Source organism: Hyla sarda, chromosome 3 (genome assembly GCF_029499605.1).
Source record: "Hyla sarda isolate aHylSar1 chromosome 3, aHylSar1.hap1, whole genome shotgun sequence".
NCBI classification, from domain to species: Eukaryota; Metazoa; Chordata; class Amphibia; order Anura; family Hylidae; genus Hyla; species Hyla sarda.
In genome coordinates, this window is record NC_079191.1 from 230,040,521 (window position 1) to 231,193,953 (window position 1,153,433).

General features: G+C 41.5%; 2 protein-coding genes and 1 long non-coding RNA gene across 4 annotated transcripts; 1 reads left to right on the plus strand and 2 right to left on the minus strand.

Moving 5' to 3' along the window:
- Positions 1 to 102,245: 102,245 nt before the first annotated feature.
- GRIK2 (glutamate ionotropic receptor kainate type subunit 2) lies at positions 102,246 to 907,268 on the plus strand. 2 transcript variants are annotated; one of them, XM_056566198.1, is made up of 17 exons: positions 102,246 to 103,077; positions 376,133 to 376,300; positions 402,419 to 402,676; positions 507,510 to 507,691; positions 519,411 to 519,464; positions 530,356 to 530,529; positions 584,218 to 584,361; positions 585,059 to 585,166; positions 611,025 to 611,138; positions 618,376 to 618,582; positions 656,476 to 656,699; positions 694,350 to 694,468; positions 756,272 to 756,489; positions 790,729 to 790,954; positions 869,183 to 869,433; positions 871,094 to 871,142; positions 905,677 to 905,823. In XM_056566198.1, the coding sequence occupies exons 1-17, from the start codon at positions 102,948 to 102,950 to the stop codon at positions 905,688 to 905,690; spliced, it is 2,640 nt and encodes an 879-aa protein (XP_056422173.1). In that variant the 5' UTR covers positions 102,246 to 102,947; the 3' UTR covers positions 905,691 to 905,823. The 2 variants fall into 2 exon arrangements, with proteins under 2 accessions (XP_056422173.1, XP_056422172.1); XM_056566197.1 differs by lacking the exon at positions 871,094 to 871,142 and having other exon boundaries at positions 102,248 to 103,077; positions 905,677 to 907,268.
- Positions 233,407 to 238,323, minus strand: LOC130362153 (uncharacterized). The gene is made up of 2 exons (XM_056566199.1): positions 236,885 to 238,323; positions 233,407 to 233,834 (listed from the first exon to the last, which is right to left on the minus strand). The coding sequence occupies exons 1-2, from the start codon at positions 238,302 to 238,304 to the stop codon at positions 233,827 to 233,829; spliced, it is 1,428 nt and encodes a 475-aa protein (XP_056422174.1). The 5' UTR covers positions 238,305 to 238,323; the 3' UTR covers positions 233,407 to 233,826.
- On the minus strand, positions 580,326 to 583,605 carry LOC130362154 (uncharacterized). Its single transcript, XR_008891294.1, has 3 exons — positions 583,502 to 583,605; positions 582,702 to 582,783; positions 580,326 to 580,437 (listed from the first exon to the last, which is right to left on the minus strand). It is a non-coding gene; the product is annotated as an uncharacterized LOC130362154 (long non-coding RNA).
- Positions 907,269 to 1,153,433: the final 246,165 nt, after the last annotated feature.

Below are 1,153,433 nucleotides of genomic sequence, written 5' to 3' on the forward strand. Positions count from 1 at the left end.
CCCCTTCAGATTCTCTACTTTATCTCCAAACACTGGCTCCCATGCTGGAGAGACTGTCCCTTGAAAAGCAATGTCAGTTCCGCAAGGAGTCGTTCGATCTTCTGAGTAGACTCTGCTGCCTCCCTTCACCCCCCCCAATCACCCCCCCAAGCGGCACACTCCACATAGCGTCTTGCACGTGACAGTCTGTAGTGAGGCTTCAGCAAGTTGGCACACATTTGGAAAGCCTCGTCCCCAACAAAAAAAAGGGCATTCTCACCAGAGTAGTCCTATCTCACCAGAGTAGATCCTGTTGTAATTGTAGTTCTCCAACCCAGTGGGCGCCGGCTTCTGGATCCTGATGTGTTTCCCGTTGACTGCTCCAACACTGTTTGGAAACTTTGGGACTTCCTGGAACTTCTCTGCGATGCCAAGCCAATGTTCTGCTGAAGGATGCGGAAGAAAGTCTGCTAGAAGGCAATCCCACAAGGCCTCGCAGGTGGTCTGAACTTTGTAGAAAATTTGGATGAGACACATGTAGTAGATGGGTGGAAATAAAGGATAAAAACTAGCCCAGGTGTATAACAAAAAGGCTATTTTTATTCAGGATGCATGCATCCTGCATCCTTATTTCCATGCATCCTGAATAAAAATAGCCTTTTTTGGTATACACCTGGGCTAGTTTTTATCCTTTATTTCCACCCATCTACTACAAGAAGGCGCCGTGTCTCGTCAAAATTTTCTACAAAGTTCAGTTACGTTTTACCGGACCTGCCAGTCACGGTTGAGTACGCAGAGGCAGCCACTTACTCACCAGCACCGGTGATACCGCTCGGAGTTTGGCTTCGTGCAAGCCTGCATGCACATCGAGGTGTTGTGCGCTCAGCGCAACAGGACACGGTAAGGTGCATTAACTTGCACTTGCTCATCATAATTACCAACAGTATTACACTAGGAGCGCGCCTCTTTCTTTCCTTTTCTTCGCAGGTGGTCTGGACAATCCCAGAGATTGTGGAAATTCCTAGGCGAAACTGGAAGTGGAGCGACAAAAAACTCCCAGGAACCTGAAATTAACAGTTAAAAAAATAGAGTTTTAGTGTTTTACAAAACACATTGGATGAACATTGCAAAAAAAATGAATTTTGACTACATACCTGAGGGTTACGATGAGGCATTCTTCTGACGAAATGATCCTTCTGAGGTGGGTGTCTTGGCGACGGACCCTTTCACTGATGCATTGGAGAAGGTCATCAAACGTTTGTACAGACATCTGTAGGTAGCTTGCGAACTTCTCTAGGTGCTGCCCCAGCTCCACATACAAAGTAATGTGCACCCCATGGGTCATCCGTGCTGGGTGGATCCAATATCTTTGGCGATTTCTCTCATCATCTTCGGTTCTTCTCCTTCTTTTTTGGGCACACCACATCAGCACATGGAAACTATAGGAAAGTTGGGTGGGAAACATGGTGAAATTTGCTATGGTAAAGTCTGACAGCAAGAAATCCAAGCAACAGTACTCTCTCTCACAATGCTGAAATTCAGACCGGTGTCAGATCATTGTGGCACCCTTTTATACCCTTCCTTTGGAGTAGGAGGCGGTGCTTCAGGTGTTGCAAGGTGCGACAGGTAGGGCATTTAAAAAAAAAAGGGTTAAAAATAACGGACGCCATAACGAATGTATAACGGATTTGGAGTCAGGAAGGATTTTTTTTACCCAAAATTTTGAAAATTGTGTTCTATCTTTCCTTTGGATCAACACTGCACTAATATACTGAACTGTATTATTTTATTCTTCTATTTTTCCTGATACATTTTTCTATTTTGATTTGACATTTTATTAATTAGAAGAGCATCTTGAGCAAACTCAGTAATTACATCTGATGAAAGAATTTGCATTATTACTCTTTAAGAGCTACTTAGCATCAGCATGAACATTAATTTTCATCTAAATACAACTGTGTAATAAATATATTGAAAGTGAAGGGAATGGTGTTTTCCTAGTACCACTGTGATCATAAACCAATTTTTAAGCATAATATCTATTAGTTTGCTTGTTTTGTAACAGCTGATACATCAGATACTGTATGTTCAGATATTAACATTTTAATTGTCTGTTGAGCAATCTTAAATCTTAAATCAGTAGTGATATTGAAGTACGATGATAAAATTATTATAGGACATTGGACTTGAGTGAATCATGAAAAATTGTACTTTCAGCTGAATCTTCTAAAATATAAATCACTTTGGCTCTTTCCAAACATCAAAACTAGAAAATCATTTCTATGATATTTGTAGATAAACACCCCCATTTACATTGACACCCACATTTACTGGGCTTTGTGTAGTACTGACATGACATATTTATTTTAATGCTGCTTCTGTAAATCAGGTCCAACAAAGCAGTGTTAATACTTGTCATAAGTCATAAGGCTAATACAAGTCATAAGGCTAACAGATATCTATCCACATCCCCTATACATTTGCATGGTCAGCTCGGCCAAGAATACATGTATTCTGAATACATGGCTTTATTATCCAATCAGGAGACTACTAGAACTGTCTTTGACAAGAATAGCTGCTCCTGTATAGATTCACCTGAAGCAAATCGCCCAAAAATTTTATTTTGGACAAATCAGATTTTATGGGTAAAATTCGGAACAAATAAGTTTAGTTCAAAATTGATTCATTCACCACTACCTCTATTGCTGTATTCCATATTTTCTCTTCACAGGGCTTTGCAACAGGACCATAACCCCTTAAGGACCATGGGTTTTTCCATTTTTGCACTTTCATTTTTTCCTCATCACCTTCTAAAAATCATAACGCTTTAAATTTTTCACCTACAGACTCATATGGGGCTTTGTAATGACATCAATTATTTCACCAAAAAATTTACGGCGAACCCAGAAAAAAAATATTTTTGGGGTAACAATGAAAAAAACACTATTTTGTTACTTTTGGGGGATTTTGATTCTACGCAGTGCACATTTTGGTAAAAATGACACCATATATTTATTCTGTAGGTCCATTTGGTTACAATGATACCCAATTTATATAGGTTTTCTTTATTTACTACTTAAAAAAATTATAACTACATGCACCAAAATTAGTATGTTTAAAATTGTCCTCTTCTGACCCCTATAACTTTAAAATTTTTCCATATATTAAGTGGTAGGAGGGCTCATTTGCTGTGATCTGAAGTTTTTATCGGTATCATGACTGTTTTGATCTGATTTTTTGATCACTTTTTTTAAAAGTTTTTAGGGTATACAAAGTGAACAAAAATATGCAATTTACACTTTTAGTCCCCTTAGGGACCTTTAGGAGGAATCATTATATTCCTCATACAGCCTGCCAGGTTTTATCATTCACAGTGCAGCAGCCGACACAGGAACAGAGGTAAGCCCTCTGGCTACCTCAGAAGTGGATCACCCCTCCGCGATAGCACTACGGGGGGGGGGGGGGGGAGTTCGGAGGGATAATCCACCTCACCTCAATTGTTTTATATTCTTGAAAAACGGATCCATAATTGGGAAATAGCCTGCATGTATTCCTGTTCATTTTGAGTTCATTCTACAACAGGCAGTCTTTTAATACATACCATGAAAGAAAAATGTTAAGGTTCATATTCTACTAGTTTCTGAATATGATAGGTAGGAGAACAATAGAATAAAGTATTGTAAGTGAGATGTAGAGGAGAATTTGAATCAACAATATGCCCAGTGTGATCATTTTCTTTTTTAGAAATCTGTTGTCTAGATGGAACGGAATTTACTTTGGAATGAAACTGCGTCCTTGCAGGATGTACTTTTTGTTCAAATAAATATTTATTGAAGAGTTTACAAAAATACCATAGACATACATAAGCAGGTGTAAGCAACTTTATGGAATCTAAATCCATAGCAGAAAACTGACTTACAAGTACAATCATACAAATAAGAATGAAAATCAGAGATGTCTAACCTGTATGCAGTAACAACTAATGCCTCAATAGATATTAGTCTGCAAGGACAACAAGAACAAGAGGAGGAAAGAAAGAAGGGGATGAGAAAAGGGGGCAATAAAAAGGATAGAGGTAAGTCCCCCTTTTCTTATCACACACAACCTAAGAACAGGAGAAGAAAAAGCCAGGTATCAGTTCAGAGTTACCTTGCAGGTTACCTTGCCTACTGTGGCTGTTCTGGAGACTGCATGGAGGCAGGGAATGGTATATTATGAATGTAAAAACACAATTTTCCATGTCAATAACAACCGGGTGATGGTGCATAGTGGTATAAGTAATACACTGGATAATATCTAAGATCTGTGCCCAGAATGGCTGTAGTATAAGACAAGTCTACCTGTGTTTCGACATCATCAGCAATTGTCAGGTATTGAAGGATAGATATGAGCAAGGAGTCGGGGCCCTGTACTATTTAGTTAGAATCTTGTAATTTGTCTTTTGACTTTGCACAAGATGAAGGATTTATGGCAAAGGGTTATGGCCTTTTGCCAGGAGTCAATTTCCCAGGACCACTCAGCTCCTTCTTCCAGCTACTGAGAAAAGGAAATAGAGAATGGCGGAAAGATTCTAGGAAAAGGTTTTATAGTTCGCTGACTGATTTCAATACTGGTAAGATGGAAACACTTCAAATGTATTGAGAGCCATGTAAACTTAAACTGTCTCTGGAGGACCTATAAAAGTGTGCCATTTGAGAATATTAAAATGTCATCTGTAAGGAAGGGGTGCAATCTGGTGTGATATCAGACAGGGCTATCAAAAGAATAAAAAGTGAGCAAAATAGACACATGTTTCCTTATCAAGGCCTAGAAAAAAGGCAGAGAAAGTGGGAGGAAGGAAAATATTGCTCATTTTGGAAGTAAGAGGGCTGTTTGGGGAGAGGAGGTCTGAACTGGCCAGGTAAGAATTACGTGTTTGGAGTATTGATGTAGGGAACAGCTGCATTGCGCCCAAAAACCAGTAATGAAAGTTCTAGCTTTGGAAGCCATGGGAGTGTTCTTGGGTCAACATTAGGTATTGGGGAAATGCCTCTAGAATTAACAGAACTATTAGATATCTTAACCAGGACACAGGATCATATAAAACTTTTAACAACAGTATACAGGATTAGAAAAGCTGAGCAAAATTCTTCTATAAACAGCACCACACCTGTCCTTAGGTTGTGTGTGATAGTACAACCTCATTGACTTCAGCTGAGCGGCAATACCACACAAAACCCCAAGGTAAGTGTGGTGCTGTTTTTGAAAGAATTCAGCTCAGTTTTTGAATCCTGCATTACGTTTAATAAAAATTTGCAATGATGTAGGCACAATGAGATTCCACAAAAGTGGAATCATGAAATGTTTTATAAGAAAAAGTACTAAACCCTAACCTCTTAATAAGAGGACATTTTGTTGGCCTAGGGACTGGTAAAGTAAATTTTTTATTTATATTTTTTAAAAAGGGGACCAACAAAAGAAAACAATATTTTTTAGTTACAATATGTTTTCTTCCGATAAACATGTAAATAAAATGCATGAAATTACATCTATTATTTCAAGGGTACTTGTTTGAAACTGAAGCAAGCTCATCCAAAGATATCTTATTGGAGTGTGAATTCTAACAAATTAATTTATATTTCTACACAGTAGAATTGCAACCAGATTTTGTTAGTTAAAATGCTGAAATGCATTTACAGGTTTACAGTGATGGTTAATGCTATCCCCATCCCCTCTCACGTAAACATATGTGTAAAACTGTAGACATGTATGCACAATTAATACCTGCATGCTTGTTGAAAGAGTGAAGATGTGTCCTTTTTTGTTTTTAACATATTGCCTAGGGATGAACGAATAGAATCTGACGAATCCAAATTTGTTACGAATTTCAGGAAAAATTTGCTTTGCCACAAATCCGAATATCGCCCAATTCGATTGTACAAATCGCTTGATTAAACGCCATTTAGTGTGGTCCATGCTCCAGAGCATCTAAAATGGCAGATTAACATGTCAGGACATGGGGCAAGGAACTCTGGGAAGGCGGCAAGGTGGGTAGGCGGGATGACCGTGAATCACATGCAGCATGCAGCCTATCAGCAGCCAGCCACCCCTGTGATGCCACAGCCCTATATAATCGGCAGCCATCTTGCGGCAAGGCATTGCAACATTTTATTTCAGAGAGAGCGTATTATTGCATAGAGAGATAGAGCAGAGAGTGCGTTGCACAGAAAAACAGCTTGACATCAGCGATTCAGCACAAGCCCAAATCACTGCAGAAAAGCACTGACAGGGAAGGGAGAGAGAAAGTACACTTTTGGGTGTATACACAGCGACTCTACTGCTGCAGTGGTGTACAGCATCTCTAAAGCTTCTAAGGGCCAGTTAGGAAGAGCACTAAAAGCCATTGTCACCTGCTATTAGTCACCTGCCTAATCCTAATACTGTACTGGGCTCTACTACACAGCGATTCTGTACTGTTGCAGTTGGGTGTACAAGAACTGTAAAGCTAACAGGGGCCAGTTAGGATGAGCACAAAAATCCATAGTCACCTGATTACAGTGCCTAATACAGGTTGTGTGGCGGAGCTTACTGTCCTCTCATAAGTATAACCTGTGCGCACATAGGTGGTTGTCACGATTCGGCTGGCAGAAGGTGGATCCTCTGTGTCAGAGAGGGATTGGCGTGGACCGTGCTAGTGGACCGGTTCTAAGTTACTACTGGTATTCACCAGAGCCCGCCGCAAAGCGGGATGGTCTTGCAGCGGGTCGTATCCACTAGCAACGGCTCAACCTCTCTGACTGCTGAAGATAGGCGCGGTACAAGGGAGTAGACAAGAACAAGGTCGGACGTAGCAGAAGGTCGGGGCAGGCAGCAAGGATCGTAGTCAGGGGCAACGGCAGGAGGTCTGGAACACAGGCTAGGAACACACAAGGAAACGCTTTCACTGGCACAATGGCAACAAGATCCGGCGAGGGAGTGCAGGGGAAGTGAGGTATAAATAGGGAGTGCACAGGTGAACACACTGATTAAGCCAACTGCGCCAATCAACGGCGCAGTGGCCCTTTAAATCGCAGAGACCCGGTGCGCGCGCGCCCTAAGGAGCGGGGCCGCGCGCGCCGGGACAGGACCGACGGAGAGCGAGTCAGGTACGGGAGCCGGGGTGCGCATCGCGAGCGGGCGCCACCCGCATCGCGAATCGCATCCCGGCTGGGAGAGGTATCGCAGCGCACCCGGTCAGCAGATTTGACCTTGGCGCTGCAGTTGCGAGGATGTTGCGAGTGCTCCGGGGAGGAGCGGGGACCCGGAGCGCTCGGCGTAACAGTACCCCCCCCCTTGGGTCTCCCCCTCTTCTTGGAGCCTGAGAACCTGAGGACCAGACTTTTGTCTAGGATGTTGTCCTCAGGTTCCCAGGATCTCTCTTCTGGACCACAGCCCTCCCAATCAACCAAAAAAAATTTTTTTCCTCTGACCGTCTTGGAGGCCAGTATCTCCTTCACGGAGAAGATATCAGAAGAGCCGGAAACAGGAGTGGGAGAAACAAGTTTGGGAGAGAAACGGTTGATGATGAGAGGTTTAAGGAGAGAGACATGGAAGGCATTGGGAATACGAAGAGAAGGAGGAAGAAGAAGTTTGTAAGAGACAGGATTAATCTGGCACAAGACTTTGAAAGGACCAAGATAGCGTGGTCCCAGTTTGTAACTGGGGACACGAAAGCGGACATATTTAGCGGAGAGCCATACCTTGTCTCCGGGAGCAAAGATGGGGGGAGTTCTTCTTTTCTTATCGGCAAACCTTTTCATGCGAGATGAAGCCTGTAACAGAGAATTTTGGGTCTCTTTCCATATGGTGGAAAGATCACGAGTCACTTCATCCACAGCGGGCAAACCAGAAGACAAGGGAGTAGGGAGGGGGGGAAGAGGGTGACGGCCGTACACCACGAAAAATGGGGATTTAGCAGAAGATTCAGAGACTCTGAAGTTGTATGAGAATTCGGCCCATGGTAGAAGATCTGCCCAGTCATCCTGGCGGGAGGAAACAAAATGCCGTAAATAGTCACCCAGAACCTGGTTAATTCTTTCTACTTGCCCATTGGATTGAGGATGATAAGCAGAAGAGAAGTTTAATTTAATCTTGAGTTGTTTACAGAGAGCCCTCCAGAATTTTGACATGAATTGGACGCCTCTATCCGAGACGTTCTGCGTGGGCAAACCGTGAAGACGAAAAATGTGTACAAAAAATTGTTTTGCCAACTGAGGCGCTGAAGGAAGACCAGGAAGAGGAATAAAATGTGCCATCTTGGAAAATCGATCAACGACCACCCAAACAACAGTGTTGCCACGGGATGGGGGTAGGTCAGTAATAAAGTCCATACCAATCAGAGACCAAGGCTGTTCGGGGACAGGCAGAGGATGAAGGAGACCAGCAGGCTTCTGGCGAGGAGTCTTATCCCGGGCACAGACAGTACAGGCCCGCACAAAATCAACAACATCCGTCTCCAGAGTCGGCCACCAATAGAAACGAGAGATGAGTTGCAAGGACTTTTTGATGCCCGCATGGCCTGCGAGGTGGGAGGAGTGACCCCATTTGAGAATCCCGAGACGTTGGCGTGGAGAGACGAAGGTCTTCCCTGGAGGAGTTTGCCTGATGGAGGCTGGAGAAGTGGAGATCAGACAGTCAGGAGGAATGATGTGTTGCGGAGAGACCTCTACTTCCGAGGCATCCGAGGAACGAGAGAGAGCATCGGCCCTAATGTTCTTGTCGGCAGGGCGAAAATGAATTTCAAAGTTAAAACGGGCAAAGAACAACGACCACCTGGCCTGGCGAGGATTCAGCCGTTGGGCAGACTGGAGATAGGAGAGATTCTTGTGATCGGTGTAAATGATAACTGGAAATTTTGATCCCTCCAGCAGATGCCTCCATTCCTCAAGTGCCAATTTAATGGCCAGTAGTTCTCAATCCCCGATGGAGTAGTTCCTCTCCGCCGGAGAGAAGGTCCTAGAAAAAAAACCGCAAGTAACAGCATGCCCGGAAGAATTTTTTTGTAGAAGGACCGCTCCAGCTCCCACTGAGGAGGCATCAACCTCCAATAGGAAGGGTTTAGATGGGTCAGGTCTGGAGAGCACGGGAGCAGAAGAAAAGGCAGACTTGAGCCGTTTAAATGCGTCTTCCGCTTGGGGAGACCAGGACTTAGGATTGGCATTTTCTTGGTTAAAGCCACGATAGGAGCCACAATAGTGGAAAAATGTGGAATAAATTGTCTGTAATAATTGGCGAACCCCAAAAAACATTGGATAGCACGGAGTCCGGAGGGGCGTGGCCAATCTAAGACGGCAGAGAGTTTATCTGGGTCCATTTGTAGTCCCTGGCCAGAGACAAAGTATCCTAGGAAAGGAAGAGATTGACATTCAAACAGACATTTCTCCATTTTGGCATAAAGTTGATTGTCTCGAAGTCTCTGAAGAACCATGCGGACATGCTGGCGGTGTTCTTCTAAGTTGGCAGAAAAAATCAGAATATCGTCCAGATACACAACAACACAGGAATATAAGAGATCACGAAAAATTTCATTAACAAAGTCTTGGAAGACGGCAGGGGCGTTGCACAGGCCAAAGGGCATGACCAGATACTCAAAGTGTCCATCTCTGGTGTTAAATGCGGTTTTCCATTCGTCCCCCTCCCTGATGCGGATGAGATTATAAGCACCTCTTAAGTCCAGTTTGGTAAAGATGTGGGCACCTTGAAGGCGATCAAAGAGTTCTGAGATAAGAGGTAGGGGGTAGCGGTTCTTTACCGTGATTTTATTAAGTCCGCGGTAGTCAATGCAAGGACGTAGGGAGCCATCTTTTTTGGACACAAAGAAAAATCCAGCTCCGGCAGGAGAGGAGGATTTGCGGATAAACCCCTTTTTTAAATTTTCCTGGATGTATTCAGACATAGCAAGAGTCTCTGGGGCGGACAGAGGATAAATTCTGCCCCGGGGTGGAGTAGTGCCCGGGAGGAGGTCAATAGGACAGTCAAAAGGCCTGTGAGGAGGTAAAGTCTCAGCTTGCTTTTTGCAAAATACGTCAGCATAGTCCATATAAGCCTTAGGGAGACCGGTTACAGGGGGAACCACAGGGTCACGGCAGGGAGTACTGGGATCCGGTTTAAGACAGTCCTTGAAACAAGAAGTACCCCAGCTCTTGATCTCTCCTGTGGACCAATCAAGGGTTGGGGAATGGCGTTGAAGCCACGGTAGTCCAAGGAGAATTTCGGAAGTGCAATTGGAGAGGACCAAAAACTAAATTTTTTCGTGATGAGGTCCGATGCACATTAGGAGGGGTTCCGTGCGGTAACGCACGGTACAGTCCAATCTTTCATTGTTAACACAATTGATGTAGAGGGGTCTGGCGAGACTGGTCACCGGGATGTTGAACCTGTTGATGAGAGAGGCCAAAATAAAATTTCCTGCAGATCCGGAATCCAAGAAGGCCATAGTAGAGAAGGAGAAGGTAGAGGCAGATATCCGCACAGGCACAGTAAGGCGTGGAGAAGCAGAGTTGACATCAAGAACTGTCTCATCTTTGTGCGGAGTCTGCGTACGTCTTTCCAGGCGGGGAGGACGGATAGGACAATCCTTCAGGAAGTGTTCGGTACCGGCACAGTACAGGCACAGATTCTCCATGCGGCGTCGTGTCCTCTCTTGAGGTGTCAAGCGAGACCGGTCAACTTGCATAGCCTCCACGGCGGGAGGCACAGGAACGGATTGCAGAGGACCAGAGGAGAGAGGAGCCGGGGAGAAAAAATGCCTCGTGCGAACAAAGTCCATATCCTGGCGGAGCTCCTGACGCCTTTTGGAAAAACGCATGTCAATGCGAGTGGCAAGATGAATGTGTTCATGCAGGTTAGCAGGAATTTCTCGTGCGGCCAGAACATCTTTAATGTTGCTGGATAGGCCTTTTTTAAAGGTCGCGCAGAGGGCCTCATTATTCCAGGATAATTCGGAAGCAAGAGTACGGAATTGGACGGCGTACTCGCCAACGGAAGAATTACCCTGGACCAGGTTCAGCAGGGCAGTCTCAGCAGAAGAGGCTCGGGCAGGTTCCTCAAAGACACTTCGAATTTCCGAGAAGAAGGAGTGTACAGAGGCAGTGACGGGGTCATTGCGGTCCCAGAGCGGTGTGGCCCATGACAGAGCTTTCCCAGACAGAAGGCTGACTACGAAAGCCACCTTAGACCTTTCAGTAGGAAACTGGTCCGACATCATCTCCAAATGCAGGGAACATTGTGAAAGAAAGCCACGGCAAAACTTAGAGTCCCCATCAAATTTATCCGGCAAGGACAGTCGTAGGCCGGAAGCGGCCACTCGCTGCGGAGGAGGTGCAGGAGCTGGCGGAGGAGATGATTGCTGAAGCTGTGGTAGTAGCTGCTGTAGCATCACGGTCAGTTGAGACAGCTGGTGGCCTTGTTGCGCTATCTGTTGCGACTGCTGGGCAACCACCGTGGTGAGGTCGGCGACAGCTGGCAGTGGAACTTCAGCGGGATCCATGGCCGGATCTACTGTCACGATTCGGCTGGCAGGAGGTGGATCCTCTGTGCCAGAGAGGGATTGGCGTGGACCGTGCTAGTGGACCGGTTCTAAGTTACTACTGGTATTCACCAGAGCCCGCCGCAAAGCGGGATGGTCTTGCAGCGGCGGTAGTAACCAGGTCGTATCCACTAGCAACGGCTCAACCTCTCTGACTGCTGAAGATAGGCGCGGTACAAGGGAGTAGACAAGAGCAAGGTCGGACGTAGCAGAAGGTCGGGGCAGGCAGCAAGGATCGTAGTCAGGGGCAACGGCAGGAGGTCTGGAACACAGGCTAGGAACACACAAGGAAACGCTTTCACTGGCACAATGGCAACAAGATTGGGAGGGAGTGCAGGGGAAGTGAGGTATAAATAGGGAGTGCACAGGTGAACACACTGATTAAGCCAACTGCGCCAATCAACGGCGCAGTGGCCCTTTAAATCACAGAGACCCGGCGCGCGCGCGCCCTAAGGAGCGGGGCCGCGCGCGCCGGGACAGGACCGACGGAGAGCGAGTCAGGTACGGGAGCCGGGGTGCGCATCGCGAGCGGGCGCCACCCGCATCGCGAATCGCATCCCGGCTGGGAGAGGTATCGCAGCGCACCCGGTCAGCAGATCTGACCGGGGCGCTGCAGTTGCGAGGATGTTGCTAGCGCTCCGGGGAGGAGCGGGGACCCGGAGCGCTCGGCGTAACAGTGGTGTACGTTTTCTTTTCCTGTAAAACTAATTTTGGCATAGTTACTGTGAAAGGCCAGCCAAAGCTGCACCCTTGTTTTTGTAGCCTAATACAGTTTTAAGCAAAGCGTTTTGTCTGCTTCTCATAAGTGTAACCTGTGCATACATGGGTGGTGTGCGTCATTTTTTTCATGTAAAACTAATTTGGGCCTAGTTACTGTGAAAGGCCAGCCAAAGCTACTAATTTTTTTCTGTAGCCTTATACAGTTTGTTGTGGAGCGCATAGTCCTCCTCTCATAAGTTTAAACTGTACGTAAACGTACGTGGTGTCCTTTATATATTTTCCTGTAAAACTAATTTGGGCCTAGTTACTGTGAAAGGACAGCCTAAGCTACCCACTTGTTTCTGTACCCTTATACAGTTTTAAGCATAGCGTATTGTCCACCTCTCATAAGTGTAAACTATACGTACACCTATGTGGTATACATTTTTTTTTCTGAAAAACTAATTTTGGCCTAGTTACTGTAAAAGGCCAGTCAAAGCTACCCACTTGTTTCTGTAGCCTTATACAGTTTGTAGTGGAGCGCATAGTCCTCCCCTCAAACTGTACGTACACCGAACGTGGTGTCCTTTATATATTTTCCTGTTAAACTAATTAAGGCCTAGTTACTTTGAAAGGCCAGATAAAGCTACACACTTGTTTCTGTAGTCTAATACAGTTTTAAGCATAGTGGAGCACATTGTCCTCCTCTCATAAGTGTAACATACACGCACTCAGCTGGTGTATAAGTATGTCAGGCAGAGAAGTGCCAGGAAATACACAGAGGAGTGTCAGAGGCCTAAATTCATCAGGTGCAAGCAGAGGTCGCAGCAGAGTAGGGGTGTGTGGCAGCAAGAGTCGCAGCGAGAGGTCTGAACTCCCGGTGTCAGCTAGCAGTCGTTTCTTGACCAGCAACCCAGCAGCCGTAATTGATTGGTTCACTCCGTCATCAACTTCATCCCAAGTGACGTCCAAAACCCCCAGTCGACAGTCGGTGGGTTCCTCAGACTCAACCCTCAGTTAGCATGGCCCTAATGCTGCTGCTGCCACCTCCAGGCTATGTCATTGTGACACCATATGATCTCCTCATGCTGTTCGCACATTAAATTAAACTTTTAAATTTTTTATCTACATAAAATCTTCAATTTAAATTTTACTAAAAATCTTTAATATTTCCAATTGTGAGGCCCTGTGGTCTTGTCAGGCTGTTGCCACCTCCAGTTCCAGGCTGGGTCATTCTGACACATTATGGTCTCCTCATGCTGCTGTCACCTCCAGGCTTTGTCTTTGTGCCATTTGTGCCACCATATGGTCTCCTCATGCTATCTGCACATTAAATTAAACTTACATTTTTTCAAATCTATATAAAATCTTCAATAAAAATTTTACAAAATATCTTTCATCTTTTCAAATGTGAGGCCCTATGGTCTCGTCAGGCTACTGAAACCTCTAGGTTCTGTCATTGTGCCGCCATGTAACTCCTTGTTATATTGGGTTTTGTGGTCATACAGTTTTAGTTCAAAGTAATTGCTTCGGGCACCTGGGAAATTAAACTTGTGAATCTAAACAAAATCTTAAATTAAAATTTTAGAAAATCTCTTCAGTCTTTTCAATTGTGAGGCCCTATGGTCGTCAACGTCGTCATAACTGTGGAATTGCCACTAGAGTCCAATTAAACAGGTTGGAACGATAACAATTAACCATAAATGGTTAAATTAAAGATTTGCACTTTCACAGTCGGGGGTGGGGGGGGGGGGGGCTGAGAGGCAGGGGCTGGAACAGGTGGTAACTCGCTTTGCGGCAGCCAGCCAGCTCGAAGCTCACCAGAATGGGTCCTCAAAAAAGGATTTTAAATTTTTTTAATAAATTCAAATTAAATTAAATAAAAATTGCATTAAAAATCTCTTTAATCTCTTCAATTGTGATGCCATATGGTCTCCTGACCAGGCTGTCACATTCAGACGCTCTGCAGCAGTGATTCTAAGAGCAATGGTTGTAATCTGCTTGTCATACTGAATAACAGTATTATTTCACTAACATGGCAAACTCCCTATGAGTGTTATGACAAGGCAAAGTGTTCAACACCCCTATTGAGGCTCTCAGTAGCCCAGAAATAGCAGTTTATAGTCGGCCGAATCGAATTTACAAAAAATCATCCTTTCTATTGCCCAGAATTCTGGCATAAGAAAAAAAAAACAAGAAACAAACAAAACCAAAGACTTACCTCCAACTACTCCCGCGCTGCCTGTGGTATCACTGTCCTGTCCTCTGCTGCAATCCTATTCCTGATTGCCAGAGGTCGGCTGATTGGACTACTGCTCAGTTACTCGTCGGCCACAGTGTCCTACCTAGGCCGGTAAAAAGCTGTGAAGTTTGGGGACCTGGCTTAATTTATCACTTTACTTTTAAAGATCCAAATATGGATGTTTATTGAAGTGTATTTAGTAAAAATTCCTACACAGTTAACTTTATTGTAAAATGTACTTGTTGGCCCTCATTTAGTAAGCTAAAAACCCATAAATTTTTGTTTGGTGTTTCCAGACAGCGTGCAACAGTGTGCACCAGAAACATTTTACTAACCCTATATTGCATTGTGAAAAAGCTCTGCTCTGCTTGTAGTACAGTCTGCGCCTGGAACTAAAATCAGCAAGGGGCCAAAAAATACAGAGCCAGTCCCAAGCTCCCCACAGTAAAGTAAAATATTACATGATCCCCGGCTGATTTTGTACATTTGCCCATTGACAAAGAAAAGATCAGTCTATAATTTTTATGGTAGAATTATTTGAACAGTGAGAAAAAAAATAACAACAAAAAATCTAGAAAGACACATTTCAAATAAAGTACAAACCTTTTTTGGCTTTAAAGAGTAATGTTTTACCCCCCCCCCCCCCTTCGTATTCATGCCCCCATCCTGATAACCCCCCCACCTTAATTTTTAACCCCCTGGTGTTTTTACCCTTCTTCTTACAGATTTCTTCTGCTCACTGTTAGTTGTTCAGAGCATTTCCCGGCAGGCACAGCGACATCTGAAGCTATGCCGTGGGAACTTCCGCCCTCTCTCTTCTATGCTGCGCTCGCACTACGGAGCACAGCATAAAAGAGGCAGCCAATCATGGCAGATGCTTCTCCATCTCTTCGTCTCTGTATGTGTTACACAGAGAGAAGGGGATTGGAGCAGACCTGCTGCGATTGGCTGCACACTGCGTCTGCTCTGCCCTGCATGACTGACAGGGCAGAGAGCAAACACTGTGCAAAGCTAAGCTTCAGACTGCATTTCCAGAGTCCAAAGTCTGTGCGTGTGAGAAGAGGAAATGTGGTCTGGACAAGAAGGGAGACCTCTATTGAAAGGATTTTTAAAGCATGAAAAAACATAGAAAGCTTAATTTTTTTAACAGACAGTAAATTAGGAATGAAATATAAAAATTTTTTTTTGCATTTTCATTTTTTTGTATTATTTTGTGTGTTTCATTAAAGAAAGCTGCAAGCAGGGGTGTTGCTAGGTCTGCAAAAGACCGGGGGCGAGAGCCCATAGCCCAAGCCACACCCCATTCACGCCCCTAACCACACCCTAGTCATGCCCCTTACCACACCCTCATTCACACCCAACCGTGCACAGTATACCAGTATACAAGGAAAATTATCACCATACATTTTACTGCCATACTGTTAGTGACCATATCTCACCAAAACTAACGCCAATATTACCAATAATACCAGTACAAAAAACAAAAATTCTCAGCATCTCCAAACAAATGAAACACGTGCACAGGTGCACACTGCTAGTTTTGTGTGTTACCAGTAGGAACAAAAAATACCGCCATACAATGACCACCACCACCATTAACACTGACTAATATTTCTATATTTGTTACTGAATAAAATAAACTATACAAAAGACCATATTCCCAAATCCTGGGCACAGGATCTGTATACCATGTAAGTGATTATATACAGGACCATATAGTGGTATATACCAGCTGTACTGTACATGGGCTCTGTATACCATATAAGTGATTACATACAGGACCATTTAGAGGTGGTGGGCAGCACAATCTACAAATCTGCAGCAGAATATACGCAAGTGTGAACGTAGACATAAAAGGACATCTAGGGGCTCATAGATGGCATCTTTTCTGATCAGTGGCATCCTCTTTCCAGCCAAAAGTTCATCTCTTTGGCATCTTCAGGACAAACATGTTGGACTCCGCATTTTTCCAGTGCCCTCCTCTACACAATCTCCCCATATATAGGCCTCCACACTATAACAAATGCCCCCTTGGTTTCGTGCTCAGTAAAATGGGCACATAGGTTGACAAGTAGTCAAGCATGTAGGTAGGTAACTAACCAGGTAGTTAGGTAGCCAGTTAGGTAGTCATGTAAGTAGATAAGTTAAGTAGCCCAGTATGATAGTAGTGAGTGTTTCCCAACCAGGGGGCCTTCAGCTGTTGCAAAACTATAACTCTCAGCCTGCTCAAACAACCTTTGGCTGTCTAGGCATGCTGGGAGTTGTAGTTTTGCAACACCTGGAGGCACCCTGGTTGTGATACACTGCCTTGGAAGGCTTCTAAGGCAGCGTTCCCCAACTAATGTACCTCAAGCTTTTGCAAAATTGCAACTCTCAGTTTGCTCAAACAGCCTTTGGCTGTCTGGGCATGCTGGGAGTTGTAGTTTTGAAACATATGGAGGCACCCTGGTTGTGGAGCACTGCCTTGGAAGCTTTTCAATGCAGTATTGTTTTTACAACCAAAGTGCCTCTAGATCAGGGGTCTCAAACTGGTGGCCCTCCAGATGATGTAAAACTTAAACTCCCAGCATGCCTAGACAGCCGTTGGCTGCAGCCAACTGGCCTTAGCTACAGCCAATGGCTTTCCAGGCATGTTCAGGAATGCTGGAAGGTGAAGTTTTGCAATATCTGGAGGGCCACCAGTTCGAGACCCTTGCTCTAGATGTTGCATGCTGAGAGTTGTAGTTTTCCTGTATCTACAGAGGGACATAGGATGGCGGTGGGTTCGTGGTGTGGCCAACACCTCTACCCCACCTCTTCCCCATGTGGGTCAATGTAGGCAGCATATTTTCCCACATTAGGTAGGCAGCATAATTTCCCCACATAAGGTTTCCCCACATAAAGTAGCAGTTTCCCTACTTTAGGTAGCATTTTCCCCACATTAGGTAGCATAGTTTACCCACATTAGGTAGCATTTTCCCCCACATTAGGTAGCATAGTTTACCCACATTAGGTAGCATAGTTTACCTACACTAGGTAGCATAGTTTACCCACATTAGGTAGCATTTTACCTACATTAGGTAGCATAGTTTACCCACATTAGGTAGCACTTTCGCCACATTAGGTAGCATAGTTTACCCACATTAGATAGCATAGTTTACCCACATTAGGTAGCATAGTTTACCCACATTAGGTTGCATTTTCCCCACATTAGGTAGCATAGTTTACCCACATTAGGTAGCATAGTTTACCTACACTAGGTAGCATAGTTTACCCACATTAGGTAGCATTTTCCCTACATTAGGTAGCATAGTTTCACCACATTAGGTAGCAGTTTCGCCACATTAGGTAGCATAGTTTACCCACATTAGGTAGCATAGTTTACCCACATTAGGTAGCATAGTTTACCCACATTAGGTAGCATTTTTCCCACATTAGGTAGCATAGTTTCACCACATTAGGTAGCAGTTTTACCACATTAGGTAGCAGTTTCACCACATTAGGTAGCATAGTCCCATCCCCTTCCCCCCCTCCGACACAGACAGACAGAAAGACAGACACACACAGAGACACACAGACACACAGAGACAGACACAGACACACACACACATAGATACACACATAGACACACTCACCTGGCACTCTTTCTCTGGCGGTGGCCTGACGAGTAACGTCACTGCATCCTCCTGTGCCGGTCGGAGGAGGAACATCACTTGCGCGACGGCAGGCTCACTGTCTTAAAATGGCCATTGTGGTATTGTGCCGCAGCCACTTTAAAACAGTGAGCAACGGTAATGCCGAGACCCGGGGCTATTGGGGTTACACCCGGGGCTATAGCCCCGTTATCATCCCCCTGGCAACGCCCCTGACTTCAAGCATCATTACTTGTGAGTGCCCTATTCATCTGTCCTCGTGTGGAAACGCCTCATATGAACTGTTTGCTATTTGATAGTGAGCACCATCAGCTATGGTAGGATGCTAGACTGCCATGAATAGGAGTGAAACTGTAATTTATAATCCACCTGTGGCATGAGAATGTGTACAGTGCCGAAACAAAAGCTTTTGTTGTGGAAGTACATTTTTCCTCCTCGCCTTCTAAGACCCATAACTCTTATATTTCCATCCACAGACCTATAAGGGCTTGGTTTTTTTTTTTGTGCAAACAATTGTCATTTGTAATTACATCACTCTTTTTACCATAAAATGTACAGAAAAAGTAAAAATAATATTGTTTGTGAGGGAACATTTTTAAGAAAACACCTACCGGTACAAAGTACCCTTCTGTCTTATTAGCTACATAGCCTTTTATTTATCTCTGCAGTGCAGCGGTATATTCATTAGGTTTGCCCTTTACACTATACTTTAAAAGTGTCACTACTAATAGTGTTATCTTATTAGTGATATAATTACTATTATTTATGATCACCATGTTTATCATGTTGATTACTTACATCGCAAACTCTGACTACAAGTATTACAGTCTTTTTATACTATGTCTAATTTTTAACACTGTTTTTAGAAATATCTTCATTGTGTGTTAAGTATTCTTTACATTTGCTGTATTTCAACTACTGATGACATCATACGGGTTGTATAGTCACTACTTATGATGTCATGATGGTAGCATCTTTGAAGGGTATTTAACCACTTGCAGCATATGGACATTTATAAACATCCATAAGCGGCTCCAAAGGTATGAAATGCGCTCAGCAGGTGAGCGCGCATCATACCTGGGGGATTCCGATTGCTATAAGCAACCAGGAGCCACAGCTAATGCCGGACATCGCTACGTCTAAAGTGAAACTAAAAGCTTCCCGGCAGCTCAGTCAGGCTGATCGGGACCATCTCGGTAAAATTGCAATATCCCGATCAGCTAGAATGCTACAGGAGGGTGCCTTACCTGTCTCCTGTGTGTCCAATCAGCGAATGAATGCTCCAAGCCTGAAATCCATGCTTGAGCAATCAACCGCCGATGACACTGATCAATGCCATTGCATTGCAATGGCAGGGATCAGTGTATTGAATCAATATACTGCATGTTATAGTCTCCTATGGGGGCTATAACATTGCAAAAAAAAAGTTTAAAAAAAGTTAATAAAGATGATTTAACCCCTTCCCTAATAAAAGTTTGAATCACCCCCCTTTTCTCATAAACAAAAAAAATATGTAAATAAAAATAAATATAAACATATGTGGTATCACCATATGCGTAAATGTCCGAACTATAAAAATATGTCATTAATTAAACCGCACGGTCAATGGCGTACGTGCAAAAAAATTCCAAAGTAGTGTATTTTGGTCACTTTTCATACCATAAAAAATGAATAAAAAATTGATCAAAAAGTCAGATAAAAACAAAAATGGTACCGATAAAAACTTCAGATCACGGGACAAAAAAATTAGCCTCATACATGGAAAAATAAAATAGTTATAGGGGTCAGAAGATGACAATTTTAAACGTATGAATTTTCCTGCATGTAGTTATGATTTTCTTCAGAAATAATACAAATCAAACCTATATAAGTAGGGTATAATTTTAACCACTTAAGGACCAAGCCCATTTTGACCTTAAGGACCAGGCCAATTTTATTTTTGCGTTTTCGTTTTTTCCTCCTCGCCTTCTAAAATCCATAACTCTTTTATATTTCCATCTGCAGACCCATATAAGGGATTTTTTTTGCGTGACCAATTGTACTCTGTAATGAAACCTCTCATTTTACCATAAAATATACGGCGAACCCCCCAAAAAAAATTTTTAGGGAGGAAATTTTAATGGAAGCCACAATTTTGCACATTTTGGAGGGTTTTGTTTTCACACTGTACACTTTATAGTAAAAATGACATGTGTTCTTTATTTTGTGGGTCAATACGATTAAAATGATACCCATTTATATTTTTGTACCGATTAAAACAAATCAAAAACGTACGATTATAATGATATCCAATAAAAAAAATAATTAAATTCTTTAAATCACTCTATTCTAACCACTATAACTTTTTAGAATGTTCCATCCATGACGCTATGCAGAACTAATTTTTTTTCTTTTTCATTTATGCTGTTTCATTTATGTGCAGTTTTAATTAAAAAAATGTATTTCCACAGGAAATTTATACAATGAGCTATACAAATATGTTTGATTTTTAGTTTACAGTGGATTGTCTATGATATGATCATGGGGAGCCATTCTGACCCACTGAATCCCCAATAATACACAATGGAACTATTTAAATGCCACTGTCAGTTAAACAGGTAAATAGCCAGTAATTCGAGATTTTCCTAGTCTTATTGACAGAAAATCTTCAATTTTATCACAATACAGGAGGCTCGTATTATGCAGGTTTAACGCTGTTAAAATCCTCTAAATAACATTTATCACTATACTATACATAATATAACAATACGCTAAAGAATGACCATTGAAACATGAGGGTCAGGTCTGAAATAGAAAGTTTTGAAAATGAATTCAGAAGACTAATCTGCAGCTTTCATAAGATATGAAAGGGAACCTCCTGTGTGACAAACTTTAGTGGACATGGCTCCTCTAGTCGAGTGAGTCCTGATTATGGAAGTGCCTATGCCAGCTAATTACATTGTTTATCTAACCCATCTAGCTAGAGTGGCACTGGAAGGAAACTGGAAGAAATGGCTTACAAAAGGAAATCAATAATTGAGAAGAAGAGGATGAAAAAGAGAAAAAAAGAATAGATGGATAAAGGAGACATTTAATGAAATATGGTAGTAAAAGTAAGAATATGTAAATATGAAGATATGTAATAAAAAAGGAAATAAATAAAATAATATATATATATATATATATATATATATATATATATATATATATAAAACTCAATGGGGGACATGTATCATTCTGTGTCTATTGTAGACACAGTTCTACCCCTTTACACTGCTGTCTAATTTACACTCTTGCTCAAGATTTACTAAAGTTGTGTATGTCCTTTGATGTATTTTGTGCAAATATAGAAACACCCCCCCTTGCTCTACCGTGCACTCCTTCTCTACCTCACATGCTACACTGCTCACTGCTCATATCTAGAAGTGCTGGAGCAGCAGTGTGCGCCTAACAAAACTCTAGTACACAGAGGGGGAGATTCTCAAAGAATTTTGCGCCAAAAAATAAAATAAAAAATAAATTTTTGCACGAAAAGTGTCACCACATGTTTAAAGAGCTTTGTGCCACGGTTTACACTGTTCACGTCAGTTTTGTAAAAGTGGGCGTGTCTGCGTATATTTTCTGCTTTACATATTTATACGTGGGGTGAGAGTCCAGTTTACATCAAAAATTTCACACCAGCTTTTTGATAGTGTAGAAATCACAGAAATGGTTGTAGTTTTATTATTTTGTGGGTATTTTTCATAGTTTTTTTTTGGGGGGGAAAGGTGTTATGTAAGTAATTATAAAAAAATCTCATTATTGAAAAACGTTATATATAAAAAAAACTCATTAATGAAAAACGTTATAAAAAAAAATATATATATATATATATATATATATGTGTATGTATATATATATATATATATATATATATATATATATATATATATATAGATATGTTCACTTTTATTTTTAGTTTTTTTCTTGGTCACTGCACCTGCACTCACATTTAAGCTCAGAAATGTTTTATTTATACAGTTATCGCTTGTCTGGGCACTAGTAACCATGGAATATTTCATGAGATGTTTCCACCAGAATTTTCTTGGATGTAAAAGTTGGCGCAAAAATCGAAAATTTTGTCACAAAAAAGAAAAAAAAAGTGGTGCAAAAATGAATTTTCACATATTTTCAAAGCAGCAAAAGAGACCTTTGAAATGGGAGGAGAAAAAAAAAAGGTGTGAATCATATCGCTGGAACAGAAATGACAGCAGTTTTTGTGAATCTCCCCCAGAATGTCTGGGTTAAAAAAAATATGTAATTTTGCTGAACAATCTGTCCCCTTACCTCTATATCTGTGTTTACCAACCAGAATGCCTCCAAGTGTTGCAAAACTTGGCATCCTGGTAGTTGTAGTTTTGCAAAAGCTAGAGGCACCTTTGTAGCAGAAATTAGTGTGCGACATGGGTATGCAGCAGAGCTGAATGTGTGATTATATGTAAACATGACCACGCACACACTCAACTCTGCTACATACACCTGATCACACTCAGCTCTGCTATATACACACATTCACACCCTCAACTCTGCTACATACACACATAACATACTCAGCTCTTCTACATACACACATAACATACTCACCTCTGCTACATACACACATAACATACTCAGCTCTGCTACATACACACATAACATACTCACCTCTGCTACATACACACATAACATACTCAGCTCTGCTACATACACACATAACATACTCACCTCTGCTACATACTCACATAACATACTCACCTCTGCTACATACACACATAACATACTCACTTCTGCTACATACACACATAACATACTCAGCTCTGCTACATACACACATAACATACTCACCTCTGATACATACACACATAACATACTCACCTCTGCTACATACACACATAACATACTCACCTCTGCTACATACACACATAACATACTCACCTCTGCTACATACACACATAGCATATTCAGCTCTGCTTTACACAGTGTGAAGTCTGAACTGTGTCGGGAAGTATTTCACCCGCACTATAACCCGGTGTAATCGGGTGTATGGGGTTAGACTGCGGGTGAACGGGTGATCACAAGTGTCCATAATCATTACATTGTTATTAAAAGGTACATGGAAAGATTTTAAGTATCACAGAGATAATATGACTAGCGGCAGAAGTAGCGTAATCTCCGCAATCCGCTCTGAAAAATGACATCGATTATTTAGAGCATCTCGCTAAGTGCAGTCAAAGACGGCTTATATTTGCATTCAAAAAAAGGTACTTGCGGAAAATTTTGGGGTGTAGAGGAAAAGTACGCAGTTAATAAATCCGTGCCTACTATAGATGTCACTCCAAGGTACCCCATATCGGGACATCAGGAGGAAATGCTCTATCAGAATGTATGCAAAAAAAGACGCAAAAAACTGCTTATTTTGCGCAATAATTTACACACAAAAACGGTGTAAATTCTTTGATACATGTCCCCCAATGTGTGTATGTGTGTGTATGTATGTTCCACAAAAATGTCCAAACGGCTAAAGATATTAACATGAAACTTGGCACACATCCTTTCCTGGCTGGGCCGAAAAAATCTGCTGCACTGCTACATTTTGCCAAAAATGACATACAAATTACAAATGTTGCAGATTACTCTACCTCGCCATTTCTTCTCCAAAATACGGTCCGTTTTCTCTAGTTATATTTGGAAACACAAGAGACCTCGTATTGCTTACTCATTACTGTCACGTTCGGTAGAACACGATGGCATAGGATTGCCTGATATTGAAAAATTATATAGATCCATTCAATTCAGTAACTGGATAGACTTGGTTAGCCCAGTGCCCTACTCACCTATATCACTGACTACCGCATCAATGGCCTACTCAGGTAATCTGAGACGAGATCTCTGGTTTCCCCCGAAACGTAACAGGTTGATGTCCAACTCCAACCCTCTTTTCTATGGTATCCCAAGCACATCTAGTCTTTTACTACCAGCTCTCTCTCTCCTTTCCCTTCCCCCCTTACTCCCTCTTCTCTTCTACCTGTGGTTGTGGACAAGGATCCATCCGGATATCTAGATATGTGGTCCAAGTTAGCAGAGGTCCCTTTGGCGGAGCTGTTCCCGGACGGTCGGATCCTTTCGGACGATGAGACAAGACTCTTGTTTCCAGGTTGTAATCTTACATTTCTACACCTTACTCACTTTCGCACCTGTGGTCAAACATTCCTGAGTAAATTCTACCCTTTAAGAGATCCTACTGATTTTGAAATCTCTCTTAAATCTTCCTCCCAAAGACGAGAAAATTGTCGACCCTCTTGAAAACCTGTGCTCGGGTGTAGTTTCACTACAGAAGAGGTCAAATTTATCTTAAAACATAGTAGAGGTTTCTTGAGATGTGTGCGGTAACAGGAGTCTCAATACAAATTAACTTACCGATGGTACAAAACGCCAGATTTTCTTTACACGCACAAATTGGCTGACTCCGGCTTGTGTTGGAGATGCGGATCACACGTGGGAACGCATCTTCACATTTGGTGGTCCAGCCCTCTAATTAGGCTGTATTGGAGAGATATTGAACGTTATGTCACTAAAATTGTACGAGTACCTCTTGTGCTTTCTCCTGAATATGCATTGCTTAGTTGCCCCTCCGTATACCATACACCTAGTTCAGACTCACTTGTCACACAGATGTTGATGGGGGCAAAATCTTTAATCCCCTTAAAATGGTTGCAAACGACACCTCCCTCTGTGGAGGAATGGCTGATGAAGGTCTCGCAGATTTGTAGTTTTGAATATCTCACCAGTAAAGCTAACAGGTCAACATCTAACTATCATAAAACATGGGACCCAAGGCTGAACTTTCAATCTCCGAGTCATGAATGTTGTATTATAAGGCTCTGTTATTTAGGTACTAAGAGATGTTTCCACTAGGAATCTTTCCTACGTTCCCCCCCCCCCCCTTCCTTTCCCACCCACCACTCCCTCCCCTCTCTCCCGTCTACTAAGCACCTTTTGTCATTACTGTTTATTGATGATTATCATCCCTTATCCCTTCTTTAAGGAATGAACATGTGTAAATATCATTGTTATTACGTTGTGCTTATTGTCAGCCTTGACTTATTACTATTTCGGGGGGAGCAGCTGCGACTGGCTCACCCTCCATTTTCTCGCTCTATGATACTTGTTTGCTGGTTATATAATTTAAAAACCTAATAAACGCTTGTTTGAAAAAAAAAGAAACTTGGCACACATGTTACTTATATGCCAACAACAAACATATGATGATTTAACCCTTACTCACCCCCCATTTGCCAGGGGCGGGGTTTATGTTTAAAGTCCCATACAAGTCAATGGGAAATATATGTCACTGCATAACTTCCAAACGGCTGGAGATGTTTTGATAATACTTGGTCACATGTTACTTTATATGTCCACTTAAAATATAGGATAGTTAATTTAACCCTTAACTACCCCCATTTGAGAGTGTCAGTATTTTTGTTTAAAGTCCCATGCAAATCAATGGGAAATGTATGTTCTCACATAACTTCTGTACGGCTGGAGATATTTCAATACCTGGGACACATATTACGAGTCGGGATAGGAGGTCGGAATAGGAGGACGGGATAGGAGGACTGGGATAGGAGGATCGGGATAGGAGGACGGGATAGGAGGACAGGATAGGAGGATGGGATAGGAGGTCGGGATAGGAGGTCGGGATTGGAGGTCGGGATAGGAGGACGGGATAGGAGGTCGGGATAGGAGGTTGGAATAGGAGGTCGGGATAGGAGGTCGAGATGGGAGGTTGGGATAGATGGACATGATAGGAGGACGGGATAGGAGGTCCGGGATAGGAGGACCGGGATAGGAGGACGGGATAGGAGGACAGGATAGGAGGTCGGGAAAAGGAGGACGAGATAGGAGGATGGGATAGGAGGACGGGATAGGAGGACAGGATAGGAGGACGGGATAGGAGGTCGGGATAGGAGGTCGAGACAGGAGGAGGGAATAGGAGGACGGGATAGGAGGTCGGGATAGGAGGTCGGGATAGGAGGATGGGATAGGAGGACGGGATAGGAGGTCTGGATAGGAGGTCGGGAAAATGAGGTCGGGAAAAGGAGGTCGGGATAGGAGGTTGAGATAGGAGGACGGGATAGGAGGTCGGGATAGGAGGTCGAGATAGGAGGTCGAGATAGGAGGACAGGATAGGAGGACGGGATAGGAGGTCTGAATATGAGGACAGGATATGAGGACAGGATATGAGGTTGAGATATGATGACGGGATAGGAGATTGGGATAGGAGGTCGGGATATGAGGACAGGATATGGGGTTGGGATATGACAACAATATTTGAGGACGGAATATGAAGTTCCTCCTTTGTTTATTTTCCTCCCCAACAAGGATTAGAAAGGAAAAAACGGGCAACGCCGGGTATTAAGCTAGTATAATATAAAAATACAATATATAATAATATGAGAAGAAGTATAAACACAGAGAAGTACTTATCTCAGGTGAAACAGCAAAGAATGAGGGAGGGGTCTACATGTTCGCTCCGTATATCACCTATGCCGACCGTTGATTGGTTACCTGTTATACCTATTTTGCATATGTCATTTTTTTCTCAGAATCTCCTAATGTTAACTCTTGCTGCTATTTGTGAATACAATTGAAGCAGTAAAAGAAAGATCTGCATAATGTGAGCCTCTTGTCTTGTGATAAAATTGAGATAGTACTTTGCTGGCTGGTAACAGCCACTGTCAGCTGCTTGATACAGCTGACAGCCACCAGGTATGGAGTAGGTTTAGATCCTAAGTCTGCTCCATACCTCCTTACCATCATGATGTACAGGTATAACATAGTGCTTAGGATGGAGGCATTTTTTTGTCTTTCCACTCTTTTTTTCCCCTTCTTGCCTTCTAAGAGCCAGAACAATCCTTTTCCATTGACAAGGCTTCATGAGCATTAGGCTTAGACGTTAGTTTGTTATGGAAGATAGTTACAGAAGAAATAGTTCAAGAACAAACTAACGTCCGTTATCAATAACAGACTATAACGGATTCATACGGATATTAGAAAATCCCATAGACTATAATGGGATTTTCTAACGGACGTATAGAATTTTGTTACAGCCGTTTTCAGCTGATTTTCACACGGATTTTCCTACGGATGTTTAAAAACGGAGGATTTTGTAGTGTGAAAGCAGCCTTAGTTTTTTTTTGCTAATATCCCCCTTAATTTTACTATAACATGTCAGGTATAACAAAATCAAAAACATTTGTGTTGTGAAATTCGAATTTTATTTTTATTGCCGCTATTAAAACATGTACAACATTATAACTTAAACGGGTACTCTGCTGGGAAAAAAAAATTCCGACACTCTTTCAGATTTTTTCATTTACTGAATTATATATATAGTTAAAACTGCACAGGACACTTACATATTTTCTCCAGTTAATTGTGTACATTACTTGTATTAAAGGGGTACTCAGGTGATTTTTTAAAATCACCTGGTGCCAGAAAGTTAAACAGATTTGTAAATTACTTCTATTCAAAAATCTTAATCCTTCCAGTACTTATCAGCTTCCTGCAGAAGTGGTAGCTGCAAATACAGTGAAGGAGTTTAAGCATGCATGGGATAGGCATAAGGCTATCCTTCATATAAGATAGGGCCAGGGACTATTGATAGAATTCAGATTATTGGGCAGACTAGATGGACCAAATGGTTCTTGTCTGCTGACACATTCTATGAAAACTTCTGAATTCTTGTGGAGTCCATGCTTTGGCAGCACCAGGGGGACCTACAGAATATTAGGCAAGTGGATTTAAATGGGCACTCTCATTAAAACTAATTTTTGCTATTGCACTTCTTATGGTAAATAAAAAATATTTCTAATATACTTTTGTTTAAAAAAAATTACGTTTTCTATGTTTTATTTGTGCTTAAAAAAGCTCAAGAGTTTGAATTGGAAAAAAAAAAAAAAAAAAAAGCTCAAGAGCACATTTTCCTCCATCAGATGCACAGACTTTGGACCGAAGCCCAAACACAGGAAGTACAGCCTGGTGTGCTGAGGGGGGGTGTGTCCAACCAACAGCATATGGCAGTTAAGTGTGAGAGGAGCTATGATTGGATGAGGCTGGACACACCCCCCCTCAGCACTCCAGGCTGCACTTTCTGTGTTTGGACTTCGGTCCAAAGTCTGTGTATAAGATGGGGGGAAATGTGCTCTTGAGCTTTTTTAAGCAAAAATAAAACATAGAAAACTTTTTTTTTCAACAAAATATATTAGAAATATTTTTAGCAAAAATTTTTTTAACGGGAGTTACCCTTTAATGTTACGACTAAGCCGTATACATAGGAATACATTGCCAATGCTTCCTGATGATGTCTTCAATCAGGAACTGTACATAATCCTTTCTGACACGTTGACTGAATCTGCTCATTATTAAGTGCTACAATTCCTAAATATGATTAACTGTCTTAAAGTAAATATGGGGGACAACTAGCAAATTCCAAATAGACAGCCTTGAATACCACAACTAGTGATGTTGATATGAGGTGTTGTACAATTAAACCATTTCATCAGTCCTCCCCTGGACCCTCTTTGAACCAATGTCATCATGTGCTAGAAGGTTGGCAAGGATAACAGTCTTAGAACTTAATATTAATTTATTTACTTTCAAATTCAAAGCAGTTTTCTACATTAATATTCATATTCACATTTAGGATATGAAGTGATCAGAAGAAAGGGCAACATGGAATAATAAATTAAATGTTTAAATTAAATTATCTGTGACATTAGTATAAAAATGAGACCAACTTTTTCTGCCAATGCCGTCAATAATTTATTAATTATCTGACCTTAATATTTCATCTTCACCATGTTCTCCCATTGCTCTAAAACACCAATTAAGCCACAATTTTAGAATGAACTTTACAACCTGCAAGCAGTAAATTAATACTTACTACACATCTCTACCTGTCCATAAAATTTATCAAAATAGGTGCCTTTCTACTTTCCTTTGCACAGGTTTTGATAAATCTCCCCCCATGTGCTTAGGTATATGGTGGATGTTACGTCTTTTTACTACTTGGTCAAATAGGCCTCTAGCTTTTAGAATTGACCTTTTAGCATCCAGGCTGTTAGATGAAGGTGAGCCGACTGAGGATGATGAACTTGTCCCTGGTACAGTAGATCCTCCCTGTCCAGAAGAACCCATGGTTGTGAGACATACATTGTCCTTAGCAAGGTAAACCAGGGCCTTCGAGGTCAGAAGGGCGCTATCAATAGCACTAAGGCTCTGTCCTGTCTTATATTTTTCAAGATCCAAGGAATAAGGCAAAAAGGTGGGAAAGTGTATCCTCTTTCTCTCCCCCAGTCCTGAAAGAAGGTGTCTACTGCTGTCAGATAATCCAGAGCATTAAGAGAATAGAACCTGTGATTCTTCCTGTTGTTTCTGGAAGCAAAGAGATCTATAGAGAGTTTTCCAAACCTTTCCTCTATCATTGCAAATATCTCATTGTTTAGACACCATTCAGACTGAAGAAGATGAATTCTGCTCAGGAAATCCACCTTGTTGTCTTCCCCTTTTATGTGAAGCGCAGAGAGAGATGCCAACCTGGCTTCTGCTAGGGAAAAAATCTGGAAGGAGAGATCTAACAGGGAGTCTGATCTTGCCCCCCCCCCCCCCCCCCCGTTTGTTTAGGTAAGCTATAGTGGTGGTGTTGTCTGAATATATCAGCACATCCTTCCCTTGAATTTGAGGAATAAGCAGAGATATTGCCTGGAACACTGCATTGAGCTCTTTGTAATTTGATGTAGACTGATGCATCTGAGGAGACCATCTGCCTTGAAGGAGATGTTGGCCGCAGGAGGCACCCCAACCCCAAGGACTGGAATCTGTAGTTAAACTCACTACCGGTAAGGGATAACAAAGGTACCCCGTGAGATAGATTGTTGAGGTTCATCCACCATATCAAGGAGACCGTTGCTTTTGAGGAAAGGGACATTTTTTGGTTTAGTGATAAGGGATTGCTATCCCAATTTTGAAGGATATCTGTCTGTAACATCCTGGATCTGTTCTGAGCCCAATTCCCTGCTACAATACAAAAAGTCATCAGACCTAGTACTGACATTGCTTCCCTGAAGGTGCATAGGTGAGACCAGAAAATAACTTCTACTCTGTCCTTGATGAAGATCTGTTTGGCTAGAGGCAGGAGGGAAAGCTGAGACACTAAATCCAAAAGGATGCCTAAAAAAACACACTGCCTGGAAGGGGTTAAGTTTGACTTTTTTAGATTCAGATTCCAACCTACATCTTTCAGTATGGAGCAAATTACTTGAGTGTGCAAGTGAAGGGTTTCTGAGGAGTCTGACACAATCAGTAAATCGTCCAGATATTGTACTAACAGAATGTTTTGGGTTCTTATGAAAGCTGCCACCTCCGCCATCACTTCGGAAAATACCCTTTGGGCCTGAGAGACCCAAAAGGAAAGGGCTTGGTACTGTAAATGGACCCAAGCTCCCTCCATAAACACTGCTACTCTTCGAAACTTTTGATGAAAGTTGTGGATATGAATATGGTAGTATGGTAGTCTTCTAAATCTACAGAGGCCATCATGCAATTTGGAAATAGCAGAGGGATTGTGGATTTTAGGGACTCCATCCTGAATTTTTTGTATGACAGAAAGTTGTTTAACTTTTTAAAATTTTTATAACTCTGAAAGAGCCCTTGTTTTTTTTTTTTTTTACTAAGAAGAGAGGAGAACAGAATACCCTCCCCTCCTCCCCCTGGGGCTCTGGAACCAGGACCTTTTTGAACAAAAGAGATGTTATTTCTGTTATCATGGCCTCTTGTTTCCGGGAATCTTCCACTATCCCAGTGGGAAAAAATATGTTCCAGAGGAAAAGACCGGAACTCCAGAAGGAGACCCGATCTCAGGGTGGATAGAACCTAGGGGCTGCAAGAAATTTTCTCCCCAGCCCCCGCAAACCTGGACAGATGCCCCCCCCCCCCCACTGGGAGAAAGCCGTTATCGTTTGGGATCTTTAGAACTAGACTTTCTGTTGGGATTGAAGAGGAAACCTCTACCTTTGCTAGGGACTTAAAATTTCCTATTGTCCTGAAACTTCTGATTAGGCTTTCTGGATTATTTTTTTGCTACAAAAGGAATCAGGGGCATGACCCTGAGTGGGAAATCTTTTCTTCCTATCAGAAGCCTTCTCAAGTACTTAATCTAAGATGGGACCAAAAGGCAATCTCCAATGCAAAGGATGGAAAATAGTTTGCCTTTTGAGCCCACATCACCCTTCCACTGCCCAAGCCATGTGGCTGTCCTAGAAGAATTAGATAAAGCGGCTGCTCTGGCACCCAATCCTACGGAATCTACCAAGGAGTCTGCCAACAAAATCTACCGCCTTGGAGATTACTGGTAAGGATTCTAAGATCTCTTCTCTAGGGGTCTGGTTAACAAGATGGGATTGTAATTGTGAAACCCAGACTCTTATGGAGTGAGCAACACATGTTGAATCTACATTGGTTCTAATAGAAGCTGTGGCAGCCTCCCAGGTCTTTTTGTTAAAGAACTCTGCTTTTTTTTTATCCATTGGGTCAGACAGAGTTCCTAGATCCTCAGAAGGCAAGGCAGATTTCTTAGTCATTTTATCCACCGGAGCATCAATTAACGGGGCTCTATACCATGATTTAGTAACTGATTCTTCAAAGGGGTACTTCCTTTTAAAGGGGTACTCCACCCCTAGACATCTTATCCCCTATCCAAAGGATAGGGTATAAGATGTCAGATCGCTGTGGTGCCGCTGCTGGGGAGTCCTGGGAGTTCGCTCTGTGCGTAATGACGGGCGATACAGGGGACGGAGCCGCGTGACGTCATGGCTCCGCCCCTCATGACATCACGACCCGTCCCCTTAATGCAAGTCTATGGCAGGGGGCATGATGACCGCCGCCCCCCCCCCCCATAGACTTGTATTGAAAGGGGCGGGCTGTGACATCACAAGGGGCGGAGCCATGACGCAACGATGCTCCGGCCCCTGTATTGTGCGTCATTACGTGCAGAGCGAACTCGCTCTGTGCTGTAATGAAAGCGCAGTGCCGCAGCGGGGATCCCGGGGCTCCCCAGCAGCGGCACAGCGGTGATCTGACATCTTATCCCTTATCCTTTGGATAGGGGATAAGATGTCTAGGGGCGGAGTACCCCTTTAAGGAGTTTAGGAAAAAAAGATTTCTTCTCAGGATCTTCCCATTCTTCATGAATTATTTGCCTGATACTTTTACATAAATTAAAAGTGTGGGACTTCTTGGGGCCTAAGCCTTTATAAAGGGCGTTTTCGTCCGTGACCGTCTCTCTGCTCTCCTCAAGATTAGCCATTAGACAGAATGCTTTAAGGAGCTGATGAGTATCATTTGGAGAAAAGAGCAATTTGGATATAAATTCTTCCTGCTCTTCATCAGAGGAGGAATATAGAGTAGGATTTTCGTCTTGAACACTAAGAGAACTGGTAATAGCAGGGGTGACCACAGAGGAACCTGAAGCACCCACATTCCCGACAATTCCTAGTCCTTAAAGGGATGAATCTATCTCCTCCTGGATCATTACTTTTAGGTTGCTAGCAATTGCAGAAGATTCCTGGGCCACAATAATTTCAATACAGGCTGTACATAAGGATTTTTTTTATAGGCAGGATCTAATGGCTTCCTACATTCTGAACATTCTTTATTACAGGTTTTAGAAGAAGACTTCTTGCTACCCTAAAAAACAAAGCAATAGCCTGACTTAGCTAGCGAATATGGAAAGAAATGATCTTACACAGAAGTAGATCCACACCTCCGTAGCCAGGCTGGAACTACTCTTCTTTGAGAGTCCACCTCCCTGTTGGAGAAGTTCTTTCAGCAAACACCGCAGGGCAACCAGGAATGGTCTGCTCAGCTGCTGCGGGCTGGAACAGCTGCAACTGAATACTGCTGCTGCAGGCTCAGGTTCTGGAAAATACTGCTGTGGATATTGATGTGGGCTGTCTGCCTGTTGTCCACGGGGTTCCGGATACTGTAGAACGCCGATGGGGAATCCAAGTGGAGAAATCCTGCACCCCTTTTAAAAGGAGGCCGGAACAGTGAGTGACGATACGCTGCTGGGCTGAAGCACATCCGCTGGCGTCACTGCGCAAGCGTTGCTACAGCCTCAGAGACGGGAGAGCCGGCAGAGACCGTGCTACTCCACAGCCCCCACCTCCTTATGCCGCAATGACCAAGGGAAGGATGGAGAAGCAGGGCTATCGGGACCCCACCTGACCCCCGCAGGATTCGCAGGAAGGCTCATGGCTCCTCCCCAGAGGAGACTTCTGCTGGTAAGGGAGCCCCACTACCGGAGGACCTGCAGCCCCTTGGAGAGGTATGGAGACAGCTCCCGGGCTTCCTAGCGGAGGACAGGAAACCTGAACTGAGGTGTGGAGAGGTGTGTCCAATTTTATATTCCCGGATTTCCTGTCTTACGGTGGGAGGTCCTCTCCAAGGATGCTGTCATGAGCGATTAGGTAAATATTAAAGGGGTATTCCAGGAAAATAACTTTTTTTTATATATCAACTGGCTCCAGAAAGTTAAACAGATTTGTAAATTACTTCTATTAAAAAATCTTAATCCTTTCAGTCCTTATGAGCTTCTGAAGTTAAGGTTGTTCTTTTCTGTCTAAGTGCTCTCTGATGACACGTGTCTCGGGAAATGCCCAGTTTAGAAGAGGTTTGCTATGGGGATTTGCTTCTAAACTGGGTGTTTCCCAAGACACTTGTCATCAGAGAGAACTTAGACAGAAAAGAACAACCTTAACTTCAGAAGCTCATAAGTACTGAAAGGATTAAGATTTTTTATTAGACGTAATTTACAAATCTGTTTAACTTTCTGGAGCCAGTTGATATATATAAAAAGGTTTTTTCCTGGATAACCCCTTTAATAAAAAGTGATCAAAAAGTCTCATCTAAACAAAAATCATACTGACAACTGCAGATCATAGCATAATAAACGAGCCTGCATACAAAAAACAAATAAACAAATAAATGACGTAGGGGCAAGAACAGGACAATTTTTCACATAGTTATTTTGCCACAGACAAGCCTGTAAACACGAGTATCATTTTAGTGTCGAAAGGAGAAAATGTATTGACAATGTAAGCCAAGAGAGAAAAAAAAACATACAGTCATATCAAGTGGATACAAAGAAGTGTGTAAACCAGTAAGGGTACAATCAAGAACCCAAAAAAATGGAAGGGTAGAGCGGTAGATAGAGATGAGCGAATCAAAGCTGACAAACTCAAATCTGTCACAAATTTCATGAAATATTCGATTTGCAATGGACCGCTTCATTAAACTCTATTTACTGCGGCCCAGGCTCCAAGGCATCTAAAATGGCGGATCCACATGTCAGTACATAGAGCAAGGAATGCTGGGAAGGTGGGAAGGCAAGACGGGAAGGGAAGTAGGGATGACCCTGAATCACATGCAGGATGCAGCCTATCAGCAGCCAGTCACCCCTGTGTTGTCACAGCCCTATATATTTGGCGGCCATTTTGCGGCTCGTCATATCATTCATTACACTGCATACAGATAGGACGGACATCACTGTGTGTGTGCTATACAGAAAAGCTCATTCCAGCAGCGTTTCACATCCTAGTCACATCAGTGTTGTGGTGGACAGAGAGCAGTGTTTTTTTCACTGAAAAGGATTTTTACTGCAGCCATTAACCTCCCAGTCACTTTCTTCAGCATTGTATTACAGAGAGGGTCAGAAAGCTCTGTGTTGCCTCATACATTTCAACAAGCTGCCCCAACTTAATAAACCTTAGCAGAGGAGGCAGGAATCATTTTTCAGTGCAATTCTGTGTCTTTATTCCCCAACAAATCATCTGCTGATTATACTAGTCTGTAGATGGTATAAAAACCAGCAGTCCATTCCTAATAGTCTGTGACAGAGTACAATTTTGTGTTTAGTACACAGCTTTTTTTTTGGCTGCAGCACTGTTGTGTGCTGCTGGTGTTGTGCAAAAATACGTTTTTTTTAAGCATACTGTACCGCATTTTTCTGCCCTACATACTATGATAGTCCAGGCAAAAGTACTCACCAGCTGGTGTTCTAGACAAATCCTGTTTTAAGCGTAGTGAAGCGTATTGTACTCCCCTGATATACACAATACGTATGTCAGGCAGAGTAGACAATACGTATGTCAGGACGTGCACATTGGAGTGGCAGATACCTAAATTCATCAGGTGCAGGCAGAGGTCGTAGCAGAATAGGGGCGTGTGGCAGCAGGAGTTACAGCGAGAGGTCTGAGCTCCTGGTGTCAGCTAGCAGTCATGTCTCGACCAGCAACCTAGCAGTTGTGATTCATCGGTTCACTCGGCCATCCACTTTATCCCAAGTGACATCTGGCACCCCCAGTCAACAGTCGGTGGGTTCCTCAGACTCAACCCTCACTTGGCATGTCCCTCATGCTTCTGCTGCCGCCTCAAGGCTCTGTCATTGTGCTGCTTTATGGTCTCCTCATGCTGATGCTACCGCCTCCAAGCTCTGTCATTGTGCCACCATATGGTCTCCTCATGCTGATGCTACCACCTCCAGCCTCTCTAAATGTGCTGCTCTATGGTCTCTTCATACTGATGCTGCCACCTCCAGGGTCTCTAATTGTGCTGCTCTATGGTGTGCTCATGCTGATGCTACCACCTCCAGGCTCTCTCATTGTGCTATCATATATACTGCAAAACATAATTAAGGTGCTGGTCCCCAGTTTCAGAAATTCCTCTGCATTAGGGTCACTTTCAGGAGTCCTGATGCTGCTGCTGACACCTACAGGCTGTCTCATTCAGCCACTATATGGTATCCTCATGCTTCAGCCACCTCCTAGCTGTGCCATTCAGCCACTATATGGTCTCCTCATGCTTCAGCCACCTCCAGGCTGTGCCATTCAGCCACTATAGGGTCTCCTCATTATTCAGCCACCTCCAGGCTGTGTAATTCAGTCAATATATGGTTTGCCGATGCTGTTGAGCCTGGGCCTAGTTGCACTAGCTACCATAAATCTTCAATTTAAATTTCAAAATTCATCTTTAAATCTTAGGGATTGTGAAGCCCTAGTGTCTACTCATGCTGCTGCCAGCTCCAGACTGTGTCCTTCAGCCACTATATGGTCTCCTCATGCTGCCAACACCTCCATGCTGTATTACTCAGCCACTATATGGTCTTCTCATGCTGCCAACACCTCCACGCTGTGCTCTGTAGCCACTTTAAGATTCCCTCATGCTGCCAACACATCCACACTGTGTCATTCAGCTACTATATGGTCTCCTCATGCTTCTGCCAACTCCAAGTTGTGTCATTCAGCCACTATATGGTCTCCTCCTGCTACCAACACCTCCAAGTTGTGTCATTCAGCCACTATATGGTCTCCTCATGCTGCCAACACCTCCACGCTATGTCATTTAGCCACTTTATGGTTTCCTCATGCTGCCAACACCTCCACACTGTGTCATTCAGCTACTATATGGTCTTCTCATGCTTCTGCCAACTCCAAGTTGCGTCATTCAGCCACTATATGGTCTCCTCATGCTACCAACAACTCCAAGTTGTGTCATTCAGCCACTATATGGTCTCCTCATGCTTCAGCCACATCCTTGCTGTGTCATTCAGCCACTATATGGTCTCCTCATGCAGCCAACACCTCCACGCTGTGTCATTTAGCCACTTTATGGTTTCCTCATGCTGCCAACACCTCCACACTGTGTCATTCAGCTACTATATGGTCTCCTCATGCTACCAACACCTCCAAGTTGTGTCATTCAGCCACTATATGGTCTCCTCATGCTTCAGCCACATCCTTGCTGTGTCATTCAGCCACTATATGGTCTCCTCATGCAGCCAACACCTCTACGCTGTGTCATTTATCCACAATATCGTCTCCTTATGCTGCCAACACCTCCAGGCTGTGTCCTTTAGCCACTATATGGTCTCCTCATTCTGATGCCACCTCCAGGTTCTGTCATTGTGCCACTCTACGGCAGTGATTCTAATAGCGATGCCTGTAATCTGCATGTCATACTGAATAACAGTATTATTTCACTACCCCCAACACACTCCATATGCATGTTAGAACAAAGCATAATATAGTAAGCATAATATAATAAGCATAATAAATTGGACCCAAAACTAATTTTTTTCTGAAAATTCGGCAAATCAGCCAAATCTAATTTTTCAAAAGTTTGCTCATCTCTAGCGGTAGAGGACGGCAAGAGCAGGGGTGAGAGGAAGAGGGGAAGCAAGCACAGAAACTCTAAGCATTAGGTCTTCAGAGGCATACAAATAATGGGTACATAAAAACATACAGTAAAATACATCATTATACCATTGGATATAATAAAATGGACAGAGGTGTCAGCAGAGAGCACTGTGGTCAAACAGAAAGGAAATTCAACAAGAAAATAACTTCCTGTTGGGCATAGAGCTGCTATAAGTACTGGAAGGATTAAGATTTTTAAATAGAAGTAATTTACATGTTTTCCAGGGGAGTACCCCTTTAAGGAAGAACATCTCTGTAATATTGCATGTGAAAAACCATACAACATTAATCAATTTGCCTCTGTAGCAATAAAATGTGTAAACTGCTGATACCTATTTTATTGGCGGCCAAGATATTGTGCCATAAAATTGTTATACAGAAATGTATAAGGAATATAGATCTAAGGGTTGTCTTACACGTTGAGCTTTTAATAATTATTATAAAAAATGAAGTCAAATGTTTTAAGTGGATGTGGTTTCACATCAGCAAATCTTCTTTTCCGATGTTTTTGCCATAACATCACTGCATCAGACAGAACAAGACTTTGCACTTATACTGTTAAGTACTTCTGGGTGGTGTAAAATTAGACAAGACCTTCTGATAAAGGAGTAAAATGAAATGTGCAATACTTCTTGCTCGTATGTTTAAATTTCTATATAAGGTTAAATCCTATTTCCATGTCTCCTACTATACATGCTAATAGAAATAAAGACGAATTATATTTAATTAATCCCTTAACCCCTTAAGGACCAGGCCATTTTTCACTGTAAGACCAGCGTTTTTTGCACATCTGACCACTTTCATTTTAAGCATTAATAACTCTGGAATGCTTTTACCTTTCATTCTGATTCCAAAATTGTAGAACATATTCTACTTTATGTTAGTGGTAAAATTTTTGTGGAAACTTGCCTCATTTCTTGGTGAACAATTCTAAAATTTGATGAAAAAATTATAAATGTTGCATTTTTCTAACTTTGAAGCTCTCTGCTTGTAAGGAAATTAGACATTCCAAATGAATTATATTTTTATTCACATATACAATATGTCTACTTTATGTTGGTATCATAAAGTGGACTTGTTTTTACTTTTGGAAGACATCAGAGGGCTTCAAAGTTCAGCAGCAATTTTCCAATTTTTTCACAAAATTTTCAAAATCGTTATTTTTCATGGACCAGTTGGATTTGAAGGGCTTTCTTATTAGAAATACCCCACAAATGACCCCATTATGAAAAGCAAAAAAAAATTTTCATTAAAGTGCAGTTTTTTACCCCCAAATTTACCATTTTTATAAAGGGTAATGGGAGAACATGCTCCCCAAAATGTGTAACCCCATCTCTTCTGAGTATGGAAATACCCCATGTTAGGACGTAAAATGCTCTGCGGGCGAACTACAATGCTCAGAAGAGAAGGAGTCACATTTGGCTTTTGGAAAGCAAGTTTTGCTGAAATGGTTTTTGGGGGCATGTCACATTTAGGAAGCCCCTATGGTGCCAGAGCAGCCAAAACACCCACATGGCATACTATTTTGGAAACTACACCTCTCAAGGAATGTAACAAGGGGTACAGTGAGCCTTAACACTTCACAGGTATTTCACGACTTTTTGTTAAAGTTGGATGTGTAAATGAAAAAAAAATGTTTCACTAAAATGCTGTTCTTTCCCCAAATTTTACATTTTTACAAGGGGTAATAGGAGAAAACTACCCCCGAAATTTGTAACCCCATTTCTTCTGAGTATGGAAATACCCCACGTGTTGACGTCAAGTGCTCTGTGGGCGAACTACAATGCTCAGAAGAGGAGGAGCGCCATTGAGGTTTTGAAGAGTGAATTTGTTGGGAATGAAGGTCATGGGCCATGTGCGTTTACAAAGCCCCTCGTGGTGCCAGAACAGTGGACCCCCCCACATGTGACCCCATTTTGTAAACTACACCACTCTCAGAATTTAATAAGGGGTGCAGTGAGCATTTACACCCCACTGGCATTTGACAGATCTTTTGAACAGTGGGCTTAGCAAATGAAAAATTACATTTTTCATTTTCATGGACCACTGTTCCAAAAATCTGTCAGACACCTGTGGGGCGTAAATGCTCACTGTACCCCTTATTACATTACATGAAGGGTGTAGTTTCCAAAATGGGGTCACATGTTGGGAGGTCCATTGTTCTGGCACTTTGGGGGCTTTGTAAACACACATGGCCTTCAATTCCGGACACATTTTCTCTTCAAAATCCCTATGGCGCTCCTTCTCTTCTGAGCATTGTAGTTCGCCCGCAGAGCACTTTACATCCACATATGGGTATGTTCTTACTCAGAAGAAATGGGGTTACAAATTTTGGTGGGCTTTTTTCCTATTTTACCTTGTGAAAATGAAAAATTTAGGGTAACACCAGCATTTTAGTGAAAATTATTATTTTTTTTTCATTTTCCCATCCAACTTTAACGAAAATTTGTCAAACACCTGTGGGGTGTTAAGGCTCACTATACCCCTTGTTACATTCCATGAGGGGTGTAGTTTCCAAAATGGGGTCACATGTTTGTATTAATTTTTTTTGTGTTTATGTCATAACCGCTTTAAAATCAGCCACCCCTCTGCAAATCACCAATTTAGGCCTCAAATGTACATAGTGCGCTCTCACTCCTGAGCCTTGTTGTGTGCCCGCAGAGCATTTTACGCCCACATATGGGGTATTTCCATACTCAGGAGAAATTGCGTTACAAATTTTGGGGGTCATTTTTTCCTTTTACCTCTTGTGAAAATAAAAAGTAACAGGCTGGTGTAGACCCCAACTTTTCCTTTTCATAAGGGGTAATAGGAGAAAAAGCCCCCCAAAATTTGTAGTGTCATTTCTCCCGAGTACGGAAATACCCCATATGTGGCCCTAAACTGTTTCCTTGAAATACGACAGGGCTCTGAAGTGAGATAGTGCCATGCGCATTTGAGGACTAAATTAGGGATTGCAAAGGGGTGGACATAGGGGTATTCTACCCCAGTGATTCCCAAACAGGGTTTCTCCAGCTGTTGCCTACTCCCAGCATGCCTGGCAGTCAGTGGCTGTCCACAAATGCTGGGAGTTGTTGCTTTGCAACAGCTGGCGGCTCCGTTTTGGAAACACTGCCGTACAATACGCTTTTCATTTTTATTGGGGGGGGGGCAGTGCTAGGGGGTGTATATGTAGTGTTTTACCCTTTAATATTTGTTAGTGTAGTGTAGTGTTTTTAGGGTACATTCGCACTGGCAGAGGTTTACAGTGAGTTCCCTGCTAGGAGTTTGCGCTGCGGCTCATACTTGAAGCAGGAAACTTACTGTAAACCTGCCCGTGTAAATGTACCCTGTACATTCACATGGGTGGGGGGGGGCAAACCTCCAGCTGTTTCAAAACTACAACTCCCAGCATGTACTGACAGACCGTGCATGTTGGGAGTTGTACTTTTGCAACAGCTGGAGGCACACTGGTTGGAAAACCTTTAGCTAGGTTCTGTTATCTAACTCAGTATTTTCCAACCAGTGTGCCTCCAGCTGTTGCAAAACTACAACTCCAGGCATGTACTGATTGCCGAAGGGCATGCTGGGAGATGTAGTTATGCAACAGCTGGATGGATCACAACTACAACTCCCAGCATGCTGGGATTTGCAGTTTTGCAACATCTGGAGAGCTACAGTATAGAGACCACTGCAAACTGCGGCCCTCCAGATGTTGCAAAACTACAAATACCAGCATGCCCAGACAGCAAACAGTTGTGTGGGCATGCTAGGAGTTGTAGTTTTGCAAGATCTGGAGGGCTATAGTTTAGATACTACTGTATAGTGGTCTCAAACTGTAGCCCTCCAGCTGTTGCAAAACTACAAATCCCAGAATGCCCAAACAGCTTTCTGGGCATGCTGGGAGTTGTAGTTTTGCAACATCTGGAGGGCTATAGTATAGAGACCACTGTGTAGGCAACTTACTGGCTTCCGTCACATCCAGGGAGCCTGCTGCATGACATTGCGCCCGCCGATCTCCGACACCGATCGTCATCCGCAGCCTCGCCCGCAGGGTAAGTGGACACCGGTGCCGGTCCCCTTCGTTTCCCCAACCTGCCCCGCCTATTGTGGGTGGGCAGAACGGGGAAAATGAAAGTTAACCCCCCGCCCCCGATCTGCTATTGGTGGTTGCGTCTAGACCACCAATAGCAGGGATAGGAGAGGTGGCACCCCTGCCACCTCTTTCCTATCCCTTCAGGGAGATAGTGGGTGTCACCGGGTCACCATAGACCCGTAAAGACACGGAATTGCGCAAATCGCAAGTGTGAATTCACTTGTGATTTGCGCCGATGGCCGACATGGGGGGTCTAATGACCCCCCCTGGGCATTTGCGCGGGGTGACTGCTGATCGATATCAGCAGTCACCCTGGTCCGGTCACCGCCCGACGCGCTGCAGGGAACCAAATTCCCATGGACGTACATGTACGTCCTTGTTCCTTAACTACCAGGGCGCTTAGACGTACGCGTATGTCCATGGTCCTTAAGGGGTTAAGGACCAGGGATTTTTCTGTTTTTTTGCACTTTCATTTTTTCCTCCTAAGCTTTAAAAAATCACAACTCTTTCAATTTTGCACAAAAAAATCCAAATGATGGCTTATTTTTTGCGCCACCAATTCTACTTTGTAATGACATCAGTCATTTTACCCAAAAATCTACGACGAAACGGAAAAAAAATCATTGCGTGACAAAATTGAAGAAAAAACACAATTTTGTACCTTTTGGGGGCTTCCGTTTCTACGCAGTGCATTTTTTGGTACAAATTACACCTTCTCTTTATTCTGTAGATCCATATGATTAAAATGATACCCTACTTATATAGGTTTGATTTTGTCGTACTTCTGGAAAAAATCATAACTACATGCAGGACAATTTATACGTTTAAAATTGTCATCTTCTGACTCCTATAACTTTTTTATTTTACCGTGTATGGGTGTTTTTCCATGTATGGGGCCGTATGAGGGCTGAAGTTTTTAGCGGTACCATTTTTGTATTGATCGGACTTTTTGATCGCATTTTATTCACTTTTTCATGATATAAATACTGACCATAAATACACTATTTTGGACTTTTAAATTTTTTTGCACGTACGCCTTTGACCGTGCGGTTTAATTAATGATATATTTTTATAATATTTTTAATGGGAAAAGGGGGGTGATTCAAACTTTTATGAGGGAAGGGGTTAAAGGATCTTTATTCACTTTTTTCCCCACTTTTTTTTTGCAGTGTTATAGCTCCCATAGGGGGCTATAACACTGCACACACTGATCTTTTACATTGATGAATGGTTTCTCATAGGAAACCATTGATCAATGATTCTGCTGCTTTACTGCTCATGCCTGGATCTCAGTCATTCAGTCACAGTCATTCGGCGATCGGATACCAGGAAGCAAGGTAAGGGACCCTCCTGCTGTGTCATAGCTATTCGGGATGCCGCGATTTCCCCACGGCCATCCCGAACAGCCCCCTGAGCTAACCGGCATTGTTTTACTTTCACTTTAAACGGGCCGTTCAACTTTGAATGCCGCATCTAAAGGGTTAATAGCGCTTGGCACCGCGATCAGTGCCGTGCGCTATTAGCCACGGGTCCCGGCCATTGTTAGAGGGTGGGCCCTACCCACTATGAAGCCACGGCCCCGCGTTATGGAAAGGGAAAGAAATCAGGACATACTGGTTATGTACCATAAGGTGATTTTATTACATACCTGACAGGCAGTAATGGACATGCTTAGGAAGGATCTGCGCTTGTCTTGAGGCTAAATGGCTATGTTGTGAGATCACCATAACACTGATGCTAGCTTTTTGTTAACTAGTATTTCCTGTTTGACTTTTCTTTTTTTGACTACAAATCCCACAATTCCATTTTCCTCCCTCCCACATAGCCATTGAAACATAAATGAGCTGCATCCATTCAAAAGACCTGTGGTTTTCAATCATGGTGCCTACAGCTGTTGCATTAGTTGCAGATTGATCTCTCTCCCACCAAGCGATCGCTCCGCCCATTGAAGCAGACAGGCTCCCTGTCAGCAGCTGACTAGTGAGTCAGGTCTCGGCCGCATCGCAACCTGGGAAAAATCTGAGACAACAGTCATTTTGTATGCTGGTAAAAATAAATATTGGAGTGAAAATCACAGAAGGATTGTGAGAAATTCTTCCCTGGGGATAGCTCTTGGATCGTCCTTGACACCGCCACAGGACAAGTTTCCTCTCAATAAACCAGCAACAACAGTTCTTTTCGTAAGTCTGGCACCTCGCCAGCTTTATTAGACAGGTTGCTGGAAAAATAAATATGAAACAGGAACAAAGAAAACCCTAGACTGTCTAGTCTCTAACTAAACAAATCAACATGCTCTGACTAGCAACTGGTGAGCTCCTCTAGGCCAGTTAAACTTTTCCCTCCTGCAACCTTCTACTCACTGTTCACACCACACTTTGGGGCCACTCACAGCTCGGGCTGTAAATTCCTCAGCAGGAGCCCGGGCTCTCCCCTACAGCCAGCTTGCTATCTCCTAGAGAGTGCCACAACTAATGTGTCTCTCTACTTTTTAAAGACACTTCCCTTTTCTGCTTCCTCATTAATTAGGCCACATGTGGAGGCCTCTCCAGGGTGAGCAAAGGAAATACACCCTTTCCTAGCCACAGTATCACGATATATATAAATGTATATGTATATATATATATATATATATATATATATATATATATATATATATATATACATATAATCCCAAAATAACGCAGCACTACTTATCCAGTCCAACCAAAAAATTGGTGCCAGCGTCCCAAAGGACTTGATCAGAGTCCATCCAAGATAAGAACCAGATACAGGCGCAGCACTCCAACAAAAAAGTGATTTAATATCTCATGTCAGCATTACATCATATATATATATATATATATATATATATATATATATATATATATATATATAGTGAGATTTTACTCTGGGATTAGCTCTAGGGACTGTCCTTGACACAACCACATGACACTTTCTCCACTCCAGTAAGCGAGACCACACCACTTCTTCATGCAGGACAAAATAAACCACAATCCACACTGGAACAAACAAAATGCTAGGCCATCTAGCCACTGACTACACATTAGTCACTTCCCTCTCTATCCACTGGTAAGCTAGTCTCCACCAGCTCAAAACACAGGTTTCCTGCAACCGTTACTTACTGTTCACACACAGCCTTTGCGGCCTCTTGCCGTGTGTACTAAGACCACTTGTCTGTCCACTTCACTGTTGTGGGTCATTCACAGTGCCTGGCTGTGTGCTCCTTGCAAGGGACCCCTTGCCTCTCCCTCACAGCCACCCTGCTGTCTTCTGGGGAGAGTCCAGACTACACTTCCTTGTCTCTTAAATATCTCTTAACCCCTTAAGGACCAATACAAATAAACCTGTACGCCCCTGAAAGACCAGGCCTGTTTTTTCAAATCGGGGATGTCTGTCTTTATTAGAGAATAACTCTGGTAACGTTTTGCCAATCATGATAATTCTGACTAATTTTTTTGTCACAAGTTGTCCTTCATGTACATAGTAAAAGTAAGCCGATATCATTTGTAGTTTTTTTTTACAATGCAAAAAATCATGAAATTTTTACAAAAAATTACTATTTTTTGCTATTTTAACACTAATAGGTTGCATATATTTATACATACTGACCAAATAGTTTATGAAACTTATACTTTCAGATGTCTACTTTATTTTGACATCATTTTTTTGTTTTTAATTAACATTTTAAATTCGTTAGAAGCCTAACAATTTAACTTGAAATTTTGAAAATTTTGAAAATTTGAAAAGTACATCTTTTTTTGTGTGCTATGCAAGGTTTGCAGAAATTAAAAGGTAGTGGAACATAGGAACACCCCCCAAATGACCCCATTTTAAAAACTAGACCCCTCAAGGTATTCGCTAGGGGGTGTACAGTGAGTATTTTAACACCATAGTTTTTTGGCAGGAATTATTACAAAGTCAGTGTTAAAAATTCGAAATTTGCAATTTTTCACAAATACATCATTTGGGGGGCATATTTTTTGTACATCACTTCTGATATTGAAAGAAATGCACCCTATATTTTATTTAGCTGCTTGTCCCATGTTCGGAAATACCCCCGCTTTGGCCATATATGGTTCCTTGGCCGCGTGGTAGGACTCAGAAGGAGAGGAGCGCCATTTGGCTTTCAGGGCAGAACAGTACCCCCACCCCCACAAGTGACCCCATTTATATACCGCACCCCTACAAGTTAATGGCTGGACCAGGGACCTCTCTGATTGGTCCTTGGTCGGCTGGCAGTATAACGCGTCTGTCTGTGACAGTTAAGGCTCCTGATGGATATATCCGCCATGTTGTGGGAATAAGCACCCGCTCATGGCGAATATATCCATCACTGCTGCGGCTGGGTAGCTCAGTGTGTCCGCTCATGACTGCCGGCAGGAAATCCGCCGCTATGAGTGGACACACAAAGCTACCCAGCCACAGCAGGGAGCTCATTACCGTGACTGCTGCATAATGTGTAGGATCACATGGTGGACATCCGCAGCATATTACATGCTGGGGATGTCCGCCAATGCGATCCTACACATTATGCATTTTTTTAAATTAGATTCATTTAATAAATGTATTTTTAATATATATATATATATATATATATATATATATATATATATATATATATTTTTTTTTTTTTTACACTTTTATTACATTTTTATTTATTTTTACACTTTTATTTTATTTATTTATTTATTTTTACACTTTTTAATGCTTTGGAATACTTAGTATTCCAAAGCATTGCAGTTATATGCTGCCTGCCAGTTTTCACTAGCAGGCAGCATATTAGGACGTGCCTCGTCCTTTCATGCAATACCCAGGGCAGACCTGGGGGTCTTTGTAGGACCCCCGGCTGCCCAGGTATGAAGCAGCACCCCGCGATCGCGCTGCGGGGTGCTGCAGGAGAGACAGAGGGAGCCCCCTCCCTCTGTCAGAACCCCTTACAGCGCGCGGTCACTACTGACCGCGGCTGTAAGGGTTAAACTGCCGGGAGTGAAGTGAACTTCACTCCCGGCAGTGTCCCAGCCAGCCGCGTATTACACACAGCACCCCGCGATCACGATGCGGGGTGCTGCAGGAGTGACAGAGGGAGCTCCCTCCCTCTGTCATAACACTTACAGCCCGCAGTCAGCCCCCTCCCTCTGTCAGAACTCCTTACAGCGCGCGGTCACTTCTGACCGCGGCTGTAAGGGTTAAAACTGCCAAGTTTACTTCGGTCCTGGCAGTGCAGCAGGGTCCCGGCTGTGTGATACAGCCGAGTCCCTGCCGCGATCTTGTGGGTGCACTGGGCAGCACCCACGAGAATAATGGACGAGTATAGACGTCCAGGTGCGGGAACGCCCGCCAACCTGGACGTCTATACTCGTCCTTGGACGTTATCGGGTTAATACAAATTTCCCCAATGCAATACATGAGTTGCACGGCAGAATGTCCGTACAGAATTCCGCATGAATAATCCTAATGGACATTCAGCTTCAGAAGAATCCCATTGAGCTGCACTGTTCACCTGGTTGAAATTCCATGGTAAATTCTGATTCTGGCATATGCAGAAAGAATAGACAAGTCTATTCTTTCTGCAGAGTCCACAGGGAAATGCCTCTCATTGCTGTCTCTGAGAGGGTGCATTTCAAAGTGTTCCTAGCGCCCGCCAGCTAGTCAAATTTGCATAATGTCTGCACTTTTTTTTTCCTGTGGGAACCCGGCCTAAAGCTGTCCGGGCATGCTGGAAGTTGTAGTTTTTAAACAGCTGGAGGCACACTGATTGGGAATCACTGTCTTACAGCAAGTACAGAGTTAAGTGAGGTTCACACAGGCGAAAAATGTGCTGGAAACACTACTATAAGAAATCTACATAGCTGTCATTCTCAGCATTGCAAGAGAAGATGACTGCTCACATAAAGTAAAAAATATGCAAAAGCAACTAATATAAAAATAACTATAAATTTAAAAAATATACTATTGTATAAATATTTTGATATAGTAATGAAAACAAAGCACTCATATATTTCCTTTAAGAAAACTGTGGTACTCACTTGAATTTTCTTGCCACATTTGGACCAAGTCATGCATGTATGTTCAGGACACACATGGATTAATCTTTCCTATAAACCTAAATTATACGTTAAGCTTTTCAAGGAAATGTACTCGATTGTTGGGCTTTTGTTATGGAGCCGTTACAGCTGGGTTTGCATCATCTATTTGATTACCATCTGCAGCTCAATAGCTTACTAATGCAAAACGGCAATGGCCCGAGTTATTTCATTCTATGTGATACGCTCATCAATAAATACAATTTCTCAGGGGTTGTGCTATTGTGACAATGTTTCATTTGCTCTGTTACAAAAGGCAAGAAATTTTCAGAGTTGTCTTCCCAACAGAATTCACTAAATATGGCATTAGAAAATTGACCAGATGCTCGTATTCAGATGCTTATGATTTTCCAAGTTAGTAGATAAAGGGATTTTTTTTCCCCTTGTAATGTGCCCAGAACTGTCAAAACAAAATATTTAAGATGTTATGTTAAAAAGTTTATTGATATTCAATAAAAATGTGCTTTTCATTGACAAATGAAAAAAAAAACTAGTCCAGTATTATTCTAAATACATACTGACCTGCTGGCATTTTAAGTCAATGCATACCAAAACAGCTAGCTTATTGATGGTCTTACCAATGATGGATTGCAGAATAATTAAAGAAACCCAAACACATAACAGATCAGTGCTAGTTGAAGGCTGAATTGGACATTCTTTAGCTTGGGGTGACAGATTTACAAGTACAAATGCATGGATCTACTATCATGTTGACATTTCATATTATGCATGCTATTGGTAGGGAGTTGGGAGCAGTGAGGCTAAACCTGTATGCATGTTTTAATGTTGGGGTTGTGTCTTAGATTTTACATTGGTCTTTCCAGACTTTACAAAAATACTTTTTGTTGAAGCCTAAGAAAACAACATGTCATTTTGTCAACAGAATTTCTGTGATATGCTAACATGTTGCTTATTGATAATGTGTCATAGAGTATTGGAATTTTATTAGAGGTATAGATTAAAGGGGTTCTCTGGTGCTTACACATCTTATCCCCTATCCAAAGGATAGGGGATAAGATGCCAGATGATCATGCACGCGGCACCCCGTTTGTTATTAGTCCCCGGAGCGTGTTCGCTCCGGGTCTGATTACGGGCGACTACAGGGCCGGCGGCGTGTGACATCACGCCTCCGCCCCCATGTGACATCACGCTCCGCCCCTCAATGCAAGCCGACGGGAGGGGGCCTGATAGCTATATATATATGCATTATGGTGAGGAAGGATAATGAAAAAGATAATTATCCAAGAATATTAGATACAATGATAGTAGCTTGGTACAGAATAATAATAATGAAAATGGTGTCAGATGATAATATTAACACCTATATTCAAAACACTGCTACCAAAGCAACTTGTACCTTATTAATAAATATACTGCAATGCTGGCTAGATTGTCAGACTACTGAGTATATATCAAACAGAATGGCTCAAAATAAATGGTGACTGAACCAAACAATTTTATAAAAAGATATACTTATCAAAACAAGAGGACCGGTCTCTGAGAAGGATGTCAAGAAAAAGTCCCATGCTGGATAGATGTCAAAATGTGCCAACGCGTTTCACGCTCCCCTGTTCATCAGGAGACAATATGGGGGCTAGATGCAGAGAGAAGACAATCCTTGTATGGCCAGATGGAGAGCAGTGCAAATGGAGACAATGGTCATCAGCAGTTTGTCTCCATTTGCACTGCTCTCCATTTGGCCATCCAAGGATTTTATCATTTGGTCCGGTCAAGCAGGTACATCTTTATTTCTGGTCTTTGGCTTAGACCCTGATTGGGGCTAAGCAACATGAGCACAAGGACAATTTTCTGTTATTAAGCTTGTTCTTGTTACTTTGTTAGTCTTTTCATTGATGGTCCGGGACCTATTTTTTGGATCCCTTTTAAGATATATATATTAAAAGTTAAGTCTTTGTGTTTTTTTGGTGATATTATTTTGGTTTCACACACTATTAAGATCCTAGAACGGTGATTCCTTCTACTACAGTCTAACCTTCTATCTTTGGCCTAAAAGATAACCCAGCAATTTTGTTGTAGCAACACTTGGTCAAAACTAGGAAAGAACAAGAAAAAGTAGGGGAGGTAGAGTCTGAAGTCTTAGCCAAAGAAGACCAGAAGAGTGAAAAGAAGATTATAAATCCAGGGGGTGAAGCAAGAGGTTGAATTAAAGCACAATAACAATTGGGTCAAACACAGGCAAGTTAAACAATACAATTGTAGACTAGAGGCAGAGTCCAGGAATGGTAACTGATACTCAAGCAAGAAATTAAGGTCAGGAGACTTTTGCCTGGTAAATAGGACCAAAATTTGTTTAGCGCATTGTTCCTGCTCTCTGTCGTGCATGGCTTCTGTGCCTACTCAATTTATCGAACAACTGATGGCACTTTGGTTTCCTTTCTTCTTCCTGACTCTTTACAACATCTCTGACACTATCTGTCCTGCAATGTGCCTCCATTTAGACTTAGACTGGTCAGATCACAAAGTCTTGTCCCCGGCAGCAAAATCCGTATTTCTCTTTAGTGTGTTTACTGCAGTGAAAATCTCTATGACTCTGCTCTTTGATATAGTCAGCCAATTCAAACAAGGTGAGGAAGATCAACATTCTCAAAACAACAAATATCTACATGCAGTCACTACATAAATGGATGCACATATACACACTTGTATTTGTGGTGACCCAGTACAGGATATTATCCTGTCAGGTTAAAATTGCCTCAAGCACTTCCAGTGTCACGGTTCTGGGCCCACTACTTCAGGGTATATTGTGTTATGTTATTTTGTAATTCAAGTTTATGTAATTGCTCCTTAACCTCTTGAGGACGAGGGGCCTTTTATGACGTCTGCTCAGGAGCTGAGCGCGGGTCATAGCGGGGTGGTCCTGGGGGTTACCGCAATGTCCTGATCAGCTGGTAGAATGGCAGGGGGGTACTTACCTGCCTCCACGCTGTCCAACTGGTAATCCAAAGCTCCAGCCAGCCATGGCAGGCTGGAGCAATGGTGTACCGAAAACACTGATCAATGCTATGCTATGGCATAGCATTGAACAGTGTAAGCAATCGGAAGATTGCATGTAATAGTGTAAAAAAAAGTTTGAAAAAAGTTAACACGTGATTTAACCCCTTCCATAATAAAAGTTTCATCCCACCTTTTCCCGTAAAAAAAATCATCCCACCTTTTCCCATTTAAAAAAAAAGTAAACAAAAATTAACAAACATATGTGATATCACCACGTGCATAAATGTCCAAACTATGAAAATGTAACGTCACTTTAACCGCATGGTCAATACCGTACACGTAAAAAAAGTACCAAAGTCCAGAATTGCGTATTTTTAGTCACTTTGTATCCCCTAAAAAAATGTATAAAAAGTGATCAAAAAGTTCCATCAAAACAAAAAGGATACTGATTAAAACTACAGATCACCGTGCAAAAAAATTAGCCCTTGCACATCCCCGTATACGGAAAAATTAAAAAAGTTATAGGGGTCGGAAGAGAACCTTTTTAAACATGCAAATTTTTGTACAAAAAGTTATAATTTTTTAAAAGAAATAAAACAAAATCATTTTAATCGCATGGAACTACAGAATAAATATAAGGTGTCATGTTTACCAAAAAGTCCGCTGTGTGGAATTAAAAGCCCACAACATTACACAATTATGTTTTTTTTTCAATTTTTCCCCACAAATATTATTTTTTTTGTTGGTTTGGCCACAGATTTTGCGGTTAAATGCTTGATGTCATTACAAAGTAATATTGGTGGCGCAAAAAACAAGCCCGCATATGGGTCTGTAGGTGGAAAACATAAAGCATTATGATTTTTAGAAGGGAAGGAGGAAAAAACTAAAGTGCAAAATTGAAAAATGGCCTGGTCCTCAAGAGGTTAAAGGGTAGCTCCCACCATCCTATATATTTTTTTCTGTCCCTGCCTTATGCACATCTATCCCTAACCCCCTCCCTGCTTTAATTTTTTTTTTTTACTATATTAAAAATAACTTTTTGTTTGCCTGGTAGTGTGCTCACTACCAGGCAGACTTCCCCAGCAGGCACCACATCACTGATGCCTGCTGGGGCCGACTTCCGCCCTTAGTTCATCTATTGGCTGTCAGGGCATGCTGGAAGTTGTAGTAGTGAAACAGCTGGAGGCACCCTGTGTAGATGAACTATAAGTTAGTGCCATGCGGCGCTACCCCGTTCCCTCCGTCACCCGTTCTGAAACCCGAAACCCCGCTCACCTCCAACCCCTGTTATAACCACCAACTCCCCTAAACATACTCATAAATGAATAAATAATCATAAATAAACATACTTACTGATACTGAAGAGTCCGGCAGCGGGTGTGCAGCGGCAGCAACGACATGTGTGGGAGGAGTGGCCTCCCAGCCAGTGGCTGGGGAGCCCATGCACTCGCTCCCGCCTGTCTGATTGATAGGCAGGGAGTGAGTGCAGTGTAAATGAATTAGGACCGATTGCCTGGCCGCAATCGGTCCGAATTCAGACGTGCTGCAGCCGGCCACTAGGAGGGAGACCCCAGTGGCCGGTTTCAAAAGTAAAATTCACCCTGAAAATGAAAAAATAAATAATGAAAATATATTACAGATATGTTGTAGTACATAAGTACAACAACATATCAAAAAATAAAATTGGTGACAGTGCCCATTTAAGGGAAGTAATGCAGAGTAAACCATGTGATCTTGATGCCCCAATGGGATGCCCCCCTAGCCTAATCCTTACGTAGTTTAGGGGGGGGGAGGAGTAGTTCAGTTTCAGTCTAAAGTGAGCTGAGGTACAGTGTTGAGAGCAGTTAGGCTAAGTTTCTACTTGTTTTTCTGTCCTGCTTTTTTTGGTTTGAGAAAAAAACGCAAGAAAAAACGCGTGAAAAAACGCCAGTGCAATTTTTTCTGGCGTTTTTTCATTTGTGTAGAAATTGCATTTTTTGTCCACTTTGGCGGTTTTTTTTTTGGTACCCAAACTTTGTTGGACTCAGCAGTGATGGAAAAAAATTTTTTTAACGAAATTAATATTTTTTATAACAACATTTTTATTACATTTGAATTAAGTGTGTGTTTCACTTTGTTTTCTCTCTTTTTTGAAATTTTTTAGGTAGTACTACTACTCCCAGCATGGAGCACACTGTTCCATGATGGGAGTAGTAGTACCTGTACTTATAGACATATCGCCCAATGCGATCATCCATAATATAGCAGAGATGCGGAACGGCTCTATACAGCGCTCACGTCTCTGCACTATACTCCGGCCGGCCAGTGATGTGACTAGAATATCACTCATTCATATTTTCCGACCAGAGTGGTGATTGGCCGGATGGTTGTAGCCAATCACAGCTCTCAGAGGGAAATATGAATGAGTGATGTTCTATTCACTGGCTGGAGTATAGTGCAGAGTTGCGAGCGCTGACGTATATATACACCTATTCATATTCCCACAGAGAGCTGTGATTGGCTGGAACCATCTGACCAATCACAGCTCTCTGTGGGAAATATGAATAGGTGTATATATATACGGCAGTGCAGGGGACTATAGAAGAGTGGCCAGCCGCATCTATAAATTATTCAGGAGGATTGCAACAGAACCCGGGCGATCTGTCAATTAGTACAGGTACTACTACTCCCATCATGGATCACTAAAGTCCAAAAGAGAATAAAAACCGCCTGAAAAAACACCAAAGTTAAAACCCACATGGCATTTTTTCTTTGCATTTTTTTTTACTCCCATAGACTTCTATGGGAAAAATAAAACACCATGATTTCAGGGAAAAAACGCCAGTGGCTCAACATGCTGCGATTTTGCAAAACTGCCAAGGAGCTGAAAAACGCCAAAAAGAGTGAAAAAAATTCCAAAAGGATAACAACAAAAAAAATTGGCAAACTGAAAAACACCAAGTGGAATTTTTTTTAATCGATTTCTCATTGATCTACAGCTAACATCTGGCTTTAGCGTTTTTTTGGCCCAAAAAACGCCATGCGGCAGAATTGGCGTTTTTCTTGGGGTTTTTCCCACCAAAAAACAAGTAGAAACTTAGCCTTAGGAGAAGTCTGTGGTAATCTGAAGGAGACCAGAGGAAAACTTAAAAGTCTACAGCTGCGCCATTTACTAGCACCCTAACACACAGGTACAGTTCAAAGCCAGGTGATAAGGTAGAAGCTCTGGGGCATTATACAGTAGTCGGTCTAAAGTCAGCATGGAATAATAACAGTCACAAATCTAAAGCCTGCAATCTAAAGTATAAAGTCCATAGCAGCCATCATTCAGTCAAGTGAAAGCTACTACAAGTCCCAGCAATGCGACCAGCTCCCCAGGGTTACTTTGCACTTCCCCTGCTCTGATTTGTACTGTAAAGTATATTACCATCATTCCTACGTCATTAAAAGATAGTTTTCTGTAACCCTGCATCTGTGGTCTTTATTGTCCCCAGCGCTTGGCCCAGGAGAACTATGTTAACCTTGGAGCCTGGTGGGTAATGCTACCCTGGCATCACGAATTGCGCATCACCCCAGTAGTACACCACACAGAACCTGCATACATTCAGAGAAACCTGCTCCCGGGTGTACCCACACTCCCTGCATACATGGACACATATGTACTATTTGCTTGTAAACACAAATACAACTGCTCACAACATATAAAGGAACACATAGACTACATACCTGTAAATATACAAAGGCATGTTCAATACATATATATGTACTTATGTAGACATTTACCTATAGATCCTACATGATGACACAAAAACATATACCCTTACATTCATAAGAAAATGTCCCTAAGCTAGAATGAATGGAGCAGAACACTGTGGATAGTGGGAAAAAGCAATGCTAGCTAGCAAAATACTGCTTTTATTACATTTATACAAATTTATAAGACACTGACATTACACATCACCAAGGAAAGTAAGCCGGCAATCCTGCTGTGTCTAATTTACTAGCATAGGCATTTTACCCTATAAATCCTTTTTCACCAATATTGTTCCGAAGTAAATTTTAATGTTATGCTTAATAGTGTTATAACCCTACATTTACTACATACTAGGAGCTCATGGTTCAATTTGAGCCACTAAGCAAGTGAAGTAGAACCATGGTGTCCACCTCAAGTTATTTCCCATGAAACCTATTTCCCATTAGAATCAGTAAAATTTTCAATTTATTTAAAGTGAATCTGTCACCAGGTTTATTCAACCTCATGTGAGGCCAACCTAAACTAGACACAATGCTGATACAAGTGATGTATTACTTGTATCTCCTTATGCAGCAGATCTAATAAAACCAGTGCTTATCTATTGCACACCGAGCCAAGCACACTAGCCCTGCCAAGATGTGCACACGTTCAGTAGTCCTGGATATATATGAGCACCCTCCCTCCCACACCCACCAGTTGTGAATCAGCAGTGACTGAACAGGGGGAGTGCTAAGCTTGGTATCCTGTGGATATATAGACTGATTTTTTGAGATCTGATGCATGAAGAGGCATTAGTAATACAATCAGGCTCTACATCTCTCCAAACATACCAAAAAAAAAAAAAACTGAAAATAATAACAGTCAGTATCTCCAAGCAAAATGACAACAATGCACAGGTTCTCTTTGCCATAGTTGCAGTGCAAATGCAAACACACAATAGTTACAGCAGCACACAGCAACACTTAAGACATGTGAACATTAAATATATATTAAACATTTTAGATTGCATTACTGCTATATTTACTCACTATGCCAGCAAAACCAAGGTTTTAGGCACACATTTTGATCAAATTGTGTAACCATTGGAAATATTTTTAGTATGGGTTCCCAGCTGGATCCTACTTGCCTTGGAATTATAGTGAAGGTCTGGTCCCAGGAGCAAGAAATGAGTTTTGGGTCGTATCTGAATTAAAGTCACCTCAATGTGGTGGGATTTTATAAACAATTCGATCAAAATGTGTGTTATGGACCTCAATATAGCAGCAATGCAATACAAAATTGCAGTTCTAAATATATTCAAACATGCCACAAAAGATGTCTACCAATGGATTTCTTCCTATCGAGAACTGGTTTCCAATTGCTTGGAAGAACTAGAAAGATAGCTGTCAGACAAAAAGTCTTCAGTAAATGGTATCTAAAATGCATTGCCAGCTTAACCCCATGCTGCATAATGACGTACATGTACCTCCAGAAAGGGGCTGCCTTGCTACATCTGAACGTACATGTACGTCATTGCAATGAACTGTCACCATGCCACCAGGCGTTTCTCAGTTTTGTAGCAAAGCTGAGCAACCCTTGCATGTGTGCCCACAACCCCAGTCAGAGTAAAAGTAAAGTAAAGACAGAGCAAAAGGAATGAAATGTAAGCCCAGGAGTAGTGTCTCCTATCCACCGAATGCTTCAGCCAGTGAAGCGATTGAAGCAGGAGAGAGCCACAGCCCATGGTAAACTGTGCTCTGATCCTTTCAGATAACCTTTTAGTTGTCCTTAAGATGTCAGTGTGACATAAGCATCTAGCAGGGTTACAGAGGTCCTTATCAGCGCCCACAAAACAATGCCAGGGCCTGAGACTGGCCTCTAGTTTCTTGGCTTTGGAAGCCATTCAGGCTCTTTCCTAAACTGAGTTTGATCTGCTATGGCATTGTAAGGGTGCTGTTACATATGTCCGTTTATCCCTGTCCAGTGATCCAGCATCTTAATTGAAGCCCCAAATAAATCTGAATTGTTCCATTCAAATGAGGGATCATCAGATAAACTGAGCTGGATCACCAAACATAGGTGATCATACAACAAACATACTAAAAAATATTCCACTAGAAACAACTAATCACACAAAAAACATCCTAACACAATTATATCAGTTAAAAAAAAAAAAAAATAGTTGGGCTCCCAGAAAAAGGCAATGGCCAAATTTTACTATTATTATTATTTATTTAATTTTTTTTTACAAAAAAAATTGATTTTATCCTTAATGTAATAAACCATTAAAAATGTTAATAAATTACATATAATCCTAATAGTACTGACCTACCAAAGAAAATGAACATGTCCTTTTTACCACAGAGTGAATACAATAAAAAATAAAAAATAAATTTCAACCTGTCTCCCTTAGGCTAGGTTTCCACACAGGTTTTTTTCTTCTTGCATTTTTTGGATATCTGCCACTGTAGTTTTTAAACAAAAGACAGAAGTGTGTGGTATCCCGGTACCATATTGCATACTGTACCTTGGTAGAGGTCCAAAAAGTCAGAGTTCCTAGGAACGGTGGGGTCCCTCTTTTCTAGTTAGCCCCTCGTCACCCCTCAGTTAGCTAATATTCATATAAATATCAGTGTAAATATGTATATTTAAATGCCTACCTGGTAGCGTTGCAGGACCTTAGTTCATGTGACTCGGTGTTCAGAACTCTATGGTTTGTTGAAGGACCTTCGGTGATTCTTGTGTCAGGTGTTCACCCACAATGCCATGTAACGGTGAATGACAGCTGTTATGGACCAATCCAATACCGCTCAGCCCCTGCCAATATAAGGGAGCTGCAGCCAATAATCACTCTCTTGGGTTGCTGACACTGGTTGAGGTAGGACTTCCGCAACTTCCAAAGACAATTACTAGGCCAAAGCCTTGCGGCCTTGGCCTACGCTAAAGACTGTGAGTTCTTACAATTCCCCTCTAACTCCGCAAGATCACTGGACCTAAACCTACCCCTAAATTCAGCGGATCTATGCTACAAAATCCTCCTAAACTAAAGAGAACTTACCCGGTCCCAACCATCTGTCAATCGCTGCTCAGCTGTATATAGACTCTGTTATCTTGACTGTTACCGGTTTCTGCATGTTACAGAAAATCTTCAGTAAAGTTTCAACAAGTTTTCAGCTAATCACTGGTTGTGGACAATCGGTTATTCTGCACTCACCTATCGCTCTTGGGAAGGGTGGCGATAGGCCCAGCATTACCTCAGCATTTAACCCCCACCCTGGCGTCACGAGTGACAAAGGTTAATAAACCCCTGATACCTGCTCAGCAACACCCCAGCTACCCTACACACCCCGAGGCTTACCACAAAGCATATTCAAAAGGAATGGGAAATATAAAGTAAGGATTTATACTTCTTCTTCCGGCTGGATCCACTTCTGACTTGGGCTGAAAAACTGCAGTGACAGATGTCCCAAAAAAAAAAAAAAATTACAAGGAAAAATCTTAGCCTAATAAATAAAAAAATAAAACAGTTAATCAAAATTTCTGATGTATTCTAAAATGATAGCTCACTCATAAAAAAACAAAAAAGCTATGGAAAATAATGACATAGAAAAACACATTTTGTTTTACAAGAAAAAGTTTTATGATATAAATGTAAAGAACCATGTACAAGTATACGTATATACTCCACTATAAGCTGACCCGAATATAAGCCGAGGCCCCTAATTTTACCCCAAAAACCCAGGAAAAGTTATTGACTCGACTATAAGCCTAGGGTGGGAAATACATCATCCCCCCATGTAATCATCCAGACCCCCCGTCATCATTCCCCCTTCATCATCACCGCCTGTCAATCCCTTCATCAGTGGTCTTCAACCTGCGGACCTCGAGATGTTGCAAAACTATAACTCCCAGCATGCCCGAACAGCCATCGGCCCGGTGGATAGGGTTAGTCGTTCCGGGCTGTCCATTTTCACCGGGGGGGGGCTCTTCTCCATGCTTCGGGCCCGGCCCCGGACTAGTGACGTTGCCTTGATGACGATGCACAGGGACGTTGCACATGAACGTCCCTGTGCGTCGTCATCAAGGCAACGTCACTAGTCCAGGGCCGGGCCCGAAGGGTGGAGAAGAGGCCCCCCCGGTGAAAATGGACAGCCCACAAAGATTAGCCCTCCCCACCAGACGGTCCCTGCAGCATAGATGGCCCGGACCAGTTCACCCTAACTTCCCACAGAGGGGAGGTGAGTACAAAACAAAAGGGGGGGGGGGCTGGATGATGATGAAGGCCACAATGGTCTTCAACCTGCGGACCTCCAGAGGTTTCAAAACTACAACACCCAGCATGCCCGGACAGCCGATGGCTGTCCGGGCATGCTGGGAGTTGTAGTTTTGCAACATCTGGAGGTCCGCAAGTTGAAGACCACTGATGAAGGGATTGACAGGCGGAGAGTTCACGCGAGTATAAGCCGAGGGGGCGTTTTCAGCATGAAAAATCATGCTGAAAAACTCGGCTTATACTTGAGTATATACGGTATACATTTGGTATCATCATAATTGCGCCGACTTGCAGAGTAAATTTGGTATGTCATTTATACTGCATAGAGAACAAAATTATAAAAAAAAAGATCAGAATGAATATTTTTTAATTCCTACCCAAAGAGTCATATGTACCCAAGAATGACACCAATTAGAACATCTTATATTAAAGGGGTTCTCCTGTGCTGGCTAGGGGATAAGATGCCTGATCGTGGGAGTCCCGCCGCTGGGGACCCCCGTGATCTTGCACTCGGCACCCCGTTTGTAATCAGTCCCCGGAGCGTGTTCTATCACGCCCCCTCCTGTAGGCTTGCATTGAGGGGCGGAGCGTGGCATCACACGGGGGCGGAGGCGTGATGTCACACGCCGCCGACCCCGTGGCCGCCTGTAATCAGACCCAGAGCGAACACGCTCCGGGGACTGATTACAAACGGGGTGCCGCGTGCATCTTATCCCCTTATCCTTTGGATAGGGGATAAGATGTGTAAGCACCGGAGAACCCCTTTAAATATTTTGGCACCACAAATAAATGCAAATGGAATACCTGCATGCAAAAAAAAAAAAAAATTTTATAAATTGCACAATCACTTTGTTTTCATTTCTTACATTTCTGTGCTACACCTAAAGGGTAAATCAACTTCTTAAAGGGGTACTCCGGTGAAAACCTTTTTTCTTTTAAATCAACTGGTGGCAGAAAGATAAACATAATTGTAAATTATTTCTATTAAAACATCTTAATCCTTCCAGTACTTATTAGCTGCCGAATGCTACAGAGGAAATTCCTTCCTTTTTGGAACACTGATGACATCACGAACACAGTGCTCTCTGCTGACATCTCTGTCCATTTTAGCAACCATGCATACCTGATGCATACCTGATGTATGCTAAGGGCAGCATGGTGGCTCAGTGGTTAGCACTGCTGCCTTGCATTGCTGGGGACTTGGGTTCAAATCCCACTAAGGACAACAATAAAAAAAGCGTTATTATTATAATAACATCAGCAGAGAGAACTGTGGTCGTGATGTCATCAGAGATCATTCCAAAAAGAAAATAATTCCCTCTGTAGTATTCAGCAGCTAATAAGTACAGGAAAGATTAAGATTTTTTAATAGAAGTAATTTACAAATATATATAGAAAAATGTTGCCCGGACCTTCCAAGGTAGTGTGATTGATTAAATAAACAATGGATAACTGGGTCGTACTCCAATAATAATTCAATAATTATTTATTTAAAATGTATAGTGCCTTACTCCTCACAGGGCCCTTGTGAGAAAAAACACATATAATAAATGTAAAAATATGCAAATATTAAAAAGTGACACTGGCATATGAGATAGCTCGGTATAGACAAATTCATATGATGTCTTTACGGTATTATAAAGATGCAGTATAAATGTCCTTTTGTGTGACAATTGTATATCAAATTGGATACTTTGTTACCAGTCCTGGATGGTGGGACTCTGTCAGCTCCCGCTGAGGCAATATAGTTGTTCCTGTGCCTAGATATCACAGTCAGCGGTCTTAGATGGTGCTGTGGCTTTAACCCTCAAGGTCCAGGTGTTACGCGGTGATGTTCGTCCCAGGCTGGTGGGCTGGCAGGCGCCGATGGTAGAGTCGCCGGGAGACCGTGCGCTGGCAAGCGCCGATGGTATGTTTGTCAGGAGACCAAGCGCTGGCAGGCGCTGATGATATCGATCTCCTCACCGCTGGACTTGGAAGAAGCCGGAGACCACACGCTGGGTAGATGGAACTTGCCTCGTGTAGATGGCGTGTGACGTCAGCTGAGCCGGAGCTGGCCAGGTAAGATCAGGACCGGACACTAGTCTGGATTGACTAATGCGTAGGAGATCCACAATGTGATAAACTTGCTCCGTGAGCAATAGCTAGAGTTCATGAAGAGCATAAATGCCAGTGACCAAGATATATATATTTCGGATTATTTTTGCAGCTGTGGTATAGTTGCATGCCCTGTTGACCTCAGGTAGGGTTTACATATTAATTGTGAGCTGCACTTGCACCTTTTTTCCTTTTCTTCCAATTTACAAATATGTTTAACTTTCTGCCACCAGTTGATTTAAAAGAAAAAGGGTTTTCACCGGAGTACCCCTTTAAGGCTAGATTTCCACACACAGGTTTTAATCTGGTGTCTTTTGGAAATCTGACTCTGCAGTTGATGAGCCATGGGGGGGACGAGTACTAATACTTTGTATACTTTGCACTACTAATACTTTTCATTTTCCACAGCAGAGTGCATCTGTGTATTAAGTAGTTGTGCTGGCTATATTTGGGTGTTTTTTTTTTCCAATGCAAGTGAGGGCGAGTGGCACCCTCTTAAGCGGTTTCATAGCACAGACATTGCCATGGTCGACCATAGGAGTTTAGCGCATGTGCTCAACGTGATATCCAGGGCTTGTCTTTGGGAAAAAGAGCGCTGTCAGCATTGTTGCAAAAGTTGAAAGGGTGAGGAGTCAGTCTGTCAGTGCTCAGACCATATGTTGCATAATAGATCAACTTAGTCGTTCCAGAAGAAAGCCTCTTCTAAAAATGGTGAACAAGAAAGTCCATAAACAGTTTTCTGAAGACAAGCAGGATAAGGGCATGGATTACTATAATCATGTCCTGTGGTCCAACAAGTCCAAGATAAACCTATTTGGTTCAGATAGTGTCAATCGTGTGTGGGGGCAACCAGATGAAAATTCTCCTCTACAGTCTGTCTTGTCTACAGTTGAGCATGGTGGTGAGAGGGTCATGTTCTGGGGCTGCATAAGTGAGGTAACCATTAATTCCAACATGTATTGTGACATACTGAAGCAGAGCATGACCCCCTCACTTTAGAGACTGGGCCGTATGGCAGTATTACATATAATGATAACAACCCCAAACTCATCTCCAAGATGACCACTGCCTTGCTAAAGAAGCTGAAGGTAAAGGTGATGGACAGGCCAAGCATGTCTCCAGACATGTCTCTAAATCCTAATGTACATCTGTGGGGCATCCTCAAACAGAAGATGGGGAAGTGCAAGCTCTTTAACATCCACCAGATCAATGATTTTGTCATGGATGAGTAAACGGGGACTCCAGTGGCAGAGGCTCTGGTGAACTTGATGCCTAAAAGGCTTAAATCAGTGCTGCGAAATAATGGCGGTCACACAAAATATTGACATTTTGGGCCCAATTTGCACAGTCTACTTAGGGGTGTATTCACTTTTGTTGCCAAGTTTTAGACATTAATGGCTGCATATTAAGTTATTTTGAGGGCACATAACATTAACCCCTTAAGGACTCCCTTTTCACCTTAAGGACTCAAACAATCTTTGTTTATGCACTTTCGTTTTTTCCTCCTCATCTTCTAAAAATCATAATGCGTTCAATTTTGCACCTACAGAGCCATATAAGGGCTTGCTTTTTGCACCACCAATTGCAATTTGTAATGAAATTACTTATTTCATAACAATCTGTGGCAAAAAAATGTTTTTCTATGCAGTGCACTTTTCAGTAAAAATGACATTCTGTAGGTCCATACGGTTACAATGATACCCAATTTATGTAGGTTTTATTTATTTTACTACTTTAAAAAAATTATAACTATATGCACTAAAATTAGTATGTTTAAAATTGTCTTCTTCTGACCCCTATAACTTTTTTATTTTTCCACATATGGGGATATATGATGGCTTTTTATTGTGCTGTGGTTTGTAGTTTTTATCGGTACCATGTTTGTTTTGATTGGACTTTTTGATTTTTTTGCTTTTTATTAATATTTTTATGGTATATGAAGTGAACAAAATTTCACAATTTTGGACTTTGGTATTTTTTTACATGTACGCCATCGACCTTGCGGTTTAGCTAACCTTATATTTTAATAGTTCGGACATTTACGCACGTGGTGGTACCACATATAATTTTTTTATTACATTATTTTATAAAAAAAATAGGAAAAGCGGGGCTTATTCACATTTATTCTCTTATTTTGTTGACCACTTTTGACTTTTTTTTTTTTTTTTAGCCTTAGGGGGCTATACCATGCAAACGTTTGATTGCATACACTGTTCAATGCTATACAGTAGCATAGCATTAATCAGTGTTACCGACGCTCTGCTGCTCTAGCCTGCTGCGCAGGTATGGAGCAGTAGATTGGACAACGAGGAGGCAGGTGAGGACCCTCCCATCGTCCAGTAAGCTGATCGGGACATCGTGATTCTGTCACGATAATCCTGATCAGCTCTACTGAGCTGCCGGGTTAGTTTTTCTTTCAGTTTAGACGTGGCATCTAAAGGGTTAATGCCGGCATCGGCCCGATCAGAGGCACCCGGCATTAGCCGTGGGACCTGGCCGCCCATAGCAACCGGGACCCACAGGGTTTAACCCGTTCTTCCCTCGTGAGAACGGTTTAAACCCCATTAGCAGGATCAGGGCATACAGGTACAGTCCCTTAAAGGGGTACTCCGGCGCTTAGACATCTTATCCCCTATCCAAAGGATAGGGGATAAGATGCTTGATCGCGGGAGTACCGCCGCTGGGACCCCCGTGATCTTGCACGCAGCACCTCAGTTAAAATCACTACTGCACTCACTACTTTACATTGTAGCAGAGTGTAATATCTTCAGTCATATGAAAAGATTGAAGAGATATAATAAAATATTTACCAAAATGTAAGGGGTGCATCAAACCAATAGAATGAAAAATACCTACTCAGGTCCGTCATAGACAATTTCAGAATTCCAGACATACACAAGCTCTGTTTACATCTCCTGGAGCAGGTCTTGTGGGTAAAGAAACCCTGCAGACTTCAAACACAATCTACATCATTACATTTCTATCTTTAGGATTGCTGTCTATTAAACTTTATTTACTGTTGCTATGACAATTGTACAATGAAATTCTGTGAAAACTGTATGCAAGGCATAACTGAATCTACTATTTGCTTATATGTCAATAAATGGACTGTTTTTAAAATTAAGAGACTAATGCCTGCTTTCAGGCTTTCCATTAAAGGAAAAGATGATCGAGGAAGCTCTAAAGATATGTGCATATGGGAAAAACAGTCTCCATGTTCAGTAACGTGAGGCGCGTGTCTCCGAGCAGCATTCAGTGCAAGGGCTTTGCCCTAAAGCTCCCATTGATTTCAAATAGATGTTCTGAGCAGAACCACGTGGAAAGAAGTGATATTTTACTTATCTTTCACACAATTCCCTAAAACTCTCTTTAAAATGATGTTTTTTTTAAAGTAGAAACCAGTACAGTTTCTGCATTAAAAACACATAGTTAATGGCCATGTGAATATGCCCTAAACAACACATCTCCAAACAATACATAGTTTACTTTATTTTTTCTTTATTATAACCCACTGTAAATGCACAGTAAGGCCATTATTTTTCTTTTACCACCAGAAACAGGCAAATTCACAAAGTCAGGAGCAGCTCCTGATCCAACCACTATATACAGCTAGTGAAATATGTATTGGACAGGTCACCCTTTTTCTCACTGAATACATATCCAAAGGTGCTATTAACTTTAGTGTTGAGCGGCATAGGCTATATTCGAATTCGCGAATATTCGCGAATATATGGACGAATATTCGTCATATTCGCGAATATTCGCATATTCGTAATGTTCTCGTTTTATTTTCGCATATGCGAATATTCGCATAAGCGAATATTCGCGTGCGTGAAAATTTGTATATACAAAATTAACACATGTGAACATTCGCATATGCGAAAATTCTTATATGCACATTTTCGCATATGCGAAAATTCGCGCACCAGTCTCACACAGTAGTATTAGAGCCTTCTTGCACCACATAAGCTGGAAGCAGAGAGGGATGATCACTGTGATGTGTACTGTGAAAAAAAAAAATAAAAAAAAAAAAGAATATTCGTAATTACGAATATATAGCGCTATATTCGCGAATATTCGCGAATTCGCGAATATGCGATATTCGCGAATAAAATTCAAATTGCGAATATTCGCGAGCAACACTAATTAACATGACATTTTAACCAGCTATTAGTAACAAGCCAAGTAATCCATATATACAAAGAAACCAAAACAAATAATCTCAGAAATTAAAGGGGTACTCTGGTGGAAAACTTATTTTATTTTTATTTTTTATTTTTTTATCAACTGGTGCCAGAAAGTTAAACATGTTTGTAAATTACTTCTATTAAAAATTCTTAATCCTTCCAGTGCTTATTAGCGGCTGTATACTACAGAGTAAATTATTTTCTTTTGCGATTTCTTTTCTGTCCCGACCACAGTGCTCTCTGCTGACACCTCTGTGCATTTTAGAAACTGTCCAGAGCAGCATAGATTTGCTATGAGGATTTTCTCCTGCTCTGGACAGTTCCTGACATGGACAGAGGTGTCAGCAGAGAGCACTGTGGTCGTTACAGAAAAGAAATCCAAAAAGAAAAGAATTTCCTCTGTAGTATACAGCTGTATATAATAAATACTGGAAGGATTAAGATTTTTTAATAGAAATAATTTACAAATATGTTTAACTTTTTGGCATCAGTTGATTTAAAAAAAAAAAATTCCACCAGAGTATCCCTTTAAGTTGTATGTAACAATTTGAAATGACACAGAGAAAAAGTACTGAACACATGAAGAAAAGTAAGCTGCAGAAAGGCATGGAAAGTCAAGAAAACAGCTAAAATATATCTGTATTTAAAAAGCAATCCAGCCCCTTGTCAGTGAAAATTAATATCAGCCAGTGTATGGCCTACAGAAAGGTCTTATTGCCAAGTTGTCACATAAGATACATCTCATGATGGGTAAAAGCAAAGAGCTATTAAAAGACCTTTGCAACATCATTGTTGCAAATTATAATCATGGCACATTTCTAAGTTTCTAAATGTTCTAGTGAGCATTGTTGGGGCCATAATACTATAAATTTGCCTCGACCAGGTGTTCCTTACAAGATTTCTGACTGAGAAGTGAAATGAATCAGAAGATTAGTCAAGGACTCCTTGTGGAGAGCTACAAAAAGATCTGGAATTAGCAGGTACTGTTGTCTCAAACAAATAGCATTTAGTGAGAAAAATTGTGACATGTTCAATACTTATTTCACCACTGAAGTAGTAATTGGCATACAAAAATAACTCTATTAGTAATGCAATACCACTCACCAATACATGGTATTTTCCCACCAGGAGATTACCCATTTTCATCCAGCTACTTATGGCCATAGGTATAGGAAGTGCAACAGTAACAGTCACACCTGGGTCCTTGAGTATATATAAAAGTGTTCTCCCACCAGGGTGCCTCCAGAGCTTTGGTTTGCAACAGCTGAAGGTGCCCTGGTCAGGAAACACTAATATAGGGCCCCTCTGTCTCAAAAAGACAACTGATATGGCAGAAAAAACTTTTCGCACTGGCGCTGCTTTCATGCGATCCACTTCAGACTCCGTATCACAGGATATAGTATGTAAAATAGGTTTTATTGTTACATTAAAACAAATGAAACATATGACAGTGTGCAAAATGCGTTTCGGGAATATATTTTCCCTTTTTCAATTGCTTAAAAGTGGCCTGTCCACTTTTAAGCAATTGAAAAAGGGAAAATATATAGAGGAAGGCTATGGAAAATGGCAGTGGTTTGTATCCCTTAGAGGTCTTCACTGTTGTCACTGTACAGTATGTCAATGTGCACTGAGTGGTAAATTAAACTAGGGGTGTGGAAATGGAGATTATAACAGTATGATAAAGCAGATTTGCCATTTGGGACTATGAAAAAGCTGGATTCCAAGAGTAAACCTGTAATCTGTATGAAAATAATTATGTATAAAAAGACTACACATAGAAACAGAGACATTATTTTAGGAATAAATAAACTTTAATTGATGTATAAGGAACATCAATATGTATTCTCTAATCAATTTAGGCATATGTATTCTCTGCCAATATTGAGGCTTAAAATGTGTCCTGGAATATAGCATGCCTGGTACACTAAATCACAAATACATGCCTCCTGATTGCATTTTCAATGCCTGAGTGCACTTCTCAATTCCTCTGGGAAGGTGTGATTTTGACTAAGATGTGCATTTTATTCCCTTAGAACTTTCTCTATTTGCTCTGGATGCGTCTTGCCAGGAATCCAGTGATAGCGCGCGGCAATAATTATAATGAGATCTGTTTATCCTGTGCATGTTAAAAAGTTATGTTAGTAAAATTAAAAAGCTGTGTGATGTTCCTGAATAGTACTGAGGATTATTTATCAGCACATCCACCCTCTTCTTCAAGGCTGGAAAGAGGAAAGGTAATTTAGTATTTCCTACTTCATCTTGTAGCTTAAGGCTAGCATTCCAAATGTTTTTTTTTTCCAGATTTTTTTCACAGAAAGAAATGCTAGAAAAAACGCCATTGCAATTTCCTGCATCTGACGTTTTTTTCTGGCGTTTTTTATGGCATTTTTGGCATTTTTGCATGAGTTGATATTGCATTTTTGGCCCCTTTGACATTTTTTTAATTTCAAAATGTGTTGGGTACCAAAAAGAAAAAAAGGATGCAGTAGGGATGGGAAAAAATTTGTTTAAGGAATTTTTATTTTTTTTATGATGAACTTTTAATTAGTTTATAATAAAGTGTGTGTGTGTTTCACTTTTTTTTCTCTAATTTCTTTTTTACATTTTTTAGGTAGTACTACTACTCCCAGCATGGAACATGCTGTTCCATGAGTGGAGTAGTAGTACCTGTACTAATAGACATATCGCCCCAGGTGTCAGTCCTGACACTCGATGCTATCGTCAGTGGCGTTGCGACCCGGGTGCGGGGGGTGCGGCCCGCACCGGGTGACACCAACCTTATGGGGTGACACCAAGACGCTCCGCAGCACCCACCCCCCCCCCATCTGTGCCCGACCGGCCTCCCATCCGTCAGCACCCCCCCCCCCCCCCCGCGCTGTGTATGCGGTGCGCCCGTCCGTCAGCCACCCCCCTCTTTCTCCGTCCATCATCACACCCCCCCCTCACCTTCACCAGCACTGTGCCCGGCCTCCGCTCCCACGTCTGCGCCGGCCTGACGTCACACCGCATGGCCGCGCAGGAGGACGTCAGTTACGTCACTCGCACGGCGCCCGGTGAGAAGGAGCGCTGCGCTGGATGGGTGAGTGTGTGTGTGTCTGTCTCTATCTATGTTTGTGTATGTGACTGTGTGTGTGTATGAGACTCTGTGTGTGTGTGACTCTGTGTGTGTGTGTGACTGTGTATGTGTGTGTCTGTGAGTGTGTGTGTCTCTCTGACTGTGTGTGTTTGTGTGTGTCTCTCTCTCTGTGTTGTATGTGTTTTGTGTGTGTGTGTGTGGGGGGGGGGGGGGGGGGGGGTGGTATAACCAGCAATCTATTGTGGGGAGACTTTGACCCATTGTGGGGAACCTGCAAGGGAACCTGCGGCCTAATGTGGGGAAACTACTACCAAGTGTGGGGAGTCTATGCTACCTTATGTGGGGAGTCTATGCTACCTTATGTGGGGAATCTGTGCTACCTTATGTGGGGAGTCTATGCTACCTTATGTGGGGAATCTGTGCTACCTAATGTGGGGAAATTGCTACCTAATGTGGGCTGTGCTACCTAATGTGGGGAAATTGCTACCTAATGTGGGGTAACTGGTACCTACCTAATGTGGGGGAACTGGTACCAAATGTGGGGAATCTATGCTGCCTAATGTGGGGAATAGATGCTACCTAATGTGGGGAAACTGCGACCTACCTAATGTGGGGGAACTGCTGCCTACCTAATGCTCCCCCCTGGCAGTAGCACCCTCATCATCCACCAGAAACACCCCCCCCCCCCCCAGCAGCACCTCCATCAGCAGATCCTGATGGTGGATGATGGCGGTGCTCCTGCCAGGAGGATGATCCTGCGGATGGATGATGGGGATGATACTGCCAGGGGGGATGGCCAGAGTAGCACCCTCATCATCCTCCGGCAACACCCCCCGAGTAGTAGCACCCCCATCATCCACTAGCAACACCACCAATACCCCCCTCCCGTCGTAAGAGCATCAGCTAACGGATGTTGAGGGGTGTTACTGAGGTTGTGGTATTATATTCAGAGGGTGCACTGTATGGCAACGTTATATTCAGAGGGCGCAGTTTGTGGTAGTATTATATTCAGAGGGCACAGTGGGTGGTAGTATTATATTCAGAGGGCGCAGTTTGTGGTAGTATTATTAGAGATGAGCGAACTTACAGTAAATTCGATTCGTCACAAACTTCTCGGCTCGGCAGTTGATGACTTATTCTGCGTAAATTAGTTCAGCCTTCAGGTGCTCCGGTGGGCTGGAAAAGGTGGATACAATCCTAGAAAAGAGTCTCCTAGGACTGTATCCACCTTTTCCAGCCCACGGGAGCACCTGAAAGCTGAACTAATTTATGCAGGAAAAGTTATCAACTGCCGAGCAGAGAAGTTTGTGACGAGTTGAATTTACTGTAGTTTGCTCATCTCTAAGTATTATATTCAGAGGGCGCAGTGGGTGGTACTATTATATTCAGAGGGTACAGTATGTGGCGGTATTATATTCAGGGGTACAGTATGTGGCAGATTTATATTCAGGGGTACAGTAAGTGGCAGATTTATATTCACGGGTACAGTATGTGGCAGATTTATATTCAGAGGGTACAGTATGTGGCAGATTTATATTCAGAGGGTACAGTATGTAGCAGATTTATATTCAGAGGGCGCAGTTTGTGGTAGTATGATATTCAGAGGGTACAGTATGTGGTAGTATTATATTCAGTGGGTACAGTGTGTGGCGGTATTATATTCAGGGGTACAGTATGTGGCAGATTTATATTCAGAGGGTACAGTATGTGTTGGTATTATATTCAGAATGTACAGTGTGTGGTAGTATTATATTCAGTGGGTATGGTGTATGGAAGGTTTATAACCAAAGAGTATAGTGTATAGTAGTATTATATTTAGAGGATACAGTGTCTGGCAGGTTTATAATAATAATTGTTTTCATATAGAGGATGAGAATGCGCTGACATAGTGAGGAGACGTCTGGGCATCACATTCTGCAGAGAGAAGTTTTAGCTGGATCAAGTCCTGGCGGTATGTACCATCTGAATTAGATAAGGAAAGACTATAGAGAAGACGTCACCTGTAGTCACTGATATCATTGTGTATTCTCCTCACTATAGAGAAGACGTCACCTGTAGTCACTGATATCATTCTGTATTCTCCTCACTATAGAGAAGACGTCACCTGTAGTCACTGATATCATTGTGTATTCTCCTCACTATAGAGAAGACGTCACCTGTAGTCACTGATATCATTGTGTATTCTCCTCACTATAGAGAAGACGTCACCTGTAGTCACTGATATCATTCTGTATTCTCCTCACTATAGAGAAGACGTCACCTGTAGTCACTGATATCATTGTGTATTCTCCTCACTATAGAGAAGACGTCACCTGTAGTCACTGATATCATTGTGTATTCTCCTCACTATAGAGAAGACGTCACCTGTAGTCACTGATATCATTGTACATTCTCCTCACTATAGAGAAGACGTCACCTGTAGTCACTGATATCATTGTGTATTCTCCTCACTATAGAGAAGACGTCACCTGTAGTCACTGATACCATTGTGTATTCTCCTCACTATAAAGAAGACGTCCCCTGTAGTCACTGATGTCATTGTGTATTCTCCTCACTATAGAGAAGACGTCCCCTGTAGTCAGATATCATTGTGTATTCTCCTCACTATAGAGAAGATATCACCTGTAGTCACTGATACCATTGTACATTCTCCTCTCTACATCAGAGCTGTAGTCACTTGTCATTTCTACAGTTAGGTCAGTGAAACTACAACTCCCAGCATAACCTCACCACTGCTCAAAGGGGTACTCTACTGGAAAACATTTTTTTTAATCAGCTGGTGCTACAAAGTTAAACAGATTTGTAAATTACTTCTATTTAAAAATCTTAATCCTTCCAGTACTTATTAGCTGCTGTATAAGCGATTCACAGGAAGTTATTTTCCTTTTTAATTTATTTTCTGTCTGACCACAGTGCTCTGTGCTGACACCTCTGTCCATGTCAAGAACTGTCCATAGTAGGAGCAAATCCCCATAGCAAACCTCTCCTGCTCTGGACAGTTCCTGACATGGACAGAGGTGTCAGCAAATAGCACTGTGGTCAGACTGGAAAGAACTACACAACTTCCTGTGGAGCATACACCAGCTTATAAGTACTGTAAGTATTAAGATTTTAAATAGAAGTAATTTAAAAATCTGTTTAACTTTCTGGCACCAGTTGATATAAAAGTAAATGTTTTCCAGTGGAGTACCCCTTTAAGTAATTCTGGGAGCTGTACATTTAAATGGTGAAAACTTCTTTAACACTTTCCTATTCTGTGGAAACTGGTATATCTGATTATTATACTGGAATTTCTCACAATGCGCTATAACAGTGGTGTCTGTCACAACAGGCTAAAAACTTACTGAGGGGGGGGGGGGTAGGTATGGGGGTGACACCATTTTCTACCGCACCGGGTGACACCAACCCTAGCAACGCCACTGGCTATCGTCCATAATATAGCAGAGAAGCGGAGCGGCTCTATACAGCACTCGCATCTCTGCACTATACTCCTGCCAGTGATGTGAATAGAACATCACTCATTCATATTTTCTGTCCAGAGTGGGGATTGGCCGGATGGTTGCAGCCAATCACAGCTTTCAGAGGGAAATATGAATGAGCGATGTTCTATTCACATCACTGGCCGGAGTAAAGAGCAGAGATGCGGAGCGCAGGAGAAAGCCACTCCACATCTCTGCAATAGATAGGACGATCGCATTCGTTGTCAGTAGTGATACCTGCTGTGATATCTCCTTAACTGCAGGTACTACTACTCCGATCATGGAGCACTCTCTGTTCCATGTTGGAAGCTGTAGTACCTACATTAATAGACAGATCACAGCGAGTGTAACTTCCGACACCTGTTGCGATCTGTCTATTAATGCAAGTACTACAGCTCCCAGCATTGAGCAGAGGGTGCTCCATGCTGGGAACTGTAGTACCTGCATTTAAGGAAAAATCACAGCGGATGTCCCTCCTGACACCCGCTGTGATCCTCCTGTATAATATTTAGATGCGGACGGCTGCTCTTCTATGGTCCCCTGCACTGACGTAGTGCAGCAGCCCCCATAAGGTAGATGTAGTGCAGCAGCCCCCTTTAGGTAGATATAGTGCCAGAAACACTCTTTAGGTAGATGTAGTGCAGCAGCCCCAACGAGGTACATTTAATGCAGCAGCTCCCTTTAGGTACATGTAGTGCAGAAGCTCCCATTAGGTACATGTAGTGCAGCAGCTCCCATTAGGTACTGTATATGTAGTGCCGCAGCCTCAACTAGGTAGATGTAGTGCACCAGCCCCCATTGGGGAGATGTAGTGCAGCAGGCCCCATAAGGTAGATGTAGTGCAGCAGCCCCCTTTCGGTTGATATAGTGCCAGAACCCCTCTTTAGGTAGATGTAGTACATCAGCCCCCATAAGGTATATGTAGTGCAGCAGCCTCAACTAGGTACATGTAGTTTAGCAGCCCCCTTTAATTAGATGTATTGCAACATCCCCGTTTAATTAGATGTAGAGCAGCAACCCCCTTTAGGTACAGGTAGTGGCAGTCCCTTTTGTCCAAAAAAAAACCCAAAAAACATATACTCACCAGGTCCCTGTAGTCAGCAGGGCCTCTCTTCTTTTCTTTTGCTCTGGTCTCTGCTCCCCACTTCGGCACATGATGATGACGTAATTCATGTGCTGGAACACAGAAGAAGGGTGCTTGGGCCTCTTGTTGGCTGCCCACATATTGCAGGGGGCCACAAGAGTGATTGACAGGACAAGGAGCCAATGGCTTTTCTCTCTGCATTTAACTATAAGTGTGTCTGTATGACGCACTTGTAGTTTAATGTGTCCTGCACATACCTGGTATGCCTGATGGCCAGTCCAGCCCTGACCTTAATATTGTGACATTCCTTGCATATTATTCCTGTATATCAATAAGGGCTGTTTTACATAAAATTTTTCCATATCACATACGAAAATAAATATTTTCCCTATTTTTTTGCAGCCAGACCTTTTTCTTGTAAAATGTTATTTCATTCGAGTTGGTGAAAAATCTGTGTTTTTATAATGTGTTTTTCTGATTTTTACCAATTTTCTTCATTTCAGACAGTTTCTTAAAAAAATAAAATCGGAAATTCAACAGCCTTAGAAATAACAGAGATTTTTTCCCTTCATGCGTGTACCATCAGCATAACTGATATTTTTGGGGCCAGTTACTGCGTGTGAACATTTCCCTAAGAGAGTTAAGGTTGCGGAAAGGAAATTCATAGGGAGCAAAGGCTGGGAGTTTAACCTGTTGGGGACCAAGGGCGTACCTGTACGCCCTGACCCCGCTCCTTTGCTATGACGCGGGGTCTTGGCTGACCCCTGCTTCATAGCCGGGTGGTCCTGGTGGCTATCAGTTGCCAGGACCTGTGTCTAATGCTGGACATCACCGATCGCGGTGATGCCCGGCATTAACCCCTTAGACGCGGCGATCAAAGTTGATCGCTGCGTCTAAACTGAAAGTAAATGGTTCCCGGTAGCTCAAACGGACTGTTCGGGACTACTGCGGTGAAATTGTGGCATCCCAAACACTGATCAATGCTATGCTATGACATAACATTGAAGAGTAGGGCTGCAGCTAACGATTAAGGACCAGGCCCATTTTGGCCTTAAAGGGGTACTCCGGTGAAAAACTTTTTTTTTTTAAAATCAACTGGTGCCAGAAAGTTAAACAGATTTGTAAATTACTTCTATTAAAAAATCTTAATCCTTCCTGTACTTATTAGCTACTGAATACTACAGCGGAAATTCTTTTCTTTTTGAAACACAGAACGAGCACAGTGCTTTCTGCTGACATCTCTGTCCATTTCATGAACTGTCCAGAACAGCATATGTTTGCTATGGGGATTTCCTTTTACCCTGGACAGTTCCTAAAATGGACAGAGATGTCAGCAGAGAGCACTGTGCTCAAGATGTCAGCAGACAGCTCTGTGTTTCAAGCGGAAAATAATTTCCACTGTAGTATTCAGCAGCTAATAAGTACAGGAAGGATTAAGATTTTTTAATAAAAGTAATTTACAAATCTGTTTAACTTTCTGGACCAGTTGATTTTAAAAAAAAAACGTTTTTCACCGGAATACCCCTTTAACCCCTTAAGGACCAATACAAATAAACCTGTACGCCCCTGAAAGACTGTTTTTTTCAAAACAGGGATGTCTGTCTTTATTAGAGAATAACTCTGGTAATGTTTTGCCAATCACGATAATTCTGACATTGTTTTTTTGTCACAAGTTGTCCTTCATGTACATAGTAAAAGTAAGCCGATATCATTTGTAGTTTTTTTTAACAATGTAAAAAATCATGAAATTTTTACAAAAAATTAAGTTTTTTTTGGTATTTTAACACTAATAGGTTGCATATATTTATACTTACTGACCAAATAGTTTATGAAACTTATACTTTCAGATGTCTACTTTATTTTGACGTCATTTTTTGTTTTTAATTAACATTTTAAATTAGTTAGAAGCCTAACAATTTAACTTGAAATTTTGAAAATTTAGAAAATTTGAAAAGTACATCTTTTTTTATGTGCTATGCAAGGTTTGCAGAAATTAAAAGGTAGTAGAACATAGGAACACCCCCCCCCTCCAAATGACCCCATTTTAAAAACTAGACCCCTCAAGGTATTCGCTAGGGGGTGTACAGTGAGTATTTTAACACCATAGTTTTTTGGCAGGAAATTTTACAAAGTCAGTGTTAAAAATTCGAAATTTGCAATTTTTCACAAATGCATCATTTGGGGGGCATATTTTTTGTACATCACTTCTGATATTGAAAGAAATTTACCCTATATTTTATTTAGCTGCTTGTCCCATGTTCGGAAATACCCCCGCTTTGGCCATATATGGTTCCTTGGCCGCGTGGTAGGACTCAGAAGGAGAGGAGCGCCGTTTGGCTTTCAGGGCAGAACAGTACCCCCACCCCCACAAGTGACCCCATTTATATACCGCACCCCTACAAGTTATTGGCTGGACCAGGGACCTCTCTGATTGGTCATTGATCGGCTGGCAGTATAACGCGTCTGTCTGTGACAGTTAAGGCTCCTGATGGATATATCCGCCATGTTGTGGGAATAAGCACCCGCTCATGGCGAATATATCCATCACTGCTGCGGCTGGGTAGCTCAGTGTGTCCGTTCATGACTGCTGGCGGGAAATCCGCCGCTATGAGTGGACACACAAAGCTACCCAGCCGCAGCAGGGAGCTCATTACCGTGACTGCTGCATAATGTGTAGGATCACATGGCGGACATCCGCAGCATATTACATGCTGCGGATGTCCGCCAATGCGATCCTACACATTATGCATTTTTTTTTATTAGATTCATTTAATAAATGTATTTTTTTTTTTAAATTTTTACACTTTTATTACATTTTTTTTTTTTACACTTTTATTTTATTTATTTATTTATTTTTACACTTTTTAATGCTTTGGAATACTTAGTATTCCAAAGCATTGCAGTTATATGCTGCCTGCCAGTTTTCACTAGCAGGCAGCATATTAGGACGTGCCTCTGGCACGTCCTACAGGCAATACCCAGGGCAGACCTGGGGGTCTTTGTAGGACCCCTGGCTGCCCAGGTATGCAGCAGCACCCCTCGATGCTCCGGGGTGCTGCAGGAGAGACAGAGGGAGCCCCCTCCCTCTGTCAGAACTCCTTACAGTGCGCGGTCACTTCTGACCGCGGCTGTAAGGGTTAAACTGTCGGGAGTGAACTTCACTCCCGGCAGTGCGGCAGGTCCCGGCCACCCGCGGCCACACACAGCACCCCGCGATCGCGATGCGGGGTGCTGCAGAGGAGACAGAGGGAGCTCCCTCCCTCTGTCATAACACTTACAGCCCGCGGGCACTTCCGACCGCGGCTGTAAGGGTTAAAACTGCCGAGACCAAAGTTTACTTCGGTCCTGGCAGTGCAGCAGGGTCCTGGCTGTGTGATACAGCCGAGTCCCTGCCGCGATCTCGTGGGTGCACTGGGCAGCATCCATGAGAATAATGGACAAATATAGACGTCCAGGTGCGGGAACGGCCGCCAACCTGGACGTCTATACTCGTCCGTGGTCGTTATCGGGTTAAGGACCAGGCCAATTTTATTTTTGCCTTTTTGTTTTTTCCTCCTCACCTTCGAAATCACAACTCTCTTATATTTCCATCCACAGACCCATTTCAGGGCTTGTTTTTTGTGTCACCAATTGTACTTTGTAATTACATCACTTATTTTACCATGTACGGCGCAAGCAAACAAATATTATTTATGTGGGAAAATTGAAAAGAAAAACGCAATTTAGCCAATTTTGGAAGGTTTTGATTTCACGCTGTACACTTTCCGGTAAAAATGACATGTTTTCTTTATTCTGTGGGTCTATATGATTAAAATGATGCCCATGTTATATGCTTTTCTATAATTGTACCGCTAAAAAAAAATCTCAAACCATTTTAACAAAATTAGTATGTTTGAAATTGCCCTATTTTGACCACCTATAACTTTCTCATTTTTCCATATATGGGGCGATATGAGGGCTCATTTTTTGTGCCATGATCTGTAGTTTTTATCAGTACCACTTTTGCATAATTTTTATGGAATAAAATGTGACAAAAAAGCAGCAATTTTGGAGTTTTTTACGCCGTTCACCGTATTGGATAATTAACAATATATTTTAATAGTTCTGACTTTTACGCACGTGGCGATACCAAATATGTGTAGTTATTTTTAAATGCTTTTTTGGGGGTAAAATGGGAAAAACTGATGTTTTACTTTTTTATTGGGGATTTGTAATTTTTTTTTACTTTTTTATTTTATATAAAGTTTTTACATGAGTTTTTACTTTACACTTTTTCTTTAGCACTCCTATACACATGGGGGTATTTGCAGACTGCAGAGCAGTCTGTAGTACAGACACTAGGAGGCAATGCTCTGCACCCCTCCATGTGTATAGCAGTGTATATGTACTACATACTCACTGTTTTACCCATGGGGGTATGTGCAGAGCATTGCACCCTTGTGTCTGTACTACAGACACAAGGGTGGAATGCTCTGCACAAACCCCCACGGGTAAAGTGGTGTGCACTGCTTACCGATATACACATATTGGTATATGCAGAGCGATGCGCCCTTGTGTCTGTAGTACAGCCACAAGGGTGCAATGCTCTGCACATACTACCATGAGTATAGCAGTGTGCATGTAGTACACACTTACACTACTATACACATGGGGGTATGTGCAGAGCATTCCTAGTCTATAGATAACACTAGGGTGCAATGCTCTGCATAGTGTGTCAATAAGCAATGCGGCAGTAACGGGGGCAGGGCGCATTAAACTTCAGGAAGCTGTCCTACCTGCGGCAGTAGTATGGAGTCCTCCACGGCAGGCTGAGGCTCCATAAGTGTAGAGCGTCCACAAGCGGCGGGGGAGGGGTTCAGAGAAGCAGCCACACACGTGATTGGTGAGCAGTGGGTAGCGAAGGGTCGGACAGGGACTAGACTAACTTAACAGAGGCTGTGGCGGTGCGGACTAGCGTATGACCGCGCGCCCGCAGCAGTGTTATCACAGCCGGAACCCGGACAATAAATCGGCCATTGTCTTCAACAAATCCTGTTATCGAATTTTATTGTTAACGTTGATTAATCGTTGCAACCCTATTGAAGAGTGTATGCAATCAGAAGATTGCATGTTATAGTGCCCTCTGGGGGCTAAAAATGGTGTAAAATAAAAAGTTAATAAAAAGTTAATTAATTTAACCCCTTCCCTATTAAAAGTTTGAATCAACCCCCTTCTCCCGTTAAAAAAAAATATGTAAACAAAAATAAACATACACATATGTGGTATCACCGCGTGTATAAATGTCCGAACTATAAAAATATAACATTAATTAAACTGCACAGTCAATGGCGTATATGTAAAAAAAAAAATCAAAATTTTTGATCCTTTTGTATATTCTAAAAAAACCTAATAAATAGTGATTAAAAAGTCCCATCAAAACAAAAATTGTACCACTAAAAACTTCACATCGTGGTGCAAAAAATGAGCCCTCACACATCCCCTGTATGGAATAATAAAAAAGTTAGAGGGGTCAGACTAATTTTTGTGCATGTAGTCATCATTTTTTTAAGTAGTAAAATAAAATAAAACCTACATTAATTAGGTATATTTGTAACCATATGGATCTACAGAATAAAGATAAGATGTCATTTTTAACGAAAAGTGGACTTTTTTTTTTTTTGCCCCACAAATATTTTTTTTTTCTGCTTTCGCCGCAGATTTTGTTCTAAAATAAGTGATATCATTACAAAGTAAAATTGGTGGCACAAAAATTAAAAATAAAGCCCTCATAGGGGTCTGTAGGTGGAAAATTGAAAGCATTATGATTTTTAGAAGGTGAGGAGGAAAAAACTAAAATGAAAAATGGCCTGGTCCTTAAGGTTAATATTGTATGTGGGCTGGCAGGGTTTTTGTGCCAGGGCAGCTTTCAGGTCTCACTCTGGCTTTGGTTTGTTGCTCAGACACTGGCAGAGTAACTGATGGTACTCTGTAAATGCTTCCTTCTTTAGACAATAGTGGTGGACGGAGATACGAAACTCCACAATAGCCTTAGAAACTCTCCCTCTCTTCTACCTCACTGGGTATGTCACTTTGACTTTCCATGTTACAGGTGACACAGTGCACTGACTGTATAAGCAGCCAGAGCCTCCCTTTTCTATTAAAAGACTTCAATTTATATAAAAGGAATGTGTTAAATCTGCTTTACTCTGACAGCCAGAAACCACAGCTGTGTTCCCAGCATTCACAGTATGATGTATTGTTGGTATATTACCCAATATACTGTACTATTTTATGGACTATTTCTGTGCAGTTGTATACAATCTATTGTTCCCTGTAGACAGCCATTTCAGGCTAATGGTTCACTGAAAAGCAGTCCAGAATATTTCTGCACCATGATCTCTACTTTATCTTCAGTGTTAGCTTTGATGATGACATCAATAACAGATTTACAAATATAGGTTAACCAGCCATAAGATTAAAACCACCAATGCATAATGTTGTGCAATACTGTTCAGTTACACTTGGGCTACCAAAACAGCTCTGACTTATGGAGGCAAGGACTCCACAAGAGCTCTGATGGTATTTCTTGGAACCTGGCAGAAAGTTGTTAGCAACAACTTTAAAGGAGTACTCCATTGGAAACATCTTATCCAAAGCATAGGGGATAAGATGTTAGATCGTGGGGATCCCCCGCCGGGCTGGCACCCCATCATTTGGTGCATGGAGCAAACTCCTTTCTGTGCCCAATGACTGGTGATGCAAGCTGCCATTCACTTCTATGGGAGGATGCCGGACGGCTATGTACTAGCCGTCAAGCTGCAAGCTTCTATGTTCTGGATGACACAGCTACCAGCCCAGAGAGGGTGTCACTTCCTTTAAAAAAAAAAAAAAAGAAAAATAGCCAGCACAACTACCTAATACCTGTTTTTTTTTTAATTTTTTTATTTTTTTTTGCTATGTGGGTACAGCTCAGCCCAGCAAGGAAGGAGTTAACTAGCACCATAGATAACACCTTGGGGTGGAGTTGTATACATTATACAGCCATCTATATAGATCTGCATAATGTATACAATGAAAAGAGTTTTACTTACCTCCGTATTCCTCTTCGGGCCTTGCAGGAGGCTCACTGTTGCTAAACTACAACCCCCATCATTCCAAGACAGCCTTTGACAGTCTGGGAATGATGAGGGTTGTAGTTTAGCAAAAGCTGATGGCTTCCTGTTTGGGAACACACTGCTTAATGGGCACTCTTCCCCAGGGAAATAAATATACTTACCCATTTTTCACGTTTCTACTCATTTTAGATCAGTGTATGCAGAGGACTACGTTGCATTGGGAGGACTACTATAATTACCTGCTTTTTTTATTTATTTCAATAAAATGGCTAATGAGGGCTTGTGGGAGAATGTTTATTTATTTGAATTTGTTTCCATTTTTGTTTGCATGTTCTGTGTTTTTTAATTTACTTTTTAGGCTTAGTAGTGGAAGCAGTTTCATAGACGGAGTCCATTACCAAGCCAGAGCTTAGCGTTAGCCTCAAAAACAGCTAGCAGTAACCCTCAATTACCCTGTTACCCACCACCACTTGGGTACTAGAGCTGGTACCAACAGGCCCGGGCATTCAAATTGGTGCTCCTGGGCCTAGACATTAACAGGCTGATATTATTTAGGCTAGAGTGGGCCAATAACAATGATCCTCGCCAGCCCTAGTAGCTGGCTGAGAATGAAAATATTCCCACATGTTTTTTTTTTTACAGAATACACGGATCTGAAACAAGAAGAAAAGGAAAATATAAAAAACAGGTTAGTGCTTTTAGGGCACTCTCCCCTGGAGAAGAGTGCCCATTATGCAGTGTGTTCCCCCACAGGGAGCCTCCAGCTCTTGCTAAACTGCGACCCCTCTCATTCCCCCATTCTAAAATACATAATGTAAACAGAAACATGCTTACGGTGTCTCATTCGGGGCTGTAAGCTTCTTCTTGTGTTTATACACCCCCCCCCCCCCGCCAAGAAGTTGTGGTGTGCTAATTTAGTCCTTCCTTGATGGTCCGACGCATAGCACTCAGTCAAGCATGATGTTACAGTAAACCAGTGGATTTGCTGTTTAACTGGGAAAAAAGTGTTAAGTTGCATGGCGCAGAACTTTTTCGCCGAAACCTACACTATCCAAAAGTGTAGCCCTCAAAGTGTATGTCCCCCATATAGATGTGTGAAGCTCATATTAATTGTATTAGTGTTGTTCAAAAACTGTACGAATTCTATGAACTGTTGTTCAGATCCAGACCATATGACCAAGATACCTGGCATATGTTTTGATGTAAGGATTCTTAGACGTGTAAACATAATTGTCCTCAAATATAGCTAAAAATAAGTTTGCATAGGTACAAGAGACCGGGGTCCCCATTGGGGTCCCGGTCTCTTGTTTGTACCATTGTTCTGAAAACTTAAAGGTGCTATTTGTTAGAACAAAATGTAGACAGTCTCTTATGAATTCTCTTACTACTTTAGATACGTCTGTACTTTGCAGGAGTTCTCCTATCGTCTGTACACTCGCATCGTTTGGGATGCGGGTGTACAGGCTTACCACATCGATGGAACAAAGCTTATAGTTTTCTTCCCATTGTACCTCTCTAATAAGTTTCAACAAATGGCTAGTATCCTTTATGTAAGATGGGATTGATGACAGGAGGGGATTTAACCTGAGGGGATTTAATTTGACATGGGGTCACCAAGTGACCACGCGTTACATCCCGGGAGCCGGCTCCCGGGATATAACGCGGGGTCACTTGGTGACCCCGTGTCATATCGGGTCGGTCCCGGCATGTACCTGAAGCCGGGACCCGGGGCTAATGGCGCTTGGCAGCGATCGCGGTGCTGTGCGCACCCTTTAGAAGCAGCGTTCAAATTCAAACATGCCAGGTATGTAGATGACATCTTGGTCACATGATCTGGATCTGAACAACAGTTCATAGAATTTGTACAGTTTTTGAACAACACTAATACAGTTAATATGAGATTCTCACATCTATATGGGGGCCATACACTTGATTTTTTGGACATCAGATTACTAATCAATAACAATATACAAATTTCAGAGGGCTATAGAAAAGCAGTAGCCAGGAACACTTTGCTTCATAATAAAAGCTCACACTGGTTTTCAGTCAAAAAGGGTATACGATACGGACAGTTCATTAGACTAAGATGGAATAACACCATAGAGGAATCCTATCACAAACAAGCAAATGATCTAGAGATGAAATTTAAACAAAGAGCTTAGCCAGAGACACTGATCAAAAAGAGTAGAGAGAGCAGACAACATAAAAAGACAGAACCTTTTGAATACAAAATCTAAACATCTACAAAAAGAAAAGAGATTTACATTCGTCTTCGATAACTCACCAATGAACCAAGCCATAGGAACAGCTATTAGATGGAATTGGTTTGTAATTGAAGCAGATGAGGACATAAAGGATGTTGTAGTCAGAAAACCTATGATCACTTACAGAAAAAAATAGAACAATAGGAGATAGTTTAAAAGAAAACAGAAAAAAAACATGGCTGGGTGATTTGTTGCCAAAAGGTAACTACTGTTGCAAGAATTGCAATTTTTGTAGTTCCTATATGGCGACAAAAAGTATTAGAATAGGCGCTATTTCACACACAGTAACAGACTTCATCACTTGCCGTTTTAAAAGTGTAGTCTATGTTCTGTTCTGTCCATGCGGTTTTTACTATGTGGGTAAGGCAAAGCGTTGCCTCTTTGTGCAAATTATGGAGCATTTTTACTCCATTCTCACCGGGAAGCATGGTTGTCCTCGCCTGATGTCCCACGTAGAGAAAGAACATGGCAATAACCCTGAAGTCCTGCAGGATTGGAAGTAGTTGTACCCGTTCCAGGTGAAAACCTCAATATAACACTTCTCAAAAGGGAAACACACTGGATCATTTGTTCCAGCGCCACAGGCCCTATAGGGTTGCCCTAGCAGTGTGCTTCTGACTTCCAGTATCACCCATCTGAAACGGTAGATATCACGTGTGAAGGGAATAACGTTTGGGATTGGTTTACCTGTATCACACACCTGTATATTTGTAGAGCAGAGTCAGAAATGGTTGAATGGCTGGATGAAGCACTTGAGTGTGCGAAACGGAGCTTGTCGCCTCTGTGCCCCCCTGCTCTTCCTTTCTGTTTCCCCCTTTTACAATGTCAGTATAATGTTGCTGCAATAAAAGCCTGAAAAAGGACTAAACTGGTGAGTGGCCGGCTTCCATTATTCTCTCTTTATATGAATATTTATGCCTGCTGTACACTGCAAGTAGCCAGAGCACCACCTACACCTAGATGCAAGAACCAACTATATGCCCTATTCCACATTGCTTTGAAGTCGCAGTGCCGAATGGACTTTTCCTGTTGTTTTTTTTTTTTTTTTATAAAAGTGACTAAGCTCTTTATATTGGAAACACCTCTTCAAACCTGCTGTATTGGAGATGCTGACATTAAGAGCCCTGTATATCAGACTATGAGTTGCTGAGAGGTTAAAGCGGGTAATGTGGTATACCAGGCTGTGGCACCTGAGCATCATGACCTACTTAACACTTGTATAAGAAATACAAATTGTGATTTTATTAGTTTGGCAACTGCCATCAGTTCCAGGAAATATTTCATTTCCTTTATTTTCCTTTAAAGGAGTTATTAAGTATTACAAAAACATAGCAGCTTTCTTCCATAAAAAGGGATCATTCTTGTACACATTTTGTTGTGGGTTTCTGCCGATCTGTTCTTTTGAAATGAATGGTGTTGCATTGTAATACCACTCACAACCTGAGGATAGGTGTGCCACTGTTTGTAGAAGAAAAGAGCTATGTTCTATTTTAAATACTGGATAACCCCTTTAAAGCAGTACTCCAATGTAAGCATTTGTTTTTAAATCAAATGGTGGCAAAAATGTATCCAGATTTTCTTCTACTTAAATATTTAACCCTTCCAGTACTTATCCGCTGCTGTGTACTACACAGTAAGTTGTGTAGTTCTTTCCTTTCTGACCACAGTGCTCTCTGCTGACACCTCTGTCTATGTCAGGAACTGTCCAGAGCAGGATAAGTTTTCTATGGGGATTTGATCCTACTCCGGACAGCTTCTGACATGAACAGAGGTGTCAGCAGGGAGCACTTTGGTCAGACTGGAAATAAATACTGTACACAACTACCACTGGAGCATACAGCAGCTGATAAGTATTGGAAGGATTAAGATTTCTAAATAGAAGTAATTTACATATATGTTCAACTTTCTGGCACCAGTTGTTCTGAAAACATTTGTTTTCCACTGGGGTACCCCTTTAATGTATACTATGTGATGTATCTGGTAATAATATTTCATAATACTGCCCATTGGAGGTCTTTTAAACCATACTACTCCAAAAAGGTGCAATATTTATGTCAGACTTTCCATGTCTGAGACCTAGATTTGACTAGAATAGTAAATCCATGGAAGGGACAGATCTTTAATTAGAATTTAAGATTTCTCAGCAGCAAAACATTAATTACCATCTTAAATTGCCATTAATCATCAACATGACACAGACCAGGCTATAAATCAGAAATACAGTGAATTAAGAAGAAGCAAAGGAAATCCTAGATTTTGCATTTCTTTACAGTAAATGAGATTGAGGTCTCTTTGCTTTTGACAAACCAGACGGGATAACAGCTGATTTGATATTCTGCCATTTGACTCAAGACGAGCCATATAGCAGCTGCTAATGCCAGTGCCCTTCTGAATATCTTTGACTAACATTGACCTCATCGAAACTACAATATTCTAACAATGACAGCATAAATGCGATACAATCCAAGAATCCACATACATTGCACATCCAGCCACTGCAGTAAGATTAAAAGAATACACAAATAATACACAAGATCTAATTAAACCTATCTTCTATGTGATTGGCTTATAACAACCTTAAAAATTCTATTTACATAAGGGAAATTTTGTTACAATACACAACCTGTGGAAATTTTCAGTAACAGGGTTATCCAGGAAAAACTTTTTATATATATCAACTGGCTCCAGAAAGTTAAACAGATTTGAAAATTACTTCTATTAAAAAATCTTAATCCTTTCAGTATTTATGTGCTGCTGAAGTTGAGTTGTTCTTTTCTGTCTAAGTGCTCTCTGATGACACCTGTCTAAGGAAGTGTCCAGAGTAGAAACAAATTCCCATAGCAACCCTCTTCTACTCTGTGCAGTTCCCGAGACAAGCAGAGATGTCAGCAGAGAGCACAGAAAGAAAAGAACAACTCAACTTCACCAGCTGATAATTATGAGAAGGATTAAGATTTTTTAATAGAAGTAATTTTCAAAATCTGTATAACTTTCTGGAGCCAGTTGATACATAAAAATATTTTTTTTTCCTGGAATACCCCTTTAAGGATAAAAATGTAACAATAAAAAAAGTCCACTATCAAAAGAAAATATGGATCTTCTTTATTTAGCAAAATAAATAAAAGTAAAATAAATAAAACATGTCAGCATTGATGGTTTATTTTTTTTATCTCTACATGCATTGTATAAAAGCCTTTAACTGTTCATACATATTAAAGAGTGCTATTGATCTGAGCTAACCATGGTTTACACACTCATGACCAGGTTAGTGCTGAATTCTGCATCAATATTTGTCTCATGAAAAGTTTTCCAAATCTTGTACAAATGATCAGCATGCCCTGACATGGTTTATGTTTTCTCTACCTTTCTAGACACTAAGTCAGTTTTTACATTGCACTGTTAGTATACTAAAATTCAAGGTAAGTTTAACATTTAGTAGAATGATGTCTAAAAGCCAGTGACTAAACAAAAGTGGATTGAGGTTAAATGGTGCCTAGTGGCCTAAGGGTATGTTTAGAGATGGCAGATTTGTTGCAGAAATTTCCGAAGGAGCTTCAATTATTTGGTAAAAATCCATGCCTGCGCTGCAGAAAAAACTCCATTAAGATATATGGAACAGATATTTAGTTGCAGAAAAAACTCCATTATAGGTGAATATACCCTCAAGTCACATGCTGTACAATTGTTTTTCTCAGCATGTATTCTATACTGAAAATCCACAGCAATTTACAGTACATGTGTATGGTATTAAAACAAAATGTATCCACATGTAGCAAAAATAAATCCAGGCAGAAACTGCAGTATGACATTGCAGGTTTAACCCTTTGTAATGCATAGAGTATAATCTGCACAATAGTCACATGTAACACATGCTGATATTTTATGGATTCTCTGTAGATTGGTTGTGTTCTCCAATGGGAAAAAGGCTGCAGCTGAAGGACTTAGACTAACAGTCATTCCAAGCATCCAAACTAGATGACTGTGCAGATGATCCTATGTATAGCAACATGAGCAACACTGGTAGACAAAGCATTACTTCAAAGGGCACTGTCGGATACACAAACGTTTTGATATGTTGTAAAGCATGTATAACCAATAGGTTTTGCAATTGCTTTCATTAGAACATTTTAAGTATTTCATACTGAAAAAGCCAGTCAAACAACTGCCCCCCCCCCCCTGCCTGCTTGGACACATACTAGTCCTGCTGTGTCCATGCATCATCACCTATGTCATGGACACACTTCCTTGATTGACAGCTGTGAGTAAGGGCTCACAGCTGGAGGAAAAATCCCCCCACTGTCAGCTTGTGTCCCGCTACTGTCAGTGAGGACAAGCTGAGAGTTGTAGTTTTGCTAATGCTAGGGGAGATGTGAGCAGACAGGATACTGAGGGAGGGGGCAGAGACCTGCACAGTGAGGCCACGCCCCCTCCCTTTGAGAGGAATTCAGACTAGTGAGCTAAATTAAAAGTGTAATAAAAAAATAAATAAAGGTGCTAGACACATAAAAATTTGATGTACATGGTTAGGATTAGGCAGTAATTGATACATAAAAAATATATGTTTTTTTGTTGGATTTAAGGGTACAATTTAAGGTTCCAGTTATGTTAAAATGTAAGATCAGGAAACTTATGCAAAATTATTGAATCCTAAGGTTTAATGTTCTTTATAAAAACCTGCATGGTTTTAGATCTACCCTTCAGATTGGTAACAATGGGATTTTAATGCACTCCCTGTTATTATTGAGCCCCTAAAAACTCCTCCCCCCCATGTTGCACAGCTATTTCTCATTCTATTCATTTTAGGAGGAAGGAACAAAGCTGGGCTGTTTGCCATATATTTGTACACACATCGTTTTTTCCTCCCTTACTTCTTCAGTCAATCACAGCACAACACATCTCATACTCCTCTCTGCTATGCCACTGCACAATGAAAGATCACTGAACAGGCTTATTGTGCTATGATGATGGTTTGTACAGTATACTTTATAGATGGAATGTGGAAGGAAAAAGGTTACTGATGCACTGAGGAATCTTGAGTGGCTGTCAGCATGTCTCACCATCCTGGCAATGGCCCTACAATGGATGACACGGCCAGTTTAGCCAAAGAAGAGACATGAATGCTGAGACAATCAGCCTGCCAAATGCAGGATTTTTAGAGTGGGTGGTGTCTATCCCCTTCCCTCTTTAGCGATTTTTCATTTTTGCACTTTTGTTTTTTCCTCCTTGCCTTTAAAAATTCATAACCCTTTAAATTTTGCACATAAAAATCCATATGATGGCTTTTCTTTGCGCCACCAATTCTACTTTGTAATGACATCAGTCATGTTACCCCAAAATCTACGGCGAAAACAAAAAAAAATCATTGTGCGGCAAAATGGAAGAAAAAACTTAATTTTGTACATTTTGGGGGCTTCCGTTTCTACGCAGTACATTTTTTGGTAAAAAGGACACCTTATCTTTATTCTGTAGGTCCATACAATTAAAATTATGCCCTACTTATATAGGTTTGATTTTGTAAATCATAACTACATGCAGGAAAATTTATACATTTAAAATTGTCCTCTTCTGACACCCTCCTGTTGCGTTCTAGCTGCCAGGAAGCTTTTACTTTCACTTTAGACGCGGCGATCAACTTTGATCGCCACGTCTAAAGAGTTAATGCCGGACATCAGCCAGATGGGAGATGTCCGGCATAGCAGCCGGGACCCACCGGGTATGATGCCCGCTCACCTGCTGAGCACGCGTCATACCTCGGGAGCCACTTATTGACATTTATAAATGTCCATATGTGGCAAGGGGCTATAGTTTATGTACCTGATCATGGTTTCTGCCCTTAACCAGCATTTTGTTCCTGATTTTGACTGCTAGTGAACTGACCTTTTTCTGTTTGTTGACTATACCTTCTTCCTGCTGATTATGTACCACATCACCCTTTATATTTGACCCTTGGTTCTTCTGACTCTTTTCATGTGTTTGTACTGAGCTGCCCTTTTCATTTTGTGACTCTGTCACAAAATGATTCTTGTCTCTGATTAACCCATGGCTGCATCCCAGAAGTAGTCCAAGATGCCATAGAGATCACATAATGCGCATTTGAATGGGACCTGGTAGAACACACCACCAATAATTCACTCCGCAAGCAACCCATCTGAAAAGGTGCAGGAAGATTACAGCGCACACTTCCTGTATGACCCAAAATGAAATGCATTGCATTCCATATAGCATACTAGAATCTATAAAACTGAAAAATGAATATATGTAAGAACAGCAAGGAGAAAATTATATCATCCCATTGCATTTTGTTCCTAAATGATATACTATATACATATAGCTCATATAACTAAATATACACAATACAATTCCTATATAAATGTTATTTAAGACATTAGAGCTGTTTTTCTGGGTTAAGTAGTTATTTTTTGGTAAAGGAAATCATTTTGAAATAGTCAGGAAAAGACTCAAATAAAGGAAAGTTTAAAACAAAAGTTAAAATTTTAAGTGTTACTGTAATTTCTAAAAGCTTTTGACGTGTTGTGCAGACATGTCAAAAGTTTTGATCAGTTGGGGTCTCAGTGCTGAAACTCTTACAGATTACTATATATAGCCAGGAAAACATTGCAGAGCGCTTAACTCCTCGGCTTGGCACTCCTTTTGACTCACTGCAGAAATGGGCTCCATTATGGAACCTGTTTCCTACAGTGAGTAGAGTTGAGCGAACTCACAGTAAATTGGTTCGTAGCGAACCTCGCAGCTCGGCTGTTGATTACTTTAGTCTGCGTAAATTAGTTCAGCTTTCCAGGGGCTCTGGTTGCCTGGAAAAGTCCAGGATGACAGTCTTAGAAGTCCTAGGTATCCACCTTTTCTAGGCAACAGGAGCCCTTGGAAAGCTGAACTAATTTATGTAGACTAAAGTAATCAACAGCCGAGCTGCGAGGTTCACTACGAGTCAATATACTGTAAGTTTGCTCAATTCTAAAAGTGAGTCAGAGAAAGTGATAAGCTGGGGAGTGAAGTCCACTGTAATGAGCTTGTCCAGACTATATCTCAGGATCAGTGGGGAGTCTAATCACCAACCGATCAAAATGTTTGACATGTCTGAATTCCAATAGTTTTTTTATTAGGAATGAAAGTAATGCTTATTTTTTCTTGGATCTAATGTAGGATTAATATAATTATTTGTACATGGCCCAGCCTTTGCTTCTTGCTTGATTTCATCTGGTGAAATATGATTTAAAAAAAAATAATTAGTAATGACTATGTCTATTAGCAATGACTTAACCAAACCTGTTGAACCTAAACAAAGTTTGATTTGGCCATAACTCAACTCTTGGGAACCTGCTAAAATAGTGCAGTGTCCTAGTACCTGTACCAGTTACTAAAGTATAGAGTAATCATGTGACTGAGGCATCTCTCACCAAAATTCAAGTCAGTAACTGGGTACTGCAAGTTAAAGATGTAAAACTCTCATTTCGGTATATCATACTGCAATTGCAGCACATGCTAAGGTGTTGTAGATGTGTAAGAGTTAAAATTAGCACTTTTTACTGCCACCATTGGTGGAAGGATTGGTGGACGGATTGTAAAGGATTAGTGAAATATTGATCATATAATCATATATCATATGTTTTAAACAGACATTATTAAAATTATTATCATGAGTATTGTAAGACAAAATTCTTGCCCAATAAGACAATTATACAAGGAGAAAATGTTACCATACATATTACTATAATACTGCAACTTACCAAATTTAGTATACCAAGACCAACATCATCAATAATACAAATATACTAGGGACAAGAGCTGAGAGAATCAAAGCTGACAAACCTGAATTCATTACAAATTTCATGAAATATTCGATTTGCAATGAATGTGAATATCGCCGCAATTCTATCACACAAATTGCTTCATTAAAGTACATTTACTGCGGTCCAGGCTTTAGGGCATCTAAAATGGCAGATCCACATGTCAGTACATGGGGCAAGGAACGCTGAGAAGGCAATGCGGGAAGAGAAGTAGGCGGGATGACCCTGAACCACATGCACGATGCAGCCAATCAGCAGCCAGTCACCCCTGTGATGTCAGAGCCCTATATATTCGGCAGCCATTTTGCGGCTCGTCATATCTTTCATTACACTGCACAGAGACACACAGTGTGTGTGCTATACAGAAAAGCTTATTCCAGCAGCGTTTCATATCCTAGTCACATCCGCATTCTGGTGGACAGAGAGCAGTGTTTTTTTCATCGAAAAGGATTTTTACTGCAGCCATTAACCTCCCAGTCACTTTCTTCGGAATAGTATTACAGAGAGGGGCAGATAGCTGTGTGTTGCCTCATACATTTCAACAAGCTGCCTCAACTTCATAAACCTTAGCAGAGGAAGCAGGAATAATTTTTCAGTGCAATTCTGTGTCTTTGTTCCACAACAAATCATCTGCGGGTTATACTAGTCTGTAGACGGTATAATACCCAGAAGTCCATTCCTAAAAGTCTTTGACAGAGGGAAATTTTGTGTTTAGTACACAGCTTTTTTGTGCTGCAGCACTGTTGTGTTCTGCTGGTGTTGTGCACAAATACTTTTTTTTAACTGCACTGTACCGCATTTTACTGCCCTCATAAGTGCATACCACATACGTACATCTAAGTACTGTACTTTTTTGTACCTGTTAATCTGTTAAGGGCCTAGATACTGTTAAAGTCCAGGCAAAAGTAATCACCGGCTGGTGTTTTACTAAAATACATTTGTTACATACATATTAAGGGTACTGTACCACATTTTTCGGCCCTCATAAGTGCATACCACATACCTACATCTAAGAAGTGTACTATTCTGTACTTGTTAAAGGGGTATTCCAGGATTTTCTTTTTTGTTTGACTATGCTACAGGAGTTGTAAAGTTAGTGTAGTTCATAATATAGTGTCTGTACCTGTGTATGACGGTTTTCTCACAATTGCTCTATAATTTTCACCCTAATATTTAATTTAACAGCATACACAATGACTGTTGTCTCAGATTTTTCCCAGGTTGCAATGCGGCCGAGGCCTGACTCACAAGTCAGCTGATGACAGGGAGACTGTCTGCTTCAATGGGTGGAGTGATAGCTTGGTGGGAGAGAGATCAATCTGCAACTAATGCAACAGCTGTAGGCACCTAGTGATGAGCAGCATTGCCCATATTCGAATTTGCGATATTTTGCGAATATATAGACCAATATTCATCTATATTCGCTCATTTGTTATATTCGCATGGTCGCATATGCGAATATTCACATATTTGCGTAATCGAGGAAGAAAACTGTGAGGGGGCAGGTAACTCTACTATTGCTAGAGATGTTGTTGATAACCTCTGATAAGTGTATTTGCATCATTCTAATTGGCCCACAAGTGAAATTAAGGAATATTGGAATATTCACATATGCGAATATGCGCACATGCAAATATTCACATATGCGAATATGCGCACATGCAAATATTCACATATGCGAATATGTGCAAATGCGCATATGTAGAAAAAAGTGAATATTTGCCTTTTCGAATACATAGCAAATATATTTGCAATATTTGCGAATTTGCGCCCAACACTATGAAAACCACCCTGATTGAAAAAGACAGGTCTTCTGATGGATGCAGCTCATTTATGTTTTAATGGGTGGGGTGACTGATGTGTGGGAGGTAGGAAAATGGAATTGTGGGATTTGTAGTAAAAAAAAAAGAAAAGTCAAACAGGAAATACAACTTCACAAAAAGCTAGCCACAGTATTATGGTGATCTCACAACATAGCCATTTAGCCTCAAGACAAGTGTAGAGTCTTCCTAAGCATATCCATTCTAGAAAAATACTGTTTTAAGTGCAGTGAAGCGTATTGTACTTCCCTCATATGCGCAATAATTATGTCAGGCAGAGTAGTGCCAGCACGTGCACAGAGGAGTGGCAGAGACCTACATTCATCAGGCAAAGGCAGAGGTCGCAGCAGAGTAGGGGTGTGTGGCAGCCAGGATCACAGCGAGATGTCTCAGCTCCCAGTGTCAGCTAGAAGTCGTGTCGGGACCAGCAACCCAGCAGCCGTGATTGATTGGTTCACTCCGTCATCCACTTCATCCCAAGTGAGTTTCACTCGGTCATCCACTTCATCCCAAATGACATCCGACACCCCAGTCAACAGTCAGTTGGTTCCTCAGACTCAACCCTCAGTTGGCATGGCCCTCATGCTGCTGATGCCACCTGCAGGCTCTGTCATTGTTCTGCTCTATGGTCTCCTCATGCTAATGCTACCACCTCAAGGCTCTGTCATTGTGCTGCTCTATGGTCTCCTCTTGCTAATGCTACCACCTCCAGGCTCTGTCATTGTGCCACCATATGGTCTCCTCAGGCAGATGCTGCCACCTCCAGGCTCTTTCATTATGCTGCTCGATTGTCTCATGCTAATGCTACCACCTCCACACTCTGTCTTTGTGCAACCATATGGTCTCCTCATGCTGATGCTGCCACCTCCAGGCTCTCTAATTGTGCTGCCATGGATACTGCAAAACATAATTAAGGTGCTGGTCCCCAGTTTCAGAAATTCCTTGCATTAGGGTCACTTTCAGGACTCCTGATGCCACCACCAGGCTGTCTCATTCAGCCACTATATGGTCTCCTCATGCTTCAGCCAGCTCCAGGCTGTGCTATTCAGCCACTATATAGTATCCTCATGCTTCAGCCACCACCAGGCTGTGCCATTCAGACACTATATGGTCTCCTCATTCTTCTGCCACCTCCTGGCTGTGGCATTCAGACACTATATGGTCTCCTCATGCTTCAGCCAACTCCAGGCTGTGCCATTCAGACACTATATGGTCTCCTCATGCTTCAACCACCTCCAAGCTGTGCCATTCAGACACTACATGGTCTCCTCATGCTTCAACCAACTCCAGGATGTGCCATTCAGACACTATATGGTCTCCCTATGCTGTCATAAACTCCAGGCAGTCATTCTGCCACTACATGGTCTCCTCATACTGATGTCACCTCCAGGCTCTGTCATTGTGCTGCCATATGACATGTGACTCATAGTTAGATTTGATCCATTGTACCCACATGCCGGGGCCTGGGACACTAAAACTTGGGAATTAAAATTTAAATTTCAAAATCCTCAATTTCAATTTCAAAATCTTAAATTTCAATGGTCTCCTCATGCTTCTGCCAACTCCAGGCTGTGTAATTCAGCCAATATATGGTTTACTGATGCTGCTGGGCCTGGGTCTGGGCCTAAACATTTTTTATGGTAGCACTAGCTACCCTGAATCTTCAAATTCAATTTCAAAATTCATCTTTTAATCTTTGGGATTGTGAAGCCCTAATATCTACTCATGCTGCTGCCAGCTGCACGCTGTGTCATTCAGCCACTATATGGTCTCCTCATACTGCCAACACCTCCACACTGTGTCATTCAGCCACTATATGGTCTCCTCATGCTTCAGCCACATCCAAGCTGTGTCATCCAGCCACTATATGGTCTCCTCATGCTACCAACACCTCCAGGCTCTGTCAATGTGCCGCTCTGCGGCAGTGATTCTAAAAGCAATGCCTGTAATATGCATGTCATGCTGAAGAACAGTATTATTTCACTACCCCAGCACACTCCATAGGCGTGTTAGAACAAAGCAAAGTGTTCTATACCCCTATTGAGGCTCTCTGTAGTCCAGAAATAGCCGTTTTTAATATAGATTGAGGTGCAGCCAGAGTCACAGCGAGAGGTGTGAGCTCCCCGTCTCAGCTAGCAGTCGTGTCTCGACCAGCAACCTAGCAGCCGTGATTGATCGGTTCACTCCGTCACCCACTTCATCCCAAGTGACATCCGACACCCCCAGTCAACAGTCGGTGGGTTCATCAGACTCAACCCTCAGTTGGCATGGCCCTCATGCTGCTGCTGCCACGTCAAGGCTCTGTGATTGTGCTGCTCTATGGTCTCCTCATGCTAATGCTCATACCTCCTGGCTCTGTCATTGTGCCACCATATGGTCTCCTCATGCTGATGCTACCACCTCCAGGCTCTCTCATTGTGCTGCTCTATGGTATCTCATGCTGATGCTACCCCCTCCATGTTCTGTCATTGTGCCACCATATAGTCTCCTCATGCTGATGCTACCACCTCCAGGCACTGTTATTGGCTGCCATATGGTCTCTTCATGTTGATGCTGCCACCTCCAGGCTCTCTGATTGTGCTGCTCTATGGTCTCCTGATGCTAATTCTACCACCTCCATGCTTGTCATTGTGCCACCATATGGTCTCCTCATGCTGATGCTGCCACCTCCAAGCTCTCTAATTGTGCTGCTCTATGGTCTCCTCATGCTGATGCTGCCACCTCCAGGCTCTCTTATTGTGCTGCTCTGTGGTCTCTTCATGCTAATGCTGCAACCTTCAGGCTCTCTAATTGTGCAACTCTATGGTCTCCTCAAGCTGATGCTACCATCTCCAGGCTCTCTAAGGTGCTGGTCCCCAGTTTCAGAAATTCCTCTGCATTAGGGTCACTTTCAGGACTCCTGATGCTGCCACCTCTAGGCTGTCTCATTCAGCCATTATACTGTCTCCTCATGCTTCAGCCAACTCCATGCTGTGTCATTCAGCCAAAATATGGTTTACTGATGCTCCTGGGCCTGGGCCTAAAAGATTTTATGGTAGCACTAACTACCATGAATCTTCAATTTAAATTTCAAAATTCATCTTTTAATCTTAGGGATTGTGAAGCCCTAGTGTCTACTCATGCTGCTGCCAGCTCCAGGCTGTGTCATTCAGCAACTATATGGTCTCCTCATACTGATGCCACCTCCAACCTCTGTCATTGTACTGCCATGTGATATGTGACTCTTTGTTAGATTTGGTCCTTTGTACCCACACGCCGGAGCCTCGGACACTAAAACTTGGGAGTTAAAATTTTGATTTCAAAATCCTCAATTTCAATTTCAAAGTCTTAAATGACAGATCAGACATCTTATTCCATATCATTTGAATAGGGGATGAGATGTATTAGGGCTGAAGTACCCCTTTAAGTGTGTTTACCCTTACTTGGCAATTAGTATATTATTATAATCAGACAAAATTTCCACAACAAGGATGTCCATTACCCCCAGTAGGGAACCAATTGTGAAAAATCCCTGACCACTACTTGCCCACTATAGGGTCCATGTATGGCAGTATTATTGACTATGTTGGTGTTTACATAGTGCTTACATAACACCTGTCACTGAATAAAAAAAGCCCACATGGCTGATGTGTTATAAACAGCCGTGGGAGAATGTTTCATATGTGAAGGAGGCTGGGTGTGGTTAGGCGTGTGGCTGGGGTGTGATTTGGGGGTCTGGCTGGGCCCTTATGTTTGTGCTTTTGGGTACACACTCTAATTCAATAGGCTGTGCACACCTAAGGACTTTGCCTTAACATACAGGTGTCTTATCTCCCACTGTGTATGTGGCCAAAAAACATGCTTAGAGAAAACAAGTATTATAACTGCAATATTTTCAAAATGTACTACATACACTGAATGTTGTATTTTGTAAATATAATTAATATTATTCCACAAGGAAACAGTAATTGTCTTGTTTAACAATAAAAAATGCTATTAGGTAACATGGGTAGATTAGTGATTTATTCTTGATCCCCAGTTGCTAGTTCAATCAAACACAAATATTTAAATAAAAGAATTTCCCTTACAGACAAAGACACCACAATACTTTGAAATATAATATAATGTTGTGTTTGAGGTTTGGATCCAAAGGCAATAAAAGATGTCTTTAAAAAAAAAGTATAGCCTATCAATATTAAGATAAGAAAACTGCAGAATGCAAAAGGGAAATATGTTTTCTATTCTCAAAGAAGCTAATTTAATGTTGTGGTGTAATAAATCAACACAGTGTATGTCAGCTCAATTCAGATAAGTTCCTGGGTTGTGTTAACTCTACTTTTTCCAGTTCTGCATTGTTAGGTGTTATGTGCAAACTAGATTGCTTAAGCACAGAACAAGATGTGGTGCTAGCCGTATAGTCAATACCAGTGAAAAAGTTTAGAAGTGCTGTAGTTTCCATGTAGCAGATTGACACCTTACCGTTTACTATGCAATACAACTATAGTACTGTCCAAGGTGCTGAAACACACTCCACATACTGTAATATGACAAAAAATATGAGGAATCTACGCATGTTACTGTATTGTAAAGTATATTACTCAATTGTAAAGTAGAAGTATAATCCTTTGGGGTTGTCCTTTAAAGTGTTAATGTTGCCGGTGCTAGAATGCTTATGGGCAGTTTCATTGCAATAGTGACTGTATAGATTCCCGATACACCCAAGTAAGTTCTTGTATTTTCTGTACATGAATCCACAAATGGGCAGCACTGTCTTCATAAAAGTCAACATTTTCAATAGGGTTACATGTGAAAGAGTTGTTTGCCTAAAAAACAAAAAACTATGCACATGCTTTATCATCCTTATTGTTGTTTTTTTTTTTTCTTATTATTGTTAATATTAATAATAATTATACTCACAGTAGATATCAAAAGTTTGGGCACCCCAGGTAAAAAATCGTATTAATGTGCATAAAGAAGCCAAGGAAAGATGGAAACATCTCCAATAGGCATCAAATTACAGATTAGACATTCTTATAATATGTCAACAAAAGTTAGATTTTATTTCCATCATTTAAACTTACAAAATAACAGAAAACAAAAAAATGGCATCTGCAAAAGTTTGGGCACCTTGCAGAGTTAATATCTTGTACTGCCCCCTTTGGCAAGCATCACAGCTTGTAAACTCTTTTTGTAGCCAGCCAAGAGTCTTTCAATTCTTGTTTGAGGTATCTTTGCCCATTCTTAATGTTGGGGCAAGGTCAGATGAGTCTGGGCATTTAAAACCTTTGAGATTGACATCACCTGGTCTTCCCAGATGATGATTTAGAATAATCCATGACACTGGCAGGTCTCAGCTTTGCAAAGGGGGCAGTGCATGCTATAAATTCTGCAGGGTGCCCATACTTTTGCAGACACCATTTTTTTGTTTTCTGTTATTTTGAAAGTGTAAATGATGGAAATAAAATCTAACTTTTGTTGACATATTATAAGAATGTCTAATCTGTAATTTGATGCCTTTTGGAGATTTTTCCATCTTTCCTTGGCTTCTTTATGCACATTAATACAAATTTTTACCTGGGGTGCCCAAACTTTTGATCCCCACTGTAGTAGTAATAGTAGTGGTAGTAAACAGAATGTTGTTAGAGCCAAACCTTAGAGACCATTTATGATGCTTGCTTTCACTCTGGATTTATATCTCAACCCGTTGCAATGAGGCTCAATAATTACAGCTGGGACTATTGATATTGGCATTATTCATATCCAAGTAATATATCCTGTGTCTATTATCAATCAAGAATATATCATATTAATACCTTGAACTATTGTTACACCCAATATTTTTTCTCATAGAAAGCACATGATGGGTAAAGTCTTTGACTTACTTACTATGTGCCTGTCCGTCTGTCTATCCATTTTGCTTTTTACATGATAGTGTTATCCCAATACTATTCAGCATTTTACATTGATGTGTAAATGTCCCCAATTGCTCCACTGAATGTTACATAATATGCTGAACTGCAAAATAAAACCAACAATCGAAAAAACTGAAAGAAAGAAAGTTCTAGTGCAAAGCCTCACAAAAATTACCACTTTAGCTTATAGTTCACAAAAGTTCAAAAAGCTGAAGGCCCATTAAGGTAAACAGCAATCAATAAAAAAAACACATGAATTAAAACTAATAGGTAAAGCACTCAGCCTGTTACACCTCCGAGAGTCATATAGTTCATTGTGCACTTTAGGTAATTTATCACCAAAAAGACAGCTTTGTCATTTGTTTTCTTTACTTCCACCACCCTTTTAGCTTTTGTGATGGACGTGTCAGTTCCCAAATGCAATCATTGCTTTACCATATTAGGCTGAAATGACCAATCCAATGAATACTCTTCTCACGGGGTAACACTGTTTATTAAAAGGATATGACACTATTATTTAGGATTTAAAAAAACATGGCTGTTGTCTATGTGGTGTTACAACTTTACTTCATTCACTTATGTGGAAGTGAGCTGCAATTCCACACGCAAAAAATGAATAAATAAAACTTATCACAAGAGTGGCACTGTTTCTAGAAAAAAAAAATAATAAAAAGCTGCTATTTAATTTTAGCCCTGGATAGCCCTTTTAACACATTGCACTTTTTACAAAACAACATAGAGACAAGCATATCACATGGTTCTCTTTAACCCCTTAACGTCATCGGACGTAAATGTACGTCACTGTGTGGTGGTACTTTACGCACCATGACATACATTTACATCATGCACGGCAGGTCCCGGCTGCTATCAACACTATATTATGACCCCTTTGACATTTTTTACATTTTTAATTACAGAGCTGTATGATGGCTACATTTTTGTGCAGAAAAATAAACATTTATTGTTCCATAACCTGGTAGTTTTTTGGTATTAATGGGAATTTTTAACCACATTTTATTAAATATTTTCTAGGATGTTTTGTGGCACAAAAGGAGAGATTTATCAAAAACTGTGCAGAGGACGAGTGGTGCAGTTGCCCATGGCAACCAATCAGATTTCTTCTTTTATTGGACCTGTGAAAAATGAAATAAGCAATCTGATTGGTTGCCACTGCACCACTCTTCCTCTACACAGGTTTTGATAAATCTCCCCCAAAATGAATATTTTTTTGCATTTTGTATTAGTTTTTTTTGCTTATGCCATTTACCACATGGGATTAATATAATATTTTAATAGTTCAAACTGTTCTATCCGCATCAATGTGAAATATGTTTATTTTTTTACACTTTTTTTTAGTCCCCCCAAGGAGACATTTATAAGCAATCACGAGATTGCTTTTACAGTTTACTGCCATACTACTGTATCCATCAATAATATGATCCATCAGACCAGAAATCAATTCACACATACAGGGTTAAAGAACATATTGCATTTTGTATGTTTATCTAAAAAGACACAACACCATTTTATTTCCTGTTTTCTACAAATAGTATTGGATGATATAGAATGATTGAAATTTCACCCTACAGATTGTGAATAGTAAGGCTATGTTCCAACTATGGAACTTCTGTCTGAAATTCCTCTTAGGAAATTGTCGGAAATTCTGGTGCAGCAGAATCCCAATGCTGTCAATGGGTGCACACTATGGAATTTCCATGGCGGATGTTCCGTTGCTGAAATTCCGAGCCCAAAAGAATGAGCTCCCTTAGACTGGGTTATGTCTGGTATCTGGCATAGGTGAACCCTACATCCCGATGCAACTAATGCCACAACTGATGATAACATGACATCAGTTGTATGGCATCCGGCGTCCATTTTTCTGGATGGCTGACAGAGGAACACAGCAAGCCGGTGTCCAACTATGCGGCGTCAAAATTGAGATGCTGTATGATTGTGAATACACTTTTAGGCCTTGTGCACAAAGATCAATAGAAGTCAGATCCCAGGTGGAATTCACACTGAATTATGGGAGGAATATGCATGAAAATCAGAGTGGACCTGTCTGAAATCACTGTGTGAATATATCCTGTATGATTGTCCCCACACCTATCTCTGTACAGCTCCAGTGGAAACAGGAGAAGATGTTGGAACCTTTCTTCATGTCATCACCCCTTTTTCTAATCAGAGAGTTATTGTGCATTCAGTCACATTGGGGGTCATTTGTATCACCCCTTACGTCTAATCAGACCATAATTGTTAAAAGTTCGGACCTTTGGACAGCAGAGAATTTTTATCTAATCAGTTCTGGAGGAAATGTGTCTATCTAAATGTAAATATGTGACACACACTATATGATCCTTGCTCATCTTATATTTTTATGATGTATTGTATGTTTTATGCTCTGTTTGGGTCAATGTCTAGTCATCTGCATTCATTTTTATTCATTGTTTTACAAAATGTTATGCTTTAATGCAAGATTGTATGAAGGTGTTCCTGAGTGAAAAGTGCTGGGTGGCATTTTCACTATCTACCATGTGTTCTCTTTTACAAAAAAATCTGGGCATGGGTATAATTGTCCAGATTTACCAATCTGTTGACGAACAATGCAAACTGCAGAGAGACAGATTTTAAATTTGCCAAAGATCATCAAGGTATCTAAGACTAATTGATGAATCAGAATGGTTTATGAATTAAAAAAGCCATGCCCCTTTCATGGGAAGACACGCTCCTTTTTATACAAAGGACATGCCCCTTTGAGGAAAAGTGTCAAAAAGTGTGACAAATGCATAAAAGTCTTAGGCTATGTTTACATGGGCAATGTCCACACAGAAAATTTCCATGCGGACATTGCCACAACAGCAGAACATGCCGACACTAGGACCTCTCAGAAATGCACCAATAGATGGCAATTCATCTCCGTGCAAACTCTGTAGAAAGAATAGACATGTCTATTCTTTCTGCAAACTCCAGAATCGAGATTTCCGCAGCAGAAACATCTGTTGCGGACATTCCACCATGTGCACAGTGCAACACAATCTCATTGATGGGAATTTCTGTGCAGAATTCTGCATCGAAAATTCCCTCATGTGTACATAGCCTTAGGCTGGAATTACACTATGGAATCTCTGTCCAGAAAAATTCTAGCTGGAGATTACAGTCAGTAGCATTGACAGCAAATGTGCTAGAATGTCGGTTTACGTTGTGCCAAAAAAACTGACTAACATGACTTAAGCCACATTTATCATGAGTTTTAAACACTTTTCAGACACTTTTCCAAGATTCCTGAAAAAGGGGCATGGCTTAAGATTTGACACTCAAAAAATGTGCCAAAATTCCCATGCAAGGTTCAGATGCAGTATGGGGGAGATTTATCAAAAACTGTGCAGAGGAAGAGTGGTGCAGTTGCCCATGCCAACCAATCAGATTTCTTCTTTCATTTTTAAAGAGACCTGCCAAAAATGATATAAGCAATGTGATTGGTTGCCATGGGCAACTGCACCACTCTTCCTCTACACAGATTTTGATATATCTCCCCCTATAAACCTACTACTAACCTGTGCATACTAAACAGTCTAAAAATATGACCGATTTATGAAAACAGCATCAGCCACTGTAAAAAAAAAATCTGGCATAGACCATCTACTGTAGTTTATACTGTCTAAGTTTGGTAAATCTGGACCATATGACAACCAAATTGCCATCACATGTTTTTCCACAAATAGTCTAAAATTTACTGCTGTCTATTCACTGTGTGTCCTAAAAAATAGAATTATCTCTGTAGGTTCTAAAATATAAAACTGCAGAGCCACTAATTCTGATGTATGTCTGGCTGATACCAGATAGCACAAGACTCAAAGGTATTGTGCTTTCCATAAGTGGGGCTACTACATTTTGAAATGAATGCATTTTATGACCAGCACCTAAGGGAGTCTATCATATTATGTTGGTTATTATAAGCTTACAATCTGATAGATGGCTGATACCAGATAGCAATAGAGAGGGTATTATGAATCTTTTTATATGTAAATATTATTATATGAGTGTTAGGGATGGACACTGCCACTGGCAGCCTAGCTTAATGGTTACTTAATTGTCCTATTATATTTACATATAAAACATTCTGCAGAAAGTGCAAAGAGCCTTCTCTATTGCTAGCTGGTATCAGCCAGCTATCAGATTGCAAGCTTCTGACTTAGGTACCAACATAATATGGTAGACTCCCTCAGGTGCTGGTCATAAAGTAGATGAATTATCTCCAAATATATTAGCTGCACCTTTAGATTGTAGAAAACATCTTTTTCAGTTTTTTTTTTCCGTTGGTATCAGTCAGCTATACAACAGAATTAGTTGCTCTGGAATCTATATATTGGGGACTAAAGAGGCAACTCTCTTCCCATTTTAGAACATAGATTCAATACACGGCAGTAGATTTTTAGACTATTTATGAAGTTTTGAAATATCTGAAAATAAACATTTAGATAACATTTATACCACCAAATAAAAGCAATGTTTCAAACACACACATCCCCCCCCCGACCTTTTTCTCCTTTCTCTTTCTCTATGGTATGAGAGGAATACATTGTTACACTAAATGTGCCTTCTACTTTTATTAAATGATTTGGTGGATTAAATGTGAAATATGGTGTCAGCTACAAAGATGCAATGTGTTGGTGTAAACTACATAAGGTTCCAGATGATAGCAAGCAATAGCATTTAGCAGCAAACTTTAGCTCTCTGATGAAAAATATCACTGCATTTACCAGCGAATTAAATAAAATACTATAGGAGACGTTTACCGGGGTTAACCTATTGAGTGCTAGAGTGTCCCCAGGAGCCTATTACAATGCAAGCAGTGACACCCATCAAGGAAGGGGTTAAATGGTTGAGATAGGAAGACAGCCAACTAGGGGAAGCATTTCCCATCCTTGTGATAAACATTGCACTACATTAAACTACGATCACGAGTGAAACTTGCTAATATCCAGCAGAAGTGGCATACTGGAGCCAAGTAAGTACTATCTGTGTGATGGCACAAAGGGTTTCCAGTGTGAGGAGTCTAGCTGGGGAAGCAATGCACTCTTCCCATGAATAAAGGCACGCAGCTTTTCAGCACGGGGATATCAGATCAGTTGCTTAATACAAATTGGGAAAGGCTTTCTGGCTGGCAGCCTTAAAAAGAGAGGAGCTATCTCAATTTCTCTCACTTAATCTTGGCTGCACGTCAGGAGCTGTGCAGCAGTGCAGCAGAAAGGGAAAGCAGCAGACCCTCTTTACCAGCACACAGACTTCCCCTATGCTACCATAGCTCAGCGATTTTTCCGAGCTGGATTATCTATTGATTGCCTTCCCTCCCCCTTCATCCCTTCCAGGCTCACCGGGATGTACATATGCGTTTGGATTTCTCAAGGATTCTCCCCCCTCTAACATGGATGTCCCACCATTCCTTGCAGTTGAAGGTTGCTCCTTGGTGCAGTGAATGAAGAACATGCAGGGATTGCTAATGGGTTTTGGAAGCGGATCCTCCTCGCTCATGTTGTCTCTGTGACCATGCCGTGATCGTGTCTGAGGGCCATCAGTCTATGTCCTCTCATTCTTCTTACCCTACCGGGGAACCTGACACTCTATAGGGGGAAGGAACCGTGCGGATGTACAGTGGAACCATGAAGATTATGTGCCCTCTTCTAACTCATTCATTCTTCAGGTGCACCCTAAGATTAGCCGCTTGCTTGCTTTGGATTGGGTATACTCAAGGGACCACACATGTTCTACGGTTTGGTAAGATTGCCTTTTACTTTGCTATGTTGTGGTTGCAGTGAGCACAGAGAAAACAATACACAGATGTCTGCTAGGTGGGATCATTGCAGCCAGGTCTTTCCCGTTCACAATGAAAACACACTAATCTATCTCTGGTGTCTGCAGAAATGGATTATTGTCACTGCAGTCGAATGAATGGAACACTGACAGCTCTGTGATAATGAGGGATAGAATGTGAATGTGTCATTGTGGCTTAAGCAGGATTCATTTAGGAGGCTCTAATCGCTGCATATTGTTCTATGTTAGTAATTCACTCTTGTGGGAAGTGTGGAGTAAAGGAGAAAAGCTAGACAACAGTCTCGTAAATACATCAAAAGATTTTTTCTCTAGCCCCTTTAAGCCCCTAACTAGTCCGATTAGACATTTATTGGGAGCAGGCTCCCTCCACAAGCCAATGAATGCCTTTAAAAGCTCTGAGAGTAAGTAACTCTTTCACTGAGCGAGACATGTGGGTAGAAGCAAACAAAAAAAGTAAAATCTAGTGGGGATAGGTAACATTTCCTGGACATGATCCATCATGGGTGGTAAAGTACTATCAACAGTTGTAGCTATAGATGCATCTCTGATCTTCAGGACAATAAAACAGGAAGAGTAGATAAACTTTGTCCAACTGGATTTAGAGCAAACAGGTGATAAACTGCCAGCAGAACAGGGCAGACATCTCAAGAGAAGTCCCTCAGATAACCTGCTCCTTAATACATGTGAAGGCTGGACATCACTTATTCCTTCAGTCTGTGACTATGAAGGAGAGCTATATGTTTATTAGAATGGTGTTTACTGATAGCTACAATGAGATGGGTAGCTGACAAAAAGATTCATCAGCCTGATAAATACAATTTCATGGTGTTGAATCCAAAGTGTGACTTGTTTCTACCGCCATCTGGTTCTAAGGTGATGCTTGAGGCACGTTGCTAATAGCAACCATCTCTAGGAATGCTTGTTTCTTTGGAAGCAGAAACTCGTTCATATATCACTGCATGAATTGCTTTGCACGTTGCAGAAAGAACGGGTGTATTACAATAGGAGCCATGCTCCAGCATATAATGATGATACAAAGACATGCAGTACAATTCCTTCCATGCCAATGCCACTCATGCATTCAATCAATCAATCTCATGTTGAAGTATAGAAGTCTCCTCTCAACTCCTCAACACCCAAAGGTGCAGCTCTACCTATTAGGAAGTATAAAAGAAAAGAATACATCATTTATCCTCCATAGATTCCATAGAACATTCTCCTCTGACAGGAACAACAACAAGTAGTATTCAATTGTAAAGTCACGATGACAGTAAGACAAAAGGGTGTATTATCACCCACACCCATAACATGCAGGGATGGCCGGGGGGTGAAATGCTGAATGGATGCTGGTGGTAGTGATGTGAACCTTGCCTACCATCACACCAGGGAACATTATTTTCTGATAGAACTGCTTAGAGGAGATTTCCCTTCAACATTGCCATGCATCTTGACCATGACAGATGGTTTGCGGATGTGACTCAGTCATCCCGGTACCATGTTTTCCCACATCAGAGCCCTTTTTGGAGAACAAAAGACTATTCACTGCATTCAAGCTTTTTTTCTTTTTTTTTTTCTTTTACAGAACATTTAACAATATTAATAACAATAGTAATGCTCAGTCCTGTGTTGCCTTCTGCTTGGCTGAGGTCAAGAGTTGTCTGAAGAGAGTCTTCAAAGGACAACTAGCCACTGATTTTCTGCCTCAACCTGCAGCACTATGGCAACAGGCGAGTCCTTAAACAATTGCTTGGCTTTCAGCAGCTCATGTGAAAGACTCTGTACTGCTGTAGCCTGCACATAATGGATGGCTGCTGGCTTTAAAAGTCAGATTTGCATGCATTCCTATATATATATATATATATATATATATATATATATATATATATATATGTTTATTGCATAAACACACACTTTCTACTTGCAAAATTACACAGGTGTGTTGGAGTATGCCCTGAAGCTCCTCTGATATACTATTAAAACATTCAGCGGTTCTACACTATTTGATATACCACTTCAGAAAAATAACAAAATGCTGACTTACAATAATAGTCTCCTTGATTCTTTACACTAACTATATATTTACCATAGATGCTCTTTATTTTTCACAAGCTAAGACGCAGCCCACTGAAAAGCAGAAGTCAGTGCTAGCTAACAAGCTAATCCATTCCAGATGCTTTATTTCCCCCCCATATGCTATTAGTCATAGATTCAGTACTTTGCCGTGCTTGCCTGTTTGCAGCGTGGTGTCACCAGTGCATGGGAGCCAAGAAAATCATAAAATGTTATTCTCATAAGGCAGTAATATCACTGACACTGGTTCTAGCGCTTGGTATTTTTTCACCCATCACCAATGATAAGACTGGTGGGATATTATTGCCAATTATAAAGCATGATGGTTGTAATAATGTACAATCATCTGTCAAAAATATGCTGGTATTAAAAAAACAAAAAGCAAAAAAACAACAGCTCATTGACTTAGTGTTTTATATGCGAAGTTTGAGAGTTTATCTGTCTATCTCATATCTATTTATCTATCTATCCATCCATGTATCTAATAATCTCAAAGTGATATTACTGTTAAAATATAGAATATACAGCCGGCCTTGCTTTAAAGAAGGATGTGAAAAGAAGTCAGTGAAAGCTGAGACAAGACATAAGTTGTTTATGTCACTCTATGATCATTGTATTACTATAAAATCCACCATTACCAAGTCCTAATTTGTAGCTGTCATTTTTCCTAATGGTTAATAATACAGCTATGCAAGGACCAATACAACAATAACATATCTGCCTTGCAGTGTTACTATACAATAATGTTCTTGACAGATAGTTATTGCGGGTTACGCTGCTTGTGTACTGAATGCCGACTTTTATGCAGTGTTATGTTGCCAATTGTTCACTCCTTCAGAATTAAACCCCCCATAGTACTGACAGGATATTAAGGAATACTGCATAATTTATTTAAATGTCTTGTACATTAATCCATTTATTTATTTATTTTACCTTTTGTGTACCTATGCCTTCCAGAAAACTTTGCATTAAATGTAACATCTATCTATCTCTCTATCTATTGTTCAGTCATGCATGGAATTCAGTCATCTCAGTCTTCTCATAAAGCTAATGTCCATCAATGCATCAAGGTTATATCAGCTAGGGCATCACCGATAATGAACCAAAGGGACAATTCATGTTCATCATCATCTCAAGAACTTTCAAGCACAAGAAAAACCTTGGGAGGAACGTGAGGTTGAATACCCCTTGAAGGGAAGAGTTGAGGAGCATTTTTATTGACTGGTCCAGATTAAACACTAGAGAGAAAGATTTCAATTTGATAACGTCACATCCCTTCTTGTTTTTCTTTGCTTTTTCTATTGACAATTTTTTTAAGGTAATTAAATTGGCTGATTGAAGTCACAGTGGTCATGGGGCGATAAAGACTATTTGGATTTAATAGAATTTAAAAACAACAGTGAACAGCATACATGTCTTACAGACCAAGAATCTTAATGGCCCATTCAGGTGCTGACTAAATAGAACAAGCTGGACAAGTTTAATTGAAAGGGCAAACTGGATTAGTTGTATACAATCTTTATAGCTGCAGATAGGGGAATTAAAATTATTATCCCTTTAAAAGACTCATTATTACATTATCAAGATTTAATGTGGGTTAAGTAAGCTTCTTTCAGCTCAGAGTTTCTAGAACAGAAGGGATTTAATAACAACAACTAAGGAACAATGATACAAAAGAATCAGGTAGCATTAGTGTAACTCAATTAAGTGTTCCCTCATTCTGTAAAAGCAGTTGTTACAGCGGAGGGCCAATGAAAGAGACAGACCAAAGGCTTTATGCTAATATGCTTTATTGTCCATTAATTGTCATTATCCTAAGACCTACACTTTCTAGATTTGCTAGCCGTACAGAAGATATCTTGAATGGGGCTTTTTATTCCTTCTTCAGGATTTTGATTCTTTTACATCACATATCTATAGTAAATTGTTCCTTTCTTCTAAGAGTGGTACTATCAGCGTCTATCACACATTGAGCCTAAGACATAGTGACATTCATGTCTGCTGGATTAACACTATGTGTATTCTATGTCTTCTCCACTAAGGCTGGACCTTAAGTTCCTATTGTACAATCTCTTTGTAAAATCAGTGCCATGTTACAAATTATATATATGTATTATTTCAATGGGAAGACTGTCGGCAGATTTGATATTTATTAAAGCCTATATTATATTATGATTTTAATCTACTTTTCTTTGTTCATTTTGTGAGCTTGGTATGTTGTGAGATTAGCTGTGTATTTAATTCTTTTTAATTTACTGCAGTGTTATAGGGTCATGTCCAATGGTGACTAGATTTTACATTGCTGTGGTATCCTGGAAAATTGCTATTTATTATTATTATTTTTTTTAAATAAATAATATAAAGAAATACTGTATGACACTAGCACACTGTTATCACAACGAAGGATATTAGATATGTTCATGAACAATGCTCTGTGTTCGTGTATGTCCATATATATATATATATATATATATATATATATACAAATATATATGTATATATATATATGTGTGTGTGTGTGTGTTGTAAATGTATCTTCTCTTGCAGAAACCATTTTTAAATTGTAACGTTCATAGATGTTATTTTCTGATACAGCACTCAATGGTCAGGTTGTGCAGTCTTTGCCGCCATTAAAATTCATTGCAGCTAGTTATAATAATTTACTTTTATGGAAATGTTAGTTCAAATGGATCATGCTTCCAGTGGTGTTTCCATCTCTAAGGGTGAGGTTGCCATGTGATGTCACCTACTTGCCATTTACAAAAAGGAGTCAAAAGTTTAATGTGAAAACTGTACGATGATGAGAAGTAAAAGCCAAGCTGCATGGCGTCTGGCAGGAAAGTCACCAGAGAATCTTAAAACCCATATTACCCAGTGGGACCAATGGCTGTCCCATCCATCACTCCAGTTTTTGAACACTGGTTTCTTTCAGGTTAATGAATAAACATAGCTCATTTTGGTGAATAATACACAATCGAATGGAAATCAGCAATTAAAGTGGACTTTCTGTCTGCTGGTTAGTGGGTGATAGGTGCTGCAATCTGTTAAGCATGTTGACTACAGTATAGTAGGACTATAAATCTAATGACTGGTCTCTTATCACCCTAAAGTGTTCACTCTCAGTCGTACAACCCCTTTTCTCATTACTTAGGGGAAAACCTCTGGGAGTAGTCTGGTGTCAGAATACTATCTTGCTTCATTACTTAAACAGACCTTTTGGGGCTATTAGCTAGATTTTACTTTCAGCTCATAGTTATGACCTATAAATAACGAGCAAGTGGCAAAATGGAAATAGGAAATGACAAGTAGGAATGTATTGTCTGTTACTAAGGCTTCTATGGCTAACATGCATGCCTGTGTTGCCTGATAATATTGATACAATTGAGACCTTTAATTCCATAATAAGCAATTTGGATTGACAGTAAATACCAATGTTTGAACTTAAAAAAAAAAAAAGATCAGAAGAAATTAGCTTTATTTCCATCCAAATGAACATTTCTAAAAAGAAGTTGTCCCAACTCCTTGTAAGAAAAAAGGTGTATCTGGGATCAACACAGCACCTAAGGATCATCCTCTCTAAACTCAATGATCACATTCACTCATCATGGGGAGCTGTGTACTATCACTGGTTACACTTGGAGTGGTTGCTCAAGTGAGGTCTATATATATATATATTACTACATATAAAGTATGAATGAATGGGTAACCGCATAATTTATGTTTGCATTGGGTCTGCAATAGTAGGTGCTACTCTTTTCAGCGATTTTTAACTCTGGCTAATATGACATCTATTTGTCCTATAGAATCATATGGCTCATAGAAAGTCCAGATAGGATAACCACAATGCCTAACTACTATTTTACATATTTTTTTTATAAATTCCATAATAAATACTTGTGCATTTACTTGTTTAATATCTTGACTTAATAGATCAGTGAAATATACAGTATGATGTCATAACTTTAATGGGACAGTAAAGCTGTAACAGTCCCACACTGGACATGTAGTTTGGCACTAGCTAAACAGGGATGAGAAGTTTAAGGGATCCTTGGGTTTTCAAACTTAATCTCTGCAAGGAGTTATGAACTGTGCTGCAGGGTGATCCCCAGGTTGCAGTCTTCAGAATAATCATATATTGCTGACAAGAGTGCACAGGGAGTAGTATGATGCTCAGGAAGCTAGCCAAGGGTTATCACAAGGAGAATGGAGAAGATAGGTCTAGCTGGAAGATGAAGTGAGTCAAGGATCAAAGCCTAGAGTAAAACAACTGGTACCAGGCAAACAATCAATAAGTAAAGGTAGGAGCACTATCTTAACAAGGCCAAGTTCAGAAAAGGGTTTAGTCAGGAATCAGAATCTGAAATACAGACACAAATAATTAAAATAAATAAAAACCAGGAATGGGAATAAACCACAATTAGCAGGCAAGTCATGGAAGGACAGGACAATTTACCTTTAAATAGGCCATTAGGCACCATGCAGCAAGGACAGAATTGTCTCCATGTGATCCAGCCGGTCAGCAGAATATAGAAACAAGAGCAGAAAAAAGGGAAGTATCTTGTACTTTACAACAGGAGTGCAACTGAGCCCATTAAGCAGGAACCTACACTGTATCAGGTGAGGTCAGCGAGAAAAGCAATTTAGGAAATAGATTGTATGCCCAAATTACTGATACTTAAAAAATCATTATCATTATATCACTCCCCTGTTGATCCTATGTCCTGTCCTGCTATGTTACGTTTTTTGTAACCTTTTTTTTTCTATAAAAGATAACTAAATTTACTTGCATACTGATCTACCTATCCCAGAAAGTTGCTATGGTAGGGGACTGTGTATGTTGGGTATATGTATTCACTTCTCCCTTTGCATCCACTGTGCACTTTATACATATAACAATATACAGGCATGTCTAGTTGCCAGTTATGTGAGCCATCTCTTTTGAAAGTAATTTTGACCACAGTTTTAGCTTCTTATGTTTCATGCTGTTGTGCATTTGAAACCTTAAATTTCTTTCTTAAAAGATGAAGATTCGACTTGCCTTGCCACACAAATTTATATTCATTATGTTAACTGCTCCGGTGATTATGGTAAACAATAGCAATCGACTAAAAAATCTAACTAAATTGTTCACCATTTCCCCCTGAGATCCTTTAGGCAGAAGATTTCTAATTCTACTAATTATTGTTGTACATTATTAGCCATTTCAGGCAGCCAGAGGCTGATGGCAGTGTCAATAAATGGGTTTAATATTGGACAATGACGGCTCATTTGAGGAGGTGTAGACTGAGGAGGCATAGAAAAGAAATGAAAACATCAGGGCACCAGAGGCATACTGATATAGAAAGCTGACGTTTTTCAAACTGGTCACAGGTCCTTCTTAAAGGGATTATCCAGGAATAAAAAAACAGAGATCATTTCTTTCAAAAATAGCTCCACGTCTGTCCCCAGATAGGGTGGGGTATTGTTAAGGTTGGCTTCTGGTTACACCTTAAAATGTGAGTGACTGCCGTTGTATACTGCTGAGTGTCGACTAAAAGAAATAGACACCAGACAAAAAGTAGGTATAATCTCCTTCTCAGCATACTGGCTAAGGAGCTGTCCCAAGGAGTTCGGTTTATTATACGAAAGTAAATTGGTTTTTACTGTTGACAAAAAGGGGAGGTTAGTTATCATGTCAAAATCATCATGTTATATTTTGATTGGTTATTTGAGTATTGCATCTGTACATATTAGCATTGTAAACATTCATTTGTTTCTTCACCATAGGTCACTTATGTTGCCATCTCCCCATTCTACCAGAAAATTCCAGATGTATCTGTCCTTCTGCACAGTCTATCTTTCTTCAGATGTTTTGTCTCTTACTTCCAACTTCTTCTTTATCTTGCTTCTTTTGGCCTCTTCACAAGGTCTTCATCTTAGTTACAAGCAAATAGCAAGCTGATATATCGGTTAAGGGAAACAAATATCTTTCTGCAGCATTAGCAATGGCATATTAGTATTAATATATTGATCAACAATCAGAATCATTATAATCAATCTCAACAGTATTACAATTTGGCTCGATTCACTTGAATGGAACTGAGCTGCTGAACCACACCCAACCTGGAGATAGACGGGGAATGTTTTTTTTTATAAAGAAGCTGGCTCTGATTTATATTCCTAGATAACCCATTTAAGGTTGAGTTCATTCATGTTTTAACCTTTGTTTTCCCATGAAGCATGCTCTAGGTATGCACTTCATGCACTTTCAGCCATTTTATACATTTTTCTCCAATCCATTTTTTTTCTTTTTAGGAAAAATATATGTAAACATGTGCACAGTTTTGGTCTGTTGCACAGTTTTTCCCATTACAAATTCTACAAATTATGCATCACTTGATCTATAAAACACACATAAGGGGAATTTACCAATGATATATGCCTGCTTCCAACCATAGAAAAGTCAATCATTTTGTGCAACCTCCAATTTAAGCAAAAATGTGAGACTTCATGCCAACTGTCCATGCTGCCTTGCAAAAGGTTAGTTGGGCTTAGCAAAAAGGTGGAGGGCCCTCATGTGCCAGCCACATGTGCTATAATTTACACCACTAACCAAAGTAAATTATTGATCAAATCTACGCTAGTTTAGAGCTGGCATAGATTTCTAAGGCTTCCAATAAAATCTGGCTATGCAACAAAAACTAGCCCTACATAGAGTGTATACTGTGTTCAAAAAGTATTCCTTATTGTGTAGAAGTTAATCAGATTGCCTATTGCTTTAAAGTGACCGTCATAAAAAAAAACTTTTAAGATTTCATATAACATTTCAAAAGTTTTTAATTGGTCAGGGTCTCAGTGCCCAGACCCCCACAATCAGAACAACTAGCTGGGATTAGCGTGCTATAGTACAGTCCACTACCCAGTTTGCAGTGATCTATTGGGCTACAGGATAGAGACTGCTGTGGGCAGGAGAGTGCAGTATGCAGCCTTTTCTGTCTCACTGCAGCAAACCAGGCTCCATCCAGTCTATAGAATCCCTGACTGAGAAAAAATGTTGACATGTCTTTTCTATTATATATTTACATAGTTACATAGTTAGTACGGTTGAAAAAAGACATACGTCCATCAAGTTCAACCAAGGAATTGAAGGGTAGGGGTGTGGCGCGATATTGGGAAAGGGATGGGATTTTATATTTCTTCATAAGCATTAATGTTATTTTGTTCCAGGAATGTATCTAACCCTGTTTTAAAGCTGTTACATTTCCCTGCTGTGACCAGTTCCTGAGGTAGACTGTTCCATAAGTTCACAGTTCTGATGGTAAAGAAGGCGTGTCGCCCCTTGAGACTAAACTTTTTCTTCTCCAGACGGAGGGAGTGCCCCCTCGTCCGTTGGGGGTTTAACCTGGAACAGTTTTTCTCCATATTTTTTGTATGGGCCATTAATATACTTATATACATTTATCATATCCCCCCTTAAACGTCTCTTCTCAAGACTAAACAATTGTAACTTCTTTAATCGCTCCTCATAGCTAAGATGTTCCATGCCCCATATTAGTTTAGTCACGCGTCTCTGCACCCTTTCCAGCTCCACAGTGTCCCTTTTATGGACTGGTGCCCAAAACTGAACAGCATATTCCAGGTGAGGCCATACCAATGCTTTATAAAGGGGGAGTATTATGTCCCTGTCCCTCGAGTCCATGCCTCTTTTTATACATGACAATATCCTGCCGGCCTTGGAAGCAGCAGCCTGACATTGCATGCTATTCTGTAGTCTGTGATCTACAAGTACACCCAGATCCTTCTCTAGCAGTGACTCTGCCAGTTTAATCCCCCCCTAAGACATACGACGCATGCATGTTATTAGTACCCAGATGCATAACTTTACATTTATCCACATTGAACCTCATTTTCCAAGTGGATGCCCAGACACTTAGTCTATCCAAGTCATCTTGTAACCTATACACATCCTCTATAGACTGTACCGTGCTACAAAGCTTGGTGTCATCTGCAAAGATAGAAACAGAGCTGTTAATGCCATCCTCTATATCATTGATAAATAAATTAAACAACAGCGGGCCCAGTACTGAACCTTGGGGTACACCACTAATAACCGGGGACCAATCAGAGTAGGAATCATTGACCACCACTCTCTGGGTACGATCCATGAACCAGTGTTCAATCCAGTTGCAAACTAAAGTTTCCAAACTCAAAGACCTTAACTTACCTGTCAGATGTACAGAGGGACAGTATCAAACGCTTTAGCAAAATCCAGAAACACTATATCCACAGCCATTCCTCTGTCAAGGCTTCTACTCAGATCTTCATGAAAGCAAATTAGATTGGTTTGACAACTTCTATCCTTAGTAAACCCATGCTGGCTATCACTGATAATACAATTATCCCCTATGTATTCCTGTATGTAATCCCTTATAAGTCCTTCAAACAATTTACCCACAATGCACGTTAAACTTACCGGTCTATACTTTCCGGGGGAAGACCTCTTTAGATGCTGTAAGATCTGCTATTTTTTTCATGTCATTGACATGTCAAAAGTTTTTAAATGACAGGTACACTTTTAAGGGAATCTGTCATCAGTGGCCTCCACATTAATATGCTTACACAGGCTAGTAGTACGGATGACACTGATGATAATTGTACTTACCTATCCCCAATCCATGGCTCCGTCCACTTGGTATTCTTCATATTAGATGGCTTGGTCCGGGGCTAGCACTCCAGGAGCATGATGACATCACCGCTGCTGAATCCTCACTCTGCTTCAAGCAGGCTTGAAGAAGCAGCAGCCGTGATGTTTGTTATTTTTTGTACAAATCTGAGCAACATGTGTTGAAAGTACTTAAATAGGTGGTACTGAGACTGAATTTAATTAGGAAATGTATGTACCCCATTGGTGTCCAGCTTCTTACACCATTGTAATAAATCTAGATATAATGCTTGTGTAGCTTTAGAAATATGACATTAATGCCATGGCCCTTAACTAAGAGCACCTGTACTTAATCTACCTCACGTAGTAAAGATCACTTGAAAGTATTGCTCCACATACATTTTTTAAATCTCAATGGTTTATTTATGCAAGGAATTGTGTAATTACTTTTGCAGCTTCTGGGGGCCTAGGATGGTCACAATCTTCCCATGAAAAAATACCCTTGTCCAGAGAAGACACATTTCACACCACTTGTTTGCATTGTTTTGCACTTTTTCTATAAAATCCAATTTTTTTTTGTGAATTTCAGACCAAATTTGATTTGTAATGACTCAATGTATCCATTTAATTCTTCAAAAGGACCAAAAAAGTGTCAATATATTAATAATTGGATTGCTTTAGAGATATTGCTAAACAGCCACAGCCCTTTAATTTGACATACAGTGGTCCCTCAACATACGATGGTAATTCGTTCCAAACGACCCATCGTTTGTCGAATCCATCGTATGTTGAGGGATCCGTGCAATGTAAAGTATAGGAAGCTGTACTCACCTGTCCCCGCCGCTCCGCACCAGGTCCTCACCGCTCCCGCTGCTGTTCCAGGGGCTCCCGATGCTGTCCCGCTGCCCCGGTGTCTTCTTCGCGATCCTCCGGTGTCTTGCGCATCCTTTGCAGGGTCCGGGCCTCGCTTTCAGGTGACGTTATTACGCTGCTGCGCCGGTGCGGCGTGCGTAGTGACGTAATAACGACGCCGGAAAGCAAGGCCCGGACCCTGGAGAAGATGCGCAAGACACTGGAGGATCGCGAAGTGGACCCGGAGCAGCGGGGATAGGTAAGTGAACCTGCTGGGGCACATTACACTGCTATCCGACAGCAGCTTAAACATTTTGCGCTGTCGGATAGCAGTTAATGCGATGGCCCCGACATATAAAAGCATCGTATGTCGATGCTGACATCGACATGCGATGGCCTCTGAGAGGCCATCGTATGTCGATTTTATCATATGTCGGGGCCATCGTAGGTCGGGGGGTTACTGTATAGGTCAGTTGGCTCTAACCAGTTTATTTTAGATAACCAGTCTATCTGACAACACACAGGTATTCGACTGAAGGTCAAAATGACACAGAGCTAAAATCTTAGAGATACTCATGCATAAGAATACTGCCATAATAACAAGTTTTTGTTTTTGTTTTTTTTGTAACAATATGTTTATTCTCCTAATCACGTTCATGCTTCCCGAACCAGGAGTCATCAGGGCGGTCCCTAGTGGCTTCTCCTGCCCTGTCAGCCTTGATCGATAGATCTCTATTTCCAAACAATCAATGCTGATGGGGTGACTGCCCCTATGACTCGAGGTTCAGGCAGCAAAAAAATCATATGACAGGTACCCTTTTTAGGCATACTGTATATTTGACAATATTTCTGTCTTTTTATATAATTTAATCCACAAAAAGAAATTTGAATATAGACAGACATCCATGTCCAAACATAAATGCTTCAATTGAAGACAGTTAAAATGCAAATATTGATGTATGTAGGGTTTGGAGCCAAAACAGGGCATGACGTTGTGCTGCCAGAATCTGTATGCGGCTCCAGACTTTAGGCCTGCATCTTTAATACAAAATACATTATACTCACCTGGTTTCTACTTTGCCGAGTCCAGCTACTCTGCCCCAGTCCTACCTGCTGCCTCTGTTTACTTGTCCGGATGACACACTCTCCCAGTTCAGGTGACGCTGTGAAAACACGCTCGGACTACAGCTCAGGCCAGTGCTTTGCTCCAGCATGCTTGGAACAGGATCAATAGAGCAGGGAAAACATGTCATCCAGGCAAGTAAACAAAGGCAGCGGGGAGGACTGGAGCAGTGTTGTGGGACTCAGCAAGCAAAACAGGTGAGTATAGCGTATTAGTACTAGTAGTTTAAATACCCTAGCAGGCTGTATTTTTATTTCTCTTGGACAGCGCCTTTTCACATTTATTTCTCATCATAAAATAAAAATAAAAAATTCAAAATCGAGACAAGAGGCATTTGTATTAAATTTCAGCAATAACAGGGATTCATTGTATGTTAACCAGACTAGTATTGCCCCCCACCCATCATCACATACTGTATTCTCTTGCTGTAGTATCATTGACAATATTACTATTATTATAATGTAAAATGCATGTAGGCTTTATTGTTTGTTAAATTATATACCTCTTATTTTTCTTTATGTAAATGCTTTAAAGCAAAATCTTCTGTAGAATAAAATCATAACATTTTTGAGGAAACTTCCTGTTTGAAATTATTTGCATGTTCTTATCTGTCTATTTTCTTTGCTACTTGTGTTCCCCAGCAAATAACAATTGTAGCATCTTTTATTTGCTTTTTTTTTTTTTTTTCTTTCCATTCACTCACTTCCAGGCAGTGGAAGAGATAGGTGGTAACTATAAAAGCAAGAACACTAAGAGATTGTTTGAGCTAGTGATTGTGTGTCTGTATACAAGAGTGTGAAGCATACAAGTCAGTGTAAGTATAAAAGTGAGAGGGACTTAAAATTAAGGGACTTTAAATTCAGAGAGTTTAACCCCTTAAGTACTGAGTGTTTTTCCGTTTTTGAACTTTAATTTTTTCCTCCTTACCTTTAAAAAATCATAACCATTTAAATTTTGCACCTAAAAATCCATATGATGGCTTATTTTTGCACCACCAATTCTACTTTGTAATGACATCTGTCATTTTATCCAAAAATCTTTGGCGAAACAGAAAAAAAAAATTATTGTGCGACAAAATTGAAGGAAAAAACATCATTTTGTAAATTTCGGGGGCTTACGTTTCTACGCAGTACATTTTTTTTTAGTAAAAATGAAACCTTATCTTTATTCTGTAGGTCCGTAAGATTAAAATGATACCCTACTTTTATATAGCTTTGATTTTGCCGTACTTCTGGAAAAAATCATAACTACATGTAGGAAAATGTACATGTTTAAAATTGTCATCTTCTGACCCCTATACCTTTTTAATTTTTCCGAGTATGGGGCGGTATAAGGGTTTATTTTTTGCGTCATGATCTGAAGTTTTTATTGATATTGGTATTTATCAGACTTTTTGATAGCTTTTTATTCATTTTTTCATGATATAAAAAGTGACCAAAAATACGCTACTTTGGAATTTTTTGCATGTACGTCATTGACCGTGCAATTTAATTAACAATATATTTTTATAATCTGGACATTTCCACATGTGGCGATACCACATTTATTTTCATTTACACAGTTTGTTTTTTTAATGGGAAAAGGGGGGTGATTCAAACTTTTATTAGGGAAGGGGTTAAATGATCTTTATTCACTTTTTTTTGCAATGTTATAGCTCCCATAGGGGGCTATAACACTGCACACACTGATCTTTTACATTGATCAATGGTTTCTCATAGGAAACCATTGATCAATGATTCTGTCGCTTGACTGCTCATGCCTGGATCTCAGGCACTGAGCAGTAATTTAGCAATTGGACAGCGAGGAGGAAGGTAGGGGACCCTCCTGCTCTCCTACAGTGGTTTAGAAAAGCCGGCAACATTTTAGTTTCACTTTAGACGCGGCGATCAACTTTGAGTGCCGCGTCTAAAGGGGTAATAGCGCGCTGTGGCACCGCGTTATAGAACAGGAGCGGACTCAGGGCATACAGGTACGCCCTAAGTCCTTAACCCCTTAAGGACTCAGCCCATTTTGGCCTTAAGGACTCAGACAATTACATTTTTACGTTTTCATTTTTTCCTCCTCGCCTTCTAAAAATCATAACTCTTTTATATTTTCATCCACAGACTAGTATGAGGGCTTGTTTTTTGCACGACCAGTTGTCCTTTGTAATGACATCACTCATTATATTATAAAATGTATGGCGCAACCAAAAAACACTATTTTTGTGGGGAAATTAAAACGAAAAACGCAATTTTGCTAATTTTGGAAGGTTTCATTTTTACGCCGTACAATTTATGGTAAAAACGATGTGTGTTCTTTATTCTTAGGGTCAATACAATTAAAATGATACCCATTATTACGTACTTTTATATTATTGTTGCGCTTAAAAAAAATCACAAACTTTTCAACCAAATTAGTACGTTTATAATCCCTTTATTTTGATGACCTCTAACTTTTTTATTTTTCCGTATAAGCGGCGGTATGAGGGCTCATTTTTTTGCGCCATGATCTGTACTTTTTTTATACCACATTTGCATATAAAAAACTTTTAATTAATTTTTATAATTTTTTTTTTAATAAAATGTATTTAAAAAGTAGGAATTTTGGACTTTTTTTTTTTTTCGTTCAAGCCGTTAACCGTACGGGATCATTAACATTTTATTTTAATAGTTCGGATATTTACGCACACGGCGATACCAAATATGTGTATAAAAAAATTTTTTTACGCTTTTTGGGGGTAAAATAGGAAAAAAAACGGACGTTTTACTTTTTTATTGGGGGAGGGGATTTTCACTTTTTTTTTACTTTTACTTTTACATTTTTTTACATTTTTTTTTACACTTGAATAGTCCGGACTATTCATAGCAATACCATGATTGCTAATACTGATCTGTTCTATGTATAGGACATAGAACAGATCAGTGTTTTCGGTCATCTTCTGCTCTGGTCTGATCGATCACAGACCAGAGCAGGAGACGCCGGGAGCCGGACGGAGGAAGGAGAGGGGACCTCCGTGCGGCGTTATGAATGATCGGATCCCCGCAGCAGCGCTGCGGGCGATCCGATCATTCATTCAAATCGCGCACTGCCGCAGATGCCGGGATCTGTATTGATCCCGGCACCTGAGGGGTTAATGGCGGACGCCCGCGAGATCGCGGGCGTCGGCCATTGCCGGCGGGTCCCTGGCTGCGATCAGCAGCCGGGATCAGCCGCGCATGACACGGGCATTGCTCCGATGCCCGCGGTTATGCACAGGACGTAAATGTACGTCCTGGTGCGTTAAGTACCACCTCACCAGGACGTACATTTACGTCCTGCGTCCTTAAGGGGTTAAGGAGTTAATTGAAATATTTGATTCGTTTTTTACTGTAAATTTTTGCAATCCCCAAATCGAGTGTGGCCTCCATGTTTGAAAAGGCATCTTGCACAATGTATGCAATCCATGAACAGCAGTTTGAGGGTGCGTATTGTTGTGTGAGATGTTTGTGTGAATTGTTAATTTGGAAGCCCAGATCCTGGATCTAGAGGAGCAACTTGAAACATTGAGACGCATTGACAACTTGGAGAGAAGTCTCCTGCTCACTGAACAAGTACTCTCTGGGGTAAAGGTGGGGGAGGATAGTGGGACGGAGGTGCAGAACAGTCAGGCAGTTAGCTGGGTTACAGTTAGAAAACCGGGTAGAGGGAAATGTGTCAGGGAGGCTAGTCCTGTACTGGCACCGTTTACCCGGTCGGCAGATGAGGGGGATGCCACTTCAGAGCTAGCAGTACTGCAGCAGGACTCTGCCTCTGACCACCAGGGGGGTGTCTGCTCCAGTAAGGGGGAAGAAAGTAGTGCAGGGCAAGCCAGAGAGGTACTGGTAGTGGGGGACTCAATTATTAGGGGGACAGACAGGGTGATCTTTTACAAAGAATGGAATAGTCGAACAGCGTGTTGTCTTCCTGGCACTCGTGGATTGGGTTGACAGGTTGCTGGGTGGGCCTGGAGAGGACCCACTGGTCATGGTACCACTGGTCATTGGCACCAATGACAAAGTAAGAGGTAGGTGAAGTGTCCTTTAAAATGATTCCAGGGACTTAGGCCACAAGCTTAAGGCAAGAACCTCCAAGGTAATATATTCTGAAATATTACCTCTACCATGAGCCATACCAGAAAGGCAGCGGGAGATTAGGGTGGTAAACAAGTGGCTCAGAAGCTGGTGTAAGAAGGAGGGGTTTGGGTTCATGGAGAACTGGGCTGACTGAGCTGTCTACCGTAGGGACGTGCTGCACCTCAATGGGGAGGGTGCAACTGTGCTTGGGGAGAAGATGGCTAGAAGGGTTGAGGAGTATTTAAACTAGGGACAGGGGGAGGGAACCTACAACATAGAGGGGGAATATATAGTGTAGATAGAGAGGGGGGACTTATTAATGTATCTGGGGTGGAGTGGAGGGAGGGCTTAGAATAGTTAACAGGGATAGGCTTCATAGGAAGAAAAAACATACACCTTTGAATTGCATGTTGACTAATGCCAGAAGTCTGACCAAGAAAACAGAGTCACTGGAATGGTTGATGTCTGAGAAAAATTATGACATAGAGCGTATAACAGAGACTTAGTTGGACGATAGCTGTGACTGGGCGGTAAACATACAGGTTTATAGTCTATTCAGGAAGGATCGTACAAAACAGAAAGGGAGAGGAGTTTGTATTTATATGAAATCGAGTCTGAAGGCCGCACTTCAGGAGGATATATGGGAGGGAAACAATAATGTGGAGTCATTATGGGAAGAAATATATGGAGATGAAAATAAAAAAAATTCTAATAGGGGTTTGCTATAGGTCACCAAACATAATGGAAGAGCCAGAAGATCAATTACTGATGCAAATAAACAAGAATCAGACAATAAGGTGCAGAGAGATTTGGTCCTGTGTCTGACCACGCTAGAGCATAGTTAATCACCCAGCTTAGGAAGATCAAAACTATAAGAAAACCAATAATGTGTCTAGGGTGTGCCTAAAACATAGCTTTTATTCAAAACTGTTTAAAACATCTATAGGGGTAAGTGTACTTGTGTAGTCAATCACCACGAACAACAATATGACAAGGGATGTTGTTGATGGGAATAGTATAGCCCAGGTGAGCTCTGCTTGGCCTTGCCAGCTCAACCAGGTCTCCCAAACATCAAATACTCCACCAATTTAACCGCCAACGCATTTCTGCCAATAATTAAATTGGTGTCATCAGGGAGGTATAAGAATTGGTCAAACAGACACCACAAAGAATATATCAAATTAAAATGTCTGTTTGGAGTTACAAACCACTGATCACCACTCGGAATAGCCACAACACCTGTGCAAGGTCCCGCCCTCAGCCAGGTACGAATGTGAGAAATGGAAGGATTGTCCAGCACTCGGAGTTGCAGTTAAAAAACACTTTGCTTCATTTAGAAATCTTCAGACAATGTTCACAACAGAGTGAGTCGTCTGACGCGTTTCACACTTGCGTACGATTAAGCAAATTATAATGTCATAATCAAATTATAATGTCATAAATATAGACAATGAATAGTGGATTCCGTATATATTGTGTCCAGCTGTAAACAGGGCAAGACTTTCCCTAATAATCCTCTAAGGAAAAAAGAGCCATGGAAAATGTGGTGCCAATATTTAAAAAGGGGTCAAAAAGTGACCACGGGAATTATAGGCCTGTAAGTTTAACATCCGTTGTATGTAAATTGTTTGAGGGTTTTCTAAGGGATGCTATTTTGGAGTATCTTGATAAAAATAAATGTATGACTATATGAGGGATTGGTCCTGTCAAACTAACCTGGCCAGCTTTTATGAGGAGGTGAGCTCCAGACTGGGCCAGGGGGAATCGATGGATGTTGTATATCTGGATTTTTCCAAAGCATCTCATACGGTACCACATAAAAGATTGGTGCATAAAATGAGAAGCATTGGGCTGGGGGAGACTGTGTGTAAGTGGGTAAGTAACTGGCTCAGTAATAGGAAACAGAGGGTGGTTATTAATGGTACTTATTCTGATTGGGTGACTGTTACTTGTGGGGTGCCACAGGGGTCAGTCTTGGGTCCTGTTCTATTTAATATATTCATTAATGACCTTGTAGGGGGGTTGAATAGTAAAGTAGCAATCTTTGCAGATGATACTAAACTCTGTAAAGCGGTAAACACTATAGAGGACAGTGCACTGTTACAAATGGATCTGGATAGGTTGGAGGTTTGGGCTGGGAAGTGGCAGATGAGGTTCAACACTGATAAATGAAAGGTAATGCACATGGGGAAGAAAAATCTGGGCTGGGATTATGTATTAAATGGGAGAACACTTGGGACGACTGACATGGAAAAGTACTTGGGAGTCTTAGTTAATAGTAAATTTAGCTGTAGTGACCAGTGTGGGGCAGCTGCTGCCAAGGCAAATAAAATCATAGGGTGCATCAATAGGGGCATAAATGCCCACAACAAGGAAATAATTTTACTGCTGTACAAATCACTAGTAAGACCACACATAGAATACTGTGTACAGTACTGGGCACCAGTGTACAAGAAAAATATAGTGGAGCTGGAAAGGGTTCAAAGATGGGCAACCAGTGTAATACGGGGAATGGGAGGACTACAGTACTCAGAACGATTATCAGAATAAGGGTTATTTAGTTTAGAAAAAAGAAGGCTTCGGGAGACCTAATAGCTATGTATAAATATATCAGGGGACCGTACAGAGATCTCTCCCATGATCTACTTATACCCAGGACTGTATCTATAACAAGGGGGCATCCTCTACATCTTGAGGAAAGAAGGTTTTTACACCAGCACAGACGGGGTTCTTTACTGTAAGAGCAGTGAGACTGTGGAATTCTCTGCCTGAGGAGGTGGTCATGGTGAACTCTGTAAAAGAATTTAAAAGGGGTCTGGATATTTTTTGGAGAATAATAACATTACAGATTATGGATTCTAGATTTATAGGAACAGAACGTTGATCCAAAGATCTATTCTGATGCCATATTTGGAGTCGGGAAGGAATTTTTACCTCTTGTATGAGGGTTTTTTGCCTTCCTCTGGATCAACTCAGTAGGGACTTATTAGGGATATAGGTTGAACTTGATGGACTCTGGTCTTTTTTTGACCTTATGAACTATGTTACTATGTTACTTAGAACTATGCATTGTACCGTTCCTCTTGTACTCCTCCTGGAAATATATGATTAGCTTGACACCTGGACATTAACATTTCCCTTGTCAATGGGATGTGTCCCTTCACATTCTCACACCAGTGCTAACAATATTAGACTACGAAACCTTTTATCTTTGTATAAAGCTGACTTTGTATTGTAATAAGGATTCAATGTGTAGACCATATGTCGAGAATCTGTAATGGAAATATTTAAAATGGACACTCCTGTCACGATGCCGGCTGGCAGGTAGTGGATCCTCTGTGCCAGAGAGGGATGGCGAGGACCGCGCTAGTGGACCGGTTCTAAGCCACTACAGGTTTTCACCAGAGCCCGCCGCAAAGCGGGATGGTCTTGCTGCGGCGGTAGTGACCAGGTCGTATCCACTAGCAACGGCTCACCTCTCTGGCTGCTGAAGATGCTGAAGATAGGCGCGGTACAAGGGAGTAGGCAGAAGCAAGGTCGGACGTAGCAGAAGGTCGGGGGCAGGCGGCAAGGATCGTAGTCAGGGGCAACGGCAGGAGGTCAGGAACACGGACTAGGAACAGACAAGGGAACGCTTTCACTAGGCACAAGTGCAACAAGATCCGGCAAGGAAGTGCAAGGGAAGTGAGGATATATAGGGAAGTGCACAGGTGGGGGCCAATTAAGCTAATGGGAAGATTGGGCCAGGCACCGTCATTGGTGCACTGGCCCTTTAAATTGCAGAGACCCGGCGCGCGCGCGCCCTAGGGAGCGGGGCCGCGCGCGCCGGGACAGGACCGAGGGAGAGCGAGTCAGGTACGGGGGCCGGGGTGCGCATCGCGAGCGGGCGCTATCCGCATCGCGAATCGCATCCCGGCTGAAGGCGGGACCGCAGCGCACCCGGTCAGTGGATCTGACCGGGGCGCTGCAACAACGAAGATGAGGCGAGCGCTCCGGGGAGGAACGGGGACCCGGAGCGCTCGGCGTAACAACTCCACAAAAATTTTAAGTTCATAATCTATAGATCTTGCTACCTGTAGGAACTTTTCATACTGTGCTTGTATTGTACTTTGAAGGTATGCATCAGGAGTATTCTCCAACATTTACCTCCAACAGATAACCCTCATGTATACCACTGTAGCCAAAGGATCCATTAAAAAAATGGAGTTTACTGTTTTTTTTAACTATATCTTTCTGTAGAGAGTGGTTTATTGAGCTATGCTATTATAGAAAGAGATATACTGACATAAACCTCTCACTTTTTCATCAGGAGAATGGGATCCTATGGATAGGTTTAATGTACCTTCGACTGCAACACACTGTGAATGCACTTTTATTAAATAAAGAAAAAAAAAAACACATGTGTGCATATATTTGTATGTTTCACCTCCTGTATTTGAAATGGGAAATTTGAGATCACATGGTGGATAAGGCTGAAGTGAATCCTAGGGTAAAATGTTCATCCTAATGCAGAATCATGTCCTTCAGATGGAGATTGCACTGAGACTGATGGTGACTGACAACTAGTTGTCCCTAGTTATCACACCTGTAGGATAAATAAAGTTGGTGATACCTAAAGGGACTTACTGTTGGTTTAAAAATCTGTGGTTTTCATGGTGTAGATGATGAAGTCTATGAGGACATTTAAAGCAAATCACTTATGGACTTGCTGGGTGTATAGGCGTGTGTACAAATAATGTGGTGACCCTGTTCACACTCTTTAGCAACAGTCCAACAATCAACACACAGTACATCCATATAATGATAAAAAATTTAGAGAAGGTGTTATAGGGATCCCAAACTAGGCTATAGTCTCCTTCTCACGTACCTGTTGTCTGCTCTTGGTCTTTAAGAAACTGTGAAATATAACTTTAACATACCATCACCTGTGGATAAAATCTCTCTAAAATCCTCCAGGACTTCATTCAATGCCAGCATGGTAGGGGGCATAAAGAAGAAAAAAGGAGTGTGGCGCTCATTGAGGGGGATGTCAGTAGGAATCTGGGATATGATGATGTAATTCTCACAGAAAGTCAGCCAAACAAAGGAGACTATGATATTGCCCATGTTATATGTTTCTAGAATATTGCTGGTTAGCATTACATGTCCACAACTATTGCTGGACTATTTCTTCAAGGCAAACGTATATTATAAATAACCAAAATCACATAGAGCTAAAACATCAATGTATTAATATCCTTAAAACTCCCGTAATAACCAAAAATAAATAAATAAATATAGCAAAAAAAAATTGGTTCTCCTATAATGAACACCTTTATATCCCAACGCGTTTCCCCATGTAACATAATATACAGTGGTTTATCAGGGGATTACAAAAAACAAGTGAAAAAATGTATATATGCACATGGATTGGGGAATAGTGTTACAAGAGATGTTACAAATTGTTACAAATAACACCGGTACAACTAAATAAGTTCATTATATGCAAGCGACAGTAAGAGGTTAGTGTAGCATAGATATGCACATGCCATTGAATCTTCAATAGGTCACATGGAAGCAGACATATAGCTGGACAAATTGCTTGTAATGTCTTTAAAGTTGCCAGTCAACCAGGCAGCGATATGCCAGAATAAGGTATTGAAAGGTGATTCACTGATAGATGAGCACCTTTATATGGATCAAATAGGCAAAATCCCTCTACATGCTCAAAGGTACCAGATGCAACCGAGTTCCCTCAGTGGGACATGTAGGTAGTCTAAAGCCACACAGAGGAAATAACTCCCAGTATTCAGAAGGCTAAGTGACCCAAAATGAATGCCACCTAAATAGTACAAAACTTTAAATACAGCCAGTCCACAGCAAGCTGTTGCTACCAGGATACTAATCCCCAATCCGGCTTTCACAAAGATAACCTCTTCCATGGCTGCCAATCCACGTCGCAGACCACCACCTCATCAGGAACATGCCCAGGCGATGTAGGGAGGTCATACGGGCACGTGGAGGCCACACACACTACTGAGCCTCATTTTTTTTTAGGACATTACATCACAGTTGGATCAACCTGTAGTGTGGTTTTCCCCTTTGATTTTGAGTGTGACCCCATATCCAGACCTCCATGGGTTGATAAATTTGATTTCCATTGATAATTGTGTGATTTTGTTGTCAGCACATTCAACTATGTAAAGACAAAAGTATTTCATACCATTAGTTCATTCATTCAGGTCTAGGATGTGTTATCTTAGTGTTCCCTTTATTTTTTTGAGCAGTGTATATTACACAGTGATGCAAACACAGATACAATCTAAATGAAAAATCTGTTTTTCTGTGGTTTACAGCAAATGTCATAAAATGCTATCAAAGACACGTTGTGAGCGTCTTGTCATATTCAAGGATGAATGATGATAATCTTTCCAAAAATAATGAAAAGGCACTTAGCAGGCAAAGTGTATTATTAATAGGTGAATTATGATGATTATAATTGTTGTATATTATGTTGTTTTAAGATTTTTAGCCATGCATGTAACCATCTTTTTCTAATAGGATAACTAACACAGTTACATGAAGTCTATATATTACAAGGTATCGGAGGATGGGGGAAAAAAGACAGTATCAATATTAAAGAGGCTTAATATATACTTTCTTCAACTATACCTCTAATAATAATAATAATAATAATAATAATAATAATAATAATAATAATGTTGTTGTTGTATACTTGAAATTGACTTCAAATCTCTCATAGGTATGTTTACTGTATTGTCCTGATTTTCTGCAGTGAAAATAATTTTTCCAGTAGTACATCAAAAATCATTTATTACCATAGCCGAGAATATTTACATTTTATCAAACAAATCTCCATATAACAAATGAAGCATTTATTGTATATTTGGTTGTCTGTGTTTATACCTGATGTAAGCCATTTATACACAGTCTGTGCTGCATTGCCTTTAAAGACAACTGAAGTGTCAACAGACAATGGAATAGTCATCAACACATCACTAGAAGCATCAAACCATGAACACCCAGGGTATTTACTTCAAAGGTTAGATGCACTGGACAAAATGTGATACATTTGTAATTTAGTGTTTTGAACATTGTAATGAGCCATTCTAGGGCCTTCTTCATAGATCTTTTGATGTACGGATTGTTATTCTGAAGAAGGCTCATCATGGACTGTGAATAGCCAATGTTCAAATGACGGTTATCTCAAATTGGGAAAATAAGATACTTATTTTTCAAAAATTACCCTGAATATAAATTGATATAATATGAAAACCGTACACTGCTCTCTCACAATCTTTTTCAGTCAAGTTCTGATGTTGTTTATGGATATTGCACATATTGTCTTACTTTTATCACCTAATACAAGAATGTAGATAATAATAATAATAATAATAACAACAATAATTGGTCTTTTGTTGGTCACGGTAGCTTGAACCAAAATTACAATGCTACAATCAGTCTTTATATAGGCATGCACAATTGGCTGAATGATCCAACCAGTTTGCAAGGTAAAATGTCCAGTATTACAAGCACTGATTGGTTGATTGAATGCACTAATGGGCTGTCTAGTAACAACTCAAAATTTTAAATGGAGTGTCCTAGCATGAAAAACAATATATGACTCAGGGTGGTATAAAAATAAAAAAGAAGCTATGCTTAACTACCACAACCCTACCTTTATGTCTCAGCTTATCCCCACTACCTCTTGGTGACTCATTGTCCCTGCAGGAATTGCCTCACTGAGTCAAACATTGGCCATAGTGATGTTTCACTTTAAATAACGATTGGCTAAGTGGAGCCATCTCTGCGTGAATGACGGATCACCAGGTTCCAGGTGATCAGGAACAAATGGAGACTGGGAGCATCAGTAGAGAAACTGTGGGGCTTAGATAGGTGAGTATAGCTTCTTTTTTATTTTTGCACCACCCGCAGCAATGTATGAATTTCTTTGATGACTGGAAAACCCCTTTAATACTACTTGTACTGCACTGCTGCCAGGATGAGCTGCTCCACAAAAGCTGCAGTCATCTCCATTGTATTTTTACTGAACAGTATATGTGCTGGAAAGCTTCTGTCCTTCAATGAGTTATCCAGGTGGAAATTTTTTTTTTAATACACCTACCTTCCTCACTTCTGCCATTGCTACTATCACAAAGCTTTAGTTCCTGCTGCATGGTGCTTCTGGGTTGAGGAACGTGGCATCCTAGGACCGCTCAACCAACCAGTGACTGAGATGGAACACCACTGTGGCTGCTAATTGTCTGAGTGAGCTTATAATGTAAAGTCCCCAAAACAGGAAGTGCTGTGCAGCAGGAACTGGAGCTCTGTGATACCATACCATCTCACTGACCCTAATTATAAAAAAAATCTCCATCTGGATAACCCCTTTTATAGAGAAGCTTATCCTCCACAACATACAAATGGAAATTGAACAGTCTTGAAAGCATGCCCAAAATCTATTTATATGCACATTAAGTAAGTAGACACAGATACTTTTTAGCTATAGTGGCAGCTATCCTCCAAATTATATAATATGCCTCATATTCTCATACTAAATATGTACAGTTCACTTTCTTTCAGTATGATTCGGCCACTATATAAAACATCCCGTACAGAGATATTGGTTATATTGTTCTCTGTAGACAACTTTGCTCATTTTTGCATATTTCTCCAGTATGACATTTAGCTTGGAAATATAACTGCCAGAAAACTTTTATTTAGCAATAAAAAGGAATATGTTTTGCTTTGTGCTTTTATGTCTCACAATGCCACTGGAATACCAATGATGCTTCAGAAGTTATATGTGTAGAAATCCAGGGAGGAGATAATCAGTGTTTTTGACAAAGTGACAGCAGCATTTCCTCATGAATGGATGACCCTTTACAACAGATGTAGCAATGCCTGTGGTTAAAGACCAGTCCCTTTATTACTATATGTATGCCAAATTAATTGCACATACCAGTATGGTATGGGTATTGATTCACAGTAGAAAGCAAACTCATAGGCTTGTAATAGAAAATTAACAATTTTAAAGAAAAAAAAAAAGAAAAAAAACTCTATAGATAATCGGTCCTTGTCATGCTATGTAATGCTTCAAGGAAAACAAAAACAGATTTATATGCAGATATAGCTATCAAAAAATACCACTGTACCAGGACTGTATATTACGACTTAACTGATAAACATACTATACAAAATCCCTAAGTTCAATATTACCTTAGTAATGGCAAAGGTGGGACAACTCATGACAATGTTTTAATATTATATAGTGAATGAATAATACCGTAAAACATTAAGTGATTAAAAAAAAGCGCTATACAAAGACCAATATTGCCACTATCCAGTGACTGTATAGTAGTCCTATTTCAACAAGTGCGCTCTATAGACCACTTCATTAAATACAGCACAAGTAATGTGTTCACTCCATCCACCCAAGACCTTGATGATGACTTCTTCCAACCATGATTCATCTTTGCCGAGATTGCTTCCCAGATATATTCAGCTTCTTGCTTTTCCAACATCCTTTACCTATCCTCCTTATCCTGCCACAGATTTATAGTACCATCTTATTGCTTACCCAATAACTGTGCCAGTCACTACCCCTGATGCCCACATTAATGTACTTGCTGTGTAAAATAGTGCAATCAAATACTGTACTTCAGAAGTGATGGTGTCATATCTATACTTTTCCCAAATATGTTTGGGCCAAAAAGGCAATAGTACTTCACCCATGAATATGCCAATCTTTTCTTTCAGACTTCAATCCTAACTAAATCAGTTAAGATTGGGATACAGAAAGCAAAGAGGGGTAAAGAGAACCAAAATAAAACACCTTGGGGAAGGACAAATTGAGAATATCCTAAAGAGACGAGAATATTAGCTTGTACCGTGGCATATAAAACAAACAATGCAGAAGTGGGATGTTACAATACATGTGTCATATGAGTCTATGAAATGAAAACACGTGGACTACAGCATTGAGTGGGAGATGGATATTACATAATACTAAGTTTAAGGTCTCAAACACTATATTATACTACTACTACTATTACACTACTATACTGGTATGCATAATACAGAACCACAACCACATGTGCATAATACAGAACCACAAGGGGGAAGGGTGTTTACTCAAAAACATTGAATGCATCAAACCCTGAGTCTGGATTGTCCCTTATGGGAGTTAGTGGTCCATTTGACCTAAGAAATTTGGATTTAATTAAATATCTGGGGAAAACTTTCATAACAAAATGTGCTATAAAAGGTAAACCAAACATGCCATTTAATATGTAACAGGGTACAGATTGGTTTTATTAAATTTTTTTGTTTCAATTGTCATTAAAGAAAATTGAAGTAAGCATAAGATTTCTAGGCACTGCTTGCTGTACAATAAGTCATGGAGACAAAACTTTTTTTGCTAGTTTCTGTGTGGGGTGCAATTCTTCGGGAAAACGAACATTCATGTAGAATGAATCTTAGAGAGTAGAAAAATGCACTCACCACACTCTTGAGTAGGCTGGTCGTAGCTGGAATCTTTATTGGTGTCCAGGCATGGCAAGATTAACAGCACTCCAAACTGAGCAAGAGCATAATGCACTAAAAGTACACAAGGAGTTCACAAGAGAAACATTGTGAATGTGAATAGTTACCGTATATAATCGAGTATAAGCCGACCCGAATATAAGCCGAGGCCCCTAATTTCACCCCAAAAGCCCAGAAAAAAAAGTTATTGACTCAACTATAAGCCTAGGGTGGGAAATACATCATCCCCCCGTCATCATCCAGACCCCCATCATCCTCACCCTGTCATCATCCCCCTCGTCATCATCCAGACCCCCATCATTAACACCCCCGTCATCACCCCCCCTGGCATCATCCACCCCCCTTCATCATCACCGCCTGTCAATCCCTTCAATTAGTGGTCTTCAACCTGTGGACCTCTAGATGTTGCAAAACTACAACTCCCAGCATGCCCGGACAGCCATCGGCTTTGAAAGATCCGAAGGTCCACAGGTTGAAGACCACTGCCGGGCCTTCGTCATCATCCAGACCCTCCCTTTAGTTTTCTACTCACCTCCCCTCGGAGGGAAGGAAGGGTGAGCTGGTCCGGGCCATCTATGCTGCAGGGACCGTCCAGTGGGGAGCGTAAGTCGTTCCGGGCTGTCCATCTTCACGGGGAGGCCCTCTTCTCCGCTTCGGGCCGGCCCCGCACTTCATGCACAGGGACGTTCATGCGCAGGGAAGTCCCTGTGCGTCATTGTCAAGGCAACGTCCCTAGTCCGGGGCTGGCCCGAAGCGGAGAAGAAGTCCCCCCGGTGAAGATGGACAGCCCGGAACAACTTACCCTCCCCACCGGATGGTCCCTGCAGCATAGATGGCCCGGACCAGCTCACCCTTCCTTCCCACCGAGGGGAGGTGAGTAGAAAACTAAAGGGGGGGTCTGCATGATGATGAAGGCCCGGCAGTGGCATGTTGGGAGTTGTAGTTTTGCAACATCTGGAGGTCCACAGGTTGAAGACCACTGATGAAGGGATTGACAGGCGGAGAGTTCACTCGAGTATAAGCCGAGGGGGGTGTTTTCAGCACAAAGAATCGTGCTGAAAAACTCGACTTATACTCAAGTATATACGGTAAAATACAAGGCTCATTGAGCCCCAAGCTAATGAAACAGATATTCACATAGTCTTGGGGGGATGGGAAGGGGAGAGAGAAAAATGGGGAGGTGTTACACAAGGAATCATATACTGTATGTAACTCCTATAAACCTCACAAAGGGCAAATAATCTTAAAAGAGGTGCAAGCTATGAGAGGGTTTAAAGAAACAATACTAGGAAAGAGAATGAAGTGTATTCAGCAGGTGAACAACTGCTGAGTACCAGAAAAAGTCCAATTGTTTCAAAAGGAACTGAGCCAGAAAGACCAGTTTCAAAAAACTTTCATGACTCCTGTTTATCCAAGTGGAAAGTTTCTTGAACCTAAAAATCTGATTAACTTTGTCTATTCCTGGGATGAGGGTGAGAAGTGTTGGTAGTTATTTGACTGGAAATAGAGATGTTGCTGTGAAACTGAAACGGGTAAATACGATAGTTCTTGTTCAATATTAGGTTCAGAACCTAAATCTATTCACCTATTTCATTATTCTCTGTTTAGAGTAGATGGGACAATATCTTGGTAGATTTCAATGCACATTCATTTAGTATGTAAAAGTTTCCTGTTCCCTTGCAGCAGGGATGATGGCAGTGGTATTGATCAGACAGAGTTCACACTGCATATGATTTGCTGACGGCACTTGTTCAACCGTAATTGGAGAGGAAACAGATGCATTTTTAACAGTCTCCTTTTTTTGTTTACCAATGATGGCAAAAAAAAGTGTGTACAAAACAAAATATGTGAATTAATTTTATACTGTGTGAACATGGCCTATGGATGGAGACCACATATCACATGTCTTAGAGGGTTGAATAGTTTGGGCCTAAGGCATTTCTTTTATTTATAAATCTGGTAGCTCTGTCCTAGACTAATAGAGCAATGAAGATTTCCAATGCAGCCTTCCGTTGTCCAGTCTTCAAGGAAGCAGTTCATGTAAATGTTATGCTAATTCTCGTTCTCCAGAATCTTGGTTAGAATGAGGGCTCTTTTTATGTAGGAAGCATGATGAGTTTGGGCTGCAATGCACCAAAGCAGGGGGGTAGTCCAGAACAGTCTTTTTTAAGCTTTTACTTTATGGCCAAATTAAGTTGTCCATAGAGTGAAAAGCTCAGAAACAGAGAGATAGCACAGGGCATGGGCTTTTTGATCCACATATCATTGAAATGTATCAAAGTCCTAGTATTTGGATACAGTTGAAAGTAGCAAGGCACAGATGGCCTCTTTTAAGAGTGCCCTGATAACCAAAACAATGCCAGGGTATTGCATGGGAGTGTCATGACAGGATGACTCCCCTGTCTACCAACAAGATTATGCTGATTTTGTTACCTAATTCAATTTATTTTTGTTATATCATAATTCGCTAACTACCCATTTATAGAAACAGTGTCAATCAAATGTTAGAGCAGGTAAATGCATGACCCAAATCTACTGTACTACCTTTGTTAGCATAAGAAATGGAGGAAAGTTATTTAGTTATATATATATATATATATATATATATATATATATATATATATATATATTGGGATTTCCGGGCCCCTTTGCTAGATACATAACATGCATCAAGTCCTGGAAAAGCTTTGTAAATATAATAAATTATTCAATGTATTTACTGGTTCTTCTCCATTTTTGGCCCAACAAAAAAGGGTACTTGACTTATTCTTCACCCACTTGCTTATTTGTCCATTGCTTTTCCAAGCTAGTATTACAGCCCTGGGACTACAGTATATTGGGGTTATGCAGCTATGGTGATCTAAAGTCCAATACAAAAAATAACATCAGCTAGTCCTCTTATAAACTAAGGTGCTGTGTTTTATGTACTATATCACCTTGCACTATTGTGTAGTGGACTAAAAAAAAATATATATATAAAAAAAAAAAACAGCCATAAGTCTAGGTTTTTACTGATTTTTATATTTATTTTTTTCTGTCATTTTTTGGAAAACTGCCACTACAGTTTTTTGGCTAAAGTCAGAAGTGTATTTAAAAGGAATGGGGAGTAGAAATATAAAGCAAAGAATAAGGCAATGTTCACATGTTGGAATGTCCACACGGAAAATCTCCATGCGGACATTCCGCAATCTGCAGTCACATCACAGCAGAATCTGGTTGAATTCAATGGGACTCTGCTGCAGCAGAATTTCCATGTGGACATTACAAGAGGAATCCTGCACAGAAATTCCGATGTGTGAACATGACCTTATAATTCTCCTTCCTGCTGCATCCACTTCTGACTTTGGATCAAACACTGCAGTTGCTGTTTTCAAAAGAACGACAGAAAAAAAAAAACCTGTGTGGAAGCCTAGCCTTAAAGGTGTACTCTAGCCCTAAGACATCTTAGGGGATAATAGGGAATAAGGGGATAAGATGTCTGATCGTGGTGGTCCCGCCACTGGGGACCCCTGCTATCTCTCATACAGCACACACCTCTGGGAGCTGCACACAGCGCTGCAGCCTCGGAGTCTGCCGAGTCTATGGTCACGACTATGGGGCCAGAGTATTGTGATGTCACAACTCAGTCCCCATGTGATGTCATGCCACACCCCTGCAATGCAAGTCTATGGGATGGGGCGTTACGGCAGGACCCCCACGATCAGACATCTTATCCCCTATCCTTTGGAAGGGGAAATAAGATGTCTTAGGGCCTGAGTACCCCTTTAAGCATTTAGAATGTAATGAAAAAGGTGTAATACAGTTTCAACTTTATCACAAGACAAGACGTCTCATGCAAAGACAAATGTTATAAGTGTTTATGTAACACAAAAGACTATAGCAGAAGAGGATCAATGGTACTGGGGTTTATGACTGTCGCTATAGATTCAAACTTTTCAATACAGCAGTAAAAACTATTCAACCACAGCGTCACCAGACTCGATGCGCACACAAAATAGGATCTAATCCAATAAATGTTATACATGAATTACTAGTCCTGCAGAAGCTCTTTTGTCAGAGAGATTTACAGTGATGTTTTTACTTTTATATTTGTTTTCTTGAACTGGTTTAGCAGTCTTTCACTAAGTATTATGGGATATTATGCATTCTGCATTGTGAATAATTAATTGTGATACCAACGTAAGGCTGTTAGTATATCTACAATGATTCCATTTCATAGAAGACATGTCAATTTAGAATACTTTAATGAGATGTTCCCAATATGAATGTAGGTGGGGCTCCTTTTTGAAGGAGCTGTATGATAAATATTAATGTGTACTGTACAATCACACAAAAGTTTTTTTTTGTTTTTTTTTCAAAACGAATTATTTATATAAAATGCTTCTTTGCCTCTGTTTTGCTATTACATATTTTTACGGCTCCCTTTAGTGTTTTTTTTTTTTTTTTACTCTCAGAACATCCACCTATGTCTCCAGTGCAGGAGGCTACATATTTGCTTGTGTGATTCTTGCTTTTGTGTAGCCCAGCAAGTGAGAACTGATATGCTAGTGTGGTATGGGGTGTGAGATGTAGGGCAGGTGGAATTACCATAGGGCCAGATGGCATTAACCCCTTGTATTTGTGATGCCAGTGCGTGGTTCATCCTCAATACCACCCGAAGATATACCGCTGGATCCTGGGCTAGGCATGGGGGCAATAATGACTCCGACGCCAAGTTACAGACAATGGTAACTTTACTGAGTGACATATGGAACAGTCTAAACAGTTCAGCCAGGCCCATGGATGTGACCAGTGACTTCAGAGACCTTAAGGGCTTGGTGGGACTTGCAGTGGATTTGGAAGATTTTTGTGCAGGCCCCTCTGACTTGACAACAGATGACTGTGACTGACTTGACTTGAGACTGACTAATCTGTGACTGTAGCTTACTTGTAGACTTGTAGCTTGTGGCTGCAGGACTGACTTGAGGCCTCCTATAGACTCCAGACAGACTCCTAGGCTTGACTTGACCTCAGCAAAGACTTATCTCCGAAGAGGTAGAAGAGACTCCTCCCAGGGCTTTTATAGGGGAGACTCTGCTGGGGTCCCAAAGGTCATCCTTAGGTCACATGGTCACTGATACCTCCTGGGTTACATTCACATGACAATTCCCATGACAACTGTGGATCACATGTTAATAGTTAATAGTGGTCCTAGTGCCAGCATGTTCTGCCGACGCTCCTCTGTTGGTCGAATATCTGCACAGAAATTTTCCTAAGCCTAAGAGGCAGTCAAGAGAACAGCAGGAGCACCATAACAAGTATATAAGTGCAATATCTAGACAAAGGAACATTAGAGTACGGAATAAATAACAACTGCTTGTTGTCTACAGCTCAGCCATCTTTTTTTTCTGGGCTGCACTGTTATTAGTTGCTATGAACAACAAAGACAGTTTTTCTTTTAGACAGTTTTAATTTATTTCCCCCTTTTTTAAATTATTTGAATTGCAAAAAATTAATCAGATTTAATGCGTAATTAATCAATAGACAAGCTCTGTGCGGAAGACTAAATTAAGAATGATGCAGCCCTTTGATTGCCAAGTTTTTTCCTTTTTCCCAGTGTCAGGACAGTGTAAGTCTTGGCTTGGGGCAATTGTAATAGAATTTACTACTAGCAAAATACAACTGAACCACCACCTTTTGACAGGAAAGAAGGGGAAAACAACCTTGGTAAGACTTTAGGCCCTTTTATACAGGGCACTTATTGCTGAATGGCCCAATTATGGCTCTGTGTAAAAGAGCCAGCGATCGGCCCGTAAACTAGAAAACGCTCATCTAAATTATCCTTTTATCTAGCGCCAATTAACTTGTACATAGAGGATCAGTATTAATTTTAGGCAGTTTTCTGCCAGTTTAAAGGACCCTTAAGCAGGCTTCTATTTAGTTTCCCTTCATCTTACCATATAAAATTACACTGGAGAACTTCTACAAATAAACACTATCTACATTTGTTTACCAAACAATTATGCTCATAATATTAAGATAATAATTAAAGGGGAAACCCATATCTCATCTAATTTACTGTCCTGGAAAAAAAGGCTACTCCAACCTCAGGATAAAAAAAAAAAAAAAACATAAAAAAGCTACAGAAGCAGAAAGCATTGTTTTCGAATATCAGTCTTGTACATCCTGGTTGCACATCCTGATTTAGTAGTTGCCCTGCCTACTTCCCTTCCATAGCACTCCTTTTAGTTCCCCGCCCAGAGCTGTTGCAGAACATCTCATTTCACATCAGGCTATCTCACAGACTATCACTGAGGATCCAGCATTTTCTGTATTTATTATCTGCCTTTGGCATAATTTACCCTGAGGCAACATTGGTAAATACACATGACTTCCCTCAAAGCTGTGTTTACACATTGTTTTTAACTCCTTAAGGATGCAGGGTTTCTCCATCTTTGCATTTTCATTTTTTCCTCCTTACCTTCTAAAATACATAACACTTTCAATTTTGCACCTAAAATTCCATGTTATGGCTTATTTTTGGGCAACCAATTTGCAGTGACTTTAGTCATTTTACAAAATATCCACGGCGAGTAGAAAAAATATTCAATTTAAGTTTTGGGGGCTTCCATTTCTACGCAGTGCATTTTTCCGTACAAATGACATCTTATCTTTATTTTGTAGGTCCATACGGTTAAAATGATACCCTACTTATATAGGTTTGATTTTGTCGCACTTCTAAAAAAAATCATAACTACATGCAGGAAAATTTAAACGTTTAAAATTGTCATCTTCTGACCCCCTATAACTTTTTTGTTCTTCCACGTACGGGCCAGTATGGGGCTCATTTTCTGCGCCGTGATCTGAAGTTTTTATCGGTACCATTTTTGATCGGACTTTTTGATCGCTTTTTATTCACTTTTTCATTATATAAAAGGGACCAAAAATACGCTATTCTGGATTTTTGAATTTTTTTACGCGTACGCCATTGACCGTGTGGTTTAATTAATGATATATTTTTATAGGAAGAAAAAAAGCAGGAGCCAGCGCACGGCCTTCAGATTTATTCAAGAGGTGTAAGCAGGTAACAGGATAATACACATACCGACACTCCGGACAGGATGTGACGTGACTCTTTGTCAAACATGACCCTTTGTCTGAAGACCGCGCGCTGGCTCCTGCTTTCTTTCTTCCTATATCTGAGGTGATTGCCGGGCGCATGGAAAAGTAGTAGCTGACTATCTTCCATTTTCTTCTATATATTTTTATAGTTCGGACATTTCTGCACATCATGATACCACATATGTTTATTTTTATTTACACAGTTTTTTTTTTCCCCTTAAAGGGGGGTGATTCAAACTTTTATTAGGAAAGGTGTTAGATGTTCTTTATTAACTTTTGCTTCACACCTTTTTTTTTTGCAGTGTTACAGCCCCCCCTACTGGCTACTACACTTCACATACCAATCTCATACACAGATCATTGCTGTGCATTGAAACAGCAAAGATCAATGTTATCGGCGGTCGATTGCTCAAGCCTGGATTTCAGGCTTGGATCAATCAACCGCATATTGGACGCAACGGCGGCAGGTAAGGTGACCTCCGCTCATGTTCTAGCTGATCGGGAAGCTTTTACTTTTATTTTAGATGCAGTGATCAACTTTGAACGCCACGTCTAAAGGGTTAATAGTGCGCGGCACAACGATCGATGCTGCACGTTATTAGCTCAGGGTCCTGGCTTTCATTAGCCACTGGGACGACCCCGCATTATATTCCGGGACCGGGCGCAGGGCGAACAGGTACGCCCTGCGTCCTCAAGAGGTTAAAGCTGTTCTACAGCAATCACTCAGGGGGTGGGACTAGAACTCAGAGAGAAGATCCAGCCACATCTCTTGAGGCAACAGAGGATAATGTGTTGTCTCTGGAAAGAAGAAGGAGCCTGAGAGTTACTGAGGCAATAGCACATTAATAATCATAGGGCTGTACAACTTCCTATGAGGAGTCAGGCAAAAATGTGCTGAAGTCAGATATTTAAGTAAGTTAGACATTTTTGGGTCATAGTCTTATTTAAATATAATTTTCTGATACCGGAATACTCCTCTAAAGTTAATTTCTTTCTTTAGAAATACCAAGACCATGGCCATAGAATTGTCACTTCATGACTTCATAAAGTCTGTTAGATAACCCTTTTTGTTTAATGAATAAAGAAGCAGTACACCAAATGTCAGTTTATAGACAAAAGACTACACTGCTAATCTCAATAGTTTGGACATTTATTTAACACAAGACACGTCTTTATTGTGCTCTAACAATTTGGATTTGATGCCTTTTAAAACCAACTGCTGAAATGTTATATACTTCCTGCTATGATCAGTTCTGGTCTAATTCTACACTATATCTGTGTAGAAGCTGAGGTTGGAAGCAGGCCAGGAAATGAGCAATAAACTAACTGGGATATTAAACTGCAAAGTTCCCATTGACTGCCAAATCTCTTTCTACTTAACCACTCTTAGACACTGTCTTATGTCAGACTACAATGAGAAGATGACCATAAAGAGTTATTCATATATTTGAAAACTGTACAGGATGAGATGTAGGACCATGTTCACACACATTAAAAATAAAAAGTCAAAAATAAAATACAGCTTTTTTTGACAGTGTGTGAACATGGCCTAAGACATGTAAATAAGAACTGTCATATAACATTTACAAAAAGAGAGAAAAAAGGTTGCTGTTCTACAAAGGTTATCAGTTAAATCAGCACATCTAATAGTTTATGAAGATTATTCCAAAATCAAGCATGTTAAATTATACATATGGGTGGTGACTGGAGAAAACTGATAAACATCACTCATCAGTTGGACTTAGTACATGCAGATTCCAATAAGATTCCAAGATTTAAGCTGTGTTCTTTATTTTTTTTTTTTTTTTCTCTGCATTTTGGCAGTAAGGACAGGAACATATTCACTTTGCAGCAGTATATGTATCTTTAATGTTTACCTTGACCTGAGGACTTAACCTCTTAAGGACACCGGGTGTACCAGTACGTCCTGCGCCCAATCCTGGTCTAAATAGCACAGGGTCACGCCATGATCGGTCGCCGTGGCTAATGAAAGCCAGGACCCTGGGCTAATAACGTGCAGCACTGATTGTCGTACCGCACACTATTAACCCTTTAGACGGGGCGTTCAAAGTTGATCGCCACATCTAAAGTACCAAAAATACATTCCTGGCAGCTCAGTTGGGCAGATCGGGACCATCACGGGGAAATTGCGATGTCTCGATCAGCTTGGATGCGAGCGGAGGGTCTGTTACCTTCCTCTGGCCCGTCCGATCGGCGATTGATTGCTCCAATCCTGAAATCCAGGCTAGAGTAATCGACCACCAATAACACTGATCATTGCCATGTTAATACATGGCAGTGATCTGTGTAGAAGATCAGTGTTTGCAGTGTTAAAGCCCCTAGAGGGGACTATAACATTGCAAAAAAAAAAAAAGTTAATAAAGATAATTTGACCCCTTCCCTAATAAAAGTAAGAATCACCCCCCTTTTCCCATTTAAACAAAAAACTGTCTAAATAAAAATAAACATATGTGGTATCCCGCGTGTGGAAATGTCCGACCTAAAAAAATATATCATTAATAAAACTGCACGGTCAATGGCGTACGCGCAAAAAATTCCAAAGACCAAAATAGCGTATTTTTGGTCATTTTTCATATCATGAAATTTTTTTTAAAGTGATCATAAAGTCCAAAAAATAAATGAGCCCTCATACCAGCCCCTACGTGGAAAAATTAAAAAGTTATAGGGGTCAAAAGATGACAATTTTAAACGTATTCATTTTCGTGCATGTAGTTATGATTTTTTCCAGAAATACGACAAAATCAAACCTCTATAAGTAGGGTATCATTTTAATCATATCCTACAGGATAAACAAAAGGTGTCATTTTTACTGAAAATTGCACTGCGTAGAAACAAAATTCCCAAAAATGTACAAAATGGCATTTTTTCTTCAACTTTGTCGCACAATGATTTTTTTTCTCCGTATTGCTGTGGATTTTTTTGGGTAAAATGACTGTCACTGCAAAGTAGAATTGATGGCACAAAACATAAGCCATAATATGGAATTTTATGTGAAAAATTGAAAGGGTTATGAAAGGTAAGTAGGAAAAAACTAAAGTGCAAAAACCCAGAGTCCTTTAGGGGTTAAAAAAAAGGTTATCCAGAGGCTTGGGGGGGGGGGGGGGGCAGTTAAAGTATGCCTGTTCTGTAGTATACAAATCTTTACTCACCTCCTGTGCTTTAGCAATGCCTCTGATGTACTACTCTGGGCCCGGCAACGATCCTTTTTCTGAGCGGAAGAGAGACTGTCGTGCCTAGGAAGCACCCGAGCCCAATATGTCACCCTGTTTCTCAGCAATTCGCTGGCCGAGGATGGACATCGCTGCAGCTATAGTTTTCCTGAGCGCCAGTGTCACACATCCTGAAAATAGGCCATTAGTCACATTAGCCTAGAAAACACCTTTAAGTTCGAACCCCAACACATAGAACCAAAGTGGTGAATAGTTTCTAGTGCATAGCCATGCTTATTATAAAGGTTGAACTGGGCAGCGATAATTCTGCACTTTTCCATTGTATGTTTGTGCAGCTTTTCTGATGTTACTTCATAATCATACGGCAAGTACGGAGGAACCTTTTAGTAGATGTGCACCCCTGGCAACTGGTGTCAGTCAATTGTCTTTCAGCATGCCTGTGGTAATAAATGAACATCAATCTTTATGCTTTTTTTTATTCCTATCATGGTACAGAGCACAAATGAATGCCAGTTCCACCCTTATCATTGCACTTCAGCTAGGACAAAGATGATGCTGCAGCCAGACAGAATTATGTTGTGGATGAAATGGGGACCCCTAGTGGTCTATTATATCAATCCCAATTTCTATAAGAAGGAGATAAAAAAATGTTTTTGACGTATGAGGTATGGGGACCCCCTGCTTTCATTTTCACTCATCGAACCCCCGCAGGTGGTACGATGAGTGTTGCTAAGCCCCACTGATGCTTTAGATGCCATTACCAGTAATGATCATGGGATTAGCTTCACAGATTGTTGGAGCCACAGGGCATAAATGAACGTCCTTATGTACGACTACTGGTATAGGCGTCAAGGGTGTAACATTTACGCTCGGCATCCTCTAGGGATTGATAAACAATTTTTTAAACAGTGAATTATATTTAAAAAAAAATCCAATGACGGGATTTGAGCCTAGGTTATTGCACACAAAGGACATGTGCCCTAACTTCTAGGCCATATCTTCTCCACTGTAACTGTTGTAAAATCAAACTGTTCTTTAATGGTCCTGTGATCAGAAAAATGTTGCTTCCACTAGTGTTCTTTATACTAAATACTAGAAGAGTAACAACCTATACGTTTTTATATTATACATCTAATAGATGTTGTTTTTTGCCTGAGCTGAAGTGATAGGTTGCGCATTTTGTTCCTTTTTTTTTTGTGTTTCAATACCCTGTATTTTATTTTCTCCTTGGTCTCTGCATACATTATTCACCTTAAAGGAGTATTCCGTTCACAGACAAGATGTCTGACCACGAGATCCTCGCCGGTGAATGAAGGGGACATGGTGTCACGAGGGGGCATGGTGTGACAAGACTGGAGCAGCACTTGTCACAAAATGCCCAGTGCTGCACAGAGATTGTGGGGGATCCCATTGGCTGGAGCCCCGCGATCAGACATCTTAGGGGAAAAGATGTCTGTGGGCAGAATACCCTTTTAATCTTTGTGGAAACTATTCCATATAGCGTTATAATTCCATGAAACTTGAAATATTTATTTGTTTCTGGATGTACTCTGTTTCTGCATGAAACTATGCAATAGAATCAAATATAAATATTTTCTTCTAATATGAGGGGAACTGAGCAGTTAGTAAAATGAAAATCGCTGGGTGAGCCAGCTAAAAATGTTGCCTTACACCTTGTGTGAATAAAGACCAAACACTTTTTCACCACACGGGAGTGCTACTGCCCCTTGTTTGCTGTGTAACTAAGGATCCGTGACCGGGACCCAGACGTTGTTTGCACCCTAGCACTGTTTAGATAAATAGATGCAACAGCTAATAAAAATTCACCAAATGATAAGTATATATGTGGTAATTCATTGTATTTTACAGTGTAGTATTTCACTGCTTTGATTGACAAAAATGAGTTTTATTTTATATTTTAATAAGCTTCACAGTCTTCTAGTGTGTTTGTTCTGTAATGAATGTTGGGTCAAAGGTAACACAAGAGTTTTGCTTCAAGGATTCTCTTTTATGGTGCCTTCATCCTTTGAGTTAAATAACTGCTCTTTAAGTATTCCACTTATGTTGCATTAATATGTATATGTCATCATTTGGTAGTTATTCTCAATGCCAATGAAAGTATGAATAACACAATCTCAGCGCTACTAGAAACAAAAATGATGGTAATTAATCATGAAAGTAATGGTAATTTTGTGTTTATGATACAAAGAAAAGGGCTTTCATGTTAAGCTTTGTTTGAATACTTTAAAGATGAGATGGATGGAAATTAAAAGTCTGATGTACCGCCATTTTGTGCTTTTATAAATGCCATATAATGTGATGGTTATCTTTATATAGTATATCTGAAAGTATTTTGGTCCACCAATATCTAAATGTGAAATATCGGAACAAACACATTATACCTACAGGAGCTTTGAGGACAACCCATTCTTAATCTATGAATATTATTTGGAGTCCCCCCCCCTTGCCTTTATAATAGCTTTCACGTCTAGGATTTTGTAGTGTGTCTCTGGGAATTTCGCTCATTCTTCTACAGAAGCATTTGTGAGGTCAGACGCTGAGATTGTGAGGGTTGTGCTCACAATCTCCATTGGGTTTAAGGTCAGGGCTTTGTGTTGGCCAGTCAAGTAATAGAGAAGGAGGAGAAGAAAGGATCCTTTGTGGCGCTCTTCATACGATAGAAGTAGTGAAATTAAAGCCGTATTATCAGCAGTGGTAATACGGCTTTAATTTCACTACTCCTATCGTATGAAGAGCGCCACAAAGGATCCTTTCTTCTCCTCCTTCTCCATTGCATAAGACCGGTGGCGATTCCATCCCGATCGGGCGGATCCTGGCAGCACTACCACGCTTGACCCACATCAGTTGGGCCCCTATGTCTTAGCAGGTGTTGTGCCCTCTGCATAATGCCCCCAGGTGAGCGCAACACTAAGAGTTTTTTCATATTTCATTTTTATCCTGGGTAACGGCACAAGGTTGGTCGCATTGCCTCTCTTTTTTTCTCCTACATATATGAGCACCAGTCAAGTAATAAATATTTAGCATTTATCAAAGGTGGTTCAAAGAAGGACAAGCAGTGAACTAGTGGCATAGCACTCTAAGGCGTATGTGGTTGTTACTTAAGACATACCATATAACTAAGCATTGTAACATGCCAAGCTCCTTCAGGGCGATGGAAATAATCCAATATGGCGGAAGCCTCTTTCTACTGTTAATGCAACTTTCCAAACTTCAAATATTGTCATGGAATGGACATGAAATTTCAAGGTCTTTACTTGGCATCCAAAATCCCCAGCATCTGTTTGAGCATCTGTTGGATGTGCTGAAAAAACAAGTTTGATCCATGTAGACCCCATTGCACAATTTATAGGACTATTTACTGCTAACATCATGGTAGCAGATAATAAAGGAGTCAGGTGTATATTCTGATATTAACACATCCCCATAGAGTTTGTAAATGTATGATTTTTACTTTAAGATAGTCTTAGATATATATATATATATATATATATATATATATATATATATATATATATATGAAATTAATTGTATGATAATCTGGTAGATTTTTTTTTAAGTACTGTTCACTATAATGTTGCATATGTTATTTTGTGTTAACCATAAACTTTAATTGATTTTAGAGTTGGTCTGACTCTAAGAAGGAGAGTTAGCAGACAGTATCTCCAGTTCTGCATTGTTTCAAGTCGGAGTTTGTGATGTTTATTGTGCATGGAATATTTTTACTTTCACGATTGATGTATCTTGGAAGCTTTCACACTGTGTTTTTCAGGCATATTTCATTTGAAACAAAATGTGTCAGCAAAATGTTTAAAATGTATTTGCTCTATGTAAGTCTACAGGAAAGTCGTGCACACAATGGCCCTGATTTACTATCGTAAACCTAACCTGTTTTATCAGGTTGTGAGCCAGACGCATTGAGACACAAATAGGGTCTGCGCTGGAATTTGCACCAGAATTTGAGCCAATATTTTAAAAACCCAATCACTCTCAATTTTACTGAGAAAACCTGGAAAAGGGGTGTGGCTGCTGTGGGAAAGGGGGCATGGTCACCAAAAAGGGGTGTGTCCCGGAAATTTTCGGAAAAATACCAACATATTTACTAAGGTTTCCACTGAAAACGTGGTGGATTTGAAAAGCTCTGAAAAATCCCACAGATCAGACCAGGTGTAAAGAAAAATGCAAAACGTAGGGAAAAGTACAAAAAATACTTGTTGGGAATCAAAACTTACAAAGAAAACTACACTCCACTCTTAGTAAATCAGGGTCATTATGCAAAAATACAGGCACATATAAATTATTTATGTGGCTGTAAAAAATGTGTCTGTACTTTTGTATATTGTGTAAGCCACTTTCCCTTATACTTAGCCCATGTTCACACAGCAGAATTTCTGTGCTGGATTCTGCTTTGGAATCCAACACGGAGATTCCGGTGCAGCAGGGTCCCATTAAATTCAACGAGATTCTGCTGCTTTGTGCACACTGAGGAGTTTCCGTGCTAGTTGTTTCCTGCACAGAAATTTTGATTTCTGTTTTTGCACAAAAAATGCATAGCCATTTATAAGAAGGACCATTCCCGTGCGGTCCTGTAAACATAGCCTTAGGGTATATTTCTGCACTTCTGCATGAATTCCACATCTGAATTAATTTGGATGGTTTCTGGCTTGAGTGGAGTTTGTGTGGAATCGGTGCAAATTATGTGCAGAATCCATGCTGAAATTTTGAAGTGTAAATGGGAGTGCGGAATCCCGTTGAAGTCTTTTGGGCTAATTTGATGCGGAATCTGTACAGAATTCCACATGCGGAAATTCTGTCATGTGAATATAGCCTTACATAGAACACATTAATGTTAAAAATGTGGATGCTATTTGTCTGCAATTTTGCAAAAGCATTTTTTCCAATGAAACATGCCTGAAAAAAACCCTACGAGAATGTAGCCTTACAATATGGATAAGTATTACCCTCTCTGTTTATATTTTCTATTATTTTCAGACTTAATATTTTCTTCTCTCTTTAAATGAAGTTTTTACTGAAATGTGTCTTTTAAATATTTTGAATTATGATCAGTGCACTGTTGAAAATGTTGTTTGGAACTTTTTGTGCATATTTTCACACATTGCCAAGTGAAACGTAAATGCCTAAGCAGCGCAACTTCCAGAATTGCTAACATAATATTTTAAGACCTAAAATAACTAAAGTACAACATGCATTATTCATCCACAGATCACACTTGAAACATAGCTTCACCTCTGAACACCATTTTACAGTCCTTCTGCTCAACGGGAGGTTTCTGTCCTCCCTGAGCTCGCCTTATCACATCGACATGAAATGTTTGTGCACAGTTTTCTTTGTAATAGTTAACTAGTACCCTTTCTCATCCACCATGGGTACATATATAATTCAGTACAATGTAGGGCTAAAACCGCTAATGATGCCCGTGGGCAAATAGTGCTTGCCATTCTGTGCCAAAATACCATTATACAAACCAGTGTAAACATAATTCCAACATATGGTGCCTAAATTACACTATCATACAGTGCCGATATAATTTAGTTACTAAGCATACAGATAGTAATTCAACATCCTTGCTGAAAATAGGGCCATATTATGCCTTCATAATGGTATGATAAGTGCCAGGGTTATAGGATCTAAAAGAGCTGTGTCAGAGCTAGAAGCATAGATGAAACTAGCTGTGGAGGTGGAACTAGAACTTAAAGGGAATGTATTATTATTATTTTTATTTTTTATTGTTGGTTTCTATTTTCTGATTGTATTTATTTTGTTTGACATCCATATCTTATTGTAGATGACCTCTTTCCTTTTCTTCTCCATCCAGTCTGATCCCGGAACTACAGAACCCATTTAGAAAATATTTAAAAGATATTAAAAATAGATCATTTTTCAATAGGTCAAAAGAAAATCATGTCAAATTCAATACTTGGGTTCACACAACGTAAATTCTTCTGCACGTACTTTATTTTACGAGCTGATATCCTGCAAAATGCCACTGCAATTTTTTCATGGTTACAATTTTAATATTATTGTAGCATTTTCCTGGAGAATTGACATCTAAATTAAAGTATGGCTCCAATGTTTATGCAATGTGAACTCAGTCTTAGGATTTGAGATGTTTATTGTGCGTGGGATATTTTTACTATGAATGTATCTTGTTAGGCTAATTTCACACAGTGGGGGACATGTAGCAATAATGGCGTAGCAATGTGTGATTTTATGTATGTTTTTTTGCATCAAATGGAGCATATTTGCACCAAAATTATCAATTGTCGTACGCAAGTTTGTAATTTTGGCACAAATGTAGCCCTACAAAAGGCGCAGACCCCAGAATTCCAGGCAGTAAATCTGACTTTGGGACATTCTACTGTTGTAGCTATTTTCTCTGTCACTTTATTCATGGTGTGGATTTGCACCTAAATTAAGGTATTTGCGCCTAAACTTGCGCCAAATCGAAAAGTCGCAATTAATGAATTCCAGACCAAAGAATGATTGTAACTGAAATCACGACTAACAAAGTGAAATCAGTGATTTAGTTCTAAACCATTTGGCGCAATTGTTTGTCGCAAAAAGGGACATAAAAGGAAATTTGAGACAAATCACAGTCAAAAAAACAGGGTAAAATCCTTCATACATACCCTCCAGTATTTTTTCAGGCTTATTTCATTTGAAAAAATTAAGGACCAGGCCAATTTTATTTTTGCATATTTGTTTTTTTCCTCCTAGCCTTCTAAAATCCATAACTCTTTTATATTTCCATCTACAGACCCAAATAAGGGCTTGCTTTTGCGTGACCAATTGTACTTTGTAATGAAACCTCTCATTTTACCATAAAATGTACGGGGAACCCCAAAAAATGTTTTTTTAGGGAGGAAATTTAAATGAAAACCACAATCTTGCACATTTTGGAGGATTTTGTTTTCCCACTGTACAATTTATGGTAAAAATTAAGGCTAATTTTTTGCGCCATCATCTGTACTTTTTATCAATACCACATTTGCATATATAAAACTAAATCGTTAAAAAAAAATTTGAATAAAATGTGACAAATAAGCAACCTTTTTAGGACTTTTTAAAAATGTTTACGTGTACACCGTCCACCGTACGGGATTATTAACATTATATTTTGATAGTTCGGACGTTTACGCAGGCGCCGATAACAAATATGTTTATGAAAAAAAAAATGTTACGCTTTTTGGGGGTAAAATGGGAAAATTGACAATTTTCATTTTTATTTGGGGAGGGGATTTTTAACTTTTTTTTACTTTTCATTTTTACATTTTTCAACTTTTTTAACACTTTTTATGTCCCCATAGGGGACTATCTATAGCAATCATTTGATTGCTAATACTGTTCAGTGCTATGCATAAGACATAGCACTGATCAGTGTTATCGGCTATCTCCTGCTCTGGTCTGCTCGATCTCAGACCAGAGCAGGAGACGCCAGGAGACGGACAGAGGCAGGTGAGGGGACCTCCATCCGCAACTATTTTATCATGCGCATTGCCGCAGATGCCGTGATCTGTACTGATCACGGCATCTGAGGGGTTAATGGCGGACATCCGCATGATCGCGGATGTTGGCCATTACCGGTGGGTCCCCAGATGTTGATAGCAGCCGGAACCTGTCGTGTATAGCGCGAGCACCGCTCCAATGCTCGCGGTCATACACAGGATGTAAATGTACCTCCTGGTGCGCGAAGTACCGCCAAAAGAGGACGTACATTTAAGTCCGTGGTCATTAAGGGGTTAATGTGCTCTCTGCAAGTTTATGGGAAAGTGGTTGTCTGTGCACACAATGGGGTTTATTTACTAACATGATCCCAACTCTTTTTTTTATCTGGTTTTGCACCCAAATTGCGTTGCACATTCTGTGCGACACAATTTGTGACAAAAAAAAAACCTTCATTATACAGAAAAACTAAAGGGGGCGTAGCCATGGGAAAAAGGGGCATGGTGCAGACAAAAGGGGCATGGTCCCAGACAGTTTTGAAAAGTCCCAACATATTTACTAAGGTTTTCACAGAAACTGTGGTGGATTTGAGCTGAGGAAAACCCCGACAGATTAAAACAGTTGAAAAAAAAAAAAAAAAAGCAAAACATATGGAAAAGTGCAAAATGTAGGGAAACATTAGTAAATACCTTGGGAAAATAGCTGTCGGAATCAAAACCCACAAAGAAAACTACACTCCACGCTTAGTAAATAGACCCCAATGAGTCTTATTTACTAAGGCTTTTCTGAATAGATTTTGTAGGTTGTTTTTTTCTTGATGCATGTGTCGTGCGCCAGACTTTCAAAAAATTATCCAAAAAACCCTACTAATGTTTCACTTTACCCAGAAAACCATACAAAGGGGCATGGTTATAGGGGAAAGGGGATGTGCCTCCAAAAAGAATAAAAAAAAAATACATATTTGAAAAACTTACAAATTAGCTTCAAATGTATGTGTTTCCGGATAAAATGTGATGGATTTTAGCTCTCGAAAACCCCACAGCTCAGAGCATGTGTAAAAAAAAAAAATGCAAAACATACGGAAAATCACCAAATACAAGATACAATAGTAAATACCATGGAAAAATATCTGTTGGAAACAAAAATCCAAAAAGGAAACTAGATTACACTCTTAGTAAATGAGGGCCAATATGTACAAAATGTGGACACATTTTACCAGACATCTAAATAAGTGACATGTCACATATTTACACGGCTGAAAAAATGTGGCCATATATTTGCACATTGTGTGCACAGGCAATCACAAAGTAAATATGCTCTGTGTGAACCTAGCCTTAAAGGGGTACTCTGGCTCTGAGACATCTTATCCCCTATCCAAAGAATAGGGGATAAGATGTCTCACCGTGGGGGGTCCCGCCGCTGGGGACCCCCGCAATCTTGTATTTGCCACCTGCCTGTTGGAACTGCACATCGTGGTGCCATCTCACCAACTGGTGGCGACCACGGGGCCAGAGTATCGTGATGTCACAACTCCGCCCCGTGTGATGTCACGCCACCTCCTATAGACTTGCATAGCGGAGACGGGGGTGATGTCACACAGGGGCGGAGTCGTGACATCACGATACTTCGGCCCCTTGGTCACTACCCGGCTGTTTGTAGGCTGGCACCGCGGCATGCAGCTTAAAAAGGTGGGTGGCGAATACAAGATTGCGGGGGTCCCCAGCAGCGGGACCCCCGTGGTGAGACATCTTATCCCCTATCTTTTGAATAGGGGATGTTACGCCAAGCGCTCCGGGTCCCCGCTCCTCCCCGGAGCACTCGCAACATCCTCGCAATTGCAGCGCCCCGGTCAGACCTGCTGACCGGGTGCGCTGCGATACCTCTCCCAGCCGGGATGCGATTCGCGATGCGGGAGGCGCCCGCTCGCGATGCGCACCCCGGCTCCCGTATCTGACTCGCTCTCCGTCGGTCTTGTCCCGGCGCGCGCGGCCCCGCTCCTTAGGGCGCGCGCGCGCCGGATCTCTGCGATTTAAAGGGCCACTGCGCCACTGATTGGCGCAGTTGGCTTAATTAGTGTGTTCACCTGTGCACTCCCTATTTATACCTCACTTCCACTGCACTCCCTCGCCGGATCTTGTTGCCATTGTGCCAGTGAAAGCGTTTCCTTGTGTGTTCCTAGCCTGTGTTCCAGACCTCCTGCCGTTGCCCCTGACTACGATCCTTGCTGCCTGCCCCGACCTTCTGCTACGTCCGACCTTGCTCTTGTCTACTCCCTTGTACCGCGCCTATCTTCAGCAGTCAGAGAGGTTGAGCCGTTGCTGGTGGATACGACCTGGTTGCTACCGCCGCTGCAAGACCATCCCGCTTTGCGGCGGGCTCTGGTGAATACCAGTAGCAACTTAGAACCGGTCCACCAGCACGGTCCACACCAATCCCTCTCTGGCACAGAGGATCCACCTCCTGCCAGCCGAATCGTGACAGTAGATCCGGCCATGGATCCCGCTGAAGTTCCACTGCCAGTTGTCGCCGACCTCACCACGGTGGTCGCCCAGCAGTCGCAACAGATAGCGCAACAAGGCCACCAGCTGTCTCAACTGACCGTGATGCTACAGCAGCTACTACCACAGCTTCAGCAATCATCTCCTCCGCCAGCTCCTGCACCTCCTCCGCAGCGAGTGGCCGCTTCCGGCCTACGACTATCCTTGCCGGATAAATTTTATGGAGACTCTAAGTTTTGCCGTGGCTTTCTTTCGCAGTGTTCCCTGCACTTGGAGATGATGTCGGATCAGTTTCCTACTGAAAGATCTAAGGTGGCTTTCGTAGTCAGCCTTCTGTCTGGGAAAGCTCTGTCATGGGCCACACCGCTCTGGGACCGCAATGACCCCGTCACTGCCTCTGTACACTCCTTCTTCTCGGAGATTCGAAGTGTCTTTGAGGAACCTGCCCGAGCCTCTTCTGCTGAGACTGCCCTGCTGAACCTGGTCCAGGGTAATTCTTCTGTTGGCGAGTACGCCATCCAATTTCGTACTCTTGCCTCCGAATTATCCTGGAATAATGAGGCCCTCTGCGCGACCTTTAAAAAAGGCCTATCCAGCAACATTAAAGATGTTCTGGCCGCACGAGAAATTCCTGCTAACCTGCATGAACTTATTCATCTGGCCACCCGCATTGACATGCGTTTTTCCGAAAGGCGTCAGGAGCTCCGCCAGGATATGGACTTTGTTCGCACGAGGCGTTTTTTCTCCCCGGCTCCTCTCTCCTCTGGTCCTCTGCAATCCGTTCCTGTGCCTCCCGTCGTGGAGGCTATGCAAGTTGACCGGTCTCGCTTGACACCTCAAGAGAGGACACGACGCCGCATGGAGAATCTGTGCCTGTACTGTGCCGGTACCGAACACTTCCTGAAGGATTGTCCTATCCGTCCTCCCCGCCTGGAAAGACGTACGCTGACTCCGCACAAGGGTGAGACAGTTCTTGATGTCAACTCTGCTTCTCCACGCCTCACTGTGCCTGTGCGGATATCTTCCTCTACCTTCTCCTTCTCTTCTATGGCCTTCTTGGATTCCGGATCTGCAGGAAATTTTATTTTGGCCTCTCTCATCAACAGGTTCAACATCCCGGTGACCAGTCTCGCCAGACCCCTCTACATCAATTGTGTTAATAATGAAAGATTGGACTGTACCGTGCGCTACCACACGGAACCTCTCCTAATGTGCATCGGACCTCATCACGAAAAAATTGAGTTTTTGGTCCTCTCCAATTGTACTTTCGAAATTCTTCTTGGATTACCGTGGCTTCAACGCCATTCCCCAACCCTTGATTGGTCCACAGGAGAAATCAAGAGCTGGGGTACTTCTTGTTTCAAGGACTGTCTTAAACCGGTTCCCAGTACTCCCTGCCGTGACCCTGTGGTTCCCCCTGTAACCGGTCTTCCTAAGGCTTATATGGACTATGCTGACGTGTTTTGCAAAAAGCAAGCTGAGACTTTACCTCCTCACAGGCCTTATGACTGTCCTATTGACCTCCTCCCGGGTACTACTCCACCCCGGGGCAGAATTTATCCTGTGTCCGCTCCAGAGACTCTTGCTATGTCTGAATACATCCAGGAAAATTTAAAAAAGGGGTTTATCCGCAAATCCTCCTCTCCTGCCGGAGCTGGATTTTTTTTGTGTCCAAAAAAGATGGCTCCCTACGTCCTTGCATTGATTACCGCGGACTTAATAAAATCACGGTAAAGAACCGCTACCCCCTACCTCTTATCTCAGAACTCTTTGATCGCCTTCAAGGTGCCCACATCTTTACCAAATTGGACTTAAGAGGTGCTTATAATCTCATCCGCATCAGGGAGGGGGACGAATGGAAGACTGCATTTAACACCAGAGATGGACACTTTGAGTATCTGGTCATGCCCTTTGGCCTGTGTAACGCCCCTGCCGTCTTCCAAGACTTTGTTAATGAAATTTTTCGTGATCTCTTATATTCCTGTGTTGTTGTTTATCTGGACGATATTCTGATTTTTTCTGCCAACTTAGAAGAACACCGCCAGCATGTCCGCATGGTTCTTCAGAGACTTCGAGACAATCAACTTTATGCCAAAATGGAGAAATGTCTGTTTGAATGTCAATCTCTTCCTTTCCTAGGATACTTGGTCTCTGGCCAGGGATTACAAATGGACCCAGATAAACTCTCTGCCGTCTTAGATTGGCCACGCCCCTCCGGACTCCGTGCTATCCAACGTTTTTTGGGGTTCGCCAATTATTACAGACAATTTATTCCACACTTTTCCACTATTGTGGCTCCTATTGTGGCTTTAACCAAGAAAAATGCCAATCCCAAGTCCTGGTCTCCCCAAGCGGAAGACGCATTTAAACGGTTCAAGTCTGCCTTTTCTTCTGCTCCCGTGCTCTCCAGACCTGACCCATCTAAACCCTTAGATGCCTCCACAGTGGGAGCTGGAGCGGTCCTTCTACAAAAAAATTCTTCCGGGCATGCTGTTACTTGTGGTTTTTTTTCTAGGACCTTCTCTCCGGCGGAGAGAAACTACTCCATCGGGGATCGAGAACTACTGGCCATTAAATTGGCGCTTGAGGAATGGAGGCATCTGCTGGAGGGATCAAAATTTCCAGTTATCATTTACACCGATCACAAGAATCTCTCCTATCTCCAGTCTGCCCAACGGCTGAACCCTCGCCAGGCCAGGTGGTCGTTGTTCTTTGCCCGTTTTAACTTTGAAATTCATTTTCGCCCTGCCGACAAGAACATTAGGGCCGATGCCCTCTCTCGTTCCTCGGATTCCTCGGAAGTAGAGGTCTCTCCGCAACACATCCTTCCTCCTGACTGTCTGATCTCCACTTCTCCAGCCTCCATCAGGCAAACTCCTCCAGGGAAGACCTTCGTTTCTCCACGCCAACGTCTCGGGATTCTCAAATGGGGACACTCCTCCCACCTCGCAGGCCATACGGGCATCAAAAAGTCCTTGCAACTCATCTCTCGTTTCTATTGGTGGCCGACTCTGGAGACGGATGTTGTTGATTTTGTGCGGGCCTGTACTGTCTGTGCCTGGGATAAGACTCCTCGCCAGAAGCCTGCTGGCCTCCATCATCCTCTGCCTGTCCCCGAACAGCCTTGGTCACTGATTGGTATGGACTTTATTACAGACTTACCCCCATCCCGTGGCAACACTGTTGTTTGGGTGGTCGTTGATCGATTTTCCAAGATGGCACATTTTATTCCTCTTCCTGGTCTTCCTTCAGCGCCTCAGTTGGCAAAACAATTTTTTGTACACATTTTTCGTCTTCACGGTTTGCCCACGCAGATCGTCTCGGATAGAGGCGTCCAATTCGTGTCTAAATTCTGGAGGGCCCTCTGTAAACAGCTCAAGATTAAATTAAACTTCTCTTCTTCTTATCATCCCCAATCCAATGGGCAAGTAGAAAGAATTAACCAGGTCCTGGGTGACTATTTACGGCATTTTGTTTCCTCCCGCCAGGATGACTGGGCAGATCTTCTACCATGGGCCGAATTCTCATACAACTTCAGAGTCTCTGAATCCTCTGCTAAGTCCCCATTTTTCGTGGTGTACGGCCGTCACCCTCTTCCCCCCCTCCCTACCCCCTTGCCCTCTGGTTTGCCCGCTGTGGATGAAGTGACTCGTGATCTTTCCACCATATGGAAAGAGACCCAAAATTCTCTTTTACAGGCTTCATCCCGCATGAAAAGGTTTGCCGATAAGAAAAGAAGAACTCCCCCCATTTTTGCTCCCGGAGACAAGGTATGGCTCTCCGCTAAATATGTCCGCTTTCGTGTCCCCAGTTACAAACTGGGACCACGCTATCTTGGTCCTTTCAAAGTCTTGTGGCAGATTAATCCTGTCTCTTACAAACTCCTTCTTCCTCCTTCTCTTCGTATTCCCAATGCCTTCCATGTCTCTCTCCTTAAACCACTCATCATCAACCGTTTCTCTCCCAAACTTGTTTCTCCCACTCCTGTTTCCGGTTCTTCTGACGTCTTCTCCGTGAAGGAGATACTGGCCTCCAAGACGGTCAGAGGAAAAAAAATTTTTGGGGTGGATTGGGAGGGCTGTGGTCCAGAAGAGAGATCCTGGGAACCTGAGGACAACATCCTAGACAAAAGTCTGGTCCTCAGGTTCTCAGGCTCCAAGAAGAGGGGGAGACCCAAGGGGGGGGGGGTACTGTTACGCCGAGCCCTCTGGGTCCCCGCTCCTCCCCGGAGCGCTCGCAACATCCTCGCAATTGCAGCGCCCCGGTCAGACCTGCTGACCGGGTGCGCTGCGATACCTCTCCCAGCCGGGATGCGATTCGTGATGCGGGAGGCGCCCGCTCGCGATGCGCACCCCGGCTCCCGTACCTGACTCGCTCTCCGTCGGTCTTGTCCCGGCGCGCGCGGCCCCGCTCCTTAGGGCGCGCGCGCACCGGATCTCTGCGATTTAAAGGGCCACTGCGCCACTGATTGGCGCAGTTGGCTTAATTAGTGTGTTCACCTGTGCACTCCCTATTTATACCTCACTTCCCCTGCACTCCCTCGCCGGATCTTGTTGACATTGTGCCAGTGAAAGCGTTTCCTTGTGTGTTCCTAGCCTGTGTTCCAGACCTCCTGCCGTTGCCCCTGACTACGATCTTTGCTGCCTGCCCCGACCTTCTGCTACGTCCGACCTTGCTCTTGTCTACTCCCTTGTACCGCTCCTATCTTCAGCAGTCAGAGAGGTTGAGCCGTTGCTGGTGGATACGACCTGGTTGCTACCGCCGCTGCAAGACCATCCCGCTTTGCGGCGGGCTCTGGTGAATACCAGTAGCAACTTAGAACCGGTCCACCAGCACGGTCCACGCCAATCCCTCTCTGGCACAGAGGATCCACCTCCTGCCAGCCGAATCGTGACAGGGGATATGATGTCTCAGGGCCGGAGTACCACTTTAAATACATTTTCAGGCACTAAAATAATAGTATTTTTAAAAGTATTTTTAATGAGAGAATTGTACAATGTACTGTTATTTACAATGAGGGACATTTATCAATGTTTGCTTATGTATTCTTTTTTTTTAGTAATTTTTTCCTTACTATTTTTCTGCTTATGTGTGACTTATTTATCAACTGGTTTCAGCCTGTTGATAATTTTCTTTCACGTAAGCAATTTTTCCTTTTTTACTTTGGTAGTAGCTTTTTCTGCTCCATGTTTGAGCTGGAGTAAATTTAGTCAATTTTTAACCTTTTTGCGCAGTTGCGCCTGTCGCAGTTGATAAATACCCAACTAAAGCAAATCCATTTTTGAAAACTTTACTACGTAAGCAAGTTTTAATTTTCTTGCTTTTCTTGTTCTTCATGCAAATTGTCGCACGAAAACACACGTAGTCGCAGTTGCGACAATTTTGCGACAATTATAGTAAAGAAAACCCCACTAAACCCCTTGATAAATGTCCATCAATATGAATGCACTGTTATTTACAATATGTCCTCACGAATGTGCTTTTCTACTTAATATTGTGTTCAAATGAGTACGTGATCTAGATGATTATTTGATAATCTTTGAGAAAATATAATACAACCAGGTATTATCATTGTAAGATTTCCTATCACCTGCAAGGATAAAGTTTCATGTTGTTTTTAAAACTAGTAAAACCCAGAGGGATTAATGAGAAATCTCTGAGTGACAATGTGTGTGAATATATAAATCATTTTTAAAAAGACCTCTCAGACGCTAACCCTTTATCTTTCCATCAAATACACTTCAGAGGAAAACTATTTTGACATTTTCCTCTTTTCTATTCATACACAGAATCTTAAGGAAATAAAAAAAAATGTCAAATATACTTTTGAAAAAAAAGAAAACGAGCCAAGGTTGGTTCTAGGCTAGTGAAGAGTTGTTATAGTATTTTACATGATAACCAGTTTTTCTAGTGCACAGTTTATTGGGCTTTTTCTATTTTATTTTTCTCTTGGCAACATGTTAGTCTGTCTGGTTTAATCATCTAATAACAGCAGTCGGAGCATGATACATAGACTGATTTCTCCTCAAGGAGCGCGATGATCAATTATTTTAGCTTGAACATTTAATCAATGCTAAAACAAAGACTAGATAGAAGAAAAAAAATTACAATAGCAGTTGTCCACATCATACTCTTCAGCACACTGATCCATAACTTTGATTATTACAGAAATATGCTACAAGTATTGATATACTGTAGTTGCTTTTCTTGGAAATTTTACTGCTGGAAAATAGTCTGACAGTTTTTATTTGAGGGAATTATTTCTCAAGGATAAAGTAATGTAAGTAAGTATTTCAAAACAATACAGACACATTTTTAGGTGGAACGTATCACCTATTCTTTTCATTTGTTTTTTTTCCTATAAATTTTTATTTCATAATGGCAGCTTTTTTTTTTAAAGGGGTACTCCGGCGCTTAGACATCTTATCCCCTACCCAAAGGATAGGGGATAAGATGCCTGATCGCTGGGGTCCCGCCACTGGGAACCCCTGTGATCTTGCACGCCGCACCCCATTTATAATCAGTCCCCGGAGCATGTTCGTTCCGGGTCTGATTACCGGCGACCACGGAGCAGGCGGTGTGTGATGTCACGCCTCCATCCCCGTGTGACGTCACGCTCCGCCCTCAATGCAAGCCTATGGGAGGGGGCGTGGCAGCTGTCTCGCCCCCTCCCATAGGCTTGGATTGAGGGGGTGGAGCGTGACGTCCCACGGGGCGGAGCCTTGATGTCACAATGCTCCGGCCCCGTGATCAACAGTAATCAGACCCGGAGCGAACACGCTCCGGAGACTGATTATAAATGGGGTACGGCGTGCAAGATCACAGGGGTCCTCAGTGGCAGGACCCCCACGATCAGGCATCTTATCCCCTATCCTTTGGATAGGGGATAAGATGTCTAAGCACCGGAGTACCCCTTTAAATCTATTTATTGTACATTATGATGGGGAATACATCACCGTGAAAATATCATCATGATATAGAGCAGGAGAAGATGAGAAAAGTTATATATATATATATATATATATATATATTATACAATATGTATTTTAGCACTAGGCACTTTATATGATTATTTATTATATTGTATATGCTGAGTTACTATGCCAACCTGACATCACCAGTCTTGACAGATGACTACACAAATGAAATTATTGCAGGGGTGTGGTCTCTTTAATCACACATTTGCAACACTTGTGTCACATCCAATGATTTGTATCTGTTATATATATATATATATATATATATATATATATATATATATATATATAAATGCACATTGTTCACAACTATGTTATGCTTGATAAAGGCTATTTCTGCCGAAATGTTGCTCTGATTTTGGGATAATAAAGACAACCCAGCTTTTTAAAGATCCGTGACCTGACTGGTGCTGTGTTTCTTGGATTTTGTGTGTATATATATATATATATATATATATATATATATATATATCTTTTTTTTTTTTTTTTACTAATATTAAGGTAGGAGCTTCTGGTGCCAAGTTATGTAACTTTGAAATGATTTTGTATTACCTATCTGGGGTGAATCATCCCCTGTGTTGCCTTTTTTATTCCCCATGAAAGTTCTGAATTTGCCTGCACAAAGGATCAGCATCATCTCAATCCTTTCCAAACTTGCTGTGCAGCTCGAGGCAATGCTTCATGTGTCAGCTGATCACAGGGGCTTGGCTACTTTTTGGCTACCTCATGATGTGTGCGGATTATCTTTACCTCCTGCTATGCCAGTGTTTAATGCATCCCCTCTATCACATGACCTCAGCCCAACCTGCTGATAGCGGAAACACGTTCAACGATGGCAAAGCAGGACATACCGATACACTGCCCTATCATCTGGGGCTGGCTCGTCAGGCCAGACAAGAAGCTGCCAAGCTCCCTCTGATCAGCTGACTTATGAAGCATTGCAAGTGGCACAGCAAGCTGGAAAATTACAGTAATCCCTTGTGCCAAGGAATGCAGAATTTCCGAGGGCATGAAAAAGACAAAGAAAAGGATGGTCCACCCCTGACTTGGACTACCAGTTAATTTCCAGGTTACATAACTTGGCATTAGGGACTTATAACTTAAAAATAGTAAAAACTCAGAATATGCCTTTAAAGTGGTACTCCGCCCTAGTTATCTTATCCCCTATACAAAGGATAGGGGATAAAATGTCAGATCGCCGGGGTCTCGCTGCTGGGGATCCCCGGGATCTACCATTCAGCACCCACCTGTAGCCGCTTCCGGAACCGCTGGAGGTCCTCAGGCTGAGTTCATCTCGACCACCAGGACAGAAGATCGTGACATCACGACTCCGCCATTATGTGATGTCACACCCCGCCCCTCAATGCAAGTCTATGGGAGGGGGCGTAAACCCCAGCACCACAGCAACAATGGCTGCTGCACCCCACTAGTGGGAACAGATGATAAAACCCACAATGTGCTCCCTGCCAGAGGGCTGGAAGACTAATCGGAGCAGCTCTTGTGCTATATACTGCTAACTTAATATGCCTGGGTCGAGTGGGTGGCAAAACTAGAACATCATTTTGTAAGCGGAAAATGACAAATACCTATCATCATCTACCACACGAGTTTTCATTTTTTCATATGTGATCCTTAAATTTCTATTGACAATCAGTGATTGAATAGAAGGCACTACACACAATATTAAAGCATATTTTACTATTAGATGTAATAGTGTTATTATTTATTTATATTCGATGTACGTATATTGCAAGAAGAAATATGTTCAAACAAGCAAATTGTTGGATTATTCTCTTGGAGACAGTAATCACAGAGCAGATAAAGTATAGGTATGCTCAAGATAATAATAACAAAAATCAATTCATTGTCTATTTTATATTAGCATTACACTTCCCCTTTAAGCTCATGTTCCATGTCAAAAGAATCATTTATATTAATAGCACCGTATTGGATTTTCTAAATGCTTTTATATGATTAATCCTTGCAGTATTGTATCAGAGAATAAAATCAAATATTATTCTTTCATTTAAAACAGATCTTCACCTTCCTGTCACTTTCCGAACTCAATTTAGTATTGGCCTCTCGCTTCATTGCACACAGTTATAACTAGCAGTAATAATAATGGCTTGACATAGCAGTGAGAATACAGAGTACAGAATCTTGCCAATAGTAGCCATGAATTAATAAGGGAAGATTTTATTCTCCCTTTCAAGCTATTAAAACTTGGCACTAAGTAAAAAAAAAAAATCAAACAAATCCAATTCTACTATACACAAAGATAGAAGTTTGGCTTCTGCGTCTGTTTATTTTCAGTTACACACCGCATTTACCATTTCTTCTAAAAGCCGCTATGTTCCCTGACAATGGTTATTAATTCTGGAATGGTCTTATCAATATTAATAATACCTACAGTAATAGCAGTCAGAGTTTGTTATGACTTTTTGGAAAATCATCACCTGTCAAACATCCTGAAGGAACAAAGCACATCACCGTTTGTTAGTTTTTATGGTCGTGAGTCATTTTGCTGACAAATGTATGATGCTGAGGAATGGGGCTAAGAAAATAAACAAGGTAGGGTGTAAACACTTCAAATATAATCTGAGGCCAATTATGTGGTTTGCCAACAGCATGAAAAGTTGCCTGGAGGTCGACATAATCATATTTCCATACATCTATTATTTGTATATAGTACAGATCAGCTTTTGCTTCACTGACTTACAGAAAATGGGTTTTACTATTAGGCCTTAAAGGGGTACACCAGCAGATAGAGGATAAGATGTCCCAGCAGTGGGACCCCCGCGATCTCCGGCGCGGTACCCTGGTTATCTGTGCCTGGAGCAATCTCTGCTCCATGCCGGATGACTGGTGACTACAGCCAACTTGCCCCCTTCATTTATGTCTATGGGAGGAGGCCGTATAGTACGTAGCCGTCACGCCCCCTCCCATTTGCATGAATGGAGGAGGCGTGACATCACAAACACGGAAGCTCCAAGCTTCCGTGTTCCAGCCGCTGCCGGCCCTGAGATCGTGGGGCTCCCTAGCGGCAGGACCCCTGTGATGAGACATCTTATCCCCTATCCTTTGGAGAGTACCCATTTAAAGGGAACCTGCCAGTCCCATTATGCTACCTCGATAGGGGGAATCATAAAGCAATGACAGACATGTTGATTTCAGTGGTGTATCATTTGTGTGCAAATATCCAGTACTTTTGGACAGCTCAGAGTTTATTCCTTGTATTGTGATGCCAACACCCTGATTCAGGGGTCCAATGTATTCATGAAATACAGACCAGCCCCCCCTCGCCCAAGGCCATTTGACAGCTTTCCACTTATATACTGGTCCCTTACTTCTTTATTCTTCTCTCAGAGAGGGGGCAGCATAAGGAGATAAGCAAATCCTGTTTAAGACTCATGTACACTGTCTTATACACAAATGTTGTACAGAAGCATTTAGGATTCCTTTTGGGTTTACTATATGAACCCATGGGCACATCATATGCCTTTTTATACTGCTGTCATAGGACACCATATTTTTCAATTGAAAAAAAAACACATCCATGTGGTATGGAATGAAGCATTACCACAATAATTTTCTTGTGAATTCTCTTAACCCCCTCTCTCTTTGGCGAGTTTTCATTTTTGCACTTTTGTTTTTTCCTTCTTACCTATTAAATATCATAACCCTTTCAATTTTGCACCTAAAAATCCATATGATGGCTTATTTTTTGTGCCACCAATTCTACTTTGTAATGACATCAGTCATTTTAACCAAAAATCTACGGCGGAATGGAAAAAAAAACATTGTGCGACAAAATGGGAGAAAAAACACCATTTTGTAAATTTTGGGGGCTTCCGTTTTTACGCAGTATATTTTTCAGCAAAAATTACACCTTCTTTTTATTCTGTAGGTCCATACGATTAAAATGATGCCCTACTCATATAGGTTTGATTTTGTATTACTTCTGACTACATGCAGGAAAATTTATACGTTTAAAATTGTCTTCTTCTGACCCCTATTACTTTTTTATTTTTCATGTATTGGGCGGTATGAGGGCTCATTCTTTGCACCGTGATCTGAAGTTTTTATCTGTAACATTTTTGTTTTGATCTGAATTTTTGATTGCTTCTTTTCATTTTTTATGGTATAAAAAGTGACCAAAAATATGCTATTTTTGAATTTTTTTGCGCATACGCCATTGAGCATGTGGTTTAAATAACAATATAATTTTATAGTTCGGACATTTACGCACGTGGCAATATCACATATGTTTACATTTATTTACACAGTTTTTTTATGGAAAAAGGGGGGTGATTCGAACTTTTATTAGGAAAGTGGTTAAGTCATCTTTATTAACTTTTTTTCTCACTTTTAGGGTGCTATAACATGCAGTACATTGATTCAATACACTGATCACTGCCGTTCCAGTGCAATGCATCAATCAGTGTTATCGGCGGTTGATTGCTCAAGCCTGGATTTCAGGCTTGGAGCAATCAATCACCGATCGAACGCGCAGGAGGCAGGTAAGGCACCCTCCTGTTGCATTCTAGCTTATCGGGACATTGTGATTTTACCGCAATGGTTTTGATCAGCCCGACTGAGCTGCCGGGAAACTTTTACTTTCACTTTAGATGTGGAGATCAACTTTGATCGCCGCTTCTAAAGAGTTAATGCCGAACACCAGCCCGATCGGCGATTTCTGGCATTAGCTGTGGGTTCTGGTTGCTTATAGCAACCAGGACCCACCGGGTATGATCCGCGCTTACATGCGGCAGAGGGTTAAGGATAGACATTGAGTAGGACTGTCCATTTGACTCCTAACCTATGGCAAGCAGAGGTTTAAATAAATAAATTAATGACAAGTTATACTGAAGAGTGTGCTTTCAATGTACCAAGGATCATGGTACTCCTTTCCTTATAGAAGCCTTACATTGGCTGCCTTAACATCTCTATTGTGTATTGATCTCTTAAGGTACGATGCCCTAGTATATCTGGCTTAGCAAATACTTGTACTTCAGCATTGTTATTTCATGAGCAATGTAACTGGGCCCTTAAATTGGTATTCTTTTCTTTATGAATAAATTGACAACTGGGTGTTATTGACAAAATAAACAGTCACGTGTATTTTAACTAATGTTCATCTTTAGGCTGTATTAAAAAATGTGGTTTTTAATTGCATTTTTTTTTTACTCAAAACCAAGAATGGATAATACATGGAGGACACTAAGAAAGGAAAGACTCAGACTTCACTTCTTTTCAGATCCATTCCTGGCTTAATATTCAAAAATTCAAGTTATACACCTGAACATGTGAACACACTTTTTAAGGAGTAGTCCTGGAATTTTGAACTTTCCAGTTATGTGCCCCCGATGACAAGTTATGTATGATATAAATTTACTTGTATTACCTGGTATGGATCGTGCTGTTTTTGTATTTTCATTCCCCCGGAGCTTCTGCATTCTGGTACACTATAACTGCTGTCGTCTCAAGCCTTACCCGGCCTGTTATGCTGCTCAAGACAATGCGTCACAAGTCAGCTGATCAAAGGGGACTTGGCTGCTTCTCGTTTGCTCTGACAAGCCAGTCCCCTGATGAGGTGTGCAGCCCCTAGCTGTTCCTATATAACTGATAAGAACTAGACATATGCATGTGCATTGTTAGATTGGTATGGATATAGGAATCAATTTTGTATGTAGCTTTGGATGGATTCTAATGCCCGAATAAGTACATTTTCATACAAAATTAGCTTCATTACGAAAAGAATTACACATGTATAATATGAACCTGATTGGTTTGTCTTTACTTTATTGTCATCTATTGTTACATGTATACATGCTATGGCTTGAATTGTAAAAACAATGTGCCTCATATACTAAGAGTGGGGTGTAGTTTTCTCTGTAGGTTTTTGTTTCCGACAGGTATATTTTCATGGTATTTACTATTGTATCTTGTATGTGGTGATTTTACCTAGGTTTTTTTTTATTTTTATTTTTATTTTTATTCTTTTATTAATACCTGCTCTGAGCTGTCAGGTTTTCCAGAGCTCCAATCCAGCACATTTGATGAGGTAACATTAGTAAATTTGTATATATAATATATATGTTTTCTAAATAGGAGCTCTACTCGGAAAAGCCTTAGTAAGTGAAACCAATGTCTTTTGTCTAGAATTTGATATGGGTTTACAGATTTTTTTCTTGAACAACAATGATTTTATTTTACCATTCTGGATGAAGTAACTGGTATGGTTTTGCCAGGTTGTTTCACAGTGAAGACATTTATATTCCTGCAATGATACATAAAGAGCAAAGAAAAAAAACAAAACAATTGTAAAGATAAATGGTCTAATTCTATGAGCCAACCACCAAAAAATAGTGTTTAAGTGTAAGTCTTAACCTCATTTTATTTGTGTTTAAGTGTAAGTCTTAACCTCATTTTATTTAAAAAACGGGCTAATTATTTTATCATATATCTTTATGGGTATCTGAGCTCCATTTTTCTTTTATGCCAATCATAAAATGTCAGAGAGTTAGAAGATTATTATGTAACATATGATCAGCTTAACAGAACTCCCAATGTGCTTCCATCTACACAGTCACAATAAAATGAGGAAATCCTGGCTCCCTGCAGTCACCACATGGAGTTGTGACTGTACTAGAAGATATACAGCCCCTGTTGGAAATCAATATTAATTTGGTATCCAGTAAGCTTCCTGTGGAGTGTATTGTTATTATTATTTATATTTGTCATTTTATTTGCTTACTTCTGTTTGGTTAGGGGATGTGCTTATTGTCTATTCTTGGAATGTTTGAAAGGAAAGGGAATAGAGAAGGGTATAAAAAAAGCAAAGGAGACAGTAAGAGAATAATAAAAATACATTTAAAAAAAAATTTGCCAAAAACCACATATCTTGCTGCTATTTGAGTCACTTTATCAATTAAAAACTTTAATTCCAAGAAAGATAACAAAAAGCTGAGTGGTCAAACAGGTATGGATTAAAAATAATGGCCTATGCATCAAGAGACACAATGGATAGCTGAAAATGATGCAATGTGAATATCAATATCAAAAGTTTATTTTTATAAGTCACCAGGAGATTAGATTTTTCTTTTCACTTCATTTAGATGAAAGGTTACTTAGTAATTACTATATGAATTATTACGTAGGGGAATCTTTATTTAGGCCATGTTCACATACCATAGAAAGCAACCATATTTTATATTCAGCAGTTTTTTTCCAGCCGATTATAGGGGTAAAAACAGTTCAACCAAAATTTGCTTAGGAATTTTTTTTCTTATAAATGATATACATTTTTAGTCTGGGTTCATACAGTGTTAAATTAAAATATAAAAACAGCCGTAAAATTGATACAAAATGGCATTTTTTTTAATCTAATAATGGGCCTCATTTACTAAGGCTTTTCCGAGTAGATTTTGTAAGGTTTTTGAGTCGCACATGTGGTGCGCCAGAATTTGCGGGGGAAAAAATACCCTACTAACTCTTCACTTAACTTAGATAACCCAAAAAAGGGTCTGACTGTCTGAAAAAGGGGCATGTCTTCGAAAAAACAGCATGCCATAACATTTTGGGAAAAAGACAACAACAAATTTACTAATGTTCTCACAAAAAATGTGGTGGAATTGAACTCTCGAAAACTGATAGCTCAGTGCATGGGTAAAAACATAGGAAAAAGTGCAATGTTAGTAAATAACATGGGAAAATACATGCTAGGAAAAAGAAAACTACACTCCACTCTTAGAAAATGAGGCCCAAAGAGTTTTTATTAAAAGTGGCCATCAATGCACACATTGAATAAAAACTTGCAATAATTCCAATATCAGAGCTCATTAATATATAGAACACAATATTAGATCAAAAATACTTTTTGTTTTTATACTTATCTCACTGCCTTTTTGTGTGAACTCAGCCCAGCCCTACCTTTTTAAGTGTTTTCTGAGGACTGAGGAAATATTATTATACATGATGACAGGTAATCTTTGCTATTCTAGCTCCAGATTTATATTTATATAATGTCATCCTTGTGCAGTTATACACATGATCAAAAAGACAATAATGATGTTGGAAGTAAAATAAATGGCCAGATTCTCCATTTGTGTCTCAAAGGTTGTCATAGCTCACACTTCTTTTAAAGGTCTTGACCTATATCTTTTTCTTGAAGGAAACCATTAATGATATCTGTCATGTCCTTCAATTGCATGCAATTTTGTAACAAATTACAAAAGGCCTTAGTCTTTTTTTTCCAAAGACCTCATTCCTGTTGATTCAATAGAATGTGAACAGTCTCCATTCTCTTCAATGACAGGTAGATCATCTATTCACATCATCATGACACTACATGCTCTATTACGTTGAGCGTAAGAGAAATGACATGGCCCAAATCATGCCGCCATCTAGAAAGATGGATATTATCATGGTCCAAATCCTCTCCTGGTTCTGTGTGTTTATATTGTCAGTGATCAAATAAATTAATCACATCAAATTATGGTAAACAAAATGCATAGAAGAATAATATTTTAAGGGCAGGTGTATACGTGTCAAAATATTATCTTAAAGGGAACATGTCACATTAAAAGCAGTCCAGTCTATAAGCAGTGTGCTATCCAGCAGGAAGAGCTGAGCTGATTTATTTAAATTTTTGTTAGGAAAGAATCAATTTGTTTATTTAAAACTCTGCTTAGTCTGAGTGAGGCTATGTTCAGATGGTGAAATATCCATGCAGAATTCTACCGGAAATTTACTGTACATTTTTTTCACTGGCAGTCCCATTCAGACAGTGGCAGACATTCTGCCGCAGAAGTTTCTCTTTCCGCAAAAATATAAGACCACAATTTTGTCGGATTCTGTTTTCTGAGGACATAGAAATTCCACCACAGTTCTGTTGCAATTCCGACAGAATTTAGCAATTCCATTTAGCAGGCTTCACTGAACAGAATTTGTGTGGAATGGTGGAAATTCTGCTGTGTGAACATAACATTAGGGAGCTCAGTGCATGCAGAGATAGCCACTGAGTAGGACCGCCCATTAGACTGCTAAACCTGGGATTAGCAGATATTTTCATGAATAAATGACAAACTATTTATTAAACTATAAATCAATCTGTTTAACTTCTTCTCCCCTATAACATGAGTACTGCATATTAACCCTTTTCATATGCCCTCTAACCAAGGACACTGTAATAAATAAATAAACAAATAATTAAATAATAATAATAAATATTTTACAAATTGGCAACAGGATGTCTAAGGGAAAATTAACTGTAAGCCCCACTGAGAACAGGGGCTGTTGTAAATGATAATAATCTATATATATAGAGGTGCACAACCTATAATCTGTGGACTGTATGTGGCCCCCACTCTGCTCGACAGAAACACAGCTGATTTCCTTTAATATAGACTCTGTAGGGGAGAAACACTCATTGGTAAATGCAGACACATTTCACAGTAACTAATACATACTTCCTATACCGCAGGAGGGTGCTCTCAATGCTTAATAGGGGTCACACAGTTGCAGGCTATATCTGATTCATTGGCAGCCATATTAAGCAAAAAGCATTTTGCTGTGTAGTAAAGGAAAGTGCTCAATTTAATTTCGGCAGAGAGGACCCCACAACTTAAAATTATGCCAGGAGACATCAGAAAACAATATTATAACAATGTCAGGCCTCTCAGTACATGTGGCACTCAAGGGCTACTCCTTACTAAGGCTAGGTTCAGACTACGGAATTTCCGCCTGCAATTTTGCTTTGAAATTGCAGGCGGAAATTCCGCTTTCTAAAATGTATAGTGTAGTGAATGATTTTCCGTTCACAAATTCACACTTCGGAATTTGTGAAGCGGAAAATCCGCTTTGAAAATCCCCTTAGAAATTTCCGCCTGAAGAAAGGCGGTGCTCTTTCTTCAGGCGGAAATCCGCGTGGAACAAATTGCAGTCTATTGGAGACTTCAGTGTCCAAACTGTCCAAATTTTCTGCCTGGAGATTCCGTAGTCGGAACCTAGCCTAAGGGTCTATTAACACGGCAGAATTTCCGCTTGCGGTAATTCCACCTCAAATTAAAGCCCTTAGACATGCGGAATTCTGCTAGCAGAATTCCGAGAGCGGAAATTCAGAAGTATGAATGGGAGTGCGGAATCCCATAGAAGTCTATGGGCTTTAATTTGAGGCGGAATTCCCCAAGCGGAAATTCTGCAGTGTGAATAGACTCTAAGGCTAGGTTCACACTGCAGAATCTTCAGACAGAATAACTAGGACCGTGTGGACATTGCTTTCCCCAATAGACGTCTATGTCTTCTGTGAAAGGATCCGCCTGAAGGATGAGCACCACCATTCTTCAAGCGGAAATTTTAAAGCGAATTTTCCATTCACAAATTCTGCTTCAAAAATTATGAAGTGTGAATTGGTGGACTGAAAACCCCATTGACTAGCTTCTTCATTTTAGTATGCAGAGTTTCTGTCTGCATTTTCAAAGTGGAATTGCAGGCAGAAATTCCGTAGTGTGAACCTAGACTTAGACATTTATTGGATATTCCACCATTGGGACCCACATTTATGTGGAAAACACAAATTTAAATAAGACTATAAGAGTTATGTAGACAGCGAAGTGAATAAAGAGGTTTCTGCTTTGCTGAATAAGTTAAGCTGCTTAGGTTTTTGGGGCCACTTGAAGTAAAACCATATGGAAATACAAACCCTCAGATGGCTATATATATAACACTATAGGATATGTTGGTGCTATAGCCATGCCATGTTGCAGATCACACACACACAAAAAAAATAGCAAATCCTAAAGCTGCCATTATTATGATTTTTAACCCTTTTAGGTTGGATAATACCAAAACAAATACTATAGCAAATAAAATAGTACATATACAGTTATATAGATATTACTGTTAATAATTTTTTATGTTGATCAACTTACAAATTATAGTCATTGGATATTACTTTATAGACCCAAAAGAATAATTGTGTTAAATGGACTTACTTTGAAATTTTTATTTTTTTATTTTTTTAGCCTTTTCATTATTATTTAATAATTTACTTGCACTCGTGAAACCTATAAAAATTGAACTGTACATTGCAAAATATTTGTTATTTCTTTGTCTCTATAGCATTCCCTATGATTTAAGTTTCAGTTGCAGATTTATTTAACTTTTACCTTTTTAACATACTGTCTGAAATATAAGTATGATGTGTTTTTCGAACTATTGTCTTAGAACAGACATGACCCAGTTTTTTAAGTCTCCTTGTAAATCATTCATTGGGTATAAATGATTCATAGTGCCTTCAAATATATAATAACACCACTAAAGGTTATTTACTAGCTTCTGAATGACAAAAGCAACTGCACTGTAAATACTGGCAAAGCAAAGGGTATAGAAACTAACTAAAAAAAAAAGAACCTTCACCTATTATGAACCTTGTTTAAGAATGTTGTATACTCAGCTGTAATAAGTTACAGGATGCCATAGCATTTACCTTGACAAAATAGGTCCAGTGCCGGACTAGTCAGTTATACATCTATATTATAGTCCCGGAGCTACACTCACTACTTGGCAACTGTGGACTCACTGTGTATATACATTATAATGTAATCCCCTCCACGCAACTGCAGAATAATGAGTGCAGTCCTGGAGTATAATACAGGATGAGAGCTGCACTCACTATTCTGCTGGTGAAGTCACTGTGTACATACATAACATTACTTATCCTGTACTGATCCTGTGTTATATCCTGTATTATACTCCAAAGCTACATTCTGCTGGTGAGTTCACTGTACACTGAAAACTGCAGCAAACCCCAGTTTTTAGTCTGGGCAAATGCTGAATATCGTTTTGCTTCTTTAAATTAACGGGGTATAGTACAGATCCACCAGGGATACGGCAACAGGCGGTTTTGAAATATTCTCTCCGGATTTGCCTTCTGGATTCAAAAATCCTGGTGTGCATGTACCTTTACATCTGGTATTATAGCCCAGAGCTGCACTTACTATTCTGCTGGTGCAGTCACACTGTGTACATAGGTGGCAGAAGGATCAGGGGGCCTGGGTAGAGGATCTAAAGTAAAGAAAAGCATGTGAATTTGAAATAATAGAATCTATATTAACTACAATATGGTAATATGGAGGGGGTGACATCGTTTTGAAATGGGGTAGTCGGGCAAATGCTCAAGAGGCAATGTCTATGATAAAAAATCCACAAGTCTCTGCATAAAATGGGAGATGCACAGAGATGCAATATGGACACAAAGATTTTTATAGGTCACATTCTATAGATCTGTAACACAATATTACAACCATGCACGTGATGCACAGGATGAAGATATTGGCGATCGCGTGCAATGGGCAGGGATGTGATTCCTGAAACTGAATCAGTGATCTTAGGAATCCAGAGACTAATTCATATTTGTACTTTTTACTCCTATAAAACTTGTAGTTAACAGATGACATTGTAATATTTAAATAACATTTGGAATAAAATTCTTAATTAAAACATCGCTAAAAAATCTGCAGATAATTTAATCTATGTTCAAGAGCAGCATAAGGCAACACACATTTTTTTTACAGAAGTGATGCCTGTGCAAAAATAAACCTTGAAGCAAATATTGCAAAGCATTATAGGGTCTAAACATATGTATGTTGAAAGGAAGACATATGGGCTTCCATATGTTATAGCGCTTAGTCCGAGATGTTAAGAAAACTGCACACAAAGGCTTAAACACAGGGGTACCAGTAACAAGTGTATTTTGCTTATATTACTCATGCCTGGTATTGTTGATGTGGAAACTATTATTTATACACTTAGGCTAAGCTCACTCATCGTAAAATATAATGATATGTTTTATTTAACTGGCAAAAAAAAACTTTTTCTTATGCTTTTACGATGTGTGAACAGAGCCTTACAGTAGTATAATGATGGTAATCTCATTATAAATGGTTCATGGACTTTATTCATGAGTTTTAGTAAATAATAGTTTATTACATTCTTCTGCATAAAATGAATGTACATTTACAGTAGCTCTTTTACTGTGACGCATAGCTGTAGAAACTGGCCTTGGTCGCAAATAATAGTCAATTTTTTTATTTTTCTAGAACATAGTATGACTACATTAGAATTGTTCAAAGGAAAGCATAAAAGACAAATAATATGTTTAAGCAGTTTCTTTTTATCTACCCATAAATCTGTACACTATAGAGAAGTGTTTTTCAACCTTTCAGGCCAAGTACTCTCTAGTGACAAGAAGCTCGAACTAAACACCCCCAAGGAAGTGACCAGTTCTAAATGTAACAAAAAAAAGGCTAAGCTCAAAGAGTCATCAGAGACTCTATTTGAAACCTCAGTTGTTTTTTTTTCTGATTTATGGAAAGAATAGCACAGCAAACACTGCTATTCTTTCAGTGAAAACAATGGACAGAGCATCAAAACCCAAATAGACCCTTTTTTGTTAAAATATCTTATTTTTTTGGAAAGAGACATAAAAGGAAATGAGACTCACAGGTCCTGAATTGAGTGACAACAACAAAAACAGTAACAATATGAGTCACATAGTCACGTATACTATTATCATAAGTTACTAAGCATTGGAGATATATATGGTCGTTCTAAGCCAACATTATAGTATCACACGATTCAATACAAACATTAAAGCTTGAGAACATGTGCAGGTCATCCACAAAATACTTGTCACACCTTGTTAAATTAAAGAAGGCATCCTGTAGTACAGTAGTAAAGTAGTCCCACGCCATGAGGCGTGTAGAGGGGACTTCGATATACCCAAACTATTATGCAGCAACAGTTCCATAATGCTAATGTATTTAATGGATGCCACTATTTCAGATACCGTGAATACTTCTATTGATTACTAGAGTGTGGCTATGGCAGACCTGGACACCAAGAGAGGGTGAAAAATAACAGTAAAGCTTGTAAATGCAAAACTGGACAGGTCCACCAAATTTACATGAAGGAGCCATCCTCTATGTTACAAAGCAAGCACAGGCGAGATGAAGTAGGGTACATTTTCACTAAACATGAAGGAGTGTGTTACAGCTCGTGCTGCGGCCAGTCTTGCTGGCCAAGAGTACACTCTTGCTCTCTCCCCTGCTGCTGGCGGTGCCAGCGTTCGCATTACGGGAGGCGCCCGCATGTGAACGCCGGCCATCACTTACCTTCTCTGCTCTCTGTCCCCTCCACTGTTCCTGGTTCTCCAGTCATTGGTGCATGGGTCCTTTAAATCTGAAAGAGTCGGCACGTGCGCGCCTTAGGGTGCGGATGCACACGCGCCGACTCTTTCTGATTTAAAGGGCCAGTGCACCAATGATTGGTGTTTGTCTGCTCCTGAACCTTTTTAGCCACGGACTTCCTCTTGACCCCTGCCGGATCTTTGTGCCCTTGTGCCTTAGAGAAAATGTTACCTGAATTGTGTCTTGTCTTACCATGTACCAGTTTTTCCTGCCTCGTTCCCTGACCACACTTCCTTGCCGCCTGCCCTCTGACCTCCTTGCTACGTATTCTGATCTTGTTGCTGTGCCGCTTGCCCTGACCTTCTCCCTGTCCCAGACTACGAGTTTGTCTCATCCTCTCTGTCCCATGCATCACCTCGGCTGTCTTAGTGGATGAGTCGTACCAGGGGTAGCGACCAGGGAGCCGCCTGCCGCAGCAAGTCCACCCTGCTTTGCGGCAGGATGAAAACCAATGGTTCCTTAGACTCCTTAGACACTGGTATAGCTCAAGCAATCATCCACACAAGGTACAGCAGATCCACATCTTCAGTCGTTACAGAGTGTAGTACAGTAGCTTGCGAAAGCATTCCAGATGATTGACATTATGGGACATGTTAGGGGGGGGGATACATTATAGCCCATTGTAAAGGGGTGACACATGTGCCTAGGTCTTGTTCCAACTATTCTTGAAAGGCCAACCATTGAGGTGGTGAGGTACGCTGCAGGAAGTTATATGCTAAGGATATTCCCCCCTTATCTAAAGGATATCTAGTAAAGAACATTTAATATGGACTTGGTGAGGTGCTTTGGTCCCTTCGTAGGTAGGTAGGTGGCAAAGTTGGAGGTACTTGAAAAAGCCCTTTGGTGGCAATCTGAATTTGTTACTATTACTAAACTACAGGGCAATGTCCACACATAAGTCACCCAAAGTTATCTATTGCAAGAGATCTGTTGCTGATAATGTAATGGAATACATCAGACACCATTGGATGGTGTTTGTGGTGTAATGGATAATGGCTTCTTATGATTAGGGAGAATAAAAATGTGCATATTTTTTATGTACCGTATCCACAAATCTCTGACAGCAAATTACCCTCAATGGCAGACCCCAAAACAAATACAGACCCCTTACCAGACCTCTGGTTCTGCTTTTTACAGACCTAAGCCCAGCACTGCATAGGTGAGGGTTCTGAATGGGGGGGGGGGAGGGTGGTTGGTGGACTCTTTAGCATTATATCAGCATTCTTTTATACGGTATTTTAAAATGGGTTCTCTCAAAAAGACATTCCATTTAAAGGGGTTTCTTGGGACTACATTATTGATGGTCCAACAGAAATGTTTTATTGACAGGGATCTGACCCGTCAACACATTGAAGACACACCATGAAAAGACAGAAGTGTATTCTAAGCCTTATTGACATTTAATACACTGTAAGCATCCATGCCATAGGCATTTAGAAAATATCAACCAAAATATGGAAACCTTATTAATATTGAAGACTACACAGTAAATATACCAATTCCCTTAAATGTCATTAAATTAATTTCCATTAATTTCTCTTTTCATGAATCTTTTAGCTTTATCCTACCTATGCAATTTCCAGCTACAGAAAACAAATTAAGAAAAAAAATCAGTTAATTGACTTTATTTGCTTTAATGCTGCCAGTCCATATTATCTGCTTTTTCTTAAATTGAGTTTGGGACTGCCAACTTTGATGGTATTACACTGCGTCTTGATATGCTGCCAGCATATCCTCAGCAAATATATTTAAATGAAAGCTAAGCTTCTTAAAATATTCATGTTATGCTCTAAATATGGTTTATAGAAATGTGAAACCATCTAAGACTTATAAACCTGTTATTTAGCCAAAAATAGTTCAACTGTGAAGTATATGTAGGGTGTTCATAACAGTGTGCATGACTTACCTGGGGAACATCACATCTTTTTGTTGTACGCCCATATACTCCTTTATGGAACATGACAAGCTTTTTACTAAGTTTATTACGCTAGCAACCATAAAAGATGGGTTTTATGACACATTTGGAAATGAAGCACAGCTTGGAACACCCTGAGGCCACATTTGCTTAATTAAATGATTTAACCTTAAAGTCAGTGACAGAACCAATGTTTAACATTGGAAATTAGAAAACAATACCAGGCTGATGTTTATGCATAAGATGCTGGATACTAATGAATGAGGCAACGACACAGGCAATGTAACAGGCTGCTTCAAATAGTCAAAGCTTAAGTTCACTGACTAAAAAAAACATTTCACAGAAAAAGCATAGGTTTTAAGTCTGTGGGGTGGGGTGGGGGTGTAAATTGGCTCAGGAAATCCTATAGGTATGCAAATTAGTTCTCCTGAAGGAAGAAAAAAATATCACTATATATCTCAATATCTCAATAGCTTTGAAACATGAAACAAGTCAGCATATCTTACAGAAGAAGGAAACATATCTGTAGAGAGATGTTTTATGGTGTCTCTTCCTTTCGGCTTGGTAAAGCCTAGTCATGTTTCAGAACTCTTTAATGGTCATTGACTTTGACTATGTAATGTTGGAGCAGAAATGCATTGTTGGATTTTGACTACATACAGCATATAGTAAATATACAGTTTTTGGCCTCAAAGTTTCAATTCATATGGATAGTCCAATTATACTACAGCTTAATGGGATGGACAGACATGTAAGGAGCTAGCTCTCCCAACTTTACACCCGTTTAGTTTTTTTTTTATGTCATTATAGTTTTATTCTTGTATTCTGTTTTTGTTACATGTGTTTTAAAATGGTCAAGTCCTCTAAAAGTTGTTGATTTTGAAGACTGTAGGGAAATCTTTATATGATGGCTATTGGCACTGAGTGTCAGCTCCTTTCTTTTCATTACAACAGTAATCTACTATACTAAACTGAGATATTGCTTTAAAATCTGTGAAGCCTCACTGTCTGTTTTCCGAAAGTTTTGTGAAAATTGTAAACTAGGCTGACACAACTTGACACAGACCAGTCAATAGGGAAGTGCTGCACACCATCCCAATGAAGGCAGTTTAGTTGCTAGTCAGTGTGTATCCCTAGTAACCAACTTGTCAGCTCCAGTTGCCATTATACTTACATCAGGATAAGACAGTTCAGCAGCACACTGGGTGCACCATTCGTCATCTCAGACTGTGACATTAAAGGGGTACTCATGGGAACTAAACCCATAGCCCATCCTTTCCCTCTCACCAACCTATGTATTTGTCTAAATATCATTCATTAGCTATATACAGCAGTTTCCCTCTTTAAGCTGTCACTTACAGGCAGGAAATGAGAGGAAAATGTAATTCTCAAATCCACCTTGTCTTGGTGTAAACCCCTCACTGAGACTAGCTCCCACCCTTCAGGACAACACCACTTGATTTCTGTCTGATTTCTCTTTGGTCTAAAGCTCTGGCTGGACAGCCACACCTCCACTCCCTGTGTGAGGAGCTTGTGAGCTGTGAGACCAAAGCAGTGAAGATTCTTAGTAACAACTGAGCCCATAGCTGCTGTTTTTCTGCTGAAAATCTAATCACTGACTTGTGCTATTCAGAACATAGCAAGATTTATTGCTGGAGGAAGGATAGTCTGAAAGAAAAGACATGTAGATTGTGTGAACTGCAGTGTAAGCATGCACACAGATAGTGAAAGCAGTTGGCTGGCAGCCATTACACAGAGCTGCACTGACTTCTGGCAGTTGTAGTCTGTGCTGCAAACAAGGAAAAATTATTTAGGAGACATCAGGGGCCAAAAGAGCTGCGAAAACCACATGGATAACTACAGGAGACATAGAACATTTTTAATTTTCTTAACTTCCATGGAGTACCCTTTTAATTAAGTTTTTCTAAAGAATAGATAATTCAGTTTGTGAGGATGACTGACAGCATTTCATAATTCATTCCTGATTAATGAACCTGCTAATCATTTATCAATGTTCCTTTTGTAATTCAATTTTTCTGACTATATTCCTATATTACTTTTGCTTAAAATTATTTGACTTTCTGGGTCCCCAGTTAATGATGAACCTGTTAAAAACATGTCATCTCGACTGAAATTAATAGGTGTGATCCAGGCAGCATTTGTCTGTTTTCCAGAAATCTTGCTATATATATATATATATATATATATATATATATATATATATATATATATACTATCCTAATCCTTAAAGGGTTTATACAGGAATAGAAATTCAGAGCTAATTTCTTTCAAAATCCGCGAAACCCGGATTTTGAAATATGTTTACAAGATCTTTACTGAAGACATATTTAAAGAACACCTTCCGATTATCCCTTCCTATTATCATATTGGGAGGGTAACCTCCCTTTTTGTGTTAGTATGCAAACAATCGGAAACAAAGAAAAAGGCTTAGTATAAATAAATAAAGGAGCCACACTGAAAATGTAAAGTATGTCTTGTGTGATTGAGGTCATCATCGCTATCATTGCCTGTAAATGGTTGAATAATGTAGCGAGCAATGAAATGACATAGTTTAACAACCATTTATATCCTTTGACCCATAACTGTTCATTTTTAAGTTTTTACTTTATGATACCTCAAATGTATACTGATGCTACTTTCACATGAAAAGTGTTGCATCAACATATTTCACATAATAACTGTCACATTTCGGCAGAGACATTATATACCATGGTGGCTTCTCATTTCAGCTTCATGTCATTCACCGCATTTTGCCTGAAATGATTTCCTGTCCTTGCTGGCTCAGTCAACATTTTTTTATCATTTCATTTTACGGCTTGGAATACATTTGCAAATTGTAAGCTCAGTTTGCACATAAACATTCAATAACTAGTCTGTAAACCGTGGTCACATATAATAATAGGCAATGAGGGAATTTGGATGCAATTCATCTTGAGCTGACTGTGCAAATGCAGTGGCAGAACAAAGAACTGTTATTTGCTTAGAAGAGTATGAAAACATACCGGGGGAGATAAATAAAAAACTGCCTAATTCTTAGACCGTGTAAACCTAGACTAAACCGTTTACAACTGAACAAGATTTATAGTGACTAAGACTGTTTGAAAGTCTGGTATATCTCTGAGTGTCGAGTCTAAATTTACACCACCTTTTAGTTAGCTAATTTTTATACCAAAAATGTGTGCCAAGATTTGGGCCATTATTGGCACATCTCAGCCCCATCCCTTTACCACTGAAGACATGCCTCTCTGATATGCTATGTGTCTAAAACACATTTAAAATGTGGCACATGTTATGTAGGACGGATTGCAAATTGTACCATGGTTTGGCACAAGTAGATTAAGTTTTCTCCCTCATTATCTTCTTTAGATACTAATTTCTCACCTATAAACACAAATTGTACTTTACAACTAGAGCGTAGCTCACAGGTCAGTATTAGTTGTATTACAAAGTGTTAAGATGTTCATTCAATTTTAGATCCATAATCATTTGCTGTCTAATTCCAAAATATATTTTAAGATGTACCTGTCATATTACAGAAAACAATAATGCATCTATATATTATTTACTAGGTCATGCAGATGCATTTTTATGTTTCCACCTTTTGTATTGGTTAACAATTCCCTCTGTTCTGCTGCTAACTCATTCTGACATCCACTGCTCGGAAAGGGGCCTGTCCGAGAACTGAGCCTGCCCTCCCTCACCATGTATTCTCTCCTCCCTGAGTCTGCTGTGATGTGCTGGATCTCTTAATCCAATCACTGCAGGCTGCTTTGTAACCTACTATCTCTTTTACATGCTGCAGTCTAATAGACAGACAGAAGTGAACACAGATAAGTGCCAGTCCCACCCTCACTTACTGGACTTTGTCCCAGCCTATGCTTCAGCTAGGACAAATATAATGCTGCAGCCAGACAGGATTATGTTCTGGATGGCATGGGGACCCCTATTGGTCTTTTTTTTTTTTATAAGCCATGATTTCTATAAAAAGAACATTTATTTCAGACATACATTTGAAAGGATAAAGTTTTTTTTTTTTTATTCAACTAGTGCCAGAAAGTTAAACAGATTTGTAAATTACTTCTATTAAAAAATCTTAATCCTTCTAGTATTTTTTAAGGGCTGTATACTACAGAGAAAATGTTTATCTTTTTGGATTTCTCTTATGTCACGACCACAGTGCTCTCTGCTGACCTCTGCTGTCCATTTTAGGAACTGTCCAGAGCAGCATATGTTTGCTATGGGGATTTTCTCCTGCTCTGGACAGTTCCTAAAATGAACAGCAGAGGTCAGCAGAGAGCACTGTGTCGTGACATAAGAGAAATCCAAAAAGATAAACATTTCCTCTGTAGTATACAGCCCCTAAAAAGTACTGGAAGGATTAAGTTTTTTAATAGAAGTAATTTACAAATCTGTTTAACTTTCTGGCACCAGTTGATTAAAAAATAAAAAGTTTTTCACTGTAGTACCCCTTTAATGTTTTACTAAGATGTACGTCATATAAAAAGTTTTAGATTTTGCGCATCATGGTACATATTTTGAAACACATGCTGATTATCTCACAATCAGTGTAAATGCATTCACACACAAAAAAAAAAAAATCATTTTCCGGCATAATCAGTACATGAACTTATGCCAAAATTTTACATTGTGTGAACTCAGCGTAAGGGTCACTTACTGCATATGGATTTTTTCTCCAATCAACTTCTTAATATTTTCTTACTACCATCTCATCCAGAATACTGTCATCCATCTCTGTGGCTTTGTGAGAGGAAGCAGAAGATTTGGAGCTCTGAATCTGAAAATCAAAGCTTTAAAGGGGTACTCCGGTGGATTTTTTTTTTAAATCAACTGGTGCCAGAAAGTTAAACAGATTTGTAAATTAATTCTATAAAAAAAATCTTGTACTGCAGAGGAAATTATTTTCTTTTTGGAACACTGTGCTCTTTGCTGAATCACGAGCACAGTGCTCTCTGCTGACATCTCTGTCCATTTTAGGGACTGTCCAGAGCAGCATATGTTTGCTATGGTGATTTTCTCCTACTCTGGACAGTTCTTAAAATGGACAGAGATGTCACCAGAGAGCACTGTGCTCGTGATGTCAGCAGAGAGCTCTGTGTTCCAAAAAGAAAATCATTTCCTCTGTAGTATTCAGTATCTAATAAGTACTGGAAGGATTAGGATTTTTTTAATAGAAATAATTTATAAATCTGTTTAACTTCCTGGCTATGCTATGAAATTTATCAACATAAAATATTCAGCTTTAAAATAAATAAAAAATGAACTCATATACCACCTATGGGTTTAAAATATTTTTTTTACAGCTTTTAGTCATGATTGGAAACTATCATAGCAAGTTACCTCCACGCTTTTTTTTTTTTTTTTTTATCCCTTTAAGCCACAATTGTATGGAACCTTGCATGCCACTTAAAGTTGCCATGTTGTTCTAGCCTTAAAAGTACTTCTTAAAATGAGAAACAAAAACAAAAAGTATAAAAAAAAAGGTTGAATTTTGAATCTAATGATGTGCACTAAAAGTCTATGGAAAAGTCATCATACTGTCTTAAAAATGGGCAAAAGTCAAATAAATTTTTTTCTAAATTGTGTGTACAAACAACCATTTTTCTATCGACTTTCATAGTGCAGATTATTAAATTTAAAAAAATGCACGTACCATTTTTTTGACCCCTGTTTTGCCTTTAATTTTTCTATGTGTGAACCAAGCCTAAGAACTTTTAATAATCTGATTTTCATCAGTAAGGAAAACATAGCATTTAATTAATCTCCATGTTTGTACCTGCAGCATTCTCTTTACATTGTGGGAATTTCATGGTCATAAAGAAATGTACAGAGCAGCATGGTAAAAGCAAAGAAAGAAAAATTAAAATGAAAATGTTAACAATGTGAAAAGCCTTACTAACATCAATGGCTCTTGTATTTTATCATTTGGATAAAAGGTTGATTTCATTATATTTATGTAGTTACTTAGTTTTTATGGTTGAAAAAAGACAATAGTCCATTAATGGAGTAGTGCAGTGAAATATAACTTGCACCCTATCCAAAGGATAGGGGATAAATTATAAATCGAGGGGTTCCACCACTGGAGCCCCCGCAAACCCCTGAAGGGGGCCCTGGCAGTCTGCTGGAAGCGGCCGATTCTCACAGGAAGCCGCGGCCAACACTCCCCCTCCATGTATCTCTATGGGATACTTGGAGGGGGTGTGTCAGCCGCTGCTTCATGTGGGGGTCTGCACACCCCCATTCAGCAGATTGCTGGATTCAGGAGATCGTGGGGGGTCCAAGCAGCCGGACCCCCAGCGATCTATAACTTATCCCTTATCCCACAATATGGTTATCAGAACCAGTCCCTGGATCAACGTTATAATATTGTAATTCTAAAATCCATAATATTATGTGAAAATGTTTTAAACATAAAAAAAAAAATTATTTCTAAAAGGAATGAAAAAGGAAATAAAAAAAAAGTATCTCACCAACACATCTGATTATTACTTTTTCAGTCTAAATCCATCTAAAACTTAAAATTGGAGGTGCCAAGCTTTAATTATTTTTTATTGTGTATGTATTATCCAGTCCAATAATTCATATGTCTTCAAATGTTCAGTGTTTTAGATAAATTAAGAGGCAAAAGTGGACACAATCTTTGTAGACCTTCAATACAATCATAAAACTTATTGTATGTTGACAGTTGCTGTAGGGCAACCACATTCCATATTGACAAAGAAACATTCCCACAATTAGCATTTTAGTTGAAAATTGTGTTTTATTATTTAAGTATATTTATTAAATTGTTCCCATGGTGGTTCCAAGGTCTTAAAGTGTTGCTATCATTTGAAAAAAACATTTTGATGTGCCATACAGACATTTTGAAAGGCATACAGAAATTTTGTAATAGAGACAATTTCATTAATGAAAATATATATAATCTTTATTGTGCAACTAAAATGCATGACATGAAATAAAATCAGTAAAAAGATATAGGAGGGAGGAGATGTCCAAATGACACATCGGATAAAAGGATTACAGGAAATTATATATTATTCATTGTGCATTATATTTGCCTGTAATCCTTTTACCCGCTGTAATACATTTTTGTATTCTATATTTTTCCATGAATTTATGTACATGGTTTAGGGTAGCTGTTTATTTTTAGGTAAAATTAATACAGGTATTTCAGCATTCCCACATATAATCTGGGTTAACAGAGCATGAAACTTGCTGATTTAACTTTACCCACGCTTTTTTTTCCAAATCATTGGGGGGAGGGGGGGGGGGGTAAAATGGCCACAAAAAAGTGCATCTTTTTGCAAAATGTAGACGAAAATGCACCTGTATAATAAAATAGGTTTGGAAATGATATGCAGTGTGAACTTGTAGCCTCAGCATTTATTTGGTAATATCATGCAGACATGTAAAAAGTTTTTTAGTCAGGTTGTGGGCAGAGGTGTAGCTTGTAGTTTTTGGGCCACGATGCAAAATCTGCAACAGGGCCCTATATGCCAATTAAAATACTGGTCTCTTATGGGGCAAATGTGTTTTGGGGCCCCCTTGGGAACCAGGGCCCCAAATGTGACTGCTACCTCTGCTACCTATATAGCTACGCACCTAGTTGTGGGTGTAAATACCCCCCCATTATTAGAATGAGCCTGGACATATGCATGGCTGGGTGTTATTCTGTTCAGCTCACTGCTCTACCCATAAAATAATCTCTTTAATATTTCCTTAGGGGGTGTTTTTACTTTCCCTATAATGTGCAAGGGGTCTATATTGCCAAAAGATAAATAATTTGTCAGAGCTGTAGCAACTTTCTTTTTAGACTACTGGAATTAACAAAGGTCAACTTGGTCAACTATTACCCAGAGCTACTTTCTAATGGGCAGAATCTTGTCCACCTCCTAAAACAATGGAGGAATTCTGCAGTCAAGATCAATAAAAAAAAGTACTACCTTCAACACAAATATAAAACCATTAAAGAATTTTCTAAGAAATACTAATAAAGAAACCAAAAATATGCTTAAATTAATGTACATATACACAGATTCGTGAAATCCTATTTCTATGCATAGGTAGGTGTTGATAAAAGTTATATACGTGTATTCAAGAGGTTTGAATCAAAAAGACACTTGACATCTCATTATTAAGAAACTGTTTTGTGAACAATTGTATTTGCTGCTAGAACAGTGGCAACCTTAAGCAATGTATAAAAAATCCCTCAAAGTCACTGTCAGTCGAGCAAAAAGGGGGATAATTTAAGTAGTTAATGAAATCAATGAAATCCAATAGAAGCAGAACCTTTTCCAGTGGAGATTAATTAACAAGTCAGTGGTTATTGAACATCCACTACTAGTAGATGCTATTTGCTCTTCGCTGCTTGGACTTGCACAGTTGGATTTCCCTTACAGTTTTTCTTTTAAAGACAGAAAATACTACAGGTAAAGTGTGAAAGCCATCCTTTATCCTATCTATCCAATTTAATACATCCATTAATTTCAAAAGGTTTAGGCTATGTTCACACAGTGTATAATTAATTTGTTTATTTTTTTTTACATCTACTTTTTTATGCTGCACTTTTGCAGGTTTTTGTTGCAAATGTGCTTAAAATAAAATTATCCACTGAACAGAAAAAAAATGAAGATGCTTTTTGTGTAAATATTTCATGTCTATCCCATGGGATTTCTCTGGTATTTTAGTTCAGCCCTCTTACACCTGAATATCACCCCCATTTAAAGGTCACTGACATTTGCAACTCCCCACCAATTGATATCCTAGGTGATTCCTAGCATATTTGTAAATAACTTTATGCGCCAAAAATAAATTCTTAACCCAGAAAATAGCCCTAAAGTGCCTTACTATCCGGCAATCTGCTGTCCACTTCCTGTTGTTAAGGGAATTCCATCTCTAGCAGCAGAGAGACCAAGACAGAACCCAGAAAGTGGGATGGGGTTTAGCTAGTGCTATGCATAAGTAAGAGGGCTGTGTACCTGCAATCTATTAACCTATTTGTCTCCACCAGAGGGTCCACATGATACCTAAATGGTATATCAAGGATTCCTCTTCTTTCTTTTTACCTGTACATTTTGGGCAGCTGTGCCTGGGCACCAGTGTTACTACCACTGTATGTACACAGTGCTGCCTCCTGAATGTATCCCTTTAATCTGTATCCTTGTCATCATTATCAGCAGCAACAGCATCAGTACAGTGCTTAGTGTGACCCCTTCATTTCTGTGTTTTTCTTTACTTTAATCTTACAATAGCCAATGCATCAATAACTCCTTTCCCTCTTCACATGCCATTTATAGTAGTGCACTGTGTAAATCCTTCCCCAGCCCAGTGACAGCCTCCTCTGTCTAGTATATGTCATGGCAGAGCAGAGAGAAGTATGTGCTGTCCTGTGATTGGCCACAAAAGAAAGGAAAAGGAAGTCCAGGCAAACAGCCCAACACCAGTCACACACCTTGAAATGAGAAATATATGTGCACCATTAAGGGGACTCACAGGGGCTCACTTACAGCAGTTAAACCACTAAGATGTCACAATTTTGAAGGGCTAATCTAGCAAGACCATGGAGTTAAAAAAAATGTTTACAGACAATTTTACACTTTAAGCAGATCAATCTTGTTGATAATAATAATAATAAAAAAAATAAAAAATAAAGTCACTGGCTCCTAATACCTTAAGGACTCCGCCCATTTTCACCTTAAGGACTTTTCGCTTTTGCACTTTAGTTTTTTCCTCAAATCATAACGCATTCAATTTGGCACCTACAGACTCAAAGGGCTTGTTTTTGCATCCCCACAATCAACTTAGACCCCACAATCAACTTTGATTGCGGCATCTAAAGAGTTAATGCCAGGCATCGGCCCGATCGGCAGTGCCTGGCATTAACCCTGGGTCCTGGGGGCTGATAGCAGTCGGGGTTTAAAGCGTTCTCCGGTCATGTGTATGGTTTAAACTAGGGATGCACCGATATATCGGCGGCCGATACATATCGGCCGAAAATAGCTATTAACAACAAAAAAAGTGCCGATAATGACTACCTCCCCTGCCCGCCCACGGCACAAGTTACAAACACTGCCAGTGGCAGAGGCACTCGTGGGGGGTGCAATGGGGGCCGGCCGCAACATCTGGGGGGGGGGGGGGTTGCGCTCTCCGGGATAGGATTAGGAATACTTCTTTTTATGTGCCCGGGCCGGCTCCCGTGTGTGGCTGCAGGCGGGGGCCGACCAGAGCATATAAAACCTAATACTGTATATTAAAAACCAGGGGGCCTCCAGCTGTTGTGAAACTACAACTCCCAGCATGCCCGGACCGGCAAAGTCTGTCCGGGCATGCTGGGAGTTGTAGTTTCACAACAGCTGGAGGCCCCCTGGTTTTTAGTATACAGTATTAGGTTTTAGATGCTCTGGTCGGCTCCCGCCTGCAGCCACACACGGGAGCCGGCCCGGGCACATAAAAAGAAGTATTACTAATCCTATCCCGGACATCCCTGTGTCCCGAAAAATCTTTTCGGGACATAAGGATGTCCGGCGGTCACTCACTATTCCCCGGCGTCCTCCTGCGATCCTCCTTCGGTCCTTCGCTTCTTCGCCTCTATGGCCGTACGCACGGGACGTCACTGACGTCCCGTGCGGACAACCATAGAGACGCAGGAGGAACGCAGGATCGTTGCAGGAGAATGCACGCTGGCCGGGGCCTGATAAGTGACCGCGTCATCTTCTTCAGTGTTCCGGTCACCGCTCATTCGGTCCCGGCACCTACTGCTATGGTCCATGGGCCATAACAGTAGATGTGACCCCGGGCCGGAGGAGCGGTGACCGGAACACTGTGGGGGCAGCAGTACAGACATACAGCCTTCAGCCATACACTGTATATGGCTGGAAGCTGTATGTCTGTGGGGTGGGGGAACTGCTGACCTAACGTGGGGGGGAGCTGCCTACAAATGTGGGGGGAGCTGCCTAATATTGTTGGGGGGAGCTGCCTAATATTGTGTGTGTGGGGGGGAGCTGCCTAATATTGTGTGTGGGGGGGGGAGCTGCCTAATATTGTGTGGGGGGGGGGGCTGCCTAATATTGTGTGTGGGGGGGGGGGAGCTGCCTAATATTGTCGGGGGGGAGCTGCCTAATATTGTGGGGGGGGGGAGCTGCCTAATATTGTGGGGGGGGGGGAGTTGCCTAATATTGTGGGGGGGGGGAGCTGCCTAATATTGTGTGGGGGGGAGCTGCCTAATATTGTGGGGGGGGGAGCTGCCTAATATTGTGGGGGGGGGAGTTGCCTACTATTGTGAGGAACCTGCCTACTGTTGTGGGGGAACTGCTGACCTAATGTGGGGGGGAGCTGCCTAAAAATGTGGGGGGAGCTGCCTAATATTGTTGGGGGGAGCTGCCTAATATTGTGTGGGAACTGCCTACTATTGTTGGGGGGAGCTGCCTACTATTGTGGGGAACCTGCCTACTATTGTGGGGGAAATGCTGACCTAATTTGAGAACCTGCCTACTATTGTGGGGGAAATGCTGACCTAATTTGGGAACTTGCCTACTGTTGTGGGGGAGCTGCCTACTGTTGTGGGGGAGCTGCTTACTATTGTGGGGGGGGGGAGCTGCCTAATATTGTGGGGGGGGGGAGTTGCCTAATATTGTGGGGGGGGGGAGCTGCCTAATATTGTGTGGGGGGGAGCTGCCTAATATTGTGGGGGGGGGGAGCTGCCTAATATTGTGGGGGGGGGAGTTGCCTACTATTGTGAGGAACCTGCCTACTGTTGTGGGGGAACTGCTGACCTAATGTGGGGGGGAGCTGCCTAAAAATGTGGGGGGAGCTGCCTAATATTGTTGGGGGGAGCTGCCTAATATTGTGTGGGAACTGCCTACTATTGTTGGGGGGAGCTGCCTACTATTGTGGGGAACCTGCCTACTATTGTGGGGGAAATGCTGACCTAATTTGAGAACCTGCCTACTATTGTGGGGGAAATGCTGACCTAATTTGGGAACTTGCCTACTGTTGTGGGGGAGCTGCCTACTGTTGTGGGGGAGCTGCTTACTATTGTGGGGGAGCAGCCTACTATTGTGGGGGAGCTGCCTACTATTGTGGGGGAGCTGCCTACTAATGTGGGGGAACTCCGGACCTAATGTGGGGGAGCTGGCAATCTAATGTGGGGGAATCTAATCTAATGAGCGGAGCGCTGCATTTTACCAGAAGACGGGGAGAAGTCATTTTCGGTATCGGTATCGGCCGGACATTTTTTTTTATTTCGGTTTCGTTTCGGTTCTGAAATTTCCATTTCGGTGCACCTCTAGTTTAAACCCTGTTAATGGGACTCAGGACATACAGGTATGCCCTGAGTCCTTAAAGCGCAACTGTCATGAACTCTGGGTGCCATAACCTACACACAGCCATTTTACTGTGTGCAGAAGGTGTGTACAGCATTGTTTTTACCTTATTTCTGTCGGCTTTCATCACCCCCAAAAATGCTTTTGATCACAGCCACACACACAGTCGGATAGGCGTGGCACGAGGTACGCTATGCTCCGTCAACATGCCCACACTCTGTGTCAGCACTGGGACCGCTGTGTGATTCACACACAGGTCCCAGCACATGTGCCCCTCAGCTCATCTAACGTGCGCACCGCACCGCACTGAGGAGCCAGACGGCGGCGGGAGCAAGCACTCACTGAGCGAGCGCTTGCCTGGATAACACGCGGCGGGGCGCATGTTAGATGAGCTGAGGAGTGTATGTTCTGGGGGTGGGCATGGCGGAGGCCGGGCATAGCGTACCTTGTGCCACGTCTATCCAACTGTGTGTGGCTGTGATCAAAAGCATTTTTTGGGGTGATGAAAGCCTGCAGAAATGAGGTAAAAACAATGCTGTACACACCATCTGTACACAGTACAAAGGGTGTGTGTAGGTTATAGCACCCAGAGTTCATGACAGTTGTGCTTTAAGGACTCGGGAATGGGGGCGTACCTGTACGCCGTGCATCCTTAACTGGTTAATGCATGTCACCCATTGTCACCCTATGTATTCCTTATAACTGTCTAGCATGTTTACAAAATCTTTGAATGGTCCCACGTGACCAGTGTACCCTAGCATGTGTCTCTAATGCTGAAAGTAATTGAATTCATTGGTATGCTTACTTTCCTTATATCTCCCCTTTAAAAACTTTTAATTTTCCACAACAAACATAACAATTTATTTATTTTTTATCACCCTTTGTCTCTGGATTTTTAGGATTTTTAGGCAGGATTTTTATCACCCTTTATCTCTGAGGTTGAGCATAATAGCTGATGGATAGACCATATCATTATTCACTCATTGACATCCCTGGCCCTCCCATTCCTAATAATCTATAGCATTTTTTTTTTTTAGAATTTATAATAAACAGTGATTAGTTACTGTAGATTTCTTTCACATAGTAAATATTTATTCCTGCGTGACAAATATTATTCCATCACCAATGCACTAAAGCATTTCCTGCCTCCTGTCACCTACATTATCAGCCTTTTAGATACAGCATCCAATCAATTGCAGAAAGAATAGTTAGGGTCGGTACAAACCATTCATTTTCTGGTAGAAAAAAATCACATTTGTCCACATTAGAACTCTGAGGCCATCACCTTGGATTTCAGATGTGGATTTTCCCTCTGGCTGCCACATATTATGCTACAGTTTTGGATGCAGATTAGCCTGACAAAATGGCAACTTGATGTGGTTTCTTTATGGAACCCAAATAAAATATTCACATAATTAAAAATAATTTTATGCAGTTTGGTTGTGAACATCAAATTTGATCACAGAATATGTGTGAATTCCAAGACCAAAATCTGTGTGAAAATCTGTTACGTCAAATGGGGCCTAAAAAGTAGGATTTTTTTTTTTATTACCCTAGGTGTCTTCCAAGTTACCAGTATATCACCTATGATAATATTTCTTTGTTTCTTGGACTTAAGGTCACCTGGAAAGAGGGTAATAGTACAGGAAGAAAGTGTAACTGGATACAATTGGGTGAAGTTTGTATTAAGATGTAAAAACATTTAGTAATGATGAACATATTCCCTTCATTAAAAAAATAAATGTCCACCTTTCCAGTAATAATAAATTGATATAATCAAATGAAAATTATTTTATCCAAATAGTGTAAAGCAGATAATCACACCATGTGGTTTGGTCATTTTCAGCATGATGACATTCATTTAGCTTTAATCTTGATACATTCTTGTTTCGAACAAGTGAAATCAGACAGAAGAGGCTCTTTTTAAATGAACTGCTTTGTTATCACATAATAACCTTGAATGAATGGTGAGTACATGGAAGTACATTGTGACTCATTATTATGTCTCTATGAAATTTATAACAGGAAACGTTAAATATGTCATTGATTACCACAAGTTGTGTGAGATTGTTTTGCTTTTTTATACAATTTGCAAGAGAAAAGCAAATGACCTTGTGATTATTTATCTTTAGGCATCCTCTGTCTGCGTGGGATGCTACAAAAAAAAATGAAGCGGCTTTTTATCTGTGTATAGAAATATGTAAAAGAAAGGGGTATGGTTTAGGTTGTGCAAGGCTAGATAATGTCAATCTAGAGATCCGTATGATTTCTTTTATGTACTGAGGTGGTTGAACAGTCGATAAAACTTTGTACATTGTACAACTAACTTTTTTTTCTGTAGTATACAGGAAAAGTCTCATGAGCTGCAGAGATACATTTATGCCAGAACAATAACAGGCATTAAATGAATTGAACTTCCCTAATCCAACTAATACTGCCTTTGCTGCCATTGCTTGCAAGGCACACTACGGAATTTCCCAGAGGAATTCCGTTTTAAAATTACACTTGGAAACTTCAGTGCAGTGAAGTCCCATTGGTGGCACACTCCAGAGTTTTCAAGGTGGACTTTCTGCCCAAAAAATCCTCTAAAAAAATTCTTCCCAAAACATTGCTGTCTATGGCACTGCCCGTATTTGGAATCTCTGGCCAGATTTAGTTCGGCCTGAGATTCCATAGTGTGAACCCCGCCTTAAAGGGGTACTCCACCCCTAGACATCATGTGTGACCACGGGGAGTCGCTGTTGGGATCTCCTCCGTGGCACCCCAGTCATCTGGCGCACGGAGCCAACTCTGCTCCGTGCCAGTTGATGGGCGACCACAGCCGTCACGCTACATCCATTCATATCTATGGGAGGAGGTATGATGGCTAAGTACTAGCCATCATGCTTCTCCCATAGACATGAAGGGAGGGGGCATGGGGCATGTGGTGACATCACAAACATGGAAGCTCCTATCTCTTGTGTTCAGAACATGGCAGGGCCAGCCCTGAGATCGGCTTTTAGATAGGGGATAAGATGTCTTGGGGTGAAGTACTCCTTTTATGTTAGGGGAAAATGTGGGTCAATGTTTATGAGAGTTTAAATTTAAAGGGAAATTCCAGGATTTTTTTTTAATTTGGCTGTAAAGTTAGTGTAGTTCATAATACAGTGTCTGTACCTGTGTTTGATAGCTGGTCTCGCAAACCTTTTGTAATCTTTGCCCAGAGTTTAATTTTTAGCAGCATACGTTATGAGTATTATCTTAGTTTTTCCCAGGTTACAGTGCAGCCCGAGACATTACATCACAAGTCTGGTGTTGAAAGGGAGCCTGTTTGTTTCAATGGGTGAAGAGAACATTGGATGGGAAGGATCATTTTCCACAGGGCTACAGGGAATAGTAGATTCAAGCACAGCACAGAATGCAAGGGTGCTCAGCTGTGCTGTAATAGTTGGGGTGGCTGATGTGTGTGAAGAAGAAAAGTGACTTCACACTTATAAACAAGGGATCTTGGGACTTGTTGCTGGAGGGAACTCTACCAGGAAATATCCATTTCACAAAAAGAAATCAGAATTATGGTGGACTCACAACACAGCTATTTAGCCCCAAGACAAACACAGAATCTTCCTATGCATGCCCCTTATTGTCTGATAGGTAAGTACTAAAGTCACCTTATGGTGGATAACGCATTTAACCCCTTAAGGACTCAGCCCATTTTGGCCTTAAGGACTCAGACAATAAAATTTTTACGTTTTCATTTTTTCCTCCTCGCCTTCTAAAAATCATAACTCTTTTATATTTTCATCCACAGACTAGTATGAGGGCTTGTTTTTTGCGCGACCAGTTGTCCTTTGTAATGACATAACTCATTATATCATAAAATGTATGGCGCAACCAAAAAACACTATTTTTGTGGGGAAATTAAAACGAAAAACGCAATTTTGCTAATTTTGGAAGGTTTCATTTTCACGCCGTGCAATTTATGGTAAAAATGACGTGTGTTCTTTATTCTGAGGGTCAATACGATTAAAATGATACCCATTATTACATACTTTTATATTATTGTTGCGCTTAAAAAAAATCACAAACTTTTTAACCAAATTAGTACGTTTATAATCCCTTTATTTTGATGACCTATAACTTTTTTATTTTTCCGTATAAGCGGCGGTATGGGGGCTCATTTTTTTTATACCACATTTGCATATAAAAAACTTTTAATACATTTTTTATAATTTTTTTTTTATAAAATGTATTAAAAAAGTAGGAATTTTGGACTTTTTTTTATTTTTTTTCGTTCACGCCGTTAACCGTACGGGATCATTAACATTTTATTTTAATAGTTCTGACATTTACGCACGCGGCGATACCAAATATGTCTATAAAAAAATTTTTTACGCTTTTTGGGGGTAAAATAGGAAAAAACGGACGTTTTACTTTTTTATTGGGGGAGGGGATTTTTCCCTTTTTTTTTACTTTTACTTTTACATTTTTTTACATTTTTTTTTACACTTGAATAGTCCCTATAGGGGACTATTCATAGCAATACCATGATTGCTAATACTGATCTGTTCTATGTATAGGACATAGAACAGATCAGTATTATCGGTGATCTTCTGCTCTGGTCTGCTCGATCTCAGACCAGAGCAGGAGACGCCGGGAGCCGCACGGAGGAAGGAGAGGGGACCTCCGTGCGGCGTTATGAATGATCGGATCCCCGCAGCAGCGCTGCAGGCGATCCGATCATTCATTCAAATCGCGCACTGCCGCAGATGCCGGGATCTGTATTGATCCCGGCACCTGAGGGGTTAATGGCGGACGCCCGCGAGATCGCGGGCATCGGCCATTGCCGGCGGGTCCCTGGCTGCGATCAGCAGCCGGGATCAGCCGCGCATGACACGGGCATCGCTCCGATGCCCGCGGTTATGCGTAGGACGTAAATGTACGTCCTGGTGCGTTAAGTACCACCGCACCAGGACGTACATTTACGTCCTGCGTCCTTAAGGGGTTAAAGTGTAACTTTCATTTGAAAAAAATCTTTGGTGGGTCTGGGTGTTCAGACCACCAAGGATTGTTAGGATGACCCAGGAGAAGTGTGTTTCTCTTCACAGATTCCTGCTCTATCCATCTTGTTGTAGAAGTTCTATAGTGAGTCTAAGGAATGTTTCTGTCTGATCCTTTTTTTCCTTAATCTAAAATGTATTGTGGAGCGGATTTTCCAACCATGATGAGAAAGGTATCTCATGCATATTTGTGTAACTCTTCATTAGACAGTAAACTAATACTTATTTCTTGATTGTCAAGTTATGAATACAGTTGCATTAGTCTCATTTTTGCTATACATTTTTGAAGTTTTTCCGACATGTTAATTTTTATTTATTTCCAAGGTACAATGTTATTGACATGCTAAACTTGGCATATCCATCTGTAAAATGTCAACATTTTCCATTTTCATAAAGCAGATTTAAAAGCATCGTGAATTTTTATCTCCAGCACAAATAAATGAAATCTGCCTCATACAACTGTCACTTGTCAAGCCATGATTATATTAATTTTAGAAGGGAGTATAATTATCCCTTAAATATAGCAGCTCTGCTTTTTTGTGCTGTTTTGCTGTTGAGCTTTGTTTTGTGACTTAATTTATTGATGCCAATAGAAATTGCAAACAATAGACTGTAGGGTTGCGCTTTGAATAATGAAAAAAATGACAATTGTAGATTACTGCACAAAATATAAATAGACTGAATATAAAAGTTTAATCACTTGATAATTTGAAAGAAGAGCATTATGAGGGCACAAACTAAAGCTGTATTAATAATAAAGCAAAATATTGCACCTCAATGCTATGTATTGGAATTATGTATGCATATTTTGGATATAAAATACACACCGTTTTGACATGCCAGGTTCTTGTGTTAAAGAATAAGACAAAGATAAGTTATGTCAGACTTTTTCCACCTTTAACGTGACCTTTAATGTTAACAATTTAATTGCAAAACAAACTGAATCTTTGAGGGGGAAAAAAAAATAACACACTATAGCCTGGTTGCCTAAGTGTGCACAGTCTTTTATAAATGGGGATGTGGCTGTTTTTAGAACTAAACAATCACATTCAAACTCATGTTAAATAAGAGTCATGATACACCTACTATCATTTAAAGTGATTCTGAATAATCATAAATAAAGTTAAGCTGTTCTAGTAGGGTTTTCTTGGCATTTGCCTAGTTACATCTCAGAGCAAAAACTATGGTCCACAGAGAACTTCCAAAGCATCAGAGGAATCGCATTGTTAAAGGTTTCAGTCAGGAGAAGATTGCACAAGAATTTCCAAAGCATTGGGTATACCATGGAACACAGTGAAGACAGTGAACAAGTCAAATTATGGCACAACAGAGACTAGAGGTTAGGAAGGCTTTTAAGAAGCCTTCTGCAACATTAAAGGAACAGCAGTCATTTTTAACAAGCACTGGCTGTTTTTCATATGACAACAATGTCATAAATGGGCTGTGTGGTAAGGGGGCAAGACACAAACCAAAAGCATTTATCAATTCCCCTAAAAGCATGTGAATAAATGCGTTATGGTCTGATAAAACCATGGTTAACCTTCTTGGTCATAATTCCAAAAGGTATGTTTGAAGCAAAAAACACACTGCACATCACCAAAGAACACCATATACATAGTGAAGCATGGTGGTGGCAGCCTCATGCTTTTCTTAGGGTGGAGGGAATTATAAGACCAGGTAATTTTGACACAAAACCTTCAGGCATACATTAAAAAGCTGAAGATAAAGAGGAAGTTCACCTTTCAACCTGACAAGACCCAAAGCAGACTTTCAAATCTGCAAAAGCATGACTTCACTGGAAGAATAACATTTTGGAATAACCCAGCCGGAGTCAAGAGGTTAATCTAATTGAAGAGGGCTGTGCACAGGAGATGTCCTCACAATGCAAGGAAAAGTGGGCAAATATTGCTGCATAAAGATGTGCCATGCTAATAGACTCCTACCCAAAAATATTGATTACTGTAAAAAAATCAAAGAGGAATTGAACAAAGTATTAGTTTCAGTTTTCTCCCACTAAAAATATTTCAGTTTGCTTCACAACTGACTTGTTTTCATTATAGGTCTCATTAATGGTGGAATGGAAAAAAATGTACAAAGTGTTCCCAAAATGTAATTTCCAATAGTCTGCAACCAAAAAAAAATCAAAAGCTTCTCAGAAACCTACAGTTTTTCTGGAAAACTCCCAACAGCTCCCAAAAATAGGGAAAAGCAAAATAAAGGAAAGAAAGTTGTCCGCTACAAAAATTAAGTTTCCATACAAAATAAACAGATAACTCCTTTGAAAACAACTGTAGAACTATAGAAAGTGTTTTATTTTATTTATTGGACCTTAAAGGGGTACTCCGTTGCTAGACATCTTATCTCCTATCTAAAGAATAGGGATAAGATGTCTGATCGTGAGGGTCTAGCCACTGGGACCACCCACGATCTCCGTGCAGCATTTGGCATTCTGATGATTATGTTCAGAACGCAGGGTTTAGGAGGCAACACCGTGCCCCCTCATGACCTCACACCAGGCCCTCTCCATTAATGTTTATGGATGCCTGCACAGAGATCACAGGGAGGTTCAGTGGCCAGACCCCAACAATCAGACATCTTCTTCCCTATCGTTTGGATAAGGGATAGGATGACTAGCAACGGAGCACCCCTTTAAGGGATTGCTGATGATTGCACTTTTCCTAGAACTTGTGAACCACAGATCGCATGCTACTAGGAACCTTCTAAACATTCATCAAATCATAGTCGCATAAATTTGCATTAAAAAAATGAATATTCGTCATTACAAATATATATCACTATATTCTAAAGGTTCGTCTTTCATAAAAACCTATAAACAATAAAGTTGTTTTAAAAAAAATGCTTCTACAGAGAGTATGATGTCCTGCAGTACAGCTAAAACAGTAAAAACAGCTAAGCTGATATTTCCAGAAAAAACTCCAAAAAAAACAGCAGATAAAGGAAAAGAATAAAATTTTATCTAATATAACAAAACAAAACCTTTACTGTAGTATGCTGATAAATTTGATTGCTGCTCCAATTCAACTAAAATAAAAACTGAAGCATATTTTGGCATCTTTTTTTGTGTCCATGCCTCCTATGCAGATCTAGGTATCTTTATGATTACAGACACCAAATAAACACAGTATGGTCAGCCCCTGTTGACATACTCCCTTCCATCTGTCCCATACGTCTCGCTAACCTACCGCATGTTTGTTTTCAAGAAGCAAAAGGACAGATGGAAAGGAGTATGAATGCTGTATCTGTCTAAAATGGGATTATTGTGTGTAACCACGATTACACATAAATGTATAGAGAAACTGTAGAGAAAAAAGTAAGACATTTTTAATGAGGATGTTTTGATTCAATGGCTTTGCAGCAATAAACAAATAAACTGATTGCAAAAAGGAACGTAACAAGATCTCAATCAATAAATTGCAGCCATTTGTACATTCAATCATGTTGATCTAAATATATTTTCGATTATAAGACTTACTGGGCATATGGACTGCTATGATTGATAACAAGCAGCATACAGCACTGGGGAAAATGTTGGTACTACCGTATAGAAATTATAGGAGATGAATATTTGTAAGTAATATCAAAATATTTTTTTGACTCCGCTTCTTTTTTAGTTTAGGGTTGGCAATATTTCAGCAAGCACTATTTAGAAGAGAAGCTAATGAGCAAACACATTTGACAGTCTAGGAATGTACATTTTGTTTGTTTTCCATGCACTGATAGTTAAAGGCGTTTCAATAGAAATATTCTGGAAGATTGTAAAAAGCAGTTCACATGAGGTCTTACATGACTCAATTCAACAACACTTTCTTAAATTATTCAGTAATTAAATGAAAGTTCTTGTAAAACGGTTCAGTCAACCGTTATACAGTCAAATTCTCAAACCCTGGGAGAGCTGGAAGTTCGAGCAGTTGTGTTTTTACAGCAGTTTTTACAGCAACAATTTAGGTTTCCTATGTTACAGCGTCATATAATCAGTGTCAATCTTTCATTGCATTTATAAAACATTTATTTTGTACGTAACAGTTAAAAATATGTCTCAATAGGTGGGAAAAGCAAACAATTCCACCACAGTTGTCGGAATTCTTTCTAAATAAAATGAGAAAAACAAGAGCCTAACATTCTGACCACACCAGCCAGTGAATCCGAAAATGCATTTATTTACTATTAAATCATAAGAAAATAATTACAAGAGACAATGAGTAGTGACGCTGTAATATATAGCCACTTTAGATAATAGGATGAGAATGAAGATGGTTCAGGGATGTGGATTATCTAGAAAATTTAAAAGGCTCATATGCTAAAAATATAATTCTCGGTATGCGTCTCTTAAGAATTCTACGCGGTTTCCACAGCTGTTTGAGTACCATGTAAGGGGGTTGGCCATTCACCAGATGATACAATAATATTTCAACCAAAGGGACATCATTTCAATAATCTGTGACTAGCAGTCCCACCCATGTGACATGCTTTCCTGTGAAAGACATTTCAATATGCAGAGGATGTGACAAGGGAACTGGTACAGCGAGATCATAAATCTTATGATATTCTTGGATTTCAGAAAATACAATTCCTATCTATGAAGAATTTGTTAATACGGTAATTTAAACCTGACATACTGTATGTTTCTTATTTCCAGATTTATATAGAGATATTATTGTAGACCTGACATGTGAATATTGTGGTTCTGAAGCTTGTAAAAACAAATTTCATTATCTAATGTGTTGTGTGGAGGTTATGATTGGTATGAGTAAAGCACATAGGTTGATCATACTGTACTACATAATATATTCTGTATTGAAAGGACATAAGGAGGGAGTTGTAACTATAAGGTATGACTTGTGTTCAAACTTGTAAATTCATATTCTGCAGTACATTAAAAACCTTTATTCTACAGAGTTATACCGAGAAATGTGCTCATATTTGTTCTCGCCTATAGCGGAGGTCATAATTCAGTTTCCTATTTTAAAAGAGTTTTCTAATGATGAAACCTTTTTTCAACTGTCTGATATATAAACGTATATTGGTAAAAAAAAAAATACGTTGTGTTACTACTAGAGTTGAACGGGTCAAGCTCCCTGAACCCGGATTTGGTCTCGTCGAACTTTCAAACGCCGCCAGGTTCAGCTGGTGCAAACCTGGCAACATCGAGACTGTGTCTGCAACTGGCAGCCGCAGGTACAGCTCTGCCCAGCAAGAAAAGAGTTAACTAATGCTGCGGAGTAGTGCTATTTAACTCCTGGGAGGATATACATTATACAGCCATCTATATTGATGGCTGTATAATGTATACATTTAATAGAGTAATACAGCCTCATCGCTGGTTCGACCCTCTTCTTGAGTCTTATGTCACTAGTGACCCTTTTGTGTCACTAGAGACAGAGATACATAAGAAGAAGCTCCCAGCCTAAAACAAGGTATGGTAGATATCACTTTCTGACAGTGTGTTCCCAAACAGGAAGCCTCCTGCTGTCGCTTAAGTACAACTCCTATGATTCCTAGGCAGCCTTTGGCTGGGAATGATGGATGTTGTAGTTTAACTGGAGGCTTACTGTTGCTAAACTACAACCTTACGAACCCCATGGGAATGATGGTAGTTGTAGTTTAGTTGGAGGCTCTCTGTTGCTAAACTAAACCCTGTTATTCCCAGACAGTAAAAAGGCTGTCTGGAAATGATGGGAGCTGTAGTTTAGCAACTGCTAGAGACTCCCTGTTTGGAAACACACTGTTGTATTGGTACTCTTTCCCAGAGCACAACACAAGTAAAGACCCGCACTGGTGATGAGATGGTACTACTCTGTTCACTGCATACATTATACAGTCATATAGATGGCTGCATAATTTATAACCCCCCCTCAATGAGTTAACTAGGGCTAACTCCTTTCTTGCTGGGCCAGCATATAGCACTCAGCTCCAAAAGATGTTACAGTAAACCAGTCGATTTTCTGGTTTATTGTGACAAAACAGTTAAAGGACACTTTAACAGTTATCCCCTATACACAGGATAGGGGATAAGTGTTTGATTGCGGGGGGTAAGACCGCTAGGACCCCGCAATCTCCTAAACGGGACCTCGGCATTAGCGCTTAGTGTCATCGCTAATGCGCGTAGCATCCACCTGAGAGGTCAATGATTACGCCACCTCCCCGCCCCGTCCCCATACAGTTCTATGGGACAATATCCCATTGAGTTACATGGAGGAGGCATGTCGGCCGCAACGTCACACTGTGGCCGGCATGCCTCCTGCATGGGAGAGCCACAGCAGAGATCCCAGCGGTCGGACCCCCTGCGATCAAACACTTATGCCCTATCCTGGGGATGGGGGATAAGTGTTAAAGGGCTGCAGATGTCCTTCAAGTGCACTGTGTAGCGCTAAAGTCCCCAATTAGCCCCCAGGTTTATCTCTTTGCAGCAGAAAAGCTCCATTGTAAGTGTATGAAGCCCATCACCTGCAATAAGTCAGATTGGGCAGCAAGCCTGTAAGTGAAGCACATAGCCGTATTCTTCTCCAGACTGTATTTATAGATTGTGGGCCCAGCAAATCAAAATGATAGTAATGCTTCAATATATATTTTTGTGGTTTGAGCTTAGTTTATCAAATTGGCCAAATATATATTGACTAGACATAATATTAAAATATAAAATTCTGTCTTATACCCACCACTATGAGCTTCCTGCATGTATGCATGAAAATGTATAATAAAGCAGAATTCAATAAGTACCTGTTTCTTTTTGCAAGGGAAGCAGGTGGCTTTTTTTTTCTTTTTAAATAAGAAAACTGATCTCCAACCCTTGTATTTATACATTAAGAAATGAATCTGCACGGCATGTTGGCCCTAAAATGGCATAGAGTTAAAAGGTCTATATCCATTCTATTGATGAAAATGTTCTATTAGACGCTTAGATTATATTAAATGCTTAAGGACCCCTTGTGTATGTGTTACTTTTATTGCTATATATTTATAGCAAATTGGCTAAACTTATCACCTTTCGTATGATATGCCCAATCTATAGTAATTGATCTAAAGGTTTCTATCACCATTCTGCAAATTGCATTTTGCAGTACTGGTGTGACAGGAGCAGTCCAGCTCTTCTCTTATAGTGTCTGTTGACAGTTGAATTTGTTACTACTGATAATTGAACAGATACAGGAACTACACACCATCAGATGATGGATCGATCCGCATTTCTTTTACTGCATACTGTGTCATGGCACTTGTCATCATGCTTATACAGCAGTGTAAATACCTACAAAGCATGTTAATTTGCTCCCTGAAGTATACAAGCAAAATGTTTTCTCTTTAATTCTTCTCCTTTATGACACATATTGTTACTGTTAAGCAATTTAACATTAGGAGCTAGTGGAGCGTGCAAAAACAGACATTAAATACATAAAATTAGAAAAGCTTTCGGTAATACTAAGGTAGTAGGCAGAATGGTTTTATTTATATGCATTAATGCAATGAGATATGTAGCTAGCTTTACATTTCACATCATGCAATATGCTGAGGCTTGAAGTGATATATGGCCGAGGAACCTGCCACCGATTTATATGGAACATGCCTGCTACTTAGAATTATGTCTTGGAATAATGAGTCTGGCTGCATCTGTAACATTAAGAAGACAGAGTTGAGGACAGTGAATATTAGCAGGATGCCTTACAGAATACTGAACAAAGCAGATTTAATTTGCATTAAATTGTATTCTATGCTGAGCAACCCTGCAATGACTTGAATTAAAAGGTCCAAGATGTAATGAACCACTAAATCACTCTGCCGATCCAGCAACATGTAACTGTACACAAAAGGCAAATGTGCATGTGTTGTTAAGATCTACAATAAGTTTATAAATAAACAGATCCTTCAAATGATTATATATATATATATATATATATATATATATATATATATATATATATTTATAATCACAGCCCATAGTAGAATTGAAAACATTTAAAAATATAACAACATAAGAAAACATATTTAAAGCTATAGGGGTTAGCTAGAATAAAAACAGCTCACGCAACCTATCCTCCAGATTGTGTGCGGAATTACAACTTAGCTGTAGTCACTGTAATAAAACTGGGCTGCAATGCCATGTCCAATCTGTAGGGTTGGTATTTTTGGGGGAAAAAGAAAGAAGAATATTTTTTCTAATCCTGAATAACCCCTTTAAAGAGAACCTTTTATCACTTAAATGTAACCTAAGCCTTTAGTTATCCGGTGATCCTTGGTGGCTTTCCCCACCCTACCAGCCTTGATAAAGTGTATTAAGAAACTTTTTTCACATTATGTTATATTGCAGCCTTAATAAAAAAAAAAAAAAAGTCCTTCCCCATCATTCTAAACTCATTAGTAATATGTTATTACATTATAATGACAAAGTCAAAATAGAATATTAGAAAGCTTTGCTAACAAAAAAAAAAAATGAAAGCATTGCATTGACATAAGTATTTAGACCCTTTATTCATTGCTTACCTAAAACACCTTTGGCAGCTATTACAGCATCCAGTCTTCTTGAGTATGAGGCACATGGTTTGCTCCTCTGTATTTGGGATTGTTCTTTCCAGCAGATCCTCTTAAGCTATGTCAGGTTGAATAGGGATCATCAGTGGACAGTCATTTTCAGGTCTCTCCAGAAGTGTTTAACCCCTTAAGGACGCAGGACGTAAATGTACGTCCTGGTGAGGTGGTACTTAACGCACCAGGACGTACATTTACGTCCTAAGCATAACCGCGGGCATCGGAGCGATGCCCGTGTCATGCGCGGCTGATCCCGGCTGCTGATCGCAGCCAGGGACCCGCCGGCAATGGCCGACGCCCGCGATCTCGCGGGCGTCCGCCATTAACCCCTCAGGTGCCGGGATCAATACAGATCCCGGCATCTGCGGGAGTTCGCGATTTAAATGAACGATCGGATCGCCCGCAGCGCTGCTGCGGGGATCCGATCATTCATAACGCCGCACGGAGGTCCCCTCTCCTTCCTCCGTGCGGCTCCCGGCGTCTTCTGCTCTGGTCTGTGATCGAGCAGACCAGAGCAGGAGATGACCGATAATACTGATCTGTTCTATGTCCTATACATAGAACAGATCAGTATTAGCAATCATGGTATTGCTATGAATAGTCCCCTATGGGGACTATTCAAGTGTAAAAAAAAATGTAAAAAAATGTAAAAGTAAAAGTAAAAAAAAAGTGAAAAATCCCCTCCCCCAATAAAAAAGTTAAACGTCCGTTTTTTCCTATTTTACCCCCAAAAAGCGTAAAAAACATTTTTTATAGACATATTTGGTATCGCCGCGTGCGTAAATGTCCGAACTATTAAAATAAAATGTTAATGATCCCGTACGGTGAACGGCGTGAACGAAAAATTCCTCAAAATTCCTACTTTTTTAATACATTTTATTAAAAAAAAAATTATAAAAAGTGTATTAAAAGTTTTTTATATGCAAATGTGGTATCAAAAAAAAGTACAGATCATGGCGCAAAAAATGAGCCCCCATACCGCCACTTATACGGAAAAATAAAAAAGTTAGAGGTCATCAAAATAAAGGGATTATAAACATACTAATTTGGTTAAAAAGTTTGTGATTTTTTTTAAGCGCAACAATAATATAAAAGTATATAATAATGGGTATCATTTTAATCGTATTAACCCTAAGAATAAAGAACACATGTCATTTTTACCATAAATTGTACGGCGTGAAAACAAAACCTTCCAAAATTAGCAAAATTGCGTTTTTCTTTTTAATTTCCCCACAAAAATAGTGTTTTTTGGTTGCGCAATACATTTTATGATATAATGAGTGATGTCATTACAAAGGACAACTGGTCACGCAAAAAACAAGCCCTCATACTAGTCTGTGGATGAAAATATAAAAGAGTTATGATTTTTAGAAGGCGAGGAGGAAAAAATGAAAACGTAAAAATTAAATTGTCTGAGTCCTTAAGGCCAAAATGGGCTGAGTCCTTAAGGGGTTAAATGGGTTCAAGTCAGGCCTCTGGCTGGCCCATTCAAGGACATTTACAGAGATGTCCCCAGGTCACTCCTGGGTTCTTAGGGTCATTGTCTTGTTGTCAGATGAACCTTTGACCCAGTCTGTAGTCCAACAATTAAGAAAATCTGTACTTTGCTTTATTTAGCTTTCTCTAAACCCTGACCAGTCTCCCTGCTTCGTGATGGTATAGGGTAGGTCTTGAGCAGTGCCTGGTTTCCTCTAGACATGCTTAGAATTGAGGCGTCATACTTCAAACTTCAACATGAAAATGACAGGTTTCCTTTGAAAACATTTTTTTTTATAAACAATAAACTGAATCCATAAATATTAGAAAATTAACATATTGGCCCTTATTTACTAAGAGTGGACTATAGGTTTCTTTGTGGGTTTAAATTCCCTACAATTTATTTTCCATGGCATTTACTTAGCTTTCCCTACAGTTTCCCCTTTCCCTACATTTTGCTTTTTTTTTTTTTTTTACACATGCTCTGATCTGTAGGGTTTTCCTCAGCTCAAATCCACCACATTATCTGTGGAAACTTTAGTAAATATGTTGGGATTTTGTGAAAATGTCGGGGCACGCCCCTTTTCTGTGACCACGCCCCATTTCCCTGACGACCACACCCCTTTTTCAGGTTTTCGAAGCAAAATGGAGAGTTAGTTGGGTTTTTTTCATTTCAGGCGCAATTTCAGGCACACATTCAGGCGCAGACATAATTCCAGGTGCAAATTCTGGTGCAGACATAATTTCAGGCGCAATGCGCCCAAAACTGGCGCAAAACCCGACAAAACATGTCGGGTTTGCAATAGTAAATGAGGGCCATTGCGTCTCATTTACTAAGAGTGTTGGGTTTTTACTATTGTGAAATGTTGCTTCTGACTTACAGGATTCTCTCTATTTACTATGGAGAGCTGTATCTTTGCAAAAGACAGCAGAGCTTCTTATGCATTGAGAAAGAGACAGTGCTAGTCTCGAAATGCGTTTGTTTGTTGGCTCAATAAATGTACATTTTCACTATTCCACTTGTACTGGGAAGTCCTTGAACACGGATTGCGCTGCTGATGCCTGGATCCTTTTTGAAGTTTCTTCTACCATTGCATCTCTATTTACTATAGGGATTCATAAATTACAAAGTTGGGAACATTTTCTGACTATTTCTAGGTGGAAATTTCCAGCCATTTATTCACAGGATTTTCTGTGAATTCAATAGTAAATAGGTCAGGTTTTGAAACCACACTCCTTTTAGGCAAACTCTTTGCATCAGACCACTCCTTTTTTGGCTTTTTACAATGAAATGTTAGGTTTGTCAGATTTTCCTGGTACACACTGTCGCACACTGTCTGAGACATGTCTCAGACATGCCTCAGACACTTTGCGCCAAAATAACTTGGAAAAACCCAACAAAAACTGGTTTAAGCTTAGTAAACGAGGGCCAATATGTTTCACCACATCCCTATATATCTCAAAAAGTCATATATATTCCCAAATAGTACCTATTTAAGAAACAGTTTGTCTCCCCAAAAAGACAAACCCTCACACTGGTCTTTCAATTAAGTAATAAAAAAGGTTAAAAGTTAAGTTTAAAAAAAAAGTAATTTTTTTCACTTTTAAATATAACAAAAACAAAATAAAAGAATTTTGGTATTAATGTAAAGTTCGTAAGTAAGAATCAACAAATCATTTATCACATAAAAATAAGAGCCAAAAAAGAATGGTGGAATTGTGTTTTTATTTTTTTTTTTATTTTTTGTTATAGGGACAGAAGGTTGATCCAGGGATCTATTCTGATTGCCATATTTGGAGTCGGGAAGGAACTTTTGCCTCGAGTATGAGTTTTTTTTTTTTTTTTGCCTTCCTCTGGATCAACACAATAGAGAGTAGGGTTACAGGTTAAACTTGATGGATTCTGGTCTATTTTCAACCATATGAACTATGTTACTATGTTCATCTGACTAAAAATGTTTAAGGTTTTCCAATGCAATTTAATGACACATTCAATTGTACCATTTATAAAACATAAAAATAACATGGCTACGTCCATGTGACAGAAACAATTAAATGGGAAGTCATGCTGTGAACTAGAAATGAGTTGGTTAGTTATGGTGCGGACCAGGAATAATATGGGGAGTCATGCTGTGGACTAGGAGTAATGTGGGGAGTCATGCTGTGGACAAGGAATGAGATGGTGAGCCATGCTGTAGACTAGGAATGAGATGGTGAACCATACTGTGGACTAGTTATGATATGAGGATTTACTGGGACTATGAATTAGATAGGGAATGATGCTGGGAACAAGGAATACAGGGAGTACCATGCTTAGGACCAATAATTACACACATAAAGGACATGATTTTTGGCTCTTTCATTAATATTTGTGTTTATGTTAGTGCTGAACATGCTTGCAAATTCCAATAGACTATTTAACCTACATTCTAAATACTTTTTTCACCTCAAAGAGGTTTCAATGTCTTATGAATTAGCAGCAGCATTCTTATCCTCACCATCAGCAACATCAAAACTGATTGATTTTTTGGGTGCACTGGGATAAATATGGCAAGTTAACACTATGTTTTATGAGACATTGAAGAATAAACATCTGTGCTAACAGTACATAGTAATCCATCAATTTAACAATAGTGCCTGAAACCAGATCATTTCCACCTGCCCATACAAGTCTCTGAGCAAATCAATTATTGATATGTCTGTGAGAGTGCGGTGGTTAATATTCATTTAATTCTGTAACAATTTATGCTGTCCCAGCACTGCAGGTAAAAATACCCTAAATTTGCATATTATAGTCTATGTCCGTAAAATCCCATTATAGTCTAATATCCGTATGAATCCGTTATAGTCCGTTATTGATAACGGATGTTAGTTTGTTACGGAAGATATTTACCGAAGAAATAGTTCATGATTTTCACACGGATCTTCCTACGGATGTTTGATTTTGTAGTGTGAAAGCAGCCTTACAGTAATAGGTATAAATGTTTGCTGACAATCGAGATGGATTTGTATTTTACTTTGGTCTGGTGATGGCTCCGTTCTCTTCAGTTTTAGAGGTAAAAAACTATTTGTTGCCCAGGGTTCCTATTTCTTATGATTCCCAGGAGCAACCTTACTTTAAAGTATGGCAGTAGGACGCTGTATGGAAGTATTATAAGAACAATGCTTACAGGCTACTAATATTCTGTTGCTTCTAAAGCAATAAAACTTTACCTCTAACACCCCAGGACACAAACTCCACCAGCCCCCCTTCAATCTCTATGCACCTTATATATGGTCCCTTTATCATCTTGATACACTATACAATGGTCCCTCAAGTTACAATATTAATTGGTTACAGGACGACCATTGTATGTTGAAACCGTTGTATGTTGATATGGAAACCTGGTAATTGGTTCTGAAGCCCCAAAATGTAATATAAAAATAGGAAAGAGCGAGGATTAAAGAAAAATAAGTAGATATCTAATACAGATAAAGCAAGTCCTTACATAAAAAAGTAAGAAAGAGCTGTTGGAAGCTGTAAATCACTGTCTATGTAGAGGACATGAGCAGCTAACTGTGGCACAGGTAAAGAGTACAGAACATGTAATACCTCCCTGTACTGTAGGGGGCACTACCAGACAGGAATTGCATACGCTTCAGTAATATAGGGGTTTTACCAGTGAATTCCCATTCTAATTGGTTAGTTCTTCAAGCCATTGACACGTTTCACTGATCTGGACTGTCCAAAGCATTGTATGGTAAGTATGGTTTCAAGTTACAATGGTCCAGAAAAGACCATTATATGTTGAAACTATTGTATGTTGAGTCCATTGTAAGTTGAGGGATCACTGTAGTAGCACTACATTTTATTAACCCCTCAATAACCAGAAAATGTATTTCCCAAAAAGATAATTTTCAACAATGTTTAGCATATGGCAGACAACTAACCCTTGTTTTATACTGATTGTGATCCAAAACTTTTTGTTTTTTTGTGAAACATAGGACTCTTTTTTTTAATGAAGGGTATATGGGGGGGGGGGATTTATCATGTTTACCTGTTGTCAGTTTTTTTTTACCCATTTTTTTTTTACTTTGGTTTTTACGGACGTGCACCAAATTTATCATTTATCATCTTCTCATCAGGGTCCCCGGCGGCTGTCATTGACAGTTGGACGCATGAACTCCTATATTAAAAGGCTAGGTTCATACAGTGTATTTTCATACATACTTTATTTAAATAAAAAGAATCTGTAAAATCGCTGGAAACTTGAGTTTGTATTTGAAAAATGAATATGCGCTATGTAAGTCTATACATATATTTTCATATATTTCATCCATGAAAATAACATGACACTTATTTATGTTTCTGAAGAAAACATGAAAATATATTATTTTATATACTGTGTGCACGGACAACCACTTTCCCATGGGTGTACATACGTTAAAAAATATAAATAAAATATGCATGAAAGTACACGGTGTGAACCTAGCCTAAGAGTTACAAACTGTTGCTGCAAACTCTGGACCTGTGCTATCTTCGATCAAAAGATTGTGGATGTTTGGTAAAGTGTTAAAACTAAAAACACAAAAAGCTTTTTATAAAGAACAGGAAGACAAATAATAAAAGAATATGACCTTGAACTTATTTGCTAGTGTGTGCAATAGAATAGTTTTCAATTTTTTAATACACATATTTCCCTTATATGATTGTACTGTAATCTAAATGGTTTTCAATCATTTGCAAATCTATCTTAATACTATCCATATGCGCAAAGAATGGAGTGGGTTGCACAGTGAGCAGACAAGTCTACTTCTCTTACCGTTAGATTCACTTTTCATCTGTCTTAGGTCAGTAATGAGTGAAAATAGTTCTCATCTTAATGACATGTAAAACCTTTCAAGTCTAGGCAGCCAATCTTTGGAAGATTTGAAGCTACAGTAAGTTAGTCATTGGCATTTTTGATCTAGCTTGAAATCCTACTTCACATTCAATCTATGTGATAATTTGAGAAAAGAATACAGGGATTGAAAGTGGAGTCTGAAATCATACTTCAGTAAGTGTAATAAAATTTTAGAGAGAGAGAGAGATAATATCTAACAGTAACAGGAAATCTGAGGCTTTTTAGAACATTAACTTCTGGAAAATGTGCCTAAAAGATTTTTATCATAAATATTTTTAGATACAGAGAATTTTAGTGACATATATTAGATGAGTCTAAAATGAGTCATTAGCCCAATTTCCAGCACAATGAAGACAAGCCATGATGTTGCACAGATAAAATACCATTGAAAAGCTACTAACACACCTACTGTTCATGAGAAGTATGGCAGTTAGTATATGAATTACACACAGACTTTTGGTCAGGTCCAGTAATCACATCAGGATATCGTGTGATGAAGTAGAAAAGAAAACGGCACTCACCATTCGTGGCAAAAAAACTTCTTAAATCTTTATTTTCTTCTGTGCATCTAATGAACCCTTTAGCGAGGAGCTGCTAACAGGCAAACGGGAACAATAAACACAACACCAGCTGTCCCATACATGTCATTGTACTTTCTCAAGCGTACACGTACAAAACAGCTGTTGGGTTCATTATTCCCCTGTTCATCTGTTAGGAGCTCCCTGCTGCAGGGTTCTTAGATGCACAAAAGAAAATAAAGATTTAAGAAGTTTTTTGCCACGAATGGTGAGTGACATTTTTTTTTTACTTCATCATAAGGACTATACTCTGGAATTATTTAACTGAGCATCTCCAAAATAGTGGGCTTCAGTTGCATCATTAATTGTCTCAGCCTTTCATTTAATGTCAACAGAGTTCTATGTTCCAGTAGTGTACCAGACTAGATCTACTTGACTAGATTACATTAGGATATCAGATCGTGGTACCAAAGGGATAATGTTTCTACTTAAGGAGAGTGTCATAAAGATCCATGGAGACATAGTGTCCATTTTTGCTCCACTGGAAATTAATGACCTATAAGTCTCCAAATGTCTTTATGATTCCCTCCTCAAGAAGAAACATTACTGCTTTGTCCCACAACGACAGGCCTCACTGATTGACTTTAAGGGTAGGTTAACTCAAAAAGGTGTGCATGTAAACCCTGGTAGGCATCTCTCTCCAAAAAAGGTTATTTGATTTTAAAAGTATAAAAAATCAACTAGTGCAGGGTGTTTTATTCAACCTGTCAATTACCACTGAATACCATCCAATTACCCATAGCCTTAGTTGTTGAATTAAAGGGGTACTCTGGTGAAAAACTTTTTTCTTTTAAATCAACTGGTGGCAGAAAGTTAAACATATTTGCAAATTACTTCTATTAAAAAATCTTAATCCTTCCTGTACTTTTTAGCTGCTGAATACTACAGAGGAAATTCTTTTCTTTTTGGAATGCTCTCTGATGACATCACGAGCACAGTTCTCTCTGCTGATGTTATTATAATAATAAAACACTTTATTTATTGTTGTCCTTAGTGGGATTTGAACCCAAGTCCCCAGCACTGCAAGGCCACCATGCTGCCCTTAGCATACATCTGCTATGCATGGTTGCTAAAATGGGCAGAGATGTCAGCAGAGAGCACTGTGCTCGTGATGTCATCAGTTTTCCAAAAAGAAAGGAATTTCCTCTGTAGCATTCAGAAGCTAATAAGTACTGGAAGGATTAAGATTTTTTAATAGAAGTAATTTACAAATATGTTTAACTTTCTGCCACCATTTGATTTAAAAGAAAAAAGGTTTTCACCGGAGTACCCCTTTAAATATAAATTAGCTTTGCCTTGAAAACAGCTCAGAAGTACATGCAAACCTAACAGTGCTATTCAGGATTTTAGACAGATTATTTGTCTAATGATAAAGTAAAGGTTTGGACAGAACTAGTTTGGTCAGAACCAGAACTTTTTGCCATAGTCTGGCAAACTGGCAGAACTGTTTGCTTATCTCTACATAAAATGCATATTCTCCAATTGCAACAACTTTGGAGCTAAAGGGAGACAGAAGGCTATGCTGGTAGGTAATTGTGGAACAAGTCAAGGAGATGGCATGAAGGGAAGAGAACATTCAAAGAAAAGATGTAAAAGTTAAAAGAGATGTCCGGAAAAAAATAACTTATTGCCTATCCACAGGATAAGGGATAAGTAGCTGATCACAGGGGTCCGACAGCTGGGGCACCAGGACAGAACCCGGCGCTCAGTGAGGAGTGCATGCTGCAGCCGGGATGCGCTCCATTCATTTCTATGGAAGCACCAAAAAGACTCAAGTACAACTCTCAGGCATAATCGACACTCCAATAGAAATGAATGAAGTGTGTGCCATCTACTGATAGACAACACATGCTCCTCACAGAAAGTGCCGGGGTCCTCTCCCAGTGATCACATGGGGGTCCTGTCCCATTGATCGCATGGGGGCCCAAGCGGTTGGACCCCCTGTGATCAGCTTATTACTTTAAGCTGAGTCCGGCTGCCCATTTTTTGGAACATGTAATTGGTGGTGCAATTGTAAATTGGGAGAATGCCCCAAAAAATGACAAGCAAAAACCAGCAAATACAAGCAAAAACCAGGAGGAATTGCTGAGTAAAATTAAAGTACGTACAGTACATACATAACACCAACAGACTCTGCTGCACTTTACAGTTTTGGGGGTACAAATAAAGACAAGTGTTAGATATTGCAATATTACACACTAAATTAAAACAGGAGTGAAGGCCCTGCTCGTGAGAGCTTACTGACTACGAGGACTGGGGTTGAGATAAAAGGAAGAAAATGTGCTCCGAAAACCTATTTACATCCTACATCTCTACTAAACTTTGTTTCAAACAGATAATCTTATAAAGACAAGCCCTGTCCACTCTGGAGATTGAGACATCTATCGATTACCTGGACTTCCATTTATCTAACTGTTCTATAGTAAACCTAGGTGATGGTTATGGCAGCTTTAATATGAACATTGTTTTTTGTAATGAAACAACAACTTTGTTCTGGAGATATGTCCCACCAAAGATCAGCTTCTATCCTCTGTAAATTGTGTGCTGGAGGCAGGTCCGCCTGCTCAATTTCAATATTCATTCTCGGTGGTCATGTAAGTGCTCAGATGGCGCATTGCTCACGTGATCGGAGAAAATAAATATTCAAATTGAGACGACAGGCCCGCCTTCAGCACGCAATTCACAGGAAATAGAAGCCAATCTTTGGAGGGACATATCTCCGGAACAAAGGTAAGTATTGGGGTCAGTGACCCCTCATCAGTCTCCTGTTCACCCACACTATAACCTAGTGTATTGGGTTTGATGCGGCTGAACAGGATGATTGCTTTCCTTTAAGGCTAGGTTTGTCGGTGAGCTCTTTGAGCGATATGTTATTTATCTTGGGGTGAAAGTGTTATTTAATTACACTATTGTGATACAGGATTACCCCTTTAATCTCCTAGTCAGATTAAAGATGTACTAGACAGGATTTCAGGTCATAGGCAATGTTTTCGTTGATGTTCACAAAACAAGCAAGCTAAAACACTGGAAGAAACTGCAAAACAACCCCAATGGAAAACTCCTTTATGATTGGAACAATAATACAGTGTATAACCACCAGCTGTTCTAGTCTGTTATATATTGTCTATAGGTTTACAGCCAGAGACATGCTTATTTCTATCTAATTAAAATCCAAATATGTGTTGGTAAGTGTGTCCGGGGCCTATTCCTACCCTGCAATATATTATGATTATTCACCTAACAGTGGAAATTCAGCAGTGCAGCACAGGAATGATTTATAACCTCATAATCTTTAAGAATAGATTTTATAATTGCATCACATTCCAGTGCAAACAACTGAGGCAATATTATGGCATATTAATGTGTAAAGAGCTGCTGTAGGCAATCAAGCATATGGCCAAGATAGCAGAATTGGCCACCATGCTGTATGTATAGCTCTCACAGAGCTGTGCTACATGAATTAGTTCTATAGTCTGAGCAGAGATAATAAAAGAAAGGGCATATAGCATCTGATTCATGTGTATATGCATACAGACACACGTTTTATGGATTTGCATATTTAGCGACAGCATGCTTGCGCCAATGTGTGCTGCCTGCAGTCTGCAGACACATGATTTCACACAGTTAGGTCAATGATGATGTTCACTCTAGTTCTACTTTTTATGTTTGCATGTTTGCAAGCAAAAATACTGCTCTCCAAAACATACGTATTTCCTTTTGCCTTATTTTCATTCATTAGCAATTATCTAGGACATTTTTTACTAAACCATAAAGGGTGAAAAGATACCATGATATGGTCATACAGTATGGCCATGTTCACATGGTAGTAAAACGTGCAGAATTTCCGCCCGCAAAACAGAGGCTGACATTCCGCACATTTGTAAGTTCCATTGAACGCTACAACAGCTCGGAAATCTGCTGACTCATAGACGGCAATGTATTTCCGATCGAAATCCGCAGTCCATTCTTTCTGCAGATGATGGAATCCGGATTTCCGAGGCAGAAATTTCACTGTGTGCACAATGCAGCAGGATCCCACTAAAATCAATGGGACTCTTCTGCAGAGGAATGTCTGTGCAGGATATTCCAGCAGAATTCTTCTCAGTCATTCCACCGTGTGAACATACCCTTACTGCTACTGGGAGGATCAGGAGATGTGTGCCCAATTTTTTTGCCCTCATTGTTGGCAGTATTTTTACCAAAGCCAGGTGTTGGTCAAAAACACAGAGAAAAAGGTGCATATCTATTATAGTTTTTCTTTGTTGTCTCAGTTTCATTCCTGGTTTTAGTAAAAATGTGTGCACATTTAGCCTGACATTGTCATTTGAAGGTGTTCAAATTCCCTTTAAAAACAGCTCATGCAAGATTTCTGCCCCCATAATCATCTACAAAAAAAAGTACATAGAAAATCACAATCAGAAATGATAAAGTATTTGTCTTTCATCTCTAGAAAACAGGTGATATTTTCATTTTAAGAGTGAAGTATTATTCTTTAGGAGATGTCCATAAGAACCAAATTTTTCTGTCTTTGTATTAAGAACTGAGCAAAGGAATAAGGATAGAAAACATTTAAAAGGAATGTTTTCTCTATTTAATTTAATTTTTTTTTTAATGTTATTTAATTTCAAGAATTATAAGTAGTAACAGGAAAGAAGATCTTCACCATGTTCAAGGACAAGGTGGGGGAGGGGGGCATTTATCATTGCATTTAGAGCTGTTTTTGTGTGTAGATTTGTCTCACATTTGGCGCAGCGCTGCACCTTAAAAGTGTGTACTGACCAGTTATTAAGGTTAGTCTTATGCATGATAATGAATTTTTGTGAAAAGGTGGCAAAAAAGTGTCCAAAAAAAGTCTCCAAACTACACCAGACTTAGCTTTTTGAAGAGTGAAATTTCAAAAAATGTGTCCTCCACAAAATGTATCAAATGCCCTGCGACCTTTTAATAAATTTAGTGCATCTGCACATTACCAGCACACAAAAAAGGTGTATAAAAGTGCTTCACTTACACCTACAATGATGAATGCCCCCCATGAATCTTTTACTGTAAGAGCAATGAAGATAAGGAACTCTGCCCCACGATATTGTAATGACTGAGTCAATGGACATGTTAAAGAGGGGCCTGGATCCCTTTACAGTACAGGGTGGGCCATTTATATGGATAAACCTAATAAAATGGGAAAGGTTGGTGATATTAACTTCCTGTTTGTAGCACATTAGTATATGTAAGGGGGGAAACTTTTCAACATGGGTGGTGACCATGGTGGCCATTTTGAAGTCGCCCATTTTTAATCCAACTTTTGTTTTTTCAATAGGAAGAGGGTCATGTGACACATCAAACCTATTGGGAATTTCACGTAACTTTATTCTTTCATGAGTTATTTACAAGTTTCTGTCCACTTGTAAAATGTGTTCAATGTGCTGCCCATTGTGGTGGATTGTCAATGCAACCCTCTTCTCCCACTCTTCACACACTGATAGCAACACCGCAGGAGAAATGCTAGGACCCTCTTCCTATTGAAAAATCAAAAGTTGGATTAAAAATGGCCAACTTTAAAATGGCCGCCATGTTCACCATCCATCTTGAAAAGTTCCCCCCCCCCCCTCACATATACTAATGTGCCACAAACAGGAAATTAATATCACCAACCATTCACATTTTATTAAAGTGTATCCATGTAAATGGCCCACCCTGTAGAATTAGTTATGGATGTTAGATATCTGGAGGTGGGTTGTTGATCCAGGGAATTATTTTAATCCCCAGTATGATACACTTGGTATCCGCCCTATAACAATTTTTTTTACCTTCTTGTGGTTCAACACTGCAGAGTTCAGGTTGCACAGAATGGGTCCTTGTATTTTTTCAACTTTACCAACTAGGGGGGAGATTTATCAAGGGATTTAGTGCTCATTTTTCAGCTTACAAAAGTCACACAAAAAGTTGCATTAGCACTTAAGCAAAATTTTGTGTGAATTTTGGCTGTAAGCAAAAAGCTACAAAAGAGCCTACAAAAGTTAATTTTATTTTTCACTTTGCAGTGGTCAAGGAAGTGCGAATGTCGCACAAAAAGTTGCAAGCCCTCCAAAACAGCGGAAATGTAAGCCAGCCCGGACCTGGCTTACAAAACGGCTTTTGAGAGCAGATTTTTATATTTCCTGCTGGCGTGATCAGCTCCAGCGGGAAATATGATATTACAACTGTACAAAGGAGCCCAGTCTCCCACCTGCCCATACTGCACATCTCACATCTGTCTGCTGCCTGTTGCAAGACAGCAACTCCCAGAATGCCCTTACAGTGAGGGCTTGCTGGGAGTTGTAGTCTTGTAGCAGGTAGTGGGTGGGAGATGTGCGTCATGGGTGGGTGGGAGACAAGGGGGGTGGATGTAAAGCAGTGTCTCCGTCCCCATCATTGTGTTATTGTAGCGGGATTAGAATCAGATGGAGCCTGGCGGCTGCAGAGTAATGTCAGCCCGGGCTCCTTTTAACATACCTCGGTGCCGTGGAGTTTCTATATCCACTACTGTAATTTCATATTTCCCACTGGGTCCCGTGATTGCCCAGGACTGAGCAGCCAGTCACCAGACCCGGTGGGAAATTTGATATTACAGTAGGGACTAAAAACTCAGCGGCTTCGTTATATTTTAAAAGGAGCCCAGGCTGACATAACTCTGCAGACTCCAACAGCCGCTGAGAGATGGCAGGGATGGCTCCTGCACATCTCCCGGCCTGGCTGCAGGAGTCCCGGGCGGCTGCATTGTTATGTCAGCTTGGGCTCCTAACCATGGCGCCGCAGAGTTTAGTGTAATTTCAAATATGAAATTACAGTGATTTTCTGATCACCGCTGGCCATGGAGCCGAGCACATTATCGCTCGCTTCCCTGGCTTGCACGACTACAACTCCCAGCATGCCGTTACAGTTAGGCCATGCTGAGAGATGTAAGGGAGGGGGGGAAAGCTTGTCACCTTCCCCCTGCCCCTTGAAACACAACTACAACTCATACCGTAAGGGCATGCTGGGAGTTGTAGTTGTGCAGCGGGGTGTAGGTGACAAGCTTGTCACTCGCCTGCACATCTCCTGCACCACATGACTACAACTCTAAGCATGTCCTTACTGTAAGGGCATGCTGAGAGTTGTAGTCATGCGGCATGGGAGATGCGCCGGTGGGTGACAATACATTTGTTAACCTTTTTTTCTCATTTCAGATCCATGTGTCCTGTATACTTTGGATTCAGTGGACTGCTTCATTGACCAGATTTTTTTTTATCTGCTTAATGTTAATAAAATGGTTAACAAGGGCTTGTGGTGGAGTGTTTTTTGGAATACATTTTTTTAAATGTTTTGTGTTTTTATTTATTTATTTACTTGACAGGTTTAGTAGTGGAAGCTGTCCAATAGAATGAATCCATTACTAAGCCTGGGCTTAGCATTAGCCCCAAAAACAGCTAGCGCTTACCCTCAATTATTACCCCGGTACCCACCGCCACAGGGGTGCCGGGAAGAGTCGGTACCAACAGCGCCGGAGTGTCAAAAATGGCGCTCCTGGGCCTAGGCAGTAACAGGCTGGTGTTATTTAGGCTGAGGAGGGCCAGTAACAATGGTCCTTGCCCACACTGGTAACGTCAGACTGTTGCTGCTGGGTTGGTATTTGGCCGAAAATAAATATAGGGGGAACCCGATCCATTTTTTTTAAATAATTAATTATTTATGCAAAAAAAGAAGCATAAGGTTCCCCCTATTTTTATTCTCAGCCAAATACCAACCAAGCAGCAACAGCCTGACGTAACCAGGGTGGGCAAGGACCATAGTTACTGGCCCTCCCCAGCCTAAATAATAATGCCAGCACCATTTTTGATGCCCCAGGCCTGTTGGTACTGGCTCCTCCCGGCACCCCTGTGGCGGTGAGTACCAGGGGTTAACACTTTTTTTTTTTTTGGCTTACGCTAAGGCTAAGTTTTTGGATATCTGCCACTGCAGTTTTTGAGTCAAAGCCAGAAGTGTATTCAAAAGGAATAGCACATATAAAGGAAGAACCTATACTTCTCCTCCCTTATGGATCCACTTCTGACTTTGGTTTAAAAACTGCAGTGGCAGTTTCTCAAAAACTTAAGTGGAAACTTAGCCTAAGCCTGGCTTAGTAATGGACTCTGTCTGTAAGACAACTTCCACTACTAAGCCTGTCAAGTAAATAAAAAAACAAAACACATTTAAAAAAAAATATTCCCAAAAACACTCCCCCACATGCCCTCGTTAACCATGTTATTAACATTAAAGGGGTACTCCAGCGCTAAGACATCTTATCCCCTATCTAAAAGATAGGTGATAAGATGCCTGATCGCGGGGGTCCCACCACTGGGGACCGCCGTGATCTTGCACGCAGCCCCCCCTTTAGAATCAGTCCCTGGAGCATGTTCGCGAACACGGTCCGGGGAATGATTTTAACGGGGTGCTGTGTGCAAGATCACGGGGGTCCCCAGCGGCGGGACCCCGGTGATCAGGCATCTTATCCCCTATCCTTTGGATAGGGGATAAGATGTCTTAGCATCAGAGTACCCCTTTAAACCAAAAAAGCACTGGTCACTGTACTCCTATGAATCTAATGTAGTCCGTAGGATACACGGATCTGAAATGAGAAGAAAAAAAAATGAGATAGTACATTTAGGGAAAAAAAGTGTAAAAAAAAATCTAATACACACATATATACAGTATATCACACATTTTTTTTCAAAGCTGCAAATTGGTCATTTATTGGTTTTTGCTTATGTGTGCTAAAAAAAATGGTATTCAAAAGTGATTTATAGATTTTTGCTTATGTAAGCCACATTTATCAACCCCCTGTGATAGTATAATCAATGTGTCATGCATAAGCAAAACTAAAACAAAAATAAAATAAAAATTCCTACAGAACTCGCTTACCAAAGCAACAATGATAAATGTCCCCAAATATAACTATGTATGAAAGCATGTTGGCCGTAAAAGTCAATGCTACATAAGGGAAACTGTCATGATAATGGTGTAAAAAGAATGAAATAATTAAGATAAAGAAGCATTTTCTTATACTAAGGTATTCCCTTAAAGAGTGTTATATCAGAAACTAGAAAAAAGTCCACAGGATGAATTTTTTCTCTGTTTGACATTCAAAGAAAAAGCACGCCAAATGATTGTTACTTTGTCTCGGAGTGTCCTTAAACCACTAAGTTCAGCTCATTTATTCTTTTATTAGTCATCCAAGCACAATTTGATTGTGTGATTTCTGACATTTTAAAAAGCCAAGCAGAACAAAATGTACCAGCTGCAAATCACATTGCTTTACTTTTTTCCTCCAATCTTTTTTTACTATTCATTTTTTTATTCTGTAATAATAATAATAATAAAAAAAAAAAAACTTGAATACATTGTAGTAGAAGTATTTTCCATAATGGTGTTGAAGATTTGCTTATTTCTGGCTATAGTTGGATGGTCTTCTAGTTGTGCATGAAAGCAGAGTCTCATACTTGCATGGTTAGATAAATGCGAGTAGAAAGAAAAGCGGCACTCCGGAATAAACTGGAGATAGGGTGGAAGAAGCGTCTATTTCCCTGTCACACATCCTCCAATGTACAAAAAAAACGAATATGCAACAGCACTCCCATATAATGCAAAAAAGACTTGGTCTTTATTCACACAAAAGTTAAGGCCAAGTTTTGGCCAGCTCACCCAGCCATTGTTAAAGGGGTACTCCTGTGGAATGCACAAGGGAATGGACACAGCAGCTTCCAGTCATGTTCACAGTGCCATCCTCCCTCTAAGTCAAGCCTGATTAGCAGGTGCGGGCTTCTATCTGTAGCTGACACCAGCTGATAATGACAGAAATCAGAGATCACTCTGTTGCCGGTCATTAATCCCTTAAGGATCAAGGGCGTACAAGTATGCCTTTGCTCCCTGGTACTTAAGAACCAATGGTGTACCTGTACGCCCGTAGGAATTTCGATCCCCGACGCGTGTCGGGCGGGGACCGAACCGGGATGACTGCTGATAGCTATCAGCAGGCATCCCATTCATGTGCCCAGGGGGTCCTGAGACACCCCCCCCCCCCAATTCGGCAATCACCGCAAATCGCCGGTGAATTCACACCAGCGATTTGCAGGTATTCCGAGTCATACAGGTCTCCGGTGATCCAGAAAATAAGGGGGATAGGGTTGTCCAAGATATCCACAATCACCCTGAAGGGATAGGAGTGGGGTGGCAGGGGTGCCACACCTCCTATCCCTGCTATTGGTCGATCAGAAGGGTGGGGGGTTAATGTTCTGTTCCCCCACTCTGCCCACCCACTGTTGTCCGGGCAGAGCGGGGGAACTGATGGTGATCGACGCCGGAGGTCACATACCCTCCCTCGGCGGCGATCCTCGGCGGCGGCAATGATGTGCGGCAGGCTCCATGGATCCTACGGAAGCCAGTGAGTAGTTGCCTAGCAACATCTGGAGGGCTACAGTTTGAGACCACTATACAGTTTGCTGTTTGGGCATGCTGGGATATGAAGTTTTGCAACAGCTGGAGGGCTACAGTTTGGAGATCACTGTGCAGTGGTATCTAAACTGTGGCCCTCTAGATCTTGTAAAACTACAACTCCCAGCATGCCCACACAGCAGTTTGCTGTCTGGGCATGCTGGGAGTTGTAGTTGCGTACCTCCAGCTGTTGCATAACTACATCTACAGCTGGAGGTTTGCCCCCCCATGTGAATGTACAGGGTATATTCACACAGGCGGGTTTTTCCCACAGGTGTCTGACAGATTTTTGGAACAATGGTTCATGAAAATGAAAAATTTTATTTTTCATTTGCACAGCCCACTGTTCCAAAGATCTGTCAAACGCCAGTGGGGTGTAAATGCTCACTGCACCCCTTATTACATTCCGTGAGGGGTGTAGTTTACAAAATGGGGTCACATGTGGGGGGTCCACTGTTCTGGCACTATGGGGGCTCTGTAAACGCACATGGCCCCCGACTTCCATTCCAAACAAATTCTCTCTCCAAAAGCTCAATGGTGCTCCTTCTCTACTGAGCATTGTAGTGCACCCGCAGAGCACTTGAGATCCACATATGGGGTATTTCCATACCCAGAAGAAATGGGGTTACAAATTTTGGGGGGCATTTTCTCCTATTACCCCTTTTAAAAATGTAAAATTTGAGGTGGCACCATAGGGGCTTCCTAAATGAGACATGCCCCCCAAAAACCATTTCTGCAAAATTTGCTTTCCAAAAGCCTAATGTGACTCCTTTTCTTCTGAGCATTGTAGTTCACCTGCAGAGCATTTTACGTCCTAACATGGGGGATTTCCATACTCAGAAGAGATGGGGTTACAAATTTTGGGGGCATTGTCTCCCATTACCCTTTATAAAAATTGTAAATTTTGAAAAAAAAAAAAGCACTTTAGTGAAAAAAAAATATTTTTCATTTACACATCCGAATTTAACGAAAAGTCGTCAAACACCTGTGGGGTGTTAAAGGACAACTGCAGCACAATATACACTTATACCCTATCTATAAGATAGGGGATAAGTGTTTGATCGCGGGGGGTCCGACCGCTGGGACCCCCCTCGATCTCCCTAACGGGGCGCCGCCATTAGCACTTATGGTGACGTAGCACTTATGGTGATGCCCCGTCTCCTCCCTGTCCCCATACAGTTCTATGGGGGAGACGGGGAGGCATGAATGCTGCCTCCCCGCCTCTCCCATAGAGATGTATGGAGGAGGCGTGCCGGCTGCAACGTCATGCTGCGGCTGGCATGCCCCCTCCAGGGGACAGCCGCGGCCCTGTACAGGAGATCACAGGGGGTCCCAGCGGTCGGACCCCCAGCGATCAAACACTTATCCCCCCTGTGGATAGGGGATAAGTGTTAATCACACTGCAGATGTCCTTTAAGGCTCACTAGACCCCTTGTTACGTGCCTTGAGGGGTGTAGTTTCCAAAATAGTATACCATGTGTTTTTTAGCTGTTCTGGCACCATAGGGGGTTCCTAAATGTGACATGGCCTCCAAAAACCATTTCATCCAAATTCACTCTCCAAAATCCCATTATTGATCCTTCCCTTCTGAGCCCTCTACTGCGCCCGCCGAACACTTTACATACACATATGAGGTATTTTCTTACTTGAAAGAAATTGGGTTACACATTTTGGGGGCTTTTTCTCCTATTACCCCTAGTAAAAAAATTCTAAATTTGGGTCTACAAGAAAATGCAAGTGTAAAAAATTAAGATTTTGAATTTTCTCCTTTAATTTGCTGCTATTCCTGTGAAACACCTAAAGGGTTAACACACTTACTGAATGTCATTTTGAATACTTTTAGGGGTGCAGTTTTTATAATGGGGTCATTTTGGTGGTATTTCTAATATAAAGGCCCTTCAAATCCACTTCAAAACTGAGCTGGTCCCTGAAAAATTCAGATTTTGAAAATGTTGTGAAAAATTGGAAAATTGCTGCTGAACTTTGAAGACCTCTAATGTCTTTCAAAAGTAAAAACATGTCAACTTTATGATGCAAACATAAAGTAGACATATTGTGAATCAACATATAATTTATTTGGTATGTCTATTTTCCTTACGAGCAGAGAGCTTCAAATTTAGAAAAATGCAACAATTTTTCATCAAATTTTGGAATTTTTCACCAAGAAATGATACAAGTATCGAAGAAAATTTACCACTAACATAAAGTAGAATATGTCACAAAAAAACAACCTCATAATCAGAATGCAAAGTAATAGCATCCCAGAGTTATTAATGCTTAAAATGACAGTGGTCTGATGTTCAAAAAAAACTCTGGTCCTTAAGGTGAAAATGGGCTTGGTCCTTAAGGGGTTAAACTGTTTAAAGGCTGTCACTATTAAATTTGGCATTTAAACAGCTTGTGTCAAACAGCCCTGGTGTCCAGTGGCCCAGTTGACACCCCTACAATTTAATCACCTATTGGTGGTCAGGGCAACCTAAGGCCTGTACTGGGCCTTGGTGTCTGTCATGACTCAGTAGGCTGTACCAATAGTACATTGATCACATGATTGCTTATAAAAGGCTCCTAAAGAGGGGTCAAAAGGTGTTTTAAAAAAAGGGAAAACATTTTATGGATCTTAGAAAATGATATATATATATATATATTTTTTTTTTTAAAGGGCTGTTTTAGGGCCATTTTGCCGACACATGAAGTTGTTTAAAATCCTAAAATAAAAAAGCAGCTCTGCATTTTCTGTAACCTTAAAGGACATCTGCAGCAAAAGACAACTAATTTATCCTCTATCCACAGGATAAGGGATAAGTGTCTGATTGTGGAGGGTCCCCCATCAATCTCCCAAATGGGGCCCCGCATTGCCGCTCTATGTGAGTGGCTAATGTGTGTCGTTCCGACTTCTCTGAGGTCGATGGTATGCCCCCCATGCCCCCTCCCCATACAGTTCTATGGGAGAGGCGGGGAGGCACGAACTCTGCCTCCCTGCCTCTCCCACAGAACTACATGGAGGAGAGGCACACCTACTGCACAGAAGATCTAGATAGCTTTTACCTTACGAGTGCTGTTTGACTTTTTTACACAATATTTGAAGGTGTACAGGTAAATCAAACTACGGAAACAGGTAGCATTTTACTGTAAATACATACTCAATGGGTGGACCAGGAACAACAATCAATGTACAACTTTTAGCTTCAAGCATGCTGGTGGCTTCACTCGGGTGTGCGTTCCAATCCAGCTTGCTTGTTTTAATACGGCGGAATCATTAGAACCATAGTTTTCTCTTCGATTCCTCCAGGATTGTTGAAGCCAATTAAGATTCAACCCTGAAGCCTAATTTGTAATGTTGCTCCCTCAGCAATCAATCACTAACCCCATCATAGTACATCACCCCTAGGCATTTTTTACTTACTCTTGTCTTCATGATGACCGGTCTTTAAGATTTAATAGTAAGGAACATTTAAATTTATTTCGCTAAATTGACCTAAAATGTGTTTCACTTGAAATGTTCTCAATAAAAAAGAAGTTAATATCCAAATTTATATACTTTTGTGAAGAAGTTTCTTTTTTTCTCATCCCACTTGAGAATAAAGGGGTTTATGGGCTAAATAAATATGTTGTATGGTATCGGTATGGTGCAGTTTTTTACAGTTTCTTTTTTAATAAATACAAATAACGTGTTCTGTTAATAGTATGTAACAGAATCATTAACACGTTTTTTTTTACTATGCTACTTTTTAACTAGTGGTGTCCAAACTGTGACCCTCCAGATGTTGCAAAACTACAATTCCCAGCATGGGAATTGTAGTTTTGCAACATCTGGAGGGATGCAGTTTGGAGACCACTGTTATAGACATTACAATGGTTATGGCTAAATCCAGGTCTATAGGAAGAGGTATAGTGGGCCCCATATTTAGCATTTTAAGTGTAGAATATGTTTGCTCAGATTGTTTTGGTTCCTAGCATAAGGGTGGATATTTAGCAAGGCCAGGAAGCATTGTGTGGACTCTCCCTTGGACAGCAAGCTGGCTGTAGGGGAAGACACGGTTCCTTGCAGGAGACACATAGCAGGGGGCTGTGAATGACTCAGACAGTGTGGATGGTGACAAGTGTGACAACATCAGTGAATTACTTTTTACCCAGTGCTAGGGACAGTTGAATGGGAGTACATAACAAACAGCAAAGTGTGAACAGTTACACTGTTTCCCCGAAAATAAGACAGTGTCTAATATTAATTTTTGCTCCCAAAGATGCACATGTAAGATGCAAGATACAGTGTAAAGTGGATTATTTAGTCTCTCTCCCCCCCCCTCCCATTCAGCATCATCCATGTGCCAGTGGATTGAATCCACTGGCACAGAACAGGTGTGAGGCTGGGGGGGGGGGAGGGGAAGTCTAGAGAATCCAGTGGGATCCATTAGTCTCCCCCATCCTCACTTCACATTCCCCTGCCAGCCTTTACCAGACATTATCAACCCCTCCTCCCCCCGGCACCCCTGTGTGTCTGTGCCTCACATTTCCCGCCTCCGGCCCCACGCGACTCACTCACTGTCGCAGAGCGAGGAGCAGGCAGCGGCTACCGTAGTTCTGGTGTTAAAGCACAGTCTCTGGGATGATGAGTGATGTGCCCTGCGCAACGTTGATATGGATTTTATCAGTTACCTTGTAACTATCTTACTCTCAACCAAATCATCAGAATGTGTACACCAAAGTAAATCAAACAGAGTCATGTCAGTTTCAAGTGCTTCTGAGCTTTATAGTCAAATGTCCAAACTTGTATTACCATTGCAGTTAACATACGTTCTTACCCTAACTAGGGAGGTGTTCTTAGCCCTAGCATACCATGTGCATACCATATAAGGTATGGTTCTCTGTTAGATTTCGGCAGACTCCAAGGCTTCTTGGGTGTTTGGCAGGAAATTCCTCAAACACGATGGAGGGGGTGAGAAGCAGAGTAGCAAGGGTGATGGGGCTTTTTCAAATGGCCATTTTATGCTGCATATATATATATATATATATATATATATATATATATATATATATACACACACACATATATACATCCATTACAATCTCAGGGGGCGCCATTCATAATCCAGAGAGCCGGACGCTGCGGGTTGAAAGTGATCGTGCGCTGCCTGAGCAGCTTGGGCTGTACTGCGGCCACTCAGTGAGTCGCCGCTAAGGTACAAAGAGGTCCGAGGTTGATTTATTTTCAAGGGGAGGGGAGGGGGGAGGCCTTATATTCAGGGGGCCTTATATTAGGGGAGGGGGCCTTACATTCGGGGAGGCCTTATATTCAGGGAGGAGGCCTTATATTTAGCCAGAATGCAAACGGAACAATAGGTCTTATGGAAAGATGGTAGTAACGTTAAACAGGTTGCAGGATAAAAAAAACATAACAAAAACATATATATATATATATATATATATATATATATATAAATGTCCAAAAAAATGCAGCACTACTATACCACAGTAGACGGGTGCCAGCTCCTCAGGCTCGATCACAGCCAATTGATAACTTCAAAAATGGTGCGGCACTCCAAATATCCCAAAAATAACTATTTATTCCACATGTCAAACAGTGCAACGTTTCAGCCCTTCAATGGAGCTTTTTTCAAGCATGCTTGAAAAAAGCTCCATTGAGGGGCTGAAACGTTGCACTGTTTGACATGTGGAATAAATAGTTATTTTTTGGATATTTGGAGTGCCGCACCATTTTTGAAGTTATATATATATATATATATATATATATATATATATATAGCGTATTTATATATCTAATGTATATGATTATATTTATATATAGAGAGAGAGAGATAGAAGGAGAGAGAGAGAGAGAGAAGGAGAGAGAGAGAGAGAGAGAGAGAGAAGGAGAGAGAGAGAGAGAGAGAGAGAAGGAGAGAGATACAAAGCAAAATTAAAACAAAACAAAGCAAGAATAATAAATACATGGGGGGGGGGGGCTTATATTCAGGGGGCCTTATATTTGGGGAGGCCTTATATTTGGGGAGGAAAGTTATATTTAACCAGAATGCAAAAGGAACAATAGGACTTATTTTATGGGGAAGTCTTATTTTTGGGGGAAAGATGGTGGTAATGTTATATATATATATATATATATATATATATATATATATATATATATGTGTGTATATACATATATATATATATATATATATATATATATATATATATATATATACACATATATATATATATATATATATATATATATATATATTTATATATATATATAGTGTGGGGGTATTTATATATCTAGTGTATATAATTATATATATATATATATATAGAGAGAGAGAGAGAGAGAGAGAGAGAGAGAGAGAGAGAGAGAGAGAGAGAGCAAAAATAAAACCAAAGCAAAAATAATCAATAAACCCTTATCTAAAGGAGCCAAGAGGAAAAGGAGTTGAAAAGGTACAACTACACCAGCTGAGTCAGTAAATCGGCAGCAGAATCCATTGTTAGTAAATTTCACATGAATAAAACAGGGAAAATAAACTGACCCCCCCCCCCCCCCACCCCCAATATGTAAAGGTATGATGGTTTGGTTGTCATTGAAAATGTATACTTTCCCACTACATCTACACCTATCTTATCATCAGGTTTTATGGGAAGTTGAATTATTTTGGCAAACTTTCCTATAATTGTCATCGTCTAAACATTCTTCAGGAGACAGACACCCTTCAGTGTGAGATTTCTATGCTTCTCTCACTAATAGTCTTCCTTAGAGGCTGATCAGGTATCTGGAGTGCATCAGGATTCTCATTATCTTATTGTACTCCGGTGACAAGCTTTACACTGTTTTTCTACAGTGATGACTCTTAGGTTTGTCATAGGGCAGAGAAAAATGACAGTTTGAAGGCACTCACATATCTCTTCACTTTGAATGTAGGTTCTTTCATTTGAAACACTACTAAAGTTCTAATGTATAAAAAGTTATAAAAATAAATGTTCAGAAAGGCAATGTTAAGAATTCGTTCTTGTGTATTGTGCTTTGCAGTTTATGTGGGCAAAAAATATATAATGCACTTTATCATGTAAACCATAGCATTTTTTTCTTTCTTTTTATTTATTTACTTATTTAAAATATCTATCTATTCATCTATATATGTATCTATCAATCTTTTCATGCATTTATAGCATCTATATGTCTGTCTTCTAGAGGATGTAGAGAAGCAAAACTTTAATAAAACATTTCAAACAAATTGGTAGTAGCAGTAATGAGAGAGGAACCACAGCCTCCCAATAGAATCCAATCATCAATGGCATTATCTATCTATCTAGGAAGGAATATCCGCAGCACACAGGTATCCATAAAAAATAAAAATAAAGTAATTTATTCCATCAAAGCAATTGAGTTTCACAGAACAACGTTTCAACTAGCTCTATTGGTCTTTTTCAAGCTTGAAAAGAGCTTGAAAAAGACCAGGAGAGCTGGTTGAAACGTTGTTCAAAATCTTTTTTTTTTTTTTACGGATACGTGTGTGCTATGGATAATCCTTCCTTGACCCTTGACCATTTATCATTTGGAATTGTATGTGGATGTGCTGTTTCCCTTCATCATTTATCTATCTATCTTGTATCTATTATCTATCTATCTATCTATCTCTCATCTATCTATCTATCTATTATCTATCTATCTATCTATCTATCATCTATCAATTAGCTATTTATCTATTATTTATCTATCTATTTATCCATCCATCTACAGTATCTATCTATCTATGCATCTATTGTGAGGATTTCTCCCTGGGGATAGTTTTGGGATCATCCTTTACACCGCCACAGGACAAGTTTCAACTTAAATCAGCAGGCAAACGACAGTACTTTATGTGAGTCCGGCCCCTTGCCAGCTTTATTAGATAGGTTGCAGGATAAAAGCATAAGACAGGAACAAACAAAACCATAGACCGTCTAGTCACTAACTAAACAATCCAGCGTGCCCTGACTATCAACTGGTGGGTTTCTCCTGGCCAGTTAAACTTATGCCTCCTGCAACCTTCTACTCACTGTTCACACACAGCGTTTGCAACCTCTTTCTGTGTGTCTCATCCACATCACTCTTGGGGCAACTCACAGCTCGGGCTGTGTGTTCCTCACTAGGACCCCTGCCTCCCCCTACAGCAATCTTGTTGTCTTCTGGGAGAGCCCAGACTATTCTGTTTCCTTTCCTTACAATTAGACTTCCCACCATTCTGCTCATTAATTAGGCACCTGATGAGCATCTCTGCTAGCTCACCTAGGAGAAAGGACTGGGAAAAACACCCTTTCATTGCCCTCAAACCTGCCTCAATGCTCCACTATCTATCTATCTATCTAGCAGAGGTAGCAATCACACCGGGGCCCCAAAGCACATCTGCTCCATAAGATAGCAGTACAATAATTATCATATGGGGCCCTGATGCAGATTTTGCATCTTGGTCCTGAAGCTACAAGCTACACCTCTATCCATATCTATCTATTTATCTATCTATCCATATCTATCTATCCATATCCATCTATCTATCTATATATCTATCTACGAAGTTGTAATAAGCAGCACAGTCACGGTCACGGTCTGTCTGTTAGATGCAGGCAAAGAGGTTCCGCAGCACTCCAAAATTATTCAAACAGTGGTTTATTATCCCATACAGAATCCCATACATTGTATCACTTTCTGTATGGGATAATAAACCACTGTTTGAATAATCTGTTATCTATCTATCTTCGTATCTATCTTCTCCACATCCACTATCTATCTATATATTTATCTATCTATCCATCTATCATTTATCTATCTATCTAGGTGATCATTACCATAGACGAATGTTAAATAATGTATTTAATAAGTATCAGTGAAACTTAAAGGTTCTAGTTTTCAATGCAACAGTTGTCACTTGTCATTTGTACTGCCAACCTCTTACATTTATGTCCCTGACATTGTCACAAAGGCCAGCTTATAATATGGATGCATTTTTTTCCCTGTATAAAAGCTGAAATGTCCTGGTTCCACCACAAGTCTGATGACCTGAACTAACAATGTCATAAAGATCTATGATGCTGTTAGTTAAGGCACTCCAACCTGCAGCCAGACCTGGATTTGTGGCCATAATATAATAGCAGAAATGGACCATATCACACTGGCCTAACAATGAAAATGAATGTTTAATCAAAGTGAAATGAACAAATATTTTTTGTAGACATGCCTGATGAGATCATATAGAAAAATATATATTATGCTTCATTTTCTATATTGTTATTGTAATATTTATGTTCAATAAAGACATTGATGTGAAATGTGTATTTGCTCGTGTGAGTTGTAGAAGGACTAAAAGGAGAAGGATTCATTTAGCACTTAGTATGCTGGCAGTGTACACACGTTTCCATATGGTGAGGCAGGACACTTCCAATCACTTTATCTACTCATTCAAACCCAGCCTGCTGCAGGAAATTAGCACTGTTCACACTTGTTTAGGCTTAATAAAAATCATTTTAGCTAAAGCTCAAAGTTAAGGTCACCATCTGCTGCACAGAAATGCCAATATACCATGAACAGCAGCAGGGAGAAATACCTGTAACTGAAGGCAAACTACTGCCTTTAAAATAGGACAAAAGGAAAAAATAAAAAAATATATTAGATAGATACAGCCAAATGGAAGCAGCAGCTCCAGACTAAAGTTCAAAAGGAGGGTGGGTGCAAGCACATTAGGGCCTCAGTGCCCCGTTTCTTCTTAGATAAAGTAGATAATGCAGGACACTAACATACCGTGAAAAAACTTGTGGTTTTATTCCATGATGTAAAAGACAACATTTCGGTGATCTCTCACTGCCATTTTCAAGTGCATACAAGTTTTACAGGGGGGGTTTAAATACACACTCCCCCAATTGGTGACATCATACAATTTGTGACATCACATATTTACATAATGTTATCAACAAATATCAAAATCATATTGAAGTGCTAGTAAAATATATATACACATAAAGTGAAAGCAGATATGATTTATATAATCCAAGTTAATTCATTCATATGCACCAATCCCTAGAAAACATCAGCATATTCATGCATGTTCATAACAATATGTGACAGTGTACAGGTGAAGATAGTAAAATCATTACCAGTCACGATGCCCGCAGGAACAGACCGCCCTCGTGGCATGAGACACCAATGTCCGCAAGCCCTGGACTCCGCCGGCATCTGCTAAGAGTCATTTCTGGGTACAGAGGAGCTACATCCAATCACAAAGGAGCGTCATCCTTCACCAGGTTAAGGAAGGAGGGGATAGCTCAAGTGCAGTTCAGTATTGCCTGACTATGTCTACGGCTTCCTGTGCATGCCACATCAGTATACAGAGTTACTAGGCGCCATCTTGGTATAGGGCAGATCGCTTCTGGCAGATTAAAGTAATGGTTATACATATCACTGTGGTGTATAGTTGTTCCAATACCGCAATAGATAACCTCAATGTGCCAACCCCCATTCGCTTCATTGTAGTAATTCACGGGGCCAAGACACAGCATTTTCCACAATAGTACACCCTCTAATGGGGAGAATGCTGTGACATGGCCCCGTGAATGACTACAATAGATAGATAGATATGTAGGGATGAGGCCTAGTTGTTAGGGATGAGGGAGGGAAGAATTATCTTATAAGTGTCCCTATTGAAATTATGGTATTCTTTTATTTTTTGAGGTACTGAATAGTAGGCCCATGGTCTTAAAGTGAGGGACATTGTATATGTTTAGTTAGAGGCTTATCAACCAAGTATTTCCTATTTTTGAGCTGTGTTTAAAACTGTTTTACCATGTGTAAATGTGATAAAGTTAGTAGGGACCAATATTGAACCTAACCTACTGTTCAAAATGGAGAATTTCTTCTTGTGCCAAACATGGTGATCCTGCCAGCTTACTTGACCCCAAGATGTCAAATCATAGTGGAGGATTGATGTGAAGCGTGAAAATGGCAAATAGCTTTTTGCTGCCATGAAACTTTAAGGACCAGAAGCCAGATCTGAGAGACTGTGATTTTTTCTGAGAAAAGAGACACAATTGCTGAGTACTGTAAACCAGTCAGTGGGCAGAGTGTTTACCATATGGCCTTAGCTTAAAGAGATTGCTTGTGGTACTGTATGAATTATGTTACTATGAGTGATTGGCTGAATGTTACCAAAAAAGAAGGATTAGGTTCCAAGTATTGCTGGGGGATGATAATATGTTGTGGTATGGTAATGTTAACCCAGTATTGTCTGATGAATTGTGTAGTCTGATGAATTGTGATGAATTGTGCTCTGCACCTATAGGTGACAATTATCAAATGGGATGTTGAACTTTACAGTGTACAAACTGTGGAGTGACTCCAAGTAAAATTTCATGCCAGTGGAGGAATTCTGGCCCTTGAGGAATGGTTGATGACTAATACGGCAATGCAGCTGGTGGAATGGCATATTTGTCCCACTTGTTGTATTTATTTTAGGCACCCAGGATGCATGCAAGAGACACAATTTCTGAGATTTATGGTACAGGCTAAAACTTAGTTATTGGGAATATGTTTGTGTATGTATATACCACATATAAGAAATATTACTTGAATCTTACAGAAAACTGTCCTATAAGTGATGTAAAACATTGACAAAAGCTGAAAAATCTGATTCTTTTTACCACTAAAGCCTTAGTTTTAAACATGAAATAGATCAACTTGTATGATAAATCAAATGTCACGAAAATGATTGGTAGAACAATGCGAAGGTACTTTCAGCTCACCCCTTAGCCGCCACTTGCCGCGTCACAGATCCAGCCTGGATAATGCTGGCAGACAATTAATAAAGAGAAAAGGAGTATCCAGCGCAGCAGAAGCTCGAATGCAGAAATATTTATTTTCCGATACAGACAACACACAGTAGTGAACAGCAGTGACGCGTTTCAATCATCTAAACGATCTTAGTCATACTGGCACAATAATCACCATGTTGGAAAACCTATTTTGTAATGGACTTCACTATATGGGGAGGGGTCTCTTATCGGGTGTGATTATTTGCACCTGTGATTGCGACTACCTCCCCTATATAGGTTTTCCAACATGGTGATTATTATGCCAGTATGACTAAGATCGCTTAGACAATTGAAACGCGTCACTGCTCTTCACTCCTGTGTGTTGTCTGTATCGGAAAATAAATATTTCTGCATTTGTGCTTCTGCTGCGCTGGATATTCCTTTTCTCTTTATTAAAAATAATTGTTGTAATGTGTTGAAACAATATGCTTGTATTGTGGTGAGGTCCTAACTGTTCTATTCCCTGGTGCTCCACTTTGGCTCCTTGGCCGTCTTAGAAGCATACCTTTCTGAAATGAGAGGGGGGAGGGGACAGTCACAATCATCATGTGCAGGTAAAACCATGTCAGCATGCAATGACCAATAACTACATGATGTTGATGATGTTGTGGTAATATCCTACAGCTATTGGTCATTGCATGTGGGCATGGTGTAGCCTTCTGGCAATTATTGGGGCTAGAACATGCCCCCTCTTGTCTAGGAATGGTATAGCTCCAAGAGGGGCAGGGAGTGGAAGTGGAGCACCAGGGAAAAGAACAGGTAGGACTTTTTCTGTTCCCTGGATAAACCTTTTAATAATTTTGCCTACTAGCTGATGATGCATCTTAAAAATCTTTGTTACATTTTATTAGATTAAGTGCTTTTTAATCAGGTAAATTAGCAACTACAATAACCAGAGGCATTGGCCAAAGACACTGGGACACAATATTAACTCTGCTAAAGGGCCCCATCATTCACCATTCATAGTACTGTTGTCTTCTTATAATACAGAGGGACCGCTTGGTCCCTTTAGCATTCACCGAATAGATCTACAGTGTGGTCATGCATTTTAATTTCTCTTTAATATATTTTTTAAACAGGACATTTATAACATAAATAGCAAAGTCACAGTCAAATACGTCAAATACAATGAAATAAAAGCACCCAAATAGAAATATAACTTTCTTTGAGAAAACATGTCCTAAAGAAGAAAACAACAGAATCGACTAAAGGAGATGGGATGCTATGTGTCTGTGAAGTCCATATGATGTTTATTGAATTTCCTCAGGCAGATGTAAACCTCAATGACCCTTGGGAGGCTAAAACTTAATTAAAGGTACATTCAACTTCGGCACAGCTTGACAATTTGATTTTAGAGTCTAAACATTATGCATATTTTGCGAAGGACACTTATAATTAATGAAATGATTTGAGAGGTGCTCTGTAAGTCATTTTACATGTTTGTTTGTATCTGAAAACAATTTCCCTTTTTTTCTTCTTTACCTTCGTCCTATGTTTCTATGCCTGTGTGTAATCTCCAAGGATAATGATGTGCAGTGGTACTTGTGATGTAAGATGTGTATGACTTAGAGCGCTGCAAACAAGGTCATGAATCCTAGTATGAGCATCACATTTCATAATCTAATTTTCATATCATTGGTTAAAACTATTAACGTTGTAAACTTAATTATAATTTGCTTTTCGGCTTACCGAGACTGACATTAATTTGCCGTCCTCTTACTGTCTAACTGTTCCAAGTTATGAAACTTTATTATTCTACTTTAGGTTCTAGATTATTATTTATGTTTCACATAAAATTATATTAATATGAGTGATATACAATGACTATTTTATTGTTATGTGAGTAGGTATAATATGTGACTTAGTGAGATAATATTTAACATTTCTGAGAGAAGGAGGTCCTCTGCTGTCAATCTATGGTTAAGGACACCATTGAAAAGCATATTTTTTTTATTATTGCTTTGTGCCTATTAGGCTGGGTACACACATTGTAAAATTAAAAAAGATTATTAAAAAGGTTTAAAAAGCAAACTTAAAAATGATAATAATAATGCATTTGTAAGTGGCTGAAGGAAGTGGATCCACTGGACCTGTGTGGAAAATGACTGAATGGTATCAGGGAGTGGAGCCTAAGGTGCCACTGGTTTTCACCAGAGCCCGCCGTAAAGTGGAATGGTCTTGCTGCGGCAGGCGGCACCCAGTTCCCTACCCCTGACACGATTCGTTCACACAGGCTGTCTAGGTGAAACTTGGCGCTGAAGTACACAAGAATAGTCAGTCATACCAGAAGGTCAAGGACAGGCAGCAAAGAAGCGTAGTCAGGTCACAGGCACGAGGTCAGGAGGCAGGCGGCAAAGGTGCGAGGTCAGATCACTAGCAGAAGGTCTGGGATACTAATAGGCAATACACAGAGGAACGCTTTCACTAGGCTCAAGGTACAAAGATCCCATTCATTTAAATGGGACAGTTTACAGTCATCCAGCATCTCAGTTTTGACGCTGGATGGTTGGACAAGTCCAGCGGCATTGGACTGCTGTGTTCCCCTGTCCAGTGTCCAGAAACAATGGACACCAGGTGCCATACAACTGATGCACGTTGCCATCAGTTATGGCATTAGTTTTGTCGAGATCTAGGCCAGACATATGTGAACCCAGCCTAACTCTCCTGTACTCTTTCAAGTGACGTATGCCTGGGAATATTCTCTGTGTCAAAACACCAACATGCCTAAAAAGTGAAGCCATGCTTGTACCCCATAATAACACAAAACAATATTAAATTAGAAAAAAAAAAAGCAATTTGTGGGTAACAACCAGAAGGGAAAAACTCAGTGATACTGTACAACAGCATTTTTGTCAGAGCATTAACAATCTAGTTTTTCTATCAATTTCAACCTATTTCACAAAGTTGTTTGCGCCCGAGTAAAAAAAAAAAAAAAATACTGCATATTTTGGAACTTTTGTTAGTGGGTGTTCTTCCATGCTGACATGAATAGTGTGCTTTGCTGGCTGCACTACTATCTACATATTATTGCTGGAGGGAATGTTTCACATTCATTTATGCAGTGATATTTGCACAGTGATATTATGTGCGGTTTCAGTAAACTGAAAAAAGTGGCATTTTCTGATAAGTATAATGAGAAAGTCTTAGAGATATATCGCAAGAGCCTATACTCAAAGACTGTGGAGAGCCATAAAGTCCTCATACACATTAGAGATAGGTTGTCATAGCCTGACAACTGCGGCGGACCAGCCTATCTACTGTAATATGTTTGGTTCACTCAAGACTCTTGGATGTTGAATTTCACCTGCCAGATCCTTTTGTTTGTAGATAAGCAAACCCAAATGCTCCTTTATGGAAGGATTGGGTATGGAAACATTTGTCTAACATCTTTAGACTCTTTTAAGTCATGGGAACTTGAAAATGTTTTTATTACTCTTACAAATTCAATCAGAACATTTGATAGCTTCTCTAAACATTTTGCTCTTGTCCCTATTTAGATGTCTTCCTCTTTCTCTCACAGTATTGTGAATGTTTAACTTATATGTTTAACTTATATTTAAATAAATAAATACATATATAGTCTATTAATATGTAACTGCCCCCTTTAGCCGATGCCCTTCTCTTAGGGTTGCTTAGGAGCCCAAACCCACTGTGCCTATAGGTAAATCCAGCCCTGTTTGGCATTGTATTTTAGAAGTACTCTTATAATAGACCAAAACAAGTGAAAATATAAATCATTTACAGCTCTCTCACAAGATTACACTTTGTTTTAACAGTAGTATAATTGTGAATAATTTAGCACAATGTAGTATATGGTAGTTAGTGAGAAAGCTGTTAAGTTAATACAACATTACTGTAATTAATGGGTGCCAAATAAATATTAACAAATTTTCAGCTAAAATGTGCTAGTGAATATTAAAGTGTTTATTGTGTTTATCCCCTAGCGGCTTATAGTCATTGGATCTTTAGATACAATTGATAGAAATTGCTATGTAGTCAAAGTTAATGTAGAGAAATATGAATAGAATACATTTATGTTACATGTTATTGTCCAAATGCATTGGACAACTATATGGTAGACGTAAATGCACATTTTTCACAGATGACAACCTTCGCTCTCTTGCTAGAAATTCATCTTCCTATGATGCGTACGTATGACATATAATACACTGAATAGAATAAATCATTCAAACGTTCATAGTTTCTTGGTGCTATTTTTATCTATAAGATCTTTAATATTGGATTCTAAAACATTTGAAATGAGGGTTTACACATGTGATTGTTTTCCATAGCAGAATTGGCTACAAATTGGAGATTTTCCTATCCTAGGTGACGGAAAATATAGATTTTATGAGAGACAGGAGGCGAGCATTATAGTGCATTTCTTTCTTTACTGCGGGAAATATAGCAGCAACATTAAAACGTTTTTTCAATAGTTAACAAGAAAAACTTTGAGGTACACAAATGTACAGGTGTTAATCATAGGTAGTACAACCTAGCATGCTGTATCTAGTAGTACCCAATGAGCATACGGCCCAGGTAATATAAACCCTGCACTAACACAACTAACCCTCTTTCTTTGATGAGCCACTTAAAAAGAACGTTCATATGAAGAAAAATATATGCTAAAGTCTATGAAACTGGAACAACTTGAAGACTGAAATTTTTCTGAAAGGAAGCCTCCGTCAAACGGAAATGTTCATTCATCTGTGAATCTGAAGAAAAACTTGAACAAGGAACGAGAAGATGATCCAAAAGGAACAGAAATAACCCAGATAGGTCCACATGTCCTGGCGATTAGTAGGCTGAAATAAAATAAAAATGGTTAGTGGGTGGGAAAACGGGAGGGATAATGCTCGCCTCCTGTCTCTCATAAAATCTATATTTTCCGTCACCTAGGATAGGAAAATCTCCAATTTTATGACAAGACAGGAGGGCTTCGCATTATAGTGCATGTTCAAAGCTTAAGATATATCTATTATAATGACTCACATCTAAATAATAAATAATCAACTACATTTAAAACTCTAAAACAGAGACATAGAAACATGGTGTTCAGGTCTGAAATAGAAAGATTTAAAAGTGGATTCAGATGACCAGTTGGCTGCTTTAAGGAGATCTGATAGTGATCCCCCAGATTGAATGAGTTTAGTAGAAACAGCGCTTCTGGTGGAATGTGCTCCAAATTTTGATATATCAATATTAGCCATGGCCATGACTGATTTAATCCATCTGGCTAAGGTAGAAGAAGAAACCGGTAAGTGTGGTTTACAATAAGAAATAAGAAGTTGAGAATGAGAAGGATGGCGGATAGATTTTGTCTTGTTCTCATAAGCGAGTAGACAGCGGACAACACAGAGTTTATCATTGTGAGGGAAAGCCGGATAGAACACCTGGTGAATATTGGTTTTGGTTCTTCTATGAACCGAAAAGGACACCCCTTGAGGAGAGAACTGTCCATGAGAAATATCTAGAGCCTTGACATCCGAAATTCTTTTAATTGAGATGAGGCAAAGTAAAGTGGAAAGTTTAAAAGATAAGAGTTTTAAGGACAATGAATCATTATCCTCCCAACTCGTAAAAAGATCAAGAAGAAGATTAACATCCCAAGTGGATTGATATCTAGGAGTCGGGGGTCGTCTAAAACGAATCCCTTTAAGTAATTTGCAAACCAAAGGATGTTTACCGATGGAAATGGAATTAACGGGAGTATGATAAAAGGAAATAGCTGAACGATAGAGATTTATAGTACGGTATGCTTTATCCGCATTAAAGGCATCCGAAAGATAATTCAGAATGTGTGGGATAGGTGCAGATAAGGGATCCAATTCCCGTTGTATGCACCAATCAGCCCAAAGTTTCCAGGCTGATCTGTAAGCAACCCTGGTACCTGGGGCCCAGGCATCCGAAAGAATTTCTCTAGTTGTATGAGAAAATTCTGTCTCTGTGGGAGATGTCCTGAAATTAACCATGCCACTAAAGGAAGTTGATGGGATAATACTAGAGGATGAGAGTTCCCTAGTGGATCTAGCAGGAGATTCTGGAAGATGGGAAGAACCCTTGGGAAATCGATCAGCATACCCAAAATCTGTGGGAACCATGGTTGAGAAGGCCACCATGGAGTTATCAGAACTACAGTTGCTTTCTGCATAGCAACCTGGACCAGAAATCTGGGAATCAGATTGAATGGGGGGAAGGCATATAGTGTTTTCTGTGGCCAAATTTGAATGAAGGCGTCCGTCCCTGCTGATTCCGGATCCGGACGCCAACTGAAGAACCGTGGGATCTGACGGTTGAGTCTGGATGCAAACAGGTCCAGATACAAAGGACCCCAAATCTGTTGTATTTGTTGGAAAACGCAATGATCCAACATCCAGTCGCTGGAGTCTTTCAAATAACGTGAATTCCAGTCTGCTATGGTGTTGGAGAGACCTGGAAGATATTCGGCCTTGAGAGTAATGTCCCTGTCCAAGCAGAAGTGCCATAGGTCCTTGGCTATATTGGACAACATAGAGGATTGTGTTCCTCCTAGGCGATTGATATATTGAACCGCCGAAATATTGTCCATACGAAGTAAGACACATTGTTGAAACTTGTCCTTCGCGAAACTCTTCAGAGCAAAGAAACCCGCTAAGAGTTCTAAACAGTTGATGTGATATTGGGTCTCTGAGGATGACCATTTGCCCCCAGTGGAGAGAGGACCACAACGAGCTCCCCAACCAAGGAGACTCGCGTCTGACTCCAAAATCAAGTCTGGAAGGGAATTGAAAATCGCTTTCCCGTTCCATTCTTGTATGTGTTGAAGCCACCATAAGAGTTCCTCTCTGGCTTCTGAAGAAAGAGGAACCTCGTCCGAATACCCAAGACCTTCTCTTAGATGTTGGATTTTCAGACGCTGCAATGCCCGATAATGTAATGGGGCTGGGAATATAGCTTGAATGGATGCGGAAAGAAGTCCCACGATACGTGCTATGGAACGAAGAGAAATGAGATCCTTGTTGAGAAGTGACCGTATTTCTTTGCGGATAGTCTTCAATTTCTTCATGGGAAGACTCAATAAAGCTGATCGGGTATTGATCAAAAATCCCAAAAATTCCAGTTCTTGAGAAGGAATAAGGATTGACTTGTCGATATTGATTAGAAATCCTAATTCGGTCAGGAGTGATAGCGTCCACTCCATGTGGGAATAAGCTTGATGGACTGAATTGGCCATAATAAGGATGTCGTCCAAATATATTATAAGACGAATCCCCCTTGATCGTAAAAGAGCCACTACTGGTTTCATTAGCTTGGTGAAACACCAAGGGGCCGAAGAGAGTCCGAATGGGAGGCAAGTGAATTGCCATTTTGTGTCGTTCCAAATAAATTGGAGTAAGGGTTGACAAGATGGATGAATTGGGACTGTAAGATATGCGTCCTTCAGGTCGATTTTTATCAACCAATCGTTCTGAAGAAGGATATCCCTGAGAAGATGGATGCCTTCCATCTTGAAATGACGATAGCATATGAAATTGTTTAATATTTTTAAATTTATAACTGGACGATAACCTGAATCTTTCTTTTTTACCAAGAACAGGTTGCTGACAAAACCTGGGGAATTTAATGGGACCGGGATAATGGCTTGTTTGGAATAAAGGTCTTTTATTTCTGATTGTATCAGAATCTGATCCTCTTTTGTAAAATGAATAGGATGAGGAATCTCTGTCTGTATAGGACTGGCTATGAGTTCTATTTGGTAACCTTTCACAGTATTGAGGATCCATTGGTCGGAAGAGATCCCAGCCCAAAGGTGGGAAAAGAGAAGGAGTCTTCCGCCCACTGGAGGATGGGAAGAAAGATTGGGAGGGAGTCTTACCTTGGGGTCTGGAACGTGTGTATCCTCGTTGTCCTCTCGGTCTCCATGGACGTGCCCGGTAAGGGAAGAAGGGTTGTGGTTGTGGTTGAGGGGGAGGGATGTGGAAGGAAGCTCTGTCTGTCTGGTAAGAGGGGCCTCTATATTGTGCTCTATATTGGGGATATCGGCCGGGAAAACGGCCCCTACTTCTCCCGGCCCTTCCAAAAATTTTTGAGGGGAAAACTTTTTTGAGGGATGACTGGGCTTTGTCTAGTGATGAGAAAAGGCCCACGTATTTCGATATTTCTTTAATAAACTGTTCTCCAAAGAGAAAACCTCCTGTGGGGGAAGGAGGTTGAGTGGTAGCTAAGTGGGTCAATTGAGGATCTAGCTTTAATAATATTGATCGTCTCCTTTCAGTACAGAAAGCTTCATTAATGTTACCAAAAAGGCATATAGCCCTCTGTATCCAACCCCTAAGGGTGTTAGCATCCACCATAGTGCCAGAATTATAAGCATTCTCAGTAATTTCCATAATTTTTGTCAGGGGGCCTAATAAATCTAAAAATTTGTCCTGGCAAATTTTGAAATTTCGGTCCATACCTTTTTTGGGATTTTTACCCGATTTTTGAATATATCTTACTAGAATTGGATCTAGTTCGGGTGTTTGGGCAGCATTCAAGGGTAATGTGGGTCTTGGACACTCTGCTCTAAGTTTATTTCTATCTTTACTGTCCAAACTTTTTCTTATCCAATAAGATATGAATTCCTCTATTTCGGGATTAGGCGTCCACTCCCCAGATCTGGGATGTACTATTTGGGAGGGGTCAAAAAAGGGAAGTCCTTGACCATCTAGGATGGTGGACTCAGAAAAATTATTAGAACTATCAAAATAAATGTCTACACCCTCATTATTTTCAGGTACATATGAGGGGTCTTCAACATCCGACAATTCGGAGTAATTGTCTGCCATATCATTTTCATCCTCATATAAAACAGTATCATCACCCTCATTAATCTCGTAGTAGTCCGAGGGGTTAACAGTATCTGAGGCAAAAGTGACCCGTTTATTAGAGTTCTCCTCCCGGGTAGAGGGTATGGGATGGGATTTTTCCGCATCATGTTCATGGTTACTGGTGGAAGGCAAATCAGCATTAGTTTGTAAACCTCTGGCACTGGTAACTATTTTCCTTTGTTTATTAGCAAGGAGGTTGTCATGAGATACATGTCTCCTTTTTGCAGAGCATTTTTTAGCCTGCTGCGTCTGATGTTCTTTATGTGCAGACGTTTGAGAGATAGCCATAGCAACAGATTTGACTAAAGATTCCTGCATAGCTGCCATAGCATTATTAACAGCAGAATGTACGGACCTAGAAACAGAGTGGTCCACTAATAATTGAATTTGGTCATTAGACATTGTTTCAGGGTTAGAAGCCTCCATCCTATTTAAGAATTAATTAATTCAGTCAGTGACCAAAAGAAACAATATATATATTTGAAGTATAATAGAGTACTCTATATGTAGGTAAACTAGGCTATAACCAGTGAGAAGTGAAGTGTAGCAGCAAAGAAAGAGGGTTAGTTGTGTTAGTGCAGGGTTTATATTACCTGGGCCGTATGCTCATTGGGTACTACTAGATACAGCATGCTAGGTTGTACTACCTATGATTAACACCTGTACATTTGTGTACCTCAAAGTTTTTCTTGTTAACTATTGAAAAAACGTTTTAATGTTGCTGCTATATTTCCCGCAGTAAAGAAAGAAATGCACTATAATGCGAAGCCCTCCTGTCTTGTCATAAAATCCATGTTGAATCTTCAGCAAAATGTACTTGTTACAGGTGGATTGCGCTATGGTGTCTGCCCCCAGCTATATAGAAAAGAATATAATCTGTGGCAGAATTTGAAATCTTGCTGAGCTTAAAAATAATCAATGATGGTCAATTTCTGTTTGGAATATTTATACCCAGAGCATGTGTATAAGTGCTTGCTACTGCGGATCTGTACTATTTCTTCCATGTGTGAATCTACCCTATAACTGTGTTTCACAATGTTGTATCCACTTTATTCGAATACATTTCATGTTGATCCTGATATCCCGGTCATTGTATGCATTGTCATAATGAAAACAAATTCCATAATGCAGAATAAATGCTTCTAATGCACACCTTTTATGCTCAGAGTAATATCCTTTAAGAAGCTGAAAGCATAATATGATCAATATTCATGTAAAAACTGTGCGGAATAGAAAAAAATGTGTATATGTATATATATATATATAGATATATATATATATATAGATGTAGAAAAAGCGCAGCACTCCTCAAATACGTGAAAAAAAGTAGTGGTTTATTGGCTCACATAGCAGCTGCTATGTGAGCCAATAAACCACTACTTTTTTTCACGTATTTGAGGAGTGCTGCGCTGTTTCTACATCTATATTACATGGACTTTGATCGGGTCTGAAGCGCTGGCACCCGCTGCTGTATTGGATGAGTAGTGCTGCAGATTTTTTTCATTTATATATATATATATATATATATATATATATTTTTATATATATATATATATATATATATATATATATATCAGTATAATAATATTTCCTCAGTAGAAGCCATACAGTTTCAAGCAGAATTAGTTATAATAACATATTTTTATTATAATAACAGTTTTTTACTTCTAATGTGGTTAAAAGATGGGAAAATAGCTTTAAACTGTTTTACAAAAGAAAAATCTTCACTTTCTTTTACTAACTTTTCTTTTAATCAACTAGTGCCAGAGAGTTAAATAGATTTGTAAATTACTTCTATTAAAAAATCGTAATCCTTCCAGTACTTATTAGCTGCTGAATATTACAAAGGAAATTCTTTTCTTTTTGGAACACAGAGCTCTCTGCTGACATCATGACCACAGTGCTCTCTGCTGACACCTTTGTCCATTTTAAGAACTGTTCAGAGTAGGAGAAAATCCCCATAGAAAACATACACTGTTCTGGACAGTTACTAAAATGGACAGAGATGTCAGCAGAGAGCACTGTGGTCATGATGTCAGCAGAGAGCATTGTTTTCCAAAAAGAAAATAATGTCTTTGGTAGTATTCAGCAGCTAATAAGTACTGGAAGGATTAATATTTTTTAATAGAAGTAATTTACAAATATGTCAAAGTTGACAGCGGCGTCTGAAGGTGCCTTTATCATGTCCCTGGTGGTCCTGTGGGGGGGGGGATCGCCCCCCCACAGTGCAATCGCATGGGTGCGATCCACTGTGGAGGTAGCCTGAGGGCTCACCTCTCCTGCTGCGGTGGCTCCGGTGCTCAGAATGATAAAGCCTGGCAGGACCAGGCTTTATCAATCGAGCGCAGAGCACACAGATCAATGGGATTGTATGTAATCCCGTTGATCTGTATGAGGAATCAAATGATTTCTCCTAAAAGTCTCCTAAGGGGACTAAAAGTATAAAAAAAAAAAAAAGTTAGAAAAAGTTTAAAAACACACACATTAACCCCTTCCTATAAAAAATATATAAACATAATAAAAATTAACATATTTAGTATTGACGTGTGCGTAAATGTCTGAACTATAAAAATATATCATATAGTAAACCGCACGGTCAATGGCATACCCGCAAAAAATTTCCAAAGTCCAAAATAGTCCAAAAGATAAAGTGTCATTTTTACCAAAAAAAATGTACGATGCAGAAACAGAAGCCCCCAAAATTTACAAAATTGTGTTTTTTCTTCAATTTTGTCGCACAATAATTTTTTCCCCGTTTCGCCCTAGATTTTTGGGTAAAATGACTGATGTCATTACAAAGTAGAATTGGTGGCGCAAAAAATAAGCCCTCATATGGATTTTTAGGTGCAAAATTTAAAGGATTATGATTGTTAAAAGGTAAGGAGGAAAAAATGAAAATGCAAAAACTGAAAAACGCTTGGTCCGTAAGGGTTAAAAAGAAATAGACAGCCGACTGAACTCAATCCAATTTATACAATTTTTAAAATGTTATATAGTGCAGGTAACCCTGAGTAAAATAATGTTTTGCTTACTAAAATTGGTCCAGTCATTTTCTAGATTTAGCCCTCATTGCCACTATGTATATTAAATCCTCTGCGCAATGGAAGCCAGAGCCGGGTTGCCAGGGCTCAAGTCTTGCACTTTGCACTTTTTACACAGCAGGAACACCGTTCCCATTAGCAGGAGTCCTGCAGGGCCAGCCTTTACATGCAAATCTTGGTGAGTTCCCACACTTTTTTTCCTAGGACTTCACCCCTGAGGTTTGCCGAGTTTCCCCACCTCCATCCGCTTTGCTCGATATCTTGTGAATGTCCATAATTCTTCTCTCTCACATCAGTAGGACATGAGGAATGATGAGGAGGAAGCTGTGTCTGTGCTATACTTTGGTATATTCTACCATGTTGAACCATATTTTTCTCATGGATTTTGTTATGGTGTCACCACATATATTTGGCGATCTGGCTCAGTGACATGACAACTAATGTGACAACTGATGACAAAGTGCATCATATTTATGGGTCTGACGCCCAATAATGTCTACAAGATTTGTTTCCCCATCTGGCTTGACTGGTAATTTGCATTGAAGCTCTGGATAAATCTCGGACATATTTATTAAAGGGGTATTCTGGGCAAAAACATTTTATCCCCTATCCAATGGATAGGGGATAAGATGTCTGATCGCGGGTGGCAAGCTGCTGGGGCCCCCCGCGATCTCCCTGCAGCACCCGTTGAATCTCCAGTTGTGGAAACTTCTTTTATGCGGGTGCTGAATCTCCAGTTGCGGAAACCTCTGAGTTTCCGGGACTGGGGACGTGACGTCACGCCACGCCCCCTCCATTCATGTCTATGGGAGGGGGGCGTGACGTCCGTCACGCCCCCTCCCATAGACATGAATGGAGGGGGCGTGGCGGAGATTCAGCACCCGCATAGAATGCGGGTGCTGCAGGGAGATCGCGGGAGGTTTCAGCAGCGGGCCCCCCGCAATCAGACATCTTATCCCCTATCCTTTGGATAGGGGATAAAATGTTTTTTCCCGGAATACCCCTTTAAGGTTTCCACAGAAAATATGGTGGATTTCAGCTGAGGAAAACCCTACAGATCAGAGCATGTGTAAAAAAAAGCAAAATGTAGGGAAAGTGGGAAATGTAGGGAAACCTTAGTAAATACTGTGGGGAAAAAATTGTAGGGAATTAAAACCCACAAAGAAACCTACACTCCACTCTTAGTTAATCAAGGACAATGTTGTTAATTGGCAAATAAACAGGTAGAGATGAGCGAACTTACAGTAAATTCGATTCGTCACGAACTTCTCGGCTCGGCAGTTGATGACTTATCCTGCATAAATTAGTTCAGCTTTCAGGTGCTCCGGTGGGCTGGAAAAGGTGGATACAGTCCTAGGAAAGAGTCTCCTAGGACTGTATCCACCTTTTCCAGCCAACGGGAGCACCTAAGAGCTGAACTAATTTATGCAGGCTAAAGTAATCAAATCCAGAGCCGAGAAGTTCGTGACAAATCGAATTTACTGTAAGTTCGCTCATCTCTATAAACAGGTTATGGATCTTAGAGGACATGAGAAAAATGACACAAGAAAAATAAAATTTGTGGCAGAGTTAAATATTGGAAAGGTTGCTTACATCAAAGGCCCTATAGCAGTCAAGTGGGGATTCCTCTATGATGCATAAGATATTGGAGAAGAACTATCAGGCTATCCAGTAGTAAGATTATCTTCTTTTCCCATAATGTTCTAGTAAGATTAAGGTTGAGCTCTGGTTGCTTTGAGTAACAAAGAGAATTTTACTATAAGATAGATAGGTAAATTGCTCCCATTGTCTTTAAGGAGGTTATCGGGAATGCGGTATTGGTTCCGGTATTACAACTCTGCTCCATTCACTTTAATTGAACTGAGCTGCAATATCACACACAACCTGAAGACAAGGGGTGGTGCTGTTTTTGGAAGAAATCAGCTCTGTTTTCCTAAGCATGGAAACCCCTTTAATTGTGTTGTTAAAAGTTAGTTATGAGTAAAAATAAACAGGAAAAATGGGGATGAAAAACAACCAAAGAAAAATTACAAAAAACGAATTATGATAATGTATTAACCGTTATTTTTTTTTTTTTTTTTACCAAACACACTTTCCTGCAAACATCTGCTCATTATTAATATTCCTTATATAATTTGAAAGTAAACCAAATGTTCCCAGGGAGCAATGTAAAGAATATTGCTTTACATAATGTAACAACCCACAAGAAATAATTCATTGTACTTTGTATATTTCTATTCCAAATATAGAAGCAGTCGATTGAGTACCTCAAAATCAATAGACAAGTCATTCAATATTAATTGGTTAAATTAATTAAACATGTAATATGCAATTCCCATAGCCATGGATAAATGCCAAAGTGTGCATTGTTTTGAGTACAGTCGTGTGCAGTTGCAGGCGGTAAATCATCCAATTTTAGATATGTCAGCAAAGGCTCTCAGTGGAACAGACCACTTTCTGTGCCTGTGTAATGAATATGGCATTCATCAATTTATTAAAGATTTATTAATTTACAGATGAGACGCCACAATTACAGACTTTAACTTCTCGGATGCTTTATACTTTAATAACTCAAAAGTAAATACAATTATTAAAGAACAAAGCTAGCAAATGCTTATATTTTCTCAATAAAAATAAACATGGAAAAAATACAGAGTTGTCTATGTGTCATAGGATTGTTGCAACCATGGTACCCTAATATAACCCTGTAGAGGCCACACATACTTTTAACTTTATGTTTTCCCATAAAAAGTTAGTATTTTGTTTATTTGCTTATGTTTTTTTCCTCTACACCTTTTAAGACCCAAAACATTGTTATTCTACCACTGAGACATGCTGTACTTTTTACTGTCATCCTTTATTTTACCATATAGGCCCTCATTTACTTAGAAAATTGGGTTGTAAGTCTATCTTGCTTTCTTACCCGACTGCTTTTTTCCCTGGTATTTATTATTATGTCGCATCCTGTTTGTCGCACGTGGGTTTTGTTGGTTTTGGTTTCCAACTCCTCTGAGTTGTCGGGAAAAAATCCACAACAATTCAACAAATTCGGGTTGGAAACCTTTATAAATACGTGGGAAAGCTCAGAAATGTCGGGTTACGCCCCTTTTTCGGGTTTGGGAGAATCCACATCAGGTCCATCGGGAAAAAATGTTGCATCATGTCACAGACTGGCGCACGATGTCTGCGACATGTCGCAGACAAATATGCGCCAAAAAAACCCGTCAAAACAAGTCGGGTTTAGAATAGTAAATGAGGGCAATTGGGTCCATCGGGAAAAAATGTCGCATCATGTCACAGACTGGCGCACGATGTCTGCGACATGTCGCAGACAAAGATGCGCCAAAAAAACCCGTCAAAACAAGTCGGGTTTAGAATAGTAAATGAGGGCAATTGGGTCCGTCGGGAAAAAATGTTGCATCATGTCGCAGACTGGCGCACGATGTCTGCGACATGTCGCAGACAAAGATGCCCCAAAAAGACCCTACAAAACAAGTCGGGTTTAGAATAGTAAATGAGGGCCATAATGTATTATGAAACCAGAAAAAAACTATTTGTGGGCAATCTTTTTTTTTTTTATAGTGAAAGCAACATGTTGGGCCTCATTTACTAAGAGTGTTGGGTTTTTATTAGTGGGAAATGCTGTTTCAGACTTGCAGGATTCTTCTCTATTTACTATTGGGAAAAGTCGGGAACATTTTCTGACCATCTTTTTCTAGGTTGAAATTTCCAGCCATTTACCCACAGGATTTTCTGTGAATTCAAAAGTAAATCGGTCGGGTTGTGAAACCACGCCCCCTTTTGGACCGGCCATGCTCCCTTTACTGAAGACCACACCCCTTTTTCAGCTTTTCACAGTCGCGGACACTGTGCGCCAAAATAACTCGACAAAAACTGGTAATGAGGCCCATTATCTTTAGTTTTTTTTTATTTACTTTGCCAGATAAGAAGCAGTGTGAGTGCTTATTTTTGAACCATGATCTGTAGATTGTATGGGTTCCATTTCAGCATAGATGAGACTTTTTCTGGGATGTGCTGCCTGTGACCATAAGTCATCAATTTTTACATTAAATATTAATTTTTAGTTTACTATGCAAAATCAAAATTATTGTTTTATTTGGGCAATCATGTATGTGGCAATACCAAATATGTTTTTATTTGTTGGTTTGTCTTTAATATATGTTTGCTTAAATTTGTAATGTGGAAAACCGGGAAAGGGGGAATTTTTAAAATATTTTTACAAAAAATGTTTTACACTCTAGGGGAGTTTTGTAAACATGCATTGAACATCTTGTGTAGATCAATACAGTACATATGTATTGAATTGGTCGATGCAATCAGTGTTTTCTGGTTCCAGAAAGCTAAACAGATTTGTAAATGATTTTTCTTTAGAAATCTTAATCCTTCCAGTACTTATCAGCTGCTGCATGCTCCACAGGAAGTTCTTTTCTTTTTGAATTTCCTTTCTGTCTGACCACAGTGCTCTCTGCTGACACCTCTGTCCATTTTAGGAACTCTCCGGGGCAGAATAGGTTTGCTATGGGGATTTGCTCCTACTCAGGACAGTTCCTAAAATGGAGAGAAGTGTCAGCAGAGAGCACTGTGGTAAGACAGAAAGGGAATTCTAATAGAAAAGCACTTCCTCTGGAACAAACAGCATCTGAAGAGTACTGGTAAGATTAAGATTTTTAAATACAGTAGAAGTAATTTACAAATGTTTTTAACTTTCTGACACCAGTTGATTTAAAAAAAAAAATGTTTTCCAGTGGAGTACCCCTTTAATATAATATACTCTTTTATGTGATCTTTAATTATACAAACCATTTGTTCGCGCAAATCCTGATATTGCTGGCAGCATTTCCTGTTTCTCAAAATGTGTTAAGTACTGTCTGTGAAGCATTGGTTGAAATCTTAAAGGGGTACTCTGGTGGAATTTTTTTTTAAAATCAACTGGTGCAAGAAAGATAAACAGATTAGTAAATTACTTCTATTAAAAAATCTTAATCCTTCCAGTACTTATCAGTTGCTGTATACTACAGAGGAAGTTTTTTTCTTATTGAATTTCTTTTCTGTCTGTCCACGGTGCTCTCTGCTGACACCTTTGTTCATGTTAGGAACTGTCCAGAGCAGGAGATATTTTCTATGGAGAATTGTTCCTACTCTGGATAGTTCCTAAAATGGACAGAGGTGTCAACAGAGAGCACCGTGGACAGACAGAAAAGATATTCAAAAAGAAATGTACTTCCTCTGCAGCTGATAAGTACTGGAAGGATTAAGATTTTTAAATAGTAGTAATTTACAAATCTGTTTAACTTTCTGGCACCAGTTGACTTAAAAAATATGTTTTCCACTTGAGTACCCCTTTAAGTTTCATTCAGCAGAAATAAGGATGATCTCAACACCTTCTGCTTGGGATAATACCATTGTTTATTTTGCCTATGGAGAAGAAAAATCAATGTTTTAACACAGGAATGAATAAAGTTGCTTGAACATGAAGCATACCATTGTTTTCCTGCTGAAAATCTAAACCAGTTTAATGTATTACTCATCTGCCTTTCCTTTGAAAACACGAAAGAACAGACTTGTTTTTCCAACACATGCCATAGCACATCCCATAGAGGCTTCATAATGTTGAGATCAGTAAAATGTTGCAGACAAGTCAACACCTAGGACCCTTTATCATGTTCCTAAAACTGTTTTGGAATACATATTGCAGGGTGGTAGGACACAATGGGATTATTTACCCTTGTGTTCTATTGCTTTTTTTGGTCTACTTTTGCAGATTTTTTTTATTTTTGCGCAAATTGTGGGTTTTTTACAGGTTCTAAAATCTGTCATTTTGACATTTTGGTGTTGCTAGACCAATTAAGTGACGGATGCAGTGGTCACAAATTTATTGTCTAACTGTTTAAAATTTTTGTGCAAATTTTTCCGGCAAATGGTGCAAAAAAAAAAAAAAAAAACCTAGACCACCTCCCAACCAGGTCTAAAAAAAATTACTACTCCTGTCTGTTTGCCAAAAAATAAAAAAAAACATCAGCCAAAGTGAAAGAGAGGGAGATAGAGAGAGACAGAAAAAGAAAATAAGGTAGAAAATAAGAATGTTTAAGTAAATAAAAAGTAAAAAAAAAAACATGCAAAGGAAAAGTAAACAGTGGTCCATATGAAACAATCAGATATATATTTTAAGGTACAAAAAAAGAATGGTAAGGCTAGAATTCCACATTTTGGGGGGAAAAACGCCAAGAAAAACGATATGTGGGTTTTAACTTTGGCGTTTTTGCAGGTGGTTTTTATTCTTTTTTGGACTTTAACAATATAAAAAAGTAATGGAGATACCTTTTTTATTAAAATTTTGTAGGGTACCATTAAAAAAAATAATAAAAAACATACAGTAGTGATGGAAAAAATTGTATTTAGCAAAATGTATCTTTTTTATAACGAAATTTGTATTCATTTTTAAATAGGGATAAATTTACGTGTGCGGACAGGGCTCCAAAATGCAGCCAACAATAATAAAAATATGTGTGTTTTTTTCACTTTTTTCTTTATTTTTTTTCCATTTTTTAGACAGTACTACTACTCCCAGCATGGAACACACTGTTCCATGATGGGAATAGTAGTACCTGTACTAATTTAGAGATCGCCTCGAGTCCGTTACGATCCTTTTGCATAATGTATAGATGCGGCCGGCTGCTCTTCTATGCTCCCCTGCACTGCCGTATATATACACCTATTAATATTTTATGTCAGTGCCGGGGACCATAGAAGAGCGGCCGGCCGCATTTATACATTGTACAGGAGGATCACAGCGGGTGTCAGGAGTGACATCCGCTGTGATCTTTCTTTAACTGCAGGTACTACTGCTCTCAACATGGAGCACACTCTGCTTAATGCTGGGGGCTGTAGTACCTGCATTAATAGACAGATCGTAAGAGGTGTAGGAAGTTACACTCGCTGCGATCTGTCTATTAATGCAGGTACTACAGCTCCCAGCATGGAGCAGAATGTGCTCCACATTGAGAGCAGTAGTACCTGCAGTTAAGGACAGACCACAGCGGGTGTCACTCCTGAAACCCAATGCGATCGTCCTATCTATTGCAGAGATGGAGCGGTTTTCTCCTGTGCTCCTCTGCTCTGCTCTGTACTCCAGCCGGCCGGCCACTCATTCATATTTCCCCCTGAGAGTGGTGATTGGCTGCAACCATCTGGCCAATCCCCACTCTGTGAGGAAAATATGAAGGAGTGATGTTCTATTCACATCACTGGCCATCCGGAGTACAGAGCAGAGATGCTGTATAGAGCCACTCCGCTTCTATGCTATATTGTGGACGATCGCATCGGGTGTCAGGAGTTACACCCAGGGTGAAATGTCTATTAGTACAGGTTCTACTACTCCCATCATGGAACAGTCTGTTCCATGGTGGAAGTAGTAGTACTACCTAAAAAATTTAAAAAATAGAGGAGAAAAAAGGGAAACACACACACACACACTTTATTAAAATGAATTACATTTCGTTATAAAAAAATAACAATTTTGTTAAATCCATTTTTCCCATCCCTGCTGCATTCTTTTATTTCTTTTTTTTTCTTTTTTTTTTTTGGCACTCAACAAATTTTGAAAAAACGTCAAAGGGGCAAAACAAGCAATTTCCACTCAAATGCAAAAATGCCAGAAAAAAACGTCACATGCAGGAAATTGCACTGGAGTTTTTTCTGCCATTTTTTTCGGTGAAAAAAACACAGGGAAAAAACAAGTGGAATCCAAGCCTTAGAAGCAGGATAGACATGATCTGAAAGCGGGGTAGAAAATCCTCTGGGTGCAGATCTGTGCAAAATTTATCATGGTCACTGTGACAATATGATAAATTTGGAGCAGCACCACCAAAAAAACGCATCTATGCAAACCACACAAATGATCTAGCCAAGACCATTATTGATAAATAACCCCCAATATTCTTTTGATAGAGGCCACTACCAGTAGAGAATACTACTGTCATGACAGGGTGTTCTATGCCCATGCTTAGGTAGGTTGGATGTGTACATTTCCCATCTGGGTCAGGACTTACACATGATCAAAACTTATATTTCTCCTTCCTAGTGCTTCCACTTCTGACTTCGGCTCAAAAATTGCAGTGTCAGTTTAAAAAAAAAAAAAAAAAAAAGACAGAAAATAAACCTGTTTGGAAACCTGGCCTCACCCTTTTGCCAGTTCACTGGTTGTCATTTCTAGGACAATGGGGGAGATTTATTAAAACCTGTCCAGAGGAAAAGTTGCCCAGTTGCCCATAGCAACCAATCAGCTCGCTTCTTTCATTCTTAATTAAAGAAGCGATCTGATTGGTTGCTATGGACAACTGGGCAACTTTTCCTCTACACAGGTTTTGATAAATCTCCCTCAATGTTTTGTAGGTACTAACCACTTAAAAGGGTACTCCACCCCTAGACATCTTATCCCCTATCCAAAGGATAGGGGATGAGATGTCTGATCGCGGGTGTCCCGCCACTGGCAACCCCCGCAATATAGCATGCGGCACCCACCTGTTTCTGCTCCGGAAGCGCTGGAGTGTCTGGGTCCCAACCACTGGAACGGAAGTCTGTGACGTCACGACTCCGCCCCCGCGTGACGTCACACCCTGTGCCCTCAATGCAAGTCTATGCAAGTCTACTGTCACGCCCCCTCCCATAGACTTGCTTTGAGGGGACAGAGTCACGACATCACGACACGGGGGCGGAGTCGTGATGTCACAGACTTCCGTCCCAGCGGCGGGACCCCCGCGATCAGACATCTTATCCCCTATCCTTTGGATAGGGGATAAGATGTCTAGGGGTGGAGTACCCCTTTAATACCAGTAACAACTACTAGAACTGCTATTGTTGAGATACTTAGACTCTAACCTTTGCAATTTCCATCACACCTGCACACTTTTTCCTTTTTTGTGGCAACACTTTTTTTCATACAATAAAGAAAGTATCAATCAATCATTAATATTTAACATGCACGTTCAGTGGGGAATATTCATGAAATAATGTAACATTTTAAATGTTTTACTGAATTCCACATAAAAGCTGCATTGGAATATTTATTTTTTTATACTTACTCCAACCCAATCTTTACAATTCACAACTTTTCTTACTAAAATGTCTCTTGGTGTTGTACAAATAGATCATAGTATTTTCCTATGCATGTCCTCTAAAGGATATCCAATATTTTCATAAATAGACTTTTAGTAAATACACACAGCCATGTTTAAAAGAACCCTTGTGTTTTTAAAAAGGAAGGTAGTTATTCAAGTTACTATGGAAACTGTACTGCAGAAAGTCGGTAGGTTTAATGTTTCAAGAGAATGATAAAAAAAAGTGTTACAATCAAAAACGACATCTCATCATACAAGCATACTGTAGAATAATATTTTGTAGGACTCAGCACATGTATCGCATCCCTTTAATGAGTAAATGTATTGTACATAATGGTGGTAGTGTAAGTCATGACAAAGAACACAGTTTAAAAAAGTAAATCTTATTATTGAAAGTTTATAAATAAAAGGCAACGGGGCGGTGACTCTTCATCTTAGACATGAATGCTATCATGAAACACATCATATTACTGTTCTACGGATTACAATTTATATTCATATTAATAAAAAATAGTCCTGCTAGCTTATTTGTCACCATTCAGGTAGAAGTAAATGGGAATGGTTTGTCTAGCAGAACAAATATTAGGTAGCACATTTAAAGGTAGTTTCTTTCTCATAAATATAAAATGTCATTTATCCTAATCAATAGGTTTGCTTGGTTATGTGTTGGATTATAAGGCATAAACTCCACAATATTGCTCAAAATTAGACAATTTATTTTCTAGCCGGTGACGTAAATGCATTCAGCAAAACATGAACATATGTGCATAATTTTACATTGCTAATATATAGAGGATCTGTCATCTCACTATGTGGCAATGTAGAGACAGCACTACACTGAAAAATAAATATTGTGAATTTGACTATTAACAGTTATCAAAGAAGAGAGTTATGGGTCCTCCATACTCATGAGGGGTTTGCTCACTCCACTTACTAATATTTGCCCCACCACATGTTCTGTAGTAACATGGGGAGAAGTTTAAGCAATGTTGTTTGGAACATGTTAAAAGCGTACTCCGGTGGAAAACTATATATTTTTTTCAAATCAACTGCTGCCAGAAAGTTAAACAGATTTGTAAATTAATTTTATAAAAAAAAAAAAATCTTAATCATTCCAGTACTTATCAGCTACTGTATTCTCCAGAGGAAGTTATTTTATTTTTTCGATTTCTTTTCTGTCTGACCATAGTGATCTCTGCTGACACCTCTGTCCATGTCAGGAACTGTCTAAAGCAGGATAGGTTTGCTATGGGGATTTGCTCCTGCTCTGGACAATTCCTAACACAGACAGAGGTAGCAGCAGAGAGCACTGTGGTCAGACTGAAAATAAAAACTCCACTTCCTCTGTAGCATACAGCAGCTGATAAGTACTGGAAGGCTTAAAGGGGTTATCCAGGAAAAAGCTTTTTTTATATAACAACTGGATCCAGAAAGTTAAACAGATATGTAAATTACTTCTATTAAAAAATCTTAATCTTAATAATTCAGTACTTATGAGCTTCTGAAGTTAAGGTTGTTCTTTTCTGTCTAAGTGCTCTCTGATGACACGTGTCTTGGGAACTGCCCAGTTTAGAAGCAAATCCCCATAGCAAACCTCTTCTAAAATGGGTGGTTCCAGAGACACGAGTCATCAGAGAGCACTTGGACAGAAAAGAACAACCTTAACTTCAGAAGCTCGTAAGTACTGAAAGGATAGAGATTTTTTAATAGAAGTAATTTACAAATCTGTTTTACTTTCTGGAGCCAGTTGATATGTAAAAAAAAAGTATTTTTTCCTGGATAACCCCTTTAAGATTTTTGAATACAAGTAATTTACAATTCCGTTTAACTGTCTGGTACCAGTTGATTTAAAAAAATAAATAAATAAATAAAATCCACCAGAGTACCCCTTTAAACGTGATATTTCATGAAGCTGCATTCATAAGTAGTGTACAATTGTGTACTATATACCATAAATGATGTAGTATGTACTTAAAAAATATGAATACATTTTGTACTAATTAATTTTTTTTATGAATATATGCAATTGGTTTGTATTGTGATCTGCTCTAGAATTATCACCAATTTTTTTTTTTTTTTTTTTTTACTATTGGACAATCATTAATTTATTAGGAGCCTTAAAACAATTCCCACACCCTGAAGCAAACAAGTAATACATTAACAGCTTGTCAGTGAATACCACACAATAACTTCTGCCAGCAGTTACCACCTACAAATAATCCAGTATAATGGCCCTTGTGAAGAAAAAAGTAGTGTTTATAGATATCTAATACATTGCCGTGAGTTAATTGCTGTCAAATATCATGCATCCATGTTAATGGAAGATAATAGCATTAAGTTAGTAAGTTTAACATAACAACATAAAAAAGAAGGTACAAAATGTTGTAGGAACTTAAAAGAAAATGTTTATCTGTTGAGGCACCACCTACAGTAGCTCAATCTACATCTATGTAGATAAGATAGAAAACCTAGCCATGCACTTAGAATAACTGCAAGCATCTAATTTTAGTATGATCCACTAAGACTGGGTTCACACCTGTGTTAAAGGCTTCATCAGGTGTCTCCATTGCAGGATCTATCAACATTTCCAGATAAAATAGTGCAGATCTGTTTTGTTTGGTAAAAATCAACAGAAAAGACAACACAGATCTGAAGTCCAAGTCCGAGGCCAGCACTAAGCCGGCCCTCACTCACAATGCATTCACTTCTGCCCTTAGTCTGCTGTGCTGTGGTGGGTCTCTTCATCCAATCACTGCAGGCTGTTTTGTAACCCCTTCCTCTCTGATTTCAGACTGGAGTGAGCACAGAGGAGTGCAAGCCCTGTCCTCACTTTCTGGGCTTTGTCCAAGCCCATACTTCAGCTAAGACAATAATAATGCTGCAGCCAGGTAGGATTATGTTCTGCATAGTATGGAGACCCCTAGTGGTCTATTTTATAAGCCATTATTTCTATAAAAAAGGAGATCATTTCTTATGAAGTATAATTTTCTGCTTAGATATACAACACATAAAAAGTTTGTTTGATTCTGACATTGCCCATTTAATCTAAAGATTCTGGTCTTTAGTAAATCCCCTCCTGTGTGCTTCCCAACAACCCTGCACACCCTTATTGCTCATTGCCATAGTGTTCTGCCAAGTGTGCACTTTTTACACTATGTACACTGTTTCTTTACAATCTATGACATTTCCCTGGAAGCAATCCGCCAAGCTCCTGACAATCCAAATACGACATAAATGTTTTATTTTGTATTAAGGAAATTGCTTCCTTTTCCCGTCAGTTTAACCTGGCACCTCACTTGCCTGCCCTGTCACTGTAAGTAGTGGAACAATGCAGTAGTTCAGGTATACATTGCAAATGTTATTTCTACATTACAGATTGTTAGCTTATCTATGGCAGTGTGGTTGTGTGAGACTGTGGGTGGCAGAGTTTTAGATGAACCATTCTGGTCACATTCAATATCATTGTTTCATTGAGTTTTTACTTCTTTTTTTATATAATAATGCTGTTCATTTTTATTTTATTCAAACTGGATATTCTGAGGCTTGGAACAAAATTTACAGCTGCAGAGGGATAGCATTGAAACAGTGGTTTAGAGAGTATAAAATGTAAATTTTGGTATTAAATTCAACTATATACAGAATTGTGAAAGAATAAGCTATCTCTATTTCCCGCCCTATAAATGTCATTGAGGGTAACACCACACTGCATGTAGGATATTATATTCTTTATGATACCCTGTCCTGTTTCTATAATAGCACATTATATAGCTCATTTTTATACAGAGGAAACTATAAAACTCAAAATATCTGACAAACGGATTTTGAAATGTGTTAGTTTAGAAACATCAAATAAAACCAAATACTTTTTATGTAGCATTTTTAAAATAGTTTATATTACATTGTATTTCTTTTATTCGCAATCAAATGCTAATTCACCAAATTAGAGTTAGGAGACCAAAACCTGTATATAAAGAAACTGCATATGTAGCAATTGTTATCAAATTGAGTCTTATTTTGAGTAAGAGAACACTAAGATGGGAAATGAAAGATCCTTCTTTCTGTACCCAAAGGCTTTGTTCACACAGTGTTAAATGAATAGCAAAATACATCTGTAAAATAGGAATATAATATGTCCTTTTTTTATCTAATAATGTGCAGAATGAAGTCTATGGAAAAGTAATTGTCAGTGCACGCAAATTTCAACATTGGAATTACAGACTTTTTTTTTTACATTGTGTGCATTAACAAACACTTTTCCATAGATTTTTATTGTGCAGATTGTTAGATTAAAAGTGTGAACATAGCATTAGTGACATTTGTAAAAACATTTGACAAAGCACGTCTCAAGACTGAGACCTGGTGTGACCTAAACTTTTGAGATGTCTAGATGACCTGTCGAAAGTTTTTATATATAACAGTAAAGTGACTGCAGCATCACCGGCACACACCATTTTCTGAGCAACAGTAGCGGTCTCTAGTCTTTTAAGCTTTGATGAAAGGGGAGGTGATATCCAGCTGTAGCATTTCCCACGATACTGTAGACCGCCCTCATTGCTCAGAAATAAAATGATGAATAATACAGAATGTCTAAATTAATTTCAGCCACACTATTAACCTGTATATTCAAGTTAGTGCAGGTAATGGTGCTGTTGGATTCCCATAAAGGCTATGTTTAGTGACCTGAACCATGTTCAGAGAACATGGATTTTGTCCGAATTTTGCAAAAAAGTTTGGAATGAGCATGAACCTCAAGTTTACCTCAAGTTTATTTTGACCGAACCTGCTTACATACAGTGAACTAGAGAATTCTGTATGCGTTTACTGTAATAGATTCCCAAGGCCAAACGCACTGCATCCAACTTAGGGATACTTTCCACCTTACTATATACAGTAAACCAATGGTGATGTACACAGCATTGGCCTGCTGCCCACTGACAACTGCCAAAGTGTTTCTGGGATAAATCAGATGGTAGCAGGGCAGTATTAGTTACCTAGCTATAGGAAAAACAACCAAGTGAAAAACCAAACAGTGGCAGCTTGGCATCACCAGGGTAGCAAGGACCATAAAATTAGGCCATTGCCATCATAATGATACTGGGGGTACTGGGGTAATAATAGGGGGGTGGGGACACTTATTGCCTAGCTGATTTATTGGCCAACCCCAAGCCCCAGCTTAGTAATGGGTATTTTTGGGCAGCTTCAGCTACCCAAAAAAAAAGAATATTGAAATACTCCCCCCAGTCCTCTCATTAACCATTTTAAGAACAAAAGAAAACATCTTTCTTTGTCTCTTGATCCAAAATTGTCCAGATCTTTACCCTGCAAGAGACAAAGAACTGCTGGGACCCTCATCAATCCCCTTGATTAAAGTGCCTCTCCAGGTGTTGCAAGCCTACAACTCCCGTCATGCCTCACCCTCATCTATCCCCTCGATTAAAGTGCCTTCCAGTTGTTGCAAACCTACAACTCCCGTCACGTCATGCCTGTAATGCCTTAGGCATGATGGGAGTTGTAGTTTTGCAACAGCTGGGGAGCCTTAGATTGGGAAACAATGCTATACAGCACTGTTGCCTAGCTGCTGTAAAACTACATCCATCCACTGCTTCCATCATTCCAGGCACGCATTATCAGCCCAACACGTGATTATGTGCCAATAACACTTCAGACAATAATGGTCAGCTGTCCAAGCATGATGGGAGCTGTAGCTATATAACAACTGGGAAACAGTTCTATGTAATGTACAGAACTGTTCGCCAACATGTGGATCACCAGCTTACAAACCTAATATACAACATCCATCATGCCTAAGACTCTCCAGGCATGATCACAGTTGCTGAGGAACAGAGCTGTACATTGTACGCTGTACTGTTCCCCATCCTTTGGTTCTCCAGTTGTTGCAAAACAACAACCCCCAGCATGCCTATAGATCATGATGGAAGTTGTAGTTGTTGTTGCACCTTAAGGCTATGTTCACACATAGTATTTGGCAAAACCAGGAGCGGAACCAACACATAGAATAACTATAATGGACAGATTTGCGCAATTTTCTATGTTGCTTATGTGTGAATATAGTCTTACTGTTATGATATTTTTGTTTATTTATTCAAGCACTTCTTCATTTACTTTTGTTCTAAAGATCAATAACATATTGTTACTGTTACGCCGAGCGCTCCGGGTTCCCGCTCCTCCCCGGAGCGCTCGCTTCACCTCCTCCGCTGCAGCGCCCCGGTCACGTCCTCTGACCCGGGGCGCTGCGATCCTGCTGCTAGCCGGGATGCGATTCGCGATGCGGGTAGCGCCCGCTCGCGATGCGCACCCCGGCTCTCCTACCTGACTCGCTCCCCGTCTGTTCTGTCCCGGCGCGCGCGGCCCCGCTCCCTAGGGCGCGCGCGCGCCGGGTCTCTGCGATTTAAAGGGCCACTGCGCCGCTGATTGGCGCAGTGGTTCCAATTAGAGTTATCACCTGTGCACTCCCTATATTACCTCACTTCCCTTGCACTCCCTTGCCGGATCTTGTTGCCTTAGTGCCAGTGAAAGCGTTCCTTGTGTGTCCCTTGCCAGTGTTTCCAGACCTTCTGCCGTTGCCCCTGACTACGATCCTTGCTGCCTGCCCCGACCTTCTGCTACGTCCGACCTTGCTTCTGCCTTCTCCCTTGTACCGCGCCTATCTTCAGCAGCCAGAGAGGTGAGCCGTTGCTAGTGGATACGACCTGGTCACTACCGCCGCAGCAAGACCATCCCGCTTTGCGGCGGGCTCTGGTGAAAACCAGTAGTGGCTTAGAACCGGTCCACTAGCACGGTCCACGCCAATCCCTCTCTGGCACAGAGGGTCCACTACCTGCCAGCCGGCATCGTGACAGTAGATCCGGCCATGGATCCCGCTGAAGTTCCTCTGCCAGTTGTCGCTGACCTCACCACGGTGGTCGCCCAGCAGTCACAACAGATTGCGCAACAAGGCCAACAGCTGTCTCAACTGACCGTTATGCTACAACAGTTGCTACCACAGCTTCAGCAGTCATCTCCTCCGCCAGCTCCTGCACCTCCTCCGCAGCGAGTGGCCGCTCCTGGGATACGCTTATCCTTGCCGGATAAGTTTGATGGGGACTCTAAGTGTTGCCGTGGCTTCCTTTCCCAATGTTCCCTGCATCTGGAGATGATGTCGGACCTGTTTCCCACTGAAAGGTCTAAGGTGGCTTTCGTAGTCAGTCTTCTGTCCGGAAAAGCCCTGTCATGGGCCACACCGCTCTGGGACCGCAATGACCCCGTCACTGCCTCAGTACACTCCTTCTTCTCGGAAATCCGAAGTGTCTTTGAGGAACCTGCCCGAGCCTCTTCTGCTGAGACTGCCCTGTTGAACCTGGTCCAGGGTAATTCTTCCGTTGGCGAGTATGCCGTACAATTCCGTACACTTGCTTCAGAATTGTCCTGGAATAATGAGGCCCTCTGCGCGACCTTCAAAAAAGGCCTATCCAGCAACATTAAAGATGTTCTGGCCGCACGAGAAATTCCTGCTAATCTACATGAACTTATTCACCTAGCCACTCGCATTGACATGCGTTTTTCTGAAAGGCGTCAGGAACTCCGCCAAGATATGGACTCTGTTCGCACGAGGCGTTTCGTCTCCTCGGCTCCTCTCTCCTCTGGTCCCCTGCAATCTGTTCCTGTGCCTCCCGCCGTGGAGGCTATGCAGGTCGACCGGTCTCGCCTGACACCTCAAGAGAGGACACGACGCCGTATGGAGAACCTCTGCCTGTACTGTGCTAGTACCGAACACTTCCTGAGGGATTGTCCTATCCGTCCTCCCCGCCTGGAAAGACGTACGCTGACTCCGCACAAAGGTGAGACAGTCCTTGATGTCTACTCTGCTTCTCCACGTCTTACTGTGCCTGTGCGGATGTCTGCTTCTGCCTTCTCCTTCTCTACAGTGGCCTTCTTGGACTCTGGTTCTGCAGGAAATTTTATTTTGGCCTCTCTCGTCAACAGGTTCAACATCCCAGTGACCAGTCTCGCCAGACCCCTCTACATCAATTGTGTAAATAATGAAAGATTGGACTGTACCATACGTTTCCGCACGGAGCCCCTTCTTATGAGCATCGGATCTCATCATGAGAGGATTGAACTTTTGGTCCTCCCCAATTGCACCTCGGAGATTCTCCTTGGACTTCCCTGGCTTCAACTTCATTCCCCAACCCTGGATTGGTCCACTGGGGAGATCAAGAGTTGGGGGTCCTCTTGTTCCAAGAACTGTCTAAAACCGGTTCCCAGTAACCCTTGCCGTAACTCTGTGGTTCCTCCAGTAACCGGTCTCCCCAAGGCCTATATGGACTTCGCGGATGTTTTCTGCAAAAAACAAGCTGAGACTCTACCTCCTCACAGGCCTTATGATTGCCCTATCGACCTCCTCCCGGGTACTACTCCACCCCGGGGCAGAATTTATCCTCTCTCTGCCCCAGAGACTCTTGCCATGTCCGAATACGTCCAGGAGAATCTAAAAAGGGGCTTTATTCGTAAATCCTCCTCTCCTGCCGGAGCCGGATTTTTCTTTGTCTCCAAAAAAGATGGCTCCCTACGTCCTTGCATTGACTACCGCGGTCTTAATAAAATCACGGTTAAGAACCGCTACCCCTTACCCCTCATCTCTGAACTCTTTGATCGCCTCCAAGGTGCCCACATCTTCACTAAATTGGACTTAAGAGGCGCCTATAACCTCATCCGCATCAGAGAGGGGGACGAGTGGAAAACGGCATTTAACACCAGAGATGGACACTTTGAGTATCTGGTCATGCCCTTTGGACTGTGCAATGCCCCTGCCGTCTTCCAAGACTTTGTCAATGAAATTTTTCGTGATCTATTATACTCCTGTGTTGTGGTATATCTGGACGATATCCTAATTTTTTCTGCCAATCTAGAGGAACACCGCCGGCATGTCCGTATGGTTCTTCAGAGACTTCGTGACAACCAACTCTATGCCAAAATTGAGAAATGTCTGTTTGAATGCCAATCTCTTCCGTTTCTAGGATATTTGGTCTCTGGCCAGGGACTACAGATGGATCCAGACAAACTCTCTGCCGTCTTAAATTGGCCACGCCCCTCCGGACTCCGTGCTATCCAACGCTTTTTGGGGTTCGCCAATTATTACAGGCAATTTATTCCACATTTTTCTACCATTGTGGCTCCTATCGTGGCTTTAACCAAGAAAAATGCTGATCCCAAGTCCTGGCCTCCTCAAGCAGAAGACTCCTTTAAACAACTCAAGTCTGCCTTTTCTTCGGCTCCCGTGCTCTCCAGACCTGACCCTTCCAAACCCTTCCTATTGGAGGTTGATGCCTCCTCAGTAGGAGCTGGAGCTGTTCTTCTACAAAAAAATCCTTCCGGGCATGCTGTCACTTGTGGTTTTTTCTCTAGGACCTTCTCTCCAGCGGAGAGGAACTACTCCATCGGGGATCGAGAACTTCTAGCCATTAAATTAGCACTTGAGGAATGGAGGCATCTGCTGGAGGGATCAAGATTTCCTGTTATTATCTACACCGACCACAAGAACCTCTCCTACCTCCAGTCGGCCCAACGGCTGAATCCTCGCCAGGCCCGGTGGTCTCTGTTCTTTGCCCGATTTAATTTTGAGATTCACTTTCGTCCTGCCGATAAGAACATTAGAGCCGATGCTCTCTCTCGTTCCTCGGATGCCTCAGAAGTTGATCTCCCTCCGCAACACATCATTCCACCTGACTGCCTGATCTCCACTTCTCCTGCCTCCATCAGACAGACTCCTCCAGGAAAGACCTTTGTTTCTCCACGCCAACGCCTCGGAATCCTCAAATGGGGTCACTCCTCCCATCTCGCAGGTCATGCGGGCATCAAGAAATCTGTGCAACTCATCTCCCGCTTCTATTGGTGGCCAACTCTGGAGACGGATGTTGGGGACTTTGTGCGAGCCTGCACTATCTGTGCCCGGGATAAGACTCCTCGCCAGAAGCCCGCTGGTTTTCTTCATCCTCTGCCTGTCCCCGAACAGCCTTGGTCTCTGATTGGTATGGATTTTATTACTGATTTACCCCCTTCCCGTGGCAACACCGTTATTTGGGTGGTCGTTGATCGATTCTCCAAAATGGCACATTTCATTCCTCTTCCTGGTCTTCCTTCTGCGCCTCAGTTGGCTAAACAATTTTTTGTACACATTTTTCGTCTTCACGGGTTGCCTACGCAGATTGTCTCGGATAGAGGGGTCCAATTCGTATCTAAATTCTGGAGAGCTCTCTGTAAACAACTCAAGATTAAATTAAATTTTTCCTCTGCATATCATCCCCAGTCCAATGGACAAGTAGAAAGAATTAACCAGATCCTGGGTGATTATTTGCGACATTTTGTTTCCTCCCGCCAGGATGACTGGGCAGATCTCCTTCCATGGGCCGAATTCTCGTATAACTTCAGGGTCTCTGAATCTTCCTCCAAATCCCCATTTTTCGTGGTGTACGGCCGTCACCCTCTTCCCCCCCTCCCTACCCCCTTGCCCTCTGGTCTGCCCGCTGTGGATGAAATTTCTCGTGACCTTTCCATTATATGGAGAGAGACCCAAAATTCTCTCTTACAGGCTTCTTCACGCATGAAGAGGTTCGCGGATAAGAAAAGAAGAGCTCCTCCCGTTTTTTCCCCTGGAGACAAGGTATGGCTCTCCGCTAAATATGTCCGCTTCCGTGTCCCTAGCTACAAGTTGGGACCACGCTATCTTGGTCCTTTCAAAATTCTGTGTCAAATTAATCCTGTCTCTTATAAACTTCTTCTTCCTCCTTCTCTTCGTATCCCTAATGCCTTTCACGTCTCTCTTCTCAAACCACTCATCCTCAACCGTTTTTCTCCCAAATCTGTTCCTCCCACTCCTGTTTCCGGCTCCTCGGACGTCTTCTCGGTCAAGGAGATTTTGGCTGCCAAAAAGGTCAGAGGAAAAAATTTTTTTTTAGTAGACTGGGAGGGTTGTGGTCCTGAAGAGAGATCCTGGGAACCTGAGGACAACATCCTTGACAAGAGTCTGCTCCTCAGGTTCTCAGGCTCCAAGAAGAGGGGGAGACCCAAGGGGGGGGGTACTGTTACGCCGAGCGCTCCGGGTTCCCGCTCCTCCCCGGAGCGCTCGCTTCACCTCCTCCGCTGCAGCGCCCCGGTCACGTCCTCTGACCCGGGGCGCTGCGATCCTGCTGCTAGCCGGGATGCGATTCGCGATGCGGGTAGCGCCCGCTCGCGATGCGCACCCCGGCTCTCCTACCTGACTCGCTCCCCGTCTGTTCTGTCCCGGCGCGCGCGGCCCCGCTCCCTAGGGCGCGCGCGCGCCGGGTCTCTGCGATTTAAAGGGCCACTGCGCCGCTGATTGGCGCAGTGGTTCCAATTAGAGTTATCACCTGTGCACTCCCTATATTACCTCACTTCCCTTGCACTCCCTTGCCGGATCTTGTTGCCTTAGTGCCAGTGAAAGCGTTCCTTGTGTGTCCCTTGCCAGTGTTTCCAGACCTTCTGCCGTTGCCCCTGACTACGATCCTTGCTGCCTGCCCCGACCTTCTGCTACGTCCGACCTTGCTTCTGCCTTCTCCCTTGTACCGCGCCTATCTTCAGCAGCCAGAGAGGTGAGCCGTTGCTAGTGGATACGACCTGGTCACTACCGCCGCAGCAAGACCATCCCGCTTTGCGGCGGGCTCTGGTGAAAACCAGTAGTGGCTTAGAACCGGTCCACTAGCACGGTCCACGCCAATCCCTCTCTGGCACAGAGGGTCCACTACCTGCCAGCCGGCATCGTGACAGTTACCTTTGTTCTTGAACATCATGAAATAATGCTCTTACCTTCCGTAAGAAAGTTCTGCCACAGAGAATGCAAACTATTTTGCAATCTTTGCCCCAAAGCAACCTGCTTTTTTTTTTTTTTTGTTTTTTGTATTTAAATTGTATATGTATTCCCATGTACTACCAAATTTGAGGCATAACATCATCCCGGTATGAATCATGTAGTCTGTGAATTCTTTATTGTGCTTGTTAATATCAATCCATCTTTTTACTGTAAATAAAAACTCATTCTTTTAGATACCTTTATCATGGGGATAATGCCAACAGACAACCCAGTCTTTCTACACTAGATTGGACTATCACACATGCCTTATGGCTTCAGTTCTAAATATGACTAATAATAGAGTCTCTTTGGGTTTGATCATGGTTTCCATCATTTTGACAGCAGGAATAGGGATGCATGCTGCACTATTCATGCCATCAGGTCTGCCAGAGCTGCCAATGAAGCCTCCAACAGTAGACTGAACATAACCTGATCACAAAACAATAATACTTTAACAACACTGCAGTTTAGCATTCGGGAAATTAAATAAAGTATAGAATATACCTTTTGTATCCTGCAGCTTTATTCAAGTTGCTTTTATCTATGACACTGATAAATAAACATGCTGCTTTGTGACAATTCAGCATATTTCATTTTTCCTACCTTCTGTATTTTAGTAGATCGTAAAATTGATGATGTCTACAAATATGAACACAAAGACTATGCATGGGGCCACATCATTAAAGCAAACCAGCTGTAAGACTGTATAATGCCGACTTTTGTGGTTTATTTCCTGACTAGATTAAACATGTAGAAATAAATCTGAAAGTAATTTGTTATATGACTTACATTTTTTTACAAAATAGTTTTATCTTTTATTTGTAACATAAACCTGTCCCCATAAAATATCTTTGTTGCATTTTTTCATTTAGGTAGCTATGTTAGGTATTTTTCTTTGTTACAATTTATTTGAGAGCGTAGTCAGGTAGTGACTATATTTTGGTCATTTTCTAAATGTATAGGTGTTTTGTCTCGGACTGGAAATTGGTGTAAGCCGCATTACTGGAAATCAGTGTAACCCACGTTTCGTAGGCTGAGTCAAAACTTGAAATGACCCAAAAGTAGTCACTAGCTAACTACGCTCAGGCCATTGAAATGAATGGGGCCTGTGCCTGTCGGTGTACAGATATGTCAGTGTGTCATTTTGACATTTACCGACCTTGCAGGCACAATCGCGATATAAATCTAGCCTAAGTGTTACAAACACATTAACAGCCCTATCTATAGATCTGGAAACTTCTGCTTATGAGCTGAATAATTTTCAATTTACATATATGTAAATGAGCAGCACATGTCCACAGAGTGGGGCCAATTTCCTCAAGTGCTCCACATTTCCATTTCCTATTGCCGCATGTCTTCTACTCCTTGTGCATTTTATTGACACCCTCTGTGCAGTGTGCTGTATGGGATGGAAACGCTGGACACTTGACATGAAGGGCACCACCCTATGGACACTCATTTCTATCAATGAAAAAATTCTTATAGCCTGGCACAGAAGTCTGAAAATGTAAAAGCATACATGTGAAGAGGCTTTTAACAACTTGCTGGCACTGTAATTATTTATACTATATCAAACCATCTGACACATTCTTTTTGACTAGATTAATAATTCAACTAAATTCTAACTATTTGAATAAAATCATCATTACAGAGATTTTGACACTTATATTGGTATTTTTTCATATTTTTTTTTGTTCGATTTAGCATTCCTTGTACTACCTGAATTATTTTCTATTTTTAGCCACATGAATTGCAGTGTTCTTTGTCCAGCGGTTGTTCTTTTTCTTCTTTTCTTTCCACCTTAGATACAATCTTTTACGTGGTAAGAAAAATTAGCTCCTGCATTTATCTTAATATGCCCCCTGACTGGCCAATCTCTTTCTTTGTAAAGTGCAATCAATCACATGCACAGCACAGTTTATGGCCTCTGAACATTTTACTGTTACTGCCTATCAAACCCATGGCAGTCTGACCCAATTCACATCTTAACTATAACTGTCATTTGTCACTTATTTACCATTATGTAAATGGTTGGAGGTCATGCATGTTAGAACTGTGTCTTAAAAGGGCTATCTATTGAAATATCTATCTACAGTATTTGTCTATATTATATGGCATAAACAGCATGCAAATGACAGTGTTTCAGACACTCCTCTGGGCATTGAAAAATGCTTATTATGGAATATGCAACTTTGACCTTATGAAACAATTACATGAGTTATATTGAAACATTGACATGACTTCAAGACGCGTTGCATCTTGTAACACAAAAAGCAGTATGTAAAACTGAATCACTTTGCTTTTCTTATATTATTTTACTGCAACAGGATAGATGAAATATATAAATCATGACTGTTTCCTTTCTAACTATACCTTTTATTGCTAACTCCTAGTTATCTAACCTATGCTTTCCACAATGTTTCACAAAGCAACTATGTCCTAAATATAAAGGAAACCCCATCTATCTAACTAAATCCATTCATAAACAGATTAAATGTGAACTATTTGAACATTCAAATACAGTCTTCAAATATTACTGCCTAACAGTTCTATGTAGTATTTAATATACAGTGCATTTCTATTTCAGTCTTTTCAAGTGAATGACCATATTATTGAGTGTACCATATTTATGCCTGTGTTTTTAGAGTTGTACCTGCTACAATACTCCTATGATAGTGCTTACTACATACATAGTAACAAGGCAAAAAGCTTCTCGCCACAGTATCTGTCACGTATTTGCAGAGAACTGCGAAGCCCTAACTCACCCACAACCACTGTCCCTACCTATTGCCTATCTGCCCTAAGTGACAGATTGACAAGCACAATGACAAACCCTTCCTGCTAAGTGCTGGGGCAGCATTTTTAATATAATAAAATACAAAAACAGTAGGAGTAAGAGAATAGCTGGAGGCACACAAACTAACAGATACACAAAGACATACACACGGTCAAGTCAATGTCAATCTAGCCAAAGTCATTGGGACCAGGATAAAGAGGAGTTCAGTACACAGAGAAAGAGAAGAGTCAAGGAAAAACGCCAATGATCAATAAACAAGCAAGTATCCAGTAAGCAGGAGGTGTCAGCTAAGGTATTACCTTTCACAGATAATGAACGGAACACTGCCTCTAGCTTATAAAGGCAGGTGATCAGGGTGAGAACCACACCCAGATGACACAGGTGAGCTCCAAGCAGCTCCAGCCCAACTTAGAGACATTTAACTCTTCATGTTGGGCCAGAGCCAGATGTTACACTATCCATTTAATAGTGTCTACCAGAGGTGAGGTTATTTATTTTTGATTTTGCTGATTGGTTGGGCAATTTCCTATTTGGGTGCTAGGATTGGCTCAATATAAGCTTATAAATGGATTCCTATTTTGGCCATCATTGCCGTAAAGGGGTACTCCGCCCCTAAACATCTTATCCTCTATCCAAAGTATGGGAAATAATAGTTTTGATTGCCAGGGTCCGGACACTGGAACCCCCACCATTCTGGCACGGCACCACAGTCATCCACCAATGCATGGAGTTAAATAAGCTACATGGCGAATGATCGGTGACCACAGCCATCACGCCTCCTACATTCATGTCTATGGGAGGTGGCGTGATGGCTATGTACTACTAGACATGAACGGAGGGGGCGTGATGTGATGTCATAAACACTGAAGCTCCTTTGGATAGGGAATAAGATGTCTAGGGGCAGAGTACACCTTTTAGTTACAAATATGTAGATCCTTAATAGGAAATAAGCTACATTTCCCGATCAAGTCAACAAACTCTCAAACTGGTCATGCCTATCAACACAAGCTATGAAGACCAGTAAAATTAAAGTCTTTCTTTAAAGAGATATGACAACCTGTCAGTATCGTATTACTGTGGTCTACCAAAATCACCCAAAGCTATATAAATATCAGATTTTTGGACATGTTGATGCCTCCTGAAAAGTAGTGGTCAGAATCTTAGAAGTGCTATGAGCGTTCTATCACCTTCTCACTTCAACCAATATGTGACTTGTTAATTTGAAGAAAAAAATGACAGAACATTTACAGCATCTCACATTTTTCTAACTTAAGGATATAACAATTTAAATACCTAATCCTCAACATTTAAAGGGGTTATCCGGGAAGTATATATATATATATATATATATATATATATATATATATATACATCTTTACTGGCTCCAGAGAGTTAAACAGATTTGTAAATTACTATTATTAAAAAATCTTAATCCGTTCAGTACTTTTGAGTTGCTAAAGTTGAGTTGTTCTTTTCTATCTAAGTGCTCTCTGATGACACCTGTCTCGGGAACTGTCCAGAGTAGATAGAATCTGTCCAGACATTTATTGGAAGGATTAAGTTTTTTAAAATATAAGTAATTTACAAATATGTTTAACTTTCTGGAGCCAGTTGATATATAAAAAAGTTTTTTTTCCTGGAATACCCCATGTTTTTTTTAGCCTTCTATTGTAGATACCGTATAATCAAATTTCTTAAGGTGCGTAATTTATCTATGATACCATATATTTTGGTAAAAATATCTGCTAAGAATATTTAACATTATACTTTTTAGTTTAATTCTTACTTTTATACATAAGTAATTTTATTATATGAGAAAATCTGTGGTGAATTCTAAGTGTAAATTTCCAGCCTTTTCCCCTTGATGTTGAGTTAAGTAAATAAATTATGGAAATAAGTTGCCAGATGCACCAGGTTTACATACTGTAATAGCAGGAATGCCAGTGGAAATAAAACGTGCCTATATTGGATCTGAAAGACACTACAGGGAGTTTAATGATCTCTGTATTCATTCAACAGATCATCACCACTTCAGTCATGATTATTATAGGGGAGAAGAAAACAGTTTAACATTTACTAAATGTTTAAAAGGGGTCATGGAATAAGGAATATCTCCTGAATAAATGGAAAAAGGAAAATAGGTTATTGGGTTGTAAAAGTGATGTAAGTGCTAAATAATCTTATTTGGCCCTTGTTGTTATACAAGACATATATTTGTACAGAAATTAATACTGACCAAAGGAATCAGATTAACCTATACAGATGCATTTTCACCAGTGACCAAAAGTTTGACATGTTCATAAATAGGGCAACGTTTTTATTTGTATTTTTAGCAGTTTGTCTATATTACTAAAACTGCAATTTTACCCCCCAAAAACTGATTAGGTTGCACCTATCCACCATGGTCTTTTGTTTAGTCAAAAACATACAGCAAAAACCATTGTATAAAGGTGACCTGAGGAATAACAAATTATGTATATACAAAAATATTTAGTTTGATGTGCACAAATCTGACCTGTGTCACTTTATGCATTTAGAACACTGGGATGCTCTTACCCATTGTACTAATTCTGAGATCGTTTTTTCATGACATATTCTGCTTTATAATAGTGGTAATATCAATACTGTGAATACTCATAGCGTTTCTTTGTAAAAAAAAAAATATAAAAAATCTAAAAGCTTTTTTTCTAAATTTAAAATGGTCGAGCCGCAAGGTTTGTTACGAACCAATTTAGTGTAAGTTTGTTTAAAGTGTAGCTCCCACCAAGTACTATATAATCTAATATGTCCCTACCTAGTAGTAATCTATCCCTAACCCCCTACCTGGCTTCAACATTTTTTTAAATCGCTTTAATAGAGCAGATTTAGTGCTTCTAAATCTGCTCTATAAAGCAGACGTCACTGACTACTTGCTGGGTGCTTGCTTCCGCCCTCAGATCGTCTATGCATGAGTGTTATTTATCTAATAGGGTGCCTCCAGCTGTTTCCCAACTACAACTCCCAGCATGCCATGATTGCTATTAGCTGTCGGGCCATGCTGAGAATTGTAGTTGTGAAACAGCTGGAGGCACCCTATTAGATAAATAACACTCATGCCTAGTGCTGGGCGGTATACAGTACCGTTATGAACCTGATACCGTTTTTTTCTCCTAGCGGTGTCACAAGAATGCTTCCCACGAGCGCGAGCGCTACCATCACCGCTAGCGGGGTCCCTGTGCCCACTAGCGGTGCCACAAAAATGCCCAGCGCAAGCGCGGCTCTGTTCCCCGTCCCTGTCAGCTCTCAGGGTACTGGAACAGAGTTAAAAGCCTCGCGCGTGGCTAACGTAGTAGGCCAGTGGAGCTGGCCAATGCACGCAACCCCAGCTATCAGTGTGCTCGCTCTCGCCTGTTTGATTGACAGGCGGGAGCGAGCACCGCAGTGACTGAATTTCGACTCATTGCCAGGCTTAAATAAGTCGAAATTCTGTAATGACGTCACTGCGAATGCATTCGGCCACTAGGAGGGCGACCCCTAGTGGCCGAATTTAAAGGTGATTTTAAACTAGTTTATATTAGAGATATGTTGTAGTACTTAAGTACTACAACATATATTTTTTTTACTTCATGACAGTGCCCATTTAACTCTGACTATCAACATCACATGTATTATTATTATTATTATTATTAATAATAATAATAATAATAATAATAATAAATTAATAATAATGATTATTACCATAATGATTACTAATACTACTATTGTTATTATTATTACTATTAGTATTATTATTTTACCCTATTATCATTGTTTTAATAACATAAATCATCATCAGTCATCAGAAATTATAATGATTACTATTATTGTAATTATTTTCCTTATTTTTGTAAATATATAAATATTTCCCTAGAGAACTAATTGCATTAAGAATAGGTTAGTCGACTTCTGGTTTGAGGAAAAAGAATTTAATTATACCTTATTGATGCCAGCAGTTGGTATTTTGCTTGTCTAATTCAATGAGAGTAAACCCCATACTGAGTCCATTCATTTCAAATAGTTATTTCGAACTGAGGAGTGAATAGCAGTGGGGCGTTGAATACACAATTAATGTCACCCTTTGTGGTAAGTTTGCCATTTAAGTATTTGGAAACGCACTGTTTGTCTTACTTTGTTTAGCTTCAGCAAAAGTTTTCTCTTTCTTTTTTCCTTAATTTATTTCAACAAGAATATTTCGAATGAAATGTGAACAGATCACCTTTATTTTTGCATTGATAATCACACTTCTGCTTTTTCATCATATTATATTATGCTTATTTTGTTCTGTAACACAAATTGGGTAGTCTCTACAGGATCTCAATTATTATAAAAATGTCAGTGCAGGAACTTACAATCTGGTGTTTTTTCAATGTTGATGCTTTCTGGTGTTCATTTTTATTTTATTTTTTATGTTTGGTGTTTTGAGGAAAATGCATTTCTAGCACAACATTTGGGTATGCCACTAATGTTCGACTAGTAAGTCTATGTATTCTCTAAAGATTTCCTGTGTGGCTGTATGACTGCTCTTTACAGTCAATGTCTGACTTAAAAGACATCTGCAGCCTAAATACATCTGCAGCCTAAATACAACTGTATATAGGCGATCTCCTGCACAGGGCGGAGCATGACACAGCAGCCGACACGCCTTCTTCATGTAGTTCTACAGGAGAGGCGGGATGCCTCCCCACCTCTCCCTTAGAGCTGTATGGGGAGAGCGCATACCGTCGACACTACGTGCATTAGCCGCAGAACAGCGCGGCAATGCTGGAGCCCCGTTCAGGAGATCACGGGGGGTCCCAGCAGTTGGACCCCCAGCAATCAAACACTTATCGCTTATCCTGTGGATAGGGGATAAGTGTATTTAGGCTGCAGATGTCCTTTAATAGCCACATGATACAGCTGAGTGGAGTGGTCAGGAAACAAAATGAAATATGATTTTATTGCTGCTGCAATTTTATTCTAGCAGTTGTCTTAGGTCACAATGTCTGATTACTGGCTAATTTGACATTTAAGGTACCCTAGTAAGAGTCAATCAATGTGCTCTATAATCTTCTTCAAATTTGTACCCAACATAACTTAAAATCAGTAGTCTGAATACCTTACCTCTTTGAGAGTTCATTACCTTTCTAAACAATTGCATGATTTATTTTTCGCTACAACCTATTTCTTACCTTTAAAGGCAGTAGCCTTACTTCATCAATTCCTTTAACAGAAGAACACATTCCTTTAAAATTATATTATTTATACTTTCAATTTTAGTAGAACACATAACTGGAAAATGGCCAACAGGAGTAGTGAACCTACTGGGCTCCTAAGGGATTTGACTTTAGGCTCAACCAGAAAGAGAAGTCTTTATGTGTGGAACCTAATGCACCTAAATGTGTATTCCTAACTTGAAAGGTTATTCCCTTTCCACAGTATACAGGATACCAAGCAGCCACCGGGACACACATGAATGAAGGAATATTGTCCCCTGAATAAATGAAGTGCAGTGATATCCCACAAACTAGCACTCTATTCATTCTTTATGGTATGCCCATTGCCTTGTACTGGTTTCTCCATTTTTCAAATAGGTGGAGGTCAGCGTGTTATCCACCTTCCTGTGGTTGTTGTTTTTTTAGTCCGATGCTATATTATTAAGATATTTTGTCCTAAAAGTATTGTTTTAGGGTAAAATAGCTTTTAGGGTAAAATATGGTTCTTTACAGAGACACTTTGGGGACAGTACATATGATGCTTTGGATGGAGTCATTGTGAATATGTAGTCAAAACACAGCTTTGCATGAATCTTATGATATTTTTATGACAAGCCTGTGACTGTAGAATTTGTAATAATTAATAGCTACAAAAAAATGGATACAATAAAATAGTTTTTATGACCCATCTACAAAAGGGAGTGTTTATAACTGGCAAATACAGGAAGAAAAATAAACATATAATTAGGATGTAAGAAGAGTATTGGCCACCTGCATTAACTAAATCCACTTATTAGACCTAGATAATTTCCTCGTAGCTAGTTAATAACTTGAGTACAACTCTTCCATGTCTACTTTCTATTAACATCCATTGTCCAATCCCAACATCTATGACTCAATGTATATTTTCCATTTCTTCTCTGCTGGTTTTGTTCAATTGCCACTTGCTAACTTTGGTGATTATATATATTTAAACGATTAAACTTGTAAATGAGCAAAGCACCACACTTGAATTTCCCTTTGTTCTATTAATTACCTACGAGCTCTCGTGACATTAAAATCTAGTACCTATAATGTATATGAAAACTTGTTCAGGCTTTGTGGAGCATGTAATTTCTTATGGAGAAGGTCTGCCGACTGCTTTCAAGGACAGTGCAAAAGAAAACACTTTGCTAGGAGCCAATCAGTTGTGTAAGTAGCATAAATTGGACCAAAATCAGTAGGTAATAAGTGAGGTTTAATCAAAGTAAAGCCACTACATGTGACAGTTAGCCTATGGTATATGTGTGCTGATAGACAAGTATAGCTCCCTTATATAAAGCAATATTTTAATTCATGTATTCAAAGTATATAGTAAATCTTTTCTATTTTTCTTAAACTTTTTTTTTTTTTTACAACTTGAAGAATATTGTTCATTAAATTGATTCAAGCATGTCAAATTACAGCCTGTAGTGTAGTCCGTGCCACATTGCTACCAGCTGGTCACTCACTTTGTTATTTCTAATTTGAGAGATGCAATCATACATATTGTTTTGTATTCTATGCATTCTTATCTTACATATGCTTTGAATTATTCCATGGCATTAAAAAATAATTGGTATCAATATATATTTCTAAAATACATAACTTATAGAACTGCTTTAAATTGACCATAAAACATTCTTTATTTATATTACATAAACTGTTTCTTAAAAAATTGAAAATTATACTTTCTAATATTAAATATTTTTCTTTCTTTCTCCCAATATTCTATATGTTTTGGTGACGTGCATGTTGTTGCCGTTATTGCTAGAAATGGGATTGCCATGGGAGTTAAAAGGGTTGCACAACCCTTTTTTTTCCCATTGGAAGAGATCATTATTTGGTGTTCTTTCCTTTTCCCTAGTTGCTTCCTCTTCCCTGCCCCTGAGCATTCTCTGCCACTGCTTTTTTGATGTGTGCTTGTTTATTTACTTAAAGAACTTCCTGTTGATATCATATACAGTTCTCAGGGATCAGAAGTGCTGACATCACAATCAGCTTTGTAAACCTTCTGCTCCACATTCTCCTCTCCAAATGTTGCTTTGCCTACTTCTACCTAATTCTGCCCTTCGGTGTCACACAAAAGTGTGGGTAGGGGACATGGAGGTTTGTTAGGGTGAAAAACAGGAAAACATAGGTCCCCCAATTAGGTAATTTTTTTGCTTAAAGAGTACCTGTCACCAAACTAACTGTTAATATATTGTTCCTTATGTTATTTTAAGATACTTTACTATTTACTTGCTGTTAAAATTCTCAACCTTTATACTGTCTGTTTTTAATGTGATTGAAAAAACGGCTACTAGGTGGCTCTGTTAATTTGGTCTCCACCCGGACTTGCAGAAGTCCAAACTCAGGAAGTACGTACCGGGCATAGGGAGGCACAGCTTTCGCAGGCTTCAGTGACATCGTGCCTGCTGGGGAACATTCACTTTCTCCTGCTGGGAGCTCACACAATGTTAAAAAGGTGAAAGGAATGTTACACAGCTTTTTAAAGCTCGGAATTATTTTTAGGGAAAGAGGGGTGTTAGGAGTAGTATTTGAATATAATCATAGTTAGTTTAGAAAATATGGTTTGATGACAGGTACTTTTTAAGTAGATATGGTTAAGTTGATGCTTCCATAAATTTAGGTGGCCCCAGTATGTTGTTTCCCTTAGTAAGCTGACACCTCTAATGGGTCCTTCTTCCCAGTATGCTGCCATCTCCTCCAGGTAATTTCCCCAGTATGTAGTTTCCTCCAGGAGGTAGTTTGCCCATAAAAGTAGGAGCCCCTGAATGTAGTTTCTTCCATGTAGGTAGTACCACTGTAGGTAGTTGGCCCCTCTAAATTTAGGAAGTTTTCCCCTGTATGTAGGAGCCCCCAAAAGTTAGTTGGCCTTATGTAGGTTGTTTCCCCCTTTTAGTTAGGGCCAAGGTCCTACATAGTGCGTGGTCTTAAAGAGGTAAAAAATGTTTTCAAATCAGCTGGTTCCTGAAAGTTAAACAGATTTGTAACTTACTTCTATTACATACTTCTGTATGCTCCACAGGAAGTTATTTTCTTTCTTTTCTATCTACCTGACCACAGTGCTCTCTGCTGACACCTCTGTCCGTGTCAGGAACTGTCCAAAGCAGGATCGGTTTGCTAGGGAATTGCTCCTGCTCTGGACAGTTCCTGACATAGACAGAGGTGTCAACAGAGAGCACTGTGGTCAGACAGAAAAGAAATAAAAAAATAAAATAATTTATTGTGGAGCATAAAGCAACTGATAAGTACTGTACGGATTAAGATTTAAGATTTTTTATTACAGTAGAAGCAATTTACTGATCTGTTTAACTTTCTTCCACCAGTTTACCCCTTTAATAGTCCCTCTCTTTTGTTGATTGGAAGATAGCTCAATTATTTAACTTCAAATTATTAAATAGCATTTGACAATACATTTTAGAAATGCAAAATGATTGAATGTATTGCTAGAGTCTTATATATAAAATACTCCTTTAGCAACAATTTAGGTATTGAGTGTATGGGAAGTTCACTATCAGTTTCACAATTCAAAAGAAGTGTTTAACCCCTTAACCCCTTAACCCCTTAAGGACGCAGGACGTAAATGTACGTCCTGGTGAGGTGGTACTTAACGCACCAGGACGTACATTTACGTCCTAAGCATAACCGCGGGCATCGGAGCGATGCCCGTGTCATGCGCGGCTGATCCCGGCTGCTAATCGCAGCCAGGGACCCGCCGGCAATGGCCGACGCCCGCGATCTCGCGGGCGTCCGCCATTAACCCCTCAGGTGCCGGGATCAATACAGATCCCGGCATCTGCGGCGGTTCGCGATTTAAATGAACGATCGGATCGCCCGCAGCGCTGCTGCGGGGATCCGATCATTCATAACGCCGCACGGAGGTCCCCTCTCCTTCCTCCGTGCGGCTCCCGGCGTCTCCTGCTCTGGTCTGTGATCGAGCAGACCAGAGCAGGAGATGACCGATAATACTGATCTGTTCTATGTCCTATACATAGAACAGATCAGTATTAGCAATCATGGTATTGCTATGAATAGTCCCCTATGGGGACTATTCAAGTGTAAAAAAAATGTAAAAAAATGTAAAAGTAAAAGTAAAAAAAAAGTGAAAAATCCCCTCCGCCAATAAAAAAGTAAAACGTCCGTTTTTTCCTATTTTACCACCAAAAAGCGTAAAAAACATTTTTTATAGACATATTTGGTATCGCCGCGTGCGTAAATGTCCGAACTATTAAAATAAAATGTTAATGATCCCGTACGGTGAACGGCGTGAACGAAAAAAAATAAAAAAAGTCCAAAATTCCTACTTTTTTAATACATTTTATTTAAAAAAAAATTATAAAAAATGTATTAAAAGTTTTTTATATGCAAATGTGGTATCAAAAAAAAGTACAGATCATGGCGCAAAAAATGAGCCCCCATACCGCCGCTTATACGGAAAAATAAAAAAGTTAGAGGTCATCAAAATAAAGGGATTATAAACGTACTAATTTGGTTAAAAAGTTTGTGATTTTTTTTAAGCGCAACAATAATATAAAAGTATATAATAATGGGTATCATTTTAATCGTATTGACCCTCAGAATAAAGAACACATGTCACTTTTACCATAAATTGTACGGCGTGAAAACAAAACCTTCCAAAATTAGCAAAATTGCGTTTTTCGTTTTAATTTCCCCACAAAAATAGTGTTTTTTGGTTGCGCCATACATTTTATGATATAATGAGTTATGTCATTACAAAGGACAACTGGTCGCGCAAAAAACAAGCCCTCATACTAGTCTGTGGATGAAAATATAAAAGAGTTATGATTTTTAGAAGGCGAGGAGGAAAAAATGAAAACGTAAAAATTTAATTGTCTGAGTCCTTAAGGCCAAAATGGGCTGAGTCCTTAAGGGGTTAAGGACCAGGCCATTTTACACCTTAGGACAAGAGCGTTTTTTGCACATCTGACCACTGTCACTTTAAACATTAATAACTCTGGAATGCTTTTATCTATCATTCTGATTCTGAGATTGTTTTTTCGTGACATATTCTACTTTAACATAGTGGTAACATTTTGTGGTAACTTGCATCCTTTCTTGGTGAAAAATCCCAAAATTTTATGAAAAATTTGAAAATTTTGCATTTTTCCAACTTTGAAGCTTTCTGCTTGTAAGGAAAATGGATATTCAAAATATTTTTTTTATTCACATTTCCAATATGTCTATTTTATGTTTGCATCATAAAATTTGCGTCTTTTTACTTTTGGAAGACACCAGAGGGCTTCAAAGTTCAGCAGCACTTTTCCAATTTTTGACAAAATTTTGAACCTCGCTTTTTTTCAGGGACCAGTTCAGGTTTGAAGTGGATTTGAAGGGTCTTCACATTAGAAATACCCCACAAATGACCCCATTATAAAAACTACACCCCCCAAAGTATTCAAAATGACATTCAGTAAGTGTTTTAACCCTTTAGGTGTTTCACAGGAATAGCAGCAAACTGAAGGAGAAAATTCACAATCTTCATTTTTTACACTGGCATGTTCTTGTAAACCCAATTTTTGAATTTTTACAAGGGGTAAAAGGAGAAAATGTATGCTTATATATGTAGCCCAATTTCTCTCGAGTAAGGACATACCTCATATGTCTATGCTGTGTTTGGCGGGCGCAGTAGAGGGCTCAGAAGCGAAGGAGCGACAAGGGGATTTTGGAGAGTACGTTTTTCAGAAATGGTTTTTGGGGGGGCATGTTGCATTTAGGAAGCCCCTGAAAAATGTTTTTTTCACTAAAATGTGTGTTTCCACACAAATTTCACATTTTTGCAAGGGTTAATAGCAGAAAATACCCCCAAAAATTTGTAACCCCATATCTTCTGAGTATGGAGGTACCCCATAAGTTGGCCTGAAGTGCATTACGGGCGAACTACAATGCTCACAAGAGAAGGAGTGATATTTGACTTTTTGAGAGCAAATTTTGCTCGGGGGGCATGTCGCATTTAGGAAGCCCCTATGGTGCCAGAACAGCAAAAAAAAAACATGGCATACCATTTTGGAAACTAGACCCCTTGAGGAACATAACAAGGAATAAAGTGAGCCTTAATATCCCACACGGGTTTCACGACTTTTGCATATGTAAAAAAATAATATATTTTTTTTCACTAAAATGTGTTTCCCCCCAAATTTCACATTTTTGCAAGGGTTAATAGCAAAAAATACCCCCCAAAATTTGTAACCCCATCTCTTCTGAGTATGGAGGTACCCCATAAGTGGACCTGAAGTGCACTATGGGCGAACAACAATGCTCAGAAGAGGAGGAGCACCATTGAGCTTTTGGAAAGAGAATTCATTTAGAATGGTAGTCAGGGGCCATGTGCATTTACCAAGCCCCCCGTGGTGCCAGAACAGTGAACCCCCCCCCCCCCATGTGACCCTATTTTGGAAACTACACCCCTCAGAGAATTTAATAAGTGGTGCAGTGAGCATTTACACCCCACTGGCGTTTGACAGATCTTTGGAACAGTGGGCTGTGCAAATGGAAAATTAAATTTTTCATTTTCATGAATCACTGTTCCAAAAATCTGTCAGACACCTGTGGGGCGTAAATGCTCACTGTACCCCTTATTACATTACATGAGAGGTGTAGTTTCCAAAATGGGGTCACATATCGGGGGGGTCCATTGTTCTGGTACCATGGGGGCTTTGTAAACACAAGTGGCCTTCAATTCCGGACAAATTTTCTCTTCAAAATCCCAATGGCGCTCCTTCTCTTCTGAGCATTGTAGTGCACCCATAGAGCACTTTACATCCAAATATGGGGTATGCTCTTACTCAGAAGAAATTGGGTTACAAATTTTGGGGGGCTTTTTTTTATTTTCCCTTGTGAAAATGAAAAATTTAGAGTGGCACCAGCATTTTTGTGAAAAAATATTTTTTTTTCATTTTCCCATCCAACTTTAATGAAAATTTGTGGGTTGTTCAGGCTCACTATACCCCTTATTACGTTCCGTGAGGGGTGTCGTTTCCAAAATGGGGTCACATGTGGGTATTTATTTTTTTTGGGTTTATGTCAGTACCGCTGTAAAATCAGCCACCCCTGTGCAAATCACCAATTTAGGCCTCAAATGTACATGGTGCGCTCTCACTCCTGAGCCTTGTTGTGCGTCCACAGAGCATTTTACACCCACATATGGGGTATTTCCGTACTCAGGAGAAATTGCGTTACAAATTTTGGGAGTCTGTTTTTCCTTTTACCTCCCGTGAAAATAAAAAGTAAAGGACAACACCAGCATGTTAGTGTAAAAATTTTTTTTTTTTTTTACACTAACAGGCTGGTGTAGACCCCAACTTTTCTTTTTCATAAGGGGTAAAAGGAAAAAAAGCCCCCAAAATTAGTAGTGCAATTTCTCCTGAGTACGGAGATACCCCATATGTGGCACTAAACTGTTTCCTTGAAATACGACAGGGCTCTGAAGTGAAAGAGCGCCATGCGCATTTGAGGACTAAATTAGGGATTGCACAGGGGTGGACATAGGGGTATTCTACGCCAGTGATTCCCAAACAGGGTGCCTCCAGCTGTTGCTAAACTCCCAGCATGCCTGGACAGTTAGTGGCTGTCCGGAAATGCTGTGAGTTGTTGTTTTGCAACAGCTGGAGGCTCTTTTGGAAACACTGCCGTACAATAAGTTTTTTATTTTTATTAGGGGGACAGTGTAAGGGGGTGTAAATGTAGTGTTTTACCCTTTATTATGTGTAAGTGTAGTGTAGTCTAGTGTTTTTATGGTACGTTCACACTGGCGGAGGTTTACAGTGAATTTACTGCTAGGAGTTTGTGCTGCGGCAAAAAAATTTGCCGCAGCTCATACTTGAAGCAGAAAACTTACTGTAAACCCGCCAGTGTGAATGTACCCTGTACGTTCACATGGGGGGGCAAACCTCCAGCTGTTTCAAAACTACAACTCCCAGCATGTACTGACAGACCGTGCATGCTGGGAGTTGTACTTTTACAACAGCTGAACAGCTGGAGGCACACTGGTTGGAAAACCTTCAGTTAGGTTCTGTTACCTAACTCAGTATTTTCCAACCAGTGTGCCTCCAGCTGTTGCAAAACTTCAACTCCCAGCATGTACTGATCGCCGAAAGGCATGCTGGGAGATGTAGTTATGCAACAGCTGGAGGGATCGCAACTACAACTCCCAGCATACAGAGACAGCTGTTTGCTGTTTAGGCATGCTGGGAGTTGCAGTTTTGCAACATCTGGAGAGCTATAGTTTAGAGACTGCAGTGGTCTCCAAACTGTGGACCTCCAGATGTTGCAAAACTACAACTCCCAGCATGCCCAGACAGCAAACTGCTGTCTGGGCATGCTGGGAGTTGTAGTTTTGCAAGATCTGGAGGTGCACAATATAGAGATCACTTTGCAGTGGTCTCAAACTGTAGACCTCCAGCTGTTGCAAAACTGCAACTCCCAGCAAGCCTAAACAGCTCTCTGGGCATGCTGGGAGTTGTAGTTTTGCAACATCTGGAGGGTTACAGTTTAGAGACCACTATAGTGGTCTCAAACTGTGGCCCTCCAGATGTTGCTAAGTAACTCACCGGCTTCCGTCGGATCCAGGGAGCTGCGTCGCGGTCCTCTTCTTCCGCCGATCGTCGCCCGCTGCCGCCGCTGATCATCGCCCGCTGCTGTTGCCGATGGGTAAGTGGATCTTCGGTGACGGTCCCTGTCGGTTTCCCCGTCCTGCCCCGCCTATTGTGGGTGGGCAGAACGGGGAAACCGAAAGTGAACCCCTCCGCCCCCGATCTGCTATTGGTGGTCGCGTCTAGACCACCAATAGCAGAGATAGGAGGGGTGGCACCTCTGCCACCTCACTCCTATCGCTACAGGGGGATCGTGGGTGTCTAGAACACCCGCGATCCCCCTTCTATTCCGGGTCACCGGGTCACCATAGACCCGTAATGACCCGGAATCAGCGAATTCACTTGCGATTTGCGCCGATCGCCGACATGGGGGGGTCTAATGACCCCCCTGGGCATTTGCGCGGGGTGCCTGCTGATAGATATCAGCAGTCACCCCGGCCCGGTCACCGCCCGGCGCGCGGCGGGGACCGAAATTCCCACGGGCGTACGAAATTCCCACGGTACGCCCTTGGTCCTTAAGTACCAGGGAGCAAAGGCGTACCTGTACGCCCTTGGTCCTTAAGGGGTTAAAGGGGTACTCCGGTGGAAAACTTTTTTTTTTTTTTTTTTAGCAACTGGTGCCAGAAAGTTAAATAGATTTGTAAATTACTTCTATTAAAAAATCTTAATCCTTCCAGTACTTATTAGCTGCTGAATAATACATAGGAAATTCTTTTCTTTTTGGAACACAGAGCTGTCTGCTGACATCATGACCACAGTGCTCTCTGCTGACATCTCTGTCCATTTTAAGAACTGTCCAGAGAAGGAGAAAATCCCCATAGAAAACATATGTGATATAAAAATATATTGTTAATTAAACTGAACGGTAAATGAAAAAAAAATTCACCTCTAAAAACTTCAGACCACTGCGCAAAAAATGAGCCAAAAAATTAGCCCCATACTTGGAAAAATTAAAAAATGTATAGGGGTCAGAAAAGGACAATTTTAAACATATACATTTTCCTGCATGTAGTTATGATTTTTTTCAGAAGTACGACAAAATCAAACTGATATAAGTAGGGTATCATTTTAACCGTATGGACCTACAAAATATAGATAAGGTGTCATTTTTACCAAAAATGTACTGCATAGAAAAGGAAGCCCCCAAAAGTTACAAAATGGCATTTCTTTCTTCCATTTTGTCGCACAATGATTTTTTTTCCGTTTCAATTTAGATTTTTGGGTCAAATGACTGATGTCATTATAAAGTTGAATTGGTGGTGCAAAAAATAAGCCATCATATGGATTTTTAGGTGCAAAATTGAAAGTGTTATTATTTTTAGAAGGTGATGAGGAAAAAACAAAAATGCAAAAACTGAAAAACCCTCCATCCTAAAGGGGTTAAGGCAAAAGGGTTTTTCCGTTTTTGCACTTTAGTTTTTACCTCATTACCTTCTAAAAGTCCTAATACTTTCCATTTTGCACCTACAGACTCATATGAGGGCTTATTTTTTGCATCACCAATTGTACTTTGTAACAACATCAATCATTTCACCACAAAACCAGAAAAAAATATTTGTGGGGCAAAATTTAAAAAAAAAATGCCATTTTGTAACTTTTGGGGGCTTTTGATTCTACCCAGTGCATTTTTCAGTAAAAATGACACCTTATGTTTATTCTGTAGGTCCATACAGTTACAAGGATACCTAATTTATAAAGGTTTAATTTTGTTTTACTATTATAACTACATGCACCAAAATTAGTATGTGTAAAATTGACATCTTCAGACCCCTATAACTTTTAATTTTTCCATATACAGGTATGTATGGCTCATTTTTTGCACCGCAATCTGAAGATTTTATTGGTAACATTTTTATTTTGACGGGACTTTTTGATCGCTTTTTATACATTTTTTTAAGGCATATAAAGTGACCAAAACTACGCAATTTTGGACTTTAGATTTTTTTTTTACGTGTAAGCCATTAGACTTGCGGTTTAATTAACATTATATATTTATAGTCTGGATATTTGCTTCATTTTTATTTTTGTTAACTTATATATATATATTTTTTTAAATGGGAAAAGGGGGGTGATTCAAACTTTTATTACTGAAGGGGTTAAATCACATTTATCACCTTTTTTTCCCCTCTTTTTCCTTTTTACACTTTTTCTAGTCCCCATAGGTGACTATTACATGCAATCCTTAGATTGCATACACTGTTCAATGCTATGCCATAGTATGGCATTGATCAGTGTTATTGGTGCTCTGCTGCTCCAGCCTGGATCTTAGGCGTGGAGCAGCAGAGTGATGATCAGACAGTGGGAAGCAAGGTACGGAGCCTCTCGCTGTCCTTTCAGCTGTTAGGGATGCCGCTATTTCATTGCGGCGGTCCCGAACAGCCCACTGAGCTAACTGGCAACTGTTTTCTCCCATTTTAGATGCCGTGATCAACTTTGATCGCAGCGTCTAAAGGATTAATACTTCGGTGATGTCCGGTATTAGCTGTGGGTCCTGGTTTCTGATAGCAACCAGGACCTGCCAGGTATGACGCATGCTCAGCTCCTGATCGTGCTTCACATAACGGGAGCCGGACGAGGATGTAAATATACATCTTTCATCCTTAAAAGGGTTAAAAGTAGAAGACAGAGAAGCGCTTGATAATGGGATATACCCTCAACTTCAAGGGGATGCTCTTAACTTAAGCAGTGTGATTCACAGCAACTAAAAGGACCTTGTATTAATTATCTCTATGGGCCCTGCAGCTGAATGATCAGAAAATGAGACAATTAAAGTACAGGCTTCTTTTTTGATGCTGGTACAAGGGGAAGAAAAATACGGCCTGGGATTATGTATTAAATGGGAACACCCTTGGGACGAATAACATGGAAAAGGGAGGCTAGTTAATAGTAAATTTAGCTGTAGTTACCAGATTCCAGCAGCTGCTGCCAAGGCAAATTAAATCATGGGGTGCATCAATAGGGGCATAGATGCCCGTGACAAGGAAATACTTCTACCGCTGTACAATTCACTAGTCAGACCACACATGGAATACTGTGTACAGTACTGGGCACCAGTGTACAAGAAAGATTTAGTGGAGCTGGAGAGCGTTCAAAGACGGGAAACCAGAGTAATATACGGGGAATTGGAGGACTATAGTACCCAGAAAGATTAGCAGAATTGGGGTTATTTAGTTTAGAAAAAAGAAGGCTTAGGGGAGACCTAATAACTATGTATAAATATATCAGGGGCAGTACAGAGATCACTCCCATGACCTATTTATACCCAGGACTGTATCTATAACAAGGGGGCTTCCTCTACATTTAGAGGAAAGATGGTTTCAACATCAGCACAGATGGGGGTTCTTTACTGTAAGAGCAGTGAGACTGTGGAATTCTCTGCCTGAGGAGGTGGTCATGGTGAACTCTGTAAAAGAGTTCAAAAGGGCTCTGGATGCATTTTAGAAGAATAATAACCGCTGGTTATGGATACTAGATTTATAGGGACAGAATGTTGATCCAGGGATTTATTCTGACTGCCATATTTGGAGTCAGGAAGGAATTTTTACATTTAATATGAGTTTTTTTTTTTTTACTTCCTCTGGGTCAACTCAGTAGGGACCCATTAGGGTTATAGGTTGAACTTGATAGACTCTGGTCTTTTTTCAACCTTATGAACTTTGTTACTATGTTACACCAGGTTCATTAAACCAGTTATAGAGGACTATGCTGAGGGCTATAATATTGAACCTTGAGTACCAAGATGTCTGCTGCTGTATTAATAAAGCACTAGGCACTCTTGCCATGGACCATGGTCAGTTTATCAATACAAATATTTTCCTTTATTATTATTTAGTAAATTATTCAAGTTTCTCAAGTTGCTTTGGAACTGTATTTAAAAATGCATCTGGACTATTGTTAAGAGAACTATAGCCAGGAGCACTGTGCCGGATTCTGGGTATCTGCCCACTCCCACTGTATAGCAAGCCAACAATGCTATAGACAGCATAGGGTTGCTGCCTATTGCCAACAGTTATAGGGTTTTCCAAGCTGAGACAGAAAGTTTTTTCTGGCTGTGCACCAGAAACTTTCAACTCCTGTTGGCAAAGGATACTGGAGAAGTAAATATAGTTAAGCCCAAAATAAGTGCAATAAAACACACACATACAAAGTTTAAAAAAAAATTACTTACCTAAAAATACCCCTTTAATAATTTTTAAAAATATATAATAGTTTCTGTTCTTGTCCTGCTTTACACTTTTGCTTAAGAAACCCCAGTAGTTGTCGGCAATTGGCAGCAAGCCAAAGCTGTGTAAAGTGCTTGGGAAAGATTTATCAGGTCAGGCGAACTTGGCCTGAGGAATCAATAAAAGTATTATAAAATAACATTCATTTCTGACCAAATTCTGTAAGAACCAAATTTTTTGTTGTAGTTTAACCAAAGTGGTTGAACCAACTTTTTTAAAAGGTTGCTCATCTCTTATCTGGAATTGTTAATCTGATAATGACAGATTAGATGATGGATCCTTAATTCTTTTTTATTACTCATCCTTTTTTTATTGTTTCCTATTTACATGATTGTTAAAAATAGATCAATTAAGGTAATTTTTAGAACAAGCAAAACAGATGTTTAACCCCTTAAGGACCCAAGGTTTTTCTGTTTTTGCACTTTCGTTTTTTTCCTCTTTACCTTTAAAAAATCACAATTCTTTCACTTTTGCACCTAAAAATCCATATGATGGCTTATTTTTGCACCACCAATTCTACTTTGTACTGACATCAGTCATTTTACCCAAAAATCTACGGCAAAATGGAGAAAAAAATAAAAATGTGACAAAATTGAAGAAAAAACGCAATTTTGTAATTTTTGGCAGCTTCCATTTCTACACAGTGCATTGTTCAGTAAAAATGACACCTTCTTTTTATTCTGTAGGTCCATATGATTAAAATGATACCCTACTTATATAGGTTTAATTTTGTCATATTTCTGGAAAAAATCATAACTGCATGCAGAAAAATGTATACGTTAAAAATTGTCATCTTCTGACCCCTAAAACTTTTTTTTTTCATTTACGGGGCAGTATGAGGGCTCATATTTTGTGCCGTGATCTGAAGTTTTTAGCGGTACCATTTTTGTATTTATTGGACTTTTTGATCACTTTTTATTCATTTTTTCATGATATAAAAAGTGACCAAAAATATGCTATTTTGGACTTTGGAATTTTTTTGCGTGTACGCCATATACCATGCGGTTTAATTAACAATATATTTTTATAATTCGGACATTTCCGCATGCGGCGATACCACATATGTTTATTTTTATTTACACAGTTTTTTTTTTAAATGGGAAAAGGGGGGTGATTCAAACTTTTATTAGGGAAGAGGTCAAATGATCTTTATTAACTCTTTTTTTTTGCAGTTAGAGCCCGCATAGGGGGCTATAACACTGCGCACACTGATCTTTTACATTGATCATTGTTATCCCATAGGATAACATTGATCAATGATTCTGCGGCTTGACTGCTCATGCCTGGATCTCAGGCACTGAGCAGTCATTCGGCAATCAGACACACAGGAGGAATGTAGGCACACTTCTTGTGTCCTCCAGCTGTTCGGGATGCCGCGGCGGTCCAGAACAGGCCACTGAGCAAGCCAAGGGTAGTTAAGTTTCACTTTAGATGCAGCGATCAACTTTGAATGCTGTATCTAAGGGGTTAATAGCGCACGGCACTGCGATCAGTGCCGCGCACTATTAGCAATGGGTTCCAGACGTTGTTTGGGGCGGCCCAACTCACTATGATGTGGGACCATGCCGTGGCCCCACGTTATAGAAAGGGAGCAGACTCAGGGCGTACAGGTATGCCCTGGGTCCTTAAGAGGTTAAATGTAAACTGTATGGTAAGAAAATACCCATATAATAAAACATGCCATGAGCAATAAACAATCCAAAATATGACATCCAAATGTATTTGAATAGTGACCAAGGCTTATCAGAAAAAAAAAATGTCTTTAATTATTTTGTTTAAATTAGAAAAGTGGTGAGAAACTCTTCTGTACGTTGCTATATTGTTAAAATTGATAAATAAAGATTTGATAAAAAATGAAAAGTGGTAAGAAACAACAACTGGTCTGACCTTGTATTGTTCTTAGCCTTTGACAGATTAATCACTGGGAATATACCCTGATAATAAATGTAATGCATACAGTATAGGGGTGACATGCAGGCACACAAGTGTTTCTCAATGTCTGCCAATGTGCCTTCCCTTGGTATCTTTATACACATTCTTTATAAAGCTTAAGAAAAAACTAGCTAAACAGTAATGCTTCAGAAGAAAAAAGAAAACGTGTTATGATCATCCTCATTTGTACTGATCCCTAGTGCCATTTAATTAGGTTGACTCCTACTGTTAGCTCTAAACACTTTGTTATTGTGTTATCCTACTGCTTTGGGAATCAAGTGAAGTAAAATTTTCTTTGGTAATATGGAAGAAATGCCAGCTATTTATAGCCATTTACATAGCAAGCTATATATCAATGTCTTTAAATGGAAGTACACAACTTCAGAGTCAAAGTTTATTCCCATGAAGTCAGGGAGAGCCTACAACACATTCATCACCATTAAATAAAGGATTCATAATTAATTGTCATTCTAATTATAATTCTCGTGTGCCACATGCTACCTATCACTGCAACAACAATTCAGTAGTAGAATTGCCCAGGGCTTTGTGGTGAACTTATGATTATCCTGTGATATTAAGTTTTAAAATGCAATTCATTAATAACAAGCAAGTCTTTAAAAAAGTTAAACTGGATGAATATATTAAACTTGGCTTGAGGTTGTGGGTGGCTTAAAACACTCTTCTTCATTGTACAGTGACACAATAAAAAAAAGACACCAGTTACTTATCTTATTTTCTTTATTAATTACTGTTAACAGCCCCTATTCTGAAATATAGCATTCCTTTACATAATTGTTTTACCACAAAAGCAAGACATTGGAATCACAATAAAACTGTCATATTTTTTATTCTACACTTTTTATAATTAATTCGATAAAAGTGTACAGCAGTGTTTCTCAAGCGTGGTCCCCAAGCAGCCCCAACTGGTCATGTTTTCTGGATTTGCTTAGTCTTTCACAGGTGATATAACTGTGGTGTGGTAACTCTGCAGCTAATCCCTATATAGGCTCCATAGAGGGGACAGCAGCATACATATAGAGCTGGGAGGGGTCTTATGGCTGCTAGGAGGGATCTTATAGGTGATCATATAATCACGTAGTTTACAGGAATTTGTCTGTAACAGGACAATTCACTCTCTCTTACACAGTAGAGGATGTGATTTCCTAGGGGTAACATGACTCAGCTGCATTCATGTAATGTATGGTTACAGTTGAACTGAAAGTGGGGATAAGTAAGCATTATATGAGCAAAAAGACAAACACCTGGAGTGATTTTTTATTTTTTTTTGCTCATATAATAGTGGGCTATTTGCACCATTAGAAGTAAGGTTGAGCAAATCTAGCTAATAGAACCCGAGCTTGGTTATAACTTTACGAAATGTTCACTTTGACACCAAGAAAACATTGGCTGATTCACTTAGACCATACATACTTACATACAGAAAGCTGGTGAGGCTTTATGCATCCTTACAGCTACAGGGGGCTTCCCAAGAAGAAGAATCTGAAAGCTGAGGTCATGTGACTTGGGGTGTTTTTTTTAAAAAACACACCATACTTATTTTTTGTTTAGCAGTTGATCGCTTTGGGATAGACAGCATCCATAACTAATCCAGGGCTTATCATTAGCCCCGCAAATGCTAATCAACCATTATTACTCCAGTACCCACTGACACCAGGGATACTGGGCAGAGCTGAATGCAGTCAGGCTGAAGCATAAAAAAATGACTCTCCAGAACTAGGCATTAGCAGCCAGGTGTTATTAGGCAGACAACTGCAAATTAAATGGCCCTTGCTACCTTTGCAATGACAAATTGTTGCTGTTTTGTTTGTACCTGGCTGGGGCTCCCACTATTTTCCATAGCCAGCCTGATACAAAACCAAGCAATGGCAGCCTTACATTAGTAGGGTGGCAATGGTCATTTTTTGGCCATTGCCAGCCTAAAAATATCAGCCTGCTACTGCCCAGCCCTGGAGAGTCATTTTAATGCTCTTAGCCTGACCTTACCTGGATATTTGTGGTACCCTTGGTGCCAGCGGGTACCGGGGTAATAATGTGTGTGTTAGCCATTTGATGGAAAAATGCTACATTTTTTTTTAGTAATGGAAGCTACTAAGCTAAAAACAAGTATAAAAAAAAAGATCCATAATGTTTGAAAAAAATAATAATGAAGTCCCCTAAGTCCCCTTATTATCCTTTTTATTTAGTTAAAATAAAAACAATAAAGCAAGATAAAAACTGTGCAACAGTAGCCCCCCCCAAAAAATGAAAGCCAATCATATTCATCTCTCCAATGCCTTCTGCTGGCAGAAAGTTTCTGGCACACAGTCATGCCTTTACTTGGGAAACCCTGTAGCTGTCAACAATTGGCAGTAGGTTAAAGCTGTATATAGAAGTATTGGCTTACTGTGTAAAGCTGGAGAAAGACTCATCAGGTTACACAATCTAATAATCTAATATAAAGTAAAATTTGGGAACTGAAACTATTGTTGAGGTTTGGTCAAAGAAGCTGAATCACATTTTTGCTCATCTCTAATTGGAAGCATTCTTTTATTCCTCATATAAAAAAAAAAGTCCAGCATCATTCAATTAACAATACATGATTTATACTGTTTTATTGTATGAATAAGCATTCTCCACACACAGATTACCAAATAATAATATACATTATGTCAAAAGAATTACAATCTGCATACAATATTTTCAAGAAATGATGCAAGAACAAACTCAGTGTGATTTTATCTTTTAAGACTAAAAATGCATTAATTGCTTTGCTAATTGCTTCATGCAGATTTGTTGGCTCACATAATTTGGTTGTGTTTTGTGCACTTACTCATCCATTTCCACTGACAGTTTAAAAAATTTTTTTGATGAAAATAAGCTAAACGCAATAGTAATATTTTATTGTAACCTATACTATATCACCAAAAAGTTATGTAATTCCTAATAGATTATTTTAATTCCAAATTTATATATTATTTTAATTGCAAGCTTATATTTAATATTATAAAATATTATAAAATGGTGTTTTAAAAAAATACATAGCAACTTGGCAGATTCAGTTTTGGCATGCTTGTAAAATTTGTGAATCAACTCATTATTTCTTCTGTACATATGTCTGCAATCAGTTATTCCTGTAACAGTGCCCACACTATTTCTGGCCAAACTCCACTTTAATGTTTAACCAAGTTTAAAGGGCATCTTCCAGTCTTTGAGCCCATGATGCCAAGTTATAATACTGAGTAATATGGTTCTATTACCTTCATGTACCATTTTGTCCCATTTTCAAGCATTGGGCTTACACCTGGAACTGCTATGGGGCACGTCTTTTTATTTTACAGTTGTCTCTGATGTTTTCCAGCATTTTGTGTGGCCATAGACAACATGTCATAAGTAATATCGTCTCCAGGGGGTTTGTGGCTATGCTGCAAAGGTTGAGGGAAAACAGGATGGAAGGGATTTAGTGATGTAATGCTATGCGCCCACCCACTGCCTCATAACCAAGCTCCCCTGGAGACCATGTGGCTTGTCACATTTTGGCTCTGGCCTCAAAGAATACTGGAAAAGGTCAGAGACAACAGTAAGATAATAAGACTTGCACCATAGCAGTTTCAGGTGTGGGTCCCATGCATTAAAACAGGACAAAGTGACGCACAGAGGAAACAGAAGCATATTACACACAGTAACATAACTTGGCATCATGAGCTCAAAGGCTAAAGAAAAAAAAATCCTGGAATACCACTTTAACCCCTTAACGACACAGGACGTAAATTTATGTCCTGCGCCGGCTCCCGCGATATGAAGCGATATTATATCGCGTTGGTCCCGGCGCTCATCAACGGCCGGGACCCGCGGCTAATACCATACATCGCCGATCGCGGCGATGTGCGGTATTAACCCTTTAGAAGCGGCGGTCAAAGCTGACCGTCGCTTCTAAAGTGAAAGTGAAAGTGAACCGGCTGCTCAGTCGGGCTGTTCGGGACCACCGCGGCGTCCCGAACAGCTGACAGGACACCGGGAGGGCCCTTACCTGCCTCCTCAGTGTCCGATCGGCGAATGACTGCTCTGTGCCTGAGATCCAGGCAGGAGCAGTCAAGCGCCGATAACACTGATCACAGGCGTGTTAATACACGCCTGTGATCTGTGTAAAAGATCAGTGTGTGCAGTGTTATAGGTCTCTATGGGACCTATAACACTGCAAAAAAAATGTAAAAAAAAGTGTTAATAAAGGTCATTTAACCCCTTCCCTAATAAAAGTTTGAATCACCCCCCTTTTCCCATAAAAATATAAAACAGTGTAAAAAAATAAATAAATAAACATATGTGGTATCGCCGCGTGCGTAAATGTCCGAACTATAAAAATATATCATTAATTAAACCACACGGTCAATGGCGTACGTGCAAAAAAATTCCAAAGTCAAAAAAAGCGCATTTTTGGTCACTTTTTATACCATTAAAAAATGAATAAAAAGTGATCAAAAAGTCCGATCAAAACAAAAATCATACCGATAAAAACTTCAGATCACGGCGCAAAAAATGAGTCCTCATACCGCCCTTTATGTGGAGAAATAAAAAAGTTATAGGGGTTAGAAGATGACCTTTTTAAACGTATAAATTTTCCTGCATGTAGTTATGATTTTTTCCAGAAGTGCGACAAAATCAAACCTATATAAGTAGGGTATCATTTTAACCGTATGGATCTACAAAATAATGATAAGGTGTAATTTTTACCGAAATATGCACTGCGTAGAAATGGAAGCCCCCAAAAGTTACAAAATGGCGTTTTTTCTTCGATTTTGTCGCACAATGATTTTTTTTTCCATTTCGCCGTGCATTTTTGGGTAAAATGACTAATGTCACTGCAAAGTAGAATTGGCGATGCAAAAAATAAGCCATAATATGGATTTTTAGGTGGAAAATTGAAAGGGTTATGATTTTTAAAAGGTAAGGAGGAAAAAACGAAAGTGCAAAAACGGAAAAACCCTGAGTCCTTAAGGGGTTAAAGGGGAACTCTAGTGGAAAACAAGTGGGAAAAAATGTTTTCAAAGCAACTGGTGCCAGAAAGTTATACATATTTGTAAATTACTTCTATTTAAAAATCTTAATCCTTCCAGTACTTATCAGCTGCTGTATGCTCCAGAGAATGTTGTGTAGTTCTTTCCAGTCTGACCACAGTGCTGTGGAAAGCTCCTGACGTTGACGAGACTGTCCACAGAGAGAACTGTGGTCAGACTGAAAAGAACCACACAACTTCCTCTGTAGCATACAGCAGCTGATAAGTACTGGAAGGATTAAGATTTTTATATAGAAGTAATTTACAAATATATGTAACTTTCTGGCAACAGTTGATTTGGATTTTTTTTCCCCCACCAGAGTTCCCTTTTTAAATACCTGGTTACCTGTAGTGGTGGCAGGTTATAACAAGGCTGGACAATGTGTAGCACATTTATAAAAAAAAAATAATAATATAAAAATAATGTGTATTGTTAAGAACATAATCTTACAACTAGATATAGGAAATGTGCATTTGTAATAAATGATTTAGTTTATGTTGCCAATTAACTTAAATATGTTTTTCCAAGTTAATTGTACATTCACATTTCCTGACTGTCATACAACATATGCTACAATGCTAAAACAATCATCTAAAGTCTAAGGATGTTTTCATGCATTGGGTGCCACAGATGCACAAAGCTAATAGAAAATCAGTATAGAGTAGACTACGAAAGCAATTCTGTTTTTCTCATGAAAACAAGTGGAGATAGCAAAACATTAAAAAAATAAGTTCTTATTTGGATGGTTAGATCACTACATCAATATACCTCATTATCAGAATACAACATTTCCATATTGACACAGTTGAGATTGTGCTCTTAAGCCGATCCTTATTTAGAGGGTATTATTTATTCTTCCATGAGAGCCATATATTTAGATGTTAAATTGGTAATTATCCTTCCTCATGTGGAACTAGTTGCTATGGGCAACAAAGTTAGTTTTCTGGTTAGACAATTTTGATCAATGAGGTTAATTTTTTCAGTAAAGAGTTACTTAAAGGGGCACTCTGGTGAAAAACAGTTTTTTTTTTTTTTTTTTTTATCAACTGGAGCCAGAAAGTTAAACAGATTTGTATATTACTTCTATTTAAAAATCTTAATCCTTCCAGTACTTATCAGCTGCTGTATGCTCTAGAGGAAGTTCTTTTATTTTTGAATTTCTTTTCTTTCTGACCACAGTGCTCTCTTTTGACACCTCTGTCCATGTCAGGGAGCAAATCCCCATATCAAACCTATCCTGCTTTGGTATGTTCCTGATATGGACAGAGGAGTCAGCAGAGAGAACTGTGGTCAGATAGAAAGGAAATTCAAAAAGAAAATAACTTCCTCTAGAGCATACAGCAGCTGATATGTCCTGGAAGAATTAAGATTACAAATCTGTTTGACTTTCAGTTTTCCACTGGAGTACCCTTTTAAAGCAAAACCATATTATTCAATTTGCATATATTAAATATGACTTTGTACCTTTACCACCTCTATAATCATAACTAAATCTCAACCCTGAATATAATCTATTTTTAAAAGGAACACAATGCTTTTCTCAAAGCGTATAAGGTAGATAATATTCAAAAATGTGTACAGCCATTTGACCTCTGCTGGGTAGTTCCATTATTTCCCCCACCATGCCAAACATGAGGGGAGATATAAAAAAAAATAATAATAATAAATTTGGGTGAAGTTTGGACCAAATAAATTGGCACATTATTTTTAGAATAACGACGTTGCCCAGTTTTCCCTTCCTAATTCTTGTTGGGGAGGAAAATCAACAAAGGATATCTTGATCTCATATCCCATCCTCATATCACGACCTCCTATCTCAACCTCATATACCGTCCTCATATCCTGTCCTTACATGCTGTCCTCATATCCTGTCCTCATATCCCGTCCTTATACATAGTATACATAGTTAGTATGGTTGAAAAAAGACATACGTCCATCAAGTCCAACCAGTGGATTGAAGGGAAGGATGTAAGGGGATAAGGGAAAGGGATGTAGTTTTATAATTCTGCATAAGCATTAATGTTATTTTGTTCCAGGAATGTATCTAACCCTGCTTTAAAGCTGTTAATTGTTCCTGCTGTGACCAGTTCCTGAGGTAGACCGTTCCATAAATTCACAGTCCTCACGGTAAAGAAGGCGTGTCGCCCCTTTAGACTAAACCTTTTCTTCTCCAGACGGAGGGAGTGCCCCCTCGTCCTTTGGGGGGGTTTAACCTGGAACAGTTTTTCTCCATATTTTTTGTATGGGCCATTTATATACTTATATACGTTTATCATATCCCCCCTTTAACGTCTCTTCTCAAGACTAAACAATTGTAACTCCTTTAATCGCTCCTCATAGCTAAGATGTTCCATGCCCCATATTAGTTTAGTCGCACGTCTCTGCACCCTTTCCAACTCCGCAGTGTCCCTTTTATGAACAGGCGACCAAAACTGAACAGCATATTCCAGGTGAGGCCGTACCAATGCTTTATAAAGGGGGAGTATTATGTCCCTGCCCCTCGAGTCCATGCCTCTTTTTATACATGACAATATACTGCCGGCTTTGGAAGCAGCAGCCTGACATTGCATGCTATTCTGTAGTCTGTGATCTACAAGTACACCCAGATCCTTCTCTACCAGTGACTCTGCCAGTTTAATCCCCCCTAAGACATACGACGCATGCAGGTTATTAGTACCCAGATGCATAACTTTACTTTTATCCACATTGAACCTCATTTGCCAAGTGGATGCCCAGACACTTAGTCTATCCAAGTCATCTTGTAACTTATGCACATCCTCTATAGACTGTACCGTGCTACAAAGCTTGGTGTCATCTGCAAAGATAGAAACAGAGCTGTTAATACCATCCTCTATATCATTGATAAATAAATTAAACAGCAGCGGGCCCAGTACTGAACCTTGGGGTACACCACTAATAACCGGGGACCAATCAGAGTGCGAATCATTTACCACCACTCTCTGGGTACGATCCATGAGCCAGTGTTCAATCCAGTTACAAACTAAAGTTTCCAAGCCCAAGGACCTTAACTTACCTGTCAGATGTCTGTGAGGGACAGTATCAAACGCTTTGGCAAAATCCAGAAACACTATATCCACAGCCATTCCTCTGTCAAGGCTTCTACTCACCTCTTCATAAAAGCAAATTAGATTGGTTTGACAACTTCTATCCTTAGTAAACCCATGCTGGCTATCACTTATAATACTATTATCCCCTATGTATTCCTGTATGTAATCCCTTATAAGTCCTTCAAACAATTTACCCACAATGCACGTTAGACTTACCGGTCTATAATTGCCTGGCGAAGACCTAGAGCCCTTCTTGAAGATTGGTACCACATTAGCCTTGCGCCAGTCCCTTGGCACAATACCAGACACCAGAGAATCTCTAAATATCATGAACAAGGGTACAGATATTACTGAACTTACCTCTCTAAGAACTCTTGGGTGTAGTCCATCCGGCCCTGGAGATTTGCTTACATTTACTTTACTTAACTTACCTTGTACCATCTCTACATTAAGCCAGTTCAATACATTATATGATGTGTTACCAGCACTGACCTGACCAATGTCAGCTCCTTCTTCCATAGTATATACAGAACTAAAGAACCCATTCAGTAGCTCCGCCTTCTCTTGATCGCCCGTGACAACCTCCCCATTATCATTATTAAGGGGTCCTACATGCTCTGTCCTTGGTTTTTTTGTATTTATATATCTAAAAAAATATTTAGGATTAGTTTTGCTTTCTTCGGCCACCTGTCTCTCATTTTGAATTTTTGCTGTTTTTATTACATTTTTACAGATTTTATTAAGCTCCTTGTACTGTTTAAATGTTATAGCTGACCCATCAGATTTGTATTTTTTGAAGGCTATTTTTTTGTTGTTTATTGCTCTTTTAACCTCATTTGTCAGCCATGTAGGATTTAGTTTTAATCGTTTATATTTGTTCCCCTTTGGTATATATTTAGCTGTATAGTTATTTAGAGTTGATTTAAAGATGTCCCATTTACCTTCTGCATCAGCATTTGAGAACACCTCCCCCCAGTCTATGTCCTGTAGTGCAGCCCTCAACCCAGGGAAGTTTGCCTTTTTAAAGTTATATGTTTTTGCTTTCCCCGTCTGTCTTTGTTTTCTACATTTTAAGTCAAAAGTAACTATATTGTGGTCGCTATTACCAAGGTTTTCCCGCACAGTTACATTACCAACCAGCTCAGCGTTGTTGGAAATGATCAGATCCAACAAGGCATCACTTCTTGTTGGGTCCTCCACAAACTGGCCCATAAAATGATCCTGCAATAAATTTAGGAATTTTCTCCCCTTTGTAGTTTTAGCCAACCCCCGGCCCCAATCTATATCTGGATAGTTAAAATCTCCCATTATTACCACTGTACCTGCCCGGGCGGCCCTCTCTATTTGTTTATACAGCCGACCTTCTATCTCTTCAGTGATATTAGGGGGTCTGTAGATTACACCAAATATTTTTTCAGTATTTCCCTCCTTTTGTAATTCTACCCACAGTGATTCCACCTCCTCAGAATCATCACACACTATGGCATCGTTCACATTGACTTTCATACCACTTCTTACATACAGACAGACTCCACCACCTTTTCTGTTCATTCTATCCTTGCGAAACAATGTAAACCCCTGCAGATTAACAGCCCAGTCATGCGAGGAGTCCAGCCATGTCTCAGTGACCCCAACTATATCAATATGTTCCTCCAGTATCAAGGCCTCAAGCTCCCCCATTTTATTTGCTAGGCTTCTGGCATTTGTGAACATACACTTTACATTTCCATTAAGTTTTACACATATAGTCTCACTAATGGGATTTTCAGAGTTATTCGGGTTAATGTCATTTTTTGAGTTATAAGGGCTAATTGTACTATTTAAGTTATTGGGGCTAATGGGATTTTTTGAGTTATTGGGTCTAACGTTATTATTTAAGTTATTGGGGCTAATGGGATTTTTTGCGTTATTGCGTCTAACGTTGTTATTTAAGTTATTGGGGCTAACGGTATTTTTTGAGTTAATGGGGCTTATTGTAGTTATTGAGTTATTGGGGCTAATGGAATTTTTTGAATTATTGGGATTACAATTTTTCGGGCTACATTTATTTTTACAGCTGGTTTGTAACGCATGAATCTCCTTATCCATTGTTCTTAACCTCCCCCCACAGGACTCCTCTCCACCCGCCATTATGTCCTGACCCCTCTTTAACCTATCCATCCCACTGTCTGCTTTCTTTGCTTTATTATCCTCCCCCCACTCACCTAGTTTACATACTCAGCCACCCCTTCCAGGATTCTCTCCCCCAGCACAGCAGACCCCCTTCCATTCAGGTGCAAATTATCCGTAGAATAGAGTTTGTACCCCAATGAAAAGTCAGCCCAGTGCTCTAAAAACCCAAACCCTTCCCCCTCACACCACGACTTAAGCCATGCATTTAACTCCCTAAGCTCCCGCTGTCTTTCCTGCGATGCGCATGGCCCATCCTCATATCCTGTCCTCAGGTGGGACTGATTTGTGATGAAGATATTGTAAGCTGAAAATTGAAGGGGACGTGGCTTTGTGGGACTGGGCGTGATTTGCAAGCCAGACTGATGCACAAAAAGGGTAGAGAAAAAGGGGTGGGGTTTAAATAGTGGGCGTGTCTCTGTGAGATGGGGTGTGGCTTGTAAGCTGGGCTGATACAATCACCAGGAGATGCAGAGTGCAGCTTATGGAGTAAGGTACTGGAAGTCCCATACACTTGCATGGAACTTGAAACAAAAACCCATCTTTTATATAAGGGTGTAGGTAAGGGTTAATTTGGTTATCATATATTTTTATTTGACATGTAAGTAACATGTGACCAGGTATTATCGAAATATCTTAAGCTGTACAGAAGTTATGTGGGAACATACGTTTCCAATAGATTTGAATGGGAGTTTAAACAAAAACCCCGACCCTCACAAATGGGGGTAATTAAGGGTTAAATTAACTATTCTATATTTTAAGTGGACATATAAGTAACATGTGACCAAATATTATCAAGAATTTTGCATTATGCTTGCCAAGGGGATCAGGTTTAGTGTAAAGTGGGCATGGCTTACATGTGCCAAAATTTTTTACTTTTGGTGCACATTTTTTATGTAAAAGTATGCTAGCTTAAAAAGTGATCTAAGGCTGCACGCTATTTTAAAAAAAAGTAATTTAATTTACAGATTTTTTTTCAGGCAATTCAAGGGGAAAAAATGGACAGAAAAAAAACGTAACATTTTTCACCATAATTGGCTGGAAAAAAAAACATGACTAGATAGTTTTAAAGATGAGCCAGATTTTCAATCAGCCTCTGCCTCTAACTTCTTCTACGGTTTTAGGTCCGGTTGTAAAAGCGCATACGGCGCAAAAATGAGCCGACCGGACCGAACGTTTCACTCCAGTCGGCTCATTGAAATGAATGACATACGGGAGCGCATACGGTCACATACGGGAGCGCGAGCTTTTAGCTCCCCCCTGCCGTATGCGCTCCCGTATGGGACAAAACGTAGTGTGAACCCAGCCTAAGACTGTTTTCACACACTGCCTTTTGAGTCTCATTTTAAGCCTTAATTGCAACTATTTTTCTTTTCACACACAGTTAGATCCATTTCTTGCTTTTGGTCATTTTTTTTAAAAACAAAGCTCAAAGAAATTACATGTGAACAAAGACTAAGAACTAGATGGTTTTTGGTAATCTTCCCCACCAAATTTTCTTCAAAATTATTGTGCTCATAGAATTCTAAAAGCCCTTAGGCTGGGTTCACATATGTCTGGCATCCGGCATAGGTGACCTCAGCCTATATCTCTATGCAACTGATGCCACAACTGATGACAAGTTGTCATCAGTTGTATGGCATCTGGCGTCCATTGTTTCTGGATGGTGGACAGGGGAACGCAGATTGACTGATCACAGCTTCTAATCTGCAGTTACAAATCCTGCACATCAAATCTGTGCAGTATTCTGTATGTGTAAATGTACCCTTAATAAAGAAAAAGGCTCCTGAAAAAATGGCCCTACAACTAAAATGGCCTTCCCCATACCTACTCGGTTGTCACGATTCGGCTTCCAGGTAGTGGATCCTCTGTGTCAGCGAGGGATTGGCGTGGACCGTGCTAGTGGACCGGTTCTAAGAGGCTACTGGTTTTCACCAGAGCCCGCCGCAAAGCGGGATGGTCTTGCTGCGGCAGTAGCAACCAGGTCGTATCCACTAGCAACGGCTCTACCTCGCTGACTGCTGAGAAGGCGTGGGACAGAAGGACTAGGCAGAGGCAAGGTCAGACGTAGCAGAAGGTCGGGGGCAGGCGGCAAGGTTCGTAGTCAGGATGGGTAGCAGAAGTTCAGGTACACAGGCTTTGGACACACTAAACGCTTTCACTGGCACAAGGCAACAAGATCCGGCAAGGGAGTGCATGGGAGGAGATCAGATATAGCCAGGGAGCAGGTGGAAGCCAATTAAGCTAATTGGGCCAGGCACCAATCATTGGTGCACTGGCCCTTTAAGTCTCAGAGAGCTGGCGCGCCGCGCCCTAGAGAGCGGAGCCGCGCGCGCCAGCACATGACAGCAGGGGACCGGGACGGGTAAGTGACCTGGGATGCGATTCGCGAGCGGGCGCGTCCCGTTGTGCGAATCGCATCCCCAACGGCCATGACAGTGCAGCGCTCCCGGTCAGCGGGACTGACCGGGGCGCTGCAGGGAGAAAGACGCCGTGAGCGCTCCGGGGAGGAGCGGGGACCCGGAGCGCTAGGCGTAACAGTACCCCCCCCCCCTTAGGTCTCCCCTTCTCTTTGTCCGGTAACTGCCTCCCCTGGGATGAGGACACCGGGAAAGAATGGAGGGTTTCCTCAACGGCAGGCAGTACAGCAGGAGTGGGAATGGGGAGGGAGGGCAGAGGGCGAGGCCTGGCACGGGGCAGTGTGACACCAGGACGGGGGCCATGGGGAGGCACAGAGGCTTGCCTGACGGGACTGGGAGGGGGGGAGAGGCACTTCCTGTGGCAGGCAGAGTCCCAGTTCCTGATCTCCCCGGTGGTCCAATCAATGGTGGGGGAATGAAGCCGGAGCCAAGGCAGACCGAGGAGGACCTCAGAGGTACAGTTGGGGAGAATAAAGAACTCAATCCTCTCAAGGTGGGGTCCAATAGACATGAGGAGGGGCTCTGTGCGGTAACGCACGGTGCAGTCCAATCTGGCTCCGTTGATCGCGGAAATGTAGAGCGGCTTGACGAGACGGGTCACCGGGATGCTGAATTTATTAACAAACGACTCCAAAATAAAATTTCCAGAGGCACCAGAGTCCAAGCAGGCCACGGCTGAGAGGGAGGAGTTGGCTGTAGAAGAAATCCGCACGGGCACCGTGAGACGTGGAGAAGAAGACTTAGAACCAAAAGATGCAACACCCACGTGAGCTGGGTGCGTGCGTGCGTTTCCCAGGCGTGGAGGACGGATAGGGCAATCCACCAAGAAATGCTCAGTACTGGCACAGTACAGACAGAGATTTTCTTCTCTACGGCGATTCCTCTCTTCCTGGGTCAGGCGAGACCGATCCACTTGCATGGCCTCCTCGGCGGGAGGCCCAGGCGAAGACTGCAAAGGATGCTGTGGGAGAGGTGCCCAGAGATCTAAGTCTTTTTCCTGGCGGAGCTCTTGGTGTGGCTCAGAAAAACGCATGTCAATGCGGGTAGCCAAATGGATGAGTTCTTGGAGGTTGGCAGGAATCTCTCGTGCGGCCAGCACATCCTTGATGCGACTGGATAGGCCTTTTTTAAAGGTCGCGCAGAGAGCCTCATTATTCCAGGATAGTTCAGAAGCAAGAGTACGGAATTGTATGGCGTACTCGCCAACGGAAGAATTACCCTGGACCAGGTTCAGCAAGGCAGTCTCAGCAGAAGAAGCTCGGGCAGGTTCCTCGAAGACACTTCGGACTTCAGCGAAGAAGGACTGGACTGTGGCTGTGGCAGGATCATTGCGGTCCCAGAGCGGTGTGGCCCAAGACAAGGCCTTTCCTGAAAGAAGGCTTACTACGAACGCCACCTTAGACCGTTCTGTAGGAAACAAGTCCGACAACATCTCCATATGCAGGGAACACTGAGACAAAAATCCACGGCAGAGTTTAGAGTCCCCATCAAATTTGTCCGGCAGGGACAAGCGTAGGTTAGGAGCGGCCACTCGCTGCGGAGGAGGTGCAGGAGCTGGCGGAGGAGATGGTTGCTGCTGTAGCAGAGGCAGAAGTTGCTGTAACATGGCGGTCAACTGCGACAGCTGCTGTCCTTGTTGGGCAATCTGCTGCGATTGCTGAGCGACCACCGTGGGAAGATCAGCGAGACTTGGCAGCGGCACCTCAGCGGGATCCATGGCCGGATCTACTGTCACGATTCGGCTTCCAGGTAGTGGATCCTCTGTGTCAGCGAGGGATTGGCGTGGACCGTGCTAGTGGACCGGTTCTAAGAGGCTACTGGTTTTCACCAGAGCCCGCCGCAAAGCGGGATGGTCTTGCTGCGGCAGTAGCAACCAGGTCGTATCCACTAGCAACGGCTCTACCTCGCTGACTGCTGAGAAGGCGTGGGACAGAAGGACTAGGCAGAGGCAAGGTCAGACGTAGCAGAAGGTCGGGGGCAGGCGGCAAGGTTCGTAGTCAGGATGGGTAGCAGAAGTTCAGGTACACAGGCTTTGGACACACTAAACGCTTTCACTGGCACAAGGCAACAAGATCCGGCAAGGGAGTGCATGGGAGGAGATCAGATATAGCCAGGGAGCAGGTGGAAGCCAATTAAGCTAATTGGGCCAGGCACCAATCATTGGTGCACTGGCCCTTTAAGTCTCAGAGAGCTGGCGCGCGCGCGCCCTAGAGAGCGGAGCCGCGCGCGCCAGCACATGACAGCAGGGGACCGGGACGGGTAAGTGACCTGGGATGCGATTCGCGAGCGGGCGCGTCCCGTTGTGCGAATCGCATCCCCAACGGCCATGACAGTGCAGCGCTCCCGGTCAGCGGGACTGACCGGGGCGCTGCAGGGAGAAAGACGCCGTGAGCGCTCCGGGGAGGAGCGGGGACCCGGAGCGCTAGGCGTAACATCGGTCACTAACTAGTCCTGCAGCAACATCAGGCTTGTCCATGAGTCTTGGACAAGAGGTGACTCATGGACAGGGCTGTATGAGCAGACACACCAATCACCTCCCCCCCACCACAAGGGAGGGACACTCCCCTTCCCCTGAGAGGATTTCTAACACTGGAAGCTAATGATAGGGGAGATTTTTATAATAAATGTGCATTAGAAAGGCATACATTTACTATATTTTACTATAGACTTTAAGGATTGGGCCACATGTGCTGTATTAGGCTAGGATTTCACACAAGTCTTTTTCTGGAATTTTTTTGAAAAACTGCCACTGAAGTTTTTGAGACAAAGTCAGAAGTGGATTCGGTAGGATGGAGAGGTATAAATCATTCCTTTATATTTCTCATTACTTTTGAATACACTTTTGGCTTTAGCTCAAAAACTGCTGTGGAAGTGCAGTGGAAACCTAGCCTAATGTTGTGTATTGTTTTCAGCTGATTTGGTAACCACTGAATTCAATGGGTAGAATAATAAGCAACAGCAAGTATGCAGCAAAATACAACACGTGTGGCCTTTCCCTTAAAGGGGTACTCTGCCTCTAGACATCTTATCCCCTATCCAAAGGATAGGGGATAAGATGTCTGATCATGGGGATCCGTCCGCTGCAACCCCCCGATAATCTAGGAGGCTTGTGATGTCACTCCCGCATCCCTCATGATGTCACGGCCACACCCCCTCACATAGACATACATTGAGAGGGTGTGGCTGTGACATCACGAGGGGACATGGTCGTGACATCACACTGCATCGCTAGTCATCAGTCATGGAGCAAAGTTTGCTCCGTGCACCAGATGACCCAGCAGCGGGACCCCCGTGGGAGCAAACATCTTATCCCCTATGCTTTGGATAGGGATAAGATGTACCCCTTTAAGTTATATCTCTGTCTGTATAATTTTCTCAACCAAAACATGCAACCGAAAAAGAACTTAAAAACTCTGCATTGAAAAATATATGCAAACATTATTTTTGTGTACCTTTCTTGTACAGTTTACCTGACATGTTTTCCTTTAATTATTCAGTGCTTCGTTTATCTGTATGCATTCCCAGAGATCATAATAAAATGCTTAAGTGTATGTTTGAAATTGCACTTTTTAATAATCCCCAACTGTGTTGCTCTGTGATTATTATCAAGAAGATACATTTTATAAAATAAATGAGAGACATAGCACAGTATCTTGGGGATATTAAAGAATTATGCCATTAAAATAGATTTTTAAATGAATAATCTTACACCTCCTGTTGCAAATCTACCCACATCAGTAATGCATTGTCTTTTGTTATTAATTGCATAGGATTTTGGGTAGTGCTGTGCTGCAGCTTAACATCTGTTTCTAATAGCGGGATGAATACAACCATAATCTAGTAGTACACAGAAGAGCACTTTCTCTATAACTAAACCCTTTATAAAGCTTAATGCCCCATGTGCACGTAAAGTATTCCTGTGACTTTGATTCTTTAATATTTACTTTTATATTAAGATTGTTCTACCTGTATAACCCCTTAAGGACTCAGCACATTTTGACCTTAACCCCTTAAGGACGCAGCTCATTTTCACCTTAAGGACGCAGCCCTTTTTCGCAATTCTGACCACTGTCACTTTATGCATTAATAACTCTGAGATGCTTTTACAGATTATTCTGATTCTGAGATAGTTTTTTCGTGACATATTCTACTTTATGTTAGTGGTAAATTTTCATCGTTACTTGCATCTTTTCTTGGTGAAAAATCCCCAAATTTCATGAAAATTTTGAAAATTAGCATTTTTCTAAATTTGAAGCTCTCTGCTTGTAAGGTGAATGGATATTCAAAATACATTTTATATTGATTCACAAATACAATGGGGGACATTTATCAAAGCATTTAGTAGATTTTTTTTTGCTTAAAATTGTCGCAAAAAAGTCGCAAGTGCGGGTACTCTCTTTTTTCTGCGACTTTTTGACTGTGCAGTGTCCTAAGCAAAAAATAAAAATCTTGCTTACCAAAGCAAAAAGTGATTTATGACTTGCAGTGTTCAGAGATTTATCGCAGAAAGTCGCAAAAAAGTTGCATGGCATGAAAAAACCTACAGCTCAGACATGGAGCAGAAAAAGCCGCTACCAATGCAAAAAAAAATAAAAATACTTACAGGAAATACATTTATCAACAGGATGATACCAGTTGATAAATAAGTCGCACATAAGTAAAAAAAAATTGTAAGAAAAAAATTACTAAAAAAAGGAGTACATAAGCAAACATTGATAAATGTCCCCCAATATGTCTACTTTACGTTGGCATTATAAAATGGACATATTTGTACTTTTTGAAAAAATTTGAGGGCTTCAAAGTATAGCAGCAATTTTCAAAATTGCTAAATCTGAAGGGACAGATGTTACAGAACTACAACTCCCTGCATGCCTGGGCAGTCTGGGCATGCTGGGAGTTGCAGTTTGGCAACCACTAGAAGGGAAGTGGAATTCCCACGGGCATATCCATATGCCTTACATCCTTAAGGATTCGGGATGTAGGGCATATGCATACGCCTAAGTCCTGAACAGGTTAAGGACGGGAGCATTTTTTGCAAATTGACCAGTGTCACTTTACGCATTAATAACTCTGGGATGTTTTTACTTTTCAGTCTGATTCAGAGATTGTTTTTTCGTGACATATTGTACTTTAAGATAGTGGTACATTTTTGTAATTACTACATTTTGCATTTTTCTACTTTCAAACTTTATGTTTGCATCTAAAATGGTCATGCCAAATAAATTATAAATTGATTCCCATATACAATATGTCTAATTTATGTTGGCATCATAAATAGAGATGAGCGAACTTACAGTAAATTCGATTCATCACAAACTTATCGACTCGGCAGTTGATAACTTATCCTGCATAAATTAGTTCAGCTTTCAGGTGCTCCAGTGGGCTGGAAAAGGTGGTTACAATCCTAGGAGACTCTCTCCTAGGACTGTATCCACCGTTTCCAGCCCACCGGAGCACCTGAAGGCTGAACTAATTTATGCAGGATAAATCATCAACTGCCGAATTTACTGTAAGTTCGCTCATCTCTAATCATAAAGTTGACATGTTTTAACTTTTTGAAGACATAAGAGGGCTTCAAAGTATAAGAGAAATTTTCCAAATTTTCACAAGAAATTGCAAATCTGAATTTTTCTTCGACCAGTTAAGTTTGAAGAAGATTTGAGGGGCCTTTCTGTGAGAAATCCCCATAAATGACCCCGTTAAAGAAGCTACACCCTCAAAGTATTTAAAATGACATTCAGAAAGTTTGTTAACCCTTTAGTTGTTTCAAAGTGGAGGAGAAAACTCAAATTCTCAAGTTTTTACACTAACATGTTCTTGTAGCCCCATTTTTTTTGTTTTACAAGGTGTAAAAGGAGAAAAATCCCCCCAAAATTTGTAACCCAATTTCTCTCAAGTATGGAAATACCTCATATGTGGATGTAAAGTGCTCTGTGGGCGCACAACATGGATCAGGAGGGAAGGAGCAACTTTGGAATTTTAAAAAGAGAATTTTGATAAAATGTTTTTTGGGGGGCATGTTGCATTTAGGAAGCCCCCATGGTGCCAGAACAGAAACAAAAATGGCATGCTCACTGCACCCCTTGTTACATTTCTTGAGGGGTGTAGTTTCCAAATGGGGTCTGTGTGGGTGTTTTTTTTTTTTTTTTTGCATTTATGTACTTGGTGCGCTCTCACTCCTAGGCCATGTTATGCGCCCGCAGATCTTTTTGTGTCCACATATGTTGTATTTCTGTACTCTGGAGAAATTGTGTTACAAATTTTGGGGGCTTTTTCTTCTTTTCTCTTGTGAAAAAGAAAAGTATGGGGCAACACCAGCATGTTAGTGTAAACATTTTAATTGTTTACGCTAACATGCTTGTGTAGCCCCCAAGTTTTCCTTTTCATAAGGGGTAAATGGAGAAAAAGCACCTCCAAAATTTGTAACACAATTTCCCCCGAGTATGGAAATACCCCATATGTAGCAGTAAACTGTTGCCTTGGAATAAGACAGGGGTCCAGCGTGAGAGAGCTCCATGCACATTTGAGGCCTAAATTAGGGATTTGCATAGTGACCCGGATGCAAGCATTACACTTGCCTCCATCACCAAAAATACCCTATGGCAGTATTTCCCTAACAGGGTACCTCCTGCTGTTGCAAAACTCCCAGCATGCCTGGACAGTCAATTTTGGAGTTGTTGTTTTGCAACAGTTGGAGGCCCCATTTAGGACATAGTGACGTGCGATCAGTTTTACATTTTTTAGGGGGGCGGTAACTGTGTAAGGAGCCGTATGGGCTCCGAAAGCGTTTGTTGATTGGACAATAAACCTTCTTTCTATATACCTTGTTTCAGAAGTGACAGGATCTTTGCGTGGTTGGAGCTTTTTTCCTTTGAATATTCCTGCATTACCACGAGTCTGATCTATGGATTAGGCCAGCACTTTGCTCCCACGTTGCATACCCTGAGTCTATATGGTCTCCCCAGAGTTGGATTGATTTGTGCATTACAGTGTTTTGGCTTTCCCCCAACCTATTCAGGTGAGCACCCTGTTGCTGTGGATTCTTTCTGTCATACTGGGCTGAATGTACTACCCTATGAAGCGCTCCGTGTTCTTTATGTGTTTTTCTAGCTGTAGGAGGAGGCGGCACCGCTGCCACCTCATGCCTACACTTCAAAGTGATTGGTGCTGTCTCGGGCAGCACCGATCATTGTATTTTTCCACTAGGTCATCAGAGATCCGATTGGACCGGAAAAGCTCTGATTTGCCGGTCAGAATTGATCGGTGAATCAGAGCGATTGCTGTTATGGGGGTGGGATGTCTACTGAACGATTTCAGCAGGCATCCAGGTACAGGCCCTTAAGTACCAGACCACAAGGGCGTACCTGTATGCTCTTCATCCTGGAGGAGATAAAGATGTGCTAGCAATAATAAAATATACATCTTATTATAAAATATGGTCTGCCTACATAGCAACAGTACACGAAAAAGGGTTGATTTGTCACATCAATAAAATGTTGGTCCTAAAAAAATGTGTGTGTAACATTGCTGAAAATTTGAATCCGTAAATGCAAAATTAATCTGCAAGTCTATGGCTGGGTTCACAATGCGTAACTTTTGGTGGGTATTTTATAATACGTGTGATCTCGCCACAAAAATGCGTCTGTTATCTCTAAAAATGCCATTGTTTATGCGGATGGAAAAAATACAACCTTTTTATATACAATGTGCAAAGACAACAAATGTCCCCTAGTCTTAAACTTCACTTGTTTAAAAAGATGGCCATAATTATTGGGCTTGGTTTCTGGTTAGGCAATTTTTTTATCTGGTGTTTGTTTGGAAAACTTCACTGCAGTTTGAGCTAAAGCCAGGAGTGTATTCAAAAGGAATTGGAGATATAAAGGAAGGACTTAGGCTGGGTTCACATACGTCTCACAACCGGCATTGGTAAACTCAGCCTAGATCTCGATGCAACTGATGCCACAACTGATGACAATGTGCATCAGTTTTCATCAGTTGTATGGCAAGCTGGGTTCCCCTGTCCGGCGCCATTCGGCGTCTCCAACCATCTGATGTCAAAATTAAGACACTGGATGATTGTGAGCTGTCCCATTCAAATGAACAGGATCATTTCTATCATCAGTTTCCCTCTGGTGCACGGCGGAGGGAAACTATGCAGGATGCTGTTACGCCTAGCGCTCCGGGTCCCCGCTCCTCCCCGGAGCGCGTACGGCGTCTCTCTCTCCGCAGCGCCCCGGTCGGTCCCGCTGACCGGGAGCGCTGCCCTGTCCTGGCCGTTGGGGATGCGATTCGCACAGCGGGACGCGCCCGCTCGCGAATCGCATCCCAGGTCACTTACCCGTTCCCGTCTCCTGCTGTCATGTGCTGGCGCGCGCGGCTCCGCTCTCTAGGGCGCGCGCGCGCCAGCTCCCTGAGACTTAAAGGGCCAGTGCACCAATGATTGGTGCCTGGCCCAATTAGCTTAATTGGTTCCCACCTGTTCCCTGCCTATATCTAGTCTCCTCCCTTGCACTCCCTTGCCGGATCTTGTTGCCTTAGTGCCAGTGAAAGCGTTTTGTGTGTTTATAACCAGTGTACCAGATCTCCTGCTATCTCCCCTGACTACGAATCTTGCCGCCTGCCCCCGACCTTCTGCTACGTCCGACTTGCTTCTGCCTACTCCCTTGTACCTCGCCTATCTTCAGTATCTTCAGCAGCCAGAGAGGTGAGCCGTTGCTAGTGGATACGACCTGGTCACTACCGCCGCAGCAAGACCATCCCGCTTTGCGGCGGGCTCTGGTGAAAACCTGTAGTGGCTTAGAACCGGTCCACTAGCGCGGTCCTCGCCATCCCTCTCTGGCACAGAGGATCCACTACCTGCCAGCCGGCATCGTGACAGTAGATCCGGCCATGGATCCCGCTGAGGTTCCCCTGCCAGTTGTCTCTGATGTCGCCCGACAGGTCGCCCTTCTAACCCACCAGCTGTCGGAAATGTCCACCATTGTGCACCAACATTCGCAACTTCTTCAGCAATCATCTCCTCCGCCAGCTCCTGCACCTCCTCCGCAGCGAGTGGCCACTCCTAGCCTCCGCCTGTCCTTGCCGGACAAATTTAATGGGGACTCTAAGTTTTGCCGTGGCTTTCTTTCGCAATGTTCATTGCACTTGGAGATGATGTCGGACCTGTTTCCCACTGAAAGGTCTAAGGTGGCTTTCGTAGTCAGCCTTCTGTCTGGAAAAGCTCTGTCATGGGCCACACCGCTCTGGGACCGCAATGACCCCGTCACCGCCTCGGTACACTCCTTCTTCTCGGAAATTCGAAGTGTCTTTGAGGAACCTGCCCGAGCCTCTTCTGCTGAGACTGCCCTGCTGAACCTCGTCCAGGGTAATTCTTCCGTTGGCGAGTACGCCATACAATTCCGTACCCTTGCTTCTGAACTTTCCTGGAATAATGAGGCTCTCTGCGCGACCTTTAAAAAAGGCCTATCCAGCAACATTAAAGATGTTCTGGCCGCACGAGAGACTCCTGCTAACCTGCATGAACTCATTCATCTAGCCACTCGCATTGACATGCGTTTTTCTGAGAGGCATCAAGAGCTCCGCCAGGAAAAAGACTTAGATCTCTGGACACCTCTCCCACAGTCTCCACTGCAATCTGCGCCTAGGCCTTCCGCCGAGGAGGCCATGCAAGTGGATCGGTCTCGCCTGACCCTGGAAGAGAGGAATCGCCGTAAGGAAGAGAATCTTTGTCTGTACTGTGCCAGTACTGAACATTTTTTGGTGGAGTGCCCAATCCGTCCTCCACGTCTGGGAAACGCACGCTCGCACCCAGCTCTCGTGGGTGTGGCGTCTCTTGATGCTAAGTCGACTTCTCCACGTCTCACGGTGCCTGTCCGGATTTCTACGTCAGCCAGCTCTCCCCTCTCAGCCGTGGCCTGCCTGGACTCTGGAGCTTCTGGGAATTTTATTCGGGAGTCCTTAGTGAATAAATTCCGCATTCCGGTGACCCGTCTTGTCAAGCCACTCCACATTTCCGCGGTCAACGGAGCCAGATTGGACTGCACCGTGCGTTATCGCACAGAGCCCCTCCTAATGTGCATCGGACCTCATCACGAGGAAATTGTATTTTTTGTCCTTCCTAATTGCACTTCTGAAGTTCTCCTTGGACTACCCTGGCTTCAACACCATTCCCCAACCCTGGATTGGTCCACTGGGGAGATCAAGAGTTGGGGCCCCTCTTGTTCCAAGGACTGCCTTCAACCGGTCCCCAGTACTCCCTGCCGTGACCCTGTGGTTCCTCCTGTATCCGGTCCCCTTAAGGTCATTAAGGACTTTGCCTGCCACAAGAAATACCTCTCCCCCCCTCCCAGTCCCATCAGGCAAACCTCTGTGTCCCCTCTTGGCCCTCGTCCTGGTGTCACACTGCCCCGTGCCAAGTCTCGCCCTCTGCCCTCCCTCCCCATCCCTACTCCTGCTGTTCCGCCTGCTGTTGAGGAATCCCTCCATCCTTTCCCGGTGTCCTCATCCCAGGGGAGGCAGTTACCAGACAAAGGGAAGGGGAGACCTAAGGGGGGGGGTACTGTTACGCCTAGCGCTCCGGGTCCCCGCTCCTCCCCGGAGCGCGTACGGCGTCTCTCTCTCCGCAGCGCCCCGGTCGGTCCCGCTGACCGGGAGCGCTGCCCTGTCCTGGCCGTTGGGGATGCGATTCGCACAGCGGGACGCGCCCGCTCGCGAATCGCATCCCAGGTCACTTACCCGTTCCCGTCTCCTGCTGTCATGTGCTGGCGCGCGCGGCTCCGCTCTCTAGGGCGCGCGCGCGCCAGCTCCCTGAGACTTAAAGGGCCAGTGCACCAATGATTGGTGCCTGGCCCAATTAGCTTAATTGGTTCCCACCTGTTCCCTGCCTATATCTAGTCTCCTCCCTTGCACTCCCTTGCCGGATCTTGTTGCCTTAGTGCCAGTGAAAGCGTTTTGTGTGTTTATAACCAGTGTACCAGATCTCCTGCTATCTCCCCTGACTACGAATCTTGCCGCCTGCCCCCGACCTTCTGCTACGTCCGACTTGCTTCTGCCTACTCCCTTGTACCTCGCCTATCTTCAGTATCTTCAGCAGCCAGAGAGGTGAGCCGTTGCTAGTGGATACGACCTGGTCACTACCGCCGCAGCAAGACCATCCCGCTTTGCGGCGGGCTCTGGTGAAAACCTGTAGTGGCTTAGAACCGGTCCACTAGCGCGGTCCTCGCCATCCCTCTCTGGCACAGAGGATCCACTACCTGCCAGCCGGCATCGTGACAGATGCCAGACATATGTGAACCCATCCTTATACTTCTCCTTCCTACTGGAATCACTTCTGACTGACTATCAGGAATCCAGTTGAACAATATTTTTATGTTACCTTTTAATTGTTTAGGCTGGGTTCACATGTGTCCGGCATCCGGCATTGGTGAACTCAGCCTAGATTTTGACACAACTGATGCCACAACTGATGACAAGTGGTCATCAGTTGTATGGCATCCGGCATCCATTGTTTCTGGATGGCGGAAAGCTTGCTGTGTTCCCCTGCCAGTTGCCCTGTGGTGTGTCCAACCATCCGGCGTCAAAATTGAGATGCTGGATGATCGTGAACTGTCCTATTCAAATGAATGGAATCAGTTCTAGCATCAGTTTCCCTCTGGTGGATGCCAGAGGAAAACTATGCAGGACACCTGATATATGTGAACCCAGCCTTACTGTAGTTAGTTTGTCAGATAATTTCTAGTTAACATACCCTGGTTGATCCCAAGAGTACATAAAAAAAAAATTCACTCGTGCAACCTTATTCACACAGTGTAAAATTATTATATTTTTTTAAATAAAATGTATGCACTGATGGCTGCTTTTCCATAGACTTTAATATACATTATTAGATTTACATTTCTATTTTTTATTTTTATTTAAAGTACAGTACGCATAGTATTTTGATCAGCATTTTCAGGCAAAACCATGAATGGGTTTACAACACATATTTTACAGCTATCGGTGGGATTCACACTGTGAAAACATTTCTGCATAGTTTATTTATCCTTTTATTTTCAGCTGTTTTTTTGCCATTATTGGCATTAAAATGGCATTGGAAATAACTTTCCCATCATTTTAACATCTGTCAAGCATTACGGATGCTCTTTTATGCAATGTGTGCACTATATACCCCTTTTCCATTGAAAACGTCATTAGGCTATGTTCACACAGTGTATTTTCAGTGAACTTAACCCCTTAACGACCAAGGATGTAAATGTACCTCCTGCTGCTGCGATACTTTGTGCACCAGGACGTATATTTACCTCCTGTACATGACTGCAAACTTTGGAGCGATGCTCCGGTCATGTGTTGCAGGTCCTAGGGACCCGCCGGTAATGGGTGACATCCGCGATCATTCGGATGTCTGCCATTAATCCCTCAGATGCCGTGATCAATACAGATCACGGCATCTGTGGCAGCTCAGCTACATTTTTTGCTGATCTGATTGCCCGCAGCACGGCCGCGGGGATCAGATCAACTAACATGAAGAACGGAGGTCCCCTCACCTGCCTCCGTCGCCTTCCCGGCTTCTTCTGGTCTGGTCTGAGATCGAGCAGACCAGAGCAGAAGATAGCCGATAACACTGATCAGTGCTATGCCCAATGCATAACACTGAACAGTATTAGCAATCAACTGATTGCTATAAATAGTCCCCTATAGGGATGTCATGACCGACCAGGGGACAGGGAGAGTGATTCCTAAACTGACCCTAAAACATCTCTCCCTGCCTACTTGCCCATCCATCCAAATGATGGATCGACAACTGGGCGCCGGTCCCTTCCTGCGCTAAAGTGCAGTGGTTTAAAAACAACTAGTATACATAGTCGGTCACAGGCCAGAAATGGAAAACAACTAGACAACCAGATATACCAGACAGAATACAAATACTAACAGAGCAAAATATAAACTCACAAACAAGATACAAGGTAAATGTTCAAGCAGACATAGTCAGAATATAGCACAAACAGACATGGTAGTATTGCACTCAATAACCAGCACCAGAATGCGGGAGAACTCTGGCAAAATAACTCCACCCGAGTTCTCATTTGTTCAGAGCATTAACTATTCCCTATCCAGGTAGAATAGCAAACTTTTCTGAACAAACTAGTGTGCAAATATACAACTAAACAGAAAAATACAAAAACAAATAAACTGACATTACAGGGGACTATTAAAGTGTAAAAGAAGAAGTTAAAAAAAAAAGGTAAAAAATCCCCTTCCCCAATAAAAATGTAAAATGTCCTTTTTTCCCATTTTAACCCCAAAAAGTGTAAAAAAATGATTAATTAACATATTTGGTATTACCGCATGTGTAAATGTCAAAACTATTAAAATATAATGTTAATGATCCCGTACGGTGAAAGGCGTACACATAAAAAAAAAAAACATTTTATTTTAAAAACAATTTATAAAAGTTTTATATTCACAAATGTGGTATCAATAAAAAGTACAGATCACGGCACAAAAGATGAGTCTCATACCGCCGCTTTTACGGAAAAATGAAAAAGTTATAGGTGGTCAAAATAGAGGGATTTTAACCCCTTAAGGACGGAGCCCATTTTCACCTCTAGGAGAAGCCCTTTTTTGCAAATCTGACCACTGTCACTTTAAACATTAATAACTCTGGAATGCTTTTAGTTATCATTCTGATTCTGAGATAGTTTTTTCGTGACATATTCTACTTTAACTTAGTGGTAAAATTTTGTGGTAACTTGCATCCTTTCTTGGTGAAAAATTCCAAAATTTTCTGAAAAAATTAAAAAATTTTCATTTTTCTAACTTTGAAGCTCTCTGCTTGTAAGGAAAATGGATATTCCAAATATTTTTTTGGGGGATTCACATATACAATATGTCTACTTTATGTTTGCATCATAAAATTTACGTGTTTTTACTTTTGGAAGACACCAGAGGGCTTCAAAGTTCAGCAGCAATTTTCCAATTTTTCACAAAATTTTCAAACTCGCAATTTTTCAGGGACCAGTTCAGGTTTGAAGTGGATTTGAAGGGTCTTCATATTAGAAATACCCCATAAATGACCCCATTATAAAAACTGCACCCCCAGAAATATTCAAAATGACATTCAGTAAATGTTTTAACCCTTTAGGTGTTTCACAGGAATAGCAGCAAAGTGAAGGAGAAAATTCAAAATCTTCATTTTTTACACTCGCATGTTCTTGTAGACCCAATTTTTGAATTTTTACAATGGGTAAAAGGAGAAAATGTATACTTATATTTGTAGCCCAATTTCTCTCGAGTAAGCACATACCTCATATGTCTATGTAAAGTGTTCGGCGGACGCAGTAGAGGGCTCAGAAGCGAAGGAGCGACAAGGGGATTTTAGAGAGTACGTTTTTCTGAAATGGTTTTTGGGGGGCATGTCACCTTTAGGAAGCCCCTATGGTGCCAGAACAGCAAAAAAAAAAAACACATGGCATACCATTTTGGAAACTAGACCCCTTGAGGAACGTAACAAGGGATAAAGTGAGCCTTAATACCCCACAGGTGTTTCACGACTTTTGCATATGTAAAAAAAAATAATAATAATTTCACTAAAATGTGGGTTTCGCCCCCAAATTTCACATTTTTGCAAGGGTTAATAGCAGAAAAGACCCCCAAAAATTTGTAACCCCATCTCTTCTGAGTATGGAGGTACCCCATAAGTGGACCTGAAGTGCACTACGGGCGAACTAGAATGCTCAGAAGGGAAGGCGTCATATTTGGCTTTTTGAGAGCAAATTTTGCTCGGGGGGCATGTCGCATTTAGGAAGTCCTTATGGTGCCAGAACAGCAAAATAACCCCCACATGGCATACCATTTTGGAAACTAGACCCCTCACAGAATGTAATGAGGGGTACAGTGAGCATTTACCCCCCACTGGTGTCTGACAGATCTTTGGAACAGTGGGCTGTGCAAAATTTTTCAATTTCACGGACCACTGTTCCAAAGATCCGTCAGACACCTGTGGGGTGTAAATTCTCACTGCACCCCTCATTACATTCCGTGAGGGGTGTAGTTTCCGAAATGGGGTCACATGTGGGTGTGTTTTTTTTTTGCGTTTGTCAGAACCGCTGTAACAATCAGCCACCTCTGTGCAAATCACCTCAAATGTACATGGCGCACTCTCCCTTCTGGGCCTTGTTGTGCGCCCCCAGAGCACTTTGCGCCCACATATGGGGTATCTCCGTACTCGGGAGAAATTGTGTTACAAATTTTGGGGGGCGTTTTTCCCTTTTACCTCTTGTGAAAATGAAAAGTATAGGGCAACACCAGCATGTTAGTGTAAAAATGTTTATTTTTTTTACTATCATGCTGGTGTAGACCCCTACTGTTCCTTTTCATAAGGGGTAAAAGGAGAAAAAGCCCCCCAAAATTTCTCCCGAGTACGGCGATACCCCATATGTGACCCTATTCTGTTGCCTTGAAATACGACAGGGCTCCAAAGTGAGAGCGCCATGTGCATTTGAGGCATGAATTAGGGACTTGCATAGGGGTGGACATAGGGGTATTCTACGCCAGTGATTCCCAAACAGGGCGCCTCCAGCTGTTGCTAAACTCCCAGCATGCTTGGACAGTCAATTGCTGTCCAGAAATGCTGGGAGTTTTTGTTTTGCAACAGCTTGAGGCTCCATCTTAGAAACACTGCCGTACAATACGTTTTTAATTTTTATTGGAGAAGGGGGGTGGGGGGGCAGTGTACGTGTGTATATGTAGTGTTTTACTCTTTATTTTATGTTAGTGTAGTGTAGTGTTTTTAGGTTACATTCACACTGGCGGCGGATTACACTGAGTCTCCCGCTAGGAGTTTGAGCTGCGGCGGAAAATTTGACGCATCTCAAATTTGCAGCGGGGAACTCACTGTAATCTGCCGCCAGTGTGAATGTAGCCTGTACATTCACACGGGAGGGGGGTCAAAACTACAACTCCCAGCATGCACTGACAGACCATGCATGCTGGGAGTTGTAGTTTTGCAACAGCTGGAGGCACACTGGCTGGAAAACCTTGAGTTAGGTTCTATGACCTAACTCAGTATTTTCCAACCAGTGTGCCTCCAGCTGTTGCAAAACTGCAACTCCCAGCATGTACTGATTGCGGAAGGGCATGCTGGGAGATGTAGTTATGCAATGGCTGGAGGCAGGCAAGTACAACTCCCAGCATGCCAAGACAGCCTTATGCTGTTCCTGAATGCTGGGAGTTGTAGTTTTGCAAGATTTAGAGGGGTTCAAGTTGTAAATCACTGTCCAGTAGTCTCAAAACTGTGGCCCTCCAGATGTTGCAAAACTACAACTCTCAGCATGCCCAGCCAGCAAACTGCTGTCTGGGCATGCTGAGAGTTGTAGTTTTGCAACATCTGGAGGGCTACAGTTTGAGACCACTTAGTGATCTACAACCTGAACCCCTCTAAATATTGCAAAACTACAAGTCCCAGCTTGCCCACACAGCAAACAGCTGTCTGGGCATGCTGGGAGTGGTAGTTTTGCAACATCTGGAGGGCCACGGTTTAGAGACCACTGTAAACTGTGGCCCTCCGGATGTTGCTAGGCAACAACTCACCTAGCAGGAACCGGAAGCCGCCACCGCCGCACGTGGGGGATCCCCGCATGGAGGATCGCGATCCGGGATCCAGGTAGGGACCTTCGGCGCCGACCCTCCCTGGACGGTTCCCCCGTTTTGCCTGGACACCGATAGGTGGGCAAAGCGGGGGAACCGAACTTTAACCCCCCTCCCCCGGTCTGCTATCGGTCGGTCGCTCGGCCGACCAATAGCAGGGATAGGAGGGGTGGCAACCCTGCCACCAAACTCCTATCCCTTTAGGGGGATCTAGGGTGTCTCGGACACCTACGATCCCTCTTATTTTCCGGGTCACCGGGTCACCAGTGACCCGTATGACCCGGAATCGCGCAGATCGCAGGTCTGAATTGACTTGCGATTTGCGCGCATCGTGGTCATGGGGGGGTCTCAGGACCCCCCTCGGCGATGTGCCGGGATGCCTGCTGTTAGATAACAGCAGTCATCCCGGTCCGATCACCTCTACCGGTAACGCGGCGCTCCCGGAACTCCGCAACGTACATGTACGTCGCCGTGCGCCAAGTGACACTTCGCGGCGCCGTACATGTACGTCGCTCGTCGTGAAGGGGTTAAAATACTAATTTGGTTAAAAGGTTTGCAACTTTTTTTCAATAATAGAAAAGTAAGTAATCATGGGTATAATTTTAATCGTATTTACCCACAGAATAAAGAACCCATGTCATTTTTATCGTAAATTGTATAGCATGAAAACGAAACCTTCCAAAATTAGCAAAATTTAGGTTTTCTTTTTAATTTACACACAAATTGTATTTTTTGTTGTGCCATACGTTTATGGTAAATTGATTGATGTCATTACAAAGGACAACTGGTCGCACAAAAAAACAAGCCCTCATACTAGTTTGTAGGTGAAAAAATATAAAAGAATTACAATTTTTAGAAGGCGAGGGGGAAAAAACTAAAATGCTAAAATAAAATTGGCCTGGTCCTTAAGGTCAAAATGGGCTTGGTCCTTAAGGGGTTAAGTTATTTTTTTAATGTTTTTTTTTCTATCTTTGTTTAGTTCTTTGTGGTTGGTTTAAAATTTTAATTAAAACAAATCAAGATATTAATATGACTGGAATTTATAGCAGTAGATTTTAAGGGGTTCAACCTGTCCCTGGAAATCCCTGTAGCCTCACACACCAACCCTGGGACCTAATAGGTCAGAAAAACAGCAGTTCATTGCTGTTTTCTTAGCTTTCTGAGATGCTTCAAAAAGATGCAAACTAATTTTAATCGCCACCGACCATGACTGGTTATACTGTCATGGCAAGTGGATACAGTCACCATGCCCTCTCCTATGCAGACAGTCATGTTAAACAGCCTAAGTGCCTGATTTAATGGAGGCGACTGTATTAGGATATAATCACACAGTGGAATTTCCAAGCAAAATCCTCCCAAAAAATTCCACTTAATAATGCTCATTCTTTTGGCGGAATCTGCTCTATGGAGGCGGCACATTTCCATGTGGTCCTAGCACCGATGAAAGTCGCTATTTGTGAAATGCTTGTCCATGTTTTCCTGGGGGACATTCTGCAAATTTTCCACCATGTGAATGATGCCCTGGAGTTAGTTTCCAGTTTTCTGCTACTCCCAGAGGAGAACAGTGTTGGAACGCTATTCTGAACTATATTCTCTACAGAAACTTCATAAATGTCCTTTTAATTGCATTGCTAATTGTTCTAAAATTCTTATTGATCTTTATGTATTGAGAAAAAAAGATAATAATAAATAAAATACAGTAGTAGAATGGCCCCATGGTAAAGTGTAATAATTTAGTTGAGAATTTTTCAAGGGAATAACCTTTTAACCTCGCCCGCTCCCGCGATATAACACAGGGTCACGCAATGACCCAGCATCATATCGGGTCGGTCCGGGTGGCTAACGGTAGCCATGACCTGGGGCTAACACCGGACATGACCGGTACCGGTGATGTCCGGTATTAACCCTTTAGATGCGGCGATCAAAGTTGATTGCCGCATCTAAAATGTAAAAAAAAGCATTCCCGGCAGCTCAGGGAAACCACGGTGTCCCGATCAGCTAGGACGCAAGTGGAGGGTCCCTTTCCTGCCTCCGATGCGTCCGATCGGTGCTATGGCATAGCATTGATCAGTACTGGCAATCAATGAACTGCATATTATAGTCCCCTATGGGGGCTACAACATTGAAAAAAAGTGTAATAAATGAGTTAATAAATGTGATTTAACCTCTTCCCTAATAAAAGTCTGAATCACCCCCCTTTTCCCATAAAAAAAACATGTAAATAAAAATAAATATAAACATATGTGGTATCACCGTGTGCGTAAATGTCCTAACTATAAAAAAAAAATGTTAATTAAACCGCGCGGTCAATGGCGTACACATAAAAAAATTTAAAAAGTCCAAAAAAGCTTATTTTTGGTCACTTTTTATACCATAAAAAAGGAATAAAAAGGAATCAAAAAGACCGATCAAAACAAAAATGGTACCGATTAAAACATCAGATCACGGCGAAAAAATGAGCCCTCATACATCTGCATATGCAGAAAAATAAAAAAAAGTTATAGGGGTCAGAAAAGGACATTTTTAAACATTTTTATTTTCGTGCATGTAGTTATAATTTTTTTTCCAGAAGTAAGACAAAACCTACATAAGTAGAGGCATCATTTTAATCGTATGGACCTATAGAATAAAGATAAGGTGTCATTTATACCAAAAAATGCACTGCGTAGAAACGGAAGCCTCCAAAATTTACAAAAATTATTTTTTTTTTTACTTTGTCGCAGAATGATTTTTTTTTGTTTTGCTATAGATTTTTGGGTAAAATGACTGATATCATTACAAAATAGAAAAGAAGAATTGGTGGCACAAAAAAATGCCATCATATGGGTCTGTAGGTGGAAAATTGAAAGGGTTCTAATTTTTAAATGGTGAGGAGGAAAACACAAAAGTGCAAAAATGGAAAAACCCTGAGAGGTTAAAGGGGTACTCCGACGCTAACACACCATATCCCCTATCCAAAAGGGCGTGACAGCTTTCATGCCCCCCATAGGCTTGCATTGATGTCACAAGGGGGCAGAGCTGGGATGTCACAATACCCCAGCCCCGTGATCGGCAGTCATCAGACCCGGAGCAAACATGCTCCGGGGGCTGATGGTAACGGGGTGCTGCATGAAAGATCACGGGGTTTCCCAGTGGCGGGACGCCCACGATCAGGAATCTTATCCCCTATGCTTTGGATAGGGAATAAGATGTCTTAGCACTGGAGTACCCCTGGGTTAGACAGATGGGAGGAAAATTCTTTCTGGCCTAATACATATTGTTGATCATAAAGTTTGTTGAAGAAGGATATAACTAATAGGGCAGATATTCATAGTTATACTGTTGTAAATAGTTTTACATGCTGATCAAACCACCTTCTTCACAATACACATGATGTACACTATAAGGGCATATTCATATCAACAAATTTAGTGTGGTTTTTGAGTTGAAACCTTGTGTGCAAACCAGCTCTGACTGATTTTAATGGGAGGCTTTCAAAAACAAAACAAAAATTTTCATGCTTTTTTTTCAACCTGAAATTAAGTGACATGTCAACATAACCAGCATAGTTTTCTTCTATTAAAATCAATTTAAAAAAAAAAGCTCAAAAACCCCTCTTGCTTTACTTTGAAAAGTTTTTTTTGTCTATGTTGACATAGCTTTCGGTGCAGTCTTGTGGCAAAAAATCCTGTCTTTTTTTTGAGAACTGGCCATACCCCGGCCATGCAGTGCGACAAAAATGCAGCCTGCAAAAAATGCCCTAAAAATAATTCCAAATAAAATAAACACTTTAAAAAAGATTACAAAAAAGGTGTGATTTGAAATTTTTTTTTAAACAGGTTTTATAAACATTGGAATTACTGCAGTTTTACTTAACCACAGACTTCTATACAAAAAAAAAAAAAAAAAAAAAAAAAAGACATCTGAAAAATTCCACATGTGCATGTATATTGGTCTTTTTCCCCCTGATTCTTTCATAGATTACCTTGGAGCACATGTCATGTAATGAAGAAAATGCAGGGCATAAAACAACAAATAAAAAATGCCTATCCCAGTGTACACACACACACTATATATATATATATATATATATATATATATATATATATATATTATTATTATTATTATTATAATTTTTATTTATTTTTTATTCTTAAACAGTCAGAAAAATTGTGAAGGAGGAACAGGGAAGAGACAGTTTTTGTGGCTTTTGTTTCAGACAAAAAAAAGCCAAACAAATGTTGTTGTGTTTGTTCGTAGCCTTGGGTTAACTTTATTTTATTTTTTAAATTAGCATATTGTTTTAGCTATATGCAAAAATGTTGTTGCTAACATAACAAAATAATATGCATATATAAAAAGGCAACTACTACCACAACAGCTGTATCTTATACAGCAATGCTTTCATAGCATAATTTTTTAAGTTTGCTAATTTTATATGAAACATGATGAGAAGTTTTCTGTTACTCTTACGAAGGATGAAATGTTTACTTTATATTTGAAGTGTTCAGCACTCTCACAACTAAAAACCCCTGCAGTAAGGAGTTCTTAACTATACAGAGTAATTAATCTTAGTTCAGCAACAGCACAGGAAGAAATGCGTGTTCTGCTTGCTATATATACTTGCTATCACATACATCTTTATATCCACACTTTATTATTTCTAAGCTCTACTGTTCAAAGGTTTATATGTAGGGACTTACAAAGACTTATTGTAATATATTATATAGTGCATTATGTAAAATATTATACTGCATTTGTATTAGTATTTAAATAAATGAAAGTTTTGGCATGTGCAAAGCTTAGTTTGTAATTTGGCACAGCTATGTGGTTTTCAACACAAATCTGCTACATTACATTCAGTGTTTTTTTTTTTTATAGTGCCCAAAGGAAGTTAAATAATAAATTCAGTCCTGATACAAAAGTACTTAACCCAAAGCTCAGTATGTATTATACATTTTTATTCCAACTGTGAAGTTCAATATTTACACCAACTTCTCCTTTTCTTATATCAAAGAAATAAAAAATGGTTGTACAGAAACTGTGGTGACTTTTGTACTAAAAAGTGGTGCAAGGCATGTTCACCATGTAATTTAGACCACAAATGACCAAAAGAGAAGTGTAGGCACTACCTATAAACAGTGCTAGTTTGCATGGCAAAAACTAATAATTACAGGAAAACAACAAAACCCCTTACAAAACGGCACATTCCATAAATTGACAATCTTTATTTGGTTGATATGTGAATGGACATGGATACATTAGATGGAGCCATGTTTGCATGCCAAAAAACAAACAACTAAAGAAAAATGCTAAGTGATAACATGTCTGGGGATCCCCGCAATCTCTGTCGCGGCACCCCAGTCATCCGGTGCACAAAGCGAACTCTGTCCGAACTCCGGATGACTGGCGAATACGTCCCATTCATGTCTATGGGAGGAGGTGTGATGGCTGCGTACTAGCCATCATGGCCCCTCCCATAGACATGTAAAAAATGCCCTAAAATGCCCTAAAAATTTCCCTGCGGCCAGAACCCCCCCCCCCCCCCGATCAGACATATTATCCATTTGCTTTAGATAGGGGATAACATGTATAGGGGGAATACCCCTTTAAGAACAGCTACTTTGCAATCTGCTCAACTGATTGTGATGATTTTGTATGTTGACTTCGGAATAGGGTTTTCAAAAAACAACTTTCTGGCACATGTCTTTTTTGGTTTATCGTTTATCTATATATTGAAGTTAAATATAATAACAGTCACATTCAAAACATGATAATGAACATGTCAAATCAGTCAAAGGGATGTGCAGAAAAGGGAGGCATATTATACATGATACATTTTCCTCTTCTTCTCCTTTGGCCTTTTATTGTTACATTGTTATTATCAGTGACAATAAAGAAATGGTAAATGAACCCAAAAACCCAGAAATAGGATAGACCAGATCAGAAAGTATGAGTGGGAATGGGGGGTAAGTAGGAGGTACCGTGGTGTTCAACACTAGATATGGGCGAATTTTTCAAAAACTTTCCGAAAAAATTTGGTTTGATCCGAATATATTCATGGCAAATAGCTATTAAAAACGGCTATTTCTGGGCTACAGAGAGCCTCAATAGGGGTGTAGAACACTTTGCCTTGCCATAACACGCATAGGGAATGTGCTGTGTTAGTGAAATAATACTGTTATTCAGTATGATATGCAGATTACAGGCATCACTATGAGAATCACTGCCGCAGAGCGGCACAATGACAGAGTCTGGATGTGGCAGCAGGGTTGGGAGACCACATGGCGTTGCTATGGTTGCTTGAAGTCTTTGAATGAGAAGTGCTTCCTGTGATGATCTCAATTGGCAGACTATGAAACGATTTCTAAACTCTCCCTGCCTGCCTGCAGTGATACGAGCTTGAGGTCAATGGATTTCCCCTGTGCTGATCTGTATTGTCAGTAACACACAGTGTCTGCTCTCTTTCTAGCCAGAACAAATGTGAGCTTGAGGGGAATGGATTCGCTGCTGTAAAGATCTGTATTGTCAGTAACGATGATAAATGCACACACACAGTCTCTGCTCTCTCTCCAAAATGGGAAATGCCCATCTTTTGCAATGGCTGCCAAATATATAGGGCTGTGACATCACAGGGCTGGCTGGCTGCTGATAGGCTGCATGCTGCCATGTGATTCAGAGTGATCCCGCCTAACCCCACTTCCCGTCTTCCTAGACTTCCTTGTCCAATATCCTCACATGTGTAGCCACCATTTTAGCCCCCAGCCCGCACAAGATGTAGTGAATGAAGCGATTCGTTACCATGAAGCTCGAGGAAATTCGAATTTGTTCAGAATCAAATTTTTCATGAAATCCGGAACAAATTCAACTTTGTCAGCTTCGATTGGCCCATCTCTACTCAATACATACAGCATGCAGTCATCAATGAGTTGTATAATAAATAGAAAGGAACTAATTTTTAACAACAATATTAATGAAGATACCAGATAAGTACTAGTAAAAAAAAAGAAAAGAAACAAGGTTGTGTTCCCTGTACAACCTGAGAGAGGTCTTAGGTCTTTATAGAATCCTACCTTCTCTCGTTTAGGGACCTTACTTGGGAGAGGGCTAACAGATAACATGATAAGTATTTTGAAGAAGCCTTAGCTGGGTTCACATTTGTGCTGCGTTCCCCTGTCCATTGCCATGAAACAATGGATGCCGGATGCCATACAACTGATGACAAGTCATAAGTTATGGCATCAGTTACGTCGAGATTTCGTCTGAGTTCACCTATGCCAGATGCCGAACATATGTGAACCCAGCCTTAGAAAGCTTAAATTTGGGGCACAAAACCCTATTATTAACAGAAAGGCAACACCTTCATTTATGTGATTAGCAATGCAAAGTACATCATCCACAAATAACTGGATCCAACAAATCTGTGGGATATAATATACTGTGGCACATAAATATCTTTCATTACTACTCTTTGTTGTCATATGTTTTGCATAGATTTATTGGAAGGAAATTACGAAGACCAACATTTCATACACTAGTCAAAGTAAACCCCCACCAGTGTAGAATGTATAAAGAGACACTTCGTTTAATAAATCCAAGCACTTCTCAGGTTGCCTGTGTGGCAAACTTGGAAACACCATCTCAGAACTGGCATACACCATCTCAGAACTGGCATACATTTCAACAACAATTTACGCCTGTTAACCCCTTTCATGTGGAACCACACCCCCTCTGGACCAAGCCCCACCCACTCAGCAAGCTCAGAGGAGATTTCACAAAAAACTTGTCCCTTATCTGCATCTGGCACAGACATTATTATATTCTTCCTATATGTTGTTTTTTATTTTATTTTTTATTGGTAACAACTTATTTGTCAATTTATTGGTGACAACTTATTTGTCAGTTTCCTATATGAGGACATCAAATGGCATGCTTTTTTATTTATTTTCACACTTTTTGTCCATTTGTCAGCTTTTTGTCTATTCCAAACACCTGGTCCCTTGCTTTTTTGTTTTGTTTTGCCTATTTTCAGGCAAAAAAACTACAGAAAAAGGAAATGGTAAAACAGTTTCCTGATGTTTTCATTCATCATGATCATCATCATAATAATAATGGAAACTCACAGTCCAGTGTATCATTGAGTGTATCTAATCATTATACTGATTGCTTGCATAATGGAGGCTTCTGTAACTTTCAGTGCATAATATTGTCATGCTTCACAGGTGCACATATAATAATTCATATGGTCTGTTTAATTAGCTTCTTTGTATATTTAATGCATCGTATTGTTGTCAGATTGGCCATTGAAATCTTTACAAAGTGATTGTAGATTCAGCTGTTTAAAGTCAGCGAGCTGATTTTTCCTTTTTTTTTTTGCATTTTACATTTCTTTAACAACAGCATAAATAGAAAATAGCCTTGATTTCCAATTACATGTGGCAATATATTTGATTGGCTCCTGCTGTTTTCATAAAGGGATCATTTTTATTAAACCAAACATGGGAAATAGTACACACACACACACACACACATATATATATATATATATATATATATATATATATATATATATATTGTATTATAAATAGGATAATTAGATAGGTTATGTATATTGTTGATTGGCCTCAGATATTCTCATAATTTTACATACTTATCTTTCTGTCCTTCAGCGCTCTGGTATTTTCAGTCCCTTTCAGTCAAAGTTACTCCAGTATTTCTGGCAGTACTGATAGTAATGCTGCGTGGTAAGTGTTCTGAGTGCCCTGCTGTTAAGTCAATGTAAGGCTGGATTCACATATATCAGGCATCTAACATAGCTTCCCCCCGGCGTGCATCAGAGAGAAACTGATGCTAGAACTGACCCCATTCATTTAAACGGGACAGTTTACAATTATTCAATGTCTCAATTTTGACTCGGAATGGTTGGACACGCCGGACACCATCATACAATGGATGCTACAGGCCATATAACTGATGACAACTGCTGCACATTGTCTTCAATTAATACCATCAGTTGCATCGAGATCTAGGTTGCGTTTGCCTATGCCAGATGCCTGACAAATGTGAACCCAGCCTTAGGGCTAAGCTGTCATTCCAATCAGTGACTCCCGCTGATTAGCCAGTACAGAGACTTAGTCAGCAGACCAATCGGGGGGCTCTGTTTAGGTTTCTGTTATGTATTCATTTGTAACAGTTTTTTGTTTGGTTCTATTTGACTATGTTAAAGGGCATTTTCTGTTCTTACTTCTGTTTGACTAATCTCTAAGATTAACTCCCTACTTGCATTTAAGATGTTTTCACGTCATTATAACAAATAACCACAGCTCAGTGCTGTAGGCATATTGCTGGCCGCATAGGCAGGTTGCACTTCATTTTTTTGAGGGACAGTTTTCCTTTGTTCTCATCATTAATGAGAATCCCAACAGTTAGCCACTGAACAATTACATGGAAATACCCTATCCTATGCATAAGTAATAACTTTTTAAGTTGACAATACCCGTTTAAAGGGGAAATTTTTATCAACTGGTACCTGAAAGTTAAACAGATTTGTAAATTACTTCTATTTAAAAATCTTAATCCTTCCAGTACTTATCAGCTGCTGTATACTACAGAGGAAGTTCTTTTCTTTTTGAATTTCTTTTCTGTCTGACCAAAGTGCTCTCTGCTGACCTCTGTCGATGTCAGAAACTGTCCAGAGCAGGAACAATTTCCTATAGCAAACCTCTCCTGCTCTGGACAGTTCCTGTCATGGACAGAGGTGTCAGCAGAGAGCACTGTGGTCAGACTGGAAAGAAATTCAAAAAGAAAAGCACTTCCTCCGTAGTATACATCAGCTGATAAGTACTGGAAGGATTGCAATTTTTCAAATAGAAATAATTTACAAACCAGTTTAACTTTCTGGAACCAGTGGATTTTTAAAGAATTGTTTTCCACCGGAGTACCCCTTTAATCCTTTAATTGAATATAAAGGAAGCTTGGTTGTCAAAGCCCACATTCCTCTCAATGGCAGTCCAGTCCAAATTTGGGGACTATCTCATGATCAGGTCTTCTCATATATAACTTTTCCATCTCCCTCATTTCCTCTCTTCTTAAGTTCTTAAGGATGCAGGGCGTACCTGCATGCCCTGCGCCCAGTCCCGGTATAAAACCCGTGGGAACCGATCGCTGTTCAAAGTTGATTGTCATGTCTAAATGAAAATAAAAGCTTCCTGGCAGCTCAGTCGGGCTGATCGGGACCATCGCAGTGAAATTGCGATGTCCCGATCAGCTAGAACGTGAGCGGAGGTCCCCTCACCTGCCTCCATCGCGTCCAATTGGTGATTGATTGCTCTAAGCCTGAAATCCAGGCTTGAGCAGTCAACCGCCGATCACACTTATCTTTGCCATGTCAATACACGGCAATGATCTGTGTATGAGATCGGTATGTGCAGTGAAATAGCCACCAGGGGGGCTAAAACATAGCAAAAAAAAAGTGTAAAAATATGTTAATAAAGATTTAACACCTTTCCTAATAAAAGTAAGAATCTCCCCTCTTTTTCCATTTAAAAAAAAAACTGTGGTATTGCCGTGTGCGGAAATGTCCGAATTATAAAAATATATATATATATATACAGATCAGACATTTTCTCAGCACTCTGTTTCCCTCTGGCATTCACCCACACACAGCAACATTAGCCTTTTTAAATAGCAACTTGAAAGTCTTGAAGGTGCTATACTCCACTTTTTTACACTCCCCCTCTTTTCATTAGTCACACCCTTTTTGCTTTTGGGAAAAGTCATTAGATATATCTATAGATGAACAAGATTGGAAACATGCATTTCAAGTGGCACATAGAGCCTTCCAATGTGTTTCGCATGTGGAATCTATAGCTAAATCAACACTACAATAGTACTACACGCCAGACCGACTTGCACTCAGTTACCCTGATTCTTCTCCCATGTGTTGGAGAAAGTGGGGCCATAGAGGCACTCTTTTATATATGCTATGGAAGTGTCCCATCATCGCTCCCTTTTTGGCTTCTTGTAGAAAAATACTTGAGGAAGTGCTACTATTGCATGTCGCTTGGACCCCACAAATGGTTCTACTCCTAATTCACATGCATTCTATCTCACCTAAACGACGTGATCTTACGTGTATTATATGTGTTATTGCAAAAATTTCTCTTATCAAAGTGTGGAAATCCCCCATAGTACCTTCCATCTTGGAAGTCTTGAATAAAATAAACACTACCTATAATTATGAAAAAACCATAGCATTAGTTAAGTATTAAACCCATTGGGCCAACTGGCTCTCCTCCTCTCACTCCACCATCAATACCTGAAATAGCACTGCATCTGTTTGCAACTCTATAGTTATCTCACAGCTTGCACCTATTATCAACAAAAATCACGAGACAGTTCACTTTTTATTGTATTTTACTGCATTTCACTGCATTTGTGAGCAATGTCTCCACCGCTAATTTGTCTTGATCTAACTTTATGTTGGACGGCTAGATGTTCTTTAGCCAATGGATCTGTCTCCTAACAATGGTCGTTTTCTTTGTTTATGTTTCTATTCTGGATATGTTTCCTTGTTGGTAAAAAATGCCACCATCCTTGCTTTTGCAACCCTCAAATGTCACTATTACTTTGTATGGCATTTTTTGTATTTGTATTTGTTTGTTGTTTATTATGTATCCTATCTGATGCAACAAATATATGGGAACCCATCCTTCATGTATTAGCTGTAAGTACCCAATGACAACATTTATTTAAACTTCTGCTATAATTCTATGTACTTTCTATGCTATAATTCTATGGCCCCCATTTATCATTGTCTTTAGACTGTTTTTAGTGTCTATAAAAGGGGCAAAAAAGGAGCAAGCAGGGTTTTTTTTGCGCCTTTTTTTACCCCCTTTTTGTTTACACATGTCTGCTGATTTTGAGTTGCAATCCACTGATTTTGGCAATTGACATGATATGGAAGGGATTTATCATTGCACCATTTTGTAAAAAGGAGCAAAATAAGGCGCAATGCCACTGAAAAATCTCTAAAACTACACCAGCCCAGACATGGTATAGCTTTTGGTGTATGTGAAGACAGAAATTTCAGAAAATGTGACCTGCACAAAATTTATCAAGTGCTCTTTGATCATTTAATAAATTTGGTGCTCCTGCACATTATCAGCACATGAAAAAAAGGTGTAGAAAAATGCTTCACTTACACTACGATGATAAATGTGGGCCTATGTACTTAAAATAAACTTTGGAAGGTGTCACTGAATGACCTTTCACAAGAAATCTAACATTACATTTATAACTCGGTATAAAAGAATACAGCTAGACTTGAAAAACTTTGCAACTTGAATTTTTGAAGGTTTGGCAGTACAATGAGTAAATATGTAACAAAGAATGTGTTGTAACGTATAAAAGCACACAAGGAGCTTTCTCTTAGAAAGTACCTTGATCACAGACTAAGCAAGGCCATAGATTACTTTGGTGACCTCATCATATGGATGCACTAACATATTGAAAAAAAAATTTCAGAATTGCATTGAACAATGGATATTTACCACTAGAGTAACATTCACATTCAGTAAAAAAGGACAGAAATGCATGCCCTTTACAACAGAATTCATCATGACATTGAAAAGGATTTTGAAAATGGGGACAAAAACATTTAAAAATAAACCTATACACTTCTCTTAAAATAGTTAAAATGTATTATAGAAAAGAACCACTCATGTATGCAACACAATAGGAAAAAGATCTAAAACACCCACCAGATACACCCACCAAAACACATCTAAACAAAATAAAGACAGCTCTACAACACTTTGGCTTTGACCACGATAAAAGCAGAAAATGTGGCTGGCTTAAGATCAGTCACATCTCTTTTTATAGTCTTTTCATAGTGGCTTAGAGGAAAATTTATCAAAATAGTGGTACTGTCTTAGCTAGAAAAATCTATGTGATGATAATTAATTTTATATAAAAAAAATCTAAACATTTAGAACTGATACCTTTATTGTCTAACAGAAAAAATAAGAATAATGTGTACAGAGCCCCCTTCAGTAACTGACCATTCTTCATTTTAGGGTTGCTCCATGTTGACTCTCCCAGGTTTTCTGGCCAGCTCCTGCCAGTTTGCTTAGGTTTTGACAATCTCCTTAATATAAACCAAAGCAGTAAAACTTATGCTTTTCTTACAGCTGGGAGGACAATAGATGTGATGACCTAGGAATACAGAGATCTGGAAACAATCTTCTTAGGTACAGGGATGTGGCACCCACCTTTCTAAAGGGAAAATAATCCAAATGTTATATTGAGTCCTTATGTCAATGTTTGGAATATTGTTATCAGTTTGAATTATCTTAATTTTTTATCTCCCTGTCCTTCTTAAAATGATCTTTTAGTAATAAACACTTTTAAATCTGTCATATTGGCCCTGATTTACTCAAAGTGGACTGTAGTTTTCTTTGTGAGTTTTGTTTCTTGACAGGTATTTTTCCATGTATTTACTATTGTTTCCCTACGTTTTGCACTTTTTCCTATGTTTCGCTTTTCTTACAACTGCTCTGAGCTGTGTGGTTTCCCACAGCTCAAATCCACTAAATTTTCTGTGGAAACCTTAGTAAATATGTTGAGATTTTTGGTGACCCTGCCCCTTTTTGGTGACCCTGCCCCTTTTACCACAACCACGCCCCTTTCCCAGGTTTTCTGAATAAAATGGAGAGTTGGTCAGGTTTAAAAAAAATTTAATGCAAATTTTGGCACAGGCACAATTTGTGGAGCAATGCACCAATTCTGGTGCACAATCTGACAAAACTGGTCAGGTTTACAATAGTAAATCAGGGCCATTGTGTCCTGGCCAGGCTTAATATGATAGGTACAGCATCATTTTTCTTTAACACAACATAAAGCAGTGAACAAAAGTTATAAAATCTATTTAAACATACAGTGTCTGGCTGACTCAAGCAGTTACCACATCTGCAAAAAAGAGAACCTGTTAAATTCAGTCCAATCTGTAGATATTGGGTGGTGATGATTAGCTATTGGCAACTCTCCATATGCACAATAATGCACACACAGCTGTCAATCACAAGTTGGGACCGCCCACATGACTACTTATTCCAGAATGAGCAAAGATTTACATGAATAAATGACAAGTAACTCGGGGACTTTTCCCACAAAACTATTTATCAGTCTGCTCCTGCTCTATAACATGCTGTCTGCAGATTATATTGTATTATCAATGTGACAGGTTCCTTTCAATTACCCAATACTGTACATTTATATCAAAAGGACCTAAATAAATTAAGACTAAGAAAATTGAAAAATCCTTAAATCACATAAATGAATAATCATGATTTGCAATGAGAAAATGCAACATGCAATAGCAAAAAAAAAAAACAATGAAACATAAGTACTAAAACACTAATTTGAGATAAAGGAGTCACAAACACTGCATCATGAGGCATTAAATTGCATTTAGTGGTCTTTTTTTAAAGCTAAAAAATGCTACACGAATGTGTGATGAAGGCATTATTCTTTCTGTATAATGCAGCTGCTATTCATTATTATTAGATTTTGTATTGTCAATGCCAACACACAATGAAAGGAATTTATTAATGTGTCTACACCTGGTTTGACATAAACTATGTCATAAATTGTTTTGTATTTTTACAATCGCCATAACTGCACAAAACTTGTGCGGGATTTATTGGGAGTGGGCAAAGCCTAAAAAAAAATTTTTAAACAGATTTCTTAAAACTAAAGTCAGAAAAACATATACATGTTGGTGCCCATCCACAACTGTTCATATGATTCTTAAACACTAGGCTTACTATATCAGCCCCATAGTGTCCCCCCCCCCCCCAACCTTTGCTTCCCCAAGCTAAGCTGTTTATGTTTTTAAACATTAAAGTCTAAAACAATCGTGTTTAAAAACATATTGCAGGCATTTACTATATCTTACACAAAGGAGAATATCTAGTCTGGCAGACAATGCCTTGACTCCTTTAAACACTTAAACCTTTATGTATTGCGAGTTATGCAGCTGCTGGTATTGATGTTAATCATCATATTGAGCTTTTGTAGTCTCTCTGCCAATACACACTGTGTCTCCCCACTTTGTTCCCCCAAGCTAAGCTGTCTGATTTTGATATACTCCGGTAATGTGGAATGATGCCAGATAATTACTGTTATGTGAAGTACCAGCTCTCAGCAAGCCCTTTCATCTCTTCCCAAAATTTACAGAATTTGATGCCTCCATTGTGGTAGAGTGAAAATATGCCTTTCATTTATATTGCTTGTTGATGATTTTACATTTTTCTACATTGCTTATATCAATTTCTATTTTTTAAGCTTAGAATAATGTTTAGGCAACAATTCTTTACACAACACCAATAACATGTTGTCAAAGGGTACTGTCTGGTCTTTAGAAAATTATATGTTGCTTCAAGGCTGCCAAGATGGTGAAAGCTGCTTTTAGCTACTCAGCCACACTAGGACCTGTGCCATTATTTGTGCATTCAGAAGAAATATGTTATTTAGAATTGATTGTGTTATAATACCTTTTCCTACATATTTGTTCGCTCTACAGTAAATCAATGAAAGAGATTTAAAGTGACAGCCCTATAACATAGTATATGGTCAAGTTAATATTTAAAGGGATTGTCAATGCATAGTCCACCACCACATCTGAAATTAGGCATAGAAAGAACTATGGGCTGAGCAGTCACATTGCTAAGGCAACCATCTTTTACCAGTGAATATTGTGCATGTATCTCATTAATTGGAATATAATCCATGCATGATAGTTGCTGGGCATCAGGTAAGAGCTTTGGTAACACAAACACCCTGTGTGCAGTTGCTTCTCTCCCCTTTCTATGTTTAAAGGGGTACTCCACTGCCCCAGTACTCAGAACATTTTGCATCCGCTTGCATCAGTGGTGATACAATAAAATTGCTCATAAAAAACAGATTCTATTATAGTAGTGTGACCCTTCAATTCTAGAAAGTTATTATTAATATTCAAGGTTTTCTGTACCTTTCTTTCATGGAGTATTTTATGCAACATAATTTAATTTTTAAACTTCATTTTTTTACCTTGACAAATGTCCTTACTTCGAAAGGAGTTCTAGTGGTAAAAAAGAAAGGGGAAAACAAATAAAACTTTTTTTTTTTTTTTTAAGTGTTACGCACAGAACAAGGTTCGGCAACTTTTTTTTTTTTTAAATATCTTTTTTTTCCTCTCTACTTTCCACTAACCATACCGATTTTTGCTTGTCAAAATAACTTCATTAACACCATAAGGGTATGGTCACACTCAGGTAACTAGCAGTGGGTTTCTCGCTGTAGAAAATCCTCTGTGAGTTACACTACCATTCACATGTATAGGTCTGAAGACATTTGGCAATAGTGGCAGATTTGCAGACTGCCAGCGGACCTGTTCAAATGAATGGCAGCGTAACTCGCAGTTGATTTCCCGCAGTGAAGAAAGTAGTCTAGGGCAGTATATTTAAAAAAAGAAAAAGGAAAGGAAACAGTAAAGGCAATGATTTATGCATTAATATCAGGACATGTTACTTTACTGAGAGAGTAGTGGATGCATGGAATATCCTTTCAGTACTGGTAGCTGCAAATACAGTTAAGGATATTATTTATAATATTGGACCAACTAGATGGTTCTTATCTGCCAACATTCTATGTTTCTTTTAGGGCTTGTTTTTTTTGTGGGACATGCCTTTTTAATTGTACTGTAATGTCCGTTTATTTGTTTATGTATTTTTCTGTTTAGGATTTTCAGAGCAGTTTGCTATTCTCCCTGGATTGGGAACAGCTAATGTTCTGAACCAATGAGAACTCGGGTGAAGTTATCTTAACCAGAGTTCTCCTGCATTCTGTGCATTTTTTTTTGTGCAATACACTTCCATGTCTGCTTGAGCATGCACCTTGTATTTATCTTGTGGTATTATCTGAGTTTTAGCCATGGTTAAATTGTCTTGTTTATTGTAGATTTTAGTCTTTGTTACATCTGACAGTTTTTAGGATATGTATGTCCGTTCTGCTTAGTCTGTGCTCACACTGAGTCTTGCTTTTTTCCTGGACTCTGTGTGTTATAATTCCTGTTTGGTATCCTGGAGTCTATTCAGACTCATTCGGTTCTATGTTGTCTACTCCTTTATTGGAGTGGGTGTCCAGTTTGTTTCTGTTCTGTGTCCCAGTGGGAACAGTGTTCTATGTTCCTGCTTAGTTTAGTTTTTTTTCATTCAGTTCTTCCGTTCATCCCCTGCATCTCTTGGATTCTGCTGTATACTTGTTGCATACCTTGTCTAGTTCATTTTATCATATCTGCCATTTATCTGGTTTCCGAGTTATGAACTGTTTGTTAATACACAATATTCTTCCCTGTTTGTATATTTATGAGTCTATTCAGACTTATCCGGTTTTATCTAGAGTTTCCTGGAGTCTATTCAGACTCCTCTGGTTCTGGTCTAGTGTTCTATGTATTATATTTCTGTTTCCTACTAGGTCAGTATCCTGATCACACGGTGGAGTGTGCCCGCTGGCTAGTAGTCTATTATTCTGTCTGGTATATCTGGTTGTCTGGTAGTTTTCCCATTCTTTTTACACCACTGCACTTTAGCGCAGGGAGGGACCAACTCCAAGTTGTAGATCCACCGTTTAGAGTGGATGGACAAGTAGGCAGGGAGAGTTTTTCTAGGGTCAGTTTAGGGCTCACTCTCCTGTCCACCAAGTCGGTCATGACAGGTAACACTTACTGTATAATATTATGCTTTTGTTTTTTAAAGATTTTGTTTTTGTGATACAAATAAGTTGTTAACCTTATTCTGTGGGTCAGTATAAATATGATGACTTCAAACCTATAGAACTTATATTTTGCTTTACTTGAACTTGAAAAAAATATATCAAATTTTTTTAAATGTCCTTTATTTCAACCTATTTTGAGACCTGTTACTTGTAAAGCCATTTTTTTCTGTGGGGTATGATTCATGATCACTTTCAGGTATTCTTCAGGGGCAGAGATTATCAAAAAAATATTTAAATCCCTTGGTGATGTCGGGAGCTAAACCTACCCCAAACATGGCAGATGCCTTCTGCTATCAGCAGTCAACACTCACTGTCATTCCCTATCACTGGAGATCTTTCCCGTACCAAACATTTACCCACTAGATGCTGTTGTCAATAGTGGCCACAGCATAAGTATTCCATCACATTTCCCATCTCCCCTACTCCCATCTACATTTGTTGGGTGGCAGTCAGTTGTCATCACATTTGGAGACAGGCTGAAATAATAGGTCATATATGTGACTGCAAACATAATGGAAAAAATAAAAAGACATTGTTATTTTTCTCCATATTAAAATGCAAATCACCCCACTTTTCCCATTCTTCACACTGTAGTATAGTTATAGTAAACATAACTATTATACAATATTTCTACTACTCTCTCCATTCATTTTTTCCAGCCTCTCCTGCTTCTGTATGAATAAAAAAAGCAAAACTGCATTTATTGCTTTGAATATGTATTTTTCTAATTAATAAACATATGAATTTAACTATTTTTGGAGATTGGTGTGTCTACAATCCATATTGAACTTGAGCGCCAAATATTCTTTTATCCTTGAATATCTATCATTACCTAATATATGTATATATATATATATATATATATATATATATATATATATATATATATCATTTATTTAAAAGAAAAATCATATTTTCTGAAAAACACTTTTATGAGATATTTAATGTCCCTGTGCAATGGGTATTAAATTTACTTGTTGCTGCAAATTTTTGCACTTCACAGACACAAATGATAACATTTCAAAATTCTTTTCTTATTGTATTGGCATATTTACTATACAGACAATTCAGTAGAAAATGCTTTCAGCTTCTGTAGGCCTGTGTGACAGGATACCCATAATTACACGATGTGCAGAGTTCTGAAAATGCTTTGTATATGTGGAATGGAATATAGATTGCTTATCTTTTGCTTGTGTATTACTTTAGCTACTTGCGTAACACAAAAATAGTAGCAGAAAGGGCTGAGTTCTCTGAGTAATTTTTTTTATATTGTATTTATTATACTTTTACATTTTCATAAACAAAAAGGTGCTTACAATCTAATATTCTAACCAAATGGAATAATTGAAAATTACTTAGAGGAAATATATAAACATCTTTTGTGTTGTATTTTACTTTTTGTATATAATAAATTCTAGTTAGAGGCCATTATGCATTATACAAAGAAGATTTTATTGTACACATTTACATATTTATATTTACAACATGTTAGAAGAAATCCTATATCCCGATTCCACCCAAACCTCACAAAAAGAAAGCATGATTAAAAAAGCATTCTCAGATTATTATTGTTATTATTATTATTATTATTATTATTATTATTATTATTATTATTATGTGCAGCATTGGCTATTATTACAAAAAAATTTAGGTTTTTGTATATGCCTTATCATTACCTCTTTTTGCTAATTTTGTAGGCATGGGATAGGCTTCATTCAGCTTCAAGAGGGGAAACTGGTTTTACCTAAAATCACAATTGAGGTGTTTTATGAATATTTGATGTCTTTAGAATGTGGCACTGGAAAATTTGAGAGTGAGACTTGCGATCACATGGCCAAATTAGAGTAATAAAATATATGGACACAGCTTTGCTGGAATAAAATAATTGACACTGTAGAACTAGTGATGGTGAGTGTGTATAATATATGACAAAAAATAATGTTTTTAAGTAATTGAGCTTAACAGATGCCATAGGTTAATGTCCCCAAACTACAATTTCTTTTTATGCCTTCACAATATACACTGATGTTTTTAATTGCCATATATTAAAATGTTTTTATGTTCTTTCCTTTTTTACATAATAATAACACACTTCCAGCTAGAAAATTAGGAAACACCCACTATGAAAATATTTCAACACCGCATTGTATTGTAAATGTTATAGTTAACGGGGTTCTTCAATGATGTAATCTACTTTCAAATGTTAACTTAATTATTAAATAATTGTAAATTAAATTATTGGATTACCTGTGTTCCTTAATGTTTTATTTCTGTCTTTAAACTAACTGTCTTCATTAGCCCAACTTCCTTTCTGGTGTATATGCTGTAGACAGACTTTGTGTTCCTGTGTATACTCCCAATTTTCCTCCCATTAAACCTTCTTGACTATAACGGGAGATAGTGTTTGCTGAATTCCCAGCTAGAGAGTACACAAAAACAGAAAGTCTGTTACAGATGTACTCCAGACAGGAAGTTCAGCTAAGGAAGACAACATATTAGGTTACATCATAAGCAGAAGAAAAGCATAAAAAATAAATTATAACTTACCAATATAAATAAGTATATTAGACAGTTGGAAATAGGTTTCCTTGTCTTAAAAAAAACCTACATTTTCAAACATTGGGCATATAATTAATTATTCTTAATAAATTATTTTTGAATGAATTTATAGTTAACAGATCCTAGTAGCATGCCATTGGATATAAGTGATCTTCAAATGGGGTTGTCTTTTGCTGAACCTTTTTTGTCTGAAGGGTTAAATCCTTCTAGTTTTGGCAAAGCTTGTGGTTGTTGTGGCTACACCATGGCCTATCTTGTCTGTTTTTTGTGTGGCCAATGTTGTGTCCTCTTTGAGTCCACACCCTGCAGCTTGGCTATTTAGGAGCTCAGTTGTCTATCAGTCTTTGCTTGTGAAAAGAGTTTGTCTCTGTAGCTATCGTTAACCTGCATCTTATCCTGTTTACCTGTTTTGGTGACTTTGGCTCTGTGTTTGGTTTACCCTCTGATACTCGATTTGCTGTCCTCTTGGCCCTCCTAGTCGGCTCACTGACAATCCTTTCTGTTAGTTTGTCTCCCTGGTAGTATTGTATTTAGTGCATGTTTACCTATCGAGTTCTGACTGTTTTTCCCTGACCTGAATGTGTTGCTATAGTTTGTTATTTTGAACTGTGACGACCCTGCACTCATTCAGAGTGGGGTTTATCTTCAAGTTGTGGAGTCATCAATTAGGGGGACTGCGTAAAAGGCAGGGATAGGGGTTCTGGGTAGGACTAGAGAGCACAGTATCCCTGCCCATTCATGACATTTTGGATCCCATTTTTATTTTAAAGCTTAGACCGACCATTCGATACTTGAGTGGGCCAGTCTGTTCCTGCAACTTATCAATAGAATAATGTCATTTTTTTTTGTATTTACTTACGGAATATAAAATTTCCCCACATCAACATTCATTTTCATAGCTTAATAATATATATCTATTGTAAGCAGCTATTAGAGTTTTCTATATAGTTATACAATCAGTGTCACATATACTTGTTGACACCTTTCATTTGTAGAAAACAACGATTTTTTATGAACTGTATGTGTTTCCAAGAATCTGCTCTTTTTTTTATTTATTATTACTGAATGCAAGATGAATAGATGATTTTAGACACTAGAGGATCAACTTTTTTTTTATCTAACTAGCTGATCCTGGAGCAAATATTGTATGTGGCTGATGACTTGATCTATGTTTAGACTCACAATAACAAAGTATTCATACCCTGTCATAACAATGAGCAATGTTTTGTACCAGTTGATGAAAACAATGAATCCCTTACAATATATTCCTCAAAATGCGTCAGCTGTGGAAATAGTACATGATCAAAGACCATTCAGGCTTATGCACATAATCTGTAAGCTATAAGGAATCATAAAATGACACCCATAGAGGTCTGCATGTGCTTCTTATTTTTTATGGAGGTTTTTATTCCCAAGACAGGAAATGTTGTGTTCTCTTCCAATACCTTATAAAAGGATATTACTATATCTCCCCTTTCCCTCAACGCAGAAAGTGTATTTAATAAGACAGGAAATAATTGTGGCATTCTCATACGATGCCTTACCAAGGGGTATTACTATATCTCCCCTTTTTCTCTATCCAGAAAGTTTAGTTCATAATATTCGATACTTTATCAAGCGGTATAACTATCTTTCCTCTTTCACACAGAAAGTATAGTTCATAATAAATGTAAAAATCTAATTTACTAGCTCTGACTCTAACATTATTTTAAATTTGCTGTTATGTAGTCATGACAAAAATATATTTTTAAAAAAGTATAAAAAAAACATAGTTACTCTGTATATGTATGGTTAAACCTAATAAACAAAATAATACATTTTACTATAAAAATTATATATGTTTACTGTGATATTAAAACTTTGTAACTGAAAATACTAATTGAACTGTTCAAAATAAATGTATAATTTTTTCTCTTTTACAATGTCCTTCTTCTAACTTTCTCTGAGGTATTCCCTATGGATCTTTTAAAGTTTGGTTTAATTAAGTTTGAACTAGAAAGTATGTTTCAGCCACAGAGCTTTTATCTGAAAGTTAAAAGTATAAAGATATAAACAAATAATTGTTGAGGGAAAATAATAAGTCTAATTATTTAAATGCACTAAATAGAAGAAGTCCCAGGGGAGAGGATCTTAAGTAGCAGTAGAAAGTGGTTGCGAAGTTATTGATGTGAGCTGCCGTTGACTACAAGAAGAAGAATAAGAAAAGGATGGCGTATTGCAGTTAACTTGACAGATTTATCAATTTATCAGGTTCACAGTTTTCTTTAGACATTTTTTACAGCCGTGCTGTTCTATAATAACTACAAAGTAGGCCGAAAGAAATATTTCAGTCTCTTATATTTTTAAACCATTATAGCATCAATAGTTGTCAAGGGAAGAGCAATTAAAGAAGAATTCCTTGTGTAATGCAATACAAGAGAATAAAGGATATAAAAATCAGGAATGATGAAAACAAGTCAGATTCTATCATTCTTATCAATGTGTTTATTTCTTAAGGGTAAAATGATAACACTTTTGTTTCACACTTTTTATATTTATTAGGGAGTCCATAGACTTCCTAATGAATGATTTTATGAGCAATGATTGCAAGGGAAGAACCAAATGTCTTCTGACTGTTGCTGAGCAACAAGTAGAGATGAAGCATGATACTTAGTTTGGTTTATACTGTAACAATTCAACTGACTGGAAAGTTGTTAAATATTTTTAAATGCTTAAATTAAACACTATATTGAGAGAAACTTTGGGTGACTTTTTGGCTAGCATTGGTGCACTAATCATTGATAATTTCTGCATGTATATTTTCATGAATTATTTTCCATATGCTCCAGATTAATTTTGCACTCCAAATAACAGGTAGACTAGACTACAAACACTATTGGTGGCAGGGTCTGTAGTAGTGAGTGATAAGCCTTTGTAAAGCTTTGCAGAATATGTAAAGACCATATAAGCAGCAGGAAGTTGAATAGATACTGTCCGCCTGAGCAGAAATTATATTTAGCAAAATGGTTCAAAGGAACTCTAACAGGGATACATTTGACCCCTAATATAACAGTTGTATTAATGTACAACAGTGTATATTAATACATGAACTCCAAGTTTACGTAGGAACTATATTACAAAGCAATAATTCACTTAGGTTCGGAATTTTACTTACATAGGGAGATTTACTTTCAAGGGACTGCACCAACTTAACTAAGCTTACCTTAAAGGGGTACTCTGGTGCAAAGACAACTTATCCCCTATCCAAAGGATAGGGGATAAGATGACTGATCGTGGGGGTCCCGCTGCAATCTTTCAAGCAGCACCCCGCTATCATCAGCCTCCAGAGCGAACATCGCTCCGGCCCTGATGACTCAAGATCACGGTGCCGGAGTATCGTGATGTCACGGCTCTTCCCCCGCTTTGGATAGGGGATAAGATGTCTTGCTCTGTCTATGTCCACATGAAGCTTTCCATTACGATTTGTGAAAATAGGCTTTATGGCTATACAAAAGGGTCCACTATAAATCGTATCACAGGGGCCCATATATATTTAAAGCTGTTGCTTTAGAAAAAGAAAACACCTTGAATCAAACTTAGAATTTTCCTGTGTGTACTGAACACTGCAAAACATCAAAGTATTGCTTATATTTATTAATATCCATATTTTACTTTAGGTATCTAAATATAAAGCCTAAATGTTACCTGTTGCTTATGCTATGCTATGCATTGCATTTCATTGCATAAATCACTGAAGAACCAAATAGTAGAAAATGTAATGGATTAAGTGCTGAGGGCGCCAGCGAGAACCTCTCTCGGTTATATAGAGTTGATATTTCTTGAATTCTTAATCAGAAATCAAGCAAATTTTTCGGAAGTGCACAAATTTCAGGTTCTGAACTTTTATAAGAGAACACCTTTAATACAGCTCTGCCCTGCACATTAAATTATTTTATTACAGCATTAGAAATGTGTCACCACTACTACTATGCACTGTGTTTCATTTACTGACTCCTTTCACCATCTGTTGGGGGACTCTTACACTCCTGATGACTCTGTATAAAATGTGAATTGATCCTGTCCTCTAGCACTTATTCTAGCCAGGAAAAGTTATTTCACTATACATGCAGATGTGATGTATCCATTATTGTACCCAGAGGTGCACTGTAGCAATTCTTTTAAAATGCCAGCTCCACCCAATTTAGATGTGCCAAAATCTTTTAAATAGGGATTTGTCCTAGCAAAAAATTATGCATGCATACTGCAGTGTGCCAGCAGGAGTAATAGCATGTGCTAAATCTATATCAACACTCACAGATCAAACTGTGTCTCATTCTCCATCTGTCCTGTGCATTTTTCTAGCTACTTCAAAGACTACATATACTCTTTCACATGAGAAATTCAATGTCTAGTACATCCATTTTCTTGAATTCCCTTTTATCTATTCTAGATAGGCTCTTTTGAAAAAGAAAAAGACAGCAGTATATCATTTACTTTTCAGAACATGAAACATCTTTTACAATACTTCACAATTTCAAACCATACTTTACTTATAATATGTTAAAAAGTTTGTCAGATTTAGCTCCATTATCAATAGAAGGAAATTCCTTTTTAATAGATAAAAAAATTAAAGTACATGGTAGTTAAAATGACACTTTCACTTATAAAGTAAAAAGGAACAGCAATATTTACAACAATGTTTACTATACTTATCTAATGTAAAAAGTGAATCTTCTTAAGCAAAATACTCTAGTTTGTGTGTCCATTGGTCTTACAAAGGAACAGTCAGCTTCTTTGATCACACCAGACTGCTAACATTGCTAAATATATCCCGAGGAAATAAAGTTATACCAATGTTGCCGATAATACAGCCAGGATAACAGAGAAAAATTTGTAATCACTCATGTGTCATATGCTTATGTCTTACCGAGTGTTCACCGAGCATTCATGAACCAGCGTAGTGTCCAGGTTGAAAACCCTCTAAAATCCTTCTCCTCTGGTTTTGATCATCAACTGCAATGGACTTCTTTTGGTTATGCCATAGTATGAAAAATTTGGCTTCAGCCTAGGCTGCAGTAAGTGCTGCAGGTAGAGATGTCACAAACTTTGACATAAAATTGAATGCATTACATACCATAAGATTACAAAAAAATGTAAATATATTTTTATTAAACAATTTTCAATGAACAATAAGCAAAATAGAAAACAAAAAGATGATTGTACAAGATGTAGAATGACATAGGCAACAATCAGGGCAATACAAAGTTTGTAATGTACAAAACATCGCTATTTAGAGCAAGTAAGGCACCTACAACATTAGGCTTCCTCCCCCCTCACACAGTAACCAATAACCTCCCATGAAAACAAAAGATGTTGGGTCAGGAAAGGTGGTATCAGCTGCAAAGGGTCAAGTTAACGGGAAGAGGCAGCCGATGCTGATAGGAAGAAGGAGGTGCGACATAGTAGAGCATTGAATGTAGCTTGGCCATCACAGATTCCCAATCAGCCTCATTAACAACTCCCTTGACTCCCAGGAGGTCCAAGCCAAGAGCAGTAGAGCTCAAACTACTTGGAGACACGATTATGTGTTGGGCAATCGTAACGCCCCTAAGGAACCTCTCAAAGATTCCATGCTATACCAAGTGGTGTATCTAAAAGGTCTGACAATCTATATGATCCTCTGGGAGTCAAAGTGAGTAACAATAAAGAACTTCCATTTCCGGAAGAAACTTTAGTGCCGGAATCGGAGTGCCAATCAGCGACTAAGCAGTCCACTGCAAGAAAAGACTTCAACTGGGTGATCAGCATAGGCAAATCTGGAGTGGTAGAATCTAACTATCTAGTGAACAGACACAGCAATCCAACTAGCATGACAACATGGATAAAGCAGGGATACCTCATGTCCCCTCCCCTCCTCCCTCCAGTGGATGCCACTGGTGGAACATCAAGGACTGTGGTGTGAACGGGACCCATACCTCCCAATGATCCCATATTTATGACTGTATAAGGCGCCAGTAATCGGCTGAGTAAGAGCATTCCCAGACTCCATGATACATGTTTGTAAGTGCGGTGTGGCAGTTGGGACAGTGAGTGATCCTATCTGGGATGGATGGGGAGGTCATAATGTTAAAACCATATAAGGCTGTATGGGCCACCTTGAAATAAGTCCCCCGTTATCTCTCAATAATAACATTTTTCCTTACCGCGTCCCACCCTCGGAGGATAGCATCAGGGATGTCCGTATCTCCTGTCCACCGCTCCCATGTATGAAACACATGTTTAGGGTAGATTTTTAGAAAGCTATTACGGAATGCTACATAAAAATCGGAAATCAATTATCTCTGGGATTCAATACCTATGATGTCATCTAAAATGTGGGTCTGGGCTTCCTTGGATAGATCCTGCAGTCTAGAGGAGAAAAAGACCTGGTTGGCATATAGAGTGTGAGACCAGGGAAGGTCTAACATATCAAGCTTTCCCTCGGGGAGAGCCATCTATGGTCAGCACTATGGACCAGTCCCCCCACCATCCGAACCCCTTTAGAGAGCCAAAGTCTAAGCCACGATGAAGATCTACCCTGTGGAAATTCCAGATGGTTATGCAAGGGCATCCATTTAGATAGCAGAAGGCCAAAAGCCTTCCCTACCTCCTTCAAGGTCACTATGGTAGCATGAAGTAGCAGTGAAGTGAGCCCTTGACCCCCACTGGGAGTTTAGCATAAGAAGTGGGAAGTAGTGCCGGCAAAGACCAGGGGGCAGCAAGCGTCTATCCACCACTAGGTTGGAGAAGTAATTAGAGGAATGCAGCCAGTAAAGTGCATGGCGGAATAAACAAGCTGAATTATATCCCCTAACATTTGTGAAGTCCCCCCCCCCCTCCCCTCCGCTTTCCAGAGCAGGAGCTTCTGCAGAGCTATGTGCACGTGTTTACCCTGCCAAAGGAAGTGTTGAAAGGCGGAGTTGAGTCGTCTAACATCAGCATGCTTAAATAGGAGCCGGAGCACTTGCAAAGGATATAACAGGCGCGAGAAGCTAATCATTTTAACTAGGTGGCATCTTCTCAAAAAGATAATGGCAAATTCTGCCACGGCTTTAATTCAGCCAGAATATGCTGAAAAATTGGCAGATAATTGAGTGAATAAAGTGTATCAGGGGTCTTCCCAATGCGAATGATTAAGTATGTAATGAAAGAGGGAGCCACTGTGACTGTCACGATGCCGGCTGGCAGGAGGTGGATCCTCTGTGCCAGAGAGGGATTGGCGTGGACCGTGCTAGTGGACCGGTTCTAAGTCACTACTGGTTTTCACCAGAGCCCGCCGCAAAGCGGGATGGTCTTGCTGCGGCGGTAGTGACCAGGTCGTATCCACTAGCAACGGCTCACCTCTCTGACTGCTGATGAAAGGCGAGGTACAAGGGAGTAGACAGAAGCAAGGTCGGACGTAGCAGAAGGTCGGGGGCAGGCGGCAAGGTTCGTAGTCAGGGTGGATAGCAGAAGTTCTGGTACACAGGCTTTAGACACACAAAACGCTTTCACTAGGCACAAGGGCAACAAGATCCGGCAAGGAAGTGCATGGGAGGAGGTCAGATATAGTCAGAGACCAGGTGGAAGCCAATTAAGCTAATTGGGCCAGGCACCAATCATTGGTGCACTGGCCCTTTAAGTCTCAGGGAGCTGGCGCGCGCGCGCGCCCTAGAGAGCGGAGCCGCGCGCGCCAGCACATGACAGCAGGGGACGGGAACGGGTAAGTGACCTGGGATGCGATTCGCGAGCGGGCGCGTCCCGCTGTGCGAATCGCATCCCCAACGGCCATGACAGTGCAGCGCTCCCGGTCAGCGGGACTGACCGGGGAGCTGCAGGGAGAAAGACGCCGTGAGCGCTCCGGGGTGGAGCGGGGACCCGGAGCGCTAGGCGTAACAGTACCCCCCCCTTAGGTCTCCCCTTTTTTTTGTCCGGTGACTGCCTCCCCTGGGATGAGGACACCGGGAAGGAATGGATGGTTTCCTCAATGGCAGGCAGTACAGCAGGAGTAGGAATGGGGAGGGAGGGTAGAGGGTGAAGCTTGGCACGGGGCAGGGAGACACAAGGACGGGAGCCATGAGGGGACACAGAGGCTTGCCTGAAGGGACTGGGAGGGGGGGAGAGGCATTTTCTGTGGCAGGCAGAGTCCCTAACGACCTTAGGGGGACCGGATACAGGAGGAACCACAGGGTCACGGCAGGGAGTACTGGGAACCGGTTTAAGGCAGTCCTTGGAACAAGAGGGACCCCAACTCTTGATCTCCCCAGTGGACCAGTCCAGGGTTGGGGAATGGTGTAGAAGCCAGGGTAGTCCAAGGAGAATTTCGGAAGTGCAATTGGGAAGGACCAAAAATACAATTTTCTCGTGATGAGGTCCGATGCACATTAGGAGGGGCTCCGTGCGGTAACGTACGGTGCAATCCAACCTGGCTCCGTTGACCGCGGAAATGTGGAGTGGCTTGACAAGACGGGTCACCGGAATGCGGAATTTATTCACCAAGGACTCCCGAATAAAATTCCCAGAGGCACCAGAGTCCAGGCAGGCCACGGCTGAGAGGGAAGAGCTGGCTGAAGTAGAAATCCGTACAGGCACCGTGAGACGTGGAGAAGCCGACTTAGCATCAAGAGACGCCACACCCACGAGAGCTGGGTGCGAGCGTGCGTTTCCCAGACGTGGAGGACGGATAGGGCAATCCACCAAAAAATGTTCGGTACTGGCACAGTACAGACAAAGATTCTCTTCCTTACGGCGATTCCTCTCTTCCAGGGTAAGGCGAGACCGATCCACTTGCATGGCTTCCTCGGCGGGAGGCCTAGGCGCAGATTGCAGTGGAGACTGTGGGAGAGGTGTCCAGAGATCTAAGTCTTTTTCCTGGCGGGGCTCTTGATGTCTCTCAGAAAAACGCATGTCAATGCGAGTGGCTAGATGAATGAGTTCATGCAGGTTAGCAGGAGTTTCTCGTGCGGCCAGAACATCTTTAATGTTGCTGGATAGGCCTTTTTTAAAGGTCGCGCAGAGGGCCTCATTATTCCAGGATAGTTCAGAAGCAAGAGTACGGAATTGTATGGCGTACTCGCCAACGGAAGAATTACCCTGGACCAGGTTCAGCAGGGCAGTCTCAGCAGAAGAGGCTCGGGCAGGTTCCTCAAAGACACTTCGAATTTCCGAGAAGAAGGAGTGTACAGAGGCAATGATGGGGTCATTGCGGTCCCAGAGCGGTGTGGCCCATGACAGGGCTTTTCCAGACAGAAGGCTGACTACGAAAGCCACCTTAGACCTTTCAGTAGGAAACTGGTCCGACATCATCTCCATGTGCAGGGAACATTGCGAAAGAAAGCCACGGCAAAACTTAGAGTCCCCATTAAATTTGTCCGGCAAGGACAGGCGGAGGCTAGGAGTGGCCACTCGCTGCGGAAGGGGTGCAGGAGCTGGCGGAGGAGATGATTGCTGCTGAAGTTGCGACTGAAGTTGGTGCACAATGGTGGACATTTCCGACAGCTGGTGGGTTAGATGGGCGATCTGTCGGGATTGCTGGGCGATCACCGTGGTGATATCAGAGATATAAGGCAGAGGGACCTCAGCGAGATCCATGGCCGGATCTACTGTCACGATGCCGGCTGGCAGGAGGTGGATCCTCTGTGCCAGAGAGGGATTGGCGTGGACCGTGCTAGTGGACCGGTTCTAAGTCACTACTGGTTTTCACCAGAGCCCGCCGCAAAGCGGGATGGTCTTGCTGCGGCGGTAGTGACCAGGTCGTATCCACTAGCAACGGCTCACCTCTCTGACTGCTGATGAAAGGCGAGGTACAAGGGAGTAGACAGAAGCAAGGTCGGACGTAGCAGAAGGTCGGGGGCAGGCGGCAAGGTTCGTAGTCAGGGTGGATAGCAGAAGTTCTGGTACACAGGCTTTAGACACACAAAACGCTTTCACTAGGCACAAGGGCAACAAGATCCGGCAAGGGAGTGCATGGGAGGAGGTCAGATATAGTCAGAGACCAGGTGGAAGCCAATTAAGCTAATTGGGCCAGGCACCAATCATTGGTGCACTGGCCCTTTAAGTCTCAGGGAGCTGGCGCGCGCGCGCGCCCTAGAGAGCGGAGCCGCGCGCGCCAGCACATGACAGCAGGGGACGGGAACGGGTAAGTGACCTGGGATGCGATTCGCGAGCGGGCGCGTCCCGCTGTGCGAATCGCATCCCCAACGGCCATGACAGTGCAGCGCTCCCGGTCAGCGGGACTGACCGGGGAGCTGCAGGGAGAAAGACGCCGTGAGCGCTCCGGGGAGGAGCGGGGACCCGGAGCGCTAGGCGTAACAGTGACTACAAGAGCAGTCTCATTCTGGAGCCACCAGGAGGAGCCGCTCTTGGTGGCATTAACCCTGAAAATGTCCTGTATAAGATAAAAAAGTGAGGATTTTGGGGATAGCCTCTCTGGGGTTACTAAGGTAAAGAAGTACATCATCGGCAAGCATGAAAAATTGGATCTCGTGTGTGCTCACAGTTATACCCCTGTAGATATTAGAGGAGATCAAAAAGCGGGCCAAAGGTTCAATTGCTATATCGAACAACAGAGGTGACAAGGGGTACCCCTGATGTGTACCCTTCGCTAACATGAGTGGGGCAGACAGGATGCCTGGCATATGCACTCTAGTTGTAAGACCGTAAGACCCTCATATAGGCTGCCTATGAAGGAGCTAAAATGGCCCGCAATCCCAAACTTGGATAAAGATGGTAAGGTCAGCTTCTCCAGAAATGTTGCCCCTTCATCAGTTGGGGTAGGGGGAGAAGAATAAAGAGCAGCATAATAGCCCAAGACATTGTTAATGGAGAGCGAGTTGTTCTTTAAATGCACACGTTCTAGCGTTGCGTCTGCATATGCAGCCCTTAAAATTGCTTTTAAGGGGTTATATGGCAAGAGGGGTGGTTTAGAACACTGCTCATTCTATAGTATATTAAAAAAAAAAACTTCTACTTACCTCTAGAGCTCCCACAGTGCCTCCAGTGTCCTGCTTCGGTCACCAGCTGCGATCCTCTTCCTAAGCTGCAGTGGGACCATTGGGCATGGAGTGACGTCAAGCTCAGTGTGTCATACTGCCACTCAGCCAACCATTGACTGAGGTGGGACATCACTGACACTGCGGGAGCATTGGAGGTAAGTAGAGGTTTATTTTTTTATGTAAAGTAGAATTGGCATTGTTCTAGAAAAATATCCCTTCCCGCTGGATAACTTTTTGGGTTAGATCATGACAGGATGTGGCCTAAAGCCTTTAGTACCAAGACATTTCTAAATAGAAATAGAATTTGTAATTCACAACTGCAACCTTCCTTTTTGATCTTGGTTTACAGCTCCAAAAGTGTCCTGGTTAGAAGGATTTATGTTGCAGGAAACTGCAGGATCTTTAACTCAAAAGAACAGAAAGAAAAGGTTGGGAAGGGTTTGTACCCAAGAATCGGAGACACCTCCCTAATTCTAATATGCCCCTTGGACACTTCATAATTAAAGGAGTTCTGTAGTAAAATATAACTTATCCCATATTCAAATCCCATAGAGATACATGGAAGGGGCCATGGCTTCCTGCGGGGGTCGAAACAGCCTCTTCTTGGAGACTAGCAGTCGGACCCCCCCCGATCTATAACTTACCCCCAATCCATTGGATAGGGAATACGTTATTTTTCATTGCACTACTCCTTTAATTAGCATATAGTACATAATTAATTAAAGCTCTGTTGTTCTAGCTGTTTGATTTACAATGTTGGTATTATTTACCGTAACTTGATTCCTCAGGACCCTTTGATGTTATTAGCAATTTGAGGTTGTAAAAACTGATAACAGATTCCCTTTAAATTGTGCAACATTCTGTTGATATGACTTATTATGGTAAAGTAGACCATGCATTGGCATTTTCTTGGTGGGGATCGATATGTCTGCTAATCCTTTTTCCATTTGTAGTCCTGTGCTGATGACAGTCTGACAACAGCTAAGCACCGCCATAAAATGAACTGCAATATAAAATGTGTAAACAACTTGGAAACATACTCCAGAGGATGTAATTAGATGAGCTGGTCCGGGTGAGATCTAAAAAAAAAGATTCCATTATTATATAAGGTACGACAGACTGTCACGTAAAGTGTTATGGTAATGGCCAAAACATGTAATGGCGAAAAAATTCGAGTATGCGAAAATTAGCACAAAAAATTAGCACAAGCGAAAATTCACATATGCGAATTTTCGCACACCAGTCTCACACAGTAGTATTAGAGCCTTCTTTACACCACACAAGCTGGAAGCAGAGAGGGCTGATCACAATATTCGTAATTACGAATATATAGTGCTATATTCGCGAATATTCGCGAATAAAATTTGCATTGCGAATATTCGCGAGCAACACTAGTCATCACTGACATCAGCCCCTGTCCACTGTAAGGCCCTATATCTACTCTCCTTATTTCATACACACTAAGGCCCACTTCATAAGAAGCTGATTTACCCATCACTCTCTCTTGGGAGAGTCAGAGGAAACCCAAATATCCAAAGGTAATCTATACAAACTCCATACAGATGTTTTCTTTGTTGGATTAAAACACAGGTCCCAATGCTGAAGAGCAACAGTGCTAACCTCTGAGCCAACATATTGCATTTTGATCATTCAAATCATTAAATCATCCATTTTAAATTATAGCAAATATTGCTAAATGTAAATCTAGTTTAGGATATGCAAATACATTTTATCTATTTTTTTTACTTTTCAACAGTGTATTGTCAAACATGTAAAAACAGCGTCTTAGGTAACATATGCATGTGCATTGCTTTGTATTTGCATGTAAATTATTTTTAAAAACCCAGCTGTGAGCAAGTGACAAGAGCTACCGCTGATAACTCATTTTAGAAGGACAATTGAAAATTCGGTGAGATATATGTGCATATTTAGAATTAGAATAGATCCAACGACAATACTTCAAATGCTTTTTGGTAATATACCAGCAGCATTTACATAGACTATATGTATGTTTCTAGGAATATTACAAGAACAATTATAATGATATCATTTCTCGCTAGATTTAAAGCCAACATGAGTGAAAAATCGTAGGGAACAAATGGTCATTCTTCACAAAATGGGATCTCATGCATAGAGGAAGCCAATAATTCTGCTGTATAATGTATTATATTCTATTTCTGCTCTGTCTAGCTGTATGGAAAGGTTCCAGCATTAGAGCTGAGGTTGCGGTTCTCAGTGTAGTAACGCTGCGTATTACTGGTTTTAGGGAATAGTTTCTAAGAATAATGCCAGAATAGGATTAGTCGCTGTCACGGTGCATCAGATTCCACTTTATAAGAAATAACGACTAGTTCAATTTTAACCACTGTAACTCACTTCAGCATACATGTATTTCTATATGTATGTATTTGTGAGGAGAGCGGTAGATCAGTTCGCCAATTGCACAGCGCGGCAGGTGTGCGGCAACACCAACAGTAGGTAAAGGAGAAGGATAAGCCAGCGTGGAAATGGCAGAAGGTCCTTTTATTGCATAAAATCCAAAGCACAGGTACAGGAATGCATAATGACGCGTTTCAGGCATAAACCGCCCTTAGTCATATGACTAAGGGCGGTTTACGCCTGAAACACGTCATCATACATTCCTGTACCTGTGTTTTGGATTTTATGCAATAAAGGGACTTTCTGCCATTTCCACGCTGGCTTATCCTTCTCCTATATGTATGTATTATTATAAGGTTATATCTGAATTTTTAATATCTTGATATAGTTGAAATCTGAGGTACAGCAGAGTCATAGGACTTGCCTTTCTTCGTAAGCCTCAGATCAGGACCAGGCAACATTGATAGTTTCCAGAAGTGACATCACTGTATTCTACATCTTGTACCAGGCATCTGACTTTAAGGAGAACTTTGTCAGGAGGGGGAGGGAGTTTCCAATTATGCCAATTGCGTAGAATAAAAAAATAACTAAACATCTACTTACCTCCAGCGCTTCTGCAGTGCCTCCAGTGTCCTGCTCAGGTCTCTGCAGTGATAATCTTCCTAAAGCAAGCACCTGGGACCAGTGTGCCAAACTGCAGCTCAGCATATTGTTGGTCAAGGCGGGACATTGCTGCAGCCAATGATTTCCTGAGGTCCAGTATAACACACTGGGGCTGGGTTCCTCTTTATGGTGGACAGAGCCACCGTCAGGGGGGTACAGCCGGTACTCCAGTAAGGGGCCCGGGCCGCCAGGCGCAGCATAGAAGGGCTGGACTGATGGTGGGACCTACAGCCTGAGAGGGGGCCCCGCTGCTGCAGCACCATTTTCTTTTAAAATATTCAGCCTGCAGCCCTTTAATGTCAGTGCAGGGGCTGGGGTTGCGGCCTCACTGACTCAATGAGAGGAGAGCAGAGGGATACTCCTCCCCTTCCCCCACACTCCTCTCCGTGCAGGCTGCAGCCCTATTGGAGCAGGGCCATGCTTTGCTTCCTGCTCCACCGAGGATTCCCACACCCGCCTGCGCTGAGGCCACCCATCAATAAGGTAACTTTCTGGGGGAAAGAGGGAAGAGGACAAATTGCTTTTTAGGGGTCAGTGGGTGATTTCTCAATGTTTCCTGAACAGGGTGCCCCTAGCTGTTGCAAAACTACAACTCCCAGCATGCCTTTGGCTGTCCAGGCATGCTGGGAGCTGTAATTTTGCAACAGTTGGAGGCACCCTGGTTGAGAAACACTGATCTATCTCTCTCTCTCTATCTCCTATATATCTCCTATCTATCTATCTATCTATCTATCTATCTCATATCTATCTATCTATCTATCCATCTTATATCTATCTATCTCATATCTATATGTCTGTCTCTCTCATATCTATCTATCTAACTCATATCTATCTATCTCATATCTATCTATCTATCTATCTCATATCTATCTATCTATCTATCTCATATCTATCTATCTATCTATCTCATATCTATCTATCTATCTATCTCATCTCATATCTATCTATCTATCTATCTATCTCATATCTATCTCATATCTATCTATCTCATATCTATCTATCTATCTATCTATCTATCCTATATCTATCTATCTATCCCATATCTATCTATCTCATATCTACCATCTATCTATCTCATATCTATCTATCTATCTATGCATCTTATATCTATCTATCTCGTATCTATATGTCTATCTCTCTCATATCTATCTATCTCATATCCATCTATCTAACTCATATCTATCTATCTATCTATCTATCTCATATCTATCTCATATCTATCTATCTCATATCTATCTATCTCATATATATATATATATATATATATATATATATATATATATATATCATATCTATCTCATATCTATCTATCTCATATCTATCTATCTATCTATCTATCTATCTATCTATCCCATATCTATCTATCTCATATCTATCTATCTTTCTATCTATCTCATATCTATCTCATATCTATCTATCTATCTCATATCTATCTCATATCTATCTATCTATCTATCCTATATCTATCTATCTATCGATCTATCTCATATCTATCTCATATCTATCTATTGATCTCATATCTATCTATCTATCTCATATCTATCTATCTATCTCATATCTATCTATCTATCTCATATATATCTATCTCTCTAATGTCCATCTATCTATATCTATGTTATATCTCAGTGTTTCCCGACCAAGGGGCCTCCAACTGTTGTAAAACTACAACTCCCAGCATGCCTTTGGTTGTCCGGGCATGCTGAGAGTTATTGTTTTGTAACAGCTGGAGGCTCCTTGGTTGGGAAACACTGATCTATCTATCTATCTATCTATCTCTCTAATGTCTATCTATGTTATATCTATCTATCTCTCTAATGTATATCTATCTATATCTGTGTTATATATCAGTGTTTCCCGACAAGGGGGCCTCCAGTTGTAAAACTACAACTCCCAGCATGACTTTGGCTGCCCAGGCATGCTGGGAGTTCTAGTTTTGCAACAGCTGGAGGCACCACACTGATCTATCTGGAGGCATGATCTACCTAGGGACACTATCTACTGGGGGCATTACATACCTAGGGCACTACCTATTGAGGGATATACCTACTAAGAGCATTATCTACCTGGGGGGCAATATTTACTGGGCACATGACCTACCTGGGAGCACTACCTACCTTGGGGCACTACCTAATGGGGCATTACCTACTGTCTACCCTTTTGGGTCATTATTGACAACCTACCTGGGGGCATGACCTACAACATACCCACTGGGGTCATAACCTACTACCTACATACTGAGGGCATTACCTATGTGGTGGAAATGGTAGTGATCATGGTGTGGCAGTAGTATTCTCACTTGTATACTGGTTTTATTAGTAATTTTCGTCTCAGTATACAAGATTTGTTCAGTATCAGTATGATGGTAAAATGTATGGTGATAATATTCCTCCATGTATACTGGTATTATTGGTAATATTGGTCTAAGTAAACAGGATTTGTTTGTAACAGTATGATGGTAATATGTATGGCGGTAATATTCCTCCTTGTATACTGGTATAATTGGTAATATTGGTCTCAGTAAACAGGATTTGTTCAGTAACAGTATGATGGTAATATGTATGGCGGTAATATTCCTCCTTGTATACTTTTATTATTGGTAATATTGGTCTCAGTAAACAGGATTTGTTCAGTAACAGTATGATGGTAATATGTATGGCGGTAATATTCCTCCTTGTATACTTTTATTATTGGTAAAATTGGTCAGTATACAGGGCTTGGTCAGTAACAGTATTGTGGTAATATTCTTTCTTTCTTCCTTATTAAAGGATAACTCCGGGATGTAACAACTTATCCACTATCCTAAGCGGTGCCCCAGCTCTCTGCATGAAACAAGCATTTTTGACCACCGCACGAAGTTGCGGCCGACACGCCCCCTCCATGCAGCTCTATGGGAGAGCCAGAGCGCTGCTTTCGGCAATCTCCGGCTCTGCCATAGAACTGCATGGATAAGGAATACGTTGTTACATCCCGGAGTTATCCTTTAAACTAAAAGGCTCTTATTTTTCTCGTCCTGTGTTTTAAAATATTTTTTTCATAGACAATGGGGAAGATAGCAGGCGGGCCATGGGGGTGGGGGCCCAGGCCTTGAGCTGTGTAAGGGGCCCCAAAATTTCTGATGGCAGCCCTGATAGTGGACAACAGCTTTCAGACAAATTTTAATGTGTTCTTTATGAAGAGGTGAGGGGCAAACTGCTGCCAGACTGTTGTAGGGCAGGACAGTTAAAATCCAACACAGAAGATCACTCTTACCTTGTATGAGATTACTAATAGTGTGTGGATTATTGACACAATGGGGTGCACTGCTGCTTTCTTGCATAATATGTGCTATTATTTGTTTTGTATTAATATTTTTGAAGGCACTGTCTACCTGACGCTATAATTCTCAGAGATATTGGGGCAGTTGCCCAGTTGCCCATAGCAACCAATCAGCTAGCTTCTTTCATTTTTTAGAAGTCCTCTGCCAAATGAAAAAAGAGATCTGATTGGTTGCTATGGGCAACTTTTCCTTTGATAAATCTCCCCCATTGTGTGTGTAGCACTGGTTATTTGCTTAAATATTTATTTGATAAAAATTCCTGCTGTCGGTAATTTCTTTAACCCCTTAAGGATGCAGGACGTAAATGTTCGTCCTGGTGAGGTGGTACTTAACGCACCAGGACGTACATTTACGTCCTGTGCATAACCGCGGGCATCGGAGCGATGTCCGTGTCATGCGCGGCTGATCCCGGCTGCTGATCGCAGCCAGGGACCCGCCAGCAATGGCCGACGCCTGCGATCTCGCGGGCGTCCGCCATTAACCCTTCAGGTGCCGGGATCAATACAGATCCCGGCATCTGCGGCAGTGCGCAATTTAAATGAACGATCGGATCGCCCGCAGCGCTGCTGCGGGGATCCGATCATTCATAACGCCACACGGAGGTCCCCTCACCTCCCTCCGTCCGACTCCCGGCGTCTCCTGCTCTGGTCTGTGATCGAGCAGACCAGAGCAGAAGATGACCGATAATACTGATCTATTCTATGTCCTATACATATTAGCAATCATGGTATTAGCAATCATGGTATTGCTATGAATAGTCCCCTATGGGGACTATTCAAGTGTAAAAAAATGTAAAAAAATGTAAAAGTAAAAGTAAAAAAAAAGTGAAAAATACCCTCCCCCAATAAAAAGTAAAACGTCCGTTTTTTCCTATTTTACCCCCAAAAAGCGTAAAAAACATTTTTTATAGACATATTTGGTATCGCCGCATGCGTAAATGTCCGAACTATTAAAATAAAATGTTAATGATCCCGTACGGTGAACGGCGTGAACTAAAAAAAAAAAAAGTCAAAAATTCCTACTTTTTTAATACATTTTATTTAAAAAAAATTATAAAAAATGTATTAAAAGTTTTTTATATGCAAATGTGGTATCAAAAAAAAAGTACAGATCATGGCGCAAAAAATTAGCCCCCATACCGCCGCTTATACGGAAAAATAAAAAAGTTAGAGGTCATCAAAATAAAGGGATTATAAACGTACTAATTTGGTTAAAGGGTACCTCTCATCAAATAAACTTTTGATATATTTTAGATTAATGAATGTTGAATAACTTTCCAATAGCATGTTAATGAGAAATATGCTTCTTTCTATTGTATTTTTCCTGATCAGTCCTGTCAGCAAGCATTTCTGACTCATGCTGGAGTCCTAAACACTCAGAGCTGCCACCCTGCTTTGTTCACAGCCAAACAGGCTGTGAACAAAGCAGGCTGGCAGCTCTGAGTGTTCTCCTTTGTGAACAAAGCCGACTGGCAGCTCGTAGTGTTTAGGACTCCAGCATGAGTCTGAAATGCTTGCTGCCAGGACTGGTAGGGAGACCCCTAGTGGTCATTTCTTCAAAGTGGAAAATTAAATAGAAAGAAACATATTTTTTAATAACATGCAATTGTAAAGTTATTCTGCATACATTAATCTATAATATATCAAAAGTTTTTTTGATGAGAGGTACCCTTTAAAAAGTTTGTGATTTTTTTTAAGCGTAACAATAATATAAAAGTATATAATAATGGGTATCATTTTAATCGTATTGACCCTCAGAATAAAGAACACATGTCATTTTTACCATAAATTGTACGGCGTGAAAACGAAAACTTCCAAAATTAGCAAAATTGCGTTTTTCGTTTTAATTTCCCCACAAAAATAGTGTTTTTTGGTTGCGCCATACATTTTATGATATAATGATTGATGTCATTACAAAGGACAACTGGTCGCGCAAAAAACAAGCCCTCATACTAGTTATGATTTTTTAGAAGGCGAGGAGGAAAAAATCCTTAAGGCCAAAATGGGCTGAGTCCTTAAGGGGTTAAAGGGTTACTTATATTGAGTTTCTTAACGCTGTGTGCAGGCTTCGGTGTTCACGCCTGCCCCCTCAATGAAATTCTATGGGAAGGGGTCGTGACGGCCATCACGCCCCCTCCCATAGACTTGTATTGAGGGGGCAGGATGTGATATCACATGAAAGGGCATGATTTCACGAGGGGGTGGGTGTGAACACGGAAGCCTGCACACACCTCAATGTTCTGGAAGCTGGGGAGCGGAGTAACCCTTTAATTCCTTTTTCTTTAAATTACATTTTATTGCCTAAGTTGTCATTTAAATAAACTTCAGACTTGTCACACAAACATGTCAAAAGTTAAGAGTGATCAGGATCTCAGTTCGGAGACCCACCACCAACTAAATATAGCCAGGTGAAATAGATAGCTGTGAGCTTTACTCCCTGGCTCTCCACTCGATCCAACTGATAGCAAGAGATTGCTCCATACACTTATAATGGAGCCATCTCGGTCGGACTAAGTGGCGAGTTGAGGAGTGAAGCTCATTGCCCTATGGTTTTCCTGGCTATGTCTAGAGATTGGTGGGTTCTCAGCGGACTTTATTTGAAAGACAGTATTGCTTTAAAAATGGCTGCAACTGCTTTTTCTTAGAATTCCTTATGTACAACTTGTGTGTTCTTTTGATTTATAGTTCTGCTAATAATGTAACCTGTAAACTGTAAACTGTTGTATGGCACTTTAAAGTATTCTTAAATGTAAGGCCCCTTTCACACTATAAAGTTGCTCCGTTAAAAGACCCGTTATAAACTTCCATTAGAAAAGCCTTAAAAAAGGATGTTAAACAGCACTTACAAAATCCCATTAAAGTCTATGGGATTTTTTGATTATCAGTTATGACCCGTTAAAGCCCATAATGAATAACAGATGTTATTTTTGATGGAAGAAAAAACGGCACATGCATAAATTTTTCTTCCGTCTCAAGAAATGAGTGAATTAATGGCCGTTATTTTTTAACATTGAAGTCTATGGCAAACGGATGAGCCTTTATGTCATCCGTTTGCGCCTGGTTTATAATATCCGTCATTACTTCTGAGCATGCAAGCAAGAGGTGTCATCAGCAGACTCCTGCAGTGCTAAGGGACTACTTCTACTCCCATCATGGAACAGACTTGTTTCCATGATGGGAGTCGTAATTCCCAGCTGCGGGAGTCTACTGGTGGCTGGGGAGGCTACATTAGTGTTTGTACTTCTACCCCCATCATGGAACAAACTCTGTTCCATGATGGGGGTTGTAGTACAGGGGCTGAGGGATTGATCACACCGTGTCTCACTTCTGAGACCCAATGCAATCAGAAGTTAACAAACAGGGGAGCGGGTGGCATGCTTCACTCCTCTGCGATGTACGATGTATTTCAATTTCATTTTTTTATTCCCCGTCGGGAGCTCTGAATGGCCGATACTGAGGAGCCATTCCGGGCTTCCGGCGGGGTTTTCCAATAGAATCGCTGCGGTGGGGAAAGATATATAGAATCATTGAGGGGGGTATATGTCTGGCCCCCGCAGCGCATATATATATTTTCCCCCGCAGCGCTATCATAAGGCCCTGGCAGCGCTGTGAAAGAAAAGTATTCTATTAGCAGCGCACCAACCCGATGCACTGCTGAAAGAATACTTGTCTTTCATAGCGCTGTGGCGGCATATGTACATAGAACCACAGCGACCGTCACAGCGCTTCTATAATCTGGCCAGCCAGATGCGCTGGTAATAGAATACTTTTCATTCATAGCGCTGCCGGGTGCTTATGATAGCGCTGCATGGGGAAAATATAATAATGCGCTGCGGGGGGAAAATATATAAATGCACTGCGGGGGGCAAGATATAAAGAAGCACTGCAGGGGCCAGACAAGTACCCCCCCCAGCGATTCTATATATCTTTCCTTACCACAGCGCTTCTATTTGAAAACCCCGCCAGGAGCCCTGAATGGCTTCTCAGTACCAGCCATTCAGGGCACCCGGTGGGGAATTTAAAAATGAAAGTAAAATACATCGTACAGTGAGTGAAGCATGCCGCCCTATTCCCTGTTTAATAACTTCTAATCACATCGGGTCTCAGTAGTGAGACCCTGTGCGATCAATCCCTCAGCCCCTGTACTACAACCCCCATCATGGAACAGAGTCTGTTCCATGATGGGTTTAGTAGTACAAACACTAATGTAGCCTCCTCAGCCACCGGCAGACTCCCACCACCGGGTAACTATTGCTCCCATGATGGAAACAAGTCTGTTCCATGATGGGAGTAGTAGTAGTCCCGGCTGTGGGAGTCTGTAGGCAGAGGTGTTAAAATGGCTGTACATGAGGGATGTCTTAATGGATGAATATGCCTGTTATTTTGACAGACATTATTCAGCCGCTAAATTTATGTTTAATAACGGATGAATACCAGTACATTAGGCCTAGCCTGTCTCATTCTTGTTCTTGAAAGATCATATTGTATTTAAATGCCTTATTATGGGACCTATATACTTAACACATACACACTAGAGAGAATGTTAATAGGTGAACTAAAGTGCAGATTACATGTTACAGTGATGTATAATAGTTTTGTTACCTGATACAGCGTGCAAAAAGAGATGTCGAATGCAGTAAATGTTCAGGTCTCCCTAGGATTCCTGTGGACAATTTCAGCACATTCTCATTCCATGGATGAACACACATAGGTCTATTACTGTTTGCTCTCTATAGAATGCATATCCTCTTAATGTTAAAGCCACAGCGGGATCTCCTGCTGCGCTGAAGCTTACAATGTATACATTTGATCATTTATGAAAAAATCTTGTTTTCAATAATGACATATCTTAATTATGTTGTATAAACTACAAAATAACAGTGCAGGATAGAATTACTTAATGCCTATTTCTATTTACTTTCATGTATTTTAAACCTAGGGGTGAACAGATAACAACCACCAAATGTTTATTTTTCTTTCAGCCTGTTTCTCAATTCTCCACAGTACCTGACACTATATTGTCTTAGAGGGAGGTATTTTTTTTTCTATGGCTGAATATATTTTTGATGAATAAAGCCAAACACTACTTCATCACATCCCTGGGAGTGCTGCTGGATTTAGTGTTTTTTGTCTTCATGGTCGACCCCTGACCCGGGTTTTTGCCAGCAGGCAATATGTATATATACATATATTTAGATAATAGATTATATATGGTCCTCATTTTAGAGCTTATTTTAGTCAGTAGTCAAAAACCAGGAGTGAGTCCAAAACATAAAAAAGGAGCAATTTTTTCTATTACAGATTCTTTTCCATGTTTTGGCTAAAATACTGTCTTATGCAGAGAAGCGGTTTGTTACCCTGCAGTTTATTTTAGAGCAGACAGAATTTCTAGCTTTAAAGGGGTACTCCACTGGAAAAAGTTAAACAGAGAAAAGTTAAACAGATTTGTAAATTATAGTCTGAACTTAGAGAGAAAAAGGGGGGGGGGTAGGAGACGGCACTAGTGCTTCTATCTTCAGTAGATTGCAGATAGATTAATACATTTATAAATATCGAAGCAATTGTATGTAATACATATTCCTAGGATCTGCGAGTGGGAGGGTGCTTTGATGTCTGGAGGTCCTCTACGTATGACAAGACAAAGTAGAAACTGTAACAACCGTAAAAAGAATAATGTTGTACGGAGCACTCACACTGCGACTTTCCCGCAGGGGTAGGCGGCTAGTTGATGTTTTCAGTCCCGGTCTTCAATAGCGGGGAGGCGGTAGGTGTAACGAGGGGAGCCTGACGAAGCGCCAGTGGGCATGATACGGTCCGTGGCCGGCGTCTGAGGCTCCCCTTGTTACACCTACCGCCTCCCCACTATGGAAGACCGGGACTGAGAACATCAACCAGCCGCCTACCCCCGCAGGAAAGTCATAGTGTGAGTGCTCCGTACAATATTATTCTTTTTACGGTTGTTACAGATTTGTAAATAGATTCTATTTAAAAATCTTAATCCTTCCAGTACTTATCAGCTGCTTTATACTACAGAAGAAGTTCTTTTATTTTTGAACTTTCTTTCTGTCTGACCACAGTGCTCAATGCTGACACCTCTGTCCTTGTCAAGAACTGTCCAGAGCAGGATAGGTTTGCTATGGGGATTTGCTTCTACTCTGGATAGTTCCTAAAATGGACAGAGGTGTCAGCAGAGAGCACTGTGGTCAGACAGAAAGGAAATCCAAAAAGAAAAGAACTTACTGTGGAACATACAGCAGCTGATAAGTACTGGAAGGATTAATATTTTTAAATAGAAGTAATTTACAAATCTGTTTATCTTTCTGGCACCAACTGATTACATTTTTTTTCCAGTAGAGTACCCCTTTAAAGCAGTATCAATTGCATATGGGGTGTATTAGAATCTGGTCTGCAAATACTTTATCCAGGACAAGAATAGACCATATAAGAATAGCATAAAGTGAAATGGTACTAAGAAGATATAGTTAGGCTTCACCTCAATAAATAATATTAACTTATTTCAAACCTATTCTAAAAAACATTAATATGTCATGTTTTACAAGGGCATTATATGGCTGTATTTTTAGTCCACATTACTTCTACAAGTCCTGGCCTGACAAACAAGGCTGGGTTCACATACATCAGGCATCCGGCATAGTTTCCCTCTGGCATGCACCGGAGGGAAACTGATGCTAGAACTGATCCTATCATTTGAATGGGACAGTTGACAATCATCCGGCATCTCTATTTTGCCACCAGACGGTTGGACATGCCTGAGGGCACCGGACAGAGGAACGCAGCTTTTTCAGCCTACCCAGGTGTAGCTGTTATTATACAGCTCCTAAAATGAAGCACTATTATAGCTGGGTGTTTACTAAAACAAAAACAAAAGAAAGAAGGTTGTTGAATTTTAATAACATTTTGTGACAATGTTTATTCATGTTTTATACATGAAGTCGATTTTAATGTGTATTGCACAAATTTATTTCTTTGAAAGTAGAGGTGTAACTTTGCAAGCAATCTCATGTACAATACTCATAGGCTATGTTCACACACTGGTTTTTGAGGCTTATTTTTTTTACAAATTTTTCTGTTCACACACAGTTTATTTTTTATTTTTTTTTGTAAACCGTTTTTGCTTTTGGACAATTTTTTTGAATTGAACATAGCCTTATACTGAAAAGCATCACTCACAGAAAAAGGACTGTCATGAACAGAGATAAAAGTTCCACTTGGGAAATCAAGCAAAGAAAGTTACTTTAGGACATATGTACCTTGTTGTGATAAAATGCTTGAGCACCATTTTATTGTGGGAGAAATGAAACGCTTGAAAATTGCTTCACAATATGCTTAGCGGTCCGTAAATCAAGGAGCAATCAAGGTTTTCATTATAAAAGGTGCAAGTCATGAATTATTCTTTGCAGATTATCTAGTGGTCTAGGAAATCATTTCATCGCAGGATGTACTTGGTAGAGATAGAGAAGGTTTCTATCCCCAGTAATGAGGTTGACGTCTAGTAAACATAATTCATAATGAAGGGATTAGTCTAATTAAGTCTTAATGATCTAATACATGTCATTCACTGAGAGCTAGGCTGCTATTATAAGAAAATAAGTACATAGGTGAAAGAAATGACAGATCATGAATATTTATTTCTCTGTTATTGACTTCCAATGATACCATATGCATTCTATGTTTGCACTGAAAAAATTAACATAGAAGACCGTATTCAATATAATATACATGTATCAAAAATTGTCTTAGCATTCAAACTGCTTAGTACACAGTGGCTAAAATAATTAAATTCCTAAGAATTGCTTATACTATGTTTAAAACTAGCATTTAGGTCTTCTGGCAAGAAGGTTATGATCCATGTGTAAATATATTGTTACAATTTACAATGACCTTGATATGCAGGCCCCTCTGGTTCACTTTGTCTTGAAGATGAATATATTCTAATAATTAAAAAACATAAGTTTAATAACAAGAGGTTAGACATTATTATTATGATTATCAATATTAATGAGCAACAAAGGATGTGGAATAATTTGGTACATAATGACCGCTTTTTTTCAATTTCATTAATATAACTCAACATTATGAAAGCCCTTTAATGTATTTATTTTTTACTTTCCCCATCCATTCCAGATTCCATTTATGGATACATGCATTCCATTAATTTGCTTTTCTTGACTATTTAACCCCTTAAGGACCAGGTGTTTTTCGTTTTTTCCTCCTTACTTTTAAAAAATCATAACTCTTTTAAGTTTGCACCTAAAAATCTGTATTATAGCGTATTTTTTGTGCCACCAATTCTACTTTGTAATGATATCAGTCATTGTACCCAAAAATCTACAGCAAAACGGAAATAAAAATCATTGTGCGACAAAATTGAAAAAAATGCCATTTTGTCACTTTTGGGGGCTTCCGTTTCTAGTAGTACATTTTTCATTACAAATGACACCTTTTCTTTATTCTCTAGGTCCATACGGTTAAAATGATACCCTACTTGTATAGGTTTGATTTAGTATTACTACTGAAAAAAAATCATAAATAAATGCAGGAAAATTTATACGTTTAAAATTTTCTGAGTCCTATAACTTTTTTATTTTTCCATGTTCAGGGGGCTATGAGGGCTAATTTTTTGCGCCGTGATCTGAAGTTTTTGTCGGTACCATTTTTGCATTGATCTGACTTTTTGATCGCTTTTTATTCATCTTTTCATGATATAAAAAGTGACCAAAAATACGCCATTTTGGACTTCGGAATTTTTTTGCGCGTACGCCATTGAACGTGTGGTTTAAAAAGCGGTATATTTTTATAATTCGGACATTTACGCACGCGGCGATACCACATATGTTTAATTTTATTTTTATTTACACTGTTTTTTTTTTTATTCTTGGAAATGCCAGGTGATTCAAACTTTTATTAGGGGAATGGATCATTGAAAGGGTTAATGATTTTTTTTACACTTTTCTTATGCAATATTATAGCTCCTATAGGGGGCTATAACATTGCATTAACTGATCTTTTACACTGATTGATCCATCTCCATAGGATTGAATCTATCAGTGTTTTCGGCGATTGAATGCTCAAGCCTGGATCTCAGGCTTGAAGAATTCATTCGGCGATCGGACAGCGCAGGAGAAGGTAAGAAGACCTCCTCCTGTGCTACAGCTGTTTGGGATGCCACGATTATACCGCAGCGATCCCGAACAGTTCCCTGAGCTAGCCGGGCACTTTTACTTTCGTTTTTAGCCGTGCGGCTCAGCTTTGAGTACACGGCTAAAGGGTTAATAGCTATTAGAGGCGGGTCCCGGCTTCACTATGACGCCAGGCCTGCCGCGATATGATGCGGGGTTACCGTGTACCGTGCTCTAAATGTAAACATGGAAAATGAATTGTCACAATGTAATATCCTGATTACAAAACATGTAGATCTCATGTAATTTTAATAAGGTTATAAAAGATTCCAATATCCTTGAGCTGCATTGTGGCTTTGCTAGTTTACTGCTCATTCATATTATATATTATGCATATATAAAGTGGTCTTATGCATCTGAACACAGATCTGATTGACTTTAAATACCTTCTTTGAGTAGATTTAAAATGTAAAATACATGATTTCAAAGCATGTTATCTATTTTTCCAGACTGTGGAGAAAATGTTATTTGTGCCATTTTAGAAAAAGAAAAATTGACATTTCTGTAACCTTTCAAATACTACTGGACATACAATTTACATTGATACAATGAGTCAGTATTTGACAGGAATGTGCTAGAGCTGGATGGAGAGGCACATATTCCAAACTTGTATTGGCAACCATGTGAAGAAGGTTAAAAATCTCTGCTCATTCAAAGAGAACTTTTCATAATACTAAAACAAGTCTAAAGGTTGACACTAGGAACCTAAAAGTCAAACACTAGTACCGAGGAAACATGGCATGTGCCTGTACTAGGTAAACAAGGTTGTGATCAGATGAGTTATAAGTAGCTATGTAATCCCATTATAAATCTTAAAATGGACCCGAATTCACATTGACCACCTTCAGACAAAAGTAGGTTTAAAACATAAAAGGTTTGTGACACTTTAGGGGTCTCACCTATTCCCTTTGTCTTTTACTGTTTTTCTTGATTTCCTTGTAATGCTCTTCACTTTCCCACTGTCCCTTCTTAGAGGGGTAATCCTATAAAAAAAAAAAAAAATTAAATCAACTGGTGCCAGAACATTAAACAAATTTGTAAATTACTTCTATTTAAAAATCGTATTCCTTTACGTTCTTATCAGCTGCTGTATGCTCCACAGGACGTTATTTTCTTTTTTAATTTATTTTTTGTCTGACCACAGTGTCCTTTGAGGACTCCTCTGTCAGGAACAGTCCAAAGCAGGAGCAAATCCCCATAGTAAACCTATCCTGCTCTGGACAGTTCCTGACATGGAACAGAGGTGTCAGCAGAGATCACTGTGGTAAGACAGAATTTTTTTTTTAAAGAAAATAACATCCTCTGGAGCATATAGCAGCTGATAAGTACTGGAAGGATTAAGATTTAGAAGTAATTTACAAATCTGTTTAACATTCTGTCACCAGTTGTTTTTAAAGAAATTGTTTTTATACCCCTTTAATTTTCCTCTTACCCACTGGGCCTTAAAGCAACAACCTTACAACCTACTTTGGTAGTTATGGCCATAGATTTCTCTTTTTGAACAAGTACTGATATATGTGTTGTTGTAGTGCTACACTAGTAAATATAATTTCAGAAACAAATTCATTATTTGATGTCATACGTTCTATATCAGTATATCATATATACATATTTTGGCTTTAAAGTATGAAGAAAAATATTTATTATTTATAAGTCTTAGAAAGATACTCCAACCTCATTGTCTAAAGTGCAAGGTGAAAGTAAAAAGAGCAGTTTCAATCTAAACCAGACCGTTTGTTCATATTGTACGTATTGTTTATGAAGATAGCAATACAACATTGTGCATCACCCTTCAAAGTAGACTAGATTAATTTCATGTGAAGGATCCTATCACAATTGATTGTTGCAGAAATATATGTCTTCTTTTAAATTCTCCACGGAGGCAATGTTGCAAAATTGCCTTCCACAGGCAAACAAAGGTTTGCTTCCTATCTTACAAGGAGCTGAATTTGCCCATCACGAGCACATTAACTGCGTCTATCATTTCTGTTTAGAATTCCATTGTCACTTGAGAAACAATCTTCCACTTCACCAGCATGCCAGCTTACATGCGTTATATTTTTGTATTCATATTCCTCATGTAACAATTTTCCAGTTGCCTTAACAAAATCTATCAAATCTATTGTTATTTTCCTTTTACTTGAGCCAGAATTTTCTACTTTGCTTGTCAGTTTCTTTCTTAGCGATTGCCCAGCCTTCATTTATATTCTGGAAAGGTTTTGTTTCCCTCAGTTCTATCTACCATACCATAACTATGTCCTTTGTGTGACCTCCATTTTATCATTCTCTCGGTGCTAGACAAATTGTTCCAGTCACTAGTTTACATTTCAAACACAAATTCACACACGTGTGAGTGCACTCAACTCAAGACAATGGCTGAATAGCAACATTTTTGTAGCTCCTCACTGGTAATATTGAACTACTTTCTACAGTGTTTAGAAACATGGTACATTTTAGTATCATATTCACCAAGTATCGAATTTAGAAAATCTATCCTTTTAGATAATCTCTTTATCTGGCAACTAAGTTAAAATGACTGTCCATTAAAACAGTAACATTAGATATAGTGTTAGGGGTGAACAGTTTTATTCAGCTATGAAATCCTTCCTTTCTGAAATAGGACTCTAATCTTACAGTAAGAATAATCCACCAGACATGTTGGCGCTATTGAACCTTGGTAGGTCTGTTTGGCCAATGTAGAGCACCAGGAACATCAAGTATATATCTCCGAGCATTTTCAGCTCAATGGAACCAAACATCCAGCACAAACGTAGTGAATATACTAACAAAGAAAGATTGTCCAGCACTGCGTCTTCTTAAAGGGGTACTCCGCCCCTAGACATCTTATCACCTATCCAAAGGATAGGGGATAAGATGTCAGATCGCCGGGGTCCCGCTGCTGGGGACTCTGGGGATCGCTGCTGCAGCACCCCGCTATCATTACTGCGCAGAGCGAGATCGCTCTGCACGTAATGACGGGCAATACAATTACATCACGGCTCCGCCCCTCGTGACGTCACGGTCCGCCCCCGTCAATACAAGTCTATGGGAGGGGGTGTGGCGGTCGTCACTCCCTCTGCCATAGACTTGCATTAAGGGGACGGGCCGTGATGTCATGAGGGGCGGAGCCCCTGTATCGCCCGTCATTACGCACAGAGCGAACTCGCTCTGTGCAGTAATGATAGTGGGGTGCCGCAGCGGCGATCCCCGGTGTCCCCAGCAGCGGGACCACGGCGATCTAACATCTTATCCCCTATCCTTTGGATAGGGGATAAGATGCCAGGGGCGGAGTACCCCTTTAAGAACGATGCTGCTTTATTGATATAAACGCATAAGGTACATTAAAACAAGTGAAAGGTGACGCATTTCGGACTGTCTATCATGCCTTAGGTGAGCTGGCTTACATAGTCTAGACTTTATACTAACATTTTGTCTCATGTCTGCAGGTACTTTTCACGCTTTTTGTCTCAATAAAACAGTTGAACTGTCACGATGCCGGCTGGCAGGAGGTGGATCCTCTGTGCCAGAGAGGGATAGCGAGGACCGTGCTAGTGGACCGGTTCTAAGACGCTACTGGTTTTCACCAGAGCCCGCCGCAAAGCGGGATGTACTTGCTGCGGCGGTAGTGACCAGGTCGTATCCTCTAGCAACGGCTCACCTCTCTGGCTGCTGAAGATAGGCGAGGTACAAGGGAGTAGGCAGAAGCAAAGTCGGACGTAGCAGAAGGTCGGGGGCAGGCGGCAAGGTTCGTAGTCAGGGGAGATAGCAGAAGTTCTGGTACACAGGCTTTAAACACACAAAACGCTTTCACTAGGCACAAGGGCAACAAGATCCGGCAAGGAAGTGCATGGGAGGAGGATAGATATAGTCAGGGACCAGGTGGAAGCCAATTAAGCTAATTGGGCCAGGCACCAATCATTGGTGCACTGGCCCTTTAAGTCTCAGGGAGCTGGCGCGCGCGCGCCCTAGAGAGCGGAGCCGCGCGCGCCAGCACATGACAGCAGGGGACGGGAACGGGTAAGTGACCTGGGATGCGATTCGCGAGCGGGCGCGTCCCGCTGTGCGAATCGCATCCCCAACGGCCATGACAGAGCAGCGCTCCCGGTCAGCGGGACTGACCGGGGAGCTGCAGGGAGAAAGACGCCGTGAGCGCTCCGGGGAGGAGCGGGGACCCGGAGCGCTAGGCGTAACAGTACCCCCCCCCTTAGGTCTCCCCTTCTCTTTATCCGGTAACTGCCTCCCCTGGGATGAGGACACCGGGAAAGGATGGAGGGATTCCTCAACGGCAGGCAGAACAGCAGGAGTAGGAATGGGGAGAGAGGGCAGAGGGCGAGACCTGGCACGGGGCAGTGTGACACCAGGACGAGGGCCATGCGGGGACACAGGGGCTTGCCTGATGGGACTGGGAGGGGGGGAGAGGCATTTCCTGTGGCAGGCAGAGTCCTTAATGACCTTAGGGGGACCGGATACAGGAGGAACCACAGGGTCACGGCAGGGAGTACTGGGAACCGGTTGAAGGCAGTCCTTGGAACAAGAGGGGCCCCAACTCCTGATCTCCCCAGTGGACCAATCCAGGGTTGGGGAATGGTGTTGAAGCCAGGGTAGTCCAAGGAGAACTTCAGAAGTGCAATTAGGAAGGACCAAAAATACAATTTCCTCGTGATGAGGTCCGATGCACATTAGGAGGGGCTCCGTGCGGAAACGCACGGTGCAATCCAACTTGGCTCCGTTGACCGCGGAAACGTGGAGTGGCTTGACAAGACGGGTCACCGGAATGCGGAATTTATTCACTAAGGACTCCCGAATAAAATTCCCAGAAGCTCCAGAGTCCAGGCAGGCCACGGCTGAGAGGGAAGAGCTGGCTGAAGTAGAAATCCGAACAGGCACCGTGAGACGTGGAGAAGCCGACTTAGCATCAAGAGACGCCACACCCACGAGAGCTGGGTGCGAGCGTGCGTTTCCCAGACGTGGAGGACGGATTGGGCAATCCACCAAAAAATGTTCAGTACTGGCACAGTACAGACAAAGATTCTCTTCCTTACGGCGATTCCTCTCTTCCAGGGTCAGGCGAGACCGATCCACTTGCATGGCCTCCTCGGCGGGAGGCCTAGGCGCAGATTGCAGTGGAGACTGTGGGAGAGGTGTCCAGAGATCTAAGTCTTTTTCCTGGCGGAGCTCTTGATGCCTCTCAGAAAAACGCATGTCAATGCGAGTGGCTAGATGAATGAGTTCATGCAGGTTAGCAGGAGTCTCTCGTGCGGCCAGAACATCTTTAATGTTGCTGGATAGGCCTTTCTTAAAGGTCGCGCAGAGAGCCTCATTATTCCAGGATAGTTCAGAGGCAAGAGTACGGAATTGTATGGCGTACTCGCCAACGGAGGAATTACCCTGGACCAGGTTCAGCAGGGCAGTCTCAGCAGAAGAGGCTCGGGCAGGTTCCTCAAAGACACTTCGAATTTCCGAGAAGAAGGAGTGTACAGAGGCAGTGACGGGGTCATTGCGGTCCCAGAGCGGTGTGGCCCATGACAGAGCTTTTCCAGACAAAAGGCTGACTACGAAAGCCACCTTAGACCTTTCAGTAGGAAACTGGTCCGACATCATCTCCATGTGCAGGGAACATTGCGAAAGAAAGCCACGGCAAAACTTAGAGTCCCCATTAAATTTGTCCGGCAGGGACAGGCGGAGGCTAGGAGTGGCCACTCGCTGCGGAAGGGGTGCAGGAGCTGGCGGAGGAGATGGTTGTTGCTGCTGTAGCTGTGACTGTACTTGCTGTAGTTGTGACTGGAGTTGCTGTGTCATGGTGGTCAAGTACGACAGCTGGTGATCTTGTTGGGCGATCTGACGAGCTTGCTGGGCGACCAGCGTAGGGAGGTCAGCGACAACTGGCAGAGGAACTTCAGCGGGATCCATGGCCGGATCTACTGTCACGATGCCGGCTGGCAGGAGGTGGATCCTCTGTGCCAGAGAGGGATAGCGAGGACCGTGCTAGTGGACCGGTTCTAAGACGCTACTGGTTTTCACCAGAGCCCGCCGCAAAGCGGGATGTACTTGCTGCGGCGGTAGTGACCAGGTCGTATCCTCTAGCAACGGCTCACCTCTCTGGCTGCTGAAGATAGGCGAGGTACAAGGGAGTAGGCAGAAGCAAAGTCGGACGTAGCAGAAGGTCGGGGGCAGGCGGCAAGGTTCGTAGTCAGGGGAGATAGCAGAAGTTCTGGTACACAGGCTTTAAACACACAAAACGCTTTCACTAGGCACAAGGGCAACAAGATCCGGCAAGGAAGTGCATGGGAGGAGGATAGATATAGTCAGGGACCAGGTGGAAGCCAATTAAGCTAATTGGGCCAGGCACCAATCATTGGTGCACTGGCCCTTTAAGTCTCAGGGAGCTGGCGCGCGCGCGCCCTAGAGAGCGGAGCCGCGCGCGCCAGCACATGACAGCAGGGGACGGGAACGGGTAAGTGACCTGGGATGCGATTCGCGAGCGGGCGCGTCCCGCTGTGCGAATCGCATCCCCAACGGCCATGACAGAGCAGCGCTCCCGGTCAGCGGGACTGACCGGGGAGCTGCAGGGAGAAAGACGCCGTGAGCGCTCCGGGGAGGAGCGGGGACCCGGAGCGCTAGGCGTAACATGAACATTATTCACAAACATTTCTGAGTGTTATAGATTATTTGTCTCTAGAGCTGTAATCCTGACATTAGTCATTACAGTTGATGTCATGGAGACATTCATTGGCAACATGGTTGAAGTGACCTAAGACTGTGATAATGCCTGTAATGGCACGGTCCATGTGAATGAAGTCAAAGGACATAGGCTAGTGATGTAACCAATCAATACACCACCAACCTTTATCTGTCCAATTCATGATTACAATAAGTAATGTCTGGTTTAATTTAACCTCTTGCATATTCTAAATTAATTTCAAAAGCAATTAGCTATTATATGTTCTTTTTCTATTAGATATCTTACTTGTTTATTGTGCCATAAAGTTACCCTAACCTGGGATGTACTGACTCCATAAAGTAGGACCTTACTAAATGTTACATAATTCATTACAACAGCAAATTAGAGTTTACAAAGAGGTGCTATCTCATCCTTTTTCTTTTATACTTCTCCAATTCTCTATAGTTTTCTATTTATGATCTCTTTCTGGCTTCGGGTTCAAATCTGCATTAAAAACCTAAGTGGGTATACAGGCTTTAAGCTGTCAATTTAATTGGTTTAAATTAACATTTTCCAATTAACTTTGTAAATTAATATGGATCATTGTCAGTTTTTAATTCATAATGCTAGGACATTACATCTGGTCGACATAAAAGTCAACTTGTATGAAAACTTATATTGGTACTGACAACATATGTAAACCTTTAAAAAAGACAAATGTATCTTTTCTATGCTTAGATTATTACATTGGCAAACACTATCCATTTGCAGAACCTTAAAGTTTGTAATACCACTTCAAGGCTTGGTTTCTATTTGAGGTAGTTCTTTCCTATCAGGCTTTCTATGGTCAGAAGAGCATAATACACTGCTCATTATTGGTCCAAAGAGTGTTCATAGAAATGCTTGCCACAATAATTGTCCTGTATAAAAGGGTAAACGAGTAAATGCCGGTAAACGAGTAAATGCTTGTTCATCAGTTCATTGGATATTTTGTGTGACCAATAAAATCATCATTATTGTCTGCTCTCAGTAAAGTAATACTTCCTGATATTATTGCATAAGCCTTTGCCCCTCTAATTTAAAACTCTGTCCTCTTGGGGTAGTTTTCTTTCTTTAAAATATACTCTTCAGCTTTATCGTGTGGATTCCCTTTATGTATTTAGAAGTTTTTATCATTTCGCCTCTGTCTCGTCTTTTTTCCAAGCTATACATGTTAAGGTCCTTTAACCCTTACTGGTCGGTTTTATTCTGCAACCCATGTAGATGTGATTAAGGACAACCAGAAACCCATCTGTATAGTACTTTCTATAGGTAGCTACTCTGTAAGACAATTTCTTAACATCTGTATACTTCTTTGTTTTTTTTTTATCCTTGCCTAGCCAACCAGTACCATACTTTATAGTAGTAAGGAAGAAACATTCTGAAACTGTGCTGCCTACAGACGGGTGTCTTTGGTTTGTCTCATATTCTTTGTTATGCTTAACTCCTTAAGGACCCAGCAATTTTACACCTTAGGACCCGCCCATTTTTTGAACATCTGACGACTATCACTTTAAACATTAATAACTCTGGAATGCTTTTAGTTATCATTCTGATTCCGAGACAGTTTTTTCATGACATATTCTACTTGTTATGGTAACTTGCATCCTTTCTTGGTGAAAAATCCCCAAATTTGATTAAAATTTTTAAAATTTAGCATTTTTTTTACTTTGAAGCTCTCTGCTTGTGGAGGAAAATGGATATTCCAAATTAAAAATGTATTGATTCACATATACAATATGTCTACTTTATGTTTGCTTCATAAAATTGATGTGATTTTACTTTGGAAGACATCAGAGGGCTTCAAAGTTCAGCGGCAATTTTCCACAAAATTTTCAAACTCACTATTTTTCAGGGACCAGTTCAGGTTTGAAATGGATTTGAAGTGTCTTCATATTAGAAATAACCCACAAATGACCCCATTATAAAAACTGCACCCACCAATGTATTCAAATTGACATTCAGTCAGCATTTTAACCCTTTAGGTGTTTCACAGGAATAGCAGCAAAGTGAAGGAGAAAAATCACAATCTTCATTTTTTACACTCGACGTTCTTGTAGACCCAATTTTTTTTATTTTTACAAGGGGTAAAAGGAGAAAATGTATACTTATATTTGTAGCCCACTTTCTCTCGAGTAAACACATACCTCATGTATATGTAAATTGTTCGGCGGGCGCAGTAGAGGGCTCAGAAGTGAAGGAGCGACAAGGGGATTTTGGAGAGTACGTTTTTCTGAAATGGTTTTTGGGGGGCATGTTGCATTTAGGAAGCCCCTATGGTGCCAGAACAGCAGAAAAGCCCCACATGGCATACCATTTTGGAAACTAGACCCCTTGAGGAACGTAACAAGGAATTAAGTGAGCCTTAATACCCCACTGGGGTTTCATGACTTTTGCATATGTAAAAAAAAAAAATTTTTTCACTAAAATGTGTGTTTCCCCTCAAATTTCACATTTATGCAAGGGTTAATAGCAGAAAATACCCCCCCAAAATTTGTAACCCAATCTCTTCTGAGTATGGAGGTACCCCATAAGTGGACATCAAGTGCACTACGGGCGTACTACAATGCTCAGAAGAGAAGGAGTCATATTTGGCTTTTTGAGAGCAAATTTTGCTCGGGGGGCATGTCGCATTTAGGAAGCACCTATGGTGCCAGGAAAGCAAAATAACCCCCACATGGCATACCATTTTGGAAACTAGACCCCTTGAGGAATGTAACAAGGGGTACAGTGAGCATTTACCCCCCACTGGTGTCTGTCAGATCTTTGGAACAGTGGGCTGTACAAAATTTTTAATTTGCACAGCCCACTGTTCCAAAGATCTGTCAGACACCAGTGGGGTGTAAATTCTCACTGCACTCCTCATTACATTCCATGAGGGGTGCAGTTTCCGAAATGGGGTCACATGTGGGGTTTTTTTTTTTTTGCGTTTGTCAAAACCGCTGTAACAATCAGCCACCCCTGTGCAAATCACCTCAAATGTACATGGCGCACTTTCCCTTCTGGGCCTTGTTGTGCGCCCCAAGAGCACTTTGCACCCACATATGGGGTATCTCCGTAGTCAGGAGAAACTGCTTTACAAATTTTGGGGGGCTTTTTTCCCTTTTATCTCTTGTCAAAATGAAAAGTATAGGGCAACGCCAGCATGCTAGTGTAAAAAATTTATTATTTTTACGCTAACATGCTTGTGTAGACCCCAACTTCACCTTTTCATAAGGGGTGAAAGGAGAAAAAGCCCCCCAAAATTTGTTAGGCAATTTCTCCCGAGTACGGCGATACCCCATATGTGACCCTAAACTGTTGCCTTGAAATACGACAGGGCTCCGAAGTGAGAGCGCCATGTGCATTTGAGGCCTGAATTAGGGATTTGCATAGGGGTGGACATAGGGGTATTCTACGCCAGTGATTCCCAAACAGGGTGCCTCCAGCTGTTGCAAAACTCTCAGCATGCTTGAGTCTATCAATGCATTCTGGTAGTTATTGTTTTGCAACAGCTGGAGGCACACGGGTTGGGAAACACTGAGTTAGGAAACAGACAATGTTTCCCAACCAGTGTGCCTCCAGTTGTTGCAAAACCACTACTCCCAAACATTCTCAGGCATGCTGGAAGTAGTAGTTTGGCAACATCTTTAGAGCCAAATGTTGCCGAACTACAACTCCCAGCATGCTTGGAGTTGTAGTTTTGCAACATCTGGAGGACTACAGTTTGCAGACCACTAATACAGTGGTTCCCAATCTGTGCCCTTCCAGATGTTGCAAAACTACAACTCCCAGTATGTTAAAACTGTCCAGGCATGTTGGGAGTTGGAGTTCTACAACATCTGAAGGGCCAGATGTTACAGAACTACAACTCCCAGCATGCCTGGACAGTAAGGGCATGCTGAGGATGTGTAGTTTTGCAACATCTGGAAGGGCACAGTGGTCTCCAAACTGTGGACCTCCAGATGTTGCAAAACTGCAACTACCAGCATGCCCAGATGCCAAGGGTTGTCTGGGCATGCTGGGAGTTGTAGTGTAAGGGGACCAGATGGAGCAATTCAGATCGCTTTACGGCGGTCTGGACTGCTGCAAAGGTCACGCGACGCCGCCGAAGATCAACTCACCTGTCGCCACCGCCGCCGTCTCTGCCGCCGGGATCCGCGTCTTCAGGGACGAGGTAAGTACTGGGGCCGGGCCCCAGCACTCCCCGCCCCCCGTCGCATCCTCCGGTCTTCCTCCCGTTCTCTCCGGACTTCCAGGGGCCGGGCAGAAGTAACCGCCCCCCCCCCCCCCCTGCGATTGGTCGGTTAGCTAACCGAGGAATTGCAGGGGATAGGAGGAGGTGGCAGGCTTTTCACCTCGCTCCTATACTTCAGCATGGTCCTGGCTGTCTGTGACAACCGGGATCATGCAAAATAACCGGGCAGTCGGGTCCCAGAGACCTGATCAGCCCGGAATCACCGCAGATCGCTATTGTCATTTCAGCAGCGATTTGCTGGCCCCCCTCGGTGTTTGCCCTGGATGCCTGCTGAACGATTTCAGCAGGCATGCCGTTCCGATCTCCGCCCGGCGAGCGGTGGAGACCGGAATGACTCAGGACGTATGCATACGTCCTGAGTCCTTAAGTACCAGGGTCCCAAGACGTATGCATACGTCTTGGGTCCTGAACAGGTTAAGGGTGATGTAATGGGTAAAACATTGGCTTTCAGGGTGGCACCAGAGAGGCAATGTTATTACTGCTTATAAAGGACTATTTTATATATCTAAAATCAATGTCTGATCGGCAGGTTGCCAACACCTAGCACCTACACCGATCAGATCTATTCATTGTGTAGTGGGAAACATAGGGGTACTTCAGAGCAGCTCTTATTGAATGCTGTTAAAGGAGTAGTCCAGTAGTGAACAAGTGGTGAACAACTTATCCCCTATCCTAAGGATAGGAGATAAGTTGCAGATCGCGGGGGGTCCAACCGCTGGGGCCCCCGCAATCTCCTGTATGGGGCCCCGACAGCCCGCGCGAAGGGATCATGTCGACCCCTGCACGAAGCGGCGACCGACACGCCCCCTCAATACAACTCTATGGCAGAGCCAGAGTGCTGCCTTCGGCAATCTCGGGCTCTGCCATAGCGATGTATTGAGGGGGCGTGTTAGCCACCACTTTGTGCGGGGGTCGACACCCGCTATCTGGCCGGAGAGCCTGGCCCCCGTACAGAGAGATCGCAGGGGGCCCCAGCGGTCGGAACCCCTGTGATCTCAAACTTATCCCCTATCCTTAGGATAGGGGATAAGTTTTTCACCACTGGACTACCCCTTTAAGCCCTTTCACACATGGATCATTACTTAAAGTGTACCTGTCATCAACAAAAACGTTTTATATAATGTAGATAATGCAATTTAATGTAAATTTCTAATATACAGTGGTTAAAAAAGGTGTATATTTATGGGTGAAAAAGTGCTGTCCCTGCAGCTATTGCCTGTGAGGAGTCCAAATACAGGAAGTGATGACAGGACAAGCAGAGCTCTGTGCAGGCTCCTGCCATGTCAATCATCCTCATGTGTGAGCCTGTAGCATGTCACAGAGCCTCACTGCACAGAGCCCTGCTTGTCCTCACTGCACAGAGCGCTGATTGTCCACCCTCACTTCTTTTATTTGGGCTCATTATAGAGACACACAGGCAATAGCTGCAGGTACAAACCAATGAATATTACAAATATGCATATAATGGTATTATCTACATTATAAAAAAAAGTTTTTGTTATTGACATGTACACTTTAAAGGGGTACTCCAGCGGAAATGATTTTCTTTTTGAAACACAGAGCTGTCTGCTGACATCATGAGCACAGTGCTCTCTGCTGACATCTCTGTCCATTTTAGGAACGGTCCAGAACAGCATAAGTTTGCTTTGGGGATTTCCTTTTACTCTGGACAGTTCCTAAAATGGACAGAGATGTCAGCAGAGAGCACTGTGCTCATGATGTCAGCAGACAGCTCTGTGTTTCAAACGGAAAAGAATTTCCACTTTAGTATTCAGCAGCTCATAAGTACAGGAAGGATTAAGATTTTTTAATAGAAGTAATTTACAAATCTGTTTAACTTTCTGGCACCAGTTGATTTAAAAAAAAAAGTTTTTCACCGGAGTACCCCTTTAACTCCGACCTCTATTATAGAATGGCTAGAAGATACAGTAAGATAAAAATTATAAAAAAACAAAAAAAAACACCATGATTTTGTGTCAGGTAGGTGCATAACTGCTTAATTAAAAGTTAAATTATGTCTGCTTTGAAGCTGCTTTAAATCACAGGTTAAGTGGCTGAAATGCTTCATAAACCTCTAGAAGTAGATTTTCCCATCAAACTTTTATAAATGTAATGTATGTATGAACTGCCAAAAAGTTCAGAAAATTAATCTTCTATGTAGATATAGCCTTTAGCCTTTTATGGAATTTGATTTTAAAGAAAAAAAACATTTATGCAAGAACACTAAAACTATTTCAACAATTAATACAATTTTAGAAAGAAAGAATCATTTTACTTAATGGTTACAAAATGCCAGTCTTGGATTTATATTGATTTTATCTTTCCTCTTCTTCACTTTTCATTTCGTAAATTACCTTTAGAAGATATTAATGCATAGTCAGTATGTAAACCTTCCGTTTTGACATCAAATATTTATTTCCAGGATGAACCACACAATCTCTTGAAAATATTATGAATACATTTCACAAAGACAGCTTTTCACCCAATTTATGAGAAACTTCGTAAATCAAAAAGCACTTTCAATTTTATAGGGAATTTGATCTTTACTAAATATGTTAAACAATGCAGTTTTTTTATAATTACAATTTTAAATGTGGCTCTTTGGTAACAATAGGGACAGCGTGTGTTTCGCTACATGAAACCGCATTCTCCATTGTATTTTTTTCTTATTCTTTATCTCCTTGTGACAGAAGATATCCTTCCTTTCCAAAGAACTGAATAATATCCCACTAATTCCTTAAACATGATATGTGCTTACCTCCTACGGCTACATAATTCAATTTTAATATTGAAGATGTTGTTAGACAAATCAATAATAACCACAAATGCCTGACACTTCAAACATACTGCTTTGTCTTGTGGCCTATATGTGATTATTTTAGCAATAATACATAATGCAATGAAGATAAATATCATGATATAATATCCATTCACAGAGAAAATAGTCGATTCAAACAAAGTTATCTTTACATATAATAATTTGTTTATCTTATCCATTGTTCATATGTATTATTGTATGCATTATAGAGGGAGAGTTATCATTGGCGTTAGAGCTTTAATTTTGCTTACTTTGGACGCACAAAATTTTGCATATGCGCCCAAGCACTTTTTTTTGCAACTTCTGTGGGTACGCATAAAGTTCCAAAGCTTCAGTTTTCACTTTTCAGTGGTCACAAATTCATGAAGTGTGAATGTCGCACTTAGGCATAAGAAACTTGAAAACCGCTCCAAAAAGTTGCAAGCCAAAGCCAGGTCAGACCTGACTTAGGCCGGGTTCACATATATTAGTTGTCTGGCACAGTTTCCCTCCGGCATGCACAGGAGGGAAAATTATGCTAGAAATGATCCCATTCTTTGAATGGGACAGTTCACAATCATCCAGCTCTCAATGTTGACGCTGGATGGTTGAACACGTTTTAAGGCACCAGACAGGGGAACGCAGCTTGCTTCTTTCCCCTGTCCACCATCCAAAAACAATGGACGTCGGATGCCATGCAACTGATGACAATTTGTCACCAGTAGTGGCATCAGTTGTGTCGAGATCAAGGCTGAGTTCACCTATGCCGGATGCCGGACAGCCTTACAAAGCTGTTTAGGAGAGCACTTTGAAAAAGTTACAGAGAGGAAGAATCATATAAAATGGTGTCCTGAAGTCATTTATTGTTTTTTGCTTATGTGTGCCAAATTGATCAACGCCCCCTTGTTGTATGATAAATATGTTGCATGTAAGCCAAAGAAAAAAAAAGAAATTACTTCAAAACTAACTGTCTAAAGACAACAATGATAAATGTCCCCTACTGTCATCATAGAGGGGATCTTACTCTATTATTCAGAGCAGAGGCCACTAACAAAAAAAACAAGCTCTCACTTTTACAAGAAGTGGCCCTTCCATTTATTACACTGTTGCCAATTCATCTGGCTTGCTAGCATTTAATTCCACATTTCTCCTGCGAATGATTGCCAGGCCAGATAAAATCTAAAAGAAGTTATCAAAGTTTACCAAATTGTAGTCTTGTACTTAGAAATCTTTGTTGCTTGTTGGAAGTATGACGTGTATGTTCTCGTGAGAATGAAAGCCGTATAGTGAGGAAGTAATATAATGTTTTATTCTGCAATGTCATATACGTTCAAAAATGAAATTCTAAACCTTTATTTCATACAACTTTAATAAGGTTCTTGCCAAATTGTAGAACCATATTTATACATAGATTTCTTTCTTTTTACAGGGGGAATTTTTGAATATGTCGAGTCTGGGCCCTTTGGAGCAGAAGAACTAGCCTTCAGATTTGCTGTGAATACAATTAACAGAAACAGGACATTACTTCCAAACACTACTTTAACATATGATACTCAAAGAATAAACCTCTATGACAGCTTTGAAGCATCTAGAAAAGGTAATGTTCTCTGTTTCTACCTTTAAAGTGTACATATAGAAATACATCTGAGATAAAGTATTTTTTAGTTGTTTCATATGCGCATATATGTAATATGCTCCCTACATATCTTCAGTTGACATGGGTTACTGTAAGGACCCCATCTATATTTTTTCATGAACCTATATATTTACTCTACACTCAGGTTAAAAAATGACTATAAATTACATATTGTAGACAAGAACCTAAAGGGATACTACGCCCCTAGATATCTTATCATCTATCAAAGATAAGATGTCTGATCGCGGGGGTCCCGCCTCTGGGAACCCCAACAGTCTCTCCTGCAGCATCCTTGGGATAGGGGATAAGATGTCTAGGGGGAGTACCCCTTTAAATGCATCTGTCACCTCTGTAAAAGATGTGAGGCCGCACACACTTCTGCAGTTAGGGCATAGGGAGATGAGAAAGATGGTACCTTTGTTTAGTGGGGCCACAGTTTGTAAACTTATATTGCTCTTATTTTCTAATTCAGCCATAAAACAGTCAGAAGGGCCAGACAAGTCTCAGCGGCATGTCTCCTTTCCACCTGACTTGCTCCTAGCATGGAGTCATGTATGCCAATCGTGTGGGTCACTGTGGGGAGGGAGTGTGTTGCTTCAACTTGGCCAGCCTCTCTGACTGTTTGGCTGGAGGGCAATGTAGGTTTACAAACTGCATCCACACTAGGTACTGTCTTTCTTATTTCACTAGGTCCTAACTGCTGAGGTGTGCAGCTCAGTACCTCATTTAGAGGTGACAGATGCACATGAAAGAGGTTTTCCATGGTTAGCAAATCATAACTGCTTTCTTGCAGAAACAACACCACTTAAGTGTGGCACTGTTTTTATAAAAAAGCAGCTACATTTTCTACAAACTGGCCAACACGTAAATCAACATATGCCACCAGCTGTTTAACTGTATAGTTTGTGGCAATTCTGTATCTGTACAGCAAACATGTATTTTGTACGTAGGTAGATTTAGAACATTTCTGGATGACTTACAGTCTTAAAAATAGATTTGTCACCATAATTTACTGCATTTTATGGCTACAGGTATGTTGGTGTGGTGCCCATAAGGAGGATGTAGTAGTCCAGGAAAGCTGAGGGTTGTAGTCTACAGGGTGGGCAATTTATATGGATACACCTTAATAAAAGGGGAATGGTTGGTGATATTAAAATCCTGTTTGTGGCACATTAGTATACGTGAGGGGGGAAACTTTTCAAGATGGGTGGTGACCATGGCGGCCATTTTGAAGTTGGCCATTTTGAATCCAACTTTAGTTTTTTCTATAGGAAGAGGGTCATGTGACACATCAAACTGGTTTTAATGTAACTTTATTCTTTCATGAGTTATTTACAAGTTTCTGACCACTTATAAGATGTTTTCAATGTGCTGCCCATTGTGTTGGATTGTCAATGCAACCCTCTTCTCCCACTCTTCACACACTGATAGTGTTGCTCGCGAATATTTGCAATACGAATTTTATTCGCGAATATCGCATATTCGCGAATATTCGCGAATATAGCACTATATATTCGTAATTACGAATATTCATATTTTTTTTTTCACAGTACACATCACAGTGTTCACCCCTCTCTGCTTCCAGCTTGTGTGGTGTAAGAAGGCTCTAATAGTACTGTGTGAGACCGGCGTGCGAAACTTCGCATATACGAAAATGTGCATATGCTAATTTTCGCATTTGCGAATTTTCAATTATGTTAATTTTTGTATATGCTAATTTTCGCATATGTTAATTTTCGCATGCGCAAATTTTTCGCGTATGCAAAAATAAAATGAGAATATTATGAATATGCGAATATTCGCGAATATATGACGAATATTCGTCCATATATTCGCTAATATTCGCGAATTCGAATATGGCCTATGCCGCTCAACACTACACACTGATAGCAACACAGCAGGAGAAATGCTAGCACAGGCTTCCAGTACCCGTAGTTTCAGGTGCTGCACATCTCGTATCTTTACAGCATAGACAATTGCCTTCAGATGACCCCAAAGATAAAAGTCTAAGGGGGTCAGATCGGGAGACTTTGGGGACCATTCAACTGGCCCACGATGACCAATCCACTTTCCAGGAAACTGTTAATCTAGGAATGCTCGGACCTGACACCCATAATGTGGTGGTGCACCATCTTGCATTGAAAAAAAAAATAATGTTACTATTAGAGATATGTACACAGTCCAATTAGGTACTTCTCTATTGTAGAGGGCATACACATATTGGCTAACTGGTGTAGGTACTTAACCCCTTGGGGACCCATTTTTACCTTGAGGACCCTTTATTGCAATTCTGACCACTGTCACTTTATGCATTAATAACTCTTTAATAAAAGATTCTTTTACCTTTTATTCTGTTTCCGAGACATATTCCACTTTAACATAGGGGTAAATTTCCGTCGTTACTTGCATCCTTTCTTGGTGAAAAATACCAAAATTTCATGAAAATTTTAAAAATGTAGCATTTTCGAACTTTGAAACTATCTGCTTGTAAGGAAAATGGACATTCCAAATAAATGATATATTGATTCACAAATACAATATATCTACGTTATGTTGGCATCATAAAGTTGACATGTTTTTACTTTTTGAAGACATTAGAGGGCTTCAAAGTATAGCAGCAATTTTCAAAATGTTTCAGGGAACAGTTATGTTTGAAGTTAATTTGAGGGGCTTTTCTGTGAGAAATACCCCATAAATTACCCCATTATAAAAACTACACCCCTCAAAGTATTCAAAATGACATTCAGAATGTTTGTTAACCCTTTAGGTGTTTCACAAGAATAGCAGCAAAGTGGAGGAGAAAAATCTAAATCTGCATTTTTTACACTAACATGTTCTTGTAGCCCCATTTTTTTCTTTTTACAGGGGGTAAAAGGAGAAAAAGCCCACCAAAATTTGTAGCCCAATTTCTCTCGAGTATGGAAATACCTCATATGCTGACATACAATGCTCTGCGGGCTCACAACATGGCTCAAGAGGGAAAGAGCAACTGTGGGATTTTGAAAAAAAATTTAGCTGTCATGGTTTTTGGGGGCCATGTTGCATTTAGGAAGCCCCCATGGTGCAACAACAGAAAAAAAAACCACATGGCATACTATTTTGCAAACTACACCCCTCAAGGAACGTAACAAGGGGTCTAGTGAGCCTTTATCAAAATGGAAAATGTTTAACACTAAAATGTGAAGCCCAATTTCACCTCATTAAGAAAATGCCCCATATGTGGACGTTAAGTGCTCTGCTGGCACACTACAGGTCTCAGAACAGAAGGAGCGCAATTGTGCTTTTGGAGAATTTTGCTGGAATTGAAGTCAGGGCCATGTGCATTTACAAACCTCCCATGGAGCCAGAACAGCAGAAACCCCACACATGTGACACAATTTTAAAAATTACACCCCTCAAGGAATGTAACAAGGGTTATAGTGAGTACTTACACCTCACATGTTTTTTGAACAGTGGGCCATAAAAGTTAAATAATTGATTTTTAACACTGAACTTCTGGTATTAGCCAAAATGTTTTTAGTTTCACAAGTAGTAAGAGAAAAAAAAGCTCCACAAAATTTGTAGCCCAATTTCTTTCGAAAATTGCAATTTTCAACCTGTGCTCTGCTTCATCTTACTGGGAACAACTAACATGTGACTCCGAATTGTCACCTGGAAATACGACAGAGCTCATGAGGGAGAACTCTTCGCATTTGAGTCCGATGTTCCTTACGGCCCTAACAGTTACATACATTCATGGGAAAATACAAGAAAGGAACACACACATGTGAGCCTATTACAAACAGTACACCCCTTAGGGAAGGTGTGTAGGGGTGAAGTGGACATTTGATTAGATTTTCCAGGAATGGATGAAATGTAGTTTGGTTAAAATGAAAATTGCAATTTTATTACTGACATGCCAATTATTTTCCCAGAATGATGACTCAGAGTATAGCCAAAAGTAAAAATGATGCCCAACTCAAACCTTATGTTCTGAATCATCATTCTGGGAATGTGATGTGTGTGGCTGTCCCTATTCTGTTACCTCAAATGCGCACCCCGCTCAGGTGGGGAGAGAAGGCTGTGCATTTGAGGCAACTGCAAACCCCCAATGCTGTTGACTCTGTGTCCCATGACCCATTTTTTGGAAGAAAAAAATAAAATATTATCAGGGGTATTGGGAAATAGGTTTATGTTTTTTTTCCTTGGGATGGTGGTGTTTTGTTTTAAAATTTGGAAAACAATGTTCTCTGGACTGGTACATTGGAGTCAAATTCTGGGGAATTAAAATTAGGGAAAAGGGTTAAAAATGTAGTGCTCCATGGAAGTGTGATACTCTCTGAAGCTATTTTTAATGCAGAGGCTGGGATGATCAGGGCAAGTGTCACATTTAGAGGTGGTGTCCTTCTGAATCCCCCTCCTGTGACACAGTCTGCATTTTTTCTGGGATGGTCCCTTCTTTACAGTGTTGGGGACCTGACCTGGAAAGTTTTGGCCGGGGACGATTTGGGGAACCGAAGTTCCAGAGGTGCTCTGACCCACTCTTTGGTGGTCACCAAAGATGAGGGGCTTTAGAACTTCCTCTTGGAACTGCCGGAATGTCCCTGTGTTGCCAGGGACAGTACAAAAGAGTTGTACATGGCAACCTGTACGATGTAGACCGCAACTTTTTTGCACCATGCCTTTGTTTTCTGCATGGCATAACATGGCTTGAGCACTTCATAAGAAAGATCAACTCCCTCCATATACTGGTTGTAGCCCAGAATACAATCAGGCTTGAGGACCGATCCCACAGTATCTCGCACAGGGACAGCGGTGCTGTCATTCCCATGAATTGTGGTGAGCACAAGGATATCCCTCTTGTCCTTATACCTGACCAGCAATAGGTTTTCATGGGAAAAGGCATGGAACTCACCCCGGGCGACAGGAGTCTGCAGGAGATAGGAAGGAAAGCCTCTTTGATTCTTCCGGACTGTCCCACAAATGAGCGTGGATCTGGCGGTGAGGGATGTGAAGAGAGGGATACTAGTATACAAGTTATCCACGTAAAGGTGGTAACCTTTATCTAGCAATGGGTGCAAAAGGCCCCAAACAATTTTCCCACTAACACACAGAGCGGGGGGACATAAACTTGAAAGTGTACCCTCTCAAAGTGTATACATGGTCACGCCATACCGTGCCCGTTTGGTTGGGATGTATTGCAGGAATCTGAGTCTCCACTTAAAGCTGATGAGAGACTCATCAACTGCGACCTCCCTTCCAGGGACATAGGCCTCCCAAAATTTGGCCCCAAAGTGATTGATGACCGGCCTGATCTTATATAGGCGGTCATACCTTTAGCATAAAGGTAACATTTCTGAATGGCCTCGAACCGGGGATGGGTCATGGCCATAATGTAGAGCGGGGTCTGGTAGAGGATATCCCCAATTCAGAACTGCCTGACCTTTGGTTTTTTAACTAGGCCCATATGCAGTATGAGGCCCCAAAAGGTCCCCATTTCGGCTGCACTGACTGGGATCTAGCCACCGGGCCTAGCTAAAAAGAAGCCCAGGTTTGCAGTGACGAACTGTTGGGTGTACAGGTTCGTCTGGCCAGCCATCAGATCAGATTGACAAAGTCGTCACTGAAAAAAAAAGTAGTCCATTTCAGTGAACCCGACGATGTCAATCTTGATTCCTGTGTCGCCAACAAACTAAGGAATCACCCCAGTAAACTTGGCTGGGGAGCTTGACTAGCATGAGTGCCAGAGGGACTCATACTGCATTGGGCACAGGGTCAGGAGCAGAGGAGGTATGCGGCCTTGCATCAGAAGATGATGACAAGGACACATATGCCTCCTCCGCTGAAAACGCCCTGCTGGCCATTTCCCTACTCTAATAGGGTATGTGCGTGTGGGGGAAAACTTTATTGGTATTTACCAGTGAGGAGGCACATTACCGAGGAGGATCCTGAGGACCCCCCATATCGGCGATCAGAGCAAATCGCCGGTCAATTCAGACCTGCGATTTGCTGCAATTCCGTTCACTGCCGGTCTGAATTGACCAGTGATTTGCGGCGATCACCAATTTGGGGGGTCAGGCATACAGGTACCGCCCTGAGTCTTTAAGGATCGGGGATGCAGGGCGTGTGCATACACCCTACGTCCCCAAGAGGTTAAAAAGACTTTACTAACTGTTAAGGGTGACAAGATTCCCTATTGCATTGCATATGCTAAAGTTAATTGTGATGTGATAATGGCATCAACTCCAGCGGGAAGCCAATATAGAGTGAAGTGCTTGCAGAAGAGACCTTGCTCAGTTATTCCCTCTTCTGACTTCATATCTACCTATCACTCTATGAGCGGGAACAAGATTTTTGAAATGAATGCCCTCTCAGAGGGGACAGGAGACAGTCCACTACAATGTAAAGCATATCTGACTGGAACTGCATTTACTGGCAAAGCCAATAAGTAGTAACTTTAAATGGGCACTGTCATTAATACATTAATTAATACATTTTACTATTGCACTCCAAATGGTAAATAAAAAAATCTTTCTAATGTTCTTTGTTTAAAAAAATGAAGTTTTCTATGTTTTATTTGTGTTTACAAAAGCTGCCACTAGGTGTCTCCTTACTTGTCCAAGGCGCATTTCCCCATCTCTTGCACAGACTTTGGACTCCTGCTGGCCTTGCAGAGGTACAAAATCAGGAAGTGCAGTCTGGAGTGCTGATGGGGGGGGGGGGGGTGCAGCCTTAGCCAATCATAGCTCATGTGACACTGAACTGCTATGGGCTTTATGTAATAGAGTGAGGGAGGAAGTTCTCCCCTGTATGGCTTCAGATGATGTCAAGCCTGCTGCAGAACGCCCGTTCCCAGTGTGTGAATCTGACTGAGCAGAAAATACAGAGCAATATCAAGGTAGAAAACTAAAAATTAATGAAAAATAAGGGCAGGAGGTGGTTTATCATGATGGGGCAGTGAACTTGGAGGATTATAAAATTTAACAAGATCAGGACAGGTACTCTTTAACTATAAACTGGATTCCGTTTAGGCCTAAAATCTCCTTCTCCCCATGTGACCTAGTAAAGATTAGACAGGCACATCAGTACACTACTCTGGCCACAGGCAAACTCTGACTAAACTTGTCAGAAAGGGGCAGAGATGTTTGGACTTAGGATACTCCTTCATCAGGCTTTCTAGCAGTTTCTCCATAGAAATTAGCTAACTAGAGTCATATGACCAAGAGTCCATGCATCTTACATACACTGCTCAAAAAAATAAAGTGAACACTAAGATAACACATCCTATATCTGAATGATTGAACTAATCATATGAAATACTTTCATCTTTACATAGTTGAATGTGCTGACAACAAAATCACACAAAAATTATCAATGGAAATCAAATTTATCAACCCATGGAGGTCTGGATATGGAGTCACACTCAAAATCAAAATCAAAACCACACTACAGGCTGATCCAACTTTTATGTAATGTCCTTAAAGCAAGTCAAAATGAGGCTCACTAGTGTGTGTATTGCCTCCATGTGCCCGTATGACCTCCCTACAATGCCTGAGCATGCTCCTGATGGGGTGGCGGATGGTCTCCCGAGAGATGTCCTCCCAGACCTGGACTAAAGCACCCGCCAACTCCTGGACAATCTGTGGTGCAATGTGGAGTTGGTGGATGGAGCGAGACATCATGTCTCAGATGTGCTCAATCAGTTTATAGCATCAATGCCTTCCTCTTGAAGGAACTGCTGACACACTCCAGCCCCTTGAGGTCTAGCATTGTCTTGCATTAGGAGGAACCCAGGGCCAACCGCACCAGCATATGGTCTCACAAGGGGTCTGAGGATCTTATCTCGGTACCTAATGGCAGTCAGGCTACCTCTGGCAAACACATGAAGGGCTGTGCGACCCCCCCCCAAAGAAATACTACCCCATACCATTACTGACCCACCACCAAACCGGTCATGCTGGAGGATGTTGCAGGCAGCAGAACTTTCTCCACGGCGTCTCCAGACTCTGTCACGTCTGTCACATGTGCTCAGTGTGAACCTGTTTTCATCGGTGATGAGCACAAGGTGCCACTGGCATATTTGCCAATCTTGGTGTTCTCTGGCAAATGCCAAACATCCTGCACGGTGTTGGGCTGTAAGCACAACCCCCACCTGTGGACGTCGGGCCCTCATACCACCCTCATGGAGTCTGTTTCTGACCATTTGAGTGGACACATACACATTTGTGGCCTGCTGGAGGTAATTTTGCAGGGCTCTGGCAGTTCTCCTCCTGCTCCTCCTTGCACAAAGGCAGAAGTAGCGGTCCTGATGCTGGGTTGTTGCCCTTCTACGTCTGCTGATGTACTGGCCTGTCTCTTGGTAGAGCCTCCATGCTCTGACACTACCCTGACAGACACAGAAAACCTTCTTGCCACAGCTCACATTGATGTGCCATTCTGGATGAGCTGCACTACCTGAGCCACTTTTGTGGGTTGCAGACTCTGTCTCATGCTACCACAAGAGTGAAAGCACCGCCAGCATTCAAAAATGACCAAAACATCAGCAAGGAAGCATGGGAACTGATAAGTGGTCTGTGGTCACCACCTGCAGAACCACTCCTTTATTGGGAGTGTCTTGCTAATTGCCTATAATTTCCACCTGTTGTCTGTTCCATTTGCACACAAGCATGTGAAATTGATTGTCAATCAGTGTTGCTTCCTGAGTGGACAGTGTTATTTTACAGAAGTGTGATTGACTTGGAGTTGCAATGTGTTGTTTAAGTGTTCCCTTTATTTTTTTGAGCAGTGTATATATAGCTTTCGTGACCATAAAGAGGGAAAATGTTACTACTTGAGCATCCAGAATACCTAATTGTATGCAAAACTGGAAATGTGACACAGATAACGGCAAGTTACACATGTTCAGATACTTGAGAAGATAAATTCTCAGCCACAGTTATCTATTTTAGTAGCTTGGAGGTGATATCAAGACACTGCACTAGGCTTTAAGGGTTTACAATTCAAACATATTGTGCCATTAGGTTAATATCTGCTAAGAACAAAAAATCATATAGGGGGAGATTTATCAAAACCTGTGCAGAGGAAAAGTTGACTTGTTGCCCGAAGCAACTAATTGGATTACTTTTTTAAATTTTTCAGAGGCCTTTTAAAAAATGAGCTGATTGGTTGCTATGGGCAACTGTTCAACTTTTCCTCTGAACAGGTTTTGATAAAATCTCCCCCAAAGTAGTTGTAAGTCAACTGTACTCATGAGGAGTGGCATATTTCCATCTCTATCCATGTCCTGTCACTCTTTCTCCATTGATTGAAGGCTGCTTTGCATACATACAAAGGTTCATGCTCCTGCTGTTCCTGCTCTGCTTGTTGCATGGGGGTGTCTTGTGTATGTCCATGAATATAGAATAAAGATCACAGCAAGAAATCCATAGTGAGTGCTCCAATTCTGTCTATCTGTTGGAACTGTATATACAGGTGTACAACAGATGAGAGAGTGTAGGAGAAGGAAAAGAAAAAGCCCTATTTTCTTGAATGTTGTGGATTCATACAGGAAAACTGTGAAGCTTTAGCTCATCCCTTGGCCAGAAACTGCACCCAGAGTGGTGTGAACCGACACCTACATAGTCACAGGAAAGAAGAAGAAAGTCCAGCGCAGGTACTCGTGCAATAAGACCTTCTTTCTTTAGAGCACCAAACAGAACAACAGGATAAAGTGACGCGTTTAATACGGGTTTACCGGCCTATCTTATACCATGAGTATGAGTAAGGCTAGTATACCCGGTAGAAACGCGTCACTTTATCCTGTTGTTCCATTTGGAAAAGAAGGTCTTATTGCACAAGTACCTGCTACCTACTTCTTTCTAGTAGATTCATAACTATGAATATGCTAGATTTAGCTTTAGCTACTTCTAACCTAGCAGTGTCTGGTCCAGACTGGTCACTGTTGAAGAGTAGCATATTATGGGAACAGATCTATTTTAATTATTGAACTCAAAGCTATGTATTTTTACTGAAGCTTTACACAATATACATTGTCAGTAATGACAGAAAAGTCTGTGTTTACGCTGGTAAAACCGTCTTCTGTCTAGCAGTCTTCTGTACTATTTTACAAAATAAAACATTAAGACAGGGATAATCCAACCATATACATCTTATCTTTGGATAGGGGATACAATGTCTGATTGTGGGGGTCCCGCCTCTGGAGCAGCAGCCTGCTCAAAATGCTGGGTGCTGCACATAGATCATGTGGGGTCCCAGCGGCAGGACTACCGTGATAAGACATCTTATCCCCTATTCTTTGGATAGGAGCTAAGATGGGTGGAATACCCCCTTAAGGTCATTTTTATATACAGTTCAATTGGCAAGTTTTTGAGCACTAAAAGGCTACAAAAAGTTATATTATATAAACCTTACGTAATAATATCCAACTAAAATATATTCAAATTAAAGGGAAACTACAGTACACAACATCTTATCCCCTATCCATAGTATAGGAGATAAGTGTCTGAAGCTGTGGAAAACTCACCCCCTCCATGCATCTTTATAGGTGAGCCGGAAATTCGCAAGCTCTGGCTCTCTCATAGAGGTGCATGGAGGGGGCGTGTAGACCACAGCCACTCCGAGCAAGAGAACAGCTGAGGTTCTGAACACAAATGTTCAGAACCCTGAGGTGCCGGCCAGGAGATCGTGGGGGGGGGGGGGTTCCAGTGGTCAGACCCCTTCAATCAGACACTTATCTCTTATCCTGCAGATAGGGCATATGTTATGTACCGAAGTTTCCTTTAAATATAGCTAACATCTCTACACGTTTTTCACAAGTAATTAAAAAGGTAATATTTTGTCAGCTGCAAGTTTTTTTTTTTCACGTCAGACATAAAGAAATTCTTACAAAATGCAGATTAATGTTGCATATGCAAACTGCATTAGAGTAACTAATCAAAATTCATTGTTCATATGACACTGGTCATGAACCATCCAAGCTATTTGATGATTGACTGGCACGAGCAATGTTAGTTAATAACCTTCCTTGTTTTCCAATAGTAAAAGTAGATTATCAACATATTTTTCAGCAAGCATACCAAAACCTACCTGAATACATATCAAAGGCCTGTCTACAGAACGTGAGTGACAGCACCGGATCTCTACAAGAGTATAGAGAAAAGGCATTGTTACTTGATGAATGCCTGCACTGTTGCTAAGTGGCAGAAACAGTAGAGCTCGAAATTATTTCTAGGAACATAGCTGCCATTTGCTACTGTATATTTTCTAACAAAAACATTAAAGGAAAAGGTTGGTCCCCTGACTGCGATCACTGTGTGTGGCACACTAGGACTTGAACTTCAGTGGTGTTAAAATAAATATGTTTTCTAAAGAAATGTAACATGAACATAAAAACATCATGACAATTTATATCAAATGGTACACCTCTCACGAATGGCATATTTAAATACATTTTTAAAGAATGGATGAATATTCACTTCATAGACCATGATAGAAAACAGTATTGTGCAATCTTGCTGACCTTTAGGAAACACTACTTAGTCTTTAATAGTTTTGGTTATTTTCCAAAGCTAGCCCTAACACTTAAATATTTCCCCTGCAGACTAAATAAGTAAATAAGTGAAGAGGAAAGTGATTGTCCTCACAGTCAACCAGATGATGGATCTACCTGTATAATATTATGGGCCACAGCCAGTCCAATGGTCATTTTAGGTGGTACTTCAGTGTACAAAGCTTGACACCATTTAAAAGGATTGAATAGAAAGTAATAATCCTCAATATATAGTAAATAATCTTTTCTGTAGTTTTCACAAAATCATTCACCACTTGGCCCACAATTTGAGGTATTCTAGCTGTTATCCAGGGTTATAACCTGTAGTTTATCATTATCCATCTATCCAGGCATGCCTGGTTATTGCACTTGGAGATATAGGCAGGTAAACTGCAGTTGAGGGGAATAAGGAACTTATGTGAGATTTGCTTAGCATGAAGAAAGCACATGATGTAAAAATGAGGGTGGAGACTTTTTCCAGGGAAATACGGATGGAGGATGACAACCTGAAGGAGATATCAATAATAGGGATGAGTGAATCAAATCTGAGGAATCCGAAATCGTTATGAATTTCAGGAAAATTTGCTTTGCTCATCTGACCATTGCCATGATTCGTGGCCCAGGCTCCAGAGCATCTAACATGGCGGCTCCACATGTCAGGACAGGTGGCAAGGAACTCTGGGAAGGCAGGAAGATGGGTAGGCAGGATGACCCTGAATCACATGCAGCATGCAGCCTATCAGCAGCCAGCCACCCCTGTGATGTCACAGCACTATATAATCGACAGCCATCTTGCGACCAGTCACATCAGCATTTAATTGCAGATAGAGAGAGAAAGGGACAGAGAGCAGTGTGTGTTCCACCTTAAAGTCTTAATGGCCTAGTTACTGTGAAAGGCCAGCCAAATGTACACACCTGCTGGTGTTGTAGACAAATACTATATAAGTGTAGTGGAATGTATTGTACTCCCCTCATAAGTGCATACCACGTACGTACATCTACGCGGTGTACCGTTTTGTTCCCGTTATAGTCCTAAGGGCCTAGTTACTGTGAAAGGACTGCCAAAAGTACACACCTGCTGCTGTTCTAGACAAAAACTGCTTTAAGTGTAGTGGAGCGTATTGTACTCCACTCATAGGTGCATACCTCGTACTTACATCTACGTAGTGTACTATTTTGTTCCTGTTAATGTCTTAAGAGCCTAGTTACTTTAAAAAGCCAGCCAAAAGTACACACCTGCTGCTGTTCTAGACAAATACTGTTTTAAGCGTAGTGAGGCATATACGCACTAAGTATGTCAGGCAGAGAAGTGCCAGGACTTTCACAGAGAAGTGGCAGAGGCCTAAATTCATCAGGTGCAGGCAGAGGTCACAGCAGACTAGGGGCGAGTGGCAGCAGGAGTCGCAGCGAGAGGCCTGAGCTCCCAATATCAGCTAGCGGTCGTGTCTCAACCAGCAACCCATCTGCCGTCATTGACTGGTTAACTCGGTCATCCACTTCCTCACAAGTTACATCTGACACTCTCAGTCAACAGTTGGTGGGTTCCTCAGACACAACCCTCAGTTGGCATGGCCCGGGAGCAGTTCTTGTCCTCCAATTGCATCGGTTCCCTTCCCCATAGAAGTATCCTAAGCTGTGGGTTCAGCTCCTCTTTTTAGTCAGGACGATCTACTAGAGGACAGTCAGCAGCTACTGCCCAGGCAAGAAGTGAAGGAGACATCCCACTAGGCGTGCAAGTAGTTATGAGCCGAGTGGCATGGTAAGTGGTGTTGGGAGTGTTCAGCACACACTGTTGAGGAACCTGAGGAGGACATCAGTGACGTGCAGACACAACTCAATGATGATGAAGCTGATCGCACTTGGGAGCCGGGTGCAGAAGGGGCTTCATCATCATCATCATCAGGAAAAGAGGGTGGCAGGTTGCCCATGAGGTAGCAGTTGAGCCAGCAAGGTGGTAGCATGGTTGGGAGTCAAGTGGGAAGCCTGGAGCCAAATGTGCTCGGGGTAGATCACCTGTTTCGCAGCAGCCTACCTGCCCGGGAGGTAGTGGAACAGGGGTCCCTGGAGTTGACTGCAGTACCAGTCAGTCAGTGCAGACTGTTGGGGGGGAAAATCAGCAACTCTGCGGTGTGGCAGTTTTTCATCAAGTATCTGGAGAATATTAACATGGCCACTTGCAATTTTAAAAAATATTTTTAATCTTTTCAATTGTGAGGCCCTATGGTCTTGTCATGCTGCCGCCACCTCCAGGTCGTTTCATTCTTTCACCATATGGTCTCCTCTTGCTGCTGCCACCTCCAGGCTTGGTCATCCTGCCACATTTTGGTCTCCTCATGCTGGTGCCATCTCCAGGCTGTGTTATTGTGCCGTCATGTGGTCTCCTCGTGCTGCTAGCACATTAACATTCATTTTTTATGTTAATCTATTTAAAATCTTCAATTTAAATTTTAAAATATATCTTTAATCTTTTTAATTGCAAGGCCCTATGGTCTTGTCAGGCTGCTGCCACCTCCAGGCTTGGTCATTCTGCTGCATTTTGGTCTCCTCATGCTGATGCCACCTCCAGGCTGTGTCATTGTGCCGCCATGTGGTTTCCCCATGCTGCTGGCACAATACATACATTTTTTTATGTTAATCTATATAAAATCTTCAATTTAAAATTTTTAATATTTAATCTTTTCAATTGGGAGGCCCTATGGTCTTGTCAGGCTGCTGATACCTCCAGACTCTGTCATTGTGCCACCATGTGACTCCTTGTTAGATTTGGTTTTGTGGTCATACAGTATTATTTCATAGTAAACGTTTTGGGCACCCGGGACATTAAACTTGTGAATCTAATAAAAATCTTAAATTTTAATTTTAAAAAGTCTCTTCAATCTTTTCAATTGCGAGGCCCTATGGTCGTCGTCATATATTACCTGTGGAATTACCACAAGAATCCAATGAAACAGGTTGGAGCAATAACAATGAACCATAATTGATTAAATGAAACATTCGCAGTTCCACACAGAGAAAGACAGTCGGGGTGGGGGCACTGAGAGGCAGGGGCTGGTACAGGTGGTAGCTTAATTAATAATTGCACACAAAAAAAAATCTTTAATCTATTCAATTGTGACGCCATATGGTCTACCAACCCTGCTGCCACATCCAGAAGCACTGCAACAGTGATTCTAATAGCGATGCCTGTAATCTGCATCTTATACTGAATAACAGTATTATTTCACTAACACAGCACACTTCCTATGCGTGTTACGACAAGGCAAAATGTTCTACATCCCTATTGAGGCTCTCTGTAGGCCAGAAGTAGCCGTTTTTAATAGCGATTCGCTGCAAATAAATTTGGAACAAACCAATTTTTTTCAGAAAATTCAGCAAATCGGCCGAATAAAATTTGTCTAAAATTCGCTCATCTCTAATCAATAATCCAGTACTATTCGTATTGTCCTAAGAATGATCACATAGAGGGCAAAGATATGACAAAAAGGTATACATAAAGTATACATGTTTAGAATGTAGAATTAGTGTTATAATGCTCCTTGCTTGACTAAGAGTGCACCTGCGCTTGAAATGTGTCCCTTCCGTCTACCTGTTCCTTTGTATGTTTATATATTGGAATAAACAGTACTATTTGAACATTTGGTGAGCTGGATCCACCTCCTCTTTTCTCTCTTTGATGCGTTGGTGTTGTTCTGCAACTGGATCTGTGCTCTTGTTGTCTCGGGCGGGGTGAGCTGGATGCACTGCCTTTCTTTGGATTTATTTGCATTGTGTGTAACGTACCTGCAGCCTCCTTTCAAGTTTTTGTCCAAATTTTAGCATACTACCTTAAATGAAACATGTCAGGACCCTTGGGCCTCTCACACCCTCCCCAGAAATGGACAGATTAGGAGAACACTGTTTCTCTCTCAGCATTGCAGAGTTGAAAGCTAACTTTAACCACTGCTGAGTGTGACTGGTTAAAAAGCCACAGCAATTGGTTACAGTCAGCTGACTTCACCTCCTCCCTACACTAAGGCTGTCAATTACCAGGGTCTGGGCAGGAGGGGACACTGCAAGCGGATGCTGTGTAACTATTCATGGTTGGCTGTAATTAAAGTTTATTTTCAGAGCTCTGTGACATCTCTGTGACATCACAGAAGTGTGAATATGCCCTTCTCACAATAAAAGTAAAATTCAACCTTCTGTCCCTATACATTTAGAATCCATAACCTGTAATGTTCTTATTCTCCAAAAATGCATCCAGACCCCTTTTAAATTATTTTACCGAGTAAACCACGACCACCTCCTCAGGCAGAGAATTCCACAGTCTCACTGCTCTTACAGTAAAGAACCCCTGTCTGTGCTGGTGTAGAAACCTTCTTTCCTCTAAACGTAGACGATGCCCCCCTGTTATAGATACAGTTTTGGGTATAAATAGATCATGGGAGAGATCTCTGCAAGGTTCCCTGATATATTTATACACAGCTTTAAGTCTCCCCTAAGCCTTCTTTTTTCTAAGCTAAATAACCCTAATTCTGATAATCTTTCTGGGTACTGTAGTCCTCCCACTCCCCGTATTACTCTGCTTGCACATCTTTGAACCCTCTCCAGCTCCATTATGTCTTTCTTGTACACTGGTGCCCAGTACTGTATACATAATTCTATGTGTGGTCTGACTTGTGATTTGTACAGCGATATAATTATTTATTTGTCGTGGGCATGTATGCCCCTATTGATGCACCCCATGATTTTATTTGCCTTGGCAGCAGCTGCCCGACACTGGTAACTACAGCTAAATTTACTATTAACTAAGACTCCCAAGTCCTTTTTGACATCAATCGTCCCAAGTGTTCTCCCATTTAATACACAATCCCAGCCTGGATTTTTCCTCCCCATGTGCATAACCTTACATCTGCCACTTCCTAGCCCAAACCTCCAACCACTGTCCCCTATTGTGTTTACCACTTTACAGAGTTTAGTATCATCTGCAAAGATTGCTACTTTACTATGCAACCCCTCTACAAGGTCATTAATAAATATATGAAATAGAACAGGACCCCAGACCCCAGCGATTCCCCCTGGATCAGTCTGGAGCTCACCTCCTCATAAAAGCTGATCAGGTTAGTTTAACAGGACTGATCCCTTATAAAGCCATGCTGATATGGAGCCATACATTTATTTTTATCAAGATAGTCCAACATAGCATCCCGTAGAAAACCCTCAAACAATTTCCATACAGCAGAGGTTAAACTTACAGGCCTATTATTCCCGGGGTCCCCTTATGACCCCTTTTAAAATATTGGCACCACATTTGCCATGCGCAAGTCCTGGGGAGCAAATCCTGTTACTATAGATTCCCTGAATATTAAAAATAGGGGTCTGTCTATTACATTACTTAATTCCTTTATAACACAGGGGAGAATGCCATCTGGACCTGGTGATTTGTCTATTTAGATCTTTTGTAGGCGGCACTGTACTTCTTCCTGGGTTAGACAGGTAACCTGTACTGGGGAGTTTACCTTATCTCACTGTATTTCACCTGACATTTCATTTTCCTCGGTGAATACAGTGAAGAATTTGTTTAATATATTTGCTCTTTCCTGATTCCCATTTAAAATTTCTTCCTCATCATTTTTTATAGGGCGTAAACTTTAATTTTGTTGGTTGTGATTCAACGCGTTTCACTGTCCGTTCATCAGGAATCGCTGACAAAAGTTTCATAAACAATCATTTCGCCCATAATCGGCTGGCGTGCAGTGCACGGCCGCCATCAGAAGCCTTGCATGCCAGCTGATTATGGGCGAAATGATTGTTTATGAAACTTTTGTCAGCGATTCCTGATTAACGGACAGTGAAATGCGTTGAATCGCAAATAACATCTCCACCGTGAAAATCCTGACCGGTGAAGCAAGTATCTGGGAGACAGGTTTATTTCTCTGTACATGCACTGCACCCTAGTGATGAAATACTGTATTACCCTGTATGCACGAGCACCTTATACATAGACTGTTGAACTTGTCAGAGACTGTTTTCAGTGGAAGCATATGAGGTTTTCTACTTATATGCACAGGAGCACTTTAATCTGAAGGCTTGTGGGCAGTCCTAACCTGAAATACAGCCACTAACGCAATGTGAATCATGAATGTGAACACAGTCACTATCAGTAACCCCGGAATCATGACACAACTGCGTTAGCTATATACTCTGCATAAGGACATGGTGCAATAATCCTAGTACATCCAATTGCCTGGATACTGCAATAAGGGGAATGTGCAATACCTGAACTGTTGCTAGGGGTGAGTGCAACTTAATGTACGGATATTAACTTTGGTTTTCTGGCATCAAAGCGACTAAATGTACTACACCCAGATATAATATACTATAATAATAGGTAGTAGATGGCGGCCGTAGTTATGTAATGTATCATACACCATATATTTTTAACCTTATGAAATAAAAGTTGAGTTTTAATATCTTTAGTTATCATCAGTGCAATATACTATCAAGGAACTAAAGGGAACATACAGGTCTTGAACCAAGTGTGTTAATCACATTCAGTGCTACATAACAGAGGGGTGTCCAGTGGTTACAGAGAGGTTACAAGGGGTGACAGATAGGTGTAGAGGAGTGAAAGAAGGGTGGAGGTGCACTACCTGAAGCTGAGTAGGCCTCTGTCAGCGCTGTCCCCGTTCCTTCCCTCCATCCACATCATTCTGCTGAGGGACCAGGGAGAATGCAGAGCTGCTCCATGGGAGATAGAGGATACACGAGGATTGGAGCTGCAACACCACTTGTCCCGGCACTGCACACAGACTTCCCTCCTGCCTGACATGCACGCCTGGGACTCACAGGTGCGCAGGTCTGGGCAGAAAAATAAAAAAATGTTAGCACCATATTTCCCACCAGAGTGTCCTGGCACCCTGGTTGGGAATCAATGCCTCAGTGTAATGTGTGCTGGACCCCCCTTGCGCCCCCTTGCAACAACGCACCTGAGACGATCACCTCACTAGCCTCATCAGAGCTACAGCCCTGATTACAGAACATACAAGTGCAAAAAACACCAACTTCAAAAAACACTAAAATCTGTGATAAAAGTGCTATCAAAAAGAGATGGTATTATATGCGACAAGGTCATCAAGGGTGGATTTAAAAGGGGGATAGTTTAAGTTGTAGAAATTTCTTCAACAGCCTGTTCCATAAACCTGAGTGAGGGAAACTCTGAGGACAATGCGCTCCAGTACGCTTAAAACAGTATTTGTCTACAACACCAGCAGGTGTGTACTTTTGGCTGGCCTTTCACAGTATCTAAGCCCTTAATACTTTAACAAGAATAAAATAGTACACCACTTAGATGTACGTATGTGGTAGGCACTTATGAGGGGATGACAATGCACTCCAGTACACTTAATACAGTATTTGTGTACACCAGTCGGTGTGTACTTTTTGTTGGCCTTTCACAGTATCTAGGCCCTTAATAATTTAACAGGAACAAAGTAGCACACCACTTAGATGTACAAATGTGGTATGCACTTATGAGGGGAAGACAATGCGCTCCAGTACGCTTAAAAAAGTATTTGTGTACAACATAAGCAGTACACACCAGTGCTGCAGCACACAGTTGCTGTATACTACACCCAAAATTGCACTCTCTCTCTCTTTCAATCTCACTCCCTTCCCTATCAGTGCTTATGGGCAGGATTTGGGCTTGAGGTGAATAGCTGCTGTTCTTTGCAACACACTACTCTCTCTCCCTCTCTGTAATAGAATCCTGTAGTGACTGGGAGGTGAATCGCTGCAGTAAAAATGCTTTTCTGTGCAACACACACTGCTCTCTGTCCCTTGCCCTATGTCCTCACATGTGGATCTGCCATTGTAGATGCCGTGGAGCCTGGACCGCACTAAATTGAGTTTAATGAAGCAATTCACACGATCACATTGCGGCAATATTCGCATTCGTTGCAAATCAAATTTTTCCTGATGTTCATGACGAATTTGTATTCGTCAGATTCGATTTGCTCATCCCTATGTACTGCGTAAACTAAACCAACTAAAAGATGCAAAATTGCTATTTTCTTTAAAATTTTCCCACAAAATACTTTTTTTTTTTGGGTTGTGCCATTTTAACAATTGGTCCTACAAATAACAAGCCCTCATGTGGGTCTGTGGATGGAAAATTAAGAGTTGGGGCTATTAGTAAAAAAAACTAAAATGTAAAAATGAAATTTGCTGTGTCCTTAAGGAGTTAACAGGTGAAAATAAACAACTAAAATGGAAACAGTAGTTGTTCAATAATAAAATAATTTCTCATAAATACAATTTGCTTAATATATGTGCACACAGTGTAGTGGCAGAGAGTATGGTTTATTTTAACTTAAAAACTTTTGCTTCTCTCCTAGATGTTAAATATAGTTCCAATAATTCTCTCTTAGCTGTATCACACCCTAGAAAGCTATTTACTTGTGTTCATAGTGTCAAGAAAAAACAACATTGAGATGACTATTTAAAGGGGTACTCCGGTGGAAAAAATTTTTTTTTTAAATCAACTGGTGCCAAAAAAGTTAACCAGATTTGTACAATATTTCGATTTAAAAATCTTAATCCTTCCAGTACTTATCAGATGCTGTATACTACAAAGGAAATTGTATACAGTGTAGTTCTTTCCACTCTGAACACAGTGCTCTCTGCTGACACCTCTGTCTGTGTCAGGAACTGTCCAGGGCAGGAGCAATTCCCCATAGCAAACCTCTCCTGCTCATGACAGTTCCTGAAACAGACAAAGGTGTCAGCAGAGAGCACTGTGGTCAGACTGAAAAGAACTACACAACTTCCTCTGTAGTGTACAGCAGCTAATGAGTACTTGAAGGATTACGATTTTTAAATAGAAGTAATTCACAAATCTGTTAAAATTTTTGGCACCAGTTGATTTCAATTTTTTCCCCCCACCGGAGTACACCTTTAAACTCTACTAGAGAATTGACATTACTGTTAGGAAATATGGAATGTATGTCACCAGTTTAATAATGACAATATTGGCTATATGCATTGCTATACAAGTGTATACAAACCATAATAAGAATATTCATAAATGAAAGTGCATTACATTACATTAATATTTATCTTTTTTCTAAAATATTTGTAATAACCTCAGGGTGAAAGTCACTCATATAAACTATAAAAGTCACATTTGAACCTTACAGTTTCTTTTCTGCAAGTGGAAAAAAAATTCTTTTACAATCATCGTTATGCTATAAATTTGACAAGCTTTCCTATTCATGATCATTTCCATTAGTAAGAGAGAGCAGAGTTCAGCACAATAAAAGTACGTAAATGCCTATTAGACATACATATGCACTCCTAGGGTTCAGCACAGAGCAAACCTTAATGGATTTTTAAACACTTAAAGTGTATTGGCTAGTGGCAGCAAACAGCTTCTTGACAAAGGCAAAACTATACAAATCAAAGACTAATCTATATTCCACCGCATTGAAATATTTATGTATGTCCATTCTATGTATTCATCTGCATGAACCAATAGAAGTAAAATGTATAAAGGGACAGCACATTTTAACATCATTTATTATACTATTGATTGAAATATGTTTAGACAAAACCACTAAATGTAAAAGATGTAGCTGAAGCACATTTTTTATGAGTTTGAAACAACATATACTTGCTGTAAAATAAAAACTAAAAATATTGCGGTTTCCTATCAGAGGGAGCACTTGAATGTAAGAATGCTCTCTTTCTCCCGCTGCCCATTCCTTTCTCCTTCACCATTCTCTCCTTCCTTCCTCCTCCTCTCCTTCTTCCTAACTTGAGTGTGAAAGTCACTAATCTAAAGTATATAATGTATTTTTTGTAAGTTTTTTTTATGCACTATTTCTTATACAGAATGAGCTTTTAAATGTAAGAATGATCCCTTTCTCCCATTTTCCCTTCCTTCCTTCCTTTCTTCTTTCCTTCTTTCTTTCTGTCCTGTATCCATCTCTTCTTTCTGTTCTGCTTCCTTTCCTTCTTTCATTCTTTCTTTCTTCCTTCCGTTCCTTCTTCCTTCCATTCCTTCTTCCTTCCTTCCGTTCTTTCTTTCTTTTTTCTTATTTTCTTTCTCTTTCCTTCTTTCCTTGTTCTTTTCTGTGTCTTATCATATGACTCCTTTTCATAACTACTAATTTATGTAGGCTCTATAGATTATCATGTAGGCACTCCTTCAATATGCATTATGATGGTATAAACAATTATATCAGTGTGTGCCCATTTCGAACATCCTCTCTTATGGACACCTGGTTATAAAAAAAAGGCACTGATTCCAATAAACCCAATCTTTACATGTAGCTCATGACTAGCCACTTATTTCACTAGCCACTGCATTTATGGCATATAATAGTGGACTTCCATGGTAGGAGAAATGTATAGATGGCTTCATCCTTTCTAGTATTAACATCTCTCACACTCCTAAAATCGTGGATAAATTCCCAATAAATACCATTAAAGGGGTACTCCAGTGGAAAACTTAATTCTTCCAGTACTTATTAGCTGCTGAATACTACAGAGGAAATTATTTTCTTTTTGGAACTCTGCTGACTTTTCTTTTTGCTCTCTGCTGACATCTCTGTCCATTTTAGGAACTGTCCAGAGCAGCATATGTTTTCTATGGGGATTTTCTCCTACTCTGAAAGGATTAAGATTTTTTAATAGAAGTCATTTACAAATCTGTTTTCCACTGGAGTACCCCTTTAACATATAAAAACAAAATGAATGCAGCACTCAATAAAAGTGAAAAAAGTGAAAACATTTATGACATCATAAAAGCAGCAATGTTTCAACTCCTTAGGGACTCAGCCTATTTTCACCTTTAGGACTCAGTAAATTTTCTTTTTGCATTTTTTCTTTTTCCTGCTTCCTTTCTAAAAATCACAACACTTTCAATTTTTCACCTACAGACCCATATAAGGGCTTGTTTTTTGCGTTACCAATTGTACTTTGTAATGACATCACTTATTTTAGAATATAGCCTGTGGCGAAACCCCCAAACAATTATTTGTGGGGTTGAAAAAAAAATGCCATTTTGTAACTTTTGGGGGCTCCCGTTTCTACGCAGTGCAATATTTCGTAAACATGACACTTTATCTTTATTCTGTAGGTCCAAATGGTTACAGGGATAACCAATTTATGTAGGATTTATTTTATTTTAATACTTTTTTTGCACCGTCATCTGCAGTTTTTATAGGTGCCATTTTTTGGGGGACTTTGTGATCACTTTTTGTTAAACTTTTATGATATATGAAGTGACCAAAAATGCACAATTTTGGACTTTGGTATTTTTTTACGTCTACGCCATCGACTGTGTGGTTTAGCTAACCTAATATTTTAAAAGTTCGGACATCTACGCATGGGGCGGTACCACATATGATTATTTTTATTCTTTATTTCATTATTTTATTTAAAAATGGGAAAAGGGGGGTGATTTAAACTTTAAATAGGGAAGGGGTTAATGAACTATTATAAAAAAAAATGTTTGCACTTTTTTTAAGCCCCATAGGGGGCTAAAACATGCAATTTTCTCATTGCATACACTGATCAGTGCTCTGCCATTGCAAAGCACTGATCAGTGTAACCGGCACTCTGCTGCTCCTGCCTGCTGCACAGGCATGGAGCAGCAGATCGCCAATCAGACAACGGAGAGGCAGGTGAGGACCCTCCTGTCGTCCAGTAAGCTGATTGGGACATCGTGATTTTGTTGCGACAGTCCTGATTAGCTCCGCTGAGCTGCCGTGATTCTTTTACTTTAGTTTTAGATGCCACGATCAACTTTGATTGCAATGTCTAAAGAGTTAATGTCAGGCATCGGCCCGATAGTCTGTGCCCAGCATTAGCCATGGGTCCTGGCTGCCCGTAAACCGTTCTCTGCTGGTGAGAACGATTTAAACCCGATAAACGGGACCAGGGCGTACAGGTAGGCCCTGAGTCCTTAAGGATCGGGGATGCAGGGCGTATGCATACACCCTGCATCCCCAAGAGGTTAAGCCTTGAGTGAGGAATGAGTCAAAACGTTGCAGCTTTTTTGCACATTATGATCTAATTGTTTTTTATTTAGCTTTAATTGGAGTTCTGCATTGCATTTTTTTTTATCTATCTATCTATCTATCTATCTATCTATCTATCTATCTATCTATCTATCTATCTATCTTGCATAGTCTCTTGCATAGTTCATAAGGTTGAAAAAAAAAACAGAGTCCATCAAGTTCAATCTATAACCCTAATGAGTCCCTACTGAGTTTATATAGATCTAGAATCCATAACCTGTAATGTTATTATTCTCCAAAAATGCATCCAGACCCCTTTTAAATTCTTTTACAGAGTTCCCCATGACCACCTCCTCTGGCAGAGAATTCCACATTCTTGCTGCTCTTACAGTAAAGAACTCCCGTCTGTTCTTGTGTAGAAACCTTCTTTCCTCTAATTGTAGAGGATGCCCCCTTGTTATAGATATAGTGCTGGGTATAAATAGATCATGGGAGAGATCTCTGTAAGGTCCCCTGATATATTTATACATAGTTATTAGGTCACCCCTAAGCCTTCTTTTTTTCTAAACTAAATAACCACATTTCTGATAATCTTTCTGGGTACTGTAGTCCTCCCATTCCCCGTATTACCCTGGTGGCCCATCTTTGAACCCTCTCCAGCTTCACTATATCTTTCTTGTACACTGGTGACCAGTACTGTACACAGTATTCTATGTGTGGTCTGACTAGTGATTTGTACAGTGGTAGAATTATTTCCTTGTCGTGGGCATCTATGCCCCTATTGATGCACCCTATGATTTTATTTGCCTTGGCAGCAGCTTCCCAACACTGGTCACTACAGCTATCTTTACTATTAACTAAGACTCCCAAGTCCTTTTCCACGTCGTCCCAAGTGTGCTCCCATTTGATACATAATCCCAGCTCGGATTATTCTTCCTCATGTGCATTACCTTACATTTATCAGTGTTGAACCTCATCTGCCACTTCCCAGCCCCGACCTCCAACCTATCCAGATCCATTTGTAACAGTGCACACAGTCTTCTAAAGTGTTTACCGCTTTACAGAGTTTAGTATCATCTGCAAAGATTGTTACTTTACTATTGAACTGCTCTACAAGGTCATTGTTGAATATATTAAATAGAACAGGACACAAGACTGACCCCTGTGGTACCCCACTAGTAACAGTCACCCAATCAGAATAAGTACCATTAATAACCATCCTCTGTTTCCTATTACTGAGCCAGTTACTTACTCACTTGCACACGTTTTACCCCAGTCCAATCCTTCTCATTTTATGCACCAACCTTTTTTGTGGCACCATATCATAAACGGGTCTTTTGACCCCTTTTTAAATATTGGCACCACATTTGCCATGCGCCAGTCCTGGGGAACAGTCCCTGTTGCTTTAGAGTCCCATAATATAAAAAATAGGGGTCTGTCTATTACATTACTTAATTCTTTTAGAACACAGGGGAGAATGCCATCTGGACCTGACAATTTGTCTATTTTGATTTTTTGTAGGCGACCCTATACTTCTTCCTGGGTTAGACAGGTGATCTGTACTGGGGAGTTTACCTTATCTCAATGTATTTCACCTGGCATTTCATTTTTTCTCAGTGAATACAGTGGAGAAGAATTTGTTTAATATCCTAGCTTTTTCCTGATCCCTAAATTTCTTCCTCATAATTTTTTAAAGGGCCAACACTTTCATTTTTAAGTAGACACCACAAATAGATTAAGGGACGGCACTGCTAATATATTTTCACCATATAATACCTGAGAGCTTGTAGAGGTGCCAGGTAATAACAGAGGAGTCGCAATATCACAACCAGTCTTTTGGTGCTCAGTGGCAAAAGAGCAAAGACAGGATGTCCATGCAGTCACGTAGAAAAGATGCTCACGGCACTCGATGCGCTGGTATAAAAGGTACTTCTTTATTTCAAGCAAGGGGGTTCACAAACATCAGGAGCGGAGACGGGGGAGACAGGTCAACGACCATTTCACCGCAAATGCGGCTTCAACTGGAGGTCAAGTTGAAGCCGCAGTTGCGGTGAAACGGTCTTTGACCTGTCTCCCCCGTCTCCGCTCCCGATGTTTGTGAACCCCCTTGCTTGAAATAAAGAAGTGCCTTTTATACCAACGCATCGAGTGCCATGAGCATCTTTTCTACGGGCCTGCACTTTCATTTTTAACCTTTTTGCTATTGATATAGTTAAAAACATTTTGGGGTTAGTTTTACTCTCTTTGGCAATGAGTCTTTCTGTCTCTATTTTTGCGGCTTTTATCTGTTTTTTACATATTTTTAATTTTTCTCTATAGCTTTTTAATGATTCTTCACTGCCATCCTGTTTTAGTACTTTAAATGCTCTATTTTTGTCATGTATTGCCTCCTTAACATTTTTATTCATCCATATTGGTTTTCTTTTATTTCTGACACTTTTATTCCCATAAGGTATATCTATCTATCTATATACTGATGCATTTATATAACAAAATATTGTTGAAAGTTACATATAACCAACAGTTGTTTTCCTTTTTGTCTTCTTTTAGCTTGTGAACAGTTGTCTCTGGGAGTGGCAGCAATATTTGGCCCATCACACAGTTCCTCAGCAAATGCAGTCCAGTCTATATGTAATGCCCTTGGAGTTCCACACATCCAAACCCGCTGGAAACATCAAGTTTCGGATAACAGGGACTCATTCTATGTCAGCCTGTACCCAGATTTTTCCTCATTGAGTCGAGCAATTCTTGATTTGGTGCAGTTTTTCAAGTGGAAAACAGTTACCATTGCCTATGATGACAGTACGGGTAAGAGAAACTTCTTAAAGAGCATCTTAAAGATTTCAATGGAAGTGATAAATAGATTCAGTACAAGAGAAAGATTTAACAAGCTAGTCTTTAAACATTTTCTTTTAAACAAGTCTCATTTTAAAGATCTAAAACAGTCTGAAGAAGCTATTGATTTCGTAAGATCACTCTTTTGACCTTCTGTGTGCGTAAACAACATAGCATTTTCCTCTCTGACCTTCCTAAATGTTAATCGAACCCAGTCTGTGCCATTGGGACTCAAGACACCGTTCTTTTTAACATGCTGTCTCTTTTTATTAAAAGTCTCCTGAAGTTTTTAGATAACTGGGATATTTGATTTAATTTGATGAAGTAGATTAGGGTGACTGTCAGCTACCATAGTAATTGTACTTTTCTATGACTTTACAGTTGGGTCTGGAATATAGCATTCCTTTGTATAGGTGTCAATGCTCCCATGCTTAGCAGTGGTTTGAAGTCAATTGTTTTCATGTAATAGCTGTCTTCGTTAATCTGTTTAATTGCATTATGGTTTCATCAGAATAGTGTAGCCGTATAAGTGTCCCAGTGAGCCTTATTGTATAAATGACCACCCTTGTGCAAAATAATTGACACACAAATGATATTATTTCAGCTGGCAAAATTATATAGGAAAAATGTTCATAAGAAAATTCTGAATATGGGTTTATTATCCTGTGTAAAGAACAATGGAACTTGAAAGACATTGATGGATTTATTTTCTCCATTAAGAAAGAAGTAGTTGACTGGTACATTGTATTGCCTTTTAGGTTAGCTTAATGTGAGAACTAGTATACTGCCATACACGGATGAATTTGTACATTAACCCCTTAAGGACTCAGGGTTTTTCCGTTTTTGCACTTTCGTTTTTCCTCCTTACCTTTTAAAAATCATAATCCTTTCAATTTTCCACCTAAAAATCCATATTATGGCTTATTTTTTGCGTCACCAATTCTACTTTGCAGTGACATTAGTCATTTTACCCAAAAATGCACGGCGAAACGGAAAAACAAATCATTGTGCGACAAAATCGAAGAAAAAATGCCATTTTGTAACTTTTGGGGGCTTCCGTTTCTACGCAGTGCATATTTCAGTAAAAATTACACCTTATCATTATTCTGTAGGTCCATACGGTTAAAATGATACCCTACTTATATAGGTTTGATTTTGTCGCACTACTGGAAAAAATCATAACTACATGCAGGAAAATGTATACGTTTAAAAATGTCATCTTCTGACCCCTATAACTTTTTTATTTTTCCACGTACAGGGCGGTATGAGGACTCATTTTTTGCACCGTGATCTGAAGTTTTTATCGTTATGATTTTTGTTTTGATCGGACTTTTTGATTACTTTTTATTCATTTTTTAATGGTATAAAAAGTGACCAAAAATGCGCTTTTTTTGACTTTGGAATTTTTTTGCGCATACGCCATTGACCGTATGGTTTAATTAATGATATATTTTTATAGTTCGAACATTTACGCACGCGGTGATACCACATATGTTTATTTTTATGTTTTTTTACACTGTTTTATTTTTTTTTATGGGAAAAGGGGGGTGATTATGGGAAAAGGGGGGTGACTTTTATTAGGGAAAGGGTTAAATTATTAACACTTTTTTTATACATTTTTTTTGCAGTGTTATAGGTCCCATAGGGACCTATAACACTGCACACATTGATCTTTTACACAGATCACAGGCGTGTATTAACACGCCTGTAATCAGTGTTATCAGTGCTTGACTGCTCCTGCCTGGATCTCAGGCACGGAGCAGTCATTCGCCGATCGGACACCGAGGAGGCAGGTAAGGGCCCTCACCGCGGCGGTCCCGAACAGCCCGACTGAGCAGCCGGGTCACTTTCGCTTTAGAAGCGGCGGTCAGCTTTGACCGCCGCTTCTAAAGGGTTAATACCGCACATCGCCGCGATCGGTGATGTGTGGTATTAGCCGCGGGTCCCGGCTGTTGATAAGCACCAGGACCGACGCGATATGATGCGGGATCGCGGCGCAATCCTGCTTCATATCGCGGGAGCCGGCGCAGGACGTAAATATATGTCCTGCGTCGTTAAGGGGTTAAATAATCTTTTCTCTATAAAAGGTGTCTCCAAAGTAAGGCACTGTATTCTGTATCCTGATCACAACAGCCCTACCTCAACGTTTTCCACTAGATTTTAAAGTATTGCATCTTCAAAACTAGTCAACTTTTAAAGAGCCCAAGCCCCTTCTATGACCATGAAAACCTATAAAGTAAGAGTTTGACAAAGGGGTTAAACCAAAATGCTAATTGAGTGAAGATAGACATATTTACCTGATAGAGAGTCATTTTCATTTATCTCTTCTGGATGTACATGCAGATAACACATCTGCTACCCTGCAACAAAGCATCCTACCAGCAGTACTCGTACAGTCATCCTTATTAAGAGTTAAGTGTAATATATATATATATATATATATATATATATATATATATATGTTTATATATATATATATATATATATATATATATATATATATATATATATATCTGCTCCAGGAGAGTGGCCACTTTGCTGCACGGTTTTTCCTGCTATACAAAACTTTTTTTTTCTACCAACCAAGTAAAGGTAGCAGATGGGTGGGTAAACATCTGAACAACCGATTTGAAAATACACAACTTTAGTGGCTGCACCAATACTCTTCATAACTTTTTGCATCTCATTTTAGAGGTACTCCAGCAATTCTTTTTGAATTTCATTCAGCTTGAGAAGGGGATAAGTAAAAAAAAATAATCCTTCTTATCCTTTACATTTCTCTTTCCAGCACCACCACTAGAATCACAGAACTCTGGTCCCAACTGACTGGCGTTTCTGGGTTTGGTAAGGTGAGATCAGATAAATATAATCATCTGACATCACATCACCAAACCTGGAGTTGCCAGACAGCAGGAATCAGAGTTTCATGATCACCAAGGTACCCCTTTTAAGCATTTTTTTTTATATATATATATATACTTAATGGGGTACTTCACTGCTCAGCGTTTGGAACAAAGCTATGAAGTCACGAGCTTCCGGCACCAGCTCCAGCATTCGGAACAGTTTGTTCCAAACGCTGAGCAGCGGAGTACCCCTTTAATCTGCTGTCCTGTCCTGGGGACACCTAGCATGTTTGCAAAATGTAGAAAAATAGAAATTGTGAGAATTTAATTTGGGTGTTAATGTGACTTCAAAACATCTTCACATGAGAATGGCTTACTACACTTCAGGCAGGACCCCTAGCTTTCATGAAAACTGAACATCATGGAGGGGTGATCGAAGGCCAGAAAATATAGACACGAGGCTTTTAGGGGATTAAATGGCTGGGATAAGAGATAACTCTCATTCTAGTCACTGACCTTCAGTTTATGGAGCTCAGATCCTGTGATTAAAACCCATGCAATAGACTGACATGTTTCAGACTTGTGATTATAAACCACAAGGTATGTCATATAGATTATGTGTAAAAGATGTATACGTGGCCGCTGAAATTGGTTTATCCTGTAGTGCAATGCTGTTTTCTTGTATCCTTGTTTCCTATAATGGCTTTTATGGTAATGTCAATAAAAAGTACAACATTTTATATATTATTCCAGAAATGATATAATATACACAGTATAATAGAAGCATGAAATCCAACAATTAAAGGTCACAGTTTAAGAATGTGTTGACTAATGTAGAAATACATTGGGATTGTGAAGTGCTTATACTACCTCTAGTCATAAAAATATCAGCTTATCTCATTAGGAATATTATAAATTCATAATATTTCATTAAAAACGTTCATTAAAAAACAATATTTAAAAACAGTCATGGGATACATCTTAAAATACCCTGAGACAAGTGTTTTTATACAAACCACATCTGTTTTAGCATACTTTTGATTTTTAATGGATTAGTTTAAAAGAAGATGGTTCTTTTTTCAAAGTGACATCTATGCGCTTTATCTGCACACTCTGCTTTTCACAGGAAGCAGGAAACTACTATTTGTGCATTTACTAATACAAAGGTTCATATTTGAGGTTCCATTAAATTTTTTCATAGCTTGTAGAAACATGTTCCCTCTGTGATCAAACACTGTAGGATTCATAGCCGATTTTAGGCATATGGCATGAATAGTAAAAGGATATAAATAAAACTACATGTTAACCCTAGCAGGGCGATAGACTGAACAATAGAAATAATACAGGATAACTGGTAGTGACACACTGTCACAAACCTCCTCCTCATGCAATCTTCTAACTACTGGGGTGACACTGTAACAAACCTCCTCCTCATGTAAATACCTTACTACAGGGATCAGACACTGATAACACACTGTAACACCCCCTTCCTCATGCCATCTCCTTACTACTGGGGTGTGACACTGTAAAAAACCTCCTCCTCATGACATCTTCTTACTACTGAGGTGCACATTGTAACAACCCCCCTCCCCCTGTCATCTCCTTACTACTGGGCTGGCACATTGCAACAAAACTCCTCCGCTTCCCATCTCCTTACTACTTGGGTACTTGTTGCTGTATGAGGGTGAACATGCTGCAACACTTCTGCTCCTCTATGCTGAGGACGGAGCTGTGCACTGAATCATTCTCCTTCTCTCACTCAAGCTGCAGAGGGAATGCGAGGAGGTGTGGCCTCCTCTCAGCCAATCACAGCAGTTCACACACTGCCTGCTTTCTCCTGCTCTCTGTGTTCGGAGATCTTCACACAGGGAGTGCACACAAAGCCCCCCCCCCCCCCCCTCACTTCCTGTATTCTGACTAAGAGCTGTTGTTGCTACTGTCAGAAAGACCATAGTAACAGGTGGGGGACATTTTATGATTTTATGAGGACCCCTAGTGGCCACTTTTACAGGAGCAGTTTACAGGGAAACAGTGGAAAAAAATAATTAGATATTTTTTGAGATATACAAATTTTCTATGGCTCTATTGTTTTTAAAAATATAGTTTTTGGTGACAGTGGCCATTTAAGGGGTTAAAAGAGCTGTACAATTTTGTTAGCTTCAAATTTTGTTTAAAAACAAATGTATTCTTGCCACTGTACTAGTTTTCAATATAATTTTGCCACAGTGTTCTCATACTGCATTTACTGCTGTTTTAGACCTGAACATGTGCTGACATTTTGATGCAATGCACATTATATGAGGAAATACATTGTTCTGTACCATATGTGCATTTGGTGTCACTTTTTAATTTGCACATTTTAACTTACATTGAGACTTGGCACAACTATTTCCTTTGTTTATTTTCAATAAAACTTTTTTTTTTCCAAATGTAAAACAATGCATATTATAAAGAACTTAACAAGACCATATGGAGAATGACGTTGTTAGGGATTGAGATTGCAGAAGTTGAAACTTGTTTCAGGTTCTTGTGCTAAAATACAATCACCAGGTGGTGGAAACATAAACAGATTTTGCAGAAATATTATACCTCTATTTTTTTTTAAAGTTGTACAGATAAAATTTGTAAGTAAATGATCTCTCCCTATATAACTTTGTTATTCAAATGACATCATATTCTGTTTAATTGGTCATTGTATCTAGCGTAATGGCAATGTTGGACCAGGGTGATAAGGTCCATCAGTAGAATTGACATTGGGGCCCCACAGTTGGTGTACATGAAAATATTACCTGATCATCTTTTTCATGTACATAAAGGCATGCTTTAACCATTGTTGATCATATGGCCACAGTTCCAATCACCGTGCAATCACCATTACATAACAGTAGTATGTTAACCCTCTAATGTTGCAACCAATTTTTGTGGTGGGGGTTGTTTTTTGTAAGACCAGATGTACTTATGAATGGCAACCTTCATTTTACCATATAATGTATTATGAAACCAATGTATGCTTAGGTAAAGAACAAGAAGTTGCAGCCTGAAAGGGTAAGGAAAGCATGGCTTCTCTATGAATTAAGGGGGGAGGGCCCAGTGAGCGACAAAATAGTCCTGCTGTCATGCTGACACAGGACATAAGTGGCAGGATGACTTATCATGTTGCCACTTGCACAGCTAATCAGTCACAGGGACACAATGAGCGACTAAAAATAAAAATAGAGGGACCACACTAGTCACTCACCTACTCCCCGTGGGCCAATCCAAGCTTAGAGGAAAGAGTAAGCAGTAAGGTTCCATGCACAAAGCCAGAAGCAGTTATAAAATATAACTCCTAATTTGTTTACTGACCAGTTAGCTGGACATGGAAGTTATCAATGGAGAACATAAAAGATCATCAAAACTATAGCACTGATAATAGATATAATTTTTTCCACTGGTATTCTACATGTTTTTTACTTTCTTTGCCATTGTAACAGTGTGTACTAGGCCAAATTCACTGATTATTTTCTACTGTAAGTTCCCTGTCACAAACAAAACTTCATAGTGAACGAATAGTATCCAGTCTCTCATTCAGCCCATGCAACTACCAAAACAATATAAATTACATAGCCCAATATTGTAATTTCTCTGCATATTACTTACATTTACTTGTCTCACATTTTTTGTACAACAATACTATTAATTTATTTCCATATAAATTTCTTGATTTATTACTTACATTTATTTGTTTTGCATGTGTTTGTTTAAAGGTAATCTTTAATTGAAAGCTGGCAATATTTTTTTCTTTATGAGAATGCAGAATGTTAGAGTCTCAATAATAAATTTGAAACAATTATTCCACATTATGTATATTCCATGTAATAAACAAGCTTTAGGAGGCATCCTATTCATCGTTAAAATTTGTAATGAGCATGTGTTGTTCTCTTTTTATAATGCTTGAGCCACATAACTGTCTAGATTTGTAGAAACATAATCTGTATCATTAACAAGAAACATTGACCAATATTTCTGAGATTTTAGGCAATAAAGTGAAGTCATTTAGTCGGGTTGTTTTAAAAATGCTACTTGTCTTCCTTGTAGTACTTCAGTTAGTGATTCTAGAATTTTATTGAAACAGACCAGTACACATTTACTACTAGCTAAAGTATCACTAAATTACCATTAACAAAGCTCATTTTTTTACCTGAACACATACCAAATACTCATAAAATTGAATATTAATTTATTACCTTGCATCAGGGTTTTCATTCAGATATTATAATGAATAGTCAGTCTATAAATGCTTCTTAAATAACATCCAGCTGATTGACAATATCAATACTAGACTATGATTATGCATGGTATTCTCAAGATGAATTGTTGCAGTCAGCTCAACTGTCAGAAATGCTAAATTTTTCAATAAGAATTTACAATTTGCATATTTTATGCAGTGGCTTAGCTATAGGTCATGTGAGGGGTACAGAATATTTTGTCCCTTATGCATAAGGGTCTAAAGACCTCTCTGCCACATGAGATCAGTTTTATTCTAAAAGGGCAGTGCAAAGGTGATGGCATTTCATAATAATTACTCAATAAAGCAATAAGTGTAGAGTTATCTACTGTATTACCTTAATTTTCCTCCAAAAACAGTGCCATTCCTGTTCCAGTTCCTGTTCCTTAGGTGGCACATTGTATTAGGCTGGGTTCACATATGTGTGCTGTCTGGCATAGTTTCCCTCTGGCATGCACCGGAGGGAAACTGATGCTAAAACTGATTCAATTCATTTCAATGGGACAGTTCACAATCATCCAGCATCTCTATTTTGATGCCAGATGGTTGGATACGCTGGACAGGGGAACGGAGCAAGTTGATTTTCCCTGTCTGGTGTCCAGAAACAATGGACACGGGATGCCATACAACTAATGCACATTGTCATCAGTTATGGAATCAGTTGTGTCGAGATCTAGGCTGAGTTCACCTGTGCCGGATGCCGGACATATGTGATATGTGAACCCAGCCTTACAACTTGACTCGCTTCACTTCAATATAACTGAGCTGCAATATCACACACAGACTGAGGACAAGAGAGGTGCTGTTTATGGTGTTCCTAATTCTGGATAATCCCTTTAAGTGGAAATGGTTGAGAACTGCATAATTTGCAATAATGGCAATATAAACTACCAAGTTAAAATGATCATGCAGTTTCAATTGAAACAGTTAGTCTTTCCAAGAATTTGTTATAAAAATGTACCCTCATACAAAATGTATTTGAATAGTCAGTGAATGAAGCCTTTCCATGTAAAGAATGGCCCATTGTGCTGTCCATTGACCTCTTTCTGTGACAGGGTATATATTTTTCTCTGCTATTTTTGCTTTCATATTAGCTGAGTTGGGTTGCATACTTCTCTTGCAGTGTCTGTTAAATGTATGTGCCAGAAAATTCCATGTGCATACAGATGTATACACTATTACCTTTCCATTAGTTTAGCTAAAGATTCCAATTTCTCATGAAATTCACTTGTCATGATTCTGGCATATTAAGCGGTTGCCGTCTAAGGATGAGCCAGCTTGTCCTACAATGGCAAGTGGTGTATGGCATGGGCTCGAGCCCTGACTCGAGCCCACGCCATACCGGCCGCCCCCAGTTGATTCTTGTAGCTGTGGGCCACAATTAATAGCCGACATGTGGCGATCACCATGAGTGGCTATCAACCCTTTAGATCGCCGATGTCAAAGTTGACAGCGGCATCTAAAGGGACCTTTAACCAGTCTCTGGTGGTTCAGTGGGGTGGATCACCCCCCTGCAATGCAATCGGGGGGGCCATCCACTGTGGAGGTAGCCAAAGGGCTCACCTCTGCTACTATGGCTGTCCCAGCTCTGTGATTGATAGAGCCTGGCTGAACCAGGCTTTATCAATCAAGCGCACACATCCCCGTATACACAAAAATAAATAAAGCTATAGGGGTCAGAAGATGGCAATTTTTAACATACAAATTTTGGTGTGAGTAGTTATAATTTTTTTAGGTAGTAAAATAAAAGCTATATAAAGTAGGTATCCATGTAACTGTATGGACCTACAGAATAAAGGTAAGTTGTCATTTTTACCGAAAAGTGCAATGCGTAGAATCGGATTTTGTAGTGAAATGATTATTACCAAGTCATTACCAAGTGATATTAGTGGCACAAAAAAAAAAGCCCTCACATGGGTCTGAAGGTACAAAATTTTAAGTGTTAACATTTTTAGGAGAGGAGGAAATAACGAAAGTGTTAAAATGAAAAAGGGCCCGGTTCTTAACCCCTTAAGGACCAAGGACGTACCGGTACGTCATTGGTCCTGCTCTTCTGATATAACGCAGGGTTACACAGTAACCCCGCGTCATATCATGGCGGGCCCGGCGTCATAGTGAAGCCGGGACCCGCCTCTAATAGCGCGCAGCGCCGATCGCGGCGCCGCGCGCTATTAACCCTTTAGCCGCGCGCTCAAAGCTGAGCCGCGCGGCTAAAAGTGAAAGTGAAAGTTCCCGGCTAGCTCAGTCGGGCTGTTCGGGATAGCCGCGGCTAATCGCGGCATCCTGAACAGCTTACAGGACAGCGGGAGGGCCCCTTCCTGCCTCCTCGCTGTCCGATCGCCGAATGACTGCTCAGTGCCTGAGATTCAGGCATGAGCAGTCATCCGGCAGAATCGTTGATCACTGGTTTCTTATGAGAAACCAGTGATCAACATAGAAGATCAGTGTGTGCAGTGTTATAGGTCCCTATGGGACCTATAACACTGCAAAAAAAAAGTGAAAAAAAAAGTGAATAAAGATCATTTAACTCCTCCCCTATTAAAAGTTTGAATCACCCCCCTTTTCCAAAAAAAAAAAAAACACAGTGTAAATAAAAATAAAAATAAACATATGTGGTATCACCGCGTGCGGAAATGTCCGAATTATAAAAATATATCATTAATTAAACTGCTCGGTCAATGGCGTGCGCGCAAAAAAATTCCAAAGTCCAAAATAGTGCATTTTTGGTCACTTTTTATATCATTTAAAAATGAATAAAAAGCGATCAATAAGTCCTATCAATGCAAAAATGGTACCGTTAAAAACTTCAGATCACGGCGCAAAAAATGAGCGCTCATACCGCCCCATACACGGAAAAATAAAAAAGTTATAGGGGTCAGAAGATGACAATTTTAAACGTATTAATTTTCCTGCATGTAGTTATGATTTTTTCCAGAAGTCCGACAAAATCAAACCTATATAAGTATGGTATCATTTTAATCGTATGGACCTACAGAATACATATCAGGTGTCATTTTTACCGAAAAATGTACTACGTAGAAACGGAAGCCCCCAAAAGTTACAAAACAGCGTTTTTTTTTCAATTTTGTCGCACAATGATTTTTTTTCCCGCTTCACCATAGATTTTTGGGCAAAATGACTGACGTCATTACAAAGTAGAATTGGTGGCGCAAAAAATAAGCCATCATATGGATTTTTAGGTGTAAATTTGAAAGAGTTATGATTTTTTAAAGGCAAGGAGCAAAAAACGAAAATGCAAAAACGGAAAAACCTCCGGTCCTTAAGGGGTTAAGGGGTTAAAGGTGTTCTCCAGTGCTTACACATCTTTTCCCCTATCCAAAGGATAGGGGATAAGATGCCTGATTGCGGGAGTCCCACCGCTGGGGACCCCCGGGATCTTGCACGCGGCACCCCGTTTGTAATCAGTCCCCGGAGCATGTTCGCTCCGGGTCTGATTACAGGCGACCACCGGGCCGTCGGCGTGTGACGTCACGCCTCCACCCCCGTGTGATGTCACACTCCGCCCCTCAATGCAAGCCTACGGGAGGGGACGTGACAGCTATCACGCCCCCTCCCCTAGGCTTGCATTGAAGGGTGGAGTGTGACGTCACACGGGGGCAGAGGCATGACATCACACGTCGCCGGCCGGGTGGTCGCCTGTAATCGGACCCGGAGCGAACATGCTCCAGGGACTGATTACAAACGGGGTGCCGCGTGCAAGATCCCAGGGGTCCCCAGTGGCGGGACTCCCGCGATCAGGCAGCTTATCCCCTATCCTTTTTACAATACATCTTGGTGAAACAATAGTTTTTCAAATATTCTTTAAACAAAAATTTCACATTAACGAAAACTGCCTTTGAAAATCCCACTTCTAAGGGTCCCCATACCTCCTGGGATACTGATGAGTCCCACAGCAGCATGAGCATGTCCAAGGGTCATGGACAATGACAGCTGATTGACAAGGCTGCATGAGGAACACAACCTGCAGCAACACTGCTGTAACAAAGAGTTTTACCAAACATGTGCCTCCAGCTGTTGACAAGCTACAACTCCAAGCATGCCTGGACAGTCAAAGGATGTCTGGGCATGCTGGGAGTTGTAGTTTTCGCAAAAGCTGTAGGCACACAGCTGAAGGCAACACTGCTGCAGAAAAGAGTTATCCAAACACTGTACCTCCAACTATTCCAAAACTACAAGTCCCAGCATTACAGGACTGGCAAAGGATGATACACATGAATGGCATAGGAAACCACTGTACTTTTATCACTAAACCTTTCCACTAATTTAGGAAGATGTAAGTTATACACTCACCATATTGTCTTTGGTAGAGTACATGCAATCTTCAATAATCATTGTGTGTGTGTGTACAGCATACAACCAGAGAGGAAAGGGTTACAGAGCAGGTCTGCCAGGATTCCATGATGGAGGGGGAGGAGTCAGCACAGTGAGAGATGGGGAGGAGTCATCACAGTGCAGGCAAGAGAGGGACACACCCCCTTCCTCAGGAAAAATGAGAAAGATATTGAGCAGCTGTAATAGGCTATTTTGACAGGGACATGAAAATTACATGTACATGATCAGGATGAAGTATAACATATAACAATTTAGTTTTTTTGTGGGATCTGACAGGTGTGTTTTAAGGATCTACAAAATTTTTATATGCTTTGGGCCTAACTTGTACAATTTAAATTGTGCTTGTAGGGGGAAGAGTTCCATGTGCATTTCATTTGTCTTGTCACTAGTGTCATTTGAATCTAATCTGGCTAACCCAGATTCTGTTTGAACTTTGCTAAATGATTAGTTATGCACAAACTTCAGCTTACACATAAGCTAGGGATGTTGATTGCCAACTTCCACAGGGTTTCCCAGGCCAAATCTGAAAGTTTTTGTCTGTGCTCCTGACAGTATGCACAAATGACACAGGAGAGGTAAATATGTTTTTTTATTTTTATTTCCTTTTTACATTTTTTTATATTAATTTGTTTTATGACTACTACTTTAGACTACTTTACATGAAAAACCGAAGGACACATTTTTTTCTTAAACCTGGCATATATATATATATATATATATATATATATATATATATATATATACATAAACCAAAGACAGGCGCAGAACTCCAAAAAACAGTGTGATTTAATATCTCAGCATTGTCAGCATTATAACGTTTCAACTCCTCCTGGAGCCATTTTCAAGCATAGTGATATACAAACACCACAGGGCTTTTATGCCCCAAACAATTAATTAGTGCAGATCAATTCATAAAGTGCCAATCATATAAACATCATATAAAAGAATAAACAGTGCATTACATAATTATATAGAACATAGTTCATCAGTGTAAATAAAGTGCTATAGTGCATACAGTGCATGGAAATCATATATAGTATTAAAATACAGCTTGAAAATACATCTCAAGATCTGATTGCATATAATAGTGCAATCATAAACACTAGCGCATATAATAAACATCATAAAATAGTACATACTGCATAGTAGGAAGGAAACATCCACCTGCTCCATACAATGGTGCCGTAAGCGTGGGCTACTAACTATTGCGCCTGCGTGAACAGGCTGTGAATACTTCCGCATACACGCTCGCGGTCATGTGACTCACCCGCTCACGTGATCCGCTGCCCCAGCAACAGCCAACGCTATATGCAAGGCAGTATACGGAGACAGCCGGAGCACGATCGCAGGCGACAATTCAGGCCGTGAGCTGTGCATACATAGAAGAGAAGAAAGCAAAGACGCAGGTATCAACAGAGAAGAAGGCACAACAGGACCATAGATTCAGATGCCTCAACATGGGGGGTACAGGGCGCATAACAAAGTGGAGGAAGAGTTGAAACAAGAGATTAAAAAAAAACACAATAAAGCAAATGATAATAGAAATAAAAATAAATAGAAAATAAAAAATAAAAATAAAGAAATATAATAAATTAAAATATAACACATTGTTTCTTTTTTTGCAGTTATGTTTTCATTATTTTTGTATAATATTGATAGGGTTACACCTTGTCGAGCCAGGGATAGATAACTAAGTTAACCCCTAATAGGGCCAAGGAGTCATCCATCAAAGGGGGGACTCCTGTGTTCAGGACCGTCAAGCCCTCACCCCACTGGACTCACCCCACCTAGGCTGTAAATCAAGTGCGCCCGCTTATTCAGCAGCGCTAACCCTCGGCATACTGCCTAGTGTAATTCAAACTAAAAAAACAAAACATAATAAAAAACTAAAAATAAAAAGATAAAATATAAAAAAATATTTTCCTTTTATCAGATAAAAAAATATATAAAAAATAAATAATAAAAATAGAAATGGTCAAGAAATTTAGAAAGATACCCCAGAATGTTATAGTATGCGCATATATACCCCACATAATGGAGCACACCAACCATGGTCCAAGCAGTACCACAACAATGCTGAATCTGTGTACCGTTATTTAATTCTCCACATAAAGTTATTTTAATACAAAAATTTAAATAAATATCCGCCACAGTGTAGAAATTTATCGTAAGTCACATATGTTGGAGTAGGTGATGTCCCCTCCTATGGTTATAGAAATCTAAAAAAATAGAGAAATATGTTATTAGAATTATAGCATTGTATTTCTATGTCACATCCCATATGCATAAAAGAGGTAAGTATAACAACGGATAAATGGAATTCAGGGGCTGTTTATAGGCCACCTCTGTATACAAATTTTCTATATAGTGTTGAAATCCGCATTAAGACCATGTGGACATAGTGTATTAAGCTTGTGTATCCACCACAATTCGCATTGTTTCAAAATTGCTAACCTATCCCCCCCTCTCACAGGATGTGGTATATGATCAATCACCATGAAACGTAGGTCCTTCTCCAAGTGGCCAAGCTCAGTGAAGTGCTTGGACACCGGGAGGTCCAACCAACGTTTATGTATGCTTAACCTGTGGTTGTTAATTCTAGTTTTCAAGTTCCAAGTAGTTTGTCCCACATAGACTAAATTGCTGTTACGCCGAGCGCTCCGGGTCCCTGCTCCTCCCCGGAGCACTCACGGCGTTCCTCTCTCTGCAGCGCCCCAGTCAGACCCGCTGACCGGGAGCCCTGCACTGACACTGCCGGCGGAGATGCGATTCGCATAGCGGGACGCGCCCGCTCGCGAATCGCATCCCAAGTCACTCACCTGTCCCGGTCCCTGGCTGTCACGTCCTTAGGGTGCGCGCGCGCCAGCTCTCTAAGATTTAAAGGGCCAGTGCACCAATGATTGGTGCCTGGCCCAATCAGTCTAATTAGCCTCCACCTGCTCCCTGCTCATATAACCTCACTTCCCCTTCACTTCCTTGCCGGATCTTGTTGCCTTGTGCCAGAGAAAGTGTTTATAGTGTTTGCCTTACCAGTGTTCCTGACCTCTTGCTATCGCCATTGACTACGAACCTTGCCGCCTGCCCCGACCTTCTGCTACGTCTGACCTTGCCTCTGTCTAGTCCTTCTGTCCCACGCCTTCTCAGCAGTCAGCGAGGTTGAGCCGTTGCCGGTGGATACGACCTGGTTGCTACCGCCACAGCAAGACCATCCCGCTTTGCGGCGGGCTCTGGTGAATACCAGTAGCAACCTAGAACCGGTCCACTGACACGGTCCACGCCAATCCCTTGCTGACACAGGTTGAGTCACACGTGAGGTAAAATTTAAGAGGATATTCCATCCATATATATATATATATATATATATATATATATATATATATATATATACAATTAGTTAAAATATATATATATATATATATATATATATATATATATATATACACATACACATATGTATGTATGTATATATATATATATATATATATATAGTTTTTTTTTCCTAACTGATCTGATATTTCGACCATTGCCAAACTAGTAATACCAGCCTTCTACTGCCCCCTGCACACACCATCATTTTCATGGTCCAGGCCTGCCAGTACCGCAATCTTCCCTGTACCCCTAGTGCTAAGGTTACTGGAATTATGGGAGGTTAGTGTTATCTATTTAACTTACTAAGCCCCAGCTAAGTAAGGTTAGGTTTCCACTTGTTTTTTTTTCTGGCAGTTTTTGGAAAACTGCCACTGCAGTTTTTGAGCCAAAGTCAGAAGTGGATACATAAGGGAGGAGAAATGTAAGTCCTTCCTTTATATTTCCCATTCCTTTTGAATACGCTTTTGGCTTTGGCTCAAAAACTGCAGTGGCAGTTTTCCAAAAACTGCCAGAAAAAAAAACAAGTGGAAACTTAGCCTAAGGGTTGCTTTCTATCAGACTACTTTCACTACTTAACCAGAAAGTAAGAAAAAAAAGCGACACATACACACACCAGTTTTTTTTTTATTGTATTGTATTAAAATGGAAAAAAAACTTCATAAACCCTTTTATTAAGTAAAAAGTGTCGACAGAGAGCACCGTGGTCACACAAAAGAAATTCAAAAAGAAAATAATTTCCTGTGGAGCATACAGCAGCTGAAGGATTAAGATTTTTAAATAGAAGTAATTTACAAACCTGTTTAACATTCTGGCACCAGTTGATTTAAAAAAAAATTACCCCTTTAATACAAGGTCATTAATGTCTTATACAAGAGCCAGGTCGGTCCACAAAAAACTAGTTATGGTAAAGTAAAAAAAGGAGGAAAACAAAAAGAAATGTGCACCCAGAGCTGTAAAGTATGATGAGTAGAAATTACATTTATTCCAAATATATAAAAAAAATAATAATAATTCTTTACAAATGTGCCACACTGATAAAATATGCCACTCGACATTTCCGTAAGTGGGAAACAGGCCAGCAAACTATGAAGTGGAGCCAGAGGTAATGCATCATAACTCAAACAAAGTTATACACTTTTTTGAATACATGTAATTTACTAAGCACCACCAAAAACAAAGAGAAAACTATGCACAATTGGACAGCATATAGAAGAAAAGTTAACAAAATCTTTATTAAATGTATCATCAATTAAAAACAACAATACAAATACATAATAAAAACAAGGCACCGAAAGAGACTACAGATAGGTAGGTAAGGACTGGAACTCAGCATAGAAATGATAATAAACATAAGTATGAGGTCAAAGGGCAATGAAATATAGGTATCAAATAAGATAACACCAGAATAATGCTAAACGCAAGCAAGAGGGCATGGAGGGAATGAATGTGAGAGCCAAACCCAGAGACCAAAAAGAACAAGTATGCCAGACCTTACCTACCAACCCCAACGATCGTTTCACCACTGAATGGCTTCCTCAGGGGGTGTCATTTACTAACTTGCCTCCTTTCTTTGTTCTGGATGTACCTCTCTCACTTGTAAACAGGCGGTAGTTTTGGTTACCAACAACCACTCTCTGAATAACAGGAGAAGGGGGTGGATGGCTTGCTGGAGGTGGGTGTTTTATACCATAATAAGGATAAAGCAAACGTTTTTCCAAGGTGTCCATAGCCTTTAAGAAATTTCCAAATATTTTTGCCTCTAATGAAGTTGCTCTTAACCCTTTAAGGACACAGCTCCTGTGCTCACTTTTTAGATATTCCAGGGCGTACAGGTATGCCCTGTGTTATCTAGTGTTGTCTAGGGTTTAAAGCCATAGGCTACATAGCAATTCCTTCAGTGTAATCTAATAACTTTACAATGCTTTGAGAAATTAGATGTTCTATTCCTAGCTTATCAATTCATCAGCATAATGTAGGGACCCATTCATAGGTGAATAGTATTTGGATCCTTTGTAATGAGAGCCATTCAGCTAATAGGTACATGGTAAAGAATTGCTTAATTTTAAAATACACTACATAATATACTGCATGCTGAAGTCCCATCTTATTACACCAGGCATGGTCAGTAACCTCTTGTCTGAGCAACATGAAGAAGGTGATTAAACTGTGCATAGCGGGCTATAATATATATTCATTTTTATTTTTTTTTTTACTTCAGCTTAGGGAGCAGTTAAATCAATAAGCCGCAGGAAATAGAAGACTCAAGTCCCCAGAGTTAAAATTAGGAAATGTACCTGCTGTGTTACGTTTATATGGCCATAGCCTCTGTCAATCATGGAAACACATGGGAAGCAATACTATGATGCTCACTTGTACACTGTTCAGTATTATTTATAAACAACCAGCCTGCTTCTCTAAAACATAAATAGTAAATACAGTTACTGCAACTACCTATACTGTAGGTTATAGTATAGGAAACGTTATGCTTCACATTCCTACCGCAAGCAGTAGATGATATCGATGATTGTTTTTTTTTTAAATAAAAAGTTGGAATTACAGTAAATTCAACATAAATAAAGGGAAAGTGCCAATTAATAACTAACTTTTAAATGGTATACGTTAAAATTAGGGTATAATCGTGTCACCTATAGTGAAGGAACTGTGATATCCAAACACCGGTTAACAAATTGGTTAAAAAATACTGATGATCAAAAATTCCACTGATCTTGTCTCAAATCAGTATTATTACCACAATAAGGCTATAATAATACATTTACTGGTCAAAAAAATACACACAATGAAGGAAAGATGTTATATACTACATCTTCTTGAAGGGCTTGTCCTTTGTCTCCACGATAAAGTATGATCCCTTTGTGTGGCCAAAGGACCTGCACCTATTCACCAGAAAATGATGGTGGCACAAGTTTTTTTAACTTAGGGAAAGAAGAGAAGCACACAATCAGGGCCTGACGGTCCCAGATTTGCAAACTGTATGTAGTCTCTCGGCATTATTGAGTGATAATGAAAGATCAAGGGGACTAGGCCCTTTTACAGACTGTAAGCCTCGGAGCATGGGACTTCCGTGATGTGTTTTGTATTGAGGTCTTTGAGGACCTGGTGCCAAGGGACCTACAAACTAAAGATGAGCGAATTTTCAGAAAATTTGATTAGCTTATTTCCCAAAAAATGTGTTTCAGTACGAATTTATTTGCGTCAAATCGCTATTAAAAATGGCTATTTCTGGCCTACAGAGAGCCTCAATACGGGTGTAGAACACTTTGCCTTGCTGTAACACGCATAGGGTGTGTACTGGGTTAGTGAAATAATACTGTTATTCAGTATGACATGCAGATTCTTTTGGAAATGTCCTTCATGCCATGAGAATTTGGTGAAAAGAGTTACCTTCCATTCTGGACTTCTTACGGGGCTTTTATGTATGTCAATTATTTATTTAAATTACATTAAATATTATTTAAAAAATTACAAGTCACTTTTCATAAATTATTAAACTTCTTTAAACAAAGTCTGCAAACTACAAGGCTCTTATAACAGCGATCAGCTAAGTGCTAAACATTGTTACATGATGTGCATTACAGACAGAGCTGTAGCTAGCTCTTTTTGCTCCTGAGGCGAGAACAGTGAATAACAGCGATCAACTAAGTGCTAAACATTGTTACATGATGTGCACTACAGACAGAGCTATAGCTACCTCTTTTTGCTCATGAGACGAGAACAGTAAATAACAGTGATCAGATAAGTGCTAAACATTGTTACATGATGTGCATTACAGACAGAGCTGTAGCTAGCTCTTTTTGCTCCTGAGGCGAGAACAGTAAATAACAGCGATCAGCTAAGTGCTAAACATGGTTACATGTTGTGCACTACAGACAAAGCTGTAGCTAGCTCTTTTTGCTCCTGAGACGAGAACAGAAAACAGAGGCACCCCTTGGGGGGAAAAAAATAGCAGGACACCCTTACCGAATAATCAGAGTCATTCTCTTTTTTTTCTTCCCCATCTGGCACAGGACATCATGGAACCTTCAACACAAACATATTAGTATTAGAGATGTCGCAAATTGTTCGCCGGTGAACAGTTCCCGGCGAACTTAGGATGGTCGCATCGCCGGGTGAACATATGTGAAGTTCGATTCGCCCCCTATACTTTAACATTGCGGTAAACTTTGACCCTGTGAGTCAGAGTCAGCAGACACATTACAGCCAATCAGCAGCAGTCCCTCCCTTCCAGACCCTCCTACCTCCTGCATGGACCCCTTTTTACCTTCATTCGGCATGCTGCAGGCTTAGAAAGTGGAGAGACAGAGAAGCTGCTCCTGCTGTAATATGGAAAGCGATAGCTAGGTTGCTGCTAGGTGGTGTATTCAGGGTCCAATTTACTCCTAAAACACTAGTCTAACATCTGCTTTAAGGACAGCACCCAAAAAAGCCCTTTTTAGGGCTCAAATATCAGTCCGTGTGTCTTGCAACAGCTGGAGGCACCCTGGTTGGGAGGGAACCGCTGGTGAAAAGGGGTACTCCAGTGTAAAACTTAAGTTTCTTCAAGCAACTAACTTCAGTATTAAAAGGGCTATAAGTTCAGTCCGTGTGTCTTGCAACTGCTGGAGGCACCCTGGTTGGGGACCTCTGCTTAAAAGGGGAACTCCGCTGGCAACCTTTTTTGCTCATTGTCACACTAGTGCAAATCACATTTGGTGTAACAGTTGCTCAAATAAAAGATAAAAAATATGTTTTTTGGCTGTGAAATAAAACCAGTGCTGCCTAAAGGGGGGCTCTAACTATGTGCTGCCTAATATGGGGAAATCTATGTGCTGCCTAAAGGGGGGATCTAAATATGTGCTGCCTAAAGGGGGCTCTATGTGCTGCCTAAAGGGAACTCTAACTACGTGCTGCCTAATATGGGGGAATCTATGTGCTGCTTAAAGGGGGGCTCTATGTGCTGCCTAAAGGGGGCTCTAACTATGTGCTGCCTAACATGGGGGAATCTATGTGCTGCCTAAAGGGGGGATCTAACTATGTGATGCCTAAAGGGGGGATCTAACTATGTGCTGCCTAAAGGGGGCTCTATGTGCTGCCTAAAGGGAGGCTCTACCTATGTGCTGCCTAAAGGGGGGCTCTAACTGTGTGCTGCCTAATATGGGGGAATCTATGTGCTGCCTAAAGGGGATATCTAACTATGTGATGCCTAAAGGGGGGCTCTATGTGCTGCCTAAAGGGGGCTAAAGCCCATTATTCCAAAGAATTTAGGAATAATAGGTGATTTATGCCCTTTATGGATTAAAACCAGACTCTGCATCAACTATGTAATTTTCCATGGGAGTTTTGCCATGGATCCCCCTCCAGCACACCACAGTCCAGGTATTAGTCCCCTTGAAACAACTTTTAAATCCCTATTGTGGCCAGAAAGAGTCCCTGTGGGTTTTAAAATTTGCTCGCCCATTGAAGTCAACGGCGGTTCACCGTTCGCGAACAGAAAATTTTATGTTCGCGACATCACTAATAAGTATTAGACTCTGCACTTTTACAGCATTATCCTCCTTTTTTCCCTACACACAATGCCACCAGCCTTCACACCAGAACTTCACACAACGCACAAGGGGGAGATTTATCAAAGCATGTGCAGAGGAAAAGTTGCCCAGTTGCTCATAGCAACCAATCAGCTTGCTTCATCAGCTTGCTTCTTTCATTTTTAAGAAGGCCTTTACAAAATGATATAATAAATCTGATTGGTTGCTATGAGCAACTGGGAAACTTTTCCTTTGCACAGGCTTTGATAAATTTCCCCCAATGTTTCCAGCCTCACTCAAATTTCTCCAACCTCCACCTCCCCACAAGCACACACAATGCCTCCTGCATTACCCCACACAATGATAGAGAGGTGTACAGGGGTGACAGAGGGGTTTAGAGGTGTGACAGAAGGGTGTAGAAGGGTGACAGAGGGGTGTATGGGATAACAGAGGGGTGTCCAGGTGTTACAGAGTGGTTACGAGGGGTGACAGAGAGGTGTAGAGGAGTGAAAGAAGGGTGCAGGTACACTAACTGAAGTTGAGTAGGCCTCTGTCAGTGCTGCCCCTGCTCCTTCCCTTCATCCACACCATTCTGCTGAGGGACCAGGGAGAATCCAGAGTCCAGACCTGCTCAACAGGAGAGGGAGGATACATGAGGATTGGAGCTGCAGCATCACACGTCCCGACACTGCCACACAGACTTCCCTCCTGCCTGGCCTGCATGCCTGTGACTCACAAGTGCGCAGGCCTGGGCAGAAAAAAAAAAAATGTTAGCGCCATATTTCCATCCAGAGTGTCCTGGCACCCTGGCTGCGAATTAATGGCTCAGTGTAATGTGTGCTGGACCCCCCTTGCACCAACGCACCTGAGGCAATTGCCTCAATTGCCTCATCAGAGCAAAAAAACATTAAAATCTGTGATAAAACTGCTATAAAAAAGAGGTAGTATTATATGGGACAAGGTCATCAAGAGTGGATTTAAAAGGGGGGCAGTTTAAGTTGTAGAAATTTCTGCAACAGTCCGTTCCATAAACCTGAGTGAGGGGAACTCTGAGAACAATGCGCTCCAGTATGCTTAAAACAGTATTTCTCTACAACACCAGCAGGTGTGTACTTTTGGCTGGCCTTTCACAGTATGTAGGCCCTTAAGACTTGAACAGGAACAAAATAGTTCACCACAGAGATGTATGTATGTGGTATGCACTTATGAGGGGAGGATAATGTGCTCCAGTACCCTTAAAACAGTATTTGTGTACAACACCAGCCGTACACACCAGTGCTGCAGCACACAGTCACTGTGTACTACACCCAAAATTGCACTCTCTCTCTCAATCTCACTCCCTTCCTTATCAGTGCTTCTAGGCAGGATTTGGGCTTGAGGTGAATCACTGCTGTTCTGTGCAACACACTGTGCAACACACTGCTCTCTTTCCCTCTCTGTAATAGAATGCTATAGTGACTGGGAGGTGAATCGCTGCTGTAAAAATGCTTTTCTGTGCAACACACAGTGCTGTCTGTCCCTCTCTCTGTGCAACAGAATGCTGATGTGAGTGGGAGGTGAATCGCTGCTGGAAAAATGCTTTTCTGTGCAACACGCAGCGTTGTGTGTCCCTCTCTATCTCTCTGCAATAAAAGGCTGAAGTGACTGGCCACAAGATGGCTGACGATTATATAGGGCTGTGACATCACAGCGGTGGCTGGCTGCTGATAGGCTGCATGCTGCATGTGATTCAGGGTCATCCAGCCTACCCTTGTTGCAGCCTTCCCGGATTCCTTGCCCCATGTCCTCACATGTGCATCTGCCATTTTAGATGCCCTGGAGCCTGGACAGCACTACATGAAGTTTAAATGAAGCAATTTGCGCAATCGAATTGCGGTAATTTTCAAATTTTTTCTGAAATTTGTAACGAATTTGGATTTGTCAGATTCGATTTGGTCATCCCTAGAGGCGACCGCCGCCTTCACAGACGAAAGGGAACATTTATCTGATTATGCGGTTATGTGATCAAGGTATAATGATGATATTTTCATCCTCTGGACTGGTACTAAAGCTGAATTTGATGACTATCTCAAACTATTGAATAAAAACACTATCGGTTTATTCTTCACCTCGGAAACGAGCCTGGAAAAATTGGCATTCCTGTATGTCTGCATATCCAATGATGGCTGTGTTGAATTGAGAACCAATATTTACTGCAAAAAAACAATCTCCTGAGATGGGAGAGCTGCCACCCGGGGCCCCTCAAACGAGGGATCCCAAAGGGGCTGTTACGCCGAGCGCTCCGGGTCCCCCCTCCTCCCCGGCGCGCTCGCAGCATTTACCTGCTCGCAGCGCCCCGGTCAGACCCGCTGACCGGGAGCGCTGCGATAGTGTCCCTAGCAGGGATGCGATCCGTGATGCAGGACGCGCCCGCTCGCGGTTCCAGACCTCCTGCCATTGCCCCTGACTACGATCCTTGCTGCCTGCCCTGACCTTCTGCTACGTCCGACCTTGCTCTTGCCTAATCCCTTGTACCGCGCCTATCTCAGCAGTCAGTTGGGGTTGAGTCGCTATCGGGTGGAACGACCTGGGGGTTACCTGCCGCAGTAAGTCCATCCCGCTTTGCGGCGGGCTCTGGTGAATACCAGTAACCCCTTAGACTCTGTTCCCCTGGTACGGCCCACGTCATCACCCCACTGACACAGAGGATCCACCACCAGTATCCTCACAGTACCGGGATCCTGACAGTAGATCCGGCGATGGATCCCGCTGAGGTCCCGCTGCCAGTTGTCGCTGACCTTACCACGGTGGTCGCCCAGCAGTCGCAACAGATAGCGCAACAAGGCCATCAGCTGTCTCAACTGACTGTTATGCTACAACAGCTTTTACCACAGGTACAGCAACCATCTCCTCCGCCAGCTCCTGCACCTCCTCCACAGCGAGTGGCCGCTTCCAGCCTCCGCTTGTCCCTGCCGGACAAATTTGATGGGACTCTAAACTATGCCGTGGTTTTCTCTCGCAATGTTCCCTGCATTTGGAGATGATGTTGGACCAATTTCCCACTGAACGGTCGAAGGTGGCTTTCGTGGTTAGTCTCCTGTCTGGGAAGGCCTTGTCATGGGCCACACCGCTCTGGGACCGCAATGATCATGTCACTGCCACTATACAGTTCTTCTTCGCTGAGGTTCGTAGTGTCTTCGAGGAACCAGCCCGAGCTTCCTCTGCCGAAACTGCCTTGCTGAACCTGGTCCAAGGAAATTCTTCTGTAGGCGAACACGCCATCCAATTTCGCACCCTCGCCTCTGAAGTATCTTGGAACAACGAGGCCCTCTGCGCGACCTTTAAAAAAGGCCTATCCAGTAACATCAAGGATGTGCTGGCCGCACGAGAAATTCCTGCCAACCTGCATGAACTTATCCATTTGGCCACCCGCATTGACATGTGTTTTTCCGAAAGACGCCAGGAGCTCCGTCAGGATATGGACTTTGTTCGCACTAGGCGATTTCTCTCCCCGGCTCCTCTCTTCTCTGGTCCGCTGCAATCTGTTCCTGTGCCTTCTGCCGTGGAGGCTATGCAAGTAGACCGGTCTCGCCTGACCCTACAAGAGAGGACACGTAGCCGCAATGAGAACCTATGCCTGTACTGTGCCAGTACCGAACACTTCCTGAAGGATTGTCCTATCCGTCCTCCACGTCAGGAAAGACGCACTCCGATTCCGCACAAAGGTGAGACAGCTCTAGGTGTGAACTCTGCTTCTCCACGTCTTACTGTGCCTGTGCGGATTTCTTCTTCTACTAACTCCTTCTTCTCAACTGTGGCCTTCTTGGATTCAGGCTCTGCAGGAAATTTTATTTTGGCCTCTTTCGTTAACAGGTTCAACATCCCAGTGACCAGTCTCGCCAGACCTCTCTACATCGCTTCAGTTAATGGAGAAAGATTGGACTGTACTGTGCGTTACCGCACAGAACCCCTCTTAATGTGCATTGGACCTCATCACGAAAAATTTTATTTCTGGTCCTCTCTAACTGCACTTCTGAAATTCTTCTCGGACTGCCTTGGCTCCAACGCCATTCTCCTACCCTTGACTGGACCACCGGGGAGATCAAGAACTGGGGTGCTTCTTGCCACAAAAAATGCCTCACGTCTGCTCCCAGTCCCGCCAGTCAAACCCCAGTGGCTCCTCCTATACCAGGTCTCCCCAAAGCCTATCAGGACTATGCCAATGTTTTTTGCAAAAAACAAGGAGAGACTTTGCCTCCTCACAGGCCTTATGACTGCCCTATTGATCTCCTTCCTGGTACTACTCCACCCCGGGGCAGGATCTATCCTCTGTCAGCTCCTGAGACACAAGCCATGTCGGATTACATCCAAGAAAATTTAAAGAGGGGATTCATCCGCAAGTCTTCATCCCATGCCGGAGCGGGGTTCTTCTTTGTCTCCAAAAAAGACGGTTCCTTACGGCCGTGCATCGATTACCGCGGTCTTAATAAGATCATGTGGCACTGTGGCAAGGAAAGGGTGTATTTCCCTTGCTATCTCTGCAGAATGCTCCACCTGTGGCCTGATTAATGAGGTATCAGGAAGGGAAAGTGTGTGTTTAAAAGGAAAATAAACAGAATAGTTGGGGCTCTCCCTGGGTAACAGCACATCGCTGTAGGGGGAGACACTCGGACCCTGTTGAGGAAACACACAGCGAACTGTGAGCGGTCTAAGAAGTGAAGAAGTGGTGTGAACTGTGAGTAACAGGGGCACATGTTTTATGCTGGCTGAGGGTAGCTCACCAGATAGTAGTCAGGGCATGCTGATATGTGTAGTCAGTGACCAGACGGTCTAGGACTTTGGTTTGTTCCTGAGTTATGTTTTGTCTTACCTGCAACCTGTCTAAATAAAGCTGGCAAGGTGCCAGGCTTGCATGAATAACCGTTGTCTGCGAGTTTATTGAGTGGAAACGTGTCCAGTGGCAGTGTCCAGGACGATCCCGGAGCTAATCCCCAAGGAGGAATCCTTACAATCACTATAAAAAAAACTCTATCCCCTGCCTCTTATCTCGGAATTCTTTGACCGCCTACGTGGCGCTAACATCTTCACCAAATTGGATTTAAGAGGTGCATATAATCTCATCCGCATCAGGAAAGGGGATGAGAGGAAGACCGCATTTAATACCAGAGACGGACATTTTGAATATCTGGTTATGCCCTTTGGGCTCTGCAACACCCCTGCTGTCTTCCAGGACTTTGAGAATGACATTTTTCGAGATCTGTTATATACCTGTGTTGAGGTTTACCTGGACGACATTTTGATTTTTTCTTCTAACCTCGAAGAACACCGCCGTCATGTCCGTCTAGTGCTCCAGAGACTCTGTGACAATCAATTATTTGCCAAGATAGAAAAATGTCTCTTTGAATGCCAATCTCTTCCCTTTCTAGGTTATTTAGTCTCTGGCCAGGGACTTCAAATGGACCCAGACAAACTGTCAGCCGTTTTAGATTAGCCACGCCCCTCCGGACTCCGAGCTATACAACGCTTCTTGGGGTTTGGCAATTGCTACCGACAGTTTATTCCGCACTTTTCCACCATTGTGGCTCCAATTGTGGCCCTCACCAAGAAGAACGCAAACCCTAAGTCCTGGTCTCCCCAAGCGGATGAGGCATTCAATCGTCTCAAAACTGACTTTTCTTCTGCTCCTGTACTCTCCAGACCTGATCCATCTAAACCCTTCGTGCTGGAGGTTGACGCCTCCTCGGTGGGAGCCGGAGCTGTACTTCTACAAAAAAACTCTTCTGGACATAACATTACTTGTGGTTTCTTTTCTAAGACCTTCTCTCCGGCGGAGAAAAATTACTCCATTGGTGATCGAGAACTGCTGGCCATTAAACTTGCCCTCGAAGAATGGAGGCACCTGCTGGAGGGTTCCAAATACCCAATTGTCATCTTCACGGATCACAAGAATCTCTCGTATCTTCAGTTTGCCCAACGGTTGAACCCACGCCAGGCTAGGTGGTCGTTGTTTTTTGCCCGTTTTAACTTAAAGATTCTTTTTCGCCCTGCTGACAAAAACATCAGGGCTGACGCCCTTTCTCGCTCCTCTGATGCTTCCGAAACGGAAGTCCCACTGCAACACATTGTTCCTCCTGAGTGTCTGATCTCCTCTTCTCCAGCTTCTATCAGACAAACACCTCCTGGAAAGACTTTTGTCCCCTCACGCCAGCGCCTCAAGATCCTCAGGTGGGGACATTCCTCGCACCTCGCCGGCCATGCTGGCGTCAAGAAGTCCATCCAACTCATCTCTCGTTTATATTGGTGGCCTACCCTGGAAGCAGATGTCGCTGATTTCGTTCTGGCCTGTACAGTCTGTGCCCGGAACAAGACTCCCCGCCAGAAGCCTTCCGGCCTCCTTCATCCTCTGCCTGTCCCTGGGCTACCATGGTCTTAGATTGCCATGGATTTTATAATGGACCTGCCTTTATCCCATGGCAACACAGTCATTTGGGTGGTCGTTGATCGTTTCTCCAAGATGGCACATTTTATTCCACTTCCAGGCCTTCCTTCTGAGCCACAGTTGGCGAAACAATTTTTTGTGCACATTTTTCGCCTTCACGGGCTTCCCACGCATATCGTCTCGGATAGAGGCGTTCAATTTGTATCGAAATTTTGGAGAGCTCTCTGTAATCAACTAAAAATCAAATTACATTTCTCGTCTTCCTATCATCCCCAATCCAATGGGCAAGTAAAGAGAGTTAATCAGGTCCTTGGTGACTATTTGCGACATTTTGTTTCCTCCCGCCAGGATGATTGGGCCGATCTCCTACCCTTGGCTGAATTCTCGTACAATTTCAAAGACTCTGAATCCTCCACCAAATCCCAGTTCTTTGTGGTTTATGGCCTTCACCCTCTTCCCCCCATCCCCACTGCCACCCCTTCTGGTTTGCCTGCTGTTGACGAAGTTACCCGGGACTTCTCCACCATCTGGAAGGAGACTCAAAAATCCCTCTTACAGGCCTCATCCCGGATGAAGAAGCATGCCGACAAAAAGAGAAGAACTCCTCCTGTCTTTGCTCCTGGAGACCAAGTGTGGCTCTCCGCCAAGTATATCCGCTTCCGTGTCCACAGTTATAAACTGGGACCACGTTATCTTGGACCCTTTAAAATCAAATGCCAAATCAATCCTGTCTCCTACAAACTCCTTCTTCCCCCTTCTCTTCGCATTCCTAACGCTTTTTATGTTTCTCTCCTTAACCGCTTCTCTCCCAAGGATGTCGCTCCTGCTCCTGTCTCCGGTTCCTCCGATGTCTTCTCTGTTAAAGAAATTCTTGCGTCTAAGACGGTCAGAGGTACAAAATAAAAAATTATCGTAGATTGGGAGAATTGTGGTCCTGAGGAGAGGTCATGGGAACCCGAGGATAACATCCTCGACAAGGACCTCATTCACAAATTTTTGGGTTCCAAAAAGAGGGGGAGACCCAAGGGGGGGGGGGGGTACTGTTACGCCGAGCGCTCTGGGTCCCCTCTCCTCCCCGGAGCGCTCGCAGCGTTTACCTGCTCGCAGCGCCCCGGTCAGACCCGCTGACCGGGAGCGCTGCGATAGTGTCCCTAGCAGGGATGCGATCCACGATGCGGGACGCGCCCGCTCGCGGTTCGCATCCCAGCCTGCTTACCGGACCCGTGTCCCGTCTGTTCAGTCCCGGCGCGCTCGCCGGCTCTCTGCGGTTTAAAGGGCCAGTGCGCCGCTGATTGGCGCCTGGCCCAAATTTGTGAATTCACCTGTGCACTGTCTATATCACCTCACTTCCCCTTCCCTGTATTGCCGGATCTTGTTGCTATTGTGCCAGTGAAAGCGTTCCTTGTATGTCCCAAGCCAGTGTTCCAGACCTCCTGCCATTGCCCCTGACTACGATCCTTGCTGCCTGTCCTGACCTTCTGCTACGTCCGACCTTGCTCTTGCCTAATCCCTTGTACCGTGCCTATCTCAGCAGTCAGTCGGGGTTGAGTCGCTATCGGGTGGAATGACCTGGGGGTTACCCGCTGCAGCAAGTCCATCCCGCTTTGCGGCAGGCTCTGGTGAATACCAGTAACCCCTTAGACTCCGTTCCCCTGGTACGGCCCACGTCATCACCCCACTGACACAGAGGATCCACCACCAGTACCCTCACAGTACCCGGATCCTGACAGGGGCAGTATCTCCGTCTAAGGAAGAACTGTTCTGATATGGCGGACTTCATCCAAGAATCCAAAGATCTGCATGCCTGTTTTCTTGAGAGGGTATCCTGACCATAAACCTAGGTCTGCTTTTAAGTTTGCAAAAGGAGAACAGCGCAAACAGTTATTGATACCCCGAGATAGGAATCAGACACAGCAACCTATGCGAATCATGGAGACCTATGATTCAGCCTCCAGCTCAGTTAGGACAAAATTCACTAAGGACTGGAACATCCTGCAGCTGGACCCTGACCTGGCAGATGTGGTGGGAGAGCGTCCGGCCATAACCTTTAGGAGAGGACATAGTTTGGGAGATTCATTGGTCCAGGGCCATCTTGCCCCTCGTCGTCCACGCCTCACCTGGTTAAATAACAAACCCCCAATTGGGTCTCATCCATGTGGACACTGTAAAGCATACCCAAACATCATGAAAGATAAGACTTTCATAGACTCTTTCACTGGCAGGGATTACTGTGTCAAAGATTTCTTTAATTGCAGTACTAGTGGCATTGTTTACTTAGCTCAGTGCTCCTATGTAAATAAATACGTTGGTAAAACTCTTTGTAAATTTAGGAGATGGATACTTGAGCATTTAGGAGATATAAGAAATAAATGTGACACTCCAATCTCTCCACACCAATAGTAAGCATTAGGGGAATATATCTGAGATCAAATTCATGGTCATTGACAAAGTTCACCAGGGGAGGGGATTTTGATAAAGTGCTCCAGCAACGTGAATGTAAATGGGTCTTTGAGCTTCTCTCAATGACCCCTGATGTATTGAATAAGAAGCTCACATTTGCCCCATTCTCATAGTTTCCGTTTTAATTAGTTCTATAATCTAGACCATATTTTATGGCATGGAGGGCTCCTGGTATGAGGGGGCCATTTTTGGGGGGTTAGTTAGGTAGTCACCTGGGGTCTTAGTTGACTCCAATAGTTAGTCTACCCCCATATATTAGGGCCTTTTTTGGGCAAGGTAGGAGGTTCCTGACAAATGGAACCACCCTTTTTAGGGCATCTCTGCTGTGTAGGTGTTAGGGTATTTAGTCAGTGTATTATAGGGAGATCGTAGTCTCATAGGTCCCTATTATAATGGTGGATATCCACCCTTCCAACCCTATTGCAGGATTTCACTACTGGCCATATCTACTGGGATCTGCTCTCTGCCATACCTGTCCACTAGACTGCACATTCTTTCTTTGCTGCATTAATCCCTTGCCAGAGTTTGATGGGCCTTATTTTTCTGATTTGTTTCTTTCTAGGTCTATATCCATATTTGCACCTATATCATGATTTATATACATCTACTGTATATACATTCATATTCCTGATTTATATACTCACTTTGATATATTTTTGTGTATAATTATGTATATTTCACATTGGAATTGATGTATATTATGTATATTTTAGCTACTATAATTCCACAAAGGAGCAGCATCACTGTAAGTATTGCATAAATGCTGAGTTGCAGAATTTCTGTAAAATAACTAGGTATTAACCACTGACATGTGCACCTGCATTTACCGCTGTGGATAGCTTCATTTGAGCTGTATTTAATTTATTAGGGGGTAGGAGGTGATTAGAACTCACTTTGTAACTTTGGTGCGTTTTCCCTAAGCCTATAAACCACTGTTGTCAGTGTAATATTGTGTTATCTTAATCACGATACCCGTATCTGTATCTGATACCTGTATCTCTGTACTAAGCATCTTATGCCTCAATCGTGACCCCAACCCCCGCATTGAATCATGCGGCGGGACGGGCCGTGGAAATCCCGGAAGCAGATGGGCTATTTGTAATGGCACCGGCACGCAAAACAAACGTGCTGATCCCGGAAGCACGAACCCGGCGTCTTGCCACTGCAGGACTGTTGCTTATTGTCCTACTGACATCTTGGCGTCTTGTGAGTTTTTATTAGTTTACTGGAGGCATGTATATGATGGTATGGTCGGGTATGTAGCTTATTTTGTATCTCTGCTGTTGTAGGGATATCAATATCCACATGCACTTACTACATTGAGTCTCCACATATGTAAGTATTTCGTCCCCGCATGTATGCCCAGAATAAGGCTCCTTGAGAGAGGTACTATTATGTATTTTCTGTATCTTTTTTTCTAGGTGCAGGGACTTCCAAATATTGCTGCATGTGGAGAAGAATCTTTAAATATTTTTGCACACAAATACTGCTTTTTGCATGTTCTTATACTAACTTGAGAGGGGGCCTCTGTATAGTTCATTATATTATGCTATATGCCCTAAATTGGGGTAGCTGGCCCACCTTTATGCAATTGTTGTGATTTTAATACTCTAGACAATTGTGAATACAATATAAGTTCCCCTGATGACGTCCCCAAGTGTTAAATAAATGCAATGGGGATAGAAACATATGTTGGTGAACAGCTATATTGCAATATTTGGAGGGAATAGGATTACTACTATCCTTGCGAATAAGGTTTGCCATGCATGAAAGGCAAATGCAGTATACAAAATATTTCCTTTATTGTGTGCATTTTTTTGACCAGTAAATTTATTATCATAACCTTATTGCGGCAATAATACTGATTTGATAAGAGATCAGTGGAATTTTTGATCAGTATTTTTTAACCAATTTAACCGTGTTTGGATATCACATTTCCTTCACTATAGATGACACGATTATACATTAATTTTAATGTATACCATTAAGAGTTAGTTTTTAATTGGCACTTCCCCTTTATTTTAGTTGAATTGGTTATGCCGGGGAAAAGCTCACTTTTAGCCTACGTATAGCTCAATTCTCATATGTGTTGATTATCTTTTGAAATTACAGTAAACTATGTGATAAAATTATAAATAACAGGCTTTATTTTCAGCTATTTTACATGGTAGGTCAATATTCCATTCATTGAAAATAACCTCTTCTCTATTCTAAAGATTGTTAAGGGGTCCCAGTGTTTAGACTTCCCCTCAACACACACACATGTGTTCTTGGTCAGGTGTCCAGGAAATTTCATCTTTGATCATATAAAGATTCATACGTCAAAAATCAAAAATAGAGAAAAAGACAATGTTTAAAGGAAATCCCCTAAACTTTGTTTCCTGATAAAAAAAAAAGAGTCCGAAACATGTTCTTTTTTCTTATCTGTTTTGTAATTGCATTTTTTATAACATTTTTTGTTTATAATTATGGGGGCTGACACCTTGCCTGTTTTTAACAGCATTTGGTGATATGCCTTAAAGCAGGACCCATGGAACATAGAGAACAATAGTGGTAGTGCGTAGTGGCCAGAACAGAAACTGACAGATTTCAAGTTTATTATAAAACATAGATTTTAAAAATGGAAAATTAAAAAACATACAAAACACCAACAGTTCTTAAAAATATATGGTTAACACAAAACCTCTAGGTAACATATTTAACCAATAGGATATTTTCTTATGACACAGTGATGTGCTTCTTTGCATACTTCTCTTAAAACAGACCTACCTCGTTTCATGGCTCCTCATTGGAAGCAAACCATTATGTAGTCTTACATTGAACTCATGTACTAACTTACTATTTTAGATATGGAAGGCATGTGGAAGAAAATAACACATTATTAAAGGATGACAGTCTTTAGTCTGTGACCATGAAGACGTATGAATCTTTATATGATCAAAGATGACATTTTCTGGACACCTGACCAAGAACACATGTGTGTGTGTGTTAAGGGGAAGTCTAAACACTGGGACCCCTTAACAATCTTTAGAATAGAGAAGAGGTTATTTTCAATGAATGGAATATTGACCTACTATGTCAAAGCTCCACTCATTCTCTATGATAGCAGAGAACACCGTGGAACTATGAGTAAGTGCCATGGGAGCCTGAATTCTGTCTTTATTGCCTTTTTTCTTTTGCTATATGCCAATGGGTGTTTGCCTTGTACCTTCTATTTCATTGATTTTAAAATAGATTAATAAATATTGGTGGTTTTACAAGAATCCACTATTAGCTTTTCAGTTGTTGTACACACCAGCGCTGCAGCACACAGCGTAATACACCCAAAATTGCACTCTCTCTCTCTCAATCTCTCTCCCTTCCCTATCAGTGCTTCTAGGCTGGATTTGGAATCGCTGCTGTAAAAATGCATTTCTGTGCAACACACACCGCTCTCTGTCCCTCTCTCTCTCTCTCTCTCTCTCTCTCTCTGCAATAAAACGCTGATGTGACTGGCCGCAAGATTATATTATATTTATTATTATTATATTGGGCTATGACATCACAGGGGTGGCTGGCTGCTGATAGGCTGCATGCTGCATGTGATTAAGGGTCATCCCGCCTACCTGTCTTCCCACCTTCCCAGAGTTCCTTGCCCCATGTCCTGACATGTGAAGCAGCCATCTTAGATGCTCTGGAACATGGACGGCACTAAATGGGGTTTAATGAAGTGATTTGTGTGATTGAAGCACAGCGATATTCGGATTCGTTGCAAAGTGAATTTTTCCTGAAGTTCGTTACGAATTTGGATTTATCAGATTCAATTTGCTCATCCCTACCCTATACAACATCTCTTCCTCAAAATTTTACAGAAACCATTGTCCTCAGTTTTGTAGCATTCTTCAGACATCCGCCAAATCCTCCTCTAGATGTTATTGATGATGTTATGCTTTCAAAAACTCAACTTGGCACTCGGCATTGCATCCTAATCCATGGAAAGCCGTTTTTAGCAGCTTGTGACACACAGTTTGCAGCCACCACAAAGGAGTGCTTAAGAACATACTAAAGGCAAATTAATTGGTGAATTCTATTAGACCTATATAAATCCATCTAATGTATTGCCTTCTCCTAGTGGTAGCTGTTAACAGCCATGAAGCAGAGAATTTGTGTCAGTAAGAAACAGCTCTGACCTCTGTAATGATATATTATAAAATCAATAAGGTCCGAATTTTATATATACTTAGCTTAAAGGACATGTTCGGTGCAGACTTTTTTTATTCCAAACTTTCACTTACCTTCCCACGTTCCCCCGGAGCTCCCCAAGAGCTGATCGGTCGGCCGGGCTGTCTACTACCTACTTCTCTTGGCTTGGATGTCACACGGCGCTTCAGCCTATCACCGGCCGCAGCGATGTCCCACCTCGGCCAGTGACAGTGTCAGGATCCGGGCTGGTAGCAGGTAGCGGAGGCTGGTGGTGGATCCGCTGTGCCAGAGAGGTGATGACTTGGGCCGTACCAGGGGAACGGAGTCTAAGGAGTTACTGGTTTTCACCAGAGCCCGCCGCAAAGCGGGATGGACTTGCTGCGGCAGGTAACCCCCAGGTCGTTCCTCCCAGTAGCGACTCAACCTCTCTGGCTGCTGAGATAAGGCAAGGTACAAGAGGATGAGGCAAAGACATAGTCGGACGAAGCAAATGGTCAGGGCAGGCAGCAACGGTTCACAGGCTGTAGTCAGTAGCAACGGGTCGGCAACAGGCAGGGAACACAGGAACAAAGAAAGCTTTCTCTCAGGCACAAGGCAACAAAGATCCGGCAGGAGGCTGTGGGAGGAGATGGTATTTATAGGAAGTGCACAGGTGAGGCCTAATTAAGTCCAAGCAGCACTGCCTCTCACAAACCTTAACCCTTAATCAACCACATTTGACCAGGCACCAATCACCGGTGCACTGGCCCTTTAGATCTAAGAGTCCCGGGCCCAAGAGAGCGGGGGCGCACACGCTGAGACGCCGGATCGCTGCCTGGGGACACACGCTGTACGCGCTCCGGTCCAGGAGCGGGGACCGGAGCACTCGGCATTACAGACAGGCTGAAGCGCCGTGTGACGTACCGGGCTAAGGGAAGTAGGAAGTAGACACCCCGGCCAACTGATCAGCTGTTGCGGAGCTCGAGGGGTAGGAAGGTAAGTGAAAGTTTGTTTTCTCTTTTTTTGCAGTCCAGGCAGGATGGAATAGGAAAGTCCACACCGGACATCTGATTTAAAATAAAATAGAATCTAGGTGTACATTTCTTTAATTTCTATTTAACTTAAAACAACAAAAAAATTATTTAAGCGTTGACTAAACACACTTCTACAGTACATGTAAGTTATTTTTTTTATAACTTATAAAAGTATAAATAAATGTTGCAGATCTGTGTTGAGATCTACAAACCCACAGGCAAAGTGCAATGGTGTTTAGTACCAGCTCAACAATATCAAATACACATACGTCACAACTTTTTAAAAAAGTTGTTAAAAAAGAAAGCTTTTAAAGAAATAAAGATGTCTTCCGTAGCACTTCTGACTAATAGAAATTAAAACTCTTACCATTTATTCTATTTTTCCTTCAAGCAGTATCTCAGTATTACACATTTTCCACAAGATGACATATCACTTGAAACCCCAAGCAGGATATGGCAGCTCCTGCTACTAAGAGTTTTGTGCTCTTTATATTGATACTCCAGGGAGTCTTGCAAGCTGAAAAACATTGAATATGTGCCAGCGTGCACTGTATTTATTTATAAGAATGTGTTGGAAAAACAAATGCTCCTTACTAGTTGTTCACTAACAAAATAAATATATGGAATATAGAGGCAGAAGGGAAATTGCAGTCATCTTAAAGGAGGAATAATCAGAATAATCTTAATGAACACCTATGCATTACATACAAAGATATAAAAATACCAATAATAAATATGATTATTGAAATAAATGTAAACTTTTTAACAACTCTGAAAGCCTTAAGGCTATATTCACACATCCGCACGGAATGCATTGCCACCTATGAGATGAGTCATTCCCGGCACTCCCCATTTAGGGATAATGTCCGCACTGAGATTTTTTGTGTGGACATTGCAGTGTGAACATAGCCTAAGAGAGTAGAACTTGGTGCTTGTTACCCTCATCCCTTTTTTAGGATCATTGGTATAAATACCGGAATGCTTGTCTTCTGAAATTAGGTTCCCATACCGATTAAAATGTGGGGTGTATCTCAACCAGTGTTTTCAAAACAGTGTGCCACCAGCTGTTGAAAAACTACAACATGTTGGGAGTTGTAGTTTTGCAACAGCTGAAGGCACACTGTTTGGAAAACCCTGATCTAAACAGTGAAGACCCCTCTCTAGGAACCTAATAGCAACTTAATGATCCTCCTCTATGGTACTTATTACCTTGGACATTTTACATGGCATCTTTTCAGTTTTTGCAACAAAAGAAAGAAACAGAGCACTCCTTTTGTGCAGGATCCATTTACAGGAACAAAGTAGCACAAAATAATTGGTTATGCTAATCTGGTTCGGTTGTGCAAGAATAAGGCACAACACTTATTTAGGTGAATATAAAGACTCCGGCTGCAGCAGGCTTCCCACGCCGGGTGGCGTGTAACAACGATACGGAAGGATTTCACAGAGTAATTGGAAGGTCTCCCCGCGCTTGCCGGTATTGTAGATCAAACCATGGATCCATGGTTTGTTCTACAATACCGGCAAGCGTAGGGAGACCTTCCAATTACTCTGTGAAAGCCTTCCGTATCCTTTCAGTTTTAACATTCACAAATCCTATTTACACAATTTGATGTGTTATACATACAAAGTACTTGTGAGCTAGTGAGTGATCCGATTATAACAAAAACATCATATTCCTACTAAAATTATCTTGCAGGGTTAACAGAAACCAAAAAAGGTGAGGAAAAAGAAAATTGTAAAATGGGTGTAAAACTTATGTACTTCTAAATATCCAGTTATTCTGATGATAAATGAGTCTCAGGTATGAAAGAAGGATCTGGATCAATTGCAAAAAGTCAATCAATCAATAAATTAATCAATCATTAAGTCAATAAATTATTATTGCTATTAAATTATAAATTGGTAGTGTCAAGATACTGTATAGCCCAACAACTTTGAGTTTATTAGTAGAAAAGAAGAAAATTCTACCATACCATGCCATGTGTCCCTAATTTCATGTTGTGTTACTGTGCAACTGTGGACAATATAAAGGTGCCCAAAGGTGTATGGGGGCCTCTTGATTCTTTACCATCAGATGATATCGGTGGAGAGAACAGTCGGGGGTGGGGCAAATCTTACACACTAGGCCCTTCTCTCTACTGACAACATCTGTTAGTGGAGAGTCAGGACAGTAGAGAGCTTCTGCCCGCCCATTGAGGTAACATGAATGTTTAGGCGTGCCAAAGTCCTTTCTGAAATCTACCCTGTCAAAGGGAGTCTGTCACCAGCTTCTTGCATAATAAAACATTTGTATGAGAGAATAGGGCACATTACCGTGAACATTATGACACCTTTAAAAAATGTATTATTAAATAAGTAAATGTGTTTTTTTATATGCACTTGGGGTGTGGCTTTATGTGCTGGAGCACCACATGACTCTCATTGGCTTCTGTAGCCACTTCGCACTGTAACATCAAGCTGCCCCTGTGCTGTGATGTCACACACAAACCTAGGTGAAATCCTTAGCAGTATCGGCAATATTGCCTTGAATGTACACGTAGACTGTCTTTTATAATAAAGTACGGTTTGCTTATCAAGAGAGCCATCTATGCTTTTTATGGGCTAGCGCCATCTTTGGAGTTCTTGCAGGCCGTTTCTGGTGAAGCTCCCACGGCCTGCAATCCCTAGGATACCCCACATTCAGGGGTGATATGCATAACCTCAAGGTTACAACAGGTTGGAGTCCATAATCCAGACCCTCACCAAATTTTCTTTGTACCCACAGGATTACACGAAGCGCTGTACTCACTTTTTTTGCCTCCTTTCTTCTTACAAAGTGTTAGAGAATTCTTTACCTACAGTGTCTTGAAAAGATTTTTAAACCTGCCCATTACAGAAGAGCGAAGTTACAGTACTTTGATTCTGCATGGACCTCGAGGCTCAGTGGTTGCCGACTTTAGCCTGCATAAATTAGTTCAGTTTTTGGGTGCTCCATTGGGGTGGAAAAGGGGGATACAGTCCTAGGAAAGTACTGTAACTTCTCTCATCTCTACTGCCCATCTCAAAGAAGATACAAGAATTACTTTATAAATTAGTTGACTGTTCTGAAACATTTTTTTTAGTAATATAAGCTATAATAATATATAATAATATAAGCTAAATTAATAAGGTTACATTTAAGAGAAATGGAAAAAACCTAAGCTGTGTGGCAAGGGACCATCTAACTACTACTGTGCATATAGTATCCTCAGTCATGTAACTGAAACAATTACCATATTTTTCACCCTATAGGACGCTCCGGCGTATATAAGAGGCACCCAATTTATAGGTGCAAAATCTAAAAAATAAAGATTCTGAACCCAATAGTGGTCTTCAACTTGCGGACCTCCAGATGTTGCAAAACTACAACTCCCAGCATGCCCGGACAGCCAACGGCTGTCCGGGCATGCTGGGAGTTGTAGTTTGCAGGTTGAAGACCACTGCATAGGAGGTAATACTCACTTGTCTCCGCCGCTCCAGACCCGTCACCGCTGTCCTGGATGTCGCTCCATCGCTGTCGCCGTGTCACTGTCGCTCCGGAACGTCTCTGCTGCTCTCCGTCGCCGCCATCACATCGTTACGCACGCTGACGCTCGTGCACGACGATGTGATGACGAGGAAGGAGAGCGCCGGCCATACAGGGGATCCCGGCATGGAGCAGACACCGAGGAGGCAGGTAAGGTCCCTCCCGGTGTCCTGTAAGCACTAACCCGGCTGTTCAGTCGGGCTGTTCGGGACCGCTGCGGTGAAATCGCAGCGGTCCCGAACAGCCCAACTGAACAGCCGGGTTAGTGTTATTTTCGCTTCAGACACGGTGGTCAGCTTTGATCGCCATGTCTGAAGGGTTAATACAGGGCATCACCGCGATCGGTGATGTCCTGTATTAGCCGCGGGTCCCGGCCGTTGATGGGACCGTTGATGGGACCGCCGCGATAGGGGTATATTCGCCGTATAAGACACACCAACTTTTCCCCCCAGTTTTTGGGAAGAAAAGTGTGTCTTATACGGCGAAAAATACGGTAAATAGAATTTCTTTAGCTCAAAGTTGCAATAATAAAACTAGTTGCATAGGCCGGATAGGGATGGACCAATGGGTTGATGAAAAAACAGTATAAAGAAAACATTAGTGCCTCTAATCCATAGTAATGATTTTCTTGTTGGTAAACCAGGAAAACCAGCTATCTAACTGTAAAGACTGGGTCACAATAAAGCCATGGGAGTAAAGAAAGGTCCATCAATGTTTGATGAATTAAGGGTTGTGTTTTATAGTTTTATCCTTACCATCTGTATCTACAAACTGGGTACTGAAAATGGGGGCATGCAAATTAGTGTTGGCTGCGAATATTCGCATTTAGATTTTTTTTGCGAATATCGTAAATTCGCGAACTCGCGAATATTGCTAATATATTCACTATATATTTGAAATTTTGAATATTCACTTTTTTCTGCAAATGCGCATATTTGCATATGTACATATTCGCATATGTGAATATTTGCATATGCGCATGTTCGCATATGTGAATATTCGCATATTCCTTCTTTCCACTTGTGGGCCAATTAAAATGATGAAAATACACTTGTCAGAGGTTATCAACAACGTTCCTAGCAACCAATAGTAAAATTGCCCACCCCCTCACTGTTTTATTCCTCGAATAGGCAAATTTGCAAATATTCACATATGCAAATCTAACAATTACTTGAAATTTGCGAATATAAGACGAATATTTATCTATATATTCGCAAAATATCATGAATTTGAATATGGCCAATGCAGCTCATCACTAATACAAATTAGATACCAAAGATGTACAAAAAATAGATACTAAAAATAAGCACGAAAAATGAGTGTACAAACTAATGCTATTTTTACTACTTAAACAAACTGTAGTAGTAATCTTTTTTTTTTTTTTTTAATTCTATTTTGTTTATTTATTTTATAAGTGCTTTAAAGACCTTATAAGCAGGAAGGAGTTAAAGGAAATTATGATACGTTAGGCAACTTAAAAAAAAAAAAAAAATTATATTATATAATAATTTATTATACTGTATATTATAATAATTTTTTTTTATTTGAACGGAAAACATTAACACATTTTAAAATGCTGCTGCTTTTGCGTTTTTCATTCTATAGCAAAATTGTTTCTAAAAAACACTGATGTTGCTTTGCTTTGTGTTTTTAGTAAAATTGTTAGAGTTTGGCAGACATAATTGAAAATGAAAGTAACTGTATCATTATATTTGGATTCTGTAAGAAATTACCCATTACACATCGTCAACATAGCAATCGAGCCACGGGAGGTCTGTATATATAATAGAGATTCGCACCAACTTGTAAACGTGCTAAACTCCATGAGTTGATTTAGAAATTGTTGTAAGTCTAAAATGTGTAAAGATATTTCAGAATATCATTAAAGGGGTACTGTGGTGGAAAACTTTTTTTTTCTTCTTTTAATCAACTGGTGCCAGAAAGTTAAACAGATTTGTAAATTACTTCTATTAAAAAATCTTGATCCTTCGGGTACTTATTAGTTGCTGAATACTATAGAGGAAATTATTTTCTTTTTGGAACACAGAGCTCTCTGCTGACATCATGACCACAGTGCTCTTTGCTGACATCTCTGTCCATTTTAGCACTGTAGCAGAGAGCACTGTGGTCATGATGTCAGCAGAGAGCTCTGTGTTCCAAAAAGAAAATCATTTCCTCTGTAGTATTCAGCAGCTAATAAGTGCTGAAAGGACTAAGATTTTTTAATAGAAATTATTTACAAATCTGTTAAACTTTCTGGCACCAGTTGATTAAAAAAAAAAAAAAAGTTTCCCACCGGAGTACCCGTTTAAAGGGACCTAAGCCATTTCATTTTATCACCCTTTTGCAGATTATATAGGGTTTTAAAGGGGTATTTCAGGATTTTTTTTATTTGACTATGCTACAGGGGCTGTAAAGTTAGTGTAGTTCATAATATAGTGTCTGTACCTGTGTGTGACAGAGTTCTCACAATACTTCTGTGATTTTTTTTGCCCCAAGGTTTATTTTTAACAGCATACAAAATGTCATCTAAAGTTTGCAGTGAGACTTGAGACATTACATCACTAGTCAGGTGATCAGAGGGAGCTTGTTTTTGCTTCAATAGGCGGAGCAACCGCTGGGTGGGAGGAAGATCTTTCTGGTTTTGCAACAGCTGCAGGCACCCTGGTCAGAAAACACTGGTCTTTATCTGGGGTGACTGATGTGTGGGAGGGAGAAAAGTGATCTCACTCTTACAAACAAGAAATGATGGGATTTGTAGTTTAAGGGAAAAAAACTGTAACAGGAAATAGCCAGTTCACAAAAATCAAGCCTCAGCTTTATGGTAATCTCACAACATAGCCATTTAGCCCCAATACAAGCACAGATCCTTCCTAAGCATGTCCATTACTGTCTAGCAGGTATGTACTAAAATCACCTTATGGTAGATAACCCCTTTACACTGTCCTTGAGGATTAAATTCTGCTAACATCGACTACTCCGAAAATGTTTTCTGAAGCTATGTGCATAGGCTTTTAAATAGGCTTTTATAAAGCCTCTGACACCACCCCTTATTTTCTCCTAAATAGCTATGATAGCTGTTTTCAAGGCATTATGGGTTACTCTAATGTCTTGTGAGTCTTTCTCTTCTTCCTTTTTGCCACAAGCCTCCTAAAGTTTGAGTTTGCACCTAACTAAACCTTTAGAAAAGTTTCAACTTTATCCGTTTTTGGACCAAACAGCTAAAATGCCTTTTAATAACTACAGTGTTTTCTTCCCAATAGTTTTATTTGCCCTCTTCTGCAGCATTTCTCAGGTTTTATAGCAGCACAAATGGACTCCTATCCCAGAGCACAAACAGACTAATGGTATTTATCTCTAGTGCTCTGTGAGTATTTTAGGGTCATGGAACCCCAGTTCGGGGATCTATATTTTAGGGTGAGGATAGCTTTGTCTATGTGGTTTAAATAAAACCATTAAATCTTTCATTAGATTTCGTCATGTAACCTTACCACTGACCGGAGATGTAAGGAGCAGTAACCTCTGATTCACTCAATCATAAAAGACTTAAAGGGGTACTCCACCCCTAGACATCTTATCCCGCTGCTGGGGACCCTCGCAATATAGCATGCAGCACCCACCTGTATCTGCTTCCGGCAGCGCTGGAGGTTCTGGCTCCCGACCATGGGAATGGAAGATCATGAAGTCATGACTCCGCCCCCTTGTGATGTCATGCCCCACCCCCTCAATGCAATTCTATGGGAGTGGACGTGACGGCTGTGTCGCCCCCTCCCATAGACTTGCATTGAGGGGGCGGGGCGTAACGTCACACGGGGCGGTGTCGGGACATCGCGATCTTCCGTTCCCATTGTCGGGAGCCCGAACCTCCAGCGCTGCCGGAAGCAGATACAGGTGGATGCTGCATGCTACATTGCGGGGGTCCCCAGCGGCGGGACCCCCGCAATCAGACATCTTATCCCCTATCCTTTGGATAGGGGATAATATGTCTAGGGGTGGAGTACCCCTATAATAGAGAAGTCCTTAGGTCTACAAGACAGCTTAAATCTGTATATTGTATAATGGGCACTACTGTTTACATTTTATGTCTTGGGTAACCCTTACCCTGCTTTTCCATCCTAAACCTTTTCTCACTCAAACTCCTCTCTATGTTCCATCTCTTGTTTCCAGTGACCCTCTTCTTTTATTGAATTGTCCAACTAGGAATCTCTCTGTTTCCCTCAGACTATTCCTTGGGATCTTTTCACTCATATAGACTGTTAGCTATGCCCCCCTCTCCCAGCCTTACTTTGGACGGGACACTAACACGCTCACTCTACTTATCACTGCTGAGCATATGGCCTATGACTGGGTGACATACAGGATCCACTATTAGTTTAAAAATCTTTTTTTATGTATTTTGTTTACAGATTCCATTTGTCTTATAAAGTACAGCTTTATTGTGTAAACAGTTTTGAATAGTATTTATTTAATTGTGATGCGTATTGATGCCTTTCTTACTAGCTCAGACCCTGTGAAATCTAAACTTTAGTGCACTAACTAGCATGAGAAGGAATACTAGGGCAGTTTTCTTAAATCTTTTGGTTAAAATGATCATGCATTGCCTATGGTATGGCATTTGACAGCCCAACCTAATACATATTTTTTCAAAACCGCTTATGCTACCCATGCTTGTTAGATTGCTTGCATATGCCACACATGTTTTTTAAGATATCTATTATTTTTTTTAGATTGTACAGAATTAAGATTAAGTTTTAAAAAAAGAAGTCATAATTTACTCATATAATTGTTCTCTGAATTACTGCCAGAAATATATGATTAGAAAAATGGCTTTTCCAAGCACACAATTGCAATGTTGTTTCTATGGCAACTTTTCATTTTGTGCCTCATTGTTTCCCTGTCTATTTAAACCATTAGAGTTTTAACTTCCATTCTCCAAGTTGTGCTTCTTTAGTAGTGCCATTTCAACTTGTATGGGATGTGATAAAATATATGTTGTAATCAAGGAGACTGTCAGAGTCATGTAAGGATAGATATAAAAGTGTCTTTCTGAAAATTACCTGTAAATCTCTGCTGGACAGTAAGGTGTGAGAATAATTAATGTGGGGCCATAACATTTACTCTAAGTACTACCTGTAAATAAGATGTCGATATTTGTTGTTGAGGGAACAGACCACTTTAATAAATACTGTAGGTTACCTTTTAATAGCTGTAGTTCATACCTGCTAAGAGTGAACCAGAGACAGGAGTATGTGTCCTCAAGGCTCAGAAAAGGCATAAGGGCACTTAAGGCTAGCCTTCTGGTCCAGTTATGCAGAAGAACTACTACTATAGCCCAAATTGCTATAAAAGTTAATGCTGGTTGTAATAAACTAGTGTGCAAATTTTTTTAACCCCTTAAGGACACAGCCCATTTGGGCCTTAACCCCTTAAGGACCCATGACGTATGCATATTCTTTAACGTATGCTTTAAGGACCCATGACGTATGAGTACGTCATGGCATTTTCCGGTCCCTGCCGCGCTCCGGGCAAAGATCGGAAGCAGATGCCTGCTGAAATGCTTCAGCAGGCATCCAGGGCAAACTCCGAGGGGGGCCATGTAGGCCCCTCATGTCGGCGATCGTCGCAAATCACGAGGGAAATCGCCCCTGCGATCTGCGGCGATACCGGGCTGATCGGGACTCTGGGACCCAACCGACCGGTAATTTTGCATGATCCCGGTTGTCAGCCAGGACCATGCTGAAGTATAGGAGCGAGGTGGCTATCCCCTGCGATTCTTCGGTTAGCTAACCGACCAATCGCAGGGGGGGCGGTTACTTCCTCCCACCCTGCCCGGCCCCTGGAAGTCCGGAGAGGACGGGAAGAAGACCGGAGGACGCGGCGAGGGACGGGGGAGTGCTGGGGACCGGCCCCGGTACTTACCTCATCCCTGAAGACCCGGATCCCGGAGACGGTGGCAGCGGCGTCAGGTGAGTGGATCTTCAGCGGCGTCGCGGATCCTTTGCAGCAGTCCAGACCGCCGTAAAGCAATCTGGACTGCTCCATCTGGTCCCCTTACACTACAACTCCCAGCATGCCCAGACAGCCCTTGGCGTCCGGGCATGCTGGGAGTTGTAGTTTTGCAACATCTGGAGGTCCACAGTTTTGGGACCACTGTGCCCTTCCAGATGTTGCAAATCCACACATCCTCAGAATGCCCTTACTGTCCAGGCATGCTGAGAGTTGTAGTTCTGTAACATCTGGCCCTTCAGATGTTGCAGAACTACAACTCCCAGCATGCCTGGACAGTTTTGGCATACTGGGAGTTGTAGTTTTGCAACATCTGGAAGGGAACAGATTGGGAACCACTGTATTAGTGGTCTGCAAACTGTAGTTCTCCAGATGTTGCAAAACTGCAACTCCAAGCATGCTGGGAGTTGTAGTTCGGTAATATCTGGCTCTAAAGATGTTGCCGAACTACTACTTCCAGCATGTCTGAGAATGTTTGGGAGTAGTGGTTTTGCAACACTGGAGGCACACTGGTTTGGAAACATTGTCTGTTTCCTAACTCAGTGTTTCCCAACACGTGTGCCTCCAGCTGTTGCAAAACTATAACTACCAGCATGCACTGATAGACTGGGCATGCTGGGAGTTGTAGTTTTGCAACAGGTGGAGGTTCCCCCCCCCCCCCTGTGAATGTACATTCACATGGGCAGGGGGCTTACAGTGAGTATCAGGCTGCAAGTTTGCGATGCAGCAAATTTTGCGCAGCAGCTCAAACTCGCAGCGGGAAACTCGCTGTAATCCCCCGACCGTGTGACTGTACCCTAAAAACACTACACTAACACAAAATAAAATAAAAAGTAAAAAACACTACATATACACATACCCCTAGACAGCCCCCCTCCCCAATAAAAATGTAAAACGTCTGGTACGTCACTGTTTCCAAAATGGAGCCTCCAGCTGTTGCAAAACAACAACTCCCAGTATTGCCGGACAGCCGTTGATTGTCCAAGCATGCTAGGAGTTTTGCAACAGCTGGAGGCACCCTGTTTGGGAATCATTGGCGTAGAATACCCCTATGCAAATCCCTAATTCAGGCCTCAAATGCGCATGGCGCTCTCTCACTTTGGAGCCCTGTCGTATTTCAGGGCAACAGTTTTGGGACACATATGGGGTATCGCCGTACTCGGGAGAAATTGCCTTACAAATTTTGGGGGGCTTTTTCTTCTTTAACCCCTTATGAAAAGGTGAAGTTGGGGTCTACACCAGCATGTTAGTGTAAAAAAATAAATTTTTTACACTGACATGCTGGTGTTGCCCTATACTTTTCATTTTCACAAGAGGTAAAAGGGAAAAAAGACCCCCAAAATTTGTAACGCAATTTCTCCCGACTACGGAGATACCCCATATGTGGGCGCAAAGTGCTCTGGGGGCGCACAACAAGGCCCAGAAGGGAGAGTGCGCCATGTACATTTGAGGCGATTTGCACAAGGGTGGCTGATTGTTACAGCAGTTCTGACAAACGCAAAACAATAAATATCCATATGTGACCCCATTATGGAAACTACACCCCTCACGGAATTTAATAAGGGGTGCAGTGAGCATTTACACCCCACTGGTGTATGACAGATTTTTGGAACAGTGGTCTGTGAAAATGAAAAATAAAATTTTTGATTTGCACAGTCCACTGTTTCAAATATCTGTCAAACGCCAGTGGGGTGTAAATGCTCACTGCACCCCTTATTAAATTCCATGAGGGGTATGGTTTCCAAAATGGGGTCACATGTGGGGGGGGTCCACTGTTCTGGCACCATAGGGGCTTCCTAAATGGGACATGCCCCCCAAAAACCCTTTCAGAAAAACTCACTCTCCAAAATCCCATTGTCGCTCCTTCCCTTCTGAGCCCTCTACTGCGCCCGCCGAACACTTTACATACACATATGAGGTATTTCCTTACTCGAGAGAAATTGGGTTAAAAATTTTAGGGTGATTTCTCTCCTTTTACCCCTTGTAAAAATTCAAAAATTGGGTCTACAAGAAAATGCGAGTGTAAAAAATGAAGATTTAGAATTTTCTCCTTCACTTTGCTGCTATTCCTGTGAAACACCTAAAGGGTTAAAACACTTACTGAATGTCATTTTGAATACTTTGGGGGGTGCAGTTTTTATAATTGGGTCATTTATGGGGTATTTCTAATATGAAGACCCTTAAAATCCACTTCCAACCTGAACTGGGCCCTGAAAAATTACGATTTTGAAAATCTTGAGAAAAATTGGAAAATTGCTGCGGAACTTTGAAGTCCTCTGGTGTCTTCCAAAAGTAAAAACTTGTCAATTATTTTATGCAAACACAAAGTAGACATATTGTATATGTGAATCAATATGTAATTTATTTGGAATATCCATTTTCCTTTCAAGCAGAGACTTTCAAAGTTAGAAAAATGCTAAATTTTCAAAATTTTCATGACATTTTTAGATTTTTTACCAAGAAAGGATACAAATATCAGTGAAATTTTACCAATAACATAAAGTAGAATATGTCACGAAAAAACATTCTCGGAATCAGAATGATAAGTAAAAGCATTCCAAAGTTATTAATGTTTAAAGTGACAGTGGTCAGATTTTCAAAAAATGCCCAGGTCATGAAGGTGAAAATGTGCTGGGTCATGAAGGGGTTAAGGACGCAGACAATTTTATTTTTATGTTTTCGTTTTTTCCTCCTCGCTTTCAAAAAATCATAACTCTTTTATATTTTCATCCACAGACTAGTATGAGGGTTTGTTTTTTGCGCGACCAGTTTTCCTTTGTAATGCCATCACTGACTTTACCATAAAATGTATGGCGCAACCAAAAAAATACTATTTGTGTCGTGAAATTAAAAAGAAAACCGCAATTTTGCTAATTATGGAAGGTTTCGTTTTCACGCCGTACTATTTACGATAAAAATTACATGTGTTCTTTATTCTTTGGGTCAATATGATTAGAATGATACCCATGATAACATACTGTTCTATTTCTGTTGTGCTTAAAAAAGTCACAAACTTTTAATTTTAACCAAATTAGTATGTTTAAATTAACCCTATTTTGAAGACCTATAACTTTTTCATTTTTCCGTATAAGCGCGGTATGAGGGCTCATTTTTTTGTGCCGTGATCTGTACTTTTTATTGACACCCTATTTGCTTATATAGAACTTTTTATCCATTTTTTTTATAAAAAAACATTTTTTTGTAAAATGTTATAAAAAAAATCATCAATTTTGGACTTTGTTTTATTTTACGTTCACGCCATTCACCGTACAGTATCATTAACATTTTATTTTAATACTTCAGATATTTACGCACGCAGCGATACCAAATATGTACCGTATTTATCGGCGTATAACACGCACTTTTTAGGCTAAAATTTTTAGCCTAAAGTCTGTGTGCGTGTTATACGCCGATACACCCCCAGGAAAGGCAGGGGGAGAGAGGCCGTCGCTGCCCGCTTCTCTCCCCCTGCCTTTCCTGGGGTCTAGAGCGCTGCTGTCGGCCCTTCTCACCCCCTGGCTATCGGCGCCGCTGCCCGTTCTGTCCCCCTGACTATCGGTGCCGGCGCCGATAGCCAGGGGGAGAGAAGCGGCGCCGACAGCCCGGGGGAGAGAAGGGGCAGCGGCACCCATTGCCGGCGCCGCTGCCCCGTTGCCTCCCCCCATCCCCGGTGGCATAATTACCTGAGTCGGGTCCGCGCTGCTGCAGGCCTCTGGCGTGCGTCCCCGGCGTCGTTGCTATGCGCTGAACGGCGCGGCGCATGACGTCAGTGCGCCGCGCCATGCATAGCAACGACGCAGGGGACGCACGCCGGAGGCCTGCAGCAGCGCGGACCCGACTCAGGTAATTATGCCACCGGGGATGGGGGGAGGCAATGGGGCAGCGGCGCCGGCAATGGGTGCCGCTGCCCCTTCTCTCCCCCTGGCTGTCGGCGCCGCTTCTCTCCCCCTGGCTATCGGCGCCGGCACCGATAGTCAGGGGGACAGAACGGGCAGCGGCGCCGATAGCCAGGGGGTGAGAAGGGCCGACAGCAGCGCTCTAGACCCCAGGAAAGTCAGGGGGAGAGAAGCGGGCAGCAACGGCCTCTCTCCCCCTGCCTTTCCTGGGGGTATATCGGGGTATACACGCGCACACACGCACCCTCATTTTACCATGGATATATGGGTAAAAAACTTTTTTTACCCAAATATCCTTGGTAAAATGAGGGTGCGTGTTATAGGCCGGTGCGTGGTATACCCCGATAAATACGGTATATAAAATATTTTTGGAACACTTTTTGGGGGTGAAATAGGGAAAATGGGACCATTTATGTTTTTATTGGGGGAGGGGGGTTTTCCCATTTGTTTACTTTATTTTTTTTTACTTTTTTTACTTTTATTTTTACACTTTAATAGTCCCCATAGGGGTCTACTTATAGCAATCACTCGATTGCTAATACTGTTCAATGCTATGTATAGGAACTAGCACTGATCAGCATTATCGGTCATCTTCTGCTCTGGTGTGCGGGAAGGCAGATCAGAGCAGAAGACGCCGGGAAGGCAGCGGAGCCAGGTGAGGGGACCTCCGTCTGCCATGCTGGATGATCGGATCACCGCTATAGCGCTGCGGGCGATCCGATCATCCATTTTAGTGACTGCGATGCTGCAGATGCAGTGATCTGTATTGATCACGGCATCTGAGGGGTTAATGGCGGACATCTGCAGGATTGCGGATGTCTGCCATTACGGGCGGGTCCCTGGCTGCGATCAGCAGCCGGGACCTGCTGCGTATGATCCAGTCATCGCTCAATGCTCCCGGTTATGCTTAGGACATAAATGTACGTCCTGGTTCGTTAAGTACCACCTCACCAGGACGTACATTTACGTCCTGCTTCGTTAAGGGGTTAACTATTCTTTTTACACTAGTAATACAAAATAAAAAAAAAATGTAAGCTTTGTCTCATTGTAACAGCTGGAGGTTTGCTCCCCCATGTGAACGTACAGGGCACATTGACACGGGCAGGCTTACAGTAAGTTTCCTGCTTCAAGTTTGGGCTCCTAGCGGGAAACTCACCGTAACACGCCAGTGCGAATGTACACTAAAAACACTACACTACACTAACACATAATAAAGGGTAAAACACTACATACACACCCCCTTACACTGCCCCCCCAATAAAAATGAAAAACATATTGTACAGCAGTGTTTCCAAAACAGAGCCTCCAGCTGTTGCAAAACAACAACTCCCAGCATTTCCGGACAGCCACTGACTGTCCAGGCATGCTGGGAATTTAGCAACAGCTGGAGGCACCCTGTTTGGTAATCACTGGCGTAGAATACCCCTATGTCCACCCCCTATGCAATCCCTAATTTAGTCCTCAAATGCGCATGGAGCTCTCTCGCTTCGGAGCCCTGTCGTATTTCAAGGAAACAGTTTAGGGCCATATATAGGGTATCTCCGTACTCGGGAGAAATTGCACTACAAATTTTGGGGGGCATTTTCTCCTTATACCCCTTATGAAAAGGAAAAGTTGGGGTCTACACCAGCTTTTTAGTGTAAAAAAATTAAGAAAATTTACACTAACATGCTGGTGTTGCCCCATACTTTTTATTTTCACAAGCATTAAAAGGAAAAAAAGACCCCCAAAATTTGTAACACAATTTCTCCTGAGTACAGAAATACCCTATATGTGGGCGTAAAATGCTCTGTGGGCGCACAACAAGGCTCAGGAGTGAGAGCGCACCATGAACATTTGAGGCCTAAATTGGGGATTTGCACAGGGGTGGCCGATTTTACAGCGGTTCTGACATAAACGCAAAAAAATAAATACCCACATGTGACCCCATTTTGGGAACTACACCCCTCACGTAATGTAATAAGGGGTACAGTGAGCATTTACGCCCCACAGGGGTCTGGCAGATTTTTTGAACAGTGGTCCGTGAAAATGAAAAATTTAATTTTTCCTTTGCACAGCCCACTGTTCCAAAGATCTGTCAAACGCCAGTGGGGTGTAAATACTCACTGCACCCCTTATTAAATTCTGTGAGGGGTGTAGTTTCCAAAATAGGGTCACATGTGGGGGGGGGGGTCCACTGTTCTGGCACCACGGGGAGCTTTGTAAACGCACATGGTCCCTGACTTCCATTCCAAACAATTTTTTTCCCAAAAGCTAAATGGCACTCCTTCTCTTCTGAGCATTATATCCTACAGTGAAAATTGGCTGGGTCCTTAAGGGGTTAAAAATGTTTAGCATTTTTCACGGAAATTTCAAAATCTGAATTTTTTAGGGACCAGTTCAGCTTTGAAGTGAATTTGAGGGTCTTTATGTTAGAAATACCCCATAATGGACCCCAATTATAAAAACTGCACCCCTCAAAGTATTCAAAATGACATTCAGAAAGATTGTTAACCCTTTAGGTGTTTCACAGGAATAGCAGCAAAGTGGAGGAGAAAATTCTAAATCTTCATTTTTTTTCACTAACATGTTACAAGGGGTAAAAAGAGAAATAGCCACCAAAATTTGTAACCCCATTTCTCTCGAGTAAGGAAATACCTCATATGTGGATGTAAAGTGCTCTGCAATCGCACTACAGGGTTTAGAAGGGAAGAACGCGACAATGGGATTTTGGAGAGTGAACTTTGCTGAAATGGTTTTTGGTCGCATTTAGGAAGCCCCCATGGTGCCAGAACAGCAAAAAGAAAGAAAAAAAAAAACACATGGCACACAACGGTGCTATATTGTAATCTCTTAGGGTTTGGGTAATAGGTTGAAGTTTGCAGGAAGCTTTCAAGGTAGCCACTGACAGATCAGTCAAAAAAAAGTTACATGCTGAAATGGTTCTGGCAGAGATTTTTGTTTTCTTCTATGGAATTTCAGCTTATCTTTAACATGTAAAAATGGATGTGAGCTCTACTGGGATGAAATGGGCCTTAAATGATCAGTGGGCCCTGCCCATATGCATTTGGTATCAGTGCAACAATGAGGCCCTGGACACATGGGGGGGGGGGGGACTGTAAGAAGAATTTAGAATGAACATTTATGTCTCGGTGCTCCCTCAGAGTTAGCCTTGCTGTATGTTTGTGAGCTCGATGACTCCAGTTAAAGCTTGTCCCCCTGCAGAAAATGCTTAAATCTGTGGCTCAATATAGGTCCTGCAGGTTTTCCTCCTTCATAGTACAGTCTACTGACCTGTCTGCAGCCTCCACCAGGTGTCCAGACCTTTTGTTGTTTTGTTTTTTGTCAGGTTTAGTAAGCTCTGCGCTCAGTCACACTTTTTTTGGGTAGCATTTGCTGCTCTAGATTCCAGCTTCAGGTTGGAAAGTAGACCTTGATTTTCAATTGCCTTTCAATGCATCCAAAATTCACCTTGTTGTGTTGGGCAGGTTCCTGGAAATGCTGTATGATGCTTTATTGTAAAAGAAAAACACTGCATATGGCTTCCTACTTACAGTTCCGGGCCACATCCACTGAAAATCCTTTTTTTTTAAATACGATAAATAACCATTATTTTCTCAAACTATAATACCCCTTTAGGTCAAAGTTTAACCCCTTAACAACGCCGGACGTAAATGTACATCCTGGTGCGGTGGTACTTAACGCACCAGGACATACATTTACGTCCTGAACATGACCGCGAGCATCGGACCGATGCTCGGGTCATACGTGGCAGGTCCCGGCTGCTATCAGCAGCCAGGGACCCGCCAGTAATGGCGCACATCAGTGATCGCGCTCATGTGTGCCATTAACCTCTCAGATGCCGTGATCAATACAGATCATGGCATCTGCAGCAATGCAGTTACTAAAATGAATGATCGGATCACCCGTAGTGCTGCCGCGGGGATCCGATCATCTAGCATGGTGGCCGGAGGTCCGCTCACCTGCCTCACCTGATCAGTGCTATGCCCTATGCTTAGCACTAAACAGTATTAGCAATCAAGTCCCCTGTGAGGACTAATAAAGTGTAAAAATAAAAGTACAAAAAAGTGTAAAAGAACAAAGTTTAAAAAATCCCCTCCCCCAATAAAAATCTAAATTATCCCTTTTTCCAATTTTACCCCCAAAAAGTATTAAAAAAAAATTAGCTTGAGTCTGTAAGGCCAAAATGGGCTGAGTCCTTAAGAGGTTATAATGCAAAAAAAAAAATCATCATCTATTTTGTCAAACCAATATTTTTTTTTTCATTTTTAACTCTAGATGTGCAATTACATAATTTTAAAATAATAAGCATAACATGACAAGAACTGCAAGGCATGTATATACATAAAATATCAAACTTAAAAATACCATCTGTCTACATGCAGTTAAGGAAAGCAATGGCGTATCATGTTTAGATCAGAAGAGAAGCACCTGCTTACATTTAAATAACTTTTGTAGTTTTTTTTTGTTTTGTTTTTTGGAAGCCAACGATTTTGTCATATGTCGGAAAGTTGAGCTGACCCATGTTAAAGAAGTGCAACAACTCCAGAATAAAGATAACAAAGCCTATCTAAAGTAGTGTACTGAAAGAAAGAGAAGTGTAATAAAGATGATGTAGTAATGAGGAAGATAAACATTTGGACCTGGGCATTTGTTTTTTAGGGGAAATCCTTAAAGCAAGCAGAATCTCCTCTTAGTGAGGTTGCTCTTGAGTTAATTTATGTCTTTTGTATCCTCAGAATAGAGGTGGTAAACAGCGTGATGAAACTAAAAAAATGCTAAAAAATCATTCAAAATGGAACCTTCGGTGCAAAGATTTGATTTCACTTTATTTGCTTAAGTTAAGAAATTACACAATTGGTGGACTTGCCTCCATGTGAATAGTGTTTGGATTGCGATGACAAGAATACGTTTGCAGAGTTTATATTTAGCAGACTCTTCACTTCAGTTCTAAGAGGAGAGTAGTAGGGTGTCATTTAAAGAATCCATACTGCTGTTCTAGAATAATTTTTATCTTGTTCAACAATTCTTTAGATTTTTTTATTTTTTTAATGAATGAGTTAATCAAAACACAAAGAGATAAAAAAAAATGCATAAAAAATATCTCCTGTATTAAAGCCTTTTATGTCTCCCATAATAGTATCTGTGTGCTAAACTTCCCATGATTATTCATGAGGAAACACTCCTTTAGCTTTTTTGTTAAAGATTCTACTATTTTAGAGCTCTTGAGCAAGAGTCCATTTAAACACCAGCAAAGAAATGTAGCAGGCAGGCTATAATATTTAAAGTGCATTAAAAAAATAGTAAGTAGTCTGGAGAAAGTAGAAAAGATCCATGTGAAGCAGAGAAATATGTATAGTTTTGGGGGTGAAACATCCACCATCGAGCTGTCCTTGAGAGACTTCTAATTCCAGCCAATATTTAGTGTGATAACACTGACCTATCTAAAGGGGAATTAGGGACCATAATAAGTAATCTCTAAAAATTAGGATACCATCATAGAAGTTATAAAATAGACCTAACAAAGAAACAACCCACTTCATTTTGTCTCTTAAAAAGAAGAGCATATGTAACTTACTTATTTTCCTGAATAAAACCAAAGCCAAACAAAGGGATATAGCGCTCAGGGGGCTATTTCTATTCCTTCACAGAATTAATGAAGCGCTAGCTGATGCCTGTACGAGCTTCCTATGTTCTCATGATTGGTGGGGTTCTCAGCAGGCAGACCTGTTCTAATGACAACTTCTAACATGTCAGAAGTTGTTTAACCCCTTAAGGACGCAGCCCATTTGGGCCTTAAAGGGGTACTCCTGTGGAAAACTTTTTATTTTTTAAATATACTGGTGCCAGAAAGTAAAACAGATTTGTAAATCATAAAAATAAATGTGATTGCGTAGCTCAACAACAAAAAATGTACGAGGTTAACTGAATACCTCTCACCCAAAAAAGGAAAAGAAGAAAATGTTCAAAAAGAAAAGGTGTGTCAGTCTTCAGTGCATTAACTCCACAAAAAGTTAAATGGCCAATGTCTGGTATCGCCAAGAAAGGAAATAAACGTAATAAATGTACCAATAGGTATAGATTTATTATATATAAAAACTCATATAAAAAATGTTATTGACAAAATATAATGGTAAAAATATTGTGCCTTACGTGGGGCCCCACGTGGGCACTAATAAAATAATAAAAATCGGATGCCACAGATCTGTGTAGAGTCTGTAGTCACAACTTCACACAAGAATTGAATATCTCACAATATATGACTGAATTCAGTTATCCCCTGTAACAAAACATTAACCTGCAATAAAGAAACAACCTGTAATAAAAAATCACCTGCAAATGAAAAATATAAATAGATGCAAATAAATTGTAAATTTTCGTTGGTTGTGATTTCCTGTAGGTAAATAAATCCCAATCTTAGTGCATAGTCCTGTGTGAGAATGTGGCCACATTCATATGTCCCGTATATACTGTTGCAGTCTCTCAGTCTTTTAGTTATAATCTGCCAATTTCATCCACTTTGTAATATTATCTCATATATCAGTGTTAATTCCGTGTGCTGTGCTCTTTAAGTTTACTGTATGGACATGCAGCGTAATGGCTGTTAATAAAGTTGTCGGCACTTTTGTGCCACTCACCGCTCCTGGGGCCTGGCTGGCTATATCACGCTCGAGCTGGGGCGGCGATATACGGCCGCGTCTCCCTCAGCGAGCTCCGAGAATAGCAGTACTCAGCCGGTCAGCGTGGTTCCCAGTGGCGTCTGACGTCAGTAGTCAGCTGATTGCAGGTCAGCTGACCGTTTAGTTGTGACGTTCGTTCCAAAAAAGAGGTTTAAAGTCCTTTTCAGCCTCAATGGGGTACATAAGCTTGTAGTCAGCATACGGTCAACGTTCTCAGGTGTATGTATGGCATACAGTTCGTTCCTATAACGTTGTTAGCAATTTCTTGTAGATGAAAAAACGCACCGGGATAAGTGCTAAGTGTGAATGAAGTTTAGTGGCATCCGACTTGCAAATAGACACCACTGTTATACACCACTGAAGAAAGGGTGTTCATTTGCCATACCCCGAAACGCGTCTGGTGTCACTTTCGCTTCAGACGCGGCGGTCAGCTTTGATCGCCGCGTCTGAAGGGTTAATACAGGGCATCACTGCAACGTTCTCAGGTGGATGTATGGCATACAGTTCGTTCCTATAACGTTGTTAGCAATTTCTTGTAGATGAAAAAACGCACCAGGATAAGTGCTAAGTGTGAATGAAGTTTAGTGGCATCCGACTTGCAAATAGACACCAGACGCGATTCGGGGTATGGCAAATGAACACCCTTTTTTCAGTGGTGTATAACAGTGGTGTCTATTTGCAAGTCGGATGCCACTAAACTTCATTCACACTTAGCACTTATCCTGGTGCGTTTTTTCATCTACAAGAAATTGCTAACAACGTTATAGGAACGAACTGTATGCCATACATCCACCTGAGAACGTTGCAGTGATGCCCTGTATTAACCCTTCAGACGCGGCGATCAAAGCTGACCGCCGCGTCTGAAGCGAAAGTGACAGTATCCCGGCGGCTCAGTCGGGCTGTTCGGGACAGCCGCGGTGAAATCGCGAACAGCTTACAGGACACTGGGAGGGCCTTTACCTGCCTCCTCGGTGTCCAATCGGTGAATGACTGCTCCGTGCCTGAGATCCAGGCATGAGCAGTCAAGCGCCGATAACACTGATCACAGGCGTGTTAATACAGGCAAATGATCTGTGTAAAAGATCAGTGTGTGCAGTGTTATAGGTCCCTATGGGAGCTTTAACATTGCAAAAAAAAAAGTAAAAAAAAAGTGTTACTAAAGATCATTTAACCCCTTCCCTAATAGAAGTTTGAATCACACCCCTTTTCCCATAAAAAAATAAAACAGTGTAAATAAAAATAAACATATGTGGTATCGCCGCATGCGTAAATGTCTGAACTATAAAAATATATTGTTAATTAAACCGCACGGTCAATGGCGTACACGTAAAAAAAAATCCAAAGTCCAAAAAGCGTATTTTTGGTCACTTTTTATACCATTAAAACATTTATAAAAAGTGATCAAAAAGTCTGATCAAAACCAAAATAGTTCCAATGAAAAATAGTTCCAATGAAAACAGATCACGGCGCAAAAAATGAGCTCTCAAACAGCCCTGTATATTGAAAAATAAAAAAGTTATAGGGGTCAGAAGATGACATTTTTAAACATATAAATTTTCCTGCATGTAGTTATGATTTTCTTCAGAAGTATGACAAAATCAAACCTACATAACTAGGGTATCATTTTAACTGTATGAGCCTACAAAATAATGATAAGGTGTCATGTTTACCGAAATATGCACTGCGTCGAAACGGAAGCCCCCAAAAGTTAAAAAATTGCGTTTTTTCTTCGATTTTCTCGCACAATGATTTTCTTTCCCGTTTTGCTGTGGATTTTTGGGTAAAATTACTAATGTCACAGCAAAGTAGAATTGGTGCAAAAATTAAGCCATAATATGGATTTTTACGTGGAAAATTGAAAGGGTTCTGATTTTTAAAAGGTAAGGAGGAAAAATCGAAAATGCAAAAACTGAAAAACCCGGCATCCTTAAGAGGTTAATCATTCCAGTACTTTTTAGGGGCTGTATACTAAAGAGAAATCAAAAAGGAAATGCATTTCCTCTGATATCATGACCACAGTGCTCTCTGCTGACCTCAGCTGTCCATTTTAGGAACTGTCCAGAGCAGCATATGTTTGAAATGGGGATTATCTCCTGCTCTGGATAGTTCCTAAAATGGACAGCAGAGGTCAGCAGAGAGCACTGTGGTCATGACATCAGAGGAAATGCATTTCCTTTTTGGATTTCTCTTTAGTATACAGCCCCTAAAAAGTACTGGAAGGATTAAGATTTTTTAATAAAAGTGATTTACAAATCTGTTTAACTTTCTGACACCAGTTGATAAAAAAAAAAAAAGTTTTCCACGGGAGTACCACTTTAAGGACGCAGACAATTTTTTTTAACGTTTTCGTTTTTTTCCTCCTCGCCTTCATAAAATCATAACTCTTATATTTTCATCCACAGACTAGTATGAAAGCTTGTTTTTTGCGCGACCAGTTGTCCATTGTAATGCCATCACTCACTTTACCATTAAATGTATGGCGCAACCAAAAAAATACTATTTGTGTGGTGAAATTAAAAAGAAAACTGCAATTTTGCTAATTTTGGAAGGTTTAGTTTTTCACACCATACAATTTATGGTGAAAATGACATGTGTTCTTTATTCTTTGGGTCAATACGATTAAAATGATACCCATGATATTATACTTTACTATTACCGTTGTGAAAAAAAAAAAAAAATCGCAAACTTTTTATTTAACCCCTTAACGACCACGGACGTAAATGTACGTCCTGGTTTGGCGGGACTTCCCGCACCAGGACGTACATTTACGTCCTGTGTATGACCGCGAGCATCGGGAGGGTGCTCGCGTCATACACGGCAGGTTCCGGCTGCGATCGCGCGGATGTCCGCCATTAACCCCTCCGATGCCGTGATCAATACAGATTGCGGCATTGCGGCACTTTGATTGGGTGATCGGATCGCCCGCAGCGCTGTCGCGGGGATCCGATCATCCAGCATGACAGCCGGAGGTCCCCTTACCTAGCTCCGGCTGTCTCCCGGGTCTTCTGCTCTGGTCTGCGATCGAGCAGACCAGAGCAGAAGATCCCCGATAATACTGAGCAGTGCTGTGTCCTATGCATAGCACTGCACAGTATTAGCAATCAAAGGATTGCTATAGATAGTCCTCTATGGGGACATAAAAAGTGTAAAAAAAAAAGTTGAAAAATGTAAAAATAAAAAGTAAAAAAAAGTGAAAAATCCCCTCCCCCAATAAAAATGAAAATTGTCAGTTTTTCCCATTTTACCCCCAAAAAGCGTAAAACATTTTTTTAAATAAACATACTTGGTATCGCCGCGTGCGTAAATGTCCGAACTATCAAAATATTATGTTAATGATCCCGTATGGTGAATGGCGTAAATGTTAAACATTTTAAAAAGTCCACAAATGCTGCTTTTTTGTCACATTTTATTAAAAAAATAAAAATAAAAAATTATCTAAAAGTTTTATATATGCAAATGTGGTATTTAAAAAAAAGTACAGATAACGGCGCAAATAATGAGCCCTCATACCGCCCTATATACGGAAAAATGAAAAAGTTATAGGTGGTCAAAATAGGGCGATTTTAGATTACTGATTTTTTTTAAGCGGTACAAAAATATAAAAGTATCTAGGCATGGGTATCATTTTAATCGTATTGACCCACAGAATAAAGAACACCTATCATTTTTACTGTAAAGTGTACAGTGTGAAAACAAAACCCTCCAAAATGTGCAAAATTTTGGTTTTCATTTAAATTTCCTCCATAAATTTTTTTTGGGGGTTTGCCGTATATTTAATGGTAAAATGAGAGGTTTCATTACAAAGTACAATTGGTCACGCAAAAAACAAGCCCTTTTATGGGTCTGTGCATGGAAATATAAAGGAGTTATGGATTTTAGAAGGCAAGGAGGAAAAAACGAAAACGCAAAAATAAAATTGGCCTGGTCCTTGAGGTGAAAATGGGCTTGGTCATTAAGGGGTCAAATTAGTACGTTTAAAATCCCCCTATTTTAAAGACCTATAACTTTTTCATTTTTTGGGAATAAAATGTTATCAAAAAGCATCTATTTTGGACTTTTTATTTCTTTTTACGTTCACGTCGTTCACCGTATGGTAACATTAACATTTTATTTTAATAGTTCAGATATTTACGTACGTGGCAATATCAAATATGTATATAAAATATTTTTAAACACTTTTTGGGGGTGAAATAGGGAAAATGGGACAATTTACGTTTTTATTGGGGGAGGGGGTTTTTCACATTTTTTTTACTTTTACTTTTTTTACTTTTATTTTTACACTTTAATATAGCAATCATTCAACTGCTAATACTGTTCAGTGCTATGTATAGGACATAGCACTGATCAGCATTATCAGTCATCTTCTGCTCTGGTCTGCGGGAAGGCAGATCAGAAGACGCCGGGAAGGCAGCGGAGCCAGGTGAGGGGACCTCCGTCTGCCGTGCTGGATGATCGGATCGCCGCGGCAGCGCTGCGGGTGATTCGATCATCCATTTTAGTGACCTTGATGCTGCAGATGCCATGATCTGTATTGATCACGGCATCTGAGGGGTTAATGGCGGACATTTGTTGGATTGCGGCTGTCCACCATTACGGGCGGGTCCCTGGCTGCGATCAGCAGCCGAGACATGCCGCGCATAATCCGGGCATCGCTCCGATGCTCGCAGTTATGCTTAGGACCTAAATGTACATCCTGGTGCGTTAAGTACCACATCACCAGGACCTACATTTCTATCCTGCGTCATTAAGGGGTTAAAGCTTATGCATTTTCACCTGTCCAGGACCATGGGTGTACCTGTACACCCTGGTCCCGTTTACGGGGTTTAAATCGTCCTCACCACCGCCGATCGGGCTGATGCCCATCATTAACCCTTTCGATGCTGCAATCAAAGTTGATTGCGGTATCTAAAATGAAACAAAATATCTCCGCAGTTCAGCAGAGCTGATCGAGACTATCGCAACAAAATTGTGATGTGCATTGATGGCATAGCATTGATCAGTGTAAGAGATCAAAAGATTGCATGTTATAGCCCCCTGGGGGAGCTAAAAAAATATAAAATAAAGTGTAAAAAGGAAAGTTAATAAAAGTGAATTTACCCCTTCCCTATTAAAAGTTTAAATCACAACACACAACACCCCTGAGGAAGTCACCAATAGTGACAGAACGTGTGGGGTCCTTGGATATCCTGTCCTGCCTAGTATGCCTTGCTGCTCCTCTGTTTGTGGTTTGCTACTCTTTATTTGCTTTATGTCCTATACAGTTTGTGCACTGTGGTGATTATTTATTTATGTACTTACCTTCATGCTATACAGGATGCACTGTGTCACTTTGGAGATGGAGTAGCAGCTATTATTACATTTGATTATTGTAGGACAGGTTAGTGGAGAGATGGAGTCCATGGTCCCTCTCCCATGTTGTGCTCTGCTCCTTTGGAGCTTTTTTAATTGTTTTTAACTGCCCTTATCTTTCATATCCCTTTGTCATTTTTGTAGCATTTGTTTGCTACAAACAAAGATATTACATTTGAATACTGGTTTTTGGGTGTGCACTTTTTACAGCAATAGTTTTGCTGTTAGTAGCACCCTTGTTTACATTGATGCACAGGTCGAGCCCCCCTTTTTTTCAAATTATGTTAATGGCATAGTATTGATCAGTGTAAGCATTCAAAAGAATGCATGTTATAGCCCTCATGTGGGGGCTAAAAAAAATAAAAAATAAAGTGTAGAAATAGAAGTTAATAAAAGTGAATTAATGCCTTCTCTATAAATTTCTATAAATTTAAATCACCCCCCTTTTCCCAATTTTTAAAAATAAAATAATGTAATAAAAATAGTCATATGTGATACTGCCGCATGCATAAATCTCTGAACTATTAAAATATAAGGTTAGCTAAACTGCACGATCAATGGCATTCTCGTAAAAAAAAAACAGACCAAAGTCCAAAATTGTGCATTTTTGGTCACTTCATATACCATAAAAACTAATAAAAAGCGATCAAAAAGTTCCATCAAAACAAAAATGGTACCGATAAAAACTACAGACCATGGCACAAAAAATTTGCCTAATATAGCCCATTTAGCAGAAAAATTTTAAAGTTATAGGAGTCAGAAAATGACAATTTTAAACATACTAATTTTAGTGTAGTTATAATTTTTTTAAAGTAGTAAAATAAAACAAAACCTATACAAATTAGGTATCCTTGTGACTGTATGGACCTACAGTATAAAGATGAGGTGCCATTTTTACCGAAAAATGCACTGCTGTAGATTTTCTTATTAAATGATTACTGTCATTACAAAGTATAATTGGTGCGGCAAAAAACAAGCCCATGTATGGGTCTGTAGGTGCAAAATTGAAAGTGTTATGATTTTTAGAAGGGAAGGAGGAAAAAACAAGAATGCAAAAATGAAAATTAGCCTGGTCCTTAAGATCAAAAAATAATACCATCCCCAAAATATTGCCCATATCCGCAGTATTTGAAATACCAAGAAGATTGGTGAGGGTCCAACCATTAGAACATAGAAAATGTGTACAGATCAATTTATTCTCTGTGAAGTTTCTAAATATAGCCAAAAGGTTAGCAATATATACTGCAGGTATGTTGCTCGCTGGGAGAGATAACTAGTATTATTATTTTACTGGCTAATAATAGCAGTTTAGGATCAATACTTGTACGTTTAAAGTATATATATACACACACACACAAACGCATATATTATATATATGTGTGTATATATATATATATATATATATATATATATATATATATATATAGTCATGGGCGTAAATGTTGGCACCCCTAAAATTTTTCAAAAAAATGAAGTATTTCTCACAGAAAAGGATTGCAATAACACATGTTTTGCTATACACGTGTATTGGTACTAAACCAAAAAAGGGAGGAAAAAAACCTAATTGGACATAATGTCACACCAAACTCCAAAAATGGGCTGCACAAAATTATTGGCACCCTTTCAAAATTGTGGATTAATAAGATTGTTTCAAGCATGTGATGTTCCTTTAAACTCACCTGGAGAAAGTAGCAGGTGTGGGCAATATAAAAATCACACCTGAAAGCAGATATAAAGGAGAGAAGCTCACTTAGTCTTTGCATTGTGTGTCTGTCTGTGCCACACTAAGCATGGACAACAGAAAGAAGAGAAGAGAACTGTCTGAGGACTTGAGAACCAAAAGTGTGGAAAAATATCAACAATCTCAAGGTTACAAGTCCATCTCCACAGATCTAGATATGCCTTTGTCCACAGTGCGCAACATTATCAAGAGGTTTTCAACCCATGACACTGTAGCTAATCTCCCTGGGCAAGGACGGAAGAGAAAAATTGATGAAAGGTGTCAACTCAGGATAGTCCGGATGGTGGATAAGCAGCCCCAAACAAGTTCCAAAGACATTCAATCTGTCCTGCAGGCTCAGGGAGCAACAGTGTCAGCGCGAACTATCCGTCGACATTTAAATGAAATGAGACACTATGGAAGGAGGCCCAGGAGGACCCCACTGCTGAGACAGAGACATAAAAAGCAAGACTACATTTTACCAACATGAACTTGAGTAAGCCAAAATCCTTCTGGGAAAATGTCTTGTGTACAGATGAGACCAAGATAGAGCTTTTTGGTAAAGCATTCTACTGTTTACCGAAAACAGAATGAGGCCTACAAAGAAAAGAACACAGTACCTACAGTGAAATATGGTAGAGATTCAATGATGTTTTGGGGTTGTTTTGCTGCCTCTGGCACTGGATGCCTTAAATGTGTGCAAGGCATCGTGAAATCTGAGGTTTACCAACGGATTTTGGGTCACACTGTACAGCCCAGTGTCAGAAAGATGAGTTTGCGTCCGAGATCTTGGGTCTTCCAGCAGGACAATGACCCCAAACATACGTCAAAAAGCACCAAGAAATGGATGGCAACAAAGCGCTGGAGAGTTCTGAAGTGGCCAGCAATGAGTCCAGATCTAAATCCCATTGAACACTGTGGAGAGATCTTAAAATTATTGTTGGGAAAAGGTGCCCTTCCAATAAGAGAGACCTGGAGCAGTTTGCAAAGGAAGAGTGGCCCAACATTCCGGCTGAGAGGTGTAAGAAGCTTATTGATGGTTATAGGAAGCAACTGATTTCAGTTATTGTTTCCCAAGGGTGTGCAACCAAATATTAAGTTAGGGGTGCCAATAACTTTGTCCAATAAGAAAAGTTAACTTTGTCCAATAAGAAAAGTTTCTTTTATTCACCCATATGGTGCTACATTTCGACCCACTCAATGGGGTCTTTATCAAGCATGACCCCATTGAGTGGGTCGAAATGTAGCACCATATGGGTGAATAAAGGAAACTTTTATTCTTGAAACTGCTGGAGTGCCGTTGTTTTGCTTCCCATTAGAATTTTGCTGTTCATTGTACCTGTGGTCGAGGTTGGAGCCGGCTGAGCACCTGCATTGATGTACTATAGCTTGAAGCCTTGACATGGTGCTCCGTCATCATTTTATTATCTTATATATATATATATATATATATATATATATATATATATACAAAAAGTACTTTATTGACCTGTTAGTTAATTTGTCGGTGTTATACTGTACAACTGCCTGCTTTCTGTTTTGCTCTTCCTTTGTTTTTATTTGTCATTTTTACCATCTTTTGAATTGACTCCTATGACAGTATTGCCACATACTATGACCTGAGGATGTTAAACATTTTAAATGTGTTACTATGCAATTTTGAAATGTAACTTTATATTCTGATCCATTGGGTGTTCCTACTTAGAGCAATAGGAATAGAAAACAGTAAAATGAGGCAAAGAAAATATACTGACTGCCATAGGTATGTTCACCAAGAAGTGCTATGTATTACTTACTGTACATTCAAAACACAAATTGTATTTATATATTAAAGATCACTCATAGGTGTGCATACGGCAACTGAGGACGTGGAAGGATCTCTACAGTTTACTGGGAAATGCTGCTTTTTATATATTAAAGGCTAATATATCCCTACTGTAGATAATAATGATCCTGAAAGACACCAAAGGAGAACTGCAACCACACTGAGACACAGCGCTGCAGTTTAAAGAACACTACATTCCCAGTTGTCTTCCAACATACAAATTATGTGCTGTAGGGGGTCTTTCCTATCATCTACTATGTATATACCATAAATTGAAAGCACAAGAAAGAAATCCCAGCTTTTGACATTCACTGCTATTGTCAAAAATCCTGCAAGAAGTTTTAAAGGGGTACTCCGGTGGAAAACATTTTTTTTTTCTTTTTTTTTTTTTTAATCAATTGGTGCCAGAAAGTTAAACAGATTTGTAAATTACTTCTATTTAAAAATCATAATCCCTACAGTACTTATAAGCTGTTGTATGCTCCAGAGGAAGTTGTATAGTTCTTTTCAGTCTGACCACAGTGCTCTTTGCTGACACCTCTATCCATGTCAGGAGCTGTCCAGAGCAGGAGAGGTTGGGGATTTGCTACTGCTCTGGACAGTTCCTGACATGGACAGAGGTGTCAGCAGAGAGCACTGTGCTCAGACAGAAATGAAATTCGGAAAGAAAAGAACTTCCTCTGGAGCATACAGCAGCTGATAAGTACTGGAAGGATTAAGATTTTTAAATAGAAGTAATTTACAAATATGTTTAAATTTCTGGCACCAGTTGATTTAATTTTTTTTAATTTTTTTACCAGAGTACACTTTTATTAAATAGTTAATAATGAGGTGCAGGTGTTAGTACTGTAATTATTAGATCATCAGTACTGTAACTAATAGATTATTTTTAAATGTTAAACTCTCCCTTTAAGTACTTTACATAGTTCTTGTTGTCATGGTGGATGTTGTTCCTGCACCCTTCGCTCTTCCTTGTTGTCTGGAGGCAGGAAAGTGAGAACTGATGATAAAAAACAACACTTGGATTTTCAATTCTATTGTTTTTCTGCATTATAGTAACAGAATGACAACATTGATGATATGCCAGTTGCTTTTAGTGAAAGACATCAATGGTTGCGAGTGGACCCCATTGAGTTAATATGGGGTCTACTGATTTCCAACACAGTCTTGCATAATATGGTAAGCACCCTGGTAAGAATAGGTACACAGCAGAAAGATAGGCTAAACCAATAGTCTCTGAAGAAAATACTTCTCAAAAACATGAATTCCTTGTAATGCCTGTTTATTAACCCCTTAAGGATGAAGGGCGTACCCGTACTCCCCCGTCTCAGAGTCCTTAAGGACTGAGGGCATACAGGTACGCCCTTGGGAATTTTGGTCCCTGCTGCTGATAGCCGGTCGGGACCGGACCGGGATGCCTGCTGAAATCATTCAGCAGGCTTCCCGACACATCGCCGAGGGGGGCCTTGATACCGGAGATCTGTGGCGATTCTGTGGTGACCCGGAAAATAAGGGGGATCAGGACTATCCCTGAAGAGATAGGAGTAAGGTGGCAGGGGTGCCACCTCCCCTATCCCTGCTGTTGGTCGGTCAGAAGTGACCAACCAATAGCAGATCGGGGCAGGGGGGGGTTAAAGTTTGGTTCCCCCGCCCTGCCCACCCACTGTAGTCAGGGCAGAATGGGGGAACCGGCGGTGACCAATGCTGGAGGTCACTTACCAGCGGGGGGTGGTGATCGGCAGCGGGTGGCGATGACGTGCAGCTCCCTGGTGCGGCGAACCTATGGAAGCCGGTGAGTTGTTGCCTAGTAACATCTGGAGAGCTACAGTTTGAAGACCACTACACAGTGGTCTCTAAACTGTATCCCTCCAGATGTTGCAAAACTACAACTCCCAGCATGCCCAGATAGCTGTTTGCTGCTTGGGCATGCTGGAATTTGTAGTTTTGCAACAACTGGAGGGCTACAGTTTGGAGATCACTTTGCGGTGGTTTCTAAACTGTGGCCCTCTAAATCTTGCAAAACTACAACTCTCAGCATGCACGAACAGCAAATGGCTGTCTCGCTATGCTGGGAGTTGTAGTTGTGTACATCCAGCTGTTGAATAACTACATCTCCCAGCATGCCCTTCGGTGATCAGTACATGCTGGGAGTTGTAGTTTTGCAACAGCTGGAGGCACACTTGTTGGAAAATACTGAGTTAGGTAACAGAACCTAACTGAAGGTTTTCTAACCAGTGTGCCTCCAGTTTTGCAAAAGCACAACTCCCAGCATGCACTGTCTGTCAGTGCAAGCTGGGAGTTGTAGTTTTGCTACAGCTGGAGGTTTGCCCCCTCATGTGAATGTACAGGGTAAATTCACACAGACGGGGGTTTACAGTGAGTTTCCTGGTTCAAGTTTGAGCTGCGGCAAATTTCCCGCTGCAGCTCAAACTCCTAGCGGGAAACTCACCGTAGACCCCCGCCTGTGTGAATGTACCCTAAAAACACAACACTACACGAACACAAAAAAAAAGGGTAAAACACAACATATACACTCCCTTACACTGTCCCCCCCAATAAAAATGAAAACCTATCGTGCAACAGTGTTTCCAAAATGGAGCCTCCAGCTGTTGCAAAACAACAACTCTCTGTCCAGGCATGATGGTAGTTTAGCAACAGCTGGAGGCACCCTGTTTTGGAATCACTGGCGTAGAATACTCCTATGTCCACCCCAATGCAATACCTAATTTTGTCCTTAAATGCACATGGCATTCTCTCAATTCGGAGCCCTGTCGTATTTCAAGGAAACAGTTTAGGGCCACACATGGGGTATTTCTGTACTCGCGAGCAATTGAGTTACAAATTTTGGGGGGCTTTTTCTCCTTTTACCCCTTATGAAAAGGTAAAAGGAAAAAAAGCCCCCCAAAATTTGTAGCGCAATTTCTCCTGAGTATGGAAATACCCTATATGTGGACATAAAATGCTCTGCGGGCGCACAACATGGCTCAGGAGTGATAGCGCACTATGTACATTTGAGGCCTAAATTGGTGATTTGCACAGGGGTGGCTGATTTTACAGTGGTTCTGACATAAACGCAAAAAAATAAATACCCACATGTGACCCCATTTTGAAAACTACACCCCTCACGGAACATAATAAGGGGTATAGTGAGTAAGAACATACCCCATATGTGGATGAAAAGTGCTCTGTGGGTAAACCACAATGCTCAGAAGAGAAGGAGCGCCATTGGGCATTTGGAGTGAAAATTTGTCTGGAATTGAAGGCCCCCATAGTGCCAGAACAATTCCCCCCCCCCCCCCACATGTGACCCCATCTTGGAAACTACACCCCTCACAGAATGTAATAAGGGGTGCAGTGAGCATTTACGCCCCACAGGTGTCTGACAGATTTTTGGAACAGTGGATCGTTCATTTGCACAGCCGACTGTTCCAAAGGTCTGTCAAATGCCAGTGTTTTGTAAATGATCACTGAACCCCTTAAAAAATTCTGTGAGAGGTGTCTGATTTTCTAAAATATATATTGTACTGGGCCTACTCACGGTGGTCTTCTAAACAAGTCCTGAGCTCTGATAATTGATCTAACAGGGAATATATGACAGCAGGGGTTTGTTTATAGTTTGTGTCCAAGCGGCTAAGATATCATTAAACTAGACTACTGCTGCTTCAGCTTAGATTCATTACAGCAAAGAATGGTTGCAAAGTTTAACATGACCTTTAACAAAATGTAATATAAGAATATACCAATTGGAATAATTAACATTTGGTTAAAATAAGAAAAAAATAAGGTCATGATTATAACCTTTTCCTTGTCATGCAGAATGCAAGCTAAACATTTAAAAATGTCTAATTTATAACTATATCTGTGGAGACAGATTTGTTAGAAAATCATGTTTAAAATTCACTATGCCACACCATGAATGATGGAATTTTTGTATCAGTTTTTTTTACTGTAATGAAAAGTAGCCAATATTTCTTAGCTAAATGTAATAGCGCCAACATTTTTATTTCTGCTATACACTACACGTCTTATATATATTTTTTCAAGCAGTAGTTTATTAATAGCAGAGCAATATAACAGTTGCTAGAAACTTCTAGGCAAAAGATTTGTTGTGGACCATCAACACTGATTGTTATATAGAATATGGATAAGTTACACCCTGAGAAGAAAAATGAGATGTCACCCTACCTCCCTTCTCCATAATAGTGCAGATATCTTTTGGGGAACATTTCCATGTTGTACACTTGCTAAAGTCAAGTGGACAGTATTTGCAAAATGTGGAAGAAATGATATATATGTTGCAGATTTTTGCTGCAGATTTTGGAGTAGTGACTTCCTTGTTGAGTGGCCTTTTAGGTCATGTCAATACAGGACACATGTTGCTGTTCATACAGATATTGTTGTTCTTGCTTCCTCCATCATGTTCACAAGGTTTTTGTTTTGTTGTTGGATTGATTCGTAATTTTCCCAACCAAATTGGATTAATCTCTTAAAGGGGTACTCCGCTGCTCAGTCTATGGGAGGGGGCGTGTTGGCTGTCACACCCCCTCCCATAGACTTGAATTGAGCGGGTGGGGCATGACATCATGAGGGGGCGGGGTTATGAAGTCACAAGCTTCCGACACCGGCTCCAGCGTTCGTAACAGTTTGTTCCAAACGCTGAGCAGCGGAGTACCCCTTTAAAGCGGAATACATTGCTTTCCTGAAATGCCTGATGGCTGTGTGGTCCTATGGTGTTTATCATTTTAACAGATGAGCTTGGTGTCTTTAGGCATTTGAAAATTATTCCTAAGGATGTTTGAGACTTGTGGAGGTCCACTATTCTTTTTCTAATGTCTTGGTTTATTTACTTTGATTCTTCTATAACGTCAAGAAAAGAGGCAAGTCCTTAAAAGTAGGTCTTAAAATGTTGCCACAAGTACAAGTGTCAATTTTGCCAGAATCTTCTAAATTTCATGACATTTTTCAAGCTATTTAAAGAACTCCAGCTAAAATTAGCATATCCCTATCCCCTATTCAGTGTGTGAGAAGTTAGCATACACCAAACTGGCTTACTTAGTGGAGAACTTTGTCAAAAAATTTATTTATCCCCTATCCACAGAAGTCGAACCCCCCAAGATCAGCTTTTTATCCCCTATCTTGTGGATAGAGGATTAGTTAGTTTTTGCTGAAGTTCTCCTTTAACCCCTTAAAGGGGTACTCCGCCCCTAGACATCTTATCCCTATCCAAAGGATAGGGGATAAGATGTCAGATCGCCGCGGTCCCGCTGCTGGGGAGCCCCGGGATCCCTGCTGCGGCACTGCGCTATCATTACAGCACAGAGCGAATTAGTTCTGCACGTAATGACGGGCAATACAGGGGTCGGAGCATTGTTACGCCATGGCTCCACCCCTCATGACGTCACAGCCCGCCCCTTTCAATACAAGTCTATGGGAGGGGGCATGGTGGTCGTCACTTGCATTAAGAGGATGGGCCGTTATGTCACAAGGGGCGGAGCCATGACATCACGCTGCTCCGTCCCCTGTATCGCCCATCATTACGCACAGAGCGAACTCGCTCTGTGCTGTAATGATAGCGGGGTGCCGCAGCGGGGACCGCAGCGATCTGACATTTTATCCCCTGTCCTTTGGATAGGGGATAAGATGTCTAGGGGCGGAGTACCCCTTTAAGGACGCAGGGTTTTTCAGTTTTTGCATTTTTGTTTTTTCCTCCTTACTTTTAAAAATCATAACCCTTTCATATGATGGCTTATTTTTGGCGCCACCAATTCTACTTTGTAATGACATCAGTCATGTTACCCAAAAATCTACGGCGAAACAAAAAAAAAATTGTTGTGCGACAAAATTGAAGAAAAAACACAATTTTGTAAGTTTGGGGCTTCCATTTCTACACAGTACATTTTTCGGTAAAAATGACACTTTATCTTTATTCTGTAGGTCCATATGATTAAAATGATACTCTACTTATATAGGTTTGATTTTGTCTTACTTCTGGAAAAAATCCTAACTACATGCACGAAAATTAATGCGTTTAAAATTGTTATCTTCTGACCCCCATAACTTTTTATTTTTACGTCTAAAGGGTGGTATGAGGGTTCATTCTTTGTGCCATGATTTAAAGTTTTTAGCGGTACCATTTTTGTATTGATTGGACTTTTTGATCGCTTTTTATTCATTTTTTCATGATCTAAAAAGTGACCAAAAATACGCTACTTTGGACTTTGGAATTTTTCTGCGTGTACGCCATTGACCGTGCAATTTAATTAACAATTTGCGCACGCGGCGATACAACATATGTTTATTTTTATTATGGTTCCATATTTTTTATATGGAATTTTGGAAAAGGGGGTGATTTAAACTTTTAATAAGGAAGGGGGTTAATGTGTGTGTTTTTAACCTTTTTTTTTTTTTTTTTTTTTTTTTTACACTTTTAGTCCCCTTAGGGGACGTTTAGGAGGAACCATTAGATTCCTCATAAAGTTCAATGTGGTTTCAAACAACCACATTGATCTGTGTGCTCTGCGCTGGCCCTGCCAGGCTTTATCATTCAGAGTGCAGGAGCCGCTGCAGCAGGAGAGGTAAGCCCTCCGGCTATGTCGACATTGGTTTGCCCACCCCACGCGATCACACTGTGGTGGGGCGATCCACCCCACTGGACCACCAGGGAGTGTTTTTTTTTATATAGTGAATTATAAATAAAAGGTTTGTTTGTAAACATTTGTTGAAAAAATTGCTTGGGTGATGTTCAAAAGTTTGCATAACATGGAATCTGTCAAGGGGAGGTACAGTACATGTAGTTTAATGACTTTAACCTAAGTGCATGTAAAATGCATTACTATACTATACAATTGTATATGGAATATTTTAAATTACATTATTACTAATAATGAGGTTCTTAGTGCACATTTTGTTTAATTGTGCCCATATGCCACCAGGATGGAACCCTACACGACACTTGGACTAAAACTGTAATATAAACTCAGAGCAGATAAAATCCAGATATACTCTAAATAAAGTAAAAAAAAAAACTACTTTGGACACCTTTGGGAAGATAAAACCAAAATAGTGAATGAATGAATGGATCAGTGTGTGTCAGGGACCGACCAGGGGGCAAGGAGAGAGCCCTAAACTGACCCTAAAACCGCTCTCCCTGCCTACTTGCCCATCCACCCTAAACGATGGATAGAAAAATGGGCGCTAGTCCCTTCCTGAACTAAAGTGCATGGGCCTAATAAAAACACATACTAATAAATAGTCAGTTACAAACCAGAAACATAACAGGAACATAGAACTCTATAGAATAAACTTCAGAGGACACAGATCAGAGAGTTAGTACGGAGGACACTATATCAGCGGACATGAACAGAAGACTCAGTGGTTGTGAACAGAGGACACAATAGATAAGCAGTCATGAACAGAACTCCAAAGATCTGAATAAAGAACTAATAAAAATATGGGGAACATTTATCAAAGCATTTAGTAGGTTTTTTTTTTGCTTAAAATTGTCGCAAAAAGTCGCACTTGCGACTACCCTTTTTTTTTTTTCTGCGACTTTTTGATTGGGCAGTGTCCTAAGCAAAAAATAAAAATCTTGCTTACCAAAGCAAAAAGTGATTTTTGACTTGCAGTGGTCAGAGATTTCTCAAGTGCGAAAGTCGCAAAAAAGTCGCATTACATGAAAAAAAATACTAAATTTACTCCAGCTCAGACATGGAGCAGAAAAAGCCACTACCAAAGCAAAAAAAGAAACATTTTTACATGAAAGAAATTTACCAACAGGCTGAAAGCAGTTGATGATTTAGTCGCACATAAGTAAAAAAAATTGTAAGAAAAAAATAACTAAAAAAAGTAATACACAAGCAAACATTGATAAATGTCCCCCATAGAGTTCAAAACACCAGATAGGAAAACGGATAACTATATATATACAAAAGAATCGCAAATTACATCTACTTTCTATCATTTTTTTGCTCATTAATTAAATGTCTTATATAGGTCTTATATTACAATCCTATGGGAACTCCATAGCAACATTGTATACCAAACAAAAAAGAGTTCAAAAACCATTTACTATAAAATATAATAAAGTTTATTTCTATCAATTAAAAATAATACATGTGGACTAAAAAAGTATCCGAGATAACACTCCGGGACTGCGACGGAGACATTAATACAATGCAATGATTTTTTAACTACACATCATGGTCACATGGGCTGTCAGCTAGTTAACATATATACCTGGTCCTAGAAAACAACTCCTATATACATATGAAAATGCAGTGCAGAGTCGCAAGGTGCCGGAAGGATGTACTGAAGACACATCTAAAAATTCTAGTGCATCCACATTCTAGCTGCCATAAGGATGTTAATATAAAGTGCAGTTGTGCTTACCCATTTTCTCTCAAGCCTCCGTACCCCAATGCCGTTTCGTCTCTGCATGGCATTTTCATATGTATATAGGAATTGCTTTCTAGGACCAGGTATATATGTTAACTAGCTGACAGCCCATGTGACCATGAATTGTAGTTAAAAAATCATTTCATTGTATTAATGTCTCGGTCCCAGTCCCGGAGTGTTATCTCGGATAGTTTTTTAGTCCACATGTATTATTTTTAATTGATAGAAATAAACTTTATTATATTTTATAGTAAATGGTTTTTGAACTCTTTTTTGTTTGGTATACAAGGAAAACGGAAAAGTCTGAACAAAGTCCCCATGGAGTCCCCATGGAGCGATAACAGGGATCACTGTTCACACTGAACACACAAACTGGACACTCCACTCCACTAACGAAGTAGCCATAATAATAAATCCAAATAGACTACTGGCAAGCGGCACACTCCACAGTGTGGTCAGGAGCTGACCCAGTAGGAAAACAGAAATATAAAACACAGAACTTCATATAAATGGATACAAGAGAAAACACAGTGTGAACAGACACATAGCAAAAAGAACATACAAATCCTAAAACCAACTAAACAAGCACAGCTTAAAATCCAGGAAGGGGATTCCAAAGGGACAGCACTTGAGAGTACGTCGTAACTGTTCCTCTGATATTGAATTCCATAAAGAGGCTAGGAAACTCCAAAAGAGATTTCAAGAACGAGGTTATCCCAATGAAACTTTAAAACCTGCTTTTCAACATACGAGGGATCAACCTCGGGATGATCTCTTGACACCCCGAAAATGTCCAGCAGCTGATGGAGTAACACGCATTATCGCCACCTATGATGACCATTCCAAAGAAATGTATAACATCTTATCAAAACATTGGTCCATTTTAGAAGCCGATCCCTATCTAGATAGGGTATTATCATCACGCCCGTTGATTACTTATCGGAGGGGATGTAGCCTCCAGGACCGACTAGTTCATAGTCATTACACCAGACCAGCCACTGAATCATCATGGCTTCAACGCCGCATTTGTGGCAACTTCAAATGTGGTGGGTGTCGCGCCTGTCCCTTTGTACATGTGCTCAGTAACAGGGATCAGCTACATCATTAGGGACTTTTGTAATTGCAAATCTAAAGGAGTGGTGTATCTGTGTCAGTGCAGTTGCCCCATGGACTACATAGGAAAAACTATAAGAGAATTTTGCAGACAAATATGTGAACACATCAATGACATCAAGCACGCTAGAATAACACCTATAGCTAGACACGTCCACGAACGTCATCAGGGCAATCCCCAGAGTCTTAAATTCTCTATTATTGAAGTGGTCCGTCCATCCAAGCGAGGGGGCAATTTCGACCAACTGTTGGTTCAAAAAGAGACCCGTTGGATTCACAGATTTCAATCTGTGGCTCCACATGGTCTCAATGAGACACTGTCATTCCCTAGTTTTACACTTTGAAGAAAGGAACAGGCGGCAACTCTCCGGTGAGTGCAAACAGATTCTTTTATTCTTGTGATGTAATAAATTACTTCTTAAAATCGGGGGAGACATTCCCTAGTTTTATTTAACACTAGTTAACCCATGACGAGTTTGGCTGATCACTAACTGGGGCTATTCATCTATAATAGACCCTAGTGTACAGGTGACCAACCAGTCTAATTTTTCCAGCCTACTTGGAATCTGCACTAGAGTGCTCATTCCCCTGTTTTTATCTATCAGCCCATTTAGGACTGTAAACTATATATGGCTGACAGGAGTTTTATCAGTATCTATAACTCCCCCAGCTGGGTTGTTTCTAATTTTTATCAATAATTTCTTGTTCTTATTTCTTATCTAAGTTTTTTTCTCTTTCCCATATCAGTTTTCAGTGGCTTACTATCTTGGCAGCTTGGTTCTAACATACCGATTAATTAATAATTTTGTGGTTCACAATGATGCGTTCCAATACCCGGGTCATGTGATCGGGATCTTATTCGTATGCGGCTGCGCGAATGTACGCATCCCGTTAATCCTCTCAGATGACGAAGGATGTCACATGATCGGGTGTTACAATCCATCATGTGATCCTATACCCAGATGTACGTCCCACAAGACGCGTAGTTATGGGAACGGTCATGTGACTACTCACAAGATAAGTATCCTGGATACCAATACACGCTCCGTCTCCGTCTCCACGTAGCACCGACTGGGTCTTCCGGCTACACACACCGATGTCTGTAACAGCGCCACTGATTGACTCATCCACAGCAGGTAAACTTTTGGTGATTGGTGGAGGTATCAGAATCCACCATATAAATAGGAACACACCGTGTGATTCGGCATGGCGTCATCACTTCCTGCATACATCAGTTACCGGGACCGACCATCACAGACATCTGATTGACATCGCTCATGCCCCTTACCGTCTCCTGATGATCGGGGCAAGAAACACGTTGAGACGTTACCACCAATAATGCCATAAGATCCAGATAAGTTGTATCATTAATAATGTTACAAGATCCAGATAAATTGGACTCTTTATTATTTACTGCTGGCCACATTGTGGGTTCTAGTGCTATGGCAATTACAACTGTCTAGTTATCTCCAGATATATGTTTATCTATACATAGCTGCCTGTATATTCATTGGGAATAACCCTATACTCTTTCAGTAGTATTCATTACAGGGAATCATTACTTAGACATATATTTGTGCCATGTTATATAAATAGAACTTTATTGGTTTCCATAGTTGGCTACCCTCCCATAAGTATTGGATCTCTAGTGTATTTGTGGATCCAACATCTGTTTTCCAATTACAACAGTGAGGTACTATCATATATAGACCGGGTATTGGCAATAGGCCATTTGTCTATCCTATTCCTACCCTCACCTAGTTAGACAGGCTGATCCAGTGAGACAGTTCCCTCATTGTCTATCAACATAGGGAATCTTTAGGAATACAGGGGTAGGTTCCAGTGCGGGCACGTCCTTTTTAGGACAGACCAACCCGCCTTGGCACAGGGGTAGTGTAGGGTTTGCACCATAGGGACACTTAGGTAGTGCCATATGAACACCAGGCCTGCACCACCCTAGGTCCTCCCTCCCCATCCCCCCTCACTTACCTGTACTCCATATATCCTATAGGAATAATAGCAGTATCTCATCTGGCAAGGAAGTCTCCTCATTTGAGGAGCAAACTTATAGCATTTTGGTGACATATGTGAAATATATCAAGGATCGACATCCATAGATCCTGTGATAGAGCATAATTATTTTTAGCCTCTTTTTTGAGTAGCACTGTGGTGGTTTTTGACATATTTTATACTACATTATGCATTAAAAGTTATATTTTAGTATTTTTTTTTGGTGATTGGCAGCTTAAAATCCACTAAGAGCATGCAACCTAACCATGGCTAAAACCAAAAGATACAAGGTGCGTGCTAAAACATAGAAAGTAGATTTAAAAGCTCAAATAAGGAGTGTTTCACCCAAAGCCTCCATTAGCAGCATGTCCAGCATGGCAGTAGCAAGATGTAATGAAGTATCACCAGCATTTGTAGACACACCTTAAAGGCTATTGGCTGAAAAAGCCAGAGACATTAACTATTCCCTGACCAGGGAAAATAAAACTGTTCACACATAGCAAATCCAATAGCTGTGTGTGAACACAGATCAGGACAGACATGATGTGTGTAGATAGATTAAAGGGGTTATCCAGGAAAAAACTTTTTTTTTTATATATCAACTGGATCCAGAAAGTTAAACAGATTTGTAAATTACTTCTATTAAAAAATATTAATCCTTTCAGTACTCATGAGCTTCTTAAGTTAAGGTTGTTCTTTTCTGCTTAAGTCCTCTCTGATGACACCTGTCTCGGGAAACGCCCAGTTTAAAGGCAAATCTCCATAGCAAACCACTTCTAAACTGGGCGTTTCCCGAGACAGATGTCATCAGAGAGCACTTAGACAGAAAAGAACAACCTTAACTTCAGAAGCTCATAAGTACTGAAAGGATTAAGATTTTTTAATAGAAGTAATTTACAAATTTGTTTAACTTTCTGGAGCCAGTTGATATATATATATAAAAAAGTTTTTTTCCTGGAATTCCACTTTAACATATAGAGCCATAAGCTTTATTATATAGTAAAACTATTATGATTATTTTTTAAATACACAAACAGAATCCCAAAGCAAAATAGATGCTGATAAAATGTAACAAATAGCTACAACAAGCAATCTAGGAAGAGGCAGAGATTGTGCACATAGAAGGTGACGTGATCAGAGGATTCCACCTAGTGTCTGAGCCTTGGGGACTAATGTGATGCTACATGAGAGCGGATCTGCACCACAATGTATCTGTCACCTGATATTAATTGGCTTATACTATACGTAATTATAATTTACATGCTTCCCTGCTTTATGAACCTACACAGATCATTACATTGTGTCAGAAATGTTTAATGAGTGGGAGGTAGAGGTCACATTGCTGTTTTCTGTGCTGGAGTCCACAGATAAATGCATCAGGTAAATATAGCTTATGAACATAGAAACAAAATGGCCTGTTTAGATTGAGTAATGAAGCTGGCGGCAATTATTCTTCAAGTGGAAGAGAGTCTGAAACATTTAAAGTTAGTTGATAGCAGAGTATTGAATTTGCATGCTCATGGGTGAGTAACCATTGACTCTCTGTAATGAAATGTTTTCATTAATATCAAAAGAAGTAGATAGATTGTTGTTTCCCAATTCATTATCTACTCATCATTCTTAAATATGCTTAAATAGCACCTGATGCCTCTCCTAAAATGTCTATATTCATAAAAACCTGCAGTCTCAATAAAATGATTCTATGGCCTCGTTCACACGGTAGAAAATTTGCGTACTGTTCGTCTGGAATATATGGGCTGACATTCTGCATATAGCATGTTCTGTTGGCACCAGTACTGCTCAGAAATGTACCATCTTCATAGAAAGTAATACATTTCTAAGTGGATTATGTCAAAAGAATGAATTAGTTTATTCTTTTGGCAGAGAGCAGAATCTGAATTTCCGTTGTGTGCACGGTGCACCAGAATCCCACTGAAAACAATTGGACTCTTCTGAGATAAATTTTTCATGAGGACTCTGCTTGGAAATTCCAACATGTGACCATACACTAAAGAGGAATTTCATTGTTGTTTTTCCAGGAAATGTTAGAATTAGAGATGAGGGAACTTCCAGTAATTTGACTAGTCACAAACTTCTCGGCTCGGCATTTGCTGACTTTAGCCTACATAAATGAGTTCAGCTTTCAGGTGCTCCGGTGGGCTGGAAAAGGTGGATACAGTCCTCGGAGACTCTCTCCTAGGACTGTATCCACTGTAACGCTGAGCGATCTGGGTCCCGCATCCATCCCGGAGCGCTCACGGTGTGTGTCCTCCTGCAGCGCCCCGGTCTGTCCCTCTGACCAGGAAAGCTGCTATAGTGCTGCTGGCGAGGATGCGATCCGCAGGGCGGCACAAGTCCGCCCGCGGGTCGCATCCCGTTCCACTTGCCTTCCTCCACCTTCTGTGTCATCCCGGCGCGCGCAGCCCCGCTCTCTAGGGTGCGTGCGCCAGCTCTTTTAAATTTAAAGGGCCAGTGCACCATTAATTGGTGCCTGGTCCAATCACTGTTTAACTCTATAAAACCCCACCTTCCCTTCCTGTCCTTGCCGGATCTTGTTGCCCTTGTGCCAGTGAAAGCGTTTTTGTGAGCCTTTGCCTGTGTATCCAGACCCTTGCTGTTGCCCCTGACTATGAACCGTTGCCACCTGCCCTGACCTTCCGCTACGTCTGACCTTGCCTTTGCCTTGTCCTTGTGTCCCGTGCCAGTCTCAGCCGCCAGAGGGGTTGAGTCGCTACCGAGTGGAACGACCTGGGGGCTACCTGCCTCAGCAAGTCCATCCTGCTTTGCGGCGGGCTCTGGTGAAAACCAGTAACCCCTTTGATTCCGTTCCCTGGTACGGCCCACGCCATCGCCTCTCTGGCACAGAGGATCCACTACCCAAGTCCTTCCCGCATACCAGCCCGGATCCTGACATCCACCTTTTCCAACCCACCGGAGCACCTGAAAGCTGAACTAATTTATGCAGGCTAAAGTCAGTAAACGCTGAGCCAAGAAGTTTGTGATGAATCGAATTACTGGAAGTTCGCTCATCTCTAGTTAGAATGTATAACTGAATGTTGCCTGTCCCATTAAGGTATACAGGTGACATTCTGGCATACTTTATTGATAGGGGGAATGGAAACACCCATGAAAAGCAAACTGTACCTTTCCTGGACACTTTTTTCTCCGCCCAGTGTCAAGTAGGCAAGTGCCACAGTCTGGTAACCTCCTTACACTCCCTAACCTCCCAGCCCCTCCTTGACTGAGGTACAGGAACATTACTCAAAAAGGGCCTGCAAGGTGAAGGTAAGCAAGGTGATGTGCCTGGCAGTGACACTTAAGCAGGTCGACTCCACCTCCTTGACACTTGGCTGTGACATTATAGAGAGATTTTTTAAGTTTGGTAACCAGCATTACCTCCAGTAAAGGTAGTTTGTTTTTTACCCTAATGTCTATTCAAGGGTGTCTATCACTCTTAGCAGCAAATGCAGCTGACAGCTTCTTTTTAAAATATAGATTTTACCTCATTGGTTGGATGTTAGAATATAAATTTATATGAAATTACTAAATAAATATAGGTCCAGATTTACTAATAATGGCACCCTTAATTTTGTTGAGACCAAAACCACCTGATATGTCTTCTGTCACATTTTCTCTGCATTTTTTAATTTTGTAAAAGGGGTACTCCGCTGGGAAACATTTTTTTTTTGTAAATCAACTGGTGCCATAGGTAAACAGATTTGTAAACTACTTCTATGTCAAAATCATATTTCTTCCAGTACTTATCAGGTGCTATATGCTCCAGAGGAAGTTGTATGGTCTGACCACAGTGCTCTCTGCTGCCACCTCTGTCCATGTCAGGAACTGTCCAGAGTACAACCAAATCCCCATAGCAAACCTCTCCTGCTCTGGGCAGTTCCTGATTTTTAAATAGAAATAATTCACAAATCTGTATAACCAGGGAGCAGTGCTGAGCTTGTCTGTGTCCCGGCTGCAGCATGAGATATAGGACTCCAGCATGAGTCTGAAATCTATAAAAAAAAAAAAAGGTTTGCGGCCAGGACTGGTAGGGAGACTCCTAGTGGTCATTTTTTCAAAGTGGAAAATTAAATAGAAAGAAGCATATTTTTTTATAACATGCTATTGGAAATGTATTCTGCATACATTAATCTATAATATATCAAACTTTTTTTGATGAAAGGTACTCTTTAAAGTCCATTTAAGTTTGCACTGTCTAAGAACTAGAGAGTTTCAATAAATCTGGGCCATTGTAACTATATATAGAAATTCATAACAATATATTGCCATATGGTCATTTTAAATGTCTCGCCAGTGTAAGTAAGTACCCATTATTTTCAATAATTCCTTTTCATTTGTACTCAATTTCTGTTGCTTTAGTAAAAGTACCTTTTCATCCGATGCTTCTATCTAAAATTTCTTACATTTTCCCGAAACATAAAGTAGAATGCTTGCTTTTGAAGGTTTCCTTCTTATTCTTAACATATGAATAAGCTTTTCTGAATGAGGTATGAATTCCTTCCAGTGACTGATGAATATTGCACAGATTATAGAAGACTATCATGTTTGACTAAGCAATCTATTTGACTTCCCTGGATAAACTCTAGATCTTGCATTTACAATATCAAGTTCTGGCAACTGAGACTATTAATTGTGGTCTTGTGTGCCCAATGTTACCGAACAGGCCTATAATATGACATACAAAGTCAAACCAGTACAAAACAAAAAACTTTAATTTCAACACTACTGCTTAGGGTTACACTTTTAAGGCTCTGTTCATATTATAATATAAAAGGAAGCTAATTCAGCACTGCCCCAGCTAAACAATCTTTTAAGAATTACATCTGCAGCAATTCACCAAGAGCACTTCCAAACATAGCGTGCATGGTGGTGCTACGTGTGGCACTTACCGAACTTTTGCTATGTTTATTCATGACTAGTGTTGCTCGCGAATATTCGCAATTCGAATTTTATTCGCGAATATCGCATATTCGCGAATTCGCGAATATTCGCGAATATAGCGCTATATATTCGTAATTACGAATATTCGTTTTTTTTATTTTTTTTTTATTTTATTTTTTTTTCACAGTACACATCACAGTGATCATCCCTCTCTGCTTCCATCTTGTGGTGTAAAGAAGGCTCTAATACTACTGTGTGAGGCCGGTGTGCGAATCTTCGCATATGCGAAAATGTACATATGCAAATTTTCGCACACGCGAATATTCACATATGCGAATTTTCGCGCATGCGAATATTCACATATGCGAAAATATAACGAGAATATTACGAATATGCGAATATTCGCGAATATGACGAATATTCGTCCATATATTCGCGAATATTCGCGAATTCGAATATGGCCTATGCCGCTCAACACTATTCATGACACCAGGACATACAGGATACAAAAATAAGGCTTTGCCTTATTTTTTGCAGTTTACTGTGACAAAAGAGTTAAGCTGTGCTTCAGCACTCTTACTGCCAGTTTGGTGAGCTCGGCGGGCTAAACTTTCAGAAAGCTCGCTCAACTCTAGAAAAAAAAGTATTGAATATGTCACCATTTTTCTCACTAAATTTATTTTCAAAGATGCTATGACATGGAATTTTGAAATTAAGTTATGTGTAATAATGTGACATGATGTACATGAATTTCTCTGGTAGGATTTTAGCCCATTGTCCAATACAGTCTTCAAATCTTGAAGGTTCCATGGGGCTCTTCTATGAATCATGATCTTCAGTTATTTCCATAATTTTCAAAGGGATTCATATCTGGTGACTGGCTTGGCCTTTTCTATCTTTAAAACCATTTGAGAGTCAATGGCCCAGATTTATCAATCTGCCTGAAAACAAAACTGCCTGGTTTTGCCGATAGCAACCAATTACAATTAAGCTTTCATTTTACTAGAGCAATTTAAGATATAAAAACTGTGATTGCGATTGATTGTTATTTACAAAACCATACAGTTTTGGTTTCAGGCAGATTGAGTGTGCACTGAATAATTTTTTTACTTATGGTCATCCTATAACTATGTAAACAAATTAAATAAAAATATTAAATTTAAGTAGCTTCTTTTCGTAACTGATAGCATGTATAGGATGCATATTATCCTAATATAGAATGTTTAGGTTATAGATAAAACATAAATATAACACACATGTGCAATGTACTGGTCTCACTTACTATGGATGGGAAAGAAAAACATATTTCATTTAAAAAGCAAAGTAGGTGGAACAGCCTCTATTGAAGCTGACAAAGATGTGCTTTTGGTAAATTGTTAAAGTCTTTGATCAAAGATTGAATCCTTTTTGACATCAAAGAAAATGTGTGAAAAGAAACTTTTCTGCATTGCAAATCAATCCTAAGATAAAATCCTCTAGATATGTCAGGGAGAGGAAACTGAAAAAGAAAAAAAATCAGCATATCACCAAAATATCAAAATATGTCATCTGACAGCAAAATATGGTTGAATTTAGAGCCTAAATATTATATTATGAAGGCCGGCACATACTTAGTGTTGTTATTTACTAATGCTAATGTTATTTCTTTAATTAATTTTTTCTGTACTTTTAAGCCAGAAAAAATGGATGGTAATGTAAAAAATGGTTCATTTATTAAGTTTAACCCCTTTAACTAAAGCTAAAAGTTTACTCTTCACCATGTATCAATGATGTTTCAAATGCATTGTTATAGCATGCAGAGGAAACATTATGAAAATGTTGTTAATGTCCAAATACTTCAGAACCTGACTGTACATATCCTGAATGATGGAGTATGTTCTCACAATGTGATTTTTTTACACAGATTTTGGCACCCATTCCATGTTTTAATTCACCCACAAACTTTATCCTGTTGATTTCAATCCTTACCAAGTTAAATGTGACTAGTTCATTTAAAGGGGTACTCTGGGGTACTTTTTTTTTTTTTTTTTTTTTAATCAACTGGAGCCAAAACACTAAACAGATTTGTAAATTACTTCTATTAAAACATCGTAATCCTTCCAGTACTTTTTAGCGGCTTAATACTACAGAAGATTTTTTTTTCTTTTTGGAACACAGAGCTCTCTGCTGTCATCATGAGCACAGTGCTCTCTGCTGACATCTCTGTCCATTTTAAGAACTGTCCAGAGTAGGAGAAAATCCCCATAGCAAACATATGCTGCTCTGGACAGTCCCTAAAATGGACAGAGATGTCAGCAGAGAGCACTGTGCTCGTGATGTCAGCAGAGAGCACTGTGTTCAAAAAAGAAAAGAAATTCCACCAGGGCACCACTGGAGTACCCCTTTAAGGCTAAGTTTTGACTTGTTTTTTTTTTTCTGGCCCCAAAAAAAGCAAGGAAAAATGCCAGAAAAAAAACACCATGGCATTTTCCTGTGTTTGACTTTTCTTCTTGCATTTTTACCTTTGAGTGGAAATAGCAATTTTGGCTCCTTTGGTGTTTTTTCAAAAAAAAAGAAAAAAGAATGCAGTAGGGATGGAAAATTCATTTTTAAACAGGGATCAGTTTATTTTATATAATTAATTTTGTTAAACTTTTTGTTAGTAATGTATTTTAAAAATATGTTTAATGAAGTGTGTGTGTTTTTAACTTTTTTTTAACTTTTTTTTTCTTTATTTTATAATTATTTTAGGTAATACTACTACTCCCAACATGGAACAGACTGTTCCATGCTGGGAGTATTAGTACCTGTACTAATAGACAGATCGCCCTGGGTGTCACTCCTGTCACCTGATGCAATCGTCCTTTATATTGCAGAGATGCGGAGTGGCTTGCTCCTGCTCTGTACTCTGGGCCTGCCAGTGATGTGAATAGAATTCACATCACTGATTAATTCTGGGGGAGATTCTCAAAAACTACTGTAATTTCTGTTCCAGCAATATCATTCACGCCTTTTTTTTTCTCCTCACATTTTCAAAGATCTTTTGTGCTGCTTTGAAAATATGAAAATTTGTGAAAATTCATTTTTGCGCCACTTTTTTTTTTTTTGAGTTGCAGTCAGATTGGATTTTTTTTGCGCCAAAAGTTGGCAATTTTACATCCCAGAATATTCGGGCGGAAACATCTCACTGAATATTCCATGGTTACTAGTGCCAACACAAGCTGTATAAATAAAACATTTACAGGTGCAGTGACAAAGAAAAAAAAATATTTTTTTAATAACATTTTTCAATAATATTTTTTTTTATAATTACTTAAATAACACATTTTCCCCCCAAAAAATAAGAATAAAAAAAAACAATAAAACTACAACCATTTCTATGATTTCAAAAAGCTGGTGTGAAATTTTTTATGTAAACTGGACTCTCACCCCTTTGAAAATATCATATAAAGCAGACAATATTCGTGGACACGCCCACTTTTACAAACTGACATGAAGAGTGTGAACTGCGGCACAAAGCTCTTTGAACATGTGGTCAATACTTTTTGCACCCAAATTTTTGTGCGAAATTGATTTTTTTTTGCTGCAAAATTCTTTAAGAATTTCCCCCACTGTATTTTCCGCCAAGAGTGGTGATTGGCCAGATGGGGGCAGCCAATCCCCACTCTAAGCGGGAAATATGAATCAGTGATCTGAATCTATATTCACATCACTGGCCAGCCGGAGTATAGTGCAGAGATGCAGAGGGCAGGAGAAAGCCGCTCCGCATCTCAGAAGGATGAAGGGCAATTGCAGCGGGTGTCAGGAGTGACACTTGCTGTGATCTGTCCTTAACTGCAGGTACTACTGCTCCCAACATGGAACACACACTGATCCATACTGGGAGCTGTAGTACCTTCATTAATAGACAGATCACAACAGGTGTCAGGAGTTACACCCGCTGTGATATTAATGCAGGTACTACAGCTCCCATGTTGGGAGCAGTAGTACCTGCAGTTAAGGACAGATTACAGCGGGATTCAATCCTTATACCCTCTGTGATCTTCCTGTATAATTTATAGATGTGGACGGCATGGCCACTTTTCTTTGGTCCCCTGCACTGCCGTATATATACCTATTATTCATATTTCCCGCAGACAGTTATGATTGGCTGGAACCATCTGGCCAATCACAGCTCTCTGCGGGAAATATGAATCTGTGATGTGAAGAAGCTTCACACCGCACAATTCAGGGCAGGGGACCAGACGAGAGTGGCCGTGCCGCCCATTTCTAGGGATTATATAGGAGGATCGCAAAGGGTATCAGAAGTCACACCTGGGGCGCTCTGTCTATTAGTACAAGTACTACTACTCCCATCATGGAACAGTCTGTTCCATGCTGGGAGTAGTAGTAAAACCGAAACAATTGAAAAAATAAAGAAAAAAACCCACTCATTTTAACAAAACTAACTATAAAAAGTATATTACTTTAACAATTAAATGGCCCCTGTCTACATTTTTTATATTGCTGGCTACATTTTTAGTTCGCTGCCTGCCCACATAAACTGATCCCTGTTTAAAAATTTATAAAAATTTTGTTATAAAAAAATATTAATTTGGTTAAATACAATTTTTTATATCCCTTCTTTTTTTTTTTTTTTTAATGGTACCCTTTGAAACTTTATTAAAAAACGGTATCTCCATCCCTTTTTCGGATCGCTAAAGTCCAAAAAAGAATAAAGACCTACTGCAAAAATGCCAAAGTTCAAACCCACATGGCATTTTTCTTGGTGTTTTTTTTTTTACTCCCATATACTTCTATGGGAGAAATTTGCTTAGATTTCCTATTGGTTGCTAGGGATGTTGCTAACCTCTGACAACTGTATTTGCATCCTTCTCATTGGCCCACAAGCTAAAAGAAGGGAGGGATCAGTGTCCTCTGGAAGTGCCTTCTTTGAACCAGAAGCTGGAACCAGGGAGGCATGATCACTTTTTATTCACACAGTACACATCATTGTGATGTGTACTGTGAAAAAAAAAACTAATATTCGTCATAACAAATATAATTTGCGATATTCTAAATATTCGCAAAATTGCGAAGTGCCGATATTCACGGAAAAAATTAGCAATTCGAATATTCGAGCTCAACACTATGAAAAACTGCTTAGTATTTTACATTGTATCGAAGCACGATGTTCCAGTGATTTCATAAGACCTTGAGCGCTAAAACATACTTGATCTTACCCCTTTCTCTGATTTCTATATCATTTTTGCAGTGAATATAGTTAATCTGTCAGACTCAGGAGGCCACTCTCTCCTGTCATGTCCCACCAACTGTCTTGGCAAGTGAAATGAGATGTGTAAAAGGTAAAAAAAAGGGGGGGGGAAAGTTTGGCATAAAGCTTTTTCTTTTTCTGCCAATAAAATGGCATAACAGCAATATTAGATGGGTACTCTAGTGGAAAACATTTTTTTTTTTTAAATCTACTGGTGCCAGAAAGTTAAACAAATTTGTAATTTACTTCTATTTAAAAATCCTAATGCTTCCAGTACTTATCAACTGCTGTATGCTTCACAGGAAGTTATTTTCTTTGTGAATTTCTTTTCTCTCTGACCACAGTGCTCTCTGCTGACACTGCTGTCCATGCCAGGAACTGTACAGAGTAGGAGAGGTTTACTATGCAGATTTTCTCCTGCTCTGGACAGTTTCTGACATGGACAGAGGTGTCAGCAGAGAGCACTGTGGTCAGACAGAAAAGAAATTCAAAAAGAAAAACACTTCCTCTGTAGTATACAACAGATGATCAGTACTGGAAGGATTAAGATTTTTAAATACTAGTCATTTACAAATCTGTTTACATTTATGGCACCAGTTGATTTTAAAAAAAAATAATGTTTTCCACCGGAGTATCCCTTTAATTTCCCCTTCCAATGTAAAAAGTAGGCCTGTAGTTGGTTGAGAATTACCAACTTCCAGAGGTCCATTGTTGAAAAGCCGAACAAAAATCAAACTCTTCAAGTATCATATTCTGCTTCTACCTTACCCAGTCATTGGAAGCAGACTTCTGATAATCCTAAAATCTATTCTATTTTTTTTGCCCAGATAACCTCTATGAATAGGCATAAGAAAACACTTTTGCTTAAAATAATTGTGTGATATAATAAAAGAATATGAAACTGCTTTTATTGTGCTTCCACATTTGAAAATGACTCGTAATGTGTATTCTTCCTAATGCATGCAGCTTTCGATTGAAATTCTAGGACAACCAAAATGAATAAGTGATCTCTTAGCTTCTATATGAATTCATGATGTTCTTTAAAAAAAGGCTTGTAGAGCAACACAAAGAGAATACAATGGGGAAATTTTAACAGGATCTGTGTCAAGATTGTACATGCAGCTCATGTTCTCGAATTCATTGCAGAAATCATGATATCTGATTGGATATTAACCACAGAGACCATTGGAATGTGAAAGTAACCCCATGCAGTAAAAGTCTGAAGATCACATTTAGTCTCATTGTAAGAAAAAGATGTTTTATGTCGTAACTTGTCGCAAAGGTGTAGACAACTAGGCTGTCTCATTGCAGTGACAGTAACACATAATAAATCCTACTAATATTATCAAATATAGATCTTATCACAGATACCTTGTTTCCTCTTACTGTTACTCCTGCAAGACATTTATGCATCTCACAAGACATACGGTATACTGGCTGATGTCCGCCATTATTGGTGAGTCCCGGCTGATGATAGCAGCTGGAGCTCACTTTCTATGTAGCGAAGTCACTCGCTGCAGCGCCATACATTTTATGAAGCTAGTTCTTACAGGATTAATGTAATGGTTTGTTATTATTAACCCCTTAAGGACCAAGGATGTACAGGTATGCCCTTGCGTCCTGGTACTTAAGGATCAAGGGCGTACCTGTACGCCCGTGGGAATTCCGGTCCCCGCCGCTCGCCATGCAGGGACCGGACAGGGATACCTGCAGAAATCATTCAGCAGGACCAAGAAAAAAAAGGGTGATTGGTGGAGACGGCACCAATCACCCTTGCCCAGCAGGAGGGAGGTGGCACTGGTGCCACCTCACAATTGGTGTGATTAGTCAGCCGGACCGGCTTACCAATGACCCGTCCTGCTGGGAGGCATCAGCAGGTGATTGGCAGTAAAGAGAGGGGGGGGGATCGGCAGTGGGGGGTGTGGGGACGCTCACCCAGGGTCCGGTGTGGTGGCAGTCCCGAGTGGCTGTGGTCCCGAGCGGTGGCAGTGGTCTCCTGAGGCGGCGGTCCTGGTGGTCTGTGGCGGAGAGATCAAACAGCAGGAGGTAAGCGCTGTTTGCCTCCTGCTGTTGCTTAGCAACAACTCCCAGCATGCACAGCCAAAGGGCATGCTGGGAGTTGTAGTTTTGCACAACTGCAACTCCCAGCATGCCCTTTGGCTGTCTGTGCATTCTGGGAGTTGTAGTTATGCAACAGAAAAAGTGTCCCTCAAGCTGTTCCATAACTAGTGTGCCTCCAGCTGTTGCAAAACCACAACGCTCAGCTTGCCCAGCATGCAGAGAGTAGTAGTTTTGCAACAGCTGAAGGCACACTGGTTGGGAAACACGGAGTTTGTTACATAACTCAGTTTTTTGCACCCAGTGTGCCTCCAGCTGTTGCAAAACTACAACTCCCAGCATGCACTGACAGACCTTGGATGCTGGGAGTTGAAATAATTTTTTTTACACTAAACTGCTGGTGTTGCACCATACTTTTCATGTAATATTAAAAAAAAAAAAAAATGTGTAAGGCAATTTCTTCTAAGTACGGAAATACCCCATATGTGGACGTAAAATGCTTTGCGGGCGCACAACAATGCTCAGGAGTGAGAGTGCACTATGTACATTTGAGGTGATTTTCACAGGGATGGCTGATCATTACAGCTGTTCTGACATAAGCGCAAAAAAAAAAAAAACATCCACATGTGACCCAATTTTGGAAGCTACACCCCTCACGGAATGTAACAAGGGGTATAGTGAACCTTAACACCCCACAGGTGTTTAAAGAATTTTTGTTAAAGTTGGACATAAAAATAATTTTTTTTATGTTTTTTCACTAAAATGCTGGTGTTATCCCAAATTTGTCATTTTCACAAGGGCTAATAGGAAAAAAGCCCCCATAATTTGTAACACCATTTCTTCTGAGTATATAAATACCCCATTTGTGGACGTAAAGTGCTCTGCTGGTGCGCTACAGGGCTCAAGAAGAGAAGGAGCGCCATTGGGCTTTTGGAGAGAAAATGTGTGTGGAATTGAAGGCCATGTGCATTTACAAAGCCCCCATGGTGCCAGAACAGTGGACGGGGGGCCCCCACACACACATGTAACCCCATTTTGGAAGCTTCACCCCTCAAGGAATGTAACAAGGAGTAAAGTAAGCATTTACACCCCAAAGGTGTCTGACAGATTTTTTTGAAAAGTTTTATTTTTCATTTGCACAGCCCACTGTTCCAAAGATCTGTCAAACGCCAGTTGGGTGTAAATACTCACTGCACCCCTTATTACATACCATGGGGTGTGTAGTTTCCAAAATATCGTCACATGTGGGGGGGGGGGTCATTGTTCTGGTAGCACGGGGGCTTTTTAAACGCACATGGCCCCCGACTTCCATTCCAAACAAATTCTATTTTCAAAAGCCCTTTTCTATATTTCTATACTCAGAAGAAATGGCGTTAAAATTTTTGGGAGTCTTTTTCTCCTATTACCCCTTGTGAAAATGAAAAATTTGGGGTAACATGAACAAATTTGGGGTAAAAAAATCTAATATTTCATATTCATGTCCAACTTTAGCGGAAATATGTCAAATACCTGTGGGGTGTGAAGACTCACTGTACCCCTTGTTACATTCCTTGAGGGATGTTGCTTCCCGAATGGTGTGCCTTGTGGGGCTTTTTATTTTAATTTTTTTATACTGTTCTGGCACCATAGGGGCTTCCAAAATGTGACATGTCCCCCAAAAACAATTTCAGCAAATGTGGCTCCTTCTCTTTTGAGTATTGTAATGCCCTCACAGAGCTGGTGCTACAAATTTTGGGGGGCATTTCTCCTATTACCTCTTGTAAAAATGGTAATTTGGGGGAAAAACTGCATTTTTGTGAAAAAAAAATTCATTTACACATCTGACTTTACTGAAAAGTTGTCAAACATCTGTGGGGTGTTAAGGTTCACTGCACCCCTTGTTATGAGCCATGAGGGGTGTACTTTCCGAAATAGTTTGCCATGTGGGGGAGGGGGGGTTTGCTGTTATGGCACCATAGGGGATTCCTAAATGCAACATGCCCCCGAAAACCATTTTAGCAAAATTCACTCTTTAAAATCCCATTGTTGCTCCTTCGCTTCTGAGCCCTCTAGAGCACCCAGAGAGCACTTTACGTTCACATATGAGTTTTTTTTCTTACTTGAGAGAAATTGGGTTATACAGTTTGGGCTTTTTCTTCTTTGAACCCTTGTAAAAATTCACAAACTGGGTCTACAAGAACATGTTAGTGTAAATAAAATTTATATTTTGAATTTTCACTTCTATTCCTGTGAAACACCTAAAGGGTTAAAGGGAAAACTTTTTTTTTTTTTTTTAAATCAACTGGTGCCAGAAAGTTAAACAGATTTGTAAATTACTTCTATTAAAAAAAATCTTAATCCTTCCTGTACTTATTAGCTGCTGAATGCTACAGAGGAAATTATTTTCTTTTTGGAACACAGGCCAACATTTATCATTGTCTTTAGACAGTTTTTTTGTGTCTAGAAAAGGCACAAAAAAGGCGCAAGCAGGGTTTATTTGTGCTTTTTTGCGCCTTTTGGTTTACACATTTCTGCTGATTTTGAGTGGCAATCCACTGATTTTGTCAATACACATGATATGGAAGGTTTTTATGAACTGTGGCCCACATTTATCATTGTCTTTAGACTGTTTTTTGTGTGTAAAAAAGGGGCAAAAAAGGGGCAAGCAGGGTTTTGTTTACACATTTACCCTTTTTGTTTACACATTTCTGCTGATTTTGAGTTGCAATCCACTGATTTTGGCAATAGACATGATATAGAAGGGATTTATCATTGCCCCTTTTTAAAAAGGAGGAAAAAAAAGGCGCAAAGCCACTGAAAAGTCTCTAAAACGACACCAGCCCAGACATGGTGTAGCTTTTTGGTGTATGCGTAGACAGAAATTTCAGAAAATGTGGACCTGCACAAAATTTATCAAAGCTCTTTTACCTTTTAATAAATTTGGTGCTCTTACACATTATCAGCGCACAAAAAAAAGGTGTAAAAAAGGCTTCACTTGCACTGCAATGATAAATGTGGGCCAGTGCCTTTTTGTGAAAAGGTGCAAAAAAGGCACAAAGTCACTGAAAAGTCTCAAAAACTACACCAGCCAAGACTTAGCTTAGCTTTTTGGTGTATGTGAGAACATTTTCAGAAAATGTGACCTGCACAAAATTTATCAAATGCTCTGTGACCAGTTAATAAATGTGGTGCTCCTACACATTACCAGCACACACAAAAAAGTGTAGAAAAATGCTTCACTTACACCTACAATGATAAATGCCAGACACAGTGCTCTCTGCTGACAACACGAGCACAGTGCTCTCTGCTGACATCTCTGTCCATTTTAGGAACTGTCCAGAGCAGCATATGTTTGCTATGGGGATTTTATCCTACTATGGACAGTTCTTAAAATGAACATCGATTTCAGGAGAGAGCACTGTGCTCGTGATGTCAGCAGAGAGCTCTGTGTTCCAAAAAGAAAAAAAATTTGTGACAGCAAAAAATGCTCTGGTCCTTAAGGTAAAAATGGGCTTGGTCCTTAAAGGGGTTAATAATGCCATTATTTTGGGTTATACTAAAATTGTGTGTTACTTATGTGTTTTTTCTTGCATTCACCTACGTATTATCTTGTGTCATTTACTTATTTTGTCATCATTTGCAGTACCAAGGAGAAAAAGTTAGTAGGGCATGTTCACTTTAGCTTGTGGTTACTGTTGGTCCATTATTGTTTTATGTACTTGTCTTTACCCATAATTCCTTACTATTACTAAGGTCCTTTGAGGTCGGAAACTCGTCAAAGTGTTTTGTGAGACTGTTTTATGGATCTGCAGAATTGTTAATGTTTTATATGGATTTCTAATAAACTGTGGATTTTATGGATGTGCTGGATTCATCCTGATTCCCCTTACATTGTTGAGCTTTCATGTTGTACAGAATTTGCTAAATCATTTTGACCATTTATGATCAAATAATTTTTTTTTAGCTATTTTCAAAAATAAGAAAATAAGGGAAACCTAAGGGAAATTGCATCTATATTTTAAAAGATTTGAAACTAATGGGTTTTGATATTTCTGAGTACACTAATAAATGTTCTCTTTTTAAGGTCACCGTTGTCTTTAAGGGGTTACTTCGGATGTTTAAACCCCTTAAGGACACCGGGCATATCAATATGCCCCCATTTTAAAGTCCTTAAGGACTGAGGGAGTATGGGTACTCCCGTGGGAATTGCGGTCCCCGCCGCTCGCAGGGTGGGGACCGGACCGAGGTGACTGCTGATATCTATCAGCAGGCATCCCGCGCATTGCCACAATTTGTCGGTGATCGCCGCAATTCGTCGGTCAATTCAGACCAACGATGACCCAGAAAAAAAGGGTGAATGAGGCTATCCAAGACAGCCCCATTCACCCTTACCCAGCAGGAGTGAGGTGGCATCGGTACCGCCTCACAATCACGTGATTGATCGGTCGGAACGACTGACCAATCACTACCCTCCTGAACGGCGGCAGGATACAGCATGAGGTGAGGCCAGTTCACCTCTTGCTGTTGCTTAGCAACAACTCGCAGCATGCACCGCCAAAGGGCATGCTGGGAGTTGTAGTATTGCAACAGCTGGAGTTCCAACTACAACTCCCAGCATGCCATTTGGTAGTCTGTGCATGCTGGGGGTTGTAGTTATGCAACAGCTGGAGGCACATTTTTTCTATGAAAAAGTGTGCATCCAGCTGTTGCATAACTACAACTCCCAGCATGCACAGACTACCAAAGGGCATGCTAGGAGTTGAAGCAGTGTGCCTCCAGCTGTTGCAAAACTACAACTCCCAGCATGCCCTTCGACTGTCAATGCATGCTGATTGTTGCAGTTTTGCAACAGCTGGAGACACATTGGTTGTGAAACCAAGTTTGTTCGTAACTCAGTGTTTTGTAACTAGTGTGCCTCCAGCTGTTACAAAAATACAACTCCCAGCATTCACTTAGAGACTGTACGTGCTGGGAGTTCTAGTTCTGCAACAGCTGGAGGCACACTGGTTGCAAACTCTGTGTTTCGCAACCAATGTGCCTCCAGCTGTTACATAACTACAACTCCCAGCATGTATGGTCTGTCAGTGCATGCTGGAAGTTGTAGTTTTGAAACAGCTGGAGGTTTTCCCCCCCACAGCGAGTTCTGCTGCAAGTTTGAGATGCAGCAAATTTTCTGCCATAGCTCAAACTCCCAGCGAGAAACTCATTGTAAACCTCCGCCCGTGTGAATATACCCTAAAATCACTACACTACACTAGACTAACACATAATAAAGGGTAAAACACTACATATACACATGCCCCTACACAGTCCCCCCCCCAATAAAAAAAAACGTATTGTACGGCAGTGTTTCCTAAATGGAGCCTCCAGCTGTTGAAAAACAACAACTCACAGTATTGCCGGACAGCCACTGACTGTCAAGGCATGCTGGGAGTTTTGCAACAGCTGGAGACACCCTGTTTGGGAAACACTACCGTACGGTATTTTTGTTGCAGATTCAAATCAAGACTTCCAATTTAGTCTTCAAATGCGCATGGTGCTCTCTCACTTCGGAGCCCTGTCAAATTTCAAGGAAACAGTTTAAGGCCCCATATGGGATATCTCCGTACTCAAGAGAAATTGCGCTACAAATTTGGGGGGCTTTTTCTCCTTTAACCCCTTATGAAAAGGTAAAGTTGGGGTCTACACCAGCATGTTAGTGTAAAAAAATTAATAATTTTTACACTAAATTTTTCATTTGCACAGCCCACTCTTCCAAAGATCTGTCAAATGCCAGTGGGGTATAAATGTTCACTGCACCCCTTATTAAATTCTGTGAGGGGTGTAGTTTCCAAAATAGGGTCACATGTGAGGGGGTCCTCTGTTCTGGCACCATGGGGGGCTTTGTAAACACGCATGGCCTCCCACTTCTATTCAAACCAAATTCTCTCACCAAAAGCTCAATGGCACGCCTTCTCTTCTGAGCATGGTAGTTCGCCCGCAGAACACTTTACTTCCATATATGGGGTATTGCTCCGAAGAAATGAGGTTACAAATTTTGGGAGGCTTTTTCTCCAATTACCCCTTGTGAAAATGAAAAATTTGGGGTAAAACCAGCATTTTAGTGAAAAAAAGTCAAAGTTTTAATTTTCATGTCCAACTTTAGTGGAAATTTGTCAAGCACCTGTGGGGTGTTAAGTCTCACTGTACCCCTTGTTACATTCCTTGAGGGCTGTAGTTTCCAAAATAGTAAGTCATGTGGGTTGTTTTTTGTTGTTTTGGCAGCATAGGGGCTTCCTAAATGCGACATGCCCTCCAAAAACCATTTCAGCAAAATTTGCTTTTCAAAAGCCAAATGTGACTTCTTCTCTTCTGCAGTGCACTTGACGTCCACACATGGGGTATTTCCAAGCAGAGAGTTTCAAAGTTAGAAACCCGCAAAATTTTCATGAAATTTGGGGATTTTTCACCAAGAAAGGATGCAAGTAGCGACAAAAAAATTCCACTGTGTTAAAGTAGAAAAACAATCTCGGAATCAGAATAATCAGTAAAAGCATCCCAAAGTTATTAATGCATAAAGTGACAGTGGTCAGAATTGCAAAAAAGGGCAGAGTCTTTAAGTTGAAAAAGGGCTCAGTCCTTAAGGGATTAAGTATGATATTTGCTGTCAATGGTAAAAAGATATTAAAACAGTCTAAGAGTAGAACCTGAATAAAGAGCATTAGGAAATAGCAAAGCTTCTCCAGTCATAATAGTTTGTTCTTGATTCTTTCTAGATGGCACTGATCTCAGTGGGACGCCATCTGTATACTACGTCCCACTATTCTATCCTTCTGTTTTCATCTGTTTCAATCAAACTGTCAGTTGAGTTGGAAAGATGAGTTCACACATCATTTTCAACAACATTTATACTTTCCTAGTAATAGCTGTGTTTTATTTTATAGTAAATCATTTTGTGATAGGTGTTGGTGCACCTGTAAATATAAAAGTCCCTGACTAGACAACTTAAAGGTGAACTCATAAAAAAATACTCCCCTGCCAGCATGGTAAATAGTGGGTATTCCTGAACTTTAACCTTCTTTAATTTCCAGAATCAAGATAAGTCTGTATTTTGGTGCCCACAACTCATTGGTACTAATCAGAGATTTCTGTTGCCAGATATATCAGAAAATCCCCATTAGGGTTGCCTGTTGGTATAGATAGATATACCTCAGCTGAGCAGAACAACACTGTTGTACAAGCAACAGTGGTTCAGATTTACTATTGCCAGACACATTTATAATGAGTTTCAGACAATTCTTAGCCAGATCAAATAAAAGGTTATGGCAGTATCAAAAGGGCATGTGTTCAGTGTAATAAGGGCTGTGCCCTAAATGCGCTAAAGGTTGGCATGTGATTCTGGTTTAACTCCTTAACAACCCAGCCCATTTCACTTTAAGTATTAATAACTCTGGGATGCTTTTACTTTTCATTCTGATTCAGAGAATGTTTTTTCGGGACAAGTTCTACTTTATGTTAGTCATAAATGTTCGGCAATACTTGAATAATTTCTTGGTGAAAAATTCCCAAATTTGATGAAAAATTAAAAAATGTTGCATTTTTTTTACTTTGAAACTCTCTGCTTATAAGGAAAACCAACATCCCAAATAAATTATACATTCATTCACATATACAATATGTCTACTTTATGTTGGCATCATAAAGTTGACATGTTTTTACTTTCTGAAGACATTAGAGGGCTGCAAAATATTTCAGCAATTTTCCACAAACATTTCAAAATAGTAATTTTTCAAAATGACCCCACTATAAAAACTGCACTCCTCAAAGTATTCAAAATGACATTTAGAAAGTTTGTTAACCCTTTAGGTGTTTCACAGGAATAGCAGCAAAATGAAGGAGAAAATTTGAAATCTTCATTTTTTTTCACTTGCATGTTTTTGTAGAGCCATTTTATGAATTTTTACAAGGTGTAAAAGGAGAGAAATCCCCCAAAATCTGTAACCCAAATTCTCAATTTCTAAGAAAATACCACATATGTGGATGTAAAGTGCTCTGCATATGCACTACAAGGCTCAGAAGGGAAGAAGCAACAATGGGATCTTGGAGAGTGAATTTTGCTGAAACGGTTTTTGGGGGGCATGTTGTATTTAGGAAGCCCCTATGGTGCCAGAACAGCAAAAAATTAAAAATAATTACATGACATACTATTTTGGAAACTACACCTCTCAAGGAATGCAACAAGGGGTACAGTGAGCCTTAACACCCCACAGGTGTTTGACGACTTTTCGTTAAAGTCGGATGTGTAAATGACATTTGTGCACTAAAATGCATTTTTCCCCCCAAATTTAACATTTTACAAGGTTTAAAAGGAGAAAATACTCCCCATAATTTGTAACCCCATTTCTTCTGAATACGGAAATACCCCATGTGGGGACATCAAGTGCTCTGCTGGCGCACTACAATGATCAGAAGAGAAGGAGTTACATTTGGCTTTTGATTAGCAAATTTTGCTGAAATGTTTTTTGGGGGGCATGTCACATTTAGGAAGCCCCTATGCTGCCAGAACAGCAAAAAAATATAAAATAATGGTATACTATTTTGGAAACTACTCCCCTCAAGGAACGTAACAAGGGGTCTGCTGAGCCTTAAAGGGGTTGTGCGCTGCCCTAATTTTCGGAGCTCCGCTCACAGCGTCCGGAAGTTCATTACTCCGAACACTGTGTGCGGGTTTCCGTGTTCGTGGCTGCCGGGCGTGATGTCCCGCCCGACCCCTCACCCGCCCCCTCGTGACGTCACGCCTGCCTCCTCTACCAAAGTTTATGGGAAGGGGGAGTGACAGCGGTCGTGCCCCCTTCCCATAGACTTTCATTGAGGGGGCGTCAGCGTTCGGAGTAATGAACTTCCGGACGCAGTGAGCGGAGCTCCGAAAGTCAGGGCAGCGCACAACCCCTTTAACATCCCACAGGTGTTTGATGACTTTTCATTTAATTCACATGTGTAAATGAAATTTTTTTTTCACAAAAATTCTGTTTTTTCCCCAAATTTTACAAGGGGTAATAGGACAAAAAGCCCCCCAAAAACCCCCACAGGTGTTTGATAAATGTTCATCAAAGTGGGATGTGAAAAGGAAAAATTCTTTTTTTTTCTCTAAAATGCTGGGGTTACCCCAATTTTTTCATTTTCACCAGTGGTAATAGAAGAAAATGCCCCTCAAAATTTGTAAATACATTTCTTCGGAGTAAGGACATACCTCACTTTTTAACATAAACTGCTCTGCAGGTGCACACCAGGTCTCAGAGGAGCAGGAGTGCCGCTAGCTTTAGAAAGGGAATTTTGCCGGAATCTGTGTCAGCGACCTTGAGTGTTTACAGAACTACCATGGTGCCAGAACAGTGGGACCACCCTCAAGTGCCATAATTTTAGAAATCACAACTCTCAAGGAACATAAAAAGAGGTACAGTGAGTATTTACACCTCACAGGTGTTTGGAACATTGGGCCGTAAAATGACAAAATAGGTTGATTTTTTCACAAAAATGCCGGCGTTACCCTAAATTTTTCATGTGCACAAGGGGTAAAAGGAGAAAATGCCCTCAAAATGTTGTAACCCCATTGCTTCTGAGTATGCAAATACCCCATATGTGAACGTAACATCCTGTGCGAGTGCACTACAGGGCTCAAGAGTCATAGAGCTATGTTTGCATTTGAGGCCTATGGCATCTCAGTAGCTGACGGTTGCATACATTCACAGGAAAATAAAAGAAAGGAACACCCCCATGTGACCCCATTACAGACAGTACCCCCCCCCCCCCCCCGAGGAATGGGTATTGGGGTAAAGTGGACATTTTAAACGCACAGGTGTTCCCTAAATTTATTTTCATGGTATGGAGGAAGTGTACTATGGGGGGGGGGGGGGGGAATGAAAATTGCAATTTTATTACTGATTTGCCAATTATGTTTCCAGAATGATGACCCAGAGTATAGCCAAAAGTAAAAAATATGCCCGACCCAAACCCTATGCTCTGAATTATCATTCTGGGAATGTGATGTGTGTGGCCGTCCCTAACCTGTTACCTCAAATGCGCACCCCTCTCAGAGAGCGCTGCGCATTTGAGGCAACATAAAAAAGCCCAGATGATAGTGACTCAGTGACCCATGACCCATTTATGGAAAAAATACCCCAAGAGGTCATATCAGTTTTTTTTTTTTGTTTTTTTATGAAAGGTTTTTTTTTTTTTTTGGACAATTTAGTGGCTTATGTGGTAAAAATTTGGAATGTACTCTGACCCCAATGTACTTTGGTACATTGGGGTCAAATTATGGGAAATTAAAATGAAAAGGGAAAATGTAGTACTTCATGGTGTGATACTCCCTGAAGCAATCTTTAATGCAGAGGCCCGCATGATCGGGGCAAGTGTCGCAATGAGTGGTGGTTTCCTTCCGTATCCCCCTCTTGCAACACACTCTGCAATTTTGCCACTCTGGTTCTTCCACACAGTCCCACAAGCGACCGTGGATCTGGCAGCAAGGGATGTGAACAGAGGGATACTGGTATAAAAGTTATCCAGCAATGGGTGCAAAAGGTCTCAAACGATTTTACCACTAACACCCACAGTAGGGGGACATTCTGAGGGTTCAATACATTAATCTCGTCCCTCATGTACTCTAAACTTGTAAGTGTACCCTGAGGTACTTTCACAAAGTTTGTAGAGTTTCATGCCATACCTCGCCCCCGCTTTGTGGGAATGTATTGGAGGAAGCTGAGTCTCCCCTTAAAACTGATAAGAGACTTATCAATAGAGAGCTCACTTTTGGGGACATAAGCCTCCAAAAATTTGGCACCAAAGTGGGGGGACATGCTGCATTATCATCGTAATGCAAGCATTTCCATATGGAAGTGGTGTCTTGTAGAGGACGTCCCCACTCCAGTACTGCCTGACACTGTTTTTTTTGACTAGGCCCATATGTAGCATGAGGTCACAAAATGTCCTCCTTTCAGCTGCATTTATGACGTACAATTCATTGGGCCTAGCCAAATGCGAATCTGGGTGGTGGGCGATGAACTGTTGGGCGTACAAGTTTGTCTGCTCCACCAGTTTTTCTGATTCACAAAGTTGTCACTGAAATAAAAACTAAAAAAGTCCATTTTAGTGTATCCGACTATGTCAATCTGGATTCCTTAGTTGCCAACAAACTCACTGGCTGATATCCCTCTGGGGGTCTCCAGACGGGTTCACCTTTAGGGAGGTCCGGTACGCTTGTCTGGGGGGTCGAACTCCTATTATGAGTAGCATGGCCACTCGTATTGGTGTCGGGCACTTGGTCACTATCATGGGGGGGGTGTGGCCTCGCCTGGTGGTGTCACCTTGCAGGGAGCTCATCATCAGAACTAGATGATGAGGAGGATGAGGAAGACCACAAGAAAGTAGGTTCTTTTCCATCCTCACTGGCAGATTTTGTGTAGAAGGCAAGTAAGGCATGTGCCTCCTCCACCGAATATGCCTGGTGGGCCATCACTTTTTTTTCTACGATGGCGGGGAGGGGCAGTGGTAGGGGGAGGGGATGTGTGCTGGCGGGGAAGTGTGTGTGCTTGGTGCGAACTATAATAACGGTGTGTAATTATAAGCCACACACCCTTATATTGTTGTCCCCCCAAAAAAAACGCTGCAGCCCCAAAAAATAGGGTGCAAAATACATGAAGTATGTATCTTAAAGTGCCAATTACTATAGATGATGATGCCTAGATACAATTCACACTGATATTGTGTTTAAATAAGATGGCCAAAGAGTATATATGTCAAACATGATTTACACTGACATAGCGTTTCGAATTCTAAGGTGAAGTTATGTATTTTTATTATTTTTAACCCACTCAAGACGTAATTCACACTGCTGCTCGGTCAATGCTTTCAATGACCACAGTATATACTCTGAGATAAGTTCACAGTCTGTGCATAGCATAGCACATACTCAGGGCATAATTCACACTGATCTTGCGTTTGAATTTAAAAGTAGAAGTATTCACTATCACTGTTGGTTCATAGTTACTTATCTGATACCATAGTTTGAGATGTTACAATGTTGTGATATTCTGTTAAAGAGTACCTGTCAAAAAATAAACTTCTAAATTAACTTAGGCTATGTTCCCTAACTACTCCTAACTACTCCTAACACCCCTCCCAAAATTGAGAGCTTCAAAAAGCTGTGTATCTTTCCGTTCTTCTTGCTCACCTAGTACAATCTCCCAGCAGGAGAAAGTGGGTGCTCCCCAGCAGGCATGACATCACTGAAGCCTGCTGGGGGACCACTTCCACCCTCAGTAGCTTTCAGTGAGGCTCTGTGCATCTTTTAGTGAGGCTCTGTGTAGCTTTCAGTCTGTGCAGCTTTCAGTCTGGGCAGCTTTCGGTGAAACTATGTGTAGCTTTGTCTGTGCAGCTATCAATGAGGCTCTGTACAGTTATCAGTGAGGCTCTGTGCAGCTTTCAGTGAGGCTCTGTGCAGCTGTCAATCAAGCTCAGTGCAGCCAGAAGCACTTCCTGAGTTTGGTCTCGTGCCAGGCTGGGAGGATGACCAATCTCATTGTATTAATTGCAGCAGAGACCAGAACAGCGCCACCTAGTGGACGATTTTTTTTTATAACATTTTAAACATATTTATGTTGATAATTTTAAAAGCAAGTGAATGGGAAAGTGACACTACATTAACCCCTTAAGGACCAAGGACGTACCAGTACGTCCTTGGTCCTGCTCCCGTGATATAACGCGGGGTTACACGGTAACCCCGCATCATATCACGGCGGGCCCAGTGTCATAATGAAGCCGGGACCCGCCGCTAATAGCGCACATCGCCGATCACGGTGCCGTGCGCTATTAACCCTTTAGCCGCGCGCTCAGAGCTGAGCCGCGTGGCTAAAAGCGAAAGTGAAACCATGCCGGTTAACTCAGTGGGCTGTTCGGGATAGCCGCGGCGAAATCGCGGCATCCCGAACAGCTTACAGGACAGCGGGAGGGCCCCTACCTGCCTCCTCACTGTCCGATAGCCGAATGACGGCTCCGTGCCTGAGATCCAGGCATGAGCAGTCAAGCGGCAGAATCTTCCATCACTGGTTTCCTATGAGAAACCAGTGATCAAAGATAAAGATCAGTGTGTGCAGTGTTATAGGTCCCTATGGGAGCTATAACACTGCAAAAAAAAAGTGAAAAAACAAAGTGAATATAATTTTATCATTTAACCCCTCCCCTATTAAACGTTTGAATCACCCCCCTTTTCCCATAAAAAAAAAAAACACAGTGTAAATAAAAAAAAACATATATGGTATCAACGCGTGCGGAAATGTCCGAATTATAAAAATAGATCATTAATTAAACCGCTCGGTCAATGGCATACGCGCAAAAAAATTCCAAAGTCCAAAATAGTGCATTTTTGATCACTTTTTATATCATTTAAAAATGAATAAAAAGCGATCAATAAGTCCTATCAATGCAAAAATGGTACCGTTAAAAACTTCAGATCACGGCGCAAAAAATTAGCCCTCATACCGCCCCATACACAGAAAAATAAAAAAGTTATAGGGGTCAGAAGATGACAATTTTAAACGTATTAATTTTCCTGCATGTATTTATGATTTTTTCCAGAAGTACGACAAAATCAAAACTATATAAGTAGGATATCATTTTAATTGTATGGACCTACAGAATAAAGATAAGGTGTCATTTGTACCGAAAAATGTACTACGTAGAAACGGAAGCCCCCAAAAGTTACAAAACAGCGTTTTTTTTTTTTCAATTTTGTCGCACAATTATTATTTTTTCCGTTTCACCATAGATTTTTGGGCAAAATGACTAACGTCATTACAAAGTAGAATTGGTGGCACAAAAAATAAGCAATCATATGGATTTTTTAGGTGCAAAATTGAAAGAGTTATGATTTTTTAAAGGCAAGGAGCAAAAAACGAAAATGCAAAAACGGAAAAAAACCCGGTCCTTAAGGGGTTAAAAGTTTTTTTTTGGGTGACAGGTACTCTTTAAAAGAGATGACATTGGAATCCTTAACTAAAGAAGGGTAAAGGTGGACACATCTATATTTATTAAGAATAAATAATGATCCTGCAATAAATAAACTAAAACTAATATGAGTTTTGCTGGAAAGGGTAAACCTCTATATTTCAGTTATGTTACAAATCATATCTGTGTCATAAAATCAGATCCATATCTTATTCCCAGGAGTTGGGAAAGAATTGATGTCTCTAGTGATTCTAATGTTTCTTGCTGCTATGCTTAGGTGCTTACTATTCTATTCAACCAATTTTCAGTCTCGATTGCTTTTAGATAAATGTCATAGTTTGTGGCATGGTTGTCAACTTTATCAAGTCTCAGTCTCACACACAGCAAGACTTACAACTTGTCAGCATTACTAATGTATGTATAACACGCAATCTGTTAAACAGATATTGAATGCTTAAAACATATTCTAAATATGTCATAACAGAACCTGGCTTAAAACAATATGGAACTATTTTTGGATTTGATTGAAATGATCCATGTGTTTAAAGACATATGACTCTTTAGTAAGTTATTGGTGACTACTTTAAGTAAATAACTATTGTGGATGCCAGAGCAAACAGGTATCTAAGAAATTAGAAAAACTTTTCTACTATGGTGGCATGTTAAGGACATTTGCTATTGATTCCTCTTATGGTTTCTTTAAAGTTGTGCAGACTATAGAGGTATACATTGTCTATAGCTTAATAAAAGTGTTATACACTCTGAAAAATGCAGCTTGCATAAAAAAATATATAATTTACCCAATAAAGAATGTATTTTGAAGATTTTGTTTTCCATTGGTTGCTTCAGGCCTGTATGCACTTAAGAAAGTTTTGCAGATTTCATGAAGGAACCATTTGAGGAAACATGTGACAACTCACTGTAAGGTTTGGAATCCAGCTACAATGTGCCCTAATCTAAAAACTTCTAGCACACAGATTAAATTCTACTGTCATATAAGTGCCTGTCTCTATGTTATTCATCTGTTTTCTTACCAATTAGGTTGGGTTCACATATATCAGGCATCCAGCATAGTTTACCTCCGGAGTGCACCAGAGGGAAACTGATGCTAGAACTGATCCCATTCATTTGAATGGGACAGTTCACAATCATCCAGCATCAATAGAGCACAGGACAGGGGAATGCAGCTTGCTTCGTTCCCCTGTTCGGCATTCAGAAATAATGGACGCCGGATGCCATACAACTGATGACAAGTTGTCATCAGTTGTGGAATCAGTTGTGTCCAGATCTAGGCTGAGTTCACCTATGCTGGATGCCAGACAAACTAGAAGCCAGCCTTACTGAGAAAAATGGGTTATGCATACTGCACAGAAATGTGCATGGGTCCTATGAGTAAATTCACTTTTATACAGATTCCGTTGGACTCCTTATCTATTTATTGAGGAGAGAATATTTCCTTACATACGAACTCGATTGGGATATTTCACAATCAGTTTTTTGTTATATTCATACACGTGAAGTACAGAAGGACACCAGAGAACATGAACCTGCATAGCAGTCTTTTTGTGACTCTATACAAAGGTTACAATCTCAAAATAATTTGAGTTACATACCGTATGCTTAAGAAAATACCTTTATACAGTATTTTGAACCATAATGAATACACTGCCTCTTGTTATATTTATGTCAAGTAGTACAAATACAATCAGGAGTATCCAATGGTTTAAATCTGTCATAATTATGATGTAGCCCAGGAGTGAAGAAGAATGCACTTTAACATTACGTTCCTACTTTTGATTTACTCTGAGGATCTGAGTGACTATACATCTACTTACGTCTACCTACCTACCTATACATCTATCTAAGTCTTTCCCCGAATATTAGACATCCCCTGAAAATAAGGCCTATTGTGCCTTTTCAATCTGTGCAGAATATAATGCAATAAGGCCTCCCCCGAAAATAAGACATCCCCCCCCCCCGAAAATAAGACACCCCCTGAAAATAATGCCCCCTCACCAAAAATTAGGCCTCCCCCCGCCAAAAATACCTTTCTGTAGTGCAGCTTTGGCGGGCACCATCGCCCAGCTCTGAGAGTATCCAGTGAGCTGCGGGGGCCGGCTCTCTGGATGACGAGTGACGCCTCTCCCATTGCGTAGGGGATGTCACTCATCATCACAGAGCCTGTGCCACCACAAGAATAAGCTGCCGCCTGCTGCTCGCTCTGCTACCATACGGTGAGTTAGAGTAATTATGGTTGCGGCAGCAGGCAGGCAAAGCAAAAAACAAATGTGCACACACACACAGGGGTGCTGGGGTGGTGGTGGGGGAGGTTTTCCGTTGTGATGCAGGGGGGGATTGGGGGTGAGAGGAGGGGGGGACTAGAGAATCCACTGGAATCTCTAGACTCCTCCCCCCCAGGCTCATCCCTGTTCTGTGCCAGTGTATTCAATCCACTTGCAAAGGGATGAGGGGAGGGGGATCACTTTCCGTAAAATGGCACAGTAGGATCAGAGGGGGGGGGATTTAAATGGCACAGGGGTATCAGGGGTGGGGGGAGGGGGGTTGTGGGTCATTTAAAATGACACAGGGGGATCAGAGGGGGGAAGCAATAAAAATGACACAGGAGGATTAGAAGGGGGTACTAAAATTGTAATCTGATCCTCCTGTGCCATTTTTACAGTATTGATTCTACCCTCTGATCCCCCCCCCCCCCCCCCCCCCGTGTCATTTTAAATGATCCCCCCCCCCCTCCACCTCTTCATGGAAAAATAAAAACTGAAAATAAGACCTAGCACATCTTTGGGAGCAAAAATTATTATAAGATACTGTCTTATTTTTGGGGAAACAGGGTACCTTCCTAATAAAATATTTAGTTTATTGTTATTGTCTAGGTAGGTGACTATCTGGGTTTAATAATGCACAAGAGATATCTCTTTTTTTTCCCAGGATTTATGTCATTTTTTATCCAAGGGCTTTGGTCAACTTTAAATCTAAACTAAAAATATATAATAACTATACCTAGTGAGGCCAATGTGAATGGATAAATTCTACATAAACCTACATGGTATGTTGGAGATATAAATAAAAAAAATGACTGCACACTGTTTAAATCTTACTGGATCAGTCAGGCACAAAAAGAACAAATGATAGAATTTGTGTATGTAGATTTAATAACCTCATCTATAAACTGTTGGTTTCTGCCAGGAAACTTCAGCTTGAATTACCAGCAGGAATATTACAAGTAAATGGTACATATTCATTTATTAATATAGCTGTACTGGCAATGAAAATATTGCCAAGAAGCAATTATATAAAAGACTAATTCTAATTCCAATTCAAATATCATGAAGTAAAAATAAAATGTTTTTCAATTCACCATAAATTGACTCCACATTTCAAATTCTTTTTAAGGTGACATTTTTTCTCTGTTTATTGCGTGTTTGTGCTGAGTGATGCATCTTGCATGGGAGTGACGTGACAACTCTAAACATATTTTTCTTTTGGAAAAGGGGTTAATTATTTTTAATGCCCATTGAACCAGCTTTTGTTAATATTTGAAGTTACAATTTACCAACAATTTTACCATTTCATTGTAAAGAAAGTACATGCTTTCTAACACACCATAGTATAGATCAATGTGAGATCAATTCCTGTATCACTGAATTTTTGTTTTGTTTTTTTATTTCCTAGGTCTGATTCGCTTACAAGAGCTCATTAAGGCTCCATCTAGGTACAATCTGAGACTGAAGATCCGTCAGTTACCTCTTGATACAAAGGATGCCAAACCGCTTCTGAAAGAGATGAAAAGAGGCAAAGAATTCCATGTAATCTTTGATTGTAGCCATGACATGGCAGCTGGTATACTAAAACAGGTAACAGCCTTACAATTATTTCCCTTGAGACTATGAGGGGTGGTTATCAAAAGTGAACTTGTTTTTTGTCCACTTTAGATTTTAAAAAGTTGCAGGCAAAGTGGCGTCCGTGCGCCAAATTTATCAAATGGCACACTGACGTTGATGAATGCCTGCTGAACTAACCACCTTTAAATGTTGCAAGCAGTGGCGAGCCATGTGACAATTACATTAAAAGTCGCATTGACCTTAAAGGGGTACTCCCATGGAAAACTTTCTTTCTTTTTTTTTTTTAAAATCAACTAGTGCCAGAAAGTTAAACAGATTTGTAAATCACTTCTATTAAAAAATCTTAATCCTTCCAGTACTTTTTATGGGCTTTATACTAAAGAGAAATCCAAAAAAGAAATGCATTTCCTCTGATGTCATGACCACAGTGCTCTCTGCTGACCTCTGATGTCCATTTTAGGAACTGTCCAGAGCAGCATATGTTTGCTATGGGGATTTTCTCCTACTCCGGACAGTTCCTAAAATGGACAGCAGAGGTCAGCAAAGAGCACTGTGGTCATGACATCAGAGGAAATGCATTTCTTTTTTGGATTTCTCTTTAGTATAAAGCCCCTAAAAAGTACTGGAAGGATTAAGATTTTTTAGTAGAAGTGATTTACAAATCTGTTTAACATTCTGGCACCAGTTGATTAAAAAAAAAAAAAAAGTTTTCCACGGGAATACCCCTTTAATACAATTGTCGCATAGAGACATATAGAGCACTGTTGAATTACCCTGTGATTTCTTCTAAATATGGTCATTGCGATTTTTTTCGAACTTTTCACAGAAAAGTCACACATGATCAATTAGTTACCACTGCACAAAGTGATCTAAGTCAGATATATGGAAATATGGAGCACATAAGCAAAACCAAAAAAGTTGCAGCTGAGACTTTGTGAGACTTTTTAAATTTGCCCACGTGTGGGTCAGACCTGGAGTAGACTTGCGACTTTTTGTATGTATGTATATATGTATTTTTTTTTTGCCTAAGTACGACTTTCGCACATCATAAATACCTGACCACTGCAAAGTGAAAACTGAAATTTGCCTAGGTAAGGCTGTTTGTAACTTTTTGCTTACTCACAAATGTCAGACAAAAAAACGCTTAGGCGCGTGTGCGACTTTTGTAAGCAAAAAAAAAAAAAAAAAAAGGAGGCTCTAAATACCTTGATAAATGTCTCCTATGTGTCTTATGTCTAATATTTTGGTTTTATTCCTATTGACAAGCATGTTTTCATTATGAATGTGATTTCATTAAATCAGACTAGTCATTTTAATATATTTAAATAACATGACAAATCATTTTTTTTTCCAACTTAAGTCCTACAGACTACAGTCCAGGGATGGCCAATGATCTGTCCCACTTTGTACCTCACTCTACCATTATACAGGGGGTGTTGTGTTAACCGTGAGCACATCAGCTAGCTGCAAAAAGCAGAATGAGCAAGTGTGGTCTATGCTGAATGTGTACAATGCCTGTATGTTTGTTTAAATTAATGACAACTAGACATAAAGGTCATGTAGAGAGTGCATGAAAAATGAGTGTGCATACTAATGTTGGCACCAAAACATTATTGACATTAAGGATTAGAGTTTTTTTTTTCCTATAGCATTATAATGATTGACCCCCCCCCCCCCCCCCCGGTAATTCATACTGGCTTTTTTAACTGTAGAGAGAATTGTAAACTTAGCATTTGTTAGTACAGAACTGTCAGAAGCTACTAATAGCCTATTGACTCTGGACACAGTTCACATAGTGTAAAATGAATAACAAATGCAGCCATAAAATAGGAATAAAATGTGTTTGTATTTTTAATCTAATAATGCACACAATTAAAATCTATAAACCAGTCGGTGTCAGTGAGCAAACTGTTACCAATAATGGACATAATTCCAACAATGGAATTACACTTTTTTTTTTAACAGTCTGGGTACTGACATCTGCTTTTCAATAGACTGTTATTGTACATTATAAGTAGATATGAGCAAATTTTTTTAAAATTTGATTCGATTCGATTTGCCGAACTTTCCGAAAAAATTCGGTTCAGTCCAAATTCATTTGCGGCGAATCTGTATTAAAAATGACTATTTCTGGCCTACAGAGAGCCTCAATAGAGGTGTAGAACACTTTGCCTTGCTGTAACACGCTTAGGGTGTGCTGGGTTAGTGAAATAATGCTGTTATTCAGTATGACATGCAGATTAGAGGCGTCTCTATTACAATTACTGTCACAGAGTGGCAAAATGACGGAGCCTGGAGTGGGCATCAGTATAAGGAGACCATATAGTGGCTGAATGACACAGCATAGAGGTGGTGGCAGCATGAGGCAACCATATAAAGGCTTAATGACACAGCGTAGAGGTGGCAGCAGCATGAGGAGACCATATAGTGGCTTAATGACCCAGCCTGGAGACCATGGGGCCTCACAATAGAAAATATATTTTTAACATTTAAATTGAAGATTTCAAATAGATGAACCTAAAAAGTTTTATTTAATGTGCCAGCAGCATGAGGAGACCACATGGTGGTACAGTGACAGAGCCTGGAGGTGGCGGAAGCATGATGAGACCATATAATGGCTGAATGACATAGCCTGGAGTTGGCGGCAGCAAGAGGAGACCATATAGTGGCTGAATGACAAAGCCTGGAGTTGGCGGCAGCATGAGGAGACCATATAGTGGCTGCATGACACAGCCTGGAGTTGGCGGCAGCAAGAGCAGACCATATAGTGGCTGAATGACACAGCATAGAGGAGACCATATAGTGGCTAAATGACACAGCGTGGAGGTGGCGGCAGACTGAGGAGAACATATAGGGGGACATTTATCAATGTTTGCTTATGTATTCCGTTTTCTAGTTCTTTTTTTCTTACTATTTCTTTGCTTATGTGCGACTTATTTATCAACTGGTTTCAGCCTGTTGATACATTTCTTTCACGTAAGCAATTTTTTTTTTGCTTTGGTAGTGGCTTTTTCTGCTCCATGTCTGAGCTGGAGTAAATTTAGTAGGTTTTTTCATGTGATGCAACTTTTTTGCGACTTTCGCACTTGAGAAATCTCTGACCACTGCAAGTCGAAAATCACTTTTTTGGTTTGGTAAGCAAGTTTCTTTTTTTTTTTTTTTTGCTTAGGGCACTGCACAATCAAAAAGTTGCACAAAAAATAGAGTAGTCGCACAATTTTAAGCAAAAAAAAACTACTAAATGCTTTGATAAATGTCCCCCATAGTGGCTGAATGGCACAGCCTGGAGTTTGCAGATGTAAGAGCAGACCATATAGTGGCTGAATGACAGCCTGGAGTTGGCAGCAGCATAAGGAGACCATATAGTGGCTGATTGACACAGCCTGGAGTTGGCGGCAGGAAGAGCAGACCATATAGTGGCTGAATGACACAGTGTGGAGGTGTTGGCAGCATGAGGAGACCATATAGTGGCTGAATGACACGGCCTGGAGTTGGCGGCAGCATGAGGAGACCATATAGTGGCTGAATGACACAGTGTGGAGGTGGCAGCAGCATGAGGAGACCATATAGTGGCTGAATGACACAGCGTGGAGGTGGAAGCAGCACGAAGAGACCATAAAGTGCCTGAATGACACAGCATGGAGATGGTGGCAGCATGAGGACACCATATAGTGGCTGAATGACACAGCATGGAGGAGGCGGCAGCATGAGGCCACCATATAAAGGCTGTCTGACACAGCGTGGAGGTGGCGGCAGCATGAGGAGACCATATAGTGGCTGAATGACCCAGCCTGGAGGTGGCAACAGCCTGATTGGACCATAGGGCCTTACAATTGAAAAGATTAAAGATATTTTTTAACATTTAAATTGAAGATTTCAAATAGATGAACCTAAAAAGTTTTATTTAATGTGCCAGCAGCATGAGGAGACCACATGGCGGTACAGTGACACAGCCTTTAGTTGGTGGCAGCATGTGGAGACCATATAGTGGCTGAATGACACAGCCTGGAGATGGCGGCAGAATGAGGATACCATATAGTGGCTGAATGACATAGCGTGGATGTGGCGGCAGCATGAAGAGACCATATAGTGACTGAATGACACAGTGTGAAGGTGGCGACAGCATGAGGAAATCCTATAGTGACTGAATGACACAGCGTGGAGGTGGCAGCAGCATGAGGAGACCATATAGTGGCTGAATGACACAACCTGGAGATGGTGGAAGCATGAGGAGACTAGACATGTGCAATTTGTTTCGTAACGAACACTGAACGAAACAAATTTTCCTGTTTTCAGGTGTTCGTTACGAAAAGAATGCACAAAAAAAAATTACAAAATCACGAAAAAGCATACGAATATGAATATAGAGTTAACAAATGCATTCGTTAACTAACGCATAACAAATATGCATGTTAACGAACAACGAATGCATTTGTTATCATTATACCGAATGTCGGGGCCATGCATCAACTGCTATCCGGCAGCGCATAATGCTTAAGCTGCTGCCGGATAGCAGTTGAAGCAGCCCGGGCAGGTTCAATCACCTTTCCGCGCTGCTCCGGGCCTTCCTCCGGTGGGTCCTGGGCTGGTCCGGGGCCTTCATACGAGTCTCCCTCTGACGTCATCATGACGCCGTCGTGCACTCCGTCCCGTCATCCAATAGGAACGGCGTGCGGCAGCGACGTGATGACGTTGCTACGGAGGCCCAGTAAGGCCTTGCGTCAGACAATGGAGGACCTGAGAAGACCAGGAGAGCCCAGCAGAGCCTAGCAGAGCCCAGCGGAGCCCAGCGGAGTACCGAAGAGGACTAGGAGAGCCCAGCGGAGGCCCGGGGACACCATCGGGAGCAGCGGGAACAGGTGAGTAGGACTTTACTTTTTTACATTGCATGAATCCCTCAACATACAAATTACCATCATATGTTTAGGGATCACTAGACATGTGCAGAACCAAAAAATCGGAATTAACGAATGCATTCGTTGTTTTTAACAAATGCATCCGTTTTTTTAACGAATGCATCCGTTTTTTTAACGAATGCATCCGAAAACGAAAATAAATTTTGCGGATGCATCCGAAAACCGAATATGATGAATGCATAGCATTCCGAATATTCACAGAACCGAAAATGTTTAAAAAACTAAAACGAACAAAACGAAAAAAAGGAAATTTTTGGTTCTGCACATGTCTAGAGGAGACCATATAATTGCAGAATGAGACAGACTGTAGCTGGCATCACCATGAGGAGAACATATGTTGGCAGTATGAGACAGCCTGGAGGTGGCATTAGCTGCATCAGGAGTCCTGAAAGTGACCCAGTGACATAGTGTGGTGGTGGGTGTTAATACCAGGACACGGTGACGAAGGTGGGTGAAAAAAGGAGAACTTGGCATCAGATGTATTGCATCAGGCAGGTGGCAGGATCAGAATAGTAGCTGAGGCAGGGAGGCAGAAGAAAGTCTCTTTTTTAAAAATATTGAGGATATGCATTACTTAAAACTTAATTTTTTATAATATGCTTAGGATAAAATATATGGACCCAATTTTTTCTAAATCAAACAAAAGGAAAGGTGTGAAAAAAACACCATGTGCCACCTACATCACTAAGTATTGATATGATGCAAAGACCTCTAAAAGTGGAAGGGAATAATGTATGGTTCATTGTAAAAACCACGGGGGTTAAAAACATCCCCTGTACAGCTCTAATCTCACATTATTAATTCCCTTCTTAGCAAGTGTTACCCTAAAAAGGGCAACCCCACACAGGAACCTCTCTTTATTTCCACCTACAAACACTGAGTTTTTCACATGGTTTTTAGGTAGCAATAGGGATAGGTTCCTGCTTGGGGACGCCCTTTTTAAGACGAGTAACACTTTCCTCAAAAAGGTGGAAGGAAACAATGTATTGTCCATTGTAGCATGTGGGGGTAAAAAATTCCCCTATAAGGCCCTACTCTCAACCAATTATTTCCTTCTTGGCAAGTGTGAAATGGCAGTGTTTGTAGGTGGAAATAGGGAGAAGTTCCTGTGTAGGGCCGCCCTTTTTAAGGTGAGTAAAACTTGCCAAGAAGGGAATTAGTAATGTGAGAGTAGGGCCTTACAGGGGAAGTTTTTACCCCCACAGGTTAAAATAGACCAAACATTGTTCCCTTCCACCTTTCAGAGGTCTTTGCAATCACATCAATACTTGATGGTGTAGGTGGCACATGGTGTTTTTTGCACACCTTTCCTTCTGTTTGATTTCCAAAAAATTTTGGTTACGTATATTTTATCCTAAGAAAAGTTAAGTTTTAGCTAATGCATATCTTTAATACTTACTTGTGGTCTGATGTGGAGGAATGTCTGTAACTGTGGAGCAGCACCTTAAATATGTTTTGCACTATCCATATTTGTGAAGTGTTGGTGTGGCACCATGGTCAATCTACTCTGATGCATCAGGCATTGGTGGTTGGAAATCCTGGCTGATCCATGCCTGATTCATCTTCACAAAGGTCAGTCTCTTTACATTTTTTTGGGGACAGACGAGTTCTCCTTGGGGTTACTATGGCCCCCGCTGCACTAAACACCCGCTCTGATGGCACACTACTGGCCGGGCAGGTCAGCTTTCCAGGGCAAACTCTGCTAGTTGCGGCCCCAAATCAAGTTTGGCTGCCCAGAAGTCCAGCGGATCTTCAAGGTGTGTTGGCATGGTCATTTCAAGGTATGCCACCACCTGCTGGGTTCAGGTCCTGCTTCAGGTCTACCTGTTGCTGAGTTGCTTCACTATGCGGGTGAAGAAAGCTACACATCAGCTGCTGCTGATTGAGCTGGTACTGCTCCTGCCACCCCACCCCTCCCCAGCAGCCATGGGAGTGGAAGGTGAGCACAGAGCCCCCCCCCCCCCCCGAGTCAGACCTGTGAGAGCATGGACGATGGCGCAGATAGGCATCGGCCAGCTGACTACGTAGGATGTCTCTGTAGTAGGTCAGTTTGTCCTCCCTCTCAGTGGGTGTAAAAAAGGCCCCCGTTTTGTGCTCGTAGCGAGGGTCCAATAAGGTGGAGAGCCAGAAGTCATCCTGCTCCCGAATGGTGAAAATGCGGCGGTCACTACGCAAGCAAGCATGCATTGTGCCATTTGTGCAAGTGACACAGAGGCACTTACTGCCTCCATCTCCTTCATACTGCCACGGTGTGTCTGGGTCCTCTGTCTCGCCTTCCTGATAACCGTCTAGCTCCTGTAGCTGCTCCTGCTCCTCCCCTCCTGTCAGATGACTAGAAAAACCATCCATCTCGCAAAACCTAAACTGTGCTCCACTGTGCCCCTCCCCCTCCTCCTCCAGTTCAGCCCCCACAGGGCTCATGTAGCTGCGAGATGTAGGCGCCACATCTCTAGTGCCCTGACCAGCCATCGTTTCCAACACGTGTTGTAGTAAATGAAGCAGTGGAATGACGTTGTTCATCCCATAATCCTGGCGACTAACTAATAAGGTGGCTTCCTCAAAGGGCCTGAGCAAACGTCAGGTGTCACAAGTCCCCCTATCAGCTTGAATCATCAAGAAATCGGTGATGGCTTTTCTCTGTTAGTATAGTTGGTCCAACATATGGAGGGTATCATTCAACATGTGGAAATGTCACAAATCAGACTATGTTGGGGATACAGCTCTGACGCTGCAGCTCAAGGAGGGTGGTCTTTGCGGTGTGCGAGTGGCTGAAGTGCATGCAAAGTTCCTTCCCATTGCTAGGATGTCTTGAAGATGGGGGGGAAAACTTCAGGAACCTCTTGACAACCAGATTGAACACATGTGCCATGCAGGGTGCATGGCTCAGCCTTCCCAGTCTCAGCGCAGACAAGATGTTCTTCCCGTTGTCACTCACCATGGTTCCCATTTCTAGTTTTCATGCAGTAAGCCATGATTCGATTTCTTGATGAATGACTTTTAGCGGTTTGTGACTCCGTTCACCAACGCAACCAATGTGAAGAACAGTGTGACACTGCCGTGCCCTGCACACATGGTATGCTGGAGGGGCACTGATACTTGTCAGTGCAGTGGAGTCTGAGGATACGGTGGAGGATGAGGAGGCAAAGTCGCACACTGTCACAGGATCAACGGCCTGAGAGAGTGGAGGCGGAATCGGCGTGACCTGTCCAAGTTGCTGTTGTGGCTGTGCAGGAACCACATTCACCCAGTGGGCCATAAAGGACATGTATTGTCCCTGACCGTAGTTACAGCTCCACACGTCGGCGCTGCCATGCACTTTTGTACACACCGACAGGCTCAAGGACTGGCCCACCTTCTGTTCCACAAAATTGTGCAGGGCTGGTACTGCCTTCTCCCCTAAGAAATGACGGCTTAGGAATCTTCACCTAAGCTCAACACAAACCATCAGTTCTCTGAAAGGTGCAGAGCCCACGACTTGAAATGTGAGGGACTGCAGCACCAGCAACTTGGACAGAAGCACATTAAGCTTCTGCACCGTTGGATGATTGGGTGCATATTGTTGTATCTTGGACATTGGTTCGCCGATGGATTGCTGGCGGTATGACTGACGAAAAGTAGGAGGAGCAGGAGCATCTGGAGTGACAGAAGGAGGGTATGACACACATCTCTCTTCAGCTGAGGTGATGGAGCCTTGGCTGGCTGAAACAGAGAGCGGCAATCCACTGGGTGATGCAGCAGGCTGGACCACCACATCGGAGCCACGGTTCTCCCAGGCAGCTTTATGGTGCATATGTAGACGCAGGGCCGTGGTTCCAATATTGGGACCCTGGCCATGCTTCACCTTCTGCTGACCATCTTGCATATTGCCAGGTTATCATCTTCCGGATGCTTGATGAAAAACTGCCACACTGCCGAGTAGCTAATTTTCCCACCAACAGTCTGCACTGATTGACTGCTACTGCCGCCGACTCCAGGAACCCCTGTTCCACTACCTCCTGGGAAGTAGGTGGTCTACTCGGGCATGCCGCAAAGCAGGTGGTCTACTCGGGCATGTTTGGCTCCAGACTCTCTGCCACCATGCTGACTGCCAACCATGCTACCACCTTGCTGGCCCAGCTGCTGCCTCACAGGCAACCTGCAACCCTATTCTCCTGATGATGATGAAGCCCCTTCTGCACTCGTCTCCCAAGTGCGATCGCCGTCATCATCATAGAGTTGTGTCTGCACGTCACTGATGTCATCCTCAGGTTCCTCAACAATGTCTGCTTCAGGAGCATGAACGCTCAGAACACCACCTCCCACATCACTCTCCTCATCACTACTTGCCTGCCTAGCGGAGGAAGCGGCGGATGTCTCCTCCACTTCTTGGCTGGGCAGAAGCTGCTGACTGTCATCTAGTATATCGCCCTCATTAAATAGTGGAGCTGAACCCAAAGCATAAGATACTTCTGTTGGGGAGGGAACAGCATAGGACAGAGGCAATGGGAGGACAGAGATTGCTCCCGGGTCATGCCAACTGATGGTTTTGTCTGAGGAACCCGCCTACTGTTGACTGGGGGTGTCAGATGTCACTTGTGATGAAGTGGATGTCCGTTTTTACCAATCAATGACGGCAGATGGGTTGCTAATCAAGACACGGCCTCTCACTGTGACTCCTGCTGCCACTCACCCCTAGTCTGCTGCGACCTCTGCCTGATGAATTCAGATCTCTGCCACTCCTCTGTGCACGTCCTGGCATTTCTCTGCCGGACATACTTAGAATGTATATGAGTGGAGGACTTTGTGTAAGACTTTAACAGGAACAAAATGGTACACCACTTAGATGTACGTATGTGGTATGCACTTATGAGGGGACGACAATGCGCTCCAGTATGCCCAAAACAGAATTTGTCTACAGCACCAGCAGGTGTGCACTTTTGGCTGGCCTTTCACAGTATCTAGGCCCTTAAGACTTTAACAGGAACAAAATGGTACACCACTAAGATGTACGCACAGGTTACACTTAATAGAGGACAATATGCTTTTAGTGCTCTGCTCACCCTAACTGGCTGGCTACTATTAGCTTTTCAGTTGTTCTACACACCAGTGCTGCAGCACACAGTCGCTGTGTAACACAAAATAGCACTTTCTCTTTTAATCTCACTCCCTTCCCTATCAGTGCTTCTAGACTGGATTTGGGCGTGAGGTGAATCGCTGCTGTAAAAAAGCTTTTCTGTGTAACATACTGCTCTCTTTCCCTCTCTCTGCAATAGAACGCTGTAGGGACTGGGAGATGAATCGCTGCTGTAAAAATGCTTTTCTGTGCAACACACATTGCTGTCTGTCCCTCTCTCTCTGTAATACAACGCTGATGTGACTGGCTGCAAGATGGCTGCCGATTATATAGGGCTGTGACATCACAGGGGTGGCTGGCTGCTGATAGGCTGCATGCTGCATGTGATTCAGGGTCATCCTGCCGACCCTTGTTTCCGCCTCCCCAGGATTCCTTGCTCCTTTTCCTCAAATGTGGATCCGCCATTTTAGATGCCCGGACCCTGGAGCCTGGACCGCACTAAATAGAGTTTAATAACGGCGATATTCGCATTCATTATGAAACAAATTTTTCCTGAAATTTGTAACGAATTCGGGTTCATCAAATTCGATTCGCTCATCCCTAATTAGAAGATTCAAATGTAGATGAATTTTCATCCTTTTTTGTATGGCCATATTTGTGTCACATCTTAAGCCATGCCTTTTTGCCATAGCCACACTCCCTTTCCTAGGTCCCAACTATATTGCTGAACTAAGCAGAATAGTGAATAGTCCGGGCATATTTGCAAGAGTGAATCTGCATTTTAGAAAAATAGGACAGGTGCAGAAATATCTGAAACAGATCTACTTTGTGCAAATTCACTTTACAATAGATCATTTTAAGTCAAGAAGATCCAGGAACAAAAGCAAACTAATTTCAAGATGTTCCATATTTTCAAGTACGGACATCATAAAGGGGAGATATATCAAAATCTGTGCAGAGGAAAAGTGTTACAGTTGGCCATGTCAAACAGATCTCTTCTTTTATTATTCATAGGACTTTTTTTTTAATATAGACATGATCTGATTGGTTGCTTTGGGCAATTGGGCTCAACTTTTCCTCTGCACGTTTTTTGATAAAGCTTTCCCCAAAGTGTTTCTTCTTTAAACTAATAAATCAATTTGTACTTTGTTTACATGTTGTGCATATTGTTATTGCTTAGGAAATATAATATTTCTACTTGTTGCATTCTTGCACTTTTCAGCGTTGGTGAAATAAATACATGTCTACAAATTTCATAGACTCGAAATTCATATTTACACTTTGGCATTGCTTAAAATCCCCCAGAATGTTGTAAATATCTAAAAGTATTTACTTACAAAAATACTCAGGCTATTGTGAAAATGTATTGCTTAAATCCTTCCAGGATGCATTATTTATAAGGGTATTAATATTGCAGTAGTCTAGCAGTGAGCAACCTTTCATTTAATTTTATTGTCAGCTAAAAGGAGTTGTCAGTGAGGAAGAAAGTTTTGTTTAAAATGGCTAAATATATTGTTAAGATTCTTTGTCTTGTGCAAAATGTAAACTTAAAAAATAAGATTATTGTTATACTGTAGTACTGTTTACAAATATATTGATATTTATCACTTAAAGTTTCAATACAATAAGCAAAACGTTCTCGGGGTATTATGGCTGTGGGGATTTTGAATTGCCCCAGGGAGTATACGCTACAACATACAATTTCTGCAATCTTTCACCTTTTTTGTTCATTGTGAAAGGAATTATATTCTTTGTTTTACAGGCTTTGGCAATGGGAATGATGACAGAATATTACCATTATATTTTTACAACTCTGGTAAGTAAAAAGATTAAGGCTTTTCATATGGGTTATTTATGCAATATTATGCCAAGCCAATCTGTATGCTCAGCCTTTTGTGTAAATATTGACAAACGGTTTACAATGATCAATAATAACATACTAACTACATACAGGTAAACTAAGTAACATTATTTAGTTACAATAGCTGTTTTTAAGCAGCAGAATATATGCCCTTACTGGCCACTTTATTAGGTATACCTGTTTCATTGCTTGTTAAAAAAAGGGGAAAAAAAAGCTAATCAGTCAATTGCATGGCATCAACTTAATTCATTTAGGCATCTAGATGTGGTCAAGACAACTTTAAAGAGTTAAAACGTGGAGTCAGAATGGGGAAGAAAGAGCATTTAAGTGACTCTGAACGTGTCATGGTTGTTGGCGCCCAATGGGATGGTCTGAGTATTCCAGAAACTGTTGATCTACTCAGATTTTAATGTACAACCATCTCTAAGGTTTACAGAGAATGGTCCAAAAAAGAGAAACTATTCAGTGAGCAATAGTTTTATTGACAAAGATGCCTTGTTGAGGTCAGAGAAGAATGGGCAGACTGGTTTAAGATGACAAAAAAGGCAATAGTAACTCAAATAACTACTTGTTAAAATCAAGGTGTGCAGAATACCATCTCTGATTGTACAACAAGTTGATCCTTAAAACATACGGGCTACAGCAGCAGAAGACCCTCTTGCCAGCCAAGAACAGAAAATCTAAGGTACTATGTGCACATTTTCACAAAAATTGGACGATGGAAGACTAAAGAAGCATAGGCTCAGATATATCAAACTGTGTGAGAGAAAATAGGGAAAACAGCAACCAATCGCAGCTCAGCTAACAAGCTCTGGTAAAGTGAAAGCTGAGCTGTGATTGGTTGCTGTGGGAAAATCCCTCCACTTTTTCTCTCACACAGTTTGATAAATCTGGGCCTTTGTGAGGTTTTATAAGTCTTGTTTCCAGCTACAACATTCAGATTGCAGGGTCAGAATTTGGCATAAACAACATAAAAGCATAAATCCATCCTGCCTTGTGTCAATGGTTCAGGCTGGTGATGGCGTAATGGTGTGGGGGACATTTTCTTGGCACCCTTTGGGCCCCTTAGAACTAACTGAGTGTAGTTTAAACACAACAGCCTATGGGAGTATTGTTGCTGGCCATGTCCCGCTCTTTATGACCACAGTGTACCCATCTTTTGATGGCTATGTTCAGCAGGGTAATACATACAGTCACAAAGCTCATATCATCTCAAACTGGATAACTTAACATGATGATGAGTACTCTGTACTCCAGTAGCCTCCACAGTCACCAAATCTTAATCAAACAGAACACCTTTGGAATGTGGTGGAACTGAAAATTTGTATCATCCAAGTGCAGCCAACAAATCTACAGAAACTGTGTGATGCCATCATGTTCATATGGATCAAAATCTCTAAGGAATGTTTTGAGCACGTTGTAGGAAGTATCCCACAAACAGTGAAGGACATTATTAAGGCAAACGGGGGTTCAGCCTGGTACTAGCAAGGTATACCTAATAAAGTTGCCTGTTATCATATATTAGAGTTTGTACATGTTTGGGGGCCCAGAGCAATCCCATATAGTAATGCTTGGAACCAGAATCAGGATGCATTATACCTGATGACTCTGCAGTGTTCTGCTAACACAAATAGGGCATGGTGTCAGACCTAGGAGCATAGCACCAGGATTAATAACTTGCGGGTTTGAAAAGCACTGCAGTCAATGGTTTTTGATGTGGTGCAACCAGGCTTGAGGGAAACTATGACAAATAGGAATACACACTTAACGGGGTACTCCACCCCTAGATATTTTATCCCCTATCCACAGGATAGGGGATAAGAGGTCTGATCACGGGGGTCCCGCCGCTGGGGACCCCCGTGATCTTGGCTGCAGCATCCCAGACTGAAAAAAGATAAGATGGTACCCCAGTGATACACATACATTTTAAAAGGGAACAGAATGGCAAAAATAAATAAACTCACCTGCCTTATTAGGCAGACTTAAGATTCACCACACAACCTTCCTAGTATGCAGCTTGTAGTAAAAGCTATACTTTACAGACCCTCAGCAATTCCCACCCTCTGATCCCTTTTAGGTAACTGTCTATGCAGTTTACAGTTTACATAAAGCAGAGAGCGTTATGTTATATGATTCTAGTAGGTCCATTGCCTGGAGTCTCACATTATCTATACTTCTTATGGCTTTTTTATGTGTCCTTTTGTATGTATTCTCAATGAACAGCCAATAAATGTATTTGCAATAAGGAGAGGTAATTCAAATGACAACCATAGAAAGGTTCTTAATAAACCAAAGTGAAATATTTGAACTATATCTGACCACTTGGCCCTGTAGATGAAATAAAGCCATGCGGAAATATGGTATTAACAGTCTTCAGAAAACCATGCAACAAACCAATAAATATTTTATTTGAAAGTACATTTGACTGAAACCATATTCATGAATTCATTACGGTTAAGCTTTTCCAAATGCACACCACATCAAAGCTGTATGATAATGAAAGAACACTTGAATGGCTTGGAATTATTTTCCAGATGGTGGCATGTTATTTAAGACATTTCTTATATGATTATCCACTACCAAGGTTATGTATAGTCATTTTAAAGCCTAAGGTAACTTTTCATGCTAAAATTTACTATAAACTAAAAATGTTGACACTATAATGGATTTGCATAAAAAAAAAATACTTTATATTCTTTCTCATGGTAACCTAGTTTTTTTTTTTTTTTTTTAGAAGGGATGTATACAGAAGAGGGGCCCCATGATAATAATACAAATGAGGATTCCCTTGTAGTGATTTCATGTAGTGACCCTTTCACTCTTTTTACCTTTTCATTATTAAAATAATCTCTGGAACATTTCCCACCTGACTGTGATTGTGTATAAGATAAACACTGTACAGGTCGAGACAAATGGTTTTCAAGATAGGTCAAAGTTAAAGGGGTACTCCGGCGCTAAGACATCTTATCCCGAGGGTCCCTCCGCTGAACGATCACAGGGGTCCCCAGCAGCGGATAGGGTTTAAGATGTCTTAGTGCTGGAGTACCCCTTTAAAACAAGATAGGTCAAGTGTTAGGGGTAATGGGACAATATGGGCAATATGCTAACTGGGTGCTGGGAAGCTGTAGAAGGGAAGCCAACAAGCATTGTTAGGGTACGGTACATTGGTGCTCAGCTATGGTGATCAGCCACAAATATCTATAAATATAGACACTATTTTAACAAAAATAGACCTACACTGTATACCATGCCTATAGCAAACAATCAGTTTTCATGCTTTAAACTGCTCTAGAAAAATTAAGGTTCAGCAAATATGGTTGCTCTAAGCTACAAAGCTATTTTGTTTTGTTAGACACTTTTGATAAATTAAGCCCTTAATATTTCTTGCACTTCCCTACACATTCAGATGCTTTGGGTATTTTTTAAATGGCACTTTATTTTTATTTTTTTATTACCACCAGCACCACTAGTGTCACGATGCCGGCTGGCAGGTAGTGGACCCTCTGTGCCAGAGAGGGATTGGCGTGGACCGTGCTAGTGGACCGGTTCTAAGCCACTACTGGTTTTCACCAGAGCCCGCCGCAAAGCGGGATGGTCTTGCTGCGGCGGTAGTGACCAGGTCGTATCCACTAGCAACGGCTCACCTCTCTGGCTGCTGAAGATAGGCGCGGTACAAGGGAGTAGGCAGAAGCAAGGTCGGACGTAGCAGAAGGTCGGGGCAGGCAGCAAGGATCGTAGTCAGGGGCAACGGCAGAAGGTCTGGAAACACTGGCAAGGGACACACAAGGAACGCTTTCACTGGCACTAAGGCAACAAGATCCGGCAAGGGAGTGCAAGGGAAGTGAGGTAATATAGGGAGTGCACAGGTGATAACTCTAATTGGAACCACTGCGCCAATCAGCGGCGCAGTGGCCCTTTAAATCGCAGAGACCCGGCGCGCGCGCGCCCTAGGGAGCGGGGCCGCGCGCGCCGGGACAGAACAGACGGGGAGCGAGTCAGGTAGGAGAGCCGGGGTGCGCATCGCGAGCGGGCGCTACCCGCATCGCGAATCGCATCCCGGCTAGCAGCAGGATCGCAGCGCCCCGGGTCAGAGGACGTGACCGGGGCGCTGCAGCGGAGGAGGTGAAGCGAGCGCTCCGGGGAGGAGCGGGAACCCGGAGCGCTCGGCGTAACAGTACCCCCCCCCTTGGGTCTCCCCCTCTTCTTGGAGCCTGAGAACCTGAGGAGCAGACTTTTGTCAAGGATGTTGTCCTCAGGTTCCCAGGATCTCTCTTCAGGACCACAACCCTCCCAGTCTACTAAAAAAAAATTTTTTCCTCTGACCTTTTTGGCAGCCAAAATCTCCTTGACCGAGAAGACGTCCGAGGAGCCGGAAACAGGAGTGGGAGGAACAGATTTGGGAGAAAAACGGTTGAGGATGAGTGGTTTGAGAAGAGAGACGTGAAAGGCATTAGGGATACGAAGAGAAGGAGGAAGAAGAAGTTTATAAGAGACAGGATTAATTTGACACAGAATTTTGAAAGGACCAAGATAGCGTGGTCCCAACTTGTAGCTAGGGACACGGAAGCGGACATATTTAGCGGAGAGCCATACCTTGTCTCCAGGGGAAAAAACGGGGGGAGCTCTTCTTTTCTTATCCGCGAACCTCTTCATGCGTGAAGAAGCCTGTAAGAGAGAATTTTGGGTCTCTCTCCATATAATGGAAAGGTCACGAGAAATTTCATCCACAGCGGGCAGACCAGAGGGCAAGGGGGTAGGGAGGGGGGGAAGAGGGTGACGGCCGTACACCACGAAAAATGGGGATTTGGAGGAAGATTCAGAGACCCTGAAGTTATACGAGAATTCGGCCCATGGAAGGAGATCTGCCCAGTCATCCTGGCGGGAGGAAACAAAATGTCGCAAATAATCACCCAGGATCTGGTTAATTCTTTCTACTTGTCCATTGGACTGGGGATGATATGCAGAGGAAAAATTTAATTTAATCTTGAGTTGTTTACAGAGAGCTCTCCAGAATTTAGACACGAATTGGACCCCTCTATCCGAGACAATCTGCGTAGGCAACCCGTGAAGACGAAAAATGTGTACAAAAAATTGTTTAGCCAACTGAGGCGCAGAAGGAAGACCAGGAAGAGGAATGAAATGTGCCATTTTGGAGAATCGATCAACGACCACCCAAATAACGGTGTTGCCACGGGAAGGGGGTAAGTCAGTAATAAAATCCATACCAATCAGAGACCAAGGCTGTTCGGGGACAGGCAGAGGATGAAGAAAACCAGCGGGCTTCTGGCGAGGAGTCTTATCCCGGGCACAGATAGTGCAGGCTCGCACAAAGTCCCCAACATCCGTCTCCAGAGTTGGCCACCAATAGAAGCGGGAGATGAGTTGCACAGATTTCTTGATGCCCGCATGACCTGCGAGATGGGAGGAGTGACCCCATTTGAGGATTCCGAGGCGTTGGCGTGGAGAAACAAAGGTCTTTCCTGGAGGAGTCTGTCTGATGGAGGCAGGAGAAGTGGAGATCAGGCAGTCAGGTGGAATGATGTGTTGCGGAGGGAGATCAACTTCTGAGGCATCCGAGGAACGAGAGAGAGCATCGGCTCTAATGTTCTTATCGGCAGGACGAAAGTGAATCTCAAAATTAAATCGGGCAAAGAACAGAGACCACCGGGCCTGGCGAGGATTCAGCCGTTGGGCCGACTGGAGGTAGGAGAGGTTCTTGTGGTCGGTGTAGATAATAACAGGAAATCTTGATCCCTCCAGCAGATGCCTCCATTCCTCAAGTGCTAATTTAATGGCTAGAAGTTCTCGATCCCCGATGGAGTAGTTCCTCTCCGCTGGAGAGAAGGTCCTAGAGAAAAAACCACAAGTGACAGCATGCCCGGAAGGATTTTTTTGTAGAAGAACAGCTCCAGCTCCTACTGAGGAGGCATCAACCTCCAATAGGAAGGGTTTGGAAGGGTCAGGTCTGGAGAGCACGGGAGCCGAAGAAAAGGCAGACTTGAGTTGTTTAAAGGAGTCTTCTGCTTGAGGAGGCCAGGACTTGGGATCAGCATTTTTCTTGGTTAAAGCCACGATAGGAGCCACAATGGTAGAAAAATGTGGAATAAATTGCCTGTAATAATTGGCGAACCCCAAAAAGCGTTGGATAGCACGGAGTCCGGAGGGGCGTGGCCAATTTAAGACGGCAGAGAGTTTGTCTGGATCCATCTGTAGTCCCTGGCCAGAGACCAAATATCCTAGAAAAGGAAGAGATTGGCATTCAAACAGACATTTCTCAATTTTGGCATAGAGTTGGTTGTCACGAAGTCTCTGAAGAACCATACGGACATGCCGGCGGTGTTCCTCTAGATTGGCAGAAAAAATTAGGATATCGTCCAGATATACCACAACACAGGAGTATAATAGATCACGAAAAATTTCATTGACAAAGTCTTGGAAGACGGCAGGGGCATTGCACAGTCCAAAGGGCATGACCAGATACTCAAAGTGTCCATCTCTGGTGTTAAATGCCGTTTTCCACTCGTCCCCCTCTCTGATGCGGATGAGGTTATAGGCGCCTCTTAAGTCCAATTTAGTGAAGATGTGGGCACCTTGGAGGCGATCAAAGAGTTCAGAGATGAGGGGTAAGGGGTAGCGGTTCTTAACCGTGATTTTATTAAGACCGCGGTAGTCAATGCAAGGACGTAGGGAGCCATCTTTTTTGGAGACAAAGAAAAATCCGGCTCCGGCAGGAGAGGAGGATTTACGGATAAAGCCCCTTTTTAGATTCTCCTGGACGTATTCGGACATGGCAAGAGTCTCTGGGGCAGAGAGAGGATAAATTCTGCCCCGGGGTGGAGTAGTACCCGGGAGGAGGTCGATAGGGCAATCATAAGGCCTGTGAGGAGGTAGAGTCTCAGCTTGTTTTTTGCAGAAAACATCCGCGAAGTCCATATAGGCCTTGGGGAGACCGGTTACTGGAGGAACCACAGAGTTACGGCAAGGGTTACTGGGAACCGGTTTTAGACAGTTCTTGGAACAAGAGGACCCCCAACTCTTGATCTCCCCAGTGGACCAATCCAGGGTTGGGGAATGAAGTTGAAGCCAGGGAAGTCCAAGGAGAATCTCCGAGGTGCAATTGGGGAGGACCAAAAGTTCAATCCTCTCATGATGAGATCCGATGCTCATAAGAAGGGGCTCCGTGCGGAAACGTATGGTACAGTCCAATCTTTCATTATTTACACAATTGATGTAGAGGGGTCTGGCGAGACTGGTCACTGGGATGTTGAACCTGTTGACGAGAGAGGCCAAAATAAAATTTCCTGCAGAACCAGAGTCCAAGAAGGCCAGTGTAGAGAAGGAGAAGGCAGAAGCAGACATCCGCACAGGCACAGTAAGACGTGGAGAAGCAGAGTAGACATCAAGGACTGTCTCACCTTTGTGCGGAGTCAGCGTACGTCTTTCCAGGCGGGGAGGACGGATAGGACAATCCCTCAGGAAGTGTTCGGTACTAGCACAGTACAGGCAGAGGTTCTCCATACGGCGTCGTGTCCTCTCTTGAGGTGTCAGGCGAGACCGGTCGACCTGCATAGCCTCCACGGCGGGAGGCACAGGAACAGATTGCAGGGGACCAGAGGAGAGAGGAGCCGAGGAGACGAAACGCCTCGTGCGAACAGAGTCCATATCTTGGCGGAGTTCCTGACGCCTTTCAGAAAAACGCATGTCAATGCGAGTGGCTAGGTGAATAAGTTCATGTAGATTAGCAGGAATTTCTCGTGCGGCCAGAACATCTTTAATGTTGCTGGATAGGCCTTTTTTGAAGGTCGCGCAGAGGGCCTCATTATTCCAGGACAATTCTGAAGCAAGTGTACGGAATTGTACGGCATACTCGCCAACGGAAGAATTACCCTGGACCAGGTTCAACAGGGCAGTCTCAGCAGAAGAGGCTCGGGCAGGTTCCTCAAAGACACTTCGGATTTCCGAGAAGAAGGAGTGTACTGAGGCAGTGACGGGGTCATTGCGGTCCCAGAGCGGTGTGGCCCATGACAGGGCTTTTCCGGACAGAAGACTGACTACGAAAGCCACCTTAGACCTTTCAGTGGGAAACAGGTCCGACATCATCTCCAGATGCAGGGAACATTGGGAAAGGAAGCCACGGCAAAACTTAGAGTCCCCATCAAACTTATCCGGCAAGGATAAGCGTATCCCAGGAGCGGCCACTCGCTGCGGAGGAGGTGCAGGAGCTGGCGGAGGAGATGACTGCTGAAGCTGTGGTAGCAACTGTTGTAGCATAACGGTCAGTTGAGACAGCTGTTGGCCTTGTTGCGCAATCTGTTGTGACTGCTGGGCGACCACCGTGGTGAGGTCAGCGACAACTGGCAGAGGAACTTCAGCGGGATCCATGGCCGGATCTACTGTCACGATGCCGGCTGGCAGGTAGTGGACCCTCTGTGCCAGAGAGGGATTGGCGTGGACCGTGCTAGTGGACCGGTTCTAAGCCACTACTGGTTTTCACCAGAGCCCGCCGCAAAGCGGGATGGTCTTGCTGCGGCGGTAGTGACCAGGTCGTATCCACTAGCAACGGCTCACCTCTCTGGCTGCTGAAGATAGGCGCGGTACAAGGGAGTAGGCAGAAGCAAGGTCGGACGTAGCAGAAGGTCGGGGCAGGCAGCAAGGATCGTAGTCAGGGGCAACGGCAGAAGGTCTGGAAACACTGGCAAGGGACACACAAGGAACGCTTTCACTGGCACTAAGGCAACAAGATCCGGCAAGGGAGTGCAAGGGAAGTGAGGTAATATAGGGAGTGCACAGGTGATAACTCTAATTGGAACCACTGCGCCAATCAGCGGCGCAGTGGCCCTTTAAATCGCAGAGACCCGGCGCGCGCGCGCCCTAGGGAGCGGGGCCGCGCGCGCCGGGACAGAACAGACGGGGAGCGAGTCAGGTAGGAGAGCCGGGGTGCGCATCGCGAGCGGGCGCTACCCGCATCGCGAATCGCATCCCGGCTAGCAGCAGGATCGCAGCGCCCCGGGTCAGAGGACGTGACCGGGGCGCTGCAGCGGAGGAGGTGAAGCGAGCGCTCCGGGGAGGAGCGGGAACCCGGAGCGCTCGGCGTAACAACTAGAAGTGTTATATGAAACATATTTTCATTATTTAATCTATTGGTAGCTCAGAAGCAATGGCTTAAGTTATGTTTTGCATCACATTTTTCTATATTCTGCAAAAAAAAAATTTCTGCTAGGACTTAATTTATCCAAAGTGTCTGAGTATCTCTTGTACTCACCTACGCATTCAAAATGTTTTGGCTTTATTTTTAAATGACACTTTATTTTTGTATTACCACCAACATTACTAGAATTGTTCTGTGAAACATATTTCCATTGTTACATCTAGAAATAGATTAGAAACAATAACTGAAATGATTTTTTACATCACATTTTTCTATTTTCTTTTCCTTCTCAGTATTTTTTGCACTTTCTGAGATTTTGCCACTTTGTTCTTACCTTACAGCTACCACAGTGACAACTGGATTTGATGCAATATGAGTTGTCATGTTTGAAGTAGCTTCTCTAATGACAACTTAAGACAATCTGTCATTTTTTCAGCATGTATCGGTTATAATAAAGTTTCAGTCTGTGTTCAGTTGCTGAGAAGCTAATTCAAAAGTGACAACCCATATGGTGGTAGATCCTGTTGTCACTTTCTACAAATGGTTGCCACAACTGAAGAGAAAGAAATGAAAAAAGGCAACATCACTGTAAATTAAAAAAAGTATATAATATATGGTGATATTTGGCTATTATACTATGAGTACCAGCTCAGAAACTATATTATCTATGCATTGGCATGAAACTTTTTAAACTATTTAAGCCTATACAGTCATGGCCGTAAATGTTGGAACCCCTGAAATTTTTCCAGAAAATGAAGTATTTCTCACAGTAACACATGTTTTGCTATACACATATTTATTCCCTTTGTGTGTATTTGGCTTACCCAAGTTCATTTTGGCAAAATGTAGTCTTGCTTTTTTTATGTGTCAGCAGTGGGTTTCTCCTGGGTCTCCTGCCATAGCATTTCATTTCATTTAAATGATGACGGATAGTTTGCCCTGACACCGATGCTCCCTCAGCCTGCAGGACAGCTTGAATATCTTTGGAACTTGTTTGGGGCTGCTTATCCACCAACTGGACTGTCCTGCGTTGATACCTTTCATCAATTTTTCTCTTCTGTCCACGCCAAGGGAGATTAGCTACAGTGCCATGGGATGCAAACTTCTTGATAATGTTGTGCACAGTGGACAGAGGCAAATCGAGATCTCTGGAGATGGACTTGTAGTATTGATATTATTGATATGTTTCCACAATTTTGGTTCTCAAGTCCTCCTTCTATTGTCCATGCTTAGTGTGGCACACACAGACACACAATGCAAAGACTAAGTGAACTTCTCTCTTTTTTTATCTGATTTCAGGTGTTATTTTTATATTGCCCACACCTGTTACTCTCTCCAGAGGAGTTTAAAGTAGCATCACATGCATGAAACAATCTTATTTTTCCACAATTTTGAAAGGGTGCCAATAATTTTGTCCAGCCCATTTTTGGAGTTTGGTGTGACATTATGTCCAATTTGCTTTTTTTCCTCCCTTTTTTTTGGTATAGTTACAATACACACAAAGGGAATAAACATGTGTACAGCAAAACATGTGTTACTGCAATCCTTTTTTGTGAGAAATACTTTCTTTTCTTGAAAAATTTCAGGAATGCCAACATTGTCAGTAATTTTCAGCACCTTCAGAATGTGATGTATCAATGGTAAAACATATGATTTATGCAGTATTGTTTCTGTATTATTTATTTATTGCTCTTTTAGGACCTGTTTGCATTGGATGTTGAGCCATATCGGTATAGCGGTGTTAACATGACCGGATTTCGAATACTGAACATAGAAAACAGCCAAGTAGTCTCTATAATTGAAAAGTGGTCCATGGAAAGATTGCAGGCACCCCCTAAGCCAGACTCTGGTTTACTGGATGGGTTTATGACGGTAAGAGGTTTGCATTCATAGTAATTGAATTTGTGTGACTAATGAGCTACATTCTTAGAAATGTATTTCTAAAATATAAGTGTAAAACATTATTATCAATATCCTGACAACTTAAATGTATGTGCTCTTAAAAAGATATTCTAAGAATATAAAATTTTTATTAAATATGTCCATAGGAAAAGTTGTCTAAGGCTCACACATGTTCACACAGTATAAAATGAAAGCAAAAATATGGCCGTAAAATAGGAATAAAATGTGTCCGAATTTTTTATGCAATAATATGCACAATGTGTCTGAGCTGACATTTCTCAAGACTTTAGTTCTAATCATACCAATAACTCTTTTTGCATTTTGAACATGGTGTGACAGGTGCATAATGTATTTTTAAAGAAAATGGTACAAGATATCTATAAATTCAGATTAAAGGAATCTGTCAGCTGCAATTTACATTCCAAACTGCTGTTAGATAGCTGTAAGGGCTGTCTATAACATAAAAAAGTGTCAAAGAGGCATTCTAAAGCCCCTGAAGGGCTGAGGGCTAGAAAGCCTCTTTACCCGTTGCATACCTGTCCCTTACGTCCTGTGGCTAAAAACAGCCTTTCTGGCACTTGAGCTTTGAGCAGGATATAAGGCTTATAGACTCCCTTTGAATGCTGGTTCTTTTTTTACTGCATTGGGAGACATTAACTAAAAGTACTACCTGCCCAGAAAACCTTTTTAAGATATGTGACCTACAGTGTTTTAAATAAATTGGCTATGTAAATCAATGAATTCATGAGTATGATCTATTTGATTTATTTGCATGTTACAGTAGGAAAAAATGGAATTAAGATATACATATGTAAGCAAAATTGCAGAAACAAAAGAGTCACAAATTTGTGATCAAAGCATAAATTTAGCCAATAATAATAAAAAAGCTGCAAAACACAATCATGTTGTGTTCTATTATATTGTTATGTATATTAAGTTTATACAATATACAGCTTGCTGTTCTAGTATTTCTGTTAAATGAAGCAAGAATAATTTTGAGGAATGTGAAAATATGCATATGCTAACAATCTTTTTTCCTGCTAGAAAATATAGGAAGCTCAGCAAAGATCTTAACGATTGAGGGAAAAAAATTACCTATTATTGCTATTGGTACACACTCATTTGTCATTTTATAGCTCCATAGTGCTTACACATAATGCCTTTACTTTAGCTGAATAAATAAATAGAAAAAGGGAATTGGATTCATGGATGGGCTCACAAGGATCAGTTAACTCATTTAATTGGTCCCTAAAGCTGCAGTCAGAGTTTAAACATTTATCAAGACAACACTGAACTATTGCTCCACTTTCTAAAATGTGTATGTGCAGGTTGATGATACGAACAAGTGACCGAGATAATTGGTGTAATTTCAAACGGCACTGTCAACAGTCTTTTCCCCCCTTTGTAATTGCATGTAATGCTGGTTCTTTGCGTTGTTTAGCTATCAACATGAGAATAAAGGTTGTATTTGTGATGATACAGACTGCTTTTTTTCAAATCTACAAATTAACTTTAATAGCTTTTGTCAATAGAAAATGTAGCGACTGGATGTACAGGCCACAAATTTTATCATATTTTATAGCATTTAATACATTGCAGATTTTGATTAATACATTTAACACAGCTATTCATTAACATTACAACATTTTCTTTTCACTTGAATACATTTAATTTGTTATAAATATGTATTTTAACTTTTTATTACGGACTGCCGTACATGTATGAAAGCTGGATTCTCACAGTCGGTGAGGATCTATCATCCTTTCCTAGTTGACGGGTGCCATCGTTGACTGTCAATGACCAACATCAGTGATCAAGCTGATATTGATAATTTTGCCTCTAAAATGTTGGTATTATTAGTCATCACAGCATTAAAAAGGGAAATAGGTTAATGGGGTACCAAATATGGGTATTTGGTTCATTGAAACTGGATGTAATGTGTAAGGCTGGGTATGAATGAATGAAAGGGAGGTTATATTTATCAATACCTGAGCAGAGTAAAGGTTGCCCAGTTGCCCATAGCAACCAATCAGATTGCTTCTTTAATTTTTCAAAGGCATTGTTAAAAATGAAAGAAACAATCTGATTGGTTGCTATGGGCAACTCAGAAACGTTTCCTCTGGACAGGTTTTGATAAATCTCCCCCATAGGGGGAGATTTATCAATACCTGTGCAAAGGAAAAGTTGTCCAGTTGCTCATAGCAACCAATCAGATTGCTTCTTTCATTTTGCAGAGGCCTTGTGAAAAATGGAAGAAGCAATCTGATTGGTTGCTATGGGCAACTCAGCAGCTTTTCCAGGAGAGTAGATTTTAACCACAACACTGTAACACTCTGTCCCACCACAGGACTCAAACCACCAGCGGTCTCCCATCCACTGTACTGCCAAGACCATTCTGCTTATCTTACAGTTTTACATACCATGAGATCCTCATAGACCCCAATGGGCCTATTGGTTTCAACAGGCAAAAAAACACAGAGTTAATGCACTAGCCCATTAGTTCCATGTAAAGAAGGGAGGGCTTAATATTCGCGTATATGCGCATATACACATCCAATTTCGCATATGCACATACATTTTCGCATATGCGCATAAAAAAATGAATATAACGAATATGCGAATTTCGGTAATATATGACGAATATTTGTCCATATATTCGCGAAATATCGCATATTCGAATATGGCCTATGCTGCCCATCACTAGTCACAATTTAGGGGCCACTGAAATGCTGCAGATAAACATGCTGCCATGCAAGGGTCACCGTAGGGTGTACTAAGTACAATGTTGGACCTTATGTAAGGGAGGAGGTATACAGGTGTTTCCTTTCATAAATTAACTTAACTGTATACAATGGCCCTGATTTACTAAGAGTGGAGTGTAATTTTTTTTGTGGGTTTTCACCTCTTCATGACTCTAGTCTTGGCCTTCATGACCCAGTCTGTTTTTTCAAATCTGACATGTGTCTCTTTAAGCGGTAATAACTTTGAACTGCTTTTACCTGGCAAAGTGATTCAGAGATTTTTTTTTGAGACATATTGTGGTAAATTTTTGTTGATACATGAAGCGATTTTTGTGGAAAAACTCTAAAATATTGAGAAAAATTGGAAACATTTTTATTTCTATATGTTTGAAACTCTCTACTTGTAAGAGAAATAGGCATGCCAAATAAATGTAGTTATTAATTCACATCCACAACATGTCTACTTTGTGGTGGCATCATTTGTTAAACATTCTTTAACTTTTTTACGACATTAGAAGGCTTATATTATTATGAGCATTTTTTAAAAATTTTCTACAAAAGTAAAAAAATCTACTATTTTGGGGGGAACAATAAAATTTTGAATATATGGGGGAGATTTATCAAAACCTGTCCAGAGGAAAAATTGCTGAGTTGCCCATAGCAACCAATCAGCTTGCTTCTTTCCTTTTTGAGAAGGCCTCTGCAAAATGAAAGAAGCAATCTGATTGATTACTATGGTCAACTTAGCAATTTTTCCGTTGAACAGGTTTTGATAAATCTCCATATATATATATATACATATATATATATATATATATATATATATATATATATATATATATATAAAAGCTATTTTCTTTTTGAATTTGTTTTTGGTCTGACCACAGTGCTCTCTACTGACACCTCTGTACATTTTTGGAACTGTCCAGAGTGGGAGAAAATCCCCATAGCAAACCTCTCCTTCTCTGCACAGTTCCTGACATGGACAGAGGTGTCAGCAGAGAGCACTGTGGTCATACAGAAAGTAAATTCAAAAAGAAAAGAACTTCCTCTGTAGTATACAGTAGCTGATAAGTACTGGAAGGATTAAGATTTTTAAATAGAAGTAATTTACAAATCTGTTTAACTTTCTGGCACCAATTGATTTAAAAAGAAACATTTTCCATACATTCTTAACTATACTATACATTCTTTTATTGAACGCATTCTTTCACTTTTATTCTTATTATCAGGTAATAACCATGCTGGGCCATCATATCTCATACATTTTTGCTCTCAGAGGGCACATGGACTTTCCCCAAACACATGTATGATTGTTAGGGGCAGCTCTCCGGACATCCATCCTGGCCATGAGCACTCCCCCTCCTTTGTTCCTCGTTCGGGACGCGCCCACACGCATGTCCCGGGCATTGCTTGGGGCAATGTTCTGGCCATTCCGTCCGGCTGTGAGAATTCCCCATCTTGTGCCCCCAGCGGCTCCAAGACTCGCTATGCAGTATGTGCCTGCATCCGAGTCCCGAGCGTCCACTCACCTCCTTACAATGATATTTATTCATAAAGCATCAGCATATAACATTTTACACTGAGATTTGTTTTAAGGCAACTACATTTTATGCATGGAAGGGCTTTTAGCACCAATGACAATATTTATGTAATGGCCTCTAGAACAACTATATAATCAAAACTTTCATTGGTACAAAAAAAAAACATAAAAATTCTAATTCTCACTTTATTAATGTAATTAAAAATACTAATTTGTTACGACTAAAGATGCAGGCCAGACAATAATCTTTAATATTGTTATCAGACACTTACAAAAATACTTACTGCAGCATAAAAAGTTCGACTCTCATGTGAAGTTAAAAAATAAAGTATTTAGGCCATGAATTCTGCTGCAGAAATGTACTCTGCTTTCAAGCCTCATCCTCTTATATACCTATTAATCTTGGAAGCTGTAGTGTGCCTGAAGTCAAAGCTTTGTATGCATAATTAGTATGACCTAACAAGTGCTACAGATTCATTAGCATAAAGTTTTCCTTACTAATTGCTTTTTGCCATCATTTGATTTAGTTATCTGCTTTCATCATATGTGGATTAGGGTACAGTTGTTCTATTTTAAGCAATAATCCTATACTTTGATGTTCCCATTAGAGCAAGGTGCAATTAAACATTACTTTTCATGCCTAGATTCTCTAAAGTAGAAATTGGAACTTCAGAATCCGTTTATGATATTGCAGTCAATATAAGAAAAATATATCATTTTACAACAAAACGCATAAATAACTAGATATGGAAGGATTTATACTCTAGATTTTTCAAAAATAAAGGCACATTCACTCTTTTTAACTATTAAATATATTAAAGATTCTTGGAACTGTATAGCAGATGCTTATTTTAGCAGTGGCGCAAACCACTCATAATATTTAAATTATAATAAATAATAAAAAAAGTTAATATTAAAAAATATTAAAAAAAGTTAATATTAAAAAAACAAAAAATAACCTTCCAAAAACGTGCTTCACTTGCTTTTCTTTCAGGTCGACAAAAAAGTGTCATTCCTTTCTGCACGTAAAAAATTCTCAAAAAAATTTATTCAACTGAGAATGAACCCATATCATATTAAATCAACAAGACAGTGTGGAAGATGAAAACCAGATAACATATAAAGTTATGTATTCTCTATATCAGTATATACACACACACACACACAATTTTTTGAGTAACAGTTATGGAGAAATGTAATTGTTAAGATTAAATTTTAAAGTTAAAGACTTGGAAAAGAATAATTCACTAAGGTTGCCAACAGACTTTTTGTCTATAGGGATACTATAAGAAGTTTAACAAAACAGCTAAGGAAAATTGAGACAGTTTTCTACGGCAACCAATAGGATTTTACCTTTTTTATTGAAAAAATAAATCAGACATCTGGTTGGCTGAAACTTGCAGTTAGAATAAAAAAAAAAAAAAAGAACACACAAAAGGAATACCCACCTTAAACCCAAAGAGGAACACAAATAGACCAAGATATCATTAAAAAATTTACTACAAATCTTTCCTAAATTCAACCCGCCACTAACAGGTAAGTATAAAGCATAACTTTATTTAATATCAATAATAAATAGGTATCTAACTAAACAAAGACCACAGAAAAGATTAAAATGATCCAAGATCCACCATAACTGTAATGCTGTTGTTTGGAAACTACCAGCGTACCATGTGCCTTGGGTCTTACCTGCGCCGTGCGACATTCTGGGTGCCATGTTCATATTGTATTTCCTGGACTTCATGCTCTGATGTTTCTGCCATTGCTGCAGTTTTCCCTCTGTCCTCTAGGGGCTGGCTATGACTTATATGGCCAGTGTGCACTCCCTATTAGATTCCCAGCCAATTCGTGCCAGGCACCACCTATATAATGAGGACATACCTGATGTTCTGTGCTGCTTTTGTCTGTCGTCATTGCTAGGCCTCTGCCTGATCTGTCTGCTGTTTCTGATCCGTTGCCTGTCTATTGGTCTTTGTCTGCACCTTGTAAAGAAACACCATTATCAGCATTGCTGCATCTGGCGCTATCTTTAAGGGTCAATTTAGCCCCATTCTGCCTGCTTGGCCAGCTGCCACTTGTGGCACAGTGGGTCCACACCCGTGGGGCGTGACAATAACCATGACTTAGACATTCAATATTTACAGAAATGTATAATACTAATATCTTCTGTATAGGAATGGTAGTGGGGTATTTTCTTGTATTCTGTACCACACCTAGATGGTACAGATGGTATAGATAGAGGATATAGAAGTTGTTGGATTCTAGATTGTTGACAAATAAATGTATCTAAATGTATATGCCCCAATATATTATAATATAGATAAGATATAGAATATCACAGGTGTTATCTGATACTGTACAATGTTTGTATACACCTTCAATTAAATATACAGATAGTATGCAGTGTTTCAAAGATGTTATATATTAACCCCTTAAGGACACAGCCCATTTTTACCTTAACCCCTTAAGGACCCAGCCATTTTACACCTTAGGACCAGAGCGTTTTTTGAACATCTGACCACGGTCACTTTAAACATTAATAACTCTGGAATGCTTTTACATATCATTCTGATTCTGAGAATGTTTTTTAGTGACATATTCTACTTTAACATAGTGGTAATTTTTTGTGGTAAATTGCATCCTTTCTTGGTGAAAAATTCCAAAATTTGATGAAAAAATTGAAAATTTAGCATCTTTCTAACTTTGAAGCTCTCTGCTTGTAAGAAAAATGGATATTCCAAATAAATTTTATTTTTATTCACAAATACAATATGTCTACTTTATGTTTGCATCATAAAATTTATGAGTTTTTGCTTTTGGAAGACATCAGAGGGCTTCAAAGTTCAGCAGCAATTTTCAAATTTTTCAAACTCACTATTTTTCAGGGACCAGTTCAGTTTTGAAGTGGATTTGAAAGGTCTTCATATTAGAAATACCCCACAAATGACCCCATTATAAAAACTGCACCCTTCAAAGTATTCAAAATGACATTCAGTAAGTGTTTTAACCCTTTAGGTGTTTCACAGGAATAGCAGCAAAGTGAAGGAGAAAATTCTAAATCTTCAAAATTTTTACTGGTATTTGAAACCCAATTTCTCTCGAGTAAGCACATACCTCATATGTCTATGTAAATTGTTTGGCGGGGGCAGTAGAGGGCTCAGAAGGGAAGGAGCGACAAATGGTTTTTTGGGGGGCATGTCACCTTTAGGAAGCCCCTATGGTGCCAGAACAGCAAAAAACAAAACAAATGGCATACCATTTTGGAAACTAGACCCCTCGGAGGAACATAACAAGGGGTAAAGTGAACCTTAATACCCCACAGGTGATTCACGACTTTTGCATATGTAAAAAAAAAAAAAAATTACCTAAAATGCTTAGTTTCCCAAAAAATTTACATTTTTAAAAAGGGTAATAGCAGAAAATAACTCCCAAAATTTGAAGCCCAATTTCTCCCGGAAAAAACCCCATATGGGGGTGAAAAGTGCTCTGCTGGCGCACTACAGGTCTCAGAAGAGAAGGAGTCACATTTGGCTTTTTGAAAGCAAATTTTGCTCTGGGGGCATGCCACATTTAGGAAGCCCCTATGGTGCCAGAACAGCAAAAAAACACATGGCATTCTGTGTTGGAAACAGGACCCCTTGGGGAACGTAACAAGGGGTAAAGTGAACCTTAATACCCCACAAGTGTTTCACGACTTTTGCATATGTAAAAAAAAATTTTTTTTACCTAAAATGCTTGTTTTCCCAAAAATGTTACATTTTTAAAAAGGGTAATAGCAGAAAATACCCCCCAAAATTTTAAGCCCAATTTCTCCCGATTCAGAAAACACGCCATATGGGGGTGAAAAGTGCTCTGCTGGTGCACTACAGGTCTCAGAAGAGGAGTAGACACATTTGGCTTTTTGAAAGCAAATTTTGCTCTGGGGGCATGCCACATTTAGGAAGCCCCTATGGTGCCAGAACAGCAAAAAAAAAAAAAAAAAAAAAAAACACATGGCATACCATTTTGGAAACTAGACCCCTCGGGTAATGTAACAAGGGGTAAAGTGAACCTTAATACCCCACAGGTGTTTCACGACTTTTGCATATGTAAAAAAAAAAAAAAAATGTTTACATTTTTAAAAAGGGTAAAAGCAGAAAATACCCCCCAAAATTTGTAACACAATTTCTGTACTGCGATACCCATATGTGACCCTAAACTGTTGCCTTGAAATAAGACAGGGCTCAAAAGTGAGAGCGCCATGCACATTTGAGGCCTAAATTAGGGACTTGCATAGGGGTGGACATAGGGGTATTCTACGCCAGTGATTCCCAAACAGGGTGCCTCCAGCTGTTGTAAAACTCCCAGCATGCCTGGACAGTCAGTGGCTGTCTGGCAATACTGGGAGTAGTTGTTTTGCAACAGCTGGAGGCTCCGTTTTGGAAACAGTGGTGTACCAGACGTTTTTCATTTTTATTGGGGAGGGGAGGGGGGCTGTGTAGGGGTATGTGTATATTTAGTGTTTTTTTTACTTTTTATTTTATTTTGTGTAGTGTAGTGTAGTGTTTTTAGGGTACAGTCACACGGGAGGGGGTTCAAAGTAGTTTCTCGCTGGCAATTTGAGCAGCGGCAGAAAATTTGCCGCAGCTCAAACTTGCAGCCGGATACTTACTGTAAACCTCCGCCCATGTGAGTGTACCCTGTACATTCACATTGGGGGGGGGGGGGGGACGGGACATCCAGCTGTTGCTAAACTACAACTATCAGCATGTACAGTCTATCAGTGGCTACTACTTTGGCTGGGAATGCTAGGGATTGTAGTTATGCAACAGCTGGAGACACACTGGTTTGCTACTTAACTCAGTGTTTCACAACCAGTGTGCCTCCAGCTGTTGCAAAACTACAACTCCCAGCATGTCCGGTGCATGCTGGGAGTTGTAGTTTGCAACAGCTGGAGGCACACCGGTCATGAAACACTGAGTTAAGTAAAAAAAAAAAACTCTGTGTTTCACAACCAGTGTGCCTTCAGCTGTTGCAAAACTACAACTCTCAGCAGTCACCGACAGCCAACGGGCATGCTGGGAGTTGTAGTTATGCAACCAGCAGATGCACCACTACAACTCCCAGCATGCACTTTAGCTGATTGTGCAAGCTGGGAGTTGTAGTTATACAACAGCTGAAGGTACACTTTTCCATAGAAAGAATGTGCCTCCAGCTGTTGCAAAACTATAAGTCCCAGCTTGCCCATAAGGGAATGGTGGGAGTTGTGGTGGTCTGCCTCCTGCTGTTGCATAACTACAGCTCCCAGCATGCCCTTTTTGCATGCTGGGAGCTGTTGCTAAGCAACAGCAGGAGGCTGTCACTCACGTCCAACTGCTGATCCACGCTGCAGGTCAGTCCCTCGTCGCCGCCGCCGCTCCTGGGGCCCCGATCCCAACAGGGTTGCCGGGGATCGGGGTCCCCAGCTTACGGGGTCCACGTCCCGCACCCGTTCACGTCCTCCGGAAGAGGGCGGAGCAGGTTGCGGGAGTGACACCCGCAGCAGGTGCCCTGATTGGTCGGCCAGTAAACCGGCCGACGAATCAGGGCGATCGTGAGGTGGCACCAGTGCCCCCTCACCCCTGCTGGTTATGACTGTTCGGGGCCTTTCAGAGACGGCCCCGATCAGCCAGTTATTCCGGGTCACCGGGTCACTGGAGACCCAATTGACCCGGAATCCGCTGCAGATCGTTGGGCTGAATTGTACAGCAATCTGCGGCCATCGCCGACATGGGGGGTCATCATGACCCCCCTGGGCGATATGCCGCGATGCCTGCTGAACGATTTCAGCAGGCATCGGGCACCGGCTCCACTCCAGATGGCTGTGGGGGGCCGGGAAAGCGCATGACATTCTCATACGTCATGTGTTCTTAAGGATGGAGACGTATGAGAACGTCATGTGTCCTTAAGGGGTTAAAGGGGTACTCCGGTGGAAAACTTTTTTTTTTTTTAATCAACTGGTGCCAGAAAGTTAAACAGATTTGTAAATTACTTTCAATAAAAATATCTTAATACTTCTAGTACTTTTTAGCTGCTGAATAATACAGAGGAAATTATTTTCTTTTTTGGAACACAGTGCTCTCTGCTGACATCATGACCACAGTGCTCTCTGCTGACATCACTGTCCATTTTTGGAACTGTCCAGAGCAGCATATGTCTGATATGGGGATTTTCTTCAACTCTGGACAGTTCTTAAAATGGACAGATATGTCATCAGAGAGCACTGTGGTCATGATGTCAGAAGAGAGCTCTGTGTTCCAAAAAGAAAATAATTTCCTCTGTAGTATTCAGCAGCTAATAAGTACTGGAAGGATTAAGATTTTTAAATAGAAGTAATTTACAAATCTGTTTAACTTTCTGGCATCAGTTGGTTTAAAAAAAAGAAAAGTTTTCCACCGGAGTAACCTTTTATTTTTGAGTTTTCGTTTTTTCCTCCTTGTATTCTAAAATCCATAACTCTTTTATTTTTCCATTCACAGATCCATATGAGGGCTTGTTTTTTGCGTGACCAGTTGCACTTTGTAATACCCTAAAATGTATGGTAAACCCCCCCCCCCAAAAAAATGTTTATGTAAGGAAATTTAAACGAAAATCATAATTTTGCAAATTGGGGTGGGGGGGGGGGGGTTGTTTCCACGCTGTACACTGTATTGAAAAATTACATGTTTTCTTTATTCTCTGGGTCAATACGATTAAAATGATACCCATGGTTAGATACATTTCTATTATTGTACTGCTTTTAAAAAATCTCAAACTTTTTTGCTTTTTTTTTTTGCAAAATCAGTACGTTTAAAATTGCCCTATTTTGACTACCTCTAACTTTCCTTTTTTTCCATATTCAGGGATGTTTGAGGGCTCATTTTTTGCGCCATGATCTGTTGTTTTGTTTTAGTGCCATGTTTGCACATATGTGACTTTTTGATCGCTTTTTATAAAATGTTGGACTTTTTTTTTTACGTTTACGCCGTTCGCCGTAGGGGATCATTAACATTATATTTTTATAGTTTGGACATTTACACAACCGATTATACCAAATATGTTTATTATTTATCTTTTTTTAATGCTTTTTGTGTATTAATATGGGGAAAATGGGTGATTTAAAACTTTATTGGGGGAGGGGCTTTTAAAAAAAAAAATCACTTTTTTTTGAACATTTATTTTACACTTTTTTAGTCCCCATAGGTGACTATTTATAGCAATCATTAGATTGCTAATACTATTCAGTGCTATGCAATGAAGTAAGCAATGTACAATGATTATATGATCACGGGGGGTCCAACCACTGGGACCCTCGCATTCTCCAGCCCAGCACCCGGGCACTCTAAACATTTATGTTCAGAATGCCAGCTGTGCTAGGCTTCGGGCAGCTGTGGGCATCATGCCCCTCTCCATTAATGTCTATGGGGGGCGTGAAGGTTCTGGTCGCTCGTAAGCCGTCATGGAGCAGAGTTCGCTCTATACAGTGCATTTCTGGGGTTCCGGGCCTCAAATAGGGGATAGGGGATAACATGTCTAGGGGCTAAGTACCCCTTTAAATATTTTTTGTTGCATAATAAGTCCTGTTTTCTAAAAATAATTCAAAATTCCATAATATTTTTGCCAGGATACGCCAACTTTTGAGCACAACTGTATGCCAATTTTGTTCTACATAACCATGTTAAACCTTTCAAGACATAATAATTTTCAAGAAATAACAACACAAAAACAACCAGGTGACAATTTTACTTCTCTAAGAGGGGATTTTGACTTGCAATTAGGTTTTATAATCTGCATATTCAAATGTGATTATTTCAACTATTTCCAACATATGAGACTTTTTAACATGAATTTTTATATTCTTTTACTGAACTATCATTTTCCTTGCCGGAACAAATGTTATCCAAAGTCATCAAAATTGCCAATTATGACTTTGATAGATAGACACTTCTATATGTAAATGATCAGTGACCCATTTTTAACAATTTCCCAAGAATGTATTTTTATCCTCACATTTAAGTATATGTTAATGACATGGTCAGCAGGTTGTTGGCTTAAAACTGTAATGCATAAAATATATTAATTTTTGCATATGGTACAAGTTATTTTACATTCTAACAATGTGAGGCCCGTGCAAGCTTAATTTTAATTTAACAGAGAAAGGCTGTTTCTCATTAGACCATAACATGCTATTAGGCGGTAAGCTTTATGCATCATAATCATGAGAGACTGCTTGAGAGTACTTTATTACTAATTTATTCATGACTTACAAAATTCTTTATAATGCAGCACTGAACTCGGGAACTTTTGAATAAAGATTTTCTTTTAAGATTGGACCAATCAAGGTGCCATTAATAACAGTGCAAAGGTTAAAACATAGGATGGATTCATCAAACAAAAGTCCCATGAACACATCATCTACTAGCGGTATATACTGTTAAGGTCAATAGTGTTTATTTTATGATTGTAATGAAATACTCTTCTGATATATTTTACTTTACTGACAGTGTTAAATTACAAGGTGGGTCTATTGGTTATTTAACAAATAGTCATCAGTATGTAAAGATAAAGAATAATTATGGCTTTTGTCTATACAAGTCAGTTTACTCCCAAAACAATCACAATGACTACTGTAATTACAGTCCAAGTAGGTGCATCAATAAAATAAAGAGCTATCTTAACACCGCAAGAGCGTTTATGGATTTATAATTTACGCTTGCTAGATTACACATCATGCCTGTATACATCTGGTCAATAGGGCATGCCCGTAAAAAAATGGGCTATCACTGGCAAGTGGAAAACTATTTTTTTCATATCAACTGGTTCCAGAAATTTAAACAGGTTTGTATATTACTTCTGTTAAAAAATCTTAACCCTTCCAGTACTTATCAGCTGCTGTATTCTACAGAGGAAGCTGTATAGTTATTTTTTGGCTCTCTGCTGACAACTCTGTCCATGTCAGGAACTTTCCAGAGTAGTAGAGGTTTGCTCTGGGGATTTGCTGTTACTCTGGACAGTTCGTGACACAGACAGAGGTGTCAGAAGAGAGCACTGTGGCCAGAAAAGAACTATACAACTTCCTCTGGAGCATACAGCAGCTGATAAGTACTGGAAGGATTAAGATTTTTTTAATAGAAGTAATTTACAAATCTGTTTAACTTTTTGGAGCCAGTTGATATGAAAAAAAATAAAATATAAGTCTGGATATCATGGTATATGGCTTCGTCATCAAAGTTGTCTATCAGACACAAACAGGATATTTCTATTTTTAAAACAATATTATTAACCCCTTTAGGACTCAGCCCATTTTCACCTTAAGGACCATTTTTGCACTTTCGTTTTTTTCCTCCTCATCTTCTAAAAATCATAACGCATTCAATTTTGTACCTACAGACCCATTTAAGGGCTTGATTTTTATAACACCAATTGTACTTTGTAATGACATTACTTATTTTATAACAAAAAAAAATATTTGTGGTGTGAAAAAAACAAAACACCATTTTGCTAAATTTTAGGGCTTCCGTTTCTACGCAGTGCACTTTTTGGTAAAAATGACACCTTATCTTTATTTTTATGCCCCAAAATTAGTATTTTTAAAATTGTCATCTTCTGACACCTATAATTTTTTTTTCTGTGTATAAGGCTATATGAGGGCTTATTTTTTGTGCCATGGTCTATAGTTTTTATCTGTACCATTTTTGTTTTGATGGGACTTTTTGATCGCATTTTATTAATATTTTTATGGTATATGAAGTGACCCAAAATTCACAATTAGTTTTTTTTTTACGTGTCCGCTGAGCTGCCGGGATAGTTTTACTTTCAGTTTAGACGCGGCTATCAACTTTGATTGTGGCATCTAAAGGGTTAAGGCCAAGCATGCTCCCGATCAATGATGCCTGGCATTAGCCATGGGTCCTGGCTGCCCTTAGCAACCGGGACCAACAGGGTTTAAACCGTCCTCCAATCGTGAGAACGGTTTAAATACAGATACACCCTGAGTCCTTAAGGGGTAAGATAAATAATTTTAAATGTTTTTATAATGTTGTAATGGAAAAATGTAATAGGTAAGCTTCTAAACAAATGTGTTTCAGGACTTCTCAACTGTTCCCTAACAGCAAAACAATCCCCATCCTTAAGGGGGTACTCCGGTGGAAAACATTTTTGTTTAAATCAACTGGTGCCAGTAAGTTAAACAGATTTGTAAATTACCTCAATTAAAGTGTCAGCAGAGAGCACTGTGGACAAGACAAAAAAAAAAAAAAAATTTCTGTAGCATACAGTTGCTAAAAAGTACTGGAAAAAATAAGCCCTAATACTACTTTTTCAGTGGAAATATAGAGAAGTTAAGGAGGAAAAAAGCCTGAGGCAGAAATCTAAATACTCTGGGGCATGAAAGGGTTAAATCCAAATAAACTGAGCAAAAAACTACTTCTATGCAGGTGCTACCATAGATGGATCCTGCATAGAAGTAGTTTTTTGCTCCATTTATTTGGATTTTTGCTATAAGGGTTCCCTGCCATAAGACACCGTCCATTTTACCGCTGGCCTGAAAGCCTGGGATCCCTATGACTACCCCTGTATAGGGGAGATATGCCTGAACTCAAGTACCTCCCAAGGTGAGAGGCTACCACACAGAGGGCTCCAGAGAGCTTTCTGTAACCCCTCAGGATTACACGAGGCACTATCCTCTTCTCTCTTTTTTCTGTCTCTACATTTTATGAAAGGGCTTTAACCCGGGTACTCCGGTGGAATTTTTTTTTTTAAATCAACTGGTGCCAGAAAGTTAAACAGATTTGTAAATGTCTTCTATTAAAAAAATCTTTACCCTTCCAGTACTTTTTAGCAGCTGTATGCTACAGAGAAAATTTTCTTTTCAAATTTATTTTTTGTCTTGTCTACAGTGCTCTCTGCTGACACCTGATGCCCGTATCAGGAACTGTCCAGAGCAGGAGAAAATCCTCATAGAAAACCTATGCTGCTCTGGACAGTTCCTGATACGGGCATCAGGTGTCAGCAGAGAGTACTATGGACAAGACAAAAAAGAAAATCAAAAAGAAAAGAATTTTCTTTGTAGCATACAGCTGCTTAACCCCTTCAGGACGGAGCCCATTTTGGCCTTAAGGACCGGAGCGTTTTTTGCACATCTGACCACTGTCACTTTAAACATTAATAACTCTGGAATGCTTTTAGTTATCATTCTGATTCCGAGATTGTTTTTTCGTGACATATTCTACTTTAACATAGTGGTAAATTTTTGTCGATACTTGCATCCTTTTTTGGTGAAAAATCCGTAAATTTGATGAAAAATTTGAAAATTTAGCATTTTTCTAACTTTGAAGCTTTCTGCTTGTAAGGAAAATGGATATTACGAATACATTTTTTTTTGGTTCACATATACAATATGTCTACTTTATATTTGCATCATAAAATTGATGAGTTTTTACTTTTGGAAGACACCAGAGGGCTTCAACGGTCAGCAGCAATTTTCCGATTTTTCACAAAATTTTCAAACTCAGTATTTTTCAGGGACCAGTTCAGGTTTGAAGTGGATTTGAAGGGTCTTCATATTAGAAATACCCCATAAATGACCCCATTATAAAAACTACACCCCCCAAAGTATTCAAAATGACATTCAGTCAGCGTTTTAACCCTTTAGGTGTTTCACACGAATAGCAGCAAAGTGAAGGAGAAAATTCACAATCTTCATTTTTTACACTCACATGTTCTTGTAGACCCAATTTCTGAATTTTTACAAGGGGTAAAAGGACAAAATTTTTACTAGTATTTGTAGCCCAATTTCTCTCGAGTAAGCACATACCTCATATGTCTATGTAAAGTGTTCGGCGGGCGCAGTAGAGGGCTCAGAAGGGAAGGAGCGACAAGGGGATTTTGGAGAGTACGTTTTTCTGAAATGGTTTTTGGGGGGCATGTTACCTTTAGGAAGCCCTTATGGTGCCAGAACAGCAAAAAAAAAACACATGGCATACCATTTTGGAAACTAGACCCCTCGGGGAATGTAACATGGGATAAAGTGAACCTTAATACCCCACAGGTGTTTCACGACTTTTGCAAATGTAAAAAATAAATAAAAAATTTTACCTAAAATGCTTGTTTTCCCCAAAAAATTTTATTTTTAAAAAGGGTAATAGCAGAAAATACCCCTAAAAATTTGAAGCCCAATTTCTCCCGATTCAGAAAACACCCCATATGGGGGTGAAAAGTGCTCTGCTGGCGCACTACAAGTCTCAGAAGAGAAGGAGTCACATTTGGCTTTTTGAACGCAAATTTTGCTCTGGGGGCATGCCGCATTTAGGAAGCCCCTATGGTGCCAGGATAGCAAAAAAAAACCACATGGCATACCATTTTGGAAACTAGACCCCTCGGGGAACGTAACAAGGGGTTAAGTGAACCTTTATACCCCACAGGTGTTTCACGACTTTTGCATATGTAAAAAAAAAATTTTTTTTTTACCTAAAATGCTTGTTTTCCCAAAAAATTTACATTTTTAAAAAGGGTAAAAGCAGAAAATACCCCCCAAAATTTGTAACACAATTTCTCCCGAGTACGGCGATACCCCATATGTGACCCTAAACTGTTGCCTTGAAATACGACAGGGCTCCAAAGTGAGAGCGCCATGCGCATTTGAGGCCTAAATTAGGGACTTGCATAGGGGTGGACATAGGGGTATTCTACGCCAGTGATTCCCAAACAGGGTGCCTCCAGCTGTTACAAAACTCCCAGCATGCCTGGACAGTCAACGGCTGTCCGACAATACTGGGAGTTGTTTTGCAACAGCTGGAGGCTCCGTTCTGGAAACAGTGGTGTACCAGACGTTTTTCATTTTTATTGGGGAGGGGAGGGGGGCTGTGTAGGGGTATGTGTTTATGTAGTGTTTTTTACTTTTTATTTAATTTTTTGTGTTAGTGTAGTGTAGTGTTTTTAGGGTACAGTCGCACGGGCGGGGGTTCACAGTAGTTTCTCGCTGGCAATTTGAGCTGCAGCAGAAAGTTTGCGGCAGCTCAAATTTGCAGCCCGATACTTACTGTAAGCCTCCGCCCATGTGAGTGTACCCTGTACGTTCACATTGGGGGGGGACATCCAGCTGTTGCATAACTACAACTCCCAGCATGCCTGTTGGCTGTCGGTGACTGCTGAGAGTTGCAGTTTTGTAACAACTGTAGGCACACTGGTTATGTATCACTGAGTTTGTGACCTAACTCAGTGTTTCACAACCAGTGTGCCTCCAGCTGTTGCAAAACTACAACTCCCAGCATGTACGGTGCATGGTGTACGGTGACTGCTGAGAGTTGTAGTTTGCAACAGCTGGAGGCACACCGGTCGTGAAACACTGAGTTAGGTAAAAAAAAACTCTGAGTTTCACAACCAGTGTGCCTTCAGCTGTTGCAAAACTACAACTCTCAGCAGTCACCGACAGCCAACGGGCATGCTGGGAGTTGTAGTTATGCAACCAGCAGATGCACCACTACAACTCCCAGCATGCACTTTAGCTGTTTGTGCAAGCTGGGAGTTGTAGTTATACAACAGCTGAAGGTACACTTTTCCATAGAAAGAATGTGCCTCCAGCTGTTGCAAAACCATAAGTCCCAGCATGCCCATAAGGAGTTGTGGTGGTCTGCCTCCTGCTGTTGCATAACTACAGCTCCCAGCATGCCCTTTTTGCATGCTGGGAGCTGTTGCTAAGCAACAGCAGGAGGCTGTCACTCACCTCCAACGATCCAGACGCTGCAGGTCAGTCCCGCCGCCGCAGCTGCTCCTGGGGCCCCGATCCCAACAGGGGCGCAGGGGATCGGGGTCCCCAGCATCGGGGGTCGTCTTCCCGCACCCGCTCACGTCCTCCAGAAGAGGGGCGGAGCGGGTGCGGGAGTGACACCCGCAGCAGGCGCCCTGATTGGTCGGCCGGTAATCCGGCCGACGAATCAGGGCGATCGTGAGGTGGCACCAGTGCCACCTCACCCCTGCAGGCTCTGGCTGTTCGGGGCCGTCAGAGACGGCCCCGAACAGCCAGTAATTCCGGGTCACCGGGTCACCGGAGACCCGATTGACCCGGAATCGCCGCAGATCGCTGGACTGAATTGTCCAGCGATCTGCGGCGATCGCCGACATGGGGGGGCATAATTACCCCCCTGGGCGATATGCCGGGATGCCTGCTGAACGATTTCAGCAGGCATCCGGCTCCGGTCCCAAACCGGCTAGCGGTGGGGGCCGGAATTCCCACGGGCGTATGGATACGCCCTCGGTCCTTAAGGACTCGGGATTCAGGGCGTATCCATACGCCCTATGTCCTGAAGAGGTTAAAAGTACTGGAAGGGTAAAGAAGGATAAAAAGTTTCTATCAGCACCATTTTTGTTTTGATCTGACTTTTTTTTTACAGTTTTTTATTCATTTTTTAATGGTATAAAAAGTGACCAAAAATACACTATTTTGGAATTTGGAATTTTTTTATGTGTATGCCATTGACTTTGCGGTTAAATTAATGATACATTTTTATAGTTCGGACATTTACGCATATGGCGATACCACATATGTTTATTTTTATTTACACAGTTTTTTTTTATGGGAAAGGGGGGTGATTCTAACTTTTATAAGGGAAGGGGTTAAATCAAATATATTAACACTTTTTTCACCTTTTTTTTTTGCAGTGTTATAGCTCCCATAGGGGGCTATAACACTGCACAAACTGATCTTTTACACTGATCACTGGCATGTATTAACATGCCATTGATCATAATATCGGCGATTGATTGCTCCTGCCAGGATCTCCGGCACGGAGCAGTCATTCGCCAATGGGACACTGAGGAGGCAGGTAGGGATCCTCTTGGTGTCCTGTAAGCTGTTCGGGATGCCACGATTGAGCTGCCGGGATTCTTTCGGTTTCACTTCAGACGCGGTGGTCAACTTTTATTGCCGCGCCTGAAGGGTTAATACAGGGCATCATCGCAATCGTTGATGTCCTGTATTAGCCGTGGGGCCCGGCCATTGATGGCCACCGGGACCGACCCGATATGACGTGGGGTCACCGCGTGACCCCGCGTTCTATTGCGGGAGTCAGCACAGGGCGTAAATATACGTCCTGCGTCATTAAGGAGTTATATAGTGAATTATGGTTAACCCTGAATATACAAAATTACCATGTCACTACCTCTTTAGCTACGCCCTGGATGACTTACTGTCCCATGCAGAAGAGGGATCTATTAGTATGAGGATGACATGCTAGAAAAATTGTTGGAGTTACACAACTTTTGGACTGGGGGTGAGATACAGAAGTGTGTCTGTGTAAGACATTTGCCAGTAGTACAATTGTACAGTACTACATTTGTGTAAGATACAGTAGTACATTGTAACGCTAGTCAATGCTAAGCAGTACTATTAGCCATCGCCATGTACAGCATGTTCAAGTGGAAAATAAAACCTAGTGGAAACATACGAAAGCAAAACTTTAGTCTTTCTTGTGTTGTATAAGCCATCAAATAGGACAAAATTAAATAATAAGACCTTCAACAGGAAGTAATGGAATAGCATTAAGCCTTTTGAGTTCAGTGGGCAGTTAGAGGAGCTAATGGAGGAAGCATGCTGTGGAGGCATACATTTTAGCAGAAATTTCTTGCGAAGAGGTGATTGAACATTATGATATGAATAGCTGTGCTAAACACATGGAAATTTCCTGCCAGAAAATGAGAAGATTAAGGCTTCTCTACCAGATAACGGCTCACTGGAGGAATGTAATAGTAGTGAAGTAAAATCTGAAAACAGATGATTTCCCATTTAATAGTCCATTGACTTTGCTCTTAGAGTCATTGCCTTTACTGTGATGGAAATGCTCTTTATTTTCATTTCACAATCAAGCTCAAGCTGTTTCAATATGGCCCAGGATGGTGTTTTGTTTTTCTTTTAAGCAAAAGAAGCTTTATTCATTAAGTTTAAAATTGTTCTTATTGTCTCAGTAAGTCTCTTCCCAACGGTATGCATTTAATCATATTATTGGAGAAATGGTTACAGACAATGTCTACTAAGAATACAATTATTTCTACCACAATACAGTACAATACATCAGATACTCTCAAAGAGGTGCTGCTGGCAACTCACCTTCATATAATACCTCGGGAAGTGTTTATGCAATTTTTTTTAATCCAAATGAATAATATTCTCCTTTGAAATATCAATGTCAGACTAATGTTTCTAAACAGCTAGCTCCATCATCGATATATCACATTAAGATGAGCCAGGGCAGCAGGCAAGTTTACATAGGATTTTTCGAGAGCTTTAAATCATGTGGTAACATTAGTGCTTGGCAATAAATAAAGATCATTTGATGTAATATTTGCTGATGTAATTCATAATCAGATGAATCGTACTCTCATGTTTAGGATTTTAAAGATAGCGGAGAATTACATCATGTTATGTCAATTATTTATCGTAGAAACAAAAAGATGTGTTTGTTTAATAGTCATGCAGGGGAAATGTACAGTCTAGTCTATTGTTCCTACAATCTCTTATACGTATTATAAATTCATTCCACTAAGAGTATTACCACTCCTTTTTTCTACTTCATAGCTAGTATCCAAATCACAGATATGGCATAAAACAATGTTTGTTTATTAACTGAACATGATAATGTGAAATGAAACAATGAAAAAGATTGTACAACTCCTTTAGGCTGGCTTCTTGTGCTGCAGCTGCTGCATGTGGATGAAACTTTGTCTGCATGTGGCAGACAATAGCCAGATGCAAAATTATGTAGTCAGAATGTAGATAGGGTGCCTAAGCAATATCAATGTGATTGCTGCTGTCAGTCATTGACTTAGTGCTGGCTGTTGATTGCCAACTGCCAATGAAGCGAGTTAAGCTCATGCGCTCATTTTCATAGGCTTACCACACAATGTGACATACCTGTATGGCCACACCATACATGTACAAACCTGGAATGGCCAAGGGGTTAAAGGGGTACTCCGCCCACAGACATCTTATCCTCCTGTGATCTCCTTGCAGCACCCCTGCCACACTCGGCATTCTAAACAGGATGTTTAGAACGCAGGGTTTGGGCAGCTGAAGATGTGGCATCATGCCCTTCCCCCCCTCATGACGTCACGCCATGCCCCCTCCATTCATGTCTATGGGAGGGGGTGTGTCTAAATTCAACTACCCCTTTAACCCCTTAAGGACGAAGGGCTTACAGGTACGTCTTGTGTTCTGGTACTTAAGGACCAAGGGCGTACCTATATGCCTTGGTTCTGTTACTGTAGTTTGAAGTGTGCTCATAAGCTGAGCACGCTTCATACCCGGTGAGTCCCGGTTGATATCAGCAGCCAGGACCCATGGTTAATGCTGGACATCGCCAATCGGGCTGATGCCCAGCATTACATTTTTGAACATCAAATGGATAGGCCTCCGGAAAAATAGGACTCTGCCAGGCGCTTCTCCTCAAATGAATGAAAGTCCAGACCACACAGGATGGATGCAGGGACAATAACTTTAATGATGCAACAACAAGTTTCGAGTCCGAGCAGGACTCTTCGTCAGGCATAGAGATGTCAAGCAAATGCATTGTTTATATAACCCTGAGGTGATCATTATCGGGTCAAAAGGTCAGCACATTACATAACAGATAAAAACAGTAGGATTAGACATAATAAAAGTGATCCAATAAAACCTGTTCAGATATCAAATAACATAATGACACTTGAACACAAATGATTAAAATACAATGTAATAACAGAAGTTCATAATCCGTGCTGCATGTAAACAGGACAGTAGTTTATGAATGGTGGTCAGAATGAGCCCAATAGTGAAAACATCATGCTGTTTACTATGCGGTGCTGACAGCGATGCTGTGATTATGCCCGCATGTCGGACACACACATAGCATGGGATTAGATTTTATATAGCGCTGTACTGGGGAAGTGCCGATATAATTGAAACTGTCCTATAGGGATCACCATAGGGTATGTTACAAAATTACTTTTATATCCTTTTGCATTGATCTTATTCCTTATGTTTAAAACATTTTTACTTTTAAATTTTTTCCTGGTTTTATATGTATTGTATTTTATTAGTGGCACTAACTGACATTCTAAGAATATGTTTTTTCCATACTCATACGCTGGACAAATATTTTTGTGCAATAACCTGTCATTAACCAATCGAGTTTTATGCATTTTAATTATATGCACTTTATTATTGTGTGGTACCCTCATCTCTTTGTGGTTGTGATACACCTACCATGTGTAATTTTTATATACCGTATATACTCGAGTATAGGCCGAGTTTTTCAGCACGATTTTTCGTGCTGAAAACACCCCCCTCGGCTTATACTCGAGTGAACTCCCCCACCCGCAGTGGTCTTCAACCTGCGGACCTCCAGAGGTTTCAAAACTACAACTCCCAGCAAGCCCGGGCAGCCATCGGCTGTCCGGGCTTGCTGGGAGTTGTAGTTTTGAAACCTCCGGAGGTCCGCAGGTTGAAGACCACTGCGGCCTTCAACATCATCCAGCCCCCTCTCACCCCCTTTAGTTCTGAGTACTCACCTCCGCTCGGCGCTGGTCCGGTCCTGCAGGGCTGTCCGGTAAGGAGGTGGTCCGGTGAGGAGGTGGTCCGGGCTGCTATCTTCACCGGGGAGGCCTCTTCTAAGCGCTTCCGGCCCGGCCTCAGAATAGTCACGTTGCCTTGACAACGACGCAGATACGTCGCTGTCAAGGCAACGGCTCTATTCCGGGCCGGAAGCGCGGAGAAGAGGCGCCCCCGGTGAAGATAGCAGCCCGGACCACCTCCTCACCGGACCACCTCCTTACCGGACAGCCCTGCAGGACCGGACCAGCGCCGAGCGGAGGTGAGTACTCAGAACTAAAGGGGGTGAGAGGGGGCTGGATGATGTTGAAGGCCGCAGTGGTCTTCAACCTGCGGACCTCCGGAGGTTTCAAAACTACAACTCCCAGCAAGCCCGGACAGCCGATGGCTGCCCGGGCTTGCTGGGAGTTGTAGTTTTGAAACCTCTGGAGGTCCGCATGTTGAAGGCCGCAGTGGTCTTCAACCTGCGGACCTCCGGAGGTTTCAAAACTACAACTCCCAGCAAGCCCGGACAGCCGATGGCTGCCCGGGCTTGCTGGGAGTTGTAGTTTTGAAACCTCTGGAGGTCCGCATGTTGAAGACCACTGAGGGCGAATGATGAGAAGAGGATAATGAAGGGGGGGGGGGGTGTGGGGATGATGAAGGGGGGTGGGGATGATGAAGGGGGGGGGGTGTGGGATGATTACAAGGGGATGATGAAGGGGGGATGTGTGGGATGATAAGGGGATGTGTGGGATGATGACAAGGGGATGATGAAGGGGGGATGTGTGGGATGATGACAAGGGGATGATGAAGGGGGGATGTGTGGGATAAGGGGATGTGTGGGATGATGACAAGGGGATGATGAAGGGGGGATGTGTGGGATAAGGGGATGTGTGGGATGATGACAAGGGGATGATGAAGGGGGGATGTGTGGGATAAGGGGATGTGTGGGATGATGACAAGGGGATGATGAAGGGGGGATGTGTGGGATGATGACAAGGGGATGATGAAGGGGGGATGTGTGGGATGATAAGGGGATGTGTGGGATGATGACAAGGGGATGATGAAGGGGGGATGTGTGGGATGATGACAAGGGGATGATGAGGATGTTAATGACGGGTCTGGATGATGACAGGGGGGGATGAGGTATTTCCCACCCTAGGCTTATACTCGAGTCAATAACTTTTCCTGGGATTTTGGGTTGAAATTAGGGGTCTCGGCTTATACTCGGGTCGGCTTATACTCGAGTATATACGGTAATTATTCACTGGCTATATCAGCCTTCCATATAGGTTGCCACAACAAAACTATTTGGTATTCTACCTCTTATTATTATTGAAATATGCTTGTTCATTCTGACTTTTTATCTATTAGGTCTATATTATATATGTCACCTTTTGATCCTGGCAATATTTCCTACATGCGTCTCTTTTTGCAGACACATAGTATAGAGCCCACAGTAGCGCTGAAGACATCACATCTGCCGATCACTCTGGCTCCGGTCAGCGCTTTATCTAGGTTTACTATCCCAGTGCCGTTCAGTCTATCTGCGCATGCTTCTGCCCAGTTTCTCCTTTTACACTTTGCATTTGGCATGGTTAAGCATGCCGACAGCGCTGGACCTGAAAGCGCTGATTATTTCGGCGCTTCCCCTGTTCAGCGCTACATAAAGTCTAATCCCGTGCTATGTGTGTGTCTGACATGCGGGCACTATCACAGCACCGCTGTCAGCACCGCATAGTACACAGCACTACGTTTTTACTATTGGCCTCATTCTGACCACCATTCATAAACTACTGTTCTGTTTACATGCAGCACGGATTATGAACTTCTGTTATTACATTGTATTTTAACCATTTGTGTTCAAGTGTCATTATGTTATTTGATATCTGCACAGGTTTTATTGGATCATTTTTATTATGTCTAATCCTACTGTTTTTATCTGTTATGTAATGTGCTGACCTTTTGACCCGGTAATGATTACCTCAGGGTTATATAAACAATGCATTTTCTTGACATCTCTATGCCTGACGAAGAGTCCTGCTCGGACTTGAAACTTGTTGTTCCACCATTAAAGTGATTGTCCCTGCATCCATCCTGCATGGTCTGGACTTTCATTCCTTTGAGGAGAAGCGCCTGGCAGAGTCCTATTTTTCCGGATGCCTATCCATTTGATGTTCATTTAACCCCTTCCCGACCTATGACATACCTGTACGTCATGGGTGGCAAGGTGTTCCCGACCCATGACATACAGGTACGTCATGGACATTACTGCCGCTACTCGCGGCACCCCGCAGCGCCCGGAAAGATGGTGGCTATCACTGATAGCCAGCCATCTTACCGTGCGACCACGGGGGGTTTCGTCCCCCACCCCCCCCCAGCGATCGCTGCTATCAGCTGGTCAAATCTGACTAGCTGATAGCAGCGTTTCGCTATCAGAATACTTAGCAGCGCGGTGTGTGAGTTCCGATCACGGGGATCGGGACACACACCGCTCTGCTAAGTGTCCCTGACCTGTCCCTCGACATCACTTACCCATCCGAGCGGTGTCCCGAGCGGTCCCGGCGTCCTCCGTGCGGTCCCGACGTCCTCCAGGCGGTCCCGGCTGCGCTGCGTCCCGGAGGTGAGTTTCCGGCAGCAGTGCAGCATCTTCATTGGCAGCAGTGAGATCGCCGTAAAGCGATCTCACTGCTGCCTCTGAGAGTTTCAAAACTGCAACTCCCAGCATGCCCAGAAAGCCTTTGGCTTTCTGGGCATGCTGGGAGTTGTAGTTTTGCAACATCTGGAGGTCCACAGTTTGGAGACCACTGTATAATGGTCTCCAATCTGTGCTCTTCCAGATGTTGCAAAACTACAAATCTCAGCATGCTCAGTCTGTCCAGGCATGCTGGGAGTTGTAGTTCTCTAACATCTGGAAGAGCACAGATTGGAGACCATTATACAGTGGTCTCCAAACTGTGGACCTCCAGATGTTGCAAAACTACAACTCCCAGCATGCCCAGACTGCCCAAGCATGCTGGAAGTTGTAGTTCGGCAACATCTGATCCTTCAGATATTGCCGAACTACAACTTCCAGCATGCCTTGGCAGTCTGGGCATGCTGGGAGTTGTAGTTTTGCAACATCTGGAGGCACACTAGTTGGGAAACATTGTCCGTTTCCCACCTCAGTGCCTCCAGCTGTTGCAATTGTTGCAAAACTATAACTCCCAGCATGCACTGACAGACCATGCATGCTGGGAGTTGTAGTTTTGCAACAGCTGGAGGCACACTGGTTTGGAAACACTAAGTTTGGTTGCAAAACACTTGAAAGTTTATTACTTAACTTAGTGTTTCCAAACCAGTGTTCCTCCAGCTGTTGCAAAACTACAACTCCCAGCATGCACGGACAGCCAAAGGGCATGCTCGGAGTTTGCAACAGCTGGATGTTTGCCCCCTCCCCCCCCCCCCAATGTGAATGTACAGGGTACACTCACATGGGCGGAGGTTTACAGTGAGTGCTGCAAGTTTGAGATGGCGCAAATTTTGCGCTGCAGCTCAAACTTCCAGCGGCAAACTGGCTGTGAACCTCTGCCCATGTGACTGTACCCTAAAAACACTACACTACACTGACACTAACCTAAAATAAAAAGTAAAAAACACTACATATACACATACCCCTACACAGCCCCCCTCCCCCCAAAAAATGAAAAACGTCTGGTACGCTACTGTTTCCAAAACGGAGCCTCCAGCTGTTGCAAAATAATAACTCCCAGTATTGCCGGACAGCCATTGACTGTCCAGGCATGCTGGGAGTTTTGCAACAGCTGGAGGCACCCTGTTTGGGAATCACTGGCGTAGAATACCCCTATGTCCACCCCTATGCAAATCCCTAATTCAGGCCTCAAATGCGCATGGCGCTCTCTCACTTTGGAGCCCTGTCGTATTTCAGGGCAACAGTTTTGGGATACATATGGGGTATCGCCGTACTCGGGAGAAATTGCCTTACAAATTTTGGGGGGCTTTTTATTCTTTAACCCCTTATGAAAAGGTGAAGTTGGGGTCTACACCAGCATGTTAGTGTAAAAAAATTAATTTTTTACACTGACATGCTGGTGTTGCCCTATACTTTTCATTTTCACAAGAGGTAAAAGGGAAAAAAGACCCTCTAAATTTGTAACGCAATTTCTCCTGAGTACGGAGATACCCCATATGTGGGTGCAAAGTGCTCTGAGGGCGCACAACAAGGCCCAGAAGGGAGAGTGCACCATGTACATTTGAGGCGATTTGCACAGGGGTGGCTGATTGTTACAGCAGTTCTGACAAACGCAAAACAATAAATATCCATATGTGACCCCATTTTGGAAACTACACCCCTCACGGAATGTAATAAGGAGTGCAGTGAGCATTTACACCCCACTGGTGTATGACAGATTTTTGGAACAGTGGTCTGTGAAAATGAAAAATAAAATTTTTGATTTGCACAGTCCACCGTTTCAAATATCTGTCAAACGCCAGTGGGGTGTAAATACTCACTGCACCCCTTATTACATTCCATGAGGGGTATAGTTTCCAAAATGGGGTCACATGTGGGGGGGTCCACTGTTCTGGCACCATAGGGGCTTCCTAAATGGGACATGCCCCCCAAAAACCCTTTCAGAAAAACTCACTCTCCAAAATCCCATTGTCGCTCCTTCCCTTCTGAGCCCTCTACTGCGCCCACCGAACATTTTACATACGCATATGAGGTATTTCCTTACTCGAGAGAAATTGGGTTACAAATTTTAGGGTGATTTCTCTCCTTTTACCCCTTGTAAAAATTAAAAAATTGGGTCTACAAGAAAATGTGAGTGTAAAAAATGAAGATTTAGAATTTTCTCCTTCACTTTGCTGCTATTCCTGTGAAACACCTAAAGGGTTAAAACACTTACTGAATGTCATTTTGAATACTTTGGGGGGTGCAGTTTTTATAATGGGGTCATTTATGGGGTATTTCTAATATGAAGATCCTTAAAATCCACTTCCAACCTGAACTGGGCCCTGAAAAATTACGATTTTGAAAATCTTGAGAAAAATTGGAAAATTGCTGCGGAACTTTGAAGCCCTCTGATGTCTTCCAAAAGTAAAAACTTGTCAATTTTTTAATGCAAACACAAAGTAGACATATTGTATATGTGAATCAATATGTAATTTATTTGGAATATCCATTTTCCTTTCAAGCAGAGACTTTCAAAGTTAGAAAAATGCTAAATTTTCAAAATTTTCATGAAATTTTTAGATTTTTTACCAAGAAAGGATACAAATATCAGTGAAATTTTACCGATAAAATAAAGTAGAATATGTCACGAAAAAACAATCTCGGAATCAGAATGATAAGTAAAAGCATTCCAAAGTTATTAATGTTTAAAGTGACAGTGGTCAGATTTTCAAAAAATGCCCAGGTCATGAAGGTGAAAATGGGCTGGGTCATGAAGGGGTTAACACTGAAGTGACCCAGAGCCACTTGAGAAGGACGCCCCGGCTAGCTGACCTCAGTCTTTATTGTGATGCTACGTGCACTTCACGGTGTTGCGCCTGCAGCGCAACGTCTTATGGTAAGCAGATTTAACCCTTTTTGGGGCACCCACTTATTTTATCTTCTACACTAGGAGCGCACCTTTGTTTTCTTTCTAATTTCAGCATTAACTTTTTGGACACTGTGATCAAAGTTTAACGCAGCATTTAAATGGGGAAGTTAACGGCGCCAGTAACGCAGTGGAGCTGATGTGGACATTCTCGACGAAATTGCGGGTCCCAATCAACTGGGACAGTGGGAGGGCCCTTACCTGCCTCCACGCCATCCGATCGGCCCTCTGATGTCTCAGCCAGGCTCTGCAGTCTAGAGCAGTAGTGCACCAATAACAATTATACATTAATATATAAAGTTAGTTAAATTGCACGGTCGATGGTGCACACGTAAAAAATACCAATGTCCAAAATTTCACATTTTTTGTCACGTCAATACCAATACCATACATTTTTTTTTATAAAAAGCAATCAAAAAGACCCATCAAAACAAAAATGGAACAGATAAAAATGTCAGGTCACGGTGCAAAAATAGCCCCGTATGTGGAAAAATGAAAAAAAGTAACGTGGGCCAGAAAGGGACATTTTTAAACATACAAATTTTGAGGCATGTAGTTATAATTTTTTAAAGTACTAAAATACAAAAATAAAACCTACATAAATTGGGTTTCCTTGTAGCCATATGGACCTACAGAATAAAGATAAGGGGTAATTTTTACCGAAAAGTGCACTGCGTAGAAACGGAAGCCCCCAAAAGCTACAAAATGGCTTTTTTGTTTTTCAATTTCACCCCACAAATATATATATTTTTTGTTTGTTTTACCATAGAATTTGTTGTGAAATGATTGATGTAATTACAAAGTGCAATTGGTGAAAGCGTTATGATTTTTAGAAGGGGAGGAGGAAAAACCAAAGTGCAAAGACGAAAATTGGCCTGGTCCTTATGGCTAAAATGGGCTGAGTCCTTAAAGGGTTAAGGCCTCAACACATTACACATATGTTGGCTGAACCCACAGATTTTGTACGAGCTAAAAAGACTATGTAATGTATATATGGGCCTTCCAACTCTATTTAAATCTATGTGAAAAGGATAAAGTATGTTGAATTTTAACTAACTGTCCAACAGTCAGACCCGCTGCAACTTTCTTCCCGGTGCCCTGGCTCTCCCATGCATGGATCTGTATTGACCACCACACAAAGTGGTGTTCAACATGCCCCCTTCATGCATCTCTATGGGAGAGCCGGAGAGACAGGAGTACAGCGCTTTGGCTCTACCATAGAGATGCATGAAGAGGGCATGTTGACCACCACTTTGTGCAGTGGTCAATACAGCTTTGTGCATGGGGAGAGCTGGAGATACAGGAGTACAGTGCTTTGGCTCTACCATAGAGATGCATTGAGAATGCAAGCCTATTCCTGCTTCATGCATGAGTAGAGCTGGAGAGCCATGCAGGAGATTGGGGGGTTGGACCCCTCCATGATCAGTCACTTATCCCCTATCCCTATTCTTTGAATAAACAGGACAACCCCTTTAAGGCCTCAATGCATTAGACATGTGTTGGCTGAACCCACCAATTTCGTCAGAACCAAAAGACCAGATGGTCTGACCAAATGTGTATATGGGCCTTCTAACTCTATCCAACTCTAAGTGAAAAGGATAAAGTATGTAACTAACTGATCCTTTTCTTCTTGGAGAGATAAGTCTTGCAATGGTTCACTCCCCCCACGCCTATTATTCAGAACTTATGCCAAGACAATAGTTTACCTGTATGGAAGTATTTGGAGAGACAGTGGTTGGTCAAACATATGTTTTAATATAATAAGCCATTGCATTCCCTTTAAGGCAACAAAAGAAAATATTCAGCATACTGTCTACATCCTTTATTAGGTTTCTGAAAAGATAAAACCTTATGTAAATTTGGAGGCAAATTGTGTGTGTGTGTTTTTTTTTTCAGAATCATACAAAATAGATTATGGCATGCAAAAACAAATGCCATGTGATAAAGATATTTTCTTCTAGAAGCATTGTTTCTAAGATAGAATGTGGCCCTGTATGGCAGCACATTTAATGCCTTTGCATGAAAAGTAGGGAAGCAAAGGGTACAAGGGATTATATTAGATGAGCAAATTTCTATGTAAACTTCTTAGTTGACACTTAAAAAGTGAATAATAAAATTTCATATGAAAAAAATTGTACCGGATAAAAGCAGACTATAAATATTTGTTTGCTAAAAGGTCACATAATTTTACTTTTCCAAATTATTCCCAAAAGCATCCAAACTACTGCTTATGTTGAAACCTCCCACTAAGCCATTGATTGGAGTGAATAATTCCATAACAGTGCAATTGTAGCATACCAATAGACCACATCATGCTAATTTCCAATGTGAAAGGGGATGGAAAACATGAACTACTGCTTTAAAAGCTTCTGTGTGTGACAACTCTTTATTAGCATCAAGCAATTAAATGTATTAAGAGTCCTTGTTTTTCATGGTCTTTCAACCATGGAATACTAAAGATGCATATCTTATAATTAGAATTTCCCATTCTACCCTATTGTCCTGCTAAGGAATGCATTGTAATTCTGGCAGCTAGATGACACAGTTGGCCTCTGTTCTTTTGACTGCAGATGTTTAATTGCGAGCAAACATTCTATTTAAATGACTCATTATAAGCCAGTAGATTCATAATATGCCTTTGCAATCATGGAAATATACCAAAGTGGATTTCATTTTCCTAAAGCAAATGTGATTTACACATAAAATCAGGCATCCATGGATTAGTATGTATTTTATGTTGGATAACCGTTTTAAAATTGTAATGATTGTTTTAGTGTTTATCTATTGATATAAGCTGGAACTGAAATAACTAATAGCCTATATATATATATATATATATATATATATATATATATATATATATACACACACACTAAAAAAAAATACAAACACAATGCTTTTTCTTTCAAATACGCCATTCACTGTACAGGAGCAATAATATAATATTGTAATATGTCCGACAATTACGCACGTGCCAATGTTTATTTATTTATTTATACATTAAGTAAAAGGGGTGATTTGAATATTTATTCATGTAGGGTGCTTTTTTACATATGTTTTTAAAAATTTAGAATTTTTAAATCTCTCTAGGGGACTTTTAGAAGCAATCTTTAGATTGCTTATGCTGATTAATGTTATGCTATTGCATAGTGTTGATTAGTAAGATTGCCACTCTGCAAGTAGAGTCTGCCTGAGGCAAGTGGTAGGCACAGAGGCCTAGTGAAGGCCTCTGGCTGCCATGGAAATTGATCAGCATCTCCCAAACACATGTGAATGTTTGAATCGGGAGCCTGACAGCCATGGCCTCTGCCATTCAAACTATTCTTGAGATTATCTATTCTTGAGATTGGGTCCTGGTTCTTGGACCTCTAGTGATTACACATTTATAAAAGTAAAACCAAGAACAATGGGATAAAGACAAAAGCACTTTATTTCTCAAAATACATTTCATCTTACCAATAATATGCATATTTTGTTTCCTGCTTTTGAGTCATGCTCAAAGAATATTCTAGTGCGCAATGGAGGTTGTAGGGACATACAGGATGAAGGCAGGTAAGCTTGGCAAGCCAGATTCTGCCTCCATTATGCAATAAACAGAATGAGCATTTTAGTAACAGGGTCATATCTTAAAAATGGAGGGTTAATTAAAGTAATACCTCATTTAATCCAGTGTATTGGCCTTAGTGTGAACATCCTGTCAGTTTCCTTTAAATTGATTAGACATGTGAATAGCCAATCAGTTTACAAGAATTACTTAAAAAAATCATTATGGCTTTGGATGTATTACAGTTATACTGCTAAAGAAAGATATCTAAAAGGTTCTTGGTCAAGGCTTATAAAACACAAGACACAGGGCTACATTTGATGATGAAATATAAAGGGGAAGAGGTGAAGCAGTTGCCCATAGCTAATTATCAGATTAAAGCTTTTTTTTTTTTTTTTTAGATGCCTTTTTCATTTTGAACCCATTCCTGACCCATAACATACATGAAAGTCGGGTCAGGTCCGTGTCATAACCGGGAGATGCCTGCTGCTATCAGCAGCAGATATCCACCAGGAATGATCTTTAACTGGTTAAGTACCGTAATCTATACAGATCACATCATTTAAACATTAAATGCCACTATTCCCTGGTGTCTAAGGATCACATCGCCCCCCGCGATTACAGCGCTAGGGAAGCCCGGGGCCTTATTTCTGCTCCTTAGGCTTTCCTGGCTCTGTGACTGCTGAAGGCTACCTTTGGCAACCCTTAGCAATCGAGCGCAGATAGCATAGATCAATGTAATGCAATATCATTACAATGATCTATGTAAGCCATATAATTATGGCTTATGATAGGCTCCTGGGGGGGGGGGAGCGAAAAATATGTAAAAGAAGGTAAAATTTTGTTTTGTCACCCCCCCCCCCATTTCTCATATAAAAAAACTGTAAAAAATAAACATATTTGGTATCGCTGCATGCATAGATGTTGAACTATCAAATATGACATTCCTGATCCTGCACGGTGAAAGGGGTAAGCACAAAAAATTTCAAAATGCCGGGATAATTGGTATAATTGGATTCATACTGACCCATAAAATAAAGATAGCATGTCATATTTAGCGTATTATGAACTCTGCAAAAAATTATTGCCCCATAAAATTGAACAATTCCATATTTTTTAAATTTTGCCTTACATATAATTTTTTAATGCTCTGTATTATATTATGATAAAATAAAGTGAGCCAATGAACAACTTGTCCAGCAAAAATAAAACCCTAATAAAACCTTGTCATTGGGGGGGGGGGGGGGGAAAGCTATGGATCTTAGACTGTAAGGACGAAAAAAAATTGCTGGGATAGGAAGGGGTTAAAAAAGGCTTCTAAATATGAAAGTTTTAATCTTATTAGTTGCTATCAGCAACTGCTCCACTGACCCTTTGCACAAGGTTTAATAAGTCTCCTCTGTAACAAATGTGTGATTGGTATTCTTGTTGGCTATCTAGAAACTCAACTGTAAGAATACTTTTAGACAATACATATGTAAGACAGACCAGTTGATTTAAAAAAAAAATGTTTTCCAGTGGAGTACCCCTTTAACAGCTGTTAACTGAACAACCCTTAGCCATCTCTCCTGTTAACCCCATACAAATTAATGCTCTGAATGAGAAGAGTAAAGGTAAGTTGTTGTCTGAAATTTCTGGCGGCCCAAGGCCTGTGAGCCCAAGATATCATGTTATAATACTTTGTAATAGACTTCAATTACCTCCATGCATCACTTTGTCCTGTTTTATGCACAAGACCAACACCCAGAAGTGCTGTAGTGCAAGCCTTTGTATTTTACTGTTGTCTGTAACCTTTCCCAGCATTACATGCAATCACACATGGTCTCCAGGGGGTGTGGCTATGCTTCAGTGGGTGGTGAATAACAGGGTGGAACTAATGCTAAATAATCACCCACTACAACATAGCCATGCCCCTTTGGGAATCATGTAATTTATGACTTGCTCTAAACAGACCAAAAAGATAAGGGAGAGAAATAGGTGTTTGATAACAATAATCAATAGGGTACCACTGTAACACCCTCTCTAGAAGTATTAAACCCGTTAATGTGACTCAAAACTGAACATAAAAAGAAAGCAAGAAAGCCCCAAAAATAGTCACTTTGATGAAAAAGTAAAAACAAATTTTATTGCTATGCACTAAAATTAGATACACACATAAAGAGGAAGACAATGCATCACAAAACACGGCACCACCGGATACCCTGCAGGAAAAATGGTAGTATGGGGGTATTGCACATAAATCTGTAATCAAACAGTACATATAAATACAGGCACCATTCTGAGTAATAGTAACATATATACAAACAGTATAAAATGTGCAAAAGTGCGAGTCAATAAGGTGCTGTATTTTGAGGTGTACAGACAACCGATACACCAGATTTAAAGTATATAATAATACAGGATATACTATGCAAGATACCCACAACAAATATAGAAATCGCTGGAGAACTGCAGGGACCGGGGTGCCGCCACTCCAGGTGTATAGGTGTAAGTCTCGTGCATACAAATGGGACTAAGCTGCATATGGAGGTAATAGAATCATATTATACAGTATTATTACTTGGCATCGTGGACTTAAAGTCTGAAGGAAAAAAAAACATCTGGAATACCCCATTAATAAGGTACTGAATAGGTGAAAAGTTTGTAGAAACAAAGTCAAGCAACAGACATTTGGGACAACAAAGCTACGGACTGGCAGATAGTGAAAAGCACAATTTAATGTCACTCAAAGAGGGACCTGCAAAAAAAATGGCAAACAGGTGCCTAGGTGGAAGAGCACGGCAAGCTCCTAGGGGCAGGGCTGAAGTCGTGCAAAGTTACAAAACAGCCCTTCCTCAATGATAAAGTAAAGGCAGGCTACCACAATGTCTCACACCCACTGTGAAATTTGGTGGAAGATTGGTGAGGATTTGGGGATACTTTCTCAAGACTAAAAATAGCAGATTTGTCTTTATGATGGTTACATGAATCAAACCAAGTACAAGGTTATCCTGGAAGACAACCTGCTTTCTTCTGCACTGACAATGTAACCCAACTCTGAGAATTTTCTCTTATCAGGGCAATGGTCCTTGTTGCACACAATTAAGGTGTGGATCAGGACCACCAGATCAAGACCCTGTCATGGCAAACGCCATTGAAAACCTGTGGAATTTGATCAAGCAAAGTGTGGATGGTCACAAGCCACTAAACAAAGCCAAGCTACTTGTATTTTTGTGCTAGGTGTAGCATAAAGCCATGCAACAGCAATGCAACAGACTGGAAAGCATACCAATACTGTGATTAAAAATCTGGGTTATTCCACCAAATATTGATTTCTTAACTAGAAACAGTGCATCTGTTTTGGGTTATTTTGACCAGTTGTTATTTTCTACAAATGACAATATCTTTATTTGAAATCTGGGTATAATGTTGCCAGTAGTTTATAGAATAAATCAAAACTGTTTACTCAAGCACATACCTATGATAGTAAAACCAGAGAAATTGATCATTTTTCAGTGGTCTCTCTCCAAAGCTGCATATAGTTTTTGCACTGGGATATACCCTTGTTTTGTTCATATAGTAATTTGTAAAACCTGAAAAGCACAAAGGGGTATAATGTAATTACTGTACCAAATATTTGAAATAATATTAACAGTTTTGCAACATAAGATTCATATGAAAACCAAATGAAAAAGTCATAAAATATAAACTAAACAACAAGGTATCCGAATAGCATAATATTATGGATAAGTATTTTACTTTTTTTTTCTTTTTCAGTAAAGGAAATTGCATTATTCATTTGAACCTTTGGGTGTCAGTCTATTCACAGCATTTCAGTGATTAAAGAATAGTACATTCTGAAGTTTCTGTCATATCTCTTGCTAAGGATGCTGCTGAGAATAATAATAACAACAACAACTGTTATGTTGTTATTATTAATAATAATAATAATAATAATAATACATAACAGCACATTTTGGAACACATTTAAACTTTTTCTGTAAAAAGCTAAATAAAAAATGCACTCTTACAACACCTGAATGTTTTGCTTGAACATTTATGGGCAATTTCAGTAATGGTGTTCTAACCGGTGTGCTTTTTTTATTTTTTTTTATTTTTTTATTTTTTTTTAAAGCATTTTTTTTCCTGTGGAAAACAGCAGCCATTATATTTTATGTTGACTTCTAACTGAAGGGTTATAACTTGTCAGAAAAACCATCAACTGTTATAATGTGTGATGCTTTTTGCAATTGTTTACTGCTCAGAATGTAATTGCCATAATTTAGTTGACATGAACATTGGCTATTGACTAAAAATATGTCCTTAGTCTACACTAGATGCACAAGCTACTTTACAAAAGTGTCTTGTAGTAAGAAAAGTCAAAACTAGAATTTAACGTATTACACTAAATTATATTCATGGTTTAATGAATTTAATTACTTAATATTTGTTATACTAATAATTTTTAAGAAAAAAAGCTGTAATGTTAACATTGTAGCAGAAATCTGTCACTTCTATATCATATTCAGAAAGGCTGTATAAGCCACATTATACATGCCTCAAACATTCCTCCTCTCTCTGCCTTGAGTGATTGACATGCATGTCTCAGTTTTGGAAGACGAGCCCTGTACATAAATCCCACAGAATGGGGAGGGGGTGGAAGGAGACATGTATGCTGAGGCTCAGCACCTCCTCCTTTCAACCTAACCTTGAATGGATGCTCCAGTCATTTTGGGGTACAATTTTAATCACCCTCATGATTATTGGATCCCAGTTCTCAGAATCCCACCAATCAGCTTGTTATGCCATATACTATGGATGGGGGATTTTTTTTTAGATGATAATGCCCCTTTATTTTGAAATGCTTTGCTAGGTGACATTACGGTTGTTTGGGCACTTTCTAGGGAGTCTGCTCTATTGCCAAAATGCTTTACATCATTAGTATTTGAGAGTTCTTTAAGTACAAGAGATATGTCCTACTGGAAGTATTTATTTAAGTAAGACCTTTGAAAATTGTCTGTCCTTTTCTGTCATCTCAAAAGTTCAGTACTTTCTTCACCAGAAACCATGCCAGGTTCTAGTTCTGTTTTCTCCCCAGACACAAGCTAATGTATGCCTGTAAGGAAAGCTACAAGCTTCTTCTTTTGGGGAATGTATCTTAGTCCTATTGTTTCTTACTGCATCTCCACCATCTTGACTGTTATTGTTAAAATAAGATAAGTAGCAGCAAGAGAACACGATTTGCATGCACTTTAAAATATGTGTTGGGAAGCGCATAAACTAAAGTCCTTAGCGCAGTACTACACTGTAATGGCATGCTCAAGAGAAGGAGTAACTTTCTCTATGTATCGGTTCAGGAGAAGCAGCTCTGATTGTATGGAGAAGAAAGAGCCACCAGCTTTAGTTGTAGACAGATATCTGATCTGTGTGCCAGTGAGGGAGTTCCATTGGTCTCCTGAAGGTCAGAGCTCCTGAGTCTCTGCCAGGCCATAATGCCAACTCCAGTTGTTGACCACATAGGAATGTGAGAGGGTATGCAAACTGTGCTTAGGGGCTTTAGGAGTGCAATAAACTTGGGTGAATTCTGCCAGGAAATAAAGAAATATAAAGATAATCATCCTCCTAGAATCACAAGCTCAGGAGCAAAGAATTTCTTCTTTTTCATGCTTTTTATATGATTGTTGTTTTTTTTAACCCTTTAACAACCTATGACATACATTTTTGCCACAGCCACCTGTGCCTTGGAGCACTGTAAAAAATGCACATCCTGCAATTCAGAAACTAGAGATAGTGATTGCAGCTTTTAAAAAATGAGATAGAATGGAGCTGCACCTGATTGGCACCCCTGTAACATTAGTGGGATGCCTTTAAACGGGGATGGTGGGAGGCCTTCAGAGTATGCTCATTTTGGACTGTTCTACCCCAGTTTCTGTGCATAAATTGTGACAAACCTGGCAGCAAAATGAGTAAGAGATGGTCATGAATGGTTTATAGCTTGCCTTGTAGAAGACCCATACAGGACCCATTTTTGATACACAAAGGTTATAGCCATGTTTTAAATTATGTTTTAGACCGAGGTACATACAATACATTAATATTCTCCTTATATTTCACATGACTTTTCAGTCATTCTCTTATTTTTTGCTCTTTAACAACAAACATGAAAAAGTTAGAAAATCAATATTTTCAAAATGAATTACAATTAGGAAAGCTTAATCCTGCTGACAAGATAGAGGATGTAAATAATTAGATGAGCTATTTGGACAGATGCTCTATTGATTAATATAGAAGAAGGGAGGTTGGATGACCTATAATAGAGATGGATGACTGATGGTCAACGGCACAATCTAAAGGTAACAGATCATGTTTTTGTCTTGACGACAAGTGCATGACCTTTGTATATATCTATACCTTTTACATACACCTATTATTGCGGTTAGTAAAAAGCTCAGCAAAAATTTACTGTACATAACTATTAAAGAATAATGGCCCAGATTTATCAAACTGTGTGAGAGAAAAAATTTGGAGATATTTTCCCACAGCAACCAATCACAGCTCAGCTTTCACTTTACCAGTGCTCATTAGCTGAGCTGTGATTGGTTGCTGTGCAAAAATCATTCAATTTTTTCTCTCACACAGTTTGATAAATCTCGGCCAATATGACTTGAAGCATAACTGTTGTACATTGAATCTAATTGTATTAAAGAAAGTATTGTATTAGGAGTCATGTTGTCTGACTGTTCTCTCTGTACTTGTTCATCAATAACCAGTCTACATTGATTTGTTGATTTCTTGGTGATCACTTCCCCATATAAAGAGTAAAATGCTACAAAGAATGAACTAATCTGACAAACAATTAGATAATTATTACATTTGACTAATGATAATCATAATTTGTATTATTGTTAATTATGATGTGGCTTTTATTTTTCCACCTAGAAAATTGCTTCCATTTAGGTGAAAAGAAAACTTTTGGCAAATGTTTATACCAGGTACAATGGCTAGAATGATTTAAAGGGGTATTCTGGAAAAGAAAAATTCAAATCATCTGGTGCTAGAATGTTTAGCAAATTTGTAAAATACCTGTATAAAATAATAATGAGAAAATAATGATAACAAAAATAATAATGACTTCCAGAAAATATCAAATGCTTTTAGCCCTAGAGGAAGTCATGATGCTCCCTGTTGCCTGCTATGTCCCTGTCACGAAATGTCCAGAAAAGAAATTTGAGCTGCTCAGGACACCAAGAGGTAACAGCAGGGAACCTTTAGATCCTTGACACCACAGACAAAAATATAACTTCAGCTGTGACATATTTACATGTTCAGTGATAGTTGCTAAAATAATGTCCCCTTTTCAACCATAAGTCAATGCTCAATGGCGTACAGCAGTTGGTAAATCTACAACATATTGACTTAAAGGGGTACTCTGCTACACACATCTTATCCCCTATCCGAAGGATAGGGGATATGATGTTAGATCGTGGGGGGTCCAAAGAGGCCGTCAGAGCAGCTGAGGAGTCCAAAACACAGAAGCTTGCAGCTTCTGCATTTGTGACATCATGCCCTGTCCCCTCCATTTATGTCTATGGGAGGGGGCATGGCAGCTAATACAGAGCTGTCACGCCTCCTCCCATAGAATTGAATGGAGGGGTCGTGGCGGCTGGCATCGCCAATCAATGGGCATGGAGCGGAGTTAGCTCCATGCCCCGAATGACAGGGGTGCCGGCCTGGAAATCGAGGGGGTCACCAGCGGCACACATAAGATGTGTGCAGTGGAGAACCCCTTTAAAGATGTAATACATTTTTGTAAAATTCACTGGTATTACTTAAACAATATCATATTTTCCTGTTTCACAACTAAACTTGGACAACTAAAATAGTCTTATAATAAGTAGTATAGCATTATATTTGTTTCCTTGGAAACCACAGAGATGGGCCTTGAACTAGAGATGTTTTCCACTGTAAAATACAGTAAAAAAGTCATTAAACTGTGTGTGATGACCTTGGGCATCTGATAGAATAAATTATTATATATGTTCTGATAATTTACAGTTTAAATTTAACAAGAGGCTACTGGTCTTTGCTAATAAAAATAACATTTACCAGAAAGTTATGGAAAGATTTATTCTTTGACTCATTTTTAATTAGTTTATATATAAGTATTATGGAAAGTATAAAAACATAGATGCATGTTATTTTTAATAGGTGTTAATAATCCCTTTAAAATTTACAGATTACAGTATAATCAAGTACACATTGACTTCTCCTCTCCTATAATTACAGAGTACTTAAATAGTAGTGTCTCTCATCTGAATCAATATGTCCTTTACATCAATATACACATATTGAGTGCATTACATGATGACAATAAATTGTGTTAAGATAGTATGTTGTATAATTTACCTATGTCTTAACGATTTAGTCCTGAATTTCTCCCTTTGACTGTAGATGATACCATAGTAGGGATGAGCGAATCGAATCTGACAAATCCGAATTTGTTATGAATTTCAGGAAAAATTTGCTTTGCTACGAATCCGAATATCTCCATGATTCGATTGCAATAATAGCTTCATTAAACTCCATTTAGTGCGGTCCAGGCTCCAGGGCATCTAAAATGACAGATCCAATGACAGATGACAAATGACAGATGTGAGGACATGGGGCAAGGAACATACAGCCTATCAGCAACCAGTCACTCGTGTGAGGTCACAGCCCTATATAATCGGCAGCCATCTTGCAGCAAGGCATTCCAGCATTTTATTTCAGAGAGAGCGTTTCATTGCAGGGAGAGATAGAGCAGAGTGTGCGTTGCACAGAAAAACGGCTTGGCAGCAGCAATTCAGCACAAGCCAAAATCACTGCAGAAAAGCACTGACAGGGAAGGGAGAGAGAAAGTACACTTTTGGGTGTAATACACAGAAACTCTACTACTGCAGCAGTGTACAACAACTCTAAAGCTTATAGGGACCAGTTAGGCAGAGCAATAAAAGCCATTGTCACCTGCTATTAGTGCCTAATAATACTGTACTGGGCTCTACTACACAGCGATTCTATACCGCTGCACTGGTGTACAGCAACTCTAAAGCATATAGGGTCCAGTTAGGCTGAGCTCTTAAAGCCATTGTCACCTGCTATTAGTGTCTAATAATACTGTACTGGGCTCTACTACACAGCGATTCTGTACTGCTGCAGTTGGGTGTACAACAACTGTAAAGCTAACAGGGGCCAGTTAGGGTGAGCATGAAAAGCCATAGTCACCTGATTACAGTGCCTAATACAGGTTGCCTAGCAGAGCTTATTTCCTGTAAAACTAATGTGGGCCTAGTTACAGTGAAAGGCCAGCCAAAGCTAAACCCTTGTTTTTGTAGCCTAATACAGTTTTAAGCGGAGCGTATTGTCCACCACTCGTAAGTGTAACCTGTGCGTACAAAGGTGGTGTATGTTTTTTTCCCTGTAAAACTAATTTGGACCTAGTTACTGTGAAAGGCCAGCCAATGCTACACCTTTGTTTTTGAAGCCTAATACAGATTTAAGGGGAGCGTATTGTCCAACTCTCATAAGTTTAAACTGTACGTACACCTACGTGGTGTACGTTTTTTCCTGAAAAGCTACACACTTGTTTTTGTGGCCTTCTACAGTTTGTAGTGGAGCGTATTGTTCACATCTCATAAGTGTAAACTGTATGTACACCTACGTGGTGTCCTTTATATATTTTCCTGTTAACCCCTTAAGGACTCAGGGTTTTTCCGTTTTTGCACTTTCGTTTTTTCCTCCTTACCTTTTAAAAATCATAACCCTTTCAATTTTCCACCTAAAAATCCATATTATGGCTTATTTTTTGCGTCGCCAATTCTACTTTGCAGTGACATTAGTCATTTTACCCAAAAATTTAACAAAAAAATCATTGTGCGACAAAATTGAAAAAAAAAACGCCATTTTGTAACTTTTGGGGGCTTCCGTTTCTACGCAGTGCATATTTCGGTAAAAATTACACCTTATCATTATTCTGTAGGTCCATACGGTTAAAATGATACCCTACTTATATAGGTTTGATTTTGTCGCACTTCTGGAAAAAATCATAACTACATGCAGGAAAATTTATACGTTTAATAATGTCATATTCTGACCCCTATAACTTTTTTATTTTTCCACGTACAGGGCGGTATGAGGACTCATTTTTTGCACCGTGATCTGAAGTTTTGATCGGACTTTTTGATCACTTTTTACTCATTTTTTTAATGGTATAAAAAGTGACCAAAATACGCTTTTACACACATATGTTTATTTATTTATTTTTTACACTGTTTTATTTTTTTTATGGGAAAAGGGGGGTGATTCAAACTTTTATTAGGGAAGGGGTTAAATGACCTTCATTAACACTTTTTTTTTACTTTTTTTTTGCAGTGTTATAGGTCCCATAGGGACCTATAACACTGCACACACTGATCTCCTATGCTGATCACTGGCGTGAATTAACACGCCTGTGATCAGCATTATCGGCGCTTGACTGCTCCTGCCTGGATCTCAGGCACGGAGCAGTCATTCGTCGATCGGACACCGAGGAGGCAGATAAGGGCCCTCCCGGTGTCCGATCAGCTGTTCGGGATGCCGCGATTTCACCGCGGCGGTCCCGAACAGCACGACTGAGCAGCCGGGTCACTTTCAGTTTCACTTTAGAAGCGGCGGTCAGCTTTAAACGCTGCTTCTAAAGGGTTAATACCGCACATGGCCGCGATCGGTGATGTGTGGTAATAGCCGCGGGTCCCGGCCGTTGATGAGCGCCGGGACCGATGCAATATGATGCAGGATCGCAGCGCGATCCCGCTTCATATCGCGGGACGGTGCAGGACGTAAATATACGTCCTGCGTCGTTAAGGGGTTAAACTAATTTGGGCCTAGTTACTGTGAAAGCTAGACACTGGTTTCTGTAGTCTGATACAGTTTTATGCGTAGTGAAGCGCAATATCCTCCTCTCATAAGTGTAACATTTACGCACTCAGCTGGTGTATAATTATGTCAGGCAGAGAAGTGCCAGGACATGCACAGAGGAGTGGCAGAGGCATAAATTCATGAGGCGTAGGCAGAGGTCGCAGCAGAGTAGAGGCATGTGGCAGCAGGAGTCGCAGGGAGAGGTCTGAGCTCCCAGTGTCAGCTAGCAGTCGTGTCTTGACCAGCAACCCAGTAGCCATGACATCGGACACCCCCAGTCAACAGTCGGTGAGTTCTTCAGACTCAACCCTCAGTTGGCATGGCCCTCATACTGCTGCTGCCACCTCCAGGCTCTCTCATTGTTCCTCCATATGGTCTCCTCATGCTGATGTTGCCACCTCCAGGCTCTCTCATTGTGCTGCTATATGGTCTCCTCATGCTGATGCTGCCACCTCCAGGCTCTCTCATTGTGCTGCTATATGGTCTCCTCATGCTGATGCTGCCACCTCCAGGCTCTCTCATTGTGCCGCCATATGGTCTCCTCATGCTGATGTTATGACCTCCAGGCTCTCTCATTGTGCTGCCATGGATACTGCAAAACATAATTAGGGTGCTGGTCCCCAGTTACAGAAATTACAGACCAAAAGTAAGTATTGAGGATATGCATTAGCAAAAACGTAACTTTTCTTAGGATAAAATATGTGGACCCATTTTTTTTTTAAATCTAACAAAAGGAAGGTGTGCAAAAACCACCATGTGCCGCATAGACCATCAAGTATTATTGCCATGCAAAGACCTCTAAAAGGTGGAATGGAAGAATGTATGGTCCATTGTAACAGGTGGGGTAAACACTTCCCCTGTATGGCCCTACTCTCACACTATTAATTCCCTTCTTGGCAAGTGTTACTTGCCCTAAAAATGGCGGCCCCACACAGGAGCCTCTCCCTATATCCACCTAAAAACACTGCCATTTCCCAGGCTTTTTGAAAATAGGGAGAGGTTCCTGTGAATGATAGGGCGAGAATAGGGCCTTACAGGGGAAGTTTTTACCCCCAACTGTTACAATGGACCACACGTTGTTCCCTTCCCCCTTTTTGAGGTCTTTGCATCACTTGGTGGTGTAAGTGGCAAATGGTATTTTTTGCACACGTTTGTTAGATTTCCCAAAAATTTTGGGTCCATATATTTTATCCTAACCATAATATTAAAAGTTAAGTTTTACGTAACGCACATCCTCAATACTTACTTGTGCACACCAACACTGACAAAACAGACAGTTTTATTCTGCCTACCTGCCTCAGCTACTATTCTGATCCTGACACCCGCCTGATGCCACACATCTGATGCCAAGTTCTCCTTCTTTCACCCACCTTTGTCCCCAGATACTCGTATTATCACCCACCACCCCACTCTACCAAAGTGTACCAAAGTGTACCAGGGACAATACATGTCCTTTACAGCCCACTGGGTGAATGTGGTTCCTGTACAGCCACAACAGCAACTTGGACAGGTCACGCTGCTTCCGCCTCTACGCTCTCAGGCCGTTGGTCCTGCGACAGTGTGCAACTCCGCCTCCTCATCCTCCACCATGTCCTCAGCCTCCACGGCACGGACAAATATCATTGCCCCTGCAGCATACCATGTGTGCAGGACACGGCGGTGTCGCACTGTTCTTCACATGGTTTGCCTTGGCGAACGGAGTCACACAGATGAGGAACTGCTGAAAGTCATTCATCAAGAAATCGAATCCTGGCTTACTCCACAAAAACTGATAATGGGAACCATGGTGACTGACAACGGGAAGAACATTTTGTCTGCGCTGCGTCAAGGAAGTCTGAGACATGTGCCCTGCATGGCACACGTGTTCAATTTGGTTGTCAATCGCTAGGATTACGGGATGAACAACGTCATTCCACTGCTTCATATCCTACAACATGTGTTGGAAACGATGGCTGGTCAGGGCACTAGAGAGGTGGCACCTACATCTCATGGCCACATGAGCCCTGTGGGGGCTGAACTGGAGGAGGAGGGGGAGGGGGACAGTGGAGCACAGGCAAGGTTTTGGGAAATGGGTACTTTTTATAGTCATCTGACAAGAGAGGAGGAGCAGGCTATGCAGCTCGGGGTGATGAGGAAGATGAGACAAAGGACCCAGACACACCGTGGCTATGTGGTCTCCTCATGCTGCTGGCACATTAAATGAAACTTTATCTTAATCTATTTCTTCAATTTAAATTTTACAAAACATCTTTGATCTTTTCAATTGTGAGGCCCTATTGTCTTGTCAGGCTGTTGCCACCTCTAGACTCTATCATTGTGCCATCATGTGACACCTTGTTATATTGGGTTTTGCGGTCATACAGTATTAGTTCAATGTAAATGCTTTGGGTACCCTGGACATTAAACTTGTGAATCTAATCAAAATCTTCAATTTAAATTGAAAAAAATCAATTGTGAAGCCATATGGTTGTCGTCATATATTACCTGTGGAATTACCACAAGAATCCAACAAAACAGGTTGGAGCGATAACAATGAACCATAACTGATTAAATGAAACATTCGCAGTTCCACACAGAGTAAGACAGTCGGGGGGGGGGGCACTGAGAGACAGGTGGTAGCAGAGACAGGTGGCAGAGACAGGTGGTAGCTCGCCTCACGGTGGACCACCAGCTCGATGCTCATCCGAATGGGTCCTCAAAAAGGGATTTAAATTTTTTTTTATAAATTCAAATCAAATTAAATAAAAAATACATTAAAAATCTCTTTAATCTCTTCAATTGTGACTCCATCTGGTCTCCCGACCTTGCTGCCACATCCAGACGCAGTGATTCTAATAGCGATGCCTGTAATCTGCATGTCATCCTGAATAACAGTATTTCACTAACACAGCACACTCCCTATGGGTGTAACGACAAGACAAAGTGTTCTACACCCCTATTCAGGCTCTCTGTAGCCCAGAAATAGCCGATTTTAATAGCAATTTGCCGCAAATAAATACGGACCGAACCAAATTTTTGCGGAAAATACGGCGAATCGGCTAATTGAATTTTTTAAAAATTCACTCACCTCTATACCATAGCCTCTAGTCTAAACTTTGTTTTACTGCTAAAATGTCATATATATCCCATGCTGACAACTGACTACGTGCTTAAGCAGAGCTGGTCCTGTGAAACAGCAGAGCTGTATAGCAAGGGTGCAGTTAGATGAATAGAGCTTCTAGAAGGCAGAGGTGTGGTCAACAATCCGAGTCTTTTCCAGGAGAGGCAGACAGGTACAGAGGGATGAGGCTAGAGACGGCATCAGGAACAGGTCAGGAATCAGGTACACAAGAACAAAACAAGCTGTAACCTTTTCTGTAGTAACTTACAATATTGCTCAGGTACCACAGGAGGGACTACTGCTCTCTTATAGATGTTGCCTGACAGGGATTGGATGGGGATCCAATAAGGAGAGCACACTGGCCCTATAAGTCTTAGCTAGTGCTCGCAATGGCAGAAGCAACAGGAGAGATTCCAGAGGAGGAAGACCTGGGTGCACAGCAGAGACATGGAACATAGAATATTGCCAGTTGCAGGTAAGAGCCAGTACGCTGATGCTTGCCAGTCAGCGGGGTTACAGTTAATAGTAAAGATTTAAATATTCACATTTAATACAGAGTTATAGAAAATAGTTAAAAAGTTAACATTTATTTGCAAGAAATGGAGCTACAAGCAAGCCTTGGTTATTTAAACTAGAGACTCTAAAGAAATTTAAAATATGGCTTAGAGAATTGAATGGAGCCATGCTTATTTGAACAGAAGAAATTTGAGATGTGACTTGGAAAAAAATAGTTGGAGTCATAAACATTTAGTGCTTTTATGTCCTTGTTTTTATGAACTTCCCCTGTGTTCTCCTTTAGATTAAGTGAAGTTTCAGATTCATGGATATAATTTATATTTGCTCCTAAACCACTTATAAACTGTCATACAACTCTACAATGGGATTTGGCTCTTTTACCCAAGTGTACACCATATCATTTGTAAATAAAAAAAAAATATTTTGTATGTCATTCTGTATAATTGCTCCCTTAGCTGCAATTCTGAATGAGTCAAATCAAAGAAAAATTGGAAAAAAATAGAGGCCCAATAAGCATACAATGCAATTTACCAGTTCATAAAACAGCTAAATTAAATCTCTCTCGAAGATTTATTAAATTTTATTTAATAAAATTGTGTGTGGGATGTGTGAGCAAGTGTGAATTAAGTGAAATGGTTTCAGGGGCAATATATTTTATTACCTGCTGATGGTGTGAACTGTTCAGGGCATGTCTTCTTAGTTCTAATTAATTGTCTGTAGTAACTATGAAGACTATGAATATAAGATAGCATGTATTACATTTTTTATTAAGTTATAGCAGACTTAACATTAATGGTTTGTAACAATGACATTGTGTGTTTAGATGTAAATAAAACATCTTATTGATTAAACTATGTATGCTTTTACTGACACTAAAGGTAAAGGTTTCACCTTATATATTATGTGGGGGTTTAATATTTATTATTATCTGTGGCTGCAGTATTTGCCTCTAACAACGGCTGGGACCCTTGGCTAATAGCACGCGGTGCCGCACACTATTAACCCTTTAGACGCGGTGTTCAAAGTTGAACGCCGTGTCTAAAGTGAAAGTAAATCACTGCCGGTTAGCTCAGGGGGCTGTTCGGGATTGACAAGGAAAGAACGGAGACGACACTCACCACATCAGATGTAACGGTGATTCTTTATTCGGTGACCGGCAGACTACAGCATAGAGAGGAGGGACACCGGGAGCGTGATAACTATTTCGTGCGCTAGGGGGCTGTTCGGGATCACCGCGGCAAAATTGCGGCATCCCGAACAGCTCTGGGACATGAGGAGGGTCTCCTAACTTGCCTCCTGGTATCCGAGATCCTGGCATGAGCAGTCAAGCGGCAGAATCATTGATCACTGGTTTCCTATGAGAAACCAGTGATCAATGTAAAAGATCAGTGTGTGCAGCATTATGGGTCCCTATGGGAGCTATGCCACTGCAAAAATAAGTGAAAAAAAGTGAATAAAAGATCATTTAACACCTCCCCTAATAAAAGTTTGAATCACCCCCCTTTTCCCATTTAAAAAAAAAACTGTGTAAATAAAAATAAACATATGTGGTATCACCGCATGTGGAAATGTCCGTTTTATAAAAATATATCATTAATTAAACCGCACGGTCAATGGCGTACGCGCAAAAAAATTCCAAAGTCCAAAATAGTGTATTTTTGGTCACTTTTTATATAATGAAAAATTGAATAAAAAGCGATAAACAAGTCCAATCAATGCAAAAATGGTACAGCTAAAAACTTCAGATCACGGCGCAAAAAATTAGCCCTCATACCGTCCCATATGTGGTAAGAATAAAAAAATATAGGGGTCAGAAGATGACAATTTTAAACGTATAAATTTTCCGGCATGAAGTTTCCTGCATGAAATTTGTCATGTTTACTGAAAAATGTACTGCGTAGAAACAGACGCCCCCAAAAGTTACATTTTTTTTTCAATTTTGACTCACAATTATTTTTTTTCTCCGTTTCGCCGTAGATTTTTGTGTAAAATGACTGATGTCATTACAAAGTAGAATTGGTGGCGCAAAAAATAAGTCTTCATATGGATTTTTAGGTGCAAAATTGAAAGGGTTATGATTTTTTAAAGGTAAGGAGGAAAAAACGAAAGTGCAAAAACGGAAAAACCCCTGGTCCTTAAGGGGTTTAACTTTGGGCTGTGCTCGCCAAGTGGGTAGAGTATGGTGCAAAGTAAAAATGGTGCCACGTAAAGGGGGTGTAGCTGAAATTTATGCCAACTTAGGGCTGACAGAGATTTCATTTGGGATTTTATGGCCTTAGATGCATCGTGATTTATGTAGAGGCATGTGCCCATGTGCTGGCAGGGCATAATTTAATGAATTATTTCATGAATTACATGATTAAAGATATTGTCTATTTACAATTAGATTTTTATTTCCTGATTATATGTTTTATTCAATTACCTGCACATTATTAGGAGAACAGCAATCTTGCTTGCTACCCTGAGCCGTAAACGGCAGTTCCAAAGAGTTGCTTTGTAACAGGCACCTGAACATGTACAGAGGTCACTTTGCAGGGAGGGAGCTGGTCCCATCTCCTATTGTTAATTGTGTGATCCTGTGTTATCTGCCTACAGCTTATTGTCCTTGTTATCTTGATGCAGGGTTGTAGCTATAGGGGACACATAGATAACAGTCAGACCCATATCCTGCTGCCAAAAGTGATTTAGATTACAATAATGGCATCTGGTAGGTGAAGGGCCTTGTTACAGATTTTCAGATTTACAGTGTTTGATGATAGATAATGGTTTGCATTTATGTACGCTTATGGTAAAATAAAATGTGTTGACAAAATCCCTCAACTGTAAATTATGTGATTATGAATACACTCATAGTGGCACATATGTATTATATAAAATATATTAATTATAGTTAGCACTGTATAAAAACATACTGTAAAACTGCTAAAGCTAAATAAAATTACATGTTAAAACAAAGGCAAGTAAACTCGTGCTTTTTCTCTGTTATTTTCTGTCTAAATTAAAGTTGGATAATCAGCACACTAAACTTGCCATGTGCCAATCACTAGCAGTTCTTTGAAGAGCAAGCAGGCATTATAAATACACATTTAGTGCACTTTATTGCTGACAGTTCACTAGAATTTATTTCCTATAACTTTTAATGATAGTTCTGTATATTTTAGGAAAGCCTAAGACACATTTTAAGAAAGGGAACTGTCAACTGAAATAATGATAGGCTCCTTAAAATGACATACCTTGTGCTTTGTCTGAAAGCTTCTGAGTGACAAGACATTGCTACTGACAATCATAGAGCACGCTTTGTTGTACTGTTCAGGATTGGTTCTCCCATATTCCCTGGCTCCTTCAGTATTTGAACTCATGTTGGCTGCATTGGTTGGATGCATGGATTATTTAATACATAAAAATATTATTTAGGAGGATATAGGAGAAATATAATATAGAATAATACACATAGCTTACAGTATTTTCTTAGCACTTACATAAATATATTGACCGGTGATATAGGCAAGCAGTGTTCACTAACTTATACTGCTAAGCAACAGGGAATGTGATTGGTTATCCCCTTAAGGATGCAGGGAGTACCTGTACGCGCCGAATCCGCTCCCTTTCTATAACGCGTGGCCACGGCCATGACTCTAACAATGGCTGGGACCCATGGCTAATAGCACACGACACTGATCGCGGTGCCGCGTGCTATTAACCCTTTAGTCGCGGCGTTTAAAATTAATCGTTGCGTCTAAAGTGAAAGTAAAGTACTGTCGTTTAGCTCAGTGGGCTGTTTGGGACCGCCGCAGCGAAATCACAGAATTCTGAACAGCTGGTAGACACAAGGAGGGTCCTTACCGGCCTTTTGCATTGCCAATCACCGAATGACTGCTCAGTGCCTGAGATCCAGGCATAAGCAGTCAAGCGGCAGAATCATCGCTCAATGTTATCCTATGAGAGAACAAAGATCGATGTAAAAGATTAGTGTGCGCAGTGTTATAGACCCCAATGGGGGCTATAACACTGCAAAAAAAGTGGAAAAAAAGTTAATAAACAAAGATCATTTAACCCCTTCCCTAATAAAAGTTTGAATCACCCCCCTTTTCCCAATTAAAAAAAAACTGTGTAAATAAAAATAAACATTTGTGGCATTGCTGTGTGTGGAAATGTCTGAATTATAAAAATATATCATGAATTAAACCGCACGGTCAATGGTGTATGCGCCAAAAAATTCCAAAGTACAAAATAGCATATTTTTGGTCACTTTTTATGTAATGAAAAAATGAATAAAAAGTAATCAAAATGTCCAAGCAATACAAAAATGGTACCGCTAAAAACTCCAGATCACGCCGCAAAAAATTAGCCCACATACCAGCCTGTACGTGGAAAAATAAAAAAAGTTATAGGGGGCAGAATATGACAATGTTAAACTTATACATTTTCATGCATGTAGTTATACTATATAAGTAGGGTATCATTTTAATCGTATGGACCTACAGAATAAATAGAAGGTGTAATTTTACTGAAAAATTTACTGAGTAGAAACGGAATCCCCCAAAATTACAAAATGGTATTATTTCTTCAATTTTGTTGCACAATAATTTTTTTTCCCATTTTGCCGTTGATTTGGGGGTAAAATGACTGATGTCATTACAAAGTAGAATTGGTGGTGCAAAATATCTGCCATCATATGGGGTTTTAGGTGCAAAATTGAAAGAATTATGTTTTTTTAAAGGTAAGGAGGTTTTTTCCTCCTTACCTTTAAAAAATCATAATTCTTTCAATTCTTTCATAGTGCAAAAACTGAAAAACCCTGAGTCCTTAAGGGGTTAAACGCTTAATGAATTTTCAGATATTACACCCTCGTAAAGGGGTACACAGCTCACACACAATTTGGCCTAATTTAAACTAACATTAAAACATATACACAGCGTCAATATAATTAAATGGATGAAATTAAAAGGTTTCAGTACAGTTCTGCATTAAAGTGATGTGGCTTGTATTGTCTTGACCCCTGCTCTCTCCCCATTTGCTTTTGCTATAGCATTTATATGTAAGCCCACCCCAGATCAATATTACAGTGTCTCTGAAAGACAGAGTACACACTTCACATGCCCTCAGTACATTAGTGTCCACAGAGGGGTCAGGGAGGCAGTGTTAAATATATAATATATTCCTGTGCACTTGTTCTCTTTGTATGACTGAAAGTTAGGATAATATGTTGAGTGTCTAAGGCTGGGTTCACATATGTCCAGCATCCGGCATAGATGAACTCAGCCTAGATCACGATGCAACTGGTGATAACATGCATCAGTTGTCATCAGTTGTATGGCATCCGGTGTTCATTGTTTCTGGATGCTGGACCCATGAGACACTTGAGACACTGAATGATTATGAACTGTCCCATTCAAATGAATGGGATCAGTTCTAGCATCAGTTTCCCTCCAGTGCATGCCGGAGGGAAACTATGCCGGGTGCTTGACATATCTGAACCCAGCCTAAAATACCTACCTTTAACCTTATTTGAGTTTATGTAAGCCAGAACTTACCCATGACTGAAACCATTAAATATGAAATACAGGGAGCACTGGAGAACAGAGAGGTATACACTTAGGTAATATGGGTGCAATTGACAAGGCTCACCACACATGGATGGTGTAGCTCAGATGCTGTAGGCAAGGATGCAGCAAGCCAAAAGGTGGTGTAGACGTGTTAAAACTTGCACCTAAATGTAAAAATGCACAGTTGTTGAATATGCTAACAATGTCAAGAGCGGCAAAGCAACCATCTGGTAGATTTGATAAAGAGACAACACACTGGCAGGCTATGAAAAATCAAAAGGCCTTGAGAAACATTGAACTAATGGATGTGATTTCAGAATTCTTTCCTTGGTAAAAGTTGATACTTATATCAATGTCAAAGGGTACATTCAAAAGACATCTCGATAAAAGAAAATCTAGCAGGTCAATCTTAAAATTCTTACTACTGTTAACTCTCAAAACTAGAAAGACAAGATAAATCTTTGCCGGAAAACATCTAAAAAGATGCCGAACTCTATAACATAAATTGCACGGAGGAAACCAAGAGTTGCTTGTATCAGTAAGATAGAAAGAAAACAACATGGAGAAGTAAAGGGAGGGATCATGAACCAAAGCATACCATATAATATGTCTAACATACTGGAGGCAGAACTATGGCATGATCATGTATGGCTGCCAATGGAACTGGGTCACTGGTGTTAATTTGTAATGTCAGTATAGATAGGTGTTACCAATAGATGTACTTTATACAATGTACTTGGCTTAAATTCAGCAAAGGCTTTAAAAATATTAGCAACTGGCTTCAAAGAATAGATAGATAATACCTTAAACATCACAAAAGACCTTAAACATCACAATAGTATATGTATGTATAAAAAAGGGTGAAAAAAAAGCTATACTTACCTACCCTTGTTCATTTCCTCTCCTCCTGGACCTCTTCTGTAAATCAATGGCTGAGACTGGACACTGCTGTGACCAGTGATTGGCTGAGAGGGAAGGGGCTGCTCTTGTAGCAAAAAATGACAGAAAACTGGAACGGTGCAAGACGGGAAGCAGAAGACACAGAACCTGCAGATAACCAGAGATACTGCCCCAGCAATATATTTTAAAATGCTGGAATAACCCTTTAAGCCAATAAAACATTTTAAAATTATCTTTCAATGGCTGAGACAGTCATCTGTGTTTAACCTGATTGAGCATGATTTTCACTCAAGACAAAACTGAAAGTAGAAAGACCCTCAAACAAGCAGTAATGTAAGGGGTCTGCAACTCTGCAGTAAGTGTCTGGCAAAGCATCTCAAGAAAGGAAACTTAGCATTTAACAATACCCTTTTTCAGGCTTCAAGAAGTCATTGACTGCAAAGGATTTGGACTTTTGAACCTGAACAATGTAAACAAGGTCTGTTTTAGAATGCAATATTTTTATAGAGCTCTTTGACTAAAGCTGAACATCTACACTTTAATCCCATATTGACAATGTTTCAAATTCACTGTGATGGTGTACAATGGACAAATGATAAAAATTTGTGTCACCATCTAAATACTTCTGAATCTGACTGTCATTGTACATACTGTTTTGATCTCTTAAAATTCTACAATAACCTTTTATTTTTTTGCAGACTGATGCCGCATTGATGTATGATGCTGTGCATGTTGTCTCAGTGGCTGTACAACAATTTGCACAAATGACAGTTAGTTCATTACAATGTAATCGGCACAAACCTTGGCGATTTGGTTCTAAGTTTATCAGCCTTATAAAAGAGGTAAGTTTTCACTTTATTTTATGGAAGGTTAAAGGGGTATTCCAGGAAAAAAATAATTATACAACTGGCTCCATAAAGTAAAAAAATTAAATGAAAGTTAAAAAATCTTAATCCTTTCAATAATTATCAGCTGCTGAAGTTGAGTTGTTGTTTTCTGTCTGATATATAAAAAAAAGTTTTTTTTCCTGGATAATCCCTTTAAACACTTGCAAAATAAAATCTATTTAACCTGTGATAAACATATGGACTATGACAATAACAAACCACAAAGTAAATAATTTATATTTTTTCATATTTATTTTCTAAGATTTCTATTTTGTAAAGTATTAGGTGTGTTGTCTGACAAGATAAAAATAAAACTTGCCATGATACTTACCATATGAATCCCTTGCCATTGACATTCTGATGGTGCATGGATCTCCCTATGACCTACATTTCTTAGTCCCATCTCAACAGAGATTGCCATTCAACGGGGTGACCACTGTGACCAAAGATGAGTGAACATTTCCTATGAGCTGAGAAGCAGACCAGGAAATGTAGATCAGTGGGGGCCCAGGTACTGTGGAAATAGCAGTAATGGGGTAGATGTGAAACAAATATAGCACCCCCTCTTTTTATTTGAACCTCCAGATAATCCTTTTGACATGAATACTTTTTTTTATAACTTAGAAAAGCAAATTGTGTTTTTCTTTCTTAGGCTCACTGGGAAGGCCTCACTGGCAGAATAACATTCAACAAAACCAATGGCTTACGGACTGACTTTGATTTAGATGTAATCAGTCTCAAGGAAGAAGGCCTTGAAAAGGTAATTGAAATGTTCACTCTACAAGCCCAGAGATCTAAAAATAGTTACATTTTTTTTTTTTTATCTCAAACAATTTTGCACCAAAATGTTAGCAACAGATCTTTCATGTACTGTAAATTGTATGAAGGGGGAGGGGGGGTTTGAAATCAGACTTAGGATAGTGTCACATCATATTTTGCTGCTGAATATTTTCCTACTCATTAAAGTCACTGGGTAGCAAAAACAGCTATGTACTCAGCTACACATTGAATTTAATGAGTAGGAAAATGCGCAGCAGCAAATACGAAGCAACATATAGCACATGTGACCCTTCCCTTACCTAAAATAGACAAAGAGGGTGCTACCTGGTGCCGTTACCTAAGAGCATTTCCAGAGTAACCCTTGTCTGGAGCAGATGAAGAGAGTATAATCTCAATATGAGGAATTTTGAAGCCAAATCAACTTATTGAACATTTGTAATGTTTCTCAAACCATTTCTAAACAGAAGTATTGAGCATTATTCTGATAAAAAAAAAAGGTCACTTCCATTAGAGAGCATCATTTTCATGAGGGGTGTACTTGGTCTGCAAAAATGTTTACATATGTAGTACTTTTTTAAGTATTTCAATTAACTTAAATTCAAGGATCCAAGGCTTTTTAGTGGAATATTGCTTTACTCCTTAAGGACACATGGAATACCTGTATGCCCTCGTCCCACTTCCTTTCTATGACGCGGGGTCAGGAGTTGACCCCGTGTTATAGTGGGGTGGTCTTGATGGCTATCAGCTGTCAGGACTCGTGGCTAATACCGGACATCACCGATCCTGGTGACGGCCTGCAGCAACCTGGAGCAATCAACAGCCCAGAGCAATCGAGCACTGATAACACTGATCAGTGCTATGCTATGGCATAGCATCGATCAATGTATGCAATCCAAGGATTGCATGTAATAGTTCCCTATGGGGACTATAAAATGGCATAAAAAAGTAAAAAGGAAAAAAATTGAATTAACACCTTAAGGACGCAGGGTTTTTTAGGTTTTTGCACTTTCGTTTTTTCCTCCTCACCTTTTAAAAATCATAACCCTTTTAATTTTGCACCTAAAAATCCATATGATGGCTTATTTTTTGCGCCACCAATTCTACTTTGCAGTGACATCAGTCATTTTACTCAAAAATCTACAGCGAAACGGAAAAAAAATCATTGTGCGACGGAATTGAAGAAAAAACGCCATTTTGTTACTTTTGGGGGCTTCCGTTTCTACCGCAGTACAATTTTCAGTAATTTTGAGGTCCATACAATTAGAATGATACCCTACTTATATCGGTTTGATTTTGTCGTACTTCTGGAACAAAATCATAACTACAGGCAGCAAAATTTATATGTTTAAAATTGTCATCTTCTGACCCCTATAACTTTTTTATTTTTCTGCCTATGGGCCGGTATGACGACAAATTTTTTGGTGCCTTGATATGAAGTTTTTGCAGTACCATTTTTGTATTGATCGGACTTTTTGATCGCTTTTTATTCATTTTTTCATGATATAAAAAGCGACCAAAAATACGTTATTCTGGACTTTGGAATGTTTTTTGCGCATACACCATTGACCGTGCAGTTTAATTAATGATATATTTTTATACGCACGTAGCAATACCACATATGTTATATTTATTTTGTTATATATTTATATTGATATGAACTTTTATTAAGGAAAGGGTTAAATCACATTTATTAGCTTTTTTTTTTTACACTTTTGATTTGCAGTGTTATAGCTCCCATTGGGGGCTATAACATTGCATACACTGATTGCCAGCACTGTTCACTGCAAAGCCATAGCTTTCAATGATCAGTGTTATCGGCGGTCGATTGCTCAAGCCTGCATCTCAGGCTTGGAGCAATCAATCACCGAAAGGACACGCCGGAGGAAGGTAAGAGGACCTATGCCCGCGTCCCAGCTGATTGGGACACCACATTTTCACTGCGGTGGTCCCGATCAGCCCCACTGAGCAAACGGGAAGGTTTTACTTTCGTTTTAGACACGGCATTCAACCGCGTATAAAGGGTTAAGAGCGCACGGCACCGCGATCTCTGCTGCGCGCTATTAGCCCTGGGTCCCGGCTTCAGATACATGCTGGGACCGACCCGATATGATGCGGAAGCAATATACGTCCTTGGTCGTTAAGGGGTTAATAATAGTTTGAATCACTCCCTTTTGCCATCATTTAAAAAAAAATAAACATATGTGGTATTGCAGTGTGCGTAAATGTCCAAACTATAAAAATATAACGTTGATTAAACCTCACAGTCAATGGCATTTACATAAAAAATATCAAACTCCAAAATTGTGTATTTTTGGTAATTTTGTATACCCTAAAAAATTGCATAAAAAGTGATTGGGTTTATTGTCATCTGTCTTACAAAGGCCATTTCCCCCCGATTAATTGTTTTAGTAGGGTGGCCAGCTCTAGGAAGATTTCTGATTGTTCCAAAAATGCTTGTATCCTTCTCCAGATCTGTGCCTCCACACAATCCTGTCTCTGAACTCTACAGGCAGCTCTTTCCCACTTATGGCTTGGTTTTTGCTCTGATAAGGATTTTCAGCTGTAAGACCTTATATAGAGAGGAATGTTTATTTCCAAATCATGTCCAATCACCTGCATTTACCACAATAACGCCAATCGATGTATAGAAACATGTCAGAGATGATCAACATAAATAGGGTGCCCAGAGAGGTAAATTGCAAATATAAAATTGTAATAGCAAAGGGTCTGAATACTTGAATGTCCATGCTAAATTGTAGTTTTTTCTTTATAGTGAATGTGCAAAAATTTCTGACATTCTGTTTTTCCCATTCTCATTATAGTACAGATGAGTACAGATAGATGGGGAAAACTTTTTCTTATTTTAGCACAAGATTTCAACACAACAAATTGAAGTAGAAGTAGAAGGGTCTAAAAACATTCCAAATGCATTGTATGCTGGAAGATGCTATGTATTGTGTGTTCTTTCAGTTTTATTTCTTAGACACTATTAGTCAGTGGTAGAGTTGAGCGAACTTTTGAAAAGTTTGGTTCGCTGGACTCGACAAACTTTTTAAAAATTGTAAGTTCTTTTCGGCTCACTGCCCCCTGCCCACCCTGCTTCTTCTTTTCACCAAAAAACCATGCTTTAAGGTTTTTCGTGCTACTCACCATCTCGTGCAAGCCGAATTGGTAAAAGCTTGAGTGATCGCCGAGCTGGAAAAATCTTAAAGTTCGAGTCGCATCCGGGATTGCCAGATTTGGTTCACTCATCGCTAGTCAGCAGGTTTACTTCCTATGTGCATCAATTAGTCTTGGCACCCATAATCCTGTCACCCTTTTACCAGTTGCCTTTCATTAGAGCACATTTAGTAGGTGCTAACCACTGCACACTGGTAACAGCCCAGAAATCCTCACCCAGTTATGTAGCCTTTTTAATTTGGTCTTTGTCACAGTCACTCAGATCCTTATACAATCACATTTTTTTTCCACTTCAGGTTTACAAACTGATTTCTTATCTTGATGTCTAATGTACCCGACCACCTTTGAGATGCCATTGTATCTTGATAATGTTTCTTTTTTTATGGTGTTGACATGTTAATAGAGGTTTTTAATTTTCCAAGTACACTTCAAAAATATATAAAAAATTTTTATAACCTTTCTTTTTCTTTTTCATTAAATACATACACATATTGCACATTATCTTAAATCATATACATAGCAAAAAACAACAATAAAAAACAATAATTAAAAAAACACATGGGACGTCCATTTCCCACTAGTCCTCCTCCCAATCCTTCCAAGTTTTATCAACTTCTCTCCTTTGTTTGGTTTAACCCCTTACACATAGATATTGATATTTTTTCCATTTATTAACTAAACCCTTCCATTCTGAATAACAGGGGCTTTTATCTCACATCCAGACTCTTAAGATTAATAATTTAGCACAAAATAGTAACTTAGTAATCAATTTACGATGGTTCCCAAATTCAGATGATTCTCCCAGTATTGCTTGCTGGCACCCAAATTCCTACTGTACTCCAAGCTTTCTATTAAGAACTTCAACAATTTCACTCCAGTAATAACTTATTTCATGGCATCCCCAAATTATATGTACGAGATCTGCACTTTCCATTAAGCACCTAGGGCACTGTAAGTCTCAACCATCTGTTTAGGTGACAGTTAGACATGATATATTACTTTTAAATTAATTATTTGATAACTATTATTTACCAAAATATTTTTTGTGTTCTTTACAATGTCTTCCCATTGATTGTCCGTCAAGTCGCCTATTTCTCTTGACTAGCGTCTCCTAAATTTAGAGATAAACCTTAGAGAAAGTTCTCTGATTATAGCCCTATATATTTTAACCATATATTTCTTAACCATCGTGATTCTATAAGTGTATTCCAATAATTGGTTATTTTGTATATTCAGTGATATCTTTTTTTGCGTGCTATCAAAAGCATGCTTAAGTTGCTTGTATCTATAAAAGTGTACCTGTTTAATCCCATACAAATTTTGAAACTTCTCAAAACTCAGAAGACAATTTCCCTCAACCACTTGTGCAATATATTTAATCCCGTACCTGATCCATATTGCCAGGTCCGGCACTGTAAGAAATCCTGTGAGTATTTTATTACCCACAAGGGGGTGAAACCCCCCCCCCAAACGAATATCTACCAATTTTTTTAAAAGCTTCAACGCTTTCTGCGGTATGAACCCTTTAGCCCCGCGCTCAAAGCTGAGCCGTGCGGCTAAAAGCGAAAGTAAAAGTGCCCGGCTAGCCCCCTATAGGAGCTATAATATTGCATAAGAAAAGTGTAAAAAAATCATTAACCCTTTCAATTATCCCTTTCCTTAATAAAAGTTTGAATCACCCAGCATTTCCAAGAATAAAAAAAACACAGTGTACATAAAAATAAAAATAAACATATGTGGTATCGCCCCGTGTGGAAATGTCCGAATTATAAAAATATACCGCTTTTTAAACCGCACGTTCAATGGCGTACGGGCAAAAAAACTCCAAAGTCCAAAATAGCGCATTTTTGATCACTTTTTATACCACATATATTGAATAAAAAGTGATCAAAAAGTCTTAACAGAACAAAAATAGTACCGATAAAAACTTCAGATCACAGCGCAAAAAATTAGCCCTCAAAGTGCCCTGAACGCTGAAAAATAAAAAAGTTATAGGGGTCAGAAGATGACCATTTAAACTTATACATTTTCCTGCATGTATTCATGATTTTTTTCTGAAGTGATACAAAATCAAACCTATACAAGTAGGGTATCATTTTAACCATATGGACCTACAGAATAAAGATAAGGTATCATTTTTGCCGAAAAATTTACTGCGTAAAAACGGAAGCCCCCAAAACTTACGAAATAGTGTTTTTTCATCAATTTTGTTGCACATTGATTTTTTTTTTTCCTGTTTCACCGTAGATTTTTGGGTAAAATGACTAATTTCATTACAAAGTAGAATTAGTGATGCAAAAAATAAGCCATCATATAGAATTTTAGGTGAAAATTTTAAAGAGTTATGATTTTTTAAAGTTAAGGAGGAAAAATTGGAAATGAAAAAACGGAAAAAGCCCGGGTCCTTAAGGGGTTAATATTGAGGCCAATACATCAAAAAACTTTTTATAGACCCCAAAGGGTAGCCCATCTAGACCCAGAGCAGATTTTTCGGGGGTATCAACTCCTTAACTTCCTGTAGTGTCAGATCTAAATTCAATCGCTCAAGTCCCTCCGCCAAAACCTTAGGTAACGTATATATATCAAAAAACCTGTCTATCTCACTATGAGAGGATTGGTCCTATAATTTCGTGAAAAATTCACAAAAGACCTCTTCTATTTCTGTCCCCTTCTGGGGAACTTCCCTATTATCTTTCCGAATTGAGGTGATCGATTTCCTAGTGCCCTGAGATTTAATCAAATAAGCTAACAAACTATTGGGCTTACCCCCCTCACAAAAGTATTTATGTCCTGAAAAAAAGATCTTATTCTGCGCTTTTTCCCTCTGCCAGGTTCCCAACTCTCCCTGCGCTTGTTTCAACTTGTCTAAATATAGAGGGTTTGTATTGTGTAGAACAAAATCTCTTTCTGCCTCCTCAACTGTCTTCCTCAAATCATCTTCCTTTTTCCTAAATTGTCTTTTTTAACTATCTCACCAAAGAGGAGCCTCCTAAAAAAAAGAGCTTTAAATGAATCCAAAACAATATCCATACCTGCCGAATCTCTATTGATGTCCCAAAAAGCATTAATCTCCTGTTTTAAAAATTCATCCCTATCCAAAATGGCTAACCAATGTGAATTAATTTTGAATGGAGCGAGTTCAGTATACCCCTTGCTTCCCAGGTCAAGAGTCATGGCCAGAGGGGAATGATCTGAGAGAGCTCTAGGGTGGCACACAATATCTGGTTACCCAGGAAGAGATCTATATGGGAAGCCGATCGATATGAAGCACTATAACAAGTATAGCTTGGCCGGTCCGTGTATAGCTGTCTATGAGCTCCTTTCAAAGAGACACTGCTGCTGTAGTGAAAAGCCAAGTACACACTCTGGGGGATATGCATCAAAACGTGTGTTCATAGCAACCATCCTTTCATTTTTTAAAAGGCCTCTGAAAAATAAAAGAAGCAATCTGTTTGGTTGCTATGGGTAACTAGTCAACTTTTCCTCAGCACAGGTCTTGATCAATCTCCTCCAATATGCCTGTTTGTCCAACCCCTAAGACATTTTATAATCTTCCACCCCCAGCTCCTGTCTGTGGACAGTCCCAGACCAAAATTTCCCTCTTAAGCACCACTAGAGGGCTATAGGGGAAACCTCGACCCAGGCGTGGCCACAGACATGAGCAGGCGACAGCTGAATATTTTTTCACTCCTCTGCAAGCAGTAATGTACTACGCATTGCTGGTTTCTACTGCTGGAGAAAAATTACATGGACTGCATCGGTGGTGTGAAACAGAAATAGAATAACCCTAGAATTTATTACCATCTGGAGTGGTGAGATTACTGTATAAATGTAGCCATAGTTACTTAATTCCAGACAGATACTGCAAAAGCACAGTTGCTGCAAGCCTATGACTATCAGGCCTGTCATGCTCCTAGACCATATATAAGACCTTTTTATAAATTAATCTGATCTACAGGTTTATCTTGTAGCAGTATGTTTAGAGATAATTCTCCTGTGCTAGATTAATATTAGTAGTTTTGTACTCTCAGATTATTTAGAGTTTCCTACAGCTTGGGATATTACATTTAGGCTATTAGTAATACAATAAAGCACAAATTAACATGGCCAAAGAGTATTGTAAAAAGTTACAGCACATAAACTTCTATGGGTAAATTAAAAGCATTGTATTCCCTATGCAATATTTGCTGTTGGTTAATTTCATCTGATTCATTGTTAAATTATTTTAGGAAGCACTCTAGGGCTTTTTTTCTTGTCCATATCATGCACATATACCATCACTGGTCCATCATTTATCATTTATTTTAGCACAGCTGCATCCGTGTATTTTATTCCTCTAATTTGATCAAGTGATCATAAGTCTGACTCTCCAAATCTTACAGTGCTTAATGGTTACAACAGGATGTCCTGTGAACTACAGGATGACATCATCACCTACCAGATCCCCTCCTACTAGCTCCCAGAAGCTTCTCTAATTAAAAGACTGTGGAATCACTTATCCTAGTCTGAACACTGTGACTGGATTAGACAAGAATACTAGACTAAACAGCACTGCTGGTTTTTATCTATAAAGATCCAGGAGAATAAACTAATATCCCTTGTAATTACAGTTTCAACCATCTGTTCAAGAGAAATCAAGCACTGTATGAGCCCCAACTTTCCCACCAATTCAGCCCCATCAGCACCACACACATACCGCTTACTCCCATTCTCACTTTCATATTAGAGACAAGCTTACAATTTATTGGTAAATGTGGTGATTTTTAGAAAGGAAGGAGGAAAAAGCGAAAATGCAAAAACGAAAATCAAATTTTTCAGGGACCAGTTCAGTTCTGAAGTGGAATTGAGGATACCCCCTGTGATCCTTGTTTGCAGGTAGCACGGTCCTCTAGGGTAAACAATAGGCACAGTCCTTGTAATTGCATATACTCCAGGCACTGTATTTGTAATCCACACAGGATACAGCAGTAAATGAAAACATAAACAAACAAAAACCTAGCTCGTCTGAGCACTAACTGACATTAGGTTCCCTATCTCTCAGGGTTAAACTAAACAAAACAATATTGGTTTCACCAATCTAGAGTCTTTGTCCACTCTCAGCACTCCAGTCTTTTTCCAGCCTGCTGCTTCCAGCCTTTTCATAGAGAAACAAAACATTCCCCTCCTTATCTGCCTAGCAGGGAGGGATTTATTCCCACTGGTGCAGCTGATTACCTGCACCTGAGCAATATGTTGGAGACAGTCCAAAACCCTGGGCTGGATCTATGTCTTCCAAGAAAACCGCTAAACTGCGGGGTGGAGCACTGGCCCACCCTACTCTCCAAATGCTCCACCCCAGGGGCCCATAACTAAATATTCATTCTGGTGACATACACAGAAACATACACTCCCCCTGGGGTTAAAAATCATAAGCCTCTCTGAACAATTCTGTCGAGACATAGACTCCGTCACAGACCACCCCATTCACCTTATCACATATCCCCCTCCCCAGCTCAGACCCACCGGGGCGAGCGGCCTGGGACCATAGACAGTGAACTCGGGAGAGGCCATCCGCATTACCTTGGGCAGTTCCGGCCCTGTGAGCAACAGTAAACTGGTAAGGCTGAAGACTTAGGAACCATCTAGTCACTCTGGCATTCTTTTCTTTGTTATGCCTCATCCATGTTAAAGGAGCATGGTCCGTGATTAGTGTAAAACATCTCCCCAGTAAGTAATATCTCAGGGATTCTAAAGCCCATTTTATCGCCAGGCATTCCTTTTCCACTACGGAGTACCTCTGTTCATGGGGATTCATTTTCCGGCTCAGATACATGACAGGATGTTCCTCTTCTTCATGTACCTGGGACAGAACCGCGCCAAGACCCACATCAGACGCATCGGTCTGTACCACAAATGGTTTAGTGAAAACCGGAGCCACCAAAACAGGGTCAGCACACAAGGCTCCCTTCAAGACTTGAAAGGCATGCTCCGCTTCCGGGGTCCACTTAACCATAATCGGGCCTTTTGCCTTAGTAAGTTCAGTCAATGGGTTGGCAATGGTAGCGTACCCAGGGATGAACCTACGATAGTAGCCGGTTAAGCCTAAAAAGCCCTGACTTGCTTTTTAGTTACAGGACGTGGCCAACTGGTGATTGCTGCTACTTTGCTCTCTTGTGGTTTAAGGAGCCCCCGCCCGATAGTGTACCCTAGATATTTTGCTTCTTCTAGCCCTAAAGAACACTTAGCAGGGTTAGCTGTCAAACCGGAAGCCCTTATACTATCCACAACTGCCTGAACCTTCATCAAGTGGGTTTCCCAGTCCGCACTGTGAATCACCACATCATCCAGGTAGGCGGCTGCGTACTGTCTGTGGGGATGAAGTATCTTATCCATCATACGCTGAAACGTTGCTGGGGCACCATGCAACCCAAATGGCAGCACTTTATATTGGAACAACCCTTCAGGGGTACCTGTCAGGGGTACCTGCCAGTATCCCTTGGTGAGGTCCAAGATGCTCAGATATCTGGCCTTACCTAATCGTTCGATTAGCTCATCCACACGAGGCATCGGGTAGGCATCAAACTTAGAGATATCATTTAGTTTACGGAAATCATTACAGAAACGGATTTCCCCATTTGGTTTGGGCACTAACACAATTGGGTTGTTCCACTCACTTTGTGATACTTCAATCACCCCCAACTCAAGCATCTTTTTAACCTCTGCACTAACTGCTTCACGTCTAGCCTCAGGTATCCTGTAGGGCCTCAGATTGATCTTTTTCCCAGGTTCAGTCAGGATATCATGCTTGATGATATGTGTTTTTCCCGGTATTGGGGAAAACACATCCCTATTTTTAGACACAAACTCCCTGACTTCCTGTTTCTGATAGGGGGCAAGAGTATCAGCAACATGCACCTCCGGACCCTGCTCACAAGTGGCTTGGGTAGGTTTATTTCTGGTCATGATGAGAACCTCTTGTTCTACCCATGGCTTCAATAAATTTATATGATATGTTTGTTCTGGCTTTCGTCTGCCTGGCTGTCTTACTTTATAGTTCACATCACTGATCCGTTCAGTGATTTCATATGGCCCTTGCCAGCTGGCTAAGAATTTGCTTTCTACTGTGGGAACAAGAACTAGAACCCTATCACCTGGTTTGAATACCCATAGCCTTGCGTTTCGGTTGTATCTTGCTTGTTGGGCTCTCTGGGCCTTTTCCATGTTTTCCCTAACTATGGGAATTACCGATTCGATCCGCTCTTGCATTTGCACTACATGCTCTATAAGACTGTGATGGGGGGTATGCTCTTGTTCCCATGTTTCCTTGGCAACATCCAATATGCCTCTTGTATGCCTACCATACATTAACTCGAAAGGTGAAAATCCTGTGGAAGCTTGCGGGACTTCTCTAAAAGAAAACATCAGGTAGGGTATGAGATAATCCCAGTTTTTTCCATCCTTGTCTATCACCTTCCACAGCATAGCCTTTAGAGTTTTATTAAACCTCTCCACTAATCCATCAGTTTGCGGATGGTATACCGAGGTTTTCAGCTGCTTGATTCTGAGCAGTTTGCACAAATCACGCATGATTTTTGACATAAAAGGGGTTCCTTGATCTGTGAGAATTTCCTTAGGTATACCCATCCTGCTAAACATCATCAGTAACTCCCTTGAAACATTTTTAGAGGTGGCATTCCATAGAGGTACAGCCTCTGGATACCGTGTTGCATAATCCACAACAACTAGAATGTACTGATGTCCTCTTGCGGACTTAGGCAACAGCCCTATCAGGTCCATTGCTATTCTTTCGAATGGAACCTCTATGATGGGAAGGGGTACCAATGGACTACGAAAGCTCTTATGCGGAGCTTTCAGTTGGCATTCTGGGCAGGACTTACAAAACCTTTCTATTGCCGAAAATACCCCTGGCCAATAGAATCGGGTCAGAATTCGTTCCATCGTTTTTTCAAAACCAAGGTGCCCACCTAACGCATGGCTATGGGCTAGTTTTAAAACAGTGTTTCGGTGAGATTGGGGAACTAACAACTGTTCTGCCTCCTCTTCCCCCTTTTTCTCTACTCGATACAGCAAATAATTTTTCACCATGAAATAGGGAAAGCTTAAGGGCTTGTCAGGGTCCGCCCTTGTGCCCTCCACTATTTGCACATTCTCTCTTGCAGCTGTCAAGGACTTATCTTCCCATTGGGCTGCTCGGAAGTTACCAGGGGGAACTCTGAGATCCTGAAACTCCACTTCGTCTACAGGGTCTACAGTATGGGGAGGTTCTACCTCATTACCCAGACACACCAAGGGTGTCTCTTACTCGTCACATTCTAAATCGAAGAAAGGAAAAATATTATCTATACACTCTACCCGGGTAGCTCCTCAGAGCGCATTTCTGGATGAGCAGAGCACTTTTCCCATAGGCGGCAGAAATGGGGGAAGTCCCTCCCTAATACCACATCATATGGTAATAGGGTTACTACCCCTACAGAGCATTTAACTTTCCCTACCTTGGTACCAAACTCAACCTCTGCTGTGGGGTATGTGTGGGTGTCACCATGTATACACACAATATCAATCACTTGCTTGGTGTCTAATTTCCCTGGCTGGAGCAGAAAACTTTTTATCAAGGTAACCTCACTCCCTGAATCAATTAGAGCTTGTACATTCTTTCCTTCCACCCTCACCATTATTAAATGCATTGCATTAATAGCACTAGTCACCACGCACTTCTTTGAGCAAGTCAATACAGTCCTATGCGGAGCCCTTGTCCCTACATCACACTGCATGGGCTCTTCATTCTCTGGACAGCTGCGTGCAAAATGTCCAGGCTCATGGCATTTAAAGCACCGGAGTTGCCCCTCAGCTTGGTCTTGTAGCCGTAATGGAGGTGGGGACCTTCTGCCACCCTGGTCATATGGTTCAAGGTTCGGTACAAAGTTTTGTCTTTTGTTTCCCACTTTTCTGCTTATCCGGTTGTTAGCCGGTCGGGACTTCTGATGAAGATCAATACTGTATGGCTCCTTGGCAACCAAATACCTCTCAATCAGGCACATCATTGCTTCTGGATCCTGAGGGTCCCCTTGACAGACCCATTGTCGCAGTCCTGTTGGCAGGTGTCTGAGAAAACGGTCCATCACAATCATCTCCACTATCTTGGTAGCAGGGTTGTGCTCTGGCTCCAGCCACTTCTGAGCGAGCCTGAGCAATCCATACATCTGGGCTCTGGTAGGTTTACTCACATCGTATGCCCAATTATGAAACCTGTGGGCTCGAACAGCTGGTGTTACGCCAATGCGCTTTAGAATTTAAGCTTTAAGTTGCTCGTAATCCTGGGTCTGATCAGAAGGTAGGTCTTCATAGGCTTTTTGGCACTCCCCACTCAGGCATGGAGCTAGAAGCCCCGCCCACTGACCCAGTGGCCATCTTTCCCAGGCAGCAACCCTCTCGAAAGTGGTGAGGTAAGCCTCCACATCATCTGTCTCTGTCATCTTATGCAGGAAGTCTGTGGCACGGATACGGGATCCTCTTTCACGAGGGGGGCTCTCTGCAGATGGCAATATCACTCTCTGCAACACCTCAGTAAGGGCAGCTCTATCCATCTGCTGGGCTTCCTTCAGGGTCTCAACCTGGGTAACCAGTAGACGATTTGTTTCCTGTTGTACAGCGGTTGCCTATACCAGAGCTTTCACCAGATCCTCCATTATAGCATCAAGCAGGTAACAGTCTTAAAGGTACGGTGCTACTTATTTGATTAGCAGGTCTGCCAAAATAAAAGTCTAAAAGGTTCCCTATCTCTCAGGGTTAAACTAAACAAAACAATATTGGTTTCACCAACCTAGAGTCTTTGTCCACTCTCAGCACTCCAGTCTTTTTCCAGCCTGCTGCTTCTAGCCTTTTCATAGAGAAACAAAACATTTCCTTCCTTATCTGCCTAGCAGGGAGGGATTTATTCCCACTGGTGCAGCCGATTACCTGCACCTGAGCAATAGGTTGGAGACAGTCCAAAACCCTGGGCTGGATCTATGTCTTCCAAGAAAACCGCTAAACTGCGGGGTGGAGCACTGGCCCACCCTACTCTCCAAATGCTCCACCCCAGGGGCCCATAACTAAATATTCATTCTGGTGACATACACAGAAACATACACTCCCCCTGGGGTTAAAAATCATAAGCCTCTCTGAACAATTCTGTCGAGACATAGACTCCGTCACAGACCACCCCATTCACCTTATCACACCCCATAAATCACCCCATTTTAAGAACTGCACCCCTTAAAGTAGTCAGAATGACATTAGAAAAGTCTATTAACCCTTTAGGCGTTTCACAGAAATGAAAGCAAAGTGGTTTAAATGATTTTTATTGGTTTTTGAGAAAATATGAAAGCGAAGTGGAGGCGGAATTTTAAAATCAAATTTTTTTGCAGATTTTCCATTGTAATCCATTTTTTTCCGTAGCACAGCAGTTGTTGACAGAGAAACACAATACAAGATTTATTCCCCGAATTCTGAACTATTTAGAAATATCCCATATGTGGCTTTTGTACGCTACGTGTCTCACACAGGCCTCCGACATGAAGGCGTGCTCCTTTTAGTTAAGGATATTTTCCTTGCATCATATAAAGTTGCAGAGGTCTTGGGGTGCAAATATATTTTTGAGAGAAAAGTTGACACCTTCATTGGTACCATTTTGGGGTACATGTGACACTCTGATCGATATGTTTTTTTTTTTTATGAGGTGGTATTAATAAAAAAAACTATTCTGCGGTTGTTTTTATTTATTTTTTTAAGTCGTTTATCATAGGGTATAAATGACATGTTCATTTTACTCTGCAGGTTGATACGATTATGGCAATACCAAATTTATATACTTTTTATATATTTTAGTACATTTATAGCATAAAAACTATTTTGTAAAAAAAAAAAAAATCATGTTTGTAAGTCGCCGTATAGTGTGAGCCAAAACGTTTTTATTTTTTCACTGACACAATTGTGTCGGTGAAATAATAATTCAGTGGAATACACATCTATACTCCACTGAATTATGCCTGTCAGTTTTACACTGGCAGGCATAGGATAACTGATCAGACTCTACCTTAGGTAGAGGCTGATCTACTTCTGTTGCCATGACACTTTGCAGAGCGGCAACCAGGAGAGCGCTGCTGATGGCCTCTTCTGACGGGGCCTCCCTCTCCTCTGATCGTTTCACTGTGTAAAGCAATAGAAGAGAGGGGGAATGAGGAGACGCCATAATATCACAATATCCGTACATCTGTACTGACGGACAAATAGCAGTGATCGCTGGCCAGGGACCGCTGCGATTGGTCAATGGCTGGCTTCAGAGATGCTTGGCTGTGCAGCACAGCCGAGCTCAGTAAACTGTTACGGCACCCGGCGGCGCTGTGAAAGTTTAAAAGTGTCAGGTACATGTAAGTGGTGATGCAGGAAGTCATCCCTAATCACTACATACATGTAACTGATTTTGGGCAATCGGGTTAAGATACCATTTCACTAAAGCAATAAGCCCAGTCGAAAACTGCAAAAACTACCCTACAAATTTCATAGCCACTACCAAAACCAACTACTTGTACATTTAAAGGGGTACTCCGGTGCTTAGACATCTTATCCCCTATCCAAAGGATAGGGGATAAAATGCCTGATCACGGGAGTCCCGCCGCTGGGGACTCCCGCGCTATCACGCCCCCTCCCATAGGCATGCATTGAGGGGCGGAGCGTGAAGTCACACGGGGGCGCAGGAGTGACGTCACGCACCGCCCGCCCTGTGGACGCCCGTAATCAGACCCGGAGCGAACACGCTCCGGGGGCTGATTACAAACGGGGTGCCGCGTGCAGGATCACGGGGGTCACACATGATAGATAAATACTACACAGGTTGAATAACTACTATATGAACAATTAACTGCTAAATGATTGTTTTGCCAATGCAGCCATACATATTCATTCAAACTGGCCAAACATGATCAATGACATCAAGTAAAGGATTAATTATCTTTCTGGAAAAAAATCATTCATGGATAAAAAATCATTTCTGTATATAAGATTTGTCATCCGACTATCAGAAGCAAATTTTAAATGTGTCTTTATCTAAAAAGTATATAATGCAACCAGTCCTCAAAGGTATACAAAGGAAAGAATATTAAGTCCAATACGGTACAATATTATAATATTTATTAAATAAAATGCAATATATAAAATTATCAACTGGAGTCTAGCACAGGGCCCTTACACAGGCTCCAGGTACAATAGATATTGTGAGTATAAATGTGACATCTTGCCAATATGGTCACTATAAGAAATAGAATGGTATATTGAGGTAGAAAAATTGATAAAATATAATGAAAAAATCTGGGATATCCTAAAATAGTCCAATATATGAATTGTGCAAAGTCCGCTATGTTTGTAGATAAGTACCGCTAAGCCAATGCTTCTGGATTAATGTGTGACAAATCCTAGGTATGATTTCAAGTTTATAGTAAGAATTGTCGGTGCACCGCACCACTCACCACCCTCTTTTGGTATGGGAGCTCCTATGTTTAGTGTTGGATGCAGGCTGGCAAGGACTGGCATCCGTCCTGTTGCTGGTAGAGCCCGCCAGAGGATGCGCTGAGCAGATGTAGATGACGGCGCTTTACATGGTAACTGCAGTGATTTCCAAAGGATAGATGGCTGCAGTCTGGCATGGATTGCTCCCGGCCTCGAAGGTGATGATGTCCGTGGCTGAAGGTGGATGTTAGCAGACAGTATGGATGAGCTGTGATGTCGGCATCCACGTGTGTCAATGTCTTTGGATGCACATGCTGTAACAGTGGTACTGTAACAAAGGGGTTCCAGCTGTTGCAAGTAGTTTGATCAAGTATACAGACAATGTTTGCAGTAAATGTCCTTTGCACAATTGAGGGGGTTATAAAACCAGTCTCGAAGCATTTTAATACCACGGGTATTTTCTTCAGTAGTCAATATAGAGATGCTGACACCAAAGCTTATCCATACTGTCTGCTAATGTCCACGTTGAGCCACGGACATCATCTCCTTCGAGGCCAGGAGCAATCCGTGGCAGGCCGCAGCCGTCTATCTTTTGGAAATAACCGCAGTTAACATATAAAGCTCCGTCATGTACATCTGCACAGCGTATCCTCCAGCAAGCTACTAAAACCCAGGGCCAAAGCCCGGGCACAAGATTACTTTAGTTACTAACCCCCCTATTCATTTTATTAAAACATAACTTTTGTTTCTTAATATTAAGATAACAGTGACAGGTGATTTAAAGCCAAGTAACCAGAAATATAAGTCAATGGAGGGATAAACGCTCTGTCTGATAGTATAAGGGTCTGCAGACATCCTATTACAACTGGAAAAGCTTTTTTTTTTTTGTGTTTTTAAGTCAGTAATCCAGCTTTTTCAGTTGTAATAGGGTGTCTGCAGACCCTTACACTGTCAGACAGAGGGTTTGTCCCTCCATTGACTTATATTTCTGGAGCTGGTTACTTGGTTTTAAATCACCTGTCACTGTTATCTTAATATTAAGAAATTAAAGTTATATTTTAATTAAAAGAATAGGGGGGGTTAGTTACTAAAGAAATCTTGTGCCCTGGGCTTTGGCCCTGGGTTTGAATAGCTTCATTAAATTGTGGTTCCTGACCCAACCTGGGGGTTAATTGTGTTTGAGCCCTCAGCGGGCACTACCAGCAATGGGCTGGATGCCAGTTCATGCCAGCCTGCATCCAACGCTAAACATCATAGCTCCCATACCAAAACAGGGTGGTGAGTGGTAAGGTGCACTGACAATTCTTACTATAAACTTGAAATCATACCTAAGATTTGTTATACACTAATCTAGCAGCATTGACATAGCAGTACTTTTCTACAAACATAGCAGACTTTGCACAGTTCATATATTGGACTATTTTATGATACCCCTTATTTTTCATGATATTTTATCAGTTTTTCTACCTCATTACACCGAGAAATAGAAAGTGGGGAATGTTTTATCCATTCTATTTATTATAGTGACCATATTGGCATGATATCACATTTCTACTCATAATATCTATTGTATCTGGAGCTTGCGTAAGGGCCCTGTGCTAGTCTTCAGTTGTTAATTTAATGTATTGGCCATTATTTAATAAATATTATAATATTTAGGGATGAGCGAATCAAATCTGACGAATCTGAATTTGTTACGAATTTCAGGAAAAAATTTTGTTCACAACGAATGCGAATATCGCCGCGATTCGATTGCGTGAATCACTTCAGGGCATCTAAAATGCGTATCCACATGGGAGGACATGGGGGGAATCCTGGGAAGGCGGGAACAAGGGTCTGTGGGATAACCCTGAATAACATGCAGAATGACTATGCCTATCAGCAGCCAGCCACCCCTGTGATGTCACAGCCCTATATAATCGTCAGCCATCTTGCGGTCATTCACTTCAGCTTTCTATTGCAGTGAGAGAGGGACAGAGAGCAGTGTGTGCTTCACAGAAAAGCTTTTTTACAGCAGTGATTCACCTCAAGCCCAAATCCAGCCTAGAAGCACTGATAGGGAAGGGAGTGAGATTGAGAGAGAAAGTGCAATTGCAAGTGTATTACAGCAGAGATTCATCTCAAGCCCAAATCCAGCCTAGAAGCACAGATAGGGAAGGGAGAGAGATTGAGAGAAAGTGCAATTGTGCGTGTAGTACACAGCTTCCTTTGCTAGGCAGGCAAGTAGTGATGAGGAGGGTGGTGTGGTGGGTGTTGTTGCGAGCGTTCATTCTCCTGAAGCAGACACTGTTGAGGAACCTGAGGTGGACATCAGTGACGTGCAGATAGAACTCGATGATGATGAAAGCCGATCGCACTTGGGAGCCGGGTGCAGAAGGGGCTTCATCATCATCAGGAAAAGAGGGTGGCAGGTTACCTGTGAGGCAGCAGTTGAGCCAGCAAGGTGGTAGCATGGTTGGGAGTCAGCATGGTGGCAGCAGTGGGAAGTCTGGAGCCAAAAGTGCCTGGGGTAGACCACCTGCCTAACTGCCCGGGAGGTAGTGGAACAGGTTGGCAGCAGTAGCAGTCAGTCAGTGCTGACTGTTGGGGGGAAAATCAGCTACTCTGCGGTGTGGCAGCTTTTCATAAAGTATCCGGAGGATGTTAACATGGCCACATGCAATTTAAAAAAATATCTATAATCCCTTGCTGCAGAATGCCGGGTATATCCGGTGCTGCGACACGGGAGGGTTATGAAGCGAGCTCAGGAGCTGAGCTCGCATCATACCCGCATGGTCCCAGCTGCAATCAGCAGCCAGTACTCGTGGCTAATGCCGGACATTGCCGTTCCGGCAGATGTCCGGCATTAAGTCTTAAGACGCTGTGATCAAAGTTAATCGCCACGTCTAAAAGGGAAAGTAAAAGCATCCCGGCAGCTCAGTCGGGCTGATCAGGACATTGCGGTAAAATCTAGATGTCCCGATCAGCTAGGATGCTGCAGGAGGGAGCCTTGCCTGCCTCCTGCACGTCCGAACGACGATTGATTGCTGCAAGCCTGAAATCAAGCCTTGAGCGATCAAACACCGATAACACTGATCAATGCAAAGCTATGGCTTTGCAGTGATCTGTGTAAAAGATCAGTGTGTGTAGTGTTATAGCCCCCTATGGGAGCTATAACACTGCAAAAAAAAGGTGAACAAAAAAAGTTAATAAAGCTCATTTAACCCCTTCCCTAATAAAAGTTTGAATCACCCCCCTTTTCACATAAAAAAAACTGTGTAAATAAAAATAAACATCGCCGTGTGTGTAAATGTCCGAACTATAAAAATATATCGTTAATTAAACTGTACAGTCAATGGCGTAAAATTTTTTATAAAAAGTGATCAAAAAGTCAGATCAAAACAAAAGTGAATCCAATAAAAACTTCAGATCACGGCACAAAAAATTAGCCCTCATACCGCCCCGTACATGGAACATTAAAAAAGTTATAGGGGTCAGAAGAGGACAATTATGATTTTTTTTCGAAGCAATAAAAAATCAACATATATAAGTAGGGTATAATTTTAATCACATGGTCCTACAGAATAAAGATAAGGTGTAATTTTTAATGAAAAATGTACTGTGTAGAAACAGAAGCCCCCAAAATTTACAAAATGGCATTTTTTCTTCCATTTTGTCGCACAATGATTTTTTTTATGTTTCGCCGTAGATTTTTGGGTAAAATGACTAATGTCATTACAAAGTAGAATTGGTGGCACAAAAAAGAAGTCATTATATGGATTTTTAGGTGCAAAATTGAAAGGGTTATGATTTTCAAAAGATAAGGAGGAAAAAACTAAACGGAAAAAACGGAAAAAAACGATGTCCTTAAGGGGTTAACCTTTTAAATTGTGAGGCCCTTTGGTCTGATCAGGCTGCCGCCACCTCCAGGCTGTGTCATTCTGTCACCATTTGGTCTCCTCTTGCTGCTGTCACCTCCAGGATTGGTCATTGTGCCACCATGTGGTCTCAACATGCTGCTTGCGCATTACATAAAAAAATAAAATTATAAATAATTTTAATTAATTGTAATAAAGTTATTAAAATTTTAATACATTTGTATTAATACATTTTAGCTCCAGCATACCATGTGTGCAGGGCATGGCAGTGTCACACCATTCTTCACATGGTTTGCCATGTCAAACAGGGGAGGAACTGCTAAAAGTGATTTATCAAGTAATCGAATCATGGTTTACTTCACGAAAACTGGAAACGCATGTTCAATCTGGTTGTCAAGCAATTCCTGAAGTGTTACCCCCATCTGCAAGACATCCTAACAATGGGAAGAAAACTTTGCATGCACTTCAGCCACTCGTACACCGCATAGCACACCCTCCTTGAGCTGCAGCGTCAGAACGGCATCCCCCAACATAGTCTGATTTGCAAAGTTTCCACATGTTGGAATTCCACCCTTCATATGTTTGACCGACTATATGAACAGAGAAAAACCATCACTGATTTCCTGATGATCAAAGAGGATAGGGGGACTCCTCTCTGTAACTTCAATGTCAACCACTGGCAGCTCATACGTGACACCTAGTGTTTGCTCAGGCCCTTTGAGGAAGCCACATTATTAGTCAGTCGCCAGGATTACGGGATGAATAACGTCATTCCATTGCTTCATATCCTACAATACTTGTTGGAAACGATGGCTGGTCAGGGCACGTGGCACCTACATGTCGAGGCCACATAAGCCTTGTGGGGGCTGAACTGAAGGAGGAGGGGAGGGGGACAGTGAAGCACAGGCAAGGTTTTGCAAAATGGGTGGTTATTATAGTCATCTGACAGGAGAGGAAGGAGCAGGAGCATGCTGTGGAGCTACATTGTGATGAGGAAGAACGAGACAGAGGTCCCAGACACATTGTGGCCATGTGGTCTCCTCATGCTGCTGGCACATTAAATGAAACTTAATCTTAATCTATTTTAAATCTTCAATAACAATTTTCCAACATACAGTATCTTTAAAGGGGTACTCCGGTGAAAACCTTTTTTCTTTTAAATCAACTGGTGGCATAAAGTTAAATATATTTGTAAATTACTTCTATTAAAAAATCTTTATCCTTCCAGTACTTATTAGCTGCTGAATGCTACAGAGGAAATTCATTTCTTTTTGGAACACTGATGACATCACGAGCACAGTGCTCTCTGCTGACATATCTGTCCATTTTAGCAACCATGCATAGCAGATGTATGCTAAGGGCAGCATGGTGGCTCAGTGGTTAGCACTGCAGCCTTGCAGTGCTGGGGACTTGGGTACAAATCCCACTAAGGACAAAAATAAATAAAGTGTTATTATTATTATTATTATTATTACAATAACATCAGCAGAGAGAACTGTCCTAGTGATATCATCAGAGAGCATTCCAAAAAGAAAAGAATTTCCTCTGTAGTATTCAGCAGCTAATAAGTACAGGAAGGATTAAAGGGGTACTCTGGTGAAAACCTTTTTTCTTTTAAATCAACTGGTGGCAGAAAGTTAAACATATTTTTAAATGACTTCTATTAAAAAATTTTAATCCTTCCTGTACTTATTAGCTGCTGAATACTACAGAGGAAATTCTTTTCTTTTTGGAATGCTCTCTGATGACATCACGAGCACAGTTCTCTCTGCTGACTTTAGTATAATAATAATTACACTTTATTTATTGTCGTCCTGGGATTTGAACCCAAGTCCCCAGCACTGCAAGGTAGCAGTGCTAACCACTGAGCCACCATGCTGCCCTTAGCATACATCTGCTATACATCTGCTATACATCTGCTATGCATCTGCTATGCATGGTTGCTAACATGGGCAGAGATGTCAGCAGAGAGCACTGTGCTCGTGATGTCATCAGTGTTCCAAAAAGAAAGGAATTTCCTCTGTAGCATTCAGCAGCTAATAAGTACTGGAAGGATTAGGATTTTTTAATAGAAGTAATTTACAAATATGTTTAACTTTCTGCCACCAGTTGATTTAAAAGAAAAAAGGTTTTCACCGGAGTAGCCCTTTAACATAAAAGTACGAGCTTTTTCACTGCAGCAACCTATACACTGCAGAAAATTTTACACAATTGGAGCTGGAATTACCGCGGCTGCTGGCACCAGACTTGCCCTCCAATGGGTCCTCAATAGAGATCAGCAAATCAAATCAGACGAATGATATTTAAAAAAAATGTACTCTCCTCTAGTCGGCATCATATATTACTTCTGGAATTACACCAAGAATCCAATGAAACAGGTTGGAGCGATAACAATGAACCATAGCAGATGAAATGAAACATTTGCAGTTCCACACGGAGTGATATAGTCGGGGGGGGGGGGCAGCGTGCTGAGAGGCAGGGGCTGGAATTGGTGGTAGCCCGCCTTGCAGAGGATGCCAGCTCGATGTTCACCAGAATGGGTACTCAAATTTTTTTAATTAATTCAAATTAAATAAAAATTACACAAAAAAATTTAATATCTTCAATTTTGACGCCATATGGTCTCCCTGCTGCCACATCCATATGCTCTGCGGAAGTGATTTTAATAGAGATGCCTGTAATCTGTAATCTGTATTATTTCACTTACACAGCAAACTCCCTATGCGTGTTAGGCAAAATGTTCATACCCCTATTGAGGCTCTCTGTAGGCCAGAAATAGCCATTTCTAATAGCAATTTGCCCCAAATAAATTCGGACTGAAACAATTTTTTTTCAAAAATTTGCTCATCTCTAATAATATTGTACCTTACTGGACATAATATTCTTTCCTTTGTATACCTGTGAGGACTGGTTACATTATATATATATATATATATATATATATATATATATATATATATATATATTATTCCTTTTCCAATATTATTTGACCTATATGGGTGGAGGTAACAACAGTAACCTCAGGCATATTTCTTTTGCTAAGTGAGCTATACTACTTTTTGTTCTTTTTAATCTGAAATGATAATGGTCTTCAGAAATTATCTGATTTGTCATGAAATTCAATGTATGATCATTTTAGTTAATGTTTCAAAGAGAAGTAAATCAGGATAATACAATGTCATAAGTAACAAGAGAGCATGGTGTTTAAAGCAGTAGAGGACATGCACACAAGTATCAGAGGAAGCAAGTGGTGCAAAAATTATCCCTTTTTGGGAGTAGCAACAGGTTTTGTGCCTGAAAGAAAAGAAGCAATGACTTTTTACATACTGTCAAAAGTTATTCCCATTTTGGGGCATAGCAACAGGATTGGCATCCGAGAAAGTTCTCAAAATTTACACAGAATCTTCTATGTGGCTTTTTCACAAATAGAGAAACTTTCACACTCACCTTCCTAATAAAACAGATTTTGCACTGACAGACCAGATGCAAAACTCTGCTTTAATGCAACTATTATATAAGTGTGGTCCTACTTTTACCTTTGTGTTTTTCACTGCTTATATTCTCTCACATAGCTCTTTACTTAACACTTGCTATATCTAAAATGGCTGTTGAATGTGCATAGAATTTTATAGTGGCTTTGACATTACCCTTTTACTGCCTCCTGATTGGCTAGGAGTGCTGTTTCAAAGACATTATGGGATTTCCTGAGTTTATGTTATTCTTCCCTTTTCTCCTGCCTGCCATGTGGCTGATTTTATTTTTTACTGAACCACTCTAGATTCAAGTTCTAGCCGATCCAAACTTTTAACAAAGTTCTGACCTAGCTCAGGTTCTGTTCACTGATTACTAATTATAACACAATATACAACATATAAAGAAAAATCAAGCACAGCACATCACTAGGCCCAATCTATAGTGATCTGGTGATCCAATAGAAATCAATCTACAGAAGCCATCTACATCATGTACTCTCTGTGAGCTGGGGTATACAAAAGATAGGGGATAAGATGTTAGATCGCAGGGGCCCTGCTGCTGGGGACTCCCGTGATCTCCGCTGCGGCACCGCGTCATTCGGTGCACGGAGTGAACTCCGCTCCGTGCGCGATGACTGGCAATGCAAGCCGCCACGATCCCTCCATTCACGTCTATGGGAGGAGGTGTGAAGCTATGTACTAGCCGTCACGCCCTTCCCATAGACATGAATGGAGGGGCGTGAAGTCACTAATGCGGAAGCTTGCAAGCTTCTGTGTTTGGACGCTGCCGCTGCCGGCCTGGAGATCGCATGGGTCCCCCTTTTAGAAGTGAAAGCTAATCTAGGATTTGCTGTTATTGGCAAATTAGACACTTTTTTGTCTTATTCAGAATAATAAATCTTGCTAATGTATATCTATGAGATGGAGCTTGAATAAACAATCACAAGAAGCATAATTTATTCAAAACCTTCCTAATAATTGTCAGGTGTGAAAACACACCGCTTGACTTTCCTTACTGTAAATTGGTGCACATTACAGGCAATTCATCTGTGCAAAGTGGTCACTAGCATGCTTTTGGTGAAGATTAGAATCTGAGATTTGTAGGTGTGTATTTCTACAACAAACACCACTTAGGAGCTGAGTGACCAGGCCATGTATCATTGCTTACTGTATATGGAGGTAAGTGGTGATGCCATCCATCACAACCTAACTTCTTACACTTATGGAGCTGAATCAGCCATGAATTCAAACTGAATTTGAAAGGTGATTCAAGCGAAACCTTCTAAAATGAATCTAAAGACAGTCACTCTTCTTTGGCTCTACCTGCTCATCTTTTGTTCTACCTGCCTTTACAGGATGCATATAAACTTTGAGGTGAAAAAATTATAGTACTGTATATAAAGCCACACAACTTTTCATCTAGAAAACATTGGGGGTGTACATTGCTGGTTAAACTATCAAAGGCTCAATAATTGTTACCCCTCACTTTCAGCCTTTGTTCATTGTGGGCCAGTCAATGTAAAACATTTTTGCTGGATACATCATAGCCTAAGGTATTTGTTATTTTAAAGGTGATACTTGTTTTACATGATTTATATACACTTTATCAGTAAGACAAATTATAGAAGCTGAAAATGTAAACTAGACAGTCTAAAGATAAAACAGATTTTCAAGATTATTCTGCGATGTGGGTTGACAGAATAATTTGTACAATTGATGTTCATATGCCATTTTGTAGATTTTTTTTTAATTTTGCTTTCTTTGGTGGGCAGGGTGAAGAAACAAAGGTGTTTTTTTTAAATATTTTTAATATGGTAATTTTATACTTTGTTCAAAAGATACACTGATGTGAAGAAGCCTGCACCATACATGGATGTACATGACATGTAACATAAAAGGGGTCAAGCTAAAAAACATAATCATTTAAAAACAGACCATGAAAATAAAATGTCTCTTCATGTTGTGTCATATGTGTGGCACACAGTTGCATTCATACTACAAAGAAAGTTGGAGCAGTTAATGTAGAACATAACATAAGTTATATTTTCTGACAACTAGTGTTCTGGTTACCAATCACTTTATACCACCTACTTTGAGAAATTGGTGTGTGAAAAAAAAAGGACTGGAAATTTACCCTAGTACTTGAAAATTTACAGTTGGTGTTGTTTTTACCCTTCCCCAAGTAGTCAATCTTAGCTTTACTCCGACTTCAATATTAAAGGGGTACTCCGGTAGAATACAATTGTTTTCAAATTAACTGGTGTCAGAAAGTCATATAGATTTGTAAATTACTTCTATTTAAAAATCTTAATCCTTCCAGTACTTATCAGCTGCTGTATACTGCAGAGGAAGTTGTGAAGTTCTTTCCAGTCTGACCACATTGATTTCTGCTGACACCTCTGTCCATGTAAGGAACTGTGCAGAGCAGGAACAAATGCCCATGGTACACCTCTCCTTCTCTGGACAGTTCCTGACATGGACAGAGGTGTTAGCAGAGGGTACTGTGGTCGAACTGGAAATAACTACACAACTTTCTCTAGAGAAAATAGCAGTGGATGAGTACTGGAAGGATTAAGATTTTCAAATAGAAGTAATTTACAAATCTGTATTGCTTTCTGGCACCAGTTGATTTGAAAACAGCTTTATTCCTCTGGAGTACCCCTTTAAACACAGCAGAACTATGCCTTTCATTTAGTAAGCACAGCAGTGTTTTTCTTTTCCACAAGTGGCCACATGTATATAATGTGCCCCCTTCAGATTACTAATTTTTCAATATTAGGCAAAAAACATACAAAAATACAATTTAGTTTATTGTAATAATTATTTTTCTTTTTGTATTCCACAGATTGGTACTTGGGACCCAGCTAGTGGCTTAAATATGACAGAGAATCAGAAAGAAAAACCAGCTAATATTACAGATTCTTTATCAAATCGCTCACTGATAGTGACCACTATACTGGTAAGATTATGTTAACATATTTAGTAATCAAAGGAATTGGAGAACAATTAGTTTTTGAACATATTGCTTTATAGCATCACCAGTTGCTTGGTTATTTATATGTATATCTTTGAATCAGTTAAATCCTAAAACTAGAACTTTGAACTGTGTAGTTTAACAAAACACGATTTGTTCACATGATGTACTTCAGTGAAGAAGCTCTTGCTGTACATGGATATACATGACATGTAACAGGGGTGTGGTTGAGCTTTTTTTGCTATTAGCACCCTATTTTCAAAGGTTTAGTACCACTTTTTGGTGCAAAAGGTATTTTTTTTAATTATTTGCTTTTTGTGCTATTTGTCCCAAATTTTCAAAAGCCCAAACACACTTCTGAAAATGAGTTGGGTTAATCCAGTGTCACGATGCCGGCTGGCAGGAGGTGGATCCTCTGTGCCAGAGAGGGATTGGCGTGGACCGTGCTAGTGGACCGGTTCTAAGTCACTACTGGTTTTCACCAGAGCCCGCCGCAAAGCGGGATGGTCTTGCTGCGGCGGTAGTGACCAGGTCGTATCCACTAGCAACGGCTCAACCTCTCTGACTGCTGAAGATAGGCGCGGTACAAGGGAGTAGACAGAAGCAAGGTCGGATGTAGCAGAAGGTCGGGGCAGGCAGCAAGGATCGTAGTCAGGGGCAACGGCAGGAGGTCTGGAACACAGGCTAGGAACACACAAGGAAACGCTTTCACTGGCACAATGGCAACAAGATCCGGCGAGGGAGTGCAGGGGAAGTGAGGTATAAATAGGGAGTGCACAGGTGAACACACTAATTAGAACCACTGCGCCAATCAGCGGCGCAGTGGCCCTTTAAATCGCAGAGACCCGGCGCGCGTGCGCCCTAGGGAGCGGGGCCGCGCGCGCCGGGACAGGACCGACGGAGAGCGAGTCAGGTACGGGAGCCGGGGTGCGCATCGCGAGCGGGCGCCACCCGCATCGCGAATCGCATCCCGGCTGGAGGCGGTATCGCAGCGCACCGGGTCAGTGGATCTGACCGGAGCGCTGCAGTAGCGAGAGTGTAGCGAGCGCTCCGGGGAGGAGCGGGGACCCAGAGCGCTCGGCGTAACAGTACCCCCCCCTTGGGTCTCCCCCTCTTCTTAGAGCCTGAGAACCTGAGGAGCAGACTTTTGTCTAGGATATTGTCCTCAGGTTCCCAGGATCTCTCTTCAGGACCACAACCCTCCCAATCGACCAAAAAATTTTTTTTCCCTCTGACCTTCTTGGAGGCCAGTATCTCCTTTACAGAGAAGATGTCTGAGGAGCCGGAAACAGGAGTGGGAGAAACAAGTTTGGGAGAGAAACGGTTGATGATGAGTGGTTTAAGAAGAGAAACGTGAAAGGCATTAGGAATACGAAGAGAAGGAGGAAGAAGAAGTTTGTAAGAGACAGGATTAATCTGGCACAAAATTTTGAAAGGACCAAGATAGCGTGGTCCCAATTTGTAGCTAGGGACACGGAAGCGGACATATTTAGCGGAGAGCCATACCTTGTCTCCAGGAGAAAAAATGGGGGGAGCTCTTCTTTTCTTATCAGCAAACTTCTTCATGCGTGATGAAGCCTGTAAGAGAGAATTTTGGGTCTCTTTCCATATGGTGGAAAGATCACGAGATATTTCATCCACAGCGGGCAAACCAGAGGGTAAGGGAGTAGGGAGGGGGGGAAGAGGGTGACGGCCGTACACCACGAAAAATGGGGATTTGGAGGAAGATTCAGAGACTCTGAAGTTATACGAGAATTCGGCCCATGGTAGAAGATCTGCCCAGTCATCCTGGCGGGAGGAAACAAAATGCCGTAAATAATCACCCAGGACCTGGTTAATTCTTTCTACTTGCCCATTGGATTGAGGATGATATGCAGAAGAAAAGTTTAATTTAATCTTGAGTTGTTTACAGAGAGCCCTCCAGAATTTTGACACGAATTGGACGCCTCTATCCGAGACGATCTGCGTGGGCAACCCGTGAAGACGAAAAATGTGTACAAAAAATTGTTTTGCCAACTGAGGCGCTGAAGGAAGACCAGGAAGAGGGATGAAATGTGCCATCTTGGAGAATCGATCAACGACCACCCAAACAACAGTGTTGCCACGGGATGGGGGTAAGTCCGTAATAAAGTCCATACCAATCAGAGACCAAGGCTGTTCAGGGACAGGCAGAGGATGAAGAAGACCAGCGGGCTTCTGGCGAGGAGTCTTATCCCGGGCACAGACAGTGCAGGCTCGCACAAAATCCACAACATCCGTCTCCAGAGTCGGCCACCAATAGAAACGAGAGATGAGTTGCACGGATTTCTTGATGCCCGCATGACCTGCGAGATGGGAGGAGTGACCCCATTTGAGGATTCCGAGGCGTTGGCGTGGAGAGACGAAGGTCTTCCCTGGAGGAGTTTGCCTGATGGAGGCTGGAGAAGTGGAGATCAGGCAGTCAGGAGGAATGATGTGTTGCGGAGAGAGCTCTACTTCCGAGGCATCCGAGGAACGAGAGAGAGCATCGGCCCTAATGTTCTTATCGGCAGGCCGAAAGTGAATTTCAAAATTAAATCGGGCAAAGAACAGAGACCACCTGGCCTGGCGAGGATTCAGCCGTTGGGCAGACTGGAGATAGGAGAGGTTCTTGTGATCGGTGTAAATAATAACTGGAAATCTTGATCCCTCCAGCAGATGCCTCCATTCCTCAAGTGCTAATTTAATGGCTAGAAGCTCTCGATCCCCGATGGAGTAGTTCCTCTCCGCCGGAGAGAAGGTCCTAGAAAAAAAACCACAAGTAACAGCATGCCCGGAAGAATTTTTTTGTAGAAGGACCGCTCCAGCTCCTACTGAGGAGGCATCAACCTCCAATAGGAAGGGTTTAGATGGGTCAGGTCTGGAGAGCACGGGAGCCGAAGAAAAGGCAGACTTGAGCTGTTTAAAGGCGTCTTCCGCTTGAGGAGGCCATGACTTAGGATTGGCATTCTTTTTGGTTAAAGCCACGATAGGAGCCACAATGGTGGAAAAATGTGGAATAAATTGTCTGTAATAATTGGCGAACCCCAAAAAACGTTGGATAGCACGGAGTCCGGAGGGGCGTGGCCAATCTAAGACGGCAGAGAGTTTGTCTGGATCCATTTGTAGTCCCTGGCCAGAGACCAAGTATCCTAGGAAAGGAAGAGATTGACATTCAAACAGACATTTCTCCATTTTGGCATAAAGTTGATTGTCACGAAGTCTCTGAAGAACCATGCGGACATGCCGGCGGTGTTCTTCTAGATTGGCAGAAAAAATCAGGATATCGTCCAGATATACAACAACACAGGAATATAAGAGATCACGAAAAATTTCATTAACAAAGTCTTGGAAGACGGCAGGGGCGTTGCACAGGCCAAAGGGCATGACCAGATACTCAAAGTGTCCATCTCTAGTGTTAAATGCCGTTTTCCATTCATCCCCCTCTCTGATGCGGATGAGATTATAAGCACCTCTTAAGTCCAGTTTGGTAAAGATGTGGGCACCTTGGAGGCGATCAAAGAGTTCAGAGATGAGAGGTAGGGGGTAGCGGTTCTTTACCGTGATTTTATTAAGACCGCGGTAGTCAATGCAAGGACGTAGGGAGCCATCTTTTTTGGACACAAAGAAAAATCCGGCTCCGGCAGGAGAGGAGGATTTGCGGATAAAGCCCTTTTTTAAATTTTCCTGGATGTACTCAGACATAGCAAGAGTCTCTGGGGCAGAGAGAGGATAAATTCTGCCCCGGGGTGGAGTAGTGCCCGGGAGGAGGTCAATAGGACAGTCATAAGGCCTGTGAGGAGGTAGAGTCTCAGCTTGTTTTTTGCAAAAAACATCCGCAAAGTCCATATAGGCCTTAGGGAGACCGGTTACAGGGGGAACCACAGGGTCACGGCAAGGAGTACTGGGAACCGGTTTAAGGCAGTCCTTGAAACAAGAGGGGCCCCAACTCTTGATCTCCCCAGTGGACCAATCCAGGGTTGGGGAATGGTGTTGAAGCCAGGGTAGTCCAAGGAGAATTTTGGAAGTGCAATTGGGGAGGACCAAAAACTCAATTTTCTCGTGATGAGGTCCGATGCACATTAGGAGGGGCTCCGTGCGGAAACGTATGGTACAGTCCAATCTATCATTGTTAACACAATTGATGTAGAGGGGTCTGGCGAGACTGGTCACCGGGATGTTGAACCTGTTGACGAGAGAGGCCAAAATAAAATTTCCTGCAGATCCGGAATCCAAGAAGGCCATAGTAGAGAAGGAGAAGGTAGAGGCAGATATCCGCACAGGCACAGTAAGACGTGGAGAAGCAGAGTTGACATCAAGGACTGTCTCACCTTTGTGCGGAGTCAGCGTACGTCTTTCCAGGCGGGGAGGACGGATAGGACAATCCTTCAGGAAGTGTTCGGTACCGGCACAGTACAGGCAGAGATTCTCCATGCGGCGTCGTGTCCTCTCTTGAGGTGTCAGGTGAGACCGGTCGACCTGCATAGCCTCCACGGCGGGAGGCACAGGAACGGATTGCAGGGGACCAGAGGAGAGAGGAGCCGGGGAGAAAAAATGCCTCGTGCGAACAAAGTCCATATCCTGGCGGAGCTCCTGACGCCTTTCGGAAAAACGCATGTCAATGCGAGTGGCTAGATGAATGAGTTCATGTAGGTTAGCAGGGATTTCTCGTGCGGCCAGAACATCTTTAATGTTGCTGGATAGACCTTTATTAAAGGTCGCGTAGAGGGCCTCATTATTCCAGGATAGTTCTGAAGCAAGAGTACGGAATTGTACGGCGTACTCGCCAACGGAAGAATTACCCTGGACCAGGTTCAACAGGGCAGTCTCAGCAGAAGAGGCTCGGGCAGGTTCCTCAAAGACACTTCGAATTTCCGAGAAGAAGGAGTGTACAGAGGCAGTGACGGGGTCATTGCGGTCCCAGAGCGGTGTGGCCCATGACAGAGCTTTTCCAGACAGAAGGCTGACTACGAAAGCCACCTTAGACCTTTCAGTAGGAAACTGGTCCGACATCATCTCCAAGTGCAGGGAACATTGAGAAAGAAAGCCACGGCAAAATTTAGAGTCCCCATCAAATTTATCCGGCAAGGATAGTCGTAGGCCTGAAGCGGCCACTCGCTGCGGAGGAGGTGCAGGAGCTGGCGGAGGAGATGATTGCTGAAGCTGTGGTAGTAGCTGCTGTAGCATCACGGTCAGTTGAGACAGCTGGTGGCCTTGTTGCGCTATCTGTTGTGACTGCTGGGCGACCACCGTGGTGAGGTCGGCGACAACTGGCAGAGGAACTTCAGCGGGATCCATGGCCGGATCTACTGTCACGATGCCGGCTGGCAGGAGGTGGATCCTCTGTGCCAGAGAGGGATTGGCGTGGACCGTGCTAGTGGACCGGTTCTAAGTCACTACTGGTTTTCACCAGAGCCCGCCGCAAAGCGGGATGGTCTTGCTGCGGCGGTAGTGACCAGGTCGTATCCACTAGCAACGGCTCAACCTCTCTGACTGCTGAAGATAGGCGCGGTACAAGGGAGTAGACAGAAGCAAGGTCGGACGTAGCAGAAGGTCGGGGCAGGCAGCAAGGATCGTAGTCAGGGGCAACGGCAGGAGGTCTGGAACACAGGCTAGGAACACACAAGGAAACGCTTTCACTGGCACAATGGCAACAAGATCCGGCGAGGGAGTGCAGGGGAAGTGAGGTATAAATAGGGAGTGCACAGGTGAACACACTAATTAGAACCACTGCGCCAATCAGCGGCGCAGTGGCCCTTTAAATCGCAGAGAGGGAGCCGGGGTGCGCATCGCGAGCGGGCGCCACCCGCATCGCGAATCGCATCCCGGCTGGAGGCGGTATCGCAGCGCACCGGGTCAGTGGATCTGACCGGAGCGCTGCAGTAGCGAGAGTGTAGCGAGCGCTCCGGGGAGGAGCGGGGACCCGGAGCGCTCGGCGTAACATCCACCATTATCGTTGAGTCCTGGGTTGTTGATTTCTCCTTGGCTTGCTTTATTGCCATGCTGTAAATGCATGGCGCTATGACAAAAGTTACTAGCTGCATCACTGTACATTTACGGCACATGTCCTTAAAGGGGTTCTCCATTGCTAGACATCTTATCTCCTGTCCAAAGGATAGGAGATATGCTGTCTGATTGCGGGAGTCCAGACGCTGAGACCCCCTGCTATCTTCATGCAGACACCCGGTGTTCTGAACATTATGTTCAGAATGCTAGGTTTGAGAGGCCGTGGTAGTAAAGTAACAAAGAGGCATGGCCACGCCCCCCTCCATCCATGTTATGTCATCATAATTTTCAGAACGCCTGTTGTCTGCAAGGAGATCGCGGGGGTCCCAGCGGCTGGACCCCCATGGTCAGATATCTTATTCCTATCCTTTGGATAGGGGATAAGATGTCTAGCAACGGACTACCCCTTTATGGTCTGTTCACACATACAGTATTCTGCGCAGATTTGATCCGTAGGATTTTCCGCTGCAGATTTCATTGTAAACTGAATGACAGAACACAGCTTGAAATCCTGCATATCAAATCTGTGCATCAAATTTGCGCAGAATACTGTACGTGTGAATAGACCCTTAAAGGGTAAATAGTTTAGTGGCATACCTAGGTACTGTGTGCACAATTATATTAGTCCCATAGTATAGACCTTTTTCAAAGTTGTTTGGAACTGCAGCACAGATGTGTTCATTAACCTTAGAAAGTATTTCTTCTTAAGACAGATTTTTTTCTCATTGTGTGCTCTCAATACTTTTTTCAACCCTTTCATAGTAGTTAAAGGACTTAAAATTAGTATAATACACATAAAATGAATCAAATTAAGCAAGATGATGTCAGTATGCCTATACAATGCCAAATGTTTGTATTAAGTCATACCAATTGACATTTTCTTTTTCTTTATGAAACTAGAAACATTTCAAGCATGAAACTTTGCTGCCAAATAAAATTATACTTTTGAATAACAAAACTGTAGGTGCAAGTGCTAGAGCAAAAAAAAGAATACAATGCCATTAAAAAAATTCAATTACAAATAGGTTATTTACATTTATTTATGATTCCAGTTATTTCATTCTCTAAAAACAGTTTGCAAGGCAACATGAGACATGTGGATTTACAGTGTGAAAATGATTTTTATTCATAGACTTACAAAGAACACAAGTGTCAAATATACCATGGACAATGCATAGCTCAAAACTGAATAACTAAGCCAAAATATTTTATTCTACAGGAAGAACCTTATGTGATGTTTAAGAAATCTGATAAACCACTTTATGGAAAAGAAAGATTTGAAGGCTATTGTATTGACTTGCTTCAAAAATTATCGGAAATCCTGGGATTTAAATATGAAATAAGACTAGTGGAGGATGGGAAATATGGAGTCAAGGATGACACCACACAGCAGTGGAATGGGATGGTTCGTGAGCTTATGGACCATGTAAGTTCTTGTTTAGTCTCTTGTATCTATTTCATGTACAGCATGTCCAACACAGTACGCAGTTGTGCATTTTATTTATTTACTGAATATTTTAAAACTCTGTTTAAAGGGGTATTCCTACGCTAAGACATCTTATCCCCTATCCAAAGGATAGGGGATAAGATGCCTGATTGCGGGGGTCCTGCCACTGGGGACCACCGTGATCTTGCACGCAGCACCCCATTATAATCAGTCCCTGGAGCATGTTTGCTCCTTGTCTGATTACTGGCGATCACAGGGGCTGGAGCATTGTGACATCACGGCCCCGAGCCCCGTGTGATGTCACGCTCCGCCCCCTCAATACAAGCCTATGGGACAGCTGTCACGCCCCTCCCAAAGGCTTGCATTGAGGGGGCGGAGCGTGATGTCTCACGGGGGTGGGTGATCGCCAGTAATCAGACCCGGAGCGAACATGCTCCGGGGGATGATTATAAAGGGGTACTGTGTGCAAGATCACGGGGGTCCCCAGCGGCAGGACCCCCACAATCAGGCATCTTATCCCCTATCCTTTGGATAGGGGATAAGATGTCTTAGTGCCGGAGTACCCCTTTAAGTTTTGCTTGCTTTTCATCATTGCATTTTATGAGGTACAGTGCACATGCAGACAAATGCAGTAAACATTTTTTACCTATCTTGCTTACAGGTAAGAAAGTAAATATTTTGCACATTATACATTTGAATCAATAAGATGGATTAAAACATTGAAACAAATAGCTAAAGATGTGACATCAAATAATATTTGTTTTGTTAGTGTAATTTAACCACTTCCTTCTGCATGAATCTTTTAAATATTTTTTTTAGCTTTAGTTTATTAGCTAGCGCTACGATGAGTCATGCTAACCTACATTGTCTATTGAAATATATGATCAAAAATCCACCTGTTTAGTGACTGATGATGTTTGAAGCTTTGGCTGCTGCTTCTGTTTATACCTCATGCTTTACAATGCAGCTATGACTGTTCAGATAAACTTCTGTGAATTAGGAGAAGCTTTTTAGGAACTATATAGGAGATTTATCAAACTATGTGAGAGAAAAAGTAGAAAGATTTTTCTCACCAACCAATCACAGCTCAGGTTTCACTTTACCAGAGCTCATTAGCTGAGCTGTGATTGGTTGCTGTGGAATAATCTCTCCACTTTTTCTCTCACAAACGTTGATAAATCAGGGCCTAAGTAACTAGGGAGATGTCACATTGCATTCAGGATAAATGAATGATAAACTAAAGGCCATAAGAAAGTGATTATCAGGTAAATTTTTATAAAAACAATTCAACTTAGCTACAAAAGGAATGTTAAAGGGGTACTCCAGTGGAAAACTTTTATTTTTTAATTCAACTGGTGCCAGAAAGTTAAACAGATTTGTTAATTTCTTCTATTAAAACATCTTACTCCTTCCAGTACTTATTAGCGTCTGTATGCTACAGAGAAAATTCTTTTCTTTTTGTATTTCTTTTCTGTCAGGACCACAGTGCTCTCTGCTGACACCTCTGTCCATTTTAGGAACTGTCCAGAACAACATATGTTTGCTAACGGGATTTTCTCCTGCTCTGGACAGTGGTCGGGACAGAAAAGAAATACAAAAATAAAAGAATTTCCTCTGTAGTATACAGACGCTAATAAGTACTGGAAGGCGTAAGATTTTTTAATAGAAGTAATTTACAAATCTGTTTAACTTTCTGGCACCGGTTGAGTTAAAAAAAAAGTTTTTCACCGGAGTACCCCTTTAAGTATTTATTGTCTTCATTTGATGGGCATTAAGATGTAAATATCTACAAAATATCTTATAAAAATTAAATTTTCTAAAGAAAATATTGAAAAGCCAAGTCCTGCACAGATGGAGGCATGGAAAGGGAGTGCAAAACCGATTTGCAGATGCAAGAGAATATCCAACATAGAGGGGCTTTATTTACTAAGAGAGGAATGTAGTTTGCTTTGTGTTTTTTTTTTTTTTTTTAAATATCAGGACATGCCCCTTTTGGGAGACATGCTCCTTTTCCCGTCTGGTTTATTGAGTAAAGTGGAGAGTTAGTAGGGTTCTTTGAAATTTTTCAGTTCTGACGTGCGACACAGGCAACACAAAAACCCTACAAAATCTATCAGAAAAGATAGTAAATAAGGCCCACAATGCTTGATCCCAAAACTTCATTGTGGTTTCCATTAAAATCATTTATCACTATACTTTTATTATACTTTCTATTTTATTTTCACCAGTATGCTTTGTTCAATAGCCAATTGCAGTCTGAAATGCATTTGTGGTGAAAGCCTTGCTCATGTGATGAATTTTAATGGAAGCCAGAAGTTTTTCAATTAAAAATCATATGCTGCATTTTCTTCTGCATATATTGAAAATGCAAAATCTACAAAAAATACATGACTTTTGAATATAGGATTGGCCATTGTTCTCCCTTAACCCCTTCCTGCTATAGGACGTATGCATACCTCCCAGTCCCGGCAGCATTAACTCCATAGATGCCATGATCAATCCTGATCACGGCATCTATGGTGTTGACAGGGGGAGTGTGCTCCTCCTGTTCACCAATGGTGGCGCCGTTGGTTGCTATGCCAGCAGGAGGCCAGATCATGGCCTCCTTTCTGCATGCTATGGAAGCCTGTGAGATCTAGCCAGATGCTGGATCACACAGGCTGTATTGTGTGCAGCTCATCAGGTCATACTGTGCTGCAGTACAAATGTATTGAAGCATATTATAACCTGTAAAAAGTGAAAAATAAAGTAATAAAAGGTTGATCAATACATGTATGAAGTATAAAGAAAAATAAAACCCTGTATTGTCCTCAAAAAAGATCAAAACCTCAAATCATATACATAATAGGTATTGCCACATCCTTAATGATATGTACTGAAAAACTATAATGTAAATTATCCCACATGAATAACACCATGAAAAAAAAAAAAAGTAAAAAATTTGTCAATTTTGATACAAATAGCGCAATAAAAAAGATCAAAAGGTAGCAGGTATTGCAAAAAGTATACCAATAAAAAGTACAGCTAATCACTCTAAAAATAAGCCCTCATTCAATGGCGTTGGACGAAAAATAAAAAAAAGGTACGGCTGTTGGAAAATGAATCACCATAATCGTACTGACCCACAGAATAAATATAACATCACTTTTACCGCACAGTGAACACCATAAAAAAAAAAAAGCAATGGCCCTTATTTACTAAGAGTGGAGTGTAGGTTTCTTTGTGGGTTTTAATTCCCTACAATTTATTTTCCATGGTATTTACTAAGGTTTCCCCACATTTTCCACTTTCCCTACACTTTGCTTTTTTTTTTTACACATGCTCTGATCTGTCTGGTTTTCCTCAGCTCAAATCCACCAGATTTTATGTGGAAACCTTAGTAAATATGCTGGGTTTTTGTGAAAATGTTGGGAACATGCCCCTTTTCAGAGACCACACCCCCTTTCCAGTCAGCCACACCCCTTTTGGGGGTTTTGTAAGCAAAATGGAGAGTTAGTCAGGGTTTTCTCAATTCTGGCGCAAATTCTGGCGCAAAATCTGGCGCATACAGAATTTCTGGCGTACTGCCACATAATCTGGCGCAATGCGACAAAATCTAGGGCACAACCCGACAAAACATGAGGGCCAATATTTTGGAGTTTTTCACAAAAAATGTTGCATGTGTAACCAAAAATGCACAACTTATATAAAGTACAATATATAGCGAAAAACTATCTCAGAATGGCTCCGCTCAAAAAAGCATTCTAAAGTTATTACCATTTAAAGAGACCCAGTCAAATTTATAAAAAGGAGTGTGGTCATTAAGGTAAAAAATGGGTCCATACTTAAGAGGTTAAAATGCTCCAACTAAAATAAACATAAACTATTAAATACATGCACAATTTTTCTTTTTTTTTGGGGGGGGGGGAGGGTCAAAATGGCAACAGCTTTATAGAAATAAAGGAAGAAAGCAAGCACAGGAGTCGGGTGTACAAGGCACTGGGATTCACAAATACTGGGAGATTCCCAGCTGTCTGACATACAACACTTAGACAACAATAAAGGGGCATTACATTCTGGCTTGCTATTCTAACAGAGCTAGTAAACTTTAAATGGGCCAATGATACCCTGCTGAAGATCATCCCTCCTATGATTAATCACCATTTCTACCCCTAGATTACATTACCATTTACAACATCTTTAAGTCGGGCCCCTTCCAAAGCTCAACCTGTTCACCCCATGAGGCTTAACCTCCTCTATTAGTAAACATTAGTCCACCATATCTTGCCTGCAACTTCTTCTTGACTCTTGAACCACCAAACCAAAACTGTGAGTTTATGAAATATTGACAAGAGATGAAAGAGTTCATAAAATATGGCATGCATGTTTTATTAATTTCTACTTTAATTCACCTTAATGAATGTGAACCTTGAAACTACATGTCCAGGCAAAAATATAAAAATTGTGCTAAACACAGCAATTCCTCAATTCACAATGAGTCATCATGCAGTACTCAGGAGAGAAAAAAAAAACCCCAGGGAGAAAATCTCTAGGGAACCATGACTGAAGGATTGCCTTTCCCTTGGGCTTAGAGGGTTATTGCCATCCTGTAAATCATCAAAATAAAATTGTACATGGTACAATGATACATGCATCATTATCCAGGTAATAGATACACAGTTATGGAATAAAGATTAAAGCAGAACCACTTGTGCTTAAAAATGTACCACTATAAAGGCAAGACGTTTGTTTAGGGCTACGAGGGAGTCTGGACCCACACTGCAAAATCTTTGAATAAAAGTTCTTACCTTAATTGATACAATTCATAAAAGAAAAGCTGAGGTCACAATTATCAATATCTCATCATAAATAAAGCATAGTAGGGCACTACAATTCATAAAGTATTTAAAGCGGTACTCCACTGGCCAGTGTTCGGAATATTTAGTTCCGAACACTGACACAAATAGAGCACTCCTAATATGCAAGTATACCTATATACTTCACAACAGTTTGTAACATGATAATGTGATTTACAAACATACCTCAATCAGGAGGAAAAGAAGTAAAAGTATTTCTGTTTTTTGAACTAATCTGTCATGGATTGTTCTCAATCATCATCTGGGAAGACCAGGTGATGTCAATCTCAAAGGTTTTAAATGCCCAGACTTATCTGACCTTGCCCCAACAATCAGCACCATGGGTTCATCTAAGCAGTTGTCTAGAAATCTGAAACTGAAAATATTTGACGCTCACAAAGCTGGAGAAGGCTATAAGAAGATAGCAATACGTTTTCAGATGTCAATATCCTCTGTTCGGAATCTAATTAAGAAATGGCAGTCATCAGGAACAGTAGAAGTTAAAGCAAGATCTGGAAGACCAAGAAAAATACCAGACAGAACAGCTCGCAGGATTGTGGGAAAAACAATTCAAAACACACGTTTGACTGCACAATCCCTCCAGAAAGATTTGTGGTACACTATTCCACTATGAAGAGATACTTGTACAAATATGGTCTTCATGGAAGAAAACCTTGTCTACATCCTCACCACAAAAATCAGCATTTGAACTTTGCAAATGAACATATAGACAAGCCTGATGCATTTTGGAAACAAGTTCTGAAGACCGATGAGGTTAAAATTGAACTTTTTGGCCATAATGAACAAAGGTACATTTGGAGAAGAAGGGGAACAGAATTTAATGAGAATAACCTCTGTCCAACTGTTAAGCATGGGGTGGATCAATCATGCTTTGGGGTTGTATTGGAGCCAGTGGCACAGGGAACATCTCACAAGTATAAGAAAAAATGGATTCAATAAAATTTCGGCAAATTTTGGATGCTAACTTGATGCCATCTGTGAAAAAGCTGAAGTTAAAGAGAGGATGGCTTCTACAAATGGATAATGATCCTAAACACATCTCGAAATCCACGGGGGATTACATCAAGAGGTGGACAACATGGACAGGGGTGTCATCAGAGAGCACTGTAGACAAGACAAAAAGAAATTGAAAAATAGAAGAATTTCCTCTATAGCATACAGCTGCTAATACATACTGGAAGGATTCAAATTTTTAAATAGAAGTAATTTACAAATCTGTTTAACTTTCTGGCACCAGTTAATTAAAAAGAAAAAATAATTTTTTTTTTCCACCGGAGTACCCCTTTAAGAGAGGTCAGCAAGTTCATCAGTGCAGGAATGCAGAGATATAAGAGTGAGGAAGAAAGAAGATTACATTAAGGCTAGGTTCACAGTGCTGTTTACATCCGTTCAGTTCTTTATTTATTTTTTTTTCTAGAGCCAAATGGACCCTGAAATGAGTCGGATGCAAATGGCTACTGCCGGGACCCGACGGACTCCATTTACTTGCTTGGGGTCTGTCGGTGATCCAGTAATATTACAGGAGTTTATTTATCTGCTAAATTTGACATAACAGAGCCCGACGTCAATGTGAACGAGCCCTAAAGCATATTTGTCATTTGAACAACAACTTTGATATGTTATAGAGATGGTCAGTGTTCAGACCTCAGCCGATTATGAGAACAAGCTTAGCGCTTTCTTTTACGGCTCTTTGTCAAGTTACCTGTACAGATGTACAATGGGTCGGCCAGGTCTCATAGACACAGAGCGAGAAGAGAAGAGTATGGCTGCACACTTCTCTCCCTGCTTGTTCTTGTCATTGGTTGGGTCCAAACAATCAGACCCTGACGGACAATAACTTTTAAAATATCACTAGAACATGTAAAATATTTTTTTTAAGTTGAAGAAAAAATGCTTTAACCCCCTTAAGGACGCAGCTCATTTTCACCTAAAGGATGCAGCCCTTTTTTGCAAATCTGACCACTGTCACTTTCACTCTGGGATGCTTTTACCTTTCATTCTGATTTCAAGATAGTTTTTTCGTGACATATTCTACTTTAACATAGTGGTAAATTTTCATCGTTCCTTACATCCTTTCTTGGGTAAAAATTTCATGAAAATTTACAAAATTTAGTATTTTTCTAACTTTGAAACTCTCTGCTTGTAAGGAAAATGGATATTCCAAATTATATATTGATTCACGAATACAATATGTCGACTTTATGTTGACATCATAAAGTTGTCATGTTATAACTTTTTGAAGACATTAGAGGGCTTCAAAGTATAGCAGCATTTTTCAGGGACCAGTTAAGTTTGAAATGGATTTGAGGGGCGTTTCTGTGAGAAATACCCCATAAATTACCCCATTATAGAAACTACACCCCTCAAAGTATTTAAAATGACATTCAGAAAGTTTGTTAACCCTTTAGGTGTTTCTCAAAAATAGCAGCAAAGTGGAGGAGAAAATCCAAATCTGCATTTTTAACACTAATATGTTCTTGTATCCCCATTTTTTTCATTTTCAAAAGTGGTATAAAGAGAAAAAGCCCCCCCCAAAATTTGTAGCCCAATTTCTCTAAAGTATGGAAATACCTCATATGTTGACATAAAGTGCTCTGCTGGCTCACAACATGGCTTAAGAGGGAAAGAGTAACTGTGGGATTAAAAAAAAAATTGTTGTCATGATTTTTGGAGGCCATGTTGCATTTAGGAAGCCCCCGTGGTGCCAGAAGAGCAAAATAAAAACACATGGCATACTATTTTGAAAAACTACACCCCCCAGTGTGCCGTAAAAGTGAAGAATGTGATTTTTCAAACTATATTGATAATGTTACCCCAAATGTTTCATTTTCACATGGGGTAATAGGGCAAAAGGTCCCCAAAAGTTGTAGTGCAAATTTACCTGAGAAAGAAAATACCCCATATGTGGATGTAAAGTGGTCTGCAGGCGCACTACAATGCTCAGAATAGAAGAAGCACCATTGGGCTTTTGGAGTGAAAAGTTTGTTGGAATTTAAGTCGGGGGCCATGTGTGTTTACAGAGCCCCCATTGTGCAAGAACAGCAGAAACTCCACACATGTGACACCATATTAGAAACTACATCCCTCAAGGAACGTGACAAGGGTTATAGTAAGTACTTACACCTCACATGTTTTTTGAACAGTGGGCCGTAAAAGTGAAAGAATTGATTTTTAACACTGAAATGCTGATATTAACCAAAACATTTTTAGTTTCACAAGTAGTAAGAGAAAAAAAGCTCCACAAAATTTGTAGCCCAATTTCTCCAGAATAAGGAAATACCCTATATAAGGCAGTAAAGCACTATGCGGCTGCAAAACAGGGCTTAGGAGTGAGACAGCACAGATGATATTTGAGGCCTAAAGTGGTGCTTTCCACTGCAATGGTTGAGGTTCTGACATAAAATAAAAGCCCTGGCAAGTGACCACAATTTTGAAACTACACCCCTCAATGAAGGTAACAAGGGGTACAGTGAGTACTTATACCTCACATGTTTTTTTAAAAGTGGGCCATAAATTGAAAAATTTAATTTTTTTACACTAAAATGCTGAGGTTACCCAATTTTTTACATTTTCACAAGGGTAATGGGAGAAATTGGGTTACAAATTTTGGAGGACTTTTTCCCCTGACTATGGAAATACATCCACATATGGGGTAACGTGCTGGGCGGGCGCACAACAAGGCTTAGAAGTCATAGAGGTCTGTTTGCATTTGTGGCCTATGACATATCAGTAGCTGACGGTTACATACATTCAGAGGAAAATACAAAAATAAAACACCCACATGTGACTTAATTACTGTCCTCATTTCAGCTGCATCCACGGGGAACCAGCCATTGGGCCTAGCCAAAAGTGAGCCCGGGTTTGTGGCGTCGAACTGTTGGGCGGACAGGTTTATCTGGTCAACCATCAGATTGACAAAGTTGTCACTGAAAAAAACCCTGAAATAATCCATTTCAGTGAACCCGACAAAGTCAATCTTGATTCCTGAGTTGCCAACAAACTCAGGAATCATGGGCTTGTGGTCTGCTGGCTCAGTCCAGACAAGATCTCTGGTATGGGGCACCAGTGAACTTGGCTGGGGGGCTTGACTAGTATGAGCACCAGGGGGACTCATACTAGCATGGGGCACAGGGTCAGAAGCAGAGGAGGTTTGCTGCCTCGGTGGCTCATCATCAGAACTAGATGATGAGGAGGACCACCTCTGTGGTGCTTTCAGTGTTGGAGGCAAGTATGGCATATGCCTCCTCCGCTGAGAACGCCCTGCCGGCCATCTCCCTACTCTAATGGGGGGGGGTGAAGTGTATATATGTGGGGGGAAAAACTTTAATTGTGTATGTGGTGTGGTGCGAGACTACCTCCCTTACCCGCCCCAACCTAACTAACTAAAAAAATAAAAGAAACAGAAAAAACACCCTAACAGAAAAAAACATCAACTAAAAAGGGAAAAAAAAACTTTAAAAAAGAAATGGACTTCTAGTGCAAAAAAAAGCGTATACCTAATCAGTGGTGTTCGCACTGATTAGCGCTTGGTGGCGGCAGGGGGCACAGAAGTCAGTGGGGGGTCCGGCTACTAAGCTCAGAACAGTGGCTGGTGGCAAGTGCAAAGACCCCCCCACACAAAATACCCGAAAAATAAAATAATAAAATGCTTAACCCTGAAAAAATGCATCCACCTGAACCCAAATCACTGACAGCGGTGGGGCAGGCCACACACAGAGGTACGGTGCGTCCACACAACACAGACCTGCTAATGGTGGCACGGACAGCCTATAAGTCCAAAAAAAAAAAAAAGCCGCTATAACCCGAAAAAGCACCTGCACCTCAAAAAAAAATAAATGCTGATCAGTATTACAGGATGGATCAGCGACGGGCGGGCTTTATCTAAACTGTCACTGATTGCCTTCTGTGCCAAGGGGCCACATAAAGGGGGCAAGGGGGCACCTTTTTCACACTGAGGGGGGAGATGACAGCACGGGGCTCTGTCCTGCACACCAGATCTCTCAGAAAATGGTGGGCAGAATGGAGAAACATGCTCATTCACCCACCTCCCCCCTCAACATACTGCCATGATTGGTGCAGTTACTACGGCCGCCCAATCACAGCTGTACTGAGGGGTGGCAACACTGCCACCTCCCAGTACTGTACAGATGATGATTGGTGGTGTATGTTACACTACCAATCATCATCCTTATCCGGGTCATGGGGTCACACGGAATCACAAAAATCTGGTGATCGGCAACATGGGAGGTTCTCAGGACCCCCCTTGGAATTGTGCCAGGATGCCTGCTGAATGATCAGCAGGCTTCCTGATACAGTCCCCGACCGGCTAGCGGTGGGGACCGGAATTCCCACGGGCGTACCCATACGCCCTACGTCCTTAAGGACTCAGAATGCAGGGCGTATGCATATGCATACGCGTATGCAGGGCCTATGCAACCCTGTAATATGAAGTAGGAAAGGTAAGTAGAAAGCAGGGTTGCAATAAAAAAAAATCTAAACTTTTATTAAATTCAATAATATATCTAAATGCAATGTCTAGCAGCAGTACAGCAGTATATCCAGTATCCAGTACAAGACCCTTTGGTTTAAGCTAGATCTGTGTTTGAATCCGGCAGGGAAACAACGGCAAGCCCCACAGGAATTAGGGATTGTCAAGATGACTGGAGTTTGCTCTTACAAAAGAACTTAAGCTCTGGTGGCATTACAGAACCTTTTTCACATGTATGCAAAGATAAATAGAGCCAAGATAACTTTTCCAAACATGCATTTAGAAAAATGTCCTACCCCTATCTATCTGGTCATGACTGTTACACCTAGATTTAGAGAGTAGACAATAGTGTTACACAACACAACACTGTTACAACCACAGATGCCTGTATACATAACAGCTGTAGTTTACAACCCTTGTAAACACCCAATATCTTCCTGGTCATTCAGAAGACAGCAGTAGGGACGTTACAGATTTTTAGATTTCAGAATCCTTAATGTCTAACTGGTCAGGAAGGAAACCTCTGGCATTTCCTCTTACCGGTGCCTGTCTCCATTTTGTCTGCAATAAATCTCACATCTCTCCTTCCTACAACCAGCATCTATGGGAGAAGGAATTTGTTGAGCTGAAAAACCTCTGTTCTTCAGAAATATCTATATCTTCTGTCTCTCTTGATCTCTGTTCTCATTAGATCCTGACAATTTTTCACATTAGACTAATAAACATCTCCTAATAAATTAATATTTTTCCCTTAAAGAGCAAATAAACACCAGTAATAATTATGTAAAAGTTCCTTTTCACTTCCCAAATTGCTTAGCAAATGTTGTTTCATCTAATTTGTCTTATCATAATATCAAGCACTGGAAAGAAGAGTATATTCCTAAGAGGGCAATAGTAAGTTTAGATTTACATTGAACTGCACTCATAATTATAGTTTTGCATTTAATGTGTTTGATTCAAAATGGAAAAAATGAAAGATTAATTTATTTCTTTAGGCATATTGATTTCACATGGTAATTTTAATTATGCTCTTAATAATTTTTTATAATATCTGACATTAATGCTGGTTATTTTTTTAAGCAGTAAAGGAGCCTAAAGTTATTATGACATTGTTCAACTCACAAAGAAAATAACTGACCTGGCAGTTAGCTGATCCCCATAGGTCACGCTTTAGATACCCCAGTGATCAGCTGTTATTGTCAGGGGAAGCTGTGAACTTCATACAAATAGTCAACCATGTAACACATGAATGGCCTAGGTCAACAAGGGTGAGAAACATTCTTTGTGAACATCTTTTCCACACTTGCTGATGACAAGTCTTTATGACATAATGGGTTGGTTTAATGAAAATAATTAATTTCAAGTTATACAACAGTTCAAAGACAAGAGAAGACCCGCACTGCAATGCTGCATTGTATGTCAATGTCACAATGGAAGCAATAGATAATCTCTAAAGGAATTCAAATGGTGCTCACATTGAAAATGAACCGGAGAACTCACCCAATTTTTTTAGTTTCGGTAATGATCCAAAGGTCCTCTTTGGACGGAAGCGGGGAGGCAGTAGATGGTACCGGGGGAATTCAGACGCTGGCCACAGACCGTATCATGCCACTTGGTGCTTCGTCATTGCGGCCTAATGAAGTGCCAAACAGCGTGATACGGTCTGTGGCCAGCATCTGAACTCCCCCAGTACTATCTACCACCTCCCCGCTTCCATACGAAGAGGACATTTGGATCGTTACCGAAGCTTAAAAACATCGGGTGAGTGCTTCGGTTCATTTAAAGTAATAATTGCCTTTGCAATTCCTTAAAAGGGTACTCTGGTGGAAAACATTTTTTTTTTTATCAACTGCTGCCAGAAAGCTAAACCAATTTTGTAAATAACTTCTATTTAAAAATCTTAATCCTTCCAGTAATTATCAGTTGCTGTATGCTCCAGAGGAAGTTGTATAGCTCTTTTCTGTCTGACTACAGTGCTCTCTGCTGACACCTATGTCCATGTCAGGAACTGTCCAGAGCAGGATAAGTTTGCTATGGGGATTTGCTCTTACACTCGACAGTTCCTGACATGGACAGAGGTGTCAGCAAATAGCACTGTGCTCAGACAGAAAATAAATAAAAAAAAAAAGCATACAGCAGCTGATAAGTACGGGGATAATTAAGATTTTTTAAATAGAATTAATTTACAAATATGTTTAACCTCCTGGCACCAGTTGATTAAAAAAAAATAATGTTTTTCACTGAAGTACCCCTTTAACGCCTTAAGGACCCAGGCTTTTTCCGTTTTTTCATTTTCAATTTTTCCTCCTTAACTTTAAAAAATCATAACTCTTAAAAATTTTCACCTAAAATTATATATAATGGCTTAATTTTTGCGTCACTAATTCTTCTTTGTAATGACATTAGTCATTTTACCCAAAAATCTACGGTGAAACGGGAAAAAAAATCAATGTGCGACAAAATTTTTTTTTTTAATACGTTTTATTGAAGATTTAACAAACATCAGACAAATCGCCTCACAGAGCAAAATGGTATAAAGCGGAGTACACAATTAAAAAAAAGGCACTGAGAACATATACAAGTAAGCAGGATGTAAACGACATAATATCATATGAAGATCCGGCAGTAATCAGTGCAGTGAGGGCACAATCTGAGGGAAACCAAGAACAACCAGTTGAGAAACCTTAACACAAAAAGAGGGTGAACAAGGTGAACGAAAAAAAGGAAAAGAAAAGAAAAGGGGGATGGTATGTAATATAAAATCGGCAAAATAATATTGAATAGAGGCCGTAGTGTAGAATTCAGCAGATATCGCCACATCTAGTAGTGTTGAGCGGCATAGGCCATATTCAAATTCGCGAATATTCGCGAATATATGGACGAATATTCGTCATATATTCGCGAATATTCGCATATTCGTTATATTCTCGTTTTATTTTCGCGTATGCGAAAATACGCGCATGCGAAAATTCGCATATGTGGAAATTCGCATATGCGAAAATTAGCATATGCTAATTTTCGCATATGCGAATTTTCGCGCGCCAGTCTCACACTGTAGTATTACAGCCTTCTTTACACCACACAAGCTGGAAGCAGAGAGGGGTGATCACTGTGATGTGTACTGTGAAGAAAAAAAAAAAAAAAAAAAAACGAATATTCGTAATTACGAATATATAGCGCTATATTCGCGAAATTCGCGAATTCGCGAATATGCGATATTCGCGGATAATATTCGAATTGCGAATATTCGCGAGCAACACTAACATCTAGTCACGAGTGCCAAGCATAACGTTTCTAATGTTAAAGCAGACCCATGCGTCCACAGAGGGGAGGGAGCACACACATCCAGCACAACATCTTAACACACATAAATCAAAGGGGTACATACAACCACATCTAGAAAGGGAAGGGCAGTCATGACCTTAAGTCCCCTCAGGGGATGCAGAGTATGAACATTGGGTCAATGGTGAGGAGCACCAGGGACCCCACACAGAAAGAAATTTACCAGGGCATTTTCTATTCTTATAAACAAGATGGGAGAAGGGTATCATAGCATTAACCAAAGCTTTCCACTGAGACAGGGAAGGCGGGCCGGGGTCCATCCATTTGAGGGCAATCGCCTTCCTAGCAAAAAATAAGGATTCTCGCAGTAAAGTGCGCACGTAATGTGGCCACACTTCCTCATCCAGAACTCCAAATAAACAAATCAGAGGGTCACACCCCGGGGAAGGTTGGATAATTGTGGCAAGAAGACCAAGGACATCCTGCCAGAAGGATCTTATATCAGGGCAAGCCCAGATAAGATGCCAGAAATCAGCTTTAGCCGCACCACATCGATGGCAGGCGTCCGAGTCAGAACGACCCATTCTATGCAAACGAACGGGGGTGATGTAACTATAATGTATAATATTTAATTGAATCAGTTTATTATTAGCAGAAGGAGACACCACCATATGTGAGGAAAGCATCTCCTCCCAATCATCTTTAGTCAAATTGGGAATATGAGATTCCCAGTGTCGGACAGCCGGCAACCGGGAACGGGAGTTCTTGGCCTGAATGAGGTGCGTATATAGGATGGACACCAGTCCCCTAGGACCCTGCGATTTTAAAACACCAATAAGAGGGAATGCCGATATGGGTGCACGTCCAGCAGGGAACTGTGTTGACAATGCATGACGGAGCTGTAGGTATTTAAAGAAGCAGTGTCGGGGTAAATCATATTCTGATTGCAATTGCTCGAAGGAACACAAAACATTATCCCTATACACATCGCCCAGAGTGAGCACACCAGCATTCATCCAAAAAACAGAGTCTAGAGTCTCACCCACATGGATGAGAAAGGGGTTGTGCCATAGAGGGGTATCAGACGGGATATCAGCATATCCATATACTGACTTAGCGGCCCGCCACACTTTTACAGCCAGCTTATGTGAAGGTAGGTAAGCACGACCCCCTAGAGTAGGGCTTTCTAAGAGCATCCGGGGAGACACTGAGGGGACGAACCTATCCAGGCATTGTTCAGAGTCGGGCATGGAGTCTCCCAGAACCCAATGTCTAATATATCTCAACTGCCCGCCAGGTAATACAAATAAAAATCAGGAAGGGACATACCCGCCTCCAGCTTGGGACGCTGGAGAGTGGTGAGACTAATCTTAGGTCTGCTAGGTCCCCAAATAAACGGAGACAGAAGGGAATGTACAGAATCAAAAAAGGATTTAGGGACAGGAACAGAAGCATGTTCTAGGGTATACAAGCATTTGGGGAGAATAATAAGTTTGATAAGATTAATACGTCCAGAGACGGACAGTGGCAGCTGGGCCCATATCCTAAACTTAGATTTAATGTAGGGCAGGAGGGAGAGAACATTGACCTCAAGATCCAGCATGGGATCCCTATTGATATACACCCCCAAATATTTAAATGTAGTGACAACCGGGAGACCACCCAACGTCGGGGGCCACGCTCTAGGCAGTAGAGGCATGACCGCCGATTTGGACCAATTAATGAACAGTCCCGAAAAAAATCCGAAACGATCCATCAGGTCGATCGCATAGGGGATCATTGTAGTGGGGTCGGACACAAAGAGAACCATGTCATCGGCATAAAGGCCTATGCGGTCCTCCCTACCTCCCACAGACATGCCCCGGAAACCAGGATCCTGACGTATACGCAAAGCAAGGGGCTCCACCGCCACCGCAAACAGAAGCGGGGACAGGGGGCACCCCTGACGCGTACCACGACCTAGGTGAAATAGGGGAGAACACACACCATTCACCAGGACCTGGGCCCGCGGACACCTGTAGAGGAGGGAGACCCAGGACCTAAAATTGTGACCAAAGCCAAACCTACAAAGCACTTCTAAGAGGTATCCCCACTCAATCGAGTCAAAGGCCTTAGCTGCATCAAGTGACGCCACGGCCCAGTCCCCTCCCATAACACCACCCACCTGGACGGCAGTTTGGACACGACGGATATTATCCGAAGTGGATTTGCCTGGCATAAAACCGGATTGATCATGATGCACAAGCGACAATACAACCCGATTCAGTCTATTGGCCAGGGCTTTAGTTAGTAGTTTATAATCAAGGTTCAATAAGGAGATAGGCCTGTAGGAACCGCACTCCATAGGGTCTTTATCAGGCTTTAGGAGGACAACAATCGTCGCCTCATATAAGGAATCAGGCAGGACCCCATCAGTAAAGGCTCTGTTATACATAGCTAGCAGAGGAGGCAGGAGTACGTCACTGTACTTCAAGTAAACCTCCAAAGGGAGGCCGTCAGGGCCCGGAGACTTACCCCTGGCCATGTCTGCCAAAGCTTCATGCAGCTCCAATAAAGTGAGAGGAGCATCTAAAAAGTCCCTATCTTCAGCCGATAATTTAGGAAAATCAATGCCGTCCAGGTAGGCAGCCAACTCAGCAACACCATACTGCACCTGCGAAGTATATAAAGTAGAATAAAACGTAGAGAAACATTGTAACAGCTCATCATTACCCAACATGACGGACCCATCCGAGGCCCGGAGTTTAAGAATAGGAGCAACAGAGGAGTTTTGTCTGACTATATGAGCCAGTAACTTACTAGATTGGTTCCCGTGCTCAAAATAAAACTGTTTGGTGAAGAATAATTTCCTATTGGCCTTTTCGTGGAGGTGCAACATATATTGTCGCCCCTCCCGTAGCCAAAAGATCTCATTAGCCTCCGACGGGTCCGCCACATAACGAGCCTCCAATTGTGCACAACTCTGAGCCAATTCCTCCTCCCTCCTAACTGTAGATCTCTTGATGAATGAAATAGTAGAGCGTAAGCACCCCCTCAGATAGGCTTTCAACGTTTCCCACACCAGTGCCGGGGACCCCTCGGGGGTATTAGCCTCAAGAAATACCTGAAGTTGATCAGGGATTCTATCATTAGGGCCAATCTGATCCAACCAAAAGGGGTGGATCTTCCATCTACGCGGTGTGCCAGAACCGACCATGGAGACATCAAGCAATAGGGGAGAATGGTCAGATATAGCACGCGGCTCGTAGGAGATCGCGGTGACCTGAGACATAAGTAGCGAGTTACCACACGCCAGGTCGATTCTGGACAGCGCATGACGTCCCAATGTGTGACATGAGTACTGTCTAGTATGTGGGAACCTTTCACGGTATATGTCCACCCACCCCACCTCCCCCAGAAATGAGGAAAGGGAATCCCCGCCAGTAGCCAGGACGGTACCTCTAGCGCTATGACGGTCCAGTGTGGGGTCTAACACCATATTAAAATCGCCCATACAGAGGACCCGTGCTGAGGGATATGCAGCAGCAAAAGTGACAGCCTTATGCAATATTTCCATAGAGGCAGGGGGAGGATTATAGATGAAAAGAAACACATACGGGACATTGTTCAAGTAAGCATGCACAAAGATGTAACGACCCTGAGGATCCCTACGGACCGCAACTGGATCCCATCTCACCAATCTACTAACCAATATTGAAACCCCTCTAGAATAGGACAAATGGAAGGAATGATGAGACCATTGGACCAAAGGCCTAGACAAAAGGTGGGCTCTATCAGGCGTTAAATGGGTCTCCTGAAGAGTAACTATATGAGGGCGGTGTCTTCTAATATGTGCAAATATCAGGGCACGCTTGCGCGGTGTACGCACACCCCTAACGTTCCATGACATCACTCTAAGACTCGCCATAGTAGAGCATTGCACGGGCATACACATACAACAGCCACACACCAGACAAGATAAGACAAGGACGCACGGGTCTGCTGACACATGACAGATAAGCAATCAATGGCCGAACACATTCACCAGATAGCATCTGAGGTAGAGTATATATACAAAGCAACATCCCCCTAACAATTATATAACCAGTTAACCAAAGAAAACATAGAACAATGTATACTTGAAGCCAATCAGGCATCAGAAGAGCAACAGCTCCATCTAGTGGGGGAGAACCTGCTTACATATGCAACAATAGAGAAATTGACCTATACAAAATATGCATAGATAGTAACCCGGAGGTAGGGACAGAAAAGAATGTAAGTCGAGGGCAGACTAGGAGGGAGCCCCTAGAGAAAGGAAAAAGTCCAAGCATCAGAGATGAAGATAAGAGAGACGAGGGAGAGATTTAGAATGAAGAATGGCTAAGGGAGGAAGGGCAAGGGCAGCTGGGAAGGCATAAAAAAAGGGGGGAAAGGAGAAGAGGAGCCAGAGGCCATTGGGAGAAAGCAGACGAATAAAAGATAAAGTAGCATCAAATCCCGCTCGGGGAAGGGCACAAGAATATATACAAGTCAAATTGCACATATGCGGGGGGAGAGGGGGGGAAGGAAGGAAAGGAAGAGAAAAGGAAGGGAAAGGCGGACATGGATTGGGAAAGGGGTAGGAGAGCCCAATAAAAGGAAGGGAGGTGTGGGGAAAAGGGAGGGAGGAGGGGGGGAAAAGGGGGAAGGGAGGAGGGGGGGGGAGGCAGGAGGGGGGGGGGGAGGGAGGAGGGGGGGGAGGCAGGAGGGGGGGGGGGAGGGAGGAGGGGGGGGGAAGGAAGAAGGGGGGGACGGTGTAGGTGAGAGCAAATATGCCAGGGTACATCCCGACCAGCAGCTATCAGAGGGGACTTGTATATTGCGTAGGGTGGAGAGTCCAGGGAGATAAGACACAGAAAAATAAAAACAAAAACATTTCGGCACCGACATCCTGATATTATCCACGGTATGGGTTATAAAGGTAGTCCAGGACAAAATTCACTGCATGCCCCTGAGCGGACATGCCAGAGTGTCAGGGAGCTGGAACCTAGCAAAGGCGCAGCAGAGCGTCCGACATGGTGCCCAGAGCATAGTCCACGGTACAATCAGGCGGTCAGATAGTAACATAGGTCTGCCACAAAGACCAGTCCCATGGACCAGGAGGGGGGGGGGGTGGAATATATCATCAGGGCCTGGGGGAAAAGGTGGAAGTCCAGGGGACCAGTTGAGAAGGGGGCATCCAGGTATGGGAAAGGGGCACAGTACCTGTTCCGTGGCCTAGAGGTCCTGAGCTGCAGCCATTCATGAAGAGGGAGAAGAAATAGAAGAAAAGGGCCCTCAGAGCCATCCCAGTCCGAGTGCAAGATAGCAGGTCACAAGTCCATAACGGGAGGGCCCGGATCAGCGCCGCCCGCGCAGCCAGTCGTCCGCCTCGACCGGGGAGGAGAAAAAGATGGCTCGATCTCCGTCCACCACCCGGAGGCGTGCAGGGTAAGCCATAGAATAGGGCACACCACGCTCCCTCAGCCGAGCCTTCACCGATGTGAAGGAGGCCCTCTTGCGCTGCAGGTCAGATGAGAAATCAGGGAAAATGGATACCTTAGCATTGTGCACCTTGATCTCAGGGAGTCATCTAGCAGAACGGAGAATCATGTCTCTGTCGTTACAGTTGAGAAAGCGCGCCAACAGCGGGCGCGGGGGTGCCCCAGGAACCGGCGGCCTAGCAGGAACTCTATGTGCCCTCTCCACAGCATAGGCCGCTGAAAACTGAGCGTCCGGGAAGAGTTCCTTAATCCAGGTTTCAATAAAGGCCCCGGGGTTCTGGCCCTCCGCCCGCTCAGGTAGGCCAATCACCCTGATGTTATTCCGGCACAGCCGGTTCTCTAAATCATCATTTTTCTGCCGGGCGCCCTCCAATTGCTCCTGCACCTCCCGGAGGGAGGAGGGCAAGGGCTGCACAGAATCCTCCAGTGTTGAGATACGGGACTCCGTCTCTGTGACCCGCTCACGGAGAGTCTGCATGTCCTGACGCAGGAGGCCTACGTCCACCCTTACCTCCTCCAATTTGCCGGTAAGAGATGTCCTACAGGTCTGTATGGCCATGAGAAGGGTGTCACTAACCTCCCGCAGAGTCGGTTCAGGAGAGTCTGGGAGATCAGGCGGCAGGCCCTTCACCCCTACTGCTGCAGAGCGCGCTCCGGCCTGTCCAGCGCCATCTTGTTTTTCAGCACGGGCATAATCTCTGAGCTTCTCGACCGCCGTGCGGTCTTTTTGTTTAGCTTGATCCGGTTGAGGAGGCATAGTACGGGTCCTCAGTCGGGTTCGTGGGGTCAAAGTCTCCAGGATTCAGTCCAGGATAATGAAATTGCAGGTCCTGAGCGGGAGCACTTACTCCATGCGACCGCTCATCTCAACCGCCAAGCCACGCCCCTAATGTGCGACAAAATTGATGAAAAAACACTATTTTGTAAGTTTTGGGGGCTTCTATTTTTACGCAGTACATTTTTTGTCAAAAATGATACCTTATCTTTATTCTGTAGGTCCATACGGTTAAAATGATACCCTACTTGTATAGGTTTGAATTTGTATCACTTCCGAAAAAAATCATGAATACATGCAGGAAAATTTATACGTTTAAAATGGTCATCTTTTGACCCCTATAACTTTTTTATTTTTCTGTGTTCAGGGCGCTTTGAGGACTCATTTTTTGTGCCGTCATCTGAAGTTTTTAGCGGTACCATTTTTGTTCTGATCAGACTTTTTGATCACTTTTTATTCACTTTCTTGTGGTATAAAAAGTGATCAAAAATGCGCTATTTTGGACTTTGGAATATTTTTGCGCGTACGCCATTGAACGAGCGGTTTAAAAAGCGGTATATTTTTATAAATCGGACATTTCCGCACGCGGCGATACCACATATGTTTATTTTTATTATTATTTACATAATGTTTTTTTTATTTTTGGAGATGCCGGGTGATTCAAACTTTTATTAGGGGAAGGGATAATTGAAAGGGTTAATGATTTTTTTACACTTTTCTTATGCAACATTATAGCTCCCATAAGGGGCTATAACATTGCATGTACTGATCTTTTACACTGATTGATCCATCTCCATAGGAATGGATCAATCAGTGTTTTCGGCGATTGAATGCTCAAGCCTGGATCTCAGGCTTGAAGCATTCATTCGGCGATCGGACAGCACAGGATAAGGTAAGAAGACCTCCTCCTGTGCTACAGCTGTTCGGGATGCAGCGATTATACCGCGGCGATCCCGAACAGCTCCCTGAGCTAGCCGGGCACTTTTACTTTCGTTTTTAGCCGCGCGGCTCAGCTTTGAGCGCGCGGCTAAAGGGTTAATAGCGCGCGGCACAGCGATCAGTGCCGCGCGCTATTAGAGGCGGGTCCCGGCTTCACTATGACGCCGGGCCCGCCGCGATATGATGCGGGGTCACCGTGTGACCCCGCGTTATATCGCAGGACCGGGACTCATGACGTATGCAGACGTCATGGGTCCTTAAGAGGTTAAAGGGAATCTGTTCACTGTGTTTGCTGCTAAGAGCTGCAGACAATGTTGGATAGTTGTTAGGCTATTAAAGTAAACTGTACCTTTCCTGGAGCCAATAGTAGAAGCCAAACTTAAAAATAGTTCTTTTTTTTTCCAGCTAAATCTCTTGTAAGTTATGATTGGTTGCTCCAGTGCCACAGCCTGACACATTTCCTCTCTCACCCCTTAGCCTTTCTGTACCTGATGAAGAAAGCTCTCTACATCACTCTTGGAAAGGATAGGATTTAAGGGCAAGAACGACAGCATTTCTGCAGTTTGTCACTGCCTTCTTGACACTTAGCTTAGAAAAAATAATGTGATTTTATAAGTTTAGTAACCATTTTGAGGAACTTTAGGAAAGTACAGTTTGCTTGCATACTCTAACAGTAGAATAACAGTAAAAAAGACTACAAAGTTTGTTATCAGTGAAAAATACTTATTTGTTACTGTTATTAAGTCCCCACCACATATTTTGATTCACTCTGAATAAATCAATTTCATCCTGTTTTTATAAGACTATTCTAAAATGCCCTTCATGCTGCTGTTCTTCTTGGGGTGTGTGTATATAGAGACATAAAAGAGCATCTTCTGTGTGTGTGCAATGTGTGTAGACATTATAAAGGTTAGACTTTACCCATTAGCTCAGGGAGAACTGAGAATTAGAGGTAGAAACTGCAGAGCACAGGGCCACAAGAAGTACTGCTCCTCATGTACACATATCCTAAAAAGTAGCTCAAACAACAGGTACACTTTAACTTTATTTACACTGGACAGTATGACAAGCAATGTAAATCAGACAATAATTACACCATGCACCAACCTAACAAAACAGGCAGCATGTGTTATCTTGAGCTGAAATTGTGTCATCACATGGGACTTGTATTTCCTACCCAGGGCTTTCGAAGACACCACCAGGATTGTAAGTAGGGACAACATCATGATTAAGAATGTCATCTCCCTGATATTAGAGAAAATGCTCACACTGGTGTAACAAAAATGGAGGAAGTAGAGCGGCTTCCACATGGCAGGGGCTCGCATAATTTCCCATTAGTGTTTACTATATTTTCAACTCTCCAGTGAACTGTAAGAGAGGGAATTCTGCTTTGCATGGGGCATTACACAAAAGTAGATAACATTGTCCACCACAAGTGTGGAGAACATTACATTTTCGAAAAATAAATGAAGAGTGAATCAACTTTTGTTCACACTTTTCCTGGTGCCAGTGAATACTCCTAAAATTGCTGACAGTGGGAACTGGCTATTTATAAAAACCTGAAGAATGCAATTGCTGCTGTCTACCTGTCCATCATATTCCATTCTATACTGCTGCTACTGTGTTGCTGCAGCTACTACTACTATCCTGCCACTGCTATTACTAACATCATCCATAGAGCCACATATCCATATGTTTATCAGGTTTCATACCATGCTAGGACTGCTTTAGCTGCTTCTATACCAGGTGCCTCCACTGCTACCTCTTCACAGCCATACATCTATTGCCTTGACCTGCTGTATTGCTGTTTCTGAGACTGCTTACATTTTTTTCTCTTTACTGCTTAAAATCTAAACTTTCGCATGGACTCAAGTATTCAGACCCTTTAAATTTAGCTCTGGGGCCTCCTATTTCTCTTAAAGGATTACTGTAGTGGAATATCCTTCGGATAGGGAATAAGTTATATTCCACTACAGTAATCCTTTAATCATCTTTGAGATGTTTCTATAGTTTAATTAGAATCACCTGTGGTGAGTTCAGTTCATTTGACATGATTTGGAAAGACATAGCCCTGTCCATATAAAGTCTCACAGCTGATAATGCATATAAGGAATGAAAAACAACCATGAAACGGAAAGAACTGCAGGTAGAGCTTGTAGACATGATTTTGTGGAGGCACATATATAGAAAATGGGAGAAAATAATCTGCTACACTGAAAATTCCAAAGAGCACAATGTCCTCTATAATTCATAAATAGAAGAGGTTTGGAACAACAGGAACATTTCCTAGAGCTGGCAGTCACATCACACAAAACAATTGGGGGAGAAGGGCCTTGGTAAGACAGGTGACCAATAACCCAATGGTCATTCTGGCTAAATGCCAGGTCAACCATCACTGCAGCATTGCACCAGTCTGGGCTTTATGGCAAAATGGCCAGAAAGAAGTCTATCCTTATTAAAAGACACATGAAATCAAAATGGAGTTTGCAAAGAAAAAAAAAACACCTAAAGGACTCTCAGACTTTGAGAAACAAGACTTGATTGAACTTTTTGGCCTTAAATCTAAGTGCCATGTTTGGCGGAAACCAAGCAATTCTTTAATTTGCCCAATACCATCTCTTCTGTGAACTATGGTGGTAGCAGCATTATGCCGTGGGTACATTTTTCAGAGGCTAGGACAAGGAAACTGATCAGGGTTGAGGAAAAGCTGAATGGAGCACAGTTCAAAGATTGTCTTAAGGTAAACCTGATCCAGAGTGTTCAGGACCTCAGACTCAGACTCAAAAATTTGCCTTCCAATACAACAAAGCAAGTCCTAAACACCTAGTCAAGACAACACAGGAAAAATACATGAAAACTGTCCATGGATTCTCCCCATCCAACCTAACAGAGCTTGAGAGGATTCTGCAGAGGAAAATGGCAGAAAATCCATGTGTGAAAACCTTGCCACGGCAACTCTGCAGAACATTCAATCGGCAGGGGTAGGAAGTCTTACCACCTCAGTAATGGCCTAAGGATAGTCCATAAATCAATTTAGCACAGATACATAACCCAATGAGAGGGGGATAAGATGTCTGATTGCAGGGGTCCTGTCTCTGTTCAGAACGCTGGGTGCTGCACAAAGATCCTGGAGGGTCCCAGAGGCCGAAGCCTGCGATCAAACATCTTATCCCCTATCCGTTAAATAGGGGATAAGATGTCTAGGGGCGGAGTACCTGTTTAACAATGGAAAGCCAAACCCCTGTGGTCAACAAGATATTGCTGGGTTCAATCCTTCCTTGACTGGGATGCATATTTACTAAGATTTTCTAAACGTCTAGCCATTAGTAGTATTAAGGAGCTAGTCACACACTTTATTTTTTACTTAATTATTACACTGTTCTGCAATATCTCAACCTTCCTAATTTACAGGGACCAAGGTCTACCCCTGTTCCCCTATATTTCAAAAGAACGTTTCCAGTTTTACCAATTTTAGTCTGTAAGGGGGAGATTTATCAAAACCTTTACCACCCAGCTTTATATATGTTTAGTCATTGCAGGAACCTAGATGTAGATTGGAAGGAGTATTTATTTTAAAATGTAATCCTAATACCATGGATTTTTAGTAGATGGTTGTCCAGTCCCCATTCAATCTAGTCTTGCATGTAAACAATACATAATTACAACTGTGTCCAATAAATTAAATGTCCTGTCATAATAGAAGGAAACCAGTGATGTGTTTAACATATTCTGACTTTTAGACAGCTTCCTGTCATTAGAACTGAAGGAGTTATTTTCTGATGCAGTGATGCGCTAAGGTTCTGTATTGAATCTTTATGTTGAAATTGTTTATGACAAATATGTTGCATCTGTTTGTAGAATCTGATATAGTAATCAATGTAGAGATGCTTAAAGGTTGCTTGCCATTGCTCTCCATAAAGACCAAAAAATTAATGATAACAATTTGACAGCTAATAAAATACCATGGGGGAAAAAGTTGACCAGTTGCCCATAGCAACTAATCAGATGTATTCTTTTACTTTTCAGAGGCCTGTTAAAAAATAAATGAAGCAATCTGATTTGAATCACTCAAACCAGATTGCTTGAGTAATTAGAATGATTATCAGTTTACTGAGGGATCAGCTTACAAGATGTCCATAAATGGCTTTAAAGAGGGGAAGGAGTGGTTGTCTTGAAAGTGGTTGATTGTGTAAATAGTATATAAAAAAGGCATATTTTTGGCATCTGTAAAAATAAGTGACATTTCCCTAATTTTTACTGATGCAAAAATATTCTTATTTTTAAAATACTGTGTGTACACAACATCACTTTCCCATATACTTGCGTAGAGCACATTCATTTGTGAAATACATTGTGTGAACATGGCTTAAGAGTCATAACTTTTTCTATTGGCATATTGTAGCCTTATGAGGTATTGTGTTTTGAGGGGTGAGCTACAGTTAAATTCCACAAATTCTGCAATTTTGGGTGGTTATGTTTTCAGCTTTCACTGAAAAGTATAATAGACAGCTTTATTAGGCTGGGATCACATATGTCCAGCATCTGGCATAGGTGAACTCAACCTAGATCTTGAAGCAACTGATTACATAACTGATGCCAAAGTGCATCAGTTGTCATCAGTTGTATGGCATCCATCGCCCATTGTTTCTGGATGGCAGACAGGGCAACCATCCAGCATCAAAATTGAGACACTGCATGATTGTGAACTGTTCTATTCAAATGAATGGGATCAGTTCTAGCATCAGCTTCCCTTTGGTGTACGCTGGAGAGAAACTGTGCTGGACATATGTGAACACAGCCTTTTTCAGGTCTATGAGATTACAAGGATAACAAGTTTATATGCCTTTCATATTGATTTTATTTCCATATTTCCTTTAATAGAGCTGTGTAAGGGCTTCCTTTTTGTGGGCATGCTGAAAATTTTCTTGGAACTATTTTTGGGTAAAGAAAATGTTTTGACCATTTTCATTATATCTTTGACAGGCAAAAGTAAACAAATAAATAAATAAATAAACAACAATCCTTACATTTTTATTTTCTTTTTTTTATAGCATTTTTATATGAATCCTTATGCATAGTCTGGTCATGTTTTTCACAGAATAAAGGTCTTTGTAAGGCCAAAAATTTAGAATTTTTTTTGGTTGGAGTTTTCTTTTTTTAAATTTATTTCTATGCCTTTCAGCATGAAAATTACAGGCAGAGTATTAGGCTATTTTCATCATTCACATCAATATAAAAAGGATAAATAAGATAAGCAAGACGTAAATGCTTTAAAGAAGCAGTCTGCTATTACCTGAGCACAAAACTCCTGTGTGTCCTACAAGATGCAGCTGTTCTCCCCTGCCTTCTGTTTACAGGAAGAATTCAATGACAAGGAGACAGGCTGAAGCTGCATCTCTTGTAACAATACACTGAGGACAGACGTTCAGAATAGAGGTAGTGCTATGTAATAACACTCCATATGTGATAAGACCTTCTGTTTGTATAAAGCAAAGGCACCATGCAAAATGCAGGCTGCATTAGTAGAACCATATCAGATGGGAAAAAGGGAATCAAGGTGCGAGTCAACCCATGAATGCACATGAACTAAAACAGGTATTCACAGGGCATACACAAGAAACTCTGCGTTCTTCTCTAATAATAGCCTATGTTGCATTACATAACAAAAAAAAAAAAACTTCTAAAGTGTTTCTTTAACATTCCATAAGATATGGATAGAAATTCGGTAAACTGACATAACATTTAGGCACTGAAGCAGAAGGATTCCGACAGTGGAATTGATACAAACTACATAATTTCTTTTATTGTCTTAAAGACATTTCAAAGGTTCTGCTCCAGGTGTCATATCCATATGATAGAGACTGTCAGTCATTGCTTGATGGTACTTAGAAATGGTACAGCTGGGTGACTAGATGAAACATAAACTAATCTCAGTTTTCTGCCTTAAAGGCAGACAGTAAAGGATAAGTTCACTTGGATCCTTGGGATACACTAGTTGAAGATTACTCTTGTGTATCACTTTTAGTTTTTATGCTTCAAGCACTGTATAAAATTCTTTCAAGCTATGAACATCTATTGAGAAAAAGATAGACCTTCACAGCTGTAGATGTAATAGTTATTTTTTAAAGATAACTTTAGTAATTTTTCAGTTGAAGGCACATTGACATTATTTATATACAATAAAACACTGCTAAATGTTCGTATATTTACTGTTTTCATAGACTGCATCAGTTTTATATGCAGAACTGGTTTGTTTATTTATTTATTTATTTTTGTTGCTTCATAACGGATATTTTAGAAGACTTTGCTTCTTTTCACATAGCTATTATGGTTTTAATTACGACAGGATATTTGACAATTAATCTATTATGTTACTTTATTACTACTAATTTGCTATAATTAAAGGGGTTATCCGGGAAAAAACTACAGAAAGTTAAACAGATTTGTAAATTACTTCTATTAAAAAATCTTAATCCTTTCAGTATGTATGAGCTGCTGAAGTTGAGTTGTTCTTTTCTGTCTAAGTGCTCTCTGATGACACCTGTCTCAGGAACTGTCCAGAGTAGAAGCAAATCCCCATAGCAAACCTCTTCTACTTTGTGCAGTTCCTGAGACAAGCAGAGATGTCAGCAGAGGGCACTGTTGCCAGACTGAAAAGAACAAATCAAATTCAGCAGCTGATAATTATTGGAAGGATTAATATTTTTTAACAGAAGTATTTTACAAATCTGTTTAACTTTCTGGAGCCAGTTGAGATATATATATATATATATATATATATATATATATAAGTTTTTCCCTGGAATACCCCTTTAACTTAACAATCATCCAAATGCCCAGATATTGGGGGAGATTTAAAAACCTGTGCAGTGGTGTCCATAGCAACCAATCAGATTGTTTGTTTAATTTTTTTGGAGGCCTTTTTACAAATTAAATAAGCAATCTGATTGGTCGCTATGAGAAACTGTCAACTTTTACTCTGCAAAGGTTTTGAATCAGATATCAAGACTCTTCCCTATCTCATTGTTGTAGACTATAATGTCAGTGATGCTCACACAAAAGATTTTCATTTCAGAAGCATAAGTAGAAATGGTTATGGAACTGCCAGTCCCTGGGAAAAGTTCAGACACTGGGCTTAGGCAAACAACATTGCATTCAGTATCGTTAGGCCAGAATCGGTGGTGCTGCACATAATAATCAGGTATCCAATATGTACATAAAGAAGCAAATGGATGAACTCACCCGATGTCGCTTCCCAAAAATACTTTATTCCATAGGTGCAGGAGTGTAGGTACAGTCATAGGAGGAGATTTATCAAAACTGTCTAGAGGAAAAGTTGCTGAGTTGCCCATAGCAACCAATCAGATCGATTCTTTCAATTTTGAAAAGCTCTGTGAAAAATTGAAAGAAGCAATCTGATTGGTTGCTATGAGCAACTGGACAACTTTTTCCTCTACACAGGTTTTGGTAAATCTCCTCCATAGTGCTGCCTCACAGCTGCAAAACGATGCTGCTGAGGATCTGCTGTATAATGTAATATGCAAAATTGTATATTGTACAATGTACAGTACCTACATTATCCAACTATTACAATAACAACTATCCTAGGCAGTGATGCGGGCCTGAGGTCAATGGATTTCCCCTGTGCTGATCTGTAATGTCAGTAACGCTCATTAGTGACCACACAGTGTCTGCTCTCTCCCTAGCCAGAATGAATGCGGGATTGAGGTGAATGGATTCACCGTAGTAAAGATCTGTATTGTCAGTAACAGTGATTAGTGCGCACACTGTCTCTGCTCTCTCAGCAAAACATCCGGGAAGGAAATGTCCATCTTCAGCAATGGCTGCCGAATATATAGGGCTGTGACATCACAGGGCTGGCTGCTGATAGGCTGCATGCCGCCATGTGATTCAGGGTGATCCCGCCTACCCGCTATCCCAGACTTCCTCACACGTGTAGCCCCCCTTTTAGCACAAAATGTAATGAATGAAGTGATTTGTTACCACGAAGCGAGAGGATATTTGGATTCATTCAGAATAAAATTTTTCATGAAATTCGGTATGAATTCGACTTTGTCAGCTTCGATTTACCCATCTCTAATGTATACTATACCAATTCTATAGTAGAACATGCATTATATTGCACTTTGATCTGAATTTGTCACACTCTTGAATTTGCAAATGTTGCTTTCTCTGAAAAGAGCTCTCAATGATAGCTTTGAAAATATATATCTCTAGGCATGAGTGTAAGACACTCTTAGAACAGTACATATAATTCTAAATGGCTATATTCCCAAGTTGGGCTTCAATTTCTAAAACTCATTGAGGTTTAATCACCTTGAGCATGGTCAATATTATTTAGATTAATACTGTCAGTGTTTTTACCAATTCTATTTGTCTTTCTCGTTTTCAAGTCTATCTTTTTTATGATATCTATCTATCTGTGTATATATCTATAAGTCTTTAAGGTAGTGCTATGAGATTAAGTGATCCCCCCTGCAGTTCTCCCCAGTCAGCCGTTATATTACTATATATGATGGAAGAAAAATAGACGAATCGCACTCACCCTCTGTAGTTGCAGTAGAAAAAGAGACTTTTATTCCAAAAGTGCACATCTGGAAACAACAGGCATGAGACGTGGAGGAGTCCAAAGACAAACAACTAGTTTCACACTTGACAGTGCTTCCTTTGGTTTGTGGGTCCTTCACGTCTCATGCCTGTTGTTTCCAGATGTGCACTTTGGGAATAAAAGTCTCTTTTTCTACTGCAACTACAGAGGGTGAGTGTGATTTGTCTATTTTTCTTCCATCACATATTAATATATATATATATATATATATATATATATATATATATATATATATATATATATATCTTGGCTTACAATCTGCACCCCCTGGTATTGCACCTATGTTATACTGCCTTCCCTAAATTGGATACTCATCCTTCAAGTGTGTTATCTGCAAGCTGCGCCACCATGTTGTCTTCTATTTGGTTATATTACTGCTACTAAGCCATATATTTCCTAGTGCCCTCTGCTTTCTTTAAACCAGTGTCTAAACAAAGACAGGCAGTTACCTTTATAAAAGGTTTACTTATTGCCCGTTTGAATATATATATATATATATATATATATATATATATATTTTTTTTTTTTTTTTTAGAGCTTACCCTGTTAACAAGGAAACAGAAATTTAACCTTATAAAGCCTTTAAAACCCAGTAGTGGTCTGGGCAGACTATAAGACAATTCTGCCAAAGGACACTGTATCAGTTCTTTGCCCCTTGGAGCAGATTTATTTAACTGTCTAAAAGAAAAAAAATGTCTTTGTTGTCTATCGCAAGCTTTATTTTACCAAAAGCAGCCTAAGATATAAAAACTGACCTCTGATTGCTTGCTATTGGGATATTAGCAGAAATTCCCAGTCATTTTATAAGGCCCTTGGATGAATCAAGCAATGACTTGAAAGGAAACTATATTCCAATGGGTGGCACCAGAGCGCAAGCTCCTCTTTGAGAGATACTATTTCAAAATGTCATTGGCGCAAGTATAGGTTGTAACTATAACCTTTTTATGGCACTCACCTCAAAAAGAATCCTTAACCTTTAAGTCATATATATATATATATATATATATATATATATATTTATATTTTTTTTTTGGGGGGGGGTACATTTATCAAAACTGTCCAGAGGAAAAGCTGCTTCTTTCATTTTTGAAAAGGCCTCTGAAAAATGAAAGGTGCGGTCTGATTGGTTGCTATGGGCAACTCAACAACTTTTTTCCCTCTGGACAGGTTTTGATAAATCTCCCCCAATATGTTTTGTTTTTGCTGCACAAGGCCTACTGTATTGTTGTTAATGTAAAAGAAAACACAACAAGATTAAAATTGAATGGCTTAATAAATTGTTAAGAAACTGAAAAGAATAAATAGACTAATGCACAGACCACAATGTGTACAAACCATATAGCTGGTATGAGTGAATGACCTTGACATTTCCTATTACTATTGCCTTAGGCAATCTCTTTTTTTTTCTGTAAACTGTAAGCATTGATATTTTTATTACAAATAAAACATGTTAGAAATATCACATCTCATAACATCAAGGAATGTAGGTATATTGTTTTTTTTCTTGAGTGTTTGCTTCAAAGATTAGACTTCATCTACAGACATTTTTCCTAAGGGTAGAGAAGAGGAAAACAAGATTCAACAACTGTATTCTACCAGAAATCAGATTGCAATGATAGACAACAAAATGCATAGTGTAACATGTACAGATTTTATTCAGTTAGTCATGATAATAGGCACATATATATTATGTACATGTGTAGCAAAAAGTTCAATTTTTATAATACTGCATGTAGTTATCTTGGGACTATCACATTGTGAGGCTTTAGAATTATCAGAAGTTAAAGGCATCAAGCATCTAATACAATAATAAAATATCACCGCTATTAAAGCCCCTACATTGAATTGCCTACCAGCTACACGAAAGGCAAAGAAACTCATTCTGCCACTTAAAGCATAGCTGTCATGAGATTTTACCACCTTAACCTCCCTGGCGGTATGATTCTGTCTGGAAATTTGTACCAAAAGCGGTACAAATTTTTGCATTGAATTTCACATCTCCCCCCCCCGTCCATTTCACATCTCCCCCGTCACATTTCCCCTCCCTTGTCACATTCTCCTCCCCCTTGCACATTCCCCCCCTTATCACATTCTTCTCCCCCTTGTCACATCCCCCCTCCCTTGTCACATCCCCTCTTGTTACATTCTCCCCCCTCCTTGTCACATTCTTCCCCCCTTGTCACATTCTCCCCCCTTCATGTTACATTCCCCTCCCTCCTATCACATCCCCCCTTGTCACATTCTTCCCCCCTTGTCACATTCCCCCCCTTCATGCCACATTCCCCTCCCCCCCTTGTCACATTCCCCCCTCTGTCACATTCCCCCCTCTGTCACATTCCCCCCTCTGTCACATTCCCCCCTGTCACATTCCCCCCTCTGTCACATCCCCCCCTTGTCACATTCTTCCCCCTTGTCACATGCCCCCTCTGTCATATTCCCCCCTTGTCACATTCCCCCCTGTCACATTCATCCCCCCCCCCCTTCTCACCTTGTCCTGTAGCAGCATACACTAGGTTTGCCGGGCAGATTTCAAACCTAGTGTATTTGCTGAAGAACAAGCCCTTTCCCCTTCAGCCAATCACTGGCTTTACACCACTGCGGCCTGTGATTGGCTGAAAAGGGAAAGGTCCTAGAAGATGTATAGTGAAGAGAGCAGGGACAAGACCGCATGGAGGGGAACTGCATATGCAGGGACCGGGATTAGGTGAGCAAAAGTTTTTTTTCATTTTACTCCTTTTTCCATTTACACTTAGCTCAGTGTTTTCTAACAGGGTGCTTCCAGCTGTTGTGAAACTACTAGTCCCAGCATGCCCGGACAGCCTTTGGCTGTTCGGGCATGCTGAGAGTTGTAGTTTTGCAACAGCTGGAGGCCCCCTGGTAGGGAAACACTGACTTTTTGTATTTTTCTTTACCTGCTCTGGCCGGCCCCCACAATGGGAACCGACCCGAGCAGATAATCGCATGTTTTCCCGGGGGTCGCATCGCTATATTGCATTGCTTTTGCGATATATCGTGCAGCCCGGCCGGCAACTCTGCAATTCTACCCCGAGCGTGACTCGGGGTTACCGATCCTGGCAGGGAAAATTAACCCCGAGTCACGCGCGGGATTACCGCTCAGGAGGTTAAAGAAGATGTACAGTGCTAAGAAACTTATAAATGTCTGATTGGTTGGAACCCCCCTCCCCCTTTTTAGACAACATTTTCATATATAAAACTTTGAATACATTTTTTATAAAAAAAAATTTGGAACAAAATGTTATAAAAAAGCATCAATTTTGGACTTTTTTTTACATTCACGCCGTTCACTATACGGGATAATTAACATTATATTTTAATAGTTCTGATATTTACGCACGCAGTGATATCAAATATGTTTATAAAAAAGTTGTTTTTACACTTTTTGGGGGTAAAATAGGGAAAAGGGACAATTTAAATTTTTATTGGAGGAGGGGATAGTTCAAATTTTTTTACTTAAATTTTTTTACTTTTTTTAACTTTTATTTTTACACTTTAATAGTCCCCATAGGGGACTATTTATAGCAATCATTCAATTGCTAATACTGTTCAGTGCTATGCATAGGACATAGCACTGATCAGTGTTATCGGTCATCTTCTGCTCTGGTCTGCTCGATCTCAGACCAGAGCAGAAGACCCGTAGAAGGTGGCGAAGGCAGATAAGGGGACCTCCGTCCACCATTACAGATAATTGGATCCCTGCGGCAGCGCTATGGGCTATCTGATCATGTATTTTCCTGACCGTACTTCCGCAGATGCCATGATCTGTATTGATCATGGCATCTGACGGGTTAATGGCAGACATCCGTGCGATCGCGGATGTTGGCCATTACCGGCAGGTCCCTGGCTGCTGTCAGCAGTCGGGAACTTCCGCGCACAACCCATGCATCGCTCCAATGCTCGCGGTCATGTACAGGACATAAATGTACGTCCTGGTGCGTTAAGTACCATCAAACCAGGATATACATTTACGACCTGCCTCATTAATTCTATGAGAGTTTCCATTTAAAGTGGTACTAGGATGACCTCTTCTGTCTAATTTTGCAAGTAAAGTATTAGGATTTTGGAAAAAAGTTGCATAGTATACAATCTAGAATAACACACTATAACAATTTAATATTTGTATTGTCATTCTTCATTTTGACATTCCTAGCCATCACTGTGACTGTGAATGTTAATATTATTGCATGTGTTTTCTCTATAAACAATAAAGATATCCTTTGGTTTGTAATCACTTTGCATTGGTTTGGGTCTGCATTTTGTTGATCACAATGTTGATATGATGGCAAATTTTTTATTGTAAGTGTGAATTGAAAAATAGTGTAATTTGGAAGAAGATTTGGATGATAATTTAGGCATAAGTAGATTTAAAGGGGTTCTCCAGTGGAAACCTTTTTTGTTAAATCACATGGTGCCAGAAAGTTAAACAGATTTGTAAATTACAAATAAAACTAGTTTTCCCGACCTCAAGTAAAGTGTACAGGATTTTTTTTTTAAATATGAAAAATTATTAAATTATTGAAAACCGTGCATCAATTGTAATATATATTCTTTACTTTATTAAAATTAACAGTATCTAATAAACTATCTTCACACAGGGCCCTTGTGTGATAAATAGGATAGACAGTTCACAATTATTAATAAAACATATAATAGATATAAAAATTGTTGCCACTAGTGAATAACTGTTCATTTGATCCTGTTGCAAATATTCAGATAATGTTATAGCAACCAGCGTCCATGAATGTCACTCAATGGTTAACACAGGTTGTAGCCTGGTTATTAAATGTTAAATGTTCAGATGTTTCAAAATGTTTCTGAGTGTTCAGATATATCAAAAATATTTCAAAGTTAAGATGAATGTAGCACTGTAGTCTAAGTGTAGAGCACCATAGCACGGGTGGCTGAATGTTTTACCAGTCTCTCGATAGCCGTCCGCTGTAGGTGGAATTAGGATACCAGCGATCTTCCCAGGGTTGCAGGAGTTGAGCGCTGGCTTGCGCTGGCGCTGTCAGGTCTGGACTGCGCCGTCCGATGGAGAGCCGCTCGCTGATGTAACTCACTGGAACTCACTGCTGTAGGTAGTTGGCAAATCCTTGTGGGGTCAGCGTGTGATGTCACTGGTAACCGGCTGGAGGCAAACACTGGAGGCAGAGGCTGGAACCAGTGGCTGTGCGTGCTCACTTGATGGAATAGGCTGGGCTACCAGGTAATGATAGCTGTGATGATGGCACAAATCCAAATTCGTGTATTGGCGCTGTGTTCAGGATCAATAGTTGCGGATAAAATCAAAACTAGACGCGTTTCAGGGCACTGGGGTCACTGCCCTTTCCTCAGTAGTCATATCTGATACTGTGAAGTGTCTTCTTTTTATAGGGGGAAGGAATTTCTATTAGCAAGAAACAGTCAAAACCTAAAATTGACCACTGGAGCGGGACAGTGTGAATATCGCCCTGGTTGGCCGGCAGAACCGGTCACAGTGTAACAAATAATACACAGTGAGAACAGTATGCAACGAATATAGGACCAAAATGCGAAAACAAGAAGCCATCAGTAGCAGCAGGCAGTAACATAATTCTAATGAACGGTACGGCCAGGAGATGGCTAACCCAAATGGCCCGGACGGCATCCACACATTGGTCACTGTGAATACCGTCCTAACCGGGCAACCCAGCCACCTCCAGCTTTGGAAAACCATATAATATTGAAATAACATATAATACATTATCTATCCAATAATAGCAAAACAATCACAGTTATCCAATAACAGTGGTAAGTTCGTAGTAACAAGAATAATAGTGATAAAAATGAAGATGAAAAATAGAAAAATAAAAAAAATAAACAAATAGAGATGAAAAAAAAATAAAATAAATAAGAATATGATATTCAAAATAATAATAATAATAATAATAATAATAATCATAGTAATAATGATAATAATAAATCCAGAACGATCCTATACTGGAACTAGACATAAAATTTCTGTTCAAATAAAAATATAGACAGATGATTATGAATAAACATAAAATGGAAGGATATACTAAAGAAAAATAGAAATGACTGAATAAAATAGTAAATTATAAATATAAATAAAAATAGAAATAAAAATGAAAAATAAATGTAAAAATAAAAATAATAATAAAATAAAAATAGTCATAGTGGTAAAAAAAAAATACAGATAAAATAAAAATAAAAATAAGAATAAAAATGAAAAATAAAAAATAAATAATAGATAATAAAAATAAAAAAAATAAAGAACAAAATATAGCAATGAAAATGAAAATAAAATTGAACATATAATAATCCAGTAGATAAATTAACTATAGACAGGATAACTATGCATAATAAAACATGATATAAAAACACAAAGAATACAGCAGAGTTGTGATGCACCATAGGGGTTACAGTTGGCCAAGAAGGGCACCCCCAATAAACAGGGGTGTCCCACATGACCAAGTGCACCCCCTATAAAAATCCAAACAGCTCAAAAGTGGAGTTTAATCCACCTGGTTCCAAGGTGGCAAATTCGAAGATCTTTTTGCTTTCTGCACGCGACATCTTTATCATATAACTACCCCCCCTCCAATCTTTTTTTTTTTTATTATTTGGAGACCTGTAAAAGAGAGGGAACTCAAATTACTATTGTGTGTTGTGATAAAATGTGCTGAAAGTGGGTGTTTTAAATTCTTATTCTTGATGTTATTTAAATGCTCAGCAATTCTCATTTTTAGAGTTCTTTTTGTACGTCCGATATATTGTTTTCTACACTCACATTCTATGAGATATAGAACACCCTTAGTATTGCATGATATAAAGTCCTCTATTTTCCATTTGAAAGAGTTGGTGCATGAATTAATTTCTGTTACTTTTTTTGGACCTTTTGTTTTATTACAATTAGCACAGGAGCCACAGCGAACAAAGCCCTTCATACTGAGCCAAGAGTCATTCTGTTTTTTTCATGCTTGGTGGTTTAATAGAGGGGGCCACTGAGATGCCCATGTTAGGAGCCTGAGTATAGACAATTGGGGGATGTAATGGCAGTCGACTACCGATATCACGGTCCTCTCTAATCAGTGGCCAATGTTTTTTTTTATAATTTTTTCTACCTTTTTGTAGGATTTATTAAATGGAATTACTATTTTTCCTCCAAAATTACTTCCAGGATCATTTTTTTCTTTTTCCATAAAAAATGTAGATCTATCTAACTGTTTAACTGATTCAAGGGATTGTTCTAAGAGCTGACGGGGTTAATTCTTTTCTTTAAATTGATTGGTGAGACTGACAGCTTCTTCCAGGAATTTGTCTTCCTGGGTACAGTTTCTTTTTAATTTGTGAAACTGTTCTTTGGGGACATTCGCTAACCATCTGGGTAGATGACAGCTGTTATACCCTATATAGCTATTTCTAGCAGTGGGTTTTTGGTATGTGTTGCAGATCAGTTTTTCCCGGTGACAAAATAATTTTTTCTTCGAAGGGGATTATTATTTACAGTTGGTCGGTACCGCTATGGGCACCAGGTTTGCACCAAGTTATGCCAACCTGTTCATGGTGGCATGGGAGGAGCAAACCATCTTACCCCGACTTGGTGCAAACCTGGTGCTCTGGAAGCGGTACATAGACGACATTATTCTTATTTGGGAGGGGGACACTATTAGTTTAGAACACTTTATCATTGAGTTAAACAACAATCACTATAACATAAACTTCACATCCAAATTTTTCCTGAAATTCATAATGAATTCGGATTTGTCAGATTCAATTTGCTCAACCCTAATTGAGAATTTTTTTTGTTTTCTAATCTGTTTCGATTTTTTGATTGGAATAATTTTTATTTTAGGGATATTATTGGGAGGTTAACTTGCCTATGCAGTTTTTAGAAGCATTTAGAGCTATGCTTTACAGCAAGCCCATTAACTTGGGCACAATAGACTGAAGAACACCAATGTACTTGTATGAGAAAGGTTTTAAGGCATGCTCTGTGACCTTTGCAGAGGTTGTTTAAAAAAGATAGTGGAAACTGAATTCTGTACATTGGCTAGTGTACATGATTTCTTATCTATATACTGGTGCTACATTTCACTGTATTCCTATCATTGATGTTTAGAAAGACAATGCTGGAAAGTGATCTTTTCAAAACAGGATGAAGCTATGAAGCAAATTAATAGGCTTAGTGGCCAGAACATAAATTACAAGATTGTTTTATAGTATAGATGGTAAAATGGAAAATTTGAAAATAAAATACATAAAAAGCAATATGTAATTTTTATGAGAAATTCCTTTTAAAGTTTGAGTTCCTATTGTCTTAGTAAACTTCTTGCTTGAACAACATTCTTATTTTCATGTTTGACTCACAAGCATTCTATTTTCTTTTTTTTCTCTCTTAACAGAAAGCTGATCTTGCAGTTGCTCCATTGGCTATCACGTATGTTAGAGAACAGGTCATCGACTTCACCAAACCCTTTATGACACTTGGAATAAGTATTTTGTACCGAAAACCTAATGGTACAAACCCAGGCGTCTTCTCCTTCCTGAATCCTCTTTCCCCTGATATCTGGATGTATATTCTGCTGGCTTACTTGGGTGTCAGTTGTGTGCTCTTTGTCATAGCCAGGTAACATATCTATCTTGTGATTATTTGGCAATTATGTAATTTACCTTATTTATAATTGTCAAAGGTCACGTTCTACACTTTTCTTTTTTTATGACTTATATACTCTTTACATATAAGTCTATATCAAGGGTCTCACTAATAACTGTTAATTACATATGAAGCTTCAACAAATACCTCTTATAAACTACAAGGGCAGACATCACCTTGAATCATGATGTTATCCGGTGGATATAAGTGATTGTTATATGTCTTAATAATAACAACCAAATGGGATGCAACCCATGTAAAGCCCAAAGAGAATACTTACACATACACCAATAATCACATTCACCACTCAATAATAGTGAATCGGCTCGGTCAAGACTCACACTAAAGCTGAGCTCTTATGTATTCCAAACATTTTATTTAACTCATTAAAGTGAAAATAAAAAAGTAGGAGAGCATTTATTTATACCCTGCTCACATTACACATTATAATATACACAGATTAGCCATAACATTAAAATCAGTGTAGGTCTCCTTGTGCTATCAAATCAGCTCTGAGATATTCAGGGCAGTACACTACAAGACTTTAAAGGTCTCTAAGGTATCGCACAAAGATGTTAGCAGCAGATCCTTTAAATCCTGTTAGTTGAAAGGTTGCCAGGAATAATGTTGCCTTAAAGGGAAGTACTTGGTCTGTAACATCATTTATATAGGTAGTATATGTAACTTATACATCAATCCAAGAAGGAATTTATTTAGATTGTGCCTAAGTTTTCTGAAATACAAAAGTTTCACATTTTTGTGCAAATCCTATTTTGCATAAAATGTTGTGACTTTTTATCTTTCTGCTCCATGTACATCATGTTTACAAATAGTGGGTGGGGCTTACAGGCACGGAGCATGTGAAGTCATCCAGAAGTAACTTTTTAGCACTGTTTTCTAGAGAAGCACTTCATTAGTATGAGACCACATTGGCCAGCTTTCTCTTTCCATGTGCATCAGTGAGTTTTGGGTGCCCAAGGCCCTTTTTATAGTTCATCAATTGTCCTTCCTTGGGCTACTTTTCATAGTACTGGGGACAACTCTCTAAACTTGCTGTTTTGGAGATACTCTAACCCTGTCAAATATCCTTATGTTTGCCACCTTCCACCTCTTGCTGTTGTCACACAATAACCAATGTTATTTACCTTACCTTTCTGTGGCTTAAGGCTGATCAGTGTAACACTGTAAGTAAAGACATACTAATGCCTTAACTTTGTTACATTATGTTTTATTTGGTCAGGTACCATCTCACAGATTTATATCTTTGTGCTACATTATATAAAATAATGCAGTGCAAACCGGCATTTCCCACTAGCATTACGGATCTGATCCTTTAATAATAGTCTTTATCTACTTTAATATGGAGACAAGAAGATAAACAATGTTCATATTACTTTAAGGTGGTTTGAAACGGGCAGAGAATCAAGTGCACAAAATTACACAGAAACAAGAAATCTGTTTAGGAACAGGATTATTATTCATTGGGATTTGTAGGTAAAAGGGGTACTCCGGCCCAAAGACATCTAATCCCCTATCCAAAGGATAGGGGATAAGATGCCTGATCACGTGGGTCCCACCGCTGGGGACCCCCACAATCTTTCATGCAGCACCCCACTATCATCAGCCTCCAGAGCGAACACCGACCGATTGTGATTCATCAGACCCGGAGGAATGTTTGCTCTGGAGGCTGATGATAGCAGGGTTCTGCATGAAAGATTGCGGGGTCCCCAGCGGGGGGACCCCCGCGATCAGGCATCTTATCCCCTATCCTTTGGATAGGGGATAAGATATCTTAGGGCTGGAGAACCCCTTTAAACTGGGTCAGGAGATCAAAATGTGAAATTAGAATCACCTAGATTTGTTCAGGCAATTATATAAAAAACCTCTTAGTGCTTGTGATATAAAGTCTTTCTTTATGGGGCTGCTTATTAGAATAGTCTATTTTGAAAGAGCAGTATTAATGCACAGAAGACTGACTTATTTCATGCTAAGGCCCATACTCGGAGAACAATTTCAAATATTTCAACAGCATGCCTGATGTTTTTCCTGTTTAGACAATTTAAGAGAATGTGTCCTTACATTATGAAATAAAATCTAGGGCTGACAGGCTTTTAGAGTAGGTCATACCGCTATGAAAATAAATAATAGATTAACCTCGGTTTAGTTCCTATGTTTATTTAATAGAATAACTATTTATTCTGGACTGTGTTCTCTAGCTATTAGAAGAAATATTGTCATCTCTTCTTCATAGCATTTTATTTTCTAGTTTCCTAAACGGTATACGGCTATAAGTAAAATATTTAATATGTTTGTGTATCTGTGTACATATATATAGAAAAAAAAGAAGGACAGAGCAGCACTCTCAAGAAAAGAAGTCCTATGGATGGGTGCAAGCAGTCTATGGGACCCGGTCCTGGGTCCAACAATGTAGAGATAAATAGGGACGACTGCAGCACACCGAAGTAGCAAAAATTAAGCTTTTAATCCAGCTAAAAAATGGACAAAGTTTCTTTGGTCTCACACCACCTTTTTGTAAGTGATCCAAGGTAGTTTAAATAGACATGGTCATGTGATCAAATCATTAACATACATGGTACGTATTTAAAGTGACAGATGCATAATCATAACATATAAGTGTACAATAAGGGATGCTATATAAGTATCCAACTGTGCCATTACAAAAAAAAATAAGTGCAGAGTGACAAAAGTGATAAAGGCAAGAAAAACATTGAAAATATAGTTAATTTTATCAGCTGACAATAATCAAACAATACTGCAGAGGGCGGGAAGGAGTCATGGCATATTGTTCTTACCAGCCTGTATTTGTAAAAAAAAGTCCCTTGCACAAGATCTTCCACATGGTGCCATAATCAGCGCTTCCGTGTGTAAGCCTGCGAGCCAATAGCAGATCGTGATGTAATGCGCGTCATCAGTCACGGGACCCACGGTCACATGATTAAGACGGCATCTACAATGTGACCCATAGCCACGTGACCGGAATGGCACACAGTATGTTTTAGGGAGCGTTAGACTCCCCAAACATGCGCATGTGCAACCTATTCTGAAAGAGCCGTGACTGATGACGCGCATGACATCACAATCTCGTGACTGGTGACGGACATGACATTATTGGCTTACACACGGATGCGCCGGTTATGGAAGATAATGTGGAAGATATTGTGGATGCGACTTTGTGTTCTGTTAGTCAAATAAAAAAGGTATTACAAGATAATGCAACATTTTTTGATTTGCATCTGCATCACTGGACTTATATGGCTACTCAATATATATTAGTTTGAAGTAGCCACATCAGTCCAGTGATGCAGATGCAAAATAATAGTATGCTGCAGAATCTTGTAGTACCTTTTTTATTGGACTAACAGTATTTTGTAGAGACAAACTTTCGGGAGTCCTCTCTTTATCAAGTCAAAAGCATTTCTGAGCACCCAAAAAGAAAACACAGGTTACATCTCATGAAAAATGCAGAGGTTAAAACAACAGATGTGGAGAACTCAGGGGTGAGAATGGTGTTACCGCAGGACATGGGGAGATACAGGAGAGAAGACAATACAGCACAGGTTATAGGAAGTATTGATAATGGACTAAGAAGCTCAAATCCACATTGAGTCCTCTGTTCTTTGAATCATAAAAAACTATAATTTTGACTTCAAATACCTTTATTTCTTGGGTGTTTTTGAAGTTTGTTTTCAGAATCTTGATTTTAAGGTCATGTATGGCATGACCTGCTTGGGTGAAATGGTGTCCAACTGGGGTGCAATAGTCCTTTTATCTATGATTGTTGATGGAAGATCTGTGTAGGTTCATCCTTTCATTGAGTTTCTGGCTGGTTTCACCAATGTAACATCCTATACATAGGGTATAGTCCCTTAATTTTGTATGCTCTGTTGTTGTGGGTGGCCTCAGACTTTGTGCAGATGTGTTGGCAGAATTTACTGTGAGGTTTGGTGCATGGTTTGGTCCCATTGTCTGTATATGATGTTTCTGGGGGTAGTTTCCTATTAACCAGCTTTTGTTTTAAATTGGGTGGTTATCTGAAGGCCTTGAAAGCTTGTCTTTACAAAATACTGTTAGTCCAATAAAAAAGGCTTGACAGGATTCTGCAACAGCCTATGATTTTGCATATATATGTGTGTATATATATATATATATATATATATATATATATATATATATACATACACAGCGGGGATCAAAAGTTTTGGCAGCCAAGGTAAAAATTTGTATTAATGTGCATAAAGAATCAAAGGAAAGATGGAAAAGTCTCCAAAAGGCATCAAATTACAGATTAGACATTCTCATAATATGTCAACAAAAGTTAGATTTATTTCCATCATTTACACTTTCAAAATAATAGAAAACAAAAAAATGTCTGCAAAAGTTTGGGCACCCTGCAGAGTTGATATCTTGTACTTCCCCCTTTGGCAAGTATCACAGCTTGTAAACGCTTTTTGTAGCCAGCCAAGAGTCTTTCAATTCTTGTTTGAGGTATCTTTGCCCATTCTTCCTTACAAAGGTCTTCCAGTTCTTTGAGATTTCTGGGCTGTCTGTCACGCACTGCTCTTTTAAGGTCTATCCATAGATTTTCAATTATGTTGAGGTCAGGAGATTGTGAAGGCCATGGCAAAGCCTTCAGTTTACGCCTCTTGATGTAATCCCCCATGGTTTTCGAGGTGTGTCTTTAACTTCAGCTTTTTCACAGATGGCATCAAGTTAGCATAAAACATTTGTTGAAATTTAAATGAATCCATTTTTCCTTCTACCCGTGAGATGTTCCCTGTGCCACTGGCTGCAATACAACCCCAAAGCATGATTGATCCACCCCTATGCTTCACAGTTGGACAGAGGTTCTTTTACTTAAATTCTGTTCCCCTTCTTTTTCAAAGGTACCTTTGCTCATTCCGGCCATAAAGTTCAATTTTAACCTCATCAGTCCACAGAACTTGTTTACAAAATGCATCAGGCTTGTCTATATGTTCATTTGCAAAGTTCAAATGCTGATTTTTTTGGTGAGGACGTAGAAGAGGTTTTCTTCTGATGACTCTTCTATGAACACCATATTTGTACAAGTATCGCTTTATAGTGGAATAGTGTACCACAACTCCAGTGTCTGACAGATCTTTCTGGAGGGATTGTGCAGTCAAATGTGGATTATGAATAGTTTTTCTCACAATCCTGCGAGCTGTTCTGTCTGATATTTTTCTTGGTCTTCCAGATCTTGCTTTATCTTCCACTGTTCCTGATGACTGCCATTTCTTAATCACATTCCGAACAGAGGATATTGACATGTGAAAACATTTTGCTATCTTCTTATAGCCTTCTCCAGCTTTGTGAGCGTCAACTATTTTCAGTTTCAGATTTCTAGACAACTGCTTAGAAGAACCCATGGTGCTGATTGTTGGGGCAAGGTCAGATGAGTCTGGGCATTTAAAACCTTTGAGATTGACATCACCTGGTCTTCCCAGATGATGATTGAGAACAATCCATGACACTGGCAGGTCTCAGCTTTGCAAAGGGGGCAGTGCTTGCTATAAATTCTGCAGGGTGCCCAAACTTTTGCAGATGCCATTTTTTTGTTTTCTGTTATTTGGAAAGTGTAAATTATGGAAATAAAATCTAACTTTTGTTGACATATTATAAGAATGTCTAATCTGTAATTTGATGCCTTTTGGAGATTTCTCCACATTTCCTTGGCTTCTTTATGCACATTAATACAAATTTTTACCTGTGGTGCCCAAACTTTTGATCCCCACTGTATGTGTGTGTGTGTATATATATATATATATATAATTTTTATTTTTTTCTTCAATCCAAAAAATCTTTAAACTTTTCAAATAAGAAATATCATCCATATGCTGAAATAGATAGATAGTTATTAGCCATAATATTAAAACCACTGAAAGGTGAAGTGAATACTGTGAATTATCATAAGAGAAAATTATTCTTATGCATTTCCTTATTCTTAAAATACATGTAGAATATGCACTCCATATAAGTCCCAACACACCTTTTGGCACTCTCCTGAAGGTGGAAAAATGACACCTCCAGTCCCCTGGCAAGCAAGCAGTCCCTTCTTGACGTTCATGTGTTGAAAAATGATAAAATGGGCAACTACATGAATTGCAAGGGTTAAATCAAGATGGCTAAGCAATAAGGTCAGTAGATTCCCAAAAAAAACAGGTCCTGTGGGGTGTCCCTGGCATTCAGTGGTCAGTGTCCACCAACAAATAATTCAAGGGAGGACAACTGGGGAATTGACAGCAGGATCATGGTATTCTCCAATGGCAGTGTGCCTCTTCTGCAGGATAATGAACCCTGCCACCCTGCAAAAATTGTGGGAAGGGGAATAGTTAGAGGTACATGACAAGGATTTCAAGGTGTTGATCTCTTATCAAATGTTGTAAAATATGCAGAAAATATAAGTCTTACCCATAAGGGCTTCATTTCACACTAGGAATTAAAGGATCTGTTGCTAATGGTTGATATCACAGGACCTCTTCAGAAGTCTTAGGAGTTCAGCATAGAGTCCAACATAAACTAGTTAGGTATGTTTAACATTCTACTGTACAGTTAAGTACATAAAAGTCAAATGTTCCTGTTCCTTTTACAGCACGCTGTGCTGATAATGTGACAAGAATATCATGCCAGCAATACAGTTGATGAAGGCTATCATCATATATACTTTATATTTAATAAATATCGGGTTATACATATGTTTAATAAGTCTTTACTAGATTTTTAGTTATCTCTTCTCTCTTTTTTATCTCGTAAATGATCCCTTAAATGTATTTTTCCCTCCCATGTATAATGTTGCATAACATTTCCACAACTGTACAGCAAACCAGGTACACATACAATACTATAAATCTGTCAACTATGTAATCTTCATTTCTAGCCTAGTTTCTTTTTTGTCAGTGTTAGCTTCCCACATTTCTGCCTGCTCAGCTTTTGGAGACCTCATGAGTATTGCTTTCTTCAGAACTGATTCCGAGTTACAATAACTAGAACAGTTCAACAAATGAAGATTAAAAGGACAGTAAATTCCAAGGGGAATCAAGGGCATTGCATAGGTTTCTTTCAGCAGCTACAATAAAAAACAATCTTTCTCTGGCCCTGCAAGGAAGGCACTTGACAGAAAAATATTTTAATATCCAATTTCAAATATTATTACTCCAAACATAAAAGTACATTCATGAAAACTGTCACAAACAGTACTTATAAATTTATCTTAAAGGGGTATTCCAGCCCCAAAAATCTATTATTTTGAAAATGAGTCAGATTGATCTAAAAAAATAAAAAATACATCATACTCACCTGCCTTCAATACTTGCAGCCACTATTCCAATGAGTATTAGTCTCCACTGCTCACCGCTGTTTCCTGACTGAGGAAGTTAACAGCTGCAGTCAGTGATTCTTAAAGGGCATTTCCTGCAGGATTAACATGTCATAGGAACCAGAAAGCAGTGGAGAGCAGAGGGAGGTGAAAGCTGTCAAAATGGCAGCTGTAGCGGGATCAGTGAGTATGGTTTATTTTTTATTTTTACAGTGTACTCACTCACTTTAAAACTTTTTTATGGGCTAAAATACTGCTTGAAGTATAACATTTATCCTGGTGTTTTGCCACCATTTCTGGGTTTTTTATTTTAGTGTAAATTTTCCATAAATATACAACATTTAAACATATTTGAAAACCAAATATGTATTGACACATTTTAAACATATACCCTAATGAAAACAAATCATTTAAGCAATCTTGCCAGAAGTAGTAGACACAGCTCACCCTCTCGCACTCACCACGACATGGACAGGACCCCAGTCCGAGGAAATGGTAACGAATAAAGAGAAATCCAGCGTGGTAGTTCCAGCAATACTTAGACGTTTATTCAGCAGTTAGCCAGCCCGGATAACAGGTGATGTGTTTCGGCCCCAGTATGTAGCCTTAGTCGTACAACTAAGGCTACATACTGTGGCTGAAACGCGTCACCTGTTATCCATGTTGGCTAATTGCTGAATACATCTAAGTACTGCTTGAACTACCACGCTGGATTTCTCTTTATTTGTTACAATGTAAGCAATCTGTGTGATTTCTATTAGACACAGAGGTTGTGCAAATAATCTGTTCTCTAGAGATCCCTCCAACCAAGACAAACATGGATGTTTTTTTCTAGGTATATATGGCATGATATTATCTCCTTCAACACTATACATGTCCCCCGATGTGCTAAATTAATTTCTATAACAATTACTAGTGAGATTCTTAACAGTTATGCAGTGTCTAAGACTTAGAATACTGCTTTTTAAATGAAACAGTACTTCAGGTCAATGTGAAATAATAGTGATATATTGGTCATTGATTATTGTTTGCTTTATTTTTACTGTCATTTATATGTTTGTCTATTTATGTTGAATTTTTATGTTCACTTTTTGGTATTAAAAGGATAGCCAGAAAAGATAGTCAGGTTTGTGATAAATGTGCCCTCTCTTTCTGTAAAATATTTTATTTAGATTTTTGACCTTGCTTCAAATACATCACACATTACAGTATATGAAAGAACGGTCTTAAAGTAATAGATGCACAAAAAATTTACGTCAAACTTTCAGCCGTTTTGAAACAAAAAGAAGGCATTAAAGGGGCACTCCGGTGGAAAACTTTTTTTTTTTTTTTTTAAATCAATTGGTGCAAGAAAGTTTAACAGATTTGTAAATTACTTCTATTAAAAAATCTTAATCCTTCTAGTACTTATTAGCTGCTGAATACTACAGAGGAAATTCTTTTCTTTTTGGAACACAGAGCTCTCTGCTGACATCATGACCACAGTGTTCTCTGCTAACATCTCTGTCCATTTTAGGAACTGTCCAGAGCAGCATATGTTTGCTATAGGGATTTTCTTCTACTCTGGACAGTTCTTAAAATGGACAGGGATGTCAGCAGAGAGCACTGTGGCCATGATGTTAGCAGAGAGCACTGTGTTCCAAAAAGAAAATAATTTCCTCCATAGTATTCAGCAGCAAATAAGTACTAAAAGGATTAAGATTTTTTAATAGAAGTGATTTACAAATCTGTTTAACTTTCTGGCACCAGTTGATTAAAAAAAAAAAGTTTTCCACCGGAGTACCCCTTTAATAACTATCACACAACTGAGTAGTGTCGCACTAAATAAGCTATATCTTTCAAATAATGACCAGGCGGCCTAAGGGAGGCCCATTTTCTGTACATAGTAAAATTGCCCTATCTAGATGAATAGGCAAGAACTTTAATTTAATTTAAAGAACTTTTAATTTAGATTTTTTACTACAACACTATATAAATCTTGAATATGTTTTAATTTTATCTTTATTCTTTATTTTAGTTTTTGCCACTCCTACAACTTTTTGTTAGTTACTGTTTCTTTCTTGCCTATACAGTAAATTACAAACTACAGTGAAATGTTTTATATTTATCATTTAAAATGCATCAAACTATATAGATATGTTTACATAAAATAAGAATTTTAGCCCACCATTATAATTCAGCAAACATTGCTCTATAATTGCCTTACTGAAGAATAGCTGTTAGCTAAGATGTGCTTTCCCGGAAACGATACCGTGATAGTGACATCTGACCACTATGGCTGAGAACTGGGGTGCTGGATCCCCTGTTTGAGTTGAGCAACACTTGACATGTGTGCTGCTGCTCTTTTCTACTCTATAGGCCAAACATAGATAGCTGAACAGCATGTTCTTGTGTGTCCCAATGGTCAGACTCTTAAAGATCACATAATAAAAGTGATTCTAGTATAGTGGTATTGTAGGAGGGTCCATGGCTGAAAAAACCCACAGTCCCTTCCCATAGAAATAATAACCTTTTTAAAAACAGTATACATATTGCTGCATCTTTCATTTGTACATTTGTTTACAAACTGTATTTGAAGTAAGGCATAATAAAATGGGTTAATGGTTGTTACTGGCATTTTCAACATTGCAATGGGGAAAGGGCAACAACTGTCATCTAAGTTGGTTCAGAATATGCATCAACTGTTTTATCATCTAAAAATGAAGAATGTGGGTAAGTTAAAACAATGTTTAGTAGTGTTTATATATATCAGAAGATACAACATTTCCAAATGAATGCTTGTTATCATTGGAGGGGAGGCATTATGGTATTTCTCATGGTAACATATAGAAATTATATATATATATATATATATATATATATATATATATATTTCTTCAACAATTTTATAACAAAACCGTTAATGGCACATTATGTAAAATGTTATTGCTATTTTTATAGAATGCATATCTTAAAAATGACCACCAAATATTATCAATGCTTTGTCTATATTTTATCTAAGCTGTATTTGAGTATGACCTCAATTTCACTTGCAACATGTAAAATATAAGCACTAGAAATTGTCTAGAAAGACAATAGTACTGAAGCCATATTGACAAGTTATGCCTCAAAGCACGGTGTCTACCTCATAAGCAGATTTAGCAAAACAAATCAGCATACTATATTTTATTGGAAAATGGAAATGCACAAGAAAGTAGGGAACCTCACGCTAAGGGCCCTTGGTGTCATCCCTTGTTTTTAGAGTATTTGGATATTGATTCATTGTAAGCCTAATCTGTGGATGTTGCAATCCCTTGGTTGAATTTACAAACTGGTATTTGTAATGTCTGTAATGGTTGAAATTTCTTTGTGCTTCTATTAAACTGAGAAACAATAATCCTCAATAGGAGTGGGATTGGGGTTATACATATCTATACTTTAAAATGGGTTATCCAGGAATAGAGGAACAGAGCTAATTTCTTCCAAAATACACACCTCCCCTATACTCAGGTTGTGTGTGGTATTACAGCTTGGCTCCATTCACTTCAATGAAATTGATGAAATACTATGCACAACCTGAGGACAAAGGTGGTGCTGCTCTTGGTAGGAATTTGCCCTGTTTTTTATTTATTTTTTTATTTTTTTTTTATTTTTTAAGTTTTGGCAAAATAAATATAAAGCAAAATCCTGCAGTCACACACTTGATCAATAGCTATTTACACCAACTTTTCTGAAATTATATCTCGATAAGCAGGTTGATTCCATAGGCAGTGTTTGGCTCCCTAAAGTTCTGTATCTTTTGTATCCAAACAAAAGGATAATACATTTTTAAAACTCAACATCACCTATCATTGTTTCCCTGGAAATCTGTAATATAGATATCACTATAATATTACAATATTGATTTTAGTTGACTCCTTAATAAATGTAGTATAATGTTTCTACTGTGTCTGTTTATGGGACTTTTAATGTGACACTTTCTTATGGCAGCATTATGTGCAATAGAATCCATATGCCCAGTCTGTTTGCAACACCAGTAAGCATGAGGACACTGATCAGAGATCAAAAAGTTGTTTAACCCCTTAGGCAGTAAGTATTTGATAGAAAGAAGAGATTATTCTTTACTATGGCTGTCGAGGGCACCCAATGGCTCCCAGTCTGGCTTCACCATTGGTCTATTAATTCATATCATAAATGTTTTAACCTCTTAAGGACTCAGGGCGTACCTGTACGCCCCAAGTCCGCTCCCTTTCTATAACGTGGGGACCCGTGGCTAATAGCGCATAGCACTGATCGCGGTGCTGTGCACTATTAACCCTTTAGACGTGGTGTTCAAAGTTGATCGCCGTGTCTAAAGTGAAAGTAAACTACTCTCGGCTAGCTCAATGGACTGTTCAGGACCGCCGCAGCGTCCCGAATAGCTGGAGCACACAAGGAGGGCCCCTACCTTCCTCCTGTGTGTCCGATCACCGAATGACTGCTCACTGCCTGAGTTCTAGGCATGAGCAGTCAATCGGCAGAATCATTGATCAATGTTATCCTATGGGATAACAATGATCAATGTAAAAGATCAGTGTGTGCAGTGTTATAGCTTCCTATGGGGGCTGTAACAGTGCAAAAAAAGTGAAAAAAGTTAATAACAATCATTTAACCCCTTCCCTAATAAAAGTTTGAATCACCCCCCTTTTCCCATTCAAAAAAAACTGTGTAAATAAAAATAAAATAATCATATGTGGTATCGCCGCATGTGGAAATGTCAGAATTATAAAAATATATAATTAATTAAACCACACGGTCAATGGCTTACGCATCAAAAAATTCCAAATTCCAAAATAGCATATTTTGGTAACTTTTTATATTATGAAAAAATTAATAAAAAGCGATCAAAAAGTCTGATTAATTCAAAAATGGCACCGCTAAAAACTTCAGATCACAGTGCAAAAAAGTGAACCCTCATACTGCCCCGTTTGTGGAAAAATAAAAAGTTATAGGGGTCAGAAGATGGCAATTTTAAACGTATTAATTTTCGTGCATGTAGTTATGATTTTTTCCTGAAGTACGACAAAATCAAACCTATATAGATAGGGTATTATTTTAATTGTATGGACCTACAGAATAAAGAGAAGGTGTAATTTTTACCAAAAATGTACTGCGTAGAAACGGAACCCCCCAAAAAAGACAAAATGGTATTTTTTCTTCAATTTTGTCGCACAATGATTTTTTTCCATTTCGTCATAGATTTTGGGGTAAAATGACTGATGTCATTGCAAAGTATAATTGGTGGCTATAAAAATAAGCCATCATATGGATTTGTAGGTGCAAAATTGAAAGAATTATGATTTTTTAAATGTAAGGAGGAAAAAACGAAAGTGCAAAAACAGAAAAACACTGAGTCCTTAACGGGTTAAAAACTATGGGGGGGGGGGTTATCACTGAGTTGTTTTGTTAGTCCCTTTTTAAAGTCACTTTTGTTTCAGTTTTTTTTTTGTTGTTGGTCACGTGCATAATTTCTCATATGTGTGATAAATAATATGCAAGTCAAACCAAAACTAACAAAATGACTCCACAACACCATTTCTCGCATTGTAAAGTAGGTTCCTAGAGAAGCACTGAAGGAAGTCTATGTTTGTAGGGGGTTTTCAACCATAGCGTTGTAATTTCCGTATTTAAAAAAATAAAAATAAAAAATACATGGAAATGCTATATTAATGACTACTGGATTTAAAGTGACCTACATAGACATGCCTTCATAAATTGCTTATATTGTAATTAAAAAAGTGCAAAAAAAATGCAAATCCCCAAAAAAATTATGAACAAAAAAACAAAAAACTAATTACCGTATATACTCGAGTATAGGCCGAGTTTTTCAGCACGATTTTTCGTGCTGAAAACACCCCCCTCGGCTTATACTCGAGTGAACTCCCCCACCCGCAGTGGTCTTCAACCTGCGGACCTCCAGAGGTTTCAAAACTACAACTCCCAGCAAGCCCGGGCAGCCATCGGCTGTCCGGGCTTGCTGGGAGTTGTAGTTTTGAAACCTCCGGAGGTCCGCAGGTTGAAGACCACTGCGGCCTTCAACATCATCCAGCCCCCTCTCACCCCCCTTTAGTTCTGAGTACTCACCTCCGCTCGGCGCTGGTCCGGTGCCGCAGGACTGTCCGGAGAGGAGGTGGTCCGGTGGGATACTGGTTCCGGGCTGCTATCTTCACCGGGGAGGCCTCTTCTAAGCGCTTCGGGCCCGGCCTCAGAATAGTCACGTTGCCGTGACAACGACGCAGAGGTGCGTTCATTGCCAACGTACTTCTGCGTCATTGTCAAGGCAACGCCTCTATTCCGGGCCGGAAGCGCGGAGAAGAGGCGCCCCCGGTGAAGATAGCAGCCCGGACCACCTCCTCACCGGACCACCTCCCCACCGGACAGCCCTGCAGGACCGGACCAGCGCCGAGCGGAGGTGAGTACTCAGAACTAAAGGGGGTGAGAGGGGGGCTGGATGATGTTGAAGGCCGCAGTGGTCTTCAACCTGCGGACCTCCGGAGGTTTCAAAACTACAACTCCCAGCAAGCCCGGACAGCCGATGGCTGCCCGGGCTTGCTGGGAGTTGTAGTTTTGAAACCTCTGGAGGTCCGCAGGTTGAAGACCACTGAGGGCGAATGATGAGAAGAGGATGATGAAGGGGGGGTGTGGGGATGATGAAGGGGGGTGGGGATGATGAAGGGGGGATGTGTGGGATGATGACAAGGGGATGATGAAGGGGGGATGTGTGGGATGATAAGGGGATGATGAAGGGGGGATGTGTGGGATGATAAGGGGATGATGAAGGGGGGATGTGTGGGATGATAAGGGGATGATGAAGGGGGGATGTGTGGGATGATAAGGGGATGATGAAGGGGGGATGTGTGGGATGATGACAAGGGGATGATGAAGGGGGGATGTGTGGGATGATGACAAGGGGATGATGATGAGGATGTTAATGACGGGTCTGGATGATGACAGGGGGGGATGAGGTATTTCCCACCCTAGGCTTATACTCGAGTCAATAACTTTTCCTGGGATTTTGGGTTGAAATTAGGGGTCTCGGCTTATACTCGGGTCGGCTTATACTCGAGTATATACGGTAAGTAAAAATAGATTCATAAATCTCCCCCTATATATTTCAAAACATTATAGAAATGCAAAAAAAAAAGTTCATTAAGAGGGGGGAGAAAAGATGAAAGTTTAATACGATAAATTAAATGTTGTTTAAAAATGTCATACAAAAATATCATACTAAAAAAATCAGACCTTGGAGTAATTGCTTGGTGTTTTTATACTGAGCATTTTCAGGCAAAATAAAGGAAAGTGTTCATTCTTTGAGACTCCCAGGAGATTTAGTGGCAGTACATAGCAAAAACTGTGGCAGAATATTGATTGTTCTTGTTTAACCTGATGATGCTGTTAATTATTAACCTTTCCACCTCATTTTGTTCTCTTAAAAGCTGGAAAGAACTGGAACTTTAGATTAGATAACACTAAGTGACTGACATTTGCTGTCAGAACAAAGACCTAACATTAACTTGCACAGAAAAGAGCACTGATTATATAAAGTAACCTGACTTTTTCATTAGAAAGTTCTATGATTTACGGATTATATAAGGGTAAATACATTTTCCTAGGTCGTGTAAACACATTCTCATTTTGTTCTTTCTTAAATAATGTACTGTGTTATCTAATATTTAAAGAAAGTAAAGTCTGCAACAGACAAAATGAGAAAACTAGAATAGTTTGCAAATGTATCCAATATAAAAGGAAACCTTTCATGATAATAATTCATAAGTTCAATCATAATGTGTGCATTATGTGCTTTCTGTCCAAATTAATTGAAATAAAAAGTAATAAAAGGGCTTTTCCATGGAATGTATTTTATGATTAAGGCCTATTCTTAGCATAAGCCATTGAAAGCTGATTAGTGGGCCCACCTAAAAGCTGTTTGGCTGTCTTCACGATATAAACAAGAGTGCCTAAAACAGTTTGCTCAGTGTAGTGGCCATCCTGCATCACTATAGCACAGCTCTAATTGAAGAGAATGGGAGCTGAGCTATAGTAATCTGGTGTGACCAATGCACAATGTATGGAGTTAAGAATAATGGTTCTAAACACTCTGATCACATTATTGTGTTTAGCCTGAACAGCTGATTGGTGGGGATACAAGATGTCAGATAGTACAACAATCAACTTTCCCTGGAATACCTTTTAAAGAAGAACTGTCCAACCTAAGCCTAGGTAAAGTGATTGCCCTCAAAAAGGGCAGCTTTAGACTGAGATGCTACACAGATGCTACATAAACTTAGATACGTCTCTGTTTACATCTTCTCTGGGTAAATATACAGGAGTATTCCTTGATGTATACCTCTGATGTTTGACACTGACGGCATGGTGTATATTTTTGTAGTGAACCAAGATATAGGAAACTGCTGTTTGTTGCACATTCTTAAACTGTACAAAACTGCCAATAAATACCACCATGATAAATGACAAAAGGACACTCTTTTATCCTCTATCAGGGCAATTGGGGGCATATGGCTCTTCTAGCACATATGGTAAATGCTCTCACATGGAGATGTGAACAGAGTTTAGACAAGAGGTATTTTGGAATCCACTGCTCTCCGCTGATAAAGCGAAGACTAAAACTTTTTGCTCTTATCTTCAAAAAATTATTGGATGAAAAGGAGAAGAATGCTTGGAGAAGGAAAAAAAAGAACACTGGGGTTTTGATATGCCTCGACCTTGGCAGCAGCTTTTGATGCTAAAAAATATTCAACAGATAAAGGGTAAGATGGATTTTATTAAATGTCATGATTTCAAGGACATCAATCTCCCTTCTGTGAAGAAAATGAAGAAGAAGAAAAACACAATATTGCAACAGACAATGGGACAAACATTCTTCAAAATAAAATATTTTGTGATAATATTCCCAATCCTCAGGGGCAATACAATTCAAAACCTATGAGTTCACCTAACAAATGTGTGTGCAAGACATACAAAGAATGTTTTTAAACTAGGTGAGTTCTGTAAAGAAGAGTTCAAGAAAATAATACTGTTACCTGGAAGGATTGTTACCTGGCTAAAGTAACTTTTGAAGGCTGTGATATCTGCCAAAGGAGGTGTTACTAATTACAGATTGACAGTTGTTGAAGACTTTACACATGATACATGTTATGTATCATGTTTCCACAATGCTAACTTCAACAATGATGTTTATGGAAAGTAAACAGAAGAATAAAATGCCGGAATGTGATGCGTTCCAGTGACTACAGTAGGATCAAACTTTTTTCAGGGAACGTCTTTTATTAAAGGACAACAGCAGCGTTATTACACTTTTCCCCTATCTACAGGATTGCGGGGGTCCGACTGCTGGGACCCCCCCGTGATCTCCTTAACGGGGCCCCCACATTAGCACACAGTGAGAGCGCTAATGTGCGGAACGTCGACCTAGAGAGGATGATGGTTACGCCCCTCCCCGCTCCCTCCCCATACAGCTCTATGGGAGAGTAGTGATGAGCAGAAGGGGCCATATTCAAATTTCTGATATTTCGCGAATATATGGACGAATATTTCTCCTATGTTTGTGAAATTAGCATTTTCGCTATGTTTATTCTCTTTTTTTTCCATGCAAAAAATTTGTTATGAAATTCGCATAGTGCACATGCGCAATAATATCTTTTACCTAAAAAAAAGGAAGGGATTAGTGTCCAGTCAGTAAGTGCAGATATTCGCATGAATATTCACATAAAAAACATGACTATTTGTCTTTATGCATATATATCACTATATTCTAAATATTTGCAAAATCGCTAAGTGATTATATTCACGGTAAAAATTAGCATTTTTAATATTCGCACTCAACACTATGGGAGAGGTGGGAAGGCACGTTGCGGCCGACACACCTCCTGCAAAGGAGAGCCGCGGCAGAGCCGTGGCCCCGTGCAGGAGATCGCAGGGGGTCCCAGTGGTCAGACCCCCGCATTCAGACACTAATCCCCTATCCTGTGGATAGGGGATAAGTTGTATTTTGCCACAGATGCCCTTTGAGAATATCACTTTTTTTTTAAAGAAAGTAATCCCACTAGTCTTAGCCAAGTGGTCTAACCATTCTATATAATATATTTCATGTAATATATTATTGCTCAGTAAAAACTTATAAAACATATTTTATTAAGTTTTATGCTAGCATATGATATAAATTTTGCATCAAAAAGGGTAAAGTAGTCTGTATAGAAGAATATTCAGCTGGCACTGCTCACCCCTCCCTCCGATTCTTCGGAATGGGAAATAAACCACAACCGAATCACTGCTCCAGACCTCCGGTGCTCTTCACTCTCAAAGATACATGTAGTACAATTATATATGGAAGAATACAATGTTGAGGTGCTCGGATCCGTCTGTTCACATTTATTGAAAAAGCAGGTCAAACGCACGACTTGCGCCGTGCGTTTGACCTGCTTTTTCAATAAATGTGAACAGATGGATCCGAGTGCCTCAACATTGTATTCTTCCATATAAAAATGGGTAAAGTGTTTCCTTAAGTGCCAAAAGGTGTGTAGAGACTTATAGGCCATTTATGCTCCATTGAGAATTTTAGGAAAAGGGATATGAAAGCAACTCTCCTCCAAAATGAAAGGACCTTACTCTCTGATGCTACCTTTTAGAGATAGCATCCCATTTAGAAAATGTTTTACTCCATTAAAGGAGATGTATCATGCAGAAAAAGGGGATAAGTTTTACATTGTGGGTGTCCAACCCCTGGGACCCCCCGTGATCTCCTGCACGGGACCTTGACTCTCACCGGTTCCAGCAATCAGTAGCACACCCACCCCCCGCCCCCGATCTACAATTTATCCTTTGGATAGGGGATATATTTTTCTGCGTGATATATTACTCCTTTAAGAAGGCCAAGAACATGCCTGGAGATGAATTAAGCTAAACCACCCCAGTCATGCCCTAAAGCTCCTTAAAGAAGTGAAGCATTGACTCCTGAGTGCCCATTACAGCTTGGTCCCCATTCCGCTGGTCTAACTACCATATATTTTTGGAGCTGGTTGCCGCTTATCCAATGGTGAGTGCAGGTATTTGGCTTTTGAGCTTTTCTTCTATGCATATATATATATATATATATATATATATATATATATATATATATATATTAGATATGTAGTAGAAACCTCTTAAGGGTAACTGCACTCCTTCTTGTGTAAACAGACACTACCACTTAGCAGGCATGAAAGTAGATGGTGCAGCCTTCCAGGTATAGGCGTAGGAACTTGCCAGCCAAAGGGTACACAGGGTAAACAGGAGTTAGAAAAAGCCTTGATTTTTAGTGCAGTTAACCAAATGAGGAGTAGTTTGTACAACAACAAATACATTTTTATTTAAGAGCCATAATATAGCGCATTTCAGGGTTTTAGAATATCGTCATTTAGTGGACTGCGCCGAAAATCCAGGCTCTTCTTCCTCCCGTTTATCCAGTTGGAAAAAGCTAGCTATTCTGGTATGTCAAAGTGCATAAGGGCTTAATAAATGTAATCCAGCCATACCTGGGTTTAATTTGTAGTGTGCATAATATTCATAAAACATTGCTTTTGAAACCTGGCCAGGAGTCATCCCAACAATCGGATAGGTGGGGTCCTTGGTCAGTTATGCACCACCTCTCTCCACTTACATCATGCTGTTGATTGGCACACTGGGCTAGCCAGTGGTAGACCTGTGTCGTTTTCCTGCGCACATTTAACAGTGTGACTCAAGCGGAGAGAGGTGGGGCGGCCCCGAAGCAGAGCGGACCCCAGGCCCTGCATTTCTAACTGTTGGAATGACTGGTAGCCAGGTTTCAAAAACAATTTTTGTGAAGATAATGCATTCACTGATATGGCTCAAAAAGACTTGTAAAGCCCTAATGCCCTAATCTGCCACTTAATATTGACTTGTTAAGTGTGTGCATCTTAACAAGTCTATATTAAGTGGCAGATGCACTTTAAATTAATAAATTAAAATAGATAGATGGAAAGATAGCTAAGTAATGCTGAAGTTTCTTCTGAGCTTCTGGACAAGTAACAATATGGAGACTTCATATTTTCACAAATGCTAAAACAACCATGCATTAAAAATGTAATTTGTAGGACTATCACCTTGTTAGTATTGTAGACTGCAGAGTGGGAATTGATGTTGAGAATGTTTTGTTATGTGTTTCTGATTACATCTAATTTATGCAATGTTAATTCAGTGCATCACATGTCACTACATGTTGTCCATTACCGGATAATTCAATTTCTTGAATTTATTATATATTTTCACTTGCAATCAATTTAAAGACATCCTTAACAAAATAGCATTTTTTACTATTACTTATTTGAATGCTTACAAGGAAATGATGCCTAAAATCTCAGTATTCGCTAATATTCACTATTTCATCTACTCTACTTCATCTACTCTACTATTGCATTCATTAAATACCAAACTATTTTAAGATTAAAGCAGATACACAATTCTAATTTGATAAAAAACCACCTTAATGCTCATAAAAAAGTAGAAATCATCTCTAGCTTAAATCCTCAAAGGAAATTACAAATAAGCAGTCATACACACGCTAATTCTTAAAAAATAAAGCAGCAACTTAAAATTAAAAACATTATAATTATCTTTTGTCATCTTTTTTTTACTTCCTCTATTTAGATATAGATATAACCTAACAAGCCAATTTTAGCCTGAGCTAAAATTAAAAAAAATATGTGCCAGTGACCTATTCTAAATATACCGTATATACTCGAGTATATGCCGACCAGAATATAAGCCGAGGCCCCTAATTTCACCCCAAAAACCCAGGTGAAGTTACTCGACTATAAGCCCAGGGTGGGAAATACATCATCCTCCCATGTCATCATCCAGACCCCCGTCATCATCCAGACCCACGTCATCATCCAGACCCCTGTCATCATCCCCCCCTTCATCATCACCGCCTGTCAATTCCTTCAGCCATCGGCTGTCCGGACATGCTGGGAGTTGTAGTTTTGAAACCTCTGGAGGTCCGCAGTGACCGTCCGGTGGGGAGGGTTAGTTGTTCCGGACTGTCCATTTTCACTGGGGGGGCCCTCTTCTCCACGCTCTGGGCCTGCCCCGGACTAGTGACGTTGCCTTGACAACGACGCACAGGGACATTCATGCGCAGCCTCCCTGCGCACGAACGTCCCTGTGTGTCATCATCAAGGCAACATCACTAGTCCGGGGCAGGCCCAGAGTGCGGAGAAGAGGGTCCCCCCGGTGAAAATGGACAGTCCGGAACGACTAACCCTCCCCACCGGACGGTCCCTGCAGCATAGATGGCCCGGACCAGCTCACCCTTCCTTCCCACCAAGGGGAGGTGAGTAGAAAACTAAAGGGGAGGTCTGGATGATGACGAAGGCTTCAGTGGTCTTCAATCTGTGGACTTCCAGTTGTTTCAAAACTACATCTCCCAGCATGCCCGGACTGCCGATGGCGGTCCGGGCATGCTGAGAGTTGTAGTTTTGCAACATTTGGAGGTCCACAGGTTGAAGACCACTGAGAAGGGATTGACAGGCGGAGAGTTTACTCGAGTATAAGCCGAGGGGCGGGGGGCGTTTTCTGCAACAAAAATTGTGCTGAAAAACTTGGCTTACACTCGAGTATATACAGTAGTCTAAAACTATTTCCTGTTCAAAATAACTTGACTGGAAAACAAAGGTTTTAGTAAAACTATTGCTATTACTAATTAATTTTGTATCATATTCTGAACAGCTAACCCCTGATCTGACATGTGTCTACTCCTTGGCTATGTTCACACAGTGTATATTCAGGCATAATTTATATTTTTTAAATGTGCCCGAAAAATGTGCTCTATATAAATGTATGGGAAAGTGGTTGTCAGTGCACACAGTATATAAAAAGGCCATATCTTTTGCATCCATAAAAATAAGTTAGGCTGGGTTCACATATGTCCAGCATCCGGCATAGTTGAACTCAACCTAAATCTAGACACAACTGATGACAAGTTGTTGACTGTTTTTGCATAGCGGACAGGATAATGCAGCAAGCCGCTTTCCCTTCTCCGATGTACCTCAGCAGAGAGCAGAGTCCAACCATCCAGCGTCAAAATTGATGATTGGGAACTGTCCCATTTTAAATGAATTGGATCAGTTCTAGCATCAGTTTCCCTGTGCTGGACACCTGATATATGTGAACCCAACCTTACATAGATGCAGATTTTTAGGGAATTTACATTATGTAGGAAAAATAAAAACATTTAGAGGCCAGAATAGGGCAATATTAGGCATACTTGTTTTTTTTTTATTTTTTCTAAAATTCTAAAAAAAAAATTTAAAGTTGAAAAATAAAACAAAAGTAAAAAAAAATTTGTATATTGTTGTAATCATATTGACATACAGAATAAATATCATTTTTACCATAAAGTGCACTATATAAAAACAAACCCCCTAAATTTGCTAAATTGCATTTTCTTTTGGATTTTACCTCACAATTTTTTTTTTTGTTTCACCGAAGATTTTGTAGTAACAATTAGGAATGTCATTACAAAGTACAATTGGAATTGCATAAAACAAGCCCTTATGGGGCACTGTAGAGAGACAGCTGAAAGAGTTATGGTTTTTAAAAGGCAAGGACTAAAAAGCCGAAATAAAAATTTGCTGCATCATGAAAGGGTTAAAAATGCAAAACGTATAATACACACACACAGATATATATATATATATATATATATATATATATATATATATATCTTCATGAAAAAAAATTGTTTTTTGTTTTTAAATAGTGCTGTAGATGCCCTTCAGAAGGCTTTCATCCTCATCATCCAGTTTAAGAAAGGAGAATGTAATGTTTCATTTTTCACATAGTTTTCATTTTACAGATGCGAAACATGCCTCAGGGTAAAACAGAAATATGTCATTCTATCAAAATATGATGTTTTCTCTAACCTTGACTTATATTACTTCTAAGAGTTTACTTTTTAAAGTTCTGTAATCTTTACTCTCCATAAACAGACAAAACATTCCTACCTTTTTAGTGATAGTAATAACAAATGTACATGCCGAAGGAAGTACTGATATTCCTTTCATGTGTCAATCCACTACACATACTTTTAGGGTACTACAATGCTCCTTTAGTAGTTTTTCATGTTTTATCCTATGTTTGGCTATATTATCAGATCAATATAAAGTAAAATTTAGTAATGCTATGAAACTCTGTACCTAAACATCTTTGGATATGCTACAAAAACATATATTGGAAGGAATACAAATCTGAGGTGTTCTGAACTCTCAACAATTAAAGGGGTACTCCGGTGGAAAACTTTTTTTTTTTTTTTTTAAATCAACTGGTGCCAGAAAGTTAAACAGATTTGTAAATTACTTCTGTTAAAAAATCATAATCCTTCCAGTACTTATTAGCTGCTGAATACTACAGAGGAAAATATTTTCTTTCTGGAACACATAGCTCTCTGCTGACATCATGACCACAGTGCTCTCTGCTGACATCTCTGTCCATTTTAGGAACTGTCCAGAGCATCATATGTTTGCTATGGCGCTATTTTCTTCTACTCGGGACAGTTCTTAAAATGGACAGAGATGTCAGCAGAGAGCACTGTGGTCATGATGTCAGCAGAGAGTTCTGTGTTCCAAAAATAAAATAATTTCCTCTGTAGTATTCGGCAGCTAATAAGTACTAGAAGGATTAAGATTTTTTTTAATAGAAGTAATTTACAAATCTAGTTTATAAAGAAAAAAGGGGGTACCAAAAGCCTCTAGGCTAATACCATAAATGGTACATGATGATAAAATTGCAAAGGAATAGAGTCGGACTGTGCTTCACTTTAAATGATGAACAATATTTAATATAAAATAATTACAAATAAGACATAAATGTAAAAATAATATAAATAGTATAAATCAAATACATAAATATCTCCTTCCACAGGGCCCTTGTGGGGAGGTGATAGTATAGTAATAAAATATTTTAATAATTTTAAAATCCTCATGTATGGTATATTTTTCTGCTAATCCAATTTTGTGTAAACCAGCATAGTTCACTTTTTATAAAGTGCACTCCGTGATCGTATTTGAAACAGTTCATATAGTAGTATAGTTACCAACTCCCATGGATGATGTGATTGTATGGCTGGACGTCCGAGAGGCAGATGGCAAGTGCTGTGGAGGCTATGTCTAGCGCTGGCATGCGCTTGCGGTGACGGGCCCGGTTGCCACAGGCCTAAGAGAAGTCACCGGTCACGGAGGTTGATGGATTACTCCGGAGATGGAAGCACACTTGGAGACAGATGGATCTACTCCGGGGACAAAGAAAAGCCTCGTGAAGGATCTCTCGGCGTCTGGTGGTGAAGCAGGTGAAATACAGCCAGGTGTAAAAGCAGCATATAATGGAGCCTGGCAGGAGTGGTTTCGGAGGTAGGAAGTTGCGGTTAGTGGATTGCGGTGGTCATGCGGTAATAGTCTCTTTCTCTAAACGCGTTTCAGGGTACTTTGTAAACGACCCTTTCCTCAGTAGAGATAGAGGGAGACCTTCGGAGGAGTGGGGCTCTGGACTGCAGGTAGATATAGAAGTCTGAGACCAAGTATCGGTCTCCTGTTCACCTTCACTATAACCCGGTGTATCGGGTTATAGTGTGGGGAAACTGGTGACCATTTTCCTTTAACAACATTTTAACTTTTTAAACATTTTAACAGATCAAATTACATTTTAACATAGAACCCCTTATTTGATAGCAGCTTCACAAGTCTTGCATCCATTGAACTTGTGAGTTTTTGGGCAGTTTATGCTTGAATTTGTTTGCAAGAGGTCAGAATAGCCTCCCAGAGCTGCTGTTTGGATGTAAACTTCCTCCCACCCTCACAGATATTTTGCTTGAGGATGCTTCAAAGGTTCTCAACATGATTGAGGTCAGGGGAGGATGGAGGCCACACCATGACTTTCTCTCCATTTATCACCACAACAGCCATTGATGCAGAGGTATTCTCTGCAGTATGAGATGGTGCACTGTCATGCATGAAGATGATTTTGTTACAGAAAAAAATAGTTCTTCCTTCTGTATCAGGGAAGAAGGTGGTCAGTCAGAAACTCCACATACTTTGCAGAGGTCATCTTTACACCTTCGGGACCCTAAAGGTGCCGACCAGCTCTCATCCCATGATTCTGGCCCAAAATGTGACTTCACCACTGCCTTTCTGACTTTGCAGCCTTGTTGGAACAGGGTGGCCATCCACAAACCATCCACTACTCCATCCACCTGGACCATCCAGGGTTACACAGCACTCATCAGTGAACAGGACTATTTCAAAATTAGTCTAATGTATTTTTCTGCCCAATGCAGCCATTTATGCTTGTGAGCATTGGCTAGAGGTGGCTGAATAGAAGGTTCAAGCTCAGTTGAAAGACTCTGGAGGACTCTACAACTTGATGTCTGTGGGACTCCAGAGCCACCAACAGCTTCAAATATCTGTTTGCTGCTATGTAATGGTATTTTAGCAGCTGCTCTTTTGATCCGATGCATGGATCTGGCATAAATTTTCCTCGATGTGCCTTTATCTGCAAATAATCATCTGTGCTCTGAGTCAGCCCCAAATCTCTTAATAGTGCGATGATCATACTTAAGTTTTTGTGAAATATCTAATGTTTTCATACCTCGTCCAAGGCATTGAACTATTTTATATTCCCCATATTGCTTGAAAATGATGCTCTGCTTAATAATGTGGAACATTTAGAAAATATGACTTATCATGCATTTATATGAAGTCATGTATTTTATGTATGTGGGGCTCCTCATAATTATAATAGGAATTGCACAAATGGTCCTGGTCAAATGTTTACATACCCTTGAATGTTTGGAAATAAAAGGTTGATTTCCCATACCCGTGACTTTTAAATTTGTGCCTATGAGATTATTTTAGCTCTCATGTGCATATGCTGAGCAGGTTAGGTACGGAGCCATGGGGAGCAGAAAAGAATGGACAAAAGACAAGCATAACAAAGTAATGGAACTTTATCAAGATGGAAAAATATACAAAAATAGATATCCAAAGTCTTTAAAATGCCGGTCAGTACTGTTCAATGACTAATTAAGGAAGTGGAAAATCAGGGATCTCTTGATACTAAGTAGGGGTCAGGTAAACCAAGAAAGGTGTCAGCCTCATCTGTCAGAAGTCAAAGAAAAATCCACAGGTAACCTCTAAATAAAAGCCAGTCTGGAGAAGTTGTTGTTTTAAGGAGCACAATCCAATGGTCAAGTTGCCAGTGTGAATCCTTTACTTCCCTAATTCTTTGGCAGAAAAGCTGCACGTTCTTGGACTTTACAACATAACAATGACCCTAAACACAAGGCCAAGTTTACCTTTCAGTGGTTATAGCAGAAAAAGTCCTGAGTCCCGAGCACAGCCTACTGACCTTTACATCATTGAACTACATCATTGAACTCTCAAATGTGCAGTTGATGCAACATGACCTGGAGGCATTTTGCCAAGACAAATGGGCAGCTATACCATCTACAAGATTTCATGGCCTCATAGACAACTATTACAAAAAACTGCAGACCTTTGAACAGAGGTCATTTATTTATCTTTTATTTGTTGTCATGTTTTCTTTAATAATTATGATTCATGATTTCTGTTCTGTACATAAATAAATAAAATAAATGGTACATATATCACCAATTCTAAAAGAGTGCGCACATTTTTTAGTACAATTGGCACAAATGCTGTAGCTGATCCAAATATGGAAACTGTTTGCATTAGGTTTTTCCATAGGCCATGGAGTGTATGCCACATCTTGGTTGAATATACTGACTTAAAAGCAAACAAGTAAGTGAAGGGAAAAAGAAAGAAAAGTAATAATTACCCCAGCACTGTCCGCTCAGTCAATCACTAGCCAAAACGGGACAACACTTTGGTTATTGATTGGCTAAGTAGGCAAGTCTTGCTCAGACATCTTGTCAGCAGCAGGGAGAAGAGATGAGTGGTGGGGGACATTGAGGGGAATTTATTAAGCTGTTTAGACTATTAAGCTGATTTTTGCCTAAATTTGTATCAGGAAAAGTCGCAGGCTGGTCCTGTGTGACTTTTCCTGTGACATCTCATTTAGACTGTTAAATTTTTGTTACCACAAAGTGATCTGATTTAGATCCCTTTGTGAAGTGGTCACTTATTTATAATGTGCGACCTTTCTGAAAAAAGTCGCACAGACCAGATTTTAAAGAATCACAGGGCATTTCAACCCTGCCCTATATCATTCTATGCGACAATTGTATTAAGGTCCATGAGACTTTAACCCCTTAAGGACCAAGCCCATTTTGACCTTAAGGACCAGAGCATTTTTTGCATATCTGACCACTTTAAGCATTAATAACTCTGGGATGCTTTTACTTATGAATTTGATTCTTAGATTGTTTTTTTTGTGACATATTCTACTTTATCAGGCTAAGTTTCCATTTGTTTGTTTTTTCTGGCAATTTTGGGAAAACAGAAGTGGATCCATAAGGGAGGAGAAGTATAAGTCCTTCCTTTATTTGTCCTATTCCTTTTCAATCCACTTCTGACTTTGGCTCAAAAGCTGCAGCGGCAATTTTCGAAAAACTGCCAGAAAAAAAAAAAGTGGAAACTTAGCCTTATAGTGATACATTTTTGTCGATACTTGCATAATTTCCCAAATTTCATGAAAAATTTGAAAATTTAGCATTTTTCTAACTATGAAGCTCTCTGCTTGTAAGGAAAATAGACATACTTAATAAATTATACAGGGTGGGTCATTTATATGGATACACCTTAATAAAATGGGAATGATTGGTGATATTAACTTCCTGTTTGTGGCACATTAGTATATGTGAGGGAGGGAAACTTTTCAAGATGGGTGGTGACCATGGCGGCCATTTTGAAGTTGGCCATTTTGAATCCAACATTTGTTTTTTCAATAGGAAGAGGGTCATGTGACACATCAAACTTATTGGGAATTTCGAACAAAACAGCAATCGCCAATGGCAAACGATCATACGCTAACTAAGTTAAATACACAGCGAAACAGCGTATATAGATCAATGTATCAAAACCTTTATTAAACATGAATAAAACAGACATTTAAAATCGCATAAAATTACAAACACAATATATATAGCCCTTGTAATGGGCCTACCCAACCAGGGACAACCAGGGGGAAAGAGAAAAGGAGGTCAAGATAGTGTGCAGCAGCAAGTTCTGGCCATAAATTAAGCCAATGTGTTGTAAACATTAGACACTAAGGTGCGATAAACAGTCAGCACCTTTGATGGATTGCCCTCTATTATGAAAAAATGCCAATAAGGGCAAAGGCCGCTGCCTAACACTAACAATAAGAGTATATAATATAACTTGCCTAGTGGAGACAGTAGTTGGACCTCCTGCACCCGACGTTTCGTCACCAGACTTCTGGTGATGTGCTTGGTTTTAATGTAACGTTATTCTTTCATGAGTTATTTACAAGTTTCTGACCCCTTATAAAATGTGTTCAATGTGCAGCCCATTGTGTTGGATTGTCAATGCAACCCTCTATTGTCTTCCAAAAGTTAAAACATAACAACTTTATGATTCAAACATAAAGTATATATATATTGTATATGTGAATCAATATACACGGTGGGCCATTTATATGGATACACCTTAATAAAATGGGAATGGTTGGTGATATTAACTTCCTGTTTGTGGCACATTAGTATGGCACATGTGAGGGGGGAAACTTTTCAAGATGGGTGGTGACCATGGCGGCCATTTTGAAGTCAGCCATTTTGAATCCAACTTTAGTTTTTTACACTAATATGTTCTTATAGACCCAGTTTTTGAATTAAAAAGGTAAAAGGAGAAAATGACCCCCCCCCCCAAATGTGTAACCCAATTTCTCTTGAGTAAGGAAATACCTCATATGTTAAAGTAAAATGCTCTGTGGGTGAACTAGAGGGCTCAGAAGCGAAAGAGTAACAATAGGATTTTGGAGAGTGAGTTTTGCTGAAATTGTTTTTGGGGGCATGTCACATTTAGGAAGATCCTAAGGTTCCATAATAGCAAAAAAAAAAAAAAAAAAAAGTACATGGCATACCATTTGGAAACTACACCCCTCATAGAATGTAATAAGGGTTGCAGTGAGCATTTATACCCCACCAGCATTAAAATTGAAATTACATTTTTCATTTTCATGGACCACTATTCCAAATATCTGTCAGACACCTGTGGGGTGTAAATGCTCACTGCACCCCTTACTACATTCCGGAAGGGGTGTAGTTTCCAAAATGGAGTCACATGTGGGGGGGGGGTCTACTGTTCTGGCACCATGGGGGCTTGGTAAATGCACATGGCCTTCAATTTCTGTAAAATTCTCTCTCCAAAAGCCCAATGGCGCTCCTTCACTTTTGAGCCCTGTAGTGCACCAGCAGATCACTTTACTTCCACATTTCGGGTATTGATATTCTCAGAAGAAATTGGGTTCCAAAGTTTTGGGGGCCTTTGTCCTATTACCTCTTGTGAAAATGAAAAATTTGGGACAACACCAGCATTGTAATGAAAAAATAAAAATTTTTCATTTTCACGTACAACTTTAACGCAAATCACCCCAAATGTACATGGCGTTCTCACTCCTTAGCTTTGTTGTGCGCCCGCAGAGCATTTTATGTCCACATATGGGGTATTTCCATACTCAGAAGAAATTGCGTTACCAATTTTGGGGGTCTTTTTTTCCTCTTACCTGGGGCAACACCAGCAAGTTAGTGCAAAAATTTTTTTTTTTTACAATAACATTCTGGAGTAGACCCAAACTTTACCTTTTCATAAGGGTAAAGGAGAAAAAGCCCTCCAAAATCTGTAATGCAATTTCTCCCGAGTATGGAAATACCCCATATGTGGCCCTAAACTGTTGCCTTGAAATACGACAGGGCTCCGAAGTGAGAAAGTGCCATGTGTATTTGAGGCCTAAATTAGGGATTTGCATAGGGGTGGACATAGTGGTATTTTACGTCAGTGATTCCCAAACAGGGTATCTCCAGCTGTTGCAAAACTCCCAGCATGCCTGGACAGTCAATGGCTGTCCGGTAATACTGGGAGTTGTGGTTTTGCAGGAGGCTCTGTTTTGGAAACAGTGCCATACCAGATGTTTTTCATTTTTATTGCAGGGTGGGGGGGGGGGGTAGTGGTTAGGTAACTGTGTAGGGGTATCTGTATATGTAGTGTTTTTTTTTACTTTTTATTTTGTGTTGTGTAGTGTTTTTAGGGTACATTCACATGGGCGGGGGTTCACAGCGAGTTTCCCACTGGGAATTTGAGCTGCAGCGGAAAATTTGGTGCATCTCAAACTTGCAGTGAGAAACTCGCCAAACCCCACCTGTGTGTGTGTGTGTGTGGGGGGGGGGGGGGGGGCAAACCTCCAGCTTTTGCAAGACTACAACTCCCAGGATGCCCTTTGGCTGTCCCTGTATGCTTGCGATTGTAGTTCTGCAACAGCTGGAGACACACTGGTTACAAAACACTGAGAGTTTGTTACCTCCAGCTGTTGCAAAACTACAACTCCCAGCATGTAAGTCTATCAGTGCTGCTGGGAGTTATAGTTTGCAACAGCTGGAGGCACACTGGTTTCAAAACACTGAGTTAGGTAGCAAACTCTCAGTGTTTCGCAACCAGTGTGCCTGGAACTGTTGCAAAAACTACAATAGCAGAAGAGCATGCTGGGACTTGTAGTTATGCAACAGCTGGAGGAATACTTCTACAACTTCCAGCATGCCCTTTGGCTGTCCGTGCCTGCTGGGGGTTGTAGTTATGCAACAGCTGGGGGCACACGGGTTGGGAAACACTGAGTTAGGAAATATGTTTCCCAACCAGTGTGCCTCCAGTTGTTGCAAAACTACAACTCCCAGCATGCCCAGACAGCCAAAGGGCATGCTAGGAGTTTTAGTTTTGCAACAACTGGAGGAGAACAGTTTGGAGACCACTGTGTAGTGGTGTTCAAACTATACCCCTCCAGATGTTGCAAAACTTCAACTCCAAGCATGCCCAGAATTGCCCAGAATTGCTGGGAGTTGTAGTTCAGCAACATCTGAAGGGCCAGATGTTACAGAACTACAACTCCCAGCATGCCTGGACTGTCTGGGCATGCTGAGAGTTGTAGTTTTGCAACATATGGAAGAGCACAGATTGAAGACCACTGCACAGGAGTCTCCAAACTGTAGCCCACTGTTGCAAACTGTTGCAAAACTACTACTCCAAAGGCTGTCAGGGCATGCTGGGAGTTGCAGTTTTGAAACTTCTAGAAGCAGCAGTGAAGATCACTTTACAGCGATCTTCACTGCTGCCTCTGACGTCTCCGCTACCGCCGCTGCCTCCACTTGCCTGCTGGTCCTGCCGCTGTCTGATCTACCCACCGGTCCCCGCATACTTCACGTATGTGCCGCCGGTCCCACGGCATCAACAGCCCCCGCCGCCATCTTCCCCTGCTCTGTCCGGTCTTCTAGGGGCAGGCAGAGCCGGATATCTGAACAATCACCCCCCCCCCCCAGTCAGCTGAGACACTGTGATTGGTCCACAGGGAGCAATGACAGTGATCGCTGACCAGGACCAATCACAGATGTTCCTGGGGTGTCATGCAGAAGTTGTCACCAGACAGTAACAGCGGGACTTCTGCAGGTTAACCCGTGCGATGCCGCACATCGCCGGTTAACTGAATGCCTTATATAAACGGCGGGATGCGCAAACTAGCTACATAACCCGCCGTTTATATGAGGCATTCTGCGGGAAGGGGTTAAATACAATTGTTGCATGGCCTGCCACTGCTCATTTAACCAGAGCAGTTCAGAGGGCATTCATCAACGTCTGTGCACCATTTGATAAGTATGCCACTTTCCCTGCATTTTTTTTCATCTAAACTGAACTAAAAGCAAGTTCAGTTTTGATAAATGCCCATTAATGTTCCCTCGAAGCTATATGTTCTGAAAATTATTGAAAATAAATTAGTTAAGAATTCCAAACCCTTCAGACGAGTAGATCTGTTGTAGGCTAATTGATCAAATTAAAATGGTGTTTAACGCCTTCCTTTCCACAGCACGCTGCTTAGAGGGAAAACTGGTGGGATACTAGGAGGTGTTGTAAAGGGAGCTGTGGGGGACCAGGTTTGGTTAGTATTAATTGTTCTTAATTTTACTCCAACCCCCAGCTGCATACTATCTATCTATCTATCTATGTGTCTGTCTGTCTGTCTGTCTATCTTTCTATCTGTGCTCCAATAATGTTTTGTTCTATAATAGTTGTTTCGCCGAGCACTCCAGGTCCCAGCTCCTCCCCGGAGCGCTCGCGGCATTCTCCTCTCTGCAGCGCCCCGGTCAGACCCGCTGACCGGGAGCGCTGCACTGACATTCACGATGGGGATGCGTTTCGCATAGCGGGACGCGCCCGCTCGCGAATCGCATCCCAAACCACTTACCCGTCCCGGTCCCCGGCTGTCACGTTCTGGCACGCGCAGCTCCACTCTCTAGGGCGCGCGCACGCCAGCTCTCTAAGATTTAAAGGGCCAGTGCACCAGTGATTGGTGCCTGGCCCAATCAGTCTAATCAGCCTCCACCTGCTCCCTGTCTATTTAACCTCACTTCCCCTGCACTTCCTTGCCGGATCTTGTTGCCTTGTGCAAGAGAAAGCGTTTAGTGTTGTCCAAAGCCTGTGTTCCGGATCTTCTGCTATTGCCATTGACTACGAACCTTGCCGCCTGCCCCGACCTTCTGCTACGTCTGACCTTGCCTCTGTCTAGTCCTTCTGTCCCTCACCTTCTCAGCAGTCAGCGAGGTTGAGCCGTTGCCGGTGGATACGACCTGGTTTCTACCGCCGCAGCAAACCATCCCGCTTTGTGGGGGGCTCTGGTGAATACCAGTAGCAACCTAGAACCAGTCCACCGACACGGTCCACGCCAATCCCTCTCTGACACAGAAGATCCACATCCAGCCTGCCGAATCGTAACAATAGTCTTTCCAATTTAGTTGCTGTTCAGTTGCTGTTTAAAATGTTTCAATGTTTATCCTAAAGTTATTTCCATTAAACTATTCTGTGAAGATAGAACAATAATCTCACCATAGAAACGTTATAAAAAACTATCCTTAAACAGTTTATAAAACTAATATTTTAATCAAATTAAAAGTAGCATGTTCAATGAAAGTTCAATGTTATGACCTGTAGGAAAATTCATACATTTATAATATAGTTTTTACTGTGCAAAAATATCAACCCTTTGTCCCTGAGACTTTTTCATATGCAAAGGATACAAGTGTTTTTTCCTTCTAACTTGATTTACATAGTTTCACGTAAAACATCTGTCACTTAATGTTCACTTCACTGCATGCACTCTTGTCTTTTTTCATTTTACAGTAGCTTTCTGAGTATAGATATATATGGATGTCATTTCATTAATGCACAAAATAGACTTAAAGTGTAGCAAATTGTTCCCAAAAATTCTCTCTAGAGAAATCACCAGAAAGTATTGGAGCTTCCATGACTTTACAGCATGAGGTTGAATTAAAACAGTCTAAGAATAAAATAAACTTTCACAAGCCTTATCACAATGACAAATAAATTGGGTCATTTTCCTTGTTCTATATTTTTTAATTATAACCTTCCTAATCAGTCCTATGAACAGTACATCAGTTTATCTGTGGAGTGTGAAATGAAAAAAAATCTTTGTTTTTTCAAGTACAGGCTTTTAAGACAGGAGGTGTTCTAATATTGTATTAGTACAGTGAAAAGTGTTTTATCCTCTGAATATTAATGTGTTGGAAAGAATATAGTAAAAAAATTGAATTCTCTGAAGTGACAGGAACCTTATTTAAATAGTTTTGATTAAATGAAAGATTTTCACACAATTGAGAGGAATGAATAGCAGTTCAGCTCAAAGGGGCTTTTAAGACTGAAGAAGTTGGGAAAAATAGTGTTTCATTAGCAAAGTAATTAGACTTTCTAACATCTTTAATTACTTGCTGTCTTTTACTCCGTTTTGTTTTTGTAAATTGCCTCATTGCTAACTTACAATGTGGCTTATCTTCTGTTTGGAGGGTGAACATGTTTTCTTTTCCTTGCTATAATCTGATTAAACTGTTTATTTTTGGGCCTGGTAGAAATAAATATTTAAATTACACCTAAAATGTATAAATCCCCAGGGATTGTAATTTAGACCTTCCTAAGACCTCAATAAGGGTATAATGGTGGGTTCCCAGTTAAACTATCCATGTTTGCTGATGATGTACTCCTTTACCTTAGTGACCCGGGGGTGGTAGTTCCCAAGATACTTGACTTTTGACGAGTGTAGGCCGGTTTACTTGTTACAAGGTCAACACCTCTAAAAGTGTACTAATGCCCCTGTGATTGACACCAGTGCGGGAGCTGACAGATGCGGGCGACAACTTCATCTATTCCTCATCTGGGTATCAGTATTTGTAGAACACCGGACACACTATATTCCCTAAACTATGACCCTCTTTTTAAGTGGATTTTCTCAGAATTGAAATGGTGGGAAACCTTACCGGTTTCTTTTCTGGGTCATTGCCACTTTAATAAAATTATCAGTTTCCCACATTTATTGTACCTCTTGCAAACCCTCCCACTTCTTCTCAAACATGATGATGTCAGGCATTTTAATTCAGCTTTTACCCATTAATTGTGGCAGGGCAAACATCCCAGAATAGCATTGCAGAAACTCATGCTGTGTAAAGCGGAGGGGGGTCCCAAACATTAGAGATTATAATGCAGCTTGACTTTTCCACTATGTGATGGACTGGCTGCATAACTCGGCCTTTAGCTCCAATCTGAGGGTGGAGGGGGCCTTGGCTGCACCATGGTCCCTTCCAGTGCTGCTGCACACCTCCTATGCTAAATTACCTGCTGCTATCAAGGGGTCTATGCTGCTTAGGGACACCATCATGGGGTGGAGGGAAGTACGAAAGCTTTATGGCATTCCGCTCCTCCTCTCCAAGAGAATGCCTTTGCTTGGCCATCCAGAATTTCCATAGGAAAGCTCCTCCTCCTGGTTGCGCCACTGGGGTACCAGGAGAGTGATGTCTGTAGGGTCACTGATACACATGGAGGAATGCAGCTGACCCACACCAGGAGAAATACTCACCTCTTTTCAGCTCCCACGTACGCATGTTCTACAAGCCAACCAGGTATATACATTACCTTACTTAGGGATCTCTTGCGGGAGGCGCCCGCGCATGCCCAAGACTATATAGTGGGGGATGAGCCGAGAGCTATGATATCTATGCTCTACCTTGCTTTTCGTGCACGTTTTTCCAAGGTGGACCCAGAGAAACTTTTTCGCACTTGGGAGTGATGGATGGGAGATGATGGCATTATGGCCACCATTCTAGCAGGCTGGGGCGCGGTTTGTAAGCATGTCATTAATGAGAAGTGGCGGGAGCCTTATTTCAAGATGGCACACGCGGCTATTTATGGCTTTAATATCCTTCCTACACCGCCCTTCCTAGACAGGATCACGGAATGCCCTAAATGCCAGACAACACTCACAAATCTTTACCATGGGGAGTGGGACTGCTTGTTCATGGAGGACTATTGGTGGATGATAGATTCCTATATCTGGGATCATTGGAAGGTGCGACTCCCTTTTACGCCTCAAGCCTTGCTGTTCCACCAGTTGCAGCTGCTGGATTCCTACAATTCCTACATGTTGTGCTCCTAGTTGCTCTGAGATGTCTATTTAATACTTGATTGGAAGCGAATACTCCAGGTTTGCCAATGCTCATATCTCAATTAAAAATCTTCCTGGGGGTTGACAGGTTGGCCACGGATAGGAACAAGGATTCGGGCACAACAAGATTTTTTTTTAAATGGCATTTGTTTATTGTGTCTCAATTTGACTCATAGGGGATAGCCGATATTGTCTGTCCTTTCCGACATACCACCTGGTATAACGTCGAGGCGATTAAGGGTACTCTTGGCGCTTTACCAGATGCTTGATCCACCCTGCACTCAATATTTCCATTTATCCTTTCCATTTGCTGTTCTTTTTGGCTGTCCATTGGGAGTCAGAGAGGGTTTGCTGTCTCTTATGTGTACTATGCACCTCAATGATTGGTAATCGCTTGGGAGGGTGGAGGAGACTGGGAAGGTGAACAATTATGTAAGGTTGGGTGGGGCCTCTGGATAACTAGTGCTAGTTATTGGATCAGTTGTCACATGGTCCATCTATTCAGAGGGAAGTTACTTGCTATTTTTTGTTTATTATAAATGCTTGGGCATTGCAAGATTGCATATACTGCTGGTCAGAATATGTTCACATTTTGCTCTGCCGACGTTTGTCATTCCATGTATTTCTCTTATCTTATTCTATGGTAGAAGGATTCCCCTTTTTTTGGTTTTGTATTTTTAAAAATGTTCAATAAAAATACATGTAAAAGCTGAGTTTAAGGGCTTGAAAATATATTAACATGTTTACATTTAAAAACAAGGTATACAAAATTAAAGGTAGTACATAATAAGCATAATGATTGAGGACCGGTACCATCTTGGGCTTGATGTTGCTGTATGTTTTACATGTTGAAATAATATTTGGTGTGTCATTAAAAACATTTTTTTTTTAAATATGTGGATAAACACAAACAATGAATTTATTTTTCCTTGTAAAAAAGGTAATTCCTAGAAAAATATTTTTTTCTTAAAAATCAAGAATCACCTACACTTTCTATGTAATATGAAATTACTAGGTCCTATTCTTAATAGTGCAAGAACAAATTTAAGTAAAATATGTAGAGAAGTCAATTCGCTATGATATTTAGCAAAAATTTAAATCAGAAGCTTATTGTTTTATTAATAAAACAATAGTATGTTTTCTGACTGTATGTTCTAATATGTTAGAAGTTGCATATTCTTACATTTTTGGAGAATAGTTAATCTGTTATTGTGAAAAATTTTGGACATATCTTTGGGACATGTGAAAATTTTTGATTGGTGGGGGTCTGAGTGTTCAGACCTCTACGGATCAGGAGAATGAGCCGCAAGCTCCTCCCCCTGTTTCTCCACCCTGCCTGGATCACGTGATCAAGACACGCTCATAGACTTATATGGTGAGTTTGTCTCGATCATGAGACATGGAGACTGGAAAGAATGAACTGAGCACAAACGTCTCCCAGCTCAATCTCCTGATCATCCGTGGTCTGAACACTCAGACCCCCACTGAGGATGTCAAAAGTTTTTCCTAATGACAGTGGCCATTTAACTTTTTATAACTAGCATAAAAAAACAGAGAAGTGCAAATATGTATAATATATGGTTTTCCTTACTCATACGCTTTGTGCTTTAGGCTATGTTCATGTTGTGTATTTTCAGGAATATTTTATTTAAAATAATGTCTGTAAAATCATAAATTTTTATCAGCCCCCGGAGTGTGCTCGCTCCAGGTCTGATTATTGGCGATCACGCGGACGGAGCATAGTGATGTCACAGCTCCGCCCCCCCGTGTGACATCACGCTCCGCCCCCTCAATACAAGCCTATGGGAGGGAGCATGACAGCTGTCACGCCCCCTCCATAGGCTTACATTGAGGGGGCGGAGTGTGATGTCACACGGGGGTGGAGCCATGACATCACTATGCTCCATCCCCGTGATCGCCAGTAATCAGACCCTCAGCGAGCACGCTCAGGGAGCTGATTCTAACGTTGTGCGGCGTGGAAGATCACGGGGGTCCCCAGCGGCGGGACCCCCACGTTCAGACATCTTATCCCCTATCCTTTGGATAGGAGTTAAGATGTCTTAGCGCGGGAGTATCCCTTTAATGCAGTGTATTTTCAGGTATATATATATATATATATATATATATATATATATTTTTTATATATATATATATATATATATATATATATATATTAAATGTGTCCATTAAATCATTAAATTTGCATTCATTTTTGCTAAATTACTTTGCTCTAAGTAAATCAATGGGAAAGCTGTATAACATTTTTAAATCCATAAAAAAAAATTATGATTTTACAGACATTATTTTAAATAAAATATTCCTCAGTACCCCTTTAACATAGCCTTACACTTAAATCAAGAAAATAGATTAGACAGTTTTTGCATGCCCTACATGGTATAAACACATTATAGTTTTGTAGTATTGATGTAGATGTTTGCATTTTCTTTAAATTAATTTTTAATCTTTCTGTTCTTTTACAGTGATGGTTGGTGGACATCTCTTCCTCTTGCTGGGTTAATTTTTTTTTCCTTCACTTGTCACAGGTTTAGTCCATATGAATGGTATAACCCACATCCTTGCAACCCTGATTCTGACGTGGTGGAAAACAATTTTACCTTGCTAAATAGTTTCTGGTTTGGCGTTGGAGCTCTCATGCAGCAAGGTATACGATTCAGCCTTTTTAATCACTTGGGCACCATATCCCACTATTTTCTGGGGATATATCTCACTATGGTACAAGATGCTTGCATGGGTGCCTCTGTGCATGTAGCCATATTCAGCTTTACATTCATAATGAAGCATCTAATAATAGGCATCATCTAACCAAACTCAATTAATTCCTCTAAGAACATAACAAGTGTTCTTAAATCTTACATTTCCATGACATTTGATTGTAATTAACTTAATAACATTTCATAAATCAACAATGTCCCATTAGCAATCACAGAATATGGCTTTTAACATCTTCACTTTATAATACCATTTAAAATGTTCAATTTATTATGTTAATTTTACATAAATAATTATGATTTTTTTATACCTAGTTTGAAAGTCATGTTTAGTTGAGTAAATTTAGTTATTAATTGAAGCTATATGAGTACCAAATATTAAATATATTTTTGAATATTTTATATATCTGACATGAACAAATTCAACACATAGAAATGTTACAAAAATAAAACAAATATTTAAAATTTAAATACATTCATAATATTGCAATGTAGAGTTTATTGTAATAAAGATAAAAACAATATGTAACAATGTAACAATAAGTACATGCTTGTTTTCTAAACTTTTATTCAATCACAGTCTTCTCAAAATGTAGATTTTCAAAAATTGAGATTTGAAATAAAAGTTAAACTTAAAGGATTCTTGAATATGTGTAAAGGTATACATGATAGAGGAGACCCGTACATTTCTTGCTGTCACCTCCTCTCCAGGAAACGGTGGGATATGGTGCTGGACATGACGTTACCTTGGGTACATGACAGTCAGCCCCTAACCGGTGCTCTGATACAGTTTCAAGTCTACCCAATATTTCTAGGATGTAAACTTGTAATAAATGGGAAACTTAGTATGTTTTATAATAACTGTGATTTATTTCTTCCTTCTCTTTTATTCTGGCCTTTTAAAACTTGAATGAATAAATAGAAGAAAGAAATATTATTGCAGACTGTATATATCTGTGAAAAATATATTATTGTTAGATAAAATATTCAAGTATTACCTAAGAGGTTTTTTTTTTTAAGTATGGTAGATGTATCTTTATTTAGATGGACTTTTCTTAACAAATCAGTACTAAATCTATTGAAATATGACATACCTTACTATATTTTTGAATGTCATATACACAATGGTATAACTGTATTTTACCCAAAAACAAAATGTTACTTACAATCTCCCCATCACGCCTTGACTTTATTTTACTATGATATAAGTAGGCAGTAGAGGTGTACCTGTTACCTGCTGACAATATGCAATATAATTTTGAAATTTGCATTTTTTTTACTTATACATATATATTATATGTACTTTTTTTTTATTTTCTGAGCATCCTAACAATGAACAATGTCGGCAATATTTAGAAATAATTAAACTAAATAAATATATATATATATGTATATATATTTATGTACATATATATTTGCCACAGGTTAGATGCTGCCAAATGCCTTCTACTGATGTCCCATTTTGGTGCACCATATAGTCAGGGCCATTTTTACACATTGGTGGGCCCAATGTGAGGTTTCCAAGAGTCCCACCCCCACCCCAATTCTAATTTATTTGAAAGCTATTTTTTTAGACACAATAAGTAAGTCATTACATGTAGGGTTTTGTTATGCATATATAGCTCAATAAAACACTTTTAGGCTTCTCATGTTTTAAGCATCCTCAGAATCTTTTATAAAAACAATCCAATTATAGAACCTCAATTGATAATAAGGTAGGCACCCCATTAAGTTGATAGGTAAGAAAAGTCTCCCATTATTGACACCTTAGCACCAATAGTTTCCTAAATTAGTTCAATCATTCCTCCCTATAAAAATGTCCCATTTGCATTATTTTTTTTTACCACATTAGTTTTTTACCACATCTACTACATCACATTTTTTCACCATTTCTTTAAATCTCCCCTTCATTAGGTAGGAAGCCACACACATTTAGTAGATAGAAAAAAAACAACACCATATTAGAGGGTGAGCCTGGATCTATTCAATAAACATTTGTGTCTCTCATGCTATGTGTGTATCCACACCTACTTGCGAGGGGAGAAATGTTCTTCTCTCCTCTGTCAGAGTTCAGGTCTCGAAAAAGGGAACTATGCCATATTGCATTGAGGAAATGTTTTCATGTTTTATAAAGCATCTACTTGTTCATGTGTGGAGGAACAAAGTGGATAGTACAGAGACAAGCTATATCTGTCTAAATAATAATGTAATTCATTCGGGAGGATCTCCGCAGTGAAGGGAGGCTCCAGTCATCTGCTGGCCATGCAAAAGAACAAAATGGAGCTGCATAGAAGAACTCCTGAGGGTGCGTTGAACACAAGCGGTCTTAGGATAAAAGGGAGAGGATCATTCTTCCTCCCGCAAGTAAGTATGGATGCACACATTGTCCCTGATTTACTAAGAGTGGAGTGAGTCCCCCCGACAGGTATTTTTCCAAGGCATATACTAATTATTCCCTATGTTTTGCTTTTCCCACATTTTATGTGAAAACTTTAGTAAATATGTTAAGATTTAGCAAATCTTCTGAGTAAAATGCCCAGTTGGTTAGAGATTTTGGGCCCCAAATTTGGCCCCAAAATCTGAGAGGAAAATGTCGGAATCACTAGTAATGACCCCATAGTATAAGAAATAAGGAAGTTTGTTGAATAGATCCAGACTGATCTTTCAGTTCTAGTGTTTTTTCCCCTTTGTATATGCCATAAGATGATTACATTACACTGTCTAATCAATTAAGGAGAAAACACCAAGTGGGAGATTTATCAAAATATGTGCAAAGGAAAAGTTACCCTGTAACTAACAGGGCCTCTGCAAAATGAAAGAAGCAATCTGATTGGTTGCTATGGGCAACTGGTCAACTTTTCCTCTGGACAGGTTTTGATAAATCTCCCCCCATAGGATCAGCCACCAAGTGTGAGATCGGGGGAGCAAACTTAGGTGTCTTTGACACCAAAATCACTGATGGTCCCTTCAGTGATGCACTGAAGTGATGAACAAACTTACAGAATAACAAAATGCAGAATTTTCTACTCAATTGACAAAAGTCTGACTGTCAGAGATAGGCTGCATTCACACCTCATTTTTTACATACGGGTGCCGGATCCGGCTGGGGGAGGGGAAAACCATACCCCAGCCGGATCAGCCCGTGACTCCATTTACTTTAATGAGCCGACCGGAGTCAAACGGTGACTCTGGTTGGCTCAGTTTTGACCCGTATGCGGTTTCCTGACCGGACCTAAAACCGTAGTATACTGCGGTTTTAGGTCCGGTCCAAAACCGGATACGGGTCAAAACTGAGCTTAAAGTAAATGGAGTCACGGGCTGACCGGCTGGGGTACGGGAGTGCCCGGTTTTCCCCTCCCCCAGCCGGCACCCGTATGTAAAAAACGAGGTGTTAATGCAGCCTTAGTAGGATGCTGCTACTGGGTCTAACAAGACCCACAAAAGCAATAAGGGTGGTTTTACACAAAGCATTTTGGACATCCATTTTTTTTTTTTTGCTCCTGATTTAAATATATAAGGTGCAGAAATAAGATGTACAATGCACTCCTTGTAGAATGAATGATATCGTTTGATATTAGTGTTACTGGTACATGGTAACAGTACAATAACAATATCCAAAAATGTGCAAAGAAGAAAGGAATGGCACTCACCGCTTACTGTAATTTCTTATCTTTTATTCTTCATAAAGTGCAGGTGCTTTAAAAGGCATTTCACCCATCCGGGTGTGGGCGCCAGTGTGCGTGCTGCAGGTAACAATTGTTTCGCTCTGGCTTGAGCTTCAACGGACCCTCCCTTTCCCGTGCTCCTTCATTCCTTATAACACGTCATGAAGGATCCACGGGGCAGGGATTACGAGCACAGTGGATTAGAAACAGTGCAAAATACAAAAAACACACAGTTAAAACCACAAAACAAGTAACTACAAAAATAACCCTAAATCAATCCTGTCATTTAATCCTCCTAGTTCTTGTGCACCAGTTTTTAAAATCCACCTCGCTTCAATCTCGCGGAGGATTTTTTCATTATCTTTACCTTGAGTACAAATTAACCTTTTAATTCCCATAAATTTTAAAACGCTTGCATCTCCATTGTGTGCCGTATTAATATGTTCAATTAATCTTGGGGAGCCTTTGCCCGACTTAATTGACCAAGCATGTTCCCGAAACCGTGTGTTTAGTGCACGAATAGTGCTTCCTACATAAAATCTCCCGCAGGTGCAAACTAATGAATACACTGCAAAGGAGGTTTTACAACAAATGAATTCAGTAATATTTTTTGCTTGGCCACCAATGGAGATGCATTTTCCTGGTTGGAAATATGCGCACCAATTACACCTACAATTTAGCAAAACGTTTGTTTCCTGAAGCACCAAAAGAGGCCAACTGGTACTTCTTACCGAAGATACACAAAACATTGGAGACCCCACCCGGGAGACCGATTGTCTCCGGGTTGGGGTCTCTAACGGAGTCCCTATCAAAGTATATGGACTGGTTACTTAGACCTCTATTACAGAGTGTCCCCTCCCTTGTAAAAGATACCAATGATTTCCTCACTGCTCTGGACGACATCTCCTGGCAGGACGATTTCCTAATAGCATCTATAGACGTGAAAAGTCTCTACACCAGGATCCCCCAGGGGCTAGCCGTCCAGTGCATTGAGGAAATCTTGGGAAAAGCAGGCAAAAGTAAAGCCTATATTAAATTTGTTGGAGAATCTCTTTCGTTTATATTAGGTAACAATGTATTTAAGTTTGGTAGCCAGTGGTACAGTCAAAACCGGGGGACCGCGATGGGGACCCCGGTAGCATGTACCCTGGCTAACCTTTTTCTTGCTTGTTTTGAGGAAAAATATGTTTTTTGTTTAAAAAACCCATTCTTTAAGTACATACGTTGTTATTTTCATTTCGTAGATGATGTTTTTTTTGCTTTGGAGCGGGTCTATGGAGGATTTCAAGGGGTTCATGTCCTTGTTAAATAACAATGACATGAACAAGTTTTTCACATGTAAATGGAGCAAAGAGGAATTGGAGTTCCTGGATGTGCGGGTGATAGCAAAAGATGGTATCCTGGAAACAGAATGTTATAGAAAGAATACAGCATCAAATTCATATTTACATTACCAGAGCTATCATCCAACCCATACCAGGAACGCAATTCCATATAGCCAGTATTTACGATTAAAAAGGATTAACAGCATCGATGAAACATTTGAGCAACAGGCTGAGACTCTAACTAAGCACCTTTTGCTAAGAGGATACCCGCAAACCGTGTTGACAGAGGTATTAACTAGAGCCAGAAAATTAGACAGAAAAACTGTACTCTATAAAAAAAAACAATAGACAAAAAAAAAAAATCCTGAAAACAATAGATTCTGCTTTTCCTTTAAATACAGCCCAGTAGCTTATAGGCAACGTCAGAAAAAATAAACCAATAGTTACCTTTAAACGTACAAAAAACTTGAAAAATGAATTGGTATGTAGTAATTACAAAGAAAAGGAAAGTAACAAAACATGGTTAGAAACAAATGCAGTAGTTGGAAACTATAAGTGTGGACGGTGTAATTGGTGCGCATATTTCCAACCAGGAAAATGCATCTCCATTGGTGGCCAAACAAAAAATATTACTGAATTCATTTGTTGTAAAACCTCCTTTGCAGTGTATGCATTAGTTTGCACCTGCGGGAGATTTTATGTAGGAAGCACTATTCGTGCACTAAAGACACGGTTTCGGGAACATGCTTGGTCAATTAAGTCGGGCAAAGGCTCCCCGAGATTATTAGAACATATTAATACGGCACACAATGGAGATGCAAGTGTTTTAAAATTTATGGGAATTAAAAGGTTAATTTGTACTCAAGGTAAAGATACTGAAAAAATCCTCAGCTAGATTGTAGTGAGGTGGATTTTAAAAACTGGTGCACTAGAACTAGGATGACTAAATGACAGGATTGATTTAGGGTTATTTTTGTAGTTACTTGTTTTGTGGTTTTAACTGTGTGTTTTTTGTATTTTGCACTGTTTCTAATCCACTGTGCTCGTAATCCCTGCCCCGTGGATCCTTCATGACGTGTTATAAGGAATGAAGGAGCACGGGAAAGGGAGGGTCTGTTGAAGCTCAAGCCAGAGCGAAACAATTGTTACCTGCAGCACGCACACTGGCGCCCACACCCGGCTGGGTGAAATGCCTTTTAAAGCACCTGCACTTTATGAAGAATAAAAGATAAGAAATTACAGTAAGCGGTGAGTGCCATTCCTTCCTTCTTTGCAAATTTTTGGATTTTGGATACTCTTTATTCTCAAAAGGAATTGAGCACCACTAACTGTTATGGGACTGACCTGGTTCACATAGGAGTCACGGGAAGCTTGGCAGTGCCGGACAGCTTTTTCTAATCCAAGTTGAGTACAATAACAATACTTGCAGTACTGTGAAGCTGAATCAGGATCGCCGCTTAGAGACTCGTCCGTCTCACAGGAGTAGCGGTGGGCTTCAATAGTGGGGACTGCAGCGCATTTGTGGACCGTTGATTTTAGCGATTTGCGTGCAATGCATGGAGATGATGGTAAGAGTTGCGGTCTTGTTGTGTGTGGCATATGCTGTTAGAGACCCGGCCATCTCAAATATTACAGCAGTGATGGATGGTCCGGTCTTAGAAGGCTGAAAGTGTGTTCCCCATTCCGGTCAGAGGGTATGTGGCATCCTCATGGCTGTGGCAATGCGCATAAACTGTTTCGAGTTTAGCGGATGCCGCATATCTATATTCCTATATAGAGGCTGGATATTTGTGGCATTAGTCGTGGAGCTGGACGCATTTCAAGTCCTCCATAGGACTTTTCCTCAGCAGCTTTAAGGTTGACCTAATATATGTAATATATGACAATGACCATAGCACCTCACAATTGAAGAGATTAAAGAGATGTTTTAATTAATTTTTTATATAATTTAATGTAATTTTAATTTATTATAATTTTTTTAAATCCTTTTTTGAGGACCCATTTGAGTATCGAGCTGGGGGTCCGCCACGAGGCGAGCTACCACCTGTTCCAACCCCTGCCTCTCAATGCAACCCCGCCGCCCCTCCCCCCGACTGTTTTACTCTGTGTTAAAGTGTGAATGTTTCATTTAATCAGTTATGGTTCATTTTTATCTCTCCAACCTGTTTCATTGGATTCTTGTGGTAGTTCCGGAGGTAAAATATGACGATGACCATAGGGCCTCACAATTGAAAAGATTACATAGATTTTTTTTTATTTAAATTGAAGATTTTGGGTAGATTCACAAGTTTATTGTGGCAGCAGTATGAGGAGATCACACGGCGGCACAATGACAGAGCCTGGTAATTGGAATGAGCAAACTTTAAATCCTTTTTTGAGGACCCATTGGAGGGCAAATCTGGTTCCAGCAGCCGCAGTAATTCCAGCTCCAATAGTGTATAATTGCTGCAGTGAAAAAGCTCGTAGTAGTATCTTAAAATTGAGCTGGCGGTCCGCTACAAGGCGAGCTACCGCCTGTCCCAAAACCCAGCCTCTCAGTGCCCCCCCACACAATGCTCATGACTGTGTGTCCCGGGTGCCCAAAGCATTTTCTTTGTATTAATACTGTATGACAACTAAAGAAAAAAAGCTAGGAGATCGCATGGCGGCACAATGAAAGAGCCTGGAGGTGGCAGCAGCATGATGAGAAAATATGGTGGCAGAATGACACAGCCTGGAGGTGGCGGCAGCATGAGGAGACCATATAGTGGCAGAATGACACAGCCGGCAGCATGAGGAGACCATATAGTGGCAGAATGACACATCCTGATGGTGGCATCAGGATGAATATACCATATAGTGGCAGAAAGACACAGCCTGGATTTGGCATCAGCATGAGGAGAACATATGGTGGCAGAATGACACAGCCTGGAGGTGGTGGCAGCATGAGGAGAACATATAGTGGTATAATAGCACAGCATGGAGGTGGCGGCAGCATGAGGAGACCATATAGTGGCAGAATGACACAGCCTGCAGCATAAGGAGACCATATAGTGGCAGAATGACACAGCCTGGTGGTGGCATCAGCATGAGGAGACCATATAGTGGCAGAATGACACAGCCTGGATGTGGCATCAGCATGAGGAGACCATATGGTGGCAGAATGACACAGCCTGGAGGTGGCATCAGCATGAGGAGAAAATATAGTGGCAGAATGACACAGCCTGGAGGTTGCATCATCATGAGAAGAACATTTGGTTTCAGAATGATACAGCCTGGAGGTGGCATCAGCATGAGGAGACCATATAGTGGCAGAATGACACAGCCTGGAGGTGGCATCAGCATGAAGAGAACATACGGTGGCAGAATGACACAGCCTGGTGGTGGCATCAGCATGAGGAGACATATAGTGCCAGAACAACACAGCCAGGAGGTGGCATCAGCATGAGTAGACCATAAAGTGGCAGAATGACACAGCCTGAAGGTGGCGGCAGCATGAGGAGACCATATGGTGGCAGAATGACACAGCCTGGAGCTGGCATCAGCAACATCAGGAGTCCTGAAAGTGACCGGTGACAGGGTGGGGCGATGGGTGTCAATACCAGTACCCACTGACAAAGGTGGGTAAAAGAAGAAGTACATGGCATCAGATGTGTGGCATCAGGCAGGGGTGGCAGGATCAGAATAGTAGCTGAGGCAGGTAGACCGAAGAAAATTATCTTTTCTGTCAAAGTAAGTATTGAGGATAGGCCCTACGTAAAACTTAACTTTTAATGTTATTCTTAGGATAAAATATATGGAGCCAAAAAATGTTTTAAATAATAAAAAATGGAAAAGTGTGCAAAAAACACCATGTGCTACCTACACCACCAAGTATTGATGTGATGGAAAAACTAGAGATGAGCGTATCGAAGTTGACGAACCCGAATTCATTACGAATTTCATGAAAAATTTGATTCGCAACGAATACGAATATTGCCACGATTCTATCGCACAAATCGCTTCATTAAACTCCATTGTACAGCGTTCCAGGCTATTGGAGACCTAAGATGGAGGATCCACATATGAGTACATGGGGCAGGTAGGCGGGCTGACCCTGAATCACATGTGAGATGCAGCCTATCAGTGTTCACTGACCCCTGTGATGTCAAAGCCCCTATATAATCGGCGGCCATCTTGCCTCTCTTCATTTCATCTATGCACTCAGATGGAGAGGACGGGACTGCGTGTGTGTGAATAGCTCATACCACAGCATTACACTGCAACTGCTAGTCACATCAGCATTAGGGAAAGACAGGAGTGCAGAGTGCTGTGCTGTTACTCTGAGAAGGATCATTGATAGCTAAACCTCCTATTCACGTTATTGAGCATTGCAGCAGAGAGGGGCAGATAGCTGTCAGCTGCCTCATACAGATCTCCAAGCTGCCTGAACTTTCTGAAGCATCTTATCTCCTCATTTTTCAACCCAGTTGAGTTTAATCTTATTTGCTCCATAAATCTTCTGCTGCTCAGAATTGTGTGACAGAGTGCAATTTAGGGTTTAATCCCTGGATTTTTTTTTTGTGGTGCTGCACTGTTGGGTCCTGCTGCTGTTCAGAAATAAGTCATATTAGGTTGGACTTTAGCGCCTTTTTACCATTTTTCACGTGTTACTCTGTCTCTGTGCTAAATTCGGTGTTATACCACACGTTATACACCTGCCGGTGTATGAAAGAAAAAAAAAAACGTTTTCCTGCGTACAAATACGCTTAACAGTGGCCTTATCATTGCAAAGGGCCTACATACAAGCAAATAGCGTACCATATACTACCTTTTTTTCTGTCTCTGTGCTAAATTCAGTGTTATACCACACGTTATACACCTGCCAGTGTATGAAAGAAAGAAAAAAGGTTTTCCTGCGTACAGATACGCTTGACAGTGGCCTTATCATTGCAAAGGGCCTACATACAAGCAAATAGTCTTCCACATACTACCTTTTTTTTCTGTCTCCATGCTAAATTCAGTGTTATACCACACGTTATACACCTGCTGGTGTATTAAAGAAAAAAAAAAGTTCTTCATGCGTACAAATACGCTTAACAGTGCCCTTATCATTGCAAAGGGCCTACATACAAGCAAATAGCGTACCATATACCACCTTTTTTTCTGTCTCTGTGCTAAATTCAGTGTTATACCACACGTTATACACCTGCCAGTATATTAAAGAAAAAAAAGTTTTTCCTTCGTGCAAATACGCTTAACAGTGGCCTTATCATTGCAAAGAGCCTACATACAAGCAAATAGCATACCATATACTACCTTTTTTTCTGTCTCTGTGCTAAATTCAGTGTTATACCACACGTTATACACCTGCCAATGTATTAAAGAAAAAAAACCTTTTTCCTGCATACAAATACGCTTAAGAGTGCGCTCATCATTGCAAAGGGCATACATACAACCAAGTAGTGTAGTATTTAGTACCTGTATTTCTGTCTCGGTGCTAAATTCAGTGCTATTCCACACATTAGTATACACCGGCTGGTGTATACAACAAAAAAATAGTTTTTTTCTGCGTATAAATACGCATACCAGTGCACTTATCATTGCAAAGGGCATACATACAACAAAGGAGTGTACTATTTAGGGCCTATATACTTTTAAAGGACAGCCGTAAGTAATCGCCTGCTGCTGTTCTATGCCCTCATAAACGCACTAAGTATGTCAGGCAGGGAAGTGACAGGACGTGCACAGAGAAGCGGCAGAGGCCTACATACGTCAGGCAGAGTTGGCAGCAGACTTGGGGCGAGTGGCAGCAGGAGTCGCAGCAATAGGCCTGAGCTCCCGTTAACACCCAGCGGTCGTGTCGTCGACCCATCTCTCCGCGTCAGTTGGTTTGCACACTCATCCCCATCATCACAAGCGACATCTGACAAGCCCAATCAAGAGTCGGTGGGTTCCTGAGACACATCTCAGTTGGCATGGCCCGGGAGCAGTCCCCGTAATCCCATTGCCTTTGTCCTATGCTGTTCCCTCTCCCAAAGAAGTATCTCATGCTTTGGGTTCAGCTCCACTATTTAGTGAGGACGATGTAATAGAGGACAGTCAGCAGCTAATGGGCAGCCAAGAATGTGAGGAGACATGCGTCGCTTGCTCCGCAAGGCGGGCAAGTAGTGATGCGGAGAGTGACGTGGGAGGCGGTGTTTCAATTGTTCAGGGTCCTGAGGCAGACACTGTTGTGGAACACGAGGAGGACATTAGTGACGTGCACACATCTTTTGATGATGATGAAGCCGATCGCAATTGGGAGCCGGATGCAGAAGCCAAGGCTTCATCATCATCAGGAGACGAGATTTGCTCTTTGTCTATGAGGCAGCAAGGCGGTAGCACGGTTGGCAATCAGCGTGGTGGTGGCAGTAGTGGAAATTCAGGAGCCAAACGTGCCAGGGGGAGACCACCTGCTTTGCGGCAAGCTACCATTCAGGGAGGTAGTGGAACAGGGGTTTCTGGAGACGGCACCAATAGCAATGAAATAGTGCGGACTGCGGGTGGGATAATCAGCTACTCTGCGGTGTCGTTGTTCTTCATAAAGAATCCGGAGGACCTTAGCGTAGTCACATGCAAAATCTGTCGGCAGAAAGTGAAGCGTGGCCAGGGTGCCAATCTCGGCACCACGGCCCTGCGTCAACACATGATTCACCACCATAAAGCAGCCTGGGATAACCGTGGCTCCGATGTAGTGGTCCAGCCTGCCGCATCACCCAGTGGCCATCTGCTCCCTCCGTCATCCAGCCAAGGCTCCACCACCTCAGCCGAAGGGAGCATTGTGTCAAACCCTCCTTCTTGCGCTCCTGCTTCTTCCGCTCATAGTCAGCCATTCTGCCAATAATCAATCGGTGAAGCCATGTCCAAGAGACAACAGTATGCGCCCACTCATCCAACGGCGCAGAAGTTGATTGTGTTCTTGTCCAAGTTGCTGGTGTTGCAGTCCCTCCCTTTCCAACTGGTGGACTCTGCAGCTTTCAGGGAATTGATGGCTTGTGCCGAGCCAAGGTGGAGAGTCCCAAGCCGTCATTTCTTTGCGAAGAAGGCAGTACCAGCCCTGCATAGGTTTGTACATGAGAAGGTGGGCCAGTCCTTGAGCCTGTCGGTGTGTTCAAAAGTGCACGGCAGCGCCGACGTGTGGAGCTGTAACTACGTGCAGAGACAATACTTGTCTTTTACGGCTCACTGGGTAAATGTGGTTCCTGCACAGCCACAACAGCAACTTGGACAGGTCACACCGCTTCCTCCTCCACACTCTCGCTCCCAGGCAGTTGGTCCTTTTACAGTGTGCGCCTCCTCCTCCCCCGTGTCCTCGGCCTCCACTGCACGTTAAAATCTCGGTGGCCCTTCATCGTACCACGTGTGTAGGGCACAGCGGTGTCAAGCCGTCCTTCACATGGTTTGCCTTGGCGAACGGAGTCACACAGGGGAGGAACTGCTGAAGTTCATTAGGGAAGAAATCCGAGTATGGCTTACTCCACGAAATCTGGAAATGGGAACCATGGTGACCGACAATGGGAAGAACATTGTGGCCGTGCTGCGACAAGGAAGTGTGAACCATTCGCCCTGCATGACATACGTGATGAACCTGGTTGTCAAGAAGTTCATCAAGTCTTCACCCCATTTGCAAGACTTCCTGACAATGGCAAGGAAACTGTACATGCACTTCAGCCACTCGTACACCGCCAAGCCCACTTTGCTTGAGCTGCAGCGTCAGAACGGTATCCCACAACATAGTCTCATTTGCGACGTTGCCACACGTTGGAATTCCACCCTCTATATGTTGGACAGACTAAACGAACAAAGAAAAGCCATCACAGATTTTTTGATGATACAAGCAGATAGGAGTACTCCCCTGTGTAACTTCAATGTGAACGAGTGGCAGCTCATACGTGACACCTGCCGTTTGATGAGGCCCTTTGAGGAAGCCACATTTATTGTTAGTCGCTCGAATTACGCCATGAACAACGTAATTCCACTCCTACATTTACTCCAAAAATGATTGAAAACATGGCTGGTCACAGCAATGGAGACGTTGCGCCTACATCAGAAGGCTACATGAGTCCTGTGGGGGATGAACTGCAGGAGGATGATGAGGGGCAGAGCGGAGCACAGTTTACGGTGGATGAGATGGCCAGTGTTTCTGGTCATTGGACAGGAGAGGAGGAGCAGGAGCAGCCAGAGGAGCTGGAGGGTTATTACAAGGGAGGCGAGACAGAGGACCCAGACACATCGTGGCTGAAGTGGAGATGGAGGCAGGTAGTCCCAGCGAGTCACTGTCACAAATGGCACGATGCATGCTGAGTTGCTTGCGTAGTGACCCCCGAATTGTCAAAATTCGTCAGTGCGATGACTTCTTGATCTCCACCTTATTAGACCCTCGCTACCGGCCCAGAATGGGGGTCTTTTTTACACCCACTGAGAGGGAGGACTAACTGACCAACTTCAGGGAGCTTCTACGTAGTCGGTTGGCCGATGCCTATCGGCCACATGGTCCATCCACTCGCAGGTCTGACTCGGGGGGTCCTCTGTGCTCACCTTCCACTGCCACGGCTGCTGGGGAGGGGAGGGGTGGCAGAGCAGTACCGGCTCAATCAGCAGCAGCCTGAGTCTACAGTCGCTGATGAGTAGCTTCCTTCAGCCGCATAGTGAAGCTACTCATCAGCAGCAGGTGGACATGGAGCAGGACCTGAACCAGCAGGTGGTGGCTTACCTCGACATGACCCTGCCAACAACCGTTGAAGATCCGCTGGACTTCTGGGCAGCCAAACTCGATTTATGGCCGCAACTAGCGGAGTTTGCCCTGGAAAAGCTGTCCTGCCCGGCCAGTAGTGTGCCATCAGAGCGGGTGTTTAGTGCGGCCGGGGCCATAGTCACCCCAAGGCGAACTCGTCTGTCCACTAAAAATGTGGAGAGACTGACGTTTGTCAAGATGAATCAGGGATGGATCAGCCAGGATTTCCAGCCCCCAATGACAGATGGGTCTGAGTAGATTGACCATGCTCCTACAACAAAATTTTCTCTATTGTGGTTGGTTATGAAACCCTCTGGGGCAGACCTGGGCATTGTACGGGCTGCTTGCCACATATGGCCCTTTGATTGGCTTTGACCGGCCCGCGCTGATTGGGGTACAACTATGCTGCCTAATCTGGGGGACAACTATGCTCCTTATCTGGGGGACATCTATGCTGCCTAATCTGGGGGACATCTATGCTGCCTAATCTGGGGGACATTTATGCTGCCTAATCTGGGTGACATCTATGCTGCCTAATCTAAGGGACAACTATGCTCCTTATCTAGGGGACAACTATGCTCCTAATCTGGGGGACAACTAAACTCCTAATCTGGTGGACATCTACGCTGCCTACTCTGGGAGACAAGTATGCTCCTAATCTGGGGGACATCTATGCTACCTTATCTGGGTGACATCTATGCTGCCTAATCTGGGGGACAACTATGCTCCTAATATGGGGGACATCTATGCTGCCTAATCTGGGGGACATCTATGCTGCCTAATCTGGGGGACATCTATGCTGCCTAATCTGGATGACATCTATGCTGCCTAATCTGGGGGACAACTATGCTCCTTATCTGGGGGACAACTATGCTCCTAATTTCGGGGGACAACTAAACTCTTAATCTGGGGGACATCTATGCTGCCTAATCTGGGGGACAAGTATGCTCCTAATCTGGGGGACATCTATGCTGCCTACTCTGGGGGACAAGTATGCTCCTAATCTGGGGGACATCTATGCTGCCTAATCTGGGGGACAACTATGCTCCTAATCCGGGGGACATCTATGCTGCCTACTCTGGGGGACAAGTATGCTCCTAATCTGGGGGACATCTATGCTACCTAATCTGGGGGACAACTATGCTCCTTATCTGGGGGACAACTATGCTCCTAATCTGGGGGACATGTATGCTGCCTAATCTGGGTGACATCTATGCTACCTAATCTGGGGGACAACTATGCTCCTTATCTGGGGGACAACTATGCTCCTAATCTGGGGGACATGTATGCTGCCTAATCTGGGTGACATCTATGCTGCCTAATCTGGGGGATAACTATGCTCCTAATATGGGGAAAACTGATGCTTCTGACCTTGGGCCTATAATTTTTTGAAGTTTAGCAGTAGCTATATACATGCTTAATGCAAATGTAAACATTGATCTTCAAATGTAACGGGTTATGAAAACCTCTTGGGTACTGCAAATGCATGATCCAGACTCATTCTGTGTCTTTTAGGAACTACTTGCCTCCCTGGTGCCTCTGGCCTTGGGCTTTACATTTTTGGATGTTTAGCAGTAGCTAAATACATGCTTAATGCAAATTTCAACAATGATCGTTAAATTCTCGGCGCTCTGCCAGGGCCTTCTCCTACCCCGCCTGGGCCGACCCGAGGACCTCACTAACCAACTCAATAACTAATCCAATCGCTTATAGCGACGGGCGGTGTGTACAAAGGGCAGGGACTTAATCAACGCCAGTTTATGACCCTCACTAACTGGTAATTCCTCGTTTTAAGGTTAAATAATTGCAATCCCAGATCCCTATCACAAACTGGTTTCAGCGTGCAACACGCACCTGTCCTTGAAAGATAGAGACACGCTAATCCGTTCAGTGGAGCGCGGCTGCGGCCCCGGAAATCTGAGGGCATAACACACCTGGTATTGCTTGATCTCGCAATTGATCGTGCAAAGGTAGGGGGTTATTAGCCTCTTGGGTAGTGCTGAGGCCTACTCCTGACTGCTCCTGGTGTAATGTATGGGGTAATTAAACAATCTTGGGTAGTGTTTTTTTTTTTTTTTTTAATTTACTGATAATTTTATCGGTAATAAAATAGAATTTTCCAGAATGCTAACCGTTACACAACGGAACGCTTGTTGCGTGTGATTTTTTTAAAGAGCACCTGTCATCAACAAAAACTTTTAATATGTTGTTCATAATCATTAATGAAGAGATATTGTAATATATCTTCATTAAAAAATATTAATATTTATACCAGTTTTTTCATTTTATACTTTTGGCCGCTAGGGGTCACTCTTCTATGCCTGGTCTGCAAGCAGCATCCTATGCTTTTCATAGTAAGTGTACAGCTTTTAGGACTAATGCTGAAAGGTCTCAGGTCCTTCCACCGGAAGTTCAGTATTCTCAGCTCAGGACTCGCTCCCAGCCTGTGAGCTACAAGCCTACACATGCCTCTCATATAACAGAGGCCAGTCACCTCCCCCTCCCCCTGCCCCTCACCACACCTTATCTTATGCATTGTATTATCTCACTGCACTCCCTGCACTGTGCCCCTCCCCCCCCCTGACATTCATCTTAATTACTGCCTCTGTAATTGCTCCCTCAGCCCCTGGTTCTCAGCATTGACTTTTTAGTGCAGAGAGACACAGTAGAGAGAAGAGACAGGCTGCCGTCACTACCCTGTACTTAGTCTGAATGCACACTGCAGAGCAGTGTTTCCCAACCAGGGTGCCTCCAGCTGTTGCAAAACTACAACTCCCAGCATGTCTGGACAGCTGTTGGCTGTCTGGGCATGCTGGGAGTTGTAGTTTTGCAACAGCTGGAGGTGCCCTGGTTGGGAAACACTGCTGCAGAGGGAGAGCAGCATACAGGAAGACTGGCAGAAGCAGAGTCCCTGCCAGGCTTCATGTGACATCATGACTGCCAGGACCCGCCTCCTTTCACCCCTCAGAAAGACAGTGCTCCTGAGCTAATGAAGAGGGATAAAAAAAGGTATTTCCACAGTGTTTTAAACCTCAATAAACACAGGGATAGGCATAGTTAGAGAAGGGGACAGATGGGAAGGGGGTTCAGGGAAAGTTTAGATGATGACAGGTACTCTTTAATGAAAAAAAAATACAGACAGGGATTAACTCTGCTTCATCATTTTGGTCGAAAAAAGTCCTTTGGTGATCTGATCTTTTGGAGACAGATGCGCTTACACACATATTGAATTTGTTTTTGTAAAAAAATTTCAGACATTGTGTGGTTTATTATTTTTGAGAAGAATGTCTTTGGGTGGTCCACCGTCCTGCATTATAGAGTCTTGTGAACTGTTGGATATGCGCTTGTTCTTACACAAAGGTATTTCTTTTAAAAATGTCTAAAATTTTGTTGTTTTTTGGAGGGGATTGTGAAGCCCGGGTGTGTACTGGTGCATCAGCCAACTCCAGGCTGTGTCTTTCAGGCAATATATGGGTTCCTGATGCAGCAGAGGTGGGGCCTGGGTCTGGAAATTTCTCATTTTTGGATAGCGGGTGCTGCCTATGAGAAATCTTTGTCAAAAATTTCATATATTGTGTTGTTTTTTGGGAGGGGATTGTGAAGCCTTGGCGTGTAGTGTACTAGTGCATCAGCCAACTCCACGCTGTGCCATTCAGCCACTAAATGGTCTCCTCTTGCTGCCAACATGTCCACGCTGTGTCATTCAGCCACTATATGGTGTCCTCATGCTGCCAACACCTCCACGCTGTGCCATTCAGCCACTATATGGTGTCCTCATCCTGCCAACACCTCCACGCTGTGCCATTCAGCCACTATATGGTGTCCTCATGCTGCCAACACTTCCACGCTGTGCCATTCAGCCACTATATGGTGTCCTCATGCTGACAACACCTCCACGCTGTGCCATTCAGCCACTATATGGTCTCCTGATACTGATGCCACCACCAGGCTCTGTCATTGGGCTGCTGTGCGGCAGTGATTGTAAGAGCGATGCCGGTAATCTGCATGCTATTCTGAATAATAGTATTATTTCACTACCCCAGCATACTCTATATGCGTTTTAGGACACAGCAAACTGTTCTATACCCCTATAGAGGCTGTATGTAGGCTAGAAATAGCCTTTTTTTAATATCGATTCGCCACGAACAAATTCGGATCGAAACAAACTTTTCGGGAACATTCGGCAAATCGGCCGAATCGAATTTTTGAAAAGTTTGCTCATCTCTAGCAAAAACATGTAAAAGGTGGAAGCGAACAACGTATGGTCCATTGTAACATGTGGGGGTAAAACTTTCCCTGTAAGGCCCTACTCTCTCCATATTAATTCCCTTCTTGGCAAGTGTTACTCACCCTTAAAAGGGTGGCCCCACACAGGAACCTCTCCATATTTCCACCTAAAAACCCAGGGAAATAGCAGGGCTTGTAGTAGGAAATAGGGAGAGTTTCCTGTGTGGGGCCACCCTTTTTTCTGTGTGCGGCGAGTAACACTTGCCTCCAAAAGGTGGAAGGGAACAACGTATGGTCCATTGTAACTGGTGGGGGCACATTCAGCTTCTGCACCGTTGGATAAGTGGGCGCATACTGTTGTCTCTTGGACATCGCTTCGTTGATGGATTGCTGCCAGAATGTTTTACAGCACCCTTCGGCTGAGGTGGTGGAGCCTTGGCTGGCTAGGGAGCAGCATGCCACTGGGTGATGCAGCGGTTGCTGCAGCAGGCTGGACCACTGCTTCAGAGCCAGGGTTCTTTCAGGCCGCATTATGGTGACGCTGCATATGTTGACGCAGGGCCGTGGTGACCTTGGCCATGCTTCAGCTTCTGCCGACACATCTTGCTTCTTGCCATGTTAACATCCTCCTGATTAGAGATGAGCGAATCAAAGCTGACGAACCCAAATTTGTTACGAATTTCATGAAAATTTCGATTTGCAACCAATGCGAATATCATCCTGATTCTATGAATCGCTTTATTAAGTTCCATTTAGTGCGGTCTGGGCTCCAGGGCATCTAAAATGGTGGATCCACATGTCAGGATATGGGGCAAGGAAAGCTGGGAAGGTGGGAAGGCAAGGCGGGAAGGCAGGTTGGCGGGATGACCCTGAAACCCTTCGCAGGATGCAGCCTATAAGCAGCCAGTCACCCCTGTGATATCACAGCCCTATATATTCGGCAGTCATATTCCGGCTCGTCATTTCATTAATTACTCTACAGAGAGATAGGACGGACATCGATGTGTGTGTGTTACACAGAAAACCTTTTTTACAGCAGCGTTTCACCTCCTAGTCACCTCCGCCTTCTGTTGGACACAGAGCACAGCATTTTTGCACAGAAATAAATTCTTACTGCAGCAATTAACCACTGTGTACAGCATTGCATTACAGAGAGGCAGAGAGATTTGTGTTGCCTCAGCTGCAGAAACATTTTCAGAGGAGGGAGAATTTTTTTTAGGGCAAATCTGTTTCTTTGTTCCACAACATCTGGTCTGCAGGTTATGCTAGTCTGTAGATGGTATAATCCATACCCAGCGATCCATTCCAAATAGTATGTGAGAGAGAGAGTCTTTTTGCAATTTTGGGTTTAGTACACAGTGACTGTTTTCTGCAGCACTGTTGTGTACTGCTGGTGTTGTGGGCAATTTTTTTTAACGTACTGTAGGGCTTTTTCCTGCCCTCATAAATGCATACAACATACCTACATCTAAGTGGTGTACTATTTTGTACCTGTTAATCTGTCAAGGGCTACATACTGTGAAAGTACAGCCGAAAGTAATCACCGGCTGGTGTTTTACTCCAATACGTTTTAGTTTAGCGTACTGTAACGCATTTTTCTGCCCTCATAAGTGCTTACCACATACCTACATCTAAGTGATGTACTATTTTGTACCTAATAATCAGTCAAGGGCCTACATACTGCGAAAGGACAGCCAAAAGTAATCACCGGCTGGTATTTTACTCCAATACGCTTTTGAAGCGTACAGTAGTGCATTTGTCTGCCCTCATAAGGGCATACCACATACCTATATCTAAGTAGAGTTCTATTTTGTACCTGTTAATCTGTCAAGGGCCTAGATACTGTGAAAGTCCAGGCAAAAGTAATCACCAGCTGGTGTTTTACTCTAATAAGTATTTTTAAGCGTACTGTAGCAAATTTTTCTGCCCTCTTTGTTCCACAACAGATCATCTGCTGGTTATACTATTCTGTAGAAGGTATAATACATACCCAGCAGTCCATTCCTAATAGTCTGTGAGAGATTGCAATTTTGGGTTTAGTACACAGTGACTGTGTACTGCTTGTGTTGTGCAAAAATATGTATTTTTAATTGTTCTGTAGCACACCACGTTCTGTATGCATACCACATTCCTACATCTAAGTAGTGTACTATTTTGTACCTGTTAAACTCTCAAGGGCCTAGATACTGTGAAAGGACAGGGAAAATTAATCACCGGCTGGTGTTTTACTAAAATTTGTTTTTTTAAGTGTACAGTAGCACATTTTTCTGGCCTCATAAGTGCATACCACATACATATATCTAAGTAGTGTACTATTTTGTACCTGTTAAACTGTCAAGGGCCTAGATATTGTGAAAGGACAGCCGATAGTGCACACCTGCTGATGTTCTAGACAAATACTGTTTTAAGCGTAGTGAAGTGTATTGTACTCCTCTTATATATGCAATAAGTATGTCAGGCAGAGAAGTGCCAGGACGTGCACAGAGGAGAGGCAGAGGCCTAAATTCATCAGGTACAGGCAGAGGTCGCAGCAGGGTAGGGGTGTGTGCCATCCGGAGTCGCAGCCAGAGGTCTGAGCTCCTGGTGTCAGCTAGTAGTCGTGTCTTGACCACCAGCCCAGCAGCCATGATTGATCGGTTCACTCGGTCATCCACTTCATCCCAAGTGACATCCAACACCCCCAGTCAACAGTTGGGTTCCTCAGGCTCAACCCTCAGTTGGCATGGCCCTCATGCTGCTGCTGCCACCTCCAGGCTTTGTCATTGTGCTGCTCTATGGTCTCCTCATGCTAATGCTACCACCTCCACGCTCTGTTATTGTGCCACCATATGGTCTCCTCATGCTGATGCTACCACCTCCAGGCTCTGTAATTGTGCCACCACATGGTCTCCTCATGTTGATGCTGGTCCCCAGTTTCAGAAATTCCTGCCGAGCGCTCCGGGCCCCGCTTCCCCTCCGGAGTGCTCGCAGCGTCACTTCCCTTCTTGCAGCACCCCGGTCAGCGAGTCTGACCGGGAGCGCTGCTCTGTGTCCCTCGGCGGGGATGCGATCCCTGTGGCGGGACATGCCTGCCCGCGGGTCGCATCCCGTGTCACTCACCAGCCCCATCCTTCTGTTCAGTCCCGGCACGTGCGGCCCCGCTCTCTAGAACGCGCGCGCGCCGGGTCTCTTAGATTTAAAGGGCCAGTGCACCATTAATTGGTGCCTGGCCCAATTAGTTCCTAACACTCCCTACAATATATAAACCCACTTCCCCTTCTTGTCCCTGCCGGATCTTGTTGCCTTGTGCCCTGAGAAAGCGTTTCTGTGTGTTACATTGCCTGTGTATCCAGACCCTTGCCGTTGCCCCTGACTACGAACCGTTGCTGCCTGCCCAGACCTTCTGCTATGTCCGACCTTGCTTTTGCCTTGTTCTTCTTTACCGCACCTGTCTCAGCTGTCAGTGAGGTTGAGTCGCTATCGGGTAGAACGACCTGGGGGTTACCTGCCGCTGCAAGTCCATCCCGCTTTGCGGCGGGCTCTGGTGAAAACCAGTAACCCCTTAGATTCCGTTCCCCTGGTACGGCCCACGTCATCACTTCACTGACACAGAGGATCCACCACCCGTGTCCTCCCCGCTTACCAGCCCGGATCCTGACAGTAGATCCGGCCATGGATCCCGCTGAGGTCCCGCTGCCCAGTGTCGCTGACCTAACCTCCGTGGTCACCCAGCAATCACAGCAGATCGCGCTACAAGGACAGCAGTTGACTCAGTTGACCGCTATGCTGCAACAGCTTCTGCCGCAACAACAGCAACCATCTCCTCTGCCAGCTCCTGCATCTCCTCCACAGCGAGTGGCTGCTCCCAGTTTCCGCCTGTCTCTTCCAGACAAGTTTAATGGGGACTCTAAACTGTGCTGTGGATTCCTGTCCCAGTGTTCCCTGGAGATGATATCAGACCAATTTCCTAGAGAACGGTCTAAGGAGGCGTTCGTGGTCAGCCTGCTGTCTGGAAAGGCCTTGTCATGGGCCACACCGCTTTGGGACCGCAACGATCCTGCCACTGCTACAATCCAGTCCTTTTTCTCAGAAGTACGTAGTGTCTTTGAGGAGCCAGCCTGGGCTTCCTCAGCCGAGACTGCTTTGCTGAATCTTGTCCAAGGGAGTTCTTCAGTGGGCGAATACGCCATCCTGTTCCGCGCCCTCGCCTCTGAGCTTTCCTGGAATAATGAGGCCCTCTGCGCGACCTTCAAGAAAGGCTTATCCAGTCACATCAAAGATGTACTGGCAGCACAAGAAATTCCTGCTAACCTGTCTGAACTCATCCATTTGGCCACCCGCATCGACATGCGTTTCTCGGAAAGACTCTAGGAACTTCGTCAGGAAAAGGATCATGTTCACACCAGGCGGTTTTCCTCCCAGGCTCCTCTCCTCCAACATCCTTTGCAATCTATTCCTGTGCCTCCTGCCGAGGAGGCTATGCAAGTGGATCGTTCTCGCCTGACCCAACAAGAGAGGACTCGCCGTAGGAATAAGGAACCTGCGTCTATACTGTGCAAGCTCCGAACATTTCCTAAAAGACTGTCCTATTCGTCCTCCGCATCTGAGAAACGCACCCACTCACCTAGTCAACGTAGGAGAGTCATTGCTAGAAGTGAATTCTACCTCTCCACGATTGACTTTACCTGTGCGGATTGCTATACCCGCTAATGCTACTTCCTTCTCCGCTGTGGCCTTCGTGGACTCGGGTTCAGCAGAAAGTTTCATTGAAGACTCCCTAGTCAACAGATTCAACATTCCAGTCACCAGTCTTGTCAAACCTCTCTTCATTTCATCCGTCAATGGAGAGAGACTGGTCTGCATCGTGCGTTACCGCACTCAACCGCTACTCATGTCTGTTGGAGTTCACCATCATGAACATATTGAATTTTTTGTGCTACCCAATTGCACTTCTGAAATTCTTCTGGGCTTGCCCTGGCTCCAACATCATTGCCTAGCCTCGACTGGGTCACTGGGGACATTAAGAGCTGGGGATCTTCTTGCCACAAGCGATGTCTTAACCCAGTTTCTTCCTGCCAAGTCTCCATGGCTACTCCATTGCCAGGTCTTCCTAAGGCCTATCTGGACTTTTCGGACGTCTTTTGTAAAAAACAAGCAGAGGTCTTACCTCCGCATAGACCCTATGACTGCCCTATCGACCTGCTCCCTGGTACCACACCCCGTGGTAGGATTTACCCACTTTCTGTCCCGGAATGACAAGCTATGTCTGAGTACATACAAGAAAACCTCAAAAGAGGTTTTATCCGGAAATCTGCTTCCCCAGCTGGAGCTGGATTTTTCTTTGTCGCTAAAAAAGATGGATCTCTCCGCCCTTGTATTGATTACCGCGGCCTCAATAAAATTACAGTAAAAAATTGTTATCCTCTGCCTCTCATCTCCGAACTCTTCGACTGACTGCGAGGTGCCAAGATTTTCACCAAACTTGATTTAAGGGGCGCATATAACCTCATCCATATTCGAGCAGGCGACGAATGGAAAACCGCCTACAATACCAGAGATGGTCACTTTGAATAGCTAGTCATGCCCTTTGGTCTATGCTATGCCCCAGCAGTTTTTCAGGACTTTGTTAATGAGATTTTTCGGGACATGCTGTACTCCTGTGTGGTAGTCTACCTTGACGACATCCTCATTTTTTCCTCCAACCTAGAGGAACATCGCCTTCATGTTCGTCAAGTGCCCCAACGATTACATCAAAATCAACTTTACGCTAAAATTGAGAAGTGTCTATTCGAATGCAGCAGTCTTTCCTTCCTGGGATACATTGTGTCCGGACAAGGTCTTCAAATGGACCCTGATAAACTTTCTGCAGTAACGGATTGGCCTCGTCCCACTGGTCTGTGAGCAATCCAAAGATTTCTCGGATTTGCAAATTATTATTGTCAATTCATTACCCACTTCTCCACCATCGTTGCTCCTATTGTAGCACTGACTAAGAAAATGCTAATCTGAAATCCTGGCCGCCACAGGCGGAGTAAGCCTTTAACCACCTCAAAGCCGCCTTCTCCTCTGCTCCTGTCTTGTCCAGACCAGATCCTCACTGGCCTCTTCTCGCATGAAGAAACATGCGGATAAGAAGAGAAGTACTCCTCCTGTCTTTGCCCCGGTGACAAAGTGTGGCTCTCTGCCAAATATATTCGGTCTCGTGTCCCTAGCTACAAGCTGGGTCATCGTTACCTCGGGCCATTTAGAGTCAAAAGTCAAATCAACCATGTCTCCTACAAGCTCCATCTTCCTCCTTCTCTTCGTATTCCTAACTCCTTTCATGTATCCCTTCTTAAACCTCTCGTTCTTAACCGCTTTTCCCCCAAGGTCACCGTTCCTGCACCTGTCACTGGGTCCTCTGACGTCTTCTCGGTAAAAGAAATCCTCGCCTCCAAGGTCGTCAGAGGTAAAAAAAAAAAAGAGAGGTCTTGGGAGCCTGAGGACAATATCCTCGACAAGGAGCTCATCCATAGGTGCCTTGGCTCCAAAAAGAGGAGGAGACCAAAGGGGGGGTACTGTAATGCCAAGCGCTCTGGGCCCCGTTCCCCCCCGGAGCACTCACGCTGTCACTTCCCTGCTTGCAGCGCCCCAGTCAGCGAGTCTGACCGGGAGCGCTGCTCTGTGTCCCTCGGCGGGGATGCGATCCCCGTGGTGGTACATGCCCGCCCGTGGGTCGCATCTTGTGTCACTCACCGGCCCCGTCCTTCTGCTCAGTCCTGGCGTGCGCTCTCTAGGGCGCGCGCGCGCCGGGTCTCTCAGACTTAAAGGGCCAGTGCACCATTAATTGGTGCCTGGCCCAATTAGTTCCTAACACTCCCTACAATATATAAACCCACTTCCCCTTCCTGTCCCTGCCAGATCTTGTTGCCTTGTGCCCTGAGAAAGTGTTTCTGTGTGTTTCATTGCCTGTGTATCCAGACCCTTGCCGTTGCCCCTGACTACCCCTTGCTGCCTGCCCAGACCTTCTTCTACGTCCGTCCTTGCTTTTGCCTTGTCCTCCTGTACCGCGCCTGTCTCAGCTGTCAGTAAGGTTGAGTCACTATCGGGTGGAACGACCTGGGGGTTACCTGCCGCTGCAAGTCCATCCCGCTTTGCGGCAGGCTCTGGTGAAAACCAGTAACCCCTTAGATTCCGTTCCCGAGGTACGGCCCACGTCATCACTTCACTGACACAGAGGATCCACCACCCGTGTCCTCCTCGCTTACCAGCCCGGATCCTGACAATTCCTCTGCATTAGGGTCACTTTCAGGTGCTGCTGCCACCTCCAGGCTGTCTCATTCAGCCACTATATGGTCCCCTCATGCTTTAGTCACCTCTAGGCTATATCATTAAGACACTATATGGTCTCCTCATGCTGCCACAAACTCCAGGCTGTGCCAATCAGCCACTATATGGTCTCCTCATACTGATGCCACCTCCAGGCTCTGTCATTGTGCCGCCATGTGACATGTGACTCCTTGTTAGATTTGGTCCTGCCACTGAAGCCCAGGTCATTAAAACTTGGGAGTGTATTCTTAAATTTCAATTTCAAAATCTTTAATTTCCATTTTAAAATTCATCTTTTAATCTTAGGGATTGTGAAGCCCTATTGTCTACTCATGTTGCCGCCACCTCCAGGCTGTGCCATTCAGACACAATATATTGTTTACTGATGCAACTGGGCCTAGGACATTACCTAAAAATATTTTATGGTAGCACTAGCTACCATAAATCTTCAATTTCAATTTTAAAATTAATCTTTTAATCTTAGGGATTGTGAAGCCCTATTGTCTACTCATGCTGCCGCCAGCTCCAGGCTGTGCCATTCAGCCACTATATGGTTTACTGATGCAGCTGGGCCTAGGACATTACCTAAAATATTTTATGGTAGCACTAGCTACCATAAATCTTCATTTTCAATTTTAAAATTCATCTTTTAATCTTAGGGATTGTGAAGCACTATTGTCTACTCATGCTTCAGCCACATTCAGGCTGTGCCATTCAGACACTATATGGTCTCCTCATGCTGCCACAAACTCCAGGCTGTGCTATTCAGCCTCTATATGGTCTCCTCATGATTCAGCCAGCTCCAGGCTGTAGCATTCAGACACTATATGGTCTCCTCATGCTGCCACAAACTCCAGGCTGTGCCAGTCAGCCCCTACAATGGGGATCAAAAGTTTGAGCACCCCAGGTAACAATTTGTATTAATGTGCATAAAGAAGCCAAGGAAAGATGGAAAAATCTCCAAAAGGCATCAAATTACAGATTAGACATTCTTATAATATCTGCAAAAGTCTGCAAAAGTTTTGGAACCCTGCAGAATTTATAGCATACACTGCCCCCTTTGCAAAGCTGAGACCTGCCAGTGTCCTGGATTGTTCTCAATCATCATCTGGGAAGACCAGGTGATGTCAATGTCAAAAGTTTTAAATGCCCAGACTCATCTGACCTTGCCCCAACAATCAGCACCATGGGTTCTTCTAAGCAGTTGTCTAGAAATCTGAAACTGAAAATCTTTGACACTCACTAATCTGGAGAAGGCTATAAGAAGATAGCAAAACATTTTCAGATGTCAATATCCTCTGTTCGGAATGTAATTAAGAAATGGCAGTCATCAGGAACAGTGGAAGATAAAGCAAGATCTGGAAGACCAAGAAAAATATCAGACAGAACAGCTTGCAGGATTGTGAGAAAAAATGATTCAAAACCCACGTTTGACTGCACAATCCCTCCAGAAAGATCTGGCAGACACTGGAGTTGTGGTACACTATTACACTATAAAGAGATACTTGTACAAATATGATCTTCATGGAAGAGTCATCAGAAGAAAATCTCTTCTACTTCCTCACCACAAAAATCTGCATATCAACTTTGCAAATTAACATATAGACAAGCCTGATGTATTTTGGAAACAAGTTCTGTGGACCGATGAGGTTAAAATTTGACTTTTTGGCCGGAATGAGCAAAGGTACATTTGGAGAAGAAGGGGAACTGAATTTAATGAAAAGAACCTTTGTCCAACAGTTAAGCATGGGGGTGGATCAATGATGCTTTGAGATTTTATTGCAGCCAGTGGCACAGGAACATCTCACAAGTAGGAGGGAAAATGGATTCAATAAAATTCAGCAAATTTTGAATGCTAACTTGATGCCATCTGTGAAAAAGCTGAAGTTAAAGAGAGGATGGCTTCTACAAATGGATAATGATCCACACACACCTTGAAATCCACGGGGGATTACATCGAGGCGTAAACTGAAGGTTTTGCCATGGCCTTCACAATCTTCTGACATCAAAATAATTGAAAATCTATGGATAGACCAAGAGCAGTGCGTGACAGGCAGCCCAGGAATCTCAAAGAACTGGAAGACTTTTGTAAGGAAGAATGAGCAAAGATGCCTCAAACAAGAATTGAAAGACTCTTGGCTGGCTAAAAAAAAATGTTTACAAGCTGTGATACTGCACAAACTGTTACAAGCTGTGATCACTTGCACATGTTGTCTCTCTTCTCTTATCATATTTTATTTTGTGTTTGCCTTTTCCATGTGTGCATAGTGTGGCAGCGATTATACTGCTGTATGTGTTTAACTGGTAATGGCAAACTTCTAAGAGAATAGCTTCTATTTGATCATTGCACATTTTTTCTGGCTATTGCTGATTCTCATTATTCATGTTTTTTATTTAATTATTATATATGTTTAATAAAGCTTGTTATTTATTAATATTTCTACGTCTGGTGCATTTATTTGATAGGAGGTTAAGCTGTGATACTTGCCAAAGGGGCCAGTACAAGATATTAACTCTGCAGGGTGCCCAAACTTTTTTAGATGCCATTTTTTTTGTTTTATGTTATTTTAACCCCTTAAGGACTCAGGGTTTTTCAGTTTTTGCACTTTCGTTTTTTCCTCCTTACCTTTTAAAAATCATAACCCTTTCAATTTTCCACCTAAAAATCCATATTATGGCTTATTTTTTGCATCGCCAATTCTACTTTGCAGTGACATTAGTCATTTTACCCAAAAATGCACGGCGAAACGGAAAAAAAAATCATTGTGCGACAAAATCGAAGAAAAAACGCCATTTTGTAATTTTTGGGGGCTTCCGTTTCTACGCAGTGCATATTTCGGTAAAAATTACACCTTATCATTATTCTGTAGGTCCATACGGTTAAAATGATACCCTACTTATATAGGTTTGATTTTGTCGCACTTCTGGAAAAAAACATAACTACATGCAGGAAAATAATAAGTTTAAAAATGTCATCTTCTGACCCCTATAACTTTTTTAGTTTTGCACCGTGATCTGAAGTTTTTATAGGTATGATTTTTGTTTTGATCAAACTTTTTGATCACTTTTTATTCATTTTTTAATGGTATAAAAAGTGACCAAAAATACGCTTTTTTGGACTTTGGAATTTTTTTGCGCGTACGCCATTGACCGTGCGGTTTAATTAATGATATATTTTTATAGTTCGGACATTTACGCACGCGGCGATACCGCATATGTTTATTTTTATATTTTTTTTACACTGTTTTATTTTTTTTTATGGGAAAAGGGGGTGATTTAAACTTTTATTAAGGAAGGGGTTAAATGACCTTTATTAACACTTTTTTAAACTTTTTTTTGCAGTGTTATAGGTCCCATAGGGACCTATAACACTGCACACACTGATCTTTTACACAGATCACAGGCGTGTATTAACACGCCTGTGATCAGTGTTATCGGCGCTTGACTGCTCCTGCCTGGATCTCAGGCACGGAGCAGTCATTCACCAATCGGACACCGAGGAGGCAGGTAAGGGCCCTCCCGGTGTCCTGTAAGCTGTTCGGGATGCGGTCCCGAACAGCCCGACTGAGCAGCCGGGTCACTTTCACTTTCACTTTAGAAGCGGCGGTCAGCTTTGACTGCCGCTTCTAAAGGGTTAATACCGCACATTGCCGTGATCGGCGATGTGTGGTATTAGCCGCGGGTCCCGGCCATTGATGAGCGCCGGGACCGACGTGATATGATGCGGGATCGCGGCGCGATCCTGCTTCATATCGCGGGAGCCGGCGCAGGACGTAAATATACGTCCTGCGTCGTTAAGGGGTTAAAAGTGTAAATGATGGAAATAAAATCTAACTTTTGTTGACATAGTATAAGAAAGTCTAATCTGTAATTTGATGCCTTTTGGAGATTTTTCCATCTTTCCTTGGCTTCTTTATGCACATTAATAAAATGTTTTACCTGGGGTGCCCAAACATTTGATCCCCACTGTATATGGTCTCCTTGTACTGATGCCACCCTAGGCTCTGTCATTGTGCCGCCATGTGACATGTGACTTCTTGTTAAATTTGGTCCTTGTAACCACACGCCGGTGCCCGGGACACTAAAACTTTTGAGTGTTAGCAAAATTTCAATTTCAAAATCTTACATTTCTATTTAAAAATCTTACATTTCAATTTGAAAAAATTGATGTAATCTTTTCAAGACTGAGGCCCTATGGTCGTCGACGTCATATAGTAGCTGTGGAATTACTTCAAGAAACAGGTTGAGCAATCCAATGAAACAGGTTGTTCATACAGATTCACCGCAAATAAATACAACCCAAAAATATTTTTTTCTGAAAATACGCTGAATCGGCCAATTAGAATTTTTCATAAGTTCACTCATCTCTACTCCTGATGCTTGATGAAAAACTGGCACACTGCCGAGTAACTGATTTTCTCCCCAACAGTCTGCACTGACTGACTGCTACTGCCGCCAACTCCAGGATCTCCTGTTTCAGTACCTCTTTGGCAGGTGTTCTGACACAAAGCAGGTTGTCTACCCCGGGCACGTTTGGCTCCAGACTTCCCAGTGCTGCCACCATGCTGACTCCCAACCATGCTACCACCTTGCTGGCTCAACTGCTGCATCACGAGCACCCTGCAACCCTCTTCTCCTGATGATGATGAAGGGCTGCACCCGACTTCCAAGTGTGATAGGCTTCATCATCATCGAGTTGTGTCTGCACGACACTGATGTCCTCTTCAGGTTCCTCAACAGTGTCTGATTCAGGAGCCTGAAGCCTCGCAACACCACCTCCCATGCCACTCTCCTCATCACTACTTGTCCGACTAGCCGAGCAAGCGACGGATGTCTCCCCCAATTCTTGGCTGGGCAGTAGCTGCTGATTGTCCTCTAGTAGATACAATACTTCTGTGAAAGAGGGAACAGCATAGGACAGAGGCAATGGGAGGACAGGGACTGCTCCCGGTCCATGCCAACTGAGGGTTGTGTCTGAGGAACCCACTGACTGTTGACTGGGGGTGTCAGATGTCCCTTGGATGAAGTGAATGACCGAGTTAACCAATCAATGAGGGCAAATGGGTTGATGGTCGAGACACGACTGCTAGCTGATACAGGGAGCTCAGGCCTCTCGCTGCGACTCATGCTGCCATGCGCCCCTAGTCTGCTGCGACCTCTGCCTGTGCCTGATCAATTTAGGCCTCTGACACTCCTCTGTGCACATCCTGGCACTTCTCTGCCTGACATACTTATACACCGGCTGAGTGCATATATGTTAAACTTATTAGAGGAAAATACGTCCCAGCTTGCTTACATATGAATTAGGAGTTAAAAGCAGGTGTGTAGGTATTGCTTGCCTTTAACACTAAATGGCCCTTATGAGTTTAACAGGAAAAAAATGTACACAGCCTAAGTGTCCATATAGGTTACACCTATGTGAGGACAATACACCCTAGTAGGGTTAAACACTAAGTAGCCCCTACTAGCTTTAGAGTAGTACCCAGTACAGCAGTACAGATTATAGTACACCCCAGTACAGCAACAGAAAAAAAAAGTGCAGTTCCTCTCTCTCTCTCTCTACTGTCCCTTCTTGTCTGCTGTGATTTGAGCTTGGGGTGAATCATTTTGCTGCTGTAAAGCTTTTTTTCTCTGGAACACACACACACACTGTCTGCTCTCTGTGTTAGGAATCCCACAAATGCCTGTCTGCAGCGATGGCTGCCGATTATATTGGGTTGTGACATCACAGGGGCTGACTGCTGATAGGCTGCATGCCACCATGAGATTCAGGGTTATCCCTCCTACACACCTTCCCAGAATTCCTTGCCCCATGTCCTCACATGTGCAGCCGCTATTTTAGATCCCCTGGACCGAACTAAATGGAGTTTAAAGAAGCTATTAATTTTAATGGATCATGGCAACATTCGGTTTCGTGATTAATCAAATTATTCAGAAAATTCATAACGAATTTGGATTCGTCAGTTTCGATTTGTCATCTCTATTCATAATACATATCTGAAATATATATATGTTTTATGCATTTCTTCCGTATTGCATCAGTGTTTCTATATAATAAGTTGATGGGATGTCATCTAGACAGGATATTGCATGACACTTTGAACAGCGGTTGCAAAACAAACAAAGCACTCATAATTTAAGACTGCAATATGAATCATATATGGATGTGATGTGTGAATCACTATGTAGACTTCAATGAGCATTTACCATCTGTATAATGAATTAAAGTAGGACATACTGTGTTTTTTAAATATGCACATATTGTATTCCCCCATGTAAATAACTCTATAGAATAGGTATACCAGAAAATTCTGGTCTGCAAAGATAGATAAACTACTGTTTAGACACAAAATATGCTTGTGTGAAGGTCTAATAATGGTTTCACACACAGTGGCCCTGATTTACTAAGAGTGGAGTATAGTTTTCTTTGTGGCGGTTTTTCCAAACATATATTTTTCCATGGTATTTTTCCAGGGTATTTACAGTATTTCCTTACATTTTGCACATTTCCCTATGTTTTGCTTTTTTTTACATATGCTTTGAGCTGTGAGTTTTTTTCTCAGCTCAAATTTACCACATTTTCTGTAAAAGACCTTAGTGAATATGTTGGGATTTTTCAAGAATGTCAAGAATACACCCCTTTTTTTTGGAGACCACGCCCCTTTTCTGGGCCATTATATTTGTATGGCCGCTTATTTTCCTTCAATAGATAGATGTACTGGCTGACTATGGTGCTGCAATTAAAATGTCACACAGGCCTAAGTCCAGACTTTTCGCTGGCGACCCAGCTTAATCAGAGGACTGATGGCTAGTGAGCACCAGAAGTACAATCTCCCTTTATATAGACTCCCCTGACGTCATGCCCTCTTTGCAGCCAATAGGTTATCAAGACTCTTGTCACGTGTGGTAAACATACCCCTGATGGCGTAATGTTGCGCTGCGCATTGTCCGTTGTAGTCACCGTGGACCCATGTCCAGGATAAATGCCTGGAATCCACACGCAGGACTCCGGACTTCAACAAAAAATGCTCACGCAAAAGCATTAGTGCGCATACGTGAGAAATCGCGCACGTCACCGAACCCAAATGCCACTGTGAGCGCACAACGCTTGTGCATAAAATTGTGCATGTCAGCGCAATTAGAAAAAAGAAAAGGAAGGACCAATCATTAGTATGATATCATCCACAGTCTCCAGGGGCACATTGTGGCAGGTAAATGAATAACAGTGATCACTATATCAGGTGGATCTGCCCCATAGGCTGTAAATCATTATGGAACCCAGAGTATATATTCACTAGAGGGTCGCTGCATCTAATGGCTGGCCACCAACAGATTATATGAGTGCAGGTTAATCTTAGTAGGCATACATATCATAGTAATTGCTGACTCATATACTTCTACCCCATGTACTGCATATAATTATAAAGCAAGACTATACAATAAATAAAGAGTGGTAAACATTTAAGGCACAACTACTTGCCATTGGTATGCATCCCAATTATTATAAACCAATAATAATAATAATAATAACAACAATAATAATAATAAAACAGTTAAGTAATATTCATAAAACTATATACGTGCTGAAGAGGTGCCACATGGACACCATCAAAATGTATATATTATGATACACAACAAACATCAACATAATAAATAATAATTGGTGAATAATTGTGTAACAAAGAATGTATAATAAATGTGCTACAGAATAGGCCATTTAGATGTGGTGATATGCCATAATGTAAAAAAGAGAAGGTGGGGGGGGGGGAGGTGGGAAGGGAAAACATTTATCAAGAAAAAAGAAGAAGAAGAAGAAAGAAAAAAAATGTGACACACCAGATGAGGTAAGTATATAGACTACATGAACCAGACCAGAGTTGGTAAGTATATAAGAAGGAACCAAGGTATAGCAGACCAATTGAGGTAAGTATGTCAGGGGAGGAGAGAAGAATTCCATGGGTGTGGTACAAGTTATTGGAGCAAAATATATAATGTATTAATTCAAGAATGCAGAATATGAACAACCCTCATTGAGGCCTATTGGACTCCTACTGTTTAGCCGATAAATCCAATGTGCCACCTCCCGTTAGAGACAAACAAGGAGAGCGCTCCTAGTGTGATAGCGCAATGCAAGAGAGAAAAATAATAAATAAGAAAACTTGCTCACCAAGTATAGTTGTACTGCGACCAAGTACAACTATGGTGAAGGCGTGAAGTGACCCTGCAACGGGCGAAGAGCGGCAGCTGCTCCTGGACACACAGGTGAAGAAAATAAAGCGAATCCCTCCAGGGAACAAACCAGGATAGAGGCAGCGCACAGGACTTCAAAGGTAAAATGGTTTATTTACCCGGCATGCAACGCGTTTCGCTGGATAACCAGCTTCATCAGGCTTACCAGCTGGATAACCAGCTTCATCAGGGTGGGCCATAAATGGCCCACCCTGCATATTTTGGGACATGGATACTGCAATTAATGTTATCAAAAATTGTGTAGCTCCGTCCATCTGAAGGATTTACAAAGGTCTTAGTTTTTTCATGTATTTACAAAAGGTACAGTGGCCACAGGCAAAGGAACCCTGTGGTCTTCCAGATAGCCAAGTCTACCGCTCTATCGGCGCATGAAAATGGCTATGTACCAGCAGGTCACGGCGGTTAGAACCCCTACGGTAGGTAACATTAGGTTTGGGACTAAAACTATCTTTCAGATCATTATCATAAGAGAATATGCCAGTGCCGTTGTAAAATTTGCATAATTTGTGTGGCATATGAATAATAGGTACCAATACATCTTATGGTGTTATCTGTTTGGACGGTTAGATGACAATAACTCAGTACGGTTAATTTTAGATGCTCTGTAGAACGCAGTTCTCAAGTATTTTTTGGGGTAACACCTGTGGACAAGTCTAGAAATAAGTTGGTTACAATCTTGTTTGAAGTATTGATCGATCAAGCAGTTTCTCCTCGCTTGGAGATACTGGCTGATAGGTATGCTTTTCTTTAGTGAGCTGGGATGCCAACTATCCCAATGTAAGGAAAACAAAAGAAGACAGGAACGCTTCCATGTGCAGGATCACCAATGATAGTTTTGTAAAGGAAAGGCAAGTAATGTGCTCACCTCTATTCCTTGTGCAAGAACGAGGCACAACGCTCAAAGGGTATTACGGAGACCGCTTGTAATGCTTCCAGGCTGCTGCAGGCTTCCCACACCGGAGTGGCGTGTGACCGATCACAGGAAAACACAAAAGGGATTTAGGGAATTTTTCCCACGCTGCCAAGATCTCCAAGTAAAGAAGAAATCACTCTTATAAGGTATGATTTTTATTAAACACACACAACGCATTTCAAGGCTGAGTCAGCCTTTTCATCAGGTGCCTGTGTTTTCCTCTGAACTATCCCAATGTAGGAAGCTATTCGTGGCAGTGGGCTTATGGTAGATGTTTGTTTGTATCCGATTGTTGTCGTTAATATTAGGGATGAGCTAATCGAATCTGACGAATCCAAATTCTTTACAAATTTCAGGAAAAATTCAATTTGCAACAAATGTTAATATTGCTTAATTAAACTCCATTTAGTGTGTTCCAGGCTCCAGGGCATCTAAAATGGTGGATCCACATGTGAGGACATGGGGCAAGGAATCCAGGGAAGGTGGGAACAAGGGTTGGCGGGATGACCCTGAATTGCATGCAGCCTATCAGCAGCCAGCCACCACTGTGATGTCACAGCCCTATATAATTGGCACCCATCTTGCGGCCAGTCACATCAGCATTCTATTACAGAGAGAGAGGGACGGAGAGCAGTGTGTGTTGTACAGAAAAGCATTTTTACAGCAGCGATTCACCTCCCAGTCACATCAGCGTTCTATTGCAGAGAGAGAGGGAAAGAGAAGTGTGTTGCACAGAAAAGCTTTTTTACAGCAGCGATTCACCTCAAGCCCAAATCTAGCCTAGAATCACTGATAGGGAAGGGAGTGAGATTGAGAGAGAAAGTGCAATTTTGGGTGGAGTACACAGCGAATGTGTGCTACAGCACTGGTGTGTACAACAACTGAAAAGCTAATAGTAGCCTGCCAGTTAGGGTGAGCAGAACACTAAAAGTGTATTGTCCTCTATTAATTGTAACCTGTGCGCACATCTAAGTGGTGTAACATTTTGTTTCTGTTAAAGTCTTAAGGGACTAGATACTGTGAAAGGCCAGCCAAAAGTACAAACCTGCTAGTGTTGTAGACAAATACTGTTTTAAGCGTACTGGAGCGCATTGTCCTCCCCTCCTTAGTGCATACCACATACGTACATCTAAGTGGTGTACTATTTTGTTCCTGTTAAAGTCTTAAGGGACTAGATACTGTGAAAAGCCAGCCAAAAGTACACATCTGCTGGTGTTGTGGACACATACTGTTTTAAGCATAGTGGAGCGCATTGTCCTCCCCGCATAAGTGCATACCACATATGTGCATCAAAGTGGCGTACCATTTTGTTCCTGTTAAAGTCTTAAGGGCCTAGATATTGTGAAAGGCCAGGCAAAAGTACACACCTGATGGTGTAGTAGACTAAAACAATTTCAAGCATATTGGAGTGTATTGTCCTCCCCTCAATTACGCACTAAGTATGTCAGGCAGGGAAGTTCCAGGACGGGAACAGAGGAGTGGCAGAGGCCTAAATTCATCAGGCAGAGGATGCAGCAGACTAGAGGCAAGTGACAGCAGGAGTTGCAGCGAGAGGCCTGAGCTCCTGGTATCAGCTAGCAGTCTAGCTCGACCAGCAACCCATCTGCCGTCTTCAATTGGTTAACACGATTATCCACTTCATCACAAGTGACATCTGAAACCCCCATTCAACAGTCGGTGGGTTCCTCAGACCCAAACCTCAGTTGGCATGGCCGGGGAGCTGTCCCTGTCCTCCCATTGTCTCTGTCCCATGCTGTTCCCTCAACCTCAGAAGTATCTTATGCTGTGGGTTCAGCTCCACTATTTAGTGAGGACGATCTACAAGAGGACAGTCAGCAGCTACTGCCCAGCAAAGAAGTGGAGGAGACATCCACTGTTTCATCTGCTAGGCGGGCAAGTAGTGATGAGGACAGTGGTGTGGGATGTGGTGTTGCGAGCGTTCAGGCTCCTGAAGCAGACACTGTTGAGGAACCTGAGAAGGACATCAGTGACGTGCAGACAAAACTTGATGATGATGCAGCCGATCGCACTTGGGAGCTGCGTGAAGAAGAGGCTTAATCATCATCAGGAGAAGAGGGCTGCAGGTTGCCCGTGAGACAGCAGCTGAGCCATGAAGGTGGTAGCATGGTTGGCAGTCAGCATGGTTGCAGAATGGAAAGTCTGGAGCCAAACGTGCCCAGGGTAGACCACCTGCTTCACGGCAGCCTACCTTCCAGGGAGGTAGTGGAACAGGGGTTCTTAAAGTTCCTGGAAGCAGCAGTAGCAGTGAATCAGTGCGGACTGTTGATGGGAAAATCAGCTACTCCGCGGTGTGGCAGTTTTTCATCAATAATCCGGAGGAGGTTAACATGACCACATGCAAGATGTGTCGGCAGAAGGTGAAGCGTGGCCAGGGTCCCAATGTTGGCATGACAGCCCTGCGTCAACATATGCAGCATCACCATAAAGTGGCCTGGGAGAACCATGGCTCCGATTTCATGGTCCAGCCTGCTGCATCACCTAGTGGCACACTACTCCCTTTTTCAGCCAGCCAAGGCTCCTCCACCTCAGCCAAAGGGAGCTGTGTGTCATACCCATTTTCTGTTGCTCCAGATGCTCCTGTTTCTCATACTTAGAGTCAGTCATTCTGCCAGCAAATCATCGGCGAAGCCATATGCAAGAGACAACAGAATGCGCCCACTTATCCCATGGTGGGGAAGCTGAATGTGCTTCTGTCCAACTTGCTGGTGCTGCAGTCCCTCCCTTTTTAAGTGGTGGACATTGCACCTTTCAGAGAACTGATGGCTTGTGCCAAGCCAAGGTGGAGTCCCAAGCCGTCATTTCTTTGAGAATAAGGAAATACCAGCCCTGCGCAATTTTGTGGAGCAGAAGGTGGGCCAGTCCTTGAGCCTGTCAGTGTGTGCCAAAGTGCACAGCAGCGTCAACCTGCGGAGCTGTAACTACGGTCAGGGACAATACATGTCGTTTATGGCCCACTGAGTGAATGTAGTTCCTGCACAGCCACAAAAGCAACTTGGACAGGTCACGCAGCTTCCGCCTCTACGCTCTCAGGCCGTTGGTCCTGTGACAGTGTACGACTCCTCATCCTGCACCATGTCCTCAGTCTCCACTGCATGGACAAGTCTCAGTGCCCCTCCAGTATACCATGTGTGCAGGGCACAGCGGTGTCACGCTGATCTTCACATGGTATGCCTTTGCAAACTGAGACTCACAGGGGAGGAACTGCTAAAAGTAATTCATCAAGAAATTGAATCATGGCTTACTCCATGAAAACTGGCAATGGGAACCATGGTGACCGACAACGGAAAGAACATCTTGTCTGCGCTGCATTTATGAAGCCTGAGGCATGCGCCCTGCATGGTACACGTGTTCAATTTGGTTGTCAAGCGGTTCCTGAAGTGTTCCCCCCATCTGCATGACATTCTAACAATGGTAAGGAAAATTTGCATGCACTTCAGCCGCTCTAACACCGCAAAACACACCTTCCTTGAGCTGCAGTGTCAGAACAGTATCCCCCTACTATACGAATGGAGAAAACCATCACTGATTTCTTGATCATCCAAGCGGATAGGGGTACTCCCTTGAGTAACTAATGTCAACCAGTGGTAGCTCATACGTGACACCTGCCGTTTGCTCAGTCCCTTTGAAGATGCCACCTTATTAGTCAGTCTCCAGGATTACGGGGTGAACGACATAATTCCACTGCTTCATTTACTACAACACGTGTTGAAAACGATGGCTGGTCAGGGCACTGGTGGCGCCTATATCTCACTGTCACATGAGCCGTGTGGGGGCTTAACTGGAGGAGGAGGAGGAGGAAGAGGGGGAGGGGCACAGTGGAGCACAGTTTAGGTTTCGCGAGATGTGTTTTTTTTTATAATCAACTGACAGGAGAGGAGGAGCAGGAGCAGCCAGAAGAGCTAGAGCGTTTTGAGGAAGGCGAGACAGAGGACCCAGATACACCGTGGCAGTATGCAGTGGAGATGAAGGCAGGGTGTCCCTTCGAGTCACTTGCACAAATGGCATGATGCATGCTCACTTTCTTGCATAGTGATTGTCACCATTCGGCAGTGGGATGACTTCTGGTTCTTCAACTTGTTGGACCCTTGCTACCGGCACAAAATGGGGGCCTTTGATTATACCCACTGAGAGGGAGGACAAACTGACCTACTACAGAGACATCCTACGGAGTCAGCGTCTGAGCCATCGTTCATCCTCTCGCAGCACCTTCCACTGCCATGGCTGCTGGGGAGGGGTAGGGTGGGTTGGCAGGAGCAGTATCAGCTCCATCAGCAGCAGCCTAAGTCTACAGTCGCTGATGAGCAGCTTTCTTCACCCACATAGTGAAGCAACTCATCAGCAGCAGGTAGACATGACCATACCAATACACCTTGAAGATCCGCTGGACTTCTGGGCAGCCAAACTTGATTTGTTACTGCAACTAGCAGAGTTTGCCCTGGAAAAGCTGTCCTGCCAGGTCAGTAGTGTGCCATCAGAGCAGGTGTTTAGCGCAGAAAGGCCATAGTAACCCCAAGGAGAACTCGTCTGTCCATGAAAAATGTGTCGAGACTGACCTTTATGAAGACAAATCAGGCATGGATCAGCCAGGATTTCCACCCACCAATGCCTGATGCATCAGAGTAGATTAACCATGGTGCTACACCAACACTTCACAAATATGGACACTGCAAAACATATTTAAGGTTCTGCACCCCAGTTAAAGACATTTCTCTGCATCAGACCACAAGTAAGTATTGAGGATATGCATTAGCTAAAACTTAACTTTTCTTAGGATAAAATGTATGTACCCAATTTTTTTTATTTTTTTTATTTTTTTATCAAAAAGGAAAGGTGTGCAAAAAACACCATGTGCCACCTACACCACTAAGTATTGATGTGATGCAAAGACCTCTAAAAGGTAGAAGGGAACCAAGGATGGTCCATTGTAACCAGTGGGGGTAAAAACATCTGTAAGGCCCTACTCTTGCATTATTAATTCCCTTCTTGGCAAGTGTAACCTCTCCCTATTTCCTGTTACAAACACTGCCATTTCACAGGGTTTGTAGGTGGAAATAGGGAGAGTTCCTTGTGTGGGACTGCCCTTTTTAGGGCGAGTAACACTTGCCAAGAAGGGAATTAATAATGCAAGAGTAGGGCATTGCAGGGAAAGATTTTACCCCCACCGGTTCCAGGGAACCATACGTTGTTCCCTTCCACCTTTTAGAAGTCTTTGCATCACATCAATACTTGGTGGTGTAGGTGGCACATGGTGTTTTTTTGCACACATTTCTTTTGTTTGATTACATATATTTTATCCTAAGAATATTATTAAAAGTTAAATTTTATGTAATGCATATCCCCAAGGAACACTTTTACAAAAGAGACCATTTTCTTCTGCCTACCTGCCTCAGCTACTGTTCTGATCCTGCCGCCTACCTGATGCCACACGCCTGATGCCAAGTTCTCCTTTTTTCACCCACCTTCATCACCGGGTATTGGTATTGCCACCCACTGCCCCATTATGTCACCTGGTCACTTTCAGGACTCCTGATGCTGGTGATGCCACCTCCCTGTTGTCTCATACTGCAACCATATGTTCTCCTCATGCTGATGCCAGCTCCAGGCTGTCTCATTCTGCACCATATGTTCTCCTCATGCTGCTGTCACCTCCAGGCTGTCTCATTCTGCAACTATATGGTCTCCTCATGCTTCCACCACCTCCAGGCTGTGTCATTCAGCCACTGTATGGTTTCCTCATGCTGCCGCCAACTCCAGGCTGCGTCATTCAGCCACTATATGGTCTGCTCTTGCTGCTGCCAACTTCAGGCTGTGTCATTCAGCTACTATATGGTCTCCTCATGCTGCAGCCAACTACAGGCTGTGTCATTCAGCCACTTTATGTTCTCCTCATGCTTCTGCCACCTCCAGGCTGTGTCATTCAGCCACTGTATGGTCTCCTCATGCTGCTGGCACATTAAATAAAACTTTTTAGGTTCATCTATTTGAAATCTTCAATTTAAATGTTAAAAATACCCTATGGTCTTGTCAGGCTGTTGCCACCTCCAGGCTGGATCATTCAGCCACTATATGGTCTCCTCATGCTGCCGCAACCTCCATGCTGTGTCATTCAGCCACTATATGGTCTCCTAATGCTACCGCCGCCTCCATGCTGTGTCATTCAGGCACTATATTGTCTCCTCATGCTGCCGCCACCTCAACGCTGTGTCATTCAGGCACTATATGGTTTCCTCATGCTGCCGCCATCTCTATAATGGCTGCTAAAGCTATGTGCATAGGCTTTTATAATGACTTTGACATCACCCTTATAATGCCTCCTGATTGGCTGGGAGTGCTGTTGAGATGCATTATAGGATGCCCTAAGGTCATGTGATAATTCCTCCTTTTCCTTGGCTGATGTTATTTTAGCATATTTGGCCACACTACCCAAAGTTCAACTTCAAATTACCCAATTCAATACAAAATGTTAAAATAATTGATCATCAATCTTTACTGAAAATATTTCCCCTGAAGAAACCTCCCCTAAGCTTCCTCACACTATGCCAGAGTGCACAGAAGCAGATAGGTGTCCTCTCCATTAGGGTGTCATATCTAGTACTCTTCAATGTGTATTAGCCAACAGCATAATGAACATTTGTGTGCAGTCTATGGGAGAATGCAAAATTACCAAAATTACAAATTAAGAATTTATTTTGCTTTATTTGTGGACATATGGCTTCTTTCAGACCCTCTTTTTTTGGCCTTAAAAACACCACAAAATATTTTCGCCCAAAATAATGTGTTTTATTATAGGCCTTTAGTAACAAACTGAGGGGTGAAAATAGCAAAAGATTCCCATTAGGCTATTTTCACACTTTATTGTTTATGTACTTTACATGAGCTCTGGATTAGGAACATTGTGCTATTCCATTGAGTTTTATTACATAAAAAAACATTTATCATGCTGTATACACTTTCTTACCATGAAACCCAACTTATGACAATGGCACCCAGCATAGGTTTACGTTGGATGTATATGTTCATACGTACATGTACTCCCTTCGCCTGCTTCCACTGTATGAAACGGGCTCAGATGTTGACCAGATGAGTCCCAGGAATTAGCAGCCAGGACCCATTGCTAATTCCAGACATCACCAGGTTAATGTCCAGCATTAACCCTTTTGACTTTGATCACAGCATCTAAAGGAAATAAAATGCAGTCACCGGTTAGCTCAGTTGGCATCAGCTGAGATGATGACCAGAGGTCTCTTACCCAGATCCCTGCTATGCCATAATCACTCCAAGTGAGCAGGCAGTCTTAGCAGTCTGGAGCAATGCAGTGTTTATAACAGACACAGCAACTATGGCACATCATTGTTCAGTGTTTGCTAAAAAAAACAATATTGCTTGTAATAGTCCATATGGGACCAACAATTTGTGAAAAAATATCAATTAATGTAAATAAGCTGATCTCTTAATGTAAGTTTTAATCACTCTCCTTTTCTCATTTTTTATATTAAATAATGTAAACTAAAATAAACATATTGGGTATTGCTTCAAGAAAATTGTGTGACTATAGCTATATGTTTCTATGTACCTTAGTCACATTCAGCAAAACCAAATTTTTCTTTATTCCTGACATGTAATCGTAGACCACATTCCATCTCTTGGGCCAGATAAGATCATTACTATATTTCAAGAATGTGAAATGTCATATTAATACTACAGACTATGATTAATTTCAGCTTTTATTTATTTTATTCACATCTACATTGGGTAGAAATGTTACACACATGTGATTTGCATTAGTCTTTAAATGGTCTAACTTGGGTTCAACATCCTAGGTTGCCTTCCATCAATAATCAATCAATAATTTTGTTGACAAAATTATTGTGACTATTACTATCGTGTTACTATTGTAACTGAGCCAGGTTTGTAGGTTAAAACCTAGCTTCCTGTAATGCTGCTGGTTGGCAACCACCAGCATTCCATGTGTCCTGGTCCTTTTCATAGTCAGTCAACAACTTCTGTTCCATGTATCTTCCATGCTTTCTGGTCTTGCTGCTCTGGAGTGTCTCTAGCTGAAGTTTCTGTTTCACTGTTGATATAGATTTCATAGTTGTACTGTTGCACGTTTGCATCTTCGGCATCCGGCATATTCACAAGGTAATTTGATGTTGTTCTTGGACTCTGTTTACCTGTGGGAGACAGTATATATATATATATATCCTTCCTGAATGGTATGATAGCCATGTGGTCCCCTAGGATATATATATATATATATATATATATATATATATCTGCAAACAAGGTGGAACCGCTCACCGCTCCTACATCTACTGCACATCCTCGTGCCACGGACACCGGTACCGCTCCCGGTTCAGTAGAGACCACAAAAGAAGACGTCCGGCACTCAGGGAATAGCAGGTTAAACTTGTATATGGCTTTATTCAAACGCAATAGGCAGGACAAGGACTGACGCGTTTCGCATGCTCAGGTGCTTAGTCGTAGATAGACACACATTCAAAGGTATGTGTTAAAATGCACATGAGTTTGGTCACATGACCACATGATTCTTAATTAAAACAGTTGATTACAAAACATGGAACTGGGAATCCTTGATGTATCCCAGGTGATGTTTTCCAAAATATTGATGACATGTTTAGTGTCTTGTATGAAAATGGGGGTCCTCCTTTCCCGTCCTCCTATCCTGTTCTCCTATCAAGTCCATCTATCTCGTCCTCTTATCCCATCAACCTATCCCGACCTCCTATCCTGTCCTCTTTCCCATCCTCCTATCACGACCTCCTATCCCGTCCTCCTATCACGACCTCCTGTCCCATCCTCATATCTCGACCTCCTATCCCGTTCTCCTATCTTGACCTCCTATACCATCCTCCTATCCCGACCTCCTATCCCAACCTCCTATCCTGACCTCCTATCTCGTCCTCCTATCCTGTGTTCTTATCCCATCCTCCTATCCCGACCTCCTATCCCATCCTCCTATCCCGACCTCCTATCCCTTCCTCCTATCCCCTCCTCCAATCCCGTCCTCCTATCCCATCCTCCTATCCCGACCTCCTATCCCGTCCTCCTATCTCGACCTCCTATCCCGACCTCCTATCCCGACCTCCTATCCCGACCTCCTATCCCGACCTCCTATCCCGTCCTCCTTTCCCGTCCTCATATCTCGACCTTCTTTTCCCATCCTCCTTTCCCGTCCTCCTTTCCCGTCCTCCTATCCCGTCCTCCTTTCCTGTCCTCATATCTCGACCTCCTTTCCGGTCCTCCTTTCCCATCCTCCTTTCCCGTCCTCCTATCCCGTTCTCCTATCCAGTCCATCTATCTCGTCCTCTTATCCCATCAACTTATCCCGACCTCCTATCCTGTCCTCCTTTCCCATCCTCCTATCACGACCTCCTATCCCGTCCTCCTATCACGACCTCCTGTCCCCTCCTCATATCTCGACCTCCTATCCCGTCCTTCTATCTCGACCTCCTATACCATCCTTCTATCCCGACCTCCTATCCCGACCTCCTATCCTGACCTCCTATCTCGTCCTCCTATCCTGTGTTCTTATCCCATCCTCCTATCCCGACCTCCTATCCCATCCTCCTATCCCGACCTCCTATCCGTTCCTCCTATCCCCTCCTCCAATCCTGTCCTCCTATCCCATCCTCCTATCCCGACCTCCTATCCCGTCCTCCTATCTCGACCTCCTATCCCGACCTCCTATCCCGACCTCCTATCCTGACCTCCTATCCCGACCTCCTATCCCAACCTCCTATCCTGACCTCCTATCCAGTCCTCTTATCCCGTCCTCCTATCGCATCCGACCTCCTATCCCGACCTCCTATCCCGGTCCTCCTATCTTGGTCCTCCTATCCCGGTCCTCCTATCGCGTCCTCCTATCCCATCCTCCTATCCCGACCTCCTATGTCGACCTCCTATCCTGACCCGTAATATGTGTACCAGTTATTGAAATATCTCCAGCCGTACGGAAGTTATGTGGGAACATACATTTCCCATTGATTTGCATGGGACTTTAAACAAAAACCCAGACCCTCACAAATGGGGTTAGTTAAGGGTTAAATTAACTATCCCATATTTTAAGTGGACATATAAGTAACATGTGACCAAGTATTATCGAAATATCTCAAGCCGTTTGGAAGTTATGCAGTAACATGTATTTCCCATTGACTTGTATGCGACTTTAAACATAAACCCCGCCCCTGGCAAATGGGGGTGAGTAAGGGTTAAATCACCTATCCTATGTTTGTTGTTGACATATGAGTAACGAGTGCCAAGTTTCATGTTAATATCTTTAGCTGTTTGGATGTGATGCTGGAACATACACACATACATACATACATACACACACACACACACGTGTTGTTTTATATATATAGATTCATGTGGTCATGTGAACAAACTCATGTGTATTTTAACACGTACCTTTGAATGTGTGTCTATCTATGACTAAGCACCTGAGCGGGCAAAAAGCGTCAGATCCTGTCCTGCCTATTGCGTTTGAATAAAGCCATATACAAGTTTTACCTGCTATTCCCTGAGTGCCGGACGTCTTCTTTTGTGTGATATATATATATATATATATATATATATATATATATATATATATATATATATATATATATATTTATACATATATATATATATACATATATAAGATTGCATGTTATTGAGTGAACAAATAAACATGAAACCTTTAGAAATTTAGAAATTTCTCCCAAGAATGTATCACAATCATTCCACAATTCTTCTGCTTTTCCTAAGTCTTGGCTGATTTCTTTTAACTTTCCTGTGATTTCAAGCAAGTAGGCCTTGAAAATAAGCCTTAAAGTACTGTTGCTGGTATACCTCCAGTTACCTCACATAATATCCATTAGCTTATCAGAAGATTCTAAAATGAAGACAGCATTTTCTGTAAATTTCCAAGCTGATGTAAATCTGATAGATAGTTATTTGCACTTAACCCAATACTCAGGGTAATAGTTCCATTACCCTGAGTAAAATTATGTATTACTCACTCTGACCTGTGGTCTTGTTGTAGAACCTCCATTGCTACAATGCAAATATGCTCATTTTCATAATGAAGGCAGAAGCCGGCTCTTCATGTCTCTGCCTCCTCTGCTTCCATATGCACCCCCACTATGGAGAGATCTGTGGAGGGAGGGACTTCAAAACCTTTAAATGCCCCCAGTTTTACACTAAACCATATATAGATTGATGTGTTCTGATTTTATCTTTTCTCACTATAGTGTTATAAATCTGCTAAACAATTTGGAAATAACATAGCAAAACAAGACAAGATGCCTAATGCAAAATAGTGTAAAATATAAAATACAGTAGAAATTTGCCCTCATTTACTTTTCTAAACCCAAATTGTTTTGTCGGGTTTTTTTGGCGCATCTTTGTCTGCGACATGTCGCAGACATCGTGCGCCAGTCTGCGACACGATGCAAAATTTTTTCCCGACGAACCCAATGTGGATTCTCCCAAACCCGAAAAAGGGGCGTAACCCGACATTTCTGAGCTTTCCCACATATTTATAAAGGTTTCCAACCCGAATTTGTTGAATTGTTGTGAATTTTTTCCCGACAACTCAGAGGAGTTGGAAACCAAAACCAACAAAATCCACGTGCGACAAACAGGATGCGACATAATAATGAATATCAGGGGAAAAAAGCAGTCGGGTAAGTAAGCAAGATAGACTTACAACCCGATTTTCTTAGTAAATGAGGGCCATTGTCTTATCTACTTTATTGATAGGCAACTTTAGGAAAAGAAAAGCCAAATCTACCAAACCACTTATAGTACCTCTGTGAAGATTGACCTAAGACAATGTATCAGGAGCAACACTTGTTATGAGACTTAAACATAAATTTCAAGAGATCCGAAGATTCCTGCATGAGCCCTGTTGTAAAGTGTTTATCAGAACAAATATGTTTCATGCCTACCAGAATGTCATATATCAACCAGAGTTGTGGCAGCAACATACACCCCCAGATCTGCTACTTTTAAATCATGTTTGTCTTCAAAGCCATCAAACCTTACTCAGAGCCATCCATGTTGGACACTGTCAGATTCAAAAACATTTTATATGTTGTACATCCTGGCAAAACATTAACCTTTCTAATATACTTCAGAAGAAAAATGTATTTCCTTTTTATAGAAATCATGGCTTATAAAATCATGGCTTTGTCCAAGATGAAGCACAGGCATGGACAAAGTCCAGTAAGTGAGGGTGAGCTAGCACTCCCTTGTGCTCTCTCCTGTCTGATTGCACTCCTCTGTGCTCTCTCCTGTCAGGACTCCTCTGTGCTCTCTCCTGTCTGATAGTACTCCTCTGTGCTCTCTCCAGTCTGATAGCTCTCCTCTGTGCTCTCTCCTGTCTGATAGGACTCCTCTGTGCTCTCTCCTGTTTGACAGTACTCATCTGTTCTCTATCCTCTCTGATAGCACTCCTCTGTGCTCTCTCCTGTCTGATAGGACTCCTCTGTGCTCTTTCCTGTCTGATAGTACTCCTCTGTGCTCTCTCCTTTCTGATAGCACTCTTCTGTGCTCTCTCCTGTCAAGACTCCTCTGTGCTCTCTCCTGTCTGATAGCACTCCTCTGTGCTCTCTCCAGTCTGATAGAACTCCTCTTTGCTCTCTCCTGTCTGATAGTACTCCTCTGTGCTCTCTCCAGTCTGATAGGACTCCCCTGTGCTCTCTCCTGTCTGGCAGTACTCCTCTGTGCTCTCTCCTGTCTGATAGCACTACTCTGTACTCTCTCCAGTCTGATAGTACTCCTCTGTGCTCTCTCCTGTCTGATAGCACTCCTCTGTGCTCTCTCCTGTATGATAGCACTCCTCTGTGCTCTCTCCTGTCTGATAGTACTCATCTGTGCTCTCTCCTGTCTGATAGCACTCCTCTGTGCTCTCTCCTGTCTGATAGCACCCCTCTGTGCTCTCTCCTGTCTGATAGCACCCCTCTGTGCTCTCTCCTGTCTGATAGCACCCCTCTGTGCTCTCTCCTGTCTGATAGTACTCCTTTGTGCTCTCTCCTGTCTGATAGCACTCCTCTGTACTCTCTTCTGTCTGATAGTATTCATTTTTGCTCTCTCCTGTCTGATAGCACTCCTATGTGCTCTCTCCTGTCTGATAGCACTCCTCTGTGCTCTCTTCTGTCTGATAGCACTCCTCTGTGCTCTCTCCTGTCTGATAGCACTCCTCTGTGCTCTCTCCTGTCTGATAGGACTCCCCTGTGCTCTATCCTGTCTGAAAGTATTCATTTTTGCTCTCTCCTGTCTGATAGCACTCCTCTGTGCTCTCTCCTGTCTGATAGTACTCCTCTGTGCTCTCTTCTGTCTGATAGCACTCCTCTGTGCTATCTCCTGTCTGATAGCACTCATCTTTGCTCTCTCCTGTCTGATAGGACTCCCCTGGGCTCTCTCCTGTCTGGTAGTACTCCTCTGTGCTCTCTCCTGTCTGATAGCACTCCTCTGTACTCTCTCCTGTCTGGTAGTACTCCTCTGTGCTCTCTCCTGTCTGATAGCACTCCTCTGTACTCTCTCCAGTCTGATAGTACTCCTCTGTGCTCACTCCTGTCTGATAGCACTCCTCTGTGCTCTCTCCTGTCTGATACCACCCCTCTGTGCTCTGTCCTGTCTGATAGCACTCCTCTGTACTCTCTTCTGTCTGATAGTACTCATTTTTGCTATCTCCTGTCTGAAAAGACTCTGCTGTGCTCTCTCTCTCTTGTCAGATAGCACGCCTCTGTGCTCTCTACTGTCTGATAGCACTCCTCTGTGCTCTCTCCTGTCTGATAGGACTCCCCTGGGCTCTCTCCTGTCTGATAGTATTCATTTTTGCTCTCTCCTGTCTGATAGCACTCCTCCGTGCTCTCCCCTGTCTGATAGTACTCCTCTGTGCTCTCTTCTGTCTGATAGCACTCCTCTGTGCTCTCTCCTGTCTGATAGCACTCCTCTTTGCTCTCTCCTGTCTGATAGGACTCCCCTGGGCTCTCTCCTGTCTGGTAGTACTCCTCTGTGCTCTCTCCTGTCTGATAGCATTCCTCTGTGCTCTCTCCTGTCTGATAGTACTCCTCTGTGCTCTCTCCTGTCTGATAGGACTCCCCTGTGCTCTCTCCTGTCTGGTAGTACTCCTCTGTGCTCTCTCCTGTCTGATAGCACTCCTCTGTACTCTCTCTGGTCTGATAGTACTCCTCTATGCTCTCTCCTGTCTGATAGCACTCCTCTGTGCTCTCTCCTGTTTGATATCACCCTTCTGTGCTCTGTCCTGTCTGATAGCACTCCTCTGTACTCTCTTCTGTCTGATAGTACTCATTTTTGCTCTCTCCTGTCTGAAAAGACTCTGCCGTGCTCTCTCTCTTTTCAGATAGCACACCTCTGTGCTCTCTACTGTCTGATAGCACTCCTCTGTGCTCTCTCCTGTCTGATAGGACTCCCCTGTGCTCTCTCCTGTCTGGTAGTATTCCTCTGTGCTCTCTCCTGTCTGATAGGACTCCCCTGTGCTCTCTCCTGTCTGGTAGTACTCCTTTGTGCTCTCTCCTGTCTGATGGCACTCCTCTGTGCTCTCTCCTGTCTGATAGTACTCCTCTGTGCTCTCTCCTGTCTGATAGCACTCCTCTGTGCTCTCTCCTGTCTGATAGCACTCCTCTGTGCTCTCTTCTGTCTGATAGTACTCCTCTGTGCTCTCTCCTGTCCTATCAGACAGAGAAGTGTTAGTCCACCCTCACTTTCATGCCTGTGCTTCAGTTTGGACAAAGCCATGATTTATAAGCCATGATTTCTATAAAAGGAAATAAAATTTTCTTATGAAGTATATTAGAAAGGTTAATGTTTTGCCAAGATGTACAACATATAACAAGTTTTTGTATCTGACAGTGACCATTTAACCTCTTAATCCCTTAAGGACTCAGGGTTTTTCCATTAAAAATCATAATGCTTTCAGCTTTTCACCTACAGACCTATATGAGGGTTGTTTCATGCGCTACCAGTCTTACTTTGTAATTAAATCAGTCATTTCACCACAAAATCTATGGCTAAACCCCATAAAAAAAATAGTGGGACAAAATAAAATAAAAACACACGCCATGGTCTGTAGTTTTATCGGCACCATTCATGTTTTGATGGAATTTTTTCTTAGCTTTTTATTATTTTGTTAGGGTATACAAATTGATCAAAAATACGCAATTTTGTACTTTGAAATTTTGACCGTGCAGTATAATTAACATAATATTTTTATAGTTTGCCCATTTACGTACGCGGCAATACCATATATGTTTATTTTAATTATGTGTACATGCTTTTTAGATGGAATTAGGGAAAAGGGAGGTGATTTAAAGGGGTATTCCGCCCCTAGACATCTTATCCCCTATCCAAAGAATAGGGGACAATATGTCAGATTGCCGTGGTCCCGCTGCTGGGGACCCCCGGGATCCCCGCTGCGGCACCGCGCTATCATTACAGCACAGAGCGAGTTCGCTCTGTGCGTAATGACGGGCGATACGGGGGACAGAGCAGCGTGACGTCATGGCGCCCCCCTCGTGACATCACGGCCCGTCCCCTTAATGCAAGTCTATGGGAGGGGGCGTGACAACCGCCATGCCCCCTCCCATAGACTTGTATTGAAAGGGGCGGGCCGTGACATCACGAGAGGCGGAGCCGTGACGTAACAATGCTCCGGCCCCTGTACCGCCCATCATTACGTGCAGAGCGAACTCGCTCTGTGCTGTAATGATAGCGTGGTGCCGCAGCGGGGATCCCAGGGGTCCCCAGCATCGGGACCGCGGCAATCTGACATCTTATCCCCTATCCTTTGGATAGGGGATAAGATGTCTAGGGGCGGAATACCCCTTTAAGCTTTTAGTATGGAAGGGGTTAATTCCCATTTATTAACTTTTTAAAAACATTTTTAAACCGTTTTTTTAGTCCCCATAGGGTACTATTACATGCAGTCTTCTGATTGCATACACTGTTCAATGCTATGCCATAGCATAGCATTTATCAGTGTTACCTGCGCTCGATTGTCTCAGCCTGGTGAGTCAGACTGGAGCATTGCAGAAGTGATCGGATGTGAGGAGGAAGGTAAAGACCCTCCCGCCATCCTGTAAGCTGATCGGGACACCGTGGTTTCACCTTGGTGATCAAAATAAACATAAATATGTAATCTCTTAAGGACGCAGGGCGTACCTGTACGCCCTGCGCCCGGTCCCGGTATATAAAGCGGGGTCCCGCCGTGACCCTGTATCATACCAGGTCGGTCCCGGCGGCTATTGATAGCCGGGACACTGGGCTAATAGCGTGCATCACCGATCGTTGTGCCGCGCACTATTAATCCTTTAGACGTGGTGATCAAAGTTGATCGCCGTGTCTAAAATGAAAGTAAAAGGTTCCTGGAAGCTCAGTCGGGCTGATTGGGGCCATTGTGATAAAATTGCAATGTCCCGATCAGCTAGCACGCGAGCGGAGGTCCCCTCACCTGTCTCTGTCACGTCCAATTGGCGATTGATTGCTCCAAGCCTGAGATTCAGGCTTGAGCAATTGACTGCCAATAACACTGATCAATGCAAAGCTATGGCTTTGCAGTGAACAGTGTAAAAGATCAGTGTGTGCAGTGTTATATCCCCATATGGGAGCTATAACACTGCAAAAAAAAGTGGAAAAAAAAGTGAATAAAGGTAATTTAACCTCTTCCCTAATAAAAGTTTTAATCAGGCCCCCCTTTTCCCATAAAAAAACTGTGTAAATAAAAATAAACATGTGGTATCACCGCATGCGGAAATGTCCGAATTATAAAAATATATCATTAATAAAACCGCACGGTCAATGGCGTATGTGCAAAAAAATTCCAAAGTCCAAAATTGCGTATTTTCGGTCACTTTTTATATCATGAAAAAATGAATAAAAAGCGATCAAAAAGTCGGATCAATACAAAATGGTACCAATAAAAACTTCAGATCACGGTGCAAAAAATTAGCCCTCATACCGTCCCGTACGCGGAAAAATAACAAAAATGATAGGGGTCAAAAAATGACAATTTTAAACGTATACATTTTCCTGAATGTATTTATGATTTTTTCAGAAGTACGACAAAATCAAAACTATATAAGTAGGGTATCATTTTAATAGTATGGACATACAGAATAAAGATCAGGTGTCATTTATACCAAAAAATGCACTGCGTAGAAACGGAAGCCCCCAAAATTTACAAAATGGCATATTTTCTTCAATTCTGTCGCACAATTAATTTTTTTCCCGTTTCGTCGTGGATTTTTTTCATAAAATAACTAATGTCACTGCAAAGTAGAATTGGTGGAGCAAAAAATAAGCCATCATATGGAATTTTATGTGCAAAATTGAAAGGGTTATGATTTTTAGAAGGTGATGAGGAAAAAATTATAATGCAAAAATGGAAAAAAGCTGAGAACAGATAAGAGGGCAGTGACGTCACCCACTGCATTCAGAGCGATGGAACTGCTGGAAAGAAAGAGATTGGGAGAGAGAGAAAGACACAGAAATAGAGACAGTTAGTGGTTATAAAAATAGAGAGATACAGATTAGAAAGAGAGGCCTTGTATGTGTTTGTGTGTGCGTGAGAACAGGATTCAATCCCCATGCAAGAATCCTATAGGGGCTCCAATACACCAAAAACTGCATATAAGGGGACATCCTAATCACAGCCTCTTAAGGGCTTATCTTTTGCTACCACAAATCCAAACCATTTTCAAGGCTCATGCTTACATATATCTGAATTGACTTGTGTTCCTGAACCAGCTACAGTAGCCAGTAAGGTGCAGAGAGCTGTGCCACTCACCCACAAAGTGTATTCAAGTAGCATCTATATACCTATAGGGCCTGTCAACATAGTAGTGATATGTGACTATAATAGTGTTCCTGAACCAGCTAGAGTAGCCAGTGAGCATCAGTGATCTGTGCCACCCACCCACAAAGTGTATTAAAGTGGCACCTATATACCTGTAGGGCCTATCAAGACAGTGCATCTGAACCAGTGAGGTGCTTTGATCTGTGCCACCCACCCACAAAGCATATTCAAATGGCATATGTATATATATATATATATATATATATATATATATATATATATCTAGGGCGTGTCAACACATTTGTGAAAATATTTGATTTCCCCAAATACCTTCAGTACGTATTGTGCTGTCATCTCTGCCACACAAAAAGCATGTTGAAGTTACATGAATCTATCCTGTAGTGTTAATATAGTTCTGGTGCATTTAACATTGTTCTGCAAACACCTTCAGTACTCATTGTGCTGTCATCTCTGCCACGCAAAAAAAGCGTTTAAACCGTTGAAACATAGATTTGACAAGTAGGTTGGTGAAAATTCACCCAAAGAGTAAAAAAGTAACAGAAAAAAAACACGTCTGGAAAACAAGTTGGTGGACAGGGTAGAGAGGAAGACCCCCACCATGTTCTCTGCCAGTAAGAATGTTTGTGGAAGTACTAGTACAGGTAGCGGCAACAGCAACCAGGTGTCGTGTGGTAGTAGTGGCAGCAGCATCAGCCATCCCAAGTTCTCACTGCCTAAGAAAGGTTATGTGGTTTCACAGGATAATCCGGCTTTACTGGAATATTTCTGTTATATGACTTCTGAGGAGGAAGGCTCTGACAATATGACAGTGAGCCACCGGTCAGTGGATTCCTTCATGCATACACTCACATGGGGAAGTGGAAAGGTCCCTCCTAGATGATGTGCTTCCTCAAATTGATTTTTTGGGAAACCTGCTACTTCCAGTGAGGGCTGGGCCCCCTGGCTGGCTGGGGCAAAATTCAAATTGATTGCGATTGCTTTTGCAAACACCCTGCAGCCAGCCAGGGCTGATGGCCAAATTCAAATAGATTTTTTTTGGAAACATGCTATTTCCAGCCAGATCTGGGCCACCTGGCTTGGGCAAAATTCAAATTGATTTCTCAACCTGCTACTGTATGCAGAAGACTACAACTCCATCGTGACATGCTATGACATGCTATGACATGCTGAAGGTTGCTATTTCAACCTTCCTCCCCCACATCCAGACAGCCAGCCAAGCCAAGCCTGGGTTACCAGGCTGGCCAAATTTGAATGAGTTTTAATTGATTCTCAACAGCTTTACGCAGACTACTATAACTTCCTCCAGTAAGCCACTATGACATGTTCTGCTGGTAGTTTCAGCCAGGTCTACGCATACACAACCCATAAATGTCAGCATCACAAGTCCAGGAACCATATAATTGAATTTAAATTTAAATTTAAAAATTAAAAAACTTTATTGAAACCTTTTCAAATTTAATTTAAAAACCACCACCTTCCTGCTAATACCAGTCCACCATCTCTTGCTGTATGCTATTTACATGAGTCAGCCACCACCTGCTGTATGCTGGATACTACTAATAACACCAACCCACAATTACCCTACTTCCAGCCAGGCATACTTGGCCCACTTGGAAAAAGCCACTGCATCTTCCAATGCCTCCCTGTGCATATTAACACCGGAAGTCATCTACTGACTAGTGTTGCTTGCGAATATTCGCAATTCGAATATTAATCATGAATATGGCATATTCGCGAATTCGCGAATATTGCGAATATAGCACTGTATATTCGTAATTACGAATATTCGTTTTTTTGCGGATATGCGAAATTATATGCACATCTGCGCATATTTGTGAATATTGAGTCCTCCCTTATTTAATGGTATAGGGAACTATGACTAGTGCATTAACTCTGATTGACTAGTGCATTAACTGATTTTTTGCCCTTTGAAACCAATAGGTCCATTGTGGTCTATGGGGATCTCACAGCATGTAAAACAGTAAACTAAGCAGGACCATCTCGGCAGCACAGTGGAATGGGAGACCACCACGGGTTTGAGTCCTGGGGTGGTACAGAGTGCTACAGTGTTGTGGTTTAACCTTACTTTCCTGGAAAAGCTGCTGAGTTGCCCATAGCCACCAATCAGATTGCTTCTTTCATTTTTCACAAGGCCTCTGCAAAATGAAAGAAGCGATCTGATTGGTTGCTATGTGCAACTCAGCAGCTTTTCCTGGAAAAGTTTCTGAGTTGCCCATAGCAACCAGATTGCTTCCTTCATTTTGCAGAGGCCTTTTCAAAAATGAAAGAAGCAATCTGATTGGTTGCTATGGGCAACTGCACAACTCTTCCTCTACACTGGTTTTGATGAATCTCCCCCATAGAGGGAGATTTATCAAAACCTGTCGAGAGGAAAGGTTGCTGAGTTGGCCATAGCAACCAATCAGATTGCTTCCTTCATTTTACAGAGGCCTTGTGAAAAAAGCGATCTGATTGGTTGCTATGGGCAACTCAGCTGCTTTTCCAGGAAAGTAAAGTTAAACCACAACACTGTAATAACACTCTGTCCCAGCTGGGGACTCAAACCCGTGATGGTCTCCTATTCCACTGTGCTGCTGAGAAGGTCCTGCTTAGTTTACTGTTTTGGATGCTGTGAGATCCCCATAGACCACAATGGGCCTATTAGTCTCAATGGGCAAAAAATCACAGAGTTAATGCACCAGTCATAGTTCCCTATACCATTAAAGAAGGGAGGACTCAATATTCGTGAATATGCACATATGCGGAAAACCAGTGGAGAGGAAGAGTTGTGCAGTTTCCCATAGCAACAAATCAGATTGCTTCTTTCATTTTTGAAAAGGCCTTTGAAAAATGAAGGAAGCAATCTGATTGGTTACTATGGGCAACTCAGAAACTTTTGCTCTGGACAGGTTTTGATAAATCTCCCTCTATGGGGGAGATTTATCAAAACCAGTGTAGAGGAAGAGATGTGCAGTTGCCCATAGCAACCAATCAGATTGCTTCCTTCATTTTTGAAAAGGCCTCTGAAAAATGAAGGAAGCAATCTGGTTACTTTTCCAGGAAAAGTTTCTGAGTTGCCCATAGCAATCAATAAGATCGCTTCTTTCATTTTGCAGAGGCCTTGTAAAAAAATGAATGCAATCTGTTTGGTTGCTATGGGCAACACAGCAGCATTTCCAGGAAAGTAAAGTTAAACCACAACACGGTAACACTCTGTCCCACCCGGGACTCTAACTCATGGTGGTCTCCCATCCACCATGCTGCCGAGAAGGTCCTGCTTAGCTTACTGTTTTACATGGCGTGAGATCCCCATGATTTCAATGGGCAAAAAAATCACAGAGTTAATGCACAAGTCAAAGTTCCCTTTACCAATAAAGAAGGGAGGGTTCAATATTCGCGAATATGCGCATATATTTTCGCATATGCGCAAAAAACGAATATAACGAATATGCAAATTTCGCGAATATATGACGAATATTCGTCCATATATTAGCGAAATATCGTGAATTCGAATATGGCCTATGCCGCTCATCCCTACTACTGACAACCAAGGATACTTTGTGCCGCTTTATTTTGGTGTGAATAAGCCTAAAAAATGGCAAGCTGTAATATTTACCATGGGTTACCGCATGTTGTCATAACTAATTCTTATAAACACTTTAAAACTTCCTAACATGTTAGACAGGGGTTTAGAGGTGTTAGGCAGTGTTATAAATGTGTTTAGTGGATTATTTTATTGCCGGTATGAGTTGAACTGAGCCGAATCAAACTCGCAATTTTCGAAAAGTTCGGAGTCCAGTGAACCAAACTTTTCAAAAGTTCGCTCAACTCTAGTTTTGAACAACCATTAATCATCAATTTTGATGCCTTAAAATGAATTATCAGTTACGGTTATCAGAAATCTTCTCTGACCGGAGTCCTTAGTTTTTCTCATCTTCTCCCTTGATGCCTTGAGGGATATGCTATATGGAGTAAGGCATCTAGTTATGGTTAATATCTACAGAATTTGCAGCACAGATTTCTTTGGCTACATGCTTTCCAAGCACACACCCACTATTTACCGCCCCCCCCCCCCCCCCGCCATTCCTGTTACTTCTTACAGCGATTCTTGGGACTGGGACCCAAGTTTCAGTAACCCTATCAGATACTGGGGAAATGCTCCGCTTTTAGTCCTGGGAACATAGAAAGGACATAAATGCAGAGGGGCAACAATGGAAAAATATTCCTGGTAATTTTTTAGACCTGTAAATGGGTTAATTTTATTAGAATTCTGTTAATTTCCACATGAAATCTTCCATTAAAAAAAGAGCATACAAGGGAGGTAAAAGCTCAGAAGAAAGCCATAAAATTCAGTGTAGGAGGAAAATGGATTATACAACCTACATTATTTAAAGGAATACTGTAGTGGAATATAACTTATCCCCTAACTGCTGGGAACCCCTGCGATCTCCTTTATTGGGCCCCGGCAGTCCGTAGGAAGGGAGCATTCCATCCCCGCATGACACGGCAGCTGACACACCCCCTCCACGTATCCCATAGAGATAGATTGGGGGCGTGTCTTCCATGGCTTCCTGCTGGGAACGGCATGATACTTCCTGCGGACTGCCGCGGTCCCCTACAGTAGATCGCGGGGGGTCCAAGCGGTCGGATCCCCCACGATCTATAACTTCTAAGTTTTTTTCCACTACAGTATTCCTTAACTTTTTATTTCTTATCATATCTTCAGATCATATCTAAATATTACCATTTAATGGTGAAAACAAGCTTTAGTAATTCTGTGCATGGATGGCAGATTTGCAAATAAACTCTGCCACCGGACCACTTTGTTCAGTGTTTTTTCCATATTGATGCACATAAAGCATGTAGACATTAGATTGATGTTCAGACAGAAAATCCCAAGAAAATTCTTTCTTGGTGACTTTGACTGGAGAGTAATTGTTTTTTCACTAAGAATAATTTGATTATCTTGATGGAAGTTGGTGGGTTATGTCCCTCTAAAATCTCACAGGAAGTTGGTTGGAAAAGGTAACATAGAGGCATGAAAAGCTTAGTGGTTATTTAGTGGCCACTTATTGTGTGCTATACTTGAATGGTCCCTTGCTAAGACCTGGAGGGCTGGGCATCACACCGCCAATTTTTGTTCCCAGACAGATTGATACATCTGGTCCAATATATGCAAAAGAAAACATTTGAAAACAACTGATATATTAGTTCAGATATTGTATTTATTTTTGTGCGGCAACCATCTCCAATGATAGATAGTGAGTTGTATAAAAAAATAAAAAAAAAAGATATAATGCATAATATGGTAGACAACCCAAAACACTGGCTTGAACAGGGTATTAGCACACTGTTATGCAATTATTATTATCTTTATAGCTATATGCTAAAGCTTCAAACATCCATCACATATAGTATATCTGTGACTCACAAACAATTCTACTAAATCTGGAGCTATGCAGATAGTTATACATGTAGAAATACTAACCTCAGCTGAAATAATTCTAAGTAAACAGATTAAGAAAGAAAATTAATAAACCTGTAAAAATAAAACACATTGTAAATATGGAAGTAATCATACAACCATATTACATTATAATTGTTTCCCTTTATTACTGGTTTTCATTCAGGAACATTCTAAGGCTATGTTCACACATAGTATTTTGGTGAGATTTTTGTTTAGTATTTAGCTCAGTATTTTTAACCAAAAGCAGGAGGGAAACTGACAACTATAATAGAAAGATATGCACCTTTTTTTGTGTGTTTGGTTCACTTATGGTTTGGTTAAAAATACTGATCAAAATCCTGACCAAAATACTATGTGTGAACATAGCCGAAAAAGTTAAGTAACTTAAAGAAGGAATTTAAGTGAAATATTACCGAGTAAAGATTTGTTATACTAGTATGAAGAACACTTTTTAAATTGCCATAAAAGGGACACATTTTCTTATCAGTGTTATGTCCAGTTTGAATCCTATGGTTGATCTGTCTTATTATATAGTTAAAGGGGTATTCCAGGAAAAACTTTTTTATATATATCAACTGGCTCCAGAAAGTTAAACATATTTGTAAATTACTTCTATTAAAAAAACGTAATCCTTTCAGTACTTATGAGCTTCTGAAGTTAAGGTTGTTCTTTACTATCTAAGTGCTCTCTGATGACACCTGTCTCGGGAAACGCCCAGTTTAGAAGAGGTTTGCTATGGGGATTTGCTTCTAAACTGGGTGTTTCCCAAAACAGGTGTCATCAGAGAGCACTTAGACAGAAAAGAACAACCATAACTTCAGAAGCTCATAAGTACTGAAACGATTAAGATTTTTTAATAGAAGTAATTTACAAATCTGTTTAACTTTCTGGAGCCAATTGATATATATATATATATATATATATATATATATATATATATATATATATATATATACATAAAATGTTTTTTCCTGGATAAATCATTTAAAGGAGAACCCAGGTTTGTGGCCTCAATACTAATATGAAAATGTGTCTGGTTTAGGACTGTCTGAAAGCAGCCTTTAAAGGGGTTATCCAGGAAAAAACTTTTTATATATATATATATATATATATATATATATAAAAATATATATATATATATATATATATATCAACTGGCTCCAGAAAGTTAAACAGATTTGTAAATTACCTCTATTAAAAAATGTTAATCCTTTCAGTACTTGTGAACTTCTGAAGTTAAGATTGTTCTTTTCTGTCTAAATCCTCTCTGATGACACCTGTCTCGGGAAACACCCAGTTTAGAAGCAAATCCCCATAGCAAACCTCTTCTAAACTGGGCGTTTCCCGAGACAGGTGTCATCAGAGAGGATTTAGACAGAAAAGAACAACCTTAACTTCAGAAGCTCGTAAGTACTGAAAGGATTAAGATTTCTTAATAGAAGTAATTTACAAATCTGTTTAACTTTCTGGAGCCAGTTGATATATATAAAAAAGTTTTCTCCTGTAATACTCCTTTAAAGGGGTACTCCACTGGAAAACCATTTTTTTAAATCAACTGGTGCCAGAAAGTTAAATAGATTTGTAAATTACTTCTTTTTAAAAATCTTAATCCTCCCAATACTTATCAGATGCTGTATACAACAGAGGAAGTTCTTTACTTTTTTAAATTTCTTTACTGTCTGACCACAGTGATTTCTGCTGACACCTCTGTCCACTTCAGGAACTGTCCACAGTAGGAGAAAATCCCCATAGCAAACCGATACTGCTTTGGACAGTTCCTAACTTGGACAGAGGTGTCAGCAGAGAGCAGTGTGGTCAGAAAGAAAAGAAATTCAAAAAGAAAAGAACTTCCTCTGGAATATACAGCTGATAAGTACTTGAAGGATTAAGATTTTTAAATAGAAGTAATTTACAAATATGTTTAACTTTCTGGCACCAGTTTATTTAAAAAAAAAATTCCACTGGAGTACCCCTTTAATGTGTACTTCATTCCTTTTTTTTATATATATACTATTTGCAATTTTCAAATATTTTGTTGTATAGACAATCTGCTTCCTCTTATAAATGTTAATATACTTTTTTGACATTTCAAAAATAAAACTAGTTTATTTGTTTGTACTGAATTTACAATTATTGCAAACTTTGTTACTATTTGTTTTCTAAAGCATTGTTCACATACTGCAGTTGCTGCATGGGAATTCTTTACAGCCAGAGCCAACGTACAGCATTGGAAAAATGCATAGACAAACTGCAGTAAGATTGCACTGTGTGAACAGGGCATTACAGCTCCCATAAAGCATCAATAAGTGATTCTCAAGGTGTGAGATGCTATGTGTGATACAATAATGCATGTTACACCAGTTTTTTGGGGATTCACCTTCATGATCAAGACTAAATCCTGCATTGTTAACAAATTATAATTTTTGTGTCCATATTGTGTATGTAAATTTTGGCCTGACCACGCTTTTGATGACCCAAACTGTTGGCCGGTTGTTTGGGTCATAAGTAGTGCGACCAGACTGGAATTTGCCATGGTAAAACAGACACAAGAATACACATACTTGTGAGATCAGCTTTAAAACAGTATTGCCAACTAAGACATTTATGACATATCTATAGGATATGCCATAAATGTCTGATAGGAGCTGGTTCCACCTCTGGCACTCACTTCCCTGATTCAGATAGGATAAGGTAGTAGATGAAACTCCAGGTATTTTCTTTATTATTACAAACACATAATGATAATTTGGACTGATTCTTGCTTGGGATTTTTGGTGCATCTCTGTAGATTCTACCACAGTTATATTTTTGGAAGCTCATTGTTTTATGATTTTATGTTTTTTATAGGACTTTTTCATGCAACTTTACAGTGAATATATCAAAGAACATTATATGATAGTGAGCAAAGAATTACAGTGTAGGAATATGAAAACTATGCAAAACTTAAGAAATAATAAGAATGGTATCAAAGACTTAAAAGGGTACTCCGGCTCTTAGACATCTTATCCCCTATCCTTTGGATAGGGGATAAGATGCCTGATTGCGAGAGTCGCCGATGGGGACCCCCGTGATCTTGCACGCAGCACCCCAGTTATAATCAGTCCCCGGAGCATGTTCGCTCCGGGTCTGATTACCAGAGCTGTCATGCCCCCTCCCATAGGCTTGCATTGAGGGGCGGAGCGTGACATCACACGGGGGCGGAGGCGTGACATCACACAGGAATGAGGCGTGAAGTCACACGCCGCCTGCCCGTGGTCGCCGGTAATCAGACCCGGAGCGAACATGCTCCGGGGACTGATTTTAACTGGGGTGCTGCGTGCAAGATCACGGGGGTCCCGAGCGGCGGATGTCTAAGCGCAGGAGTACCCCTTTAAGGCACAATGTGAATAAATATATATATAAAAAAATAGACACCATAATATAAAACTGAACTGTTTTGCACAGTTGTGTATGTAGCTGTGATGTTCAGTCAGTGTTTGAATGGAAGACACTACATAACCCTACAGTGGTGTGCACAACGTAACTGAAACGTGTAATACCATATTCAGGACCCGGCTAATGTCAATATTAAATAGAGTCATATGAATGAGGCTATCCAGGGACTGTTATGCTTGGAATTTCAGGCTATCCACTTAAGTATGACTGCCTGCTTTTAGAGATATTCTTATGAACAACAAAACTGAATTTATAACTAAAACATTCAAGCAATTCAAGAAAATGGAACACCAGAGCCGTTTGGTTACCATCTAAAGCCATAAAGTTCCTGTCTGATGCTGTATCTCCCCATTATTTTTAAAACATTTTTAATAGAGATGTAGCTACATCATAAAATGGCAAGTAAGCATATAGCATCTCACATTTTAACATATCCTTAATTGATATGCTATGTAATAAATAATTATTTTGTGATTGTTTTATAGATATTTTTACATGAATTACTTTATTCTTGTTTGTTTATTTATTAAAGAACAGTTTTACAATGTATCCCTTGATTTCCACCAGGTTCTGAACTCATGCCCAAAGCTCTTTCTACAAGGATAGTGGGAGGAATATGGTGGTTTTTTACACTTATCATAATTTCCTCATATACTGCCAACTTAGCTGCCTTTCTCACAGTGGAACGCATGGAGTCCCCCATTGATTCTGCTGATGATTTAGCTAAACAGACTAAAATTGAATATGGTGCTGTCCAAGATGGTGCTACAATGACCTTTTTTAAGGTATGTAGTAAATCTTTTGCTGTGTTAACATAACAGTGTTATTATGATGCTAAGATAATTATAGTATTATTAATGCAATTGTTTTCTGGAATAAAAGAAAATAGATGTTTATAATCATAATATATCAAATACACTTTGCTTTTGTTCTGTGTCTGGGAAATATGTTCTGAAAAATAAACAGAAATATCGCTTTTAATAAAACTTAAATCTTTTGAATAGATCATGAAAAAATGTCACACATGTATTTATCTGTCACCCACTTTGGATTTAAAAGCCCAGTGTTCTGTGTTAAAAGATAACATTTTTATTATGTTTTAGTTTATTGCTCTAAAAAAAACTATTTGTATGATATATCAATTGAGAAAAAAAAGCATTTACAGATGTTGTAGGACTGAATTAAACTATGAAGGGAGGCTGGTATTGTTATTAAGTACATTTTATGGTAATACTAGCAGAGTGTACGGCATTGACAGTCTTTCTATCTACACCTTGTGTGAGAGGAACAGCAACAATGATGCTCTCGTTCTCACATCCCAACCTCATATCGCGTTCTTATATCCAGTCCTTATATCCTAACCTCATATCCCTACCTCATATTTTATTCTTATATATTGTTCTTGTATCCTGTCCTCATAGCCTGTCCTCAACTCCCTACGTCATATTCTGACATATCTTATCCTCATATCCCAACCTCACATCCCATCCTCATAGCTCATCCATATATCTTGTCCTCAGGTGGGTCTGAGCTGTGATGAAGAAATGTTATGCTTACAAAAAAGGGGCTTTGTGGGGTGGGGTGTTAGGGTGCTTCAAAAACAATCCCTACTTCACTGCCCCAATCTCCCTGCAGCTGCCATTTTGATGGCACCACATTACCCAAACCCTTCCATGCTACTGATCATTCTTCCCCACATTATCTGACCTGCCAACTCTGCAGGAAATGCTTGCTCAGTCAATAACGTACCGCAGAGATTGGATTACTGGGGATTCCCTGCCACATAGAAAAGTCAAAAGAAATGGGGAGCAGCAGTGCTCCGCAGGGATTGTGTACTGCCTGACCAGCAGCTGCAGGGGATTGGGGAAGGAGAGTATGCTTTGTTTTTTTTTTTTTTATATTTCTAAACCACCCCAAGTTATAACAAATGGGTTGCTGGAATACCCCTTTTAAATCCAGTAATGTCATGACACAAGTCTGGAGGTTTTGAGTGAAAGGGAAGGTAAAGAAGGACACATCTGTACCAAAGTGCACAAAATAAGCATTTCTAACTAATGTCAGTTCAGCTACCATTGCATAAATACTATCCTATACAGAACATTACTTTATTATAATATACTAATCCAGTGCAGCTCCCACTGAGTTTTAACCTGACCGCTTCCTATCCTTTATATTTTTCATTCATGTGACATATAATTTACAGCTCTGTCTATCTAACTATCTATTCTATCTACTCTATCTATCTTTTTAGCAAATCTGGCCATTCTGTTTGATTTCTAGCAAAATACTGACTGTTAAAAAATCTAATGTTTTGGGGTTTTGACATATTGATTTATTAATATCCTTATCATTATCAACTGTAATGGCTTAACAATTAAATGGCATTTAACGATTTTTTGAACCTCTCATTAACTGGCTGTTTTCTCAGACTATGCATTATATTAGATAACAAAGTCAATAAGAGAAATGAACCAGCTCACCGCCTATGAACATCACTGGATAGGAAGGAATTTCAGATGGTGCAGGAAGCACGGAATACAGGTCCAAGCCGCAATTCCTGGAGTGAACAGTATCCGAAAAAGCAAATGGTGCAAAAAATAATAATGCAAAAATTCCAGCTCCCAAATTGTAAAATCCAAAATGTATTAAATCATTTTAAAATGATACCCAAATTGTGAAGAATAAAACAAGCAGAAATACCGACGCATTTCGAACCGTGCAGTTCTTTTGGATTTTATGATTTGGGAGCTGGAATTTTTGCACTGTTATATTAGATGTTACTCAATCTGGAGGCCAGACAAAAGATGGCTTTAACCCCTTAAGGACCAAGCCTATTATGACCTTAAGGACCAGAGCGTTTTTTCCACATCTGACCACTGTCAATTTAAGCATTAATAACTCTGGGATGCCTTTACTTATGAATTTGATTCCGAGATTGTTTTTTCATGACATATTATACTTTAACATAATGGTACATTTTTGTCGATATTTGCATCATTTCTTCCAAATTTTCATGAAAAATTTGAAAACATTTAGCATTTTCTAACTTTGAAGCTCTCTGCTTTTACGGTAAATAGACATACCAAATAAATCCTATATTTATTCACATTAGGGATGAGCGAATTGAATCTTACGAATCCGAATTTATTACAAATTTCAGGAAAAATTTTAATCACAACAAATGCGAATATCGCCACAATTCGATCCCACTTATTGCTTCATTCAACTCAATTTAGTGCAGTCCAGGCTCCGATGCATCTAAAATGGAGGACCACATGTGAGGGCATGGGGGAAGGAATCCTGGGAAGTTGGGAAAATGGGTCGGCGGGATGACCTTGAATCACATGCAGCATGCAGCCTATCAGCAGCCAGCCACCCCTGTGATGTCACATCCCTATATAATTGGCAGCCATCTTGTGGCCAGTCACTTCAGCCTTTTATTGCAGAGAGATAAAGAGGGACAGACAGCTCTGTGTGTTGCACAGAAAAGCATTTTTCCCGCAGCGATTCACCTCCCAGTAACATCAGTGTTCTGTTGCACAGAGAGAGGGACAGAGAGCAGTGTATGTTGCAAAGAAAAGTATTCTTGCAGCAGTGATTCACCTCCCAGTCACTACAGAGTTCTATTTCAGAGAGGGACAGAGAGCAGTGTGTTGCACAGAACAGCAGCAATTCACCTCAAGCACAAATCCTGCCTAGAAGCACTGATAGGGAAGGGAGTGAGATTGAGAGAGAAAGTGCAATTTTGGGTGTAGTACACACTGACTGTGTGCTGCAGCAATGGTGTGTACTGCTGGTGTTGTAGACAAATACTGTTTTAAGCGAACTGGAGTGCATTGTCCTCCCCTCATAGCGTGCATACCACATACGTGCATCTCAGTGGTGTACTATTTTGTTCCAGTTAAAGTCTTATGGGCCTAGATAATGTGAAAGGCCAAGCAAAAGTACACACCGGCTGGTGTTGTACACAAATACTGTTTTAAGCGTACTGGAGCACATTGTCCTCCCCCTCGTAAGTGCATACCACATACGTACATCTAAGTGGTGTACTATTTTGTTCCTGTTAAAGTCTTAAGGGCCTAGATACTGTGAAACGTCAGCCAAAACTACACACCAGCTGGTGTTGTACACAAATACTGTTTTATGCGTACAAGAGTGCATTGTCCTCCCTTCATAAGTGCATTCAACTTATGTACATCTAAGGTGGGTACTATTTTGTCCCTTTTATAGTCTTAAGGACCTAGATACTGTGAAAGGCCATCCAAAAATACACACCAGCAGCAGACTAGGGTCTAGTGCCTAGTTGCAGCAGGAGTTGCAGCGGGAGGCCTGAGCTCCCGGTATCAACTAGCTGTCGTTTCTCGACCAGCAACCCATCTGCTGTCATCGATTGTTTAACACGGTCATCCACTTCATTACAAGTGACATCTGACACCCCCAGTCAACAGTCAGTGGGTTCCTCAGACACATCCCTCTGTTGGCATGGCCTAGGAGCAGTCCCTGTCCTCCGATTGCCTCTGTCCTATGCTGTTCCCTACATCACAGAAGTATCTTATGCTGTGGGTTCAGCTCCACTATTTAGTGAGGACGATCTAGAGGACAGTCAGCAGCTACTTCCCAACCAAGAAGTGGAGGAGACATTCGCCACTTCCTCCGCTAGGCAGGCAAGTAGTGATGAGGAGAGTGGCATGGGAGGTGGTGTTGTGAGCGTTCAGGCTCCTGAGGCAGACACTGTTGGGGAACCTGAGGAGGACATCAGTGATGTGCAGACACAACTTGATGATGATGTTACCGATTGCACCTGGGAGCCGGGTTCAGAAGGGGCTTCATCATGTATTTATTTCAGGTTCCACTCTTTGGAGGTTTGGATGCTGTCAGATCTGTAGACAGTTCTCCTTACTGCAGCAGGAAATTGCATTATTGAAATCTGAGATGTTTAAATTATATATTAAACAAACTTAGACTGGGACTGCGGCAATGCCACTGCCACAGAGGACCACTAGAAATGGCAGATGGGTTACTGTAGGTTCTGGAAGACTTAGAGTTGTGGATAGAAGACATGTCCCACAGTCTGTGGTTCTCCATAACTCATTTGCTACACTCTCAGAATATAAGGGCAACATGTATATTGTCTCAAGCACAGAAGGTAAAGAACCATCGACTCCTATGTCTAATGTATGCAAGACTGCAGCCAAGGACAAAAAAAGATAAAGTAAAATCTGAAATGAAGCAGCTGTTTCTGGCTGATTCAATCATAAGAAGTGTGGAGCTTAAGGAAAATGGTTTTGTGAGATGTCTCCCTGGTGCTACTGCTAGAAGAGATAGAAGACGTATTCTAAATATTGTTAAGCAAGCAAAGCAGGAAGGGGACGTGGATGTTCTTGTCCATCTAGGGACAAATAACCTGGCTTTCAATTAAGTTTCAGAGGTGAAGGAATCTTTTATCCCACTTGGTAATAATGTACAGGATTCTCATCCACTGTTTCATTTTCTGTAGTTCTGCCTGTGCACAACGTTCAGAATGATAGGCAGAGGCACATTAAGGAGTTCAACGTATGGCTTAGTAGATGGTGTCAAGAGCAAGAATTTGGCTTTGTGTCTCATGATAGCTCTACTTGGAATAGAAAGGAACTGTACAAAAAAGATGGTTTGCATCTTTCTCTCAAAGGAACAAATTCCAAGACTTTGCTAAAGAGTATTTAAACTAGGAAGGGGGGGGGGGGGCAAAAGAGTGAAAATATATGAGTCCAATTGACCCCTGAAACAATGCCAGAACATGTCAGTAGCACAGAGGTTAAGAAATGACAAGCTCAGAGTCCTGTCCCCAAGTGCCCTCAGTTTAGGCAATAAAATCATTGAACTTGGGTCAATAATGGCATCTGAGAAGGTAGATTTAGTGGCTGTTACTGAGACATGGTTTAATGAATGTAATAACTGGGACATATCCATACCAGAATACTCTTTATACAGAAGAGACAGAGAAGGCAAGAAATCAGGAGGAGTGGCCCTATATGTGAAAGATAGCATAACATCTAACCTAATACAAGTTAGTGAGGCAAACAGAGTCAGTTTGGGTTATGTTGCAGTTTGGTAATCAGACAGCAACTCGTGTAGGTGTGATATATAGACAACCTGGCCAAGTTAAAGAATTAGATGATCTACTAGTTGAAGAAATAGCTAAAATGACAATGAAAGGAGAAGTTATCATTATTGGAGACTTCAATCTTCCGGATATAAACTGGAAAACCAAAATAGCTAGTTCTGTCAGGAGTAGAGATATTTTCAAATCCCCTACTGGGATTATCTCTACTGGGTTGAGGAGCCAACCCGGAGGGAGGCCATTTTGGATTTGGTATTCACAAATGGGGATTTGGTATATAATGTTATTGTGGCCGAAAGCTTGGGATCTAGTGATCAGCAGTCAGTGTGGTTTAGCACAAAAACAAAAGTTTTAGATTTTAGAAAAACTGACTTTTCAAAAATGAGATTAGTCATAAATGAGTCCCTTTCAGAATGGATTACATGGAGTCCAGGAGAAATGAGACTACTTAAAAGACGCATTATTGAAGGCAACAGAAAACTGCATTAGACTTGTCAGTAAAAGCAGGAAAAGGAAGAGACCACTGTAGTATTCAGCAGAAGTGGCCAAAATCATAAAAAACAAAAAGCTAGCATTTAGTAATCATAAAACAACCCAGAGCAATGAAGATAGGGAAATCTTCAAGACTAGGCAGAAAGAGGCCAAGCAAGTTATAAGAACTTCTAAAGCGCAGGCAGAAGAAAAACTAGCTCAATCTGTGAAAAAAGGGGATAAGACATTCTTCAGATATATCAATGAAAAAAGGAAATTAAAACAAGGTATAACTAAATAAAAACAAAGGAAGGAAGGTCTCTAAAATAGAATAAAGGGCTAGCTGACTGCCTTAATTAATACTTCTGTTCAGTTTTTACAGAAGAAAAAGAAGGAAAAGGACCTCCATTAGGGAGGAAAACTAAGGAATCGTTTGATGCATGTGTCTTTACAGAGGAAGAGGTTCTACGTTTGCTATCTAAAGTGAAGACAAATAAGTCAAAGGGGCCTGATGGGATACACCCAAAATTATTAAAAGAGCTTAGTGGTGAGCTAGCAAAACCGTTAACACGTTTATTTAACCAATCACTGGTAACAGGAGTCGTCCCGGAAGATTGGAAATTAGCAAATGTCGGGCTCATTTACAAGAAAGGTAGTAGGGAGGAATCAAGCATTTATAGGCCAGTAAGTCTGACATCAATAGTGGGGAAACCCTACTAAAGGATAGAATTGTGGAACATCTAAAATCCCATGGATTGCAAGATGAAAAACAACATGGGTTTACTTCAGGGAGATCATGTCAAACAAATTTTATTGATTTTTTTGACTGGGTGACTAAAATAATAGATGGCGGAGGGGCAGTAGACATTGCATATCTAGATTTTAGTAAGGCTTTTGACACTGTCCCACATAGAAGACTTATCAATAAAGACTTATCAATAAACTTGAGCTTGGACTCCCATATTGTTGAGTGGACTAGACAGTGGCTGAATGACAGACAACAGAGGTTTGCAGTCAATGGAGTATATTCAGAGCATGGTCTTGTTACCAGTGGGGTACCTCAGGGATCTGTACTGCGACCAATATTGTTTAATATCTTCATCCAGAGGAAGTTAACATGGCCACATGCAAGATGTGTCGGCAGAAGGTGAAGCGTGGCCAGGGTCCCAATGTTGGCACCATGGCCCTGCGTCAACATATGCAGCATCTCCATAAAGCGGACTGGGAGAACCGTAGCTCTGATGTGGTGGTCCAGCCTGCTGCATCACCCAGTGGCGCGCCGCTCCCTGTTTCAGCCAGCCAAGGCTCCACCAACTCAGCCGAAGGGAGCTGTGTGTCATACCCATCTTGTGTCGCTCCAGATGCTCCTGCTCCTCCTACTTCGAGTCCATAATTCAGCCAGCAATCCACCGGCAAAGTCACGTCCAAAAGACAACAGTGGGCGTCCACTCATCCAATGGCGCAGAAGCTGAATGTGCTCCTGTCCAAGTTGCTGGTGCTGCAGTCCCTCACTTTTCAAGTTGTGGACTCTGCATCTTTCAGAGAACTTATGGCTTGTGCCGAGCAGAGGTGGAGAGTCCAAAATTTCTTTGGGAAAAAGGCAGTACCAGTCCTGCCCAATTTTGTGGAACAGAAGGTGGGCCAGTCCTTGAGCTTGTCGGTGTGTACGAAAGTGCACCACAGTCCTAACGTCTGGAGCTGAAACTATGGTCAGGGGCAATACATGTCCTTTACAGCCCACTGGGTGAATGTGGTTCCTGCACAGCCACAAGAGCAACTTGGACAGGTCATGCCGCTTCCTCCTCCATGCTCTCAGGATATTGGTCCTGTGACAATGTGCAACTCCGCCTCCTCATCCTCTACAGTTTCCTCAGCCTCCAGGATTACAAGATGAATGACGCCATTTCACTGCTTCATTTCCTAAAACACGTGTTGGAAACGATGGCTGGTCAGGGCACTGGAGATGTGGCGCCTACATCTCATGGCCACACGGCCACATCAGCTGGGGGCCAGCCGGTATGGCATGGGCTCAAGTCGGGAGCCTTCGCTATACCTACTTAAAGGCGCATGGATGTGTATACATGTCCATGGTCATTAAGGGGTTAAAAGAAACTTTAAAAATGTTAATCTATATAAAATCTTCAATTTAAATTTTACAAAATATATTTAATCTTTTAAATTGGGAGGCCCTATGGTCTTGTCAGGATGCTGCCACCTCTAGACTCTGTCATTGTGCTGCCATAAGACTTCTTGCTATATTGGGTTTTGTGGTCACACAGTATTAGTTCAAAGTAAACGCTTCCGGCACCTAGGACATTAAACTTGTGAATCTAATCAAAATCTATGATTTAAATTTTAAAAAAATCTCTCACTTTTTAATTGTGAGGCCCTATGGTAATCGTCATATATTACCTGTGGAATTATCACAGGAATCCAATGAAACAGGTTGGAGTGATAACACAATGAACCATAAGTGATTAAATGAAACATTTGCACTTTCACAGTTGGGGGGGGGGGGTTCTGAGAGGCAGGGGCTGTAAAAGGTTAATAAATGGGATTCAACCCCTTCCCTAATAAAAGTTTGAATTGCCCCCCTTTTCCCATTTAAAAAAAAAAAATTGTAAATTGAAAATAATTATATGTGATATCACCGCATATGTAAATGTCCTCACCAAACAAGTAGGCCACATGATGAAGGTATCCATAAAATTATTATAACAACTTTATTGATTAAAAAACAATAGACATATATACTTGATAAAAACATATATAAGGCACAGGTGATAATAAAATCAGAAAGAACAGAGGGGTAAACTCCTCATGTAATGAACTAGGAACGCAGGTATAATGATGAAAATACAAGTAAGAAATGGAAATTAAACACAAAAAGGATAAACTGCACCAATTAGGTATATATTGTGCTCTATTTTTCATAATATGTACTAGGTGCAAGGGGTCTATAAGTCGTTAATCAGTATAGCTCCATAAACTATTTTATACAAAGAAAGAGAAAAACTCAAACAAAGAGCAATTGCTACTGATAAATATGCAAAATTTTTATTAGTATATCCAAAATGTTAAAAAGCGTCACACATATGTGACTGATTTCAATAAGGATAAAATACCAGGTGTGTATGTATAAAGCAATACAAAATGAGATGTCTCAGATACAACCAGAAAACACGTAGGTGGATCAGGTACAGTAGAAGTAAAAATCACAATGGATGTATATATAGTGAGGTCAGGAAATGATGTAATATGGCTCCTATTCAAAGAGAAGTAACCAGGGGTCCAGAAAGGGCCCCAGTAGAATGAGAAGCTAACTGCTATATCACATAATTGGTATAGAGAATGGGCCCAAAGTATAACAATAATGATTAGTGAAAATCACCTCACTTACCCATAATGGAAGCCTGTAACCACCGTCCCAACGTACGTTTCGTCACCCGACTTTCTCAAGTCGTCCCTTGAGAAAGTCGGGTGACGAAACGTACGTTGGGACGGTGGTTACAGGCTTCCATTATGGGTAAGTGAGGTCTTTTTCACTAATCATTATTGTTATACTTTTGGCCCATCCTAAAATGGACAGAGGTGTCAGCAGAGAGCACTGTGGTCAGGCAGAAAGGAAATTCAAAAAGAAAATAACTTCCTGTGGATCATACAGCAGCTGATAAGTACTGAAAGGATAAAGATTTTTTTAATAGAAGTAATTTACAAATCTGTATAACTTTCTGGCACCAGTTGATTAAAAAAAAAATGTTTTCCAGTGGAGTAACCCTTTAAAGTTCCTAGCTGTCTCAAGTGCCTTTGGGGTAAACTCCTCTTGTTAGATGCCCAGAACTTTCTGTATTGAGAGCATTCCCAGACCCTCCTCTCAATTATAGCTGACCTAGTAGTCTCCTATTTGACTCTAATAATATTTTGGACATTTTTATCTATTACTGAAGGTGGAAAAATCTATTTTCCAGATTCAAAATTCGTGATTAAAAAGGAATCTGTCAGCTGTTTTTTTTTTCTAAAAGCTGCAGACACAGTTGGATATCTGTTAGGTTATAAAAGCAAACTGTACCTTTCCTGAAGCTAATGGTGGTTACCAAACTTATACAACTGCCTTTCTATTTCTCCCCCAAGTATCAAAGAGATGGGGCTGACCTGCTCATGTACCACAGCCTGGCATGGCTACTGTACTTGCTCACCCTCACCTCCTAGCCCCTCTTTACTTATGTGCAGGGAGGACAAGCAAGGAGACATGGTAGACCATGGTACTTGAGCAGCCTGGCTCCATCTCCTTGACACTTTGCTAAGAAATTGAAAGGTAGTCTGATCATTTTGACAACCATAATTAGCTTTAGAAAAGGTTCAGTTTCCTTTAAGCGTCTAACAACTATCCAATGGTGTTTTCAGTCTTTAATAGCAAATACAGATGACAAATTCTCTCCAAATATTTATCCAAGTCTACTATTGATTGATGAACCTAAGGTGAATAGGCTCAGTACATTATCTCATTGCATGTACAGAGCTCCCATACTACATTCTTCTATTATTTAATTGCTTTCTTTATATTAAAAAAAATTCCATAACAGATAATTTTCCCCCAACTCTTACAACAGTTTGCCCTTTCCAGAACCCATTCCCGGTATATAGTAATTTTATAACACCTAAGCTTTCCTTTACCTGCAAATAGCATTCAGTTTGATGCACTAGGCCTTTATCCAAGTACCCTGCCCAAGGCAGAATGGCTTTTACGTGACCTTTTGGCACCCATTACTGGAAACTCATGACCCATTAGTGCTCTCCCCAGAGCTATATACTGACTTATTTTACCTGTGGCACAATTGAAGACTGTTAGAGTCTAAATCCCCCTAGTATCCTTGTTATGAAAGTGGTGAATATGGTGTTCCTGTATAAATTAGTAAACATATAGCTTTTCACACAGTAAACTGGCAGATACTATTAAATATAAGAAATGGAATGATGGATGCTAACCATTTTTCATGTACTTTATGTGTTCTGATATTTTGCCAAGCAACCTGTTGTGAAAGCAATGGCATATCTATATGGGGCATTCTCGAATAATATTTGGTAAAGTATTTTACTAGAAGTCATTGCCAGAAACAGACAATATAAAATGTAAAAGCTTGTGTTTCTGGCTGATGAGTCACTGAGTCCAGAATTAAAAGAAACTAGACAGTGTTATTGATAAAGATGTTCTTCTAGGTTGCAGCGTTTTCTTTTGTGGTGCTATCTAATGAGCTTGTTTCAATTCACAGCATGAGAAAAGTACTTCTCCTGTAGTGTATAATAAGCCGCATCGTAAAATGTTGCATGAGCAGTTCCTACTACTGATTGGATTCTGAGTGCTATAGTTAAATTCAGTCAGATGTAAAAAATGTGCTGTCTGTCAGATGAAAGTAAACTTTCCCTCAGGCTTTAATGTTGGGTTTACTGCTCAAAAAGATTTTAACCCTCTAAATTGTGTTGCCATTGTTCCTTACTTTTCTAAGCGTGAGTAAAAAAACTGACAACAAAATTGACGGTTCTATACATTTACTAGCAAAATATTTGTCTCTAAGGCTAGAATGCTACATGGGCATGGGTGAATAAAGTACACAGTAAAGTGGGACAGGGTAAACTTGGCAATCCGCTTGAAGCACATGGATTGTGGATGTGTCTTTTACAGGTGTTTGTTTCTCTGAATAGACCATGGGGTTGTACTATTGTAATAGTGTAATATGTTTTGGATTATGTTTTATTATGTTTCATAAAATTATATATTATGTTATAATAATATTGTAGATTATAATTATATATTATAAATTATTTAAATTATTTTATCAATACACCTGAAAAGATGCACAAAGCAACTGCAGATTTAAATAGGGAGATTAATCCCAGAAAAATAATGGTAAAAAAGCCATTGAAGATTTATAATTCAAACAAAGATTTACCTTTCTAGTTTTTAGCACCTAATACAGCCAAAAGCTTTAGGCATAAAAATACAAAAAATAGAAAGAAATATTCCCTAACTATAAAGGTGGCTTACTACTAACAGTCATCAGCAATGGGTTACTCGTACCAGGTAAACATCCCCTTTGAAGCTGCATACCTCAGAAATCCAACTTCAGATTTTCCTCATAGCCTTATTGGCAGACTGACTTTCATCTAGTTTTAAAGCCCAAAGAAAAGTGCTTTAATCTGAAAACCTGGAGTGGCCCAGAAAGGGGATGAAAGGCCTCATTACAGAACCTGCTATTTACCCCATAAAAATCTAGGATTGATAACAGGACTTACCAAAGTCCATAGAAAGCTAAGTCTAACCAGAGATTTAACTATTTCTGGATTTCCCACCCCTTGTCACCCAGCTTTCACTACATGAGATATGCATTTCCCGAAACCTGCTATCCTCATATGACAGGTACTTTGGGGAAAAATAGGGACTCCCAATGACCATTCTTATATTTCCTGTCAGTGTCACTGTATAGATATTGGGGGAGATTTATCAAAGCCTGTGCAGAGGAAAAGTTCCCTGGTTGCCCATGGCAACCAATCAGATTTCTTCTTTCATTTTTAACAAGGCCTTTGCAAAATGAAAGAAGAAATCTGATTGGTTACCATGGGCAACTGGGCAACATTTCCTCTGCACTGGTATTGATAAATTTCCCCCTTGCCTAAAGCAAGAGCCTAAGTAACTGCACCATAGGTGTATGACCGCTTGTGCTAGTATTGCCACAAGGGTGATGTTACCTACTTTATACCACTAAATACTAAAGTGGCATAAAATGTTTGGCTACTATACCTAAAAAGAAAATATCAAAATTCATAGCTGTTAATAGTAAAGGTAACACTATTAATTTAATGATAAGTGGAGTAATAATTAAAAGTAATCTCTCAGCTCTATTTGCTGCTAAGAACTGCGCATACTATTAGATAGATGTTAAAGGAGTATTTCAGTATTGAAAAACTTATCCCCTATCCTAAGGATAGGGGATACATTTCAGATCACAGGGGGGCCAACCGTTGGGACCCCCGTTATCTCCCGTCAACTGCACAAAGCAGCAGCTGACACGCCCTCTCAATACAACTCAATGACAGAGCCGAGTGCTACCTTCGGCAATCTCCGGCTCTGCCATAGCACTGTATTGAGGGGGCGTGTCGCCTCCATTGTGTGTGGTGGTCAACACATGCTCTCTGGACAGCGCGCTGGGCCCCGTACAGGAGATTGTGGGGGGCCCCAGTGGTCCGACCCCCTGCGATCTAAAACTTATCACCTATTCTTAGGATAGGGGATATGTTTTTCAGGACTGGACTACTCCCTTAACTTCTTGGGGACACAGGGCATATGCATTCCTGTTTGCCCGTGGGAATGCCGGCTCCCGCCACTCACCCAGCGGGGACTGGACCGGGATGCCTGCTGAAATCATTCAGCAGGCATCCCGTGACAACACCTGGGGGGTCCTGAGACCCGCAAATCAATTCAGATCAGCAATCGGGTCCCCGGTGACCGGGAGAAAAAGGGTGATATGTGCCGTCCGAGACAGCACATATCACCCTTTAGCAGCAGGAGTCAGGTGGCACTGGTGCCACCTCATGATCGGTAACGGACGGTGAATCAGGACTCCTGCTGTGGGGGTGTTTCTAATGGCACCTGCTCCACCTCTATTCCGGAGGGCAAGAGCGGGTGTCGGGAGTTGGTACCTGAGGCTGGGGCCCCTGATCCCCGGCTTTGGCAGCAGGATCGGGGCCCCAGGAGCAGAGTCAGTGGTGTGGCATTGTAGTTCGCCCGCAGAGCACTTTACATCTACATATGGGGTATTTCCATACTCGGAAAAAATTGTGTTACAAATTTTTGGGGCATTTTCTCCTATTACCCCTATCACCCCTTCTATTACATTTGTAAAAAATGTACATTTTGGGAAAACCTAGCATTTTAGTAAAAAAATATACATTTCCATTTACACATTTCAATTAAATGAAAAGTCGTCAAACACAGGAGGGTTGTTAAGGCTCACTGTACCCCTTCTTATGTCCCGTGAGGGGTGTATATTTTTTTTTTTATTGCTGTTCTGGCACCATAGGGGCTTCCTAAATGCGACATGCCCCCCCAAAAACCATTTCAGCAAAATTCACTCTCCAAAATAACTTTGTCGCTCCTTCTTTTCTGAGCCCTCTACTGTGCCCACAGAATACTTAACATCCACATATGAGGTATTTTCTTACTCAAGAGAGATTGGGTTGCAAATTTTAGGGGGATTTCTCTCCTTTTACCCCTGAAGCCCTCTAATGTCTTCAAAAAGTAAAAACATGTCAACTTTATGATTCATGTTGTATTTGTGAATCAATATATAATTTATTTGGAATGTCCATTCTCCTTACAAGCAGAAAGTCTCAAAGTTCGAAAAATGCTAAATTTTCTAAATTTTTATGAAGTTTTGGGATTTTTCACCAAGAAACGATGCAAGTAACGATGAAAATTTACCACTGTGTTAAAGTAGAATATGTCACGAAAAAACTATCTTGGAATCAGAATAAAAGGTAAAAGCATCTCAGTTCTTAATGCATAAAGTGATGGTGGTCAGAATTGCAAAAAAGTGCTGAGTCCTTAAGATGAAAATGGACTGAGTCCCTAAGGGGTTAACCCCTTGCCGCAAATGGACGTTCATAAACATCCATTTGTGGTTTCCAAGGTATGATGCGCGCTCAGCAGTCATACCAGTGCACATCATACCAGGTGCCTAAAAGCAACCGGGACCTACGGCTAATGCTGGACATCGCTGATTGGGCTGAAGTCCAGCATTAACCCTTTAGACATGGCAATCAAACTTGATTGCCATGTCTAAAACGAAAGTAAACATTGGAGGTTAGCTCAGTGGTGTTGTTCGGGACAGCCACGGTTAAATCGCGGCATCCCAAACAACTTACAGGACACGAGGAGGATCCCAACCTGCCTCTTCGCTGTCCGATTGCTGAATGACTGCTCCGTGCCTGAGATCCAGGCAGGAGCAGTCAAGCGGCAGAAACACTGATCAATGCTATGCTATGGCATAGCACTGATCAGTGTAATAGATCAGTGTAATGCATGTTATAGTCCCTATGGGTGGCATGTTCTAGTTCATGTCTGTTGACTTGTGAATATGAGTCCCAATTCATTTCGATTAATTGTTTTCGCAAATTGAGGAAAGTCATCTTCTGTGGAGTTCCAGATCAGGAAGACATCATCTATGAACCCAAGCCATAGAGAAAATGATGACGATGACAGCTCTTCACAAAATAAATTATTTTATTTAATTATTAAAATTATTTTGTGAAGAGATGTAATCGTGAACTGGCCACACTTCTCTATGGCTTCAGTTCATAGATGAGAGAAGCGGCAGAGGCACCCATTGCCGGTGCCGCTGTCCCGTTGCCTCCCCCATCCCCGTTGTATAATTACCTGTTGCTGGGGTCGGGTCCGCGCTGCTTCAGGCCTCTGGTGTGCATCCCCTGCGTCGTTGCTATGCGCTGCACGGAACGGCGCAATGACGAGTGACGTCACTCTTCATTGCGTCTCTCAGCGCATAGCAACGACGCAGGGGACGCCACACCGGAGGCCTGAAGCAGCGCGGACCCGACCCCAGCAACAGGTAATTATACAACCGGGGATGGGGGAGGCAACAGGGCAGTGGCGCCGAAATGGGTGCCTCTGCTCCTTCTCTCCCCCATTGCCGGCGCTGCTTCTCTCCCCCTGTCTGTCGGCACCGGCAATGGGGCAGCAACACCGATAGACAGGGGGAGAGACGCGTGCAGCGACGGCCTCTCTCCCCCTGTCTTTCCTAGGGGCTTCTGCGGGGTAAGAAACTGTGTATCGGGGTATACACACGCACCCTCATTTTCCCAAGGATATTTGGGTAAAAAACTTTTGTTACCCAAATATCCTTGGTAAAATGAGGGTGCGTGTTATAGGCCGGTGTGTGGTATCCCCCGATAAATATGGCACTTATTGGGGTATACTAACAGCTGATAACAACTTGGCAGAATTGATTCCTAAAACCCTGCAAATAACGTACAGACGTGGTAAGAATCTCAAGGACAGACTTACCCATAGTTACCTTCAACCTGAACTACCCAAGGAGGGGTGGCTGGCGTCCAATAAACCATGCGGTACATTTCCATGTGGAAAATGTAGTGTCTGTCCATTTTTTTAAAGAGTAAAACCTTTATGAGCATTCATTCAAAGAGAAATTTGATACTAGACACTTTGCTAATTGTGAGAATAAGGGGGTAGTCTATTTATTAACATGTGGATGCCCCTTAAACTATGTAGGTAAAACATCTGGGTGACATTAAACATGCAAGAGAGACCCCTATAGGCAAGCATTTTGCTGAGTATCACCAAAGTCAGACCCAAAGTTTGAGAGCACAAGTCATTGAGGTCATACCACCACCTAAAAGAGGAGGCAGTTGGGATAAATGTCTGCTCCAATGTGAGGCCGAATGGACATTTAGGTTGCAATGTGTCAGGGCCCAGGGTTTAAATGATTCCATCTCGTATAAATGCTTCATTTAGATGTACATCATTAGTATCCTCCCAAGGGCTGTCACTATTCATCTGTTCTCATCTAATAACAATATAATGTTGTATCCCCCAATACCCTAGCTATTAACAAACAGGGATTTACCCTTAGGTATCTATCTACATTTAATGCTATTTTATGTACATCTTATATTTCCTGTTTAAATATGCTATTAGGATTATGATTATATCCTCTAGAGTATAGAGTTCAGGTATAGTAGGAACCTCTATGTGGACTTTGTCATACCTTGATTGTTCTTCTTTTCAGTTTAAGAGTCTATTTGCAATCTGTATTGACTGCAATGACACTTGAACCCAAGTATAAGATTGCTCACCTAGCATTGCTAAGCAGAATCAGAACGAGATAATTTGACCTGGCACCTTCGGTCACATGGCGTCCGCACGCCCGCACTGGTGATTGGATAACTGAGCTGTGTGGGGAGGAGCCTACAGGTATGTAGTCAAAGTACGGCCATCATCAGTGCCGGACACACAGTGCAATTGCACAGTTATTCATATTAGGAGACCAAGCTGGAAAATAGGTCCCTGGCAATTTGAGCTAATTAAACGTATTGGACCCCTTCAGAGATGGAGCGCTCATATTAGAAGTGCTGACCTGATAAGCCGCAGATAACTGCATTGGGATAATCTAAGCTAAGTGTGACCACAGCACGTAGAGATCACTTATAGGATGTGGATGCATTTTTTATGGACTTGTCACGTTGCGTGTATAACTCAATAGTGATGACATTCCAGTATAGGAATGTAGTCTAAGAGCTTTGCAGTCTGCATTTAGAGGAATGCCTGTGAGTTGCACATACTAATAAGTGGATGCACCTGGCACAACTACATGCAGTGTGTTGAAAAATCACCTATAATGGCTGCTGGAGAGCAAAACTGAATATAACATAAATATATGCTACTGACTGACTGACTGTTTTGCTGAAACACATCTTGGTAACAGATTTTTCTTTGTGCCATATGGATAGATGGACTGATCTGCAGTAATGTTTGACTGATATAAATGTGGAAATAATAACACACTGCTAGTGTGAACTACACCGAATATTGCTGACTTGGTTTGGACTAACACTGTCTGCCTAACTATTATGTAAATGTCCTAGTGCTGCAACACTAACTAAAGCAATACCATAATTACAGTGTGTGTTAGTTCTCGAGTCATCAAATAAATGTTGCTATATTGAATTGACGATAATACTTGGAAACAATATGTGTGTGCCATACTTATTGATATTCTGGTCCGCGGTGTGTCTATTTGCCGAGATAAGTATGGATATGTATAAATGCAATGCTAGTGTTCATTACACCTAGTTCTATTGCTGACCTCTATGGAATGGACTATCACTTTATGTTGTACTATCGTAAATATATCTTTGTGCTTTAATGGTCACTGAAGTATATGGAATTTAAATTGTGAATGGCCAATGAGGTATATATCAATAACGTTCATCATTCCCTACTATACAAATGAAAATAGCACACCGAGCATACATGTTTTAATCGCAATATCATTATCTGCAAGTGTGAATGGTGGATTATGAACTACTGACAGCACCACTTCTATGCAAATAGTATATTTTTAAATTGTGAAGTAACCAACTGAGACGTAGACTGTTGTACTCAGCCAAATGTTTGTTTGGCAGATAGGTGTCTCTCCTGACCTCCTCATACACATGATAGTTCAGCACAGCCGAATGTTTATACGTCCTCAATGGGGAAAGGAAGGGTAAATCATAGTTATTTATACAGCTCTGGAGCCAGCACACCTCTCCCAGAACATGGGGTTTGGGTTTAAAACAGGCTTGATTCTTCCCTTCACCGACATCATCGGGGAAAAATCAAGATACCGCCATACACTTTCAGAAAATTTTAAAGGGGTACTCCGGTGGAAAACTTTTTTTTTTTTTTCAACTGGTGCCAGAAAGTTAAACAGATTAGTAAATTACTTCTATTAAAACATCTTAATCCTTCTAGTACTTATTAGCTGTTGAATACTACAGAGGAAATTGGTTTTCTTTTTGGAACACAGAGCGCTCTGCTGACATCATGACCACAGTGCTCTCTGCTGACATCTCTGTCCATTTTAGGAACTGACCAGAGCAGAATATGTTTGCTATGGGGATTTTCTTCTACTCTGGACAGTTCCTAAAATGGACAGAGGTGTCAGCAGAGAGCACTGTGGTCATGATGTCAGCAGGGAGCTCTGTGTTCCAAAAAGAAAATAATTTTCTCTTCAGTATTCAGCAGCTAATAAGTACTAGAAGGATTAAGATTTTTTAATAGAAGTCATTTACAAATCTGTTTAACTTTCTGGCACCACTTGATTTAAAAAAAAAAAAAAAGTTTTCCACCGGAGTACCCCTTTAAGGTGTAGTAAAGTGTAAGTATGTCAGAGCTGATATAGTAGAGCTTATACTAGTAGAGCTTTGGCTTTTTTGAGACTAACGATGGGCAAACTTTAGACAGAGACATGTAATATCTTTTTTTTATTTGACTAACTTGAAAAAGAGAGGACCCCCAAAAGCTTTTCTCTACTAAATACTCATAGTTCAATAAAAAAAAGGTATGATAAGATTCTTCAACATGGATTTTTATGAAATGGAATGATCAGCAGGTTACCCTCTCTTTCCTCCACTTTCACAATTGATGGACTGTATGGAGAATCTTGTGTGGAAAGTCTATATGGATGCTGTACAGGGAGTGAAAATAAAAATGTCAGGTTTTAGCAGGACAAGGAGCAGCCTCCCACAGACCAACAGATTTACTATATATTATGCTAGGAAACTGTCATAAATTGTAGTTAAATGTGAAAATCACCTCCCTCATATTGTATAGGTCCTTTTTAATCTCACTAGGGATGTCCCAATACCGATACTAGTATCGGGGACGATAACCGGCATTTACTTGGTATCGGGGACTAGTTTAATGTCCCCAATGGCATGTCCGATACCTGCTGCAGTGTGACCTGTTCTCCCATCATGGCATCCCATGGAGGAGCATGTGACACACACGTTAGTCCATCTCCTCCCCTGCGCCCAGCGTAATGCTATGGAGGAAGGAGAGTGACGTTTATGTCACATGCTCCTCCATAGGATGCCATGACGCTAACGGGAGAAAGGGACAGTGTAGTGGCAACACCCGAGGACAGCCACAGGTGAGCACTGTCTACAAGGGTGGCGGGCCAGCTGTCTACAAGGGGGGGCTGCTGTCTACAAGGCGGGCCTGCCGTCTACAAGAGGGGGCTGCTGTCTACAAGGGGGGCAGGCTGTCTACAAGGGGGGCCTGCTGTCTACAAGGGGGGGCTGTTGTCTACAAAGGGGGGCTGCTGTCTACAAGGGGGGGGCTGCGGTCTACAAGGGGGGCCTGCTGTTTACAAGGGGGGGCCTGCTGTCTACAAGGGGGACAAGAGGGAGCGCTGTCTACAAGGAGGGGTCCCTGTCTACAAGGGTAGGCCTGCTGTCTACAAGGGGGGGCCTGCTGTCTACAAGGGGGGGCTGCTGTCAACAAGGGGGGCAAAGATGGGGGTGCTGTCTACCAGGGGGACAAGAGGGGGTGCTGTCTACAAGGGGGGTGCTATATACAAGGGGGGGCATGCTGTCTACAAGGGGGGGCTGCAGTCTACAGGGGTGGGGCTGCAGTCTACAGGGGGCTGCTACTAATGTCTGCAGGGGGGGCTGCTGTCTACAGGGGGCTGCTGCTATCTATACTACCTACTACCTATTATTAAAGGCAATCTTACAGCAGAGTCACCTGCACTAACTTCAATTCATAGGTAGATCGTGCAGGTGACCCGGTTTCTAATGCTGTTCACCATGTGAACGTCAGCGCAATTGCTCCGGAGACATCAGTCTCACCACCAAAGCAAATTCCCTGTTCTGTCCAATGGAGAAGAGAGAAATCTTGGCTCATACTACAGCAGCCGCCTCCATTGCACACAATAAGGAATTCACATACAGTATCAGTTCGGTAAGCAGCGCCAGAAACCGGGTCACCCTGGTGTCAGATTCCCTTTAAAATAAAAGTACTCGTATTTGGTATCGGCGAGTACTAGAATTTAAGTATCGGTACTTGTACTCTGTCTTTAAAAAATGGTATCGGGACATCCCTAAATGTCACCATGGACTCCACAGGACCGTGCAGTGCACATTATACTTGATTGGATTAATATCTGGTAAATAAGGAGGCCAAGTGGACACTATTAGGAAATACTGTTGCCATAAAGCTGTCTGCAACAGTGTTTATGCAGCTGGTATATTACAAACTATGATTGACAAAATCCAAGTTTTCCCTTGGAACAACTCTCAAAGTAACATACTGCCTCCACTGCTTGCTTTTTTACTGAAGTGCATCCTTCTCTTTTCCAAACACCTTGTTGTCCCAATCATTTACATGATGTAAAAGAAAATGGGCTTTTTAGACCAGTCTACTTTCTTTTGTTGCCTCATTGTCTGATGAGTTCTGATGATAATATACCCATTGAATACATTTTTGGTGATGAACCAAAGTCCGCATGGGCATTGATTCCATAAGGTAAATGAAGGTCGGCACTTCTCGTGTGGTACACGTGGATAAGTCAATGCATAATAAATAGAAAAAGGAGTCCCAGCACTCATCAAAATTTCAAGCAAAAGAAGATTTTTATTCCATAACCTCTGTAGAACAGGACGCATTTCGGCCTTAAGCCTTCCTCTATTGAGGAAGGCTTGAGGCCAAAATGTGTCCTGTTCTACTGAGGATATGGAATAAAAAGCTAATCTTTTGCTTGAAGTTTTGGTGAGTGCTAGGACTCCTTTTTCTATTGGGCATTGATTCCAGTCTGAAGTCTCCACAGTTCCTAAACCTTTTTATCATAGCAGCCTTGATTTTTTAGCCATTTTTTACTCTTTTCTGAAATCCCCTTCACTTCCCATGTGTATTAATGAGCATTGGCAATAAACCTAGCTTTGATTTACCAGCTGTCCTTCTTTGAACTACTTTTGGTAGGTACTATTTCATACCAGGAACTCCTCACAAGACCTGTCTTTCTGAAAATGCTCTGATCATCATAATGTGGACCTTGTCAAAGTTGTCCAGATCCATATGCTTTCTTATTCAAGAACTGACTTTTCTCAACATGTACTATCCTTACAAGATCTTCCTATTTGCTTCAATGTTTTCTTTAATGTTTTGGCAGATCAGTATGTGTATAAAATCTCAATTTGCTATTATTAAATTGGAACCATCATTCATTTCTTATAAAATATAGTCCTGAGTGTGTGTGTATGCCTCAAACAGTTCAAATACCTGATCTATAATAGTGATGAACAGCTCACATGTAGATTCAGCACACTCACAGAACAAATATTAACCCCCCTCACAGTGAACAGTTCCTACTCAGCAACTGCAAGGAGAGATTGAAAGTAGTAGTTGACAAAAATAGAGAAAAAATGTATCATTTTTATTATGCAAACAATAACTTGCCATAACTGTAATAACTGTTACATTTTAACTGTTAAATTTAACCCCTTGTTTTTCCATTTTTGAACTTTCGTTTTTTCCTCCTTACCTTTAAAAGATCATAACCCTTTCAATTTTGCACCTAAAAATACATATGATGCCCAAGGATGTTACAATCTGACATTGAATACCTCCTTTTTAATTCATCTTCAGATTTAATTGTTAATTATTTTCACTGAATAATAACAAAGCCACTAAGGCTATGGTCACAACTCAGAATGTCCACAAGGATAATCCCCGTGCGGACATTTCGCAGACTGCGTGCACCGGCATAATACGCTAACTCCGCACAGGAATGCGCTGTCTCATAGACAGCTATGAATCCCATGCGGAGTCTGCAGGAAGAATGAACATGTTCATTCTTACTGCAGACAAGGAAATCAGAATTTTCGTGCCGAAAACATCTGGCACGGAAATTATTCCTTGTGCACAGCGCAGCGGAATCCTGTTAAATTCAACAGGAATCTGCTGCTCTAAAATCTAAGGCAGAATTCCAATGCGGAATTCCACCTGGAAATTCTGGACATGTGAACATTGCCTCAGCGCTCATATAGTGAATTGTTAATGAAACTAATCATAGTGCACAAAGTTAAATTTAGGGGGCCCAAAGAAGTCCTTTTCTAGTACCAAATACCCACTGCACACTTTAATGTGAATCTCCAATATTGTGCACACCTTTATGAAAATTATGCAACACTGTTTACAATAACCATTTTTCTAAATCACTTTGTTAACTAACTCATTTTTATTTGGTGCTGGAATACCTTTACCAAGTGCTTATTTTTCTTACTTCCCACCGCTTATGGCTGTTTATTAGACAATGGAGCCTTCCACTCTACTTCCGTAGCCCTGTCACCAGCATGAGATTCAGCACTGTAGAATTACATTACACTAGGTTTCACGCTGGAGACAAGTGGGAAGCTCTGTCTCTTAATGCACAGTTATAAGCAATGATAAGTGGGGTAAATAGATGCTTGGTAAAGGTTTTCTGGTTCCAAATTAAAAATTTAAGTGATTTAGAAAAATGAGTATTGTACAAGGTGCTGCATTATAGTCATTTTTCATAAATGTGCCCACAATATTGGAAGTACACTTTAAATGTATCCATTCACAGACGAATCAAAAAGTCAAATGCCTCTACTGTTTTTAGAAGTAGTGCAATGTAACATTGAGAGTAATACCTGCAAATGAAATTATTCTAGATTTCAAGGCTTGTTTTTCTGCCTTAATAGAATGTTTCATTTTTGCTAAATTTTACAGAGCAATTTATGGAATCACAAATTTTCATGATCGTTCAGTGTTCCATGGAGAACATTAAGAAAATATGTCTCAAAACTAAAATCAGCTAATGGCACATTTTTCTGTATCACTTTCCTTTTTATGGTTTGATTTTATATGCAAACATTTACATATCCATCATACATTCTAAAGCTTGGGGAGGATTAATGGAACGAGCAGATATACTGATGGTTCTTCTGCTGTTATTCGCCAGCAGCTGCAGTCAGAGACTTGAAAAAGTGGCTTACAGTTATTTTTCATTTCAGTCAGTAGAAGAAAAAAGTCTTCCTAAAACAAAATTACAATTGGCTGAAGCAAATGATTTATTTTCCCTGCTTTCATGTACACCAGCAACTCCATTACTGTCCGATACACACTGTCTGCCTTTTTCATTTTAACTCTATGAACCATGAAAAGTGCTGTAAGATGTGAAAGGGTGCTTTCTGAACTACTGTTTTGGAGCCATTTATATGCTGATACCACAGCCCGTTTTACAAGCTCCAACGGGTTCTTAAAGGTCAAGATTTAAAAAAAATAACAAAGGAATTGTAAATATTGTCATTTGCTAAAGTTATCTTAGTTTGTGCAAAGTGGAATAAAAAGCCACTTATAATACATTTTGTAAAATGTATACAAATGTTGTTATTAATTGATCATGACACTATTCATATTAATATCCTAAGGAACAGGCCATTTTTGGTCTGCTTTATTGCCATATGCCACTGCATACCATATCACAAAACTTGCAAAAGTGGCAGCTGGCCATGCAGGAAAAAGGGTCAAACTAATACTTAAGATAGCGTCAGACGCAGCAGAGCTGATAAGGTGTTTATTAGCATAGCAGATGCTGTGAAATCAGCTAGCTACAGGTGCAGGCTGGCTGAAACAAGCTGCTAGCTTACAGAAACAAGGGCAAGAGTCAAAGTTCATCCACAGGAGAGACAGGTCAGGTTCTAGGGGATGAGACTAAGGTAAAGTCCAGTAGACAGGCAGGATTAGGAACACAGGATCAGCTGGCAGACAGACAGGCTTCAGAAACCTAGCAATGAAGAAAACACAACCTTGATGTGGCCCCAGGCAACAGGTGTGGCTGACTTATATAGGGAGTGATTGGAGGGGGCTAGATTAGTGAGTGCACACTGTCTCTCTAAGATTCAGCCAGTGTTGCACATGGACCCTAGAGGACAGAGCAGGAACTGCAGCAGGAGACACTCCAGAGCAGGAAGACCAGGATACACAGGAGACACATGGCACAGAGGATTACGCCTGACACTAGTAAGAAACAGGACACATGGTACGCTGGTAGTTGCCAACAAGCAGCGTTACACATAGTATGGCAATTGAAACCCTACAATTAGAGTACAGGCAACCAGCATCTAATCATCTAGATTCAGTGGTCACTATTGACCACAGCATCTAGGTGGTCAAACAGCTGGGATCTGAGTTCTCTTTAGTCATGGTGGCCGCTGATGGCAACTGTCAGCAAATGGCACCTGCCTTGTGTGGAGCAGGCTCAGCCTTAATGCCCACATATTGTTTGTAATGTATGTAACACATCAACCATGCCATCTAAAAGATTGCGTACAACAGCAGCACTCCCTATGTGATTTGATGCATGCACTCTGAAATTAACACTAGATACTAGAGACATATACCTAAATTCCTCCCAGAAACTGATATATCTACTGCTCATTGTTAAGAGGTTAAAAATCTTTAAAAATGCAATTTTTACAGTGGTCACTGAGCCCTCATAATAGACTGATACTGTTTTGTAGAAGCCAAAAAAGTCAGAAGGGTTCCCCAGAAATTAAGTAGTCTATGACAACAGTAATTTGGCATTGCAAACCTTATTAGTTAGTGTTCTTATCGTGGAGTGATCAGATATATCTGTAGAAAACAGTGAAACCTTTTTAAGGGTGCATTCACACGCTAGTAACTAGTGATGCGAGTAATGCTACCATTCATTTGAATGGGTCTGTGGACAGTCTGCTAATCTAACACTTTTGCGGACTGCCTGTGGACCCATTTAAATCAATGGTAGCGTAACTCGCAGCAGGATTCCCAGAACGGGAAACCCGCTGCTAGAAATAGCATGTGAACGCACCCTAATGCAACTTTTAGTGGTCTTCTCAAAGAGATTTCACTGTAGAATAACAAAAATACCCCCTGTTCAATTTGGTTGACAGCTACAATAACAGCCAGAAAAAGTATGCAAATTGAGAAAAAACTGTAAGTTTAGTTCAGTGCTGTAGAAAGTCTGATTTTATTATTCTTATAACAGTTTATTTGCAGACAGGTTCTGACTTGCCCACAAGAGTATTAGCTGACCCTCCAGTTTAGAAGACTACATGATGGTGTTGATGTTTCAGCCAATCCTTTACCACTAGGCTCTATTTCTCATGAATATCTTTAAAACTAAAACCTTAATGATGACCATACATTACATATAGATGTTGACTTAATGCTCATTCAGCTGATAGCAATTTCTCTCAATTTCCCCATACACTTGTAAATATGCCTGTGTTATGAGCAGAGAAGGCTGCCACCAGCCCTTCCTGACGAAGCTGGGGTGCCAGCGAAACATTGGAGGCGCTGGCTAATGCTCAGAGTTTTTAATTAGCAGCCACTAACAACTCATTCTGTTATTAATTGCAGTTACTACTATAACATTACAATGGGAGCTGGTCTGAGGCTGTGATTTTAAATAATCAGTGGTGTAGATGACACCATAAGGAAAATCACACATTTAGTTTAATATTTTAATAGGACAAATAAAAGCTAAATTTTAGGAGGTACTTAGTTTAAGGGTTCCCCTTAGGGGTTTTCCCCTAAAATAGTTGTGAATATTTTATGACCCTGGTACCCCCTGTGGGGCATTTGTTGTGATAAGTCTGCTGCCAGAAACCCCTAACACTGGCCTCTGTCTCCGAGGGCAAAATCAGAGGGCCAAAACTTAATACCAGACTGAAAATCCAAGGACATCTCCAAGATATGATCCTGGATAATGTTCCTCGGCTGGGTTAATTTGAAAAATAAGCTTTTTATGGGGTCAACTCTCATTTTGGAAATTAAACTCTATACTCGGTAAAAGTAACTTTAAGTTGATGTTTTTGTTTATTAGTTTTAAAATTATATTTTGTGTCTTTCTTTGTATATGTTTAATAATTTTCTAGTAACCATATTTTGTATATTAATTATAAAATGGCTTTCCTGGATAAAATGCAAACACTGTTTAACCTCTTGGGGACACAGAGTGTATATGTACGCCCGGCATCCCTGATCCTTAAGTACTCAGGGCATAACTGTATGCCCTGGTTAAGTTTAACAGGTTTACACCGAGCAGCAGAGTGCCAATTACACTGATCAATGCTATGCAATGGCATATCACTGAACAGTGTATGCAATCAGAAGATTGCATGTTTTAGCCCATAATGGGGGCTAAAAAAAAAGGTGTAAAAAATGTAATAAAAGTTCATTAACCCCTTCCCTATTAAAAGTTCAAATGACCCCCCTTTTCCCATTTTTTTAAATAAAATTAAATAATGTAATAAAGAATAAAAATTATCATTATCATATCATACCACCTGTGTAAAAAAAATACCAAAGTCCAAAACTGTGCATTTTTGGTCACTTCATATACAATAAAAAGTGATAAAAAATTCCCAACAAAACAAAAATGGTACCGAGAAAAACTACAGATGACGGTGCAAAAAATTAGTCCTCATATAGCCCTGTATGCGGAAAAATAAAGCTCTAGGGGTCAGCAGATGACAATTTTAAACATACTAATTTTGGTGCATGTAATTTATAATTTTTTTAAAGTATTAAAATATTACCTATATAAATTGGGTATTCTTGTAACCATATGGACCTACAGAATAAAGATAAGGTGTCATTTTTACAGAAAAGTGCACTGTGTAGAAACGGGAGCCCCCAAAATCTACAGAATGGCATTTGTTTTTTTATTTCACCCCACAAATATTTTTTGTTTTGTTTTGCTGCAGGTCATATTATAAAATAAGTGATGTTATTACAAAGCACAATTGGTGATGCAAAAAACAAGCCCCTATATGGGTCTGTACGTGCAAAATTGAAAGAGTTATGATTTTTAGAAGGGAAGGAGGAAAAAACGAAAAAGCAAACATGAAATTTGCTGAGTCCTTAAGGTGAAAATAGGCTGAGTCCCTAAGGGGTTAAATATTATTCCGTCCCCATGCAGATAGATTAATTCAATTTGCCTTGAATCTTGATAAATAACATTAGCTGCATAATTTAACTTGAGCCAGATCCAAAATTACTCCTAGATGTTGCAATTTGTTAATAAATGTAATTTAGAAATCCTCTGTAGTATCTATTTGATAAAATTACCTTATGGGAACAGTGTGTAGACAATTGGCTTATCTCAGACCTGTACAAAAGAGCTTAAATTATGGTATATATACATATATGTATATATATATATATATATATATATATATATATATATATATATATAGGAATATGCAAATCAGCTCATTACATCACCTTTTCAGGTAATGTTTCCTGGTATCAGCTTAGCTCCTGTTAAGGAATATAAAAAGCTGATCGGGATTTTATGCCAAGCCAGACTACTCCCCAAAAGGGAAGTTTCTACCCATCTGCAGACAGCTGTTTCGTGGTTTTTGACACTCGTCAGTACAGAGCAGGGTGATCTGGCTTGGCTGGGGTAAGAGGCCTGAGAGCAGCTAAAGGGGATGAGTATTTACCTCAGGGTGAGGCCACCACTCCTGGTGTAACAGAGCTGCTTTGCATATTCCCCTACTCAGAATGCCCGCGGAGTGCTTAATGGCCTTCTGAAGCTCTGTTACACCAGGAGTGGTGGCCTCACCCTGTGGTAAATACTCATCCCTATATACTTGAATATATATATGAAAGAAAAAAATAGAAGCAAATTCTGTAGATTACAAAGAATAATGCAAATATGTAATGTGTTCAGCATATAGTAAGACCTCAGGCTCCTGTAACTGGAAGCGCAAGGGCTAATACTAAAGGCCTAAAGATTTCTAAGGATGCTATATATATATATTTTTTTATCTGTATAACACAGATCTTTTATATGGCTGAATGCATGAGCCTGTTGTGTGTGGTTTTGCTGATCAGCTCCATTCACTTTAACTGAGCTGTTATGGTCTAAGCTGTTATATGTGTAATGTCTGCCAGAAAATACGGATGGACATTTTGCACATTTACTTGATTCGGTGGCACTAGAAGCGATGCATTTCCCACAGAAACACTGAACATGTTCAATGTTTCTGTGGATGCCGGAATCGAGATTTCTGCAGCAGAAGTGTGCAGAACACCAGCACTACAGCAATATTTCTCACGGAATAGCAGTAAACAAAGAACAAAGGTGCCCTGCACTCACCGCTTCAAAACAGGTAATCCTGCTTCTATCTCGGGTCACAGCTCGAACACGGAGGACATGGACAGTGGAGCGCTCAGGGAATGTTCTTGCGGAATTCCGCCCAGAAATTCTGCCTATGTGAACTTGGCCTATATCAAACACAGTCCATGGACACAGCTTTTTATGTTTACTTTTAAACTCTTTTAAATGTTCATCTAATTCTAGGTACAAATAGGACAAGTAGGAAAATAAAACACCAGGAGCTGTAAGTGGGACCCCAAGAGATTTCTGTATAAATGGTTAAAGGGTAGCTCCCCCCATCCTATTTTTTATTTTTTTTGCTAGCCCGTTCCCCCCCCCCCCCCCCCCGCTACGGCACTAGCCCGTTCCCTCCTCCCCCCCCCCGCCCCGCATACCCCGTTCCCTCATTACACTTGCAGTTACTGCAGTGTCCGGCAGCGGGCGTGCAGGGACAGCAGCGGCAACGAGGCGGCGGCGATGTGCGGGAGGAGTGGCCTCCCAGCCAGTGGCCAGGGAGCCAATGCGCTCGGTCCCGCCTGTCTGATTGACAGGCAGGGAGCGAGTGCAGCCTAACTGAAAAAGGACTGATTGCCACTCCAAAATCAGTCCTTTTTCAGTGGCCGGTTTTTAAATGTAAATTAAACCTTTTTAAAAAATAATAAAAGTATATTAGAGATATGTTGTAGTACATAAGTACTACAACATATAAAAAAATAAAGTTGGTGACAGTGCCCATTTAAAGAATAGGTACATTTGTGCAAATAAGCTTATTTATCCTGGGCAGAATATTTAGGATATGTAACTCTTTTTAACAAATAATTAATCATCAGACAAAAGGTGTCTGTTATTTTTCATATTAAACTATACTCAAGGACCAAAAAAAAATAAAAAAGAAGCAGGAATATAATTTAGATAAATTGCACACCATCTAGGCCGTGTTGACCAAGCTGTCAGGATGTGTTTTGGGCAGTGGTTATGTGAGGACACACACATACAATAAGCATACTTTGGTCACACCTAGTAGTGATACAAGGGACATCCTGTGGTCACATGTGTTGCCTCTTATGATATGGCTTTCAACTGGCATTTTTAAGCAGGACAATGCTCTCCCACAAACAGCAAGGGTTTCCCAGAAATGTCTCCATGAGATTACAACACATTCTTTTCCTGCCAAATTACCAGAGTTATCAAGAATTTATAGTCAATTACCAGAGTTATCAAAAATGTATTAGTCAAGAATTTATGGGACCAGTTGTTATCCCAGATTCAGCTACCTACGAGTGTGCAGGATCTACAAGCCCAGCTGCAACATCTGTGGGCAAATGTGCAGCAGGATGCCATACATAATCTGTATACCTCTATGCCCTACCATACCTTGTCTTGAACCAGGCAAGAGGAAGCCCAACAGGGTACTAGAGCCTAATTTTACTTTATGTGTTATTTTGTTTTTGTCAATTAATGTATCAGGCTGATAACACACTCAATGTTCTTAAAAAAAACAAAACTAAACTACATCATCATAAACCTTATATTTTAATAGTTCTGACAATTCTGCAAGTGGTCAAACCAAATAGGTTTATTTATTAATTTATTTTTTTACATTTTTGTGTGTAAAATCATGTAAAGAGGTTGACTTGAATTTTTATTAGGGGGATGGGCTTTAATATATTAGGGGGGGGGGTCCAGTGGATACCTTAAACCCATCGGCACCCTAATTTCATTGAATTGCCAATGTCCATTATTGACTGTGAGTGCACGCCTAATGATAGCAGCCGTCACTCACATTATATGAAGTGATCACAGCTCATGTGCTTGTTTCATAGACATTACATACTCTAAGGTGTACATGTATGCCCTGGTGCTTTGAAGACCAGGAGGACAGGCCATACAGGTATGCCCTGTGTATGTATGTAAAATATTGACTTAACTGTAAGACAATTTTTTTTGTTTTTAGGATCTTTCAACTTTTATCGTAAAGATAAAGTTTTTTTTCACCAAAAATGCATGCCCCTAGAAGAAGGTTTTTATGTGTATAAAATAGGAATGTGTGTTGATGTATTTGCTTACTCAGAGAAAATACTGTTTTGAGTAAATCTGTCATGTTGAACTTGTTTTATTTGAGAGTTGAATGTTATAAAACAGGATGAGCTGAGCAGATTGATGTACAGAAAAGATTTTATAGAAGTATAAATGATTTTTTTAAGAACACAAACAGGAGAAGATCATTCTCATTTAACCCCTTAGTGATGTAGCCAATTTTCAATTTAACTTTTTAATTTTTGATCCTCGCCTTTTCATAGCCATAACTATTTTATGTTTCCATCTATAGAAGAATTGTTTGTTGCAGGGCCAATAGTGCTTTGTAATGAAACCCTCCATTTGTCCTTAAACATTCATTGAAATAAACAATATAAATAATTGTGAGGTTAATTGGAACAAAAAGCTATTTTACTAATTTGGGGGCGATTTCTTTTTTATTTTTTTTTTTACACTGTTCACCTTGCAGTTATCTTGTTTCTTCAGTATGGTTACAATGATACCCAGTTCATACAGTTTTTTTCAATGATTTTTATTCAATGTTTTTATTCAAGGACACCAGGACATACATAAGTGATCCCGCTGATGTCTGCTATTAACCCCTTAAATGCTGTGATCACTTCACAGCAATTAAAGGGGTACTCCCGTGGAAAACTTATTTTTTTTAGATCAACTGGTGCCAGTAAGTTAAACAGATTTGTAAATTACTTCTATTAAAAAATCTTAATCCTTCCAGTACTTTTTAGGGGCTGTATACTACAGAGGAATTTTTTTTCTTTTTGGATTTCTCTTATGTCACTCCCACAGTGCTCTCTGCTGGCCTCTGCTGTCCATTTTAGGAACTGTCCAGAGCAGCATATGTTTGCTATGGGGATTTTCTCCTGCTCTGGACAGTTCCTAAAATGGACAACAGAGGTCAGCAGAGAGCACCGTGGTTGTGACATAAGAGAAATCCAAAAAGAAAAACATTTCCTCTGTAGTATACAGCACCTAAAAAGTACTGGAAGGATTTTAATAGAAGTAATTTACAAATCTGTAATACAATATAAGAAAAATAGGTGTATGCGCTGGGAGAAATAGCAAAAGTAAAATGATAATAGGAGGTGAAAGAAGCAATGTCCTACCTTCCAATTAGTAATACTTTATTATACTGGAGCAATAATCCTCTGAAACATGAATAAGGGATTTTAAATAACTGAAAAAATGATTGCAGTGAATAATAGAATAAATGATTACTGATCAGATACCTGGTGCAAGGAATACTGTATAATGCAAGGATAAAAAAAAATGGTTGTGTTACGGCAATTTCTAAAAGCAAAAGGTGGTGAATCTTTCCGTAGTGGGCCCGTTTTAGGGGTACTCCAGCACTGCAATTACGATAAAAAAAGGTTCCTAGTTACCTTAGGCACTGGGGAAATATGACATCCTAGTTAGAATAAGTACCTGGTGTCTATCGATGATCGAGAAAGTCACTTTTCAGGGTGGTGGTCCTTGTGTGGGGGTAGCGGGAGAACACTCCGGCCGGTAGCGTCTCAACCAGCTTCCGTCCTCGTGGTAAGTAGCTCGGTGATGTGAGCGGCTAATAGTGACGTCCCTATGGGGGCACAAAGAGTCCACAAAGCTCTTTGTGCCACCATAGTGACGTCACTATTAGCCACTCACATCACCAAGCTACTTACCACGAGGACGGAAGCTGGTTGAGATGCTACCGGCCGAAGCGTTCTCCCGCTACCCCTGCTCAAGGACCACCACCCTGAAAAGTGACTTTCTCGATCATCAATAGACACCAGGTACTTATTCTTACTAGGATGTCATATTTCTCCCTTGTCTAAGGCAACTAGGAACCTTTTTTTATTGTAATTGCAGCGCTGGAGTACCCCTAAAATGGGCCCACTACAGAAGGATTCACCACCTTTTGCTTTTAGAAAGTGCCATAACACAACCATTTTTTAATCCTTGCATTATACAGCATTCCTTACACCAGGTATCTGATCACTAATCATTTATTCTATTGTTCACTGCAATCATTTTTCCAGTTGTTTAAAATCCCTTATTCATGTTTCAGAGGATTATTGCTCCAGTATAATGAAGTAATACTAATTGGAAGGTAGGACATTGCTTCTTTCACCTCCTATTGTCGTTTTACTTTTGCTATTTCTCCCAGCGCGTACTCCTAGTTTTCTTATATTGTATTATCTATTTGTTTTACGCCTTACAGGGAAGCGTACTGGAGTAACGCAGCAGGGGTTATAGCCCACAGTATCCTCCAGTGCGGGTGATATACATTTATTTATGGCACCAGTTGATCTAAAAAAAAAAAAAAAAAGTTTTCCACGGGAGTATCCCTTTAAGAGTTGCAATGACTTTCACCCAGCCCAAACAGCACCAAGTACCAAGTCCATTTTGGCCTTAAAGGGGTACTCCGATGCTTACACATCTTATCCCCTATCCAACGGATAGGGCATAAGATGCCTGATCGCGGGAGTCCTGCAGCTGGGGACGCCCGTGATCATGCACGCGGCACCCCATTTGTAATCAGTCCCCGGAGCGTATTCGCTCCGGGTCTGATTACGCTCGACCGCAGGGCCGCCGGCGACGTCATGCCTCTGCCCTGTGTGACATCACGCTCCGCCCCTCAATGCAATGCAAGCTATCACGGCCCCTCCCGTAGGCTTCCATTGAGGGGCGGAGAGTGACGTCACACGGGGGCGGAGGCGCGACATCACACGCCGCCGGCCCTGCGGTCAACCATAATCAGACCCGGAGCGAACACGCTTCGGGGACTGATTACAAACGGGGTGCCGCGTGCATGATCACTGGCATCCCCAGCTGCGGGACTCCCGCGATCAGGCATCTTTTCCCCTATCCCCAAATGATACAACTTGCCCTAATGGAAAATAAGTCTATCACAAGTTTGTCGTTGGAAAAGTAAAAAGTTTATGGGTCTTAGAAGGTGAAGAGGAAATAATCAAAAATGCTAAAATATAAATTGGCTCTGTCCTCAAGACCAAAACCCTCTGTGGGGTTAAAAGTTCTGACAATTCTGCATGCGGTTATACCAAATATGGTTTGCTTGCTACTTTTTTGCGGGGGAGGGGGGATGTTACTTTTTTTATTGGAAAATGAGAAAATAAGGGAGGTTGTTAACATTTTTATTATGGATTTTTTAAATAAATTTAAAAAAAATAAAAACATTTTTGTCCCTCACATATCACAATCGCTTGATTGCTCACTCAGATTATTGTAGTGTAAATTCCTTATACAGGAAAAGAGAATCTTTTTTATTTGGCGGTGTTCCACAGTCCTATGTATGAGATGTTAGACAACATGCTTATATCTGTCTAAAAAATATAAACTTAGGATTGGTAAAAGTTTATTAACACCTTCTCCTCAATGTATTGCTATACCGTAATCTTTACACATTAAAACTGTTAAACTGATATGCTGCACAAACCTCTTTTTAAATGTTAATCCCACAGTGGTCTTCATTTTTTATGAATAATACTCAATTTCGCAGAATCCTGAAAAAAAACATTGGAAATTTAAAATTGAGGTTGTATTTAAATAACTGATGTTCATGATTAGTAATACCAAGTTAAACTGGATTATTTTTTTTTTTCTGTTTGGGATTATTATTCAATAAACAGTTCTTGTTCATTCTCTCTTAGAAATCTAAAATACCAACATATGAAAAAATGTGGGCCTTTATGAATAGCAGAAGCCAGTCGGTACTTGTCAAAAATAATGAAGAAGGTATCCAGCGAGTGCTCACCTCTGATTATGCCTTTTTAATGGAGTCAACAACCATTGAATTTGTCACGCAACGCAACTGTAACCTGACACAGATTGGAGGCCTTATAGATTCTAAAGGTTATGGAGTTGGAACTCCCATGGGTATGTTGCATGTCAATTATTTTGTCTTTGTTCATTTATCTTACTTTGAGTAAGAAAAACCTAGGTGTATCACCAACAATTGAATAAAGCTTAAACCCTGTCTAGACTTTAAGTTTGTTAACAGTTAAAATGCACTATAGTATTATTACAGAATTTAATACACATGTTAAAACTGTGTAAAATACGTTTAATGATGAATTAGTCCTTTGTATTAATAAATACTGCTTTTCAATAATAAATGTTTTACATATTTGAAAAATATATATATTATAAATTGTGGCACTAGTAATAATAGTCATGTAATATACCAACAGTGTGTACATATGAACACCTTCAAAGGTCAAGCAAATCACAAAATAATTGCTTACAGTTGTCATAATCATGTTTAAATTGTTTTTTCTGAGCATCAAAATTAGTCGCATCAAAATTAGTATGTGTGTAGTTTTTTTTAGGTACTGAGAAGTACAGTATGTGAAAAATAGTTAAAATAATGAATTAATTTAATGTTTTATCCCATGTCTTCTATAAGCCTCATGCACAGTATTATATTACTAGCTGAGTACCCGGCGTTGCCCGGTTTTTCCTTCCTAATCCTTGATGGGGAGAAAAATAAACAAAGGAGGAAGCTTTCGACTTCATATCCGGTCCACATATATTGTTGTCATATCCCAACCCCATATCCCGTCCTCATATCCCGACCTCCTATCTCAACCTCCTATCCCGACCTCCTATCCCGTGCTCCTATCCCGTCCTCCTATCCCGTCCTCCTATCCCATCCTCCTATTCCATCCTCCTATCCCGACCTCCTATCCCGTCCTCCTATCCTGACCTCCTATCCCTACCTCCTATCCCAACCTCCTACCCTGACCTCCTATCCCGATCTCCTATGCTGACCTCCTATCCCATCCTCCTATCTCGTTCTCATATCCCATCCTCCTAGCCCATCCTCATATCCCGTTCTCATATCACGTCCTCCTATCTCGACCTCCTAGCTTGACCTCCTATCTCAACCTCATATCCCGTCCTCATATCCCGTACTCCTACCCTGACTTCCTATCTCGACCTCCTATCCTGACCTCATATCACATCCTCATATCTCAACCTCCTATCTCGACCTCCTATCCCAATCTCATATCCTGACCCGTAATGTGTGTACCAGGTATTGAAATATCTCAAACCGTACGGAAGTTATGTGGGAACATATATTTCCCATTGATTTGCATGGGACTTTAAACAAAACCCCCGACCCTCACAAATGGGGGTTGTTAAGGGTTAAATTAAGTATCCTATATTTTAAGTGGACATAAGTGGACATATAAGTAACGTGACCAAGTATTATCAAAATATCTCCAGCGGTTTGGAAGTTATGCATTAACATATATTTCCCATAGACTTGTATAGGACTTTAACCCCTTAAGGACCGAGCCATTTTACACCTTAGGACCCGGCCATTTTTTGCACTTCTGACCACTGTCATTTTAAACATTAATAACTCTGGAATGCTTTTAGTTATCATTCTGATTTTGAGATTGTTTATCCGTGACATATTCTACGTTAACATAGTGGTAACATTTTTTGGTAACTTGCATCTTTTCTTGGTGAAAAATCCCAAAATGTGATGAAAAATTCGAACATTTTGCATTTTTATAACTTTGAAGCTCTCTGCTTGTAAGGAAAATGGATATTCCAATTTTTTTTCCATAATAAGGTTTTTATTGAGTTTTCCAATACACAATCAAGAAACAGTAAAATAAGGCAACAATTGCATTAGTCATCAAAAATCAAAAAGGGACAGCAAGCATTCGCTCAGCAGAAACAATCCATTCCGTTGGCGTGAGCCGTATGTAACATTAACTGTATGAAGGTGTAAGCCACTGATGTCCCTTTGAGGACAATAGGTCAACTCACATGTCCGGCAAAGTGGTTTAACCATGAATGCTGGCATAAACATTAAGGATATGATGACTCTGCAAACTATATGTGACTAGTCGGGTAAGAAGAAAAGAAGGGGAATGGGGAGCAAAAAGGAGTATAGAGGTAGCGATAGGAGTGAAGAGAAGAGGAACCTCAAATTTTTTTTATTCACATATACAATATGTCCACTTTATGTTTGCATCATAAAATTTACATGTTTTTACTTTTGGAAAATGTGCATGTGTCCACTGAAACGGTCAGAAACAGACTCCATGAAAGTAGTATGAGGGCCTGACATCCACAGGTGGGGGTTGCGCTTACAGCCCTACACCGTGCAGGACATTTGGCATTTGCCAGAAAACACCAAGAATGGCAAATTCCCCACAGGTGCCCTTTGCTCTTCACAGATGAAAGCAGGTTCACACTGAGCACATGTGACAGATGTGACAGAGTCTGGAGACACCGTGGAAAACTTTCTGCTGCCTGCAACATCCTCCAGCATGAACAGTTTGGCGGTGGGTCAGTAATGGTGTGGGGTGGCATTTCTTTGGGGGGAACGCACAGCCCTCCATGTGCTTGCCAGAGGTAGCCTGACTACCATTAGGTACCGAGATGAGGACCTCAGACCTCTTGTGAGACCATATGCTGGTGTGGTTCTAATGCAAGACAATTCTAGACCTCATGTGGCTGGAGTGTGTCAGCAGTTCCTGCAAGAGGAAGGCATTGATGCTATGGACAGGCCCGCCCGTTCCCCAGTCCTAAATCCGATTGAGCACATCTAGGACATCATGTCTCGCTCTATCCACCAATGCCACGTTGCACCACAGACTTTCCAGGGGTTGTCAGATGCTTTAATCCAGGTCTGGGAGGACATCCCTCAGGAGACCAACCACCACCTCATCAGGAGAATGCCCAGGCATTGTAGGGAGGTCATATGAGCACGTGGAGGCCACACACACTACTGAATCTCATTTTGACTTTTTTTTAGGGCATTATATCACAGTTGGATCAGCCTGTAGTGTGGTTTTCCACTTTGATTTTGAGTGTGACTCCATATCCAGACCTCCATGGGTTAATAAATTTAATTTCCATTGATCATTTTTGTGTGATGTTGTTGTCAGCACATTCATCTATGTAAAGACGAAAGTATTTCATACAATTAGTTCATTCGTTCAGATCTAGGATGTGTTATTTTAATGTTCCTTTTATTTTTAAGAGCGGTGGATATTCACATGGGAAGTTGTGTTGCATTTTTTTACAGTTTGAGAATTAGGTTATACTGTAGTTTGCCAAAGTTTGACAGTTTAAGCCTAATGTCACACACTAGTGGAAACTTACACTGCAGTTTTTGAGCCCAAGCCAGATAGATATTTAAAGGGTATGGGAAAAATAAAGGAAGAACTTTTTATTATCCTTTGGGGCTTTGGTTCAAAAATTGCAATGCCTTTTTTTTTTTCTAAACACCAGCCCATAAAGGACTTGTCAAGGGAGCAAAAAATGTCCTACCTGTTCTGCTCCCCAATACTCCCAGGTAGTCTCAGAAGAATACTTTTCTGAGATGGTAGGGGACAAGTGCTTGTCCCAATATTCATGTGTGGGCAAAACTGCACCCACATACACAATTTCCAATAGATGCATGATGGTATCAATGTTGCGATTATAGCTTGCCTGTATTAGACATCGCATGAGAGGACAAGCCATCTCCCCCTCCTCAAGCAAAACAGTATATTTCCAAGGAGACCAGGGAGCAGGAATGGAATGCTGGTAAGCAGAGCAGGTAGGACATTTTCTGCCTCCCAGACATCCTCTTGAATAAGCTTTACTTATGCTAGCTGTGGAAAACTCAGTTAAATATAGTAAGTGAAATTATCATCTGTTTCAGTGTCAAATCCCTTTTTTTTTTTTTATAAAACCTGGCAAACGCCTTTAATTTTTATCATTACAATGCTTACCTGGTTCACACTAGGAACCAGGACTACTTAATTGATAAGGGAACGCTGGAGCCCAAACAAATTGTTTGCCAAATAAAACTTCCCCTTTCCATTTAAAACCATCTAATCATTACTATTACGGAACATCACATGTTGCTGAGTACAGTAATGACTGTCAATAATTCATTGCATTCATTTCAAAGGATAATCTGCGTTTTTGTTCTGCCAATTGTAAAAAGCATTCATCAAACCTAAGCCAACTCTTTCATGGAAGCTCTTCAGCACAATTGGTAAAATTCTGTCATTTTATCAAAGGAATAAAAAGGCTCCAGTTGATTAGAACATTATCATTTTCATGGATAGACTCAGATAGAATAAAGTAATCAGGCAAAGTAATTTGACAATTCAGTATTGCTTTCAAAAAACTTGTTAAAGATACTTTCTGAATACTACATAGGGGTATGTTTGGAATATATCCTTGAAGAATTTATTACGTAAAAAAAAATACTAAACATTTAAGCTATAATTCTGTTAAATTTTATGGCTTCTAGAAATGAATTGAATATCTATTGGCTTAAAAAAAAACTTGAAAAGGACAATGATCTTACTCAACTATTAACCAAATTAAAACATTTAGCATTAACACTAAAAACACAAAAAAGTATATAAAAAGAAAAAAAGGCTCTGGTCTTTTAAGATTTGGGATCCACAAGTCCTCTGACTGTGGCCGTTGGTGTCTGGCACCAAAGTGTTAACATGAGATTCTTTAAAGGGAACCTGTCACTACTTTCATGCTGGCTGAACCACAGGAAGGAAGATATATTGTCAGGCACCATAATTAGGGTAGGGTCAGACAGAACAGCTATTTTACGCTTCGGATCTGCCAATGACGGATCCTACAATGTGCCTCCAGCTGTGCCTGCTCGTAGTTGCAATCCGGCGCTACGAGCAGACACGCCAGTGTTCAACAAGTCATCATGTGCATGCGCAGTGTACTCACACACATCACGGCTGCTCTCGGCCTACTTAGGGAGCAGGGGGAGCGGCCGCAATGTCTGTGAGTACGCTGCCCATGCGTCGGATTGCCAATACTCATTGCCACTGCAAGCAGGCAGGCACAGCCTGAGGCACACTGTAGGGTCCGTAATCGGCAGATCCACAGAGTAAAATTTGTTGTTCCGTGTGAACCTACCCTTATAGTGATACATGATTTACTCTGAATGGTTGTGCCCTGTCAGAGAAAACATAGCTGTCCGTGTGACCAGAAACAGGACTTCAAGTCACTGGGGTTGTCCATGGCCCTGGCTGATTGTTCTCACCCTACTTGGTGTGGCTTATGCACACGTACCTTATAGACATTTGATATGTATTTATTTGCCTTAGCTAACCCTGTATTTATGCCCTTATGTATGGACCAGTGTTTCCCCACCAGGGTATCTCCAGTTGTTGCAAAACTGCAACTCCCAGCATGCCTGGACAGCCTGCTGTCTTGGCATGATGAGCATTGTAGTTTTGCAACAGCTGGAGGAACCCTGGTTTGGAAACACTTGTGTGGACTATTGAATGTTGTTAACTGAGCGGCATAGAGTTGAAAGTTTGGTGTTGATATACATTTAAAATAGCCTGCTTCAATTGGTGTGCCATAACAATTGTTATTCTAACTTGTCATTGCATTCAGAAGTTCGCCACTTGTTTTACCCATACAAGCATTTGGATTTCTAAATCATGACCATAGTTATATTAGTCCTGAAACTGACATAACCACATCAGATGGGGTAGTCACTATCTTTTAGGGATTTACTTAATATATTGAGTTTTCTTATTTTATGTTTGCTAGTTCTTCAGATTGATTCCCTTTCTCCAAGCTGTAGACTATTTCTCACTTGTACTAACAAAAATCCTCTCTAGTAAATGCAAAAACGGGAGAACAGATATCATGAAACTTAATAAATGCCTGATTTTCCATTAGTTTAAACTAGGCCTTAGAGCAAACAAAAAAGCAATTTGTTATAAGTGGGTTAAGACTCATTCTGTTGTCACAGTATATATCAGCTTCCCTGTGTACTACAGCAGATGGAAATGTGAAATTTCTTATGCAGCCTGCAGGTGTTTGGGTTGTGTCGCCATTCACAAAAAAAAAAAAAAAAAAAGGAAAGAAAAAAATCTAAAATGATATGTTTTTTTGTAATATGAAATACATATTGCTCACTTATATAAATATACTTTAATGAGGTTTATGACTATTATAAGGAAAAATCTATGCACCTATTATTTTATTTTAATTTAACCCCCTAGGGACTCAGCCTATTTTCACCTTAAGGACTCAGCGTTTTTCCGTTTTCATTTTTTCTAAAAATCATAACGATTTCAATTTTGCACATAAAATTCTATATGATGGGTTATTTTTTGCGCCACAAATTCTACTTTTCAGTGACATTAGTCATTTTACCCAAAAATCCATGGCGAAACAGAAAAAAAAATCATTTTGTGACAAAATTGAAGAAAAAATTTCATTTTGTAACTTTTGGGGGCTTCCGTTTCTACGCATTGCATTTTTCAGTAAAAAGGACACCTTATCTTTATTCTGTAAGTCCATACAGTTAAAATGATACCCTACTTATATAGGTTGAATATTGTCGTACTTCGGAAAAAAATCATAACTACATGCAGGAAAATTTCTATGTAAAAAATTCTCATCTTCTAACCCCTATAACTTTTTTATGTTTCTGTGTACGGGCCGGTATGAGGGCTCATTTTTTGCGCATACGCCATTGACCGTGTGATTTAATTAACAATATATTTTTATAGTTCAGAAATTTCTGCATGCGGCGATACCACATATGTCTATTTTTATTTTTATTTACACAGTTTTTTTTTATGGGAAAAGGGGGGTGATTCAAACTTTTATTAGGGAAGGGGTTAAATGACCTTTTTTTGCAGTGCGGAGCTACAGCACTGCACACACTGATCTCATATGCTGATCCCTGCAAAGCCATAGCTTTGCACGGATCAGTGAGATAGGGGCTCGATTGCTCAAGTCTGTAGCTCAGGCTTGGAGCACTCAAACCCCGATCGGACACCGCGGAGACAGGTAAGGAGACCTCCGCCTGCGTCCCAGCTGATCGGAACATCATGATTTTATCGCGATGTCCCGATCAGCCCGACTGAGCTGCCGGGAAGCGTTTACTTTCACTTTCAGATGCGGCGGTCAACTTTGACCGCCGCGTCTGAAGGGTTAATAGCTCGTGGCACAACGATCGGTGCCGCGCGCTGTTAGCCCAAGGTCCCGGCTATGAATAGCAGCCGGGAACGACCCGGTGTGATGCGGGGTCACGGCGTGACCCCGTTTTAAACGCCGAGACCGGGCTCAGGGCGTACAGGTACGCCCTGAGACCTTAAGGATCGGGGATGCAGGGCGTAGGCATATGCCCTGCGTCCCCAAGAGGTTAATTGTGTGTTTATTTATTTAGTCAATGTTTGCTTAGGCTAAAAATGTTTTAAAATATGTGTAATATAACAAAACTGTCTTCATTCTACATTAGTCTGAAAAACTGAATGCTTTCCAAATGGCGCCTGCCCTAAAAAACAGTATGCCAAAGTTTTTCTGAACTATTGGCGTTTATTTGAAATAAAGGTGCAACACAGTTGTTTCGAACCCAGGCCGGGTTCTTCCTCAGGCGGTGGGTATTACAGACAGAGCGAACCAACTTAAATATACATAGGCATTCAAATGCTGCCGAATCACAATAAAAGGTGTTAAAATTGATTGAAAAAAATACAAATTACAAGTTATATATAACATAAAATTATATTAGTTCTCATTGCTTTAAAACCATTGGAAAGGGAATGCACTTTGGGACACCTTTGATATGTTATTATATTTTGCAGCGCTGGAGGTCTCTGCAAGGAAACCCACGCTGCCGTATTGTAAAAGTGTGTATAATATTAGTTCCGGTTTCTTTCAGTAGGTGGTATCATTAGGAAAGACCACGATTTACACTTTGGGGCACCTATGATGTTTTCTACTGCAGCGCCGGAGACCTCCACAGGGAAGCCCATGCTGCAGTGATATGAGGATACGCTCCGTATTAATAGAGACATTAGAAGGGTATTCATTGCAGAAACTTCTATTGTTTTGCAGTGCTGGAAACCTCCGCAGGGAGGTCTCTAGAATGTAGTTCCCTTCTAGTGCCTTTACTACTGCGGAGGTCTCCAGCGCTGCAAAATAATAGAAGTTTCTGCAATGAATACCCTTCTAATGTCTCTACTAATACGGAGTGCATGACTCAGCAGCATTTGAATGCCAATGTATATTTAAGTTGGCGTACTCTGCATCTGTAATATCCACTGCCTGAGAAAGAACCCGGCCTGGGTTCGAAACAACTGTGTTGCACCTTTATTTCAAATAAACGCCAATTGTTCCAAAAAACTTTGGCATACTGTTTTTTGGGGCAGGCGCCATTTGGAAAATGTCCAGTTTTTTTTATTGTATTTTATTTTTCCACTTTCAGTCTATATTAAACATATTCAAACTGTATTTTATTTTATATTTACATGGTAAGAAAGTATCACTTCCTAAGGCCTCCTTTACATATATGCATCGTCAGTTTTCAATTCCCTCTGGGCTGCATAAAATGCACCAGATGGAAAATGAAGCAAGAACTGATCCCATTCATTTGGCTTCTCAGTTTGGATTCTGGATGATGCACAACTGAAGCCAACTGATGCACTTCTGGCATCAATTGTGGCAATTTTAACCTAGTTTCGCCGGAGCTGGATGCCGCATACATGTAACTCTAGCCTTACAAGGAAAAATTCTAAGGCTGCCTCCTACCATTTTCTGATTTCTGCCTTAACTAAACATAAGCAAACTTTCCAAGGCTTGTTTTTTTGTGGTTTTGGTCAAATCAGGCCATTAAATTAGTCTTGATGCTGGTCCAGTCCTACACTCTTACAGCAAAATGCAAAGTGAATGAACAAAACAAAAATCTAAACCGGGTAAATATTTGCTATGACCATTCTTTGCCTTCAGAACTACATGAATTCTTCTGGGTAAACTTGCACACAGTATTTAGGCTTTCTCAAATCTTTCTGTCTCTTCATGTAATCCCAGACAGACTTGTGATGTTAAGATCAAGGCTCTGTAGGGACTAAATTATTATTCCAGGAGTCATTGGCCCAGATTTATCAAATGAGAGAAAAAGTGGAGGGATTTTTCCACAGCAACCAATCACAGCTCAGCTAACGAGCTCTGGTAAAGGAAAGCTGAGCTGTGATTGATTGCTGTGGGAAAATCACTCCATTTTTACTCTCACATAGTTTGATAAATCTGGGCCATTGTTCTTTTTTATGCTGAAGATCATTCTTAATGACATTGGGGGAGATTTATCAAAATCTGTCCAGAGGAAAAGTTGCTAAGTCCAGAATTGCTGATTTTGGTCACTTCATATACCAGAGAAAACCCCATAAAAAGCAATTAATAAGCCCCATTAAAACAAAAAATAGTACTAATAAAAAACTAAAGATCACGGTGCAAAAAATGATCCCTCTTACAGAGCCATATTGGGCCAAACACAAGAGTTCTAGGGGTCAGAAGAGGATCATTTTAAGTTGTCCTTTTTAAAATAGTTAAATAGAACAAAACGTAGATATATTGGGTATCATTTTAATCATATGGACATACAGAATTAATTAAATGTGTCATTTTTACCTAAAAGTACACTATGTGGAAACAAAACCCCCAAAAGTAGCAAATAAAAACAGAAGGTTTAATAGTCTAGCAAAATGGTGACCAGCTGACATGTTCAAGATAAAGAAACAGGAAGATCTGTCCACTGAAACAAGGGAATACAGTAAAATATTTTTCTTCTCACCTACACCTAGAGTGGAATGTTAAAGGAATTCCTCAAAGTTCTTGGACACCTATTTGATCTTTCTGAACATATATAAATCTACTCACTTACCTAAAAAGAAATCTGTATATATATATATATATATATATATATATATGTATATATATATATATATTTATATATATATATATATATATGGAGGCTCTTAGCGCACTTTTTGATCAAAATGTGTCCCCCCATCCACCACGCGGAGGTGGCCTCATATCGGATGGGACCCTAACATGATAACTCACCTCTGCTCTGACTTTGTGACATATTGGATCAGCCATTGACTAAACCACCTCCAGTCTGAGAGGGGTGGGGTGCACGGCTAAAGAGGGTGCCACAACCCCCCAACTTACAAAGTAAAAACAAAAGCAAAAATAGCCAGCACAACAACCTAATACACAGGTGCCCGCTGCTGTGGCAAATACAACATGTACAAAAAAGAAAGTTGCTTGTTGTTTGATCAAAAAGTGTGCTAAGTGCCTCCATTTTTTGACCTAGAGTGCTGTTGCAACTTTCTTTTTTGTACATGTTGTATTTGCCACAGCAGCGGGCACCTGTGTATTAGGTTGTTGTTCTGGCTATTTTTCCTTTTCCTTATATATATATATATATATATATATATATATATATATATATAAATATAAAAAACGCAATAGCCCTGATTTACTATTGTAAACCCAAAATTTTTGTCGGGTTGTGCGACAGATTCTGTCTCATTGCGCCAGAATTCTGTCTAATTGCGCCAGAATTCTGTCTTATTGCTTTAGAAATGAAAAAAAATACAAAAAAACAACCAATTCTCCATTTTTCTGAGAAAACCTGAAAAAGGGGCGTGGCTGTCAGGAGAAGGGGGCGTGTTCACATAAAAGGGCACGTCCTGTCATTTTCACAAAAAAACTATATATTTACTAAGGTTTCCACAGAGCATGTGTAAAAAAAAAGCAAAATGTAGGGAAAAGTGCAAAATGTAGGGAAACCTTGGTAAATACTGTGGAAAAAAATTGTAGGGAATTAAAATCCACAAAGAAAACTACACAACACTCTTAGTAAATCAGGACCATTGTGTATATGTGTATATGTTCCAGCATCACTTCCAAACGGCTAAAGATATTTCCTTCAAACTTTGTACACATGTTAATTATATGTCAGCCACAAACATAGTATAGGTAAATTAACCCTTACCCCACCCCATTTGCGATGGTCTGGGTTTTTGTTTAAAGTCCCATGCAAGTCTATGGGAAATGTATGTTCCAGCATAACTTCCAAATGGCTTCAAATATTTTGATGAAACACATGTTACTTTTATGTCAACTAAAAATATATTATAGTTAAATTAACCCGAACCTACCCCCTTACATGAAGGATGGGGCTTTTGTTTTAAGTCCCACGCAAATATATAGGAATTCTAGTACCTTACTCCACAAGCTCTGCATCTCCTGGTGAGTGTGTCAATCTGGCCACACCCCTCCCGCATGCCACACCTTCCCACACCATCTCACAATGCCACACCCACCATTTAAGCCACACCCTCTTTTATTTTCTACCCTTTTTTGTGCATTGGTCCAGCTTGCAAGTTTTGCCCACTTCCACAAAACCATGCCTCCTATTTTTGCTCATCTCTTCATCACAACTCAGTCCCACCTGAACATGGGATATGAGGATGAGATATGAGGTCAGGATATGTGGACGGGATTTGAGGTCGGGATATGAGGACGGGATATAAGGTCGGGTTTTTGCCTTAAGGACATCCTAGCCTTTTAAGAGCCATAACTCTTTCGTTTTTCTACCCACAGACCCATATGAAGGCTTGTTTTTTGCTGACCAATTGTACTTTGTAATGACACCATTCCTTTTATCAAAAAATTGGAAGCAACAAATTAAAAAAAAATTGTCAGAAATTGAAAAGAAAATCAAAATTTTGCCACTTTTACTGTGCATTTTATGGTAAAGCCATCATGTTCTCCTTTTTCTGAGGCTCAATATAACTTTTTAACCAAAAAAATATGTTTAACCCCTTAAGGACAATGGGCGTACTCCTACGCCCCCGTTTCCGAGTCCTTAAGGACCGAGGACGTAGGAGTACGTCCTGTCCTTTCCCGGCCCCCCGCCGCTAGCCGGAGGGGAGCCGGTGCCCGATGCCTGCTGAAATCGTTCAGCAGGCATCGCAGGATATCACCCAGGGGGGTCATTATGCCCCCCCATGTTGGCGATGGCCGCAGACTGAATTGTCCAGCGATCTGCGGCGATTCCGGGTCAATCGGGTCTCCAGTGACCCGGTGACCCCGAATTACTGGCTAATTACTGTCAGAGACGGCCCCGAACAGCCAAAGCCTGCAGGGGTGAGGTGGCACAGGTGCCACCTGACGATCGCTCTGATTCGTTGGCCGGATTCCCGGCCGACCAATCAGGGCGCCTGCTGCGGGTGTCACTCCCGCACCCGCTCTGCCCCTCTTCCGGAGGATGTGAGCGGGTGCGGGACGTGCACCCCTGGTGCTGGGGACCCCGATCCCCGGCGTTAATGTCGGGATCGGGGCCCCAGGAGCAGCCTCCTGCTGTTGCTTAGCAACAGCTCCCAGCATGCAAAAAGGGCATGCTGGGAGCTGTAGTTATGCAACTGGAGGAGGCAGACCACCACAACTCCCAGCATTTCCTTATTGGCATGCTGGGACTTATGGTTTTGCAACAGCTGGAGGCACATTCTTTCTATGGAAAAGTGTACCTTCAGCTGTTGTGTAACTACAACTCCCAGCTTGAACAAACAGCTAAAGTGCATGCTGGGAGTTGTAGTGGTGCATCTGCTGGTTGCATAACTACAACTCCCAGCATGCCCGTTGGCTGTCGGTGACTGCTGAGAGTTGTAGTTTTGCAACAGCTGAAGGCACACTGAGTTAAGTAGCAAACCAGTGTGTCTCCAGCTGTTGCATAACTACAATCCCCAGCATCCCCAGCCAAAGTAGTATGCCTCCCGCTGTTGCATAACTACAACACCCAGCATGCCCTTCCGCTGTCCGTACATGCTGGGGGTTGTAGCTTTTGCAACAGCTGAAGGCACACTGGTTGCAAAACACTGAGTTTGTTGCCAAACTCGGTGTTTCACAACCAGTGTGCCTCCAGCTGTTGCAAAACTACAACTCCCAGCATGCACTGATAGACCGTACATGCTGGGAGTTGTAGTTTTGCAACAGCTGGATGTCCCTCCCCCCCCCAATGTGAATGTACAGGGTACATTCACATGGGCGGAGGATTACAGGAAGTATCCGGCTGCAAGTTTGAGCTGCGGCAAATTTTCTGCTGCAGCTCAAACTGCCAGCGAGAAACTACTGTGAACCCCCCGCCCATGCGACTGTACCCTAAAAACACTACACTAACACACAATAAAATAAAAAGTAAAAAACACTACACATACACATACCCCTACACAGCCCCCCTCCCCAATAAAAATGAAAAATGTCTGGTACGCCACCGTTTCCAAAACGGAGCCTCCAGCTGTTGCAAAACTACAACTCCCAGCATGCACTTATAGACCCTACATGCTGGGAGTTGTAGTTTTTCAACAGCTGGATGTCCCCCCCCCCCCCCCCCCCAATGTGAATGTACAGGGTACACTCACATGGGCGGAGGATTACAGTAAGTATCCGGCTGCAAGTTTGAGCTGCGGCAAATTTTCTGCTGCAGCTCAAACTGCCAGCGAGAAACTACTTTGAACCCCCCGCCCATGCGACTGTACCCTAAAAATACTACACTACCACAAAATAAAATAAAAAGTAAAAAACACTACATATACACATTCCCCTACACAGCCCCCCTCCCCAATAAAAATGAAAAACGTCTGGTACGCCACTGTTTCCAAAACGGAGCCTCCAGCTGTTGCAAAACAACTACTCCCAGTATTACCAGACAGCCACTGACTGTCCAGGCATGCTGGGACTTTTACAACAGCTGGAGGCACCCTGTTTGGGAATCACTGGCGTAGAATACCCCTATGTCCACCCCTATGCAAGTCCCTAATTTAGGCCTCAAATGCGCATGGCGCTCTCACTTTGGAGCCCTGTCGTATTTCAAGGCAACAGTTTAGGGCCACATATGGGGTATCGCCGTACTCGGGAGAAATTGTCTTACAAATTATGGGGGGTATTTTCTGCTATTACCCTTTTTAAAAATCAAAAATTTTTGGGAAACCAACATTTTAGGTAAAAAATGTTTTTCTTTTTTACATATGCAAAAGTTGTGAATCACCTGTGGGGTATTAAGGTTCACATTACCCCTTGTTACGTTCCCCTAGGGGTCTAGTTTCCAAAATAGTATGCCATATGGTTTTTTTTTTGCTGTCCTGGCACCATAGGGGCTTCCTAAATGCGGCATGCCCCCAGAGCAAAATTTGCTTTCACAAAGCCAAATGTGACTCCTCCTCTTCTGAGACCTCTAGTGCGCCAGCAGAGCACTTCTCGCCCCATATGGGGTGTTTTCTGAATCGGGAGAAATTGGGCTTCAAATTTTGGGGGGTATTTTCTGCTATTACCCTTTTAAAAAATGTAAAAATTTGGGGAAACCAAGCATTTTAGGTAAAAAAAAATGTTTTTTTTTACATATGCAAAAGTCGTGAAACACCTGTAGGGTATTAAGGTTCACATTACCCCTTTTTACGTTCCCCGAGGGGTCTGGTTTCCAAAATGGTATGTCATGTGGGTTTTTTTTGTGGTTCTGGCGCCATAGGGGCTTCCTAAATGCGGCATGCCCCCAGAGCAAAATTTGCTTTCAAAAAGCCAAATGTGACTCCTTCTCTTCTGAGACCTGTAGTGCGCCAGCAGAGCACTTTTCACCCCCATATGGGGTGTTTTCTGAATCGGGAGAAATTTGGCTTCAAATTTTGGGGGGTATTTTCTGCTATTATCCTTTTAAAAAATGTACCATTTTTGGGAAACCAAGCATTTTAGGTAAAACATTTTTTTTTTTTACATATGCAAAAGTCGTGAATCACCTGTGGGGTATTAAGGTTCACTTTACCCCTTGTTACGTTCCCCGAGGGGTCTAGTTTCCAAAATGGTATGCCATGTGTTTTTTTTTTGCTGTCCTGGCACCATAGGGGCTTCCTAAAGGTGACATGCCCCCCAAAAACCATTTGTCGCTCCTTCCCTTCTGAGCCCTCTACTGCGCCCGCCGAACAATTAACATAGACATATGAGGTATGTCCTTACTCGAGAGAAATTGGGTTTCAAATACAAGTAAAAATTTTCTCCTTTTTACCCCTTGCAAAAATAAAAAAATTGGGTCTACAAGAACATGCGAGTGTAAAAAATGAAGATTGTGAATTTTCTCCTTCACTTTTCTGCTATTCCTGTGAAACACCTAAAGGGTTAATACACTTATTGAATGTCATTTTGAATACTTTGGGGGGTGTAGTTTTTATAATGGGGTCATTTATGGGGTATTTCTAATATGAAGACACTTCAAATCCACTTCAAACCTGAACTGGTCCATGAAAAATAGCGAGTTTGAAAGTTTTGTGAAAAATTTCCAAATTGCTGCTGAACTTTGAAGCCCTCTGGTGTCTTCCAAAAGTAAAAACTCATAAATTTTATGATGCAAACATAAAGTAGACATATTGTATATGTGAACCCAAAAATGTTTTATTTTGAATATCCATTTTCCTTACAAGCAGAGAGCTTCAAAGTTAGAAAAATGCAAAATTTTCATTTTTTTCATAAAATTTTGGGATTTTTCACCAAGAAAGGATGCAAGTTACCATAAAATTTTACCACTAAGTTAAAGTAGAATATGTCACGAAAAAACAATCTCAGAATCAGAATGATAACTAAAAGCATTCCAGAGTTATTAATGTTTAAAGTGACAGTGGTCAGAATTGCAAAAAAACGCTCTGGTCCTTAAGGTGTAAAATGGCCTGGTCCTTAAGGGGTTAAAATTGTCATATTCTGACCCTCATAACTTTCAAATTTTTCCATATACTGGGCCGTATGAGGGCTCACTTTTTGCATATAGTATTTTTATCGCTTTTTATTCCTTTTTTTTCCTGTGATGTAAGGTGACCAAATGTCAGCAATTTTTGATGTTTCACCCATCATACAAGATCATTGATATTATATTTTAATAGTTGGGGCATTTTTGCATGTGGAAATACTAAATATGTTTTTTTATTTTTTATTTTACTTTTTTTGTAAAATGTGAAAAGTGGGGTATTTTTTTTTACATTTTACACAGGCAGCAATTTATAGCAATCTATTAATTGATATTACTGTTCAGTGCTATGCATAGGCATTGCAATGATCAGTAATATCAGTGGAAGGCAGACTATATGTGTATATGTGTGTGTGTGTGTGTGTGTGTGTGTGCGTGTGTGTTAATAGTAATTCTGCAAATAATTAGACCTTCTCTTTCCTGCATTTATTAAGAGGTGAAGTGCCTGTGAATGGATATATATATATATATATATATATATATATATATAGGGCTAAGACTAATCTGTTAACCAATAAAAATAAGCTTTAGGTAACCCAAATAACTGACTAGTCAAGTATCAGAGTCAGATTTTAGAGTCATGTATTAGAATCAGATGTCACAGTCAGTTGTCAGTGTCAAGTATCAGAGTCAAATGTCAGAATCAAGTATTCAAGTCATAAATTAGAGGCAGATATCTGCGTTGGGGTTCAGTGTCAGGTGTCAGATGTAAATGTCAGAGTAAGCTATCAATGTCAGGTATCAGATTTTTGGTCAGAATCAGGTGTTAGTGATAGGGGTCAGAATGGGAAGTCAGATATCACTGTCTGGAGCCATAGTCAGGTATAGAGATCATTGAGCCAAGGCCAGAGAATATGGTATCAGAATTTTGGGTTGATACCAGCTCGCTGAACACTTTTGAACACTTTTGCCAAAAGCGTTAAGAGTGAACGTGGTATAGCCATGAAAGCACAAGTCATGGGAATTTTCTGAGTTTAATCAAACAAATAGTATTTCTACCTGGGTTTAACATAAGTATGCATTTTAAAGCCTTAAAGAGTACCTATCATCATCTAAACTGTCCCTAATCCCCCTCCCCATCTGCCCCTGACTCTCACTGACTCTATCTCTGTATTTATTTTTACCTAAAACCGCATATTAATACCTTTTTTTTGCATCCCCTGTGGCTGCTCAGGCTTCTGCCATGAGCGAGGGAGAAAAGGAGCGTGGCCCGGCAGGTGCCACGTGATCTAAAGCACTTTCACCCTTCTACTTCTTCACACAGATATATATATATATATATATATATATATATATATATATATATAAATATATATATATATATATATATATATATATATATATATACAAATATATATAATGCCCATTGAAAAATCTAACCTTGTTGCTCCTTGCTTACTTAGGAAGACCTCGATCAGAGTAAGACCTCGATCAGACTCAGGAGAGGAAGACCCGATCCTCTTCTGTGCAGCCCTGCAATACACTGACATTTGGCAGCACGTGCCGGCTCTCCTTGCAAGGGGGTGCAGCCTGATGACGCGGCTGGTCATGTCAGGAGCGCCCTGCTACGGGCGCAGAGCTCACTCCCGCCTGTCTGATTGAAAGGCAGGGAGCTGCGCTGTGCTCTTCAGTGTCCTGGTTGCACTGAGAATTCGTACTCATGCCAGGCCGGCATGAGTCCAAACTCTATTCGCCGGGACATGTAGGGAGACCCCTAGTGGTCATTTTTTAAAAGAAAAAAAAAAGATATAAAGATACATTTTTGTTAATCACATGTAATTAGAAAGTTTTTGTGGTGACAGGTACTCTTTAAGAGTAAATGAGGCATAGCCATCTTAGGATATATTACATGTATGTTCTGGGTTCTATAAAACATAATATTTCTACCTGGGTTTAACATAACTGCACATTTAAGAGCATTCAGAGTGTGCAGCATAGACATCTAAGGCTAAGTTTCGTGTTTTTTCTGGGTTTAATGAAACACACAGTATTTTTTCCTGGATTTAACATAACTAAGCATTTGAAAGCAAGGAAAGTGAATGTGGGATGGCATATGTGTGAAAATGCATACATCTAAATACCTAGAGGACTAATGAAGAAATAATAAAGGGAAAAATCCAAGGGGACTTTTAACATAGATTTTGCAGATGTTTTCTTGATACATTCTCTCTGGTTCTCTGAACTGGCTATTATTTTAACAATTGGTACTGGAGAACCAGAGAGAACTAGCCATATTCAAATCCTGCATCCACATAAATACAGGTATCCAATGTTTCCTAGTAGAGCATCCCACTGCCTCCTCCAGCTTGTCTTCATCATATAATGGATTCTGGTGCCATCTCTTTCTCAGCTATGCAATGCACATACATCTGGCCATCCACATGATGTAAAAGAAATCTTGCTTCATTTGACCAGACATCTTTTAACCCCTTCCCAACCCATGACATACATGTATTTCATGGGTCAGGTGGGTGGACATGATGGGGGCCCGCGGATCGGGTTCGCGTCATGACCAGTAGATGACCGCTGCTGTCAGCAACTGACATCTGCCGGTAATGACGGACATCAGAAATAGCGCCGATGTCCCTCATTTAACTGTTTAAATATTGTGATCTATACAGATCACAGCATTTAAACATTAAATGCTGCTATTCCCTGGTGTCTAGTGGTCCCACAGCCCCCCCCACCTCCTCTGTGATGTAATCGCAGGGGGGCTATGGGTTGCTAGGGAAGCCTGAGGTCTTATCTTGTCCTCGGCGTCTTCCCTGGCTCTGAAATTGCTTAGGGCTCCCTTTGGCAGCCCTTAACAATCGAGCACAGATTTCATGGCTCAATGTAATGCAATAGCATTTCATTGATCTATGTAAGCCATCTGATGATGGCTTATGATAGGTCCCTGGGGGGGGGGGCAAAAAGTGTGTATAGATACATTTTAAAAATGTTTTTAAAAATATTTAAAAAATCCCTCCCATAGTTAGAATTCAAATCACCAAATCATTCAAATTTTTTAAATAAATAACGTTACAAAAAATGTACATATTTGGTATGGCCACATGTGTAATTGTCCAAACTATTAAATTATTATGTTTATGATTCTCCACAGTGAACGGCGTAAATGCTAAAAAATTCCAAACTTGCCAAAGTTGCTGATTTTTGGTTACATTACATCCCAAAAATATCGCAATAAAAAGTGATCAAAAAGCCAGTAGTACACAAAATTGGTACTGTTAAAAACTACAGCTCATGGCAGAAAAAAATAAACCATAACATACATCCGTAGGTGGAAAAATAAAAAAGTTATAGGGGTGAGAACATGGTAATGAACATTTTTTTCAAGGTTAAATAGTTTTTTAACCATAAAACAAAACACAAATTATTCAATTTTGGTATTATTGGAATCATGAAGAAGGGGGGAGCACTGTCCTCAAATCTGGTCTTTTATAAGCTCAAGGATGAAAGCATGTATAGAATTGTATAGTATATTCACAGTTGGATATATAAAAAAATTGTAGGATACAATATAGATTGAACAAAGATGCCTGCAGGGTCCTTACAGCAGTGCCAGTAGATATATGGTGAATAAAAATATTAAAATCCAATAAAAGGAAACATATAAAACTTGTATAAATAGCTGATATATTGTAAAAGTCCGTATTATGTAATTTTATATTAGGCAGCCTTTGTGAGTGCAAATAATGTACACACTGTGTAATCCAGTGGGTACAGTCCATGGATTATGCAATCCATGTCGCTCAGAGTGGTTTTGAACGTAATAAGCGTTTTAAGCAGTAGTTACTAAGTAACTGTATAAATGTACATAAATTGATGGTTGCAGGACAGGGTTGCTCACCCATTCTGACGTGGTCCCACGGAGCTCTCACTACTTACCAGCTGCGGCTTCCAAACTGAACGCCTGGTCGCTTCCTGTAGTGGTGAGTCGTCAGTGCCGATGAGCCAGGGGAGGCAGAGGTCTGCTTGCCGACGTAGTGCTGTGAAGCTTCATGTGCTATGCGCACCGGGAGGCTGTGGAGTGCTGTGGCTGACTGTAGATTGCTATATACAGTGGTTATTGTGGCTAGATGCGTTTTGAGATCGGCTGGATCTCTTTTCAATAGAAGTGTCTCATACTGACCCATAGAATAAAGATGGAATGTTAGAATTATCGTATTTTGAACTCCTAAAAAATAATTGCCCTACAACATTGTGCAATTCCATATTTTTTTCAATTTTGCCTTGCATATAATTTTTTTTTGGCTTTATAATACATTGTATGATAAAAAAAAAATGAATGAATCAGTGGGAAGTAAGACTCGTCATGCAGAAAATAAGCCCTAATACAACTTTGTTAGTCGAAAATTTAAAAAGTTATGGGTCTTAGAAGGTAAGGAGGAAAAAAACATGAGCCAGAAAAAAAAAATAAACTCGGTCATAAAGTGGTTAAAATTATTTCATGACTATGTTCTCTTGCTTGACCTTTGTAGTTGTAATCATTGGTGGATAAGAATCAGCTATGATGCACGAAGTGTTATACCTTAGCCAGTATTGACTTTTTCAGTTTTTGTGTTTTGTAAACTGTGTTCTTTTTTTTGCGTGCGTGGGGGGGGGGGTATTTAAAGAATGTAAAAAAAAATTAAGAACTAAAATCTAAGCTCTGATTGGTTGTTATAGGCAAAAATTGTACAGTTTTTCTATTACAGACTTTTGATGAATCTGTCCAAATTGTACAATTCATGCAAACCGACACACAAAACATTGGATGTTTCAATGTGACCTTTGCATGATCTGTTCCTATTATTAATTTCAGCAAAATGAAAGCTTATGAGAAAGTGGCTTTTCCTTTAACTGAAAAGGTTCTATAATCATCGAGATGTTGATGTTATTATTACTTTATGAACATTATTACTTTTTCAGCTTTGCTGAATATTGATCAATTACATTTATGATAATAATGTTTTATTTAAATACTTTTATGGCATGATAATTTACAAATTCCAAACATAAAAGCCCTATATATATTTCCATCTATTATAAAGGCATTTACATTCCTCAAAAGCATTATTTATATAGAATGTAATTGCCTTCCAAAACAAATGATGGCATGTCAATGTTGAGAATCAATAATAGCCTGCAGAGATAAACATTTAGTATTACTTTAGATTAAATGTGAACTAAAAGCCTATCATATTAAAATCTCACACAAAATGATGCTTACATTAATTTGAATCCGAAAAAGTAAAATAAACATTCAAAAAAGCTTGTCAGACATCTAATAAAACTGCTAAACACCATCTGAAAAAATCATTTTAATTTCTATATTTTCAGATCACCTTAAACGTGATAAAAAAAAAAGGACTACAGTGTCTGTAATGTATCAGTTGCTAATGGATTTTTAATACTGTAGGGCCTTGTGTAGTAAAAAGGAGTTTCCAGATGGGAAGAGAAAAGTATAGGTGTTTTGTTCCTAAAACAGTAGTACACCTGAGAGTGACATGGTTTCTGGAAGAAAGCAGCTATATTTTTCTAATTCTAAATAACCCCTTTAACATATTTCATGCAATTCATAGTCATGATTTTCAAAGTAATAATAATTTGTTGTTGGTTTTAAAATGAGTTGTGTTTTATTCAATAAGTGACAGTATCTTACATAAGTGACTCCACCCTTAACATGTTTGTAAATGTTTTATTGTATCTTTTCATTTGACATGAAAATGATACTTAAGAAATAATACTCTGCTACAATGTAATGTACAAAGTGCACAGCCTGTATGTTATGTCCCTTCAAAATAACTCAACATGCAGCCATTAATGTCTAAACCTTGGCAACAAAAGTGGGTACACCCCTAAGTGGAAATGTCCATATTTAGCCCAATTAACCATTTTCCCTTCCTGGTGTCATGTGACAAGGTCTCAAGTATGAATGAGAGCAGGTAGTGTTCTGGTCTGTGCCTGTATGAGGGCTGCTGGCACTGGGAAGCTCCAGTTCATTGAGGGAAACATAAATTCCAGCATGTACTGTGATGTACTGAATCAGAGCATATTCCCCTCCTTTCAGAAACTGAGCTACAGGACAATATTTTAACATGATAATGACCCCAAACACACCAACAAGACAAACACTCCACCTAAACCCTATTGAACAACTGTGGGGCATGCTCAAACCGAGGGTGGGGGAGGAAAAGGTCTCTAACATCCACCAGCTCTGTGATGTTGTTTTGAAAGAGTGGAAGAGGACCCTAGTGGCAACCAGGGAAGGTCTGATGAACTTCCCGTTCAAGAGGTTTAAGGCAGTGCTGGAAAATAATTGTGGCCACATAAAATATTTAGGCCCAATTTGAACATTTCTTTTTAGGAGTTTACTTACTTTTGTTGCCAAGGTTAAGATGTTAGTGGTTGAGATATTTTAAGGGGAAACAATGTTATACAGGCTGTGCACTCACTATTATACATTGTAGCAGAGTGTCATTTCCTAAAAAGATGAATATTTACAAAAATGTAATGGGTGCATTCACTTAGAGCAATATGGAGGGTAGGTAGCTCGACCACAAGAAAAAGGTGATATATATTACTATATATAGAGTACTAGTGGGAGAAGTTGCATACCCTATGCAACCTGTGGAGCAAAATATATGTAACGGGTCACAGCAGGTGGTGGATCCCCTGGGCCTGTGTGGCAGATGACGTGAGCCATGCCAGGGAGTGGAGTCTAAGGTGCCGCTGGTTCTCCCCAGAGCCCGCTGCAAAGCGGGATTGTCTTGCTGTGGAAGGTGGCACCCAGGTCGCTACCCCTGGCACGACTCCTCCACAATTGTTGCTTGGATGGGGTATGGTACAAAAGGAAACTGGCAGGATGTTTTCAAGGTAGCAGTAGGTCAGGGCAGGCAGCACATGTGCAGGGTCAGGTGACGGAACAAGAATTTGGTACACAGATATCAGGAACACAGAAACACAGTATGCTTTCTCTAGGGCACAAAGGCAACACATATCTGGCAGGGATACAAGGGAGGAGCAAGTACTTATAACAAGAGCACGGGTGAATACACTTAATTAAATGAATAATGGCCCTTTAAATGTAAGAGCTCCGACACGCGCACGCCCTAGGAGGCAGGGGCACACACACACCGGGGCTGCAGGAACAGAAACACCAGGGAGGTGAGTGACGGGCTGGGATTCGCATGCAGGTGCGTACCGCGATGCGAATCCCAGCCCCACCGGCAGCGGGGACATCACAAGAGAGCGCTCACAGCCAGAGTTTCTGGCCGGAGAGCAGATGTTACAATATACAAATAAAGGGGGACACTTTCCTCAAATCTGGTCTTTCATAAGCTAACTTATGGGAGCATACAACAATATTTAAATAATAATGTTAGCAGTTGGATATACAAAAATATACAATGTGGATAGGAAATAGTATTATTTATTATATAAAATATATATGGCATTATCAGAAAGGGCTTTGCAGAAATGCTAGTATTATAAAGGAGGATAAAATCCAATAAAAGATAAAGGATAAAACTTATGTGAAAGCTTAAATTAGTGTTACACTCTGTGTCCCCGTCTGCCGGCGGGACTGGGATTCACATAGCGGGACGTGCCCCCATGCAAATCCCAGCCCGTCACTAACCTTGCTCCGCTGCCGCCTCCTCCCCTGTGTCCCAGCTCGGGCACGCGTGTCCCCGACTACTAGGGTGCGTGCACGCCGGAGCTCTGAAATTTAAAAGGCCAGTACACCCATAATTACTGTCACACTTGTCACTACATTATAAAGTTCCTGTACCTCCCCCACTTCCCTGCCGGATCTTCAGTGCCCCTAGCCTGAGATTAAGCGAATCTTATAGCCTGTTGCCTTACCCGTGTATCCAGACCTTCCGCCATGTTATTAGAATGTGCACCTTTGCTGCCTGCCTTTACCGTCTGCTACGTTTGGCTATGCTACTGCCTTATCCTTCGGTACCTCCCCTTGCAGTTGGCTCTGGGGAAGACCAGAGGCACCTTAGACTTTTGCTCCCCGATATGGTCTGAGTCATCAGCCACACAGGTTAGAGGATCCACATCCTGCTCCCTTACAATTAGAGATGAGCGAATCTTTGAAAAAAATTTGATTTGGCCGATTCGCTGATTTAAAAAAAATAAAATGATTTGATCCAAATACATTTTCAGCAATTTTTTATTAATAATGTATTTTAATAATGTGTTTAATAAAGTGTGTGTGTGTTTCAATTTTTTTTCTCTATTTATTTTTTATTTTTAGGTAGTACTACTACTACTTCTAGCATGGAACATACTGTTCCATGATGGGAGTAGTAGTACCTGTGCTAATAGACAGATCGCCCCGGGTGTCACTCCTGACACCCGCTGCGATCGTCCTGTATAATGTATAGATGCGGGCGGCTTTCTCGCATCTAGATAGGACGATCGCATCGGGTGTCACGAGTGACACCGCTATTATCTGTCTTCAACTGCAGGTACTACTTCTCCCAACATGGAGCACACTCTGTTCCATGCTGGAAGCTGTAGTACCTGCATTAAAAGACAGATCGCAGTGGGTGTCACTTCTGACACCCGATGCGTTCGTCCTGTATAATGTATAGATGTGGGCGGCCAGCAGCTCTTCTCTGGTCCCACTGTAGTATGAGTATATGCCATATATACACCTATTTTTTTATATTTTATTGAATTTGAATTTTATTCACATCACTGGCCAGCGGAGTATAGTGCAGAGATGTGAGCGCAAGAGAAAGCGGATCCATATCGGCAATAGAAAGGACAATTGCATCGGCTGTCAGGAGTGACACCTGGGGCTATCTGTCTATTAGTACAGGTACTACAGCTCCCATCATGGAACAGTCTGTTCCATGCTGGGAGTAGTAGTACTATCTAAAAAAGTGTAAAAAATTTATTAAACACAATATTAACCCCTTCCCGCAGAATGTCATATATAAACGCCGGGTTGTGCAGTGCGTTCGCGCATCCCGGCGTTTATAAATGACATGCAGTTAACCCGGCGATGCGCAGCATCGCACGGGTTAACTGGCAGAAGTCCCGCTGTTTCCAGCAGGGGACAACTTCTGCTTCACCCCCAGGACCATCAATTGATGGTCCTGGTCAGCGATCACTGTGATTGGTCCCTGTGGACCAATCACAGTGATCTGGGGTGAAAGTTCAGATCCCCCGCACTGCCTGCCCCTGGAAGTCGGGCAGAACGGGGGACGAAGGCTGCGGGGGCTCGCGGGGACCTGCGGCACACGGGGGGGAACAGGAGGGGACCGGCGGACTTACCTGATCCAGCGGCGGGACCGAGGAGCAGCGCGGGACCGGCCACGTGGACGAGCAGCGACGGGTGAGTATATGGTCCTCAGAAGCAGCAGTGAAGATCTTCACTGCTGCTTCTAGGAGTCTGAAAACTACAACTCCCAGCATGCCTAGACAGCCTTTGGCTGTCTGGGCATGCTGGGAGTTGTAGTTTTGCAACATCTGGAGGGCCTCAGTTTGGAGACCATTGTATACTGGTCTCCAATCTGTGCTCTTCCAGCTGTTGCAAAACTACAACTCCCAGCATGCACTGACTGTCCAGGCATGCTGGGAGTTTTAGTTAAGCAACATCTGGCCCTTCAGATGTTGCCGAACTACAACTCCCAGCATGCCCTTCAGCTGTCTGGGCATGCTGGGAGTTGTAGTTTTGCAACAGCTGGAGACACACTGGTTGGGAAACATTGTTTCTAACTCAGTGTTTCCTAACCTGTGTGCCTCCAGCTGTTGCAAAACTATAACTCCCAGCATGCACTAAAGACCATGCATGCTGGGAGTTGTAGTTTTGCAACATCTGGAGGGCCCCAGTTTGGAGACCATTGTATAATGGTCTCCAATCTGTGCTCTTCCAGCTGTTGCAAAACTACAACTCCCAGTATGCACTGACTGTCCAGGCATGCTGGGAGTTTTAGTTCAGCAACATCTGGCCCTTCAGATGTTGCCGTACTACAACTCCCAGCATGCCCTTCAGCTGTCTGGGCATGCTGGGAGTTGTAGTTTTGCAACAACTGGAGACACACTGGTTGGGAAACATTGTCTGTTTCTAACTCAGTGTTTCCTAACCTGTGTGCCTCCAGCTGTTGCAAAACTATGACTCCCAGCATGCACTAACAGACCATGCATGCTGGGAGTTGTGGTTTTGCAACAGCTGATGCAAGCCCCCCCCGCCCCGCCACCCCCGTGAATGTACAGGGTACATTCACATGGGCGAGGCTTTTACAGTGGGTTTCTCGCATCTTGAGATGCAGCAAATTTTGCGCTGGGAAACTCGCTGTAATCCCCCGCCCATGTGACTGTACCCTAAAAACACTACACTACACTAACACAAAATAAAATAAAAAGTTAAAAACACTACATATACACATACCCCTACACAGCCCCCCTCCCCCAATAAGAACGTCCGGTACGCCACTGTTTCCAAAGCAGAGCCTCCAGCTGTTGAAAAACAACAACTCCCAGTATTGTCGGTTTTGCAACAGCTGGAGGCACCCTGTTTGGGAATCACTGGCGTAGAATACCCCTATGTCCACCCCTATGCAAATCCCTAATTTAGGCCTCAAATGCACATGGCGCTCTCACTTTGGAGCCCTGTCGTATTTCAGGGCAACAGTTTAGGGCGACATATGGGGTATCGCTGTACTCGGGAGAAATTGCGTTACAAGGTGTGGGGGGCTTTTTCTTCTTTAACCCTTCATGAAAAGGAAATGTTGGGGTCTACACCAGAATGTTAGTGTAAACATTTTTTATTTTTTACACTAACATGCTGATGTTGCCCTATACTTTAAATTTTCACAAGAGGTAAAAGGGAAAAAAGCCCCCCAAAATTTGTAACGCAATTTCTCCCGACTACAGAGATACCCCATATGTGAGCGCAAAGTGCTCTGGGGGCGCACAACACGGCCCAGAAGGGAGAGTGCACCATGTACATTTGAGGTGATTTGCACAGGGGTGGCTGATTGTTACAGCGGTTTTGACAAACGCAAAAAAAACAAAACCCCACATGTGACCCCATTTCGGAAACGACACCTCTCACGGAATGTAATGAGGGGTGCAGTGAGAATTTACACCCCACAGGTGTCTGACGGATCTTTGGAACAGTGGTCCATAAAATGAAAACTTGTACAGCCCACTGTTCCAAAGATCTGTCAGACACCAGTGGGGGGTAAATGCTCACTGTACCCCTTGTTACGTTCCTCAAGGGGTCTAGTTTCCAAAATGGTATGCCATGTGTTTTTTTTTTTGCTGTTCTGGCACCATAGGGGCTTCCTAAATGCGACATGCTCCCCGAGCAAAATTTGCTCTCAAAAAGCCAAATATGACTCCTTCTCTTCTGAGCATTGTAGTTCGCCCATAGTGCACTTCAGGTCAACTTATGGGGTACCTACATACTCAGAAGAGATGGGGTTACAAATTTTGGGGAATATTTTCTGCTATTAACCCTTGCAAAAAGGTGAAATTAGGGGGGAAACACACATTTTAGTGGAAATTATTATTTTTTTTTTTACATATGCAAAAGTCATGAAACACCTGTGGGGTAATAAGGCTCACTTTATTCCTTATTACATTCCTCAAGGGGTCTAGTTTCCAAAATGGTATGCCATGTGGGTATTTTTTGCTGTTCTGGCACCATAGGGGCTTCCTAAATGCGACATGCCCCCCGAGCAAAATTTGCTCTCAAAAAGCCAAATATGACTCCTTCTCTTCTGAGCATTGTAGTTCACCCATAGTGCACTTCAGGTCAACTTATGGGGTACCTCCATACTCAGAAGAGAAGGGGTTACAAATATTGGGGGGTATTTCCTGCTATTAACCCTTGGAAAAATGTGAAATTTGGGGGGAAACACACATTTTAGTGAAAAAAAAATATTTTTTTTTACATATGCAAAAGTCGTGAAACACCTGTGGGGTATTAAGGCTCACTTTATTCCTTGTTACGTACCTCAAGGGGTCTAGTTTCCAAAATGGTATGCCATGTGAGGGTTTTTTGCTGTTCTGGCACCATAAGGGCTTCCTAAATGCAACATGCCCCCAAAAACCATTTCAGAAAAACGTACTCTCCAAAATCCCCTTGTCGCTCTTTCCCTTCTGAGCCCTCTACTGCGCCCGCCGAACACTTTACATAGACATATGAGGTATGTGCTTACTCGAGAGAAATTGGGCTACAAATATAAGTATACATTTTCTCCTTTTACTCCTTGTAAAAATTTAAAAATTGGGTCTACAAGAACATGCGAGTGTAAAAAATGAAGATTGTGAATTTTCTCCTTCACTTTGCTTCTATTCCTGTGAAACACCTAAAGGGTTAAAATGATGACTGAATGTCATTTTGAATACTTTGGGGGGTGCAGTTTTTATAATGGGGTCTTTTGTGGGGTATTTCTAATAAGAAGACCCTTCAAATCCACTTCAAACCTGAACTGGTCCCTGAAAAATAGTGAGTTTGAAAATTTTGTGAAAAATTGGAAAATTGCTGCTGAACTTTGAAGCCCTCTGGTGTCTTCCAAAAGTAAAAACTCGTCACTTTTATGATGCAAACATAAAGTAGACATATTGTATATGTGAATAAAATTTTTTTTTTATTTGTAATATACATTTTCCTTACAAGCAGAGAGCTTCAAAGTTAGAAAAATGCAAAATTTTCAAATTTTTCATCAAATTTTAGGATTTTTCACAAGGAAAGGATGCAAGTTACCACAAAAATTTACTACCATGTTAAAGTAGAATATGTCACGAAAAAACAATCTCGGAATCAGAATGATAACTAAAAGCATTCCAGAGTTATTAATGTTTAAAGTGACAGTGGTCAGATGTGCAAAAAACGCTCTGGTCCTTAAGGCCAAAATGGGCTTGGTCCTGAAGGGGTTAAAATACATTACTAATAAAAACATTCAAAAAGTTAATTATAAAAAATATATTATTTTTACATTTAATTGGCCCCTTTCTACATTTTTAATATTGCCGGCTACATTTTAAGGTCCCTGCCTGCCCATATAAATTGATCCCTGTTTAAAAATTAACATTAACATTTTTTTTTGTCTTTCAACTTTTGGGAGCAGTCAGGGACCAGAAAATTCAGCGCTCAATCTTAAAAATGAATGAGGAGTGCATTTCGTAATTTTTTTCCCCTCATTTTCTTTCTAAATCATCATTTTTTTTATTTTCACTTTACTTTTTTAGCCCCATTAATTTTATTTTATTTTTTTCGGGCATTTAGATGTGCTCCAATAAATAATTGAAGTAATAGGGACATGAGTAATATGTATAATACAGTAGGCAAAAAAAAGGCTGAGTTTCCCTATTTTACCAAAAATCCATAAATTTACAGAGGTCTTCTATCAGAAATCAAAGATACTTCAAATTGTGATTTGTAATGTAATTGTGAAGAACGATGTCATTGTAGTTAATAATTACAATGACATCATCCTTCACAATTACATTAAATACATACATACATTTATGTCCTGGCCATCTGCCTCCACAAATTACAATTTTAAGTATCTTTGATTATTGTCCCAAAAATTGAAAGACAAAAAAAAAATGTTAATGTTAATTTTTAAACAGGGATCAATTTATGTGGACAGGCAGAGACCTTAAAATGTAGCCGACAATAACAAAAATTTAGAAAGGGGCCATTTAAATTGAAAAATAATATATTTTTTATAATTAATTTAAAAAAATGTTTTATTAGCAATGGATTTTAATATTGTGTTTAATAAAGTGTGAGTGTGGGTTTTACTTTTTTTTCTCTATTTTTGTTTTACATTTTTTTAGGTAGTACTGCTACTCCCAGCATGGAACAGACTGTTCCATGATGGGACCTGTAGTACCTGTACTAATAGACAGATCGCCCCGGTTGTCACTCCTGACTCCTATCTATTGCAGAGATGGAGCGGCTTTCTCCTGTGCTTGCATCACTGCACCATACTCTGGCTGGCCAGTGATGTGAATAGACTTCACATCACTCATTCATATTTCCCACAGAGAGCTGTGATTGACCAGATAGTTCCAGCCAATTACAGCTTTCTGCCAGAAATATGAATAATAGGTATATATACGGCATACACTCATACTATAATGGGATCAAAGAAGAGCAGCTGGCTGCCCGCATCTATACATTATACATGATGATCCCATTGGGTGATTTGTCTATTAATGCAGGTACTACAGCTCCCAGCATGGAGCAGAATGTGCTCCATGTTGGGAGCAGTACTACATGCAGTTAAGGACAGATCACAGAAGGTGTCACTGCTGACACCTGATGCGATCATCCTACCTATTGCAGAGATGGAGTGGCTTTCTCCTTCGCCCGAATCACTGCACTATACTCCAGCTGGCCAGTGATGTGAATAGTATTCACATCACTTATTCATATTTCCTGCAGAGAGCTGTGATTGGCCAGATGGTTCCAGCATATAAATAATAGGTATATATACCGCATATACTCATACTACAGTGGGACCAGAGAAGAGCAGCCGGTCGCCCGCATCTATACATTATACAGGACGATCGCATCGGGTGTCAGAAGTGACACCCGCTCTGATCTGTCTATTAATGCTGGTACTACAGCTCCTAGCATGGAGCAGAGTTTGCTCTATGTTGGGAGCAGTACTACCTGCAGTTAAGGACAGTTCACAGCAAGTGTCACTCCTGACACCCACTGCGATCGTCTATTGCAGAGATGCGAGAGCAGGAGAAGGCCGCTCGCATCTATACATTATACAGGACAATTGCAGCGGGTGTCGCTAATGAAGAAATTTGTTATTTCGAATTGAGTCAAAGTTCGGACTAGGTCCAATTAGAATTTTTCTTAAAATTCGGAACAAATTTTACTTCATCCGATTCGATTAGCTCATCTCTAGTCTATATCATGCAATCTAAAGTATTGTACAGCCTCTATGGAGAGAATGTGTGCAGGATATGTTCATACCTTATATGCAATGAACAATAGGCAAAGTTCATAGTATTCAAGTCTATGTAGGTTGTGTAGTTACTATGTAACAGTAGAGATGCTTTTAATCTGTATAATAGTTACTATGTAACATTAGAGATGTTTTTATTCCATACAGTAACCAGATGACTAGTTATAAGGCTTTGTAGTAGTAGGACAGTCTGTCTCACCAGTCCTGTGCAGCTCTCTTTACTCACCCGCTGGCTTCAAGCACAGACGCCTAGTCGCTCCTGTGTTTGCAAGTCGTCAACGCCGGTGATCCAGGGGAGGGAGAGGTCTGCTGGCCGGGGTGTTGGTGAATTGTTTTGTGCGCTGTGCGCACCAGGAGAGTGTAGTTGCTTGTAGCTGTGTCTTTGCTTCGGTGTGGCTATAATAGATTGCTGTATAGAATAGGAAAAGAGGCTAGACACATTTCGATATCTGCTGGATCTCTTTTTCAATAGGGTTATGCCGACTGCTAGGGTGTGCAAAACTTGTATATTTGTTGCTTGTAATTGCTTGTTGCTTCTAAATGCAAAATGGCCCAATCAATTACAAGCAACCCATATATAAGTTTTGCACACCCTAGCAGTCGGCATTTCGCTATTGAAAAAGAGATCCAGCAGATCTCGAAACGCATGTAGCCTCCCTTTCCTATTCTATACAGCAACCTATTACAGCCACACACCGAAGCGAAGACACATTTACAAGCCACTATACTCTTTCCTGGTGCACACAGTGCACAAACCAATTCACCGACATGTCGGCCAGCAGACCATTCCCTCCCCTGGCTCAATGGCGCTGACGACTTGCAAACGCAGGAGCAACTAGGTGTCTGTGCTTGAAGCCGCAGCGGGTAAGTAGAGAGAGTTCTGTGGCACCACGCCAGAACTGGTGAGACAAACTGTCCTACTACTACAAAGCCTTATGACTAGTCATCTAGTTACTGTATGGACAAAAAGCATCTCTAATGTTACATAGTAACTACACAACCTACACAGACTTGAATACTACGGACTTTGCCTATTGATCACTGCATATAAGGTATAAACATATCCTGCACACATTCTTTCCATAGAGGCTGTACAATACTATAGATTGCATGATATAGACTTTTATATTCTCATTTATGATACTTGCATTTCTGCAAGGGCCCTGCATATAAAGCCATATTTATTTTATATTAATAAATAATACTTTTTTCTATCCACATTGTGTTATATTTTTGTATATCTTTTCTTTTTGGAACACAGAGCTCTCTGCTGACATCACGAGCACAGTGCTATGCAAACATATACTGCTCTTGACAGTTTCTAAAATGGACCGAGATGTTAGCAGAGAGCACTATGCTTGTGATGTCAGCAGAGAGCACGTGTTCCAAAAAGAAAATAATTTTCTCTGTAGTATTTAACAGCTAATAATTATTGGAAGGATTAAGATTTTTTTAATAGAAGTAATTCAAAATCTGTTTAACTTTCTGGCACCAGTTGATTAAAAATGAAAAAAAAAAAAGGGGGGGGGTACAGTGAGCCTTAAAACCCCACAGGTGTTTGACAACTTTTCGTTAAATTCAGATTTGTAAATTAATTTTTTTCCCCTAAAATGCAGATTTTCCCCCAAATTTGCCCCCAATATCTGTAACCCCATTTCGTCTAAGTATGGAAATACCCCATGTGTGGACGTCAAGTGCTCTGCTGGTACACTACAATGCTCAGAAGAGGAGGGTCGCCATTGAGCTTTTGGAGAGAGAATTTGGTTGGAATAAAAGTTGGGGGCCTTGTGCGTTTACAAATCCCCCCGTGGTGCCAGAACAGTGGACCCCCCCACATGTTACCCCATTTTGAAAACTATACCCCTCACAGAATTTAATAAGGGGTGCAGCGACCATTTACACCCCACTGGCGTTTGACAGATCTTTGGAACAGTGGGCTGTGCAAATGAAAAATTACATTTCCAAAATTACATTTACACTGTTCCAAAAATCTGTCAGACACCTGTGGGGCGTAAATACTCACTGTACCCCTTGTTACATTACGTCAGGGGTGTAGTTTTCAAAATGGGGTCACATGTGGGGGGGTCCATTGTTCTGGCACTATGGGGGCTTTGTAAACACACCTGGCCCTCAATTACGGACAAATTTTCTCTTCAAAAGACCAATGGCGCTCCTTCTCTTCTGAGCATTGTAGTTCGCCCGCAGAGCACTTAACATCCACATATGGGGTATGTTCTTACTCAAAAGAAATGGGGTTACAAGTTTGGGGGAGGGGCTTTTTTCCTATTCACCTTGTGAAAATGAAAAATTTAGGGTAACACCAGCATTTTTGTGAACATTTTTTTTTTTCATTTTCCCATCCAAATTTAACGAAAATTTGTCAAACACCTGTGGGGTGTTAAAGCTTACTAAACGCCTTGTTACGTTCCATGAGGGGTGTAGTTTCCAAAATGGGGTCACATGTAGGTATTTTTTTTTTTGCGTTTATGTCAGAACTGCTGTAAAATCAGCCACACCTGTGCAAATCACCAATTTATGCCTCAATTGGACATAGTGCGCTCTCACTCCTAAGCCTTGTTGTGCATCCGCAGAGAATTTTACGCCAACATATGGGATATTTTCATACTCAGGAGAAATTGCGTAACAAATTTTGTGGGTCTTTTTTCCTTTTACCTCTTGTGAAAATAAAAAGTATGGGGCAACACTTGCATGTTAGTGTAATTTTTTTTATTTTTTTACACTAGCAGGCTGGTGTAGACCTCAACTTTTCCTTTTCATAAGGGGTAAAAGGAGAAAAAGCCCCCCAAAATGTGTAACACAATTGTCCCTTAGTACAGAAATACCCCATATGTGGCCCTAAACTGTTTCCTTTCCTTGAAATACGACAGGGCTCCGAAGTGAGAGAGCGCCATGCGCATTTGAGGACTAAATTAGGGATTGCATAGGGGTGGACATAGGGGAATTCTACGCCAGTGATTCCCAAATAGGGTGCCGTACGATATGTTTTTCATTTTTATTGGCGGGGACAGTGTAAGGGGGTTTATAAGTAGTGTTTTAGCCTTTATTTTGTGTATTTAGTGTAGTGTAGTGTTTTTAGGGTACATTCACACAGGTGGGGCTTTACGGTGAGTTTCCCTCTAGGAGTTTGCACTGCGGCAGCTCAAACTTGAAGCAGGAAACTCACTGTAAACCCACCAGTGTGAATGTACCCTGTACATTCACATGGGGGGGCAAACCTCCAGCTGTTGCAAAACTACAACTCCCAGCATGCACTGACAGACCGTGCATGTTGGGAGTTGTACTTTTGCTACAGTACAAAAAGAACGGTTTTAAAGTGCAGCAGGTTTCTTAATTTTCGGTGCAAACTGAAGCAGAACAGCATCAGCGGGATGCCATCACAGATACACCCTACCAGATTTAAAACATTATTAAAACAGATCTATCTCTATTATTTGTACATAATGGATTTTTAATAGTGTTGGTGCTTGTGTAGTTAAAGGGGTTATTCAGGATTAGAAAAATAAAGCTGCCCCTCGTGATGTCACGGTCTGCCCCCTCAATACAAGTCTATAGGAGGGGGCATGGTGGTAGTTAAGCCCCCTACCATAGACTTGCATTAAGGGGGCAGACTGTGATGTAACGAGGGGCGGAGCCATGATGTCACGCTGCTCCGTCCCCTGTATCACCCGTCATTACGCGCAGAGTGAACTCGTTCTGTGCAGTAATGATAGCGGGGAGCCGCAGCGGTGATCCCGGGGGTCCCCAGCAGCAGGACCCCGGCGATCTGACATCTTATCCCCTATCCTTTGAATAGGGGATAAGATGTCTAGGGGAAGAGTACCCCTTTAAGCTACCATAAAATCAATACTATCACCAATGCAAACTGTAAATGTAAATGCTAGAAACATTTCTGACAGCAATTGTTCCCTAGACCCTGGTTCTGACAGAAGTATTCTGTTTATTCACCTTGCTTCTTTTTTATCACCATTTGCAAGCGATCCTCAGTTGTTACTGAAGACCCCCACCAATTGCTAGATATAGATAATGCTCAATGCAGGAGACAGACTGAGTTATAGTCTATGTAGCCTGTCATCTGCAAAGTGAACACCAAACCAGGAAATAAAGTATGACACCTTTGCTGTTATATCTAGCAAACCCGACCAATCAACAATTTTGACATGTCTGCATGATCGTAAAGATTTCAGGTACAGATTGAAAGAAAATATGTAAGATACTGCATCGTTTAATTGAATCTCACAGTGACAAAGGGTATCCACAATTTAGTCTTGTGGTTAGTCCTGCCCCCACTGGTATCAAGGAATATAATGATAGAAATATTGATCAAAAAATTGTCCATGACTTTCAACCAAAAATCTTTTGTTGGTTTTAAAATTGTTGTGTTGTATTCATTAAGCTATATGGCTATAAATGATGGATTAACTGTAGGAACTGGAGGGGGGAAAATACAGAGAAAGATTAATAAAAACTGTCTAATTCAAAGTGTAAACTTGTGCATGCAAAACTGTATAACAGTGGTTTATGCAGTTAAAAAATCTGGCACATCTTTGGACTGTCTAGTGTAAGTTTGCACCATCTATTAGTTGGCTTAGTTTTTTGCTAGGGTTGTGTGCCAAAATTTGGCTCATCTTGGCGAAACTAAGCCCTATCCCATATTTACACTTGGCTCAGATTTAGGAACACTTTCTTATTCTTAGATAAAGTGTAAACTTAGACTAAACAGTTTAGGAAGGTGAAAGATATAAATCTGTCATATTCTTAGACTGCAAAATAAGCTTAGCCCAATTAATAGCTTTATCTTGTGTTGGGGCCGTTTTTGGCACTCACTGCTACAATCTTAAATCATTCCCCCTTTTACAGAAGCCAGCAGGCCAGGACTGACAATATTCCGGGCAAAATCCTGGCAAGATATTCAGGTTTGTCAGTTTGGTGGGCAGCATGAGCCTTGTAGCTACATGGATGGTATGGCATTAGACAAGGAACTTCTGGTTCTGCTATGGCTGCCCATTATACTGTGTATGCAGGAGGACCTTGTGTGTGTCAATGTAGAGGCTTTCCTAAACTGTTGTATTAACAATGGTGGACAGCTGACGCAGTGCTGCTCACAAAGTCCTTCTGTTCACACAAGTATAGCAATGTAGAAACTTATAATTGTGTGAGCAGGAACTACGACTACATTATGTGTGGCGCTACATCTACTGCATTGTAAACAAATTCCTGAGTTGGGATGCATATCCTACATCTTGTTTCCCTTGAACCACAGGAGTGATGGCCTGAGGTAAAGTGCTATTTCTAAAGGCACCAACCTCACATTGGTCATCTAACGCTGGTAAAACAGTGTGAAGATAATTTCTATATGTGAGTCTGAACTGGTTGACAAATAAAGGGACCATAATAACCAGGCAGGGCTATTCATGATCTACATAGATTCTGTTGGAGGGGGGGGGGGGGGGGGGTTGGGATTTAGCTATTTTCAGGGGGTGGGGGGTTGCTTTCTGTTTTGCCTTACATGCAACATATTTATCAAAAGGTCACACAGTGTTAATAAATTAGTTGCACGTATGGCAAAGTGAGGGAAATCACCATTAGTTCATTTTCCAGGGCAGCTCTGAGCTGGTATAGGTTGAAGATGTGTTTTTCCTTGTGCGACTTTTTTCTCTCGAAAGTTGCATATTGATAAATCCGTGACCACTGTAAGTTGAAAGTATAAAAAGCCACTTGTATGAGTGTTACATTCCGCTCTCTTCAGCAGCTCAGTAGACAATGAATGGAGCGTTGGTGTGAATGCCGAACTTGCTACTCCAATCTTAGAACAGAACTTTGGCCACATTTTGGAGATCGCAGAGGGTCTCAGTAGTCAGAACTACCGTGACCTTATATTTATGGCCTATACTGCAGATAGGTGATAAGTAATTTTAACTCAGAATAACCCTTTAACCCCTTAACGACGCAGGACGTATATTTACGTCCTGCGCCGGCTCCCGCGATATGAAGCGGGATCGCGCCGCGATCCCGCATCATATCGCGTCGGTCCCGGCGCTAATCAACGGCCGGGACCCGCGGCTAATACCACACATCGCCGATCGCGGCGATGTGCGGTATTAACCCTTTAGAAGCGGCGGTCAAAGCTGACCGCCGCTTCTAAAGTGAAAGTGAAAGTGACCCGGCTGCTCAGATGGGCTGTTCGGGACCTCCGCGGTGAAATCGCGGCGTCCCGAACAGCTGATCGGACACCGGGAGGGCTCTTACCTGCCTCCTCGGTGTCCGATCGACGAATGACTGCTCCGTGCCTGAGATCCAGGCAGGAGCAGTCAAGCGCCGATAATGCTGATCACAGGCGTGTTAATGCACGCCAGTGATCAGCATTAGAGATCAGTGTGTGCAGTGTTATAGGTCCCTATGGGACCTATAACACTGCAAAAAAAATGTAAAAAAAAAGTGTTAATAAAGGTCATTTAACCCCTTCCCTAATAAAAGTTTGAATCACCCCCCTTTTCCCATAAAAAAAATAAAACAGTGTAAAAAAAATAAAAAATAAACATATGTGGTATCTCCGCGTGCGTAAATGTCCGAACTATAAAAATATATAATTAATTAAGCCGTACGGTCAATGGCGTACGCGCAAAAAAATTCCAAAGTCCAAAAAAGCGTATTTTGGTCACTTTTTATATCATTAAAAAATGAATAAAAAGTGATCAAAAAGTCTGATCAAAACAAAAATCATACCGATAAAAACTTCAGATCACGGCGCAAAAAATGAGTCCTCATACCACCCCATACGTGGAAAAATAAAAAAGTTATAGGGGTCAGAAGATGACATTTTTAAACGTATAAATTTTCCTGCATGTAGTTATGATTTTTTCCAGAAGTGCGACAAAATCAAACCTATATAAGTAGGGTATCATTTTAACCGTATGGACCTACAGAATAATGATAAGGTGTAATTTTTACCGAAATATGCACTGCGTAGAAACGAAAGCCCCCAAAAGTTACAAAATGGCATTTTTTTTTCGATTTTGTCGCACAATGATTTTTTTTTCCGTTTCGCTGTGCATTTTTGGGTAAAATGACTAATGTCACTGCAAAGTAGAATTGGCGACGCAAAAAATAAGCCATAATATGGATTTTTAGGTGGAAAATTGAAAGGGTTATGATTTTTAAAAGGTAAGGAGGAAAAAACGAAAGTGCAAAAACGGAAAAACCCTGAGTCCTTAAGGGGTTAAGGACCCCAATTTCTCATGATACAGAGTCAATGCATTTGTGACACACTAGCAAAACCTTCAACAGGCTGCAGTTCACATCACAGCCACACATTGGCTTCACATTCATACCTGTAGTACATACAGGATATCTCATGGCAAACTGTGATGGACTCTAGTTTCTCTATCTACAAATTCAATAGAATCTTCAACAGAATACAAAGTATATAGCATACACATATTCTGACAGAGTATCATGTTTTCTCATTGCTGATTGTCTCCAAATACGCTTTCGGCATATGTTGAGTCTTGAGGAAAACTAAAGGACGACATATCTGTACATGAAGCTTACAAGCAGATTCCAATTGACTAAGGCTGGTTTCACATCATAGCCACAACCAGTGCAATCTCAGGGTGTCTAGAGATACAGATACTCAAATGGTTCTTTACTACTACTACCTAAAACCAGCCTTATAATGTAGACTGTTGCATATGCTTACAGTGTATTTACAATGTATTTACAATATATGGCTGGGTTCACACTGTGTAAAAACACAAGCACATTTTCTTAATTACAGTCATTTTAGTGACTAATTGCTGAAAAATCAAGCGTGAATATTTTTAACACAGTGTGAACCCGAATTATATATATTCCATAACACCTCCAACGTTAGCAAATTTTGCAAATAAATCCTATATAAACAACTTATTATGCAGATTAGTTGGATGCTTTTATAAATTTCTGTAAGGCAAATTACTGCTTGCACAAAACATAAGACACATCACACAAATTATTGTGAATATGCCCTTAACTATGACGGGTAAAAAAACTGTTTTGTTTTAAACAATATTTTAGTACGTATTGTGTTAATTACTATTTTGTTCTTTAGTTCTTCCAGGAAGAACTAAAGTTCAGAAAATTATCTCGCCATTACTCTTACATTTGTGACGTTCACAATGAAAAGTTTTTTTTTGCAGAAATGACATTTATAAAAAAAAAAAAACTTAAGTTGACTTATACTGATGTGGAAATTATAGCAGCATTGTTGCATTGAGTTGAGTTATGCACTCTAAAATGAAATCTCACAGAGATCCGAATGCAACTGGCCTGTATGGAGAGATTTTGATTAACATCTACAACCTCACTGCATGCTGTGTGGCAGCAGGAAAAGATATGAAATTGTTAGCGTGAAGCCACATAAAAGGAAAGCGATAAAACATGCGGTTGCATCTGGAGATTTGAAACCAGATCCTGGTTTACTGTTTTGAAATTCAACAATCAAGAAAACATTTATTAGACAATTTATGTTTTGTTTTTTATTTTATTTTTTTACATTTACATTTTTGCTGTCAACCTTTTTCTTTTTCTTTGCCATTGCAATATATTTTGTCATAGCTGTGCATATTGTGTGCTGTCTATTGTAATTGGACTGTGGGAAGTATAGGGCACTTACTCTGTTATAAATATAAGCAAAGGGTTGCCAGGGGGCATTTTCATTTCAATGTTTTAGCAGAATCAGTTATGGTGTAATCATACATGCTTTTCAAAGACAGACCGATACATTGTAAATGCAATCTGCAGGTTAACGTATGATAATGCTAAAAGCTATTTGCTACAGTATACTTCTAATATGGGAAGCATGTTTTTTACACTGTTTGCCCTATAATCAAAACACCATTACACCCTCTGTTGAATTTAGTGATTGCAAAAGAGATCTCCACAATCCCACTATAATTTTAGCGTAATAAGACAACCAAACACGATGTAGGAAATATAAGGACCTCATAAAGTTTCTATTTAATGAGAAAAAAAAGGAAGAATTCTACACTACCATTATTCACGGGAAAATATCAAATTTAGTTTGTTCTTTCAATCTGTATATTCCTATGTTGCTGATAGATGATCACTTCTGATTTGTGTGATGCACAAGTAGGATCTCATTCCATACAACAGTACATTTGAATAAACTTGCACAATTGTATTTATTCAATGCTTTCATGTTTATTGGCAACCCACAAAATGACATGTGACATTAGTCGACAACCTTTATTTGACATTCAATTAGCTTTGCGATGTGTGGTTAAGAAACAGATTTGTGCAGGAGTGACTACCTTACTTACCTTTCCCAGTCCCCCACAATTCCCATTTGAGAGACTACAGGTCCCCCCACTCATCACTACTGTTTCTATCTCAGAGATGAGTCTTCTCAGCAGGACCTGCCCACTCAACCAATCACTGACTTAGGCATAACACTGCTGCAGCTAGTGATTGGCTAATCAGGAACAGGAGCTGTAGGAGACCGGGGTGGGTGAGTATCCCCTATTTTTACGGTGGACCTGGCAACATATCCAAAATTTTTGTATACTGAAATACCTCTTTAAGGTGTTTTAGTTGCAAATATTGCAAATGTGCATAAAATCAAGCACAACCATTCACTCTCTATAGATAAACACTATTAGTAGTATAAATAACATCTTATAAATAAGATGTAAATGTGTGGTGTGCAGCTGAAAGCACACAGGTTTAAAGCTGAAGGCCCACTGAAAAATAGCAATAATGGTTAATGACAGCTGCAGTGAGATTTTGGGCCCTGGAGCATGTTCCTAGTGCACATATACATGTTTTAGGGGGATGCTCATATGGTGTAAGTCTATGATCACCAAGGCATTCATAACATAACATGCTTGGTGAATGGCAGGAAAAAGCCGATGGTGTTTTGTGAAAACAAGAACAGTTCTTTTATTTCATGTAAACGATAAACAGCATGGCAGTAGTTTTTAATGCACAATTTCTAGTTTAAAGTAGCAGATAGCCCTTGTGAGAGAGAACTCCTTGTTAGCTGGAGGGCAACAAGGAAAAAAACATACTGTATGTGTGAATGTTGATGGTACAGCCGACTCCTTTAGCCTTGAGTAGATAAAGTGGGAGCCACACAGTTCTAGACTTAGCAAAGAAAATTTCATTGGTTGGCTCCTAATGGGTGTATTTAGGAAAGTTAGAGTACTCACGGATGATGAGTTAAAATGTCTTTTAACAGTATGCTGGTCTTGCAAAGACGTAACATATTAGCCATGGAGCTTTGGTCTGGATCAAACACCTGAAAACAAGAGTTTGGGGGGCTCACACTGTGCTAATATGTACCGAGGTTTCTGTGTTACACGTAACCCTACATATTCACTACATATTCACAAACACCACTATCATCATTACATATTCACAGACAAAACCATATAACACATTTCCATCACACTCAAGACCTGGAGAACCAGTCACCCCCATTTACCTTTATTAAATAAATTGTATTAGATAAATATTAGAATTGAGATGTGAGGTAGGTGTGTATGTGCAAATAGACGATAGATGATATGAATAGTAGATGATATGAGTAAAAATGTGTTTATTAATGTAAAATATAGTAGTCCTAGAAGGGCCCTTGCTATGGATCCACTATATATATTAACAATGAATTTGTACAAAAACAGTTAAAAATAATATTATGTTGTGCAAAAAATTATAAAAAATATTAAAATATTAAAATAAAATAAAATAATGGGGCAGTCACCAATGGTATAGGTAATTGTGGACAGTTATAACGCTTTGTAATCTATAGAAATGCTTTGTGATCCACAGAGATACTTTTAGAGTATACTTCAAGTATAGTTGCAGTCCACTGAAGTTTTGGCAAAATAGTAACAAATTGAGTATCAATTGAGTATCGGGAGTGACCCCTTTTTCAATAGCTATTGAAAAAGGTGTCACTCCTGAAATGGGTCTAGCTTATCCACCCCCAGTATTCAGATCACCATTGGAAGCCTAACGCCATCCTACCATTTGCAACAGCTGGAATCCCTTGCTTTTGGGACCACTGTGCATACGTGTGCTCTCAAACACGAGGACAACGCCTTCAGCATTGCTAATCTGCACCTGCATCCACTCACCAGCCACACACCGCATCCTTGTTGCCATGAGAATTGGGAAATCCTCAGACTTATCATGCAGACATCCACACTGAGTCGGCCACCAAGCCGAGCCAGTCTGCGATACGGAGCCCAGCGAAATAGGGGCTTCCTTCCCAGGTTTCCTGCACACAGCGGAGCGGTGAGTGGTGCAGAAGCACCGGCATATACTTTATTTGATACTCAATTTGTTACTATTTTGCTAAAACTTCAGTGGACTGCAACTATACTTGAAGTATACTCTAAAAGTATCTCTGTGGATTACAAAGCATTTCTATGGATTATAAAGCGTTATAACTGTCCACAATTTCCTATACCATTGGTGACTGCCCCATTATTTTATTTTATTTTATATTTTAATATTTTTTATAATTTTTTGCACAACATAATATTATTTTTAACTGTTTTTGTACAAATTCATTGTTAATATATTTATCAGATCCATAGCAAGAGCCCTGCTAGGACTATTATATTTTACATTAATAAACTAATTTTTACTCATATCATCTACTGCTAGTCTATTTGCACATACACACCTACCTCACATCTCAATTCTAATATTTATCTAATACAATTTATTTAATATATACCTAGAGGTCTGCATACCACTATATTCTTTATTCCCTGGATCGGACACCTATTTGGGGTACCAAATGAGCAGGGGCTCCTGTGTCAGCTTCTCCCGGCTGTCAAGGATCACTTAGTGGCGGAATATGTAGATCAAAATAACAAAATGACTAGAAAATGACAAAATAACTAGAAACCTTAGCAAAGTTTAACTCTTCCTGCCATCGGCAGTAGTGTTTACTTTTTTCTCAGTCACATAGCTTACACTTTTATTGATCTACTTTTTTTTTTACTGGTTTTAAAAATCTGTTTATTTGTTTTAAGGTGTGATTTGTTAGCCCTGGTTTGGTGCATGCAAGTAGAGTTGCTGAGTTGATGGGTGTGTTTAAATAGATTATTTTCTAGATTACATCATAGTATGCAAAGACCAGCAAAATATCTGCAGCCCGAAGTGGCTATGGTTGAAAGACAAAACTTAATATGAGCGACAAGGGCACTCTGTCTAGTCATGGCAAAAACACACACTGATACTGGTACCCTTAAAATCCCATTCAGCTTTGTAATTTAAAGGGCCATAGTTTTGTCATTCTTTTAACAACACTTTGATGAAGTGCTATTCTGACCATCGCCATAAGCTTTGATTTTTGACCATAGCGCAAGTAATAAACGTTATCAACAGTGTAATATGCCTGAAAATAAAGGTGACATTATTGGGGATGACAGAAAAACTATGATATTGCTACCAAATGTAAAAGATAGACATCAGTGGAGGAGCCTGTAGCAAAACCAAGAAAAAGGCATGCTGTAAGACATGTTGTAGTTTTATAAAAAAAAAAAAAATAGACACAAATAGGTTAAACACCCAGATTCACAAATGGGTTAAAAAATAAGAACTCTCTGCACTACTTAATAATATCTCAAGTCATGGTTGCTATCTAGCTTACTCATTTAAGTGGTTTTACTCTGAATGCACCTGCAGTGTGCATACACTTATCTAAGTACCCAGTGTCATCAAGAATAGACAAGTAGTCCAGATCAATAACACAAAGGCATAGAAAGTACAAAATCAGAAAACAAAGGGTAAACAAGGGACAAGTCAGAGGTCAGAAACCAAGAAAGTAGCAAAGCACAATGCAAAAGCACAATCAGGACAGGTAAGGATAAAACCTAGAGGGTAGCATAGTGCAAAGACAGTAGTAAAAAGTGACAGTCAGGTCATAGATAGAGTTAAAAAAAAAAGGTCACAGCTGAAGCAAAGATCTGGAATACAAATGAAGGGTTGAACAACTATCCCGGGCACAGGTTTGAAACACTGGGAAATTTAAAAAGTCTGCCTTTGGTAGGCATGAGTGTCGATGCCAATGCTGATTGGCGGGGCACTCACACCTACTAATGTGGTCCATCGAATTCTGCTGAGGTTTCTTTTGTTATGGCCAGAGCATGGCATGCAGCACGTTTTTTTATGTAAAAAATGACAGAATATGCAATGGGAGCTGTAAAAGAAGCTTCCTAACACAGATATCAACAGAGCCTAAGACATTACAGTTATACATTTTCCTAACAGTAAACTTAAGTGCTTTTGTCTTTTACTTGGCTATGTGTTTTCAAGATGTCTCTTTTCATGTCAGAAGTGCTTTCAATAACATCATTTTTATGCTCCAGGAATACAAGTTTAATCAATAGTTCAGTGAAGCTTAGAACATGAATTAGGTCTTAAGGAAACATATAAATTTAGTGAATTATCTCCTAGTCTTACCACTGGGACTTTGTAGAGGATTGGATCCCTTTGCTTTTTTTCATGCACTGTTTGAAAATCTATAAATAACATTTCGCTTTGTTCTCAAGAAAGGAAAATAATTTAATTATTTTTGGCCTGAAGCTTCAGCAAAGCACCACAATCAAAGCTAGTTTATAATATGCTATCCTTGTTTTAAGACATGTATAGCTTGTATCTTTTTAAGAGATGTATAGTTACTGACAGCAAGTTACTTGATAAAAGTTAGAATTCATTATTATTGTTATTAATAATAATAATACATACAGTACAGACCAAAAGTTTGGACACACCTTCTCATTCAAAGAGTTTTCTTTATTTTCATGACTATGAAAATTGTAGATTCACACTGAAGGCATCAAAACTATGAATTAACACATGTGGAATTATAGACATAACAAAGAAGTGTGAAACAACTGAAAATATGTCATATTCTAGGTGGAAAGTGTCCCCAAGTGCAGTCACAAAAACCATCAAGAGCTACAAAGAAACTGGGTCACATGCGGACCGCCCCAGGAAAGGAAGACCAAGAGTCACCTCTGCTGCGGAGGATAAATTAATCCGAGTCACCAGCCTCAGAAATCACAGGTTAAAGGCAGCTCAGATTAGAGACCAGGTCAATGCCACACAGAGTTCTAGCAGCAGACACATCTCTAGAACAACTGTGAATAGGAGACTGTGTGAATCAGGCCTTCATGGTAGCATATCTGCTAGGAAACCACTGCTAAGGACAGGCAACAAGCAGAGGAGACTTGTTTGGGCTAAAGAACACAAGGAATGGACATTAGACCAGTGGAAATCTGTGCTTTTGTCTGATGAGTCCAAATTTGAGATCTTTGGTTCCAATCACCATGTTTTTGTGGGACGCAGAAAAGGTGAACGGATGGACTCTACATGCCTGGTTCCCACCGTGAAGCATGGAGGAGGAGGTGTGATGGTGTGGGGCTGCTTTGCTGGGGACACTTTTAGGGATTTATTTATTAATTGTATTAATTTAAGGCATAATGAACCAGCATGGCTACCACAGCATCTTGCAGCGGCATGCTATTCCATCTGGTTTGCGTTTAGTTGGACCATCATTTATTTTTCAACAGGACAATGACCCCAAACATACCTCCAGGCTGTGTAAGGGCTATTTGATCAAGAAGGAGAGTGGTGGGGTGCTGTGCCAGATGACCTGGCCTCCACAGTCACCAGACCTGAACCCAATGAAGACAAAAGGGCCAACAAGGGCTAAGGGCTGGGAACTTCTTCAAGACTGTTGGAAGACCATTTCAGGTGACTAACTGTTGAAGCTCATCAAGAGAATGCCAAGAGTGTGCAAAGCAGTAATCTAAGCAAATGGTGGCTAGAACCTAGAATATGACATATTTTCAGTTGTTTCACACTTTTTTGTTATGTCTATAATTCCACATGTGTTAATTCATAGTTTTGATGCCTTCAGTGTGAATCTACAATTTTCATAGTCATGAAAATAAAGAAAAATCTTTGAATGAGAAGGTGTGTCCAAACTTTTGGTCTGTACTGTACATACACTTAAAAAATATATTTTTGCTCTGTTCTTGTGTGATTAAACCATTCCCTACCATGTAAAAGACTGGTAGAACATTATTACTGACCTGTTTTTGCAATTTGTATTGTGCTAATACGCTAAAGTAACTGCTGGTGCTGTTGATTCTATCTGAAAGTAATGGTGTGTATTATGTGTATGCTTGCACTGTTATCATATATTAAAGGGGTGGAAAACTTTTTTTTAATCAACTAGTGCCAAAAAGTTAAACAGATTTGTGAATTACAGTCACAACAAAGGCGAAAGAAGCTGGCACAGCTGGTATAAATTATGGTCAATGGGCGGAATGCAGCAAACTATGCAGTGGTGCAGTGCCTATAGCAGTACATATTCAATAAATTCCAGTGGTAGAAAGAAAAGGCTGCACTCACCAGTCTGTTTCTTCAGTGCTTTATTCAGATATGGTGGGGGTACAAAGTGCGGGTGCTTTCATGGTCTGGAGCGACATATGTTTCGTGCCGATCAGCGCATCATCTGGCTTACAACTAACCCTTCAGTGCATCCCTGTATACATCTATATATATATATATATATATATATATATATATATATAAGAACAAATTTGCTGCAGCACACAGAGTAGTGTCAAGTGGTTTATTTCATTCCAATTGCTACGTTTCAACCGCACATGCGGCCTTTTTCAAGCACAAGTGAACAGTGACCATCGAGCAAGTTATATATAGTGTTCAATAAAACATCAATTACATAATTAAGTGTTACAAATATATAAAAAACTTACAATAAAAGTGTACAGGAGATACAATACACATAGTATCATGATTAAGTGGGTATATAATATATGTACCCATAAAGTGCATAACAATACATATAAAATATACATATAAAGTGCATAATAAGTTAAATAGTGCACCAGGTGAAAAATAATTAATCAAACAAATGCAGGAAGGAGAGTAGGCGGAATCTCGAGGCACTCACCCAATCAAAAAGAGGGATGTATAGATGTCCTATAGACATCGTCACACCCGCATGAAAAGCAGCGTGGTATAATGTATGTACAGCGGCATTGCGGCGCAGCAGCGGCGCACGCTTGTCGCTCTACTTCCGGGAATAGGGCGGCAGCCAATGGGATAACGCCACGTAGGGCCACATGATCAAAAGAAGGATGACGCCCCATGAAGTCACGTGACTAGAAAGATGTTCACGTGACCTACACGGACGCGCCTGCGCACGGCAAAGAAAATAGAGCCTAAATCTAGTAAGTAAACAAACGCCATCTTGTAAATGGGCAAAAGTAAGGGAAAATAGAATTACTAAAAAATAGAAAATAAAAAATAAAGAATAAAAAGTAAAATGTGGAGGGATGATATAAGTTATATATAAAGTAAAGGGGTCAGCGCTTTAAATGCAGACATAGTAAAGCAACAATCATTCCTGCACATAAGCCCAAAATATCCCGTGGGACTAACACTCCCAGCACACCTCGTCATCTACTTACATGGCGACAAATGTGTCACCCGTCGGACCCCCCCAGGTCAACTTAATGTACCACAGGACAGTCCAACAGGTGGGAGAGAGTACCACACCTGGGACAATAGCAATCTTGAGGGCTGTGCAAAAGCAAATCAGTCACACACACAATAGCGCATAGACCCAGAAGTTGACTTATCAAGTCAGAGAGTATCTTTATTGGTAACAAGTATTACTCCACACAAAAAGAGGAAAAAGAAAATAAAAGAAATAAAAAATAAGGAAAACATTTTTTTAAATAAAAATTTTTTTTCTAAAAAAATGATTTTCAAAAAAATTTTTGGGTGGCTCAAGTGTGGGAAAACCATTGGCTGTCGTACATAATCCGGAAGTAATGAGTAAAAAACTACAATATGGTTTTAAACAGAGTGAGGAATACGGGTGGTGTCTTCTTAATCCGTCGACTCTCCATTACTGCAAAATAAAAAAGAAAAAAAGAATATTAGTACAAAGCAAAAAAAGGTCACATTGTACTGATCAAATAAAAGATAGCCGTACTATAATATGACAGGGAGAGTTAATCTAGCATTATAAATGTCATTGGAAACGGTATAGTCTACATTGAGGCCAGTTGGACATAAAGATTTTAATTTAAAAATCCATTCTAGTTCTTTCCGTTTTAGTTTGCCCACTCGATCACCCCCTCTTTTTAATGGGGGGATGTGGTCGAGTAGGGCAAACTTGAGGTCTCTTTCTGTATGGTGAGCCTCCGTAAAATGTCTAGAGACAGGAAGATCAAGTCTCTGCTTCCGTATTGTGTATCTGTGGTGATTGAAGCGTGTCTTGAAGTCCCATGTCGTCTCCCCCACATAGAGGAGGCGACATGGGCACATCAAGACATACACCACAAAGTCTGAAGTACACGTAAGGTAATGGCGCAATTTAAACATCTGGTTAGTTGCAGGGTGTACAAAGGTCGGACCCTTGAGCATATGCACACAATTTATGCATCGGCAACAAGGGTATGATCCCTTATTCTCAACAGATAAATATTTCTGGGTAGGTCTACACAAAGATACATCTGATTTCACAAGTTTGTCACGCAGATTACCAGCTCTGCGGTATGAAAGAAGAGGGGGACAATGAAATTCAGGTATGTCTGGATGACTACGTGTTAATAATTTCCAGTGTTTGTTAAGAACACTGGAAATTCGACCAGACATATTTCCAAAGGTAGATACAAAGGCAATGCATGAAGAAGTATTACGTAGTCTCTTATCATAAATCAACGCATGTCTATCCATAGTAAGTACTTTCTCTTTACTTTCTTGAAGAAGAGGCAAGGGATAGCCCCTCCTACGAAAGTTGTTAACCATCGTGTTCAAAGTAGGTTCCAAGTCGTCAGTCTCAGAGATGATGCGCCTCGCCCGAATCATCTGACTTGTGGGCAAGGACCGCACCATCGATCGAGGGTGGCAACTGGTATAGTGGAGTACAGAGTTGGTATCAGTCGGTTTTACATAGAGACCGGTGGTCAGCCTACCATCCTTAACAAAGACCATTGTGTCCAAAAATTGTACATTGGAGGTTGAGGAGGTAAGAGTAAATTTAATATGGGGGGAAATAGAGTTCAAATAATCAAAAAAAGCCTGTAACTCAAGATCAGAACCAGTCCAAATCAAAAAAATTTCGTCTATGTATCTCCACCACCACAGCAAAAAGCTGGAGTGGTGGGACACATAGACGAACTGTTCCTCGAGCACGGCCATGTACACGTTGGCATACGTAGGTGCCACATTCGTGCCCATGGCCGTGCCCGAGGTTTGTAGGTAATAAACATCATTGAACAAGAAATAGTTATTGCGTAAAATTAAATTAATCAATGTAATAACAAAATCAACCTTTTGAGGGGATAATACACCGGTGATGGTGGACCTGACTGCCTCCACACCTCCATCGTGTGGGATGGAGGTGTAGAGGCTAGTCACGTCCAGGGTAGCAATAATAGTATGGTCAGGTGTATGGTGGCGATTTTGTGATTAAGCTTGAGTGGCAAAGGGACGTAAAACCTGATCTGCGAAGATAGAAAGCCGACTGGTGACAGAACCCCTCCCGGAGACAATGGGCCTCCCGGGGGGGTCCACCAGCGACTTATGTATCTTCGGGAGCAGGTATAGAAGGGGAGTGATGGGAAAAGTGACATTCAGGTAGTCACGTAGCTGTCTATCAATCAAACCCGAATGGAAAGCCTCCTCCAACACACTATTGATATGGGTTTGTATCTCAACAGTGGGGTCTTTAGGTAAAGTAGTATAGGTAGATGTATCATGTAACTGTCTGTTGGCTTCCCGAATATATTGACTGCGGTCCAGGATCACGATGGCACCGCCCTTGTCGGCGGGTTTTACCACCAAGTTGTGATCCTGGACCAAGTCATTCAGTGCCAACAGTTGTTTCTTAGTCAGGTTAGGATGAAAAGGCTGGTCACCAGACATACGCAATGCATTGATATCATTCTTTACAAATTGACAAAAAGTATCATAAGCACTAGAGCAAACTGTAGGAGAAAAATTACTGGCTGATTCCAGATCAAAATCCTTAAACAAAAAACTGTCATGAGTATCAACAGTAGATGGTACAAAATCACGTATAGGTAAAGAATTAGTTGAGAACCAGATTTTAAGCTTAAGGCATCTGAAGAACTGGGCCAGGTCCAAATCTAATTGGAACCAGTCCATTCCTCCAGAGGGACAGAAGCTAAGTCCTTTAGCAAGTAAGTCCATTTGCTCAGTAGTTAAAGACACTGAAGAAATATTTACCGTATTTATTTGGTCTTTTTCTTGAAGGGCAACTTGGGTTGGATCACTTTGGGATTCTTCTGTGCCCTTGTTTTTACGGTATCGTCTGTGGCGGCGGCCGCCGCGTCTGATGGGTCGGCTAATGTCTCTGGTTCTAAAAAATCATTCCGTACAGGGGTTTTGTGAGCAGAATTGGAAGAAGAAAGTGGTGAATCAACATTTGTGGTTGTATGAAATTCATTTCTAGTGTCTCTATTTTTGCGTGGTTTTTTGCTGCCACCAGAGATAGTGTTCCACATGTAGACCCGTCCATTAGAATAATCCAGGTTGTCGCGATGCCATTTATGGCGCTTGATGTTATGTAATTCCTGTTTCATTTTAGACAAAAACACCGATTTTTATATATAACTTATATCATCCCTCCACATTTTACTTTTTATTCTTTATTTTTTATTTTCTATTTTTTAGTAATTCTATTTTCCCTTACTTTTGCCCATTTACAAGATGGCGTTTGTTTACTTACTAGATTTAGGCTCTATTTTCTTTGTCGTGCGCAGGCGCGTCCGTGTAGGTCACGTGAACATCTTTCTAGTCACGTGACTTCATGGGGCGTCATTCTTCTTTTGATCATGTGGCCCTACGTGGCGTTATCCCATTGGCTGCCGCCCTATTCCCGGAAGTAGAGCGACAAGCGTGCGCCGCTGCTGCGCCGCAATGCCGCTGTACATACATTATACCACGCTGCTTTTCATACGGGTGTGACGATGTCTATAGGACATCTATACATCCCTCTTTTTGATTGGGTGAGTGCCTCGAGATTCCGCCTACTCTCCTTCCTGCATTTGTTTGATTAATTATTTTTCACCTGGTGCACTATTTAACTTATTATGCACTTTATATGTATATTTTATATGTATTGTTATGCACTTTATGGGTACATATATTATATACCCACTTAATCATGATACTATGTGTATTGTATCTCCTGTACACTTTTATTGTAAGTTTTTTATATATTTGTAACACTTAATTATGTAATTGATGTTTTATTGAACACCATATATAACTTGCTCGATGGTCACTGTTCACTTGTGCTTGAAAAAGGCTGCATGTGCGGTTGAAACGTAGCAATTGGAATGAAATAAACCACTTGACACTACTCTGTGTGCTGCAGCAAATTTGTTCTTCTAGCGATACGGACCCGGGACCTGGGACCAGCCGCTGCGTGCACCTATGCTCACACTTCTTTGAGGTGCAGCCCACCCTGCTTTTTATATATATATATATATACATATATATATAAATACACACACAAACAGTAATTACTGTTCCGGGTCAGGCGCATTCTTCCTCCATCCCCGTTGTGCCCTTGCTGGATCCAAGCTCGGCGGATGCGGAAGTCGCCGCTCTCACCAGGTCACGTGATCTGACTCATGTGACTGCCACCACGCCCCCTGCACAGAGAAGAAAACCTCCTTACACAGGGGAGCAGCTTCGGCGTCACTGAGGTGCTGAACACATGACCGGGGCGATTAGCAACCCCAGATGCCTCTTTTTCCTGCGGCTGCACAGTACAGGAAAAAAATAGAACTTATTACAGATAACCCTTTTCTCACTGAGGGGTGAATAAAATACATAATATGTGAAGAATAAAAATAGAAAAATAGAAAAATACATATTTAGCTGCAGAGCTGGTAGCAAAACACTTATTAGAGAAAAACAGACATGTCCATTTTATCATTTAGGCCTGGGGGGCCCATGGCATTCGTTCGCAGTATCCATTTTGCCTCCTGTTTCTATCACCACCATTGTATGGGCAATTAACCAATTCAAGGCCTGCAAATCAAAGGACATTTGGTTCCCCCCCCCCATATGCATTCTTAACATGTTCGATTAAGTGGGGAGATCATATGCCCGTGCGGACAAACTTGAAATGTTCACGAATTCTATGATATAGACAATGAATTGTATTACCTATATAAAAGAGTCCGCAGGGGCATTGGATAATGTACACCACAAATGTTCTTTTACACGTCATAAGATTTCTTATTTTGCATTCTTACCCCCCCCCCCCCCCGAGGTTCAGGTATTTTGCTTTGAGATTAAAAGTGCAGTGAGAGCACTGTCTACATTTGAAGTTACCTTAAGGGGCAGCTCCCTCTAACCAATTACGTTTTTTGTCTTCCTTGAATTGATTTGTGCCTAAAACACTCGCCAAGCTTTTATTTCTGCGGTAACTAAAAAGAGGACGTCTTACCGCTATTTCTTTTAAATCAGGGTCACTCTCTATGATGCACCAATATTTATGAATGGGGTTTTGTATTACATTATCCATATTTGTGTGCTTAAAGGAAAAAACAAACCTTTTATCTGTCTTCCTTATTTTTCTTCCCTTCAACAAAATGCTACATCTCAAATGATTAGCCTTCTCATAGGCTTTTTGAATTACATCGGTGGAATAACCTCGTTCTTTTAATCTGCCCGCCAATTCTTTGGCTTGCAGTTCAAAGTTAAAAAGCAAACCTTTTATCTGTCTTCTTTTTTTCTTTCCTTCAACAAATCGCTACATCTCAAATTATTAGCCTTCTCATAGGCTTTTTGAATCACATCGGTGGAATAACACCGTTCTTTTAATCTGCCTGCCAATTCTTTTTTGACGGGTGATGGATGGAAACTCTGGAAGTGGAGGTGGAGGAGCGAATTGGTTGCTGTACCTTTTTTAAATTAAATTGTTTTTATTTTTTCCTCTTCAATCTCCACCCTCACATCCAGAAAGTCCATCCCATGGCCGCCAAATACGTACGTGAAGCGCATTTCAAAGTCTCCGTTGTTATTAAGGTAGTCTACAAATTCACTGAATTGAGACTCACTGCCTTTCCAGACCACAAAAATGTCATCCATGTACCTTAAAAATGTATCAATATAGGGGACAAAAGGATTCCTAGCCGAAAAAATAAAAAAACTTTTCAAAAACTGTCAAAAATACATTTGCAAACGTACAAGCCACAGGTGTCCCCATGGCTGTACCAGAGTCTTGCCTATACCATTTATCATTGAATCTGAAAGTATTATGGGATGAAATTAAATTTAGAGATTCACAAATAAATTCAACTAAAAGGGGGTCCTTGTTAAAACTATTCTGCCATGCGACTTCATCTAGTGCCCTGAGAAAGGCGCCTGTATCTGTTAGATAGGTCGGGAGGTCTTCCAGGATTGGTCTAAGCAGCCAGTCCACATGTTTTGAAAGTCCCTCAGTCACTGACCCGTTCCCAGAGACAGTAGTACGTCCCGGGGGTGGGTCAGTGACTTGTGGACTTTAGGTATATAATATCAATAAGGTTTTTTAGGGAATCTTGGTATCAACTTCTCAGCGGAACTGAGTGAAATTACTCCCCTTTCAACATAATTACGTAGAAGAGACTGAAGTTGGTTACAGTATTTATTTGTGGGATCTTCGGATAGAGGGGTATAAGTACTTGTGTCACCTAGGAGTTTAAGGGCCTCTGTTTTGTATTGCTCCCTAGTGAGTATCACTAGGTTCCCTCCCTTATCGGCTCTTCTAAAGATTAAATCTTTTCTGTTTTTAAGCCAAATAAGTGATTTTACCTATGTTTTTGACAAGTTATTATTTATTATGGGATTCATGATAGATTTCACCTCTTTATTTACCATTTGTGTGAACAGTTCAAGGCTGCCCCCTGGTTGCAATTGTGGAGGGGTAAGAGGGGGAGGGGGAAGAGGAGGAGAAAAAGCCAACAGAAGGCAGCTGGCGCAGAAGCGCAAGCAAGTCACTTGGAGGGACTAATAGAAAATGTTAAGATACCAAAGGCGCAGAATGTCATTAATTTGTCAGGGTCAACCATACTGGTTGAATGTTTAACATTGTTATCTAAAGGGCTTAACTGTTGTCTTGCTGAACCTTTTGATTTAGTAGAATTGCAAATTTACATTTTCAGAGCTGTAAGAAAGATGAATCTGGGCAAGCAGTTCAAAAAAAGTGGAGCCAGTGTTCAATCTAAAAAAAATGGGTGAAAAACCCCTCAACATAGGACCGCTGGGTTTCAGTGCTTGCACAGATTTAGCCACAGATATTTTGGAAGGAGCCCAACTGTTAGTTGAACTGACCACAGAAGAAAAAAGAGTGGCTCAACCATTGAATGTTTCTGATTTAGAATCTCAATTTTAGACAGGGGGGAACACTTCAACTTTCTGTCCACCATTGCAACCAGGGGGCAGCCTTGAACTGTTCACACAAATGGTAACTAAAGAGGTGAAATCTATCATGTATCCCACTAAAATAATAACTTGTCAAAAACAGGAAAAATCACTTATTTGGCTTACAAACAGAAATGATATAATCTTTAGAAGAGCCGAAGGAAGGGAACCTAGTGATACTCACTAGGGAGCTATACAAAACAGAGGCCCTTAGACTCTTAGGTGACACAAGTACTTATACCCCTCTATACGAAGATTCCACAAATAAATACTGTAACCAACTTCAGTCTCTTCTATGTAAATATGTTGAAAGGGGGGTAATCTCACTCAGTACAGCAGAGAAGTTGATACCAAGATTCCCTAAAAAACTTTATTGGTATTATATACCAAAAGTCCACAAGTAACTGACCCGCCCCCTGGGACGTCCTATCGTCTCTGGGAACAGGTCAGTGACTGAGGGACTTTCAAAATATGTGGACTGGCTGCTTAGACCAATCCTGGAAGACCTCCCTACCTATCTAAAAGATACGGGTGCCTTTCTAAGGGCACTAGATGAAGTCTCATGGCAGAATAGTTTTAACCTTGTCTCTGTCGACATGGAGAGCCTCTACACCCAGATTCCTCAAAAATTTGGGGTCCGGGTTATGGGGGAGCTCCTCGTCAACATGGGCAAGGAACCCCTTTTAGTTGAATTTATTTTGGAAACCCTTTATTTAATTTTATGCCATAAGGCTTTCAGATTCAACGATAAATGGTATAGGCAAGACTCTGGTACAGCCATGGGGACGCCCGTAGCTTGTATATTTGCAAATAAATTTTTGGACAGTTTTTGAAAAGTGTTACATTTTTTCAGCTAGGAACCCTTTTTTCTGCTACATTGATACATTTTTAAGGTACATGGATGACATTTTCATGGTCTGGAAGGGCAGTGAGTCTCAATTCAGTGAATTTGTAGACTGCCTTAATAACAATGGAGACTTTGAAATGCGCTTCACGTACGTATTTGGCGGCTATGGGATGGACTTTCTGTATGTGAGGGTGGAGATTGTAGAGGAAGAAATAAAACATCTAATTTTAGAAAAGGTAAAGCAACCAATTTTCTCCTCCACTTCCAGAGTTTCCATCCACCGCACGTCAAAAGAGCTATCCCCCATGGCCAATTCATCCGCATCAAAAAAATTTACAGCGATGATGCCTCCTTTGAACTGCAAGCCAAAAAATTGGCGGGCAGATTAAGGGAAAGGGGTTATCCCACCAATGTAATTCAAAAAGCCTATGAGAAGGCAAAACATTTGAGACATAGCGATTTGTTGAAGGAAAGGAAAAGAAGGAAGACAGATAAAAAAGAAGTTTATTTTTTCCTTTAAGCACACAAACATGGATAATGTAATACAAAACACCCTTCGTAAACATTGGTGCATCATAGAGAGTGACCCTGATTTAAAAGAAATAGTGGTAAGATGTCCTCTTTTTAGTTATCGCAGAAATAAAAGCTTGGCGAGTGTTTTAGGCACAAATCAATTCAAGGAAAAAAAAGGCACAAAAAAAATTGGTTAGAGGGAGCTGTCCCTCAAGGTAACTTCAAATGTAGACAGTGCTCTCACTGCTATTATAATCTTGAAGCAAAATACCTGAACCTCGGGGGGACAGAATGCAAAATAAGAAATTTTATGACGTGTAAAAGTAAATATGTGGTGTACGTTATCCTATGCCCATGTGGACTCTTTTACATAGGTAAAACAATTCGTTGTCTATATCATAGAATTCGTGAACATTTCAAGTCAACCCGCACAGGCATATGATCTCCCCGCTTGATCGAACACGTTAAGAATGCACATGGGTGGGACCCAAATGTCCTTAGATTCGCAGGTCTTGAAGCGGATAATTGCCCATACAATGGTGGTGATAGAAATAAATTATTACTCCAACAGGAGGCAAAATAGATACTGCGAATGAATGCTATGGTCCCCCAGGACTAAACGATAAAACAGACATGTCAGTTTTTCTCTAATAAGTGTTTTGCTATCAGCTCTGCAGCTAAATATGTATTTTTTCAATTTTTATTCTTCACATAGTATGTATTTTATTCCCCTTTCAGTGAGAAAAGGGTTATCTGTAATAAGCGCATCTTCCTCTACTTTCTTTCTGTACTGCGCAGCCGCGGGACAAAGAGGTGTCTATGTTCAGCACCTCAGTGACGCCGATGCTGCTCCACTGTGTAGGGAGGTTTCCTCTCTGTGCAGGGGGCGTGGCGGCAGTCACATGAGTCAGATCACGTGACCTGGTGAGCGCAGCAGCTTCCGGATCCACCGCATGGATCCAGCGAGTGCACAGAGGGGATGGAAGAAGAATGCGCCTGACCCGGAACGATAATCACCATTTCAGGTGAGAAGTAATTACTGTTTGTGTGTATATATACAGGGATGCACTGAAGGGTTAGTTGTAAGCCAGATGATGCGCTGATCGGGGCGAAACATATGTCGCTCCAGACCATGAAAGCACCCACACTTTGTACCCCCACCATATCTAAATAAAGCCCTGAAGAAACAGACCGGTGAGTGCAGCCATTTCTTTCTACCACTGAGATTTGTAAATTACTTCTATTAAAAAAATCTTAATCCTTACAGTACTTATTAGCTGCTGAACACTACAGAGGAAACTCTTTTCATTTTGGATTTCTTTTCTGGCTGTCCACAGTGCTCTCTGTTGACACCTCTGTCCATTTTAGGAATGGTCCAGAGCAGCATATGTTTGCTATGGGGATTTTCTCTTGCTCTGGGCCATTCTTGATACAGACAGAGGTGTCAGCAGAGAGCATTGTGGAGAGAAAGAAAATAAATCCAAAAAGAAAATAATTTCCTCTGTAGTATACAGCCGCTAATAAGTACTGGAAGGATTAAGATTTTTTTTATAGAGGTAATTTACAAATCCGTTTAACTTTCTGGCACCAGTTGATCAAAATAAAAATAAATTTTCCACCGGAGAACCCCTTTAAGGGTTGTGGGTGGAAAGTTAAGTTGGTAAATGTGGCCAACATTAATTCCTTGAGCTGGGTGAGATGTTTAGAGGCTTCTTAAGACAGCCTCAGGGGAGCATGCTATGAGTGAAGTAGCTACAGATAGACATTTTCTTGGTGGTGTGGTAGCAGTAGTTTTCATATCAGACCCTGTAAGATGCATTTGAGGACTTTGAGAGATAATAGGGCCAGAGACAATAGTTAAAATGACATCTGGCTACAGATGTCATTTCAACTAAGTTTTGATTCAATTCCTGACCACATTTTCTCTTTATCACTTTCAGTTTATGAGCCCATAACTGAGGATGTAGTTTCCAGGCTCCCACCCCACTACCTGCTCTAGTGAACCTTGTCTAGTCTCTCTCCCCTGCTATCACCTGTCACCTAACTAGAATTTTTAACCTCTTCCTCTCTTCTGGTATCTTTCCCTCCTCCTTCAAGCATTCTATCTGAAAAAGCCATCTCTGGACTCGTCCTGTGCAGCCAACTATTGACCTGTCTCTAATCTCCCCTTTATTTCCAAACTCCTGCAGCCCTTGGTCTATTCCTGCCTAATCCGCTATCTCGAGAAAACTTGCTCCTTGACTCCTTACAGTCTGGTTTCCATTCTCTACACTCCGCAGAAACATCCCTAACCAAAGTCTCTAATTATCTTCTGACTGCCAGATTTAATGGTGATTTCTCTCTATTGATTCATCTAGACCTCTCCTTGGCTTTTGACACCACAGATCACTAACTCCTCCTCAGTAGTCTCTGCTCCATTGGCCTTAAAGACTCTACTCTCACCTGGTTTTTCTCCAATCTCTGGCCGCTCCTTCAGTGTGTCCTTTTCCGGCTCTACTTCTTCTCCTCTTCCCCGTGCTGTTGGAATTCCCCAGGGATCAGTCCTGGGTCCTCTACTCTTTTCTCTCTACACATCCCCCATTGGAATAAGTTATTTCGTGAATATATGGACGAATGTTTGTCCTATGTTCGAGAAATTGGCATATTCACTGTTTGTTCCCTATTTTAATGCAAAAATTCATAATGAATTTCACATAGTGTTCCTGCGTGATTACGGTATATCTTTCACCCAAAAGAAGGGAGGGATCAGTGTCCTCTGGAAGTGGCGATATTCGCGAATATTTGCATATTCACATATGCAAAATATTCACTCTCCACATCGACTCACACAGTAAATAATATTGGAGCCTTCTTTGGGCTACAAGCTGGAAGCAGGGAGGGATGATCACTTTTTTTTTTACACAGTACACATCCTTGTTGTGACGTGTACTGTGAAGTAAAAAAAATGAATATTCGTCATTATGAATATATATCGCTATATTCTAAATATTTGCAAAATCCCGAAGTGCCGATATTCGCGGAAAAAAATAGCATTTTGAATATTCGCGCTCAACACTAATTGGAATAACAATCAGTAGATTTGGTTTCCAGCACCACCACTATGCTGATGACACCCAACTCTATACCTCTTCCCCCACATCACCCCAGCGCTCCTACAAAATACCAGTGACTATCTCTCTGCTGTCTCAAACATCATGTCCTCCTTATAGTTGAAACTAAATCTTTCTAAAATAGAACTTCTTTTATTTTCTTCAACAACTGCCCATAAATCTGAAATCTCCATATCTGTAGGTGGTACTACCATAACTCTCAGGCAGCAAGCTCACTGTCTTGGAGTTATACTACAATCAAACGAACACCTCCAGGGGGATTCTCAGGATCAAGCAAGGCGCATGGATCTCATTCAAAGGTAAGAAGGTTTATTATTCATAATGCAACGCGTTTCATGGAAAACCGCTTCATCAGCCATATTGGGAACAGGACGGGTCAGTGAAATTTAAACAACACCATTGTATATAAATTCCACTGACAATTCCTGTTCCCAATATGCCTGATGAAGCAGTTTTCTGCGAAACGAGTTGCATTATGGGTAATAAACCTTCTTACCTTTGAATGAGATCTATGCGCCTTGCTTGATCCTGAGAATCCCCCTGGAGGTGTTCATTTGATTGTTGTACATTGTCGCAGGAGCGGCTGCAGGGTCCCGTCTGCATATTATCTACACGCAGTCACCATTGTTGTACTTGACGTAGTACAAACACCGTTGGTGAGCACCAGTTATTCTGGTCTTAATCATATCTTGCTATTACGTTATCACACTATGGAGCACTTTCCTTTTGTTCTAGTTGGAGTTATACTAGACTCTACTCTGTCTTTCACTGCCTATATTAAAACTCTTTAACGTTCTTGTCACTTGCACCTGAAAAACATGTTTAGAATCTGCTCATTTCTGACTATTGAAACCGCTAAAACTCTCATTATTGCTGTGATTCACACCCGCCTTGACTATTGGAACCCTTTACTAATAGGCCTTTCCTTCTCTAAACTCTCCCTCTCCCCTCTCCAGTCCATCCTCAATGCGTAAGCCAGACAAATCTTCCTCTCCAGCCATTACACCAATGCCTCCCTCCTGTGTCAGTCACTGCACTGGTTGCCCATTCAGTCCAGAACAGAGTACAAAATCCTTAGTCTCACACACAAAGCTCTGCACAGTGCTGCACCTCCCTACATCTCCTCTCTCATCTCTTTCTACCATCCTACACTTGCTCTCCACTCTGCTAATGATCTAACACTAATATCTTCTATAATCCGAACCTCTAGTTCCTGCCTCCAAGACTTCGCTCATGCTTCCCCAGTTCTCTGAAATGCGATACTGCGATCCCTCAGACTCAACCACATCATGCACAGGTTTAAACATGCTCTGAATACATATCTCTTCAGGCAAGCCTATAACATTCCCTAATTGGCTTCCCCTACTTACATTTCCCCCCTTTTGAGACCTCTTGGTCTTGGAGATATCAAAAGCTCCATATTCGACAGTCTCTTTCCTACCTTGCATTCATTTTAGACAATCAGAGAATATCTAGTGACTGGTTCACCCTCCCATATGTAACCTTTCCTATTTATAAAAAATGGCTGGACCATTGTATCAATAAAAACACTTTATACCTTCTGTCTCAACCCCACTCCTCATAGTCTGCAAGCTCTCACAAGCAGGACCCTCAATCCTACTGTTTGAATAGTTAGTGTGTAATATTGTTATGTCTGATATTTGTCTTTATTTGTACCCCAAAATTGTAAAGTGCTGCGGAATCTGTTGGCGCTCTCCAAATAAAATTATTATGAATATTATTATGTGAGAAGCACTTTTGAACTATGTAATTTAGAGAACTTTAGCTACAGGGCAGGTTAGTACATATTACCCTTTTGGAGATACTCTACCTCTAAAGAATATCCCTTAGATGACACAGGTGAGGGGAGTATCAGCTATCACACTAATTTTTTACTTTTAACTCTTTAGATGTTGTAATCAAAGCATGGAAATACAGTTGCTGGAGGTTTGGAAGGGGCACTCATCGGACACACCCTATCACCCTATCACCATCACCACAGCATTATCATGGGGGTACAATGAGCCACGACGGCAGATGCAGGTCTCTTACTCACCTATGTGCTGCTCTATGTGGATCTTCTTGCAGATTGCCAGTATTACTGATCAGTGCTATGCCATGGCATAGTACTAAATAGTATAAGCAATCACATTTTTGCTATTAATAGCCCTCTAAGGGGACCTTTGGTCATTTCTTACACCAAAAAATGAATAAAAAACAATCAAGTATTAATTAAACAACCAACAAAAAGCAAAAAATTTGCCCAGCATATGGACAAACAGGAAACATATAGGGTTAAGAATAGGGCAGTTTTAAACATTCTTCTTTTCTTTAAAAAGGTTATGATTATTTTAATCCCTTAAGAATGCAGGGTTTTTCAGTTTTTGCATTTTCGTTTTTTCCTCCTTACCTTTTAAAAATCATAACCCTTTAAATTTTCCAGCTAAAAATCCATATTATGGCTTATTTTTTGCATCACCAAATCTAATTTGCAGTGACATCAGTAATTTTACCCAAAAATCCACGGCAAAACGGAAGAGAAATCATTGTGCGACAAAATTGAAGAAAAAATGCCATTTTGTAACTTTTGGGGGCTTTCGTTTCTACGCAGTGCATATTTCAGTAAAAATGACACCTTCCCTTTATTCTGTAGGTCCATACGGTTAAATGGTACCCTACTATTATACGTTTCATTTTGTCGTACTTCTGGAAAAAAATCATAACTACATGCAGGAAAATGTATACGTTTAAAAAATCTGCGCAGTGATCTGAAGTTTTTATTGGTACCATTTTTGGTTTGATCAGACTTTTGATCACTTTTTATATATGGAATAAAAAGTGACCAAATATAAGCTTTTTTGGAATTTGGATTTTTTTTTACGCGTACGCCATTGACCGTGCGGTTTAATTGACAATATATTTTTATAGTTCGGACATTTACGCACGCGGCAATACCACATGTTTATTTTTCTTTTTATTTACACAGTTTTATTTTTTTAGTGGGAAAAGGGGGGTGATTCAAACTTTTATTAGGGAAGAGGTTACATGATCTTTAGTAACACTTTTTTAGACTATTTTTAAAGCAGTGTTATAGCCCCTATAGAGACCTATAACATTACATACACTGATCTTTTACACAGATCACTGGCATGTATTAACATGCATGTGATCAGTGTTATCGGCGCTTGACTGCTCCTGCCTGGATCTCAGGCACGGAGCAGTCATTTGACGATCAGACACCGAGGAGGCAGGTAGGGTCCCTCCCGGTGTCCTGGCGGTTAGCTTTGATCGCCGCATCTGAAGGGTTAATGCAGGGCATCACCACGATCAGGGATGTCCTGTATTAGCTGCGGGTCACGGCCGTTGATGGCCGCCGGGAGGGCCACCGCGTGACCCTGCGGCATATCGGGGGAGCCAACGCAGGACTTAAATATACATCCTTCGTCATTAAGGAGTTAATGTAATAAAATATGACAAACCCTTAATTGGGTCATTGGCATCATCTTCACCTACAGAATAAATAAAAAAACATTTCATATTTAAAAATGAAAATGAAGTGACAACATTTTTTTCTTTTTTTCAATTTCACACCACAAATATATATATTTTTTTACCATAGATTTTGTAGTAAAATTACTAAAGTTTGTAAAAAGTTAAATTTGTCCTGCATATGCCCTCAAATCATGCTGCAGGTGAAAAATGTAGCTATTAACCCCTTAAGGACCCAGCCAATTTTCACTGTAGGACACGGCCATTTTTTGCAAATCTGACCACTGTCACTTTAAACATTAATAACTCTGGGATGCTTTTACCTTTCATTCTGATTCCGAGATTGTTTTTCGTGACATATTCTACTTTATGTTGGCGGAAAAATGTTGTCGATACTTGCATCATTTCTTGGTGAAAAATTCCAAAATTTGATGAAAAAATTGAAAATGTTGCATTTATTTTTACTTTGAAGCTCTCTGCTTATAAGGAAAATTTATATTCCAAATAAATTATATATTGATTCACATATACAATATGTCCACTTTATGTTTGCATCATAAAGTTGGCATATTTTTACTTTTGGAAGACATCAGAGTGCTTCGAAGTATAGCAGCAATTTTCCAATTTTTCACAAAATTTTCAAAATCGAAATTTTTCAGGGACCAGTTCTGTTTTGAAGTGGATTTAAAGGGCCTTCATAGTAGAAATACTCCACAAATGACCCCATTATAAAAACTGCACCCCTCAAAGTATTCAAAATGACATTCAAAAGGTTTAACTCTTTAGGTGTTTCACAGGAATAGCAGCAAATTGAAGGAGAAAATTCAAAATCTTCATTTTTTACACTCGCATGTTCTTGTAGACCCAGTTATTGAATTTTTACAAGGGGTAAAAGGAGAGAAATCTTCCTAAAATGTGTAACCCAATTTCTCTCGAGTAAGAAAATACCTCATATGTGTATGTCAAGGGTTCGGCGGGCGCAGTAGAGGGCTCAGAAGGGAAGGAGTGACAGTGGGATTTTGGAGAGTGAGTTTTTCTGAAATGGCTTTTGGGGGGCATGTCACATTTAGGAAGCCCCTATGGTACCAGAACAGCAAAAAAAAAACCATGGCATACTATTTTGGAAACTACACCCCTCAAGGCACGTAACAAGGGGTCCAGTGAGCCTTAACAGCCCACAGGTGTTTGACAACTTTTCGTTAAAGTTGGATGTGTAAATGATTTTTTTTCACTAAAATGCTAGTTTTCCCTCAAATTAAAATTCTTTGCAAGGGATAATAGGACAAAATGCCCCCCAAAATTTGTAACCCCATCTCTTCTGAGTATGGAAATACCCCATGTGTGGACGTCAAGTTCTCTGCTGGCGCACTATAATGCTCAGAAGAGAAGGAGTGCCATTGAGCTTTTGGGAAAAAAAATAGTTTGGAATGGAAGTCAGGGGCCATGTGCGTTTACAAAGCCCCCCGTGGTGCCAGAACAGTGGACCCCCCCCCCACATGTGACCCCATTTTGGAAACTACACCCCTCACAGAATTTAATAAGGGGGGCAGTGAGTATTTACACCCCACTGTTGTTTGACAGATCTTTGGAACACTGGGCTGTGCAAATGAAAAATTACATTTTTCATTTTCATGGACCACTGTTCCAAAAATCTGTCAGATACCTGTTGGGCACAAATGCTCACTGTACCTCTTATTACATTACATGAGGGGTGTAGTTTCCAAAATGGGGTCACATGTGGGTATTTCTTTTTTTGCGTTTATGTCAGAACCGCTGTAAAATCAGCCACCAGCCACCAAATCACCAATTTAGGCTTCAAATGTACATGGTGCGCTCTCACTCCTGAGCCTTGTTGTGCGCCTGCAGAGCATTTTACGCCCACATATGAGGTATTTCCGTATTCAGGAGAAATTGTGTTACAAATTTTGGGGGTCTTTTTTTCCTTTTACTGCTTGTGAAAATAAAAAGTATGGGGCAACACCAGCATGTTAGTGTAAAATGTTTAATTTTTTTACACTAACAAGCTGGTGTAGCCCCCATTTTTTCCTTTTCATAAGGGGTAAAAGGAGAAAAAGCCCCCCAAAATTTGTAGTGCATTTTCTCCCGAGTATGGAAATACCCCATATGTGGCTCTAAACTGTTTCTTTGAAATACGACAGGGCTCCGAAGTGAGAGAGCGCCATTGCGCATTTGAGGACTAAATTAGGGATTGCATAGGGGTGGACATAGGGGTATTCTACGCCTGTGATTCCCAAACAGAGTTCATCCAGCTGTTGCTAAATTCCCAGCATGCCTGTCCGGAAATGTTGGGAGTTGTTGTTTTGCAACAGCTGGAGGCTCCGTTTTGGAAACACTGCCGTACAATACGTTTTTAATTTTTATTGGGGGGGACAGTGTACGGGGGTGTATATGTTGTGTTTTACCCTTAATTATGTGTTAGTGTAGTGTAGTGTTTTTAGGGTACAGTCACAGTGGCGGGGGTTATGGTGAGTTTCCAGCTAGGAGTTTGCGCTGCGGCAAAAAATTTGCCGCAGCCCAAACTTGAAGCAGGAAACTTACTGTAAACCTGCCCGTGTGAATGCACCCTGTACGTTCACCTGGGGGGGCAAACCTCCAGCTGTTTCAAAACTACAACTCCCAGCATGTACTGACAGACCGTGCATGCTGGGAGTTGTACTTTTGCAACAGCTGGAAGCACACTGGTTCAGTTAGGTTCTGTTACCTAACTCGGTATTTTCCAACCAGTGTGCCTCCAGCTGTTGCAAAACTACAACTCCCAGCATGTACTGATCGCCGAAGGGCATGCTGGGAGATTTAGTTATGCAATAGCTGGAGGTACACAACTACAACTCCCAGCATGGCGAGACAGCTGTTTGGGCATGCTGGGATTTGCAGATTTGCAACATCTGGAGGGCTACAGTTTTAGAGAACACAGCTGTTTGGACATGCTAGGAGTTGTAGTTTTGCAAGATTTGGAGGAATACAGTTTAGAGATCACTGTGTAGTGGTCTCTAACTGTAGCCCTCCAGCTGTTGCAAAACTACATATTCCAGCATGCCCAAACAGCTGTCTGGGCATGCTGGGAGTTGCAGTTTTGCAACATCTGGAGGGTTATCGTTAGAGACCACTGTATAATGGTCTCAAACTGTACCCTCCAGATGTTGCTAGGCAACTCATCGGCTTCCGTCGGATCCAGCCGCGCGACGTCGCTGCCCGCGACCTATAACACTGCACACACTGATCTTCATCATTGATCACTGGTTTCTCATAAGAAACCAGTGATCAACGATTCTGCCGCATGACTGCTCAGGCCTGGATCTCAGGCACTGAGCAGTCATTCGGCGATCGGACAGCGAGGAGGCAGGTAGGGGCCCTCCCGCTGTCCTGTCAGCTGTTCGGGATGCCGCGATTAGCCGCGGCTATCCCGAACAGCCCGACTGAGCTAGCCGGCCACTTTCGGTTTCACTTTTAGCCGCGCGGCTCAGCTCTGAGCGTGCGGCTAAAGGGTTAATAGCGCGCGGCGGCGCGATCGGCGCTGCGCGCTATTAGAGGCGGGTCCCGGCTTCACTATGACGCCAGGCCCGCCGCGATATGACGCGGGGTTACTGTGTAACCCCACGTTATATCAGGAGAGCAGGACCAAGGGCGTACCTGTACGCCCTTGGTCCTTAAGGGGTTAAAGTATTAAACAAAAAAAAAAAGAAAAAGAAAGAAAAGCAAAAAAATAAATACAAAAAATAGTTTGAAACTAACAAATATCATGGCCTTAACAATCCCTTAAGGACTCAGCATTTTTCTGTTTTTGCATTTTCATTTTTTCCTCATCACCTTCTAAAAATCATAACGCTTCCAATTTTGCACATAAAAATCCATATGATGGCTTATTTTTTGTGCCACAAATTCTACTTTGCAATGACATTAGTCATTTTATCAAAAAATCCACAGCGAAACAGAAAAAAAATTCATTGTACGACAAAATTTAGGAAAAAATTTCATTTTGTAACTTTTGGGGGCTTCCGCTTCTACGTAGTGCATTTCTTGGTAAAAATGACACCTTATCTTTATTCTGTAGGTCCTTAAAGGAGTACTCCAGTGCACACTTTTTTCATGTTATCCCGTCCGGGCTGCAAAATAAAAGAAAACGCACTTTATCTTACCTGCCAACGAGCCCCCAGAGCTCCGGTACAGGTGTTCGGTCCCCGGGCTGTATTCTTCTTACTTCCGGTTAGCCCGGCACGTCACACGGAGGGACATCGCTGCGGCCAGTGATAGGCTGAAGCTCCGTGTGACGTGCCGGGCTAACCGGAAGTAAGAAGAATACAGCCGGGGACCGAACACCTGTACCGGAGCTCTGTGGGCTCGTTGGCAGGTAAGATAAAGTGCGTTTTCTTTTATTTTGCAGCCCGGACAGGATAACATGAAAAAAGTGTGCACCAGAGTACTCCTTTAAAATTTAAATGATACCCTACTTATATAGGTTTGATTTTGTTGTACTTCTGAAAAAAAATAATAACTACATGCAGGAAAATTTATACGTTTAAAATTCTAATCTTCTGACCCCTATAACTTTTTTAATTTTCTGCATATGGGCCAGTATGAGGGCTTATTTTTTGTGCCGTGTTCTGAGGTTTTTATTGGTACCATTTTCTGACCCCTATTTTCTGGTACCATATTGGTACCATTTTCTGACCCCTATAACTTTTTTAATTTTCTGTATATGGGCCAGTATGAGGGCTTATTTTTTGCGCCGTGTTCTGAGGTACCATTTTCTGACCCCTATTTTCTGGTACCATATTGGTACCATTTTCTGACCCCTATAACTTTTTTAATTTTCTGCATATGGGCCAGTATGAGGGCTTATTTTTTGCGCCGTGTTCTGAGGTTTTTATTGGTACCATTTTTGCCTTGATCAGAGTTTGTGATCGCTTTTTATTCATTTTTTATTATATAAAAAGTGACCAAAAATACGCTATGTTGGAATTTGGAATTTTTTTGCGCTTACGCTATTGACTGTGCGGTTTAATTAACGATATATTTTAATAGTTCGGACATTCATGCACGCGGCGATACCACATATGTTTATTTTTATTTACACAGTTTTTTTATGGGAAAAGGGGGGTGATTCAAACTTTTATTAGGGAAGGAAATAGCTTTGCATTGATCAGCGAGATAGGGGCTTGATTGCTTAAGCCTGTAGCTCAGGCTTGGAGGAATCATATGCCGATTGGATGCGACTGAGCAAGGTAAGGGGGTCTCCGCTCGCGTCCTAGCTAATCAGGACATCGCGATTTTATAGCGATGTCTCGATCAGCCCGACTGAGCTGTCGGGAAGCGTTTACTTTCAATTTTAGATGCGGCGGTCAACTTTGATCGCCACGTCTAAAGGGTTAATAGCGCTCAGCACAACGATCAGTGCCGCGCGCTATTAGCCCAGGGTCTTGGCTATGACTAGCAGCCAGGACCGACGCAGTGTGATGCGGGGTCATGGCATGACCCCGTTTTAAACACTGGGACCAGGCTTAGGGCATACAGGTAAGCCCTGAGTCCTTAAGAGTCCTTAATCTTTGAGATTCTAAGTTAATAGCAACTGAGGCCCCAAAGTTGTTTTACAGGAAGTAGGGATAGTATAAAAGCATTGTAATGCATTACAGAATTACAGATCACGTGGTTGAGTCCCATAGTGGGACTAGAAAAGCTGTAAAAAGAAAGCATTTAATTAAGTTTGTAAAAAAAAAAAAAAAAAAAATCAAGTAAAGCTAAGTTAACCCTGCATAACATTTCCTAACAATTTTTATTGCATTTCTTGTGACTGTTATTTTTAAAGTTTGGATGTAAAATAAGACAGGTCAAGAAATTTTCCAGATTACATTTTTCAGTCCAGAGTTTTTTTTTTTAGTATAAACTTAGCTTTAAAATCTATGGAAAGTCCAATGTTGGAATTACAGTCAACTTTTTTTTACAGTATGTGCACTAACTGCCTCTTTTCCATATACTTTCATAGTGCACACTATTAGATTAAATATATGATCGTTGTATTACTCTTAGTTTACAACCATATTTTTCATATCATTTTGCGATGTTTAAACCCAGTTTAAAATAGTAAAATGAAAATAAATTGCCCTTAAAGTTGCATTCTTATAGAAAAATATTGGAAAAAAAAAGAATATAATTGGTACAGTTGTATGATCAACAATGACCTAAGCTATAAAATCATCATGGTATTTTTTCAGCTTGGTGAAAACCTTTATAAAATGCCAGTTTTGTGTTTTTTTTTTATCCATCCTTTCTACCAAAGAATGAAATATAAATTGATTTAAAAAAAAGAGTAAAGATAACAATAAAAAATTCAACTTGTCTCTTCATTGTTTAAAGTGTTAGTGTCACTAATATTGACTTTTCATATATCGTCCGGACATGCCAAAAGTTTAGATTACACTAGGTATAGTACTTCATTACCAAACCGGTCACTCGATCCTACTAACTCTATTATACTCTTTGGAATTAATAAGTCTGATTTGACTGACAGATGGGGAGTGAAGTGTGCTGCCACGTACTTTACTCAGCTAATATTTATGGTCAAAGTGGGTCAAGCTACCATAGGCTATGTCAACATCAAAATAGAACAAGTAAGGCTCTTAAAATGCAGAAACAAAAACATTTCTATATCCTTATAGAATGAATTCTGAAAGTGCACCTGTCATTAGCAAAAACTTTTTATATAATGTAGATGATACCATTATATGTACATATATTTTGGGTTTTAAAAAAATGCCGTTCCTTCAGCTATTGTCTGTGTGTCTCTGTGCGGAGACCAAATACAGGAACTGTGGGCAGGACAAGCAGGACTCTGTGCAGGCTCCTGGCTTGTCAATCATCCTGATGTCCTCACTGCACAGAGCTCTGCTTGTCCATGCACACTTATTGTATTTAGTCTCCTCACAGAGACACACAGGCAATAGCTACAAGGACAAAAATATACATATTTTTTTTTATTAGAAAGAAATGGAGTTGTCCAGAGCAGGATGTCAAGCAATACGATTTTTATTCAGCGGTAACCGTGGGTGATGACAAGGTGACGCGTTTCAGCCGCACTCAGCAGCCTTAGTCATACAAAACAATAGTGCAAGTGGCTTGCTTATATGGGGGTGGAAAAATGGGGTCCGCCCCGATGGGAGTATTCACAGGGCTTAACCCATTATTCACCTCCATCCAGCAAGTATAGTAAATATGGTAAAAACGCACATATAGTGTGAACAGTAGTCAAAATATTAAAACACTTGGGTTACAAGCAATAATGTAGAAAAAGACATACGTTAGTACTAAAAATGCAAAAACAAATTACAAAATGTCAGATAACATATATACAGGGATGTCCTGGTTGCCATGGACAACATCCGGTGGGAACCCGGGATGAGATGGATAACAGCTGACGTCACCGCTTTGTACTCCGTTATTCCCCACAAGGAGGCACTGATTGCCCTCAGATGGTTTTTGTCCATTTATGCCCCATAATCCGGTGACCTGCAAAATTTTATTATTTTGGTGGTGGAGTATTTACTCACTCATAATTTTTTCATGTTTGATGGAGATTATTTTCTGCAGATCACCGGAGCATCTATGGGTGCCAAATTCTCGCCTTCATTGGCAAACATATACATGTGTTGGTGGGAAAGAAATTTTCTTTTCTCACATGACAATCCATTTGGGGAGCACATCCTGTGGTATGGTCGGTATATAGACGATCTCCTGTTTATCGGGGGGTCGTCTATGCCGACCATACAGCAGTTTGGCCTGTACCTCAATCAGAATCCTTGTAACCTCAGATTCACACTTCATAGTGATGAGCACGAGGTCAGTTTTTTGGATCTGATATTGAGGGGTGATCCTTTGAATTATAGGGTCACCACTTCTACATACCGCAAAGAATTGGCCACCAATTCGATACTGCAAGCAGCATCGTGCCACCCACCACATGTGGTTAAGAATCTCCCGGTAGGAGAAATGATTAGAGCCAGGAGGAATAACTCCACATTGGAGTTGTTCGAAAATGAAGCGGAGGACATATCAGTGAGGCTGAGGCCCCAAAGTTGTTTTACAGGAAGTAGGGATAGTATAAAAGCATTGTAATGCATTACAGAATTACAGATCACGTGGTTGAGTCCCATAGTGGGACTAGAAAAGCTGTAAAAAGAAAGCATTTAATTAAGTTTGTAAAAAAAAAAAAAAAATTAAGTAAAGCTAAGTTAACTCTGCATAACATTTCCTAACAATTTTTATTGCATTTCTTGTGACTGTTATTTTTAAAGTTTGGATGTAAAATAAGACAGGTCAAGAAATTTTCCAGATTACATTTTTCAGTCCAGAGTTTTTTTTTAATGTGTAAACTTAGCTTTAAAATCTATGGAAAGTCCAATGTTGGAATTACAGTCAACTTTTTTTTACAGTATGTGCACTAACTGCCTCTTTTCCATATACTTTCATAGTGCACACTATTAGATTAAATATATGATTGTTGTATTACTCTTAGTTTACAACCATATTTTTCATATCATTTTGCGATGTGTAAACCCAGTTTAAAATAGTAAAATGAAAAAAAATTGCCCTTAAAGTTGCATTCTTATAGAAAAATATTGGAAAAAAAAAAGAATATAATTGGTACAGTTTTATGATCAACAATGACCTAAGCTATAAAATCATCATGGTATTTTTTCAGCTTGGTGAAAACCTTTATAAAATGCCAGTTTTGTGGGTTTTTTTTTATCCATCCTTTCTACCAAAGAATGAAATATAAATTGATTTAAAAAAAAGAGTAAAGATAACAATAAAAAATTCAACTTGTCTCTTCATTGTTTAAAGTGTTAGTGTCACTAATATTGACTTTTCATATATCGTCCGGACATGCCAAAAGTTTAGATTACACTAGGTATAGTACTTCATTACCAAACCGGTCACTCGATCCTACTAACTCTATTATACTCTTTGGAATTAATAAGTCTGATTTGACTGACAGATGGGGAGTGAAGTGTGCTGCCACGTACTTTACTCAGCTAATATTTATGGTCAAAGTGGGTCAAGCTACCATAGGCTATGTCAACATCAAAATAGAACAAGTAAGGCTCTTAAAATGCAGAAACAAAAACATTTCTATATCCTTATAGAATGAATTCTGAAAGTGCACCTGTCATTAGCAAAAACTTTTTATATAATGTAGATGATACCATTATATGTACATATATTTTTGGATTTAAAAAAATGCCGTTCCTTCAGCTATTGTCTGTGTGTCTCTGTGCGGAGACCAAATACAGGAACTGTGGGCAGGACAAGCAGGACTCTGTGCAGGCTCCTGGCTTGTCAATCATCCTGATGTCCTCACTGCACAGAGCTCTGCTTGTCCATGGGCACTTATTGTATTTAGTCTCCTCACAGAGACACACAGGCAATAGCTACAAGGACAAAAATATACATATTTTTTTTTATTAGAAAGAAATGGAGTTGTCCAGAGCAGAATGTCAAGCAATACGATTTTTATTCAGCGGTAACCGTTGGTGATGACAAGGTGACGCGTTTCAGCCGCACTCAGCATTCTTAGTCATACAAAACAATAGTGCAAGTGGCTTGCTTATATGTGGGTGGAAAAATGGGGTCCGCCCCGATGGGAGTATTCACAGGGCTTAACCCATTATTCACCTCCATCCAGCAAGTATAGTAAATATGGTAAAAACGCACATATAGTGTGAACAGTAGTCAAAATATTAAAACACTTGGGTTACAAGCAATAATGTAGAAAAAGACATACGTTAGTACTAAAAATGCAAGAACAAATTACAAAATGTCAGATAACATATATACAGGGATGTCCTGGTTGCCATGGACAACATCCGGTGGGAACCCGGGATGAGATGGATAACAGCTGACGTCACTGCTTTGTACTCCGTTATTCCCCACAAGGAGGCACTGATTGCCCTCAGATGGTTTTTGTCCATTTATGCCCCATAATCCGGTGACCTGCAGATTTTTATTATTTTGGTGGTGGAGTATTTACTCACTCATAATTTTTTCATGTTTGATGGAGATTATTTTCTGCAGATCACCGGAGCATCTATGGGTGCCAAATTCTCGCCTTCATTGGCAAACATATACATGTGTTGGTGGGAAAGAAATTTTCTTTTCTCACATGACAATCCATTTGGGGAGCACATCCTGTGGTATGGTCGGTATATAGACGATCTCCTGTTTATCGGGGGGTCGTCTATGCCGACCATACAGCAGTTTGGCCTGTACCTCAATCAGAATCCTTGTAACCTCAGATTCACACTTCATAGTGATGAGCACGAGGTCAGTTTTTTGGATCTGATATTGAGGGGTGATCCTTTGAATTATAGGGTCACCACTTCTACATACCGCAAAGAATTGGCCACCAATTCGATACTGCAAGCAGCATCGTGCCACCCACCACATGTGGTTAAGAATCTCCCGGTAGGAGAAATGATTAGAGCCAGGAGGAATAACTCCACATTGGAGTTGTTCGAAAATGAAGCGGAGGACATATCAGTGAGGCTGAGACAGAGAGGTTATCAGACTTGGTCATTGAACCGAGCCAAGGACATTGCTAGGAGAAAAAATAGGTCTGACTTGGTATATGGCATCAAAGAGCCATCATCCCAAGTTCCTGAAAGAAATAGTGAAGCTAAACCCCTTGTTTTTTCTACAAATTATAGCCATGATTTCAAACCAATATGTAAAATAATTGAGAAATATTTACCAATGGTAGCTAATGATAGCCAATATATAAAAATCTTTGAACATGGGTATAAATTTGTGTCACGGATGGCTAAAACCATCGGCCAATGTGTTTCCCCGAGCTTGTTTAGTTCTGGTGAGATTAAGAAACCCACCTGGCTCAATACCAAGGGCAATTTCAAATGTGGACATCTAAAGTGTATTTGTTGTAAAATCATGAAGAATTCCAAAACCTTTATGTCCACAGCAACTGGAGAAACATTTGGTATGTCAGAATACATTAATTGCAACACGAGTCATGTGGTTTATCTAATGACATGTAACATCTGCCAATTACAGTATGTGGGGTGCACCTCCAATCCCCTGAAGGCTAGGACCAGAAAACACCTGTCGGACATTCCCCATTTCCAGACCCGACATCTTTCCATGGTTAGTAAGCATTTTGCCGAAAAGCATGAGGGTGATTTTTCTGGTCTCAGCCTTCAGGGGATTGAAAGGGTCACCAATAATATTAGAGGAGGCAATATCAAACAAAAATTATTGGATAGAGAAGTCTTCTGGATCATTAAACTTCAAACCAGGTGTCCCCCTGGCTTAAATTTAAGACAAGATGTCATTCTCCATTATTGATCTGCTGTTGTTCCCGTATAAAATTATACATTTTTGGTTTCCCTTGGAGTTTGGGAGGAATTTTATTTTTTTATATTCTTTTCCCACAATAGTTTCCCACACATATGATAATTAATAGCATATGTATGACAGAGTATTAAACAATATATATACCACATGTGGGGATATTTTTGAGACAATTCAATTGTTCCATATCAGTCCGTATATCCATTTGCGATCCTACTATATAATTTGAATAAAAAATAAAAAAAATTAAAAAAAATTTCTCTCATGTCCTATGGTAGTATATATAACCATATGGGTTACTTGAATTCATCCAGATTCATATGATATGATATAGGGTAATATTTATATAGATTTTTCTATTGGAAATCCCCCCTTTTTTCCTCTTTCATTTTAGGATCGTACATGTATATATGTTATCTGACATTTTGTAATTTGTTCTTGCATTTTTAGTACTAACATATGTCTTTTTCTACATTATTGCTTGTAACCCAAGTGTTTTATTATTTTGACTACTGTTCACACTCTATGTGCGTTTTTACTATATTTACTATACTTGCTGGATGGAGGTGAATAATGGGTTAAGCCCTGTGAATACTCCCATCGGGGCGGACCCCATTTTTCCACCCCCATATAAGCAAGCCACTTGCACTATTGTTTTGTATGACTAAGGCTGCTGAGTGCGGCTGAAACGCGTCACCTTGTCATCACCCACGGTTACCGCTGAATAAAAATCGTATTGCTTGACATCCTGCTCTGGACAACTCCATTTCTTTCTACTATTATATGGACTGAGGTCCGGTCCGGTCCGTGAGCGGGAGGGGCGATCGAGTGAGCTGTGCCGCACCTGTTGCACATATTTTTTTTTATGTATACATAAAATGCTATTTTCTACATTATATAAAAATATTTTGCCAATGAAAGGTACACTTTAAGGGGCAAACAATTATATTCCTTTATGTTTTATTCTCTGTTCAGCACATCATAATGTCTATGAATTTGTTTGAAGAGAAATTGCATAAAACCATTTTCAACAAAAGTTTTTCCATTCATTTGAATGTAAGTTTTGTAACAAAACAGCTATTGTTAGGTCCTCATCTAAGGCTGAATGTTACAGAGCACTATATAGCATACCTTTACCTTATGTAGTATTCTTATAGATAATGCTATGGAAATGTGTTTAACCTCTGTATATGGAATTGAAATCAATGTGATGTAAATAGGTGATATAAAGAATTAAAAAACCCATTGAGGAACATTTTGTATAAGAAATGTATCAGAACTTCAATTGCAATTAGTACCCAACAATTATCTTAAACCAACATGGCTACAATGCAAAGCTGTGCATCAAAAATGTTGACATAAAGCAAGTGAACTAATAATAGATTGTCTAAATATACTAATCACTCTATAGATGTGCAAACATTGCATGAGCCACTATAATAATACAAATTTTTAAGTGGTTTTGTCCATATTTGCACTTTCTAAGTAGACAGAATCCTAATACCATATTGGGGAGTTATAAGCAGGAAATCACTAATTTGCAGCTGCTATAATTCTACTTTAAGACAATAATAGAAATAAATACATAAATGCAATTTACAAATATATTTGATATTATTAACCCCTTGAGGACTGAGCCCTTTTTCACCTTAAAGACTGAGCACTTTGCAATTCTGACCACTGTCACTTTATGCATTAATAACTCTGGTATGCTTTTACCGTTTATTCTGATTCTGAGATAGTTTTATCGTGACATATTCTACTTTGTAATAGTGGTACATTTTCGTTGTTACTTGCATCCTTTCTTGGAGAAAAATCCCAAAATTTTTGTAAATTTGAAGCTCTCTGCTTGTAAGGAAAATGGATATTTCAAATAAATTATACATTGATTCACATAAAGAATATGTCTGCTTTATGGTGGCATCATAAAGTTGACATGTTTTTACTTTTGGAAAACATTAGAGGGCTTCAAAGTTCAGCAGCAATTTTCCAATTTTTCACGAAAATTTCAAAATCGGAATTTTTCAGGGACCAGTTCAGTTTGAAGTGGATTTGAGGAGCTTTCATGTTAGAAACCCCATAAATTACCCCATTATAAAAACTGCACCCCTCAAAGTATTCAAAATGACATTCAGAAAGTTTGTTAACCCTTTAGGTGTTTCACGGGAATAGCAGCAAAGTGAAGGAGAAAATTGAAAATCTTTATTTTTTACACTCGCATGTTCTTGTAGAGCCATTTTTTGAATTTTTACAAGGTGTGACGGTCCGTCTTGGGGATTAGCTCTGGGATCGTCCTTGACCACGCCACAGGATGCGTTTCTTCTCAATAAACCAGCAAACAAACGCTTATAATGCAAATCTGGCACCTTGCCAGTTTTATTAGACAGGTTGCAGGGTAAGAAATAAACAAAAAAGCAGGAACAAAACAAAATCCTAGACCGTCTGGTCACTGACTAAACAGACCAGCTTGTCCTGACTAACAACCGCTGAGCTTCCCTCAGCCGGTTAAACATATGTCCCCCTGCAACCTTCTACTCACAATGTCACTCTCTTTGAGCCACTCAGCTCGGGCTGTGTACTCCTCAGCAGCCTCTGTCTCTTCCCTACAGCCCACATGCTGTCTCCTAGGAAGAGCCCCAACTATTCTGTTCCTTTTCCTTTTAAACACACACTTTCCCTTCCTGATACCTCATTAATCAGGCCACAGGTGGAGCATTCTGCAGAGATAGCAAGGGAAATACACCCTTTCCTGGCCACACTGCCACAAAGGGTAAAAGGAGAGAAATCCCCCCAAAATGTGTAACCCCCATTTCTCTCGAGTAAGGAAATACCTCATATGTGGATGTAAAGTGCTCTGTGGGTGCACTAGAGGGCTCAGAAGGGAAAGAGCGACAATGGGATTCTGGAGAGTGAATTTTGCTGAAATGGTTTTTGGGGGGTATGTCACATTTAGGAAGCCCCTATTGTGCCAGAACAGCAAAAAAATGGCATACACATGGAATACCATTTTGGAAACTACACCACCCAAGGAATGTAAAAAGGTGTACAGTGAGCCTTAACACACCTTAGGTGTTTGATGACTTTTCGTTAAAGTCGGATGTGTAAATAAAAAAAAAAAATTCTCACAAAAATGCAGTTTTTTCCCCCAAATTTCACATTTTTACAAGGGGTAATAGGAGAAAATGCCCCCCATAATTTGACTGACCAATAGCAGGGATAGGAGGGGTGGCAGGGATAGGAGGGGGACCAGAATTCCCATGGGCGTACCCATAAACCCTCAGTCCTTAACCCCTTAAGGACCGTTTTTTTTTTCGTTTTTGCATTTTCGTTTTTTGCTCCTTGCCTTTAAAAAATCATAACTCTTTCAATTTTGCACCTAAAAATCCATATTATGGCTTATTTTTTGCACCACCAATTCTACTTTGTAGTGATGTCAGTCATTTTGTCCAAAAATCTACGGTGAAACAGAAAAAAAATCATTGTGCGACAAAATTGAAAAAAAAAAACGCCGTTTTGTAACTTTTGGGGGCTTCCGTTTCTACGTAGTACATTTTTCGGTAAAAATGACACCTTATCTTTATTCTGCAGGTCCATATGATTAAAATGATACCCTACTTATATAGGTTTGATTTTGTCGGACTTCTGGAAGAAATCATAACTACATGCAGGAAAATTAATACGTTTAAAATTGTCATTTCTGACCCCTATAACTTTTTTATTTTTCCGTGTATGGGGCGGTATGAGGGCTCATTTTTTGCGCCGTGATCTGAAGTTTTTAACGGTACCATTTTTGCAGTGATAGGACTTATTGATCGCTTTTTATTCATTTTTAAATTATATAAAAAGTGACCAAAAATGAACTATTTTGACTTTGGAATTTTTTTGCGCGCACGCCATTGACCGAGCGGTTTAATTAATGATATATTTTTATAATTCGGACATTTCCACACGCGGTGATACCATATATGTTTATTTTTATTTTTATTTACACTGTGTTTTTTTATTGGAAAAGGGGGGTGATTCAAACTTTTAATAAGGGAGGAGTTAAATGATCTTTATTCAATTTTTTTTCACTTTTTTTTGCAGTGTTATAGGTCCCATAGGGACCTATAACACTGCACACACTGATCTTCATCATTGATCACTGGTTTCTCATAGGAAACCAGTGATCGACGATTCTGCCACATGACTGCTCATGCCTGGATCTCAGTCACTGAGCAGTCATTCGGCGATCGGACAGCGAGGAGGCAGGTAGGGGCCCTCCCGCTGTCCTGTCAGCTGTTTGGGATGCCGCGATTAGCCGCGGCTATCCCGAACAGCCCGACTAAGCTAGCCGGCAACTTTCACTTTCGCTTTTAGCCGATCGCGATCGGCGCTGTGCGCTATTAGAGGCGGGTCCCGGCTTCACTATGACGCCGGGCCCGCCGTGATATGACAAGGGGTTACTGTGTAACCCCGCGTTATATCAGGAGAGCAGGACCAAGGAAGTACCGGTACGTCCTTGGTCCTTAAGGGGTTAAGGACTCTAAAACAGGGACATATGGGTACACCCTCAGTCCTTAAGGGGTTAATTATAGAGGAGGAATCAGTGTATTACTCCCCATTGTAAGAATTGCATTATACAAGTAAATTGGAATTTTGGAAACATTTTTAACACATTTTTAAACTAGAACTGAAAATAATTTTACATTTTATTATTTGCAGGTTCTCCCTACAGAGATAAAATAACCATAGCCATTTTGCAACTTCAAGAAGAAGGAATTCTCCATATGATGAAAGAGAAATGGTGGCGAGGAAATGGTTGCCCAGAAGAAGAGAGTAAAGAAGCTAGTGCATTAGGAGTTCAAAATATTGGTGGCATTTTTATTGTTTTAGCTGCGGGATTGGTGCTTTCCGTTTTTGTTGCTGTTGGAGAATTCCTATACAAGTCAAAAAAAAATGCACAGCTAGAAAAGGTAAGCTCCTATTACCATTCATCCAGGTTACATGCTATTAAAATGATATCTTACAAAATATGCTAAACTGATAAAATTCAGTACCCTTTACATAAATATTGTGACACAGATATATGTTCATACTGCGTAAAAATTACAGGCGTATTTTTCTAGGTGCGTTTTTACAGTTGTTTTTTCATCCATAATTAAAAAGCAAGCTTTTTTTTTTTGCTGATGACAGCAAAGCAAAAATAAGGCTGGAACATGTGTGTAACAGGCCCATATTTTATGTAGTGGGAACATGGCTTTAAAGGGGTACTCCGCCCCTAGACATCATATCCGCTATTCAAAGGATAGGGGATAAGATGACTGATTGCGGGGGTCCTGATGCTCTGGACCCCCACGATCTCCCTGCTGCATCCGGTATTCGTTTAGAGCATCCAATGCAGTGCCAGAGGCTCGTGACATCACGATCACACCCCGCTAGTGATGTCACACCCACTTAATGCTAATCTATGGGAGGGGGGCGCAACATGACGTAGACTTGCATTGAGGGGGTGTATCCGTGAAAAAACTGGAAATAGTGGTAGGCACTGGACAGCGTTATGAATAGAATAGGACACCAAGTGGAGGAAAGTTTGTAATTGTTTTTCACACATAAAACACTTTTCAAAGTAAATTGCAAGTAATCTTATATTTATGGTATCTGTTGAATAAACATAACTTACTCCAAATGAAGAGCACTTAACTTGTGTGGCATATGTTAAAACAATGGCAGAAAAGTGTGCACATGTACATCACGGTGTACAGTGTTCAATGAGTCCATTCATTTTAATAAACAAAATGTTGTCTTATAATCACTAATGATTGTCTGGTCTGCTTTGGGACAGTTTTATTTTACAGAACTCAAAAGCTTAGCAGACTGCTTTTTTGAGCCCACAAAATAAAAAAATTTTGTTCGGGAAATGGATAGACAATGATCATCAGTAGACTAGGCTTTGTGTATTAGAGGGAATGGCTCAGTACGAGTGCGCTGTGGTATCTGTTGGCATACCCTTCTGTTGATATGTCGAGGTATACCACAACACGAGTACAGAACTTTTCTAATGTACCAACATTTACATTTTCATCTTATATTGCTCAGAAGAAGATAAATCAATGAAAACAACACTTTGATAAAAGGATTAGGATTATTAGAATTGATTGAAAATGTGTAATCTCCCTTTATAACATAAAGGCTGCAGGAGTTACCAAAAAAAAAAAAAGTTTGCTTTATTAAGGTGTAGTACCAAAAACACTAGTTTCTGTTTGTAGGATTAAAAAAACAAATTGAATTTTTTTTATCTTTGTGGTGTAGTTTGCTAATTTGCAAGTAATATATATATATATATATATATATATATATATATATATATATATTCTATTCTTGAAATACCCAAATTATGTGAGATGGTTCCCATTGTAATGTACAATATAGGTTGTTTCAAGCCTCATACATACAGCTGTGTTGTAAAAATTAAGAACATAGGCTGAGGCCAGGTTCACACTGCATAGAAAATATGACACTTATTTATGTGCACATTTTCAGCTGTAATTGGTAAAAATACAGCCATAAAATAAATAACATCTGAAAAATAGGTGGTGAAGCGAGTGTAAATAAGATTTTATATTTTTTATGCAGTGTGAACAGAATAAATGGTTCAAGCTCTTGGATAAGGCCTCACATTCAGGTTAGTCCTTGGTAGATGGGTTGGTTGGTGCCGTTTGACACATTCTATTGAAACTTTGTATTTTACCACATATTTCACTAACAATACAATCATGGAGGTCCAATGTCTGTAAATATTTAATGAGAAGGATCAATGGAAACTTGAGTTTTGGTTAATATACTTCTATTTTGTCTTAATGAAAAGAATGTGATGTTTTAAGTACTTTACTTGATAACTTTATATATGATAAAAAGGACACAAGACCCTCTTTAAGATGTAGTGAAGAATTTTTGAAGGGAACTTTAAATTGCTCTGTATTAGTCACTAAAGTGCGCAAAAAAAAAAAGAAACAAATTGTACACATATTTCCTCTAGATAGTATCATTTCAGTACTTTATTTTATTCCTTTTTTATTTTTTTCCTTTAGATCATAACAATTGGGGACTTATGAACTTGCATTTTTTATTTTTGTAGAATCTTTATAAGTACATTTTCTTTTCTTTTTTTATCTTTTTTATTATTTGTCTTCCCACTTGCCTTATTTTATTTGGTTACTTGTAATTTGGCTATTTGTAATTTTACTCCTGTTTTACCTATTATTGTTTAGGAGGAGTAGCCATAGGGGTAATCCTTGTGCATATTATGCATTGGGCAAGTAAAAGTCTTGTCTGTGCAAATACATACAAACATAATGATTCATATTTAAAACCTTCTGGAATGTTTCTATTTTGGCTCTAAAAACGGCAGGAATTTATTTTTTCTTGTGTCACCGAATTCTGAGAGCCACTGAATGAGGACTTGAATTTTTTAGAATAAGATACATTTTTAGTGGTACTTTTTTAGGAAAACACATGACTTATTGAATAACTTCAAACTTTTTCATTGAGTATCAGAGTAATACCTTGTAAAAAAATTTTTTTACCTCTTTGTATGTAGAAAAAACATTGGTTTACTATTAATTTTCTCTACACTTTATTTTTAAATACACCATACCTAGGTTCCTGTAGTCTGCCTGGGGAACTTTTTATTGTGTCTGCTTCTTTAATGCTTTGGCATACTCAGTATAGTAAAGCATTTTTGTCTATCAATGTAGAACTGACAAACTATGGCACAGCCTAAAAGGCATTTAGCTATGGCAGTCCTCGCCAGATTAGGTTTCCTGCTGTCATAGCAATCCAAAAGAGCATGTCTGAGTGACACAAGGAGCTCCCTCCATCTGTCAAACCACTTAGATGCCATGGTCATTGTTGAATGAAGCGTTTAGGGGATGAAATGTGAGGGCCGGAGTTATTATATGCCGTTTCAGCTGTACCAGTGCCATTTATTGGACATAATACTGTTACATAATACTTACTGTTACATTCATAACCCTCAAGAGCTCTAAAGTACTGTGTGACACTGATAAATCACCTAGGTGATTTATCAGTGTCACATAGGACTTTATTCAAGTAGTTAGGCTGAGCTTATGTCAAAGTTACGGTGACAAGCTGTAACCCATGGTAACTAACAACTTGTTTAAAAAACACATGAAACACCTTTACATTTTATTAACCTATCATTGGAACCATAGTCACCTACTAGAGTTGCAAATATGTCAAGTATAGTTGCACAGTATAGAAAACATGAAAGCATTGGCAAATACAGGCAGCAGTACATGAGAGAAAGTATATGAACTCTTGTTTTTGAATTACCCAAAATAGAACTCTCTATTTAAGTCTTTATAAATCCACTTACCCATAGTGCAGATTTGATCCACATTCGGCTTCTGTATTTGTAAGCCAAAACCAAGGGTGGTTCCTAAAGACAAAAAGTATACCAGAAAGGTTTTTCTCTCTTTTTATTATAGCATAAAATATATTTACAAGACACAGATCAAACCAAAGTGGCCTAGCAATCCCCCACTGAATGTAAGAAAATTCAATAACTAAGTATTTTACATGGAAACTAAAGGCAGGTAGATGTTGCTTAGGCTAAAATGATATGTGCAGCTTTTGGCACATTTTTTATGCTTTTTATTCAGTTTGCTCTTTTTTTAAACAGAATTTTACTGAAATATGGTCTACAATGACCAAATGTATTCTACTCCAACAACAATAATATATGGGGGTGGGGGTTATGCTGAATAAAATGGAACTTTAAATGAGGCAACTATAAAATATTCCCCACAAGTTTAAATGTGTTAAAAAGGACCACCAAAAACCACATTAGAACAGGTAGACATAAAAAGATCACCCATTCGCTGAGATAAGGAGCTAAGCAACATTTACAAACCTATAGACACAAACACGCCAGACTCCTCAGTAGCCAGAGCCACTATCTATCCCTCTTCCCTACAATGATTATCTTATTTCCTCAATATGTGTGTATTCCTTAGGACTAAGAAGTAGGGAAAACAAGTGTAGAGATAAAGCTAACTAAAGTTTTACGAATTATGATCACAGTGGTGTGCAAAGGAGCATTCACTCTGCAATGGCAGGGACATGCATATACAGTATATAAGCCATAGCTACTAAAGAGTGCATGAACAGTTGCATGTCAATGTGGACATTACTGGGTAGTGGTCAACCTTTTTAGGGTGGTTTTTCCCTGAGCAAGCAGAAAAGCTATACTACATTTTTTTCTTTTGAGCTTATTGGAGCAAGAAATAGGATCTCTAATTTGAGCCTAAAACTCTGTCTCAGTTTACTATGGACCCTTATCCAATGTGTAACCAAGGCATCTACAGTGGGTGACATTCATGTGGAACCAGAATACCTGGAATAGGTGAGATCCCATGTTGTATGCATTGTCATTATCTACTTGTTTTGGCTATTAAGGGGTTTGATGTGCTTGTGTCAAGGGTTTGAGGATGTTACCTAGACCCATTCTGCAGGGGAATGGATTGTCTATTTACATCTACCTGTCCCGTTTTTTTGAGGTCCTTAAAGGGGTACTGCGCCCCATACATCTTATCCCCTATCCAAAGGATAGGGGATAAGATGTCTGATCACGGGGGTCCCACTGCTGGGGACCCCCGTGATCTCGGCTGCAGCACCCCGCTCTGTGCAGTAATGACAGAGGGGTGCTGCAGCCGAGATCCCGGGGGTCCCTATCAGAGGGACCCCCGTGATCAGACATCTTTTCCCCTATCCTTTGGATAGGGGATAAGATGTCTAGGGGCGGACTGCCCCTTTAATGGACGCATTTAGGTCAGGTTCACATAGAGTATTTCCATTAGACTTGTGCACTAGAAAAATTTTCGTTTAATTTCGTTTCGTTTTTTCGTTTTGGAAAAAAATTTCGGTTCGGCAATGTTTTCGGTTTAGATTTTTCGGATACATTCGGTATTCGGGTATTCGTGTTGTTTTTTTCGGATACATTCGGTATTCGGGTACATTCGGTAAATCTTTTTAGTCTTTTTTTGGACTTTAGCGATCCTAATAAATAATGGAGATACCTTTTTTATTAAAATTTCGTAGGGTATCATAAAAAAATCATAATAAAAAAGATACAGTGGTGATGAAAAAAATTGTATCTAATGAAATGTATCTTTTTTATTATGAAATGTTTATTCATTTTTAAACAGGGATCAATTTATGTGAGCGGGTAAAGCACTAAAAATGTAGCCGACAATAATGAAAATGTAGTGTGTGCGTGTTTTTCACTTTTTTTTTAAAACATTTTTTAGGTAGTACTACTACTCCCAGCATGGAACACACTCTTCCATGATGGGAGTAGTAGTTACCTGTACTAATTGACAGATCGCAGGGGTCCCTTGCGATCCTCTTGTATAATGTATAGATGCGGCGGCTGCTCTTCTATGGTCCCCTGCACTCACGTACATGTACACATATTCATATTTCCCGCAGAGCTGTGATTGGCCAGATGGTTCCAGCCAATCACAGCTCTCTGTGAGAAATAGGAATATGTGTATATATGGCCGTGCAGGGGTCCATAGGAGAGCGGCGCCGCATTCATACATTATACTGGAGGATCGCAGCGGGTGTCAGGAGTGATACCTGCAGTGATCTTCCCTTTACTACAAGTACTACCACTCCCAACATGGAGTACACTCTGCTCCATGCTGGGAGCTGTAGTACCTGCATTAATAGACAGATCGCAGCGGGTGTCAGAAGTTACACTGGCTGCCATATGTCTATTAATGCAGGTACTACAGCTCCCAGCATGGAGCAGAGTGTGCTCCATGTTGGGAGTATTAGTACCTGCAGTAAGGGACAGATCCCAGGGATGTCACTCCTCCTGACACCCGCTGCGATCGTCCTTATGTGAATGTCGGGATCAGCTGTTCTCAGGGCTACAGAGCCAGGAGAACAGCTGACGCTGAGCCGTAGGTATACATCGTATATCTACTGCCCAGCAAGAACTTACAGTGAGCTTGCAATGTGTATACAGTATACTCATTGCTGGCTCACTTAACCCCTTGCTGAGCTGTGCGCTATGCGCAAGCCCAGGAAGGGAAGAGTTAACTTACACTGCTGGACAGTGTAGGTTAACCCTTTGGGCGGTATACACTATATACAGCTATCTATAGATAGCTGTATACAGTGTATACAGAAGACGAAGTCCAGCTTACTTCCCTCGAGTCCCGGGCCGGGTTCGTGTAGCTCCGCCCCTAGTGGTGACGTCATTAGGGGGCGGAGCTACAGAAGGGAACAAGGCTAGTTTATCTGAAGCTCTGTTCACATTGTACGTTTTGTATAATGTGAACAGACCCTTCTGGCAGTGTCTACCCAGACAGGGAGACTCCAGCTGTTGCTAAACTACAACTCCCAGCATGCCCAGACAGCCAAAGGCCATTTAATAAAATGGTTAATGAGGGCTGTGGGGGAGTGTTTTTTTAAATAAAATAATTTTTCCAATGTGTTGTGTTTTTTTTTAATTTTTATTGAATTTTCAGGGTTAGTAGCGGAAGCTGTCTTATTGACGGAATCCATTACTAGGCCAGGGCTTAGTGCTAGCCCCAAAAACAGCTAGCGCTAACCCCCAATTATTACCCCGGTACCCACCGCCACAGGGGTGCCGGGAAGAGCCGGTACCAACAGGCCCGGAGCGTCAAAAATGGCGCTCCTAGACCTAGGCGGTAACAGGCTGGCGTTATTTAGGCTGGGGAGGGCCAGTAACAATGGTCCTCGCCCACCCTGGTAACGTCAGGCTGTTGCTGTTTGGTTGGTATTGTGCTGAGAATGAAAATACGGGGAACCCTATGCGTTTTTTTTTTAATTTAAATAAAAAAATTTAAAAAAAAAACGCATAGGGTTCCCCGTATTTTCATTCTCAGCCAGATACCAACCAAACAGCAACAGCCTGACGTTACCAGGGTGGGTGAGGACCATTGTTACTGGCCCTCCCCAGCCTAAATAACGCCAGCCTGTTACCGCCTAGGCCCAGGAGCGCCATTTTGACGCTCTGGGCCTGTTGGTACCGGCTCTTCCCGGCACCCCTGTGGCGTTGGGTACCGGGGTAATAATTGGGGGTTAGCGCTAGCTGTTTTTGGGGCTAGCACTAAGCCCTGGCCTAGTAATGGATTCCGTCAATAAGACAGCGTCCACTACTAACCTTGAAAATTCAATTAAAAAAAAAAACACAACACATTGGAAAAATTATTTTATTTAAAAAAACACTCCCCCACAGCCCTCGTTAACCATTTTATTAAAGGAAAAAATAAATAATCCGCCGTAATCCATCGAATCCGCAGTAATCCTCTGCATACACGGATCTGAAACGAGAAGAAAAAAACACAAAAAATTGGTTATGACATTTTTGGCGCTGTCCGCTGGGGAGAGCACCCATGATGCAATGTCTACCCAAACAGGGAGCCACCAATTGGTGCAAAACTATAACTCCCAGCATGCCCAGACAGCCTTTGGCTGTCTGGGCATGCTGGGAGTTGTAGTTTAGCAACAGCTGGAGTCTCCCTGTCTGGGTAGACACTGCCAGAAGGGTCTGTTCACATTATACATAATGTACAATGTGAACAGAGCTTCAGATTAATTAGCCTTGTTCCCTTCTGTAGCTCCGCCCCCTAATGACGTCACCACTAGGGGGTGGAGCTACACGAACCCCGCCCGGGACTCGAGGGAAGTAAGCTGGACTTCGTCTTCTGTATACACTGTATACAGCTATCTATAGATAGCTGTATATAGTGTATACCGCCCAAAGGGTTAACCTACACTGTCCAGCAGTGTAAGTTAACTCTTCCCTTGCTGGGCTTGCGCATAGCGCACAGCTCAGCAAGGGGTTAAGTGAGCCAGCAATGTGTATACTGTATACACATTGCAAGCTCACTGTAAGTTCTTGCTGGGCAGTAGATACACGATGTATACCTACGGCTCAGCGTCAGCTGTTCTCCTGGCTCTGTAGCCCTGAGAACAGCTGATCCCGACATTCACATAAGGACGATCGCAGCGGGTGTCAGGAGGAGTGACATCCCTGGGATCTGTCCCTTACTGCAGGTACTAATACTCCCAACATGGAGCACACTCTGCTCCATGCTGGGAGCTGTAGTACCTGCATTAATAGACATATGGCAGCCAGTGTAACTTCTGACACCCGCTGCGATCTGTCTATTAATACAGGTACTACAGTTCCCAGCATGGAGCAGAGTGTGCTCCATGTTGGGAGTATTAGTACTTGTAGTAAAGGAAAGATCACTGTGGGTATCACTCCTGACACCCGCTGCGATCCTCCAGTATAATGTATGAATGCGGCGGCCGCTCTCCTATGGACCCCTGCACGGCCGTATATATACACATATTCCTATTTCTCACAGAGAGCTGTGATTGGCTGGAACCATCTGGCCAATCACAGCTCTGCGGGAAATATGAATATGTGTATATATACGTGAGTGCAGGGGACCATAGAAGAGCAGCCGCCGCATCTATACATTATACTGGAGGATCGCAAGGGACCCCTGCAATCTGTCAATTAGTACAGGTAACTACTACTCCCATCATGGAAGAGTGTGTTCCATGCTGGGAGTAGTAGTACTACCTAAAAAATGTTTTTAAAAAAAGTGAAAAACACGCACACACTACATTTTCATTATTGTCGGCTACATTTTTAGTGCTTTACCCGCTCACATAAATTGATCCCTGTTTAAAAATGAATAAACATTTCATAATAAAAATGATACATTTCATTAGATACAATTTTTTCCATCACCACTGTATCTTTTTTATTATGATTTTTTTATGATACCCTACGAAATTTTTATAAAAAAGGTATCTCCATAATTTTTTAGGATCGCTAAAGTCCAAAAAAAGAATAAAAAGATTTACCGAATGTACCCGAATACCGAATGTATCCGAAAAATCAAACTATCTATATCCTTTTTATTATATTTGTTATCAGAATGAATTCTTCACGTTCGTTTACAGATAACGAATGCATTCGTTATTTACAGCAATAGGGTCGGGAAATAACGAATGTATTCGTTACTTTGCTATTCGTATTATCGTGGCTATTCGGGAATGTTCAAAATATGTTTTCGTGCATTCGGATCGGTCCGAATGCACGAAAACGGTAAAATTCGTTAATTTAGACATTCGTGCCGAACCGAATTGCACATGTCTAATTTCCATGCGTATTTTATTGTAAAAAATTTGTCCATAAAATTGCATACATTTCTTAGCCATATTTTTCACATTATTGTGCTATTTTGTGTCTATTTAGCCTACTTTGTCTTATTAAGTCTGTGGTTTTCTGTGCACACAATATGTAAAAAAGGACATATTATAGGGATGAATGAAAACAATTAGGCATGTTCTTTTTTATTTTATTTTTTACATATTTCGTGCACAGACAATCACTTCTCTATAGATTCACATAGAGAACATTAATGTAAAAAATGCGGACATAATGTGTTGCATTTTTGGTAACAATAAAATACGCCTGAAAAAGCACTGTTTGAAAATAGCCCAAAACTACACCTCAGACAGATTCTGTGTTTCCAACTAAATGGGGGAGATTTATCAAAGGATTTAGACTGGTTTTTCCTGTCTAAATTTGTCGCACAGAAAGTCGCAGTCTAAATATGTGCGACTTTTCTGCGACTTTTTCTGTAGAGGATTTTTAGAACATGATGCATGCAAGTCTATTTTAGACGGAAATGCATTGGAAAATGCATTGGTGCTGAATTTATCAAGTGCGACTTTTGTGCGACAAGTCGCATCTGCCCAAAATACGCTGAAATGTCAGACCATGTTGGAGCAGGTCTAAATGCAGTTTAAGCTGTAGACCCTGAAGTCTGAGCACAGAATTTATCAAGGTCTGTGAGACCTTTGATAAATTAGGAGCACAATAGACAGGAGACTACCACATACGCTGGTCTATAAGCATACCCAGAATAGACTAGATTAGTAAATGTCCCCCATTGTGTCTTACCAACTTAGCCACTGTGCACCTGCATACTATATATATACATATAGGGGGAGATTTATAAAAACCTGTCTAGAGTAGAGATGTCGCGAATTGTTTGCTGGCGAACAGTTCCCGGCGAATATAGCATGTTCGCGTTCGCATCGCCGGGCGAACATATGTGAAGTTCGATCCGCCCCCTGTACTTTAACATTGCAGTAAACTTTGACCCTGTGAGTCAGAGTCAGCAGACATATTACAGCCAATCAGCAGCAGTCCCTCCCTTCCAAACCCTCCTACCTCTTGCATGGACGCCATTTGACCCTCATTCAGCATGCTGCAGGCTTAGGAAGTGGAGGGTCAGAGAAGCTGCTCCTGCTGTATAGAGAAAGCAATAGCTAGGTAGCTGCTAGGTGGTGTATTCAGGGTCCAGTTTACTTCTAAAGCACTAGTGTAACATCTGCTTTAAGGACTGCACCCAAAAAAGCCCTTTTTAGGGCTGAAAGATATCAGTCTGTGTGTCTTGCAACAGCTGGAGGCACTCTGGTTGGGAGGGAACCGCTGGTTAAAAGAGGTACTCCAGAATCAAACTTAATTTCCTTCAAGCAACTAATTACTACAGTATTCAAAGGGCTGAAAGATATCAGTCCATGTGTTTTGCAACAGCTGGAGGCACCCTGGTTGGGGACCACTGCTTAAAAGGGGAACTCCGCTGGCAAGCTTTTTTTCTTTAAAGCAACTAGCTACTACAGTATTCAAAGGGCTGAAATATATCAGTCCGTGTGTTTTGCAACAGCTGGAGGCACCCTGGTTGGGGACCACTGCTTAAAAGGGGAACTCCGTTGGCAAGCTTTTTTGCTCATTGTCACACTAGTGCAAATCACATTAGGTGTGACAGTTGTGCAAATAAAAAAAATACCTTTTTTGGCTGTTAAATAAAATCAGTCGTCACTGTCAGTTCACGTCACAGTTGCCATTTTTTTTTTGCCTGCAGGGCAAATTGTGTCACCCTAGTGCAAATCACATTAGGTGTGACAGTTGTGCAAATTTAAAAAAAAAACAAAAAACTTTTTTGGCTGTTAAATAAAATCAGTTGTCACTGTCAGTTCACGTCACGGTTGCCAGTTTTTTTCGCCTGCAGGGCAAATTGTGTCACCCTAGTGCAAATCACATTTGGTGTGACACTTGTGCAAATGTAACCAAAAAAATGACAGGCAGAGGAAGGCCACCCTGCAGGGGCCGTCGTGGTGCTGTGATTCCCTTTGGCCCTAGAATGGCCAGTGTTCAGAGGCCATGTACCCTGAACCCCCAAAGTTCTGAGGACTTAGTTGACTGGCAATCAAAAGACACCCAATCTACTACAGCTTCCGCTCAGAACCTTGACACACCGTCCTTCTCCTCCTCTAGCTTAGCTTCGGGCACCTCTCATGCTACCACATGCCCGCCAGCAGCCACCACCAACACTAGCACCACAGCAGCTTTACTTCATCCGTCAGAGGAGTTATTTACACATCAGTTTGAAGACATGAGTGATGCACAACCATTATTGCCAGAGGATGTAGTTAACAGGGATATGTCTCAGTCAGGCAGCATTACACACATGGATGTACGGTGTGATGATGATGCTGCTTCCTTTCTTGAAGTGTCAGATAGCGGTGAAGGTATTGATGATGATGATGTGTCCTTGGATGCCACGTGGGTGCCCGCTAGAAGAGAAGAAGAGGGGGAACGTTCAGATGGGGAGACAGAGAGGAGCAGGAGATGAGTTGGAAGCAGGGGTGCGGTCATCGCAAGGAGCTAGTGGCACAGTCAGACAACATGCATCGGCACCCGGGGTCAGCCAGACGATACGCCAATCAACGCATGCTGTTGCCACCACCAGAATGCCGTCATCGCAGAGCTCAGTAGTGTGGCATTTTTTTTGTGTGTCTGCCTCTGACAACAGCGAGGCCATTTGCAACCTGTGCCAGAAGAAACTGAGTCATGGGAAGTCCAACACCCACCTAGGCACAACTGCTTTGCGAAGGCAGATAATGTCACATCACAAACGCCTATGGGATCAACACGTCAGTACAAGCAGCACACAAAGTCAAAGCCGCCATCCTCCTTCTGGTCCAGCATCTTCAGCCAGGTTAACCACTGCTGCCCTCCTTGCCCCCTCTCAACCATCCGCCTCTCCGTTTCTCACCTTGAGCAGTTCCTGCTCATCTGCCCACAGTCAGGTGTCTGTCAAGGAGATGTTTGAGCGCAAGAAGACAATGCCTCAAAGTCACCCCCTACCCCGGTGTCTGACAGCTGGCTTGTCGGAACTGCTAGCCCACCAGCTTTTACCATACAAGCTGGTGGAGTCTGAGGTCTTTAAAAATTTGTAGCCATTGGGACACCGCAGTGGAAGGTACCCGGCCGAAATGTTTTTGCACAAAAGGCAATCCCCAACCTTTACTCCATTGTGCAAAAGGAAAATATGGCATGTCTGGCACACAGTGTAGGGGCAAGGGTCCATCTGACCACTGATATTTGGTCTGCAAAGCATGGTCAGGGCAGGTATATCACCTACACTGCGCATTGGGTAAACCTGGTGACGGCTGCCAAGCATGGAATGCATGGTTCTGCAGAGGAGTTGGTGACACTGCCACGACTTGCAGGCAGGCCTGCTGCCACCTCCTCTACTCCTACTACTCCATCCTCTTCCATAACCTCCTCGGCCCGAGTCCTCTTCCACTGCTGCGTCTTGCTCCACATCACCGGCACCCCCCCCCCAGCTCCCCAGGTGCTATTCCACATCCCGGATACGGCAGTGTCACGCCATCTTGGGGTTGACTTGCCTCAAAGTGGAGAGTCATACCGCACCAGCGCTCCTGTCAGCCCTGAACACACAGGTGGACGAGTGGCTGACTCCGCACCAACTGGAGATCTGCAAGGTAATTTGTGACAACGGAACAAATTTGTTGGCGGCATTGAGGTTGGGCAAGTTGACACATGTGCCGTGCATGGCGCATGTGTGTAATCTGATTGCACAATGCTTTGTGCTCAATTACCCAGGCTTACAGGATGTCCTGAAGCAGTCCAGGAAGGTGTGTGGCCATTTCAGGCATTCCTACACAGCCATGGCGCACTTTTGAAAAGGATTTCTTTTTGTTTTTTACCGTCCTGCATTATAGAGTCTTCTGGACTTTATGATAATTTAAACTTGAATTTTCCAGAGTAGTAACCATTACACCAAGGAACGCTTGCTGCGTGTGATTTTTAAACTTAAATTTTGAAAAATAAAATACAGAGAGGGATGAACTCTGTTTCTTTATTTGATAAAACATTTTATTTAGAAAATAATTTCTTTGTCTGTTTCTCTGTCCTGCATTATAGAGTCTTCTGGACTCTTGGATATGCGCTTGTTCTTATTTTTCAGCCAAGTGTACATGCCTAATTTTTCTGGCCTCTGGTGCTGCACTTTTTATGCTGCCGCAATTTTTCTGGGTGCTGCTACAGCTGCGGCTGCAACAATACCAAATTTTTGAGCCATGTGTACATGCCTAATTTGTCTGGTACTCTCTGCTGACATCTCTGTCCATTTTAGCAACCGTGCATATTAGATGTATGGTAAGGGTAGCATGGTGGCTCAGAGGTTAGCACTGCTGACCTGCAGCACTGGGACCTTGGGTTCAAATCCCACTATGTGCTGCCTAATATGGGGGAATCTATGTGCTGCCTAAAGGGGCGCTCTAACTATGTGCTGCTTAACATAGGGGGGATCTAACTATGTGCTGCCTAAAGGGAGGCTCTAACTATGTGCTGCCTAATATGGAGGAATCTATGTGCTGTCTAAAGGGGGATCTAACTATGCGATGCCTAAAGGGGCGCTCTATGTGCTGCTCAAAGGGGGCTAAAGCATGTTTTTCCAAACCATTTAGGAATGTTAGGTGATTTATGCCCTTTATGGATTAAAACCAGACTCTGTATCAACTATGTAATTTTCCATGGGAGATTTGTCATGGATCCCACTCCAGCACGCCACAGTCCAGTCCCCTTTAAACAACTTTTAAATCACTATTGTGGCCAGAAAGAGTCCCTGTGGGTTTTAAAATTCGCCTGCCCATTGAAGTCAATGGCGGTTCGCCCGGTTCGCCGGTTCCAAACTTTTGTGGAAAATGTTATGTTTGCGACATCACTAGTCTAGAGGAAGAGTGCTGCAGTTGCCCATAGCAACCAATCAGATTGCTTCTTTCATTTTTCCCAGGCCTCTTTAAAAATGAAAGAAGCAATCTGATTGGTTGCCATTGGCAAGTGCTCCATTCTTCCTCTGCATAGGATTTGATAAATGTCCCCTATAGAGCCTGTCCATTCATGGAGTGAAGAATGTATCACAGTGTAGCAGATGTGTAATAATCCTGTTAATTTAGACAGAAAAAACCTGGCATAAGTATATATTGTAGTTTATATACAGTAAGTATGAAAAGTGTACTGTTGCATTCCTCTTTAATAGCCACAAGATGGTGTATTAATATATTGAATGGAAATATTACTACACAGTAATGCTCATAAAGTATTTAAAAATGATTCTAGAATTAGAGAGAGAGAGCTCTATTAAGTTAACCAATCCAGTGTTATTATTTTGTGATGTATAGAGAGACACACTGTAGATATTAGCTGCAAACTCAATAGTGAAATAGAAACTGCAGTACAAATAATAACTTTTATATGTGGCATTTCTTTTGTCACTTCCAGAACACATTTTTTTGTGTTTTAAGAAAGTGATTGGTTGCCATTGGCAACTGCTTCATTCTTTCTCTGCATAGGATTTGATAAATGTCCCCTATAGAGCCTGTTCATCCATGGAGTGAAGAATGTATCACAGTGTCGTGATTGCTATAGGTGTGACGTGTTTTCTGTCATTTTCCTATATGACTCTCTATAGAACATATAGAAAGAAATGACAAGACTAAAAAGAATGCCATGGTTTTTATGTAACCTTTAGTTATATAGAAAAGATTTTTAATGTAAAGTTGTGTAAAATAATAGTTTTTCAAAATTTTATGAAACAACAATGCTGCTTCTAACAGAGGCAATAGTAATAAAGTTGGGTTCACATATGTCAGACGTCTGGCAAAGTTTTCCAGCTTGCTGCATTCCCCTGTCCGGTGCCAGAAACAATGGCTGCCGAATGCCATATAACTGATGACAACTGATGCCCCTTGTCATCAGTTATGCCATCAGTTACTTTAAGATCTAGGCTGAGTTCACCTATGCAGGATGCCGGATATACAGTATGTGAACCAAAGCCTAACAGTGCTTCCTGCTGTTCCCCTAGGCTCCTGTTTTCCATTTAGGAGCTAGTGCTATGGGATCACATTACACATCCACATCCAGCCTTTGCTCCCAGCTGACTGCAGGCTACCATTTTCAGAAGCCCTTATTTTTAATCTAAAACAAAAACCTCAAGATTTTTAAATATATGAAAATGTTAATGGTGAGGTACAAGGAAACAAAAAAAAAAAAAAAAAAAAAAGGATTCATAGAGTTGCAAACTTCAATATAGCCCAGAATTGGCCTGAAAGTGTAGTAAATTAGTGTTTGTCCACCAAAGCGTATGCCAGAGTAGAGGCTAAAAGGGGTACTCTGCCCCTAGCATCTTATCCCCTATCCAAAGGATAGGGGATAAGATGTCAGATCGCCGGGGTCCTGTTGTTGGGGACCCCCGGGAACTCCGCTGTGGCACCCCGCTATCATTACTGCACAGAGCAAACTTGCTCTGTGCATTATGACGGGCAATACAGGGACCGGAGCATCGTTACGTCACGGCTCCGCCCCCTCATGACGTCACAGCCTTCCCCCTCAATACAAGTCTATGGGAGGGAGCATGGCGGCCATCACGCCCCCTCCCATAGACTTGCATTAAGGGGGCGGGCCATGATGTCACGAGGGGGTGAGGGCCGTGACGTCACGATGCTCCGGCCCCTGTATTGCCGCTCATTATGCACAGTGCGAGCGTGCTCTGTGCAGTAATGATAGTGGGGTGCCGCAGCGGAGATCCTGGGGGTCCCCAGCAGCGGGACCCAGCAATCTGACATCTTATCTCCTATCCTTTGGATAGTGGATAAGATGTCTAGGGGCGGTGTACCCCTTTAAAGGAGAGGTCAATGGGAACAAACAACAATGAGTGGAAGACTCCATAGTCCATGGAAGTCCATACATAAAGCTTATAGGCTGTATGAGACTTCAGTTCTGTGTGAAGCTATTTCTGAGAGTGTGTTGGCTTCATGTGAGGGCTTCAGGAATGAGAGGAGCCATAGTACAGACTGTGCGAACAATATGAGACGTTAACTCTGAGACAAGTTTTAACCCCTTAACGACATAGGACATAAATGTACATCCTGGTGCTCTGGTACTTAATACATGAATACACACATTTACATCCTATACATTGCACGAGCATCAGAGGGGAGGGGTGCTTGCATTATGCATGGCAAGTCCCGGCTGCTGTTAGTAGCCATGGACCCGCCAGTAATGGGGAACATCAGCTCAGATGCCATGATCAATACTTTAAAAAAAAGTGTCCTTAAAGGGGTATTCAGGTGACATTTTTTCAATGAACTGGGGCCAGGAAGATAAACAGATTTGAAAATTACTTCTATTTAAAAATCTTAGTCCTTCCAGTATTTATCAGTTGCTGTATGCTCCAGAGGAAGTTGATTTGTTCATTTCAGTGTGACCACAGTGTTCTCTGCTGACACCTCTGTTCAGAGTAGGAGCAAATCCCCATAGCAGACCTCTCCTGCTTTGGATAGTTCCTTACATGGACAGAGGTGTCAGCAGAGAATACTGTGGTCAGACTGAAAAGAACTACTCAACTTCCTGTGTAGCATACAGCAACTGATAAGTGCTAGAAGGATTAAGATCTTTTAACAGAAGTCATTTACAAATCTGTTTAACTTTCTGGCACCAGTTGAGGGACTCCTGCAGTCTTCTGCTGCATCCACTTGTCATCAGCCTCACAGAGCAATGATCACTCCATGTCTGATGACTCACTATACATGGGCTGGAGTATTGTGACATCATGTATGTTGCACAGAAACACTTTTTTTCCAGCAGCAATTCACTTCCTAGTCAAGTTCTGTTGCACAGAAAGAGGGACAGAGAACACAGTTTGTTTCACAGAAAATCATTCTTACTGCAGCGATTTACTTCCCAGTCACTTTCTACAGTATTCTATTACAGAGAGGGAGAGAGAGCAGTGTGTTGCACAGAAAAGCAGTGATTCACCTCAAGCACTAATCCTGCCTAGAAGCACTGATAGGGAAGAGAGTGAGATTGAGAGAGAGTGCAATTCTGGGTGTAGTATCCGGTGACTGTGTGTTGCAGCACTGGTGTGTACTGCTGGTGTTGTACACAAATACTTTTTTATGCATACTGTAGCGCTATTTTGTACCTGTTAAAGTCTCAATGGCCTAGTTACTGTGAAAGGCCAGGCAAAAGTACTCACTGGCTGGTGTGCACAAATACTTTTTTAAGCATACTGTAGCACATTTTTCTCCCCTCATTAGTGCATACCACATATGTAGATCTAATTGGTGTACTATTTTGTACCTTTTAAAGTCTCAAGGGCCTATTTACTGTGAAAGGCCAGGCGAAAGTACTCGCCGGCAGGTGTGTACACAAATACTTTTTTAAGTGTACTGTAGCACAATTTTCTCCCCTCAGAAGTGCATACCACATACATACATCTAAGTGGGGTACTAATTTGGACCTGTTAAAGTCTCAAGGGCCTAGATACTGTGAAAGGCCAGACAAAAGTACTCACTGGCTGGTGTTGTACAGAAATACTTTTTTCAGTGTACCCTAGTGCATCTTTCTCCCCTCATAAGTGCATACCACTTACGTACATCTAAGTGGGGTACTATTTTGTACCAGTTAAAGTGTCAATGGAATAGATACTATAAAAGGCCAGGTAAAAGTACTCACCGGCTGGTGTTGTACACAAATACTTTTTTAACCGTACTATAGCGTATTGTACTCCTCTTACATACGCACTAAGTATGTCAGGCAGAGAAGTGCAGAGATGAGTGGTAGAGGCCTAAATTCATCAGGCAGAGGTCACAGCAGACTAGGGGTGAGTGGCAACAGGAGTCGCAGCGAGAGGGCTGAGCTCCTGGTATCAGCTAGAGGTCGTGTCTCGACCAGCAACCCATCTGCTGTCATCGATTGGTTAACACGGTCATCCACTTAATCACAAGTGACATCTGACACCCCCAGTCAACAGTCAGTGTGTTCCTCAGACACAACCCTCAGTTGGCATGGCCTGCGAGCAGTCCCTGTCCTCCCATTGCCTCTGTCCTATGGTGTTCCCTCCCTCACAGAAGTATCTTATGCTGTGGAACACACACTCTCCCTGTGTCCAGCTCACCACTCCTCGTCTCAGTGCACGGAAACGTGTGGACTCCACGTACAAATGCAAACTGATAAGAAAAGGAAAGTCCAGCACTGCAGGTCCAAAGCAAGGAAGCCGTTTTATTGCATAAGAACACACGGACACCAAACGTGGATCACAAGTGACGCGTTTCGGCGAGCTCTCTCGCCTTAGTCGTACAAAGAAATATTAAGATCCTTCTGGTCTATATAGGGGACAGCGGCTCCACCCCCCACCAGGTGAAAACACCTGAGTGGTGTGGGCGGGCCACTCCCCTCCCACACAGACACAGACTAAATGTACAATACACATAGAAAAAATTCGCACCAGTATATTATATACAACAATAAATATAGTGATTATACAAAAATAAAGATAAATTCTTACAAAATGCGTGATTTCAGCTGTGAAATGTACAAAAATTGTAAATACACAATTTAATGAAAAATATGTAAAATTATATAAACATATTGATCAAAAGCCCCCACCAGTGAGAATAATGTAAATAAATGCGGTAAGTGTTATACCACATATTACTAAATAAGTAACATAACCAATAATGTGCGTGTAAAATAAAAAAAAAATAACAAAAGAACGGGGGGGTATAAACATGAAGTAAAAACCTGTGTGTGTGAACGAGTCACTAATCATACCAACATATATTAGCAAGTAATGAGAGAGTCGTTCTAACAGCAAAGTTGGAGAAAGGAATCCGATGAAAAAGCTCATGCACCAAATCAAAAATATGAAAATCTGAATGACAAGATTACATTTATATAATATAGGGTGCAGAGTGATCATCGGAACCACAAAATAAAGTTAATTTTAGGGTGATCACTGGATACATAAAACATAAGCAAAAAGCAAAAACATGTACCTACAATAATAACATATGAATAGTGCATGCAAATATATAACTGTTACTCCTGCACTATTTTTAGATCCAGTGATAACCCTGTAGTTGAAAGAGGTCCGTATAATAGTAACTAATGTTGTTAAAGGGGGACAAGTGTGAACAGGAGGCAATAACGCACAATCTCACCACACCCTGTTTAGAACTAGTAGTATAACATGGTATCTTGGTATCTGTTGGGAATCTAGTGCCCAATTTGAGGATCCAATAGACCTCTCGGTCCAAAAGCTTCCTCCTATGATCTCTTCCTCGTATCGGGGCTGTGACCTTCTCAATACCTTGAACATATAGACTCTGGAAAGAGCCTGCATGATATTCTGCACAGTGTCTACTAACCATGGATACGTGGCAGGAATTGAAATGTGGAATGTTCGACAGATGCCTCCGAACTCTCACTTTGAGGGCACCCGTCGTACACCCCACATATTGGATGTTACATTCCCGGCACGTGATACAGTATACTACAAAAGTAGTGTTGCAATTGATGTATCTTTCCATTTGAAATATTTCTCCATTGCTGGTAGACTTAAATTCTTTCATTCAGTGGTATGGTCGCAACATCGACGACCTCATATTTATATGGGGTTCCGATGTGGCGGCCATACAACCCTTCTCTGATTATTTAAACAATAACCCTTTCAATTTGAAGTTCACGGTTACCATGTGTAGGGACACGGTGTCCTTCCTAGATTTGCATCTCACTGGTGATGCACAAGAGGGCAAAATTTTCACGTCCACTTATAGGAAGGACACCTCCGTTAATTCCATCTTGTGAGCTGACTCGTGTCATCCCCCCCACGTTACTAGGAATCTTCCAGTGGGGGAGATGATCCGCGCCAGACGCAATTGCTCCAGAAAGGAAGATTTCACCCGTGAATCGGAAGCTATAGGGGTACGTTTGAAACAAAGAGGATACACAGAGGGCTCCATCAGTCGTGCTGTTCGGATCGCCTATGATCGCGCTACTGAGGGGGAGACACCCCAATCTTAGCCTTAATGCTGAGCATCAAAATCAGAATTCTGTAACCTTTGTCACACAATTCAGTGACGACTTTACTGCCATTCGTAGAATTGTCAATAAATATATCCCCATGATTTCGGGGGACCCAGCATGTTCTGGGATTTTTTCGAATGGTTTTAGAGTCGTCCCTAGGAAAGCCAGAACTATCGCAAGTAGGGTTTCCCCAAGTATGTTTCACCACACTGGTGGTACTACACCTTGTTGGTTGCAACATAAAGGATCGTACAAGTGTGGCCATAATAAGTGCACATGTTGCTGTGTCATGCTTAACAGTAAAGAATTTAAGTCTACCAGCAATGGAGAAATATTTCAAATGGAAAGATACATCAATTGCAACACTACTTTTGTAGTATACTGTATCACGTGCTGGGAATGTAACATCCAATATGTGGGGTGTACGAAACGTTGCATGGACTTACACACCTGCTGGTGTAGGAGATGGCCGTATACAGTTTATATAACTAAAGAAAACCTGATGAGCTGATACATGTCTCCTACTGGACACTGCTGATTTATTACTTTTGTGCACATGGGTGAATATTCTAATGTTGAAAACTGTATATCTGCTGAATACATATATAAAGAAAATTTAAGCAGCATTTGAAACGTGTGTTACACACTCTTTTTTCTATTGAATGCATTTTTTGTGAGTACAGAGCACTCAGGTGATCACGTTTACCCTATGCACAGTGAGCCCCCACACTTATGATTGTAAATCAGTGACATGCAGACACAACTTGATGATGATGATGATGAAGCCGATCGCACTTGAGAGCAGGGTTCAGAAGAGGCTTCATCATCATCAGGAGAAGAGGGTTGCAGGATTTCTGTGAGGCAGCAGCTGAGCCAGCAAGGTGGTAGCATGGTTGGCCGTCAGCATGGTGGCAGAAGTGAAAAGTCTGGAGCCAAACGTGCCCAGGGTATACAACCTGCTTCACGGAAGCCTACCTTCATGGGAGGTAGTAAAACAGGGGTTCCTGGAGTCGGCGGCAGTAGCAGTCAATCAGTGTAGACTGTAGGTGGGAAAATCAGCTACTCGGTAGTGTGGCAGTTTTTCATCAAACATCCGGAGGAGTTTAACCTGGCCACATGCAAGATGTGTCGGCAGAAGGTGAAGCGTGGCCAGGGTCCCAATGTTGGTACCACGGCCCTGCGTCAACATATGCAGCATCACCATAAAGGGGCCTGGGAGAACCGTGGCTCCAATGTGGTGGTCCAGCCTGCTGCATCACCCAGGGGCACGCTCCCTGTTTCAGTCAGCCAAGGCTCCACCACCTCAGCCGAAGGGAGCTGTGGATCATACCCATCTTATGTCTATCCTGATGCTCCTGCTCCTTCTCCTTCGAGTCAGTCATTCCGCCAGCAATTCATCGGTGAAGCCATGTCCAAGAGTAAAGAGTATGCGCCCACTTATCCAATGGTGCAGAAGCTGAATGTGCTCCTGTCCAAGTTGCTGGTGCTGCAGTCCCTCCCTTTTTAAGTGGTGGACTCTGCACCTTTCAGAGAACTGATGGCTTGTGTGGAGCCGAGGTGGATAGTCCCAAGCCGTCATTTCTTTTCAAAGAAGGCAGTACCAGCCATGCACAATTTTGTGGAAGAGAAGGTGGACAAGTCCTTGAGCCTGTCAGTGTGTACCAAAGTGCGCGGCAGTGCGGACATGTGAAGCTGGACAGGTCATGCCGCTTGGACAGGTCATGCCGCTTCTGCCTCCACGATCTCAGGCCGTTGGTCTTGTGACAGTGTGCGACTCCGCCTCCTCATCCTCCACCGTGTCCTCAGCCTCCACTGCTTGGACAAGTCTCAGTGCGCCTCCAGCATACCATGTGTGCAGGGCACAGTGGTGTCACGCTGTTCTTCACATGGTTTGCCTTGGCAAACAGAGTCACACAGGGGAGGAACTGCTAAAAGTCATTCATAAAGAAATTGAATCATGGCTTACTCCAAGAAAACTGGAAATGGAAACTATGGTGACCGAAAAAGGGAAGAACATCTTGTCTGCGCTAAAACAAGGAAGCCTGAGACATGCGCCCTGCATGGCACACGTGTTCAATCTGGTTGTTAAGCGGTTCCTGAAATGTTCCCCCCATCTGCAAGACATCCAAACAATGGTAAAGAAACTGTCACGATTCGGCTGGCTGGAGGTGGATCCTCTGTGCCAGAGAGGGATTGGCGTGGACCGTGTTGGTGGACCGGTTCTAAGTTGCTACTGGTATTCACCAGAGCCCGCCGCAAAGCGGGATGGTCTTGCAGCGGCGGTAGCAACCAGGTCGTATCCACCAGCAACGGCTCAACCTCTCTGACTGCTGAAGATAGGCGCGGTACAAGGGAGTAGACAAGAGCAAGGTCGGACGTAGCAGAAGGTCAGGGCAGGCAGCAAGGATCGTAGTCAGGGGCAACGGCAGAAGGTCTGGAACACAGGCTAGGAACATACAAGGAAACGCTTTCACTGGCACAATGGCAACAAGATCCGGCGAGGGAGTGCAGGGGAAGTGAGGTATAAATAGGGAGTGCACAGGTGAACACACTAATTAAGCCTGCTGCGCCAATCAGTGGCGCAGTGGCCCTTTAAATTGCAGAGACCCGGCGCGCGCGCGCCCTAAGGAGCGGGGCCGCGCGCGCCGGGACAAGACCGACGGAGAGCGAGTCAGGTACGGGAGCCGGGATGCGCATCGCGAGCGGGCGCCTCCCGCATCGCGAATCGCATCCCGGCTGAGAGAGGTATTGCAGCGCACCCGGTCAGCAGGTCTGACCGGGGCGCTGCAAATGCGAGGATCTTGCGAGCGCTCCGGGGAGGAGCGGGGACCCGGAGCGCTCGGCGTAACAGTACCCCCCCCCTTGGGTCTCCCCCTCTTCTTGGAGCCTGAGAACCTGAGGATAAGACTTTTGTCTAGGATGTTGTCCTCAGGTTCCCAGGATCTCTCTTCTGGGCCACAGCCTTCCCAATCCACCAAGAATTTTTTTTTTCTTCTGACCGCCTTGGAGGCCAGAATCTCCTTCACGGAGAAGACGTCAGAAGAACTGGAAACAGGAGTGGGAGAAACAAGTTTGGGAGAGAAGCGGTTAATGATGAGTGGTTTAAGGAGAGAGACATGGAAGGCATTGGGAATACGAAGAGAAGGAGGAAGAAGGAGTTTGTAAGAGACAGGGTTAATCTGGCACAAGACTTTGAAAGGACCAAGATAGCGTGGTCCCAGTTTGTAACTGGGGACACGAAAGCGGACATATTTAGCGGAGAGCCATACCTTGTCTCCGGGAGCAAAAATGGGGGGAGTTCTTCTTTTCTTATCGGCAAACCTTTTCATGCGGGATGAAGCCTGTAAAAGAGAATTTTGGGTCTCTTTCCATATGGTGGAAAGATCACGAGTCACTTCATCCACAGCGGGCAAACCAGAGGGCAAGGGAGTAGGGAGGGGGGAAGAGGGTGACGGCCGTACACCACGAAAAATGGGGACTTAGCAGAAGATTCGGAGACTCTGAAGTTGTATGAGAATTCGGCCCATGGTAGAAGATCTGCCCAGTCATCCTGGCGGGAGGAAACAAAATGCCGTAAATAGTCACCCATGACCTGGTTAATTCTTTCTACTTGCCCATTGGATTGGGGATGATAAGAAGAAGAGAAGTTTAATTTAATCTTGAGCTGTTTATAGAGGGCCCTCCAGAATTTAGACACGAATTGGACGCCTCTATCCGAGACGATATGCGTGGGCAAACCGTGAAGGCGAAAAATGTGTACAAAAAATTGCTTTGCCAACTGAGGCGCTGAAGGAAGACCAGGAAGAGGAATAAAATGTGCCATCTTGGAAAATCGATCAACGACCACCCAAACAATTGTGTTGCCACGGGATGAGGGCAAGTCTGTAATAAAGTCCATACCAATCTGTGACCAAGGCTGTTCGGGGACAGGCAGAGGGTGAAGGAGGCCAGCAGGCTTCTGGCGAGGAGTCTTATCCCGGGCACAGACAGTACAGGCCCGCACAAAATCAACAACATCCGTCTCCAGAGTCGGCCACCAATAAAAACGAGAGATGAGTTGCAAGGATTTTTTGATGCCCGCATGGCCTGCGAGGTGGGAGGAGTGTCCCCATTTGAGAACCCCGAGACGCTGGCGTGGAGAAACGAAGGTCTTCCCTGGAGGAGTTTGTCTGATGGAGGCTGGAGAAGTGGAGATCAGACAGTCCGGAGGAATGATGTGTTGTGGAGAGACCTCTACTTCAGAGGCATCAGAAGAAGGAGAGAGGGCATCGGCCCTAATGTTCTTGTCAGCAGGGCGAAAATGAATTTCAAAGTTAAAACGGGCAAAGAACAACGACCACCTGGCCTGGCGAGGGTTCAGTCGTTGGGCAGACTGGAGATAGGAGAGATTCTTGTGATCAGTGTATATGATAACTGGAAATTTTGATCCCTCCAGCAGATGCCTCCATTCCTCAAGCGCCAATTTAATGGCCAATAGTTCTCGATCCCCGATGGAGTAATTTCTCTCCGCTGGAGAGAAGGTCCTAGAAAAAAAAACACAAGTAACAGCATGCCTGGAAGAATTTTTTTGTAGAAGGACAGCTCCAGCTCCCACTGAGGAAGCATCTACCTCCAATAGGAAGGGTTTAGATGGGTCAGGTCTGGAGAGCACGGGGGCAGAAGAAAAGGCAGACTTGAGATGTTTAAATGCGTCTTCCGCTTGGGGAGACCAGGACTTGGGATTGGCATTTTTTTTTGTTAAAGCCACGATAGGAGCCACAATAGTGGAAAAGTGTGGAATAAATTGTCTGTAATAATTGGCGAACCCCAAAAAATGTTGGATAGCACGGAGTCCGGAGTGGCGTGGCCAATCTAAGACGGCAGAGAGTTTATCTGGGTCCATTTGTAGTCCCTGGCCAGAGACCAAGTATCCTAGGAAAGGAAGAGATTTACATTCAAAGAGACATTTCTCCATTTTGGCATAAAGTTGATTGTCCCGAAGTCTCTGAAGAACCATGCGGACATGCTGGCGGTGTTCTTCTAAGTTGGCAGAAAAAATCAGAATATCGTCCAGATAAACCACAACACAGGAATATAAGAGATCACGAAATCATTTCATTAACAAAGTCTTGGAAGACGGCAGGGGCGTTGCATAGGCCAAAGGGCATGACCAGATACTCAAAGTGTCCATCTCTGGTGTTAAATGCAGTCTTCCATTCGTCCCCCTCCTTGATGCGGATGAGATTATAAGCCCCTCTTAAGTCCAGTTTGGTAAAGATGTGGGCACCTTGTAGGCGATCAAAGAGTTCCGAGATAAGAGGTAAGGGGTAGCGTTTTTTTACCGTGATTTTATTAAGTCCGCGGTAATCAATGCAAGGACGTAGGGAGCCATCTTTTTTGGACACAAAAAAAAAATCCAGCTCCGGCAGGAGAGGAGGATTTACGGATAAACCCCTTTTTTAAATTTTCCTGGATGTACTCCGACATGGCTAGAGTCTCTGGAGCAGACAGAGGATAGATTCTGCCCCGGGGTGGAGTAGTACCCGGGAGGAGGTCAATAGGACAGTCATAAGGCCTGTGAGGAGGTAAAGTCTCAGCTTGCTTCTTGCAAAAGACGTCAGCATAGTCCATATAAGCCTTAGGAAGACCGGATACAGGGGGAACCACAGGGTCACGGCAGGGAGTACTGGGAACCGGTTTAAGACAGTCCTTGAGACAAGAAGTACCCCAGTTCTTGATTTCTCCTGTGGACCAATCAAGGGTTGGGGAATGGCGTTGAAGCCACGGTAATCCAAGAAGAATTTCAGAAGTGCAGTTGGAGAGGACCAAAAATTCAATTTTTTCATGATGAGGTCCGATGCACATTAGGAGAGGTTCCGTGCGGTAACGCACGGTGCAGTCCAATCTTTCATTGTTAACAGAATTGATGTAGAGGGGTCTGGCGAGACTGGTCACCGGGATGTTGAACCTGTTGATGAGAGAGGCCAAAATAAAATTTCCTGCAGATCCAGAATCCAAGAAGGCCATAGCAGAGAAGGAGAAGGTAGAGGAAGATATCCGCACAGGCACAGTAAGGCGTGGAGAAGCAGAGTTGACATCTAGAACTGTCTCACCTTTGTGCGGAGTCAGCGTACGTCTTTCCAGGCGGGGTGGACGGATAGGACAATCCTTCAGGAAGTGTTCGGTACTGGCACAGTACAGGCACAGATTCTCCATGCGGCGTCGTGTCCTCTCTTGAGGTGTCAAGCGAGACCGGTCAACTTGCATAGCCTCCACGGCGGGAGGCACAGGGACGGATTGCAGAGGACCAGTGGAGAGAGGAGCCGGGGAGAGAAACCGCCTCGTGCGAACAAAGTCCATATCCTGGCGGAGCTCCTGACGCCTTTCGGAAAAACGCATGTCAATGCGGGTGGCAAGATGAATAAGTTCATGCAGGTTAGCAGGAATTTCTCGTGCGGCCAGCACATCTTTAATGTTGCTGGATAGGCCTTTTTTAAAGGTCGCGCAGAGGGCCTCAATATTCCAGGATAATTCGGAGGCAAGAGTACGGAATTGGATGGCGTACTCGCCAACAGAAGAATTACCCTGGACCAGGTTCAGCAGGGCAGTCTCAGCAGAAGAGGCTCGGGCAGGTTCCTCGAAGACACTTCGAATCTCCGTGAAGAAGGAGTGTACAGAGGCAGTGACAGGGTCATTGCGGTCCCAGAGCGGTGTGGCCCATGACAGAGCTTTCCCAGACAGAAGGCTGACTACGAAAGCCACCTTAGACCTTTCAGTAGGAAACTGGTCCGACATCATCTCCAAGTGCAGGGAACATTGCGAAAGAAAGCCACGGCAAAACTTAGAGTCCCCATCAAACTTATCCGGCAAGGATAATCGTAGGCCGGAAGTGGCCACTCGCTGCGGAGGAGGTGCAGGAGCTGGAGGAGGAGATTGTTGCTGAAGCTGTGGTAGTAGCTGCTGTAGCATCACGGTCAGTTGAGACAGCTGGTGGCCTTGTTGCGCTATCTGTTGCGACTGCTGGGCGACCACCGTGGTGAGGTCGGCGACAACTGGCAGTGGGACTTCAGCGGGATCCATGGCCGGATCTACTGTCACGATTCGGCTGGCTGGAGGTGGATCCTCTGTGCCAGAGAGGGATTGGCGTGGACCGTGTTGGTGGACCGGTTCTAAGTTGCTACTGGTATTCACCAGAGCCCGCCGCAAAGCGGGATGGTCTTGCAGCAGCGGTAGCAACCAGGTCGTATCCACCAGCAACGGCTCAACCTCTCTGACTGCTGAAGATAGGCGCGGTACAAGCGAGTAGACCAGAGCAAGGTCGGACGTAGCAGAAGGTCAGGGCAGGCAGCAAGGATCGTAGTCAGGGGCAACGGCAGAAGGTCTGGAACACAGGCTAGGAACATACAAGGAAACGCTTTCACTGGCACAATGGCAACAAGATCCGGCGAGGGAGTGCAGGGGAAGTGAGATATAAATAGGGAGTTCACAGGTGAACACACTAATTAAGCCTGCTGCGCCAATCAGTGGCGCAGTGGCCCTTTAAATTGCAGAGACCCGGCGCGCGCGCGCCCTAAGGAGCGGGGCCGCGCGCGCCGGGACAAGACCGACGGAGAGCGAGTCAGGTACGGGAGCCGGGATGCGCATCGCGAGCGGGCGCCTCCCGCATCGCGAATCGCATCCCGGCTGAGAGAGGTATTGCAGCGCACCCGGTCAGCAGGTCTGACCGGGGCGCTGCAAATGCGAGGATCTTGCGAGCGCTCCGGGGAGGAGCGGGGACCCGGAGCGCTCGGCGTAACAGAAACTTTGCATGCACTTCTGCCACTCATACACCGCAAAGCACACCCTCCTTTAGCTGCAGCGTCAGAATGGCATCCCCCAACATAGTCTGATTTGTGACGTTTCCACACGTTGAAATTCCACCCTCCATATGTTGGACCGACTATACAAACAGAAAAAAGCCATCACTGATTTGTTGATGATCCAAGCGGATAGGGGGACTCCCCTGTGTAACTTCAATGTCAACCAGTGGCAGCTCAGACGTGACACCGGCAATTTGCTCAGGCCCTTTGAGGAAGCCACATTATTAGTCATTCGCCAGGATTACGGGATGAACAACATCATTCTGCTGCTTCATCTACTTCAACATGTGTTGGAAATGATGGCTGGTCTGGGCACTGGAGACGTGGCGCCTACATCTCACGGCCACATGAGTCCTGTGGGGGCTGAACTGGAGGAGGAGGAGGAGGGGGAGGGGCACAGTGGAGCACAGTTTAGGTTTCGCACTATGGGTGTTTTTTCTAGTCATCTGACAGGAGAGGAGGAGCAGGAGCCGCTAGAGGAGCTAGAGGGTTATGATGAAGGTGAGACCGAGGACCCAGACACACCCTGGCAGTATGCAGTGGAGATGGAATCAGGGAGTCCGTCCGAGTCACTTGCACAAATGGCACGATGCATGCTCACTTGATTGCATAGTGACTGCAAAATTTTCTCCATTCAGGAGCGGGATGACTTCTGGCTCTCCACCTTAGTGGACCCTCGCTAGTGGCACAAAATGCCAGCCTATTTCACACCCACTGAGAGGGAAGACAAACTGACCTACTACAGAGACATCCTATGTAGTCAGTTGGCTGATGCCTTTCTGTGCCATCATCCATTCTCTCGCAGGTCTGACTCCGGTTGCCCTCTGCTTACACCTTCCACTGCCATGGCTGCTGGGGAGGGGAGGGGTGGCGGGAGCAGTTCCAGCTCCATCAGCAGCAGCCTGAATCTACAGTCGCTGATGAGTAGCTTTCTTCACCCGCATAGGGAAGCAACTCATCAGCAGCAGGTAGACCTGGAGCAGGACCTGAACCAGCAGGCGGTGGCATACCTTGACATGACCATGCCAACACACCTTCTGGGCATCCAAACTTGATTTTTGGCCACAACTAGCAGAGTTTGCCCTGTAAAAGCTGTCCTGCCCGGCCAGTAGCGTGTCATCAGAGCAGATGTTTAGTGCAGCGCGGGCCATAGTAACCCCAAGTAGAACTCGTCTGTTCACAAAGATTGTGGAGAGACTGACCTTTGTGAAGATGAATCAGGCATGGACCAGCAAGGATTTCCACCCACAAAAGCCTGATGCATCAGAGTAGATTGACCATGGTGCCACACCAACACTTCACACTATATGCTGCCGCCAACTCCAGGCTGTACCATTCAGCCACTGTATGGTCTCCTCATGCTGCCGCAAACTCCAGGCTGTGTCATTCAGCTGCTATATGCTTCCGCCAACTCCAGGCTTTGTCATTCAGCCACCATATGTTCTCCTCATTCTGCCGCAAAGTCCAATCTGTGTCATTCAGCCATGATATGTTCTCCTCATGCTGCCGCCACCACAAGGCTGTGTTATTTAGCCACTATATGTTCTCTTCATGCTGCCGCCACCTCCACACTGCGACATTCAGCCACTATATGGTCTCATCATGCTGCCACAAACTCCAGGCTTTCATTCATCCACTATATGCTACCGCCATCTCCAGGCTGTGCCATTCAGCCTCTATGTGGTCTCCTCATGCTGCCGCCACTTCCATGCCATGTCACTCAGCCACTATATGAAGTCCTCATGCTTCCGCCACCTCCAGGCTGTGTCATTCAGCCACTATATGGTCTCCTTATGTTGCCGCTACCTCAAGGCTGTGACATTCAGCCACTATATGGTCTCCTCATGCCGCCGCAAACTCCAGGCTGTGTCATTCAGCCACTTTATGCTGCTGTCAACTCTACGCTGTGTCATTCAGGCACTATATGGCCTCCTCATGCTGCCGCCACCTCCATGCTGTGTCATTCAGCCACTATATGGTCTCATCATGCTGCTGGGACATTACCTAAAAATTTTATGGTAGCACTAGCTCCCAAAAATCTTCAATTAGAATTTGAAAATGTATCTTTTAATTTTTGGAATTGTAAGGCCTTATGGTCTCCTCATGCTGCTGCCACCTCCAGGCTGTGTCATTGTGCCACCATATGGTCTCCTTTGGCACCTCATTTGGAACCTTAGATTAATTTTTAAAAATGTTCATGTATCTAGAATCTTCAACTATAATTTTACAAAATATTTTTAATCTTTTCTACTGTGAGGCCCTATGGTCTCATTGGGCTTCTGCCACCTCTAGGCTCTGTCATTGTGTCACTGTGCCACCATGCGATACCTTGTTAGATTTGGTTTTTTGGTCATACTGTATTAGTTTAAAGTAAATGCTGAGACATTAAACGTGGGAATCTGATATAAATCTTAAATTTAAATAAATCAATGTAATCTTTTCAAGACTGAGGCCCTAACCATAAATGATTAAATGAAACATTCGCACTTTCACAATCAGGGGGGCGCTAAGTGGCAGGGGCTGGAACAGGTGGTATCTCGACTGGCAGAGGACCGCCAGCTCGATGCTCAACAGAATGGGTACTTAAAAAATTTACATAAATTCAAATTAAATTAAATAAAAAAATACATAAAAAATCTCTTAATTCTCTTCAATTATGATGTCGTATGGTCGCCCTGGTGCCACATACAGACGCTCTGCGTCAGTGATTTTAATAGAGATGACTGTAATCTGCATGTCATACTGAATAACAGTATTAATTCATTAACACAGCGTTATAGGACAAGGCAAAGTGTTCTACACCCCTATTGAGGCTATATGGTCTCCTCATGCTTCCACCACCTCCACACTGTGTCATTCAGCCACTATATGTTCTCCTCATGCTGCTGCAAACTCTATGCTGTGTCATTGAACCACTATATGATGCCGCCAACTCCAGGCTGTGTCTTTATGCCACTCTGTGGTCTCCTCATGCTGCTGCCACCTCCACGCTGTGTCATTCAGCCACTATATGTTCTCCTGATGCTTCCGCCACCTACAGGCTGTGTCATTCAGCCACTATATGGTCTCCTCATACTGATGCCACCTCCAGGCTCGGTCATTGTGCTGCTCTGCCACTGTGATTCTAATAGCGACGCCTCTGATCTGCATGTCATACTGAATAACAGTATTATTTCACTAACCCAGCACACACCCTATGCGTGTTACAGAAAGGCAAATTGTTCTACTCCCCTATTGAGGCTCTCTGTAGGCCAGAAATAACCTTTTTTAATAGCAATTCACCGCAAATAAATTTGGACTAAACCAAATTTTTTCAGAAAATTTGGCGAATCGTCCGGGTCAAATAAAAAAAAAATTGGCTCATCTTTAATCACAGTACTCCGGCCCCTGTATTGTGGGTCATCAGACATGGAGCAATCTTTGCTCTGTGTGGCTGACGACAAGTACGCACAGCAGGGACCCCCACGATCAGACATCTTATCCCATATCCTTTGGATGTTTGAGGGCCGGAGTACACTTTAAGGGCTGATATTGCAGTTATCTGCAACCCTGGCCACTGAGAGTGGGTGTCAGTTGCAGATAGCAGCCAGTCGCGACCGCTCCATGCTTCCTTAATGCCCACATAACTTACATATACATCATGTGGGTGTTAACAGGCTAAATGTACTGGAGCAGAAAAATTGTAAGGTTGTACCACTAGAGGAGTTTTTATCTATAAAGCTACATTATTTATTTAAAAGCTCCTTTTCACTGACAGTTGTTGTGAATTGTACCTTTGCCTAATAATAATAATAATTATTATTGCTATTATTATTATTGCTATAATTATTATTTTCCAAACTAATTATGCTAGCAATATACAAGAAATCTCATAAAACCTTTGAAACAAAAATGCAGAATAGTACATTTTACCTTTTACTTCCTTAAACAGGGGAATAAGATTATTTATTTTACTCAAAAAGTACAGTTAGTCTCATGCTGATTCTTTTTTCAGAGTAGGTTGTCAAAGATTCTTTGCTTTGTCAACATTCCCTAAAATTTTGGTTAGTGCCTCTGGCTTTATAAGACTCGATTGAAAATCTCCAACTGTGCAGTACAACATTCAAATTCCCAGAAGGAGTAGCCTGTAGAGACAGAAGCTTATTAGAAAAGGAACCCACAGGAGGGCCTCATATGCATTCAGGGCTAAATTCAGTCAAAGTGGAAAGCATTTTGATTGATATGTTCTAGAAAATGTGAAAACATTGACCTCTAACACAAGCTATAAGCTGCAAGATTACTGCCATTATTGCTTTTAGACATTTTAACAAGGTTTCAAACAATATCTGACGTGCAGTGCTAGAGGTAATGAACTTCTGAACAAACCTTGCACTTTCATTCTGAATTTCGAAAGTGTCTTTCAAAGAAACAGTATCAAAGAGCAAAGTAAAAGATTCCATTTATTTAAAGTGAATGACTAGAGCTTTCCACAAAGAAAAACAGTAATATAATTTGTGTTCCATCGCAAACCTTTGACAATCCTTTTTTGTGTCTCATCATGTCTATGTATTAGCCTTTTTCTTTTCGATTTAGTTTAAACAAATTGATTTATTATGAATAAATGCACGATTCGAAATATAATGCAATTACTGCCACATAATTCATTTAGCTAGATATAAATTCTTAATATGATTGTTGTCCTGGTAGCAAGAAAAACACTCACATTCACGGGAACTTTAGAACAAGGCTTCAAGGTGTTTAGCGACACATTATTTAAAGCTGCAAGGAATTGCAGAAATTGCCTAACAAAATTTGCAGAAATAAAAATGATGCTGTTAAACTGAAATATCAAAGCTAAAAGATCTATCATATTGCGGGCATAAGGTAAACTCATTTTTCTCCCCAGAGTAAATCAAATAAAAAAAATCCAAAGTATAATATGTAGATGAAATTATGCTTTTAGTATAATTCTCAAAGTAACACACATTTTATAGTTTAAGCTAAGAATTTCCAGCTCCAAACTGTGCTGAGGAGAATTTAGTATTACTGTTGATATATTCCATTTGCATTTTTTAATATGTTTTCTATTTATATGGTTCATATATCACTTTAGATTTCAGATTTTGACTATGGCAACTTAGAGTTGTCTGTTATACAGTAAAGAATTTGGGGCAAAATATTTGATCCTTCTATAGATAGTATCTCACATAAGTGAGTACACCTCTCACATTTTTGTAAATATGTTATTATAACTTTTCATGTGACAGCACTGAAGAAATAACATGCTGCTACAATGTAAAGTAGTGAGTGCACAGTATGTATAACAGTGTTTAATGTTGTGTCCCCAGAAAATAACTCAACACACAGCCATCAGTGTCTAAACCTTGGCAACAAAAGTGAGAACACCCCTAAGTAGAAATGTCAAAATTGGAACCAGTTTGCCATTTTTCCTCTCCTCTCAGGTGTAGATAGTGATGCAGGTGTCTTATACTTGGTGTTATCAGTCAACATGGCACTTCATGTGGGGATCTGGAAAAAAAATTGTTGCTCAACGTAAAGATGGCCTAGGCTATAGGAAGATTTCCAGGACCATAGAAGGATTTTACAGGGCAGGTTCTAGTCAGAACAGGCCTCACCATGGTAAACCAAAGTTGTTGAGAGCACATGCTCAACATCATATCCGGAGTTTGTCTTTCGGAAGTAGATGAATGCATGTTGAGGGTCAGCCAGCCAGTGTTCACACCATGTGTCACACACTTCCTCTTCTAAAGATCAAAACTAAGGTTAAAATCTGATTAGGGCTGCCATTAAGCAAAGAGGATAGGATAAGTTTGTTGAAACTGATGATATTACCTCAGGTACTTTTTGTATTATCCAACAGTCTGATATGGTTAGGTGAAAGTGTGTTTAAGAAGATTGAGGCCCTGGTAAGAAATCTGGTGTGGAAGGTGAAGAAACCAAGTATTAAAGGGGTATTCCAGCCAAAGAAATCTTATCCCCTATCCAAAGGATAGGGGATAAGATGTCTGATCGTAGGAAGCCCGCCGTTTGGACCCCCGCGATCTCCCTGCAGCACCTGCATTCTATACGGGCCTGCTGCTCCAGTCTCTGAAACCTCTGTGTTTCCGGCACTGGAGATGTGACATCACACCACGCCCCCCTGTGACGTCACACCACGCCCCCTCCATTCATGTCTAAAAAGATTAACGGTTTTGGGACAAATATGGGTTGAGATATGTACTGCAATTTTTTGAGGAATGTAAGCTCAGGTTGTTTAAAGATATGAGCTTGCAATATTCCATCTTAAATAACGTTGTTTTTAGATATGCACAGTTAAGTCACATAGTTAAGAAGACACCTAATAAAGAGAGGCTGTGTTTAGATGAGTCATTTATGAACAAGTTTTTGAGTGAAGAGGGATCTAATAAAAAAAATATATATTTCTAAGACAGTCAAGCATGGTGGTGGGAGTGTCATGGTCTGGGCCTGCATGAGTCTCACTGGCACAGGGGATTTACAGTTCATTAAGGGAATTATGAATGCCACCATGCTGAAGCAGAGCATGATCCCCTCCCTTCGGAGCCTGGGCCACAGGGCAGTATTCCAACATGAAAATGACTCCAAGCATACAAATTAATTAAATTAAAAATGTAAATATAGAGTGGACAATATGTTTTTTTCAGTGCTACAACTACTTGTAGGCTTACAAATCCCTGTATTTTAATGAAGGATAGGACAAGGAGTATATTTGAAACACCCCAGCTTTTACATATTGCTCAAAAAGAACAAGAGATAAAAATATATGAATTTCCTGTTGTCTTGTAACAAAGGCGAATTAATACAAAATGATAGAGACTTCAAAGCTTTTCTTAGTTGTTTATTTATTTATTTTTTTTATAAAAAAAGATTACATAATACAAACTACATTATAAGGCAATTCTCACACTCTTGCTAGGCCATTCTGTTAGGGGTTTCTTCAAGGTTTGTGCAGTATGCAGCCTTAAAGGGGTATTCCACCCATAGGCATCTCTTCCCCTATCTGTCAAGCCCCCTCCCATAGACATGAATGGAGTGGATGTGGCATCAGGGCACGAAGGGGCATGGCGTGACATCATGTCTCCAGTCCCAGAAACTTAGAGGTTTCCGAGACTAGAGCAGCAGTCTGGCACAGAAAGCCGGGTGCTGCACAGAGATCGTGGGGGGTCTCAGGGGCAAGCCCCCCGCAATCAGCATCTTATTTCCTACCCTTTGGATAGGGGATAAGATGTCAATGGGCAGAATACTCCTTTAACATTGCTGTTGAAACAACTAAAACTTGATTAGACCCCATAAAAAAAAACCTGTGGGGTCCCGTGGGTGCCATTGGGATCTATGATGTTTTGAATCTGTCACATCATCAGAGCTTTTACTGAAGTAATACAAACATACTTTAGGATTCTATACAGTTGTTTCACTTACAATGAAACTAGCTATGTAGCAATCTGAATATAATTTTATTATTACTTTTATATACTTTACCTTAAATCTTCAGATGACCAACCATTTATAAACTATATATATTAACCCTCTTTTTGTAGACCACTCCTCTAGAAAACTATTTTTCAGTGCAATTTTCCCAGGTAATAAGCAGCATTCTCAATTATGAACTATATGCAAGTACAGAATAGGAGCATAAATACAGTATGAGAAATAATGAAATAATTTGCCTAGCAAATACGAAAATGTGCAAACTACAAATGTTTTTGGATGTGTTTTCGAGAGAACATATGTCTCAAATGCATTTGCCTATAATGTGCATCACCAGGCACCAGTTGGCAGATAAATAATTTTAGTGACAAGGTGAAATTTCCAATGAGCTTTCACAGCTTGATAAGTCATTTTAATTACTATGTGATGCATATTTAAGTGACAGCAGTTTGTTGGAAGCTTCAGGCAGAAACATGGTAAATTTGCAGGGTTGCTTAGCTGACATGCTGCGCCAAAAGAATAAATCTTTAATAGTTTATACACCCCATATGAACGGTGCTTGCAAATTTGCTTTCAAACTAAAACATTATTTATGTTTGTATTTGCAGAGATCCTTTTGTAGTGCGATGGTAGAAGAATTAAGGATGTCACTAAAGTGTCAACGACGGTTGAAACATAAGCCACAGCCTCCTGTAATAGTGAAGACAGAGGAAGTTATCAACATGCATACATTTAATGACAGAAGATTGCCAGGAAAAGAAACAATGGCATAGAGCTGGGTGTCAAGCATCCCCAAGCACAAACTGTCAGCTTTTTTGTTTTCTTTTTCCAAACAACTCTGCGAGAATGTTTCCTGTGGAAATATGCAACCTGTGCAAAATAAAAATGAGTTACCTCATGTCGCTATGTCTATGAACTTGAGACTTAATCTGACTCGTCAGTCAGACTAGAACTTTAGGAGTCATGGATAAATCAAGAACTTCTGCGGAGGTTGATTTTTTTTTCTTCTTCTTCAAGGGGTCCACCATTCTTCTGAATGTAAATGTGTATGTTTTGTGGTTGCTTTACAAGGTCCCAAATGAGAAAAAGGATAAGAGGTTATTTTTTTGAAACTTACAATATTAAAAGAAATTTAAAAAAAATCAAATACAGAGTAACCATTGACGAATGATATCATAAACTGTATCTAAACAACTGTATGTTCTTTGCACTCACATGGCAAAGATAAAGGGAAATGTAGTGGTTTCTTATTACTTGCCCAATACAAATGTCCAAATCCATTCTTAAGTTAAAATGGCAACATTAGATCATGATGGCATTCTAACTCATCACTATACATAAATTTACAAACAAAAACAGTATGAGAAGATTCTTAAATGCTTTGTGGACTCTGTGTTTCACTGTCGTAAATAAAACAAAATGTCAGTAAACAAGGCAATAATTGTATCGTTCAATTCAACTAGACTGCAGCATTTCTGAGTGCAGAATGTTTATGCTGAGACGTAGTTGTTACGAAATACAGAATAATAGCTCATTGTGTATTGAATAGAGGGAAAGTGTGGATTTGCCCAACAGGATCCATCTTTGACAATATGGATTTAAAAAAAAAACAAATAAGTCCCTGTTTCCTTTTGAATCCTACTGAGCCTCTGCAGTTTCCTCCATCTGTGGAAAATGTATGGGCCTCTTAGAAGAACTTTCCACAGGGAGCTTTAAATGGACTGCATTCATCAATACAGTCAATGTTAAATAAACAAAATCCTCGAGCAATTTTTATTTAAAAAAATGTTCAGGTTTATTTGTGGAAATGCAAGATTTCTATAAAAAATAGTTTTTGTATGGAGATTTTTGTAATACTTTTTATCAACTAAATCCAGACATACGTTTCTTCTGTCAGGGGTGTGATGCCAAGCATAAATGGTAGTGTGTGAGCACCACCAACGTTTGGTGAGATTATTTTTATCAAATTCAAAATCAAGATGAAAACATTTATTTTCAAGTTCAGTATTGCTAGTTGCACTACCAGCACTGCTTCCCATGCCATACCCCTGATTTTCACTAAGCTATGAACATACTGTAATGATCAATTGTGTGTAAATGGTTAAATACGCAGTCTTCTTGACCACATTGTGATAACAGTTGAAGTGCACACAGTTTCCTGTTTGAATTCAATGCACAAAATAAACATAAGCAAAAACTATATGGATTTATCTATTTTATTTTGTATGCCAGAGAATTTTTTTTTATTAAAAACATATCATGCATGTGCTTTTTTAGCACAATATGTATCTCAGAAAAATCTTTGTAAAAATATTAGGGCTAGGCCTTTACATTTTTTGAATCCAGAAAAGAGAAAATCTTGTATTTGTATACTGTTAGAACAACTTCTAGTTTTCTCCAAAATTAATAAATAAATACATGCAAAAGCTGCATTCAGTGAACAAGGCCACGGAGCTTATGCACACGACTGAACTATAACTTCTTAGGCTGGGTTCAAATATATCAGGCTTTCGACATAGTTCCTTCCAGTGTGCAATGGAGGGAAACTGATGATAGAACTGACCCCTTTCACTTCAATGGGTCAGTTCACCATGATCCAGTGTCTCAATTTTGACGTAGGATGGTTGGACATGCCGAAGGGCACTGGACAGGGGAACGCAGTTTGCTGCATTCCCCTGTCTTCAATGTAGAAACAATGGATGCCGGATGCCATACAACTGATGACAACTTGTCATCAATTGTGCCATCAGTTTCGTCGAGATCTAGGCTGAGTTCACCTATGCCGAATGCTGGATATATGTGAACCCAGCCTTACAACATCTGAATTGTTTAGAGCAATAATGCAGCTGTTCAACTACAATAGAAAACAAACCCTGGAAAGCTCAGTTGGATGCTGTACTATAGAGTTATTCTCCCTAGAAGCATTGCTTCTATTTGAGAATATATTTGTAATGTGAAGAATATCTTTGTAAGGCTGGGTTCACATATGTCTGGCATCTAGCATAGGTGAACTCAGTCTAGAACTTGACGCAACTGATGCCACAACTGATGACAATTTGTCATCGGTTGTATGGCATCCGGCGTCCATTATGTCTGGGCAATGAACAGGGGAAATCAGCAAGCTGCGTTCCCCTGTCCGGTGCCTTCCGGTGTGTCCAACCATCCGGTGTCAAAATTGAGACGCTGGATGATCGTGAACTGTCCTATTCAAATTAATGGTATCAGTTCTAGCATCAGTTTCCCTCCGGTGCACGCCAGAGGGAAATTATGCCGGACAACTGATATATGTGAACCCAGCCTAATTATTCTGCCGGACTGCATTGGCGTCTGTGAGGCAGTGCACATCCGCACTTTGCTTTCATAAATGATTTCAGTAAAGTCTACTACAAGCGGACATTTAGCCGGCAGAAACCCATTGCATGTGGATGTATATGTATAATAAAGCTGGACATTATATGGGTTCGGATTGAATGTCCTATTAAAGGGGTATTCTTGGAAAAAACTTCTTTTTTTATATCAACTGGCTCCAGAAAGTTTAACAGATTTGTAAATTAATTCTATTAAAAAATCTTAATCCTTTCAATAATTATCAGCTGCTGAAGTTGAGTTGTTGTTTTCTGTCTGGCAACAGTGCTCTCTGCTGACATCTCTGCTTGTCTCGGGAACTGCACAGAGTAGAAGAGGTTTGCTATGGGGATTTGCTCCTAAACTGGGCGGTTCCCGAGACACCTGTCATCAGAGAGCACGTAGACAGAAATGAACAACTCAACTTCATCAGCTCATAAGTACTGAAAGGATTAGGATTTTTTAGTAGAAGTAATTTACAAATCTGTTTAACTTTCTGCAGCTAGTTGAGATATATATATATATATATATATATATATAAAAGTTTTTTTTCCCCTGGATAACCCCTTTAACTTGTGGTGACGCTATATAAGAATAGTTTATTCTTTAATATAGATCAGCAAATATTAATTTATAATTCAATAATGCATACATATATTTAGAGGTAATATATATTGTTAAATTTTTTGCCATCAAGGAACACATTTTAAATGTTTTAGGATTTGAAAACATTGTTAAAATGTGGAAATTGACCCCAGATGGAGTCACCACAATTGTTTATAAACAATTCACCACAATTGTTTAGTGTGTAAAAAGTTAAACACATGAGGATAGTTTCCCAAAAAGTTGTATTTTACGAGAGTTTTGTATTTCAGCAGTATATATATATATATATATATATATATATATATATATATATATATTTGTATTTTATGGTAGTATTTTTCACGTCATTTTACAATGTCTAAATCCTGCGTTCAGACATTCATATTTTTTCGTTGCAATTACAAATACAAAGCCAGGAACAGATCATAAAGGAAGGACATAAGCAAAGAAAAGACTGAACCTTCTATTTTCAAATCTATTCCTGACCGATATTCAATAATTGCAATTAAAAACCTGAACATGTGAACACAGACTGATAATACTCTGCTGATTTAGTGAGACAAGTAACCACAATTGACATAAATTTGTCAGCAATTTTGCTCATATTAAAGACTGGACTCAGCTGTATTCTCAGACATGGCATATGGATAGGAGTTTTATTTCTTCTGTGGAGAAAAAACAAAGCTGTTTTTCTAATTGTTTTCAACCTCACACAGAGACACAGATAAATATTTACATTTAATAGCATTGCATTTAATATGCAAAAAGGTACTATATTATATTACTATATTACATAGATATTGGGGGACATTTATCATTGGCTTTACAACACTTCAATGTTCTAAATGTCCCTGCAAATGTTGCGCAATTGCATTTTTGCTAAATTAGAACATCTTTCAAAGTTGTCTACTGTTTGGTGCACTGTGCACTACTTTATGCAGTGGAGCTATATTTATTATTTGCGCAAATTAAATTGTTTTTTTTTGCGCAAAGCCTACTTTTTTGCTCAAATCTAAACAATCTTATAGGACACGTACAAAAGTGTCTATTCCAGAGAACAAAGCTTAAACCAATTTCTTCAGCTCACTAGTTTCTATAGTTGAGCAGAATTTATCAAGTTCTGTGTACCTTTTTAGTAAATTTTGAGTAATTGTGTAAACAATACACCAAGCAAACAGGGGTAAAATCTATTGTACCTTACACTGACATTGATGAATCTCTCCCATTGTCCTTCAGAGCCAAGTCTTCTACTTGTATGCATAATATGGTGTTGTAGAGAGAAACAGTTTAGGGTTCCAGAGTAAATAGTTGCAAGGGCTCCATGTGCTTCTAAATAGGCACAAAAAACATGTTCATCACCTGTAACAGTAAGAGCATTGTTGTCCAATAATGGCCATTCCAGAGAAAAAAAGATCAATAAAAGAGAAAATAAGAAGAGTTGGCTGACGCTATAGAGCTACGAATGTGGTCAGTATTAGACAATATGGTCTGACATTAACCTCAGTAGAGACGAAAAGGAACAAATATGATTTATCCTTTGTGTAATTTAAACATAGTATAACTACATATTAATACATATAATTAAAAATATATATATTTCTCCTCATTTTAAAAGGCTTAGCTACCTACACTTGTGTTTGTTACTAACATTGGTAATTCTGTTATTTCTTTTACATAGTATCTTTATAGTAGTAAAGTGCACAGAAATCTGTGGTCCTTAATTTTGTACTATGTAAAGCACTACCACCATCATATTTCATTTTGGGAGCAAAACTACAGCACCTTTTCTACTTTGCTACAGGACAAAAGACATATTGTGCCCTGTTCAAAGATTAATATGAAATGAAATATAACGGTTTTGCCTAGCCCTTTATGAGCCAACACAATTTATTTATTTTTATTATTCTTTGTATCTTTCCTATACATTTTCAGACTAAAATTCTGCACTGCTTGCTGTTGTCTGAATGCTTTGAAACTGCTCAAAGGCATGTTATGAGTTACTGTATTTCTAAGGAACAAAAGGTTGTGATAGCTTTATCCCAGAAGAGTCTTTCGAAAAAATCTTTCTAGTTTTCGCTCAATAAGAGTTCGATTGCTTTGTGAAGTACTTAATATGGGAATGAAATCCTGCCCTTTCCAAACGTGACAAACTGAACTTCAGTTGGCTGCTAGACTACTTAAGTGGACAATATTATTATTATTATTTTTATCTGGAAAAAAATGACATGTCTTGCATTGTAAAAAGGAAGAAATATACAGGGTGGGCCATTTATATGGATACTCCTTAATAAAATGGGAATGGTTGGTGATATTAACTTCCTGTTTGTGGCACATTAGTACATGTGAGGGGGGAAAATTTTCAAGATGGGTGGTGACCATTGGTGGTGAATTTTGAATCCAACTTTTGTTTATTCAATAGGAAGAGGGTCATGTGACACTTATTGGGAATTTCACAGGAAAAACAATGATGTGCTTGGTTTTAATGTAACTTTAGTCTTTTATGGGTTATTTACAAGTTTCTGACCACTTATAAAATGTGTTCAATGTGCTGCCCATTGTGTTGGATTGTCAATGCAACCCTCTTCTCCCACTCTTCACACACTGATAGCAACACCGCAGGAGAAATGCTAGCACAGGCTTCCAGTAGCCGTAGTTTCAGGTGCTGCACATCTCGTATCTTCACAGCATAGACAATTGCCTTCAGATGACCCCAAAGATAAAGTCTAAGGGGGTCAGATCGGGAGACCTTGGGGGCCATTCAACTGGCCCACGATGACCAATCCCCTTTCCAGGAAACTGTTCATCTAGGAATGCTCAGACCTGACACCCATAATGTGGTAGTTCACCATCTAGCTGGAAAAACTCAGGGAACATGCCAGCTTTAGTGCATAAAGAGGGAAACACATCATTATGTAGCAATTCCGCATATCCAGTGGCCTTGAGGTTACCATTGATGAAGAGTGGCCCCATTATCTTTGTTCCCCATATACCACACCATACCATCAATTTTTGTGTTCCAACAGTCTTTGAGGGATCTATCCAATGTGGGCTAGTGTCAGACCAATAGCGGTGGTTTTGTTTGTTAACTTCACCATTCACATAAAAGTTTGCCTCATCACTGAACAAAATCTTCTGCGTGAAAACTGAGGGTCCTGTTCCAATTTTTTTTTGCCCATTCTGCAGCACCTGAAACTACGGATACTGGAAGCCTGTGCTAGCATTTCTCCTGCAGTGTTGCTATCAGTGTGTGAAGAGTGGGAGAAAAGGGTTGCATTGACAATCCAACACAATGGGCAGCACATTGAACATATCTTATAAGTGGTCAGAAACTTGAAAATAACTCATGAAAGAATAACGTTACGTTAAAACCAAGCACATCATTGTTTTTCTTGTGAAATTCCCAATAAGTTTCATGTGTCACATGACCCTCTTCCTATTTAAAAAACAAAAGTTGGATTCAAAATGGCCGCCATGGTCACCACCCATCTTCAAAGTTTCCCCCCTCACATAAACTAATGTGCCACAAACAGGAAGTTAATATCACCAACCATTCCCATTTTATTAAGGTGTATCCATATAAATGGCCCACCCTGTATAATAAAGAGGCCAGACATCAAGAATATTTTAATTTGCAGAAAGAAAAAGAAAAGAGACTGCATATGGCTGCTTTATGGATCCCTATACCTATGTGTTGTACAGAAAATGTATGTAATATCCATAGACGTCTATACACCTTTCTATAGCTTCAACTTCATGAGGAGATACACAAAGATTTTTTTGTTTGTTTGTTTTTTGTTCATTTGTACAAAAAGGATGTGATTATGGCAACAAGATGATGTAGAGAGAAGATGTATTATGGATAGAGAGAAGATATATTAAGAATAGATTCTCACTTAAATGGGTACGCCGGAGAAAAACATTTTTTTTTTAAATCAACTAGTGCCAGATCGTTAAAAAGATTTGTAAATTACTTCTATTTGAAAATCTTAATCCTTCCAGTACTTATCCGCTGCTGTATGCTCTACAGGAAGTTCTTTTCGTTTTAAATGTGTTTTCTGTCTGACCACAGTGCTCTCTACTGACACCTCTGTCTGTCTCAGGAACTGTCAAAGTTTCTGTGACATACAGAGGTGTCAGTAGAGAGCATTGTGGTAAGACAGAAAGTACATTTAAAAAGAAAAGAACTTCCTGTGGAGCATACAGCAGCTGATAAGTACTGGAAGGATTAAGATTTTTAAATAGAAGTAATTTACAAATCTGTTTAACATTCTGGCACCCCTTTAAAGCATTGTAATACAATATAATATGGATAAAGAAGAACACTATGGGGGACATTCATCAATATTTGCTTATGTATTCCTTTTTTAGTAATTTTTTTCTTACAATTTTTTTGCTTATGTGCGACTTATTTATCGACTGGTTTCAGCCTGTTGATAAATTTCTTTCATATAAGCACTTTTTCTTTTTTTGCTTTGGTAGTGGCTTTTTCTGCTCCGCGTCTGAGCTGGAGTAAATTTAGTAGGTTTTTTCATGCAATGCGACTTTTTTGCGACTTTCGCACTTGATAAATCTCTGACCACTGCAAGTCAAAAATCACCTTTTGCTTTGGTAAGCAAGATTTTTATTTTTTGCTTAGGACACTGAACATGCAAAAAGTCGCAGACAAATTGCGACAAATTTAAGCAAAGAAAACCTACTAAATGCTTTGATAAATGTCCCCCTATGAGGTTGAAATTCCAAAAGATCACTCAAGAAATAAGAAAACTCTTTGCAGCTATTACTCTTAGAAGGAGCTTTATCAAGGGATTTAGAGGGCTTTTTTTTTTTACAAAAGTCGCACAATAAGCAACTTTTGTGCGACTTTTGTGGTTAAGCAAAAAATAACAGTTAGCCCTACCTAAGCAATTTTCACTTTTCAGTTTTCACTTTACAGAGGTCGGGAATTTATCAAGTGCGAAAGTTGCACATAAGCAAAAAAACTTCACAAACCCCCTTCAAAAATTCGCAAGTGTAAGCAGAGTCAGATCTGGCTTATAAACTTGCTTTTAACAGCATTTTCAAAAAGGGCATGCTGGGAGTTGTAGTCCTGCAATAGCCAGCGAGCGGGTGGTAGAAGCAGACGGGTGGCCAAGGAGTGGAGCTCCGCAAAAAGTTGCACGAAAAGTCTCAGCTGCGACTTTTTGAATGACTTTTTGCGCAGCTTCGCTTGCTGCTCACCCGCCCACATCTATCACTCACCCTCTAGCTGTTGCAGAACTACAACACCCAGCATGCCCTTACAGTGAGGACATGCTGGGATTTATAGTTACAACAGCTATCGGCCAGGTGATAGATGCTGTCAGGTGGCTGGGGAGCGGAGCCAACCAACAGGAATATGAAATTACAGCACTGTAATTTCATATTTCCTGGGCAGATCTGTGATTGGTCCAGACTTCCTGGTCAATCACAGCTGCCAGGGGAAAATGTGAAGTTACAGTGCCGTAACTTCATTTTCTCCACTGGGAGGCAAGGGAGCGGAGCACAAGCCGCCTGTTTCCCTGGCTTTCTTGTCACCTGCCCACGCAGCAGGACATGCTGGGAGTTGTGCGGTTGTGCGGTTTGTCACCCGCCCACACATCTCCTGCCCGCGCCACGGGACTACAACTCCCAGCATGTCCTTTTTGTAAGGACATGCTGGGAGTTGTAGTGGTGCGGTGTGGGTGGCTGGAAAATGTGCGGGCGGTCACAAGTTTGTCACTCGCCCACACATCTCCTGCCCACGCCACAGGACTGCAACTCCCAGCATGCCCTTACAGTATGGTTGAAATATATATATATATATATATATATATATATATATATTGCAATTTTTTTTCCACAACTGTGTGTACTGAAGTCATTTATTGGTTTTTGCTTATGTGTGCAAAAATAAAAATGGTATTCAAAAGTGATTTATTGTTTTTTTGCTTATACAAGTAAAATTTATCAACCCCCTGTGATAGTATGATGAATAAAGCAAAGCAAAACCAAAGCAAAAAAATTAATAAAATGACTACAGAACTCGCTTACCAAAGCAACAATGATAAATGTCCTTCATAATGTTTTAATAATTACAGTAGAAGTATTAGTAACATGAGATTCCTAGAAGGTCATGGGAACCTCTGCCATTTAAATTATTTTGTTGCTTCACATTTATGAAAAATATACCTGGAGTTTGGGATGATTGGGAACATTTATCATTGTCTTTAGAGCTGTTTTTGTGTGTAGATTTGTCTCTGTTTAGGCGCAGCGCTGGGTCTCAGGCTATTTGTTGCACCTTTTCGATTTACACATTTTTTTTTTTAAAAGAGCGTACAGGCCAGATGTTAAGGGTTAGTCTTATGTAGTGGTAAAAAAGTCCCAAAAACCCCCCAATAAGGCGCATTTCTACACCAGACCTAGTGTAGTTTCTTGGTGTATGCGAAGAGAGCAATTACAGAAAATGTTTACCTGCACAAAATTTACTCGCAAAAAGAAAGAACTTAAAAATTTACTAAATCACACACATCTAATAAATGCCCCCCCCCCAACGTTCCCTTAATAAAGTCAAAACTGAACTCTCTGGACAACAGAGGCCCTATTACATCTAAGATATAGAAATGACAGCTTTCACATTAATGACATCCTATTGCCAGTCAAATATGGTAGTGATATGTGGTTTACATGAAGATGGTAAGAACAGACATCTTTCCCACACAATGTCCAAAAAAGATGTAAGTATCAAAATCAGTTTGTTTTTATTAGAAACACGGCAAAAACGCGACAGCAAAAATGTATTAACAGATTGCCGTCTAAGGACGACCCTTCTCATCCTGAGACGGCAAGCGGTATATGACACGAGCTCCTGACTCGAGCCCGAGCTATACCGGCCGGCCCCCAGCTAAGTCTTGTAGCTTGGGGCCACCATTAATAGCCGATGTGCAGCGATCGCTGCGGCCGGCTATTAACCCTTTAGATCACCGATATCAAAGTTGGCAGTGGCGTCTAAAGGGACATTTAAATCATCCTTGATGGTCCAGTGGGGTAGATCGTCCCCTCAAAGCGCGATTGCCCCCGGGGGGTGGGGGGGAGCGATCCACTGTGGAGGTACTTGAAGGGCTTACCTCTCTTGCTGTGGCTGTCCTGGCTCTGTATCATATTAAAAGTTTGAATCACCCCCTTTTCCCAGATTCCATATAAAAAAATTGTAAACATAATTAAAATAAACATATGTGGTATAGCCACATGGGTAAATGTCCAAACTATAAAAATATAATGTTAATTAAACCGCATGGTCAATGGCGTACACATAAAAAAATATTTTTGGTCACTTTGCATACCCTAAAAAAGTGTATAAAAAATGATTGAAAAGTTCCATCAAAACAAAAATGGTACCGATAAAAACTTTAGATTACAGCACAAAAAATTAGACCTCATACATCCCTGTATATGGAAAAATAAAAATTTTAAAAAAGTTATAAAAATTTTATAAAAAGTTATAGGGGTCATAAGATGACAATTTTACACATACTAATTTTGGTGCATGTAGTTATAATTTTTTTTTAAGTAGTAAAATAAAATAAAACCTATATAAATTAGGTATCCTTGTAACCGTATGGGCCTACAAAATAATGATATGGTGTCATTTTTACCGAAAATTGTACTGCATAGAATCAGAAGCCCCAAAATTTACAAATAGCCATTTTTTTCAAATTTTGCCCCACAAATATTTTTTTTTCTGGTTTAGCCGAAAATGTTGTGGTGAAATTATTGAAACATTTAAAGCGTTATGGTTTTTAGAAAGTGATGAGAAAAAAGCGAAAGTGCAAAAACAGAAAAACCCTGTGTCCTTAAGGGGTTAACCTAAATCAAAACAGTCAGATTTTTCCCATAACAACCAATCACAGCTCAGCTTTCACTTTACCAGAGCTCTTTAGCATATGAAAGCTGAACTGTGATTGCCTGTAATTGTAAAACCAGACAGTTTGCATTTCAGGCAGATTGATAGAGCTAGACCATGATGTCTACAACTGGTAAGGTGGAAAAAACTATGCTTCAAGCCTATTCTTTGCTCTTATTCATGGTTAAAAAGTTGACTAAGCATAAAGCATAAACACTCAGTGGTCACTTTATTAGGTACACCTTGCTAGTACCGGATAGGACACCTTTTTTTTCTTTATTCTTCATGACATACTTTCTACAAGATGCTGGAACCATTCCTCAAAGACTTTGGTTCATATGGATATGATGTCATCAGGGAGTTGCTGTAGATTTGTTGGCTGCAAATTGATTGATGGAATTTTCCTTTCTGCAGCATCGACAAGAAGCTCTATTGGATTGGGATATGGTGACTGTGGAGACCATTGAAGTACAGTGAACTCATTAACATGTTCAAAAAGCCAGTGTGGCATGATTTGAGCTTTGTGACAAGGGACATTATTCTTCTGAAGAAAATTTGTACACTGGGGGGGGGGGGGGGGGTTGCTGACTTACCCATAGCAACCAATCAGATGGCTTCTTTCATTTTTGAAAAGACCTCTGAAAAATGAAAGAAGTGATCTGATTGGTTGCTTTGGGCAACTCAGCAACTTTTCCTCTGGACAGGTTTTGATAAATGTTCCCTACAGTGATCATAAAGGGATGGACATTGTCAGCAACAATACTCAGGTATGCTGTCCCCTTTAACTTATGTTCAATTGGTACTGTTAAGGATAGCTGTTGGTTAGGCCTTAAAATGTGCATGACTGCCGATGTATACTGCTGAGTGTCGACACAAGAAATATACACAAGACAAAAAGTTGGTATAAAACCCTTTCTCAGCAGACAGCTCAGGAGCTGTCCCCAAGGGTGGTAAAGAATTCTGTTTATTACACGGAAGTACATTGGTTTTTACATTTGACAAAAGGGGAGGTTAGTTATCACGTCAAAATCATCATATTATATTTTGATTGGTTACTTAAGTATTGCGTCTGTGTATATATTAGCATATTTAAGCATCCATTTCTCTCTTGGCCAAAGTTCACTTATGCTGCCCTCTTAATCTCATACTGGAAGATTCCGGTTTCTCTCCTCCTACACAGTCTATATATCTTCAAATATTTTGTCTTCCAACTTTCAGCCTTCTTTATCTCACTTCTCTTGGCCTCGTTCCAAGGTCTTCATCTTCTTGGTAAGCAAGTTAGCAAGCTGAAATGTCTCATTAGAAAAATGATGTTTTTCTGCAGCATATTAGCATTTATATCTCTATTTTTAATATATATATATATATATATATATATATTGATCAGTAATCAAAATCATAAGGGTCATCCTTATCAGTACTAAGAGGTCCAAAGTGTGCCATGAAAATGTCCCCCCCCCCCCCACATCTTTACACTACCATCATCAGCCTGAAAAGTTAACTCAAGACAAGATGAATCCATGCTGTAATTAAATTTACGCCAAATTCTAACCCTGCCATTTGAATGTCGCAACAAAAATCAAAACTCATCAGACCAAGCAATGTTTTTACAGTCTTCCATTGTCAAATTTTGGTATGCCTATGTGAAATGCAACAGTAGTTTCTTGTTCTTGGCTGACAGGAGTGACACTTGGTGTGGTCTGCTGCTACTGTAGCCCATCTGTTTCAATGTTGGACATGTTGTGCATTCAGGGATAGTATTCTGCATTAGGGATGAGCGAATCGAATATGACGAATCTGAATTTGTTCCGAATTTTGGAAAAAATTTAATTCACAATTAATGCGAATATCACCGCAATTCCATTGTGCAAATTGCTTCATTAAGCTTCATTTAGTGCAGTCCAGGACATGGGGCAAGGAATCCTGAGAAGGGGAGAACCAGGGTAGGCGGAATGACCCTGAATCACATGCAGCATGCAGTCTATCAGCAGCCAGCCACCCCTGTGATGTCACAGTCTTATATAATTGTCAGCCATCTTGCAGCCAGTCACTTCATTTTTCCAGCAGCGATTCCCCTCCCAGTCACATCAATGTTCTAACTTTGAAGCTCTTTTCTTGTAAGGAAAATGGATATTCAAAATACATTTTTTTGGGTTCACATATACAACATGTCTACTTTATGTGTGCATCATAAAATGTATGAGTTTTTACTTTTGGAAGACCACAGAGGGCTTCAAAGTTCAGCAGCAATTTTCACATTTTCTCACAAAATTTTCAAACTCCCTATTTTTCAGGGACCAGTTCAGTTTTGAAGTGGATTTGAAGGGTCTTCATATTAGAAATACCCAACAAATGACCCCATTATAAAAACTGCACCCCCCCAAAGTAATCAAAATGACATTCAGTAAGTGTTTTAACCCTTTAGGTGTTTCACAGGAATAGCAGCAAAGTGAAGGAGAAAATTCAAAATCTCCATTTTTTACACTCGCATATTCTTGTAGACCCAATTTTTGAATTTTTGCAAGGGGTAAAAAGGAGAAAATTTTTACTTGTTTTTGAAACCCAATTTCTCTCGAGTAAGGACATACCACATATGTCTATGTTAATTGTTTGGCGGGCGCAGTAGAGGGCTCAAAAGGGAAGGAGCGACAAATGGTTTTTGGGGAGCATGTCACTTTTAGGAAGCCCCTATGGTGCCAGAACAGCAAAAAAAAAAAAAAAAAAAACAACATTATTATTGGGGAGGGGGGCTGTGTAGGGGTATGTGTATATGTAGTGTTTTTTACTTTTTATTTTATTGTGTGGTGGTGTAGTGTAGTGTCTTTAGGGTACAGTCACATGGACGGGGGTTCACAGTAGTTTCTCGCTAGCAGTTTGAGCTGCGGCAGAAAATTTGCCGCAGCTCAAGCTTGCAGCCGGATACTTACTGTAAACCTCCGCCCATGTGAGTGTACCCTGTACGTTCACATTGGGGAGGGGGGAACTTCCAGCTGTTGCAAAACTACAACTCCCAGCATGTACGGTCTATCAGTGCCTGCTGGGAGTTGTAGTTTTGCAACAGCTGGAGGCAAACTGGTTGTGAAACACCGAGTTTGGTAACAAACTCAGTGTTTTGTAACCAGTGTGCCTTCAGCTGTTGCTAAACTCGGCCAGTGCCACCTCACCCCTGCCTGCTATGGCTGTTCAGGGCCGTCACTGGAGACCCGATTGACCCGGAATCCGCCGCAGATCGCTGGGCTGAATTGTACAGCGATCTGCGGCCATCGCCGACATGGGGGGTCATCCCGGATCCGCTCCAGCTGGCTGCGGGGGGCCGGGAAAGCTCATGACGTTCTCATACGTCATGAGTCCTTAAGGACTCTGAAATGAAGACGTATGAGAACGTCATGAGTCCTTAAGGGGTTAAAACAAAAAAGCGCGTAGTTAAAGCCTGATTGACAGGTCGCCTAATGTGAACGGCGCCTCACAAGAAGCGCAAACTAATGACATGTTCACAGGATAACAGTTTTTAAAAGAGCCAAATGTTCTTAAAACAATAAAATTGAGAATCAATGTATTTGGTGTGGTTTCCTATTTTGTTTATAATCCTATTGTATAGTGTTGGTGCAGGTATGTGTATTGGGCAGGATTTTTCTAAAAACTTTAAATTATACAGTTAGGTATTTTCTGTGTTCCACATTTTCGCCTTTCATATTTCTGAGAGGAGGTAGTTGAAACAGACCATATTATCTGTCTATTCCTGCTGTACTTTTTTCTGGCAAGTTTTATTCTTTCCTTTCCTTCTTATCTTTTTGCTCCGGGATCCTTACACTGGTGCAGTAAGTGTATAAGCGCATGCGCAGTGAAGTTCCGCGGTCTGTGACTATGAAGCGATTCATGTACTGTACCCTCCCAGGGGCTTTATATTTAATCACAACACCCCACGTACTGTATTTCCTCTGCCTTCATTCTACCAGGAATATTTGGATTGTGCACTCCATGTACTATAATTCCTCAGACTGTATTCCCCCAATAATACCAGTATAAATGTAAAACTAGTATTTCATGTACTAAATGTACAACCATATGCACAACCAAACCTAACATTCCATGCATTACATCGTCTCGGGCTGCGCTTCCCCAGGAACCTTTGAATTATTTATAAATTAACCCCAACATCATGCGCTGTTCACATTAGGCAATTTTTACCAAAATGTGAACTGTGTAGAAACGGAAGCCGCAAAAAATTACAAAATGGCAGGAATAATTTTTTTCAATTTTGTCCCACAAAATATTTTTTATTTATTTTGCCATAGATTTTGTGGTAAAATGATTGATGTCATTACAAAGTATAATTGGTAGCGCATAAAACAAGCCATTATATGGATCAGTAGGTGGAAAACTGAAAGCGCTATGATTTTTAGAAGGTAAGGAGGAAAAAATGAAAGTGCAAAAACGGGAAAACCCTGAGTCCTTAAAGTGATAATGTGCTAGCTTTAGAAGAAATTATACATCCCCCAGATAAATAGTATATACAATGATCAGTTTGATGTGTTTCTGCCAAGAGTCCTTTATTTTATATGACTGTCAAACAAACTAGAGTGTACAAGGTGGTATACAAACATGGCTAAAATCTGTGTCTATCTTTTTTGAGGGCTTCCGTTACGGATGTAAAATATACACTTTGAGTAAATTGTTTTATAAAAGTTGTAACTGTATTGGCTGCTGTTATAATGGTTATATATTAACCCTCTGCTAGAGGTGAGTCATAACATTTGTGTTCATCTTTACATGAGAGTTATTAAAAGTTTCCATAACATCTAAAAAAAAAAAAAAAATATATATATATATATATATATATATATATATATATATATATATATATTTTTTAGCTTTACATAAACAAATGCTATATCAATTAAAATTCTCAGGTCTATTAAAATGAAAAGAAGTGTATTTATAGTTTTCCATCATTAGACACAGTGTGCTTCCACTTCTAATTACAGTAATTGCCAGATAGTTAAATTGTTTACATTCATAAACTATTACAAAGAGAAACTTCTCAAACAACCTCAACTTTTAATTCTTACTTTTGATTTATACATCTAGTCAATTTAATTGTAAAATAAAGAAGTATATAAATTCTTTCATCTTTCTGGCCTAGTTTAAAATGATGTGTAATTCAGTGCACAAATCTTTTTCTAACAGGGAATCATTCTTTCAACTACAAAGAAACAAATGAGATGTTGGAGAAAGAGCAAGTCTTTTCCGCTCAACCACATGCTTAGCTCTCAATCAATTTCAACAATGTTATTTTTGGAGCACAAAAACCAAGACTGTTATGAAATTTGTCATCCTAAAACACTTATGGCATAATAAGGTTAGAGTTTTTTAAACTGCTGACTCAACAACCTAAAACTATAGCAAATCAATTATCTAGCACATAATCTGATTGCTCAAAAAGCCCATAGCTGTAACTGAATAAAAATGTTGACTAAATAGTCACCTACGCTTCTAAAAATGCTATTGCATTGCCTAATAATTTTGGATTATTTACATATTGCCATGATAATATGTTGATTTCCTACAGTAAATTTCTCTTATGAATAGTGAACAGTTGGGTATTTTGGTTATTCATTTTTACTTAGAAACGTTTAGAAGTTGCTTTTTTCACAGTCATCATATTACTATAAACATTTATTATTTGGCTTTAATACTGAATGTAATTTCAATACAAATAAGACTGGTATTTAAATGGGCACTGTCAGATACAAAAACTTTTGATATGTTGTAAAGCATGCAAAACCAATGTCACGATGCCGGCTGGCAGGTAGTGGACCCTCTGTGCCAGAGAGGGATTGGCGTGGACCGTGCTAGTGGACCGGTTCTAAGCCACTACTGGTTTTCACCAGAGCCCGCCGCAAAGCGGGATGGTCTTGCTGCGGCGGTAGTGACCAGGTCGTATCCACTAGCAACGGCTCACCTCTCTGGCTGCTGAAGATAGGCGCGGTACAAGGGAGTAGGCAGAAGCAAGGTCGGACGTAGCAGAAGGTCGGGGCAGGCAGCAAGGATCGTAGTCAGGGGCAACGGCAGAAGGTCTGGAAACACAGGCAAGGAACACACAAGGAACGCTTTCACTGGCACTAAGGCAACAAGATCCGGCAAGGGAGTGCAAGGGAAGTGAGGTAATATAGGGAAGTGCACAGGTGAAAACCCTAATTGGAACCACTGCGCCAATCAGCGGCGCAGTGGCCCTTTAAATCGCAGAGACCCGGCGCGCGCGCGCCCTAGGGAGCGGGGCCGCGCGCGCCGGGACAGAACAGACGGGGAGCGAGTCAGGTAGGGGAGCCGGGGTGCGCATCGCGAGCGGGCGCTACCCGCATCGCGAATCGCATCCCGGCTGGCAGCAGGATCGCAGCGCCCCGGGTCAGAGGACGTGACCGGAGCGCTGCAGCGGAGGGAGTGAAGCGAGCGCTCCGGGGAGGAGCGGGGACCCGGAGCGCTCGGCGTAACAGTACCCCCCCCCTTGGGTCTCCCCCTCTTCTTGGAGCCTGAGAACCTGAGGAGCAGACTTTTGTCAAGGATGTTGTCCTCAGGTTCCCAGGATCTCTCTTCAGGACCACAACCCTCCCAGTCTACTAAAAAAAAATTTTTCCCTCTGACCTTTTTGGCAGCCAAAATTTCCTTGACCGAGAAGACGTCCGAGGAGCCGGAAACAGGAGTGGGAGGAACAGATTTGGGAGAAAAACGGTTGAGGATGAGTGGTTTGAGAAGAGAGACGTGAAAGGCATTAGGGATACGAAGAGAAGGAGGAAGAAGAAGTTTATAAGAGACAGGATTAATTTGACACAAAATTTTGAAAGGACCAAGATAGCGTGGTCCCAACTTGTAGCTAGGGACACGGAAGCGGACATATTTAGCGGAGAGCCATACCTTGTCTCCAGGGGAAAAAACGGGGGGAGCTCTTCTTTTCTTATCCGCGAACCTCTTCATGCGTGAAGAAGCCTGTAAGAGAGAATTTTGGGTCTCTCTCCATATAATGGAAAGGTCACGAGAAATTTCATCCACAGCGGGCAGACCAGAGGGCAAGGGGGTAGGGAGGGGGGGAAGAGGGTGACGGCCGTACACCACGAAAAATGGGGATTTGGAGGAAGATTCAGAGACCCTGAAGTTATACGAAAATTCGGCCCATGGAAGGAGATCTGCCCAGTCATCCTGGCGGGAGGAAACAAAATGTCGCAAATAATCACCCAGGATCTGGTTAATTCTTTCTACTTGTCCATTGGACTGGGGATGATATGCAGAGGAAAAATTTAATTTAATCTTGAGTTGTTTACAGAGAGCCCTCCAGAATTTAGACACGAATTGGACCCCTCTATCCGAGACAATCTGCGTAGGCAACCCGTGAAGACGAAAAATGTGTACAAAAAATTGTTTAGCCAACTGAGGCGCAGAAGGAAGACCAGGAAGAGGGATGAAATGTGCCATTTTGGAGAATCGATCAACGACCACCCAAATAACGGTGTTGCCACGGGAAGGGGGTAAATCAGTAATAAAATCCATACCAATCAGAGACCAAGGCTGTTCGGGGACAGGCAGAGGATGAAGAAAACCAGCGGGCTTCTGGCGAGGAGTCTTATCCCGGGCACAGATAGTGCAGGCTCGCACAAAGTCCCCAACATCCGTCTCCAGAGTCGGCCACCAATAGAAGCGGGAGATGAGTTGCACAGATTTCTTGATGCCCGCATGACCTGCGAGATGGGAGGAGTGACCCCATTTGAGGATTCCGAGGCGTTGGCGTGGAGAAACAAAGGTCTTTCCTGGAGGAGTCTGCCTGATGGAGGCAGGAGAAGTGGAGATCAGGCAGTCAGGTGGAATGATGTGTTGCGGAGGGAGATCAACTTCTGAGGCATCCGAGGAACGAGAGAGAGCATCGGCCCTAATGTTCTTATCGGCAGGACGAAAGTGAATCTCAAAATTAAATCGGGCAAAGAACAGAGACCACCGGGCCTGGCGAGGATTCAGCCGTTGGGCCGACTGGAGGTAGGAGAGGTTCTTGTGGTCGGTGTAGATAATAACAGGAAATCTTGATCCCTCCAGCAGATGCCTCCATTCCTCAAGTGCTAATTTAATGGCTAGAAGCTCTCGATCCCCGATGGAGTAGTTCCTCTCCGCTGGAGAGAAGGTCCTAGAGAAAAAACCACAAGTGACAGCATGCCCGGAAGGATTTTTTTGTAGAAGAACAGCTCCAGCTCCTACTGAGGAGGCATCAACCTCCAATAGGAAGGGTTTGGAAGGGTCAGGTCTGGAGAGCACGGGAGCCGAAGAAAAGGCAGACTTGAGTCGTTTAAAGGAGTCTTCTGCTTGAGGAGGCCAGGACTTGGGATCAGCATTTTTCTTGGTTAAAGCCACGATAGGAGCCACAATGGTAGAAAAATGTGGAATAAATTGCCTGTAATAATTGGCGAACCCCAAAAAGCGTTGGATAGCACGGAGTCCGGAGGGGCGTGGCCAATTTAAGACGGCAGAGAGTTTGTCTGGATCCATCTGTAGTCCCTGGCCAGAGACCAAATATCCTAGAAAAGGAAGAGATTGGCATTCAAACAGACATTTCTCAATTTTGGCATAGAGTTGGTTGTCACGAAGTCTCTGAAGAACCATACGGACATGCTGGCGGTGTTCTTCTAGATTGGCAGAAAAAATTAGGATATCGTCCAGATATACCACAACACAGGAGTATAACAGATCACGAAAAATTTCATTGACAAAGTCTTGGAAGACGGCAGGGGCATTGCACAGTCCAAAGGGCATGACCAGATACTCAAAGTGTCCATCTCTGGTGTTAAATGCCGTTTTCCACTCGTCCCCCTCTCTGATGCGGATGAGGTTATAGGCGCCTCTTAAGTCCAATTTAGTGAAGATGTGGGCACCTTGGAGGCGATCAAAGAGTTCAGAGATGAGGGGTAAGGGGTAGCGGTTCTTAACCGTGATTTTATTAAGACCGCGGTAGTCAATGCAAGGACGTAGGGAGCCATCTTTTTTGGACACAAAGAAAAATCCGGCTCCGGCAGGAGAGGAGGATTTACGGATAAAGCCCTTTTTTAGATTCTCCTGGACGTATTCGGACATGGCAAGAGTCTCTGGGGCAGAGAGAGGATAAATTCTGCCCCGGGGTGGAGTAGTACCCGGGAGGAGGTCGATAGGGCAATCATAAGGCCTGTGAGGAGGTAGAGTCTCAGCTTGTTTTTTGCAGAAAACATCCGCGAAGTCCATATAGGCCTTAGGGAGACCGGTTACTGGAGGAACCACAGAGTTACGGCAAGGGTTACTGGGAACCGGTTTTAGACAGTTCTTGGAACAAGAGGACCCCCAACTCTTGATCTCCCCAGTGGACCAATCCAGGGTTGGGGAATGAAGTTGAAGCCAGGGAAGTCCAAGAAGAATCTCCGAGGTGCAATTGGGGAGGACCAAAAGTTCAATCCTCTCATGATGAGATCCGATGCTCATAAGAAGGGGCTCCGTGCGGAAACGTATGGTACAGTCCAGTCTTTCATTATTTACACAATTGATGTAGAGGGGTCTGGCGAGACTGGTCACTGGGATGTTGAACCTGTTGACGAGAGAGGCCAAAATAAAATTTCTTGCAGATCCAGAGTCCAAGAAGGCCACTGTAGAGAAGGAGAAGGCAGAGGCAGACATCCGCACAGGCACAGTAAGACGTGGAGAAGCAGAGTAGACATCAAGGACTGTCTCACCTTTGTGCGGAGTCAGCGTACGTCTTTCCAGGCGGGGAGGACGGATAGGACAATCCCTCAGGAAGTGTTCGGTACTAGCACAGTACAGGCAGAGGTTCTCCATACGGCGTCGTGTCCTCTCTTGAGGTGTCAGGCGAGACCGGTCGACCTGCATAGCCTCCACGGCGGGAGGCACAGGAACAGATTGCAGGGGACCAGAGGAGAGAGGAGCCGAGGAGACGAAACGCCTCGTGCGAACAGAGTCCATATCTTGGCGGAGTTCCTGACGCCTTTCAGAAAAACGCATGTCAATGCGAGTGGCTAGGTGAATAAGTTCATGTAGATTAGCAGGAATTTCTCGTGCGGCCAGAACATCTTTAATGTTGCTGGATAGGCCTTTTTTGAAGGTCGCGCAGAGGGCCTCATTATTCCAGGACAATTCTGAAGCAAGTGTACGGAATTGTACGGCATACTCGCCAACGGAAGAATTACCCTGGACCAGGTTCAACAGGGCAGTCTCAGCAGAAGAGGCTCGGGCAGGTTCCTCAAAGACACTTCGGATTTCCGAGAAGAAGGAGTGTACAGAGGCAGTGACGGGGTCATTGCGGTCCCAGAGCGGTGTGGCCCATGACAGGGCTTTTCCGGACAGAAGACTGACTACGAAAGCCACCTTAGACCTTTCAGTGGGAAACAGGTCCGACATCATCTCCAGATGCAGGGAACATTGGGAAAGAAAGCCACGGCAAAACTTAGAGTCCCCATCAAATTTATCCGGCAAGGATAAGCGTATCCCAGGAGCGGCCACTCGCTGCGGAGGAGGTGCAGGAGCTGGCGGAGGAGATGACTGCTGAAGCTGTGGTAGCAACTGTTGTAGCATAACGGTCAGTTGAGACAGCTGTTGGCCTTGTTGCGCTATCTGTTGTGACTGCTGGGCGACCACCGTGGTGAGGTCAGCGACAACTGGCAGAGGAACTTCAGCGGGATCCATGGCCGGATCTACTGTCACGATGCCGGCTGGCAGGTAGTGGACCCTCTGTGCCAGAGAGGGATTGGCGTGGACCGTGCTAGTGGACCGGTTCTAAGCCACTACTGGTTTTCACCAGAGCCCGCCGCAAAGCGGGATGGTCTTGCTGCGGCGGTAGTGACCAGGTCGTATCCACTAGCAACGGCTCACCTCTCTGGCTGCTGAAGATAGGCGCGGTACAAGGGAGTAGGCAGAAGCAAGGTCGGACGTAGCAGAAGGTCGGGGCAGGCAGCAAGGATCGTAGTCAGGGGCAACGGCAGAAGGTCTGGAAACACAGGCAAGGAACACACAAGGAACGCTTTCACTGGCACTAAGGCAACAAGATCCGGCAAGGGAGTGCAAGGGAAGTGAGGTAATATAGGGAAGTGCACAGGTGAAAACCCTAATTGGAACCACTGCGCCAATCAGCGGCGCAGTGGCCCTTTAAATCGCAGAGACCCGGCGCGCGCGCGCCCTAGGGAGCGGGGCCGCGCGCGCCGGGACAGAACAGACGGGGAGCGAGTCAGGTAGGGGAGCCGGGGTGCGCATCGCGAGCGGGCGCTACCCGCATCGCGAATCGCATCCCGGCTGGCAGCAGGATCGCAGCGCCCCGGGTCAGAGGACGTGACCGGAGCGCTGCAGCGGAGGGAGTGAAGCGAGCGCTCCGGGGAGGAGCGGGGACCCGGAGCGCTCGGCGTAACAACCAATTGCTTTCATTAGACATTTTTCAGTATTTCATGCAGAAAAAGCCAGTCAAACAACTGCTCCCCCTGCCTGCTTGGACACATACTAGTCCTGCTGTGTCCATGCATCATCACCTATGTCATGGACACACTTCCTTGATTGACAGCTGGAAAAATCTGCCCACTGTCAGCTTGTGTCCCGCTGCTGTCAGTGAGGACAAGCTATGAGTTGTAGTTTTACTAGTGCTAGGGGAGATGTGAGCAGACAGGATACTGAGGGAGGGGGCGGAGAACTGCAAAGTGAGGCCACGCCCCCTCCCTTTGAGAGGAATTCAGACTAGTGAGCTAAATTAAAAATGTAATAAAAAATATATGAAAGTGCTAGACACATAAAAATTAGATGTACATGGTCAGGATTAGGTACTGAGTGATATATAAAAATGTGCATATTATTTGCATATTGCCATGATAATGTGGTGATTTCCTACAGTAAATTTCTCTTATGAATAGTGAAAAGTTGGGTATTTCGGTTATTAATCTTTATTTAGAAACGTTTAGAAGTTGCTTTTTTCAAAGTCGTCATATTAATATCAACATTTATTATTTGGCTTTAAAACTGAATGTAATCTCAATACAAATAAGACTGGTATTTAAATGTGCACTGTCAGATGCAAAAACCTTTGATATGTTGTAAAGCATGCAAAACCAATAGGTTTTTCAATTGCTTTCATTAGAAATTTTTCAGAATTTCATGCTGAAAAAGCCAGTCAAACAACTGCTCCCCCTGTCTGCTTGGACACATACTAGTTATGCTGTGTCCATGCGTCATGGACACACTCCTTGATTTACAGCTGGAAAAATCCTCCCACTGTCAGCTTGTGTCCCGCTACTGTCAGTGAGGACAAGATGGGAGTTGTAGTTTTGCTCATGCTGGGGGAGATGTGAGCAGACAGAACACTGTGGGAGGGGGCGGAGACCTGCACAGTGAGGCCACGCCCCCTCCCTTTGAGAGGAATGTAGACTAGTGAGCTAAATTTAAAGTGTAATAAAAAAATAAATTAAGGTGCTAGACACATAAAAATTAGATGTACATGGTCAGGATTGGATACTGAGTGATATATAAAAAAAAATTTTGTTGGATGTTACGGGTACGCTTTGAAGGAAAACTTATAAATGTTGTTTTGGCTAATGCAGGGTTAAAGGATGCAAGCCAAGACTCACCTCAAGAACGCCACTAAAAGACGCCATTGACAATCCCTTTATGCTCTGCAATACAGGGTGGGCCATTTACATGGATACACCTTAATAAAATGGGAATGGTTGGTGATATTGACTTCCTGTTTGTGGCAGATTAGTATATGTGAGGGGTAAAACTTTTCAAGATGGGTGGTGACCATGGCGGCCATTTTGAAGTTGGCCATTGTGAATCCAACTTTTGTTTTTCCAATAGGAAGAGGGTCATGTGACACATCAAACCTATTTGGAATTTCACAAGAAAAACAATGATGTGCTTGGTTTTAACGTAACTTTATTCTTTCATGAGTTATTTACAAGTTTCTGACCACTTATAAAATGTGTTCAATGTGCTGCCCATTGTGTTGGATTGTCAATGCAACCCTCTTCTCCCACTCTTCACACACTGCAGGAGAAATGCTAGCACAGGTTTCCAGTTTCGGTAGTTTCAGATGCTGCACATCTCGTATCTTAACAGCATAGACAATTGCCTTCAGATGACCCCAAAGATAAAAGTCTAAGAGGGTCAGATCGGGAGACCTTGGGGTCCATTCAACTGGCCCACGATGACCTATCCACTTTCCAGGAAACTGTTCATCTAGGAATGCTCGGACCTGACACCCATGATGTGGTGGTGCACCATCTTGCTGGAAAAACTCAGGGAACGTGCCAGCTTCAGTGCATAAAGGGGGAAACACATCAATTGGATTGGTCATCGTGGGCCATTTGAATGGCCCCCAAGGTCTCCCGATCTGACCCCCTTAGACTTTATCTTTGGGGTCATCTGAAGGCAATTGTCTATGCTGTGAAGATACAAGATGTGCAGCACCTGAAACTACAGATACTGTAAGCCTGTGCTAGCATTTCTCCTGTGGTGTTGCTATCAGTGTGTGAAGAGTAGGAGAAGAGGGTTGCATTGACAAATGACAATCCAACACAATGGGCAGAACATTGAACACATTTTATAAGTGGTCAGAAACTTGTAAATAAAGTTACGTTAAAACCAAGCACATCATTGTTTTTCTTGTAAAATTCCCGATAAGTTTTATGTGTCGCATGACCCGCTTCCTATTGAAAAAACAAAAGTTGGATTCAAAATGGCCGACTTCAAAATGGCCATCATGGTCACCACCCATCTTGAAAAGTTTCCCCCCTCACATATACTAATGTGCCACAAACAGGAAGTTAATATCACAAACCATTTCCATTTTATTAAGGTGTATCCATATAAATGGCCCACCCTGCAGATTAAAGGAAGTTCTATTTTTTTCCTTAAATGAAGATTACAAAAGTTATACATAGAATGTCATTACATTTAACATGTCAAACAGGTATGGAGGAGATTTATAAAAAGATGTGCAAAAGAAAAGTTGAACAGATACCATTTATTCTGGTTGCAACATTCATTTAAAAAAGGGAGAGTTGGACAGAGAAAAAAACAAAACAGGGGGTGCTTCCTTGTGTATTATAAGTGACATACTGACCTTACAAAGTTGAAAAAGTGTCAGGTTCAACTCAAATATAGGTACCAGATGCGATGATAGAGCAGTTGCACTCCGACCACATCCTACTCCCAGACAGAGCGGATAAACAATAGAGGGATGGAAGAAACCAAGCAAAAAGTGGTCTAGGAAGCACTGCTCAGTGTAAAAGCAATTACGACCACAGGCAAGAACAGGGCAACATGTAGTTTTATTTTGTACAGTTTGAACAACGCGTTTTGGCTCTGTACCATGCCTTCCTCGGCTCCACTAGATATACCCCAGGTGACTGTAAGAAAAAAAGCCAGGGTGCTGGTATAATGATCCTGCCGAGATTCTGTGCTTCCGAGGTCTGAAAATCCTTTTCAGACCTCGGCAGCCCAGAATCTCGGCAGGATCATTATCTGTTTTGTGATAGCCTTTTGGACTATTTCTTTCCTTTCTAGACCTTTTTTTTTTTTTTTCAAATTACAAACATTATGCTACCATTCCAATATATATATTATTGACTCTTTCATGAGGATACTCCTTTAGCTATTCCATCTCCTGTGCCCTCAGCTATTGTATACATAATTCTATTGGCTGAAAAACACTGTATTTTACACTGTTGATTTTTGCACAACCCTCTACTATGCTTTGGGGGAGTTTGTGGGAGAGGGGAATCTACTAAGCATTTACGTCAAGTTTTTGGAGTAAAAAAAAATGAAAATTCTCATTTGCATAAACATGTGTGACTTTTCGGCCAATTTACGCCATGCTTGACACTTAAGGTGTAATTATTTCACTGAGCAATTGGTTGTGTGGACAGAACCTGCTCTGATATCTCACTTTGGAAGCAGGCAGAACACAGGAGCAATGAAGGATCGAAAGTGTGAAAGATGAAACTGCAGGAGGACCTGAAAGGTATAGCTTTTTTCCTTTTTTTCTACAGCTCCAGCAATATGTGAATTATTCAAAAGGTCAGAATACCCTTTTAAAATCATTTGGATGGAAAATTCCATGTTATATCAAATCTCTGTGTTTCTTTATAATACTGCTTATAATGTAAAAGGATTATTACTGCACCTAACATGTTAGGTAGTATATTTTATTAGAACACTAAAGAGGAGAGAAAATTTGGGTAAGGACATTGCGCTATTATATGGCTCTCATTGCCTGTACTATTCCTTTAAAAAAAGTTTGTTTTTGCTAAGTTCAATTTAGCTTGAAATGTAGACAATAAGGAATTTAATAAAGTTGACAACATGATGAAGTAATTTATTTGCCAATGCAAAGGTCTTTTGTTCTAATTCCACAGGTGGCATCATACAAAATGTGTAGCTATGGACCATGACCAAGTGATTTTACATAGCCCATTAAACATCGATTTTGTCACATAATAAGAATAAATTCCATTTCTGCACCTTATGTTAAACAACTTGAAGGGAATTTTCTAAAGCTATTCTTTAGTAACATCATGTCGGTAAGCTGAGAAGAAACAGATGTCATAAAAAGACCAAATGCCTGTACAACATTTTTGTAGATGTTGTATGACACAACAAATATTGAAAGTTTTAACAAAAGATAACTCTTATGTATTATATTAACATAATATGTTTAACCTATTTCGACGATTAACAAAGAGGCTAATGTTTTCTGTACACTTTCTGATTCTTAGATCAAAGAGGCAATTCATTAATGCCATTATATTTCCTTCTATAATCATGCATACAAAATGCATGTAAAACAAAAGCTTGTGGCTTCATCGGTTGTAGAGGACAATATTGAAATTACAGTCTTTTCTAGACATATAAAAATGGTAACTGAATAAAAACTTATTTTTCTTCTACCGGTCTGACAAAAATGCTGGGGTAAAACTAGGGATTTTGTTATGTATTATGATGCATTAAAGCATTCGTGTGAGTTATTTACTATAAACCAAATGGGGTTGGCATTTCTTTTAAAGTACAACTCTATAGCAGCCCTATCCTGTATTACATTAATTTTACATAGGTTTTGGGATTATTTATCCAAAACCTATATCTTCTCTAGTTTAGCAATGTTCCTTCTTGATTTTAATATACGGTACTTTACCTTAATAAATAGTTAAATTATTTTTTCCCCTCATCTATCAAAGGTTGCACTATTCGTTTCCAGGCCATGTAGAACATATGTGCTACTGCTGTCTTCTCAGGTTGAGTAACTGTGAGGTCCTCCACATACATGTACAGACAGATGGAGAAATAGTAATAGCTGCAAAATGTACATTATCCTTCATATCTATCAGCCCTTAAAAATGTATGTAATGCATAATGTCTGTATTTTTCATCTAGGACAAAGTGAAGAATCTCAGAGACCAATGTTAAGCAATGTTAACCCCTTAAGGACCAAGCCCATTTTAACCTTAAAGCGTACCTGTCATAGTGCAAAAAAAGAAATGTTACTCTGGACCCAATCCTGATCATGTGCATATCATTATTATGTGTCTCGGACCTATATATCCAGAGATATAAGCATTTATCTGCTGTGAGTTACTTTTTCATTGTGCAGGCTGGAGGGGGCGTGTCAGTCTGTCTCCCTCACAGGAGCAAGCCTGGGCAGTCAGCCAATCAGTATTCTCTACTCTGTAACCCTTTCCTCTCTGGTTTTATGCGGTGTCATGTGTCAGAGGAAGATGCTTGGAGCTTGCCTGCAGTAATCAGAAGACATTAAGGTGAATTCATAACAGGATAAAATGTATAAATATAAGAATAGATCTTTATAAAATTAGTGGAAGTATTTTTTAGATAAAAGTACAGCATTTTTATGAATACACGTTCAATCTGTTTTATCTTCTCCTAGTAAAGCTGGATGCTAATCAGCATAGCTGTCACTATGTGTGTCATTCATATTTCACAGACTCCTGAATGTCTGATCAACTTCTTTGTCATTCAGGAGTCCGAGAAAGCTTTGACTATTTCAGCATGCTGGGAGTTGTAGTTTAGTAACAACTGAAGCTGCAATGTTTGTAAATAACTGTGTTAGAGCAGTGTTGCCTCCAGCTGTTTTAAAACTACAGCTCCTTGCATGTCCACACATCCTTTATCTGTATTTTTGCATACACAATAGAAATCTCCTATACTGGATACCAGTATGCTTTACGAACGTTATCCAGTATGCTGTAAAATCTAGACTAGTCTGTCTGGCTAAAAGACAGGTGACCCCTAGTGGTGGCTATTTTGAGCTTGAATTTCAGGTGAAAATAATTATATATTTTTTTTAACAGGTGTATATTGTGAAATGTCATATTATAATGAGTCATGCAATATATGAAAAGTTTTTAACAATGACAGTGCATCTTTAAGTAAGGACCAGGCCAATTTTATTTTTGCGTTATCGTTTTTTTTTCTCCTCGTCTTCTAAAATCCATAACTCTTTATATTTCCATCTACAGACCCATTTAAGGGCTTGTGTTTTGTGTGATCAATTGTACTTTGTAATGAAACCTCTCATTTTACCATAAAATGTATGGCAAACCCTAAAAAAAAATTTTTAGGGAGGAAATTTAAATAAAAACCAAAATTTTGCACATTTTGGAGGGTTTTGTTTTTACACTGTACACTTTAGGGTAAAAATGATATGTTTTCTTTATTCTGTGGGTCATTACGATTAAAATGATACCCATGTCTAGATACTTTTATATTTTTGTACCGCTTAAAAAAATCTAGAACTTTTTGTACAAAATCAGTCATCTAAAATCGCCCTATTTTCCGTATAGAGGGCGTTATGAGGGCTCATTTTAAGCGCTGTCATCTGTACTTTTTATTGATACCACAGTTGCTTATATAAAACTTTTAGATAATTATTTTTTTGTATAAAATGTGACTAAAAACCAGCATTTTTTTTTTTACATTTGCGCCTTTCACCATACGGGATCATTAACACTGTATTTTGATACTTTGGATATTTAAGCACGCTGCGATACCAAATATGTTTATTAAAAAAAATTACGCTTTTTGAGGGAGAAATGTAAAAATGGACAATTTTCAATTTTATTGGATTTTATTTTTTTGGATTTTTCACTTTTTTTACTTTTTATTTTTACATTTTTCAACTTTTTTTTTAACACTTTTTATGTACCCATAGGGGACTATCAATAGCAATCATTTGATTGCTAATACTATTCAGTGCTATGCACAGGGAAGAGCACTGATCAGTATTATTGGCTTCTGTTATGGTCTGCTCGATCTCAGACCAGACCAGACCAGGAGACGTCGGGAGGCAAGTGAGGGGACCTCTGTCCACCATTACAGATGATCGGATCCCTGTGGCAATACTGCGGGCGATCCAATCATCTATTTTAACATGCGCACTGCCGCAAATGCCATGATCTGTACTGATCACAGCATCTGAGGGGTTGATGGCGGACATCTGCACGATCGCGGATGTCGGCCATTATCGGCGGGTCCCCGGCTGCTGCTAGCAGCCGGAACCTACCGTGTATGACGTGAGCACCGCTCCAATGCTTGCCGTCATACACATTACGTAAATGTACATCCTGGTGCGCTAAGTACCACCGCTCCAGGACATACATTTACGTCCGTGGTCGTTAAGGGGCTAAACTATATACTCTGCGTTACAGATTTAGGTGAAACAGTCTGTGAGCTTCACTCAAACGCAATATCCTTTACCTGTGTCCCTACTTGCACTGGATTTTTGTCCTGGATAGTATTTAAAGTTTGGGTATATAAGCCAGCTATACCCTAACTGAGGAATCAATCCCAGCAAATATAGCATTCATTTTAATAAGCAAAATATTTTGGTCTGATTTGTTAGTCTATGTTTAAAGGAAAACTGTCATCAGTGTTACATACATTTACCTGTTGGTACAGGTGTGTAGTGTGGGTGACACTGATGACAACTAGAGATGAGCGAACTTACAGTAAATTTGATTTGTCACGAACTTCTTGGCTCGGCAGTTGATGACTTATCCTGCGTAAATTAGTTCAGCCTTCAGGTGCTCCGGTGGGCTGGAAAAGGTGGATACATTCCTAGGAAAGAGTCTCCTAGGACTGTATCCATCTTTTGCAGCCCACCGGAGCACCTGAAAGCTGAACTAATTTATACAGGAAAAGTCATCAACTGCCGAGCCGAGAAGTTTGTGACGAATCAAATTTACTGTAAGTTCGCTCATCTCTAATGACAACCATACTTACCTGTCCATGTATCTTTAGTTCTGGTGGCAGGCTTGAGGCATGGACGAAGCTTCTTGACGTCACTGCTGTTGTTTCCCCAGGCCTGCTTGCAGCAGCGACCAGCGGAAGAACATCAGCGGTGAGGTCAGGAAGTTCCGCCAGTGCCCCAAGCACGTTGCCAGAATGAAAAATATGGATCAAGATTGTGGGACAATTGGACCACGCAACAGGGACTGGTAAGTATGATTGCCATGAGTGCCACCTGCACTACACACCTGTACCAACAGGTTAGTACGGGTATTACTGATAACAGTTTTCCTTTAATATGTGTGACCTGTAACTGTAAGTAGAATTAATTCTGTGCAATGCTAAATTCTGTCTGCTGTTTGAAATGTTTAACATTTGAATCCTGTAGTATGTCCAGTAACCTCTTTACTCCTTTAGATAATTGTAAATCCTCTAAGTAAAAGGGTTATAAAGCCATGGGTTACACCACAAAGTCTCCCTGTTGATAAGTCACAACTTGTGCCAATGTTTGCGTGAGTACCATATTCTAGCTCTTCTTTGCCTTTTTGAAATGTAAAAGCCTATACTTTTTGGGAAAAATTTTATTCACAAAGTAGCATTGTTCAAAACATATACAGTAAGAAGTGGTGACATTGTTTTTCAATTGTACTATTAATATAGGTGGTTCAAACAGTCTCAGTCAGATCCCCCCTCTGGTCTTGGTCACAGGCATGCACCAGAGTGGCTCACATCGAATTCAACTAGAAAAGCAAAGACTACTGTCATGAAAGGGGGGGGGGGGGGGCTTGGAGAAGTATGTCATTCTTCAATAATATGGACCAGCTGGTACCTAAACCAAAGTACTGAACAGCATTTATTTTCCAGCACATTCTACAGATACGTAATGGCATTAAGATATTTTGAATTTGCAGACTCAAGACACATCTTTTTCATGTTCTTAAAACTTTTTTGCAAATACAAATATCTATAGCATGACCAGTTTTTTCATCATTGTAGGCATTATAGAAGGTTCTTGGATATTTCCAGTAACAGATTATTACATTTTAAATTTGGTATAGAAGCTTAAAGGGGTACTCAGCCCCTAGACATCTTATTCCCTATCCAAAGGATAGGGGATAAGATGTCAGATCGCCGTGGTCCCGCTGCTGGGGACCCCCGGGATCGCCGCTGCGGCACCCCACTGTCATTACTGCACAGAGCGAGTTCGCTCTGCACGTAATGACGGGCGATACAGGGGCCGGAGCATCGTTACGTCATGGCTCCGCCCCTCGTGACATCACGGCCTGCCCCCCTCAATACGCGTCTATGGGAGGAGCGTGGTGGTCGTCACGCCCCTGCCATAGACTCGTATTGAGGGGGCAGGCCGCGATGTCACGAGGGGCGGAGCCATGACATCACATTGCTGCGTCCCCTGTATCGCCCGTCATTACGCACAGAGTGAACTCGCTCTGTGCAGTAATGACAGCGGGGTGCCGCAGCGGGACCGCGGTGATCTGACATCTTATCCCCTATCCTTTGGTAGTTAGGTAGCCAGTTATGTAGTTAGGCAGGCAGCCAGGTATATAGTTAGGTAGCCAGGGATGTAGGTAGGTAGCCCCCCCCCAACCTTATGCCTCACACCGCTCACCCTTTGTGTCAGGTTGAAAAAAAAAATTAAAAAACAAAACAAGAACAGATACTCACCTGTACCACGCAGCAATCTTCCCTGAACTACCACTGGGCTGCATCCTTCTTCCTCCATGGTAAGGCACGTATGAGTGACATCACCTGCGTCTTAAGTGTGTGGCAGAGGTGATGTCTCCCCTCAGTGTAGGCCATAGATGCAGATCACACTGGGAGAAAGCTTTCAACTTTATGCACATGAGGCAAGCATGCAGTTTAAAGCAGCACTTGCTCACCTGGGAATCCAGGACAAGTGTCCTGGATCCCCAATAGCAACGATGGGCGACATGAATATCATCTGCTTAGTGTCCCATTTTAGTCTCTCTTGTACATACATTTATAACTTGATGACTGGGGTCTTGCCTAAATTTAAGGACTGAGGGCTTGATGGCCAAAAAAATTTAGTCAGAAGGCAGTCCTGCTTCGTTCCCCGAAAAGGAAATGAAGGCAATATGGAGCCCATAAACTCAAACCCTGGCCTTAGGTTCTTGGTATAATTAACCATGATAACTTAGGTCTGAAGCTAACAGTTGTCTGATGTGTCACACAGCTTAGTTGGTCAAGGTGCACAGATCCAGTGATAAGTTTCAGGGTTAAATAACTCCCTTGACTCACACTGTCTCTACTAGTATTTTGTATGACAGGGGTTTTCAACTACTTTTAATAGGGGTCCACTTTTCCAGGTCTGCCATCCGGTGAAGGTCCGAGCTAAACGCTAAGACCTGGTTCACGCCTAGCGGCCACAGTGCCATGCCAGAAATAGGCACTGCCTGTTGTACAACATAATTAGTACTTAATAAGTCATAATTGTTCTTCAACTGCCACACATTGTGCCCCTAGTATGATACTGCCACACACTATGCCCCTGGTATAATACTGCCACACACTGTGTCCCTGGTATAATACTGCCGCACACTGTTCCTCTAAATATAATACTGCCACATTCTGTATACCTAAATAGAATTCTGTCAAACACTATGCCCCTGATATAATACTGCCACACACCTGTCCATGGGTATAATACTGCCACAAATTGAGCCCCTGATTATAATACTGACACACACTGTGCCCTGAGAATAAAACTACAACATGCTGGGCCCCAACATATTATATTGCCACTGTGCACTGAAGGGAAATATACCTCTGTGTCTCTTAAAACAATGAATGAGGTGCCCATTTCCCTCATATGAACTCTCCAGCTGTTGCAAAGCTACAATTGCCATCATGCAGACAGAAGAGCATGATGGGAGCTGTAGTTTTGAAACAACTGTAGAGATAAAGGTTGGGAAATTCCTGTAAAACACATACAGTACTTCCAGGGCCGGACTGGGAGCAAAAATAAGACCGGGCATATTAGACTATGCAGACCATTTTTTTTTACAGTGGGTGTCTGAGATATCAACACCCATTAAAATAAAATAGGCTGCTTACATTAAAATCACCTCGGTTTAAGTGGCTCACCAGCTGTTGCAAAGCTACAACTCCAATCATGCCTGCAAAGCCTCAGGCCTTATGGGAGCTGTAGTTTTTTAACAGTTGGAGAGCCACAGATTGGGGTACAGTGTCAACCATCATCACTGAAGAAATTATAAGTGACTCCATCTCTGATGGGACAGTCAGGAGAATACACAATTGTATAATGACTCACATGAGATGTCTTCTCTGTTTTCTTTACTTTTCTTCTTCCTCTGGTCTTTGTCTTCTTTCAGTTCCATCTTCTCTTCAGAGTCTGATGCCCGGACATGATTGGTTACTTTGTTAGCAGATCCTCATCCTCTGTATGATAACAATAATCATTATAACCCTGCCAGACATCATGACCCCTAAAATAATACTACCAGACACTGTTTCCTCTGTTTGTCAGAATCCCACCACTATACTCCCCTAGACCCATTTTCCCCTCCTCATGCAGACTCCTAAGGGCTTCTCCACACTGTGGACATTTAGTCAGTGGAATGTCCGCTTGCTGCAGGCACTACCGAAGCCATTGGTGGTAGGACTGCAGGGATGTGTGCCATCTCTATAGATGACAAAGCAGTCCAATGGGATTCCACCGGCAGAATGAACGTCCACCTAAAGAATGAATATGTTTGTTCTCGGGGTTTACGTAAATTCTACTGGGGGAATTCCACTGTGGCGATTCCACAGTATACACAGAGCAGCAGAAAACCATTGAAAACATTTGGACTCTGCTGCAAGCAGATTTCCGTCGGAGGAATATCCTCAATGTGGATGGGCCTTAAGTCCCCCCAGGCCCCTAGGTCCTCTTCCAGACCCATGTTTCCCCCCCTCCTTCAGATCCCCCCCAGACTCCTCTGCCTGCCACCTGACCCCTAAGTCCTCATCGAGACTCCTCTGCCCCTCAAGACCCCTGCATCATCCTTCTTTAGATTTTTCTGTCCCCCCAGACCCCTCTATCCCCTTCTGCCCTAACACTCCCCACCCCCCAAGACCCCTGCATCATTCTTCTTTACACTTTTCTGCCCCCCCCCCAGATCCCTATGTCCCCTTCTGCCCTAATACCCCCCACCCACCAAGACCCCTGCATCATTCTTCTTTGCACTTTTCTTTCCCCCAGACCCCTTTATGCCCTTATTCTGCCCTAACACCCCGCCCTAACACCCCTGCATTTCTTATTTTCACCTTTATGCCCCCAGACCCCTTTATCACCTTCTGCCCTAACACCAGCCCAAAACCCCTGCATCATTCTTATTTTCACTTTTATACTCCCCCAGAACCCTCTATCCCCCTCTGCCCTAACAACCCCCCAAGACTCCTGCATCATTCTTATTTTCATCTTTCTGCCACCCTGATCCCTATAGCCCCTGCTGCCCTAACACCACCCCAAGACCCCTGCATCATTCTTATTTTCACTTTTATCTCCCCAGACCCCTTTATCCCCTTCTGCCCTAACACCCCTGCATCATTCTTATTTTCACTTTTATGCCCCCTTTATCCCCTAACAGTCACTCGTCACCCCCCCCCCCCCCAAGACCAATGCATCATTCTTACTTTCACTTTTAGGCAGCCCGGTCCTGCTGCTTCTCTGTACCAGGTCTCGGCGCTGCTCTACTGCTCTGGCCTCTTCTTGTCAGGACTGGCCAGAGCAGATGATGCAGGCAGCACCAATCACGCTGCCTGCATCATAGAAGAAGTGCTGGCGGGGCAGGGAGCAGAGTGTTCCCTCGCTCCAGCAGTGCTTAGCTATTCATTTGCATGGGTGTCTTAAAGACTCCGATACATATGAATGCCAGGACAGTGGCTGCCATCTCTGGCCAGTCCTCTGAACTGGCCGGAGGGCCGGATGACTGGCGGCTGCGGTCCAGATGTGGACCGCGGTCCGCCAGTTGAGTACCACTGTTGTATGAGATGCAAACTGACACTGCTATCCCTGTTTGTAATAGCCTAAAGGGAGAAAAGCACATAGACTGAAGCAATACCTCCTATGACACTCTAATGTGTGAGTTGGAGGACAGAAGGTTTCTATTACTTACGACACTTAGATAAAACTCAGAACAAGTGTCTTACTGAGAAACCGAAGCATACCATATCAACTAAAATAGGTATACACAAGGCATACATGAGAACATTATTACACCTACTGCCACATACCAGCTTTCCTATTACTAAAATTAGGGGAAAAGTCACTTAATCCATCTGAGCTAAAATCATATAGAGTTTTGGTTTAATGCATTACAGCAATTGTAACGCTTCCAACAAGTAATTATATAGCCTACACACAGCAGAAGATTATTTATAAGACTAATATACTTGCAAGGCAAATAATTTAGTCCTGGGTGGTGCAAAGGTTTATGAATACTTAACACTCTATCCAGTATTTGAAATTTCTTTCTGAAGCAGAGAATTAGAGATAAGATACAAAACCTTATCTAGTTATTGAGCTGAAACAAATTAATAAAATGATATGTAGACTCCTAAAGCAAAGGATAATTAAGGCTTTTTAATGCATTAAATCATTTTCTCAGACTAATATGATTTCATTTAAGTGAGTAGCTAAATTATCTTCTTTTGTCATTATTGGTAATTATAGTGATAGCAGTTATTCATTTTGTAATATTGAGATAAAACACTTCATTACTTTAGAAAATTTAAGCACATCCCATAGACACCCACAATCTCCCTGCTGTCATTACTATAGCGTGTATGTATATCAATCCAGCAATCGATCTATATGTTTCAAATAAATGGTAATAACAGTTTTAAAAAAAAATAAAAAATAAAAAGGAAGGTATTTTGTACCAAAGGGAGACAGATTGCACTGATGCCTATATACCTTTATCACAGTTTTAAACAAGTGTTTAACAATTTCAGCTCTAAAAGTCATCTTTCAGTACATCTCTTCGGTTATATTATAGATCACATAATAATACCTGCTCATAAAGCAACATATGTGAGAGACTGTGATTAGATTAAAAAATATATGCTTTTTATTGACACACAGAGTAAACCTTGAGAAATTAGTTTATGAGTTTATAAAAAACAATATTGTCGATAAAAAGTTAAAAACTGAAAAATAGGAGTATCTCCTTGGAAAGCACCTGAATTAATAGGATGATACAATATACAACATTTCACAGTTATGTATAATTAGGAAAATTGAAGCATTTCCTCTCTAATAATTAAGCTCTTCCACTTTAAGAAAGTTTAAGGTAGCTAAGTATCTGGCTAGAGTTGTCAGCAGTGAAGGATTGCAATCTTGACAGCTCTGTTAGACTTCTTGCTTCTAAGCTGGAAGAGTCATTTCTGTAGGGTGATTCTGTAAACACAGGGGATATCTATGCTGTAATCATACTTCTTGCTAGATGTTATAATAGCATCTTTTTAATATGTAAAAGTCATATGTATTATGAAACAGTAGCATGAGAAGCAGGAAAAAGAGTAATTCATTACAAGCAACTATGCCCTAGTCTAGCAGATCAAAGCTGACTCACACAATTAAGATGACTAGTTCTTGTCCTTATAATCCTGTTAAGGGCAGTGCTTATAAAGAATAGCATCCATTTCCTGGTATATTATACTTAAAATACATTTGTAGTGTGCTAGTATCTTGCTATACATATTCTATAATAATATATATAATATATATATATATATATATATATATATATGCGAGCAAGGTAGAGCCGCTCACCACTCCCCCGTCCACTGCGTCTCCTTGTGCCACGGACACCGGTACCGCCCCCGGTTCAACCAAAATCAGAAGAAAGAAATGTCCGGCACTCGGTAAAAACTTCGATTGGCTTTATTCACAACAACCAACACAGGACAGGATCTGACGCGTTTCGCACTGAAGAGTGCTTAATCGTAGATGCACATACATTCACAACACCATTAAAATACACAAGAATTTGGTCACATGACCGAATACATCTTAATTAAAACAGGTGAAAACAAAGACACGGTACTGGAAATCCATGTTAAGTCTGGTGTGTATATCCGAGAGGAGTATTCACAACAGGACACGTATGCTGCGTTATTTGCGGAAATATCCATTTTTTCATTTGCATTATGTCTTTATTTATCCATTCATTATCAATATTCTTATATAAGACACATTATAAGATATAATTCAATATTTACATATTGGAAACCGCTTATAAAATGCATCTAGTGTGAACACTCCTCTGTACCAAAATTATACAACAAAGTTGGATGAAATATTATGACGGGATATATTGAAGAAAAATGGAAAAAAGGACTAGTACTAGATGTGTCTAGGGATAATCGGGGACAACATAATGTAATATTATACCAACGTGCGTGGCTATGGGTAGGGAAAAGGAAAGAAAGGGAGGGGGAGGGGGGGGAGGCGATTATTGCTTTGTTGAGATTATTATTATTTGTTTTTTGAGGAAAAGATAGCACTATGAAAAATGCTGTACAGTCACCTTCTTTGTATGCCCCCTGCACTTTTGTCGTACCCTTTTGTGAAATGTTTATGTGCAGGTTAGCAACAGGTCTAGTCTTTTATTTAAGCCTTGTGGGTGCCTCGTTTCCAGAAGGAACATCCAATATGCTTCCCTATTGCCTAATTTCCTCCTGATATCACCTCCCCTGGGCCCCAATGTAACCCTTTCCACACCAGACACCTGTAAACTCGAAGTGTCTCCGGAGTGAAACTCCCTAAAATGGCGCAACAACATGGAGATACTAGTAAGTGAACTTTTCACATCTGATACGTGCTTCCTGAACCTCATTTTTAGGGAATTCCCTGAACACCCCACATATTGTAATTTACAACTTGTACAAGTGGCAACATAAATTGGTGACTTAGTATTACAAGAAAGGAAATACCGTATATTATAAGTTTTGCCCGTTGTACAAAATGTAACCGTACTCACATTTGTCATATAGCTACATGTGATGCATCTAGTATGGCCACATTTCCAATTCCCTATCGTTCTTAGCCAATCTTGTTCTGTTTGATTATCTTTCTGACTCGAAAAGAGGCTTGGGGATACTTTAGTGCCAATTGTGGGGCCCCGTCTAGATACGATCGAAATGCCATCTGACAATATATCCTTCAAGATAGGATCAATTTCCAACACTGGGATATATCTTTTTATTATATTTTTTATCTGTCCAAATTGTGCACTGTATGAAGTGACAAAAAAAGGTTTATTGTTTTTGTTTCTGTCCTTAGCTATTTTTCCTCCAGCATTGTAAGATCCTTCTCTATTTTGTTGTCTCCTCGTGTATGTTATTAGGTCTTTACGATCTATTCTTCCTATTCTCTCCTGGGCTTTTTTTTAATACTGGATCACTGTACCCTCTCTCTTTAAGCCTCATTTGGAGTTCCTCGGCTACTATTTTGAACTGGTCTGCATTGGAACAATTACGTTTGACTCGGCATAATTCCCCAAAAGGTATATTGTCCAGGACGTGCTTCCTGAATGGGAGGATTTCGATGCCATCACCCCTGCCAACCAATGTAACGCCCAGGAAATTTATGGATTTTTCATGATAGTGGGACGTGAAGCCTAGATTCAAATCATTGTTTCCAATGTACTGTACAAATTAAAAAAATCTTGTATTAGTGCCCTTCCAAATTATTAAGAGGTCATCTATATATCGGCTAATCCAATGGATATTCTCTGCATATGGGTTGTCGATATTAAAGATAAACCTCTGTTCCCAGTAGAACATGTATATGTTTGCGCATGATGGGGAATACTTGGCCCCCATCGAGGCTCCCCTGGTTTGAAGGTAGTAACCACCATCGAACACAAAGTAATTGTGCTTAAGCAAAAACTCTGTGGCGATGGTGATGAATTCCGTCAAACCAGGGGAGTAGGAACTAAATTTCTCCATATGAGCAGACAAGGCTTCCAGGCCTCTGGACCAAGGGATACATGGGTACAGGCCTATGACATCACATGTGCCCCATGACAATTGTTCATCCCAAATTACATTATCTAAGATGTTATTGACATGTTTAGTGTCTTGTATGAATGTAGGGGTGATTTTGGTCAGGGGTTGGAGGTGGTGATCCACCCACTCCCCAAGGCGTCCCCAAGTAACCCAATGCCAGCCACAATGGGTCTGAGGGGGGGGGTGAGTGGAAAACCGGGGGGACTGGACTGTTCACAAACAAATATTCCTCTAACTTTTTACTCATTGCCACTAGTGCAACCCCCTCCCCCAACACTATTTTAAGCGCTGCCTGAAACGTACTGGTGGGATTATTTTTCAATTTACGGTATGTGGACGTGTCAGATAGAATGTCACTATTCAATTTCTTGTATAGACCTGAGTCTAAAACAATAATATTACCGCCCTTATCGGCGTTACGTACAACAATGGATTTATTCTCTGATAATTCTTTCAATGCAACATGTTCATTTTTATTGAGGTTATCATGTACATTCCTAGAAGACACCCTTTCGTTTAATTTACCAGGTCCCGCTCGACCAACTCCTGGAATCTATCCAGAGCCTCCGAACGGGAGGCCACAGGATAGAAACCAGGGTTGGCCGAGCGGTAAGGGTCAATAAGGTTATCATCCGTATCGACATTTTTCATTTGCAAATATGTGAGTTGTAATAACACACTCTGATCTCTAAAATTGGTACAAATAGTATTCCTGTCACTTCTTCCATCCGTATTTCCCTCCCCCATAGCAAAACCCAACCCCTCTCCCTCCTGAGACACATCAGTCTCATTATGAAAGTGTCTTTTCAATGTTAGTCCTCTTGCCAATTTGTTCACATCTAATATAGTATTAAATAGTTCAAACTTACTTGTCGGAACAAAGTTCAAACCTTTGCCTAGTACTTCAATCTGGGCCGCCGTGAGTACACACACAGACAGGTTATTTACAGGACTTATCTCGGGACTAGGAGTGATCGCAAGGGGGGTATCTCCTTTCTTCCTCTATGGCTGCGACCTGCTCTTCGGACCTTTTTCCTTTTTTGTTGTCTTCCCTCTGTCCCGAGCATTTTTTTGGAACAGCTCCTGTATCAGTAGGTGGAGCCGTGGCCATAACAGACTTTCTCTTCTGTGTAGTTAAATGCTGTACACTGGTGCTCTCCTCCTGTGAGCTTTCAGGATCAGAAAAACTCACTTTTCTCCCCGGTCTGGATCTGGAGTATGATCTGCGCTTGGATCTGGATCGAGATGAATGCAGGATTGAGCGTGGTGTGTCAGGGTTATCCTCTTTGTTTAAGTGCCATGAGAACACTTGGTCTTTATTGTAATCCGTAATATCTCTTTGAAATTTGTTTTTCTTTACCTCCATGATAGAGTTCTCCACGCTGTCCACCTCCAACCCCTGACCAAAATCACCCCTACATTCATACAAGACACTAAACATGTCATTAACATCTTAGATAATGTAATTTGGGATGAACAATTGTCATGGGGCACATGTGATGTCATAGGCCTGTACCCATGTATCCCTTGGTCCAGAGGCCTGGAAGCCTTGTCTGCTCATATGGAGAAATTTAGTTCCTACTCCCCTGGTTTGACGGAATTCATCACCATCGCCACAGAGTTTTTGCTTAAGCACAATTACTTTGTGTTCGATGGTGGTTACTACCTTCAAACCAGGGGAGCCTCGATGAGGGCCAAGTATTCCCCATCATTCGCGAACATATACATGTTCTACTGGGAACAGAGGTTTATCTTTAATATCGACAACCCATATGCGGAGAATATCCATTGGATTAGCCGATATATAGATGTCCTCTTAATAATTTAGAAGGACACTAAGACAAGATTTTTTTAATTTGTACAGTACATTGGAAACAATGATTTGAATCTAGGCTTCACGTCCCACTATCATGAAAAATCCATCAATTTCCTGGATGTTACATTGGTTGGCAGGGGTGATGGCATTGAAATCCTCCCATTCATGAAGGAAAATGCCACCAACTCCATTGTATTACCTTCCTCCTGCCATCCGAAGCATGTCCTGGACAATATACCTTTTGGGGAATTATGCCGAGTCAAACGTAATTGTTCTAATGCAGACCAATTCAAAATAGTAGCCGAGGAACTCCAAATGAGGCTTAAAGAGAGAGGGTATAGTGATCCAGTATTAAAAAACAATAAAAAGCCCAGGAGAGAATAGGAAGAATAGATCGTAAAGACCTAATAACATACACAAGGAGACAACAAAATATAGAAGGATCTTACAATGCTGGAGGAAATATAGCTAGGGACAGAAACAAAAACAATAAACCTTTTTTTGTCACTTCATACAGTGCACAATTTGGACAGATAAAAAATATAATAAAAAGATATATCCCAGTGTTGGAAATTGATCCTATCTTGAAGGATATATTGTCAGATGGCATTTCGATCGTATCTAGATGGGGCCCCACAATTGGCACTAGAGTATCCCCAAGCCTCTTTTCGAGTCAAAAAGTTAATCAAACAGAACGAGATTGGCTCAGAACGATAGGGAATTGGAAATGTGGCCATACTAGATGCATCACATGTAGCTATATGACAAATGTGAGTACGGTTACATCTTGTACAACGGGCAAAACTTATAATATATGGGATTACATTAACTGTAATACTAAGTCACTATTTTATGTTGCCACTTGTACAAGTTGTAAATTACAATATGTGGGGTGTTCAGGGAATTCCCTAAAAATGAGGTTCAGGAAGCACGTATCAGATATGAAAAGTTCACTTACTTGTATCTCCATGTTGTCGCGCCATTTTAGGGAGTTTCACTCGGGAGACATTTCGAGTTTACAGGTGTCTGGTGTGGAAAGGGTTACATTGGGGCCCAGGGGAGGTGATATCAGGAGGAAATTATACAATAGGGAAGCATATTGGATGTTCCTCCTGGGAAAGAGGCACCCACAAGGCTTAAATAAAAGACTAGACCTGTTGCTAACCTGCACATAAACATTTCACAAAAGGGTATGACAAAAGTGCAGGGGGCATACAAAGAAGGTGACTGTGCAGCATTTTTCATAGTGCTGTCTTTTCCTCAAAAAACAAATAATAATAATCTCAACAAAGCAATAATTGATTCCAAACTATCATACGGGCCTGGCTTACAGGTGCAGGCTGCTGGGCTAAATATACAGCAACAGGAGAATACAGCAGCACCCTGCTAGCACAAAGATACAGATAAAACATGAGTATATAGATACAACATGAGAAGCTATTCAGCTATGGTGCAGTAATGAAATAGTGAGATACTTAGCTTGCAATTGGCGGCCAAATAGCTTGAACCGTAAGGTGATCTCATTGGGACGGACCCTACACTATGAATATGCCTCTGTGTGAACAGATCAGCAGGCATTGCAAGATCTGGAACATCCAAATCACCTTATATACACCTGATAGAGGTGGGTGGGGTGCAAGAACCAACATGGAGGTAGCCACTCCCCCATATGTGTAATACAAATAATACAAATAAGTTGGCCAGAACTATTGATTCCAAACTATCATACGGACCTGGCTTACAGGTGCAGGCGATTTGGATGTTCCAGATCTTACAATGCCTGCTGATCTGTTCACACAGAGGCATATTCATAGTGTAGGGTCCGTCCCAATGAGATCACCTTACCGTGGTGGGACGGTTCAAGCTATTTGGCCGCCAAATGGCAAGCTAAGTATCTCACTATTTCATTACTGCACCATAGCTGAATAGCTTCTCATGTTGTATCTATATACTCATGTTTTATCTATATCTTTGTTCTAGCAGTGTGTTGCTGTATTCTCCTGTTGCTGTATATTTAGCCAGCAGCCTGCACCTGTAAGCTAGGTCCGTATGATAGTTTGGAATCAATAATGCTGGCCAACTTATTCTTTGTTTGTATTACACATATGGGGGAGTGGCTACCTCCATGTTTGTTCTTGCACCCTACCCACCTCTATTAGGTGTATATAAGGTGATTTAGATGCTCCAGATCTTGCAATGTCTGCTGATCTGTTCACACAGAGGCATATTCATAGTGTAGGGTCTGTCCCAATGAGATCTCCTTACCGTGGTGGGACGGTTCAAGCTATTTGGCTGTCAAATTGCAAGCTAAGTATCTCACTATTTCATTACTGCACCATAGCTGAATAGCTTCTCATGTTGTATCTATATACTCACGTTTTATCTATATCTTTGTGCTAGCAGTGTGCTGCTGTATTCTCCTGTTGCTGTATATATATATATATATATATATATATATATATTGTTAGCTATATCCGCCTGGGACTAAGGCTAACAATATTTATTTATTCGTATATATATATATATATATATATATATATATATATATATATATATATATATATTGTAAGGAACCGTCCTCGGGGATTCACTCTGGGATCGTCCTGGACTACACCACAGGATGCGTTTCTTCGCAATAAACCAGCAAACAAACGATTATAATGCAAATCTGGCACCTTGCCAGTTTTATTAGACAGATTGCAGGGAAAAGAATAAACAAAAAGCAGGAACAAACAAAATCCTAGACCGTCTGGTCGCTGACTAAACAGATTAGCTAGTCCTGACTAACAACCGCTGAGCTTCCCTCAGTCGGTTAAACATGTGTCCCCTGCAACCTTCTACTCACAATTCATGTCACTCTTTGAGCCACTCATAGCTCGGGCTGTGTACTCCTCAGCAGGCTTCATCTCTCCCCTACAGCCCACTTGCTGTCTCCTAGGAAGAGCACAGATTAGACTGACTCTCCATCTTATATACACACCTCCCTTCCCTGCTGCCTCATTAATTTAGAAGCAGGTGAGATTCTCCAGGGTTAGCCAAGGAAATACACCCTTTCCTTGCCACCTTATCACATATCCCCCCCCCCCCCCTTTGCTCAGACCACCGGGAAGGAGCACATATATTTGAACAACTTTTGTCCCACAGTCTCTGAAGTCCTTGGCTTCTTTCTTACGGACTTTTACCAGCCACCAATTGCAAGTATCTCGGTAACACCTCTCCAGTACCAGGTTCTTCACCCTGGTGTGGGCAGGGTTCTTGAAATTAAGGACAGAGAGGTCTGATGCTTCTAACCTTTGTCTTCTTCTGGCTTGCCGGACCTCTGCCTCCGCTTCAGAGAATCTTTTGGCCTCAGCTTCACCAACCACTGTATTGTTCTCTGTAGCTTTAGAGGACCTCTGACACGGGTCCATCTCAGTCTCTACTTTAGAGGACTTTCCACCTGATTTCACCTCAGTCTTGACTTCAGTGGATTTCTCACATGGTTTCACCTCATCCCTTCCAGCTTTCTTTTCAGGGGCACCAGCTTTCTCAGGTTTGGCTTCAGAGTTTTTGGCTCCTTCAGATTCTTGTGTAGAATCAGCTTCTACTACCATTTTGCTCTTCTCTGCAGCTTCTTCAGGCTAACTCTGCTCTTCACCTGTAGCTTCAATTGTGCCGTTTTCTTTACTCACAGCTTTTGAGGTTGACTCTGGTTTAGCTTCTGCTTCAGAGGGTTTCTCTGCCTCAGCATTACCTTCAGAATTTTTGGTCTGCTCAGGTTCAGAGGATTTCACACCGGACTTCTCTTTAGTCTCCACTTCAGAGGATTTCTCACCAGGTTTCAGCTCAGTCCTAGCTTCAGGGGACTTCTTACCCGGCTTCACCTCAATCTTAGCTTTAGAGGACTTTTTACCAGGCTTCACCTCAACCTGTGCTCTAGAGGACTTTTTGGCATTCAGAGAAAGCATCCCTGTATCCTGGAACTTCTGCCCCAGAAGCCTTTCTTGAGCCAATTGCACCATAGCTTGGTCTCTGCTCTCTTTTAAGATCTTCATGTCTCCTTCCAGCTTTACATATTTCAGCTGCTCATTCTTGAGCTTTGCGGAGATCATCTTCTCACTGTCCAGCAACTGTTTCTTGGTCTTCTCTAACTCATTGATAGACTTTCCACTCTCACCAATCTGTTCAGATTGATCTGAGACCTCCTGTTGCAAGTTCTTGTTTTCATGTTTCAAACTTGTTCCAGGGCCTCCTCATAAGCATTCTTCAGTTTGAAGACTTCAGTGCTCACTCTGCGGGCTTCCTTTTGAGCTGCCTCAAGCTCAGCCTTTCCCTCTTCATACTGCTTACAGAGCAAGTCATTGACATGACGGGCAGATTGAAGAGCATGTGCAAGCGCATTCTTCGCCTTGACTTCCTCCTCAAGTTGTCTTTTATCTTTAGAGAAACTCTCCAGATTGCTGCAAGATCATCAACTTCCATCTTCATTTCATTCTTCTCTTTTTCTAATTTTTTCATGGCTACTAGCCTAGCCTTGTGATCATTCCACAAAGCCTGATATGCACCATGTAGAAGACTCACTTCTTCCTGGAATGACTCTCCACTTCACTCTCCTTGCTGGTCACAAGACCCTGGGAGCGGGACAGTTCATCCTGCAGAGCCAAAAACTCACTTCTGTGTTGCTCCATGACTTTTTCCAGCTGAAGCGTCGCTTCTTGCTCTTTCTTAAAGTCAGCAAGCGATTTGTCCCTCTCCTCTGTCAAGCGATATACCTCTTTTTCTTTCTCCGTCAACTTCACAGAAACCATCTGCAGGGTTTCTTCCAGATTCTGAATCTGCTCCAGTTTTTTCCCAAGGCCAGCTCGTCTTTCCGAGACCTTTTACTGACAGCGGTCTCCTCACTCTCGCTATTAGACCTTGAGACATCCTCTAGTCCTCTGTCAGACACTCGACCCAGCTCTTCTCCATCTCTAAATGAAGTCTCCCCCTTTTTCGGGGGTTGCGGCCACTTGTGCCTCGTTATCATCATCAACAACAGGTGCCACCGATACCTGGCACTCTTCCTCCCCCACCACGTTGGCAACTCTGGAGACTCTTGCTAAACACTCCTGTTGGACCGGTAATCCCTTGGCGGAAAGTTCGTTGCTCCTAGCAACAACTTCAATGGCTCTTGGCACCAGTGAGTCCAGGTGATTCTCGAACAGTTCCTCTGAACTGTCTCTCGGCTCCTTGGCAGACTTTTCTTTTGTCTTGTCACAGTCTCTCCACGGCCTGGCAAAACTGACTAGGGCTCCTGGGTCTGCAACAATATCTGGTCCAGCGGTTCGACCTTCCTGGTTGCGACCTCTCTCTGGTCCAGACACCACATCTCCTTCACTAAGGACTCTGTCTGTGACCGTAAGCGCAGCCCCCAGCTCCACTGGTACTCTCTTCCGGAGTTTTGGTTTTTCCACAGCCATCTCCGTAGCTTCTATTCCAGTCACCTCTATAACTTGACTCGTGGACTGTTCTTCAGCTCCCCTAGTGGTCTGGCACACTCCCACTGGAGATATACCTAGGGTCTGCTGACACTCCCCATCCTCAGCCTCTGCTGAGTTACTGTCCCCTGCTTTGTGGTGCAAATCAAGTGTTGTGAGCCTATCAGGTTTTCCTGCTCTAGTCACCTGACTATCTTCCCACAACTGCTGAAAAAATGGAAAATCCTTCCCCAGCACTACTTCATACTCTAAGGAAGGCTCTATTGTAACCTTGTGACTTATGGTACCATAGGAAGTAGAAATACACACATTAACTGTTTTATAACCCCAAATACCGGCTTGTGTAGACATTACAGCAGTGTCTGGCTTTCTGCAGCTGGTCTTTACCAGACTTATTACACATTTTGGATCTAACAAAACCACCATCTTTTTACCTTCTATTGCCAGTTCACACAGGTTTTCTTTTGTCCTGAGAGAGGTGGCGACAGTACTCTTTACATCAGAACACATTAACATAAGTGTTTCAAGAAAAACATTATCAGCCTGCATGGGTTCACAATATACAGCACCATTCACACAGTCCAGTAGAGACACCCCAGTCCTTACTACTTCCGGAATCTTTGTGTGCAAACTCTCAGGTGCATCCCACAGCTGCCAGAAATACGGAAGGTCTCTGCCCAGTACAATTTCAACCGTAAGTTCCGCACATACCTCCATCATATGGCTTACTGTCCCAAAACATGTATCAAAGGTAATTTGAACAGTCTTACCGGGCTCCGGGCGGGACTTCACAAAGGGAATTATTTCCGGCATAATCCGAGATACAGTATGGCAACAATCCAACTCCACCAACAGTGGGACTCCACCCACTAATAACTCACGGGTCCTCTTTTTCATATTTGTGACCATCGGTTGTGGCCCACGTCGGTTGCTCCCAGCAACAGCCTCCCGATGGCGACCCATTTCCAGAGACAAAAAAAAAATCTTGATCCGTTGCCCCTAGCAACGCTCCTCCACAGACATCCTGTGCTTGAACTCCTCTGCTGGGCTCTTCCGACTTGCAACATGCAGGGGGTTGCTCCTAGCAACAGCTCAACTGCAACTCATCCGTTGGTTGCCCTTGGCAACGGTTTGCCCGCATCCTCCACCATATTGTAAGGAACCGTCCTCAAGGATTCACACTGGGATCGTCCTGAACTACGCCACAGGATGCATCTCTTCTCAATAAACCAGCAAACAAACGATTATAATGCAAATCTGGCACCTTGCCAGTTTTATTAGACAGGTTGCAGGGAAAAAAATAAACAAAAAGCAGGAACAAACAAAATCCTAGACCGTCTGGTCGCTGACTAAACAGATCAGCTTGTCCTGACTAACAACCGCTGAGCTTCCCTCAGCCGGTTAAACATGTGTCCCCTGCAACCTTCTACTCACAATTCATGTCACTCTTTGAGCCACTCATAGCTCGGGCTGTGTACTCCTCAGCAGGCTCCATCTCTCCCCTACAGCCCACTTGCTGTCTCCTAGGAAGAGCACAGATTAGACTGACTCTCCATCTTATATGCACACCTCTCCCTGCTGCCTCATTAATTAAGAAGCAGGTGAGATTCTCCAGGGTTAGCAAAGGAAATACACCCTTTCCTTGCCACCTTATCACTATATATATATATATATATATATATATATATATATATATCCAACAAGAGACGCAGAACTCCAAAATCAGCAAACGTGTAGTTATTCAATCATATCAAGTCCAGCAAGCAATGTTTCTGCTCTCTATGGAGCCATTTTCAAGCTTAAGTGACACATAATGTTAGTGGGTTTATCCCCTTAAGGACCAAGGACGTACAGGTACGCCTTTGCTCCCTGGTACTTAAGGACCAAGGGCGTACCTGTACGCCCGTGGGAATTTCGGTCCCTGGACAGGCACCCCGTGCCAATGCCCAGTGGGGTCACCAGACCCCCCCATGTAGGCAATTGCCGAAAATCGCAAGTGAATTCACACTTGCGATCTTCGGTTACTCCGGTGATGCGGGTCACGTGTGACCCGCTGACCCGGAGATACAAGGTGATCGGGGGTGTAAAATACACCCCCTATCACCCTCTGTATCTATGGGGAGGTGGCGATTTCGTCACCCCCCAGGAATGCTGCTATTGGCCGGATCGTCCGGCCAATAGCAGCCGGCAGGGGAGGGGTTAACGAGCCTTTCTCGCAGCTCTGCTAGTCCCCTGAGTTCATTCAGCGGGCAGAGCTGCGAGAAGGAGCTAGGGACCCCCCCTCTGTGAAGATCGGAGCCTCTCACAGAGGAAGACCCCCCTTATAGCAGGGAGAGAGTACAGCCCCAGGGTCAGGTAGGGTTAACCAGTAAAGTAAAATAAAAAAAAAGTTACAAATTCCCCCCCCCTGACCCCCTAATAGGACCTAAAGGGTCTGCCACAATTTTTTTTGTGTGACCCGGGCCCTATTAGGGGTTCAGGGCGCTGCATTTGCCCCCCCCCTTTTTTTATGGCCGCAGCGCTTTTGTTTTTTCCCCATACAGTTACCCCAATCACACACACTACATACTCACCCCCCCCCCCCCACACACACACACACACCACCTATTGTACTGTCCCAGTACGCTGGCAACACAGGGACATTCCTCAAGTTCCAAGAAGAAGTCCTAAAGGTCCTGATCTTTGGTGACTGGGAAAGAGCAGGCCGGACTTCCCAAGAAACTGGAGTTATAGGTGCCAGGATCATCCCAGGCCAACCCTTTCCAGGTGAGGTCCCCCACACTGGAAAGAAGATATGATCCCAGAAAAAATGCAGAGTGTGTAACAGGAGGGGGATACGGAAGGATACCACCACTCAGTGTGACACTTGCCCCGATCATCCGGGCCTCTGCATTAAAAAATTGCTTCAGGGAGTATCACACTTACATGCAGTACTAAATTTTCCCTTTTCATTTTAATTTTCCATAATTTGACCCCAATGTACCAAGTCTGGAGTACATTCCAAATTTTAACCCCATAAACCACTAAATTGCCCCAAAAAACTAATCTAAAAAAAAAAAAAAAAACTGATAAGACCTCTGGGGGTATTTTTTTTCTCTGGGTCATGGGTCACTGAGTCACTATCATCGGGGACTTTTTTTGTTGCCTCAAATGCGCAGCACTCTCTCTCCACCTGAGCGGGGTGCACCTTTGAGGCAACAGGTTAGGGACGACCACACACGTCACATTCCCAGAATGATGATTCATAGCACAGGGTTTGGGGCGGGCATATTTTTTCGTTTTGGCTATGCTCTGGGTCATCATTCTGTGGACATAACCTGTTTTATAATTTTATGTTCCACTGTACCCCATTTTAGTTATTTAGTGTACCCCAGTTATTTACCCCATGTAATGCCCCTTGAGGGGGGGTCCCACTGTTCTGGCTCCATAGGCCACAACGCAGAAGCTCAAGGCCCCTGAATGCAACCTGCTCCTCTGAGACCAGTGTGCAAGCTGTTTATGCCCAGACTTGAGGTATTTCTTTACTCCAAAGAAATGTATTTACACATTTACAATGACATTTTCTCCTTTTACTACTTGTGAAAATGAAAAATTTGGGGTAACCCCAGCATTTTAGTGTAAACAAATAACATTTTTCATTTTCACATCCCACTTCATGAATATTTATCAAACACCTGTGGGGTGTTAAGACTCACTGTACCCCTTGTTATGTTCCTTGAGGGATGTAGTTTCCGAAATAGTATGCCATGTGTTTTTTTTTTTACTGTCCTGGCACCATAGGGGCTTCCTAAATGCGGCCCCCATTTCAGCAAAATTTGTAAATGTGACTCCTTCTCTTCTGAGCATTGTAGTGCACTTGGTGTCCACACATGGGGTATTTCCACACTTTAAAGAGATGGGGTTACACATTTTGGGGAGAATTTTCTACTATTACTCCTTTTGAAAATGTAAAATTTGGGGAAAAAACTTCATTTTAGTAAAAAAGAAAAAAAAAAAAATTTACATATCCAAAGTCGTCAAACACCTGTAGGGTGTTAAGGCTCAGTTGACCCCTTGTTACGTTCCTTGAGGGGTGTAGTTTCCAAAATAGTAGGCCATGTTTTTTTTTTTGTTTTTTTTTTTTTTTGCTGTTCTGGCACGATACGGGCTTCCTAAATGGGACATGCCCCCCAAAATCCATTTCAGCAAAATGTGCTTTCCAAAAGCCAAATGTGACCCCTTCTCTTCTGAGCATTGTAGTGCGACCGCAGTGCACTTGACGCCCACACATGGGGTATTTTCATACTCAGAAGAGATGGTGTTACAAATTTTGGGGGGCATTTTCTCCTATTACCCCTTGTAAAAATGTAAAATTTGGTGGATAACCAGCATTTTAGTGAAAAAAAAAATCATTTACACATCTGACTTTAACGAAAAGTCATCAAACACCTGTGGGGTGTTAAGGCTCAGCTGACCCCTTGTTACGTTCCTTGAGGGGTGTAGTTTCCAAAATAGTAGGCCATGTGTTTTTTTTTTGCTGTTCTGGCACCATAGGGGCTTCCTAAATGGGACATGCCCCCCAAAATCCATTTCAGTAAAATGTGCTTATCAAAAGCCAAATGTGACTCCTTCTCTTCTGAGCATTGTAGTGCGCCCGCAGTGCACTTGACGCCCACACATGGGGAATTTTCATACTCAGAAGAGATGGGGTTACAAATTTTTGGGGGCATTTTCTCCTATTACCCCTTGTAAAAATTTAAAATTTGGTGGAAAACCAGCATTTTAGTGAAAAAAAGAAATAAATCATTTACACTTCCAACTTTAACGAAAAGTCGTCAAACACCTGTGGGGTGTTAAGGCTCAGCTGACCCCTTGTTACGTTCCTTGAGGGGTGTAGTTTCCAAAATAGTAGGCCATGTGTTTTTTTTTGCTGTTCTGGCACCATAGGGGCTTCCTAAATGGAACATGCCCCCCACAATCCATTTCAGCAAAATGTGCTTTCAAAAGCCAAATGTGACTCCTTCTCTTCTGAGCATTGTAGTGCGCCCGCAGTGCACTTGACACCCACACATGGGTTATTTTCATACTCAGAAGAGATGGTGTTACAAACTTTGGGGGGCATTTTCTCCTATTACCCCTAGTAAAAATTAAAAATTTGGTGGAAAACCAGCATTTTAGTGACATTTTTTTTCATTTACACATCTAACTTTAACGAAAAGTCATCAAACACCTGTGTTAAGGCTCAGCGGACCCCTTGTTACGTTCCTTGAGGGGTGTAGTTTCCAAAATAGTATGCCATGTGTTTTTCTTTTACTGTCCTGACACCACAGGGGCTTCCTAAATGGGACATGCCCCCAAAAAACCATTAAAAAAAAACTCTTTCTCCAAAATCCCACTGTCGCTCCCTCCCTTCTAAGCCCTCTACTGCGCCCGCTGAACACTTGACATACACATATGAGGTATTTCCTTACTCAAGAGAAATTGGGTTACAAATTTTAGGAAGATTTTACCCCTTGTAAAAATTCAAAAACTGGGTTTACAAGAACATGCGAGTGTAAAAATTTAAGATTTTGAATTTTCTCCTTCACTTTGCTGCTATTCCTGTGAAACACCTAAAGGGTAAACACACTTGCTGAATGTCATTTTGAATACTTTGAGGGGTTTAGTTTTTATAATGGGGTCATTTGTGGGATATTTCTAATAAGAAGGCCCTTCAAATCCGCTTCAAAACCGAACTGGTCCCTGAAAAATTCCACTTTTGAAAATTGTGAAAAATTGGAAAATTGCTGCTATATTTGAAGCCCTCTGATGTCTTCCAAAAGTAAAAACATGTCAACTTTATGATGCAAATATAAAGTAGACATATTGCATATGTGAATCAAGATATAATTTATTTGGAATATTCATTTTCCTTACAAGCAGAGAGCTTCAAAGTTAGAAAAATGCAAAATTTTAAATTTTTTCATCAAATTTTGGAATTTTTCACCATGAAATGATGCAAGTATCGACCAGAATTTACCACTAACATAAAGTAGAATATGTCACTAAAAAACAATCTCGGAATCAGAATGAAAGGTAAAAGCATCCCAGAGTTATTAATGTGCAAAAAACGCTCTGGTCCTACAGTGGAAATTGGCCTGGTCCTTAAGGGGTTAAATACCCATGTCTGTGCTCATTACAAAGTACAAAATCAGGTGCTCATTAAGTGTAAGCAATCATTTCATACAATGCATATATCAATGTAAACCATCATTTTCATGAAGTGCAAAACATTCATAATGTACATCACAATGTCTCTCTCTCTCTCTCTCTCTCTCTCTCTCTCTCTCTCTCTCTCTCTCTATATATATATATATATATATACAACATAAGTAGTGACATTAACAAATTGGTGTAATACAGAATAAGTGCATTTAAAAATTGATAAAATGCTTGAAACATACAGGTCCATCTTAATTACTCTAATCAGTCATAATAGATAACCACTGTGTATTAAAAATCAACATATTCACATAATATTAGGAGAAAGACGCTTACCGGTCTGTTTGAGTGTAATGGCACCCGCAGCGTGTGAAGATCACACTGTGCATGTGCAAAAAATTTTCAAAACATCACGTCACATGGCATGTCACATGATCCATCATGTGACCGCAGTCACGTGACCGCTATCTCTGGGTTGGTTCTTAGTCCCCTGTATCTCAGGCTACCACTGACGCCACTCATGTCAGCGGAACCCAGGCCCCGGGGAACTGATCGCCGGAAGTAAACAAATGATGATTGGATCTTGCACAGCAGAAATGATGTAATTGAATGAAACTATACTTCAATTAAAAAGAAATCTCCATGGGTTGCATCGTATACAGGGGAAAGGAAAAACTACAAGAAAAAATGATATGTATATACATTATATATACTGAAAGAGATGTAATAAACTAAAAATATTGATGTATAAAACAAAAGATACAAAAAAATTATTTAAAAAAATAAAAAATAAAAAATAAATAAATAAAAATAAACATATAAAGAACATTAAAAAAACAAAGTAAAATGTATAATATTCCTTATAAAGCTGACCATTGACATGTGGTGGCACCCACTTTGACACCCATTATGTACTAGAACTCCATACACTGTAGGACCACCAACTGTTTGCACCATTCTGAAAAAATTGGGAGTCAATGGGGGGGGGGGGGTGAGACACTTGGTCCCATTAAGTTCCTCCATGTCTCACTCTACCCACCTACAGATACAGTAACTAAGTGTGTGCCTGCTATTTCAGTGGCACTAGTATCCATTCATTGGGTATCTCTCTGTCCAGATAGGATTTTTGTATTCAATATACGAGATATTCAAGTCCCAAAGCACACTATTCCAGTTTCCTTGGATATTTCTAGCCTATATACCTCTATCAGCAATGATAAAGGTATTTCAGCAGTTAAAAGGTTTTAATGACTTCAGAGTTCCCCATGGCGGCCCAAGATTTTCTTTTACAGTTATTGGAGTTAATTCTGTGTAATGATAATTTTTTATTTGAAGACAAATATTATTTACAGTTAATCGGGACCACCATGGGGTCTGATTTAGCCCCTATGTTTGCAAATTGATTTGTAGCAGGTCTAGAGGAAGACACCATCTATCCATCACACCACTTCAGACAATGTCTGAGGTGGTGTCGATTTATAGATGACGTCTTCATACTGTGGGTAGGAAATGTAGGGGAATTGCATGATTTTCATGCATTCCTCATCAATATGGATTCCAACTTAAGTTTTACTATGTATCATTCCTTCACATAAGTACATTTTTTAGCTGTAACGGTAATGAAAGTGGGGAGTAGGTAACAGGAAATTATTCACGAAACGGACAGATGAAAACTCGTTATTACATCATTCCAGTCATCATCCTAGGAAGATGGTGACCTCCTTGCCCTACAGTCAGATGTTGCAGGCAAGGAGGGTGATAGAGGATCCTGAGGACTTGCAATCATCCCTCAATAAAATGACCTCGAGCTTTCTTGATAGGGGTTATCCAGAACCAACATTAGAGAGACACTGAAGGGCAGTGGAGAATATGGACAGAGAAACAGCATTGATGAAAAAAATTTAACAGATAAATAAATGTATTCCTTTTACCTCTACATACAATACAAAGAGTAGGGAGATTTCTAGAATATTAAATAAGCATTGTTAGATCTTGAAACAGAGTTTTCCGAACATAGAGGAATTTTCCTCAAACCACTTGATGTCATACAAAAGAGGAAAAAATCTGAAAGACAAATTGGTTAGTCTACCAACTAAGATGGATAAAAAAACAGGGTCAGACATTCATTGGAACAAAAAGGTTGGGAACTTTCCATGCCTAACTTGTGTAAATTGCACCTTAATGTTAAAAGGTTCTTACACCCTCAGGCATTATTTAACATGTGATTCTACTTGGGTAATTTATGTTTTAATACATAGCAAGATGTATACTGGCACTGCTACACTTTGTGGATCCTTACTACCATCAGGTAACTGGATCTCTAACACCTGGAAAAAGCCCAGCGTGATACGGACCGTTGCCCGAAGTTCGTCCACCCTCCCTCTCCCTCCACCATCTACCCCGAATGAAGCAATAAAGAGATCACGGCATTCAAAACTAGTGTTGAGCGGCATAGGCCATATTCGAATTCAGGATATTTCGCGAATATATGGACGAATATTCGTCATATGTTCGCTGAATTTGCATATTGGTAATATTTGCGTTTTTTCGCATATGCAAAAATTTGCATATGTGAAAATGTATGAACTTTATAGCAAGTATACCAGTGTTACTTGATAGAAGCAGCAGAAGGGAGGGATCAATATATGCGAATATTCACATATGCTAATATTCGCATATGGGAATATTCGCCCGGCGGTCTCACAGAGTAGTATTAGAGCCTTCTTTAGACCACACAAGCTGGAAGCAGAGAGGGATGATCACTGTGATGTGTACTGTGATAAAAAAAAAATGAATATTCGTAATTTCGAATATATAGTGCTATATTCGCAAATATTCACAAATAAAATTCGAATTGCGAATATTAGTGAATAACACTATTCAAAACCTTGGTATGTGCTCCGTCTTTCTTTCTTCTATTGATTGAAGCTAATGTATGTTTTAGTTTGCCCCTGTGGAAAGCTATATGTGGGTCAAACAACATGGAGCTTAAAAACAAGAGTTAACAATCATCGCTACAGTATAAGGAACAGAAAAATGTATCTACCAGTGTCCAAACACTTTTCTGAAGTGGTACACATGGAGAAGGACCTTAAATTTGTAGCTATTGATCATGTTCCGGTCCCTCCGAGAGGTGGAGACCAATTAGGATTATTACGTAAGGGAGTTATGGTGGATTCACCACTTGAATTCCCTGCAACCCCATAGGCTTAATATTGAATTTAATGCAGTTTAAACACTTAACGACGAGCGCCGTAAATGTACTTCCTGGTACGTTGGTACTTAACGCACCAGGGCGTACATTTACGTCCTAAGCATAACCGCGAGCATCGGAGCGATGCCCGGATCATGCACGGCAGGTCCCGGCTGCTGATTGCAGCCAGGGACCCGCTCGTAATGGCGGACACCCGCGATCCCACGGAAGTCCGCCATTAACCCCTCAGATGCCATGATCAATACAGATCACGGCATCTGCAGCATCCCGGTCATTAAAATGGATGATCGGATCGCCCGCATCGCTGCTGCAGTGATCCGATCATCCTGCACGGCAGCTGGAGGTCCCCTCACCTTGCTCCACTGCCTTCCTGGCATCTTCTGCTCTGATCTGCCTTCCCGCAAACCAGAGCAGAAGAAGACTGATAACCCTGATCAGTGCTATGTCCTATACATAGCACTGAACAGGATTAGCAATCGAGTGATTGCTACAAATAGTCCCCTATGGGGACTATTAAAGTTTAAAAATAAAAGTAAAAAAAGTATAAAAATAAAGTAAAAATTTTTTTAAAAACCCCCTCTCCCAATAAAAACGTAAATTGTCCCATTTTCCCTATTTCACCCCCAAAAAGTGTTAAAAAAATATTTTATATATGTATTTGCTATCATCATGTGCGTAAATATCTGAACTATTAAAATAAAATGTTAATGATACCGTACGGTGAACGGCGTGAATGTAAAAATAAAAAAAAGTCCAAAATAGATGCTTTTTATAACATTTTATTCCCCAAAAAATGAATAAAAAAATTGATTAAAAGTTCTATATAAGCAAATATGGTATCAATAAAAAGTACAGATCACGGCGCAAAAAATGAGCCCTCATACCACCGCTTATACGGAAAAATTTAAAAGTTATATGTTTTCAAAATAGGGGGATTTTAAACATACTAATTTGGTTAAAAAGTTAGCGATTATTTTTAAGTGCAACAGTAATAGAAAAGTACGTTATCATGGGTATCATTTTAATCGTATTGACCCAAAGAATAAAGAACACATGTCATTTTTACCATAAATTGTACAGCGTGAAAACAAAACCTTCCAAAATTAGCAAAATTGCGGTTTTCTTTTTAATTTCACTACACAAATAGTATTTTTTTTTGGTTGCGCCATACATTTAATGGTAAAGTGAGTGATGGCATTGCAACGGACAACTGGTCACACAAAAATAAGCCCTCATTCTAGTCTGTGGATGAAAATATAAAAGAGTTTTTTGAAGGCGAGGAGGAAAAAACTAAAACGTAAAAATGTAATTGTCTGCGTAATTAAGGCCCAAATGGGCTGTGTCCTTAAGGGGTTAATTTCTCCTTGCATTTTTGGTGGTGGAGGAGGTGGAGAGGCAAAATACCCCCAGATTCTTTTATATAAACATTGTGATGTACATTATGAATGGTTTACATTCAAATAAGTAGAGATGAGCGAACTTTTGCAAAATTAAATTCGTCCAATTCGCCAAATTTTCCTAAAAAATTAGTTTTAGACCAAATTTTATTGCGGCAAATCAATATTAAAAAATAGCTATTTCTCACCTACAGAGAGCCTCAAGATGGGGTGTAGAGGACTTTGCCTTGTCCTAACACGCATAAGGAGTGTGCTGTGTTAGTGAAATAATACACTGTATTCAGTATGACATGCAGATTACAGGCATTGCTATTAGAATCACTGATGCAGACCATCGAAATTAAAGAGAATAAAGAGATTTTTTTAATGTAATTTTAATTTAATTTAATTTGAATTTATTTACATTTTTTAAGTACCCATACTGGTGAGCATCGAGCTGGCTGTTCCAGCCCCTACCAGTCCCTACCTCTCAGCGCCCCGCTGACTATGAAAGTGCGAATGTTTCATTTAATCAGTTATGGTTCATTATTATCGCTCCAAGCTGTTTTATTGGATTCTTATAAAAATTCCACAGATAATATGAAGTAGACGACCATAGGGCCTCAATCTTGAAAAGATTACATTGATTTTTTTAAATTTAAATTTAAGATTTATATAAAATTCCCAAGTTTAATGTCCCAGTGTTTACTTTGAACTAATACTGTATGACCACAAAACCCAATCTAACAAGGAGTCACATGGCGGCACAATGACAGAGCCTAGAGGTGGCAGCAGCATGAGGAGACCATATTCTGGAAGAAAGAGGCAGCCTGGAATTGGTGGCAGTACGAGGAGATCATATAGTGGCAGAACGACCCAGTCTAGAGGTGGCCACAGCCTGACAAGACCATAGGGCCTCACAATAGAGAAGATTAAAGATCTTTTTGAAATTTTAGTGAATATTTTAAATAAATTAAAATTTTAAAAGTTTAATTTAAGGTGCCAACAGCATAAAGAGACAGTATGGTGGCACAATGACAGCCTGGAGCTAGCGGCAGCATGAGTAGACATTAGGGCTTCACAATCCCTAAGATTAAAAGATGAATTTTAAAATTGAAATTGAAGATGTATGGTAGCTAGTGCTACCATAAAACGTTTTTAGGTAATATCCCAGGCACAGCAGAATCAGTAAACCATCAGTAAACCATATAGTGGATGGAGACTGGAGGAGAGTGGTGACTGGCTGTTGTGCTCTTTGGTACACATCGACAGGCTCAAGGACTGGCCCACCTCCTCTTCCACAAAATTGTGCAGGATTGGTACTGCCTTCTTCGCAAATAAATGATGGCTTGGCACTCTCCACCTCGGCTCGGCACAAGTCATCAGTTCTCTGAAAGGTGCAGACTTCACCACTTGAAAAGGGAGGGACTGCAACACCAGCAACTTAGACAGAAGCACATTCAGCTTCTGTGCCAATGGATGAGTGGGCGCATACTCTTGACTCTTGGACATGGCTTAGCTGATGGATTGCTGGCGGAATGACTGACTCGAAGTAGGAGGAGCAGGAGCATCAGGAGCAACATAAGATGGGTATGACACATGGCTTTCTTCGGCTGAGTTGGTGGAGCCTTGGCTGTTTGAAACAGGGAGCAGCATGCCACTGGCTGATGCAGCAGACTGGACCGCCACATTGGAGCTACAGTTCTCCCAGGCCGCTTTATGGTGATGATGCATATGTTGACGCAGGGCCGTGGTGCAAACATTGGAACTCTGGCCACGCTTCACCTTCGGCCGACATATCTTGCATGTGGCTATGTTAACCTCCTCCGGATGCTTTATGAAACAGGTGGTCTCCCCCGGGCACGTTTGGCTCCAGAATTTCCATGTCCTCCTTAGATTCCTCAAAAGTGTTTGCTTCAGGACCCTGAATGCTGGCAACACCGCCTCCCATGTCACACTCCTCATCACTACTTGTTCGCCTAGCGGAGGAAGCGGTGGATGTCTTCTCCACTTCTTGGCTGGGCAGTAGTTGCTGACTGTCCTTTATTAGATCGTCCTCCCTGAATAGAGAGCTGAACCTTCAGCATAAGATACTTCTTTAGGGGAAGGATCAGCATAGGACAGAGGCAATGGGAGGATAGGGACTGCTCCCGGGCCATGCCAACTGAGGGTTGTGTCTGAGGAACCCACCGACTGTTGACTGGGGGTATCAGATGTCACTTGTGATGAAGTGGATGACCGTGTTAAACAATCGATGATGGCGGATGGGTTGCTGGTCGAGACCGTTAGCTGCTACTGGGAGCTCAGGCCTCTCGCTGTGATTCCTGCTGCCACTCGCCCCTAGTCTGCTGTGACCTCTGCCTGATGAATTTAGGCCTCTGTCACTCCTCTGTGAATGTCCTGGCACTTCTGTGCCTTACATACTTAGTGCGTATATGAGGGGAGTACAATATGCTTCACTATGCTTAAAACAGTATTTATCTAGAACAGCAGCAGGTGTGTATTTTTGGCTGTCCTTTCACAGTATCTAAGCCCTTGACAGGTACAAAATAGTACACTATTTAGACGTACTTACGTGGTATGCACTTATGAGGGCATAAAAATGCGCTACAGTACACTTAAAAAGGTATTTGAGTACAACACCAGCCAGTGATTACTTTTGCCTGGACTTTTCACAGTATTTAGGCCCTTGACAGATTAACAGGTACAAAATTGTACACTACTTAGATGTAGGTATGTGGTGTGCAGTTATGAGGGAAGAAAAATGTGCTACAGTACCCTTAAAAAAATGTATTGCAGTAAAACACCAGCTGCTGATTACTTTTGCCTGGACTTTCACAATATGTAGGCCCTTGACAGATTAACAGGTACAAAATTGTACACTACTTAGATGTTCGTATGTGGTATGCACTTATGAGGGAAGTGAAATGCGCTACAGTAAGCTTTAAAAAAACGTATTGGAGTAAAACACCAGCCAGTGATTACTTTTGCCTGTACTTTCACAGTATGCAGGCCCTTGACAGATTAACAGGTACAAAATTGTACACTACTTAGATGTACGTATATGGTATGCACTCTTTATGGCAGAAAAATGCGCTACAGTACGCTCTTAAAAAAAAGTATTGGAGTAAAACTACAGCCGGTGATTACTTTTGCCTGGACTTTCAAAGTATGTAGGCCCTTGACAGATTAACAGGAACAAAATTGTACACTACTTAGATGTACGTATATTGTATGCACTTTTGAGGGCAGAACAATGCCCTACAGTACGCTTAACAAAAAACTTATTGGAGTAAAACACCAGCCGGTGATTACTTTTGCCTGGACTTTCACAGTGTGTAGGCCCTTGACAGATTAACAGGTACAAAATTGTACACTACTTAGATGTACGAATGTGGTATGCAACTATGAGGGTAAAAAAATGTGCTACAGTACGCTTTTAAAAAAATTTATTTTTGCACAACACCAACATTACACAGTTGCTGTGTACTAAACCCGAAATTGCATTCTCTCAAACACTATTAGCAAAGGACTTCTGGGTATTATTCCGTTTACAGACTAGTATAACCAGCAGACCATTTGTTGTGGGAAAAAAAATACACAGAATTGCACCAAAAAATTATTCCTCCATCCTCTTAAGGTTCATCAAGATGAGCCATCTTGTTGAAATGTAACACACAGCACACACAACACACAGCTCTTTGCCCTTCTCTGTAATACAATGCTGTATAAAGTGACTGGGAGATTTATGACTGCAGTAAAAAATATTTTCTGTGCAAAAACGCATTGCTCTCTGTCCACCAAAACACTGATGTGACTAGGAGGTGAAACGCTGCTTGAAAAAGCTTTTCTGTGTAACACACACACAGGACGTCCGTTCTATCTCTGCAGTCAAAGGATGAAGTGACGATCCGGAATATGGCTGCCGATTATCTAGGGCTGTGACATCACAGGGGTGACTGGCTGCTGATAGGCTGCATCCTGCATGTGATTCATGGTCATCCCGCCTACCTGCCTTCCCGCCTTGCCTTCCCACCTTCCCAAAGTTCCTTGCCGCATGTTCTCATGTAAATCCGCCATTTTTGAAGCCCTGGAGCCAGGACCGCACTAAATGGTGTTTAATGAAGTGATTTGCGTCATAGAATCGTGGCGATATTCGCATTTGTTGCAAATCTAATTTTTCATGAAATTTGTAACGAATTTGGATTTGTCGGCTTCAATTCGCTCATCTCTAGATATAAGCACTTTATGAAATTATTTTTTATACTTAATGAGCACCTGATTTTTTACTTTGTAATGAGCACAAACATGGGTATTTAAACCTACTAACATTGTGTGTCACTTAAGCTTGAAAATGGCTCCATAGAGAGCAGAAACGTTGCTTGCTGGACTTGATACACGTTTTCGAATTTTGGAGTGCTGCATCTCTTGTTGAATATTGCTTTGAGGAACCCTGATCAGTTTTTTTGGTGGCTGGCACCCACTATATTTACAATTTTTTCTTGGATAGTGCTGCATATATAAATAAACATAAAGGGACATATAACAAAAACGAGTCATATAAAAAAAAAAAAATTACTTTTCACTTTCTGTTTTTTAGTTGTTTGGGTTGTTTGGGCTGTTTACTATACAACTGTCTGACAGCCTGTCCCATTGCTCTAGAACAGGTGATCATGCTTGCTCAGGGGTAAAGAATTTTGGTCTCCCTTCCTGTAAAAGGGTACTCCACCCCTAGACATCTTATCCTCTATCCAAAGATCTCTCCTCCATCTCCCTGTGTCATCTGCTGCATGGAGCAAACTTTGCTCTGTGCCTGATGACGGGCGATACAGGGGCCAGACATCACAGCCCCGCCCCCTCAATAGAAGTCTATGGGAGTGGGCGTGATGATCACCACGCCCCCTCCCATAGACTTGCATTGAGGGGCGGGCTGTGATGTCTTGATTAAGGTAACTTTTCATACTGTCAATGCAACTGGCTTGCCTGACCAAATACAAAATGCCTGACCACTGCAAAACTCTAAAGATGTCTCATAATTTTTGCACTGGACACTTGATCCTTTAACTTCAAACAGTAGAAGGAAACACAATGGGGGAGATTTATCATTCAATATAGATGTTATTTTCCGTCTATCATGGCGCTGTGATGGCGCAGTCATGTAATATTAACGACATTTGTGTGACTTTTGTAGTAGATGTTTCCTACGTTTTTGAGTAGCAGTACACCAATTTCTGATTTAGACATGCAGTGCACCCTTATTTATTATATGTGACTTTTAGAATAAGTCGCTAAAAATTGCACAAACCCCGATTTCCAGGTGCCAAAGTATGCCGACCCAAAGTACACGTACAAAACCTCGTAAGCTAGAGCTTTTCCCGCCCATGCCAAGCGGTGGGGAATTCATCATCTACAGTACACACTTATGATAAATTACACACTGCAATGGAAAAAGTTAGACAGAAAAAACGGTGGTAAAAAAAGAGTAGGGTACACTTTGAATGATAAATCTCCCCCAATGACATTTGCATCCTAATCAAGAGTTCCACAGCACTCACCATTCAGTGTTGGAGTTTATTAAAACAGGTCAGAAATGCACAGGCAACTATTGTTTCCTATTATCATGTCATCTAGGTTTCAACTTTATGACACTTGGCTTAACTTTCAAGAGCCCTCTGGCCTAAAACTTACCTTCTAGGATCCACTAGTCCACTGACATAACAGGACTGGAACTGATAGATCATTTTGCAGGCACAGGGCAGTTACTCTCTATTAGGTCTGAATATTCACATAGCCCAGGCAATCTCAGAAATTATTCCTCTCAGGGCTGAAATCTTACACAACAAAAGCAGTCTGCCCATCAGCTTGCCAACCTTTTTGACGAAACACTGGCCTTGTCGAATAGTACCACTCTAATATATGTGGGCCTTCTTCCACTTCTTTGGGTATCGAGTGAGCAGCTACCACTCAACCTCTTGGTGAGTTCCAAATAATGTACTATTTTTCGGAGCACTAGAATACCCTTTGGTGGAAAAACTCATGCCCAGGGCTGGCCCAAGAAATTGAGCTGCCTGGGCTCAAGAATAAAATGCTGCCCCTCTAAAAATTAAAATCATGGCGGCCTGGGATTCAGTTGCCCCCTCACATTGTAGTGTCCAGAATACAGTCACCTTTCATGTCGCAATCTACAATACAGTCACAGCCATTGGCTGCTCTGCCAATGATTTCCCAATGTAATAGGCCCTATGTGAAGTTGGAACTTGAGAAACTCCATGTGGGTCTGATAGAGTTAGCACAAACTAATGCTTGAAGTAAAAGAAAAGTGTTTCTTGAGTGCCTCTTTAAAGGGGTACTCCATAGTAATTCATTTCTTTTTAAAATCTGCTTCATGAGGGGATAAAAAAAAATAAAAAAAAAGAAACAAAGAAACACTCTCACCTTCCTCACTATTATCACATAGCTCAAAGGTAACAAAGGGTTCTTTTTATAAAGAATAGTTGATTTTAAAAAGACTACGCCATTAACTGCTGTAGGTGTTGATATTACCCCATTGTCTAATCAGTCCACAGTGCCCTTACAGATTTTACTATATCCAGTGGATCATTTCAGCTCCTGTTGTTACCACCTTTGCAAGGGCTGATCTGGCTTCTATAGGGACTGAAGTGACTCACCAGGGCTAGTAAAATCTTTATGGACCCTAAATGCTGAATACAACAGGTGAATATTTCTTGTGAGTCAGTGAAGCCCCACTTTTGTCTTCCAGTCCTCCTCTTGGGTCACTCCTTAGATTAAATAATTAGTCTTCCTGACATACCAGAATGCTTGAATGAGATTGAAAGTCAGGGGTGAGGTTTTTGCTGATTTACAGACTGCAGGGGGCCCAAAAGATACTCAGCATATTATGGGGCAGGGCTAATAGATAAGGAGTGTAGCTACGAGCTTAGTTTGCTGGTTGCTGAGGCTCCCCCCCCTCCCCCTTGTTACACTGTGCACTTGCTCTAGGGAATTTAGAGGAGGAGCACACTCTACAGGCGCTCTATAAGCTGGCTGGAGGTGTACCGCTCGTCAAACAGCTAGTCAGAATGGTTAGATATGTAAGTGCTTGATCGCCGAGCCTTTACAGTAATTAAAACCAGCCAATGATATCTTGCTGTTGTCACGATGCCGGCTGGCAGGTAGTGGATCCTCTGTGCCAGAGAGGGATTGGCGTGGACCGTGCTAGTGGATCGGTTCTAAGTCACTACTGGTTTTCACCAGAGCCCGCCGCAAAGCGGGATGGTCTTGCTGCGGCGGTAGTGACCAGGTCGTATCCACTAGCAACGGCTCAACCTCTCTGGCTGCTGAAGATAGGCGCGGTACAAGGGAGTAGACAGAAGCAAGGTCGGACGTAGCAGAAGGTCGGGGCAGGCAGCAAGGATCGTAGTCAGGGGCAACGGCAGGAGGTCTGGAACACAGGCTAGGAACATACAAGGAAACGCTTTCACTGGCACGATGGCAACAAGATCCGGCAAGGAAGTGCAGGGGAAGTGAGGTGATATAGGGAAGTGCACAGGTGATAACACTAATTGGAACCACTGCGCCAATCAGCGGCGCAGTGGCCCTTTAAATCGCAAAGACCCGGCGCGCGCGCGGCCCCGCTCCCTAGGGACAGGACTGACGGAGAGCGAGTCAGGTACGGGAGCCGGGGTGCGCATCGCGAGTGGGCGCTACCCGCATCGCGAATCGCATCCCGGCTGGAGGCGGTATCGCAGCGCCCCGGGTCAGTGGATCTGACCGGAGCGCTGCAGTGAGGAGAGTGTAGCGAGCGCTCCGGGGAGGAGCGGGGACCCGGAGCGCTAGGCGTAACAGTACCCCCCCCCTTGGGTCTCCCCCTCTTCTTAGAGCCTGAGAACCTGAGGAGCAGACTTTTGTCTAGGATGTTGTCCTCAGGTTCCCAGGATCTCTCTTCTGGACCACAACCCTCCCAATCCACTAAAAAAAAGGTTTTCCCTCTGACCTTTTTAGATGCCAGAATCTCTTTGACGGAGAAGATGTCCGAGGAGCCGGAAACAGGAGTGGGAGGAACAGATTTGGGAGAGAAACGGTTAATGATAAGTGGTTTAAGAAGAGAAACGTGAAAGGCATTAGGAATACGAAGAGAAGGAGGAAGAAGAAGTTTGTAAGAGACAGGATTAATCTGGCACAAAATTTTGAAAGGACCAAGATAGCGTGGTCCCAACTTATAGCTAGGGACACGGAAGCGGACATATTTAGCGGAGAGCCATACCTTGTCTCCAGGGGAAAAAATGGGAGGAGCTCTTCTTTTCTTATCCGCGAACTTCTTCATGCGTGATGAAGCCTGTAAGAGAGAATTTTGGGTCTCTCTCCATATGATGGAAAGATCACGAGAAATTTCATCCACAGCGGGCAGACCAGAGGGCAAGGGGGTAGGGAGGGGGGGAAGAGGGTGACGGCCGTACACCACGAAAAATGGGGATTTGGAGGAAGATTCAGAGACTCTGAAGTTATACGAGAATTCGGCCCATGGTAGAAGATCTGCCCAGTCATCCTGGCGGGAGGAAACAAAATGTCGTAAATAATCACCCAAGACCTGGTTAATTCTTTCTACTTGTCCATTGGATTGAGGATGATATGCAGAAGAAAAATTTAATTTAATCTTGAGTTGTTTACAGAGAGCCCTCCAGAATTTAGACACGAATTGGACGCCTCTATCCGAGACGATCTGCGTGGGCAACCCGTGAAGACGAAAAATGTGTACAAAAAATTGTTTAGCCAACTGAGGCGCTGAAGGAAGACCAGGAAGAGGGATGAAATGTGCCATTTTGGAGAATCGATCAACGACCACCCAAATAACAGTGTTGCCATGGGATGGGGGTAAGTCAGTAATAAAATCCATACCAATCAGAGACCAAGGCTGTTCGGGGACAGGCAGAGGATGAAGAAAACCAGCGGGCTTCTGGCGAGGAGTCTTATCCCGGGCACAGATAGTGCAGGCTCGCACAAAGTCCACAACATCCGTCTCCAGAGTCGGCCACCAATAGTAGCGAGAGATGAGTTGCACAGATTTCTTGATGCCCGCATGACCTGCGAGATGGGAAGAGTGGCCCCATTTGAGGATTCCGAGGCGTTGGCGTGGAGAAACAAAGGTCTTTCCTGGAGGAGTTTGCCTGATGGAGGCTGGAGAAGTGGAAATCAGGCAGTCAGGAGGAATGATGTGTTGCGGAGAGAGTTCAACTTCAGAAGCATCCGAGGAACGAGAGAGAGCATCGGCCCTAATGTTCTTATCGGCAGGCCGAAAGTGAATTTCAAAATTAAATCGGGCAAAGAACAGAGACCACCTGGCCTGGCGAGGATTCAGCCGTTGGGCAGACTGGAGGTAGGAGAGGTTCTTGTGATCGGTGTAAATAATAACTGGAAATCTTGATCCCTCCAGCAGATGCCTCCATTCCTCAAGTGCTAATTTAATGGCTAGAAGCTCTCGATCCCCGATGGAGTAGTTCCTCTCCGCCGGAGAGAAGGTCCTAGAAAAAAAACCACAAGTAACAGCATGCCCGGAAGAATTTTTTTGTAGAAGGACAGCTCCAGCTCCCACAGAGGAGGCATCAACCTCCAATAGGAAGGGTTTAGATGGGTCAGGTCTGGAGAGCACGGGAGCCGAAGAAAAGGCAGACTTGAGCCGTTTAAAGGCGTCTTCCGCTTGAGGAGGCCAAGACTTGGGATCGGCATTTTTTTTGGTTAAAGCCACGATAGGAGCCACAACGGTAGAAAAATGTGGAATAAATTGTCTGTAATAATTGGCGATCCCCAAAAAACGTTGGATAGCACGGAGTCCGGAGGGGCGTGGCCAATCTAAGACGGCAGAGAGTTTGTCTGGATCCATTTGTAGTCCCTGGCCAGAGACCAAGTATCCTAGGAAAGGAAGAGATTGGCATTCAAACAGACATTTCTCTATTTTGGCATAGTGTTGATTGTCACGAAGTCTCTGAAGAACCATACGGACATGCTGGCGGTGTTCTTCTAGATTGGCAGAAAAAATCAGGATATCGTCCAGATATACAACAACACAGGAGTATAAAAGATCACGAAAAATTTCATTAACAAAGTCTTGGAAGACGGCAGGGGCGTTGCACAGGCCAAAGGGCATGACCAGATACTCAAAGTGTCCATCTCTGGTGTTAAATGCCGTTTTCCATTCATCCCCCTCTCTGATGCGGATGAGATTATAAGCACCTCTTAAGTCCAGTTTGGTAAAGATGTGGGCACCTTGGAGGCGATCAAAGAGTTCAGAGATGAGAGGTAGGGGGTAGCGGTTCTTAACCGTGATTTTATTAAGACCGCGGTAGTCAATGCAAGGGCGTAGAGAGCCATCTTTTTTGGACACAAAGAAAAATCCGGCTCCGGCAGGAGAGGAGGATTTACGGATAAAGCCCTTTTTTAAATTTTCCTGGACGTATTCAGACATGGCAAGAGTCTCTGGGGCGGACAGAGGATAAATTCTGCCCCGGGGTGGAGTAGTGCCCGGGAGGAGGTCGATAGGACAATCATAAGGCCTGTGAGGAGGTAGAGTCTCAGCTTGTTTTTTGCAAAAAACATCCGCAAAGTCCATATAGGCCTTAGGGAGACCGGTTACGGGAGGAACCACAGAGTCACGGCAAGGGTTACTGGGAACCGGTTTTAGGCAGTCCTTGGAACAAGAGGGCCCCCAACTCTTGATCTCCCCAGTGGACCAATCCAGGGTTGGGGAGTGAAGTTGAAGCCAGGGAAGTCCAAGGAGAATTTCAGAAGTGCAATTGGGAAGGACCAAAAGTTCAATCCTCTCGTGATGAGGTCCGATGTGCATTAGAAGGGGCTCCGTGCGGAAACGTATGGTACAGTCCAATCTTTCATTGTTTACACAATTGATGTAGAGGGGTCTGGCGAGACTGGTCACCGGGATGTTGAACCTGCTGACGAGAGAGGCCAAAATAAAATTTCCTGCAGATCCGGAGTCCAAGAAGGCCACAGCAGAGAAGGAGAAGGCAGAGGCAGACATCCGCACAGGCACAGTAAGACGTGGAGAAGCAGAGTAGACATCAAGGACTGTCTCACCTTTGTGCGGAGTCAGCGTACGTCTTTCCAGGCGGGGAGGACGGATAGGACAATCCTTCAGGAAGTGTTCGGTACTAGCACAGTACAGGCAGAGATTCTCCATGCGGCGTCGTGTCCTCTCTTGAGGTGTCAGGCGAGACCGGTCGACCTGCATAGCCTCCACGGCGGGAGGCACAGGAACAGACTGCAGGGGACCAGAGGAGAGAGGAGCCAGGGAGAAGAAACGCCTCGTGCGAACAGAGTCCATATCCTGGCGGAGCTCCTGACGCCTTTCGGAAAAACGCATGTCAATGCGAGTGGCTAGGTGAATGAGTTCATGTAGATTAGCAGGGATTTCTCGTGCGGCCAGAACATCTTTAATGTTGCTGGATAGGCCTTTTTTAAAGGTCGCGCAGAGGGCCTCATTATTCCAGGATAATTCTGAAGCAAGAGTACGGAATTGTACGGCATACTCGCCAACGGAAGAATTACCCTGGACCAGGTTCAACAGGGCAGTCTCAGCAGAAGAGGCTCGGGCAGGTTCCTCAAAGACACTTCGAATTTCCGAGAAGAAGGAGTGTACAGAGGCAGTGACGGGGTCATTGCGGTCCCAGAGCGGTGTGGCCCAAGACAGGGCTTTTCCAGACAGAAGGCTGACTACGAAAGCCACCTTAGACCTTTCAGTGGGAAACTGGTCCGACATCATCTCCAGGTGCAGGGAACATTGGGAAAGAAAGCCACGGCAAAACTTAGAGTCCCCATCAAATTTATCCGGCAAGGATAGTCGTAGACCAGAAGCGGCCACTCGCTGCGGAGGAGATGCAGGAGCTGGCGGAGGAGATGATTGCTGAAGCTGTGGTAGTAACTGCTGAAGCATAACGGTCAGTTGAGACAGCTGTTGGCCTTGTTGCGCTATCTGTTGGGACTGCTGGGCGACCACCGTGGTGAGGTCAGCGACAACTGGCAGAGGAACTTCAGCGGGATCCATGGCCGGATCTACTGTCACGATGCCGGCTGGCAGGTAGTGGATCCTCTGTGCCAGAGAGGGATTGGCGTGGACCGTGCTAGTGGATCGGTTCTAAGTCACTACTGGTTTTCACCAGAGCCCGCCGCAAAGCGGGATGGTCTTGCTGCGGCGGTAGTGACCAGGTCGTATCCACTAGCAACGGCTCAACCTCTCTGGCTGCTGAAGATAGGCGCGGTACAAGGGAGTAGACAGAAGCAAGGTCGGACGTAGCAGAAGGTCGGGGCAGGCAGCAAGGATCGTAGTCAGGGGCAACGGCAGGAGGTCTGGAACACAGGCTAGGAACATACAAGGAAACGCTTTCACTGGCACGATGGCAACAAGATCCGGCAAGGAAGTGCAGGGGAAGTGAGGTGATATAGGGAAGTGCACAGGTGATAACACTAATTGGAACCACTGCGCCAATCAGCGGCGCAGTGGCCCTTTAAATCGCAAAGACCCGGCGCGCGCGCGCCCTAGGGAGCGGGGCCGCGCGCGCCGGGACAGGACTGACGGAGAGCGAGTCAGGTACGGGAGCCGGGGTGCGCATCGCGAGCGGGCGCTACCCGCATCGCGAATCGCATCCCGGCTGGAGGCGGTATCGCAGCGCCCCGGGTCAGTGGATCTGACCGGAGCGCTGCAGTGAGGAGAGTGTAGCGAGCGCTCCGGGGAGGAGCGGGGACCCGGAGCGCTAGGCGTAACAGCTGTTGGCCAAATTCTGGGCTGGGTTTTTCTTGTTACCTCTCTGTGGTGATGGTGGCTTTGTGGCTCATAAAAGAAAATCTTGGACCCAAAAGGACACATGATAGGGTGAGCCCTGCTCAGGCCTACTTTACTCTATACAACAAGTTCTTCGGGCACCACATGTAGACTCATCACACACTCCTGATCTGGCAAAAATCCTCCTAATATAAGCTGAACTTTACCCATGCAACATTTGTGGAGGTGCTGGAAAAGGTCCACAGTGATTCTGCAAATATCTAAAAGGTGTTGTATAAACTGAAAAACAAAAGGAAAGGAACACAATGTTTTAATGGTTGTTTTATTTCTCAGTAGCAGACAATTTCAATTAAAACTCTTTGTAAAAATTTAGAAAATGTGTGCAAACACAGATGAAGTGGAGTTAAGTTTGTAACTTGGCATAACACATTGTGATATCATATCCATTTCAAATGATGTAACTGACTACAAATAACATTTTCTGTAGAACAGACATCCAAATTCTAACGTGTTTACTCATAAACCTAAATTAAACTACAGTTGTACCTCAGGGTAACATTATACTCCAGTATGAGTCTGCCAATATCCAGTTAAATCTGCACTCTGCAGCTGTCCACTATGCCCTAAAGTCAAGAATGAATACTGGTGTGTAAAATTGGAAGTGTAGAAAACTGCTCAGTTTAGAACAAAATTAATAGATAAAGATAGCCTTAGCAAATTCCCACATCATAGTAAAGATAGCTTTGGGCTTTCATGTAAAACTTTAAGCTTTGAACAGCTGTACTTTGAAAAGTGCTGCACGGCATTTGAAATTAACTTTGCAACGTGGTTCTTAGTCCATGAACGAATTTCTTTGTGTTCCGTGGGATCATATTATATATTTTGTGTTTCATTCAAAATAAAAGCTTTCTTTAGCATAGTATTAAAGTGGAAGGAGCATTTACTATTTCAAAATGGCCATTTTACACTACTGAGCAGTGTATTAAAACGAAAAAAAAAAAAATGTTGCCAGACATCCCTAAGTTATCTAAGGATAACCATTTATTCTTACAGCAAAAGTAAAAAGTGGGAGTTATTTTTATACAGGGGGACAAACGTTTTTTGCTTGTTGTCTTTTTTTGTTTTTTTCTTTTTCTTAACTGAATTTAAACTTAAAGTGTTAGAAAAAATTTACATGAGAAGAATTTTTTTGCAGATTTTACGGACAGAATATAGTACAGTCAAGTGGTAAAGAAAATACATATTGTCATATTTTTTAGTAAATCAGTATGTTCCTTTTTTACTAATATCAGAGCTATTCTAGAAAATTCATAGATTTCCCAGAAATGTTTCTTCAGAGAATCACAGTGCAAGAAACCGTGATGAAATTGAGATTTAAAGGGGTACTCCGCTGGAAAACATTTTGATTTAAATCAACTAGTGCCAGAACGATAATTTTAATCCTTCCAGTACTTATCAGCTGCTGTATGCTCCAGAGGAAGTTATTTTCTTTTTGAATTTCCTTTCTGTCTGACCACAGTGCTCTCTGCTGACATCTCTTTCCATGACAGGAACTGTCCAGAGCAGGACAGGTTTGCTATGGGGATTTGCTCCTGCTCTGAACAGTTCCTGACATGGACAGAGGTGTCAGCAGAGAGCATTGTGGTCACACAAAAGGAAATTCAAAAAGAAAAGAACTTCCACTGGGGCATACAGCAGCTGATAAGTACTGGAAGGATTAAGATTTTTAAATAGAAGTAATATACAAAAAAAAATGTTTTCCAGCATAGTACCCCTTTAAATGTATATTTGCCATCAATGATTAATGTGGCTCATGTTCATGGCTGTAATGTGGCTTTGTATAACTTACAAGTAGATTGCTATTGGGATCTACTGTATATAAAAATGTGGCAAGTTATCAGATATAGTAAAATGGATATATTCCTCTTAATGCTAATACCCCTTATGTGAGGGATCCTACGCCCATTGAAAATATACAACACACAACGAAAAATTGTGCATCTTTATTGAGACAGATAAAATATACAGACATTTGAAAACATGTAAAACAATAAAAAAATGAAGGTTCCAAATATCAGTTCAGGCTACATTAACAAAGAAAGCAGAGCACCTGCTTCATAAGAAAACATTGGAACTAATCCCAACAATTGGGGTTTATTAAAATGACATAGTATAACAATAAAACAATACCTAAATAATATTGCAAAATTCATAGTATTCAAGTATATGTAACTGTAAATGCAGTATACCAAGGCTGTGATCAAGACAAGTAGAAGGTTAAAACCAGTTCATAATAGTCATACAATAGTAATATGGCACACTATTAAGTAAGGTGTGGGGCAGATAGATTGTCTATGGCTTCACATTTAGAAGCCAGATAAACAATATGTACAACCATAGAGCCTCTTTAACATGTCTCATGGGAGTCTTTATTCATGTTAAAAGTGTAAAAATGTGTAAATTATATCTGCCATTAAAATAAAACATAATATTAGACAACTAAACTATGAAACAGTTCTTACTATATTTAGTGATGAGAACTTAGCAGAGCCTAGCCACAGATGTATAATTGATGTACTAGTTACTCCTTTGTTAGTTGAACTTGCTATCATTTTTCTTATCAGATTTTAATTCCACTTGTATGCTAGCCCTATACTATTCCCTGCTACCTTTCCTATAACAAACGACACCTTACTGATATGCACACATGAATGAAAAAACATCTCGGGGATCACCTGAGCACAGTATATGCTTCTATGTAATCCCCAGAACCAGCAGCAGGGGGGTAGAGCAGTTGATTGATATTTACACATCTGCAATGAAAGCTCTTATATAAGGCCGGATGAAGCGCATTATGATTGTGTGATACCGCCAACAGTCACCTTCTTCTGAGCGCCATTACATCTGAGATGCCCGGTCTTTGATTAGAGGAATCGGATGAGACAAGCTGGAGTTGCGGTACCCTAGCGGTGAGTGCAGTTGTGGATTGTTTCTTTTATATTCCCCTACAAGTAAATATGAAAACAAACTTTTAAGCTGTTTACATTTACTGAGTGATAGCAATTCTAAAGGGTTAACTTTAACATTTTTTGCAGAGCCAGGTAACATGTGTAAGCAAGCTTGCGCATCCTTAGGGCCCCTGACTTGAAAGGGGCAAGCCTAATTCCATTCTTGGGTATAACACTGTCTAGTGCCTTTAAACCCTACATTTTAAAACACATATTCAATGAACGTCATGAGTGAACCAGCCACAAGCTTACTTGCTAATGTTTATGCCAATGGTAATGTATCAATAATGTTTGAATAAATTAGTACAAGCCTAGATAAAAAAAAAGCTCTTAAACTTACTAAACATGATTCTTTCTCCATTTATTGTCCTGTCCTCACACACACACACACACACCTTTCAATCATGCATTGTCTATACCAGGCATAGGTAACCTTCGTCATTGCACATGTTTTGGACTACATCTCCTATGATGCTCTTACAGCCAAAATGCTGACAAAACATCATTGGAGATGTAATCCAAAACATCTGCAATGCCGAAGGTTGCCTATGCCTGGTCTATACAGTAACTGGTAACTCACTTTTAATTTACAGGTAAAATTAATTTCAGAGAAGAAGTAAAGAGCCACATTAGTAACCTCACTGATAGATCACAATATAGATTCAGCCTATTGATATCTGTTGAGGGGGAGGGGGGAGCTGCTGGAGAAAGACAGATGCAGAGTGACATATATATATTATTGTTTTGAGTAAATTTATTGTCTTGTCCCAGAGCTGGATTCATAGAAAACCTGTTCAGAACTTAGCTATGCTTTACAATATCTTCTATGCTGCTCTTGCTTGTAAATATATCAGATCAGGAGTAAATAGCTCCCTATTTCCCAAAGTGTTATGTTTGCAAGACATTATAGCAGCTAGTCTCCACTCCTAAAACTGAAGTGTACATAAAGAGAACCTGCTGAAAAATGCTGATACAAGTCATAATGGGTCAGTGGTTAAAATTGTTGCCATGCAGATCTCAAATATGACCTAGAGTAATATCTGCATGGAGTTCATATATTTTGTCTGTCTTTATGTGTTTCCTATAGCTAGCCTGGATTCATCCTATACACCCAAAACATACCAATAAGTTAATTTGGAATTAAAGGGGTTATTCACCATAAGGTGATTTTAGTACGTACCTGGCAGACAGTAATGGACATGCTTAGGAAGAATGTGCGCTTGTCTTGGGGCAAAATCACTATGTTGTGAGATTACCATAACACTGTGACCACCTTTTTTTAAACTGGTATTTCCTGTTTGACTTTTCTTTTTTTGATTACAAATCCCACAATTCAATTTTCCTCCTTCCCACACATGAGCCACCCCCACCCATTGAAACATAAATGAGCTGCATCCATTCAAAAGACCTGTGGTTTTCAATCAGGGTGCAACTGTTGCATTAGTTGCAGATTGATCTCTCTCCCACCAAACGATTGCTCCACCGATTGAAGCAGACAGGCTCCCTGTCATCAGCTGACTAGTGAGTCAGGTCTCGGCCGCATTGCAACCTGGGAAAAATCTGAGACAACAGCAATTTTGCATGCTGTTAAAAATAAATCTTGGAATGAAAATCACATAAGAATTGTGAGAAAACCATCACACACAGGTACAGACACTATGTAATGGACTACACTAATTTTACAGTCCCTGTAGCATAGTCAAATAAAAAAAATATTCTGGAATATCCCTTTAACTTGTTGTGGACGGAGAGCGTATGAATACGCCCTCGTGTCCTGTCACTTAAAGACAGAGGGTGTACCTGCACCGCAGCTCACAGGCAGCTCACACTGCAGCTCACTCATCATTCAGTAGGCATCCTGTGCCAATGCCCGGAGGTCCTGAGACCCCCCATGTGAATTCACACTGGAAATAAGGGGGATCGGGCTTGTCCAAGACACCCACAATCCCCCTGAAGGGGTAGGAGTGAGGTAGCAGGGGTGCCACCCCTCCTATCCCTGCTATTGGTCGTTCAGAAGCAACGACCAATAGCAGATCGGGGGTGGGGGGGTTAATGTTCGGTTCCCCCATTCTGCCCACCCAAAGTAGGCTGGGCAGAATGGGGAACCAACGGGGAACTGACGGGGACTGGCGCTGAAGGTCCACTTACCAATTGGCGGCGGCAGCGGGCGATGATTGGCAGTGGTAGAGGGCAATGAGCGGCGGCAGCAGAGGATGGCGATGCGGCTCCCTGGATCCTACAGAAGACGGTGAGTTGCCTAGCAACATCTGGAGGACAACAGTCTGAGACCACTATACAGTGGTCTCTAAACTGTAGCACTCCAGATGTTGTAAAACTACAACTCCCAGCATGCCCAGACAGCTGTTTGCTGTTTGGGCATGCTGGGATTTGTAGTTTTGCAACAGCTTGAGGGCTACAGTTTGGAGATCACTGTGCAGTGGTCTCTAAACTGTGGCCCTCTAGAGCTTTCAAAACTACAACTCCCAGCATACACACACAGCCGTTTGCTGTTTGGGCATGCTGGGATTTATAGTTTTTGCAACATCTGGAGGGCCACAGTTTGGAGATCACTGTGCAGTGGTTTCTAAACTGTGGCCCTTCAGATCTTACAAGAGTACAACTCCCAGAATGCTCAAACAGCTGTCTCGGCACGCTGGGAGTTGTAGTTGCGTACGTCCAGCTGTTGCATAACTAAATCTCCCAGCATATCCTTCGGCGATTAGTACGTGATGGGAGTTGTAGTTTTGCAAAAGCTGGAAGCACACTGGTTGGAAAATACTGAGTTAGGTAACAGAACCTAACTAAAGGTTTTCCAACCAGTGTGCCTCCAGCTGTTCCAAATGTACAACTCCCAGCATGTATGGTCTGTCAGTGCATGCTGGGAGTTGTAGTTTTGCAACAGCTGGAGGTTTGCCGCCCCTCCCCCCCCCATGTGAATGTACAGGGTACATTCACACGGGCGGGTTTACAGGGAGTTTCCTGCTTCAAGTTTGAGCTGCGGCAAATTTTCCGCCACATCGCAAACTCCTAGCGGGAAACTCACTGTAAACTCCCACCAGTGCGAATGTACCCTAAAAACACTACACTACCACAAAATAAAAGGTTAAAAACTACACATACACCCCTTACACTGCCCCCCCCCCCCCGATAAACATGAAAATGTTTTGTACAGCAGTAATTCCAAAATTGAGCCTCCACCTGTTGCAGAACAACTCCCCGCATTTCCAGACAGCCACTAACATGCCACTAACATGCTGGTGTTGCCCCATACTTTTTATTTTCACAAGAGGTAAAAGGAAAAAAAGACCCCCAAAATATGTAACGCGATTTCTCCTGAGTATGGAAATACCTTACACTTGAGCGTAAAATGCTCAGTGGACGCACTACAAGGCTAAAAAGTGAGAGCGTACTATGTACAGTTGAGGCCTAAATTGGTGATTTGCACTGGAGTGGCTGATTTTACAGCGGTTCTGACATAAACGCAAAAAAATAAATACCCACATGTGACCCCATTTTGGAAACCACACACCTCACGGAACGTAACAAGAGGTATAATGAGCCTTAACACCCCACAGGTGTTTAACGAATTTTCGTTTAAGTTGGATGGGAAAATGAGTAAGAACATACCCCATATGTGGATGTAAAGTCCTCTGCGGGTGCACTACTATGCTCAGAAGAGAAGGAGCGCCATTGGGCTTTTAGAGAGAAAATTTGTCCGGAATTGAAGGCACGTGTGTTTAAAAAGCCTCAATAGTGCCAGAACAATTGACCCCCCCCCCCTGTGTGACCACATTTTGGAAACTACACCCTCACAGAACGTAACAAGAGGTATAATGAGCCTTAACACTCCACATGTGTTTGACGAATTTTTGTTAAAGTTGGATGGGAAAATGAAGAAAACATTTTTTTTTCACTAAAATGCTGGTGTTGCCCTAAAGTTTTCATTTTCACAAGGAAAAATAGGAAAAAAGCCCAGCCAAAATTTGCAACCCCATTTCTTCTGAGTAAGAACATACCCCATATGTGGATGTAAAGTGCTCTGCGGGTGCACTACAATGCTCAGAAGAGAAGGAGCGCCATTGGGATTTTATAGAGAAATTTTGTTCAGAACAATTGACCCCCCACACACATTTTGGAAACTACACCCCTCACGGAATGTTATAAGGGGTACAGTGAGCATTTACGCCCCAGAGGTGTCTGACATATATTTGGAACAGTGGTCTGTGAAAATGAAAAATGGAATTTTTAATTTGCACAGTTCACTGTTCCAAAGATCTGTCAAATGCAAGTTCTGTGTAAATGCTCACTGCACCCCTTATTAAATTCTGTGAGGGGTGTAGTTTCCAAAATGGGGTCACATGTGGGGGAGTCCACTGTTCTGGCACCACGGGGGGCTTTGTAAACGCACATGGCCCCCCACCTCCATTCCAAACAAATTCTCTCTCCAAAAGCTCAATGGTGCTCCTCCTCTTCTGAGCATTGTAGTGCGCCAGCAGAGCACTTGATGTCCACACATGGGGTATTTCCATACTCAGAAGAAGTGGGAATTAGAATTTTTTTATTTAATTTTTTTTTTTTTTGGGGGGGGGGGGGGGGCATTTTCTCCTATTACCCCTTGTAAAAATTTAAAATTTGGGGAAAAAACTGCATTTTAGTGAAAACATTTTTTTTTCATTTACACATTCGACTTTAACAAAAAGTCCACAAACATTTGTGGGGTGTTAAGGCTTACTGTACCCCTTGTTATATTCCTTGAGGGGTTTGGTTTCCAAAATAGTAAACCATGTGTTTTTTTTTTTTTCTGTTCTGGCACCATAGGGCTTCCTAAATGCGATATGCCCCCCCAAAACCATTTCAGCTAAATAAGTTTTAGGGTCTATTCACACGTGCAGTATTCTGCGCAGATTTGATGTGCAGGATTTTAATCTGTAATCAGTCATAATTCAGTTTACATTGGAATCTTCAGCATTAAATCTTGCGCATCAAACCTGCGCATCAAATCTGAGCAGAAAACTGTATTTGTGAATAGATCCTTAAGGGGGTACTCCGGGGAAAACCTTTTTTCTTTTAAATCAACTGGTGGCAGAAAATTAAACATATTTGTGACTTACTTCTATTAAAAAATCTTAATCCTTCCTGTACTTGTTAGCTGCTGAATACTACAGAGGAAATTATTTTCTTTTTGGAATGCTTTCTGATGACATCACGACCACAGTTCTCTCTGCTGAGGTTATTATAATAATAATAATGCTTTATTTATTGTTATCCTTAGTGGGATTTGAACCCAAGTCCCCAGCACTGCAAGGCAGCAGTGCTAACCACTGAGCCACCATGCTGCCCTTAGCATACATCTGCTATGCATCTGCTATGCATCTGCTATGCATGGTTGCTAAAATGGACAGAGATGTCAGCAGAGAGCACTATGTTCGTGATGTCATCAGTGTGCCAAAAAGAAAGGAATTTCCTCTGTAGCATTCAGCAGCTAATAAGTACTGGAAAGATTAAGATTTTTTAATAGAAGTAATTTACAAATATGTTTAACTTTCTGCCACCAGTTGATTTAAAAGAAAAAAGGTTTTCACCGGAGTACCCCTTTAACCCGATAACGACCATGGACGAGTATAGATGTCCAGGTTGGCGGCCGTTCCCGCACCTGGACGTCTGTCACGATGCCGGCTGGCAGGAGGTGGATCCTCTGTGCCAGAGAGGGATTGGCGTGGACCGTGCTAGTGGATCGGTTCTAAGTCACTACTGGTATTCACCAGAGCCCGCCGCAAAGCGGGATGGTCTTGCTGCGGCGGTAGTGACCAGGTCGTATCCACTAGCAACGGCTCAACCTCTCTGACTGCTGAAGATAGGCGCGGTACAAGGGAGTAGACAGAAGCAAGGTCGGACGTAGCAGAAGGTCGGGGCAGGCAGCAAGGATCGTAGTCAGGGGCAACGGCAGGAGGTCTGGAACACAGGCTAGGAACACACAAGGGAACGCTTTCACTAGGCACAAGGGCAACAAGATCCGGCGAGGGAGTGCAGGGGAAGTGAGGTATATATATGGAGTGCACAGGTGAACACACTAATTAGAACCACTGCGCCAATCAGCGGCGCAGTGGCCCTTTAAATCGCAGAGACCCGGCGCGCGCACGCCCTAGGGAGCGGGGCCGCGCGCGCTGGGACAGGACCGACGGAGAGCAAGTCAGGTACGGGAGCCGGGGTGCGCATCGCGAGCGGGCGCCACCCGCATCGCGAATCGCATCCCGGCTGGAGGCGGTATCGCAGCGCACCCGGTCAGTGGATCTGACCGGGGCGCTGCAGTAACGAGAGTGTAGCGAGCGCTCCGGGGAGGAGCGGGGACCCGGAGCGCTCGGCGTAACAGTACCCCCCCCTTGGGTCTCCCCCTCTTCTTTGAGCCTGAGAACCTGAGGACCAGACTTTTATCTAGGATATTGTCCTCAGGTTCCCAGGATCTCTCTTCAGGACCACAGCCCTCCCAGTCAACCAGAAAAAAGGTTTTCCCTCTGACCTTTTTGGAGGCCAGTATCTCCTTTACAGGAAAGATGTCCGAAGAACCGGAGACAGGAGTGGGAGAAATAAGTTTAGGAGAGAAACGGTTGAGGATGAGTGGTTTAAGAAGAGAGACATGAAAGGCATTAGGAATACGAAGAGAAGGAGGAAGAAGAAGTTTGTAAGAGACAGGATTAATCTGGCACAAAACTTTGAAAGGACCAAGATAGCGTGGTCCCAATTTGTAGCTGGGAACACGGAAGCGGACATATTTAGCGGAGAGCCATACCTTGTCTCCGGGAGAAAAAATGGGGGGAGCTCTTCTTTTCTTATCAGCAAACTTCTTCATGCGTGATGAAGCCTGTAAGAGAGAATTTTGGGTCTCTTTCCATATGGTGGAAAGATCACGAGTTATTTCATCCACAGCGGGCAAACCAGAGGGCAAGGGAGTAGGGAGGGGGGGAAGAGGGTGACGGCCGTACACCGCGAAAAATGGGGATTTGGAAGAAGATTCAGAGACTCTGAAGTTATACGAGAATTCGGCCCATGGTAGAAGATCTGCCCAGTCATCCTGGCGGGAGGAAACAAAATGCCGTAAATAATCACCCAGGACCTAGTTAATTCTTTCTACTTGCCCATTGGATTGAGGATGATAAGCAGAAGAAAAATTTAATTTAATCTTGAGTTGTTTACAGAGAGCCCTCCAGAATTTTGACACGAATTGGACGTCTCTATCCGAGACGATCTGCGTGGGCAACCCGTGAAGACCAAAAATGTGTACAAAAAATTGTTTTGCCAACTGAGGCGCTGAAGGAAGACTAGGAAGAGGAATAAAATGTGCCATCTTGGAAAATCGATCAACGACCACCCAAACAACAGTGTTGCTACGGGATGGGGGTAAGTCTGTAATAAAGTCCATCCCAATCAGAGACCAAGGCTGTTCGGGGACAGGCAGAGGGTGAAGGAGACCAGCAGGCTTCTGGCGAGGAGTCTTGTCCCGGGCACAGACAGTGCAGGCCCGCACAAAATCAACAACATCCGTCTCCAGAGTCGGCCACCAATAGAAACGAGAGATGAGTTGCATGGATTTCTTGATGCCCGCATGGCCTGCGAGATGGGAGGAGTGACCCCATTTGAGGATTCCGAGGCGTTGGCGTGGAGAGACGAAGGTCTTCCCTGGAGGAGTTTGCCTGATGGAGGCTGGAGAAGTGGAGATCAGGCAGTCAGGAGGAATGATGTGTTGCGGAGAGAGCTCTACTTCTGATGCATCCGAGGAACGAGAGAGAGCATCGGCCCTGATGTTCTTATCGGCAGGGCGAAAGTGAATTTCAAAATTAAACCGGGCAAAGAACAGAGACCACCTGGCCTGGCGAGGATTGGTTACCGGGATGTTGAACCTGTTGATGAGAGAGGCAAAAATAAAGTTTCCTGCAGATCCGGAATCCAAGAAGGCCATAGTAGAGAAGGAGAAGGTAGATGCAGATATCCGCACAGGCACAGTAAGGCGTGGAGAAGCAGAGTAGACATCAAGAACTGTCTCACCTTTGTGCGGAGTCAGCGTGCGTCTTTCCAGGCGGGGAGGACGGATAGGACAATCCTTCAGGAAGTGTTCGGTACCGGCACAGTACAGGCAGAGACCAGAGGAGAGAGGAGCCGGGGAGAAAAAACGCCTCGTGCGAACAAAGTCCATATCCTGGCGGAGCTCCTGACGCCTTTCGGAAAAACGCATGTCAATGCGAGTGGCAAGATGAATGAGTTCATGTAGATTAGCAGGAATTTCTCGTGCGGCCAGAACATCTTTAATGTTGCTGGATAGGCCTTTTTTAAAGGTCGCGCAGAGGGCCTCATTATTCCAGGATAGTTCAGAAGCAAGAGTACGGAATTGTATGGCGTACTCGCCAACGGAAGAATTACCCTGGACCAGGTTCAGCAGGGCAGTCTCAGCAGAGGAGGCTCGGGCAGGTTCCTCAAAGACACTACGAATTTCCGAGAAGAAGGAGTGTACAGAGGCAGTGACGGGGTCATTGCGGTCCCAGAGCGGTGTGGCCCATGACAGAGCTTTTCCAGACAGAAGGCTGACTACGAAAGCCACCTTAGACCTTTCAGTAGGAAACTGGTCCGACATCATCTCCAAGTGCAGGGAACATTGTGAAAGAAAGCCACGGCAAAACCATCAAATTTATCCGGCAAGGATAGTCGTAGGCCTGAAGCGGCCACTCGCTGCGGAGGAGGTGCAGGAGCTGGCGGAGGAGATGATTGCTGAAGCTGTGGTAGTAGCTGCTGTAGCATCACGGTCAGTTGAGACAGCTGGTGGCCTTGTTGCGCTATCTGTTGTGACTGCTGGGCGACCACCGTGGTGAGGTCAGCGACAACTGGCAGAGGTACTTCAGCGGGATCCATGGCCGGATCTACTGTCACGATGCCGGCTGGCAGGAGGTGGATCCTCTGTGCCAGAGAGGGATTGGCGTGGACCGTGCTAGTGGACCGGTTCTAAGTCACTACTGGTATTCACCAGAGCCCGCCGCAAAGCGGGATGGTCTTGCTGCGGCGGTAGTGACCAGGTCGTATCCACTAGCAACAGCTCAACCTCTCTGACTGCTGAAGATAGGCGCGGTACAAGGGAGTAGACAGAAGCAAGGTCGGACGTAGCAGAAGGTCGGGGCAGGCAGCAAGGATCGTAGTCAGGGGCAACGGCAGGAGGTCTGGAACACAGGCTAGGAACACACAAGGGAACGCTTTCACTAGGCACAAGGGCAACAAGATCCGGCGAGGGAGTGCAGGGGAAGTGAGGTATATATATGGGGTGCACAGGTGAACACACTAATTAGAACCACTGCGCCAATCAGCGGCGCAGTGGCCCTTTAAATCGCAGAGACCCGGCGCGCGCGCGCCCTAGGGAGCGGGGCCGCGCGCGCCGGGACAGGACCGACGGAGAGCGAGTCAGGTACGGGAGCCGGGGTGCGCATCGCGAGCGGGCGCCACCCGCATCGCGAATCGCATCCTGGCTGGAGGCGGTATCGCAGCGCACCCGGTCAGTGGATCTGACCGGGGCGCTGCAGTAGCGAGAGTGTAGCGAGCGCTCCGGGGAGGAGCGGGAACCCGGAGCGCTCGGCGTAACACATAGCTGCTAAAAGTATTATGCACTGTGCTGTACATCAACAACTGTATGGAGTTGCCTACCCTCTTTGCCACAATATTGTGGGAAAAAGGGTAGGCAACTCAATAGCAAAGACAAAAACAAGTCCTGGGGACAAAGGACTCACCAAAACGTACGTAGAGGTGGCATCACTCCTACTCTGCTATCATATTAAATATTCTGTTCCTTGGTATGTATTGTTATGTCCGCTTGTTTGTTGCATTTTCAGAGGTCCAAATTTCCAAGCCTTGCACTTTAAAGATTGGGCATTCCATGCACTTTATTTATCAGTATCCTATTGTTTTATGGGCATGAGCAGGTAGTGTCGCCCCTTTTTGTTTAGTGTCCCCCAGTGGAAACTTCCCCCCTTTTTTTTATCATTGTGCCATATGTATTTTTAATTGATTCAATAAATATTATTATATTTTAAACTTGATCAAAATGACCCCAGAATAATCTTGTGTCTATCAATTTGAATCGGAATATAGGTGTTTCAACCATAATATAGTTACCCTCATGTTGGTGTTCGTTACTATTTGTCTTATATATATCCCTTATGATGTAGCCTGCCTTGAAACAGTGCTGTATAATGTACAGCACTTTTCTCCAACCTGTGGCTCTCCAGCTATTGCAATACTGCTATTCCAATTATGCTTGAAAATGATTCTAATGATGAACTGAAATGTTGCTGTGGCTGTGACATGAGCTACTAAATTCCTGTTTGTTTGTTTTTTTACTTCTTGGAGTGCTGTGTCATTGTACATGTAGTACCCAGATGACTTATAATCAAGAAGTAAAACTTTTTTTCATACTAAGCCAGGGCATAGCATTAGCCCATTAAATGGCTAGTCCTTAACCCTTAAGGACTCAGCCCATTTGGGCCTTAAGGACTCAGACAATTTTATTTTTACGTTTTCGTTTTTCCTCCTCACCTTCAAAAAATCATAACTCTTTTATAATTTCATCCACAGACTATTATGAGGGCTTGTTTTTTGCGCGACCAGTTGTCCGTTATAATGTCATCACTCACTTTACTATAATGTATGGTGCAACCAAAAAAATACTATGTGTGTGCGAAAATTTTAAAGAAAAACACAATTTCGGAAGGTTTTGTTTTCACGCCGTACAATTTACGGTAAAAATGACATGTATTCTTTTGGTCAATATGATTAAAATGATACCCATGATAACATACTTTTCTATTACTGTTGCGCTTAAAAAAAAATCGTAGTAGTTCGGATATTTACGCACGCGGCGATACCAAATATGTATATAAAATATTTTTTTACACTTTTTGGCGGTGAAATAGGGAAAATGGGACAATTTACGTTTTTATTGGGGGAGGGGGTTTTTCAAATATTTTTTACTTTTTTTTTACACTTTAATAGTCACCATAGGGGACTATTTATAGTAATCCTTCGATTGCTAATACTGTTCAGTGCTATGCATGGGGCATAGCACTGATCAGTATTATCGGTCATCTTCTGCTCTGGTCTGCTCGATCGCAGACCAGAGAAGACTAGTGGAAGGCCGCGGAGGCAGGTGAGGGGACCTCCATCTGCCTTTCTGGATGATTGGATCGCCGTGGCAGCTCCAGGTCTGGGTGGTAGCAGGCTAGTATTATTAGGCTACAATTGCAAAAATAAATGATTCTTGCCATCCTGGTAACGTACATAATGGCTTCTTAAAAACAAAACAAAAAAAAAAAAAATATATATATATATATATATATATATATATATATATATATATACTGTATCTTAGGCAGTGACACTTTAAGTGTTTGTTCACACACTGCAAGATGACAAAAAAAAAAACTGTAATAAAAAAGGTATTTTAAGCCAAAATTTAGGAGTTAATTCAACATAGAAAAAGACTATAATGGAAAGATTTTTGTCTGTGGACCCACTCCTGGTTTTGGCTAGAATTACTGATTGAAATGTGTGAAATGTGTGAACCTAGCCTAAAGCTATTACTATCTATCTATCTATAAACACATCTGTCATGAGTTTCACCTGCACGAACCTGTCGGTACAGACAGGTAGTGCAGGTAACACTGATGACAAACTTACTAACCTGATCCCATTCCGTGTTCCGGTTCTCCCGCTATCTTCTTCTGTTTCTTCCATTCCGGGGCCAACTTGGAGCATCGGCGGAGCTGTTTGCAAGCAGCGGGACCCAACAGAAAAGCAGGAGTGGTGACATCACTAAGCTCCATCTATGCTTCAAGTCGGTCTTGGAATGGAAGATACAGAAGAAGATAACGGGAGAACCAGAGCATGGAACAGGATCCGGTAAGTATGGTTGTCATCAGTGTCACCTGTACTACCTGTCTGTAATGACAGGTTCGTACAGGTGAAATTGATTATAGATTTCCTTTAAGGACACAGGGCATATACATTCAAGAGTTGAGCTTGCTTCAAAGATGGTAAGCAATGGCTGCCATCTGCAGCCAAGATGCATTACTAATGCTGGACATCGGCAATCATGCCAGTGTCTGACATTAACACTTTTGATGCCACAATCAATGTTGATAGTAGCCTCTAAAAGTTTAAATTACATGTGCTGTTGGGTTGGGGGGGGGGGGGCTGATGGGAACCCTGCCAAGGTAATCGTGGGATCTCCATCAGCTGAGATGATGGTTGGTGGTCCCTTGTCTGCCTTTGTGCCGTCTGATTGATGCTTTGCTATTCCAGTCTTAATCAAAAGACTGCATGTAATAGTCCACTATGGGGACTAAAAAAAATAGTGATTAAACTAATAATAAAAAAAGAATGTATTTTGTTGAAAAGTCTCATGTAAACAAAAATAGTACAAATAAATGGAACCAATAAAAGCTATAGATCACAGATAAAAAAAAAGATCCCTCCAGCAGCCCTGTAAAGTTCCAGAAAAGCATCCATGTCCCCCTTGAACTTGTCTATTAAGTCAGCCATTGCAACATTGGGTATCATAGACTTCCACTGTGTTACTTTTCTTACAGTAAAGAATGCCCCCCTGTGATGATAGTGAAACTTTCTTTCCTCTGGACATGGTGAATGCCCTCTTTTCTTAGTTATTGGCCTAGGTATAAAAAGATCACTAGAAAGATCTCTGTACTGTCCATTCATATATTTGTACATTGTGATCAAAATTGCCCTTAAGATGTCTTTTCTTCAAACAAAATAAAATTACATTTATCCACATTCAACTTCATTTGTCATGTCTGAGTCCAAGCCTCCAGCCTTACCAGATCCCTCTGTAATATTATATTATCCTCTTCTGTGGTGATCACCCTACCCAGTTTAGTGTAATATGCAAATTTAGAAATTCTACTCTGTAATCCTTCAACATGGTCATTAATAAAGATATGGCGGATCCAATACTGACCCCTGTGTGACACAGTATCAAATGCCTTAGAACAGTCCAGATATACATCCACAGCTTAACCTAGGTTGAATCTATATCCAACCTCCTCATAGAAGCTGATCAAAATATTCTGACAGGACTGATCCCGCATAAACCCATGAACGATATCTATAGTATATATATATATATATATATATATATATATATATATATATATATATATATGAAAAATGTACTAATAAAGGATTACACCATTTTATGGTTTTTATATTACGACTATATTTCAATTCAGTCTAAGCATTACAACAGTAGGAATTGCTTCTTTGGTCTACATTCTATAAATATTGATAATAATAACAATAAGTAGTAATAGTATTAATACATCAAATGAAGAAAAGGTGCAGATGCTCCAGCTCCCAAATAGAAATAATGTTTAAAAGTCCAAAATTTAATTAATCCATATTAAAAATAGGGAACAACAAAATCCAAGTGAGGTTAAAAACAAAGCTGAAACACCGACGCATTTTGAACAGTGAATGACACTTCTTTCGAACTCTTTATGTGAATGACGCTTCTTTCTCAGGAACCAATATCATGAAATTGGTTCCTGAGAAAGAAGCGTCATTCACATTAAGAGTTAACATAAAGTCACATAATAATGCAGAACCGGAACCAATGTCATGAAGTGGGCGTTCTCTCTTTTAGGGATTTTTGACCCATGTCCATTTATCAGCATGTATATAAGGTGAGCGGTTCACTCTGGATACTGTGCCATGACTAAGAACCGCACGGTTCGAAACGTGTCGGCGTTTCAGCTTTGTTTTTAACCTCACTTGGATTTTGTTGTTCCCTATTTTTAATATGGATTAATTACATTTTGGACTTTTAAACATTATTTCTATTTGGGAGCTGGAGCATCTGCACCTTTTCTTCATTTGATGCTATTCACACCAAGATGCAGCTTGGACTGCCGCTCCCTGCTCCCAGACTTTTCCTGATCCTCCTCCTAAGATGATATCTTCAAGGTGGTGAGCTGGTTACTTTTTGCATTTATATAGTATTAATACATGTGTCACTTTATGTAAAAATCAAACAATATATTTTGCTTTAATTGAAGGCATTAATTAGAAAATTGTTCCGACAAATAGATGTGTTTGTGAGTTCTGGAAAGCAATAGCTATGGTACATTTTAAAATTCATGCCTTGTCTACGAATAACCGAGGATTTAGTGACTCTGGAGCTAGTGTAGTCTCCAAAGCTCTGGGGACTGTGGCTAGCTTACAACAAAAGAGGAATTGGCAAGTTTGCAGTGACTCCAATTATATTGAGATGGATCTCATGCTGATTTCTGTCAAGTGCAATATCTCTGTGTGAGTACAGCATGCTGGTCAACATTTAAAACAATATTTACTGAATATTTTAAGAGAGGAAACATGTGTAGAGATATACTGTACCTACAGCTGCAACTATTGTATTCCATTTACAATGGTGTTATCACGTAATTTCTTAAGAAGCAAACATTTAAGAATAGCGACAGGCATCATAGCCCCTTAATTGTTGCACTATGGTTGTGCATTTGTTCTGATTGCATTGTACTTTTAAACCGGTGAAGTGTATTGAAGACATAAAAGGGTTTTGTTATGTCTGTTATTTATCTTGTATTACACTGTGCATCTAGCAGGATAGGTAAATGTCACGATGCCGGCTGGCAGGAGGTGGATCCTCTGTGCCAGAGAGGGATTGGCGTGGACCGTGCTAGTGGACCGGTTCTAAGTCACTACTGGTATTCACCAGAGCCCGCCGCAAAGCGGGATGGTCTTGCTGCGGCGGTAGTGACCAGGTCGTATCCACTAGCAACGGCTCAACCTCTCTGACTGCTGAAGATAGGCGCGGTACAAGGGAGTAGACAGAAGCAAGGTCGGACGTAGCAGAAGGTCGGGGCAGGCAGCAAGGATCGTAGTCAGGGGCAACGGCAGGAGGTCTGGAACACAGGCTAGGAACACACAAGGGAACGCTTTCACTAGGCACAAGGGCAACAAGATCCGGCGAGGGAGTGCAGGGGAAGTGAGGTATACATAGGGAGTGCACAGGTGAAGACACTAATTAGAACCACTGCGCCAATCAGCGGCGCAGTGGCCCTTTAAATCGCAGAGACCCGGCGCGCGCGCGCCCCAGGGAGCGGGGCCGCGCGCGCCGGGACAGGACCGACGGAGAGCGAGTCAGGTACGGGAGCCGGGGTGCGCATCGCGAGCGGGCGCCACCCGCATCGCGAATCGCATCCCGGCTGGAGGCGGTATCGCAGCGCACCCGGTCAGTGGATCTGACCGGGGCGCTGCAGTAGCGAGAGTGTAGCGAGCGCTCCAGGGAGGAGCGGGGACCCGGAGCGCTCGGCGTAACAGTACCCCCCCCCCTTGGGTCTCCCCCTCTTCTTTGAGCCTGAGAACCTGAGGACCAGACTTTTATCTAGGATATTGTCCTCAGGTTCCCAGGATCTCTCTTCAGGACCACAGCCCTCCCAGTCAACCAGAAAAAAGGTTTTCCCTCTGACCTTTTTGGAGGCCAGTATCTCCTTTACAGGAAAGCTGTCCGAAGAACCGGAGACAGGAGTGGGAGAAATAAGTTTAGGAGAGAAACGGTTGAGGATGAGTGGTTTAAGAAGAGAGACATGAAAGGCATTAGGAATACGAAGAGAAGGAGGAAGAAGAAGTTTGTAAGAGACAGGATTAATCTGGCACAAAACTTTGAAAGGACCAAGATAGCGTGGTCCCAATTTGTAGCTGGGAACACGGAAGCGGACATATTTAGCGGAGAGCCATACCTTGTCTCCGGGAGAAAAAATGGGGGGAGCTCTTCTTTTCTTATCAGCAAACTTCTTCATGCGTGATGAAGCCTGTAAGAGAGAATTTTGGGTCTCTTTCCATATGGTGGAAAGATCACGAGTTATTTCATCCACAGCGGGCAAACCAGAGGGCAAGGGAGTAGGGAGGGGGGGAAGAGGGTGACGGCCGTACACCACGAAAAATGGGGATTTGGAAGAAGATTCAGAGACTCTGAAGTTATACGAGAATTCGGCCCATGGTAGAAGATCTGCCCAGTCATCCTGACGGGAGGAAACAAAATGCCGTAAATAATCACCCAGGACCTGGTTAATTCTTTCTACTTGCCCATTGGATTGAGGATGATAAGCAGAAGAAAAGTTTAATTTAATCTTGAGTTGTTTACAGAGAGCCCTCCAGAATTTTGACACGAATTGGACGCCTCTATCCGAGACGATCTGCGTGGGCAACCCGTGAAGACGAAAAATGTGTACAAAAAATTGTTTTGCCAACTGAGGCGCTGAAGGAAGACCAGGAAGAGGAATAAAATGTGCCATCTTGGAAAATCGATCAACGACCACCCAAACAACAGTGTTGCCAAGGGATGGGGGTAAGTCTGTAATAAAGTCCATACCAATCAGAGACCAAGGCTGTTCGGGGACAGGCAGAGGGTGAAGGAGACCAGCAGGCTTCTGGCGAGGAGTCTTGTCCCGGGCACAGACAGTGCAGGCCCGCACAAAATCAACAACATCCGTCTCCAGAGTCGGCCACCAATAGAAACGAGAGATGAGTTGCACGGATTTCTTGATGCCCGCATGGCCTGCGAGAGGGGAGGAGTGACCCCATTTGAGGATTCCGAGGCGTTGGCGTGGAGAGACGAAGGTCTTCCCTGGAGGAGTTTGCCTGATGGAGGCTGGAGAAGTGGAGATCAGGCAGTCAGGAGGAATGATGTGTTGCGGAGAGAGCTCTACTTCCGAGGCATCCGAGGAACGAGAGAGAGCATCGGCCCTGATGTTCTTATCGGCAGGGCGAAAGTGAATTTCAAAATTAAACCGGGCAAAGAACAGAGACCACCTGGCCTGGTGAGGATTCAGCCGTTGGGCAGACTGGAGATAGGAGAGATTCTTGTGATCGGTGTAAAGAATAACTGGAAATTTAGATCCCTCCAGCAGATGCCTCTATTCCTCAAGTGCTAATTTAATGGCCAGTAGCTCTCGATCCCCGATGGAGTAGTTCCTCTCCGCCGGAGAGAAGGTCCTAGAAAAAAAACCACAGGTAACAGCATGCCCGGAAGAATTTTTTTGTAGAAGAACCGCTCCAGCTCCTACTGAGGAGGCATCAACCTCCAATAGGAAGGGTTTAGATGGGTCAGGTCTGGAGAGCATGGGAGCAGAAGAAAAGGCCGACTTGAGCCGTTTAAAGGCGTCTTCCGCTTGAGGAGGCCAGGACTTAGGATTGGCATTCTTCTTGGTTAAAGCCACGATAGGAGCCACAATGGTGGAAAAATGTGGAATAAATTGTCTGTAATAATTGGCGAACCCCAAAAAAAGTTGGATAGCACGGAGTCCGGAGGGGCGTGGCCAATCTAAGACGGCAGAGAGTTTGTCTGGATCCATTTGTAGTCCCTGGCCAGAGACCAAGTATCCTAGGAAAGGAAGAGATTGACATTCAAACAGACATTTCTCCATTTTGGCATAAAGTTGATTGTCACGAAGTCTCTGAAGAACCATGCGGACATGCTGGCGGTGTTCTTCTAGGTTGGCAGAAAAAATCAGAATATCGTCCAGATACACAACAACACAGGAATATAAGAGATCACGAAAAATTTCATTAACAAAGTCTTGGAAGACGGCAGGGGCGTTGCACAGGCCAAAGGGCATGACCAGATACTCAAAGTGTCCATCTCTAGTGTTAAATGCCGTTTTCCATTCATCCCCCTCCCTGATGCGGATGAGATTATAAGCACCTCTTAAGTCCAGTTTGGTAAAGATGTGGGCACCTTGGAGGCGATCAAAGAGTTCAGAGATAAGAGGTAGAGGGTAGCGGTTCTTTACTGTGATTTTATTAAGACCGCGGTAGTCAATGCAAGGACGTAGGGAGCCATCTTTTTTGGACACAAAGAAAAATCCAGCTCCGGCAGGAGAGGAGGATTTGCGGATAAACCCCTTTTTTAAATTTTCCTGGATGTACTCAGACATAGCAAGAGTCTCTGGGGCGGACAGAGGATAAATTCTGCCCCGGGGTGGAGTAGTGCCCGGGAGGAGGTCAATAGGACAGTCATAAGGCCTGTGAGGAGGTAGAGTCTCAGCTTGTTTTTTGCAAAACACATCAGCAAAGTCCATATAGGCCTTAGGGAGACCGGTTACAGGGGGAACCACAGGGTCACGGCAGGGAGTACTGGGAACCGGTTTAAGGCAGTCCTTGAAACAAGAGATACCCCAGCTCTTGATCTCCCCTGTGGACCAATCCAGGGTTGGGGAATGGCGTTGGAGCCACGGTAGTCCAAGGAGAATTTCGGAAGTGCAATTGGGGAGGACCAAGAACTCAATTTTTTCTTGATGAGGTCCGATGCACATTAGAAGGGGCTCCGTGCGGTAACGTATGGTACAGTCCAATCTTTCATTGTTAACACAATTGATGTAGAGGGGCCTGGCGAGACTGGTTACCGGGATGTTGAACCTGTTGATGAGAGAGGCCAAAATAAAGTTTCCTGCAGATCCGGAATCCAAGAAGGCCATAGTAGAGAAGGAGAAGGTAGATGCAGATATCCGCACAGGCACAGTAAGACGTGGAGAAGCAGAGTTGACATCAAGGACTGTCTCACTTTTGTGCGGAGTCTGCGTGCGTCTTTCCAGGCGGGGAGGACAGATAGGACAATCCTTCAGGAAGTGTTCGGTACCGGCACAGTACAGGCAGAGATTCTCCATGCGGCGTCGTGTCCTCTCTTGAGGTGTCAGGCGAGACCGGTCAACTTGCATAGCCTCCACGGCGGGAGGCACAGGAACGGATTGCAGAGGACCAGAGGAGAGAGGAGCCGGGGAGAAAAAACGCCTCGTGCGAACAAAGTCCATATCCTGGCGGAGCTCCTGACGCCTTTCGGAAAAACGCATGTCAATGCGAGTGGCTAGATGAATGAGTTCATGTAGATTAGCAGGAATTTCTCGTGCGGCCAGAACATCTTTAATGTTGCTGGATAGGCCTTTTTTAAAGGTCGCGCAGAGGGCCTCATTATTCCAGGATAGTTCAGAAGCAAGAGTACGGAATTGTATGGCGTACTCGCCAACGGAAGAATTACCCTGGACCAGGTTCAGCAGGGCAGTCTCAGCAGAGGAGGCTCGGGTAGGTTCCTCAAAGACACTTCGAATTTCCGAGAAGAAGGAGTGTACAGAGGCAGTGACGGGGTCATTGCGGTCCCAGAGCGGTGTGGCCCATGACAGAGCTTTTCCAGACAGAAGGCTGACTACGAAAGCCACCTTAGACCTTTCAGTAGGAAACTGGTCCGACATCATCTCCAAGTGCAGGGAACATTGTGAAAGAAAGCCACGGCAAAACTTAGAGTCCCCATCAAATTTATCCGGCAAGGATAGTCGTAGGCCTGAAGCGGCCACTCGCTGCGGAGGAGGTGCAGGAGCTGGCGGAGGAGATGATTGCTGAAGCTGTGGTAGTAGCTGCTGTAGCATCACGGTCAGTTGAGACAGCTGGTGGCCTTGTTGCGCTATCTGTTGTGACTGCTGAGCGACCACCGTGGTGAGGTCAGCGACAACTGGCAGAGGTACTTCAGCGGGATCCATGGCCGGATCTACTGTCACGATGCCGGCTGGCAGGAGGTGGATCCTCTGTGCCAGAGAGGGATTGGCGTGGACCGTGCTAGTGGACCGGTTCTAAGTCACTACTGGTATTCACCAGAGCCCGCCGCAAAGCGGGATGGTCTTGCTGCGGCGGTAGTGACCAGGTCGTATCCACTAGCAACGGCTCAACCTCTCTGACTGCTGAAGATAGGCGCGGTACAAGGGAGTAGACAGAAGCAAGGTCGGATGTAGCAGAAGGTCGGGGCAGGCAGCAAGGATCGTAGTCAGGGGCAACGGCAGGAGGTCTGGAACACAGGCTAGGAACACACAAGGGAACGCTTTCACTAGGCACAAGGGCAACAAGATCCGGCGAGGGAGTGCAGGGGAAGTGAGGTATACATAGGGAGTGCACAGGTGAAGACACTAATTAGAACCACTGCGCCAATCAGCGGCGCAGTGGCCCTTTAAATCGCAGAGACCCGGCGCGCGCGCGCCCCAGGGAGCGGGGCCGTGCACGCCGGGACAGGACCGACGGAGAGCGAGTCAGGTACGGGAGCCGGGGTGCGCATCGCAAGCGGGCGCCACCCGCATCGCGAATCGCATCCCGGCTGGAGGCGGTATCGCAGCGCACCCGGTCAGTGGATCTGACCGGGGCGCTGCAGTAGCGAGAGTGTAGCGAGCGCTCCGGGGAGGAGCGGGGACCCGGAGCGCTCGACGTAACAGTAAATGCCAGTGGAGAGCATTTATTTCATTCTTTTGTAAATTGTGTTCCAATTGAATTGTAGTTTATTTTACATTGTAGGGTTAACACAATTATTGCTTGCTGCCATTCAAACTTACTTTCTCAGTGGGTGCTTGCCATAACAGTGAAGGCTACAGCTGGGTCATGACTCCTGAGGATATCAGAGAGGTAGTGAGAGACCATTACAAGTGTATGTGCTACAGGTGTTCAAAGAGCAGGACACCTCCTGATACTCCCTTGCCATGAAGGGTGAGCCAAAAGACAGGAGCTTTAACTAAGATGTGCGTGAAAAGTGTTCAAGCTAAATAATTAGTTTCTCCTTCTGCCCTGTTCCACATAAGAGACTGTTAGCCTACTCTGTGAGGGACAGCAGCGTCATTTCAGTGCTCAAGCGTCAAAGAAGAGCAAGGGTATGTTCACACTACGGATATGTTGCCACTTCTTTGCGGAATTCAGCGAGCGAAGATTCAGCCTGGCAGCTGGCAGCGGCGGTAGGACTGTGCAGCACTGTGTCGTCACCATTGATGGCTATGCAGTGCTTGCAGACTTCCGTGCAAAGAATGAACATGTTCTTTCTTTGCATGGAACAATTTCGCAGTGTGATGGGGTCTCGTGGAAGATCAACAGACCTGACAGAGTAACTAATGTGCAGGTAGAAGGATACCTAGGGAATAGTGATCATAATAGAGTACATTATAACTTGTTCTGGAATAAGAGAACCCCGTGAGGGGCCACAAAAACATGAACTTTAGGAAGGAAAAGCTTAATGAACTCAGAAAAGCCCTTAACCTCTTAAGGACATAGGGCATACAGGTGCACCCTGACGTCCTAGTACTTAAGGACACAGGGCGTACCTGTATGCCCGTTGGAATTTCAGTCCCCGCCGGATGCCCGTGGGAATTTCAGTCCCCCGTGGGATGACTGCTATCTATCTCCGCCCTGAGACCCCCCCCCATTTCGGCGATCACTGCCGCATACGTGACATGAATACACCCCCAATCCCCTCCTGTATCTATGGGGAAGTGGCGATTTTGTCACCCCCCCCCCCCAAGGAGCGCTGCTATTGGCTATTGAACCAGACAGGCCTCCTCTAAATTTCATACGGACACCTATGCCCAAGGACGAGACCCATGCCCTTACCCATGAAAACCTGTTGCTGGTCAGGTATAAGGATACACATAAACGTAGAACATTAAAGGGGGATCTACGCGGTGCCCCTAGTATCAGTTGTTCCATCCAGCATAAATAATATGAAATATAGGACTACCAATGTCCAGGATGTGCTCTATAAAACTTAACTTTTAATGTCAAATTAAATTAAAGGTATTAACAAGTGTCTAGTGTTATGACAAAAGTATGATTATCTCGGTCTAATAAAAGACATTAACAAGGTGTGTCCGGGACTCTGCAGGGCCCAGCCAGTCCCGAGTCACCTCTCACTAGAGGGTGCAGTTTAGTTGCACACCTATAGAGTATAATAATCAAATTTGATTATTATACTCTATAGGTGTGCAACTAAACTGCACCCTCTAGTGAGAGGTGACTCGGGACTGGCTGGGCCCTGCAGAGTCCCGGACACACCTTGTTAATGTCTTTTATTAGACCGAGATAATCATACTTTTGTCATAACACTAGACACTTGTTAATACCTTTAATCTAATTTGACATTAAAAGTTAAGTTTTATAGAGCACATCCTGGACATTGGTAGTCCTATATTTCAGGTATAAGGATAAGAGGGATGTCCTCATGCTGACCACAATTCATGGTAATGGCAGCTCACCAGTTCCTATGCAAGGTACCACAACAACGGTCCTCAAGCCAGATTGTATTCTGGACTATAGTCGGTATATGGGGGGAGTTGATCTCTCTGATCAAGTCCTGAAGCCATACATGGTCGTGCGGAAACCACAGATATGGTACAAAAAAGTTGCGGTCTACATGGTACAGGTTGCCATGTACAACTCTTTTGTACTGTACCAGTATGCTGGCAACACAGGGACATTACTCTAGTTCCAAGAAGAAGTTCTAAAGGTCCTGATCTTTGGCGACCGGGAAAGAGCAGGCCGGAGTTACCAAGGAACTGGCAATATAGGTGCCAGGATTGTCCCAGGCCAGCACTTTCCAGGTGAAGTGCCCCACACTGGAAAGAAGGGACAAGCCCAGAAAAAGTTTAGAGTGTGTCACAAGAGGGGGATACGGAAGGATACCACCACTCAATGTGACACTTGCCTCGATAATCTGGGCCTCTGCATTAAAAACTGCTTCTAGAGTATCACATTTCCATGCAGTACTAAATTTTTCATTTTAATTTTCCATAATTTGACTCCAATGTAACAAGTGCAGAGTACATTCCAAGTTTTAACTCCATAAACCACTAAATTGCCCAAAAAAATCTTAAAAAAAAAAAACCTGATAAGACCTCTGGGGGTATTTTTTTCTCTGGGTCATGGTCACTGATTCACTATCATCGGAGACTTTTTTATGTTGCCTCAAATGCGCAGTGCTCTCTCTCCACCTGAGCGGGGTGAGCATTTTAGGCAACAGGGTAGGGATGGCCACACACATCACATTCCTAGAATGATGATTCAGAGAATAGGGTTTGGGGTTTCTATCTTTTTTAGTTTTGACTATGCTCTGGGTCATCATTCTGGGAACATAACCTGTTTTATAATTTTACGTCCCACTGTACCCCATTTTAGTAATTTACCCCATGTAACACTCCTTGAGGCTGTTCTGGCTCCATAGGCAGATATGTAGAAGCTCAAGGCCCCAGACTTTGCTCCTGCTCTTCTGAGACCGGTGTGCACGCTGTTTACATCCAGATATAAGGTATGACCTTACCCCAAAGAAACGTATTTACAAATTTACTGTGACATTTTCTCTTTTTACCCCTTGTGAAAATGAAAAATTTGGGGTAACCCCAGCATTTTAGTGTAAAAAATCAAATAGTTCATTTTCACATCCCACTTTTATGAACATTTATCAAACACCTGTGGGGTGTTAAGGCTCACTGTGCCCCTTGTTACATGCCTTGAGGGGTGTAACCGTGCATCCCCTCCCCTATTTTCACAGGAGGTGGTTTTAGGTTGTTAGTGGATCCTGCATGTCACCCAGCCTGAGGTGAGTGAATGTTAGGGTCCCATCCGATATTAGGCTACCCCGGCGTGGTGAATGGGGGGGACACATTTTGTTCAAAAAGTGCGCTAAGAGCCTCCATTTTGTTGACCAAGTGTGCTGCTGCCATTTTCTTTTTATTTTTTTTCACATTTTTTGTACTTGCCACAGCAGCATGCACCCGTGCATTGGGTTTAGGTGCTGGCTACATTTTTGGTTTTAGATATGCAGAAGCTCAAGGCCCCTGACTGTGCTCCTACTCTTCTGAGACCGGTGTGCATGCTGTTTACGTCCATATATGAGGACTTTAATGAACATTTATCAAACACCTGTGGGGTGTTAAGGCTCACTGTACCCCTTGTTACATGCCTTGAGGGGTGCAATTTCCAAAATAGTATGCCATGTGGGTTTTATTTTTGCTGTTCTGGCACCATAGGGGATTCCTAAATGCGACATGCCCCCCCCCCCCCCCCCACCCCATTTAAGCAAAATTTGCAAATGTTGCTCTTTACTTGAGGGGTGTAGTTTCCAAAATAGTATGCCATGTGGGGAGTTTTTTGCTGTTCTAGCACCATAGGGGTTTCCTAAATGGGACATGCCCCCCAAAAACCATTTCAGCAAAATTTGCTTTCCAAAAGCCAAATGTGACTCCACTTCTGAGCATTGTAGTGCGCCAGCAGTGCACTTGACGTCCACACATGGGGTATTTTCATACTCAGAACAGATGGGGTTACAAATTTTGGGTGGACATTTTTTCCTATTACCCCTTAAAAAAATGTAAAATTTGGGTGATAACCAGCATTTTAGTGAAAATAAAAATTCATTTCCACATCCAACTTTAACAAAAAGTCGTCAAACACCTGTGGGGTGTTAAGGTTCACTGTACCCCTTGTTACGTGCCTGGAGGGGTGTAGTTTCCAAAATAGTATTCCATGTGTTTTTTTCCCTGTCCTGGCAACATAGGGGTTTCCTAAATGTGACATGCCCCCCAAAAACCATTTCGGAAAAACTCTCTCTTCAAAATCCTATTGTCGCTCCTTCCCTTCTGTGCCCTCTACTGCGCCCGCCGAACACTTTACATACACATATGAGGTATTTCCTTACTCAAGAGAAATTGGGTTACAAATTTTAGGAATATTTCTCTCCTTTTATCCCTTGTAAAAATTCAAAAACTGGGTCTACAAGAACATGTGAGTGTAAATAATGAAGATTTAGAATTTTCTCCTTCACTTTACTGCTATTCCTGTGAAACACCTAAAGGTTAACACACTTATTGAATGTCATTTTGAATACTTTGAGGGGTGCAGTTTTTATAATGGTGGTCATTTGTGAGGTATTTCTAATATGAAGGCCTTTCAAATCCACTTCAAAACTGAAAAATTCCGATTTTGAAAATTTTGTGAAAAATTGTAAAATTGCTGCTGAACTTTGAAGCCCTCTGATGTCTTCCAAAAGTAAAAACATGTCAACTTTATGATGCAAACATTAAGTAGACATATTGTATATAGAGATGAGCGAATCGAAGTTGACAAATTTGTTATGAATTTCATGAAAAATTTGATTCGCAACGAATATCGCTTCATTAAGCTCCATTTTACAGCGTTCCAGGCTACTGGAGACCTAAGATGGCGAATCCACATGTGAGTAAATGGGGCAGGGGATTATGGGAGGGTGGGAAACAGCGGCGGGAATGAAGATAGGCAGGCTGACCCTGAATCACATGTGAGATGCAGCCTATCAGTGTTCACTGACCCCTGTGATGTCACAGCCCCTATATAATCGGCGGCCATCTTGCCTCTCTTCATTTCATCTATGCACTCAGATTGAGAGGACGGGACTGCGTGGGTGTGAAAAGCTCATACCACAGCGTTACACTGCAACTGCTAGTCACATCAGCATTAGGGAAAGGCAGGAGTGCAGAGTGCTTTGCTGTTACACTGAGAAGGATCATTGATAGCTAAACCTCCTATTCACGTTATTGAGCATTCCTGCAGAGAGGGACAGATAGCTGTCAGCTGCCTCATAAAGAACTCCAAGCTGCCTGAACTTTCTGAAGCATCTTATCTCCTCGTTTTTCAGCCCAGTTGAGTTTTTATTTTTTTTGCTCCACAAATCTTCTGCTGCTCAGAATTGTGTGACAGAGTGCAATTTAGGGTTTAATCCCTGGAATAATTTTTTTTTGTGGTGCTGCACTGTTGGGTCCTGCTGCTGTTCAGAAATGCGTGATTTGTTTATGAAAAGGTGAAGTTGGGGTCTACACCAGCATGTTAGTGTAAAAAAATAAATTGTTTACACTAACATCCTAGTGTTGCCCTATACTTTTCATTTTGACAAGAGGTAAAAGGGGAAAAAAGCCCCCCAAAATTTGTAATGCAATTTCTCCTGACTACGGAGATACCCCATATGTGGCCGCAAAGTGCTGGGGGCGCACAACAAGGCCCAGAAGGGAGAGTGCACCATGTACATTTGAGGTGATTTGCACAGGGGTGGCTGATTGTTACAGCGGTTTTGACAAAGGAAAAAAAACAAAACCCCACATGTTACCCCATTTCGGAAACTACACCCCTCACGGAATGTAATGATGGGTGCCGTGAGAATTTACCCCCCACTGGTGTCTGACAGATCTTTGGAACAGTGGGCTGTGCAAATAAAAAATTTTGTACAGCCCTTTGTTCCAAAGATCTGACAGACACCAGTGGGGGTAAGTGCTCACTGTACTCCTCATTACATTCTGTGAGGGGTCTAGTTTCCAAAATGGTATGCCATGTGTTTTTTTTTTTTTTTGCTGTCCTGGCACCATAGGGGCTTACTAAATGCGACATGCCCCCCGAGCAAAATTTGCTCTCAAAAAGCCAAATATGACTCCTTCTCTTCTGAGCATTTTAGTTCGCCCGTAGTGCACTTCAGGTCAACTTATGGGGTACCTACATACTCAGAAGAGATGGGGTTACAAATGTTGGGGGTATTTTCTGCTACTTACTGTTACGCCTAGCGCTCCGGGTCCCCGCTCCTCCCCGGAGCGCTCACGGCGTCCTTCTCCCTGCAGCTCCCCGGTCAGCGCTGACCGGGAGCGCTGCTCTGCCATGGCCGTTGGGGATGCGATTCGCACAGCGGGACGCGCCCGCTTGCGAGTCGCATCCCAGGTCACTTACCCGTTCCCGTCTCCTGCGGTCATGTGCTGGCGCGCGCGGCTCCGCTCTCTAGGGCGCGCGCGCGCCAGCTCCCTGAGACTTAAAGGGCCAGTGCACCAATGATTGGTGCCTGGCCCAATTAGCTTAATTGGTTCCCACCTGTTCCCTGCTTATATCTAGTCTCCTCCCTTGCACTCCCTTGCCGGATCTTGTTGCCTTAGTGCCAGTGAAAGCGTTCTTTGTGTGTTTATACCCTGTGTACCAGAACTATTGCTATCTCCCCTGACTACGAACCTTGCCGCCTGCCCCCGACCTTCTGCTACGTCCGACTTTGCTTCTGCCTATTCCCTTGTACCTCGCCTATCTTCAGCAGCCAGAGAGGTGCCGTTGCTAGTGGATACGACCTGGTCACTACCGCCGCAGCAAGACCATCCCGCTTTGCGGCGGGCTCTGGTGAAAACCAGTAGTGTCTTAGAACCGGTCCACTAGCACGGTCCTCGCCATCCCTCTCTGGCACAGAGGATCCACCTCCTGCCAGCCGGCATCGTGACAGTAGATCCGGCCATGGATCCCGCTGAAGTTCCTCTGCCTGTTGTCGCCGACCTCCCCACACTGGTCGCCCAGCAAGCCCGACAGATTGCCCAACAAGATCACCAGCTGTCGTACTTGACCACCATGACTCAGCAACTCCAGTCGCAGCTACAGCAGATTCAGTCTCAGCTACAGCAGCAGCAACCATCTCCTCCGCCAGCTCCTGCACCTCTTCCGCAGCGAGTGGCCACTCCTAGCCTCCGCCTGTCTTTGCCGGACAAATTTAATGGGGACTCTAAGTTTTGCCGTGGCTTCCTTTCCCAATGTTCCCTGCATCTGGAGATGATGTCGGATCAGTTTCCTACTGAAAGGTCTAAGGTGGCTTTCGTAGTCAGCCTTCTGTCTGGAAAAGCCCTGTCATGGGCCACACCGCTCTGGGACCGCGATGACCCTGTCACTGCCTCTGTACACTCCTTCTTCTCGGAAATTCGAAGTGTCTTTGAGGAACCTGCCCGAGCCTCTTCTGCTGAGACTGCCCTGCTGAACCTGGTCCAGGGTAATTCCTCCGTTGGCGAGTACGCCATACAATTCCGTACTCTTGCTTCTGAACTATCCTGGAATAATGAGGCTCTCTGCGCGACCTTTAAAAAAGGCCTATCCAGCAACATTAAGGATGTTCTGGCCGCACGAGAGACTCCTGCTAACCTGCATGAACTCATTCATCTAGCCACTCGCATTGACATGCGTTTTTCTGAGAGGCATCAAGAGCTCCGCCAGGAAAAGGACTTAGATCTCTGGACACCTCTCCCACAGTCTCCACTGCAATCTGCGCCTAGGCCTCCCGCCGAGGAGGCCATGCAAGTGGATCGGTCTCGCCTGACCCTGGAAGAGAGGAATCGCCGTAAGGAAGAGAATCTTTGTTTGTACTGTGCCAGTACTGAACATTTTCTGGTGGATTGCCCAATCCGTCCTCCACGTCTGGGAAACGCACGCTCGCACTCAGCTCTCGTGGGTGTGGCGTCTCTTGATGCCAAGTCGGCTTCTCCACGTCTCACGGTACCTGTTCGGATTTCCACTTCAGCCAGCTCTCCCCTCTCAGCCGTGGCCTGCCTGGACTCTGGAGCTTCTGGGAATTTTATTCGGGACTCCTTTGTGAATAAATTCCGGATTCCGGTGACCCGTCTTGTCAAGCCACTCCACATTTCCGCGGTCAACGGAGCCAGGGTGGACTGTACCATACGTTTCCGCACGGAGCCCCTTCTTATGAGCATCGGATCTCACCACGAGAGGATTGAACTTTTGGTCCTCCCCAATTGCACCTCGGAAATTCTCCTTGGACTTCCCTGGCTTCAACTTCATTCCCCAACCCTGGATTGGTCCACTGGGGAGATCAAGAGTTGGGGGTCCTCTTGTTCCAAGAACTGTCTAAAACCGGTTCCCAGTAACCCTTGCCGTAACTCTGTGGTTCCTCCTGTATCTGGTCCCCCTAAGGTCATTAAGGACTCTGCCTGCCACAGGAAATGCCCCTCCCCCCCTCCCAGTTCCATCAGGCAAGCTTCTGTGTCCCCTCATGGCCCTCGTCCTGGTGTCACACTGCCCCGTGCCAGGTCCCGCCCTCTGCCCTCTCTCCCCATTCCTACTCCTGCGGTTCTGCCTGCCGTTGAGGAATCCCTCCATCCTTTCCCGGTGTCCTCATCCCAGGGGAGGCAGTTACCCGATAAAGAGAAGGGGAGACCTAAGGGGGGGGGTACTGTTACGCCTAGCGCTCCGGGTCCCCGCTCCTCCCCGGAGCGCTCACGGCGTCCTTCTCCCTGCAGCTCCCCGGTCAGCGCTGACCGGGAGCGCTGCTCTGCCATGGCCGTTGGGGATGCGATTCGCACAGCGGGACGCGCCCGCTTGCGAGTCGCATCCCAGGTCACTTACCCGTTCCCGTCTCCTGCGGTCATGTGCTGGCGCGCGCGGCTCCGCTCTCTAGGGCGCGCGCGCGCCAGCTCCCTGAGACTTAAAGGGCCAGTGCACCAATGATTGGTGCCTGGCCCAATTAGCTTAATTGGTTCCCACCTGTTCCCTGCTTATATCTAGTCTCCTCCCTTGCACTCCCTTGCCGGATCTTGTTGCCTTAGTGCCAGTGAAAGCGTTCTTTGTGTGTTTATACCCTGTGTACCAGAACTATTGCTATCTCCCCTGACTACGAACCTTGCCGCCTGCCCCCGACCTTCTGCTACGTCCGACTTTGCTTCTGCCTATTCCCTTGTACCTCGCCTATCTTCAGCAGCCAGAGAGGTGCCGTTGCTAGTGGATACGACCTGGTCACTACCGCCGCAGCAAGACCATCCCGCTTTGCGGCGGGCTCTGGTGAAAACCAGTAGTGTCTTAGAACCGGTCCACTAGCACGGTCCTCGCCATCCCTCTCTGGCACAGAGGATCCACCTCCTGCCAGCCGGCATCGTGACACTTACCCTTGCAAAAATGTGAAATTTGGGGGGAAACACACATTTTAGTGATTTTTTTAAAAATTTTTTACATATGCAAAAGTCGTGAAACACCTGTGGACTATTAAGGCTCACTTAATTCCTTGTTACGTTCCTCAAGGGGTCTTGTTTCCAAAATGGTATGGCGGGTGTTTTTTTTTTTTTTGCTGTTCTGGCACCATAGGGGCTTCCTAAATGCACCATGCCCCCCAAAAACCATTTCAGAAAAACGTACTCTCCAAAATCCCCTTTGTCGCTCCTTTGCTTCTGAGCCCTCTACTGCGCCTGCCGAACCCTTTACATAGACATATGAGGTATGTGTTTTGTTCGAGAGAAATTGGGCTACAAATGTAAGTATACATTTTCTCCTTTTACCCCTTGTAAAAATTCAAAGATTGGGTCTACAAGAACATGCGAGTGTAAAAAATGAAGATTGTGAATTTTCTCCTTCACTTTGCTGCTATTCCTGTGAAACACCTGAAGGGTTAAAAGGCTGACCGAATGTCATTTTGAATACTTTGGGGGGTGCAGTTTTTATAATGGGGTCATTTGTGGGGTATTTCTAAGATGGGGGTCTTTGTCCCGGATGGGTCTCCGACCCTGAAAGGAATTGGAATTTGTGTTTCTAAGATGAAGACCCTTCAAATCCACTTCAAACCTGAACTGGTCCCTGAAAAATAGTGAGTTTGGAAATTTTGTGAAAAAATGGAAAATTGCTGCTGAACTTTGAAGCCCTCTGGTGTCTTCCAAAAGTAAAAACTTGTCAATTTTATGATGCAAACATAAAGTAGACATATTGTATATGTGAATAAAAAAATTATTTTGAATATACATTTTCCTTACAAGCAGAGAGCTTCAAAGTTAGAAAAAGGTAAAATTTTCAAATTTTTCATCAAATTTGGGGATTTTTCACCAAGAAATGATGCAAGTTCCCAAACATTTTTACCACTATGTTAAATTAGAATATGTCACGAAAAAAGAATCTCGGAATCAGAATGATAACTAAAGGCATTCCAGAGTTATTAATGTTTAAAGTGACAGTGGCCAGATGTTCAAAAAATGGCCGGGTCCTAAGGTGTAAAATGGCTGGGTCCTTAAGAGGATAATGTAGATTGACCGCGAAAAAATTCAGATCGAAACAACCTTTTCGAAAAATTCGGCGAATCGGACAAATCGAATTTTTGAAAAGTTTGCTCATCTCTAATTGTGTATATGAATTAATATATCATTTATTTGGAATGTCCATTTTCCTTATAAGCAGAGAGCTTCAAAGTTAAAAAATATGCAACATTTTCAATTTTCACCAAGAAATGATGCAAGTATGGGCGAACATTTACCACTATGTTAAAGTAGAATATGTCACAAAAAAACTATCTTGGAATCAAATTCATAAGTAAAAGCATCCCAGAGTTATTAATGTTTAAAATGACAGTGGTAAGATGTGCAAAAAACGCCCTGGTTCTTAAGGTGAAAATGGGCTTAGTCCTTAAGGGGTTAATAATATAAAATTTGATAGTGTCCTCAAAAACAAGGATACTGACACTAAATGGGAGACTTTTAAGAATATTTTAAATTCTCATTGTAAGAGGTATATACCTTATGGGAATAATAGGGTCAGGAATAAAAGAAAACCAATGTATGAATGAATAAAAATGTTAAGGGGGCAATAAATGATAAAAATAAAACATTTTAACTACTAAAACAGGACGGCAGTGAACAGAAAGGAAAAACTAAAGGGCACCTCTAAAACTTAGCTTTAATGTGCACATCTAAAATGTGCAAAAAAGAACAATATTAGGTGAAATATTAAATTACAATTTAAAGAGCTGCCATCAGTGTCTACCATACAGATGCTATTGTTGCAGCGCTTACTATCTCTATTGGAAGTGAGGCTCAGTTACTGTAGCGCAACCACTTACACCCCACTATAACCTTTCACCAAAGAGATGGCCCGCTGCTCATATAATAAATATATATAGAGTATAGTATATAAAAATAGATTACATACAAATTACTGTAACTTAACAGTCCTATTGTATGAAAAATTATCTATGATACAGTTATTCACATCTCCTGTATACTTACATCCCTGATACCAAGTTGACCAAACAGGGGTGTGTGCAGACAGGACATATCAATCACACAGTGACTATGCACATAGATTATATAAAGGTGGATCCACCTACATCCTTGCTACAAAGTAGCTATTAATATTGATTACTAGTCTACCGGGTAGGCGCCAGTTCACACTGCTGGGAACTTAGTCAACTAATGGAATTAGTCTTCTCTCAAGAATCCAATTTACTGTCCGAACACATCAGGGTCCATTACTGACCACCGTAGATGAACTATTGGTTAATAGATGGAGACCATTGATATTAAGTCCACAGTTCACACTCAGGCCCATCCGCGTCCACAGACAGGCATCTCTCAGTAAATAAAGATGATTCCACTCATATAGATAGATTTGTGGTTGTAGCAGTCCACCAAATTAAGCATACATAGATGTCACATTGATCTTTAAATAATCCTCACATATATCACACGTTTTGTCCAGCACACAGAGACAGTCTCCTGTGTACATCAGCACAATATTCTATTCATTTAAGCACAGTATAGAGTTGGTAAATAGCCCCATCAGGTACGTTTCTATAGCCAGTTCACACTATGCGATATTGATATTCCACTGGTATTCATCATATATTCATATTAATGTAGTAATAGTCCATGCTTAAAATGACAATCCTCCGATATAGTATAGATAGCCTGGTCATCTAGTGTGTTTATATGTATTCACAGGTGGTTTGATTCACACTGTCCGGTATAGTTCTCCACTGCTTAAAAACTTAGACATACATAGCCGCTCATCACTTTATCCAGGTTAGTGTGGTGGATATATATTGCAATGTAATAAAATGTAGCATTGCCACATTTGTGGATATAAAGTGCAGTGTGATTGGGGACTGAATCTGCAGATTCGTACTCTCAAGAATACATTTATATAGTTACCACATTAGGTGGTTTAAAGAATATCCCCCAATGAAAGTATAGGTGTGCTGATTTTAATGTGCTGGCATATACACTTAGCTGTATCCGTAGGTGCTTTTTGGATCAAGTCCAGACGTCTGCATGATAGTCCGTCACAACTGATGGCTCCAAATTTCATACAGTATCCATACGTTAGGGGTCCAACACGTTTCAATAGCTCAGTATCTTCAGGGACCTTTCATAAGCTTGGTCTCTTTGCTGTATTATAGTGCGTACATAGCACCGTGCATGCGGCTCTGATGGCGTCAGTGAAGAAGCATTAAAAAGCTATAGAGGAAAATGTAAATTATGTAAAAAACAGATAAAAGCCACAAAAATAGAGACAGAAAGACTCATTGACAAAGAGAGTAAAACTAACCCTAAAATGTTCTTTAACTATATAAATAGCAAAAAGGTAAAAAATGAAAGTGTAGGCCCTTTAAAAAATTATAAGAAATAAATTATAGATGGGGATCGGGAAAAAGCAAATATATTAAACAAATTCTTCTCGACTTTATTCACTGAGGAAAATGAAATGCCAGGGGAAATACAGCAAGATAAGGTAAACTCCCCAGTACAGGTCACCTGTCTAACCCAGGAAGAAGTGAAGTGCCGCATACAAACAATCTAAATAGGCAAATCAACAGGCCCAGATGGCATTCACCCCCGTGTCCTAAAGGAATTAAGTAATGTAATAGACAGACCCCTATTTTTAATATTCAAGGACTCTATAGTTACAGGGGAGGTTCCCCAGGACTGGTGCATAGAAAATGTGGTGCCAATACTTAAAAATGGGTCAAAAGGTGACCCCGGGAATTATAGGCCTGTTAGTTTGTTTTCTAAGAGATGCTATTTTGGAGTATCTTAATAAAAATAAATGTATGACCCCATATTGGTATGGGTTTATGAGGGATTTGTCCTGTCAAACTAACCTGATCAGCTTTTATGAGGAGGTGAGCTCCAGACTGGACAAGGGGGAGTCACTGGATGTCATGTATCTGAATTTTTCCAAAGCATTTGACACAGTGCCACATAAAAGATTGGAACATAAAATGAGAAGGATTGGGTTGGGGGAGAATGTGTGTAAGTGGGTAAGTAACTGGCTCAGTGATAGGAAACAGAGGATGGTTATTAATGGTACTTATTCTGATTGGGTGACTGTTACTAGTGTGGTACCACAGGTGTCAGTCTAGGGTCCTGTTCTATTTAATATATTCATTAATGACCTTGTAGAGGGGTTGAATAGTGAAGTAGCAATCTTTGCAGATGACACTAAACTCTGTAAAGTGGTCAACAGAATAGAGGACAGTGCACTGTTACAAATGGATCTGGATAGGTTGGAGGTTTGGGCTGGGAAGTGGCAGATGAGGTTTAACACTGATAAATGTAAGGTTATGCACATGGGGAGGAAAAATCCAGGCTGGTATGTTGTATTAAATGGGAGAACACTTGGGATGACGGACATGGAAAAGGTCTTAGTTAACAGTAAATTTAGCTGTAGTTACCAGTGTCGGGCAGCGGCTGCCAAGGCAAATACAATCATGGGGTGCATCAATCGGGGCATAGATGCCCATGACAATAAAAAAAGACTCTACCATTGTACAAGTCACTAATCAGACCACACATGGAATACTGTGTGCAGTACTGGGCACCAGTGTACAAGAAAGATATAGTGGAGCAGGAGAGGGTTCAAAACCAGAGTAATACATGGAATAGGAGGACTACAGTACCCAGAAAGATTATCAGAATTGGGGTTATTTAGTTTAGAAAAAAGAAGGCTTAGGTGAGACCTAATAACTATGTATAAATATATCAGGGGACCTTACAGAGATCTCTCCCATGATCTATTTATACACGGGACTGTATTTATAACAAGGGGCATCCTCTAGGTCGTGAGGAAAAAAGGTTTCTACACCAGCACAGATTGGGGTTATTTACTGTAAGAGCACTGAGACTACGGAACTCTCTGCCAGAAAAGGTGGTCATGGTTAACTCAATAAAAGAGTTCAAAAGGGGTCTGGATGCATTTTTTGAGAATAATAACATCACCAGTTATGTATACTAGATTTATAGGGACAGACCGTTGATCCAGGGATTTATTCTGACTGCCAAATTTGGAGTCGGGAAGGAATTTTTATCTCAAGTAGTAGGGACTCATTAGGGTTATAGGTTGAACTTCATGGACTCTTTTTTCAACCTTATGAACTATGTTACTAAGTATGAATCACCGAAAAGCTAATTTGTACTTAGGGAATGCCAATCCCATATGTTACCACTAAAGAGATTATTAGAACAAATTATCGCCTCTTTTTGAATATCTTAAAACATAACTTTTAAGGTGATTATTTAAAAGGTAAATCCTAGCTCTTAATCAATTATATTAAATACACCACAAAAAAAATAGAAGTTGTGCAGTACCAAAAATAAATTGTGTATGTGGATGACTGGTAGCAGTCACAGATCGCGGAGCATAGAATAGAATAGATATAATCTTAGGGTAAAAGTGGGGAGGTATTTAGTTAGATAGATGATGTACCCCACAGACTGGATTTTAAATAGTCACTGTTGGATATAGTGACTAAAGATAATATAAGAGATGAAAAATTGGGGAAAGTGCACGCTAAGCTAGATGGCCCCTCCCTCTGTCCCTGCCTTTTGAGGGTGCCACCTCCTTAACAGGGTGGCCTCAACCACGGTGACATTCCCTAACTTAACCTGTTGGGGACGAAGGGCGTATGCATACGCCCTTGCGTCCTGGTACTTAAGGATGAAGGGCGTATCCATACGCCCGTGGGAATTCCGCCCCCGCCGCACGCCGGGCGGGGTGCGGGGTGACTGCTGATATCAATCAGCAGGCACCCCGTGCAAATGCCTAGGGGGGACTGCAGCTGGAGGACTTCAGTTTGAGACCACTATACAGTGGTCTCTAAACTGTATCCCTCTAGATCTTGCAAAACTACAACTCCTAGCATGCCCAAACAGCTCTTTGCTGTCTGGGCATGCTGGGATTTGTAGTTTTGCAACATCTGGAGGGTCACAGTTTGGAGATCACTGAACGGTGACGTTCCCTAACCTAAATAAGTGAGGGAAAAATAACAAACAATGCAATAAAATAGATAGATAGTATGCTCGGCAATCCGCAACTGTCCAGACACCACAGGTGATAACCAACTAAACTGTGCATAAACTATACAAACTTATATACACCAGTTACCTAGTGTTTGGTTAAAATAGGTTCCAAAATATTTTATTACATTAGTCCAACGCGTTTCAACCATCTGTTATTCATGGTCTCATCAGGGTACCAGTCAGACCTATTATCATGAATAGCTACAGAGGGAACGATAACCCTTGCACATATCAAATGAAATAAACAGAAAGTAGCTAGGTACAGGGTATTAAATCAATATATCACCCGTTAGTCTAGTCTGCGATGCTGTAATATATATATATATGTCTATCAAATCATAAATTCTCCAGTATGAACAAGAAATGTTCAGGTATCAAGATACAAGCGCAGGGAACACCACCTAATGGCAACTGTTTGCAGATAACCCAGTTCACTGGATAGTACTGATTGCAGTATATAAACGGAGATATCTATCAGCCTGAATTAATATGTATGTCCCTCAAACACCAGATAATAACTATGGTCACACACCTCAATTATAGATGCATATATATATCTCAGTCAGATATATCCAATATTTTTATAGATAGCGAGGTAACACAGGGTGGGACAGTGCGAGTACAGCAGGATATTTAAACCAACCAGATACCATGGTAAGTTGCAGCTGCAACCAACCTTACAGAGGGGGACACTATCATCCATGGATCCAGTCTAGGTTTATGCCATCTACCTTGGGTCATAAGTAGCAGGAGGCAGCGAGCCATTACATGTTCTTCCACCACCTTTTGTCATGCTCAGTCCCCTCCATTATGGCCCACTGCTGCAGTCCCCTCCATTATGGCCCACCCTGTGTACTCGCTCTGTGCAGTAATGATGGCGCGGTGCTGCAGCGGAGATCCCGGGCGTCCCCAGCAGCAGGACTGTGGCGATCTGACATCTTATCCCCTATCCTTTGGATAGGGGATAAGATGTCTAGGGGCGGAGTACCCCTTTAAGCATTAATAACTCTGCTTTTACTTATAAATTTGATTCTGAGATTGTTTTTTGATGATGTATTCTACTTTATGGTAGTGGTAAATTTTTGTCGATAATTGCATCATTTCTTGGTGAAAAATTCTAAAATTAGATTTTTCTAAATTTGAAGCTCTCTGCTTGTAAGGAAAATAGACATTCCAAATAAATTATATATTGATTCACAAATACAATATGTCTACTTTATGTTTGCATCATAAAGTTGACATGTTTTTACTTTTGGAAGACATCAGAGGGCTTCAAAGTTCAGCAGCAATTTTCCACAAAATTTTCAAAATCTGAATTTTTCAGGGACCAGTTCAGATTTGAACAGGAATTGAAGGGCCTTAAAATTAGAAATACCCCACAAATGACCCCATTATAAAAACTGCACCCCTCAAAGTATCCAAAATGACATTCAGTTAGTTTGTTAACCCTTTAGGTGTTTCACAGGAATAGCAGCAAAGTGAAAGAGAAAATTCAAAATCATCATTTTTTACACTCGATCTTCTTGTAGACCCAGTTTTTTAATTTTCACAAGTGGTAATAGGAGAAAAAGACCCCCCAAAATTTGTAACCCAATTTCTCTCGATTAAGGAAATACCTCATTTGTGTATGTCAAGTATTCGGCGGGCGCAGTGGAGGACTCAGAAGGGAAGGAGCAACAATGGGATTTTGGAGAGTGAATTTTGCAGAAATGGTTTTTGGGGGGCATGTCACCTTTGGGAAGCCCCTATGGTGCCAGAACAGCAGTAAAAACCACACATGGCATACCATTTTGGAAACTACACCCCTCAAGGCACGTAACAAGGGGTCCAGTGAGCCTTAACACCTTACAGGTGTTTGACGACTTTTCGTTAAAATTGAATGTGTAAATGGAAAAAAAATTACACAAAAGTGCAGTTTTTTCCCCAAATTTACCATTGAAAATTTTTCATTTTCACGGACCACTATTCCAAAAATCTGTCAGACACCTGTGGGGCGTAAATGCTCACAGCACCCCTTAATACATTACATGAGGGTGTAGTTTCCAAAATGCGGTCACATGTGGGGGGGGGGGGGGTCCATTGTTCTGGCACTATGGGGGCTTTGTAAACACATGTGGCCTTCAATTCCGGACAAATTTTCTCTTCAAAATCCCAATGGCGCTCCCTCTCTTCTGAGCATTGTAGTTTGCCAGCAGAGCACTTAACATCCACATATGGGGTATTTTCTTAAGGAATGGGGTTACAAATTTTGGAGGGCTTTTTTCCTTTTTTCCCTTGTGAAAATGAAAAATTTAGGGTAACACCAACATTTTAGTGAAAACTTTTTTTTTTTTTTTTCCCATCCAAATGTAATGAAAATTCGTCAAACACCTGTGGGGTGTTAAGGCTCACTATACCCCTTGTCAGATTCCCTGAGGGGTGTAGTTTCCAAAATGGGGTCACATGTGGGTATTTATGTTTTTGCGTTTATGTCAGAACCGCTGTAAAATCAGCCACCCCTGTGCAAATCACCAATTTAGGCCTCAAATGTACATGGTGCGCTCTCACTCCTGAGCCTTGTTGTGCGCCCACAGAGCATTTTACGCCCACATATGGGGTATTTCCGTACTCAGGAGAAATTGCTTTATAAATTTTGTGGTCTTTTTTTCCTTTTACTGCTTGTGAAAATAAAAAGTATGGGGCACCACCAGCATGTTAGTGTAAAAAATTTTTTTTTTTTTTTTTTTTACACTAACAGGCTGGTGTAGCCCCCAATTTTTCCTTTTCATAAGGGGTAAAAGGAGAAAAAGCCCCCCAAAAGTTGTAGTGCAATTTCTCCCGAGAACGGAAATACCCCATATGTGGCCCTAAACTGTTGCCTTGAAATACGACAGGGCTCTGAAGTGAGAGAGCCCATGCGCATTTGAGGACTAAATTAGGGATTGCATAGGGGTGGACATAGGGGTATTCTACGCCAGTGATTCCCAAACAGGGTGCCTCCAGCTATTGCTAAATTCCCAGCATGCCTGGACAGTCAGTGGCTGTCCAGAAATGCTGGGAATTGTTGTTTTGCAACAGCTGGAGGCTCCGTTTTGAAAACACTGCCGCACGATACGTTTTTCATTTTTATTGGGGGGGGGGGCAGTGTAAGGGGGTGTATATGTAGTGTTTTACCCTTTATTATCTGTTAGTGTAGTGTAATGTTTTTAGCTTACATTCACACCGGCGTGTTACGGTGAGTTTCCCACTAGGAGTTTGCACTGTGGCAAAAAATTTACTGCAGCCCAAACTTGAAGCAGGAAACTTACTGTAAACCTGTCCGTGTGAATTTACCCTGTACGTTCACATGGGGGGGGCAAACCTCCAGCTGTTACAGACCGTGCAAGCTGGGAGTTGTACTTTTGGAACAGCTGGAGGCACACTGGTTGGAAAAACTTCAGTTAGGTTCTGTTACCCAACTCAGTATTTTCCAACCAGTGTGCCTCCAGCTGTTGCAAAACATCAACTCCCAGCATGTACTGACAGACCGTGCATGCTGGGAGTTGTACTTTTGCAACAGCTGGATGCACACTGGTTGGAAAACCTTCAGTTAGGTTCTGTTACCTAACTCAGTATTTTCCAACCAGTGTGCCTCCAGCTGTTGCAAAACTACAACTCCCAGCATGTACTGACAGACCGTGCATGATGGAGTTGTACTTTTGCAACAGCTGGAGGCACAATGATTGGAAAACCTTAAGTTAGGTTCTGTTACCTAACTCAGTATTTTCCAACCAGTGTGCCTCCAGCTGTTGCAAAACTACAACTCCCAGCATGTACTGATCGCAGAAGGGCATGCTGGGAGATGTAGTTATGCAATAGCTGGAGGTACGCAACTACAACTCCCAGCATGCCGAGACAGCTGTTTGCTGTTTGGGCATGCTGGGATTTGCAGTTTTGCAACATCTTGAGGGCTACAGTTTATAGACCACTGCCCAGTGATCTCCAAACTGTGACCCTCCAGATGTTGCAAAACTACAAATCCCAGCATGCCCAGACAGCAAAGAGCTGTTTGGGCATGCTAGGAGTTGTAGTTTTGCAAGATCTAGAGGAATACAGTTTAGAGACCACTGTATAGTGGTCTCAAACTGAAGTCCTCCAGCTGCAGTCCCCCCTAGGCATTTGCACGGGGTGCCTGCTGATTGATATCAGCAGTCACCCTGCTCCCCGCCGGGCGTGCGGTGGAGACCGAAATTCCCACGGGCGTATGGATACGCCCTTCATCCTTAAGTACCAGGACGCAAGGGCGTATGCATGCGCCCTTCGTCCCAAACCGGTTAAGTTAGGGAATATCACCGTGGTTGAGGCCACCCTGTTAAGGAGATGGGTCCCTCAAAAGGCAGGGACAGAGGGAGGGGCCATCTAGCTTAGCGTGCACTAACCCCAATTTTTCATCTCTTATATTATCTTTAGTCGCTATATCCAACAGTGACTATTTAACATCCAGTTTGTGGGGTACATCATCTATCTAACTAAATACCTCCCCACTTTTACCCTAAGATTATATCTATTCTATTCTATGCTCCGCGATCTGTGACTGCTACCAGTCATCCACATACACAATTTATTTTTGGTACTGCACAACTTATATCTTTTTTGTGGGGTATATAATATAATTGATTAAGAGCTTGGATTTACCTTTTAAGTAATGACATTAAAAGTTATGTTTTAAGATATTCATAAAGAGGCATTTTTGAGTCGGTGATAATATGTTACTATGTAAACACACACCCCCAGTCCCCCAATATAACACTGTAGATAAGGGATAATAATTAGTGTTGAGGGACATTGCCCATATTCGAATTCGCGATATTTCGCGAATATATAGACGAATATTCATCCTATATTCGCGAAATTCGAATATTCGTTATATTCGCATATTCACATATGCGAATATTCGCATATGTGAATATTCGCGTATTCGCATGTTCGAGGAAGAAAACAGTGAGGGGGTGGTCAACTTTACTATTGGTTTCTAGGGATGTTGTTGATAACCTCTGAAAAGTGTACTTGCATCATTCTAATTGGCACACAAGTGAAAAGAAGGAAAATGTGAATATTCACATATGCGAATATTCACATATGCGAAAAAAAGTGAATATTTGCAATTTCGAACATATAGCGAATATATTTGCAATATTAGCAATTTTGCTAATTTGCAATATTTGTGGTAAAAATTTGAAATGTGAATATTCGCGCCCAACACTAATAACAATCTGATAAGTTTAGTTCCCCCAAGATTTTTTCTCATATAGTACACATAAAACTTTATTTTAGTTATATGTAATTTTAAATCTATCTTTCAAAAATTGCACTAAATACAAAAAATAGGTTAAAAAGTGTACAATACTAATGCTTGTCTTTTGTAGATGTTACACATTTTAGTTTGTTAATATTCAGGCATACGTTATTTTCTACGTACATTACGAAAAGAGTGGGTACTGCATAAAATGATCCACATGGCAAAAAAAAACAAAGAACAAAAAAGAAGGCCTACAGTTCCACTTCTTCAGACATTTTTGACATTTATAATTATCACTAGCTGAGTACCCGGCGTTGCCCGGTTTTTCCTTCCTCATCCTTGTTGGGGAGGAAAATCAACAAAGGAGGAAGCTTTTGACTTCAAATCCCATCCCCATATATTGTTGTCATATCCCAACCCCATATCCCATCCTCATACCCCAACCTCCTATCCCGACCTCCTATCCAGTCCTCCTATCCTGTCCTCCTAGCCTGTCCTCCTATCCCGTCCTCCTATCCTGTCCTCCTATCTCGACCTCCTATCTCGACCTCCTATCCCGACCTCCAATTCCGTCCTCCTATCCCGTCCTCCTATCTCGACCTCCTATCCCGTCCTCTTATCCTGTCCTCCTATCCCGTCCTCCTATCTCGACCTCCTATCTCGACCTCCTATCCCGACCTCCTATCCCGTCCTCCTATCCCGTCCTCCTATCTCGACCTCCTATCCCGTCCTGCTATCTCAACCCCCTGTCCTCTCCTCCTATCTCCACCTCCTATCTCAACCTGCCAAATGCCAAAGCATTTGATACTGTCCCTCACAAACCTGCCAAATGCCAAAGCATTTGATACTGTCCCTCACAGACGTCTGACAGGTAAGTTAAGGTCCTTGGGCTTGGAAACTTTAGTTTGTAACTGGATTGAACACTGGCTCATGGATCGTACCCAGAGAGTGGTGGTCAATGATTCGTACTCTGATTGGTCCCCGGTAATTAGTGGTGTACCCCAAGGTTCAGTACTGGGCCCGCTGTTGTTTAATTTATTTATCAATGATATAGAGGATGGTATTAACAGCTCTGTTTCTATCTTTGCAGATGACACCAAGCTTTGTAGCACGGTACAGTCTATAGAGGATGTGCATAAGTTACAGGATGACTTGGATAGACTAAGTGTCTGGGCATCCACTTGGCAAATGAGGTTCAATGTGGATAAATGTAAAGTTATGCATCTGGGTACTAATAACCTGCATGCATCGTATGTCTTAGGGGGGATTAAACTGGCAGAGTCACTGGTAGAGAAGGATCTGGGTGTACTTGTAGATCACAGACTACAGAATAGCATGCAATGTCAGGCTGCTGCTTCCAAAGCCGGCAGGATATTGTCATGTATAAAAAGAGGCATGGACTCAAGGGACAGGGACATAATACTCCCCCTTTATAAAGCATTGGTACGGCCTCACCTGGAATATGCTGTTCAGTTTTGGGCACCTGTCCATAAAAGGGACACTGCGGAGTTGGAAAGGGTGCAGAGACGCGCGACTAAACTAATATGGGGCATGGAACATCTTAGCTATGAGGAGCGATTAAAGGAGTTACAATTGTTTAGTCTTGAGAAGAGACGTTTAAGGGGGGATATGATAAACGTATATAAGTATATTAATGGCCCATACAAAAAATATGGAGAAAAACTGTTCCAGGTTAAACCCCCCCAAAGGACGAGGGGACACTCCCTCCGTCTGGAGAAGAAAAAGTTTAGTCTCAAGGGGCGACACGCCTTCTTTACCGTGAGGACTGTGAATTTATGGAACGGTCTACCTCAGGAACTGGTCACAGTAGGAACAATTAACAGCTTTAAAACAGGATTAGATACATTTATGGAACAAAATAACATTAATGCTTATGAAGAAATATAAAATCCCATCCCTTCCCCAATATCGCGCCACACCCCTAACCCCTTAATTCCCTGGTTGAACTTGATGGACATATGTCTTTTTTCGACCGTACTAACTATGTAACTATGTAACTATGTAACCTCCTATCCCGTCCTCCTATCCCGACCTCCTATCCCGACCTCCTATCCTGTCCTCCTATCCCGTCCTCCTATCCCGTCCTCCTATCCCCTCCTCCTATCTCCACCTCCTATCCCGTCCTCATATCCCGACCTCCTAACTCAACCTCCTATGCTGACCATCCCCTCCTCCTATCTTGACCTTCTATCTCGACCTCCTATCTTGACCTCCCATCCCGTCCTCATATCCCGACCTGTAATATGTGTAGCAGGTATTGAAATATCTCCAGCCATACAGAAGTTATGTGAGAACATACATTTACCATTGATTTGCATGGGACTTTAAACAAAAACCCAGACCCTCACAAATGGGGATAGTTAAGGGTTAAATTAACTATCCTATATTTTAAGTGGTTTATAAGAACATGTGACCAAGTATTATCGAAATATCTCCAGCCGTTTGGAAGTTATGCAGTAACATATATTTTCCATAGACTTGTATAGGACTTTAAACATAAACCCTGCCCCTGGAAAATGGGGGTGAGAAAGGGTTAAATCACCTAACCTATGTTTGTTGTTGACATATAAGTAACATGTGTGCCAAGTTTCATGTTAATATCTTTAGCCGTTTGGAAGTTTTTGTGTAACATACATACACACACACACACACACACATGTTGAGATTTATATATATAGAATAGGGATGAGCGAATCAAATCTGACCAATCCGAATTCATTACAAATTTCAGGAAAAATGTCACGAATGCGAATATGGCCGCGATTAGAGGCAGTCCAGGCTCCAGGGGCCAGACATCTAAAATGGCAGATCCACATGTAAGGATATGGGGCAAGGAATCCTGGGAAGGTGGGAACAAAGGTCAGCGGGATGACCATGAATCACATGCAGCATGCAGCCTATCAGCAGCCAGCCACCCCTGTGATGTCACATCCCTATATAATCGGCAGCCATTTTGCAGCACTAGTGTGTACAACAATTGAAACGCTAATACTAGCCAGCCAGTTAGGGTGAGCAGAGCACTAAAAGCATATTGTCCTCTATTAAATGTAACTTGTGCGTACATCTGTTAAAGTCTTAAGGGCCTAGATACTGTTAAAGGCCAGGCAAAAGTACACACCTGCTGGTGTTGTAGACAAATACTGTTTTAAGCGTACTGGAGCGCATTGTTCTCCTCTCATAAGTGCATACCACATATGTACATCTAAGTGGTGTACCCTTTTGTTCCTGTTGAAGTCTTAAGAGCCTAGATACTGTGAAAGGCCAGTCAAAAGTACACATCTGCTGGTGTTGTACAAAAATACTGTTTTAAGCATACTGGAGTGCATTGTCCTCCCCTCATAAGTGCATACCACATACGTACATCTAAGTGGTATACCATTTTGTTCCTGTTTAAGTCTCCAGCCTCCTCCGGCTGTCTCATTCTGCAACTATATGTTCTCCTCATGCTTCCGCCACCTCCAGGCTGTGTCATTCAGCCACTATATGGTCTCCTCATGCTGCCACCAACTCCAAGCTGTGTCATTCAGCCACTATATGGTCTGCTCTTGCTGCCACCAACTCCAGGCTGTGTCATTCAGCCACTATATGGTCTCCTTATGCTTCCACCACCTCCAGGCTGTGTCACTGTACAGTCATGTGGTCTCTTCATGCTGCTGGCACATTAAATAAAAATTTTAGGTGCTTCTATTTGAAATATTTAATTAAAATTTTAAAAAATATCTTTAATCTTTTCAATTGTGAGGCCTTATAGCCTTGTCAGGCTGTTGCCACCTCCACGCTGTGTCATTCAGCCACTAAATGGTCTCCTCATGCTGCTGTTAACTCCAGGCTGTGTCATTCAGCCACTATATGGTCTCCTCATGCTGCCGCCAACTCCAGGCTGTGTTATTCAGCCACTATATGGTCTGCTCTTGCTGCCGCCAACTCCAGGCTGTGTAATTCAGCCACTATATGGTCTCCTCATACTGCAGCCAACTACTGGCAGTGTCATTTAGCCACTACATGGTCTCCTCATGCTTCTGCCACCTCCAGGCTGTGTCACTATACCGCCATGTGGTCTTCTCATGCTGCTGGCACATTAATTATTCATCTATTTGAAATCTTCAATTGAAATGTTAAAAATATCTTTAAACTTTCCAATTGTGAGTCCTTATGGCCTCGTCAGGCTGTTGCCACCTCCACGCTGTGTCATTCAGCCACTATATGGTCTCCTCATGCTGTCGCCAACTCCAGGCTGTGTTATTCAGCCACTATATGGTCTGCTCTTGCTGCCGCCAACTCCAGGCTGTATCATTCAGCCACTATATGGTCTCCTCATGCTTCCTCCGACCTCAGGGCTTTGTCACTGTACCGCCATGTGGTCTCCTTATGCTGCTGGCACATTAATAAAAAAACTTTTTGGGTGCATCTATTTGAAATTTTCAATTTAAATGTTGAAAAAAATCTTTAATATTTTCAATTGTGAGGCCTTATGGTCTCGTTAGGCTCTTGCCACCTCCACGCTGTGTCATTCAGCTACTAAATGGTCTTCTCATGACACCGCCACCTCTGCGCTGTGTCATTCAGGCACTATATGGTCTCCTCATGCTGCCGCCACCTCCATGCTGCGTCATTCAGCCACTATATGGTCTCCTCATGGGGATGCCACCTCCAGGCTCTGTCATTGTGCCGCTCTGCGACTGTAATTCCAATAGCGACGCCTCTAATCTGCATGTCAAACTGAATAACAGTATTATTTCACTAACTCAGCACATATCCTATGCATGTTACAGCAAGGCAAAGTGTTCTGCACTCCTATTGAGGCTCTCTGTAGGCCAGAAATAGCCATTTTTAATACAGATTCACCGCAAATAAATTTGCTCATCTCTTATTATCATACAGTATCTATATGGCATATGTAAATGTACTAATAATCATTCTATTAGTTTTACTTTACTAAACCAACTAAATCTCCTGTGTTACTCTACACTGTCTGTCAGTACATCAACAGGAGCTAAATGAGCTCTGCTTTCCCTACTTTATCACTCATCCTCCTCATGGACTTGCATATTTTTCTTGCTTGACTTTGAAATGTTGATGTTTAAAATAAGATACAATGATGTGCACCTATTTAGCTTAACTCTTTATAAAATACCGAGCTCACTACTTCTCATACAGTGAAACCTCTTTGGGAAGACCCCCCAAAATTGCATTGAAATTGGTCTTCTCTTTTTTTCTTAAACAAAATGTCAAATCATACAAAATCTGGTCTAGGTATGGGGATGATCTTCTCAAACTGTATAAAAGAAGTAACCTCCCACCTGCCCCCTTTTCAGTATTTGTTATTCCCATTGTGTGCCCCACGTATTGCTCTGCCAGGTCTCTTATTGTCCACACTTTTGCTGTAAATATCCAATGAAATACATTATTTGCTGGCTGCTGTATTCCAGGAGAAGATTTCCTGCATTAGTGTGGGCCCAAGTTATGACATTTTTTGCTCAATGAGGGACAAGTAGAAATGCATTTAAAGTGAAGAGAGTTGGAAGTAGAGGGAGTACAGAGACAACCATTGCTCAGATTTATCAAACTTTGTGAGAGAAAAAATGGAGTAACTTTCCCACAGCAACCAATCACAGTTCAGGTTTCACTTTACCACAGCTTGTTAGCTGGGCTGTGATTGGTTGTTGTGGAAAAAGCTCTCCATTTTTTTCTCTCACAAAGTTTGATAAATCTGGGCCCATGTATATAAGAGGGACCTGCTTAGTGTACGGCAAATAAGCAGGCCCATGTACAGCTGCCATAAGATGTTATATGTATAGTCACTATGAGAAAAAAACTGCTAGTGGGTACTCCCCCTCTGTGACTTGGGTGCCATATTTTTCAGCTGAACAATATTATATGACAAGAGCAATGTCTGATCACAGCAAAAAGGACAATTTTAGTCTCAAAACTTATATTTATGGTCCAAACTAAAATGCATGAAACATTAGTATTTTGCTCATGAAGAAAGTACAATATATATAAATATATATATATATATATATATATATATATATATATATATATATATATATATGTGTGTGTGTGTGTGTGTGTGTGTGTGTGTGTGTTATTTTGATGTACAGGGTAATGTGCTGGGTATTTGCTGAGACTTTAGAGAATGTGGAGATTTACATTAGCAATAAAAATAAATGCAATGGGGGAGATTTATCAAAACCTGTGAAAAGGAAAAGTTGCCTAGTTGCCCATAGCAACCAATCGTATTGTTTCTTTCATTTTGCAGAGGCCTTGTTAAATGTGAAAGAAGCGAGCTGATTGGTTTCTATGGGTATCTGGGCAACTTTTCCTCTGGACAAGTTTCTATAAATCTCCCACAATGTAGTATAGAACAAAATAATTATTGGATTTTTGCACTGTAGTATAATAGAAAGCATTTCCTGTGATGAAAAATGAGAATCAAGAATCATCAAAATGGAAAAAATGTAATTGCCAGGCATTGGCTTGCATCACCATACTACTATTTTGTGTCATAAAAATACAGTTAAAATTAAAGTTAAAATGTAATAGCAACACCTACAACAAAAATGTAAAATCTGATCCTCTGATGGCTCTGTCTTTGGAGGTATTGATTATAGAGATGAATGATACATATTTCTGAAGAAAGGGAAAAAGGCATTTACATGCACCATTTGCCACTGAATACTGTTTTCTCTAGGAAATTAAATATCTGGTTTCTGATTTTGTTCAGAAAATCTCACAGATCTACAGTTAATTTTAATGGTATTTTTAACCTTTTGGGGACCAAGGGCGTACAGGTACTTCCTTGCATCTTGGTACTTAACCCCTTAAGGACGTAGGACGTACTCAAACGGCACCTTTTCCGAGTCCTTAAGGACTCAGGACGTTTGAGTACGTCCTGTCAAATCCCGGCCCCCCGCCGCTAGCTGGAGGGGAGCCGATGCCCGATGCCTGCTGAAATCATTCAGCAGGCATCGGGGCATATCGCCCAGGGGGGTCATTATGCCCCCCCATGTCGGCGATGGCCGCAGATCGCTGGACAATTCAGTCCAGCGATCTGCGGCAGATTTGGGGGTCAATCGGGTCTCCGGTGACCCGGAATTACAGGCTGTTTGGGGCCGTTTCCGACGGCCCCGAACAGCCAGAGCCTGCAGGGGTGAGGTGGCACTGGTGCCACCTCACGATCGCCCTGATTCGTCGGCCAGATTACCGGCCGACCAATCAGGGCGCCTGCTGCGGGTGTCACTCCCGCAACCCGCTCCGCCCCTCTTCCGGAGGACGTGAGCGGGTGCGGGACGTGCACCCCAGGTGCTGGGGACCCCGATCCCTGGCGTCAATGTTGGGATCGGGGCCCCAGGAGCGACGGCCGCGGCGGCGACGACGAGGGACTGACCTCATGCGGCTGGATCGTTGGAGGTGAGTGACAGCTCCCAGCATGCAAAAAGGGCATGCTGGGAGCTGTAGTTATGCAACAGCAGGAGGCAGACCACCACAACTCCCAGCATGCCCTTATGGGCATGCTGGGACTTGTAGTTTTGCAACAGCTGGAGGCACATTTTTTCTATGGAAAAGTGTACCTTCAGCTGTTGTGTAACTACAACTCCCAGCTTGCACCAACAGCTAAAGTGCATGCTGGGAGTTGTAGTAGTGCATCTGCTGGTTGCATAACTACAACTCCCAGCATGCCCGTTGGCTGTCGGTGACTGCTGGGAGTTGTAGTTTTGCAACAGCTGAAGGCACACTGAGTTATGTAGCAAACCAGTGTGTCTCCAGCTGTTGCATAACTACAGTCCCCAGCATCCCCAGCCAAAGTAGTATGCCTCCAGCTGTTGCATAACTACAAGACCCAGCATGCCCTTCCGCTGTCCGTACATGCTGGGGGTTGTAGCTTTTGCAACAGCTGAAGGCACACTGGTTGCAAAACACTGAGTTTGTTACCAAACTCTGTGTTTCACAACCAGTGTGCCTCCAGCTGTTGCAAAACTACAACTCCCAGCATGCACTGATAGACCGTACATGCTGGGAGTTGTAGTTTTGCAACAGCTGGATGTTCCCCCCCCCCCTCCAATGTGAACGTACAGGGTACACTCACATGGGCGGAGGATTACAGCAAGTATCCGGCTGCAAGTTTGAGCTGCGGCAAATTTTCTGCTGCAGCTCAAACTGCCAGCGAGAAACTACTGTGAACCCCCCGCCCGTGCGACTGTACCCTAAAAACACTACACTAACACACAATAAAAAATAAAAAACACTACGTATACACATACCCCTATACAACCCCCCTCCCCAATAAAAATGAAAAACGTCTGGTACGGGACTGTTTCCAAAACGGAGCCTCCAGCGGTTGCAAAACTACAACTCCCAGCATGCACTGATAGACCGTACATGCTGGGAGTTGTAGTTTTGCAACAGCTGGATGTTCCCCCCCCCCCAATGTGAATGTACAGGGTACACTCACATGGGCGGAGGATTACAGTAAGTATCCGGCTGCAAGTTTGAGCTGCGGCTCAAACTGCCAGCGTGAAACTACTGTGAACCCCCGCCCGTGTGACTGTACCCTAAAAACACTACACTACACTAACACACAATAAAATAAAAATCACTACATATACACATACCCCTACACAGCCCCCCTCCCCAATAAAAATGAAAAACGTCTGGTACGCCACTGTTTACAAAACGGAGCCTCCAGCTGTTGCAAAACAACTACTCCCAGTATTGCCAGATAGCCACTGACTGTCTAGGCATGCTGGGAGTTTTACAACAGCTGGAGGCACCCTGTTTGGGAATCACTGGCGTAGAATTCCCCTATATCCACCCCTATGCAAGTCCCTAATTTAGGCCTCAAATGCGCATGGCGCTCTCACTTTGGAGCCCTATCGTATTTCAAGGCAACAGTTTATGGCCACACATGGGGTATCGCCGTACTCGGGAGAAATTGTGTAACACATTTTTGGGGGTATTTTCTGCTTTTACCCTTTTTAAAAATGTTAAATTTTTGGGAAAAGAGGCATTTTAGGTAAAAAAAAAAAATATTTTTTTTACATATGCAAAAGTCGTGAAACACCTGTGGGGTATTAAGGTTCACTTAACCCCTTGTTACGTTCCCTGAGGGGTCTAGTTTCCAAAATGGTATGCCATGTGTTTTTTTTTTGCTGTCCTGGCACCATAGGGGCTTCCTAAATGCGGCATGCCCCCAGAGAAAAATTTGCTTTCAAAAAGCCAAATGTGACTCCTTCTCTTCTGAGACCTGTAGTGCGCCAGCAGAGCACTTTTCACCCCCATATGGGGCGTTTTCTGAATCGGGAGAAATTGGGCTTCAAATTTTGGGGGGTATTTTCTGCTTTAACCCTTTGTAAAAATGTAAATTTTTGGGGAAACCAAGCATTTTAGGTACATTTTTTTTTTTTACATATGCAAAAGTTGTGAAACCCCTGTGGGGTATTAAGGTTCACTTTACCCCTTGTTACGTTCCCCAAGGGGTCTAGTTTCCAAAATGGTATGCCATGTGGTTTTTTTTGCTGTCCTGGCACCATAGGGGCTTCCTAAATGCGGCATGCCCCCAGTGCAAAATTTCCTTCAAAAAAGCCAAATGTGACTCCTTCTCTTCTGAGACCTGTAGTGCGCCAGCAGAGCACTTTTCACCCCCATATGGGGTGTTTTCTGAATCGGGAGAAATTGGGCTTCAAATTTTGGGGGGTATTTTCTGCTTTAACCCTTTGTAAAAATGTAAATTTTTTGGGAAACCAAGCATTTTAGGTAAATTATTTTTTTTTTTTTACATATGCAAAAGTTGTGAAACCCCTTTGGGGTATTAAGGTTCACTTTACCCCTTTTTACGTTCCCCAAGGGGTCTAGTTTCCAAAATGGTATGCCATGTGGTTTTTTTTGCTGTCCTGGCACCATAGGGGCTTCCTAAATGCGGCATGCCCCCAGAGCAAAATTTCCTTAAAAAAAGCCAAATGTGACTCCTTCTCTTCTGAGACCTGTAGTGCGCCAGCAGAGCACTTTTCACCCCCATATGGGGTGTTTTCTGCATCGGGAGAAATTGAGCTTCAAATTTTGGGGGGTATTTTCTGCTATTACCCTTTTTAAAATGTAAAACTTTTGGGAAACCAAGCATTTTAGGGAATTTTTTTTTTTTTTTTACGTATGCAAAAGTCGTGAATCACCTGTGGGGTATTAAGGTTTACTTTACCCCTTGTTATGTTCCCCGAGGGGTCTAGTTTCCAAAATGGTATGCCATGTGGGGTTTTTTGCTGTTCTGGCACCATAGGGGCTTCCTAAATGTGACATGCCCCCCAAAAACCATTTGTCGCTCCTTCCCTTCTGAGCCCTCTACTGCGCCCGCCGAACAATTAACTTAGACATATGAGGTATGTGCTTACTCGAGAGAAATTGGGTTTCAAATACAAGTAAAAATTTTCTCCTTTTTACCCCTTGCAAAAATTAAAAAATTGGGTCTACAAAAACATGCGAGTGTAAAAAATGAAGATTGTGAATTTTCTCCTTCACTTTGCTGCTATTCCTGTGAAACACCTAAAGGGTTAAAACGCTGATTGAATGTCATTTTGAATACTTTGGGGGGTGCAGTTTTTATAATGGGGTCTTTCATGGGGTATTTCTAATATGAAGACCCTTCAAATCCACTTCAAACCTGAACTGGTCCCTGAAAAAAAGAGAGTTTCAAAATTTTGTGAAAAATTGGAAAATTGCTGCTGAACTTTGAAGCCCTCTGATGTCTTCCAAAAGTTAAAACTTGTCAATTTTATGATGCAAACATAAAGTAGACATATAGTATATGTGAATAAAAAAAAATTTATTTTGAATATCCATTTTCCTTACAAGCAGAGAGCTTCAAAGTTAGAAAAATGCAAAATTTTCAAATTTTTCATCAAATTTTGGGATTTTTCACCAAGAAAGGATGCAAGTTACCACAAAATTTTACCACTATGTTAAAGTAGAATATGTCACGAAAAAACAGTCTCGGAATCAGATTGATAACTAAAAGCATTCCAGAGTTATTAATGTTTAAAGTGACAGTGGTCAGTCCTTAAGGTGAAAAACGGCTCAGTCCTTAAGGGGTTAAGGACCAGGGCCAGCCCTACCATGGGACCCAGTGAGACCATTGGTACCAGACGGCACTTTTCATGGCGGCTCTTTGCTGCCCTTTTTTTTTGTGCCACCTAGATCCATGGCCCTGGCATGGGCTCAGCACGAACTGCTTAATAGTGCAGTGGCCACTCTAACACAGTGAGCCGGCAGCCGGCCCAAGTCTGACGAGGGACGTTGCGCAAGTGATGTTCCTCCGCAGACCCGCACTGGAGGACATCCATGCTGCGCAGGTCTGGGGAGGGTGTTTGTCTGTGTGTGTGTCTGTGTCTGTGCGTGTGTCTCTATGTCTGTGCTTCTATGGGTTGGGAGGGAGGGGGGACAATGCTACCTAATGTGGGGAAACTATGCTACCTAATGTGGGAAAACTATGCTAACTAATGTGGGGAAACAATGCTACCTTATATGGGGAAACTATGCTACCTATTGTGGGGTAGCTATGCTATCTAATGTGGGGAAACTGCTACCTAATGTGGGGAAACTATGCTACATAATGTGGGGAAACTATGCTACATAATGTGGGGAAAGTGCTACCTAATGTAATGAAACTATGCTACATATTGTGGGGAAACTGCCACCTAATGTGAGGAAACTATGCTACCTAATGTGGGGAAACTGCTACCTAATGTCGGGAAACTGCTACCTAATGTGGGGAAACTATGCTACATAATGTGGGGGAACTATGCTAACTAATGTGGGGAAACTGCTACCTAATGTAAGGAAACTATGCTACATATTGTGGGGAAACTGCCACCTAATGTGAGGAAACTATGCTACCTAATGTGGGGAAACTGCTACCTAATGTCGGGAAACTGCTACCTAATGTCGGGAAACTATGCTACCTAATGTGGGGAAACTATGCTACCTAATGTTTGGAAAATATGCTACATAATGTGTGGAAACTATGCTGCTTAATGTTGGGAAACTATGGTGCCTAATGTGGGGAACCTATGCTACTTAATGTGTGGAACCTATGCTACCTAATGTGAGGTAACTATGCTGCCTACTTAATACCAAGGAACTGCTGCCTACCTAATGATTTTTTTTTTCTTCTGGGGGGGGGGGGGGGGGGCGCATTTCACTGTTGGACCCAGGCAGCACAATGTCTTGGGCCGTCCCTGTTTAGGACCTGTATGCCCTTGGCATTTCCGATCACTGCAGCTTGCCGGGCGGTGATCGGAACAGGATGACTGCTGATATTCATCAGCAGCCATCCCGGCACATCGCCTAGGGGGTCAGTTCTGACCGGCGAAGCACGTTTTTTCCGGGACAATCAGGTCTCTGGTGACCTGATGGCCCGGGAAAAAAAAGGTGATCTGTGCTGTCCTACCCTGAAGGATAGGAGTGAGGTGACCGGGGTGCCACCTCCCCCTATCCCCTGTCATTGGTCAGTCAGGACTGACTGACCAATGACAGATGGGGGGGTTAAAGTTAAGTCCCCCCCCTCTGACTGCCCCTCCAAGTCTACACAGAGCAGGGAAACAATCGTTGGTGGCGGCGGCCGGGACAATCATTGGTGGCAGTGGTGGCGGCAGGATGGGTCCCGCGGCGATCAGCAGCAGCACTGGATGGGTGCGGCCACGATCGGGTAAGTCCAGGTGGCAGTGATCAGGTGAGTCACAGTTTGGAGATCACTATACAGTGATCTCCAAACTGTGGCCTTCCAGATCTTGCTAAACAACTCTCAACATGCCCAGACAGCCGTTTGCTATCTGAGAGTTGTAGTTTTGCAAGATCTGGAGGGCCACAGATTGGAGATCACTGCACAGTGCCACATATGGGGTATTTCTCTACTCGGAAGAAATTGTGTTAGAAGTTTTGGGGGGATTTTTATCCTTTTATCCCTTATGAAAAGGTAAAGTTGGAGTCTACACCAGCATGTTAGTGTAAAAAGAAATTGGTTTCACACTTACATGCTCATGTTGCCCCATTCTTTTCATTTTCACAAGAACTAAAGGAGAAAAATAACTCCAAAATTTGTTATGCAATTTCACCCACAAAGCGATATGCGGGCACATAACATGGCTCAGGAGTGAGAGAGCACCATGTACATTTGAGACCTAAATTGATGATTTGCATTGGAATGTAATTGCATTACAGTGGTTATGACATTTGAGGCCTAAATTGGTTATTTGCACAGTGGTTGCCGATAGTTGCAGCGGTTCTGATATAAACGCAAAAAAAAAAAAAAACACTCACATATGACCCTATTTTGGAAACTACCCCCTTTAAGGAATGTAATAAGGGGGGCAGTGAGTATTTACACCCCACAGATGTCTGACAGAATTTTGGAACAGTGGTCCGTGAAAAGGAAAAATTAAATTTTTCATTTGCACAGCCCGCTGTTTCAAAAATCTATCAAGCGCTAGTGGGGTTTAAATTCTTAGTGCACCCCTTGCCATTCCGTGAGGGGTACAGTTTCCAAAATGGGGTCACATGTGAGGGGTTCCACTGTTCTGGCACCATGGGGGCTTTGTAAACGCACATGGCCCTCGACTTCAATTACAGCCAAATTCTCTCTTCAGAGGCCTAATTTTGCTCCTTCTCTTCTGAGCATTGTAGTGCGCTTGCAGAGAATTTTAGGTCTACATATGGGGTATTTCCATACTGAGAGGAAATGGAAGAAATGGTGTTACAAATTTTGAGGGGAATTTTCTCCTATTGGCCCTTGTGAAAATGAAAATTTTTTAAGAAAAATCAGCATTTTAGAGAAAAAAAAAAGAATTTTCATTGTCACTTCCCACTTTAACGCAAATTCGTCAAACACCTGTGGGGTGTTAATGTTCACTGTACCACTTGTTACATTGCTTGAGGAGTGTAGTTTCCAAAATAGTGTGCCATGTGTTTAATTTTTTTTAATTAATTAATTTATTTTTTTGCTGTTCTGGTACCATAGAAGCTTCCTAAATGCGACATTCCACCCAAAAACCATTTTAGCAAAATTTGCTCTCCAAAAACCAAATTTTGCTCCTTCTCTTCTAAGCATTCTAGTGTGCCCGCAGAGCACTTAATGTCCCACTTAGTGTCCCACTTTAACAAAAGCTCGTCAATCACCTGTGTTGTGTTAAGGTTCACTATACCTCTTGTTACATTCTTTTAGGGTGTAGTTTCCAAAATAGTTTGCTGTGTTGTTTTTTTTTTTTTTTGCTGTTCTGGCATCATTTCCGCAAAATTCGCTCTCTAAAAGCCCATTGTCACTCCTTCCTTTCTGAGCCCTGTATTGCATGCACAGAGCACAAAAGGGGGCTACAAGAACATGTTAGTGTAAAAACACCTAAAGGGTTAACAAACTTTCTGAATGTCATTTTGTAGACTTTGAGGGTGTAGTTGTCATAATGGGGTCAATTATGGGGGATTTCTAACATAAAGACTCTCAGATTCACTTAAAAACTGAACTGGTGCCTGAATAGTTCTGATTTAGAAAATTGCTGCTAAACTTTAAAGCCCTCTAATGTCTTCAAAAAGTAAAAACATCTCTACTTTATGATGCAACGATAAAGTATACATATTGTGTATGTGAATCAATATATAATTTATTTGGCATGCCCCTTTTCATTACAAGCAGAGAGTTCTAAAAATGCAAAATTTCCCAATTTTTCATGAAATTTGGAAATTTTTCCACAAAGAAATGATGCAAGTATCGACAAAAATGTATTACTATCTTAAAGTAGAATATGTCACTAAAAAACAATCTCGGAATCAAATTCATAAATAACAGCATCCAAGAGTTATTAATACATAAAGTGACAGTGGTCAGATTTGCAAAAAATTGCCTGGTCCTTAGAGTCAAAATGGGCTTGGTCCCCAAGGGGTTAATAGTGTAATGCTTTCGAATACAGCTATACCAAATACATAGATTGTTTTGTTGTTAAAATGGTGGTAATTTGATCATTTGATTATTTATACAGTACACTGAAATACATCAAGGGGTACTCCACCCCTAAACATATTATCCCCTATTCAAAGGATAGGGGATGAGATATCTGTTCGCAGGGGGCCGGCCGTTGGGAACCCCCGAGATCTCTATCTTGGCACCCCCATCATCCAGTGCACAGAGCGAAGTCCGTTCCATGCCAGATGATGGGCGACCACAGCCGTCACGCCCCTCCCATAAACATGAATGGAGTGGCATGGTGTGACTTAACAAACATGAAAGGTCCAAGCGATCAGACATTTCATCCCCTTTTCTTTGCATAGAGGATAAGATGTCTAGGGGTAAGAGTACCCCTTTAACCTCTTGAGGATGAAGGGCGTACCTGTACACCCTTGTCTCCCTCGCCGTTGACGGGTTAATACCAGGCATCACCATGATCGGTGATGTCCGGCATTTGTCTTAGGTCTAGGTGGCAGATAGCTGCTGGGACCACTCCCCTATGACCAGGGCTCAGCTCCTGAGCATGGGTCATAGCGGAGTGGTCCTGGAAGCTATCTGCCACCTGGACCTAAGACTGATGCCAGACATCACCGATCATGGTGATGCCCGGTATTAACCCCTTCAACGGCAGGATCAAAGTTGATCACAGCATTTAAAATGTTAAAAAAAACACTTCCCAGCTGCTCAGTGGTGCTGATCGGGACCACCGCAGTAAAACTGCATGCATAAATGTCTGAACTATAAAAAATTTAACATTACTTACATTCACATTACATTACACAGCACAGTCAATGGCAAATATGTAAAAAAATACCAAAGTCCAGAATTGCATATTTTTGGTCACATAAAAAATTGTATAAAAAGTGATCAAAAGGTCCAATCAAAACAAAAAGGTACAGATAAAGACCACAGGTCACTGCGCAAAAAAATGTTAGAAGACTCCTGTCTGCCACAACTACCAATTGGCATCCCGCAATTGTGTTGCATGGGTGCCCATCGAAACCTGGACAGGAATGGCACCTGTCAAATAACTCCCTAGATGCCACAATCACTATTGATCCTGACATCCAGGGAGTTAAAGGGGTTATCCAGGTAAAAAAAACTTTTTTTTATATATCAACTGGCTCCAGAAAGTTAAACAGATTTGTAAATTACTTCTATAAAAAAATCTTAATCCTTTCAGTTCTTATGAGCTTCTGAAGTTGAGTTGTTCTTTTCTGTCTAAGTGCTCTCTGATGACACGTGTCTCGGGAACCGCCCAGTTTAGAAGCAAATCCCCATAGCAAACCTTTTCTAAACTTTATTACATACTTATGGTTAGGAACCAGCACAGTTTATTTACAATGGAGGAGATTTATCAAAACCTGTCCGGAGGAAAAGATGCTGAGTTGCCCATAGCAACCAATCAGATCGTTTCTTTCATTTTTCAAAGGCCTTTTCAAAAATGAAAGAAGCAATCTGATAGGTTGCTAAGGACAACTGGTCAACTCTTCCCCTGGACAGGTTTTGATAAATCTCCCCCAATGTGTCTACCCTCACTATTCCAAATTAGTATTGCTTGGATTATTTGCATGTGAACATCACCCCATTTATGGAGCATGAACTTGCCTGGGTATAATTTTGAAAAAAAGTTTAATGCCACAGTACCTCCTAAATACTGTTTGAGGGTCCATTCATTAATTTGTTCACTGTTGTTTGTATTCTTCTTTTTATTCTTCCAGTTGGGAGAATGTTGTACACTTAATAGTCCTCCACTAAATGTGAGTTTATTTTGAATTATTTTTAATTTGTAGCTATCTGAAGTAATAAAATTGATTTTCAGTTTTTTCATTACAATTACTGGTGTGAAATTAGTTTTTTGCCTATCTTTCTAGTGTATAAATCAGTACTTTCTAACTGCTCATAGTAAGATAGTTTGTTTGAAAAAGACAAGAGCCCATCGAGTTCAACCTAAATTTTCTACTTTTCTACCCCCCTCTCCATGAGGCTGATGCCAATTGCCCCATGACAGAGGAAAAATCCCTTCCCGACCCCAATATGGGCGATCAGAATAAATCCCTGAATCAACGTTCTATCTCCATAAATCTACATAGTAACATAGTTTGTAAGGTTAAAAAAGACAGCTCACTGCTGCCATTCCAAAATTGGCCTGGTCTTATCTTCACTATTTAGTCTTATCTTGACAGGAAGGGAGGCATTCCCAAACAGTCACTTGCCCATGATTGGCTAATAGGGCAATTTCTTGTGTTGAGATGGAAACCATGAGGTAAGAATCAGTGGGGAACCAGATCCTGTCAAAACAACAGTGGCGGGAGACTGGTTAGGTGAGTACTGCCATATTTTTATTTTTCAACCCTGTACTTATGTTATGTAAATAAGAAGCAATAACTAATAAATAAAGCTTTTTCTGTGCATACTATATACAGTACATCCATTTCAAATGCTGCACATCTATCACAAAGCCTTTTCTTTTCTAGGCTTATTACTTACTGGATAAAATTGGAAATGTCCTTCATTTTCCTAGTAATATGTATTATTTTTAGATTGTGCCAATCCTCACCTGCTGTATAAGGCACTAGGGTTTAATTTCTTTCTTTCATTACACAATTGACTTACTTATAAGGTTGTGTCAGCTTCAATGTTCTTTTATGTAACTCTAATAATTTTCTTTTAAACTGTTCAACAATAATCTCAAAATTACCCGCTTAACTCTAAGACTTACAGCTTTAGCAATTGGTGGAAATCAGCGAGGTTCATATTAGCAATGTATTACCTACAGCAGTGGATTACAAAATATAAAAGCATGATTAAACACAATTAAATGATTTATGCCGCTTCATTTTATTTTTACCCTGAAATTATTTACACTGTCCATAGCTGTTACATAGTTAATGGTTCTAATACTGTAGCTCAGATCATTTTGGTTCACATGAAGACTACTATGGTAAAAGATCAGTTTTTGAGCATGTAATCCCATTTAGTTCCATATGCTAATTCAAATTTTGAATATTTTATATTCATGTTAAAAACAAAAAAATACATAAATAAACAATGAGTTGTCTTCTGATCACAATTATTGCATTTTCGTTGTAGTTCAGTGGTCCTCACACGGGCTGAACTAAAAACAAAGAAGCTCTGAATTCTTCTAGACAAGTGTTGCCATGGAATCTTACTTGATAAAAAACATATCATTTTGACAACTTCAAATTTCCAAATGTGAATTTCCTTCATAAAATATACATGCTATACTAGGTGATAAGCTAGCTGTCACAAAGAAAAATAATGGGACTGTTTGATCTGCTAGAGGGAAGTATGCACCAATATTTAGTGTAGGAAGCAATTTAGTATGATATAGTAATCCTATGAGAAGAAGCATTTTTTAAGTCTTTTTATCTTTTAGTTGAAAAAAAGGTTACGTGGGACTCACAAGGGTGGTAAAGATATTGCATTACTACTTACTTTATTGTATTAAATGTGTTTTGTTTGGATGCTGCATATGTTTTAAGCTGCATTTTTCTTTATAAAGTGTGTGTTTTTGTGGCTTTGTTGTGGTGTTTTTCTAATAATATATGATATGAATATATGAATGATATATGAATGATTTACAGATCATGTAATTCCTTTTTAAATCAATTCCACAAAAAAAAAAAAAAACTCACATTTATATCTAAAACACAGCCAATTTGCTAGAAAAGAACCATATAGAACAAAAATGCACCAACCAGCCTTAAAGTGTTTTTTACTATGGGGCAAGGTTGGTCAAATCAGATGTGTACCCCATAACTAAATGTAAAGTGTGCTGTTATTAGGTAAACTAACTTATGTCCCAGTACTGTTTTCCTTCCCATAAATCTGATCATTACCTATACAACAGAGCACACACTTCCCCACAATCCCCCTTGCCTGCATGCACAGAGGAAACATGGTGCTCCCGATGCAGAGCAGGAGATTTCAGTTAACTGAGCATATCAGATGGTCTCAGTGAATGCCCTAAGATAATAGACTAGAGATTATAGAACCAAACCCTTAGAACCCGAGTTCAGCCAGAACAAGAACTCAAGATCCAGGTGGTTCGGTTAGGCAGAACCTGCTAAAATAACATCAGAAAGAAAAAGGAGGAAGGATCACATCATCTCAGGGAATCTCATAATATCTTTCAAACAGCTTCCTCAGAAGGATTAAGTATATTGGTGATGTCAGAGCCACTAGAAAAGCCTTTGCCCATAGATAGCAGGTATTAGGTGAAGTTCTCTGTGAGGGACAATAAGTAGTAAGCAACACAGATAGAAGTAGAACCACACATACATAATAACTGCAGAAGAGTTGTTTGCATCGGTTCTGTCAGTACAAATCTGTTTTAAATGTTACGTGCACCATATTTTTTTTTTGTTTTACACTACTTGTAATGCATAGAGAGTTTTATGTCACTTTTGTGCACCTTCTATGATTATAGTTCTGTTGCTACATCCCAAAATGGGCAAAAAAAAATTCACAGCTGGTAAAAAGCCATTGCTTCTTCACTTTCAGGCACAAAACCTGTTAGATTACTTGGAAAAAGCCATTGCTTCTTTCAAAACCTCTGTCTGCATATAAACATTAGCAGACATCTAACTTCAAAAAGGAATACATTTTAGACATTTGTTTTAAAAAGCAGAAAAAAAACATTAGTGCAGTGTATTTATATTTAACCTGCTAGTCACCAGCAGGTAATATTTGTTTGGACATAGTAGCCATGCATGTTGCTGCAACTTCGAAATTAAGTTAAACAGGGCTTTTAGGGCTCTTAGACAATGTTAAACATGTTTTTAACCTATTGGTGAACTACAGGTTCAGACAGAACTAATTCAGTCAGTACCTAAACTTTTTGCCAGAGATTGGCAAACTGGCAGGACCGAACTTTGGAATCTTTGGAATCTCTATTGAACAAGCCTATCTAAATGTATCCTTTCATGATTTTATGCAACTTCTCAACATACAGTATTTCATTTGCATTTATTTTCTCCCCACTCTAATTATAAGAGGCTCTCTCAATGTTTTATCTATAAGGCCATGTTAGGGCTTGTTTTATGCTGGACTAATTGTACTTTGTAATGATATCACTTATTTTACCACAAAATCTAAAAAAAATTTTTTGGGGCGGATGGAAATGCCATTTTGCAACTTTTGGGAGTTTTATTTTTGCTGTGCAATCAGCTCCAAAAATGACATGTCTTCTTTATTCTTTAAGTCTAACCAATTGATAGAGTTTATTTTATTTTGCTACTTTAAAAATGTTTTTGTTTCTTTAAAAAGTAAATATTCAATTAGACAAAAATTAGTTACTAGAAATTGTGATATGTAAATAATGGAAAAGTTCTCAACAGTTACATCTCTCCAAATAATGGCCTTAACCCCTTAAAGGGATACTCCGGCACTTAGACATCTTATCCCCTATCCAAAGGATAGGGGATAAGATGCCTGACCAAGGGGGTCCCACCACTGGGGATCCCCGTGATCTTACAAGCCGTACTCCGTTATAATTAGTCCCCAGAGCATGTTCGCTCCAGGTCGGATTACTGTCGATCACGGGGACGGAGCATTGTGAAGTGACAGCTCCCATAGGCTTGCATTGAGGGGGTGGGGCGTGATGTCACACGGGGGAGGAGCTGTGACATCACAATGCTCTGTCCCCGTGATCGACAGTAATCAGACCCAGAGTGAACACGCTTCGGGGACTGATTATAACAGGTTGCGGCGTGCAAGATCACGGGGGTCCCCAGCGGCGGGTCCCCCGCGAAACGGCATCTTATCCCCTAACCTTTGAATAGGGGATAAGGTGTCTGAGCGCCGGAGTGCCCCTTTAAGGACCGAGCGTTTTTCAGTTTTTTTTTTCCTCCTTACCATTTAAAAATCATAACCCTTTAAATTTGGCACCTAAAAATCCATATGAGGGCTTATTTTTTGCACCACCATTTCTATTTTGTAATGAAATCAGTCAATTTACCCAAAAATCTACGGCGAAAGGGAAAAAAATTATTGTGCGACATAATTTAAAAAAAAAACCATTTTGTAAATTTTGGGGGCTTCCGTTTTTACGTCATACATTTTTTGGTAAAAATGACACTTTACCTTTATTCTGTAGGTTCGTACGATTAAAATGATACCCTACTTATATAGGTTTGAATTTGTCGTACTTTTGGAAAAAATCATAACTACATGCACAAAAATTAATACATTTAAAATTGTCCTCTTCTGACCCCTATAACTTTTTTATTTTTCCGCGTATGGGGTGGTATGATGGCTAATTTTTTGCGTCGTGATCTGAAGTTTTAACCAGTACCATTTTTGTTTTGATCAGACTTTTTGATCGCTTTTTATTCCTTTTTTCTTATGATATGAAAAGTGACCAAAAATACGCTATTTTGGACTTTGGAATTTTTTTTGCACGTACGCCATTACCGTGCGGTTTAATTTACAATATATTTTTATAGTTCGGACATTTCAGCACGTGGCAATACCATATATGTTTATTTTTATTATGGTTATATATATTTTTATATGGAATTTGGGAAAAGGGGGGTGATTTAAACTTTTAATAAGAAAGGGGTTAATTCCCTTAGGGGAATTTTAGGAGGAATCATTTGATTCCTCATACAGATCGATGGGGTTACATACAATCCTTTTGATCTGTGTGTTCTGCTCTCAATTGATAAAGCCTGGTCCTGCGAGGCTTTATCATTCTGAGCACCGGAGCCGCCACAGCAGGAGAGATAAGCCCTCAGGCTACCTGAGCAGTGTATGCCCCCCCACCCCACTGGACCACCAGGGATGGGATACAGGCACCTTTAGACACCGCTGTCAACTTTGACAGCGGCGATCTAAAGGGTTAATAGCCGGCCACGGCGATCTCCGCATGTCAGCTATAAACACCGGCCCCCAGCTACAGGAATCAGCTGGGGGCTGGCCAGTATGACGCGGGCTCGAGTCGGGAGCCCGCGTCATAAACCGTTAACTAGCATTGGACAAGCATAGACATCCATGGTCATTATCGGGTTAACCCCTATGACCAGGCCATTTTACACCTTAGGACCAGAGCGTTTTTTGAACATCTGACCACTGTCACTTTAAACATTAATAACTCTGGAATGCTTTTAGTTATCATTCTGATTCCGAGTTTGTTTTTTCGTGACATATTCTACTTTAACATGGTGGAAAATGTTTGTGGTATCCCAAAATTTGATGAAAAAATTGAAAATTTTGCATTTTTCTAACTTTGAAGCTCTCTGCTTGTAAGGAAAATGGATATTTCAAATACATTTTTTTATTCACATATACAATATGTCTACTTTATGTTTGCATCATAAAATTGACAAGTTTTTACTTTTGGAAGACATCAGAGGGCTTCAAAGTTCAGCAGCAATTTTCAAATTTTTCACAAAATTTTCAAACTCACTATTTTTCAGGGACCAGTTCAGGTTTGAAGTGGATTTGAAGTTTCTTCATATTAGAAATACCCCATAAAAGACCCCATTATAAAAACTGCAACCCCCAAAGTATTCAAAATGACATTCAGTCAGAGTTTTAACCCTTTAGGTGTTTCACAGGAATAGCAGCAAAGTGAAGGAGAAAATTCACAATCTTCATTTTTTACACTCGCATGTTCTTGTAGACCCAATTTTTGAATTTTTACAAGGGGTATAAGGAGAAAATTTATACTTGTATTTGTAGCCCAATTTCTCTCGAGTAAGCACATACCTCATATGTCTATGTAAATTGTTTGGCGGGCGCAGTAGAGGGCTCAGAAGCGAAGGAGCGACAAGGGGATTTTGGAGAGTACATTTTTCTGAAATGGTTTTTGGGGGGCATGTTGCATTTAGGAAGCCCCCATGGTGCCAGAACCGCAAAAAAAACAAAAAACAAATGGCATACCATTTTGGAAACTAGACCCCTTGAGGAACGTAACAAGGAAATAAGTGAGCCTTAACACCCCACAGGTGTTTCACGACTTTTGCATTTGTAAAAAAAAAACATGTTTCACTAAAATGTGTGTTTCCCCCCCAAATTAATAGCAGAAAATACCCCCCAAAATTTGCAACCCCGTTATGAAAATACCCCATGTGTGGACGTCAATTGCCCTTCGGTCGAACTACAATGCTCAGAAGAGGAGGAGCGCCATTGAGCTTTTTACAGAGTGAATTTGTTTGGAATGGTAGTCAGGGGCCATGTGCGTTTACAAAGTCCCCCGTGGTGCCAGAACAGTGGACCCCCCCACATGTGACCCCATTTTGGAAACTACACGTCTCACAGAATGTAATAAGGGGTGCAGTTAGTATTTACACCCCACTGGCTTTTGACAGATCTTTGGAACAGTGGGCTGGGCAAATGAAAAATAATTTTTTTTATTTTCACGGACCACTGTTCCAAAAATCTGTCAGACACCTGTGGGGCGTAAATGCTCACTGCACCCCTTATTACATTATGTGAGGGGTGAAGTTTCCAAAATGGGGTCACATGTTTGGGGGTCCATTGTTCTGGCACTATGGGGGCTTTGTAAACACACATGGTCTTCAATTCCGGACACATTTTCTCTTCAAAATCCCAATGGCACTCCATCTGTTCTGAGCATTGTAGTTCGCCCGCCGAGCACTTTACATCCAAATTTGGGGTATTTTCTTACTCAGAAGAAATGGGGTTACAAATTTTGGGGGGCTTTTTTCCTATTTTCCCTTGTGAAAATGAAAAATTAAGGGTAACACCAGCATTTTAGTGAAAATAAATATTTTTTTTCATTTTCCCATCCAACTTTAACGGAAATTTGTCAAACACCTGTGGGGTGTTAATGCTCACTATAAACCTTGTTACATTCCGAGAGGGGTGTAGTTTCCAAAATGGGGTCACATGTCGGTATTTATTTTTTTTGCGTTTATGTCAGAACCGCTGTAAAATTAGCCACCCCTGTGCAAATCACCAATTTAGGCTACAAATGTACATAGTGCGCTCTCACTCCTGAGCCTTGTTGTGCGTCTGCAGAGCATTTTATGCCCACATATGGGGTATTTCCGTACTCAGGAGAAATTGCGTTACAAATTTTGGGGGTCTTTTTTTCCTTTTACCTCTTGTGAAAATAAAAAGTAAAGGGCAACACCAGCATGTTAGTGTAAAAAAAAATTTTTTTTACACTAACAGGCTGGTGTAGACCCCAACTTTTCCTTTTCATAAGGGGTAAAAGGAGAAAAAGCCCCCCAAAATTTGTAGTGTAATTTCTCCTGAGAACGGAGATACCCCATATGTGGCCCTAAACTGTTTCCTTGAAATACGACAAGGCTCCGAAGTGAGAGAGTGCCATGCGCATTTGAGGACTAAATTAGGGATTGCATAGGGGTGGAAATAGGGGTATTCTATGCCAGTGATTCCCAAACAGGGTGCCTCCAGCTGTTGCTAAACTCCCAGCATGCCTGGACAGTCAGTGGCTGTCCAGAAATGCTGGGAGTTGTTGTTTTGCAACAGCTGGAGGCTCCGTTTTGGAAACACTGCTGTAAAATATGTTTTTAATTTTTATTGGGGGGGGAGCAGTGTAAGGGGTGTATATGTAGTGTTTTACCCTTTATTTTGTGTTAGTGTAGTGCAGTGTTTTTAGGGTACATTCACACTGGTGGAGGTTTACGGTGAGTTCACTGCTAGGAGATTGTGCTGCAGCTCATACTCGAAGCAGAAAACTTACTGTAAGCCTGCCCGTGTGAATGTACCCTGTACATTCACATGGGGGGGGGGGCAAACCTCCAGTTGTTTCAAAACTACAACTCCCCGCATGTACTGACAGACCGTGCATGCTGGGAGTTGTACTTTTGCAACAGCTGGAGGCACACTGGTTGGAAAACCTTCAGTTAGGTTCTGTTATCTAACTCAATATTTTCCAACCAGTGTGCCTCCAGCTGTTGCAAAACTACAACTCCCAGCATGTACTGATCACCGAAGGGCATGCTGGGAGATGTAGTTATGCAACAGCTGGAGGGATCGCAACTACAACTCCCAGCATGCTGGGATTTGCAGTTTTGCAACATCTGGAGAGCTACAGTATAGAAACCACTGCAAACTGTGGTCCTCCAGATGCTGCAAAACTACAAATCTCAGCATGCCCAGACAGCAAACAGTTGTGTGGGCATGCTAGGAGTTGTAGTTTTGCAAGATCTGGAGGGCTATAGTTCAGAGACCACCATATAGTGGTCTCAAACTGTAGCCCTCCAGCTGTTGCAAAACTACAACTCTCAGCATGCCCAAACAGCTGTCTGGGCATGCTGGGAGTTGTAGTTTTGAAACATCTGAAGTGCTACAATATAGAGACCACTATATAGTGGTCTCGGACTGCAGCCCTCCAGATGTTGGTAGGCAACTTACTGACTTCCGTTGGACCCAGGGAGCTTGTTGCACGACATCGCCGCCCGCCGATCTCCGACGCCGATCGTCGCCCGCAGCCTCCGGATCGGTAAGTGGATCTTCGGTGTTCGGTCCTCTGTCATTTCCCCATTCTGCCCCGCCTATTGTGGGTGGGCAGAGCGGGGAAAACGAAAGTTAACACCCCCACCCCCGATCTGCTATTGGTGTTTGCGTCTAGACCACCAATAGCAGGGATAGGAGGAGTGACACCCCTGCCACCTCACTCCTATCTCTTCAGGGGGATCGCGGGTGTCTAGATTGTGGGTGTCTTAGACACCCGCGATCCCCCTTATATTCCGGGTCACCATAGACCCGTAATGACCTGGAATCGCGCAAATCGCAAGTGTGAATTCACTTGCGATTTGCGCTGATCGCCGACATGGGGGGGTCTGATGACCCCCCTAGGCATTTGCGCGGGGTGCCTGCTGATAGATATCAGCAGTCACCCCGGTCCGGTCCCCGCCCGGTGCGCGGCGGGGACCAAAATTCCCACGGGCGTACAGGTACGCCCTTGGTCCTTAAGTACCAGGGAGCAAAGGCGTACCCGTACACCCTTGGTCCTTAAGGGGTTAAAGGGGTACTCCAGTGGAATTTTTTTTTTTTTTTTATCAACTGGTGCCAGAAAGTTAGGCAGATTTGTATATTACTTCTATTAAAAAATCATAATCCTTCCAGTAGTTATTAGCTGCTTAATACTACATAGGAAATTATTTTCTTTTTGGAACATAATGCTCTCTGCTAACATGATGATCACAGTGCTCTCTGCTGACATCTCTGTCCATTTTAGGAACTGACCAGAGCAGCATATGTTTGCTATGGGGATTTTCTCTTGCTTTGGACAGTTCCTTAAAATGGACAGAGATGTCAGCAGAGGGCACTGTGGTCATGATCTCAGCAGAGAGCTCTGTGTTCATAAAAAGAAAATAATTTCCTCTGCCGTATTCAGCAGCTAATAAGTACTGGAAGGATTAAGATTTTGTAATAGAAGTAATTTACAAATCCTTTATGTAAGCTTCTATAAACCCTTCTACATACAAAAGGGTTGGAGACACTTCACAAAACAGTTGGAAATGTATAAGTTTATTAGGATAAAAAAAATTACAGTATATTTCAGAAGTAAAGGGTGCCATCCCAAGTCTATAAGGCTATACAGTGGTCCCTCAACATACAATGGTAATTCGTTCCAAACGAGCCATCGTTTGTCGAATCCATCGTATGTTGAGGGATTCGTGCAATGTAAAGTATAGGTAGCTGTACTCACCTGTCCCCACCGATCGCGATGGTGTCCCTGCCACTCCCGATGGTGACCCTGGGCCTCCACTGGGCTCTCCTGGTCATCTCCGGTCCTCTGCTGGGCTCTCCTTTTCTTCTCCGGTCCTCCGCTGTCTTCTCCGGTCCTCCGCTGTCTTCCGCAAGGCCTTACTGGGCCTGCGTAGCGAAGTCATCACGCCGCTGCGTACGCCATTCCTATTGGATGACGTGCGCAGCAGCGTATTGACGTCACCGGAGAGGGCTGAGAAGACCCCGTAAGACCAGCGCTGGATCCGGAGGGCACCCCGGAGCATCGTGGAGGGGTAAGTAATACTTACCGCACCACACGGGGAACATCAAGCTGCTATCCGGCAGCAGCTTAAGCATTTTGCGCTGCCGGATAGCACTTAATGCGATGGCCCCGATATAAAAAAAGCATGGTATGTCGATGCTGACATCGACATGCGATGGCCTCTGAGAGGCCATCGTATGTTGATTTGATCATATGTCGGGGCCATCGTAGGTCGAGGGGTCACTGTACAAGTTAATTTACAACAGATCCCACATCACTGCCTCTTGAAGCTGGTTATGTACTCCTCTTACTCCAGTGTTTCTTGCTTGAATTATTGGATCCCTGCTTGTTACTTGTTACATCCTTGTGATTGTATCTCCTAGTTTACCTTCATTTATTCTCGGCGTAGTCTTGACTTGTGCTCTGACTACTCTCTTTGCTTACTGTTTCTTTCCCGCACTGCTGTCTTTGTTACCGACCGGCTAGTTGACATTGCTTATACGTTTAGTTGGTGTTTCTTGTATTTATGTTTTCTGTTCAGTTTGTCATTAACCCATTGTGTCCTGAATAGAGATGAGCGAATCGAAGCTGACTAATCCTAATTCGGAACGAATTTCATGAAAAATTTTGTTTGCAATGAATGCGAATATCGCCACGATTCTATCGCTTCATTAAACTCCATTTAGTGCAGTCCAGGCTCCAGGGCATCTAAAATGGCAGATCCACATGTGAGGACATGGGGCAATGCGGGAAGGTGGGTATCAGCAGCCAGTCACCCCTGTGATGTCACAGCCCTATATAATCGGCAACCATATTGGGGCCAGTCACTTCATTCATTACACTGCAGAGAGATAGGATGGACAGCCTGTGTGTGTGTGTTACACAGAAAAGCTTTTTCCAGCAGCGATTTACCTCTTAGTCACATCAGCGTTCTGGTGGACAGAGACTCAGAGAGCAGTGCTTTTTTTCACTGAAAAGGATTTTTACAGCATTGTATTACAGAGAGGGGCAGATAGCTGTGTGTTGACTCATATATTTCAACAAGCTACCTCAACTTCATAAACCTTAGCAGAGGAGGCAGGAATCCTTTTTCAGCGCAATTAGATACTGTGAAAGTCCAGGCAAAAGTAATCACTGGCTGGTGTTTTACTCCAATACATTTTTTTAAGCGTACTGTAGCACATTTTTCTGCCCTCATAAGTGCATACCACATACCCACATCTAAGTAGTGTACTATTTTGTACCTGTTAATCTGTCAAGGGCCTAGATACTGTGAAAGTTCAGGCAAAAGTACTCACTGGCTGGTGTTGTACAATTTTGTACCTCTGCAGTGAGAGGTCTGAGCTTCCGGTGTCAGTTAGCAGTTGTGTCTCGACCAGCAACCGTGATTGATCGGTTCACTCAGTCATCCACTTCATCCCAAGTGACATCCAACACCCCCAGTCAACAGTCTGTGGTTTCCTCAGGCTCAACTCTCAGCTGGCATGGCCCTCATGCTGCTGCTGCCACCTCCAGACTTAGTATTGAGCGGCATAGGCCATATTCGAATTCACGATATTTCGCGAATATATGGATGAATATCCGTCATATATTCGCTAAATTCGCATATTCGTAATATTCACGTTTTATTTTTGCAATAGCGAAAATTTGTGTATGTGAAAATTTGCATATGCGAAAATTAGCATATACAAAAATTAGCATAAGCGAAAATTCGCACGCCAGTCTCACACAGTAGTATTAGAGCCTTCTTTACACCACACAAGCTGGAAGCAGAGAGGGGTGATCACTGTGATGTGTACTGTGAAAAAAAAAAAAACGAATATTCGTAATTAAGAATATATAGTGCTATATTCGCGAATATTCGCGAATATACGATATTCACGAATAAAATTCGCAATGCGAATATTAGCGAGCAACACTATCCAGACTCATTGTGCTGCTCTATGGTCTCCTCATGCTAATGCTACCACCTCCAAGCTGTCATTGTGCTGCCATATTATCTTCTCATGTTGATGCTGCAACCTCCAGGCTCTCTCATTCTGCTTTATGGTCATGTCATGATAATGCTACCACCTCCACTCTCTGTCAGTGTGCCACCATATGGTCTCCTCATGCTGATGCTACCACCTCCAGGCTGTGTCATTGTGCCGCCAGGGGAAGTTTTTACCCACACCTGTTACAATGGACCATACGTTTTTCCTTTCACCTTTTAGAGGCTTTTGCATTGCATAAATACTTGGTGGTATTGGAGGCATATGGTGTTTTTTGCACACCTTTCCTTTTGTTAGATTAAAAAAAAAAATTGGGGTCCATATATTTTATCCTAAGAAAAGTTAAGTTTCAATACTTACTTGTGCACACCAATACTTTGACAAAAAAGACCGTTTTTTTCTGCCTACCTGCCTCAATTACTATTCTGATCCTTCCACTCACCTGATGCCACACATCTGATGCCAAGTTTTCCTTCTTTGAGCCACCTTCGTCACCGGGTACTGGTATTGCCACCCACTGCACCGCTCTGTCACTTTCAGGACTCCTGATGCTGCTGCTACTGCCATCTCCAGGCTGTCTCATTGAGCCACTATATGGTCTCCATGCTTCCGCCACCTCCAGGCTGTGCCATTCAGCTGCTATATGGTCTCCTCATGCTTCAGCCAACTCCAGGCTGTGCCATTCAACCACTATATGGTCTCCTCATGCTTCAGCCAACTCCAGGCTGTGCCATTCAGCCACTATATGGTCTCCTCATGCTTCACCACCTCCAGGCTGTGCCATTCAGCCACTATATGGTCTCCTCATGCTGCCACAAACTCCAGGCTGTGCCATTCCACCACTATATGTTCTTCAGCGTCGAGAGGCACGGGCTGAAACAGGTGGTAGCTCGCTTCTTGGCGAACCACCAGCTCGATGCTCACCAGAATGGGTACTCAAAAATTGTACATGAATTCATATCAAGTTAAATAAAAATTACATCAAAATCTTTCTACTCTCTTCACTTTTGACATCATATGGTCTCTCTGCTGCCACATTCAGAAGCTCTGCCGCAGTGATTCTAAAAGCAATACCTGTAATTTGCATGTCATACTGAATAACAGTATTATTTCACTAACACAGCACACTCCCTATGCATGTTAGAACAAAGCAAACTGTTCTACACCCCTATTGAGGCTCTCTGTAGGCCAGAAATAACAGTTTTTTAATACAGATTCGCTACAAATAAATTTGGACCAAACCAAATTTTTTCGGAAAATTCTGCAAATTGGCCGTATCAAATTTATCAAAAGTTCGCTTATCTCTAGTCCCGACCAGGACTTTGACATTTGTACTATGTTTGTATTTTATTGTTTTGACATTGCTACACTCATTCAGTGAAGGGATTGTCATTCAGTTGGGGGGGGGGGGGGGGTCTGCAGTCAAGTAGGCAGGGAGAGAGGCTGTGGGTGATCACAGGGCTGCACATACCCCTGTCCAATGTAACATCTCTCCTGCAGTTCCTCGGCATACTGTATATTATCCACCGGTTCTCTCCTCTTCTATGAAATTCTGGTGCAGACAGTGGGGAACACTTCAAAATACACAATTATTAAGCAGGTGTTAAGGGTTTTGAAGTTTCTTTTGCAGCATGAACATTATGGATCTATTTAAGTCAAAGGAGGAAATCCACAACAAGCCCACAGTGCATCTACAACATGAATTGAATTTCCTTTTTCTTCAGCATATGGATGAGATCTATTAAAAACTCATTCATAATTCTGATCCACAACATTTATACCACATGTGGTCATGCCCTTAGCCTTTTGATAAAAAAATATTTCTGCTTAAAATGCTTATAAAAACTGTCCATTTAATCTTTTGGGAATGTAAGCAGTCGGTCTGTCTTACTGAACAACTCTTCAGTCCCTTCAGTGGTTCATCATCAATTTGGCCATCTGTTACCACTGGCTCAAAAATTCCTGAGAGGCTAATCTTCTAGAACACTTATTATACCACAAGTATATGTGCATTTTCCTTTCTCTGTTCTTTCTTTAACACCTTGGATGCAGCTGCTATGGCCTTCATTATCTCTTCTGCAAGATTATACACGGTTTAAATGGTATTCAGTAAAAATGTCATATATGATAGCATAAATAAAATAGCATAATTAAATGTACAGTTTACTAGAAAAAAAATTACATGGCATAGGCAATGTATTTGTGCAGGATGGCATGACCATGCATTGTTGGGTAATTTCCTAATAACTAAACATAAGCAAAATTAGAGAAGTATAAATCATTTAAAGGGTACCTCTCATCAAATAAACTTTTGATATATTTTAGATTAATGACTGTTGAATAACTTTCCAATAGCATGTTAATGAAAAATATGCTTCTTTCCATTGTATTTTTCCCGATCAGTCCTGTCAGCAAGCATTTCTGACTCATGCTGGAGTCCTAAACACTCAGAGCTGCCAGCCTGCTTTGTTCACAGCCAAACAGGCTGTGAACAAAGCAGGCTGGCAGCTCTGAGTGTTCTCCTTTGTGAACAAAGCAGACTGGCAGCTCGTAGCGTTTAGGACTCCAGCATAAGTCTGAAATGCTTGCTGCCAGGACTGGTAGGGAGACCCCTAGTGGTCATTTCTTCCATGTGGAAAATTAAATAGAAAGAAGCATATTCTTTAATAACATGCAATTATAAAGTTATTCTGCATACATCAATCTATAATATATCAAAAGTTTTTTTGATGAGAGGTACCCTTTAACTTTTGTAAAATAAGTCTGATTTCACACTAGTGTTCATCGGGGTACTCAATGTATACCTCCAACGCATGCCTATGATGGATGCCTGTTATGGCATCAGTCATGCGTGGGGTGTTACCTGAAAAAAGGCAGAAATGTATCACTTTTAGCCTCTGTTTGGTAATGAGGGGCTTCTGTATATGCCAGGGCCTCTCCAAGTGCAAACAATAAATGTGCACTGCTAGACATGGTGCAAAAGTAGTCGAATAAATTGATCTTCAATCTGCAAACAACATATATAGGGGGGCGGAGCCTAGCCGTGGACTGAAATTTCCATGTGAGCCGCAGCTCTCCCGTCTGCCTCGCTGATTATTACCTCTACACCCCTTCTTTTTGGCTTAAAATGGTCAAGATCGGACGCTGAAACTCTGGTGAACCCAGTGACTCCCCAAGACCGGGTAAAAGTCAAGCAGACACGTCCAAATGTCTCACCAGTGCGGCTCCTCAAAATGGCGCCGGACGCTCCTTCACAACCTGAGCCCGCTGACGACGGAGACCCGGACAGCGATACAGAAGGCTGCTCACCTACAGTGGTCACACAGAGCTTCTTAAAGTCCTTCATGAAAAAGACCCTCACTCAAGCAGTGAAACCTGTGCTGGTAGAGCTGGCGGAGATAAAGACAGAAGTTCTCACGATCGGCACCAGAACTGAAGCTCTGGATGCCGCCTGCACGTCCCTGGCCTCGCACTCCACAGCCGTGGCTGATCGCTCATGGAGGCACATCTTAACACCACCTACTCCCTTATCGAGGATCAGGAGAACCGGAGCAGAAGGAAAAATGTGCGCTTTAAAGGTATTTCTGAGTGGTGGGCAGCGGAGGCCCTTGAGAAGGTTGCACGCAACATTTTCACTGGGTTATTGGGTCCGGAGCGGGCTGGAACCATAATCATAGAAACCAGAAACCTAAAACCTCTGACCCTCCAAAAGATGTAATTTATAGCCTTCTGTCCTACGTCGAAACCGCGGCCATCTTGCAGGCGGCCAGGGAGAAAAGACCTCTCCCCTATGGAGATGCAGAGGTCGCCCTGTATCAGGACATTGCCCCGTCCACTTTAGTCAAAAGATGCATGCTACGCCCGCTGTTGGAACAGCTGCGCAGTATGGGCCTCCAATACGCCTGGCTGTTCCCTTTCGGCCTCTCCATCTCCCATGGCTCCCGCGGCATCATGGTTAGGACACCTGCAGATCTTGGTCTGGCCTGCTCTGGGGCTACAACCCATGGACATACCATCTTGGCTACCGGTTACTAACCTGAAACCACTGCAACCGCTTCCGAAGTTGGATGACTGGACCCTGGTCTCCGGCACCAAGGCTGGCAAGAAGAAGAACACCCTGCAGAAGAATGTCCCTCCTCACCGCTGAGACTCCCGATGCAGTTCCATTGATTCTGGATTCCGTGTAAACAGCCTTGGTATCCTGAAGCGGGAACTACCTGTTCCTGCTTGCTTGCTGTTCTCCTGTTGCGGACTTCAGGTTTGACTGCTTCGGAACAGCGTTCAGTGGCCCTTGACTTCACCAGTCTCCCCCTGTTGAGACCCTATCGGGACTCCTTCCCTCGCCCTGGTCACCCCCCCACCTCCACCCCCCAAGGCCGCTGGACTGGCGAACCGCTGGGACCTGACCCATTCCTTGTGAGTTCCGCAACACCTCCTGTTATCCTCACCCCCCCTCCCCGTTGCAGCTGCCCAAGGACTTTTGTCTCTTCTCTACAGTATCTCTGAAGTCTGCGAGCAATCACAGACTAGGTAGGGTTGGTGTATTCTAACCCCCCCCCCCCCCATTAAACTGCTGACATCCATTGATTTTTATTGTTCCTGATAGCGGCTTGAACTTAGATCCTTCTATCCCTTCTTCCCCTCTTCACCTCACTTCTCTCTCCTCACTTGGTCTTGGTCTCATCAACCCCCACTCTCTTCTCACCCCCCCCTTTTTCTTTTCTCTACTAGACTCTGACTTATCTTCTCCCCCTCCTTTTCCTTTCCTTCTTTCCTCTTGCTCACATCTTTCTTGAAGTTTCTTTCCACTTCTTGTCTTTCCGTCTTACCCCCTCCCCCTTTTTCTTCCAGATGTCAGATTTCACTGTGGTGTCTAGAGGTTTGAATACCCCGGAGAAGCGTAGACACGTTTTTACTCTCCTGGGTAAGACTAAAGCCTCTATTGTATTTTTTCAAGAAATGCATTTCAAGAAAGAGAAAATACCTCACCTCCCTACTAGGCAATATTCCCAATGGTTTCACTCAGGCCATGGTACCTCGGCGTCGGAGGGTGTCTCAATCGCAATCCACCGTTTTCTGCTGGTGCAAGTTACTCAACACTACTCAGATTCTGAGGGTAGAGCTTTGTTTCTACACATAAAACTCTTCAACTCCACGTACACGCTTGTTAACATATACGCCCCGAACCACGCCAAGGTGCCATGGCTTCTCTCCACTTTGTCAGACTTACAGGTATTTGCTGAGGGGCCGATCATTGTCGGTTCTGATCTCAATGTTGTATTAAACCCCTGTGAGGATTCCTTTTCCTCTGTTCATGGTCTCTCACAGCGCTCTTTGTCTAGGTTGTACTCACAACTCTCTGATTTATCCCTTATAGATTCTTGAAGCTCTCTGAACCCTTCCGCCCGGGACTACATGTACTACTCCTCTGTCCATGACACATATCAACGTCTGGACTATTTGCTGATAGACTCATCTCTGCTGCCGTCGTTGAGATCTACAGGTATTCACACGATCACGGTCTCAGATCATGCACCTATCTCTCTCACCCTTTCCCTCTCTTCTGGATCTTCCTCCTCTTTCTCCTGGAGACTAAATGAAAAGATACTGGAAAATCCAATAGCTCTTACTGATTTGAAACAGCACTTAGAACATTACTTTGCTACTAACAAAGATTCTGGCCCCTCACCCCCATAGTTTGGGAGGCTCACAAGGCCTTTATACGGGGACTCTTCATCTCATGGGGCACGAAGCTGAAAAAAGATTCTAGACGGACAATAGATGATCTATTGTCTAAAATCTCTAGCCTAGAGAGGGCCCACAAGCGCTCATACTGCTCAAGAACCTGACAGACCTTAAATCCCCTAGGGAACATCTGCTCACTCACTTGCACGAAAAGTCGTCTAAGTCCTACCTACATTACAAACATAGGATATATGCCCACGGGGATAAGGGAGGGTGGCTCATGTCGTCACTTCTTAAAAAGGCTGGAGCTAAATAGCACATTCACGAGATCCACGATGATAGAGGCGGTAAACATACGTCTACTCCAGACATAGCTCGCCAATTTCAGCACTTCTATTCCAATCTTTACAACCTTCAACCCGACCCCGAGACGAGCGGGGGCACACCTTTTGATGCCTTACAGGATAGCTTCTTGGGAGACCTTGATCTCCCTTTCTTTGCCCCTTCTATGAGACAATCTCTATTGGCTCCTGTTACCCCTAGTGAGGTTCGAGGGGTGGTGTCGTCCTTTCTGCCCGGGAGAAGCCCTGGCCCTGATGGACAGCCCTTCATCTACTATAAGACCTTCATGGAGACCCTCATTCCACATCTTACCGACTTCTGCTCCTCCCTCATGCAAGGCCCCCCGATCCCTCCGCAGTCACTGGAGGCCCACATCACACTCATAGCTAAAGAAGGGAAAACCCCATCTGTGTGTGGCAGCTACAGGCCTATATCACTACTGAACCTGGACCTGAAGATATGGGCCAAACTTCTTTCCAATCGGATTAAGAGGTTTCTCCCTAATCTGATTGCCTCGGAACAGTCAGGCTTTGTCCCGGGTAGGGAGGGCAAATCCAACACTTTCAGACTTCTAGCCTCTATCCATAAAGCTCACAGGACCCACTCTCCATTGGTTCTTCTTGGGGTTGATGCCGAGAAGGACTTTGACAGAGTCAGATGGTCATTCATGAAAGCTGTACTTTAGAAGTTTGGTTTTCCAGGCCAATTCATCACCGCTATCTTCTCCCTATATTCCCGTCCCTATGCTTCCCTGCTGGTCAACGATTCCATTTCTCCATCTTTCTCTATCACCAACGGCACCAGTCAGGGATGTCCACTCTCACCAACCCTTTTCGTTCTGGTCATGGAAACTTTACTCCAGAAAGTGAGGCAACATTCATCAATTCAGGGTGTTTCTGCTCCTTCTGGTGACCTCAAAGTACTAGCATTTGCCGACGATCTACTTTTCTTACTCACCAAGCCTGAGTTGGGTTTTCCCTGTCTGGTGTCATTGTTTGAGGAGTTTGGTCATCTCTCTAACTTTAAAGTTAATATTTCTAAATCTGAGTTATTCAACATCACCCTCCCGGAGAGTAGTATTCCCAAGCTCTCTCCTCTCTCCGTTTCCATGGGCAAGATCCTCCATAAAATACCTAGGTGTGAATATTACTGACTCCATCCCTACACTGTACGCAGCTAACTTCCAGACCTTAATCACTGACATACAACTTCTCCTCAAAGAATATGACAATCCTCTCATCTCATGGATTGGGAGACGAAATGTCCTCCTGACTTACGTAGTCCCAAAAATAGTGCACAAGCTTCAGATGCTTCCGATTTTCCTCCCCCCAACTTTCTTTTTCTCCATACGGCAGCTTTTTTCTCAATTCCTATGGCGCCACAAAAGACCAAGAATGGCACACTCACTCCTGGCCAGACCCATGGTGAATGGCGGTTTGGGCCTCCCGGATGTTCAGCAAATCTACAGGGCAATCCAACTTAGCAGGTGGTTTGCGTGTACTTCCTCCCCTACAACGTCAGCCTCCGGCGATCACACTTCCTACCTGACTTGGTCTCGGTGGGCGTTTGGTCCTCATTTTCTCAATAAACTCTGGCTACCGAAGGCGAGGCGTTACTCCCACTCGGATCCTGATATTTTCCAGGTCTGGTCATCTTTATCTCCATCTCTGTCTCCTCCTGTCTCTCCTTTACTACCTTCTGCGCTGATACCTGAGATCGTGGATTGTGTCTCGCCAACGTATGCCCCCATGTGGGCTAAGCTCGCTGCAGTCTCCGTACACCAACTACTCCAGGGCGGAAGGTTCCCAACGGCTGACCAGCTGCAGTCTCTCTTCCCCACCACCCAGCTGTCCTTTCTACATGTCCGGCACCTGAAACAATGCTGTGCTCTATTTTTAGAGAATGTGGGTGATTTGAGAGACCTGACGGAGTTCGAGACTCTTCTAGCTACCCCCCCCCCCCCCCCTCGGGGATGCCACAAACAGTTTTTTGCCAAAAAATGGAGTTTGACGCCTGTACTCTCCTCTCGCCCAGGCTACATTTCCTCTTGGGAAAGAGAGTTAAACATTAAGCTCACTGACTCTGAGGTGGACTACATCCTTTCCCACTCACAGGGATACTCTAGATCCAGAGAATCTCACTTCAAATTACTGTCCCGTTGGTACAGGCCTCTCCCCCTCCAATTCCTGTTGGTGCTGTGGGACGCAGGGGGGAAGCTTCACTCACATTTGGTGGACGTGCTCTAGTATTAAAGGCTTTTGGTCAGAACTGGAAAGCTCTATTAAAGGGGTTGCGCGCTGCCCTGACATTTGGAGCTCCGCTCACAGCATCCGGAAGTTCATTATTCCGAACGCTGTGTGCGGGCTTCCGTGTTCGCGGCCCAGCCCCTCGCGACGTCTCGCCCAGCCCCTCGCGATGTCTTGCCCGCCCCCACGAGGGGGCGAGACGTCACGAGGGGTCGGGTGTGATGTCACGCCCAGCGGCCACGAACACAGAAGCCCGACCACAGCGTTCGGAGTAATGAACTTCCGGACGCTGTGAGCGGAGCTCCGAAAGTCAGGGCAGCGCACAACCCCTTTAACTCCTTCCTCTCTAAGTCAATTACACTTGACCCTGGATTGGTCCTTCTTGGAAGACCGTCTCAGTCTTTTAGACCCCATAAAGATATCCTCCTAACCCACTTTATCCTCCTAACCCACCTGATTCCCCTGAGATGGCTCAACCCTCACCCCCCAACTATGGCAGACTGGACATCCAAAGTTCATCAACTCTGCAGGTTTGAGGAGATGTCCAGTAGAGCCGAACGTTCACATGACAATTTCTTGCGTGTCTGGGATCCCTGGCTGAGACACTTTAGGAGCAGTTCTAGTGCGTGAGGCTTCCCGGCCATTGCATGTGTGAATGTGCCTATCTCATTACCTATGTCTCTATTCCTAATGTAGTTAACCTGTACTTACAACGTGAGGATTGCTTATTTTATTTCTACGAACTGTAATGCCTGTTATACACTTTGCTTCATATCTGATTGAGCTTGAGTTGAGCCTCTGACACTATGACATTCTGAAGATTGTGACATTCTGATCCCCTATACTCCCCCTCCTACCCCCCCCCCCCTTCACTCTTCTTTTCCTTGAAGTGGCATCTTTCTGCAGTGATAGCAGTGTTCCCCCCACATTAGGTAGGAGTGTTCCCCCACAGTCATACACTGTATATGGCTGGAGGCTGTATGCCTGTGTACTGCCTGTGTAGTGCTCCGACCACCACTCCTCCGGTCTGGCCATAACATTAGTTCCCGGGACCGGAGAAGCGGTGGTCGGAACACCGAAGATGACGTCCCGCTGGTCACTTACCTAGCTCACCAGCTCACGTCTTCCTTCTCCCCAATGCTCCGGTCTTCTGTGCCTCCGTTGCTATGGGTGCATGCACGGGACATCAGTGACATCCTGGCGTGCGCTATCTCCCGGCGGCCACTGCGTTTTTAAACTTAACGCGGGGCTGTAGAGAGTTAACGGGGGCATCCCTGTGTCCTGAAAACATCTTTCGGGACACAGGTATGTCCTTAATAGTGATGTGGGGAATTGCCCCGTCACTACAGGATGGGCAAGCACCGGCTCTGCTCGGGGCCCCTGGCCAGCTTGGGGCCCCAAGCAATTGCTTGGTTTGCCTGTCCTGTAGCGACGGGCCTGTTCATTAGGTGAGGGATGTGCCAGATCTTACATGCCTAGAAATTGAGGCTCAGTGCTTGCCTAGTAGAGGCATATTCATAGTGTAGGGTTTGTCCCAAAGAGGTCACCTTATCGTGGTAGGATGGTACACACTATTTGGAAAAATGTTACTCTAAGAACCTCTATTTTTCCCCATAGCAGTATTGCTAAGTTAAAAATGTCATATTTCATATATAGCTCTGTCCTAGCAATGTGCTACTGTAATTCTTCTGCATATATATACAGTACTGCAGGAACGCACAGGAACGGCGTTCCTTTGCTTTTTCCAGAGGAGGAACGCCGTCCCTGTTACACTAGTCCTGCAGGACCGACCTCTGAATTATTCTCACCCTCCCGCCGTCTCCTCCCCTGGCCCGGGCTGCTAGGTGCTGGAGGTGTAGGACCTGTGATGATGTCACCATCACATGTTGAGGGCGGAGCTTAGCTGTGGAGGAGAGGGAAGATCGTGATTGAAGGACCTGTGTGATGCTGTGGAGGAGGTGGGGCTGAGCTGGAGGAGACATGTCACCCCAGTTAGGTAATTACATGGAAGGAGATTTGTTACAGTGTGTCACCACAGTAGTAAGGAGATTAAATGAGGAGGAGCATTGTTATAGTGTGTCACCACAGTAGTAATGAAATCACATGAGGAGGAGGTTCGTTACAGTGTGTCACCCCAGTAGTAATGAGATTACATGAGGAGGAGGTTTGTTACAGTGTGTCACCCCAGTAGTAAGGAGATTGCATGAGGAGGAGGTTTGTTACAGTGTGTCACCCCAGTAGTAATGAGATTACATGGGGAGAAGGTTTGTTACAGTGTGTCACCCAAGTAAGGTAATTACATGGAATGAGATTTGTTACAGTGTGTCACCACAATAGTAAGATTACATGAAGAGGGGGTTCATTACAGTGTGTCACCCCAGTAGTAATGAGATTACATGAGGAGGAGGTTTGTTACAGTGTGTCACCCCAGTAGTAAGGAGATTACATGAGGAGGAGGTTTGTTACAGTGTGTCACCCTAGTAAGGTAATTACATGGAAGGATATTTGTTACAGTGTGTCACCACAGTAGTAATTAAATTACATGAGGAGGTTTGTTACAGTGTGTCACCACAGTAAGGTAATTACATGGAAGGAGATTTGTTACAGTGTGTCACCACAGTAGTAGGGTAATTACATGAGGAGGTTTGTTACAGTGTGTCACCACAGTAGTAAGGAGATTACATGAGGAGGAAGTTTGTTACAGTGTGTCACCCCAGTAGTAATGAGATCACATGAGGAGGAGGTTCGTTACAGTGTGTCGCCCCAGTAGTAATGAGATCACATGAGGAGGAGGTTTGTTACAGTGTGTCACCCCAGTAGTAATGAAATTACATGAGGAGGAGGTTTGTTACAGTGTGTCACCCCAGTAAGGTAATTACATGGAATGAGATTTGTTACAGTGTGTCACCACAATAGTAAGATTACATGAAGAGGGGGTTCATTACAGTGTGTCACCCCAGTAGTAATGAGATTACATGAGGAGGAGGTTTGTTACAGTGTGTCACCCCAGTAGTAAGGAGATTACATGAGGAGGAGGTTTGTTACAGTGTGTCACCCTAGTAAGGTAATTACATGGAAGGATATTTGTTACAGTGTGTCACCACAGTAGTAAGGAGATTACACGAGAAGGAGCATTGTTACAGTGTGTCACCCCAGTAGTAAGGAGATTACATGTGGAGGAGGTTTGTTACAGTGTGTCACCTAGTAGTAATGAGATTACATGAGGAAGGAGGTTTATGACAGTGTGTTACCCCAGTAGTAATGAGATTACATGTGGAGGAGGTTTGTTACAGTGTGTCACCCAGTGGTAATGAGATTACATAAGGAGGAGGTTTGTTACAGTGTGTCACCCCATTAGTAATGAGATTACATGAGGAGGGGGGTTGTTACAGTGTGTCACCCCAGTAGTAAGGAGATTACAAGAGGAGGAGGTTTGTTAAAGTGTGTTACCCAGTAGTAAGGAGATTACATGAGGAGTAGGTTTGTTACAGTGTGTCACTCTTATACTCCGTAGGCAGCAGTATGCCTGTGGCCTGTAAGAATCCTGGAACCGTGCAGGATGCCAAGTTTTAGCTAGGACATTTTTTTTTTTTGGGGGGGGGTGGGGGTGTATTAGAAATCGTGGGTGAGTTTCCACACATTTTATTTTTCCAGGACTTGACCCCTGTGTATATATACAGTACAGACCAAAAGTTTGGACACACCTTCTCATTCAGAGTTTTCTTCATTTTCATGACTATGAAAATTGTAGATTCACATTGAAAGCATCAAAACTATGAATTAACACATGTGGAATTATATACATAACAAAAAAGTGTGAAACAACTGAAAATATGTTATACTCTAGGTTTTTCAAAGTAGCCACCTTTTGCTTTGATTACTGTTTTGCACACTCTTGGCATTCTCTTGTTGAGATTCAAGAGGTAGTCACCTGAAATGGTTTTCACTTCACAGGTGTGCTGGTGTGGAGGAGGAGGTGTGATGGTGTGGGGTGCTTTGCTGGTGACACTGTTGGGGATTTATTCAAAATTGAAGGCATACTGAACCAGCATGGCTACCACAGCATCTTGCAGCAGCATGCTATTCCCTCCAGTTTGCATTTAGTTGGACCATCATTTAATTTTCAAGAGGACAATGACCCCAAACATACCTCCAGGCTGTGTAAGGGCTATTTGACAAAGAAGGAGAGTGATGGGGTGCTGCGCCAGATGACCTGGCCTCCACAGTCACCAGACCTGAACCCAGTCGAGATGGTTTGGGGGGAGCTGGACCGCAGAGTGAAGGCAAAAGGGCCAACATGTGCTAAGCATCTCTGGGAACTCCTTCAAGACTGTTGGAAGACCATTTCAGGTGACTACCTCTTGAAGCTCATCAAGAGAATGCCAAGAGTGTGCAAAGCAGTAATCAAAGCAAAAGGTGGCTAGAACCTAGAATATGACATATTTTCAAACGTTTTTGTTATGTATATAATTCCACATGTGTTACTTCATAGTTTTGATGCCTTCAGTGTGAATCTACAATTTTCATAGTCATGAAAATAAAGAAAACTCTGAATGAGAAGGTGTATCCAAACTTTTGGTCTGTAACATATATATATATATATATATATATATATATATATATACACACACAGATATACACACAGAAAAAAGAAAGATAGCCAGCACAACTGCCTAATACACGGGTGCACACTGCCATGGCATATACAGAGTATACAAAAAATAGTTTTATAATTCTGCATAAGCATTAATGTTATTTTGTTCCAGGAATGTATCTAACCCTGTTTTAAAGCTGTTAATTGTTTCTGCTGTGACCAGTTCCTGAGGTAGACCGTTCCATAAATTCACAGTCCTCACGGTAAAGAAGGCGTGTCGCCCCTTTAGACTAAACATTTTCTTCTCCAGATGGAGGGAGTGCCCCCTCGTCCTTTGGGGGGGTTTAACCTGGAACAGTTTTTCTCCATATTTGTTGTATGGGCCATTTATATACTTATATACGTTTATCATATCCCCCCTTAAACGTCTCTTCTCAAGACTAAACAATTGTAACTCCTTTAATCGCTCCTCATAGCTAAGATGTTCCATGCCCCATATTAGTTTAGTCGCGCGACTCTGCACCCTTTCCAACTCCGCAGTGTCCCTTTTATGAACAGGCGACCAAAACTGAACAGCATATTCCAGGTGAGGCCGTACCAATGCTTTATAAAGGGGGAGTATTATGTCCCTGTCCCTTGAGTCCATGCCTCTTTTGATACATGACAATATCCTGACGGCCTTGGAAGCAGCAGCCTGACATTGCATGCTATTCTGTAGTCTGTGATATACAAGTACACCCAGATCCTTCTCTACCAGTGACTCTGCCAGTTTAATCCCCCCTAAGACATACGACGCATGCAGGTTATTAGTACCCAGATGCATAACTTTACATTTATCCACATTGAACCTCATTTGCCAAGTGGATGCCCAGACACATAGTCTATCCAAGTCATCTTGTAACTTATGCACATCCTCTATAGACTGTACCGTGATACAAAGCTTGGTGTCATCTGCAAAGATAGAAACAGAGCTGTTAATACCATCCTCTATATCATTGATAAATAAATTAAACAGCAGCGGGCCCAGTACTGAACCTTGGGGTACACCACTAATAACCAGGGTCCAATCAGAGTACGAATCATTGACCACCACCCTCTGGGTACGATCCATGAGCCAGTGTTCAATCCAGTTACAAACTAAAGTTTCCAAGCCCAAGGACCTTAACTTACCTGTCAGACGTCTGTGAGGGACAGTATCAAACGCTTTGGCAAAATCCAGAAACACTATATCCACAGCCATTCCTCTGTCAAGGCTTCTACTCACCTCTTCATAAAAGCAAATTAGATTGGTTTGACAACTTCTATCCTTAGTAAACCCATGCTGGCTATCACTTATCCCCTATGTATTCCTGTATGTAATCCCTTATAAGTCCTTCAAACAATTTACCCACAATGCACGTTAGACTTACCGGTCTGTAATTGCCTCGCGAAGACATAGAGCCCTTCTTGAAGATTGGTACCACATTCGCCTTGCGCCAGTCCCTTGGCACAATACCAGACACCAGAGAATCTCTAAATATCATGAACAAGGGTACAGATATTACTGAACTTACCTCTCTAAGAACTCTTGGGTGTAGTCCATCTGGCCCTGGAGATTTGCTTACATTTACTTTACTTAACTTACCTTGTACCATCTCTACATTAAGCCAGTTCAATACATTATATGATGTGTTACCAGCACTGACCTGGCCAATGTCAGCTCCTTTTTCCATAGTGTATACAGAACTAAAGAACCCATTCAGTAGCTCCGCCTTCTCTTGATCGCCCGTGACAACCTGCCCATTATCATTATTAAGGGTTCCTACATGCTCTGTCCTTGGTTTTTTTGTATTTATGTATCTAAAAAAATATTTAGGATTAGTTTTGCTTTCTTTGACCACCTGTGTCTCATTTTGATTTTTTGCTGTTTTTATTAAATTTTTACAGATTTTATTAAGCTCCTTGTACTGTTTAAATGTTATAGCTGACCCATCAGATTTGAATTTTTTGAAGGCAATTTTTTTGTTGTTTATTGCTCTTTTAACCTCATTTGTCAGCCATGTAGGATTTAGTTTTAATCGTTTATATTTGTTCCCCTTTGGTATATATTTAGCTGTATAGTTATTTAGAGTTGATTTAAAGATGTCCCATTTACCTTCTGTATTAGTATTTGAGAACTCCTCCCCCCAGTCTATGTCCTGTAGTGCAGCTCTCAGCCCAGGGAAATTTGCCTTTTTAAAGTTATATGTTTTTGCTTTCCCCATCTGTGTTTGTTTTCTACATTTTAAGTCAAAAGTAACTATATTGTGGTCGCTATTACCAAGGTTTTCCCGCACAGTTACATTACCAATCATCCAATTATCAGATCCAACAAGGCATCACTTCTTGTTGGGTCCTCCACAAACTGGCCCATAAAATTATCCTGCAATAAATTCAGGAATTTTCTCCCCTTTGTAGTTTTAGCCAGCCCCCGGCCCCAATCTATATCTGGATAGTTAAAATCTCCCATTATTACCACTGTACCTGCCCGGGCGGCCCTCTCTATTTGTTTATACAGCCGACCTTCTATCTCTTCAGTGATATTAGGGGGTCTGTAGATTACACCAAATATTATTTTTCAGTATTTCCCTCCTTTTGTAATTCTACCCACAATGATTCCACCTCCTCAGAATCATCACACACTATGGCATCGTTCACACTGGCTTTCATACCACTTCTTACATACAGACAGACTCCACCACCTTTTCTGTTCATTCTATCCTTGCGAAACAATGTAAACCCCTGCAGATTAACAGCCCAGTCATGCGAGGAGTCCAGCCATGTCTCAGTGACCCCAACTATATCAATATGTTCCTCCAGTATCAAGGCCTCAAGCTCCCCCATTTTATTTGCTAGGCTTCTGGCATTTGTGAACACACACTTTACATTTCCATTAAGTTTTACACATATAGTCTCACTAATGGGATTTTCAGAGTTATTGGGGTTAATGTTATTATTTGAGTTATAAGGGCTAATTGTACTATTTAAGTTATTGGGGCTAATAGGATTTTTTGAGTTATTGGGTTTAACGTTGTTATTTAAGTTATTGGGGCTAACAGTATTTTTTGAGTTAATGGGGCTTATTGTAGTTATTGAGTTATTGGGGCTAATGGAATTTTTTTAATTATTGGGATTACAATTTTTCGGGCTACATTTATTTTTACAGCTGGTTTGTAGCGCATGAATCTCCTTATCCACTGCTCTTATCCTCCCCCCACAGGACTCCTCTCCACCCACCATTATGTCCTGACCCCTCTCTAACCTATCCATCCCACTGTCTGCTTTCTTTGCTTTATTATCCTCCCCCACTCACCTAGTTTAAATACTTAGCCACCCCTTACAGGATTCTCTCCCCCAGCACAGCAGACCCCTTCCATTCAGGTGCAAATTATCCGTAGAATAGAGTTTGAAAAGTCAGCCAAGTGCTCTAAAAACCCAAACCCTTCCCCCTCACACCACGACTTAAGCCATGCATTTAACTCCCTAAGCTCCCGCTGTCTTTCCTGCAATGCGCATGGCACAGGAAGTATTCCAGAGAACACAACCTTAGAGGTCCTTCCCTTCAGCCTTGGCACATAGTTTCTTGTAATTATTCTTCAAGGACCTCCACCTACCATGTATTCTGTCGTTGGTTCCCACATGGACCACGACAGCTGGGTCATCCCCAGCCCCCCCTAGTAATTTGTCCACCCTTTCCACCACATGCAGAACCCTGGCACCAGGGAGACAGCAAACCATTCGGTTGAGGTGGTCTTGGCGACAAATTATTCTATCCGTCTTCCTGATTATAGAATCCCCTACCACAACTAACTGTCTTGGCCTACCTGCGTTACCATCCCCCACACTACTAGTTGAGCTGTTCCCCCGGCTGTTAGGGAGACCAGTATCCACTAGGGTTGCCATCTCTGATACTGAGGCTGATGTCACCCAGTCAGAGGCTGTATGCCCAGCAGAGGTGAGTGGATAGTTGAGCGTTAGGCTCAGAATTGGTGCTAGGGTCCCATCCTAAATTAGGCCACCTCCCCGTGGTGGATGGGGGACACGTTTTGATCAAAAAGTGCGCTAAGAGCCTCAAATTTTTGACCAATGTGTGCTGCTGCAATCCTCTTTTTTTGTATACTCTGTATATGCCATGGCAGTTTGCACCCGTGTATTAGGTTGTTGTGCTAGCTGTTTTTCTTTTTGCTTGTATTTACTACACAGGGGGAATGGCACCCTCTTTAGCTGTGCCTTTCTCACAGGTGGTGTTTTAAATTGTATATGGATTCAGCATGTCACCCAGTCAGAGGCTATATGCCCAGCAGAGGTGAGGTGGTATCTGAGTGTTAGGCTCAGAATTTGTTTTAGGGTCCCATCCTAAATGAGGCCACCTCCCCGTGGTGGATGGGGGACACGCTTTGATCAAAAAGTGTGCTAAGAGCCTCAATTTTTTGACCAATGTGTGCTGCTGCAATCCTCTTTTTTTGTATACTCTCTCTCTCTCTCTCTCTCTCTCTCTCTCTCTCTCTATATATATATATATATATATATATATGTATATATATATATATGTGTGTGTACACACACACACACGTACAGCATCTCACATAAGTGAGTGGATCCCTCAAGTTTTGGAAACATTTTATTATGTCTTTTTATGTGACAACACTAGAGAAGTAACACTCTTTATGTTATAAAATAACTCAAAATAGCACACAGCTATTAATGTCTAAACTTTGTCAACAGAAAGTACGTAAATCCCTAAGTGGAAATGTCCAAATTGGGTCCAAAGTGTCAATATTTTGTGTGGCCACTATTATTTTCCAGCACTGTCTGAAGTAGAGAGGAACCAGCCGAGCCTGGTGAACACGATCTTGTTCAGATATTTAGAGTAAATTCCGCTTGCAAAACTTTGAAACTTTGCCAGGCTCAACTTGCACGAGCCTGGCATCAGGGCTAGTGTTAGCAAAAGGGATGAGGAACACATGATATAGTCACCGCGTGCATGCGCAGTGTACTCAGACATCGGGGTTGCTCTGTGATGTCTGAGTACACTGTGAGTGGACTTGGCAACTCGCAGGACCCTGTGTGGCTGCTCGGAGTGGCGGATTACCACTGCGAGCAGACCAGGGGGTGGGGTGAGGTGAGGTGGGGCGGGGCAAAGGGGTGGCTAACAGATGGAGACACACTATGGGTCGCTGTTGATCCGTTACATGTGACTCTAACGTTAGGCTGTATTTACACATGCATTATCCTGCGCATATTTGATGTGCAGGATTTAAAACTGCTGATTTTATGGTGCAGATGTCAATGTAAGCTAAATGACTGAACACAGCTTCAAATTTGCAGCTTCAAATCATGTACAATTAATTAGTTATAACACGTGCCCCTGTTTTGCTAGGCCTATGGCTATTGTGATTCTATTACCAGTAATTTCACATAAAAGGGAACACACAATCTATTTACACTTATTTTAAGACTTTAAAGGTGACCATACACCTTAGATTAAAATTGATGGAAGGGGACAATTTAAATTCACAAGTTAGTTGGGTGAAATTTTACATTTTAGCTGACCTATTAACTTAAATGGAGTAAAATGTGCATGGCTTCACCTGTAAAATGATTGTTCATCACAGATAGTTTGTCAATAGTTGTTTAACCATCAACCTTATTTTATCTACTTGCATCTAATGTTTGCGGCCACCTTAAACCTCTATTGCATCTTATCAAGTTTATGATACTTTTTTTTTTTAAATACCACTTTATTGCCACTTTATATTACTTTTTGTGAGTTACCGTATTTTCCAGCGTATAAGATGACTGGGAGTATAAGACGACCGCCAACTTTTACAGTTAAAATATAGAGTTTGGGATATAAAACTACTCCTCTGCCTCGATGTAGGGTACCTTACCATTGTTCCCCCACACTAGGTAGGCAGCATAGTTCCCTCACACTAGGTAGGCCGCATAGTTCCCCCTACATTAGGTTGTCAGCATAGTTCCCCCTACATTAGGTTGTCAGCATAGTTCCCCCACATTAGGTTGTCAGCATAGTTCCCCCACATTAGGGTTGTCAACATAGTTCCCCCACATTAGGTTGGCAGCATAGTTCCCGACATTAGGTTGGCAGCATAGGTCCCCACATTAGGTTGGCAGTATTGTTCCCCCCCACATTAGGTTGTCAGCATAGTTCCCCCACATTAGGTTGTACGCATAGTTCCCCCACATTGGGTTAGCAGCATAGTTCCCCACATTAGGTTGGCAGTATTGTCCCCCCCCCCACATTAGGTTGTCAGCATAGTTCCCCCATATTAGGTTGTCAGCATAGTTCCCCCACATTAGGTGGTCAGCATAGTTCCCCCACATTGGGTTGGCAGTATAGTTCCCTCCACGTTAGGTTGTCAGTATTATTTCCACTACATTAGGTTAGCAGTATAGTTCCCCCACCTTAGGTTGGCAGTATAGTTCCCCCACATTAGGTTGGCAGTATAGTTCCCCCCACATTAGGTTGGCAGTATATCGTTGTTCCCCCACATTAGGTTGCAGTTCCCCCACATTATGTTGGCTGTATAGTTCCCCCACATTAAGTTGTAGTTCCCCCACATTAGGTTGGCAGTATAGTTCCCCCCACATTAGGTTGTAGTTCCCCTACATTAGGTTGGCAGTATAGTTCCCCCACATTAGGTTGTAGTTCCCCCACATTAGTTTGGCAGTATAGTTCCCCCCACATTACGTTGGCAGTATGATTCCCCCCACATTAGGTTGTAGTTCCCCCACATTAGGTAGGCAGTGGCCCCCCATAAACATACAGCCTTAAAGGGGTACTCGGCCCCTGGACATCTTATCCCCTATCCAAAGGAAAGGGGATAAGATGTCAGATCGCTGGGGTCCCACTGCTGGGCACCCCCGGGATCTCGGCTGTGGAACCCTGCGATCATTACTGCACAGAGCAGACTCGCTCCGTGCGTAATGACCAGCATTACAGGGGCTGGAGCATCATTACGTCATGGCTCTGCCCCCTCAATACAAGTCTATGGGAGGGGCCGTGATGGCCACCACACCCCCTCCCATAGACTTGTATTGAGGGGGCAGGCCGTTTCATTGCAAGGGGCGGAGCCGTGATGTAATGATGCTCCGGCCCCTGTATAGCCCGCATTACGCATGGAGTGAGCGTGCTCTGTGCAGTAATGATAGCGAGGTGCTGAATCCGAGATCCCGGGGGTCCCCAGCAGCAGGACCCCGGCGATCTGACATCTTATGCCCTATCCTTTGGATAAGAGAAAAGATGTCTAGGGGTGTGACTGGAGGCTGTATGCCTGTGTACTGCCTCACCTCAGTGCTCCGACCACTGCTCCTCCGGTCCGGGGTCACGATCTACTGCTATGGCCTATAGGACATAGCAGTAAGTCCCCGGACAGGAGGAACGGTGGTTGGAGCACCGAAGAGGATGTGCTGATGGTAACTTACCATGGGCGTTGTCAGTGATGGGACGCCAGTGATGTCCTTGTGTGCGCTACCTCCCGGCAGCCCCTGCATTTTTAAAGTTAACGAGGGGCTGCCTAAAGGTACCCGGGACATCCTTGTGTCCCAAAAAGATCTTTCGGGACACAGGGATGTCCCGAATGTGAGGGGGGAAATTAATCCATACCCTGATAAAATAATCCATACCCTGGGTGTCCCGGCCGAATGCAGCACCCGGCGTATAAGACGACCCCCGACTTTTGAGAAAATTTTACCTGGTTTAAAACTCATCTTATATGCCGGAAAATATGGTAATTTCCCCTGCCCTCCTCTTTGGTATTGCTAATTGTATAAAGCAGTAAAAATAAGTATTGAACACATCACAATTTTCTCACTAAATATATTTTCTAAGGTGCTATTGACATGAATTTTCATTAAATGTTGGTATAACCCAATGATTTGTACAAGGAAACAGACACAAAAAAAGCTCAGAAATTAATATATGTGTTATTATGTGAAATGACACAGGGTCAAGGTATTGAACACATAAAGAAAAACATGGAAAGCCAAGACAACAGCTGAACTCTATCAGTAGTTAAATAGCAATCCAGCCCATTGTCAGTACAAATTATCAGCTGGTCTAGTCCCAACTGATGGCCCACAAAAAGGTGCCACACAAGACAAATCTCATGACGGATAAAAGAAAAGAGTTGTCTCAAGACCTTTACAATCTAATTGTTGTAAAACACAACAATGGTATTGCTTAAAGGAGTATTTGTAAGCATCTGATTGTTCCATTGAGCACTGTTAGGGTCATAATACAGAAGTGGACAGACAATCATTTCACCATATATTTGCTTGATTAGGTACTGCTCACAAGATTTCTGACAGAGGAGTAAAAGAATAATCAGAACATGTGTCCAAGAGCCAAGGGGTTAGCTTAAAAAAGACCTGGAATTAGCAGGCACTGTGATGCACAAGTAATGCACCATGGTCTGCAAACCCGCTCATTACGCAAGACTCCATTGCTTAATAAAAAGCATGTTGAAGCTCGTTTTGAATTTGCTGCACAACATTTGGAAAAAACTGTGAAATATTGGGATAATATATTGTGATCAGATGAGAACAAAATTAAAAGAGTACCTGTCATGTCCCACAAACATTTGTTACTCAGTACTTAATTTTTATCATGTACATATATTTTTTTCATGTGTCCACCACCAATATTACTCTCCCAAATACCTTCTATATCTTCCTCACTACATCTTCCTGTAATTTGGAGGGGGCATGTCTGTCTCTTGCCCTCACTTTGCTTGACTCCTCTTCCTCTCTGGGTCTGCTGTGCTGTGCTAGGTCTCTTGTCCAGTCACTGCAGGCTGCTCTATAGCCAATTTCTCTCTAGTTTTATGCTGCAGTCTGATAGGACAGAAGTGAGCACAGATGAGTGCTGGTACCACTCTTCTTTATGGTATAAGGACCCCTAGTGTTTTTTTTATAAGCCATGATTTCTATAAAATGGAAATCAAATTTTCTTATGACGTATCGTAGAAAGATTAATGTTTTTCCAAGATGTACAACATATAAAGAGTTTTTGAATCCAATTGAACTGTTATGATGCCATAATACACACCACATTTTCTCCTCCAGACACTCTGGTCTGCTGTGACAGTGACAGCTGGGATCACATACAGAAATGTCTTAATCCTTCCTCACTTCCTGCATCTCCATCGTTAGAGATGGATGTTAGTAGTCAATGTGTCACAGTGCATCTTAGCTGAGCTTAGATCTCGATATTCTTCCTGGTGCCAGGGTTCAATACATCACTTTGCTGCTTAGTCAATCACTGGCTAAAGCAGAAAACTGCTGAGGCCAGCAATTCAATGAGCTGCCCTGTGACACATAAACCACTGGCACCAGCAAGTCAGGAGGTAAGTAAAGGCTTGTTGATTTTTTTTTTTCTAATCATCTAAAAAAGAAAAATACCCAACTGCCAGAGTATTCTTTAAAACTTGTATTGTTCCCCTTCCCTTTAGTGATACCCTATTTGTCAACCTAGTATGTCTACCTGTATTCTGCCCTTAAACAAAGTATAAAATATTGCCATTTCTATATTATAAAAATTGTTTCTGCTCAATTTTCGTGAAGACTATTTAACCCCATGATGTCATAAATACATTTTCTTTTGTTCTGACTCATCTAGTCAATCTCTGTAACACTGCTAAGTCTTCCATTAAAGGGGTACTCGAGTGGAAAACTTTTTTTTTTATAAATCAATTGGTGCCAGAAAGTTAAACAGATTTGTAAATTACTTATATTAAAAATTCTTAATCCTTCCAGTACTTATTAGCTGCTGTATACTGCAGAGGAAATTCTTTTCTTTTTGGAACACAGAACTCTCTGCTGAATCACAAGCACAGTGCTCTCTGCTGACATCTCTGTCCATTTTAAGAACTGTCCAGAGAAGGAAAAATCCCCATAGCAAACATATGCTGCTCTGGACAGTTCCTAAAATGGACAGAGATGTCAGCAGAGAGCACTATGCTTGTGATGTCAGTAGAGACTGTGTTCCAAAAAGAAAATAATTTCCTCTTGTATTATTCAGCACCTAATAAGTCCTGGAAGGATTACAAATGTTTTAATAGAAGTAATTTACAAATCTGTTTAACTTTCTGGCACCAGTTGATAAAAAAAAAAGTTTTCCACCAGAGTGCCCCTTTAACCCCTTAAGGACATGCGCCGTAAATGTACTGCGCTGCATAGCACCTCTAAGCACACAGGGCCCTACATTTACGGTGCAGCTGTGATACGAGCGCAGGAGCCGAGCTTGCTTCATTCCCGGCGGGTCACAACATTTGCAGCAGCCACAGACCCGCCGGTAATGGCAGACATCAGCGATCGCGCTGATGTCTGCCATTAACCCCACAGGTGCTGTGATCAGCACTTATAATGGCTGATCTGATTGCCCACGGCACTGTCGCAGGAATCAGATCAACCAAGATGGCGGACGGAGGTCCCCTCACCTGCCTCTGTCCGTCTCCTGTGGTCTTCTGCACTGATCTGCCTTCCAGCAGACCAGAGCAGAAGATCACCGATAATACTGATCAGTGCTATGCCCTATGCATAACACTGAACAGTATTAGCAATCTAATGATTGCTATGAATTTGGGGGGTATAGCATACATTTTAGGGTAAAATGAGTGATCAAAGTACAACTGGTCACGCAAAAAACAAGCCCTCATATGGGTCTGGGAATGGAAATATAAAAGAGTTATGAATTTTAGAAGGCGAGGAGGAAAAAACAAAAACGCAAAAATAAAATTGGCTGCATCCTTAAGGTGAAAATGGGCTGAGTCCTTAAGGGGTTAATTGTTCTAATAATATTAGTGAATGTTGTTTCAAGCGCTTATATCTGACAACTTTCCGTCTGAAGACATTAATAAGTGTGTGTAAATAATACCCATTTGGAAGGTGCAGACAGAACTAACCCTTAAGTGCTTATTAGTAAGAGATCATCAATAATTGTGTTTTACTTGTGTTTAACAAAAATCAATAATGTAATTTCATAAAATGATCTGTATGTATTTATAAATTAGGTGATATTTGGATTTCAGATCATCTCTTGCAAAGTCACTTTGAAGTTCTGTAAATATTTTTAGCTTACCCCAATAACTACAGTTACTTTATACATGTGAAAATCTTTTATATGCAAGAAATGAATTAAAGGCATGACATTTTCAACTTAATATGTTTCATTTCATTTTGTTATAATGTTCTTTTGATCTTCTGGGATCAAAAGTAAATGAATGCAGAAATATTTGATTTCTACAATGTTCATATGCATAAACCAACTGTTAAGTTGTAAAAAAAAACTGCCGTGGTGGGCTGCCATTTTCACGCAGACTGACCAAGTGCTGGAACTATTTTGAGAAAGCTCAGTGTTATTCTGGGGTGGTAACCTGATAAGTTATGTTCCCATTTTCCACAAAGAATTTGTAGGTAGAAAATCTAAAGCAACTATACTACTAGAAATGTAGATGATATGCTAACATTCCAACTGCAAATCTACACACAAACCTACAAAATTATAATAAGCTCAGTCAATTTAAGTGAATTTAGGTTAAGGATATACTGCTTATTTGTTGTAGATTTTCCCTATTTACTACACAAAGAAGTAAAAATATGCAAAAAAAACACAATGCATTATTACAGATTTTACTGCAGATAACCTATAGATACATAGCAAAATCCACAAGCTTGAATTTCTATGGCACATTTCTTTTTCTTTTCAGACTCTGAACCAAAATCTGTACACATGTGACTCAGAAACACATAGACATGTAGAATCAATGATGATGAGAGGATCGTCTAAGGTGGTGTTTTTGTTTGTTTGGTTGGTTGGTATTATATTAATTGTATGTGAAAGTGCTTTGCTTTTATAATTCATAAGGCCCAAAACAAAATCAGTATCAGATCAAAAAAGCTACTGTAGCAATTATTTTACTGGGGCCTTTTTTTTTGGAATAGAAAAGTTTGATGGTATTCATAGAAAATTTTATCTTGAGACACTAACAATTTATTTGCATTTTATGCAATATATATTACTATTTTTTTAAATTTTTTATCATGGTCCACTGTTGCTCCTTTCCCAGAACCATTAGCTAACCTGCTTTTTGGAGGCTCCATGAGAGGTCCCTATTTCTATCTGCTTTTTTTTTTATCTTCTGACAATCGATTTGGACACAGGCAGTTGCCAAAGACATTAACATCTCTTATATATTATATATGCAATGAGAGATGTTGGACTGAGTTTAATACCACCAGGTGAGCAATATTTACATATCGTTTTACCATCTGTTAATGAAGATTATTGCAAAAAGGAGCACTCCTATTGTCCTCTTTTTGTTCTTTGTATATCCTGCAAACAGTGTTTGAGAACATTTATGACAAGCATTGTGCAAAGCAGTGTTGGTTGGGTATGGGATTAAGGCTTTATTTGCAATACATTGTTATGGGTTCATTTGTGGCAGATATACTGTATATTTTTATGGTGGAACTGTAGTAACCAAATCTTATTATGAGAGAAATTGGGGTTGGCATACACATTTATGGAGGCATTTAAGAATTACAGTTACAGCAAATGTGTTAATCTTTTCTGTTGAGCACCGTGAAGGGTGGAGGGGTCTTGAACAAATTTGCGTTCCAAATGTATAAGGCTACTGTGTTTTATGCCCTATCTAACCTTGACAAAGCACATGTTATTTACTGCAGTCTGCAAGCTTCCTAAGCTTATAAGCTGCCTGTTATGTCTGTTGCTACTTTTTGGATAATATCTATTTTTCTTCTGGAAATGATAATACAGCGTGGGCCATTTATATGGATACACCTTAATAAAATGGGAATGGTTGGTGATTTTAACTTCCTGTTTGTGGCACATTAGTATATGTGAGGGGGGAAACTTTTCAAGATGGGTGGTGACCATGGCGGCCATTTTGAAGTCGGACTTTTTGAATCCAACTTTTGTTTTTTCAATAGGAAGAGGGTCATGTGACACATCAAACTTATTGGGAATTTCACAAGAAAAACAATGATGTGCTTGGTTTTAACGAAACTTTATTCTTTCATGAGTTATTTACAAGTTTCTGACCACTTATAAAATGTGTTCAATGTGCTGCCCATTGTGTTGGATTGTCAATGCAACCCTCTTCTCCCACTCTTCACACACTGATAGCAACACCGCAATAGAAATGCTAGCACAGGCTTCCAGTATCCATAGTTTCAGGTGCTGCACATATTGTATCTTCACAGCATAGACAATTGCCTTCAGATGACCCCAAAGATAAAATTCTAAGGGGGTCAGATCGGTAGACCTTGGGGGCCATTCAACTGGCCCACGATGACAATCCACTTTCCAGGAAACTGTTCATCTAGGAATGCTTGGACCTGACACCCATAATGTGGTGGTGCTGCAGAATGGGCAAAAACTAAAATTGGAACAGGACCCTCAGTTTACGCAGAAGATTTTGTTCAGTGATGAGGCAAACTTTTATGTGAATGGTGAAGTTAACAAACAAAACCACCGCTATTGGTCTGACACTAACCCACATTGGATAGATCCCTCCAAGACTTTTGGAACACAAAAATTGATGGTATGGTGTGGTATATGGGGTACAAAGATAGTGGGGCCTTTATTGCTGGGGTGTGTGCGCTGGCTGGTGTCTGGTGGTGCCCCCTGCAGTGCAGGGAGGTGTTGCATGTTACATAGTTACATAGTTACATAGTTAGTATGGTTGAAAAAAGACATACGTCCATCAAGTCCAACCAGGAAATTGAAGTGAAGGGTGTAAGGGGATAAGGGAAAGGGATCTAGTTTTATAATTCTGCATAAGCATTAATGTTATTTTGTTCCAGGAATGTATCTAACCCTGTTTTAAAGCTGTTAATTGTTCCTGATGTGACCAGTTCCTGAGGTAGACTGTTCCATAAATTCACAGTCCTCACGGTTTTCTTCTCCAGACGGAGGGAGTGCCCCCTGGTCCTTTGGGGGGGTTTAACCTGGAACAGTTTTTCTCCATATTTTTTGTATGGGCCAATTATATACTTATATACATTTATCATATGATATAAACGTCTCTTCTCAAGTCTAAACAATTGTAACTCCTTTAATCGCTCCTCATAGCTAAGATGTTCCATGCCCCATATTAGTTTAGTCGCGCGTCACTGCACCCTTTCCAACTCCGCAGTGTCCCTTTTATGAACAGGCGACCAAAACTGAACAACATATTCCAGGTGAGGCCGTACCAATGCTTTATAAAGGGGGAGTATTATGTCCCTGTCCCTTGAGTCCATGCCTCTTTTTATACATGACTGTGCTCTTTGCCTGTGTTGCTGGGGTGTGTGCGCTGGCTGGTGTCTGGTGGCGCCCCCTGCAGTGCAAGGAGCTGTTGCATGTTCTGTGCTCTTTGCCTGTGTTGCTGGGGTGTGTGCGCTGGCTGGTGTCTGGTGGCGCCCCCTGCAGTGCAAGGAGCTGTTGCATGTTCTGTGCTCTTTGCCTGTGTTGTTAAGGGGTGTGCACTGTCTGGTGTCTGGTGGCGCCCCCTGTGGTACGGGGAGGTATTGGATGTTCTGTTCTACTCTTTGCTTGTATTGCTGGGGTGTGTACGCTGACTGGTGTCTGGTGGCACCCCCTACAGTGCAGGGAGGTGTTGCATGTTCTGTTCAATTTGCCTGTGCCAGGGTTGGCTGCTCCTTTTGACACCAGGTGAGGGAGGCTCCATGTTACTTTTTTAGGACATTGCCTGTGCTGTGCGGGACCCCGGGGAGGCTCCTGTCCTCTGCGTGGACCAGTGTTTCCCGGGCGGGGTGCCCCCGGCTGTTGCAGGGCTGCGGCTCCCAGCATGCCCAGACGGCCTTTAGCTGTGGATTTGCGGCGGCTGGGAGCTCCCTGCTTGGGAGACACTGACGTTGACGGTGATGTGCAGTTCCCAGCAGAACTTTCTTACTTTTATATATGGGGATTTGCTTTGTCTGTGTTGATTTTCTGCTTACTTTTCTTTGGTTCTCACTTTTTCCTATTTTTGGATGGCGTTTTGGTGCCTTTGGGGCAGTTGCCAGGTTTCCGTGGAGTTCTGGTCTCAGTGTTCAGTGGTTTCGGCGTGCAGTGGTCGTCCTGGAGCCGATTGGTGTTGTGACTTGAGGGACCACTGTAATTCTCAATAATTAATAGTAATAATGATTCTTTGTTTATATAGCGCACACAGATTCTGCATCGCTGTACACACAATATAGTTTATTGTAATATAGTACGGGTAAGACAATTCTGTTATTGCTATTTATACATCTAAAAGTCCATAAATGAACTATATAAAAATATATATATATATTAAAAAAAAGGTAGTGGGGCCATTCTTCATCAATGGAAACCTCAAGGCCACTGAATATGCGAAATTGCTACATGATGATGTGTTTCCCTCTTTATGCACTGAAGCTGGCACGTTCCCTGAGTTTTTCCAGCAATTTGGTGCACCACCACATTATGGGTGTCAGGTTCGAGCATTCCTAGATGAACAGTTTCCTGGAAAGTGGATTGGTCATCGTGGGCCAGTTGAATGGCCCCCAAGGTCTCCCGATCTGACCCCCTTAGACTTTTATCTTTGGGATCATCTGAAGGCAATTGTCTATGCTGTGAAGATACGAGATGTGCAGCACCTGAAACTACGGATACTGGAAGCCTGTGCTAGCATTTCTCTTGCGGTGTTGCTCTCAGTGTGTGAAGAGTGGGAGAAGAGGGTTGCAATGACAATCCAACACAATGGGCAGCACATTGAATACAATTTATAAGTGGTCAGAAACTTGTAAATAGCTCATGAAAGAATAAAGTTACGTTAAAACCAAGCACATCATTGTTTTTCTTGTGAAATTCCCAATAAGTTTGATGTGTCACATGACCCTCTTCCTATTGAAAAAAAAAGTTGGATTCAAAATGTCCGACTTCAAAATGGTCACCACCCATCTTGAAAAGTTTTCCCCCTCACATATACTAATGTGCCACAAACAGGAAGTTAATATCACCAACCATTCCCATTTTATTAAGGTGTATCCATTTAAATGGCCCACCCTTTGCAATGAACTGCAATGAAAGACAAATGGTAGAATATTAAAACTTATTTTATTAAAGGGTACCTTTCATCAAAATTTTTTTTTATATATTATATATTAATGTATACAGAATAACTTTCCAATAGCATGTTATTAAAAAATATGCTTCCTTCTATTTAATTTTCCACTTTGAAAAAATGTCTCCCTACCAGTCCTGGCCGCAAGCCTTTTTTTTTTATAGATTTTTGACTCATGTTGGAGTCCTAAATCTCTGACTGGAGCCAGGACACAGACAAGCTCAGCACTGCTCCCTGCAGTGCTTTTTTTTCTTCCTCATTATGCCTCTCTTAATTGAGGTATACCTATGATAAAAATGACAGGCTTCTCTCATCTTTTTAAGAACTTGCACAATTGGTGGCATTTGGGTCAACCACTGGGGAGTTATGAAAGTACAGGAGAGTAAGGCAGAGCTGGAGTAAGATCAGGAATGAGGGTTGAGGCAGGTGGCACAGGTCCTTGTCAGCAATCCAGGTCAGTTTGTTTGAGCAATTTTTGATTCATGACAGTTATGATTTGTTGTCTTCTTTTACATTTTGTAGGTGATTTATTGATGACCATTTCTTGCTTTTAGAGGGACCAGATGAAGCATCAAAAAAAATTGCAATTTTAGATTTTTAAATTTTTTTTTATTGAACATGGAAAATAGGAACTAAGACATTCTTTAACCCCTTAGGGACTTGGGCTTTTTCCGTTTTTGCACTTTTGTTTTTTCCTCCGTACCTTTAAAAAATCACAATTCTTTAAATTTTGCACCTAAAAATCAATATGATGGCTTATTGTTTGTGCCACCAATTCCACTTTTTAATGACATCAGTCATTTTACCCAAAAATCTACGGCAAAACGGAAAAAAAAATCATTTCGCGACAAAATAGCACTGCACACACTGACAAGGGGTAATCCCCTTTGGAGGTTTAAACAGATTTGTAAATTACTACTCTTAAAAAAATGTTACCCTTCCAGTACTTTTTAGCAACTGTATGCTACAGAGAAAATTCTGTTATTTTTGAATTTCATTTTTGTCTTGTCCACAGTGCTCTCTGCTGACACCTCTGTCAGGAACTGTCTAGAGCAGCATAGGTTTGCAATGGGGATTTTCTCCTGCTCTGGACAGTTCCTGATACGGGCATTAGGTGTCAGCAGAGAGCAGTGTGGACAAGAATTTTTTTTTTTTTTAAAAGGAACAGAATTTCCTCTGTAACATACAGCTGCTAAAAAGTACAGGAAGGGTAAAGATTTTTTAATAGAAGTCATTTACAAATCTGTTTAACTTTCTGGAACCAGTTCATTAAAAAAATTTTTTTTCACCTGAGTACCCCTTTAAGCTGCAATACCAGGCACAGTGGTCAGACACAAAGTGGTCTTATAGAACTTTAAATTTGAAACATAGAAAACAAACTATGCTCTTATGGTGTCTCTGTCATGACACTTTTCAAACAAGTCTAAGTCTCATAAAACAAAGTCAGGAGCATTACTTTTCTCACAATATGCCATCTTTCACATTTTGAAGTACAATATCCTTCTAAGTGCAATATTTTCTTTTCACTGTTTTCTTTAGTTATATATTTAAACCTCCAAAGGGGATTACCCCTTGTCATGTTTAACTTCATATCAGAAAGTACATGCTAGCTAGGTATAGATTATTCTGCTATATCTGCATAAACATCATTAGAACAGTCAAGTCAGCAACTGTCAGACAAACGTCAGGCCTTAGAATGAATTTACTGGAATGACATCAATCTGTCACAATCCTTTCCAGGTGTCTTAACACAGTATTCTGCTTGGCCTTTATGTTTGTGTGAACTTAAAGTGCATTCGATTTACTCAAGTTGTAGTTTATTTTTACATGTGTACACTATTTACAATTTTTGTAACCTGAACTTTTAACCCCTTCTTTAACCTCTTTCCAGTCAGCAATGTTTGCCGTGTTTTTAACACCTCATCTTCTAAGAGCCATAACTCTTTATATTTCAAGAACCATACGAAGGCTTCTTTTTCTGGGACCAATTCTAATTATTAAATACACTTTTTTTTTTTTTCCTTACCAAAAAATGTACTGTAAAACAGTAAAAAAATATAAAAAAAAAATATTTGTGGTCTAAAATAGAACAGAAAAAGCTATTTAGTTTTTTGTTCTTATCTTTACTCTGCAGATCAACACAATTACAATGATACAAATTTATATTATATTAGTTATGTTTACTTCTTTAAAAAATGTAAACCTAAAAAAATGATTGTAATTACCATATTCTGGCCCCTAGAACTTTATTTTTTTAAATCTATATAGCTGTATGTGCCAATATTTTTGTCCCGTGAATGGTAATTTTTATTGTTATCATTTGGGTGTCAAAGGGCCTTTTTAAAATAACTTTTTTTTTTGTTCATACCAAATATGGTGTTTTTTAACCCCTTAAGGACAATGGACGTAAATGTATGTCCTAATGCGCTGGTACTTAAAAATAATTAATAAACATATTTGGTATCACCACATGTGTAAATGTCTGATCTATTAAAATATAATGTAAAAGATCCCATATAGTGAATGGCATAAGCAAACAAAAAAAAGTCCAAAATTGCTACTTTTATTGTCAGATTTCCCCCCCCCCCAAAAAAAAAAAATTATAAAAAGCTATTAAAAAGTTAAATATAAACAAAAAATTGTATCAATAAAAACTACAGATCAGGGTGCAAAAAATTAGCCCTCATACCGCCCCATATACGGAAAAATAAGAAAGTTATATAGAAAACATTCTAATTTTGTTTAAAAAGTTTGAGATTTTTTAAAAGCGGTACAATACAAGAAAAGCATGTAACCATGGGTATCGTTTTAATCATATTGACCCACAGAATAAAGAAAACATGTCATTTTTTTAAGTCTACAGTATGAACACAAAACCTTCCAAAATTTGTTAATTTGCAGTTTTCTTTTCAATTTCCCCACATAAATATTTTTTTGTGGTTGCATCATACATTTTATGGTAAAATGAGTGCTGTCATTACAAAGTAAAATTGGTCATGCAAAATAAAACAAGCCATCATATGGGCCTGTGGGTGGAAATATAAAAGAGTTATGATTTTTAGAAGGCGAGGAGAAAAAAACGAAAATGCAAATATAAAATTGGCCTGGTCCTTAAAGGGGTACTCCAATGGAAAACATTTGTTTTTAACCACTTAAGGACCAAGGACGTACCGGTACGTCCTGAGTCCTTTCCCTTTCTATAACGCGGGGCCACCACGGGACCCGTGGCTAATAGCTCGGCAATGATCGGCCCTTTAGAAGCGGCGTTCAAAGTTGAATGCCGCGTCTAAAGTGAAAGTAAATCACTGCCGGTTAGCTCAGGGGGCTGTTCGAGATGTCCGCGGCGAAATTGCGGCATCCCGAACAGCTCTGGGACTCGAGAAGGGTCTCCTACCTTGCCTCCTGTGTCCGATTGCGGAATCACTGCTCAGTGTCTGAGATCCAGACATGAGCAGTCAAGCGGCAGAATCATTGACCACTGGTTTCCTATGAGAAACCAGTGATCAATGTAAAAGATCAGTATGTGCAGTGTTATAGCCCCATATGGGAGCTATAACATTGCAAAAAAAAAAAATGGAAAAAAAAGTGAATAAAGATCATTTAACCCCCCCCCTAATAAAAGTTTAAATCACCGCCTTTTCCCATTTAAAAAAAACAAAAACAGTGTAAATAAAAATAAACATATGTGGTATTGCAGCATGAGGAAATGTCCGAATGATAAAAATATATAGTTAATTAAACTGCAGTCAATGATTTACGCGCAAAAAAATTCCAAAGTCCAAAATAGTGTATTTTTGGTCACTTTTTACATCATGAAAAAAATGAATAAAAAGTGATCAACAAGTCGGATCAATACAAAAATGGTACCGCTAAAAATGTCAGATAACGGCACGAAAAATTAGCCCTTACACCGCCCAGTAGGAGGAAAAATAAAAAAGTTATAGGGGTCAGAAGATGACAATTTTAAACGTATAAATTTTCCTGCATGTAGATATGATTTTTTTCAGAAGTACGACAAAATAAAGCCTATATAAGTAGGGTAACATTTTAATCGTATGGACCTACAGAATAAAGAGAATGTGTCATTTTTACCGAAAAATGTACGACGTAGAAAGTAAATTTTTCAGCAACATCTTGCCCTTCAGATGTTGCTGAACTACAACTCCCAGCATGCCTGAGCAGTCTGAGCATGCTTGGAGTTGTAGTTTTGAAACATTTGCAGCGCAACACTTTGGACACCACTGGATAGTGGTCTCCAAACTGTGATCTTCCAGATGTTGCAAAATGACAACTCCCAGCATGCCTTGGCAGTCTGGGAATGCTTGGAGTTGTAGTTTTGCAACATCTGGAGGGCTACAGTTTGGACACAACTACACAGTTGTTTCAAACTGTTCTCCTCCAATTGTTGCATAATTACAACTTCCAACATGCCCTTCGGCTGTGTGGGCATGCCGGGAACTGTAGTTTTGCAACAACTGGAGGCACACTGGTTGGGAAACATTGTCTGTTTCCTAACTCAGTGTTTCCCAACCAGTGTGACTCCAGCTGTTGCAAAGCTATACCTCCCCGCATGCACTGACAGACCATGCATTCTGGTAGTTGTACTTTTGCAACAACTGGATGCACACAGGTTGTTAAACACTGAGTTAAGTAACAAACTATTAGTGTTTTGCAACCAGTGTGCCTCCAGCTGTTGCAAAACTTCAACCCCCAGCATGCATGGACAGCCAAAGGGCATGCTAGGAGTTGTAGTTTTGCAACAGCTGAATGTTTGAAATGTTTGAATTTTGGTATCGGAGGCAAGAGTAATTCTTGCATCTGGGTCCGTCCGTAAGCAAATCCCTAATTTAGGTCTCATAGTGCTCTCTCACTTTGGAGCCCTGTTGTATTTCAAGGCAACAGTTTAGGGCCACACATTTGGTATTTTCGTACTCGGGAGAAATTGCCTTAAAAATTTTGGGGGGCTTTTTCTCCTTTTACCCCTTATGAAAAGGTAAACTCCAGCATGTTATTGTAAAAACATGCTAGTGTTGCCCCATACTTTTCATTTTCACAAGAAGTAAAAGGAAAAAAAGACCCCCAAAATTTGTAACGCAATTTCTTCTGAGTACGAAAATACCTCACATGTGAACGTAAAATGCTCTGTGTTCGCACAAGGCTCAGGAGTGAGAGCACTATGTAGAACTGAGGTGATTTGCACAGGGGTGACTGATGGTTACAGTGGTTCTGACATAAATGCAAAAAAATAAAACACCCACATGTGACCCCATTTTGGAAACTACACCCCTCATGGAACCTCAAGGGGTATAGTGAGCCTTAACCCCACAGGTGTTTGAAGAATTTTCGTTAAAGTTGGATGTGAAAATGAAAAATTTGTATTTTTTTCACTAAAATGCTGGTGTTATCCCAAATGTTTCATTTTCACATATGGAAATGCCCCATATGTGGATGTAAAGTGTTCTTTCCGGCGAACTACATTGCTTAGAAGAGAAGGAGCACCATTGGGCTTTTGGAGAGAGAATGTGTCTGGAATTGAAGGCCATGTGTGTTTACAAAGCCCCCGTGGTGCCAGAACAGTGCCCCCCCCCACATATGATCCCATTTTGGAAACTACACCTCTCAAGAAATGTAATAAGGGGTGCAGTGAGCATTTACAGCCCACAGGTGTCTGACAGATTTTTTGAACAGTGGTCCGTGAAAATGAAAAATAAAATTTTTCGTTTGCACAGCCCGCAGGTTTAAAGATCTGTTAAATGCCAGTGGGGTGTAAATGCTCACTGCACCCCTTATTAAGTTCTGTTAGGTGTGTAGTTTGCAAAATGGGGTCCCATGTGGGGGTTTTCTGTTGTTCTTGCACCATGGGAGGTTTGTAAATGTACATGGCCCCCGACTTCAATTTCAGCAAAATTCTCTCTCCAAAAGTCCAATGGTGCTCCTTCTGTTCTGAGACCTGTAGGGCGCCAGCAGAGCACTTAACATCCACATTGTGGCGTTTTCTTAATTGTGAGAAATTGGGATTCAAATGTTGAGGTTCATTTTCTCCTACTACACCATATGAAAATGAAAAATTTGGAGTAACACCATCATTTTAGTGTTAAAAATCAAATTTTTCACTTTTCGGCCCACTGTTCAAAAAACCTGTGAAGTGTAAGTACTCACTGTAACCCTTGTTATGTTCCTGGAGGGGTGTAGTTTCAAAAATGGTGTCACATGTGGGGGGGGGGGGGGTTCTGCTCTTCTGGAATCATGGGAGGTTTGTAAATGCACATGGCCCCCCGACTCCAAAAGTCCAATGGCGCTCCTTCTGCTCTGAGGCCTGTAGTGCGCCAGCAGAGAACTTAATGTCCACTAATGGGAGTGCTTTCTTAATCAGGAGAAATTGTGCTTTAAATTTAAGGGTCCATTTTCTCCTATTACCCTTGTAAAAAAGAAATATTTTGGGTAACCATCATTTTAGTGTTAAAAATCAAATTTTCCATTTTCATGTCCAACTTTAACGCAAAGTCGACCTGTGAGGTGTTAAGGCTCACTGTACCCCTTGTTACATTCCTTGAGGGGTGAAGTTTCCAAAATAGTATGCCATGTTGGGGTTATTTTGCTGTTCTGGCACCATGGGGGCTTCCTAAATGCAACATGGCCCCCAAAAACCATGACAGCAACATTTTTTGAAAAAATCCCCCAGTTTCTCTTTCCCTCTTGTGCCATGTTGTGAGCCCGCAGAGCACTTTATGTCAACATATGAGGTATTTCCATACTCGAAAGATATTGGGCTAAAAATTTGGGGGGCTCTTTCTCCTTATACCACTTAAAAATTTTAAAAAAATGGGGCTACAAGAACATGTTAGTGTAAAAAAAAAATGAAGATTTAGATTTTTTCTCCTCCACTTTGCTGCTTTTCTTGTGAAACACCTAAAGGGTTAACAAACTTTCTGAATGACATTTTGAATACTTTGATGGGTGTAGTCTCTATAATGGGGTTATTTATTAGGTATTTCTCACAGAAAGGACCTTTAAATCCACTTCAAACCTAACTGGTCCCTGAAAAATTCAGACTTTGAACTTTTCGTGAAAAGTTTGAAAATTGCTGCTATAATTTGAAGCCCTCGAATTCTTCATAAAGTAAAAACATGTCAACTTTCTGATGCCAACATAAAGTAGACATATTGTATGTGTGAATCAATATAAAATGTATTTGGAATATCCATTTTCCTTACAAGCAGAGAGTTTCAAAGTTAGAAAAATGCGAAATTTTCAACATTTTCATGAAATTTGGGGATTTTTCACCAAGAATTTTAGTTTTTTCACCAAGGATGCAAGTATGACAAAAATTTACCACTATGTTAAAGTAGAATATGTCACAAAAAAACAATCTCAGTTTCAGAATAAACGGTAAAAGCATCCCAGAGTTATTAATGCATAAAGTGACAGTGGTCAGGATTGCAAAAAGGGCTGCGTCCTTAAGGGGATACAAACAAACATGGTGTAATTGTTTTTTTTATTTCGGGGGGCTTTTAATATATAACACTTTCTAGTCACTCAAGGGGAATTTTATAATCAATCATTAGTTTGTCGTGACTGATCCATGCAAAGCTATGACATTGGACCCCTGACAATTCACTCTCTGCATGCCACCATCACTGTTGATGGTGGCATTTGAAGAGGGTTAAAGTGCCAGAAATAAAGTCCAATGATGGCAGTTGTAGGAGCTCGCTGTGTATGCAATGATCATTGTAAAAAGGCATAACTTCCATTCATTCAAATAAGAAATAGCCAAAACCCTTCATGTCAACTAATGCAAGAATCTTGACAAATAAACATGATTAAACAAAATTTTTGGTGTCTGTGTAAAATTATGACATAGTAAAAATACTAAAAATAGGTTCAGGATCAGCCTCTATTTCGTGAGTATGATTCGGACACTATATTCTAGCCCCAGGAAAAGAGTGGGTTTTAAAGGACTATGCCCTCATTCATGGGTTGCCCCCTTTCTCCTTTTCTGTTTTTATTATTTGTAGAACTTTTGACTATATACATGCATACATGTAACATGTGCGGGCTTTGAGTTAAAGGGATAATTCTCTTCTATGTAGACGATGTGTTGCTTTTTGTAAGCAAACTGCAGGAGGCATTGATATAATCAACAGTATTGAGAGATTGGTAGCCATAGTGGCTTAGATATTAACTAGAACAAATTGTTCCTCCTGCCTCTTGAATCCCTAACTTACTTCCCGCCACTCCTGGATTTTTATAGGAAGAAGCCATGCAGCCAGCTTGGCACAGCTTTCCCGCATCAAATACCTGCCAAACATGGAGCCAACACTTTACTCCCTTTGTCAGCACTACCTCTGCAAGAGGCAGAAGTAGCATCAGCATCTTCACATTGGAGTACATGATGACAATTTTTTTTTACATTCGGTATTCCAACCTGACATGAATCGTCACCAAAGGAATGTACAGCACTCCCTGAACAACCAGGTTGAGGGTACCTAAGCTGTTCCCTTACGCTGAAGGACAGCATGGGGGAGATTTATCATTGCTTTTAGAGCATTTTTTTTGTCTATGTTTAGGCGCAGTTCAGGCGCAAGCAGCATATTTTGAGACTTTTATGCGTCTTTAGACAGTTTTACAGGAGCTGAGCGCAGGTCATAGCTTGGTGGTCCTGGTGGCTATCTGCCACCAGGACCCATCTCTAATGTCAGACATCACCGATCACGGTGATGTCCGGCTTTAGCCCCTTAGACACCGCAATCAAATTTGATTGTAGTGTCTAAAATGCAAGTAAAAATGTACCGGCAGCTCTGTGAAAGTAAATTAAAAAAAACATCTTTCCAAATTAAGGACCCGGGAAAGTGTCTACTTCCCTCCCTCACAAGTGTCTAGAAAAAGTGTATGTGGTAGAGCTTTTCCCACCACAGCAGAGCTGCGCAAAATTCATCATCCTGCTGCACCTTCTGGATAAATAAGATGCACGCTAGTCAAACCCACCACTCAAATAAATGTGGGAAAATAGCTCTACCGCAGACATTCTTTGATAAATCTGGGCCCATGAGCCCAGATTTAATGGACTTCTGGGTCACCAGATTAGACCATTGATCAGAACTTGCCCAGTTTGCCATGGTTGTTCTGTCTTGTCCATCCTCCAGTGTAGAATCAGAGAGAGTGTTCAGTGTGACAGACGACGTTGTCACCCCTAAATGAACAAGAATGTCTGACAGCAATGTGGGAAATCTCATGTTAAAATAAATCAGGCATGGATCAGTGAGGAATTTTCAAACTCCAGTCTCTGATGCCACTGTTAGACAGTACTACCACCACCCCTGCTGTCTGCTTGTACTACTACTCCTACCAGTCCACCACTGCCTGCTGTAATGTCCACTGGCTATTGCAACTCTCACCAGTCCACTGATGCCTGCTGTATGCTGGCTACTACTACTCTCTCTAGTCCACTACTGCCTGCTGTCCACTGGCTACTATAACTTGCACCTGTCCACCACTGCTTGCTATGCAATGGCTACTACAACTCCCATAAATCCACCACTGTCTGTGTTTTGCTGGCTTCTACAAATACCATGTGCCCACCACTGCCTACTGTTCACTGGCTACTACAACTCCCACCAGTCCACCATTGCCTGCTGTCTACTGGCTACTATAACCCTCACTAGTCCACCATTAGCCCTACACATTCAGTACCCATGATCCTTACAAAAAGGATTTTTTGTTTTGTTTTTGTTTTATATACAAAAGGTTTTTATACAAAAGCTATTTCTTGATGACAAACTATTTTGTAACATCAAAATGAATTTATATATATATATATATATATATATATATATATAATTTTTTTTTTCAAATTCAAGATTTTTATTTTGTTGCATAAATGAGAACAAACAGAACATCACAATGAAGAAACCATACAGTGAATAAGTCAACGCAGTGATATAACAAACCAGATAACAGAGTACCTGATATCTAACTAAATGGAGTGCAGGGGAATTATTATATTTTTTTATTAATATGTTAATATCATGAATATTATATTGTTTGGGTATTGTTTTATTGTTTCTTATTGGTTTATATAATTTCTACACTGGCAAGGACCCTGCTAGTAGTGGAGATTTTATGTATTTTTATTTTTACTAATAAATGTTTTTTTTTTTTTTTTTTTTATTCCAGTATTTGATTGTCCTATATATTATAGATTTTGAGTGCCAGTTACCTTTATTGTGCTATTTTGTTACATCAATCCTGTTGCAACTCACAAAAGCAAACATTTTTGTCACGGTTGGAACAATTGTGTCTTGACATGCCCCTTACTCAACAGTCTAAAGAGGTTAAGGGGGTACTCCCCTGGAAAACATTTTGTTTAACCCCTTAAGGACCGGAGGTTTTTCCGTTTTTGCATTTTCGTTTTTTGCTCCTTGCCTTTAAAAAATCATAACTCTTTCAAATTTACACCTAAAAATCCATATGATGGCTTATTTTTTGCGCCACCAATTCTACTTTGTAATGACGTCAGTCATTTTGCCCAAAAATCTATGGTGAAGCGGGAAAAAAAATCATTGTGCGACAAAATTGAAAAAAAAACGTTGTTTTGTAACTTTTGGGGGCTTCCGTTTCTACGTAGTACATTTTTCGGTAAAAATGACACCTGATATGTATTCTGTAGGTCCATACGATTAAAATGATACCCTACTTATATAGGTTTGATTTTGTCGGACTTCTGGAAAAAATCCCAACTACATGCAGGAAAATTAATACGTTTAAAATTGTCATCTTCTGACCCCTATAACTTTTTTATTTTTCCGTGTATGGGGCGGTATGAGCGCTCATTTTTTGCACCGTGATCTGAAGTTTTTAACGGTACCATTTTTGCATTGATAGGACTTATTGATCACTTTTTATTCATTTTTAAATTATATAAAAAGTGACCAAAAATGCACTATTTTGGACTTTGGAATTTTTTTGCGCGCACGCCATTGACCAAGCGGTTTAATTAATGATATATTTTTATAATTCGGACATTTCCGCACGCGGTGATACCACATATGTTTATTTTTATTTTTATTTACACTGTGTTTTTTTTTTATTGGAAAAGGGGGGTGATTCAAACTTTTAATAGGGGAGGAGTTAAATGATCTTTATTCACTTTTTTTTTCACTTTTTTTTTGCAGTGTTATAGGTCCCATAGGGACCTATAACACTGCACACACTGATCTTCTATGTTGATCACTGGTTTCTCATAAGAAACCAGTGATCAACGATTCTGCCGCATGATTGCTCATGCCTGGATATCAGGCACTGAGCAGTCATTCGGCGATCGGACAGTGAGGAGGCAGGAAGGGGCCCTCCCGCTGTCCTGTCAGCTGTTCAGGATGCCGCGATTAGCCGCGGCTATCCCGAACAGCCCGACTGAGCTAGCCGGGAACTTTCACTTTCACTTTTAGCAGCGCGGCTCAGCTTTGAGCGCGCGGCTAAAGGGTTAATAGCGCGCGGCGCCGCGATCGGCGCTGCGCGCTATTAGAGGCGGGTCCCGGCTTCACTATGACGCCAGGCCCGCCATGATATGACGCGGGGTTACTGTGTAACCCCGCGTTATATCAGAAGAGCAGGACCAAGGACGTACCGGTACGTCCTTGGTCCTTAAGGGGTTAAATCAATTGGTGCTAGAAAGTTAAACAGATTTGTGAATTGTGAATGCTGTTGTATACTCCACAGAAAGTTCTTTTCTTTTTTAATTTATTTTCTGTCTGACCACAGTGCTCTCTGCTGACACCTCTCTCCATGTCAGGAACTTTTCAGAGCAGGATAGGTTTGCTATGGAGATTTTCTCCTACTCTGGACAGTTCCTAAAATGGACAGTGTCAGCAGAGAGCATTGGAGGTGTCAGCAGAGAGCATTGTGGTCAGACTGAAAATAAATTCAAAAATAAAAGAGCATGCAGCAGCTTATAAGTACTGGAAGGATTAACATTTTTAAATAGAAGTAATTTACAAATCTGTTTAACTTTCTGGCACCAGTTGACTTAAAAAAATGTTTTCCAGTGGAGTACCCATTTAACATCAGCATCAAAACCCCTCTTGCACCTCATGAATATATTTGAGCTGTGATCCCACTATTGTGTACATTATGTTTATGCAAGAATCAATAACGTACTATTTTGTACATACACGTATACATAAAGAATGTAGCAGCATCATTCATGTGGAAAGTCTAAAGCAAAAGTAGAGACAAAATAAGAACATACAAAATGTAAAACTATGACTAGACAGTGACTCCAGAAGATTTTTATTTTTTTAACAAATTAAAATATTCAAGAATAGGGATTTTACACAGCTCAAAATTAAAACATGTTACTTTAATTTGTCAATGTCTGAATCAATAACATTAAGTGAAATGTGAAATTTTTACATAATTCACTTTACCGAATGATTGGGTAGAAGAAAGATACAATAAATTTACCTGGAGATTTACCTTGAAGATACAACAGTGTATAATTAAAGGAAACCATGGCAGATGTTTCATCTTGCACAATCCCCAAGTGTGAAAGGCAGGTTTGACAAATACAATTAAAAATCAAATCTTAGACATCCAGCTGTTAAGTTGTCAGAACATAACCACATGTAAAACACATGCTGACATTCATTTGTCATAGTACATATATAGTACATATATAGTGAAAAATTTGATCTCCCTTCGTTCGAAATCGACTTTTTCAAGGGCACAAGAAAAATTAATCTTAAAAAAATGTTTCTACACAACCAACTAATACTCATTATACACACAAAAGTGCCTCACCCTGTATTTTTTGACTGCTAGGGTTTTGCAGTGTCAAAAATCTTACTGACAATGAGGAAGAATGCATTAGGAACTTAGCATTGCTAGCCTCAGAAATACCCATGGGAGTTGATCCCACCTGAGAGATCACACAAAATCCTTAAAGATTCATGGCAGGGAAGCCATCCACTTTTAATCCCCTGGTTACCCCTGGTAGTCCCATTGACATCTTTCAGCAATCTGTGCTGAAGGATGTCAAAGCACTTATTTACCCCCCTACATAAAAAAAAATCTTTCTTCTAAAGAACAGGAAGCTATAAAATGGATATCCAGTCGTCCTAATTTAAAAATATCTCGTGCTGATAAAGGGGGCAGAGTTGTAGTCTGGTCTAAACAACAATATGAGAACGAAGCCCTTCGCCAGTTGGGAGACAGCACTGTGTTGAAAAGTGATCCTACTAAAAAAAATTATCGATGAGTTAAGATTCTTCCTCAGAAAAAGTTGTTTGTAGTGGAATTTTGGAGGCAAAAATGGCAGAGAGCCTTTTGCCTGTGCATCCATCAAAACCAAGATGGTATTTACTTCCCAAAGTCCACAAAAACTCATCCCTCCACCAGGGTGGCCCACATTAGCTGGGCGAGGATCTGTCACTGAGTATTTATCTAAATACGTTGATTGGGCATTGAGACCGATTCTTAGCTCAATGCCCTCATATGTCAAAGATACTAGAGACATTATACACTTTGCTGAATCCTTCCACTGGCAGAATACGTTCTCTCTTGCAACCATAGACGTCGAGAGCCTGTACTCTCGCATCCCGCATGATTCGATCGATCCTCCACAGCTCCAATAAGAGTACTGAGTTTATTAACTTCCTTTGTGATGCATTATATTTTATTTTGAACCACAATACCTTTTTTCTATAATTCTACATGATACAAGCAAGAGTCGGGAACCGCAATGGGGAATCCTACATCATGCTCCTATGCTAATTTATTTTTGTCATTTTTTTAAAAAGAATACATCTACAGGGCATTGAATTCATTTTTACATAACATTAAGGCTTTTCTAAGATATATGGATGATGTGTTAATTTTACACTATCATAGTGCACACCCAAAACATACTAAAAACTCTATTCCATGTAGCCAATTTTTACGATTAAAAAGGAATAACAGTGAAGCATCAGAATTTCAACAACAAGCTGAAGAGCTGTCTATTCGGTTGTTGAAAAGAGGATATCCGGAAAAAATTTAAAAAAATGCTTTAACCAGAGTCAACAAAATCCCCAGGATACATCTCATTCACAATACATCTAAGAAAAAACATGAACAAAAGAACGATGAATGATTCGTGTTTGTATTTAAACATTGCTCTTTGAATACAGCGATACAGGCAGCCATTAATAAAAATTGGCATATTTTACAAGAAGATAAAGACCTTGCCAACAGCGTGGTCAAGAGACCGATCATCACATACTGTAGGGATAAGAATCTAGGTGAAATGATTAATTATATATGCAAAGTATCGACTGACTGAGACTGACTGAGAATTGGCTAAAAAAAAAAGCAGCGCCGCAAGGAAGCAAAAAATGTGGCAGTTGCCCGCAATGCAAATTTAATATAAATTCTGACACCATAAAAATAGGCCACACATATTGCTCTATACATGATTTAATTACCTGTCGTCCTTCTTTTGTAGTGTATGCTCTCATTTGTAGCTGTCAATGGTTTTACATAGGAAAAACCATTAGACCTTTAAGAATTAGAATACGTGAGCATCTTCATTCCATAAAAACAGGAATTGGTGCCCCCCGCTTTATTCAACATATGAGGAAGGTGCCCAATTATAATATTGGTAACATAAAATTTTCAGGGTAGGAAATAGTTAAAAATATGCCCTCAGCTATTGATCGGGACACCAGGCTGTCACAATCTGAGGTGAAGTGGATTCTGCGCCTGGAGGCTCAGGGTCCACTTGGCTTCAATGATCGCATAGATATGTCTCCCTTTTTGTAAAAAGACATCAGTCTCTGCATAGTTTGTATTATGCCGATAATAGCTATTTTATTAGATATTTCCCAGCTAGTTTTAACGATATGATTTTGTTATAGTTGCTTGATATTGTTCCTCACCTGAGTAGATCACGTGAACACTTCGTCACCACACCTACATATAAAATGAACCTAGCAAGATGACATAACTAGAGGCCGGAAGAAGCGCTTGCTGCTCGAAATAACCGGTGATAGCCTCCGAGCGCTATGCATCCTGATCTGCCCGGGTCTATCTGCATCTCCGTCTAGGAACTCTGAGTCAGTAGCTTTGCGGTGAGTGCTGATAGCTCTTTTTGTTCTTTGGTTACATAGTATCTGACTGACATATATATATATATATATATATATATATATATACCAAACCAAAGCGCAGCACTCCAACTGACTGTGATTTATTTTCTCATGTGAGCATTACAACGTTTCAACTCCTCCTGGAGCCATTTTCAAGCATAGTGATACACACAGCAAAAAGGGCTTTTCTACCCATATACTTCATTAAAGGGGTATTCCAGGAAAAAAAACTTTTTTTTATATATATATCAACTGGCTCCAGAAAGTTAAAGAGATTTGTAAATTACTTCTATTAAAAAATTAAGGTTAAGGTTGTTCTTTTCTGTCTAAATCCTCTCTGATGACACCTGTCTCGGGAAACGCCCAGTTTAGAAGCAAATCCCCAAAGCAAACTTCTTCTAAACTGGACGTTTCCCGAGACAGGTGTCATCAGAGAGGATTTAGACAGAAAAGAACAACCTTAACTTCAGAAGCTCATAAGTACAGAAAGGATTAAGATTTTCCAATAGAAGAAATTTACAAATCTGTTTAACTTTCTGGAGCCAGTTGATATATATAAAAAAGTTTTTTACTGGAATACCCCTTTAAGTGCAAATCCATTCCACATTGTGACAATTATCCAAAAATGTACATAAATTACATAAGTAAGGTAATTTATTGATAAGTAAATAAAATGCATTGATACCATGAAAGTGATGTAGTGCATAAGTGCACAAAAAGTATCTAAAAAGTCAAAAGACCGCCTGAAAATCATACATTTACATAAATTCCATATAATTACAGAATGCAAACACATGTGAGCATATAATAATTAGAGAAACTAATAAATACTAGGAGACATCTACCACCTCCGTACAATGGCGCTGCGAGCATGGGCATGTAGTCAGTGCGCCTGCGTGCACCAGCCAATTGTACTTCCGTACACATGATCAGAGTCATGTGGCTCCCTCGCACATCTGACCCGTTGCCCCGGCAACCACCAACACTAAATGCGAGGCAGTTCACGGAGATCACAGGGCAGAAAGCGGATAGCGCCACATATAATCTGAATGGGCACATAGCAGGTTCCAAACCAAAAATCTGTACATAACCAACACAAGGAGGAGTTGAAACGTTGTAATGCTCACATGAGAAAATAAATGACTGTCAGTTGGAGTGCTGCGCCTTTGTTTGGTTTTTATCTATGGATGGACTTTGATCAGGTCTTGTACAGCACTGGCACTACTGAGTGGATAAGTAGTGCTGCATTTTCTTTGGTTACTATTTATTGATTTGATTGCTGGCACACTGCAAATATGGAGAATTTGAATAGAAACATTGGTTCTCATGTTTCATCATATGCGGAGGAAGAGGTCAACAAAATTTAGGGAGGCCTTAAAGGGGACACTACATTTTTAGCTACACCAACTGCCAGAAGCAAGGGAAACTAACACCAGCCCTATTTCACGAGAACAAGAAAAAAATCTAAAGATAATTGATACTTTTAGACACAAAGGTCTCATAGGATAACAGTGTCTCATAGCTACCAGCTTATCCTTCCTCCTGCCATAATATTGTAATCCTCTAGTTATTACACATATTACACTTAGAAAAAACACTATACTAGACTCGGATTACCAAATGCAACAAAATTTTATTAATGATAAAGCTTAATACATAAATGACATATAATTGTTAAAAAGGCAAAGGTACCCAAAAACATGCGGGGGTAACTGGTGCAGTAATTGTATGCAATCATATATATGGCCAATGGAATAGAAAGTGCTTGTGCCTCAAAAAAGGTGCTAATAATGTCTCGCTACCTCCTGAACCTCATAACATAGGGTTCCCCTAGAATGGGCCCACTATCTACACCTTGCGGTTCACTAAATAAGTATCACCACATTATATTGCCATGTAAGATAAGGACATCAGTCTTGCCCGTGTGGGAATGCACTCCTTGTACCTTCGCGACCCCTACAGCTGTTTCGTCTCCTTCCTCAGGGGGCTTATCTGCTGTCTATCCTACTCCTTCTTTTATACGCTGTTCACCTAGATCACACTTCCGGGACGCCACTCTAGTTTCCGCCCGCCGCTCAGGGAGTCACATGATTCGGCGCACATCTCGTGAGGATCTCGCCAAGGATCATCCGCAGCACACAGACAGTCTCCCGTGTCCATAGCGCTCATGCTGTTTCTCACGGATGCGCGCACCCATTGTGATATGCTGAGTGGTTATCTCGTGGGTACGTGACACATGACTGCTTACTATACTAAATGGTTGCCTTGACTACTTAAAGTGACAGTGCTTAACTAGTGTAAATATATATATATATATATATATATATATATATATGATTGCATAAATACATATGTGAATACAACAATAATAAGGTGCAATACCATTTATTAATTAAACAATACATGATTTCAAAAAGTGCAAGTGCCATTACTCAAAAAAGTACATGATTTTTATTACAAAATACCACGTACTACGTGTCAAAAGGAAAAAATTAATAAAATGTGCAAAATATTAATAAATACAGTAATAGTGTGACATAGTCCATACAGTGACAATTAATAAAAATCAATATGCCAAACAATGTGAGCAGTTGCCATTGTCAACCGCCCACATCTTTGGGAGAAACTCAGTCTACGGTGGATCCATTTAAGCCATATTGCCTAGTATTAAACGGGTTCGCCGGTGCTTAAACATCTTATCCCCTATCCAAAGGATAGGGGATAAGATGCCTGATCGCAGGAGTCCCGCCGCTGGGGACCCCCGCGATCATGCACGCCCCCTCATGCACGCCCTCTGATAGCTATCACGCCCCCTCCTGTAGGCTTGCATTGCGGGGTGGAGCATGACGTCACACGCCGGCACAGGCGTGACGTCACACGCCGCCCACCCTGTAGTCGCCGGTAATCAGTCCCGGAGCGAACACCCTCCGGGGACTGATTACAAACGGGGTGCCGTGTGCATGATCCCGGGGGTCCCCAGCGGTGGGACTCCCGCGATCAGGCATCTTATCCCCTATCCTTTGGATAGGGGATAAGATGTTTAAGCACCGGAGAACCCCTTTAATAACCATAGATTTAGTATACGAAAATGTAGGTTAGACCTACCAGTGTCTAAACATTTTTCAGAATTTGGTAATTTGGAGAAAGAACTTCGTTTTATGGCAATTGATCATATCCCGAACCCTGTGAGAGGGGGGTGACAAGTTGGCGCTGCTCAAAAAACTTAAATTGTGGTGGATCCACAAGTTGAAGACATTGCGTCCATTTGGTCTTAATGTAGAATTTAATGTGATTAAGATGGTAGTGAGGAAATACCATTGGCGTGTTTTAGATATATGTTGACCTTTAACTTGTATGTAATGTGATACACATAATTTAACACAATGGTAATTTTTTTTTTTAGATCTTGATGTATGGGTGAGGAGACATCACCTACTCTGATATACATAGCGAAAATTTGAAAACATATCATTTTTGGTGTGTTTTTTTGTGACAGGCCTAATAAAGTTTGTGCATATGCACGAGATGTGTGGTAGTGTTTACATGGGAGGTGTGGGACTCATACAGAGGTTTGTAGGCATATAACTTGATTATTTCTGTTATTTTTATTTGTTTAGTTTTCATTTATTTGATTTTATTCTATTTTAAAAAATTCTATCAATTTTGTTTTGTAGTGTTTATCTAATGTCTACGGACAGTATAAAGGGGTTAGCGCTGCTGGAAAAGCAGGCGCACTTGGCAAGCAGCTATGATGGGGTGACCCTAGTGGGGTGGGGGACTTGACGGTCCCGAACATAGGGGTCCCCCCTTTTGACGGCAAACATCTTGGCCTAATTCAGGTCGAGTTAGTGATCTGTCCCTAGTGGTGCAAGTTATAACCCGATATGAGCAATGATATAATGACCCCGAAGGTTGGGGAGTCAAATTCTATTATTATCTTTTTTCTCCACTTATTTTTAATTTTTCATTTATTATTTCTTTTCTCATTTATATTTATTTTTGTTTAGATTTTTTTATTATTTTACTTTTTACGTTTTTTGGATTATACAATATCTTTTTAATTATTATTTTTTATTTAGAATTATTTTATTTTCATTATTATATTTTTTTTTAAAAGCCTACCTCTGCTGGGTCTTACTGCACTCAAACTTTTTTATACACTATGCACACTTTGTGTTGTTTATGTACAGATTTTTCGTTTGGAACCTGCCCATGTGCCCATTCAGATTACACGTGGCTCTATGCGCTTTCTGCCTTGTGATCTCCGTGCACTGCCCCGCATTTAGCGTTGTTTGTTGCCGGGGCAACAGGTCAGATGCGCGAGGGTGCCACATGACTCTGATCATGTGTACGGAAGTGCATGCCCACGCTTACAGCACCATTATACACCATTATATAATTATTATATGCTCACATGTTTGCATTCTGTAATTATATGAACTTGATGTAAAAGTATGATTTTCAGGCGGTCTTTTAACTTTTTAGGTACTTTTTGTGCACTACATCACTTTCATGGTATGGATGCACTTTATTTACTTATGAATATATCAACTTAAGTATGTAATTTTATGTACATTTTTTTTTATAATTGTCACAATGTGGAATGGATTTGCACTTAATGAAGTATATGGGCATAAAAGCCTGCCCCTCTTTGCTGTGTGTATCACTATGCTTGAAAATGACTCCAGGAGGAGTTGAGACGTTGTAATGCTCACATGAGAAAATAAATCACAGTCAGTTGGAGTGCTGCACCTTGGTTTGGTTTTTATCTATGGAAAGACTTTGATCAGGTCTTGTACAGTGCTGGCACCTTTATGCATCATGAGTGGATAAGTAGTGCTGTATTTTCTTTGGTTAATATATATATATATATATATATATACACTTTAAGAAGGAAAAGCATACAGGTTGAAAGAAAAAGGCTGTGTTTCTCCACTTCTCATTCCATAAGCCCTTTAGTATCTAATCTATAGATCAAATGTGGAGGCTGGAGTATATAACACTAGAACAGAATAAAGAGATTGGTGTCATTTCAAATTCCTACTTGACCCTATGGCATAGATAATCGTTAAATGGGCACTGTCATCAACTTTTAATTTTTTTTGATATGTTGTAGTACATATGTACTACAACATATCTCTAATATAGTTTCATTATTTTTTTTTTTATTATTATGTTATATTTAACGTTTGAAAACTGGCCACTAGGAGTCTCCCTCCTAGTGGCCGTCTGCAGGCTGGCGTGACGTCACGCCTGAATTCGAACCATTGCCGGCTGGGCATCGGTCCTAATTCATTCAGCCTGTGCTCGCTTCCTGCCTGTCAATCAGACAGGTGGGAGCGAGTGCTGAGAGCACATTGGCTCCCTGGCCTCACACGCAGGCCCCGCCTCCCGGTATCTACACACCGCTGCTGCTCTGCACACTCGGGTATGTCTCATGGTGTGGGGGGGGGGGGGTTCGGGGTAGCGCTGCGGTATGTCTCTTGGAGGGGGGGTTCGAGGTAGCGATGCGGCTCTACAACTATTGTTTTCAACAGGGGGGGAGAGCGGGGTTCGGGGTAGCGCCGCGGCCCTAACAAAGTTATTGTTTTCAACACAGGGTGCCTCCAGCTGTTTCACCACTACAACTCCCAGCATGCCCTAACAGCAAGTAGATGTCAGAGCAAGCTGGGAGTTGTAGTGGTGAAACAGCTGGAGGCACCCTGTATAGATGAACTAAGGGCGGAAGTGCCGGCCGCAGCAGGCATCAGTGACGTAGGGGAAGTCTGCCTGGTAGTGAGCACACTACCAGGCAGATAAAAAGGCCTTTTTAATGTAGTAAAAAAAAATCTAAAGGCAAGGAGGAGGTTAGGGATTAGATGGGCAATAGGCAGGGACATATAAAAAAAAAAGGATGGTGGGAGATACCCTTTAAGCTTAGTAATCTGCTGAGCTGTGTTGTATAGAGTCACTCTGCTAGTAAAGTCTGCCTGACCATTCACTTTTTCATAGGCTGCAGACGCTTTAGGCCCACAGCCTATGAGGCACTGGGTACTGCTCAATGTGATGATTTCATGTCATAATGCCTGCCCAGGGATCTTGTCCTTGCCAGACTGCCACTAAATTCATTATGGAAGCCAGGACTAGGTAAGTATGAAAACATTATTAATTAGGTGGCCAAAGTTGCATAGGACATCTATTGTTTTTACTCAGATTATTATTATTATTATAATTTTTATTATTATTCCTTCCAAAATTTCAACTGCTTATAAATGCTGCTTGCACACAGATACAGGAGTCGGCACTATAACCAAATTCACACTATAAGCTCGAATGCAGTAGAAGTAGCGGCAGCAGACAAACCTTCATGCGGGGTGCGTTTTAAAGAGATACAGTTCAAATGAATCCGAAAGAGAACAATAAATTGCACTCACCGCTCCGGTATGGAAAAAGGCCGGTTTATTCACATATTCATAGACAAGGTGCGAGGTGCAGACAAGGACAAGACGTGGCTTCTATCAAATGAATGGGTGACAGGTGTTGTGCGTGCGCACAAGGATGCTTCCTCAGACCCTCCTCATTTACTGTGTGATGTTTTGATACGAAATCCAATAAAGCTGCAAGTTTTGTGAAGTGCTGGATCTTCTCCTTTTGTTCCTGTATTCGTGAGCACCTTGCCGGGTGCGGGTCCATGCACTACAATGGGGAAGGTGAGCTGAATTTTACATCCATTTAGGCCTTTCATTGCTGCCTGAACTCTTGTATTGATGGAGCCTGTCTGGAGCATGCTCTACTAATAGAGCACAGTTTCACATAAATCAATGCAGTTCAATAGAACTGCATTGATCTGTATAAGAAATCTGATAATTCCTCAGACAACTCTCACAAGAGGACTTATAGTGTAAAAAAAATATAATAAATGTTTTACACATATACATTAGCCCCTTCCATACTAAAAGTATAAAATCCCTCTTTTTCCATTAAAAAATATGTAAACACTATAAAAAAACATATTTGATATCACCATGTGTGGAATTGTCTGAACTATTGAAATATGACATTATATATCCCACATCATGAAAGGCATGAACACAATGTTTTATAAATAAATAAATCAAATCCCCCCAAAAAAGTAAAAAAGCAAAGAAGTAGTAAAAAATGATGAAAATTATACAAATTGGGTATTGTTGTAATTTTGCTGATCTAAATACGGTAATCAAGATAGCATGTCCATTTAACCGCATGGTGAACAGTGTAAAGAAGAAAGTTGAACTTCCTCTTTATCTTCATCTTTCTAAGAGACATCTAAAGAGTTTGTGGCAAAATTAGCTGGTATTTGCGACTGTTCATAATTTTCTCCAGCCTAACTAAGGCTGATGAAGAAAAACAACCCCAAAACATTATGCTGCCACGACTATGCTTCACTGTGGATATAGCGTTCTTTGGATGATGTGCAATGTTGTTTTTGAGCCAAACATACCTTTTTGAATTATGATGACCAAAGAGTTCAACCTTGGTTTTTTCAGACCATAAAATATTTTCCAATGTGCTTTGGGGGGCTTGGCATTTATTTTTGCAAACTTCAGCTGGGTTTGGGTGTTTTTCTTTGTAAGAAAAGGCTTCCATCTTGCCACCCTACCCCATAGCCCCTTCATTTGAAGAACATGGGAGATTGTTCTCACATGTAACACTCAGCCAGTACTTGTCAGAAATGCCTGTTGTTCCTTTAATGTTGCAGAAGGCCTCTTGGAAGCCCCCCTGAACAGTTTTCTTCTCGTCTACTCATCAATTTTGGAGGGACGTCTAGTTCTTGATCATGTCTCTGTTGTGCCATATTTTTTTCCACTTGACTGTCTTCACTGTGTTTCACAGCATAGCTGTTGCTTTGTGAATTCTTTAGTACCATTTTCCTGCCTGGTCAGTACTGGCCATCATATCTATAGGATTGACAGGGAGAGGGTACCTTCCATGTCTGCCGTCTGTGACCCCAAAATGTGATCACGGAGTCCCGATGATTGTCATGGCAGCAGGAGGCCAGCTGATAGCCTTCTGTCTGCTAATTATGGAAGTCTGTGAGGTTCACCCATAAGCTGGATCTCACAGGCTGAATACTGACAGTTATTTACACTGTTTAAAAGAATAGAATAAACAGGGCACTCACCAGCGATTCTTTTTTGCTTCTGTGTTGCTTTATTCAATCAGTAGAAAAATCCATAAAAGGTAAAAGACAGACATGTAGTGAAGGGATGTTTCTCTGGGCTCAGTAAAAAATTAAAAAGTATAAAATGAAATGGTTTCCAATAAATAAATTAAGTGTAAAAAAATAAAAAAATAACATAAACATAAATGCTTCTTACCCAATAGAACCTTGTACTAGAAAAAAAATATATAAAAGAAACCTTATACATAATAGGTATTGCCACGTTCATAACAACTTATACTATAAAACAACAGTGTTATGTATTCCGCATGGTGAACACAATCAATAACAAAAAATCACAAGTATTGCTAATTTTGGTATAAAAAGTTTCATAAAAATGATCAAAAGGTAGCATGTATCATAAAAATTACAGCTCATCCCACCAAAAATAAGTCCTTATACAATGTTCTAATTTTCACAAAATGTTGCAGTTTTTCACAAAAAATGCTTTATGTATCAGACCAAATGTACCAATGAAAAGTACAATATTTGATGAGCATAACAATATATAATTTGTGTACTTTTATTAGAGAATGAAGTAAATTATAACAAAACTCAAATACCTCAAAAAATGTAAAAACGCCTTTTGTCCAGAATGATATGAAAATGGTCTAAATGCCTCCTGCTGAAGGGGTTAAATAATGGCAAGTGTGTAATGACTTCTGTTAATAAGTGATTTGTTAATTTTGAACACAGCCACATACCTAGTTATAAGAGGGTTTGCACACTAAGGCTATATTCACACGGCAGAATTTCTGCACATCCGCACCATTTCTGTGTCCACATTTATTTGGGTGGTTTCTGGCTTGTGCGGATTTTGTGCGAAATTGGTGCGGAAATTCTGTAGTGGGAATGGAAGTGCAGAATCTCATTGTAGTCTATTGGGCTTTAATTTGATGCGGAATCCGCATGCGGAAATTCTGCCATGTGAATATAGCCTTTTTGCAACCAGGTTATAGTGTATTATTTTTTATTTACTTTCTTCCTCAAAGATTTCAGGTTCTTTAGCAATTGAATTGTTCATGTTAATGTTATTATCATTATTATTAGAAGTATTATTAATAGTATAAAAATCATTATTAATAAGTACAATGGAACTTTATTCTGTATGAAAGGATATAAAACACAGCATATAAAAAAATGTATTCCTATATTTAACCTTGTAAAAGTGTTGGTTCTAGCCATGTGCACCTGAATTATCATTCTTAACAGAAAAGATCACAACCCTGTAAATCCTAAAGTATCTAAACAAATAACATCACATTACTGTAATAAAAATGTTATACCTTTAAGCTCTTTATCCTTATGAATATTAATAATTTAATGTTTGATTCATCATGAAGAGCTGAAGATGACATACTAGTTGTCAAGGAAACTGAGACTTTAGTATATTATATTCAATGAATAGTGAATTACTAACCACAGATGAGAAATTCTATAGTACTACATACAGCCTGTAATACGTTGAACTCTCTTGAAAATCTTCCCCTTTTATTGTGTAAAAGCATTTAAGTCAGAGAAGATTTAAAAAGGTTTTATATCTTTGATCATAAAAAAACTATCTTTATTGTCAAGATAAAAAGAAAGTAGTCCAGAAAGTAGAATAATTGAAGAGGTTATCTGGTTGATTTTTAATACTATATTAGGTAATTCTGATGAGGGCACGTTCACACGTACAGGATCGGCTGCATATTTTAGCTGCATATTTTCTGCACCTGATTTTGGTACCCAATGAAGTTAATGGGTAGCAAAATTAGCAGCAAAAATCTGTAGCAAATTATGTATGTGTTAACGTGCCCTAAACAAGGAAAAGTATTTCTTTCAAGATGTTCAACTAACAGCCTGAGTAGAGAGTGGCTAAAACAAGTGTTTTTGTTTAGAGGACCCATCATGCATGAAAAGGACATTCACGGTGTCCATATTAGGATATCCTCAGGCATCATCCTTAACTCTGTCCTCCCTCAAGCAAAACTCCCTCCATCCTCCTCCCTCATCCAAAACTCCTTCCTCCCTCATCCCTCAGCCCAATCTCCTTCCTCCCTCATCCCTCAGACCAAACTCCCTCCTCCCTCAGACAAGGCTCTGTCCTGCCTCACACCTGGGAGTTGTAGTTTTGAAACAGCTGGAGGCACCCTGGTTGGGAAACTTTGCACTATGCACTTATGCTCCTGTGTGTAGCCTCTCTCACACTCTGCAGACCTCTCGGCCTGAGGCAGGACAGAGTTTTGTCTGAGGGAGAAAGGAGCAGGGAGTTTGGTCTGAGGGAGTTTTGGATGAGGGAGGACCGGCTTTGGGAGTTTTGCCTAAGGGAGGAAGATGTTTTGTCTGAGGGAGGAAGGAGGAAGGAGCTTTGCCTGAGGGAGGAGTTTTGCCTAAGGGAGGATGCAGTTATGCCTGAGGAAGAAGGAAGTGTTGCCTGAGGGAAATCAGTTGTTTTGCCTGAAGGAGGAGGGAGTTTTACCTGAGGGAGGACATAACATAATGAAGGAGCCAAAAAAATCAGATCTTTCATCATCAGATCTCATTCCTTGTCTACAGTATAGATTCCTATTTTATTAAATTTCTCGTCCCTTAGTATGGCTCCCCATCTCTTTCCTAGTCCCAGGCATGGCTTCCTGTCTCTTTCCAGGTCCCCAGTTTGGCTCTACATCTTAGTCTTCATACCTAGTATGGCTCTTCTTGCCAGTTCAGAATGACATAGGCTGCACCCTTATTCCTCCTGCTTTATATCCAAATATTCTGCATCTATTCCTTGATCATCTTTACAAGCCTCCTCCTCCTTCTCCATCTTGCTCCAGTGTGGCACGGTGCAGATCTACATCCAGATGATTCAGAACACATTTAATGCCAAAGTTTGGTCTTATATATGGGGTTTCCACTGCAAAATGTGCTATAAAAAGGGGGCTTTTGATCGCATAAGGGGGTGGTCCACGTTTAGAGTGCAAAAAGTAGAAAAATTATCGTTGCACTCACCACGGACAAGGAAGAAGATTTTCAAAATGAAGGTCTTTATTGTAACATCACGGAATGCTGTACATCCGAAGTCAGGGAGAAGGAAGGGAGAGAGACGGACATCAGCTCCAAAGAGCTGACAGTAAGCGACAAATCGTTTTGCAGTGAATGCTGCTGGTTCACGTTTAGAGTGACAGCTTTGTAGATTTTAATGGAGAAAGTCTCCACCATGGGGTGGTCTTGTTATTTAATAGTATCACTGCATATGATTTCAAAATGTTGATGTTGTAAAATAAAAAAGTGCAGCTGAAGTATGTGATTTGTTTTGGAAGCATCCCTTGCTGGTACCAACTAAGCATTATAGCGATGAGTTATTTAACCCCTTCCCGCAAATTAACATATATGTACGTCCACTGTGGGCTCCCGCTGTATGACGTGTGCTCAGCTGGTGAGCGTGCATCATACCCGTTGGGTCCCAGTTGCAACCAGGACCCATGGCTAATGCCGGACATTGTCGATCGGGCCGATGTCTGGCATTAACCCTTTAGACACAATGATCAAAGTTGATCACGGCATCTAAAAGCGGTGAATTCCATTCCTGGCTAGCTCAGTGGGATGATAAGGACAGCCACCGCGAAAACCATGGCATCCCGATCAGCTGAAAGGACAGGTGGAGGCTTCTTACCTTCCTCCTGGCAGGCCAATCGGTGCTCCAGGCTTTCAGTCAGCTTTGCTAGGCTGAAGCAATGGAGCACCAATAACACTGATCAATACTCTCCTATGGAGAAGCATTGATCAGTGTATGCAATCTAAACATTGCATGTTATAGTCCATTATGATTATACACCATTTACAGCAGAGCTCAGCATCCCCCGCCTCCCTGTAGAATGGCCATGTCAAATAAAAATGTAACAGAGAATGCCCGGTAATGTTTCCAATTTATCTAAATTGATGTATGTGTTCCATGGGTCCTGATGTAAGGCATGTATTTAAATGCTTTTAAAAAAAAGCTCATGTAAAATAGTAGCTACCATAATAAAGTACAAAAATTTAGTTAAAAAATTACATTCAGAAAATAGAAACAGAATAGGGAAAAAAAACGTTGTAGTATCCGCCTCTAATCAGGAATAAAACTAGGTTACACATTCCCTTCAATTGTGCACTAAAAGGCTTAGAATGACCAGACATTCTACAATTTCTTGAATCCATCTTCTGGCTATTCATTTTTAGAATGTTAGGCCACACTTACTGGTCACTGATACAAGAGCAGGTTAGGCACCTATTCCCTTCATGATGCAGATCATTCACAATGTTATATGGGAAACAACGCAGGGTTTAAAATACTGATGAAAAAACACTCACAGGCCTACTATTCATGAGGGAGGTAGCTGCTTAGTATTATAGTGGCCCACAGATAAGGCATACACAGGAGGACAGTTACATGATAGCGTGTAGTGCACCATGCTGGTTTCATATTTGAGTGATTTTCGTCCAAATTTTCAGATTTTTTGTCTGTATTGCTAGTGTAGGGACTTACAAGAGACTGTGGACCCTTGACATGGGTTGCAAGCTTAGTATTTTGGCCAAAATATCAACTAATACTTCGTATGTCAGGTGCACATATAAGATGCTGGAAAGCCCACCTGATGGAATTGTATGGGCATCACTAATAGGTTTTAAGCCTGCATGTTGCACTACATGCTTTCATATAACTGGCACCCTATGTATGCCTTACCTGTGTGCAGCTACAATACTAAGCAACTAAACCTTAATGAATAGTAGGCATGTGAATGGTTGTTTATTAGTATTTTGCACATGTCCGACCCTTATATAACATTGTGGCTGATCTGCATCATGATAAGAATAGATGTCTAACCTGTCTTTTTAAGAGTTACTAGTAAGAGTGGCCCCTTTTTGCCAATTCTGTGTTATTTTTGTCCAATTTTTCAGTTCCCCCCCCCCCCCAGCAAACGTCAAAGAGCTGTTAGGTTTGTACTTCAACCACTTAAGGACCAAGGGTGTACAGGTATGTCCTGACATCATGGTACTTAAGGACCCAGGGCGAACCTGTACGCATGTGGGAATTCCGGTCCCCGCAGCTCGCCGGGTGGGGACCGGACCGCGATGCCTGCTGCAGTCATTCAGCAGGAACCCTGTTCAAACTGCTGGGAAGGTCCTGAGAACCCCCATGTTGGCAATCACCGCAAATCACCAATCAATTCAATTGCCTGGAAAATAGAGATGATCGGAGCTGTCAGAGACAGCCCCGATCATCCTGAAGGATTGGAATAAGGTGGCAGGGGTGCCACCTCCTCCTATCCCCTGTGATTGGCCGATCAGGACTAACTGGCAAATCGCAGGGCCCGGGCAGGGTGTGAAAGTTCAGTTCCCCCGTTCTGCCTGCCCAATGAAGTCCGGGCAGAGCAGGAGAAGATGGCGGCGACGGCTGCGGAGGGCGTTGATGCGAGGGGGACCTGCGGCAGTTACCTGAAATCACGCAGGGACCGGGAACTGGTGGAAGAAAGGAGGCGCAGGTAAGTAGAGGCAGCAGCTGCGGCGGCAGAGGCAGCAGTGAAGATCGCTGTAAAGTGATCTCCACTGCTGCTTCTAGAAGTTTCAAAACTACAACTCCCAGCATGACCAGACAGCCTTTGGCCTGGGCATGCTGGGAGTTGTAGTTTTGCAACATCTGAAAGGGCCCAATTTGGAGACCACTGCACAGTGGTGTCCAAACTTTAGCCCTTCAGATGTTGCTGAACTACAACTCCTAGCATACCTGGGCAGTTGGGGCATGCTTGGAGTTGAAGTTTTGCAACCTCTGAAGTGGTCTCAAAACTGTTCTCCTCCATTTTTTGCACAACTACAACTCCCAACATGCCCTTCAGCTGTCTGGGCATGCTGGGAGTTGTAGTTTTGCAACAACTGGAGGCACACTGGTTTGGAAATGTCTGTTTCCTAACTTAGTGTTTCCCAACCTGTGTGCCTTTAGGTGTTGCAAAACTATAACTCAACAGCTGGAGGCACACGGGTTGAGAAACACTGAGTTAAAGGGGTTATCCACCATGAGGTGATTTTAGGATGTACCTGGCAGACGGGCATGCTTAAGAAGGATCTGTGCTTGTCTTGGGGTTAAATGACTATGTTGTGAGATCACCATAATACTGTGGCTAGCTTTTTGTGAACTGGTATTTCCTGTCTGAGTTTTTCTTTTTTGCCTACAAATCCCATAATTCCATTTTCCTCCCTTCCACACATCAGCCACCCTACCCTTTGAAACATAAATGAGCTGTATCCATTCAGAAGACCTGTGGTTTTCAATCAGGGAACCTAGAGCTGTTGCATTAGTTACAGATTGATCACTCTCTCCCACCAAGCGATCACTCCACCCATTGAAGCAGACAGGCTCCCTTTCATCTGCTGACTAGTGAGTCAGGTCTCGGCCTCATTGCAACCTTAGAAAAATCTGAGACAACAGTAATTTTACACCAAAGAAGAGGGTATATAAGAGCTCAAAAATACAAATGCAAATTAATGCAAAAATCTTTATTAGAATAAATCAGTAAAACATACATAAAATAAAGTTGGAACAGTATGATAACAACATGGATGACATGACAGGGGTAAGGTGGTCACATACTCAGTAAACATACAAATAGTAAAGCACAGCCTATCATCTACTTATAAAGTAAAATACAAGTGTAAGAGTAATGGGAACAAAAATAGTGGACCAGTACCAGAGGATATAGAAACCTTACCCAGGTCAATGCCAGACCCCTACATATGTTTCACTCTGTCGAGCTTCCTCAGGGTGAGTGGCATTTTGTATGCAGTAAAAATAAATATTGAAAATCTAATTCTGTGAAAATCACAGAAGAATTGACAGAAAACCATCATACACAGGTACAGACACTATATTATGAACTACACTAACTTTACAGCCCCTGTAGCATAGTCAAATAAAAAAAATTCCTGGAATACCCCTTTAAGTAACAAACTCTCAGTGTTTTGCAACCAATGTGCCTCCAGCTGTTGCATAACTACAACCCCCAGCATGCACGAACAGCCAAATGGCATGCTGAGGGTTGTAGTTTTGCAACAGCTGGAGCCCCCCCCATGTGAATGTACAGGGTACATTCACACTGGCAGGGGTTTACGGCGAGTTTCTCGCTGCAAGTTTGAGATGTAGCAAATTTACAGCTGCAACTCAAACTCCCAGTGGGAAACTCGCTGTGAACCCTCGCCCATGTGAATGAACCCTAAAAACACTACACTACACTACCTCAAAATAAAAAGTAAAAACACTAAATACATACACACCCCTACACAGTTCCCCCCCCCCCCCAATAAAAATGAAAAACGACTGGTACAGAACTGTTTCCAAAACAGAGCCTCCAGCTGTTGCAAAACAATAACTCCCAGCATTGCCAAACAGCCATTGACTGTCCCGAGTTTTGCAACAGCTGGAGGCACCCTGTTTGGGAAACACTGCCGTAGGGTAATTTTAGTATCGGAGGCAAGTGTCATTCTTGAATCGGGTCCGTCCCCATGCAAATCCCTAATTTAGGCCTCAAATGAGCATGGCACTCTTTCACTTCAGAGCCCTGTCGTATTTCAAGGCAACAGTTTAGGGCCACATATAGGGTATCTCCGTACAAGAAATTGCCTAACAAATTCTGGGGGGACTTTTCTCCTTTTATCTCTTATTATCAAATTCTGTGAGGGGTGTAGTTTCCAAAATGGGGTCACATGTGGGGGGACCACTGTTCTGGCACCACAGGGGCTTTGGAAATGCACATGGCCTCTGACTTCAATTCCAAACAAATTCTCTGTCCAAAAGCCCAATGGCGCTCCTTCTCTTCTGAGCATTGTTGTTCTCCCCCGCAGAGCACTGTACATCCACATATGGGGTATTTCCAAACTCAGAAGAAATGGTGTTCCAAATTTTGGGAGGCTTTTTCTCCTATTACCCCTTGTGAAAATGAAAACACCAGCATTTTAGTGAAAAAAAATTGCATTTTTCATTTTCACATCCAACTTTAGCAGAAATTTGTCAAACACCTGTTGGAGTGTAAAGGCTCACTGCACCCCTTGTTATGTTCCTTGAGGGGTGTTGTTTCCCAAATAGTGTACCATGTAGGGTTTTTATTGCTGTCCTGGTACCATAGGTTCTTCCTAAATGCGACATGTCCCCCAAAAACAATTTCAGCTAAATTTGCTTTCAAAAAGCCAAATGTGACTCCTTCTCTTCTGAGCATTGTAATGCACCTGCAGAGCACTTGATGTCCACATATGGGGTATTTCCATACTCAGAAGAGATGGGGTTACAAATTTTGGGGAAAATTTTCTCCTATTACCACTTGTAAAAATGGTAAATTTATGGTTAAAAAAAATAACTCATTTACACATTCGACTTTATCGAAAAGTCATCAAACACCTGTGGGGTGTTAAGGCTCACTGGACCACTTGTTACATGCCTTGAGGGGTGTAGTTTCCAAAATTGTATGTCATGTGTTTATTTTTTTATTTTTTTGTTTTGTTATGGAACAATAGGGGCTTCCTAAATGTTACATCAATCCCAAAAACAATTTCAGCAAAATTTGCTTCCAAAAAGCCAAATGTGGGTCCTTCTCTTCTGAGCATTGTAGTGTACTCACAGAGCACTTTACATCCACACATGGGGTATTTCCATACTCAGAAGAAATGGGGATACAACTTTTGGGGGGCATTTTCTCCTATTACCTTTTGTAAAAATGGTAAATTTGTGAAAAAAAATGCATTTTAGTGAAAAAATAAAATGTCATTTACACATCCGACTTTACGGAAAAGGTGTCAAACACCTGTGGGGTGTTAAGGCTCACTGTACCCCTTGTTATGTGCCATGAGGGAAGTAGTTTCCAAAATAGTATGCCATGTTTTTTTTCTGTTGTTATGGCACCAAAGGGGCTTCCTAAATGCGACATACCCCCAAAAACCATTTCAGCAAAATTCACTCTCCAAAATCCCATTGTCGCTCCTTCACTTCTGAGCTCTCTAGTGCACCCACAGAGCACTTTACGTTCACATATGAGGGTTTTCCTTACTCAAGAGAAATTGGGTTACACATTTTGATGGGCTTTTTCTCCTTTTATCCCTTGTAAAAATTCAAAAACTGGGTCTTCAAGAACATGTTAGTGTAAAAAAAAATTGAGATTTTGAATTTTCTCCTTCACTTTGCTGCTAATTCCTGTGAAACACCTAAAGGGTTAACAAACTTTCTGAATGTCCTTTTGTATACTTTTAGGGGTGCAGTTTTTACAATGGGGGTAATTTATGGAGTATTTCTAATATGAAAGCCCCCTCAAATCGCTTCAAAACTGGTCCCTGAAGAATTCAAATTTTAAAAATGTGAAAAATTGGAAAATTGCTGCTGAACTTTGAAGCCCTCTGATGTCTTCCAAAAGTAAAAACATGTCAACTTTATGATGCCAACATAAAGTAGACACATCGTACATGTGAATCAGTATATAATTCATTTGGGATGTCTATTTTCCTTACAAGCAAAGAGCTTCAATTGTAATTTTTCCCCAAGAAATAAAGTAGAATATGTCACAAAAAAAAATTTCAAAATCAAATTCATAAGTAAAAGCATCCCAGAGTTATTAATGCTTTAAGTGACAGTTGGCAGATGTGCAAAAAATGCTCTGGTCCTTAAGATGAAAATGGGCTTGGTCCTTAACCTGTTGGGGACGAAGGGCGTATGCATACGCCCTTGTGTCCTGGTACTTAAGGACGAAGGGCGTATCCATACGCCCGTGGGAATTTCGGTCTATCAGCAGCCCCCCCTTGCAAATGCCCAGGGGGGTCATTAGACCCCCCCATGTCGGCTATCGGCGCAAATCGCAAGTGAATTCACACTTGCGATTTGCGCCTATTCCGAGTCATTACGGGTCTATGATGACCCGTAATAGAAGGGGGATCGCAGTTGTCTAAGACAACTATGATCCCCCTACAGCGATAGGAGTGAGGTGGCAGGGGTGACACCCCTACTATCTCTGCTATTGGTGGTCTAGATGCGACCACCAATAGCAGATCAGGGGCGGAGGGGTTTACTTTCATTTTCCCCATCCTGCCCACCCACAATAGGCGGGGCAGGATGGGGAAAACGACGGGGACCGAACGCCGAATGTCCACTTACCCCCCCGGAGGCTGCGGGCGACGGTGACCGGTGGGCGGCGACGGAGATCGGCGCGTGCAGCGTGCGGCAGAAGAGGACGGCTCCCTGGATCCTACAGAAGCCGGTAAGTTGCCTAGCAACATCTGGAGGGCTACAGTCTGAGCCCTCCAGATGTTGCAAAACTATAACTCCCAGCATGCCCAGACAGCTGTTTGCTGTTTGGGCATGATGTAATATGCAGTTTTGCAACAGCTGGAGGGCTGCAGTTTGAGACCACTATATAGTGGTCTCTAAAATGTATCCCTCCAGATCTTGCAAAACTAGAACTCCTAGCATGCTCAAACAGCTCTTTGCTGTCTGGACATGCTGGGATTTGTAGTTTTGCAACATCTGAAGGGTCACAGTTTGGAAATCACTGGGCAGTGGTCTATAAACTGTAGCCCTCCAGATGTTGCAAAACTGCCAATCCCAGCATGCTGAAACAGCAAACAGCTGTCTCGGCATGCTGGGAGTTGTAGTTGCGTAACCTCCAGCTGTTTCATAACTACATCTCCCAGCATGCCCTTCGGCGATTAGTACATGCTGGGAGTTGTAGTTTTGCAACAGCTGGAGGCACACTGGTTGGAAAATACTGTTAGGTAATAGAACCTAACTGAAGGTTTTCCAACCAGTGTTCCTCCAGCTGCTGCAAAAGTACAACTCCCAGCATGCACGGTATGTCAGTACATGCTGGAGTTGTAGTTTTGCAACAGCTGGAGGCACACTGGTTGGAAAATACTGTTAGGTAACAGAACCTAACTGAAGGTTTTCCAACCAGTGTGCCTCCAGCTGTTGCAAAAGTAGTGTTGAGCGGCATAGGCCATATTCGAATTCGCGAATATTCGCAAATATATGGACGAATATTTGTCATATTCGCGAATATTCGCATATTCGTAATATTCTCGTTTTATTTTCGCATATGCGAATATCCGCGTGTGCGAAAATTACCATATGCAAAAATTTGCATATAAAAAATTAGCATAAGTGAAATTTGCATATGCGAACATTAGCATATGCCCATTTTCGCATATGCAAAAATTCGCACACCGGTCTCACACAGTAGTATTAGATCCTTCTTTACACCACACAAGCTGGAAGCAGAGAGGGATGATCACTGTGATGTGTACTGTGAAAAAAAAAAAAATAATAAATAATAAAACACGAATATTCGTAATTATGAATATATAGCGCTATATTCTCGAATATTCGCGAATTCGCGAATATGCGATATTCGCGAATAAAATTTGAATTGTGAATATTCGCGAGCAACACTATGCAAAAGTACAACTCCCATGCATGCTGGGAGTTGTAGTTTTGAAACAGCTGGAGGTTTGTCCCCCCCATTTGAACGTACAGGGTACATTCACACGGGCAGGTTTACAGTAATTTTCCTGCTTCAAGTTTGGTATGCGGCAAATTTTTTTGCCGCAGCGCAAACTCCTAGCGGGAAACTCACCGTAACATGCCAGTGCGAATGTACCATAAAAACACTACACTACACTACACTAACACATATTAAAGAGTAAAACACTACATATACACCCCTTTACACCCCCCCAATAAAAATGTAAAACGTATTGTACGGCAGGGTTTCAAAAACGGAGCCTCCAGCTGTTGCAAAACAACAACTCCCAGCATTTCTGAACAGCCACTGACTGTCCAGGCATTCTAGGAGTTAAGCAACAGCTGGAGGCACCCTGTTTAGGAATCACTGGCGTAGAATACCCCTATGTCACCCCTATGCAATTCCTAATTTAGTCCTCAAATGCGCATGGCGCTCTTTCACTTCAGAGCCCTGTCGTATTTCAAGGAAACAGTTTAGGACCACATATGGGGTATTTCCGCAATCGGGAGAAATTGTACTACAAATTTTGGGGGGCTTTTTCTCCTTTTACCCCTTATGAAAAGGAAAAGTTGGGGGTTACACCAGCCTGTTAGTGTAAAAAAAAAAAATGTTTACACCAACATGCTGGTGTTGCCCCATACTTTTTATTTTCACAAGCAGTAAAAGGAAAAAAAAGCCCCCCAAAATTAGTAACACAATTTCTCCTGAGTACGGAATTACCCCATATGTGGGCGTAAAACGCTCTGCGGGCGCACAACAAGGCTCAGGAGTGAGAGCGCACCATGTATATTTGAGGCCTAAATTCGTGATTTGCACAGGGGTGGCTGATTTTACAGTGGTTCTGACATAAACGCAAAAACATAAATACCCACATGTGACCCCATTTTTGAAACTACACCCCCCACGGAACGTAACAAGGGGTATAGTGAGCATTTACACCCCACAGGTGTAAAGTTGGATGGGAAAATGAAAAAAAAAAGTTTTCACTAAAATGCTGGTGTTACCCTAACTTTTTCATTTTCACAAGGGAAAATAGGAAAAAAGCCCCCCAAAATTTGTAACCCCATTTCCTCTGAGTAAGAACATACCCCATATGTGGATGTAAAGTGCTCGGCAGGCGCACTACAATGCTCAGAAGAGAAGGAGCGCCATTGGGATTTTGAAGAGAAAATGTGTCCGGAATTGAAGGCCACATAAGTTTACAAAGCCCCCATAGTGCCAGAACAATGAACCCCCCCCCCCACATGTGACCCCATTTTGGAAACTACACCCCACGTGTAATGTAATAAGGGGTACAGTGAGCATTTACGCCCCACATGTGTCTGACAGATTTTTGGAACAGTGGTCCGTGAAAATGAAAAATTTAATTTTTCATTTGCACAGTCCACTGTTCCAAAGATCTGTTAAACGCCAGTGGGGTGTAAATACTCACTGCACCCCTTATTAAATTCTGTGAGGGGTGTAGTTTCCAAAATGGGGTCACATGTGTGTAAACGCACATGGCCCCTGACTACCATTCCAAACGAATTCTCTTTCCAAAAGCTCAATGGTGCTCCTCCTCTTCTGAGCATTGTATTTTGCCCGCAGAGAATTTTACGTCCTAACATGGGGTATTTCCATACTCAGAAGAGATGGGGTTACAAATTTTGGGGGGCATTCTCTCCCATAACCCTTTGTAAAAATGGTAAATTTGGGGAAGAAACTGCACTTTAGTTAAAAATAGTTATTTTTTTTCATTTACACATCCGATTTTAATGAAAAGTCGTCAAACACCTGCCTGGTGTTAAGGCTCACTGGACCCCTTGTTATGTGCCTTGAGGGGTGTAGTTTCCAAAATGGTACGCCATGTGGGGTTTTCTGCTGTTCTGGCACCATAGGGGCTTCCTAAATGTGACATGCCCCCCAAAAACCATTTCAGAAAAACTCACTCTCCAAAATCCCATTGTTGCTCCTTCCCTTCTGAGCCCTCTACTGCGCCCGCCGAACACTTTACATACACATATGAGGTATTTCCTTACTCGAGAGAAATTGGATTACAAATTTTTGGAGGCTTTTTCTCCTATTACCACTTGTAAAAATTCAAAAACTGGGTCTACAAGAACATGCGAGTGTAAAAAATGAAGATTTTGAATCTTCTCCTTCACTTTGCTGCTATTCCTGTGAAACACCTAAAGGGTTAACAAACTTACTGAATGTCATTTTGGATACTTTGAGGGGTGCAGTTTTTATAATTGGGTCATTTGTAGGGTATTTCTAATAGGAAGGCCCTTCAAATCCACTTCAAACCTGAACTGGTCCCTGAAAAATTTCGATTTTGAAATTTTTGTGAAAAATTGGAAGATTGCTGCTGAACTTTGAAGCCCTCTGATGTCTTCCAAAAGTGAAAAAAATCTCAACTTTATGATGCAAATATAAAGTGGACATATTGATTTGTGAATAAATATATAATTTATTTGGAATGTCTATTTTTCTTACAAGCAGAGAGCTTCAAAGTTAGAAAAATGCAAAATTTTAAAATTTTTCATCAAATTTTGGAATTTTTCACCAAGAAATGATGCAAGTATCGACAAAAATTTACCACTACCATAAACTAGAATATGTCACGAAAAAAACTATCTCGGAATCAAATTTATAAGTAAAAGCATCCCAGAGTTATTAATGCTTAAAGTGACAGTGGTCAGATTTACAAATAATGCTCCCGTCCTTAGGGTTATAATGGGCTCCGTCCCCAAGGGGTTAAGGGGTTAAGTTTAATGGCATTTTTGCTGCTAGGAAACAGAATCATCAGCAATTAAACCTTCCATATACTGGTGATTTATATCATAAGCAGTTAAAATACAACATATTAATGGCACATAGGATACATGTGGGATGTTTAAAAAATGCATGCTTTTATATATTTATTTATTTTTTCTTGATGCAGCTTTATGGTTGTATTTTTATTTTGTTAATCAGAAAATATGATGCTGTTTATGTATAAAATACTAGTTTATTTTCAAAGTAGTATGTTTTAATGTAGTTGTAATTAGTATGGTTATGTTTTCTAATATAGTTGAAATTTAAAGACAATAAAGTTAACTGAAAACAAACAAAAATATGTGCAAACAATATCACCAAAACAATTAGGCATTGTATAACAATAGCAGCATACTGTCTCATTAAAATTTCAACTTTTGAATCTTTTTTATCTTTTTTTCAAATTAAATAACCAGTATACATTTATTCAAAAGTGTGTAATTTTTTATAGTCCTCCTATACAACATATGATTGAAAATTACTATGAAAATACACCACAAACCAATAATTGAAACAAAGAACAGCACAATACTTTCTCCATAACATAGTAAAAGCCAAAGTCATTAAAAAGCTGCATCATTTATGGTACCTGTACATGATTTGGAGAAGCTGTGGTAACTCTGAACATTGTTTATATTTGCTAAAAATCCAATGCAAATCACAATAAACTGAGAATGCACTTAAAGCACAGATAAGTACTGTACAGGGTTACTACATATAGTAAAAAAATATATACCGTGAGTTTTTTTGTGGCATTTGTTTTTTTTAGGAAAGAACTGTGCATGTGTGACCACCTATAGCAAGAGCTGTTTGTGTGCATTACCAGCAGCAATTAATCTTCTAAACACAACTGCATGGTGCACAGGTAATAGTAAGGTATGAAGAGTTAGATTTAAAATAGCAATACTATATTGCAATTAAAAAAAACAGTTACTGTCAACCATGTTATAACCATTTTTGTGATGCAAGATAAGTGTTACGCCGAGCGCTCCGGGTCCCCGTTCCTCCCCGGAGCGCTCGCCTCATCTTCGTTGTTGCAGCGCCCCGGTCAGATCCACTGACCGGGTGCGCTGCGGTCCCGCCTTCAGCCGGGGTGCGATTCGCGATGCGGGTAGCGCCCGCTCGCGATGCGCACCCCGGTCCCCGTACCTGACTCGCTCTCCCTCGGTCCTGTCCCGGCGCGCGCGGCCCCGCTCCCTAGGGCGCGCGCGCGCCGGGTCTCTGCGATTTAAAGGGCCAGTGCACCAATGATGGTGCCTGGCCCAATCTTCCCAATTAGCTTAATTGGCTCCCTCCTGTGCACTTCCCTATATCTAGTCACTTCCCCTGCACTCCCTTGCCGGATCTTGTTGCCTTAGTGCCTAGTGAAAGCGTTCCCTAGTCTGTTCCTAGTCCGTGTTCCTGACCTCCTGCCGTTGCCCCTGACTACGATCCTTGCCGCCTGCCCCCGACCTTCTGCTACGTCCGACCTTGCTTCTGCCTACTCCATTGTACCGCGCCTATCTTCAGCATCTTCAGCAGCCAGAGAGGTAAGCCGTTGCTAGTGGATACGACCTGGTCACTACCGCCGCAGCAAGACCATCCCGCTTTGCGGCGGGCTCTGGTGAAAACCTGTAGTGGCTTAGAACCGGTCCACTAGCGCGGTCCTCGCCATCCCTCTCTGGCACAGGGGATCCACTACCTGCCAGCCGGCATCGTGACAGTAGATCCGGCCATGGATCCCGCTGAAGTTCCTCTGTCAGTGGTCGCTGACCTCACCACGGTGGCCGCCCAGCAAGCCCGACTGATCGCCCTTCTAACCCGTCAGCTGTCGGAAATGTCCACCATTTCGCACCAACTTCAGTCTCAACTTCTCCAGCAATCTTCTCCTCCGCCAGCTCCTGCACCTCCTCCGCAGCGAGTGGCCACTCCTAGCCTCTGCCTGTCCTTGCCGGACAAATTTAATGGGGACTCTAAGTATTGCCGTGGCTTTCTTTCGCAATGTTCCCAGCACTTGGAGATGATGTCGGACCAGTTTCCTACTGAAAGGTCTAAGGTGGCTTTCGTAGTCAGCCTTCTGTCTGGAAAAGCCCTGTCATGGGCCGCACCGCTCTGGGACCGCAATGACCCCGTCACTGCCTCTGTACACTCCTTCTTCTCGGAAATTCGAAGTGTCTTTGAGGAACCTGCCCGAGCTTCTTCAGCCGAGATTGCCCTGCTGAACCTGGCCCAGGGTGTTTCTTCCGTTGGCGAGTACGCCATTCAGTTCCGTACTCTTGCTTACGAGTTGTCTTGGAATAGTGAGGTTCTCTGCGCGACCTTTAAAAAAGGCCTATCCAGCAACATTAAAGATGTTCTGGCCGCACGAGAGACTCCTGCTGACCTACATGAACTCATTCACCTTGCCACTCGCATTGACATGCGTTCTTCCGGATGGCGTCTGGAGCTCCGCCTGGATATGGACTTTGTTCGCACGAAGCGTTTTTTCTCTCCGGCTCCTCTCCCCTCTGGTCCTCTGCAATCTGTTCCTGTGCTTCCCGCCGCGGAGGCTATGCAAGTTGACCGGTCTTGCTTGACACCTCAAGAGAGGACACTACGCCGCATGGAGAATCTTTGCCTGTACTATGCCGGTACCGAACTCTTCCTGAAGGATTGTCCTATCTGTCCTCCCCGCCTGGAAAGACGTACGCTGACTCCGCACAAAGGTGACACAGTTCTTGATGTCAACTCTGCTTCTCCACGCCTTACTGTGCCTGTGCGGATATCTGCCTCTACCTTCTCCTTCTCTACTATGCTCTTCTTGGATTCCGGATCTGCAGGAAAATTTTTTTTGGCCTCTCTCATCAACAGGTTCTACGTTCCTGTGACCAGTCTCGCCAGACCCCTCTACATCTATTGTTTTTACAATAAAAGATTGGACTGTCTCGTACGTTTCCACACAGAACCCCTCCTAATTTGCATCGGACCTCATCACGAAAAAATTGAGTTTTTCTTTCTCAGGTTCTTTGGCCCCAAGAAGAGGGGGAGACCCAAGGGGGGGGGGTACTGTTACGCCGAGCGCTCCGGGTCCCCGTTCCTCCCCGGAGCGCTCGCCTCATCTTCGTTGTTGCAGCGCCCCGGTCAGATCCACTGACCGGGTGCGCTGCGGTCCCGCCTTCAGCCGGGGTGCGATTCGCGATGCGGGTAGCGCCCGCTCGCGATGCGCACCCCGGTCCCCGTACCTGACTCGCTCTCCCTCGGTCCTGTCCCGGCGCGCGCGGCCCCGCTCCCTAGGGCGCGCGCGCGCCGGGTCTCTGCGATTTAAAGGGCCAGTGCACCAATGATGGTGCCTGGCCCAATCTTCCCAATTAGCTTAATTGGCTCCCTCCTGTGCACTTCCCTATATCTAGTCACTTCCCCTGCACTCCCTTGCCGGATCTTGTTGCCTTAGTGCCTAGTGAAAGCGTTCCCTAGTCTGTTCCTAGTCCGTGTTCCTGACCTCCTGCCGTTGCCCCTGACTACGATCCTTGCCGCCTGCCCCCGACCTTCTGCTACGTCCGACCTTGCTTCTGCCTACTCCATTGTACCGCTCCTATCTTCAGCATCTTCAGCAGCCAGAGAGGTAAGCCGTTGCTAGTGGATACGACCTGGTCACTACCGCCGCAGCAAGACCATCCCGCTTTGCGGCGGGCTCTGGTGAAAACCTGTAGTGGCTTAGAACCGGTCCACTAGCGCGGTCCTCGCCATCCCTCTCTGGCACAGGGGATCCACTACCTGCCAGCCGGCATCGTGACAATAAGTATATGAAGAAAAGAAGAATAACATGTTATTGTTCTACAATGAAATCCACCTTATTGGCCCTGATTTACTAAGAATAGAGTGGAGTTTTCTTTGCGGGTTTTGTTTCCCTACAAGTATTTTTCTATGATATTTACTAATATTTGCACAGATTTTGCACTTTTCCCTACATTTCCCCCTTTTTTTTATCCAATTATCCTATTCTGGGTTTTCTAAGTAAAATAGAGAGTTGGTTGGGTTTTTATATTTTTGGGCACAAATTATGGAGCAGACAACAATTTGTGGTGCAATGCGCCAAATTCTGGCACACAACCAGACAAAACAGGTTGGGTTTACAACAGTAAATCAGGGTCAATATGTGACTATATTGAGATCTATACAACATGGAGGTCTTCTTAAGAATATACAATTCAGTGGTCCCTCAAGTTACAATATTAATTGGTTCCAGGATGACCATTGTATGTTGAAACCATTGTATGTTGAGGCCATAACTCTATGGAAACCTGGAAATTCGTTCTGAAGGCACCAAAATGTCATCCAAAAATAGGGAAAAGTGAGGATGAAAGAAAAATAAGTAAATAATTAATACAGATAAAGTAAGTCCTTACATATAAAAGTAAGAACGAGCTACTGGAAGCTGTAAATCACTGTCTATGGAAGAGACAGGAGCTTTTTCAGGGTCCTGTACAGTACACACAGTGTCCCAAAAATTTTTAAATGGAGCCGCCCTCACCTGGTGTCCAAAGGAGCAGCTAACCCTGGCACAGGTAAAAAGTAGTACAGAAAATGTAGTACCTCAAAGTACTTTAGGAGTGGCAACCAGACACCAGATCACCATCAGTGATACATGTGTTTTACCAGTAAAATGTCCGTTCTAATTGGTCAGTGCTTCCAGCCATTAACATGTTTTGCAGATCTGGACTGTCTGAAGCATTGTATGTTGAGTCTGGCCAAGAAAAGACCATTGTATGTTGAAACTATTGTATGTTGAGGCCATTTTAAGTTGAGGGATCACTGTACTATGTCATGATATTTATGGCGTGTTTTCTCCACAGGGGTCACTAGGTGTATATGGTTTATTTACCTAAAACAATTTCTTTGACGGGTGCCCCTTTTGATGAACCACGTGACTTCATTCTGCTTAACATTTTGTCGCTACTAGAGATGAGCACATTTTTGCTATTAACCCCTTAAAGACCATGAGTGTAAACTTACACTCGTGGTTGGCTCCCGTTATGTGAAGCACGCTCAGGAGCTGAGAACGCTTCAAACCCAGCAGGTCCCGGTTGCTATCAGCAGCCAAGACCCATGGCTAATACTGGACATCATCGATCAGGCTGATGCCCGGTATTAACCCTTTAGACGCCGTGATGAAAAGGACTGTGGCGTCTAAAACGGAAGAAAAATGTTGCTGTTAGCTCAGTGGGCTGTTCGGGACTACCGTGGTGAAATTACGGTGTCCCGAACAGCTGAGAGGACAGCGGGAGGCTTCTTACCTTGTTTCCCGCCGTCCGATCGTCCCTCTACTGCTCCGCGCCTGAGATCAGGGCTGGAGAAGCAGAGCATCGATAACACTGATCAATGCAATGCAATGCAATGGGTCACTTTGTATACCCTAAAATTTTTTTATAAAAGGTGATCAAAAAGTCCCATCAAAACCAAAATGGTATCGATAAAAACTTCAGATCATGGTGCAAAAAACTGAGCCCCCATATATCCCCGGATACATAAAAATAAAAAAAGTTATAGGGGTCAGAAGATGACAATTTTTTGCACATACTAATTTTGGTGCATGTAGTTATATATTTTTTTTAAGTAGTAAAATAAAATAAAAACTATATACATTAGGTATCCTTTGAACCATATAGACCTACAGAATAAAGATAGAGTGTCATTTTTACAGAAAAGTTTACTGCATAGAATCGGAAGCCCCCAAAAGTTACAAAATGGCAGTTTTTTTTTTCCAATTTTGCCCCACAAATATTTTTTTCTGGTTTCGCCATAAATTTTGTGGTAAAATGATTGATGTCATTATAAAGTACAATTGGTGGCACAAAAAATAAGCCCTTATGATTTCTAGAAGGTGATGAGGAAAAAACAAAAATGCAAAAACTGAAAAACCCTGCCTCCTTAAGGGGTTAAAAATGGTTATTTCTGCCCTACAGAGTGCATCAATAGGGGTGTAGTACACTTTGCCTTGCTGTAACACAAATAGGGTGTTTGCTGGGTTAGTGAAATAATACTGTTATTCAGTATGACTTGCAGATCAGAGGCATCGCTATTAGAATCACTGTCGCAGATCGACAAAATGACAGAGCCTGGAGGTGGCATCAGTATGAGGAGACCATATAGTTGCTGATTGACACAGCCTGGAGTTTGCGGAAGCATGAGGAGACTATATAGTGGCTGAATGACTCAGCCTGGAGTTGGCGGCAGCATGAGGAGACCATATATTGGCTGAATGACACAGCATAGAGGTGGCGGCAGAATGAGCAGAACGTATGGTTGCAGAATAAGACAGCCTGGAGGTTGCAGCAGCAGCATCAGGAGTACTGAAAGTTACCCGGTGACAGAGTGGTGAGGTGGTGGCAATACCAGTACCCGTTGATGAAGGTGGGTGAAAAAAGGAGAATTTTGCATCAGATGTGTGGCATCAGGAGGGTGGCATGATCAGAATAGTATCTAAGGCAGGTAGGCAGAAGAAAACAGTCTCTTATGTAAAAGTGTTAGTGCGCCCACGTAAGTATTGAGGATATGAATTACATAAAACGTAACTTTTAATAATATGCTTAGAATAAAATATATGGAACCAATTTTTTTTATCAAACCAAATGAAAGGTGTGCAAAAAACACCATGTGACACCTACACCACCAAGTATTGATGTGATGCAAAGACCTCTGAAAGGTGGAAGGGAACAATGTATGGTCCATTGTAACCGGTGGGGGCTAAAAAGGGATGCCCCACATAGGAACCTCTCCCTATTTCCACCTACAAACACTGTAATTTCCCAGGGTTATTAGGTGGAAATAGGGATTGCTTCCTGTGTAACACTTTCCTCGAAACGGTGGAAAGGAACAACGTATTGTCCATTGTAGCAGGTGGCGGTAAAAACTTCCCCTGTAAGGCCTTACCCTCGCCCTATTAATTGCCTTCTTGGCAAGTGTTACTCACCCTAAATAGGATGGCCCCATACAGGAAACTGTATCTATTTCCACCTAAAAACCCTGGGAAATGGCAGTGCTTGTAGGGGGGGAAAAGGGAGAGGTTCCTGTGTGGGGCTGCCCTTATTAGGGCGAGTAACACTTGCAAAGAAGGGAATTAAATAATGCGAGAGTAGGCCCTTATAGGGGAGTATCCCCTACAGTTACAATGGACCACATGTTGTTCCGTTCCACCTTTTAGAGGTCTTTGCATCACATCAATACTTGATGGAGTAGGTGGCACATGGTGTTTTTTGCACAACTTTCCTTTTGTTTGATTTTGTATATGTTATCCTAAGAAAAGTAACATTTTAGTTAATGTATATCCTCAATACTTACTTGTGGTCTGACGTGGATGAATTTCTGTAACTGGGGAGCAGCACCTTAAATCTGTTTAGCACTATCCATATTTGTGAAGTTTTGGTGTGGCACCATGGTCAATCTACTCTGATGCATCAGGCATTCATGGGTGGAAATCCTGGCTTATCCTTGCCTGATTCATCTTCACAAAGGTCAGTCTCTCCAGATTTTTTGTAGACAGACGAGTTCTCCTTTGGGTGACTATAGCCCCCGCCGCACTAAACAGCTGCTCTGATGGCACACTACTGGCCGGGCAGGACAGCTTTTCCAGGGCAAACTCTGCTAGTTGCGGCCATAAATCAAGTTTGGCTGCCCAGAAGTCCATCGGATCGTCAAGGTGTGTCAAGGTATGCCATCACCTGCTGGTTCAGGTCCTGCTCCATGTCTACCTGCTTCTGATGAGTTGCTTCACTATGCAGGTTAAGAAAGCTACTCTCAGCGACTGTAGACTCAGGCAGCTGTTGGTGGAGCTGGTACTGCTCCTTCCACCCCACCCCTCCTCAGCAGCCATGGCAGTGGAAGGTGAGCGCAGAGGGGGCCCCCCCCCGAGTCAGACCTGCGAGAGGATGGACGATGGCGCCCATAAGCATCGGCCATCTGACTACGTAGGATGTCTCTGTAGTAGGTCAGTTTGTCCTCCCTCTAAGTGGGAGTGAAAAAAGCCCCCATTTTGTGCCGGTAGTGAGTGCCAATAAGGTGGAGATCCAGAAGTCATCCCGCTGCCGAATGGTGGCAATTCTGTGGTCACTATGCAAGCAAGTGAGCATGCATTATGCCATTTGTGCAAGTGACTCTGAGTCACTCCCTGCCTCGATCTCCACTGCATACTGCCATGATGTGTCTGGGTCCTCTGTCTCGCCTTCCTCATGACCCTCTAGCTCCTCTAACTGCTTCTGCTCCTCCTCCCCTGTCAGATGACTAGAAAATCCACCCATCTCGCGAAACCTAAACTGTTCTCCACTGTGCCCCTCCCCCTCCTTTTCCAGTTCAGCCCTTACAGGGCTCATGTGTCCATGAGATGTAGGTGACACATCTCCAGTGCCCTGACCAACCATTGTTACCAACACGTGTTGTAGTAGATGAAGCAGTGGAAGGACGTCGCTCATCCCGTAATCCTGGCCACTGACTAATAATGTGGCTTCCTCAAAGGAGCCTGAGCAAACGGCAGGTTTCACGTATGAGCTGCCACTGGTTGACATTGAAGTTACACAGGGGAGTCCCCCTATCCGCTTCGATCATCAAGAAATCGGTGAAGGCTTTTCTCTGTTCATATAGTTGGTCCAACATATAGAGGGTGGAATTCCAACTAGTTGAAACATCGTAAATCAGACTATGTTGGGGGATGCCGTTCTGATGCTGCAGCTCAAGGAGGGTGTGCTTTGTGATGTACAAGTGGCTGAAGTGCATGAAAAGTTTCCTTCCCATTGTTAGGATGTCTTGCAAATGGGGGGGGGGGGACCACTTCAGGAACTGCTTGACAACCAGATTGAACACGTGGGCCATGCAGGGTGCATATCTCAGGCTTCCTTGTCACAGCACAGACAAGAAGCTCTTTCCATTGTCAGAGAACAGCGTGACACCGACGTGCCCTGCACACATGGTATGCTGGAGGGGCACTGAGACTTGTCCGTGCAGTGAAGGTTGGAGACACGGTTTAGGATGAGGAAGCAGAGTCGCACACTGCCACAAGACCAACGGCCTGCGAGTGTGGAGGAGGAAGCAGCGTGACCTGTCCAAGTTGCTGCTGTTGTGGCTGTGCAGGAACCACATTCACCCAGTGGGCTGTAAAGGACATGTATTGTCCCTAACCGTAGTTACAGCTCCACACGTCGGCACTGCCGTGCACTTTAGTACACACCGACAGGCTCAAGGACTGGCCCACCTTCTGTTCCACAATATTGTGCAGGGCTGGTACTGCCTTTTTCGCAAAGAAATGATGGCTTGGCACTCTCCACCTCGGCTCGGCACAAGCCATCAGTTCTCTGAAAGGTGCAGAGTCCACCACTTGAAAAGGGATGGACTGCAGCACCAGCAACTTAGACAGGAGCACATTCAGCTTCTACGCCATTGGATGAGTGGGCGCATACTGTTGTCTCTTGGACATGGCTTCGCCGATGGATTGCTGGTGGAATGACTGACTCGAAGTAGGAGGAGCAGGAGCATCTGGATTGACATTAGATGGGTATGACACACAGCTCCCTTTGGCTGAGGTGGTGGAGCCTTGGCTGCCTGAAACAGGGAGTGGCGTGCCACTGGGTGATGCAGCAGGCTGGACCACCACATCAGAGCCACGGTTCTCCCAGGCTGCTTTATGCAGTGCCAACATTAGGACCCTGGCCACGCTTCACCTTCTGCTACACATTTTGCTTACGGCCAGGGTAACCTACTCCGGATGCTTGATGAAAAACTGCCACACCGCTGAGTAGCTGATTTTCCCACCAACAGTCCACACTGATTGACTGCTACTGCCGCTGACTCCAGGAACCCCTTTTTCAATACCTCCCAGGAAGGGAGGCTGCCACCATGCTGACACCAACTATGCTACCACCTTGCTGCCTCACGAGCAACCTGCAAGCCTCTTCTCCTGATGATGATGAAGCCCTTTCTGCACCCGGCTCCCAAGTGCAATCAAGTGCACCCTTCATCATCATCGAGTTGTGTCTGCACGTCACTGATGTCCTCAGGTTCCTCAACAGTGTCTGCTTCAGGAGCCTGAATGCTTGCAACACCACCTCCCACGCCACTCTCCTCATCACTACTTGCCGCCTAGCATAGGAAGTGGCGGATGCCTCCTCCACTTCTTGGGTGGGCAGTAGGTGCTGACTGTCCTCTATTAGATCGCCCTCACTAAATAATGGAGCTGAACCCACAACATAAGGTACTTCTGTGGGGGAGGGAACACCATAGAACAGGGGCAATGGGGCACTGCTCGCGGACCATGCCAACTCATGGTTGTGTCTGAGGAACCCACTGACTGTTGACTGGGGGTGTCAGATATCGCTTTTGATTAAGTGGATGACCGTGTTAACCAATCGATGACAGCAGATGGGTTGCTGGTCAAGACACGACCGCTAGCTGATACATGGAGCTCAGACCGCTCACTGCGACTCCTGCTGCCACTCGCCCTTAGTCTGCTTCAATCTCTACCTTATGAATTTAGGCCTCTGCCACTCCTCTGTGCACGTCCTGGCATTTCTCTGCCTAACATACTTAGTGCATATATGAGAGGAGTACAATACGCTACAGTACGCTTAAAAAATTTTTCATGTACAACACCAGCTGGTGAGTACTTTTGCCTAGCCTTTCACAGTATCTAGGCCCTTTGAGACTTTAACAGGAACAAAAAATAGTACACCACTTAGATGTATGTATGTGGTATGCACTTATGAGGGGAGAAAAATGCACTACAGTACGCTTAAAAAAAGTATTTGTGCACAACACCAGCATTACACACCAGTGCTGCTGCACACAGTCACTGGATACTACACCCAACATTGTACTCTCTCAATCTCACTGCCTTCCCTATCAGTGCTTCTAGGCAGGATTTATGCATGAGCTGGATCGCTGCTGTTCTTCTGTGCAACGCACTGCTCTCTGTCCCTCTGTGTACTAGAACACTGTAGACAGTGAATGGGAGGTGAATCGCTGCAGTAAGAATGATTTTCTGTGAAACACACACTGCTCTCTGTCCCTCTCTCTGTGCAACAGAACGCTGACTGGACTAGATGGTGAATCGCTGCTGGAAAAAAGCAATACACAGCGCTATCTGTTCATATCTATCTCTCTGCTGTGAAAGGCAGAAGTGACTGGCCGCAATATGGCTAACAATTATATAGGGCTGTGACATCACATGGCTGACTGGCAGCTGATGCTGCATGTGATTCAGGGTCATCCCACCTACACTTGTTACCGCCTTCCCAGCATTCCTTGCCCCATGTCCTCACATGTGGATCCGCCATTTTAGATGCCCTGGAGCCTGGACTGCACTAAATGGAGTTTAATGAAGTGATTCACACTATAGAATCGCGGCGATATTCGCATTCGTTGCAAATCAAATTTTTCCTGAAATTAGTAATGAATACGGATTAATCAGATTTGATTCGCTCATCTCTAGTCGCTACAGTTAAATTTCTTGTCAACTAAAACTCCTTTTCCATGTCAGCGTTTTTCCATTTAGCACATTCTTCCAGCCTATATTTTCCTCCTCATGTGCATAACCTTACCTTTTTGAGTCTGGAACATCATCTGCTACTTCTCAGACCAAACCTTCAACCTATCCAGATCCATTTGTAGCAGTGTCTTCTATTATGTTAAAGGGGTACTCCGGTGGAATTATTTTTTTTTTTAAATCAACTGGTGCAAGAGAGTTAAACAGATTTATAAATTAATTCTCTTAAAAAATCCTGACCCTTCCAGTTTCCACTCCTCAGCTGCCGTATGCTCCACAGGAAGTTGAGTTGTTTTTTTCAGTCTGACCACAGTGCTCTCTGCTGACACCTCTGTCAGTGTCAGGAACTGTCCAGAATAGAAGCAAATCCCCATAGCAAACCTATCCTGCTCTGGAAAGAAATTCAAAAAGAAAAGAACTTCCTGTGGAGCACACAGCAGCTCATAAGTACTGGAAGGATTAAGATTTTTAAATCTAAGTCGTTTACAAATCTGTTTAACTTTCCGGCACCAGTTGATAAAAAAGCAAAAAAAAAACAGAGTACCGCCTTAATCGTGTTACACAGTTTAGTATGATTTACACAAATGTATACTTTACTGTGAAATCCTTTTATAAGGTGATTAATTATTATATCAAAAAGAATAGGGCCTAAAACTGGCCCCTGTGGTACCCCACTTATACCAGTCATCCAATCAGAGTATGTACCATTAATAACCTGTTTCCTATCACTGAGCCAGTTACTTATGGCCTTTAAGACTTCTACGCACCTTAATTCCTCGGTCCACATTCCTGTTTGAAAAGGGTACATCCCTTTGAGGTTCAGCCACAATAGCAATACACAATAATAATCAAACAATACTCCTACTCCTACTGTAACTCAACACTTGAACCCTTCACTTTTTTAGGAAGAGAATTATACTTGTATCATCTTTCCACTTTTCATTCAGGAGAACTTTGACAGTGGTTTACCTCTAATGTAGTTCATGAACAACAAAAAAAAGAAATGGGTCGCTCCTTAGTGTGGGCTTGTAATGGGTCACGGCAGGTGGTGGATCCTCCGGGCGTGTGTGAATGATGGCGTGAGCCATGCCAGGGAGCGGAGTCTAAGGTGCTGCTGGTTTTCACCAGGCAGCACCTATGTCGTTACCCCTGGCACAACTCGTCCACACAGGTTGCTGGGATGTGGCATGGCACAGAAGGAAACTGGCAAGACATGGTAAAGGTAGCAGTAGGTCAGGGCAGGTGGCACAGGGTAAGGGTCAGGTAATGGAACAAGGATCTGGTACACAGAAATCAGGAACACAGAAACACAGTATGCTTTCTCTAGGGAATGAAGGAAACAAAGATCCAGTAGGGAACAAAGGGAGGAGCCGATACTGTGTGCAGGAACAGAAAGACCAAGGAGGTGAGTCACGAGTTGAGATTCACATGCGGGCACGTCCGTGATGCGAATCCCAGCTGTGCCGGCAGTGGGGACATGACAAGACTTTTTAACCTTGGGCCTAGGCCTTGGGGTTTGGAGTTCTTTGGACATGACAAGAGAGCACCCACAGCCAGCGTGTCTGGCCGGAGCACAGATGTTACAGGGCTCAAAGCCCAACACCTGTAATGACATGATGTACCAATGGTAAAAGATGTCACTGGCTGCTGCCTGCGTCAGTATAACAAAGAATAAATGATCCCAAAGGAACCTTTAAAACAACAGGCTTGCTAAATCGCTGGTTTGTGGAGGTGAACAAACATGGACCACAAAGAAAATAATATAGGATGTTAATTAACTAGTAGGGACAACACATTTCAAACGCATTCCACCTATCTCCAATCACTGGTTTACCTCCAGTTTGCTCTCTTCATTCTCCATTTAGAACACATAGATATCTTTACTCTAAATATTATTGTAGTAGGCTATTGTGAACTCTGTTAATCACCACAGGATCATTGTTTGCATTTTGTGATGGTTTATATATTTTTTTCTCAATAATTGATATGTTTATCACGAGAAAGTAAGCAGTAGTCTAGACTATGGTCAAATCCTTTGTCTTTGGGCTAGTTCACAGATTTGGCTATCGATTCATGTTAACACTAAGTAATTAAAGAACATTCAGACCCCAAGATTAAATGGAATAGATTTAGACAAATCGCCTAGATAGTCTCTTATGCTCGGCTCATAGTGTTGGTTTGGACTAATGAATTCCTGATGCCTTATGAAATGATATTGACGGCGTTCATCAGCTTTCATTTTCTCAGTGACTGCAAGGCCTCATTTAAACTCAGCTCCTGAAGAAAAGCTTTACTCTGGAACTAAGGCAACTAATCAGCTCCATGTAGAAAAGGCAAGTTGTTAGTTGATTCGATTCTTTCATCTTTCAAAGCAGAGCAAACATCAGCATGAAGTGATCTATTCTGGTGACAAATTATGCTAACAGTGTCCCCAGAGACGCAGCTGACATATGCCAATCACTTGTATACAGCCATGTTTATGTCATATTGTACAGGAGAGGGTCCTTTGGGAATTCTCAATCAAGTTGGAAAACAATTTAATAATGTAATAATTGCCATCTGATAGGAAATATTTCAATATACACAATGAAAGACAATTATTTACCTGACAGAAAATGTTTACAGTTAAAATGACTAATAATATTGTATTGCTTTCCATAAATCTATTTTTTTGCAAGTAGCATAGCTTTAGGAATTGATGAAGACACAGATGCCACCAGTCCCAAATGCATCTTTGCCATTTTGGGTCTGGGACCCCAAGTCCTGAAGCTGGCTACTGTCAAAATTTTGTGTGCCGTGCACATTGGTGTTTGGCAGGGACAGGTGCTCACAAGTGCAAAAATATATCTATTTTTTTATTGTATGCTTATCACTGCTTCTCCTCAGACTTTTTATCAAATTTAAACAGCCCCGGAGGGAAGGGGATGTTAAATTGCACCTGTGGCAAATTCCTCACCTCTATGTCTTGCTTAGAAGAAGTGAGGAAGAGGAAGATTCAGCAAGGAAAGCATCTACTTCTACTCTCTCTTGTGTATGGCTAACTGAACAGGAAGCTAGCAGACGGTGATATGTAAATATAAAATAAATGAAGGGGTTGCAGTGGATGTCTGCATAATAATTGTATTGTGCATTTAAACAGGGTATTCTGCATGTTTTTCCATTACAAAACATTTAACATCACTGATATGCTCAACATAAAATATAAGTCAGAAGGGGGCCTGTGGAGATGAGCAAACTTTTGAAAAATTTTAATCGCCCGATTTGCTGAAATTTTTGAAAAAATGTGGTTCGATCTGAATTTATTTGCGGCAAATCTATATTAAAAATGGCTATTTTTTAACTACAGAGTGCCTCAATAGAGGTGTAGAATACTTTGCAATGTTCTAACACGCATATGGAGTGTGCTGGAGTAGTGAAATAATACTGTTATTCAGTATGACATGCAGATTACAGGCATCGCTTTTAGAATTACTGCTGCAGAGCAGCACAATGACAGAGCCTGGAGGTGGGATCAGTATGAGGAGACCATATAGTGGCTGAATGACACAGCTTGGAGGTGTTGGCAGCATGAGGAGACCCTACAGTGGCTGAATGACACAGCGTGGAGGTGTTGGCATCATGAGGAGACCATATAGTGGCTGAATGATACAGCTTGGATGAGGCTGAAGCATGAGGAGACCATATAGTGGCTGAATGACACAGCGTGGAGCTGTTGGCAGCATGAGGAGACCATATAGTGGCTGAATGGCACATCGTGTAGCTGGCAGCAGCATGAGTAGACACTAGGGCTTCACATTCCCTAAGATTAAAAGATGAATTTTGAAATTTAAATTGAAGATTTATGGTAGCTAGTGCTACCATAATTGTTTTTTTTAGGCCCAGCAGCATCATTAAACCATGTATTGCCTGAATGGCACAGCCTGGAGTTGCCTGAAGCATGAGGAGACCATATAGTGTCTGAATGGCACAGCCTGGAGTTGGCCGCAGCATGAGTAGACACTAGGGTTTCACAATCACTAAGATTAAAAGATGAATTCTGACATTTAAACTGAAGATTTTGGGTAGCTAGTGCTACCATAACAAAATTTTAATTCCCAGACCAAGGCCCAGCAGCATCAGTAAACCATATATTGCCTGAATGACATAGCCTGGAGTTGGCTGAAGCAAGAGGAGACAATATAGTGTCTGAATGGCACAGCCTGGAGTTGGCAGAAATATGAGGAGACCATTGAAATTTAAGAATTTTAAATAGAAATTTATGACTTTGAAATTGAAATTGAGGATTTTGAAATTGAAATTTTAACTCCCAAGTTTTAGTTTCCTGGGTCCCGGCGTGTGGGTACAAAGGGCTAAATCTAACAAGGAGTCACATGTCACATGGCAGCACAATGACAGAGGCTGGAGGTGGCATCAGTAGGACTAGACCATATAGTGGCTGAATGGCACAGCCTGGAGTTGGCTGAAGCATGAGGAGACCATATAGTTGCTGAATGACACAGCCTGGAGTTGGCTGAAGCATGAGTAGAGACCATATAGTGGCTGAATGAGACAGCCTGGAGGTGGCAGCAGCATCAGGAGTACTGAAAGTGACCAGGTGAAAGAGTGGTGCGGTGGGTTGCAATACCAGTACTAGGTGACGAAGGTGGGTGAAAAAAGGTCTGATGCAGAGGAATGTTTGTAACTGAGGAGCAACACCTTAAATCTGTTTGGCACTATCCATATTTGTGAAGTGTTGGTGTGGCACCATGGTCAATCTACTCTGATGCATCAGGCATTGGTGGGTGAAAATCCTATCCTGGCTTATCCATGCCTGATTCATCTTAACAAAGGTCAGTTTCTCCACATTTTTCGTGGACAGACGAGTTCTCCTTGGGGTGTCTATGGCCCCCCGCCGCACTAAACACCTGTTCTGATGGCACACTAATGGCCGGGCAGAACAGCTTTTCCAGGGCAAACTCAAGTTTGGCTGCCCAGAATTCCAGCGGATCTTCAAGGTGTGTTGGCATGGTATTGTCAAGGTATGCAAACACCTGCTGGTTCAAGTTCTGCTCCAGGTGTACCTGCTGCTAATGAGTTGCTTCACTATGCGGGGGAAGAAAGCTACTCATCAAAAACTGTAGACTCAGGCTGCTGCTGATGGAGCTGGTACTGCTCCTGCCATCTCACCCATCCCCAGCAGCCATGGCAGTGGAAAGCGATTGCAGGGGCACCTCGATTCAGACCTGCGAGAGGATAGACAATGGCGCCGATAAACATTGGCCAACTGACTATATAGGATGCCTCTGTAGTAGGTCATTTTTTCCTCCCTCTCAGTGGATGTAAAAAAGGCCCCTATTTTGTGGAAGTAGCAAGGGTCCAATAAGGTAAAGAGCCAGAAGTCATTCCGCTACGGAATGGTGACAATTCGGCTGTCACTATGCAAGTAACTGAGCATGCATCATGCCATTTGTGCAAGTGACTCGGAGGGACTCCCTGACTCCATCTCCACTGCATACTGCCACGGTGTATCTGAGTCCTCTGTCTCGCCTTCCTCATAAACCTCTAGCTCCTCTGGCTGCTCATGCTCCTCCTCTCCTGTCAGATTACTATAAAAACCGCCCATTTGGTGAAACCTAAACTGTGCTCCACTGTGCCTCTTCTTCTCCTCCAGTTCAGCCCGCACAGGGCTTATGTAGCTGTGAGATGTAGGCGATACGTCTCCAGTGCCCTGACCAGCCATTGTTTTCAACACGTGTTGTAAGAAATGAAGCAGTTGAATTACGTCATTCATCCCATAATCCTGGTGACTTACTAATAATGTGGCTTCCTCAAAGGGTCTGAGCAAACTGCAGGTGTCACGTATGAGCTGCCACTGGTTCACATTTAAGTTACACAGGTTGAGTCCCACTATCCGCTTGGATCATCAAGAAATCAGTGATGGCTTTTCTCTGTTCGTACAGTTGGTCCAACATATGGAGGGTGGAATTCCAATGTGTGGTAACGTCACAAATCAAACTATCTTGGGGGATACCGTTCTGATGCTGCAGCTTAAGGAAGGTGTACGAGTTGAAGTGCATGCAAAGTTTCCTTCCCATTTTAAGGATATTGTTACGCCGAGCGCTCCGGGTCCCCGCACGCGGTGTTTCTCTCCCTGCAGCGCCCCGGTCAGACCCGCTGACCGGGAGCGCTGCACTGACATTGCCGGCGGGGATGCGATTCGCATAGCGGGACGCGCCCGCTCGCGAATCGCATACCAAGTCACTCACCTGTCCCGGTCCCCGGCTGTCATGCTCTGGCGCGCGTGGTTCCGCTCTCTAGGGCGCGCGCGCGCCAGCTCTCTGAGATAGAAAGGGCCAGTGCACCAATGATGGTGCCTGGCCCAATCACCCTAATTAGTTTCCACCTGCTCCCTGGCTATATGACCTCACTTCCCCTGCACTTCCTTGCCGGATCTTGTTGCTTTGTGCCTAGAGAAAGCTACTCTGTGTTTACCACTACTGTGTTCCTGACCTTCTGCTATCACCATTGACTACGAACCTTGCCGCCTGCCCCGACCTTCTGCTACGTCTGACCTTGCTCTTGTCTACTCCCTTGTACCGCGCTTATCTCAGCAGTCAGAGAGGTTGAGCCGTTGCCAGTAGATACGACCTGGTTGCTACCGCCGCTGCAAGACCATCCCGCTTTGCGGCGGGCTCTGGTGAATACCAGTAGCAACTTAGAACCGGTCCACCGACACGGTCCACGCCAATCCCTCTCTGGCATAGAGGATCCACCTCCAGCCTGCCGAATCATGACAGATATCTTTCAAATGGGGGGAACACTTCAGAAATCGCTTTACGACCAGATTAAACTAGTGTGCCATGCAGGGCGCATGGCTCAGCCTTCAGAGTCGCAGCGCATGGAAGATGTTCTTCCCGTTGTCAGTCACCATGGTTCCCATTTCCAGTTTTCGTGAAGTAAGCCATGATCCGATTTCTTTACAAATGAGTTTTAGCAGTTCCTCCCCCGTGTGACTCCATTCGCCAAGGCAAACCATGTGAAGAACAGCTTGACACCTTCACACATTGTATGCTGAAGGACCACTGAAACTTATCTGGGAAGTGGAGGCTGAGGAAATGGTCAGAGTCGCACACTGTCACAGGACCAATGACCTGAGAGCATGGAGGAGGAAGCGGCATGACGTGTCCAAGTTGGTGTTGTGGCTGTGCAGGAGCCACATTCGCCCAGTTGGCCATAAAGGACATGAATTGCCCCTGACCAGAGTTACAGCTCCAGATGTCGGTGCTGTCGTGCACTTTGGTACACACCGACAGGCTCAATGACTGGCCCACCTTCTCCTCCACAAAATTGTGCAGGGCTGGTACTGCCTTCTTCGCAAAGAAATGACGACTTGGGACTCTCCACCTTGGCTCAGCACAAGCCATTCATTTTCTGAAAGGTGCAGAGTCCACCACTTGAAAAGGGAGGGACTGCAGCACCAGTAATTTGGACAGGAGCACATTCAACCTCTGTGCCATTGGATGAGTGGGTGCATACTGTTGTCTCTTGGACATGGCTTCACCGATGGATTGTTGGCAGAATGTCTGACTAAAAGTAGAAGGAGCAGGAGCATCTGGAGCAACAGAAGGAGGGTGTGACACACAGCCCCCTTCGGCTGAGGTGGTGGAGCCTTGGCTGGCTGAAAGAGGGAGTGGCGTGCCACTGAGTGATGCAGCAGGCTGAACCACCACATCGGAGCCATGGTTCTCCCAGGCCGCTTTATGGTGGTGAAGCATATGTTGATGCAGGGACGTGGTGCCAACATTGGGACCCTGGCCACGCTTTACCTTCTGTCAATATATCTTGCATGTGGCTATGTGAACCTCTTCCAGATGCTTGATGAAAAACTTCCACACAACTGAGTAGCTGATATTCCCACCAACAGTCTACATTAATTGACTGCTACTGTTGCAATCTCCAGGAACTCCTGTTGCACTACCCCCCGGGAAGGTAGGCTGCCGAGAAGCAGGTGGTCTACGCCAAGCTCGTTTACCTCCTGAATTTCCACTTCTGCCACCATGCTGACTCCCAATCAAGCTACCACCTTGCTGGCTCAGCTGCCTCATGGGAAACCTGCAACTCTCTTCTGATGATGATGAAGGCTCCCAATTGCGAATGGCTTCATCATCAAGTGTCTGCATATCAACGAATGCTGGCGAGGATGCAAACACACTGGTTCACTGTCTCACTTGTGGTGGTCATGTCCGGTGATAGCAGATTTCTGGAGAGAGGTGGGGCGACTCATAGACCTGATCCTGGGTGAAAAGGTACAACTGACCCCACAATTAGCACTTTTAGGCCTACCACACCAGGGAGCTACACTGCACAAACCTTCTCTTTTAGCCCATTTGTTGGCAGCAGCAAAACTTTTGATCCCATTGCACTGGAGACAACCTAACGCCCCGACATTGCAGGAATGGCTAGCTAAAGTGGGTAGTATTTGAAGATTGGAAGAATTGTCTAGTTAGAGTAATCGCTCTTATGATAAACACATCAAGACGTGGTATCCCTGGCTACATTATAGAGGCGAAACACAGTTCAGTACAGACGCCACAAGTACTAGTACGGAATAGATACAATATTAACTTTATGACACAGACTTCCGACTGCAGTGCCTATTCCCCCCATTCCCCCCCCTCCTCCCTTGTCCCCCCCTCTCCCCTTTGTCCTCTCTTAACTCTTTTCTTCTCTTCCTCACTTTTTCTTCCTCTTTTCTGTATTCAGTGCTCTTAATGATTCTGATTCTTCTTGGATTATTATTTAGATAATTTTCTGTTTAACCCCTTAAGGACTCAGCCCATTTTGGCCTTAAGGACTCAGACAATTTAATTTTTACGTTTTCGTTTTTTCCTCCTCGCCTTCTAAAAATCATAACTCTTTTATATTTTCATCGCCAGTCTAGTATGAGGGCTTGTTTTTTGCATGACCAGTTGTCCTTTGTAATGACATCACTCATTATATCATAAAATGTATGGCGCAACCAAAAAACACTATTTTTGTGGGGAAATTAAAAAGAAAAACGCAATTTTGCTAATTTTGGAAGGTTTAGTTTTCACGACGTACAATTTACGGTAAAAATGACATGTGTTCTTTATTCTGAGGGTCAATACGATTAAAATGATACCTATTATTACATACTTTTATATTATTGTTGTGCTTAAAAAAATCACAAACTTTTTAACCAAATTAGTACGTTTATAATCCCTTTATTTTGATGACCTATAACTTTTTTATTTTTCCGTATAAGTGGCGGTATGAGGGCTAATTTTTTGCGCCATGATCTGTACTTTTTTTTGATACCACATTTGCATATAAAAAACTTTTAATACATTTTTTATAATTTTTTTAAATAAAATGTATTAAAAAAGTAGCTTTTTTTTTTTTTTAACGTTCACGCCGTTCACCGTACGGGATCATTAACATTTTATTTTAATAGTTCAGACATTTACGCACGCGGCGATACCAAATATGTCTATTAAATTTATTTTTTACGCTTTTTGGGGGTAAAATAGGAAAAAAATGATGTTTTACTTTTTTATTGGTGGAGGGGATTTTTCACTTTTTTTTTTACTTTTACTTTTTTTTACATTTTTTTTTTACACTTGAATAGTCCCCATAGGGACTATTCATAGCAATACCATGATTGCTAATACTGATCTGTTCTATGTATAGGACATAGAACAGATCAGTTTTATCGGTTATCTTCTGCTCTGGTCTACTCGATCTCAGACCAGAGCAGAAGATGCCGGGAGCCGAAAGGAGGAAGGTGAGGGGACCTCCGTGCGGTGTTCTGAATGATCGGATCCCCGCAGCAGCGCTGCGGGCGATCCTATCATTCATTGAAATTGCGTACTGCCGCAGATGCCGGGATCTGTATTGATCCCGGCATCTGAGGGGTTAATGGCGGACGGGTCCCTGGTTGCGATTGCCGGTGGGTCCCTGGTTGTGATCAGCAGCCGGGATCAGCTGCGCATGACACGGGCATTGCTCCGATGCCCGTGGTTATACACAGGACGTAAATGTACGTCCTGGTGCGTTAAGTACCACCGCATCAGGATGTACATTTACGTCCTGCGTCCTTAAGGGGTAAAAGTTGAGTTGGTGTGATCTGGAAAACTTATTTATACTACCGATTCAAAGCCGCTTTGGAGGCTAGAAAGGACCCCCAGATGACAACATATAATCTATTATTATCACATTTATGGGCTTGAAGGTACCAATACTAGACATGTAAACTGAGCCAGGACAGTAGTATAACCTTGTTTGAACTAATCAAATGCTCTGTACCTATTGTTCAAAGCCTGCTTTGATTTACTGTTTTACATCTTTGTTATGACATTATTGAAAATCTAAATAAAGAATTGAAAAAAAAAAAGTGTCTGCATGTCACTGATGTCTTTCTAAGGTTCCTCAACAGTGTCTGCTTCAGGACCCTGAACCCTGGCAACACCCCCTCCCACGTCACTCTCCACATCACTACTTGCCCACCTTGCGGGGGAAGCGGCAGATGTCTCCTCCACTTCTTGGCTGGGCAGTAGCTGCTGACTGTCCTCTATTAGATGGTCCTCACTGAATAGTGGAGCTGAACCCACAGCATAAGATACTTCTTTAGGGGAGGGAACAGCATAGGACAGAGGCAATGGGAGGACAGGGACTGCTCCAGGGCCATGCCAACTGAGGGTTGTGACTAAGCAACCCACCGACTGTTGACTATCAGATATCACTTGTGATGAAGTGGATGACCGTGTTAACCAATCGATGATGGCAGATGGGTTGCTGGTCGAGATACGACCGTTAGCTGATACCAGGAGCTCTGGCCTCTCGCTGTGACTCCTGCTGCCACTCGCCACTAGTCTGCTGCGACCTCTGCCTGATGAATTTATGCCTCTGTCACTCCTCTGTGCACATCCTGGCACTTCTCTGCCTGACATACTTAGTGCATAAATGAGGGGAGTACAATACACTTCACTACCCTTAAAACAGTATTTGTCTAGAACAGCAGCAGGTGCGTACTTTTGGCTGTCCTTTCACAGTATCTAGGCCCTTGACAGATTAACAGGTACAAAATTGTACACTACTTAGATGTAGGTATGTTGTATGCACTTATGAGGGCAGAAAAATGCACTGCAGTACACTTTAAAAAGTATCTGAGTACAACACCAGCCAGTTAGAAATTTTGCCTGGACTATCACAGTATGTCGGCCCTTGACAGATTAACAGGTACAAAATAGTTCACTACTTAGATGTAGGTATGTGGTATGCACTTATGAGGGCAGACAAATGCGCTACAGTACACTTAAAAAACTTATTTTTGCACAATATCAGCAGAACACAACAGTTCTGCAGCACACAGTCGCTGTGTACTAAACACAAAATTGCACTATCAGGAAAGGACTGCTGGGTATTTTATAAACTGTCTAGAGACTAGTATAACCAGCAGACCATTTGTGGTGGAACAAGCAGGGCAGAAAAATGTGCTACAGTACACTTAAAAAAACATATTGGAGTAAAATAGTGTTGCTCACGAATATTCGCAATGCGAATTTTATTCGCGAATATCGCATATTCGCGAATTCGTGAATATTCGCGAATATAGCACCATATATTCGTAATTACGAATATTTTTTTTTTTTTTTTTTTTTTTTTCACAGTACACATCACAGTGATCATCCCTCTCTGCTTCCAGCTTATGTGGTGTAAAGAAGGCTCTAATACTACTGTGTGAGACTGGGGCGTGAATTTTCGCATATGCGAAAATTTGCATATGCTAATTTTCACATATGCGAATTTCCCCTTATGCTAATTTTCGATTGTGCGAATATTCGCATATGCGAAAATAAAACGGGGATATTACGAATATGCGAATATTCGCGAAAATATGACGAATATTCGTCCATATATTCGCGAATATTCGCGAATTCGAATATGGCCTATGCCGCTCAACACTAGAGTAAAACACCAGCCAGTGATTACTTTTGGCTGTCCTTTCACAGTATGTAGGCCCTTGACAGATGAACAGGTACAAAATAGTACACTACATAGATGTAGTTATGTGGTATGCACTTATGAGGGCAGAAAAATGCGATACAGTACGCTTAAAAAACTTATTTTTGCACATCAGCAGTACACAACAGTGCTGCAGCACACAGTCGCTGTGTACTAAACACAAAATTGCACTCTTACACAGCCTATCAGGAAAGGACTGCTGGGTATGTTATATACCATCTATAGACTAGTATAACCAGCAGACCATTTGTGGGGGAACAAGCAGGGCAGAAAAATGCGTTTCAGTACGCTTAACAAAAATATTGGAGTAAAACACCAGCTGGTGATTAATTTTGGTTGTCCTTTCACAGTATCCAGGCCCTTGGCAGATTAACAGGCACAAAATAGTACACCACTTAGATGTAGGTATGTGGTATGCACTTATGAGGGCAGAAACATGTGATACTGTACGCTTCAAAAATTATTTGAGTAAAACACCAGCCATTGATTCCTTTTGACTTTCCTTTCACAGTATGTAGGCCCTTGACAGATTAACAGGTACAAAATAGCACACTAACTAGATGTAAGTATGTGGTATGCACTTATAAGGGAAGAAAAATGCGCTACAATACACTTAAAAATTTATCTGAGTAAAAACACCAGCCGGTGAGTACTATTGCCTGGACTTTCATAGTATCTAGGCCCTTAACAGATTAACAGGTACAAAATAGTACACTAATTAGATGTATGTATGTGGTATGCACTTATGAGGGCAGGAAAATGCAGTACAGTACGCTGAAATAAAAACGTATTCAAGTAAAATACCAGCCGGTGAGTACTTTTGCCTTGACTTTCACAGTATCTAGGCCCTTGAGAGATTAACAGGTACAAAATAGTTCACTACTTAGATGTACGTATGTTGTATGCACTTATGAGGGCAGAAAAATGCGGTGCAGTATGCTTAAAAAAATGTATTTTAGTAAAACACCAGCCAGTGATTACTTTTGCCTGAATTTTTACAGTATCTAGACTCTTGACAGATTAACAGGTGCAAAATAATACTCTACTTAATGTAGGTATGTGGTATGCACTTATGAGGGCAGAAAAATGGGCTTCCGTACACTTAAAAAAGTATCTGAGTACAACACCAGCCGGTGAGTACTTTTGCCTGGACATTCACAGTATCTAGGCCCTTGACAGATTAACAGGTACAAAAGAGTACACTACTTAGATGTAGGTATGTGGTATGCACTTATGAGAGCAGAAAAATGCGCTATAGTAGGCTAAAAAAAAAAATTCTACCAGCATTACACAACAATGCTGAAGCACACAGCCACAGTGCACTAAACCCAAAATTGCAAAAATACTCTCTCTCAAATACCATTAGAAATGGACTGCTGGGTATGGATTACACCGTCTAGAGACTAGTATAACCAGCAGACCAGTGGTTGTGGAACAAAGACACATATTTGCCCTAAAAAAATGATTTTACCCTCCTTTGAAAACGTTTCTGCAGCTGAGGCAACACACAGCTCTCTGCCCCTCTCTGTAATGCAATGCTGTTCACAGTGACTGAGGGGTTAATTTCTGCAGTAAGAAATAATTTCTGTGCAAATACGCTGTGCTCTGTGTCCTACAGAAGGCTGAGGTGACTAAGAGGTGAAACGCTGCTGCAACAAGCTTTTCTGTGTAATACACACACAGCGATGTCCGTCCTATCTGTATGCAGTGTATATAGGGCTGTGACATCACAGGAGTGACTGGCTGATGATAGGCTGCATCCTGCATGTGATTCAGGGTCATCCCGCCTACTTCCCTTCCTGTCTTGCATTCCCGCCCTCACAGCGTTTCTTGCCCCATGTACTGACATGTGGAGCCGCCATTTTAGATGCCCTGGAGCCTGGACCGCAGTAAATGAAGTTTAATGAAGCAATTTGCGCTATAGAATCATGGCGTTATTCGCATTCGTTGCAAATCGAATATTTCATGGAATTTGTAATTAATTTGGGTTTGTCAGCTTTGTTTAGATCATCTCTTTTTGGCACATTAAATTAAACTTTAACATTTTTTATCTATTTAAGATCTTCAATTTAATTTTTTTTAAATATCTTTAATCTTTTCAGTTGTGAGGCCGTATGGTCTCATCGAGCTGCTGCCACTTCTATTCTTTGTCTTTGTGCCACAATGGGATCTCCTTGTTATATTGAGTTTTGTGGTCATACAGTATTAGTTCTAAGTAAACGCTTTGAGCACCCGTGACATTAACCCCTTAGGGACTCAGCCCATTTTCAACTTAAGGACTCAGCCCTATTTGCAATTCTGACCACTGTCACTTTATGCATTAATGCTTTTACCTTTTATTCTGATTCCAAGAATGTTTTTTCGTGACATATTCTACTTTAACATAGTGGTACATTTTTGTAGTTATTTGCATCCTTTCTTGGTGAAAAAAACCCAATATTTCAAAAAAATCCTGAAACTTTCTGCTTGTAAGGAAAATGGACGTTCCATATAAATTTTATATTGATTCTCAAATGCAATCTGTCTACTTTATGTTGGCATCAGAAAGTTGACATATTATAACTTTTTGATGACATTAGAGGGCTTCAAAGTATAGCAGCAATTTTCAAAATTTTCATGAAAAATTTAAAATCAGAATTTTTCATAGACCAGTTAAGTTTGAAGTGGATTTGAGGAGCCTTTCTGTGAGAAATACCCCATAAAAGACTACACTCCTCAAAGTTTACAAAATGATATTCAGAAAGTTTGTTAACTCTTTAGGTGTTTCACAGGAATAGCAACAAAGTGATGGAGAAAGTTCAAAATCTAAATTTTTTACACTAACATGTTCTTGTAGCCCCATTTTTTCATTTTCATTTTTAAAAGTGGTAAATAGAGAGATAGCCCCCCAACATTTGTAGCCCAATTTCTCTTGAGTATGGAAATACCTCATATGTTGACATAAAGGGCTCTGCCTTCTCACAACATGGCTCAAGAGGGAAAGAGCAACTGTGTGATTTTTGAAAAGGGATTCAAAATGTTAAAAAAAATTTAATTAAATAAAAATGTAATTAAGAAATCTCGTTATTCACTTTAATTGTGACATCATATGGTCTCCCAACCCTGCTGCTGCATCCAGATGCTCTGCATCAGTGATTCTAATAGCAATGCCTGTGTTACGCCGAGCGCTCCGGGTCCCCGCTCCTCCCCGGAGCGCTCGCTTCACTCTCCCCGCTGCAGCGCTCCGGTCAGATCCACTGACCCGGGGCGCTGCGATTCCGCTGCCAGTCGGGATGCGATTCGCGATGCGGGTAGCGCCCGCTCGCGATGCGCACCCCGGCTCCCGTACCTGACTCGCTCTCCCTCGGTCCTGTCCCGGCGCGCGCGGCCCCGCTCCCTAGGGCGCGCGCGCGCCGGGTCTTTGCGATTTAAAGGGCCACTGCGCCGCTGATTGGCGCAGTGATTCCAATTAGTGTCTTCACCTGTGCACTTCCCTATATCACCTCACTTCCCCTGCACTTCCTTGCCGGATCTTGTTGCCATTGTGCCAGTGAAAGCGTTCCTTGTGTGTTCCTAGCCTGTGTTCCAGACCTCCTGCCGTTGCCCCTGACTACGATCCTTGCTGCCTGCCCCGACCTTCTGCTACGTCCGACCTTGCTTCTGTCTACTCCCTTGTACCGCGCCTATCTTCAGCAGCCAGAGAGGTTGAGCCGTTGCTAGTGGATACGACCTGGTCACTACCGCCGCAGCAAGACCATCCCGCTTTGCGGCGGGCTCTGGTGAAAACCAGTAGTGGCTTAGAACCGATCCACTAGCACGGTCCACGCCAATCCCTCTCTGGCACAGAGGATCCACTACCTGCCAGCCGGCATCGTGACAGTAGATCCGGCCATGGATCCCGCTGAAGTTCCTCTGCCAGTTGTCGCTGACCTTACCACGGTGGTCGCCCAGCAGTCACAACGGATAGCGCAACAAGGCCAACAGCTGTCTCAACTGACCGTTATGCTACAGCAGTTACTACCACAGCTTCAGCAGTCATCTCCTCCACCGGCTCCTGCACCTCCTCCGCAGCGAGTGGCCGCTCCTGGTCTACGCCTATCCTTGCCGGATAAATTTGATGGGGACTCTAAGTTTTGCCGTGGCTTTCTTTCCCAATGTTCCCTGCATCTGGAGATGATGTCGGACCTGTTTCCCACTGAAAGGTCTAAGGTGGCTTTCGTAGTCAGCCTTCTGTCTGGAAAAGCCCTGTCTTGGGCCACACCGCTCTGGGACCGCAATGACCCCGTCACTGCCTCTGTACACTCCTTCTTCTCGGAAATCCGAAGTGTCTTTGAGGAACCTGCCCGAGCCTCTTCTGCTGAGACTGCCCTGTTGAACCTGGTCCAGGGTAATTCTTCCGTTGGCGAGTATGCCGTACAATTCCGTACTCTTGCTTCAGAATTATCCTGGAATAATGAGGCCCTCTGCGCGACCTTTAAAAAAGGCCTATCCAGCAACATTAAAGATGTTCTGGCCGCACGAGAAATTCCTGCTAATCTACATGAACTTATTCACCTAGCCACTCGCATTGACATGCGTTTTTCCGAAAGGCGTCAGGAACTCCGCCAAGATATGGACTCTGTTCGCACGAGGCGTTTCTTCTCCTCGGCTCCTCTCTCCTCTGGTCCCCTGCAATCTGTTCCTGTGCCTCCCGCCGTGGAGGCTATGCAGGTCGACCGGTCTCGCCTGACACCTCAAGAGAGGACACGACGCCGTATGGAGAACCTCTGCCTGTACTGTGCTAGTACCGAACACTTCCTGAGGGATTGTCCTATCCGTCCTCCCCGCCTGGAAAGACGTACGCTGACTCCGCACAAAGGTGAGACAGTCCTTGATGTCTACTCTGCTTCTCCACGTCTTACTGTGCCTGTGCGGATGTCTGCCTCTGCCTTCTCCTTCTCTACTGTGGCCTTCTTGGACTCTGGATCTGCAGGAAATTTTATTTTGGCCTCTCTCGTCAACAAGTTCAACATCCCAGTGACCAGTCTCGCCAGACCCCTTTACATCAATTGTGTAAACAATGAAAGATTGGACTGTACCATACGTTTCCGCACGGAGCCCCTTCTTATGAGCATCGGATCTCATCACGAGAGGATTGAACTTTTGGTCCTCCCCAATTGCACCTCGGAAATTCTCCTTGGACTTCCCTGGCTTCAACTTCATTCCCCAACCCTGGATTGGTCCACTGGGGAGATCAAGAGTTGGGGGTCCTCTTGTTCCAAGAACTGTCTAAAACCGGTTCCCAGTAACCCTTGCCGTAACTCTGTGGTTCCTCCAGTAACCGGTCTCCCTAAGGCCTATATGGACTTCGCGGATGTTTTCTGCAAAAAACAAGCTGAGACTCTACCTCCTCACAGGCCTTATGATTGTCCTATCGACCTCCTCCCGGGCACTACTCCACCCCGGGGCAGAATTTATCCTCTCTCTGCCCCAGAGACTCTTGCCATGTCTGAATACGTCCAGGAGAATCTAAAAAAGGGCTTTATCCGTAAATCCTCCTCTCCTGCCGGAGCCGGATTTTTCTTTGTGTCCAAAAAAGATGGCTCCCTACGTCCTTGCATTGACTACCGCGGTCTTAATAAAATCACGGTTAAGAACCGCTACCCCTTACCCCTCATCTCTGAACTCTTTGATCGCCTCCAAGGTGCCCACATCTTTACTAAATTGGACTTAAGAGGCGCCTATAACCTCATCCGCATCAGAGAGGGGGATGAGTGGAAAACGGCATTTAACACCAGAGATGGACACTTTGAGTATCTGGTCATGCCCTTTGGCCTGTGCAACGCCCCTGCCGTCTTCCAAGACTTTGTTAATGAAATTTTTCGTGATCTGTTATACTCCTGTGTTGTTGTATATCTGGACGATATCCTAATTTTTTCTGCCAATCTAGAAGAACACCGCCAGCATGTCCGTATGGTTCTTCAGAGACTTCGTGACAATCAACTCTATGCCAAAATTGAGAAATGTCTGTTTGAATGCCAATCTCTTCCTTTTCTAGGATATTTGGTCTCTGGCCAGGGACTACAGATGGATCCAGACAAACTCTCTGCCGTCTTAGATTGGCCACGCCCCTCCGGACTCCGTGCTATCCAACGCTTTTTGGGGTTCGCCAATTATTACAGGCAATTTATTCCACATTTTTCTACCGTTGTGGCTCCTATCGTGGCTTTAACCAAAAAAAATGCTGATCCCAAGTCTTGGCCTCCTCAAGCAGAAGACGCCTTTAAACGACTCAAGTCTGCCTTTTCTTCGGCTCCCGTGCTCTCCAGACCTGACCCTTCCAAACCCTTCCTATTGGAGGTTGATGCCTCCTCAGTGGGAGCTGGAGCTGTTCTTCTACAAAAAAATTCTTCCGGGCATGCTGTCACTTGTGGTTTTTTCTCTAGGACCTTCTCTCCAGCGGAGAGGAACTACTCCATCGGGGATCGAGAGCTTCTAGCCATTAAATTAGCACTTGAGGAATGGAGGCATCTGCTGGAGGGATCAAGTTTTCCTGTTATTATCTACACCGACCACAAGAACCTCTCCTACCTCCAGTCTGCCCAACGGCTGAATCCTCGCCAGGCCCGGTGGTCTCTGTTCTTTGCCCGATTTAATTTTGAGATTCACTTTCGTCCTGCCGATAAGAACATTAGGGCCGATGCTCTCTCTCGTTCCTCGGATGCCTCAGAAGTTGAACTCTCTCCGCAACACATCATTCCACCTGACTGCCTGATCTCCACTTCTCCTGCCTCCATCAGGCAAACTCCTCCAGGAAAGACCTTTGTTTCTCCACGCCGACGCCTCGGAATCCTCAAATGGGGTCACTCCTCCCATCTCGCAGGTCATGCGGGCATCAAGAAATCTGTGCAACTCATCTCCCGCTTCTATTGGTGGCCGACTCTGGAGACGGATGTTGTGGACTTTGTGCGAGCCTGCACTATCTGTGCCCGGGATAAGACTCCTCGCCAGAAGCCCGCTGGTTTTCTTCATCCCCTGCCTGTCCCCGAACAGCCTTGGTCTCTGATTGGTATGGATTTTATTACTGATTTACCCCCTTCCCGTGGCAACACTGTTATTTGGGTGGTCGTTGATCGATTCTCCAAAATGGCACATTTCATCCCTCTTCCTGGTCTTCCTTCTGCGCCTCAGTTGGCTAAACAATTTTTTGTACACATTTTTCGTCTTCACGGGTTGCCTACGCAGATTGTCTCGGATAGAGGCGTCCAATTCGTGTCTAAATTCTGGAGGGCTCTCTGTAAACAACTCAAGATTAAATTAAATTTTTCTTCTGCATATCATCCCCAGTCCAATGGACAAGTAGAAAGAATTAACCAGATCTTGGGTGATTATTTGCGACATTTTGTTTCCTCCCGCCAGGATGACTGGGCAGATCTCCTTCCATGGGCCGAATTCTCGTATAACTTCAGGGTCTCTGAATCTTCCTCCAAATCCCCATTTTTCGTGGTGTACGGCCGTCACCCTCTTCCCCCCCTCCCTACCCCCTTGCCCTCTGGTCTGCCCGCTGTGGATGAAATTTCTCGTGACCTTTCCATCATATGGAGAGAGACCCAAAATTCTCTCTTACAGGCTTCATCACGCATGAAGAAGTTCGCGGATAAGAAAAGAAGAGCTCCTCCCGTTTTTTCCCCTGGAGACAAGGTATGGCTCTCCGCTAAATATGTCCGCTTCCGTGTCCCTAGCTACAAGTTGGGACCACGCTATCTTGGTCCTTTCAAAATTTTGTGTCAAATTAATCCTGTCTCTTATAAACTTCTTCTTCCTCCTTCTCTTCGTATCCCTAATGCCTTTCACGTCTCTCTTCTCAAACCACTCATCCTCAACCGTTTTTCTCCCAAATCTGTTCCTCCCACTCCTGTTTCCGGCTCCTCGGACATCTTCTCTGTCAAAGAGATCTTAGCTTCCAAAAAGGTCAGAGGGAAAACTTTTTTTTTAGTGGACTGGGAGGGTTGTGGTCCTGAAGAGAGATCCTGGGAACCTGAGGACAACATCCTAGACAAAAGTCTGCTCCTCAGGTTCTCAGGCTCTAAGAAGAGGGAGAGACCCAAGGGGGGGGGTACTGTTACGCCGAGCGCTCCGGGTCCCCGCTCCTCCCCGGAGCGCTCGCTTCACTCTCCCCGCTGCAGCGCTCCGGTCAGATCCACTGACCCGGGGCGCTGCGATTCCGCTGCCAGCCGGGATGCGATTCGCGATGCGGGTAGCGCCCGCTCGCGATGCGCACCCCGGCTCCCGTACCTGACTCGCTCTCCCTCGGTCCTGTCCCGGCGCGCGCGGCCCCGCTCCCTAGGGCGCGCGCGCGCCGGGTCTTTGCGATTTAAAGGGCCACTGCGCCGCTGATTGGCGCAGTGATTCCAATTAGTGTCTTCACCTGTGCACTTCCCTATATCACCTCACTTCCCCTGCACTTCCTTGCCGGATCTTGTTGCCATTGTGCCAGTGAAAGCGTTCCTTGTGTGTTCCTAGCCTGTGTTCCAGACCTCCTGCCGTTGCCCCTGACTACGATCCTTGCTGCCTGCCCCGACCTTCTGCTACGTCCGACCTTGCTTCTGTCTACTCCCTTGTACCGCGCCTATCTTCAGCAGCCAGAGAGGTTGAGCCGTTGCTAGTGGATACGACCTGGTCACTACCGCCGCAGCAAGACCATCCCGCTTTGCGGCGGGCTCTGGTGAAAACCAGTAGTGGCTTAGAACCGATCCACTAGCACGGTCCACGCCAATCCCTCTCTGGCACAGAGGATCCACTACCTGCCAGCCGGCATCGTGACAGTAGATCCGGCCATGGATCCCGCTGAAGTTCCTCTGCCAGTTGTCGCTGACCTTACCACGGTGGTCGCCCAGCAGTCACAACGGATAGCGCAACAAGGCCAACAGCTGTCTCAACTGACCGTTATGCTACAGCAGTTACTACCACAGCTTCAGCAGTCATCTCCTCCACCGGCTCCTGCACCTCCTCCGCAGCGAGTGGCCGCTCCTGGTCTACGCCTATCCTTGCCGGATAAATTTGATGGGGACTCTAAGTTTTGCCGTGGCTTTCTTTCCCAATGTTCCCTGCATCTGGAGATGATGTCGGACCTGTTTCCCACTGAAAGGTCTAAGGTGGCTTTCGTAGTCAGCCTTCTGTCTGGAAAAGCCCTGTCTTGGGCCACACCGCTCTGGGACCGCAATGACCCCGTCACTGCCTCTGTACACTCCTTCTTCTCGGAAATCCGAAGTGTCTTTGAGGAACCTGCCCGAGCCTCTTCTGCTGAGACTGCCCTGTTGAACCTGGTCCAGGGTAATTCTTCCGTTGGCGAGTATGCCGTACAATTCCGTACTCTTGCTTCAGAATTATCCTGGAATAATGAGGCCCTCTGCGCGACCTTTAAAAAAGGCCTATCCAGCAACATTAAAGATGTTCTGGCCGCACGAGAAATTCCTGCTAATCTACATGAACTTATTCACCTAGCCACTCGCATTGACATGCGTTTTTCCGAAAGGCGTCAGGAACTCCGCCAAGATATGGACTCTGTTCGCACGAGGCGTTTCTTCTCCTCGGCTCCTCTCTCCTCTGGTCCCCTGCAATCTGTTCCTGTGCCTCCCGCCGTGGAGGCTATGCAGGTCGACCGGTCTCGCCTGACACCTCAAGAGAGGACACGACGCCGTATGGAGAACCTCTGCCTGTACTGTGCTAGTACCGAACACTTCCTGAGGGATTGTCCTATCCGTCCTCCCCGCCTGGAAAGACGTACGCTGACTCCGCACAAAGGTGAGACAGTCCTTGATGTCTACTCTGCTTCTCCACGTCTTACTGTGCCTGTGCGGATGTCTGCCTCTGCCTTCTCCTTCTCTACTGTGGCCTTCTTGGACTCTGGATCTGCAGGAAATTTTATTTTGGCCTCTCTCGTCAACAAGTTCAACATCCCAGTGACCAGTCTCGCCAGACCCCTTTACATCAATTGTGTAAACAATGAAAGATTGGACTGTACCATACGTTTCCGCACGGAGCCCCTTCTTATGAGCATCGGATCTCATCACGAGAGGATTGAACTTTTGGTCCTCCCCAATTGCACCTCGGAAATTCTCCTTGGACTTCCCTGGCTTCAACTTCATTCCCCAACCCTGGATTGGTCCACTGGGGAGATCAAGAGTTGGGGGTCCTCTTGTTCCAAGAACTGTCTAAAACCGGTTCCCAGTAACCCTTGCCGTAACTCTGTGGTTCCTCCAGTAACCGGTCTCCCTAAGGCCTATATGGACTTCGCGGATGTTTTCTGCAAAAAACAAGCTGAGACTCTACCTCCTCACAGGCCTTATGATTGTCCTATCGACCTCCTCCCGGGCACTACTCCACCCCGGGGCAGAATTTATCCTCTCTCTGCCCCAGAGACTCTTGCCATGTCTGAATACGTCCAGGAGAATCTAAAAAAGGGCTTTATCCGTAAATCCTCCTCTCCTGCCGGAGCCGGATTTTTCTTTGTGTCCAAAAAAGATGGCTCCCTACGTCCTTGCATTGACTACCGCGGTCTTAATAAAATCACGGTTAAGAACCGCTACCCCTTACCCCTCATCTCTGAACTCTTTGATCGCCTCCAAGGTGCCCACATCTTTACTAAATTGGACTTAAGAGGCGCCTATAACCTCATCCGCATCAGAGAGGGGGATGAGTGGAAAACGGCATTTAACACCAGAGATGGACACTTTGAGTATCTGGTCATGCCCTTTGGCCTGTGCAACGCCCCTGCCGTCTTCCAAGACTTTGTTAATGAAATTTTTCGTGATCTGTTATACTCCTGTGTTGTTGTATATCTGGACGATATCCTAATTTTTTCTGCCAATCTAGAAGAACACCGCCAGCATGTCCGTATGGTTCTTCAGAGACTTCGTGACAATCAACTCTATGCCAAAATTGAGAAATGTCTGTTTGAATGCCAATCTCTTCCTTTTCTAGGATATTTGGTCTCTGGCCAGGGACTACAGATGGATCCAGACAAACTCTCTGCCGTCTTAGATTGGCCACGCCCCTCCGGACTCCGTGCTATCCAACGCTTTTTGGGGTTCGCCAATTATTACAGGCAATTTATTCCACATTTTTCTACCGTTGTGGCTCCTATCGTGGCTTTAACCAAAAAAAATGCTGATCCCAAGTCTTGGCCTCCTCAAGCAGAAGACGCCTTTAAACGACTCAAGTCTGCCTTTTCTTCGGCTCCCGTGCTCTCCAGACCTGACCCTTCCAAACCCTTCCTATTGGAGGTTGATGCCTCCTCAGTGGGAGCTGGAGCTGTTCTTCTACAAAAAAATTCTTCCGGGCATGCTGTCACTTGTGGTTTTTTCTCTAGGACCTTCTCTCCAGCGGAGAGGAACTACTCCATCGGGGATCGAGAGCTTCTAGCCATTAAATTAGCACTTGAGGAATGGAGGCATCTGCTGGAGGGATCAAGTTTTCCTGTTATTATCTACACCGACCACAAGAACCTCTCCTACCTCCAGTCGGCCCAACGGCTGAATCCTCGCCAGGCCCGGTGGTCTCTGTTCTTTGCCCGATTTAATTTTGAGATTCACTTTCGTCCTGCCGATAAGAACATTAGGGCCGATGCTCTCTCTCGTTCCTCGGATGCCTCAGAAGTTGAACTCTCTCCGCAACACATCATTCCACCTGACTGCCTGATCTCCACTTCTCCTGCCTCCATCAGGCAAACTCCTCCAGGAAAGACCTTTGTTTCTCCACGCCGACGCCTCGGAATCCTCAAATGGGGTCACTCCTCCCATCTCGCAGGTCATGCGGGCATCAAGAAATCTGTGCAACTCATCTCCCGCTTCTATTGGTGGCCGACTCTGGAGACGGATGTTGTGGACTTTGTGCGAGCCTGCACTATCTGTGCCCGGGATAAGACTCCTCGCCAGAAGCCCGCTGGTTTTCTTCATCCCCTGCCTGTCCCCGAACAGCCTTGGTCTCTGATTGGTATGGATTTTATTACTGATTTACCCCCTTCCCGTGGCAACACTGTTATTTGGGTGGTCGTTGATCGATTCTCCAAAATGGCACATTTCATCCCTCTTCCTGGTCTTCCTTCTGCGCCTCAGTTGGCTAAACAATTTTTTGTACACATTTTTCGTCTTCACGGGTTGCCTACGCAGATTGTCTCGGATAGAGGCGTCCAATTCGTGTCTAAATTCTGGAGGGCTCTCTGTAAACAACTCAAGATTAAATTAAATTTTTCTTCTGCATATCATCCCCAGTCCAATGGACAAGTAGAAAGAATTAACCAGATCTTGGGTGATTATTTGCGACATTTTGTTTCCTCCCGCCAGGATGACTGGGCAGATCTCCTTCCATGGGCCGAATTCTCGTATAACTTCAGGGTCTCTGAATCTTCCTCCAAATCCCCATTTTTCGTGGTGTACGGCCGTCACCCTCTTCCCCCCCTCCCTACCCCCTTGCCCTCTGGTCTGCCCGCTGTGGATGAAATTTCTCGTGACCTTTCCATCATATGGAGAGAGACCCAAAATTCTCTCTTACAGGCTTCATCACGCATGAAGAAGTTCGCGGATAAGAAAAGAAGAGCTCCTCCCGTTTTTTCCCCTGGAGACAAGGTATGGCTCTCCGCTAAATATGTCCGCTTCCGTGTCCCTAGCTACAAGTTGGGACCACGCTATCTTGGTCCTTTCAAAATTTTGTGTCAAATTAATCCTGTCTCTTATAAACTTCTTCTTCCTCCTTCTCTTCGTATCCCTAATGCCTTTCACGTCTCTCTTCTCAAACCACTCATCCTCAACCGTTTTTCTCCCAAATCTGTTCCTCCCACTCCTGTTTCCGGCTCCTCGGACATCTTCTCTGTCAAAGAGATCTTAGCTTCCAAAAAGGTCAGAGGGAAAACTTTTTTTTTAGTGGACTGGGAGGGTTGTGGTCCTGAAGAGAGATCCTGGGAACCTGAGGACAACATCCTAGACAAAAGTCTGCTCCTCAGGTTCTCAGGCTCTAAGAAGAGGGAGAGACCCAAGGGGGGGGGTACTGTTACGCCGAGCGCTCCGGGTCCCCGCTCCTCCCCGGAGCGCTCGCTTCACTCTCCCCGCTGCAGCGCTCCGGTCAGATCCACTGACCCGGGGCGCTGCGATTCCGCTGCCAGCCGGGATGCGATTCGCGATGCGGGTAGCGCCCGCTCGCGATGCGCACCCCGGCTCCCGTACCTGACTCGCTCTCCCTCGGTCCTGTCCCGGCGCGCGCGGCCCCGCTCCCTAGGGCGCGCGCGCGCCGGGTCTTTGCGATTTAAAGGGCCACTGCGCCGCTGATTGGCGCAGTGATTCCAATTAGTGTCTTCACCTGTGCACTTCCCTATATCACCTCACTTCCCCTGCACTTCCTTGCCGGATCTTGTTGCCATTGTGCCAGTGAAAGCGTTCCTTGTGTGTTCCTAGCCTGTGTTCCAGACCTCCTGCCGTTGCCCCTGACTACGATCCTTGCTGCCTGCCCCGACCTTCTGCTACGTCCGACCTTGCTTCTGTCTACTCCCTTGTACCGCGCCTATCTTCAGCAGCCAGAGAGGTTGAGCCGTTGCTAGTGGATACGACCTGGTCACTACCGCCGCAGCAAGACCATCCCGCTTTGCGGCGGGCTCTGGTGAAAACCAGTAGTGGCTTAGAACCGATCCACTAGCACGGTCCACGCCAATCCCTCTCTGGCACAGAGGATCCACTACCTGCCAGCCGGCATCGTGACAGTAGATCCGGCCATGGATCCCGCTGAAGTTCCTCTGCCAGTTGTCGCTGACCTTACCACGGTGGTCGCCCAGCAGTCACAACGGATAGCGCAACAAGGCCAACAGCTGTCTCAACTGACCGTTATGCTACAGCAGTTACTACCACAGCTTCAGCAGTCATCTCCTCCACCGGCTCCTGCACCTCCTCCGCAGCGAGTGGCCGCTCCTGGTCTACGCCTATCCTTGCCGGATAAATTTGATGGGGACTCTAAGTTTTGCCGTGGCTTTCTTTCCCAATGTTCCCTGCATCTGGAGATGATGTCGGACCTGTTTCCCACTGAAAGGTCTAAGGTGGCTTTCGTAGTCAGCCTTCTGTCTGGAAAAGCCCTGTCTTGGGCCACACCGCTCTGGGACCGCAATGACCCCGTCACTGCCTCTGTACACTCCTTCTTCTCGGAAATCCGAAGTGTCTTTGAGGAACCTGCCCGAGCCTCTTCTGCTGAGACTGCCCTGTTGAACCTGGTCCAGGGTAATTCTTCCGTTGGCGAGTATGCCGTACAATTCCGTACTCTTGCTTCAGAATTATCCTGGAATAATGAGGCCCTCTGCGCGACCTT

Bases quoted from the DNA above. Each gene is read 5' to 3' on its own strand.
- GRIK2 (XM_056566197.1), top strand. From the start codon at position 102,948: ATGTACAGTGGAACCATGAAGATTATGTGCCCTCTTCTAACTCATTCA. The intron at 376,301-402,418 runs GTAATGTTCTCT...GTCTTCTTTTAG, and splicing joins CTTTGAAGCATCTAGAAAAG to CTTGTGAACAGTTGTCTCTG. The intron at 402,677-507,509 runs GTAAGAGAAACT...TTTATTTCCTAG, and splicing joins TGCCTATGATGACAGTACGG to GTCTGATTCGCTTACAAGAG.
- LOC130362153 (XM_056566199.1), bottom strand. From the start codon at position 238,304: ATGGAGGCTTCTAACCCTGAAACAATGTCTAATGACCAAATTCAATTA.